The sequence below is a fragment of the Harpia harpyja genome, chromosome 10 (assembly GCF_026419915.1).
Source record: "Harpia harpyja isolate bHarHar1 chromosome 10, bHarHar1 primary haplotype, whole genome shotgun sequence".
Taxonomy (NCBI): Eukaryota; Metazoa; Chordata; class Aves; order Accipitriformes; family Accipitridae; genus Harpia; species Harpia harpyja.
The window spans coordinates 7,237,129-8,136,054 of record NC_068949.1 but is presented as its reverse complement, the minus strand read 5'-3'; the positions used below and the strand labels follow the sequence as shown (position 1 = coordinate 8,136,054).

At 39.8% G+C, this 898,926-nt stretch overlaps 1 protein-coding gene across 8 annotated transcripts; it reads right to left on the bottom strand.

The window, feature by feature from the left end:
- Positions 1–143,300: 143,300 nt before the first annotated feature.
- PCDH15 (protocadherin related 15) lies at positions 143,301–869,153 on the bottom strand. Of its 8 annotated transcripts, XM_052799247.1 has the most exons (41): positions 868,916–869,153; positions 804,125–804,175; positions 670,738–670,784; positions 649,380–649,441; positions 533,592–533,710; positions 502,019–502,033; positions 501,257–501,322; positions 433,367–433,527; positions 427,834–427,989; positions 416,236–416,355; positions 409,618–409,728; positions 406,304–406,474; positions 378,746–378,854; positions 371,993–372,105; positions 348,092–348,298; positions 340,570–340,590; positions 337,132–337,266; positions 335,836–335,985; positions 325,922–326,115; positions 319,181–319,313; positions 313,211–313,290; positions 306,947–307,040; positions 289,119–289,247; positions 270,411–270,716; positions 269,029–269,253; positions 252,605–252,721; positions 238,670–238,810; positions 236,311–236,423; positions 222,963–223,072; positions 221,805–221,945; positions 210,170–210,297; positions 193,758–193,973; positions 189,359–189,447; positions 177,299–177,475; positions 169,738–169,956; positions 165,817–165,927; positions 154,649–154,670; positions 153,047–153,085; positions 151,129–151,202; positions 150,143–150,275; positions 143,301–144,765 (listed from the first exon to the last, which is right to left on the bottom strand). In XM_052799247.1, exons 5-41 carry the CDS (start codon positions 533,680–533,682, stop codon positions 144,211–144,213), a joined length of 5,172 nt encoding a protein of 1,723 aa, XP_052655207.1. In that variant the 5' UTR covers positions 533,683–533,710; positions 649,380–649,441; positions 670,738–670,784; positions 804,125–804,175; positions 868,916–869,153; the 3' UTR covers positions 143,301–144,210. The 8 variants fall into 8 exon arrangements, with proteins under 8 accessions (XP_052655207.1, XP_052655209.1, XP_052655206.1 ...); XM_052799249.1 differs by lacking the exons at positions 804,125–804,175; positions 868,916–869,153 and adding an exon at positions 737,030–737,085; XM_052799246.1 differs by lacking the exons at positions 649,380–649,441; positions 670,738–670,784; positions 804,125–804,175; positions 868,916–869,153 and adding an exon at positions 605,405–605,543.
- Positions 869,154–898,926: the final 29,773 nt, after the last annotated feature.

The window sequence follows — 898,926 nt, the reverse complement described above, 5'->3', positions numbered from 1 at the left end:
CAAGGCATCTTTCCCCCCAACTCAACACTCACAGAAAATTTGTCTACTACAGACCCATGATCACCAAGGCTCGGTCTTGTACCTGTGACTATGACTTAACTGGAGGAAAGCCTGACAGTCTAGGGGGGAAAAAACCTATAATCTGTAAGTAAAAGTAGCACATGCGTTACAATATACTCTATACATTGTTGGAAGGTAAATTCTGGGTGTCTTTCCTCAGTGCTGCACCCCAGGAGATGCGTAAGAAAGCATTTACACCATCGTACCAGGGAAGAGAGCACACAAATAGCACTGTGTTTGGTCTGGTTAGGCTGAAATTAAATTCATCCCTTCTGCCCAGAACCGTGTCCCAGCAGCCAGCCCTTCCTCATCTGAGTAGGTTTCACTCCAGCAAGAAGCATCCCAGAAACCACCGTGGCCTGAATAGTTTCAATTTTGCATTGTTCAGTGGAGTACAGTCCTATAATTATCTGACTCCTTGCCAGCGATGGCCAGTTACCCAAGGCTCTTGCATGGGGCAGGATAACAATGACAATGATGGGGGTTTTGGTCATATTCTTATACTGAAAGTGAAACTATGCCCTGTGTCATAGCAGTTGATAGAAAAGGTAAGTGTCTAGCTGCCCTTGAACTGCTCATGAATTAAGTAGTAATGAAGCTATTGTAAGAAGAAGAGTACAGCTTTGGGAGAATAATCATGTATAATATAGCTGACACCATGGGGCAGCTCTGCGTAAAGAGCAGAAGGACAGTAAGTGAGTCAAGCCAGCATTTGATTCCCCATAAAAAACTATTTTTCTAACATAGGACTTACCTTTTTTTCTCATAGACTTGATATCTCTTAATTTATTGCATCAGATGTTTCAGCACTATTAATTAAAAAAAAAATCATACCCCAAAATCATAAGGATTTTTTTGTGCGTGAAATAGGGTTTATTATGCCCTACAAGCAGTGCACTGAATTAAAGCAGAGAATTGAAATAGTGATTACATTAAGTATGGCTTGATGATTATCCAAGGGATGCTTTCAGTCCTAAAAGGTGAGACCATAGCATCATCATGCAATGGTGACATTCCTGCTGTGTAGCCGACACCCAGGGAGGCTCCCATTTGAAACTGCTTTCTTGCCAAGTGTTGCATATCTGGGCTTGTTGGTTTTTATTTAACTCCTGTAATTTCAAAAAAAGAAGACTGAGTGAGAGCAAAGCTGCATGAAGGTCCACTCTCTGACTGGCTACAGCAGCTGCATGAGTTGCTTATAAAGGCAGATATTGCATTGCCACATACTAACTCACCATACAGCTCTATGAAGAGCAGCCATTCTGGCAGCGCAAGGTCCACAGGGCTCCGCTGCTACAGTCGTCTTTTTGCACAAATCCATCCCTGAGTCACCGTGTTTGTTGGCAAGTGTCTTTAGGCAAGCTGGAAAAAAAATGCAAATTATTTCATTGCACACAAAGGGACCAAGATTAATGTCCAGAATTGTAGGTGAACATGCAAATTTTTTTTTAGGACCAAAATCTTGGAAAGCAAAGCTTTGGCTTCTTCTCATACGGATTGTTTGCCAGAGTGCCTCCAGGTCTGGTATCCAGAGGTATGAACTGCAGAACCCGCGTCCCACTCCTGTCTGCCACCACAAGCCTGTCGTCCTCCTGGGGTTTCAAGCAGCAGCACAGATCGTGGCCCCAGTTCACAGTTCGTTGTCCTACTCTCTTACAGACTTTCCAGCCTAAAAAGAAGAGATGTCTGCTGCTAAAAGCCTACCACATTAACTCCTCTGACAAATGTAAAAGTAGCTAAATAACAGGAACAGGAAATAACTACCCAAGGTTTGCCAGCCGCCAGCCAAACTCTAACCCGCTCGAATAATTTTCGAGCCCAATTTACTAAAAACTGTGATCTGGAGTTAAACATAGCAAGATGCAAATAACACAGGGCAAGAACTGGCTTGGGTTGGATCCTTGCTTTGGTTTGCAGACCTTGGAATAACTCTCCCTGTTTATTTGGTGCTGGGAAGCACGGAGGGACTTCTGGGGGTTGTGGATGCTCAGCACCTCCCAGGAATTGCTTCACATTTCGCAGTATCAGGCCCTTGATAGTAGGTTACCAGTTCTCCAGGGCACACACAGTATACTTAGGGATGCGTTGAAATGAGAGACTGCAGATGAACAGATTTCACCAGGGATCCTTTCATTAAACCCTGGATGGACACGCACACACAGTGAATCCCATTGACCAAGGAGCATGAGGTAGCTGTTTCCAAACCCTGTTATTGGGGATCCCAGCATGGAAACATTTGGATACCACCCTGAAGTGCCATCACCATTTCAGTCCTGTCTGGATGGCCTTCGGTCACGGCTGGTAGCACGGAGCACCCCCAAAACCTCAACCTTTGTTGACTCCTTGACCTTTGCTAGGTGAGGTTGGACGTGCAAGGAGGACCTACAGGAGTCTTGGGCTTCCTGTAATGAAATGGTTGGGGTTTTGACCACAAAATGCTCTGGATTTAGGCTCATTGCCTTTTTTTCTTCCCAAATACAGAGTCCATGCTCCCTTTCAGCTGCACCACTACCTGACACAGTTACTTTTTCTTCAAGAGACACCATGCAAGCTCATTTCAGTTTGGGACCCATGGAGGTGGGGAAAGGGGAGGCCATGTCCAAGGTAGGGTGTGGGGTATCTGACCATGCCCATGGATCTGTAGTCTTCATGTACTTTCCAAATCAGGGATAGGGGAGAAAGGATTTTTAATTGTACAGATTATACAGAAGAAGAGGGTGCTAGCAGGGCATGGGCATCCCAAGTGTCCTTGGGCAGTTAACCCTATGGCTTTTATCAAGCTCGAAATGCTGGGTTCACTGGTATTGAATAGTGAAGGTGGGATGTTGCCTCAGGCACATTAAAATCCAGGACCTGCTGCCTCAGAAATACAAATTGAATTTCTGGGGCCAAGGCGTTAAACCCTCAGATCAGTCCAAAGTTCCCATTATTTATAGGTACAAACTTAAATGTCACACCACAAGCACCGAAAACCTCATTCTCCACAAGACGTCCAGTTCTGCCAGACCATGGTGATGCCTCTAGAAGGTGACACCAGTCACCACCACCACCAGTCTGGTTTCATCCATACAAGACAAATCTAACTAGGCAGGTCAGTCTGTCACAACTGTCTGATGCTTCCAAAATCAAAAAGGTTTGGACCAAATAATTTTCTTTCAGATGTAACAGGGCAAGCCAGCAACTTGCTGGTTAGGAATATATTTAGAAATGCTGGGAGTGATTCACTGGCAGGACTGTGAATGCCAGCAGCTGCCAGGATGCAGCGCTTGGGCACTTAGGGCTCCACAGCATCTTGTGAAAGGCAAAGAGTTTGTTCATTAGACCCTTTTATTTACATGTTTGTTTATTACGAAAGAGTCTTGTGGGGGTGTTTTGTTTGGCCTGAGACATCACTGCCCTCTTGTATTTCAGGTGTGGCTTTTTTTTCAGACCACTCCAGGATTTTTACAGTGACCCGACAACCAGCAAAATATGTTTGGGTTTTTTGGTTTTTTTTTGTTCTCAGCCATACATGCTCTCTGTACATGACTCATGATATATTGAAGTGATTAATGTGCTTAAGTGAATTTGACTGGCAGTTTTAAAGTCATGCTCTGGATTCTTGCTTCAATTTGACTCCAAACAGATAGTGGTGATAAGCGGAGGTCTTCTCTTGAGCTGCACACTCAAATGCTGTATGAGCTGTCAAACTCATTTACAAATTTGTCGCCAATTTATAAAATGGTGACAAAATCAAACCAGCAGAAATTGTTTGGAAATGGTGGGGCACGGTAGAGTGGGTGGTGCGACTGGCTGAAGGGTGCTGGCACATGCTGCGGGTGCTGAGCACTGCTGGAGGGGTCAGAAAATGATGGACAGCTTCGAGGAAGGCTACACAAAAAGCCAATCTGGGGCTAGTAAGTGCCCAAATTTGCATTGCAACTGCTGCAATTTGTTTGTTCCCAGTGTGGTCAGTAATATAAGTTGTATGCACCTGGAAATATGCTGTATAGAACACCTAAAGATGAAAAAAAAAAAAAAAAAAAGGCATGCAATCTGACCACTATAACATAGGCATACGTAAGTGAGCAGCAAAAATAAAAGTTGTAAGTTGTATTACAGTAAATGAAACTGTAGCTTGGCAGCTGAGGAGTAACCCCTTCGAGTGTCAGATCAAGTGGATCAGAATAGTGCCGGGTGCTCTGTATATAAATAAAGTGATGCTGTTAATAGTAAACAGCTCTGTTGCTCTTTTAAAGACATATTTCTTTGACACATGCAGAAAGTTAAAGTTACAACTCTCTGAAATTTCAGTTTGCTCCCTCATCTGTTTATCATTTACTCTTTGGATGCTTGTGCTAAGAATTTAGGCTTTCAGAATAATGTTTATGGTAGGTGGTCCCTTCAAAGCTGGTTTCTTTCATTGAAACGTTTTGATTTGCTGCGCAAGACTCATGCAAACTTTTCCTTTAACTGTATCCAACACAGTGATGAACCAGTGCAAGAAAAACTGCTGTTGCAGTATTTCCCCTTTCAATACAGTCGAACACTTTGGACTGTAAGTTTTCATTGAATTTTGGGGCCAGAGAACATGTTTGGAGTTTTTACCCTCCCTCCTTTATTCCTAAGTGAAAAAGAAAATGTTTATATGCATGATGGTACTGTCTGTATACCAACATATAATCTAAATATAGATACATATCATTGTTTTTATACACATACATGCATACACATTAATGTAATGATAACTGCCCTTTGTGGTTAACCCAGACATAAAATAAATATACTTTCTACTTTATGGCAAGGACATGGGATATCAACACAAAAACTGAAATGCTTTCCCCCTGTGTGTTCACCTGAGGAAAGTAGCATCCCATTCTCTTTAACAAACCGCAGGAGCACTTTCCACTGGGAAAGCATAAAAGAAAAAAAGTTGCAGAACAAGAACTTCATTTTTCTTTACAAAGGTAATATCATAAATGAGCACAGCCATCAGGATATATAACAGGTCTCCTGTTTTGTGTGGAGTAGACGCCGCATGTGAAGTGTAGCTGAGCGCAGGCTGAGCATACACTTGCTGTGGAAGTGATCTGCACAAGCACAAAAAAATCAGCCAAAAAAATTTTACAAAATTAGTAAATCAGCACGAGGATCCTTTTTCCTAATAGTAAAAGAAAATGGGTGTGTTTGGATTAATGCTATACTGCTCTCTAGACAATAAATGTTCCCTCACAAGTAAAATACCCCCCGGACACGTGGGGACCACTGCATTTATTTAGCTTTTTAAAATGCTAAATATCAAAGAGACTTCAGGCAGCAAATGCTCAAACTGAGGCTAAAAAAAAAAATCTCAGGATATTTGCCAGTGACCTCAACTCAGCTCTCAACCTTTTCACATGGGCTATTGCAACCTGTGCATGATTCAGGTGCAGGGATGATATTGACCTGCCTGTGTGGAGTTGGAAAACCCACCCAGGCAAAGCAGGCGGAGGAGGGTGAGGACAGAATTGTTGGGAAAGATGGGCAACGAATGTACAAGGGGGAAACCTGGCTTAAAAAAAAAAAAAAAAAAAGTTTGGGTTTCTCTTGAGACACATCGCTCCCAAAGCACTAACGCATCCCTGAAGAGCAGCATCAGTTCTTTAAATAAGAAGCAATGGATATTATAAGTGAAGTACCAGTTTTGTAATACTGATGTTTGAAATTATGTTTATATTGATTTTTAAAAGATTGATTTTTTAAATTATTTTTTCATATTGATTTTTTTTTTCTCTATTTTTGCTTAAAAAACACAACCAAGCAGCCTGTTTCCGTGGGGCGGGCGTGTTCCCTGCAGCACTGTGCTGCCAGTGCATTGGCCTCATCTGGGCAGCAGCTCCTCGCAGCAGCCCTGCGCCGACCAACTCGCCGGCCTTGAAAGGCGCTGGCGGGAGAGCTCCGACTTCCTCCAAAAGCCTTTGTGTACTCCAGCGAGCCCATAAATCAGCCCACTCACGCTGTGTGACCTTCTGACATGACCAGCAGACAGGAAGATGGGGAGTGCGAACGACAGCGCCGCTCAGCAGGTGACCGCCGACGGTGGAGCTATAATTTAAGTGCCTGATAAAAAACCCCCGACATGTCAAGACGTCACACACAGAAAATGAGACGCTGCCCTTTGCGGCATCCTTGCCAGGGAGGTAAGAAAGTGCGGGGGATTTTTTTTTTTTTATTATTATTATAAAGGTTTTAATTTGAGGTAAGACCACATGCACCGCTCTCGGCAGCGTGAGACCAGATATAATTCACGTTGGTTTTCTTGCCCTCTGGCTGGCAGCGGATGGGGAATTCATTGAGAGTGACACCCAAAGATTTGCAAAGCTGCAATCAATGTTGGGGTTGTGTTGCTACTCCAAATATTGGGAATTTTACCTCTTTTCCTTTTAAAACCCTATTGCTTTCACCCGTGGTGCAGCCCCCTCCACCTCTCCTCCAGGGCACCTGGGCTCACAAGCTTTTTCTCAGCGATTTTGGGCTGGAAGGAAGGCAGAAGAAGAAATTAATAAATTCTTCCTTAAAGAACCAATGCCTATGGAGAAACTGCTCTATGTCCTGCAGCATCCTGGTGGGATAGCCGTCAGCTGAACCACATGCCGAAATTACAGTGTTCAAATTGTTCAGAAAAGCAATAGAAAAACAAACCTCAGTTTCTCGGTGGCTCCATTTACTCTTTGGCTCTACTTCCACTGGGCAACCATGGGTAAAAAAGAAAACTTTTTTTTTTGAAATGGGAAAAAGTCCTGTATTTAAAACCAGTATAGTCCTGCCCATGGGCAGTCGCTGCTGGTAGCTCAGGTGCCCAGGTGAACATGCAGGTATACGTTCAGCTCCTATTTCCAGCAAAACCTCTGTGGGAGGATTCATTTTATCTGTTGGAAATGGCTTATGGAGGCCAGGCATCTGCCTCTGAGTTTTCCCAGGAAATCCAGGTCTGGGCAGTAGCGGTTCAGCCCGTGCCATGGGCACTGTCCTTAACCCATAAGGAGCAGGACCTGAGCAGCACAGGTCTTTCCTTGCCCTGGGTATGGGGAATATTCACTCTCAGGGGGTCGATGTTTCCCATAGCCAGCTCCCAGTGGTGCTTGTGGACATCAGCAGCACAGAGGTTTGTGGTTCCCCACACTGGTGCCCGTTGCTTACCTTTCCCGCTCGGATGTTAATGAGATAATGCTAGCCAAGTGCTTTGAAGATGAAAAAGAAAGACTAGGCAAACACGGGCAGATAAACAGAGTGCTTCATCTTCTGAGTGGCACTGGGCGAAGAGTGCTTCCAATTATTTTTCCCAGTGTCTCCACGTACTAGAGAAGACACAGGTCACAGCTGAGCTTTCCTTCCCCCCAGCCCAAAACATACCATTTGATCCGTCCCTGCAGGATGCTGCTGCGAAGCACACACTGATGCATTGCCCAAGCTGCCAGTTAATTCAACAGCCATTAACCTAAGTAAAACTATAACCCGCTGAGTAAACATTTCCCTATTGTTTCTAGAGATTACTCTGCTGGGAAGTCATTAATAACCTGGAAGTACATTCAATTTATCTTTGTTTATTAGCTGCTTTTGTCAGACATGAGGATCGTCCTCCCGCTATTGAAGTATCACACTATGACATTAGCCCCGACTACAGCCTCTGTAAAGTCAACAGTCTGATATGGTCATTAATCTCACACTTCAAAAGGGGAGGCAGGAGATTGAGTAGGAAGATCTCACATCTGCTCTTCCACTTGCCGATTGCTGCAACCTGACTTCAGATAATGGCTCGGTCTAGCATCCTCCTCGCCTGCTAGATCCTACCAGGAGCCCCAAAATCCTTTATGAACACTTACTCATTTTCACTTCCAGCCAAAGGGGACCAGCTGATGTGACGCAGGATCTGCAGGAGACCTGTACCCTGAGGAACAGGAGCTGCAGATGTTCCACATACCCCCCCATAACACCTCAGATAGATAACTACATTCAGGTGACTGAATCCCATCCCTAGTCTCTAAGTGCAAAGCTGCATAGGTACTCCCATGGATACATCCGGCTCATTTTTGAGCTAAAGCCAATGCACCTTGCCCCAAATTCCAGTTTGGTGCGATGGGTCCTGGTGCGTCCAGAGCCCACCACTGTGTCTGTGGCTTCAGAGGAAGGTACAGCTCACTGCAGACCTCCCAGGAGCTGGGGACAAGGGAGGACCTCAGCAGTGAAGGTCCATCACCGCAAAGGCTAATGCAGTGCCTCCTCCAACTTAGTATGGAGCCATTTCTTCATCCATTATCCACTCTTTTGAACAAAACAGAATTAGAAAATCCACTGGACTTTCTGTAGGAACAGTTTGGCATGTTGGAAATGGGTCAATGAAATGCTTAACCCCCTCATTATTCTGGAAGGGATGACTTAAAACACTGTTAAAATAATATATTTTTTACTAATAGCCTTTTTTTTCGTGTGCTTTCACTACTGCAAACATTGCCACATGTCCAGGACAGGAGTTATTGTAATGAATGGAGCAGGAGAAGCCAGTGTGTAAAGCATCCTCTGTGGTTAAAGGAGTAGCACATTCAAGCCATCACACCCAAACCAAATCTAGCATCATTTTTTCTGGGCAGTGTTTGCTAAACGTGCTACAAGCATTTGCTTTCTAAATAATTTCTTTCTTAACCAAGGAATTGGCTAGTAGCACAAACCACGGATGATAAAGCTTTGCCCTCTGTGTACAGAAACCACACTTCCCTTGTCCTGGGAAAGTCACGGGCAGCTCTTTCATGGGTAGGAGTTATTTAATAGCATAAAAGAGAAACTTCATTAAGAATGAAAACTTCATTAAAAGTCATTAAAACTTCATTTAAATCCTGGTCTCACCAGGATATTATTTTTTCTCTACTTACCTTTGTGGGTAAAAAGGAAGATGCCAATGCTCTTCTTTTAAAGTATGACATGCATGACCTACAGGAACACTTCTTTTCTCTTTTCTTTTCATTTTAAAGAAAGGATTTTTTTATTTTATGCTACCCAATGCTCCAAGAGCTGTGATGTGGGGCTGGCTGGGGGGGGGGGGGGGAACATCTCTCCTCCTCCCTCTCCTCTGGCTCATGCGCTTGCCCAGCCAGCTGGGTGCTCTCCTGATGTTGGAGATTAGGTCCAAACCCCTCCAGGCAAGGAGGAACTCTAATGTGCATCTCCCACGTCCTAAACGGGTGCTTTAATCACTGAGATATTGCAGAGGGAGAGGGAGGAGGGTGCCTTTGGGAAGAAAGGACCTCTTTTTGCTTCTTGAAGAAAGGTATTAGGGCAAAACCCAGCAGCAGTTTCAAGACCTCCTGAGACCTCCAGGGTGATGAACCCTGCCTGAAAAGACATACTGATTTCTTTGAGCCTTAACTGTACTTGTCTTTTCACCATTTTCTACTAGCTGGCTTACATGAGTCTTCATCTACTCCTCTCCCAGATGCCCCTATTTTGGATCTGGTTGCCTGTTGAGGTGGCTGGTTGAGGCAGACCCAACTCCTCTAACACCTTCATCATAATATCATTTTTGTTTGTTTGTTTTAAACATTCTGACACTTTTTTAATGACGGGCACCTCTATATAAAACATTACATACTATGCATGTCTTAAATACTGAAAGCTGCAGCATGGCTGATGCCAGTATTCATTTTTACTGCGCACTTTATACTTGTGCTAAAGATGTTGCGTATAAGGCAGTACTTAGCCATAGCTATTGCTCGGGCAGCTGCATGGTGCCCCATAGCATGTCAAAGGAGAAAGTAAAATAGTCTTTTGATGAAAAATATCTGATCTGCTTTTGTAAGATGCTATATGTGTGTGAATTGCATATTTCAGACCTGTCCACAGACAGGACATTATTTTCATAGCACTTGTTCTGGGCTTGGTCTGTCATGCAGGACAAGACCAGTCAATGGCTCTGCAGGGCATTTTCAGGAAAGACCAAGCAATATCCCTTCTGTCATGTTCAATAACATAGTTTAGTATCAAATATCCCTTAAAATTATGATTGCACACAATGCAATATATTTGTATTCATAAGCCTTGGGAGGATTTTACTGCTTTTATTATAAAGTCATGCGGGCAATGAAAAAAAAAATTGCTGTATGTCATCTCTATCCTGTAAAAGAAAACATTTCCTCTCCCAACCCTCTCCCAGATTATTTCTTTGGGAAAATGACCACAGACAGGCACCCAGACCTTCACGTGAGTGTAATTTAACCATTTGCTCTGTAACTCAGGGAAGATATGCTCAAGCCGGGGAGGGCTTGGTGCCTAAACCCTGCCAGTAGGTAACGGCAGAAAGAAAGGAAAGCGAAATCTTTGATCTTGCTAAGGTGCTAATTTGTAAGGGTTGGGGGTTGTTAGGGCCTTAGGAAGCGAGGGCCAGCACATACACCAGGGCGCTTATCTGGCAGGGGATTAATGATGCATTACTATCTCCGCACTCAGCCATTTACCCAAGCGTTTGAAGACAAGCCTACGTGTCAATGAAGGCATTAGAGCAGACACCTTGAGCCCATCAGGTTTATCTGGCTGCTGCTGACAGGAACAGTAGGTGACACGGAGCCAGGGAGGAAACTTCAAAGTTTTGTGGGCTGAAGTCTTGCACCGAAGACAAACAACCTTTGCTGCTGGGGTCGGGACAAACAGCCGGGCAGGGAGGGCAGCTGGGAGATGAAAGGCTCGTCTCCTCAGCGCATTGGCGGCCGTGCCACCTGAGCTGGCCTTCCTTCAATGGCAGGGGGGCTTGTTTTAATGGAAACTCATCAGCCCTCCTGAAAGCAACGGTGTTTTTTAAAAGGAGGAACGAGAGGATTTGAAGTGGATGAAGACTGGAGAAGTCACCTGCAGCTTGGGCAAACACAACACCCAAGCAGAGGGACGGTCACTTTATGTTGTTGTTGGGGGATAAAATACAGCATTTATTTCTGAAGGATGGGATGCTCTGTGCAGCAAAGCTATAGGGAGGGAACAAGGGAAGGGAAAGAAAAATACGAGAAGTAGAGGCAATTTGACCAACACTTCTCTGTTTTTCCAAATTTCAGTTGCTCCAATAGATGCTATTGCCTCTCCTACAAACCTCACCCCTCCTACTCCTGCAGACCTCCACAGCTAAAACCACCACTACTAAACCTTGCAACCAGCTTGAAGATGCTAGTGAACATAAAAATTGTATGACAGCTTTCAAAATTTTTACTTTTAAGCAAATGAGATGTTTGTTTAAAAGGTAGTGAGGTTTTATTTTCATGGTGAAGTAAAATGCTTATCCTTGAGGCCAGGATTAATGTCTGAATCAGTGAGCTTAATGTCTTACATTTTGTCTCCCTGCTGTGATTTTACCTAACAGGCATTTAAATGAAAAAAGAGTACATGAAAATCCTTTAAAAATAAGTATAACTCATATTTCACCTTTATCTGTGTTGTATGCTATTGAGGACAAATACATAAGGACCAACAGAGTTGCTCCTGGTTGCACATTTTAAATCTCTGAACAGTATCGGTCTGAATAAATTTCTCAATAACATCCCCAGACGTGGGGCTACTTTTAAGATGTCACCGTTAAAGATCTGACATCTAAATTTAATTGCTCATGAAAGTACAGAGCCATGCAGTTAACCAGTATGCTTGCAACCCAAAGATTTCTCCAGCTAAACCACAAGTTTTTTCTCTTTAATGCCAGTCATTTTATTAACAGCCCACGCCATTCGATTGTGACACGCTGGGAGCAGGAGAAGCAACATGATGAACGTCACACTTTCCAAAGGTGTCAGATAAGATGCTGCGAAGGCTGCAGAGCTGGTGGTGGGTACTACCAACTCCTGAAGCCACCTCCATGCCATATTGGGTTGGAAGGAGCACCTCTGCCCTCTTCTGGGACAACCACAGCCTAACTTGACCTCCACAAGAATTTAAAGCCCCTTGGATATACAATATCACTTGTGATCGTTTGAGGAGGACAAGAGCTATGAAGATGCGTACATTAAAGCTTGCAACTCCTGCACAAAATCCGTGCATTTAAATCTCACCCAGGCTCTGGGACTCAGCATCTTTATCAAGGAACTTGGGGGGAATGCAGAGAAGGGGTGCACTGCAATTTGGACGTCCCTCTAAAGCCAGTGCATCCTTCCCTTTGGCGATCAGCGGTCACAAAACTCATCCACGCTTCAGCACACATCTCGATCTCACTCACTTGTGGTCCTGGCTTGCTGCTTTTTTTTTGGCTGCCTTTAATTTGTGGCCATTCAGTAACCACTAGTTGCAGGCCTGCTGGGCTCAGCCCCCTTCACAGAAGCTGTTCTCTGCAACCACAATCATTTTAGAAAAATCAGGATGTGATGGAATATTTACTCTTTGATTGTTTAACAACATCTGAGAATTCAAGCAATTCCCATAAGACCCTGAGGAATGCAGAGCCAGAGGAGGAAAAGCCATGCCAGAATCAACTCCATTTCTTTTGGACTGTGGAAACGGGAGCCAAAGAAAAGCTGGGATAACGAAGGGTATGGTGGTTTTAATTAGCTGCAAGCTGGCTCATTTCTGGAATGTGGGGGCTGATTGTATTTGTTTAATGATGAAGGAATATGGAATGGTGTGGGTGGGTGCATAAGATAATACATAGTTCTATAATGCATAAGGAATATAAGGAATGTCACTGCAATATTACAGCATGGTCACATCGCAGATGGAGCAACACTGCTGTGCCCTTCCCCAGGGAAATCTCTTTGCAGAAGTTTGGAGTAGGCAATTTGGGTTTGTTTCAAATGTGCAAGGGAAGGAGCTTTTTTGGAATACAGTATTGCCCACTGCTGCTCACTTGCAGAAGAGACACGTGCAGGGCTGGATGTCACACCTGGAGCATTAAGCACGTGGTTTGCCTGGTGAGATGCTGCACAAAGCTCCTGGGGTGCTACATGGTGTTGATACCCTCTGCGTTTTCCCCTTTCCTACCATTAAAGCACGCAGCTGGGAGTGCACCTCTTCCAGGTCTGAAGCAGAAGTATTCACTGGCATATTTACAGCAGCAGAGGACTATCAGCATGGGACAACCAGCCCTTGAAATCAAAAGCCATCAAGCAAAGAAAATGGTCCAGGGAACACCTGCCCTCCATACCCCAAACACTCCCTGCTGGTCAGTACAAGGCTTTTAGTAAAAAAGATGAAGTGTCATGAAAATTTGATGGTGTTTTGATCCCAAAATTAGCATGAGCAGGACAGAGTCACTGGGCTAAGCCAACAGCCTGTCTTTCACTGTCACTACAGAGAAGGGCAAACCACCAAGCAAGCCAGCTAAGATGCAAAGGATGGGAAAAACTCCTGGTCTCTGCAGACATCTGGGATTAATACAGTGTGCACACACATACATTTACACATACATACAGTGTAATAAACAATAATTAAATCTTCTTTGGACCATACTGGGGGATATTACAAGCCACACACACCAAGGGACAAGATTTAATGTTGATCTGCCAACTCACCCTCCCTCTCATATCAAGCATGGGTTGGGAACAGGTTACCTTTCTTGCCCCCAGAGCTATTGCAGAAGACCACCATGAAGATTTCATAACTGCTTAGTTTAATGACATTTTACACTGTGATTATGTTGTAGTGTATTTCTAGGTTATGTTGGTAATGGTAGCTGCTTTCTGTATGATTGCACGTCTTTTAATATGCAACTTGGTCAAGAGGAGAATACACTTGAGATGATTGAATCCTGCACCCAGAGATTTCAGCATCAGGCACTTTGCAGGTCATGCTGTCCTCTGCCCCATTTCTCTTGCCTTGATAGGCCTGCCTTAATCATCTGGCAACCCATCGGACACATCAGTAGGGAGGTATGATTTTTGCATGCCTTACTTGTGAGCCACCTCTGAAGTATTCCTGGTACAGTAATTACAACGCTGAAGCATACAGCCAGGAGAGCGAGTAATGAAAATACGCTGGAAAACATGTTATGTTGAAACCAAAATGCAAAAGAACTTTGAACTGTAAAGAAAAGTCTTTCAGACACAAAGGCACACCACATTTAAGGCAGGTTTCTAAAGCTTGGTTACTGATGTGTTATTCTTTTACTCTTCATAGGACACAGCTATAGTTTGCATAAAATAGTTTAGACCTAAAATCTTGACCCCCCTCTTCCCGTCCCAGCCTGTTTTATCCCAAAACCTGTGACAAAGCTCATCTCTGGCAGTGCATTTGAGCAGAGAAACTGCTGCTCGTGTGAACAGGAATGGTACATGCTCCCTGCTAGTGCTTGCTGCTGTCATCAGCACGTAAGATTGTAGACTGGAACACTAGACAGGCCCTGTAAACTGCAAACCACCACCGTGCCTCAGCCTTGCAATGAGGTAACCCCAGGGATTTCGGTCATTGTCGCAGCTCCAGGAGGTCAGAGCAGCCAAAGGTCCTGTCTTGCTTGAAGATGCAACAACTGGCTTCGTACCTTCAGCATCATTTCCCTCTCTGGCCATATTGCTTTTAAATTATATAAAGAAACTCCCAGCTTGCAGTCCCTGCCTTGGTGAGCTGGTCCTTTATTATCTTTTTCCTTTCTGGCACAGCAGCCAAGAACAAGACAGAGTCAAGTCCACCATTATCAGCCTCTCTGGAAACTCGAGCATCTGGCGTTGCATCGTGTGGCATCCTTTCAAAAGATCAGCCAGGCAGCTGCCGAGCACATGTGCAAAGGGAAAGCGCTGCCTGCTAGTTAAAGTGACGCTATAATAAGAGCATTCACTCTCGGCAGCACCATCATTGCTGGGGGTGGCTTCCTGGACCCTCCGAGCTCTGCGATTTCAGTGTGATATAAAGCAGCTCCCACACCAATGGTGAACGTCAGGCTGAATACAGGGGAGACTGTTTTATTCCCTCTAGAGCACAATGGTTTAGAAAGTCACTGAAAGACGGAGATGCTCAGATTTCTGGGTTGTGCTCTGAAGTGTTCGAGCATCAGATGTTGCGTTGCCAGTCCATAGGTCTCCATTTTTGGGTAGAACAGCCAGAAGGGTATGGCAGAGCTTCAGTTTGGCACTGCCTTTACAAAAAATGATGCCTTAGAAGCACCTGAGTTGCACTAACGTCTGGGGAAAATGGTTACTTGGAGGGTGTGGGCTATACCTGGCGTGGTGAGTCCACGTAGGAACACACTGGGAAGGAAGGCACTGTGGGCATTGCCTCCCACCAGCTGCAGATGAAGAAACGTCCCCATTCTCCTCACTAGGCCCAGTGCTGAATGTTGGTAGATGCCCCCCAAATGTCAGGATTAAGCCATTGTAGCAGAGGTGCCACCCTGAGCCTCCTAGGAAATGGTTTAACACCTTCTAATGTTAAGCTGCAAGTTGGGAGATTTGGGCCAGTGAAACCCCCATTTGTTAGGTGGGCGCGATAGCTTTATTTACTCACCTCCTGCATTTTCTCCCTATGGCTTGGGACATTTTTTTTAACACATGAATATCCATTTTTGGTCCCAGAGAAAGGCTGAGATCTTCCTGGAGGTGAAATTATGACGCTGTGTAAAAATTATCTCCTCCTATCACTAGAGCAGGGGGCTGATTTAGGACAGGAGGGGGAGATCATCCCTGTCCCCTGAAATACTCCAGAGCATTGGAGGTCCATCACATTCTCCACCCGCACCTCTGGCTGGGGCTGAGATGACCACGCGCCTACAGCATCATCACCCTCGTATTTCTGTAAGCAGGCTGATGCTGGGACACACAATATTGCAAACACAGAGCTGTTACATTCAGGGGGAAAGCTAAATAATACAGCTGTGGAAGCTAAGCTTTCGGACAGAAACAACCTGAATGTGCAGCAAGATTTTGAATGTACAAGGGCAGAATACATCTGTAATAATCCCAGGCTCGATTACCCAGCTGACAGGTCTAAATTCAGTTCTTTTTCTTGGAGAAGCACTGGTGCAGGGAAGGCTGGTGGTAAGGCAAAGTATGCTTCAGGGAGAGGCTTATATTTGCTGAGAGCTTGAGCTTTGCATGTCTACCAGGGCTGGGAACACATCAATGCACATCTTTCTCCCTTTCCTCGGTCACTTTTCCCTATTGCCTGCTTTTCCTAATCCCCAACCCTGGAAGGACAGAGCACGCCCGGCGGGAGGTGAAGCACGCAGGAGGCAAACAGCTGCCCGCAAGGAGAAGACCTTCCCTGCTTTCCCTCCCACACATGCCCACATGCATCAGTCACTTGGAGGAGTTTATATCCAACTTCCAGCTCTGCAGAAGGGCGGGATGGCCCAGCTTTCTCTGGGGTGATGGAGAAAGTGTTGCCTTTGGCTCTCCCTCCTGCAAAGGGTTAGATGGGGGCAAAACTGTGTTTTTCCTGGGGACAGCAGTGCAATTTGCAGAATACATGGTTAAGCATGTGCTTCAGCCGCTGCAGGATGTGGGGTTTGCAGTGCCAAAAAAAAAAAAGGAAAAGAGAAAGCCTGAAGTCTGCTCTCACTTTCACTGGTTTAATTCTAACGGCACTAATTTTGGCGACACCAGCCCTGCTTTGCACAGCAGGGCAGGCTCCTGCCTTGCATGGGTTATTCCCCTGAACCCAATATCTCAACGATGGGCAGACAACATACGGTCCTTCTGTCCTTTCAGCTTTCTTCGGTAGGGGAAAAAACGCTACCAGTTTGCAAATGCTTAGCACCCCAACCCAGCGGAGTTTAGGATAAGTGCTAGAACTAATGTAAACAGAGAATTACACTATTACAGCTGCATGTGGTGTTATAATTACACAAGAATGCAGCTCAGCCGCTGGTGCATCATATGCGCCACACTGTCGCCAAATTTGCAGATGTTCAGTCTTACTTTTATTAAGCATGACAATGCCCAGCAGGATCTATTTTCTCTGATTATACTCAAATGGAGAGGAATATTAAAAGGCAGGATAATTAAAAATATATGCCTAAACAAAGGATGTGTCTACAATTCTTTTTCCTAGTGCTTTGAAATAGTTCAAATTTCTCGGCTGGCTCATGTATACAGGGAACCAAAAGGATGTCTTAAATTCAGACATATGTCTTCATTCTGTTTAATGTGCCAGAACAAAAACATAGCTCGAGACCACCATGAATTGATTTTTAAGCGACAGCTCCTCGTTCCACTCTGCCAGACTCCAGGGCAGATTTTGCAGCTAGGATATAATAGTTTCCTACAAGAAAAAAAAAAGAGACAGAGCCTATCTGCTGAATTCTATGGTGAGGATGTTGCATGGGGAGTGTGACCTCAGTTCAGGTATTAACTTTGTATTATTAAGCATTATTTTTCAAAACAGATGCTCAGAGGAGCACGTGTGCAGGGATGCTTTGCAGAAAGCCTTTGCGAGCAGCATTTCATTAAATCGTCTCCGACACTTATGGCAGGCCCTGAAATAATTGTCATGCTTCAAGTTTTTTTGGAGGATGAGGATTTGAGGAAAGCAAACAACCTGATTTGGAGGAGAGCCAGCAGCCTAGGATGGGAATAGTAAAGGCGATGGGAAAAGTAAAGGCACTAATGTAGCACAATTAGGAGCTGAAAAATTCAGAAACAGTGTGTTAGACGTGGGAAAAGGGAAACTCAGGCTGGGAAATATGCAAGTGCACAAAAAAAAGGGCACAAGTTAAACTTTCCAAATGTGCACACTTTCAGGATGCAGTAAAGAGAGGCGCAGAGCGCGAAGGGGCTGGAAGCGACCCAGCGGTGGGCAGGAGCCATGCTGCTGCCTTCAGACCAAGAGATGGTGGCAAGGGCAAGGAATGAGGTGGCAGAGGACAGGATTTCAATAGCTGTGGCTTGGTGGGTGGTGCTGGATGCTGCCTGCGGAGGGAGAGGCAAGGGTCTGAGTTGTGTGAATCCATCTCCGCCCCGAGAACCAGCCACCCCAAACCAAAACCAAAACCAAGTAATTCAACCTCTGTTCTATCTATACACATTCCCCAATGTCTTGCCACCTAAAAAAAGCTGTGGCTCCTAATTGGCTCGGACATTTTGAGGCAAGGAGGGAAGAGAAGTTGCCAGAATGAAGGGGGAAAAACCCTTGAACCCATCATAACAATTCAGCACAGCCTTGCAGGGGCTGTGGGTGCCTGGGCAGCATCCTGACGGTCAGGGTGGAAAGAGGAAGGTAGAGTCAAGCTGGCTGTGGGAAGGGCTCAGTCATCATTCGTTGTGCTGTAGGATATAGAGGATGGTTAGCACTGAAGATATGGGAACTGTGATTTTTTCCTTCAAACACAGCATCCCCACAGCTCTGCAAAACTGGCCTGAGATTTCCGAATCCTTGTTCAAGTTTCAGGTTCTTTTTTTAGCAAACCTCAAGCAGATGAGCCCACGTGTCCCCTGGTGCCTTCACCCCAGGGAAGCTGCTGGGACATAGTGCCTGCTGCAAAGAGTGATCAAAACATTAAAACCAGCTCGAAAACAGGTCTTGGTGCCTAAAGCTGAACCCCAAACACTGATCTTGAAAATCCCCAGCCTCCTGCCTTATCTAAGGGGACCTGAATGCTGCAGGCACCTCAGCTGTGATCTGGAACCCCCACAGACACCCTGGGCTCAGGCGAGGGGTCTGTATTTCATCCAGGCACTCTTTGGTGTCAAACATGCCAGGAGCCCTCGGGGCGGGAGCCCAGATGCTCGTCTCCCTGAAAGCTACCCCAAAATAGCCCAATTTAGCAACAGTTGCTGTGCTTTCAGCTCTTGTCTGCAAAATTGGTTTCATGCAATGATAGCACAGAGCAGTTTCCCATGGGGGCAAAATTTAGGCATGTGGCCATTGGGCTTCACGGTGGAGCCTCAAAAACTAGTTTTGCCTTTACAAAGTGCCTAGTGCTGTTGTCCCCGGAGGACACCAGTGCTCATGGACCATGTTTCGTTACTGTGATTTAATCTGGAATAGTGCAGCAGCTTCCTGCAGTCACCTCATATTAGTGGGGCTGCCCAATCCCACAGCAAGCCCTGTATTAATCTAACTTTGTATTTCCCAATGTTTTCAATACTTGCGAGTCCTACAAGCATCCCAGCAGTGATGCTCAGTTTGATGACTTTTTACACTGCTTGGGAATGTCCACAATCCTGCAGACTCTTTGGGCCACAGATGCCCAGAACCAGATTTACAAATGCCATCCACTATGTGTTTTCTCACTTCTTCCCATATAGAAATAGCCATTGCTCAGCATTACCAATGCTTTAGGGGAAGTCTGTACACTATGCAATTGGAGGATCCACTGAGAGCATTGGGGGAGGCTTGGGGAAGCTGTAAAATGGCTGGGAAGGTGAGGCTGTCCTGCCTCCTGAGAGGAGTGGGAAAGTGGTCTGATCTCCAGCAGCAACAGCTGGAACTGCTCTTGCCTCTCCGATGGCAGAGCTGTGTAGGATGCTGAGGGCTCCCTCCACCCAAGGAACAAAGGAAGCAAAGAGAACAGCAGCAAGCAAAAAATAGGTTATGCCAGGAGGAAGTCTGGATTAAACAGCCAGATTTCCTCTACATAAATCTCGCTGTAAAATGACTCATTAAAACACAAGCTCTTTCCCCTTTCTTCCAAACACATCTCTCACTCAGAGCGGTTCCCTGGGACTGCAATGAGCTTCTCTGAAATGTTTGCAGGTTCTTCTGGAGCTGCTGGGGTTTGGGGAAGCGTCCCTGCCCTCACCCATGCCCGGCTGCCCAGCAGGCTCACCTGGCTCAACCTGGTGGTCAAGCCCTGGGAGGGAAGTGGTGGGTTCACGCTCTCAATTCGCAAGTGGTCCTCACCCTTCTGGGACACCTCAATTTCAAAGGCAGGACCCATCCCCTGAAGGACCAGGTGAGCATGCAGCACCATTTGCAAAGCCCTGGTTGAAGCTATAAGACTTTGTCTGGTTCCTGCTCCTCAATTTTAAAATCTCCTTTTAGGACCTTTGGCACCTCATTACCAAGGTCTGGGGGGGTTGTTTCCCCCTTCCTCGCCTTGTGCTTCTCGCAACCAGTCTGGAAATAAATTGGGTAAGATGAGTTCACTGCAACTGTCCCAAAGCAAAGTCATGTCTCTCGGCATTGCAGAGCGTGCTCCTCACAGGGTCATCCTCCCACCTCCATCCTCGCAGGACCCAGCTATTATCACAGACCAATAACTATCTTGACACACATACATATATATGGATTTCCTATACTTTTTTTAGACCGTATCTGTTTGTACACACTCAATATATGAGATCAAGGAGAGAAAAAAAACACAAACCAAACCAAACACAGCCCTTCATGCTTTGTTTTCTCCCACAATCGTTAAGTGTTAAACCAACATCTGGATGCTCTATAAATGTGTTATTTAAGGAGAGAGAGTTCCCCAGAAGTGTTTATTTGCAATGTCTTCGTCCCTGTGGCAGAGTGGCTTTTTGACATAAGGCTCACTGGCAGCTCATTGCATTGAAGTGACTCTTTTGTAGTCTCGGTGTCTGTACAATTGCCAGAGCCAAAAGATTACCACATTAAAAATACACGTCAGTCTCATTAAGGAGCGGTGTCTAGCAACATCCGGCAGGGAGCTCGCTGGTGGAAGCCTTGATTTAAAGGCAGGATTCACTCGCTCAGACGGGGAGGGAGCTTGTGGGATCGCTAGCACAGTTATCCCTCTCCCTTTTTCTTTGGTGGCCGATATGTGTTTGCTCAGTGAGGAGGGAGGGATGCTTAAGGTATCTTTTATTCTGCTGCTTCCTCTGGTCCCTGGGCTGTGGCACAACTCAGTCAGCACAGACCTCCTTCTCCTGCGAGGTGATGGGGGGTGAAATGCTGTGGCTGCTTCAAAAACAGTCAGCACACTGCAGGTTTCGGCTTCAGTCCCTTTGTCACATTGAAAAGTAACCCCAGTGGCATCTCTCTGGGGAGAGATGGGGAGCTGGGTACCACCATGCCTCACCACATTCATGACACTGAAGCAGGTGGATGTGGGGTGAGGAGGTGTAGGGCATGGCCCTGCAGGAGGGATGCAGGCAGGTTTTAGCTGCTTATGTCCAGTAGAAAGATCTGGAAAAACCTGTGGAGTAGCTCTGGTTGGTGTCTAGTAGTTGTCAGACCCTTCCTGGCTTGAACATCTAGTCCCATGGCAGCCTTGAATGGTCTTGAAGGACCTCCAAGACTAAGGCTGAGCAATAGGCTCCAGCTGAGACACTGTATGAATTGTAGTCAAATGGCACAAAGAGGAGCCTGTCCTTCCACATCCTCCTCTGTTTCACCATCTTATGGAGGACGACAAGAGCAATGATGTGCTCCACAAACCTGGGAAATGGCTTTGGGGTGTGTAACCTGCCATGAGCATGGCCAGAGTTTAGAGATGAAGCATCAGTGTCTTGCAAGGCAATAATTGTCCTGGACATCATATGAAACAAATCAACAAGCAAAAGAAAAGAGTATAAAAGCATTGCATTTCTCCCGGTGTGTCGGAGCAATGTTGGGCTTCAAGGAAGGGCAGAACAGACTGCTGGGAAAAAAGGAAACTAGTTGCATGGAAGAAACCAAACCCAATCACATTGCTGTGAACATGGTTCCAGCTTGAATTTTACATGTAACTTGAAATATATGGTTATATTTTCTTATGTGGAGTTTAAAACTAATTAAAAACATGTCAGCTTCATTAAACTGAAGCTGGGTGGCAAGGGAAAATCTGACATGCTAGATGGAAACACTGCTGTTAAGTGCAGCTGTTTATAGGAGATAGATGCTGCCGTCCTCGGTTGGCGATATTTTGTTGTAAACTCTATGGGGGAATGAAGCAAAGTGATTAGCAAACTGCAAACCTTAATAAAAGAGTTTTAAAATAGGCTTGAGTATCCCATTTCCCCAGCACTCAGATGTTGCATGTTCTTGCTGTGTGCCAGGACAGGGTGAGAGCTGCTCTAGGCTTGTGGCATTGCAGGAAGATCTGCTCTCTGCTGCTCACTGCCATCAATACCAGAGGCGGAAACAGCTTGTCAGCCCGCTCTGGCTTTTCAGGAAAAGGTGCCATTTGTACAATAGGCATGGTTTGTCCTGTAAATAATGCTAACAATAAAAAATAACACATCCTTAATTAGTCTTAGGCCAAGGGAAGAAGTTGCATAGTATCAGGGCTCATGCAAAACATGCTTTTAGTTTTCTCCTGGGCAGACTATCTCCATGCTCTGAAGAGAAATTAAGAAAGGAAAAAATTTTGTGTGATTGGATTTTATTTTGTTTGTTTGCCTCCCCCCCCCCCCCCAACATATGGGAAAGCACATAATTTTGCAATATCATATATTATAAAGCGGTCTAGCTACAACCAGATGTGCTGCAGGGAAAGGATTTCTGTCATCTTCTCTTCTCTCTCGGCATTGACTCTAGAGGGAACCCGAGAAAGTCAGCCTCATAGAGCAAATGCCAGCCTTTCTGAGTACCCACCACTCTCTCCTGATGAACCTCCTTCATAAAGCAACTTTCCCACAGCCTCTCAAGGGTATTTGGTATGAACACACTCACCATGTATTGCATTAGCTATGCTGGATGTAGTGCCCAAACTGTAGAGGCTTTATATATAAAAATTGTTGAGTATTTGAGAACACACATAACCCATCTCAGAGCTCAGGATGCAAAGCTTTGCTTCCTTTTCTTCTTTTCTATTCCTACCAGTGTCTTTGAAAAACATTCGACTGTAAGAAGGTCATACTAGGTTGGCAACAGATGCAGTTGCTGCTGTAGCTTTGGTGGCACTCTTCGCAGGTTTAATAGGATTTTAACAGGGTTAAATCTGTACTGTTCTCACAAGAGCAAATACTGTCCTTTCTGCTGAGAAAACTGGAAGCAAGCTGAAAGCTTCCTATTTGATCAGCATATTTCTTCTGTTTTGAGATTTAAGCAAAAACAAATGAGAATTAATAATATGCTTCTGCTTCTCCACTTTTTTGTTGTTTTTAAATGCAACACTGTTAGTTGTGTTTGTGCAATTCTGAAAGGAAAGACCTCAGCAAAATTTAGCAAAAGCGTATTTTTTTAATGGGCGACATTACTTTCCTTCAGGATTTCTAACCATCTCTAACAATCCCATTTAAGTACAGGAAGGATAACGTCATTCTCCTAATGACTTACCACTAAAACATTTCTAGCATAGTTAGCTATCCCAAACCCCCTGGATATCCTGGCATTTATTAAAACTGCATCCAGCTGTAGATGGAAAATCAGTCCACTCTCCACTTCTCCTACAAAGTCATCCAATCAATTTTTGATGTGCTCCCCATTTTGGTTTCCTACTCAACATTTCAGCAGGATAATATGTGTATGTCAAAACTGCAGTAAACAACTTGGAAAAAGTAATGCATTCCCTTGCTCTAGGTGCGCTACTCCTATTTAATTCCCAAAAGCAGCGTGTTTCTTTTTTCTCCTGGAAATAGCAATGCAAAGAAAAAATTCAACTCCGGCCACTGCTTTGCCTTTATTACTGGTCATAAAAGAAGTGTCGTGGTTTAACCCCAGCCAGCAACTAAGCACCACGCAGCCGCTCACTCACTCCCCCCCCCCACCCAGTGGGATGGGGAAGAAAATCAGGAAAAGAAGTAAAACTCATGGGTTGAGATAAGAATGGTTTAATAGAACAGAAAAGAAGAAACTAATAATGATAATGATAACACTAATAAAATGACAACAGTAATAATAAAAGGATTGGAATGTACAAATGATGCACAGTGCAATTGCTCACCACCCGCTGATCGACACCCAGTTAGTCCCCGACCGGCAATCCCCCCACCCCCACTCCCCCCAGTTTATATACTAGATGTGACGTCACATGGTATGGAATACCCCGTTGGCCAGTTTGGGTCAGCTGCCCTGGCTGTGTCCCCTCCCAACTTCTTGTGCCCCTCCAGCCTTCTTGCTGGCTGGGCATGAGAAGCTGAAAAATCCTTGACTTTAGACTAAACATTACTTAGCAACAACTGAAAACATCAGTGTTATCAATATTCTTCTCATGCTGAACTCAAAACATAGCACTGTACCAGCTGCTAGGAAGACAATTAACTCTATCCCAGCTGAAACCAGGACAGAAGTCAATAAGCCCGTCACTGTGATTTATTTCACTGCTGCAAGAAGTAACTCACCAGAAAATGGAGTCAAGTATATTAAATTCCTCCTCTGCTCATTCATGATGTTGACTGTTATATCACACTTACTTTCCCTCGGCCACAGAGGCAGCATTCAACAAAGATGTGAGCCGTCATTCTGCCAATTTACTCCCCAAACTGGCAAGTTACACTAATTCATGGCTCTTTGCGCTCAGAAGGAGAAAGCTGGAGGGATAGAAGAAAAGTCCTCTGTCATTTAGTGCCATGGCATCATTTAAACAGTCCCATGTCTTCAAAGACTCTTTTTCCTACTCACATCCCATATACCATTTTGCATTATTGGCATGAGGATAAACATGGCTGGGGTTTCAAGTGCTGGGATTTTCCAGCTCAGCAATCAAATGGCTTAAATGGGGACAACAAAATCCAACTAGAGGTAACGGTTTGAAAAACACACAATTTGTGAGAGGGGACAAAACACACAATGCTGGCTTTTTTTATCTGACTTGTTTTCCATTACCCATCATGACTAAACCATTATTTAAGTATACATTTTCTTAATGTTAACACTGGAACAAATTTTTAAGCACCCATGGTCTACCATGCTTTGGAAAGACTTTGAAAGCAAACAGCTTTTTGGTAAAATTACATTTGTATGCATGATGAGTGGTTGAAGAAATTTTTGAAAGACTGGCTCAGCCCCTGCACCTCTTTGGGGCACCATTCCTTGAATTTCATGGCTTTGTTGCAGCAATTTATTTATTCTAAATTGTATCTTTGATCAAGTTTAAAATGAAGACCACAGATTAGCTGTTGCCAAACTCTCAGACCTCTTCTACCTGCAGTTCTCCACTGCCAAAAGCTTGGTGTCTTGTCCAGTGAATGTGTAGTGACTTTGTGAGGACATTAAAAAGAGCATGTTTAAATAGCGAGTCCTGGGCTAGACTTCACAGTGACAGTCAACATGTTTTCAAACAACCCAAAAGCAGCCTCTCATTTCTTCCAAACCATTGATTCAGCTCCTTCTAGCCATGTAAAGTAAGACCTGTAGGGGAATTGGTCTGTGATTAACAAATTTTGCCAGCCCTTTTTGATATTCCTCCAATGAAATAAAGAGACAAATAAAACCTCTGTTGACTTCCACCAATGAAGTCACAGAATATCAAAAAATATATCATTGTCCCATGTAAAAGCAGGCAAAATGCCTGCTAAATAGGGCACACCCCATTTAGCTTGCAGTTGTGCCTACAAAAGCAGGCAGCAGTTGTGTGCACAGAGGAATGGCCCCATGTGCACCAAGCTACGAGGCTTCCACAGGCATGTTATTTTACTTTCTCTTGCATCACGTGTGACTGTACCATCATCAAAGACAAGAGGCAGTAGCTATATAGTTATAACTATTTGCAGTGTCTTTAGTTTTCTAGTAGCTTGGTCCATGGCTTGCTGGATTTTACAGATGTACTGCTAAGGCTGTGATTTCCTTAAGCCTGAGCTAGCTGTTTTATAGCACTAAACTTAAAGTTCCTAGGGGGCTTCTAGGATTTTCACGCTTCCAGAGCCTGCAAACTCAGCCAAATCTCTGTCGACAGGCCAATGCTCAAACAGCATTCCTTCTGGATTTTTTTTTGAAACTTCATAGCTAATAGAGGATGATGAAAGTTTCCACTGATTCTCTCTCATATATTCATTAAACATTTGTCTTTCTAATATCCTCACCAGATCTCGGGCTTCTGCTGCACCGTTCAAAGATCCTCTTCACACAGCCCTGGAGCTCCAGTTAGAGGTGGCAAACTTTGCAGTTTGAGGTTTTGTGAATTTGGCAAAGTCTGTTTCAGGTTCACAGAATTTGGTTCCTAATTTAGGGTAGAAAAGTGTATTTCACCACCATTTCAAATCATATTGTTTTCGTCCAAGGTACACAGTTTACAAAAAACCAAACATATTTTTCTAACTCGGGGGGACCAGAACACCTCTCAAAGTGCACAGCAGTACAAATAGGTGCTCTATTTATTGACTTATGTATATATATAGTTCCCACACACACTTTCTAAAGTGCATGTTTTTCACTTCACCCGTTCTCTAGTTCTTTTCCTTCTTTCGCCCCATCTCTTGTTTTTCAGAATTTAAGTGAAACACAAAGCAAACTGCATTTTGGTTTCAGGGACTGGATAAGACTGAGCAGATTGTAGCTATGGGGTACATCCACTATCCTGTTTCATCCCCCAAATATTCCAAGTAAATTAAATGAAGATCAGCTCACGTACCTGGGAGTTACATCTCATGAAGAAAAATGGAGAAAACAAATACGCACGCCAAGCCTTTAGGGATATATTTTTTTACTCAACGTATCCACGGAAAAAGTGAGGTGCAGCAGGTTCCTCTGGTTCAGCCAGGGCTGGCTTAGTTAACCTCATGGGTTTTCCTTCAAGTATTTCGCCTGCACCACAGGCCCTGAAGGCAACTGGAGTGACTGTAAAACCTATCCCTCATCACACCACCAGCGGCACTCATGTTCAGTGTCAATCATTAATCAAGGCAAACGTCACGTGCATTTTTTTTTTTTCTGCTCAGAAAACTATCAGTCATTTCAGGATCTGGGAGGCATCAGAACCGAACCAAAAATTGAGATATTTTTTTCAGTTTAATTTGGTGGTGGAGATGGTCCCATCCTGCACCACTGCAAGGGAGCAGCCACCCCAACGGGGTTGGGAGGGACACGTGCCCACTTACCTACAGTCTGTCCAAAGAGTTGCCAGGACTGATGTATTTATTTGCAATGTTTGCAATCAAAGGGTCTGCCACTTTTTTGCAGAAGGGAAGCTACTCCAGTGGAAGTGGTGTGAGACAGGGCGATGATTCACAGCTTTATTTAGGCGCCGTTGTTTTCACAGTCAGCTCTGCAAGCAATATATCATCTCTTGGCTTAGATGGGGCTACGTCCTTGTCTCACATGAAGCGTCTCCATTTGCCTCGCTTCATGTTTTGCCTGCCAAACCCCAGCCTGTTGATGGGAGCAGAAAGTAATTAAGTCAGAGGGCCGGAGCATTGCGTTCGTTTTCCTCTTCAAGCCAATTTGTCTTTCTGAACTGACCAGTTACATCATGTGCCGTGATCTCAGCGTTGATAGGAGCTCAAGTTGCTTGCAGAAACCTGTGCCCTTTCTTCAGAAGATAATAAGTACCAGACCTTTGAGTGCCTGCTGAAAAGAAGAGAAAAGCTGCTGTCTGCTCCCCCGTCCCCTTGGGTGCCTGTGCAGTCATTGGAGAGCAGAGAGACCACATGCACCAGTCCATGCCACATGATGGCACAGGCTGTGTTGAAAGATGCAACAGCATGGCAGCTCCCGAACGGCTGAAATCTCTCATAAAGGAAGGCACTGCCATCTGAGTGGTAAGGGGGAAACAAATAAATGCCTCAAATTTGCCATTTGGGTCATTAGTTAAACTAAGTGCAGCTATACTCTCTTTAATCATTTTAACTTTTGCTTTAGTGGGTATGGCTATAACAAGCTTGTACCTAAACCTTACTAACACTTACCGAATGGCTCATGTTCCTAATGATTTCAGTGCTGGCTCTGCAGATGAGCAAAGAGCTGCTGTTAAAGGAGAATGGCAGGGCAATGCTTGTCAGTGAAGATTATGACTTGTCCTTGGAGCTGGCATCAGGTAGAATAGTCCTTTTGGGACAAAAAGTGAAGAATTAAAAAAAAAAAAGTGAAAATGTGGGGGAACCCCCCCATTTTTCTGGCTTTTTCAATTGCCAAAAATTGTTTGGATAAACTAAAAAATACATTTTGGATGGAAAAAAAGGTTCTGACCACAATATTTTTTTTTTTTTTAGGTTTATAATGATGCTTTCACCAATATTCTACCATGCCAGCTTTTGTGAATGTTTCTGATTGAGCCATCCTCTCTGAAAACACAAATTGTTCTTTTTCTCATGTTCAGAATGAACGGATTGGGCTACAGCTGGCTAAGGAAAGAAAGGCAAAGGAATAATGTATTGTAGAAAACATGATGAACCTATTGCTTGCAGAAAATGTGACAAGACCATTGCTTAATACTGTCACACTTCTTTCTGCATGCTGACTTGCACCCTGGGGAGCCTGCAGCAGAGGGCAGGATTTTGGCCTGTGGACATCTTTCCCAGGCCAGCCTTCAAGTGTGCCAATAAAATGTCAGAGGTGTCATTGTACCATTCCTTCAAATAATTGGTGAATGTTTACAAGTATCTAAATATATATATATATATATATATACACACCTAGTTCCAAAATAATTACACCTACAGGAAAATGGTATTATCACTGTACAGTTTCATAGAACAAATACCCATTTTAGCTTTGTGGTAAGGAAAATGTGTTTTCTCCTTAGAAATGCACTGTGTATCTTCCACTACTACAGTGAAATTTCTTAGTAGAAAGAGATGAAAGGTTTGGTGATGCTAAACGTGAAGATTAATTTTATGCTATTTTCCACCAGTAACTTTTTTCTCCAGAGATTCCCTTACACCTGTGTGGGAGACCTTGGCCCTCTCAACAGTACACTCTTTCGCCATTTCCCAAAAATATTTCTGAAGATAGACAAGTTTTGGCTCTTCCAGACAACAGCGTTCAGTCAGATCAGAGTTGGTACTGTGGTAAACGTGTGCTGGAGAAGATGGGAAGAAGATGCCCGCCAGTTGAAGGCACACAAAATACTAACCGACTAACAGGAATAAAACCAGACATTGATTTTGGTGCTCCAGCACAATTCGAAGTTTTTCTTATAATCCGTCTCCCTCTCCCGCAGCTATAATTAGTTGACTTGTGGTTCATTAATATCTCTGCCTGATAACATGATGCAAATAACATAATCACAGATCGAGACCTCATCCTGTATCATTAACAGAAGCTTTTGCATTTAATGCTGAGAATGATTCAAGTGTAGAATTGCTTTCTATGACCTGTCATAAATAAGGGACCGTTATAATCAAAACCCCAGCCTTGATTTATACAGGCTGTTTGCTCAGGCTGCCAGGATTGAGCTTCTTAATACCTATTGTTGCCGAGGGATTTTTGTGGAAGTTGATCCAGTTTAATCAAAGACTTGCTGCTTCTAATAAGCTTTAGAAAAGCAGCAAGAAACAAAAACAATCCTGTCTGAATGGATTTCTCCTACTCTTCATGTTTGCTCCAGTCTTGGATTATTAATTGCTATGACTGTGATATGCTTTGATTTATTTAAATCAAAGCATGCTTCTTTGGCTTTGGTTGCTCTCAGTTTAACTTTAAATAGACATTGATACAAGACATAGTGATATAAAGAACATCTGGGTTTGATAAACGACATCCGGAGATGCATGGGACTACTGAACACAGAAACTCCCAAAATATCTGCAGGTTACTTTGCATCATAATACTCACATCTATTTTGCTTACAATACCAATAGCAAAACAGAAGAATTTATGAAAATTTCCACATGAGCACCTGGACATTGCAAGAAACAAAAAAGGTGTCTTGTAAAAGTTAATTAAACAAAGACTGGGAGGCTCTGTCATCTCACACATATGAAGTCCCCAGCTACTACTCTGACCCTGCAAAGGACATTAAAGTACACATAATTATGGCTACATTGAAAAGGAACATAGTTGTTGATACTTCCTTCTTAATTGGCTACAGTGAAATGCAAATTCCAAACTCACAAAATTACCTAAAATACACTGAAAAATTACTCTTTAAGCAGGAACCCCAAGCCATATTTTCCTTTGCTGTCTCTGCAGCCCTGGTGCAGCTCTAGAGGCAGGACATGTTCCCCATAATGTCTGCTAAGCATAGCATGGGCTGCTCTGAGTAACTGCGCGGACATATTTTTTATCCTCTAAATAGGAAAGAATAGCACTCCACTATCAAAATGGAGCCATCAAAATGGCTATAGACTGAGACAGAGGGCTCATGGCTAGGTATCTCCCACACTTCAGTGATCCCTCATGTGCTATAGTGTGCCTTTGGCTTCCCCAGTGCAAGCTGGAGCACTGCACTGTTGAGCTGAGCCAAAAGTGGCTCAGGATATTCTGTCAGCTCCAGAGCTATGGCCAAATTTCCAGGGATGTGAACTGTGACAGACAGTGGGAGGTAGGATGAGCCTGGAGTGTGTGGTTTGAAGGCAGGACCAGGGTGAGGGTTTTGGTGCTGGATCATGCTATCTTAACCCACAGTGCTGTAACTTGCTTCTTTTTGCTAACGATATAGGAGGGGAGTCTGGGCTAAATGTGGTCTCGTGGCCATACAACTCTGGCTTTGGTTCCACCTTTAACAATATTTGTCTTACTTTTGTATGTTGCAAAATGCTAACTGGACACACAAAACTTTGGTGAAATAAAGACAAAAAAGATATATTTAATACACCTGACATTTCTCTCAACCCCATCAGTTATTTTCTTTGCTTTATACCAAGCAATTGGCTTAGAGGAAAATCTATCAACCAACCTAAACTGTCAGTGTTTCCTTGATTTTAGAATTCTAAGTACAAAGGGTTATGTCATGAAAGGTTATCGGGGTGGAATTTCTAATCCATAACATTATTTCCTTGTTTCAGGGTCTCCAGGGTACAGGGGCTAGTCACTGCGGATAACATAACTCGAATACCTTCCTGCTGTCAAAGGCAGAGGAGAAATGCAGAAAGTGGGACACTTTGCAGAAGCACTCCCATATGGTGCTGGCCAAGAATGAATTTTTTTTGCTTTTTTTCATTAAAGAAACAACAAATGAATTTTTGATTAAAGAAACAACTCCTTTAATCTGCAGGACATAATCAATAACTGATAACCATGACAAGATCCCAGCAGCAGGACAGGAAAGTCCTGTAAGATAACTCTGGCAGTTCACAAAGGCAAAGGCCGCAAGGAGAATTAAAATGTGCCATAGGGTTCCCCGCCCATCACCCGATCCTCTCTGAAGTCACGGAGCCTCAGTATAATCAGTTGACCAGATCATCTGCTGGAGAGCTATTCTCGTTTTGATGAAGGTATTGGTTTCTCTGCAAATTGTTTAGTCTCTGAACTAATTAGCCTCCTTTATGAAGTTATTAGTAGTATAAGCAAAAGGAGCTAAATTAAGAGCTGGACAAGCTAGAAATAGTTTTGTTAAAATCCGTGGCAATATAGTATCTTCTTCCAGGTCTGAATGTGGATTGTAATTTGCAGATAAGGTCAAGTCCAAAAAATACTGCTTGGCTGTTTAGAGACATACAGGAATTAAAAAGGCAGAGAATTTGTCTAACATGAGGCACTGGGATACAGGAAAGTGCAGTACCCATGGTTTGCCAATACCCAAGATCTGCTGCTGCTTAACTTAAACAGCTGTCAGCCATCCTTGGTACAGAGCTATCATCCCAACCAGGCTGTCATCTATGACATGTTGTCCCATGTCTGGAGCCTCCCATTTGACGCTGGAACAACTTCAGAAGCACACCTGAGGACCTGAATTACAAATGCAATTAATAAATAAAAGGGAATCAGCTCATGAAAACCCAGAACAATGGATTTCTGTTCAGATGTTTTTACAGTCTTTTACAGCATTACAAATATAAAAGACTACACTGTATAAGCACATGACTACTTTTACCTACCCATACTCTAAACAAATTCAGCATCATTGGCTTAGTGCAAGATTTCATCATTTAAGAACAGACGAGGGACTGGAGTGGTGTATTGCTTCTGTCCAGCTTAGAGCATGTTCTCAAGTACTTGATACCTGTTGTTGTCACATAAAAATGTGTCAGGACACAAAAATGTGTCAGAAGTGTCAGGTCATGTGACTTTACATATGTTTGGCCAAGAATTGTACAAGGAATTGGTTTTGTACTTTCAAACCATTAAAAAACCCACTCCATCACTTATTTTAGAAAATAACAACAAAGAGATCCATTTTTATTGAAGAGTGACTGAAATCGCTGCCAAGGTGAGGGACTCAGAAAAGGGCGCTGTAAAGGTGATGAGAACAGTGTCGGGTTATGGTCATAGCGGATGGACTGTGGTGGGATTGTCTTGAGACAAAGAGGCTTCAGGTCAGTAGGAAACCCCATCTGTAAGACACTGAAGCCCAGGAATTGCCCAGCAGAGGTTGGGCATTGCAGTCATTGAGAACAGGCTGAGCTTGCGTGGGGGACAGCTCTGGACCGGGTAACTTTTTTGGGCACTACCCAGCTTATGAGTCTGGGGCAGACAACATCCACCCACCCTAAGCAAAGGAAGGAGGATTCTCGTTATCTTGTGTGTGTAAGGAACAAAACTGTTCCCTGACTTTGAAGACGGGCCTGTGATCATGGCTATTTGCACATTTTTTTAGATGTACATATTCAAGGGGGTTTATCCCAGTACAGCTCCTGAATCCCAAAGACTAAGACTAGCTTATCTCAAACGTTTCAACCTATTCCCATTATTTCATTGTTCAGAAGTATTTCTAAATGGGAGTACAGAGTCACACCAGCAAAAGCTTAAGTAAAACCACTTAAGACTCTTCCTGCAAATGGTAAAAGAAGGTTATATCCTGTGAATTCTGGCTTACTTCCTTTGCTAGGGTGATTGTTTGGGTAGGTAAGGATTGTTTGGGATAACCAAACTACCTAAGTGCATGCTTACTTAAGTGCTTTGCTCAGTCAGAGACTTAATGGACTCAGCAGACCTAATGCTATTTAACCCTTCAGTATACTAAAACCAAGGTTGTGAACTGCACCAGCCAGGGATAAGATATCAGTAGCAAATGATTCAACATCACCGTCTGCTGGGCTGAGGCCCCAAGAAATGGGCCACAGTCTGGATGAGCAATTTCTAATTGGGTTTATGTGGCAGTCCCACAGATCATTAATATGTGCGCAGCAGTCACTGAAGGGCACGCTCTGACTTAGAAACTGATGCTACCAATTTGCTTAGAGACCTGGGAGCTGCACTTTAAAAATACATTGCAATGCAATCTCTTTCCAAAAGATTTGAAGGTGTAAGTGGTCCTGAGAGTTGTATGTCTGATTCTGAAAGAAGCTGTGAGCCAGTCCCATCACAACCGCTTCCTGAAAGCACTCACTGTCAGTGGTCTTCTCTCACCATCACCAAGAGCTGTTTCTCTGCCAGTGCTTTCAGGAAGGTTTTTAGCCCTCTAAGGAGCCTGGCTGCCACAATGCTCAGCATTGCAACAATATAATATTTAGGTACCTGGGTTCTGGTGTAGCTGTTTTGTTACTGTACAAAATACTTTCCAATAGCAGCTGTAACCCAGGATTTCTTCTGCTACCGTGGTGCAGGCTCTTCAGCCCTGCTTCAGCACACTTCTGAACCCAGAAAATGGTTTATTCTTTTCAAGAGGAGAGAAAAAAGGAAGAAGAGATGGTGAAATTGCCTATACCTAGAAGTGGTGATGAGCAAAAAAGTGTCCATTGAAATCTCCTCAAGCAAAAAAAGAACCTTAACCAGTTTCCCCAGATCTGAAAAGAATGTTTGTCCATTGGGAGGACTACCTTGTCTAGTGGTCATCTTTTAAGATGAAGCAGAACTCAAGGGAGGTTTTTTTCTGCTAACTATAGTCAGATGTCTCTGAGTACAGCACTAGACAGCTGTCATGGTTTAAGCCTGGTTGGCAGCTAGGCCCACATAGATGGTCCCTCTTAGTGGGATGGTGGAGAAAATCAGAAAGGTAAAAGTGAGAAAACTTGTTGGCTGAGATAAAGATAGTTTAATAGATAAAGCAAAAGTTGTGTGTGCAAGCAAGGCAAAATAAGGAATTAATTCACTGCTTCCCATTGGCAAGCAGATGTCTAGCCACCCCTGCAAAATGTCCATAAAGTGTTCATTGAGATCATTTAGTCCATGACTTGGGTTCCATGTGTTACAGTGGTTACTCAGGACAGGAGAGACAGTGTGTTGTGTGGAGTTATTGGGCACCAAAGCCAGCCTGGGTTACGTCACTGCTGGGCCACAGTCCCTTCAGGGTGTACCTGCTCCAGCCAGGGCTTATCCATAGTCCCTTCAGAATGTATCTGCTCCAGCATGGGCTTATCCATGGGCCACAGTCCCTTCAGGGGTGTACCTGCTAATGCATGGCCTTAGCTACAGGTCACAGTCCCTTTCACTTGGGTTCACACTGGAGTTCCAGCTTGTCCAGCACAGCAGCACACAAACAACAGCAATCCTCTAGCCCTGGCAAATGGCCATCACTGTTAACAAATGTTCCCCGGCACAGCAGTGAAAGATGATAAGCAGCACTGCAAAAGCCAAAAGCAGCCACTAACAAGCACAAAACTCTAATATACAGTAAGGCAAGCAAGCCCTGTGGCAAGCACAGGAACCTGCCAATTAGTAGCTAAACAGCTATCGTCACAGCTATACATTTGGTCTAGCACATGCCATTCAAATCTGTTGTTAACTCAAACCCTGTAAGCCCTATGTTAGGTGCCAAAAAGGACAGTTGTGGATTAACCCCAGTAGGCGGCAAAGCTCTGCACAGCCGCTCGGATACCTTCCCCCAAGTGGTATGGGGAGAGCATCAGAAGGGCAAAACCAAGAAAAAACATGGGTTGAGATAAAGAAAATTTAATAGGTAAAGAAAAAGCTGCACGTGCAAGCAAAGCAAACTAGGGAAGCCATTCACAACTTCCCATTGGTCAGCAGCTGTTTAGCCATTTCCAGGAAAGCAGGGCTCCATCACTCATAATTGTTACTTGGGAAGACAAATGTCCAAAATCTGAACATCCCCCTCCAGCCTTCCTCCTTCTTTCCCCCAGCTTTTATTTCTGAGCACAATGTCATATGGTATGGAATACCCCTTTTCACCAGTTTGGGTCAGCTGTCCTGGCTGTGTCCCCCTCCCAACTTCTTGTGCCCCTCCAGCCTGCTTGCTGGCAGGGCAGCATGAGAAACAGAGAAGGTCTTGATGCTGTGTAAAACTGCTCAGCAAAAGCAGAAACATCAATGTGTTATCAACAGTGTTTTGGCCACAAATCCAAAACATAGCACCATATGAGCTGCTATGAAGAAAATTAATTCCTTCCCAGCCAAAACCAGTGCAATCACCTTCTATGATGAAATCAGTGGTTTCGTAGAATCGGAAAGAGTAGTGGGTATTGTCCACCTTGCCTTCACTAAGGCTTTCGACATTGTCTCCCCTAAGATCCTCACAGAGAAGCTGTTGAAGCATGGCCTGGATGAGCAGACAGTGAGGTACATGGAAAACTGACTAAACAGCCAGACCTGGAGAGTGGTAAACAATGGCATGACATCTAGTTGGAGGCCAGTAATGAGTGGTGTACCCCAGGGGTCAATACTAGGTTAAAACCCTGTTCAACATCTTAATTAATGATCTGGATGATGGGGCAGAGTGCACCCTCAGAAAATTTGTTGATGACACCATACTGGCAGGAATAGCTGATATGCCAGAGGGTGTTGCTGCCATCCAGAGGGACCTCAACAGGCTGGAGAAATTGCCAGACAGAAACCTCATGAGGTTCAACAGAGGGAAGTGCACAGTCCTGCACTTGGGGAGGAATAACCACAGGCACCAATATATGCTGGGGGCTACCCAGCTGGAAGGCAGCTTTGTAGAAAAGAGCCCGGAGGTCCTGGTGGACACCAAGTTGAATATGAATCAGCAATGTGCCCTTGTGGCAAAGGCAGCCAATGGTATCCTGGGCTGCACTAGGAGGGGTGCTGCTAGCAGGTTGAGGGAAGTCATCCTTCCATTGTACTCAGCACTGCTTAGGCCACACCTGCAGTACTGGGTCCAGTTCTGAGCTCCCCGGTATGAGAGACACATGGAACGACTGGAGAGAGTCCAGCAAAAGGCCACTAAGAAGATCAAGGGACTGGAGCATCTCTCCTATGAGGAAAGGCTGAGAGCTAGGACTGTTCAGCCTGCAGAAGAGAAGGCTTGGGGGGGGGATCTTACCAAAGTGTACAAAGAAGACAGAGCCAGGCTATTCTCAGTGGTGCCCAGTGACAGGACCAGAGGCAATGGGCACAAACTGAAACACAGGGGGTTCCATCTGAACATCAGGAAACACTTTTTTATTGTGAGGGTGACAGAACACTGACACAGGTTGCCAGGGAGGTTATGGTGTCTCCATCCTTGGACACATTTAAAATCCAAGTGGACATGGTGCTGAGCAACCTGCTCTAGGTGTCCCTGTTTGAGCAGGGGAGTTGGACAAGGTGATTTCCAGAGGTCCCTTCCCACTTCAACCATTCTGTGATTCTGGCCCATCCTGCAAAGGACAAAACTGAAACACTGCTACCAGGCTACATGAATTCCCTGTGCCAATTCTACCATCCACAGTTTTCTAGTTATTAAGTATTTGACTTTACAAATGATGAGCACAACATTTTGAGAATGTCTCATCTTGAAGACATTTCAAGAAATTTCTGTTTCTTCAAATAGAAATCTCATCTTGGCTTTTTGCATTTTCCCATGTGATTCTATAATAGGATAAAAACTAATATTCATAGACCCCTCTTTCTGTCCTACTACCCTGTTGGGTTTTTTTTCTTTTTTGGGGGGACATTAGTATTGTACTTCACCCTGCAAAGCACACCTGACAGTATTCTGAAGGCTGTACAAAATTATCTGCTTTTCCCATACCATAAAATCTTCCCCTACACACCACAGACTGGATGCTGAGGGCAACAGATGTTTAGTCTGCCCACTGTGGCAATTCCTAACCATTTGTGAATGAGAAGCAATTGTGGGCCAGTCTTATTAAGAATGCATTCAGTTCTGCAGGATTCAAAAAATTGCTGGAAAGGAACCACATTCTTTTAGGATTTAGGATTTTGACTATTTCTTATACTAAAAAAGATAATGAAAGTTCTCTCTAGCTTGTAAAGAGACCATGCTGGAGCAGATATACACATAGCAGCCCATGGAGAATCCCACACCAGGCCAGGTAGATATTCCCTGAAGGACTGCAGCCCATGGGAGGGACCCATGCTGGAGCAGAGGAAAAGTGTGAGGAGGAAGGAGCAGCAGAGAGAAACTATTATGGACCAACCATAACCCCCCCACTCCCCACCCACCCCTCTGCCACTCGGGGTGGAGGGGGAAAAGAGGAGTTGGGAATGAAGGAGTGAAACTGAGTCTGGAAAAAAGGAGGGGGTGAGGGGTGGGGGGAGGTATTGTTTTGCCTTTTTATTTTCACCATCCAAATCTATTTTAATTGGCAATAAATTAAATTAATTTTCTCAATTCAAGTCCTTTTTGCCTGTGATGTTAATTAGTAAGTTTTTTCATCTTATTTTCTTCCCTGGCCTCTTGAGGAGGGGGAGAGAGAAACCGGGTGGGTGTCCAACAGCTGGCTAAGATCAACCCACCACACAAGCCTTTCAGTACAAGCTGCCCATAGTATGCTGGCAGCCCAGCTGATAGCTATGGATTAGATGAGTGGCCCATAAGGTGAGGAAAACAGTGGCTGGATTGCCAGGCCCAAAAAGCGGGGGCTGTCAACTGTTCGAGGTGCATTTGGTGGGTGGTTGGAGTGGAATTCTTCAAGGGTCAGTTCTGGGGCAGTACTGGTTAACCTCATCAGCAAGCCTGATGGTGGGGTGGAGAATACCTTCACTGAATTTGTGGGTGATGCTAAACTGTGCAGAGAAACTGAGGTGCTGGAGGGCAGGGTGGCCATTGAGCAGGACCACAGCAAGCTGCAGGGATGGGCCAGAGGGAGCTCCATGAACTTCACCAAACAAATAGGGAAGACCAGTCCCATGCACCACCAAAGGCTGGGACTGACCGGCCAGGGAGCAGCTCTGCTAGCAAGGATCTTAGGGTGCTGCTGGGCAAGAAGTGGGCCCTGCTTTGAGTTTACATTTTGTAGGAGTCGGTCAGAAAATCAGCACTGTCTCAACATCGTCATCAGGAACATGAACAGTACATTATCTGACAATGGCCTGTTTGGGAGTGCAGTGGCCGATCCCAAGAACAGAACGTGCGGTACAAGGCTCTGTTAAAGATAACCGCACAGCTACTGTCCAAAAAGGATGGATTGCAATTGTTACCATAACATCGATGAAGAAATCATGAACTTTAGATGAACTTTGCTTCATTATAATACCAAAACACACCTCCAAGACTTACCACGCCTCGGACACTGACCCTGTGCCTGCGTAATAGCCTCGCTCGAGAAGGGCGGAGACTCCTGAGGCAGAGGTGGAGCAAGGTGTGTTACTAAGCATAAAAGATGACTTCTGAACAACAGAAATTTGAAGCTTCCCCACCAAGGACCACGACGATCGACAACGCAGCATTAGCTGGACCCGGGACCATTAGGACGTCTTGAGATCAGCGGTGGTAGCTATAACTTCTCTTTCTCCTCTCTCTAAACTTAACTTTACTCTTTTCTCCTTTCTTTCACCCATCTCTAACTATCGCGTGCCTCTTCACAGGCAATACAATAAAGTTTTACTGTGTGATTATTGCTATCCCCTTTGGTGTTGGTCACCTTAATTTTGCACTTTCGAGATCGTAGCAAACGAACCATCACGAGTCCACTGAGTGGACCGTGACATTAAACTGGCGTCACGGACAGGATCCTGAGAGACAGAGGAGTGCAGGTTTTGTGTGGTTTGTAACAGGGGAAGAACATTTCGTTCCAGCTGCACCTGGCCCTACACCTGAAAGGGTGAGAGGTGTCCAGAAAGCAAGGGGGGCGATTCGGGATTCCCGCACACCCCACACACCTCAGTGTATTTCACCCCAAACTCGAATTGAGGGCTCTGTCTATCAGGATCAAGTGCAAGGATCTCTTAGTGCAAAAGGGGGAACTGTCCTCATTAGATGAGGTTGATTACCAGGGGAAGTTGAAGGGACAAGCAGAGAAAGTCTGCACTTGTGAGCAACTAAGTTTTGCCTCCCCGAAGTGAGATTTGAGTCCCTTTCGCCACTGGGGAAGAGGAGGGCGACGCAGCAGTTGTTGCGTGTGTGGTGTAACTAAGTTTGACCTCCCCGAAGTGAGTTTGGCCCTTTGCAGCAAAAATGACTGAAAAGAATGGTTATCAAAACTCTCCATCAGTAAAAAATCTTGACTCGTTTTATGCACTTTTGGCAAAGTATGGAGCTCGACCCTCCCCACCTAGGGAAGAGTGGGCTCAAGACAATTGGGCGAATTTACAGAGTGTAACAGACCGAGTGATTTCTATACATAATGAGGCTGGATCACGGTCAGGCAAAGGCAAAGCGATAATCTGTGCAGTTCTTGGAGCCAGCCTGGTCGCAGCAATTGAAGACCGCTATAAGCGGCGTAGCCAGGAAAAACAAATCATAGAATCCCTTGAAAATTTGGTACAACTTTTGCAGAAAACAACCTCCAACCTGGAAGAGCAGGTAGCAGAGAAAGAAAGAGTAATTAGCTTGTACAAACAGCGAGCAGAGGAAAAGGAGGAAGAAAATCGCTGTCTAAAAGATGCCTTGAAAGAAGGACTTTCAAAGTCTGCTGAATCATTGAATGAGATAGAAATGAAGATGGAAAAGATAGGTATTCAGCAAATAAGTCAGGTATACCCCCAAAAGGAACTAGAGGAAGCAAGGAGACACTTCAGGGAAAACCCCCAAGTGAGGCCTTTGATTAAAGCAGAATTTGCTTATATAAATGATGAGGATAATGACCCACATATTACAACTAAAGAGATACCATACACTCCCACTGAATTGGCCAAAATGAAAAGAGAATATGGGCGCCTTCCGAAAGAATCCGAAACAGAGTATGTGTGGCGTGTATCTTTAACTGGAGGGGACCATATTCAGTTAAATGAAAGGGAAGCTAGTGGTTACTGGGGCCACGGTGTCTTTTTAACAACAGGGGATAGACGTGCCCCATGGTCCCTAACCCAGCGGGCTGCCTATTGGGCTGGAGGGTTGAACCCCTTAGACAGGGGAGATCCCCTAGCAATCACAGGCACAGCTGATCAATTGCTAGAAAGTGTGCACAAAGCAGCCTGCCTGCAGATGATACATGAAAGGAAGTTAGTTCCCAGATGTGAATCCCCAATGATGTTGTCGGTGAATCCTGAAATCATGACTCCTTTGATAAGGGGACTCCCAGAATCACTCAAATCCACCGGGATTGTTCTCCAAAGGACCATAGCATCTTTAGACGCTGTAGAAAAATTGGAGAGCTCTACTAAAGGTAAAGGAGATTAAATTGATGTTGGCACAGGTTCACCTCTCAATCATGGCTCGTCTCCTTCCCACTCAAAGCATAAAAGGATCTGGACATGGGGAGATGTAGCACAAGAATTGATAGATTATAGCGGGAAGTATGGTCCTGTGAGAACTTTGGAGGAGAAATCTAAAGGAATCCGTCAAGTGGGAGCTAAAAATCTACCCCTGTCTGTTAGTAAAATTGTAACCGCTCTCACTGACCCCCCCACTGTTGCTGACTACTCCTGCTCTAAAACTGGGGGAGGAGGAAGACAACCCCTGACTCAACAACAATGGTGGGCCTTGGGAATTAAAAAGGGAGTTCCCAGAGATGTGATGGATGGTTTACCCCTTAATAAACTGAGTAAACTGATATCAAAGTGGTATGGTCCAAAACAACACCCAAAGCACTTAGGGTCAAATAGAGAAATCTCTCCTGTCATGCCCACAGCCCCCCCCCGCGGAGAGCACGGGCGACGGGGAAAGTCAGCAGGGAAACTAGAACCTCCGTTCCTTAGCAGTGGGCGGGGGAACGGAGGATGGATTTATATCCGGCAGCTCACTAAAACTAACAGAGGAGATTTATTGATTACAGCTATTGTAGGTCCTAAGCGTGCACCCGTAACCTTTTTAATTGACACCGGTGCACAGATCTCCACCCTGACTGAGAGGAAGATGCACAGAGGTGTGGGGTGATTCCCTCTAAGCGAAACGTTTGTGTCCTGAATGCTTTAGGGTCAACAGAAGTTCTGAAGGTTGTTCCGGTAAAGCTGATGCTGCCGGGAGAGGAAGGCACGATCACTATTGACATGGTGGTTGGGAACATTCCAACTAACCTGTTAGGAATAGATTCCCTTAAAGGAAGGGGGTGGGAGGATTCAGAAGGATTGTTGTGGACTTTCGGGACACCGCAGCTGAACATGAGGCTACTTCAAACTGCACCCCCTCTACCATTTAGCAAAGTAACTAGTGTTAAACAATATCCCTTCCCCCTGGGAGCAAAAGAAGGTATCAAACCAGTCATGCAGGAGATGCGGGAACAGGGAGTGGTGGTAAATACCCATTCTCCTTTTAACTCGCCGGTATGGCTGGTGAAAAAACCTAATGGGAAGTGGAGGCTCACAGTAGATTTTCGAAGACCGAATGCATCCAAAGTGACCAGACTTCTAACCCTTTGACCCGGTTTTAAAACCGAGGCCTAGTTTGCGTTTTTTTTACAGGACCATGAAGGAACAAGTCATTCCAGTCCTTTTGCTGACAGTGATGATGGTGACAGACGTGGATGGTGAAGATCTGGATGATAATGTCGTGGCAAAATGATGGACATTAATATATCGCGAGTCCTTGACCTCGCATGAGAGCAATGTAACAATTATAGTTGGAGGTTCAGATTGGATGGGGGAGGATTTAAAATAGACGTTGTAATACCTACTACCCAACCAATTGTTGTGCTTAACCCCAAAATCTTTGAAATTGGACCGTATGTGATCAGAAATACGGGCCTACAACAAATGTTGCTTAACCCGGCATGGTCTCTCAAACGAGTTGAATTGTTGATGCAGAACAATGTTTCAGACATTCAGCCAGCTTGCTCACCTTTCCTAAAGACTTCTTATGAGGGATGGACAACCTGGCTGCAAAAACGAACTCTTCCCATGAGAAGAACATGGAGAGACCTAACCAGTGTTTTGGGAACAGGATTGGGAGTTCTAAATAGCATCGATTCGGAAGTAATAATGAACAAGTTGGCTACTTCAATTAGTGATTTGGCTAAATTACAACAGCCTTTGCGATCTTCGTTATTGGCTTTGGGGACTAACCAGTGGCTGTTGTCAAATATATTACCAAAATAGGAAAAGGTAAATATAAGGGACCATGAATTGATTACTGACGCACTTGGGGTGATCCAAAATAACCTCTCTTTGGCTCTCAGTTGTATCCAGGCTCAAATATGGATGCAGTCTGTAGCCGCCTCAATTATAAGAGAAGGTGAAGAAGGTATTCTCTCCACTGAAATTCGGAAAACAATTTGGGACAGTGCCACTGATTTTGAGAAGGAACTCCAATCCTGGTGGAACCTGGTAAACTTTACTTATGATCCCGTTACAAACATAGCTACAACTTTTGTGCTCACTATATATAATGCTACCATATACCCAATTTATCCCATTATTGCATTAGGGTTGAACCACAACGGAACTATACTCTATCCTTTTGAGCATAGAGTATGGGCCCGAAAGGTGAATGAAAAAATGGCAAACTGTTAATTTGGAATCTTGCATTGTACGGGAACAACAAGGATTTGTTTGTGAAGGTAATGCAATTGAGGCACAAGATATTTGTTTAGATACTGAACAAAATATTTGCCATTTTGAGATTCATCCTAATGAAAACCCTGAAACAGTACTCATATATATCGGCAAAGGCTGTGTATGTTTGAGGACTGTTTGTGACCTTCTATCTGTAGACAAGGTAGTTGTAGAGACTAAAAATCATTCAAATTTTTGTGTTTGCAATTTTACTAAGATTGTCGGATGTGACTTTTCCTATTCGGCCCCGGTCACGTCTCACCAACTTTTGCAATCTAACTACATGTTGATTCATGAATTGCTACCTATACCCATTGGAATGAATCTCGCTTTGGTAAAACAGTTATTACAACACAAGGATTTGGTGGAGATTTTGGAAAAAATTAGGGAAAATGGACAGAAAACCTTAATAACTGTTCATCACAATGTGAAAGAAATACACCGAGTTTTAGAAAGAGTGCAAAAGGATGCAGAACATAGATGGTGGGACACACTTTTCGGATGGTCGCCTACTGCTACAGGCATCCTGAACAAGTTGTGTCACCCCATCGTGGTTCTCTTGATATTGGTTTTGATCAGTTTGGCTTTGTCAGCAGTATTGTATGTCATAACCTGGAGAATGATGAATCGGTTAACACATTTGATGTCTGTATTGAACACATACAATATGCTTGATGTCCCATCCAATGTGGATATCCCCAAATCAATTGATGTTTTGAAACCTCATTGATTCTTCTTTTATATAAACAGCTTTGATTGTAATTGATACATTGTAGTAGCCTCCCTATCCTCTCTCCTTCTCTCTCTCTCTCTCTTTTCCTTTTCTTCTTCCTCTTCTTTATCATGCTACCACCAAGCGGTCCTGACATCCTGACGACCATGTTGAGCCACGGGGTGGTGTAGGAGTCGGTCAGAAAATCAGCACTGTCTCAACATCGTCATCAGGAACATGAACAGTACATTATCTGACAATGGCCTGTTTGGGAGTGCAGTGGCCGATCCCAAGAACAGAACGTGCGGTACAAGGCTCTGTTAAAGATAACCGCACAGCTACTGTCCAAAAAGGATGGATTGCAATTGTTACCATAACATCGATGAAGAAATCATGAACTTTAGATGAACTTTGCTTCATTATAATACCAAAACACACCTCCAAGACTTACCACGCCTCGGACACTGACCCTGTGCCTGCGTAATAGCCTCGCTCGAGAAGGGCGGAGACTCCTGAGGCAGAGGTGGAGCAAGGTGTGTTACTAAGCATAAAAGATGACTTCTGAACAACAGAAATTTGAAGCTTCCCCACCAAGGACCACGACGATCGACGACGCAGCATTAGCTGGACCCGGGACCATTAGGACGTCTTGAGATCAGCGGTGGTAGCTATAACTTCTCTTTCTCCTCTCGCTAAACTTAACTTTACTCTTTTCTCCTTTCTTTCACCCATCTCTAACTATCGCGTGCCTCTTCACAGGCAATACAATAAAGTTTTACTGTGTGATTATTGCTATCCCCTTTGGTGTTGGTCACCTTAATTTTGCACTTTCGAGATCGTAGCAAACGAACCATCACGAGTCCACCGAGTGGACCGTGACACATTTGGACCTAAATTTTTCTGTGAGTCTATGACCTTATGCAGTTTTAGTATATATTCTATAATCCATATTCTGAGCTTATAATGAAGTAGTAGATGATATATACTATAGATAAATAATACAGTAAAATTTTTAATAACATCAAAAAATGGTCCTCACTATATAATGTTGAGCTGCTAATTGATAAAAAAAGTTTACAAGTCCCTAATGGCATAACATACTTACTCATTACCTTGGTCTTGGCCAAGCTTTACAACCATATACAGTATGACAGTGCATATTCGATAGCTTGGTCCTAATTTCCCTTTTTTCACCCTGCAGAGCCCTTCCTCCAGACCACAGCTCTCTGAGGCCCAGTATCTAAGACGCAAACATGGAACTATAATAGATTTTTTCCATAAGATGTAAGATAAACAGAAGAAAAGGAGAATTGCCTTAAGGTTGAAGACTAAAACATGCCATTCTAGTATGTGTGGGCACCGTCTAGTGGGGGAGTAGGGCGAGAAACAGCAGAGTGATTACAGTAGTTAGGGGAACCTGATCTGCACGGTCAATGACACACAGGGAACAGACACTAATTTCAATGAAAAAGACAGACCTATGAAATATGTTTTCAGTATTATTGAGGGGAAAACTAAAAAAGCCAATCTGGATTTGCATGTGACTGAGGCATTTTTCTACACGCTCAGTCCTAACTGAGGCTTTCATTCTGCAGCCCTCTGCTCAGCAGCATTCCCACCATGGACACATGCTGTGAAGGGTGGGAAATGACTGAAGAAAGAGACCAGAATTCTGTGAATTGCAGTGAAATTACAGTTTCCGTTTTTCCCCCACTATTTAATAATTTCACTTTATTAATAATAATTTTATCAATTATTTATTAATAATTAATAATTATTCATGTCACTATTAGGTAGTGACTGCAGGGCCATTAACAGATGATTCTTCAACACACTATGCTTGGCATGTTTTACTTAGAACACATCATATCTAATGATTAGTTAGTAGCTCATCGCGGTGGGACCACAGCACCTCCTGAAAAGCTCATCATTTCACTTTTCCATATAAAAATCCTATGACTGGGGCTGAGACTGGGGCCAGCTCAACTCACCAGTGAGTTTGCCTTGGTCAGCGTAACGGTCCTGAAAGCATCTGCCTCTCCCTGGAGGTTTGGCTGCCTGGGTCCAGGGCTCACTGAGAGCTGCCCGCTTCCTTTGGTGACTATGGAGAAAGGTTGGAGACGGCGCTGTGGGAAGGTCTCACCCAGGGCTGACCCCATCCCACGGGAGCTACTTCTAATCCGAGGGTCTGGTGCTTTGTCCAGCCTGTGCCTGGTGGTATTGCAGCTAGCTGGCACAGAGTTATGAAGTTAACGTTCTTCATAGCAGCCTGTACAGTGCTGTGCTTTGCATCTGTGGCTAAACCAGTGCTGGTAACACACCAGCTGTGCTTGCACAGTGTCAAGGCTTTTTCTTGCTCCTCCTGCTTGAAAGTCAGTAGGCTGGTGTTGAGAAGAGGTTGGGTGGGACACAGTCAATACAGCTGACCCAAACTGACCAAAGGGATATCCCACACCATATGGCATTGTGTTCAGCAATAAAAGCTGGGATCACACCTCCCTTGTCTCCGCTGGGACTGAGGTGGTTGGCTCTTTTGCGCAGGTTCTGGAACATCCTAGCATAAACTGTTTGATCCTGTTACCACCATGGATCATACAGGGACCCAAACACCAACTAAAGTAACCACTCCTGCAGTCAAAAAGAAACACTGGATGCTGTGTTCCACAGGTCTGTAGCATCAATTATTAAGGGAGGAGGAGGAGGAGGAGGAAGAAGGGTCTGATCAGGAAGCTGATCCTTCAGCAAAGAAGCAGGAGGATGTGAGGGAAATCACCCAAGAGGTGGAAACTACCCAGTCCCTAACCCTGTGTGAACTTCAAGTTATGCAGAAAGATTACAGCTGCCAGCCAGCGGAGCATGATGCTGTGATAATGGGGCCAACAGTCAGGAATTAGAGGGCAAGGAAGTTCAGCTGCTGCAATCCCTTGCTAGGCATGGGGAGTTGACAAAGAAATTGGAAAACAGGCAGCAATCCACAGCCTCTGGAGGCAGCTCCTGTTGAATGTGAAGGCAAGATACCCCCTCAAAAATGACCTTGTGAATTACCAAGGGAAGTAGACTACCATGAAGAAAGGTATCCAATAACTGAAAGAATTAGTGGTGCTGGAAGTCATCTACAGTGACCTGGTTGACAACCAGATCTCCAAAGATCTGTGTGACATCCAGTGTACGTGGACCATGTGGATGAGGTTGGTCTGCAATGCACCAGCATCATATTCCAACACTCTGGCAATGATGGACTGGCCAGACTTTTATACACCAACCATGGAGAGTGCCCTGCTTGCTCTGACGTTTTGAAAAGACTCCCTCTCCTCCCTTGTCTCCACAGGCCAGTGTCCTGGCTGTCAGAGTGCCCCATGGAGACAGCCTGTCTTGGTCCCTGGGCACCTGCTGGTTCCTCTTGTGTGATCAAGAGGGGAAGTGGCAGAACCCATCTGGATTTGTGGAGTGACAGGGGCATCCCAATAGTTGTCTCTGTTGGAGGCTGAGGTGAGCCCAACAGAGGACAAGTGGCAGAAGCATCCTATTGTGACCAGCCCAGAGACCCCATGTATTCTTGGCCTCAACTACCTCAGGCCAAGGGGGTACTTCAAGGACACAAAACAGTACTGATGAGGCTTTGGCGTAGCTGCCATGGATACAGAGAAGACGAAACAGCTGCCTACATTGCCCAGCCTCTCAGAGGATCCCTCTGTTGTAGGGTTCCTGCATGTTGAAGAACAGCATGTGCCAGTTGCTACCATGACAGAGGACAAACAACAGCATCACAACAACCGAGACTCCCTGGTTCCCATGGCTAATTCATCAACTCAAGAGCCAAGGACCAATGAGCAAGACTTGATCACCCTTTAATAGTCCCATATGGCCAGTGCAAAAGTCTGGCCCTCCAGAGTGCCTTCACCAGGCTTTGACAAGGCCCAGGCAGGGCTCCTGGTGCCCTCCAGAGTGCAAAGCCATGCAAAACATGCTCCTTACTGCATCTGGGAGCATGGCCTCAGCTGGAGCCTCTGGCAGAAAACACCTGGAGAAACCCAAGGTTGACCTCTAGGCTTTTGGAGCTGGGTTATCAAGGATCTGAAGCGCACTACACCCCGACTGAAAAAAAGTTACTAGAAGTGTATGAGGCGCAGTTGAGCCACTTCAGAAATTGTTGGTACAGAAGCACAGCTCTTGGCACTGTGAGTGTCTGTGCTGTACTGGATATTCATGGCCCCTTCTACACATCATGCAACCAACGCTACATGGAGTAAGTGAGTAGTGTTGATCACACAGTGGGTTCAAATGGGGAACCCCAACTGCCCAGGAATCCTGGAAGAGATCATGGAAAGGCTGGAAGGCAGGGATTTCAGAGCATTACCTGAGGAGGTGACTCGTGCCCAAGAGGCTCCACCATACAGTGAGTTATCAGAAGGTAAAAGGTACTGTGCTCTGTTTACTGATGCATCTTGTCTTTTTATAGGAAACTATTGGAAGTGGAATACTGCTGTGTAGAATCCACACAACAAGCCATCAAAGCTGCCAAAGAAGGTGGTGATAAGTCAGTCTGCAGAAGTGAAAGCCATCCAGCTGGCCTCAAGATTGCTGAATGAGAAAAGTGGCCAGTACTCTGTCTTGACTCATGCATGGTGGCAAATGTCCTGTGGGGTGACTACAGCAATGGAAACAGACCAACTGGTAATGCAGAGGCCCATACAAGCTGCTGAATTGTAGCAAGACATCGCTGGCCAAGTAGAAAACATTGCTGTAAAGATATGTCATGTAGGTTCTCATATGCCAAAAAACCTGCACTACCAAAGAACATCAAAACAACGAGTAGGTAGACCAGGCTATCAGAATTGAAGTGGCTCAGGTGGACCTGGACTAGGAACATAAGGGTGAGTTATTGGTAACTCTGTGGGCTCATGAATCATTGGGACCTCTTGAGAGACACGAAACATACAGATGGGCTCATGATCAAGGGATGGACCTGACCACTGAGGTCATCACACAGGTCACACATGAGTGCGAAACATGTGCCACAATCAAGTGATACACGCGAGTAAAGTCTCCCTGGAATAGAGGGTGGTGGCTGGGATATCGACGTGGTGAGGCCTGGCAAATTGACTATGTTGAATAGGTGCCACCAACCTGCCAAGGCAACCCAACAACTATGTGCTCACCATGGTGGAAGTGATGACCTGGTGACTGGAAACATGTAAACCATACCACCACCTGAAACATCATCCTAGGCCTTGAAAGGCAATGTCTGTGGTGGCACGGTACCCCAGAAAGATTTAAGTCAGATGATGGGACTAATTTCCAAAATAACCTCATAGACTCCTGGGCCAAGAAACACAGCACTGATTGGGTGTATCACATCCCCTGTAAGTGTCAGAGGATACTTAGATGTATAGCTAATGTAGGACCTAAGCATGATGCAAATGGTATAGGATAAGGGGTAAAGATTGTACTGGGCAGTACAGGGATGGAGTTGACATTAACTTTCTTCATAGCAGCCCCTATGGAGCCCTGCTTTGCATTTGTGGCTAAACCAGTGTTAACACAACAGTGTTTTGGCTACTGCCGAGTAGGGCTTTCACAGTGTCAAGGCTTTCTTTCTCCTCCCCACTCCAAAATCAGTAGGCCAGGTGTGGGCAAGAGCTTGGGAGGGGACACAGCTGGGACAGCTGCCCCAAATTGACCAAAGGGATATCCCATAACATATGACAGTAAAAGCTCATGGAAAGAAGGAGAAAGGAGGTGGGACATTCATGGTTACGGCGTATGTCTTCCCAAGCAACCACTACACATGCTGAGGCCTTGCTTCCCAGCAAGTGGCTGAAAATCTGCCTGCTGGTAGTAAAGAATAAATGAATTCCTCTTCTGGCTTTGCTTGCATGCACAGCTTTTGCTTTTCTTATTGAACTGTCATTATCTTGATCGATGAGTCTTTTCCCCTTCCATTTTCCTCCCCATAGCCTGGGAGAGGGGAGTGAGCAAAGGGTAGGGTGGTGTTTGGTTGCTGGCCGGGGTCAACCCGCCACCCTGGCTGTGGATCCATTGATCTGCATCGTGACCGTGACTTGACTGTGCCTGGCCTCAGCCCACCCCCACAGAGGAGACCAATGTCCCCAGGCTGGGGCTGCGCCCAGCCACGCTATCCCCATTGGCTCTACTTCAGTGAGTCCCTGAGTTGGGTCAAAGGTTGGAATAGGGACGGGGAGTCTCCAGGCACAAATGAGATCAGGCAGAGAAACAACTACTTCAGTTACCACACATCAGCTCTGTTCAATATGTTTAGTTGCACAAATCTGTCTGCTTAGCTGCAAATATTTGGGGTAAGGCATCTGTGTTCCCTCAGTCTATATAATACCCAGCAGTGTTCAGTGATGGAGCTGCTGCCCAAAGCTGTACAGTTGTTAAACAAAACTACGGCAGCTGTGTTTCCAAAGTGAAGATTCACTTATGGCAGTGCTAGAACAAAATAGGCTGAGATGGGTGGACCTTAACAGAGAGAGTTTTTTAATTCTACATTTTATTTGATCTTTCTCTTGATTTCCTTTTAGCATGACATCTTTCTAGGAGCTATTTTTTTTTCCTACTCAACTTTAAGGCTCTGGTCTATCACTCTGACCAGGTGTCAAGCAGGTGCTGTTCAACTTCACAAGAGTTTTGAAGTCCTGACACACTACAGCTCAATCTTAGTACAGTATATATAGCCTATATAAATACATACAGTTCACAGAAAAGGAAATTCAGGAAAAAGGTGGGGACTAGCACCTGCGTCTGTATTGATTAGCCTAAGGCATTGCGTATTATCAGTCAGGCAAGTGTCTGAAAGATGCTAAGCAAGCTGAGAGAGTTTGACAGCTTCTGTAGCCTCATCTGCTCTTTTCAAGATGATATGAAAGCCATGTCATGGAAGACGGATCTATGTCAGAGAAGACAGGCATGTGTATAAGTCAACTTTATCTACCCTTTGTTCTTAGCAATGCTGGCCTCGGCAGCTTGGAGGTGCAATGTATGCAATTGATGGTCACCTTTTCAGCCTGCGATGCAAACCCAAGGTCACAGAGGCCATCGATGTGAAGCTCTTGTTTGGCTGTACATTTATTAAAAGACGTTAAAAAATGTATTTTCGCTCATCATATGGCATCATCCATCCGGGGCAACTGTTAAGATCCAGCAGATGTCAGGTCAATTTGACAGCCGGTGGATCATGACTCCCTCTGACAGAAGTTTGTCTTAGTAGCAGTCCCTGTGGCTCACCAGCAGCTGCTGATAAAATACTGGCTGGGATGGTGTTCAGGAAATTAATGAGGATGCTAGTGCCCCACCATAACTGCCGGTGTGGGTTGTGCCTGCTCACGAGCCATACCCAGCAGCCAGGGAAAGGAAAGTGCACTACAGGGTCCCCAATGTTTGAAATGGAACAAATTTTCATAGATTGACTTTACAAAGAACACCATCGCAGCAGCTTTTATGCTGGGTAGGCAGACAGATGTACAGCTGAATGAGTACATAAGGGTAAAACAAGGGTCACCAAAGACAGGGTGTAGGCAAATGAGCCCAGGCAACAGTTTTGCCCATGAAAGGCAGGCGAGGGAGGAGGGCTGGCTCCTTCAGGTGAGTAATGTTGGGAGCACGGGGCCTGTGTGATCAGTGGGGGTAGCTGTGGCTATAGGCCAGGTGAGCATGTGGGATTTTGCAAGGGCCAGCTGAATTTGCTGATATTTAATTCAGGAGTGGAGGCTGGAGGCTTTGTCATGTGATGCCTTAATCCTGCCAAGGGAGTGGGGCTTCCTCCAACCCAGGAGAGAATAAAAGGGTGGTATATCTTTACTATGAGGCTCTTTACATTGGTTTGGTTTGAGGGGTTGTGCTGGTGAGTATCTACACCTTATAGGAATGCACACGGGCTTCAGGTCAGCTGATTTCTTCCCATGCACTTGCTCATGGGTTTGTTTCAGCAAAGCCAGATCTTGTTTTGTTGCTAGTGTAATAAGGCTAGAACAAGGGCGAATTGATGTCTTAATCCCTTTCACAAGGGAGAAATTGAATTAATCTGAACCTTTAGAAACTAAAAAATAGTTAGAGCTCAGAACAGAGGTATCAGTCCAGCAGTAGAGTGGGAAGCCCTTGGGTTCTTGCACGGAACTCAGTGTGCGTGGTTACTAGTTGAGGCTTAGGGGGTGAGGTGCTCTGGGCCCTGAGGATGGGGTTGCTCCCTTTGAGACCTGGGTGCTTGGGCAGCTGCAGACCAGATGGTCTTTGAGCTCCCTCACTGTGGCCTTGGTGGCTGGTGTGGGTCAGTGCTGGCCCTGCATGGCCCCTGCTGTGCTGAGGAGGGGGAGCCTGGGGCCAGGAGGTGGCTGTGCTGGTGAGGAGGAGGGATCCTGTTTTTCCCTTGAAAGCAGCATCCTCCTGTACTGGAAGGACCTTTGGGGTCAGGATGGGGCACGAGTGATGCAGGTGGGCTGGTTGTTGGCCCCAGGAGAGCCAGCCAGCAAGCAGGTGGTAATGCTTGTCAAAACAAGCGTACTGACACAGCAGAGGGTTGGGTTTGGGGGAGCTGCGGGCCCCATGGATACTGATGGCATGGTGGGGAGCAGGGATATGCTGGTGCTTCAGGGCTGGCTGCCAGGCAGGAGCCCCGTGGTTGGCAGTGACCCTCAATCACTGTCTGTCCCTGCCATGAGGCCCAAGGGGCAGCAAGCACTGGAGCTCGGTGCTTGGCTGAGGAGTGGGTCAGGGAGGAGGGCTGAGAGCCTTTGGGGCAGGGTGACTCCATGCATGGGGAACAGGCTGCACTGTAACTGCCCCAGGACTGGGTGCTGGCACCGGGCATGGCTGCGGAAGAGTAGCTTGGTGAGAAGCCAATGAAAAGCTGGTGGGCTCAGGGCAGCTCCTCTTTTGGGCTGTCAAGGAAGACATGTCTGACGTTCAGCATGTCCCAGAAAGGCCAGGGCGGGTAGGAGCAGCACAACTGCAATAAACAGGGATGGCAAACCAGACTGCCTGCAGTGCCAGGTGAGTAGGACATGCAGCATTAAGGGAAGGGGTGAAGGCAGACCTTAGCAGTGTAAGGAACCTGACAGATAAGATGGGGGAACTGCAATACCTGATGTGAGATGATAGCCCTGGTACAGTGGGGCGCTTGGACCTGGTGGAGGGAGATAAGCAGTGGAAAAAGTTGTTGTCAGGCTGCTGAGAGGACCAGCTGCAGCACCAGCAGGTTCAAAAAGGGATAGATGAATTTGTAATCAAGTGCATCTCCCCAGATACTGTGGATGAACCTTAAAAGTGGCCAGGCTCATGTGCTTGCCATAAAGAGGATTTCCAGTGACAGCACCCTGATGGGCTGCTGATGTGAGGACAGCATTTTCTTATGTCTCAAATGGCGCTCCTAAAGGCTCCCTCAGCTTTAATGAGGAAATCAGGAAAGTGTAGTGTACTTGAGCCCAGTTACCCCTGTACCGTGTCAGGTTAAAGCAAAGCCCTGTCTGGATTAGTAGTAATTTCTGACAGCAGTTGACAATAGGCACTGTTTTATTTGTGTTTGGCAAACTCCTTCCAGTAAGTATATGCATGACAAGTGTGATACCTGAACTCCAATTTGGGAACCCTGCTGTACTTGTGATGAGTTGCTGGGAGTGTGCCATCTTAGATCATTTAATGCTACATATTGTACTGGCAGCCTGCAAAAGCACAAGACAACTCAATGGAATTGAACACAGATAATCTGCATATAGTGAAATATAAGTTATTGCATAAACTGATGCTGCTAGATGGTTTCTGTAGATGCTAATCAAACCATATAAATCCAATTCTGCCATTACAAGAGCTGTATCACTGTACCAAGAATTAATTTCAAATGCATTAGCATGCTTAGAGAAGGGTGCCTGTATAAGCATGTAGAAATCCACGAGCAGTACTGGCTCGAATTTTTCTCTAAAAACGAGAAAAGTATTGTCATAACCAGTTTGTTCCCTGGGATATGACCTTTACAGTGACCTTAAATCAATTAATTTTTCTTTTTCTGATCAGAGAAAAGATAAACTAGGTAACACTCCATAACAAACATGGGTAGTTTCCTTGTGTGTTGCAAATTACCCAAGTTCTGGAGAAAGGCTTCCTTCTTAAATCCTCTAGTTCTTTTTTGCTTATTCATAATATATGCATAATAACATGACAACCATAATGTGGCATGGCAGTTCAACATAAAGCAACATTTAAGTCCCTTATCAGCTACTTGGTTATATTAAATAATAAAAATTAATGGCATCTATAATACCTATAATTGCTATAGCTGCTGTGAATTAGCTCATGAACTGTAATTATCAATTCTTAGGACAGCCTTGAGGAACACAGAAATAAAATGTGCATCATACAAAATGCTTGAACATGTCTCAGCAGTTCCTTGCGGATGTCATAAAATCTATATATTTCTTTATGTTTATGCAACTTAACATTAAATATTTTATTTAATAGGAAAAAAGCTCCTTGGGCCTCAACTGAGGCAGATTTTCATCTTGTTTCTTGTGTAAGGTATATTCAGTGGAGCCTACAATGTACACAGAGAAATCATTATATCAACTTTCACTTGCCATTTTTGGTGATTGATCTGACATTTTACCATACAAGTGTTATGCAAGTACAAAGCCATGTCTTCCCTCCCTACTGATGCCCCCACATGCTAGCTATGATGGTGTGGAGTAGCATATGGGCTGATATGCTGCCAAAGGTCCCGTGGTCTCTATGCAGTACTCTGTAGGACTGCTGAACTTGTTATGGCTCATTTTGCACTGGTATATTGCCCTGAATATGTGTGGAGTTGCAGCGAACACATCCTCCTTTCATTATCTTTGGGTCTACTTCTAAAGAAGACTTGTGGAGCTAGAGAGATGACAACTTTAATCTTGGTGGCATCTAGGGACATATTAATGCTCTCCAGTGGTAATTTCTCTGAAATGTCATGCTATCTTTGTTGTTTAAAGTAGCTTAATTTTCACAATAAAATGAACTACAAATTGTAGAGCAGATGTAGCAAGGAAAGGGAGGTGGTGTCTGATGAATACAAGTACAAAAAAATTCTTAGTACTCTTCCTCTCTGCTTTCACACATTGCTAAACTTCATACTTCTTGTAATATACTTTTTTTGTAATAAGCCCCCAAACTAAATAGAAGGAAAGAATTTTTTCAGGATTATTGCAATGATGGTGGACTGCTGGACAAGACACACATCACTTACTTGCAGGACCCAAAGCCTTTAAAAAGACAAAGTTGCATACAACAGCAGTATCAATTTCTTATTGTACATGGCTCTTAAACATGTTCAGCACAAGATAGAGCCTAGGGCTTGGAGGATGTTCTAACTTGCAAAAAACAAGTGAGGAATAATGCAGAAAACATGCTAGTATCAGAGTCAAACTATCATACAATGCTCTGTATACTTGTGTATACATAAACAGATGAGCAAGTAACTTTGAGTGTAAAGTTTCTGAAACTTTATGGCTTTAGATTTCTATGCTTACAAACAAATACTAAGGAAAAAATCAAATACTTGGCACAGGAAGAATCTGTGTTTTTCACTTAGTAGCTGATAAACAGTGTATCATGCTGTCTAATCAACAAAATCAATTAACACTTCAAATACAAGTAAGGACTGATTTCTGCTTCCATTTGCATCAGGAGCAAAGTTTCTTCCAGCTTCAGTGGAAGCAACATTGGTTCCTCAATCTTTAAATCACACCCAGGCACTGAGGCTGTTTCTAGCGTACTTTCTGGTGCTGGCATCAACAGCAATGGGATCAACTTAAGAGCAGCCATATACCAGTTCTTTCAGTGCAGTACATAATGGTAGTCAAAAGGTCCTCCAAAAGGGGATGAGCAGAGCTACTAGAAAAAAATAGCATAGGAGTGGGAAGATGTGTGTTCTGTTTTATCAGCTGAAGGGGGGAACATGCTTTCTAGACTTGTTGACCTGCAAGACATACCATACTGGGTAAAATGCATTGGGTCTGTAAGGAAGAAATGTGCTGGTTTTGTTTCTCAGATCTACCCACCTCCCATCCAGAGGCTGTCTTGCAGTGAGCAGGAGGGCTGGCCAGTGAGGGCCAGCTGGACTGTATGCAGGCACTTGGCATTGCCAGTGGCAGAAGGTGTGCTGGGTCCTTGCTGCAGCCCTGTCTGGGGCACTGAGGCCACCCTTTGTGGCCTCTATGTCCTCTACCAACAACAGCATACGCAAACAGCACCCTCCTCACTGCCCAGGCTAAATAATTGTCTCTACCACTGTACAAAATTCCTGCAGTATTGATGGGGCAAAAATCCTAGTATAGGCCCTCTGATGGGGAAAAAAAAAACTTGGCTACAAGCTGTTTTGGGGGGTCTCTCCCTCTATAGCATTTTTCCTTCCCAAAGCTGCTTTTCTGCTCCAGAACCCCAGTGCTGTTAGGGTGAGACACAAGATGTTGTGGGCAACAAGGGAGGATTTTCTACAAGTGACACTTGAGATTCTGCACGTGGAAATGAATGTTAGAGAAGGAGATGAGATCCACAAAGTAGCATGATTTTCCTAGGGCTACTATTAGTGCTTTCTTTTCTTGTAGCCTGCAGTGCAGACATAGTGAGCAATTGGAAAGACTGACTGGCAGCGAGAATCATAGGGACGAGAGGAAAAGGAGACAAGGAGCATTTAATGGTCCAACCCTCCTCCCTACCTCCAAGTTAATTCATTGTGGGCTTTTCTTGATCAAAGTTCCTACCCCACAATATATTGTAATTTATGTGTGTTGGAGGCATACAATAATGCTGAGCTAATGTGGTTTTGTACTTAAGTAAACATGTTTTTGGAGTTACTAATGCATGACAGAAAGTGCTGGGTCGAAGTCTCTCCTGAATTAGGAGAAGAAAGAAAAAGCTATATAAAAGGAGCAATGCATCTCACTGTATCAGAAGGTCTGCAAATCAGTATCTTAGTCTTTGCTAAGGAACTATCTTTTGTAATTATGGGGCTGAGTACCAAGCATCCCATTATACCTGGGCTCTTCTGCAGAGCATGCAGCTACTGCCTTTGAAATTTTTATCCCATTTCTTAGAGCAGTAAAAGCCATAGTCTATCTCAGGTCTTAGGATTGTCAGACACAAACATCCCAAATGGGTTTTAAATGAGGAAATAGCACATCAAAAAGTTTACCTTAGTTGACCATGAAAGAATAAACAGTGACATGTACCGTCATGGGTAGGATGTAAATTAAATACTACTACTTATTTTTCTATCTAGTGGAGTCTCACCATTTTGTAAATCTGACTATGCAACTGAGCAATACATTATTAAACTAAAAAGACCTGTTATTTCTCATTTTAAGAAATAAGATAAAATAAATAAAATATAAGATTTTTTTGGAGACCTATTTGGGTAGGGGAGTTTATCTCCTTACATGGCAACACAGACACAAAGTCCAAGTCCTTATCACTGGTGGTGCTTTCCTACCATTCCCTTAAAATGAGATAGCGAACTATAATAATGATTTTGTTTGATGTATTTTTAATGTATGTTCTAAAGGATCTTGTCTGATAAACTATCATGAGAAACGGACCTTCCACAGCATTTCCTAATACAGCACATGTTTTTGATCTATAAAGTAAACCACAATAAGAAAACCACGTGTTAACAGCGTGGGAACACCAAGAAGAGAGACCTTTCTTACTGTGTTTTGAACATGATGAGATTCCTAGATAGTTTTGCACCACTGACGTCTCTTTCATCAGTGAGATAGATCCCAGAGCTTGGTCAGAATAACAAAAGCAATGTGAACCAGGAAAGTTAGAAAATGGAGGTGGGGGAACAGTGAACTGAGATAAGCTGGTAAGCTTTACAGATGTATCTGTATTTATGTGAGGTTTATGTGAGAGGATACTGTCGTGATGGAGCAGTCTGAAACTGAAATGCATATGTATCCCACAAATCTCAGAGTAGAAACCCAAGTGGCAGGAGCTCTAATTCCACAGAATTATGACAAACACTGGATTACATTAAGGATCCAGATATCCAGATGCAGACAGAAATGCTTGCTACAGACAGTACCCACAATACCTAAACAAAGCACTGCTCTCTTGGTCTTGAGCAATGCTGTGATCCTGCCAGTACTCACTCCTGCAAGCATCTTCACTGCTGCCAAGAGAACTACTCAAGTGAGAGTTTCCTGCAGGAAGGGGGACTCTTAATAAAGAAAAGAAATACCTGGGAGGGCAGGAGAAGACAGAGTGCTCTGTGACTGCTTGGGTGGCACAGAGAAGAGGAAGGGGGAACTGTAATCTGCTGTCTCATGCCACAAAAGCACAGAACCAGGTGACAGCAAGTTCAAAACAAGCTAAGGAGATGCTCTGTCACACCACATCCCATTAAACTTTGAAACTCCTTGCTGCAAGAGTGGGTGCTTGAGCTCTGCGTGCATTCAAAAACATTAGACTGTTTCAAATAAAAGTCCACCTATTGCAAAAATAAGATTGCTGGCCTAAGAAGACCTTCAACCTCCAAATCATTGGGGAAAAGTATTTTGGAGAACTATCACTGTATGCTCAATCTGATTTTATATTCTTCCCTAGGCACTGATTGCTGAAGGCAGGAGAAACAGACTTGACAGACCTAAATGACTTGGTACGCTTGTTTTTATCTTTTCTCCTAAATGTAATTGTGAAAACAAGTTACAGCTCAAAATTTGCAGGTAGGGAAGAAAGAGGTGTAAACAAAATATAGCAGGTGATGGCCAAGACAGTGTCAGCTAGAGCTTCCTACTCAACTGCACTCCTGATGCCAGCTGTGACAGGTAATAATCTTGTGACAACGTAAAACCTCACAGTCATAGAAAAGATAAAAGTACTTCCTAAACACACTTACACAAAATATAATCAAATTACGCAAGTACATGGACCACAATATTTGCCACTGCTATTGAAGTGAATGAATTCAACAAGTTTCACTACAGTAAATAAAAGTATCTCAACGTAAGCACACGCTTACGTTTATTAAGGCACTTAAAGTTGGGTGTGTGCTCAAGAGCTGTTACTTGTGCTGAGAAGTGCGCTTAAACCATTTTCCTGAGCTGGGACTTTGCTGCATGGATAGTCAGCTATGCAACTGGAGAAAAGAGGAGTAAAACCTAAAATAGATGCATGCGCACACAAAAATGCAGAAAGAGCATTTCTTTTTATGTCTGTCTGCTAAGCTTAGTGGGCTTTCTTGGCTAAGCCTGAGCTAAATATTACTGAAAATAGCATAGTACTGTAGTTATTTCAAAGCACTGTCTGTATTTGTTCTGTGCACTGGGTGGGCAGGAAGCTTCATTTCATAAATCACTTTCAACGAGACAGTAGGCTATAAAAAGGGAGGGTTTTTTTTCCCTTTAGTGTTTTTAGTTCTGAAAGTTCTGAAGTGGCACAGCCTACATACTGGGAAAAGTTCAAAAAATATGTTTCTCACTGCTCCGCAGACCTTCTCTCACACACAAGAGACCTAGGGAGATGCTGGGCAGGCACCCCTATGCTCATAGGTTGCTTAGGTCATGCTGCTCAGGCTAGGCTAAAACATTTGTCAGCAAAGCTGCTAAAGCATCTTGTCATTCCCAGCCCCATGCAAAGCCCTCTGCAAGCAGTTTCACAGAGCGCGGCCAGCCTAGGGAACCCATCTGGTGGGATAATTGCCCAGAAAAGAAAATGGGTTAGTTTTCAGGGGAGTCTCCTGCTATGCTTTTGGGTATAGTTGGGAGGGGATGTGCTGCAGGACAGAACAGTAGAAGGAAGGGTGTGAAGAAGAGGGGAGGAGTAAGCAGGTAGAAGACCCTACTTAATCCAGTGATTCTGCTTAGAAGATACTTGTAAAAACTTTGTTAGATTGAGATTTACACTCAAAAGGAGCCAGCTCCAGATTAGGTTGCTCCCTGTGGTAGATATTAGGAACAATAGGACAAGAGATACATAGAAAGTCATCTATCCTCAGCAAGGAAAAAGCTGCTGTCTGGTTCAACTCACCAAATCATGACTTTTCCCACTTAAATTACAAAAAAATGGAGTTCTGCACACCAGTACCTAAAATGTGCCCTGCAATTTTGGCACTGGCTGGACCTGGGCTTCTAAAATACTACAGAGGAGTAAATGTCACTGGGTGAGTGGTTTTTATCTGGGTTGGTTGTTTCTCCCCAGTGTCAGCAAAACTTGTACAAACAGGGTTTAGGAAGCACGGGAAGTTCACACCTGCAAAATGGCACGCACTGAACATAATATAGGAACAGCTACACCGAAACAGCCACACCAAAACAGCCCTCCCAAATCATCTGCTTCAGCCTCCATTTCAGACTGTCCCCACTACTGAAGGCCTCAATAAAACACAACCAGCAATTTTAGCACCAGTCTTTCCCTGGGCTGCCCTCCCAGCTTTTGGCACTCCAGAGCTTAGCCACCTCCTGAGCTAACAGTTGCGCACAACTGGCCTGCTGCCTGATAACACGCTCCCTTGTAGACTAGCTCACAGCTTCCATGTTTGCAAGGAGCCCCTGTGCCAGGTCAACCTGATCCACTGTCTGATGTGGGAGAGCCACTGCAGCCCTACTCTGTGTTCAAAGTTGCTAGGCTTGGAGACTCTTTCCTTGGCTACAGCATATTGCCACAGCTTCTGTCTCTGCTCTTGCAGTTCTGGGATGAAAACGGTTGCAAAGGCTATGCTCTAATCAGGGTTAACCTAATTTTTTCTTTTTTCTATAAAAGAACAGATTGTTCTGGTTTTGGTAGAAAAAGGTGTGCAAGGGCTCTGGGGAAAATAGCAGCAAACATGCAATGATTTGTTTTAAAAGCAGGAGTCGCCATCCTTTTTACGCTACAAACTCAGCCTATGAAAGTGTAAAATAAGGTTGCTTAAAACAGTTGAAAACACTCCTCCAGCAGAAACCAACCTGATGGACTGAATCATATGCAGAGTGTTAGTTATGATACTACCCATATATGAGAAGGAAAACTAATTAAAATTTGTATCTGAGGCCATGTCCAATTTACTTTGTGAATTACATGTAGGATTGCCTTTTAAAACCACTGCAAGGTTGAAAGATTTTTTTTAATCCAAATGCCAATTTTTAGATCAGTTTTAGATGGGAATTTTGGAACTGGTAAGCAAGACAGTCCAAAATATTGTCTGTGGAAAAGCATGTCTTGCAGTTGGGAACACTGAATTTACAGGTAGCCATTTGTATATACCATTTTGTGGACATCAGAAGAGAAGCAGTAGCCAAACATTTAACGTAAATTCTTTTCAGTTGTGCTGATGCGAGTATGCATTCTGCTGTTGCCAGCTGACACTACTCCAGCATGTAAGATAACTTGCAGAGAGTTTATGATGGTGGAATTCATGGCAGATTATGGCCCTTCAAGTTTAGATTACTGCTCCACATTATGCATCAAAGGAGTAATTCTTAAAAAAACAACTCCAACCAATATTAGCAACTCCAAAGCTTTTCCTAACTCATGGTGGTACTCCCTGACCCAAGCCAGTATTTCAGTGGTTCTCCACTGTGGTTCAGATTTCACTCTGTTGTATTAATTGATATTGCCTTAGAAGAGAACATCAAATGCTGGGAAGGCGCCTTTTATAGGCGGATTAAATCTTTTAATTTTCCATGGTAATTATTAAGATGAATCATTAAACTAAGGCTGCCAGCTGCGCTCTGTTAGACTGCAGTCTGCCATGTTCAACACTGTCTAGCTGCTTTTAGCTCAGTACGTTTGTCATTGGATTTCCATGAATTTGCTGAGTGTTGAAGTTTGCTTTTAAATTCTCTTGCAATCATGCAAACCACACAATAAGGCTAACCATTGTAATTTGATTTACAGAAAATGAAAATGAGCTATCTGGAAACTAGTTCTAGTGGTGCTATATTGGCTAAGTTCATTGTGGCTCATTTTGTATCACTTTGATCAGAAATAAAATAAAACCTTTGAAAATTAAAGCCAGAAAAAGTTTGCCTCAAACCAAGACTCTGAAATGGTTCAAGCTGAGTGATAAATGGCAGAAGTGCTCTGTTTTCCACAATGGTGTAAACAGTTAGTTCAAGAGTGGTGTTGCTATTGTTACATATTTAAAGCTGAAATTTGCTATATATATATATATCACATTTCAAAAAAGAGAGCTCTGCATGTCAGACAACAACATTTCAGTTCTTCTATCTTTTAGACATGGATTTCAGGCCCCAAAGGAATATATGTAAGACTGTAGATGAATAATACTTTGCATAGTAAGTGTATGCCATAATCTTCATGAGTGGGGTGTATAGCTATTTTTTCACTACTGTCTCCAACATGCTAGAATAATGGATTTACAGTCTGAATGTCCATGCATCTGTAAAGTCAGACATTCATTGTACCCCACAAAGCTGTCAGGTTTCAAGATGTGGATATGCTACGCTGTATTCTCTTTGAACTCAGGTTGGCTGTAACCATTCTCTTAAAACAACCAGTACCTGAAAAAAGTTGCAGTCTGGAAAACCTACATGTTCTATCTTTGACGTGTTACATGGGACTTCATCAGAATTAGCACGAATAGCACAAACCCTATGAAAGACTTTTAAAACAGTACCAGCAAAAGTTGTCTGCTGAGCTGGTCTCACAAGGCACATTGATCTGAGATGGTGTTTCTCAAATGTTCTGGAGCAGCAGCTTTTGCTGGCCAAATTACCTTGCATTTAAAAAATAAAAAAATAAATCAAAAAGCTGATGTTAAGGGAGCTGTAAATCCCCTCCCGTCCCTGGCTCACCAGCAGCAATAGTACCTGCAATACATACATATATTTTCAGTAAAAGAGCCTCTAGGCCAGGATGCTGTTGAGAGCTACTGCAGTGCATCCCTTGTTCAGGTAAACACACTGTTAGGGCTTAGCCCAGACACTCATTGGAGATCTTGATTGAGGCTGGAAGACTGCAGACAGATACAAACCAAGCAAGTGAAGAAACTTGGCAGCTGGAACCTAGGCCAAAGTCTTGCAAAGAATTAGTGTGTGAGGTGAAGCTGGAGACCCCAACTGCAGGATGCCATGGGATCGCAGGGCAAGGTGCCAGGAGAGACCAGCTCTGAACACAGACGTGTGCAGCGTAGGCAAGTTCCACACAGGAAATGTGATTTCAGTCCCAAAACAGGATAAAACATCTTCTGGCAGGGAAAGGTCAAGAGGATTACAGCTTCTCTCACACATTCTCTGCCAGGAAGGCTGTAAGGAAGCCGTCTTCTTTTTTATGAGGAACTATGAAATGATGCTATGGAAGCAATTTAAGGAGAGAAGTTCCTGGGATGTGGCTTCAGGAAAAACACCACCTCTCCCATGCGGAATCCAAAGGGATTGCGTTTACAAGCTGTGGTCTGAGCTCCCCTCTGGCTTAGGTGGGTAGAAGAAGATGTAGCGTGTTTTAGGCAAGATTGATTAGATGAGGCAGACAGAAAGGTGACATGGCTGGCTGGAGTGGCTTGATCATCTTTAAATCTATATTTACAGCTAGTTTTTCCAGTACCTTGGAATTTTTGGAACTCTTTCCATGCTTGATATCATTTTCCCACAGAAAATGCTCAGGACTTAAAAAGGTAAGAGAAAGGGCCACTTAAATCATCTACATAATTCATTCTGTAAATGCAGGACTGGTCCATAAATCTGCACCTTTCAAGCCCATTGCCCATTTTTCTTGTTTTAGAACCTGCTGAGCCAGCATTCTGCTGCTCTTGATGCTTAGCCTAGCATTTCCTACATCTCAGGAAGACCTATGCAGCCCAGAAAACTTCCATTTTAATTTCAATCCAGTTGAAGTTACTGAGTAGCTAGCTATAATTTATCAAATAATACCTCTCTCCCTAAAAAGATGACATCCTCCAGGCATCCTTAATCACCCACATCTTCCTAACAAGAGGATGCTAGTTCAAGATACATATTTACACATTAACACATAACTCTGCTGAAAATAAACTTACACTAAACAAGCTTTTCAAAACCACCTCTGGGACTTAGGGTTTACTTCTAACTAACTTCTAATGAGACTTGGGAGCCGAATCCTTCAAATAGCTTAAGAAAAAATCATCTTAATAAGTGTTCTCTCCCTTTTTTTTTATTTTTTACTGAACTGAATGACCAACAAGCTTTAATGTACTTCACAAGTTAGCTTGGTCATGCTGTTCATTTTCTGATAAGCTAGAGGATCACCATTTCTTTCTTCTGCAGCATAGCAGTATTTTAAGTCAAGCTAAGTGCTCATTAGGAGGAGTAGATGATAACCTAGCCACCTGCTTACATTTTCTCACAATACAAAACAACACAGTAGCAACCTATCTGTTGCATTTCCTGCTAAAACACACAGAGCTGTTTTGGAAAGAGTTAAAGTGAACTTTAAAGTTGCTGGTACTCTTGGAAGCTGCTGATTCTGCTCTGGGCTACAACAGCTTATGAAGGGAGGATGACAGAGACCAGAGCAGAAGAGAAACGAAAAGGACAGGGAGGTGATGGAGAGATGGAAGAGCTGTGAGGCAACATATTCTGTAAACTGTTTCCTTCTGTGACTTGCTGGAAGGTATAATCAGTCATCTGCTGCTCATTTTTGTGTGTATGGTGTGTGTTTTTTTAACTCCCATTGCAATCCCCAAAGACTACCCTCCTGGTTTTACTTTTTTTGGTGGTGAACAGTGTATGTTTGTGTAAGGGGTGTCAGGGGACTGAAATTGTGATACCAACTAGCAATTTGGGTGTGTGGGTGAAAATTAACTGTTGTAGTTGGTTATTTTATGGGCCCAAAATATGGCTGTTAAAAACCCCAACATTCACCATATGAGCTTTCTGTATCCAGACCATAAAATGTCTGGGATACATAGACGGGATCCAAGCTGACTTCCTGCCATGAAATTGTGCTTCACTAATGATCACTCCAGCCTGTTTTCTAAACTTGGAGACCTCTTGTTTTCCCCAGAGGACATTATATTGTTTGTCTTTGGGAAAAAGTGTTTGTGTGCTACAATTATGAAGTTTATAGAACTTAAAAATTCACCTGAAATGGGACTCCTACTTTACACACAGTTCAGCTTGGGTACAAAAAAGAAAAAACTACATTTGAAAGCTGCAAGAAAGTACAAAGGTAAGGGATCATTTAAAAAGCTAGTTGTCTATCAAAAACTATATTTAAACTCAGTGCTGGAAGTTCTTTTCTAGGTGTGGTTTTCTCTCCTCCCCCCACTGCCTCCAACTCTTTTCTCAAGTGCAACATTTCCCTAGCATCCCCAAACACTGCTTTTCTAATCACATTTTTAAATAGAATATATGCTATTTTTTGTATTAGGACAGGTTTTGATACGGCTCTGAACCGTTCAGTGAGCATCTGTGGAGAGGCTTCTGAAACTGTATCTCCACTGCCTGATGCCTTGCAACATAAAGATCCCAGTCCAGAGTACTCATGCTGTATGTAAAAAGACTTCATATAAAAAAAAGATTAAATTGAGGTGCGATGAAAAGAATGTGCATTTACAAAGTCCACCAAGAAAGGGTTTTTTTATGGTTCATCATCAGCCTGGTTAGGACTAGTTTCTCTGAGCTGCCTTTGAAGAAGAGTGTCATTTTTAGCTGCATATGCCTGGGTGACTGTGGAAGGCTAATAAAGATGGATTTCAAAGAGGACATATTAGCCTCATCATCAGGGAAATACACAGTGATTTAGGTGCTACCTAAAAGCTAACCAAGCTTTTAATTCTTTTGATTAATCAGAATATTTTTCTAGAAGAAGTAAATATGACTTGTATTTGGATGTCAGCTCAGTGAGGGTTTTGAGGATCAAAGCTGGGATTTGGGGATTTCTTTTGAATGGAAAGGCAGTGTGATTAGTGTCATGCATGCCTGTGACATCCTGAATATTGCAATGCAGAGCAGTAAACTCAGGTGACAGCAGCCACAGTGCATGAACTGCAGAAAGGAAAAACTCTTTTTAATCCTGTTCACATATTTAAATGTCACTATTTGAATTGCATCAGCTCACATGTGAGAGTGCAATTGTCAGCCTCACATATGAGGCTCTGTAAAACACAGTCCTGTTTAAGATTGTTCCCTGCTTCCCAGGGCACATACACCTGAAGAATAAAAATGCAAGATATAATTCAGAGGCAGTTTAGATAGGATTTTTAATTTGGTCACTCCCTCTACTGGAGGCTTTTTGCCTAGGTCTTATTCAGATGGTGATCACATTACCAATTAATTAATCAATCATCATAGCTTTTTTTTTTTTAATAATTTCTTTTAAAAAGAGAAAGAAAACTGCATTTAACTTTTTTTTTTTTTTGTAGCTTCCAGAGTGCAAGCTGCACAGGGCTGGCAGAGCTGTACGTGCAATGAAAGACACAGCATAATTGCCATGCAGACTATCATGACTCTGTCCTAATACTTAGTCACACAGGGAGGCAGTGAAAGATGGTCCATGTGAGTTAAGGGAAGTTTGAAGGCATGCTTTCTCTACAAGTGTCTTTAAAACGGCACCTTATTTTTAGCTTCCCTGTGTCTGCTTTGGGGCTGCACACTGTCAGGGTGCTAATCCAGTTTACTAACGGGATTTTTAAAGCAAACTCACTCCCACATCCTTTTAAGTGTTGAGAAAAGGGCATTGCAGGATATATCCAAACAGGTTTTAGCTTAAGGAGCAGTGGTGATGGGATCACTATGAATTTTAGTAACCTATTCAACTTCCATTGCATAAACCCAGCAGATTAAGAGAATTGCTTTGAAGGCTTTACAGTGCATGCATAATATTTAGTTTGGAGATGGCTCTGTGTAAATGGTAAAAGGCTAGACAAAGGGTAAGCAAATGTAATTCCAGCATATTTTGCTGAGAAAGATTAATAAAATGCAGCAATAACAAAAAGCTCAATGAACGGTCAAGATGTACCTCAGTAAATGTAATTACTTCCTAGCTTCACTAAACATAATCTCAGTAGCAGTGCGAGACTGATGCAAGAACTTTTTCCTACCTTAATCTCCTATTAAAATGGAAAGACCGGGGTAATTCATGAGAATTTTTGATGGGAAATTATTTATTTCCATTAATTCAAATCCTTGTCAATAGCAAAACTACTCAATCAAAACACAACATTTCTGCTACTGTTATGTATTTAAATTTTTATTTCTTTGGTGGCTCTCACTACAACACTAACCATGCTCAGAAATTGCACGTCTTGAGCACCGCAAGCTTTTCTTAGCTAGGTTTGGTTAAGCAAGGACTGTGTTTAAGCCAGGGGCCAGCCTCTGTTTAACAGACATGCATTCCAAACTCTCTTGTTCTCAGATTGCCAGTGGAAATTTTCATATCTCTTGTCTGGGTTTTCTTCTGAACTGCCTGTCACAGTTCTTATAGGATGGAGCAGTTTTCAAGTGGCTGGTGAAAATCTCTTTGTTTTCCCTCTACCTCTCTCCATGTCTTGACTGCTACGCTGCCCATCACTCTTCGATCTGGTAGCTTCATTACCTGGGAGAGCTTTTACCAAAAGCCTGGGTCATCTAATCAGACAGCAACATGCTCAGGCTCTATGTGTGAAGACACCTGGGATCAACCACTCAGCTCAGTCCCATCTTGAATTTAGCATCATTTTGGAATGCCACCCTCTTGGAGGGATAAAGTCTTATATTAAACCAGCCCTTTATGTGCCAGGATGTTAAATTTAATGCAGATAGTCTGAAGTTTGAAATTAGCAATAATTCAAGTAAAAAAACCTAGGCTTTGTTGTTCAATAACATCAGGGGTTGCTACAGAAACCTGTAATCTGTGAAGTTTACACCCTGTGTGCCTGGGCCAGAGGACACTGCAAATATTAGAGTTTCACAGAAGAAATAGGGGATTCTCACATTTCTATTTAATGCAGTGTGTAACCTGGTGCGGAAAATCTGGGAAGAAAAGGTAAATCTGTGCCTGTCTATGCTCCCACTACCTTTGGCTGAGAAAAATCTCAGAAATTAGGAGTATAGGGTAAGCATTTCTAATCAAGCAAGCAAGAACTATTAGACATCTGAAGTTAAAATGCAAACTCCCAAGCTGAACATTGAGGTGTTCAGAATATCATAAAGAGATAGCTAGGGAAAAGAAAGGCTGAAAATGTTGAAAAATAGGAAACATTAATGTAGCAGTGCTATTTTAAAAGATGTCTAGCAAAAAGGTGATGATATTTTTAAAAGCTGTTGAATTGATATTTTTGATTGTAGCAATTCTGAAATGTTCTGAGCAAAATTGGAACCCACTTAATTCTTCTTGATAGCCATGGGAAACTGCATCCCTGGCATGCTGTCCTTGAAGATGTTTGCTCATATATAGTTAGAAGAGTAGGTGGTTAAAGGTGATTGAACAGCATAAGATTTTCCACTTATACCATGATTAGAGCAACATCCCAGCCCAATAACCTTCTGATGAATCAGTGTGAAAAATCACAAGGTCAAGCCCAGGCCTGCTGTGCAGGTGGAGCCCTGCTGTGTGCTGACATCAAGCAGGAATTTGGCTGCTTAACAGGCTGGTTTGTTGCATATTTAGTAGCTGCAAAACATATACAAGTTTTCTGTTATGACACTTGAAAACACTACCTGTACTACTTCATGCTGTGTACTGTAGCTTTAAAAAAAGCCATGCAAGCTTCAGATGAACAGAAGAAAAGCCCTAAGTAAAACATGACACAAGGCATAGTAACATTGGACTGCCTCAAAATGATGTGCTAAGTCAGAAAGACAAATAGCAGAAGGTGATAACCTCATGTAGCTGTCAGTCAAATTGACTAAGGTAATCTTTAGAAGTGTCATTTGAAGTCTCTAAATTTCTCTTGGGAGTCAAAAGTTGATTTCTCTACCAACAAGGGTATAAAATGCTGCACACTGTTTCACTGTCCGGGTTGAAGAACGTTGCCTGAGAGCACATGGTGTGTCCAAACATAATTCCCGCTTCCTTGTCCCTGAAATCATGGGGTTCTTACATACAAAGTAAAGCAGCAACCCTTGGGCTCAGCCACATAAACAAAAGGTCAAGAGAAAATTTCCAAGGTTCCCTCAGCTTTTATGGTCTAGCTCTACCTGTTGTTAACAAAAAAATCAAAATATAATGAAAATACAATTTCTTAAGATGTTTCTGCCTCCTGGTTATCCACATCCATGCTACAGCCCCCCCAGTCCCTCCAGCTCACAGCATCCAGATCAGACATGGACATAAAGCTCAGCTAATGTATGAGCCAATACTGCCAATCACATGCAGCCTTTTGACTTCCAAAGAGTTACAGAATAAAGACTTTTTGGGGTTGGGTATTTTTGTTTGCCTCCCCCCATATTGTTGAGAAACCCAAACTGAAAAAGTAGCAAAGAGGAGTTGTGAACTATCAGGCCTAAACTTGTCTGTAAATCCTCATAAAATGAATTATGTAGAATTTTTTTTTTCTCCCAGTGAAATGAACTCTCCAGGCTGCTGTGGATTTTCATATGTACTTCCTCAATTATAAGAGTTTTCAGGCTCCCTCATCTGTTCCCAGCTACATCCTGTAATTTCCAGCACTGGTTGCTGCACTCTAAATCTGGTCAGCACAACTTACATGTACTTATCAGTGACTCATCCACATATTTGAAGATCTTAAGAATGAATCACATCTACATGTTTGCTGAATTCCTTCTGCTGCCTGTGAAGGAAGGCTTACACTGACGGACTGTAGAACAGAGCTCAAGACAAGAGAGTCTTTGATGTTTAGGGACTTTATATGAGTGCGCACTCTCTGAAGAGAGGATTTAAATCAGTTCATTAAATCATGCTGACTTTGTTGTCAAGCTCAGGCAGCGACACCTTAACAAAACGCATCCTTCAATTTTTCAGGCAGTAACTGAACACAAGGTATAATTAAAATGTTTGTTTTTGAATCTGGCATTTAAAATATGTTGTTGCTGCTGTTAGAATAGCTCTCTGTCAAGCCAGATCAGAGGAGGAAATGTCACTCAGCACAACAGGCCACAGTCTGCGCATATAAATTGTCTCAAATCTTCCCTTTCAAATGTCAGCTGACAAATCAAAATGAGAATAGGCTATGCAGCATAAATACCAGTTATACATTAAAGACTTAACACAGGGCTCCTGTCTACTAACGTCTGAGAGCTCCAAATGCAGAGAAACCACACAGAGTTAATGATAATTGATATCATATGGTCTTTATCAAAGCTTCCTCAAGAAAAGCAGCTTAAGGGAAAATCCGTAAATATGTGTCTTGACCACAGTCTACCAATCTTCTTCCGCATTGGAGCCTTTAACTAATTTGTTGGTTTAATTACTGAGGCACAGGAAAGTTTGCAAGAGTGATAATTGAGTATTCTTTGATTGCTGATCATTACATCAAGTGGTCTTTATGAATTAAAAATAAACCCCGAGTGTAATAAGTGAACCTGCGAAATCAGTCTGTGCCTAAATGTGGAAGTATCAGCCTACTACTCCTGGCTCACAGCACAAAGTAGAAAAGCAAAGCAGCAGCAAAGTTCCAAAACCCTGAAATCTCTGTGACAGACAGTTAACTGCAGCCTACAGAAATCTGGGATTCAAAATCGGTCGAGCAACATCAATGAGACTGCGGGCTCTCATTTGAGGGGGACTTAGAGGCTTGTTAGGTAACTTCTAATGTGCCACATACTTATATCTTTAATTGGAGGGGGTAGCATAAGCTACTGCACCATTCTGAACTACCGCCGGAGGAATTACCAGAAGGTCAAACGGAAGAGAGAGGCAGGGGGAGGAGGAAGTGGTAATTGAAGAGACAAGAGATGATTGTGAAAGTACTTGGAGGAGTCTGTGTGTCTGGCAAGATGGAACAGGCCAAGCTACAAACAGGAGGCAAGGCACTTACTGGAACAACCTCTTTCCTCACTTCCCTCCCAGCCTAGAGCAATGCCATCACTAACTGTCCCCAGCAGCTGCTGAAGCAACAAAGCACGGTAATGGCTAATTAACTGCAGTATCTATCCCAGTGTAAAGACAGAAATAGTGGCCATACATACACTCACACAGCAATCAAGCATGTAACTACAGATGCCTCTGCTGAAACACCTTTGTTTTCCAGAGATTAACTGAAATGAGAAGATGACAGCAAACATGAAGTCAATAGCTGAATGGCCTTCCTTCTGTTCTGGCTCAGTTTACAGTAGGTCTTCTCTGTCCTTTCTACTGTTTATAAAACGGAGTACCTTATAAATGTTTGCATCATTCTGCGATAAAACTTGGTCAGAGCTTGCCTATGACACGGGCCAGGCCTTCAGTCAGCAGTGTAGCTTTTCACATCCATGAAAAGCTAAACATAGTTTGAAAGATAAATTCAGAGGAAATGTTCTAAGCAAACTGACACGCTGACCTACTTTTTTTTTTTTTAATATCCTATCAAGAAGAAGGTGACAAGTGGTCCTGGATGGCACTATGGATGTAATGGAGGAGCTCAGAGTAGTACCTGAAACGCATATGGGAGAGAGGGGCTGGGAGTGCATGAATCGGGCCTTGTGTCACAGACAACTCAAAGTGCAAAAACCTCAAAGGCTAATTGCACTAGAAAACAGGGTGAAAGAAGAATTTGGGCAGTAACATTACAGATGGAAATATCTCAAGGCACAGAGGTGGTAATATAGCCCAAGACACCTTGAGAGAGAAAACAGCAGCATCTACAACGACACAAGAAACTGCAACTGAAATAAGATAAATCAAGAATCTGATGATTACAGTTCATCAGAATAAAGAATAATGAATCCAGAGTAGCACAGATCAAGGAAGGGGTTTGAATAAGGAGAAGCCACATGACTGAACACACGTGACACATGACTGAATCAGTTACATGGAGAGACAGAGTGAGTCAGGTACTGATGGTGGCTTATGAAGACACTGTTTTTATTTCAGATGCTGAATATCCAGTCTGCCTGACTGGGAACAAAGTATTTGCCTAAGAGGAAATCTGGCATGTTGTCACCCCACTTTTACAGCAACCTTTATTATACATTTCTTGGGTTTCAAAGGATTCTCTTGCAGATTAAATGGACTCAATATTTTCAGCAGTTCTGCTAACCATTGTTTACTAGTGTTACCTTACACCTGAAAAAGTTTCTTTATAAACCCCCCAAGATGTATTTTTAAATTATCACAACCTCCAGACTGCGTAGTTAAAATACTTCATCTACTCTTCAGAATTTCTCCTCAGATCTCCATGCACCACCTTGTTCTTATATGTACAGCCCCCCCCCCCGAAGAGCTATTCTGAGATGCAAAAGCTATATAGGGAGAGAGAATGCAGAGTTCCTTATGCAGCACACCAAAATCTGATTTGCAACATTTAGTTATTTGAAAGCTTCAAGAAAACAGCAACAACATTACAGCTCGAACCGCTATGCTGTTTAGATTCCCCACCCACCACCGCTATAGATAAGGAGGATGGAATACATAAACAAAAAAAGGGTTTGTTACTTGAACTTTGATAGGTACTTTAAGAGCAATTTCAGTTTTCAAAAAGAACATACATATATAATTAATATATCATCTGTTTTTAATGAGGATTTTTTTGGTGTAACATGTACGTTCAATACAGCTACAATATATCTTTGTAATGCACACCATTTGCCAAGACAGACATTACAATCATAGGGAAAGTATCTTAAAGTGTTTGTGTAGTATTTTTAGAGTTGTATTGTACAATGCAAAGCCACAACGGTATATCATTATAATTTAAAGGCAAGAAAATTCAGTATGAAGTACTTTCTTCTGCAACTGCTCTGAGATTGATATTCTGCCGCATAAAAGTATAGACAGTATTTCAGCTAATGGGATTTTAAAGTACACGCCGAACCTTAAAACACTTGCAGACATACCAGCTTTTTGCTTGTGATCCACTCCACTCTGCAGTGCCATCACTCACAGGCAAAAGACATTGGCAGACTAAGACCAAACTTGGAGATCTTGATCAGAACTTGGAAACCTGGTTACAAAGGGAAAAGGAAAATAAAAAATATTATACTGGCATTGAACAGCTGGTCTGAAGTCACCCTCTTTGCGACACTCCGTATTTCACATAATTCTATCATATACTCCTGAGTGTTTTTCCAGGCTCTTGTGTCCTCCTATTTAGTCATTGCTCATACAGAAGTCACGCCAGACCTCTGACTATCCCATCAACCTTCTCTGGGCTTTTTCCAGTTGCCCACACCCCTTCGGGAATGAGGGGACCAGAACCACGTAGACTGCTCTACACCGACCTACAACAGATTCATAGTGTTACAGTCATCTCCACTCCTGACGCTTGATCTCCTCCTTTGACTGCTACTCTACTCAGCCAGTGTTTTCATGGCTTTATTATTTATAACCAAGGTGGAAAGAGTCAGCTTAGAGCTGTAAGTGCACTTTCCCCACCCTCTTATGTACCCCCACTTTCGCTGCTTTGTACGTCTTGTCACATGAGCCATTTAGTCTCAATGCCTATTTGCAGCCCATCATAGTTGGTCCTCAAGCCTAGTCCCCTGAAAAGCTTGGTATCGTCAATAAACTTTGTCACCATATGGTTCTCCCACTCCTTTCTCAGTGTACTGAACGTTGAACAAATCCTCGCACAACCTGCTAGTGATCTCTCTTCTTTCTGAAGGCTTGTTACTTACTCCTGCTCAATTTTTCCTGTCTTTTAACTAATTACTCACCATGTAAATAGCTTCCCTCTCATCCCACAGTGCCTTTAATTGCCAAACACTTTTCCAAAATCTGTATTAACTGGGAGTCGGGACACACACAGCAATGGGGGTTCCCTCAGAGAACTCAAAAAATGTGAGACTTAACTTGCCTTCACAGACACTCCACTGCTCCTCCCAGATGTATGATGTTTATCAAAGCATCAGATGAGTCTGGTCTAAGGCACAGTCCCTCCTTATTTGCCCAGTTCTTATGTCAGGCTTCCCAGTCTGCGGTTCCCTGTAGTGCTGCTTTCCCTATTCTCAAGACTAGGTGCCCTTACCTAGTCCTGTCTTTGGAGCTGGTAGAAAGACAAAGCTACTTTTAAATGACCATTTTGTAAAAAAAGTAGTTCCCCTTTAGAAATTGAGTGTGACAGCAACAGATCTGAGGACATTTGCTGCATGTACAAGAAAATTTAATTAACCTACATTATACTTGCTACTGAGTGGTTTGGTACTCCCCCCGTATCATTCAAGGTTTCTAGTACTGGAAAGGCTTCAAAATTTTGTGAACAATTCCATTCCTCTCCTCACTCTCCTACTCTTCTGCCATTTGTGGGTCTCCAATAGGATGGAGTCTTTTTCTTGCTGGCCCCAGGACTTGTGCAATTATAAAACTGTAAGTATTATCTTTTCCCTTTCCTTCCTTTCTATTTAAAGGCACCATCTTTCTTCTTCCTTTATCCTCCCTCCCCTCCTCCCCGCTGGCAATTTGCTAAAGATCCTGGTTAGACCTTTGTTGTTTTACTGTGGAACAGCCTATCAATACCATCTGTTGATAACAGGACACAGGGGCTGGAAGTATTTTGGTTTGGTATTTTTGATGTTCAAGTTGAGCCTCATCAGCTCCTGGCAAACAAAGATCTGGATGTTGGTTTCACATCTTGTCTATACACAGCTCAGAAATCAATCGGAGGGAGACGATGTGACTGCTTCTCCCAAATCCATTCGAATCTGTTGAAGAGCAACAGGATCACAACTGGTGGAGAGATTTCTTAGGGCCTCACAAGTTTCATGCTGGGTCCAAATAACTCTTTCAAATGTAATGGTAGGTAATAATCCAAGTAGTGTTAAGGGAGCCAAACAGTACTTACACCCTATGTAAGAACTGTCTCACAAATAGTTTATGTGCAAACTGACTTGCCCTGACTATATTTGAATGGTTAACCTCATTCAACATACTAACAAAATGATCTGAGCAGAGATATGATAAAGTCTGCTGATGACACTCAGCAATTTAAGATAATAAGGGCTGAGAAGAATTGTTGAAGGACCATACGAGACTGAAAAGCTGGCCAATAAAATGTCAGATCAAGTTCAACATGGATACATGTAAAGTGATGCATAAGGGGGGAATAAAAAAAAAAAAATCTAACTGCATACACAGAAATAGTGAGAGCTGAGCTGACCATTACCAAATCTTGATGTTATAGTCAAGAGGTCCACAAAAACATTATGTCAGTGTTCATCAGAGGTCAAAAAGCAACTTGAACATTAGGAACTATTAGGAAGGAAACAGTAAATGAAACTGAGAATATCATTATGCTCCCAAATCCATGGTTTACCCACAACCTGAATACTCTGGTCTCCTCATCTCAAGAAAGGCTATAACAGATAGTGCTGGGTGGTGTAAGTCAGAGCAGTCTTATCAAAAACACAGAACAGCTCCTGGACAAGGAAGGACAGTGTAGACTGAGACTCTTCAGTTTGGAAAAGAAGCCCTGCCAGTCATCTGGCAAGAGCCCACTGAGAACACTACAAGAGGAAGCTGTGTTTGAAACCATCTGGTAGGAAGCAAACTGGAACACGAGTGTTAATCTAAGCTATAGTAAAACATGCACCATTATGCATTGGTTTAAGCCAGCTAACACTTCCATGTTTGGTTTGGGGTTTTTTTTTTAGTATGCCACATAGTTGCTTAGTGACTTGGGTCAGACTTGTTCTTTTGCAGAAACAAAGGTAGGCTAGCTCATGATCCTCACACAAATGGTTTCTTTCTTTTTAGCTTCTATTTAACATTGTACAAATTCTTCTGCATTGTAATTCTCTGACAGGACACAGCCAGACTCGGATGCCCCAAACCTTGGCAGAGCAAGAGGCAAGAAATGTGGAGGTAAGATGGGGACCACCTCAGTCTCTCTTAATACAGGTCTCTTACAGTGTGGAGAAGAAAACACAGAGCAGCTTACATTTTATAGCAACTCTCAGCTTTTCCTCATTTCTTTGGCTTTAAATAGCTCTACCACCTGCCTGCTCATCTAAGACAGCCCATCTGAGGGGGCAAGCTAGACATCTCAGCCTGCTCTACACGAGGGCCCCCACTGCAGATCACAAGCTCTACTTCTGCCCCTGGATTTCCATAGCCCATAATCTCTGTAGGGGCAGACACACCTCACCATGGACCTGTTGGTTTAGGAGGCAGTACAAACTTCACTATGAAGATAGCCCTCCACTACTCCTTTAATGCAGAGTTTGATCTCCCTGGCACTGCCAGCATAGCATGGAGAGGGCTTCACAAGAGACAGAATTTGAGCAGGAGCATTTTCCATGGGTTTCAAGCTTTTTCATCAGTAGTAGGCATGACTCTATGTTCCTCTCTTACTGAACCACTAGTTATACGCAAAGCATGCATTTGATACTCTGCAGTGGGTGTCCATAAAGAGTTTTGCCTGTATTACCACATCTTGTTTACCTCATCCTTAAATTAATTTGGTTATGTGAGCCTGCTAAGGAGGTCTGAGTCTGAGGACTCTGCATTTGCAACATTCTAAATGAATGTTCTAAATGGACCCGATTTAAATTGATATTCAATGGAAATTAATCATTAATGATGTCCCTACAACTAAAATCGAACACAGACTGATAGGCTCCCTATTTCAATAAGCTTATGTCATCACAAGATGGCAAGCAAGGCTGTAAGTTGGTGTAAATGTAAGTTAAAAGAGAAAAGTAAGTTATATGGTTTAGCTTATGTACCTACTGGGGCAAAACTGAAATGCTTGTCATGCTGTCTAGCCTGCTCTGTGGACATCAACATCCTCATCCTTCCTATAAAAATACTCTCGATACAACATATAATTGGGTCCTTAACACAAAAGAGGATCAGATGAACATGTAGTCCTCCCTCCCCGTATTCCTGCAGATTAAGAAACAGACTAAAATCCTGATGACCTGCTGCTGTAATCAAAGACCAAACATTTTTGCAATATCTCCCACCATTTTCTGCAAGTGACGTGTGCTCTCCGTCACAGATAGGATAAACTTAGTGGGCTGGATGCCAAGTGCATGCAGCAAGATAAAGAATTAGCTCAGGCATAGCCAGCACTTGAATCTCCAAAGGTGTTTAAATTGAAACAACATGTAGCAGGAATCAGGTTTTCTTAACAGTTAAAATAAACCAAACAACCAAACCAAAACCCCAGGGAATACATGCATGTTTGATTTTTATCTTGATGCCCCTCACAAAACTGCCATAAAAATTTAGTCTTCCCCCCGCCAAGCCATTTTATATTGAACCAAATAAACCATAAATTAACTCCTGCTTCCTGTTTGTACCCAAATACTGATATGACATTGTTTCTGGAAAGAAACAGTCCCATCCGTCTTTGACATTAAATTGATTAATTGTTTTTCCATTTGTATTCTTTGTGATGTTCCTCCAAACACTCCACAAATTATCTAGCCCTTAGAAAGCCAGAAGTTGTTTGGGTCCCCACCCCACCCCCCTGCCCCCTTTAAACTTGAATGCAGCTTGAGAGACATAAGATCTCACATTAGTTTTAACTGCTTCACTGTAGACCTGCTGGCACCATTGACAAAAAGGGAGGGCTCTGACACGCCAGGAAGATGCGTTCATTTCAGTGGCCAACAAAGAGCCAAAGGCGACCCCTATTTTTAGTGCTAGTGAGACTAGATTTACCATATTACTAATCATTAAAGTCTGACTCAAAATTCAGACTGGCTTGTACTTACTCTGTGGATCAGGGAGCTTTAGGAGAGCTCATTAACTGCGCTGGGCTACTCATTTACTCATTCTGCAACAACCTTCTTCCTAATGCATGAGGGGAAAAACTGACATACAGGTGATTTTTCTGTTTGAGGGCTGTTTGCTGCTTGATGTCAACAAATAGAAGCAGCAGAAGTATTTTCCTTGTCAACAGGGCAGTAATTCTTCAAATCCCTCTAAAGAGATAATGAGTGGCAGCATAATGCTTTTGATCTGTCACAATTATAAAATAAAAGAGAATGGATGCAAAGCTTATGTGCCATGGGAAGGTCACTCACTTGTAAACGTCTAGGATTCCCTCTGTGGCTAATACCAGCATGTCCCGAATGTCGGCTATTTTTAGGCACAATAGTGGGTCCGTTATACATCCTGTCCCTATAAAATGAGTGTCTTACCGGTGATTGTCCTGTAGGGCAGCTAATAAGTAGGTAGGAAAATGATGTCTCTGTACTTTTGACTTGCATGCTATTGCAAGGAAGGACAGCAGGAACGTCTGCTCTCTGGCGTCAAACAGTCCCCCTGCAGCATACATGCAATTTAAATTATTACAAGGCAATGTTACAAGTATAAACCCTGGCACAAAATAAAGTAATTACATTTAATTAGGCCGCCAAAAAAGTGACGGCCTGAGACTCACTGCCTTAGATGTAGCCTTTTGTTGACTTAACACAGGACAGGTAATGAATGAAACTTCAAAGTGTAAGCAACTAAATTGCTACTTAATTAGTGGAGCCCTAGTCAAAAACACAGCAAAACAAAAAAACAAACCCTCAATTTTCTTTTGTCAAAGGAATTCAGACAAAGATCCCATGTCTCAGAGAGGCCCTGAAATTAAGGATTATTCTATTAAGTACATGTTTGTGTTCAAAAGCGAGTTTCTGTCTTTGTTAATGCAGAGCTCCTGAAAGGTGCTAGATTGGCAGCCCTGGAGCCTGACATTGCCCAAAAGGGAGCTCAGTGCAAACAAGTTACTAGCTCACAAATCTCACTTGCCTGCTAAGCATCAAGTACAGATATTTAATCCTTTGAGTACTCTGATCTGCTGGTACACCCACACCAAGCAACCTACCACAGCGAGACAGCTTTCAGAAGTCAGAAATGATGGAAGATATAGAAAAAGGAAACTAGGTATCGTAACACTAGATTTTTATGTACAACCTCTCTCAGTTTTGCTATTTCATATGCAGGATGGCATAGTTTGCCAGAGCCCTCTCTGGAGGCCTCTTATGCTTCCATGAGCGTCCTGCTGCTTTATCATAAATGTGAAAAACAAAAGTGGGTCTGAATAGCATAATGAGTTACCTAGTCTGTCATCTCTGGGCCAGCATTTTATTCTAATTTCAATCATCAGAGACAAAACCAAGCTATTTATTCTTCTCATCCCATTCCTCACATGCTTACATTAGACTGTAAGTCTCCCCTCCTGAGAGGTGCTCAGGACGGATTGGCAGAAGCCTCAGCAGCCGATGGAGCCTTTATTTCATCTGTCTGCCTATAACCATGTATTTACTGGTGAGAACAGCTGGAAGGTAAAATAACATCTATTATAAAGATTTCTACCTGGCTCAGGTTTTCCCTCTCACCCCTCTTCAGTGCAACAGACCCTTCAGTCCCTGACAATTTTGCCCATTTTTAACTCCACTTCCCATGCCCACTTGCCTGTCTCACACCTCTTCCTTTTATTTCTCCCCTCACTCTCATCTTTCCCTCCTGCTTGTTGTCCGTCTCTTTAGAGCCAGTCTTTTCATCCCCATCTGATGTGCTGCTTTGCACTCTCCACTGGAGATTCATGTCTGAGATTAGAAGTAGCACAGGAAAAGGTGTGTGTGTGTGTGTGGGGGGGGGGTGATCAAAACATACAACTACAACTACATCCTCCTAAATCTTTTATTTCAGGAGTTTTAGAGGACTAAAATAATCCTACTTTTGTTTTGGGGTTTGTTTTTGTTTTTGTTTTTTTTTGAGGAGAGGAGCTGTGTTGTCATGCCATGTCCTGTCTGTGCCCCCATCAAACAACAAAAACTACAAACGAACAAAAAAAGGCAAAGTTTTGCTAGAGGACTTCTCATTACCTGTCTGATTCTACATCTCAAAACTCTGGGAGCTGCTCCTTCTGGAGTAGTAGCTTCATATCCAGGAATTATTAAACACTAGCTTGTCCTAGTTGCGTTCCAGAGTTTGTTTTCATTTTGTGGGGCATGAGGACACTGCTCTGATGTACTAAAACTATTCACTCTTTAAGCTAGGCTTTAAGTGAGCACCTACATTTGCCCCAGTGCAAGCTGCACTTTCTATGTACAGATTGAAAACACTTAAGAAACCTCAGCACTTGCATTTTTTGCACTGTTTTTCACCATGTTTCATCCAGCTGCATGTGTAACAAAATTCAGGTGGTTCTGATCAATCCCTTCAGTGAACCCAGAGAGGTAGTTTCCACAGAGTTGAACTTTGGTACCGCTTTTTTTTTTTAGGGGGAGTTTTCCTTCTCCTCACCTGTCCCCTGGATGAAACACAGGGGTTTGTTTTTTTCCCTATTTTTCCCCTTTCTTGACATAAGATATGGAAACAACCAGCATATGAGCCCATATTCTTTGCAATTACTTGAGAGCAGCAGTGTGCTGCTCGGCAGAAGACATCACAAAATAAGAGGCCTCATACATTGACATTTTGAGATTTTATCCAGTCAACAAAACTGTTTTCTCAAGAGCCTGTATAACTCAGGTGTCTGAATCACATTTTGAAAAGTGACTTAGAGACTTGGGGCAAGAACCAGATCTCTTACTTCAGAGCTCAAGTCCCTTTGTCAGCTGGGATTACAGGAGAGCAGTCTGGCACACACACAGGTTCTAAGTGTGCACACTGCTGTGCAGAGGCGCTTGTGATAACGCAGGTCACCCACCTCCCTGGCCATGGCATGCAGCTCACATTGAGATGCTATTGCAGTCCAAAAAAAGCAGCAGCATCATGACCTGCATCATCTTACCAATACGATTCCTTTGTCACACACCGACAACTCTCAGGGGAAGACAGGCAGGGCAGCCCCATCCCCTAGAAAGTAGGATCTGACCTTCAATTCCCCATAGGCAATGGGATGTACAACAGTAGTTCCTGCTTGCAAATGACAAGAAGGCAAAACTAGGAAGGCAAAAAGTCTTAGAGCCAGAGAACTAAAACTGCTAGTAACTCAAAAGTGCGTGTCCCATCATGTGCAGAAGTCACCACGGGTGCCCCAAACAATACTCAGTGGCTCCCCGATGACAACAGCCAGAGATGACTCAAGCCTACAAGTAAATTGAACCTTTACATCTATAATCCCAAGCCTATGCTTTACTAATTAAACTACAGTGTTAAGGGAGTTGCTGCTCAATCCTCCGGCAGCTCTGCTCTGAAACTGGAGAGCTTTGCTTATTTAGCAGTTGTTATTAGAGAATTGTGGGCTCCAATTCCCGTGATGTCCAATGTGCAACCTCAGAACAAGCACCCAAAAGCATCTGGGATGGGGCAGAGCTCAGATCCACCCTGTTTCCCACAGCCAGCTTTAAATGGCTCCCCACATATCACCCTGTGGTGCCCCGCTCTCTCCACTGGCTGTACCAGGAGCCAAGACCTCACACTTCACCACCTAAAACCACCATGCTGAGGCTGGGGACTTAATTCTGAACATACAGAGCTTTCAACACACCAAGAGTGGGTATTTCATCACTGAGTTTGGGGTCATGCAAACAAAATCCAATTAGAAAGACTTGGACATATATGGACAGGAGACCTCCCTGCCCCTCTACCCCAAATTTAGCTGCTTCATCAAGAAGCACAATGTGCTGGAAGTGAGCTCTGCAAGCTAGGAAGCAATTCCAGGAAAGCTTTACTCTGTTCATTGGTTCAAGTAGGGACACCAAAGGAAAATGCACACTGCAGGACCCCACAGATAGGGAATATGATGCGCTTACAGCAACCCTCTCATCGATTTGGCACAGTTCTCTCTATGGTGTGAATCAAACTTAGACATAAGTAATACTTCCAGCTAAGTACAAGGGTTTTGTTCATATTCAACTCTCAGCTGCCCAGCCAACCTCTTTCACTTTATTATTTTTGCGAGTTCAGTGATTTGGTAAGTTTTCAGTTATTTGACCAAAATGATCTTGCACTATCTCCCTCCCTAATACTAACCACACCAACTGCTTTGGCTTTAGGCTGTGCACAGTGTGCTACTGTCCCCTTCTCCACCGTTTCCTACGCTAATATCCACTGAGACAACAGCATTTTTGTCCAAAACCATATCACACCCACCCACTCACCAGTTTGCCTTTTTGCTGGAGAGAAAAAAAAAAACCAAACCAACTTTTGAAGGAGGCACCTCCTTCCTTCTCCACTCCTCACCAAAACACTGAAAACAGACACTACTTTCTGCAGGCGTGATGTAAAGATCAAAACCACGCACTTGACAGTCACGTGTGGTTTTCAGTAGAAAGCACAGCAGCACTGAATCTGCTCTACAAAGATATAAAACGTGTATCTACAGAAAGCAATATTGTATGTTCAGTGGCCTTTTTCCCATCATTAGGCACACACTGTGGATTACGCTAGACTTACAGCTTTATCTATTAGTATACCCTTTCACCAATAAAAGCAGCAGTTCTGAAAGAATTCAAGTGTTTCACTGAAATCAATAGGACTATCTTGTGGTCCTCTGCACTGTTCCTTTTTAGGACAGTGTCAGAAAAAGACCTGAGTGTAAAATAGAGAGAAGGGAACAAAAGAAGAAATTCAACAGAATTTCACCAACTTTTGAAACAGATAAGCAAGTGCCAGAGGAACACTAATAGCAAGCATGGGCCAGCTGAAATTGGATTTAAATTAGATTCCTCATATGTTTCAACAGCACATAGAAATTATTCTTTTAATAATTTAAGATAGATTGTGAAGAGCTATTTGAAGTTTTGTTTTCCAGATACGATTAAAATCCAAATGGAGGGAGAGCGCATGTACATTGCTGCTGCTACAAATCTGTGTTCACTGAGGAGCACTTTGCTTGCAAAAAGAGATAAGAGGTTGGAGTGGTCCGTCCCTTTTTCCCCAGAGTCACTGGGGTAGCAATAGAAATATATCTGTTTGGACAGCGCACATTAATGCACAGGCAGAGTTGCAACATGTTAGAGATGAAGAAAAATTCAGAGAATGCAACAAAGAATATTTTTCATGACTTGCAGTTTTTACTATCTAGCTAGCATCAAAACCCGTACATCTCAAGGAAATCAGTATGTCACCACCTCACTGTCTTTCCAATGGCATGCCAATAGGCTCTTCTCGAAGCTGTTGATTGACTTTATTTACTATCGTGTTTACAAATAATTACAGAGCAGCTGCCTAGCTGGTTGTTTTGTCTAAAAATACACTGAAATATTAATGGTAGCATATCAGAAACCTTTAGTGAAAGAAATCATACATGCATAAATCGGAAATTCTCTTTCAAATCCATTAATAATCCTCTCTCAAATCTGTGCATAAAACTATAGATGCGTTTCATGTATCTTATCTCTTCAGGCTACTGTTATGTCAAAGTATTCCTGACTGTGTACCCATTACATTTCTATCACCTTTCTTGATAAAAATCTTGTTTTGCAAGGCAATACTTTCTAGAGCTAAATATATACAAACATCAAGTTCCCAGGCTGGTCTCCTGAAGACGCAAAGTTTGAAGAGGTCCGTAATCTGCCAGAATAGTCACCATATCTGATTAGTGACAGATAAATCTGAAGCCCTTTCAGCAGAACCAGTCCTGAGCTTTCCAACAACATGGGACAAAACTGACTTTTGCTGTTTTGGGGAGGAGGGCTCAGGGACATCCATCCTGCCCTGTGATGGGCAACAGTGGGATGGAAATTTGAGAGAGGACTGAAGAGGCAGACACCCTTTACTACAGGACTTCCATGGCCCCAGTGTAGAGCCATTAGATTCCTTTCATATTAACAAATTTTCTCCTCCCTCAGTCAGCCCCTGCAGTTTTGACATCTCACCTGCTCGGAGGCATCTATTGGATTAAAGGAAATAGAGATGTAATTGCTCCTCGCTGAATAACCTGAAGAACACTAATCCCAAGACAAGACACAACAAACCCACCCCATTCATACTTCCCAGTTTCTGCTTCCTCCTCTCCCCAGGGCATTCATCATGCAGAGGATCCTTACCCCTATATAAGTCCATCCTTTTCTGCGTAGTTCATGGCTCATTTTCTGAACAGCAATTTTGCAGCTCAGTTTCCCTTTTCCTTAACCTTGCTCAGGCTACTCATCATTTTCCATTTCTTGCCCAAGGCTCTTTGGCATTTGTCTCAACTTTCCACGCAGCTCCCAGTTTGATACCAGCTGTATCAGCCTCATGGCCGCCTTCTCCCCTCCCAGAGGTGCCACTGCACATTACTTCTTCCCCATCAACAAACCTGGCCAGGCTCACTTTCACACATTTCTGTTAGTCCACTGTCTCAAGTGGTTTATTCTTTGACAGCCTCCCACCATCCACCTCCCTTTCTAGTACACACAGAGCATTAAAAAAATGACTACGTGTGCACAAAAGTCATTAAAGAACCAGCAATTTTGTGAATAGGATGTGGCATAGAGAGGTCATTTGCAAGCAGATCCCAAATGCAAATGGGATCATCTCCACATCTTGTCCTATGTATTTTTAAATCAAAGGCTATCTTCCTTTCATAATACCACGCCTTTGGCTTAAAAGAAGCTATGGTTTGTCAGAAAAATATTCCGACATAACTGAAGTGGTGGTTCCTGAAGGCCATCATAAACACAGTTATTCTAGAGCACAGCAAGATATTTCATTCACTGTCCCATAAATTTCATTATTAAGTTGAGCAATTTTATGTACATTTTTACAAGCATTCAGCTGAATCATCTATATGCATGCACACTCCCAACAGCCAGGCAGTAAAAGCTCCCACCTTCCTGCTTATAGATATTTTGATGAAAGCTTCTAACTTGTTTTACTTTTTATGCTTTAACAGAGGTAATAATGTTGGTTATTGTAAAGAAACATTAAAAACACGTTTGCTCTTAGCTATTTATAAAAGCACTAGAAGATGGGGGAAACTAATACTACTGTTTGAGTGCCACCATTATAAATGGGCATACAGATATAGTGTCTTATTTAATCGCACATGGCACAGCTAGAGAAAAACAGCCCCTATTTTTGGTGTTTACTGAAAATGTCTGGGGGAAAATACAGTTCAATAGGCTTCTTAGAAGCATGCAGAAAGTGGGAATGACAGCAGGAGGTGGTTTCTGGACAGTATGTAAGCATTTCAGGATAACAACAACAGTAAGGTTTTGGTTGGTCATAGTATCCTAGTGCCTCTCTGACACCGAGCCTTGTTGATACAGTTGAAGTGAAGCATTTTGCTTGTCAAAGAGCAGAGATATAGCCCTTCTTATTATGCCTTTATGAACATGAACAACATTGTACAACATGGGAGGTTACAAGAAAATTACATTCTTTCAAAAACTTCCATCAGTGTCACCTTTTGCATCTCCTTCAGGACGATAACCACCTCCTCAAACCCAGTTTATTAACTGTACCTACACTTCCACTAGGAGGGCGGCCAAGATGGCAGCCAGGCAAGATTCAAAACTCACTAGCCTTCCTTTGATTTGCTCGAACCTAATCTGCATGCAGGTTAGAGGAACACCTGGCCCCACAGGAAGGCTTAACTTCCAACACAGCCTGACAATTGTAAACCGAGGAATTACTCGGACTCTAACGTGATAGGAACAATATAAACACCAGGGGAAAAACACACAACAAGAAGGAATGGAAAAGCAATAGCAGGAGAACTTTGCATAGAAGTAGCATTTTCCTTGTGTATGATCAATTTTGTGATATGTTAGGGTTAAAAAGAAGGCTCCATTCTGAGAGAGCAAAGCACTGTGATCCTATATGCAGCTTTAATGAACAGATGTACAATTTAAGTTAGGGGGATTTCAGCTGATCAAAATTCACTGCTCAGCACTTCAGGGTGGCAGTAGGTGAACTGCTTTGCTCACGTTCATTGCAGCATTATAAAGAATGTTTTTGTCTTCTACTACAAAATTTTCTGTGGGGGAAGAAGAGGTTTGCAGCCAGGGAAGAGTTCAACTGCATAACAGCAACACCAGTTACAGCCTATGCATAATGTACAAGCAAGAACTAATTTCTTTCAGAACTATCAGCAAGTGTTAAGCCAGCCTTGTGCTTTGGGGAGAAGAAAGGCTTAGATCACATCAAGAACAGGAGTAGCCCCCCTTGAAGCACCTCAAGGAGACATCCTGCCAACAACACAGAGCCATTACAGTGCCTGACTTTCACTTGCCAATACATCCCCGCTGCTGAAGGTTGATCAATGCCATCAGGGATGGATCCATGTCTATCAGGAGGAGGAATGAGATTTTATGTGAAGGTGTCTTAAATAAAAGTGACAATAACCTGCGTCCCTTCTCTCTCAAATATTTTTTATAACTTCTTCTTTTAAAAAAAAATAAATTAAAAGCAGCCCTTTTAGCTCTTCTCTCCTGAGAAGAGGAGCTTAACTTTTCAGCTAGGAAAGGTTATGTTCTACCATGTACTTTCACGGTGTATCAGGATGGTCCCTGCCAGAGCACAGTAACCTGTATTGCGCAACACCCTTCCTGGAAGGTAAGAACCAGCTAAAGCAAGTCCAGAGAGTTGCTCCTGTGGCATCCATCTGGAATAACCAGACTCATCCATTCCAGGGTACTTGGAGAAGGGCTAGACAGAGGAGACCCACAATAACCATCTTCAAACTGATAAAAAGACACTGCAGACCACAAGGAAACAGACCACCCATTCTCTGGATCTGCAGTGGATAGGGTAAGAAGTAACAGGGTAACAGAGGGTTTTTAACTGAGAGGTAAATACGGGAGAGTGTCCAGGAAGGTTACAAGACTTCTGCAACTGAGATGATGCAAGAATCTCACAGGAATGGCTTAGCTGCAATCATTCTTGACTTTGGGCAAGGGGCTGGACTTACTGACCGCTGGAGGTCCCTCCCAGCTCTCTTTCTTCCATAATACTGTATTCCCAGTGTTTAAAATTGCCCAGAACACAGAGAAATACCTACACCCATGCAGAGTCACACCCCAAACAGAGGCTATTATGTGGGACAGTGTCCTTGGCAGACAAGGGAGACTTCAGCACTCAAAACATCTCAGCCCTAGGGGCAAGGTTCAATTTTGCTCCCGCAGCAGCAGAATGTGTCCTGGAGGATGCAGGGCACACGAGGAGGGGGCACTGGGGTTAAAAGAATGAGGGAGGAGGAAAGCCGCCTTCCCATCACTTGCTCTCATCATCTTCCTTTGAGGACCACACCAGCAAGCCTCCAACAAGTCCCCTACCTACTCCTGCTATGAAGTTTGCACTCAGCTTCCTTCTTGTGGGCTGCAAACGAGAGAGCTGGGCTGCATGTTGTCAGGAGGTATGTAGGGGCAGATACCTTCCACCCCACACTTGCTGACATTTTAGTGGATTCGCGCTACTAACCACATTTTCAAGACAATTTATAACCTTGATTCGAAAAGATCTGAGAACAAGAAAGACAAATGTACAGGATTACAGGTAAGCCTCAGTTATTTTTCCTTCCTGATGCTCCATCACACAGCTTCATGTGTGTGTGTGTGAGCAGTCAAGCACATGCAGTAGGAGCTGCCCTGCAGATGCTTTGAGTTTGGTTTAGCCCCCCCAAGTATTTCTAACATATATAAAAAGTATACAAACTCTCTTGTTGAAGTAGTGAATCCCTTTGTAGGTTAGCAAAGCCAACAGTACGTCAGAGATGAGCAGACATTTCCAAAATGTTCGGGCACTTGCCAGGAGACGTGCAGTCGAAGAAGCAGGGAGGTGGGGTGACCAGCTTCCATAACAGAAGTACTGAGCAGGGCATGCTGTGAAGTTACACTAAAAATACATCATCATAGAAAAATGTTTCCTCAGTACCACATCCAGCTATGACTCTGGGAAGGTTATTCTTTGATTCTCCAGTCCACCATAACACTGCCTGTGTAACCTTCCTTCTTCCTAATGTAAATTTCTGAATGTGGGACACACTACAAGGTAGGGTTGCTTGGAAAGCAAGAACATGGGAGCAGATGTTTTCAGTGAATCAGTCCTCCTTCAAAGCCAGCCCAAAGGCATCTTAGCATAGGCCTGTACAAGCAGGAGGGAAGGATTAGCAGTTCAGCCTACCCTCAGAGCAGCCAGCTCATCTCTTCAACCATAGGCAAATAGTGCAGTTTACCTCCCTACCCTTCTTTCCTAAAGCCAGCTACGAGCCTACTACCAATAGTTACAATTTTCTCTTGCAAAGAATACAAAAGTGTACTTAGGTCTGAAGTGCAGCAAATGTCTGGTTTGCTAGGAAGAAGAGAAGCATAGAGGTATAGCGAAGTGTGGAGGTAAGAGCGTGCAGATAGGCAACCTAACATTCCCATGTAATTACTGATTATTTCCTTCTTCCCAAGCAGACTGCAGAGAACACGCAGCAAGGCGCCTTTGAGGGATGATTTCAGAGGGTGTTTTCCCAAGCTGTTTGGTTTAATCACACAAGTATCCTTCCAATCACACTTGCTACAGTGAAGAGTTTGTTCTGAATCACTGACAGTTTTAACATCTTACAACATTGCACTTTTGGGAAGAAATACACCTCTGCCAGAATTTGACTTGTACTTACAGCTGTGGTAACAGAACCAATGTACTAATAATTCCCTCAGTGATACTTTGCAACATTAGTGCAGACTATTGCTTCTGTCATTACAATATGGAAAGACAGAATTAAAGTGGTGGTTTTATAAATACTTCCTCACCCAGGAAAAGCAAGGGGAAGAAAACAGGTCTCAGGAAATAAAAAGTATGTTAGACAATTATTTTCAAGTTATTGCAAGGGGATACAGTCCAAACTGTGCCCTTTTAAAATAGCTTATTGCACCTTTGAAGCACCAAATTAGAGCATTTCTCTAAAAGCAAAAAATAGAAAACTGTGTAAGGTCTCAAAGAAGTACAGGAGAAAAGCAAGCCGTTAAGTGGAAAACCAGACACCACAAACTCTTTTGCATTGCAGACAGGGAATGAGAATCATTTAAATGCAATCCATGATGTCAGAAGAAGGTACCAGAGGAGACAAAGATAAAGAGGAGAGGGAGGTTTTTCAAGCTGCAAAATCCAGAATAGCTCCTGTTGTCCACCATAAAATTTAGAGAGGGGCATAAAAGTTAGAGAGGCTTTGTAGACTGAAGACAATGAGCTCTTTGCTGCAAATCAGGAAGCTCCTTTTTAATTCCATTTAATATTAGAATTAATTAATTGTTTCCTATCAAGCATTTCTGTGGACTATGTGGTTTTGTAGACTTAAAAGAGCAGATTTGTTAAATTCTGAGTATTTCATAGCTGTCATTGCACAGTTGGCCTACAGCTGTGAGCAAGCGTATTTTGAAGTAATTAGTCTGAAACACACCTGGGACTTGCCAACTGAAATGCAAAATAATTGTTATTGAGAAAGATTTAGCTATACTTTCCCGCTCTTAACCTTGGCTTAAAAACTTAAACACACACATTCGTTCTTTGAAACATGCATAGTTTTATAGCCACTTAATATTCCTGTTAAAAGACAGCTTATCATTGCTACAATAACAATGCAAACACATGAAATGCTGGTGGCATACCACAGGAAAGGGAGCTTGCTTCATATTGACCAGAATTAGCCAAGTGAATAGTCTCCATTGAGATAAGACTTAACCCAGCTGCCACATTTTATCCTACACAATTATAAATCAAACAGAAAAGGTGATCAGTTGTGTCAAAGACCACTCCTGAGATCTACCAAAACAGCCAGCCTGTCTCAGTTGGTCACAGGGGCATTAAAACCCTTGTAGAAACCAGGGCATGTCAGCTGGCACAGTCTTCTTGGCCACGTGTAACAGTAGAAAGCAATAATAACAAGGAAACCAAACACCTATAACATCTATGCTTTCTTCCCCTATATGGGCACTGCTACAAAAACTTCTGAAGTGTAGTGGCTTTTGCAAGCCAGCATCATGCCCACACACACTCACATCAAATATTCATTTTGATTTGTCTTACCTGAGTATAAAAAGCCACACTGAGGAAACATTAAGAACCAAAACCCTAAGGTCAAAATTCAGCTTCTCCAGACAGTATTTTCATACTGCGAGCCAGCACTCACTGAGCTGCACAGTACTTGGTGCTTACTGCTTCCATCCATTTTAACAGCATCCTTCATACCCAGCAATTTTTACCCAATGCTTTTCTCCTGCTTACCTCATCAGATTAAGGGGTGGCCTTCCAGATTAAATACAGGTGTTTTCACCTGACTCACAGTCATTTGGGCAACCCAGGTGACTAATTACTGCTCATACAAGTCCCCAAAAGCCCCACAGAACAGGGATAGCTGAGTACCAGTAACTAACATCCACAGGCTACTGGTCAGAGTTAGGCTGCCCTTGACAGAGAGATGCTGGAGCTGTCTCCAGCTCTAACACAACGGTCTCCGGGGCTGAGATACAGTACTCTGTGCCCATGGGGGCGTTTCAAGGGCCTGCTTGGACTTACCAGCAGAACCTCAGCAGTTACGCCAGCTTGGAGCAGCTCCCAGGTCCAGGAGTACCAACAGCCCTGGCTCAGGTTCCAAAGAGCACTATTGCTGCAGACAGGGAGTGAGGGGACTATATGATATTTCTTCCTTCACTTACCATCTTACAGGGCACATCAAACTTTTTGCTGCTACAGGGATTTGAACAGGACTGACGTTTTAACCCCATGGACATGTCGTTGCTACAGTCTCAGCTGGGCTATCCCATCCTCTCTGACCGAAGGTCATGGTTAGAGCAGCCTGCCGCCCTTTCTGATGGAACCTCAGAGCAGCGTCTGCATCCGAGATGTGATCAGTCACATTCTGTGTGCTGCATTGCAGCTTTTGCGCTACAAATTGGGTACAGCTCCCACAGAACTAGGGTTCAGTCTAGCTATCATGGCTTTTAGCAGTTTTATACCGTAGAGTATGCAGTCCAGCCAGAAGACGTGGCCTCCTCCCCGGCAGATGGGACCACATCAGTGTTTTAGCTGTCTTCAGTGAAATGTGGATCAGACTGAGGGCTCTCACTTGTTCTATATCCTAAAGTGCAGGCTAACAACAGTGTCCTCTCAATGTTTGACTAACATGTCTAATTGATACCCACCCAAACCAGAGCCGATTGGGAAAATCCCAGGGGATCTCAGAGCCTTGTTGCTACCATCATGCACGCCCCACAGCAACGGGCAGGCGGTTGTGTGTTCCCACAGAGGATCTGAAAGCTGTGATGGTGCTGCTATTATCATTAGTAACAAGTGCAATGCCATTTTCTAGGCACCAACAGAAACAAAACAGCCCTGGCCAACCCAGGCACAGAGCTAGAGACTAGGAACCGCAGGAGTGTATAAGCCATAAAAGGAGCACAGAAATGCAAGTGAGGTGATATTGGTCAGCAAGGTAAATTGCTTTGCAGCAGCTGCCAAACCACTTGTTTTGCTGTTTGCATACTACATCAACAGCGTTCATCACCTCCGCAAGCTTTACAGAAACACCTCAATTTTCTTTTCCCAGACTTCATCTATTTTTCTTCTCTCTCGCTCACTTACACACTTTGCCTGCCTCATACTCAAAAGACAGGACTAAATTATTATGTGGCATCTTCATGCACATCTTTAGACATCATGGCAGCAGAGACACTATTGACAGTCTTAGTGATGGATGCAGCTAAACTTGAATTAGCTCCTAAACAGAAAAACACACAGAAGTCTTATCTGAGAAGCTGCAGCACCTCTGGAAATAATGAACTGATTCCACACAGCAGAAGTGGGTTAAGTTTCTTGTTTTCCTGGGAGCATAAATATCTAGGCCTTCCTGCCTGAAACATTTGGAAACCCTCATTAAAAGTTGTTGGACAAATCAGGCTCCACAATGTCTGTTTGGAAATCCAACTGTTACAGCAGAGGAAAAATGGCATGTGGGGCAGAAATGTAAAATCTACTTCAAAAGGAACAAATGAGTTTGTTACCACCACCCCCCTCCCAAATTGAATCAGCAAGCACAGGATGCACCAGGATTTTCTTGCAAAAAACAAGGACCAAGCCATGGCACCAATTAACAGCTCTGAAGAAGCAAGTTTTCGTGACAGTCTGGTGCAGCAACTACAAAAGATGTAGCTTCAAGACCTGCAGTTTAAACAAGGATTGGTGAAAGGATGTGTTATAGATTGCAAGGATTGGTAGAACACCATAGTAGGTCAGTCCACCTTAATAATGATCCTTATTCAGAGCAGCAAGCATTTTTGGCCTCATCACTGCACCATAACAGCCACAGAGACCCTTCTCAAAGGCTGATGTCTCACTGTGATATATTACTGAGCATTAAAGTGGTGATTTATACTAAATTGGATCATCAAACCACAGAGTTTTTACTATGGCAGCTGTTAAGTATAAATGTACACACCTCTGGATCCTATTTCAACTGCAGGATCCTAAGTAGCTATTGAGACCTACAGTTCATCTGACGAATGGGGAGGGGGGAATAGACTGGAAATTTATATATTACACTGGGTCATCAGAACTAGGAAAAGAGCTTCTTTGTCAACAAGAGACCTGTTGCCATCAGTAACTGTTACTTGTATTTCACTTGCTGAAACGGCTGCCTCTTTGGCTCACCACTGCTCTCTATGGAAAGCAAAACACCAGTGTGCATAGTAAAACCTCAAAGATTTTTTTCTTCCCACCAGTATCTGGGTCAAGCATATAGCAAACACGTTGCTTTTCTCTGAGCTGCTCTCACTGTGCTACACAGGAGGCACCCACAGGGATGGCCATACGGGGCCTTCTGAAGTCCCCATAGCTCGGTCCCTTGCCTCTGCCCACAAGGCAGAGTGACCACGTAATGAAGAGGAAACAGTGAACCTCCGTACATCAGCAGAGCGGCAGCCACTGGGGTATTATTGTAGTGAAGGAAAGTTCTGCCTCGTGATAAGCACAAGCTGTATAAACACACACATACTTTGGTCACGCTCCTTTTGGCCAGCTCTATCGGCTCTCCTGCACGCCAAGCATTGTCCAAACACTGCTTGAATGAGGACTGATTTCTTACAGGACATGGCTTCCACAAGTTAAGTAAGGTCCGTGGGTGACTGCAGAAAGCACTGAGGTCCATCTCATGTGTCTACAGCAACCAAACAGTCCGTTCTTTCCAATATAGTGTTCTGATAAGTTTCTTCATTTAAAAGATTTTTTGCAATAAAGTAAAACTCAGCTGAAGCAAAGCAATGGGATGCTTTATCTGTCATTTCAGAGATGTCCATCTTATACAAGGGACTAAGCCTAAGCAAGGAAAGCTTCTCACAAAACCCTAACATGACCATCGCAATGCTTCCCAAACCACCAGCAACTGAGCCCCAGTTCAGGAAAGCATCATTGCACCCTAAAGCCCCCTCACATTACAAGCTTACAGGTCTTAGATTGTCTGTCTTCAGCATCATGCCCAATGAACTCTGCTTTACCCTCTGCTTTGGGCAACCCTAGTTGGAAATCTTCTGAGCAGTATTTCTATTCAGAAGATGCCAGAGAGATCGCAGAACTCGCATACAAATCCCAGCTAATTTCTGGGACCTGGTTTTAGTTTCTTCACAGATTCAGATATCTGAGCTGGTTGCATTTACCTTATGATTTTCAAGGTTGCTTTGGACCAAAGATTTTTTTTCAAAGGAACAAGACAGAAAGAAAACCAACCCTCTGGAGAGCAACACAGATTTGTGAGGCCTGTGAAAAAACCCTGGACTTCTATTTATCGTCCCTGCAGCAGGTCATCTCTATCTTGAGGGACCACTGACATACATAATGTCTATAGAAGACTAATTAGGAGGAAATTAAGAAAGTGGATTGCATTTAAAATGGATCCCATTTAAAAATAATTCAGTGGCAAAGCCAGCCATCAACATGTAGGAAGAATTACTTTGCACATAGGTGACATATGCTTTGTGCGGTAGCAACAAGAACGCAGTCCATATTTTCTATCAGAAAAGTACGGTTCTGTTGCTTTGCTTCGAGTAAGTTAATGATAGACTGACGGGGTGTTTGGTTTGGGGTTTGTTTGTTTGTCTGTTTTTGTAAAACAAAAGCACCTTATTGTCTAACTTTCCAGTAAGGGTCAAGGGACTTTGCTGAAGACCAGTGAAAATAGTTGTGAAGACCACCAATTCATACAGCCTCACTGCTCCTCTCTTGTAGCTGGTAAGCTAACTGCAGACATCCCATTTGACAAGATGTCAGTATTTTTGCTAGGGCATGGCTGCAAGCACTATATCAGACAAGTCTCCAACATCCCTTCCTGGAAAAGCCTTGTTGTTAAGAGCTGTAATATCATGTATGATGTTCTAACCACATCCAGCTATTATGATTTTACAAAGAATATGCAGTTGGAGACAAATGGACAAAATAAATTTGTGTTGGAAACATGACCTAAAAGAACCTAGGTGTCTCAGCATTAGACAAAATAGGTAGGTGCTAATGACTGCATTTTATCAAAGTTAGACTGATGATTAAATTATTAACAGTGGTTAATTTCGTATCAAGTATTTACGTGAAGACTGAGCACTAGTTATCTACATGTGTTTCCAGAGCCTGACTACTCATCTTGTATCATAAAACTATGAAACTATAAAACAAGATTTTTATCAAGTTTATTAAAATTTATACTATTTTTCTTGCCAGCTAAGACAGTTGAAATGTACTGATGGCTTGAATGAAGTTACAATTTTAGCTTCCCATTTTATAAAAGCTGGACTACACCAGTCAAAAAGCCTCATTGCCTTCTTTGAATGGTAGTGCAACAGAGAGCTACAGCAAATTACTTCATCGCAGAACTGACTATCAAGATCAAATTTAACCTCAGGAAGTAAAGTATACAATTCAAGCCAGGCAACATAATAGCCCTGCTTCTTGCGTGTTTACTTTTTTCCCCTGTGCTCCTTCACTGCTATAGTTTCCTCTAAGAAAACGTAGTATTTATTTCTGAAAATATTGTCTTCACAGATAATCTTTTTTGCAGGCTGTTTGCAAGCAGACAATTTTTTTTAAATTAAGATAGATATCCAACGTCACAATTCTAGCCTATAATTTGGTCCTTTATGGGTTCTTAATTTTTATTTGTATGCTTGTTATAAGGGGCTTCCTAAATTTGCCATTCTCCTTGTGCTTCACATATCAAAGACAAGCAATGTGAGGGAATATTTCGGAACTTTTAAACAAGAAATACATGGCTAATTCACCAATAAAGCATGAACTTCTGCATATGGTGAAAGTAAGCAACTGGTTGTTCAAGTAACTTTTTAACTAGAAGTAAACACAACAGTGAGCCTAGAATAATCAAACTCAAACATATAAACCTACTTATCAGCTAGAACCGCCCCCCAAACCCAACTTAAACATTAGTATTGCCAGCTGGGTGACAATCAAATAGCTGAAACCTTCCTTGTCTCTGTCTGGTCTCTACAGCTGCGTGGTCAGACAAACCACTGCAGAAGCAGTTCAGAGGTGTGGGCACAAAACCAGATAAAATGGGAGGCTAAACTTTGCCTCTCATTTCATTGTAAATCCAAATAACCTCAGCAGTTCTGCAAAGGAGAGCCTCATGGCTGAGAAACTTTACACTGGAGTTCAGAATCACGGAAACATATTAGGCAGCAATCCTTTAAAGCACACGGGTATTGTGTCCTGATCTGAAGTAAAACAGGAAAAATCATCCACTGAAAATATAAACACAATGAAGAGGTAATGTTGCAGATACTGACTCAGACTAGTTTGCAGAGATGGCAGACTCCAGCAACAAAGGTTCTTAACCTCTGTACAGAAAAATAAAAAGACACAGTTGATGCTTAGAATCTTGCATCCATGAACATGAGGCCAGCTTGGGCCATATGGTGCTTCTGCTCTTGCAGCTGACAATTACGTGCCAGTAATAGCCAGAAGCTTGACTTCCAGTGCTGTTCTGCTGTATCTCAGGTTTGCGCTGTTTAAGATGGTACTTCTGTATATCCTTGCAATACTTCTCCAACCCTCTCAGCTACATAATACCTGCTCCAAATCATCATGCCACACTTATTTGGCACCCTAGATACCCGACTTACTCAACCTAACCAGCTGGCTGTGGTCACAGCTTTTTGATCACTACAAGACTGATTTGTTTCAAAATGCTCCTGAAATTTCCATCCTGCCATTTAACAGGACATGAAGCCATGTGTTAGCTGCACAGCAATTTGGAAAGCATGCTTTGCCACCCAAACTACAATTAGCCCTCTTAAAAGCAGGTTTGTGGCTGTCTATAGCCATTGTTTTTGTTACCAAAGCTAGCTTGAGTACCTCTATGGATGCATTATGCAGTCCAGCCACATTCAGTGTATGCACAGGATCCTGGGGAAGAACGGGGGAATTTGTTGCTGGTCAAAGTGGGGATTGAGATCAAGCCACTGCTAACATTTCTCAGTATAAAACAGCTGCTTCAGGGACTTCCATGCACACACGGGTTGCTGTTAACCTCATTGAGACTGTTTGTGTAAGTGAAGTCTCATTAACATCAGTGTAGGCTCCAGCATCTGGCCACAAGAAAATCAATTAGTTGCCTACCAAGTTATCTAGCAGAAAACAAAGGCAGACTTCCAATGTTCAAATGAAATTGGTTTGTAAAAGAAATAGACTACAAGTTCATGCATTTGGTGCCAAGTCTACTCTATGTTCACCAGGTTTGCTATCAGTTACAAGAAATAGAGGAAATGGAGGTTTGGCTTTCTAACAAAGAAACATCCTTTGGGACCTAAAGAAAGAAAAAACATTTCCTGTCTGCCAGTTAAACTGAGAATACAGAGCTGGTCTTGAGAAATCTATATCCTTTCTCTAGGAAAAAAATGACACTGCTATACTTACTCTTCCTTGAAATATTACATCTTGCTGTATTCAATTTCCATAGTTTCTGATTGTAGACAGCTCTGTTGAAATTACTGTAATTGAAAACAATACAAAAGGAAACACGGAAGAATTACATGAAAGTGGTATTGTCAATCAAAAGCTCTTCAGCAGCTGTGAGTACCTCAGAGAAGTTTGCAAGCCTCATGGAACCCTTGTGAGTCAGATGCGTTGAGACTGACTTTTCTTAACAATAGGGGAACTACACAAGACAAAGAGCAATTGCAGCAAAGAAATGAGCTGAACCTACTCGTATAGCCACTGAATTCAATGATTTTAGTCATTCCTCTTCACTGTCAGCAGAATGGAAATTCAGCACTGGAAGAATTAAAATCCACGGCCAAAGTCTTGACTCCAGACAAGTTGCTGACACAATGCCACAAGTTAAACAGGTGCTGATTTCACTGCATGTCGCCCTTCCCTATTGTCCAATTCCTCTCATACGTACTGGCACTAGGATTTTGGTGAAAGTGGAAAGGGATCCCAATGACGGCTTCAGTAGAAACAAGCGTGATTTTTGGCCCTAGCTTCAATGGAAGAGGGATTACTCCCAAACTTTGAGATGCACCAGAAATGTAGCCATAGTGGCTATTTAAAAACTATTGCTAAGCATATCCTGCATTATTCAGATTCATTGGGACACATCATCTTTTCCAACGGACGTTTTGCCCATATACAGGTTGTGGCCTTGAGACATTCAGCGGACCAAGATGATCAGCAATGCCCCCAGAGCAGCCCACTGCATGGTTACCCCCACAGCACATGTGCACAATGCATGCCCAGCACTGACCAGCCATACAACATCTGCCACCCACGTGCTGCACAGATGGCCTGTGCACGCCGAGCAAACCCAGGGCACTCAGGATGCATCAGCTCTGGGTGCCAACTCCTGCACATGGGAAGACCCAGCTGTGCAGCACATGGGCAGCACAGCCAGCTCATCCCTAGGCACCCTGGAGCCAGTCCTGACCCTGACCAACTGCTGCACAGAGTTTCTGCATGTGTGCATCTCTCTGCCTAGGGGATATCAGACAAACCTTGCAAAACTACCTCTGCTTATGACAAAAAATAACAGCATGTTCTTTAGGCTCTTCCTTGAAAACCCACTACTGGCCATTGCAGAGGATGAGACGCTGGGCTGGAAAGACTTTTGCCAAACTTTGTAGCTTTCTACCTTACGAATACCAATGCAGAATCAAACTTCTTTCTAGTGTGTATTTTTATGAATGACTGATATTCTTCTAATTAAACTGGAGGAATTAGATTAGGGTTTTAAATGAACTTGTATCAGCGAAGTTGGGTTTCTGTAAGGTATCTTTGTGTATTTCACATGGAAAATATTAACAGAAAACTATTTTGTATTCCACAGAAAACTGTTTCTAGGCAAAATTATACAGTCAACTGCAATGAAATTTTGCTTAATCATACATAAGCCTGAAGTGATAAAAGTAAACCAGATCCAGGCCGGCTGGGTAAGCGTTGGCAGAAACGTGCCAAACACTGAGCAGAAGCTTACCCAAGCAAGTCCGCAGGAATTCATTTGGGACTGATTAAAACCCATGGAGACTGAAGTAGGAGAATTAGTAAAAACCAAAGAAAGCAGAAGCCAGTGGACAGCAGCTCTCTGCCAAAAAGCAGAGACAGGCTCCCTGTGTATACACTGCCTGTAAAGGTAGGACTGGAGGTTATGAGCAAGGAAACAAACTGCAGACTATTTGAGGGGATCCTGCAACAGCAGCCCCAGTCTCACTGCTGTGGGTAAGATAGTGGACCTGAGGCAGTAGGCGTAAGGTCCAAAATCAACAGTAGCGACCTAGCAAACACACTCACAACAGTCCCATGTTTAAATCAGAATCAGTTCCATCATTCTTCAGCAGTTACAGTTTTTCTACCTCAAAACAACCAATGCATTTGGCTGCTTGGTGGTAACTGCTAGTCACACTGCAGTATATGTGAAAAGGTATTCACAAACAACACGGGAAAGGGGATAAATACTAACTCACAAAGTCTAGTAATTACATTATTCAAGTTAGTAAAGAGAAGAGCAGATCATGAAGAACTGCAGGAGAACCTATGGGACTGAGTAACAGAGTGTTAAAATGACAGATCAGCTCCGATATAAAGTGACGTAAGTGGAAAAAAAAGCCCTAACTTCACAGATACAATGATGGGGAACATCCTGCCTAATTCGATTCAAGAGCAAGATTTTAGGGTTAGGCAGGATATCTAACAAACACATCATCAGCTCAGTGCACAGTCATCAAAACCCAGAAATCATCCAGCATTCTTAGAAAAGCAAACAGAGAACATCACTATGCTGCTGTGTAAATCCATGTTTTGTCCAGAGCTTGGATAATTTTTGCAGTTCTGGTCCTTCTCAACAAGATTGACCGATACTGGAAAAAGTTCAAGGAGGGACAACAAGGATGGCCAATGGTCTGAAGAGCCAATTCCTTCATACAAAGAATGACTGCACAAACCAGAACTTTCTCATCTAGAAAAGATGATACAGGAGAGCAACAGATATCTGTAAAATCATGAGTGGCAAGGAGAGGCTGAATAGGGGCCAGCTACTGCCTGCCTCTTCCAGCACAAGAGCTGGGGGTCAAATGACGCTAGCAGGTGGCAGGCTCAAGAACACACATGAGAACATATTTTTTTCATACAATACTTAGTTAAACTGTGTAATTCCTTGCCACAAGATGTCCTGGATGCGAACAGTTCACCTGTAGTCGGGGGGGAAATGCACACAAACATGGAAGAAAAGTTCACCAAGCTTCTTAGCACTCAGAAACTATATGGGACTTAGGAGGTTCCTTGAGTTGAAAATGACTGGAAGCTGGGAGAGTACATCTTTTTTCTCAGTATTGTCCTTATATTATGTTCTTAAAAAAAAAAGCACAATGAGAACACAAACCTGTATGTGAGAACCAGCATCCATGATGCATAATTGAAGTTATTTCTTTTTAGAGCACTTTATTAGGCACTGCAAGTTCTAAGCCCTTCAACAGGTAACAGCCCCAAAACATGTTTTTAATTAATGCCACAAAAACTTGAAACTCTGTATTGGAAACAATATTTTACTTTTGCCCTCCTCAGGGACCACTGAAATTAAACTACTATTTTTGTCGTTTCACCTAGAAAATTATTTTATGTGAAATCACAGCATATTTCCAGCCACTACCTAATTAGTTCAGAATTTAAGACATTGTATCAGAAAAAAAATTGTCTTTTAATAGATTTTAGTCCTCTAGCTTGTATTTTGAAGGTGTTGTATGAGCAAAAGATCTCTCAGCATAAATCATGAATTAAGCTGCTCTTCTGGAAAATTATACCAAAATAGGAAAGTGGGCCTATTTCAAAGTGCCATTGTTTGGCAAGAGAATGACATTCTAATATGATTTTATATTGCATGAAGGTAATATACTGCTCCAGCAAGCCAAATTTATAAGATTTACTAAAAGAATAATTGAATCGCTCTTGGGGCTGGGCTGCTTTACCTTGTTTACAAGATCTTAAGCTGCTCATGGAACTGGGCCTAGCCAGGTCCCACATATTACTTCACCAGGGTCCCTTTTTGATTCTAATACTGGTGAGTAAACTCAGCCTACTTAAAAGTCTTCCACAGCTTCACAGATGATCATGTGTTGCAAAACCCAGCACCAGCAAATCTCCCAAGTCTACCACCAGAAAATACAGCAGCCTCACAGGTTCTGTTACTAACTAGTACACATATATAAAGGGCAACCTAATAACTGCTATGGGGCCAATTTGTTTCATCATCCAGGTTGTTGATGAAGATATTGAATGATATCAGCTCCAGAACAGGCCCCTGGGGTACTTTACTCTTAACCAGCTGCTAGCTGGACATCTGGCCCATCATTACTACCCTTTGAGCCTGGCAGCTCAGGCAACTTTCAGCCCATCTGGCTGGCTGTTCTTCAGGCCCATACCTTCTACAGCTTCCAAATGAGAATGCTGTGATAGATCCTATCAAAAGCCTTTCGCAACATCAAGGTAGTTTCTGTCTGTTGCTCTCCCCTCAACCATATAACTGGTCATTTCATCAGAGAAGGCAATCCAGCTGGTCAAGCACAATTCGCTCTCGACATCCGCGATTATCCTCTTGCTCTTAAAATATCTGGAAATGGAATCCAACAGGGCTTGCTTTTCTGGGGACTGATGTGAGGCTGAGCAACCAAACAGCCTGTTTAGGCTGTTGTTACTCCACTACAGGCTGCCCCACCTTCCCAAACACATGGATGTCTATGCTTGTGTGAACTGTATTACTCTTAACAGGGACACAGCTTTTAAATACATCCAGTTCTCATTTTGTTAACACAGCTAACTCTCTGCTGCATGGAAAGTAACAGGAAACCATTGCTCAGAAAGTTACCAACAGAATCTGTTGGAACTTCACATTTTTATATATATAGTTGCAAGTAGTTTATGGATTATATATTTTCATCCCCAAGTGCAAAACTAGTTGCTTGTGAAGCAGTCTTAACACTGACTTCTAGCCCATTCATTGACCCACTTTCTTTTCTGCTGTCCACAGAGAAGCCAACCTACTGTATTAGTATGGGTTCCAATTTTTACCTTAGTAACAGCATATACCAGTGGAAGTGCACATTTCCTCAAATGGGAAATGATGGCATAGCCCACTGGGACATGAGACTTTTGAGGGAACCTCTGTGTGGATTTGACTGGATGCTTCTTTTAAGTGAGCTTTTCACAGTCTTGCAAGAAACCCTCAAAGTTGAGGGATCTGTGGGGAAAAAGCCTTGCATGTGTTTGGGTTGCATATTTGCATTGCTTTCATGCTCCTGTTTTTCCTCTAGCATGAAGGAGTCATGGTTTCTAAGACCAGCCCACACATATCACACCCTGTATCACGGGATGAGAACATCATGGACTACAGTTCAGCTTTAACAAAGACAAGTGCCAGCGGAACAGGTTTTCATGAGATATCTATTAGAAGCCTGTCACCCATTTGGCTTTGGGTTGCCCTGGACATTCACATATAGAAGTGTGTTTTGCAGCTGATAAGCAGTTTTGATTAATGTTAACTAAGGCCATTTACATAGTGGAAAACATGTAACATTTGCTGTCTTCAAGGAAAAAAGAAAGCACTTGCATTCCAACATCTGATTGTAGACCAGACAGCTAGAATATTAGCGTATTATTTACACATTGACGTTTATGTGCCTGTTCCTTGCAGAGTTGTCCGATATATCTAGGTGCTTTATTAATAACAATTTAAGCAGCCCTCATGTCAATCTTGGAAAATGAGCTATTCAGATACACAGAGATTAATTACTACATAATTACATACAGGGGACAGATGCCAAGGATGTAGAAGGATATTGCTCTACATAAGCCAACAAAGATGAGGGGAAATCTGAGACACCTCCTGACGGAATTTGATGATGCAAAAGATGCACCGTTAATGAGCCACTTAACTGGAAGTACCTCAACATGAAAGACTTATGTCAAGGACTGCAGGAGACATTCCACCCAGTGATTCATGTGAATGCTCCATGCAGTATGGACCTCTGCGCCAATAAGCCCACTTGTACTCTGCTCATTCATCCAGCTCCATCTTGTCCAACCACTCAGCTGCTTCCATTAACTGTAGGTCTGGCAAGACTTGGGCTAATGGTTTGGGGTTATTTCTCATTTTCATAGAAAGAAGAGGGGAGGGACTTTTTTCCTTCTCATTACAAATATCCAGTTCAGTTCCTTTTTCTTAGCTCTCCCTATAAATCATATTGATTTGGGGTAGAAAAGGATTTCCATCCTGATACTGAGGCATTCAATTAGGTGAGACATTTAAGTTGGCAATATCCATCGGCCAACTAAAACTGGAGTTGTATGGTCTTGCCAACAGGCATTTAGTATCTTCTCCAGTCTCTGCTAGGACCTAAAATAGTACACCCAAAAGTTTAATTTTGCTGTGGTTATAAAAATCTGGGCTGGCCAGTTTGATTTCTGTTAGAGGCCATGTGGTGGACATACTTAGAGTAGTATTCTGTATTTATCAGGAAAAAAAGAGGAAAAATAACAGTAATAGTTGAAAACAAAATCATATAGATAAAAACACAGTCAAGATCTCTGGCAAAAATGGAGTCTCATCTTTTCAGCTGTAGTTACCTCTTTTTTTTCCCCCTGTCTCTCCCTCCCCCCCCCCCTTCTTTAGCTTTAATAGACTTTATAGAATTTAGACTCCTATAGACTGATCTCTGGTCCTGCAGGTAGCATCTGTGGCTTGTAGCAGCTCAAAGACAGGAAGATTTGTGCTGGCACTAACCCTCACATAAAACACCTGGCATAAGGAAAAAAACTAGTATAAAAAATACATCAATTTGTAAAGTTGCTGCAACAAATGCTCAAGTAGTTCAATTTATTTTGCTCAAATTTTTCTTTACAGGGTTTTGTCATTAATACTTCTGCCTTTCATATTCAGTTTACTTAAGAAATAACACAATATACTTTTATTTTATTTCTTGCTTCCCCATTCCCCAAAGAAGAGAATTCGTAACTCCCCTGTGCTTGACACAGAAGGCAAAAGTGACAGGTTTTTAAGCATTACGGTTTGGGTTGAATCCTTTTCCTTCAACAGGAAGTGATTGAATAATTGCTTGCTGCTTATTAAAAAAAAAAAAGGAATGAAAAAGAAAAAAGAGAGAAAGGGAAGGTTTTGATGGATTCTATTCTACCTCTGATTGATATTTAAGATCTCAGAAGTCTTGAGACCTTGAAGTTTTCTACAATTTAGGATCACATGTCAGATTCAGCAGCTCTGCTCTAGTCCTGAATTTGGTCAGCCAGCTCCCAGAGGATTTTTGCTCCCTGTAAAACACCTCCTCCTAGTCCAACTACTTCACTCTTCAACATAGGCCACAAGATCAAAGTATGAGGAACAAATGGAACAATTTTGTTACAACATCAAGGTAAACCTAATTTGCAGTAAAGCTGCATAAAGCAAGGAAGAGCTGTACACTTGGTTTCTGCACCAGGCACAGCTCAGGAGATGCAAGGCTACTCTGTCGTGTGTGCATGACCGCGCAGAGCAATGTGGGGCTGAGATGAGCCGTAAAGTGGCACAGCACCTTCCTACCAAACCTTGTGCCAGATTTCAATACATAAGCTAGACTTCGATACTTGGGCATTTGCACTTCTGAACTTCTTCTAATCTCCAGCCACTAGTGACAGAATGACACTCGGTATGGAGAAACAAAAGATCAAAAGATCCCTAATCTACCTAGTTCCAGGTTTTCAGTCAGGGTTGGCAACAGGAGCAGACAGGTCTCAAACCAGCCCCAATAATGCAGTTCCCACAGTTAGTTCATATATTGACATGTTAAGGAAAGGTGGAAGAAGATTTACCACATCTTTGGGACCTGCTGTTCCAGGAAGAAAACTACTTACAGGTGAGGCTGTGGCTAGCAAGTGTACTAGACATATAGGCCCTGGACTATGAGGAAACTGGATAAAGCTGAAAGAAAATGGAAAAAAAACCCCATGTACTTAGAAAAATCACTAGACAATGAGAAGGCAGAGTGCATATGACAGGTGCTAGAGGTTGCTTTTCTTCAGCAGCCAATACATGGGTCAGGACACCTGCTCCTGCCCTGACCTCAGTTGCTCACAATACCACTCTAGTTACTTCCTTCTGCCAATAACATACAAACCCCAAACCCAAACCAAATCATTCACATGAACACTGTGGCAGACAATATTCCTGGGCCATTAAAGAAGGAGAAGGGGAACAGCCATCAATAATACACCTCATGTCTAAGTCCACAATCAGTAAACAACCCCTCATATAGTTCAGGTTTATACAAGGACTGCCAGAGATGGTACATCTTTTCAGCATGATTGAGCCCTTCTATATACACGTGTTCTGATTTATTCTGCATTAAAAAGCTCTCTTATTACAACACAATCTTTCTGTCAAGGATTTGTGAATAACATTTATATTTTACAGCACTTGGTCTGTGACGAATTAAGGGGGAGACACTTTAAACCTACCTGATATTTTACTGACAAAGTGCTTTGGACAAAATATGTATTCAGAATGAGGTACTTTTATTAACAGGCTAATTATGGGGTTTGATACATTTCCACAGAGTCCCCAGGAAATATTTCTCTGCATTAGACACACATATACACAACAGGACTGTCATCCTTTGCATGGAAAAAAAATCACCCTGTTTGGCTATTTTACCAAGAGGGGGTTGTTTTCAGATATCATCTAAATGCTTTCATCTTAACAATGAATATTTGTAATATGCTTTCCAGGACGCAAGGTTTCAGCAATAGCTCTACTCTGTAAAGGTCCACTTTCATTCCCTAGCTTTACAGGGGATTTTTCAGCACCTTGTACTTGTGGTTTCCTACAGGACATGAGGCCAAAATCCATATGAATTCAATTACCTGGAAAAAAAAATACACTATGGTTCCAGTAGTGCATTGGTTATTATGTCATTGCTATTATGGAAGGGAAATGTGGAACTAAACACACCACACACCACTTATGGCCATGGTTCTACAAGGGAATATTGACCAAGGTTCAATACGATGTCACTGACAGCAAATCGAAGGTCATTCCTGTCAACAGTTAAGTCATGTCAGAAGGTGACATATCGAATAGCAAATGCGTCTCAGTGAGAAATACCTCAAGTTAAAAAGAAATCTGTTCACATTTCTAATCTGTTCAACAGCACAGTAAACATTAAGAGAACAGTTAAGCACATATTTAATCGATGTTGTATTATGTCTTAACTGTTTGCAATACTGTTCTGTGTCAATAGTATATTCAGTCTGTTTACAAGTAATGAGCTAATCCTGTGATAGTTTAGTGTCCTGGGCAAGCAGGCAGACCAGGCACTGAAATAGTGCAACTGATAGCTTTTAGAGCGCTTCTTTTAGATGCTTAAAACATAGATGGCAAAGATGTCATACATGTAACATTTAGAACAACACTGGTTTACTATAGCAGGACTGTTTTTCTGTTCCTAGTATTCATGATACTTTGTCTTATCAACAGCAAACATGCTGACACATTAAGCACAAAAAAAGTTGAAGAAACCGCCCTAAAACATAGGAAAACATATAAGATTTGATAAAATAAGAAATAACTTCTCACTCAAAGGAATTGCTTGTGTGCGTGTATTATAGTCACATCATGATATAGACTACTAACTGGGTTATTTTCACCCATATGGCTCTTGTTCATTGTTGACTCACCTTTCCCACCCCTTCTACATTTACGTCACATTTAAGATTGGGTCATTATTGTGAGTAATCCACCATTTGGTCCTATGTCTGTATAGAGGCATGTTGTCACAATTGGTGATTATTTGAAGAGAGAATGAAATTTTTGCCAATATGATAACATAGGAAAGGCCACTCCAAAGGCCTTCGAAAAAGCTCATTCCGTTGAATCGAGGACCACAAGCTGCCCACTGAAGGAACTGAGGTCACTCCATGCTCTGTATATACTCCATACATTAAACCCCAAAAGTAAACATAACCTGAAGTTTACTTCTCAGGTGCTTTAGGCTTTTTCCCACAGTAGATCTCACCTGGCATCCTCTCAAAATTATCCTCAGCTTCCAGCCTACACTGGTGGTGCACTGTCTGCCTGAAAAACAATTTCAGCACCCTCCTCCACCCCCAGCAGGAGAAAAACGAAGAAATTCAGTATTTTACTGCAGAAACTAACACCACTGCATGTGTATTTCACGAGCCCCCTCTACTGTCTTTTTCTGGAAATACCACTATGGTTAAAAAGGAGCTTTTGAAGAAACACAGCCAGACCCTGTAAACTCATTCCTCTTTCACTAGTCTTTTAAAGAAAACAAGACCATTTTTAAAAGCAAACTGAAATTATTTTCAATGCCTGGCACTATACTGGAAGAGAAAGAGTTCCAGACCACCCACCTACTACCACCACTGTCACGAGTCCATACTTAAAAGCAGGTTTACCAAAAAAGTTCACCAATACCAGTGAACTAGCATAAAGGCGAAGTCAGTTCCTTCATGGGACCTGCTACCAAACTGCCGTGTAACTTTGCAATTCCACAGGCATTTTGTCTTTTCTACCTCTCCAGGAAATGTGCACAGAGTGCTGCAGGCAGCGCTTGTCTGTTACTTGGTTGGCATAGTAATTATATCCAGCTTTTTGCATGCAAGCAGCTGCTGGTGTTTTCCAGCCACACTTCCCAGGTCAGGTCTTTGTTCCTACAGTATATGAACTAGAATAAGCATTCTCAAAAAAAACCCCAAACCAAACCCAGCTGGAATGATGGAATACCTGCCCCAAAGCTAAACCCACATTTGAAGGGAAGCTGACCTTTGCCCAGCAGCAATCTAAAATACCAGATAGCAGTAGGACCACTAGTCACTAGTCCTGATAAGCCAAATACAAACCTGAACTGTACAAATCACTGGTGGGTAGGTCCTAGATAGGTCTATGCATTTGGTCTTTCCTGTATCCTAGGAGAGACATTCACAAAGTGGAAGGTTCACTACTGCCAATTAAGAGAAGATCATCCTAGATTAAGTTTTACACATCAGCAACTTGATTCTGAATTCCTATTACTTTCTTTTTCTCTAACACATTTTTCCTTGGCCTTTACAAGTCACCTTGTGGGTTTATGTAACTCAGTGATACACTTATCCTGCCCTAATTTCTCACGTAATCTTCAAACTTCTTTTCCTGGGGGAAGGAAGAGTTTGTTCTGAGTAAATCAGCATGAGAATTAGGTGTGAAACTTGAAGATCTGGATTTACTCATGACAGAAAGCTTTATCCACTAGTCTTCATAGATATGCTAGCTTTATGTTCAGACTCCAAAAATAGTCTTAGCGTGTACAAATTTGGATATAAACCTCAACACAGTCCAAATCACAGTTAATATCACACTGTTTTGGAGAAGAATTTTATTCTATTCTTTCTGTTCAAATTTTTCTCCAGCTTTAAATTTACTAGGTGGTTTTAAGCCTACCAACAACCTCGGGTTTTTTGAAGATGTCAAAATTCCACACAACAGAAACGTATATCAACAAGTGCTAGTGCAAGAAAGGCTCCTAAGGGGTAGTATTTTCACATGAATAAACACCAAAGGTCTAGAAAAGCATCATTTGTTCATATTAAAAAGTTGCTTATACACAACTTACAGACGTGATACCTGAGACTACGAGTCTAGACATGATATTCCCAACTACACACCAAGAAATTTAACAGTTGCATTCAAATCACTGTCAATCCAGTTCTTATGGCAGAATTTATTTTTTCTTAAAAGCTAATATACTGTTTAGGTTATCCTGGCATCCAGGTCTGACTGAACAAAATCCCCAAGATTTCCCAAATACAGTATACAATTACAGTAGAATGCAGCAGCTGTTATTGTAATAATTTTTATGTTGTGGGTTAACTGACATTTCCAAGGCATGTCCTCTGAGACCCCTGCCTTTTCTGACCTTGCTAATTCCAGTGTAAATTCCTGGGATCCGCTGCTGAATTTGAGTGCTGCTGGACTTGACTCCTGGCCCTGAAGTACAGTCTCCAGGCTTCTACTCTGCAGTGGGAGTTTCGTGTTTATTTTCAAGAGCCAGAAGTTAGCGGCATACCAGCTTGCCTACACAACAGACAAATGTCTTGACACCCACAACATTTGGGCTGTAACAAAGAAATCAAAGAGCTCACAGTAAGCATTTCTAGTGATGTCACCAAAGAAGGCCACGTGAACTACAACACACTAATACCTCTTTTGTACAGGGATATTACACATAACAAGCAATTCTACACAAAGTATGTGGTTTTACCTTGTACAGTACTAGTCCATAAAAAATAACAGCATTTAGATTGCTGCTTTATGTTGCATTCAATATATGCAATAACAGGAAACCCTTGAAATACTTGTTTACAGAGAACTGCAACATCTGAAAACATGGCCTTTCCTACCCTTTTGGTTCTGTATAGAATTGAAATTTTGTGACCCCCACAGTTTTAGTTTCACCATATTAAGTCTCAGTACAAAAAGAAGCAACAAGCAGCCTTCTGGACCTTTCAGTAGACTCCAGTTGAAGACTGGAAACAGCTTTTACAAATCATAACTTTCCATACATAAGCCACAAGCCAGAAACTATTCTCAGCTCTAACAGTATATGGCAAAGCAAACTTCATGGTTTGATAATGTGTAGTGTTGTCCAATAACAGAAGCACGATGCAAAGTACAATTGCTTAAACGCAACTGCAAGTTTCTTACTAAGTACATTCACCTGATGTGTAGGCTTTCTGCCACGTTTCAGGGGCTGAAAAAGGGTGTCTGATCTTGCATCCTGAGCTCTTTCTGTGCCCGCTTTATAACCTATAGATTCAGCATGGCATTGCAGCCCAATCGGAACTCAGCACTGACGCCAATACCATGCAAACAGTTATCAACCAGTGTTCTACACACTTTTATGTCTATTAACATAACTTTCAAAACATCACAAAGACATCTACTTGTAGCCTGTATCTGATTGCACTCAGATTTAGACAATTTTCCAAACATAACACTTTTACAATAGCCAGAAATGTCCAGAAGAACTTATACTTAAATTGAGCTTCAGAACAAAACCACCAACAACAAATAATCTGCTACTTACATACATACACACCTTTTCAATAGATGCCCTTATACATCAGCATCCAACCACCTGCACATCAATACCCCTACTACCCCCCTTTAGTGCAACTTTTCCCCCTACATCTTCAAGTGAGGAGATGAAATTGCAGCACCAACAACTCCAGAAACAAAACCCCAAGCTATGATGAGCTTCATGAAAGAGGCGAATCAAAATCAATAGTATTTCTGGCTGCTGACTGCTCTCTCTCTAAAGTCCTCCCCACAGTAGATTGTGATTCCCTGAGAGCACTGGGCTGAAGCCTAGTTGCCCCACAGTTAAGTCTGAATCCATTTGAAGTCAACAGTTACACCTTGAACATCACAGGAGATTGACCTCTAGACTGTGTAGGAACATCAGCATATGTCCCCAACCCTCCTTGCAAACAACAGCATAGTGGCCAAATTCTTGGTACTCTTAAGACACAGGTGGACATCATTTTTATTTGCTTCAAGAATTATTAGTGCAGACTAAGAACTGATATTCACTGGGACCCAGCAAAGCCAAAATTCTGTATGTATATGAGAAGCTACACAATACTAAGACAGGTGGGATGGGACAATAAATAAAGCAAGTTTTATTCAGTTATCTTTCAGGTGACTCTTCCCTCCATCTCCCCACAAATCCAAGCATTTCCAGACTTTCCTCAAACAACTGTCCTTCCATGAAGCTGAAGCTGCAGGAGCATGCATGGAGATTTTCGGCCAACACAAGGCTCCCCTGCCTTGTAAGCAATTTGGAAATCGTGAAGACATCCAAAAGTTTGGCAACTGCAATCAGAATGATCTGTCCTTTTATAACCATATTGACTAGCACTGAAGGTGCATGGAATATACGTCCACGAGTGAACAACATGCCACTTATCTAAGCAACCAACAGCATAAAACTGAGTGTTTCGCAAGCAAATTTCCATAATCCCTCCCCTAACCAAGGCTTTCTAGTGACAGGCTGAACCTGTTACCTTAGTTAAATAACATGGCAGGCCTCAGGATAAGCTGTCTAGCCTTAGAAACACAACTCATCTGCACAGAGGTGGAAGACTCTGCAGATGAGGTGAATTTTACAAATGAACTCACCCTTGAGTACATAGGAACAGAGGCAAAAGCAACCAGCAGTGCCAGTTAAACGCGTCACTCCGTAGACTCCTGTCCAGCCAGACATGACTGCAACGCCCGTTACTCTTTCAACACTTCATCCTTTTAGCTGCGCAGACTGGCACTCTGGGGGAGCAAAAGGGTTTATACCCACGTTAGCTCTCTAAGAAGCAAGGGAACGGATTGTCTAGGCATAACAGTGTCACTCTGAAGCCAGGTTATGACCAGTGAATCACGAGGCCTCGCATGCCGCCCGCACAGCTGCCTCAGCGGGCTGAGCTCTCCCCAAAAACCGCTGGCCGGTCTTCACGCACCCAGCCCGCCTCGCACAGCCTCCTCACGGGTTGCTGCCGCCCAGCCAGTCCCTTCTCCTTGACGTGCTCCACCGGCACCGGGCCCCACTGCCCTCCTCACATGGCCCCACATGCACTAGGCCCAACAGTTGCCCGCCGTTGCCTGGTGTCAGAGACGGGCAGCTTGCTTTTAAGGCTAAATCGATGCTAAATTTCTCAGGCAGCGAAACCCAATGGTTTGTGAGGAAAATGTTTGGGGAAAAAAAAGAGTATTTTCACTCTCAAAATATGCTACTTCTGGCACCGAAACAGCCCCCAAAAGCATGTCCTTCGGAGAGAAAGGCATGAGGAAAAACTCCAAATACCCATTCAGTTACTCAACACCAGTGCCTTTGCCTAGCCGCCTCCCAGGAAATGAGAGGTGATGTTAAGCAAGAAGAGACAAAAAGAGGCAACATAATGGGAAGGAAAGGAGGCAGAAGGAACTTCTTAAAAATTATTTTTCTCTTCAAGCCAAGTTTTACAGACTCTCAGAGAGCAGCCCTTCACGATCCCCCCACAGGCTGCACCTCTTAGTTCAAACCATTTTCACCTGCTCTGGCACCAGAAGCAAATTAAATCCCTGCAGAGGTGGGTGAGGGAGGTTTGCTGAAGCCTCTTGTCATTTTTCCAAACACTTTTCTACTACCCGCCTTCACACTGGTATGGTTTTATCCCATGCGAGTTGTTCCTCTGGTTTTTGCTAGTGCTTACAGACCTAAGAAGTGACAGGACTGTGCAAGTTTTCCTCCCACTTCTTTAATTTTCACTCTGCCTTTGTAACAGATTTAGTTTAGTTCCCTGACACACAACGTGGAAACAAGCTGTCTACCACTCATGCCAGTTCAACAGCATTTGGGGTACTCAAATACAGGCTATTCTGCAAAAATCTTAATTAGATCTGGTTTCAACAAATCTGGCACAAAATACACTCTTTTTGGACAGACTAAATTTATTCAATAACACTCCTGCAAGCTATCTAGCCCTTGCTAAACCCTTTCTTCACCCACCACTGAAATCACTGTACTTTATAAATTATCAATTCCATTTAAGAGATGGCAAATTTACCTTATTTCTGATTTCAATAACTTCACAGGGGAACTGATGGCGTGACTATCTTCTGGGAAGAAAATGTGGTTCTGGCTTGATTGTGTTAGTTCCTTCAAAATTTATTTATTTTCAATGCTAATTTATTAGTTAGTTTGTATAATTTTATACCTGTTATTCCATTTTTATAAATGGTGTAAAGTAGAACAGAATCCCTCAATTTATTGTAGGATTAGTTGCAATTTCAATATAACCAAATAATTCGTTATATAAATTAGTACCAAAACTGAGAAGAGCCAGAGAAATAATCACCTGTGAAATACAGCTAGACCATTCAATATCTTTGATGATTCCCTATAAAATTACTTCAAATTCTGCCTCATCCATTCCTTGCAAAGGAAACCAACATACTGCCAACCTGCACATCTGGTGATAAAAGATGAATTCAGGAGGGTTATCCTAAAACCAGTTATGAAAAAAGTTCAGACACCATTTTGCACCAGATGATAAGCAAGAACACAACGAACAAAATCAAACCCATGGTTTAATGCCATAACAGAGACTCTAGAAAGGGGAAAAAACATTTATCTTCTCCTTCATACCAAAGATCTAGGATGATTTCCAGATTGCAACAGCTGCTTTGCAGTACCTTCTATTATCTGGAGTTAACTCTTTTAAACGACTTTTTAAACAATTCGAATCAGCACCTTTGTGATCAAGCAACATAAAGGGTGTGTTATTGCCAGGTAAATAGGCATAGAGGGGCGTTAGCCCAGGATTAAATAACATTATTGTATCTTAAAGCTGTGAACTTAATTCTAACTGTAGGAGGAGGAAACTACCTCTCTGGGAACCTGTAACTACCCTCAAGAGGCCTAAAACCTTGCACTTGATCAAGGACTGATCACATTTATAACACTGATAAGGAACTGCAGTTATCAGCAAGTAGTTCCCACATTTTGCCTAAGATCAAGACTTTTTCTCACTTTTGCGAAGGTCCTGTGAAAAGGATGCCTCTGTATGAATGAGTAAACCTGACACTATTTTCCCGGCGGGACAACCAGTGAATGCTGTCATGCGAGAACATGCTGCACCACCACACACTGCGAGGTTGAACATTTTCTACAATTCACTGCCCAGACATGTAGCTGACTTCAGTTAATAGTGAGGCAGGTTCTCCTGAGCAAACCTCGACAGTGGGTTTCCTAGTGAGCCCTACTGACAAGTCAGATCGTGCTGTTTATTTATTTCCAGTGCAATCTGACCCATGGGTTAGGACAACTGACTGAAAGCCTCTCCTTACCTGCCCTGGGATTCCCGCACACTCAGAGGGTTTCTGCTCTGCTCCTCATCCACAGTGAAGCTACAAGAGGACATATCGTCTCCTTTATGCATTGCTTAGTTTGGATCCTCTGTTTGGTCTCCAGTCCTGGCTTTTCCATATGTATGCTATCCTGAAAACAGCACCAGTATTTCTAACTCTGTAGACTTTTCACCACTAATTTACACATTAATCGGTATAATTACAGTACAGTGCAATTATACTGATTAATGTGTACATTCATGGTAAGAAGTATACAGAAAAGTATACTGAGGCTCCGTATTTCATAGACAATGTTTGTTTCAGTGCTGCCAGCCCTCATGATTTTGTTGGGACTAGGGTTAATGAGGTAATAACAATGGTGTCAGATTGTCACTGCTCATTAAAAACCAAAAAAGTAAACATCAGCCCTGTGAGCAGAGAGGAAAAAAAGTACACCCCAGTATCACTGCAACCTTGAAGCATCCTGAACAGGCTATTGACAGCCTATGATCTACAGTTACTGGGGTTGGCGATGCCTTTTTTTTAATGCATCTACATGAATATCTAAAGGAGCTTTAAAGGACCTCTGCCCAACTCGCCTCTGAGATTTGAAGGGCAGAACAGACAGTGGCTTACCAAGGCTGGCTGCTGCAGGACTTCACTCACCAACATCAGGGTCTGACTCCTGTTTGAACTGTACTCTTTGCTTTCCTAAGCAGTCTAGTCTCAATTTAATACCACATGACATGCTCTTTCCTGTGACTTTAATTAAAAGTGCTGCAAATGATTTTGCAGCCCCACTACTGAAAGTTAATTTTATTGATTAAATTTTTGACCCCGTCAGAATAGATTTCATATTTGCTTCACAAGAATTATTTTTCACGAAATGCCCTTGATTGGTGTTAATTACGTTGTCTTAAATCTTTCACTGATTGCATCTGGCCATATCTTTCCAATATCCAGCCTCAGACTCACTGTCAAGCCAACCAGTTTGCCTATATTGGCCTATTCACTTTTTAAATACTAATTTTTCTTTACTCCTCTAACATGATAAAACATAACAGAAATCAGTTCTAGTGATTTAAATTCCCTTTAAATTTGCAGGCAACTTTATAACCTTAGGAGATACAGTTTAAATCTGTCACTTCTTTGAAATATTTTCTCCAAATAATACCAATATCTTCCTCCCAAAAATCTATTTATGGATAAATTTTTCCACATAAAAAATGAATGAATAAATTTAAAGTATATGAAGATGCTAGGTAAACAGGGAAAACTAAAAATATCTAGCCAGACTAGCTAATAACAGCACCGTAGCCAAGAGGCAAGAACAGGTCAGATTATAGGGTAAACATTTACATTGTAAACACAATTCTGTTTGTATAGCTCCCAGTTCCATACATAACCTTTTGAATTCCCACATTAAGTGTAAGAAATGCCCTTAAGTAAGAAAATGCAGTATAATTTATTGGCAGCAGAGAGTCCATTTGGAAGACTTGGGGCTGGTCTGTAATTCCTTTAAGTCAATAGCAAAAGTTCTACTGAATAAACATTGAAACACTGTCAAGATCTTGAAAAACCAGCAAGATTTAGAGATAAAGCCTACTTACCTTTTCTGAGACCCTATATTTCCAAAACAAATGTCTAATTTCAAATGAACTTTAATAACAAAATATTAGATTTGGGCAGGTAGATAGGCAATGTATTATGTCAGAATTTTGTTTTTTGCCATGGTGAAAGGACTAGAAAGCTGGCAGTGTAACACAGGATGCTCATTTCAGTAAGGAAAAGTCAATTACATGAAAACACGAGGAACTCATTACTGAAAAGCATACTTTTTAAAATATGCGGCAGCATTGAGGGCTCCTTGCATGTACTTGCTTACCTTTGCAAAAGGCTTGGCAGCTGTGGGTCCTGGGGGACAGGCAGCACAGCTGCATGCACTGAAGCCAGACAAGCAGCCGCACAGTTGCCCTTAATGAGAAAATAAACCCCTGAGCTTGGCACCTAGGTCTTGCAGCCGCCAAGCTTTTCTTGCAAAAGGTCATTGCCATCTTACACAGCTGCTAGGGAAGAAAGCGTATGGCGCTCAAGAGATGGTCCATTCAGCATTGGACGGCAGACAAGGCAATTAACCGAGAGGTAAATGCATATTCCGCAGTTTGTACCTACAGCAAACCTTCACATTACGCTGAGGTTACACAGGGTAAACTGTTTGGCTTATAAAAGCTGGGTCTCTGTAGCCCACCAGGAGAGAGAACCAGAGAGCAGTGAGCACTGGCATGTGCCAGAAGCCCCTTAGGCAAGTAGAAACAGCCCACCCTCACATACGGAGCTGCTTTGGTCTTGCATAGAGGGCTTTGGCTTTTTAAACCGAGGCCACCTGTAAAAAAGGAAGATTGCCCCATTGGTCTTGTGGGGCCCTGACTCTGTGTGATCCCTTTTCTTGCTTCCAGCACTCGGTAATGGGTTGCAGCAGGAGGGGCCAAGAGGGTCTTTCCCAGTAAGGACCAGCTGATAGCTCCAGCTGTTAAGTGCTCCAAAGCTGATTTGCTGTGAGGGAAGGGAAAGGAGCCAGAAGCTACACACACAATGCTGGAAAAGCCAAGGGATCACAGGGAGAACGTGCTCAAAAATTTCTCCAGGATAAAGCTGGAGAGAGGCACATGAGTCTTCTGCGCTGGGCTGACCTGGGGAGGGGAAAAATGTTTTTAAGTTTTACCTAAATCCAAACCGTGGGGTAATTATAAACACACGTGATTATGCACACATCTATAAATAAACATGTATATGTACACTTACAAATAGATACCTGTGCATGTACATATGTGTATGTGTACAAAAACACAAGGGGAGATTAACATTTTGATCCTTTTTCCACCAAAAGCAACACGTTGCAAAGTACACGTTTCCAAGCAAATTTCACTTCCCTGACACTGCTGCCTGTCCTGGGTTCAGCTGGGATAGAGTTAATTTTTACAGGAACCTGGGAGGTGGGGGGGCATAGCCGGGGCAGCCGACCTGAACTAGCCAAGGAGCTATTCCATACCATGTGACATCATGCTCAGTATATAAATGGGGAGCGGGCCGGGGGGAGCTCTCTCGACTTTCGGTGGCAGAGCGTCGGGTTCCGGGTGGTGAGCAGTTGCACTGTGCATCACTCGTTTTGTATATTCTTTCATTAGTACCGTTGTTGTTGTTGTAACTTTTTTTGTGTGTTGTCCCAGTAAACTGCCCTTGTCTCAACCCTCGAGGTTCCAGTTTTTTTTCTTTTCTCTCCTCCGTCCCCTCCCTATCCCACCGGAGGGGGGCGGGAGGAGTGAGCGAGGGGCTGCGTGGTCCTTTGTTACCGGCTGGGCTGAAACCACGACAGTCCTTTTTGGCGCCCAACGTGGGGCAGGAAGGGTTGAGATAACGACAGATCTGGCCAGAGCGTGTTGAAACAAATTTGTCATACGCGTTTCTTATATTAGATAAATAGATGTTAGTCACAATGTTGATTCATTTGTTTACATGGTGGCGTTTTGTAAGTTCTTATGTGCTCTATGTATTGCCTGTAGTCACGTTTCTCACCTCTGGGAGAGTGATTGGGATTATCATTTTGCTGTACTGGGCAATGTCGACTTGTGAAATGATGACATCACTGGTCATGAGGTTAAGCTGGTATCTGTATGAGGCAGTGATATCATTTCCATACTTCGGGCACCTTCTATCGGATTTTATTGGTAATTACACTCACTCCATGGGGAAGTTAGGGGGGGATACTTCCCCCCGTCCGTTCGCCTCCCTTCTCTCCTTCCGACTAATTACAACAGCTTTTGAGAATTTTGAATATCCTTGGGATGCGCAAGCCAGTGTGCTGTTAGTGCTATGCCTCCTAAATATGTTTCAGGTCTTGTTTAGGGCTACAAAAAGGCTCTTTAAGAGTACCACCCAGAGATCTGCCCCAAAGCTGGATATTCATGGGTGGCACGGCATGTGGGAGGATATGGGCAGGTATCTAGAGAACTTCTCGCCTCCAGTGGCTTGGAAGTTCACTCCCGAACAACTACAGAACCCTCATGAAGTGGTAGAATATTTGAAAGAAAAATGCTGTGGCTATTCCAAAGACGTACAACTCGCTGCACTATGCTGGGCCCTGGCCAGTATCTACCAAACACTGCTTGATATTAGGCAGCACCCTCAGGGGGAAAAAGGGGAAAAGATGAAAAACAGGACAACAGGCACCGTGGCTACCCCTACCCCGACAACAGGCACCGTGGTTACCCAAACCCCAACAACAGGCACCGTGGCTACCTCAACCCCGGTGACAGATACTGCAGCTAAACCAGAGAACCAACCTGTGCCAGTATCAGTCGCCCCTGTACAGAAAAAGAAACACACAAAGAAATCAGTTCGCTTAGTGAGAGGTGAAGATGAACCAGGGTCATCACGAGAACAGGAGGAAGAGGCAGAACCTGAAATAATTACCCGATCTCTATCCCTGAGTGAGTTGCGTGACATGCGAAAAGATTTTAGCCGCCACCCAGGTGAGCACATTGTTACCTGGCTGCTCCGATGCTGGGATAATGGGGCTAGTAGTGTGGAATTAGAGGGTAAGGAAGCCAAGCAGTTGGGATCTCTGTCTAGGGAAGGGGGCATCAACAAGGCGATTGGGAGAAAAACACAAGTCCTCAGCCTCTGGAGGCGACTTCTGTTAGGTGTAAAGGAAAGATACCCCTTCAAGGATGAAGTTACATGTCACCAAGGCAAGTGGACCACCATGGAGAGAGGTATCCAGTACCTGAGGGAATTAGCTGTGCTGGAGGTGATTTATAATGATCCAGAAAATGCGCAGTCACCCACAGATCCAGATGAAGTCCAATGCACACAACCGATGTGGCGGAAGTTTCTACGAAGTGCACCACCAACCTATGCCAACTCATTGGCAGTAATGTCCTGGAAAGAAGGCTATGGACAAACGGCGGATGAATTGGCTGTCCAACTCCGGCAATATGAAGGAAGTCTCTCTTCCTCCCTACGGGCCTGTGTCTCAGCTGTAGAGGAATTGTCCCGAGAGTTCCAGCAATTCAAAGTGGATATGTCCTCCTGCCCACCTGTACAGGCCCACATTGCAGCTATTGGGAGTAAGCACTCCTCTGCCCAAGAGAGAGGAGAGAGAAAGTACACACGACGGGCTAACCTGTGGTTTTACCTGCGTGACCATGGAGAGGACATGAGGAAGTGGGATGGAAAACCTACTTCAGTCCTGGATGCACGGGTACAGGAGTTGCGAGAAAAAGCAACCAGAAAAGAGGATTCTTCTTGGAAAGCTGCTGCTCCAGTTTCCCGTGAGCAGTCCCCCAGATGCAGTAGATGGGATGATGCCATTTCTGATCCTCTTGAAGGGACTTCTGATTCATGTGTGCGAAAAGTGAGTAACGGATATTCTAACCAGGATTAGAGGGGCCCTGCCTCCAGCCAGGTGGAGGAGAGGGACAACCGAGTCTACTGGACAGTGTGGATTCGATGGCCTGGCACGTCAGACCCACAGGAATATAAGGCTCTAGTAGACACTGGTGCACAATGCACCCTAATGCCATCAAGTTATAAAGGGGCAGAACCCATCTGTATCTCTGGTGTGACAGGGGGATCCCAAGAGCTAACCGTATTGGAAGCTGAAATGAATCTAACCGGGAATGAGTGGCATAAACACCCCATTGCAACTGGCCCAGAGGCCCCGTGCATCCTTGGTATAGATTATCTCAGGAGGGGGTATTTTAAGGACCCAAAAGGGTACCGTTGGGCCTTTGGTATAGCTGCATTGGAGATGGAGGAGATTGAACAGCTGTCTACCCTGCCTGGTCTCTCTCAAGACCCTTCGGTTGTGGGGTTGCTGAAGGCTGAAGAACAACACGTGCCAATTGCTACCACGACGGTGCACCGGCGGCAATATCGCACCAACCGAGACTCCCTGATCCCCATCCATAAGCTGATTTGCCAATTGGAGAGCCAAGGAGTGATCAGCAAGACTCACTCACCTTTTAATAGTCCCATATGGCCCGTGCGGAAATCTAATGGGGAATGGAGACTAAGAGTAGATTATCGTGGGCTGAATGAAGTCACGCCACCGCTGAGCGCTGCTGTGCCAGATATGTTAGAGCTTCAGTATGAACTGGAATCAAAGGCAGCTAAGTGGTATGCCACAATTGACATTGCTAATGCATTTTTCTCCATTCCTTTGGCAGCGGAGTGCAGGCCACAGTTTGCTCTCAGTTGGACGGGCGTCCAGTACACCTGGAATCGACTGCCCCAGGGGTGGAAACACAGCCCCACTATTTGCCATGGACTGATCCAGGCTGCACTGGAAAAAGGTGAAGCTCCAGAACACCTGCAATACATTGATGACATCATTGTATGGGGCAACACAGCAGAAGAAGTTTTTGAGAAAGGGAAGAAAATAATCCAAATCCTTTTGAAGGCTGGTTTTGCCATAAAAGAAAGTAAGGTCAAGGGACCTGCACAGGAGATCCAGTTCTTAGGAGTAAAATGGCAAGACAGGCGTCGTCACATCCCTATGGATGTGATCAACAAAATAGCAGCTATGTCCCCACTGACTAATAAAAAGGAAACACAGGCTTTCTTAGGTGTTGTGGGTTTTTGGAGAATGCATATTCCAAGTTACAGTCAAATTGTAAGTAAGTCCTCTCTACCAAGTTACCCGGAAGAAGAATGATTTCAAATGGGGGCCTGAGCAACGACAAGCCTTTGAACAAATTAAGTGGGAGATTGTTCATGCAGTAGCTCTTGGGCCGGTCCGGGCAGGACAAGATGTTAAAAATGTGCTCTATAGTGCAGCTGGGGAGAATGGCCCTACCTGGAGCCTCTGGCAGAAAGCACCTGGGGAGACCCGAGGCCGACCCCTGGGGTTTTGGAGTTGGGGATACAGAGGATCCGAGGCTCGCTATACTCCAACTGAAAAAGAGATATTGGCAGCATATGAAGGAGTTCGAGCCGCCTCAGAAGTGGTTGGTACAGAAGCACAGCTCCTCTTAGCACCCCGACTGCCAGTGCTGGGCTGGATGTTCAAAGGGAAAGTCTCCTCTACACATCATGCAACTGATGCCACGTGGAGTAAGTGGGCCGCACTGATCACACAACGAGCTCGCATAGGAAACCCCAGTCACCCAGGAATTGTGGAAGTGATCATGGACTGGCCAGAAGGCAAAGATTTTGGAATGTCGCCAGAGGAGGAGGTGACACGGGCTGAAGAGGCCCCGCTGTATAATAAATTGCCAGAAAATGAGAGGCAATATGCCCTGTTCACTGATGGGTCCTGTTGCATTGTGGGAAAACATCGGAGGTAGAAGGCTGCTGTATGGAGTCCTACACGACTAGTCGCAGAAACTGCTGAAGGAGAAGGTGAATCGAGTCAGTTTGCAGAAGTGAAAGCCATCCAGCTTAGCGTTAGACATTGCTGAAAGAGAGAAGTGGCCAGTGCTCTATCTCTATACTGACTCATGGATGGTGGCAAATGCCCTATGGGGGTGGCTACAGCAATGGAAGAAGAGCAACTGGCAGCACAGAGGTAAACCCATCTGGGCGGCCGCACTGTGGCAAGATATTGCTGTTCGGATAGAGAATCTGGTTGTAAAAGTACGTCACGTAGATGCTCATGTACCCGAGAGTCGGGCCACTGAAGAACATCAAAACAACCAGCAGGCAGATCACGCCGCCAAGATTGAAGTGTCTCAGGTGGACCTGGACTGGCAACATAGGGGTGAGCTATTTATGGCTCAGTGGGCCCATGATACCTCGGGCCATCAGGGAAGAGATGCAACATATAGATGGGCTCGTGATCGAGGGGTGGACTTGACCATGGACACTATCGCACAGGTTATCCATGAATGTGAAACATGTGCTGCAATTAAGCAAGCCAAGCGGTTAAAACCCCTGTCGTGTGGAGGGCGATGGCTGAAATATAAACAGTGGGAGGCCTGGCAGATTGACTATATCACACTCCCACGAACCTGCCAAGGCAAGTGCCATGTGCTTACAATGGTGGAAGCAACCACTGGATGGCTGGAAACATATCCTGTGTCCCACGCCACTGCCCAGAACACTATCCTGGGCCTTGAAGAGAAAGTTTTATGGCGACACGGCACCCCAGAAAGAATCGAGTCGGACAACGGGACTCACTTCCGAAACAACCTCATAGACACCTGGGCCAAAGAGCATGGCATTGAGTGGGTATATCACATCCCTTATCACGCACCAGCCTCCGGAAAAATTGAACGATACAATGGACTGCTGAAAACTACATTGAGAGCAATGGGGGGTGGAACTTTCAAACATTGGGATACACATTTAACAAAAGCCACCTGGTTAGTTAATACTAGAGGATCTGCCAATCGGGCTGGCCCTGCCCAACCAAGACTTCCACATACTGTAGAAGGGGATAAAGTCCCTGTAGTGCGCATGAGAAGTATGTTAGAAAAGGCAGTCTGGGTTAGTCCCCCCTCAAGCAGAGACAAACCCATCCAAGGGGTTGTTTTTGCTCAGGGACCTGGGTACACCTGGTGGGTGATGCAGAAGGATGGGGAAGTTCGATGTGTACCTCAGGGAGATTTGATTTTGGGAGAGAATAGCCAGTGAATTAGGCTGTATGATATTTAACTGCTAAATAACCTGCCAATGTATGTCATTGTAGCTATAGTGTCTATATGCCATATCAAGGGTATTACTGTAAGAATTACCCAAATGACTGAAGGATGGACTTTGAAACTGAGCCAAGTACAACAGTGATAGAACTTGAACTGGTGCCCAGCAACTTCCTCAAGATCAGCCTCTTCGACCTGCAGGCCAAGGGTGTGGGTTGCACCAAATGTACCGGCCACAAGTTCCAGAGGCAGCATACAACAACCTAACACCTCACACCATCTCTCTTATCCTGAAGAACTGTTACAACAGATGGAGCCCCAAAGTCATGGACTAAATAAAATTGATGGACACATTGGAGGGATAGCTCATCGACTAAGGGAGTACTATTTGGGGGGGGGGGGTGTCCATATACATATAAGACAAGGAAAGTAGTAGTAGTTGATTGGAAAATGTAAGATGTAGATGGTATAGAATAAGGGGTGGATAATGTCCTGGGTTCAGCTGGGATAGAGTTAATTTTTACAGGAACCTGGGAGGTGGGGGGGGGGCATAGCCGGGGCAGCCGACCTGAACTAGCCAAGGAGCTATTCCATACCATGTGACATCATGCTCAGTATATAAATGGGGAGCGGGCCGGGGGGAGCTCTCTCGACTTTCGGTGGCGGAGCGTCGGGTTCCGGGTGGTGAGCAGTTGCACTGTGCATCACTCGTTTTGTATATTCTTTCATTAGTACCGTTGTTGTTGTTGTAACTTTTTTTTGTGTTGTCCCAGTAAACTGCCCTTATCTCAACCCTCGAGGTTCCAGTTTTTTTTTCTTTTCTCTCCTCCGTCTCCTCCCTATCCCACCGGAGGGGGGCGGGAGGAGTGAGCGAGCGGCTGCGTGGTCCTTTGTTACCGGCTGGGCTGAAACCACGACACTGCCCTTAAAGACTCAGCTATGCAAATGATCTGTAGATTTCTAACAGGTAAAAGGCTTCCCCCCCCCTTCTTTTTCCTAAAATATTAATTTCTGGATTTACAGCTACATGGTTCAATTAAGAAAGAAAATGAAGGATGAAGCAAGCCACAAAGCACACATCCAAGACAAGGCTTGAAGCTGAATTATGGCAACAATGTGCTGGAGGGAAATCATATTGTAATTTTGCTCCTCCACTGCAGTATTAGACATAGGTATTCAATTTTTAAGGTATGGCTTTCCTTCATTTCTCAGACATCAATAGTGTTCAAAATGTAACCAGCCCTGGAAATAATAGCTGTGCTGTCCTTGTATACACATTTCACCCACAGACCTTGACAAGTTCTTTTATGTAAATCACTGTCACCTTATTTTTCAACCTTGATTTCCCTAGCCAATATAATATTCTTTTTTAAATAAGAGGGGGTGAAATGTCCCAAATAACTCAGTTCCTCTGCAGAACTTGATGCTCGAGTCCGTTTTCGTTCTCTGTGGCCATCATTGCCATCTAGTGTAATGATGTTGTGACTGCACTATTTTAGGTACAGAAAAAAGGGTAGGAAGATGGTTATTAGTTACACTGTAAGTCAGTAAAGATGCTGACAGCATAGAATGAAAGTACAGTATTGAAACATGAGACTTAAAATTACAATGAAGCTAAACTGAAAAGTGTAGCAGTAGTTATCAGAGAACCAGCTCAAAAGCCAGGTGGTTAAAACAACTGGTTTTGCAATCCAACAGAAGACAGCTTTTAACTATGTGACTGAGTTACCATACTTTTCACCTGCCACATTCAGCTTCTAATTCAAAATATTAACTTCATCCCTTTAGGACTATCTGTGTTCTTACTTTTTTTTAAAAACACTCCCCCCCCCCAAAAAAAAAAGAAAAAGAAAAAGAAAGAAGACGACAAGCATTTGCAAATAAGCAATGGTTCACTTACAATGAAAAAGGTAAAAGGAAAATGTCCATTCTTCAAAGACAATTAATCCTGCAGGTAAAAAATTCAAATATAATGCAACATGTCACTTTTTTATAAAATATAGACTTTACAATACAAAACTAAATGATTGTTTGCATGAAAAGCTGGATTTTGGTGCATCAATTCTCAAGACTGTTTGTCAAAGTGTCTTGAACAGTACTACAGTATGGGAAGGAAAAACATCTAGAAATTCAGATGTATTCATTCCATTCTCCAGCTTTTGGCTGGGTTTCATTTTGGCTAAATTGTGTATTGGTCAGTGCTATCTACAGATCACAGAGACTCTTTCCCGCCTGCAGTAGGCAGCAGCATCAATCAGGAAGCTCATTAGACACTTTATTTTGCTCTTATTATCCCATACACACTGCCAAACAAACACAGATGTGGTAGGATGGCCACGAATTTCTGGTGAGAGGATACATGGGCACTGAGAGTAGGCAGAGCTAATGCAGAGCTGTCTGCACCTGACCAAGAAGAGAGGTATTCTTCATGGGAACGTGGTGAGGTCAGAGAGTTGAGTCTGAAATTTTCCTCTGTTGTCTCATAGTAAAGACCTCACTCATCAGGGTATAAAATGAGATGGTAAATACTTTCATCTAATCAGCAGCATATAGAAAAGGGGAGATAATCCCATAATGCCCCAAAGTCAGTCTGTTTATATTCTTGTTGTTAACTAGATAAGGATAAAAATTATTTCTTCACATTTTTGAGATGCTGCTAGTATTTTCAACACATGAGAGAGGACTGGCTTGATTTCCTATGCACTGGTACATAGTTAACAGAAGAAAATGGTGCCATAGTGACTCCACTGTGATGCATGTGAGCAATTACGGCTGATCAGAAAACATCAGTTCTGAAGCAGAATCCTTGGCTTTGCAGCCCAGCTGCTTCTTTTAACATGAGGTTTTTCAATTTGGCTTGTCCTCCATGATGACTTTAAGCAGGGGCATATATTTTGGGGTTTATACCTGAATGAAACTTTACTTTGCTGCACAAACTTTTCTTTACTGATGTCTCTTATGAAAACATAAGTTAGCTTAGGAAGAATTGTCAGGGATGTATATATTGGGTCAATCTGGAGCTATAGATACCATTGGGGAAAGATTTTGTTAGTATTAGTTATTTTCAGCTGTTATTCACATCCTGGCCTTTTTATTTGCTGAAAGTTGGTACACTGGTTGGCATACAAGCCTGGAGAATTGTGACATCCGTACAGATGAACGTAAGCTGTGTACCCATGAAGTGCCTCTATCAGGAGGTGTATCTCTCTGCCACTTTCTGCCAGAGAGGGCTCCTCTGCTGATACCGGTGCATTTATTTGCACAACTGCAACGTACCCTGAAGACCTGCTACTTGGACAGTGCGAGGGGCCAGGATGCCCCTGACCTTCCCATAAAGGCTGCGCAGAGCCCCAGGCCAGCACAGGGGCTCCTGATGACGTCTGCTTGCAGGGCCAGCTTAGTCATAAATTAGAGCCACCACAATGAGTTGTTACTTTGGTGGGCTCTCAAAACTCAGCTGACAATGCAAGCCACAAAATAGGAAAAGTTATATGTCAAAGGTATTGAGTCCCAGGCTTGAACACAGGAAGGAAAAAAAATTCCCTCCCTCAGGACCCTCTCTCTGCTGTATTGCTAAGGCTTGCTAGAAAAAAAAATATGCGACTTTGCTATGGCTTAAGAGTAAATAAATAAATAAATAACTTTAAAAAACTGAACCTGAAGAAAACCTCACAACTTTGTCTGTTTACAAAGCATGTGTTATTAAATAACTGTCCCTGCACCTCATGTGTGTGACTCGAAGCCTAGGGGACAAGTAATTTGTTTTGAGCTGTCCTATATTGAGCGGCTCCTCTTGAGATATATTTTTATTCAAAATAGCACCAGCGAAGGGAACACATTTCAGAAATCAGGTTGTGTTACAATGTGACCCAAAGGCCGGTGGTGGCCAGAGGAATGAGGTGGAGAAATAGGCAGCAGTTGGGAGTTGTAGGAGTCCAACTCATCCAGCATAAAGGCAGATTGCTTTTCTTACAGCTGCAAAGCGGGGATATGCCATGTTGAAGGCAGCCAAGGGACCATAGCATGGATAGCTCTAAATCTTTTCTACCGTAACTGAAGTGTTGTGACAGTTTATGTGCAAATTTGAAAAAAGGGGAGTCACAGGCACAGCGTTAGGAACAACATGCAACATACCCCTTTCTTTTAGCACATAATACAGCATATTGATTTTTTCCTTTACTATGTTTAAAGTCTTCTTGTTCCTGGCAAATAATAAATATAATTCATTGCGAAATATTGCAGGGATTGGGATCTTCTATAGAAACAAGCGGGCAAAGCTGCTTGAAGCTACTATGTATATTCATGGCAATTTTTGCAAGGCTCTGGAAAGGATGAGTTTTACACGCTGATCTCCTGGTGAAAGACTGGAGCCTTAAGAGTTAAGTAAGTGCAAGCAGCTAAAATACATCTGAGCATACAGCTGCAGATCTCATAAAGCTTTTGTAGATGCCTGTGTCAATCCCAAGTGGATTGCTTTGACACATCATGGGTATACTTGTTTGCATTGTTTTTTTCTATGCTGACTTAGTAAAAGAAAAAGTTGCTTTATTTATTTGTCCATCATTGTTATGTTTAAAAAATGACCCTTTAGCTTTCTAGCAAAAATGAGAAACTTGTTAAACTTATGGCAGCGAAGAGGAAATGAGAGGAACAGCCCCAGAGCAATGCAAAAACAAGAGCAGGACACTGCTTGTTTTTAATAAACCCACTCATTTGACCATCTGACCACTCCTTTTATGGAGAAAAATGACTTTTTTCCCATGACTGCTTTTGTGACTGTTCAAAAATAGTCTTCAGTTTTGTCTTGTAAGTTGCTTATAAATATCTATTCCAGAATGCAAATGTTGACGAAAAAAAATTCTCCCTGGAAAAAAGTGTTGCCACTACTACCGCATTTTTGGCTTTTCTCTTACCATAATTGTGTTGATGTTCATCTGATGATGAAAGAAAAAAACACAACAGTTTTCTAAATATAAATCCAACCACGGAAACCCTAGAGGGTGCCTGGGCTGGTTATTGCATAGATCTAGCATTCTCCTCTTTGTTTTTAAGAGGACTTGAGGGTCTCGCCTGCTTTCCTGCTGTCCCGTGGTGACATCTTCTGGGGCCGACTCAGACTGCACAAAACCACATCCAGTGACACTGGGGGAGGACGGCTCACAAACCCTCCAATTTCTGGCCATTAAGAGACTTCTAAACCAGACCAAAAAAATCTCACTCTTCTGTTTTCCTGCGGGGATTATGCTCGTTAGAACTTTCCTGGCTGGCCAGAAGCCCACCCAACAAACCCTCACCCTGTCCCCAAGAACTGACTCGCTTTACTGTTTTTATTTTGCACCACTATTGAGCTGTAGCAAGGGACAGCTCAGACGTAGGGTGTGGGGTGTAAGTCACCCTTCAGCTTCCCAATACAATTCATCTTGAACCTTGCTGCTTTGTCCAAAGGCTAATTCAACTTCCAAAACTTCCAAAACTGGCTATATCTCCAAATAAAGCCTTTTTTATTTTATTTTTTTCAGGCAGAACAGGAATGTCCTGGCTATGCAATTTCATTGTGAAGCTGTGGTCTGCACAGCTCTTTCAGGAGGTATGGAGGTCTTCTACTCCCAATGCCTTCACAGCATACTTGCAAGGTTATCTGACCAAGAGCTTCATGCCCCCATCTCACCTGACACATTGGTTTGATCCAAGGGTTTGCTTGGTCCTCACATGGACATGTGTTACAGCTGAGTATTGAACAACTGCCCATCAGAAGGAGCAAACAGGTTTACCCTGGTGTCCTGGTTTTGGCTGGGATAGAGTTAATTTTCTTTCTAGTAGCTGGTATAGTGCTATGTTTTGTGTTCAGTATGAGAAGAATGATGATAACACACTGATGTTTTCAGTTGTTGCTAAGTAGTGTTTAGACTAAGGCAAGGATTTTTTCGGCTTCTTGTGCCCAGCCAGCAAGGAGCCTGGAAGGGCACAAGAAGTTGGCACAGGACACAGCCAGGGCAGCTGACCCAAACTGACCAAAGGGGTATTCCATACCATGTGATGTCATGCCCAGTATATAAACTGGGGGGAGCTGGCTGGGGGGGATCGCTGCTCAGGAACTAACTGGGCATTGGTCAGCGAGTGGTGAGCAATTGCATTGTGTATCACTTGCTTTGTATATTCCAATCCTTTTATTATTGTTGTTATTATCATTATTATTTGTTTTCTTCCTTTCTGTTCTATTAAACTGTTCTTATCTCAACCCATGAGTTTTACCTTTTTCCTTCCAATTCTCTCTCCCATCCCACTGGGTGGGGGGGGAGTAAGTGAGCAGCTGCATGGTGCTCAGTTGCTGGCTGGGGTTAAACCATGACACCCAGGACATATTAGCACCCTACCTAGGGAGGCAGCTAGACACCAACTCTGCAGATGACCTCAAGGCAGACCTACATGTACCCTGCATCCCCCAACTCCTCCCTGAATGCTTAAACGACTCTAGAAAATTTGCACTTCTCTTCCCTCACCTTGAAAGACACTGGCCTCACAGCATCACAGACTCCTTGTAGGAGTCTGGGCCCTTCCACTTGTCACGTGTGCTCTGAAACAGCCACCCAATGGGGTCCTGAGCTGCCTTTGGGTACAGCCTCCGGGCATGTGCCCCCCAAGAAAACGCTTTCTGTCCATACAAAGCAGTGCCTAGGGAACCTTGCCAAAACCCAAGGAAGCTGCTTACAGAGGCTACTGGCCTCCAGGGTGAAGTGGTTTCAGAGTAGGAGGTTTTGCAACATAATTTCAGAGTTAGGCCTCTCATTCTCACTATTTTAATTTACTTGCATCCTTTCGAGAATGGGTCTCTTGGCTTCAGATGAGCCAATCGGTAACTATTCACCCAGCTCTCGTCTGCTGTAGCCTCACGGATAATGAACTGGAACAATGCAAACACAGAAGTGAGGAGTCCAGTGTATTTAACAAGTGAATACACACAACTCTTTCAGCACCTTCTCATTCAATTAAATAAACCTATAACACAGGAAATAGACTTGACGGCACATAGAAAAGTCATGATAATTTTAAAATTGGTTCTAAGTGCTGCTGGCTCAAGTACAAGTCTTGTCACACAAAAGTGATGTCATGTAACCAAATGCCAAATTAGCTGTTTCCTGGAGAAGGGAGCAATAGCACAGATAGTCTGGTATGCAGTCCTGTCTCAGGGCACTAATTTTATCCCTTTTACCCCATATCAAGCCAAATAGCTGTCGTGGTTTAACCTCAGCCAGCAACTAAGCACCACGCAGCCGCTTACTCACTCACCCTCCACCCAGCTGGATGGGGGAGAAAAATCGGGAAAAAGAAGCAAAACCAGCGGGTTGAGATAAGAACGGCTTAATAGAACAGAAAAGAGGAAACTAATAATGATAATGATAACACTAATAAAATGACAACAGCAATAATAAAAGGATTGGAATGTACAAATGATGCGCAGTGCAATTGCTCACCACCTGCCGACCGACACCCAGCCAGTCCCCGAGCGGTGATTCCCTGCCCCCACTTCCCAGTTCCTATACTAAATGGGACGTCACATGGTATGGAATACCACTTTGGCCAGTTTGGGTCAGGTGCCCTGGCTGTGTCCTGGGCCAAATTCTTGTGCCCCTCCAGCTTTCTCGCTGGCTGGGCATGAGAAGCTGAAAAATCCTTGACTTTAGTCTAAACACTACTGAGCAACAACTGAAAACATCAGTGTTATCAACATTCTTCGCATACTGAACTCAAAACATAGCACTGTACCAGCTACCAGGAAGACAGTTAGCTCTATCCCAGCTGAAACCAGGACAATAGCTTGGGCTGGAAGAAAGGCTGTTGGTCATCTGGAGATGGTATCATGTATATCCTCGCACAGAGAAAAGGAGAGACTGAGCTGCTACTCTGCACTGACCTGCAGTAAGTATGGGGTGGTGGAAAAGGCCCCATCCATTTTGCATCTCAGATCTGGCATTCGGTCAAGCATATACACACATAAAAATCACCTCTTCAGTGCAGGCATACTTAAAATTAAGAGCTTTCTATAGCATCACATACAACTGTCCAGTGTCTCATCTCTGTCTCCCTTCTTTTCCTACTTCTAAAGCTTCCTGACAATTTTGCATCCAAGAAGATGCAAAATTTTCTGCACCCTGCAGGTAAATGAGCAAAGCCTTTGGTTGGTTTCTGAGTGCAGCCCAACAAATACTTTTTTGTTTGTTTGGTTGGTTTTTTTGTTTTGTTTTTTTTTTTTTAAATGGGAGGTTGGCAAGATGGAGAAAGCAAGAAACTTTAGTTGGGTAGTTCTTATGGTACCCAAATCAGGGAGGCAGGTAGGAAAAAGTTACGGGACCATTACATGTCCAGCCTGAGCTATCCCATGGCAGGACTTTTCCCATAAAGCAGAAAACATTACCTATTATAGACTTCCCTCTTTTAGCTGGTCCAGGCAAGCCATGTCTGATGCCCGCCCTGTTCCCACAAGGAGATTAGGCTGGGCTCCATGTGTCCTCCAGCACCCCTGGGCACCCCCAGTCCACCAGAAATCATCCAAACTGTGGCTTTCTCCTGGTCACCAGAGCACATCAGACAGGATGTCCTCCCCACCCCATCCCACATGATAAATTGTCCTTGGTCCCAGGTGAAAGGAGGGAACAGGGACCGTTACAGGGGTAAGGGCGAGGGGGAAGCCCCACAACCAACTGTGTGTTTGGTGAGTTAGTAGGGTGAACAGTGTATAGCCCTTAAACACTTCCAGAGGGTCTGTGTGGCCAACCCTTGGAGCTGGGTGGTTGACTATCCTTGGTTTTATGGAATGGGCATCCCTTTTAAAGACCACCCTACTTAAAAGTGCAGAATTCTTGTATAGTATGGGCCTCATTTTTTGTTTTCTCCCACACTGCAGGAAACAGTTACAGTCAAACCAGGCTTTACCCAGAAATGCTGCTGCATCAAAGTTGCAGGGTGTCAAGCTTCTAAGCTATGAATTTCTCCTTTGCTGTACAGAGATAACAAATGGACACAGGAGCAACAGCTGCTGCGATTGAAAAAAAAAAAAGAAAAAAAAAAAGAGTGTGGTGCAAACCCTCAAAGAAGAAGGGAATTCTTTTCATCAGCAGGTTAGACAGCCTGAACACTAATTTAGCCTTAAAAACGTGCTACAAAAACTACAGTTCCTTCTCCCTACTGTCTGGAGCTAAATGCAATCGCACTTGTGCTGGGTACAGAGTGACCTGGCAGAAACAGAACCAAACGTATTGCCAATAAACTCACTGTGCGCTCAAGAAAGCCCTCTGCTTTGTGAGGGAGATGGAGCAGCCCACAAAGCACAACTGCCCTGAACAGCTCATTAGCAGATAAAGTTATTAACACACCCACAGTGGAGGAGTAAAGCAGAAAACACATTGTAAGATGAACACACAAACGAGAATTCGCAGCTCCATAAGCCATCCCATGCAGCACTCAGACTTCCGTACACTTCAGTAAAACCAAATTTGAATACATAGAGAGGAGAAGGAGAGAGAGAGGCAGTGGCCAAAAGAAGAGATGCTGCATCTTTTCCCAGAAGACCAAGGGGCAAGTTCAGTGCTGACAGCCACACTGAACAGCTCTCGTCTTTCCCAGCACCACTGGGATTTCTGGAAGCACAGACCCAATGCTTTGTTTCCTCTCCCCCACTTCAGCTTTTCAGACTTGAGGAAAATCCTGCAAAAATGCCTTCTTCGCAGCTTTCTCACCCTCTGCACTCACCCCTCCAGTACTACGTTTGCGGAAGGTGGGATGAAGCCCCAGTTGACAAGCTGTGAATTTAGAGCTGCAATAAGTAGAAGAAAACCAGTCTTAATGTCTTTACTTTCTGGTGTTCTGATAACAATTGCAAAACTCCCCAAGAAAAAGTCAGGGCACACTTTGATTTGTTAATGCTTCTGATCTACTAGAGAGCTATACATTTAACTTGCAGACCAGAGGGGAAAATCAGACCCGACAAAATCACAGTCCTGCCTGTTGCTTTTATGGCACATACCACGAGGGGGACTCTTTCACAACTTTATAGGGCAAAAATAATTTCAAAGAGAAGGGAAAGGATGAATAAATCAGTTCTGCAGCTGAATGTGCAGAGACTGTTTTAGGCTTTAACTTTTTAAGCCTGGAGGAGCTGTTAATCTGCAAAGTTCATTAACAGGTATAAGTTTATGTTCATGTCCAACTGCTGTTCTGGCTCCTTTCCGCTCCTGGTTTTGTACCGCATGTTGCACATTGCAAATATCCTATCAATTTCTTTTAACAGAGGGGAATTCAAGAGACCTCCTTGATCCACTAGATAGAAACTACAAACAAAAAAACCCTGACCACCCATAGAAACCTCTGATTATATTCCAGGGCTGGGAGAATGTGCCAGGCTGCCGAGGCACACCCCCAGCAGTGCACACTGTGCATGAGAAGACAGATGGTGCCAAGAAGTCATGAGACGGGCAGGGGTGTGGGCAGCAGTTTGCGGTTCGGGGAGCAGAGCAGGAGAAGGGGAATACGACATAGAAGAGTGCCAGGAGGGAGGGAAGAGGCGTGTGGCCAAGTGCTGATCAACTTGAGCAATCCATAGTGTCACACATTACAAACTGCCAGAAGAACAACAAAAGCACAAATTAAGGCTTCTGCTAACATGCACACGTTTAACCGTGGTTTGCTGTACTTCTCACTAACACTCGGCTACCATGAAAGCTTGGTATTGCACAGCTGCATGTGTCACTTTCTAGCTCAGATACATCACACATCGTAAGGTTTATCAGCATTTAGAGTTCACTTAATATGTTATACTGAAAACCAAGATTTAAAAACACAGGCTCTGTTCCCTTTAACTTTTAGGAAGTGAATATAACAGGGTCAATAAATTCCACCCTGAATTGTCTGTACGGCGCCTTTCTTTGATAAAATGCAAAAGAAACCTTGAGTATCTATCTAACTAAAACTCTGTTATTGTGAAACTACATTTAGTGGGAGGCTGTGGGTTTATGGTGAAAGTCAGAGAAGATAGTGACTAAATGAAACTGAGAATTAACTGCCTATTCAAAGAAAGTTGTAGGTGACCTCGCAATTACTTTAAAAGCTTCCCCAAAGAAGAGACATTATCATTCTAATTAGATCTTCATTTTAGTGGGAAAAAAACTTGTATTACACAGCTGCCATAATTCTCATTATAAGTTAGCAAATAATTGTTCTTACTCAACATATTAAATTCCTATTATATCTTCCAAACATTAACTAAAACCCAAAGTCAAAGGTTTTTAAGTCTATGCTGGAGGACAGCGCTTGAAAAGTTCTGCTAGTCAAAGTGCAACAGCGGTGAGCACGTTTGTGTCTCATGGCAGAGGCATGTATCAGACAGTGATGACCAGCTCTGTAATGGTTTTTAAGATCTCAGCTGCGTATGACAGCAGGAGAAGAAAATGACTTGCACCATGAGCGAAGAAAGTATTTGGATTTCTCTCCCCCATCCCTCTGCCACCCACGCCAGAGTCTCGGCAGGGGTCCCAAGGCCACCAGGACATCCCAGCAGTCATGGAAGCCCTGGGTGCGTCCTGGCTGGCCATCTGCTTGTGGTCAACTGAACAGGTAATGGCTGAATTCTCGCCTTCCTCTGGAGGCACAGAAGCACTCATTTGCTTCTTGTTTTCCTCTACCCAGCTGTCAGTTTTCCTGAAGCTTGTGGAAACTTAATTAATTTGGAGACTGCTAACCCTCCTTCAAATTTGGATGAAACTGGTCATTTGGTTCAGAAATTATTCAGAGCAGGAGGGACAGGTGGGTGGACACTGCAGTCACCTATGTGTTGTTTCCCTAGGAAATAAAACCGGAAACAAGAGAGTAACAAGAACATTAGAAAAAAAAAGAGGTCCTTGAATATAAGGAGAGATAATTAGTACCTCACGAATGTTGCAGACCTAATTGTTGATGGACTAATTTTGACCAGGCATCTGGGAAGTACCGGTTATATATGCACATTGGTGTAGTGATGCTGCAGTGCATGGGATGAGCGCTTCCCACAAGATACAGGCATGACTACAGATAATAGGGCTCTTTGCCAAATATAAAGAGCACAGTCAACTCTGTAAATAAAATAATCACTTAGAAAAGAAACTGAATTCCTGAAAGTAAGGGCAATCAGCAGCAGCTAGTTGAAACACTGGCCAGGCTTCAGATGCCTGTGCCATGCCACAAAACCAAAGCTTTTTAGGGCAGTCTGGCAAGTTTAAGGTCAATGGAGAGTTGATCTGTGATACAGCATAGAAAGGCGGCACCCCAGAACCATGCCTTAGAAGTGATGAAGCAGAAAGTCCGTAGGAACAATATTTCTTAAAACCAAACTCCAAAGGTTTTCATGGGAGGAAATAAGAAGTGGCTTGGGCACTGAAGAGGCAACAGTAGTGATCATGATACAAGAGTGGTTTTTTTTCAGTCTACCTTTGGAATTTAAAATTAATGAGAAGCGCTACTGTAAGAAATCTTTTTGGTTGGTTGGTTTTGAAGATTTTAGTGATCCTGTAAGATCAAAACTAACACTCCATTCTCTGGATTCAGCTAGGAAGATTCTGGAAACATGTTATTAAGCAAGACTGTAAAACTTCTTTCCTATACCTTTTTCAAAAGATGAGTCTGCAACATTTATTATAATGTAGAGTAGCAAAGAGAGTGAATCTACTCCATCTGGTCTGCAAATCAATAAATTCACAGGCTAAAACTAGCAAAGTTAACACGATAGTCTGTACAAGTAGGGTCATCAGCAGAATACTTGCTCAGGCTGAACTTTTAACAACAACATGGTGTTTAAAAAGGAAAAAATAATCAAACTACATTATAGCATATGTATTTTTACAAGAACTTCATTATCCCTCTTAAGCAAAGAAGTCACCTGCAGGAGCACATGAGGCTCTTGCTTCTAATCTCCACAACTTTTGTTGCCTCAGTTTTCCCCGCTTGGTTTGGGGATTATATTTTCCTCTTCAGTTCAGCCACACAGAGCTGTATTCAACTGTAAATAAGATCTCCCCAACACTACCTACTTGACCAGACCTTTTATTTTATCATTTGTTTATAAATATAACCTTTCCTAGAAAGTTGAAGAGGGATTAAAGACCAGCTGAACTCACATGTTACTGCTAGACTGCTAGGAACGTCCCATTCATATTGCACTGTTCGAATACAAATAAATGGTACTGTCACCAGCAACAACGCAGAATACCTGTCCACCAAATGCTATTTCACTCCATATTATGGAATATATTTAAATCCCCCCCAAACCAACAAACCCAAAGCAAACAAAACCAAATAAACCAGTAGTTTTGGATAGTTGAATGCCAAAATTATGCTAAAGCACTCCAGAGAAACCTCACAGAACTGAATGAGTGGGCAAAAAAGGGGAGGTAGGTGACTTTCAGCAGAGATAAATGCAAGGAAATGCCTACAGGGAAAAAATAATCCAAACACTACCTACAAGATGCTGAACTCTGAACCAATATGTACAACTACAGGAAGAGCTCCTGGAGTCATCACTGACTGTTCTCGGAAATCAGGGCACAGCCTAACATGTATCAGTAACCAAAACCAGTCAAAATAATTGGGCATCGACAGACAGGTCATGGCATTTTTCTACTTCCTAGCTGCACAAAATGAGAAAGAAGCTAGGAAATGCCAAATGCTCCTTCCATGCAAATCCTGCAGCAGAAGTTGTTTGCAAAAAAAGACAGAGAGAAGACTGCCTTGGATGCTGAACCTTCATTGGAAACACACCTTTCACTGAAAAGTCCGCTCGTCTATTTAACGCGTGCTGTAGCCAGGCTGCTTTACTAGCAATAACCAATATTTCTGTGTCCCGGTTCTGGCATTCAATGCAGATGCTCAGCTTTTAAATCCACCTTCACAGAAACAGCGCTGAATCAATGCCCATAAACCAACCTGCCAAAAGGGAAATGCAAAACCAGGAGCGGGACCTACAGCACAGCGGGGAATCAAGTCTAAGGAGCTACATCCTTACACTTAGAAGGAATATGGCCTTAAACCCTGAACTCTGCAATACAGAGCTAACATGGCTCAAGCTAGCTATGCATGAAAAAGATCAGTTGTGAATAGCTTCCATAATAAGCTTACTACAAAAAAAAGCACTTCAAACCAAGTCACATGTTACAGTGTTTCTTGTAGTTATTTCAGTGCATTCACAAAGATAGTCTCCTTTTATAAATCCATGTAGCATTTTGACGCTTGAATAGAAGGAAGGGTCCATATTCCAATAGTTATAAACCTTTTCATTTATTATTAAAGCTTCTAAAATATGTATCAGTAATAAGAACCGAGGCCACATTCTCATAGGAAATGGCCTCACAGAAGTCCTCTTTGCAGCAGCGAAGCCAAGACTAAGGCTCAGCAGGCAAATTGTACTTGGGCACTTAGCCTATCTAGATGCACGCAACAAGCTTGGCCCCCAACTACTACCGCATACTACCAGCAGAAAATCCCAGCACATACTAAACATATTCAATGCAAGTTTACGTAATTCTAGGAGATGGTTTGATTTTAATCAGAAAAGGAACCCCCCACTTTTTTTTGGCCAAAGCAGGAAGCTTCCTCAAGAAGGACTTAAGGTTGATACTATACCTAAGGTTGCCTATCTACAACATTATGTGACTAACTACCCCAGGCCTTAAGGTTCATGCCCATACTGCCCCCCCCCCCCTTTTTTTAAAATTTTTTACAAGCAGTCTATGGATCAGCAAAAGAAGGTCTAAAATTTGGAAAAGCTACACCCGTCCAGCCGTAGCAGCCACAGTTTTGCACTTGCATGTGCTCAGGGTACTGCCAACAGCAGGGCGGTGTGCTTACATACCGGCCAAGTCTCTGCTCTTAAGTGGACCTTAGGAGGACAGTAGTTCCAGCTGCTGCCTCATATGATTTATTAGATTTTATTGCCCCAAAATTGTACCAATAGAGTGTATTTTCTATGGAGGCTAAACTAGCAGCACTCAGATGAATGTATATCATGGCCTAGGATTAATTCACTTCTACAACTCCCCACAAAGTTCCTAAGGTGGCAAATCTTGCCCTCACCTGTTTTCTCGTGCAACATGCCAGGTGAATGGATGCTGGGAAGGAAGCGCAAGAAATCAAGGTGACACGTCCTGCAGTAGCAGCAGATGGGCTGTTTCATTATACTTGCAGCCTGTTACCTTGGTTTTAAACCTCAGAAGCTTTGCTATCTTTTCTTTTTATACTTTTTTCCTTTAGCGACTACATCTTTATTAGTTTGAGGATGTGGAGGTTATCAGGCAGGCTGGAAAGCTGTGTCATAAACAGAGCAGCTGCTGAAATCAATGTGACTTTTCTGCTTGCCTTTGTAGAGTCTACAGCTGAGCACTTTGCCTCCTGCTAACCCAAACTCATTTGGCACAAGAAGCTATTTGGCTCCGTTACCTTCACAGCAGCAAAAGAAACGTGCACCGGCTTCGACAGGAGCTACACCTCACGCCAGCGGGCACAGGGCAGCAGGCAGGCAGCTCCAGGTCTGTGTTTCAGGCACAGCCACGGCATGAATCCAGCAAGTGGGACCAGGAGGGAGAGGTGCTGCATTGCCACGGAGCGCATGCTGCTGCAAAGTCCTCCTGGTGCGCACCGCAGCACTGCAGCCACCTGCCCCCACTTCGGGAGCTGCCAGGGACCGGCGGTCCCAGTATTGTGTAGTGATAATGAGTGCTGCATGTTTCATCATTTCTCTCTTTCCCCCTTCTCCTGCCTCCTTTAAGATATATTCAATCTTTTTAATCAGAATTTCTGTCTTTCATCTACGGTAGTCTCTCCTTAGCCATTAGCTTGTTTTAACAGGAAGACCTATTTTATCTAATAGTCTATGTCATAGCTATACATTTATAGATGGAGAAGGACGATGGACAGGTGGGTGCATGTGTGTCTACAGATACACATGCATACGCGCACAAAGAGAGCAAATCCCCTCTGAGCAAACAAGGGCATGGCTATTCTGTAAGTCCAGAAAAAAAAAAAGGGACTGTAATTTATCATCTTGGCAGGATAATTAGCCTGGGCAGCACCCTGGCACCCATGCTAGATGGGTTATCTCTCCACGTACTGTGCAGAGTCCTGTCTCTCCTGCCCTTGCTCACCTTTTTTAAGGGAAAGAAGGAGCCAGTGGCTGAGCCAAGCATGGCTTCTGAACATGAGATCTGGGAGCACCGCTTCTGTTCCCTCCCTTTGCTTCTAATTCACCTGGCCTTAACAATCCTATCCACAACCAGTGTTTCACCACATCAGGAAAGTCTTTCAAGGTCCCTACAGGCCACTTTGTGCCCCGATGTCTACTCAGAATTCGCATCCTCGTACTTCATTTATTTATGCGTATTGATAGTGTAACTATGCAGATTTTTCAGTCTGCAAGGGAAAAACATGTATCAGTAAATTAAACTGATGGGAGAGACAAATATTTACTATTCTCACTTGGCTTGATGATGTTATTAAGTTTTGTAGTTTACTGCATTCTTGTACTTTGTGTTCCTCATTTAAACAGTGGCAATTAATCCGCATTCATCATTTTGTTTACTCCCTCTTCCTAGGACTAGCATGCTGTGGTAGCTTTTTGTAACACTAAATCAGGGCAGACCCTGCTTAATATTTTATATATTTAAAAATTGCACTTTCCTTTTTCACTAAAACAGCCTCTTACCAGCATTTCTGAGATAACAAGTTAGAATAAAATAGCTCTTTGTGAATGCTGTTAGAGAGATGCTGTCTAGGTCTAGTTTCTAAAATGTAATACATTAAAAAATAATAATCCTTCTACCTGTAAAAAATTAATCAGATTAAAAAATGACCTTAATACAATTTCCCTTGGTGACCTTTATTGAGGAAATTAGAAATTCTTTTTTAGATACTAAAAATAATCAGGGCAAAGTAAGAGTTTCTCTAAACTCTCTTGTTGGCCTTCAACACAGGCATTAAGAAGAATCTAAAGTGTCACCTCGGTGAGTAGCAGCTAAACCACAGCAGTGCTGAGCACCGTGGGTTTGCCACATTTTCTCACAGAATCCAGTGACCTACTGAGAAGTTGCAGCGGGGCAGGGCTGGGAACCACTAATTACATCACATAGCTCGTAACTTGCCAGTAGCCCCACAGGAACGGCTCAGTCTGCCCCACAGGAGCGCATTAAGCAACGCGGTACCTGTGAGAGGTTGGGCTCGACTCTCGCACGAATGAAATTCCGTCAGGTCCAACCCACACGACTGGTGGCAAATTGCCGCGCTGCCGGGAGCGCTTCTGCGAGACACCTGGCTGCAGGGTGCCGAACTCTCACGAGACCACTGCCCTCTGAAATGGAAACTTGCCTCATTTCTGTGCCTCAAAAGACAACAGGTAATCTATGGGCAGCCAGAGAAATGATGCATATGCAGCCTGTAAATCTAACTGCTGAGAAGAACCAGCAATGGATTTCACCAGTGAGCCATTAACTATCAATCTCCCCAACACTGACATACAACACAGCTTTGTGGTGTTATCAGTATAAAGGCTTATATTCTCCCTAAACTCTTGAAACAAAACTAAATCTCCCTCTACTGTAACACAACGTTCAGTTCTGCACCAAAGCTGCCCTTTTCTATAAGCATCCTGTCCCTGGCTCCCCCCAAATCTCCCCAAAACCCTCTGACTGGACTTCTGCAGCACTCACAGGGCTGCCAGGAACACCTCCCCTGGGAACAGGCACTTGCAAAGTTTCTGGTAACTGCTGCAATGAGATAAGCCCTGTACCTGCCCTCGCATTTGACTTTGCCAGGTACCGTGTCCACAGTCTTCTGGGAGTAGACAAGGAAGTCTTGAGCGGTATGCACTAAAAAGGCTAATTTTACCTTTGCTGCCTTAAAAAGGTGATGATGTTTTCTATTCTTTAAGCATTTCAGCAGAGCTTTGAGGGTGAAGAGAAAGACTTTTAACACTTTGACACATGATCTTGTCCTTGCTCTTTCAAGAACCACAAAAGAGCCACTGTACAGGCACCATCCCTTCCCGAAACATGCTTTTGAATACAGCGCAAACAACTTACCGGCTATTACCCGCTCCAAGCAAGGTCAGCCTGACCAAAGCTAGAGTTTCAATGGGACCTCCTGAAAGCCAAATACTGGTTAAAACCTACAGGCCTACACAAAGCACGGTACCTCCAAGGGTCTCCACGTTTCTGCCCAGTGACCTGGTGGATTTGCTGCCTGAGCAGCTCTGTGCGGTTCCTCCAGCTCTCTGTGGAAACTGCTGCTCCTTGCCAGGTGGAGAGCATACAAATGAAGCCTTCTCAGGCTAGAACCACTCACTATTTCCAAGCAGCCCTCTCCACACAACCAGGATTGGGAGCTTGCATCCCCTTCTGCTGGACTCTAGCACAGGCTCCCCATGCCTGCTCGCCCCGTGCTGGCTGCTTAGACAGAGCCAAATGGCGGCAATTCCTGAACGTCACGGCCATCCATGTGTTTCTACGGCATCCATACGGGGACAGGCAAACGCTCCTCGGAATGCTGCAACTCATTCTGGGTATCGCAATGCTGCATTGCAGACGGCCGTTGCTTAACAACAGTTTGCAGGGTTGGTGTTGCTCGTGTTGGGTGGCTCGCGAAAGGAACAATATAATTTTATCACGTATTGGTAAAGAGCAACAATCAGTGCCAGAAAGATAAACTGCGTTCCAGCCGTCCAGGCTGGTGCCACCCTGAAAGCTTCGGTTTTGTTACGTTACGAGTGAATTACCTGATTCTGCTCATGTTGTTGCTACACTATTGATCCAGGTCTGTGCTACAGCTTTATCATTTGATCAGCTAGGCTTAGTGCTCCTAGTCCAAACAGTTAAATTACTGAAACTCTCTTCTTCCAATAATAAAGAAAAAAGGTAATGTTCCTCAGTACTCATCTAATGGGCTTTTGAGAACCAGCTGCCTTCAAAATTCATGTGATAAACTGCACCATTCTTTGGGTTTATCCAACCTCGTGGTTTATCAATACTTTGTAATAAATGAAAGTCTTTCTCAGACTATAAATAATGAGACAGTCAGTGGTAACTTAAAGTTACCACTTCTGCATGCAGCATTTGAAGCCAGCAAGCGCGTGCTGAGCAGGAGAACACTGCTGCCCTTTTTATTTCTGGCTAGCTGTGTGTCTTTGCACAGCCACAAACTAGGGCTTGATGAGAAAGCAGTCAAATGTATAACCCCCATTTGCAGCTCTATTACAAATCTTACCAGGTAAGAAGCATTCATCACCATCCACCGGCTTTAAAATACACTGAATTGTAAAGTTTTGCCTTACAACTGATATTTGTTAGAGGCAAACAGATGTAAAAAAGGGAAGCCACTTCCCAACCACTGATATCATCACACAGAAGCAACCTGGGGATGACCACCACGAGAAACCAGCACCACCATGGCTGTGATCTATCAGAGACTTTTTAAAACATCAAGCTGTATTCCCTTAGGGGCGTGTGACGCTTTCCAGAAAGCACTTCCGTGGTTGTGACTGGCCCAAAATATCCCATTCCCACTAGGTGTTTTTCCACCATGTAAGCTGAATTTTCTGTCAGAGATTGGTGCTCTTCTCCCACTGCTAAAAATTCAGGGTTTTTTCAATCTCTTTTCCATTTTGCTGACTATGCAAGTTTTCCAGCCACATAACCAGGTTCTGGAATGATTCACCCCAGGGTGGGTGACTTCACTTTGCCAGCAGAAGGCACCAAGACAGACACACACATCACCCACCACGACCGCACTGTCCTTTTCCCCACACCAACCCAGGCAAATCCTAGGTGCAAGGACTACCTACCCCTAATGCATAAATATTTTAAGCTTCCTAACAGGTCCCAAATAGATCTGCCAGGCTGTTTTTACAGTCTTGCTCATAGTGGTATATGCTTAAACAAAGGAGAAAGAAAAGAAGTTTCTATTTTTCTCCTGACATTCCTTGTTCTGCCTCACAGTAGGCATTACACTGCCCTTCTACAGCCACACAGTCAGTCATTTGAATCTTGCTTATACTGAAAATGAAGCAGATGCCATACTAAACCACAAAACTATCAGTGCCTGCTTGGAGGAGTGTACAAATTAAATCCATGTCAGGAACAATGATTATCACCTTGATCGGTCAGCCAGTGAGTAGTTCTGCCACCCAGGGGAAAACGCTCGTGCCTTGCATCAGCTTTACAAATTTCAGTGCCTAAATAGCTGTAAATTATATCCCAAGACCCAGATATGCTATTCTACTTACTGGATCCACCAAAGCCATGCTAATACTTCGCCTCCCAAAGGAAAAGTAGAAGTAACCTTTTTTTACTGTATCAGCCTGTACTGTTATCACTGTTGGTTCTGGCACCCACTGCCTGCTCACAGTCTAAAATCTGTATTCATTTACAGTATGGTATCCCCAGAAAATAAAGACTCAAATTCTGTGTTGATTTACAGTATTAATTCCAGAAAAAAAGAAAAAAAAAAAGAAAAAAGAAAAAAGAAAAAGAAGAAAAAAGAAAAAAGAAAAAAAATACCTCCCCCAAATCTTCTGCACCTCCGAAAGATTTCACAAAGCCCTCTCTTTGCCAACAGTATTCAAGATTTTGAAAGTCACTACAAGTTTAGCTAAAATTGAGCTAGATTTAGGTAAACCCCAGCCATAGCTGAAAAAGTGATATTTCTTATGCTCTTTGCATTGTGGGAAAAGTTCTGAGCGCTTGGACAGCACAAAGGAGACAGTGTTGACAGGTTTTGCCTTTGATAAGCATACACAGCACTACCGACCACCAGTGTTAGGCCTGACAATCCTTCACAGAGCTAGAGCTAAAGCTGGTATAGCTGCGAGTCTCTAGAAAATGAAACAATTTTTTTTTCCCCTCGGAAAACTGAGAGTAGCTGGGAGAAAATGTTTCTCTAAAAAGCATATGACTTTATCGAAGTATTTAGTAAGGACTGAACTGACAGCTCTTGCAATAAAAATGATGTAGTGAAATAATAACAGTATCTTAAACAGGATGAAAATATAACATTTTACTAGTTATTTCAAAGAATAGATTTTTTTTTTTTTTCTTCCATCATTCTTATCTATATGTTCAGACTCTAGCTAAACTCCAAACAGCTATTTTTTGTTCGGTACCAAGTGCAAGTATGCCAAGACAAAAGAGTGAGGAGAAAGAAATACCCGGTCCTTTTTTTTTTTTTTTTTTTTCCTTGCGTGGTAGGCTACATTGCATTTCTCATGCCTAAAAAATAGCACTGTCTCTGAAAATATTTGGTCAGAAACCTCAGCTTGAAAAGGAGGTATTTGACAGAAATGTCACATTTACATCAGCGTAACATGCGAACAGCTTCTAAAGACAATCATTAACAGAAACCTTGTGGAGAACCTGTGCAAGGGGAAAACAAGCACAACCATGGTAGCAGAAGTCCATTTATGCCAGGGCAGAACCAACAGCCATCGTCATCCAGATCTTGTGGTGAAACTTCAACTACAGCAACAGGGAAAGAATGATGATGCCAATCATTTCCTTACTAATCACATGCATTTATCTGTCAACTCTTCCTATCTTTCGAGAGGTGTCCATATTGTTCTCACAACTAGTTTGATCTTATCCTGGAAAAAAAGTCTGCGTAATACAACAGGACACTTTGCTCATATGAATATGTATCTTCTTTTTTTCCTTCCTATATCACACTGGAGAAAAACACTTTGGTCTGTATTGCTAATGTCTTTTAGGTACTGGGGACTATGAACAGTGGCATTTCTCAGCTCCCTATTCAAGTTGTAACACAACACACTCACTACTTTGAGGTGCAAATAGAAATTGTAAGCAGATGCCAAAATTTATCTAGTGTATTTTACAAGTAATGCTTACTTAGAGTTTTTGAAACAATTCTGTGTGTGTGTTCTGTCACCCTTTGCCCTTCACAGATCTGTTTATGCATATTAGCCTCGTAAAATATTCACTTTTTATCCTCTTCACCATGATCCATTTGTCTTTTCAGCAGGTTTATGTTCAACGCTACTGGAGTGGAATGGTGATTGTACCATTTAACCCAACAGCTAGCTGGGCTTGAAAATGTATCCATCCCCTTCCTATTAATTACTCTTTAATGCCTATTTCTATCACACAGACTCGTGTATCATCCTGGTTTATTTCGGAGGAATATAGCCACAGGATGACAATTATTGATGGAGCATAAAAACCAGAGCTAAAGACCATATAAAGAAGAAAACAGAACTGATGTGGGAAGGGATGAAAAGATGAAAAATTGACTAGAGAAGAAAATTGGAATGAGCTAATTTACAAAAGAAAATGAACAAACCATGGCCAGGTAACTCTGAATAAGATTAATTGCTATATATTTCCTTCCTCTCTGTAATTTTTATCTTATTTAATCTTCTATTCCACTTTTCTATGTAATGGTGCTACACTTGTACAAACTCCAATTCCACTCTTACATAAGTTTGCTAGCTGGGTGTTGAGCGAGATCCTCTGTTTGCATAAACTGGTATATCACTACTGACTTTGGTATTGTTACTCAAATTTAAGCCAGTCGAGGATTTGCTCCATTGACTTTCATGGATTTATTTTTAATTTATTACTCTGAGTTCAGAATCAAGAGCTCTGGATATAAATCTTGAACATAAATAGACAATTTCCAAATCTAAACAGTATAGCCACAAGTACCATACAGAAAAACAAGCTAGGCATGTATAGAACTGTCTGAAAAGTCAACCAAATGTTGCTGTGCATTTATTAGTAGTTTACTGTTTATTAAACAATAAATCAAGATCCAAAAAACCTAATTAATTTAAATGAAGTATTGTTTAGTGAAATGGGAGCCTGTCAAAATAGTTGTTGGGGAGGACAATTAATTGGTACAAATGTGAGTGCAAATTTTGTTTTTAAACTTTAAAGCGTGTTGTTTGTAGTATACAACATATGTGCACAATACAAATTTCATACATTTTCCTCAGTGACAATAAAAAGCGCAGTTTATTATAAACTGAAGTAAAAATTAAAATTAAAAAAAAAAAAAAATCACAGTTTTGTCATTGGTATGTGAAGGTTGTTCCAAGGGCCCATCCAGAGCTCCTCTTCATCTGACTGTGTGTGTTCACTGTGCGACTCCAAGGGCTCTTTGACATCCTCATTATCAACAACCGATTCGTGCTCTTCTGTGCTTTTCATTTTGGAGCCCCCTGGCTTTGTTACTATATTTTCGGCCCCTATAGTAGAGGAAGCAAAGGAGACACTGCAAGGTCTTGTGTTCATTTTATCACTAGAAGATGGTCCCTTTGACAAGGTGTTCAGTGGTACATTCTCCTCATGTGTCACTGCAAGCTTGTCCAGTTTCTTGAATTGTTTCCCCAGCCTCACTGGAGACGTGACTTTTAAATTATTACCAAGGCAAACACGACGGGTTCTGACAACAGAGCCATTCTGTGCAACGTAGATGTTACCATTGATGTTGTTTTGAATGTTCGGGTTATTAAGACGATTCCTCTGGCTGGAATCGGGAACACTGTCTTCTCCAGTGGAGCTGGTCTCATACTCTGGGTCGACTATCAGCTTGATCCTTTTCTTTCTGGCCCACTATTTGACAATAAATAGAAATGTTGTTAAATCTCAGCACTATTTCTTACATTTTCCTGCCCTTTTCTATCTGTTATTTATCTTGTCTTTTATCTAGACACTTATATGAATTTTTATTAACTTGGTCTTTTGTACCATTCCTCTTTGGTTGTACACAGATATTTCTTAATTGTTTTGATCACCACTGTGTGCCCCTATCATGTATACCTAATGGCCTGAACACGCAAACAATTCTTTGTACTAAAAAGTCATAAGACATAAAAATTAATTTTAGTTCATGAACTGCATAATACGAGTCAGATGTAGTGTAGAAGAACTGTGATTTTTTTCTTCAGGTTTGGAAAGTAGTGAGAAATTTGGGTTCTTGGGTGTTTTGTTTTTTTTTTTTTTTTTGCTGAAGATGCATTCAGCTGTGCTCCCATTAAGTCATAGTGCACCTCCCTTTAGCGAATCCTGAGAACGGAGCCATTACTTTCTGAAGGTTAAAATCACAATATTGGTAAGCCAGTCATATTTTGACACATTTTTTTCCTCAGTCTGTCTTACAAAGAGGGATGAAGACCAACTAGATTAATAACCCCTTCTAATAGAAACTGGAAGACACTGATGGTGAAGCCATTGTGTAAGTGATACTTCTAAGAAACTACTGTACTAATGGGTAAATGCTAGGAAGGCCCCCGAAGTTTTCTTCTGGGGTATTACTACATTGTAAATTCAGTGCAGGAATGGCATTGAGCAGGTCTGTTTTACATGCACGACACATCAAGCAAGGAAAGATCTCAGGACCTACACAAGGGAAATTCTCAGGCATGACGTTGGCAAAACTGGCTGGTTAAAAATAGAAAAGCTTGATATAAGGCTTTGTGCCAGTTTCAATCCAGTGGGATCAATGGACATGCTTTGCTATTAAATGGAAGATGGTGGAGAAATGAGACTTTAGATCTTATATAATTTATTTTTTTAAAGAGTTAATGCAAACGATTTCCATGTTGCTGTGAATTTGTACTAATAGGGATTACACAAAACCCCTTACTTATTTTAATTTCTAATTGATCTTTTTAAAATAAATGCCTCCTTGCAGTATACTGAAACAAGCTACTACAATTCTTGAATTAATAATGAAAACACTGATATTTCATTAAGGCAGCAGATACCATCACAGATAACTCCCACTGCAATACATACACATGCACACAAGAAAAGCCAGTTTTTAGAGAAGGAAAATCATGCAGGGTACAAACAGGTGGTGATTACTCTTAAGCTTTTGAGAGGTTACACTTTGTACAAATTACTTGGATGCCTATTCTTTTGTTCCTGATAAAGACATACAATTTTCTTCACACAGATATATTCAGATGGATGAAAAGACTGACTAGTTTAAATGGGATTTACATTAAAACACTGTGTGCAGCTACAACTTTATACTACCTGGGAATGCAAAAAAGTAGGTAAGTGATCATAAACCTAGTTCACATTTCAACTGGAATTAAAAACAGTAGTTGAAAAGTTAGTGTCGCGCTTTGCAGCTCAACATGAATCGTCCTGCCAAGGTAACTCCACAGCAGGCTCAAGTATCTTAAAAATTAGAACATTTTTCTCTCCCCCATCTAACAGAGACTTCCTGGCAGAGCTTTGGTGCATATGCCAGAATTTGTACTAGCTAGAGTACTCACTCACAAGACCAATCCAATACTGGCTCAAAGCTTTAATTTTATTTAGGCTTCTTATGGCTTATCTGGATAAATGTAGGGGTTGAGAAACAGCTCTGTAGGTTTTGATACAAGGTAAACAAAGCACGGATTGCTTGTGTGTATACAAAGCTTGCATACTCTGTGTGCCAACAGCACGGATAAGAGCTCCATGAGGAGGTACATCATGCAAAGGTTGCTTCTTATAGGAAAACACAAAGGCCACTTGTGCTGTCAGTAACAGAAGTCCTTCCTATGCAGTCATGCTCATTCTGAGCAGAACTGTGCTAATGCAAGTGTTACAAGATTTCTCTATTGAATGACATCAGATATCACAGGTTATTGAATTTTAAAAGGCGGATACCAGAATAAAGACCATAGGTGATGGCTACCTTCAGCAATACTTTGCTGTTATGCATCTCAAACTTTTAAACAGATGTTTTAAAAAAATATATAATAAAATCACTGTACTGTTAGGTGGGAAGGGCAGAAGTTGGAAAATGTAATCCATTTCCTCTTCTGACCAAGCTCACGTTGTACATCTACCTCTGCATTCCTGTCTTGCACACCACTGGTACCTGAAACCTGAATCCCATGATCCAGAAGTAGTTTAATCCCAGCTCTGCTGGTAATACTCTGCAGTTTTGGGAGTGTTGCTTTGCTGCAATTTGAGTTGTCCTCCTTGCAAATATGGCTAATGTTTACAGCAAAGAACTTATCTGAAGATTAGCAAATACTGTACAGTAGGGGAACATAAGGTGAAACCATGCATGACTTCTAAGTCTTTTCATCCTCATTATCATTCCTGTTCTTCACTGAATTCCATGTTTTGCCCCTTTTTCTTCCTGCAGTGTTCCATTCTGGGACAGACATAACCTGCATGAACATAGGGCTCTTAATAGGTTTGTGCCATCAGGTTCATCAAGCTATCCATCAGAGCTAATGCAAAATGCAGTGTTACTTTGCTTCACAATGTCCATAATGCAAAAAGGATTAACTCTAAGAATCAACACAATGCCTCTTTAACTACATTTCTGAAATTAGCAGAGAAAAAGAAGTACTCTTTCCTGCCATTCCTGCCAAATTATCTTTCTACATCTACCACTAAGTATACCTGAGTAGTCTCTCAGAGGAATTGTATTAGTTTGGTTTTCTACAGTTCTATCCTTAAGACAGCATATAGGGTTCAAATGCTGAAGCAATAAGCTTTGACATTTTCTTTTTGGCTGCCTCTAGTCAAGTGTGTATCGCATAGGAAAGACCACACAGAAGGCACAGCAAACAAGATCACTCCTTACTGCAAAACGTCCACCTACTGTCGCTCCATTTTAAAAGGATGTAGAATCACCAGCAGTCTCTGACTCTGTAATGGCAGTATCCAGGGTCTCACCTGACTGAGACTGACTCTTTTCCTGGGACATCTTTTTTCTTATTTTCTTTCTTTTCATGTTGGTGTCAGAACTTTGATTCTCAGTATCAGGGGAAGTAGCAGTTTTACCAGAAGTGGGGCTAGCTGTGCTTTTTGTCCCTTCAGTACCTTTGGAAGTGACACTGATTTCACTTTCTAGGCAAGAAGATTCATTCTTACTGATAGTTTCCTCCCTGTCGCTAACATCTGTATCAACCTCTTCTGTGCCTTCATCCATGCTATCCTCACCATTAATAGCTGATTCTCCTCTCTTGTCTTCTTCAGTAGCAGTAGTTTTTGCAGTGGCAGATGTTTCAGAAACTGCCTTATCTGAGTTATCTGCCATCTCATTGGGGCTTGCACTGACTTGCTCCACATCCGCTTGTTCATCTTCTTCTGACACCTCTTCTATCGTGTCTTCTATTTCAAGGCTGGCGGAGGAGGTTTTGCTCTTATAGCTGGATCCTGAAGTTTTCCTGTAGCTCGTGTCCCTGTCACTACCCGATGCATTAAAGCTAATATTTGATTTCTGGCTGGATCGCCTTGCTCTGCCACGAGAGCTACCTCCCCTACTTTTTATACTGGACCTTTCAGTGCTTCTTATACTGCTGGACTCACTAGTCCCTGATTTGCTGTATGAACTTCGTGTAGATGAGCTCTTTGACAGGCTAACATCTTCATCACTGTCAGAGTCTTCCTCATCATCGTCCTCTTCAGATGAGTCCTCCTCCGATTCACTGCTAGAGCTGGATCCAGAGTCGTCATCAGAATCCCCAAAATCGTGCCCAGTTTCTTCATCTGAGTCCACAGTACTTTCAGTGGCTTCATCTTGGTCCAGAGTTACTTTCAAGTAGTCTTTGTCTTCTGACTCCGAGCCAGAGCTACTACTCTTCACAGATGATTCATCTGAAGTGTATTTTCTTCTCTTCTTCTTCTCATAATCACTATCCTCATGTTCACTCTCTGCTGTGATATTTATTGAAACTCCTGATTTTGCTTCATGTCTTTCATATTCTTCCTCTCCTTTTCCTCTTGCATGCACCGAATCTTCGCCAATGGGCTCTTGAAATTTTCTGGAGACACTAATGCGTTTTAACACATGATTTAGTTTTCTCATCGAAGGTCTGTCATCTGTTGATTTCTGGAAGTAACTTCCCCTGATAATCATGCTTTTCTCACCATCCACTTGGCGAGCTGACATCAACTTGGCATAACTGGAATCTTTCCTACCACCTTTGACTTTCCGCAGAATCATCGGGAATATCTTTGCTTTCTTCCATGGAGAATGAGCAAACTCAGTTCTTCCTACTGCTTTGTGAGCACTGACTGCTACGCGACTTAAATGCATCACTGCTTTTAGTTTCCTTTTTCCCTGGCTGGTCCTATATGCTCTTCCAGAACCATTTCTTAGATCCATCCCACCACCTAAAGGTCTACCTTCGATTTGAGCCCCTGCTCTCTGGCTTACAACTCTGCTTGAAGGACCTCTGCCTTGACTCATTCCCTGCAAATTATGAAAATGGAACTTGATTACAATTTCAAAGATAGTTATTGTGAAAACTCTTACTCTAAAGTAAGTCAGTAGGAACAAATGCAACATTTTTTCCCAGCATCAAAACTAACTTACTTGTTTTAGAATAGCTTTTTACCAAAGTTATGGGGAAAGTTTTACTTCTAGAATAGGCTGCAAGTGCACAACTACCTTACTCTGCAACAGGGAAAAATACTGGCTCAGAAATGTTATCTCTTTTAATTAAAACCATGTGATGGATAAAGAGTCTAGCATTTCTGAAAATTAGATTAAAAAACAAAGGAACATTTAAGTCAACTTTCTTCTGGCTGCCACTGACATTTTAAAATTTCTTTACATTCAGTTGTGAACTTTATGATAAATGAGTTTAGGTGTCTGCTTTTCTCAGGGGGAAAATCACCAGTTAGAGGCTGAATATTACTAATACCCTATTTGGTTAACAATATAAAATGGAATTACCTAAGGCTATGTGGATTTTTGCTTTGAATTAGAAATCTACATTGCGGGAAAAATAGATGTGGATATTAAAAGAAACTTTGCAATTCCTTTTTATGTCTAGAAAAAGGGAAAGAGGTGCTGACACAAACTTTACCGGTCATCAGAAGGGCAAACAGTGATTAGCATTGGAAGAGCTGCTTATTTGGTCTATACAGAACACAATATTCTAATCAATTACAAAATACATTTGACAAGGTTTAATGGTCCTTCACCTTGCTGCAGAGACAGAATCAACACACCAGAGACACTTACCTCTTCTGCTGCCGATCCATGTGGACTATAGTAGTAGCCACCATCATTCTCCACCACAACTTCCCCATACTCATCATACATCCCCGAAGGAGACAGCAATCGGCGGCGGCTCCCGTACTGAGGCAGTTCATACCTGGCAAAAACACCATCATCTCTTCGTAACGTGCACCAACGTGTTCACGGGTGTCTCCACACACAGCAACAAATGCACACGCTCACATCCCAAAAGGACAAGAATTTCTTTGCTCTCTTTTCTCTCTACCTTTGAGAAGATGATTATTCTTTTTTCCTTAGCGGTAACACAATCCAAAACCTCTTGCTATTGCAATTGGTCACAAGCCCGTGACAATTGGAGGGCAACCCAGATTGTGAGGTCTCTGGGATCAGTCAAGAATCCCCCAAGTGCAACGACCTTCTTTCCAGGTACCTGATTTTTGGGGTGATCTTTTTTATAATTAGGGAATGAAAGAGCAGGTTCCCTGGGATCAGTTCTGGAGAATCCCTGTGAGCTTGTAAGAACAGCAATAATCCCTGAAGTGCTCCCAGTCAGAGGGGCGTTATCAGAACAAGGCAGGATGATGTTTTTCTAGGTAAATGTAAAAGCCCAGACGCTGGCTGGGAACTGCGAGCAGAAAGTATCAGTCACTGAAGTCAGGCTGGTGAGCCACAGAAGGGGAGGAGATGATGGAAATTAATTTCCAAGACAGCAGAAATATGCAAATAAAAAAGCAAATATAAAAAAAGTATGATAGATGGAGTATACACTCCGCAAGCGTAATAATTAGATTCCTAAAGAAGCAGGGAGTTATACAACGCCCCCTTAACTTTTAAAGAGAGTTTTGTTGTCAGCGCACGCCTTTGTGGACACAAAGATTAAAGTAATCCTGAGGTGAAGTAAAGTCTCCAGATTAGATGCTGTAATAATAAACACCACCAACCTGGAAAAGCAGCATTTTCAGAAATATATAGGAAAAATGAAAACATACCCGTGCTCGTAACTGTAGTAATCTTGCCCATAGTATTCCTGCCCTGGATCAATTCCAGACTCCATACTTAACTCCTGTCAAAAGAGGAACACTGATTGAAGGCAAACAGTTATGCACAGTAATGACTGATGAAAAAGGTGCAAAGAACAGTATCTTAAAGTGCAAACAAGCAAAATAAAAAATGATAATAGTTTGAGGAACATTGACAACTGTCAAGAACCATAATGAGAAGCCAACATGAGCTTTAAATGACCCCTTCCCTGGTGTATTCACTGGGAACAACTGTTCTAAGTCAGCTAAATGCAGATACTATTCTGGTGTGGGACACTGTCTCACCCTGTACAAAAACCTCATTCAGTAAACTGGACTTACAGCAAATACGCTGTCACTTCTTGCGCCTCAAACAAAAAAACTGCGTGGAAAGATTAGGGCTATTTTACTTACACTGTCAGGTCTCTTATTTAATGTTTTCTCAACCATCAACAATCATGAGCGGCGCTGGACTAAGCGAGGTAGTTGTCTGTATCCTACAAAAACGTTAGCATGTCCTTAAGCTCCTTTCACACCCTGTTTGGTATTAGGCTGCTCTGTGGAATACCTCTGAACTGCAGGATGGACACAGAGCACCAGGGCTTGGGTTCTGGCCAGGGACTGCAAGTCGTCTCTACCTCACAGCTTCCGAGAGGTTTTTCTCCTGTCCGATGAATTTAAAGTTGTGTCAGAGCATCTCGTCATAATTACTGATAACGACTGCAGAAACTATCACCATTCTGTACCACAAAAATACCATCAACAGCAACGTCTCACAAAAGCTACATTTGCTCTATGGCTTATTCTGGAAATGATATTGGGTCTAAAAGATTTGAAACAGAAAGTATTGGGTTTATAACCCAGAGCGGCCTTTGCACTTGCACTTCACAGCAGTGTGCTAAAGCTTTCATTACCTTGGCAGGCAAACTGCTTAGTTCATCTCTAGGTACAATAATCAATTACCAGTTGACTGACATCTGAAAAAATAGATTGTGGTTGGACAGCGAGGACATTATTCTGTCTGAGAATCTGGACACGAAAGTAGGAGGGCTTTCACTCTGTGTGATGAAGTCCATGGGAGCAACTAAAAGGTGCTCAAGGGGAATATACCACGATGCAGTAAATTTAAGGCATTTAATTAAAACAAAATAAATGGGGTTACAATGTCAGAACTTTCTTTTCATCTAAAAGAGTCGGGGGGGGGAAATACTACATAAGACAGACAAGTTTTTATTAGGAAATGTCCTGGTTTCAGCTGGGATAGAGTTAATTGTCTTCCTAGTAGCTGGTACAGTGCTATGTTTTGAGTTCAGTATGCAAAGAATGTTGATAACACTGATGTTTTCAGTTGTTGCTCAGTAGTGTTTAGACTAAAGTCAAGGATTTTTCAGCTTCTCAAGCCCAGCCAGCGAGAAAGCTGGAGGGGCACAAGAAGTTGGCACAGGACACAGCCAGGGCACCTGACCCAAACTGGCCAAAGTGGTATTCCATACCATGTGACGTCCCATTTAGTATAGGAACTGGGGGGAATGGGGGCGGGGGGAATCACCAGTCGGGGACTAGCTGGGTGTCGGTCGGCAGGTGGTGAGCAATTGCACTGCGCATCATTTGTACATTCCAATCCTTTTATTATTGCTGTTGTCATTTTATTAGTGTTATCATTATCATTATTAGTTTCCTCTTTTCTGTTCTATTAAACCGTTCTTATCTCAACCCGCGGGTTTTGCTTCTTTTTCCTGATTTTCTCCCCCATCCCACTGGGTGGGAGGGGAGTGAGTGAGCAGCTACGTGGTGCTTAGTTGCTGGCTGGGGTTAAACCATGACAGGAAATTATGTAAAAGCCATTTAAAAAGTTATAGAATAATTAAGAAATGAATAATAATGGTACCTCTGGTCTGAGAAGAGAAGGTCTCAGCAACTGCTGTTGCTACAAAAGAAAATGAGAAAGGGGTTAATTAGGTGGCAACAATTAAAGTGCAGGTCATTTGTGTTTGAGTTAAGATTGGAAAGAAATCCTAAGAACACACGTCCTTCAGAGCCTTTTGTACAGCAGTCGCCTGGATACCTCCATACTCAGTGAGAACACTGCTAAGCACCTAATGTAGTGAAATCCCTTTACAGCCCACTATTTCTTTTGCCTAATAGAAAATCAAATTCCCAGTTTATGTGGTGATTCTCTAAATTATTTACCTCAAGAACTTCTGTCAGAGCCCAGGAGAACTATTGTGTGGTGTATGTTGGAGACAGCAGGGAGACAATGGTAGACAAAAAATTATCCACAACAGGTAGAAAACAAATCTATGGGAATTGGCAGTAAAGTCTGTGATTCAGCTATTAAAAACCTGAAGTGATTTCATTTCTTACCCAAGCTTCTACTGCAATACCATCACTTTAATTCTCCATCTATATTTATATACTTCTGTGGCTTTCAACTGAGTACCTTGCAACCACAAATATACTTTAATTCACAGTACCAATAAGACAGTGAAGGATTCTCTCACTTGTTTTCTCTACAGCTTACATGTGATTTCTTTGTGTATGCGGCATGCAGTGAGAAAAGCATGCTGATGTGAGGGAAAAGACCCTGGGAGGCTGCACGGAGAGGACCAACAGGATGATACGGCTCCTCTCAGGTGTGTCACAGCTAAACATGGGTCAGTTTTGGTAGTCATGCTGTTAATTACTCTGCAGCTCCAGTTTTCTGCAAATGACATTCTGATGCACATCACTTGCTGTTCTGTAAATTAGGATTGATTTACTCAGGAAAATCAGTACCATTGTCCCCACACTCCTCCCCAAACTCGGTGGCACTATTTCAGCCAAGTTTCCTGGTCAAAACCAAACCCTGAGAGATGGGGAAGGTCTGTATCTGAATTATGAGACATGAATCAGCTCTGCAAAGGGAGGAAAAACCACAGCAGGACAACAGAAAGCTTGCAATTTGTAAAGCACCACTGAATAAGGAGCAGCAGGCTCCAGGCGCACACCTTAAGATTAGTAAAACTGATCCAGCTCTCAGCAGTAAATATCAGCCTTTATGATAGAAATGTATTTTGGAGAATTTTCCAATTATTAAGTAAGTTCATTCAGATTTCTGAAGGAAACTCCCCATGTTATTCATCTCTGGAGAAAAAGATGCTGCAAGAACAAGAGACCACGCTGAGTTGCAGAGAAGGTCTGTGTAGTCCAGTACCAGGCCCATGACAGTGGGCAGCGGCAGATGATTAGGCGTGCCTTAAGAAAACACAGCAAGCGTGGAGGGAAACGGCTTTTGGCAGTTTGTTGAGCAGCAGTCTCCTAGCCTAGAGGTTATGTCTGTGCCACGATGATTACTAGCCTCCAGTGAATCTATGCCTCATGAACTTTTTGAACCACTTTATATTTCTGGCCTCTAAACCACCCCATAGCAATGAGTACCACAACACAGGCTGTATGGGAAAAGTATGTTGATGTAATTAATATTTTAAACATAATTGGGGAACAACCTTACCTCTTGCTGTGCATATCCTCGCCTAGAAGTCAGAAAAAGAAAAAAACGTATTAGTATACTTCTGTGAGACTATGTAAAGATGCATATTGCCATTCTTTCTGGACAGAGGTGAAAAAATAATGTAATTAGAAATATTAGTAGCAAGAAAAGAAGTACATATCTACAATACAAAATATGTTTTTCTTTAGATTTGCTCTGGACTTAGGAATCATTGCATGAGAAACGCTAGTGAATCTTTGGGATCTTTTCTTGCTTTAGATTGCAAATGAATGAGAAGAAATCCCCAATCCCCACAAGCCAGAGAGCCAGCGCACCCAGTGGAGCTCAGCAAAGGGAAAGGGGGCGAATGCTGTGTTTGGCTTTCCTTGCGCTCCCATAAGAGAGGTCCTGCCCAGCCACCTTCTCTGTTGTCTCAGAGACCATCTACAAAGAGACTCTGTTATTTCATGCAACTGCTTAAACAGTGAAACAGTTTCTCTTCTACTTCTGGACTTCCTGTATCCACTCGGGACTCGCTAGAAATTGGCCTGGAGCTTCTATTACTAATTTCTTGTAACAACATTATTATTAAAATTACACATTTCCTAACATTTGCTCAGGAGGGGGGAGTTAAATTATTTTTGCTACCTATGATTATTTTGCCACAGGCTTTGTGCTTTTGATCTTATTGGAAATTTTTTGTTGTTGGTTTAATTCATTTTCTTGGAGCCATTCATATGCATGACAAATGCACTTATGTCTATCAAGTTCTCCATTTTCATATTTTGTGCCAGAAAATTAAAATGGTTTAGACAAAACCAGGGAACACCAATTTAGGTCTTAGCATTATTATTAAGGATAACCCTGGATTTTATTACTTTTTTTTTTAAGAAGGAGAGGGTAAATGCTCAAAATTATGTTGAGCTTAACCTAGTACACAGACAGCAGTCTAGGGAAAGTCTTTAATTACACTTCAGTAAATAATAAAGAACAGAGTAGAAGTCCTTTTAATTCTTTAATATCACCATCTATAAAGTGTTCTATTAATATTCAGCACATGGAATTGATTATCAGCATTAAATTAATGCTGTTGCCCATGTAATATAAAACTAATGAACAACTGAAATGAAGATTTATCATTAAAAGATCGTCTGTGACTTTTCAAAGCCCACTTGAGGAACACTGTATTTAGTTTCCATATCGCCTACAACAATCTTCAGATAAAGGTCTTGCGTTGCATAGAGGATAAGTAACCCTATTACTCTTAATTGCTCTCGAGTACTCACTATATTGCAGATTAAAAGCATAATATAAGTAATTCTAATTAAATTTGGAATTCAACTTTCTTAAAAATAGCACCACGCTGTGTTTTGAGAGATGCTTATACTTCTCTTATAGTTTTGTGTGGCCATGATTAGATGAAAAAAAAGCCCGCAACAGGCAAAAAATACCCGTTCACTCAATACAGCACAAGGATCTATTCTTACAAAAAGGCAAAGGTCAAAACAACATCAGTTGTTTCCAGGAAGGAATTAAAGCTCTCCACCGAGGGAGGAATTGCTTCTGGATAAACACTATCAGCCAGACTTCACTGCAGTCAGTCAGAGAGAAATCTTCAATGCAAAATGGGAAGCAAGGACATAGTGCCTATGATGATGTAGGATAATATGACAGCTAGTATACACTGCTGGTACTTAACATGAAAAAGAAAACAAGAATGAATTTACGTGTACAAAATGTGCCAACCTTTCACAGATCTGTATTGCTAACATAGGATAAAGGAACTGTGATTTGCCTAAAGCAACAATTTTCCCAATTACTGGCATCCAAGCAGGCATTTGCTATTTCATACTTTCTATCTGTTTCATATTAAAAGCAAGACCATCATAAACTCCAAATACTACAGATACTGCTCAAAGCAGGCAACTGCTCATCAATTAGCCCTGACTCTTAAAATGGAGGTTTCCTGCAATTCATAGCTGGAACTGAGCAGAAAGAATCTGGAAGGGAGATGAGTGATGATAGGCTACTGCTCGATTTCAGCTTTGTAAACAGGTTTGCAAAGAAGCACTTTCCACTGATGCAGTCTCTGCTCCTGCTCAGAACTCAGCCCAGTCAAGCTGGTGATGAAAGCATAACAGCTATATCCAGGGTCACATCTGACCCTAATTAACCAAATCAGACAACCTGAAGAGGGGTCAGTAAGCTTATATATGCTCAACTTCTTACCAACTACTATGCTGTTTATAATACTTTGTAGTGCTGCAGAACTGCAGTAGCATCCAGACATCTCAGTGGGACAGAACTTCCCTGGGTTAGGTTAAAAATACATGCTATTGGTACAGTTTCCTTCCCGGTCTAATAGAATGATTATTTTAACAAAGGCTATTCAAAAAAACAGCAGGAGAACAAAGGTTGCATTAATTCCAGACAAAATGAACCTAACTTCCAACTTACTAAAGGTTTCCAGAATGAGAAAGTAGGTGTTCCTCGTTAGTGAAGAGCTGATTACCGTGACCCCCACAGACTCTTCTGAGACTGATGAAACTAAATATTTAAAAAGGAGCTCCTGTGTGATGTCCACTCTTTCTGCTTAAGGAATGCCACAAATAATTGTAGCCAAATAAAACCTTTGGAGTTTATGCTGTGAATTACTAAGCAGCTGCAGCTTTACCGCGTGACACTAGATGCTGCAAAATTAGGTCATATTTGTCTGCTATTTCACTAGTGATGTAATGAACTTCACAAAAGCACCTGTTATGGGTCTACCAGCTCTAAAGTGGCATTTGGGTACTTAAATTCACATCTCTGTCTTAGGGTCGATCCACTCTGAACATGCTTAGCACAATAATTTCTCACACTCATCTCTGCACACTTTCCATTGTCCCACTGTCTCCATGCCAGGATCATGGCAGACACACAGAAACAAGTAAACATGCAAGCCATCTTCCGATGCTGGCTCTTAAAAGTTTCTCTACCTAATAGCTTCTGAACTTGACTATTTGCTGCTGGTGCTGCAGTCATGCCACTCTTGGAGAATTTAGCATCATCGGCAGGTATTCTACATGTGTGCATCTCGTAAATTATACAGATTGTGTTACAGCAAAAATGCTATGATCAATAATCATTCCCCTCACACATTTAGCTACTATATGTGTCTTGGAACTACATTCTAGCCCAACAAGACTTTTAAGCAAAGAAAAATTCTAATGCACCAGTGAAACTTGTGTGATGGAGTTTATGGAGTTTGACTCTGGGACAAAGAAAGAGAAACTACCTTCAGCAGTTTCCGCTTGAAGCATCCATACATGGCCTAACTGCAGATTTAAAAAAAAAAAAAAAAAGGAAAAGAGAAAAAGCCAAGCACCATGGAAATGCTGAGTATCTCTAGACAGTCTGATAAATAATGAATTACCTTTTTGCTCAGAATTACATTTGATACTGAACTGGGCTTTTAGTTTTTCTTCATGATGTAACATCTGCCTTTCCCAATATGTTTTTAAAAATCGTCATATTAAACACAAATATTTTGAATTTTGGCAAAAGACTAAAAGGAAACTTGCAAGGTGAACCAAACTAACGTACATTGAAATGCCCAAACTGCTTTTACTTACCAGTTTTTTCAAAGGACAAGCTAATTTACTACAATGTGACAAATTTAATGTCTGATTTAGATGTCTGTGAGCAAAAAAGCCAGTAAGTAAATCCATGTTATCCATGTTACATGGATTTTTACATGTACTTGAAAAAGCTTCACTTGGTGACACTGATCAGAGTGACTTTATTACAATTTAAGATATGAGATATTTCAGCTGTAAAGCTCATGGCAGACTAGCAGGAAAGTTAGAGAGACGCCAACAAGATGCACATGCAAAATAAAAACCAAACAAATGCTTTGTACATTAAAGAAATTTACAAAATAAAAACTTTCAACATGCAGTTACAATATAAAAAATGCAATGGAAGGCAGAACATAGGTAACAGGAGGGAAGACAGCCAGGTTTACTGACAAATCAAGACAAACCCCTTCTTCTGACTTGAGATGCAAATGTGAGCTGAAAGAAAGCATGCCAGCGTAGCAGAGCGCTGCATCATCTCCCACGGAATACGAAGACACATTACTGCAATAACTCTGGCTCACTATTGCTGAGCCTGCTTACTACCAGTACTTTCTTTCTTTGACATCCAATATTTAACAGTAAGATTCCTCCCAGGTGGTACATTTCATGGGCAAAGCAAGAGATTCCAATTACAGCTGCAGAAAAATCACTCTGCTTACTGATATTACCTACAGTGAAGGCTGCTTAACATAAAGCAGTATCAAGCCCTCTGCTGTCTATGACCGATCGCTGGGTAAAAATGGAAAGTTTTCCCCAAGAATTTTTGGTAAACAGACTAACCACCAGCATCATAGAACAGTGAGATCTAGCTCTGAGACAACAACTTGTAGAATTATTATACATTACAAATTTCTCAGTGAACAGGAAAGACAATGTCTCTCAATTTGGGATTAGGACTGAATAAGTAGTGATATACAGCAGAGAAAGGGAAAAAGTCTGAATTTCTACAGAGTCTGAGGCAGATACCATGTGCTGCATTAGAGTCATCTCACTCAAAATGTTACATGCAGAAAACATCCAACCATAAATATTACAGTGCTGTCGACTGAGACGGAAAGCGTTTCTCAAGCTCCTCCACAACACAGCTCAAGTTGCCATTCTGCTGGTTGTGCTCAGCCACAGCTTCTGGAGTTGGCAGCTCTGGTGTTGCAACCGGTTTGAGCTTAGAAACGTGCTTGGGCAGAATGTGGTTTTTGTCTATTTGGCTGTACATGTTGGCCACAGACTTTTCGATCGCCGCTAAATTCTGAATGTTTTTAAGAATACCTTTCAGCTCCCTACGGGGAGGAGGCTCTGGCACTGTGGCCGGCGGTGGTACAGCTGGCTGTTTGGCAGGGGATTTTGAATGCTTGGCAGGGGAGAGGTGCTGGGTGCTAAGAGGAGATGAAGAAGAAGAAACTGTGGGCAGAGGTGGAGGATGTGGTGGTAACAGAGGAGGGGATGGAGGTGGTTGTGGCAGTGGAGGTGGCAGCAGTGGAGGTGGGGGCGGGGGAATTCTAGGCGGATCTGGAATGCTTTCTATAACTTCTTTGGTCTGAGGAGCTAGAAAACTTTGGCAAACTGATTTCTTTATCCTAAAGGATGGAGGAGTTGGTTTGCGAGTTGGTGGAGGAGAAAGTTCTTCAGGGTAGTCGTGGTGAGTGATGATTACAGAGGGGACCGCAGAGGCCTCCGGTTCAACTACTTCAGCACAAGGTGTTGGAGAGGACAGAGGAGAAGAGTGAAGGCAAGGAGAAGCAACCACACTTTTAGGAGACTGCTCTAGCACGTTCTCTCCTTCTTGGAAACAGACGCTGTGTGTTGGCGATCGGATGGATTTCACATCAGGAGATTTCACTTGTTTCATTTCCTGCAAAGCCTGCTGCTCAAACTGTCTTGCCTTCTCTTTTACAGTTAACTTGGGGCCACTTAATTTTTGAAATAGTGGACTGCTAATATCAACACCACTATGCTGATTTTCAGTTCCTTCATTCTCTGCTTTGAGTCTCTCCTGTTGCCACTGAATGGGGTCGAAGATAACTGGCCTACTCGGAGAACCAGGCGTGTGTCTCTTAGTAACGTGAGTTGGTACTGTCCACGCACGGTGACTGCCTCCCAAAGAGGCATCTCTCAAGACCAGTCTTGAAGGAGAAAGAGTATCTAGAGTATCGTTTCTTTTCCGCAGAAACCCAGCAGCAGCGGGACTTTGAGTGACACCTTCCACATATAATGGGTTTTGAGTAGTTAATGGGTTCTCATCAGATAAAAAAGTAATGTTACTTGAAGATTTGGGGAGATTATTGTTCAATGATCCATTGATATTAGATTGCTTGTGAGCCTCAATAGCACGGGAAGCAAAGCTGCTTATAACTCTCTGACGGTCTCCTTCTTCTAAGACTGACTTTTTTCCCCTGCTTTGTTGAAAATGGTAGAGAAGAAAAAGACTTGAAAGAAAAGAAGATAATCACATGTGAGGAAACATGCATGGACACAGATAATTATGAGAGAGAAAAAAAGAACTTATGATATGAATCAGAGCCATTAAGTTACTTCTAGCAAACTACTATTATCCAACAGAAAGATCACATTTACTAGACTACTGGGCAAGACATTTACTTTTATGTCTTCTTTAAGGGAGAAGGACTTGAGGAGGATGAAAACTTAAAACAAGTTTTCAGCTACTCAGCGAGTTCAAAAATAAGTTAAACTCTTCTTAAAAAAACCCTTGGATTTCAAAATTATCAGTCAATACCATACCCTATCTCCCCAGTGACAGAAAACGTCAATGCTACGTAGTTTTGCGATACAATTTCTCTGTGACATAACATGGACTCATGGCATGTGTACTGTATGTATGTATATATAATTGTGTCTCTATCATTCAAACGGCAGTGGCACTGTGCCATACTGCACACAGCCAACGCAGAATATTCACAGGGATTTTTATGTTAAACCTATTCTGTAATAATCATGCATCAAAACTCCACTATTCTATGAAACACATGTAGGATTAGGCAGTCTTTCAGTGTGCCTGCATTGCCTTTTAAGGACTGGCCACAGGTCACACAAAATTAGAACTGTGGTTCAAGCCAACGGTGAGCCTGAAACGGTGGCCCCAGGAGGAGTCAGAGGTGCACCCAGGCACACCTGAAGCGTAGACCTGTAGGGTCTCTGTGAGGTGGCCAACAGGAGCTGAAGCCAGTCAGCGGAGATGCATGTCAGACTCAGACCATTCTCCTGACACTGATTCTTAAAGAATTACCAAGCTGGGCGTTATTTCTTGCATTTATGATATACATATTGATGCAGAAGCATCAGTATGTGTATGAGTTTCATCTCTGCGCCATGTTAAACCAAATGAAAAACCTCTGCAGCTGGATTACATTGAATTTCTACACCAAAAGTAGGAGGTCTCACCATTTTCTGGAATTCATCTAGCACCTCTGAGTGACTCATTAACCTACCTTCCTCAAAGATTTTTAATATCACAAAATTCTGAACAGATCTTAAGTTAAACAGTATTTTAAAATCAGTATCTGCCTGCTAGAAAAGTGTGTCCTTAGAGCCCTATTTTAAATAATGCTCACCTGAGGCTGAAAATAAATTTATTTCCCCCAAACCCGTGACAAATTTAAGATATTGGCCAATGTCAGATAGAGCTAAAAACAAACCCCTTATCCTTTCAAAGAGAAGATTACCCTTGTCAGCAATGAGATCAAATCAAAACGCATTTCCATTGCTGCCGTATTTATTGTAACTGAACAGACGTGCTGTCTAGCATGGGGATGCAAAAAAACCAAACCACCCCAAAACAAAAACAAAAACAAAAGTCTTAAAAAGGACACCTACTCTAAAACCTCTCTGAAATATTAAATATATCTGTAAGACAGGCTATGGTGAGAACATGATGGCATAAGGGAACATTATGGTAGAAACGGGGTATAAAGACTGAATTCCACTTTTGTACAATTCACTTATAACTTCACTATCTCTGCCTAATACTGGTACTCCACATTTTGAATGCCATACTTAAAACCATTCTATTTTCTGCAGTTAAGCAACTGCAGCTAAAGTATAGCATAAGTAACAATGACTTCTACACACACACACAAATCAAAGTATCATATAAAACTATTTTTAGCAACTTAGAGCTGTCCAATATTTTCACAAAACCTTCTGAGTTAAAAATTCTAAGTCTTGTCTCTACCAAAATTTGAATCATATTCTTTAGAATTTAGATAAAAAAATGATTAGGCTTTATTAACAAAGGAGTAGGGGAAAAACTACATTTTCCATGATTATGTGAATGTTGGAAGATGGAAGTTTTAGACCTCTTGGTCAGATGGATTCCATCTTTTTTTGGTGGTGTTTTTTCATATCTCAGAAAATATTACCAAATTTAAATGAATGGAAATTTAACCTCTAGTGGTTAAATATTCCCTAGCAAAACTGGAAGAGAAATTTAAATAACTAGATACCAGATAGGAGTTAATTAAGAGATATTAAATCTCCTCTAAGTTATTTAATAAATAAAAGTGCCCCGAAGGCCTGTATTTATTAATGAAACACATTTGCTTCTTAACTTTTGTTTCTTGTTTTGACTGGGAGATCACCCACGCAGAACAGCCACAGCTTCCTAATGGTCACAGGGACCTGAGAGGACTGATGAGAAGAATCACTGCACCAGAATTCACAGAGTACGGGGATCACTCTCCCATTTGTGAATAACACCCAGCAAAGCTATGAAGGGTTATACCAGTGAATAAACTCTCCCCAAGCACTGCAGTTCTCCAAAAACCGGTATGCCTAAGACTTGCCTTTGGGCAGAATATAACTGTATGAAAAATAATGGACTTCACGCTAATAATTAACTAATTCTTTATTCTAAAGCAGCGCACTTTGAGGTTGGTCAAGCACCCTCAATCTATTTAGAGGTGAGAGAAAGAAATGATGCTGAACTTGAAGGAAACTCTCCAGTAGCAGGCTCATGCAAGATGACAAAACCTTTATGCTACTGGTACAGATTATTTCAAAAGCTTCTCAGTTCCTTCCTCGCTTCACATGACGCCTCTCAAGGATGAGGTTATCCTGCAATCTTTTTCTGTTTATCTATAGGTATTTTAATCAACAAGAAACATCAGCTCACCAGTTTGAAGCACATTTCTGTAAACTGAAAGAAGTGTACCTGCCTCACAAGGAATTGTGAATAGCAGACAAGATTTTGCTTGCATCCAATTGTGAGATCTTAAGTCCATGAACTGAAAGCAAACCTCTGTGCATGTACTCAGTGTTGGTTTTGTTTCTTTTTTTCAAGGTAGTAGGACTATTTGGCTTTAGAAATAATACCATTCAAGTTCAGCAATCATACTTGATCTCTGCTTCCAAGAAAAGGATAAAGAAGCACAGAAGTATTGAAACTTCACAGTAAATGTCTTTCCTGTACTTGATCAATGGACAAATAAAATATGAGTTTCAGATTGCAAGGTTTAATGGGAATTACCAAAAGGAAAATTAACTAGCATTTCTACTAGCTACAAATATTAAGACAATGAAATGAGCTTACTTACTGATGCCTATGTATCCAAAGACAGAGAAAAATGAAAATTATGAGACAAGGCAGATTTAAAACTAAAGAGCTTAGTTCCATTTCATTTGCTATAAACACCAAATTAAGAAAACAAGACACAAGGCAGCACCACAAATGAAAGATGACTGTCTTAGGACAAATAAAGACAGGAAATATTGTACTAAAATTCATGAAAAATGTTAATAAAAGGTATTTCCCAAATAATAATTTCCTAAGGTGTACTAGTGCCTTGAAATCAAGTATTTGACAGGAAAAAAAAAGATAATTTGTAATTATTTTTCTTTAAAATCCTAAGGATTTTCATTTCTCTTGTAAGGATTTCTACTGATTTATGTTTAATCAGTTCTTTAGCATGATGGATATAAGTGTATCTTAGCTGTAGGCAAAGACATCTGAGAGAAAATACTCCAAATATGGCATCTTTTTTGGTGCAATGAAAACTATTTTTAGTCAAAATGAACATAAATCTAAGCCTCAAAGTCAATACTGCAAATTTGTACCTATATGTTGCAGTAGTAAAACATAAAAAAAAAAAATCTTTGCACGTAAAAACCCAGCACAACGAGGCTTGTTCTGGGTTTAGCATAAGGTATTCACCAGTACAAAACACCGTTTCATCCATTGGGATATCCAATTCCAAGAGATAATCAGCTTTATATCACTGCCAGTACTAGAAGTGAATCATTAATTTCAGCATAAATTTAGTTAAATGGAAAAGAAACAGGCATTTTATCCAGCAGGGCACCTCACTGTATGTGTAAGGGTACAGATGTGATCTCATGTGGTTCACAAGCATAAGTGCTTACACTTAAAGATGTGACTATACGCTACTGTCGAACGTACATTTTTCCTCTCTTCCTGCCCAAGCAGTAACACTTCACAAAGGCAAAATGCATGGGAGGAAATTCAGCAGTTAGTTAGGAGAAGCTATTTTGCCTTCAAGTATAGCTCCTCTATTTACACAGAAAAGCTCAAGCTCTGGAATTATTTCAAATGCAGAGACTGCACTCAGATGGCCAAGAGTTAAGGCAGCAGTGATACGCTCTATCATGCCTCCTTAACATTTTATAAACTCAATCACAGCATCTGGAAAATTTCAACTTTCTGAGCAAAACAAACAATGATTGAAAATAGAGAAGTTGGGCAATCCTCAACACCACCAGCAGCTCTCTCCCTACCTGCCTCCAAACATATTATTAATGCTACGCTCTTCCGCATTACTTGGTTTTAAAATATAAACATAGATGAGTAAGTGTGGCAAGCTTATCAACAACCCCCCCTGCCCAGTATGATACAAATACTAATTGGCTATCCTCCGCTGTAATATTTTCATACTGAGAGTTAAATTGTTGTTGGAGTCCATAAACTTCAGATTTACAGAAGCATGAAAAGGTAGGCATCTTTGCAATATTATGATTTTAGGAGCATATAATAGGTAAAAGATATATTCATTGAACTGCCAGTGGTTTCTCTATTTTGATAGTTCCTTCAATTTCAATATTCGAACAGTTTCAAATTTAGAAGAAAAAAACCCCACTTTACCCAACAGAATATTTCTTACTGTAGCAAATGGGGACTTTGGGGGAGCAATTTCATTGGATGTGTTTAGTCAACAGCTTTGAAAAATGTGGCATGCTGGCCTGGATTTGCAAAGGCACTAAAGGACCCCAGTCCTGGCTTACCCTGGTAGCAATGGCCTGCTGTAGGCTCTTGCTCTAGAAAAAAACATCTGGTTATATCCTGCTTTTTGCCAACTTAAAACCTGTTAAAGACTCCCCCATGCACTACAAGAAATCCCCATTAGCAGGTTAAACTGTTTTTTCTCTCCTTACAGAGTCATCCTATTTATTTTCTGGACATTTGAGAACCCCAAGCAGCTGGGGAAAGACGCCTTCATGAAGAAAAGTTTTTTTGACATAGACTGCATGAAGTGATATCCCTGGAACGTGAATCATGGCTTTGGTCACTAACAATTCCCTTGACGTATCACAAGGAATACTTACATGGTGCTGTCGCCAAGCTCTTCATAGAGGTTATTGGCAGCGGTGCTTGCTGGTTTGCCTGCTGGTAAAGCCATCTGGATTCTCGCAGTCTTTGCGCATTCAGCCTGTCGCCTTTGGTAAGCCAGGCAGGGAAGGAGAAATACTCATTAGAAACACTTTATACCCTAACATAAGCCGAGATGTAAAGTTTTTTTATGTTTTTTCCTGCAGTTTTCAGAACATCCCTGCACTTTGTCTTCTTCAAAGGAAAGTAATAACATGATAATCTTCTCCTGGCTTTTTCAGCTCTCTGTTATTTGTTCTCTGTCGGTGGAATCCCAGAGCTCCGCCGAGACAGAAACCTCCTGCCCAGCAGTACGTCACTGACACAGCAGGTACTTCCCAGGAAATAATGTACATGCTAGCTCTGACACTGCTCTCATTAGGAGGTTTAGCTGTTCTGGCTGCCCAAGACTAACAGCGGAGAGAGTAAGCTCTTTGGTCAAATGCTTCATTCAAGTGCCAAGAAACTGTAATTTTAAATGCCAAAAAAGTCTCTGGCAAAGTTTAAGTTATCACTTACAACTCCTTTCTCATTAGAGTTAGCTGCGGAATTTCTGTCTCAATGAACAGTTTTCCTGAAAAAATTACTTTTTAAAATGGGTACATTCACTATGAAGCAAATTTCTATCTAGAAAACAAAGCCTGTGGTCCCTCCCGTGTGTAACTGGGGGAGTGCCACTGCAGTGACATGACTGATCTACCTCCCTTTGGTTTCGAGGGTGGTCAATACCTGATCCTTCCTAGGGAAGTCTCTCTATGCACTCTAGCCTGACATTGCTTGCTTGAGGAATACCACACATGTGAAAATAAATGTCCTGAACCACTGGATTTTTAATGTGTGCTAGCATGCAATAATAAAATACACTGAGTAGCCATATAAGTAACTTTTAACCTCGCCATACAAGGTGTTCAGGAGCAAGTTGGAGTATAGGAAGGAACTCTTACTGAACGTCAAGTACCCCTTCTTCTTAAAAATAAAGACTGGTAGGCTGTCAGTATTCCTATACAAGCTGTTAGAAACAAAGCTGAAAATAAGTACTTACTCTTTGAATCTGTTTTGTTATGCAAAAAAAGATAAAGAGATGAAAAGGAATGTTAAATGAATCCATTTGCAACAATTGTCCCAAACAGTGAACCTAACAGGAGTAATAAACTAGATGCTACTTAATTATTCCACATATAAAATTACAGAATTAATGACATGTTTAAAGAATCATAATTCCAGAGCTGAACAGTGTTGAGCTGCTATTTGTGATACTCTTGAAACAATTTTGCAGTCAGCATAAACATGAATTACAGTGGGAAAAACTACTTTGGGCTTGCAGAAAACAACTCCCTGCCACACACACACAGAAAAGAGTAAGACATGAAAACACCTCATGATATTTATTTAACAGGTGGACTACTAGGGATGCATTTTTATAACTGTTTTCTCATTTTAACACGTTTTAAGAATGCTACAGAAACCATCTTCAATAGTGAAGGAGTCTTATTTTTGGTTGCTATTTAGAAGATACCAGTCTTCTGTGATCAGTGAATAATATGTTATTTATAGTTATCTTACAGGGTTGTACTGGATAGTGTATTTCAAAGACACTAATAGAAAAGAATAATGATAGTTTCTGGCTTGTTTACAAGTCATAAATGTAGGCACTGAGCTGCACTTTGACAATGATAATTTTATAAATTAAATGAGTTTTCTTTTCAGCAACTATTACTTTTACAAAATTTAGTAAGCTGATCACTGATCTGGAAAGCACTGAAAAATGGACCTACTGCACATAAAAAAGTTTTAACAGTGAGAAAATCTTAACATTTCCATTATATGGGCTGTGAGTATGACAGTTACATTTATCCTGCTATAATCTCTATGCTCAGTAGCTGACTGGAGCACCTACTTTGCCAGAACGTTATCAGGAAAAATATTGAAACTCCTTTTGAAAAGGAGAAAAAAGGCTGTAATGTAACAGCAAACTGTAAGGCTCAGGATACCTTTTGGTGTTGATATTAACACTAAAATTCCTTTGATTTTCATTGGCACTCTTCAGTGATACACATTTCATAAAAAGTATAATTTACTCACATTGGTCTGCTATAAATCCAACTCCAAGTCATACTTCTAGACAACAAAAATGTGATTTTTTTGATGAAATGAAGTTAGACAGGTTCCTTAAAGCACTTAAGAGAGATTGATAACCTTTTGATAATCTAACAGATGTCAAGGAAAAATAACGCTATTAGATTTCTTAAAGACAGGCAATTTAGATAACAACAACAACCACCTAATTGTAGCTTGAACTGGTTCAGTAGTGTTTCACTGGAAGCAAATTTTATATACAATTTTGGGAGAAGTAAAGCAGCTTTGAGATGCACTGCCATCCCAATGGCGCAGAAGTTTGCCAACCTCTTTCAAACTCCCTTAAAAGGACTTTTTCCTTTGACCCAAATCGTTTGGAGAAACTGGGATGTAAATATAATCCAATGAACGTGCAGTAACCATCAAGAAATGGCTATCCTTGGCTGATGTTCTGGTGTCGCTATGGAAAGTGCTCTCAGGCAGGCTGCTGTTTTGTAGGATATGCTTTTTAAATGATGACCAACATAGGGCTTTGCTAACTCCTAACTGCAGTGCAGAAAGGAAAAATGCACAGTGTAAACCTTACCTGGTGTATTGTACCACATTACATCTATTGCAGCATTCAGATTGTAATTACTTTACTGTAATACATGTATATCAGCTCTTCCACGCCCTCTCCTCCCACAGACAGATGCAACACTACAGCAGGAGTCTGCACAGGCACTGACACTTCATTGCCCTCAACACAATGAAGGGAGCAGGTGCCAAAGCATTTTTCATAGAAACAAAACAAAGAAAAAAGAGAAAAAACCAACCAAACAAAATCCAGCAGGGCCCTGGGAACTCCTTCCTACATGGTCCTGTGGAGCAGAGGTTTTCTATGATGAGGGCATATTAAATTCCAGCTAGTTCACCAATTTTAAAGTGAAGATAGAAAGATTTGGAGGTACAGACCAATATCTACAGAAGTTGAATATAGCCATTTACTGGGGAAGATACACAGAATTATTTATATTTTGATTTCGTAATTCTTTGAATGCTTAGAGGATGCACATGGAATTAGAAATCTTTCATGAGAAGAAACTAAAGAATAAATATACAGCCTTTAAGTCCAAATGCATTGATTTTAAATATGAGTGGACCTGAAAAGGCATAGTTAAGAGGAACTTGTTAGCGATGTTGATCCTTTAATTAGTCTATTAGTCCAATTATTTAAACCTCTTGAGTCTATGAGAGTTGAGTGGAAATATCAAGAAGGTTCTCTCTGGTGTACACTGCTTTACATAGCACTAAAATGGCACAAAATCAATTCTTCATGAAACATTTGCAATTAAGAAGCATACAGCTAGGGAAAAAATATAACTGTGAGTATTTTAGGATTTAAACAAAAAAAGTTGAGTCTTCTTATTTTGCCTGAGCTACACAATTTGATTTTTGATTCATTTACTGAAACAGCACCTCAATCCTATTTTTTTTTTTTTTTTGGCAGGGAATTTAGTTCTGAATCTACACTTGCATTTCAAACACCTGGCTTTTGATCTTGTGTTTAGGCACGTATTCTAAAACACTTACTGCACCACAACTTTAGAAACTATAGGAAGATGCACTTCCCATGCATTTTCTCTTTTCACGTACAGCCCACATCAAGCATCGACCAACTCTTGTGGTGAGAGGGAAATTAAAAATATTTCCCTGGATAATAATTTCCTTGCAATGAAGGATAATTTTCAAAGCAGTTCTGCTAAGAAATGTAGCATCCCTACGGCAATGTTGCTACCACAAAAAGGAGGAGAAATACTTACTGTCGGTAGCTGACCATAACTATTAAAATAGCTGGCATACAGCAAAGGATGATTATGACGGCCAGAGCAAGTAACGCGCCTTCCGTGTAGCCTACAGCTTGCGCCTGCTTCTTGACGTTTGCTACCACGTCTGGGGTGCGGATCTCCAGGATGCGTCCCCCCTGCCCCAGGTATGGCTGAAACTCTTTATTGATATCCAGCAGTTTGCCATCCAGGAACCTTCGATGTCACAAAAGAAAACTATTACAGACAAGTTCATTAACTGTGTTTGAATTACTGCATAGTTGGGTTAATAACTGTAGTCTGATAAAGCACATACCTCTTCTTTCTGTGCTTGAGAATATTAGGAATTCCCTGTAATCCCTATGTCGGTGATAACTCCAAAGTACTTAATACCAGAACACAGTTTAAACACTGAAAAGGAGAGATGAGCTGAAGCTTATCCTGGTTTCTAGGGGCAAAAAGTTCTCCATGCCATGGAGAGCAGCATGGGAAATGGCTTGCTTTGTGCTTTTTCCTTCAGCGGTCTGTTGCAGAGGATCAACTAACCCTCCTGCACACACTCCTAAAGACTACTCTGGTTTAAAGATCAACTTGATGCTACTCTAAAAGCAGGTAATTTTTAGAGGACTTTCCTCAGCTTCTTAGGGAAATCCTTTGGCTGAAGAAATAGCCTACAGTTTATTCTCTTTTTACTTCCCTTTCAATATTAAAAAGAACAGGGCTTTGGAAAAACTACGCTCTTGTTAATCCCCACCCCCTTCCCACAGCTGCATCAATTCTGAACCTCATTCTTGCATCTGCTCTGTCTAGTTAGCCTCCATGTCTCTACTATTTTCTTAGATTGTAGTGCTGGTACTACGTATTGAATTATTTGAGTAAGACTTTCCTCTTAAAGCATGACTGTTTGATGGCAAGAAGAAAACCCAGAGGGACAATGATCGGATGAGCTCATCTCTAGTGGGAATGAACATCAGAGCAGCTAAAGGATGTGCCCTCTCAACGTTTGGCACAGTGCTAAGCGAGTTTATTGACTGGCTTCAGGCTACCTGACAGTATCCTCTCTACTACAGCAATTTTGGGGTGGAATCTGTAGCAACATTCCTGAGAAATGCAGAATTGTAACAAGGAAAACAGTAGCATTTTTAGAAAATGCTACATCATCTGCACTCGTTTCCTTGAAGTCAAATTGGAGGTCACAAAAGATGACAGACAGGAGATTACTGTAAACTGCCTCGTCTTCTTTTTTTGAGAAGATGCAGGCCATTTCTTCTGGAGTTTCACACCTCTTCTAAAAGGAAAAGCACTAAATGCTTATAACAAACTGTAATTTAAGCTTCACAGGTTCCCCAAACACTGCCAGATACCAGAACAATCTTGACCAACATTACTAATTACAGGAACAATAGGCTATCTATACAGCTATTGGAAAAAACACTGGCTTCAAGTACGCCTAACAAGGCACACTGTTAAGACAGAGTTAGGTTCTAGGCAAAACTAGGGTATTAGCTAACCAGGAACAACACGCTGCTGTCATTGCTTGCAGCCTAGAATAACGTCCATTTTCTGTTTGTACATCACCTATGAGAGGAACTTGGAACAACATAGTTACCAAGCAAAGGACTGGAACAGTCTCTGAAAAATCAAATGCATTGGAAGAAGTTCAGTATCTGATCTGATAATAGGCAGTAGCCAAACATAAATCCTAACCATATGACCTCACTTCCCGTATGACAGAAAATTTTCTATTGGATGACTTTTTGAATGCAAACAGTATGTTTGTTAAAGAAATTTGCTTTAGGAGTTTGAAAAAATATCTTGGCCAAGGCTTTATTTGAAAAAATATATTGGCCAAGGCTTTAACTTCCAAAGGAAAATAAAAATTCTTGGATCACTTTTGAAGTGAGGGTTGACTGTCTCACAAGCTGCCAAGCAGGAGGCTCCAGCTATAAAGATATAGATCAAAGTAGGAGGCACCCACTAGGATGGAGGAGGATCCTGCTGGCTCTTAGCTATAGCAGAACCTCAGACCCTTACATGTACAGTGTTTCTCCTGGAGAAAGCCAAGTGAAAAATGCTGAGATTAAAAAAAAACAAAAACAAAACAACAGCTAAAAAATATTCTGAAAGGATTTCTGCATATAAACTCTGAATGTCTAAAGAAAGCCTGAAATAGCTTTTATTTCCTTAGCCTGATCACGAGACAGAAATTATACTCCTAAAAGACCATTTCTTAAGGGGTGTTAATTTCTTACAATTGATTTCCTCTCAAATTAATTTACTGAGGAACCCACATAGCATTGTTTGTCCCTGGGGTTTTTTTTGAAGTTTGGGGAAAATGCGCTCTGTTCTTTGTAACGTGTTAGCTGGATCTCATAACATACAGAATAATGCATCCCAAATGATGAAACAGTGCTGGTTTCATGATACTAACTTCAAAGAGCAGCAGTGGCTGCTCACTCACAGACCCACACCCTCACAAAAAGCAACCCAAGGCATTTTGAAGAATAATTTCCCTTTGTATTAGCATGCTCTGCTGATATTCACAACTAATTCCTTGATTTCATCCGCAAAACATTTTCTTGGTATTTGAGCAAAAATCCCTTTGAACAAAAATCTTGTCACAGCTTAAAGACCTGCAATGATGGTTCACAAAGACATAAACCGAGTATAAATGGAGCTCTAATTTTTTTGTCGTACGCTAGATGTCACTGGTGCATCTTACACATCCTTCGAGTTGGCAAAAGCATTCAAGTAGGACAGCATTAAATCTCTGGATGATTTTAAGAATCTCTCAGTTAAAATTCTGTTAGCATTTTCTTGACAAACCCTATTTTAACAGGTTCGTAACTCAACCGTGCACATTTACTCCATGATGAAACATGACACATTGTACAAAAGATTCAGACAGGGTAAGCATTTTATTTTTAATGGTGGACATTTTCCACTTAATGTATGCAGGAGAAATTTTCTGGATTCAACTGGTTTTTATGCTCCAATAAATCAAACCTTCTTTCATATAAAAGATAAAAAAGGAGGCTGATCATTTCAGTCTGTAAAATTATCTAAGTGGCCTCAAAGACTTTTCGGATTTTGTGGTAGAGGGAGAAAATAACAAAGCACAGTTACTATTCAGACCCATTTTTTGGTGTAACCAGACAGATTCCTGATTAATAAAAATGTCAGGCAATCAGTCATGACAGTCTAAAGGAAAAGTATGAATCTCTTGTTGCGTATCAGTCTTACAAAGTACAGGATAGGGAAAAATCAGCATGTCTTGAGAGACCCATGGGTTTTCCCCAGCTGGCAGTGACGAACACAGCATGGCTGTTATGTCCATGACTTCTAAATCATGTCTTTTGTTTTCCAGCCAAACATTTTGCTTGAATGCAAATATATGGAATTAGGGTAGTCATTTGGGACTTCTGGCTGTGAGGCAGCCCATTCAAAATAGCCTGGTAGCGAATATGGCACAGTCTGTGCATGCGCTGTCATTGTGCACATCAGCGTTAATCCAGCACATCCAGAGCACATTGCACCTCCTTGTATCTCTTCACTTCGTAAACGACTGTTGGACAGTACCTGAAGTATCGGAGCAACATTTCCCAGAGGTGATTATGGGAGCCTCAAATGTTAGCTATGGTTTAGTGGGGCTTACTTCTTGCAGAAATGCAGCTCTGTAGCTGGTCAGGAGGGTGACTTTGCTCAGCTGCTGATGGGCATCCGCTGTCTCAACTACCCTTTCCTCCCAGCTCCAGTGAAAAGCCAAGCACCTTTGGGACCCCAGCACTGCTCTGACTTGTGCCTGGCTGCCAGCACCAACCAGGATGAGTCACCAATGATATTTGTCTGTATCCCAGCAGCACTCCACCTGCAAAGGTGGACAGGTCGCTTTGCTCCACTCTGTCCTCAACTTACCCCCACATTCCTTAAAAGACCTTCACAGATAATTGTTTTCAAACAGTGACAGGTTTAACAAACTCTGTTAAAGTCAGGACCTCCATTATGTTTTATAAGTGAAACACAGCAGGGTGTTCCCAAAAAGCCCATTTAAGAAAAGCCACAGGTATCTTCCAATACACAGTAATTTTGTAAGTTGTGTTAAAATCACAGCTAGCAGAATTCATGTGCTAAATCTGTGCTGTTGGTACAGTTCTCTCTTCTATATACATCAGGAAATTTTTCAACACTTGGAAAATACCTTGGCTAAATTTATATTCCTTATTGCAAATTAAGTTTTTTAAAACAGGGGGCTCCATCTCTTTCTGACTTTCTAACCTTTCTCCCATCACATCCAGTTTATTAAATGATCCTTTCTCCTATTGATCTCTCTTCTGCTAGGATCCAGAGCAGACTCCTGGCTGGCAGAAGGATGGTTGTGACTCTTGGCAATCTCTTCCCAATGAGGGGACAACCATTGCTACTGTGTCCTGTGCTGGGGCAGGAAGAACATTGAGCCATCCCTCTAAAGATCAAAACTCCAGGAAAGATGGTCACAGAAGGAATTTCTTTTTAGATTTGGGTAAGCACCTGAGCTGACCCAAATCTCTTGAGGTTCACCCACCTGCTAGCAAAAAGTTGTTGACTTCAGACAGCAAGCTACAAAACCCTCAGTTCATTTTTCTCCTTACTTTAGTAAGCTGACATTTACTCACCTCTACCCTAAAGCCAGGAAAGCATTCCCCAGGATTTTGCTGATTTAAATATTTAAAAGCTTTTGAAAAGAGAAAAAAGGAGAAAAAAAAAAAAGAAAAAAAGAAAAAGAAAAGCTGAGTATGCAGGCACATGTAGCATTTTAATGAGGTTGCTTCTGAGCTGATACCCCATTTGCAGACCAGGCAAATGAATAACCTTCCCTTCACATTTGACAAACTGCTTTTTAACCTATTTCACTGGACACCCAAACATCCCTAAAAAGACATTTCTATATTTTCAAAGGGCACCAAAATGAAGAGGGAAACATTTTCTGACCATGAAGAGAGTCTGCGTCAGAAAAAGATTCTTTTTATGGAGTTGAAACAGCTAACTGCCTCCACACACTTTTATATACCACTAACAGTAGATTTGCAGAGAGCTTTCCAAAGTGAGGAGTAAAAGGGTGTCAGAATTTTCAACTATCATCAAAGGTCTGATAAATTTTCTGAACCTGGACAGCACCAAATAATGTCCTCTTGACCTTGAGCATTTTTAATGGGATCCCACTTTGGCCAAACTCAGAACTGGCTACGACTGGAAGAAAACACAGACCTCAGTGAATTTACAAACTGTAAAAGTGGAAAAGTAATGATAAAGAGGGATCAGTAGGTAGTCTGGGTGTAAGGCAGTAAGATACATTTTATTGAGACCAGTTTCAGGAGTGGGTTGGGGTACAACAGTCACTTACAGAAGCACTGCAAGCAGATTTACCGGCACTTTTCCTTAGAGAGAAAGGAGAATGTTTATCTGTCACGGATTTCTGCTGGCTTCCTGACAGGTCTCCTTAATTTCCACTTCCACTCTTGAATAAAATTGGGAACAAAATCACAGAGACCCCATTCTGGGAACGATCAGCAGCTCTGGCAGTGGACAAGCAAACACAAACTCCCAGTGCATCACCGAGACCTAAAAAGACTGTATGGCCATGGAGGTACCTACAAACAGAAAATGGCCACTGGAAGGAAGGAGGCTGTTTTGCCACTGCTCTGAAAGCTACTCCTGCTGAACTGCATCTGATTTTTATATTCCTAGTTCAGAAAGTGATGCTGGAAGACTGGAGAGGGTTCAGAGAAAACTGTAAGTGATTAAAAGAATTGAAACTTAGCCCAGAGTGCAGAGGTCAAGGAACTTCTCAAGAAAAAAATTTAAGAGGATGATGTGATCATAAGCCTAGACCTTGGTGGGAACCCAAAATTAAAAGCACCAACTGGATGCTTCAATCTAGCACCCAAAGTTATAATAAAACTCTATGACTGAATCTAGACAAATTAAAAAAAAGAAAAAAAGACCTAATTTTTGACAGTAAAAATAATTACCCTGCAATAACAATACAAAGGTTGTAGCTGATTGGATTTTCTTGAGCAGCTGCTTTGCTGACAGACACGCTTAAAGCAGAATTGATTTTGGGAGTTCCTAAGGTCTTTATTATACTAGGTCAGACTGATCACAGTGATCTTTTCCAACCTATAAACTCTGAATATATGCAGAGCTTTAGTGTGCTATAATTCATCTGTACTAAATTAAGAGCTCGGGAGAACAAGCCCTTTTTCAATCACAGTCCACTGAGATGGGTCACAGCCATTTGCTTTTTAGGCTGCTGACTGACATGCTGCTTTATAGCATCATGGAACAGTCTGGTCTAGTTTTTACTGAGATAAAAAACAAACACAAAGGTGAAACACGTGCAAAAAAGTCCAAAAGATAGCGGCTGCTTTAGAAGAAGAGCCTGATTTGCATTTCCATTGTTTTGAATCATACGCAGAATGCTGAAACACAAAAATAGAGTTTCTAACAAAATGATTCTACAGCCATATTGATACATCGGCAGCTGAATAGGTTGAGATGCTAATTTTGTCTTAGAACCTACTTGCCACTAGTGATGACTCAGAAAAACCATGCAAAGAGACTCCCTTAATTTCATTTCCTTACCCATGTAATCTCTGGCTTTTCTTCTTGTGCAAGGAAGAGAGCGGAGTTACCACTGGCCCCCAAAGCAGTAGCGTGCCAGAGTGAAATCCCACTGGAGCTCTGCTAAGGTGCAAAAGCCCAGGCAGAGTGGCACCCTATCAAACTGCTCCGCTGGAGCGACCAGAGCTGGCCCATTCACTGGCAGCATGCTATGAGTATAATCAGTCAATAAAAAGCCATCTCTTACATTTTATGTGACACTGGAATTTAACCGCTTATTTGGAAGTCAACTGAAAAGGCAAAACAACATCAAATTTTGTTAATGTGAATATAAGTGACCTATCTACTGCTGTTCACCATCTCTTCTAGCAGCTAGTGGGATGGGCCCATGCAGATCTGTCTGCTCAGCCCACTGGGCACCTGTGAGCCCTACTGATTTCCTGCATGTAGATGTACACCTGGGTCATGCCCCGATGTCTATGCTTCAGACCAGGTGTACACCACCTCTCTTCCTTCCCCTTCCCTTTCTTCTGCTTCAGTTTCCACAAGAAGAGACATGCTCCAAATGGAAACTGCAGAAAGCCTGAAGGTCAACGACTGGAGCACGAAGGCCCTTGCTTGGAGATCACAGAGAAGTTTTGGTACACATCAAGTAAATTCCTTCAGAGGAATTTAAACTGGAAGCTCCTCCACAGGGTGGACCAAATGTATCGCAAGCTCTCCTGGCAACAATGTCTAAATCACGCATATGGGAGCCATTCAGCTCAAGGGAATGGACTGAACCTGGTAAAGCTGTAAACTCCCAAGCTGCACATAGGGCAGGTGTAGTGGCATGCACCAACTGCTTCAAAAGATTTTTCTGTTCCTGTTGTGTTGAACCACTTGCTAACAGAGACAGACCAACAGGCTTCAAAACAGTCCATAGAAATATAGGAAGAGCAACAAATAATATACTTACTTAAAAAGTTCATTCCTCATTATAGCTCTGTTTGTTTGTGGGTCAATTGCATAGACCATGAGGTCGGACTTGGTGTAATCCTCTTCAGAGTACCCATCCCCAAACCTCCGTGCACCAATGGATTCCACCACGACCGTTGCACCGGGAATCTGATCTTGGACATAGCGTTCCAAAATCCTAAAGACAAGATGGAGCCAAAAAGCTGCAGTGATTTATTTGTGCTGATCAAGATTGACAACAGCCCAAAAAAGATACTCGTAGACAGAAACCACAGGCTTAGAAGGATGGTAACCTTCAGAGCACTTTTAAAAAAATCTCTGCTCCAATATAACCTCTTAAATGCTGAACTCTTGGGAAAAGCTTAGCAGTGTTAGGAGAGGTCATCAGAAATAGTGTCCTTAAGTCTAGCTCTTTGTATTTATGACATCAGTTGAGTTTTAAATGGCTCATGGGAAACACCATCTATATTTCACAAAAAAACCCCTGTCATCCTTTTATTAAGCTATAGGATTTCAAACTCTTCAATTCCAGCCTTACATAGGCTGCATACAATAAATTTTCACTCACAGAAACAACTACTTCAACCATTTTCGGTGAGATATTTCATCTGGCCCTCCAATATAGCACAACATATCAGGTGCCAGAAGACCTGCTACTGCAAAAGGCCCAAGTTTTACAGCCATAAGAAAGTCGGAATATCGAGCTGACACGTCTACCACAGGAAAAAAATAAAATAAGCTGCAGAAGTTCTACCTGCAGAAGAAAGATAGGTTGATAGAATTCAGCAGCAGCTATGCCCGAGATAACAAGGGCATAACAACAATAAACCAAAACAAATCTGTTCTTTTTCCAAAGAGAAGGATTCATTACAAGCTGCCAGAGGACAGAATGGCACAGTCTGCGGATATGTATATGAATCACAATGAGTCAATACATGAAATAAATGCAATTCTGGGGAATTAAAATTTATTAGAGATGATGACATTTACTGGTTATTTTATTAATTCTTGTTATGTGACCAATTTTCTTTAACTTTAATACTGAAAATCCCCCCCCCCTTTTTTTTTTGACAACTGAATGTCCGCAGACATCTTCGTACATGCTTTTGGAAGCCTTTGTTCTAAATTCAAAATCTCATATTTTTCTACAGTTTTCCGTGCAGAACTGTTTATGGGAGAAGTCTTAAAATGTGACGTTATTCCTAAAATATTCAAAAAGGCAAAGGGAGAATGGCTGTTTGCAGAATGCCCCTCCAAACAAACCAACCAAAAATACGCACACCTATGCCAGGTTGAAATGCTTCTAGCATGCCTGCAGAAGCACCAAACCGATGCGGAAAGGACCTCACTGAGCACATGAGAAGTTTCTGCACAGATAGCAAGCACACCTGTACACCTCAGATATGGAGAGTTTAGGAAAAGTTACAAGCAAAACTCACTACCGCTCTCACAAGCTGCTTTAGAAAGGACAAGACCTCAATAGTTTTTTAAAAAATTTATTCTTTTCCTTCCTCCTTGTCTGGTCTGCTAGTCTAGTGGGGCCCATGAAATTTGCTGAGTTCCTGTAGCAGACTGCTTCTCTGTGTCTGCTGCACTGTGAATCCAATGCAAAAAGGAGGTTTAGAAGTATTACGGCTCAGCTGGATGACCTTCAAATTCTGTATGCAACAGGGAGAACTGGTACTCCCATCAAGACCATAGCTGGGGCTGGCAGCCAAGATGGTGGGGACCCAGACTCTCACCAAGAATGGATGGAGCCAGAAGGAACATGGAAAGCTGTTTAGACAGTGCCATCAGAAGAGCTTTAACCACAGCTGTTGGGCAAGGACAGAATACATCTCAGAGAAAATGGGAAGAGCGTCTTTGCACACAGACTTGCTAATGGCGTGATGAGGTTTCCAAACTGGGACTGAGAAGGGTTCAGTTAAAGTCCACAGAGCATTTTATAAACAAAGGCATAAAAGCAAATATCATCAATACTGGACACAAAGGCAAAGAAGTATGGCAAGGAGAAGCTGGAAGTCTAAACACTCCATCAGAAGTATGAGTTATGGGAAAATACAAGATTTTCTGGGCTAATTTATGTGATCAGAATATCAAATCAAAAAGCAATAGCTGAGTTAGGAGGCAATATCAAGGGAACACACTGCCTGATATATCAAGGCTGCACTTGGGTGCAGAGGAAGACAAATCTCATAAAAAAAGATATCAATGACTTTAAGAAGACACTTGTTGTTTTAAACAAAACCTTTTGCAGTTGCTGAGGTTACATTTTGCTGTTGTTTTTTTCCTGACACAAGATTTCCAAAGGAAAGTAATGCTGTCAAAGCAGTATCACCATCTCATAATTTTTCAAGTCCACTGATTCACATTCATCCATCCAGTTTCTCTGCTCTTTGTTTGAAAGTTTAGCATGCCCTTAAAAAAGAAGCTTTTCTAAAAGATTTTGAAAAATCCAAGTCTGCCAGACCCAGGTCCTAGCCTAGCACTGAATATATACTCTTAGTGAAGAGCCATTTTTGCAGGGAAAATAAAAATATAGATTGTCTGACACATTGCTAGTTGACTAGCATCCCCTAAACAAGCACTCCTGTTGTTTGCAGATACGGTAAACTCTACTCATCTCTGCTTCTGGCACGCACTTAACTGGTAGCTAGGGTGATAACCTGTCACAGGCTCCTCAGTAACAATAATTCTCCCAGGTAAAACTTGACAGTAAAAATCTGGGATATGCAGATTACTATTAAAAAACCTCCAAACATTACATGAATGTAAATGACTAAAAGAAACCATAACCCATCTTTAGAATGGTGTTTAGACCAAATATATAAAAGTTTTACCTCCCTAATTAGTATACAATCATCTTCTGTTGCTGCAGGGGGGGATGCTTTTGTTTCCTTGCACAGAACTATTATTTCACTCAAGACAGAAATGCCCTCTAAGGCTGGAAGGTTATAAAGTAGGGTCACTTTTAGCAGAATTAGCAGAACAACATTCCCTTTTCTCAGAAAGTCCTGGCATGGCTTCTGCTGGAATTCATTGACTTTGAGAATATCTTTGTCTAAAACATGATTAAAATTGAAGAACAAATAGCATATGACTTTCTGACTACGAGAAATAGGTACATTGCAGCCATTGGCTTCAACTGACATTGCAAGAAACACCACCAAGTATAGTGGAATGATAGTAATATTTCATCTGAAACACACAAATTGCATGTTTAGGTTGAAATATGTAATAAAAATGCACTGAAGACTGAAAAGTAGCAATTAAAGAATGCACTTAAAAATAGGGCAGTTCCCCATAGAGTTATTTTAAAAGTCATTCAGCTGAACTTGTGATGCTAAAAACGCTGTAGTGTTTTAAAACTCTACTGAAAGTGGCCACCTGCTTGTAGTACTACTCACAAGGACCAATTTTAAAAATGCATACTTTAAGTAGCAACAGCATCTGCAGCTCCACTGTATTTATCAGCAGAAGTTAGCTTAAAATTAGTCTGTCACTCGTTAATGCAACAAGGGTAATTACCATTCTCCCAACAGTGGTGTAATGGGCAGTAGAAGCAGCCACTTAACAGGCGACGGGACTTCCCTACTGCTCTAACTCCCTTTAGCTCTGCAGACATAATGTAATGAACAGAAATGCCTCCCAGTGCATATTCATTACCATCGCCTTTCAAATTCCCATCAGTGACATCAGTGAAATGAAATGAAGGACAAGAGGATTTTCACTGTCATTGAGGACATAACGTGGCCCTAAATATCCTGAAAACTCAGAGATTATTTTTTTCATCTTTAGATGCAAAAGAAATGGAAAGGCTGAAAAATACAGGTACTTGGTTTGTTGAGCTGTCCCTTGGCTGGTGGCATTCTGCTTCACAGAACATTTCTGAACTCAGCAGACCAAAACCCCAAATCTGGGATAAGGCACCACATTCCTGGGCCACACTCAGCGCTATGTCTATGAGCTGACATGTGTACCTGAGCCATCGTGCTGCATGGCAGGGCTGAGGTTGCTGCACCCCATTACAAGCAGAGAAGACCCTGCTGAACACAGGGATAAATTAAGGCACCGCAGCATCCTGCTGCTTTCTCCCCACAGCTGCATGAATCTGGCATGCCAGATGCGTGCCCCAGCATGGGAGAGATCCTGCTACTGGGAAAGATGCAAAGGACTACTTAGAAGCTTCTTTGGAAACGAATGTGAAAGTTCATATGAGTCAGTTAATTCACCTCAAAATATGAGATACAGAATCAGCCGCACGAGAGCCCAGCAGCAATGGCAACTCAACTAGACTAACAGTCACTGTGTAAGACTTGGTAAGTCAGCAGCAAAGTTTAATGACCCTTTGTTGTCCCTGGCAGAGAAGATGTGTGACACGGCTGGAAAGAGCACCGCAACGTTCCAGTAGTTTTATACCCTCGAGCTGAATTGCTAAGTTGTATGTATATTCTCCGAATCAGCACACGAACAAAAGAAACAGTTCAATCCACAGAACATTTTAGATCCTCACCAGTACCTGAATTTAATTACTGCACATTTTTCATAGCAGAAAATTCTGTGGGAGAAAGATGTTTCAGTTCTCTAGTAATTTGATAGCCTGCTGTGTTTCTGGAGCACATAAAAGTATTTTAAGAAATAAAAAGAAGACTTGGAGCTACAAGTATTGAAGACTAGATAACCTGCATAACTTTTGGCTCCTCCACTGAAAATTCTAGCTCCCCAGAATAACTTAGTAACAACAATAAATTCATATTCTAGGTATTTGAAAATGTAAGCAAATTTGGCAACAATGTACAGATGAGAGCATTCAGCTCTGCCAGTACACATCAATACAGACTTTTCAAGTGTTTCACTGAACCCGAGTACACTCTCAGTTTTGCTCAACTTCAGCCAAATTCTGGCTGTGTTGAGTTTCTGCAAGGTTAATAATTGACAACTACGCTGCTGGATTTTCAACTGTACTTTCACAAATAAGTAAGGACCAATTCCAGCCCCTCCTGTGTGGTTAGCAATGGCTTTTCGGGGGTTGATGCACTTGGGCCCCAGCTCCCAGATGCCTTATTGCAACACACATACAGCACAGGGAACGTTATACTACTTCTGTGGCCTCTGGAGAGGCACCAAGCTGCTTTGAGCTGCCAATACAACTCCAGAAACCCTTACTAGTCAGCTAAGTCAGTCTGCTTTGTGCTGTAATGTAGAATAAAAAAGCCAGAACTAGGGCTTATTTCAAGCCTAAGACTATTCCTTCTTTATAAAACAGGCTTTTGGCCAAGATTATTTCTTTCATGCCCCACGTTGGGCACCAAAAAACCCACACAAGGCATGTGTCTAGCAGGAAGGAGCACCACGGAGCCAATTTACTCTGCATATAACATCTAAATTATTCAGAAAACTACCCAGAGACAATGTCTTTATACCTACTTACCCTAATCCTATAAAAGCATATTGGATTGCTCACCATAAAGGAAATTTGCTTTCTTACATATTGCTGAAGTTTCTTTTCTTTTTGTGCTCATCATGTATAATCCTGTCCTCCAAAAAACCTACACATACTCCAACTTTTTATTTCAGTATCATTTTTCCCAGTTGCAGAAGGAACATTACACTACACTCACCCAAAGAATAATACACAGAGACATCTTGACTTTGACCCAGAAGATGTATCTTCAGATCTCAGCACAAAAGGGTTTTTACTGCAACAGTAAGCAATTTCAGAATAAAGCAGAAGTTTACAGCTTTATCTGAGAAGCCATGCACTGCATTATAGCGCTTCAGAGAAAATACATTAACAGAACAACATTGGGTATTATTGAGAGGAGGCAGGGAGAAGGAGATCACTGAACCAGTGCTTCCCAGCTGGCAGTGGAAGTAGCAAGTGGAAAAGCTGGAGTTGAATAAGCTTTGGTCTCTATTACCTAACTTAATAAAGGTAGCCTGCTCTTATTAATCATCCCGATTACAGCGGAGGGAGGCTAAGATCAGCTAAGAAATGGAGTGATCTTTGTTAAACGTGGTACACAGTGAGAACTACAGGACATGCGTTCTCCAAGAAAAGCCAAATGTAGGGTGGATACGAAATATGCTGCAGCCCGTTGGTGGCAAACATGTCTCTAATCTCATTATTTATTTATTTGCTAATTTTGTGATTTAATTTAGAATGAAACAATACAGTGCAAAGAAGTGAAAGGGAAAAAGGCAGAGGGGAGGTGGACCAAAGGGCCAAGAGCAAAATGAACCCATATAACAGCATCAATGAGCACTGAGGCAAAGAACAAGGCAGCTATAGCAGTACCTGTAACTAAAGAACTTTTAGTAATGGGGAGGAAAGTCAGTGCTAGCTATGAAGAGTGCTTAATGGCAAATTCACTGCCACCACCCCAATATGCAAAAAGTCCAGTCACCTGTAATTAGGCTTAAATCAGCAATTATGTGGCAAAAATCATAAAGCAAGCAACGGAATGGTACTTCTCCTATGGGAAAACTAATAAGTCTGAGTGATTTATATACTGCAACTATATCCAGCAGGAGAGACATACTCATTTTCTACCAATTCGTGGACTGAGGAGAAGAAAAAACACTGGTGCACTAAGGCTAGCTATTTTAATACAGTCAAGAGTGCTTTCAGAGGCACTACATTTCCAAACAAGTACCTCTAAGGCGGCCCATCCAAGGGGTAGTTGTGTCTGGCTTTACTAAAGGTACCAAGAATGCTGGAATCCCAGTGATGCCTCGTAACATCTGATTTCATTATACACAGCCACATCTTGATAAATACGCTACATTTCAGAAGCATTCACTCATCCTCCCAATTACCGAACACACCGACATTCTAACAAAAAAGCAAGAAGGAACAAAGAAATAAAATACAACATTATACACAGGCACCACGTAAAGCACTCATGTCAGCTGTCCCTTTTAAATGCCAGCACCTGGCTTCTGCAACTGAGATTAGAAAACACCATTTGCTCTATTGTCAATAGCAAAACACAACGGAAGGGAAATCATCCATATTCTGAAACATTTCCCTAAAGAGAGGACTGTGCATTCTAGCTCCTATATATAAAATATATTATCTCATATACTATGATTATACATAAAATTATATATGATGTACAATGTTCACGTGGTATATATATTGCTATAGTATATATTATGACATTTGTTTTAAGTAGACCACAGTTTCTCTGCAGCAAAGCAGAGCAGACACCCCTTTGAGAAATGACAGCAGTCAACTTTATATATGCAAACTATTAAGTTAGCACGCTGAAAGCTCATATTCCAAAACACTCACTCAGTATATCTCTGAGGATCAGCACTTGATTTTACATTTGGATTTTCTAGTAAAAAACTTCCTGGTCACTTCTACATTGCATTACAATTTTGAGTGTGGATTTTCTTTAACTATGGAACTGCCTCATTCTTTTATAAGCATTAAACTATTAAAAGATTGCAGCCTTTAACAGGCCACAATACACATGAAGAAAAGTTCGCTGGAATTATCACATGTGCTATTTCCAGTAATTTTGTCATGAAAAGTAGGGACTAACCTCTACTAAGATACACACGATACACATGAACATTGAGAAGACAGCTAAAGTTGCTACCCAAGAACATCTGCACTTGGATTCCACTTCCAGAGGCAGGTCTGGCCAGAAGGCCACATGCACCTGAATTCCTCAGCCCAGGAGAGTGAAAAATACTAGAGCGATGCAGCGAGAAGGCAGGCTCAAAAGCCCACAATATGCAACTAGTACAAGTATTTTGGGACCTCTACCTTTGCACCAATACAGGCACCATGACTTGCCTGTTATGAAGCCAAAATATAAAAAAAGGGAATCAACACCAAGACCACCCTGAAAATACAGGAGACTACAGAAACTTCTTGATGGGGGAAGTTAAATTTTCAGTGTTTAATTATTTATAGTTACTACATAGTTTATTATTAAATAATAAAGCAATTATCTATTTTTGTATCTATGCACATTTACTAGCAGTATGAGGTGATTCCACCAGATCCTCTCTTCCAGTGAAAGATTCCTAGACCACCACTAGGAGATTTTCTTCATATGGATGGAAAAGAAACTCCATTCTTTCCGGGCTCACTTTTCACTACAGGGAGGAAAGAACAACACGGGACACCTCATATGATTTTGGAAAGCAAGGAGACAATCCTCATACTGTTCTTTAACAACTCCAGAGCAGTCCAAGTGCAGCTAAATGTGTTTTCTTCAGCCATGTCATCAGCTCAGAAAGCATTTGGCTAGCTCTCATTCAGGAGAAAAAGTTCCCTAAGCAAAATTATCCCCATTTTGCAGGGTTTGTAGGCTGTAGGGCAAACCCAGCCTTTTCAAGAGGAATGTCTATGGAGTATTTCATCAAAGCACTCTTTGTGAGCAACTCCGTTATTCCATTTCAGAGAAAATGTTTTGCCATCTATAGAAGTGGGTACAGAGGAATTGAATTCACAAGCCATTTCTATTACCTATAGGACGACAGAAACCCAGGTCTCTCTTGGTAACGTGGCGTATCTGAGTTTAGCTAGAGATTTAAGTTGCAGTCACATGAAAACCAAAGAACTAAATGCTCTGAACATGCAAGCTGGCTATTTTATTCTAGTTGAAATGCTGCTCCTTGCCCAACAAGTAAGCACTCACAAACACTGCCATATTTAAAGAACTCTGTGTTGTCTGCCTTTACCGAGTTTTCTGAAGGAGAGGAACACGACTGAATTTTCCGCTAAGCCTCACTCCATTTTCTCTGTCATCTTCTGTAGCAGACATAAATGGACCTATCTGAACAGGCATAATTGAAGTGGGTGAGAGAAATGGCAAATCTGACATTGATGTGCAGTCCAGAGGATATGAAAAGCTTGTTGATGAAATTAAAGCAGTTGGAGGAAAACTGAGGTGCTTACTGAATGACTGCAAAGGATCACGACACTATCAGAAATGTCAGCTGAAGACATACCCATTGTATCCCTCAAAAAAGCCCAAATTCCTAAGCCAAATAGATAGTGATATTTTAAATCTTTTCTCCTACAGTGTGCTTCATTTATTTGGACCATTAACCAACATGCATCTCAGGGCTTTGCTGAGTAAGCCTTTCCAGTGTGGAAGAACTGAATTATGTATTTCTTAATTCCTTGTATCAACTCTCTAGTGAAAATTACAGGCAGCTGGGGAAAATCTGTTATAACTTGTTCTCCAAAGTTGTTTAAATCACTATTTATTTTATTGTGAAAAATCACTATAATTTCAAAAATGACCTAACTACCCACTTCCCTAACATTCCCCATCACCAAGTATTGCAACTGGTGGTTAAATGTTGTATTTTCAGAGATTAATATTTACTATCACTCCAGTGCCAAAATGAGAGGACAAGCTGAATAACCTTTGTAGTGACTAATTTAGTTAATTATATAGTCTTTGTATCTGTAAATGAATTATATAAAGTGTTCTAATTTTATAAATTAGTGCATTATTTGAAATGGCTCAGAAACCTCTTCAGGCAAAAGTACTTTAGCCTGAGAAGGTCTCCAAATTATTTGGTTTCCCTTTGCCTGTGGTTATATCTTCTGTATAGTGCATGCATGAAAAATCACAAATTCCTATTAATTTGTTTTTATGTCCTGCATGAACTATTAAAGCCTTTATAGAAACAGAGAAAGCACAATCTTTTAAACTTTAAGAAGAAAATCCAAGAAATTTGAAGCTAGCAATGAAATAAATACATTTCTATGTGAAACAGACAAGTACACATATGCAAAATTCTGAGACTTTTGCGCTCTGCAACTATTTTCAGTAAAGAATGCAACAATTTTAAAACAAGCTATGCAATCTCTTCTGGCAAAGGTTGTCCTTAAAAACTTATCCTTAGAAGTGAAAATGTTACACTACACTCACTTGCTGGCCTCACGGTGTTTGTGAAGGTAAAGACTCCCAAGCTAATTTTGAGAACTCAAAGCCTGCCCGTGTTTTTTTATTTTTGTACCCATTCAAAAGCTTCATTCACTGTGAAATATTTACACATCTGTCAGAGACTTCCATGCACAAGGGTGAAACCAGCATGAAACAAGTTTTAAAAGACTCCAGCCTGGCAGAAAAGAGTTTTTTTGGAGCAGGGACACTAAGGAATGTGGCTCTGGGCTGTTTTCCAAGACTGTGGCAGGATATGCCAGCTATTCCTCCGGGCCCTGTAGGAGAGGAGTGAGGGTATGACTACGGCACAATTTATTGTTGAGGCACTCAGCAAACACTGCTGAGACCTGCTGGGAGCTGGAAACAAGCTGCTCCAGTGTTTGCAAAAGGAGATTTTTGCAGGGATGGTGAAAGGGCGAGATACTATCTGCTCTTGCTGTTCTTGCCGGGCCACCTGTTGCAGCATTCATGCTCTCAGTCCCACGACACGTGTGTCATGCAGTTGACACTCTTCATTCAAGCCAGCCTTGTTCCACCCTGTTTTCAAGCCACCTTCTGTAAGAGCTGTCTGTATTTTGCTGGTGGCTCCTTTGGCCCAAGGACAGTCCAAAAGTGGGAAGATCTCAAACACAGCCTAAGTCCAATTTCGCATGAGATCTATCCTATGTCATGTAGAAACACATGGTACAGAACACGTGTTCATCTTCTCCACTCAAGAAAACAGAAGCCCAGGAAAGCTACAAATTACTGTGTGAAGAAAAAATTTGTAGAGTGCAGCACGCTAAGGTGAACTTGAGGGCTTAGCAAAGCAGAAGCAAACTTCTCCTATTACTGTCACTGAAAGATACATTGTTCTTCATCCCTCCAGCCAACACCAACACCTGACACTTTTGGAAAGCTAGATGCTAACTGTTAAGCAAGCAGACTCCCTTATTATTCTTAGCTCTAGGCAATGGAGTCCCTGTGAATACAGACTATTGCCTGAACAACTTCATTAGTGTTTCTGACATGAGAATCCATCAAAGCTAACTTACACCTGGCTCAAAACAGAGAGAGAAAAGGGGAACATGTCCTAAATCTCCAGAAGCAAATCTGTTGATATTTTTTCCTAGCCCAGTTAAGACACGAGCCATTTAGAGACAAAACACTTATTTTTCAGTGAGTGATTATATCATAAAGCCTAAGGTATTTCAATTTCCATGGAGAAGTAAAGGTATGACAACAGCCAGGATGGAACAGACCTGCTGAAATCTGAGAAATGCCATTCATCACTGATTAAAATGACAGAAGAGTACAAAGATTGTTTTTAAACTATTTCCTACAGTATTTTCTCTCCCATATTGTCTAATTCATGGTTATATGCCTAATGACACGAAGTATAGAAATTTGTCCTTGTCTTACAAAAACAAGCTAGAAGTGAAAACCTGACTCCTGGAAGCTGATGATGTTGTGGTGTATGAGTGCTATTAAAACATATTTGACCAAAAGGATTTTAGCTGACTTCCAGCATGATAAAATACTTCTGTTTTATTGCAAAGCATTAATGTTTCCTATTACCTGTCTCCCCATCACAACATTGTATACCTGCTAGGCCTGAATAATGACACCCTGTTACCAATTTTTTGCTATTAAAATTTTATGTAAAGATGTTAGTGGTATTAATTGTACCAGTATAAATTTTCTAAATTCTGCTTTCCCTTACAGCTATGTCACCCAAATAAAATCATCGTGAAGCAATACAGCTCACTGAGACACACTGCCCCAACCTTTTGGAGATGTGCTTTATTTTACATGCTAGATTTTGACAGATGCAGTTTCTGTGCTCAGAATTTGGAGGCTCCGCTATAGTCTGTATTAGGGGCAGCTCTGAACCAAGTTGCAGCCTGCAAAGTGGACAAATGTGCAAGCAAAGAAGTGCTGTACCTCTGCCTTCTCCAGAGGAGGGGCAAAATGTGGATGGGGGGGAGGGGCAGTGCTGTCGCTCAGCCAGTTGTGCTCCCCATCAAAATACCCGCTTGCTCATTGTCAAGTCCTTTGTCAAGGAAAGGAGATCATGGCATAAAGGGAGCACTCCTTACTGAATCTAAACACAAAACCAGCAAATTGTCTGATATTTGTAGAGTAAATAAATTTATTACCCTATGAGTTGATCTTTGTTTTGTTCCACAAGGGTGGGAGGAACATTAGAGACGATGACTTGCATATCCAACTGATTGACCACAGAGACCTGGAAACAAAAGAATGAAATTCAAATGGCACTCCCATGCATAACATCCTCGCCATACAAAAAGAATGGAATAATTACTTTCCTGCCTTCACAGCCATGCCCTGATGTACGGATTTCTCATTTTAATTCCGAATAAGAGAGCTGGGAAATCTTGCTTTGCTTGGCAGCCAAAATCCATAAACACCAGGCAAAGATTTAACTAGAACTGTAATTGCAGGACTGCGTCGGAATCACAGATTTTTAACGTGGGGACTACAAAACCTGTTCTTCATAGTTTAGACTTTACTTACAGAATCACGGATCTCCCACGTGCTACATTCAAAATTACTTATGAGCATTTTGGTATTTTTGATGACTTGACAGGAAAATCCAATCCTGGAGATATGCAATTTGCACCAACGTAAATGCAAATACAAGATTAATTTAACTTAATCAATGATACTTTGTCAGAAATTGATGAAGGAAATTGTTCATTTACTTTGAAGTTATCAGTGAAAGTTTTCATTTCAATCTCCAAGTTCTTTTAGCTTCTCCCTCTATATAGCATAAAACTGTACATAACCACGTACATTTTACAATTGAACTTTTTTTACTTGAAAGGCCAGGAAAAAATGCCTCTAACAGACTCAAGACTTGTGGGCTTTGTTTTAAATAAATAAATAAATAAATAATTCCAGGATTCCACCCAAGAACAAATCTCTCACAGTAGCATTTTCTGCTACAAAAGCAGTGTAACTCTTCTTTTTCTCAAAGGCAGGCTGGAGGGTCAGTGTGCACAATGGACTACACATGTATCAAATTCAGCAGAGTTGGTAAACTCTGCTTCACATCTCCTGATCTAGTCTCCTCAAACTATTTTTATCCCAAGAAAAGGCTGCCTTCCAGTAAAATGACTGCATGCTTTTTGCTCCCTTTTAAGTATTTTTTCATTTTGTAATCGCTCTCTCTTCACTAGCACAGCCAACTTCCCGTTAGGTTGTGAAAGGAACGGTTACTTCCCATACTGGTGGAGAAAAAACATTTCTTGAAACTTGGCTCATGTCCATCTAGGCATGACAGCAAACATTATACTCCAAACCTATACTCCCTATAGAGGATTTTGGAGGTAAATTTGGAAAAGTAGGACAATGTTAAACCTGATAAATTTAAAAATCAGACTTGGCTGATTCAATTCTAAAAGAAAAAAACAACCCCTGATTTTCAAAAGAGAAGCCTGAGGCCTGTAAGCACTTCAGCAGACAAGCCATAATATACTTTCACATCAAACACTGATTCACCAGCTTTGAAGCTTAATTCAACTTTAAATATTTAAATGTTCTTGAAATGTCATCAGATGCACTGATCAGCATGTACAGATTTCTGTGTAAGAAAAACAGAATTATAATGAACTCAAAATAAAATTTAGACTAAGATCATTGAAAGGAACTCTAAAGCAATGAACAGTTTAATAGAATTAACTACATTAGCCAATCCAAGCAAACACTGTGCACCTACGTACCCAGTACTGCATAAATGCAACACTTAAAAAAAGGCAACAGTTCTTCTGATATTCGAGGAATCACAGTTATGACTACTTGTTCATATACAAAAATATGAATAAACACACATTCTTGACAAGCTAGAGTAAAGCACGAGTGTTGAACAAAAATCAAGAAAAAGTTAAGGTTTCCGTAGCAACATTAACTTGCTTGCTATCCACATTTTTAAAGGCTTTCATTTTTCAATTATTAAAAATAGCATTAAGTTGAGGAACTAAGTCCAATTTAACTACATTGTAACAGAAGCTGTAGGGAGAAACTGTTCCCTTCCACTCCAGGACACACAGAAACATGCTGGGAACAGAAGTAGAAGGTGTGGGAAAGCAAAGGCTCTTCCTGAGGCACCACTGTCACCGCTCTCTGGAAGCTTTTTGGGGCACAGTTACCAGGGATCATTCGACCCACCGTTCCTTAGAAAGCTTTTGCTACTTCCAGTCTACGGAGCAAAAATACAGCCAGGTCCTGTGATGCTAAGTAGCAGGCACCAGCCTCAATTATAGGGCTGGAAGTCAGCATGTTCAGGTGTCTCACGCCCGTAAGTATCTGAAGAATACGTTGCAGGGAACTAGGAAAGTTCCAGGTTAAATTAAATAAGTAGCACAACAAACTGGGAGTTTGCAGGAGAGGCAGGGAAAGCATATAATTGTTGATAACCACTAGCCTGTAAGTGATAGCCCCTTGAACCCGTGCTTCATTCACTAGGCACTTTCCAATTTTTAGATCGAGCAAGGCAGAGCCTACAAACAGTCTTGATCATTATATAGCACCAATGGATTCCTGGGAGCAGCTTATGCTGAGAGCTAAATAAGGAAGGGGCCTTGGGCCCCCCCCCCAAACCCCAACAAACATTTGAGTAAAGATTATGTCATAGTGAGTTTTTACTATCCACACTTACTTAGTACCTTTACGTGCTTACTTGCAGCAAACTTACTTTAAAATGTAATTTCTTATTTCTTCTTTTGTCTCATAGAGGCTAAAAAGGGAAATTCCACCACATGGAACCAAACTATAGATCCACAGATGTCTAACTTGAGCCATCCTGCCAGTCCCAGCCAGCAGGAACGGACTGGTATCCTTCACATGGGCCGTCCCCTACAGCGTGAAGACATTTTACCAGTGGATTTGACAGCTTACGCTGCTCACAGAGCTGTGCCAGGGCTCTGAGGAAGCATCCTGGCCCCAATTCTAGTGGATACCTTGCTCTACTTTGGTTCTTCCCAGTACTGTTCCTCTGGTGTTGCCCCACCTCTTCTGTCTAGACCTCTACTCAGTGCAATCCTATCTTCCTCCCCAACATCTTATTCTTTTGCATTGGAGTAATTGAACTCATTTCCCTTATCTATGTGCACTGCTTGAGCTTGTATTGAAAGGAATAACACCTCCCAGTCTGAGCACCTGACACCACAGTGATAGCAGGACAAATTCTGTTCAAATCATGAAGCCCAGGAACAGCTTAGTCTAGTTAGAAAGGATCTTCATGTATGGATCATGCTCAGTGCAAACCCAAACTTTCATGGTGGGATGGTGTCAGTCTGTAATTGTATCTACAGCTAGTCTAAGCTTTCATGCCTTGCTCAAAAATGCTGAGTGTACTGCTCATCACTCAGACAACCTAAAGATATCTCTATAAATTAATGAGACATACTTCACTTTCTAATTTTAATGTCGATACCTTCTGGGTATATTTTAATATACTATTACTGCATAAATAGCATGAGAATGCCCTATCATTTTGGGAGGTCAAGCATGAGGACATCATACATTATGTTTATTTGCTGAATTCCTGCATAACTCAATATACCAAGTATTACGGCTATCATCTGTATCATTTGACAGTGTTCCCATGAACCAGATAATGCACTTCATCCCTACAACATTATGCTAATATTAATCTAATCCATCAAGTTATATAGGCTTTAAAGAAATTTAGCTTTGATGGTTTCTGTGACTGGACTAAGTCAATGTGCTTTACTCAGCACACCACCACGAGCTCAAGGCCTAAAGCTGGTGCCAGTTTTGAAACGTTGCTTCCCTGAAAACTTAAAGTACAGTCTCAGCCAAAAATTATTCCTTGTGTCTCTCTTCCAGACATGAGCAACTAAGACATGGCAACATTGGCTTTCCCCAGTAAGTCAACTGACTTCTAGCTTTCAAAGACTGTTTGCTGAGATATTTGTCTGCACTGCAAGATACACCAGATCTAACTCTGACCCAGAAGCTATGTACTCATGTTAACACAGAGTACAGCTCAAGTTAGCAAGCTTTCAGCTTGGCTTATTAACTGGGGTTTAATGCCATGCTAGCCCTACTTCACAGCTTTGATATGGGAGCTGGCTGCACTTGCTGGGTTAGAGAATAGGTGGAGACAATCTGTAAATTCTTCATGCAGGTGTGACCTGCTTTGTACATTTAATGCATAAAACCAGCACTTTTTTTTGCTGCCATCTGGGTCCAGAACACCCAGAACATAACTTAGGTCCATGTTTAATGCAAACAATTAGAATCTAAATTGAACCATTAACAATGGCTCATTGAATAAATAAAATACAGAACATCATGTCTAGTCTGATAACTGAGATCAGTATCTCTGCCATGAAACATGAACACATGTTGGCTTGGAAAAAAAAAAAAAAGCTTTATTTCAGTGACTTTAAAAGATTAAGTACATACAGTTTATGGCCTTCCTATAGGTCTGCCTGGAATTAAACTTTATGTAGTGTTTGAATTTCCTCAGGAATTATTCCATAAAGATAATGCCTGGCTCATACTTACAAGTACTTCTGCTTTGCTGCTCAGTCCTTTTCCATAATTGTCAGTTGCAATGACCTGAAACTTGAAATAGGATCTTCTCATATTTTTGAACAGCATAGCAGTTTTTATTAGCCCTGTGTAAGCTTCAATCACAAAACCTTCTTTACCATCCTTGATTGGAGGAATGATGAGTCTGTACTGCATGGCACTGTAATTCCCAGTGTCTTTATCATCAGCCTAATAGGAAAAAGAAAACAAGCAGAGGGAAATAAAGTAAATATGCATGCAAAGAATCATTAACCTTGTCCTTTAAATAAAGTTGCATATTGGTCCAGCAAATTTCTTCTACTCTGACATTTAAAACATTAGATCCCAGAGAGCAGATACTGCTATTACTTTAAATGGTTCATTTAACTTTGCTGCATACAGTTTTGCTTTTCCAGCAATTTCTTTCTCCTGTGTTGGCACTAAACTGCTCCAAAAAAAAGGAAAAAAGAAAAAAGGAAGAAAAATATAAATGGACTTTTCAAGTCTGCAGCAAGCTGAACAGGTAAGAACAGTTTAATTCTGAGAAACTTCCACTGCCAAATTTTTGTTGACAAATACCAAAGAAAAAAAACCCCAGCAACACACAAACTTACACAACAAGAATGTCCTCCCTCTTCTTAGAGATATTCTGCATCCTCACTGATTGAGCAGATATATTTTTGGAGTGATTTAATCCTTTTTTATTTAAAAAAAAAAAAAAAAGGATTGAGTGGCATTCCTGCAATGCTGCACAATGGACCTGATGTACAGACCCAGTGTAGAACACAAAGCTGCCCTGGCATTCTCCGGTTGCTGCAGAATTAGGACCCAGTCTTGGCACCAATTAGGCAGCCCCAGGAGCTATGTTATTTCACCTGCCCTGTGCCTGACAACCCTGCGTAGCCCCACTCTGGCCTCTCCCGACCTACTCCTTTGCACAAACCATGCTCCTGTTCAAAAGGCAGTACCCATATTCCGAGGGGAGTAGTTTTGAGGACCCTTATAATGCTTTCATGTGCTCCTTCTAGGAAGGGGTCAGCAAGATGGTAGCTAATTACCTCCTGTACATTTGCCCACTCATTAGACTTGGGCACTGCCTCAGCATCTGGGACACTTCAGCAGCTATTAGCAGGCATTTATCAAAATATTGGCATGACTTCTTAAGCCTGTGGCTTAAGCTAATGTTGGAGAAAAACACCCTTAATTTCAAAAAGGTGCAGGTCTTTGTGTAAAATCCATACTTCACCATGACTTAAAAACAATAAGCACCATCTAGTCAGGGCTTACAGCAGAGTGAAGATTTGTTTACCATGATACGCCACTGCCATTTAAAAAAGCATTATCTGTGCAAGGTCATTAAGCCTTCAGTAGATAGCCATTAATCATTATTGTTTCCTCACCATCAGTGAACAAGATCTATAAGGTGGAAACTTTTACTAACTCCTATTTTGTCTTTATTTCCTGATAATTTTCAGGGAATACCAGTAAGGAGATGTAACAAGCGAATCTATGCAGCACAGGGATTGCATTGTGCACCATCAAGAGATACTCGTACCAGATGAATGATCCTGGTGCTCAAAGCTGTATGTGCCTTCCATGCTACTCCGACTGCTATCAGGCCAGATGGAATAGATATAACTATACAGCACTTAAGCGATAATATCTGGGCTGGTTTAGCTAGAGGTAGCAAACATGTTTCATATAGCACACCATTGTGCTGCAGAGCTGCCCGGAAGATGAGCTCCCACAATGACACTGGCTGCCACTCATCACAGAAACAGAACTGTTTAAAATGGTCCTTGCATCCTTTGTAAATGTTTTGTTTTCCTCTAAATTGACACAGCTTTATCTGGCTTGGCTACGAAAAGCATAAATACAAAATGTGTTAAAGTGCTTTTGTTCTCTAGTTCTATAGCTTTTTTTAAGGCTTTTAAAATCAAGATTACTACCTCTTGGGTGATCTCAAACCCCTTTATTAGCATTCTTCAGAAAGATGGGGAAGGTTAAAAGCTTTCTGAAATTTACCCTGTTCCGTCAGTCAAAAGGTAAAGACATTGGTGAGCTTTTCCAGAGCATTCCTGCTATCCAACTGGCATGGGTAAATACAACCCCAAAACATCACAGAGCTAGCAGACGGGAGCTTGACAGGTGGATTTTCAGGACTAAGCTCATTTTTGGCTTTCCTTTTGACAAGTAAATTGCTGAAGGAACAAATAAACGTGAAAGCATGCTATATGGCACAAGGAAGCGAGGAAGCGGCTGTACCTAAAAATCAGGTTGATATGCAAGTGCTAGCAGTCATCACTATTTGAGAGCTAAATGTCAGTGCTCAGCACTGAGCTCAGGTCAGCCCTTTTAAGAAGTGCATAAATGCCTGAATCACACAACAGGTTGCCTTCATTCCTCCAGCAACTGCAGCAACTTCAGTGACCTTATCGGACTCTTACTCCCACCACAGTTTTATCTGATGTATTCTCAAATTAGCGTGTTGTGGTGGGTTGACCTTGGCCAGCTGCCTGAGGCCCACCCAGCCGCTCTCTCACCCCCGCCTCATGAGAATGGGGGACAAATTAAGATGAAAAAGTTCATGGGTTGACATAAGGATAGGGAGCTCACTTATTAATCGCTGTCACAGACAAAATAGCCCCAACTTGAAAAAAATTAATTTCATTTACTGCTATATAAAATATGTTTGGATGGTGAGAAACAAAGACAAAAATTAAAACACCACCTCAGCTGTGCCTGGCCATGGGGCCATTGGAAGGGGCTGTGCCCAGCCCAGGGCAGCCCCGGCCTCTCCTCCCAGAGACCCCTCAGCCCCCACCTGGGCGCAGGCACCCCATACACATATAAAAATCAAATATTTCACTTCAAGTACCTGCTCTTAACCAAATGCAAAGGAAATCTTAAAGTTACAACAAAAAGATTCCACATCATTACTATTACTACACTATTACTACTAAAGTTACCCTTACTAAAGAAACATTTAGAAATGGCATAACAACAGAAATAAAACATCCTTGAAAACATGCAAACTGGAGGTTACAGAAGCATTCCAAGTGGCTTCTCTTGGTGCTTTTTGGATCAATTTTGTCAACATGTTGTAAGAGAGCTTTAGATCCTCCATGTACTCAAAGATGAGATCAGGAAGCCTCTGCCTGTAGTAGCAGGGGATACTTGAATATGTAAAAAATAATATTTGGTACAATCCATCTAGAAGACCACCTATGCACTACCCGAGAGACAAGAAAGAAACCTCTTTGGAAAGGATTTCATGGTGATACAGAGCAGCTAACTTTTTAAAATAATCACTTCCTTGCCTCATACCTAACAAATCACTGTGTGCGTGCATCTAAGATCAGGCGAGTACAGCTTGTACAACACAGCTCATTTTAAAGTCATGAACAGTGCAGAAGAGACCAGTCTGGCAAAAACCTCTGGCTTATCCACACTCAACTTTGCATATTGTTAAGTGGAGCTGGGGAAAAAAAAAAAAAAGTAATTCCTGTAACCCCACATGGCATGTGTTTTGGCACATGAGGCACATAGCAGCAGGTAGGAGAGCAATATCTGCTCTGGCTCCTTTGGGGTCTTCACTGTACTGAGACAGGATTTACAGCGACTACCCAGCTAACTGCCAAAGGCTCTCTGGAGGTGTCCTGTGAGATGAGCATTACGCCCTTTCAATAAAAAGCCAATTTCTTTGTTAAAATGGATTTATTAGATTGGTTCAGCCAGGCCATAAGCCTATAATTTTTTTAATATTAGCAAATTCTATCTCAATAGAAAGATACGACTTTTAATAGTAGTTCATTTCAATAACAACAGAAAGCAATTTCACCTTCAGTATTTCACGCTTGTATATGTGTGCAACTAAGGACAAACAAAATTTGGATCCAAATTAGGGTATCAATATTGCAGGCACAGGCTTTAAATATAGTTGGCCTTTCTGAACAAATGTCATGACACTAGTGTGGCTGCTTATAAGCAATGTTATGGTAAGTCTTGCAGCTGAGTTTAATGTCTGAAACTCCAGTGAAAGAGGCATTTTGAAATTTTAAGCATGCAACCTCTAAAATCCTGCAGTTCAGATGCCCAAAGCTGGTAGACAGGCTACGAGTTAATTTTCAGAAGTTCTGACAACTCAGTGGCACCCCAGAGAAGTCAATGGCCTCAGTATCATTAGAGTTCAGGCTATTTCCATCCCAGAAACCACCTACACGCAGATGAGCAAAGACAGGTGCAAAACAGCCTGAGGAACTTGGAAAAATCATCAGATTCCAGTTTCAAGTATTTTAACTTTGTTGCTTCCATTTCATCCCCCCTTTCAGCACTATTTATACTGGGATCAAACCTAACAACACTCAGTGCAATGTTCAGCTTTGCAGGACCACCAGAGAGAGCTTGTGAGCTGCTGACATTAATGTACCAACTTCTTTAATACAGAGTAAGGATGTTTGCTATTCTTGTAATTTGTCCTGAAGGTAAATATTTTTGACACTTCATTAGGAAGAGATATATGACATCTCAAGAGTTGCATTATGACTGTCAAAGAAGAGAAAGAGCGATACTTAATCTTAATATTATAGCAGTATATCTTCCTTTTGTTCTGTGCAAGAAATACAGATGTCTCCTAAATTCTGCTATGATTGAGTACTGATAAATATGTATGATTTTAGGAATTACCAGGCCAAATTTCAACCCTCTTGTAACTAAGTGTAAGCGTGCCCACACAAACGGAGTTTCGTTGGCATCACCAGCTGCTACCTCCAGCCCTCACCCATCCTCTCTCATGGAAGAAAAGGTGCAGCTGCTGGGTGCTCCCTAACCCCACCACAAAAGCACATTACACCAGCCAGGTATCAGACCAGCCAGGTATCAGCTGAAATATGCTGCTCTAGGCCCTAACATTGAGGGTATCTACCGCAAAGTCATTAACAGTTATTTTTTTTTATTTCATTGGCAGCTATCTCTCTTGGAACAAAAAGACCAATAAGCCAAGCATTCTTGGTGACTACATCTCCTACACAAGCACTGCCAGCACAACTCGCAGCAAGTCATTAGAAACATTAAAGCTGCTGGCACTGCAGAGGCAGCAAAGAGATGGACGCCGCCGGTGCTGGGTTCGTCCTCAGATAAGCAACGTCTAATCCAGCCCAGCACTGCAGCAGCAATGGGATGAAGGGTACAGCTGCTTTGCTGCCAACAAAAAGTGCTTTTAACACATCAGTTGCCTTAAAACAGAGAGGAAGGGTACTTTCTGTTTAGTTTGGTTTTCACCTTTAGGAGAACTGAGAGGGAAAAAAGCCTTAGCTTAAGCATGGAAATATATAGGACTCACTAGAGCTGAGTCAAGCTGCATGCCTGAAAGACTAGAGATGAAAACAGATGAGCCAAAAACTAGGAGTGATAGGCATCCCTTTAGTGGTGTCTCTGTAACCAGTTACAGTTTGTCCTAGTATATATGTTTTTTCTGGTGTAACTGGTGTAACTAACACAAGACTTGGGTTGCCTGTGAGCACCTCACACAGCAGCTGTCCCTAAAGGCTGTCCAAGTATCTCACAGCTGAGAATTTGGTGGAAAGAGGTCTGTAAGGGAGGTTAAGTCTGAGGAGCAGATGTCAGGACATGCAAAGCTATAAATTTCTGAGGCACTGTGGCAAAACCAAGCTGATGACCATGAGTTCCAAAGTGCTAGAGACAGGTAACAGTGTAAAAGAGCACAGTAATGAAGAAATACAGAAAAAAAAGAGGAAAACTGCAATAGCTACAACAAACTCACTGGCTTAAGTGTCTGTAAATCACAAAGTAAAACCACCTCTAAAACTGTACAATGGCAGATGTGGCTTCAGAACTGAAAATATTCAACAATCTGTAAATTCCTACCAGCAAAAATGGTCTTGTTCTAAAAGCTATTTATGTGCCAGCGACTGATTGGAAACAGTTGAACCTGCCATCTGCTAGGAAGAAGAAAAAAAACCCAACAGCCCGGTCCCATTCATTTTACATGCCCTGTTAGCATCCTCAGGCTCATGATTAAGGGTGACCCTGCTAGGGAGACTGGAAAACATTTAAAATTAACAATTGCATTTAACTCTAAGCAGCTAGTTTGAATTTAGCTCATGCTGATAATGATAAAAACTGTAATCATCTGATGATTATGCAATAGATTCAGGAGTTACGATTAATGAAGATTCTAATGCTCATCCCAAACAAGCCACTGGCAATTTTGGTGACAATATCAGAGTGTTATTGCCACATGGCATTGCTTTTACAAGTCTCTCTGGGTGAGGGCATAAGTGCTCTACCGTAACACTGTGATTGTGCAGCTACATAGTTACGCCTCACACTGTGATAATCCCTGTGGAAACATGCAGACTTGAGAAATGTAAAATAATCACGTTTCATGAGGGCTGCATGGAACCAAACATTAATTAATTTATGCTTTAAATACATCATTTGTTAGGCATACTTACACAGGTACTACAACAAAGAGAAAAAGAACGGACTCTGCTAAGCATACTGCAAATCACTGCCCAGCCCACTCCGAGTAAACCCCAGCTCCACAGAAACTTCTGAGAAATACAGGTAGTAAGAAAAAAAAAAAAAAAAAAAAAGAATGAGAGTTGTTTTCGTCCAATGCTGTCAAAAAACCCAAGGTGTGGAAACATGGATCAATTTTGATAGGCTGTCTCTCAGGAAAAAATGTTGAATAAGAGGTGTTCCCAAACTTGTATTTTGAAAAAAAAATTAGAAGCATTGGTTTTATAGCATATCCTGCTATGCCAATAGCAGTTAGTGCTCGGTACAGTAGGTTTATGTGTATGTGCTGGGAGGGAATGCGGACCACGCAGCTGATCTTCCATGGGATGGGAATGGTCCAGCATTGTGAACACTCCAGGCATACTCATCCCTTCCAGCCTCTGTAGGAGTACGTTACTCTGGAAGGCACATGCAGGACTAACAGTGTTAAAATGTTGGAAAATAACATAATAATTGAAACAATCTAATATTACATTTGAAAAAATCGCAAAGGGTAGTAGCTTTTCCTGAACACTGCCAAAGGAAAACAATAGTACTGTTTTCCAGACTAAAAAGTTTAGCAAGTCAACATATTATCTAGAGATATGTTCTTTGAAGGAAATTACCTGTGTGCTTGGAATTACTGTAATATTATTCTTAGCAGGGCAAGCAGCTTCCTGTCAGAGGCCAGATGTTACAGCAGATGCGTGTATTTGAGGCTGTGCTGTTGTCACTGCAAATAGGCTTCAAAGTAGATTTTTACTTCTACCAAGTATGTTTTCTCCCTACAGATTACTCCCTGTGATTCATAAATCATATTTTAACTAATAAAAGATTGTGACTGGCAAAGCAGTTCATTGTTATACAGAAGTTGTTCTCTTGTGTACATGCAAAAGCAAAATTAGAGAAAGGAACACTTTGTCCTTCACAGCAGAAAGCTGTCTCAAGGTGCCCAGGGTTGAATCTCACTTTTACAGAACTTGCCACTCTGAAGATTTACTTGTCATCCCGAGGAAAAAGGAAATAAAAACCCCCCGAAAAATAACTAGAGGTTATAGGCATGAATAGAAAATAACCAGAGATTTAGCATGGGTAAATGCATCTGGGCAAAAAAGTTATCCCACTATTCTGTCTATATGTAACACATATCCATACCCAGGAATTTTAAACATTTATTTTATCAATTGCTTTAGATCAGTATGCAACTGCTAAGATAGATTGCTTTCAAGGACTACAGTTAAGTGAAGAGTAATTCCTGTTGCCCTGTGTGTCATTAGTGTAAAAACCTGTAGCATAAAATGGCTTTGTTTTATTTTGCTGTTCTGTACATTAAGATATTAAAACAGTAATAAAGGATGAAGTTACATTATGAAGCCTATCAGAAAGGGGCACAAAATACAGAAAAGGGCTGAAATGAAAATTTCATCAACCATATTGTAAAAGAATCAAGTTTCCTTCAGGATGTAACTGCATTTCAGACTCCACTGGATCCTATTATCATCATCAAACCTCTCTGCTGGCTTCATATTAGAGCCATTTCTATCAAACACAGGTCAGCCACTTCCAGAGACTTTGATTCACTGGCACTTATTTTGGCAAGCTTCCTCTTCTGCAAACATTTTCAGCACAAAAATACCTTTATAAACTGAGGAGTAATTTAGAAAAAACCCTCTCACTTTCTTTACTAGAATTAGGACCTCTGATATTTCCTCATTTAAATGCACTTCAATAAACATAACTAGACATTCATACTGTTAAAGATAATGTTCAAAAAGAAAGGACTAATAACACACCATTATAGTGAAAAGTCAATTCCTGCTAGTAATTTCCCTAAAGATTGTGTTGATTTTGGTTTTGTTTTTATAGAGCAGATTGAAAATATTGTGTATGTGGCTAAAGAAGTCTGGGTCTAATTCTGAAGGGAAAACCAGGAGTTATATGAAAATACCAGTGGCAAAGCAAAATAAATAATTCTAATATAATGAAATGCAAAGCAAATCTCAAACCACAAAATTAATAAATTAGTAGTTATGAGTATTACATCTGTTTTTAAATAACATATTCATAACAAAAAGCATGAAAAGGCCTTTCATCATGGAAATGGGCTCCTATATACGTCAAAAATTCTGGGGAAAAAAAAAGAGAATTGCAGAAAAGGGGAGAGAACATAAAAGGTTATTATAACACCAATCCCCATCAGGACTGTCCAACACCTGAAACCTTTTTCTGAGCACTACTAGAACTGTAATTAAAGCGATTATCCAGACTGCTGTTCCAGCTGTCCCACCACTGCAGGCCCAGTGCAATGGTTGTAGAGTGAAAGGGAAATCCAAATAACCCACAACCAAGACACACTGCAGCTGTCCTACCACCACGGCTTCTGACTACCCTTTGGTCTTTCATCAGATCCTCAGCCTGGACTCAAAAGATCTCATCTGTGCACAGTGTATCTTTGGTAGGCTTTGGGGAAATGAGTAGGCTTAAAAAGACGGCTGTGTGAAATTGCCTGTAGATTTGAGACACGATAATCAGCCTCAGCCATCATTTCAAGAGAAATGGTATTTAACACAGTTCCACATTTCCTGCTGAGCTATTAGCAATATCAACATGGTCTTTAAGATGCAAGGACTAAAGCCTTGGTAAAAAGTGCCATTTGAAGAAATATATTCCTTTTACTTTTTTTTTTTAGAGACATTAGTTCTTATCAGAGGATACCAGCCTTAAAACGTTCATATTCATATAAAATAATTCATATGGAATATCATTAACCAAATTAATTCTAATTAAAAGTGACTTTATGATAAAGATTTGTGGCATTCTTCTGAGCTCAAGCTTCCTTTTTATCTACTTACAGTAATCTTTCTAAAAATCTAGAGCAAGACAATGCATTACCCTATTCTAAAAGGATTTTATATTCAAATGAATGTATTTAAGAGGGCGTTTGCTGCTGCTGCCAGCAAAATTGCTGTACCTTATAGAGCTGGGAGAAGCAATCTATAGTATTTGCCTTAGTCACATATGTAACTGTTTTGATGATGAGAGAAGTGTTTATCCAATATTTTATTGGCCTATTTGTCTCTAAATTCATGTGTAAGATTGCGTACTCAGTACTAGTTTTCTTCTCTCCCTCAATTTTTTTTTGTGTTTGGCCCATGGCAGTTAGATTATTTCTTACTCCCAGTGCTACTCACTAGGCTGTATGGCATAATTAGTGCCAAGACTGGGGTGTTTTACAAAATATTTTTCAAGAGGGGAAGAACTGTGCTCTGATGGGAGGGGTGAAATTTTGTTCAAGCCACAGAGTACAGAATGATTTAAGCAACTGAAGTTAAACATACAAATGTTCAGCAGTATATTTGTGATGAATTTAGCTAAACCCCATTTACATAAACTACTATATTAAAAATTAATGACTACAGCAAATCATTAAGTACTGTTAAAGAGGAACTAATTGTGTTGGGGTCTTTTATTTATTTGAAAGCTGTAGTTTTTGCACAGGGCCATAAAGCTTGTAATTTTATTTTCATATAAATTACACTCATCAAAAATGAGCCATTCTCATGTGCCAGTAACACTGTACAAAGACAGAGAGCTAGTTGAGAATAACTTAATAAACGCTAAAATGAGACAGAACTGGAGATCTGCCTACAGCTTAAGGGATTGTCGGCAGGACACCAATTACCCAGGGCAAAGCCTGAGCAGAAAGTGCTCTGCACACCCCTCCCGCTTTCCTCTGGAAAAATGAAGGTGCACGTCTGGGAAGAGAGCTGCGAGCACCTTAATACATCCCTTGGCCTGGACAATTGCTGGAAGAGGCCATTGCAGATTTTGGTGGGGTAGGGATCACCGGAGGTGAGGATCTGGGCATAAACACATCTGTTAATCCTGTCCCGCAGTATGAGCACCTCTTGGTATTAATACCAATGCTGTTCTGACATTTCAGACTATTTTTCTTTTTTAAACTATTGCAAAACTAGATACATTTTTTTTGAAAACTTAAAATAGTTTTTACCTCTTGCTTGATGTAACCCACATACTCTCTAAAATAAAGACACAGTTAATTTCTACCCAGATTATAAAATAATTTTTGAACCTCCTTAGTATCTACACTGGTAACCATCTACAATTTAGTACTTCCTAACTAACTTCCCTCAGCTCATCTTTTCCATCTCCTATTTGATAAAAAGGAAAAATTGTATTAGCTTAAACTGCTGCTAAACCATAACTGCTGGCAAGTGCCTGCCACTGTGATTATTATGCTTAGCTAATTTAATTACAGCAATGGCAAATAAAAGCAGGCATACCCTGTAAATCACATCTAACTGCAGGAGGCATATCAATATCTAAACACCCGTCATTCTCCTTACTGCAATTAACCCACCCATCCATTGATCTTTTCCCCTGGTTATTCCACCCACAGCGACTGGACAAAGCAAACCTGTTGGCACAGGCCTGCTCCAACCTCTCTTCAGACAACAAGAACTGGGTTAAAGCACCATGTTAAAACAGCTCCACGATGCCCCAAAAGACCTGCCCACTTGTAAAGCTGTCCCAGAGCTTCAGCAGACTGAGCTCTCGATTGGTGCAGCCATGTTCATACGATCTCCCTCCTGGCTGCTGATGCTCAGCTCAGGAACATGTTGCAAACTTCAGGAAGCTGAAACTGAAGATATCTGAACATAACAAAGAATTGTGTGGTGCTCATTCAAACCCTCTGCTAAAGCCACAAACAGCTTTGACCTTGTGCTTTTAGGAGAAAGGAAAAGTTTCAAGATGAGTCTCGGTTTTCTGTCATGATAGTCTCCTCAAAAATGGATGCATGGATTAAAGGTAATGGAAACCAAACTGCTATCTCGCACTTGGGCTTAACATGAAATTCCAGACCCTGATCTTCAGATGTAAAAGGCTGAAGTAAACATAGGTACCCAGATGATGATTTGTTACCTCAAGTATTATGTATTTAACCCCCCGCTTTGCTTTTAAAATAAATGAACTAGCAATGACCAGCTTCTTTCAATAAATCTGACCCCTGTTTTCAACCAACAATATCTCCTTCTGCCACTCCAGAAAAAGCCATTTCTCACTAACGGAGCCAGTGCTGGTGTTTCCAAAATTAGGGCTTCCTAAAGCAGCATCCTCCGCCAGCCTGCCAGAAGGCCCTTGTAGGGGAATTTTTATTGTACCCATTGAGGCAAATTAAAGACATGTTTGTGCTTAAAATGTAAAAATACAATTAATGAATGTGATTTATTTTCTCTGAAAGTCTGCTATAATACGGTTAACTAGTAAATTATGCTATAAAAGTTGTGCTATACAAAACTTTTTGTTACTATACGAAGGCAGTCAAAGAGTGCCAAATGGTTGCCTGCCCTTAATGCTTCCAACACTTGGGCAAGTAGGTCACCTCAAAAAAGAACTTTGTCATATTTTATCACTTTCACACAAGAAAGTAAATGTAGGTGGTCACAATGTGAATTATCTTCATTCCTGACTTATCCATCCCTTTCCATTGTCTATACCATCTTTATGGTATATAACAGTCACACAAGTGATGAAAGAGTCATGAGAAATATATCAGCATTAACTTGCATTTTTATGATATAAAAGCAGAAGATGGATCCTACCTCACCTCTGATCAAGTGCTTTTTTTTATCTTCTTATTCTCTGTTTGCTGAATTGGCTTCTCCTCATTTCTCTTCTAACATGCCCTACTGGTTTACGGACTTCAGTTTATCCCCTTTCCTGTGCAATTTCTTAAGCATCTCACCTCACTTAGAGAACCAAACTTTGACAACTGCCTCTACATATTGACAGCACAGTAAATGCCCTGGTACAAAACAATGTTATGACTTATATTAGCCCTGTCCACAGATGCAGGAACTGACATGTCATTAGGAGCATGGATATTCACATGAAGGGATATAAAAATAAGGGCCTTGGAGTTGGTATTAAACATACACACGCACACACAGAGTGACTGACAAAGAAAAGGTGGGCTGGGAATTTTCAAACAACTGACCTGACTATCCAAATCATCCACTACTAATAGAAGTCTTCGACTTTTCAGGTTTTCAAGCAAAATCTGTCACTTATAGATAAAAATCAAGAGAAAAACCAAAGAAGCTAGGAGTTAATCAACAGAGTCCCTGTTGTACCTCTAGAATGCCTGATTTTGTTTAATACAAGGAAAACACTGGCTCAATTCAGAGTCCGTTCTTTTTTCGGTAACAACAATATTACACTTTAATTTAAAGCAAACACTGTATCCTTCCCTCAGGATAATGGAATTTACATAAGAAACGAATTAAAAGGTGAATGTCACTTCTACACATTTAGTACCTATTTATTGCTGGTATCTCCTTGAAGTACGGGGAAAAAAAGGCAAGTTTAGGTCCCAGTGTGCAGGAAGTGTTGCATACTTTTCTACAATGGTGACTGTATGGCATTGCTATGACAAATAACATGACACTGTTCATAGTTAGAAAACGTTCGTTCACTATGAGTCTCAATAACAATGATTTCAACCATCTACATTATGCAGTTTAATGTCTTCCAGTTGTAAAAAATATTCTGCTAGTCAATACCCCATGTTCAAGGATCATCAAAGTTGTCGTCAGTGACAGGAAGAATGAGAATATGCCAAGAACATCAGTTTCTCTTCAAAATTACTCAGATGTCATTAAAAAATTTAGCAACTATTAATGAATGCAGAAGATGAAAGCAAATGCATTTAAACTCCTCCTAAGAACCCAGCTTCCCCATTAGAATCAAAATTTGAATAATTTCTACAGTGCAAGCTATGCGTGTACTTTATTAATGTTCTTAAAAATTTCAACTTGGAAAACTACTCATTTAATTCTACTCACCTGAACTCTTCAAGAAAAAAACATTACTTTGATTAATTCTTAAAACTAATTGGAATGGGTATCGTATTTAACTAACAGAGCAATTATTTTTTTTTCTAAAGGACAGAAAATAGGCTAACTAGCACCGACTGCTGAAAATGCTTGGTGCTAGAACAATAAATTACAGCCTGATTTTCTGCAACAAGCACTTCTTAACTGTTTCTAATTTTACTTTAACTAAGCACACAGTTATGTTTGATGCCATCCACTAGTAACAACTTCTGTCTCATACCTTGTTCTATTTTGCCTGTCAGCAAACTCAGGGAGAATTCTGTCATACGCTTTAACAGAAACAGGTTAGAGACATAAAATTGTAATTTCTTTTGTGTCCTCCTTTGATAGTCCTTTTCTGTCCTCTGATCACCATTTCTGAGTCAAATGTTTCTGAAGGGTAAAAGCAGATTCCCCTCTTCACCCCCAAATATCCCTTACCTGTATGCCTGCTCTTTTTCACACACTTCTTATCCCCTTGACTGACACACATGAATATCTGTGCCTAAGAAATCAAGAATGCCTCTTCAAAAGCCAGGTAGGATATCACAGCCTGTTCACATTTTGTATAATCAACTCAAAATGCAATTTTACATTTGTGTCTAGTGTTTCATTTACTTTCACACAGATAACACTCCTTTATCTAAGTAACTCTGCTATTCAGTATTCTTCATCTACTCCAGTATCTTTGTGTAGTACTGTTATCTCCAGCACTTCTAAAGTCCATGGATTTGACACAATTTTCAGTTTCCTATTTTTGAGTATGTTAGACCTTCAGTTTAAGGTTCATAGCCAGAAGCAATAACCAGCAAAATGTCCGGGAAAAAAAAGATATTAACAAAAATATTACCCCTACCTTCAAAACTCTGCTCAGTCATGGTCTCAGATCACCCTAACAGCAACAATACTACTATTTCTTTAGTTTGTGCATCTAGAATTTTCATTGAATTGAGCAGATATCTGGTTATATGTCACTATTTTATATAGTATAGAAATCTGGTGTACCTTAAAACTTCAGTACAGAAGATGGAGGAAAAGAAAATGATGAAAGGAAATTCTGCAATTCTTTTTCTGAAAGTATTATTTCCAACACACAATGTTGCTTTATTGCTCACTTTACAATTTCTTTAACTGCATAGAAATAAATCCTTACAGTAAACACAGGCATTGCACATGCTAGATGACTTTTTTGTGCTTCATTTACGAAGCCTGAACTGAGTCTTCACAGTTGATAAAACAGAGGTAAGTAAACATGCCTTCTGGGCTAATCACTCTTTCCAGTGACCAATGTGTATCTTTCATCTCCTCTCATCATAATTCCTCCCTACACCTTCCCTTTTATTCAAGATTGCTACTTCTTTTTAACTACTCAGTGTTCTAATAATGCTATGAGAGAAGTCGCACTGACTTTGACCTGCTAACTGATCTTATCTGATCTGGTTCTTCAAATTATCCTGTAGGTTGGGCACAGGTCTTTCCATCAGGCAACGTTTCATGCTGCCCACTGAACAGCATGCTTTGCTACGCCAGGAACACACTTGGGGCAAAGTGGTATTAAGGCCCCTTCACGTTTTTGCAGTTGGGAGACTAGCAAGCACAAGCTCAGCCTTAGTACCATCCCAGGGCAGCATGTAACGTGGAATTCCTGACCAGCCCCATTTAGTAGGTCTGTCCCTACCTGTTATGGCCTCAAACATAATCTGCCTCCAGAGAAAGCTGGGAAGAATTGGCATAGGGCAGATTTATACATTATGATGTTCCCTTTCCAAGTTATCTTCAGTAAATTCCTAGCTGTTTACTTGGACTGCTGCATGCATTTCTAGAAAGGACCAATATGGATACTCTGAGAACAAAAATTTGCCTATGATAAGCACTGTATAAAAAAATAAGAAAAAACAAATACCCTGAACTAGTTCACAAAGTAAACAAATATCATCTACAGAAGCTTCTATCCAATAGTCAATGCTTAACAATTTCCCACTTTTCTGCCATTTCTGGGCTTACTTTGGGAAGGACTGCCATGAAACAAAAAAGCAATAGACAACTTTAATAAGCTCTGATATTCTCTATTTCATTCCTGGTACTCTAAACACATCATGAGGTCAAAGTAAAACTCTTAGCAGGTCATATTTCTGTGCCCTTTCATGCATAAGCTAGAATCAGCAACTTCAAAGCTATTATACTAACGCTTAAGGTGAAAAAAGATGCAGGAGGCCTGCTGAGGTAACAAAATAAGGGCAGAGGAAACAAGCTGACTTGGAAAGTCCTGGCAACTCAAGCTGTCTCTAGCACAAATGATTGCATCACAAAGCATTTTATAGAAAACAAGTAGCTTTATTCTAAGCTATTTTTATGTCTGATGTTAATTACATTCTATATATTATCTTTCCTTGAAATTTCTCTCTCTTTTTTTAAAAAAATCTACGGATAGTCAACTTTACTCACAGTTGTGTCACTGTGCACAAACCTGAAACTGCTTTGCTGACCTGAAATAGAAACTGTTCGTTCCTTTTTTAAAGCATAAACATGCTGCTGCCAAAGAAGTAGTCAGAAAAATTTAAGGTAAAAACTAGTGTTGAGCATAAAAGAATCCTCTAAATATTAACATATCTAAAACAATAGCTACAAATCGTCAAATGAAAAACAAGCACATAAAATTCAAGAGAAATAAAACCTGTCTTTTAAGCTCAAAATCAACTTGCATCAGTAACTGCTGGAATACTGGGCCAATGCATGTCAGTCACACACACACAAATGGAAACCATCACACTCATATTCATACTCAAACACTGATTTCATAAGATTTACCCATTCTGTGCTCGCTATACTTGTTTATAAGAAGAAACCAAATGGAAATTACTGCCAGTGTCTGAGAAGCTAAAGCAGTTTTAGAAGAAACATATTTTGTAACCTCCCGTGAAAAATCTAACCAGTGACTAAATATTTTCCCACTGCAAGTGAATGTTGTTTAAAAAATTTCAGTCTTACCTTAACTTTAAGCACAGAAGAAAACATTTTGGCATCTTCAGACACTCCTCCAATGTACATTTTTTTGGTAAAGACAGGCACGTGGTCATTTTCATCCTTCACTTCAATAAATACCTTGGCTGTATTACCTAAAAGAGGGAATGGAAAGTATACATAGAAAGTTTTGCAATAAATCTTTAACACTTACTGGAGTTCATACATTTACAGATCAAACAGATCATGTAAAAATAAGTGTATAGATAATACCGTAAAAATAAATACATTAGAAATAATGGCACATTTGGCATGAAAAGTATGAACCTGAGGGAAGTCAAGAGATTTCATGCATTATTTTTTTTACCTACCTTTATTGTTTCTGCATTTGGCATTTTTTCTGAATGAATCTTGATTTAACTTGGAGCTCAAATTTGTACCTTTATAGAAAATGATTCCTGTTATCTGTACACCTGCACTTTGCTGTTAGGGCTATCTGAATTTGCCTGTAAGCAAAAAGCTGCCATGGCTTTCTTTAGAAAGCAAAGTATTTGGGGAAAATATAAGAAAAGACCTGTAACTAATTTTTCACATAAATAGAAAAGCACAAGAAAGAATATTGTACTTCAGTTACACAGATTTTGGTCACATTAAATCCTCACAAGTGTTATAAAGAGGTAGCGAACAGGTGATGTACATGAGTAGTTACATTGCAAAGACCAGCTTGCTTTATATATTTTAGTTATTACTAACTCCCATGCAAATACTTAACGGGTGATTCTGCCACGGTGTCTGTAAACTCACAAATGTCATACAATAGCTCTGGCTATACAGCCTCAACACCTAACGAATTTACTGTGTTAACGGAATGCATGCCTAAGCCTGTCTTCATCACCAACCTGGCCTGGCCCATGGGAACTCAAGAAGTACTACTTCCCCCCTAGAGTTTCAACACATCTTCAAGCAAAATACTGCTGTTAATTTGCATTTTATTAAACAGTTACTGATCCATCCCACTGAACAATAAACATCTCTCTCCTTCTGCAAGAAAAAAACTTCTAGCAAAAACTGTGGACCTAGTGCAAAAAGAAGATTCAACTGCGCAGTAATCTATACCAACATCTGTTTCTCTCTTTCAGAATTGTATAATCCAGAAAGATTGCTGGAAATTATGATATCCAGTTCATTAAAACCACATTTTCAAGTGATAAATTGCCTCATTTCAGAGTTGGTTTTCCCAACTTGTTTCAGTGCCAGGGTAATTTAAACGTTGCACAGGTGCCATGCTGATCTGAGTTAGCTTCAAAATGCAGTCTCATTTAGAAAGACCTTAGTAGCTCTATCTTTAGGGTACCAAAAAATTAAAACCCAGACTATTTCTTAGACTGCCAAAGTCACCAAAGATATTCTGTCTATCTGATGGTCCAACTGATGGGAAACAAATGAGGACTTCATAAACATAACTGAAATCTGAGAAAAAACATTTCAAATGCCATCCAATGCATTAGTACAGAGAGAAGGAAAAAAGAGAAAGGAAAGAAAAAAAGGAAATTACATTTCCTCAGAGGAATAATCAATTATTCACCTTCCACACTGATCCATGCAGATATATTAAACAACTTTTAGGTGCTGTTACTTCACGGGAAAATGATTTCATGACAAGCTCTCTTTTTACGGATGTGAAAAAAAAAGCCATAATCCAACATCTGAATGTGTGTAATGTGGACATAATGGTCTATTTGTAATCATCTCTAGTTTGCTTATGTTCATTTTAAAAGAACGTTTCTTACCTTGACTACATTATTTATCACAGTGAAGAAAAATTTCAGTCAAAGAGGTTCTGTGAGGTCCTACGAATAGTCAAATCTCTCTCTTGTTAAACCAGATCCTCAATGTTTCTGGCTGCAATACTAAGTTACAGTTAGAATCTGCAGCCCTGTTGAGAAAAATGAGATTCTCAGGCAGGCTTTCTCACTGCAGTTACACCCTTTAGGGAAGAAGGCAATTGAAGCAGGATTACAGGCAATGTGTGTAAGTGACCTTGCCCTGCTGAGCTAATGAACAGTTATATCAATGGCTAGCACCAGTTTACTGCTGTAGGGAAGATCCTAATTGTATCACGTTCGGTGCTGGTAGGACTAGGCATTTGCTAACCTGCACTGGCTCTCTCTAATGCAAATTAAACATCTTTTGCGTACTCCTCACTATCTTCATCATTTCAAGCCAGTTTTGGTGAGGTGGCTTAGCCTTGTGCAAAATTTGCTTTGCAATTTGCTCAAAAACATTTGTTTAATTTGCTGGTAGTTCTCTGAGCTGCCAAAATGCTGATTTGTTTAGAGATGGTTGAATGCTTTGAAAATGAGAAATGAAAGTTATTACATTAAGCACAAAGCAAATTAAATATCCTGCATATATACAAACTAACATTAGCATCGTTAACATTAAATTAAACATACACCTTCATTTTATAAGCTGTGTATAAAAATCGGGCAGTAAGATATTTCATTCGTTCTGGCAGATGGAGGGGAACGTGGCATCTGTGAACTCCGCACTACCACGTGCTTTTTATCTGATTCCAGCCTACAGCTGGCCGTAGTGAACAACTCCCAGCCAGTTACAGAGGTCGCCTTATTCTCACATCAGAAAAGCCTAGAAGAAGCGCACATTAAAATCCCCGCGGCCATGTGGGTGAAGGTCACATCAGACCCTTCGCTGTGGGGAATTGCCCACCAGCTCTGCTCGATTCAGTCAGATGTCCCCTGCACGCGGGGCTCTGGTGCTCCTATGTCCACCATCCCTGCACCTCCAGCACCCTGCCTGATTGAAAAGGCCACCCAACCTGAGCACGTTCTTACAGAGTCTGGTTTTGACTCTGGCATTAGACTCTTCTTTCCTTCATATTCCAAATTTGTTAACCCTTGTTTTAAATATCGTTTATGTGTGGCTCTAGCCCTCTTTTCTGGTACCTGAATGGAGGCAACAGCATCCAGTATATAACGTGCGCTTTTAGTTACTGATACTCTCGCGGGTAGGACAGTGAACGCCAAAGGACACCAACTTTCACACTCACCTTCCAGTGGGGAAAATTTGTATCCCGATGTATGTAAAACCTTGCTGTTTTGGTATTCTAGATCTGGAATCCAGCCCCAGTTACATTCTTTTTCATAAATTCTGGGAGTTGAAACCAGAGGTTACTCCTCCATGGCACTTCTTGTGAGACCTCGTGCAATCAAAGTATAATTCTTATTACTGTGACTGAGCTACCTAAATAGCTGGCCAGGTGAAAGAAGAAAAAGCATCTTTCCCTGGACAAAGCAGAACAGGACTGCCAAGATGGCCAAAAAGAGCAGAGAAAAAAACTGATTGAGTGGTACAACTGCCTTCCTTCAGCTGTAAGGGAAGTGCTTCTCTGCACACAAAGTATGCAGATAATATTTGATAAGCAGTTTCCTTAGTTTTACCACACATTTTTATTGCTAAGACACATTTATCATCTGGATTTTTCACAGCAATTAGTTCAACAGTCATGAAGGTCAAGTCAGCCTCCCAGACAATACACCACGCGAAGGAAGTTTCTGCACTGCAATCTCCTGCAAGGTCTCCCATGTCCCATTTGCCTCCTCTCTTCTAGACCCCCCTGAGATGGGTTGCAGTGCACAGAGTACAGAGAACTGCAGCTGCTTATAAGTCATCTTCAGCTTATAATAACCAAACATATTGCATGCACTGCTTGAGCTAAATAATCATTCCCAAGACTAGAAGATGAGGCATTTGGATCTTTCAGCTTCTGTGATTCACTTAAGGAGAGTGAAAACATCCTGAAAGCTGCTCTGAAGAAAACCAGAGGATTGTCTGAAACACATAAAACTAGTAGATCACAAAAGACTAACACAGAAAACAAAAACAACAACAAAAACTCCAGGGAGCTGGTCAGAACTAGTGTGCATTAGCATTTCCAGAAGTTTTTCCCAAACGTGTTTGTTGAAAACTCTTACCTGGTATCACTGCTTATCTAAGTAGTGCTAATAATGTGCCTGATTCATGCGAGCCTGTAGTTTCTCACCAGACTGCAGAAATTAAGTTGAACTAAAGCAATGCTTTTTGAACACTGGGACAGTGTCACTTACACTTTGAGTGTTAGCAGATTTGTTTTACATTATGCTTTCACCAATGATACTACACTTGTCTTCTATAATATGCCAAACCAGCCATTGATACAGCTGCTCTTCATCCATTGATAATTTTAACATTAAAAAAACGCATCTAGCTTAAGCAGTGGCTGTTTGTTCTACAGTAGGTAACAGCAGATTGTTCTCTTTTAGTTCATTTTAATCAAACTGGGAATGAGAATTGTAATTCGTCAGGGTTCAATAGCACTTTGCTTTACTACTGTCTTACAAGTCTGTCGAGCAGACTTTGTGCTTTGGCAGGTAAACTGAACTGAACTGCAGCTGCACTCAATCTCGCCTTACTAAATTTGGCAGAACCAAATAGGAATCAGCACTGAATATTTTTCCGTCGCATTTTGATCTAAATCAGCATGTGCCCATAAAGCCTGAAGAAGCACATCATATGCTGTAGCTGATCAAGAACAGTGGAAAAGGAAGCTTTGACGAGACAGAAGCAGCAACATATTTGGAACAGCACTGATCCAAGGTCTGATTTAAATAAATATAAAACATCTTTTTCTACCAAATAATTAATTGAAAGGGAGCTCACATTTTATGCAGTCTCTCTAAAAGACATTGCTTTGTTGCCCAGAGAAATTTGAAGTTTGTCCCAGTGGCTTTTGGGGAAACTACCCCAGAGCTGTGTGGCAGGGGAGGCAGATTCACAGCTCTTTAGGCTCTGCAGCATATTTTGTCCATCTGTCACGTCTCCCAGATTCAGGGACTGGCATGGCAGCCAACTTATAAAACACCATCAGCACAAACTTTTGCAACATGTTTGAAACTAAAAATGTAGGGCTACTTGAAAAGTCAATAGTACAGGGATACAGAATTCATTTTCATATTTAACTTAGTAAAACTATCGTTCCCAGTTAGTATGGAGCAGTTGCAGAATTTTGGTTGCAAAACCAGTTTTATCCCTTTTCGCTTTATGATTCCCAAAGGTTTATTTTGTGATTAGAAAACCAAAAACATTACAGGAGAGACAGATCTGTTCTTTTACTGTCCAACACCCACAACAAAGCCCTGCCTCACAGCTGGGATTACAGCAGCAATTTGACAACAGAAATGACCCTCCTCGGGGCAGTGCCTCTGCATATGTCTGGGGAATTGGTATGCACCACTTCTTGCTTGGGGCTGTGCTAAAGGCAAAAAATAGTTCTAACTGAATGAATAAAACATGTAAATAATAAATTGAAAGGTACATTTTTGCTTAAAAATCTTTCGATACCAAAATAAAAACCATCTCTACCAAGATCACATATTCACATCTGGCAGTGAATGTAATATTTAGCACACCTGATTGAAATGAAAAAACATGGAAGTGTATTCCCCCCTCAGCTGGTCTAACACTCTTGAGATACCTTTCTTCTTGCTTGTTGAATTCTACTTCGAAGTTGATTTTTAATAAAAATTTGTGCAACTCTGAATTCTGCAGCACCCATGAGAGTTTGGAGGGATATCTTGGTTTAGTTCTCACCTGTAGCAGGCTGGATGCAAACACAAAGATGGCACTTGCCATTTCTGAAAAAGAAATCTGCTTATCAAGCCAGTGCAAGCACAACTGTAAAACATAAATTCATTGCTTGCAGTGCTTTTAATTTCTTTTTAATTCCTCTTAAAAGACAGTAAAACCAACCATGTGGTTCTGTCATTATTCTTGCATCTTTAGGAATGTGAAATACACACTTGCTGCTCTTCCTTTCCCTACTGTTTAATTAGAGCCAATGAAGTCAGCAAGAGTGTAAGCAAAAATAAAAAAAGAGGATGCAGGAGACATGACAGTGGGACTACAAGCGATGCCAGAAGTTTCCTAATGAAGATGCAGGTGACAAGATCAGAGATGTAGGGGGGAGTTCCGCTGCATTTACAAGTCCTTGACACAAGAAACTCCCCTCTTCAGCCCTGCCATGAGGACATGACTTACCTGGGAGGCATAGGCATCTCACGGTCAGTCTCAGACATTCAAAACAAGACAAAATCTACCGTAGAGCAACCTGCAGTCAAAAATATTCCCTCTGGCCTCCCCCTCAGCAACTGATTGAGCAGAAGCTGTTAACACAGGTAACTTCTAATGAAGACAAACCTTTCATTGGGCACTGTGCCAACTGGTAACACCTTCGCTTGTAAGGTTTAATTTTTAAACAATCTGTTTGCATCCAAGTCCATTTGCAGACAGACACCAAAGCAGCCTGGAGGCTACCTTGCTGAGCAGCCACGGAGGATGGGTGAAGCTGTGCACAGAAGGCAACGATAAGTCAAGATAAGAGAGCAAATGACAACTGTTATTGGCAGCAGTTCAGTGAGGGACAGTGCGGTAGCAGGCTGAAAGGGTCATATGCACAGAGTTGGGGAATGAAAAGATGCGCTCTTCTCAGGTGCTGGAAACTGAACACTGGAAAACATGAGACTGAATCCTCCACTTCTGTACTGGGAGGAATTTGGAGGTCCCTTTTGTCTGTGGTGTTCAAATGCAAATATATTCTGACTCTCTTGTAAATATACCCTTCTCTCCAGATCAAAGTGGGAAGCCTTGATGTCTCCCATCCCAGTGCACGTTTCATCTGTCTGGCACAGGGACCAGATGCCCACTAATCCTTTGATTCTTAAAACTGGGACCACGTTTACTTTAGTGGTAAAACCCTCTCTTCACCCCTTCTTGTCTATACCGCCCCACTGCTCACTCTCGCTGCGTTTAGGCAGCACTTTCTCTTTGCTGCTCCCTCTGATTTCCTGTAAACCCGTCTGTTTCCTCCTGTCCCTTCCTTCCTTGCCACAACAAGGTTATTGCTCTGACCACATTTCCCTGGGTATCAGACTGCAGGACAGTGAGATGCAGATGAAAACTTTGTGAACAGCTGACAGTGTTCAAATGAGGTAAAAGATGACATTTCTCCTGTTCTTGTTCAAGAAGTACTTCTGGTTTAGTAAGTGATTAACTGTACTGATACATTCCCTTCAGCTCACTAATTCACAGCTCCTTGTGGGAGGAAAAAGCTGCTCGCTCTGTGATAGATTACAGAGCAGCACCTTCCAATTGCAGAACACATCCTGCCACACACAGTTCTATGATGTTCCCCTTATATATCAGTTTTTTCTTTTTTTCATCTTATCCACTGAGAGAGAACTGAAAGCTTCTATCTGGAAGCTCATAATCACAATCCTACAGTATACCACTGGACTACAGTCTATTGTGATAGACAACCTAAGAAGCAAAGAGCAGACAGAAAAAAAAAAACAAACCCAGGCTGCTCAATTTAAATGAATTGGAGAATCCATTAATACTGAAGGTCTGTTGAGGCTCAGCAACACCAGTTGCTGATTCCTCAAGCCAGAATTCCAACCTTTTAATCCACTATCATCAGAAAACCTAACTCTTCTTCCATTCAAATGAAGTAAAAATGCACTGCAATTTCATATTATAAAGTTTCAGTTAAAGTAACTCATTTAAGGAGTTTGATTCCACTGAAAGTGACAGTGTGATTTTGCATGATTTAGTATCATATTTTAAAAACCCAGTTTAAGTCACCAATTTTATGTTCTCATACTCCAAAGGACATCTCAATTTACTTTCTCTCCTTATTTATTTATTCGGTTATTACTATGCTATCAGTCGGCACTATCACTGAATGACAAGCTTAGTTACACTTAATGCAGTATCATCCACTTTTCCACTGCACAGATGAAAACTCAAACTCCTACTTCTATGTAATTATCTTCCGTAATACCATACAGTTAAAAAACAATTTGGTACCTAGCTTCTGAGCTTTGTAAAATTCAGCACTGTTTTGTGGCTGAGCAGTTCATCAGTGCTGTGTTATCTAGCTCCAGAAGGACTCATCATTGCAGCTCCAGAGTAGGTCATCAATTCACTGCCAACAAATTCTCCAGAACAGTTCACCAATTCAGTGGTATCTAACACCAGAACTGGCAGCAATTTGTTGCCATTGAGTGTCAGAGTGGTGTATTCCTTCAACGTCACATAATTCTAGAGAAGTGCATTCAAAGTCACCTATCTCCAAAGTATTTCATCATTTCAATGTCACCAAAGTCCGCAGTGGTGCATTAATTCTGCCTCATCTCCTTCCACTGTAGTTCGTCAATTCAGTGCCCCGAAACTCAGAAGTAGTATTTAATCTGATTAAAACTCATAAAGAAAGAAAAAGGTGCCGAGAAAATGGAAAGACATACATCATACAAATGTAGGAATCAAACCTAGAGGTCAAGGGATCGCCATTACAAAGACATGATTTAGTTAGCCAGATACTTATAAAGCATTTTATAAATATACATCTACCAAATTCTTTAGCTATCCACCCAGCACAGTGCATATGCAAAACCTAATACACGCTGTATACTCATGGACATCCAAACACATACAGGAAGCGCACGCCTTCCTTTAAATTGGACCAAATTCAAACTCCAGTCATTATCAAGTATCCCTGAATAAAATAATTCAGCTATCACCTTTTTAAAACTGCTGCCCAGTTGGGAGAACTGCTCTAGTGCAGACTCTGAGTCGGAAGAGGGAATCAGAGGCCACTGCTTCCCTGACTGGAGAGGTCTGCCCAAAGACCTCTGCTGGAACCTGCTGACTCCCTCGTCTGTTAATCCATGTCAGAGAAAGATATGAAAAGAGCTGTATGCTGCATGGAAGCCTTATCCCCTCACTGCATATGGCCTGGCCACATTTTGCAGAATATAATCTTAACTGCACCTCTCCCAGACACAAAGAAATGCAGTCAACTGGCACTAGCTCTCTCTTTCTCTCCCTCTCCAGATACATCATCGATGGTGGCTATAACAGCACATAGAATCTTACACTGCTGTTAATACAATTAAAATTCTGACCACTGAATAATCCCTACACGTTACACCATGCACACTCTCAATTCTTTCTTAAAGAAGAAGAAATATCCATGATAATACATGCTCAATTTCCAAAAATCTTCTCCTGGTTACGTGGGTAATATTGGAAAGCCTGATGAATGTATTTTAACTGCCACCCCCTGTACAATGTCTCAGGCTATAGTCTATCACCCAATTTTATGGCATGTTCCCAAATACTGAAGCCCATTAAGTCTAATATCTTTAAGAACTTTACAAACCCGTAAAGCAAATTTTCATGAAGTACCAATTTCAGTATTGCAGGCAGGTTCTACAGTAGTATGTTAGTACGGAAGAAACAGACTTGCACCCTGTTTAAATTACTATCCTGAAAATCTGAATTTTGATCTCTAATCTATACACTAATTATAGAAAAAGGACAGCAGAATTAGCCCAGTTAGTTAAGGGTGGCCCTTCCTTTGTAACCCTCAGACTATTAACTCTGTGGATTACAACCTGCAGTGTGGGAAAGATTCTGTCTGTCACGGAACAACTTTGTCACCTTTGACAATAATGGGGTGGTACTTTGCCTCTCTGCCTGCCAATATGCCAGCCAAAAAGCCCTAAGTAGCACAAGCAAAAAAGCTGACACAGCTCACTTCTCCCTGCAGCAAAGGAAAAAAAGGGATGACACTGTGCTCTGAGTCCTATTTTGCCCAGTGCTCTCTGTGCCTGGACACAGGCACAATGAATTATCTCCTACTCAGGGCAGGTGGAAAGGTGACAGTCTAACATTAGTGGCAGATGAAAGACTGATGGAATTTTTTTTGCCCCTGGCTTGCCATGCAGACCTCCTTGGGAACAGAGATCAAAACAAAGTCCGTGGCAGCACAATCCCCACAGCGTCGTACTGCCAGTAATGCCTTAAAAGACACACTCGAACTAAAATAGCTCATTATATTACTGGAGGCTTCCAAAAATCGTGAGAAGGTTTTACTATGTACACACTTTGATAAGTGCCCAAATGTCACTGATGTTTAGGAACAGTCTGGTACTGGCATTTGTTTTATGGTATCTCCCCCCACCTGTCTCCCTGGATTGACAAGTAACTAAATATTGGTTACCTGCATAAAACTGAAGTCTGAAGTAAATTTGAACTCTATTTGTATTTTGTGGTTTCAAAATACCAATGTCCTTTTTTGGTGAATGTCCTTTTTTGAATGAATTATACACACACGTCAATAAACAGCAGGTACCCAAAGCCTGACCTTCTGGGGATTCCTCAGCTCCCGCAGGGGCGAATGCAAGGAGATGGTACAGCAGCACCTCTTGGACCGACATATATAATGAAAGAGGCTGAAGTTTTCCCCTCAACCGATTAGTTCATGGGAGTGTTTTTGGTCAGGATGAGCCTACTCTTTTCCAGTGCTAAAAATTTGCTCTATGATTAACACTGGTGGAAGTGCAGAGGAGAAAAAGCTCCAGCTACCTGCAACAGATCTGGCCCACAGCTCATACTGGAATAACTGTGACTGCAGAACAATGACTTGAAATAAACTTACATTCAATTTGAAAGTAAAGGAGGTAATATTTTCATAGCCCTTAAACAAACGTTCCATTCCTCACTGCCTTTTTCTCATTGCAACAGTTCACCATCCTAGGCTTATTTTCATTGCATTCATGATGCTCCTTAGCTAGAGCAGGGAAAAACTAAGACTCACAGACCAAAAATACAGAGAAAAAAAAAAAAAAATTGAGACAACAAACACAGTCTGTGTAAAAACGTGTACCAAAATACTTTTTGGTACAAGGTTTGGGTTTTTTTAACTACGCCCTAACTGTGGCTTAAATAGGAAGTTGTATAAGATGGGATAGGACACTAAGTGAGCCAGATATTTAAAAGCCAGCCTTTCCAGACTTTTTTCCTTACAGGGAAGATGATAAAAATCATCAAAAGACCTTTCAAATTACTTTTCTTAGAACAAGAAAACCATTAAAGAGAAAAAGAAAACCCTCATTGTGAGACAGAGCCAAAGCAAAAAAGTTTGTAAACAAACCCCTTCCTGCCTAGAGATCCTGCAAAAAAACTTGTCTTTGTCACAGCAGGTCCTTGCCTCCAGTTTGCTCTCCATCAGGGTTGCAATAAACTCTACGCAGACCCTGAGGGGTGCTGAAGGAGTCTTTTTCCTGTCACCCTTACTGTGTATCTGTTCCCCATTCCTCTCAGTAGTGTCCCAACATTTGCTGTGATGTTACCAGCCCAGCAGGGAGGAAGTCTGTATTTGGGCTGTATAATGTGTTTATGAAAAAGTAACTGTGACATTCCATCACAAAAAGCCCTAATTACACTGAAAACGTTCAATTTGTGCCATCAACTCTCTGTTTATATATAAACATGACTTTTGTCTGTATCAGTAAGGCTTACAACTGTGTAACATCAGACATGATTTGTGAGGATTTAGCTCAAGACTGATCAGCTCCACATATGGAAGGCAAGCATCAAGATCCACAAATGCACTCTCTGCTGCTCACATATCATCACCACCCTTGTATTTCTGATAACAAAATAAGGTCACTAGCTAGAGTGCAGTTATCAATATCCTCAAAAAATAACAATACATATGTATATTAAAAAGATATTTAGAAATAAGGATTTTTAAACTTACTTTTGGAAGGGACACGCAGATTGGATCGTACCACTTGTAAGGAGTCTGCTTGAACTCGAAGCTCATAACTTTTCACACTTTCATAATCCAGATACTTTTTAACTGAGATCACGCCTGTTCTGTTATTAATAGCAAAGACATCTGAAATCCAGCAAAAACAGAAGTAACTTTCTAAGACGCAAAACCACTTTAATGCCTAAGTGCTTCAATTTTGGTGATGACACTATTCTCTGACAGTGTCTTCAGAAAGTTGTTCCCATTCCTCCCTCAGGCCTCTAAAAGCCCATGTGACTCCTCTTTGAAGCTGTCTTCAAAGGAGCACAGCACCTGAATCTGACCTGGTACTAGAATGACCAACTTGAGGACATGCTAGCAAGAGCAGACAAGACAAACAGCCCACTCTCACAAAAAGTAGGATGGGATGGGGAATTCTTCCACATCCCTCCAAATAATTTAGTGTAACTTTGCTTAGAGATTTCAAGGTGGATCGCAGAGGATACCCGAGAAGGATGCAAATGCAGGAATGGCGTTTTGTTTAAATATCAGGCTCTAATCTAATACTTGTGGCTACAGCATGGCAAAGTCTATAGTGCCTTAAAACAGATTTCTAAGCAAAAAGTACAACTCATAGAATCATAGAATGGTTTGGGTTGGAAGGGACCTTAAAGATCATCTAGTTCCACCCCTCCCGCCATGGGCAGGGACACCTTCCACTAGACCAGGTTGCTCAAAGCCCCATCCAACCTGGCCTTGAACACTTCCAGGGACAGGGCATCCACCACCTCTCTGGGCAACCTGTACCAGTGCCTCACCACCCTCACAGTGAAGAATTTCTTCCTAATATCTAACTAAACAAATCAACTCCATCAAAGCTATTTATAGTCTTATTTCAGTATGTCATGGATTCACACCATGTGGCACAAATGTGAATTTTTCCATCAGTGAGAATTTGATTGTGTTTTAATTTTTATTGTAATTCTACTAATTAATCTGCTCTTCAGCTGATCTCTCAAGGCTTGATAATGGCAGTCCCTCCTGCTAGTACAGATGAGGCGGGATTTCACCTCAGCAGCTTTATTTCTATCACTATTTCTTGAAGACTTCTGATGCATGCACTAGGCTCACCATAACCACTAAGACCAAAATATTAGTCCTTACCCTCTTCATTTCCTGAAACAATTGAATATACAATTGTCTGGTTCAAGGCGGCCGCTGTAACAACTGTAACCACAGTTCCTTTTGGTGCACTTTCACTCACTGGCGGGGGTCTGCAGAATTGAACAAAAGTATTTGTGTTATCTTCCAGTTGCCTGAACAGTAAATTATTGAAACTTATTCCTCAGGTTAGCAGTTTCATCCATCTATTAGGCTGCCAAAGCAAGAGGATCTGTTATTACAGAAAGATATATTAAAAAGGCAAAGGTTTAACCTTTGCCTCAGCAAATGCAAAAAACAGTAAGATGTCTAACTGACAAGAGGTGACGATATAAAGATGGTTCTTTGACGTGAGAAATGGAAAAGCAGGGAATAATGAGTAGAAAATAACAGAAACACAAGAACTACCACAGACTGATAAACTGCAAGTAAAATTTAGAACTTAACAGCTCTTTTATAATACTCACCTCTACTAAGAAAACTCAGTAATCTATGAGAAATGCATGCAGGAAAACTCATGCATGGGTAAACCTCTATTATTTGAACAGTAAGCACTTTAAAGCCACTTCCACAGGAATTTCTACTCTTCAGAAAGATCAAAAAATTTTCCTGCCAACCCATTTTGGTACTAAAAACCACAATGCTTTTCAGGAAATCAACTGCAACCCAAGTATACATACGCATCTTTTAAGCATTCAGTAAATTGTTTCTGATTCACTGAGCACCATTTCGTGTAAAGAAAGAAAAAGAAAAAAGATTACACTACTAACACATTGGTATCTCATGTTCTTCATACCCTACACACTGAAAACTGAGCATCTCATATTCAGCATAGTTTCATCATGTAAAAATTACGAGTTTCCTCCTGAAATGCAGCAAAGAATTACTTCACTCTTTCTCTTTTGTTGTTCAAATGCTCTCTCCTCAGAAAATGTGATGAGTAACATTTTGAGATGCTTTCTTCTCAGGGAAACTCTAACTACTTCAGAATGTACAAAGAGTCCATGCTAATGTATTTAAAACAGCAATCTAAACAATTTCAACAAGGCGAAGTGAGACTCTGAGCTATTCTCAAATCAAATGTTCAGATTTTCATCACAGCAAGTAAAGGCTGAATTGATGCTTAAAACTATTCATGCTAGTGAACAAATAAATTTGAAAGGAAATTTTTGCACTCATTCATAAATGCAGATGCATCTTTATTAAAACTAGCATTATCCAGATACTTTCCATTTTAAAAAATTACACTCATTCAGTATATAATGAAAAAAAAGACAGATGAGGCTATGTTGAGACAGGTTCCTCAACAGGAGTAGACTTTAAGGAGAATTTCTGTTGTGCACTGTTCTTTAAAATTCTGGACAGAATCTACACCTGCTTTCATTTCAGAGTATTTTATGACTTCCCTCTCATCCTCTAGGTATTTTTCAAATACTCCACCCCATGCCACATTTTCCCATTCTAAGGGCAGAAAGCTGGAACCCCAGGTTGCAATCCTAACTATTGAACCCAAACCTTTGCCATCACACACCAGGAGACCAACAATCTGCCCTTGATCTCTGTCTTACAAACATTTTCTTTGGGATGAATATTGCTTCGAACATCCTGGAAAAAGTTCTAGATAATGACGATGAATATATGGAATTAAGTTAAAAAATTTTAGCAGGTAAATTATTCATTATTGTTTAAAAAAAAAACTCCGAACTAGGTAGTTTGGGTGATGATACCTGTTACACAACCTCTTGCCCTGGAAATGATGTACTTGCCTTCATGCTTTGCAGCTTTCTGCAGCAACTGCCTTCTGCCTGCATGAACGTTGGTCAAAAGTTTATCTATACTTCAGCCTCTTCCCTTGGGTTGCTATTCAGACTGCCTTCATCCTGACCCTAGATTCTCTGACTACTTCCTTACTTTGCCCTAAGGATTATACTTCTCCTGCTCTTCCCGAGTTCTTGCTCTCAGCTTAATCCAATTATGGCACCGTATTGCTGACTTGACCACTCGTGCTCCAGATTACATCACCTGTAAAAAAGATGTCAAAGGCAAACCATATCCATTGGCCCATAGGGCTAAGATGCACTCTTCTGTCCCTTCTTGTAACACCTTTCATTGCTTTATTTACTTGTTTTGTTTTGCTTCCTGTGGAGGGCCCAGTCTATCTTAAATTAAACCACCGTATCTCACTTCGCATGGTGAGGTATCAATCTTCTGAGAATCCCTAGGCCTTCCACTGTACGAAGGAATAATGGGGAGAAAATACTGTTCCAGGCTGAGCCACACTGGATCATGTAATAGTGACTGTACTGAAACACTGACTTCCAGATTTTTTCACGGAAAAAGATGATGGTAAGTTCACTTTTACTCAAACACACATGCACAGAGCAGATCACTCTGGTTTCCACCCTTCTGCCTCAAGTGTGCTATCAGCAGTAGAAATAAAATTCATTATTGATACCTAATTTATTAAGCTGCAAAACTAGTGCTATAAAATGCTTACTAATGTGCATTTTACAAACGCAAAGGTTAGAGACAGGAAAAAAAGGCTGTCAAATCTGAAAGCATTTCACGCTGTAGCTCTTTTGATGAGGTCAGAGATGCAGGCCAGCGAGGAAAATAAAGATCCTTTTTATGTTGCATTATATATTATGTCGTTTTCTTTTTCTCCTGAAGACATATATTTGAACAAAAACCCTCATGACTGTGTATACACAAACCCCACATTTCATCTGAAGCACACTTTCAGTATATTCTTTTAATGGAAATGGCCTTGTATCTTCCCCTCTGAAATAGCTGAATTCAATGAATTGACAAATCAATATCAATTAGTAAGCGACTTTTGTGTTTGCTATGAGAGGCTATAGAGGGAGTGGACAGAAAACCACCACAGTAATGGTATTGATTTCATTTCCCTGATTTAACAAAGGTGATCAGGTTCAACAGGAACAATGCATCAGCTGAATTAAAACATACAGCTGGTCTCTTAAGAACATTTTGCTGAATTGTAGAGAAGTGAACCAGCAAAAGACAGTGGTATTCAGCTGACAATATACTCTGCTTTATCCTGTACTACAAGCTCTAATAAGCTTTCTTTGGGGATAAGTTCATTATTTTCCAATTTTTGAATGACTAAGATGCACAACAGTGCCTTTTTTTTTTTTTTTGGTAAGTGGTAGACATACTATTTGAAGCTGTTTTAGGGGACAGGCAAGGGCATTTTTATGCAATAATTTTGCATTACTGGATGATAAAGTCTGGTTATTTTTGTGAGAAGACATGACACTAGCAAAGCAGTGCAATCCAGTCCAAGCCACCCAGAGGAGGGCTTAGAAAACTGAAAGCATAGGGAAAGGGGTACTGCTGTGACTTCAATACATGATTAGGATTCAGAGCGTCTGAAGGATTTTCGTCTGATAATGTTTGCAACACATTATTGAGCTTCTGAGTGCAACTGCCAATATAGTCATTACCTTGCCAGTCACAGGCTCTGACCATGCCTGACAGTACATTTCTGTCACTGTCACCTGCATGGGATTGGCACACCATTGGTTTACAGTCCAGTGCTGACTTATTTGAAATACTTCAAATGAAATGGTTACTTTCTAAGCTTCTGAACAAAACATCTTCTCAAATATATGATTTCTAATATCTCCCCCCCCGCCAATACTTATATGCATGGGTATCCACATACATACAGTCACTGAATGTAAGAAGGCCCTGTGCATTAACATGATAATTCACTTGCACCCCATGAATCTTAGGGTGAAATGGGATCAACAGCAATTAACACACTGTAGCCACCTCAATTCAGTCTACCCATAGTCTTAATCTTCCCTCCTAAACACTTTCCTTTGCACAACCATCTCTTGACCATGACAAAATAAATATATTTTTATACCAATGTTTCATTCATTCACATTTTATTTTTCTATAACCATCACAGCAATGTGCAATTTAGGTCAGTTGATCCTCACTTTAATGTTTTCACATAAATAGTAAATGGTATCTTGTCAGCATCCAGGACAGGATGGATACCAGGAGAGGCCTCCATCGCTGCGGTGCAACAAAAACCCTGTAGGATCCCTGCACTCAGCATGAAGCCACCCAACCTGCCCAAACCCTTCCTGACAAGCTGTGGTGGGAAAAGAGGACACAAAGGCAGCAAAGTGTAAAAACAGGAGCAGCCTTAATTGCTTTGTGCCTTACTGAGATAAGATTGGTATCTGATGGCCTTGGATTTGGGAAGAACAAATTAGTTTAAAATTGACAAAATAGATGTTCAATAATAAGTCTTCTGTCCCGCTCTTCTGATTTAGTTATCCCTGAACAAGTTTAAGATTTGCCTGTATTTCTTTGAGGCCAATATTGTATCGCTTACTGCTTCAGTATGAAACCGTGCCAACAAAATGTGTTTGCCTGTCAGAAAAAAAAAAAAAAGCAACCCCAAACTAGAAGAACAACAGGATTAAAATAAAATCATTATTTATACACAAAAGCACTGAAAAAGGACACAGATTGTAAAAGAATATCTTTTAATTTGCAATGTCTCAATTATCCGTATCTTGATCAGAGGGGGAAATGGAGACTGAACACATATCAAATACATTGCAGGGCATAACTATTTCTAAATGTCCAAAATGAAATTTTAACTTTTCCTCTCTCCTTTTCTGCTTCTTTTTTCCCTTTGCTAAACACATCAGACTCTCATCCATTTTTCAATTTGCCTGATATCCAATATGCTTTAAATTCACCATGAAACTTTTCTATCTCAAAAAGCATGAACATGAGATTTAATCAAAGATTAAATTTAAAACCACCAAACCCAATAATAAATTGGAAAATTGGTTTAGTACTGAAGTTTAATAGCGTGAGGTGTATGTACTCTGTACTAGACACTTCAGCCGACTCTATTTCGTGAATTATATTTTAGTTCATGGAGGTCCATAAGCATACCTCAGAACTTAAATTTTTTAAATTTTTTTGCTTAATTACATTGCTAAGATTCTTAGCTCAACTTGATTAAAATGTCATTTGGACCTCTCCTGGTAAAATCATCTCCCTACCTTCTCTCACATTACAGCTTCTTAAAGTGTTTTGGCCTTAGCTACTTTTAACCCTCAAGGGCATTTTACCTGAAGCCTTTTCTGAAACATGTTTCTAAGCAGCGTGCCCATTCCTGCACAGACTCTTTTCATCCGGCTCCTCATGGGAAGTGACTTCATTCGGCTTTTTGTCTGTCTGATGCTTTGCATTAAAGAGAAGCTATGTAAGCCATTAAAAACAACTGAATTTGTGTATTTTTCTGGAGAAAAGTCAAGTGTAGGCAGAGCACTAGAGTGTCTAAAATGAGGTGAGCTAACAGCTAAGTTGTATGGAAACTCAAATAGCTAATAAAAGCTCTACAAACAGAAACACTTAAATCGGTCTGGTTATGCAGCTGATTTTTTTAAATTGTGAAAAAAATGTACAAGTTTCTAACTGGTGCAGCAAAACGGAAAGCAAAGAAACAAGAAAGCAAGAAGTAAACATCATGACGGCAGCTCTTTTAACCCTCTCACCAACGCATTTAGACTATCTTGGCTTTCTGTCCTTACTCAAAAAAAGAAGGACCTAGCCACATTTTGGAGCAATAATTGATCAATTTCTCAAATTTTCAGTTTCCAGTAAGTGCAACCATAACACTCTGAACAGTTTGTCAGTCAGAGATAGTGATTCTTTTTTTCTGGAAAAGAATATTTTCTTCTTGATTAAATGTATTTTTCAAGCAGTTTATCTTCAAAGTGTCCTGACAAGGATCACATATTCCTTACTGTACGTAATATCCTCACTTTCTGTCTCAATTCTCAAATTGGTTCAAGACATTCTGACCTTTTCATGGTATTTATCTCTAAAACAGATGACAAGGGAGTCTGGACATTGTTACAGTGAACCCCTGTCAAAACCTATTATTTTTTTAAACCAAATGTTAAATTTTGTTCCTGTGAATTCTCATCAGGCATAATGCATTTATGTCATGCCACCAATCTTCCTAAATTAAAGCTAAGGACCTGAAGACATGAAAATTTCCGTCAGGATTACTACAGAAGCAAAAAAAGGAAAAAAAAAAAAAATTCCCATCAAGCACAATGTAGGACTCACTCACATACTTGAATTGGTCAGACAGACGGGTATCGATAGCATCAATTCTAAGACTGAGGATAATGCCGTGGCTTTGTGCTCTCATAATACACTGCCCAAAGCTGACAGGGTTTAATACTACAGTAGTGTATTATTTCTATTCCATATTCACATTCCTGGAGTGACTTAGTTCTACATTTCATTAAACTGCAATGTGGCGTTGAAAGCTCTGACCCTCATCCTTACCAAGCACAGCCAGGCAGATACCCTGCACAGACCTGGACCCTGTGCTTACCTCTTCTGGTATAACCGGGTAACATGCAGCTAGATTCATTTCACCATAATACTTCATCAGAAAAAAAACCCAAACCCAAACCATAAAATGAGAGTTTCCTTTTCATTTGGTAAAAAGAAGTAGAAGATTTTAATAAAGTGCAATGTAGCAATACTAAAACAAGGAAAACAGGGGAAAAAAGCATGATCCTTCTACTACACTGTAATCATCTGCTAACTTGCTCACTAATTTTTCAACGGCAAACCATGCTTCAGTATCTGCTGTAGAAATAATTTAATTTCCTAACTTTTATAACCACACGCTAAAGCGTGGTTTCTTTTTTTTTTTATTACAAACCAAATAAGTACCAGGAGAACACCACCACAAAACATTGATTCCCAAGTCAACATCACATGTATTTTTCTGAAGCCAAGCTGCCACTGACATGAGGCAAATTAAAAATGCATGTTGGAACCTCTGCATCATTCCTCTACCTTCAGTTTGAGTAAAACATTGACTATTTTTCCCCCCACTTCAGAAATGCTACATCAAAAATGTTGCCAGTGGCATTCCACTCTTTTTCATGTCTTTCATAAAATGTAAATGTAAGTTCCGTTATGGGAAAGATGGGAGAAGCAGTGGTAAGACTTGGATACCTTGGGAAAAGGATTACCCAAATGGATGCCCTAAATCTACCATCATTAAACAAAAGACTTTTGAGGGACAAAACTAAAACCCTGTGCACTCCTGTTACAAGAAGGGGGAAATGACCCCACTAACCGAGCGCTACTTAAACCAGCAGTGAGCTCTAATAGGAAGAAAAAAAAGAAAACTTAAGTAAACAGAGGCTTAAAGAAATACAGCTTACTAGCAGCCTGACGAAAACCCAACTGCATCCAAGGCAGAAGTTTATATCCTGCCACTTCAACACATGGTTTCATTTGGGAAGCATCTTGATTCCCTGAATAATGCCATTTTACTTATAGGAAACAAGTTATGACTTCTCAAATTACTTCTCAAAGCAACACATCAGAGACAAGTAAATCAGTAAGAAAATAGCTTTGGAAATCTCACTGTTGCCTACAACCCGAAAATGTTCCCTTCCCCTCCAAATCCCTAGTGTATATGGTTTGGGTTTTTTCCCCCGTTCTGTTCTTGGTTTGAACAAAGGACATTCTCAGCTGCTGTCCTCATTTCTGAACAGAACTTACCACTCCTGATTTTTTAAGACATGTATAGATTAACTTGTTCCTCTCCCTGGAAAAACTTATTTTTCTTAATGCTTATATTTTTCTTTCATGCGTTGTAAAGAAGGATGACTGAATTGGTAGGATACTCATGATAAGAAAAGCACAGTTGCTTCTACAAGGCCTCAGACATTCACAGCATTGTGGATGCCGTTCTGTGCCAAACGGCACCTTTTTGAAGGAAGCACCGAATTAGAGAGATTTCAGACATGAAATGCTACCCATACCCTCAATGCAGCTGTCCAGGATTCCCCATTTCCTATGTCACAGTGAGAATAACTGTTTGACTGAACAGCAGTAAAACAGAGAAATGGGAAAAGCCTCTTTAAGTAACACTTCCAGTTGACTCCTGATATGCCTCCACAATTTTGTTTTGTGAAATCCTATGATACATAGCTATTTGATTGGATAATATCTGCCTACAGTATTGATGGATTTAATTAAGTGGAAAACATTACATCGTATCTTTTACTGAGTGAGCAAGAGGTCCACGTGTCACAAAATCGCGCTTTTTAACCAGAACACATTTTCACAGTACAGTGTGTTGTTGCTAGCAGAGAAATAAAATGCCACACTACATTTATATCAAGTAACAGCCTCAAATTCACAACTTCATGTATTTCCTCATAAATTGGAACCAAACTTCAGATTACCATACAACTGGACATATCTTTTCAAACAGGTTGGGGAGCTATAATACAACATTAACAGAAGCGAAAAGTTTCCAGTATTTTCCTTTTTCTGCTATCAAATGGCTGAACACCTGTTTAATGGCCCCACAGGCAATAATTAGGAACCAATGACGCTGCTTTCGGTTAACATTTCATTTCGTGCTACAGCAGCACATTGCTATTAGCCATGACCTTCTAGTCGCAGAGGATGTGATATTTATTAATTAACAAAACAAGAAAAAGATCCCAAGTCCCTTTGAACTTTTACTGTTTTAAAACGAGAACGTACTCATAAAAAGAACAGGCTTGCTAAAAAAAAATTTTAAAAATCTCTTTATATTCATCTGAGGTTCACTTCACATCTGGTCTTTGCTGTTCCGTAGAACTGCTAATTATGATCTGTTAATTAAGAAATTAAAGTGCTGGCATTACTTGTTTGGAAGAAATGGAAACTTCTGGATCAATTAATTGCTGTGGAGTTCAATCAAGAGGTGATCTGGGTGGAGCCATCAGGACAAGAGAAATAATAGCCTGGGAAAGGAGCACTCAAAACAGCTGATTTGATTTTCTCAAGCAAGTGATTTATTGCCAGAGGCATGGGTGTTTCACCAGTACTAGGCAGAATGAGATCAAAGTCAGCATTAAAAACCTTAATAAACTGTGCGAACGGCCACAGCCTGTTTTCGGCAGCAATGCAGAAAGTCACGTGCCGTGTGGCGGCAACCCTTTCTTCATCGCCTTGCTGTGCCCAGCACCTCCAGGCCCTTGCTCTTCAGGCTGTCACTTTGGCTGGAGAGAGGCAGTGGAAGTGGCAGCTCAGGCCTTGTCCATACACTGTGCCTCCCTCTGCCGTCAGTGCTTTGGAAAACCAGCAAAATCCAACTGACTGCCAACCACCCCGCAGGGAGATGCAGTGAGAAGAGCATCAACAGCAGTGTCCTTCCTGGCAGCAAAAGGTCAAGTGGGCTCAGAGGTGGACTAGCCATCTACAATTACACGTCTGCATGTTATAGGCCTTTGATTCTTTTTGATTTTTGCCTCTTCACACTTCGCGTTTTTGTGGAACAAGCAAACAATGCTTGGTTTGGAAAACACTTTATTTAGCATGCACTGCTGCTGTCAGCTCTCTCAAAGCCATATTTAATATCCATGACAAGGACAGACAAGGATCCAAGCAGAGAATAATCCACATTGCTAATGCAGTTAAAACTCTGCAGCTTCAGAATGAAGCTCTAGGCTAGGAGCACTGGGATAGCTTGCAGTATCAGCTGAAGTGCGGTGAAGGCACTCAGGCTCACATGTAAGGATGCACTAGAGAGAGATCTGTGGGAGCTGCAGTGTCTCAGTGTCCCCAGAAGATGGTCACAGTCAAGGAGCACTAGGCATGGATCATCTGGCCCTTATTAACTACGCTAATGGCCTGCAAGCCCCTGGGGTGGCATCTTCACAAGCTGCTGGACCACATCGAGCAGACCTGCTGGCTGACTCTGCTCTGCTTCTAACAGGATGTGAGTGCATGGAGGAGGACTGTCCTAAAGCATGCTGTACCCAGGCTGCTCGGATGCTTGGCCTTGACTTGCTAGTTCCCACCAGAAGAGTTGACTGGTTGCAGCAGATATCTTTCAGATGCACTTTAGAGGTCATCTATCTCAGTCATTAGGAAGGAACTGTATTTTATCACTCACTTATCATAAAGCAACTGCTCCAGGTTGTATTTTACGGTTCTCAGAGCTCTTAGCTTCCCTTTGCTGTTTTATATGTATAGCGCAGCAGCATTTAGAAGTCTCCAGTATAATCTACAATCCAAACAAAAAAAAAGGGGGGGGAGACTAATTAATTTGCCCCAAATTATGCAATAATGCAGGAGAGCCAGTGAATAAAATGCAAATCTCTGACTCTCATCTACTTTACTGCTGCCTCCTGTGGAAGTCACTTTAAGACATGGGTAAGAATCAAGCAAAGCCTCCCGTAGTATGAACAGGACTCCAAGCATAGACTCTAATGCATTGGTGTGCTTCTAACAGAGCAGAGAGCTGCCAGACCAACAGCTCAAGGCAGAGTTGCACTTTTATCTCCCTATATGCCTAACACAGCTATGCCTTTTTGATCATGCCATCTGGTCCCCTCTCTCCTGTTTTTTGTATTTATTTCTGATTTGTAATACATGCTGGAACTGCGCAGGCGGCTTTACTGTGTAAAACTGTTCAACTGTGACCTTTTTCTAAATATACAGAAATGAAGTTTGTGAAACAGCTAGAAAACAATGCTGGAATCATCCAGATCATGATAATTATGCAAGCAAAGATCAATACTAATCCACTTTAAAGCCACTAATTCTCAATCCTTCAGAAATTCTAGTATCCACATCCAACAGTTTATCATTTTGCAAGCAGCACCATTACTCTGTGCTGACATTTACCCTAAAGATATACTATGTCACCTGAAAAATAAGGTTATACGAAACCTGCCAGTTTCAGCTTGCATCACTGTCAAGAAGCCAAACACGAAGTGCAGTTTGCAGAGTGTGACAATCCCTGAAAACGTTAGGAATCAAAACTAGTCCTGCTCCAAAATGTTTGAGAGTCTCAGAGCTGAATCAGAAAGTTATGGGGTTGTTTTCATTTAATTTCTGACATTGAAGAAAATGAGTAACTGCCTTTGCTGCCCGCAAAAGATTATGAGAGGTTTTTTACGACGGTGTGGATCAAAGAATTTACCAAGAATGGAGTAGCGCTATTTCCTTTGGAAAGAGAAACTAGGCTATTCATCTAATCCTGATGAGTTCGCAAGGAGAAGATAACATGGGTTACTCAGTTGTCATCTAAGTGTATTAGGGGCTATGAGCCACTTTTTACTGTACGCTTTCTTCACTGTAGTGAAATAAAGTTCCCATCTCCTGGGATAAAACTGGAGCTCAAGGTGGCCTCAGGAAGTGTGACCTTGGTTAATTTTTCAGAAGGCAATGCAAACTCTGCCTGTGCTCCTGAACCTTAAAGTCTCTTCTCACAATCCTGCAAACAAAGATGCTGTGTTGGTTGACGTGAAAACTGCAAGACAACTCTTCTACATCGCAGAGGTGGACCACACTGTGCTCCAAGTACTCCCGAGCCTGGGCTCGTGCTGGATTTGGCCTGAGCAGTCTAGCACTGTGGCTGCATTGTAGTCTCTCCCAAAACACATTGCTTGGGATTACATTTGTCACCAAGATTCAAGGACAAGCTCCTTAAAGCTGAAGGTCATTTGGAATAAAGTTATAAACAAAAAAGGAAACAAAGTGCATTACTAAGTATGCCCCTAGCAGTGAGGAGTCTCTTTAGCAGCTCCAGCCCCCTGGCTGGCTCCTGAGGCTAGGTAAATTAGCTTTTGTAATTTACCTAAAATGTGGAGTATCTTGGAAAGGTCTCATAGTATCATATTTTCATGTCCTTCTGGTAAACATAGCTACACTTTTTTTTTTTCCTCACAGCTATGCATGTAGGACTTGTTCATGTTTTTCTTGAAAATAGTAACACAGAAGGTTAAGTCTATTACAGAAAGGCTTTAAATATTATTCAGAAACAGCATGCATTGACATGATATCTGAAATTACAGTAACAAATGGAAACATTTTTATTTAAAGGACTGCCTTTTGCTACATTACCTAAACTACACTTCATACATTTGAAGATATCTAATAAAATATAGGGAGCAGCAGGAATAATCTCCCTCAAGAAAACTCCTTCAGCAAAGGATTATCATTTGCACTATCATTAAATGCCAAGTTTATAATTTTGCACTATTCCTTCAGTTTTCATATTTGTTTCCAGGTTAAATACAAAATTAAAAGAGGACTGGCAGTATTTTGCTATTTTTCATTTCTTTAAGGTATTGCTTCAAAATGGTAATACTCTAATCGTGAGGAAAAATAGAATGCACACCATGAATTTTTGCCTAAACTCCTTAAAATAGCTGAGCAAGTCCTCTTATTAGGGTCTACTGAAGCCAATAATATTACATTCAATTTCTGTTTTCTGATTTCCTGCAGTACTTTGTTGTGAAAATATATGTACAAACCCCATTATATTCTGATACTGGTTATGTCACTACATTGGAATCAAGAGCAAATACTGCAGCAAGGCTGTAACTTCTAGATATCGGGAGGCTGGTTGCATTGATCCTATCACTTCCTATTATTATACAGATGTCAAACTGTTTGTGAACACTTTCTCTGTAACAAAATTTAACAAACTAATCAGGCTGTGCATGTCTTTTTTTTTTTTACTTAATTTTAAGAAAATGGGGTTGATTTTATGAAATTGTCAGGGGGTAAACTTAATCAAATCATGACTCTGTAGTAATAATAACTATCATCTACACTTCTAACGTCAAAGAGGGTCAAGTCTGAATTCTCTCATGTCCCTCATGAATGGTGTACAGGATCAAAACACACTCAAACAGACTGGAGGAAACTTAACTTAGAGCCCCGGTGATCGAAGCTACAATGTCAATACACAAAATTTTTTGTTTATCCCCCTGACTGACATTTTCAACAGCTTCTGAGAGGATAATTTCAAACAAACCTCTCCTCACTGTCATTGTCACTTACAGCCCAGATCTTTCCAGTTGGAGACAACCTGTTAAAAAGGTAAAATTGCACCACTAACTGATAAGATTGGGGAATGGCTGGCTGCCAAATAACTTGTGGCTAAGAGAAAGAAGCAACTCTAAAGTATTTTGCCACCCTCACTTTGTCAAATGAGAGTGCTGCAAAAAAGTCCTCCATGTAATTTCACAGTTGTGCTTCTGGTGGACTTGAGCGCTGACTGCTCTCTCCTCAAAGCAGCATCCAATTTATTTCCTAAAGAATACTTAACATCAGTAAATATGTTATCAGTTCTAAGTATACAAGGGTTTTGGTGCTTTGGTTCAAACCTTATTTTTGTGTCTTATTCCCTTTCATGAGCCAAAGTGAACAGCAGAAGGTACAAAAGCAGACTAGCATTCAAACAGCAACTTATTTCAACTTAAAAAATAACAGTTGTAATGTGAATGAATAAATGCTTTACCTGTATTCATCCTGCGTAAACCGTGGAATTACTGAAGGCTGCAGTACAGCAATCTCTATGGTAGTGGTATTGAACTTCACAGGATCTCCATCATCATATGCAATGACCACTAGCTATAAACAAGACAGCAAATCACTCTTTTAGTATAGGCAAGAGCATTTTTATGTTGACTCGCAACAATACTTGTTGTATTTTCAGGGTCTAACAAGTCAGATGAGATTTTCTTTCACTGCAAATCATACATTGTATAAGAACAAAACATAGAGGAAAAAGGTGACAGCCATCAAAAAGTTGAACCATCTGCTAGAATATTTACAGAAACATAGTAAACTGGAATTCAAATACAGCAGTCTTCTACAATACCTCTCCAAAACACATTGCCAGCTTCAAGTAAATTTTTCAGGGGATTCCCTTCACATCTAATCACAGACTGTCCTTACTCAGAACTCCAGAATCAATTCCAACTTCTTTAACAGTATAAAGTTCAATTCTACATTCATGCAGTGAAATAATTTTTATTGAAAAACCACCTATAACTCCCAATAAAACAGAAAAAGTGCTAGGTAAGAATTCTGCGTTGCTGATGCTATTATTTAAAACTGGGGTCTGATATCAAAACAAAAAAATTAACATTGCCTCCCCTCCAAAAAAATCCTCTTAGAAGAGAGATCTTCAGTATGCTAAAACATCGACAAGACCAGAAGACCTTCTCCAAAGGCGGCCTATTATAAATCTTTTGCTTATCTGATCTTTACTCAAGTCTATTTGTTTATTTAATCTGTGCTCCTCTGCTGGGACAAATAGGTTCACCTGTTTTCAGCTTTCATATGAAGGCAAGCTATCTGCTAGCAAAAGGATGAGAGACCAGTACACTGAAGATGGAGTAATGGACAGTTCTCTAGTTTCCTCCCTCTCTAAATTTGTCCTTATCTCAAGAGGTCACTAGATGGAGCAGGTCAGCACCTCATTCTAGTAAAGGGTTTTCAACTCATTTCTGCAAGTCCAAGCTATTCTCAGAATAGGTCGGTGAAGAGACAGCTTAAAACAAAAGAAGGCATTTCTTTCAGGCAATGTATTAGGGAACTCACCAGTGTAAGATATGGTAATTGCAGAAAGTATGATTATGTTAAAAATTGACTGGAAAAATTCACAGAAGATTCAGTGGCAGATAAAAGCCCAATGGTCTAGATGCAAATACCAACTCAGTCTCCACATCCCTGATTTCTGGAGTCTTTTCTGTGCTTCTTCCCTAAGCATCCTTATTTTCTGACAAGTAATGCTCTGCTAAATATACCACTGGTCTGCCCTAATACAGAGCAGTCTTCATATAGAACTGTAGCTCCATGTCCACGTGCATATCACCTGCATGTTATGTATCACAGCTTCAGAAAACAGCCACACAAAATAATTACTGAGAAGTAAAAATAAAAAGTGCAACAGAAAAGTTATACTCTGGTGATGTTAACCAAGAGATAATTCTCTTCTCCTTTGAGTTTTACTGCATTTGTTAAAAACTTAAAAGACCTCAAATTAGCACTATCCTAAGTTCCTAAAACAGTGACAGCATTTCAACACTACTCAAGCTCATAGTAGGATTTGATGGGACACTCAGAAGTGGAAAACAGTGGACAGCTTTATTCCTTATAATGGAAAAGTATGCAAATAAACCTCTCTTTAATCCTCATTTCAAAAATAAATAACTGAAAGAAGAAACAAAACACACCTTAATGACCATACAGAAGGTGGGCAGTTTCCAAGCAGGGAAATTACATACAAACCCCCACATATTATAGATACTTTTTTTTTTTTTGCTTACTGACACAGTTTAATTTTCATTTTTAACTACCCCCTCCACTCATGGATTTAAGAGGAGAGATCTGTCTCAATGATTTTGATTAAAATCATAACTTACTCTGCACTAACTACACTTGAGACTCTTCAGGAACAATAACAACACAATAGTAATTTAGGCCTCCTTAAAGCCAATGTTTTTACATTACAGCACTGGTGAACTGGAAGTGCCAAACTATCCATCTGGGAAAAAACTTTCTTTACAAGGTATTTCACCATTCTTACAAAGTTCTCACAAAAATGCTGACAGCCCTGTTGAAAACAAAGAGATCAGCAAGGTAACTTTCAAAACCTGAGGTTTCCTTCAGCTGCCTCCCTGTTTCTTCTGCCCTCCTACCAGTAGCACTCACATCCGTTGAAGAAGTTTCTGAAATCAAAAAGGCACGAAACACATGCCAGGAAGAAATTAAGGAAGTAAAGAAGCAACACAGAGAAACATGAAGGTAAAAGGAATTCCATCAAATGCAGGCAATGTTTACTGACAATATACAGCTATATGAGTTCATACCTTAAACACTGTACTTGGCTCTTCATTTAGGTTTACTCGGGTTACTACGCGTCCTGAGTTTTCATCCACGTCAAAAATGCTGGCACTGTAAGGAAACTGGACAACATCTACTTTGTATCGGACTCGACTTGCTGGTGTGCCCTGTAAGGCAAAACCAAAGCAACTTGCATATATTTTTATTTTTACACATCTTATGAAGTTAGCAAAGGATTAAAATGCAACATTGGTAAACAGACCATCACAAACTAAACTTGCTGTTTGTCTTCCTCATAACTGGGTTTGTTACTGAGGATCCCTGCTGCCTCCCCCCAAAACACCTTACAGTGACATCTGAGAGGTCCCGTAAGAAAAATGACCAGAGGTTTGGAAAGAAGAGAGCTGAAAAACCCATCCTTATAGACAGACAGAAGCAGTGGTCTGTTTTATAACTACTGAAATTTTCAAATAACAGAAGATGGGCACGGCTTAAAGTTGATTAATATACCTTTCAAAACTATTTTAACATGTTATAAAAACTCCTTTGAAGTTCAAGAAACTTCTAAATACTCTAAAAACTCCAACACTTATTCAGCTTGTCCTGAAACTTACAGTGTCTTGCTGCTGAAGGTGGGAAGATGTGTGTTCTATTATTTTCTGAAAAGTCAAGACTATAGTTCTGCACACAGGACAGTCCAGCCTACGTGACATTCACACGTTCCTCTTTTCGGGGAAACAAAAGGAAAACAGCACTGGGTTGCCTGGGCAAACCCACCATGCAGCCTAAATGGGCTGTTTTACATACAAATCAAACAGCAGCATCTGAAGGTTTTACTTTTCACCAAAGCTGAGTGATGAAGAACTAATATATTTCAAAAGCCTCACCTCTAGGAAGTAAACCACAGATATTATAGGGCCTGCACTGCTTCCAAACATATTCCAACACATGCTCTCTCTGCGGCTGAACTGTACAGCTCCAGCAATTTTAGCACAATTGTCTAAAAGCTCACATCCCCGCCTTCCTGATTGAAGAGGTGACCCTGCCCTGCACTGCAGGGCTGAGATGGTCACAAGTGCTTGTGTGAAGTGACCGGACACCTGTGGCCCTCCCTACCTGTAACAGAGGGCTGAGCGTTACCAATGCCACTTACTATTAGATATCAGCGCTGGCTCTAAGAACAACATCAGAAAACAAAAAGGAGAATACATTTGTCATATCAGTGGTAACAGAAAATGCAGTTTTGCCAACAGGTTTTAAGTAGCCCCGTAATGAACCCTCCCCGCTGTTCAAACCCTGTTCCAATGACAAGGAACAAGCACAGACAGCCCATGCATGTGTCACAAATTGTCTGCATGCATATGACCCAAAAAATAAAAGAGGAATCAGAAGAGGCATTGCCAGAGGATATAATAGATGAATTTTTTCAGATCAGTAATTCAGCATTTTCTAATAGAAGGCTATTTACCCGATTTAACTGTTTTAACACTAACTGCCTAAATAAATAACATTTATTGTGAAGAATGAAGTTTCTTAAAGTATCCATTATATTCCAATGCTCCCATTCCAGCAGTCACCCTCCAGGGACCTTTAGGGGACATGGAGTAAACACCATGCCTGTAAGCACAGCCTAAGAGGCAGCTGCTCCCACATTGGAGAGACAGGAGGGCCCTGGCAGCTCGTGCCAACCTGCGTGATCTACCAAGTCCCAAAAAGCAAAATGGGTGGCAATGCTTGTCCCTGGAATCTCCACACTCCCACTGCTCCCTGGTAGCACCCCAGGCTCTGCTGCAACAGCCGCTTTCCCAGTGCCTGGAGCAGCTTCTCCGGTAGCGGCAGGATGGTTCCTGGCACCCATCTAACTTAAGAGCAGCAGACACTTCTGGCAGGAATCACCCAACCTCTCTTCAGATGAGATGAATTGTACCATCGACTGGTTAAAGAGGATCTCTGGGAGACAATACATTTTAACAGGTTACTTTCATTATCAGTGACTGCCCCTTCACTAGTATTGATAGTGATCCACTGTTTTCGAAGATTGAAATGTGATGCAGCAGCAGGTTACTAAAGCAGTGAAGCCAGTATGAATATAAACTATGTACTAAAGAACTGTGAGAAAAAGGAGGCTCAAAGAAGGGGTTTAAAACAAAGAAAGGTTTTTTTTGCACACTGATGTCTGAATAACTATTTTTCAGTAGACCAAAGTCTGTGTTACTGGGATACGTAGACACTTGGGACATGTAACAAAATTCAAACTAGGTTATTTGCTAAATATGTTTAGGAGCAGATTCAGAGAAGCACTTGGAAACTGAGGTCTTATCATTACTATGATTTCAGTTTCTTAATGCCTCTGAGTCTAGACCTCAGATTCGGTTTTGACCTTTACACTGTATTTAAAGAGACAAAATATCAGAGCCCACAGTTTCATTAATAGCAAATTGACAATTTTCATCTATATTCAGTAATGTAGCAGAAAGCAGCTTTTTTGTTATTGAGAATATATTCAATGTACCATGTCAGCTACCAACTACAAGGAAACAGGGAATTTACTTTTGTAAACAGCAATAGAAACAGCTGCAAAAGTGCTTTACGCTCACTAAATCATATCAACATTTTGTTGATACAACAAAAGTACACTGAAATGCTCAGTCAAAATACATAGTCTAAACTAAAAGCTTTACTGGAATGGATTTAGCACAGGTATTTTACATCATGCTAATGCATGCTACAGAGCTGTATAACATGGTGTCAGATTTTGCCACATTAACTTCTGATGAGGACTATTCAATGAATAAACCATACTTCAGTGTGAGAAAAGTGACCCTTCAGCGAAGAATATTTATTGAATTAAAAATTGTAGGTAGCTTCTAAGAATTTAATTGGTGGTATCAATTTTACAGTCGTTAAATGAACAAGAATACTTAAGCCTAATACTAAAGGAGTAAGATCGACAAGGCAGCCAGGCCATCTCAGCCTTCCTCCCCATAAAGCCCTGCTCACATAACAGCTTGCACGTAACGAGAAGTGAGACAGGGCTGGATGCAACCAAGACATTCACAGAGTTTCTGGGGAGACTTGCGCAGCCACTCCTCTGGCTGATTTTAACTGCAGCAGTGATGAGGCCATTGTCTCTTTGAGCCCTCTGAGGAAATCCAGCCCAGGAAGGGTTTATTAGCAAGTACACCACTCCAGTGCCGCTGGCAAGTCAGCACCTTTAACAATGCAAGAACTAGGTCTGCCAGATGTGTTTTGGTGTTTAGTGAAGAAATATATGAGAGACCATGTTTATAGTTAAAAGTACTTTATGGGACCATGCACACTAAAGAGTGCAAATCCTTGAAAACATGAGAAATTTCAGAGATCACAGCATAACAGAGGTGATTATACAACTTTCCCCCTGGCATTCTCTGATTCAGTCATTTTTCTTCAACATTATAATTAAGAGGAAATTACCTGCTGAAATCCACTCTATTTGGTTTTAGAATGATGGTCCTCACATTTGCTTGGAAGACTAAAAGCTATCATCATCATTAAACCTGCACACACTAGGTAATTTGTTATTAAATAAACAAAAATCTCATCAGGTTATTGTTCCTGATATGACTATCAAGTACACTTTTCTCCTGTCATTTCTGAAAATAACAAAACAGGGATTTATTTTTTATTTACAACATTTTGGCACCAATGTAATTAGAAAAATCTCCAGAGACATTTCCCAGGGAAATCTATTTAGAAGCAAGTTTTAATTATCTCAAATATTAATCATCTTTTGCCTCTGTTCTAAATTAATTTAAATGCATTCCTGTGTCTACAGCAAAACTCAAATATAGCAGATAATATTCTCAAATAAACCATAGAGCAAGGATTGTACTTGGCAGGAATCATGCTCATTCTCTCAAACCAAAGTTTTCCTGAGAGTTCCAGACTAATATGAAACTAGATCTAAAGCTCATCCAGCTTCAATTATTTCTTTCATTGCTGCGCAATTCCTTACATTTCCATTTGCTCTGGGGAAACAACATTCATTTGTGACACAGCTGACAGGTACGAAAATGTCCCCAACATTTGTAACATCATCAGGCTGCGCACAGAGGCCCTGGGCAAAGAGGCCGTGGAGGGTGCGCATGTGCACTGTCGAGATAACTCTCAACAGGCATAGATAGGTTGCAGAGAAATTGTAATGCAATAAAGCCTGGAAAAATGGTGAGAATTGTAACACAACAATAACTTCTGTATGTTTTAATGTATATTTCTTCAAGCAATTCAAAAGGAAGCTAGGACTCATTACTTCCACTATTCAAACAGGTAACAGACATACAAAACCAGAATGATCTTGCCCAGGGAAGAGTGGGAAAAAATGCTTTTCACTTTCACTTGGAGTCTACTCATGAAGATCCCAGATGCACATCTGGTAAATGACCTGGATTTTACCCCTAAGTACTAGTATGGAATAGTGGCATAACAAATACAGACTTATTTACCAAGTCTCTTTGTACTCAATGCCACTTTCCGACTGAAGCCAGAAAACTTCTGAGGGCATTACAGATAAAACGTGAAACTGGTAAGGAGTTTAATAAATTATCTCCATCTGTAGATTTCAACGCAAATCTGAATGATGTGCATTGTAAAGAGTTCACAGTTTTGTTAAGGTTAATTCTATGAAAAAAATTGGAAAGTGATGCTAAAAACAAAATTTACAGGTGGCTGCACATGTTCTTTGTAACACACTCAAAGTAAAGTAACCATTAAAGGTGGGGAAGACCACAGAGTAGGCGAACAATTTTGGTGCACCTTATACCAGCTAAGGATTGTGAATGGTGCACTCATGTATATTCACCCTAAATTCATTTATATAAACTCTAAAATTTGAAGGATTCTATTCTTTAGTATGCAGCTCCACAAGAGGGCCTGAAATTCTGAATTACTAAATCTGGAAATTCTGAATTATTAACTATAACAAGATGAACACAAAAAGAACATGAACTTTTGAAGCCATGGCATAAAGTTACTTTAAGAACTCATCAAATTTGCAGCATGTTTCCCATACACAAACCTCCAGCAGACACTATGAAACCCAACAGTAATGATTTTTAAAAGATTCAGCCCTGGACTACCTGAAAAATGCTTTCATCTCCAATCAAATATCTGTGAAATGTCTAGTTAAATATCTGTTAGCATCTTAGTTTTAGTGGGTGCCTGTAAAACAATAAGGACAATTGCTCTTAATCTGACAAAAGGGCTCCATTGAACAAAAACCTTACAAGTTGTTACAAGATTGGATAAACCATTAAATTGGATGTTCTGGAGCTCTGGAAGTTGGCTGCTCATTAAAATTAGTGTTCTGCATCTGTTTCTATTGACATTTCAAATCAACAAAATCACAATATGCAGGGGAATTGCCCACAGAAGAAATATTCCAGCTTTTACAGTGATAAACCGTACAAAAAAAGGCATATACAGGAAAAGCAAACACCTCAAGTTATATCAATCCTGGGAATATTCACCTTCTGATAAATAAAGCAAGCAAACTAAGCATCTATCAAATAGCTCACATTGCTCTCCTTTCAAAATATTTGAGGGTTAAGAGCTTTGAGAACATAGTCATGATCATCTGGCATCTTTCATCACCACGCCACTTCAATAAAGCATAAACTGTTCACAATGAAGAAAACTACTCTTTCTCTCCAAGGATGATCTCGGGTGTCCTTGAATAACTTAGGTATGGGTACAGCCATCTGTACAGACCTGCTGAACATAATCACAGATAGCCCCTTTGCCAAGCAAAAAAGCAACTACCAGTCAAATCCCTCCACACATAATTGTCTCATTTAAAATACAGATTTGTAAACTTCGGTACATAACAGGAAATAACCCAGGTTTAAAGCTCTTTTTAGTCACCAAAACCTTCCCAGCCTTGAGACTGATCAAGTTTGACCTCTAAAGTTTCAAAGCAAACCACTGCTCTGCTGTGCATTTGGTTTGATCATTCCACAGAGCTACAAGAGTCCTTTTGCTTTCCTTTCTCTTGCTCCCAAAGTGACTGTCCCTGTCATTTTAATTCAGACTATACATTAGCTTGTGTAGGAAACAAAGATACTGTGCCTTTTTTTTTGTGGCCAGGTACAATATGGGTTAGCATTTATTTTTAGTTTACATCAAATCAAAACCCAAGACAGAGAACGGAAAGGCAGCAAGAGAGGGGCAGTTTAAAAGCAATTTCAGCTGTGTCTCCGTACAGCTGCTGAGTGCAGAAGCGGTGACTCACTCTGATGGCCCAAGCAGTATTTAGATATTGGTTCCATGTCTTTTCACTTGCCATTCCTGAAGCATTTTAAGAAGCTCTGCTTTTGGGCAGGCCACTTATTCTTTGAGAGCTAAGCTCTCAAACTGAACATTGAGAGGGGAAATGCTATTAACAGTCTTGAGGAGTTTTTCAGTGGCTGATCGACATTGAATTGAGGGATTTATGCATCTGTACCAACCCTGATACAGGCTTCAGATTTCTTCAGCTACAAAGGATCATATATTTGCCCAGAGAATAGATGGCAATAGATGCTGGCTGGAGATGCTAAAGACTGTGCTAATAAAACTCAGAAGCGTAGATGAGAAAGTCAGTTGTTGACTTTGTCCAGGCTTTGGGGACTCCAGGTATCTCTCCCTGTAAAGACTTGAAATTACCTCTGAGAGAAACCAAAGCTGCATACATTTGTGTTAGCTAAGGCAAAGCAGCACTTAAAAATAAGTATTTTTCTATAGGATTTTATCGCATCTGCCTTAGTTGCTAGAAGCATTTCTTTGGCACTTCCAGCAGAGATGCAGTGTTTCTGTGGTTTCCCAGCCACACAAAACCCTTGCAAAGTTACATGCCTCACACAGGATACCTGCTGGCACATTTCACCAGTTTTTACTTTGTCTTTTGGTCAGATCACTGTCTTCAACCTGAAAGAGTCAGTGGGGAGATTAAACTCAAATAGGGTCAATGGAGTTCTTCCAGGAAAGAAAGCAAGGAGTTTATAGTGGAAAAAACCCCAGTGTCTCTCACTAGTTTTATCATATTTCTGTCTAGGACTACTCAGACACCCGTCTACACGTATACAGCAAGTCAAATTTGTCTGGGGCTCACTGGAGCCAACTTTGGCAATGCAAATACAGCAAAGCCTGTCTGAGTGACTCTGCACCCTCGGTGCTTGGGAAGTCCAAGTATGTTTTGGAGGCACAGCTTCACTGCACAGGGCTCCAAGAGTTGCCCTGAACAAGACACTTGACCATGATGTCCAACAGCCTAAACTTATCCACTCCTAGATACTAAGAGACCCCAGATAAATAGACAAAGTCCTTAAGCTCCAACTGGATAACACTTCTGGAAAGAAAACTCAAGATAATATGTGAGGGAAACCCTCAACATACAAGTGTCTCTGCTCTTTCCCACTTGCACAGTGCAGCCTCCTAACCCAGTGTTATCACCCTTTTAGCTCTGTTTGCACAGTGGCTGTGATGCCTCACCCATCTGCTTCCTCAAGATTACCCCCCATGCAAACAGTATAGCTTTTCTCAGCTGGTCTAAAAGCTACCTCCCTCACTTCTTTCAGATTTCTACACAACTAAGTATTTTGAATACACGAGTACTTATACCTTAAAAGGATTATTCAAATGCTAAATGGAAAGTGTGCTCAACTGCCTCAACGATTTCAATTGCATTTTTTTTTTAAATTCAAGATTTTTATTTTAGTAAGCTTTACCAGTTATTTAGAAAAAAATCCAAGCTCTACTCAAGCTTTTCTTTGGCAGCCATATAACCATGGCTCTAGTCTATTACCATAATTCCCTCTGTCTCCTTGGCCTGTTTTTGTCGCTTTCTGCTCGGTATTTTCTTACCCCCTTACATGTAGTTTGTCTGGAATTAGATGTAAGCTCTTCCGGGAAAGACAGGGTGAGCAACTATAGGATGTACTAAGTAATCTGAAAAATGAAATATCGTATAACTATTTTAAAACTGTAGAAAAATGTACTGTGGATTGCTCCAGTAAACTAAAGGACAGTATGTTGATTTACCATATTTCATGAAACACAGGTAAATCAAAATTTACCAGATTTCAATGACCAGAATGGTATTTCAAATTAGAGTATTTATGACAAATGTAAAAGGAACTTCTGAAACATAACTTATATTCTCAGTCACTGCAAAAAAAGTGAATTCAAAAGGAAAAGAAAGGAAAGGAGAAACTGGTGAGAATTTAAACTGACATTTGCTCAAGACAGCCCTTCAAATCCTGCCCTGGCCTTCAGTGAAAAGCACTGGTTTCTATGTATTAATTGACATTTCACTAAGGACCTGAAGGAATAACTATCAGAGATCTCTTATGCCTTCAGGCCAAGATTTTTTGACCACTTTGAAATCCACAGGTCAAAATAAAAACATAACTAAATACCTACTTGGAGGCATTTGAATCTAGCACAGATAATTTTTGGTTTAATTTAGTAACTGTTAATAGTAACCAGAAATCCATGGGTTTTTGCAACCAATCCAATCCTTTAATCAACAGTTGCATTCTAATGATGGCTTAATGTTTTAGGAATCAGTTAAATTAAGAAAATTACACATCTTCATCCTGACTCAGACATTCATTTGTTCACACATCTACACATTCATACATGTAAGATACCCTGAGTTGCAAATAATTTACTGCATGGAGATTTGATGAGGGGAGTTTTTTTAAAGAAAAACAAGATAACCTTTAATCTACATCTCCAATAAATTAATCAAAGAGTACTTCATTTAAGAGTAAAAGCTCACTCTTATCCCTTCTGACTATTTTTGAAGCGTATCGTAGTCATTCATGGCACTTCCACACCTATATGCTATAAGTTTGTAAATCACTTAGAAAATACACTGCTACTGTAAACCAGAAAACTCTGTCACAGGTTTCTTTCAACCTCTCATCTTTCACCTACATTACTGTTTGTACCCATGCCACCCTCACTGACCATTTAATGCTTGCATTTGTATTTATGACTTGTCCTTTAAAAGTCAAAAGCCACAGACAAAGCCATGATCTTTTCTCAAGAACGTCACTGAATGAGCACTTCCAGAGTAAAAAAGTAACACCGTAGGTAAAATACCTTCATCCTTTCCTACAGGTGATGATTTATTAAGGTTGACTTCACTGTCATGAAATTTTTTTCTACCACCTACATGCCTGTCAGTGCTGCTGTCACTTTTGCTGTTGAGGGACTAGTAGGAACAACAGGGCAACACCACAATAGCCCCAGTCCAGCAGCTCAAAGGAGGAACGGACTGAGGATGGCGCCTCTGGGGTGAAATGGAGGACCAAACTCCACTGACACCATTCAACACCTCCTTCTTACCCCAAACCGGCTCTTCTGCTGTTGGAAAACTCAAATTTGCCTTATCTGCAGAGAAATCACATGCAGGTGCTGAGCTTTTCCATTTGGATTCTCATACCATCCATATTAATCTGACAATGCAGAGCAATGTTGGGATTTGCTGAAGATAGCGGGCAGTCTCTGAAGAGCTGATTAGGTCTGAAAACCTTTTATTGCAGATGATGAAAAAAATCTAACTTGTCTTTTGTTCTGGGCTGAGTTTAATGTTGACAGGGGAATAGTCTACATTACTTGTAAAATGACAACAGAAAAATTCAGGCATGGATACTTCAAATTAGTTAGACTCTTATTAGGCCTGCCCTGATAATCAGCCATATTTTAAAGCCACAATTATTTTCTTAATAGGTATATATTTCTTTTCCTGAACTGATAAAATAGATGTATTAGTACTGTGCAAATAAGATTCCACCAGGTTAAAAAACCCCAAACACACAACTAAAGTACTGATGGTGATAACTAAGAATATTCTTTCCCTTAAGGCAAGTTTAGAGGAAGGTACTCTTGCTGAACAGAGAAAAGGTTGTGTGTTTTTTAAAACAGTTTCTGGTGAATTCATATCAAATACTTTGTGACACCACTTAATGTCAAAGCCAGCTCCAGATAATACAAATTTGCCATTACCACAAAACTTCTAAACAGGTTAGCTCAGCCAGAAAAAGAAACAAAGCCATTTATGCCTGATGGTTTTCTCTATCTTCTTTTTTTTATTTTAAAAGTAAAAACTATCAGCTACTAGTTTGAAATAAAATACCAACTTTCAAAAACTATTTTTAAAGCTTTCCTCCATAGTTGGCTAACTTTTATGGCTATTGTAGTCACTGAATGCCTAAGGGTAGCTTAATTTCTGTCTTCATAAAACCCAAAGAAATGCAACAGTTGATTTTGAAGAACATTATCATAACATTACTGTCATATGCATTTATGCCTGTTATAATGGTAATAAACAAGATCCCACATTCAGTTATTTTGATCTCTCTCTCATGCATGTGCATAGATTTCTCCACAGAAGTAGAAGCGATCCCCACATCTTTCAAACATAAAACACTCAAAACCATATAAAAGAAATCCATATAAATATATGAAGAAATCACAAGAAAGGAATCTGGGAGAAATAAGCACTTTAGTCAGGTTTTTATTCTGCCGTTCTCGTACCACCTAGACACAGCTGTCATTACCCACTGTACAAAATAGCACGCAAGATTATCCATGTCCAGTTTCTACATTTATCTGTTCAAGTGACAGTGACAGAAATGTTAGAAAAGGAGAAAGTTCAGAAGGCTTTAGGGTTTTTTAAAAGAAAAAGTGGAACACTTGCATTAGGAAAATATGCAAATAACTGTGCATTAGGAAATGCCAATTCCACAGGACTAAGTATTGTTATAAATATATGTTAATTAGTTTCTTAACTATTTTGCTTCCTCCAGTATCTCAGTGATATCTGAGATACATTAAATCCAGGGATTATAAAATGAAGCTTACATCAGAATGGGGAAATACTTTATTGCGACCAGAATATCTTGTTTTAAGGCAAGAGATACTATTAAATAAAAGCTGCACAAAAAGCAAGTTAACAAGTGATTCTCTAGCACCAATGAATAATTTTTTTTTTCTATCTTCACTAACCCATTTATGTTGAAATTTCCATTGAATAGAAATTCATCTTCTTGCCCAGTTTCATTGATCCTTAACATCCTTTTCTGCAGACTTTTCTCAAAGGTCAGTATGATAAACCTGCTAGGACCAAATACGTACTGGTGCAAGGAGCAGAGACAGGTCCGTAGGACTGTGTATTTTAGATTTCTACTGTGGCAATCAAAAAATCACACAGTTTCCAACAGTCATGCACAGGCAGTTTTCCCCACTCTCCACTGGCAGATCACTCTGAAGCAGCTCCACTTGTGATATGGGCAGAGTGTTTCCTTTCGAATTATTTGCTGCTAACTGCTGAGGATGAGCGCTCTTGAAAGGAAATGGTGTTTCCTGCCTCCCTGGTACCCAAGTCATTCCGAGGGAGAGCAACAGAGAATCTTCTCCAGCTAAGCAGCATCTGCTGAACTCCCTGAAATGCTGAACGCAATTCAGACCCATTTATGTGCAGGCAAGTTTTACTAATTTGATGGTAGTACTCCAGCAGTACGAGTGCTTTATTCAGGAAGCAATGCTAGTAAAATGAGCTAATACCTTTGTGCAATATATAGTGTAAACATAAACCTTGCAGTCTTCTAATGCCACCCAGAAACTTTGCCCACTTTGATCTCAATTTCCATTCCGTAATCCCCAGGTTATTGCACCTACCATATGGAAGAATAAGACATTCATGAAACATGACAGTAAAAGTCATTCACAGAGTAGAATCAAACAGTCATAAATCAATTTAAAAATTCTTTTCCAGCACATCTGAGCAATGAAGCCTACCTTCCCCTGCAAATCACTGCTTTAAACAGTGACTAAGACGATGGTGGAAGCCTAGGCCTGGTGTGCCCCAGGGAACAGTGAAGGAGGTCAGACAAAAGCACCAGACTTCCACAGGCAGTGGGAGCAAGAGTGTAGGTAGGCCACAAAAATATGAACACTTAGAAAGCCCTCTGAAGGGCTGTAGCAGGGAGTTCTACATTTTAAACTTCTACAATGCTACTAGAGATATATCCCGTTGCTTAAGCGTAACGGTTCAAGTCCAGAAAAGGACCAGGTGCTGTGGGTACAAGTCTGGTTAACCTTGCATGTCCCTGATCTTCACAGGTGCTGCAGCTTGTTTAGCTTTATAGCAACTTCCTGGCTTGGAAGACTTCCACACACCTGCAGATATACCTCAAGTTTGTCAGAAACTGTGGCCAGCCTCTTTCCTGGTAGTTAAGATATTTTACATGGAAACAGAGCTAAAGGTTTGAATCCTTCAGTCAGTGGAGGGAAGGCAGCCTAGGCCTCTAACATCCTATGGAAAGGCTTTTCCTAGCAACGTTAATATAACAAGATACAAAGGTAGGAGAGCAGGCACTACCGCTACTACATCATCTTTCTCCTGCTGCATGCTAAAAGCTATGAGTACACTCAGATGTGTCTTTGAAGGAAAATGTAGGTGTCTGCCACGAAGAGAACAGTCCTAGGCTATGCATTTTTAAAAGCATCTCTAAAGCAAGACACTAGAAATTCCCACTTGCCTCTGCTGATCAGTCTAATGTATACATGTGCTGACTATTCTGCTTCACAAAGCAAGCAGATTTGAGATTAATATGTTGGCTTGTTGGGACCCTATTCTAATGTGCCTGTGCTTTATGGAAGGAGCTTAACACACACCTCAGGCTCCATTCTGCAAGCCAAGCGCTCAAAATCAGGCACCAACGTCTCTTATACTCCCCTTCAAATTGTCCAACACTAGCCATTAAGGCACACTTCTCTCCATTTCTTCTGTTGACTGCTCAAATGATGTCTATGTCCTCTGCTGCCACATTCCTTCAATACTCTGTAGCACTATTAATTGATAACAACTGTTATTCATTACCTACTTGATGATACTACTGTCTTCCATATACTTTAAACAAACAATAGTCCAGATCTTCAGCTGTTATAAACTACCTTAAATGCCTCCAAGTTCAGTAATACCCGACTGATACATATCACCTACAGGGAATTTACTTACCTTTGTGTGTCAGGACCTTTTACAAGGGGATAGCAGGTCTGTCCTTACAGAAACACTGCCTTAGTATTTCTGTCCTTGGTGGTAAATAAATTACTATGTAGCATATTTAGCTAAGCTACAGTTGGTTTGTATCAAAGCACTGCCATCATTTTAACATGCATGGCACATTCTCTCTGAACTCTTCTCCCTGAGGATTATTCTCCTTAATGTGCCAAATACTAACAATAAAAATTAAACCTGGCTGGCAGAACATCTTTGGCTTTTATTGTCCTCAGTGTATCATCTGGTCACCAATGTTCATCAACCTCTGATTACAAAAATTGATATTACCTTTTAGAACAGCTAACAAGTCAAAAATATGTGCCCAGTTCTGTCAATCAAGTGCTTCACCAGGGAACAGCATAAAAGCCAGTGGCAGAAATAAACTTTATCCCCAAAATAGGTGCACTCAGCTCAAATACTGCACATCCAATAGGGCTGGCTGGTGAGCTGTACAGTTCCACATAAGCCTGTGATGTCTCAGACTGGAAATGCACAATGACTGCAAAATCAAGAAAGCAACAATCTTACAAAGTTGTGTTCTGTTTCCTCTTTAAGCTACAGAACTGTACCAAAGACAAGAACAGCTTCCCTTCCTGCCTATTCCTCTTATTCATCTACACTGTGAAGTCAGATAAAGAGCTTTCCAAAAATCTTCCTGAAGAAAGGAGCTGTATCATTGATTTGCCAGCTTCAGGAACAATCATTGCGCAGCCTCTGTCCAGAACGACAAAGGACAGGCAGACATAAAAAATGTATGAGTTACTGCTCTGTGAAACTCATAATAATCACCTTTGCTGTTCAGAGAGTTAGGTCAGTTGTGAGGGTTAAAGATTTTTCTCTCTTGGGTGCAGAGTATTAATAGAACCTTTTTGCTTACCGGAGGATCTTGATCCTCAGCTGAAACAGTAGCGATAACAGTGCCCTTGACTGCATCAGGAGCAACCATTCCCCTGTAGAGCTTTTTGCTAAATACTGGAGAGTAATCATTCATATCCTGCAAAACATAATTAAGAGTTTAGTTCTGAAGTTCAAACAAAATTATAGACGTGTTCACAATCATTTTTTTTCAAACTCTACCCAATCACTCCTTCCTCACTAGGGAGCCTATTTGCCATTTAGTCTCTCTCGGCTCTCAATTCCATTTCCACTGCACAAAACTAGCACACAACGGGAAGGTGGCAAAGTTTTGAAAAAAATATTCATGTGAGACAGATAACAGAAGGAAATTCTGCAGAAAAACACACAGTCTCACAAGTAAACAAAGCAGAGATTTCCATGACACCTGCTTCTCAAGCAGTGGGCCACAACAGGGCTTTGCTAATTTTCTAAAATGAATGAGCTGCTGCTGCCTGACAGTGTTTGTTACCTCTAATATGCAATAAATGAATAGAAAATATAACGTTAGATGAGTATCAACACCTCACGAGAGCTTAAGATAGTGTTCTTCAGACTGATGTGTACGTTGTCAAAAAGAAGCTTCAGACTTGCGTTAAGCCTAATTTCATTGACGTAGTGGCGTGTGTACGTGCATACGTATACTGTCACACCTATATATGCGTGCACAGGTATATATGTATATACACATTCATGGGTACCTCCTTGTGCGAAAGATGTAACATCAACCAAACACCAGCTGTGTGGGATTGTGCGAGCTGGAACTAAGGTAGATGCAGCTCTCAGTGACATGATGCCCCATGCATCAGGAGCTGCGAACATTTAGAAACTCAACCAGCATCACGGGTTATTAAAAAGGTACTCATTCTGCCTGTCATAAGTTGTCAGAAAATAATTTTTTGTCAAAATTCTCTCACAGAGTGTTCCAGAAAATTTATCTGTATATTCCTTTAAAAAAATTAAACATACATGTCTAAATCACAATCTTTATTCTACTAATAAAACCAATTTCTAGGTTTTTTTCTGCAGAGCTACCTCCCTAGCTTGAATTCTGTTGAGAACAGATTTATTCATTTTTGCATACTACTGTTTCCATTGTTTTGCGCATACGGATAACATAATTAAATTTTCTGTTGGTTTTTTTTTCAGAACAAATACGAAGCATCATATGCCTTCAGCATACAAGAGTGACTTTACTGATCCACAAATGAAGAGCAGACTTTTTTCCCCTTAAAGCAGAATGTGTGCCTGAGCTCTGGGGTAATACAGGTGCCAAACACCTCTTAGAAAACCCACACAAACACAGGTACTCAAAGTTTATACAATGATGCCTCTACCTGTTGTCACAGCTCTTCGTGCTGCAAATGCAATATGCTGATACTGGCTAGCGTGCTATTTTACACAATAATTTAAAACATTCATCCACATCTCACCAGAGGAAACAACAGTATAATAAACATCTATTTAAAAAAAAAAAAAAAAAAAAAAAGACTGTTACAAGTCTATGTAGTAAATGCCTGAATGATTAACGCGTTCTGTTCTGTTGAAAGGCCTGCAATTCAAGTCTTCAAGGCACTGGAAATGCTTTTTCTCTGATTTTCAGATTTTCAAAGAGACAACCGGATCATCAAAAAGTGACTACTAGGCAATTCAAACTAGGAGAGCATTCAAATGAAAACATATTGGAAAAACATTCAGGTTGAAACGGATTAGCATTTTGGCATGGAATTACAGGCACTGAACCTTATAATTTCAATTTCTTGACCTGTTTGCAAGAATATAATTTACTTCATCTGAGAATTTAATACCCAGGATTATTTTACATAAATAATCTTGTTCCTCACAACTCTTCAAAGTGACATCGTGCTTGTAAAATAAGCTATCATTTGTTCCATTTTGCTCCCAGAAACTCCACTCCAGAGCAATATATCGCTGTGGCAAAGAAACCAATATCATACAGCAATCTCACACTGTAAAACTCCATTCACAGCCATTCTACCTCAAAGAAAAGGCAAAGAATTACTTTGTTTGAAGCAGACACAAAGTAGCTATGAATACAGAAATCCTAGGCATGGAATATTAAAAATAATCTCCAGTATGATAGGAGCAATGTGATACAACACTACATGCATAGGTCTTACAACTGTGTAAATCAGTGCCTTTGGAACTGTGTTGGTTCGTAGACCCTGAAAGTTTTCCAGTGAGATACATAACCTTTTAAAAGGTGCACGCGCACAGAGAAGACACCTTCTGGCCTTCCATACGAAGTCTCCATCTGGGGTAATGACCCAATACTATGCTTATGATAACTAATTTTTTTTGCAGCTTTTGCTTCCCATGATCAGGATGCTTAGGATCACCTCCATGAAGCAGGTGAAGTTTCTGAAATAACCCAGCCTTTCATCTATATTTATTCATTTATTTTGAATCCATCTCTCTCTGTGCACCTGCAAATCCACAGCCCTATCTGGTCTTTTTCCTTTGGTGTAGCAGCAAGAGATCACGCTCTGCTGTCTTCTCACTGTGGGGTGGGGAGAATCACCATGTGATGTTTTTGTTATCTTTTGAATACCTTTATGTGACCTTAGCAACTGAAAATCTGTGACTTAAGGTATTGCAAAGAATAATCCTGTTTAAAGATGACACACTACATCCTCTGCTATAGAAAATTACTAATTCATCCTACTTAACGCACCTATTTTTCAAGATAGATGGACCAGTACAAAATACACAGGAATACAAAGCAAAGCATAAAGTAGGACACAGAAAGCCTTCTACCTTTCTAACTTATCTTCCCTCTAAGACAAGCTTTATGCACAATTGTGCCTCATAAACCTTAGCCGAGCCATCCGAATAGGCACCAAATGTTTCAGTCGTAACTAGACTGAAACAGCTCCACGTGCTTTTCTTCCTGGCTCATCTCTTCCTGATGAAGCTACTATTTTTTTATAGCAGAGTTCAAGCTTAAATGTTTCCACTTTTAACAAAATAAAAGTTCCCCATAAGAATCACCACAGGTCTTCTCATTATGCAGCTGCAATAAGTGCACTTCAGAGAGCAAGACCGTCATTACAGACAGGTGATCAAGTCTCATGTACTCATCGCAAACGTCTACAATGAATAACTGCTAGAAGCAGAACAGGGATTTTTGCAGGCAGAAGGTTTAACATGCAAAACATGCAGATGACATTGAAAAGGGCTTTTTTTTTGCTTGTAATGTTTTCTTTATTCTAGTAAAAGTCACAGTAGGAAGAAACTACTCTTCTGGGCAATTCCTGATAGAGTAAGTAGAGATTTTGTTAGAGACAAGTTAGAGAAATTAAAATATTATCTCCTCCTTCACCTGGTATAATTTCTCTTCACATATTATGGGCATTTAAAGGTACCAAAAAGGTCACAGAAAGAAACTATTGATTTTCTGGCAAAAAGCACCACCACCAAGGATGGAATACAGTCTAGATCTGATTTTGTTAGAGCACAGAAAGAAAGCACACTGTATATTCTGTGGATAGCTCAAGAAGTCATGGGCATGATCTGCCCCATCCCACCCCCAAAACCTGTGCTCCTGTAGTCAAGGTCTCCTGCCCAGTTTTCTTCATTGAAGTGGACTTAACAGTGCGTAGTGCTCAGCATTCCCTGACAGATAGAGTGAATTTTCAGGTTTTCATCATAGAGGGACTTTGGGCAAAAATGTAACATTTAGAGAAAGTACTGGGCTTCCATCATCACTGGAGATCAAAGACACAGACATGGTTTTGCACAGCTAAATGACTGAAGATTACTCCATACCTGATGGCTTGTGCTTAAGACACCACTAAACCTGACTTTGCATAGAAATGGATGCAGCATTATGAGTGCAAACCCTAAACAAAGGTTAGGGATAAGGTAGTAACTTCCCACAAAGTGGCAGTAAGAAGTAGTGTAATCACCTTTTAAACCTGGGGCATAATCCTACGCCTGCTCTTGTGGCCTAACTGCAGCATCTTACAACTGTTCACAGTTCATTGCTTCAGTCACATAAATCCATGTTGCTATTAACTATCAGACACACACAAAAATATGTAAATGGAAAATATAGGTAATGAATTCTCTATAGATCTCACTTGAAAATACTTGGGATGTGTATTTTGACAGTAAGGCAATAGCAGCCACATATTTATATATAAATACAAAACAGTTTTTGTGTCACTGCTCATCTAGCTGCAGATTTATTATATTTTTATACACCTTTGTTTACAAACCAGAGACAAAGTCAAAGCATTAAAACCCCAAAGCTTTCTCCCTATCATAGATGCTTTTTTTGTTTGGTTTTGTTTCACATTGCTCAGACTGGGCAGCACATTAAAGCAGAACAGGACACATCCTTACATGCTTCCCTTGCACCAAGATTAAGCATCAAGCATAAAGAAAGCACAATATGGGAGAGATGCTCAATACTATTGTTCTTGAGAATCCACACTAGTACCTTCAAAAGCAAATGAAGACATATTAAGAGATTTCTTGATGTCAACTCATTAACTCGGATGTCACCCTTCGCATGTGAATGATCCCACTTCCTGACCAACTGCCTTATCCTCTGAACAAGACACATTTCATTCACAAGATTTAAAGGGTTGTTATTTACCAAAAGGTTTGTAGGAGACATATATTGACCTGTCTGCAAAGATTATGAAAATGCTGAACAAAAATGTTGGTGAACTAAGATAGTCATCTAGGAATGCCAATGAGGAGAAACAAAGCATGGGGGAGGAAAGGCATTAAGGAGCAAATCAATATGTAATTTAAAAATCATTAAGACAGTCACTAGCTGTAATGCACTAATACTAAACTAGGTGCACCTAGACAGGTGGTGACTGCCAACGTGGGAGGGCAATACACAACTAGAGCAGAAGAAAAATACCTGCAGTACAGCATTCCCAGCATAAAATTAACTTGTAAACTTAAATGGACTTCAGAGACATTAATATATTTTTGATTTATGGGGACACCAAGAGACCTTTAATGCTCGTACTCCACTCAGTTAAGAATATAAGCATTTCACATCAGGATGAAATAATCCCCTCTTCCTTCTCATTGACTAGCCTGGGAAACACACACACCAGATTCAAATGTCTGCCTTCTTCCTTGCACCATCACTGCCCCTTAACTTCATCTGAATTGCATACAGCTCAGGGTGTCCTGTGTGTGCAGCACAGCACGGACAGCACAGATCCACGTACGCACAGGCAGTGAACAGAGGCTACCCTAGCTCAGCCGCCCTGGCAGCTCCTGGATCCTGGAGTCACCAGGATTTACGACAGTCTTTGTCACAAACTGGAGCAGTCCCCGTGTTCCTCTCTAACTTCGCAGTGGATCCTGCAGATCCACCTCCCAAAGGATCGAGATGTGTGTATAAAAAAAAAATCCCACCCTTCAAAAACATAACCTGAGCAGCAAAGGCTGGGAAGGCCAACTGCACCAGGAGTTGCTATGGCAGTTCCAGGATATTTGGAGAATCCTGCCCGAAGGAAGAAGCCAGATAGACCGGGATTCCAGCTCCTTCCTGCTGGTTGCTGAGAGCAAGGCAGTTGTGATGAGCTCAGGATATGGTCCCTTCTCACTCCAGTGAACTACAGCTGCAGCTCATGACTGTTACCATGTTTCAATTAACAAAATGCAACATCACAATGAGTGAGACTTGTCTGATTTCAGTATTACCATTAACCTAAAGACTTTCTAAAGAATAATAAATTTTTTTTAAAATGTGTTTTGGTAGAAATCTTGTTTTGTAAGAGAAAAATGAAGAGTAAGAACTTAAGTTAATTTTTCATCAGCTATCTCCACACAAACAGAAGCAACTCCAGATGACACTCCAATATATTTGATATATATGTAAATATCTATATCTATATAGATATACATATCTATATCTATCTCAGGCATAATAATTTGTGCAAATGCCCTTTTATGCTACAAAGGGAACCCTGTTACTGCACTGAAAAAACTGCTGTCTTTAGCCTGCAGTGCACTAGAGGGCAGCCCTACCAAATGGGAGTGAAGCCTCTCCTCCCCCAACAACCACAAAAATCAACCTGTTTTACCCTCTCCCAATTTCCTTCTTACAAAAACAGGGTTATACTTTCTTACATCTAGTCATCTAGGGTTTTTTGGGGGGGGGGGGGGGGGGCATCTTATAAAATCAGTCTGATTTTTTAATTCCTGGAATTTTTTTAGATTGTGACCTAATTATAATAAAGTATTGATTATTTATTAAAATAGCTGTAATTGTGTAACAGCAAAATCTAATTATTAATCTGCTGAACAGTTTCAGAAGGAAAAATTCCTGTCAAAGAACACCAAAATCACAGATCCTGTTGATTTATCTAGACCACTAAGAGAATCACACTGTATAGATGATTTTTACCATTATCAACAGAGTACATGTGTAGAGGTGCCTACCTGGGGAGCCTGCATTACAAATACAATTTTGCACACAGTTTCCCTTTTCTTTTGCCTCTCTCCTCAACTGCTAAGCAGAAAGCATCTTGCCATAGAGATTCTAAAAGTCTGAGGAAATGTTTTACTCTCCTATTTCTGACCTGTTGAAAAAAATCACTCGAGTCTGTTAGCTTCTTAAATATTATGTTTTCTTCGTTTGTAAATACTTACATAAAGAGTTTGTAAATACATCCATGTGCTTTTCCTACTACTTTAGGACCACACTCTTTGATTACACCTGCTCATACCAAGGTTTCTAGTCAACTATATCTAAGTGGAAATCAACATTCCCTTGCTATAAAAAACAGCGTGACTGAACAGCGTCTGAGCTAATAAGTGCATATTAGGCATTTACAGCTCCTTTTGCAGTTTGCTGGCTTTTATCACAAGTGTAATAAATGGGGAAAAAAATGTGTTTTTAAAGTGATCCCTCCTTCCACTGATGTTAAATGTACATAACACAATCCCACAAAAAGAGAAAGTAAAAAGGTTTACTTCAAAGCATAGCATATGTCACACACTGAAATTTTCAAACCTTCCAAATCTTCTTCTACAACTACAGATATGTATCTGTAATTTTCTGCCGTCATTTTGTTTTGAGCATCTGCCACTTAAGTCTGTGTGCACATTACCAGAGCTAGTGACTTCCCATCTGAGCTGCCTCCAAGTGTTTAATAATCCCCTGCTGTTTGGGGACCTCCAAGGGCACATTTTACATTCCTCTACTATATCTGTGAAACTCTCTTCTACAGAAAGGAAAGGGGTATCACTGTACTTGAAAATCAGTATTCCTCTTATGCATTCTTTAAACACAGAAAGATGTCACTCAACACCTTATTTTAAAAAAATCCAAGGTATTTTATTACTAAAGAAGCAGAATGAAAAAACCCTAAAGGCCACAAGATATCATGGCCCTAAGGGCATCCTAGGCCCCTCAAAACCCTGCCTCTGGGCCCAGAACCCCATTTCAGCTCAGCTGGAGCCCTCAGTCCAGCTCCAGTGATGCCAACAGGATACCAGTCTCCAATCCTGCTTCTGGCCCCATCCCCTTTTGCTCCTGGCTGGACTCCCTGGACAGACCCCAGACCGGGTTCATGCCCTCACCATGTCTGGGGCTGTCAATGGAGCCTGCTGGTCTGCCTGCCCAGCTCTGTCCTCACAGGGACTGCACCCAGTCGGGGAGAGCCCTGCCCACACTGGGTCACCCTTGGCTCCCGGCTCATCCCTCTGTGTGGAGCAGCCTCACTCACACTGATCTCTCACAAGAATTTTCAATTTCTTCTTCTGTTAACTACCAGTTCATGAAAAAACCAGGGAAGTGGGAAGTGAACCCTTTGGAACAAGCATGCAGTGACCCAGATGCCTTTGACCTCTGCCACAAGGCTTTATCTTGCCCTTTAACAAAACATTTTTTCGGCCCAAGTGAGCAAGTGTTTTCATTGAGCAAATGTTTTAATTTTGATGCCACTATGCTTTGCAATGGATTCCCGAACCTCTGCTTAGCTTTAAAGGAAATGCCAAGTGCAGGTTGTCCCTCGGCAGAAACCTCTCCAGCATGGCACTCATTGATGTTTGCACAGGATGAGATCTTTGCTACCATCATCACATTTCAGCTACAGCATCTATAAGCACCATGCTTTCTTACCATCCATTCCCATAGTCCATGCTAACTGATAATAGCCATCTAGTGCCCTCAATTCTTTCTGTAATTTCTCAATTTCTGCAAATCCTCATTTGATTGTATTTCTATTATTAAACTCGGTAAGTTTCCAAAGCCTTTCAATATGATGCTAATCAACCTTATTCAGAACAGTACAAACGTACAGTATTAATATTAAATATTAAAATGCAAATTTCATATGCTTTCATGTCATAGTGATCTTAAATTACCTGATAGTCTAAAAATAAGTTTTAAAGCTCTTCTGAAACAAGGTCTCTGGGTTTGGAGTCACAGACTCAGCATTGAAACAACTGAAAATTTGAGCTGTCACTTCAGAAAACCATTCTCTCACAGGTGAATTTATTTTTCTGAAAGAAAACCAAAATGTTATTCAACTGCAATCCCTTTACTAGAAGATTATCTTTTCTTTTCCTCTTCCCTTAAATGTCTACCATATCATGGTCACAGCTACAGCAAAATACAACCACAGATCTTTACTTTGAGCCAAGAGTTGATTGATACATATATATATATATTCATGCATGCGTGTAAACTATATCTATTCTTTCACTAAGCAAACACTCATGCAAGCTGAGAGGATACAACATTATTCACCAGGCCTTAATAACCCCTAACGATCCCCTAAAGGACTACTGTAGGCAGTTAATATGCTATCCAGAACTGTAACAACCACCAGGATCTTAAGATTTCAAGCAAGCTCTCATCCTTCAGCTAAAAGACTGGTATTATTAACTTAAATGAGTGATTCATTGTAATTTACCCAAATAACTCTGTGGAGCGGTTCACAGCGACAGATTATTACACACCCAGGTATATCTAGCCTTTCAAATTGATTGCAAAGGGATTAGGAATGAGCATCTCTACAATAGTTTAAAATCACTGAGATAAAATAATCCTTTTTAAGATATTTTCAATTTTGTTTCCTCTGTAATTTGTGCTTTCATTTCATCAGTCAGTTTCTGTAATTTATATGAAGAAGGCGAGCACAGGCCAATTTATATTTCCTAATGTATATGATAAAAATAATAGGAAAAAAATCACTTATCTCACTTATTCTTAGCTTTACAAATGCAATAACAAGTTAACTTTATTACCAATAATCACATATGTGATGGAAAACCTACCGTGATTATTTCCACTTCAAATTACATATGTAAAAAAGTGTCTTCAAAGTTTTGACTCGTGAAAAATGCAGCTTTTGGGGGGGTGGGGGTGTGTGAACTCATTACATGGCATAATATAGAAACACTTAATTTCACCAGATACCGGAGTATCAAGAACCTGAAGTCCCTTCTAATTCTTTATGTAATTTGGCCTCTTACAATACACAAGTACCACCCTTAAAGGTATTGTCCTTTAAGGTTCATGCATCTCACCAGTACATTCATTCTCCAAGATAGACAACAAAGTTTGCAAGCAAACCTTTCTTTGTGAGCCTACATTTTGATTTGCCAAGGTGCTGTTTCAATTTTACATTTACATTAAGTCCACTGAAGTAAGCCACTACTTGAAAACTACTCCTAGCTTTGCCACACGTATTTGAAATATCTTTTAGATTTATGTATCAACCAGTGACTATTTTAGAAGGACTGAGGTTAGAGAATCAAGCAATGTTGAGTAACTTTGAGCAGCAAGTTCAAAATTTTTGTGGTGATGCTGACAAGATATGACAAACTGTATGAAGTGGCACTTTGAATTTTGTCTGTAATAGGGTGCAGTGTTTCTTCACACAGGGTTCTTTGAAGCTATACAAAATAGAGGCTTGTTAACATGGTATAACTGCCTCTTTCATATTTAGTGCTCAGCAAGCCCTAAAGTAGCTCGTAATATAAATTAAGGGATAATATTCATAGTGGAATATACGAGGCAATAAATTACTAGCAGATGATTGAACAGACAAGTTGAGATTGAAAAAAACCCCCAAACCAAAAAACTGTTTACTGGCACCGAAGTCCAACACCATGCCTGTTATCCCATTAATGCCACTAGAAAAGAGATAAATAAGCAGTTACATTTTGGAAGCAATACAGCTCATTTTTTTAACCTTCATTTAAGCTATGCACTGCTGCTGTGCTGGACTGCTCTGTTATTCTTTAAATGGGAAATGGTTTTCATGACATGTTAGAAAGGAACGTACTTCATGGATGTAATTTTATCGAAAAAACGTAACTTGAATTTTATTTTAGAAATATTAGAAACTGATGACGTGTTCAACCTTAACTGATTCACTAATGTCTTTTATCTTCCATGTATCCTTCACTACCTGTATAATTTCTGGCAGAAAATCTTCATTATTATTGTAATTAAATCTCACCATAACATGAAATCCCACCATAATGAAGCAATGATATATTACTGCTCATGAGCTCATTAGAAACAAGACTTGAGTGAATTTCTAATAAATACCTGCAGGAAGAGAAAGCAGTGGCAGCTACACATATGCACAGCTATTTAAACATCTGGTGGAGCTGCATTTTAATCAAAATGTCCTCCCCTCTCCCTAACGACAACCTGTGGATCCCTCTTCTCCCATTCTCTCCTAGTGATAATTTAAGCATTTTATAGAGACTAAAGCCACTCACTCCCCAGCACTCTGCAGCAGTACAGTAAACGTGCTCTGTGAGAGGAGAGGGTCCTGCTGTAACATTTTATTCCAGCTGTCTCAAATGCTGGGATCCTGCATATGTTCTCCAACGCACCTTTATTTTCTTTGCTTCACTGTTGGCTCCGATTGTTTGGTTTGAGAGGGCGGATCACCCAGAAACATGCAGCTTCTTCTAACCCTCCCACCCTAGAAAAGCAAAGAAATTGTATTTCTCCTTGTTCTGATTCAAGGTTTAGGTTGTCAGAGAAACAAAGGAAGCTTTCTTGTGTAAGCAGGTTGGAGCTCCGCAATGCTACGGCATCATTACAACTAAGATCATGCCGTTTGCTTCCAACTTGAATACGAAGGACCGCAAGAACGGTCATGTTGATGAAGGACCATTCAGAGCAATCATGCCAGAGATAGAGATTTAGCTGTTACATATTTCTGCATGGTTGGTTTGTTTCTTTTATGCAAAGTTCCCAAGGAAGGGAAGACTTAGCATATTGATTATGAAAGATTCAAATTCACCCCCACAATAAGTACCAATCAATGCATATAATGCATGATCTAAAGCGTATGATGACTTCTAACTTCTCGATGGCATACTTCTCTTGAAAAACTAGTTTGACAGTTGCAGTTTGTGTGCTCTCTGATGATAGCAATATGTTTATTGATGTTCATAGGTATAATCAGTTTTAGTAAAACTGGACATTCATTGTATAATGTTTATAACAGTCCACTGGGATTAAGGCACAGTAGGAATTATATGAAATATTTGGTTGGCAGTCTTGTAATATGGCATTGCTAGAAACATATAGATCTGTTTTTATTTATTCTTTTTGCTTTATAACTGAATCATCAGCCAGAGATAATAGCTTCATTACACTACACACTCTACTTGAAAAACTGAAAAGAAAACCAATCCCAGAACACAGAAGGAGGAGAAAAAGCAATTATAACAAACAAGAAAGAGACATAAAGTAATACAAAAATGATGCTGGTAATAATAATAAGAGGAGGACACAGCATAAAATATGAAAGTACCTTAGAGGCCCCATGATACAGAAATTCTTATAATATGTATTTAGGAACACATTACTCATTTAACAGCAATATAAGCTGGAAAAAGGTTAAGTCCTGTTTCTGTTAAGAAGCTCTATTACCATAGTAATTGTTTCCAAATGCTAAATCCTAATAATAAGCACACCATTTGAACAGTAATGATTTCGCTTCTTCCAATACTGGGAAACATTTATACCGTGAGGGATGCTTGTGCATACTGCAATATGCACTATAGGCACTCTTAGCAAACAATTCAGCCCTCTCAGACACTGAGTGAATACAAATCTCTGTCGTTCTTGTGGTGCGAGAAATTATGCCTCGACAGTGGCAAACCACTGAAAAATAGCACACAAATTGCTTCTTGGAGTTGCTAATGTTTCCATCCCTTAAACTACGTTTTCAAGACTGATAAAATTTGCTATGTCTAACCTGTATAATTACATATACATATTTATATATATAAAACCCCAGATAAAATAGAAAGTTTTGTGTTCTTGATTACAGATCAGATTACAATCATCAGTTAGTTATTCTGGATGAACACTTGTGCAATATCCCATGCCACCGCAAGAAAAGATGAATCATTAGTACTTTCAGGTTAAGGTGAAAAGTTATGAAAGCAGCGAGAGGAATCTGAGAACTGGGGAAAAAAGAAAAATCTCAGTCTGTTTAAGGTGGTTTGCATCTTTCTGGCAAGAAGAAATCAATGCCACTTATACTATTCCTCCTCAGTAATACTAGAAAGAATGCAACAATTCATTAATTTACCTTTGCCTTTCTTCGACAAAAGAGTCATAAGACATCCATACAATGTAAAGGGCCATTTGGCTGCAGCAGAGGCCAATAATGCATTACAATACTGACATGCAGGTAACAGATTAAGTTATTTTTTCTGCAGTGTGAGTATTCTGCTACGCAATCTGTGTTTTGATCAAGTTCAGGGAAGGTTAATAGAAACTATTTCTAACTTGTCATGCCAAAGGCTGAAAGAGAGAGTCTAAAGAAAGTCACTGTGTGTATCTACCCTCCCCCAAGCCACAAAGATCAGTGTGATTATGGGTATACTGCACTGCTGTTCATTCAGTTTTGTATCACATAAATGATGTATGAAACCATCAGATGTTGTCCATAGTTGGTTAACAGAATCCTACTACACAGTAAAAATTATAACACTTTCGGTTAAGAGCTGGACTGTGAAAAAAGACAAATGTTAACAGAGCAGCACAAGCCCAAAAGGACTTGGAGACCTTTGTATACAAATAATGCTCTGAGGATTATAGGGACTGAATTTCTAATGGTTACACGAATTCCCTGCTTGGACCCACTATTGTCTAAATGCCTGCTTCTGGTTTTCTCTAGTTCAATTTTGTGTTATTAAAGACTGCAATTGGCACAACTGTTACGTTAGGGCCTACAGTGTATCTAGCACTTGGTTTATTTCCTATTTGGGGGTCACAAACACTGTATTAAAATAATTATTCCAACATCATCTTCTAAATAAAGTAAAAGCACATTTACTACTAAGAAGAATCAGACACATCCAGTTCGTGGTCCCAGAGCAGGAGCAAAAGACAGGCTGAATGGGAACAACTCCTCCAGAGCCATAGCAGAGGGATGTTCATCCCCATGCAGAAGCACCCTGTCCCTGAACACAGGCTCTGATTTGGCAGATGGTCTGGCAGAAATTGTGAGTTTTAGAACCCCTTCAATTCCCTGTGCAGACATCTTAATTGGTCAACAAAAAATTATAAATTACTCCAATTAAACAGTGAACATGCTCATCAGGAGCTATCTGTTTAGCTATGCCCTAAAGCAGCAGCTCAGTCTGTGGTTAAGATTGCAGAGGAATAAAAGCCTGGATTGCAACCAGGCAATACACTGTGCATGAGGCTCTAGACCACTCCATAAGGCATGTCATTTATGCCATCACACATTCAAGACCTAAGGTCTGATTCAGTGCCCTGTAAACATCCTCACTGAGCTGCTGGACAGAAATCAGCTCCCTCTGTCAGCTTACCAGGATGCGCTGATGTCAGCCCTGTACAAGGCGTACACCGCCTCTGTCCTCAAGGGACTTTTAGTGCCTTGCCCTCTCTGCGCTCATCAGAACCCTTCACCCCCAGAAATGGCACGTCAGCTCTCCCCCTTCAGAACAAGGGGGAATATGAGTCTTTTCCATTAAGAACAAACCCAAACTGCATTGCAATGCACTTTGTTACTTCTGTATTTCTTTCCACACCAGAGGCCTGCTCTTCTCCTTGTTCTCACTTGGCTTCCAAGACTCTGCACCCCTCTCCTGCTGCTCTGTCCTTGAATCGACCATTCAAGGTGTCCTCTTGTGGATCCTTCTCATTTCACACAGGGGAAGCACAAGGCTCTGATTTCAATCTCCACCTCCGCCCCCCCCCCCCCGCCAGAAATTTTGTATCTGGGAAGTTCATCTATATGCTCAAATGAAACCATTCTTTCTATTTTAGACATCTCTTGTGACCAAGGTTCTACATTTCTACCATCTGACATTAATGACATCTGCCCAACAAAATAAGGTATTAAAAATGTTTTTTCTACAAGCCCTCCCCCGTTCTCTCAACTGCCACTCAAAATACTACTATCTCCCTGTCACTCAAGGCTGGAACCTAAGCATCATCTTAATCTTAACAATATATATAATATTTAATTATGTCCACTGATCTGTTACAAAAGTCAGCCTGTGACCAAGTATGACAATACTCACTTAACCATTTTTTTGATTTATTTTCTTTCTCATTTAAAATATAAGCTGCTTGTCCTCACTTTCAAGCCCTGTTCTGCCCCCAGCCTGACACATTTTACTGCAGAAATTGCTACTTCTGGCTCCAGCCCAGTATTCCAGCCTCTCACATACTGCCTTTTCAAACAAGTATCATCATGCTCCCCTTTCATTGCTCATGTGTGGGAAGAGTTTCCAAGAAAACAAGAAAGCTATTTTTTGATCCTACTAATCCCTTTCTTAAGTTCCCTATTCCCACACCACCTCCTTTGACAGTCCACAAGCTGCTGTTACTTTAAGGCCACCAAGTTGAACTATATTGCTCCCCCGTACCCTGTCATTAATGAATACAATACAAACGCACAATCATACAGCTGGGTCAGCCCTATGATGCAGGCTACAGCTTTTCTCTGAATACATTCCTATTTGAAAACAAGTACCTTTAAAAAAGCCAACAAAAACACCCAAACACGTAATTCTTTAAAAAATTCACTGTGCTGGGAAAAAGTTTCTTTTAGGAAAAAAAAAAACAGGTTTGAGCAACTTTCCCCTTAAAGTATAACAGAAAAGGCTCAGGGAATGATGTCAAAAGCTATGTTGGTTTTTTTTTATTATTGATGTGGAAACTGCCAGGGAAGAGCAGTGAAGCTCTATTAGGAACTATAGGAAACAGACTATTAGGAAGCAGGTGACCTGCATCTCAGTCTGAGAAATCTTGCAGAGACAGAGCGGTATTGTAGAAGCCTTCTTACGTTGTCATCAAAGCTAATAATCGGAGACATTTACTGTCCCCAAAATAATTCTGAGCTCAGTAGAGACTGACAAACAGAATTACTCAAAATCATGTGGCAATTCATAGCATCTGCAGATACACAGTAAGCTGAACCTGAGACTGATTCATATATGCTAAATACTTTCTGCAGACTTACATTTAAACTGAAGTTGTCAGATATGAAGTTCACATTTGTGAGCTATGCTTTTGTTCCTGCTACAATTTTTGCTTCTTAGCTAAAATACAAGCAATTAAACTCTCTTCTCTCCCACAGCTCACAGTTCTTCACTGACAAAGTCAACAAAAATGAAGCAACTGGGCAAAAGGACTCAATTGACTGGCTCCAGAACTGCACCTTTGTAAATGCAAGGAGGCTGATTTAGAGCATCTCAAATATCCTCTCCTCTTGGACATGAGTACATCAACCAAATTAAGATGGGTAAGTGCTAATGTTTCAGCTACAAACGCTTTTCATTTGTGGATTGTTACCAAACAGAATACCATTATGCCCCTATTACTGGTGAGATAACTGAAACCCAGAGATGCTGTAACTCACTGCATAAAAACGATTCATAGCGTAAGACCACTAAATAAGCCTGTTCCTTTGCAGCTCTGTATTTTCAGGCAGCAGAATCTGAAATACTGGATGTGGTGTGCCACATCAGCACTCAATACACCCGAATGGTTCATAAAATTACAATTTATGAGAGCTTTAACTGAAACGTGATGGTGTCATTCTTGCAAACAATTCCATTACGTACTTATTTCAACTTTTCAGGGATTCTAAAGGACTGAAACGTTTATATACGTCTCAGGTATTCTTATACTTCATAAATCTATGATCCAAGATTTAACTACGTAATTGCATATAGCAAAGTAATTATAGCTGTTATAAAGTGTATGTTTAACTGAAAAAGTTGCTGTCAGAAAAAGGCAGTAGCATCATAAAGTGAAAAAACAGGAAAGCAGACATACTGCTACTGTGCTCTGGTGTTTCATCAGGCCACCTGTAATTGTTAATGAAGTATTTTGTAACAAATAGGAGAGGATGTTATCAACTGACAAGTTATTCCTCTTACCTTTACCCTTACTGTGACAGTAGCGAGACCAGGAGGCATAGTGCCCTTGCTGTCAAAGGCTTCCACGAGGAAGGTGAAGGTTGCTTCTGTGTCAGAGAATGATTCATAATCCAAGGACTTCAAAAGCGATAACTCGCCTGTATACTTGTTCAGTGCAAAATACTGTAGTGCTTCCTGGGTCCGTATTCGATAGTTAACATCAGAACCAAGATCAACATCCTTCGCCTAGAGCATGCCATACAGGGAAAAAAAAAATTACTTAAAACCAAACATAATCCATTTTCACAAAGAATGCCTACTAGATTTAAGGAACATAAAAAAAGCAAACTACCGCAAACACCTTTAGTTTTGTTATTCTGATAGTATTGGATGTACTTAATACTACTGCACAAACATGAGGAAGACAAACGCACTTAAGGTTATAAAATCCAGAGATACCTGCCACATGAAATGAGCACAAAATTCTGGCCAAAAGTCACTGGAAGATCAGTCTGTTCTTGTTCTCTTCTCCGGGCACCTGCTATCAGCCACTGCCAGCTAGAGGATGCTGGGCTAAGCAGATGTTTGATCTCACCCCCACCCCGTATGGCAGCATGAATGTCTTTATTTCATACCAGTATTTAGACAATCCTTAGGATAAAGAGTATTATGTGATTCCTTTAGCTGTAATTTGACATTAGATTTATCTGCAGTCAGGTTCAGAGAAAACCATTCTTGTTGAAACTGTCTCAGGATAGATTCTTCTCATTAAAGGATGCTGACCAAAACATCAGGAGGATATATAGACTGCTTACGGGAAGTGAATCTCAGCTGTCTTTAGAGATCTAGCTCATCCTTAAACAATTAACTCTCACTTGTCTGAGTATCTTTTATAGTCAGTGAAGAGAAGACACTTTACTCCAGCTATCTCAGATGATGATCTTGGTATTGGATGAATTGCTTCTGGAAGCAACTATTTATCTCCATTAACTATAACATGAGGTTAGACATCTAGGTTTGACTTAAATGTCTAAATCAGTTGAGATAAAGCTCTCTTCCTACTAATGTAAACAGGTAGAAGCAGTATGATGAGCTTTCAAAAACAAATCAAAAGCACTTTAAACGTGTAAAATGATATTCCAAGAAATTACAATAGTAGTGCAGGTTTTGTTGTTTGTTTGTTTGTTTTTTTATAATTCCTCTTATTTCCAAACGAACCTCAGATTCAGATTATTTTTATGTACCTGTCTAAAGGTCATGCATTTTTCAGTCTAAGTGTCACAACTTCCCCCACTCCAGTTTGCAATGTTTTACTGAAGTCTCACCAACAAGTTAAATAAGAACATGCTTAGTATTGCAGAACATTTACAAAACATGTCCTTCATTCTATAATGCTTTTTTACCTCTATCTGCAGGAAGACAGTGCCTGGTGGTAGATTTTCTGGCACGCAGACAGTGTAGGAAGCATTAGTAAAAACAGGGCTGTTGTCATCAATGTCCAGCACCTTGATCGCTAAAGTCAGTGTTGAACGGCGCGGGTCCATAGCTCCGTCTGTTGCTTCAACGATAAGTTCGTAATAGTCCCTTACTTCTCTGTTCAGTTTAACTGCTGTATAAATGCTACCATTTGATGTGATTCGGAAAAGATTGTTGAAGTTTGCCAAACTGTAATGAACTTGACCATTAACACCGGCATCTGGGTCTGTAGCCTAAAGAAACAGAAAAAAGAATGATGTTTTAATGCACATTTTAAACACAAGGGACATACCTACATGGGAGTAACAAGGTAAGCTAGGGTAATACTCTACAGAGTACTAATGTTTGTGTGGCTATTCAGCATTTCTTGTTTATAGCAGCTTGCCTCCCTCCAAAGTTTTGCTGAAGATAAAATATCCCACAGAAATGAATCTCTTAATTTGCAGTGACGGAAGGTAGGTTTACTAGATCCCAACTGGACTTCAGGAGAAAATACACATTTTGTTGCTCAGCCTTGGACAACTATGCACATAAGCAGAAGACAAACTAGATGCTTTTAAAGTCAAGCCCTCAGATACTTCTAATGCTGAAGTATCTTCAGCATTAGGTGGTGTCTGAGGGGAATTTTTATTTTACATTGTTTGATGTAGGTGTTTCATTGCTGCTCAAATCATTATGGAGCACATGCTTAGATGAAAGATGGATGCAATCAGCAGATAGCTGGAATAGACACATTAGAAATTTTCATTTCACTTAACGTTTTTGTCACATTTAATGATATTTTAATTGTTGCTCTCTGAAGAACTACTTAACTTTCTACAGTTTGTTTATCATGTCCTTCAAAACCAAACATTATCACATCTCATCCTTATTCTTCTACACTCAGAAGAGGCAGATGATTGCAATAGAACACTGTTTAGATTTTGTTCAGTTGATATCTTTGTTCTCACATACTGAACTAAGTCTCAAATTTCATTATCAGCCAAATAATTCTTGCTATTACAAGACTGCCCTTATAGGGATGGACAAAATTAATGTTTTCCCTAGAGCTAGCAGGCCCTCAACATAGTCTGAATGTTGACCTTTTATTTTTCCTCCTCTTAATTAAATTATGGAATGATGAATAATGTTATGTAAATTAAACAAAGGGCATTCTGTGAGCAAGGTGTTTTCATTTATTTGACTTTATAAATGAGGCTACAGACATCTGGGAAGATCATAAGAGATTTTCATGTTTTGTTATCAGAACAATTGTCAAGAAGTTTCCATGAACATTTAATTCCAGTGAAGGTATTCATTGTAAGACTTTGTAATGAAACCATTTATCTTCCTAGAAATCAATTAAGAGTTAATTAAAATTGCTAATAAGAAAAATTTCACTGTGCTTTCCCCCTGCACTACATCAATGCACTAAGCAGTAATGGCTACAACTTCATAATGACCAGTCTACAGATAACACATCCTTTTAATCAACATCTTTCAACATATGGTTGATTTTCTTAGTTTACAATCAATTCTCTTTCTTCCGCAGGAATAACTGGTTTGGGGCAGAAAGACCTCCTAGATTACATACTGGAAAATCACCAGAAAACTAGTCAAGGAGAAAAGCTTGAAGTATACAGTAACAGACACTTAGCCCCACTGAAAGCAAAGCAAAGCAAAGCATAGGAAATGCAGAGTAAGTTGAAGAGCTTCTGGATAAGACACTAACAGCACTATTCACTTTCTTAAGACTTAATCTCCAACACATACATAAGGTCAGTCCTCATACTTAGCCTCTAATTTAAACTAAAGCCATATTATAGCAATTAAATTGATACTAAACAGCTGGGGTTAAAAAAAAAACAAAACCCCACAAAAATCTCCAAAAGTAATCTGAAATACTACTACCATTGGAAACTATGAGAATAAACCAGGTAACATTTTTATTTAAGATCAATTTGGAAGTATGTTTTTGCATAGACAAACTGATTTTTTAGGAAAGTAAACTAAAATTACTTTCAAATACATGGCAGGCTTTGCCATTTGGTTCCTATGACTATGTATGTTGTAAACTCATTTGTGTACATCCTTGGGCATAGACATCTTTTCCACATTCTGCGGGACTGATTTGTTTCCACGCAGAGTAGCAGGCAAATCATTGTTATTAAATCCAATTAAACTAATTGTTATAGTACCACCATAACACCAGTGAGAAGTTACCCAAAGACCCATGAAGACAAGCATTAGCTCTGTGCATTTTTACATATCTTAGTCCTGTGCTTCCACGGCATGGGGCAAATTCAAATTTCAGAAGGATGCTCTGACTGAACCCTCAAACAGAAGTTGGTTGCACTTCATCCACTAAAATTTCTACCATATGGATTCTCTGTTATCTAGTAGATGAAAAAAAAAATCAGCTTTTCTCCAAGCTTCCTGCTCTATCTGTGGTGTTACACCAGAGACAACTACTGTTTATTTACAAAGCCGCCATCCCATTGCTCGGGCAGCACTTCATGTTACTCATCTTTGATGAACACCATGCAGAAGCACAGCCACTAAGGAGAAGGGCAAAGCTGAGGAGTTACAACAAGTTGTACAGGTACTGTCCAACCTACTTACAGGCGGCTTTGTGACTCCGAGAGACTTGGAAAAGCCAGAATGTCCTATGTGGTGGCTGCCAAGCCCATGTCAGGGGCTGCCTCCTCCTGCCCAGACTCCCCTATCGCACAGCAGAGCATGATGTAGTAAATATGTTATATCCCATAACAGCCTTTCCCTGTCCCCACACCTTTTCCTGCCCCACCATGGTCTCCCCACAGGCTGCAGGGGAGTCTGCTCTGGCACCACAAGCTCCTCTTCCTCCTCAGTGCTTGCAGGGCTGTTCCTCACTCCTTAGCGCCGCGAGTTTTGCCCTTTCTTAATTCTGTTTCCCAAAGACACCACCGGAGTTGATGACGGGCTGAGCTGTGTGCCCTGTGGGGCCACTGGAGCCAGCTGGAACCAGCTGTGTCTGACCTCCCCTCTCTCTGACAGAGACCCCTCAGCTTCGCTGCCAGCCCTGGGCACGGGCACCCTGTACACGTGTATATGTGTTTAAAATTGAAGTGCGTGTTTTAAAGAATCAAAACAGATTTTATTGGGAAAAATGCTTTAAGAAAATGCTATTATTTTACCAAATTAGATCACTTTTACAGTTTAAGATCTCAATTAATTAACATTTTATCACTATAAACCTGAAAAGAGATAATGTACTCTTTATGGATATGAAAGAAAAAGAGTTTAATCCATTTTCTAAGAGAACCCTATCTCAAGGGTATACAAAATTAACTCTTTCCACGTGGAAATCATTTCACAGAGTCTCTCGGAGCCTGTGGGCAGCAGCTCCATGAAGAAGTCCTCGAAGGACTTGCTGGTGGCATGGTTACTGTCTGTTCCTGTTTGCAGCTATTGCATTGTATCAAAATGGATGACTTCAAGTCATTCCAGTTTCATCCCCACGCTCTGTCACCGACAGGTACGAGCTCACATACATGTATTACAAGCCTTGAGTGGAAGGTAAGGGAGGAGGAGGTCTGCACAATGAGGAGCCAGGCTTTCAGAAAGTCCTGCTTCCAAAATCAGCCCTGCTTGTACTTATCACTACGCTTAAAACAGAAACCAGCAACATCCCAATAAATTTAATACGATTTGCTCATTACTAATGCTGAGCTGAATTACCTGGGTATACAGTTACCAGAGGTGGAGAGAAGCAAGAAAACATTTCATTTCTGTATTGCCTGAGTCCCAGGGAAAGCCCCAAATACAAAGCCAAGGTGACTATGGCAGAACTAAAAAGAGGCGAGAGCACATTCCTACACCCAGTGCGTCATGCAAGGCTTTCAACCACAACTCATCTTCACCAATTTGCACATAAAAAGTATGGTAAGAGTCTTGAAGCTTTAGTCAGTAAAGGGCCACCAGATGACAGCAGATCTTAAAAGGAGCTACAGATCTATTTACAGGCAGAAATCTCTTCACAGCCTTTCAGATATTGCTCATAGAAGAAATGTGGGCTTTGGAGAGGCAGCACAAACAGCAGGTGCGATTGCTGTAGGCAACACAGCTCTCAAAGGCCACAGACACCATAGAAATTGAGGAAAAAAAACCCCAACGAACAAGAACAGGGAACCAGCAAAAAGAGGGAAATTTCAAAAGTAATGGAAAAGATCCCCAAATGGAATAATAGTGTCATTGCATCTCAAACACTGGAGGCAGTGAGAATTTCATCCAGCACCAATGGCTGAGAGGATCCAAGAGACGGAGCTGCACACACTGCTCCTGTCACTCTACCACACGATAATACGTGGAGGGGAAGACTTGCATATGACCATCCTTTGGATAGGAGTAAGGATGAAAAAATATCCAACCACAAGAGCCACATGGAGGTACACCACCTGCATAACCAGACGAGCACTCAAAGGAGGAGATGTGAGCAGTGTAGGGTGTACATGTCCTCTCACTGCATCCCTTTGTTTTGTTCCCTGGAGGTTATCTGCTCCCCAACTAATCTCTGAGCCATACACCCTCAGCCAGCCAGTCAACCCAGGGCAATCCTGGATCAGAGCAAGCCTCAGGCTTGTTTCAGTTCAGACCAAGTTTGGTGGTCCTGGGATTGTGACATTCCAGGCTCTGCCTGAGCTTCTACACAGAGACATTGCAGGTATGAATCCAGGCTTCATGGGCAAAACTGGCCACGTCAGCCGTTCCAGAAATAGACACGGACTACCTGTTTAAAGGACTAAGCTCCGCAAGCTGAGCCAAAGCACACTATAAATTGAGATCAAGAACCTCTCCCTGATGTTCTGACTCTGCCATCTGCTCCTGACTTTTCTAGTCAGTGCCTTCTCCAATTGCTCCCCCAAATCTGTCTGCTAGGAGGTATGAAAGGATGTCAGTACTGGGGTCTCTCCAGCAACTAGCTCCCTTATCTGTTTTCAGCTATAACAATGAAATACAAATCACAGATATTATTTTTCTCTGGGGTACACCAACATTCTTAATAATTTCTTCTACTAAGTAAGGTCCATTAGGAGTAAAAAAGATCAAGGCAAACATTGAGCACAAAATTGGCCAGATTTCTTTCTGTTTCTCATAGTGCAGTCTCAGTCTCACCCTAGCTTCAAATCCCTACACATTTAATCTTGCATGTTTGTGTGGTATATGTGCAGAATGCATTTTTCCCCTCTACAATAAGCCAAAGCTGTCAAAGTTGAGGGAAGCACAAGTGATAATCCACATTTCCAAAGATGATCACTCACTCTTCCCCTGCCACAGCCAGATGTCAAGAACAGACAACTGAAGTAAGAACCTACGCATTTCTGTCTTGTTTACCTGCTAGAAGATTTTTTTGTTGCATCCAGCCCTAACTCAAGTCCTCCTTCCCCTCATCCCTACAGTCATCAAAGGGAAGGAAAGTATCCCTTCAAGTGCCTGTAGAGTCAGACCCGACTAACAAGTGAGAGAGTGAAGGAGCCCAAGGCACTCTCAGCCATCACACAAGCACTACTGCAACACCTGAGTTCCCACCCACCATATTAAAAAAGCTGGTTAATATTCAAGGATCACCTCCTCCAAGCTCAGGAGCGATGTATCCCAACAAAGAAGAGGCAAAAACACCAGGAGGCCTGCATGGATGAACAAGGAGCTCTTAGACAAACTCAAACACAAAAAGGAAGCCTACAGAGGGTGGAAGCAAAGACAGGTAGCCTGGGGGGAATACAGAGAAATTGTCTGAGCAGCCAGAGATCAGGTTAGGAAAGCCAAAGCCCTGATAGAATTAAATCTGGCCAGGGACATCAAGGGGAACAAGAAAAGCTTCTATAGGTGTGTCAGTGATAAAAGGAAGACTAGGGAAAATGTGGGCCCTCTCCAGAAAGAAACATGAGACCTGGTTACCTGGGACACGGAGAAGGCTGAGGTACTCAACAACATTTTTGCCTCAGTCTTCACCGGCATGCACACCAGCCACACAGCCCAAGTCGCAGAAGGCAAAGGCAGGGACTGGGAGAATGAAGAACTGCCCACTATAGGAGAAGATCGGGTTCGAGACCATCTAAGGAACCTGAAGGTGCACAAGTCCACGGGCCCTGATGAGATTCATCCATGGGTCCTGAGGGAACTGGTGGATGAAGTGGCTAAGACACTATCCATCATATTTGAGAAGTCGTGGTAGTCAGGGGAAGTTCCCACTGACTGGAAAAGGGGAAACATAACCCCCATTTTTAAAAAGGGTAAAAAAGGAAGAGCTGGGAAACTACAGGCCAGTCAGTCTCACCTCTGTGCCTGGCAAGATCACAGAGCAGATCCTCCTGGAAACTGTGCTACGGCACATTGAAAATAAGGAGGCGATTGGTGACAGCCAACATGGCTGCACTAAGGGCAAATCACACCTGACAAATTTGGTGGCCTTCTACGACAGGGTTACAGCATGGGTAGATGACGGAAGAGCAACTGATGTCATCTACCTGGACTTGTGCAAGGACTTTTGTGTCAAGCGTTTGAAACTGCCGCACACAACATCCTTACCTCTAAGTTGGAGAGACATGGATTTGACAGATGGACCACTCGGTGGATAAGGAATTCGCTGGATGGTCACACTCAAAAAGTTGCAGTCAATGGCTCCACGTTCAGCTGGAGACCAGTGATGAGTGGCATTCCTCAGGGGTTGGTGCTGGGACCAGTGCTGTTTAACATTTTTGTCAGCGACATGGACAGTGGGATTGAATGCACCCTCAGCAAGTTTTCCAAGGACACCAAGCTGTGGGTGCAGTCGACATGGTGGATGGAAGGGATGCTATCCAGAGGGACCTTGACAGGCTTGAGAGGTGGGCCCGTGCAAATGTCATGAAGTACAAGGCCAAGTGCAAGGTCCTGCACATGGGTCAGGGCAATCCCAAGCACAAATACAGGCTGGGTGATGAGCGGATTGAGAGCAGCCCTGCGGAGAAGGACTTGGGGGTATTAGTGGATGAAAAACTGAGCATGAGCCAGCAATGTGTATTCTCAGCCCAGAAAGCCAATCACATTCTGGGCTGCACCAAAAGAAGTGTGGCTAGCAGGTCAAGAGGAGCGATTCTGCCCCTCTGCTCTGCTCTCATAAGACCCCACTTGGAGTACTGCATTCAGCTCTGGGCATGACAGACATGGACCTGCTCATGCAGGTCTAGAGGAATATGATCAGGAGGCTGGAGCACTTCCCCTATGAGGACAGGCTGAGAGAGTTGAGGTTGTTCAGCCTGGAGAAGAGAAGGCTCTGGGGAGACCTTATAGCAGCCTTCCAGTACCTAAAGGGGGCCTACAGGAAAGATGGGGAAGGACTTTTTACAAGGGCATGTAGTGATGGGACACAGGGTAATGGCTTTAAACTGAAAGGGGGTAGATTTAGATTAGATATTAGGAAGAAATTCTTTATTGTGAGGGTAGTGAGGCACTGGAACAGGTTGCCCAGAGAGGTTGTGGATGCCCCATCCCTGGAAGTGTTCGAGGCCAGGTTGGATGGGGCTTTGAGCAACCTGGTCTAGTGGAAGGTGTCCCTGCCCATGGCAGGGAGGTTGGAACTAGATGATCTTTAAGGTCCCTTCCAACCCAAACCATTCTATGATTCTGTGGTTCTATTACTCCCAAGATCTGCCAACACATTCTGGTGTTTGATCACTTGCAATCACATGCAACACGCTTGGTAAATTTGGATAGGAAACTAAGCTGATTTTGCTGTTCTGGGTAAAAGAAAAATTCGGAACCATCCCTCTGCATGCTCAGAGGTTTTCCTTTGTTCTTATTGAAACTGGTTCAAGCAGCCTCACAGGCAAATTTACTACACCAGTGTTACACAACTGAAGAGCTCATAAATTCACTTAAGTCAATGCAGCCTAACCAAAGGGGATTTTGTCAGGATAGAGGAGCCTGCTTTACATAGGTCTAAGGTAATTTATTTTCTTTAAACTAAGAGCATCTGCAGGAGTATAAATTAGACTTAAAAAAAGAAACAAAACAATCCCTTGCTGACTGGCTCCTCTTGGCAACACTGCAAGAGATGCAGAAAGATGAGATGCACGTTTCTACCTCTCCCATCTCACTATGTTTATTCAGAATTAGGAAAAGCATGTTCCCCTGAAGAGACTCTAGTATCTACTGCTGTTATTCTAGTAACTTCTCAGATCTACCTGACTACTGTCATTTCCGTCTCTCACGGGGCTAACTTATAAAGTACTGCATGATAAAACAAACCTGGAAACCTAGGAACATAAATGAATTATTACTTTATTTCCCGGAAAACACATCCCACATTTACTGGAGATACCATAATCTACAAGGTGATAGCCTCTATATGTTGTGGTAAGTTTCAATTTGCATTACCAACTATGCTTCAACATTACCAAGAAACCCTCATCAATATAAACCAACAGTGTTCCAGAGTAACAAATTATCTTCCTCCGTCTCAAGCAGCTTCAAAGCACAATTCTGGGAGATCTGAATTACCAAAATATCTCTTGAAGGATCATTAACTCTGAAATATAATGACAAGTGCTTAAATGTCAACAATATTAATTATATCATTATCATTCTTTTCAAAAGAAACCTCCTACTAATACCCACAACTCTTGCTAACAGTGGGTAACAGGATTTAAGCAGGTTAATTGAAGATTTATGCTCGGACTGCTGGAGCTGGAAAACAACAAAATAAGGCAGTGTGTTGTTATTCATACTTGTCTGTAAAGCAGAGGCAAACATGACAGGTATCCCCTCATTAAAGCTGCAAGTTGAAACACTTCTTAGGGACCACTTTGCCACCAACCCAACTTCCTCCAGATTAAATTTTCCTTCAGGTCATCTTTAGGGACAGAAGTTCCCCATGATCCCTACCCACCCCAACAGAAACTCCTGATCTCCAACAGCCTCTCCAGTATTCCAGCAAACACCACAGCTCGAGGGAGGGATGGAAATTGTGCGGGAGGATACAAAGGATGCCGTTGGTGGGAGTTCGGTTATTGTTTTCATGGATGATAACATGATTTTTTTTATTATTATTAAGGGTTTAATGGGCATATTATTATGGGTTGAATTTTTTATTATTATGGGTTTAAAAGATTCCCAAGCCCTTCAATTGTATCAAATAGCAAATGAAGTGTGGGTGGGAGTGCTAAATTGGATTTTGTACTTGTTTTTCAGAGAGATAACTGTTTGTGCTCATAGGACAAAATTAACATCTCCCAGATGCCGTAAGAAGCCACAGATATTAGAAAAGTTTCTGACATCTTGGTGTTTATTCAAAAATATTTTAAGGTGAGATAATCAGTCATCCATAAAAGTTTGGAATTTTCCTTCTTCCCTAAATTTCAGAAAGGCTTTTCCTCTCTTTCATTTATTTTTGCCTGCTTCTACACAGTCTTTCATTTCCCTATTTCATTCATTACATGCTCTAAGCAAAGGAAAAGATTAGAAGGTACCAGCAATTTTCAAAGATTTCTGTCAGCTGGACTCAAAATAACATCAAAGGAACTAAGGAAATAAGGAAATACTTTTGTCCTCCCAGTATCGTCAGCAGTTTCTCACAGACTTTTCTCATTTCATGCAGTTAGATTAATAAATCACGCTCCTAAACATACATGGCATCGCTGTATGCCCATTACAGATAGTTGCAATACTCCCTTGCAGCCCTCAAACCTGCAAGAGTTCATTTCTGCAGAGCTTCCTATAAAACTGACATTTAAATTACATTATTCATATAAAGAAAAAAAAATATTTTACAGACTTGCAGGATTAGAGGACTGCAGGTTTTGTACAAGTTTCAGATAAGAAATGATATAATGCTTTTATTCTGTGTTCATGCGCAACCAAAAGTATACACAAGGCTTTGTAACTTACTTGATTCTACTATATAATTTCTGACACGTCACAAAACTTAACGTTACACTACAAGAAGAGACAGAGGCTTAGTTACAATGTGTGATAAATCTTAAATGTTCTGAATTATTGGCCTGCACAAAATGACTTGATGAAGAAAGATGACAAAGAATATAAAATAAAATTGGACATCATAATATCAGGGAGAAAATTCAGTGATCTATCACTGGCTGGGGCAGTCCAATTGGGTGTAGCGGGTCTAAAAAAATTGGAGAGGCAAAAATGAAACTCAGAGGCAGCACCCTCAAATTTTGGCTATCTTGAAATTTCAAGGCAACTCCTACTTCTTTAAGAGAACAAAATAATGCCTTACACACACATGCTTTTGAAAAACACCACAGGTTTTGTGTATATCCTCCAGGAACTTTTCAAAAGAAAAAGTATCTTATTGAACTACCAAGTCATAACAGCTTATCATTTTTCTCATAACTATACTTGTTATACATAACAAATTACCTAATTTGTTAGGGTAAAGTTAACACATGGTAAATTTTCAAATACCAACATATTTTAGCCATTATACAAGATACGAAAAACCTTTGATAATTACTTTCATAGTCAATGCTAATTCCAGTGCAATCTGGAGGGTTAGTTCAGAAACCCATTAAATGTGACTCTAAATAAAACTATACAGTAAGAACAGTTAAACGCTACAAGCAAATATAAATTAAAATAAATGAAAATCAGAGAGCTCATGGCTGCAAAAACATGATTTAATGGCCTGGTGAACCTCCCTCTAAAGTTAATCTCATTGTAACACTTAAAAATAGACAAGATTTCTTCAGTCTGGCACGCAACCAAATCCTAAATTTAGAGACTTGCACTGCCTGTTTTTACTTGAAAGATGATTAGAAATTTTGCTTTTATGATGAGTATGTTCTTTGGCAATGATATGATCAAGGAATTCAGAGATTAAACCAATGAATATACATACTAGCAAAAATAAAACTCAAAGCTTTCTAAATCACAGATGAAATGTATTGTTTAAAATCTCCACATTTAGCTGGGCTCCCAAACATTTCTCTGATACGTTAATCCATTTTAAAGTTATTTTTGTCATTTCTCTAGACTGTTGGCTCTCCTCATAAGCCTACCTAATTAGAGAATATTAGAATTAGAATCCGAGCTGGAACGTAACAGCCAACATTTGGATTTGAAACTACTTATCGCACCAGTCGGACTCTTAAAACGCTCTCGGTTGCATTCTGTTGTCTTCTCTCGTTCACAGAAGAATACTTAAAGGAAATTAGTTTTCTTATATCAATTACAGATACGAAGGCCACAAGGTATGAATATTAGAAAAAAGACACCTGACATCTATCACAAGAAAACTCCCCAACTTCTTCTACCAGGCAGTCTTCAAAAAGGAATCACTCATCTAGACAATGGTTCAAATCACAGAACGTCTATAATGAGAGACTGCAGTCAAAAGTTAGCAGGCCCAATATAAACCATTCTAATTTGTAAGCTCAGGACAACCATAATTTCTTATCCCAGTGACAGAAATCTGAACAACCAAATATAAACAGACAGAATCAGCCATCAAAATACTAAATGGGCATGTATTAGAGACATGAAACCAGTGATTCAGAAGATTTAGTATGGCATCAGGCTGAAATAGATAAAAGGGCTTAAAAACACACTGGGATGCAAGGTGTCAGGCAGACAAAAATAAGAATTCCTTTCATACAAAAATCCCTGGACTCTCAACAATCAACTGCCGTGACTGTGAAAATGGTTGAAATGCTTCTCTGATAACAAGTATCAAAATTTCCACTGCATTAAAGAACAGATGTTATTACTCTGAAGACAAAGATGTACATTAATGCACAAATATAATATCGGAAACAGTAAAGACAAAAGCACAGCTTTTGAAAATCATTTAGTTTAAAAAGTCACCCCATTTACCACATGTTATGGGTGGCAAGGAGCTTTTTAAACCTATTTGATCTGTGTCTGAAGCTCACATAAGTTCAAGGAACCGCTGTAAAGCAGGGGGAGTGTGGCTGCAGCCATGTGCTGCGAAATACTCTCCAGGAATTATACAACCCTTTAGGGCATCAGCTGAAAGAAGCTAATTCTACCTAGCACTGCTGGTCTAAGATGGAAAAAATAAGCGCACAAATCTATGACTGCATCTATTTCTTCTAATGCCACAGGTTTGGACTTGAAACATCTATCTTGTTTTAAGAGGCTAAAGGAATTTGCTTGTTAACAAACAGGTGAAAATTCAACTAGAAGCACATGGGATGATGACATCAACTTCAGCAATGGCTGTCATTTCATTTCTTCTCACCGTCTAAGCAAAGATGCAGCCTTTAATAATTATTGTGACAGAGAATGATAAAATCTGAGAGACTACAAGGCGTAAGAAGGATAAAATTAAGTTAAAATATATAGTGAAAGCTATTCATAGAAGTTAACATCTTCCGCATCTCATCCTTCTTGCATGTGCCCCCTTCCAGGTCGAAAGAAGATATTCCCCAAGACTTCTCACGTTGAGGAAAGCAAGGAGCGTACCATTTACCTTAAATCAAAAGCAAATCTCAGCACCTCTTCTGCACACAACTTTAAAAGCAGCATTCAACCAAGCTGACATGAGCCTGCCCTATCATGCACATGGAAAAAATTAAAGGCAGACTCTGTGGAAGCAGTGATTCAGAGACGCTACAATTCTTCCACCCTGATCAGGTACTAGGGGCTGACAAAATTGAAATGGGCTGGGCAAGAAGCAAGAATAAAAGCACTTGCAATAGGACTTGAGCACATTCATGCCCTATTGGAAATACTCTCCCCTCCGCACATCTTGTCTTACATGAAACTATGAAAGTCTTTATGTCACCAGCATCTCTATGAGGATCTTAAGGGAGACAGTGCTGAAAGCCTTACTAAAGGTCTCTCTAACCTACCACATAGACAACTTAATAAGTTTGCAAGGAAATGATACCACAAAGGTCTCTCAAAATGACCTTGCGATGATCCAATCACTTATAAGAAACTACACAGAAGTTACAGAAATGAGCACAAACAGAAGCCCAAGAATAACAGTTTAAGAGCTATTTTGCACTGGAAAGCCGCACCTCATTCCTACACACACAGAGTGGCAGTCATACCACTAAACAGTAACAGATATATTAGTGATACAGATGCACATATTGCAACCAAACACAAGAGCCTGAATTTTCTCTGGTTGTGGTCAATCTGCCATGTTATCATTCTCCAATTTTAGATTCTGATAAATTTTTTATGGATTCTGACTTTAAAATCCTAGCTGCTTGTATTGTTTTTACATACATTAGATGAATTTGAAAGGCGTTGCTAGGTATTGTATTATGCAGTGAGCAATAGTCAGGGACTCACTCTGGGTATTTGAGATTTACTTCAGAGGCTGTGATTTCACTCTTCCTCAAAGGCTTAATTCCTTTCCCTCATAGACAGTCCTCTCCTGCCAATAAATCTCCTCTTTTTCTGGTCTTGTTCTTTTTCCTCCACCTCTAATTTTCCTACAATTTGTCTAAAGGTAGAGGGGACCTGAGAATTTCATTTCAGAAGCTGGTATTTTTAATACAGGTAAGGTGTAATCTATAGTGTAGGTTGTGGGAAATCATACCCTGTTCTATGAGCCTTCATGCAGAAAACACGACAATGGTGATTTAGGTAAAGCAAGATTCCTTTCTAGACTTTTTATAACAAGATCTTGTAATGGAATACCTCATCAGCATTTGTAGTGGTTTTCCTGTATACGGAAACACAGAATCATGTAGTTGTAAGGGATCTCCAGAGGTCATTTAGTCCAACACAACAAGCCTTACCAACAGCTGTGAAATTTAAACTGGGCTTTAAATCATGAGACTTGCAGGGTTTACCACCTTATGAATTTAAATACAAATAGAAGCTTGTAAGAATTCACTGATATTCACAGACAGAAAGCCCTGTTATGAAATCAGCACCATAATTACATTTCATTAGCATTCAAAAGTGACAGTTTGCTTCTTTACACAACACATTTAAAATACTTCTATACCATTGAAAGAAAATGTCTAGAATCAATAGACTAGTACCATATAGGCTGTCTCTATCTCACTTGTCTTACAGTTTTGCCTTGCTTTGTTCTGTAGTGGACAGATGCTATTGGATATATACCACAGGTATGAATTCACATTTATTATGTAAACAGAGAAACAAAATACTTCCATTGTATAGTACAATCAAAGAAAGTCCTCCAAAGCTCTCTTTTCCAATAGGTAGAACGGCGCCATCCTAAAGAGCAACTTACTTTCTTTAAGCATTTCTTTTCTCATTTATAAAAAGCAGCAGATGACAGAGGTATTACACACACTGTTTGCAAACCACTTTCATTATTAGAGCTTACTTATACTGTCTCCATTTTACGGGAGATCTAAGGTCCAGTGATACTTGAGCATCTGATTAGGGGTTGGTTTGTCCACTACCATGTAATTCTTTATCCATCTTTTCCTTCTCATTTCCTTTCATGTCACTATCTCCCCTTGATACCAACATGTTCATGTTGGAGATTTCAAACAGTGCTGATCAGTGGCACAAAAATATGCCCACAATAAACAAATTATGGATGTGTGTGAAAGAATGTGGGCAAATATAAAACACAGATGAATAAAAACTTCAGTCAAGTGATTTGTTTCCTCTCCTGGGCCCCATCAGGTCAACAGCTTCTTATTTAGCCACAGACTGCATTTTTAAAGTCTGTAACAAACTACTTGGGACAGTCTTTCGCTGAACAAGAATGCAAACCTGTTCGCAGATTTTCCAGTTGATATATTGATCCCCACCTAAATTTCATTCCACTTTTTTACCTCCTATGCACCTGGTATTGATAAATAGTACACTGTACAATGCAAATCATTCAGATGCCCTGTCTTCAGCAGGACCTCAGCTGTTATAGACTGCAATAGAGAATAGGGTGCCTGAATTTCATTTTCAAGTTTCCCATTTGAAGCTTTTTGTTTCCTGTTGGTCCTTTGTAGAGAACTTCATGCAGTAATTCTCCTCCTGTCTTGCTGGGCGATCCCCATGATCAGACATGAAAGAGCAGCAGGGAATCTAATACACCTCCGACTGTCCCAATTTAGACAACACTGTGTAAAATAAAAGGGATTTGAAATACATCCGCTACACTTCCAGCCTTATCCTTTCTAGCTTTTGTTCTTTTAATCTTCAGTATGCTCCTCAAATCCCCACAGGCAGCACTCATTTGCCAGTGCCTTCAGGAACTCCAGCTGGCAGACAAAGAGCCATCAAGAGTGGCGGAGAGTGAGAGCACTTCAGAGTGTGAAAACTGCCTCCCTGCCCGGAATAAGCCCTCCCCTCCTCGACAGAAAATCTTTCGTTGCCCTTGTTCTATGTCTCCTTGGGAAACAAATTCCCAAGCGTTACCTAAGCCCTTATGGGAATCCCTGTTTAAGTCCAACTTTCCCACTCAAAACAAAGTAGAGCACAGAAATCTCTTGTCTGTGGCAGGAGTTATTCATGGGAGTGTTTGACCTAATTGCTTTATATCCCAAATTGCTTAAAACCTTACCTGTATTAGGGGAGAGGGAACAAAAGGAGGGTATGAATGTGACTCGTCACTTGTTTAGAATAGATGAGCAGACAAGAGACATGAAGTTTTGCAGTCTCAGGAGATGAAAGAAAGAGAAAGCCCATGTAGAAAGTCAAGAATAGGAAAAACATTTCAGTAGCTGTTCGCATGTTATCCGGGCTATTTCTAACACTTTAATATAGGTACTAATAAATTTGTTACAGCTTTACCTTTCTACTTATTGACATCACAGAATATATCCCCAGACTACCAGCATTACTATCATGTCAACTGGCAATTATAAAAAAAAATTAAAACATAAATAACAATAATAGTAGCCGCTGCTAATAATAAAACCATATAATAATTGATGTTGGTGGATCTTGCATGAGTAAAATAATGGATTTCACTATAAAATACATTCAAATAGTAAGCTGGTTAGAAACAAAACAGATTTGATTGGGAGGCACCTCTGGAGGTTGTTTGATCAATCCTTCAGCATCCAGGTCATTACTTGTGTCTTATTTCCTTAAGCAGGCCATAACTTTATCATCTTCTACTGTGGGTAGTGCTTTCTTCCCCCAGACTGGCACTGGGCTCAGGCAGCTGATGATCCTGATGCCAAACCTTACCAGTAAAAAAACCTGAGGCATCAAAGCAGTTGAGTACCTTTTCCATATCCTTCGTCACTATGTTCCCTGCGTCAGTGAGCAGCAGGGCCCATATCTTCTTGGGTCTTAAGATAAAAATCTCTTGCTGTATTTTTTCCCCACACAAAATGGGAAGCCAACATTCAAAAGAGAAAGGGACACCACAAAACCTGTTTGTTTATTTTTTTCAATCACCTATATCACTGCTTACTCAGGTTTCTGTTTGAAATGAATATAGTAAAACACATTCTGAAAAGCAGGCTTGCCAGTCAGTGGCTTAATTCTTGGTAGTGAAAACACATGACATAAGGGCTACCTTCTTTTACCAGGCTATTTTCATCTAAAATAGGCCTGTGTATTTGTACCACATTACAGCTTCTATACAAAAGGTATTCCCATAGAAACCTGTCCCATACGTACTGTGGTTCTAAGGTACTGTGAAGCATAACACCACAACAAAAGCTATTTCAGTTTTTAAAAAAGAACATCCTGAAACAACATAGCTACACCTATATGTTCATCATTCTTATTTCAATAATCTCACTGGAGACAGAAAATATTCCAGATGCCCAGATCACTCTCTTCTATACTATCTATTTTCATTTGTGAATATGAAACAGTAGAAACTGCATCCAGTATTCGTGCTATAAAGAGAAAGCTTTTTCCATCCAGATACTGGGAATTAGGACTGGTGATAAACATGACAATAAATGATATAACCAGTTTCTGTCATTCTACAACTAGGAATAAGCTATCACAAAGCTTCAAAAAATATTTTCATTTCAACACAACTTAGAAATTATACTAATTCATAAGATAGTGAGGCTCTGTTGCAATAACTTGTTTTATTTTATAGTTCCCTCTAAACTAAAAATAGACCCAATCTAGTGTTTGAGAAGATTATTGCACCTTGAGGGCACCCAGCAAAACACAAAATGGATTTTAAAGGTATGTGGTACTGATTTGAAATATCACGTCTGTACATTTTAGGATGCAAAATGAAAAATGACCACATAAGATGAACACAATGACAAAAACCAAAGCTATAACTTACTGATTTATGGAAACTGATTTAATTGCAGGGATCCTAATTTCTGTATGTCCAAGGCTTCAAAACAGCCTTTGACATGGCTGGTATTTCAGTCTAGCATAACAAAACTAAGCTTTAGGAAAACTGTAATCTTCATCAATGCTGACAAAAGTTATTTCCCTTGAAGATTACACCTGAGCTTGGACAGCTTCAGAGCAGTACCCACCTTTAATGATATCAGATTATACAGCAAGCAGAGCATAGACATATGTAGAACCACTTCTGTATAAGTACAAATGAAACTGTGCTGAAGAAGCCTACAAAACCTAAAATACAGCTTGAATGAAATAAAACTCCGTGAATAAGTAACAAAATTGGAAGGAAACACAAACCTATCCCAAAGAAGCATTTTTTCAATTTATAAATACCAGAAAACAACCGAAGTCCACTCAAAAAGAACACAAAATTAACAAGAAAGATGATGGACAAGAAACACTGATGGATGTCTTACTGAATAATATAAATTTGGAAAGAAACATGGTTAGTATGTTTATATGCTACCCAGTATGGTTCCCATGCTACCCAAAACATCCTATTTCTTCTGAAGGTACTGCTAATACAGTAGGTAGAGAGCTCCCATTTTCTATTGATACGGTTGCTACCGGGAAGAAAGGCAAATTTTCCACCTAAATTCCTGAAAAAAAGGTGCTTCCAAATTAATCTTTTACCTATCAGCTCATACTGCATCCAACCTTTGTGCTAACCCATCATCAAAAAAAAAAAATGAAACATTACATTCAACTACTAGTTGAAAAAAAATAATTCATACTTTCTTCTTTCACCTGATGTTAGGAAAAACTGACTTTGCCAAAAGAAGTGATGTATGCTTCAAGTGACTGAATCTGCATTGGGTAGTCCAGAAGACCCATATATGTTATAAAAATTTACACAGCTTCAAATCACTCAAATTAACAATACCCCAAGCACCATCTATTTTTGTGACAGTTAATCTATTATTTCAGTCATCAGTTTGTTTTTCCCCTTAGTGGCCTTAAATTTTCTGTATGTGTGACAAATTTTTATATATATATATATATGTGTCACTTGTTCAGTATGTTAGAAAAACACTTTAAAAGAAATCACTTAGAGTATAAAAACATGGTGATAATGTTGTAACACTGTAAATCTGTTATAAGCAAGCTTTTATAGTGGTGTGCCTTCAAAAACAGTTTTTTTAATGTGCTATTTTTAAATGAAAAAGCCTTTTCAGCTATTAAGCATAGAGAATAAGGAAATCAATTCTTTGATGACTTTGTTGACATAAATATATCTGACAATAGACAGTTTGCATTTAAACCTAAGACATTTTGATGTGAGTTTGCCTTAGGTACAATTATTTTGTGCTCTTCCCTAATCGCCTGGATAATTTGGGTAATAAAATATACAGTTTAACTCTGCACAGTTAATAACTTACCCTTACTTGACCAACAAAAGCATTGGCTTCCTCTTCCTGTACAGACAGGTTTTTAGGTAGAAACATATCAAAAACTGGTCCGTTGTCATTTACATCCGTCACCACTATATTAACAGTAGCAGTTGAGGTCTACAGAGAAAGATAACATTATGAACAAATTATCTTTATTTTACAATTTCACAGATGACAGCTGATCAGCAACCTTACTGCTATATATTAGACCCATCCAGTACAGAATCAGAAGTAAACAGATTATCAATTTTTTTTTCACATGTTTTTGTGAAACAGGGAGCATTATTCATTTGAAGAGTTTATTTTTACCTTTCTTATAAGACCAAACAGGCTTGAGAGTGAATAATATATTAGAGATGCACAAAGGACATCACATATCTTTTTTCTTATATGGTATTTTAAGGATCTTCCATTCTGAGTGGGGAAAAAAGCTAGAAATATCAAAATTTGCCAGAACTATAAATTTGGAAATAAATTAATGATTTTACTGATCAAAATATGCTACTGTGATGATTAGCTTAAATGATTAGTCAGCCTCTTAGCTGGCACAATCATGCTACCACAGCTCCATGGTGAGCTCAGCAGGCCTTAGCTCAGAGATGTCTGTATCATCCTTCACCCACATCATGCTGACGTGCTATTAAGCATTAGCACATCAACTTTAACATAGAGAGGTGCCTAGTGGGAACTGCATAATTAACTATATTTAACACACATCAATTTTCCACAAAATATGTCTGTGCTTCCTACTGAAATTTTCTATCCAAATCAAAGCAATTGGAGAGTGAAATACTTTGTTTGCGGATCTTCACAGCTTGAGTCAGATCCCTTTTCACTGGTCCTATATACTGAGTGTTTCAGACACAAAGCACCACATTGGATGAGGGGATTGAGTGCACCCTCAGCAAGTTTGCAGACGACACCAAGTTGGGAGGCAGGGTCGATCTGCTTGAGGGTAGGAAGGCTCTACAGAGAGATCTGGACAGGCTGGATCGGTGGGCTGAGGCCAATCGTATGAAGTTCAACAAGGCCAAGTGCCGGGTCCTGCACTTCGGTCACGGCAACCCCATGCAGCGCTACAGGCTTGGGGAAGAGTGGCTGGAAAGCTGCCCGGCAGAGAAAGACCTGGGGGTGCTGGTTGACAGCCGGCTGAATATGAGCCAGCAGTGTGCCCAGGTGGCCAAGAAGGCCAATGGCATCCTAGCCTGTATCAGAAATAGTGTGGCCAGCAGGAGCAGGGAGGTGGTTGTTCCCCTGTACTCGGCACTGGTGAGGCCGCACCTCGAGTACTGTGTTCAGTTTTGGGCCCCTCACTACAGGAAAGACATTGAGTTGCTGGAGCGTGTTCAGAGGAGGGCAACCAAGTTGGTGAGGGGCCTGGAGCACAAGTCTTATGAGGAGCGGCTGAGGGAACTGGGGCTGTTCAGTCTAGAAAAGAGGAGGCTGAGGGGAGACCTTATCGCTCTCTGCAACTACCTGAAAGGGGGTTGTAGTGAGGTGGGTGTTGGTCTCTTCTGTCAGGTGGCTGGAGATAGGACAAGAGGAAATGGCCTCAAGTTGAGGCAAGGGAGATCTAGGTTAGATATTAGGAAAAATTTTTTTACTGAGAGGGTTGTCAAACATTGGAATGGGCTGCCCAGGGAAGTGGTTGAGTCACCATCCCTGGAGATATTCAAAAAGCAAGTGGACAGGGTACTCCAGGGCATGGTTTAGTGGGCATGGTTAATGGTTGGACTTGATGATCTTGAAGGTCTTTTCCAACCGAAATGATTCTATGATTCTATGATTATTGTATTTAATACGTTATTGTAGTTAATGCATTATTGTATTTTAAATCAATTCAACAAATGCTAACACCTTTGCTATCAGAGATACTTTTATTCCATAAATTCAAATCCAGCACAGCAGCAAGTACCACTGAGAACTGTAGCTTCAGGTTTGTTACAGTTTAAGATCATATTAGAAACATCAGCTAACACTAGTTACTTCATGCAGTTAGTTATTTCAGAATATGCCTAAGCATTGGCATCTCTTCTCTGTTTCTCAAGTTTAACAGTTTCACATTGAGGTGAAGTACCTCAATTTGAGCCTCATGAATTTAAACATTGTGGCAAGAGCAACAAAAACATGCCTTTGTTTTATACCCTATAAATATAACTACAGAAGAGCTTAGGCTAATAACGCAAGTTTCTGTGGTCTGTGACACGGGTTGCAAAGAGAAGGAATGAACAGTACTCTTAATCCACCAGAGAAAAGAGAAGCCCTACTAGGCAAAAACCATGGTAAGGGAAGATTGAAATTATGCACGAGGAAAGCCTTTCATCGCAAGAACAGAGAAGCACAGGCACAGACATTGCAGGGAGGCTATAGCATCTTCCCCAGGAGCAAGACGCATTAGTATCTGGCATGACCAATAGCAGTGTAAACTGATGCCGATGCTGTGGTGGAGCAGTGGATGGGCAGGCTAACCTGGTATTATAACACAGTGTCATTAGTTTATCAATGCTTCCTTCAGTGTTTCATTCAGTTCATATGAAAAGAAAATAAAATTATCTTATTCTATAAATACAGCCTGTTAGACAAGTACACTAAGGGAGATAGATGCTAGAAAGAAAAACGTGTGAAGTTTAACACTGATGCCTTATTGCTGCAGATTGCTAATGCTGGCTGTCCAGACTCTGTTTTGTACTGTTCCCCCAGTGACAGTAATATTTGTAACGATGTCTATGCTGCAGCCACTGCCACTGTGAAGTGCAGCGTAAAAATCAAACACAGCGTATTAAATCAGCTTTCCTGTGCAGTATCTAGATGCCTTCTGATACTGAACTACTTTGCATCAAGCTACATTAGGGGAAATCTCTATGACATTACAGTCACAGCAATTACACAGTGCAGATGTAGCCCCTGAAAAAGTCCCTTGCTTTAGGCACAAGACTAACCAACCTGTTAGAAAGTGGCACCTCACAGGTTTCATAAAGAAACCTGTAACCATCCTCCCTTAAAAACCAAAAAGAGTCTGAATATAAACCCGCGTCTTTGTGTGCCTTTTCTGAACCATCTTCTGGTGCAGTACCTCCCATGTAACAAACCTCAAGCAGTTTTACATCCTCATAGGTACCCACAGTAACTGTCCACAATAAATGCAGAATACCGTCTAATTTTTATTAAGGGGCAAGCTCCTATCTGCCACATGGGAAAAGCACTTGCAAAGGACAACTAATGTACTCACTATCTTAATAGCATTTGGTCATGCTTTCATTGCTGCCTCGCCAGTTCAATCTGATAACTTACTCTCTGCAGGAGAGATCCTGTAACAGGTCAATCTCCTTCACCTTCCAAATCCTCAGACTTGGCAGGTGGCCCAGTCACCAGCATTGGAGTCAGCTGCCTCTTTTCACAGCTTTAAATGCAGCTGGTGCATTTGCACAGTGTCCCACGTATTCACTGAGGTGCTACCTGTGCTAGCAGGCTTCCTTAGCAATCCTTCTTGATAGCAGCACAGCAAAGAGCAGATCCCAAACACACACAAGTAGCAGAAATAATATCCATGCACAACAGACCTTTTTCAGAGTGAGAGTTTTTCTACAGTTTTTGTACGGAGGCAAATGCAGAAAACAGATCTGTTCAACAATAAGCGCCATACAATTACTACTTAATACTTAAAAAGTAATGAACACAGAATATTTTGAAACAAACAAGAAGATGCTTTCAGGCTGGCTTCTTATATTTGCTTATGCTCAGTTATTTGCTAATTGTTTCTGAAACTGCCATTCCTGCATTCAATTTATGTAAAGAAAATGTACTTTACAATTTATGCATCACTGTCAACACAAAACACACTCCGGAATGTTTGCTCTGATGATGTGCACTGAATGTAAATCCATCTTCCGAAGCTAACTTGATTCCACAGAATGCAGGGTAATAAAAAGTCTTAGATTTAATAAACTGAGAGAAATATAGCATAAAAAACATTGGCTTAAGACAGTGAGTAGTTCTTATTTTGAAAATATTTCTTTTCCATTCAAAAGAATTTTAATGGGATGTGTCTGATAATCTGGGGCTGTTTACTTCTGATGATGCTCAATCAACCCACAGCAGCTCTCAGAACAGCCACCAAAACATAGCTTTGCATCTGATAACTTCTGAAGCAAGTGCTGAAAGTAAAACCACTGCTGTGAGTTACTTACAGGTCTAACTTTTGTACGTAAGTGCATGTTAATGGCCGGGCTCATGTACTTTAGATAAAGACAGCAACACGTTATGAGGAACTCTTATGAGCACTTCTAAATGACAGTGTTTTTCTAAACCCAAGCAGCTCTCTGCTCTGGAAGCATGCTATTAACAACATGACCCTGCAGCAATACTTTTACATCTTGAACAAAAAAGGGAACTTTTCTTCTTTTCAAGCCTTCTTGAAACCCAGTCATTATAATATTATTAGAAATACAGAGCTTACTGAAATACTGGATTAAGTCTAGAAGGGGTCATTTGAAGTATCAAAGGAGCCTCAGGTTTCACCTAAGAGGAGACAGTGGAGGCAGCAGTGAATGCTGAGCTCTGCTTAATATAACCTGGATTTTAAGATGAATTTTAAGATACTTTTCAACATCTTTATCGATAATGTAGAGAAGGTAATGAAGCACACTCTCAAGTTTCCAGGAGACACCAAACTAGAGGTAACAGTATGCTGGAGGGCAGAGCTGCCATTCAGAAGGACTGGGCCAGCTGAGAAATGGGTCAACAGGAACCCTATGAAATTCAGCAAGGACAAATGCCCAGTCCTGCCCCTGGGAAGGACAAGCCCCTTGCAGGGACCTGGGCCAGGGCCTGCCTAGCTGGGAGCAGCTCTGCAGCCAAGGCCTGCGAGTGTCAGCAAACAGGGAGTGGAGCAGGAGCAGCTGCGTGCCCTGGCAGCAACACGGGCCAGCAGCTCATGGGCTGTATGGACAGGGGACCAGCCTGGAGATCCAAGGAACAGATTATCCCCTCTGCTCAGCACTCAGAAGACCACACCTAGGTACTTAGATAGTGTCAGGAGACAAAACTTGTGTAAACTGAAACAAGAGAGGTTCAGACTGGACATAAGGAATTGCTTCTCCCCATGAGGACAAAAATGAGAGCATCTCAGCATGATGAAGCAAAAGAGTTTTCTATAGACTGTGCTCACATTATAGACAGGTACTGGGAACCTGCTCTCAGCACTCCCTGGATAAGAACATCTTTACGTTTATCTTTTTGATGCCTTTGTATCATTTGATAGGGGTTACCTGAAAAATGCAACAAATCAACTACCAGCCTGACTTGTGTATGTGAACCGTGAAAGCTTTCTTGAGCTATTCTATAGGTTATTCTGTAACACAGGACAGGACTTGACACTGGTGCTGAGGGATTCCAGGACAGACTAACCCCCCAGACTAACAAGAATTGGAAACATTGTAAAGTTTTTACTTGGCCTAGTTTTGCAAGAAAAAAAGGAAGTTTGCGGGGATTTTGTAAGAAGGGAGAGAGAGAGGCAGAGAAGAGACATTTGGAATTGTTTCCCAACTCTTCCGTTATTTGAGAATTTTCAGTATTTTTCAAACTGATGGCAATACTTCTACTCATCTTAAGCATCCTACCTTACCCGCCAGCCAACACAGCCACACAGAATAGTGTTCCAGTTGTTACTGAGTTTCAAGTCATACTTAAACTTTCACTTATGAATTAAAAAAGCAATATTTTGGCAAAGGAATAATATTTTATTGAGATGCCAAACAGGAAAATTATTTTATAAAATTAAATTTTCTGTTCTTCCTAAACTTCCAAGGGTACTAAAGTAAGATCCTGTAATAAGACCAACATTTCAAATAATCCTCATTTTTTTATTAGTCACAATTTAGCAAACTATCAAAAGCAGATGAATTCAGTGGCAGGATGGATCACCAAGAGGAGCATTCAGAACAAACTGTGTTACTAGCAATGTCCCTGTGTTCTCTTCCTTTAAATCAGGAACAACAAACGCTGAAACTGAGAAAGAATATGGGAATACTCAAAAATCTTGCTATTTCATCTGAATACAGGAAATATTTGTTATCCCACTGATGGAGCAATGCCAACCTTTTACAAGAAATGGTAGCCAGTTGGCTACCATTATTTCTTTGAGATGCATAGAGCAGCAGTTCTGCCATTAATGTCAGAAACTGCTATAATCAAAGATTATTTAATAAAATCAACATTTTTATATCCCCATTAGATGGCTCCAAAGATTTGCTTAAGCTCTCTGCAAGCCAAAGCTTAAGACTGACGTGCTATTCTGAAATAGCCTTTATTAGACAACTAGAATAAATTACAGTGGTTTATTCAGAACTGCAGCATGGAGCAAGCAGTATTGGTAACATCATGATCATCTGTCCTGTGGATAATGTAAAACGTCACCAGCAACACTAAAATCACATTGACTAAGTAGTCATTGCCTAGAAGTTAAGTCCAGGGCTAGCCATAACCTCTTTTCAGTCTGTCACTGGAACAGAAAATAAGAAAGCAAGTAGACTGTGGGTCATACCCTTTCTTACAGCAGCCAAGTAACTATCTGGCACACTAGTCAACAGGCGAGAAGGACCACAGGTAGTGAATGCATGCTTTGGGGATAAAAAGTGCACTGCAGAGAGGATAAAAGTAAACACACTGAGAAAGGATCACTATATTTCATATGAAGCTCAGTTTCTTGTACTGTTAGAGAAGCCTACCATTTCTTATTACCATTTTCAACTGCAGTTAGCAGTTGCTGCCTGAGATTGCTCCCACAGTCACATAATCCCCACTTCATTTTCTGTGTCACTAGCTTAAACTCTACCACCAAGGAAACCTCCAGCACACAGACAGAGAGGTGGTGATGCTTTTAACTTTGTCACAACTCATCACATCAGAATTTTTAAGTCAGTAATAAAGAACATGAAGAGCTATAAGAGTAATTCTTGTCTTGGACTATCAAAGCAGCAAAAATTATATTTAAAGACAAGTTCAGACTGGGTGCCCATTTACATCTGCAAAGCCAGCTTTCTTGTTTTGTTAGTGGGGAAAAAAAAGATAGCTGCATTGGACATCTCAGCCTCAAGGTTCAAAAAAAGATTTAATTTCTCTTTATTTACTGGTTCTCATACTTCAAGTGCTGTAACATATATCTGGAACCTATGTCCCAGCTCCCTACAAAATTACTGTCCTCTTTGGCTCTAGTCTTGTACCACTGCAAGGTGACCTGCATATAGCAGAGTAAAATTACATCAATGCTTAGAATTACCAGCAGCACGAAGCAGATTTTTCCTTGCAAAGCTTGGGGAAAATGAATAGAAAGATGATGATTGAAGAAAACACTTTTGAAGAAAATCAGTTGCAGCTAGAATCTTTTAATTTCCTCCCTTGATTGTATACATGCTATTTTGTTCATTACATACTTCAGAATGAAAGCAAATAGTTTCACAAATTTCTTAAGGAATTATGAAAAGTTGCAGTGTTTTGCAGAGCATCCTAAAAGAGACAGTAAAACAGCACTCGCTCATGAAACAGAGCTGCTGTTTTGCTAAAGCTCTTGGTATATGTTTAATTACCACTAAAAGTCTTTAAACGAACTTGAGTGGTTCCCCAAAGTAATGAGAGACACACCTAATTCACAACTGGTTTTGTATATCAACTGAATGGATACTCCTCATGCAAATACCAAGGTAATACAGTAAGGGTAAGAAACTGCCTTGGCTGTTTTAAAACTAGGCATTTCTACAAAAGATTTGTCAAATATGGTTTGGAAAGGAGTGTTGAAGCTATTACTGGAAATTCACGCAGGGAAAAAAGTAGTAGAGCCTCATATCAGGCATTTCCTATTTATTACTGAAGAAAACCGTGTTTACTTCTCTTTTATAATAAACATAAGTCAAACAAAAGATCAACAGCTGCAATTTATAGCTTTCTTAGGGCCACTAAAATAGTTCTTACATATATAATTCTTCCCTAAGCAATAAATGTAACATTTACATCGCATCCACAAGTATCTTTTGTCCTAAGTATGCCAGGCCCTGATAAATGTTATGGATGATAAATTTGAAGGAAATTTCACTTGTGACTTATTTTATTTGTACCCTGCCATTTAAATTGAAGTTGGGAATTGATGAGAGCATTCTGTGCCTTGGAGAGGAAACACTCCTAGCTCTGATGTCAAGCAAGTTTATTAATTTAGACAAACTCCAAGACAAACGCTATCGTCTCTAGATACAACTAGTTTGCAAATAATAAGATCTGAGGCAAAGCCCAAGGTCTTATTTGGTCAAAAAAGAAACTGTAAATAATGCTTCTGATCTACATATCAGGACTTATCTATATTCAATTCAAGAAAACTACACTTAAATTACGATATCCAAAATAATAGCTATTCTTTACCAAACAGGGGAAACAGCTGCTCAGATCTTAAGATACTGGCAGTGATAAGGACCAGGATAAAATATACATAAACTATATAACAGGTAAATTGCCATGCTGTCCAAGTTCAGTGCTCCAGGAGAAAGACAGCCTGAAGAGTGGTGTTGCTAATGGGAATCTAATATTGATTGGTAGTGGGGGATGACAATGAAGTGCCAAAGTCAGAAAAAGTGATGGGTAAATATGCACAACGGGTTATGGCCTTGTTCACTAACCTTTTTGAATGCACAGAAGCTGCATAACCACAACAAACAATGTCCACCGGGCCATGGGGAAGGGGAAGCATGTTATTCTTTTCCGTTCTGTTCCTATCAGCAAGGCTGCAAGCCTCAGGTATTTTCAGACCTTGTTTCCTTCCAGTGTAGGGCATGAGAACTTTAAAAGTGGTATCTACTGACCCTCTACACCTCTCCAAGTTAAAAAGAAGAAATGGCCAGCTGGACCGCAAAGAAATTTAGGAGAGAGAAGAGACTGAGGCTGAAGGGAAAGACAAGGCTGGAGCTTGTCAGTAATTACACTAATGAAAAAAGATCAGAAAAAGCCTGGGGAGGAGACAAAGAGAAAAGCTGTCAAACACACGAAAATAAATCCCCAAAACTAAAACTTCATGCATCCAGAAAGAAAATACAGAAGATGAGAACTTCTGCGGGAAATGAAGAGAAAATCATTACATTCAAGAAATGTCCTTGACAAACACATGGGACTGATGGGATAGGTCTCAACTGTTATGCCAGTCACCAGCCATGTAACAGCCAGGGCTCCAACCATTTGTGGAAGAGAAAGAGTTCTGATCTGCTGTCCAAGCAGATCGCAATATCACAGGAATGAAACATTACTGTTTCTATGGGATGAACCAGCAGTAGTAGCTGGTAGCTTATATCCCAAGGTATATAACTCAGGCTAAACCACCCAAATTTAGAGCATACTGTGTGCTACACATCACCTAACATAGTTGGAGGCTAACGTCCATAGTAGGCTATGTGTGTCATGCAGCCTGGCAGAGACAAAGCTGTGGAAAAATGGGTCTGCATCTAAACTAAAAGCTCAGGATTCAGTGTCTTAGCCACAAATGGATGAAGCTGTGGCATGTCTACCAATGTCTTTATATCAATAAACCAAACCCGAGAACTTCAAGACAGGTGAGGAACGAGGGCTGCCAGAGCCTTCAGCTGCAATTCTCCTAGCCTTCTTGCACAGGTTATCTATTTACTTGGAACTGGAGACTTCACTGCTGTTATAAAAGAACAGAGGTTCCTGCTAACCTGCAAGATCTGTCTGAAAGGCACGCTCAGCTACAGAGGGGTTCAGGGCAAGGAGCTTTGCGTTTCTGCTCTTGGGCTCTCTAACTTTGCAGGTACAGTGCTGGCTGAAAAACAGCCTGCCCAACTTATGTTTTCCAGTCTAACAAGAATTCATGACCATGGTATTTACTGTCATGACTGTGGTATTACTGAATATACACAATAACATAATGTATAGTCAATCTTACACTATACATTACTGTTATTGTGAACTCTGCTGCAAGATCTATTTTAACATAGTTCTACTTAAGCTTATTTATTACGGGATACAAAACGCTTCAATAATCCTTAGTGCAGAACTGTTTCTCACCTTAAAATAATTAAAGTCGTCTTTCAAAACAGAATTACAATCTGCCCAAAATCTTTGATTGAAAACTGTGCTCAATCTATTTCTTTATGAGGATTACTTAAATCACCACTTCCTTGTTAGCATTTGTAATCAAAGACTTTATGGGGAATATTATCCATGCAATGCAAGCAGACAAGTTGCACAAACACTGGAAGTTTGGGAGTCTCCTAAATCTCACCCTAATAAAAGAGCTGCTGCACAGAGAAAAGCCTTCTCTCACAAAAGAGGAAATCAAGCTGGACAATTCTTCTCATGCAAACTGAAATTTACAGATCAGCTGAGATTTTTAAGGCTTTCTCACATGAAGTACATAACTTGTCAGGAAAATAGTAATGGGCAGTGTTTCTCTTTAGTTACAGTTTGCATTGTTGAAAAGAAAGTAACTTGAGGAGTTGCTCTTTAGAGGAAGAGGTATAAAATCATTTATCTGTTTATATTGTTCCTTTTCATATATTTAAGAACTATTCCTTCCCACTGCACCAACAGATCAAAATAAATGTGCTACATTAAGACAGTATTAAAGTTCCACAGTATGAACAGATTTCATTAATTCTATTTTTTTTTTTTTGCAACCTTGTTTTACTGATTACAAAAAGGTCAGTTAAGTAGAAGCCTTTTTCAATACAAGCCTTTTTGTACACAAAATCTCTGTTCAGTGATTATTTACTGAAAGAGGTGTGCATGCTTTATTCTTGATAGATAATGGAACTGATATGGAGCAGATACAGGTAATACTTGCCAGAGTAACAAAAAAATTATTGTAATTAATTAATTCTCTGTATGTTATTCAAGTACTAAATCTTTGTCTAAATTACCTTGATTTAGTGCTACCTGTTTGCTCTGAGGAAGGTAATTAATTGAAGTGTCATGGGAGATAGATGCTCTACGTTATTAATGATCTTCTAAGATGACTGAAATAGCCATGTCTAACTTACATGATGAAACACAATGCACTGAAATAAGGCTACTCATGGTTTGCTCAGTGGATTAATACCCTCTTGAAATGTTGGTCTGCTCCAATCAAGAACGAGACAGTAAGGAGGAATATAGCATGGTACCTGTGTCTACACAAAGCACACCAGTGTGCCTCAGGGCCCCTGGGTCAGAGAGACTATTAGGTTGCCCTGCTCCGACACATCTTTGTCTAGGATCAAGAATACAATGGTATTTATTCTACTTTCATTTACAGCCTGTGGCAATTATTTAGCTAGATCATAAGGTGAGCAAACGCTAGTTTTCAACTGTTGGCCCTTCTGAGGGCATTGTTGTGGCAGAGAGACTACCGTGACCTTCTACAAGCATACTTCTGCATACTGTAGCCAGGAACATGATTTTCAGAGTTTCTCAATTCTAAGCCCCACCGATTTAAGCTCCTGTACCGAGTATAGTGCAAACCCATGAACATTTTAGCCACACTTAAAGGTTAAACATTACAGTGTCACCCTTTTATGCATCAGACATCAGAGTGGAATTTGGAATCCGGTGCTGGGTACCCAGAATGACATATAGAAAACACACACACAAAAAAAAAGACTTTAAATGTCTCCAAAAATGCCAATTCTATCCCTGCATTTGGCACCCAGCTGCTCTGGGCCAGCCCAGACCACTGAGAAAACAGTTCTCTTGGATGTCTTTCTAAGGGTCACCTGATAGTACCTTGCTTCTGTCTCCTCAGGAAACATGGCCCCCAAACCAGTTTTGGGGTCTGCAATGCTAGAATTATTCCAATTTTTTCATGAAGAGTTCATTGCAAAAGAAATGGGCACAGTCCGAGATTAACGGGCAAGATCTTGGATTCATGGCTTTCAGAGAAACCCTCCCAGTGGTAGGTAGCCTCTAACCTTTCCTATCCAGCGAATCTCAGACTATACCCTGAACTTCAAAACAGCAGATGGACAACAGCTTCTTCTGGACTTCCAAAGTAGTTTAGCAGCCTAGTGGTTGAGTCTTCTAAGACATACAAAAGAATCTGAACCCTGTCAGTATTTTCTGAGTACCACAAAGCGACTGTGAGAAGGGACATCAATGTTGTTGCTCTCCTTCAGCCACACTAAAAAGGCAGGCTGTAGCTGCCTGGGAGGGCTGGGAGCACCCCCTGGATGACTGACAATTTTTAAGGAATACCTAATTACTAACTCACAAATGGCTTTGTAACCTAGGCACTGAGCTGCTCTGTTTTGCCAAGACTTGGGCACAAACACACTTCTGAAGTGCTGGGTGAATATTTTCAGGACTAGACATTTGTATTTGGACATTTGAATTCTGCTTAAATCACACAATACACACCAAGACAATACAACGGAGCTTCCTGTTTTATCTATATAAATGAACAGACACATACACGTTCACACAAGCCAAAAATAAATAGCATAGAAGGTTCTTTCTTTCTTCTAACAAGTCATGCATATTTGTTTCTAACTTCTGCCTCTGAAATGCAAAGATGTGAATTCTTGTCTTGAAATCCCATCCAAATGCACCACAATTTGTGAAAACAATTTGAGCTTGATATATTTTTTCATTTGCGTGTCATTCTTTTGCCCATCTACGACCAAGTCTCTTTACTAGGGAAATAAAAAATATTTTCATGACTACTCGATTAATGCATACTTAATTGTTTGTTGTGTCATACTGTTAACAGTGCTGGGTAGTAAGTTATGTTATTCCAAGATCAGAGAAAAACCACAAGCCTGTTAATGCTCCAGGTTATAACTCAGAGCAACAATAATTTGGAAAGCATAGTTGAGCATTTTAAACAATCAAGAGCATTATAAGGCATGCAAAAGTGATGAAACTGTGTCAGCCAGGCCACACCACTAAATGAAAAGCTGTATTGCTTGTTGAAGGCATAAGTAGCTCTTTATTAATTTTGATGGAATAAGCAGTCCCCAAAAGTCAAAAGGTGTCAACATGACTATCACCACACAACATTAGGCACTTAAATAAGCCTTGGGTCTTAGAATACAGAAACCTCAACTACTTAGTGCCACAGTAACACTGTTAAAAGTCTCTTAGATCCTTTATTAATGACACAGAAAAAGGAGCAGGAAAAAAAAATACCATTAAAACACCAAAAATTTAAGGTGTGTGGGACCACAGACTTTTCAAATGCAAAAATGTGTTCAATGGACTTCATAGATGATGATGGAGAACAGTTAGTTTTCTCTAGAGAACATTGGGGATCAAAAGGAGGGTCAATACCATATTGTATACTGTGTACTAGTCCAGTATCCCATAGGGTTTACAGCAGAGTGGAGCAGACAGGGCACGCAGTGCTGGCCTGGCTTGGTTGCAGCTACAAGGGCAAGAGTTTCAGTCCCTAGAAGATCAGGAATCCAGTAACTTGTGGGTTTATGATTTGCACCACCATGATTATGGGAAAAGCACCCAGAGGAAACGTTGCTCCCCAAGAGACTGGTGCTGGCACTGGCGCTGCTGTACCCCAAGCAGAAGTGTGATCCCATGTGGGAAGTGTCCTGCTGCCCTATGTGTTGACCTCCAAACTCCTGGAGACACAAGAATTGGAAAGAAAGATCCATTTTGGCATGTCTCCCTGGGCCAAAGAAGACCCTGTCTGTGCTGGAGATGGCAATCAGTGTGTGAACTGGACCAGTGTTAAAGGTAGGGGAGATGATGAATTTTTCTGGCCCTGTTTGCTTCGACCCCAGAGACTGCTGATGCGACACTGTAATACAGGATTCACCCGCCTAGCAAGCCTTACTTATCTCTATGGAGAAAAACATTCTTAGTTTTATGAGAACAACGTTGAACAGACAAGAGTCATCACCCTGAGACAGACAACTTTTAAAGCAGCATGGGATACATTTCTTTCTGAAAGCTTCAACAATTTCAAAGCATAGCAACATTTCCCATCTGAAGTATTCCATCTAAAATGCAGTATTTTATACACTATTATTTAAAAATAAATAAGCTGAAGTTATGCCCCTTTGAAACCTATGTTACAATAGCTAAAATTCTTCGTTCACAACAAAATTTAGCTGAAAAATGTTGATATTGAAATGTCTTGAGTACTGTTCACAATTTCTGAAGCAAATTCACTGGCTGAAATTACAAAGACTGAACTTTCTCAGATAAGTTTGAAACATCAATACATTTTTTTTTTGCTCTGTAAGGGCACTAACATGGCTTTTTATGCTTCTTTATACTTGAAGGCTATGAATTAAATAACCTGCTCCACAGTTAAATTGTCAGCACAACCATAGCTGACCGTGCTTGAGGAACAGGCTCAACCTACATCACCTCTTGAGATCCCATGCAACCTGAATTATTGTGTGATCCTATGACTGTTGTTCATAAACCCCAACTACAAGAACGTAGAAATGCCAAATTTTCATGTTGTAACTGAAGAGGAAATTTCTAGTTTAAAAAAACTGACAACAACAAAAAAAACCCCAAAATGCAGTAATAAAGTCTTTTCCCTGTAAATTTCTTTCAAATTTTAAAGAAACAAGCAAATGCAGAACAGGCTGTATAGAATACGAAGGCTGACTTTAAGTATATTTGACTCTAATAGCTAGTTTCAAAAAGCCCACTGTTGGATGGGAAGAAATCAGTTTTTAATACGTTACTAGCTAAAATATGTTAATGTCATTTAAATTAAGTTGCACCTGCCTGTGGAATTAACTTTGTGATTTTAGGGAAAGTGAAACAAGTTCTTCAATCAGATAACCCGTTTTCTGTAGGCACTAATAGAATTGTTCAAAAAACCAAACCTTGATGACAAGCAGCAGGTGAATTAGTTTGCGGTGCAGTAGTTCTGCAATTGCAGGAATATTTTTTTTTCCTAAAGAGACACCATTGCTTTCTGATATAAACTAGTTAAAAAGAAAAGGTCCTCCATGAAATTTCACTGACTTGTTGAAACAAGCATCCATGTCCTTAGAACAGTTTGCCATGTTACCAGCTAGCAACTTTAGATGAGTCCCTGACCCAGGAGGAGCCTGTCAAATAGCAGAGTTAAGTCCAAAGAGCTGCAAATCAAATAAATTGTGCAATGGCACAGGGAAGCCTGGCAAATTAGTCAAAACCACTGTTTCCTGGCATGGAAAAGGCATGGAGATTTAATGGGCTGAGCTGCCACGTTTCATCTCTTTGTTTGTAAAGTAAAAGCCAAGAAACTTATACAGCCTCACTTGTGATACTGGCAGAAGCCCAGACAACTCCTAACCCTTTCGTTTCATGTACTGTCACCAGAAGCTTAGGGTTCAAGAGCAGATGAGTCAGCTTGTGAAGTAAGCCATACTGCTGGACATTTTTAAGAAAGGTGCCCCACCACTGGCAGAAGTATCATAACAGAAGAAAACAGCTACAGCCAAGTAAGAGACAGTGATGAAGACCCCAAACCAAGCAGCAGTAAAGAGAACACACACAAGCTAGAAAGTGTGACCACATTTCACTGTGAGAATAATTAACACACACACCTGCAGATACAAATCTCCAGGAAAAAAACATGTGGTATTGAGGAAGGAAAGCAGATAATGAGATAGCAGGGGAGTGGATTTTTTTTTTAAAGTGTATGTTGTTGTTGTTATAGCAACAACATTACACCATCCATCAAGAGCATTGAGTACCAAAGAGTCAAGCGACCTGCTGCTGTTTCACTCGTCTTTCTGCTTGTCAAGTGACTGCTGTACTATTAAGAACTGTTATGTTTATTAAGAAATGATGAGTTTTATGCCAGCGCTGGGAAATCACAAATACCTTTCATTGATGCTACAACAGTTTTTTGGCCTCTAATTATTTGGTTTCCTTCTGGGATACTCTTGATATTTTCTCTAAAAAAAAAAAAAACCAATAAAAAAATCCTTGAAATTTGCATATCATTCCCATTACTTTTGAGAATGCTACTGTTCTTATTTGTATTACCACAGCTCTAGCCCTGTCTTCACTGGGCTAGGCAATGCATGAAGAATAAAAGGACAGTCCATTTTCCCAACAACATGGCTGCTACTTGCTCCAGCCTAGCTACTGAACTGCTCACAGACTTAAGTATCAATGACTTCTGCTGCAACAGGTAGTCAACCCTACATCAGCATCATTCAGAGATGATACTAATGAAGTCCTCCACAGTTTATTTGTGGTGGTTTTTACACAGTTGAGCTTCAAAAACCATATCTCACCTCACACACAACTATTTTATGTTAAGCAGCATGCCATGATTAACTGGATTTCTATTAAAAAAGCAACTATTCTCTTCTGAGTGTTAAAACGGATCAGATGTCCAGTTAAGTTCCAGGACAAAGAGAATGAAACTCTAGACGAAAGAAAGAGGAAATATCTTTTCAGTAGCCCTTCTATGCCCCAGATAGTATTTCAGCAGCATAGCATAGTCTGAAACAGAAGGCAAGTCTCTTATTAAAATCTCCACATTTCACAGCTGGAAGTTAGAGATGAAAACAATTGAACTCATAGCTATCAAGAATGGAGAGTAGTTCACAAGTAACAAAATTACAAACATTAAGATGAATTACTAAGGATAACTGTAACCAGATTTTTAATGGAAAAGGTGTGGGCTCTGTTGTAGTTACTCCGTATTGCCAGAGAATTGTATAAAGGCTCTAAAACTTTGTCAATACTTTGGGAAAAAAACTTTCTGAGTAAATACTGAGCAGGAAGGCAAACCTTATAAGCTGAAAAAGCTAAAATAGGAGAAAAAGCATGTCACAAATAATACATAAGATTTTCTTCTGCTGCAGCGAAGACAGGGTGAGCAAGGGTCCAAATCACAGAGCTTTCATGATTGCTCCTTAGCAAACCGTCCAAGATTTCTCTGTTTCAATCTCAAAGTTGAACACTGCCCCCTAGAATAGCCCAGATAATGTGGATATATTATTGTAGATCTCTCCTTATACACTGTAATTTTAAGGTCAGATACATAGACACCTGTCCTCTGTGGCACAAGTCCACAGCAGAACTGCTGCATTCCTGTGTACTTTGCACAATCCAACTGCGGTAAATCCCCTGTGTTGGGATTGCTGGAAACTTTTAGAAAAACTAATTCCATTGCCTTTGCTTGACAAATAAATACATATCCTTAAATAGCCCTCCATTTTTTAATATTGAGATTGAAAAATCACAATTTTGTTATACTAAACACAAATGTGAGTAGTTTGTTGGTTTGATTGCAGGGTCACTGCATGCCTAATCAATGCAAACATAGAAGACTTAGAAATACCTCTCAGTAAAAAAGTTTTATTTTTTAAGAGAAGTGGCATGGACATTTTTCCAGATATTTCCTGAGAGCTTAAAAAATTTGAAGCTGGACAGTGCTTTCACTTGTCAATTCTGAAAAAAGTTCAATGCATTTGACTCAATAAAGTACAAATCGATAATATAGCTGCCCACATAACTGATCTTTAGGAGAAGGTAAGAAGAAAGACTGGTTATTTAATAGCACGGAGAAGAAAGAGTAAGAAGATGCACATATCTGAATAACGCAAAACCTTGACTGCATTGGTTCTTGTTGAAGAATAACAAAAAGGCAGAAGTAGCAGCAAAGTCACTTTGTTTCAAGATCAAAGGACATTACCCCAGTGATACACAGGCTTTATCAACACAAACCTTTTGGGGATAAAGGAAAATTGTTGCAGAATATAGATATATTTGATCAAGACCCATATAAAAGCTACTACAATTAGACTACTTTAAGTGCCTAACTACGTACCATAACAGCCCATTTTCTTAAAATTTCACAGGAAACTCACCCCATCTGGTCTGCCATCCGAGGCTGTAACAATCAGAATATAGCGATCAGTGCTTTCTCTGTCCAAGGGCTTTCCTAAGGCTAGCAGTCCAGAACTAGTAATAAAACAAAAACATAAAACGTTATCACAACAGTTTTAAGATATCTACAAGCACTTTTGTTCCACTACTTTGCGTTACACAAATGTTTCCCTTTAAGCAAGTTAATAAGCTTTTAGGCTTTATTACAACTGAAAGCATGTTTTGTGTAGGTAAAGGCTAATAAAAACGATTAGCCAATTTCTAATGCATTCTGCTTCAATACATGCATAATTTAGGATTAAAATAGCAACCTAGTGATCAATAGGATTATACAAAAGATAGACCTACTCTGAACACAGGACCCTCATTCTTTTAGAAAGCTGCACTGCTATAGTATATGAGAAGAGAGAATCACAAGCAGTCTATTAATCACAGAGGAGTCCCAATATCCCTGACAGGATTGTGGCAGTGAACTCTGGGAATACAACATGCACAGTCTTAAGTATGAGCCGCCTCAGAGTTTTATAGGGAAAGGCTACTAACTTGCATGTTGTGTGACTGCAGTAAAAGTGCTGCAATGAGCTAATGCCCTTTCAGTGCAAGCACAGATACACCATATTCCCTAATAATAAAATATTAACATAGGCACAACTATTATGGAACCTGATTCAGGATGTTGTGATTATTGATGCCTGTTCAAAAAAAGACAAGGAATGAAGGGCTATTTGGAAGCCACATAGGCAAAAAATAAACCAAAAAATTTTACAGAAATGCTGTTTGAAAGCATTGCAAATTCCTGTAACTGCTGACAAATAGAACAACCTAGATTTTGTCTCTAGGATGATCTCATTTCCTCATGCAGAAGTCTAGAAGCCACCTGGAGGTGTGATGTAGCAACACAGAGACAAGATCCCACTGTGAACTCATTACTTTTGTATTAGGAAGCATGAGAAAAGTACCATTGGGTTGACAATCCTGTCGAAGCAAGCTAAACTCTGCCTAACTGAACTGGCAAAAATGGTACTTTTGTGACCAGCCCTAAAGCTCTGCATTTCATTTACAGGTTTTTTTGTGCCTACTGGAACATAGTCAAGTACATAGCAAATTGAGATCTCACATGCCACCCAATTCACAGGCTATTTAATAAATATGCACCAGTAAACATGGATCCAGGATGATATTTATCCTTTTGTTGCACAGCTAAGCAGCTCTTCCCGTGAAACTCCTCCAAAAATGTCACAGTCAGCTTCTAACATTTTAAGAAAAGTGTAACAGCACGTGATTTTGCGGTGCAAAATCCACAAGGGCTGAGATCTTGGCATGCTGTGACTTTCCATATGTTATTCCACTTCTAATGGGCATATCAGACACAAGCATTTGTCAGGCACAAGTATAAACTTTACAGGTTGAGCTTACATTTTACGTTCATAACCTATGAACCTAAACAGCTAATTGCTCAGAAAGAGGTCTTACCAAAACAAACGAACAAAGTCAAACCCAAACTAAACAAAACTGAAAAGTCCCACCAAACTATAAGGTCTCATTAGCTGTAATTCTTCAGAAGACTCGGATGTATATAATCCAAGTGATTATATCCAATCCAATAATAATGATGTTATTTCCCTTTGAGATTATAAATTTCTGCAGAGTTTCTGCTGTAACTTCTCACTCCCAGAGGAGACCTCAACAAACTGGTTCCAGGCCAAGACTTTTTCCAACATTGTTTCCAGCAGAGACAAATACCAACACTTACTGGCAAGCTGTTACTGTGAGCGGCTTCCTCAAATAAATAATACAGAAATAGGTGGAAACAGCAAGTGGGAGCATAACTCTCGCCTAAGATTGAAAGGTTGGTAGGTAAAATAACATCCAAGCTCAGCAATCAAAGAAAAGAATATTTCAGGAGATGCTACATTCAATCTGCCTCATTGCTACATAACTAAAACATAGACACGTGTCATGTTTTGCTTCCTCAAATAAGGAAAAGCTAGCAACTTCATTGTACCTAAAATACTTCCTGGAGGTTGGTAAAAACCAATGGGACACACAAATATTGTGTGTAGCTTTGTAACTCAGTAAATATGGAGCTGACACGTCTTGTTCCAAGCCACAAGCGTTGTGCCAAGCTACAACAGGGCGTCGGGACCTGTCAGGCTTCTTTGCATGGACCTGCCTTGGCCTGCTCAGAGGTTAGTTTTAACTTTAAACAGCAATTATCTAATAAGCAAGTACCTGATTCCAATGTTGGTTTAACTTTTGCTTACTTTTCTACAATTGTGTAGCGTTTGGCCTATTTTTATATATGTATTTGTTGTAACTAATAGATAGCTATAACATGGTTATTGTGTGGAGAGTGAACTACGTACAGATCAGTAAAGGCATGGCCTCTAGTGCAGTGCAAGTTCAGGCACAGGATGACACCAGAGCCCCTGGGCTACAAACACCTCACCAGTGCCTACTGCTGAGAAAGAAACACAACCTTAGGAGCTGCCCAAAACCAGTTTGGGGTCACAAAGGGAACAATAAACAAGTAGCCACATATGCAAAACACACCACATGCAGTAAATTCAGATGTAAGATAGACTTGCACACAGATGGGGAAAAAAAAAAAGAGTGGTATAGAGCATGTTAACAAACAAAAATGACTCAAAATGGATCCTAGAGTGAGGAAAATGAAACAGTCTGCATCATACCCCTCCTCCCAGGGCAGGACTTCAGCTGCTGAAGACTCAGCATAGGTCCCTGCTCCAGAGGAAGTTATTGCCCTGAGGGCCCCAAACAGCAAGTGAAAGGGTAAAGCATAACACCAGAGCAAAGGTCAGACCTTAGAAATTTTGTGTATAATTTATACATGTTTTTTTATATAGTCATATATATAGTAATGTAAATATATGTAGTGCTATATATAGCTATAAATAAATGTATATAGCTATGTATCATTAAAATACATGTGTATGTATACATATATATCATTATACATATATGAAGGTTAAAATTACACATATACATAAAATAAATTACATTATGCATATTTTATATTTACATATATATACACATACACACATACTAAAACACGCATATATTCGCAATTTTAGCTATTTGCATTAGTATCATAACTGGACTACTAATAATCATTCAATTAGACTATAAAGACTTTAATTAGACTAACAGTAAATTCTTAGCTTTACATACATACGTGGCCCACAAGAAGGAAATGAGTGTAAAAGTGGTGGGATTTCCAGCAACCTATCCTGTAATTTGTGTGTGACAAATTAATAACACTGCATATCTCATTTTTGCTTCCAGTCTCATGTACTGTCTTCTGCTAAGGAATAGTCAGCTAAGCTCAATTAATATTATTGTTATATTACTAAAGACCATTTAAATTTTAAAATAAACTTTTTATAATTTATAAGTAGCAGACATTGAAACAGTAGTGATGCTACTGAGAAAGGCATTAACTTCCTTCGAGGGCTGTAGGAAGTCAGGTATATTATTGACTGACATGAAATACTAAACCATGCTCTGTATTTTAAGAGTTCTCTTATTTCCAGGTGTTTCTGCAAATCACTTAGCTATCATAATAGATCATATATATTTTTCAGCATTTGTTCAAGACACTGCAATAAAATATGAACAGAAGAATTTTTTAGGAAAGGAACTGTGAATAAAACATAAAACATTTATGTGGTAAAATATTAATTCACACACCAAAAAAAAAAAGAAATCAAAGCAGAGCTAAGAATAAAATATTGACAACAAATACTGCTTTGCTAACACTGACCTTTAGCTGCATGTATCCATTTAAACTTCTCCAATATTTCTGCACTATCATATCGCTTTTTTTATCTCCTCCTTCCTACCGTTTGAACAATCGCAATCTACTGCCTCCATTTCAATAGATGAACATCATGCAAGAGACAGGCTAATTTATAAAAACTCCTGTGTTTTACTCAAGGATTCAGATGTACTCACATTCATTTAATACCCCAGCTTTTAATCATTTCTTTTCCTGGGGAACAGAAGGAGGTACCAAATTACTACAGATCCTGCTCAGGTTGTATTGCCAAAGAAGAAGGAAAAAAAAAATCTCACAACCCTCGGATTGAGGATAAGAGAGATCCAGTCAGTAGATGTAAAACTGGTAATATTCAGTACTGATGTTGCCAGTTGGTAATTACACAGGGACTAACTGACATGCTCCAGGACGCAAGAAAATAATCCAGATGAGAAAAAGGAAGAGAGAGAACGATGTTCATGGTCTCTGCCTTGGCCTTAAAGTATCTAAAAATGTATTTATGTAACTTTGAGATAAATTCCTGTAGCCTTAATATGCCACTCACATTAACTATAGGCTTTGTTTAATATTAAACCTACTTTAATCTCCTATCAAGACATTTCAGCATCTAGAAAAAACGTGCAAAAAGCTGAAGAAAACTTTGCACAAACAATTTCCAAGAAAACAGACGCAAGGAAAGCAGGAAGGAGAAAACACTTCAAAGAGCTCTCCTTTTTACCAAGAGGCAACAGATCAAAGAGACAAATGCACGCCTGAGTTTGTGCTGATACCCTTGATGTGCTGTGATGCTCAGACACATATCGGGGGGATGTGAGGCTGGGGGGTGTGTGTCAGGGGGGTGTCAGGCTGCCCATGATGGGCCCCAGAGGCCGGGTGGGATGGAGGAGGACTCCCAGCCACCCCTGACAGGCCCTGGGAGGTGACACCTGCAAGTGCTGCAACACTGCCCATGGACACATAGGGGTGTGCTGTGCCTGCAGCCTTCAGAGAGCACACCAGAGATCTCTTGTTTTCAGACTGAATTCACAGCTGTGAATTCACATGCCACCTTTAACAGCTTGACTGCTGGGTATCGCCACACTGTTTACATCCAAAGCTGGACAATACAGGAGCTGCCTAGGATCCAACTTCTAGAATACCTTCACACCACAGGTTTGGCAGGCCAGAAGTTGGCCTGAATTTGCACACATTTTTTAAGTCTCTCTGGTACAGAGAACTATCAGGATTTTTATGGTGCGATGCGAACAGCGCTGGATAAGCACGAACTATACAAAACAACTACCCACTGAGCAATCCCCCTTCGGAGCATCTCTCACGTAGCCAGGCACACTCCTCATTATTCAAGTTCCAAAGGTCACAGAGTGGGTCAGACCAAGTTTCTCTATGTTAAGGAGAGAATTGCTAGCATCACTTGTGCAGAAAACCCTACAAATCTGCACTGTGCTGGAGCTATGACTCCTAGCGCTCCCTCTGAGCTGATGAACAACGCACACTTTCCCTGATTCGCACTGAAAACTCCAGCCATAAGCAATGAATAAAGCCAGCAGCCCAACATAATTTCCTGCTTTTGCCACCTCAGTGAAATAGTCCCCTCTCTCTAAGCTGTCCCTTTCCTTGCCTGACAAGTCTTTATTATTAGAGGGCCCATCAATCTTGGTGGATAACAGCATCAGCATCACTTGGGATCTTTAAGGCTTTTTTCACATTGTTTCACAAGTGATTTGATATTCCGTATATGTGAGATTTATCACAGCAAGTAACCTAGAGCTTACTCAGAATGTACAGGCCAGTTTCAGTACCACCTCTCCCTCACACTGAATTATAACAATTTTTTTGCAATTATACCCGCACCATGAACAAATACGCCTCAGGTTACTCTCGTCCCATCATCTACCATGGGAAGTCAGCTCCCTTCTTCCTGCAAAGAAGGAAGGTACTTTGGAGTGTAAATAATAGCTGCTTGGGTAAAATAAAGGTGGTGGTGGGACAGGCACAGACCTAATTGGTGCTTATAAATTTCATAACATACCCTCTCTTTCTAACTCTATTTAAGTTGGTATTCAATTTAAGGAAAAAAGGTTTTAAAACAATGCTCAAAAGACTTTCCACTACAGACTAAAATGCTTGAAGGCAGGAAACTAACACAAAAATTGTCCCTGTCATTAGTCAAGAGCTGACAAGTATAAGGTTTTTAATTAATCCCTGGTCACTCTTTCAAATAGAACATTTCCACCTCAATGAGTTTTACCTACTAAAGTGTTAAAATAAATAAATAGTCCCCTGTGAAAAACTCCAGAGTATCATTCACAGAGCTCTCATTAACATCTAAGAGCCAATCTAAGGAACAGCTGAATAAGTCTGATTACACATCTTTTCTTTTGCTCTCAGCCCACATATTCACTTGACTGAAAAGTTAAAGTCTATTTTCTAAGGGTTTTCCACTTACCTTTGAGAGAGATTAAAAACTTGTTGAGGATCTCCATTCTGAATGAGGTATCTTATAGGGTCACCCTCTCTATCAAAAGCCTTTAGGAAAAAAGAGGATAACATTAAAGTCAGTTACAAAGCTTTCTTTTCTTTCCTTCAATTTATAAACTGGAAAATTAACCCCTGAAGTTTTATTAAAGTTATCTATAGGAATGACACCAATCTTGCTATTTCTAAGGCAACAGTGGTAATTACAGATGGCTACTTAAGATAAAGCTGTAGCACATCAGAATTCTTATGCTACAGAGAAACAACAATTTCCTGAATGCAGACTTTCAAATTACTACTACACATAAACACACAGCATCACAAGTATGAAAATCAGGCTTTATTCAATTACTTCTATTTTTGTGCAGCTACAGACTGATTAGACTGAACTTTTTGTTTCCTTTGTTCCTATTCTTCATTTCCACTTCTTATCCACATTCTTCTTTCTGTTAGTTTACCAGAATCCCACTCCTTTTGCTGATGCTCCATTGAGCAGTGTAGACATGGCAGCACTCACCCTCCACAATAATTTGCTTTTAGGGGGATGAAGATCAGGATGAGACCTTCGAGAAGGGCTGTTAACAGCACCAAAACAAGTATATTCTACCAACTAGATGACAAAAAAGCTTTTCAGAAGTTGAGTAAACTACTTCTGAAGTTAAGCTTTGGCTATTCTATTTCCAAAAATGGCCATAAATTTGCCATGTATTTGTTACTTTTTTGTCAAGTGTACACCCACCTTTTCCCCAAAAAGACTATCAGGTACTTTTCAGAGAAAATACTGTCTACTGAACTCACAGCTACAACTATCTAGCATTCAAAACCCAAAGTGATTAAGCATGTTATCGCAGGAATAAAGACACTGCTGTGAAAATTCCAACAAGGCCAAGTTCAAAGAAGGTCGGATAGGATTTACTAGGAGACAGGTCAAAATAAAAAACAAGATAAGGAGAGAGCATTTTTGTGTTTCTCATCTTTCAACAACCGTCCTCCTTCTTATGTATTTTCTGTAAGCATTTGCTGTAAACCACAGTCAAGGACTGTGTATCTTTGGGCTGACCATCTAAAAAGCAGTTCTTAAGACAAAAAAAAGAGAAACAAGAAAAAAAACCAGCCCCCGCCCCCCCCCCCCCCAACATTAAGAACAGAAGTAAAAACTATTCCATTGTGCAGGCAGAACAGGGAATCTAGTAAGAAACCAACTTGCCTTAACCAAAGGAAGCATATAGAAAATAGTGGCTAAGTCAGATGAAGGGAACCAATACAAAGAAAAAGCAAGCACAACTATATGATGACAAAGTCAGAGAAACTCAAGGCAAAACTGTAATAGGAACAGAAAAGAACACAAAGGACAACAAAGAAATGTTTAGGTTACAGAGGAAACTTAAGGAGCATGGCACCTTGCTACAGTATAAAAGCAGAAAGGATGATGTTGAGGAGGTTAAAGAGCTAAGCAGAAAGGATGATGTTGAGGAGGTTAAAGAGCTAACACTTCTTGTGTTTCAGCTGCAATCAAGCAGCAAACAAAATTAACTGTGGCAACAAAGGGGTAAAATCTCAGATGAGAATAGGGAAAGAATAAGGCAGGGAATATGTACATAAACAGAGCATCTTTAAATCATCTGCTGAAATTAAAGCCTGATGAAATTCATCCTAGTGTATAAAAACATGGGCTGAAGCAATCTCAAAGCCATTAGCAGTTTTCTTTGAAAGCTCACAGAGGACAAACGTGCTGAAGGGCAAACACAAGGTATATCTTTCACAGAGGAACAAGCCAGGAAATCACAGACCAGACAGGTAGAGCTCAATTCCCAGAAAACCACAACCAATCAAATTATTTGTAAGTACCTGTGATGACAATATGGAGATAGATAACACAAAGCTAAATTTCTCAAGAACAAGCATGTCAAAGCAATCTGATCTTCTTTTACAACAGGACAACAGGGCTTGCAAATAGGGAAAAAGCTGTGGATGTAATAATGCATCTTAGCCACAGTAAGGCTTTTCACACTGCCTTATGTGACATTTTCACAAACAAGTTTAGACAACATTGGTCTCCAAATGGAAGATGGGATTAAGCAAGAATAAAAGTGATCATAGAAATTAAGGTCAGACAGCAGTGGATAGCATTTAGTACTAACTAAATTCTGCAAAGGTGTGATTATTTCTTCCAATACCAATCAATATTTTCAGTAACAACATCAGTGACAGAATAGGAAATCTGTTTATAAAATCCACGGATGGCACTGAGTGATAAGAGGTGCCAGCACGTTAGAGGGTGTGAGCAGAATTCAGATATTCTTATGCTGAAGATATAAACGGTCAAGATCTGATTCAGTAAAGGGAAAAATTGTTAGCCAAGAATATGAAACTATACAAATACTGGATGCAGAAAGTCTGACTAGTTGGTATCTGAGGACTATCACAGATCCTAAATCACCAGAATCATATTGTTGCTTCAATCTTCAGCGGTCCTTTGTACTCTTTTTTACCTTACTTGCAAGGGATCCTGTCCTCACTTCACATTTAAGGCTATCTCAGAGGTTTGTTTATAGTCTACATTCATTCATAACAAGTCAGGAGACTTTCAAAAAGACATAAAATAAAAGACTCGTTCTAGTTCATTTCATTTTCTCCCTATGTCCAAAGAAAATGTACCTTTCAATCAACATACTTCAAAAATCAGGGGAAAAAGTTTATCATCGTTTTAAAAAACTTCTGTTTTCTTTAAAACCAGAGAAAAGCAAGTTATTATGTACATAAGAAAAACACTAAGGACTTGCACATGAGAAAAGAGCAATCCATACCTATTGTTTTCCAGATCAATTGTATACAGTGACTTCATAAATTGTACACAATGATTTCATGTTGCTTCCTTGTTCAGCACATAACTGGACCATGATAACGGTCCTATTTGTTTTGCAGAGTCCCAGAAAAATTACCCTATTTGCATATTTTAATTAATAATGGCTGGCAGAACATGAAGCAATAAACACCTCCCAGGCATGCAATAAAGTCTGAGTTTTATTTACAAATTAATACTGTGGAGATCATTTAATATGGCATTACTTAATCTCAAATGTTGTTAATTAAAACACCAGTCACAATCAACTGGGTACATTATAAAATAAATAATAGTATAAGAAAAAAAATATAACCCTCCATCATCTGCATGAAAAATTTTAACGGAAAAGGAGAAAGTAGATTTTACTTTTAGAACATATATTTTAAAGTCTAATAGGCAAATTTAAAACAGCTGCATTTCCATTGTTATTGACACTGATATTTTGCACATCTTCAGATTTGCTAATTTGGGAATATTTAAAATACGTTGCTTGCTCTCTCCCAGTTTTTGTAACTCTCATACTGTATGCAACACTAACAAAATATTACCAAGAGAGAGTCATAAAAGCATAACCTCTTAACCCTACTGCACCAACCGAAACATACTTTAAGTCCAAAACACTTAATGTATTGATAAGACTATTCATGGAAGAAAGAGTCAGTGTGAAAATTTACACATGAAAACACTTGTTAAATATATGAGGTCTGGTAATAGTCCATATTACCTATGGAACACAGGGAATACCTTAAGCTATTGTTAAAATTCCACAAAAACCTCTAGATGACTAACTGGTAACTTTCTGTTTGCCTGGAAAAGACAGCACAAGATTTCATATGCTTAAATACTCAGTTTATGAATGTTTAAAACGTCCTGGCCAATTTTACACAGCGAATAAAAAAAAGATGAAGACAGAAATATACACCACACAATAGAAGTCCTTTAATACAGATGGGCGTATTAATGCAGAATGAGGCAGTTGAACTTGCACTATAAAGACAATGCATCTGCATTTCAGGTCTAGGACCACCAGCCCTACAAGAGACACAGTCTTTGACTAATCCCCAAGAGATGAAGCCACGCATATTTGTGATTTAACAATTAAGTCTTTTTTACAAACAGAAATTGTCTAGCTGAATTCAAGTCCTGCATAACATACTAGCAATATGAGATAAATCTAAATTGCAGTAACAGTAAGTAGAAGAGAACATTTTCTAGGCATTTCCAAAGCTCTTAAAACTAACTGATGCATTTCACTGTTGCCCAAACACAGTAACTCATAATTTCTGGGGATCTTGGGCATGTAGTAAGACGATACCCACTGCTATATCACCAAAACGCTCACTAGCATCCTGGCTAGGAGGACAGTAGACATGACCATTTTGCATCTCCCCTGCCCTGCCAGGCACAGGCTGTCTCTCCCAGATTTACTCAGCATACGTTACCAAGGATCATTTGAAAAGGAAAACAAAATCTAGGTAAAATGTTTGGGGTTTAGTGAAACATTAAAGCAGACAGATTATTCCCACAATGAGGTTCACTTTCTAACCACATTTAAATTACGTAAAAACCTTAAATACTAAAACCTGCTAATAGGTTTTTTGCCTCCAAAGATCACCCAGGCCTTCAGCCATATATTCCAGCACCTGTCAAGTAAACACAAATGTTTTTGTTTCTCAGCGTGCTCCTGGCTCCCATTACTCTTTGGGGTTTCGAAAACCAAGCATCTCCCCATGAGTCAGAAGAAGGCTCCTGACAGCACGGCTCTTCAATTCTGAACTCACTGCAGGCATTAAAGACGTGCCAGAAGTTACTTTTCAGCACTGAGCTAAGTGAGTCATCCTCCCTCAGTGCAGGTGACTATATCAGCTTAACCATCCATAATAATCTTAATCTTTCATCAGCAAACGATTTTAATAGAAACTTACCCAATCACCTGCATCAGTGACTCAATTAGAGTTCTTTTATTTCACACACTTTAGTTTGGATTACTTCTTTTTTTTTTCCATGCATTTACTGAATGTGCAAAACACACAGAGCCACACACTTGAGCTGATATGAACTGACCTAATTCCAGTGAGTTTAACAGACTTCAATAGAGCTACACTGACTTAAAGCAGATAAGGCTGTTGCTCTCTATGGTTTCTGTTTAGCTCAGGTATTTCCAGTCTTCTTCCTTTGAATGGCTTTATATGAAATCTGAATAATGCTATAATGTTTACAGGAACCACGCTCAGGACATCATGCTGTACTGAGTTTATTGCTTTGGACTTGAAGCCATAATTATTTAATAATAATAATAAAGTTCCTGTCATCCCCCCCCCCCCCCAAAAAAAAAAAAAAACATCTAAAGAGTTGTAATTTATCTACCTATTTTGTATAGCTGGCTTTCAAGACGTGGAGAGAACATAATGCAGCAAAAGCTTAGGGAACGGTAAATAAGCTAGGAGAAAACTAATACATTAACCATGCAGCAGCACACAGAGAAGCAACCTGGGTCTGCAAACCATGTCAATGCAGCATTATTTACAAGAAATACTGGACTAATGTGCTTTCACTGCTTCCACTTGCAGAGCTATATTGGGTAGTCAGTTAGTACAGGGACCTCTGCTTTTTGTTAGCCTGTTAACAGCAGTTGTTACATACACCAAGGGGAGTAAGTATCTTCATATGTTTTTCAAAACCAACAGGCTAAAGAAGGCTGAGTGCCAAAAATCTTGCAAAAAATTCCATGTGAGTTAGGTGCAGAAGGTCCTAAGCTCCTCTGATTTGCTGGCAAACGTATATATAGAGATTTTAACATAAGAAATCGCAGGCCTTTCAAGTTTTGAGCCATTCATGGCATTTTTTTCTCATACACTTCAGTCCCATATGCAGGCTATAGTACCTTTTAGCACATTTAACACAAAAAGAAGTTACAGAAATATCCAAGTAAGCACTTTTCCTATATGGTCCATGTAAAAGGGGCTATTTACTAAAATTAAATAATTTTCAATCCCTATAAACTGTCCTTTCCTCCTGTGTGCAAGGACTGGGTTCTGCATGGCATGGGCACAAACAGAAGGAACGTGGTAAAGGCTTACAGGGAAGCATCTGTACCTGCAGGTTTAACAAAACTGCTCCAATTCTCATGGCCTCGCTGACTTCAAGGCTGTACATCAGCTGGGGAAAGCGGGGAGGGCTCTGGTTGTTGGGTGGAAGGACCTCAATGTAAACAGTAGTAATAGAGCTCCTGCAATGCAAGAAGGAAAAAAAAAAGTTAAAGCCAGTCAAAATCAATAAATCAACAAACAAAAGGCAACCAACAACGTCTATTTTATACACTGTGTGTTCTCTAGCTCTAACAACCTCCCTTTGCTCCTTTAAAAGCTTCAGGACATATTTTTCATTCTGCACCAAAAATAAAGCAGGCTGCTACATTAACAGAAGAAAAGCTAAAGAATTTCTTTAAAAGTAGCCCAAGTGTTCCTTGAAAAACAAAGCAGTAAGATATCAGTGCACACTCCACATACAAAGATGACTCATAATCCCCTGGTGATACTGTGTCCTCTAGAAGAGCATGACAAATTCTGAGAAGGCATGTCATGCTCCTGCCATGCACAATAACCACCCCTGAAGTATCCCTGCTGTTGTTCAGTTTGCTACCCTTCTTTGGCAGAGAGGGAACAGAAAATGTTGATGGAGAGGATAATGCTAGAAGACTGATGTACACCACTCTATAAGAGACTGCATCAATATGGTGGTTCACACAAACAAACCCAAGCCCACTTCAGACTAGTGAGCCATGGCAATACAGGAGACTACAAAACCCACCAAGGAAATGTGGCAAACCCTTCAACTGCACTGAACGCAAACCCAAATATAGTGCAAACAGCATTACAGTTTGCAAGCTGAGGGCTCTTCTAGGAACACTGACACTCAGTACAGACCCTGCAAAGAACATGCTGTAGATACATTTGCTATTCAACTGCTCCAAATTGAGAAAGGGAGCCAAAAGTCTCCCTGAAGTTAAGAGAGAGATTTAAAATCTGGCTTAAAGGGACCTTTCTCTTGCATCTTTGCTCAGTTATCCCATCTGCCTTCTCTCCTGTATGTTAAAACAGTACCTCTGCCCCTGAACAAAATCCTGAGAAGAGCAAGTGTTACACTGCAAAGCGCTTATTTCCTCCCCATAAGCCCTTTGACAAAGTTGGTAAATCTAAGGCTTTAGGGCTGCAGGAAAGAAACCGCTTCAGGACAAAGGGATTTGTCCCCAGTTGTGGGTTGGGTGGTTTTTTTCTTTTTTTTTTTTGCGGGGGGGGGGGGGGGGGTAGAAAAGGAAAACATGAACACACAATAAGCTGCTTCTTGCAGGGCTAGCAAACTCAGAGCATTTTTAGAGACTCCTACCAGAAATTACCAGGTATCTTATAGTTGAAACAGCTTCTGTGTTAACTGATAGAGTTCATTAAACACCAAAATGACACATCACTGATCAATATTATTAATTAGCTGTACACATTTCTGACGAAGCACAGTCACCACTGTGTTACAGATGCTTCCTGCTGCCCTTCGCCAGCAGGTTTTATAACTCCGCACCACTGATCGGAGCTGTGCAGACCATCGCTGCAACACCATGACAGATAGCTGCATTTTAGGGGCTGTGCCACGCAGCATGCTGACCACACTCCAAGATAACAAACCATCAAAGCCCCTGTCCAGAAAGACAAACACCACCAGTACGTAACTGCCACAGAAGGAGCTCTGTCCCTATGGGCACCTCCACACACGCAGCCCCCAGCCCATGAGGAAGGGATTAAACCCTAACCCAGTGCGTCCCACCTTTCACAGCTCAGCCACACATTTTGGCCAGTTTGGAGCACATACTGAGAGCTGCTTCGCTGCTGCCTGCTTCAAACAGGAGACAGACATGCTCGTCAGTTGTGTTGCACTGGGTGCCCGTGCCCAGGGGCAGCAGCTCAGGCTGAGGGGTCTCTGTGAGGAGAGGCCGGGGCTGCCGCAGGGCGGGCACGGCCGGTTCCAGCCGGTTCCAGCAGCCCCGTGGCCAGTCACAGCTGAGCCCCTCAGCCCTGCTGGTGGTGCCTCTGGGGAAACGGATTTAAGAAAGGGGAAAATGCCGGAAAGGAGAGGAATGAGGAAAAAACGTGTGAGGAACAGCTTTGTGACCACCAAGGTGGGAGGAGGAGGAGGTGCTCCAGGCACCGAAGCAGAGGGTTCCCTGCGGCCTGTGAGGAGACCATGGTGGGGCAAGGAAAGGTATGGGGAGGAAGGAATGGCAGAGAGGGGCTGTTGTGGACTGACCGTGACCCCCATTCCCCATCCCCTGCGCCGCTTATTGATAAAGGAGCTGGGAATGAAGGAGTGAAGTTGAGCCTGGGAAAAAAGAGGAGTTGGTGGAAGTTGTTGGTTTAGTTTTTGTCTTTATTGCTCACCATCTAAACCCATTTTAATTGGCAATAAGTTAAATTAATTTTCCCCAAGTCGAGTCTGTTTTGCCTGTGATGGTAACTGGTAAGTGACTCCCTGTCTTTATCTCAACCCACGAGCTTTCTCACTTTTTTTTCTCCCCGGTCTTGTTGAGGAGGGGGAGTCAGAGAGCAGCTGGGAGGGTACCTAGCAGCTGGCCAAGGTCAACCCACCACCTATACATTAACAATATACACAAGTTGACTCTAACAAGCCTTAAATGTTCAACTGCTCCACCGCTAGCCATGTCATGACAGCCTAGCAAACATCCATCTGTGCCCCAAAACCCTGGCTACCAGCTAGTCCAGGGCAATCCTGAGCTCCCCATGTACAGCGATGCTGCAGATGTTGCCTTGCCACAGCCATGTCTCTCTGGAGCAAGTGCCAGATTCGCGTCCATCTACAAATAGAGGAGACGAGGATCCTACTGCTTCGAACATCATAGCCAGGTCCGTATTTGATTTAATCAAACTTTAAACGAGTGCATAACTTGCACTGAAATGCATCGGTGAATGATAGACCCTTCCCATCTATCATATCCTTGGGTATTTAAGAAGCTGAATTTGCAGATTACTGACTCAATGGATATAAACAAAACCCATGTAATCACAGGGGAAGTTGGACAATTACAACTAAAGTCAACCATTCAGCGTAGATTACCTGCTTATAAACTACAGTCAGTTTCCTGTTGTCTTGTCTATTTTAAAATACTCCCTCATATCCCACTAATCTTTCTGAATTGATGTTCCACACTTACACTGTTGAAGTAAAAAAAAATACCATCACCAAATGCTCAACAACAGACACAATGAATTAGCAGACAAATACCACTTGAGCACTGGGACTGCATATTTTCTTGGGATAGCTGCTGTCTGTGTATGATATATACATCCAAACAGTTGCGGTTTAGTGTGCATTTTTCTTCCACTGCTGAGTTTTTAATAAAATATATTGTTCTGTATCATTTTTTTCCTGATCCTGCTACATCTTAATAATACCCAAGCTGATTTATTGTCTATCAAGCTCCAAAAAAACCAACAAAAAAAGTTTCTGCTCACCACAATAGTAAACAAATTTTCTTCAAATCTTTAAGATAAGATCACAAAAGTAAAGCAGGAGTAGTCTGCAAAATAAAAGCACTATAATATTCAACAGCTACTTTTTTTCATTTCCAACCCATTTTTGATTAACGCTTTGCAATTTTAATCCATTTGTTTTGCATGTGTTATATACAGCTCATTTAACTGGCTGGCCAAATCTATTTTGGCATGGGAAAGGAAAGGAGAGAGAACTGAGCCTTCCAACAACTTCAGTTGGTGTTTTAACACTGCAGGGACACTGAATACACTGAGAACAGAACAGAGCTAAGGAAATGAATAGTGCATACAAACTCACACAAGCATGGAAATACAGCTTTTACGCTACTCCAGCTACATGGTAATGCAAGGAAAGCATGGTCAACAGGCCACTGAGATTATGTCCCTGTCTCTGCTTTAACTATGTGCTTACCACATACAATGATACTATATAACGTATAATGAACGTTTTTATATACATGTGGACTAATATATCTTTGGCCAAACAATCTCTGCATATTCAAGTCAAAGGGAAAGAGTACTTTTCCACTATATGGAATAATAATCTCATGACCAGGGAATTTCTAGGTTGGACTTGATCTGGCAGACTGCTGTTACCACTGAGTGACATGCTTCCACTGTACAGGAATCTGAGGTCAATGGTGAAAAGGCTAAGGTCTGAAATGAAGTTGTTGGGTTTTACAAATGTTGTTCTCATTTTTTTTCAATAATAGAAACTGCTAATCACTATATGCTTAACAATAACTTCAGTTCTAAAAAACTAATCATCATTAAACTTTAATACTTTGTATAAATTTAAATATACTTAAAGTACTTAAGTGTACTGAAATATACCTCAATAACTTACATTAATGATGCTTACATTAATGATAGAAACTTTAATAATACTCAAAAAAAAAAAGTTTTATGCACAGTCACCTGCCAAGAATTTAGTATGTCATACTACACAAAAAAGCTTCACCACAAAAAAGAATGCTTTTCAATCTGAATTTGTGCTTACAAAGGCTACAGAGCTACAGATCCTGAACCAGGTTTAGTAGTTTGGTCTTGCTTTGTGCATAAGCAAGGGGATAACTGAAAGCCAGCCAGTTTACATGACTACAGTTAGCCTGGTATGTCCTGCAGCAGAATCCAGATTTGGGAAAAAATGCCTAATATTTGAAATTACATCAAAATCTGTTATTAATTTATTTTACAGGGCACACACCTTCCTGCCTGCACAGGTATATAATGGCTGGCTAGACCTAGCCCATTCCTAGAATTCTCAAATATAGGTTACTGCCTCCAGCAAGGCAACGTGAACCACCTAACACAATGTGACAACTTTGCATTAGAAGGAGCAAGAAGTTCATACAACCCCAACTGCGAGACACCAACCACCTCCCAGCCAGAAGGAAGCAACTAAGGAGATGCAAAAGGACAGTCTTAAAGACCTCGGAGCTGTAGCTTACATGAGCTTTCCCTGGCTTTTCTGTGTGTAAAATGACAAGAGGCTGCTTCAAGCACCACCAGCTCTTTTCTGGTTTTCCAGCCTTATGGAAAGAACGTCATGGAGGCAGGGAAATCTCTTTATCCAAATGTCCCTTACCAGACAGTAAGAGCTGTCCCAGTTCGTTCTCCACAGCACCGCGCTGAAGCTCCAGTGGCCCTCCCCCTGATTTTTTCAACCTTCACAGACACAGGAAAAAACAGCTCTGGGCCCCAAATACACGTCAGGTAAAGGCCAGGCTGGCCCCAGGGCCACCCACCCCAGCTTTGGGAATACTGCCTAGATGGAGTGGTTTTTTGAACGCACATTAAAAGCTATGAAGCAAATTACATGCTGTAATTCCATAAAATGGGAGACAAGCAGAAAGGACAAGAAAGGAGAGCTTTTCCACTTTTGAAGATTACTGCAATAAAGACATTTTCAGAGGAGGAAGTACATGTTCCCAACATACCTCATCAGATGTATATATTTTTAGACAATATAAAGATTTCTCAAACACAAAAGAAGCTGATAGCAATCAAAGCTGTATTGTACAGGCTACTGTTGCTGGGGCCACACCGCTGGATTCTGAAGCTCTCCGAAGCAGCATTATTGATTTTTGTCCTCCACTTTAATACTATGCTAGTACTACGCAAAAGTAAGTGCCTAATAGTCCACAATCTTCTCCTCAGCACTACTAACAGCCCACTATCAGCTACCCTAAGAGAGGGCCTATCAAGAAAGCAAGCAAGAGGGAAAGGAGAAGAAAATTCAAGCAGAAGACTGTGTTACCAGATATTAGTTTTATGAACAATCTAACAATCTGAATACTTCAGTGATTGGAAAAGGTAATTATAAAATATGTGCACAACAGTATGAGCTGCTTTCTTGGAAACATCATAGAAGCAGCAGGTCCTGCAGAAAAGCCAATGAGTGAAATTCCACTTTTGTGTTATCTTTCCTTCTTACATTCCCCATTTGAGGAAAAGAGAAAAGGTTGTGGGAGATTTAAATGCTGGAAACTACTGTTCCTCTCTGTCATCCTCTTTGGACAATGAGGTTGTCACTTTATCAGTACCAGGCCCAGAACATGAGAGCCACTTTTATGCACCGCCCCACACACACCTTCAGGAAATTACATTTCTGCACAATTGGCATATGCAGAACACAAAAGAAGCAGGTAAGTAGGACTCGATACCTTTATTATATTTTTTTTTTTTAACATGAGAGCATCCTAGTCTAACCACACTAAATTTGCAGGCTGCTCTTCTTTATCAGCTGGTGGAAAATAGAAATAATTCTGCCAGTGAGAATTTAGGTCTTAGTGGGGGCAGTGCTCACCATTGGCACAGCTTGTCAAGTATGTCCACAGTACGCCAAGTCTGGACGACCTTGCACACCCTATACCTGAAGAGGTCTCCAGCGCAGCAACCAGACTATTTCTGATCCTTTTTGCATCACAGCAAGCTGTGTTCTGAACAAAAAGCATCTCCCTTCTCACTTGCTTTCTTCCTTACATCCTTTTACTTCAATTTCTCTTAACAAATGGGCATGCACAATGACAGCACGACATGTGAACTTTTACAGGCAAATGAAATAATGAAAACTGCATACTGTAAGGAACATATAAATAAGGAACAAAAAGTAAAAGACTTCTAACACGACACTTTTCCAAAATGTGATCCTTACACCAAACAGAACACATTGAATTGTATTCCAGTGCAGAGTTATAGACATAAGGGTGTGCCACACTTCTTACACGCTGCTAAGCGCTGATTAAAAAATTAGTTTCATTATAAGATGAATTACCTTCTCTGCGCAGGAGGAGCACTATCAGATGCTTTGACAGTAAGAGCATAGGATCGCCCCACTGACAATACAACTCCTGGAGCAATGGTGATAAGGCCTGTTCGGTCATTGATGATGAAGTCTCCCTGATCCCCAGCCAAAATTTCATATACTATCTGTCCATTGGGTCCCTCGTCCGCATCTACAGCGGTGAGCTGCAATTCAAAACCAGAATGTCAGCACACATGGTTCAGTGTTGTAGTTTAATAGTTTTTTGTAAGGCAACTCAGTAGGGGTAGAGGAAGTAGAGGGGAAATTTGAACACCTGTAACATATGCAGTAATTTCTAATTACTGTACAACAAGGATACAATTTAAATGAATGATAACAGGCGTAAAAACATCATGAAGCAGAGGAAAAACTGCTTACCTAAGATTGCACACAAATTATTTTAAGATACAAATTAAGAAAACTAATTAAGACCAAGTTTACTCTCTGTGGAATGGAATTTATAACACTTCCTATAAAGGGGGGAGGGGGGAAGAAGATACTTATTGTGTTGCAAAGGTAACAAGAGGCTCGTATTTAATTACTGAAAGTTCCCATCCCTCTCTACACTCTTCAAAATGACAGCCTTGTTACTGCCAGAAATTCTAATATCCAGGTCTTGCATTACTTGCCCTCATTGTGTGGAACTGGAGAACAATGTCTGTATTACTCACATTTGTATGTACCGTAAAGGAAGCCAAGTGGAAGGGAAATGGCAGCTGTTCCCATATGGATACATACGTAGGAAAGACAACCACGCACATCACAGACATGGAAGGCCCATTTCACATGGCAACATGACACCACCTACCTGAAAGGCTGTGCTTGCAGGGGCGATCTCAGAGCTTTGTGATAAATGCAACTGAGCACGTACTTCTGTACTTTGTTGCCTCTACTGCTACCATCTACTGGGGCTGTGATTACTCTCGCCTGTAGCGTTTCTTCTCTATAATTGTACAATTTTGATTCCGAGCATGAGAAAAATCTAAGGCCTAAAATTTTAGACCCAAATTATAATGATGAACGTAATGAAATGAGGGGGTTCTTATCATGCCCCCGGGAACGACAACAGGTTTATCCCACTTCTGTAGCGCGCTATGCTAAATCAAAGTTACACACACAGACAGAAAATACAGCTCAGTAATTGTATTTGTCTGCTTTTAGCCAAGTGTCAAGTACCAATGACAGTCTGCTATGCCATAAAGCAAATAACTAGCAATCTGAGATTTCGAATCAGACCCCTGCTGTAACAGTCAGAAATATGCATCCATGCCTCAGTCATGCCAGCTGACAGCCCCATGTCCTAGCTAAGCCCCTTCACCTCTCCTCCTCCGTTACACATATGTAGAATAACTTGTGTTATTCTATATATGACACATAATCACACAGCAAACTGCTCACAGAACCTATCACTTGACTTGTATTACTACGATTAAAACTTCGCCTTAACTATCACCATATTCAGAAAACAAAAAGGAGCAGAGTGTTCCGTTACATTTAGAGTTGAGTCACCAAAGTACCACTAAACTAAGCCAGTACCTCTGGACTTTCTAAGGTGAATTGCTTCTTCCCATAGGGGTTATTTTTGCTGATACGCACACTGGTTTCTCAGCTGGCTCTTAATTTTGTATGACTATGTATTACCTCAAACAGCACGTGAGATGACATAAAGCGGTACAAGCAGTACTTGAACATCTAGGAGGCCACAGCCGGCAGTGGCAGCACTGTCTGTGCACCCAGCTGCCTGGTACCAACAGCAGTGGAGTGGAAATGACAGGGAATGGTAGCACAAAAGGCTCCTGCTGCTCCCAGCTGCAGCCGAGCAGTTCAAGGTGGGAAACGGCAAGGGGCACCAGCAGGTACAGCAGCAGACCCCCCTGGGATATACAAAGCAATAAGAAATGCCAGCCTCAGAAATGATTCCCTGCAGGGGTCCTAAAGGGAGGATGAAAAATAAAAGAATAGACTTGTAGCTTCTTGAAAGGTCTCTCCGGGCTTATCTGCTTTTGCTTTCTTGACGCAAACATTCAGGCCAGTGGGCACCATTGCACATAAGATTGCAAGTCCAGGATTTAAGGGTAACACACAATGACACAAAACCTTAGCGATGATTGCGAAGCCAACAGCAGGATCAACAGCCATTATCTCAGCCAGAGCCAGCCAACACAGCAGGCTAAATGTCTGCCTGCTGGACACCCTTTTCTCATCCCTGTGACACTCTCAAAATTGACAGCATTGCAGACAGGTAGAGGAACTCATTGAAGTCTCTGCTACATTAGGATATAATGTAATCTATTGATCAATATAGCATCACACTCAGCCTTCAGCAGGTCACAGCCTTTCAGAGCACTACCTACAACTTTCAAACCACCTTTGCCCAAGGATAGCTAAAGACTTGGAAGAGCAGAAACCGAACCTTGCAACTAAGAACAGGAAGAGACATGAAGAATAAAACCCAAAGCTGTAATATCCAAGTTAATCACATTTGCATACAACATTAAACACCAAGGGGAGTATGTGAAAAACTCGGGGATCTAGCTGCCTTATAGGATAATCTCAATTCCTTATGTGCATAGGTTCAGTGAAATATGAAATTTCATGTAAAAAGTCAAAAACTTGCTCAAAACCAAGAACTAAGCCCACAATAGCTTAAACAGAATAAATTATCTGGAATGCTAAAAGATAAGTGATTTAGGCGTATTAACAAAAGTGGGGTTTACCACCTTTGTTAGGAATGCAAGCTATTACTGCTGCTAGTGACTGCGCTACTTTATGGAAGACCAACCATTTTTAACATGGAATAGGTTGCGCACAGTATTCATCAACTGAAAAGCATGTTAGTCTAGTTACTCTTCTCCTGAAGTAATCAGTGTTTTGCTTCTTTCACACAAAGCACGGTGATCCAAAGCAAGTTTCCAACACAAAAGTATTTAATTTACCTAAACTGATTTGATTTGAATTTTTTTGTCATACATGCTTCCCTCCAACAATGCAAACTGATCACTGTTGCACTAGAATGAGCAAATCATCTTATTTCATCCTCCTATAATATTTTGAGACATACTGTATATTGAACATAGGATAAACATTTGAAATACCTCAACAAATCATGAAACAGAGATCACCTCCTCTTAGAAGTTTAAAAACCAAACTAATATCCATGTGTTATTTTCTGAGAACACATCTATCTCATTCTTTATTTTCTTTTGAAATTCTGAAAAAGACTGCACTTTTGGAACGTGCTTTGCGTTCCACCCATATGATGTCCTGATAATACTAATATATTAACTTGCAGTGGTCAGTCTCAACACACCAAAACTCAGCACATAAAACAGGCTTTGTCCACCTTCCTAGGGTTCAGAGCATAAATCCCTCACAAACTCTGTTTCTTTAATCATTCGTCCTATAGTTTCTATACACAACTGGATGTATTCATTAACCTCCCAAAGAGTTAACTATCAAACTAAGTGACATAGTTAAGAAAAGTGCTGTAATAACCTTGTCTACTGAACTTCAAAAGTAATACACACAAAAAGATAAATAAAGGCTTTATGCAAAATACAAGGTCCTAAGTACTTAATGACAGGATTTGGAACACGGCCAGTTTTTACTGTGACGACATGAAAAAGGAAATTAATTGACTACCCAAATACATAGATTAATAAGGTTAATTAAACTTACAAATACTGAATGCTTGAAAAGATAAGTGATTTGAATAACGTTTTGGGGGCAAAAACAGGAATCAAAACCCAAATTAAATAGAATTAAGTTTAACAGCTGCCATAATATATGATTCTATAAATTCCATCTCCAGCTGTCCCAGACCGATAGAGCTTCATAGTTAACAAGATTTGAGAAACACAGTCCAAAATATACAGAAAGAAGTACAAAACAAGATTTATTTTACTTTCCTAAGAAACTTTTTGCATCCAGCAGTATCAGCTTCATTACATTAACGTTTAATGTTTTGAAAGGTTTGCAAAATAGGTGCATATTCTGCTGCAGCAAGAATTGGTTTTCTTGGAAGGAAAAGGAGACTTACAATGATGGCCTTAGAGCTTACAAAGACACATTCTTTGTCACTGCATAAGTTCTGTTCAGACTCACTTTATACTTGCAGGAAACTGAGCTTCAACATTTGACTTGCAACCTTTCCACAGCAACACTTCCAGTGACCTTGCCCTGAACAGATAAAGCGATTACCAACCTTTCCAGTAGCCCTACATTTTTCAACAGATTACATGTTCACCAAAGGTGGTCTGACTCGTACTGACCTAAAGCAAATCCTGCAGAAACTGTGAGTCATGCCGGTTCGCCTCCCAGTGGCTGTCCTTGAAATGAGTGTTCCAGTCAAGCGAGTACAAGGCTCCAGAGCCACAATCAGGACACATTTATGTTTTATGACAGCGTCAAGGAGACAGTAGAGTTGCTCTCCCAAGGAGCATGCCAGTGAAAAACACTGGGCTGCCAGAACTTAGATGGCAACCCTCCTCATCCTTCTAGGACTCAGCAGTACAACTCAGCCATTAGTTGCACTAGGAAAAGCAGTAATGAGTTTCTATGTGTCAGGGGCGAACAGGACTGTGATGGAGATATTCCTGAACTTGAGCCAACAAAATGTAACACTATCAGAGTAGGTCAAAATACTTTTTCAATACCTTCTTCAGACATTTCATTAAGTCTCTATCCATTATTTTTACTTGAGTATACAGGTACATTTACTGAGAAATGCAAACATGGAGATGACTTTTACAAAGATTTCCTCTAAATTGTTCTCTGGCTTTATAGCGAGATGCATGTTTAAGAGCTGTAAACCAGGAGCGCATGCCAAGCTGCAAATACCCAAACATGTCTCTAATACACAATTTAGTATGTGTCCATATGCAAGGATGGCTTGAGTCACATATGCAGGGAATGAAAAGAAACAGTTTAAAAGAGACAAAAGTGATCCAGCACTGAGAAGCTGCATTTGAGGTAACGGCAAAACAGTCCCAGGGAAGGTATTTATTTAATGGCTCTAAATAAAATTTGTCCCCATGTACAACTGAAAGTACCGTTACTGCTCAAGACTAATTCTACTGTGAGCAAGAGATAAGTGATAGAAACTTTACTGCCTGCAGTTTTACCATGTTTATGTTTTTGCTTTCATTTCTGACCTTCAGCACTATGGCCGTTTATGCCACGATGTATAAAGTTAAGTGCTCTGCATAACCAGGATCTGGGGCAGGACTTCCAAATTAACTTGCACTGGTGATCTTGGGCAGAATTGTTTCAGCTTGCACAAGATGAACAGGTAATGCACTAATCCACTGCATAGCTTATTTTCCATTTTCAATCATGGAGTTATTTAATTGTTCTTACAAAAAAGGCCTTGAACGCGGGTCATACCTCTGCACTAGGAAATGAGGTAGAAATTAAGACACACAGATAAATTAAAATAGGTTATTTCAGTTTCATAAATTTAAAGCAGAATAAGAACAGCATATAACTTTTAAGGCCAGTTCAGGAGTTTTCCTGTAAAGAGAACATACATGAAATCTCTTCCTGGGCCAAGGAAATCTTTGACAATCAGGCAAGTTTATGCAAAGATTTGGGTGGAAAATGTTTTTTGTCATCTTCTGTCCCTTCTCAGCTCTCTCATTTTCTTGCTCAATAGTCTCTGTGTGCTGCATAGTTTATGCTGTATATAGAAATGAGAGATGTCTAAAGAAACAGTGGATTTAAATTACTCATGTGAAATATTAGTGCATTGCTGCTGAATACTCTAAACATCAATGCGTAACTAGTTTAAATACCTGAATCATAGGACGAAAGTACTAATAGAAAAGTGGAAAACAGGACAGCAAAATATAGTAATATAAAAAAAGATGGAATTGAGTACTTTAACCCGTTTAGTATTAATCAGTCTTTCTAGTGATTATTATTATTTACCACACATTTAAATGTTTTAAATGACAGATTTCTCAATCAGCTATTGTCTCTCTCAGAGAGCACAATAAAATACCTATAAAAGCAGAAGGAAAAAATCAGATAAGAAATTCTCAAGCTGAAAGGGACAGAATATACAGACTTTTAAACTTTAGTGAGAAAATACTCTCCTCAACCAAGGCCTCAAACAATCTCACAAGTACTCAGAGTAGACAACTGAAATAAAAACTTCCCAAACCAATTCTGTTTTCAACACCCTGATGGTACTGCCGTAGCTCCTGCACAAGAAGTCAGGGAGGAGAGATTTCATGTTCCACTCTGTATGCTCAGAAAATGGAGGGAGGTCATTCCTATAAAGGGGGCAAGGTCCTCTATCACGGCACCCACCAACTTTCTAAAAAATACATGAGCAGCCATGCAAAGCTGCAGCTAACACATACAACTGGAAGGCAAAAGGTAGATAACCCACCACCACCAGGCTCCCAGAGGAAACCAATACAACTCAGTACCACACAAATTTGTTTCCACTGTTTTGCTGACTTCTCTCAAAGGCAACAGAGAAGGAAGGGAAATGCCTTGCTCTAACCACCTGGGGGGGGGGGGAATTGAATTTAACTTATAATGGATTTTTTTTTTCCTGCTATTTGTGGTTATTTTGAAGAAGAGCCTAAGGATTTTTTATTCTACTTTTTTTTTAAGAGCGTCCCAGACAGCAAACACAATCCAAACTGTTAACTAATATGTTTGGGTTTTTTTTCCAGGAGTAAAATCAAAATAATTTCCCACAAAATGGGACAACAAGCAGGTACAAACTGGGGTTATTTGTACATTTTCACGCAACTGCACTCAGCAAAAAAAAAGAAAAAAAAAATCTTAATCCCTTATTACCCTCAGGATAATAAAATCAAAGTGGCAACTACATGAGAGCATTTACATTGCTATGCAGAAATTTGCATTTTTGTAGAAAGGTGACATGCTTTAGAAGAGAAATATTTTCTTGATCTTCTCTGAAAATAAGTCTGAGTAGAGAGTTAAGTGCAAGACAGTGCTTATGTGTAAATGATTATGAGATTGTACAGATTCACTGAGGTCAGTGCTCTTTCTCTAACCTACTTTCTCTGATTAGAGAAAATGGCTTTTATAGACTAATCATATCTGACCTGGGTCGTTTTCCACTGGGAACTATCACAGCTGATCATCATCTCACAACAGAGAATCTCAAATGATTCTTAAACCAATGATGAGATAGAGTTACAAGATGAGTTTATTCCATATACAGAGAGCAAGCTAAGTATATCATCAAAATCACTGTATTAGCAGTCAAAAAAAAAAAAAATCTGTTTTCCATTTGAGAAGGTATTTATAAAGCAGAAACAAACAGTGATTTGGCAGCACATACCCACTTTCCTGGCCTACGGAAACCCATGGCTATTTGTGGCACCACAGACTCGGTGGCTACTCATAAGTCCACAAGACAAATCCCATTTCTCACGCTCCTATAACACTGAATGAAAGACTCGGTGCCTGCAGCCTGGGCAAAATAACAAGGCGAGCAACTTCCCAAATACCCTAGCAGCCTGAAATCATTATTACTGGCATTATCACAGTACACAGAAATCTTAAGATGACTTAGCTTTTTTTTATGTCAGTTTGTTTATAAACTCAGATCATCTGGCAATGTAAGATTAGTCGAAAAACCACTCCTCTCCAAAACAGCCAGAATTTTCTACCCTCCACCTCTAGGCCACATTATAAGACCATAGTCTGAAAGTAACCACGTGTTGACCTTGCAGACAGAAGTGTGGAAGAGGGGAAAAAAACCTTACGCTCAACCCCCTTTTTTTCCCAAATAATTTTAATTTTTAGCAAAGGCAAGTTTAAGGCCTGACCTCCCCACTGCTCATTTCCAACTTCAGTGTCAGTCTAGAAAAGGGACCTGTTCCAGATCTACTTCAGGCATTAGCTAAGTTCAAATGCTCTGCACAATATTCACATCTAAACTCTTCTTCTTACCATTTCTGCCCTTACTCTTTTTCATCCTTGCAGTGTTTCTAATCTGCATAATTGCATTGATCTGATCGATGCTCTTCATACAAGCAGTTATGCAACGTCAGTGTGGGGAGGCAAAAGGTAACTGCTGCGATGAGCAGTGGAGGAACAGGAACATAATAGTTTCTCAGACCAAACCTGCTCACGAAGAAGTAACTTGTGTCTCTGCTAAGCTAGCGGTGGCACAGGCTAACGCGGATGGCAGAGCTGCCCTCTTGCTTTTTCCCAGAAGGAACAATTTACTAAGGAATTTGTACTCCTGCTCTTTGCACACCTCCAGGTTCTGAAAATATTTGCAGTAGAAACACCAGAAAGTATAACCCTTAGAACAGCATGTTCCCTTTGAACACTGAAGTACTGTAGCATTGCAGCTGTCTTAGAAAAGCACAATAGCTGCTCTACTTCATCCCAAGTATCATAAACACAACTCAGGCAGCTCAGAGCATCCTTAAGGCCAACTGTGGGTACTGCAACCATTCTTTTCACACATGCTGCAATCTCATTTAGCAACATCTTCCGCCTCACGTTTCCTGGCACATGCACCTTTAATAGGGAAAACAACATACAGGTACTCAGATACTTCAAATCCATAGCACACTACTTTGCCTGATGCCCTGCACAACAAAGGCCATGCGACAACCCTAATGATTTCTTTTTGGAATAGAGTGCTTATGCTTTAGGAAAAAAAACTTGATTTAAATTTTTTCAGCACTGTATGTATGTCTGTACCTTAAATATCAAGTGAATGTATTGTACTCACAAAATCCACATGTTTATACAGGGAGTTGGGAGTTTACGAGATGTTGCAAATACAGCTCCTGATGTCAAACCCTACGCAGAGCTCCTGAGCTCTACCTGCCTTTTGCTCATTCAGGACAACAATGTGTGGTCTCTTTTTATTTTTTTTTTTTTTTTCCACACAACCTTGTGCATAGCTTGAAGGAACTTAACTATGTTTAAAACTTTTATCTTTCCCTCAGATCTTGCTGAAAATGTCCCCATGGCTCTCACTGATGCTTTTTAAGCACTTGAGCCCAGACTGATGAAAAGACAAGAATAATATTAACGAAGATAGAAAACGTGGCAAGTCAATACAGCCCAAGTAGAGCATATGCCAGAACAGACGCTGACCTCTCTCCTAATACTGTTAAATCACTGCTACCTTCAAATGCTTAATTCCTGATTATATTTCAGAAAATGGTATTTTACTACTGAAGTCGGCTGATGAATTTTTTTTCCCCCAATACTCCCACTGCCTTCTACCATCCTTGAATGCCAACCTCTACTAACAGCATCTTGTCTTCTCATCCATCTAGACTGGAACCACTCAGGAGCATGGCTGAGTTCTTAGAAGAATTACCGCACAAAAAAGCCTTTTTTACATTAACTTCAGCGCAACCACAATTCACCTCCAGTCTACACTGAAACATAAATCGGTGCTTGTAAACTTTAATTAAAACTGCTTCTCTCTCTGGGCCCGTGTTCAACACATTTTTCACTGCTCATTTGCTCTACAAACGAATGACTTGGGGTTCTGTAAAAACCAAAAGGTTTTATGACATGGTAAAACATTTCTGGTTATGTTCTACTGAACTGTTTATCTGTTCTCCCCAAATGTTTTATTTCAATATCCCGCTAATACAGGATAATAATTTTTTCTTTTGAGATTTTTCAGATGAAAAGGTTTTGTAAAACTTCAGATGAAACAGCGGGACTGCAGCTATACATCTAAGACAGGCCTATCATATAGTATTAGCAACTGTTTAATAGCTACATAACTAATGAAGTGGATGGAGATACAGAAACTTCATTTGTAGCTGTTTTCAGTGCATTTCCAATTTGTATTAACAAGCCCATCTACTGCTAACAAAAACTGAGTTAACAAAGCTAATAAAAAGACCTGAAATTACCTTTATAATGCCTTCCCCAGGCCTCATATCTGTATAAATCTTGACATTGTATGATATATTGGAGAATGCTGGGGAATTATCATTTGCATCAATCACCAGGATATTGACTGTCACTGGGACACTCTCCTGTACACCATCAGAAGCTGTCATCTTCAGGATAAAAAAAAAAAGCAGAACAGGAACATATTTTAATGGTGTGTTCTTAATACAATTCCACCTATGAGAAAATATAGTATGACAACTAAAAATCAGCATTTCAATATTTCATTTTTGTCTGCGCTTACAATTACAGGAGGCTGCAGCTGAGCTTGAGCCTGCAGTGTGCAAGATTCAGGGCAAAAGCAAAATGAAACACCACCTTTAAAACATACCGTGTCAGATTAGCAGGAGAAATGAGAGGGGAATAACTGTTTCCCAGGGCTGGGGCTGGGATCTGAGCTGCAGCCCATGGCTGGAAGAGCAGAATCCATCCCCAGCTGTGCTGAACACACTCAAGGAGCAGGGCCTGGCCAGAACAGCTCACAACCCTGTCTAACACTGCAAGTCTCACCTGGGCATGGCCATACACAGGACACGCTATACATATGTTAAACCTCAAAGATAGCATTTTAAGGTGGGACTTAAAAGAGCTAGAGGCCTTCTTACTCTGTAGAGAAAATCTGAGCTCTCCTTTCACATACTAAACGGACAGAAAATACAGAGGCATTGATTAGGAAACCCTGCAGAAGAACAGGGTTTCCCTACAGCACATTTGCAAATTGCTTTAGGACTGTTAAGATGTTTACTCACAGACTGGGAAATGCTTGAAGGACTATTAAGTCCATTTAAGCTTTGGGTTTTTTTCCTTTTTTAAAATACTGCTGGCTGTGGTTTATGTTAGCCTACTTTTCCATTTTGTACTAAAATAAAGCAGAAAGGCCACTACAGGTGTCATGTTCCTAGCTCAAGGGCCGAGAAAAGAAAAGGCAAAAGTGGCCTCAAAGGCCATGCTGGGTACAAAAGAAAAGAGTCAGACTGTGTCATGGGAGGGTGGTGAGGAGCAGGATACAAGCCTGAGACCATGGAGATGATGCTGGTAGGGGATCTAAAATGTTGCTGCCAAACCAAACACACGCATTTTGGAAGAGCACACTACTCCAATTATCAGCTCCCCACCCCCGCTATTGCTGCTGCTCATCCTTTACTTTTTTTCTTCTTCTGTACCATTTTAATAATCTACAACGCTGTTATAGCTAATGATTTTTCAACACTTGCGCTGAACAAGGCCTGATGTGCCTTCAAGTGCATTTAGCTTACCGAGAAGGTGTAAAGCTGCTGGATTTCTCTGTCAACAGGCTGCAGCAGGGTGAGGTAGCGGGTGATGCCACTCTGAGTCACAGTGAAAAATGTATTGTAATCGTTCAGAAAGAGATGGAGCTGGGGATCCTTGGTCTTTAACAATATTAAAAAAAAAGAGCATTTTATTATAAATTCATATATACCATTTAGTTTCCAATTATTCAATGCAAAAGCTTGTTTTAGTTGAAATCTAAATAAGCAGAAAGTACAAATACTGTGACTAAACAGATCTACAAAACTGTAAAAAAAAAACCCCACCCCATAAAAATAACACTGCTGATCTAAAAATCTAATCCTCTTGATGAAGAACGTATTAAAAATACACTTTAACCTATAGAGTAAGTAAACCCAATGGTAAACAAATACCTGTACCTGCTAGTTTTAAATGACGCTTTTTTCATTAAAACAATAATTAAGCCAAATATACCTTACCAATATAAGAAACCAGATTCAAGCATTTGTCTTCAACCATATTAAAACCAAAACTTATCTTGATTAATGGAGCAATAAAACAGTTGGGTTGGTGCAATGAAAAAAGATAATCATGGGTTGAAGCATATCGCTAAATAGATGCTGTTCAGTGATCTTCTTTATGTCTCAAAAAGAATCAAAATATATTGATGCAGAATTATAAATCTCTCATTCATGAGGTGAAAATCATAGTAAAGCAACTGTGGTATAATGTTCAATAGAAAGTAATATTTTAAGGTAAAGAAGGAAAACAAAAAAAAAGGCAAATCAAGGCATTGTAAATTTGTTACTCATGACTTCCCTAGGTAGCCTGCTGGGAAAATGGATTTCAGGTCCGAATGGCTCCATGTACAACTGGGCAAGCACCAAGAGCAGTGCTGCAGTTTTAATGCTGCGTGCAAAACCATGCGACAATATAAAGAGAGGGCAATGCCTCATGAGATATCCTGAGCAGCCACTCAGGAACTCATCCTTCAATTTCCATCCTCTCTCCTAACATGGTTGGCAGATTATAAGAATAGGGGGAAGAAAAATGAAATGTTCCCTGGGGAGAAAGACTGAAATTAATTTGGAGGCAAATGGAATCTCAGCTAGCAGAAAGGGGGAGGAATGTTTCTGCCACAGACAGAATCAGAAGTTATTACTGTATTGCACAGGGAATAGAGCAGATTAATTGAAGTCCAGAACCTCAAGCCAGTTCCTTCCAGTGTGAACTTATCATATGGATACAGAGCTGCAAAATGGACTTCCTATCCTTAGTTCTTACCCTGCAGTCTGCTGGATGCCAGCACAGAGCCGGCAAAAAAGGTGTTTAAACTCTGTATGTCCTGGTGGTTCTGAAAAGCCCCATAAATTAAGGCACATTTCTGGGATGTCTGTGTTGTTGAAATGACAGAAGCATGAATTGTGACCACGATGAAATACCTCAACATCTTCACCCATCTCTTTAAAGATGCTATTGAGTTATTAAACTGATTAGACTCCAAGGGTCACTCTACATTACAGTTATATTTTAAAATAAACTACATTACCTTTTACCGCCTACAGGATTCCAACAAACATTTCTGTGTCCTTGTATGTAATCTGGTTAATTTAACCTGACTTAATGTGCTACTCTCAGTCATCAGTTATTTAGTTTATTTCTGTTATATGAAGCAAGGTTACAAAAGAGTAATGCAAATGTGATCAGGCAAAACACAAAAGGCTAGGAGATGAGTCCTATAAAAACTGTTTTGAACTGCCCCAAGTAATGTGGACATGAGGAATCAGAGGAATAGTACTATGAATAAAACATAACAGAAAATCCAGTGGCCGCACAAGGCATAACTTCCAAAGTATTTTTACCAGCTACTTTCCAACATAATTCTACAGAACCCACCCCATACAGAGCAGGACACACAAAGCAGTCAGAAATAGCTGAATTCAACAAATATCCAAAAAGTAGCATTATATTCTTTCTCTGAACATTTTCTCAACCTGAATCCAAAATGCTAACTCCTACCCTGTCATTACTGTCATTCCTACATAATTAAAAAAAGAAAACAGACCACTGGCAAGTTCACCAATCCCTACAGTATAGCAGGCATAAACACTTGAGCTAACTCTAACATGCACTAAGTATAATGAACAACTACGAGGACAGATTAGTACAACAGAAGGAGAAAGAGAAACTTATTTTAGCAATCCACAATACTCTAAAGCACACGTTTTGGAAGGCTAAGATTATACTATTTAAATGAGAAACTATTTCAGTTTCTGAAAGCTACGTGAAAGAAATATCAAAGTGTTCCAAATGAGTGGTTTCCTACTGCCTAAAGCTTTGCTGCAACTATGCCAACTTTCAGTAAAATTAAAATTAATTTTACATTTTACAGCTAGCAATGCAAATGGCAATCTCTTTTTTCCATGAAAAATTACAGAAGGTAATTGCCAATAATTGTTCACTTTGTAGACACTACAAAGTCAGTCAAAAATTTGATTTACAAAAACCCTGATTAGTTGTTACAGTTCTTGCTTGTCATGCCATTTTGAACACTAATAAACAGTATTTTTTTCCTAATTTGTTCTTGAGAAAAACCAACGATGGAGATCCCATACACTCCTGAAGTAATCTATCCTATTCCTTAGCTATTCTTGTATTAGAAATTTTATCCTAATGTGTAAATTAAATTGCCTTTACTGCAATCAATGCCTATTTCTACTACCTTCCATGCATGTCAGACCTACAAAGCAATTTATTGCTTAATCTTGGCATTGTTAGGCTTTTACATTTTTATCACATTTTATGCTGAAAGAAAGTCTGCTTGACTTAACTGTGAACATTTTATGTGGCAGAATCTGTGACAGAATACAATTGTGGGAAACAATCCATCTATGTTGCCAACACTATTTCCAATACTTTAATTTTTTAAGCTATTATTTTATTTTGGGGTCTGGACTTAAGCATTGTGATTTCTGACTACATTACTGGGTTACGTAGACTAGCTTGTCTCTCATAAATTGTTTAGCACATAATTTTAAGTAGAAAACTATCAGAATCCACACAAAAGAGTATACGTGCAACCTGCAAGGACCATTTCAAGCACACAGTTCAAACCTAATATAGTTTACATACTTCAAACTGACTAGTAGGTACTTCTTAAATTAAAAAAATACTTTCTGTAATACTTAAGATTTCTATAAAGACATATAATTATTTAATGAACATAAAGCAATCACAGCGTAATCACAGTACAACTTTATGCCCTAAATGAATTTGGTCCAATGTGTTTAAAGGGCTCTTTGCAGGCTTCATAAAACAAGTGACAGTCCCAGTCTCAAACATCGACAGGACAGAGAAAAAGGAGGAGGACAGGGAGAAATAAACAAATAAATCAGGCAATTAAAACAAAAAGTAGTTTTACAAACAATATACCCAATACCTACAGGAATGGCACCTGGTGCAAGCTACAAAGAAAAACACATGATATAAAAATGAGTACAAGTAAAGAAGCACAAACCTGATACTGATGGACATCATAAAAGCAGTACATTTAGGGAAAAAATGGTTACAGACAAAAATACAGTAAAATGAGACACAGAAAGTGCTCCAATGCACTCTTAATAAACAAAACCTGGGTTTGATTTTGTTCTGCTTGAAAACCTCTGGAGAAGTTCCTGAAAGTTTGAAAGCCTGTGCGGATGTTCATGTTACATTTCTGCTGCTCCTTTCCTCCCCCCAGGGCTTACAAGCTCTTCCTAAAGCAAACGGTTTTCTATAATTTACTAAGATTAAACCAAAATTACATAATATTGTCAAGAATGAGCAATGACATGTATTCTGTATGTGTTTCAACATCCCCAAGGACTTTTTAGAGGGAATATATTCAGCTGTTAAATTCTCCAGGGTAGCCAGAACAAGGTCCAAGAGTATCAGGACTGCTTAGGCTTCCTGATTGCTAGCACAGGCTTGTGTCCAAAAAGCTGTAGCGATAGCAAAGATAATTTAATGACATATCTTGGTTTTCCAACATTCTTCATGGGGAGGATGATCAGCACTGAAATGCCCACAGAAGAGAGTTGTTTTGTTGAAGACGTGTTTCCAGCATTTGCCCTCCTCACTGCCAGATGAAAGTAGAAAATCTTTTCCACTCATGTCTTTCACTGGAAAAATCTGAGATTCACAGTCTTGCAGAGGCAAAGCAAGTGAGATTCTCAGTCCCACTGACAAGGCGTTAGCAATCAGACTGTGTTGGCACTGATCTCGTTGCTTTTCTCTAACTTGTGCGAGATGAGTTGTGCAGGGCCTGATGACAGGGTCCTCCAAGTTCACAATAGCTTGGATGGAATAGACAAGGAAGACACAGCACCTGGAGTGAAGTTCCTGCACCTTTAACATTACCATTAGATATCAGAAAAATAACCTGAAGCACAGCCTCCTGAGAAGTCTTCATGATGGCTTTAGTCACAAAACCCCTTAGATCAACAGATCCGAAGGAGGAGAACAAATCAAGCCTAAATTCTGAGCAACTGAAAACCTGAGGGAGGTAAACCAGTCTGAGACAACTTTGCCCAGAACACCCTACAAATAATTTTTTTTCCTTAAACTCTTCTTTCTTTAAAGTGAGTTCATTTAAATAATATCTAATTGTACGATTTAAAATAATAATTAAAAAGCTCTTCACCGTTTATGTCATCTCTGCTTTGGAGGAAAAGATGTCAAAAGACTAACAAGAGAACCAGGATGGATGCCGAGCAGTGCTTTAATTCTGATTTCTTTCAATCACACCAAAAGCTCTCCAGTCCCTGCACAAAGCAAGGGCTTAGGCACAAGCATGACTATAAAGTCAGACACTAAAAAGTGCTACAACACTTTTTAGAATTTTTCAAGTTGAGGTGCAAAGGGCCATGCCCCTCCCTGAATGAAAAGCCAACAGAGAAGTTTTGAAAAAAATCTTCTGTTTGTCATACAAATGAGGCACTCCTGGGAGAGGGCAAGAAACAAACGTCAGCATCTTCAGCACTTCCGCTAATTAGTAATAGCATTTGTTTAAAACAGGGAAGATAAAAAAAAAAATTCCTTGAGGACTCCAAGGAACTCAGAGACAGAATAGCTTCAGAAAGTAGAAAACATTAGATATTCATCCTACACAAATAAAGGAAGAAATACAATGCTATGGTAGTGATTCAATATTATGATTTTTATTTTTCCTTCTTAAGCAGAAAGATTCAGAAAAGAAACAACCTATCTTTGTAAATCCTAAAGAAAGAGAAGCAGCCTTTTTGCTTTGTCTTTCCCTTTTGTTTGTTTCAATAATGATATTAATCGGCTGTTACATTTGGGAAGAGTATGTCCTGAATTATTATTTTGTAATGTGAGTATTAGAATGTCACAGAAGTGTTATACAGGGATAGCAGTATTATGAGAACTCTCCTCTTGAGAGAATACTGGCTGCAAAACAAGTTCAAACAATAACAGTGAAAGATATGAGCAATCAGGCAAATATTAGGGAAAAACGCTTCAGTACTTAAAATGCTTCAGTACTCCTGGATAAAAAAAAAATCCATTATTTTTCCTTATCTGGATATATCATTGAAAATCCATAACCTACATTTGTAGTTACATTTAAAAGTTATTTTATCCATTATTTGCTCTGTCCTCTCAGGTTGCTACTGAGATGCCTTCATGTAAAATAATAACTCTTTAAAATTTCCCACAAGTTCTCTGGAAACATAGATGTTGACCAACCATCTACTTAGTTTGACTTCAACTTCATAGACAATGGAAGCATAAAACAAGAAACTGGTCTGGTAGAAAAGGATCTGGAGAGGAACCTATGGTAATAACTGACCTGCGTCATACTCTGCTGCCCAGGAATGCTGCACTGGGCTGTAGGTATCTGCAGAAGCATCAGGCTTACTGCACAGGTGCTTTTCTGAATGCATGCTGGGACACATTAAATGCTTTTGAACACACGCTGGCACACCTTATAAACACAACATCAATTTTGTGTTTTTATAAGCAATCCACAAATTACCTTACACCCCGAGTTTATTCATCAAGACACTGCATGTGGTATTGGTAAACACCTTGGTAGTTGAGTAGTATATAATGGATATGAATGCTGATTAGCTTCTTTCAGCTTGGTAGCTGCTCTCTTTTTCTGAGAGAGATTCAACAAGATTTGGCATACAAGGCAGTAAGGCAGTTACTATGTAGCTTTGTCACCAACCCTAGCCACCAGAGTAGAAGAAATTGGAACTCTCCCATGGAAGCAAAAGGGTAAGGAAGCAAGTGGCTTGGGAAGCCTTATGTAAACAGCTATCAGATCATACTGTTTAAATTCCTCATCTCAGCTTTGGTTTACTCAGGTCTTAAGGTACTCATGTGGCTTAATTTAATTTATGCCATTTAAACAGACCACTTAATTATATCAGCACTTGGCAGTGCTGCTCTAGTTAAAGGTCTGTTTGCAATGTCACATCTATAAATTAATTTTTGGAAGGTTTATAGCAGGACTCTATTAGAATTCCTACAGGTTTAAATTTAGAATGTGTTTTGTTTTTCTCTTAAGATACACAGTTATGATGACCACTTTCTTCACGCATTTATCTGAGGACAGGGAGTTACTTTAGTATGAAATATAATCTCAAGTGATTTGTCGATTAAAAGACTGAATACATTATGTTTAGCCAGTGTCACTATTGGAAACTAACATGCACAAGCATGTAGAGGGTATGTCAACTTCTCATCAGCAATCCCTACTTAGTAAATACATTAATTTACTAAGATAAAATGAAGCCATCAGAACATTAAGACCTGCAGACGTTAATAAGCATTACCTGTGCTTACTAACCCACCCTGAGCTACCAATCCAGACCCAGCAAGAAGGTACCTGTCACTTTAGTTTGTTTGGCCATTTTATGTATGAGTTATATGCAATTGCTGCACTCCAAGTCTTACTCTGCTGGAAGTCTCATTCCAGGAACAGGTTGTAAGCACTACATGAATCACTGACATATGTAGTAACACACAACACATGCAGTTACATCTGATTCTCTACTCCCTCAGATCCATGTTACACCTGTATCATTTCATAGAATTGGAAAGAGCTGTGCTGGCATGAGCCAGATGATGCCAAAGGAATAGGAAATTGCACAGAGCACTTCCACCCCAGGACAAGGCTGATCATCATCTCTGCAGCTGCAGGCAGATCCCTATGCCCTGAGATAAGTCTACAGCATTCTGGAAGGAGAGAGGAGGCACCACCTCTGGCAGATCTGATGGATCAGATCTGGCTGGTCTTAAGCATCAGCAAAACATGCAAGAGAGAAGACTGATACAGTCACCGAATCTGACACCAGGTTCCCCGAGTAGTTCAGGTTGCTGAGACAGAGCAACCCTTCCCTCCCCCTGTATTTCCCAGGCTTGGTAATGAGCACTTATGGCCATGCCGCTGGCCCTTATCGCCCCATACCTAAGGGAAGTAGCCTTGCAGGTACAGAGCCATCCTGGCAGCAAGGAGAAGGACAGAAGATGAGGGCCACTGGTCAGGTTCCACTGCAGCCCATCTCCCCAGGCACATGGCATTCATTACATCCCAGCAGGGCCAGAGATCTTCATTGTTTTGTCCTCACTTTGGAGGGATGGGGTGGGGTGTCAAAATTAAGTCTTTATGCCACATCATTTCCCAGTCTAGAAATCCTTGGCAGTTATTCATCATGCAACACTGAAATATTACACTTTTTCAACAATAAACAAAAATAATTCACTGGAAAACCTTTGGTTCTGTCTCATTTTGTGTCATGTGACTGAACTAGATTTTCACTAACTTAACCAAACTCCTGTTATTCATTATTCAATGAAAATAAAAACATGATGTAAAACAACCAAGTGTTAAGTTCACTAGGAAATACTTCTGGGCCCTTGAATGGTCATTTCCTGTGCATATGAAATTTCAGGTCTATTTGTACTGAGACAGAGAAATATTTAACAGCTTCTGGTCATCTGCCTAAAGTAGCTTGTGTTCAAGAATGATAAATTTGTTTTTCATCATCTTTGGATGCAGATTATTTAAGGTATGGTAGTGCTCCCAATTGAAATACCTGCTGCAGATTGGACAGATTTTTTTTATTATTAGCGATGCAATTGAAACTACAAATCTTTAGGCCACACCTATGTTAAAATTTCTAGTACAGGCAAACACAAGTATATTAATGAACCGCACTATTCAATATCCAAATATTGAGATGACTTCATGGGAACATGCTGATGTACTACAGAGAAGGCACAACAATAAAATGTGGAACCCTATGGTCAAACTGCTTGTGATGAATTTCAGAGCACCCCTCAAAACCTGAAGTATTGAACTTGTATTGACAAAATCAGTAACAGAACACACTTTCGGTGGGGAACACAAATACCAGGAATACGTTACAAAACCCCATGAAGTAGTTTATATTAAATAAACAAATTACTCTTCCATGCAGAATTTTTTGATACTAAATATTTGCAGCTTGAGAGTTTACAAATACCATGTGCTATACTAACTACCTGGTAGTTACGTGATTCATTCAAAGAGCCCAAATTCAGGATTCAACAGTTCAAAGTAATCTTAATTTTCAGCCTTGTATATGATCTAATATCTAGTTACATCAAAGAACCTTGTATTATCAAATCTGCCTTTGACATCTTGCAGGTAGAGTTGTGCAACTGCCAGGGAAAGGTTAATCAGAGCACTATTAACTACAACCTGAAAAACCTCTGGAGGTTAATGAAGTCTAAAGTCTTTCTGTCATTCCTTCAGTGTAACAGTATCATCTACTAGGAAATAGGAGAGAGTCCCAAAAAACCACCGGCATGGAAAACTGCCACATAAATTTAAGTGTCTGAACTAGGACACCGAATTCTCTTTAATTAAAACAGTTGTTCCAAATTATTTCAAGCACAATGAATTCAGCCCCTCCCTCACCAGCCATGCTCCATGACTTCTTTTACCACTGTGGACTTTGTATGCACAGTAGTATTTTCCCAGGTCATTGCAGCTACAAAGCCTTGAGGGCAAATATCTCAGTCCCTGGAACATTGGTGGACTTGCAGATAAACACCAGCAGCGCACTGTGGATTAACAGTGAGATTTTTGTACTATTTTCAGCTGTCCATCGCCCAAACTGGCAGTGCAGCAACCCAGGCAGAAACGGTTCACAACAAGCTCTCCAGCTTGCCAAAAACCATATTCTGAGTTTCCGACCATACCTATCTAACATGCAAGTCTATCAGTCTCACAGGCAGACTTGCTCCATTTCAGTCTTCCACTCTTCGGGTGATTAATAGCCTCTCTTTCTATTTTTGTGAAGTTAATATGCAGTCACATGTGTTATAAGGTGGGCATAAATAGTACCCTAAAAATCCAGATTTCTGTAACAAGCAGATATGCACCAAGACATATTTGAACCAAAGGGTTTTACTAGTATTTTCATGAAGGTGTGGATAAAACAAAATAGACAGCAGTTTGCTTAGGCTAAAAACATCTAAAAATATCCTCATATTTTTTTGTTTAATACACATAATGATCTCAGAACTAAAAAAAGCCTTTCTAAGAAAATCTCTCAACTTAGGAGCTTAAAAAGGACTTAGAACTATGGACACTAACTCATACAATTTGATTTCTCTTGTGTTCAGGCACACATTACATAAATAGATTTTATACAACAAAATCAGACAACGTATTGTAAATATAAACACATACCTGAAACCTGCACACCTTTCTTATTCCTATATTGAGCAACCTACAAGATCCCATTAATTTGATCAAACAAGAAAACTGCTTTGCTTTTAGCAAAAGCAACGCTGAACAAGAGTATTTCACAAGTAATACAAATCATCAGCAATGCCTACTGATGACTGCCAGATGCACTTATTCCATACCTTTTATCCAGACCCTAAGAAAGCCAGATCCAACAGCCATTTCCACTTGCCTTCCAACCGACTTTTATGAATGCCCATAAATAGACTGAGATATTTTCATGGATAGGAAGGAGATATTCTACATGAGTTTGGGCTTTAAAATAGCTTCTTAGGACAAAAAATCACTCTAACGCAGACAGTGATGCAGAAAGCATCTTTCAGTGACAATTGCCTCTTGTGTTTCTGAAAAATAATGAATTTGCCTATCTCAAAAGTGAAACTTTCTGAAACATGATTGTTTTCAGACTATCAGGTTAAGAAGTTTATTAAAGAGTATTGGCATATGCTATAAATATTACTACAAAACCTATGGCTACAACTTAGCTTTCCTTATGTATCTGAAGATAACAAGAGAACAGAAGAACAGAAACAAAAAAGAACAAAGGGGATAACTGGAGAGACAACAGTAATTACAGGAAAAAGTAATGTTATCAAAAAAACACATTTATAGCAACAGCCTTGGTGAGAACAGAAGAAACGTTAGCCATAGAGGCGAGGTATTGTTATTACTTGGTTACTATTCTTTTGAAGATGCCCAATTTTTACTATGAGTAATGTTAGTATCAAAATCCAGGCAGAGCAAAGAATGGATTGAACTTTTAAGCCTCCTGCCCTCCTACTCCTCTTCGTCCTGGTTTGTTCAAACTACTACTTCCTTCCACTTTGAGCTTCTCTCCCTCATTTCCCCATGCTGTGTGGCAGATTAATCCTTCTCACAAAATGCTTTGTTGTTTTCCTCTCTGCACTAAGCGTTCGTCATCTCTAACAGAACACAGTCTTAAGGAGAGCTGAGTAACATACAGATTAGTTTTTCAGTTCAGACGCACTTTCAAATCTATTTGAACTCAGAATGAAAACAAAAAAGGAACCATAACAATATTAAGATTTTTTTATTTATTGATCAAACCAGTTTTGTCTCAATTAAAAAAGAAAAAAAAAAGAACTCTGAAAATGATAAAAAATGTAAACATCAGTATGACACTATAAAAGAATGAAACATACCTCCTCCACATCATTGTCCAACACTATGATTTGTAGCGGAGAAGTCAGATTCTGGTTGTCAGAGATGGTCGTTCCCACTGGGGAGGATTCAAGGATGAAGCCCTCATACGTAGATCTTGTGAAGTAAGGCTTCTGATTGTTCTCATCAAGGACTTCAATATGCAAATTGGCAAAGGCAGGAAGAGGATGACCGTTGTCTTGTTCAGCCTAAAAAAGCACCTCATTTGTCAAAGGCTCTCAGCCAAGTAAAACTATGAACAGTTACTAACTGGTGTTGGCTTACGTTTAAGAATTACAATCCAGTTATAACATCATACAGATCACCCTATTATGAAACTTAGCATCATGAAAGAAAGAAATACTAAACAAAAATTGGATAGAAGAACAGAAAGACCGCCATCACAGTAGCCTTTTAAATAGTCACAACAAACCTCAAAGCTATACAGCACACGTGCAAACATAGTTCCTTAAACTATCAGTATTGAGACTTTTGGAAAATCTTCAAAGGATGAAAGAAAACTGGAATCTGCTGATTGTACAACAGAACCTACACCCACACCACCAGCAAGAGAGTTAAAACCAAATGATGATGACAGTACAGGTGGACATATGGTACTTGCTACACATTACCGGAAGAGCATATTGCCCTCAATATGCCTCTCTCTCCCTCTGCCCCCAAATCCATCTTTTTAGTGTTAGATGAGTGGGATTTTAATTTTGGTTTTCTCTATTTTTTAATGTCGGGCTAAATTCTTTACTTCAATTAATAACCCCCACTTTTCAATGGCAATGCCCCACCTAGCAAGATTTACTCACTGATACAGTTTCACCTGATTTATTCTTATTTTCAAACTTCCTGAACATAAAACCACTAACTGCCCATTCCAGTGTGCTAATCCAATATAAATGTATGATGTTGCTTGCTTTTTTTTTTTACTTTACTACCTATGACTAATTAAAGTAAATAAACAAGGGAAGAGAAGACAAGAAGTCATTTATTCTTTAATTTATAAAGAGAAAATCAGTTTTAATTATAGTCCTGCACGTGTCCCTGTAGTAAGGCAATAGTAGGGTACTGTAAGACAGTCTCCTGTTCCTATGGCTTCATTGCCAAAATCTGTAAGCACACAGACCCTGGGACTGTGACTGTAGTGCACCATTACCTTTCTGCAGACGTGGAAAGTGTGTTGTGCAATAAACTTCTCAGGTGTAAAAATATTTCAGAAGAGAGAGAAGAGTACCTAAATTACTGTTGTTAACTGTACTGCTCATTTGCAGAGATTTTATTTTCATTCTGGTATTTCCCCCACTTCAAAACAGGTAATTTCTCATTTTTCAAATCCAACATCCGAGGAGCCTTCTTCTGGAAACATGCCATTTTGATTTCATCGACTAGTTATTTTTAATTTCTTCTTTAGACACTTTTTTTTTTGTCTGCAAAATGTAATTCTGTATAAAGCTTTACTTTGTTTACCAAGCAACAATAGTATGCTGTTGATGATAAAAACTTCAATTTCAAGTAAAAAGAAGTATAAACATCAAAATTGTTATTTTGTTCAAAGTAGGTGATGACACCTTTAGTAATTCATAAGAAACTAATTCAAAACACAGTTCTTAGGAAAAAATGTATCTTCCTCTTTAAAATACATCAGGATTACTCTTGACCAAGAGATGGGCAACAGCGATACTGGTGCAGATTTAAAAGCAACCACCAACCTATCTGCTTGTACATGACTATTTTCTGACTCACGAGGATAAAGTCAGATCTGGCAAGTGGATTTATGTAAGCAGGCACTAGTATCTGAAATTAATAAGGCTTTTCCTAGGAGGTTAGTTTCTGCTAATGACACAAAACTCTCTTGAAGAAATTGGGAGTTCTGCTAGTTAATTCACTGGTATATCAAGATTTCAGTAGCCAGGGTGCAGGAGGCAACATATTTATCTACTGCTGTTCTTACATGCTTCTAGGATACAGGATACTAGCAGTGATCAAACCCGTAATTGCCTCAAATAATTACTACCATATTAGGTATGAATATGTTTTTTTTCAGCCAGCTTCAATTACTCATATTCAAATAAAACATGTAACAGGAAAATAGCACACCAGTCCACCCAAGGAGACTGATGCTTCTGGAAGATCCCAACCAAATTTTAGAGAGATTTGCATTAGCCGAGAAAGTCTGCCTTCACGCCAGTCATTGCAAGAGAACCACATATATTGGTTTTGTTAGCATTTAGTTAGAAACCTTCCAATTGCACTGAATTTCATTCAACAGAGCAGCACTCAAACATCCCTGGGGAAATCCTGGTCCTGCAGAAGTTAACAGCAAGGTATTTCAAAACCAATATAGTAGTAGCTGGCAATAGCATTGGAGACTGGGTAAGTGACTTCCAAATGCTGAACATAACTTACAGAAGTGAGATTTATTTGGCAGTTGATGCTCCACTGAATTAAAATAAACTTCATGTGTAAAGACTAACAACACCAAAATTACTTGGAAGTACTCTGGCTACTGACCCAGTAAGATGAAACTTCAAAAACATCCTGATATAGAGAGTTTCTGCCTAAGTTACTATACTGAAATTATGGGGAAAAAAAATCACAGAAAAAAGTTCGCTCTATGAGCAACAAATACATACCGATCCGATTCTATTTTATAAGCAGATCTATGGCTGAGCATCATTAAATACTCTGTTCAATTTAAAGAAAAATAGGCCTCTTCACAGTAAAAAGTTTACACATAACTGCTGCAAGTTTCTTTGTAACAAACCTTGATGTTCCTTGCAACTGCTATAAAGAGATTAAAAAAAAAAAGGGAAAATGCAAAGAACAGAGGGTCCCAATCTTCTTAACAGCTTGAGCTGCTGCAATAATGGACTTGCTTTAAAGCATGAGTGAGCACAGACCCCATCCTGGGTTAAAAGAGGAAATATTCATCTATGCAGGGTGTTTACTACATCATCACCACAGTACTGCAGTGTCTTTCTGAAGGAAAAGACAGTACTCTAAATTACATACAGTTAAATACAAAGGAAGATGTGTGCTCCTAAGATTGGACTTAAAATTTTAGGCCCTGGAGATGAAAATTGCAATGAAAAGGATTCCTTCCTCAGCAGGCACTTCAACTCTGGGGCACTTCAGCTTTGCAGGTGTTTTCCTTTTTGTTCACTAGGTTGGGTACACTCATCAAAATAATTAACTTTGGCCTCCCCATTTGAGAATTGGACAGAATTAGGCAGCTTATCCTTCAGAAAGTCACAGTCACTTCCCAACTGCTTGTTGCCAGCAACAAGCGTTTCTTGCAGCAGCAGGACACAACTCAACTTCACTCTTTCACTTCCTTAGCAAGTGCTCAACCACAAGGCTACCATGTGAAAACCACCACATCCAGCTCACCTCTTTTGCCATTTAATTAAGTTTTGCTTCCAAAGACTTCTATATAAGCAAGGTTTGGAAACCACCAAGGAAAGCAACTCCTTTCCAGAACCAATCCAGAAATTGATATAACAGGGTAGGACTGGAAATCCCCAAAGCATCAGAGCTTAGCTCTCAGGGTTCGGTGCTCAGGTACAGGAGGTGAGACAGGTACGAACGCACTCGCTTTGCTGCCGTACCCACCTAACTCTTCACCAGCACCAAATAGCAAACCCCAGTGCCAACCTCGGGACCTGAAATTCCTCTTCAAGGGCCAGGCAGAATTAGGTACAGCAGTGTCTAAGCCTTTTGCATCTGTCTTTGTTTCCTACTTGAAAAGAATCTCCTTTTACAACAGCAGAAGTAAAGCAAAGCAAAACACTTCTGGTAAGAGAGAGGAAAGTGCTTTAAAAAAAAAAAGTGCTGAAATTCTAACCAACTCTCAGCATACCTTCCTTTAATGCTTTTTTAGTAGATTTGTGAAATTTCTGCTTTTCTAATCCAACCTATGTACTTGTGGGACTGTCATTAAAACTCACTTTTAATCAGTTTTACAGACTAGTGCTATCACTTTACATTGAAACGGCTCTGACCAATACAAAGTGTAAAACACAACTTCCGTAGAGAAAAGGATCTATTTTCTGATCTTTAAAGTACACAGTTACATATTAAAAAAAAAAAAACCAGCTCTGAAACTCGTAAGAGCAGAAAGACATAAGCTCTTCCTCTCTTTGAAAAGATTTAGCTGAAAGCTGGAAGGGAGAACAAATTGTTCATTTCCTTAGAATGCCTCTTCCAGAGTTGTTCTGTTTTAAGCCACTGGAAAATACAAATAACTGTTCTTTTTCCTTTTGCCCTTTACACGTGGTGATGGGTCCAACAAAGCAAATGAAGAACTAATGAAGAAATTAGCAAGATGGTAGTTACAAATACTCACTTTCAAACAATTTTTAGGAAATAATTTTCTCTAACAGCCAATTCTTTTTTCTTCTGTTTGATACAAAGAATTTAATATAAAATATGAGAAATTAATTTGTTTTCATTTGTCACATAAACATATTCCCAGAATCAATGCTTGGCTAAAAGCAGTTCTTATACCTTTGATGCATACCCTTCATAATTCTCAAAAAATATACAATACCTGTAATATTGCCAATTTTTGCTGCATTCCCCTATTCCTTAACTTTTTCTTGAGTTTGGGGTTTTTTTTGGGTGGTGGGGGTTTTTTGTTTGGTTTGGGGGTGGGGTTTTTGTCTGGGTTTTGTTTGTTTGGGGTTTTTTTTTAAGATATATTATATATAACATAAATTGTTCCAGACATTCAGTGCTGTTAGTGAAAACAGTTTTTCCTCATACTAGCCTGCTAAATGCTTCCTTGGGCCTGCTGGCCACAGGTTGAGCAATTCTGCTTCCTAACACATATTTTGGAACACAAAGAATAGACAATTCACATTTCTTTCAGAAAGCAAGCCACTGGTATTTAAGACACAAAGCATTCCAGTTCTAGTCCCCAAAAGAACATGCTTTGTTGTCAAAACAATGAATGATCTTTCAAATAAACCTAAGGGTATTATATGAACTTAAACAAACTCCATGGTTCTTCAGTGCAGTGAAGCTGGCTAGATGGTTTAGATTGAAGATATACAATCATAAGAAGGCACTAATAGAGTGAAAAAGAACAAGCATGCAATGAAGGCTTCATCACAGGGACACACATGGCAATGAAGACTTTAGATTTTCACATTGTTACAAATACTACCTATGAGAGAAAGCAGGTACCTTCACACTACCCCCAAGATACACAAAAAAGCAGCACAGAATTACACTCTGGCAACTACTGCTTTAGTTAAGTAGTTAAGAGCACCTAAGGAAAACAAAGGACAAAATAATGTGAAATGTGTTAATTTTTCAAATCAGAGATGTTTAGCTACACTTATTATGTAATTTGCTGCTTGAGCAGTTTAAGTGCAGTGTTGAATATTTACATGCAGTTTGCAGAATGCTTATATTTGTAGTGGCCAACATATGTTTATCCTTATGGAAGATGACTAGAGATGACATGAAATCAGTTTCACCAGAGATACCATACAAGGAGTGAAGAGCGACTGACTAGGTTAGCAACTTGAAGAAATGTTCTATACAGAAAAAACATGAAGTTCACTTATTCAAAGCATTAGACAAAACAGTTCCACAAAAGAAAGGAGACATGAAAGCAATGCAATAGACTCCCTGAATCTTCAGGAAAATAAACAAAAGTATGGAATTTTCTTTCCTGTAGAGCTAGCAGGGATATGTTTGGTGAGATAAACCAGCCTTTGACAACAAAACACCCTCCAGATGGACACTGATGCATAGGCAAGACTCTAGTGCTCCTGTTGCACCATCTCTGCTCCCTGTGCTCATCGCCACTGGAGGATGGCAAAGCAAAGGAGAGCTGGACAGACCCATGATGGGGATGCCTGGACAGTCTCAGGGGGTACAGCTGCCAAGGAATGCTGTGGGCAAAGACAACTTAGCAGGCTATCAGCATTTTTCAGAGCTGGAAGCACCCGTCTTCTTCATCCCACACACCCCATGTTCACAATGTCATCTCCCACCGCGCAGTCTTGTCTCAGAGAAACATCTAATAGAGAGCAAAATAAAGTCACCTTTGCTTAAACTCAGGGCTCCTATTTCTCCATGGATTCACAGAACGCAACTTTTGCACTGTGCCCTTGTATAACACCTCAGGAATACTTAGTCCAGAAAATCTGTCATAAGATGCAAGAAAACAAACAATTTGCAGTATATCTAAGACTCTTCCGGGTTGCTGCTTCTCCACAGGACCTCAGAGTTGATCTCCCCAGTGAATTTTAATAGGCCAATTAAAAATTAAAAGAAAAAACAAACAAAGGAACCAATCAGCCAAAAAACCAACAAAACCTCCAACTACTCCTAACAGCCCTGGTGGTTAGGGGTCAAGCATTCAGCAGAGCAGACAGACACACTGCACAGCTTTATCTAACCTGCCATGCAGAACATGCATTTTCTCTTTCCAGCTTTGATTCTGTTTTACCTCACCAGCCCCTTGCTTCTACACCTGCACCCTCTTCAGCCACTGGCCTAAAGCAATGCAGTGGGTCCCTGCCTCTCCATTTCAGCTGTTATTTCTGAGCAGTGTTAATTCACAGCTTTGACCTCGTGGGAAGATGGCTGCCACCTCTTCCAACCCAGCTAAAACTTATCTCAGCACCATCCCTTCCATCATGCATTCAAAACCTACCTACAAAGACAGACGTAACATTGTGTAAATACTATCCTGTCTCTTCCCAGGCTCTACCCATTACACTTTAGAGGTCTTTCTCAGCATCCAGTGAAGGTAATGGGGGCGTCTGTCAAATTCAGATTATCTTAATTCAAAACATTCAGCTCAAGATTCTTTAAACTGGATTTCTGTCAGACTTTGCCAACTACGACTACCATAATGCTAGGGCCAACAAGTATCTGACATCCAATCACTGTTGCGTTTAGGGAACTGTTGCCTATAGTGCAATAACAGACTTGGCTGCATGAACAGATTCTCAAAAAAACTGGTTGCTACATAGAAGGGAAGGCAGCACAATTTTACTTTCACATCCTTAAGGTTACAATAAGATACTATTACATCTGCTATCTGTCGGTCCTACAATGAAATAGCCTGGCTTTCTTTTCTGTTCTTTGTGACTTCAGTATTCACACAGGCATCTTAACTCCACGTAGCTGGTAAAGAGGAAAGGCTATGAGACAGATGCACAAGAATAACTTTGGAGTACAAAGCTCAGTGTAGGTGAAATACAGGGGCCTAAAGCCAAAGCTCTAGCTCCCAGTCTCCCTGCTCAGCCGCTGCATAGCACTGACAGAGTCTGGATTCCAGGATGCCTGTTTTCTTTTCTTCATGTAATGCTTTCAGCATGCTTCTGCCCATGCAGACAAGTGCTCCTCCGGGCAAAGCAACCTTTATCCCTCATCCAGGCCTGATGCGAATCCAGAAAAGGTGCATTACTTCCCTGTAACTATATTTCTTCACGACACAGAGCTTTATGATAAAAATTGCAAGGTGCATTCCTGCAAGCACCATTGGCTGGTACATTTCAGGCAGTATCAGCACCGGTAACGGGCATGTTTCATGCCTGCTCTTCACAGGCAGTTTCAGCATCAATAAAAAAGAAAACCTGGCTTCTTTCTCTCTACCCTCCAATCCCAACAGGAAGATGAGCAAGTGGAGCTGAGGGGAAAGCGGTACATGGGGATAAACATGAACTTAAGACATCTTAACCACAGTTTGGACATAAATAACTTTCTTATTCTTCAGGTGACAGGCTACATATACATGCAGCGTGGAAGAATAGAAGTGAGACCTGCAAACGGATCTACAAGAAGGTCTCAGAGACTTAAGGAAAGCAAAGGTAGGTGCATGTTTCCTCAAGAGGCAGCAGATCCACAGGCTTGGACAAGAGCATGGTGCTGATGAATGGTGCAGCAGGTGCCTGCCCAGTATGAACCGCCCTTGGTAAACGCCCAGAGGGGTCTGAGCAAAGGGGCTCACACTGGAAGCAGATTTCTTTGTTAGCTATTTAACAGCATCATTTCACATAGTCTGCAACTGTAGCAGCAACTAACCTGAGAAGAAACTGCGGAGACCTTTTAAGTATTTCAACAGCACCCATGATGAAGATGAGTTATTTGCTCACCCCTCCTCCAAAACATCTCATCTGGTCAATACGACAAGATAACATTTGCCCATCACCTAGCACTTGGACAGAACAGACATTGCTCAGAAGGGACGAGATTTCTGTAGAGTGGAGGGGAAAAGGGAATGAATTTTACAAGAAATCCTGTTGGAATGAAATTTTGGATAGGTTACCTTGAAATATCTCCCCTAAAGACCATTATACAGCAGATTGACTTATAAAGGCTTACATTTCATTTATCGTCTGGCTGAAGCAATGTCTATATTAAATAGCTATTTAAGAAAATATAGAAACACTCCTGGGAGCAGCCTGCGATCTCATCTTTACTGCTTTAAATATTTCCTCACAAGGATCATTCCTTCCTTGGTGTAAAAGTCAAGCTTCAAAAAACTCAGGTTCAGAAATTTTTCTTCTTCCTTTTGCACGCAACCTTTATCAGGCCTGAAAGTCTCTAAAATTCCCTCCGGAAAAAGCCCATTCTAGCACGCGTACACACACGCCATCTTTAGATCTGGCAACAAAACCACCACACTGGCAAAAGGGAATACAAGTATATTCTCAGCAGCAGCACTAAGTATTCCCATATTCCTCTGTTGTTCTGTGTTTTTCTTGATTTGCTGGTACATCTGGCACACACAACCACCCACATAACAGCGTGTTTCTGACAATTTTTAAAATTCATGTATTGCCTTTCTCAGCCAGTTAAAATAGACATGCTCTGTTTATCACAATGATGAAAAGACTGGAAATAGTATCTAAAATAACAATACAACTTACCACAGACCTCTTGACCCAAAAAAATAAAGGTAGATTATCACCATCTAATAAATAACTGGGCCAATAATGTCCGAAACCTAAAAAATAAGCACAAAACTAGAAGAATAAATACTAGTGGTGAAAATAAACTAGTTTACACCAATATCAGCCCTAAGAATTTTTCTTGGAACCCATGCAACAAATCAATCCATAAAAATGAACTTTTTCAGGCACTACTTGAACAAAACATTTGCTGAAATTAGTGCCACCAGTCTTTTCTTCTTCACAACACAAGTTTTTCAAATTGCAGTTAGGTCCGAAAATAATTTTCTCTGTGCTATAACAAGCCTCTTAATTCCCTGAGCAACTTAATACTTTGTGATGGGTTAACCTGGCTGGATGCCAGGTGCCCACCAGAGCTGTTCTATCACCCCCCCTCCTTCTCAACTGGACAGGGGCGAGAAAATATAACAAAGAGCTTGTCAGTCGAGATAAGGATCGGAGAGATCACTCACCAATTACCGTCACGGGCAAAACAGACTCAGCTTGGGGAAAATTAACTCAATTTATTACAAATCAACCAGAGTAGGGTAATGAGAAATAAAACCAAATCTCAGAACACCTTCCCTCCACCCCTCCCTTCTTCCCGGGCACAACTTCACTCCTGGATTCTCTACCACGCCCCCAGCGGCACAGGGGGACGGGGATGGGGTTTACGGTCAGTTCATCACACGTTATTTTCTGCCGCTTCATCCTCCTCAGGGGGAGGACTCATCACACTCTTCCCCTGCTCCAGCGTGGGGCCCCACCCACAGGAGACAGTCCTCCATGAACTTCTCCAACGTGGGTCCTTCCCACGGGCTGCAGTTCTTCACAAACTGCTCCAGCATGGGTCCTTTCCACGGTGTGCAGTCCTTCAGGCACAGACTGCTCCAGCGTGGGCCCCCCACGGGGTCACAAGTCCTGCCAGAAAACCTGCTCCATGGGCTCCTCTCTCCACAGATCCGCAGGTCCTGCCAGGAGCCTGCTCCAGCGCGGGGTTCCCACGGGGTCACAGCCTCCTTCGGGAACCCACCTGCTCCGGCGTGGGGTCCTCCACGGGCTGCAGGTGGATATCTGCTCCACCGTGGACCTCCATGGACTGCAGGGGGACAGCCTGCCTCACCATGGTCTTCACCACGGGCTGCAGGGGAATCTCTGCTCCGGCGCCTGGAGCATCTCCTCCCCCTCCTTCTTCACTGACCTTGGTGTCCGCAGGGTTGTTTCTCTTACATGTTCTCACTCCTCTCTCCGGCTGCCGAATACCGCCGTCCCAACTTTTTTCCTTCTTAAAAATGTTATCACAGAGGCGTTACCACTATCGCTGATTGGCTCGGCCTTGGCCGGCGGCGGGTCTGTCTTAGAGCCGGCTGGTATGGGCTCTGTCGAACACAGGGGAAGCTTCCAGCAGCTTCTTACAGAAGCCACCCCTGTAACCCCACCCGCTACCAAAACCTTGCCACACAAAACCAATACATACTTTTATTCAACAAAACGAATTTTAGACATTGTACTCCTTGTGCTTCTGTAGCCTAAGCCTGTTATACCTATACCAATCAGGTTAGCTTCTGGATATTTTTTCTTTAAAAATGTGATCAAATCATTGTTCTTTCCCTGCAAGACACAGTATGTGAAATGCATTAAGTCACAACAACGTAGTTGAACTTGCTTTTGTTATCACTCATGAAATATATAGATGAAAAATTTCTTTGATGGATAAATATAACTTTGAATTTTTATTCTATCGCTCGACTGATTTTTTTATAACATTCAAAAATCATGGCTTGTTTAGAAATAATTGCATGGAATAGTACTATATCTTTTATTTCCTCCAATGCAATGATACTGATACCTATATCCCAACACACAACTGTTCAGCTTGAGACTGAGACAAAGCTTGCAAAATATCTGCACCGTCATTCATACAATCATATACAAAAAAAAATTGCCACTGCATCCTAGATACTTAAATGTTCATGTTAAGCAAACAAAAAAAATAGAATGCTATTTGAAGAAGATTCACAATATATCTAAAAATTGACCTTTGGCTTTTCTGAAAGGTAAATGAGCATGTTCTTCTGCTATTGGAAGTTAATGTTGGGTTTAGATTTGATGCATCCATTTAAGCATGCTGTAAAAAGAATGACACTAAACTTTACCGCCAGAAAATACCAGCCTAAATGAGACAGAGCGAGCCCCTAGCAGGCTAATAGACACTCTCTCATAGATACCAAAGAAAAAGCCACTGCCTAGTTGACAACCATCTTTGTGCATCCTGTAAGTCACACCATTTTTTCAGTCCAGTTACCTTTTCACAAGCATCCCTGCAAGAACCATAAATCTCAAATTCCGTTGCCGTAATTGTTTCCAGTCTTGCACTCACCTCCTTTCCAAAGACCACCAAAATCCTCTGTGCTTCCCCTGCCACTGATTATAACCTAGCATCTCAAGAGATACAGTAAAAGAAGTAAGGAAAAGCCTCTGGCAAACACATTTGATAGCTCAGTGAAGGAGAAGTAGTACTGGAGAACTGCAGGCAGGTCACTTCTGATTTTCTATTTAATACAAGAACAAGGAAAGAACTGGGGAACTTCAGACACTCAAACTTGACTTCAAGCTGCGAAGAAGATGGAAACATTATATAGTATTTAAACCAATGTAATTAAAAAAAGGAGCAGTCAGCAGAGATACAGAGAAGGAAAGTCAGGTGTGACAAAGTGGCTTCTTTTAAAGGCAAAACTGAACTGGGAGATAAAGGTGAAACTAGGGACATAATTTATCTAGATTTAGGGTAAGCTTTAGGATTCTATATCACACACTGGATTAATTTACAAGGTCAGAAAGTACAGCACAAGGAAAGAACTACTGAAATGGATTAAAAATTGGCTTAAGGACAAGAAGCACAGAGTATCTTTAGAACATAGAAGAAATTTGACTTTACCGTCAGTGAAGCTTGTGATGTGGCAGTGAAATGAAATTGGCACATAATGTGTCTAGACACTATGCTTAAAAAAAAAAAACCAAACCCAAAACACACATTTCTTATTCATGTATTAAGGGTGACTTCAGCATCAGTAAGGCTTATGATGCTGCAGTGCAATGAGCAGTAATACTTACAGCTGCCCACCTTTCCAAATAATGAAACTCTTTCTTCTTCCCTTTGGTTAAAGAAAATGCCAACTATGAAGTCATTATGCCAAGTTTTAAGTGATGGATGTTTAAGTCTTAAATTAAAAAAAAGTCTGTTTACTGCAGAAAGGAAATACAACTATTTCTGTAAATAAAAGACATTACAGAACTTACCATTTATGGATTTTAATATTTTCATTGCTCTGTGAGTGATGACACACAATGTAGGGTCAATCTTAACTCACAATCACTAGCCTTTCTATGTGTATCTGTGACAATGCTCTAAAGCCAAGAAAAAACATTCACCATGCCAAGATGCTGCTAAACATGGGAAAAACTTGCTATTTTCAATTTCTATGTCATAACTTTGGAGAAAGACTGATATGAAGAAACATTTTATTCACATATAGAAAAGGGTTCGGTTTTCCTGCACCCTTTTTTTTCTCTCCTTATTCACAAACACAAAACCCATGTCTGCACTCAGATTTTCAATTCTACATCCTCTCATCACTGTATTACACACAAGATAGAAAAAAAGGCTGCCTCAAAGAGAACAGAAATTTCCAGACTATTTGGACTAGCTTTTGTGACAGTGATAAGCCAAGAGAAGTAATTGAATACTGAGTTCACATAAGGGATGAACATTTGAAAAGCCAATTTAAAAAACAGTTATTGCACTTAATACCTACAGGAGATGCACAGCAGTTCAACCGAACTACCGATTTTGAAGATTTCATCATTGTCAGGAAGTGGACTGAGCAACTATTTAATGAAAATACATTTCTTCCATTCTTTTTCTAATCTGTCACCATGAGTACAAAAACACTCTCATTTGTTCAGTTCATATTCTATTTTGAGGCAGAGCAATCACCCTGTTTCCCATTATAGCTGATACATCTCTACTGTTGTGTAAGAACATCAGAGGATACTATCTTCAGTTACATTTCAAAAGAGAGGGACAAAAACAAAAGAGTTCCAGAACAAGGGCAAAATATTTTTGGAAAATAATACTTGTCATGGGGGCTATATTTTATTTTCCACTTTGTACTGTGAGAAATTTGAGAGAAAACACCAATATTTAGAAAGATGAGCTTCTTAACATGTAGGTTACTTTCTAGAGACCTATTCAATAGCAATCATTGTGAAGTTTTCTGAGTTCTCAACTGCTGCAGCCCAGACACACTTCAAACTAATAAGTCTTTATCATGTTGACTAAACTAAATAAATAGGGCATTACTCTTCGTGCTGAGATCTTTACTTGCACCATTGTGAAATTTAGAAGAGCAAAGAATAAGCACAAATCCTCTTAAATGCAAGAAAATATGTTCTTTAAGATACACTGGACGAGGGGAAAATTAGAGCTACCCTGAATAAAGATAACAAATAAAGGTCAACAGACGCACGGACCCAAGAGATCAAAACAGGATGAGAGGAGTTGGAGGCTGACATTATTACAAAAACCTACTGAACGTTGCAAACATGAAGTTTCTGAAGTGGTGAAAAAAGTTAGACAATTCAGTACTTTTTAAATCTCAAAAAACATGGACTTTGGGCCATTTCTCTAACAGCAGTCTAGTTTCCAGTCTAGTGAGCCTCAATTGATACATATCTTCTCATTGCCTGCTAGCATTATGTTTTTCTGAAACTTGTAATAAAAGAACATCATAAGAAGAATTGTACTAGATCAGACCAATAATCCGTCCAGTGCAAAATCATGGTTGCAGCTGCAGCCAAAGACAGAAGCCTAGAGAGAAACGCGAGCAGCTCAGATTTCCCTGGATTTCTCTTTATTTCAATACATTTTTCTTCCACAGGCCAGCCCTGCCTCCCTTTGAGCCCATGTCAACTTTCAGCCCCACATCGCTGCCTGTCAAAGCAGACAAACTATATTAGATGAAGAACAAACTTATTTTGTCTGTTTTAAACTTGCCACCTGCTTGTTTCATTTGATAACTTCAAGCTCTTACATCGCAGGAGACAGTGAACTATTGATTCCTCTTCACTCTCAGAATTGTGACACTGTGTTTTACAGGTGTCTATCATATCTTCTTCCTTCCTCACCTTATATAAAACTGCTTCAGTTCTGCTCTGTTGTTTTTGTGATAGAGACCAGAGTTGTGCACTGTAGCCAAGACATGTATACAGCCTAGATCTGTACAGTACCACAGTGACTTTTTCCTCTGTTCTGTTCTCTTTTTCCTAATGATTTCTAATGTTCAATTTGCCTTTTTTTTTTTTGACATCCACAGATCACTGAGCCAACCTTCACACTCAGTTATCAGTTACAATGCCAAGATCTCATTCCCAAATCAAGCCAGAACCCATCATTTTGTGTGTAAGGCTAGAATGATCTTTTCTGACTTGTTTCACTTTATTTTTAAGCTATGCCTAATTTTATCACCGACTCATTTGGTCTTGCAAAGTCCTTCTGCAATTCTACAGTCAGTCCTCACCCTTACTACCAGAGTAGTAGCGGTGGGGCAACAGCATCTATGCCAACCAGCTAATGAACCTGGCAAGGAGATGACAACCAACAACCAAGTGAGGAAGTGGTGGACCCAGGCTGGCCACCAAAGTCTGCAGGGTGATATGAGGAAGAAGGACCCCATAACCATTAAAGCAGGGCTGAAGGGGGACCACCTTCATACACACATAAATAAGGGAATGCCAACAGGACTGCATTATAGGTAAAGTCCTCATTAGAGTTTCTGGGAAGTCAGCATGACCATATGCCCGCCCTGAACTGACTGTACACTAATGCACACATCATAGGAGCAGACTTTGGCCTAACTCAGGGATCTGCTTGGCAAGATCCCATTGGATATGGCCTTGGAGAGAAGCAGGGTGCAGGAGAACTGGTTGACTTTCAAAAATCACCTTTGCCAAGTCCAAAAATGGTCCATCCTGACAAACAGGAAATCACGGAAAGTTGGCCTGCATAGATAGGCAAGGAGCTCCTAAGAAAACTCAAACAAAGAAAGGAAGCCTGCAAGAATTGGAACCAGGGACAGGTGACGCAGGAGGACTATCGAAACACTGTCTGAGCATGCAGGTTAGTGTTAAGGTGCAGGTTTAGAAAAGCCAAAGTCCACGTGGAACTGAATGGCAACAGGAAAGGCTTCTACAGGTTCATCAGCAGCATAAGGAAGACTAGGGAAAATGTAGGCCTGCTGTTGAGTGGGACAGGGTGACAGGGGACATGAAAAAGGCTGCCATATTCAATGTCATCATCTTCTCAGTCTCTACAAGTAAGACCTGCCCTCAGTAATCTCCATCCCTGAGACCCACGGAAAACTCTGGAGCAAGGAAGACAGAGGAGGATCAGGTTAGGGATATATTTAAACAAACTGGTCATACACTAATCCAGGGGACCTGATGGGATGCACTCACACATGCTAAAGGAGCTGGCTGATGTCACTGCAAGACCCCTCTCTACTACATTTGTAAGGTTCATGGCAATTAAGAGAGGTTCCTGAGGTCTAGAAGAAAACAAATGTCACTTCTGTATCTTCAAGAAAGGCAAGAAGCAAGATCCAGGGAACTACAGACCAGTCAACCTCGCCCCAATGCTAGGGAAGGTCATGGTCATGAGCAAATAATTCTAGGAACCATTTCCAAACACATGAAGGACAAGGAGGAGGTTGGGAGTTGTCAGTGTGGGTTTATGCAGGGCAACGCATGCTCGATCACCCTGATAGGCCTCTACAATTAGAAGAATGGCTTGGTGGGTATGGGGAGAGCAGTGGATATTATTTATCTTGACGTGAATAATGCTTTTGACACTGTCTCTATATGATCTCATAAACCAACTGATGAAGTATTGACTACATAGATGGACAATGAGGTGGATTGAAAACTGGCTGAATTGCTGAGTACACAGTGTTCCGATCTCACAGCACAAAGACCAGCTTGGAGGCCAGTTAACAGAGGTGTATCCAGGGGTCGATAGCGGTGCCACCACAGTTTAATATCTTTATTAATGACACGGTTGATGGGACCAAGTGCACCCTTAGCAAGTCTGCAGGTGATACAGAACTGGGAGAAGGGGCTGATTTGCCAGATGGGTGTGCTGCCATTCAGAGAGACCTTGACAGGATGCAGAAATACACAGATGGGAGTCTCATGAAGTTCAAAAAAAGGAAAACGTCAAGTCCTGCACCTGGGAAGAGAGAACCTCAGGCACCAGTAGACGTTAGGGGCCAACCAACTTGAAAGCAGCTTTGCAGAGCAGGACATGGGGGTCCTGGTGGATGAATTGAGCAAAATGCCCTTGCAGCAAACCCATGTTGCATTAGGAAAAGTGCTGCCAGTGGGTTGAGTGCTACTTAGCACTGGTGAGGCACATCTGGAGTACTGGGACCAGTTCGGGGCAAAAAAACCCCAAAATACAAGTTACTGCATTTAAACGTAAGAAGAAACTCTTTTAATCTGAGAGCAGTCAAACACCAGACCAGGTTGCCCAGAGAGGCTGTGGAGTTTCCAGCCTTGGAGATACTCAACACCCTCCCCACCCCCAACCTGAGCAAGGGGGTTGGACTGGACAATCTCCAGAGATGCCGCCAATCTTGGCAATTTTATGATTCTGTAATAGCTCAGGATCATAAGCAGCTTTTTTATTTCAGTATTTTAACCATTGAGATCATTCCCAAGTTTCTTAAAAAGGGCCCCAGCCTAGTGTTGCACTCGATAACCTATCTGCTTTCTAAAACTGATCATTTAGCCTTGCCCTCTGCACCTGCTAGTGGCTGGCAAAGCATCCTCACCGAATCTCCCTGTACTTCCACTCTGAACAGAAAACAGTCTTTGTTCAATGAACAGATCATACAAAACATGGCATATATACACTTTACTTTCTGCCTGCAAAGTGCATATTTGTCCACAGTTTGATCCTCAGACTGTTGCTGAAGCTATGCCTTCTTTTCACATAATGCAGTAAGTTTTCAACAGCCTTGAGAGCAATGGACAGGAGAGATCAATGAAGTTCCCAACAGAACAGAGAAACCAATTAACCTCCAGCACGAGTAGTAGGAGCACATCACTACTGAGATCCATATCAGGGTAAATCGTACACATTGCAAAGGGCTTAACTATACTGGAACACTGATATACACACTGGGAGCATCTCTCTGATCCAAACCACCTCCACCAGAAAGGAAAAGTGGCCTTTTCAGCTCACAGGCGGTTTCTTGGGATGGGCAGGAGAACAGGCACACAAATTCATGCCATGCCAGTAACACAACAGTATTCATGTAATCAAATGCATGCACCAGTGGATGTTACCTTACATTTGTAGCCAAGCTTCACAAACAATCTTCCTTCATTAACGTGGAATTTGGTCTGGCTGATACTCAGGCTCAGTTTCTACATGCATGCTCAAAGCAAGTACAACTGACTGACTCAAACCTCCTGTGCCTAGTCACAGCCTTTATAAATGCCACAGCCAATTCAGCAGGGGAAAGCCTTCTAAAAATGGGAAATCACACTCCATGCAAAGATTCAAGCCTGAAGAGTAAACAGAGTAGATATTACTGCTGGAAAGTTCAACACAACTGCTTGCAGAATGGGACCCCAAACTAATTTTCTTGTAACACTGGAATTTGAAACAGTCTGTTCAACTCTGACATGTGGCATTGACCTTCTGTTACCACCTAAACAACAAGGAAACTCAATCCCACTACAGAATTGTTTCTATGGTATTATCTGTCACGAGGTTAATGCTGGTCTGACTGAAATACCACCTGGGGATAACAGATTTTTGAGACAGGTACATAAGATAAGGAAAACACTCTGTAAGGATATTCTTCAAAAGGTTCTGCACAGCTGCGGCACAATGTTGAAGTACACTTCTGTTACTAACACTGTTGGGAAGGCACCAAAAAACCCAAGCAACTGTGACACAAACCAATTCTTTTTGTAAGAGCCTATTCCCCAAGAGCTGTAAAACTCTCAGATCCAAGGAAAAGTCTTATTAAAAAGTCTGGCTACAAATGTTATTTGAAGCTGGGAAACTCATTCCCCCTGCCTTTTTTTTTTTTTTTTTTGAAATCTAATTGGAGTTTTTATTGAGATGTCAATTTACATGAATCCTTCCCAATTTCCCAATGGCACAAATACAATCAAATACAACAGTCAGTGGTTTACAAATTAACCATACAGGTTGTATGAAAACCTACTCTAAACTACACTATAAATTTAATTTCCCCAGTACACAGGTGTCCACATGAGATTAACAAAACACTCCTCTATTTTTCTACCTCGTGTTATAATATTCAAAGTATTTTTAGTCATTAATACAAGTATCCCAGCACCATCAAAAATGGAAAAATCAATTCTTGCAAGAGAAATAAAATTCCTATCCCGATTTTGAGTCTGACATGCATGCATTTTCTTTACACTGGAGAAAATTTGAGGTATTGATTATTCTAGGTAAATAACATAGACTAGAGAGATACAACCATAAAGTGAAAAGGTATGCTTATACTTCATTAGTCTCCAAATACTTCCAAGTCTTTTTTTCTGTTGCAACTCCTATAGGTTTTATAGCAATCCAGAATGAACAAAATTCTTTATTCTTCCTTACGTACTGGATACCAACCCACTGCAATACTGATGTGTTGGAGAACCAAAGCCAACTTCTGGCATATATTATCACCTAGTTATGCAGCAGTTGCTAAGAAAACACTTTCCCTATCTCCTTTACTCTGTATTACCATTCATATTTTCAGTAGGACCTCCCTGGGTCTTAACAGAGTTGACAAAATTTCTCTAATCATATTAAAAAACACGTCTATTTGTTTATTTAGAGGAGGATCACTTTTTGCTTTACAAGACACTGAAATAATCTAAGAGGTCATGATGTTTTCAAGCATTTTATAAAGCAAAAACTCTTTATGACTTGCTAGTGACAATTTCTCCCCCAAATCTCCACATATGCATTCTTTGGGCTGGACTGACAATAGCCCTTGTGTAGCTCCTCATCCTCAGCCTACTCCGAAAGCCACACAAAGTCCCTATGAACTAAATTACCACTCAGCATAAGTAATTTTATCAAAATCTGGTCTCTTACAGGTGTGGTAAATTCCTTTGTAGTGTAGCATTTCTATTCATTAGTATTTCATTGACTGTGTAAGCACATCTAGCCTTCAGTAGTCCATCCACTTTGCAAATTGATTTTAATAGAACTGTCAGGTTAGATTTTGTCTGACTGATAAAGAACCTATGTTCAAATAGGAAAGGATCAAAGTGCATCAATTTGATTAATTCTCCTATTTGTTTCATGATATACGTGCTTAAAAAAAAAAAAAAAAAAAAGACTCACTGACACTTTTTAGAGCTAGTAAAAAGAACTTAGTCTCATGTCTACAGTGCAGTGGTCATGTTTTTTCCAGAAAGGTGATCAAAGCTATTGCCATTTTCTTCAAGCAGCTATATCCCCTTCTACAAGCAAAGAGGTATCAGAGGTGAAGTTAACTCTGTTGAGGACTAAACAGATTACATGCCTTCCTGTTACAAATCGTTGTCCTCCAGGTGGAAGATAGCTACCGTGGCAACAATGCTAAGGAAATGTAGTTTTAATAGGTTTATTATTTTATTGAGAATCTCAGGAGATGTTTCACAGCAAGGCTGCCGATCGAAGATGTAATAATTTCTTAGCCTTTGAGGTTGCTGAAAGTGTGCTCCCTCTCACTGTAGCTTTGGTTTGATTTCTCTAGCAACTACCTTCTATAAAGCAGGACCGTCTGCTGCAGAAGAGACTGTTCTCTCTCCAAATTGTCTGCTGGCCAGAGACATGCAAGTCTCTGCCTTTATGGACATAAACCTCCAAACAGCACACGCATATTTATAAATAAAAGTTACTCCAAAAGTAGTAATTTATTTCAAAAAAGGAATTAGTATTATGGGGTGTGGTTTTGCATCTCAGGAACAATCTTTTATAACAGAAGCAACAAGTACGTAAAGGGAAAGAACACTTATGATTCATAATGTTCACAGCCCTACATGTTTTGGGTCTGACAAAGACTGGATGTCCTGGTTTCAGCTGGGATAGAGTTAACTGTCTTCCTAGTAGCTGGTACAGTGCTATGTTTTGAGTTCAGTATGCGAAGAATGTTGATAACACTGATGTTTTCAGTTGTTGCTCAGTAGTGTTTAGTCTAGAGTCAAGGATTTTTCAGCTTCTCATGCCCAGCCAGCGAGAAAGCTGGAGGGGCACAAGAAGTTGGCACAGGACACAGCTAGGGCAGCTGACCCAAACTGGCCAAAGGGGTATTCCATACCATGTGATGTCCCATCTAGTGTATAAACTGGGGGGAGTGGGGGCGGGGGATTCATGGCTCAGGGACTAGCTGGGTGTCAGTTGGCGGGTGGTGAGCAATTGCACTGCGCATCATTTGTACATTCCAATCCTTTTATTATTGCTGTTGTCATTTTATTAGTGTTATCATTATCATTATTAGTTTCTTCTTTTCTGTTCTATTAAACTGTTCTTATCTCAACCCATGAGTTTTAGTTCTCTTCCCGATTTTCTCCCCCATCCCACTGCGGGGGGGGGGAGTGAGTGAGTGGCTGCGTGGTGCTTAGTTGCTGGCTGGGGTTAACCCACAACACTGTATTTTTAGTTACAGTATTATTAACACTGGAAAGCCCTTCCAGTTTAAAGCCTCTAAATCCACATGCTTATTGTCACAGCCTTGCAGTTGCCACGTGGAAATTTCAATGGGACACAAAAAAAATACATGTTCTTTTGTAAAAGCCTCTGTTGCTTTGCAGGGAATGGAAGTGACAGGAGCTTCCCTAGGAGGGCCAACTAGTTTGCCTCCTTGCTTATCATCAAATATCTTCTGGAGATAGCAGGGAGGCTGAAAACCAGCATTTCTTATTAAGAAGTTTAGCTTTTTCCATTCTCTACCTATTTGAGAATTCAACATTTATCAGCAATGCAGTTTTTATACCACAGATGAGTGCACCAATTTCCTGTCGGCCTTACTTCACGCATTCTAATATTCATGTATTGACTTAACGACCTTTTCCATTTCACTGTTTTCCATAATATTTTGGCAGAAAAAAAATTGATCCCCTGATATCAGAGGGAATATTTTAAAGATTAAATTTAGTGAGTCCTGCAAAAATAGCATATTTTCTGTGTAAAGGGAAACATCACACATTGCACCCCTCCAGATAAAATAAAATCAGATTCAACAATTTCAACACTGCAAGAAATGCAAACTCGAGAATGTGCAACACAAGAATCTGAAGATTTGATTCAGTACAAGCCTGAGACATTATACCAGTTCAAAAGGTCCCTGAACAACACAGCATTAAAACTTTTATTATTCTAGCAGGTGGCATGTTATCATTCTTACAGACTAATAATTTTCCTTATTATCCCCTTGGCTGCACATATAACACAGCAATATGAACCTAATAATACCTATAAACATTTCCATTAACAACAGAGCTTGCTATTTAGGCTCACATAAGGTGGTACCAGACCAGTGTAATTGATTTTTTTAACTCACGTATTATGCTACTGTATATGGCTGCTGAATTTTGACAACAACGAAACCAAACAAATTGCTACAGGGCTTTAACCTGTAACTTCTTAGCATATTTATTTAGATATTAACCCACCTAAGTTTCTTCATCTGTCCTAGTGACAGCAGAACTCCACAACAGGAGATAAGCTCAGAAATAGATTATTATAAAAGCATCCAATCACAAATTATTTCACTCTAAGCATATACAAGTTTTGTACTTTGATGCACACACAATCAGCCGAGGTAGGAAATTAACACAAGTATTTAAAAAGGTGCCGAGCTATTCAAAATTCTTATAAGCTGCAATTTTGTTTCATCTTCTGTCATACTATACTCACAGTTATATTCCTCAGAAGGTACAGGAAGGACCTGTATATTAATAAATTTCTTACCATCTTCCCAGAGAAATTGCTGCCCTCTCTGATATGTACAGAGGGAGCCTGCAAATCTGTCCCTAACTCTCCTGTGCTTAATAAATGCTCAGAGTTAGCATAAAAAAGAATTCCTACAAGTTACACAGGCACTAGCTTCAGTCAGCTTTTGCATGGCCATGCACAGACACAGCTGGGGACCCAGGTCACTCTGTCACACCATATTTGTATATGTTCCTTCATCCCTCCTTATTTCGAGAGCAGAAATGCATGTCATTGCTCCCCCCACTCCCAAATGTTTGAAAGATTGAGATTTGCTTCTGCTCTGAAAGAAAAAAAGAACAAAATGCTACTCAGATTTTCCCGGAGGAATAGCAAGCATTTTGGTCTGACTGCATGACAGCACAAAAGCATCGAGGCTGCCAGCTAGCAAAACTATGGCACATGATTTCGAAGAGGTTCATAGGCCAGTACAGAAGGAACTGCTCTTGCCAAGAGGACTGCCTGCTGCCAGTGCCACCATTAATACCCCCCAAAAATTAGGGGGGGGTAACAGAGGTAAATAAATAATTCTTACCATACGAGTACAACCCTTGTTAGCATTATTTAATCTATTTCTAAATACAAACAGCAGGAACTTTATGACATCCCTGCGTTAAAACACGCTGCAGTTTGGAAAGCCCACTCTTCATTCTGCATGAAATACACTGATAAATACACAAGTTACCTACTACTTTAAAATAGACTACTATGATTCCTTTCTCTTTTATTGTCTCCTCTTTTTACCAATACATACAGCAAAACCTATACAATTTTCTGTGTCATTAGACAACGGCTTTAGGGACAACTCCAGACTGTCTCCAAAAGAACCAAATATAACTCTGCTCTATTCTCATTTGAGACCGTCGTCTTTACTGAACTGACTTTTGCAGTCCATTGACACAAATTTCACCTGCAGCAAACCTTACGGTTTTGTACAATTTTGCTGAAAGTAAAATTAATAGCTTACTACATTTAACAAGTTTAGCAATTAAACATTGATATCCCACCTCCTATTCTTTTCTCTTAATCCTCAAATTGGCAAAGAAAGGAACAATTACTGAAAATATTCTATACTTGTAAAACTGGGACTCGGTAACCAGATGAAGATACATTTAGAGATTTTCTGTAAAAGACACATTCTTCACAACTAACTGATATGTGCTTTGATCACTTGGCTCAGTTAAGAAAAACTGCAGACTGTTACCAAGTCAGATTGTAAAATTAAGGACAAAGCAGTATGTACAAAAGAGGAAGGAAGCCAACTCCCCTTATCAATGGTAGGATTTGAAAAGACCAACCCCACAGAAGTGGTTTATGCCTTTTCCCAGCAATAGCAGCTGAATGTGATCAGCACCAGCTATGTTTCAGAAGCTTTTTTTTTATTCAGTAGCAGCGCTCTGGAGTGAGCTTCCTTTTTTTTAATCATCCCTGAAAAAAAACAAAAAAAAACCCAACCAACCAAAAAAACCCTATGCAAAAAGTGCTACAAGATGTGGAGATGATTTTTTGTTCTCCTTGCTCACAATATTCAGTACTCAGACAATTCTTTGAATCTATATGATTCTCTAGCATGAGTTGTGAACCGGAGAAAACATGAAATATAAAACAAATGCATTCTCAGGACAACTGAGTTGGTAAAAAACAAATGTACAAGTGGTACTTAGTTTGTTTATACAATATCAATATAACGTGAAATGTTAGAACTCTACCACGATTCATTCCCTTTTAAAAAATACTTCAGACCCTTCTTCCCTGTGACAGTGCTAAATGATGCCTGACAGGCTAAAAAATAAAAAAGAAAAATGCAGGGAAGACAAGCAAGCCCACCCCACATTTTCTCTAGAGCTTTTTGTTACTATGCAATTTTCAAAAGCATATGGGAATATGAATTCAGTCAAAATTACCTTAATAACCAAGTCAAACTTCTGGTGTAAATCCCTATTTATTGGCTTTAGGAGTGTCAGTACAGCTGTTGTAAGATTCATATGGAAATACTGTGGATAATCCTCAGGAGTACCTGTAAAAAAAAAAAAAAAAAAAAAAAGACATTGAGGTTTGAACAAATGCTGTTTCTGAAAGATGTAATTAAACAATATATTTATTTTACTCTTTAGTCATCAAATGAACAAAAACTAATCCTGCTATTATAAGGATAAAATATTGCATCGTGTGTACACGGAGCTTAAGGATACTACTAACATTATGCGTTTAATATTATCATTATTTCCTTGCTCTCCCTAACCACGAAGATTCTTCTCAACTGGGAATCCCTAAGTACTTGATAACAATGGGAGCTACTTCTCAGCTTCCAGGAGTTATGTATAAATCTAATCAGATAAGCGGACATACAGAGAGATGAGCTTTCACTGCAATTCATCTTCCACTTCTATCCACCGCATTCCTGTAACTCAACTTGCTAAACACACACCACTGAGATTTTCTCTCTCCAGCTCTGAAGTATGCTTCCCCTGAGGTATTGCTGGACATACGTTGACATTAGTCACAAAGCACACTATGAACCATTTTTTGAGTGCCACACTTAAACAAAGAAAATCCACAATGAGGTGATGTGACAAAGATGTTACCACTAAGTTTAAGATAGCCATGTTATTGCTCACAGATGATGCCCTGACATTTGCAATTTAAAATGCACATCTTAAATACCTTAGCTCTTGTAGCCCTCTGTTGCACCTATGGGCAAGCTCTTTAATGCATTATTAATAACATATACATAAGTAATAACAACAGATACGTTATTTTAGAAATCCTTCTAAGAAAAGAAGTTTCTCATCAGGGAGGAATCACCAGACGAAACCTCATCTAACAGCTTCCATTTATTGTCAGCAGTAAGTAGCATCTTCATGGCTGTGAGTTTCCAGGTTACTCTCCAACCCAGTTAAAACAGAAGCAGTCACAGCCTGAACAGATTTGCAAACTCATGGAGATACAGCAAGGGCTATGCAAAGGATGGAGACAGCCATGACCTTGCTGTGCCTGGCCCCTAGGCTAGCCAGCAAGGCAGCTGCAGCCCAAAACCATTCCCATGGTACTGTGCTCAAGCCAAAAGGCTCTAGCAGCATAGCCTGACACAGAGGAGGTAAGAATTAAGCTACCGTAGTTTTGAGCCACAGGATTCTCAAAGAAAGTATACAAAAAAGCAGCAATGGTGGAGCATTAATTGCCAGGGCAGGAAGAAACAATAAGCATATGGGATACTGTTCAGCAAGTCTCTCTCCTATCAGGGAACAGAGGCTGTATCTTTTTTTAAAGACAAAGGGACATTCTCTCCTCAATTGCATGGCAGAAAGCTGTATCCACCTTCTCCAGTCTCTGTGTCTCATCCTAGTTTGTTTTGGTTTAACTGTCTGACTTTCTCTGAGCCAGGCTGACTCTCAGCTGGGGAGATGTAAGAGCACAAATCTGAACAGAGTAGGGGCTCAGAAAGCCAAAGCGTTTAGAAACAGCATGAACTCTGGCATCTCACAGCTTATCAGTATTACTAAAAGTATCCGAAGAAACCAAAATACTGATTACAAGTCTAAGATCTCGAGTCATTTTAGGTCTAGGAATAGTCCTGTGTAGCAGCTGAGAGGCAGAAAGCACTCCTCGCTGGTGGTATTAACGCCCCAGTAAGTCCTCTGAGCCCATGAGTTACGGTATCTTAAAGCAGCCATGAGAGCGGGACAAATATTGCTGTGCCAAATCCTCAATCCAGTCTAACAGGGCATAAGATTCAACACAAAAAAAGACCACTTTCCTGATAAATGATGGTATTATTTGCTCACCTTTCAAGGGGAATGATTAGAAACTGCTTTTAGAAAGCCAGTAGCTATCCCAGGAGATAGATTACTGTCCGAACTCATGTGCAATAATTTGATTTGCAACTCATCAAACGACAACCATTTGCTAGAGAGAGAGAGATATATAGTGTGTGTATATATACACACACTGTACATACTCTTTGACTATCTCTGTATACATGTATGCCACAGACCCAGAGAGTAGTAATAGGAAGAACCACTATGGATTATTTTTTTCCTATTACACCACCTATATAAATGCAGAGTTTCTAGCTCCAAGTCCTGTGTCCCCCTGCCCCACCTTTTAATTTCAACTCTTAATTAATTGATCCAATTTTTTAAGACCACTAGGCATCCAGCAGGTGCTCCAAGCTTTTGGCAGATAACAGATTGCTGTAGTCTTAGGAGGCTGCATATCACAAGGGCTGACGCTGCAGTTAAGAAAAAACAAGAGATTAAGGACTAAATGCAAAAGCACTGAGAAAGTAGAAAACAAGAGGATCCCTGAAGGAGAACAAATAAATAGGGGAGGATAGAGACAGCTGTAAGAGGCACAAAGCCACCTACAGCAGGGAAGATGAAGCTAATAGTATGTAAGGATGCCAGAAAAGAATCCGGGGGGGGACACACCCCAAAAAACCAAACAGGTAAAAGAGGAAAAGACAGCAAGGAGAACAATCGGGAAAGTAAAAAATTAGAGTATAACAGAGCTGGATTGCCTGAATCCTAAGTGATGACGCCTGCTCAGCTGCTGCCTACCACAAGAAGGGTCCAGGATACCTTAAAATCTGAATGTAAAGTTTTCCAGGAACAGAGAAATCTGCTTCTGCACACACAAAAATATTTGTGTTTTGACAGAGCAGAGCAACCCTCAGTCCACAAAGTTGCCTGATCTGCTTCCAGAAAGGAGGAGTTTCCTACTGCAACTGTAACTATGTGTCTTCAAAATGTGTTGCCTGCATGTTACAGATAAGCACTACTGGCTGGAGAACTGTTCACGCCACCCCAACACTGCCAGTCTCTCACAAGTCCAACCTGCAAGAAGATTAAGCCAGGAAAAGCAGAGGTCTGAAAGTTCTATGGATGAGCTCTGAGGCTCCTTCCCCCAGAAATTAAGCTGGTCTGTGTGTTTGGAGAGGTCTAGGGTATCAAAAGGAGGTGGGCCAGCATGCACCAGTGGGTCCGTAAGGACCCTTGGGAAAGGAGGACAGCACATGAAGGGTGGCACATGCTTTCTTTTCCGTAGATGAGATTGCACCATCCACACCAAAAATGAGCTTTGAGTGCTCAACAGACCTCTGGTTACACTCTTTTGGCCCAGGCAAGAGAAGCAGCGAGCTGACAGCCCAGGAGGGAACATGATCTCTTCTACTATAATGATCTTTCTACAGGTGAAGAACACAAGGTAAAGAGCACTCTTAGGTTTGCTTTTCTTGAAGCAAGAGGAAGGCTTTTGTGGGCCATGTTGCCTGCCAGGCAAATGCATCAGGGAGCTCACAGCACGGGAGAGAAACCCCCAAAAATGTTGTTGTGGTTTTTTGGCTCTTCATTTAAATAGCAAACAAATAGAACACTTGATTGTCCAAAATCAACAGCAGAAATCAGAGACAGTTCCAAGGTCAAAACCAGAAGAATGATATAAAGGAAAAACTAACTTTTCCCAAGGACCAGCCCCAGAGAAAAGAAACCCTTAAAACTACTAGTAAAAATAGCTAAGGGGAAGCCTTTAAACAGGGCTGAACAGTAAATACAAGAGTAGCACAGGGCTGTGATGCAGTCAGCACTAAGGAAAAAATGGGGTAAGATTGCCGATGAGAGAAGGTGAGCTGGCTTCTAACCCCTTTTTATTGCACACACGCTACATGGAAAGGGAGAGGGCCTGCTTACACACTTGCGTACACCAGACACTGTGGTTCTATTGCAATGACCCAAATATATTAACATTCCTGAAAGTCAAGGATTGGAGAAATTAGTGCTTTAAAAAAAATTTCCAAACATCACGTTTCCAAATGTAAAGATACCGGGCATTGTATAAGAAATGAAATATTACAGTATGGCCCCAGTTCAAGCGTCTTCTCTGAAGTACTTCACTGTACTTTGGTAGGTAGTTCTTTCATAATGTACTTTAGCCAGTACTTTAAATAGAAGACAATCCCAGTAGTACTATGCTGTAAGTAGTTCTCTAATCTTAAGATGACCGTCAAGAATATTTAAGACCTTATCTTCTATTGTTTTATCAGTACCAGTCCATAACTACTTGAACAAGTATATTCACACATCTTGATATATCCTTTGAGAGGACTGCACTCAGAGGTCAGAATGATAAAGAAAGCAGAAAATAACGGGCTAGTAACAAACTTGGGCTATTTCTTTATTTTTCAAGTGCCTTACCCTCAAGTTACTTTTGTCTTCAGCAGTGCTATGCTCACGTGAATGTATAACAAGACTTCCACAAGCATTTATCATCACCTCATTCAGTGAGTTTAACTCCTTTTCAATGAACTGCAGGGGAACCTGTTGTTGGAACTGATGAGGTTCACTCGTACCCTCCTCATGGGAAAGATCACTAGATTTGGTGAAAGCAGCACTGAGGCATTTACCTGAACTCTTGAAAGGCTAGTTAGCTTGAAAGCATGACAGGCAGAGATCTTTACGGGCACTTAAGGATGAGGTTAGTAAGCCAGATCAAGTAGAAGTGAGTTATCGCTGCAGTGATGCTGAGCTTCGTTAAAAGAAACGTGTCTTTACAGTAGATCCTAAAGACACTGAGAAAGATGCGCAGGTTTCATATATAACATCCATAGTGCCCAAAGCATCCGCCAGGACTTGACTCGTACAGGTGTGCAGTGAGAGGAGGAAAGCAGGGTAAAAGAACCACCAAATTAGAACTCAGTCAAATCAAAATTCAAAATCACTCCCATATTCAGTAAGTAGCTTGTTCTCTCATTCTATGGGCATAGTTCAGACCTTCCAGTGTTTAAAAAAAGACCTATCCAAAGATACAAAGAACAAGGGAAAAATCCACATAAGGAGAAGTACCTGCAAGGCCTATTTACCTGTGAAACTAATATTTTTTGAGGTAAAGGCTAAAATATAAATAGCACTATATACTGGCAAAGATGCAGCCAGACTTAAAATCTAAAAAGAAATCCCTTTGAAGACCATGGCAAAAAGAAGAAAAAAAAAAAAAAAAAAAAAAAGATAGCCTTTCCATTGAAAAATCCCCAAACCCAAACCAAATCGCTATAATACATCTTTCTGAATTATTTCTTCTAGGTCAAAAGAGTCATTCAAACATTAAAAATATCACAAGTTAGTGAAATGCAATTTTTAATAAGTTCACACCTGAAGAACTTTGCAAGTTATGCAAGGAGCTTTGAAAAAAGTTGACTAGATGTTGCACTAGGGCATAACTGTCAATAGCAGAATTTACAAATAAACCAAGTCAATTTTCAAACATAAAACCAGGTAGTATATTTACACTACAAGTATTTACAAATGTCTTCACAGAACAGTTTTGCTGGAGGAAGACTAGTTGACAGCAGTGTATCCCTTAGTCTGCCAGATTTGGATCCAGTTACAGCCTGAAGGAATCTAGCTTGCTTCATGACTATCCAAACAAAACCTGATTTCATTTCTTAGAGGACGCTGAAGTCTGCCATGCCGAGGCTGATCTGCCACGGCCACGTCCCTTGCCATAGACCTGGGAGTAGAGCCCCCTGGGAGCAGAGCCCTGGAAATGCCTCAACACCAGTCTGTTGGCACTGAGTGGGTTCAGGCTTCTTTATTTTGCACGTGGAGCTCAGGACTTGCACATTCAGTACAATGGTACCTCTAAGGTAGTGATTCATTTGTACCCTCTTAAGATAGCTCTTAAAATGACAGACATATCAAACCATCAAACCTAACATTTTTCCCCTTTCACAACAAAACTATAACATAGAAAAGCATCCTCTTTTTTTTTTGTCAATGACAAGCAAAACTATGCAATATGCTCATTAAAATCTTTACTTCCACCTCTCCATGGGTGACAAATCCATGTAGCTGCAGTTTAACACAGCAAGTATGAAAAAGATGTGATTCCACAAAACACACAACTTTCAATTGCCACACTAGTCACAAGGCACAGAAATTACTACAACATCAGTCTCTGTACTTTGGGAAGAGCAGGACAGGTAGAAGACTGCAACTGCAAACCACTGCCTTAGGCCTTTCCATCATCAAATCACACAAGCTAAGCAATTGGAAACAAATGCCAAACATGGGAAAGTAGCAGGAAAAAGTAATATGCAGCAGAATACAAGACATGCCCGAGCAAAGTGGCTATTCTCTGAACTCTTTCTAGAACTGCATTCCTCTCTGGCCAGAAAACAGCATAGTCAACTAAACAAACATTGAATTACAAGAGAAAGCATGCAAGCTCGCAGGCAGCAAAACTAAGGGTGGATGCAGTAAAACCCTTTAAGTTGCTCTGTGCCAGAAGAGTTTTGGAATGAAACCTGCTCTAATTGCCTTTCTTTAACATCTTTTACGGTGCCTTTGCACCTGTGAATGAAAAAAATGCATTGCAGCATAGCTATGAGCACAGACAAGTCTCTCTCCTTTTCCTTGCCGTGTTGCTCCATTTGCTAAACCAGACAATTCTGAATCTAATCTGAATAAATAATAACAATGCAACCATCTGAAATAAGCTTCTAAATTGAAATTAAACATAAATAGGTAGAACAACGATTTCAAACATCCCACTAACCACAGTATAAATTTTTATTAGGTTTCCACTCTCCCAGTCAATCTTTTTCTGGCTGGTCATAATAAAGTGACTGATTATGAGTGATAGCAAGAGTAGCAGACACCAACCAACTAGGATGGAATAGAGGATGCCCGGTCGATCAGAAGGAGGCTGGATGTTTCGGTCCTGATCTATGGCTTGTATGGGTGGAGTGACACTGATGGGATTCACGTGTGCCTGAAATGAAAAATCAGACAGATTTGAAACAGAAAAATTAGAAAGCCAGTAGGTAGATCTTTAGATTTAACAGAAAAACATCCCACTGAAAAGGATATTTACTGAAATTGTAGGAGAAAAAGTACTCATATTTAAGAATAGTTACAGCACATGTCCCTTTTGAAATCAAAATTAAGTAGGCAACATACATATTTCCACAGCAATCTCCTTTCTTTTAGATACATTTTATACTATAATAGTATCTTCAAGGAAAGGAAGCTCACAAATGTTCAAGCAAATGCTTGACTATGCTTCTATAAATAGTCCCTTGAATCAGACATTTCAGATATCATCATAGCAGTGAAATACAGCAAATGCTTTAAAAAAGGAAATAAAAACAAATTGAATTTGAGAATCATTAGGAGCTAGAGTGGCTGTGATACATGAATACATACTGCAAAAGAAATTCAAGCCAAGGTACAGACATTTCAAGGATAGGTACATTTGAGAAGTTTGGATGGATGTTGCAATAATTCATACCACCATTCAGAAGTGGAATGATCTCACATGCCAAACACAGAAGCAGAAAACCAGAAAAGCATTTGCAGGCTTTCATCTTGTTCAGTATTTGTATGCCCATTTCTTTACCTACCAACTTAATAGCATTCCTGTATCTACTAATAGCACTTAGCCCTTGCTGTTGCTTTGAATGTTTTCTGAAGTTTTCCTATGCCAAGAAAGTCTCCAGTGGTAATACCAGAGCTGCCATTCCCAACTCTAAACAAACAGTTTCAGTAACCTTGGCTGCTTAATCAACTAGAAATGTAGCTATTCCATGAATGTATGTGCACCGGTCTTTTCCATCCCCTTCTTAGAACTTCTACTTGCATGGCAGAAATGTTTAATAACCTCTATGAAAAACCAGATGCCTTTTTTCCACATACGACTAATCCTGGCAGCCTCTGCTTTGGAAACCTCTAACGGTCCATGTTCTGCAAGAGGGAACTTGAAAGTTAGTGTAGGAATAAGAATGAGACAAGTCCACACTCGGCCAGGTTTTGGCACAGCCCTTAGAAATCCTCCTGCTGAGATTTGGAAGAAATCTGCAAGAGCTTTAGCGATACCTGTCAATAAACATAGAGGGAAAAGAGGTGAGCCAGGAGGAAGAGACCAGGACAGGAATGAATGCAAGGCAGTTTGCAAGAAAGGAGAGTGAATAGCCTCTCCGGTAATTTCGGATACGTAGCCACATGGTCATCTGCAATAACACAAGCTATTCTTGCCCACTGTTTGTCCACCCAGAAGTCATTTCTTAAAGGTTACTGAGGTCCGATGAGGCTTGTCCAGGCTCATGAGCCAGGGCTTGCAGCCACACATGGTTACACAGCTCTCGGCTTTGAGTGCAGAGCATCTGCCTACCAACACGGGACTGGTACCTCCTCATTTTGCCTCTCTGCTCATGGCTTTTTCCACAGTTCCCAATGAGCAGGCAAGGTCCTTTGTCACACGCCTGTTTCCTCTTTTGACTCTTTAAAAAATTAAACTCTTAAAAGTGTAATGAGGAAGACGAGCTCAAAATAGGCATAAAGACAGAGAGAAGAAGATATATTTGACATATGTTTGAATTTTTAAAATGCCTTAGGACTGCATAAAAGTTACATGCTGAGAGATAAGATTATGCATAAAACTGTCCAAGACTAAAATGCTATTTTAAAATTTACAGATCAGTTGAAGCACTCTCAGACCGATCTACATCATAGTTAAAAACATCCCCACAACAACAGTCTCATTTGCTAAGGCTGGCTAGGCTTTAAACTCACCATTACAACATTGCAGGCCAAGCTGAAAGATCCAAGTCTATGCTAGAGTAACAGCGATGGATCTAGCCTTGTCAATAATGAGCTGTCAGCTGTACCCAACTACCAAAACTAGACTAAAATAATAATTGTTGGATATATAACTCAGATAGCAAGGACACGTGCTTTACTTTCCAATTTAAGGAGAAGCTCGAGAGCAGCATTTAGGAAAACTGCATTTGAAATTAAACGGATGCTACTTGTACAATAGATATTTTATCCCACACTGCCACCATTACACTGACTCCTCAGAGCCAAAGCAATCAATTTAACAGAAGCAAGTTGTATAAGAAAATGAAGAAGTATTAGGAAACCAAGAATGAAATGTGAAATCCATTTAAATTTTTATTCCATATAAGTTGTCTAAGTACCGTACACACCCTGAAATGGGCTGCTCAGAAACTAGAAAATATCATGCAACAAGATCAGTTGCAATCCAGTGAAATGTTTAGGGATAATTTAAAGCTGTTTTGAGCTAAATAGGCCGATGTGCCTTGAAGCAAAGCTAAAGGTACTTTCATATTGTTTTAATGATACATAGATAATGCAAGTATCTTTTTCATTTAAACTTAAATTAGAACTATGAAAACATAACTGCACAAAGAAGCAGCCATTAAGTATGTTAACAAATTTGTAAAAGCACGTATAGCGTCATTTCAGAAGGTGTACGTATACTTTTTATGAAAAATAATGATTTTAAAAATTTGTAGTCAAAACATGCTTTGATCAATAGCAGTAATAACTATGATTATTACATAGGGATATTTCTTTCTTTCCTGAGCACATTAAAATGTAAAAGACACAAACAGGTGCTCACACCACCCCCCAGGTCCCGCTGACATGGTGCTGCTCAGCCCCAAAGCTGTCGGGGCTCATGGGGAGCAAGGCAGCTCCCTGGAGCCCACCTCACTGAGACGGGGCCCCAGTCCTGCCCCCAAACTGTTCTGCATATCACAGTTAGAAGTTATTGCCAGAGACCCGCAGACCACAACGATACGATACCCACCACCGACCTGACAAGGAGGTTCAGAGAACAGATGAGGCTTTGCTCAGCCCTTTGAGAGAGAGGACACAGTCACGTACAGATAAAAGGTGGCTCCTGACTTAAGCAGAGGAGATAGTGCCTCCTCACAGTTCTGCAGAGGGGGCAAACGTTACAAAATAGGGTCTGCGACAGCCACCATTACATACTAGATCCAACATCCTTGCAAAAGACCAAAAAACCCCCCTATCACTGTTGTTCTCGGCCTGAAAGGAAAGCTTCATAAAAAGATGGAAGCTCATTAAAAGAAAGGGAAAACAGATTACTGAGACAGTGAAATGTTTGCAGCGCCCATGACTGCTTAAGGACACTCTGTTGGAGGCAAAGAAAAAGCACATGGGGTTCTTATTGAGACAAGCTTGAGAAAGGGCAAGGCAGGTCAGCACAGTTACGCAGCAGTGCAGGGAAGGTTACTTAGAATAAATAGATGGCCTTCAAAAACCAGCCACTTCCAAATGAAGAACATAAAAGGGTTCACAAGCTCTGGTAGAAGCAAGTGATTAAAAAACAAACAAGGAGATCCTGTCAGTTCTAGGCTAAAATATCCAGTAATTTATTTACTTTTCCCCATTAGGGAAGAGAACTCATAGTTATTGGTTGTGGTATTAATAGACTTCAAGTGCTTCAATACAGCAGAATACACCATCAGGCATGCCAAAAAAAAGAACCCAAACCCCAACTTGCAAACGTTATCACAAGTATTAATAAATCTAAAAAAATAAATCCTTCAAACAGAACTGTGACAGGAAGCTTGCCAGGGAGTCTGCAGGGCCAAGAGATGAGCAAGGGGAAAAAAAAATAAAAAAAAAATAAAAAAAAGCTCAGAGAGAATAAGGTAGTAGCACAAAACCTAATTTTTTTTCCTTCTTTTATGTTCACCATGAAAGGACTCAGATGAGTGCCCATGCCAGCACCCTCTCCATGCAGGACGCCTTGCAGGTTCCACCAGAAATAATAGTTCAGAGGCATTAGGGACTGTTTGAACAAGCTAAATGAAGAGTAACACAAGGGCAAGAACAGATGGGTTTCTATAGGAAGGCAAGAGTGAGTCATATGAACTTGCTGTGCTAGGTAACCTCCTGCTTAAAAGTGCTTCAGTACCTGAGGAACAGCAGGTGGCAAACATAACACCAAAATTAGAAGGGTCCCAGGGCGACCCAGGGGAATACCACCATAAAGTCTGAGGCTTTGTCCTGGTTTCAGCTGGGATAGAGTTAACTGTCTTCCTAGTAGCTGGTACAGTGCTATGTTTTGAGTTCAGTATGCGAAGAATGTTGATAACACTGATGTTTTCAGTTGTTGCTCAGTAGTGTTTAGACTAATGTCAAGGATTTTTCAGCTTCTCATGCCCAGCCAGCGAGAAAGCTGGAGGGGCACAAGAAGTTGGCACAGGACACAGCCAGGGCACCTGACCCAAACTGGCCAACGGGGTATTCCATACCATGTGACGTCCCATCCAGTATAGGAACAGGGAAGTGGGGGCAGGGAATCACCGCTCGGGGGACTGGCTGGGTGTCGGTCGGCGGGTGGTGAGCAATTGCACTGCGCATCATTTGTACATTCCAATCCTTTCATTATTACTGTTGGCATTTTATTAGCGTTATCATTATCATTATTAGTTTCTTCTTTTCTGTTCTATTAAACCGTTCTTATCTCAACCCACGGGTTTTGTTTCTTTTCCCAATTTTCTCCCCCATCCCACTGGGTGAGGGGGAGTGAGTGAGTGGCTGCGTGGTGCTTAGTTGCTGGCTGGGGTTAAACCACAACAGTCCTGTACCAGCAAAAATTAGCAGATGATATAATAACAGTCTGAGCAAACACATAAATAAATACAATACACCTGGGAAAGTCTGGTTTTCTGCAAAGGGAAATGCAGCCTCTCAAGCCTACTGTGGTTCCCTGCAGGAATCACCAGCACCTGGATACCACAATACCATCTGATATAGCATGTGTAGACTTCCAGCCAACTTTGACAAGCTCCGTTACAAAATACTCTTAAGGAAATTTGGCCTCAACAGAAAACAAGTGAAGACCTGTGTATCCAGAAACCGTTAGGTTAAGAGACATGAGGCAGAGCAGGATTAGGCTTTCAGTTCCCGTAGGGAGAGAGGGGAGATCCACAGGGATCTGTGCTAGTACTGGAGCTGCTCAGGTCACTCCTACGTGACCTCAGAAACACAGGGGAGAGCACAGTTAAGAATAATTACAGATTATACTCAATTATTCAGAGAGGATGAGGGTCACCTGCAAAAGACTGCAGTTTTAAGCACTGAAGGCTGCATGCTTAATGAAGTACCTTGAGTTTTTTCACATTTTCCTTGTATATATTCATTCCTCCTGTGAAAAACCAGGAACCAAAACTCTCAGTACTCTTACACAGAGAAATCTTCTCAGCTATGTTTGGGAGGGTGAAGAGTCAAAATGATCCTCCTTTTCAATGAAATCAAACAAGACTTGACTGCTTAGGAGCTGTGAGGACAGAGAAGTAGGAATCTTTCCCTCAGCTCTTCTCAGTAGAAAGTTCTCTCATAATTCATTATGAAATGATCAGTGAATAATAAACTGTTTATTCACAAATGTCACAAAACAGTGCCATTCGCCTACCCCAGTCACCAAAAGATACACACTTCAAAAAGCAGCATCATTGAGTTTCTGTCATGGGAAAGATGGGAAAGACGACTGGAAATTATCTGAAGTTACTGTTATAAAATCCAGAGGGCTAGAAAAGAAGAAGAAAAAAAACCCCAAACAAACCACAACAGCAAATATTCATTCAAATGCTTTGCCTTAACGCATTTAGTGTAGCTAGGAAACGCTTACATTAATTTGCAACGTTCTTTTTATGTCTTGCTCTTTGACCCATGTGGTTAGCCAAAATTTGGCTGCAAATTGTTTCTGTTTAGAAGAGAAACCGGTAATGGAGCCAGGTCTGTTTTAAACAATCCTGTTTATTCAGTGGAAAGGCAAAAGCCACGTTTCCCTGGAGAGGAGAGAAACTAACCCTCCAGACACCAGTACTCCTGCTTACATCTTTGAACATACTTCAACCACAAAAAATCTTCTTGCTTTTATTCAGGACCTGACTACCACCACCATACCTGAGCCTGTCTCTGATGTTTCCTTCTCCGCCTGCTTTTCTGTTTCGGCATACACACGTTTATAACGCAGTGAAACTCTTTTCAGTTGATATCTCTATTGCAAATGGTGACACATGGCTAGAATGCAGATGTCCAAGTAGGATAACAACATGATAATAAATATGATAGTATGAAAGTAATAATGACAGGCAGAAATTTCCCTATCTTTTCTTACCTGAAAAATATGTTAAAAAATCTAAAGCAAAAGATCTCTACACTGCAAATCATTGACTAGTCCCAAGACTTGCAAAAGAAGCCATAAACCTCTGCATGCATTCATGCAAGAGTGTTTTAAGCTCCTACTAAGGATATTGAGGAAAAAGAACAACTGCTGATTTCTTTATTAACATGGAGCTTAATAAATTTAGGATTGCAGTTGCATTCAATAATCCAAACAGTATCTCTAGGCATCTGTATAAAAACATGTATTTTTTTCACCATCCCATGGTGACTGAAATACAGCATGGAACAATTAAAAGGAAATTTACAACTGAGATGCAGAATATGCATTTTGTGCTTTCAAGCATAAAAAACCAAAAGTGACTATTTTTAAAGTTACATTTTTTCCAAAGATTTTGCATGTACATTATTTTATGTAAAACATTTTAAGATGTCCATGACTGCCAGACTTTCAAGAGAAAGATATGTAAAATGTCATGTTAAGTGTAATGACTCAATTATTTGATTAAAAACTGAAACTGGGGGGTTTTGTCTTCTTATACGGACACTTTTGATTGATTGTTCAAATGACTGCCATCTGCTTCCTCCTCCTTCCTTAGTTACAACTGTCCTCACCATCCTCCTCCCCCGAGATTTTTCTCATCCACTTTTTGAGGGTAAAACATTGCTTCTCAGCACTGCACAAAGTCTTTGGAAGATACCAGCTTGGACCTTGCATCTCTGGGAAAACACTGCTAATGGTTTAAAACCAGCATGTTGCTAAAAAACCCACAGAGGGTCATTTTTGCTAAATGATGATTAATGAACAAGATAAAGAAAAGCAAGAGAAGATCAGCTTCAGGGAACTCATTTACCTGAATGAAGTACCTTCCTTTCTTTATATGATCACCTGGAGCTCATCTTCCTGATTTTTAAAGCCATGCAGGTCAGAAATACTCGAAGTTAATGAAATAAAAACCAGTTCAATCTCTTAGAAGCGAGAGCTGAACTTAATGCTGCATATCTACAGTTTTACCCGGATACCTCCCCAGAATACAGGGACTTCATGCATTATTGAACAGTACCTTTCAAGTGACTTAAAACTTCTCAGGTCAATAACTCGGTTCTCCCTTTATCTAACACTGCTCTCTCAGTATTGTCTGTTTGTTACTAAATAATTACATTAGAGTCATGAAATACCAGAACCTAACTGCAAGACTGACCAGCAATTTAGGATTTCAAATTAGTTACTCATGCTGTATCACATACAGCGCTATTCTGAATTCAAGTTACCATGGACTTGTACAAGGCACTAATTCTATCAAGAGCTAAGTATTAAATGAGAAAGAAAGGGAAAAAAAAGCACTGATTGGTGTTTGCTATGACTTAAAAGTTGAGAGATTTTTTTTTTTCCAAGACAGGGGACCATAATAATTGTTGTGCAGGTGATACCAAGGATAGTTCTGCTTTAAAAAAAACAATTTTTCTACCTTTTCCGTGGTCTACCTGAGATACAAAGCCAAATTTGCCAACTGCAGCTATTCATGAAGGACTTCTTCCTCTACTGAAGATAAGAAGGAAAAGGGAGGAAATGACACATTTTTAGAGTTAGAATAACAACATTATTCTCTGGACAGATCTTTTCTTTTTTTTCTTATTACCACAAAAATGATTGTGTTCTAGGAAAATGAAACACAGTTAACCTTACTGAACTAGGACACTGCCTGGTTTTGAGCAGGTAATTTATTAGTAAGAACTGTCTTTTACATGATTGAAGACAACAGACCATGAACCAACCACAGGTTCACAAACTGGGGTGATGCTGCTTTGATGATTCACAATCACTTCAGCTCCCTGCTGCCTGCCCTGAGATGCTCCTGGAGTCAGTGGTCAGGGCCACGACACAGGCAGAAGTAAACATTACCAACTGCTATAAAAGATAAAACCATATGAAAAGGAAGATTTCCTAAACTTTTGTTTGGATTCACCAAGGTGAGCTTTCCCCCCATAGCACTGCTCTGTCCATTAGCCTGCATGAAATCCACTAACAGAAGGGACTACATCTTTAGAATTTATTATTGTATTCAAACACGGCAAGACATTTTCTACCCATTAATTCACATAGAAGACTAAATTAAGACATACACAAATCTTGCTAAAAAATTAAAAAAAGGGAGGAACATCATGAAAATATGCATTACTCCAGGTTGACCAAAATAAGATACATCACAGTGCCTTGAGCAACAATCCACCAAAAAAAAGGAACATTCACTTGCATTAATATTTCAATCTGCCAGTTCGTGGTGGCATTTCTTAGGCAGACACACAGTTAACTGACCTTTACCCAATATATGCATTACTAACATAGCTGTGAAAATCTGTCCTAAATCACAGACTTGCCAAATAAATTGATATACTCCTAAAATCATTTCCTAACTCATAGTAAACCCTATTCAATGGTCCTAGGAGCACTAAGGCACTCATATACGCATATACAATATGTTCCACGGAGGTATGCAGGACATCTATAAGATGATTAATGTTGAACATTTAAGCATTTTCTGTAAGGAGTTCAATTGTCTAATATGGAACAATCTGAAACATCAGGCACTCTTCTCTGAGAACATAAGAGCATATATTCAATTGGGAAAAGAGCATACCTAATTCCTGAATACTAGCTTATTCTAATTTATTAAGATTCAGCAGATTATAATGTTCATTAATTTGAGGGGGGAGGATAAGATACTTTTTCATATCACAGCAATTAAGTATGTTGATCTGCATCAGCTCAACTGACAGCACTGCAACAGGGATTGCGTCCGACACCAGAAGGCCGATGGCATTCTGTCACTCAATTGGCAACAGATTACAAAAAGTCATCTTTTTCCCTACATTTCCAAGTACTTCTCCCTTTCTCTTCTTCTGTCTTCACATTTACTAAATGTCACAGCAGCGACCCTCTCCCGCCTCCCTACCCCACACTCCCATCTGCACCCCCGCCGCCCCCATCAATAACTGCAAGCAGATCCAATTGCCCTGCCCTTCCATTTTCCCAGCTGTCAGCAATCCCTGCTTCCCTGCTGCCACTTCCAGACGATCAATCACTCCATGAGGCCTTGTGCTGCCTTCGTGTCAGGTGGCACGCACTGACACCCCCAAGGAACACCAGTATTTTTATTGACTGGTAGCACCAAGTGCAGTTCGACTATAAAAATCGAGGCCGGGGACTTTTATGCTCAAGAACTCCCCTCTTTTCCCAAGCTGTGGGCATGAATCCATACAATCATCCACATTTCTAGCCAAGGACACAAGGAACTGAATTCTGCACCGATTAAGTGGCTCAATGATTTTCAAGGAAGTAAGAGCAGAGTTCTGGGCCTCTCTGTTGTCAGGTTAAAATATATAAAAAGAGTTTGGCAAACCAGATTACATCACTGAAACACACAGGCTATTTCTTGTGTTTGACAATTTATAGTCTCTACTGCTTTGAACAAAACTAAGGAAGATGCACATAATGCTTTGCAACATCGAAACTGTATGAACATACAGATGCAGCATTCTTTCCCCATGTGTTTCTGTGTGTATCATGTTATTTTCTAGGAAGAGCTGAGAATTGTACAGTATTTTAGAATAATGACTTCTACTGACAACACAAAATATCCCAAAAGAAAACAATGCATTGCATTTAACCATCAGTTTTTCTTGGGTCTCTCTCACAGCATAAAGCAATACAGATACATGGTTTTTTTATCAGAACAGGGTGGTCAATATTAGCAAAATTAGTTAACACAAGACTCTTCATGCTAGAATTTTAAACCCACAGAAGTATTATTTTTTCAGCTTTCACAGTTAGGAACCTGTAACTGTGCCCAATGGACTTAAAATAAAGCCTGGAGGCCTTCAATGCACATCACTCTTATAGCTTAGCTGATGAATTTACCGATCAAGACAGCAGAACTCTCATCTCTGTACAAACAAGGGTGAGAAGCTTTTTGCTGGATAGAAAATACTAGTAAAGCAACATACATTACTCCATGCTGACATCCAGAACCCCTTCAAAGGGAGCCCTATAATATTAAACCAACAGAGTTTTTGATGAATTGATTAATCATTATGGTTACACTCATCCTCCTTTTGCTTTCTTGAGAAACGTGTGAGGTTAGAATACAAGCTGTAAATCGGAAATTAGCTAAGTTACATCCATGCTGTGCAGAAATGTACTGTTGCCAACACACAGTACTAAAACAGCAGGAAAAATTGCAAAACTATTCCAACATCGTTTCTTGCTGCTGCTTCAGATGCTTTGCCAGTACAACAAGGGCTGTGACAAAACACTAATGAGCACAAATCCATCATCAAGTACTTGCATGTCAGTAAAATGCAGAAAATATTTCAACGGAGTTATCCAACCACAAGTAAAATAAATCCAAAAAGCAAGAAACACCCTAGAAAAGTATATTCAGCTGAAGATACTACCAAACCCTAGTCATTAGTCAAATTGAGTACGTCATGTCAAATCTCCCATTTGCAGGATCTCACCAATCTCCCTCTCGCCTTCCTATTGATAGCTACAAGTGCCTACAGATGCTCCCTTTGATCAGTGAGCAAACACAGGGAGAGGAAGAGAGTTTGAAGAATTTCCCACTCTTTGAGGGCTAATGAGATACAAAGACATACAGGAATACAGGGCAAATGGGCTTCTGACCCTCCTCTTTGGCACAATACAGAACACCAAACTTTTGGGCTAAGATCTCAACTGAAAACCAATACAAAGAGAGAGGACGAAACCCCCAAGCATAGATTTAAAACAAACTGTGAAGCTGAAAGAGAACAGAGAGTAAATCCTCTACAGAAAATTGTTCTGGTCAAATTGTCACAGGAGCTAAACAGGTTTATACAGCAAAAATTCCGTGCCTCAAAACTGCTCCCCAAGAAAAGGCAAACCTACATGAGGAAACCACCTCCTTCAAAATCTGCGTTGCTCAACCCTAGAGATTTGCAGCCAATTCACCTAATCGATACGTCTTGTTTAGAACACTGTACATGGATCTGAAGGTTCATGTGCTGTCAAAATAATAGTTCTTACCACCAGATGATGTTGCAGAGTCTAATCAGACTGTGCAAAATGTCCACACTTGACATGAAAACGAAATATGAGCAGCATTCCTGGAGATTAGCTTTGCTGTGTAGCACTTCGGTGAAAGGGCATTTTTATCAATACCACTAGTAAAACAGGAACTGTGTTTTAACAGTCCGCCCAGGGGAATCTAACTATTAAGAGCAGATAGTAAAAACTGGTATTATGAAATCACTGTTAAAAATTGTTGTGTTCAAACAAACGTATATGCAGAAAGTAATAATAATAATAATAATGGCAGTTGATCTGCAAGTTTAAAATAAATCTAACTTACCTGTTTGTTTATAAGAAGTTCACCTTCATTTCTAAAAGCCACTGATAAAAAGCAACAGCAAATAATTTATGCAGTTGACACATGTGAACTAACTGCTCATGTCTTCTCTGGGGGAACAAAAAGTGTTTTACTACCTGATGGGAAAAACTAAGACACAAGATTGATTATTAAAAAGGAACCTACTTTCTAAATTCAGCACCATAATTGTCAAATAGCTTTTAGCACCTTCTTTGATTGTTCAATATAACGCATAGTTGCTGTGTTCTTAGTTTTCTGTTGTGTCCAATGTTTATGCAGTTTACTAAAACGAAAACTGTAAAATTCAAATATCCTGACAGATCACGTTGTTAACAGACTAAGATGTCAAAAAACACAATTCCTTTCATTTATTTGTAAAAACAAGCCATCTTTGAGGGGGGAAAAATATTTTGAAAGAGCAGCAAGATAGCATAATGAATCACAGCAAACAGAAAAATAGAGACTATTTTTATCAATGATGTCGTCCAAAAACAGCAGGTCCAAAATAGAATTGAATTTCATCAGGATCTGATCACAGTGCTTACTAAATTGCTTTTTCTGTATCTGACATGCTTTATAAGAAATGTCTCCAACAGAGTATCTGTGGTGTAGACTAAATGAAATGCATTATGCAATGGGCCTCCTGCCTTGGCAGCCAGGTATAATCTCCTGTGCAATTCAGACAAAAGCAAGAATTCAATCTGGAGGTTCTACTTGTTCCAATGTGATGACTGTGATTAAAGAACAATAAACATTTCATTTTTGACTTTTCACTTTATTCCATACAAATGATGAAGTCTATTTCCTTGATTATCTTTAAAATTCTTGATGGTAGGTTTCTTATTATCATGATTTCTGTTCAGGATTCAGAATGAGGCAGAACAGCTGCAGAAAAGCAAGTTGTAAAACCCAAGACAAACGCACCTACTTCTGCTTGACACAGATTCACAAAAAAGAAAATATTTGAAGATGAGTGTAACACTACTGTAATAACTTAAAGGTTTGGGGTTTTTTTTATTTCTGAGAGTAATATCATTACAATACAAAAGTCTGTGAAATATTAACGCCATTTTGTTTTCTTTTCAATGCGTATTTCAGGGGAGAAAAAGGAATACAGTTGTCAGCTGTGTCAACAGTTACTAATTTCAGCTGAGTTTGCAAAACACTTAATCTTACTTGCTGCTATCAAGGAGAAGAGGCTGATAGCTTCTCTATGCCTTTAGAAAAATTAGCCACAACACAATATAATATACTAGAAAAGACATGAGAAGGTATGATCAAAGGTATGATCAAAAGCAGGGCATAGCCTGAATACATACAGACTCTGGCTTAGCAAGTACCTTCCAGCCGGGGGGGGGGGGGGGGGGGGGGGGGAGGTCTGTAAAACTGTGTGTTACAGAGAGTGGGCATAGGATCAACTGCTCACTGCCTCTTGCAAACAAGCAGCTCGGGAATGTCTAACAACACACAAATTACCTGTTGGCAGGCTCAAGATGCGCAGAATAAGAAGGATCTTCACCCAAATACAGTCATGCTATGGCACTCCTTGCTACAGGTACCATAGGTGCTAAAAGTTTACCTTGGCTCAAAAATCAGGCAGGTTCACAGAACAAAAATAATATCTCTACTATCAATTTTTAAGGCAGCACTTCTAATTGCAACGAGAACTCTTTGGGGAAGTATAACCAGTACCACTGGTGGGACCTTTCTTATATTAATTTGTATGAAACTAGACAAAAAAAGCCATAATAAAACAGTAATTCATTTAAAATTTAAAAAAAAAAGGTAAACATAGAAATGAATTCCACCCAGATCCTTTGTCTCTTGACTGATTCATTCTACATACAGATTTTATTACGATAATGGTATTGGTTTGGTTTTTTATTTACACATTTAGTATCTTCCTTCAGTGAACTTTGCTTTGGTAGAGCCATCTCCTCACCTGGAGGAACAAGCAAGGTCAAAAGTCTCAAAGCACAGCAAATTTCAGAAGTATTGAATCTGTAGTCAAGCAGTGTTCCCATTGGTCAGGCTGAAACAGTTAAACATTTGGGGTTAGCAAAACATCACTATGGACCACCACTCTCAGTTTCCAGAGAAACATTTACATTTTCTTTACTTATTTTTTGTTTGCCTTTTTTTTTTTTATACTTGCAACTAAATGGGCACTTTTCTAGTTCAGGCATGGGAATGTCAGCTGCAACTACGTAACACCTGACTTTATTCAAACTGTATCCACCACTGTCCTTTTCTCATTAAAGTTTGTCACCCTCTCAAGAGATTATTTTACATAGAGATTTTGTGCCCAGAGACAGCTACAAATTTTATATCACCATTATTATAACCACTTTATTACACTGCTTTAATGGTAACATTAACAGTGGCATTAATGCCACTTTTAGATTGAAGGTTATAGGAAAAAAATTGCTTTTCCTAGGTGTATTTTGGATGCTTTAATTTTCAACAAATTTGTGCAGTTGTGCAGATGTATCATATGTGTGCATGTACACACACAATGTGCAATGCTCACATACTTCATCTTTTTATGGTATAGTGAAATTTTGCATTTAAATGCTTTTCTTCTCAAATCCCAATACTCTTCCAGAACAAAAAGCAGGAATTATTTACACAGCAAACTTCTACCTATCTAGCCATATGAGCTGCTTTAAACTTGAGCACTGCTGTACTGCTGGAGGTATTGATGCAGAGCCAAATGCAGACTAGTCAGGTTTTCTCGTTTCAGAAGAGGGTGTTCCAGCTCACCATGAATTTCCTCACGCTCTAGAGGAAAGACTGCTAAGATTTAAGCAGGATTTTCTACAGAAACATTATCATAGCACAGAGCAGAGGCAAACATAATTGTACTGGTAAGGGTGATGATGGGCTGCCCCTACGCTGCATCATGCAGCCCACGGTGGAGGCAGGGAAACGCTCTTTGGCGTGGCACAAACCATTCTCTCCAGCTTCTTTGCACTTTAGCAGGGGGTCAGGGCACTGGGGAAAAAAAACTTGAGCTGCTAGGCTGGGATAGCAAGGCTTCTTTGACTGCTCCCTCCCTGGTGCGATCCCAGCGTGGATGGCACAGCTGGGAAGGCTGCTGGCCCCTCAGGGGCAAACACTGCCTTGGGAACATAGAATCATTTCGATTGGAAAAGACCTTCAAGATCATCGAGTCCAACCATTAACCATGCCCCTTAAACCATGCCCTGGAGTACCCTGTCCACTCGCTTTTTGAATATCTCCAGGGATGGTGACTCAACCACTTCCCTGGGCAGCCCATTCCAATGTTTGACAACCCTCTCAGTAAAAAAATTTTTCCTAATATCTAACCTAAATCTCCCTGGCCTCAAGTTGAGGCCATTTCCTCTTGTCCTATCTCCAGCCACCTGACAGAAGAGACCACAGAAGAGACCTGACAGAAGAGACAACAACAAAAAGTAGAAAGAGGGCGCATCTGTACCGCAGACTGCAATGGACCAAGGAGACTCCCAAGTTAGCCTTACAAGACCAGGGACAACAACAAAAAAAACCCAATTAGAGCAGCCCAGGGTGAGCTCTGAGCTGCCATGCCTACATGCCTAGAGAGACGTACTGTGAACGGCCAAGCCTGGCGAGGAAGTTTGCACCCAAGGATACACTCTTGGGTGCGGAATGCCACATAACTGCTGATGAGAAGGTGACAGCAAATCCTGCTGCCCTGTTTCGGGGGGGAGGGGGCACAAGACTTTGTGGTGATCTAAAGGGGAGCAGCACGCAGAGTGCCTCCCACAGCCTCTGAGGGTTAACACTTCCACCCCAGAAAGGAAGCTCCTCTGCTACTTTATCTCCCATTACCTGCAAGTGTACTTGCACATATCTGCAAAACCTTAATTCATGAATCATTATGTGATTAACTGAAGAACTAATATAATCTGAACCCTCTGCATTGTGACAACAAACTGAAAACAGGAATCTTTATTCCTCACCCTTAATGAACAGCTAGTTTATAGTTTAATGGGATAGACTAGCTATTGAAATGATAATTATCTCTACAAGGATCAGTGTTATGACATAGATGAGAATTTTTCTGAAGTGAAGTTCACTGATAAAGCATCACTGCAAAAGTATTTTGTCTAAATGTCAACATTTAAAACCTTTAAATGTTTCTAAATGACATTTAAGGATCAAATAAGTTAATACATATGCTTCCACTTTGACAATAGCTCCACTTCACGCCGTAACAAACACGGTTTTATGAAATAGAAAACAGAAGTGGGTATTGTAAAGTGGCTTTTTTATCATGGCAAAGTTCCAAGACAGCAATTAAATCACACAAGTAGTTGATTGTATATTCAAGATATAGACAGGAGCTCAGAACGAGACAGGGATGGTACTTTCTCAGGCATTATTTCCTCTACTGAAGCTCTAGCTTTTGAGGAGCGAAAGGCTTGATCTCTTCTGAAATCCTTTAATGGCATCACAGAAAGACAGTTTCAAATCCCAGGTTGTGGGATATCTCACAAAAGTGAAGAACCGCAGTTTTCTACTGTCCTCATGTAACTATTTTTGTAATGTGTGTAATCTCACACATTATGCTAAAGTCTTCTTTGTTATGAGGCAGGTAGGGTTTTTTTCTTCTTCTTCTAACAAACTTTAAAATGAAAACTGGAGAATGAACAAAGAATACAATAGCATTAAACAGCAAGATCTTTTCAGCTAAGACTAGGGTGTTTGGCACTTTTTGTACTTCATTCGTTCAACAGATTTTTGGCATTAGTTCTGCCACACAAGAAGGTAGTTTACACTAGTGAACCTGTACTACTGCACACATCAAACCCACCCAGGCACCCTGGCAATCTCTCTCAAACATTTTATGTATTTGACTTATGTGGCTGATGTGCCATTTGAATCAAAGTAGATGATCTTCATTTCTGAAAGAAAACCGCTTCTAATTACAGCTCCATTTACTTCTTCCAAGCAAAATGAGGACCCTTTTTCTTCTTAGCTTCTGACAAAGCTATTGAATAAGAATTCAAGAACTGAATATTTTCCCATTAGTGTTCCCAGTAAGTTACTAACCATGATGATAAATATCAGGCAATTAATGGAACATTTCCATATTTGGAAAAAAGAAGAAAATTATGTATATGATAAAATCAGTCATTTTTTACCAGTTTATTCCCCCCCTTACTCTTGATAATTAAAGGAATCAGATTTGAGATTAACTCTCTTAAAACTTCACTTTACAGCTTGATAAATACCCAGAAAATGTGCCTGTTTTCACCATCAGCCAAATAGCCAGCCCAGACTGGGTCTCTGGTGAACTACCAGAGCTCCTGCTCCTCCTGCACTAGCGAGGGAGCCCCATAGCCACTGTGTATTACAGGTCACTCGATAACCCAGTCCTAGCAATAAACAAAATGTCTTTCTCTCACTCAAAACACAACTTCAAAGATGATCTGCAATGATATTTTTCTTTTCCTATTTCATTTTTTAGTATATGTTGTCCAAAACTTCTTAGTTTTTAGTCAAGCTTGATCTTTTTTCTCTTAAAACCTCCACTTGAGTATCTTAAGGAAGATTAGTATTAATGAAAACCTAAAGCATGTAAATCATGCTCAACCTATTCTCTTTTCACATTATAAAAAAATTCCATGCGTCCTCCAAAATTCACTATTCTCCCCCCCTTTGCTGGTATGTGTCAAACATACAAGGCAAGATCTCCACCATAGTAAACTCACATTTAAAGCAAGTTTCCTGTACTCAGAGCGAGCCATGACATACCACTTTATTCCTACCCGTAGACATCAACTTTATTTCTGAAATGCATCTTAGTTAAAATAACCATCAGAAAATATCTCTCAGTTTATATTCACTTACTCTGCAGCCTTGCTATGACTTTCTCAACCAGAAACAGTGTTTTCAATAACTGAAACATGGGGTTTCTTTAAACATTCATTACATTTTAGAAGTTAAAAGCATGGTTTTGTTTGTTCTTGAAGTGAAGAGCAGCCAAGTTAACTTCTCTTTCTGAAATACATCTATATTTAAAATTGTAAGTTAATCTTAGATACAGAACAGTGACTGTCCTGCCTGATCAATATATCAAGCCAGTGAAGTGCTTGCCTGCCTGCCTGCCAAGAGAGATTATAGAAAACAATTCTCAGGTTCATGTATTCACATATTAAAGTTACTGAAAATTTTACTGACAATTCTTTGTAATTAACCATGCCGTCTTGGTATACTCCCAAATACATAAAAATTAATTACCTGCAACATCACATCTTTGTAATTTTAACCTTTTCATGCTTCACTACTTTTCAGTGACATTTCCTTTAAAAAAAAAGGCTCTACTTATCAAGAGATTGCATATGGGAGATAGACAATCAATCACAAAAAAGGAAAAAATAGGGAAAATCATAACAGAAGACTTAAAGCACCTTTTATTACTCCTTATCATGCACTAGCTGATAATCAATAGCTTATCAAAGTTGTCCATTTTGACTTTGCTAAAAGAGTCATTTCCATAGAGTTAATTCAAAATCACCAATATCAAGTCATAAAAAAGCCTATGCTAATAAATCCACTGTGAATGCTACTACTTGTTTAACATTGTTCATTACCTTGAACTTAATATCAATCTGGTGACCTCTGTATGGCTGCAATTAGAGTGAAAAGAGTGAAAAAAATGCAAATTAAAAGTTTATCCATAAACTTTAAAGGGGAAACTGTACCCAAGAGAGGATTTTATCATTGCTTTTGAATTGCTTTCCAACTTCCAAAGCAATTCAAGATTGCCTATCAGTTCATCACGCATCTATGCTTAAATTTAATTAGAAAAATTGCTATCTGCTGCTCAACTATACTGCAAATAACTTGGCCATAACAATTTGCCTTTTTCAATAAAAAAAATACACTGACAACTGCATACGTGTCATGGAAATCAATCTTCATTTTCCCTTTCCTATTCTGAGTTTCAGGTTTTACCTAAATTGCTAATGAAAAATTAATACCTGAGAAATGGGTCAATTTGGACATCTGTCAGCCAGTGGCAAAGGGACTATTCAAAGCCTCAGACATGAGAGACATTCTTTTCTAATTTACTGAATAAGCAAAAACCCAAGAACATATAGACACAGCCCTGATTTTTAAAGCATTTATCTCGTTAGTTCTTGTAGCGTGGCTGAAGTGACACCGTTGCCCTGTCTACCAAATAATTTTTGGCTAGTAAAATACACAGTAAATACATTCATCTTACAGCCCAACAGCTGACAGTACATGCTATCTTTCACCAAAGATTTTAGTCTAATTAACACCAATTGCCAAGCTTTTCTAAATAAATATTCTAATATATAATATACAGATAAGAAAGTACATAAACCTTTTAGTAGTAAATTACGATTTGCCAGTCTGTTTTGTCTAACATACAGTAGTATTTGTGAAGAAAAGGCAAAATAATTATGGCATTAAATATGAGAGTGAGTTCATACAGAAAGCTGGACAACACATGCATACAGTAAAACCAAAAAGTTTACAGCCTAGACTATAATGTACGAAAGCCCTGATTATATATGCTCTGGAGCTACTGCATTACATTCATGAGAGGATGGCTGCACAAATTTTAAACAAAATATAAGATTTTACCCTTAATCATTTGTTGTATAGACTGTATAGAAATTCCGAAATAACAGCTGTTAGAAGTTGATCTTCTCAACTAAACATTTGTTTAAAACCAAAGCACACTTATGCTTATTTCTCTTTCCTATCAAGCCCTGAAACCATGAGATGCAAAGAATGCATGGGTTCATTATTGGTAAATGTAAGATGGATCCTCAGGCAACATGAATGTAGTTAAAGTCAAAGATGAACACAGCACAGTTAATAAGGAATTTGCTGCATTCCCCTGCAGTGATTACTGAGAAACTTACATCTGAATTCAAACCTAAGATCAGTTTCTAACACAGGAGGGGATAAAGAAACAGATGGGGGGGGGAATACTTCTACACAAGAGAGACAGAGCATATCTACTGGGCTAGGTAGCAAGACTTGTCTCTATAAACAGCCAACCTACTTTCCCAGAGCAACCTGGCATACCTCCAATTTCAGCGCAAGTCTCAATGCCAGGTACCCCTGCAGAGCTGGATGTTACTATTCAAAATGCAAAGTCACTTTTTTCCTTACCAAAAACATTTGTATAAAGAGAAACATGCAGTTCTCCTAATGACAAAAGCCCTATTTTCTCTGGAAGCCACAAACCCAAGCCACACTTTAAACATTCAATTATGCCAGCAGACATAATTGTGCTCAATCATGGTCTAATTCCAGGATGAAGTTTAAATACCATCCCCTACAAGAGCATTTAGCATCAGTCCCCAAAATTGGACAGCATCTATTTTGCTGAGAAAGGACTAATTAGAAACAAACTAAATCTCAAATAATTTCCTGATGCTTGATGCAACTAAATCGCAAGCACAGCTCATAAGACTATACAGACAGAGTAAGCCAAAGGCTGGCAAATCTCTTTTACCATGTTTCACTAAAAGATGCCAAATTTTAGTAAAAATAAGGCAAAGGAAAAAAAGGCGTATTGAGATACAACTTCTTCAGAAACTAACAACTTCCTAAATTAGCCGTGAACATTTGCGGTTTTAAATGTACCATATCTAACCAAGAAAAAAATGATTTGGCAAGAAAAACTGGCAATCTAACCAGCAATCTAACCTGATTTTTTAGTTTTATACAGTTTGACTGTCAGTGGGGATAAATTCACCCCCATGCACATTTGACTTTAAGCAGTCATACTTACAAGAAAAAGCAAGAAAGAAACCACTTTCATCAGGGCTAAGCATTCCTGCTTTTCTATGAGATTTTACCCTTCACACAGGTAGAAGAGACAGCTTCCTTATACATTGAAAGGTTTTATTGAAGTTGATTTAACGACACATATTCACTTGAACTCAGACTAAATTTTTAATTTGCCAAATTATGAAGACTGTGTGTTTCAGTGCCACAAAAGTCTTACTTAGCGTCTGTATGGAAGCTGAGGCTGAACTAGCAAGTTTCTCTCAAACCTCAGGGAAGATTACTTGGTCAGTTTGCATGGTAGATACCTGGATAAAATGTCTTCTGTAAGTAGGTATTTCCCACAGGGGGGAAAAAAAAAATCCACTAAAAAAACCCAGAACATTTTGATGAATTTTATTCTTTGACTAATACCTGCCGTTTTAACTAAGATAGGGAAATGGTGTTTCTAGAAATTTCAGACATTACTCATTTTGCAGCAAGTTTGATATTAACATATCTCTATGAGAAAATTTCCAGGAGGTTTTCTGTTTGGAAGGAATTGGGATTTGTACAGTCAGATATCAAGGAACTGCAATGAGATTACATCAGAAAGAATTGTTAAGTGGTTGTCATCCTCAGGCCCAGAGGCACCGAAAAACCCTCACATCCTCTGCAATGTTAATCAGTTATCAATAATAAGCATAGAACTGATTTGTATAGAGCTGTTTAAGCCTTGTTACTTACCAAGTGTCCTGTGTTCCCAACATCAGCCCCACCCACTGATCAAATTACTTCAGTCCTCCACCAAACTCCTTTTTTCTTCTCCACCACAATAAAACTAGCCTTTCCTGTACTGCTGTAACCTCAGTTCCCTCCTACAGCATTTCCATTTCTCACACCCAGAGAATAACCCATTTCCTCCACATCCCAGTCTCCCTACGGCTAATAGGTGATGGTGCCCAGAACATACCATAAAGGGTAAGTCCCCAATTCCAAAAACAATAAATGCAAATAACTCCTAAACAGCAATACCCCAGGTAAAGTGGTATGAAAGTTATTTTACTGCAGCTGCTACAGTACGTTACCCTACGATGCTGGGCTAGAATGCTGCAGGGGAATGGGAAATGGTTTCGAGAAAAAACTATTGTGATTGCCCTTAGAGTTTCAGCGAGAAATTAAAAGATAAAATGTGAGTTTTAAAAAGCACCTGTCATTTTTGACATAACTATCAGTCTGATGTAAACCACATTTTTCACTGCTAACTGGGAACTCTTCAAGTGATTCTGGACTCCAAATAAGATGTACTTTCTGTCAAGATACATTGAGGATTGTGTATAGCCACAGCTCTTAATATTATGATGGTTTATTAGGCTTTGCATATATGCAAGTCAATGAACTTTTTTGTCCCTTGCATGAAATATTCAAAACCTTTCTCCTTGTAAAAAAAAAAAAAAATAAATTTTCTTTGAAGTGATCAGAAAAAACTCTGCTCAGTCTTAAATATAGAATATATAATGACCTAAACTTTCCAATAAAAAAAAAATACTGTGCAAAACTGTTCATTTCACCTTACCATCAAAAGTCTGCAGTTTCCACAGTTTCAAAACTGTGTTACAGGACATGCACAGTGCTCTTCAGGGACGACTCGCTCCCTGACTGATCAAGCAAGGCTTTTACCCAGCAGGATTACAATACCACCTCTTACAAGTTCAGTTTTCTTACCCCTGAATCCAAACTAATCTAATGAGGTCCTTCTTGCTCATAAAAGCTTGAGGGCTTCTAAGGGCACTTCCTGCTCTTCGATGTCTTTTTTTACCCCCCTCAACCACACTGTTCTTTGGAGAATTTTTTTTTTTAGCCTTTCATCTAGCAGTCCTCTGCTCAGACCCATCTCTTTGAGTCTCTGCTCAACAGGGCAGCTGAGCCCACAGACTTTGTAAGGTCCCTGCTGACACAACTTCTAGGGATACTGAGGATAATTAGTACAAAAATAAATACTTTCCATGTAGAAAGATTCATCAGTGGTGCATTAATAAGCAATGTCTCATAATGCAGCTAGGTATTTAAAGTGTTGAATCTTGAATTAGTACAAAGAAAGCCTCATAGGTGTCATGGAGTATATTAGTGTTTGTGTGGACTGATAACTACACTATGGAACCTGATAACAAATCAGTTTATTGCAAAACTAGTCCAGCAACTGATTAAACAGACCTAATCTATATTTTACAGCTAATTGGCTTTTCTTCTTTGCATGATGATGGAAAAAATTGAGTATAGAAATGGACAAAACCTTCACAAAGTGAGCATAACAGGAACAGACTGAAGGGGAAAGAGGGAGGAAAAATTATCCTTCCAATGTTATAAGACATTCATAAGGTTATATTTTTTTAACTCCATTTGATGACTTGCACATCCCAATAATAAATGCTAATTTATTGAAGTCTTCCTGAAACAATGGGGGGGGGGGGGGAAATTACTTGGCAGATTTGATCAGACATAGAAACACTAAGGCAAATATAAAACTACGCAAACAACAACAAAAAAAAAACCCCTGACCAACAAACAACACAGGTTTTCTTGGAAACTGAAATTTAGCTAACAACAGTAAATTCACTGCCAGAGAGAAAGTAGGATGGCGACAATTAGGAAACACACACGAAGTATGTGGACCAATTAGCAGACACGGGAGGTTCATACATGCATCTTTTCATCTAGCAAAGACACTATTTTTCCTTTTATTATAAGGCAATATATCTGGCTTATAGAACTTGAATTTGGAAGGTTTATGCTAGTTCATTGTAAGACGTCACTGAAGCTGTACTTTGCGTTCCCCTAAAGGAAATAAAGTCAAAGGATTTGCACATGTATTATGAGACAGAACTTCAAACAATGACTTTGAATGCTGTCTTATAGTGGGCTTTGGGTGTCTTTTTTGCAAGATAATTTTTGCAATGATTATTAGAAGACTCAAAACTCAATAGATTTCTTTCTTTTCCCTCCTGGTGTGGGAACTTGTAAAGCAGCTTACTCCATCACTGTCATGGGCACTGAATCAGACTCAACAGGTAGCACTTCACAAGCAAATTACTGCCCAGGGAAGCAATACATAATCTAAGGTGTGGATTACAGGCTGTTAACTTAGCTTTGTCTGGGCTTCAACAGTGGCAAGGCAGTTTAGTTCTCACAACTCACCTACCAGAAGATTCAGAAGAACTAACGTGCTATAAAAACATCCAAAGTTTGTTTACTCTGAACTATGAGTTTCTGCCTCCTCTACAAAGTTGCAAGAGCACCTCACAAGCATTTGATATCAGAGACACTGATGTTTATATGACCTTAGCTGTGATCCTAGACCTAAGGTGGCCATCATAGCAATTAATTACAGTAGCTCATTGGTGGCACTGCAAAAGTGACACTGACAAAACCAGGCAAACACCAATGAAGAATGTCGTATCTTGTGGTAAAGCTCAATCGGTTACAGGCAGAATCCGGCTGACCGAGAAGGTACTATCACAACATTTCATTCTATACGCCTACCCAGAAAGGACCATCAGGAAATCTTTGCCTCTGCTTGGAAGATCGGCAGCTTTAGGGGAATTTACACTGGCTGTGCAAATGGCAGAAATGCAAAACAGGTTTTTACAAGTGTATAAACTGTAATTATACAGCACTCTGCCCAACCTAGAGCAGATTTAGTAATATTATTAATATTGCCATGAGTCAGACCAACTCTCAGAAGGCATAGCATAAACCTTGATATTGTTCTTCGGGAAAATAAATTGCTTCTCTGGTAACAAAGAGATCCATTAATTTTGCTGGCCTCTTCCATCTCTGCCTGCCAAAGACCATAAACAAGGCACACACTGTATGGATTCTTTATTGCCAATATATCCAACTGCTTTAGAGCGTCTAAGGGAAAGAAGCTTGGAAAGGAAACACGATTTTTACCTCAGTAAATTCATGGATAGATGCCAACTAGAGATAAGTAATTGTGCAATATTATTCTTACCAGTTACATTAAATGTTTTACTTTAGGGGTCAGCTGAGTAGACATCTTGCCCTGGAAAGCAGGACTTCTTTTTCAAGCTACTGCTTCTGAATAATTCATACTTCAACTTTGTTCTAGATTCATTAATGTTCCTTCTCATGTTCATTGAAAAATTAAAAAGCAAATTAAAAAAAAAATATATTATGTTGGACTAAAAATAGTCCTTCAGCCTATGGAGTCTCTGCCATTAAAAAAACCCCAGCAAACAGCATTCTGTTCTATTTGCTACACACACTGGAGATTCAACACCTACAGTGTAGTAAATTTTGACATTTTAGAAAAAACAACTGGTGCAAGTAACTTCAGATAAATTGTTCTGAGGAGTGTATTGGTTACTATCAGCTTCTATATAACCTAACATTGTAGTTAGTCTTACAGCATTACAGACTCAGATGGGTCTTGTCCACGTGGTACAACGCAACAGTTTCACATCACGCAGAAATCTCCAATCTATCTCTGAACGAGGTCCTCTGCCCAGGCTGCTTTGCCAGATCAGAGCATCGCATGAGCCTACCGCCAGCCCTCAGCTAGTCCAGACAGCTCAAGCTTCTCTGCACTTTATCACACTGCTGTTTGCAGGACAGATGTAATACGTATGTTTACCAGCTGAATCTTTTTAAGTACCATCCATATCTTCTACAGGAATTATTATTTAGAAGTCAAGTAAATATTTGAGGTACCGAGGTAAAACTCTTGAGTTCAAACATCCTTCTTCCACTTAGGTTTATCAAAACTGCTATGGTACTACAAGTAGATAAACAGCAAATAGCTGGTAGTTTATCAACAGAACTGGTTTCTCATTTCATAGATCAGATTTCTGAAGGTGCAGTTTGATGCAAAAAAGCCAAAAAGCAAACAAAAAAACCTGACACCTGAACAGATTATAGCTTATGACGTTAAATGAATACATTTTGCTACTCAGCACCTAAATCACTAGTCAGATTTTTCCTAGCCTAGACACCCTCCTTAGCAGACACTGCTTTGTCTTCCAGCGCAGCGTATGCACCTGACCAAGGGCAGGAATGGAGACAGGGCTGGATTCCTTTCATCTCTGAGAGCTGTATCAGGAAAATTGTATGATTTGCATTATACCTTAAGATAACCAGATAAAAAACAAGGTAATGCCCAAACACTGGTTATTAGTAATTTCTGCCTCACCTGCCTCTGTATGGGGAACTCTATCATATCTGCGCACATAAAATGGGGTCATACCCTCTCATCCTGCATAGTTAGGATGCTCTAGTAACCCTGATGAAGCCGCATACTCAGCTACAGAGTAACTTGTGGTTGCCTTAAAATGACAACAAACCAAATTAATGCAAAATTTAAAGGAAAAGCATTTATTCACCACATCCAAAACAGACAACACAGTTACAAAGGGTTATCAAACACCAAGGTGTAGAAGTGGGGAAAGAAGAAGAAAAAAAGAAAAGAAGGAAAAAGAGAGAGATATGTGTAAATCAATATAACAAGGTTAAATATGGAACGTCTCTCCCCTTTCCTTTCACAATCGATTTGCTGCTGTTACAAGCTGCATATCAAGGCTCCAGTCTTGCTATGCCTTACAAATCAGGCTGCAGTTATCAGAAAGAGATTCTCCAGCAGAGAAAAATCACCTCCTTTGGAGGTGCACATGCCCTTTAAGACCCAGTCTTCTCCCAGAAGTTTGCCAAGGGGTCCAGACAGGATTCTACCACCTCCCTGAAACTTGTTCTAGCCCTCCCTTATTCAGAAGGCACACTAATCACACATCTTGATTACAGTAAGCCCTGCCTTACTTCCTTGAGGTTGCAATGATTATTGAACCACAGCCTGCACTGTTAACCTGTGCAGAAGCAATTGATCAGCTGCTGTATATTAGACACAATTTCAGCTGGTCCTAAAATGGATCAAACAACTGTGAGAAACTTTGAAACTTGCTAAGAGTATTATCTGAATCAACCAAGCAGGGTTGCAGCAGTGCTTGGTAACCAGCTCAAGCATATTTGCAGCAGGACCCTGAGGCCAGATAAAGCAGGAAACTGTAACGTGGGTTGGCAAAAGACGTACAAGGCGCAGGACGGCAAGACAAACAAGGCAGAGAATAGCAAGAACCTCCACACTTACAGCCTCAACCTCCCCCATCTCCTGGTCGGAGGAAGCAGGACAGAGAGCATGTCCTGCAATGAACAAGGGAAGTCATGATCCTAATGTCAATACTCAACATTATCTTAATGTCATCTTAATGTCAGTGTCAATGGGGTGGGGTAATACCCAGTGATTCAATTGGTTCTTCCTTTTTATATTCTTAAATACACAAGTCAAAGGTCATATATCAATATCGATTAAGAAATTCATTTTTCTGTTTCACCCACCACAGAGGTGCACATGTCCATTATACCCAGCAGTATTTCTCCTGTAAGGAAGGGGAGTTGGCACCATCTTTCATCAAGAAATGATAAAGCTCTCAGCTCCCCCTTTTTGTGTTTCATTGTGCACATTCCAGTGTGAAATGAGCCTTACGCTGACCTTTATCCCTATCCTAACTGATGTATTAACCAATATACTTAGTACAAGCATTTATATGAGAAAAAACACGTTACTCTTTAGTGCCTCTTGATTGAAACCAGATAATAGCAACACACAATCTTTTCAGGGACTAGTGACTAATACTTCCTCTTCCAAAAATCTTTCTCCTAAGGTCTGTAACAATCCTGAATAGAGTAACACGTCAAGTCCGTTCTCAAAAGTGCTTCTTCAGGATATTTCAAGAGCAAAACATGCACAGATCAGGAAAAGCAATTCCATAACTTGCCAAATTTCAGTGAGACTCAGCTGATGTAGTCAATGAGCAGTTTGTCACTGTATTAAAGCTAGAATTTCACCATCTATTCCTACATATATCTTACCTTTGGTTTTCTTTTGTTTAGCACATAAAACATGGCATAAAGCATACATGACCTGTCTAGTTACAGTTCTCAATTGCATCCACAGAAAAAGATGACAGTTGCTTGCAAAACAAACATATGAAAGTCACAAAAAATCAAGAGGACTTACAGGATCAGTCAGTTCTGGCAAGCTTGCTTGGTAGGTGAGAGGTCTACAGTCGCGAGTATTATTCACCAAGACACAAGGAAGAAACATTGGTCCCAAATCATCCCCATCAAGCACGTCTACTGTCAGTGTGGTTGTACTTGTCCTTCGCTCATTAAGATTTTGGGCTCGGTCCTGTGGAGCAAATGAGTTACATTTGGTGAGACTTTCTGAATGCAGAATCTACAAAAATTTTAAAGTTAAAAGCTAAGGGCAAAACATATAAGCACTATAATTATCCGGGTTCCAGGAAATAGCTAATTACAGAAACTTCAGCTTCAGAGCTACAGCCTTTAATTTCATAAAGGCTCAGAAATACACTTAAGAGGTAAAAGTTTACCTCTTGAATTAAAAAATACTGAGACATCTATCACTCAAAAATAATACAGTTTTGAGAAATTAATTCTCAGGAAATGTGTTAAATGAAGATACACGTCTTGTTAAATCTATAAAAATGCAGCATATTTGTTTAAGATAAAAAGTCCCTCGTGCCTTACTTATAAACTGAAATACATTCTTATGCTGCTTTGTGTAGCTCCACCAAATCCTTTCCATAAGTAAAGTATAAGGACTTTCACTTACAGAAATGGAAAGCATAAGCAGTAACTACTTCTTTTCTAATTGGCAGTGGAAAGGTCCTGGACTGTAATGCTCAATCCACCTCTGCACGCCACAATTTAAGAAAGATTTAGCACTTCCTCCTCCCTCACCACCCCCACCCCCCCCCCACCCCCCCCCCCCCGAAAAAACCCAGCCAGAGGACAGCGATTGATCCAAGATCTCCAAACTGTACTCCACGTGGAAAGCTGGTATGTCTCAAATAAGTTATACTGCTCATGTTTTAAAAGGTTGAAGGACACTTCTGTCCACAATAAAGCAGCTACAATGCTGCATCCCCAAAAAGTCTCCATGCTGCATGACAGGTTCTTGTCAATGTATCACGGTTTGGCTTTTTTTTTTTTTTTTTTTTTTTTAAATCTTTGGGTACACAAGACGCCATTGAGTATTGCAACTTCTTTATTGTCTCCTTTTTTCTTTCGAGATGGTACAGAATAAAAGCTACTCTTTCCTGAATTGTCAGAACCACCTGGATTACTTTTATACACTGAACAATGTACACACTAGCAACAGTTCACCTTTTCTTTCTTCTTTTGTTATCACAGTGAAGAAACAGCATGACTATCCAATATTTTTTTTTAAATGGTCAGAAATATTTCCACTTTCATGGAAGAACTGTTATGATAGCTTTTCTTTACAAAAATAATATCTTGCAGAGGGAATATGGGCCATCAGTTAAGTCTTGCCCTCCTATCCTAGGATAACATTGACAGAAAAGAAAAAAGCTTTTTCTCTTAGTATTTATGCTGTTTAATATCATCATCTGTGTAAGAAGAACAGGTCATTGCTCTAAATCAGATTGGATGCATTTTTTTTCCTATTTTTCAGTCCACTCAGTTTTTCAAACCGCTTTAGATTTACAGTTACTGAATATGGGAATTTCTGAATTAAGCTTTCTTCATGATCAATGATGAAAAACAATACCAGCTACAAGGAGCAGCCTTCATTATCAGTGAAACTTTCTTACATTCCTCCAGTATGTGCCTTTGAGTAATACTGGATCAAAGCAGATACAAAGTAATTAATTTCATGTATAAGCTTCAGGATGCAAGAACAATAAACGATCACTGCAAATGTAACCAATGGAATAGAAGTATGATTGCATAGTACATACAATAGTGAGAATTAAGCGCAGCCTGCAATATTTTGTAAAAGAAAAAAAAAAAAAGATCTGTAAAGCAAACTTCTAAAAAGCTGAGCTATAGAGCTTAATTAGAGCCTTTCTTTGAGATCTAGCTACTTTCTCATCTGTGAGCACTCAAAATTTTAGTGAGCTCAGTTCCCATTTGGGTATGAGAAAACACATGGCCTCACAAGACATTTCAATCACGCAAGCTGCCCCATTGTCTATAAACATGACGCAGAAGCTATCAGCACAGCTCTAGTCCCAAACCCAGTACCACAAAGGTGACAATTTACTGTGTAAGGACGTATATTGAAAGGAATGAACAAATTAATATGAGATTGCTTTGTAGTACTGCCACCGCACATCCCAAGCTGTGCCTTCACCAGTTGCTCCTGCAACATGACAGGCTTCCCTCCTCAGGTGAGGTGTTTGCACCGCTGCACACCATGCCTTTCTCTTGAAAAACATGACCTGCTCAACTACCCCAGTTATTTTTCTGCAAGCGCAGTGTCTCATGAAACTCACAGCTCTGACATCAGAGGGAAAGAGCTGTGAATAAGCAGTGGTGATCTGCAGAATAAATTATTGATAAAACCACAAGGCAAATCAGTTCTCAACCTTCCTATATTCCTGTTCAAGAGATCAGCAAGTTACGTTACCCAGGTAAAACAACTTGTTCTAACAGCCAGGAAGCATGTTTAGATATATCTAAGTGTAAAAAGCACTGAGACACACCCCCAGAGCCTATCTTCTGTTGGGGGAACACTGCAATGCCACAAAATATGTAGCAAAGTGGATTATAAAATGCATCTACAATTCTGTATCAGAAAGATGACGGTAATATAAATGCGTGAATTCAGGAGCAAGCTATCTCAAGTTGCTTCAGAGCATTCTCATTTTCCCACAAATGAAGTAGTATCACAACAGAGGTAAACAACAGAGGAAAAGTTTTCATTTCAGCTATTATCAGAAGGACAAAAAGAGAAAAAAGCTTTCACAGTCCTCAAGGGCACCAAAAAACTTCTCTGATGACAGATACAGTTTAATCATCACTTTTCTTCTTGGTATGCCTTATCCACTACCAGCCACTCTGTAAAAACCTCTATATATGCTTGCAATATGACTTGAAAGAAAAATCACCTCTTTATAGAAAAACGCATTTCAAACCTGAAGGATACAACTAAATTGTATCCATTAAACTCATCTGAGATCAAATTAGCATGCTAGATTTGTTAGAAAGTGAACACTTAGTGACACTAGAATGCACTTTTCTGCATGGGCTGTACTTAAATTTGCAACTTGTTCCTTGTGCCAAAAAGGTTATCTTGTTACACACACTGGGCAAGCTTTTTTAACCAGTAATAATATGTCTAAGCTTTCAATGACCTAGATAAATCAAGATCTTCAGGAGAACAGTATTATCAGACCTGGTATTTCAGCAAGATTTTTCCTTTCCTTGGAAAAATCTAAATCTGCAAACTAAAGCCCCACCTGAATCAGTGGCATAAATGACCATTAAGAGATCTATACTTACATTGGCTTGAACAATGACAAAATAACGAGTCTTTTCTTCATAATTTAGTCTTTCCCGTAGAACTACTGCTCCAGACAAAGTGAGAGGAATATCAAAGGTCCTGTTGGAAGTCTGCAAAAGTTAAAACAGTATGATAAAATTGAACATGCTTCAAAGTTAAAATATGTTTCATATAGGTGACAACGAGATGATTGATTGGATGGCACATCAAAATTACACATGCTTTCCAGGTTAGAGATTTTAAAGTTTTCTGTCCTTTCTCCCCACCCAATTTTCTCCATAAGAACCCCACAATAAATAAACTATATGTAACAGAATCCTCTCTGATTTTTGCATATACGTTATTACTTCCAACCACAAACTGAAGCCTAACTATCCTGCTTCTTGCAGATTTGCCATGCTGAATTTGCCCTGGTGTGTTCAGAAAAGCTTTCCCTACTTGTCAGCTAAGAGTTCAGGTCTTCAGTTTCTACAGTTTGGCTTGCCTTCATCTGTTTTTTCTCACTATTGCAGAAATTATCAAGTATTAGAGATTAAGAAATCCACATCACTGTATTTATCTTCTCTTTATTTTAGCTTTCATGAGGGCAATGAGGTAGTAAACACGTGGAGAACATCAATGCTACACACTTCGGTGCCAGTTCACAGTGGCAGTTATGCACGTGTTCATACACTAGTAAATTCAGATTTCAGGGTAGAGTCAGGATGGGTAAATCAGGTGAAATTCAATTTGTCCTGCATATTTGCTTAAACAGATTCAGATTACAAAGCTATGGTACTGAATAGCAGGAGGGTACTGCTGGGGTGCACACACCTTCAAAGGATTCACTTTGACTAATGACCCATTTGGGAGGATTACAGGCACAGACACTGATGTGAGATCCAGTTCTATTATCAAATTAATCACATCAAAAAATCTTTCCCTGCTTCAATCTACCAACACAGAATATAGTTAACATTTAAGTACATTGAACGGGTAGGAGCAATACAATATTCCAAAATCCCTCCACAGAAAACACTGCAGAAGTACAGAGTACTATTCTTTCCTTAGATAACATAAGGCCTTTTACCTCTAAAACTTGAAACATCTGCTAAAATTGCAGTTTGTTTTTCAGCAAATAAATGATAATGATTGTTAAATCCACCATGTTGCAGATATTTCTGGTGTGCAGGAAAACCGGATTGGAAAGTACATCACAGACTCTGCTAAATAACTGTTTGCTTATGTCTGAGTTTGGCACTCATCTTTCTGGATAAAAAAAATAGTTCCCACTGGAAAAAAAAAATCAATTACAATTTTTATACTGAGGGAAAACAGGAAACTAGAACAGACTAGTGTTGGAATAAGGAAGAACCAAGCACAGTTCACTGCTTTTGCCCCCCCCCCCCCCATCTTTTAATGATATTTGCACAAACAAGCAAGCAGGTTGTGAACCATGCAAATAATGGGTAATAACTTTGATGGCTGTACAAGATGATGCCATGTATGCATGCATGCACACACAAACATACATATATGTGCCACTCCTAATTCATAAGGAAAATTCTCCTGACTGCTTTAGCCCGTTTGTCTCTGGTTTAAAAGGCCAGAACCAGCTGGAAAAGACTCTGCAGCTGAGGATCAGCCAAGGCACTCTCAAAATAACTGCCTTTTCCTTGGCAGATCTTGGCATGAGGATGCACTTAAGTAGAACTGTACAATTTGAACTGCTAGGAAGGATCAGCACAATTTCAGAAAAAAAACCTTTGACCTCTTCCCAAAATGCCTGTATCTGGAGTCCTCTCTTGCTCCAACACAGCAGAGAAATGCAATCGTTCAGTGGTGATTTAAAGCTTAACTTCCAGACCTAAGTCTGTGCCACAGCTCCTGAAGGTACCACATCAGATCAACCCTGTAATCCCTCTGCAAACTACATTTATTTCTGCTGCAACTCAAACTGCAATGAAGCTCCAAGGCAATTAAAAGATGCACACACCACCATCACATCTCAGTTGCATTTCCATCCTATGCTGAAATGAGCCAGTGCATGCTGGAAGTCGGGAATATCAAGACATTGCTTTGTCAACTGCTTACTCCAAGAGAACAAAACTGGTTCTCCTCTCACTTCAAAATAGACAACAAAATGCTTTTGTACAGTAGTCTTCATAACTTAGAGCATTTGTTGGCCCATAGTTTGAATATGGGCCCACAAATTTAAAATGGGGAAGGTCACCAGGATAACAATTCAATCTAGTCCCCAGAGAGCTGGTATGTGAAAAATCAGTTTAGCAAAAGCATTATGCATATTCCCTAACTCCAGATAAACTCAAAATGTTTAATTTTGAATCCTCACCAAACACATCACAATGAATCTCAGTAAAATTAGCTAGTAAGGAGGGAGTCCAGAACTTGTTTTGAGGATGCATTTGTCTTAATAACCTTCAGGTATAGAGCCCTCAGAGACCTAACAATTCACTCTGCTTTAGGAGACAGAATCTTTTTGGCATATTAATTGACTTGATCCTTAACTTTTAACAGCTAAGAAAAGTTTTATGGCATTCCTTTACATGATAGCTAGAGCCTAGCCTTATGTCAAGTATGTTTTGTGTTCATTTTTCTACTTGGCTTTTATGTATCTTTCCAATTAAACAACAAAATAATTAAGTTAAATTGAATTTCTAGAATAACACCTCTTGTTTTTACAGTTGTTTGGTGGTTTCTAAATTAGCCTCCAATTAAACTTATGATGTATATAAATTTCTGTATTGGGTTTGCGTGGCAAGGTTTTGGTAGCTTCTGTGAGAAGCTGCTAGAAGCTTCCCCTATGTCCGATACAGCCAATGCCAGCTGGCTCCAAGACAGACCTGCTGCTGGCCAAGGCTGAGCCCTTCAGCAACAGTGGTAGCACCTCTGTAATAACATATTTAAGGAGGAGGAAAAAGTTGCTGCGCAAAAGAAAACGCAGCCGGAGAGAGGAGTGAAAATACGTGAGCGAAAAAGCTCTGCAGACCCCAAGGTCAGCGAAGAAGGAGGGGGAGGAAGCGCCCCAGGCGCTGAAGCAGAGATGGGAATGCAGCCAGTGGGGAAGACCATGGTGAGGCAGGCTGTCCCCCTGCAGCCCATGGAGGTCCACAGTGGAGCAGATATCCATCTGCAGCCCAGGGAGGACCCCACGCCAGAGCAGGGGGATGCCCGAAGGAGGCTGTGACCCCGTGGGGAGCTCGCACTGGAGCAGGGTCCTGGCAGGACTTGTGACCCCACGGGGGACCCATGCTGGAGCAGACTGTGCCTGAAGGACTGCAGCCCGTGGGAAGGACCCACATTGGAGAAGTTCATGGAGGACTGTCTCCCGTGGGAGAGACCCCATGCTGAAGCAGGGGAAGAGCGTGAGGAGTCCTCCCCCTGAGGAGGAAGGAGCAGCAGAAACAATGAGTGATGAACTGACCACAACCCCCATTCCCCATCCCTCTGTGCCGCTGTACGGGGGAGGGGGGAAGAGGTAGAGAATTCAGGAGTGAAGTTGTACCCAGGAATAAGGGGAAGGTGTTTTAAGATTCGATTTATTTCTCATTACCCTACTCTGTTTTGATTGGTAATAAATTAAATTAATTTTCCCCAAGTCGAGCCTGTTTTGCCTGTGACAGTAACTGGCGAGTGATCTCTCCCTTATCTCAACCCATAAGCCTTTCGTTATATTTTCCCTCCCCTGTCCAGCGGAGGGGGGAGTGATAGAGCAGCTTGGTGGGCACCTGATATCCAGCCAGGGTCAACCCACCACAATTTCTAAGGCAGACGACTGTGTCATTGGTGTCAAACACCACTGTGGGCATCTTCAACACACAATATAGGGAGATCCCAAAAGTAGAAAAGTAGGGATTTCTCGCTAAGCTGTACACATCATTTTTGAGCCTGGTATGATTGTTTCCCAGGTTAAGGAAGAAAATCCACTTGTAGCAGATATTATGCAGTAACTTCCTGGCAAGTTGACAGCTGAGATGAAGCAGCTTACAATGATGAGAAGTCATCTCTGTCAAGCACACGCACAAAACACATCAGTAGATAAAGCCACGTTATGCACATAAAGGCTATCTACAGATGAAAGAATCAGATTTATTTAATCTAGAATACAATAATAGTAAAGCAAAGATGCAATAAAGCAACTAGCTACTCCAAAGTAGTTGTTCCAGCCAGGGAAATCCCTCACTGTTCTTCACAGTCACTGGGAGAACAAGAACAAGCAAGTTTCACTGAGTAAGAGAAGAAAAGTTTTAGGAAATGTTTTTTAACTCTTCCTGTGGCAAAACACCACATCAAACCACTTAGGCATGCTATAATGTCCTTCCATTAGTGGTTAGACAAACCTCTCTGCTGAACTTGAGGCTAATGTGGTTGTGTGAGATGCTTTTAGAATCATTTCTCAGGATGCCTTTGAGCAATATGATGCTATGACTTAATACTAAATTAAATACAAAGCAACTCCTATATTTTGCCATGGTGCAATATGTTTTAACGGAAAAAATTTTTAAGGGGTTTGGATTTTTTAATTTGTTTTCAGTATACCAACATATTCAATGTATGCTAAAATGTTTAATATTTTAAAAATACTTTCAATTTTCTAAAGTTATCTAGAAGAAGTATTTTCTGGAAGAGTTATTTTCTCAGTGCCAACATTTTTTATAGTCTTTATTGAAACAGAAGGAATTATTTGAGCTCTTTTTGTTAAGTACTAAGTTAAGGGTAAGAAAAAAGAACAGAAAGAAAAATTCAAAGCTTGGGCGTTTTTGGGTGGGTTGGGGTTTTGGGTTTTTTTTTGTTTTGGTTTTTTTTTCCCCCCAAATTTGAAACTGCTTGTCCCTTCCTTTCACTCCTTCCTGCCTTCTGTTTACTTTTCAAATATTTGTGGTAGCGGAATAACATTTATTTCTAACACTTATGTCATGCAAACAGTTAAAAGATGATGTTAGCATAACATTTTATACTCACTGTTTCCATAGAAAACCCTTGCCTTGACAAAGTTTAGGAGGGAAACTCTTCAGTCATACATACCACCAGTACAAAGAACAGCTAAGAACGTAACATGATGAACTCACACATCGTGCACTAGTAATTTTACCCATTTAAATAGTCTCACTGAAGTGAGTGTCATAACTCAAGAGACTGCTCAAGTCTGCGCAATCAATTTAATCTCTAAGAAACGACTGCAAACATTTAAAAAATGGAATCAGTCCAAATATACGCAACATATAAAGTCAGAAAATTCCCTATCTCCCAAAAACCTAACATCACAATTCCATTTTTGTCAAAAAGATGTTGCCTCTTTGCAAAACAATGTTCCCCAGGAAAGACTGTGGTGTAAGGTGCTGCAAAGTTTTTCAAGAAACCATCTCTGTCCTCAGAATATGTGGATATAGTAAGTAAAAAATATGCCTTGGCATGTAGCTATGCAAAAATCAACAATTACCCCAGTAAAAAGTAAAAAAGTAGGGTCTTATATCATTAGTTCATATTGAATTATTCCTTGATAATACCACTATTTACAAAATTCTACCTCCTAAGAAGTATAAGCACTAACTGTAATTAGTCATAGATATTTAAACTCTTATTGACTTCAATGAAAATAGAACTGAAGCCTTTATGAGGTGTACAGCTTCAATGGTGCAAATTGAATCAGAACTTGCGTGCCTACTCTTCTAATTAAACAGAAAATCAGATTGCTGTTTTCCCACAAAACCATTTCTGCTCAAATTCCCCTCAAGTAAAAGCAGGGAATTTCAATGAGAGGTTACTAAGTTTATATAGTATATTTCGCATGTGCACCCCCCCCCAACATCTGTATCATCTTTGGGATGAATACAAAATCAGAGTGGCCTGCTTAACAAATTATCACACCAGCTCACCAGCTGATCCACAGTAACTGTGTTCTTAGCCCATGGCAAAAGATAGCCTGGTTTGCAAAAAAGGATTGCTGAAATTACTTCGAATTTGCTACAGAAATGCATATGGACACTTCACACAAATCACCCATGTGCAAAACCTCGTTATAACAGAGAAATTCACACATCTGACCCTAAAGAGAATTTTTTTTAATATTTTAAGGTTTTTGTCTCTAAAAGTATGTGTTTGCAAAGATAATAGGTAGGGATCACTAGTGTTTTATTTTAATAATATATAACCCTGTTTTTTTAAAACAGTGATCTTTAAATATAAATGACTCCATGAGAAAAATCAGAATGTCTCTTTTTAGAGTAACTTAGCCACGCCTATGAACATTTCTTAGCTGTGAATCTATTAGACATAAATGTGTAGGAGTAAATACAACTACCTATCACGGACTAAAAAGGCATACCAAAAAAAAGATGAAGTGTGTGAACAACACTGGAGAAGACAGGGGATTATTAATGATTGATACTGAAGTAATCTAGCTGCTAACAGCACGACAATAAAAGGGAAGGTAAATTCAGCTGTGTTTACAGGGCAAGCAAGACTCATGGGCAGAGAAGATATTGTATATCACGAAGGAAAGCATTTCTTTATGAAGTCCAACGGCAATCTCTTGTTCATTTGCTGCTTCAAGGTGTGCGTGTGTGTATATATATATACACACACACCTGAACAAAAAAAAAGCTAAATGTGTTTACCTTGTCGTTAGGATTGTACTGGATGACATATTCTATCTGGCCGTTTGGACCATCATCGATGTCAGTAGCACCACTGTTTCCAGAAAATCCTGTAAAGATGGTTGTTCCAACTGGAGTTAACTGCAAGAACAGAGACAGACAGATATCCATTAAAACCTTAAGGTATACAAGAAACAATTAAAGAACTGTTTGCAACCCCCTACCCTACCATAGCTCTCATCTATAATGCAAGGTTGACATTCTCTCATCCCCTTTGTTTGGCCCGGAAACTCATTTATGAGCAACTATTTAGACACAATGTACTCAGACACTACTTTAACTGATGCCAAGCGTCGCATAGAGAGTGAAACCAATTTCCATTTTTATTCCACAGATTGTCTGCATCAGGACAGAACCCCAATTGTTTTAAAAGAGATGAACATGAAAAAAAGTCTTAAAACTGAAAGAATTCATGAAATAAATATAAATAGATTAAAAAAAATAAAAGCTATTTTTTCAGACTCAGGAAGGAAAATAAAGATGAGCTGCAAAAGTAAACAGAACTTATTTAGCAGTGTCTTCATGACAATGTGAATAGCGCCAGATAAATATTTTTACATGCAAACACAGACACCCAGAGAGCTTTATGGCTTTAAACAAACACAAGAATGATGCTGTTTCTCCAATATTTTGTTGGCAGCGATTGAATACCCATAAAATTATATTTTGAAAATGAATCAATTTATAATTATCCTAGTGTAGATAAATAGCATGAAATCAAGACCCATTGAGATCAAGGACAGAAGTCCAACGGACTTCTTGGGAGTCATCATTTCTGAATTTTAGTATTCAGAAAACTTTGTGAGTAATCAACCCGAGAGAGAAAAAACAAATGAACAAACAGTTCTGGATTCAACATAGACACTGCTCCTACCCACGCTTCCTCTTGCTGCTCTCATCACACCCAAATTTTTGGCCCTTGAATTAACAGAGACCTGCTGACCCTTCTTCTTTCCTCCAAATTTTACATTAAGTTGTTGCACATCTTTAAACCTATAGGGTCTAAAAAGGTTTGAAATGCTGTAAAAAGAGAAGGCGGTAAAGGACAAAGTCATTCAAACATTTGCTGCAAACGTGGATGCTATTTCACTTTCACATTTTGTAGTTCGCACCCGTCCTGGTTTTGGCTGGGATAGAGTTAATTTTCTTTCTAGTAGCTGGTATAGTGTCAGTTTTGGATTTAGTATGAGAATAATGTTGATAACACACTGATGTTTTCAGCTGTTACTAAGTAGTGTTTAGACTAAGGCAAGGATTTTTCAGCTTCTAATGCCCAGCCAGCAAGAAGGCTGGAGGGGCACAAGAAGCTGGGAGGGGACACCGCCAGGACAGGACTGACCCAAAGTGGCCAGAGGGATATTCCATAACATGTGACGTCATGCCCAGTATATAAACTGGGGGGAGTTGGCCTGGGGGGGATTGCTGCTCGGGAACTAACTGGGCATCGGTCGGCGAGTGGCGAGCAATTGCATTGTGCTTCACTTGTTTTGTATATTCCAATCCTATTATTGTTGTTGTTATTATTATTATTATTATTATTGTCATAATATTATTATCAGTATTAGTTTCTTCCTTTCTGTTCTATTAAACTGTTCTTATCTCAACCAACAAGTTTTACTTTCCCCCACACCCCCACCCCGATTCTCTCCCCCATCCCACTGGGTGGGGGAAGTAAGTGAGCGGCTGCGCGGTGCTTAGTTGCTGGCTGGGATTAAACCATGACAACACCATAAAGCAAATAATTAACAGCCCATTTCCTCCTCTAGTCATAGTTCCTGGTCTTGTTTTATTTATAAAGCTGCTAATTACTTTAAGAGTTTAATGGCTGACAAAGTTCTCTCAGAAATATTTTCAGGGCTGACCATGCTGAATCTTTGAAATAAAAAACACCAATTCAAAGCCCTTTTTATGATAAAACAGATGGGGCTAAATTTACAATACTTATTTACATTACCTGCACTTATGCCACCATAATTATGTACATTTACATTTTGCTACAAACTTGACTTGCTTACTATTGGTACAGATAGTAGAACTGTCACATGCGGGTGTAGGAAGTTGACTGTTCCCTCGTGCCTACTAATTGCAAGATAATTGCCTCCCAGAGAGTCTCTGCCTTGTACCTCTGGTACAGCAGCAGCCTTTCAAGAATTCAGGGGAGCAATCATCTTGGAAACATGAGCCTTGTCTGACAGTATAAAACTAGAGGCAACTGTCATGAACCAAGGAGGATAACTTACTAGCTAATGACAAACTGCATGTATAGGGGAGAAGGGGCTGTCTCATGTTTCTGTAAGGGGAAAGAAGACCAAAGCAACCTGAAAACTGATTTGGAAGATTTACAGGAAGGTCTGTAGGTTTTTTTCCCCCACTAGTGGTGGGCTGCCCTTGGCCAGCCACCAGACACTCACCCAGGTGCCCTCTCAACACCCCTCCTTAACAGCACAGAGGAGGAAAGTCAGATGAACACACTTGAGGGTCAAGACAGAGAGATCACTTACCCATTACCCTCACAGGCAGAACAGACTCGACTTGGGGAAAAATAATTTAATATACTGCCGATTAAAAATACTTTTGGATGGTGACAAACGAAGACAAAACAGCATCCTCCCCATCCCACCCCTTCTCCCAAGGCTTGGCTTCGCTCCTTCACTCCCAACTCCTCTCCTCCTCGCAATTTTTTCCTCACTGCCACATGGCATTTTTCCCTTTGTTAAATCCATTTCCCTGAGGCACCACCGGCCTGGCTGAGGGGCTGGGCTGGGCTGTGCCCAGTGCTGGGGCCCTTGGAACCGGCCATGCCTGGCTCAGGGCAGCCCCAGCCTCTCCTCACAGAGACCCTTCAGCCCCGACCTGGGCACAGACACCCAGTACAACACTAAATAAACCAGTTTAACCAATTAATCATTGGTTAAATGATACAGTCTCATTAGTGGAAAGAGATGGGCACTGCACTGGCTTAACAGGGGTTGGCACATGATGGAAATCTCCCATGCTTCTGCTGTCAGAACAGAAAAAAGCCTCCGTGCTCCCAGACGAAACAGAGAGGAGCAGCTTTGAAGACATCGCATGTGTAGCAAGCTGGAAAGCAGGGCAGGGAACACACTGCTGTCAAACACCACGCTCATTAACTATGCTGCTCCATTAGGCTGCCCACATGTTTTCTTAGCACTCACTGCAAAGGAGCACTCCCTGCTTAACACCTGCAGGCAGCTCTAACACCAACATGCTCTCAGGAGAGGGAGCAGTTACCACTGGAAATCAAACAACAGATCTCTATTAAAAAAAAAAACTCCTGTCACATCAGAACAGCCCAAGAGCTGACAGACACCCGCAAAGGTGTTTGCACTGCTCCCGCTAGCCGGACGCTGTAACACCATGTCCTGCAAAGGGAGAGGGCAGAGCTCCAGCACAACATCCCAGATGATGAGACCACCCTAACCAGGTACCACCACAGCTGCCAAGGGGATAAGGAAGGGCTGGACCCGCACAAGTCCTCATAGCTGAAGGATGCCCAGAGCTGTGTTGCTTTTCAGAAGCACGTGAATGCTTGGTTCCCATTGAATTCAGCCAACAGCTCTGCTCGGCAATAGTTATTTGCTCTGTTTCATTGAGAGCAGCTGTATCGGGGCCCTGACAGGGTGCAGACAAATGATGACTAACATAAAAAGGCTCCAGCACTGTAAAGCACATCATTAAGTGATAACAAAGGAGGCAGTTGTAAAAACAAAATAGCAGTAAACACCAGAATTACAATTGCATGCGCTTACAGTAAAAGTCAAAAGCTCAAGTCTTGGATTTAGTGTATTACATCCAAAATAACTGACTGCAGATATGCAGACCTTCATGAACGTAATACGCAGGTTTCTATTTTATCTATGTTTTCTTTTATGCAATACAAATGATATTAGAAAGGGCACTGAAAAAAATCCCCTGCCACTCCCTCTTTCTGAAAGTTAGGAAAAAATTAACTCATTTCACTCAACTTTCCAGCCTGCCCAAGATCTCACATTAGAGATTACTGCAGCCTTTGGAAAAATTCAGATAAGCTCTTAACTAAACGTCTCAAACTCCACTTCTAATCATCTGAGAGAGGCAACTCACCATTTAAAGCTACACAATATTTTTACACTGAGATTTCAACATTGCGATGATTTACTGTTAGCTAGGCAATATCACTTTTACCCACAATTTGTGAGGGCTTTCTGACAGACTGCTGCCACCATTCACTTTATTGCTGGAACAATAAGGACGAACTCAGTTCACCTTATAAAATGTGACACTATATATATAGTGTGTGTATATATATATATATAACACTGTTCTTTATCAACATGAATAATCCCACTGTTCTTGTTTAAATAAGGATTACTTATTATGTGAACAGCTCGTGAGGAACTGCATTCCTAGGAAGATAGATAGGTAATGTGGCAACAAAAGGCATGTTTTTCTAGCAAATATTATGGAGGTATCTAAAATGCATATGCAAAAGCTAAAACAGCAGGCTGAAAGACTGAGTTTGATCTCACACAGACATAAAATGGGCATGCCATTTGAATGCATGCATGTACAAGCAGAACAAACTGGCTAATCAGATTTTTGATATTGGCAAAGAGCAGAATATTGAGATGGATTTGTGTTATATACTATATTATAGTCAGAATTTCTCAAACCAGTGATCAGATTCATTCTTTAGTAGATGCACATGCTCTCTAAACAGTAAAGACTTACCTAGAGCTCAAACCACCCCACACCATTGCTATATCAACCTGTAGCAGAGAGATTCTGCACAGCACCCATTTTCCCACAGTTTCCAACTCAGTTCATTCTCTGAAAAATCTTCCACCACCAAGTCTGGGAGATGGGGGAGCTGGAAATATGTCTACAGAGTGGTTCCCAGCTCCTTTGCTTTGCTACCTTTCAGAAGGACCCAAAAGTGGCTCCAAAAAGTGTTGCTTGAACTACCTCTACGCCCCACTTGTCTCCTTTCCATTAGACACGCCTACTTCAGAGAATACCTTGGAGAGTAATTTTGTTTCTCCATATTAAACTTTGGTATCTCAAACAGAAAGGGACTGAAGTTATGTAGTAAACTGTTTGACCACGCTGAGTGTCTTTCATTATGCAAGCTAAAATGTTAGGAATTGTAAAAAAAAAAAACAAAAAAAAAAAACCCAAAAAACTTATATGTGTGTTAGTGACAGTGTGAGGATAATAATCTCTGTGGGAATTCAATGTGGTGAAAAAGGACCACAGTGACAAGAAACAAGTAAGATTTCAAAAGAATACAATTAAACAAATAGAGAGGAAATGCACACAATAAATCTTATTCTTCCACAGTCAACAGCTGCAGTTGCCTTCAACATGATTTATGGCTATTAGAAGTCTAGATGCAGACAGGAACGTTCAACACTTCCATAAAACATTTTGAAAATAAATTTTCCTATTATTGCCTATTTACAAAGTTAAAAATGAATAATTTTTCACAGTGGCCCCGAACAGCAAAGTAAGATTTACAGTTCATCATTCTGAGCTAATATTCTTTTGATGATGTCTACCTGCAGAGATTAATTATTTCAATACCACAAGGAAAAAGATATGAATAATTACACGAGAAGAAATGAAAATTCAGCACAAGTTATAATTCTCAGCAGCCCAAAGCCAAAGTTTTAACATGACTGAAGTTCAAGAAACACGCTCATTTTGAAAAGGATTCCCATCTCTGCCAACTTAAGGGGGGGGAAAAAACAACCCAAAAACCAAACCAACTCTAAAATTTTGGTTTACAAGCAGCTGTAAGGTCATGTATGTTTAAAGAAGTAATACTGACTTCAAACAGTATTCTAGTAACTCCACTATCATTTCCAAACAAAACCTGTCATTAAATGCTCCTGAGCTTACCAACACCTCTGTAAGACTCCAGTAAGGCTCACGTGAAAAACTATTACAAAAAAAAGTCAGCCTTATAAAACCCAGGCAGTGCAGAACTAGAGTTGTATTCAGCTGAGATAAAATTTGTCAAGATAAGTTGTGTTTAACACAAAACACAGACAACCACAATTGTGCCTCAGCAGTACAAGATTTTAGTTTCTAGTCCCTGTATTAGGTACATGTATTTAAAACTCTTGCAGCAATACTATAGATTTGCTTGTAGAGCACTGAGTTTCCTAATTCTTCTGAATTTCAACGTAACTATAGAGCTTTGTTTTAATATACTGCAATAATTCATATCTTTCAGTCACTAATATGCATGGTCAAATTTAGCCCCCGGCTAATGTCATTCTGTCAGGATTTTTTCCTACATAAATGATGATGTGACATTTTCATATAAATAAAAACATATAACACACAAATCAAAGGAAATAACCCTGCAGAGTATTTCTAATTATCATAAAAGTGTTAACATCAACCTTAACTCACTTTTACTTTTACGAGGAGATTTCATAATGCTGTGGATAGCAGTTGGATTTGCTTTAGGCTGAGACACTCACATTCTTTGTCTTGAAAAAGCATTAAAAAGGGAAAAGGAAAAATTGCTCCGAAATGGTAGCACCCCTGTAAAGGGCTTCCGCACTTGTTCTCTAAGTTCTCAGTGATGCCGGAGCCTGCTATGGACTAAGACAGTGGTCCCAGCCTCACAAGCATGGATGCCCAAGCACCAAGAGAGAAGAAGAAATAAACAAAAATTAAAAAACAAAAAAGAAAAAAAGATGACTAAAATAGAGGGGAAAAAAAAACCCAAACCCCACACTCTTTACAGGGCAGTGGCACTGGGCCAGTCATGACATGAAGGAAAAAAAGCCCATTCCTGCCCTAGTGCTTGCATAGACTCTGTGACATGCTACACGTAGCAGCAGCAGTCCAAGAGTGATGATCAGCTTAGTTACTTCAGATGTCAGAACAGCACTACTTAGGAGTTGACTGAATTATGTCCCAAATCTGTTTCATAACCCAGACAATTATAAAAAGTCAATAGTTTAATTACAACCTTACTTTCTTGACTACAGCTTATACACAAAATGCCAGCTAATTTTAAGGAGATGGCTATTTTGTGTCTGCATTAGCACCCTGCTAGACTATTGAGGACCAGAGCAAATGGAGACTATTTATACATAGAATCATAGAATGGTTTGGGTTGGAAGGGACCTTAAAGATACTCTAGTTCCAACCCCTCTGCCATGGGCAGGGACACCTTCCACTATGTATATGTACATACATATATATGTACACACACATTTAGGGTTCCTTTGCTTGCCCCCCCGCAAAAAAAGCAGGGTGAGTATTTTCCTATTAACTAACTCTAATTAACTAATTCACTTATAAATGCTCAGATAATAACACTTTGCTTAAAAAGCACATAGATATTTTAGAGAAACAGACATTCTATTTTATACTTTAAACTAAAATGTTAAACTTTAAAACCAATTTTAACTGTAACTTAATATGAATACCAGCATTGCCACTCAAAGCTAAGCCACCAAGTCAAACAAACATTACTGGCTCCATCAACGTTAACAAGTAGGAGAACAATCATACTGCAGCTACATGAGAAGCGCATACTTCTAATAGAATAATTAAGACCCTTCTGAAAAAAGTATTTCCTCAATAAAAATGTAATGATAATTTTTATACTTAGATGCAAAAGACACATTTTCAAACCACACATACACTGGAGGGGAACATTAATTTTCTCTGCACGTTTTACTTTTGGATCACCTCACCCAGGTGTCTTCTGTACACACAAGTGTGAATGACAGAAGAAAACCTTAAATCCCTAAGGAACATTCGACAATATGCAGGATAGATCCAAATTTCTACAGAGACTATCTATGTATAGAGATTTCTCAGGATTTTTAGGATCCAGGTATTTGAAGCAGTAGAGTGAGAAATTACGGTATTTCTCATCTCAGTGCCTGAGATTAAACATGACATGATGAAAAAAGGCTATACAACACCTTAAGTAAGGAAGGAAAGACGGGACCATGGCTTTTTCGTGAGAGACACCACAAAGCTACCAGATTAATACGTACACGTATTTTGAAGGATTTGGGAAGTTTGCCTTAAGGCATAGAATTTGCTTTCTTCATGCTCATGCACTTGAGGAAGAACTTAGAGGTAGGAGAAGGGAGACCAAAGGGAGTATTACCACTCAGAAATACTGAGGCATCAGCAAATGGGTGTTAATGATAAAATTCTCTACTCCTGAAACTGACGGATGGCTTTGAAAATCAAGTAAATGCTTCCATGGTATTTCTGAACTTACACCCATGCAACTTCTGATGCTGTGACAGATGCCTGTGAGAACATGGAAAAGTTTGATACAGATTAGTCAGTATTTCTTGTAATAAGAATTTTAATATATACATGTTCACAAGCAACTGCAAAAGAAAAAAAATGGTCAAGAACTGTTACTACACTGCCTTTGATCTAACATATTTTACAGCTACACGTGACTGAAACTTGGGTGAGCTCATTAGGAAAGCACAACTTCATGTTTCCCAATCTTTAGGCTCTTCCTCGAGCATCTGCAAAGGCCACTGACAGAGAAAATACACTGGATTAGGGGAGCTTTTAGTCTAACTCAGTACAGGCATCCTCCTTTTCTAACCAATCAAGTATAAGAATTGAGCTACCTTTTGGTATAAACCAAAATGGAAACTACCCTACCAAATCCATCTCATTCTAAGCCTTCTACAAAAACATGGGCTTAATTTTAAACCATGTCTTTTTATGTGCAAATGGAAGAGACACATGCAAAATGAGGATTTATGTTGGTATTACAATTACCCTCAGCTTCTTTTACAAATTAATTTTAGTATGTTGTAGACAGCTCAAATATAAAGAGTATTTGACATAAACCCCATTCTATTTCCCCAAAATATAATTTTGCCCCTTGACATTTCTGAAACTGAAAAACTACCAAATAAAGTAAGATCTAGCTACAGTTATTTGTCTCATATTACAGGTGCCAATAGTAATATAATAGTTTTGACTGCTTTGGAAAATCTTAGCCCTAGACTTTTCTCCCTAAAAAACATTTTGGGGTAATGGCAAGGCTGAGAGACATTTGCCCAGGATTTCCTTACAGTAGGCGTATACAGGAAGCATGATGCTTTGGGGAGATACTACACCTACAAAGCACACACACTGTCAAGCTGGTTAGCACGGGAGCTATAAATCCAACACTTACTGCGTATGTGCAGATGAATTAAACAGTACATGTGGAAAGTGCACCTAATGTTTTGTACAAGCACCAGTGACTGTAGTATGGTTATAAAGCCACAGTGCATGTGTTCTTCATTAGGACAGCCAGAAAGAGGCATAGCAGCTGATAGGAGAAACTGCCAAGTACAACCCTGTAAAGCACCTGAACAAGTCAGTCCTCAAATTGACACAGATGAAATTTCCTGGCTAGAAAAAAATAAGAGATATTTGTGCTCACACATATGGTAGCTGTAAATAATAAAATCTACTTGTCCTTTGATTTGCTTTGTGTTACTTATATAAGAGAAATTTCTGCACTTTTTATTTCACAATCAAACTAAAAGCAGAAGACCAGAAGCAATCAAAAAATAACCACAAAACCCTCATTCCAGTGCATTCCTAGAGTTAAATTCACCAGAGGCAGTGCCAATTACTAGCAGAATAAACTATCATTAAAAAATGTATTCACTCACTAAACCTTTGAAAAAGTCTGAGGTGTTTTGTGAGCATTTTTTTTTGGTTAATTAATGAGAGCATTAACCCACCGGGTACTGCTGAAGGGCACAGTGGTGCCATGTCAGAAGCTATAAGCATAACAGTGATAAAATGAAACAAAGCAGCTAATTAAATCAGGACTGCAACTGGTGGAAAGAGCAACATTGCATTTTGTCCAATAATGATGCAAATACATGATTGCACATACTTGGAACACTGCTAAATTTCTGAATATAAACAGTTTTAAATGGTGCATTTTTCACTGTGTGTTTTGGACTTCTTTCTAATTATGGAAAATCCTTGCTTCCTTAGTGTTACAGCACTGACACACTACCTGCCTTCAGTTTTACTGCAAAAATCACGCAGGCCTTGGAAGCGATCTGGGACCTGCATCACAGCCCGTACAGGCATGTCAGACTTATATTTATGTTGCCTTTACTCAAGACCAAAAGCACTTCTGCAACAGGTCTGCAAAAAAATAGAAATTAAAATTACTATTGTAAAGGCCAACTTGAAAACAATTTAAATCATAAGGACAACTTTACTGGTAACTCATACAGATGGTATTTTGTGACCTCCAAATTCTGGTGGTAAGAAACATTAGCAGATGGATTGCCGAAAATTTGTCTGAAGGGAAACAATCTCAATTTAAAAGGTGTCACCAGTCAGGAAACCAGTAAGTTTGAAAAACCTGTATATCCTTATCTCAACTTCAGGTCTCTACTCAAAAATAATGTGTGAGTTTTGGTGTTTTTCCTCCATACTTTTGGCTTAATTAGGCCTAAACTCATCAACCAACTCTTCCACTCCTTCCCTGGGGCCTGTAAGATGTCCTGCACATCACTACACCTTGGTCACTTAGAGCAACGTAGTGATTGTAACAATACACAGACACATTGAAAAACTGAATCTCCCAAACACACAAAACTATTAAAGTTTTTTTTGAAACAGCAAATCAATTCTACTAAAATCAAACAACATGAAAGCAGTCACATTCTTTCACAGAAAAACCCCACCCAAACCCAAATCCCAGTAGGGACACAATGCACACTGCATATTTAAACAGTCTTATTTTCTTAAATGCAACTGTAATTCTTTCAATTTTTACCTGCAGAGGACTGACCCATCTTTCCATTCTCCTCTTAGTTTCAGTCTGGACATTTCCACTTCTGCATGTAAGTTCCCACTTCCACTTGCTATTACTAAAGCCCCAGGATACTAACTTACTGAAAGCACAGATCCTTTGCACTGGTTATTAGCAGATTATTCAATCCCTAACAGAATAAAAAAACCCTCAAATGTAAAGTGAAATGAAGTTGTACCAGCTCAAGAAAGAAATAAATTTTTTCCTTCAAATAACACAGAGAAGTCTATCCACAGCTCTCTATTCCATAAAAAAATAAAGCAAAATAATTCCATTCACAGACATCATTTCATAAAGAGAAACCACAATAAACCAAAACTGCACTTTGCCAGGCTTCAATATTGTTAATAAAACCTTTCAAACTATTGGCTTTACATTTGTTTTTCATAAATAAATTTGTTTTACTTCCAGGTTTGTTGATACAACTGCATAATGCAGTAAAACATCATGTAAATTTAACAGAAATCAATGCTTCACTCATTGAGCTTCAGACTCTAGTGTCTTCTGTAATATAACAAGCATCCTGATGAAAAGCTCGCATGCTAAAAACTGAAATACATTGTCTGTGCTGTGTTATTCTAAAGTGACACAAATGTAAGGGATTTTAAAACAACTGATTTTACCGGGTTTTCAAATGAGGAGTGAAAGAACTGAAAGCCGACATTTAGCAATAACACCACACAAGAGAAAGAGAAAAAAAGGTAAGCGGTTCTGACCTCATTTACTGCCACATAGTATCGCTGCTGCTGGAACCGAGGAGAGTTATCGTTCCTGTCTCTCACCACAATCCGCACTTCATGGTTGATAATGGTACCAACCTTTTTGTTAACACACTGGACTTGCACCACAATGGACTGAATGGACATTGGCGGCTGTAGGTGAAAGTACATTTTTATAATACATAGCCAAAATATGAATTAACAGTTAAATTTTCCACTGATGTTAATATTGCTCAGGTTCACTTATAGCCCATCAGCCTGCCTGTGTTATGTTTAATGCTCTATGCCTGGATTAAACAGCTTCTCTGAGTGTCCTGACTACAGCTCATGCTGGCAATATTTTAAGTAGCCTGTATTTTGCAGGCCCAGCTTTGCCAGCTGTATGTGCTAGCACAGAAATAAAAATCCCCAGCACGATTAGCCCTTCACACTTCCCTTGAGAACAAAAAAAAAGCGCACATCTTTTGAACATCTTCCAATTACTAAAGATACCTAGAAAATGTCACACATTTTAACCTTTGGTTTATTAATATTGGAATTGAAAGGTCAGGTCAGAAATAAATTCAATATGCTACCACTTACATTTACCAAGTAATTTAGAAACAACTTGGTCACCTTTAAGTGTAGACAATCCAGAGTCCTGTTGTTTTTACTCCAGTGAACACCATAATATTCAAAGAAAAATAACTCCCAAACTTGATAAATGGGTAAAGAAATTTAAGCTGGAAAGGCTACTACTACCTACCTGAGTTAATAAAACAATTCTAAGAAGAATAAAGGAAAAGGCATCTTTGGTTGAAATGGAAATTCAGAGAGACTGCTATGGAAATACAGCATTCCAGCATGACTTCTATTCACAATGTTCCCACTGCGGCAAGTGCCAAGTTACGTATTCGAAGCAACAGTCTGGCATGTAAAATATTGACAGCAAGTCCATTTTGATTTTCTGTCTAACACTCAGCAGAGAGTGAGAAAGCATGGGAAGGGACAAATTGAAGAAATTCTATATTTATTAACCTCAAATTCTTCAAGAAAATAAACAACTCAAAAATGTAATTTAAAGATGCCTATGCTATACTGTTCTGTACAGTGAATGCTAACAGGTTTTTGTACTGAGATTCCGACACCTACAATTTAATCATAATTATATATCTAAATAATTATGCTTTCACTCATTCTAAATGCTACAATTTCTTTGATCAATTGATTTTTTCCAGTTTTGCTATGATGGATTTTGGAACCATATGGCATTCTTTACCTTTCAGACTTTGGCACTAATCAGTTTTTAAAGAGTCAGCAGACTTGGGAAAAGAAGAGGCCTTTATTGTGGTGTTGAGATCTTAAGTGAAATATGTATTCTTCCCTACACACTCATCCTCAACTTTCTCTGAGGTGAAGTACAGCATGACCTTAAGTCAATTCTCTTTGCTGTAAAAATCTGCAGCCAGCTATGATGTGGTTCTACTTTTATCAGAACTTGTAACACAGGTAGGAACATACCAAATATCATCTGTAACTTAAATTAAGCCTCTAACATTATAATCTCAATTTATTTTTCAAGCTGGCATTCTTTGCAAAAGATCCAAGAATTTTTAGGCTACGTTTAATACACTTCAAACATTACTGAGTTTATCCAGATTTATTACCAATGCCCAAGAAAAACATAATTAGTTGTAATGATAGATATGCAAATACATGATGTTCTGGATTTGGTCTTTTTCACAAGAACATGGAAAAAAATATTTTGTTGTCTTTGGTCAAATATGACAGTACAGGACCAATATTACTTTCACATTTGTACAATTTCTGCTGGGTCAGTGCTTAGATTTAAAATCAGGTCTTTAAACAAACACTCATCAACCTAGACATTTATAGACAATAAATGTAAATACATAATGGAAAAATGTAACAAATTTTTATGATACTGGGGGACAATTATCCCAACACCTTTCAGCAGTTCCTTTCACTGATGAAGCAGTTCTGCTTCATCGCTATTCATCCTTCCTAAGTACTTGAAGTTTTGGAAGAAAAGTCTGGAATTTTCTTTTTATCTGATTTTGTTTGGAAAACATACTGTCATTCTTAGTAAAATCAATCAATAGAATCTAATAAGATTTTCTTTCAAGAAAAGTAATAAAAAAGAACAGGATCAGGCTAACTGAATCAGCAGGGAGTTGACAAGTGGGCACATCAGAGAGAAAAACAGGAAGAGTATCCAAATATATTAAATGCAATTGTAGATGCACTATTTGTGAATCAGAGACTACAATCTCTGCTCTGCAATAAAAAAATTGAATCTTAAGGTTCAGCTTAATAAACCCTCAAGTTTTATTGGTACTACTAAGTTTCACATGGTTTTAACTTGAAAGATGAGAAAAATAGTTTACCTTTTTTGTTTACAAAAAAAAAAATAGGAACCACACACACTCTTGAATGATTTTGCATTTTAGGGGTTAGTATAGCTCTGATTCTGAAGGCTGGAAACAGGCTTTAGATAAGAGCCATATTAATCAAGTTCATGACATAAATTTCACATTTTTACTCAATCAGTGGGGTTTTTGTGGGTTGCTTTCATTTTCTTTGGCTTGTGACTTACAGCAATTCATTGAGACCACAGTAGACAGCTACAGTGGGGCTCACAGCCAAAATCTCAATTACCTTAAATCTCAAATTTTCTTTTCATATCCAGTAAACCTTAATAAACACAAATGAGTAATTTTACCCAGCACTACAGTACTAGGGATAAGAAGTGTAACAGTTCATAGTAAAAAATGAGGAAATAATCCCTCAAATACCAATGTTAAAACACCAATATTGCCTATATATAACTAAGAAAATGTACACCCTCCACTTGTTTCCCTGTGACTTGAGTCTACTTCTTGCAAAGAACATCACTGCAAAGTGTCCATACATATTCATAATAATGTGAAGTATTTGTGAGTTTAACTAGACTATTACTAGTATCAGAAATCAAATACTTTGGCAAGGTTGTTTTGGTAAAGCAGCTCAGATGAACGAACCTGTAGAGGCAAAAGTGTCACTAAAAAGGGCACTGAAAAAAGAACTAGCACTGATCTAACAGGAATTAATTTCACTTCCTAATGCCATATGGATATGCAGACTTGCGTGGGCTGATGAAGAATTGACCTTACATTTCTTAGAGTGGTTCTTAAGCCTCACCTCCCATTAAGGGCTCTCGCTTTTTGCTCTGACTTAAAAATAAAACTGAGAAGCCAAACATGTTCCAGCACCTGCCTGTCTCCTCAAAGGCAGTCGGCCGTTTGGCACTTAAGAAAATGCCGACTCTTTGTCGATGCACCAGGAAGTCTTTTGCCACCATGTCCACTGTGCCATGTTTTGTGCTGCATACCTTTGCTTCACATAAGAAAACAGTTTGTGAATTAAAACTAAACTAAGAACAGCTGAATTCAATTAGCTCTTTTAAACTAAAAATGGAAATGAAGAAAAAGTCACATGTTTCTGGTACTTATGAATGTATCTCAAAACACACGGAGAAGACAAATTAATCAATCAAGCTAATATAAAACAAAATTTCATGCACTCCAAGAAGAACTCCTGATCTTTAAAGCACTCTTTCCATGTTGATTACAGTCACTTTTGAGTCAATTTTCCTTTCAGGTTCTGATGAACGGCAGCAATGCTATAACACTGTAAGAAAATGTCTCTATTTTTAAAGTGTTTCTCTTCAATGAAATTAGCATAGATGAGAACACTCCTATTTGTTTTGTGCTTTTAATCTTTCTTTTTATAAAAATCAAACTTAGCCTGACAATATTTCTTTAATGCTATCAGGAACGAGCATACCACACAAATTTTATGCTGCCTTAAAAACAGAATCTAAACTAGCATATCCTCAATTCAATATGTCGAGCTTTATAAGTGAATTGTAACATTCACAATTCCTTTGCTCTCTCTCACATACCTTAAGTTGATGAGGGAAAGGCTGTGGATGTTACCTACCTGCACTTCAGTAAGACCTTTGACACTGTCTCTCATGGCGTACTCCTTGAGAAGCTGGCGGTTTATAGCTTAGACAAGTGTACTCTTCACTGGGTAAAAAACTGGCTGGTTGGACAAGCCCACAGGGCTGTGGGTGAATGGAGTTAAATCCAGTTGGCGGCAGGTCACAACGGTGTTCCCCAGGGCTCACTATTGGGGCCAGTTCTGTTTAATATCTTTATTAATGATCTGGATAAGGGGATTGAGTGCACCTTCAGTAAGTTTGCAGATGACACCAAGTTGGGAGGCAGGGTCAATCTGCTTGAGGGTAGGAAGGCTCTATAGAGGGATCTGGACAGGCTAGATCAATGGGCCGAGGCCAATTATATGAGGTTCAACAAGGCCAAGTGCCGGGTCCTGCACTTTGGTCACAACAACCCCATGCAACGCTACAGGCTTGGGGAAGAGTGGCTGGAAAGCTGCCTGGTGGAAAAGGGGCTGGGGGTGTTGGTTGACAGCCAGCTGAATATCAGCCAGCAGTGCGCCCAGGTGGCCAGGAAGGCCAATGGCATCCTGGCTTGTATCAGAAGTAGCATGGCCAGCAGGACAAGGGAAGTGATCATCCCCCTGTACGTGGCACTGGTGAGGCCGCACCTCGAGTACTGTGTTCAGTTTTGGGCCCCTCACTACAAGAAAGACATTGAGGTGCTGGAGCGTGTCCAGAGAAGGGCAACAAAGCTGACGAAGGGTCTAGAGCACAAGCCTTATAAGGAGCGGCTGAGGGAAGTGGGGTTGTTTAGCCTGGAGAAAAGGAGGCTGAGAGGAGACCTTATCGCTCTCTACAACTACCTGAAAGGGGGTTGTAGTGAGGTGGGTGTTGGTCTCTTCTGTCAGGTGGCTGGAGATAGGACAAGAGAAAATGGCCTCAAGTTGCAGCAGGGAAGGTTTGGATTGGATATTAAGAAAAATTTCTTTACTGAAAGTGTTGTCAGGCATTGGAACAAGCTGCCCAGGGAAGTGGTCGAGTCACCATCCCTGGAGGTATTCAAAAAGCGTGTAGACAAGGCACTTTAGGACATGGTTTAGTGGGCATGGTTGACAGCTGGACTCGATGATGTTAAAGGTCTTTTCCAACCTAAATGTTTCTATGATTCTAAGTCAATGTACACAGCTAGAGTAGGCTTTTAATAAGTGTCACGGGACACAAGGTGAGCAGCACTTCTTACAGACAAAAGAAGCAAACAAGAATAAAAATGTTTTTAATTCAGTAAACAAGTCAAGTTTGGTTCGATATATATTTCTGCTAACCCACACATCTATTTGTTTGGTCTTTATTATTGTGTTTGTCCACATATAATAATTGTGTGCATGATCAAGTTTCTGCATGCTTCCAATAAGTCCTAATAAAGAATCAAATTAGCCCTGTTCACATCCATCTGGGAACAAAAGATGGATACAGCTATTATATTCTAGCAGGTCTTGTGTTTACAGTCTTTCTATGAGTACACACAGATTTAGAAATTGATGTCTATGGGGAGAAAAGAAAACAAACAGCAAACCCCAAACTTACATCTCTGTCCAGAATTCGGCCAGTGCTATTTAGGTATAACATCTGGCTGATAGGATCAAGGATCACCCAGTAATCTACGTTGTCCTTTAAGGAGAGTTCAATGGTGGGGTCCGGCCCTCCTGCTGTCCCTTTGATCAGCATATTATCAACCAGGATAGTGCCTGCAAAAACAATAAACACACGAGGGAGAAATTTATACGGGCATCTACATTTTTATGTATTTTCATAACAACTGCAACACTAAAACCACTGTTTTCTAACTAGGGTTTCTGGTATTTTATGTTTTGAGTGAGGTTTAAAAAGTCTGAAGCTTATTATCTGTAATGAAAAACTGCCTCTGACACTGCAGCTATTTCAGACAATACTAGAAGAAGCACTTGCAATGCACAATAATTTAAGTTGACAATGAGACCCATCATATACAGCTATATATTTAAAATTACAAGGGTTTTTTCCTCCATTGAGCAATCATCACCCAATCTCACCTCAAACAAATGAAAGCACTGAAATAACAACCAGAACCGGAATAAATTTTCTGCAGCAAGAGTGACACATCGGGGCAGGGGGGGAACAAACAAAACAAAACCAAACAGTTACATAAAGCTTTCCAGGAAAAAAAAGGTTTTATACCTTGAGTTGCTCTGCAACAAAAAACTAAGCTGCAGCACAAAGACATGAAAACTAGGTCTACCAGGACAAAGGTAGTACTTAATTAGGACCAGCTGTCTATTCAACATATATACCATGCTTTTTTTCTTTTCTTGTCCCATTCTGTCAGTTAAAAGTCATACCTAACAGCTCTATTAGTCAGTTCACAGTACCCACGATGTACATAATTTCCTGTGTAAAACACTCAACTTACTTTCCAAATATCAAGCCTTACTAACTACCCCAAACGCTGCACTCCGGTGCCTCAGCTTTGCATGCACAGTATTTATAAACACTTCTCTAAGATTTCATTTTTCTGAAAAATTAACACTACCCAGTTTTCTTCACACTGAAATATTGAATGAAATTATCTTTATTGTAGTTCATCAACAGTTGCGAAGAAAATCTGTGAACATCACCAGCTGCAGAACACCTAAATTAGCTAAAAATATTTATCACGACTGCCTTTATTAAGGGCCCAAATAGTTTATTTCAAAATGCAGAGTAAAGTTTTCTTACACCTTCACTTTATAACAACAGCAGCTCTGTATAAATATATTCATCTGGGGGGAGTGGCTCTGAGTTGGGCCTATGCTTTTTCTGGACAAAGCAGTAAAACTAATTACTGCTCTTAACCTCAGCAAACTGGTTTACAGTCCTATTGAGGAAAACACCACAGTAACATTTTTTCAATTGTTTATTTTGAAACTACTTTTTATAACACAATAGAGGTGACAGGAGGAAATACTGCCAAACATCCATAACTTTGCACCAAAGACTGGTTTCAGGTTAGATGAGCAATACCTTTTTAGCCACGAGAAACACAGTTACTACCCGTGCGTTTTATGGCTATCAGCACCATTTCTTGTGCAATACCATCTGTACAATTATACTCTGACCCAGCAGCTTGAACTGGCATACAGCTTTTGAAAGATCACCACTAGTTTTAATAAAAAGAGGATTTCACCAGGAAAAACAAGCTGATTACCAACCCTGTGAGAGTTCAAAGGGTTTATGTCTAGTCACCAACTTCTCTAAAATCTATAAACTCCACCAACTTCTGTATATTGCCCTCATTATTGTGCCTCAATGATGATGCAAAGGTCGGTCAGCAATGCAAATTTGAGGTCATCTGAACAAAAGGTACCCCAAGAAAAGGCTCCCTGAAAAAAACACCAAGATAACAAACACCACAATCGCCCTAACAGCTTCAGTTGTTTTGATTTTTTTCCAGTCGTCTTGTTCAGACCTGAAGGCAAAGTCGAAGTTCTGGCTACCTTTTCACCAGCACTAATCCCAACAGAAGGCCCTATGCCTCCATTCAAATGGCTCTCAAAGAAAATAAAAATCTGCAATTTCTGCCTGTAAACAACACAGCATTAAGCATTTCAACAAGGGCCACCTGCACATAGCAAATCTATAAGGTAGTGTTCATAGAAAATATTACGCGTACAAATTCTTGGTGGGAAAAGGAGGAGCTTAAGGGATGGAAGAATTGGGGCAAGTGAAGTAACCAAATGACACAGAAAAGGGATTAGGAGAGAGTTGTGACAGCAGTGGAAAAATATACTGCAACGGATAATTAGGAAATAGGGGAGGGGAAAAGCATCAACAGCTTCTGTCTTCTCTCCCGTGTTGAAGACTAATAAATCCATGAGGAGCAAAGGGGCATCACAGCACAAGTTACAAGGGCACAGAGCTACCACAGCTGCCTGCCAATACAATGCTTTCAGATGCATAAGCAATCACGACATATAAAAGAGGGTTTATTTCTCTCCTCTGAAAATTGTTTAAAACAATAAAAAATAAAGATTGTCCTATAATGAAAACTGGCCCCTGGTTTCTACAAAACTCAAGATTATTAATATAATCTAACATCAGTAGGTCTTGATTGAAACGACAGTAGCAAAGGGAAATTACTTTTGGACTTCGCAGTCGCACTGCCTGTAGAGAAATCCAGCATATGCAACGCTAAAGGAATTAGACTGATAATCGTGGCAGAGCTCTGACTGCTAATAGAATAGTCTGCGGGGCCATGCCCCTGTGAAAGTAGCGATTACCCTCCCATGAACTGCATACAAGTGATCAGAGAAAAAAAAATACATATCTCAAAGGCATATATAAATTCCTCATGGCACAGCATGCATTTGGAAGTGGCAAGATACGAGGGCCTTGATACCAGAGCCCTTTCGCATGTTAAGGATTGCAAAAAAAGAAGTATATATGTAGCTGTCGCAGTCTAAAATAAGAGGAAAGTGCTGCAAAACAAGGCAACAGTGGTTTTAACAGTGTCCTTAGTGACATACACCAGATATTTTACTACCTGGCATTTGCAGGTAGCTTTGGTTCGGTATAGACTATGTACACCATGGTTTGTTGCTCTTTGTCCAAGGAGGCTTCATCCTCCCTTGCCTAGTTTCTAGAAGATTGACCTGCCAAACTCAGCCTTCTACAAGGGCTAAAGAGCTCAAACAACTCTCTCATGTTCATTAAAAATTAATGATTGCAGTTACATACTTTAAAAAAAAAATATTTAATCAACTTAAAATCTTGATGTGATAATGAATTTCATACAGTCTCTAATAAAACACTGCTACTACTTAACTGACCTCACTGCTTTGAATTCTGCATCTCATTTGACTTTCCTCTGTTGCACTCTCTAACAGCTATCTGCTTGATTTAACAAAGCACTTCTATTTGGTTTGTTTTGATACAGTGATTCTTTTGTTCTTAAAAATGGACTGTTTTTTCTTCAGATATTCATGAGGCACTTGTACTTTCTCTTCAAGAGACAGCAGTTTGCAAATAAGCCTTTTAATAGCCATCCTTAAAGTATTATTCTTCTATTTTACAAAGAATCTGACATTGTGGGTATCCTCCACCACCACCACCCCCACCCCTTAGATATCTGTAATTTTGTTCCTTACATCCTGCCTCTGTCCTTGGCCTAAAATGCCAGGGAGGAAACGTACTAACAATAAATCTGAATACATACAGTTCGATGTGACTGCATCAACAGTTTGTTCATTAACTCTCCACACATGCAAGCACAAAAGCAAACTCATCCCTTGATATTTGCAACATGCTAATACAGTAAGTTTAGACAATCTGCTTTTGTAATTTTTACACAAACAAGCTCAAACATTGCTCTAGCTGTTATAAAAGTTACATTTCTTCTTCTGTAATTATATTGGAAGTTCAATTTTACAGTATGGGGGGATGAGGAGTTGGTCGAAGTCTGCTGAGGGCACCTGAACAGGATGCTGCCACTCACTGCGAGGAGAGAGGTGGTCCACGTAGATGCATGTTTCTCGTACCAAACTCCTGGGAAGTTACCCAAATGCCCAAATGTTCAATAGTATTTCAGCACTGTTCCCTGCACTTCTTGTCATGTGTGCACAAGCCATTGAAAAGGACACCAGGGACCATACTTAGTGATATTCTTCCTAGCTAATTAAAAAAAGACTGATGTGAAAGTTAGATTGCACACCAACACAAGTAGATTTTAAGAACAGCTTTTCATCTTGTGTGGAGACCACAATTTGGCTGCTTTTCAACCTTCACTGAAGCCTGATTGATGACCGAGATGTCTTGTGGGAAGACAATACAGATTTTCCAAGGGATTAGTACAGAATAAGCCTCAAAGAATCAAAGTCAAGCAAGCTGTTGGCTAAGAAACAACAAAAAAGGAAGAAACCAACAGACTGTACAAGAGAGGAAAGATCTATTATTTTTAGGTATAATGCATTTTTCTGAAAGTAATGACATTAACTCAGAAATGTTATCTGAGCTTGTTGGGAATTATTCAACAAGTAGCTAAAAAACAAGACAACAAAAATAAAAATTATCGAATGCTGTTAATATTATAACAACAGTTCTACACTAGACTATTCCTTTGAGAGGAATCCAGAAGCTGAAAATCTTCATTAGACTGAAATAATAGGGAAAGGTTTGCTTTTACAGATCAGTCTCCACAGAAGGTGATCTTTCTATGGGAAGGGCATTACGAGGGACTCAGGTGCAAAAGCCATGAAATACAGAATTTGCAGTTTATGCTCTACTAAAGACAGCAGATGCACAGTGTTCAGTGAGGACTTACTTATTAAATGATTTAGACGCATCTTAGGATTATTTTTGTTGAATGTTTTAGCAGAGCCCTTTTTTAAAGAGTGAATTATGACTGGTCTGGGAACCACCCTTATGCTGGCACATGAATCAGAAAATAGGATTCCAGTAGAATGATACCTGCAGTACTTTACTTCTAAGAATTAAAAGGCATTTGCAGTTTCTCTTTCTGCAGTCACTGAGCTCAAGGCATGTGGAGCACATCCCACCTCCCCAGTGACACTAGTACTAAAGAAGTGTACCAGGCAAAGGCTCAACTTTGAGCCCAACAGTGGGTCCAAGGACTTCACACATCGTGGATGGTCAGTCCGAGTGACATCGAAGAGACATACCTAACTGCAGTTGATTAAGCAAGCAGACACGCAAAATACAAATTGGACAGACCGTACCCTCACAAGGCTCTTGTACACAACAACAGCGTGTCGCCTTCCACATGCTCAGTACTTACTAGATGGGCTGTGATCAGCTTCAACTTGTTCAGTGCAGAAAATTGTGAGATCCCAGAAGCACCTGAGCACTCACAAGCTACAGGGCTGAAGCCTGAAATGAAGCGTGTCTGAAGCCAAGGCAGAAGTATAATATCAAAGTTTTTATCATCCAAATGTACTTATCCTTCCTTTGAAAACAGTCTAAAACTTGTTATTCTTATTTTCCAAGTTGATGAAAGGATAAAACCACCTGCAACAGCATTATTAACCTCTGATATTGCCAAATTACATTAGCAGCTACTTCAGCTGTATGATGTACAAAAGGCTAAATATAATTAAAAAAAATCACACTCTGCTGTTCACACAGAACATACTTTTCAATTCAGCGTATTAATCAAGTCTCTATAACAAGTCCAAATACCATGTCAGCGAATTTACATTAAGCATACATGGCATTTCCTACCCTGGAACACTAAATAGGAATTTTTCAGCCAGTGGAATTTAGCCTAAGGGAATTATGCATGGTACCCACCTGGAAGAAGTGACTTTAGGAAAGAATCAGGTATCTGATGTCCTGTACCCACAGAGGCACGGTACATTACATGAGTGATGTGACATATTACTTATTCACTTAAGGGAAAGGAGGTAAATTTCCAAAAGACAAGTGAAAAGAAAAACTGGTCCTTAAAAGGCATATATATACATACACACGCACGCACGCACACACACACTAACTCTTTGAGCTGCAGTAAGGGCAAATACCAACAGTTGTCAATAGATGGAAGGAAACTCATCACTTCTGCGCTCTAAAGCAGTCGTGGTTTTTCACACCTAGTGTATTAAAAAATGAAAACCAACCAAGCAAGGATAGCAAGAGTGGGGAGCCTAAAGTAATGAGAAACTCCTGCTCTGCAAAGAGCCGTTGAAGTTAGCACCTCTGGACAGCAGCAGGCTGACAAGCTCAGACTTGGTGGTGGTGACAATGAGGAGCAGCTGGGCCAACATCCAGGTAGGCATCTTCCCTGGAGCTGGGAAACCCAATGTCAGACAGACCAAGTGGTTGTAAACCTTCTGCCAAAGGCTGAACAGCCTTCCCATTGGTGCCTCTGCGCTTGCATCTTCTGTTGGTCAAGTTGAAGAAACCAAAGCAGGCAGAGGGATGTCAGAGATTCAAGGAAGGTCTCCATGTGCCAGTCCCACCTGTGTCTGCTCAGGACTTTTAAGAATGTGTGGCAGAACCCGAGTTCCACCTGCACACACCCGATAGCTTCTCCTCTACTTGGTGACTCCGGAGCAATGTTTACAGTGTGCAATACACCAGGTTTCTTTTAGACAGAGCAAACATACATTAAAAAAACACCTGTATCTCTGTACTGCTTTCCTCTGTCTGCCACTGATTGTAAAGCAATTTGAAAATAGGGATTATTTTCTTATAGAAAGGCATTAGATGGATCAGTTGAAATGGTAGTTGCTTTTTTTGATATTCTACAGAGTTTTCATAGTTAAACCTGGATCACAAACTTATTTTTCTACATTTGAAGGTGTATGTCTGTAGAATAGGATGGATTAAATAGCAATAAATTAGAAGTCAATGGAAAATGAAAACTTTATTGCAGAAGTAAATTCTCAACATTATCATGAACTTACTTAGACCCACGCTTCAGGTTCATACACAAAAATAGGATAATTCTACAAAGCCATCTCCTGGATTACATATTTTCTATTCCCCATCCTCCCATCATCAGTAGGGATCTCTGAGAAGTTTCCAAGGTTGTTTCAAGGTTGTTTTGCTGCCATCCTGGCCCATCTTTTCTTATCCCGCTCCATGTGCAGCCACAGTCTCCAAGCAATTACAGAGCATAGCTAAAACCAGCCCACTATTTTAGCCAAATTAGCAGTTTGACAAGTTCAGGTTTAAGGCTTTTATTCTTAGTCCTCCCACATGGACCTTACAACTTCCCACCTTGAGCCACTGTAAGAATTGTGTACTGTGGGGAAAAGGTCTGTCCTTAAGGCATTGTACAGTACCAGTTTGGGTCCATTGTAAGTGAAGGTGACCCATTTTCTTGTGTTAGTGCTTCCCAGACAGCATGAAGACAGAGACCTAGCACTAACAACTCCTGCCCCATGCTGAAATGACACAGCAAGATGATGGAAGACATTTTAGAGACAGTTCCCCATTGGGGAAAGGCAGCAGCACTGCAATCACTATCAGTTCAGACCATATGTATGCCTATCCTGCAGGACATTAAGAATCATGGTCCTTCCTCCCCGTTTTCCCTCCACATTCACAAACAATAGGACCAGAGTCCCATAAAGCCATAGGAGAAGCACCTCAGTACTTCCCATACACAACTCATACATGACTTTGAAAAATCTGACCCACAGCATTTACACTCTACATCAAAACGTAACAAATAAGCATGAAAAGAAACCAGAAGAGGAAAGCATGATGGTCAAATGCTAACTACTAAATTCACAAAATATTCAGTACTTGCTTTCCTAGGTATATAAACCTAGCTTAATTTTTTTATTAATCCCACCCCCCCTTTTTGAGAGGATAAGCAAGAGGTGAACAGATAAAGGGTGACTGTGGAAAGGCAGAGATGGATGCCCAGGAGAAAGCAGAGGGCAATGAGGGAGCAGTGAAGCAGAGAGTTTGGGTCACGGAGCAGCACTGAGAGGAGCAGAAATTTTAAGTAGTTAGAGGACAGAGCAGGGATAGAGGAAAAAAGAATTCCGGCTGTAGAGACTATACTGTCTTAACACAAATACTACTAAGGACTGGGGAGGCCATGGGTCTGGCTGGGGACAAAGTTTACAAGTTGCAAGTTTACTCTAAGTCCCAGGGCATGCATTATTCTGTGCAAAGTCCCATCCTGTAAAATTATGACAGCAAAGGAGCATCTCAGACAAAACCAAGCTCCCCATCCTTCCTCGCATACTTAAGAGAAAAAAACTGAAAACAATGAATTCTAAAGGCTTAAAACAAGAAAACATGAAAACAGTTTTTCAGAAATCCTTTTTCAAAACCAACTTTTTTTTCCTTTTTTTTTTTTTAATGCTCAGGGTTGCAGCAGCAGGATAATTGCTTGGTTCACAGAAAGGTCCTCTTGTTCCTCCTCTAATATTTCACCGGGGTAAGGTCACCACCAGGCCCCATACTGACGCCATTGACATTGCTTCTGTATTCCCTTTCTGCAAGTGTTTGACAGAAAGCCTCTTAGTGTCGTGAAACATAAATCAAGTAGGTAAAGCATGCCAGTGACCAATGACTGACTCAAGTTTGTTGATTTTTAACATATCATTATGTTATTTCTCCACGCCTCAACAGAACCCAGTACTTCTACAAAAAGATTAACTATACTTGCTGGATCTCAACAGACTACATTTCTCCACCATACTACGACAGAGTACACAGAGCAAAATCCAGAGTCCCACTCCCAATTATTATAGCAGCAATCTAAGGTAAATTGGAAAGAGGCGTAGCTCCCTCCCCAGAGTACCCGAGCCATGACTACACTGGCTGCTTCCTACCCTCCCCCTTCCTCCAGTGGCCACATTTATGAGGCGTTAAACCAAAAAGGGAGGTAGCAGAAGGACCCTTTGCATGAGGCCTTTCCAACATTTCATTTCTCTTTCTGTACCCAGCTCATGAGATGCACTTTGCTGTGCCTGCCCACCCACATCACTGACAGCGGCACACTCCATCACCCCCCTTCCCTCCCAAACTTTCTGCTTCTCACATTTTGCCCTCCCTTTAACTCATCACTGGGCTCAGGAGCCAACATGATCGAACAGAGCTGCTAAACATCAAAGGGGGCTTTTCTCTACATTGAGCAGTATTTTTGCAACATAGGACAAGAATGTCTTTATGGGATCAGACTGTGGCCTGCAAAGTCCTTTACTAGCTGTCCGACAATACTCTGCACTGCAAGTGGCAAAGCAAAACAAGTCTGCACAAGACACATGAGAACTGAATGTCTTTCCCCTTCAGGGGACCATTTTTTCTGTTTCAGTCTTCAAAAACTTCTCCTTCTAGAAAAATTTTTTATTTTAACATTTGCTAACTCTTTTGAACCCATTCTAACTCTGAGTTGTACAGAAGACAAACACAATTGCTCTGTTCAAAACGTATCTAAAGGTTTACACTGAATTGCTACTAAAAATTCAACCCCTATAAAATATAACTTACAAAGGATTATTTTTTTTTTAAGATGAAAAAATTTCAGTCACGCTTCATCAGAATTTTTTTTTGTTAAATGTATAATTGCATATGCAAATACCTGTAAAAGAGCAGACTAAAGACCCATCTAGCCTGGTATCCTGGTTGCAGCAGAGGCCAACAGGCAATACTTAGGACACATCTAGATCTCAAAGTGACTTATAGCTCCCTCCTCCACATGCTCCTTGGCTCCAGATCTCCCTTGTCTGTGGGCTTACCGGCTTTACAGGTAAAAAAGACATTTCAGGCATTTACAAAACACACAGGCTCTTATTCGAAGGCTTTTAAAAGCTTCCGACTGCATACATTGAGAAGGCATCAATCATATTTTGCTCAAGGAACTATTTCTAAATAGCTAGCTACACATACATTCAAAACATATCGACCTGCTAACTGAAGAAAAACTAATAATCTGACCTCTCTCCAAGTCAGGAGACATGGATATGCAGAGCAGCAGCAGTTCTCCAAATGGCTGGAAAGGAGGTCAGGGTTGCTGGCTGCGGGGCAGCCAGGAGGACAGCACCACCACCCACCACCACCACCCCTAGTACAGGGGCTTTTAGCAGCCTCCCCGGCCCCCCAGACCGCTTGCTTGTCTGCCAAGTAGGCTTTTGAGTCTCTGGCAACCCCGCAAGGGTAAAATGTCTACTGAAATAAAATTTTGAAAGACCTTGAATTGTGAGATTCCTCTTTTATTTTTTATTTTAGCAAATGGAACCAGAAACGGATTGCTAAGGTTGACAAAAGATTCTCTGTTATTTATAAAAAAAGCTGCCAATTTTGGAAAAAAGTATTCCCAGATGGGTGCTCTCATACCAGGCAACACGTACGGACAAAGAAAATTACCATTAACAAAAATGTTACCTTATAAAGTACCCACGCATACAACGGAAAGGCTACCAAGACAAAAAATACACAGGCTAAAATTTCTGGGAACATTTAAAAAAGAAAACATTCCTCTTCCTACCAGACAGCACAGAAATAATAAAAATGCACATACTACAGTCAGCGGTGAGATAAAAAGTCTTTGGGCTATTCCAGCAAACACTTTGTTTCTTGTCTCATTTCCCAGAAGACCTTGGCAACAGCAATTTTTGAAGGTGATTTAGATTTTAAGACACAGCACACAACAACAACAAGGATATGCATAAATAGGCAGAATGCAGCAACTTTGAGTTAGGCTTTTCAGTGATGAAGCTTTCTGGAATCAGGGAAGCTTACTCCAGTTACATGTCCTTTGATAAAGGAAACCCACTAGTACCATTAAGTTTCCCATAAGTTTTACTGTATTTCAACAAACTCTTTTGTGAGAAATAAAAAACAGCAGAGGAATTATCCCTGAATTTCCTTGGGATCAGATGATGAGGGAAAATGCTTTTGAAATTACTAAAGGTGATGTAAAGAGGGACAACAACGTTGTACAGCAGAAACAAGAGCAAACACAATGTCCTCGTCTAAAAGCAAAGCAAATGAACTCAAGAACTAGTCAGAGATTAGAAAGACAAGTCAGACAGTGAAAATGGAGGGCTGATAGTCCATAGCCCTGGATTCAGGAACTGGAATAAGAGCCAGACATATAAATCCAGGAAGGATTATGAGGCTTCTAAGAAAAGGAGACCTTCAGCACTGGATGTCTTAGGAAGACATCAGACAAACTTTCATCAGAAAATTAAAAAAAAAAAACCCTACACTTAGAGCCAGAGGAATGGACTGACAGTTCTTTATTCTATGGTCTTGTTATTTTGAGAGACAGAACAGAAACATCAGTAAGTTTTACCTCCATTCACATATTGGATCTATTCCTGAATTTGGCCCAGTTTATGGAAGTCACAATTGGAAAGTTATACTTTGCCTTCCTAAACACTCAGATATGAGGGAGAACCAGTACAGGGAAACCTTGGAGCACAAGAGGGCATGGGAACATGAAACTTTACACAATTCCAGGTTCTGGAACAGCTATGTTCTGCCACGATTAGCAAGATAGAAATTACTCCAAAGTAATGGACGTTTCTTGCCACAGTACTTAACTCCACAAACTAGCTTTTGCACTGAAAGTGATCACTTCTGAGAGTAAGCCTGTCACACCTTGCCATGTTGAAAAGTCTTAGTTTTATTTTGGTACTTTGGGGAAAGAATATACATATTAACAAAGTTCGTGTATATTCCCAGCCAGAACTGAGCTCCTGGGAACACAAATTCTCTGATTATGTGCATAGATTATTAAGTTAGGTACCTGCAAACAAAATGATTTGCATTTAAAAGGAGTCATGTTCCCAGGGATACGCAGGCCTTCCCATTTAAATATATTATCACAAAACCAATCTCATTTCTGTTTCAGACCTGGTTTATTGAGACCATATTAATAAACATTAATAAATGTTGTATTCACTCTTCATCTGCCAAGTAGGTACCAAGTCAGGACAAAGCAAAACCAATTTTAGCTGTGTGACTACAGAGACATCAGTGGAAGCCCAGACACACATACCAGCTATTTCCTAGCATAACACATTTCAGATTTAATTTACTACATCAACGCAATATGGTCAAGCTCCTCGTAATTAAGACAGACCCACACATCCCAGACACAGCAAAGTCACCGTGCACACAACTGAGTCCCAGTTTTATGCCATGCACCGGGGAAGTCCCAGCATCTAGGAGTCCAGTCACAGTTTCTACAAAACATTCCTGGGAGGAAGCGAGTTTCATACAGCAAACGGGATCAGTAGCACCCACAGTCAGCAGAAAGACACAATATTTACTCACCTATGAACAGACATCCTCACCTGCAAGCACACTGCAGTTTCCATCGCCCAGATTTTTGTTCATCTAACCCAAATCTGTGACATTGCATTCAATCCAAAAGTCCAAGCACTTTCCTTTATGTTCACCTTCTTTAACTTCAGGCTTTCTCCTCCCAAACCCCTCTTTAATTAACAGGTTCTGCCTCTTTCTTTGAATGCACTCAAACTGCATCTGCAACCTGTCATACTGAGTGCAAATGTGCCAGATTTTAAAACCAGAAACTGAAACGACCAGCACTAATGTAGTTTACCCTGAACAGTCCTTAAACGAGACAGAAATTAGCATGCATAAGTTGGAAGAAATGCAACTTCAAAAAATATTTCTGCTGAGAAGTGTTCCTGAATTAACCTAGTGCTGACTGCAATGACTTTTTTTGAGGCAACTACAGACCATGTGCGATAACGTTCGTATTTGCAGTCCTTCCGTTTCCTCTTGAGATCCCCGACTGATAATTTTCTCATAACGCTATTTTTAAGTTCCTGGAAATACTCTCTATCTGTCAGGTTTGACAAATGCTGCAGCAACACAAACAGGTTTTCGTCAGAGATCTCCCTCATTTTTTACCTTCTTGGTGGCTGGGAATACAAGACCAGGCTCTCGGTGCCTACATGCACCAAGAACACAGAGAAGCCTGAGTTGACACCTGTGGTGTCAACCTTGGACAAGCTCAAATGCCAAACTTGGCCCCAAAATCCCCCCGAGAACATGGGGATCTCCAGGTTGAGCCTGTGGCTCCTGAGCTCCGGGGCAGGGTGACCAGCAAGAAGGGCTACAGGCCAGGGCTCTTCAGGCTTTTAGGTTCCTCCTGCCAAACGGGAGAAAATGCAAGTCCCAAAAATTCAACATAGGAGGAAACTGCCAAGTTGGAGCAATTAGGGTTTCCTGTCTCTTTCCCTACAGATAAGCCTCAGGATCTTGGAAGATGCATGCATGTGAAGCAAAGGTCCTCTGGTTCCTCCTCCTTTACTGATACTTGCTACCTGGGCATCAGCTCCTTTATGCACAAGATGCATGTGAATTTGAGAGACCGGTTTTTCTGTTTCATTTTGTTTTGCTGAGAAAATACTGCATTTTTATTTCCATTCTACAGAAAATTGAAAAATATCTAATTTTCATTCTGATTCTAAAAAAATTACTTATTTGGAAATACAGATTTTTGTCACTCGGGAAACACCAAGCTTTGGGTAGGTTTACCTCTCAAAACAGAAACCCGTATTTCAAAATTAACCTAAAATAGATCTCTGGGATTGTGCAAATAGGGTGGGACTTGAGCTCTCAATACAGGCAAGCAAGATTGATAATACGGAGGCAGGCATATGCATGGGGGAGTGCCTTTGACCAATGAAATGCTAATCCAAACTATTTTATGAAAATGAGTGTTTCAGCATGCACCCACAGAGATGGAGTGCAGAGCAGCTACCCATTCATCGCATTTCCTCTGGAAGACTGCATATTCAGGTAATCTGTTTTAGAGTTCTTGGGCAGGTTTCAGAGTCTGTCATCACAAATACATATTAAAAACTCGTTTTGTAAATCTTGTTTGCTTTCCAATTCCTTCAGCCATTACTCAAGCAAATCAACATTGGGGTTTATTGGTTCTCTTTTTAGAAAAGTCTAATTTACACTTTAAACACTCAAGGACTTATAAATAATGAAACAGATCAAGCATTTATTCAGGAACACTGTGATTGGGCAATGGCCATTGAAGGTGTGAATTAAATGCCTTGAATATTTTCACCTTAATTTGGAGCCATCCTAGGGCCTGTTTGCATACCATTCTGAGAGGAACAGCAGGAGCCTATAACACTCTGCTCTAAAGTTGAATTATTAAGATTATAAAAGACCTAACTAAACATTGCTTATGGCTATCTGCATAATTTTTTTAATATTTCCTAACCATCTACTGTGCACTGTAACAACCACACATATCTGTTCTCTCCTTATAAAGAAGGCAAAAAAAGGACAACTTACTGATGTCTATCCATCCTCTCTATCTGCTTGTGCTACTTTCTACAGGGAAGTATCCTAGGAAAAAAAAAAAAAATGAGCATTGCCAGCAAACCTGGATTTTCTTGGTGCACTCCATTCAATAACAAAGGCAGAGCAATAAAACCCATGTTTTCCAAAATCTTGCCACAAAGTAACTGCTAAGTCTGGGTTTGGCTTTAGTTTCCCAGCTGCAGGTGTTGGAAAGCCACAGACATTGCAACCTGAGCCTCGAGAAAGGGGAATAAAAAGGCAAGTGTGGGAAATGCAGGGAAGAGACACCATTGAACATCATCTAGGTAGAAAAGATTATCACAGACATAAATTTGTATCTTTATCTAGATTTGGATACGTCTTGTTAAACAATAATTCAATCTTACTGTACTCTTGCTACAACATCTGTCCTATTTTCAGAGGTAAAAAGAATCCCTGAGGTATGGAGCACTACAGATCAAGTGCACACTGACAGAGGAAAATCTACAGTTTCTTGGAAAACTCCTTGTCTGTTCAGAAAAGTGGGAGATGTAATTTTTCAGAGAATGAAGGAATTTCTTGTGATGCCTCAGCAGTGGCAAATAAAGGAGGAACTACACCAAATGACAAATGCCAGGAGAGCCCAATAGCAGAACAGAGGAAAAGGAGCTTCTGCCTTTGAAATTCATTCTTTACTGATCTGTAATAGCCTGCTTTTGGAGGAAGAGTGCACTTTGTGGTTTTGTTTTTTTTTTTAAATCACCTAAGCTTTCTATGCATTACTGCCTAGCATTCCCCTTCTATGAGGACAGGGAAAGCATTCTCCTTTGTGGGAAGAGAGAAATCCTTTCTCTTCCTGTGAATTGCTTTATTACAGAAAAAAAAGGACTTTATTCTTCATAGAAATCTACAAGACCATTTGTAACCTACAACTGTGCATAAACCTCCATGAATCGGGTTGATATCAAGGAATCGATTCAAAAAAACTGACTAGAAAGTGGTTAAGAGTCACACCACCAGTTTTGGAGTAGAATACAGAATCAGGCAATTTCGATAGCAAGTAGAAAGAGTGACATTACAATAGACAGACTGATACAAATATCAGTCTAACAACCTTCCATACTCTTTTATTCTCATTGCACTAAACCACACAACAGCTAGCTGATTTATTGTCACTGGTACCAACTCATGCTTGTATTTGCAGACATATCAATAGAAAACTAAGAAAACCAGAAATACTTGGCACTACATCCTGCCTAGAAGCACGTTTTTTTCCTTTTTAAGGACATTCAAAAGCAAGTTCTAAGCAGTTCTGTTGCCTTCACAATCAAGCACTGGCTTCTTCATAACTCAAATCCCAAGTCCTTAATACCACTAAAATGTTACATTCAAAAAAACAATTTTAAGCAGCAGCATTGCAGTTATCGCGGGGGGGGGGGGGGGCGCGCAAACCTGTTAAAGCCACACTATTCCCCAGAGGCAGTCAATTATTTCAGACTTCTCTGACTTAGGTGTCAGGGAAGCAGCAAGGACATATCCAGCTTACAAGTGTAACATAAGGACCAGGTTTTTAACCTTTTCATCACTTACCTTGCAAATGATGACAGATCTTTTTTCCCTTCAGATAGACCTGCTCCTTTTCCAAAGGGAAATCACACTGACTAAAAGGCTGCCTGAACAGGTCTTAGCATCAAGAAAAAGTCATTGAGTGAACTGAAAACAAACAGTTGGAGGAGGCTGCTAGAGAGCTCACAGCATTTGATTTTTGCTTATAATCTGAAAGGTCCTTAAAAAAGAAAAGACAAATTAAAATAAACTATTAGACTTGTGATTAACTAAGTTTTTGCTGTTCTGTTGTATGCCCTACAGAAATGAAAACTTTAGGCATTTGCTTTATCGAGCAGTTGCAGCGAATCCTAAAAGGAAAAAGCCTCAGCATGTAACGAAGTAAAATAATCACCGAAATGATAAAACCTATTAATGATTATATATGTGCACAATTGGTACCACCTGACTTGAGCATCAGCCAAGCTTCTTGCGATAATACCGCTGAGAACCTCGCAATGTTAACCATCTAAGCTCACTTCTTAATAAAACAAGGTTGCTGTCTTAAGACAGTATTTTTTAATGACAAAAAAAGCTGGAAAAAAGCCTCTTGCTCCTTTTAAAGATTCTTGCACCTTTTAATAGTTCTAGATTGTCTTTTTCAGAGCAGGAATTTGAAGTGAAGCAAAGTGTTGAATCCCATCAGGGACATGCCTTTTGCCACCCTGTGAAAATTTGCCTACGTGCAAGCTGCTAAATAAAATAATTCACAGATGTTCAGAACAGGACTTCGGAATTCAGCAACTACAGTATTAGAGAATGCCATCATCTCTGAACGCACCAGTACCTCATCCCCCTCCCCACGGCAGCTTGCTCACACACCAGCCCCTAACATGACAGCACTTCATCCGCTTCCCCACGTTGCCTGCTCAGGATCGCAGCTGGAAGCCTCCAGGGTCAAAACTGGGATTATAAAATGACCATAACAACAGAACTTCTCTAGGAACAAAAACCAGACAGAACCAGGACACAGTTACATAGATCAAGTCCAGGAGGGGAGTGAGAAGAAAAGTCTGAACCTGTTAGCGTACAAAATCCTTCTACTAGAAGGCTAAGGGCAGGATTCCCACATCTCACCATTCCTCTGCTGTCAGGATGCTCCTGTGAAACCTATCCACAAAATACTCACCTTGTCCCTCCACTACCGCCGGCCCACACCAAGGCGGCATCACTCATGCAAATGCTGGCTCCTGCAGAGCGGATCTATACGTTCCACCTGGATGACAAGCAATCACACCGTGTAACCATTACCTTATGATGCAATGTCTGGTATCTTTTCCAGTACAAAAAAAATTTCCTTATGAAAGAGTCACACCTGATAATATTTTTTTTTCCCCCATAAATTTTTTGACAATCCACGTCTAAGGCATTCATGTGCTCTACTCATGGATTCAGCTAACAAAGACAGCTGAAGCAATCAACTTCACTCAACTTAACTAGGACCAGTTAACAAACAACTGCTTAGGGTCACAGTGTTAATCAAGTTTCAGTGGTAGCTTAAATGTGTGTGATGGAAGTTAAAAATTGAATTTTCAGAATGTTGATTTATTTTTAAAATAAAAACAAGCACAATATGATTCACACTTTTCCCATCAAAACATTTAGTACATAATTTCTGTTTTAATTCTATACTAACCTGCAGGCTACTACAGCCAGCAAACGCTTGGGATGCATGGGACTTTAACTGCTTCTTTGCAGTAGTTTAGAACACAGAGAAAAAAATTACAAAAGTTTGAACTGTGTAATTTTACTCCATATTTCTACTATTAAAAGTTTCAGTGGAGAATACCTTAAAGTAGCTCTGACAGTCTTTTCAACTTATTTACATATTTTTTCACTTATTGAACCACAAGCTTATGAGGTAGAATCACCACCTGAATGCATCTAATTTCCAGGAGATGCTGTCAGCCTGCTTTTCAGCCACCAAGACCGTGCAAGCTGCTCTTTCTACAGAAGTGAATTAAGAGGCAACAGAAGAGTGAACTGCAATCAGTACTCACTCCCAAACACTGATCATTCACAATTATTTAAAACCTTCAGTGTTTTCTTACTGCTTTTCTTCACGTAATTTTTTTGTCCATGTCTAAAGCCACAGTGGAATAGAGTTTCTGGACTATCTCATCTGGTAAATTCCCAGAATCGTTCCTTTTACAAAACCCAGGCATTTAATATACATGAAAGAAACTTTATTGGTGGTTTTGCATGCAGTTAGTTGCTGCATTAACCAGAGGAGCAATCTGTGCCTTTGGATGGGAAGGCAACTGAGCCCTGTGATGGTGAATAAACATGACTTTCTAAAAGGCAAACTTTTTAGAAGTAACCGACACATCTCCTTAAGAGCCACAGTACTATGTAAAAGCCCGTTACAAAATGATGTATTTTAGACTTATATAAAAAGAAGCAACAGGACTGTAAAACTACCAAAAAGCTATTTTAACAATTCCAGAGAGAAAGTAAGTTTCCACAACCATAAACATTTCCCATTGCTTCTGCAAACAAAATTTACAAACCAGAGGGGTTATTTCTCATTAACACATAAGAAGCCACACACCATGGCAGCCAAGGAAGGCAAAGCTCCCTCAATGAGAGGCCAAAAAAGCAGCTAAACCAAGCACATGATTACAAGTAATCAAACTTAATGCAGTTGAAAACCAAAATATCTGCCCTAAGCCAGGTGCATTACCTTCTGCATTGGAAAGCACTGGTTCCTGCCTTGCAGCTGAAGGACAGTAATCACCAGATGGGGAGGGCTAACTTCCTAAAATAAGTTATCCTGATGGCTTGCCAGCCTACGTGCATACTTTAATCCTGCATAGGGCCTGTGTGACTTGGAGGTTTGGGCACTGACGTAATTTTTTTTTTAAACTGCACCTCAGGGCAGGCAGAAAGGAGGAAAAGCCCTCTGTGTACCCTAAACTCTCCAAGTATCCATTTTCTTAAAAGTTCACATGGGCTGCATAATCCAGGATTATGTGCACATTACAATTAAATGTACAGTAACTGCCACACATGCTCACACAGATATAGGCTAGTTTCTATTGCAAAACCCTTATAGTGAGAAACTAATTCCTCTGACATTACTCTTTGTGCACCTCTGAGACTGCCTTTGAAACAGTCTTATGGTTACTGCAATTATCTTCTCAGGTGAGAAGCAAAAAGCTCTCTAGCCTCCCCACTTTGCCCTCAATAACATGTAACTGCAAAGCTAATTTACTATCTCTTTCAGACCCTTTCACCACTTTGCCAGCTCTAAACTACAGCTCTCTGGGGGCTCATATTCACGAGAAATCCTTTATTGAAAACATCACCGGTATATTAACAATCAGTGGCAAAACGGTCATCTTACAGCAAAGTTTAAGAGAATTTCCAATTACACGGATACTGAAAAAATAATTGGTTTTGAATACTAAACAAATATGCAAGTAAAACAGTTGATAGCCTTCAGGAAGCTGTGCACTGTTAAATTTCAATACCACATTCTCCATCTTCAGCAAGATGCCTAAAAAGGCACCTAATGATAAAGTTACTCACAAGCAAGTTTGCTGGGAACAGAGAGGCTACTGAGCTGCAGCTGTGAAACCACAACTCTAACTGCAAGAAACCTACAGCATAATTATTGCCCACCACAAACTTGTGCTTGCAAAAACAGGTGTATGAGTACAATAGGGAGAATACACCTTCACACACCTGACTGCTGTAACAAAACATTCGTAATAGCTCCACTCGCACATCCCTGGCATCCCTGTACAGGTGCTGTGCAAACGTACTAAAACAAAGCATAGAAAGAAAAAGCCCAGAAAGCAAATCGAGTCTGCAGGAAAACTAAAATTAGTGGGTTTGGATGATCTACTTAGACCTGTACACAAGTGGTTTCAACACCTCCTGCTCTCATCCCCAGCTGCTTCTGTTTCACTTGAGTCATATCTGCCTGATTTGGAAGAACAAAGAATGTCAAAAAACCTCTTCAAGATGAAGCCTTTTCATTATGCCTCAAGAGGCACGGTGGAGAAATACCTGTAACTGAATACTAGAAGATCCGTGCTTCTGGGTGGAAGATACACCAATACACCAATCAAAGGCTCCCTTGTAACATAAACATAAAAAATTACTCTAACTTTTATTTTTCAAATAAAAAGCAGTTTTCAGAGTTATCACATGCCCAGCATTGGAAAGCATATTTTAATCACTAACTCTGCATTGAACAACTTGTCTGGTTTGTTTGGTCAGTGAAGGGGGAAAAAAATGTTGAAATCCATGGGTAAAAGAGACATACAAATGCACTTTTAAAAAACTAGAAACAATGCATTGCTTTATTCTGCGTAGGTAATGGCTAATAGTATGTGTTATTACCACTAAATAAATGGCTAGCTTCTCTTTAAACTTTGTAAAGTATTTGATTAGAGTGACATACATAATATAAATAGCTTCATATAACTTAATTGTATTACTAGAAAATAATTATATTGGCACCTCACACTTAGCAAATGAGTCAAAGAATGTCCCTTTCAGAGGGCGGAGTTCTGAGCATAACAACGAAAATGAAATTTCTATACAAAAAGATAATCATGTGTATATTTTTCAGGATAAATAAATACATCAAAAGAATAATTCTATATTGGTTTGACTTTTACAGCCCAGAAGTCTCACAGGAGAAGGCTGTCACATATCAGGACTTCACACTGAGACTGTATCTTGATTTCAACATCTTTTCAGGCAAATAAGCTGCAGAACACCAAAAAATGCTCAGTTGCTGGAAGGCCTGGTGGGGGAGGAAGCCAGCCTGATGCTTTGATGCTCTCTCATGCCAACAGAGAGATTCAACACAGTTCCTATCACTCCACTTCTTTCCTCCTATTGCAAAGTTTTCTATATTTTAAGAGTCCAGAATAAGGAGTATTTCTACAGATTTGTTGATTCTTGTATCAGAAATAGTGTGGCCAGCAGGACTAGGGAAGTGATCATCCCCCTGTACTTGGCACTGGTGAGGCGGCACCTCAAATACTGTGTTCAGTTTTGGGCCCCTCACTACAAGAAAGACATTGAGGTGCTGGAGCGTGTCCAGAGAAGGGCAATGAAGCTAGTGAAGGGTCTAGAGCGCAAGTCTTACAAGGAGTGGCTGAGGGAACTGGGATTGTTTAGCCTGGAGAAAAGGAGGCTGAGGGGAGACCTTATCACTCTCTACAACTACCTGAAAGGAGGTTGCAGCGAGGTGGGGGTCACTCTCTTCTCCCAAGTAACAAGTGATAGGATGAAAGGAAACAGCCTCAAGTTCAGACTGGATCTTGGAAAAATTTCTTCACCAAAAGGGTTGTCAAGTATTGGAACAGGCTGCCCAGGGAAGTGGTGGAGTCACCATCCCTGGAGGTATTTAAAAAGACATGTAGATGTGGCACTTAGGGACATGGTTTAGTGGTGGAGTCTATGTCCAGTGCTAGGTAGATGGTTGGACTCCATGATCTTAAAGGTCTTTTCCAATCTAAATGATTCTATGACTGTATTATTTTTTTTTCTAAGATTTATACAGTTACTACGCACATTTCAAGGAAAATCATGTGAATCTTCGTGAGGATAATTTCACTCATTATTTCAACATGAACAAGTTTATTGCTGTCAACAATACATGTCTGAGACACTAACAAATAATACTAAAAAAAGTTTAATTCTACTTCTGAGAGATCAATACCGTAGGAGTGTAATCATATTTACATACAGAGTAGAGCCACAGCAGTATTCTGTCCAAACAACCGGAAGTGAACAATTTACTTAGTGTCCCTGCTCAGTATTTTCCTAGCCCTGACTACTTTATGTCCTTCCCCAGGTCCCCCCTCAGACACGCTTGTTTCCTATAGAATAAACACAGCAAGACAGAAATAGAAAAGAGAAAAACAATCCCTTCCTGTTCTGTAAACCACCAAACTTTTCTTTACACTAACCCACAGCTTGGTTTTTGGTCAGCTCTTAAATGGAAGTTGGTCACATGAAATCAATGTCCATCCACTCTCAGATTCCCCCATAATAATTTCTAAACCCCTTGGTCCATTTCAACCAAATGTAAAACTTGATTGGAAATCTCAAGTAGTGTTCCCAGGGGTACTGTGAGAAATGAGGGATTTGGGTTGAAGAGACCATCTCCTCCGCAGAGGCAAAGCCTGGCTACGGCAAATGGAGCGCACAGCTTGGGAGCCTGTCTCACATGTTGCCTTCCTATGGCAGGGGACAAGAGGAGATAAAATTAATGATGAAGGGCAAATAAGTACAGAACAACCTGTGCTTGTGGCAGATGTCATGCCAGAAAATAACCTGTCAACCGAAGATATATTCCTACTAAGGCCCAAATACTTTGGGACAAATGGGTAACACATTTAATACGACTCCTGGCAGAAAACCTACAAATGAAGAGACAGTGGGTGCAGAATCAACACTTCCTGAAAGTAGAACCAGCCTAAGCATGGAAGCATACACACAGGCCATCAAGCTTGCAGAATACTAACAGTTATTGGCAACTGCTACAGCTTTTATATTTATATGATTATTGTTTTGCATCCAATCTGGTCATGATCTTGCACAGTTTATTGTCAGTGTTTGCTGATAAAGGTTGGTTTGGCAGCCCTTAAAATCTGTTGATACTTCAAGCCTGAGGAAGTCGGACTTTCAGCAAAATCTCCTTCACGCTCATTTTCTTCATGTTCTCAACAGTATTTGTTCTGATCCATGAAAACAAAAGCATCTACATTTTCGGACTTCTTTTTTTGAACAAAAATAACACAAGCCAAAATAAGAGCTTCCAATGGAAGAAAAAGAAAAAATATCAGAAACCTAATGATATTTTCTGATACCTTCTCAAACGCAGCATGCTTTTACCTTTACACCAAGCAATTGCAGCAACACACTGTAGGAGCAAATTATTTGCACAGTCGAGTGTTTCCTTCAGCAGTATTTCCTGGTTTGTGTCTTTCCTGAACACATGCTGCAATCTCTTCCTTTCTTTTGACAGAAATACTAAACAGCAGAGTATGTAAGCAGATTTCAAAACTAATTGAAAATAGGAACATAGAGCGTAACAATACTAAATCAAAAAACCTGTCAAGTTTCACAACAGATCATTTGTATCTCCTTTATTTTGTTGTACAAGTTCTTTGTTCGCATAGAAAAAAACAAAATAGATGTCAACTTGCTTTGTAAATGGCTGATATCCAATAAGGATGAAAATTAGTATCTCAAATGCTAAGGAAGCATTTTCAGCAATGTTTATTTGCCAAGCAAATTACTGAAAGGCAAGTCACACTGACACTAGCAAGAGGGAAGAAAGGCAGTAACAACTGACTCACTTTCCAACCTTCCCACACAAGCTTAGTATTTTTTTTTTTTTTTTTTTACTATATTAAACAGTGCCATAGCACAGACCTGAGCACTAGAGACCGATAGTCAGTGCTGGTAAATGGTTGCTACAGTCTCCAGGACATTTTTGGCTCTGGCCATCTAGTCCTTGCCCAAACAACAGCCAGGCACGTCTTGGGAGGTGCCACTACCCAGACTTGGATGCAGGTACTGGTTTTAGAGGCCAAGGGAACATAATTGTATAGACATGGTCAAACCATGCCAGTTGGCTTCAGGGCCACAGAAAAGGCCCTCGTGCTGCTTACCTTACCAGCATAGACATGCCCCCAGAGGCTCAAAACTAGTAACACTCGAAGCATAAGCAACTAATTAAAACTTTGGCTTCATCACTCAAATTGCTTCCAGGTCTCATCACTCAGCTACTGATGACCAAAGTGAATACCTGGCATCATGTGCTGGAACCATTGTCTATATAATTCTCCTCCCCATTTTCTCTAGCTTTCAAAGGCAAGGCTTGAAGCAATATAGGAAAAGAGTTTAAGGTTTTAAATGAAGTTTAGGCTTGACTTTATTCTCAGAGCTGGATCCAGCTGTAACTGCTTTAGTATAGAAATTTCCAACCCACAGGAGATACAGAGATCATAACTGGACACAAAATAGGACAGTTCTGTCTCAGGCATCTTCTATGAGCAGCACTTTCATTGTCCAAATAAATCCAGTAATCCACTAACTAGTGCAGAAACTGCTTCAAAATCAGTTCTTCCTCTAAGAGGGAGGTGCAGTTGCACTGCATGAGGAGCTACAAACAGCACCACAGAATCAGTCCCCTGCTTGCCTACATGTTTTACCTGCAGTTGCAACTGCACTTCATCCTGAAGTCTTCTGGTCAAACCCTTTCATAATTGCTGATATTTTATGCATGACATTGACAAAGTTGCTTCTTCTGGCATTTTGAATTTCTAGCTCAAAGAAGCAAAGAGGGCAATTTAAGAAGCTTTAATGCTTGCCAACAGTTGAATTTTACTTTGGACAGCTATACCTAGTTAATCACAGTTTTACCTTTTCATAGGGGCAGAAGAGTCGTTATCCAACTAATATTTGGTTTCCATTCTGCTCCCAATGTGGCGCAATCACGTGGACATGGTTGTGTCTGTTTAAAGAGGCCAAGCAAAACGAAGACCTTCCAGTTATTCAAAGCTAACTCAAGCAAAAGTTATAAACAAGAAGGTGAACTTATCAGTCTCCTCAGAAATTTTAGGCATTATTTTGAATTCCCTTCAACCTTGTAACAACATTTTAAAACAAAATTAATAAGCTTTTACAAAGAAAACAGCTCACATGGTATTAAATGCACTTCCTTACAAGAAAATATTTATCTAAAAATATACCTCTGCTCATCTACAAATGTAAAACATCTAGACCTATTAAATATCCAGCCTATTAAGCCACACGTATTCAATAACACATTTTTATTGCTTTCTCATATGTGGTGAAGAACTGTTAATAAATTAAAGAGGTGTTTTTAAAAAGTAACTTCTCTAAGCAGCTACAAACTAATGTATGGAAGCCTTAGTTACTCCAAATCTTAAGCTTGCAGATTTTTCACAGGAAGCAGACCCAAAGCATTCAAAGGCTGCTTGATACAAATGGAAAGTAGATAAAGCACAGGAGATGCAGTCCCTAGTTACAAAATGAGACACTCCGAGTGCATTGCTTCTGAAAAACATTCACAAATCATTGTGGACAAGCTACTCTGCGTGCCCTCTCAAACAGTAAATCAAAACTGTGCGAACCTTAGACTCGTTACCAAGAGAAAAGACAGAAGAAACAGAGGTACCAGTTGACATACCACTGCTTAGCCTCAAACTGCAAAAGCAACTGTAGTTCTCATGTCTGCTCGCTAAGAAACTGATAAATGGGAAAGTATCCAGTGAAGAAAAAAGATAATGTTAGCGCATAAGTAATACTACACAAAAATGCACTGAAAGATCTGAATCACTCTGACTATGAGAAAGAAGAACAAGAATTTATCCGATCCCTCTGTATGAGCATTGCCAGTAGGTGGAAGTATCAGTTATGAAAGGTAGAGTTAGAGAACAGTACGAGAACCATCTCCAAATGCTAAAAACGTATCATTTAAGGAACCAAAAAAGAGAGAGGGCAACTAAACGTTACAATTAATTACAAAGGTTAACCAAATATAAGTGTAATTTAATAAGTGTAATGCCATTAAATGCAATGTAGTAAATAGGTATTATCCCTTAAAAGTTTTTTTTTAATTATCTAATTATTACCATACTATAGCATTACCCCTGCAATAGAGGTAAATGTTAATTTAATAGTCTACAGTATGTAGGCCATGAGAAATATTTTTAAGGTCCATTTTTAGTCCGAACTCCATGAACTTACATGAAAAATATACAGCTTACTACCTAAACATGTGACAGTGTTGGCAGAAAGATCCCTTCTCTCATTACATCCATTAAAGTGTCTCCATTATTCACTTATTGAAACAAGTCACAGAATACCAGAAGACTTTTTTGCTACTACATTTTCTTATAAGTTACCAAGACATTCAACAACTACGGCTGTCCGCTACTTAGGTAAATCCAGAAATAACAGATCAGATGTTACAGCAAAGAATTCTGAAAAACACTGTGCTGGGGTCAAAGGCATTATTCCAAATGAACATTCCTACATCCAAATGATGGGAAAATTTACCTCATTTACCTGCTGGTTTTTTAGCTTTAGGGGTTTTTTATGTTTAAATGAAGTAAAGCCATTTCACGTAGCTAACAACATACTGAAGCAGACAATTCACACAGTAATATAAAACAATCTTTATAGGCTGTTTAGATTTGATCACCCTGAAAACTTTTGAGCAATTTCATTCAAACCATAATTTGGTAACAGCACTAGAACCAGGAGCTAGAGAGCTACAGGACAGCATTCACAGGAGTGAATGGTCAGGGGAAACTGAGGGCCAGCATATTTCCCATTTATAGGTTAACCTCCCTCAAACTGCTAACCAGAAACAAACGTAGAGCGCTGTGTGGAGTAATGAGATACCTGATATAGCATCGTTATTACTATATTCTGCTTTCCAAAATTCATTTTTTAAACCAAGCACACGTCTACTAGCTTTGACATAAACTAAAACCTAGATTTTTTTTTTTTTTTTATATTGGAGTCAGCAAGTTATGTATAGCTATCCAATGTAACAAAAAAAGAACTGCTCTCCACTGTCCTTTCTTATCAGAATAACTTCTTACAGCTACTTACAAGTTACATCACTTGAGTTATTCTAGCCTGACTCCAAACAAACAAAAATGACAAATAAAGTTGAACAGCAGCATTCACGGTGTCACCAGCTTGCTCTATCTGACAGCCACACACAACTGCCAGGGAGACACACATCAGGCATTCAGGGAGCATATCTTGGGCCAATACACAAATTCCTTCCCCTGAACTGCAAAGAAACTATTTGTCCTTTTGGGGCACGGGGGGAGTTTTTCCAAGGCACTAGAAGACCAAAGCAGAGCTTGGGGCAGTGACATCCTGACAGCAACATTACCCCAAGCCCAGCCCTGGGAAGCGCAGGAAGCCTGGGAAATCTGCTCAAAGAAAACTCTGGGGAAGGAGCTGGTGGCAACCCAGACTAGTTTCTCAGCTAGAAATGATACGCTGATCGAGCACTGCATTAATGACATTTACTACAGTAACAGTATCACAGATCTATAATCCTTTCTCTCAATAAACTATACTGTTGTACAGTATATTAAACTATCTCTTAATAAACTGTATTACTTCCCCTCTTGCCTCCCAAGCACATAAAATAAACATCTGTGAATTGAAATAATTTATAAAATGAAGTGCATTTTTTTTTTGAGAGGAAGATAACAATGTACTCAGCCATAAATTTTGTTCTTACAAGACTGCCCCCTTCCCCCAATTTTGCTTTTCTGCAGCATCATTAGCATGTAATCTAAATGAATTTGCCTACCCCGAGCAGTTGACATTGAATATTCAGTGCTAGTTTCCATTTTGACAAGTTGTTACAAAAGATATTCTGTTTAATTTTTTTTCTCAGTTTGCATAAGACTATCCTTGAAGAGGTCAGAGTATCCCAAGGGAAAGCCAGTGTCATTTGAGAAGCACAATAATAGCTCATTACATAGGCAAATAAACAAAGTTAGAAGTAATTCTTCATGGACATTCAAACCCTTTAGCTTTTTTTTTTTTTCCTTTTTATTATAAAGAGTATTGTCATTTCCAGTACATTCTTGCAATAAAATAGAGAGGCTTAAAAACTAACCAGTATTTTGTTCAGATGAATATGACTGTAGAAAAAACCAGTCCATTACAGGACATTAAGAACTGACCTCAGGGACTAGGCAGAGCTGCACTCAATATGAAGGGCTAACTTTGTTCCAACCCTTCTTGTTTAGCTTTTGAAACAAACTACATTTTGAAATCTTGCATTGACTCCAAAAGTATTTCTACTTAGTGGTCCAAAATTCAGTTAGAGTAAAATCTGACTAGTACAACCAATCCTACCATTTTTCTTCTTTGGTGTGTGGTTCTCTACAGTGTTTATTTGCCACACACACTCCTCTTCATGTATCTTTGATGGTCAGCATCCACACTGTTTTGTTTCTGTTTGACTTTAGCTTCTAGTCCAGGCATTGCAGAGATGTTCTGCGCATACGGAAACAGGAAGGGGCTTGCTTTCTTGCAGCATCAGTCAGGCTGGACAACCCATTTACTGCTGCATCAGCTGCAGTATTGGGACCTGGCAGCAGCTTGGAGGACGACTTTGGAGAAGAAGTCTCTTCCTCTGTATGCACACATTCAGCAAAACAAGCTAGGAACAGAAAATTTTCGTAGGCTAATAGTTTTGCCTCTTCTATCTCTATGCTGAAGGTACAAAGACTATTTGGTTGTATTGCTCCTAGCTTTGCTGCTGTTCACCCTAATGCCAGTACTTAGAATTTCCTTCTTTACATTCACTTACATAGACATTATGGAGCACTCTTGTCTTAATTTTAAGCTGTCATCTTCACCGTTCCTGGTTATGGCCAAACCAGTGGGATTTGGGGGTTAGACACACGCTAGATTTGAGGGAGTGGCAAGCAGGAGGGAGTCTCCGCAGAGAGCAACACTTACCTGCCAACAGAGGTACGCAAGTCCCTGGCTGGGATTTACAGGTATCCAGCAGCTCCCTGGATTGCTCCTGGCCTCTTCATGGGCTCCCACCATGGCTGTCAGCTGTGGACCTCTTGGTCAAAACTACTGCTAATGTTCTGCTGCACTCCACCTCATCGTCTCACGTCACTGGCTATTCTGATTAATTACAGTGTTCACAATCCACACTTAGCTATCAATCTCTGCATTTTTAATGCAAATTTAATGCTGAAAACTGTTTTAATGGCAGTGCAAATGAAACCAAACCACAATATTCAAACCGAGCATTTAACTTCCCCCCAAACAATTCAGCTGTGACCCTTTAATGAAGACTTTAACGACAGCATTTCTGGCTCAGATCACAAGCAAACAACTGAATAGTAGTAGCTACAAGTAAAAAAAAAAAGAAAAACCAAAACAAAAACAAAGTGTTTCAGTTTAAACATTCATAAAGTCCTGTTGCTGGTGACAGATACGTGTCATGTTCCAAATGGGGCTAGGAACAAATTTTATTCCGCATAAGATAAATCAACATCTTGACTCCCAAATATTTCAGTAGTAACGGAAGGCAATCATGCCTCCAGCTTGGGAAGACATGTATAAAGACATTTAGAACAATACAGCCAACTTGATTTTCAGAAAAGAGAGTGATGGGGTATGACAAAATATTGCCAAAAACACCCAAGCAGACTTTTCAGTGCACTGGGTGCAATACTTCAAAAAAATTCAAATAAATATTGAATAATGAAAACATCTTGGTATTTGAGTAGTACTTGTAATGTGCCATGAAAAGCTATTTACCTAATGGACATTTGGGCAGAAAATTGATCCCACAGTCAGAAGTCTGGCAGAAAAGCTCTTGATCAGCTCTGCAAAGCTGAAATAACTTGCTCGACTTTGAACTGACCTGAAAAGCATGTTGAGGAATAAGATGAGAATAATGGACATTTGCACAAATAAATTTACGTCACCTGATTTGACTGAATGGCATACAGAGGAAGTAATAACATAGTTTATTACTGATAATCGTGTTATCCGAGAACTCAGAGTAAACTGAAGGAAGTAGTATGCCTGAATATGTTAATTTAGATGATGAACAGAATCACTGAGAGGCTGTTATCTCATGGGGGCATATACCATAAAAACTGCACATGTGCAATTAAGACTGAAGGAGACACACTCAAATGATTCCTGGGCCATTTATTAGAAAGAATGAAAAGAAAGATACCATAAAGGAAAGAAGGAGATTTGGTGGTGGTGGCACTCTAAAGCCTGTTGGAGTACCCAACTCTTATATGGGGGAATTCCACTGGGCTTGGTGCGAGATGGTATCTCTAAAGTGGCAATTTGCTTTTTGCAATCATTAAAAGAACATGAAAAGTGAGAAACGTTAATGAGACACTTTGTCAGCTGTTTATATAGATCCAAAGGCATCAACTACTATTATCCAGAATAGACAAAGCAAAGTATTATTTCCCGTTTGTATGGAAAAAGTCAGAATTTTTAACCTCCATACAGGAGCACAACAAATTGATCCAAATTCTAACCTTGATGACACGCAAATCAACCAAAAGCACTGATATCGAGTCATTCTGCAAGCCAAGAAACAGCTCAATTCAAACTCTCATCAGATGTTTTTACTAACTGTAGAGGGGTGTTTTCCAGTCACTCCCATGTATCAGAGGTGCATGAACAGTTTCAGTGTTAAACTATACAGGCAGAATTAAAACTGTGGAGTGAGTTTGTTTTGTTGGGGTTTTATTTGCTTCGTTTTGTTTTAAATGTAGTGGCAGCCAAACAAAAAAACCCCCCAGCCTCCACAGTAATTCTGGTCAGTCTAAAAGCAGTATGTTTAAACTGTGGGAGGGAAAGGAGAGGAGCTTACTTTGGAATCTCAAAATAAGAACATTACATTCTGACTGCTGAAAGTTTGCTTTGGTTTGTGGTTTCTTTGTTTTTCTTTTCTTCAGTGCAAGGGCAAAAGAAATGCACAGAAGTTAGTTTCAGATTTCGCATCACTTTCAATTAAGAAGTTGGAAGTGTCTTTCGCTGTTATATGAAAATTTAAGTTGGGGTGGTTTTTTCTACCCATGCATATTAAAAAATACTATTCACAGGAAAATCATGTAATTCTCCCCGTCGCTCTTAATCTCACTATATCTGTGATAGCAGCACTTGCAAAGAGATCCTTGCTACTGCCTACCACAGACTCCCCAAGGAAACTTCCCCCCAAATGCTTTATGCAGCTCTGGGTCTTTTGCTTAGGTAAAAATATTTACAATAATCTCCAACAGGAATAATTTATCCCGCCTTTTTTGAAATCTTCCATCTTATTTGCTGTGGAGTTAACTGGCCTGTTTAATTGAAGCTGCTAAATCAGACAGAGACAATCCAAGAGTTAAAGAATTTCCCATGTCAGCAATTGCTATAGTACCCACCAAAACACTCCACAATAAATTGGAGAAGATTTGGCTCCATTCTCAGCTGTATATAGAAAGCAAAAAGAAAACGCAATAGCAGAGAGCAGCTTTTTCAGTGAAGACTTGCTCCAACTCAGAACAAGCAATTCCACCAGCAATTGAACAAATGAAGTCTGCTTTCTCTACAGATGGCTTTCTTTTGAGTCACTTTAATCAAGTCATACCAAAAATTCAATAGTAAACCTACAAAGATGCTCTTCTAGCTCTTTTTCCATGAAGTCCTTTTGCAACAGCAGGCTGGCATGCAGATGTAGTTATCCATGCTCCTGGTATGTAGGATGAAGCAATCTTACTATGGGAATTACCTGAGCACAACCAAGACATACCATGGCTTTTCAAGTCAGTATTATAAGCGACGGCAGCTGTGATCTTAAGTTTGTAGATGAGCAATATGCCAGCCAGCTACTCTTCTATCCTAATTGAGACTTCTTCATTAAGAAAAAAAAAAAAAAAAAGTATCTTCCTCACTCATGCCTCTCTGCCCAGCTTGCCAAATGCCCCTTGCTCATTGTGAACTGCTTTCACAAATGTCCAGATAAGATCTTTTAGAGGTCTGCCACTCTTTCAACCACATTTTTAGTACAAAATCAACAGTTCCAGAAAGATAACTTACTTGATGCCCTTTTAATATTGTCTTTTTACAGTATTTCCTCAGAGCACATGGTTCTTCTAAACAGGTTAATTAGTTCTTGCTGACAAATTTCCTTTTTTCCTGTAGCCTGCTCTCCCTGTCCCCAAGTATACTTACCTAAAATTTCCCACTTTGTCTTGTGATACAGAACAAGGAAAAAAAACACTTTTTTTTTCAAACATAACAGAGACACTGCACATGTATTTCTTTTTCTGCCCCTACCCGTTCTTAACAAACCGTAAAAGCTCAGCAGCACCTTTCTCATCCATCAGATACCCATCTCAAACAGAAGTTATGAAAGTGAAGATAGGTAACGTCCTTCTATATGCACAGAAAAGCAAAAAAAGGAAGAGCTAACACATTTCAAATTCCCAAAGCATACTGCAAGACGATGACCCTTTTGTATGGGCCATCAGTTGGCACACGACATGCCACGTCCATGGCAAGTTAAACCTTTTGCACATTTGTCAGTAAGCACGGAGCAAGGGGGCCACAGCCAGGCAGGCCTATTGCCTCTCCTTACAGACCTGAGTTCACCCTCCTAGCTTAATTAAAAAAAAAATCCAATGTGGAGGAGTTCTCTCAGATGAGTCATCTCAGATGAGTTGCTCTTTGCTTAGACACCTTTAATGTGTTTATTATGAATAAAGCTTAAATGTGATAATACTGTGCCACAGATTAACTTGGACACATGAAACAGGTCCATAATAAGGAGTGAAAAATCCATACTTAGAGCTATGAAGCAATGCACTATTTTCACGACCTTATTTTTGCTCAAGTGCACAGGTACTCATCTCGTAAAAGGCAAAATATACACTGATAGGAATTACCTCAGGACTTGTATAGTACTAGAACAACATCGTCAGAGCTTACTGCATGTAAATGCCTGGAAATAAGAAGCTGCAAGGTGTACAGAGCACCTTTCTGTCCTATTAGTCAATGCACCAATGCCCAATAAATGCAGTTATTTTAACCACTGTAAAACTCCTAGACAGTAAACAATATGAAAACTTCACCTAAATTACGTTGTTTCACCAAAGCGGTTAAGCTAATGATTTCAACTACACACTCTTTGTGAAGTTAAAAGATACTGTATATACTTAGATATTTTATACATTTAACAAGCAACTAACAGCCAATTGCTCATTATCTAGTCAGAGCTTAAAATTAAGTACCCAGCTGTGGCAGTTAACTGGATTTTCCATTAAGATAGAAGGGTGGTTGTTTTTATTCAAACAGTTCATTTTTGTTGCAAGTAGAAGGGAAAAAGGAAGTTTGCCAGAAGCGTGAATTTTACCATAGTGTAAAGCAACTAACAAGTCGTTCTGGGGCACAATCACACTAGATTTATACATTTATCTTGGAGTAATCCCAAGCCCTGGTTATGGCAGCTGCGATTATTTGGGTTCATCTTGTTATTGCTAGAAACTTTCTGCAAGGTACCCTTTCATTTCCACCAGAAAGTTAACATACGTACTTTGATGTACTACAACTGTTCCTACTTACTGTTTTAGTTTAGTACATTTTCATCCTCTGAGAGTTTGTGTTTATGTTTCCTCTTGAAAATATAAAAAAATCCATCACAGCATTGTCAAGCTTAAAGGGGTTTTTTAATTTTTTTTTTTTTAAGCTGAGTAGAGTTTGCATTCTCTTTCTTCCTGCTTTCTTCCTTCTTCAACTCTTTCTAAAGAGGCTGCAGAGTTGTTTGTTGGTCCATTCAACAGATACAACTGAGCAGTCACCTCCTACTTACCTCAAAGCTTCCCCTCTTTACAGCAAGGTCCCAGGGCAAGGTCAGACACGCATACCCCACCAGCTCCTGAGGCTCCTTTGCACAGTCAGGTTACACCCAGGTCAAACATATCTGTCCCAACAGCCCTTCTTCAACAGCAATTGGTAGCAAATATTAGGAGAATATCTGACTTGTTTACTAGGTGCAGAGGGAAACTCTTTGCTGTACTTTCAAGGTTCCTATAATCATCAGTTTAGAAAAAAATCCAGAAACAGCAAGTGTAGCTGGGCCATCATACTACAGGGATCTTAAAAAGGGCCTAGATATACATTTTTCCGTGACTGCAATTCCTTTTTTGAGCTCGCTCACCTTTCTAACAGTTTGGGGCAGCGGGTGTCACAGCTTGATAAGGCACTACAAGAATGTTTTGCTTGCTTGATCATGCAACCTAGTAATTGCACATAATAGCTCCTAGTTCTCCTGCTAGGAAAAACAGTTAAAGCTTTTCCTACCATTTATTACCCTACAGACCTAAATAACTATTTGCTTCTATAAAGATACCATTAAAGAGTTCATTAAAGTTGCTATTAAAATGTGGCATATTGACAATTACCACCAGAATTGGGCACCATGCCTTGCTCAGGAGGCCACTAGACTGGCTTCTCCACCTCGCTGCTGCAGGACGCAGGCTCTCCCAGCGCCCACTGCTTCACTCGACACATTGCACTGCACTGCCATTTACTGGCTCTGCATGGGCTGGCCACAGCCTGCCCTCACTTACTGCATCTTCTGTCTTCTCAGCCTCCCAGGTTGCCCAGCTGGCAGGTAAGGCACAAATATTCAGCTTTCCCTTTCCAGGCATGACACTGCAGCCTAGGGAGGTGCTATTGCATTTGTTGCCTTATTTTCCTTTTATAAATCTGTGCTTTCTTTAGCACTTCACTAGAAACAACCCACCTTGTTACTATCATCTCATTTGCTCCTGCTGTTAAGAAGCCCATCAATTCTCTACCTTCCAAGAAGTTTCTGATGCATCTGTTACAACAATAATTTCAGATGTCCAAAGCACACAGATTTCAGTATGCTGCTACAGTTTTTAAGGCTTCAAGCATTAGTATTAAAAATCTGCGTATTTGGTCTTGGTCTGGTTGCTTGACTGGTCTAATTGGAATAAAATCTTACTTCCCAAGGCACTTCTTCATTGTTTTCTACCTGAAGTTAATCAAATTCTACCCTATCCCTGTGTAAGGAAGCTGAGTTTCAACAATTTCCTCCACAGAAGATGAATTCCCTCAAACTGCTCATTTGTCAAAACCATTCATTCCTCAAGTCCCTACAGACTTCTAACTTTAAATGGCATTTTGGCTTAAATTAAATCCTTCCTAAACGGCAACTATTAAAAGCCATAAAGCCATGAAACGTTATTTACCATAACGTAAGCCATAAGCATGTTATTTACCTCCTGGTTACTTACCTTGTTTTATTTATGAAAACAGACTTAAATGGAAACATACCATGTTTAGTCTTTATGTAATATCAACTCACCATGTAATACATGCTGGCCAGTGAATGTACATAGCAATTCTACCTGGCTGAGAAAAAAGAGGCAGTTTTACCCTGCACTCCAGAAGCTTAAAGTATCTGTAATGCAGGACTACCAGCCCGCTCAATTTTATCACCTCTTTTTCAGACATTTTTCACTAGAGCAGAGAGATGCGGAGCCTGGAGATGTTCCTGCTATTTCAGGCCCCTCATCCCCTTTTATTAGGGTTGTACTTGGATCAAGGAGCTCAGACAGGGTACACAAAGGAGTATTACCCACAGCTTTTCCTTTCTTTTCTAATTCCATTATCTTTTACTATGCCACAAAGTCCAAGTCTTAGCACCAAATATACCTTGGCAATGTGACTCTTCCCACAGCAGCCTCCCCTCTGATTTTTTGAGAGTTCATTTTGACAGCAATTTTGAAGATCACGCAGGTAATGGCTTATTCTGGCGTGCTCAGCACCCAATGATAATAACGCACCTCTCAATTTGCTGGAAGAATATTTACCAGACAAATCTTGGACAATGCATCATGACTTCAAAGAAAGTAATTCCTAGTTCTCACTCTGCCATTAATGATGGGTAGGTCACACAAGGGTAGCGCTCTCAGACTTGAACCTAAATCCTCTGTGCCGCAACCAGCCCACTCCATTTTCTCTAACAACAGGGGGTCAGCAAAGAAGCTTGTAAATCAAAAAGTAATCATGAAATGGAGCCAGCTTTTAGAACAACATTAAATGGCAGGCATTCTTCCACACTGCATGAGGACTGAGCTCTGAATGCCCTTTCACCCTGCAATCCTATAATACTGCTGGCTAAGTACTAGCACTTATGGAAGAAGTCTGGTCACTGCCCTAAGCAGTACAGACGGCAACTCCAAAGTTGTTATTCTCCCAACCACAACGTAAATGCTATTTAAATTCTGGTACAGACAACATTCTCTATCTTCTCTCCTTTTAACACTCCCATGCTCCTACCAGGAAAAAAATATTTCATACTGGATGCAATTAAGATGCAATCAATTTTAACTGGATGCGTTCTGAGTAGACATAAATATCTTTTAGAAAGGAAGTTAGTAAATTTGATTGATATAGATTAATACAGAGAAAGTGAATTATATTACAAACAGCTGGAAATTAACTTTGTCCTTGCAAGCACAAGATAATACCAAAGGTCTCTTGGCCTTCAAGTACATACAAATCAAAGAGGAAGAGGGGTTTTTCAAACAGGGCAGAGAAATCCACTTAGCACAGCAGGAATTTAAACACTGGTATGCTAATAGCTTGCTACATTTCTGTAATAATGACCTGTCAACCTCGAGTTTCAAAATACAGCTCTTGATTTAAGTTGGAAAATATCCTATTCTCTATTCATGCCTTTGCTTCACATTTAAAGTCAAGTTCTCTTTCTTGTTTGTTTCCCTATTATTATTGCTGTTTTTATTTAACATCAGTTGTACTATATACACTTTTTTCTTTACCAGTATTGGTGCCCCCATACTGCTTATGGACTTCTCTTTCTATTCTGGCTATTCAGTTATTGCTCATTCAGCCAGAGTGTGAGACCACAATCAAAAGTTTGCTAACCCAAATCAGGAGTTTTTAATTTTCTCAAGTTGGAAATTAACTGAATGAACTTCACAGGAGACAGACCAGTTTCTTGCCATCAACCAGTCCACTTCTGTACGTGTTGTCCCCATACACTCCCATACACCAAGTGCGCTTGTCCCTTCCCTGTTGACTGGGGAGTTCTCCCTTAAATACCCACAGGAGGTGCACCCTCAAACCTCATCTCTCCTTCAGCACAGGGTGGCATACCACACAGTGGAAGGAAGATTACATCATCTGTCCAAAGCAGTAGTAATGACCTACTGAGGCTTTGAGAAAGGCACAAGACTTGATAAAGGGATGAGTCAACATCTACTCCACATATGCTTGGAAAGGAGCACTGCCCCACACTGCTACCAGAGTCAGGTGGGCTCCAGCAATCACCAGGGTTCACTTTGCTGTTTCCCAACAGGTTTTAGCACAGCTGGAAATCCACCTACACTGGAAATAAACTGTATGGAAGACTTCTAAAGAGGCTGATTAACATCAGGATCACAAAGACATTAAAGCACTAGAAAATGAGGCATTTGGAAGACTCCTCTCCTTGGTGAGATGAAAACCTACCACCACCTTCAAAAGAAACCTAAATCTCTGTCACTCTGGCTGACACAGTACCAATAAGGAATGTCACTTCCAAAATAACAGAAGAAAAGGATTAAGAGTCTCCTGCAGGGTATATAGTCAGCACACACAAATATAGATACACACATACTGGGGTGGGGAACTCTAAATACAAATACACTGGACTCCAAGCAAGCCATTTACACTCAGGCATTAGACCTTGGAATTGCAATCAGATTCTACAAAAGCACCAGTCCAGCATTTAAGAGGGGTCAAAAAAAACCCCCAAAACAGTAGATTAGGAAACAAAAAAAACCCACCACCTCAAACATTTTGCCATTATATACTCTTCAGCAGCCCTTTATCTGCAACACTGTTTGTAGTTCTACCTGTTGCACAGCGACAGAAACCCAGTTCTGCCCGCTCCTGGAGACAGGATACCCTGACAGATGGCCCCGGCATCAGACACTGTGGCTGTTTGTTTCTCTCTCCTTCCCATCAACCATAACATTGCTGTAGATTACTAGTTGCAATTAGTAGATTATGTTGATAAATGAGATGAAGCAAGGCCTCACCATAAGGGAATGATGACAATCCCAGCTACGTTTTCACCCTACTGACTGGACAGCCTTAACTACCCCTGCCACTGAGATACATTTGTACTGAAAAGTGAGAGGAGATGCATCTCACTTTGATTTATTTGGGCAGGAACAATCTAGGTACGTGCACAGGAGCAGGCTGCCTTAGGCTGCCTCTGCAGTCAGTGGAGACCTCATTCATATGGACAGTGGTGTCCATGGCACACTACATCTATTTATTTACCTTTCCCATACCTTTGGCATTTCATCTTCCCTCTGTACTTCAAAAATCTTAAGATTTTTAATATACGTTGCTGTTGATTTTTTCCCACGCTTCTAACAATCTCCATTAATCATTTCTAATTCAGCTGTATCTTTCACTGACAAGGGATGACCAGAAAGAGGACAGGGCTATCACACTTGGTTAGCTGCCTTTGTTTTCTTGGGCTTTGCATCCCTTTTGGTGTCAGACTTATGTTTTCACCTCGCTCAAGAGGACAGCACAACTCTAAACTGTTTGTCAAACTGCTGCTAAGGTTTTCCTATCTTAGCCATGATGCTGTTCAGAAGAAAATGTTGTAACGGCATATTTAAGTTACTTAAAAAAATAGATAGGTGTAAGAGTTTACATTGACTGGCGCAAAATTCTAATGCCAAACATCTCTATATGACCATAACCTTAAAATTTACTTCACCTTAATCTTTAAATAGAAATGTAGTAACAGGGGGAAGTACCTGCCCTAGCAAAAGCCACTGATCACACATCTCAGCTATTGCCCAGTAAGGGAGTGACCGGAAATTTGAAGAAACTTGTCCCTTTTTAGCAATATGTGGGCCTCGACATACCACCACGCTTTCGCTGGTGAGGTTGAACACATTGATCTAAGCTAACTTTGACATATGAACTTGTGCCAACACGCAACATCAGCAAGCCTTTAACAACTTCTAGTAGCAAAGCAAGCACAGTCTTCCCTTGGGTATTTGTAATCATCAGCAGAATAACAGACACCTCTCATCAAAACAGTAAGATGTATTTTCTACTTTAAGTTGTTACACAGGCATGTAACCCATTAGCTCAATACCCTCAATGTAGCAATCAGGGAAAAAAAACAAAAACAAAACAAAAAAAAACCAAACCAAAAAAACCCCAAACAACCCCAAACCAACTTGATCAGCACAGACAAAGCAAAGAAAAACACTCTAGCAAATAGAAGCCATTGAATGCTAATGGTGACAAAGAAATTAATGGGAGACAGAGGGAACACTTCACAACACCCACGAGAAACAAAAGACCCCACGAGAAATCTGTGACTAAGTTAAGCCCTTGAAAACAGCTTTGAGATCTTTCTTTGTTATGTTTTATAGAAGGCAAAAAAGTGTCGTGACCAGGAAGGGTCTGGCCACCACCAAGATGCTGCAGAGCCCCTCAGATACTCTTTCCTTTTGAAATGAAAACGGTTGCAGACTTGGAGCGTACTCAGGACAAATACCACATAGTCTCATTCCCTGCCCATTTTTCCTGCAGCATCTGCCTGCACCCACTGTTGGAGACGGGACATTGTCCACAAGGGCTGATGCAGTCCATCGTAACTGTGAAATGTATTTTGGCTTTCGCAAAACAAGAACACAGAAATTTGCCTAGCTACTGCATAAGTTACATCCCAAAAGGATGTTTGCCTCACTGCCACTAAATTAGGCCTTAACACGGGAAATATGTAGTTAATATATTCCAGGCATCAATTGTATTTTATAGTTTGTAGGCAATAAATGGGCACAAGCAGAATATGTAGTTTCTTTTGATGAGATAAGACATCCTGTAACTCAAGTAATTAAAGGATGTGTAGATAGATTTGTGAAAACATAGAAAAACAGACATATGGACTCAAGGACAAGTAAAATTGAGAACACAAGTAAGAAGATAAGGAGTGATTTGTTAGCATGAGAACAGCATTTTGGGGGTCAAAGATTATTTGACATGAAAGATACGAGAAGAACAAAGGAAAACCAGGAGTTTAATGTGAAAATATTAAGAAGTGTGACTAGAGGAAAACGACAGGGTGAAAAGTGCAGCCAGAGGAAGACTACTGACTTCATCCCTTGCAGATCTCCGAAGGCCGCCAGAGGAAGACTACTGACTTCATCCCTTGCAGATCCCCGAAGGCCCCTCCGAACCACAAGAGACGCGCGCAAGGGGGGGTGGTCTGGGGTGGAGTTATGTTAATAGATACCTGAAATAACCCCTTTGAAATACCACAAACACAGTGTATAAAAAGGCAAGTTTGGGTATAACCGGTGCGCCTCTGGTTTTGACCATGCGCCCAGCGCTGTTTGCCTTTGTTCTATAATAAACTTGTAAAATTCAGGAAATTCAGCGTGAGTGCATTTCTCACAGTAACCAAGAGAAGAAGGAGGCTGCCAGCACGGTTCTGTTACCACTGTATTTGTTATTAGCACAGCCAAGCGGGAATACTAGGTCTATAGTCCTGTGGTCTGTAACTCACAAAATGAAATTAATTCAAGTCCTTCAAGAGGGCTCAGAGAAAAGACCAGACCAGCAACCAAATTGGAGAACATCTGGTATCATAAGAAATGTTTTGAAACTCCTACTTTCAACTTCATCGAGCAGAGATTGAGGAATCACCTGATCAGGCTTGCGCTGCCTTAAGGCACCAGGCCAGAAACAGCTTTCACTGTGGAGAACAACAGTCCAGCAAGACTGGATTCTCACCACAGGAACAAGGAAGGTGTATTTTCTTGTAGAATTGGAATGTTTAACTTTTTGAGTAGTTTATCAACAATGTGAAATTGATTGTTCATCAACAGAAACGTCGTTAAAGGCTGTATGGAAAAATAAAACCTGTGCTTTGTGAGGATATTCACATACCCTGAGACAAGAAAGTTACAGCAACTTTGTAATCTACTCAGCCAGCTATAGCACTTTTTGGTTTTCTAGCTCTCAGTCTCATCCTTGCACTCATCTAACAGTAAGGTTTATATTTTGACTTGAGCTGGAAGAGCGTTCTCCTTCGCTAATACCCTGATGTCTTTGATGGGATGAAGCAGGAAAGGGCGAGAGGCTTATCTCAACTCATAGCTTTTTCTTTCTTCTACATTTCTGCGGGTTTACACTAACAGATAGCAGTCACGTACAAAAAATTGGACCAACATCTAGAACTCATAAAATACACAGAGCTATTCCACAGTTGTCACATTGCTCATCCTGCTTAAATGCTTAGTAGAGCTAATAGAAATTGTACAAAAAGTTTCAGGGCTATGCCCAGCTGCTGAATGAGAAAGACAGTGAAAATCAGTACTGAAGCGAGAGTAAATATGCGTTTTCAATGTATTTTAATGTTTACCAATCCAGCATACACAAGATACAAGATATTTAACAAGGTAGAAGACAAAAGGAGAACTAGCAGGCAAAAGGAAGATATGAAATAACAGCCTGGACTGCTCTGACTTCTGCTCTGGCTGCAGAGAGAGTATTCTTTACCAGGGGATGAACAGATCTTTTGAACACTATTTGTAGGCCACAGAAAGAGCACTCACTTCTATCTTTTGTTGGACAAACGGATAATTATTCCGTAAATACACACACACACACAAAAAATGTAGCCCTTGGTTATATGAAATTAAGTCATAAACTACATTTGTCCCAGAACAAGCAGGTTCCCCACTTTTATTTTACACATTTCTCCACAATCCCAGGAACCAAACTCTTCCCAGCTCAGCCCAAGCCTGGGGCAGAACTTCCATCAGCAAGTCAGGGGAAGCACAGCCACTACTGGCCATGAGCTCAAGTGAGGATCAGCTTGATCCTCAGGTTTATAATGACCTTTTTCAGGCTGTTTCACTGTTCTGACCTATAACTGGCACCCACACATTACCTTTTAGTTTGAGATACTTACATCTGACACCTACCAGGTATGTTTTCAGTTATACAACTATCCAAACTGAAAACTAACATAAATCTTGCCACAGATTATAAAGAAATAAAACAAAAACAAAGCAGCACATTTTTCAAACTAAGGTATCTCTTTTTGGTTTGTTTTTTTGGTTTGTTGTTTTTTGGGGTGTTTTTGTTTGTTTTTGTTTTTTTTTTTTAATATGCTACACCATATTTCAATAGTAAAAAACCTCCTAACTTTCAATGTACTGCCAGTTGGGCGAAATTGCCCTTGAAAGAAAGCAACTACCATTTCCCACCTGTCTACAGAATAACGATTAATGAAAGGAAACCTCTTATTCAACTTAAAAATAATGAGGCATCAATATGTAGCTGCTTCAGCTCTATGAAACTGAATTAACAGTTCATGGGTATGAAGTTACTTTTTTACTCAGTCTCCTCCAGCATTCATCTTTTTTTCATAAAATTGATACTAAAAATCAAACCACCTACAACCTCATAATCACCCAATCCCTTGTCTGTTTACAGCTACAGTTTAGTAACTTCGGTTGTACTTAACCTTACTAAACTGATAGTACAACTTAACAGCTACGTTTTTTGAAGTCTCAACTCCAAACAGGTATTGACCGCGCCCAAATACAAGGAGGACTTGGACTGTTTGGAGCAGAAACCTGGCATAAGCAAAGGCAGCGCCAAGAACCATAATGCAGCAGCTCACACACCAACCAGCACTGCAAACTGGGCAGTAAGAGGTGCTTTTCATGTTCAGGTCTGTACAGTCACCTGTGAGCTCAAGTCTCACCTGTGGCAGCACTGCTCCTCTTGACCATAACAGATTCAGCTGATTAACATGAGGTAATTCTAATTGTACCTAATGTTAAAACTATTTAAAATCCCCAGGTGATACAAAGGAAGTGTTGCATAAAGATGCTGGATTTCAAGGAAGCATAGCAGTCACACTGAACAAGCTGTAAAACCCACAGAGGGTATCTTTAATCTTATTATCTCACACTGAAAGGGATACAGTTTACATAGTTTGAACGAGTACTGTAAAACACAAGCAGGAAAAACCTCATGCAATGCTATTAACATACAGTTTTATCATCTATTTCCTCTCTACCCCTCCACGTTGACTCAGTGAGGCCCAATAAAGTATATATATTTTGAATTAACTATGAAAAACATGTCCTGATAATACACCTCCCATGTTGGCATTTACTGGTGCTCAGGAACTGTTTGTAATCTTGTATTCTAAACACTATCAATTATCATAAAAAGGTTGAAGTCTTCACCTACTGTTTGATAAAGAATGCATGAGAGAGCTTTCAACAACAGGCAAGAAATATCATTTCCAGATCTTTAACACATAATGTATAACAAGCAGTAGTCTGTAGGGACCTGAACAAAGCGTGTTCCCCAATTGCAGTCTGGTCAAAGAAAGGTGCTCTTTAAGTGCCTTTTACAGAGCTTGCCATTAACCTAAAGGCAGCTGAAAACCTATGGTTTACCATGAAATGCTGTTAATAAAAAAACTGAAATAGCAGAAAGTAGTTAGAATTAGTATCATATGATATTCCAATGGGGGGGGGGGGAAATCGACATCACAATAAACTAAAAGCTCTGTAAGGATAGTTACTGTATGCATTGTTTAAACATGCGTTCTTCTTATGGAAATACATTTTGCAGTCCACTGTTACTAGGTGGGTTTTTTTATTGTGGGGGTTTTTTTGGTTGTTTTTTTTGTTTGTTTGTTTTTTTAATAACCATAGCAGTATCCCTCAGGCCCACCTTCCAGCCACACTACAAAAGAAGAGGAGCACATCCTTCTCTTTCAGCTCCTCTCAGCCACAGATGCTTAAAAGCAGAGGCACTCTGCGGGAGAGATAGGGGTAGCAAACACACATATTGACAACACATCTAAAGATAAATAGCTGCTCAACCTTGAGATTAAGTGCCTAGAGAGGAGTCTCAGAGCCCCTGTTGACTGAGGGACTACACTTCCAAAAGCAATGCTGCTTTGTGATGCTTCAACAGGAGCATTAACGCCTAATAAAAGCATGAAACAAACTCCATATGGAGGCTTTGCAAATTTAACGTGGTAATACGTTACGAGTTGATGATACTGATGTTGCTTGAGCTATACTTGAAAGGGTTTTAATAACGCAGGGCAGTTGTCCCTAAGCAGCTAGTGCCAAATAGGCAGGCAGCGCTGAAGCAGGCAATCCCTTCCAGCAGCCTGCAGCAGGCACAGGAGTATGAGGAGTCCTGCTAAAATACACAGCCTGTGGCTACTGAGCAAAAAAATGCACCCAAGATCTGACAGCTTTTGCTGCATACGCAGGTTAAAGAAAAATGCAGATGCCTTTGCATTCATAGTCTAACAAAAATCCAAAGTAACATCAGCTAAATGTTGTGGAAAAGACATTAAGACTTTTTTCTTTCAAGGCCCTTGCAGAAGAGCCTTGCTTCTACAAGAGAAGTGGGAGAAATTAACTGTGAAGTGCATTCCTTCATAGACAAAGGCAAGGACAAGAGGCTAATGGTTTCATCAAAGCCTCTTCCCTTCAGATATATGAACACTAACATCCTATTGAGGTTGTAAGGTCCTACTGAGAAACAGCCTTTAAATCGTGAAAGCAGTCTTAATGTATGTTCTAAATAGGACAAGGAACAAAAAAAACCCAGAAAACTCCTTTATTGGAGCATGCAAAGCCAAAACTGCTGACAAATGGACTTTTACTTATCTGATTTAGAAAACAAAACAAAACCCAAAAGCCTTTTTCTATTCCCACAGAAAAGAAGGGCAGGTGGGAACACATGAGTGTGTAGAAGATCACATCATAAACATCAACCATCTGGCTGCGTGTTTTTCTTCCTTCAGTGGGCAACTTCTTACTATCAGATAAGATACAGTTAACAAAAAACTCACTGAATTCTAACCCCAAAAGACAAATATTTCAAATTTTGCCTCAAATGAATTGCTAAAACATCTGGAAACAGAGTCGGGGTTCTTGTTCTCAACACACAGCTGCAGGAGGTCTGACACCTGTACTTTATGGCTTACCTAGCAAAGCCCAATCCTGTTTTGCTTGGAAGACCTCTTCAGCCAAAACCAAAGATGGAGAAAATGCATACATCAGTGCATACACCACACCGAATAGTCCAAACTGTTCAATAGCCATGCCAGAGAAGCACAAGCTCTGGAGTAAAAGATTTTGTATTTCTTGCAGACCACTCAATTAATTACAGTTTATCCCCAGTCCTCAAGTACATTGCTAAGATTATCTTATTCCACTCGACCTAGAAAAATTAAATTATGTGAATCTTCTAACGAAGTTTAAGAATCTTGCAGAGTGCACCGCCAGAAAACAAACCTGTTCTCTTTCATTGCTTCTCTGTGTAGATAAAACTTTACATCTATTTGCTTATTGCTGTAAAGTGTGCCTGTCATCACCCAAAGTTGTCACACAATACAGAGAAGAAATACATAAAAAGCATTAACTGACTGTCCTTGGTAAAAATATACTGACACAGTGACCAGATGCTTCCGGAGATAAGCAAGCTTCGGTTTTCAAACCTCAGAGCAGAAAAAACGATTTGGAATTAAGTAAAGTCATGTTGCAAAAACCTGAAACAGGCTCCACGGCGACACCATTCAGATCCCAGCCATGGACAATGGTCTGAACAGAGTCTGAAACCTATGCAACGTAATTCACACAGGTAAGGAGGATAAATCCCACAAAGCTAAGTCTTCCTCCTCTTGTTTAGCATAACATGACACCATGTGGACAAGCAGATCCAAGCCATTACTGTCACAGTAAGCTCCAGGGAAAGGTTCACTGTGCTGCATATTCACCTGCTGCACAGAAACACTTCAACTGTGGTGATACAAAATCACTCCTGTAGACTCCAGAAATTGCACAGGAATCAGAGGAGACTTCCTTCATTGTCATTAGCAAAAAGGAATACACTCACTAAAGGAGTTCATACCCACTCAAGATAAAAGGCTGATCTCTTCTGCAAAGCAGCCTTGAAGACAGCGACGCAGTACGAGTTATAGTGGCCTGATTGGGAGGATCAAGGTTTGCCTAAATGCTCTTGCAGCCAGATAACTTCCAGCCACCAGGGATAGAATTAGAATTTTTTATTAAAAGACCAAAGAAGGATAAGTTCTGACACTTATGAATATAACTTTATTAAGAAAGCTGTTTGATATCCTAAGTTGCAAAGTAGCAGAAGAGCGAACTGGCATCTGCGAAGTTCCCCCCATACATAGGTGGTGTAAACTAGATGCTCTTTCAACCAATAATTTCAGGTTTCTTACAGAAAACACCAGCTGAAATTGTCTCTCGCACTAAGCAGGCGAACAGACTAGATGTGTGGGGTTTTACTACCATGGATGGCATCACAAAAAATGACTGGCCCCAGACCAGATCTCTGATGAATTGCTCTGTCTGATCTTTCTCCCTTAAACAGCACTGGTGGCTGTTGATTCTGCAACAATTTTCTCGCTCATCTACAATTGTGCACATAACCCGACTTCTTTAAACTATAATTTCTGTTCCAGAAAGTCATAGACTGATGTCACATCTGGTATGGAGCAGTATATTCATTTTCCTAGATTGTATTTACTGTCATGCTTTTGCTTTTTCTCACGTACTATTGAAATCAGGTCCTGAATAATTTCTGTTCCTTAAAATAGTACGTTATATTTGCTATTCTTCAGCCAATACATATGCCAATATATTTTCTAATCATATATTATTGCCAATCTTGAAAGATTTATTAAAATCCTCATCATCTCATCTGTGATTTCATGCATCAGCTCTTTCGCTATTGTGGAATGAAAATTATCTGCTTTCCTACCTGCTGCTCCTGTTTTGAGGACAGACAGCTGATTTTCATTCCACCTAAATGCAGTCACTTCCATTGCTTCCATACCTTTTCATCAGCTGTCCTGCCCCTGCCCTCAATTTCAGCATGGTCCTCCTTAACTACAACCCAAACAAAGTGTGCATTTATGTTTGAGGCAATATCTAAGACCATCTTCAATCTTGATTCTCTCCCTAAAGCACAGCCATCCCACTTCATTTATACTTTTTCTTCTCTTTGCTGAAAAATATTTTTCTTTTTAATACATATTTTGATGTCAGTCAACTAGATTTTGATAGCTCTCACTTTCTGATGTCTTGATCAAAGACTTCTTTCTTGATTGACCCCTTTCTCTGTTTCCCATCTACAGCCCAACAGTTTTTCCAGAATCTCATTTATCTAGCTCATTCATTTTTAGCATCTTAAGTTAAAAAAAAATAAAATAATATTTATTTCCTAATATAGCATTATTTAAACTGGGAAAAAAATAATAAAAATCACAGTGACTAAATACTGACCTATGAATATATAAATTCACTTCAAGAGCTACACTGACATTCATAACCCTGAATCCTTTCATATACCAGCTCTCCTCCACTGTGATAAAGAACATCCCAGACACTGGACTCCACTTGTCCCCTCCCTTTTGATATTGTAGTTTATCATCCAGTTCAAATAAAACAAAACATCCTGAATTTATAGCGATTTTTGCCTGGAGGCTGCTGATTCCCAGATACCTACAGCACATATCATTCTTAATCTCATACGAATGTCCATCATTAATATAGCAACATCCCAAATATTTAGAAAAATATGCATATAGAGGGCTCAGGTTCTTGACTAATTCCCTAAAGCTCTTCTGAACAGCATCAAATGAATAAATAAGAACATGAAAAAAACATCATAAAAAATGGTTTTGAGTTAGGACTAAGAGAGAGTGCCATCTTGCCTCTGGAAACGACCATTTGCAACAGCAAGGCTTCCAGTCAATCAGAATTGCCTTTAATGAAGAACCTTCCTCAACTATGCTTTAAATGAGAAAAGAGTATTTATGTTCAAAGAGATTTAAGAATAACTGCACTTGGTAATTTTTTGGATTACCTAGAGAACATCCAACAAGGTGGTTGTTACTAAAATTCCTTCACATTTCTGTGGGAGTGCTGGCAGGCCTCTTTTGGCAATGTTTGCTCCTATTTTCTTTTCTAAAGCCATAATTCTTGTCTAGCTAAGAATAATGAGTTGTAACAGAAGTTGAGAGAGTTATACAAATCAAACTAGCAGTAGCTAATCCGATGCAAGATGCTATGTAAAGTCAACTGCACCTTTTTTATTTCAACCTAAGTGTCAAACTGACAGTCCAACAGGCCATCACATAAACCCTCTGCAACCCCCAAGCAAGCGCTTAATCTCATCCACAAAATACTTCCCCCCTCCCCTGGGGGGGGGGGGGGGGGGGGAGCTGCACACAGTGTCATCACAGAAGGTCCTAGAGCTGCAATGATCTTTAATGTGAGTTATTTCAATGGTAATTAACTTGCTCTTTTTTGTTTTGATTCAGTACTTCAACCCTCATCTACCTCAGGAGTAAAAAATGATTCGCTCTGATTTGTAACAAAGGGCAAAGATGGACTGTTTCCAGTTGTCCTCTACAATCCAGAGTATAAATTTCTCTGGATGTGCCCAAAATGTTACCAGCCACAAGGTAGTGTAATATTGAAAGCTACTGCATAGAACATCCAAAAGTTCCCCTGGGAAACCCCTGGTCATTTAACATATCAGAAGCTTGTCTCTCTAAATAAGGTCTCAATCCAGAGATTTTCAAGAAAGCTTAGATAAAACAGGAGCTACTGTATTCAGAGATATTTACAGAAACTAAAATTTAATATAACTCAATATTATACCACTTTCATTCTTAATGAATTAGGAACAATGAGGAGGAAAAAATGAATACAACTTCCTTGGAGCTGTTGGTAAAAGAGAAAAGTAAATAGCAATGAGACAATGAGCACACCATCTCATTTATTTTTCTTTTCCTTAATGATCAACATAGGAGACTGTAGAACATTATGCCCTCAAAAGATGCAAACAATTCAAATAAATTTGCATTACAAACAAACCATCCTGCTTGCTAATAAGGCAGTTTTTAGTGTATGCCCAGAATCATAGAATAAGTAAGTTTTGAAAGGATTGCCAGAGGCCATCTAGTCCAAGCCCCTGTTTAAAACAGGGCCAACTTCAGAAAGCAGGAGTAACCTTAATTTCAGCTTCAGCAATTCATAGCTTTTCCCAGTACTTTCTGTTAGACTGAAAGCTAAAGCAATAACTTACCCATAGGTTATTGGGGAGGGATCTGCTCCAGAAAGCTAATTCCTAGCAGCACGTACACAGGGTTCACATCCTATCAAGAGCCAATATTACCAAACAAGTTTCCAAATCCCATACTCAGGAAAAAGGTCCAATGATAAAAGGATAATAAATATTCTCCACAAGGCCAAGTGCAAGAAAAACGTTAATCGCTTAAAACACTGTACCCGCTGAATTGCCCTGGAATAGGGACAAAAACCTTTTTGGATGTTTACTCTCCCACAGATCAGCCTTTCTAGAAAAAGGAAGTGTGTCTCCACATTCTATACAATCTTGAAATAGTAAATACAATTCAATTACACATTCACATCATCATACACCTGCAAATATTTTGGCTCTATAAATCAAGACATTTCTCAGAAAACCTACACAGCTGGTGAACAGCCTTGGTTTGTACCAGCTAGAGACTTCTTACCAGTATTTTTCATAGACCTAAGGCAAGTTTATACATAAACTGACAACTGCCTATCTGGCTTATGTGCCTAACACTCTTGAACAGCTAATGAAACCCAGGTACCACCACAGTCTGTAAGGCATGGCCGATGTGAGTTCAGCAGCTCGTCTTTCATGCTTTCAGAGTCATGACTGTTTTACTAAGAAATAAAAGGGGGTTGTGGCATAAATATGGCACTGCACTTAAGCTGCATTGAAGTACAAATCCATACAGAAAAAAAATTTAAAAGTAGTGGAATGCAAAGAGAAACCAGAGTACTAGTACCTGTTCAGTTTGTTTTTTCTCTACCTGTATTTTAAAAGGAATAAACTATATTTAATTTTTTGTAGAAATCTGCATAGATATTTAGTAAAGAACAGCAATCTTGAGCTTCAAAAGAATTGCCACCTATATGACACTCAACTGTACCCAATCTACCAATGCATTTCATTGACACATGACTTCAGCTGTACTTCTCCAAATTTCTCCTGTTTTAACACATCCAAGTAGCACTTCTGAAGCTGAGTGCAAAATTGTAAGGAAGAGCATAGCGATATAAAAAACACTAGTGTACTTACAGCATTTTGGGAAAAGAAAAAAAGGCAACAAAGCTGAATAAATGCATTAGAAGTAACAGCTCAGAAAAAGGAAAATAAAGCTGACGGGGAAGATAAAAGGAAAATAGATCGCCATTGATTTAAGGTTTGCTTGATTATTTTTTTTTTAACTGATTCTTTGCCACATCTTTAAGTCAGGTGAAACCCACTAAACATTTCCTTAAGAAAGGCAAATTTCATCTTTGAATTTCTTCTTTGAAATTTCTATCACTTTGAAGCAATAGAATTAAACCACAAAATAATTGGGGGGGGGGAACCAACCCTGGGAGCTACATCAACACAAGGCAAAAAGGGAATCAAAGAAATGGATGAATAACGATGTCTGGTAAACTGAATAAACAAGAGATTAAGGTGCAAAGCCAGAACCGAATTCTCCAGGGGTCTCTGGTCTGTGGGGTAAGCAGAGTTAATTCTGGAAACCGAAATTGATAAAAAGTGACCTTTGACAGACAGAGCAACCTACAGGCTCCAAAACCTGGAAGGAAATTGAGACATTCAACGGCCAATTGCAGAGAGAAAGCATAATTCACAAAAGGATCCCCGAAGGGACCTAATAGCATCCTAGCCTGTATCAGGAACAGTGTGGCCAGCAGGAACAGGGAGGTGGTTGTTCCCCTGTATTCAGCACTGGTGAGGCCGCACCTCGAGTACTGTGTTCAGTTTTGGGCCCCTCACTACAGGAAAGACATTGAGCTGCTAGAGCGTGTCCAGAGGAGGGCAACCAAGTTGGTGAGGGGCCTTGAGCACAAGTCTTCTGAGGAGCGGCTGAGGGATCTGGGGCTGTTCAGTCTAGAAAAGAGGAGGCTGAGGGGAGACCTTATCACTCTCTACAACTACCTGAAAGGGGGTTGTAGTGAGGTGGGTGTTGGTCTCTTCTGTCAGGTGCCTGGAGATAGGACAAGAGGGAATGGCCTCAAGTTGAGGCCAGGGAGATTTAGGTTAGATATTAAGAAAAATTTTTTTACTGAGAGGGTTGTCAAACATTGGAATGGGCTGCCCAGGGAAGTGGTTGATTCACCATCCCTGGAGGTATTCAAAAAGCGAGTGGACAGGGTACTCCAGGGCATGGTTTAGGGGGCTGGTTAATGGTTGGACTCAATGATCTTAAAGGTCTTTTCCAACCGAAATAATTCTATGATTCTAATAAGATTTGTGCTTGCAAAAGGGAAGAGACACAAGAGGTGTTAACAAGAGTGAGCAAACAAGTGAAAATGCAAGAAGGTAAGAGGAACCGAAGCAGTGAGGATTACCTACCAGAAACAACCGGAGAGGGGAAGGACCAGTACATGACCTACGTCTTAGGCTGCTGTGTTTGCCAGAGCTGCACCCTCTCACCCCACCCCTTCGTACACTGGGTGGAACGATGGAAAGTCTTGAATGCATGAAACAGAGTGGGGAGCTGCATGTGAAGAGTAGTAAACACCAGTAATCAAAAAAAACCCCCAAGACAACCAAAAAAAAAACAAACAAGAAAAACTATCAAAACATATAGACGCGCTTGAGAAGTTAGGTGGCGCTCTCAGCTACCAGTTTCCTCAGGGATGCCCTTTTCAAAAACTATTAATTCCTTTTGTGAAAGATAATTTATCACAGAATTGCTCTTTTAAACTTCACCTTGTTGTGACAGTGACAAAATAATAGGCCCAACACAAATGCTCAGTAGTGCATTTCAGAAGCAATATTTGCCAGATTTTTCATTGGTCTCATAAACCATCCTGAAAAATAAAACTTAATGCCTGGCAGCAGCCATGTGTAATTATTCCTCTGTAAAAGAACTAATATACATTTGGGCTGATTTAGAACTTGGCATAAAATAATTACACAAGGAAAAAAAAAATTATGCCCTACAACCCTCACGCTCTGTAGAAGTTTGGCGTCATTTTTATTCTGAACACATTCAGCACTGTAGCTACGGCCCCTCCACTACAGTACCACAAACAACAATAAAACACCTGGTTTATACACAAAAGAGCTCTGTCCTGAGGGGCAGTGAATCAAGCTGGGTCTTAAAACAGCGCAGACTCATGACGAAAAACAGCATAAAAGCATTTCAGAGTTCACAGCTGACAGTACCCTTCCTCCCTCAGCAAATACTTGATCAAAAAAACCCTTGCCCCTACAGTTGACCACTGCTCCTCAAAACAGCTACAGAAGAAAGGATGGGCTTATCAGAGAAATAAAATTGTCACTAGGAATGTGCTAATGGTATAAATTAGAGACGGATACCCAGAAGGTCAAGACTTGATTATTTATTTTAATCAGGCTGTATTTTCCTAAATAGTTGTGTCAGTAAGATAAAATGTAGAATAGCATAGGAATGGTGAAAAATGGTAAGCAAATAAAGGAAGAAAAAAAAAATATCAAAGCTGTGGAAGATAACATTTGGCTTGATTAACAGGACTTTGAAAATCTAAAAGGATACAAGGAGTTTTCACATGAGACTATGTAACAAGATAAACCAACAAATGTAATTCATGTTTGAGCCAAGCAAAGCTTTAAAATCCATCATTTATTGAATTATTTTACTGTTACAAGCACTCTGCTGTTCAAAACAAGCAATAACTTAAGTGTTCTTCTTATTAGCGTTTCAAAGTTGGAATAAAGCTAAAATTACTGATGTTTTCATAGCAACCTGCTTAAAAACACAGGGAATGAGGGAGAACAAATATACCCTGGGTTGCTGTATAGTTATCTATCTTTTCAAGATCAAAGCAAAGTAAACGTAATTAAAGGAAGCTGGGGCACAATCATTTATTTACAAGGTGCTTTTTTGGTGTTTTGGTTTTGTTGTTTGGTTTTTTTTTTTTTAAGGTAATAATGCTTTTGAAAGCATTGAGAACAGCTCATTACTCACCTGGTCCGGTTTCATGCTACCAGTAGCCCTTTCAGGCACATATTGAAGAATGAGATGTAAAGCCACACCTTCTCATTCAGGCGTGAAAAAGTATTAGGGTTTCATCATCATTTTAAATGAAAATTTAGTTGAGGTTTCCTTAAAAGCAGGTAAATTTTCAAAAGCATGCCTCGCTTATGGAAAGCCTCTCAGAAAAGTAATGGGAATTTCATTCTGGGGTACAGACTTTCAAAGGTCCTCGGGCACCTCCTGAAGGAGGCACAATGACAATTTCTCATTTACTGGATTTTCTATAGATTCTGTATATTCTGTTGTACTAAAGAGTGAAGCAGGGAGGGTACCTCTACCTGGACACCATCCTCTACATCATGCCAAGTTGTTTGGGTAGCAAGCAGAGAGGACTATGTCTAACTTGCTAAGAGCAACTGAACATGCTGAGCTTTCCACAGGGTGGGTGGCAAGAAGAAACCATGTAAACTGGGGCTCCTCAGGAGAAGCAAGAGGAGCAGGCCTGCAATCACTCTAACCTTAAGCACTACAGACAACTAAAAGATTTTCTGGATCATTCAAGAAGGGCCTGGGCACATTTATTTGTTTTTCCCCTAAATCTAGGATGCCAGCCAAAAACGAACACTGTTGGAAAGGACATATGCTGTGGTTACTGCAATGGGACATGCTTGCAAACCTTTCTTCTTCCCTCTCTCAGTAGCTCCAAGGTCCTTTTGCTTAGTGAGCTGTCATTTTTAGTTTTGTGCATTTTAATAAAACACTTCATTTTCCAACAAGGTAAGGTGGGAAATTCCTTTGACACAGGAAAGAAAGGAAGGAGATCAGTTTGGGATCCCATCACACTGTTAAACATGTCACCTGGTATTAACTGGACTTTGAAAAGAACTGAAGCGGCTCAGACCTTCTGACCATCACCAAAACCAAGTAGGCTTACAAACCTAACATGCTTAATCTTCCAAAAAAGCTTTTCAGATACCTATCCACAAACGTAGGTTCCACTAAATGACATCGCTCTCCATACTTACATATTCCAGGATGCATCCAAGTCATCTATGGCAAAGAGATTCCCCAGCTAAGGTTAAACTGAACGTACCATAAATCCAGCTGCCAGCTTACAGTGCTGTACAGATACACTGCTTCAGTCCAAGCAAGTGCAACCAGCTTTGTCTGCAGGCCTCCTTACAGGCTTGCAGCAGCAGCTTGCCAGTCTGAACAGTGTTTCACAAGTGGCAATGTTGCTTCCAAACCTATGCCGCAGACAGTATTTCCTGGTATCAGGCTCCATAATAACACATGTATAAAACCAGAGAAAAATTCACTGTACTCTTTGGAGGCATATCATAAGGAGCCCTAAAAATAAGAGATGGTAAAATAGCTTTAAAAGGCACTAAATATCTTACCTATCTTTACTACCATGGAAACAAGGTTTCAAACCAACTTTTCAAATTAATATTTTAAGAAACTCATCATACGAAACAAAAATATGTATTTTCACAGATTAGAGATAATTTTTACTACAGCTCTGCATCAGCCAGATCATTTTCTCATTCAAATAAGTTACCTGGGGTAAGTGGGGAAGTGAGCTTAGAATAAAATTACATTTAAAAAAATTATGAACGCTAATTAAACTATGACAGCTATTAAAAAAAAAACAAACCACAAACAAACCCTCAGCTACAAAAGAGTTGCATGCAGAAAACAAAAAGTAAAAATCAGTAAAACAGACATTTTACTAAATTACTGTCTTTCCACAACCTCTCCCACACAAATGCTGTCTCTATAGCTATAAATAATACTCACAATTGGCTATCTAACAATCTTTAAGACTGAAGTCCTCTACACATAAAAATGTTACAGCACCAACATGTGATGTAAACTTTTTACAGCCTGACAGGAACTTACTAAGACTTAATTGTAGCACTCATTTCTTTCTATCAACCCATTTAAGAAAAGATGACGACTTCAGCATTGTCATGATATAAATGAGTGCAATACTGAATTACATCCTCCAACTAATAGTCATTTCAATTTGAAGTATTACAGATTATTTACCATTTGTACAATGGTATGGCATGTCCTACCACAGATTCATGCCCTATGTTTCTATGCCAGAAGTGTACTCATCTCCAGCCCCATCCTCTGTTGTTCCAGACTGGACTCCCCACATGGACCTGGACCTGTTCCATCACCTCACTATGCCTACAGCTGTTAATTGATCCTGTTACCACCATCCCTGCTCTACCCATGCTGCTCAGGTCCTGTGGGACTGCATCCTGGTCAGTGGCGACACTGCCCCACCAGTGTTGGGGTCACTCCAGCTCAGCCCCACCACACAGCTCACTGATACAAACACTAAAAAAAGCTAACTTTTACTACACCTAGCAAGCTACTTAATGGGAGGTAGTAAAACAGGAGTGTGAAACAGAACAGAAGATCCCATTGATGAGCAAACCCCTACCTTAAGAACAGACCTCACTCTCGAGGGCTTCCTCTGGTCATCATCTCTTCAGTACGTGCAATCAATGGCATGCCCCAAGCCACCATCAGAATTTGAGCACATGGATCATTCCAACTCAATCAAGTAAACACTTCCAGCTGAGTGAAAATATTTCTTAACAGTATTAGCAAAAAGATTACATAATAGCTACAGCATCTGACAAGTCCAAATTCATCTTTGTTCACATGGATAGAAAAAAAAAAATCAACTTATGCTTTACATTGGATTAGTTGTAAATGTTGCAATTCAAAAGTATACAGAAAGGAGTAACATGCGATTACCATACACAAGACTGAGTTGAACAAGAGGTGAATTTTGTGTGAACTGAGTCAGTTCAGCTCAATAGAGCCCAAGGGGGTAAGAACAGATGATTCTGGGTTCGAGGGTAGCTCAAGTGCACAGGAACCAGCAGAGCCAGGGCTTTTAGGAACAAGAGCACCTGCTCAATATAGAGCTCAAAAGAGCTAAGTGAAGAAGTAAGAATGGATTCTGAGCTACAGGGCAGGAACCCTATTGTTTGACACAGAACACACATAAAAGGCCATTCCCCAAAAGGCAAAAGAAGATCCATTTGCTCTGACATCAGTGGCAGATCTTTGCCAGTGGCATAAGAGAAGACCTGAGCTCTCAACACTGCGAGATCACCATGGTAGTCACTATATTCACATTACCTAGAGCAGGGCCAGCTGGGATATTTGGAACCGACCCAGGTTTCATCTGTCCTAGAAGGTGGCTGAGGCAGGCTCACCCATACCTATGAACCTTATATTCCTGCTTTGGACACTGTTTCATACTTTTGTGAAACTCAGCAAAAATATTTCTCCCCCCGCCCCTTGCTACCAGATGCTTAAATCTATTCCTGGCTCTGCCACTCGTTTGTCTTGGCATTCACATAAATGCCACCAATTCCCACATCAGGGTAAAAGAGTTGCTTATAGGAACAGGCAGCAGAGAGTATAAAACAAGAACACCTGACTTGTTGGTGGGTAGTGTAACAGTAATAGATATCCATTACAATGACAGTGACATGCTCCGGGGAAGAGATTTTCTTCCAGATGAGCAGCGTGCCAAATGTAAATCATGTTTCCACAAGAGGAAAGGTTTCACAAAAGGAGAACTTGGCAAGAATTAAGTCACGCCCATAAAAGCAGTATTACTTAGTGAAAATAAGGCAGATAAATATCTAAATGCATCATCTATCTTATAGGGCTGACCCATACATGTTACTTCTGCTTCTAAAAGGATTTTCACAGCACCCACTTTTAGCCATGACAAAAGGAAGTGAGTGAAAATGGTATTCTGTATTCAAAACCATACCATGGAAAGAAGTTCCGCTTATGGTTTGAACGCACTGGGAACAAAGGTTTCAAAACAAGTTTCTTTCAAAGTTTACCAGTGCCCCCTCTTTGCTTACAAGGAATAGAAAAATTGAGCTCCCTGTTAATACATGTCAGTTAATAAAGAGTGACTCCAAAAATAAAGCGATACCAAAACATTTAACACAAAGCATGACATACTGTTCTGGCAATTACTACCAGAGGACTGATCACAACAGTCACCTCCCACTCCCCAGAGGAAAACTGATTTTAAACAGGCTTAAAACATATTAAATACTCCTATTATTGAACTGCTTTACTGGAACCGTAAAGGAGACGACAGTCAAAGAATATTACTAGTAAAATAACATTCAATGTGTCAAAATTATATGAAAGAAATAAGTTGTTGAAATATGCAGTTCTTCATTTACAAAGGTAAACTGACAGCCTGGGAATATGAATAGATTGAGTATCATAATCTGAATTATTCCAAATACTCAAATTGTCAAAGATGAGCTGTTCAGAAAATTTTATATCACTCTGAGGAGAATTTCCATTAAAAAAAGTGAATCTCAGGTACATTTTGAAAAGGCCTCGGCATTACAGAGCATAACTGTTATTCACAAAAATTATACCTACCACAAAATGGAGTGAAATTCCCAATTTTTGTCATTTTAAACATCAATACTAGGGAAGACCTGTGGTCTTGCCTGATCTACTAATTACTCCTACAGTTATTCAATATTTAGTGAACAAAACTCAATAGTTTGCAGTTGAATTAGTGCCTGTGGGTACACTGAGACAGTTGCAAGTTGTCAGCACAAGAAAGATTTCAGCAGATACAACTTGAGCCAAGATATGACACCTGAATGTGTGCACAGACAATGCAATGAAAAAACAAAAAAGCTTTGATGACTACATACAAGTCCTAAGAACCTACGGAGGTAGATGAGACAGTTAATGATGAAAACAAGGGGGAAAAAAACCTCTCATCCCTGAAGGTAATTTAAGGACATCTATTTCACCTCCCCCCAAGAGCACCAATACCAGGTTAGGATATTTTTCTAGACAGCTGACAGCACAAAACTGTTTTAAATAATTCCAACTCTATCACTTACTGTATTTTCTACCCTTAAGAATAAATTAATCAGTTTCTAAAAGGACAACTTCTTTTCTCCCCTACTTCCACCCCAAATTATCTCCTGCTTTTCGCACTTTGAGTTTTTCTTAAAAGGACATAATTAAAAAAACATTACTGAAAAAGGAGAATTGTAGAGATCTAACAAAAGCTCTACTTAAATACTGGCCACTGCTGATGTCTGTGCTCATGAATAGAAGTGGAATAGTAAGCTCATCCATTTTACAGCTTCTTCACTCTTTACACATTTGTCCTCCATGAAAACACATGAGTGTGAATTTAAATCTGTGGTATTAAAAATAGCATTAGACACCAAATTGATTCATGACTTTTCAATGAAGTTGTTAATACCAAAATCCTAAGAATGTATAATTCCAGAATGAAAATGAACAGGCTTGAATGAAACAAAAATAATTTCCATAAATTTAGGCCTCTTCTCCCATCTCATGAATTTATAAACTAAATCAAATTGTCAGCTAAGAAGTGATACTTTCTTGCACTAGTTTACATTTTGATTTGAACAACTTAAGACAGTGAGTTGAGCACCAACATGTATAAGCCAGCTGCTAACATGAAGAACAGGAGGAATACCACAAATACAAGTTACAAAAAAAAAAAAATTCCATCTTGTTGAAGACATTTGTTAGTGGAGTATAAGAGAATTTTCTAACTTCTAGTTCTTACACTTACCCATCATCTGCTCAACTCTCAGCCTTCTTACCTGACAAGAACAGCAGCTATATTCTTCCAGGCAATTTACCTTTTCTTAAAATATAAATTTGTTATGCTCTGATAATATTCGTGTTGTTGCATTTAATAATGATTCTTGGGACAGCTGATTAAGACCAAATAAGCCTTAGTCTTAATTGACTGTATCTCTGAATACAACAGAAGGAAATTCTATCTCTGGTTATCAAGTATTTAAGTCACAACAGAAAAAGAGGAACAGTCTAAAAGTACATTATTAAGCTGCGGCATACTAGCCAATTTTCCTCCATTATGGAGAGATTTGAGGACAGTACTTCAACCAAAGCATTCAGAAAATCCTCGAGTGTGAAGTTCTGCCAGAAGAATAAACCAAGTCAGCTACAATTGGGTCTCTCTTGATACTCTTGCACCCATCCTGCTGCGTGCTTCCCATCTCAAAGTCAAGGAGCACAGCAGTAGTCAGTAAGTCCCTTTCTCGTGCTATTACTGAAAACTTTCCTGGATTGTACAATGTCCCCAGTGGATTTCTATGGCCCAAACTAACTCCTTTCTCACAGTCTAACCAACACACTCCTTAATGGCACAGGAATGCCCTGAATGATCCAGAACTAGAGCCAGTACTTGCCAGGGCTGTGAACACCAAGCTGTGGGCTTTCTTTTCAGGTGGCCTCAAGATCTGACTGTATCTTCAGAGCCACGTCTAGACTCAACCTAAAACAGCCCATGCAACAGTTGTTCATCTGGATGACTTAGAGAAGTGTCATCAGGAAACATCCGGGCTCCCAAATCAGTTCGGCTGTGGGAAGACGGGGTTAAACTATACAGCACTCTGCAATGCAGTAAATTCAGGCTTCAGCCCTTAGTAGCAGCCTTAGCTCAGTGCAGCCACGCAGCATACACAAATCAATACAAATCCACCCCTCTTGTGAAAATTTGTCCAAAACATTCCGAAAGGGTAACTTCTGATAGAAGTTACTTAATCTGGCAGATATTAGATCTAATGTATCACCTTTCTTCCTATATAAAAACATAAAGCCAGAATAAACTCCATATTGCGTGCCCTAACTCGACAAAATGTTATTATGTGCCTGGGCCTGATCCAGATCAGATTTGTATTGCTGGCTAACCTCATGCTGCACAGACCAGGTATTAATGATCACAGAATAGCATTAGCACACACAAATTCAGAAAAGAATACTGATGCTTAATGCTACAATCATATTAGCCACTTAGATTGCATCGGCAGCTGATATCACTAGACTGAACTGCAACTCTCAGCCGACAAGTACCTAGACTTATTTAAGCATTCTCAAATGTACACATGGGACCTGAGAAAGTGGCAGTATCTGTATAACATGAGCAATTAGTTTTACAATAGAAGCAAAGTTGTTGGTGGTTTAGAAGCAAAGTTGATTGCACTCCTCTTTCCCTTGTACAGCAAGATAATATTTAATTCAATGATTTATTTACAGGCTGCAGTACCTTAACTTACACTTTGTCGTATATATATGCAACATACCACATCTCCATCGCTACAGAAACCAGATTCCAGATTGGTGAAGATATATTTGAAAAGGAATACTTTCCACGGCTGGTGAAAAACATTCACAAATCCTTTAAGAAGCTGTAAGATTGTCTAAAGACATGAGAAAAATCTATGTGTGGACACATAGGCATATAGACAATTGCATAACTTAGATTAGAAAACAGCTGAAGCAGTTTCTCCCCAGAAACATTTCACAGGAATGGTAAACAATTTATAAGCTAATGATTTGGGGTTTTTTCCATTATAGAAATGCAATTGTTAACTGCTACAAAAGAAATAGTGCACCAAGAGAAAGTTAAATGCAAAGAGTCCTCAAACTGCACCTAGGGGAAACCAAGAAAAATCAATACAGATACAGTACGTTATAGTATGGTCTCTCTTCCATTTCCACATCCACACAAACATACCAGATTTGAAAGATGTTTTTCTCAGAATCACTTGAAATAGTAAAACTAAGATTACTTTTATTTCATAGTGCTACATAAAGCTGATTTTTGAATGAAAATAAGTTGTTGAAAATAAGTTATTTTAAAATCAAAGATTGAGAGGCTCATAAAGACAATAAACTATAACTTACAAGAATATATAACTTCATAAATTCTAACACCTCTGTGCAACATGCTAGCACCTGTACAGCTTAAAAGAAAAATCAAGTCCTCCCTCCTGCAGCAAGAAACCCAGAGCTAAGGCTGAAAGCTCTGCTCTAATTTAGTCCTGTTAATCCCCATGGAACAGCTTTAAGTCTTGTTGAGGTGCTGAGTACACAAGGCTGTCTTCAGTTCATCTTATTTGTAACTTCCACCTCCCACCTCCCATTTGAGTGTCAACTGACTCATTTCCGGTAAACAGAGAGCTACTGCAGACAGTACAACAAGTCAGAGGAGTGAGCCTTATGCATGATATAAAGATTTACTAGGCCTACAGACACGTGAACATGCATGCTCCACGTGGAAACCTTCTATGGAAACAGCTATTTCACCAGGCTTAGACTGTTTCCTCCCACCAGTGATGTCTCTGGGACAGTGTGCTACACTACCATGAGATGGATCTGTTACCTCCCTTCCTTCCCCCACTGCTTCTTTTCCTAAGGAAAAGGGGAAAGCAGGAGCTTGAGACACACTGTTTTACTTGTCAGTATAGAAACTAAATATGAGCTTTTAATTAGATCTACGTGACCTCGCAAAATTTTACGGAACAGTCTTCTAACTTATCTTGGTTTGTACATTTGCCATACACATGTAAAGAGAGTTACGGGAACATACAGGACACTAGCAAGTTGAAACTCCCTTACACGTTTGACACATCTCATCTCAGCCTGCTCTCCCTGCTAAGGCTTTACAGGGCCAAATACCAAGATTAATTGCTGCAGATTTTAGTTTCACTACTTAGAACTCAGCAGCTCTTAGAATGTAAAATAACACACTTCTCACAATTAAATCTGAGTATTTGTTGAAAAAAACCACACTGGGTTTCAGTAACACAAACACCTTGAGTGGACCTGAAGTGGACTCTTGAATGTTTAAAGAAAAACATTACATGGTATTTTAAACCAATTATATAACCTTGGTGGCATGTTCAAAATTCAACTGTAAAACCAAAAAAGTCTCAGATAAAAGAATTTCAAAACAGCAATAATATCAGAGACATCATTTCTGTAGGAAAGATTATTTGAAGAAATCAAGACACTGAAGCACCTTCGCATCCTTCAAGTCATTAATTCAACCATTTTCTGAAATAGAAGGGAAAAGTAGGAAAAGACCATAGAGCTGCAACTCTTAAGAAATACTATTCTCAATACGCCCGTGTTCAACCACAGCAGCTTTCCAAATCAGAAAATGGTATTTTGCTAAATCAATTCTTCCCCTTAGCCAAAATGTCTTTAAGGCAGCCAGACTGGAATCAGCATACGATCCAGAGAAGAGATGGATAGCAGGACCCTTAATCTTTAAGGCTCATTAGTTCAATTCCAGCCCACACCAGTAGTCACTGAAAATTTTATTAAATAATGGCTGTTTGGAAGCCATCACACACAGTCCATAGGAAACACATTAGACACTTAAGCCCGTCTCAGAAGAGAAGCTACAGATTTTGTGCCTCTAGAGACATTTTCGTCAATCCCTATCAATTGCCCCTGAAAAACAAATTAAAATAGTTTGGTACAGCATGGAAATTTGCAGTGACATTGTCAATGTGCCTTAGTAATCAGGTCCATTCTTCCAGCATTACATACAATTAAACTGAAAATAAACTGGTCCAATAGTAGTGGGGAAAAAAAACCCACAGCCTGTTTTCCTGCATATTTGTGCCCCATTTCCCATGTAATCCCTCATCACAGGGAGTTATTGATGGGGATTTGTAGAGTGATCACACATCCTCTGCCTCCCCAGGAAGTCAGGCTGACAAAAGATTGTTGCCAAGATTGTAGGAAGATGAAAAGATATAAAAATAATACCAAACCCACGTACAGCCATGAAAGCTCATTCTGGCACTTACCTGTATTTGCATAAATACCAAATATCCCCAATAAGTATTAGGATTTATGTATGGAGAGGAGAGAGAGATCATGTAATTTGTGGAGACAGTCCAACTATTCATTCGCACTCTATACCATCATAAGGACAGGGGGAGAAGGGGGAACAGAAAAAACAATATAAAATCAAAAGTAGAACATTTACTGATTTACCTAGGATAGGCAAGAACACAAACAAAATATTCATAACTACAGAGTTTTTCTTACGAATGTGTTACCAAGACACCAGTTCATATTATTCTTCATATTAGGGTAGATCTTTTGAGTTACACTGATCTCTATATTGGCACCTGGCTAGCATACTGGCTATTAGCTAAGTATACCCCAAACAAGTCATCTGTTCAAATTTGAATAGTACTTGCCCGTATTCTATTAACTTTGTAGCTATCCCGAAATAAAACATGTAAAGGCAAATATCAAGCAGCGGGTATCAGAGGTACAGTTATTCTGTCTGTGCACCCTCATTGTACACAAGGTCACCCAACATCCTGCCAAGAAGCCTGCAACACTGCAGCCTGCTTGCTCCCTCACCCCAACCTCTACATTTTGTTCCAAATTCTATTTTAAACAGTTATATCTAGCAATTCTCAATTTTGCCTCTTTTAGAAGTCATTTTCCAATAGTCTACTTTCCATTAAAAACCGTTTTTAAAGATTCAAAGCATTTCGGTATGCTCATCTTAAGGAAAAAAAGCACAGGCAGCTCTACATGAAGGCCCCCAAAAACCTGGGGTGAACTGTGGCAGTACATCCCGCCCCCCCATCCTGCCAGCAGGAAACAAAACTTCTCCAGGAAGGGAGAAGGGGAAGGAAACCCTGGAGGCTGCAGGTTGAAATTTGAACTGGCCAATCGAGATGCGCCAGGTACACCGAGGTGACCCTCCTCGCCAATAGAATTAAATGACCACAGGTCAGATTCGACAGGGGTATAAACGGGGCCCCGCCGGAGGACACGTTGGCAGTCCTCCTCGGAGCAGCGGGTCTGCAGTCGGGGACTCCCCCTCGGGCTAGGGCACCGCCTGAGGTAACTCTTCGAGGGAGAGAGCCCTCAGCTTTTAGGTGAGTGATACGCGCGTTTTGAGCCATCACTTTAAATCTTGGGAATTCTTAAGTCAGCCGTGTAGTATTAATTCTCTTTACATCATTGAGCCTGTGATTTTATAGAATGTTATCGGACTTCTAACTAACTTTTGCTGAAGAATAAATCTGAGTTTTAACACCTGTTGGATTTGGTTAGTCATGCATCCGTAACATGAACTTGCAATGAAAAAGTCTGAAGTATGCAGAAGTCTCATTTGTTCAGTCTTTAAAACAAGTTAAAACCAAGTCTCAAATTTGGTAATAAAAAAAAAAACAAAAAACCATAGGTGAAAATAACTCTCTGCCTGTAAAAAAACACCTGTACATCTAGAAGAATTAAATTTTGCCACTAATACGATCTCAAGTACTATCACCCAGTCAGTTAAACAAAGGAGAAATGAAAAAATAATTCATCTTAAGGTACTCATGTACCTTAAGAAACATAAAGTTCACCCCTTGTAGGATTCTTCACAGGAACACAACTATAATCTAACATACTATCGTATCTAAATTACTTGATATAAAGATATATTAATCCAGTGGTGGGAAACTGTCAAATCCTAAATCTATACTGATCTCGCAAGGAGATCTTTAAAGGTCAGACGTGGTAACTGTGTATCTGACTATGAAAACAAGGAATAGTTATTTTCATAAAATATTTTTATTCCCTGAGATTTGCTAGTCTCCAGACTTTTTGTGAATTAGAAATTACGGAACTCAGTATGCTGGGAAGCAACATTCAACACAGTGGAACTAAAGATATACTTCTAAAGAGCAGGATCTTCTGTTTATTCAGTTGCCAGAACTTGATGAATATGTGCACTGGATGAAATGTCACACACAGGTGTTAACTCAGCTATTTTTTTGAGATCTTCATTCTAAAACCTTAGCAGAGACAGTCCAACATCAACAACAGACCTTTGAAAGCTGCAGTGCAGTGCAAAGAATTAAAATAACCTGATTAGATTTCATACTTTAAGTTATCTAGAGACATATTTGTACATATTACAACAAAAATAGGTGGATTGTTTCTCTGCATCTATCGGCAATTCCAATACAAAGTTTGTTTGGTCATTGGAAATGTTGTATAAGATAAATCTGCATATCAACCAAAATGCCTATCGCTAAAGCTTTGCTATTATTTTTAACAACTATATAATGCCAATTTTGAGACTGAATGGCAAATTATTTCAAAGAATTTTTCATAAAGTATGCTACTGAATTCACACACACAGTAAATACACACACTCACCCCACTGATCCTGGCATCAATATCCATGATTTTTACTTTCAGGCTGCATGCTCTATAACAGCAGCAACATCCAATCCTCGTTCCAAAGCTCCCAACGTATCAAAAACTGGTAATAAAACATTTTCTTATCACAACACACTGCTTCAGCTGACCTTCCTTATTACCCTTTAAATCCTCTGTTTGTTCCCTTCTCAAGATTTTTACAAAGGTTTTTTGGTGGCAAAGCTGTTTTGACTTATTTATAACCCCTTACCATTATATGGGTTCATCGTCTAATGCATAGGAAGGGCGAAAGGCTACAAAAGATGAGCTCTGGTGGCCAAACCATTTCTATTGACTGTAGCAGGGCTCATTCTGTAAATCTAACCGAGGCCCTACTGGTGATGAATCAGCTCTCAGTCTGCTTCTTTCACTAGTCATTTCAAGCTGTAGCTTAAAATATGTAAGGAAATTGGCCAAGGACAGTGCTGTGGAGCGCAAATGACACTGTAGCCAAAACAAAGTGTCACACAAATGGAATGGTACTCATCAGGATACAATAGTGGCTTGCATAGAACCAAGCCATCAGCACATTAAAAGAGAGTAACTAACAATAGCGTATTGATATTTTGGAACACCGATGGCATAGCCAGACACTACTTATAAACATCTCATGTAAGCATGTGATCGTGACCACAGAGAGGAGGAAAAAAAAAAAATAAAATATGGGGGCAGTTGCATGCAGAAAGCATCCAAGTAACAAAGCATTACCTGATCAGTTAGTCTTCTAATTCCCCAATAAGTGTGCACGCATGTCTACGCACAGATGTGTACTCATACATATTCAGTTGCAACAATACCTGTCATTCAGCACAGATCCAAATTCGACTCTAGCAAGCTAAAGCATTTGCCCTGAACCTGAAGACATCTGGATGGACGTACACACAGAGGTAGAAAACAAAATCTGCTGGTAGCTGCTCCGTGTCCTTTGCTGTGACTATTTTTCTATTTTAAAATATCTACATTCAGTTTAAGCAAGACTCATGGAAAACCAATTAATATGAAGTACACGAGTAGTAGCATTGACTCAACTGCTGAGCCTCCATGCTGTACTGAGATTTCACCTTCATTAATTTCAGTCATGCATGGTAGTGGGGAGGATACAACTTACCACTTCAACAAAGACAGCAAAAGGTTTAAGGACATTTCAACTCAAGAGCTGGCTTCCCAGGAGATCCATTTACTTCATATATATTGTGACTTACAGATGAGGTGTATCGCTTCCATTAACTACAATGCAAATTGAAGTTTCTACTTCCGATTTGACTTCTTTAATGGGGAGTTAATGGTTCATAAGAATTCATAGCAAAAGAGATTAATTAATCATTGCAGACACATACAAAACTTTTAGGAAATTCACACCTCTCCCCACCATACTCAATTTAACCATCTTTCTTGCAGGACCAGTTACATTTGAACAGAAATTTTAACTTTCTAGTTTTTAGCAAACACCGAATCAAGCATTAAAAAGCTGAGGAATGAAGTTTATTATGCCATTCAACTAGAGAGCTGCAAGCTTCTTGTTTCTCTAAATTTTTGTTTATATTTCAGATTACTCTATGGTCAGCATCTAGCCTCAGTTTCAGCTGTTGTTCTATAAAGTACTATAAAACATGCCAGTAGGACCTATGTATACCCAAGAATACTGGATGACTTCCCAACAAGGTGATACAGGTATGATTATTTCATAAGCATCAAATCCCAAGACTCCTTCTACAGTATATTCATTGAAAAAAGATAAAGAAAAAAACCACAGTATTGATTCCAGACCCTTCAACTATTTAGGTATCATATATACCAAACTATTTTAACGATAGTTGACTAATATTGCAGCACAAATTACACAGAGAAGTTCTGCTATTAAAGAGTAAGACCTATCATGGATGTTGTAATTTCATACCATTTGAACACTCTGAAAGAAAAAAAGACTTTTTTTTTTTTCACTTGATATAAGCATGATATAAACATAATAGAGTTTTCTACTAAAATTAACACTGCACTGTATAAGTTACTTTATGGCACTCAGGCTGCATTACAAAAAACAAAGTAAACAGGGGAAGAAAAAAAAAAAAAAAAAAAAAGAGTCCTGCTCAGCATGTGGACACAAATATGAGGGGAATTTCATTTTGCTGAGACCAATCATCATTTTTTCAGCAGACAGGATTGCAAGAAAAATCAGTACAGGAGAAAGAAAACAGCCTGTTTTTAAAAGCCACTCCAGTACCAATTAACAGAGTTCTTCAGCACATAGGCATATTAACAATTGGGTTTTTTGGTTCTCTTACCAGTAAAACCTGCATACGCTTAACCGTCTGACCTTGAGTAACTCCAACAGCAAGCAGTTCCCCCAAGGACAACAGCAGAGAGGTTCCACCAGCATGACCTGGACTTTGTTCACCATTTCAAGCACCCACATATGATAAATCATAACGACATGCAGCACACAACTGCGCCTAGCTTATGAGGTTTAAAAAAATAAAAGTCACAAAGGAAAAATCAGGAAAAAGTAGTAACTTGGTATCAGGAGTAACACCCACCTGTAAAAAGCACTGACTCTAACAGCGTAAAGCACTTCATCACGTTACAGTATGCTGTATAAATGCAATACTAAGACTACAGATCGACAGTTTGAGAACTGTATGATTTGACAGGAAAATTAAAAAAAGAGATTAATTTTCTTTTGAAGTTTCCATGACAACTTACAAGCAAGTTCTGCCATTTCAGAGGTACCCATAAACTCATATTATTAAACTTAGAGCAAACCAACAAGCAACCTCCTAAATGCTGCGTGTGAAACCCAGAAGACAGCAACATTAACACTCCTACAAAGCTTCAGAGAAAGGTTTCAACTTTCCCTAAACACAACAAAAACAAAGACTTACCAGAACTTTGTCCTCCAGTAATATCATACTGACACAAGAAGTCAGACAGTAAAAAATAAGCTGGTGTATTAGCAACAAGGGAGCTAAACTACTGTTGTATTACAAATAATTGTGGTCTAAATACTTGTTTAAAACTAAATGCATATTCACAAGAGCTATCTGCAGTCAAAGACCAAAGTCATCAAAATGTGTAATTTTCAGGAAGAAATGACACCTCTCAGCATTTTGGGTCACTGTCACCTTTCCACCCGCAATGCCCGTTAACAGGTTTTCAGAGACCAGCCCTCACTGCCAAGCCAGACACGGACATGCCACTAATCCATGTGTGCTTCTACACCCTGATCAGCTAACACAGGGGAACCAAAGGGGTGTCGCGGAAAACCGAGGTGCACTCACCATTCCGACTTTCTTCATCAATAGGCACTATTGTGGCTGGAGGACCTGTTCTGGCCAATTTGCAATCTATAAAGATGAAAAAAGAAGTTATTTCTAATTCCAGAAGAAGGATCTTGGGGGTTTTGTTGCTGTTTTTTAAAACAAGTCAGCATATTCGCTGTACTGAAGACAAGCATTCATTAGGTATTATGTATGTATAGACTACAACTGTTAGCTAAGCTACACTCACAGAAGATCAAAATCTGAGCTGTTTGCTTATCCCTTACTCAGATACTTTATAAAGCAAAGAAAAATCTGATAGCAAAGGATTTAACATCGCAGATGCTGATCCATATTTAAAATACTTAACAGCAGAAACTTAATATGGTTTGTTCTGTTATCTCTTATGTGAGCCTTCCTTTCCACATCATGAACACACACACCCCCAGATCGTTGTCACATACCACCACAATACAGTTTGATGGCTACACTATAAAACTGTTCATGTCTTGTTCTAAATACCACCAGTGATCTCAGTGAAGCAGAAGTCCTTCAGGACAGAGATTATACAATGGTAATTTAACCCAAAGAAGTAACACAGGAATGATTAAAAGGTATAAAATCGCAATTAAAGCTTCACAACAGAAACAAACATAATTTTAATTTAATTGCAACAAAAGGATCTAATTAAAGAGAGTGAACAGAATTTTAATAATGTTCTAAGGAAAATAAAAATTAAAAACAGACGAGCAATGTTCAGGAAGTTACATTTTGCCATCTTACCCTCATATTGCCAGTCTGGAGTCAAAAGTTTAGAGTCATCAATGGAAGCAGAGCAGAATAACGAAAGAAAATAAGTAAGATTTGGTTGGTTTACTCAAAAGATAGGTTCAAAGACATAAAGCAGTACATGCAGAGCTAGCAAATGCATAGGTGTAGTCTTAAAATATATAAAAGCATGTATACTATATGTGATGACTACATTTAGTGTAGAAAACCAAATTGCTCACAAAACAGATGAAAAATATTACCTCTTTAAAGCACGCAGAAATAAACGTTAATTAAGAAGCGCTTTTCATTTTCAAAGAGCCTCGCAGTACCACTGAAACAGTGTGATAAGAGAGAACCATTCTCCCCCCCATTTCACCATGGAGAACTGTATATGAGATTACAGTCCACATTTTTAAAGGCATTTAGACTCTCCTCTGATCCTCCTGACATGGCCCCGGCCACATGGATGGCTACACCCCATTTGTAAGAAATGACAGCTTCTAATTGCTTTCTAGCCAAGGAAAGAAATGCTGGAGTATCACTGTTTGTTTGGGGTTTTTTTGAGAGACAGGTCTAAACACTTTACACAAAAGTCCCAGCAGAAAATCATCTGTAAATTAAACACAAGAGCAAGCAGAGGTAAGATGCTATTTCCCAGCTTACACTAAAAATTACACATTCATTGACTTCAAAAGAATTGCGCTGCAGCTAATTACAGACTATAATTACCCCAGCACAGACAAGACCTACAAAGGAAGATCAAAACACTGAAGCTTTTTTTCAGATCTCCGTTTAGGTGAAGCCTCTAAAGGCCATCTGCATGGCACAGTGATTTCCTCCAGCAACAGCTTTGCTATTCAGCTGATGAGTTCAACTGCAAGACCAAACTTCTAAACACCAGAGTAAGGATTGATAGAACAGCATTCCTTGAGGCTGTTAATATTTATGAACAGCCTGAACAACACCTGAATTAATACTAATGATAATACAGTCACAGTGAACTGTAATTACTTTTTTTTTTTTTTTTTTTTTTGGAAAGACAAACAGGCAAACCTTGCTCTGAAGGTAAAATACAGAGAGCTTGTGTGGGTACCCACTCACTCACCTTCCTTACAGTAATGACGCTGCTTGTAGAGGTTCACAAACCCACTTCATTTACTACCTTAAGCAGTCTAAACAAAGTTGTTAAAATGAACAAATTCTCAGTATTTATTCCTTTTATTCTTACATGCTCTAGTTTGAGCATAAATTGAATATATTTTCTGTTGATAATTTTAAAGCTTTTTGTTTTGAAGGCATTACCAGAGCAAACAGATCATCTGAAAAACTATGTCTGTCATTTCATTGTAGTTTCGTATGAGCATATTGTGTGGGAAGATAAGCAATGTTTGCATATCTACATGAAATAAGGATTTTTTTTTTTCCTGCTCTTTTTTTTCACTGGATGCTATAAAAACAACAGGACCATAACTGACACAACTAACCTTTTCCAGAGACGTGTTATAATTTTCTGCAAGTTCAGGATTTGGCTAACTGAACAACTCTTCAACAAACTCTTTGTTAGGGCAACGAAGCTCACCCACACAAAACTTTTACTGAGACTTTGTTTTTATGAATGGTCCCTCCTAGTCACCATTGAACAGTGATCACTGCACACACAAACAAAAAGAAATCCAAAGCAGGGACAATTCTAAAAATTGCATATGCCTTACCAAAAGAATAAACACGATTTTTTTGAAAACTGAATAAGCCTTTTCCCCATCATCTATGTTTTCATGATGATGTTTTCTCCTTGCTGGGTATCTCAATGAAAAGTTCACCCAAATCAGGCCAAACTCTAGTTCTGTTCTTCAATGAGCAAATTATCAAAATTACAAGTCAATCACATGTTAAGCAGCCTTTTCACAGGACTGGTTTTCCATCAAACACATCGGGATTTCCAGAATTATAATCAAAGCAGTTATACGGTATGTTTAAAATGAATGTTCAGCATTGAAATCTGGATATAGAGAGTCTCAGAGAAAAGGCAGACTATACAGTTAAGTTCAGCAACTTGCAGAAGATTTATTGCAAGTGTGAGCAGGTGAAGCAATAAAATTTATCATGAGATAACTTTCAATGAAAAGAAGAGATTAGAGCAATAACCAAAACTGTTTCTATAGCTAGGGGAGAAAAAAATAAACAGGATGTGTCGTAGAAATCTTGCTGTAGATTACCCTCATGGCAGCAATAAAAAATTTCTGAAGAAACATGTAGTTTTATTGCATAGATAAGAACTTACAGATTATTTCATATAATTTCAACCATGTCAGTACTAGCCAAATATCAGATTGCTTTTTAAGATGCCTGTCACCCCTCCCTCCCCTTCTCAAAGACTGAACCTAATAATGCCACAGCCGTATTTAGTTTCACATTCATCACCATACACTGAACGGATAAATTTTAAAATTGTAGTCTTACACAAATTTCCAATTCAAATGGAAACAATAAGTTTAATTTAAAAACTTAAAGACCAGTTACATGTTGTAAATACATGGGTGGTACCTTTTTCCCCCTTGCAAAATATAGTCAATAAGCAGCAGCAGCAAGACCTCAATAAGCAATAAGCTCAAGCACTGTGTTGTATCACCAGGCACCACAGCCGGAGCTGGTGGGAAATACTGGATACGTGAAAAAACATCTTTAGACTGAGCCAGCTGCACAGAAAGGTTATTCCCATCATCAGGAGAATGGAGACTCCACCCTATAAAGATGACAGAGGCTTGAATTATTTAGTCTAGGAAAATGAAAGCTCTCTAGAAATACACTTGGGTAAATATCAAGGAGGAAAAATAAGTTACTTAAACTAAAGAGCAATACCAGCGCAAAGAACACTACAAGTGCAAAGGAAAAATGGCTGCATGCTGCCCACAAATTTTAAAAGTATGTTTCCAGCCTGAACTTTTTTTTTTTAATTGGCAGAGAAGGTAGATCCTGAACACTATTCCACAGCAGGAACAGCACAGAAATGCAGTTTCAGCATTTCTGAAACATACCTTTGTTTGCTTATGAAAGAGATTACATGAAATGCTCCTCAGCCATCTTATGACACAGGGCTCAGTTTTTCCTCAAGTTTTATTTAAATGTTCCTCAACAGAAATTATTTCAGCAGTAACAGATTGCTTTATTCAACATAAACAAGCATAGATAATTGCAGCACCAAAGGTGACTTATGAAGGAAGTTGTTTACACAAGCCTTTACTTTCCTGTTCTTTTGTTTTAAAGTGCCCTATGTCTGACTGTGGGCCCACGTATAAAACTACTAGGTATTTTAACTATTCCAATTTCACACTGCAGATCATTTCCAGAATACTGACGTGTACCTAACTAGCAATTCACATTTTTAATAAAACAGCTGCAATTGCTAAGACAGGATGGTTTCTTTCCATCACAGTTTCTCTGAAAAAAGGCCCTGTGCTCCATCAAACAGCAGCCAGCGAGCAGTAGCAGGGAACCCCACACAGACAGAGGCTGCCTGACTTGTCTTACTGATGGAAGGAACCTCTGCTCTGCTGGAAGCTCAGGGAGAAGCAACACACTGAACCATGGTCTATTTGTTCTACATTTCTTTGTTGTAACTTTCTCAACAAAAAGCAAGTTATCCTTTAAATTCCTGGGCATAATGGAGCAGTCATGGAAGTCAAATCATCCTAAATTGAGCACACTAAAAAAGGCAGAAAAGGCACTACATAAATGAGCTTCCCTATCTACAGTTTTCACGATGTGTTTTATGTTTAAGCAGCAGCACTGGTAAATGTAATCATGATGTAGCAGTGCTCTCCCCCCCAGGCACCTTACAGAAAAGGCAGTAGACATCAGGCAAATAAAACTTAGTAAATAAAACAACAAGCTATGAAGACTTTCCTAAAAGCTTCCAGAAAAGCATTTTTGTTCCTGTCATTAACTTCACTGTTTCATCTAACTAGTGCGTTTGCTTTACAATTATATGATCGAGGCAAAGGTAGATAAATAAAGGGCCTGTCTCCTTGGGAGCAAAGTGAAAATCTATTTAATGAACTCTTCATGGAACAGTTATATGGCTCAGATCCATTTGGTTTCTGATGGCCAATTTTCATTATTTTAATTTCTAATTATTTTTAATGAGATGGCTCAGAGAAAACCCTCAATCATTGTTCCAGGTAAGATGCTCAGCAAGGTCAAACAGCCTGAGCCAAAACAAACATAACAACTTGAACAATCCTATACTCTGCCAATGAAGAGCTGCCTGATCATCTTCCTTTCACCTCGTCCCTGCCCTCTCAAAGCCACTTCCCATCCAACTGTTACATTACTTGGAGGACTTCTATTTCAACTTCACAGCTAAAGTAAACAGAAACATCTATAAAATGTAAACAACTGTTATTGAATTAGCTAATAAAAAACTTCAAGCATTGGGAACTGACATGCAACACAAAGAGCTCTAAAGACACCTGAGTGGAGACAGTTGTGTGATAAGCCAGGTGTTAGAGTGCCTGACAGCCAAAGGCCCCTTCCAAGAACAGCTCCCCAAGTGTGGGGCCTTGCAATTAAGAGCAGCACACTTTCCCTTCCCAAAATCTCTTCTCTTCATTCCCACCATCCTGAAGGCCCCTGCATCTGAGGGGGAACTGCAGGGAACTGCATCCTCACAGCCCCTCTCTGCTAGGGGACTCCTTCTCCTGCCATCTCCCAAGAGACCAGTTCCTCCACAAAAGTGTTTCAAAGGACCTTACAAACCAGTCTCCTGCTCTGAATCACTTGAGGGATGCACCTCTTCGCCACTAGCTGTAGACAGAGCTTACAAGGCCACAGTAGCCTTTACAAATATCTCCTTAACAACATTTCCGATAAGCCCCATATTCATACACTTGCAAAGACAGCTGTAGCTTCACACACATTTGGAAGCTGTCTGACAATGAAGACGCAAAGTTAGAGGTAGTCACAGTGATCAAGAATTGCCTATAATATCCCCCTACTAAACGTGATTACTTGGAAACCCAAAACAACCATTCATGTACTTCATATATCCCTAAATTCCAGCTAAATAAAACACCTGAATTAGTTGGGAGCAATGTCTGAAGCTGGCTGTTCTGATCATTAAATCATATGACTGCAGGGCATACAATCACATCAGCTGCTTGAAAGTTTGATAATGAAAATGGCTTGCCCCACAAAGCCTTATAAATTTAAGTGACTATAACCAAAAAAAGGTCTCCCATGACACTTGAGAGGGAATTTGTGTTCCTAGTAACAGCACACCTTTTCTTAAAGTTCAATAACTTAGTCCTACCACATCCAAGACAGAAAGACTTTTACCCCAACAACAGCAATGACAAAGTAAGCTGCCCTGCACAGAGTACAGCACGCTCATCTGGAAAACAAACAGCCAACCTGAACCTTTCTGGGGACATTATTCTGTGAAATAACTGTCATCTCCGCCTAAGAGCTCCTGAAATTAAAACTGAAAAAAATCCACTTCAATATGCTAATCACCAACTCTTCTTCCAGTTGCTTCAGAAACACCCAATTATTACTCCAAGTTATTTCACATTTTAGCTTATATTCAGTTTTGCTTTTATATATTCAGAGAAGTAGTTTTGTTTGGTTTTATTTAAACAAACAGTCATAAGGAGCACAACAACCAATCTCAAAAAACTGACTCAGTTCTTAGCAGATACACAGACTTTTTATTTAACAAAATTCTAGTCACTAACTACTGAAGGAAATTATTTTACTTGTTGGCAGAATAAGATTTCATTCTTTAATTTGTCACTGGAACAAAGATCACACTCTAAACAAGGCTCTATTACTCTTCAGCATCAGTTCCTTACTTACCTAGGGCTTCCGCCCGAGTCAGAAAAATCACACCATGCAACTACTCAGCATTTATGTTTCAGTCACTTTTGTTGTATTAATGAAGTTCAGAATGTTAAACTTAACAATTACTCAGTATTTGCCTGTACACTTAAATCCAAGCTAAAAACATTTTGAAAGGTGACGTGCGTCACACTGACAACAGATTTCTTGTAAAGCTGTGAACTCAGAGCACAGAATTAAGGCCTGACAACTAAATAAACCATATTTGTTCAACAGGAAAAACTCCAGCCTACCTTCAAGCACAGCCTACAAAAGCAATATTCCAAGAATACGGTATTAACTCTTAACTTTTTTTTTCTTGTTAACTTGTCCAAACTCTTACTTAATCCATGAAAGCCTCTACAACATCTTAGAGCAAGCTTATTTTGAACCTAGTTGCTGCTTGTTCACATGGTACCACTTCATCATGGTGCAGGAAGAAACAGTATCCAACCACTCCCTACTGACTCTCCGCAACTTCAATAAACCATTTTATTACCCTTAAATATTGCAGCAAACAATAATTTAAAGTGAGTTCAGGATTCTGATCCACTTCAATGACTGTGTGCTACAAATAATAAAAATGGTAATATGGAAAATTTAATATTAAAATTGGTGGCCATCTTTAAACAAAGTCTTTGCAACTCTGGAGCCTCTAGGCAAAGAGCCCTGCTGATGCCTCAGAATCACATCAATTGCACTAAGATAATTTTTAAGCCATATGTGCAAATATAACAATAAGGCACGTTAACAATATTACAGGACCAGTGAGCTTAACCTTTCTTTAAAACTAATGTAAATGAACACAAGGAATAGTTCTCAGGCTAACATTACATACACCATACAGTATCAGAAATACCGTGGCAGTTTAAGATGTCACTGTCTCCTGGCTGACCCTATTGCTGATCCCTACTGCTGACCTGGCAAAGCAGAGCATGTCGACATTTGAATTAAGCCAGCTCATTTTGTCCTGATGTCCGCAAGGTGACCATGTGCAGTCTTTTAATTTGGCTCAACTGTTTGAATAACAGCAGCTGATGACAAAGTGGTAACAAATGACTGGCAAGTGAGATGGGAGGCTTTGACACCTGGATCCACCCCTGCAGTTTCTGAAGCAACCATCCGACCACAGCCTAACGCACAAATGATTTCTCTGAATATTGGAATTACAAGGCCCAGCTATCCACCTGTGCTCCGCACCAAAGGAGACACTAAAGCCGCTTTGCTATACATGCGATTATAGAAAAAACCCTTGGACAGTTCAACACCAAATGCTGGGAAGTCAGCCTCTGTAAGAATGAAACACTGACAAGTCATTTGGTACTACAAAAAGCCTGACACAGCAAGCAAGCCAAAACTATTTTCCAGAGCCAGAAGAGTGGGAGCAGAGTTTGAGAAGAGCCTAAATGAACAGAAGGGAGTTTTCTAGTACCTAAAGTGGAGCTAAAAGTCTAGATTTTTTAAGTTTTATTTCTTCCCTTCTGCATTTATATGCATTTCAATTTTGCTCTAGTGAGACTAAAACAAAGCAAACACTCAACATTCAGCAGCACTCCTTAGTTCAGTGAGAGCAGTAAGCATTAAGCTGCAGTCTTAATTTCAAGCATGTTCTTTTTTTCAACTCTGACTCTTTCCATCTATGTTGAGAGAGAAAGAAAAAAGAGCTTGTGAAAGAAGGTTTAGGAAGTCAAAAGTATTTAAAGCCTTTTCTCCCCCGTTTCTTCTGCACTGTTAAGCTCATAAAACACTCACATAAAAGTCTTAGAGATATACAGCAAGAACCACTAAAGTCTAGTCCTCAAGCCCGAGTCACTGATAATACCGTGGCCATTTTAAATAAGAAATAATGAGAAGTCATTAATAAAAAAATAGACACATGATTTCTACGTGATCACTGACTGGAAATTAAAGAGTTTGTGCATGTGCCACTGTGGTGGGTTGACCCTGGCTGGATCCCAGGTGCCCACCAAAGCCATTCTATCACTCCCCCCTCCTCAGCTGGACAGGGGAGAGAAAATATAACAAAGAGCTTGTCAGTCGAGATAAGGACAGGAGAGATCACTCACCAATTACCATCATGGGCAAAACAGACTCAGCTTGGGGAAAATTAACTCAATTTATTACAAATCAACCAGAGTAGGGTAATGAGAAATAAAACCAAATCTCAGAACACCTTCCCTCCACCCCTCCCTTCTTCCCAGGCACAACTTCACTCCTGGATTCTCTACCAAACACCCCCAGCAGCGCAGGGGGATGGGGATGGGGTTTACGGTCAGTTCATCACACGTTATCTCTGCTGCTTCATCCTCCTCAGGGGGAGGACTCATCACACTCTTCCCCTGCTCCAGTGTGGGGTCCCTCCCACGGGAGACAGTCCTCCATGAACTTCTCCAATGTGGGTCCTTCCCACAGGCTGCAGTTCTTCACGAACTGCTCCAGTGTGGGTCCTTTCCATGGCATGCAGTCCTTCAGGAGCACACTGCTCCAGCGTGGGTCCCCCACGGGGTCACAAGTCCTGCCAGAAAACCTGCTCCAGCGTGGGCTCCTCTCTCCACAGATCTGCAGGTCCTGCCAGGAGCCTGCTCCAGCACGGGCTTCCCACAGGGTCACAGCCTCCTTCGGGAACCCACCTGCTCCGGCGTGGGGTCCTCCACAGGCTGCAGGTGGATATCTGCTCCACTGTGGACCTCCATGGACTGCAGGGGGACAGCCTGCCTCACCATGGTCTTCCCCACAGGCTGCAGGGGAATCTCTGCTCTGGCGCCTGGAGCATCTCCTCCCCCTCCTTCTTCACTGACCTTGGTGTCTGCAGGGTTCTTTCTCTTACATGTTCTCACTCCTCTCTCTGGCTGCTGTTTTCTGTCCCAGCAACTTTTTTCCTTCTTAAAAATGTTATCACAGAGGCACTACCACTATCACTGATTGGCTCGGCCTTGGCTGGCAGCAGGTCTGTCTTAGAGCTGGCTGGTATTGGCTCTGTCGGACACAGGGGAAGCTTCCAGCAGTTTCTTACAGAAGCCACCCCTGTAACCCCCCCACCACCACCACAACCTTGCCACACAAAGCCAATACAGCCACACAAAAGACATCCAATAGAACAAAGCCAAAACACCTGCACTAATTGATTTACTAAAACATTGCCAGAACAGAAAGTGCCACCAGGGTAGATTCTGAATTGCTGAGGTGGTTAGAGAGGGTACAGGCTACTGAGAAAGCCTGTTTCAAGAGAACCAAGTGGTTCACAAGGCAGAGTATCAATGAATACAGTAAAACCTCAACTCCACGGGTTTTATAGATTGAAATTCCCAGCAAAGCTCTCGGGAGTTTGACATGCAGGGAAAGCGGTAGTGTGCTCTCCGCTTTATTTAAACTGGAGATGCAAGAACTGAAATTCTAACAGACTGTGGCATTGGCCAAGGTTAAAGCACCTCACATTTAAATCGGCTGGAAAATATATTTCTGTTTTCAGATGCACTTTATTCTCAGAAATGCCCCAATTGCTCATTAAGGAAACAGTGCTTTCAAAGACCTTATACTTACCTCCATGTTTTGTACTTCCACTGCTCATTCAGTGGGGAACACTCACAGAAAAACCCATGAAAGAGTCTCTCTAAACATCTCGATTTACAGAACAAGGTTCCTAATAAAGAGCTACATAGAACCATACATTTAAATTGAGTAACTAAGCAACGCAATTTAAGGGGAAAATGTCCTGTCTTGTTTCCTGTGTGACTGAATTCGGAACTACAGCTGTGCAATTTAGGATAAGCTTGGCATAACCTTTACATTAGCAGGCTTGTACTACAATTGCTCTGTATTGAAAATAGCATAAGAAGGGCTTTCACAGACTATTTTCAGCTCTTCCTGACAGACATCTCCAATTGTAGAAACTGGGAAGGAACAACAGCAAACTTGAGTTCGATTCAAACACATTTGTGATGCTTCTTAAACCTACACTGAATTTCTGTGCTTTGATTCAGAGTGGCTCAGTTAAGCACTACTCTAAAATTCATAGCTCAGAAATTAAAAGACTCAAGTGAAAGATGATCTAAATGTTAAAATATGACTGGAGCTGAATTTGGGTTTGGTTTTGTTTTTAACTGGACAAAAAGTGAGGCTGATGGATAATCAAGTACAAAAAGGACATAAACCAAATAGAGAGTATTATTGTAAGCTCTTGTTCCCACAGCCTCAGAAAACATGCTTTTATACAGAATATGCAACCTGAGCAGCCAATTTATTTTGTAGCTTTATTTTTCCATTCTTCCAACTCTTTTTTTACAGATATAATATCTATAAAGCGTTTGGTACGTGAAAATTGCCCTGCAAGTGCTGTGGATTGCTATTTTACTTTTACAGCTTTAGAAAAATGCAGTACCATCCATCTTTTGGGCAATACTCTTTTAGATTGAAATAACTTTCCATTTTACAAGCAGTTTTGGAGTTGACAGTGTCTTTAAAAATCATACTTATGCCTGAAAACACTGTAAAACACATAAAAATATGATACTATGCCAAGTAGCACCTAAAATTGCTATTACCAAATGTAATTTTTAAGACCATTAAAATGCAGTGGATGACTCCTGAAGATATTACAGCTATTCTCAAGTGCTTAAACTTCAAAAGTTGACTAAACCTGCTTTTAACCATTACTATGCACTGAACATTAAAATGTCAGGCTGTTTTCAATATTTTTGAAATTGCATTTTCCCTGTTACCTGTGTGATGCATGAGACAAAAGTTTCATACAGGAGGATGAAAAAACATTTAATATTTGGAATTAAACTGAATCCAGGTACTATAAGCAAATTTTAAAGTCACAGCTATTTTAACTGCTGTATAAAAGCAGACATTTAACTACTAGTACAAGCAACTCAGAAAAAGCAGTTGGAGATACTTGTAGCCTTTCATATTGTTGAAACTTCTTTACGTGCAAACAAAAAGGGATTAGCATTTATTAACGGAAACATAGGAGAGACGACAGCTAAACAGCCTATAGATGAGCTAATAATATTTAGCCTTCCCCTGTTCCTAAAGGGTAAATTTGTGACTTTTAGACTTTAGGCTCAACATTAATGTTCATTGCCACTGAAATCACAGTTAATGATAATGCTTCTCGCCTTCCCCGGAGTAGTTTCTCCCATTTCAGCCCAGGATTCTTTTTGTACAGAACAGACAGAAAAAACATAAGTTTGTCTCCCAGAGAACTGATTGAGATTAGCTGAGACAAAAGAAAGAAGCATTAAAAGGAATTTTAAGATTAAATTTAGGGGGAAAAAAAAAAAAACCCACACCCACTCTTCATGAAATTTTGCTATATACACAAGAATATTTTCATTTTTAAAGCAGATGTAAAATTTTATAATATTACATTACGGTACGTGAGTGCCATTGAACCATATTCTTGAGACTATTGTTTCGGCGGCTTTCTTTAAAAAGCAGTGCTTTATAAAGTAGACTAGAAAAAAGTTATATTGACGTGAAACCTCAAACTCCCTTTAGCTTTTTAAGATTATAACAGACCCCCACATCCTAAACATCAGCAACATTCACATGTTATTAAGCAAAAAACAAGAGTCAAGTTGTCAAAGGCCTTCAGTGGTAGAACAAGAAGAAGCTGTTTTGCTCCTCTGAAGTCACCTCTCCCACACTGAGCACTAGGTGATGTAAATATTTAAATAGTTCAAGAAAATTCCACTTGGTACCAGATGTGCCAAATCTACAGCAGGTAACCCACACCCACCTCCACCGAAAACAGGCTGTGCTAATTAACCTGCCAGTTCTAGGATTGTTCATGTTTCAGGTAATTAACTAGCAATTCTGTGAACATTTACATACTGTGCCTATAAATATCTTTCTCATGACATCTCTAATGAAGTCAATGTTGATCAACAACTTCCTGTAATTTAATCAAGACATCAAGCAGCAGCGACAGAAGGTGAGAAAGTTGCTTTGCTGCTCGGTAAAGCAATACCCCGCTGCGCCCTTCACGGAAATAAGCAAGACAACTCTTTACCTTAAAAGACACCCTACTCTTTCAGCTCCTCAAGTACTCAACTCAAAAGCTGCTAAAATTAGCCAGTCAAAATAGACTTCCACAACTACATCTTAATTACAACAGCACAGTACAAATTTTCTCCATGGCAAATGCAACCCTGTTCTGGGAAGACAAGCTGCCACATCCTATGGCCACAGGACTCCACTGGATTATCTAACACGCACACCAGAGTATCCCCTACTCCATCCCTGCAGAAACAGCCATCTGCATGACTGAGGACTGACCTGGAGGTTTTTACATTTAAAATACGGATGCTAATAATGCATCTTAACTAAATCATGATTAATTACTATTGAACACAGTCTTGAAGTAAGACAGACACTGTGCTTTGGTTTTGAAAGCAGAAAGGTTTAGACATTTCAAGTAAAAGACATTGTAGCCAACATTAGTGACCAAAAAAAACCCAAAAGGCCATAAAAAGGGCCAAAATCCATTTTTTAAGTGTATTTCCAAGCAGACATGTGGTAGTAGAATCCAGGAAATAGCACGTAATGAACTTACTCCTTACAATCAAGTTCCTGTGGCTTCATAAGGTTAACTTATTTTGCACAGGGGATGTTGACACATATTCACAGATACAAAAATTAATTAGCCAAGGATCTGGAAAACGCTGCCCCCACAGCCTAGGTGAAAATGTACAGAGTTGTGAGCAGAAAGCAGGCTCCAAAGTCGCAGACAGAAGGTCCTTTCCCAAAAAGAAGGTTAAGGCATCTAAGATACTGTGCAGCTCCTACATGCCACCTGACTGAGTCACATCCATTTGCATGTTCCTCGTCCATGAAAAATGCAAAGTAATAAGACTTCACAGAAAGTGTCATCCTTTGAAGTATGTTTAATAAATTATGGTCCAATGGATTCAATAATTGAAGTCTGAACTGCTTTCTGCCCATCATAGATCTACACTGTGTCTAAACAGTCTGAACCTGAGTTAATTATAAAAGCAATAAGGACTTTAATGTTGAATAGCTACAAAGAGTTATTTGTTTTTCTTCTGGTTAGATGCACACTTTTGATACCTATTTCATTGAGCAAAAAATGATACAATCTTAATTTTATAATTAAAATTCTTCCCATCTACAGTGATAATCATACCTGTTCTTACACAAGTTGTACTTTGGCTTCCTGGTCCCAGGGTTTATTATTCACATTTTCAGGTAAATTCACAAAACATCTCCCAGTTCTAAACACAGTTTGTCTGAAAAAACATGGAGGGGGGCTTTGCACAAAACTTATGTGCATTCTTCAAACTGTATTTTAGAAAAAACCTTTTGGTGAAAAGGAAGAAGGTATAACTTAAGCCTCTTTTTTGAAGCATCTATTTAATAAGCAAACTACAATCAGAGATGAAAACATATCTATGGCATCATCTGTTACTCCTGCCAGGATTTGCTTATACTCGTGTTTGGAAAGCTTAGGCCCTATTAACTCAAAAATGGTCTGGTAAATGCAAAATATTTACAGCCTTTGTTTGTCTTTGAAACAATTTAAGCTTTATTTTAATAAATAGGTTTTTAGGTATCTCCTCGGTAAAGCAACTATGCAAGGAAAGAAGTATAGGATGAGACAAAGGACTATTTGACTCAGCACCCTTCAGCAGATGGTGGTCACTAGCACCCATCTGGATAGGAGGCCCAAAACATGCCAAGCACCCCTAAAACACATTGTTAAAGCCAAGCAAAATGTCTGATGCTGGTGCTGGGCTCTCCAAGTTGTATACACTAGAAGACTTCTTCCAGAAACTTACACACTTTAGGATGACTTTTTGGTGGTTTTTTTAATAGCACCAGCAAAAACGAAGTCCAAGCACAGTACATCTGCTGTCTGAAACCTTTATCATCAAACAACAGATAAATTGCAAGAAGAGAGTCAATACATTTCGGCTACATTGAAAAAGACATTTCATATCCCTTGCAGTATGACTCCAAACCCTCAAAATATTTACTTCTCAATTTTTATGTACTTAGAAAACCGTTTCAAAAATAAACACTTTATAGGACATACCGATTACCATCAAAATCTCTATCACTAATCTCTTGCAGAGTTAAAGACATAGAAAAAATATCTTTTCCTGAAACAGACAGTGATGGTACCTTTGTGCTTCCCAAGAAGCCAAATAGCAAAGAAATATCATAAAAACAGTTAACAAATCTACTGCTCCTGGTGCTGATAAGAAGAATAGGTAAATTAACATAAAATGCAAGTTCAGCTTCTTATTGCAAAGGCTATCAAAATTTAAAAAAAAAAAGGGGGGGTATTTGATGGCAGAAATTAAGATTGATCAACTGTTCTTGTAAAGATACAGCTCTCCTCAGTGTTTCAGCTCGTATGAAAAACTAGAAGTACTGAAGGAATATCAGCTTCTGCCCATCAATGATCCTTCTTTCCCCTCCAAATACATATGTACACACAAACACTTCTCAAAACTGCATTTGACTAGAAAGGACAAGTATTAGTAGGTGTACTTAAGTCAGTCCAATCCAAGTGCATATTCAGGTAAGTTTTACATCAGCACAGATGGGCTGCAAAGACAATATGCTTTTTTCTTAAATTACAAAAATATAGCAATAATTTGGACCCACAGGCTACATAGAGGCCATCAGCAGGACAGAAGTGATGCCTCCAAGCTGGACTCAGTTTCATCTCTATAGCTGGAAATACAAGGATATAGGGGAACTTTCAAATTCTTCCTAAAAGGATTCTACCTATGAGATAGCATTGAAAATAACCCTGCAGATGAGACAGCAATTGCCCAGGTATTTCTGTAGGTTTTAAATGCATTCTTAGCATTCAGCAGTGCCAAAACCTATTCCCCTCCGAATCCCATTCAACCCTATTTTTTGATTTTATCTAGCACACAGGCACTGATAAAGTAGTACACCTGACACAAAAGTATTCAGCTTCTACTCTGTATCCAGGCTAACTGTAATGGAGAGGTTGATTAATTTTGTATTAGCCAGATGCACAACTGAAAATAAATCCCAAGCCATTGATTACACTGGAAGAACAAGAAGATAAGGCATTTTCTTTTCATACCTCTAATAATTAATTGTCCAAAGGTTCTACCTACAAGGACTGTAAGAAAACAGCTGAGCACAGGTGTGGGACTTTTTAATTATTATTTTCTATGTATGATTGTTTATGGTTCTTTAAGTATAAAGTGAATTTTTATAATTTTTTTTTAAAGATTCTAGTTCATTACAGGTTTATTTCTGTATAATGAAGAAAACAGTCATTTATCTGAAGCCATTCACTCAGTTTCACTTTCTGTGTCAGTATGTTCATAACTATTTTAATTATCAGACAAAAACAGGTTCACTGATTATATGGAGCCGTGTGAAGACCATGCTTGTAAATGCCTGGCTTTATCTGCAGTTTGTGTACTGAGCAATTCAAATACATTTCAAAATACAGTAGTCTCGATCACGTTTCTTTGAGCACCCAGAATGTTATTAGCCAAGCAGAGATTCTCATCACCTGTTAATCACTACCTCCTTAGCAGAGTAAAAAGACTAAGGCTTGAAGACAAAACAAACCAAAACTGCTAAGCCCCTGGAGCTGTAAAACCACTAGCCCGTGTGCTATACCCATTGGTGTTATTAACTAAACAGATAAAATCGTAGATATGAGGAGCAATTGACTTGAGCAGCATCCCAGAGGCAAGCTTCTGTGTCTTCCTGATTAGCTTCATTCAATTATGTCTTCTTAATTGCTCATGTGCTAAAGCTCATTAAATGAAAAATAATATTGCTTTCCTGCAGGTTGTGCACTTGAGATTTGAAAAATGGACACTACCGGTGTACCTTCGAGATACCGCCAGAGAGATTTCAAAGAGCAGTTACAACCTATCGAAAGCAAAGTAGACTGCTATTTTTTTGTGGCCATAGGATCCTTAATCTCATTGTGAGCTCAGTGACAGTATTTCTCATTTTCTTCTAAACTACTGGTAAATTTTCATTTTAAAATTATTCAACTTCTGCGCCCCCCCCGCCCCGGTAACCAAAATTTTAGAATTAACCTTAACACAGCAGCTCACGATTTTAACAGCACCAGAAAACAAAACAAATCTTCGGGCTAGTCTTCAGCTTTATAGTGTTAAACTGTAAACTAATGCAGCCCAGAAAGATGAAATACCATAACTACACAGAGCTACACTTTACAACTTCTTCAGTTCTCTTTGGTGAATTGAAGTTTCTCCTTCATTATCTGTTCACCCAGATATTATTCCAGAGCATTTCTGAACAAAATCTCTCTAATGTTCCCAAACCACATTGCACATGTAAGAACAGCATGATTTTTGCAGAAAATACTATGTTATTACACAGACCAGCAAAGAGGCGGCAAGGTTTTTGGTGGTTTGGTTTGGTTTTTGGTGGGTTTTTTTTTTCCATAGAAAACAAAAGTTAATGCTCCTAACCCTATTTCTATCAAATGAAAGCATCTTCTTCACATACTGTAACATTATGCTTAGCAGGACTTGCAGATGCCCCATTTAATTGAACTGGAATAGATTTCCTATTAAGACAAACATACTTTGTGAGCATCTTGTAAGAAACATCCTGTAGAACGTGGCATTTTAGTGAGAAAGAAACTGTAAACAAAATCTCTATCAACAAAGACCATAAAATAACATCTTTGACTGATGTCTGCTACTGAAATAAATATAAGGGTATGAAAATCTGCTACAGTTGCATATGTTATAAAATATCAGATGTATGGCACGTTTGAGTACAAATCATATACAATTGCATTCCACCTCCCCCCAGAAAAAAAAACCAACCCAAAACCAACTAGTAATGGGTCAATGGAACAGATGCTCACAAAACGTACCTACACGCATGAAAAACTTCAAACTTCCTCCTCTCATTTACAAAACAGTACTTAACAAATGAGATGGCATTTACAATATTAAAAAAAAAAACCACATTATTTTTTTCCTCTTTAGCAATTCCTGTACTGTAGCCAAGCAGGAAAAAGGGTTCAAATAACCATTAAAATGCTTCTCAGAAGGGAAACATCACAAACATCTCTTTAGAGCCTCTTACAAGAAAATTCCCTATCTGCATCAATAAATCTTCTGGTTTTTATTTGGCATGAAATACTTTATAAAAAAACTTCAAATTGTTAGAAAGCTAGTGAAGAACAGTGCCCAGATTTTTTTCAATTTTACAATAAAAAGCAATAGAGGAAAACTTGGAAGAAAAAAAAAAAAAAGCACTGAAGAAAGGGAAAGAGCTGAAGTTTGACTTGTGTATCTGAAACTTTGCATACTAAACAAAATGGTCTATACCACTGCCTCAAAAAGCCATTTAGCACTTCTTACTATAATTTCAAAGCTGAACTTCAGAGAAAATCATGACACAAGCTTGAAGATACTGTTTTTCATCTATACATCTAAAGACCTCGAGATAAAATACCAGATACCATGGAATTACAGGTAATAATAGTGACGCAAATCTTGTTCCAAATTCTAAAGTAGTCAACCTAATGAACATCAGCTACTGAACTGCTCCCGCATCTTCTGAGAAGCAGGACTCATTTCATTTTAGAGGGGATTAATTTCTCAGCACTGACTACTGACCACACGGGGGCATGAACCACACTCACATCACACAACTGCTGATGCTGCGTGAGCCTGTTCACAGAAGAGACCAACATTGCAAGTGAGATTTATTTGGAGCTCCCCAATTTACAGTCGGGCAGCTTATTGTTCATCAGTATTATTACCAAATAAACAGAGAAATTATTTACGGAAATTTTTGAAAGGTGTCATTTACTACAACTTCGTCTAATTCTACTCATTATCACAGAATCACATTAAGTTTCATGATTATTCATGTGGCAGAATCCCAACCATTTTATGGAAAAAAAAGTCTGGTGAGTCAAGAAATATTTGCAAAGATGAGTAAACGCTAATGTTTCTATGTAAGAAGATAGGAGAGAATAATATAATCACCATAAACTCATAACAATAACACACATCAACTGCTCTATCATCCAGTATCATTATCAACTATACTATGTGGAAGAAAAATAGTCCACTCTGTTTTCCTTTGATGTTTTTTCTGAAATCTTTCAAAACTTACTATGTTTTTGTGTTGTTATCCATTTGCAACCAAAAAAAAAGCCCAGCTATTTCTCAAGAAACATGATCAGCCTGCATCAGCCAACTAGTCGCAAAGAAAGCAACACAATTAGCATCTCCAGCAACATGAATGCAACATCAGGCAACAACAGATGCCTCATTTTAAGCTTGGACCATCTGGAGATTGGGATGAAACTTTTAATGAGGGAGGCTCCTACCTGCTTACAACCGTGTGTTCCTCTTTAAGACCCAACAAATAAGTCTGTCTGAACAACTCTGTTTAGAAATAAGCCATGAAATGAGTCTCATGCAAGACTTGCACAGCAGGTCAAATAATTAACTCCTGTTCCATTATATATCCTTAAAGTCAGGGAACCACTTGACAGTAACAGAATTATATGTAGCTGCTCAAACTAATGATGTTCCAAAACAAGATGATACTACTAACAGAAAACCTTTCTTGTTAGTATAATTGAGTGTCGTGGTTTAACCCCAGCCAGCAACTAAACACCACGCAGCCGCTCACTCACTCCCCCCCACTCAGTGGGATGGGGGAGAAAATCGGGAAAAGAAGCAAAACCCGTGGGTTGAGATAAGAACGGTTTAATAGAACAGAAAAGAAGAAACTAATAATGATAATGATAACACTAATAAAATGACAACAGCAATAATGAAAGGATTGGAATGTACAAATGATGCGCAGTGCAATTGCTCACCACCCGCCGACCGACACCCAGCCAGTCCCCCGAGCGGTGAATCCCTGCCCCCCCCCACTTCCCTGTTCCTAAACTGGATGGGACGTCACATGGTATGGAATACACCGTTGGCCAGTTTGGGTCAGGTGCCCTGGCTGTGTCCTGTGCCAACTTCTTGTGCCCCTCCAGCTTTCTCGCTGGCTGGGCATGAGAAGCTGAAAAATCCTTGACATTAGTCTAAACACTACTGAGCAACAACTGAAAACATCAGTGTTATCAACATTCTTCGCATACTGAACTCAAAACATAGCACTGTACCAGCTACTAGGAAGACAGTTAACTCTATCCCAGCTGAAACCAGGACATTGAGTAAATACAAACAGGTCATTCTAGCAAATAAAGAGGAAAAATAATTATTTTGGTGATAACTTGTTTTTCTCAACAGATAGTACCACAGAGCAGGATTTGACCTATTTTAAGGGACAAATAAATCAAGTATTTAATGTTGCAGCAATATTGCAGGCAAAATAATCAGTAGCTTAAAAATCAGTCACTAAAACTATGATACTATGGTACAGGATCAAGTAAAGAAAACAGCTTAAGTAAACTATTTACTACTCTGCAGGAATATGTTTTAAAATGCTTAACAGTTTGCTATACCTTGAATAGAAACCCCTTTTAGATGTTTCTAAAAAGAGAAGCTGTAATGTTTATCACTACTGAATTCAAAAAAGAAAACTGAAATGGCTTTGTAGGTAAACGCAGTCAAAATCATACCACAACATCCGTCCCTTCTGTGAAAGTCAGCTTTCTAGCATAATTCAGACTAGATCTGTTCAGCCTTCAATTGCAGAGAAATCCCATTTATCTATAAACCCTATTTGAGAACACAATTTCTCTCCCTTGCTTCCTTTTTCATCTCCTCAGCCCTTCACTTTGCAGTCAGGCTTAACTAGGTGCATGATGATAATTTGACATTATTTAAATATTTGATTTCTGCTTATTGTAGCCTACATGTATAAACTATTCATCTCCGCACCAACTTAAGGCTTGCCATGCCTCAATACGCTGTCTAATAAATACTGCAGTAAAGGACAGACTTTTTCTTACTATTTTTTAAACCTAGCTCAATAAGACCCTTGGACTACTTTTTTTTTTTTTTTTTTTTTTAATCAATCTATAGCTTTCTTCTGTTTACCCAAACGTTTTCCTTTCACCACCAAAAAAAAATTTTTTATCTTTCAACAGAGACTCCCTAGAAGAGATGAGAGAGAAGGTATTTGCCTGGGAGGAAACCCAGTGATCACGTCTGTGCGTAAGGACAAAAGTCTTCACGACAAAAATCTTTCCAAGTATGTTCTATTTGCTCTATTAAGTTTACATTAAATATTAACCTCATAGTCTTCCCTGTTGCAAAAGCCAAAGGCATTTATTCACCCAACATTATAGGCCAACAGAGTTACAAAATGCAGTTACTTCAAAAACTAGAGCAATAGCTATGGAAAAGACAAGTAGGGTAGGTGTTTGGTTTGGGGGTTTTTTGGTGATTGTTTTTGGTTTTAGGTTCAAAACCCCAGACATTTCCTCACCACAGGCATTCCATATAAATCCCTAGCAATTGCCTGAGTTTACATGAGCTTTAGTCAAGAAAAACACCGTCTACATTTAATGAAAGACAACAGCTGAACAGTAATGATCCCCTAATCTGAAAATGATTACTGTAAAATGAATGCATTAAAATGATCTGTGAGAGCTCATCCTTTACAATTATTGCCAAAACACATGAGACTGCTCCCACTATACATACTACAGCAGAGATACTGTTGTCTGGGGCATGAACTCAGACCCTGCAGAAGTTCAGACCTGAAAGTGCTGAAAAACCTGGACCCCTAATTAAAGCCTTCCGAAGTAGGAGTCCGTACTTACCAAGTAACCAACAAAGTCAGTCAAGATATCCTCTGAAAAAAGATTTCACAGGTCGTTTTTTTCAGAACAATTTAGTTACAGTACTACTGATCTTTTTCTATACCAATTACTTAAAACTTCGTATTTATTGCTATTGTAGTTGGAGGTTTCCTTGTAATAACCTACTGTTCAATCACGTCTTTGCCACACAGTAAAACAGAAAACTTATGCTCGTTATTGATGCAGTTAGGAATGCCACTCCTGATATATAAATTAACTGAACTGAAGCAAAACTGGGCATTTAAAATGATTCAAAACCAGATCTGTAATTTGTAATGCATAGAACCTGTGCCCTAAAGGACACAGCTATGAGTCAGTTCTTGTTATGTGAAAACCAAATCGTAATAAGATCAAGTTTTGATGAAGCTGAAGTTCCTGTGCCTTGTTTTAAACAGATACTTCTCATAAAAAATAGATTACATTGAAGCATAGTAGCAACAGGGAGGTAGTTTCTATCACAGTTTATTTGTCAACATATGGCAGTCTGATATAAGCATTCAGAAAATAATTCTTACTGCTGGACTGAGACAAGGAAAAGTGAGAGTTTGGAAAGTAGTATGATGGGGAGGGACAGTGATGCATAGGAGTGGAAGGAATATGCAGCTTGCTAAGCTAGCAATAAAGTTCAGTGGCAGAAGAGGGAACCCCAAAGATAAGGGAGAGGTAGAGTTATAATGCACAAAAATGGGTATTTACAGAAGACTGAGCACAAAAGAGGATGTGCACCAGCACTCCTACCCAGCAGGAAGAAGGGAAAATCTGGAGAAAGAGGAAGTAACAAATGAGTGTTTCTCCCCACTCCCTGGCTTTAAAGAGGCTTTAAAAGGGTAGATTCAAGGGTTCTGGAAACTTACGTTTCTGCTCCAAAAATATCTCTGTGTTTCAACTCATACTTCACCCCATTCCTCACATGTCCTGTGGCTGCAATGAAGTCTACAGTAGAGATCCCTGCAACTTTGGGGTTTCCCAACAGCTCTGACTCCTTTCCCCAGACCTATTGCTTCATCTTAAGAAAACACTCTTAGAAAGAGTTAGTCTGAAAATGAGCTTTCACTGAAGAAAAAAATACTTCTGCTACGAACTCTGTATTTCTAAGCCATAATTTAGGTACATAACCCAATTAATCACGGAGTATAAAACTTACTGGAACCCACCTATGTTTGCAGGCTACCTATAACCAACCTCAACTCCGAGTAGCTCAAAGCTTCTGCGTTGACACAAATAGTCTGCTGCAGTCATACTTCTTACTGTAAAAAAAGATTATTAGCCTCCCACGTCACCATGACACACACAGGAATTCTCAGCTTCCAAACTACTGCTACATATACAATAAATATGTGAATACAAACAACTCAAAAATGGTGGACCAAGGTATGAGTAATAAGGCATTAAGGGACATAGGCAGATTTTAAATGCCATCATTTGTAGCATATCTCTGCTAGTTTTTTGAGAGTCAGACTAGTCTAGTTATTGCTCTTCAAAAACAATTTCAAAGTCTGTTTTCCTCTAAAGTTATTTTGATAAATATCCAAGTTAAAATATTTACATCTGTTCTTATTAAGGACCTCCTAGTAAAGAAATATGGTCAATTAGTATGAGCTATCTTACTACTAGATCAAGTGGCCTACTGATCTGTAAATATGTTTATGCTTAAGAGAAAACTGGAATAAAATGAAACAAGCAGGTTCTGCTGATCCAGCTGGAAGTGTTGCAGCAATTCAGCAGGTAATCAAGAGACAGACTTACCGGATTAGTACAGATGGAGTTTATCTTCTAGGGAACAATGTCAGAACACATAGAACTACACAAAAAACCCACAAAACAAAGGATTGCTTGGAATATTATTTTGAAGAATTAAATTGGCTTTGTCCCATCTACAGCAAGCAGCTTCTGTTTAGATTGAAATTAAGAATGTACATGTATGCAGAAGGGGGGAACTTGGCAGTTAATTCACGCCCAGAGGGAAAGACATCAGTAGAGCTAAACCAAGCTCTGTGTAGGAAAGGTTGTTGCCTTCAACATATTTATGCTACTTAAACCAGAGATGCAAAATGCACATGTGTATACACACTTTACATTAACGCATGCATGTTCGCAATTAAATTCAGAATATTAATGACTGAATAGCTTCAATGCATAATAAACAGAGCAGTTACAGTATAATCCTCTGTACCCAGCAATACACACAAATCCTACCTCATCCCCCCCAAATTAAGGGAGAAACCTACCACATCTGAGAAAGCACTGTCCTATTCACACTATGTCAGTGCACCATCTCTCTAGGCTGAAAGGAATTAATTTCAATGGAAGTAGTTAATTTGTTCTGTGAAATCTGGACATGAGATGGAGATCACAGATACAGTATTCTTGAAAACCTGACTTCCTTACTCTAATTCTATGTCAAAACACTGACTAAATTGTCAAATAAAGTTACACAGATACATGTCTCCACTCGAGACTCTTTCAAACATTACTATTAAAAAACAAGAATGACCAGTACAGGGGTTAGCTCTGCTCGACACACATGCTCTATGGCTATAAACCAACATATGAACAGACACAACTGTTGCTGATTTTTAGGAGCTCAGCCTAGTATCATTGGAGTTATAGTTTACTGTATGAAAGTCCCACAGTCCAAGCTACTCTTACAGAGCGGATACAAACTGTGCCAGTACACTTTCACAACGGTTTCTTCTTTCCCTGCACCAGGCCCTCCCTTCCCAGACATGAATCTCACCTTCAGTAAGGGCACCTGGACCTTGGAGGAAAAGCACCAGCTCGGTATTCACAGCTTTCCCATACCAAGGGATGGCTCAGGTCAGTCAAGTCCTAGGTGACCCAAAGAACATAAATGCTCACAACCATATAATCCAGGCAATCCAACACACAACACCTTGTGTGCCGAAGAATAAGGCTGAGCAGAAAGAACTTGGTAGGCCAGTGCCTAGAAGTTCATTCCTAGCTAGATCCCACAGTCACGTTCCAAGGATGTCGGAGTCTGGAATTTGTTGCTTCTCAGCAAGTGGCTTCCTGCTTCATCCATCCCAGCACCATCACAGGGAGCACACAGGCACTTCTACCAGGAGACTGAGGGCTGAAATTTGCACATTAACCAAGATGAACCTTGCTTCTGATGCCCTTGTTTCATGAATTTTACTCACTTCTTGCCTAAGGGAAATTGATCTTCTGCAGAGTCAAAGCATTGCTACTGGCACTTCAAGACGTCCCATCAGTTACACGTTGAAGAACTAAACCCTTCAGAAGAACTAATGGCTGAACTACAATTCAAAGACATCAAGAACAGCAGCTCTTTTCCCTTTAGGATCACTGCAGAGCCAAGTGCCAGAGCTACCAACCAAAAGCAGCAAGTTTCCATAAAACAAACAAATTACTTCTGTTCTGAAGAACTGAGGCTTTCCCAGGCAGCCCTTAGGCAAGCACCTGTTTGCATTTCTCTTCTTTCACTGGATATGTACAGTATAGGGCTCAGGGAACAATAAATGAGCTACACATATTCAAATATGCATTTTCCTGAATTAATTTCCTGCCCAACAGTAATATATCAAGATCTGAAACTATTTTATTTTTAAAGTAGCCTCTTAAAGTGATTTGTAAGGCCCTTTATTCAATTTTTGTAGCATTAGACTCTGTTAGACTGAATAAATGACAGTAACTGATACAGGGAGGCCCCATGCAGCAGAAAAACAGCTGAAGGAGCTTATGCCTGAACAATCCTTGGCAAGAGTGAATTGCACAGTTGTGTTTTTCACAGGAAAACCCTTATTTAAAAAGCAATCTCCCACTCAGGGTAAAGTTAAAGACCATTTAAATGGCTATTCCTTACATCCTGATTAAAAAAAACGTCTTCTTAGCCCTTATGAAGTGCAATACATATTTGGATAAGTAAACCTTCTGATTAGCCTCAATTTTATTTCATTACAGATGCCAGCACTAACTATTGATGGACTTAACCTAAGTGTTAAAGTTGGCAAGAGATGTGTTTCTTTCTGCCTGGCCCACATACCGTGCAAAGACTGAGTTTCATTTTAAGAATCCAGGGAGGATACAGTCTTACATTATGTCTAACCTGGAAGCTACTATTGAGCCCTTCAAGACTTGGTATCGCCCTCCCCTGCTGCAGATCCAGCAGTTGTGCAGCCGTAGGGTGAGTCAGTTCAGCTTATTGAGCCAGTGAGCTCTAGCTGCCCATGTAGTAGTTTCAGTTTTGGTTGGGGTTTTTTTAACATGCAAAAGGAGTCAGGAGTAAGAGTTTCTGTTCTTTCAATACAAAGGCCAAAAACCTTAATGTTGATGGAAACAAGGCCTGCCTTTAGTCTACTTTTAAACCAGCCATCCCCCCACACCCTTCTCTCAGTGGTAGTAGGAGATTATTCTCAAGCAGCTCCTTCAGCACAGCCAGGCAGACAGTCAGGCTCACCTGGCAATCTGCTACCTTGAGCAGCTTCCCACACAGCCAGCTTTGCAGCCAAGGTTAAAAAAAAAAAAAAAAAAAAAAAAAAAAGTAGGTGCTTAATGTTCAAACAACCCTAATGCATATACTGCGATGTGAGATATTTTCGATACCTAGCAATCACACTTTTCCACCGGTTCCCACGTAAGTCAGTTATTTCCTCAATTTCTCCCTACTGTATATTTTATCCCAAACAAGTCTACACTCCCCCACAAAAACAACCCATGTTGATTCAGCCCTTCGAGGGCCTTCATTATCTTAAGGACAAAAAGCAATATCTACTAGCTTATATTTCAACCAGAATGAGTTTATGTTTGGTTTTTCCCCCTCCATCTACACGCTAAATTAGACTGCACTGAAAACGCTAACATGTATTGCTTCAAGTTTCCCAAGCAGGAAATCTTTGTCCTGCAGAGGCACTCCTGCTAGCAAGTCCTATACTCTGGGAAAAGATCCAACTAGTAGGTTAAATAAAACCCACTGAGCTGTCAGTGACAGATACATATTCCACAGTGCAGATGTTAGTGGCATATCTCCTGTTCAACAGGCCAGAGTAGTGAAAAGTAAGGAAATTAGTCTGAAACTAGAATATTAGAAGATAACATCATACTGCTTTGGTGCCAAGTCCAAATTCACCCATACATTTGAAAAAAATTTTTAAAAGTTTAAAAAATCAAAATAAATCATTCCTACTTTACCATATATTACAACATAAATACTGGTTCCATACCAAATGCAAGTGGAATTCAAGCATTGACATCTTTGGATGTTATGTGATAGAGTAGTACAACAAGTCCCTGAGTCAGCTGAGGTATAGGGAGACAGGTAACAAGTGTCAAGTTGTGCTGGGGAACACACACAGCCTTTGCAAGTCCAGCCTTTCCCCTCCTGCCCCTCAAGAACTCCCTAAAACACAACCCAAATTTGCACCTGCATTACAAGATAACATAAGGACCAAGATGGTTTCATCTCTGAGTGCATCAATTGAGCACTTTTGTCAATATTCTTCTTTTACAGCTAAAAATCTTCAAGTGAAACTTAAGGGACTTCTCAAACCTTTTATTCATTTGTGTATAAAAAAAGGCAAAACAAGTCAACTTCAGGTTAAAAACAGCCCAAACAAATGACTATCTTCAAAAATCCTTCCAAGATGCCATTATATTAAACAGATTGCCACAATTCACAATCCCATTAAACACTTCTGAAAATCCTAGTGATGGAATCATTGCAACTTTTGTTGATGGACCATCAGGTTTGCTTTTGGTTTTCTTTTGTTTTTAAACAGTGATCAGAATTATTTTGGTCTGTCTTTCATCTTTTAAGAGTAAAGAATAAATTACTAGTACCACCAAGTTCGCAGTTATATCCTTCATGACGGGTATCTACTTAGTCTAAATGCTGAAGACTATTAAATCTGTTAATTGTCAAATGATCATTTTTGCTGGATCAGTTTGGCGTGGCATGAAAGTGCACATAGGCAGCTTTTAAATTCAGCAGCCTTCTCTACTGACCAAAAGTTTGCTGCTGAAGTGTTTCTTCTAGTCACATAGATTGAAGGAAAAAAAAAAAAAAAAAAAAAAAAGGAAGGAATTGGATCCTGGGTTTCCACCTTTCTCCTCACTGCTGCTTTTAGCTTGAGAGTTTGCCTCTGAATTTAATAGAGTAGCACTGAAAATAAGAGATTGTAGCTGACCTAATTTCACATATTGCAAGGCTATAACTGACATTTCTACTTTTACTTAAGCTAAAATATTACTAAAAAAAAAAAATCATCTTTGCAGTCTTTCTCCTGCCTGGAAAAAGAGAGAACTACAGGCAGCAGAAGTCATAAAACCAGATTTATTTCTTAAAACAAAACAAAAAAACAACCAAACAAAAAAACCCAACAAAACAAAACAACAAAACAAACACCAAACAAACAAACAAACAAACCACCACCACTTGTTACCCATCAACCCACAGTCTTACATTTATTCTGGCATACCATAAGATTGAGCAAAAGAATAATACAAAGAAATCATTGGAAAAAAAACACTGAATGGGTTTATCAACAGTAGATTAAGACTGATGTGATAACTCTAACAAAATAATTGGCTTTTTAATAATTTTGGTGGGTGTGTGTTTTTTTAATACAAAGGGACTACAGTAGATACAAAGTATTTGCATTTCATCAAGGGATTTTACATACTCCCCACAGGAAATGGTTAAGATGGAAAGGCTGGATTAGCATGAAAATTTTAAGTACCACCTGAAGAGAGATGGCTAAAATGAGACCACAAGCAGACTTAGTTCAGATGGTTACTTTGTCCTGAAAGGTGATAGAGTTCTCTACAAATGAGTAGTAACACAACTGAAATTTCAGCTCGCTGAAATCTTGGAACAAGAAATGCAGGACACAAATTTATTAGTGGCAGAAATGGAAAAAAAACTTGAGCACAGATTTGACATTGCTGTGCATGTCACTTAGACACCACTGACAAAAACATTGCTGTGAAAAAAAACGCCTAAAGGCCTAGCAGTTATAGATGACAATAGAAAAAGACAGAGCTCTATTACATTACAGCACAACCACCAGCCATCAATGCACAAAATACACTTTACTGAGTGAAGTAACTCCAACAGAGACAGCAAAGCACAGCTGGCATCGTGAAGAACTGTCAGGATGTCACCTGGACACAAAATACAAACGCCAGCAAGCATGTTCAAGAGAGCAATGTAGCCGAAAGAGGGACATAGCAGGACTACCAGGATCACAAGGGGAAGGAGAATCTACTTTGCAAGGGCAGCCTACGGAAACGTGTTTGTTTAGTTTAGCAAGCAAAAACCAAAAGGGGGAATTACTGCTCTCTCTTTGGCTGGAGAGCAGAAACACCAGTGATGGAAATATATTACCTGAACTGAAAGTTTGCGCAGGCATTATCAGCTAGCCATGAATAAATTGTCTCACTTCTAGGAGACAATGGCATTGAGCCAAACAAACAAATGAGATTCTGGGGAAGCTTTCTAGTAAGTATAGGAAGAAAGCCTAAACTATTTCCAAGGCAGTCCTTGATAAAGTTTTTAAGGCTACTTTGTAACATCATTAATTGCTGTGGCTGGGGAAGATTTGATGACTCAGGAGGTCAAGCAAAAACATCTGAAATAGAGAAAGTACGAGCTAAGGCAGCAAAATACAGAGACGCATGCAACTAACTAAATATGCACAGCTACAACCACGAATACAGATCATTTGCATGCTAGATGCAAAGAAAGAGGTTATAATTTCTGCCATAATTGATTTTTCCCGTTTGAATTCATGATTGTTCTGCTGTTAAAATAACTACACTGTTTTTAAATTGCAATTGCTAAAAGAATGCATCTTTTACACATTTTATGTTAGATTACAAATTTTGCTATGGCAAAGTAGAACAACTCTACCAGTCCCAGGCATGCCAAAGTACTTCTCTGCAATGATCTAAGTACAGAACATAGTTTTCTATTTGGCTACAAGAAACATATTTCAAAGCAATTGTTTTTATAAGCATTGCCTGATTAGCTAGGTGGCATTTGTTGAGTAACCTGTACCCCACCCTGGCTTAAATTAATTTCCATAAAATTTTTTTCTCTATTATAGCATTACAGTATTTATATGAAGTACCTTGAAGATATTAGAAGTACTTTTCACTAAATTTACCCTTTCCTGAATGTGGTGGGGAAAAAAATCAGTTCATTCTTGAGTTTGTATCAGGGTGCTGCATGTTCTTCAAGCAACAGCATTTCTTTTTCCCCAGTAAAGTACCAATATTCTTGGCTATATGCATCAAATTTATATTCACTGAAAAGCAAAGCCCCCTCTGTTCAGACTACATAAAAGAACATTATCATTACGGATAAAACCAAGTTTGGGTTCTGTGCTAAAAAAATGGCACAAGCCAGGACAAAAAAACAAAACAAAAAAAAAAACCCAAACACCACACAAAAAAAACCCCAACCCCAAACAAACCACACACCAACCAAAAAAACCCACACACAAAAAACAAAAAACACATAAAAAAACCCCAGAAGGAATATCATGCCAGCAGGGATACTTGTAAACTCATCTGAAACTGGCTTAGACAGAAAACACGAAATTTCAAGCATCTAAGTTAATGAACTGAAAGGAAGTCTGTAAAACCCCGATACTGTCTGAATACTGCCCCCAAAGTTGTGGATATTTGGAGTAGATATATTGCTAAGCCGTCCACAAGATTTAGACCTGATTAAAATATTTGTATTTTCAGGTCTTCTCTGTTTCCTAGTGACATAGTGAAATTTTTATTAGCAAGTTTTCATAGCATTATTGCAAGCATTCAATATAAGCAGCAAATAAAAAGTGAAACTGGTGCAAGGCAATTTAAAAAACAAAAAGAAATCTAATTAGCTGTATTTCTGCTGCCATTGCTATCTGTCAGTGATGCAATTTTCACCTCCTCACAGTAACTGACAGAGTTGCACAGATTCTCTTGTACCACATGACCCCATCAGGCAACAAACAGTTATATGAACAACAGATCACTAACTGCAACTACATGTTTACAGCCTTCTAAAGTAGGGAAGTTGTTATACATTTTCAGTCACACTATCATTAATAAATGACAGCTTTATATATAACTGTGGACAAGTATCTTTCCCTTCCTTTAAATCACCTGTAACAAAAAAGTACAATCTGCATACTTTCTGAGATAGGGACATTAATGAACATGGACATTTGTCATACAAGAAGTAGAAAGGACAAAAATTGAAACCTGAGGCATCTGTTTTCCTATTCTGAAATACCAAACTGTCTACCACTATACTTTCTGGGGCATCTGTGCCATGTGTTTTGCACCCTTCAGCATCATTCAAGTGTAACTAGAAATTGGTATTCAACTGAAACTCATAATGTTACTTTGATCAAAGATGTCTTTTTGGATTAATATTACAATGTTGCCTATGTGAGTGCAAACAAGATCACAGTAAAAAGTATTGCTTTATATTTTCAGCCTACCATGAGCGCTCTCTTTTCATGACCCCAGAACAAGTATAGCCCAGTGCAGTCCTATCATCCTGCTTTCGTCCCCTCCCCTCAACTTATTCCCATTGCTCTCCAGCATCCACTTCATCCCATGCTCCTGACCATGCCAGGGGACATCCCACTGCCATGCGGCCTCTCCTCCCACAAGTCTAGCATTTTGGTGCTCAAAGACCACTTGACAACCATCACCAAGTCCAACGCTGCAAAGCATAATGGCCCCACTCCTCCACTATAACAAATGATTAAAAAGCAAGCTAATTGTATCCAAGCATAGATCAAGTATCTGAAATATGAGCAGCTCATTCGCTTCACTTCAGTCTCGAGAATGACAGCTCTAATGACAGTGTATAAAAGTGGATAAAATTAACTTAGTTTTCTTGTCTATTACAGATGTTAAATATAATGTAGAGTCAGGCTGGGGGACAGAAGGGAATAAAAGGACATTTGGAAAACAAGCAATAGAGCAAGAAAAATATACTTTCTACTTGATACCAAAAAACCTAAGCAAAATTCAAGTAGGACTGAAGACTTCTCACAAAAAAAAAAAAAAAAAAAATCAAGACTACTATACTTCATAACTGCCCAAACAGTTTTCTAAAAGATAATCCAGCTGCAAGAATAAGTCATAAATACGTACTATTACAGCTTACCTACATGGAAGGCACAAGTGCCACTTACAATGAGCAACTGCATTACAGACATTCTGATATCGTACTCAGTTTTCACTTATCCCATCATTATTCTTAAGGGTACTTAAGAACAAGTCTGTCAAACTCAGCTTTTCAACTTTTTAAAATTATTCAAAAGAATAAATCATAAGCAGTTATCTAGGTCTAATTTTTTATTACTATAGATAATTGGCAGAACACATTCTGGTATATCTTAATTAAATTCAAAAAAAATGCTGTGAGGATGAACATGAGCTACGGGTGCCACATTCCAGGATTTCTGAAGTATTGTTTCTCTAGAAGACCCTCATTGTGGATCTTTTCTCAAGTTTTTGGTCAGATATGTATACAGCCCATAAACAATTCTCTTTCAAACTCCTGTTCCAAGTGCTGTAACTGTCGATTTACAAATAAAGCAAGGTAAAGTATTAGTTCAATGAATAAGAGGAAACAAATTTTAATGCTAGAGTCCAATACTGAATAATCATAACTTAATATTTTTATCTTGCCTGGTAAATCAACAGCTTTGATTGTATTTTACATCGGCAGATGCTTGAAGTCATGAAACATAGCCAGATCTTTCTTTATCGTAACCTCTCTTTCCTACTAAGTATCAAACTACTTTTTCAAGTAATAATTTGGGGGGGGTGGGGGGCAGGGGGTGGGGCGCAGAATTAAAACGCAATCACAAAATCATCCCAGCCCTCCCACAGCTATGCCCCCACAGCAAAAAATCTTACCTTCATCATTCTGAGCCAAACAACCTGCTAAGATAGTAGCAACTGCAATCCCTACAGCTAACCATTTCCAGACACAAAAGCGCTGTAACATTTTTTGTCAAACGTCACTCAAGGCAGATCTGAAAAAGAAAGATTTGATACATGCATTAGTCAAGCAACCTACACAAAGGTGAGTGATTACAAACTATTTCACAGCAAACTATGGAACTACATATGGGATATATAGTCTATAACAGTGCAACATTGTTTCTGTTAAATCAAGCTAGGTTAATTCTATTAGCATCAATACATACATATGTACTCATTAACTCAATAGTCACGTACACAAAGGCCTCCAAGTAAAGAAAATGCAAGTTTCTTGCTTAAATCAGGTCTAATTTCCATAAAATAGAGTATTTGTTATTCTTCCTGCTTTATCCTAATGCTTTAAAGCACTTTGGAGAAGTGACCATATTGGAGAAATTCCATTTATTGAAAGTAGCGTTCAACTGCAAAAGTCAGCAGGGACCCAGTTTCAAAGACACTGCCCAGCAGAACTTCTCCCAGGAAAAACATAAGCAACCCCATAGATGGCCTTCTTTAATGAGACAGACTGTTGGTTCATGCCCAGCAAAGGAGGAAAAACAAACAAAAACTCCCACATGTAAAAAAAAAAAAAAAAAAAAATCACAAAACACAAAACAAAAAACCAAAAAAACCACCACCAAAGCAGCCAAACACCAAAAACAGGAGAGTAAACTGGCTAAGACAGATCTGGATAAACTCCAAAGCATATTTAGAGTGAGTAACATTAGAAAGTTATCTAAAGCTCCGGTTTATGGCTCAAGTAAAGAGAATTAGCACATTTCTGTAGCCCAGAACTGAATTATTTAAAAATATTCTTTCACATTTAAAAACATTGTGACAAATACAATGGACTTCCTAGCAACAGAAGCATGAAATGAAGAGAGACTTACAGCAGTATAAAAACAAGCTATTGTATAAAAAGGGTTTAAGTGCTGTCAATTTTCCCAAGCAAAGCACTTGACTCAGATTTCATTGCCACTTTCTGCTTATAACTTTCTATCATGGTTACAAACCACTGTATTTCATTCCCAAACACACTATTACCCCCCACTTAACAGCCTCAGCATTAACACCATCTGATCCTCTGTCAGCAAGACATTATTGAAGATGTGCTATCATTTTCCTTCCACAAATGGAGCTTATAGAAAACACAAACGTATGGACAACATCTAATTCACACACACAAAAAAATCTACTTAAGGCATAAAAAAAAATTCCTTTTAGATCACTCTCAAGAGTTATCTGAGCCACAAGGAAGCAGGGTTTCCACTAACAGAAATAGGCAATAATTTCATTAAGTACTGGACAAGCCAAGAATTTCTCTAAGATCTGAATTTATTCAAAACCATATAATCTTGCAAAACATTTGGGTTAATATGAAAGAAACAGTGCTACAATATAAACTGTTCCTCTTTAAAAGAAGAGACCAAAACAAGTATGTGTCAAGAGTTTTGGAGGAAAAACTGGGTTTTTTTTCAAATGGATACGGAAAGCAAGAAGTGACATTTAAAAAAAACAGATTGAGTGGCCCATATTTACTTAAACATGTAAAGTTCCTAGGTGGTTGACACTATGTTTAGCCTGCTTCCAGGGCAATTCACATGGGTGGGATCTATTAGGCTCCCTCACACAGCAAGCAGAGCTCTTTTTCTTTGCAAAGACATGGATGACGGTTGACTTCTTGCCTTCTAGTGGATTTTAATACCAACATTCACCATTCCAAACAATGCTGTAAAAAGGGGAACAGCAAAGCTGTTAAAAATCCTACACCACACACATTGCTCCACTTCTCATTCAGAGATTAAAGATGAAGAGGCTTTTCCAATCTCCATCTTCATTCAGGTAGGACTTTTCCCAACCTGTTCAGCAGCAGTAGGTTACTGCAGGCAGTTAATTGCAATAGGCAGCCAATTTCAGGAAGAACTTAAATATTATACATCAAACAAAGAGGCAGCCTATGTCTAATTGAGGCAGCAGTGCAGATGTCATGGGACTGTTCATTTTCATTTCAGCCAGACAAACATCAGTCTTGACAAAACAGCTCAAGGTTACAGGAATTAATGAACTCAAGCCATGCAATAGTATCTATGAAACATACAAAAGCACCCACCTCCTCTCTCCTCCTTCTCTTCCACTGGCACTTCTACAACAGTTTCTGCCCCTAACTCCAGCAGTGACAGCTCAAATGAGAATTTCAGACCCTTCCTAAAGGGCTTATTATTCCTATACATGTGAAGAGACCAGAACTGTTAGCAAAGATCCCACTATCCATAAAAAAAAAAAACCAACTATTTAAAAGCTTGCCATACACAGCTATGAAAAGCAAGCTTCAAGCTCATCAAGTATGTTACCAATAACTTGACAAGTATGTTACCCGTAAAGAAAAAGAGCAGCTAAGTTCTTTCTTGAGGGGAAAAAAAAACCAACCAAACAAAAAAAACCTTCCTTGAGGAACCCACCAGTTTTTGCCAGTGTTGCTCAAAGTGGCTTCTTCCTCCCTTCTACTTACCAAAATACTCATATGATTACTGTCACCTAAATTTCCACTTAGCCAATTCAAAAGTCATTCTGGATTTTCCAATGAAATCTTCAAAAAACTGAAATTACTTCCACCATAATATATTCTAGTTGACTACTTTTAAATAAAGGCTGAGCGTCTCCACATTGCCCAAGCAGATTCAAATGAATCCAATGTCATCATTAGACTTTGTTAGACTTCCTGGGAACTTTTGAGGATATGAACTTCTCAATATTTCAGCATTTTTTCCTGCCACATTAGGAGGAGATCCTAAAAGAATTGCGCTCTGTCGCTTTTTCGGTTTAAGCAGACAGTGTTATTACATTAGGTGGCATTTGCTGTCAAGTGCTTCCAACCCTTCTACACCTCAAAACCAGAAACAAGTAGTGCAGGAGACTATCTTAGTTTCTTCAGGTCAGTCTAAGAAAGATCATATCCATATACGGATTACACGTTATAAGACCTAGAAAGAAATGCACCTACACAATTCTGAGGTCTCTGATATTTCTTGTTACAACCCGGGGTGGGGGGGGGGGGGTGGTGAATCCAGATTTCCAATCACGATGTTCTATTTTAGAAAGTTATTCAGATCTCAGCTGACATACTGGAGTCGAGTCTACTGTGGAGAGATTCTAGGACAGAATCTTGGCAGATTTATTTTTGATTTTGACAAAATGTCAAGTAAACCACGAGGATAGCAACACTGCTGCTCTAAGAATAAGCATCTCTATATACAATTGTAATACAACAGAATAAAAATTGTCCCCCCTTTTTCCTCCAATTTGTACCAGAAAAAACTGGTATGAAGTGTAGAAAGGAAGAATATTCTTAAGTTAAACAGATTCTGCTAACCCAGAAATAGCTCACAACAAACCAAAAGTTACTACAAAGTCCCCAAAGGTAGACAATCTGTAAGAAATAAACTGTTGAACTGTAGATGCACACTCTGACAGGGCAAAGGACAATTATGAATTGATGATAGAAGGAAGATCTATTAAGTAAGAACATACAGTATGTCTACAAGACTCATTATTTTCCTGGAAAATATTCTAATGTTGCTATAGCAGAATTTTAAAGTTTGATGTTACCATGGGCAATGAGAAGTTATACACTCAAGCACAAGAAACTTTAAAAGAAAAATAAAAATATAATTAAAGTTTAGGGGAATTTCACTTACTGGCATAACTGCATTTTAAAAAGAAAAAAGTTTCAATAGTGTTCTCTCCGGAGCATTCCCTGTTTGACTGTACAGCTGTACTGAGAAACAAAAATACGCACAGATTTTCCCAGAGCAGCAGCAGCCGATCACTGGAGATGTTTACAGTTCGACTGCGGCAAACTGGTGTAATCACACTCCAAGGAGCAATCATGTCTCCTCATCTCACTTCTGGCCTTTTTTTTTTTCCTTCCCCTCTCACCAGTGTAGCTACTGAATCAGCCAAAACACCAACTAGTCATCAAGACATCTATATAAGAGGCACTTCAACAAATTTTAAGAGGGGATAAAAGTGAATAAAAAACCCCCAAAATATCAAATGTGAGTTATCACATCCAAGCACCTTGAATATATTTAAGGTCCAATGATATTACAGTAACCTTAAATGTTTGCTTACTTTAAGATCAGGTGTTACTACAGTACTTAAAACAATGCATTCATTTGATGCTGAGGGGGGAAACATGGACTCAGTCAAAATAAATAGCCATGCATGGTTGGGGTTAAAAATATTTTTAAACACCCATCAGAATTGTTCTTGGTTTGGAAATAAAAACTGAAGTTATATGAAGTTTTTTGAAATCAGGTACATGCTAACACAGTCTCATGCCATGTGTTGAATGGAACTGATTCTTTATAAAAGTTAACCTCTCAGAGAAAGGTAGGCAAGGGAGAAAAAAAAAAAAAAAAGTCATTGACATGGTTAGGAGATGATAACAGAGAACAAAAAACTAGTATACAAATACCCAAATCCTTGCACATATTGGTCTCTGATAAACTCCTAAGCCAAAACTAGAGCTTAAATTGCAGCAGAACATGGCATTTCAGTAAACACTTGAAACAACTCAATTTGAATCAGGGTGGGGGAATCTAAATTTTGGACTGAGTTCACAGCAAGCCAGATACCATTGGCTTTTTCAGAACAGAACTGAACTATACACACCTGATTTCGTACAAAGCATGGAATACAGTAGTGCCACACAACAAACAGTCACGTAGCAACAACTTCAAGTGTTTTCTTACCATTAGCAGCAGATCTGAAAACAACTTTGAGGCAAACACTCTATCAGGGCTTCAAACCCATTGTAAGAGCAGAAAGTGCATACTTGAAATCATTAAGTACACATTAATTCAGTAGACATGTAAACAAATGTTTGCCATTTAATATGTACATCAAAAACAATACCTCCTATGAAACTGCCATGGCTGGATGAATTAATACAGCATTTTAAAAAAAATTATTAAATACCCATTTATATGTATGCTATTCATTTACACAACCAGCCAGAACTCCTTCAAGCATCAGAAGTTACACATTTTGCTTAGTGGTGTTGCTCTTTGTATATTACAATTGTGATAAATCTTTAAAAGCATACATATCTTTAGAAGTATATGTAACTGAATTGTTTAAACACACGAAAAATTATAGTGGACAGTTTCATTATAGGGCTCATCTATATTATTACTGATCAGATGAATTCTTTTAAAGATTGTAGACACAAAACCAGGGAGTCTCTGAAGTGCAGATGCTTACTCTAGAGAACTGGTGCCGTAATAAATCAGAAACGTCAGCGGAAACAGGAAAAAAGTCTCTTACAGAAGCCAAAAAGGAGACAAATTTACTTTACAGTCTGACAGTGTTCCTGGCTTGGTTAAAGCTACGGTCCATTAAACTATATGTTCCAAATGTTTTATTTTTGTTGCTGAAACAATTATGTTGAACTGTCAACATAAGAAAAAAAAAACCTTCTAAAGTATTATTTAAACACAAGAACAGACAAAAAAAACCCCACCTCCGGTTTGTCTCAACACCGTTCTTAACTAATGTCACTTCATATGGTAGGCAGCTACAATCTGCCTTAACATATGTCCTAATCCAGTTAGGCACAGCAGAGCGCCTACCCATTTACAGTTTTAGCTGTTCCTGGTGCCACACTTACCAAACGCAGCATGGCACTGCAGCACCTACACCAGCAAGCAGATGGGACACGTACAGCAGAAGTCAGCGCTGGGACCTGACATCCACACTAAGTATCTTGGGGGAGGGGGTTACTTCTGATTAGCTGGGTCCTGAGCCCAAATCACTGGTGGAGCACATCAGCTGGAAAGCTACAGTGCTGGAAAACACCCTCACTTGAAGCTTAACGAGAGGCAAAAAAAAAAAAAAAAAAAAAAAAAAAAAAATTCCAGCTCAGGAGCTCAGGGACCACTTCAGCTAGTTCAGGGCATCATGGAAAGCTAAATGTCAGCCCACAAACTCCCATGCCCAACTGCTGCACTTCCCAGGTGGCTGCTGAGCCCATCTCATAGCACCTACTTAGGGCCAACAGAAGAGCCAGTGAGGGAAGACTTTACCATTGAATTAAAGCCATGTAAGCTATTTATGGCTCTAATTCATCTGCAAGTGTGAATAACTGTTTACTGAAGTCAAATATCTGTTTAAATGCTTTCCTGAAGAAGAATTCAAGCATAAGCAAATATTTGGCTGAACTGGGGTTATAGTGAATAATTTACACTGCAAATACAATTCTTCCTCCAATTTTGGATGTTCCAAAACCCAGAACACTACTACAGTTTTTATTTCACTAACACTGCTTGAGCACTTCATATGTAAATATTTCAGGCTATGGACTCTTGGATTTACTCAACCCCTATTATATTAGCTATAGTGCTTTCATGCTACAGAATTAACACAATTGGTATAGATTTTGTTGCTCTCCTCTCTTTGAATAATATCTTTCAGTAACATGAAGATTTTTAAGATCAAGTTTCAAAGATGAAACATGCTCACAACTCCATTCCCTTTTCACAGCTGCTGGATCCGTTCTTATGGATCAATTCCACATAAACAAATGTATTAAAAATAGAGTAGCATTGATGCTGCTTTTGTGGCTCTTCTCCACTTCTGGGCTTACCAAGGTCTTGAGTTTTTAGCCTTACTTGGAGAGAGCATTTTTAGAAAGCAAATACACAAGAACTTAAGAAAAATCTGATGGCAATTTATATGAAGATCCAAAAATGTTTTTATCTGCAAGTTAAAATTTCTTAGCATATTCTCTGTATCTATGCTCAAGTAATTCATACATTCCTCCTTACCCATATCCTTTTAAGGACTACTAGTTTTAATTATTTCCTTACCCCACTCTTTAGATGTACTTTTTTTCATGCCTTTCTTACAGAAAGGACCACTTTTCACGTGAGATGCATAGCCACTGCCACAGCAAGGTATTTCAAAGCCAAAATAGAGCATCAGTAACAGCAAGTTACTTGCCTCTGCATTAGCTCAAAAGTAATTTAAAACTTCAGTGACAGCACTTCATCTAGGTACCGCTGACCCTGTACCTAGATGTGAAAGGTGCAATTTAAAAGTTAGAGTCATTTGTAATTCAATGCAGAAATTCCTAAGTTTATTTCAATACTTTGTACCCCAAAACAAAGTAACTGGTATTTCCTACACTCCATCAATAATAAAGTTCTTTATTTTCCATCTCTATATAGCACCTCTATATAGCAATGGTCCCAACATGCATATGGCCTGATTCACAGTAGGTGACATCTTGAGAGCACTTTTCTAATCCCCCTGCCAGCAGAATGTACTAAAAATGCACTATATTAATACTTGATGTAGCATGCTGCTAATTTCCACAGAAGAGAGAGAAGATTGCTAAGTACATGTAGGTTTGCGCAGAGGAATGTCAACTATACTACAAAAATAGAAAAAAGCTTTTATAGAATAATTCAGGTAGGGATGGAGAAGGACTTTTGTTTCCTGCTTCCATAACTAGTTGCGACTGCTTGATTTATTTTCTGTATTTTTAAAAATTAATCCAGCTATTAGATGGATTAATAATACTATAACCTCTTAATCATGGGTGGGTAAACAGGGCAGACAATTCATTTCTGTCTGCAAATCCAATTTTTTAATGCATTTTATAGGTACTCAGTTTCCCAGTCCCTCTACATGGACTTAACCTGTAAAACAGAAGGCTTCGAGCGCTTAATCAAAAGAAGTTTGTAAGTTTGGGCTGCTTTACACTGTACATGCGAAACTCCTACTTTGCAGATAGTGGCTCTAGAAAGAAGAGATGAGAAAAATATCCTAAAACCCCTTACATCAGTGCCAGAAGACTTCATTTAAAAAGTAACATTAACTGCTTAACATAAAAACATTAAAAGAAATATCATCTATATTAGTCAGAAGTAGTTCAGTTAGTTCTTCAATAACCTTTGTTTTTACAAAATATGCACACAACACTTAAATTATACATTAAAGTGCAGGCTATTTTGCTGGTTAATAATGAAAATATATTTTGATATAAAAGTACAAAGGAAAAGATCGGTTTCATTGCTTTTACTGCAAGACAAGTATTGGATGATATCCCAGAAACCTCTCAATTTCTCCCTTGTCAGAGCCATTTCTCTCCAAGGATCATTCACTGGGCTTACTTAATACAGGGGAGCAAATCAGAGGTTTTCTTAAAGCAAAAACTAAGGAAGATCTTTGTATCATTGCAGTGGAAAAGAATGCTGGATTTTTGAAATCTCAAATACTTTGAAAGTTCAGGTTTTTCCCAGCTCCCACCCAAGTTCAACAAGCTAAGTGATTCCCATAGGAGCAAAACACATGAGTTACAAGGAAGAAGAAAAAGCACGCTCAGACACACAACTCTTAGGTTGTGCTGCTGGGAAGCTAAATGTATGTTACTGCCCTCAGGTTAAGGAATTGGGCTCTGGCCAGGAGAGAGCTGCTGTCACAAATGGCAGCAAATAGCAAAAATAGCTAAAAGCAGTGAGGTTGGAAGGCAGCCAGCTCGCCGCTCTGCCACCGGCCAGGGGCGCAGGAGGGACACGCTGCTGCCCAGCTTCAAAAAGGACCTTCAGTCTCCAGCTGCAGCTACTGTCACACAACATACCGAGCCCTCGTCAGGAGCGTACAAGTAGTTGTACTATGCAGTACCCTTAATAAAAATGACCCAGTTAAAACAGTTCACTGAGCACCATTAGAAGAATTGAATTTCTGGGTCCAGATATCTGTTCATCTTTCCCACGATGACTGATTCTTTAAAGATCCTACCTTTAAATACTCATGTTAAAGTCAAAACATCCAAATCTACCCAGCTCCATCCTTAACTTTCCCATCCCTGCTTCCTGTTAAACCAGGCAGACACCACCATAGGTATGAGTCTCTTTCTGATGCCAGGAACTATTCTGTCAAGAGTCCCTCTAAGTGCTCCTTGTAGGAAACCAGTACCTGTCTCAACATCTTAAGGCTTAAAAACTGACTTGCATTATGGCAATGGAAGTGTCCAAAACTATGTTAAGTGAATTTGTTTTACTGAAGAAAGTTACATTTTCTCAAGTAGAGAGATAGCAGCTTCTCTTCTCTGGGAGAATTTTTATTTAAATTTTGTGAAATAAATACAAACTTGTCAAAGCAAACTCTACTTTTCTAGAAAATGAGTGTTTCTACTTGCCTGTTAGTCATCACCCATCAAAAGTAGTGCTAAATACATCCTGGATTAATTACAGGGGGGGGATTATTAGCTCTGTTAAAATAGTTCAATGCAATGACATTTCAGAATTAACATGCACAGACATAAATATACACCCATGTGCATGCACACACTTAGCAGACATTATATTCAGCTACTTCCATGTCAAGATGAAGACTGTGTTATTACACATTACTGGGCCAGAAGCTTTAAAAATAGCCCTTGCTTTTGAAGTTAGGACAGCTTACAAATAGTAAGGCTGATTAAGACAAATAGTTAGAGTTGTTGTATGTCTTCACTCCAAGTTACAGACTAAGGAAAAGTAAAGGAAGTTTAGAAGGTTTAGATGTGTCTTCTGTTCTAATTTCTCTGGAAATAAAATTTTCCACCTAACACTCTAAAGTAGTTTGTTCTTAAACTACCTGTAATTACTATTTATAACAAATCTTGATAAAGAAACCCACCAAGAAGAGTCCCTGAGGGTTATCTGCAGTCCCATTTCTAATGCGACTCCCAACAATCACATTCCTAGACAGATCCCTGTGGAGACAGCACAGCTCAAGAGGCTGTCTCATACTAGAAGTTTTGTTTAACCCACAATCACAGAGAGTAACACCAAAGTCCTCTGCTGCTGCTTGTTCGAGTAACTCCATCCCCTTTCATATTGCCGAGCAGGGCACTCAGCTACACACTCTCCTGCCTGAAACATCTATAAGCAGTTGCTGTTAGTGGGAGAACAGCATTACTAAGTCCTCCAAAAGCTAATGCGGATCACATTATTGTACAGATGAAGGATTCAGTTTAGCCTGCCCTTGGGATACTCCATATCTGCCTCTCCTCATTTCTCAGTAAGTCTCAGACACCTCTTCTCCCACCAGTGCCCACCTGCTATTAACCTCCAATAAACTGCTGACACTCCAAATATGGCTTTTACCCTCCAGGCACAGCTGACTACAGGAGAGAGTCCCTTTCTAAACTCTGCAGAGGCCAGACTCTTCAGCATAGCTCATCATAAATTAAGCTATTTAACAAAGAATTGAGGTTTCTTTTCTAGAAAAGTAAATAGCAAATTTCATGTTTATCAGTTTCTTGTTTACTAGGTCACTCAATGCATTTTCAGTTACCATAATATTCTGCTACTCACTTTTCAGCACTTAATGAATTATTTAACCCATAAGCCAAGTACACAAGGAGGCCTCAAGACATTAAACAACCTCATATATTCAATCACACAACTGTTACATTTAGACCTCTTTCATACATCACCACAGTTTTGCTGGGAAGCCTCATCAGTCTGGACAGCTGGATTTGAGTCTGCTAATCAAGTCACATGCAAGATCTCCATTTTTTTAACCACATACCTGCTGTTAATTACCCATCCTGTATTTCAAGCCCTGCATAGAATTACTTTTGCCTGTGCTCACTAGGCCTGCCCTTCAGTTTCCTTCTGCTCCCATCTAGCAGCAATCCAAAGCCAAAGGAGTCATGTCTTGTCTTCCTCCACCTCCTTCATTCTGTCAGGTGCCAGTTGTGCACATCAAACTTGCTTTTCACCACCACTCCTATATAGCCTCTTCCAAAACACCAGCTCTGCTCCATGTTGTCTCATACACCCCTCTACTCTCTAAGTTTTTCCATATCTGACATCATGTCTATCAACCCTCAAGTACTCTTTCACTCCTCCATTCCATGATTTTCCTTCCCAGAGTTTTGGGAGGATCTTACCTTTAAAAATCCCTCTTATCACTTCTTAATAGGCAGTAAGACCATAATTAGATGCAATTAATTGTTTTGGTTATACTTCGATTGCTTTCTGAGCGTGTTGGCCATGGGGGAAAGGAGGCAGTTAAGTATTTGCTCATGTTTTCAGATATTTATTCTTTCCCTTTTAAAAGTCTTCACAGAAGCTGCAATCACTTCCCCTCTCTACATTTGCCCATCTCTATTTAACCATACCACCTTCTAAACCTCCTTATCATTCCAATCGCCTTTTATCCCTTTGGCAAGCATGTATATCCACCTCCAGAACCTCTATTTCTCCAGATAACCGTACACTTCAGTACTGCATCATCAAGCCCCAACACTCAGCATTTTACTTTCTAGATTTCCTGGATTTTGCATATTCCTGCTTTCCTTAAACCAAAGAACAGACAGCGCTCTCACACACCGAGGTTTCTTTGGCTATTCTGAAACAGTCTCCGCGTCTTTCAAGCGAATGCTTCTCTTCAAACCTTCAAGAATTTGAAAAGAGCTTATGCACACTAATGAATAGAGGAATTGATCTTGCATTTATCAGCTTCTTTGTTCAACTGCATCTGTTGGTGATTCACAAGTCGTGGGGTTGGGGGGTATGTGCTGATGTATTGTGACGTTTTGATGTGCACAGGGCACTCATTCAGGGACAGCTGGCGATAGAGAGCCTACCAAAGCTGCTGTGTGCCTTCAATGGGGAAAGAGGAAAGATTCTTGCATTTCTTTAAGAAACACAGTGTCATCCATGGAAGAGCATTGCACCTCACCACAAAGTTGCGTAATAGAGACAACAACACACCATCACAAGAAAACTTTGAGGTGGACAGAACAAAACAGACACACGGGAAGTGATGCAAAACAAGGACCTCACTGCAACATATAAAATGACTCCAGCAAATTTCTTCAGTGTAAATGCAGCACATAACTTGGAAGAGGTTAAGCAGTTTTATTTAGATACTTAACTCATAGGTACTGTATTAGCGATTATTTCCAGAAGACAAAAGTAGTTCAGCCAAAACAGGTTTACAAATATTTATCTTTAACCAACTATCGAAATATTCAAGTAAGGTACTTAAAAGAAATCCAAGAGCACTACATACTACTAAAAAAAAGAGCTTTCACAGCTCCTGTTTTAACAACACAGCAATAATGTGTCAGAGTAATACTTTAAAACAGGGCTATGTTATTCTCAAAATTCAAAAGATGTCAAAGTAAGATTGTTGAAACAATTTCCTATGACATCTCATAAAGGAAAAAGACAACCTTGTTGTTTGACAGTCTTTAAACTAACAGTAACCTTACACCCACACAAGGTCATTTAGCCCCACCATTTTGTCTCTTACTGAGGCCAGCCACAGCAGAACGGGCGAAAGTAAACAAGTAAATGCATTCTGAGATGCAGAGTGCATTCAAGATGTGGACAGCCCATACATGTCAACAGGCACCTGATGACATTGTTTCCGTCTCCTACTCACTGCCAGCATCCTACTTGATATTTTCATTGGTATTGAGCTGATGTTTCCATGAACTCCATGAAAAATGGCATTTAGAAGTCATTAAGCTGAGCTGGTAAAGTTGAATAGAGTCTGGAAACAGCCAGCACAACTTTGACACTCACTGACCTCCACAGAGCTTATGTAGGAGTCAACACATACCTACTAGGATATCATCACAAGTGCAGTCATGAGACAATAAACCAAGCTTTAGAAACTAAGGGTGAAAATACCTCTTTTACCTGGAGTAATATAACTTGACCTATGGTTCAACCACAGTGGCCCCGATATAAAAACTTGTTGACCCTCACAAGCAGACAAGGACACGCAAGCAGACTAGTGCCCAAGTCACTCAGGTGGAAGAAAATACATATCCAAGTTCATAACGGACAGCTAGGCAATGGCTTGCCTTATTCAAGGAAAAGTAAGTAACACCAATCCATCTTAGAAGCTGCTCTGATCACAACACTTAAAGAAGTATTTTTACTACCTAGAAATCTGACAACAGTGAACCCGAAAGATGCCAATGCAACTGTTAACATTTCCAAACAGCAAATGGCTCAGAATCGGTAACGCACAAAGCACAGAGTCCTACTTCACCGCTGAAGTCAGATGACAAGGAAAGGGGAATGGACTCAAGCGTTGTGACTTTTCGTATAGGTGAGAGTGGGGTTCTGGACATGGTCCTGAGACAGTTAGTTTGAAGCAAGAGGAAGATGCATTCATATAATTTGCATCAAAAAGATGACCTGTACAGGAATTATGGCTAAATAGTGCCAAATAAAGTGATACGCCCACTCCTTGTGCCTTTTTCCCCCTTGCACAGGTATCCTGAGGCTGTCAGGATGATGAGGTGCAAAAAAGGCCCCACCAGCAAGAACATAAACACAGAATTACAGAAACCATTCATCCTAAAGATCAAATTAGAGGACAGTCTTCATTTAGTATCAGAAGAGAGATACATTTCAACGCAGGCAGGTATTTGATGGGATCAGTAGCACTCGTGGGATTAAGGGATACTTTCATGCTCCTCCCTCAGTTGTTCAATTTTTTAAATTTTTTTTTAGGACGGTCTTGTATCAAAGTGTGTAAAGAGACATGGCTCTGGGATGCTTTATAAGGGAAAGCAGGCATAGCGTACGAGATTACCTGCCCAAGATGAAAGGCTGACCTGTAAGAAACAAAATTTTTATCAGACAAATGTAGTCATAAACACAATAGAAAACTAAGAGATAACAGACCAGATGAGCTGGCCCACATGGTTTACTACTGTTGGATGAAGGTGGTGTAGGCGTCAGTACTGGAGTCAGCGAAGTAGCACGGAATAAAGAAGCACCAACTACGAAAGTCTGCCGACTCCACAGAGTTCAGCTATGGTTATTAACAACCGCAGAGGATTGTGATCAGCTCTGTGAGGATTTAAATGCATTTAGTACCTGAGCAATAGCTTGGGAAATGAATTTCCATTTGGATAAAAATGCACATTGGGACAAATAAGATATTCATGTATGCAAATAGGGATTCTGAATTTGTCAGCTTTTTAGCTATTTTCCCCTCAGAGGAGACAGTATAGATAGCTGCTCTAGTGTAATGGGTACTGAGCTAAAGTAAACAAAATGCTTGGGAGCATTAGAAGAGATAGAAATAGGACCTAAATTATAATGACATTATAATGACATTATAAAGGACAATAGAAAACCCCTAGAGCATTAAACACTGCTTTTGCTGCCATAATTTCAGAAAGAGACACCAGAGAAAGAAAAGGTCTCAGGAAGGACAGCTCAGCTGTCTTAAAGACACTGTGGGACCTAACCCTTCTTTCTCAAACTGTACAAGAAACCCCCCAAACCAACCTCCACCTCTGAGAAAGAAGCCCTAGGATTACTTAATCACGAGACATTACAGATATAGGCTGATATACTGGTTACCAAAACTGCTGTAGTAACAAATTTTTCACTTGACACTGAAACATTTCTATACTACAGGAATACAGACAGAAATAAAAGCAAGAATAAATACAAAGAAATCTTTTTCACATGAACTACACATTTGGGCTTGTTCAGGAAGTCATTAGGACAGAGCAAGCAACTGATTCTACTCCCAGTTAAGTCACCTTTCCAAACAACAATATTTTTAACTATGCAGGTTAAGGCAAGAATATCCTATGCTTCAGGGCTTTTACAAACTGCCTGCAGGAGCCAAGAGAGAATACCCATGTAGTGCTATATAGCTCACTTCAGGTGCATGGTTCAGGGGCACTTTTTACTTTCTCCAAAACATGCAATAACAGGCAGAGGAATATATGCTGAACATAACAGATTAATGGCTTAATTCAGTTGCTAATTCATATGTTTGAACTTTTTTCCCCAGCTGTGTGTTATAAATTTAGTAACACATATAAAAGCCATAAATGAAGTGTGAGTTTCCTTGCACTTCTTGACACCTGTTCCAAGCTGAAGAAACTGCCTGGAGTAAGGAATTTTCTTCACCTTACCTCTTTTACTTTGCTTGCATCACTTTGTCCCTCAGCACACAACAGAGAAGAGAGAAAGTACCATACCTCAGCAGAAAGCAGCCAGCTTTTTGAGAAACTTGGGCTTAAATCCAGCTGTTTCAACACTATTGTGATTCAGACCAGCTGTAGTTGGTAACATGACTACAACTGATAACACATCCCATAGAGGCTCTCCGATACTTCCTTCTCCCTCACGCAGTCTTTCAAAGTAAGGTAGTCTCAAAACACATTTTTTTATTTTACAAAACAAATATTTAATGAAATTATATGACCTAGCCAATCTCTTCTGTTTCCATTCAAGGGAAAAAATACAGTTTTCATATTTGAATCTCTTACTGTAGTGTGATGCTGCAAAGCTGGAGGAGAAAAGGGTTTCCAGTCTAAGAGAGGAAGAGTTAAAATCCACTAAATGAAATACAACAGAACAAGCAAAAAGAAATAATCCACACTTTCACTTCGTTTTCAACAAGTGAAGGCAACACTCTGAGCAACAAGACTATTTTCTCCTTTGAAACGCATAATTCAATTTTAGGCAGTTTCCCAGTGGCAAATTATACATGTTTTTTGCAGTCCACACTGACGACATAAACCCAATACCTCAAGATGCCAAAATCAGGGCTTATGTCATGTTCCTGCAGAAGGCTGCACCTACTGAAGCCCTTGAACTTGCACAATTCCATTATCACACAATAATGAGAAAAGAGAGAGACAGAAGGTCCCAGGTAGCAGTACTGCCTTGTAGGCACAAACCATCCTAACACTGACATATACCTGCTCCCCAGGCAGCATTTCTGACTTTGTGGAGTAGATGGCTCCAACTCCACAGAGACCACATTGTCATTTCCTCCACCAAAACAGGTATTGGAGTAAGACGACAATGCTTTTGTCTGCTCTCCTTCTCCAGAGTATATTTCCTATTTTTGCTACTGTATAGTGGTTTTTCAAAAGGGGATTCCCCAGCAGTGCCAAGCAGCACGACTCTTTTCATGGTAGATTTCTGAAGGTCAGAGCATTGCTATCTGCCTCAAGAGCAGAGCATGCCTGGAGGGCAGGACTATCACCACTGCAAATTCTCCTCTAGCCTCCAGTACCAAGCCTAACCACATCCACCAACGCAGGCCTCACAATATTAATAGCAATGCTTCTGAAGTTGGAACTATTTAATTTTTTTTCCTCATATCTATCTATCTATATATATCTATATATAGATATCTCATTTCAAGATCAACTCCAAGTCAACAGGTGCTAGAGTACCATTTATAGCATACAGTCCAGCACCTCTCCTTGACACACAATTCTTGAAAGTAACTGTGAAGGCCTTTTCTTGGCTACCAGGTAGCTACACAGATTAGCCACACCATCAGATCCCCAAAGACCCAGACTGCCTTCCCATAAGACAGAGATTTTTGCTTTAGTGCCAGGGCTCATCTGATTAGGAAGCTGTGCATTTTGCTCTCAACACACAGATATATTGCTACAGTGACATGAACTTTTTCCTGGAGCTAGCTCCTAATTTGCACAACTGCGATGTGAGGTATTCCTCCCCAAGAGAGAAAATTGGAAAAATCTCCTTCAAGACAAAATAACATTATAACAATAAGGAGTTTTGTCTTAGAGGCAAGCCATCAAAATCAAGACAAAATCTCTACGGATGTAGTACCAACAGAGACCTTTGAGAAATTATACAGAATAGGATCTGTGACAGAAGCACTGCAACTTGTCCTGAGGATACAGTCAACCTTAGATGACACAACTAAGTAACTAGAGGACATCACAGTAATGACATGAATGCTGCTGTACAGCTTTACCCCATTTTTGAAGTTTAAATTATAAGCGCTCTCTCATAAATTGCATCTTGAAGGCATTAGAAGGTTTTAAACTTGCTGAGATCAGATTTTTTTTTTTTTAAAGAAACAGCTTCAATAATGTAATTGGATTGATGGTGTTAAATAACTATGCCACTATATGCCAGGATTTCTTTTTTTTTTGCCATCCCCCTTTGAAAGGCAGAGGGGAAAAGAAAGAAATCAAAATAAAAATGAAAGCAATAATACTTTGAGAGCTTAACACTGAAAAAAGACCACGAAGACCCAGCTTTAGCTGAACCTCCTCACAGGCCACTTATATGGGAAACCTACTCGGATCTGAAGGCAGCAACTCTTCAAAATACCCACCGATAAGCAGACTTATCCTATAACAACATACATCTACAGTTCATTTACGTAGCTATAAATCACTTTAGAGCAGGCAATATCAATCATGACTCTAAAACATATCCTTTTATTGAAATTAATCTCGATATCTCTTTATAGAAAGCCTTCTATGCTCTTACAGTTTTCAAGTGTTTTCAAAGCTCTGTTGACTTTCTCCTCAAATCTTTTATGCATGCACCATTTACCCAATGCTTTAATCATCATTTATACCTTTCTCAAAACAAATGTAGAGAGGCAAAAATGTAAAAAAAAAAAATATATATATATATATAAAAATTTAGGTATCACTTAGTATGCAATTGTAAATACTGCACATATCTGAAAACGCATCTGATGCAGGCAGATAGCAAAATCTGGTTCAGCAGATGTCCCATCAGGAAAACATCAAGGGACTGAAAAGTTATGTAAGTGTATGTTGATTTTCTGTGCTATAGTCCTCTTGCAGGATCTTTTAAGAAATAAAATCCTATTGTTTCTGTTTCGTGCCCTTCAACATAAAGCTCTTTTAAGCAAATTCTCACAGGGAAAGGTCTTTCCCCAACTGAAAGACAATCTAGTGTTACAATTTTTACTACATTTGAATATGAAGTGAACTATTATTCACAAAGACATCCTAGTCTTCTACTATTATATACAGGTGGTATTAGATAAATGCCCATTCCAAACCGCTCAGTTTCATAATGGAAAGATATAGGAAATTCATCTATGCAACACAGATGCTCTTTGGAACTGTGCTCTCATTTCAGCATCATTATAATTGCTTAGAAAAATAATTTGTGATCAAACTGATTTTTAAAATACACATTTAAAAACTTGTCTCTTTCGAGCTGGTTCCCCCAAAACATAAGTATACCTCAAAGTCTGCTGAACAACAGACTGTTCAGTATGAAAAGTATTAGCAAATAATATTAACCACTATTTGAATAAAAGGTTTTCAGAAGTACTCTGTTCATGAAATTTTACCAGCTTTGATCCAAATTTGAAGTTTAATGAGATACATAATTATCAAATTCATTAGGAACACAAAATGACCCAACAGTAGACTATTTCTTAATGCCTGGTCTGTATTTTTCTTTTCAATCTAATTAATAATTATACTTCTAAACTCTTTAAAGGGGGGAAGGGAACTCAGTGTTCAAAGAGTAATCATTGTATTTTGGGGCAGATTCCTTGCATTCTTTATAGGGAAACCAGGCTTTCAGTCATGTGCAATTCAGAATTAGGCTCAGGTAAGGAACTACCAGCATCATTCTACAAGAATATTTACAGAGTAAAAAATTCAGAGAATTAACCTGCTTAATATAGCCGAAGGAGTTCAAGAGTAGAAAATGTTTCCCAATACTGTTTGCTGAACTCATCACATCTTAGCTCCTCATTTTTCACCAAAAATTGAAATCCTGGTCCCATCTGTTTCTACTGTAATCAATTAATATTCATTTCTCCCTTTCCTTTCTGTTCCCTCAAGCTGAATTTCATAGAAATGGATCTTTAGTAAAAGATTATTTTTCCTCTTTGAGGATCACTAACACAAAAGGCCTCTGATAACAATCCAATTACCAAAAGTTAGAGAGCTACCACTGTACTAACCAGATGGGTCCGAGTGAGGTCACTCTATCGTTCGGAAAAATAGAAACTAGAGCACAGAAAACCATTTTTAAGGTAAACGAAATAGCAGCTCAGACAAGCTCAAGAAGCTGGGCTTGTCACTGGAGTGAATTTGCAAGAGATTAAAGGGGACAAGCTACACTCCAATCCAACAATCAGTTGACAGCGTATTTAGGATATAAACAGAAAAGGTCTTCTCTAAATAGATCAGGTCTTTAATGCTTTGGAAGGCATTGTTTGCAGGCTTTGCCACGCAATAAATTGATTTAGCAAAATGTCAAGTTGGAGGGAGGAGGCAAGAAACAAGAGTTGAATTCCTCCCAGAAGTACATAAACTATATAACTGTACTGAAAAAGGCAGCTGAAGGATTTACTGATCTGCTGGAGTATTTAATGAAACTATTCTCATGAGCATAGTCTTTACGAGCTGGATCATTACTATCTCTCCCCCAATAACTCGCTCCCTTCTCATTATGCAAGAAAACTTCACATAAATACCTTCACACTCATCATTTCAATCACTTGGACGACTGGAAGCCTGCTGTTTAAAAATTATGTTACACTTCCACTTAGGCTGCATAATCCAGTTCACAATCTCTAAAATCCAAATCTGAGCATCCCAAAACATAAACAGAGAATAATTTTGTTTTGTAGCAGGACATCAAGTCCACTCTTACTACACAAAAAAGTTTTCTATAATCTTTAAAGTTAATTAAATGTCCAATCTGGCCATAACTTTCGTATTGGATACAAATTCAGTTCACCATTAACAATCATACCTATAACAGCTGAACTGTAAAGCACACAATAAAAAGGTGGGATCTCCAGAAATAATTCAAACTGAATTCTTATTTCAGAGAATGTAAGGAAAAAATACATATTTTGGCTACTACATATCAACTGGCTACTACAAGTTTTCTTCTACAGATAAAAGCCTCTTACATTTAAAAAAGTTTATAATAAAGAAAAAATGTTGGCTTTACTTTTGAAAATTGCTGGCTTTACCTACGTTTGAATCTTCATTTCAACATACCCCAAAACATGAGCTTATAAAGATCACTGCAGATTTTTATCTTGGCTATCTGCAAGTTCACCAAGGCCAGAAGACACTGGAATAAGCAGTTAGCAGGGGTCAGGCTTGATTGAAAAACTCCTGAGCTTTACCATTCACCACCCAGTGCACACTGGTGATGAAATCTCAAAATACACATAAGAGGTTTGGGGTTGTTTTGTTTTGTTTCAAAGTTTCTTTGAAACAGCAGGTATCTCACAACACAGATGCACTACACATACTCAAAATCCAGGAGGAAGGAGAGGCAGTGTCTATCTGGAAGGGAACAGCAAGTCATACATGACAGCTTTCTGCATTGCTGAAGTGGTACACTTCCCACATCTGACTTACTGCGTACAGACTCAGGTCTGGCACCTCCTTACGGCACACCGTTTCACCACTTGCCTTTAAGTCTCCATGGCCCTTCTGAAAATAGGATTTTGAAGTAATTGAAAGGAATTTGTTCTCTAAAGTGTTCCTTTGATACAAGCTGAATAAAAGCCACCAGCGTGGCCAGGTAGACAGACACTGTATTTCAATGTCTATGGATGCTCTTTTACCCAGAATCTGACACCCACCACTGCACTACACTTGTCAAATATCCAGCAAGAGCTACTGTCCCTGTTTCACCCCTGATTTTTGGCCATAACTGTCTCTCAGTACCATTAATGCAATACACGAAAGGAAACGGCAAGCAGCAAGTAAACGCACGGAAGATTTACCCACTGTGCCAAGGAAGCAGAGGCTGCATGAACCTCTGCTAGCTTACTTGTCAGCAGGTACAAAACCAACACTGAGTCAACAGGGGCTTCACGGACACAACATTTTAAAAAGGCTCAAGTAAAATAAGTGCCATACCATTATCGTAGCAAGTATCCTTTCCCTGCTTCCACTGAAAAAGACAACGTAAAAAGCACACTTGCTTAATACAGCAAATCCTCTTAGTATGAGTATGGAACTACTAGAAATGGTTCAGGGATTACAAACAGAAGAGTCAAAGGATTCATAAGATTATACATGGGAAGAAAGCTAGGCTTTAATCCAGTATTTGACAAAATGCAGACTGCACTGAAGAAAACTTACTGTTTCTCTTAAAATGCAATCCCCGTTATCATCTTTCCTTTTCCTGCTTTTTTCTTTTCCCAGTTATCTCAAAAGATACTACCTATACTTCTACTCCTCTAATGCATATAAAATATAATAAAAATATTCAAGAGCATGAAGAGCACTTCAGCATGCATTACTTTTTAAATTTCAGCATTAAAAACACCTGAAAAAAATAGTTGTTCAGCACAACACCAAGAAAACCCTACAGATTAACAGTCCAATGTTACTTATTGCAAAAATCTGTGAAATTATGTCTTGTGACAGAGTACGCTTTTACAGTATTTTGCCAATGGGAACGTTTTGTATTGCTGGAAATATAATGCCAGGTTTAGTTTAAAATAGAAAATGGCTACATCTTAAAAGGCATTACAGGTGGAGACCCTAGAACATAAACAGGTTTTGTCAAACACAGAAAAAAAAATATGCCAATGCACTGATATAAGCAATTTTGGCCTCAATTACAATGGAATTAAGTTTGAAGTCAACAGACAGTCCTCCCTGAGTAAAGGTTTCGAAGCATTACCTTTCCACTAAAGGAGCTGACAAATACATAAAAACAACCTGAGAATCCTGATTTTTGGAGGAAGGAACACGTAAGGTCCCTGGAAAAAAACAAACTATTTCAGCTACAGTAAGGAATTTACTTCACTTATAGGTCTTCATGTTATCATTCTGTTAGTATTAAAATACTTCTTAACATCTAAAAACAACAAACTCTGCAAATCAGCTTGCTTAGGCAATCTCAAAAGGCAAAGATCCAGATCAAAAGGAATTTCACCTGGGAAGCAATGGGCCTACAGCAGCCTTCTCAAGAATCTGGGAACCTCAAGATCCCTCAGGCTGACAGCTGGAGAAATACTTACTGATGAGGCAACAAGAAAAGGTCTCAACACTTAATTTGGTAGTTTGGGGAAAGTATTTTTCTTGTTTTGAGAACAAAATCCTTCATTGTATTCACAACACAGGCAAAGTATTGCTACAGGAGAGAAGATGAAGGAAAGATACCCATTTGTACATTTGGCCAAAACTGCTAGACTTTAAAACGGATTTAACAAGTTCCTGTAGATTTCTTCACTATTTTTGAAGTATTTTCTTTGTACAAGAATTAGATAAGCCCTGATCAAGCATAAATACTTTGAGCACATGATTAAGAAGCACGTTGCAGTTCACTGCATATCTCTACTAAAAATGTGGGAGGGTAAACCCAGGTGTTTTGAGGTCTTCATGCATTGACATGTTTGTCTTTATAGAAGGCAGTTCCCTAGATTAAATGCAGGGTCTTGGAATTGAACAGCATTAGTAGATAAAAGTTTACCAATGTTAATTTTTCAGAAAATAAAATCGGAACAAAATCCACCCTGCACCTCCCCCTTCTGTGTTCTACCTCCTCCCCGCAAATACACTTAGGGGGTAAATAATAAACAGAGCACTGAAATGGAACGCAGTAAAGAAACAGAGGTAGACAACTATCACTTAATTTTGAGAGTGGCTAATGCACACCACTATCAATCCTACAATAGGATAGGCAGCAATAACTTCTTAAAGTAAGAAAAAGGGTTTCATACTGGCTATGTAAACATTAACAAAAAAAGAAACCACCTTTTAAGAATTAAAGTACCCATCAAATTTTTTTTCACACCCTTACAAAGATAAGAGGTTATCAGTCTAGACAAAGCTATAGCTGATCAGCCATAGAAGCTTTATCGCCAAAGAAAAAATATCAATGGCAAGATCATTAGGAAGACAAAGTAAAAAAAGAATTGACAAAAAAAACTGTAGCAACTACTTTCATGCGATGATGCCTTGGTGCTTGCTTTGGAGGAGACGAGAACTATCTACCCTTGCTGCCCTTCCCCTTCAGTCATGATTACATGCCTCCATCACATCCTTGTTCTGTTATTCCTCTTCCAGGCTGAGAGTCCTAGCTAACAGTTATTCTTCACAGAGAAATTATTTATATGTCTGAAATTAGATCTCTGCTGAATTTGGGCTGGATTTCATGAAATCTTAACAAAAGGGGGGAAAAAATGGGGGACTAATTCCAAGGGAAAATGAACAAATTGTTTTTCTACCTCCTATGTTTCAGTGGAGAAACTGAAAAGTTTTTTTATAAAGCCCAAACATGCAGGAAAGAGAAACTATCAACACATCACCATCACTGCTTAAGCACAAGGGAAAAAGGCAAATCCCAGCCACCATGTGAACTATGGGGTATTCACAGTTGTAGGTCAGAACCAGGATTAGACTTATATCTTACACCTCTGTGAACACTGTGCCTCTGAGGACAAAGAGTAAAAAACAAACAAAAAAATTCCCAAACCACAAAACAATTTCCATTAGTTGTTTGTTATTAGTTGAACAGTCATAGTTTAGTTTTATCAGCTGTATAGTCTTTGCTGCTACACTGATGCATCAAATGGCCATCAGGAAAGAAACAATGCATCACATCCTAAAAACGTTTACCCAGCTATGGAAAAAGCACCAGTATTTTTTGCTAGTTGTAGCTTTTCTGTGATCATATGAATGTGACCTTAACTCAGGTCAGGAGTCAGTTACTACATTCTTGTCTGCTCCATGACCCAGCCCTGTTCAAACACCAGCTCATTTCTCTTGCCTGCACCCTTTCATCTCTTCCATTAACTCACCTCTCTAACCTTTCCCTGATAAATCATTCCTCCATTTACTCTAATCTTCAAGTAGCACAGACAATACCCTAGCTTTCAGTGACAGAGATGGGACAAGACACTCATCTTTTCCCTACCCACCAGAAAAGGTCATTAATAGCAATGGAAACGCAGGGGAAAAAATAACTACAATGTATTATGTCCATGTCTAATAGTTTCAAATAGCTGTTGAGCCAAATCTCTGTATCAGACTTAACTTATCACTGGAATGCAACGATAGGAAAAGTTTTTGTGTAGAAAGAAGACTTGTAAGTCACCTTATAACAGCGAAAGACCATTAGGATATTCCTCAAAGGATACCAATCATTTGTCTCTCTACAGCAGAGTCGTTTTAACACCCATGCTCCCAAACAAGAGCAGGAATCCCTCGATATCCCGCTTACAGGAAGCACGTAGTCAGGGTTGCATGCAAATACAATTGAGACTAGCTTTTGCAGAACAAACACTAAAACACAAGCAGAGAGCATAAAAAAGGAGAAACAAAACACTGTGTCAGATTTGTACATGGATCTGCAGAAGCAGCTGCTGATTATAACTTATTCATATGCCAACCTGAAGGCAGGCAATTAAGACACCTTCAAACCCATGAAGTTAAGCTGTTGCCATTACCATTACTCCTCAGGTCCGATTTCTGAAAAAATCTTGGCCTTAGGGAACAATATGCAAAAATAGAGTGACCATGCTCTTTTACCATATCTCTCCTCCTCTTCAAAAATAATTTGCTTTAACAAGAGATGATGAATGCAAAAGCCATGCAGAAGGTTAGGTAAGAGAGCAATACTCATGGGAGGCAAATAAATGTATTTATACATACTGGTGAGAAAAAAAGCTACTTTTAAAATCAACATCTAATAAAAGCAGAACAACTGCATTTCACAAAACAAATCCAAAGTTCTGCTGCACAGACATATGGCACGTTATAAAATGGAAATTGGTCAGAGCTGCTGAAATACCATAGCATAAATGAAATTATTTCCTAACAGAATAGTTAGCTACTGGGAACATTTCCTGCCTTTGTATACCAATTACTGCTTAATTACTGTCAGGACACCACACTTCCCAAAGTAACACCAGAAGGTAATTTATAACACCAGTAAATGAAACGTCTGTTACATCAATAATAAGATGCATAACTGTTTGTTAGAAACTAGTTTTTAATTCAATAGGTAACAGCCAGGAAAACAGCATGATTGATACTGTTAGTTACTAAATTAATCATCTAGCATAATCTAATAATATTTAATAACAGAAAGATTATTTAATTCTTATGGATGAGCAAAGTACTGGAAGACCAATTCTTCTCCTTGATTACAGAGCTCTAGAAGGGCAATGTATTAAAGCATTAGTAGCTGCTTCATCATCTATTTGCAGCTGGGCACATAAACAGTCAACTGAGAGGCAGAGATCTGCTAGATTTAAGAGTACCAGCCTCCCAAATATTTTGGGGGCAATCACACAAACATACAGAAGAAACAGAATGAGTGTTTCTACAAGCCAGTGGTTTCCAATGGTTTGAATCCTCCTCCCTGACAGTCTGAAGTCCCCTAAATAAATCAGTTTTCCCATAAATTTCTGCCTCAATAATTTTACAAAACAAAAATAGTTTATTCCCTAGGGACAATGAAAGCTAGCAAAACTTCAGAATTCCAACATTTAAGTGAGCAAACTTGCTTTTGGAAAAAAACCACAGTATTTAGAATACTTGAGTAGCTTAAAGAATTGATCCTCAAATGCTTTTCAGAACTATTTTCTCTGGTTCCACTACTCTTCCACCTCATAGTAGGATACACCCCATTTCCTATCTGAAGTGAAAGAAAATTAAGGTTTGCTGAAAGCTAGAGCAGAACCAGAGAAAAATTCCTCATCCATTTCTACTCAGAGCTGTCTACTGCAAAGCCCCAGGCTTCAAGGACAGTCTAGCATTTAAGGAAAAATGTCTTAATTTTGTTTGTCAGACGATTTTAAGCACATGTGATAAATCTAGAGAACAGCTTGCCAACTATATATTCCAAGAAGAAAGAAAATCATGGCATAAGAGAAACAAACTTCAGTAAACAGATTAATTATCTTCAAATTAAGGATTCTGAAACAAGAGCCAGAAGGGACAGGGTCCTCCTCCCTACAGACTGAATCATTGCAAACTGGGTCCTATGATCCAGAAAGCCCATTGTTGTAAAAATGACCTGTCATGAAGCTTTAGATCCATTATTATTTTACCTAAAGTCTTCGATGAGATGGAGTAAGTCCCAAAATAAATAATAATAAAGCACAAGTCTGCAACTGTCAGAAAAACACATTCAGCATAGTTCTGGCCACATATACACTGCTTTTTTTTTTTTTTTTTTTAATATACATATATACACACACACACACAAAGTCCCCAGAAAAATATGCATCATCAGCATATGCAGTAGAATCCCTCAATGCTCATTTTCAAGATCACGCAGAATCTTGAAAACTGTTCAATAGTCTCTCTTCATGGTCTGATCTATATGATTTGAAATTTTAAAATTAGGACATCCAAACTCATAACAGAATGGATAATAGCCAAGAACAACTGTGAACAGGACGTTTGATCTAGGCAGTAAGAAAGACAACAAAGTCTTATAACAATTCGGGAATTATGATACTCTAAAAGCAAGTACAAGCATTTCCAAAACAGCTTTCTCTGTATAATTTTACTGGTTAAGTCATCAGAAATCCTTCAGGTTCTTCATTCAGGATGCTTCTTTCCTCTATAAAATAACTTTCATGGTAGTGCAAAACAGAAGATATTTATCATAACGAGTGTCTCTTGTAATTCTAATCGACCAGTACCTAAACTTCACTATTTAATTCTCATTGTTCATGTACTAGCGTGTTCAGTTGAAAGAGTTTAAGCCTCACCGTTTCAGCTGATCATATGGGAAAGCACTGAAGTATCAGAAATGGAAGGTGTTATAGGCAATTTAGCTTTTAATTAATCTAAACTTGGAACTAAAATTATGATATGCAATTTAATTTTATGTTTTAATCAGTCTCTTAATATAGCATTTTAATCTCCAGAAGCACACATTCACATTTGGAAGGGTGCAATATAAGGCTCATCTAAGCTCTTCACATCGCTTGAAAACAGGCCCTGAATTTTAATTAACCCAAGAACAACAGGTCAAACTAAGCTCTGCACTAGTGAGAATTGAAGGAAAATCCCCAAACTTTGCCTCACTTAAAGAAACTTAATTTTCCCCAAAATCATATGAAACATTAGAAATTAAAACTCACAGACAGCACTTATCAATGCTAAGCAAAAAAAGAAAACAACGGGGGGGGGGGGGGGGGGGAGGAGGAGTGTTGCGACATCGCAACCTTCTTGGAAACCATTTTCAGTGGGAAGGTCTATGTCAGACATTCCATGGGGGGAACATGCCCTGACAAACTATTCTGCCAGAGGTCAGCATGCAATCTAAGCAGAAAAGTTAGCTGAAAACACGTGTACGGACATAGACGGTATAAATAATGAAAAGTGAAAAGTGTAATACTCTGGCCTTGATATTGGGCTACATCTGTTACCTGCCCTTCTCAAACGAGCTGTCTGCTGCTGAGATTTCTTTTAAATGATCATATCTGCTCCACTATGGTGACTGGACAGTCATCATTAACACACCAAGAGCGAGCAGATAGGTTAGTGGTCAAACCACTGGAGAACTCTCAGAATTGGAGAGAGGCAGAAACTGATCTACTTGCATCTCCACCCATCCCCAACAAGAATCAGCTTCCCCTGCACCACAAGTACTTTCTTGTGTCTCTCATTTAAGCACATAGTTGCACACTATTGAAACTTTGCTGCACAGTATCAAGTAAACATCTCCATCCTGGGAGAAATTTTAGATGTACAAAACAAATAAAGAAATCCTTCCACAAAGTTTTATACACAGTTCAACAATATCTACCAGTATAAACAAGAAACAAAAGCTCAGACATCTGGAATTCCACATGTGCCCAATATGCAACAAGTTTTTCTACCGAAATGACTACCAGAAAATAAAAAAACTCAAAGTTTTTAATCATCACAATGATTGAAAAGGTTTTATTTCAGAGGCAACTTGCCAAGGTTTGCAACTGACAGACACCAAGCAACACAAACAGAACCAGTAACACATTACAGCCCACAATGTGCGAAAGCTCCTCTCCCTGGAAAACTCAAGGTAAGTTCAGATCTACAGTGCTTGTTACTAACCAGCTTTCAGGGGGACAGGGACACCAGCAACATCATCTAGTTTAAGTAAATAAAAAAAAGCAAATGGCCCATCCATACACACTTTTATACAAAGCACCTGTGAACTAGGTGCTGCCTTCAGGCTCTTGACAGGATGCCAAAGTGGTCCATGGTGGCAGACCTTTTGGGCACACAGTAAATAAAACTGTCAGAGCAAGAAAAATGAATAGTTGGGAGTGTGAAAAAAAAAAATTAATTGAACTTGATCTGTACATCAGTTTAGCCTCTGGGGCAAACTAAAATTACTTGGCTCTTACTACCCTAGAAACATCCAAATCACTGCCCAGTGTGATTCACGTTTCGGGATGAATCATCTGAACCAATGAAGAAAGTGTAACTTGCTGACTTTGTTCTAAACCACCACCACCCCAGCCCACTTGATACAGTGTCACTGCTTTGAATCTCTGCGGACACAATGAGCAAGGACAAGAGAAACATTCAATCTGCTCAAAAAATTAGTAGCTCTTTCCTTGTCTCACAAAAACCATGGAGATAAAGGATCTGACATTGCTCTCTGATACCACATGCTGACAAAATACTGCAAGTTTGCAACAGTAGAATCACCTTGTTCAATGAAGAGAGGGTAAATAGAAGAAAGGATTTACTGGATTCTGCAATCTATGCTTATGAAAATAATCCAGAGTAGCAACAATAAACAATTCAGAGTAATATTACTCATTCCGAGTTGGAAACACACATTTCTACAGTTTCAAAGTGCTACGAATTTAAGAGGTGACTTTCAGCCTCAAGTAATAACACCAGAAGTACCATTCAGGCATTCCCTAAGCAACATGTACAGCTAGAAGGTGAACACACCACTCAATTTCTTTACTTGCAAATCTCAGAGGTAAGTAGACACTGAATGACAGACCTGAAAGAAACTGAAACAAATATCCCTACTACACATTCACAGTTATTTCCCACTAGATGTTTACAAATAATTTCTCCAAACTAGTCATAGGCAATAAGGATTCACAGCTCCCATTAGTCACCAGCAATTGATCTTAATCGCTCTATCAATAGCCAGTAGTTTTTAAAGAACTATCTTGCCCTTATATAAGTTATAGTTTTAATCCAGTTTTTCTTCAAGATCAGATTCCTTTTACTTTCCCCGTACAATGCTTATTCCATAGCTACAGTCAGCACTTCACCTTTCTAAGTATATTTAATTTTGCCCTTTTTCTTCCTCTCTTCCTATTTACCCCGCACCAGCAACTGCAGAACCAAGTACACTGAAACACTTATCTTTGATACAGTAAAATTAACTTGTCTTCCTACCTAGCTCATGGATAGCACACTAAAAATTCAGAATTAAAAAAAATTAAAAATCAAGTTTTCGCACTGCAAGGCAGGAACCTAATGTTAATTTGACTCATAACAAATACAGTCTTAGGGGACGGCCACAAAAACATTTATAAAATCTTAACCAGTGACAACCTTTGAGAGAGGCAGAGAGACTAGACATACAGATTTCCTTTGAGCAGCCACTGAATAGTATATAGTCCAATGCAGAAAGATTCATTAACGAATATCATGAGAAAGACTCCACATTTAGAACAGGTTTCACTGATCAGCAAGTAGTGAAAACATGAGAGGTTTTCCTCTCACAGTGGTGCACAAGTGTGTGAAAGAACTGCATTGAGATGATCCTTCAAACCTCTGACACCCAAGAAGCAACAGTTGGGTCCAATTACATGGTAGAGGTTGCTTATATCTTCCCAAGGAGCAACCTACTGGCCAAAGGCCAGCAAGCCATCTAAAGTAATATCACTCCCCCCCAAAATGATTCGCAAAGCTAAATACCCTGCTTCTAACCATTTTGCTTTGAATTCTGGCCATGACTCATTCTAAGAGCAGTAGAAAAGTCAACAACTTAGACACATCTGTATCTAGCATCAAAGATAAGGGAATAAAGATGACAACTGTCACATTTGAAGATGATTATCTGTGAAAGTTAGATCTCTGCACAATTTTTATTGCTCTTTTGAAAAGTTGATGATTCAGAAAGAACTGGCAGGAAAGACTGGACAGTCAGCAAATGTTGCTTTGCTCGTTTTCATCATAAAGATTGCTGGTAATCATATTTGTAATAGTGTGATCAGCTCCTTTCCCAGGAATGGATCCTATCACCCTTCCTGGGCACGCTCTCTAATATTCAATATACATTCAAATGTCCAGTGGCAAGAACAACTGCAGAACAGGGTGTTACAAGGCAGCCAAATCCATCCATTTTCCTTGCCATTCTGGAAGTACTTCATGCACAAGTATGCAATGGAAAACAGCCAAGTAAAACTCGAACAAAAATAAAGCGTGGGCAGAGGAGAAAAATTGAGTAGCTTCATTTGAGACATCTGCCCTCTGCGGTCTCTTTTCAGTTGGAGAGAACTGTCCTCTGCCCGCCAGCAGCAGTGACCACAGGGACGCAACCTCCAGCCAGTTAATCCAGTCCCATCTAGGTTTGATCAAGGTGATCTGCACAGCCTTCACACTCAATTTCTGTGGCAAACTGCAGTTGTGAATTAAGATGAAGACCATGAAGGCCAACAAGCCTCAGGTGAGTACTAGTACTTGTAAGTACATTATTCAGCTGCTCTGTGCAGGAGAATAACTACTTCATTCTGTGCTCACTTTCAGTTAATCATCTCAAACTACAACCACCAGAACAGGCTGCACACAGTCTTTCCCTCAGACTGCCAGAAAACAGCAATACAAGTATCTAAACTAAAAGAGGCTGCAGCAGAGCCACTGGATTTGGCTTGCTTGTAAGGTTTTATGTGTGGAATGTTGCTTCAGTGGAAAAAAAGATTTAAGACTTATAGACATTAGCAGAAAAACACAGGTCTCCTCTCTGTCCTGTACCAGAATTCACTAACAATGCACAACCTCAAACTTTTCCTTACACAGAATTAGCTCTAGGCCAAATGACTCTTTTACTCTCCCCCTACAAAAAGCTTATTCCATAGGTTCTGCTGCAGTTCAGAGTGAGATGCACAGAGCTGAGTGCTTGTACCGTGACACGCAACAGGCCAAAATCTTTTCTTCCAGTTTGTTAATATTGTAAAAAGAGGCTTCTATTTTAACTTTTTATATTCATTGGTAACCTCCCAAGTACTAAGGAAGTTCCCATTAAAAATGTCCTGATTTGTAACTAATGGTTACCTGCAGACGTCAAAGAAAGTTAATGTGGCTTTGTGTTAGAACATTATCATAGCGAGGCTGGTGTCACACTGGGCTTTCCAACACTTTTCAGAACTGGAAGTATATTAACATAAATTCCACATGGAAAACAACATTCTGCATTGGGTTTTTTCCCCATAAGCTTTCAAGTTGTGACTTAGTTATACAAAACAGTCCAATTCTTCTGCTGAAGATTCAGATGAATTCTACAATTTTTTTTTTTTTTTAAATAAGCCAACATATAAGAGGAACAATCCACTGTAGTTGATGACTATGACTTTTGGATAGATATTTGTAATAATGTGTCTCAAGAGTATGACAGATAGCTTTCAGTAATTTAGTCAACAAAATTCTTCCATTTGATATCCCTTCTGAGAAATTATGAAACAAATACTAAACTGATGTTGGCAAGCTGTTCATAATCTACTCCTAAATATGTATGCAACACAATTTTTAAAAAAATGCTTAACTAATCAACATTTAAAAGTAAAAACACTGTTTGTGACCTGTATTATCATCCAAACAGTGTGTTATTTTTCCCTTCTATATCAAGAGTGTTGGCAATTCAATATGGTATTCGATTTATCACTTCCCTAGTATCCTATGTAAAGAACAGAAGCAAGCCAACACAGACTACACAAATAACCTTTTCCAAAACAAGCCACCTTTTAAAACTCTTCTTACATAACACCATGCTCTGCCATCACAGAGAAAGAAAACCCCTCCTGAAAAGAAAGCACGAGGAGAACTTGTTTGCAAGCATGGCTAAGAATGCAGTTATACTTCTCCTGAAGAGGAACTGTTGAGAGCAGCTAAACAGTGGTCATATGGAAACACTGTAGCCATCAGAAGCAAACCCTTTTACAAGTCACTAGGTAAAAACAGCAGCAGAATTTGACATTTATAGAGACAGAAACATGATTCTATCCGCATACTTCTAGCAGTGCATCCTCACACATTTCTGTCAGGGCCTAGAGGGCACTAATCGGCCTCACTGTTCCCGATCAGGGTCATCCGGGCTTCCCCACTTCCCCCTGGCCCTCAGCCCTGCCCCCGCAATGCTGCAGGACGCCAGTCTCCAGCCCTGTCATAGGCGCCGGGCCCCAGCTGACCCGGGACGTGCCCCACAGAGGGGCCGGGTGACCAGGCCTCAGGGCTGCCCCGCTCCCGGCCGGCGCCCCGGGGCAGACCCCCGGCCGGCGCGGCCCGGCTCCGCAAGCCCTGTTTACACCCCTGCCTCCCCAGCCGGCTGCTAGCTCTCACAGCACCCTGACAATTTAATTTCTCATCTAAATCTTTTTTCATCTCATAAAAATATACCTCACCCCTAACACGCAAAAAAAATAGAATTAAAAAAAAAAATCAAATCTAAAACCTACTGCTACTAGGATTAAACCTCTAAACATAATGCACATGCCATTAAATCAACTTCCTTAGCCCATACTTCCAGGTACAGCAATGCAAGCACTCCTGACTGCACAGCCAGAAGCACCATCCTGAAGGCACCAAAAGCCAATAAGCAAACGTTGATTTATTTTACACTGGGCCCACTCCCATGACTCTCACATTTTAACACCACACAGAACATCTCGCTCCCATCACACACAACGTAGACAATTTTATTTAACTAAGCAACACCCACAGTAACTCCAACTAGCTGTGGCTCAAGCATGAGATGTTTTAAGAAGATTTCTAGTTAGGAATAGTTTCAAAGTGACAGGAAATTTATAACATCCCTTGCTAATTTATTTCAATGGTTGATTACCTTCAGCAAAATATTTACAGCTTGTTTACAGTTTGAACTTTAACAATTTTGACTTCCAGCTTTTTTTTTTAAACACATTTGACTGCAAGAATAAAGGCCCTCTAGCACTAAAAAAATGTTTCCAAATAAAAATAATTAATTTTTAATAGATCTCTCTTTATTTGAAGTATTAACATCAGAAGAGAATTTACTGGAGTCTAAGAAATACAGTTGCCTTTTTTTGTTTTGGTATTCTTGTTCACAGCCTGCAATAGAAGCTGGCTCTGGTTTTCCCCCTCACAGCTTGCACGCTGCTACACAGGGATGGCCAATGCAGCTTCATTACGTAAAAGCCGCCTGAGCCAAAACCCAATCACACAAGGCAGTAGGTACAGAGGTGCTTGGGAGAGCCAGCAGCTGAGCTGAGCTCTACCCAAGGGTGGCAAGGAGGGACACAAATCAGCCTGGATCAAAAATGTTACCCTGCAAATCATTAATTTCCTCTTTTTTCTTATTTTTTTTCTTTCTGCTTGTGTGAAGTGCATTGGTGTTCCATAGGACTTATTTTTAAAGCTTTGGTATTAAAATAAAATTTTATCTCAGTTTTAAACTTCAGAGACACTGAATAAGAGCTACAATACTGTAAAAGTCACAGATATACACAGGGAGCTTCCAATATGCAATTTGCCCTCTCCATCTGGTTCTTTACCCTTTTCATATGCACAGACAATCCAATTTAGATGGCCCCATTTCCAGTTTCTCCTCATCTCAACAGACTGATGATGAGTTTGGCAAACAAGGGTTGCAGCAAAACCACTCAATCTTCCTAATTATTTGAATTTTACAATATACTTCACCTGGAGGACATTTAACAAATCCTGAAATAGTTCAGACATTGCCACCATCGCTGCTTGAAACTGGCCCAAGCAGATAAATTACAGGCAGTCAGTGATCATAACCAGGCACTTTGCACTTCCAGTAATAAAAGCCAGGTTCCCCCAATTTCCATTAGAGGTTACCAAGAGAAACTATAACAGCCACCAGAATTCAACTCTTCAGTAATCACGGTCCAGGAATTAACAGAAATAACATGGTTAAGGTTAATTTGTGGGAGGACTAAGGGGTAGAAAACCAATGCCTAGTTTTCAGCAGTACCTGTCTCTCAGTAATACAAACTAAAAATAAACTGCTGGCTCTGTTATACATTAATACAGGGACCCACAGTGAAGCTGTAGAAAGATGTTACTATCTCCCCTGGCATCAAAGCTACCAATCTTTAGATCACCAAAGTGAACTATTAGTTTATTTGTCTCCCTCCAGCGCTTTGAAGGAACACAAAAGATGCCTCTCCATTCGGAAATGCAGAACTTGTGTTCTGACCAGCTAAAGTAAAATGGAGCAAAGAGCAATGCACAGAACAGGGGGGACCCACAGGCTACTCTGTTGATTTGGGGGCACCAGATGAAAAACCAAAATTTCATCCAGCCTCTACCTTGCCCCACAAGAGCCACCAAGGTGCAGCTGAAGACACAAGGCGCTGCAGAGGGAGCTGCCCGATACAGGAAGTATTGTGAACACTGCAGGAAGGCAGGAATGCTAGCGGGAGGAACCCAAAAACCAAGCAGCAAACAAAAATCAAACAAACCTTTGACACAGATAAAGAGAAGAGGGAACTGTCCTCTCAGCAGCTGTAATCCACTGCTCAAGGCTCCTAGTTTTCCTTACTCTATATATTCTGTGTAATGTGCTGTTACTGTGTATTTAGTAAACACTGACATGCACAAGTTATTTGCTTCATAAACACACATCAGGCTACAGGTACAAATATTTCATCACAAAACATTCGTGTGCAGGAGCATTTTCATTGAAACTGGTTCAGCCTATGTCATTAGATTAGTCATATGAACTGTAGATGTCAGCTACTATGATCCAGTTTTGCCCAAATATACACAGAATAGCAAAGCACTTCCAAAGAAGCTCCCAAGAGAGTGAGAACATCCCATGTGTTTTACTTCTGCATCTCAAAGCACAACACTGAAGGAAAAAAAACAGAAAGAAAACTGAACACACTCAGCCATATTCAGTATAAATCCAAAAGCTGGATGCTTGAAGGAGGGAAGAACCAAAAAGCTTTCTTTTCAGAGAAAGGGAACAACTCTGAGTATCCAGGAGCCTGTAGTGAAAGCGAGCTATTTTCTGGGTTTCCACAGACAAAACATGACACTAAGAAATCCAAAGTGATAGGTACAAGACAACAGCGATGAAGGTCAGGCATATCATAAGGTTATGTTTTCTCAATTTGTTTTTTGTAGCTTTGCAATCAATCACATAACTCCTCACCTTGAGGAGTAAACAGAATTTTCCCTGTTAAACCTTTTAGTCAAGTGGATGAACCTGAGTTCCCTTGCCCTGAAGGTACAGAAATCAAACAAACTGCTGCAGAAGTATCCTGCAATCTGGATTCTGACTATAGGGGTATACTCTCCCCAAGACGTCTTGAGGAAGAGAAGGAAAAGGGAAGACAAGCCTCCTGGTGAGCATTAACTAGCAAGGACAGCAAGGAGATAGGTCACAACTTGAGAAACCACCACCATCACACAATGCTCAGGGACTTCAAGATAATTTAGGCTGTCTGAATGCATTTCCAGTTAAGCAGCTTATGAATATAAACAACAAAACACTGTCACGAAAACACCAAATCAAACCCAAAGGCTGCAAGAAAAGTAAAACTACTGAAATTAATAAATGTATTTGTTGCCAGGAATCTGTCTCTCCCTCACAAAAAGTTACATGTATATATTAATTGTAAACAGTATATTTTGCACTTCAAAGATGTGACAATGACACTATTTTTCAGGTCATAGATGTTCTTGTATCTTCACTGGGGTAAACACTCATTAGGGCGACTACATAGAAATACTCCCCCCTGCCCCAAGTTGTCAACTGCAATGCAAGAAAGCGTACACATGCATAATACCAAGAACAAGACCCCTGCCCCCCACAAACCCTGTAAAACGATAACCCCTTCCATTTAGTCCCCAGTTTCAACCATTTCCGCCTTACCATGCATCTTCTATATTTCTCCATTTTGCTATCACGAGAATCATTGAGAGATGAGACTAGTCATGTGGCATTTTCGACCGGCAACATTCAAAGGAAAAAAAAAAAAGCTTTCTCTTGGCAGCAGATGTTTGTGGATTTTAGATGTTTAGATGATAGTCTGTAGTTGAAGAACTCTTAACTAAACAATCATAGCTCTAAAACTTTTTGTGTTTAAGTTAGCTGAGTTTTCCCCATCTGCAAAAAGAGCTTCAAAAGCATGAGTTCTTCCTCGCTTTATTTGTGAGTACCTCTACACATAATATATCACAACACATTAACTGAAAACATGATATATAAAGCAGCTGATGTTTTGGATTTCCTAATTGAATGCAAAATACACACTCGTATCTGCTCTGTACACTCACAATCCAAGAACAGAGATATAAAAGAGGAACAGATCTTATCCCCTTCCACAAGCAACAATACATTTCATATGCAAACTATTGTCCTTCTGGAAGAGATATGCTTTTGCTCAACAGAAAACAGGATCAGTTCCTGGCCAAGGTCTCCTACACTGCCATGAGCGTATTATGTACTTGCTCACTGCAAGCATTATGACTGGTTAATTCGTGTATTGTCTACAGAAACAGCAAACAAGCAGCCCTCAGAACCATCTCTTAGGAGTGTGGGTTATATATTTTCTTTTATAAAAATGAATAAAAGTTTGGACTTCTCCATCTGTCTCTGTTCTTTGTACAATGAACAAAATCAGACATGCTCAAAAATACAGTTGTTCCGCTTGTGACATATACATAACATGGTAAATGAACGTGGATTAAATCTGAGGTTAATGCGCATACTTCTGCATTGGTAGCCAGCTGCTTTTTCAAGGGATGTTATGTTCCTAAAAATAATCCCCATACATTTTCTTTTCCTCCTCTTTTTTACCTTTTCTCAAAAATCACCTTACTGGGAAAGTTCACAGGAGCCAGAAGCCTTAAAGCAAGACAGTCTTAAGCTTTTTTGGATCAGGGAAGACAGATGTGCATTACCAAGGACAGTAATGGGATGAGACCTTTAAAACATCTTCAGCCCAAGATCTGAAGCAGGAAGCATCCATGTGGCTGCGAGCTCACAGAAGTGCAAGTACCTTGCTAAAAGGTAAGTGAAGCAACACAAATGCATACTTAGGCAGATACTCTTCACAAGGAAACTGGGACTAGGATTCAAGCAGGGGTGCAACTCCAGGAAAAGCAGCAGCATTTATAGTAAAATTAAGATAGTGGGAAAAAACACTGTAAGAGAACAGCAGCTGGGTATGACATAATTACAAAAAACAAAAACCAACCTGAGCAACTGTATTGAAAATAAAGAAAGATCAATGCCATAGAAGCAGCACAACAAAAATACTGAAAAGCAGCCAAATGAATCTATGATAAGGAGGAAGCATTACATCCATTCCTACAGGTAGGAGGACTATCCACTTCAAAGGTTTGCCTATTACTAGAGACTTAGGAAATAAAATGGTCTGTACCTTCACATAACACTTCCTAAATACCCCTCACTAAACATGGACCTACTTAAAACCAGATAAGCAAAGACACTAGTTTTCAGCATTCTTGTACTTCATATTGCAGCTACAAGGTGATATTTGAAATGGTATGTTATTAAAACTGTTAGTTCTGCCTTTTTTAGAGCAGTACCTTATTGTCACAGGAAAGATCCAAACAACAAATCCTAGCTGGCAGTGCTATACAGTTTGCAGTATGACTATTATTACTTTAGCCTAGTTGCATGGTATTTAAATTAACAGATCTAATTAGGTTTGTGCAAAATAAAATCAGACAACTACCATATGGTATTTCCTTTTCACAATGTGTTATTCTCAGTACAACCAAAAAACCCAACCCTCTGATTAAAGTAACAGAGTAACTAAAGATTATTTTTGTTTTTCCAAGGCAAATCATGTTACTTGTCAAAGATACTAATTATGTTTTTGTGAGAATGCAGAAGGGGGAAGGGTGAACCCATACACATGTCCAAGCTACACACTTCTGGTTTTCACATTTCATTTACAGCCTCATGCAAGTCCCCATTTATTTCATTAGAGAACGGTACTTCAATGCACATTTTTTGTCACAAACCAAAGCAGACATATTTGACACTCCATTTCCAAATCAGTGGCAAGCATTTGGTGGGGAAAACAGAGAAATCATAAGTTGCAGAGATACCCAAGAAAGTAACAAATATTATAAGCAAACGAAAAGGCATAAACCAACTTGTCTGAAGCATTAGTGACTGAACCTGTGTTGCTGCAGATACACTAGCACTGAAGTAGACAGCTCAGAAAATTCTGGCACGGGTATGAACACACAGGCCACAGCCCCAGCTCTAAGGAACAGTTCAGTGCACCCAAACTAGGAAGCAAATCCCAACAGCAAAGTGTGTCACATCACAGACAACAAAGGAGGGTGCTTGCAAATCTTCCCCTTCTTGTCAGCAGAAGTACCATGTAAACAGCCATCACCCTTCACTTTCCTGCTCTTGTTCTTTATTACTGATCTTGCCAAAACAATGATGGATGTGCATGGTAGTATTCCTGTGTTTGTCCAGCAGCCTTTTAAGCTCCCAAATTTCAACATTTCAGACCAACCTGTACAGCCTACAGACTCCACCTGAAAAGAGCAAGGACTGGCAAAGCCTCCAAAACATCCTGCAAAAGTTGTGCCTGAAAGCAGCATCTGTAAGGCCCTAAGATGCATCTTGACTTCAGAGAAATTTGACAGAACAGTAGCATGAAAACTCAATCTACTTAAAGGAAGACTCTTATGCACAGCAGAGTCCTGGGCATGCCCAAGGAACACCACATATTTAAAAGTACAACAATTTCCAGGCTGCCCAGCCCTCAACACAGCTCAGTACATGATGTTCCATATGCAGGAAGCAGAAGCGACACGCTTTAGAGCTGCCTGCTCTCCCTTTGGCCCCTTTGGAGAAGCAGCCATCTGGGCTGCAATCAAAGCAGCATAATGACCAGAGCCAACAGTGTTGTCTTTTCCATAAAAGAGAGAAAAATAAAACAAATCCTGAGCTGAGCAGCTCTCCACCTTTATCACTCTGCCCTGTTTGCCTGAAGTTGATGTGATGAGACCTAAGCTCTTGCTTTCTCACTCTTGTCTCAACACAGGTCTGGCCCAGCCAGTTACCAGCTCTTCTGCAGCTGCAGTGCCCTGCAGGTCTGAAGCCACTGCCTGGAGGCAATGAAGCAATTAAAAGTGGGGGGAAAAAAACACAGACACGTGGGGAAATATTAGGCAATGAGAAAGATCACTGAAGAAACACTAGAGCCAAGTGCACACACATGTTGAGGCAATGATCAGAACAGCAGCTCTTCAGCTACAGGTGCTTCCTTACCTCTATGAAAAGGCAGCACTTAAACTCCAGTGAGTTCTGCAGCCAAACACTGCCTTGTCTCCAGAATGGGATGAAAGACAACCTTTTGAGATCATCTAACAATATGTTGTTATTAATATCACTCAAGCCAGCTACTGCATTTCAATAAGCTATTAAAAAAATTCTCAGAAGGAAAGGACCCTCAAGGGGTTCAGATTTTTGTCTTTAAAGAACAGTACACAAGGAAGCTAACACAGTGAAAACCCCAACTACTGGAAGCCAAGGGTTAAATACATCAAGCTGCCCATCTCCTGACTTTGACAATATTGATGCTAATGCAAAAATATTAAGTAAAAGGCAAATGAATAAAAATACACAGTAACTGGAAGATAATACCTTAAAATACAATCTAAAAGAACAGGACAAAGAAATCGGTTCAACAAATTTCATGTCCTTTTCAAAACTGTTTTCTTATTCATATGACTAATAAAGTTTGGCTACAGCAAAGCAATAATTTGTGTATGAAAAATGGAAAGTACAAACAGTTATTGTTTGAATAAGGGCAAACATACACACACTTAAGAAGCCCACAAGAGCAAAATAAAGCTGTGTTCACAAGAAGAATATTAATTCTGAATTAACTTATTGTATTTTTTTTTTAATATACACAGCAGCTCTAGGCTAACATTTATGATATCTGAAGATAAAATCAGGTGTATCAGCTATTCAAGACTGTGTATTGAGAGTCTGCTTACAACACAAGTTAACCCTTTGGTAAATGATGATAAACCAGCAGGCAGTACAACATAAAAGCAGTCAAGTATTTTTTCACTTTTAAAGCAAAGTAGTCATGCACAAACCCAGCCCGACTTCAGCTGCCCATGACCTTCCCACACAAGTTACTTCCAGGGCTCTCAGACCGAGCTGGGAACAAACACTGCCATCATCCACGCTGCTTACAGGCATAGTCCTGTGCTTCTACCTCAACATTGTGGTACGTTTATAAACATACATATGCACATGCTATAGCGAACAAATTGCACTTCCTTCAGAACATAATACAGTATTTTAGACAAACAAAGAATATATATACAGATTTTTCTGTTATTACCTTGTCATCTCTTGCTAGTCATACTGATAGTTGCAGGTTTGAAAACTACTTAGAGGAAACATTTTGATGTGAGCTCATGTCTATATTATCACCTACACAAGTTCTTGCAACTCTGTCCTTTAACAAATGCATGTTTCTAACAGTCTCCTATAGTGTTCTTTGAGAAAAACTTCAGAACTATACTGCTGAATTACATTGCCATACTTTCAGGTAATTTATACATGTGCAGGTTGCACAGAGGTGTATGTGCTACTATTTCATTTCTGAAGCCTTGGCGTTTCTAAGACCTAAATCACATTCACTTAACACCACCACAGACGTAAAAATTAAAAGCCTTACTAAGAAGGTTTTAATACAGAAACTAGTAACTTACCACATTTCATACTGGTATCATGTCTAGTTAAGACAAATTATTAACTACCAGCCAATGCCTCTCCAGCTTGTCTGTCTGTGTACATCTTTCCCCCCCGCCAGCAGGACGGGGCAAAACGTAAAGAATAAGAGCGAGAGAACTCGCGGCTTGAGATAAAGATGTTTTACGAGGCGAAGGGAGGAGAACGAAAGGAACAAACCGAACCCCACCGAGCGGAGCGCGGGAACTCGCCAACCGCCAGACACCCCCACAGCCGGCAGCAGCTCCCTCCCGCCCTTTTTAACGGCTGGGCGTGAGCTCCCGGGGAGCGGAACGCGCCATTGGCCGGCTGCCCCGCCTAACGGCCGCTCAGGTGCAAGGGGCCGCGAGGGGCCGCCGCCTCAGCCGCGCGAGCGGAGCTGACTCCGGCCCGGGCAGAGCCGGCGCACGAACCTCGCCCACGGAGCGGCGGGCGCGCTGGCTCAGGCTGCCGGGGCACCTACAAACCGTAAGCAGCGTTTTCTTACAAGCAAAAGGCTTAGACACTGGATATCGGCAGGTACCTCTGAGAAACACCCAAACGTACAATGGCCATTTTAAATGCACCTCTTTCTCACCCCTCCTCCTTACCCCGCGTCAGGCTCTATGTCAGTTGTTCAAAACAGCAAAGACTGTTGAGGCTGTCAAGGCTGAAGAAAAACAGGATGGAGGTACCAGCGGCTGAAGTGAGTCTTCCTGCATGTTACACCCACCATCTCGGGCTTCTCATCACATTTAATTAAAGTTGCTCTTCCTCTTCGAGGAACTGAAGTAACGATGTTGCCACGGTAACACCTGAAGCCTTCACTCCTGAAAACCTTAGAAAGCAGCTACTTGCATATCTGACGACACTGTGAGGTCAAAGGAGTTTACACACGTACAGTTAGACTGCTGGTGACACAAGCAATGCCTGGCCCCACATGTACACACCTGCATGCTTGTGTGCTTAATATATATATGTGCGCGTGCACCCTGATAATCTCTGGACTTCCCTTCACCTACATCTTTGTAGAAATGCCCATAAAACTTGCATACACACAGATGTTTTCAGCAAGGCCAGTCTCCACAGTAGTCGCCTATACAGAGGTGAAGCCTGAGGACCAGAGGCTTCTCCAGCCCCTGACACAACACTGGGACAGGAAAGTTTCACAAATCCCAAATACACAAGTTCTAGCCATTATCATTATAAGAACCATCAAAGCTGCAACTTTCTCCCTCAGGTAGGGGGAAAAAAAACCCTAAATTAAATATCAATTAAGACTGGAGAAAATACTTTTCATAGGATGCAGTGATTTGGCTTTAAACCATTTTTTTTTATTAATTAAACTGTAAGCAGAAAAAGCAGTAGTCAGAGACCCACTCTGATTTCTTTCTTATTTTTTCTGCATTGTTTGTACAAGTGCTCTGTGAAGTAACATCCCCAAACCCACTCCCATACCCAAATTTTATAATAGCTACACGAGACAGGCACATCAAGAACTGAAGAAAAGGTATCATTTAATTGCTACTGCAGTTCTCCAATTAAAAAAAAATTAAAACATGCCTGCAATTGAAGTAAAAAAACAGTTTGGAAACAATCTCATTTTGCTCATTAAAAGTTGAATTCATACTGCTTTGAAGTCTGTGCTATACTATAACAGGTTAGGAGGGGAAAGACTCAAAGAAGTTTGCTGGTTTTTTTTTTAAAATCAGTTTCTTAAGAAACATTTATAAATTCTAACTGCAAATTAAGCTCAGCTGTTGTATCATCTTTACATTTCTATACAAAAGTCTAACTACTAAATGCTAGAATAACAAATAATACAGCAGATCTTAAGAGCTCAAGAAAGAAAATGAACAATGTGTACCTACATTCCAAGTAGTCTGCAGCCAGAAACCTTAACTCTTCCCTTAAAAAAAAAATCTGAGGAATGCCAACTCAAGTAAACATAATAGTGTTTAAAACTTCACTTAAAAAAAGTTTTTGAAAAAAACTACATTTCCCAATTTTCTCATACAATCAAAAGCCAACATCTCTTTTTAAAGGCTACCACTTCTTCTCTTCTGCCCATTACAGTCACTAGCAAACCCCACACTTCCCCAGAAACCAAACCTTCCCAAGTTCTAAAAAAATTTTTACATTGCCTCATAGCAGCAGGAATTCAGATTTCCCAGTTTCTGACTCTAGCTTCCAGAAGCTTTCTTACAATGCTGAAGTCATCAGACTTTCTCCTCCCTTCTTCAATGCTAAATAGGCAGCCCTATCAAGCCTTACACACCACACATGAGGGGATTTGGGGTTTTTTTGGGGGGGGGGGGAGGAGGACAGTGTAGCTGCCACAGATGCTTATCATTCCCCCACTTCAGGTATTTAGATCACACTCAATCACAGGTGCAGGTATCTTCTCACATGGCTCAGCAGGTTCAACTCCAAGGGATACAAATCTGCACTTCAAGTTTGCTTATTTTATTCACTGGTCAGCCCCTTCTTAAGAGTAGTCTGAGATTCAGTACTGCATTTGCTACAAGGTGATTACAAAATTTCTGCACATATTCAAATGGCTCTAGATTTAATGTCACTGAGAAGCAACTATGCTTGCAGTATGAAATATGGAATTTATTTTTTAAAAAAACTATGTGAGTTTTAAAAAAAATTCAAACTGACCAAAAAAGTTTGATTAGGAACCAGAAAAATCAATTACCAGCAGACAAAAACCACACAGACAAATCATCTGTCCAAAAAATGGAGCGATGTCTGTGAAACAGAAAAGTTTAATGCTGCTTTGGCAGCATTAAAAGACACGGAGGGCAACACTACCTTTAAATTCACCCTCAGGCTTGTCCCCAAAGTCTTTTAAACCATCTTGTTGGTTTTATATCAAGAAGACAAGATAAACGCTATGACAAATGGCAACACTTAAATTTGCAAGATTAATTCACTCATAAGCACATCACCTGTCTGCCACTTCGCTCCCACATGAGGTCTGAGACCTTAAAGTGCTTGAATTTAAGTGAAGCCTTGTTACACCTTTGTATATGGCTCCTATTTCACTCTCAAACACACTGTGGCAAAAGGCTGAGGGAACAATTTTCACCTTCTCCCTCAGCCACATTTACTATATAAAAAAACCCCAAGTATTCCCTGTTTGGCTCTGTTGTGTATTTCTGGCCTAATCCATGCTGCAAAACATTGCCAGAGTTCAACAGTACTGAACACAGTACTCGAGGTGCGGCCTCACCAGTGCCGAGTACAGGGGAACAACCACCTCCCTGCTCCTGCTGGCCACACTATTTCTGATACAGGCTAGGATGCCATTGGCCTTCTTGGCCACCTGGGCACACTGCTGGCTCATATTCAGCCGGCTGTCAACCAGCACCCCCAGGTCTTTCTCTGCCGGGCAGCTTTCCTGCCACTCTTCCCCAAGCCTGTAGCGCTGCATGGGGTTGCCGTGACCGAAGTGCAGGACCCGGCACTTGGCCTTGTTGAACTTCATACGATTGGCCTCAGCCCATCGATCCAGCCTGTCCAGATCTCTTTGTAGAGCCTCCCTACCCTCAAGCAGATCGACCCTGCCTCCCAACTTTATGTTGTCTGCAAACTTGCTGAGGGTGCACTCAATCCCCTCATCCAAATCATCAATAAAGATATTAAACAGAACAGGGCCCAACACCGAGCCCTGGGGACCACTTGTGACCCACCGCCAACTGGATTTCACTCCATTCACCACTACCCTCTGGGCTCGGCCATCCAGCCAGTTTTTCACCCAGTGAAGAGTACACTTATCCAGGCCACGAGATGCCAGCTTCTCAAGGAGTATGCCATGAGAGACAGTGTCAAAGGCCTTGCTGAAGTCTAGGAAAATAACATCGACAGCCTTTCCCTCATCCACTAGGCGGGTCACCTGGTCACAGAAGGAGATCAGGTTGGTCAAGCAGGACCTGCCTTTCGTAAACCCATGCTGACTGGGCCCGATCCCCCTCTTATCCTGGAGTTGCCATGTGAGTGCTTTCAAGACAAACCGTTCCATAATCTTCCCCGGTACTGAGGTCAGGCTGACAGGCCCGTAGTTCCCCGGATCCTCCCTCCGACCCTTCTTATAAATGGGAGTCACATTGGCAAGCCTCCAGTCCTCTGGGACCTCCCCTGTTGACCAGGAACGCTGACAGATGATAGAGAGTGGCTTGGCAAGGACCTCTGCCAGTTCCCTCAGTACTCTTGGATGGATCCCATCAGGTCCCATAGATTTGTGAGTGTCCAGATGGCGTAGCAGGTCCCTAACTAATTCCTCCTGGATTAAGGGGGGTATGTTATGCTCTTCATCCTTACCTTCCAGCTCATGGGGTGGAGTACCCTGAGCATGACTGGACTCACTATTAAAGACTGAGGCAAAGGCGGCATTAAGTACCTCGGCCTTTTCCTCATCACTGGTTGCTACGTTCCCTTCTGTATCCATTAAAGGAAAGATATTCTTCTTGGGATTCTTTTCACTGTTAACATATTTGTAAAAACATTTTTTGTTGTCCCTTATGATAGTAGCCAGATTTAGTTCTAGCTGAGCTTTTGCCTTTCTAATTTCCTCTCTGTATGATCTAACAAGATCCCTGTACTCCTCCCAAGTTGCCCGCCCTTTCCTCCAGAGATGATAAACTCTCCTTTTATTCTTAAGTCCTAGCAAAAGCTCCCCATTCAGCCAGGCCGGTCATTTTCCTCAGCTGTTCAACTTGCAGCACATGGGAATAGCCTGGTCCTGAGCCATTAAGATTTCCTTCTTAAAGAATGTCCATCCCTCCTGGACCCCTTTGCCCTTCAGGACTGTCTCCCAAGGGACTCTCTCAACCAGTGCCTTGAAGAGGCCAAAGTTTGCCCTCCGGAAGTCCATAGTGGTGGTTTTGCTGACCACCTTCTTTGCCTCACCAAGAATTGAAAATTCTATCATTTCATGGTCGCTAAGCCCAAGATGGCCTCCAACCATCACACCTCCCACCAATCCTTCCCTGTTTGTAAACAGTAGATCTAGCAAGGCTCCTCCCCTGGTTGGCTCACCCACCAGCTGTGTCAAGAAGTCATCTTCCACACACTCCAGGAACCTCCTAGATTGTTTACTCACTGCTGTGTTGTATTTCCAGCAGATGTCTGGAAAGTTAAAGTCCCCCACAAGGACAAGGGCACACGATTCTGAGACTACTGCCAGCCGCTTGTAGAACGATTCAAAATACACCTACATAATACCCATGCAGCAGTTTCTAATTTTCTTAGCTAACTGCTGCTGAGGTTTTCATGGGAATCAGGCCCATTGTCTAAAAGCAGAGTTCTGGAACTTTTAGACTTTCATGAAAATGCTGGTATTCGCTGTATTGGTGTTTCTGAGTAACCAAGTATTAGAAATGCTTAGAAGCAACTGGTGGACATTAAGAGCTCAGAAACCAGAGAAGACCACCAAAAGAGTCCTTACCAGAACACCTGAGCAATTTGGGGTTTATTTTGAATTTGTCAGTGCATGACTTAGAATTGTTGAGTTTCCCAGAGGTTAAAAATTCTGCCAAAAATACAAGAATACAAAGCAGGATTTGCAGACTGTAAATGCCAAAACTATAAATCTTGAAAACCTGTAACTTGTTTCTTTCTAGCCTTTGAGAATTAATGGGATTATTAAATGAAATATATCAAGAATGAGGAAAGTTTAAGCCTTCATTAATTTATGGAACAACTGACTGAGCAATATTGCCTGTGTCACTCTACAGACTAAAACTGCCTATGCAGTCTTCCTAGAAAGAGTCATAAATTGAGGTCGCTGTCATTCACACAGCATAGGTAGGTTTTAAGACATGTTTTCCACATCAGTGCCTGAGACCAAGACAATAGCAGCCTGTTAAACGACTGTAGTTTAAAAAAACCGTCCAAAATGGGTAAGTTTTAAAAACTGACGATTAACCTAGCATAGTTGTAAAGAATCCAAAGCTAAATGCAACTGTATCACCACCTACTGGGCAATGATCAACAGGGCCTTAGGGCTGGATCAGTCAAGAAAAATTGAAGGTGACATTTTGTGATAAAGACTCTGACAGTCTCTAAGACGATGGATTATGATGTGCAATTTATATCAGCATCAACCAGTCATGATATGAGAATGCAGTCAAAAAACCCCAGTATTTTGAAAAGGCAATATCAGGAGTGAAATTAATGGCACTACAATGATTTGGCTCACTTACAGCTCCAAAGCACTTTGCAGCAACAACTCCAATAATCAAACTGGAAACAGCTGAGCAGCGCATGAAGCTCAGCGCTGCACCATCAGACTGCATCTAATAGGTCTGGTGAAGCTTCAAGACTTGCCTATCTTCAGGAACCACCCCATGCCTTTGCAAATTTGTTTTCACGGAGAATATACAGAATTACAAACCAAAATAGCCTCAGGCCAAGAAAACAGTGAGTACCTCACAGAGGCATCCCCAGGGCACTGCAGTTGGTGTCACTCTCAGGAGCTAGAAATGACTGAAATAGGAAGGGAGCAAATCTCCCTCACACAGTTTTTCAAGTCTTGTACCAATGACAGGCTAACAAAGGGACCCTGTGGACAAGAGAACTCAAGAATTTACAAATCACCTACTGTAAACACCCCAGGGAACGTGCAGCCATCCCTTACAGTATGTTCATCTCTCATGAAAAGAGATCTTCAAACATCCAGTCCAAAATTAGTAAGTACTTAACTGACTAGTGGTCTCAGAAACCCCCAAATAAACACATGCTTCCATGCCCCCAGATCTTCAACAAAGTTTACTAACTGACAAAACATGATTTTCTGAAATACCTGTTTCATATGTGGCATCAACACCTGACCCAAAAAAACCCAACAACCTCCCCCCAAAAACAAAACAAAACCCCAAACCAAACCAGTAACAGAACACATAAAAGCATTCCATTTGTTACCAATAGGTTGGGTAAAAGATCCAAAAGATGTGCAAGCTTTCTCATTTCAAAAAGGAAACACTCCAGCAACAGCAAGCATTCACATTTTGTTGGTTTTTTTTCTTTGTTTTTCCTACTTTTAAATGCAATCCCCACTGTCTGAGAAATATTCAAGAAGTGAGCTTGCTTTTGTGACCCGAGTGTGCAGAGCAGGGGGAACGATGGCTTCTTGCAGTACTATTTGAATACTAATCACAATTAGGGGGAAGATGAGTGCATCTTTACCCAGTGGGAGGATTCACAACTGCAGGCATGGTATGTGATTAGCAACTGTGATATACTGCACTTATGGCAGCGCTCATTTTTAGAAATAAAAAATTTTTTAAAAACTAATTGTGTTAAATGTAAATTTGAATTAAAGTAACCAAAAGAAGGAGCCTCTGTGATGGAATTTAAACATTACCTTACTATGAATGTAGCCAACTCACATGTAGAAACCCAGAAAGCTGTGACTGTAGCTAACCGACCACCGAAAGATTCTAGAGAGGCAGAATGGGGAACACAGGTAGATGGTATAGGAGATCTGTAGTGCTTAATTGGAAGTGCAATTTGCACTCAAAGCAAGCCATGAAAAATAGCTTTGCTATAAATAGGAGTCAAGTGTATATTGCATGAACTGCACACAGCACTGAAATCCTGAAAGGCAGCAATAGCTGTTTGAGCTTAAAACCATCTCAGGGAGAGCACTTGGGCTGTGCAGAGCAAAGGGAAGAGAGAGGAAAGCAAGATAAAGAGGTAGGTAGCATCAGTGTTGCCGTCCTTGTGGTACCCTTCTCACTCTCATCTTGGGGGAGAGGCAGATGAAGTTCACCAAAAGAATTTTCATGCAAAAGCAGAAACCACATGGAACAGGAAACAATAAAAGAGAGCATTAAAGAACAGAAGCATTTCCAAATGAGCTTCTCACAGATTGCTGTATAAACCTAACCGGTATATAACAAGGATTTAACAACCTACTTCTTCCACTGAAAGTCACAAAGCCACTTGGCAACATCCATATAGAAGATTTACTCAGTAACTTCATGTATATACAGAACATAGTGCTTTGAACAACACATATTGCCTTAAAAATATATATCAAAGTTTCCTAGAAGCTACAGGGCATGAAATTGCAGTGGGAATATCTGAAAGCAGGACGTGACACTACAGAACACCTCATTTTTCTAGACAGGAAAACAAAACTCTATTTGAAAGGAATCATCAAGCTGTAAGACAAAATGATTTCTGATCTAATTTAAAGGATTACCTAAAAACCTAATAATCTCCGATTGTAATTAGATAAATGGCATACTCAGATTGATTAAGCTTGTCATTTACAGCAAGAGTACACATTCCTCTTCTCTATAAAGAGAGAGAAACAAGAATGCTCAACTGGAACATTCTTCCATTGAGAAACACCAGTTAGTCAAAGCTAAACAGCCTATGGGGAGGTGCATTTTTAACACATAGGTACCATTAAGTATTTTAAACTGGCTTGAAAAGGTGTTTTTGCAAAGCACTGATTTATCTTCCTTACATTTAAAAAACCTCTTCCAAGCCCCATTTCTAACTAGCACTGTTTTCCCATCCCAGACTTACAGACATGCTGAAAGCATCACTTGCTGCTACAGGTTATTGCTTCAAGAAGATATTGCCACGCTGCATCTCATTCATCAGCATGTCTTGCTAATTTTAGTAAGGAGCAAGCAAGCAACTGTGGGAACAACAACAAATGAAGACCATCCACTTAGCTGTCACCTTGACTGATTCCAGTTTCCACTCGACTCTTACCACCTCAAATATTCTGATCTTCCCCAAACGCTTCCTCAGAAATACAAATGCCAGATCCTCCCCTGAGAGGCCTGCAGGAGTGTTCCCATCCTCCACAGCTTTGGAGAAGAAAAGCAGCAAAAGAAGAAAAAAGCGCCAGCCATGGACGGCATTGTGTGTACATATTCTACTAAAGCCATCACGAGAATATGCTTTATTTTCATTAAAATTCTGAAAATAGCAAAAAAATATGCAAAAAAACCCTTTCAAGTCTGTACAGTTTATGAACTTAGTGCCGCTACCACCCCCTATAAATATCCATACATGTGACTCCAGGCTATTTCTTTAACAATCAGGGAAAGCTCTCTGATGAAATCACCACGCAAACATTGCAGATGTGTACAAAACATCATCCTTCCAGTTGAAACTTCATACACATAACTCAAACTCCAGAAACAATAAGCAAGGAAGCATTCCCATTCCTCTGAAAGATGGAGTATTTAGTTTCATTTAAAAAAACCTTAAGAATCCAAAAAGAAAAAAAAGTAACAAATCAAAAATGCTGAGATGCAAGAGAAAGAATTATACCTTGAGTTACATTAGCACTCCTCAGAGTCTGGATGAGACAAGACGGTATGCTAGGACACAGAAGCCATTAATATATGCCTAATGCCATTAAAGACTGAGAAAACATGTGTTTTCAAAGTGAAGGATTGCTATTTCTATTGAAAGGCCAGAGGCTCTATGAAACTTTAGGACCAGCAACCTCTACTTACTTGCTTCTTGGCAAGTTTTTAATTTATTGACATTGAAAACAGTTGCACAGGACTCCTTAAAAAATAAGACACATCCAGTCACATCTGCCCTGGGTGAGTGTGATTGTTCAGTTTGCTTGTCTGTGTTAGACAAAATATCAATAGCTGCAATAATAAAAAGTTACTTTGGGAGCAATGCATTATCTCTCAAGTACAGTAAGTGGAATGATTCACAGTAGTGTAACGGCTTTGAAACACACCTGGCGCCAGTCACTTATTCTAGACCTATCCTTTAAACAACAACAACAGAAACCCCCAACCTCTTCTGCCTCCCCAAAACCCTAAAAAACCTTAAGCATAATATATGCAGTAACGGGCTTGCAAGACTTAGAGTACTTATGACAGAAACTACATTTCAAGGTACATATTATAAGACATAGTTTTAAATCAATAATATTGAAGTATGCTAATAACTTATGTTAATGTAAAACATCTGAGCAAAAAACTCTGCATCCCTTCTCTACAATTACTTACGAAATACTACTCCTATTATTGTTAGGAGAAGAAAGCTGGGGTTTTGTTCTTAAATTTAGTTGGCCTCTCAAAAACTTGCTAAAGCACCAGCTTTTCTACATTTATTTTATAAAATATCGATCACTAAATATGACTAATTAACTCTAATCCAGAAATTTATATCAAGTGTGTGGCACGTAAGAAAAAACTGCAATTTTATTGTTTTTTCCTTTCCCATAAGCTCATACTTATTCCTATATATTCTCAAACCCCCGATATCACTAAAAATCATTGTGTTGTATTTCAAGGAATTTATGTCTATTTAATGATATTTCAAAGTTAGTAATTGAGCAAAAGGGGAATAATTTTTTTAAGAAATAGCAGTAATTGCTCCAAAATCATCTTCTGGAGAGCAACAGATGTTATGCTACTTCCTGTAGCCCACATTTTGCAAAAAATACAGTTTTCCTGGGATTTTGTAGGGCTTATTAGTACCAACATGCAGAATGCAATCCTCCTTTTTCCCAAACTCCTGTTAGAAAATAGGACCAATTTCTTGCTTGCAATTGTGACATAAAACCAATAGTGGTAATAAAGTTCTCCTTCCACCAAACACAAAGAACACTCCAGTTCCCAAATTCTTCTTGAGAGAGAGTAGGGCAAGAGGTCCAAGCAGCAGATGAAGAACGACCAAGTAAGAAGCAATGATCAGGTGGCACTACACAGTCAAAAAAAGCAGTGGGTATATCACACTTTTCAAGAGAGAGACAGGTACAACAATGAATGGTTTTATACTTTTTCTAATTCCCTGGAGAAGCTATTCTCTGTTTAAGGTATGAGCGAACTGAAACGTTTTATGTAGGTTCTTTCTTATTTCAGCCAGGTTGTATATAAGGGAAAATGAATTTATATACATATAAATACCATATTTTACAAAACATTTGCTATTTCTGAAAAGATACATATCCAATATTTTAACTCTAATACTTAGAAATCACTAGGGTACTTAAAGTCAGCTGATTTGGGTCAATAGCATAGATGTATTTCAAACCTGTTTAAGCATAAAAAAAACCCGTTTCAGTTACCCACAGACAAGAGTAAATACATATGCATGTATTATAGGTATTAGACACTAAACACTGAATTTCCTTTCCACTTCTCATATTAACACAGTCAATACATTCAAAGAAATTGCATTAAAAGGATAATGTTTTGCTCCATAACATAGTGTGAACTCTATGGCTTTCCTATCATTTTCAAAACAGATTATGAAACAGAATCATTCCAATTAAGGGCAGTTCCCATCTAGCTTCCAGCAGCCACACAGAGCCAAATGCTGTGCAGCTCTCCTCACAACACTTTTGTGGAGGAATAAAATGCATTCATCTGGCCCAGCCTGCTTTTGTGTCTATTCACAGGTTTTACATCTCCTTCTCCCCCTCATCGTCCTCTATATCCTCATCCTCATCCAGCATCACTTATTTGTGCATATTCTTCCCATTCCTTTCACATCTATTGCCCTTCCTTTCATGTTCTGCTTTTGTTCAATCCACATCCTTGTAAAGCTCTCTTCAAGCAAATATGAAGAAAAAAAAAATTCCAGATCCTTTTCTCAAGATGCAGCTTCCTGACAAAAAGGATTTGAGGTCAAAACTAATAGAAACTAAGGACCTTCTGAAAAACAAGCACACCAAGACCATGGAAAATGCAGTATGTATACCCCGTACTTGCAATGTCACCTACATACCAAAGTGACCTTCTTCAATCCACTGTTTCATATCCAATCTGATCAAAATTATGAAAAAACACTGGACTGCATTAAAATGTCATATTGCCTAACGAACCGAGTCCGAGATACTGAGGAGCTCATCCAGACTCTGCACAGAACAGTTCCAGAAGCTCTGGCTTTTTTAAAGAAATAGCACTAATTGCTCCAAAATCCTCTTCTGGACAGCAACAGATGTTATTCTACTTCCCGTAACCCACATTTTGCTGGAGACAGGCACAGACAAGATCTCTATGTTCATACTGCTGGAGGTCTCATCATTTTTTGATACATTGTATTTCAAGATACTGTTAATTCCCTCCAGTTATTCAGGGAGAAATGGTGCAGCAGTGCAGTAATTCTACCAGGTCTTTCCTGAAAGATGCAATGAATGGGGATACTGATCCCCCAGAGTTTGCCTTCGGAGAGATGGATCTGCCATCTTTTAGTCCCCTTGGCCATTGTAGAAGAGCACAGTGAGAAATCACAGGCAGAGATGCCAACATAATGATGGCAACTCCCTATACACCTCTGCTGTACATCTAACACAAAAATATCAGTGCGTTTCCCTGCTCCTGGAGCTCTCTAAAGCACAACATAGACAAAGCAATGCTGGCAAAATGGGGGGAAAAAATGCTTTTAAAGATCATTTGAAGTGCCATCCCCTCCTCCTGTTGAAAATGCACAGTATCCTGTTCAGCTAACAGGCGCAATATCTCAGATGATCTCACTCTTCATGCAGTTCATGTGAATAACTAGCACCACTCATGACAATCTCCTTGCTTCTAGCACCAGGAAGAGGCTTCGGCCATATTCTCACCTCTAGACTGGAAGAGCATAATTCTGAAGAACAATCATAGGACAGCCCTAAAGGTTCATCTATTACAAGATACAACTTGCATTTGAACTGTGAGTCCATTGACTCCAGTCTTCCCACTAGCTGTAACTACTTTCAGTAGGTTCTTGGCTCCAATCGTCAGAAAAACTAATGAATCGCACTTGAGCTGCAGTAAAGATCACTTCCAGATCAGTTATGGCAAGCATTAAATGCTAAAGAACTGCAGACAAAGCCCCCCAACAATCCAACTAGCCTGGCTGAAGAAAATATTTTCAGAGAATACCACACAAAACAAGTTCTTTCCTCTTCTACCACTGGAAAGAACAAACCTGTTCCACCTGGTGCAGTGATATTCTGTGTATCCAAGTGCCTTTCAATGCTCCAAAAACATTTATTCAATCCTTAGAAATAGAGAGATACACATGTATCCCAAGCAGCCCAGTAGTATGACAATGCATTTGGGCAATATTCTGGTAAGTAACAGTGACTGCCTTATTACGCTGAGTCAAGAAAGTCTGCTGTGGTTTTGGCAGAGCAGTATTGAATGTGCAAGTCTTAACTAGCTGGTTACAACCTATAGTTCAGAAACTCCTCCTTCTACACAAACTAATACTTTCAAAAAATGTTACTGGAGTTGGTATTATAGTGCTTTGAAAAAATGTTCACTGGATTTCTCCAGAAAAAAAATACAAAAACCTGTTAGTAAAGATACTTTTTTCAACTGCCAGCATCTTAGAGGACATACCCTTAGCCAGCTTTAAATATAAGGGTATTCTGAATAACTCAGAAATCTGACTGTGAAGTATAGGGTATCGAATAAACTCCTTCCAAATATTAAAATAAAAGGAAGCCTTTCTCAGACTAATAATCCATATGGATTCAGTGATCCAGAATCAGAGAAATGTCACTCGGCCACCTCTCTAAAATAACAGGGAAAGCATTCATTAGCTGGACTTACTATTACCATGATGCAGTTCATTAAGTATGCTGCTTTCTTCGTTCATACAGGAAACTCTTTATAATTCTGCTGGACGTGCTCAAGCTTCCTTTTCACTAGGGTTGGAAATGAAAGAAACTTCCAGATAATGAAAGCCAAACATCTGGCACATTCAGAAAACACTTGCATCCTAATGATGGTGGGAGAAGTAATATCTCTCATCAGTTCATTTCATAACAATCATGTAGGTTGTGTGGTAAGATAGTAAGTAGAGAAACCTTTCTTTACCCCCCCCCCCCATCAGGCACTCAGATTTGTCTCATTTTCTATGCATATCTACTGACACCCCGGATGTTTGCGAACTGGAAACCAAAGACTACATCAGCACTGCTACTTACTAATTTTGCATTCCCACAAGTCTGCTGAAGTTAAGTCACATTTTTCAGGGGTTATATGTAAATGTTTGCCCTAAGAAAGAAGCCAAGAGTCTGACTTCCGATCCAAGAGCCACTTCAAATCGTGCAAAGCCAAGAGCTGGACATTTGCTTGTGCTACCAATGAGGCTCAAGCTTCACACACACATGCACAAGCCATGGAAGAGGCTCTGGCACTACGTCCCCCTCAGAAAGCACTCGGTGCTCTCCAAACTATGTCTGGTAATGTGGCGAAACCTCTTCAAGTGCCAGTACCTGGTGTCTGGGAGAGGCATGACAGCACCTGGGGCAGGAACAAGGGCAGGAGCTGCTCCAGGGGGTATTGAAGGCAGTCCCAAGGGGATACTGATGGCAACCTGCAGAAAACACTATAAAACCTGCACCCACACAATGTGGTTCAGGTGCCAGCAAGCTGAAGGCACAGAATTTCCCCTTTGGCTCTGCTACAGGCAGTATGGCCAAGCCAGGGCTCACAACTCACTGCGATCTCGCAACTCACAGTGATCCCACATGAATATCACGGAGCCACTGCACTCAACCCAGGGGAGTAAAGCCAGTCCCCCTCAGCAAGGCTATTAAAACACAGACCAAGATCTCAATGAGATAGTGTTGCTGCTGAAGAGGGGTGCAGGCAGAGGTTGACAACATGCCTGGGATGCAATGCCCACGAAGACGAAGAGCAATCCCACTCTGAAGAGGGCGACAACCCCTACCAGGGAGAATAGCTGTTTGAATTGGGGGTGGGGGGAGGCCTTGATGGGAAGAACAAGCAGCTCCAAGTGTCCCTCAGTATAAGCAGTACTAGCAGACACTGCTGATACCCACGCTTACAGCAAACATGGTGCTAGTTTGGGTTCATTGAAAGGGAGGCATCTTCATAAGCCTTCCAAGAAAAGACCATGGGGAAAAAGGAATGTGAGGGCTTTCTCCCACTTTTAGGCTAGCAGACAGGAAGAAGAGCAATAGGGACAGGAACTGGAAGGGTTCACCTGAGAGCAAGCAAGCACCCATCTCTGGGGCCTCATTACTGCCTTCTTACATCATTTAGATATATGCAATGCCTGGAAATTGCCACAGCTGACCCAGCTCCTACTGCAGTACCAGACAACCATTCTGAAGGCTGCTAACTCTTCTTGTGGCATGGCACAGAGGCTATCCCAGGGGACAATGCAGGTGTAACACAGTGGCTGTGGCAACCATTCAAGGTACAGGCTGGAGAACAAAACATCCATTTGCAGGGAGTCTCACAGACCCCACTGTGCAAATCTCAACTGAGAGTGGTCTTACAACAGCAAAAATACCAGGCAGACAGCATTCCAGTTAATGCGACACTACTCTGTCTGGCTTTATTTAACAGTGGGTCTAAAAACCATTTGCAAATGAACAGAGAGGTTTCATGTAATACAGAGGGGGCAAAACAGATTTTAACTGGGGTAAAGCTATCTGAACAGAGATATCTCCAAGGTATACTACATGGAAGTGTTTTGCATTGAGCTAAGTCAATGTGTGTAGGGCAAAAGAAAGAAGCTATACGAAAAGATAAGCAACAGGTCCACCCATAGGATGGTTTGTGTTGCATTCTCAGGTCTCTGATGTTGATCCAAGGCCAAAACAGTGCTAGGACTTGGATCAATCAATCATCTTTCCTCTGGAGAGCTCTGTAAGCACTAGCAGCAGCCTTGAGCTATGTCTACTGTGCAACTCATCAGCTGAAACAAGTGTAGTAATAACCATGGTCTACCACGGCTCATAAATTGCAATGTGGACTCCACTTCCCAGCTGATGCTGGGAAATCTGGGAGATTCTAAGCTATTAAATTTTAAGTTACAGGGCCATAATTTCTTATTGTGCTCCCTACCTTTAAGGAAAGCATTGCCTGTGGTATGTTCAACATTCAACTAAGTCAGAACCATCTAGGAACAAAGAACAGGAGTCAAGGTTAACAGAGAAGCACATCTTCTCTACTTGTTTAAAGGTACGCCTGGGATGAGCAAATATACTAGACTTTTGGCTGCATTTCAAGCAGTATGTGTAGCGTAAAGATTCACTTGCAGAAGCAACACCAAGGCCCACCTTAGCTATTTAGAAAACAAATTGGACACTGCATGGGACTGAAGGGTCACAACAGTACAAATTAAACAAGGCTCTAATGGTCCAGCAGAAGCAGACTAGGGCATTCACATCTCACTTCCACCACGCACAGCAGGGCACTTTGTATCAAGCTAGCACAAACTCCACTAGATCTGAAAAAGAGAGGGTTGTCAATGCAAACAACCACATCACTTCACCAGCATACCATCTTTCTCACATGCCCTCACATGTTAGTTTGCTGTGAACTATGTTATACAGAGCATATCACCTGTCAAGGCCTCACAACATTCACCATTTGGGCAAGTAGCAGCTCTTATGTTTTGCTCAGGACAGGTGAATCTTCAGCATCCATGCACAGATGCCCCAGCAAAGATGAATCAATTCAACATTGCACAAGATGTCTAGTAGCTGTATTCCAGGCCACCATAGAAAGAGTTAACTCCACCACAAATAACACCTTGGTGGCCACTTCACTACATATTTGGTTCAGAAGTACGGAAACAGAGAGAGGATTTTGTCTAGCCTATTTCCTATGAGGTTCATTACTTCAGAGGGAGGCCAGGTATACTGTAATTCGTCTATTTTTGTGACTGCACACCAGGAATGGTAAGCTATCCAACATGCTGTCTACTCAGCAAGAACAGCCCTGAACAGTTTTTTAACCAATTAACAAAGAATCTAGGCCAGCATGGTGTAGTGAGCTTATCTGATTAACAGTGATTTCAAAGGTGCAGCACTACACTCTCTCGTCAGGATGCACCAAAGCATGCAGAAAACTGAACTTGAGACACAGAAGTGGTGATGAATATAGAGTTATTCTCAATACACAGTATTTCTAAAGCAAATACTCAGTAGGTCGAGCAGGGAACTTCTAAAATAGAGTCCCCGAAGCATCAAGTGTGCTGGAAACTCATTACAAAACTGTTAAAGGAAGGATACAGTGTGAAAGTACATCACCAACTTAAAATTAAATGTCAGTTATTTATGAACCAAGGACGTAAATTTATGGACCAAGAACAGCTCTGTATCCCATCATCAGCTTCTGACCTGTTGTGTCAAACAGCAGCTGTTTTATTTGGCTGTTCCCTGGTCTGTGAGAGCTGTGATTATGACTGTACTCAGGGTGGGAGTACAGCAACTTCTCAAATTTTTACCGTCTGCTGACTTGTAATCAAAGTCCGCTTTCCCAGGACCAGCAGCGTAGCAGGTCCGGCATGCACTTTCACAGCTCAAAACCATGCAAGCACCTTGCAATGACACTAGAAGAGTAGTAAAAACAGTAAATCCCCCTCCCTAAACTTGCCCCTCTGCCAAGCTCTTCTACCAGAAGACAGAAATCCCGTGGCTGGGATTCAGTGAATGTGCACAACCTAAAGACTGTGGCTAGATCAGGAACTGTTGCTGGAGGAACCTAAATTCTTCTGCAACCTAGAAGCATCCTGGCCTCAGTACATTCAGAAGCAAACTGTAACAAACCATTTTTGTCCCAGTGAACCCTCAGAAATTACATCTCCAAATCCTCATGTATGATTTGATCGTCACAATCCTGCTCTATTGTCTCCTCACTCATTTGATCTAAAATTGTGTAAGTGCTTAACAATAATAAGAACATTTATCTTATTTATAATCTAATGTGTGCTGGTATGTTGGGAAGGAAAAGAGTACTAACCAAGCAATTGTAATTTTTTGGAAATGCAAAAGGTGTTGTAGCATCTCAAATGTCACATAGAAAGTAGATTCAGCTTACACGCCTTCAAAGCCAAAGCACCAGTGATACTCAGAATATTGAACAATTTCAGTAGAAAAAGTCATAGCAGAATTTCACTTTACAAAAAGTGTGTGATATAAAAAAACACTAAAAAATTTCAAGAGACATTCCATGCTTTAATAGAGCTTACAATTATTTCTGTATATTGTGATACAAAGTTTTTCTTCTTAAAAGCCTAGATTTTAGACTGGATTTTTGCACTGAAACCTTGCAGATATTTCTCCGTCAAACCAACAGTTCATATCTGTCTGTGCATGAACTTGCTGGCAATTTCTCTGATGGCTACTGCTCAGTTGAAAGAGAAGGTCTACTTAGCAAAGTGGAACTTAAATTAAAATGAACGGGGCACCAACCAAAACAAGGACTGGAGCAAAGGCACACCAATTGCTGAAGCACATACGCTGCATACCTGAAGCCTGGACAGTAGTTACTATACACATATGTACACACATTACATACATGTCTGTGCATATTATATATAGAGAGAAAGAAAGCACGCACTCAATTAATTACAAGCACAACAGCAGCGTGGATGTAAAACCATGCCACCTGGAAGCACTAAAGCAAAGATTTGAACCTTGGAAATATTGTCTTCAATGGACTTCAGATTGGGTTCTAAATTATTGCAAAGGACAAGCTTCAGGTTTGATTGTGTCTGCTAGCTTTCTGGCATCACCTCATCCTAACTGTAAAACAGTATGATATATATCCAGTTTATGATCACCCTATGTTGGAGAAAAGAAAATCTTAAGTATCTCTTCTACAGATGGAACAGAAAACGGCACTAGCAGCGTTTGAAGGAATGCCTTATGAGGAATGCTTCTGCTCCGTCAGGACAAAGCTAACAACTTCCACTTGCATTGTGGTCTCTAGATGAAATAACCACTCTGATTATTCAGCTTATTGCAACAAAGCGCAGTAGCCACAGTTAATGACAGGGTTGAAACACTGATGCTGTTACCATGACTGGCCTAATTTTGGGCAGAGTTCTTCCATTAACTGTGGTTGGTTCTCTTGGGGTGCAAAGAGCTCTACTAGTAGAAAATAACTGTTTGCATATAAATGACAGGAACCTGGCTAACAAAACACTGGTGCAACCAGCTAACTTGATCTTATTATTTCTCCAGACATGAGCAGAGAAGATATTCTCCAAAGGATTTTCTATTTGAGACAGAGATATAAAGCCAGAAGAGCACCATATGTTAAACTTCAATATTGGTTTTGATCAAAATCATTCTGGGAAGAGCTGATCCAGTCAAATTGCATTTGACTGCAGTAATGCCATAAACCTTGAAGCAACACGTAGATTGCTGTAGTGTTCTTAAGTGAAGTAAGAACTATATAGAAGCTGTGCTACTATTGGAGAATTTAACTTTCCAGATACAAAGTGCAAAGAGTACTAATAGCAGTGTAATTTGTATACTCTCATACATGATTGATTCAGTGGATAACCTTTGTATCTATAAGAAATAAGGTTAATTCATACTCAATTTTGAGAGAGTTCACTCACAGAAAATAAACTGGATTTGAATGGCAATAAGCTGATTAAACAAAATGAAAGAACAAAAGAAAACAGATTTGTAATTAAGGGTTATCAGCATTTGTTTTGAAAAAGGAAATTAAGGGAACTAACTAGAAAAATCAACTGAATTGAGGAGCTCAGCTATCTAAATATGAAGGAGGCCTAGAAATCTTCAAATCCCAAGTATCAAACCTTTAAGTATTCCAAGGAAGGAAGAGGGAGAGAAAGACTTTCAAGAAGAAAGACTCTCCATTTTATTCTGTATGAATGCACACCTAACAGTTAACTACCTCTAATATTAGAAAGCTTTTAATGAAAACATACAGATTTTTAAAGAGCCTAAAACCAGACACAATGAAGAGGTCACGAAAAGAAAAAATAGTGCGAATTGGTATAATGGAATCTTGGGAAGATCTCAAAGTCCAAACGCAGTACTTTCCTGGTTTTGATAGCTTTATAACAATTGTTGGGTGCTCTAAGTATGAAAGTATCAGGAAAAGAACAACTTGGGTTCCCATGCAGCAAGCAGGGTATTTTGGAAACGATAATCTAAGTACCAAAGGAAATTTTTGACCTTATTTTCATTAAGGGCATTAATGTTTACTATAGCATGAGAGGAAGGGGTGAATGGTGAAGAAAATAAAAAGCAAGATACACAAGGGTACAAAAGAGGAAATCATCATAAAGTGAAATAAAAACTTGAGGGGCCATTAAACAGTCAAACCCAGAGTTTTGAAATAAACAGCACACAAAACTGAACATCACTAAGACATTTCTTTTAAGTAGGATACTGCATACAATTAAAGAGTATGAAATAAACTATCCATGGTTAAAGAGAAGAATTTTCTAAAAGCCTATTAAAACTTACTTCAGTGGCACAGAGACCACGTACGCTTCCCTTCAAATTTCCTTCTAAAGACATGAAAGCACTGAAAAATGTGACCAAATTTATTACGGGTTTAACACAAGGTAGCTTGTGACAGACTAACCTAAGAGATTACTTCATCAGGTAACATTCTCCAAATTCTGTAGATCTCATTAATCTGGATTTTAGCAGAGTACTCAGCGGCGTCACATGGGAAACTGTTAGTTAAGCTGCAACTAGCAGAGGAATTTAGAGGTAGGCGAGCAGCTGGTTCAAAGGGAGACAACAGCAGAAGTCCTGAAAACTTAAGTGATTATTAGAGGGTCTTAAAAATCAGTCTTGGAACTGATCTTATTAAACATTTCAACCAATAACTCTGCCACTAGTATTAGGAACAAGTTGATAACACGTAATGCAGCAGGGATACAGATATCGGAAGAGAGGACATAGATTATTACACAGGAATAACTAGATGCTCTGAAGAACTGAAATAATAGAAACAGGACAAAATTCAATAAGGCACAACTCAAGATCATGTACTCAGGGAGTACAAGAAGTTTCCTGGTATGTTGTGCACTTCTTGGTGAAAACTGCAAAGGAGGAGGATGAGGGAGTTTGAGTTAATTACAACATAATTATAAACCATGAATGTGATCCAAGTGCAAAAAGGCAAATGTGATATTTGGATCCAGAACAGACATATTTCCAACAGGCATGAGAAAGCAGGGTTATCACTGAACAAAACACTGGTAATGTGTAAAAATGAATGCCACATACAATTTTGATCACCATGTTAAAAGATGAATGTCAGATGAAAGAGATACTCAAAAAAGACAGCAAAGACACTGGAAAAAAAAGACTGTATTTACTCTGGAAATCAGGAGAAGGATCTGAGTGTCTGGAGCTCCAGATTTCCAAGAGAGCACCATTGACAGAAGAACAAAAAACCCCAGCCATACCCTTGTTTTCAGATGGGGCTCAGTAAGTACGCCAGCCATGGTACGGTATTAAGGCTGCAGTAGCAAGAACCACAGTTGGAGATACAGATCGTCTTTTCCAGTCTGAAGCTCATAATACACATTTAAAATTATGAACTTAGAGCACATGGTGCCAAAACTGGCTACAAATGTCAGTGTTACCACATCTCAGCCCTGAAAGTTCAATATCAACATCAAACTACACAAACGCCCTTCTCAAGTTCACTCTTCATGAAAATTTGCTTTTTTCTTTTTTTTTTTAAAGATAGTGCTTGTGGATAATGGACATTCATAGACAAAAAGTTATTAACACACACAATTTAAAAAGGAGAAATGAAATCTAAAATTGGACATCTCAAACCAAAGCCTGGACCACACAAGAAATCAATTCTTACCATATACCTTTAACCCTTACAACAATTTAGCTGTATAGCAAGTAAAGACCAGAATCCAGCATGGCCACTTAATTTTATTTTTAAGCTTAAGAGCTTAAATTTCATCCATACTGTTATTTGAAAGTATTTGCAAGCAAACGTTTCTTCAGCATAAAGACCCATCTACTGTTCGCAACAAAAATGTTATAGTCAGAGAATCTCATACACCATTAAATCAGTAAGCTTATACAAAAAAAGAAAGAAAAAAAAAAGGAAAAAAGTAAAACAAAAAAGAAAGTGTTGGATTTAAAAAAAAAAAAAAAGCCTTTAACAACCTTCCCCTCCTTTCCAAAAAACATTAAAAACTTTGCCCCACAATTTTACAGGCGACTGCCTTTCTGGCAAAGCTATTACACCTGAGCAAATATGACACAAGGTGACAATACAATTATTCCAACCAGTGATTTAGCACAAGTAGAAAACCATAAAGAAGATATCGAGCCCCAAACTTCTTTACAGTCTGCATATTTACTCTCCAAGGGTAAGGTGTGAAAAACAGCGACTGTGGCTAACTTCCTTGCTTCGGCAGCTCAGTACGACAGCTGAGAGAGGAGCACTTCATCGTTAAGCGTAGCAGTCCTCCCATTAAATTGCACTCTTATTTCATAGGGTTGTAACTGCAAAGCCATGTGGATTATGTTCCTGAAACCTGAGTACTAACACCAATAGATAAAATGCATCAAATAACCCCTGGCTAACCGTTCTTCAGCCTCCCCTGGAAAGGAAAACCCAAAGCAATAGTTACATTCAGATAAGAGTAACTGAGAATTCCCACATGAAGTCTCAAACTCTCTAAAGCAAGACTCAGTCCTGTAAAAGTCCACAATACATTAATATTAATATCATTAATTATTTACTGTATCTCCTATACTATTAGCTTACCAGCTCCACCAATCAGCTGACTTTATAAGAAGTAATGAAATGTGGACCTAGAGTTAACCTGACACGGAACCTGTTATCCTCTTGTAACAATATAGCACTTCAAATACAGGCTTTCTTCTTGTGTATAAATATACACACACACACACAACCATTTTGTCTTCAAATGATATGTAAAGTATAATAAACTTGTTTATAGCTCTCCATATTTATCACTAAAATTCACTAATTTGCTTTACCTAAAGCAGTGTCTTTACATTGATAGTAGCATTGCAGTGAACACTGGGCGAGGAACATGCAGTAATCCAAGAGCAGTAATTACTAAAATAATACCAAGCAGCCAAAGTAACATGCAAGGAATCAACAACAACAAAGAAGCTACGTAGTAAGAAGAGTTAAATATGAAGGATATTCAAGGTATGACTGAAAAAAAGTTGACTTTTTTTTAAATTAACTGTGGTATGAGAAAAAGGGGATGAAGGAGAGAGAGGCTAGCAGAAAGTACTAACAGAACAGTTACTACTGCACCGACTTTAGAGGCATATCAACAAATTAGCCATGTACAAGCCCGTAAATTTACTAAGCCTCAACTCTAAAACCTGCAAAAATTAGCCAAAATGCTGCTTGGTATGTTAGCCTGTTAGGAGCGCTTCTCGGCGAATAAATTCCTCTGAGGAAGAGGAGAACAGTTGTGGAAGCTACTCTTTGCAACAAACAATTTCCAGTACAAATAATGAAAAGCAAGTGTTAAGATCTTTTCTGTTTCACTGCAGGGAAACCTCCCTGATATGAAAGACACAGACTTCAGTTTCACAAAGGACATTCTGCCTGAATAAAAAAAAATAAAAACATTATTTTTAGTGGCTTCCCCCACTCTAAATCTAATGGAACGAGGGGTTCATGGTGACAGATTTTTCTAAACAGATGAATAAACTATCGGTTCTGGGGGCAATTTTACCGTGACTTAATTCCAAGGGAAGGAACAAACCAGGAAGAAAACCCAGCTTGACTTAGTAGTTCAAAGTTTGCGGCTCTGGGTTATGCAGCAAGTTCCCCCCACCCCCCTCCCCCGCCCCGGTCCATAGACAGAGTAACAACTGCTCACCACTCTCTACTTCCAAAATCCACCCGATAAACCACGGAGCAATAGCGATTCCTGCGCAACGCACGCATCTGCCATAGAAATAACTACAGGAATAGCAACGGCAAGAAAAATACCTTCGCGTATCAGCCAGAGACGCCCCCGAGCATCCTCCGCCTTCCGCTCTGCATCCCAACCGCTGGAGCTGCCGGAGGCGGCCGCGCCGGGCCGGGCCGGGCCGTGCCGGGCCGTGCCGTGCCTGCCCTCCGCCCGCAGCCCGGCACACCGGCTGCCCGCCGCCGGAGCGGAGCGAGGGAGCGGAGGGAGGGAGGGAAGGAGGGAGGGAAGGAGGGACCGTCCGCCCGGGCTCCGCCGAGCGCCTCCGGCCGGTTCGCGGCGGGTGGGTGCGGGACCCCCCCAGGCGGAGCCGGTTCCCAGGGACGATCAGTGCGAGGTGCCTTCCTGCTCCGTGTCCCATCAGCCTTCCCAGCTGCTTTGTAGCGGCTCTTTCTGCCTTCTCAGTGGCGAGGAAGGCGGCAGCTTACGCTTCTTTATGAGATCATTTGACAGGACAGGAGTAATCTCCTTAAAGCCCTTCTCAACGCAGCAATGCCGCTAGTTAAGTCTACGTTACCCGAAATAAAGGTGCCCGATGCGACTGGCTAAAACATAAGGCGGGACCATGTTTTGAAAAATATTTCAGTCCCTTATTTATCTTCATTAAATTTAAACGGCATTCACTGAAACTCCCATTTGCAAAAAAGGCAGCACAGACTCACAACGCAACTCATGTGAGACCGCACAGGCATCTAATCAAGTTTATTAAAAGTTGAATGATTAATAAGAACAGGTAGGATTTCACACCAAGCATCGACCCTCTCCAGAGCCTACATCTGTGAGGAGTCAAGTAAGCCTGTCTGAATTTGGGCTTAGCCTTAAACAGTAACATCCATGGCTGCAAGCTCCAGCACGAGTGAGAGAAGTGTAATTACAGAACTTGCTGTGAAATGGAGAAAATGCTACGACACTGTTTCAGACCTTCTCGGCAAGGGATGGGCACCAGTTAAATGGGCCTAGTCTGGAAATAAAAGCTGGTGGTTATCTTCTAAAGGGCTTTTGTGGCCAAAGCAAAATAACTTAAGAGGTTCTGGGCCCATTTCGTACTGTATTGTTGTCCCTATTACAAAAAAGTGCCATTTTTTCAAAATAAGACTCTTTTTTTGTCAGGGTACAGGGTGAGACTAAATAGGAACTCACAACAAAAGATTTATATGGTGAAGCAACCTCTACAAAATAATACCATAGCACATCAGTTACTTGAAAACCTGTGGCTGGGACTAAAATTGCTCATCATCTCTTTTAAAAAGATATACAGAATTATTGCTAAACTGTCTAACGCTAGTGGTTCTCATACACAAGCCCTACTTACCAATAAGACTTCAAATCTTAATTTCTTTCAAAGGGAACTCACAAAACTATAATTGAGACTAATCAGAATGTGCATTTTCTTTTTCCTACAAGACCAAGAATATTATTGATTCCTGAGCACTGAAAATGTAAATAAAAAACCCTCCCAAATTTAAAAAAAAAAAGACATATATAGTAAAACCCAGCGTAATTACTTTTTCCCAGTGTAGGTGTGTGCATTTAGTTTGTTCTACTATTAATAAGCTTTATCTTTCCTGTGAGAGACACCTGTCCACAGCATAAGCCACAAACATATACTTCCGTAACAGTACTCAGTGCTCACATGTTCTCAAAACGCCAAGTCGAGCTCCCATTAAATCAACAGCTCAGGACCTTTGAGCCAGAATTTTGCTTTCCCCAACAACAAAATAATTCCTACAGGCAGAAAGGACTATCCAAGAGAAAGTGCTGCAGAGTGAGGGAAAACACTTCTTGCTTCAGCGCAGACATGTATATTAAATATTTTATATGCTACAAGAATGTTATTGTTGTTAGTTTCAAATTTTCTCAGAACATTATCAAAAGGAACTAATTCACCTTATGGTCTACAATACTTGAGTGCTTCACATAAGGAAGTTATTTTGGAAGCGTGAAAATCTGACAAAAATAACAATGATTGACTTGAAAGGTGCTCATTAATTTCTCTACCTTCTGTGAGAATCCTGTATCTCACCAATGAGTATGTCCAAAACATATCCAGGGTCATCACTTCGCAGAGGATTTTCCCTGCAATCAATTGATGAACATGCTGAAGTCTTCTTGAAATGTATTTACACAGTTATAGTGCAGCACGGAGAAGATAAAAACACAATATTGCCAGACTCAGAGGTGTATTTTTCTGCACTCAGGGATAAGGTGTCTGGGAAATAAATTCTGCTTTAGTAAAAAGCAGCCACCAAGGTCCCATTAGAGCCTTGTTTGTTCTCCACTGACCTTATCCCCACCTACCGTTTCCAGGAGGGTGTACCTGTCCTAGGAATGCAAGTTCAACCCACCACTGTCCAAGACAGACAGATCTTTTCACTCACTGCAAAGCTGTTGCATGGCTCTGATTCTGCTCGCAGTAATATGTGGATACAACAGGTTCTTCAGTTTAGCCTTTTAAAACACACACTTGTATAAAGTTACTTCCCATCTTCCAGCTATTTTAAACACCTTATATGACATGAAGATCATTGGAAATTATGGAGCTTGTCCTCCCTATTTCTGGGCATACGAAGGAGAAGAAGGTGATTGGAATCAGTCAGCCTGGATTTACCAAAGCTAAATCATTCCTAACCAACCTGACTGTGATAAAATGACAGAAATAATTAAGTGATAGAAAGCGGGTGAGGGGACAGCAGCTGTCATTTCCCTTGACTTTCTCAAGACTTTCAGCACTGCCTTCCACAACATCTTTGTATCCAAGTGAGGATGGCACAGTCTAAATGGGTGAATGATTTAAAAATGGGTGAACTAAAAAACTAGTTGAATGATGGGGCTCAGATGTGGCAGGAGGAGAGACAACAGACAGAAGCTGAAACAATAATATAAGGAATAGCTTTCCCCCAAAAGCAGAGGCAAGCGGTGCAGCAGGTTGCCAGTGAGGCTGTGCAGTCTCCGTCCTCGGAGGTTTTCAGGACCTGACTGGACAAAGCCCTGAAAAGCCTGGTCTGACCCCAGAGCAGGAGGGTAGACCACAGATCTCCCAAGGTCCCTTCCAACATAAATTTTCTGTCATTCCTAGTCTTGCCTCTAAGTAAATTACATACTCACCTAAGCAGGCAGCAATTTCTTTCATTATTGAGTAGTTGCTAAATGTAGTTGAGAAATAGTAGCTACTACTTAGGAAACAAATGTCAGATGAAGCCTTAAAGTTACGAACACACATATTTCCAGTTGAAAGCAAGACCATAACTATACAAAACCATTAAAAATACTCATGATTTTAAGATTTTGTGTAGTTCAGTTGCAGCAAATGAAACTACTTGCAGCTTTCCACTGTATAGATGTCTGTATGTTTTGCAACGTAAGGAGCAATGTAAGCAGCATGAGGAGGCTGTTGGAATTACACTAGACAAAATACAGAATCATTTTACCTATGACCTGATGCAACATTTTTACTATCTTCCCAAAAGGCAGAGAGTTTCCTGCTCTAGAAGGCACAAAATGCAGATGGCAACTCAGTAACTGTGATCAAACTGATTTCAGGGAGGGAGGAGAATTAAAAACTGCTCCTGGCTTCGTTCTTGTATTTCCAATTTGGTTGGTTTCAACCTAAAGTAAAAGATTTGGCTGTGCTATAATTCCCTGAAAAAAAGAGTTTATTTTAAAGTGCTGACCACCTTTTAACTACAGTAATACTAGTAGGCCCATTACAATGTGCCACCAGGCATTCAAAAAAGACCATCCTTCTTCCACATGAAGAGATTTGAAGTACTAGGTGGTAAAAAAACTAAACACAATTTGCACAGAGGCACATTGCAGACACCTTAACTGATTCTACTCATGCCTTTTTCAGTATTTTTGTCACCAAGAGGCAAGGCGTAAAGAAACACGATCACAGCCGACTGTGGAAGGAATTGGGAAGGCTGGAACGTGCTTTGCAGAGACCTGCAATCTGCCCATCTGTTCACAGGGAGGGATTACATCAAATCCCATTGAGCTTTCATATTCACAAATCCAGGAGGAGCAGTAATTGGTTTACTGAAGTTTGTCAGATTCATAATTTTATCACAAATTCCTCTCAAGGCAAGTTCATTCACAGTATTAATTTTTCTCCCTTTTCAACGGCTCATTTGTTCTGTAGCACTATAAATATTATGTGAATGAAAATCACAGGAAATGGCTATTCTGTGCTCCAGTGCTTTATTAAAAGATATCTGTTTCCAAAAAAAAAAATCATAAAGCTAATTATATCTGCGTTTACACAGCTCCTTTCAGAAAGATTATCTAAGACTCTTTATAGAGCATCAAATTACAAACCCACAGCACTGACTATATGCAAACAATCAGATATATTCCATATGCAGCTGTGAAGACTGCCATAAACATTTATATTCATGCCGGTTCATCTGTGCTAGGATTAACGGAGTGAGAAAAGCTGGCCAAGGACACCTATTTAAAGAACCAGGAGGTTTAAGTAGATGGAACCAGCACAGTAACTTCTCATCTAAAGTACAGCACAGCTAATGACTATGTAACCTGTAATTCTTGCTGCAGAAGGCAACATTTTGGGCACAATCCCACCTTGTCCTGCCAAGGAAATTGTGCTTGATGTGTCAGGAGCCCTTTTGGTGCAGGTTCTCAGAATACCTGCATGAAACTATCAGGAAAAGGACTCTGCGAAAACACATGGGGGCTTTGCACAGACCAGGATTCAGCCAACATACACGTGCTCACAGCCTGGTATGGATGAGACCCTGTTTCTTAACAGCTGCGAGGCTCACTGGGGCAGAGCAGAAGGAAGAGCCCCCAGTGCAACACCGCAGAACGTGGCCAGGCTGGCAGTCCTGAAGCGAAATAAGATTTCAGGGTAATATGTGGAATTTTTAATGCCTAAATCAAAACCGCAGACTTGAAATGCTCCTCTTTCACATAGTAACTGTGCTGCTGGAAGACCACAGGTGGTACTGCATTTTGACCTTCGCATTTCCCAGCTGTCTCAAGCTCCATCTCCCTGCAGACTCAGAACTGTCTTAGTCCCACCAAGGCTGAGACGCAACATTTTCCACCTTAAGCCAAGTGAAATCCAGGGCCTAAGGGTCCAGATGTACAGGCTTCTTTACACATCACCTCCCACGACCTCACTCCCGCATCGCACACCCTTCACAAAATTACTACTACAGGTTTCTGTAAAAACTCAGGCAGAGAAGAGATGGAGATGCCTTATCATCCTCCACAGAGGACATGAAATGAAACTCAAGCCCTTCAAGACCAGAAGAAAACAAGAAGATACCACTTCTGTTTTGCAGGAAAATGCTCTAAGCATCAGGATAGTAACAATTCTGGCAGAGACACTCCTCACCTCTGCTGCTGAATCCCTGCCAGCAAAGCAGGTTTTACTGGGCTGCAAAACCAGATTAGCGGATAACTCCTCCATAGCCTGGTGATCAGGCTGTTTAATGTAAAATGCAGAGAAAGTCCCGGGACAGAATCCCCTTCTGCTGGCATGTTTTAAACAGAAAATGTGAGCTCTGCTTAACCCTTGGAAGAAAGAGGATAAAAATCTATCCCCATAGCAGCAATCCAGTGGGTGGGCACAAAACTCTCCTTTCATCAGCCCTGACGGAGAGGATGCCGCCCTAGTATGCTCCTCCTATCCAGGGTCACTGTGTTGTGGCATCTGGTGTCATGTTTACAGTGGGGAGCATAGCAGAGGAAAGAGACTCCAGAGCTGAGCAGGCTGCCCAGGGCAGCGTGGCAGGGTGCTAACTGCAGCTGCCTGGGTGCAAGGTTTATAAAATCAGGCACGGTGCCATCCTAGCGCAGCTATGCATTCTTAGAGCTAGCACGTCCTAGCAAGCCTCGCTATCTCACGAAGGATTCGGGTTAGGATCCTGGGACCCCAGAAGACGCAGATGGGATGTTAAAATTCACTTAATATTTGAAAGGAGCAGAGGAATGTAGCAAATACAGCAAATATGTATCTATACACATATATGTATATAAATACAAATACAAAAAATGTGCAGAGAGATATATACACAAACACACATATACTAAAAAGTGCCTAGTAAATGCATACATTTTACTTGGTGGTATAAGAGTTTAGCAGCTCTCAAAGCTTGGAAGCACACCTTTCGATCAGTTTAAGCCTATCCAAGTTTGGAACACCAAACAAGATCCAAGCACTTCAAGCACAAGACAGTGCCAAAATACTGAAGTCGCAGTCAAACAATAAATAGGAGTCATAATTCTCTCTCTTCTTTCTCTCTCTGAATGTAATGGGGGTGAGAGGTGTGTCTAAAGAGCTCTCCTTGGTAACACAGTAGTGACAACCCACTGTAACATCCAAATGCTGTGGTCTTGTCCCGGGAACATCTCTGCAGCTCAGATGCCTATGCCCTTCAGTTACTGTCAACAAGCAAGCAAAAAAATATCAGCTTTGAAAACAGTTTTTTTCCATGAACAACTGTTCACCAAAGCATGAAACCAACAGCTTCACAACCACACAATGATGGCCCGGCTTCCACTCACTACCACAGCAATGAGGATATAAGCTGCCGAGCTACAGATAAAGACCATTTTATTCCTGTTCCACTTGAACCCAATTTGTTGGTTGTTGAATCCTGCTTCCTTCTCACTAGGTGAGCTGACAGTAGGCAGCAGGGCAAACAAACAAAGAACATTTAAATGATTTGCTCATCCTTCAGCAATAAAAGGACAGAGAAATGCATCACACAAAATGAAATGCCCTTTGTAGGAAAGGGGTATTTTATATCCAAATATTAGCTCTTATGAGAGATCTGACATGTCCACAACTAGCAATTTTTGAAAAGCTGTAATCCTGTCTGGGAGATTTCCCTAATTGCTCCAGCAATAAACCAAAAACTGCAATAGGACTTTCTGGCATATTTGTTTCTCTCTCTGGTACCTTCTCCCACACTCTGCTCACTGTTTCCAACTGTCACACTCAATGCATTTAATTGATTATCTGCTTTTCACTACCTGAAAAGCTCTTCTTCAAATAGTTATTCTTTAATGGTTTATCACTCATAACTAAATTTTTTGAAAGGTAAAAGGCTCTCTTTGGAGGCACTGCTTTAAAGCCCTGCTTGAATATCAGAAAGCGCTACAACATAGCATATTGTACATACAGTATTATACAGTACAATATACAGTGAATTTAGTTTTAGTGAACTACTACACAATAGTTTATATTATTCTTGTTTTCACAGTTCACCACACAGCCCTGATCAGTAGTTACTACATACTGAAGATTTACAAAAAAAACCAAAACCAAAACCAAACCACTTTTTGCTATCCAACCTGCATTGATTTTCCCCCAGGACACAATGGCAACCTCCGTTCCGGCATTGACACTTCTGGTTGGATCCTCATATGAATTCCACTTCAAACAAGAACTGCTTTACTCCCGTAGTTCTACACACCATATACCTGCAAGTTAACTGAGGACTGTATATCAACTGCATGCTAGTTCCTTGTCAGTCAGGGCTAATTCCCACAGATTAGAGAAGGAAATCCTCAGAGTCCCCCAGGTCCTAAACCCTACCGTTAGTGTACTGCATTTCGTCTCTTCCTAAATCATCTTTTGGGGGGGGGGGGGGGGGGGGAAGAATTGACCATTCATTATTACTATCTGCACCAAAAGTATCAGAGGAGATGAACCAAGACCACCAATCTCTGACTGTGAATGAGTTCCCAGAACACCCACTACCAACACCATGCACGTTTACTCTGATTCACTCGATCATGCGGTTACTTGTTGTCAATAACAACAGTATGTTGTCAATAACAGCAACTACAAATCCCTCCCCTCTGCTTTTCTGGTGTCCTTATGCAACTGCTCTCCAAGGAACGCTGACCACTGTTACTCTGAATAGGAGGTTTTGAAACTCCACGAAAAATGGTCAAAGACAGAAAATCTAGATCATTGTCTTGTTCTTCACCACAAAATGAAGATTTTCCCTGAATTCAGAGGAGTATTTGCCCTCCTGATTCCTTGATGCCTCTAGATGAAGGCTTGTTCCCAAAGTCCGTGGGCATCGCTTGGCAGGAGTATCCATTCTCTTACTTGAACAGAAGCCTGAGCTCTCCCTTTTATACTTTGTCCACACATTTTCTCCACTTCTTCACCTACTTCAGTTCTTCCCCTTCTCCCAGTCTGTTTCTCCCTCAGAAGACAGAGAAGACTTAAATTATCACAGAGCTTCCAAGAAAAAGATGATGCCAAAGAAGTGCTCCTTTGCCCACCTCAAATACAGACACACCCGAATGGCAAACAGCCCATCAAACACACCTGCCAGAGAAGTGGCAGGAGCGAAGAGTTACCCACTTCACTCCAAACCCTCTTTTTCTCAGTTCTGGTTAAAGGGTGAGTTTCAATGCACCTTTATCAGCCTTCAAAAAAGCACCAACTGGCATGACTGAGGCTGCTTTTTCAGTTCCGCCTTTGGATCACAGTGTTTTGATTTACTTTTTCTTCTTGAGTAAGTGTGAATATTTAAGATGAGAGTCTTAAAATATAACCAGGAGTTCCCAGTTCTGCAATTGCAAGTCTCTACTAGTATTAGACCCTTGAGGATTAAAGGAGACTTTGCCATCAGTTCAACACAACAGCAGCATTGCCATTTTTTATGACACTAGGGCACATACAGTGAGCAGGGAGCAAATAATTGCCTTTCTAGTGCCAATGAGCTTATTGTGCATGTGGTTGGAGCGGATTGACTTGAGCTAAGAGGAGCAGAAAGGATGCAGGCATTCTGGCTTCTCCACAGCGCCCAAGGAAAACCACAGAGCACTGAATTTCCAGGTTTTCTGAAGTTGGCAGTATTTGCTTCTTAAAATGCTCTGCATAGCTAGTATTTATTTACTGTTGAAAATTCTTGATTGTTTGGATATGTATCATGCAGTAGAAAAAACGTACGTGTATATAAAATATTTTTCTTCACACTTCTTATCCAGTTGAGGAAGGAAGATTGTAACCACTCAATGCCTTCAACTTCACCTCTTAGAATCATTTCTATGTTAATGTGTTATTATGTGATAGACTTTGAGCAAGGGTCAAGTAGCTCTTAAAAGTAGGAACATTGTGCCATATTGTGAAAGTTAATGGAAACATATTTAAAGTATATTGAAAAGAACAAAGTTGGATTAAGAATACCTTTAAGTATTCCCCAAATTCATTTTTATGTTGATTCAGGTCTTACAGGAAAAAAGATAAAATATTTCAAATGGACCTGAGGGGGGTTTTTTAAGTATTATACAGAAAAGACCAATATGATTAACATTCTAGTTTAAAATCTTTTGCAGATAACCCCCTTATCCCTTTTCCATCTTCATGTGTTGCTCTCCACCCCATTCCTAATTTTTATGCTTAAGTATTCAAGAGCTGGATGAAACACCTCCAGAGAAAACACAGCAGTAAGCACCGTTGGTGTTTGAATCAAATGACTGTTAGGAACAACCACTTCCACAGTTAAGAAAAATTTGTCTCCAGGTATATGCTGAGCCTAGCAAAGGAATAAGAGGAAGGCAGGTTGTCCTTAAGCTTTCGTGATTTTCTGACTGAAACCTCAGTATCTGCAACTGTTACATAGGTTGTGCTAACAGAGAATAACTGTTTAGAAACATCCTTGTTAGGCCCTCTTAGATGAGATGACAAAAGGAAGGAAGAAACCTGCGCCAATGCTCTATCAGCAGTGCTAGTTTTCATCATCCATTTGCCCTTATTTTTGCTTTCTCTCATGTCACCATATGTATGAAGCTACTTCTACAAATTTACTTGCAGAACCACTACGCTGTCCTCTTCAAACCTCTCTTTCACTCTCCTGCTATAATTGCCAAATACAAGTGGATAAATAGAGAACAGAGTTTTGTAATATACTTTTTTTACTCATATTTCTGTTTTATCAGGAAAATATAATTCAAAACATGGTCCAGATCTTGACAATGCCTTTTCTCTCTCCCTTCTAAATGCTAATTATGCTCATATAATTTGTCTTGATAAAATAGCTCCCTTGCTTTAAGCTTAATCCTTTCTTATCCCTATTGTCTCCTTTCTTTCCAGCTCTCCTGGTACTTTCTCTTCTTGTTAACTCTTCTTTCTCCATTCTCTGTATATCTGCCCAACCCTTCAACTAGTTCCAAGTCTCAATGATGCATCTCTGTTCCTCCTTCCTTGCCATTCCCCAACTTTCCAGTTCCTGACTTTATTACCTCTGTGCCTACCCCTGCCAGTTTCTACCCCTCGCTCTTTTCCTCCTCCTCCTGTCTCTGGAGCACCTCTTCTCTCTTGGAACCTCTTCCTTCTCTGCTGTGCTATTTCCTTCTCACTCACTTGGATGATCTGCTTCTCTTTCTCCTCCCATCCTCCTCTCTTTGTCTTCCTCTTGGCTGTCAGTATCTCCTTTCTTGTGCATTCTTCCCTTCATTAACTCTTTTGAGGGGCTCTTGGAGGACTTTCCAGCTGCTCAGGTCTCAGCGGTCACATCCTGAATTCAGTGGAATCCACTTCTACTCTGCTGTCATTTCTCTCCTTATCTCTCCACCAGTACTCTACTTCCCAAACACTATCATGCAATCATCACCTTTTTCAAAACTTACAGAATGTCCAAGTTTGACTGTCAGCTGTCTGTCAGCTTTTCTACATCCATGTTTTTCCACAGACAAATACACACTATCCTTCAGAGCATGCTGTTCACGTATATTTCATTCCTGGTGCACTTCCACCTCTTGTGATTCATATCCACTGTGGGCAGAAGTATCTATGGAGACTAAACTCCTATCATGACAAGCATGATGGCCAGCATCTGGAAGCAGCCCCATATCTGACTGAGGGAGGTCAGGGATCCCACATCCCTTTTTTCAGCACAGATTCCAGGTGTTTTGACACTTTGGGGAAACAGAGAGCTCATCCTGAAAAGCTGTGACTGCTTGATAGGTGACTCAGATTTACTCCTAGAATCAACATCACACTTCAATCCCTTCTGCTGCCTCAGACTGGATCAGATGGGAACTCAATATGAAGGGAGTAATGCCCACAGTCTAGCTTGGTGAAAACATTCCGTCTGAAAACGGACTTCACGGCAATGCTCTAGCAGCACATGAAGTCATTACTAGGCATCTGCTCCGCAGCTCTCAGACATGGAAACAGTTCAGTAAGAAACCAGAGGGACTGCTGAGCTCTGACTAACCTCTGCCCTGTCCTCAGTGTTCACCACTAGCTACCTGCTAACAGCAGCAGAATACTTGAGAAGACCATTTTCAGCCATGTGTTGAAAAACATCTGGAAAAAAAAATAAGAAGAAAAATAAAAAATAATAACAACCCAGCTGTGAACGATCCTAGGAATATTGCTTACTACTTGGTGGTGTTCAAGCTTTTCACTGCCTGAGATCTGATCTTGCTGCTTGAACAACGCAAAAAAAGACGCACTTGGTGTTGGTAGCCAGGTTCAAGTGTGCAGCTGATTTGCGATGCCTCCTGTCCCACTTCCTCTCTCTCCAAATAAAAAAATTAACGGGGACAGGAAGGAATAACCCATGAGCAGGCCCATGTTCTGAGCACAAGGTGAATCAAGGCTGAAAACAGTGCTCTTGCAGAAACCAGGAATTGTATTTCCTAAGGGATATGTACAGGGAGACAAGGGTGCTGGGTCCCCAGTACCTCCCGCTCACCCAGCCTGAGTATATGCCCCAGGTAAATCTAATAATAATCTTGGAATGGAGTTAGCCCAGGGCACAATGATAATCATTCTAATGCCCTCAATATGCAGTTCAAAACAGAGGAATTTATCTAAATAATGTTCTTGCTAGACTTGGTTGTATCTATAATGGCCATGACATTAGCAGGTCAACATCAAACACAGAATAGTAAAGCCAGCTCAGGTACAAAAGAATATAGATGAACCTGAAAATTTCTCTGCTGCTCTGCTCATCTATTACACGTTGTGTCTGATAGCAGATTAAGAATAATGACAAATCATATTCAATAAACTCAAAATGTGAAACACTGGAACTATTCTGCATTCTTGCTGATAATTATAACTGATCTCAAATATCAGATTGTTACCAATCTTCATATAATGAGACAGCAGCTCATTAATGAAGAAAAATTGAGATTTTGTTTGCATTGTACTGAATTATAATTACCCGGAAATAAATATTCTATTGTTATACATTCAGAAGCAAACATAATTGTGATGCAAAGTCAACATCCTAAACCCCATTTCTTACCTCACACCCTTTTAGCTATAATGTCACATCTACCTTTTTGAATCAGAGGTACATTTAATTGTCAAATAGAAGCATTAGCATCCAAGTGAATTTCATCATCTGAGATCATTCTGTGATCCGTACCTAATTATTATTTTCAAGAGAGAACAACACTTCATTTTATGATTTACACAAGTTGGATATCCAACATTTACATTCAGTGCAACTAAACTTTATTAATTTTAAATCAGAATAATATTAGGAAGTGAAGATCCTGCTGAGTGTAACTTGATACAAATAGGATATAATGCTTATATAAAGGAAGTATGAACACAGATCCATTCATGATAGAAGCCCTCATTTCTAAATATCCATACGCTTTTTGTAAGGGAGAGAGAAGAAATATTTTCATTTCTTTAAAACCAACAAAAAACTCCCACAATATTAAGTGATATACAAGCCTTTTCTTTGCAAAGCAACATGTTAGAGTTCAGCTGGTTTTGCCTAGGGACATTTATTTATACTGGGGAAATAAACTATTTTGGTAATTCAGAAAAAAATGTAACAACCTCTCCACCCAAATTCACTTTTAGGTTGAGTAATGAAAAATTTCAATCAGGAAGTGGATTTTCAGGATAAGCACTGAAGTAGTATACTTCAACAAAGATCTACATGTAATTTTGACTATAGCAGAACTTACATTGTGTCATGTGTTATTTTAAGCTGTTAAACTTGATTATGACAATCTGATTTTTTTTTCTATGAAGTGCCACGTTCCCATTCTAGAACATGACATGACAAAGGCAGGTTTTTCCTCCAGTCCCCTTCCCCCTGGGAATTACCTTTGTCATAGTGGCACCCATGAGCACACTTTAAACAGAGAGCTTCTTTCTTACACACCCGGGTAAGTACCTCTGCTGCGACACTTGCTGTCATTACAGGTAGCTAACTTTTATTCAGCATAAAAAAAGGAAAAAAGCCTTTTCTTTCCCTTGCAAGAGCAATCAACCTTGCCCAGTGATGATATGCTGCCTTACTGGCTCCACCAAAAACTTTGGCTGTTTTGACTGCATGATTTATATTACCTATTGCCAGTTAACTTGCTCATAGCTTTGCTGTTCATTACCTGGAACCCATCAAATTTTCTTCCACAGTGCTGTTTTATGGACCACTCGGTTTCACAAATCAAAGACAGTCATAGTGAAGAATGAAAGTTGACTTTTTCGCCCCCTAGAGAATAACAAGTTCTCTTTGGGAGGATTCAAAACTTCTGTCTTCACAACATAAGATACTTGTGATCAAAACAGACAGAAACGGTATCCAGCAAAGTAAAATGAGATCAAGACCAGGACACAAATAGCTTAGCATAGCCGGAAAAGAGTAAGTCATTGTGAGCCTGGGGGGACGGATGGGTACATGTATGTATCCCCTGAGACCTGACCAAGACTCACACGTTAACTCCTCTGCTTTGTTTAAGGACCAGCTGAAAGTCTGCAGAAGTTGACCCCCCTCCCTTCTTTTGCCAGTGTCTGTCTGTACTATTTTTTAGGTCCTAACATGCAACGGGAATTGGTTTATGAAATCTGAATGTGCAAACAACTTGGCGCTCTCCCCATTCCTCACTGCCATCCCCTCCAAAAGAAAACAAACCCCTAAGAAATCCTTCGTGTTTGCAAAGAAATGCAGTATCCCTGTGCAGGGATCTTGAAACAATCCTTTCATGACCATTAACTTTCCATCTACATCTTTTTATTTGGTCCAAAAATAACAGTTGTGAATCTAAGACACAGCGTAAAAACTGTCATAGCAATACTACTAATAATAATAACGAGGACGGAGGTCTTTTTAAGCCACGAACAAATGTTGATTACCCTCTAAAATTAACTTTTGAAGAATGAGAGCATTTTGTAATACTTATGTTCATTGTTAACTTCCTCTATTCAGCTTTCTGGATGCTATTTATAAGAGGCAAGAATGCATCACTATCTTGTCTTGGGATAAGCCCTCGGGTATAGTTATATGTAATCATATAAGCTGGCACAGATAGGAACTTGGGGGCAGGTGGTTTTTGGGATACAACGACAGCAACATCCACCGAGTAACAATGAAATTTCTCTTCTGGGATTCCATATAACATCAGAAAGAAATATGCTTAAGAACAGGAAAGACAGAGACAGTCCTGATAAGACAGTGCCCCTCCAAGAGGAAGGCACCCTGATAACCCTCTCTCTCTCGTTCTTGAGAAAGGACCACGAGTGGCTCTGTGGCTGCTGAAGATTTGCTAAGACAGCATTTTAACTCGGAAATTTTTATGTCCCTACAGCCACTAAATGCTCACTCTTTTGAGAAAAGCTATATAGCCTAGAGAAAATTAATGCCTCTTGCTGAAAATTTCCCATAGATTGTCTCTGTTTCAGAGCTCATTTAGCTTTGCCTCCCAGGAGGCCATGAGATAAGTAAGTGTGCCTCAGCTTTTAGGACCACCTTCGGCATCAAATAAGCCTGGGGCCTTAGGGCAGGGATAAGCAGTGGCCAGGATGGGCTGGGTGGGGGTTTTCAGGAAGGCTTAAAACAAGGCTAGATCATGGGGAAAATCTCATTGGTACAAACGCCTGACAAATCAATGTCACAAACGTTAATACAGAGTCCAGATTCTAAGATACATTCTACCCTGAAATATTAATAGAAACAGATGGTTTTCTGATTTATAATTATTGCTGCTTTCTTGAAAAGTTGCAGCTTTCAAGACCTTGCAAACACTGGTGCAGATAAAAAGGAGACATAAACTATGTAGCTATTTATACCACCTATTTCCTTACAAAACTAATAAATTCTGTGTACCTTGAGCAAAGAGCCAAAAAAGCACACAGACACTTCTGCGTGCAGAAACCCTGAATACACTGCCTTTTTCTTCATCTCTCTGGCCAAAACCCAACTCTGCCACAGGTGGCCCCATCACTTTTGACCTTTACTTTTTAGGGCAGCACCCTTTGTACCAGTCCTACCTCTCAGTCTAGAATTTCACAGCTCTTCTAGTACCCTGCACCAGCCCAGTGCAGACCCAACCATCACCTGATGCAATCTTAGGGCCTTTTACAATTAACAACAGCTCCAAAGGAGATGCTCCTAATTCTTTAGTTACTTAGCACAAAGATAACACCTATTTTTCTTAAATCTGAATAGTGTTTTAGAAGAATTTGGACGTATATAGTACCCTGTGGTTTTGGAGGCCAGTTAATAAGGATCAGCAGACTGATTCAGCAGGCTGGAAGGGAAGCGCAGAATTTAAAGTTAATTTTCCTCAATTCTCTTCCTATACAAACCAGCAAGCATTAATATCCCACACAGACTCGGGGATTACAGACACCAGCAGGGCAGATTTCTTCATTTGCTTTTATGTTCAATATAAAAGGCTTTAGAAGCTTCAGCACTGATTCTAAAACATGCTGCAAAACACCCATGTACACGGTACAGATTACTGAAGAGTTCCTTGTACAAAGAAATTTTATCTGCATTTTACAGTATGTTTCCTTTGCACAATACAATCCTGAAATTGCTGCAGGACATCACACCCATAAAAACATTTTACATGGACCTTCGGCACCAACTCATTTGCTAATGTCTCCTGTTAACTGATCTAAGCCTGGCCTCAATCTTCTTTTAATGAAAGAGAAGGAAGAGGATACTTTAAGAGCTATTATTAGCTCTTAGTACCTGTCTGCAGAAAACAAAAAACAGAGCCTTTAATTCCCCAGGCTTTCTTACAGGCCCAATGAGACACTTTTCAAGAAAATTAGCATATATTTAAAAAGTCATAATGCGTGAAAAACAATGTGGTGACAGTGATTCCTTCACTTCAGTATCTGCATTGGGGAAGAACCTCAGATGAACACACACACACAAATGAGCAATTATTTAACATTCGTGCTTAGAAAACAAAACTTTAACTCCTGTACCTTCATCTGAGGCTTTGGGACAGCTGCCTGGTTTTTGCTACTTCAGGGTTTTTGCACCAGTTTAAAAATCTATATGCACCACGAGCACCTTTTTGTTGTTGTCCATAATCTCCACATGATGCAATTAATGCTCTTATCTTACTACAGGCTAAAACGTTGCATTTCCTTCCAGAGTTAAGAGTTTCACAGCCATCAATTCCTGCAGGGTGGACGAGACGTAAATTCTGTTGGCTGACACACTGTTGTACTCAGCACAGTATTGGTTCTGGAGCACAGGATAGGTTTCAGGCAGTTTATCACAGATGAGTAAAGAAGCCAATGGCAGGGAGTGGACCAAGGACCTTTACTCGTCCTGCAGCAGAAAACCACCAGCGGAATGAATGCTGCAAATGCTCAGAAATTAAGAAAATCTGCTTCCATTTCTGAAAATGAACACTGATTTCCTTATGTCTGTATTTTTGTAAATATGCAAGGAATCCGATTTTTTTAGTAATTAGTGAAAATAAGCTTTTAGGTCTAATACTTGCTAAAAGATGGCCTAAAATATTTGATGACTGTGAAAAGTGGTAACATATGTGATTGCTTCCCTAACTGGATAACTTGATAATTAACTACTACAGGGTAATTGATATATACGTAAATGGATTACACGCTTAAAGTTCAGACTGCGTTGGTCAGATAAACTAGTTACATGCACTTCAGGTACAGCACAGACTGTGATTTCAGCTTGATTTTACTCTCATATTCATTATGCAACCTGAATAATTTAGAGAAAGAGTGATTCACAGCTAAATTCACAAAGAATTTTGAAATATGTAGGAATGCATGTATTTTAAGATTTAAAGAGATCTAGAGAGAAGAAAAAACCTGCAACATTTTTGTGCAATGTTAATTTAGGTTTACTTTTCCCGACTTCATTTGCACTAAGTTACTAAACCCCTACTTTTATAATTGCCTAATTAAATAAAGGCAAATGACAAAATAAGAATTTTTCCACAAGCAATCCTTTAGTCTCAAAAGAGGGCATTATTTTTAAATAAAAATAATTTATTCTTGGCAGAAAAACAAGTTTTCTAAACATATTAATACCTACTGCTTGTAGTTTACACTGTGAATTATAAACAGCAACAATTTTCACCTAGCTGTCTCTTAGTAAAACACTAATTAAAACCAGAATCTGGAACAGGGCTGGCTGTATCTTACTGTCTCAGAGTTTTCAATGTCTTTTACATTACTGAAAGCTGCTGAGAGGGAAAGATTGCTACTGTTTTCCCCAAAATAATTTCTAAATCAACGCCCCATACCCCCCAAACAGGAAGATTTATGTAAGAACAAATATAAAAACCTTACTTTATCCAAGTTGTCTAAACTTTTCTCATTTCCCTATCAAATTCATATAGGCAGCAATACAAAGATATATCCTATGATTTTTGTGTCATATTTGTTCTCTACACTCCCTTCCTGGCGTAGCCCTGTATACGCATTCATGCGTGTTTCTCAACACAGTTTAAATGCTAAGGGTTAATTGTTATCTATAATAAACTACAAATGTATTTATAATACAAGAAACTTTTTTCTCACTTTTTACTAAAACAATTACAGTCCTTTTTGCTGTAGTGCCTTTAGTAATATTAACTCAGTATTTTCATTAGTAAACTTGTTTACCTATGATTGTTAGAAGTACCACAACCTACATGGTAGGTAAATTGATTTAATTGCCTTGGATATTTAATAGCATTTGTTTATGTTCATTGGTACTGAAAGTATTTTTGTAGCTGAAGTTGCTTTACAAATAATTAAAAATGCAAAAACTTGGAACAATACAAGACAAACTACAAAAATGTGTTTGGTTCACACATTTCTCTCGATGACAGATAAAGTTGTCTTTTAAAGCAAGTCTCCGTCTACCCACTGATTTGCAAAGAACTTTTCCCTCTGATATCTGGGAAAAATAATAAATTTCTTAGTGTGGCAACAAAATTGCCCCATCAGGTTTAGTTTGCGGAAGAAACACTTCCATGATTTAAGAAATATGGCAAAATACCATTTCTGTAGCCCTTCCCATTTAAGGCAAATAAACTTTTACTTGATTATCTCAATGAATTGCCAGAAAAAGTAGTCCTCTCTGTTATATTTCTCTAATCCACTTATCTCATTTTAAGGAAAGATAGCTTTGAAATTCACCCAGAAAGCACCAAGCCACCACAGAAAATCAGAGTGCCAGCATCCAGCTCCAAACATCAAACTCCCTTTCACAATGTGAAGGATTAGTTCTGTATCTAAGCAAACTCAATCCAAAGGGGGTCTCTAATAAAATATGCTGCAGTATACTGCTGTTGAGCTGATGCAGGTGAGGTCTCCGGAAAGGCAGGTTTGAAACACAACTAAACAAACAAACAAGGGGAAAAAAGAGAAATCCCTGCAGAGCATAGCCAAACTTCCAGGCAGACAACTGTCCACATTCCCTTACCAGAAAGCTGCCTTATAAATATTAACATTTCCTCACTTCTGGAGGAAGTTCTTCAAGCTCTGTGGTTCTTCAACAACAGCAAAGAAAATCTGAACACCTACTAGGATGTCTTCATTCACACTACATGCTTAGTGCAGGTGTTGGAGGGTTTTTAACATGGACTGTTCTATGTGAACTCACCTGTACTTTAGTTTCTCAGTTTTACACTTCTAGACACTGAAAAGAATTTCTACTTCTATGCTATCTTTAATATCAACATTCACTGCCAATAATTTTCTCCTTTTTTCACAATCCAAAAAAGGTAGGAGATTGAAATACTGTATGCTGGGATGAAAATACCGAAAGAGCATTTTATTAATTCCTGCTTCTACCTCTCTATCAAGCTTGCTGAGACAGTACCAGTTGCATATTCAGTCCTTGAGAAAAAAAAGATGAAAAAAAGCTTTTCTTTTTTTTCCTTTTTATTTTACTATATTGGAAAGTAAACACTAAAGATCAATTTACTGCACCCTATGTGTTATTTTTCCCTGAACAAAGCTAACAAAAGCAAGTGTGTAACTAACACGATGAGGCTTGCTGCAATAGTAGGTAATGCAAAGAAACTTACTGCTCAGAGAAAGAGTAATTCTTCTGGTCAGCAAAACAGAATACCATAATGCACAGTGTGCCTAATATGTTCTCCCTCCCACTCCTTTCTGCCACAGACCCACGGACGCCTTTCAGGGACCTCAGAAGTCTCTAGTCCAAAACCTTTGCTCAGGGTAAGGTCCTCATCCACGCCAGGAGCCCAGGCTCCCCTCCAAGCAATCCTAAAAATCTTCCAAGGATGGACACCCAGTGCCTAACTGTCCTCATGATGAACTGAGTGGGTTTATTTTTCTCCTCAGATCCAGTAGGGTCCTCCTTGTTTCCATTTATGACCATAAAGACTCTTAATGGAGTCTCTTGCAAATCTGTATGCTAACAAATAGCTGCCATCATTTGTTAACATCTAGTATATGTTACTTAAGGTAATGGTTAGATTTCTATTAAGCAAACCTTGACATTATCTATGTTTTATCTTACAAATAACATCCACACCTACGGTCTCAGAACACAAGACAAAAGTTAATACTATTCCACTGAGACAGAAACATGTATCATACCTGTTTTTCAATGGTGAAAATGAAACTCACTGTAATTAAGTGGGTGGGAGAGAATTATCTTTAGCAATCACCTAGGAAATTCAGAACAGACATGAGAACTATGAGATGTCTGTGCATTAGCCAGGTGTGCTGTTGCAGCCTATAACATTGAAATGAGAAGCTAATGCTAACGTGCAAGCATGAAGATGACTGCACTCTTTGTAAACCAAGTTGCTTCCAGACCCTTTTACCCAACCACCACCAGCTACCTTAGAATGGCAAACATTAGAGCATTTCCTAAATGCATTTACAGATATTTATAAAAGCAAATATAATTGGAGGTTCACGTGGCACACAACCATATACTGGTCATAAAAGAAGACTGAGCTTTTGTAATGGACTGAGTTAAAAAGAAAATCTCCATGACTCATATTGGTTATTTCTGGAAGACAATGTCTGCTGCCAGTGGGTTAAATCCAAACTGTTTGTAATATGCATTTTTTGCTACTTGCAAAACTGAAGAGTTGACAACGAACAGCTGTAAGAGAGAAAACGGGAGAAAGCGAATACAGAAAGCAAACATTGTGAAATTAGGCAACACAAGAAACCCAAGGTAACATACAATAAATTGACTTGAACACTTGCTTATTCCATCCCGAGTTAGGCTTTCTTTTGCCTGTTTAAATATGTAGTATCTACAGTACCCTTCCCCCAAGAATCATTTTCATACGGGAACACCTAAAACAATCATTCTAAATAAAACATGTCCTGCCTTGTTTGTGCATCATTTAGTTTCATATACTTCAGGGAAAATTGCAAAAGGAGAGTCACCCTGCCAGGTGACAGCTTGCCAGTGAAAATAATTGGCATCGTGCTTTGAGGTACACGGAGTGTGAGGCACATGGTACTCCATCATATGTTAATAGGTAAGGCTAACAATCAAGTCAGTCTAATGCTGTCAGACCTCCAGGTCAAAATATTACCATTTCTACTGAAACAGAAGATCTGGAGTTGAATGCTAAGTAATACATTTATTATGATAAAATGTGTTTATTGTGATTTACGGTATGCATGAAGAACGGCTGACTCTAGATGCTAGCTTTCACGCTTAACACTATTTTGTCCTAGAGCTGACAAATGTTTTCAAGCCACACAGAGAGCTTAAGGATGGGGTAAAGAGATCTAACCGTCTTTGCACGTATGTGCATATAAAAACTATGCAGGAGTTAGTATTATGTGTAACTTAATTTAAAAAAAAATCCCCCAGATTTTACCAATGGTTTAAGAATATAAGCTGTGTTGTACATTAAGGCATTACTGCCTATCATTCTGGTTTTCAAACACTTCTCAGTAACATATCCTAAAGCAAATGCTACAGTGTAAGTAAACAAAAAGTTCTGCATTTTTTCCATCCATGCAGCAGTTCACACACAATTTTTTTGACATTTTGCAGTAAATATTTAAGAATCAACAGTGACAGCATCATAGTAAGAGCAATTAGCAAGCAGGTTGCCTGGTACCAGATTATTAACATATTCATGTGCAGTAAAAATACCAAATACTTCTGGATTTCCTAACAGCTTGCAGGCAACCTATTGCTAAGTATGCAAACCCAAAGGAGGAGAGAGAATTCAGAAACAACATTATCTAGAAAGCAAAATAAGCATGATTCAGCTAAAAGGCAGTTTGAAGGTGAAAATTGGCTAACTATGGTGCTTAGCAGTTCTCCCAAGAAGAGCTATCAACATGTACTTAGACAGGGAGATTAAAGCTGATTTTCCAGAATGTATTTGAGAAAGACAACAGCTGCCAAATTCCTATCATTTATCCATCATTTATCTATGTAAAGACCTTCCCTTTTATTTCATAGCAGCTCAGTTTCTCTTGGAGCCTTTGGTTAGGAACCACGCCCAACGCTTTATGAAGTTCAGCCACATTTCTTTGTCCACACACTTGATGACAGCTCCAAGGAACTGCAATATGGTTGCAAGGAAGGACTCCCCTTCGAAAAACCAGTTTGGCAATCTGCTCAAACTTCTCCATAGTGATACAGATGCAAAATAATCAGTCCAGTTTCCTATTCTGGCCTTATTTCCTCTGACTATTCCTTTTATGTCTCTATTACTCAGCTTACAAGCTCTGCGGCCAGCTTTTTCCACCTGGCGTGCTTGCAGAAGAATTTATTAGTTCTCATGCCTTCTTCAAATTGTTCTTCCAGTTCTTTCTTGGCATGCCTTACTGTTTAATCTGCCAGGTATTGACCTTTTCTATTTTCTTCGCTTGGACACAGCCTCAGCTTTCTGAAGACCTCTTGTATTTCTAGCAACTATCCCTTCCCTGCTTCTAGCTAGGGAAGATTCCTTTTGGATTTTCTCATATCTCTTTTGATAGTGAGATGGGGGACTAGAAATTTTAAGAGAAATATATCAGCATGGTTACTTATTTTAGATATAGGTAAGGGTTTTAATGATTATGGTAAAGAATGGATTTTGGTAGGAGTTGCTTAATGATTATCTAACTTGTAAGAGAGTTTTAATGGCAATAGACATAGTTCAAAGGGATGAGGGACAATGATTAATGTATATGTTGTTGTAACCAACTGAAGCAAGGGATAGTTCCTGATGAGAAGCAGGAGTTGACCCCAAGAACCAGCCAAGATTGGCCACGTGATTTGAACAAAAGCCAAAGGGCGACTGAGCCTGCGCAGGAGCAAGAGGTAAAGAGTTCATCGCGAGGAAGACATACAGCCTTCATCTTTACGACCACCACAAGGAGACATTGCACAGACTCAGTTAGGAGGGACTTAGGGAAATGACTTCTTGGAACTAATTTTAATATGAAGCGGGGATAGGTCATGCGTATGTATAGGCGTATTAGAAAATCTTATGTATATGTAACACTCGACTGTTTAAATTTGAAGTAAGTTGCCGTGTCAGGTGCGCACGACTTTGGTGGGACTACCCCCTGTACTGCCCAGCACTGAATAAACATACCCACTTTACAATCTCACTGATTGTAGAGTCTGTTTCCACACGTCAATAGCATGTTCAGAACATCCCATATGAGGCCTTCAAATTGTATCCATGCCATCTGCAAGAATTTAAATTGAGGGTTGTTTCTAACAACATTCCATGTAAAGTTGTGCCCTTTTATTAAATTAAGCACAACAGTAGCATATATACATACACATATACATTTGTCTCTAGTTATTTCTGTAAGCAGCTTTTCTGGTTTCAGTTACGGAAGCACCCTTGCATTTTTCTGTATCTGTTTTTACACATGTTTAGTGGAGTTCTTGTTTCTCTTCAGAAATAGGGAGTGATAGCATATTTCCATGCATTCTGTAGGGTATGTCTAAATATTTTGATGGTTTTAATATTTTGTACCAGCCGTGGAAACTGGTTTGCTGCTAGGTGACTGTAAAAGTGAGATTTGGTAAATAATTATTAGAAATCTTACACTAACACTATGATTGAAACAATAGACAAAAGTATAGCCAAGCAATTAACTAGTAGAGGTAGTTACTCATAAGTTTTGCAGTTCTTTGCTCTTATGACTAGATGTTCCTGTACGCTAGATGAGAACAATGTTGAAACTGACCACATGTGATTGAAACTGCCTTAAGCTTCAAGATCAAAGAACAAGGACAAGAATAAAGACTTCAAGGACAGCCAACAAGAACTTCAAATGGGTTGGTGGTCACAAAAGCAGCCCTTCAACTCAAATGGATCCTTCATTGCGCATGATCGGATGTAGGCAGTACTAAGATAATCAGTTGCAATTATTTTTATGTATATGTATACTAATCTGATTAATATGCAATTAGTTATTGTATATAACCTGTTAGTGCTAAAGCTGTGGTATGCATGCTAGGTGGAACTATCCCCCGTGCATCCAGCGCTGCAATAAAGAATGCCTGCTTTCTGAAACTCCAAAAGAAGTCTTAGAGAGTTTCTTCAACCGGCTTTTTGGTATCATTTTGGCGACCCAGGTGGGACAAGGCTTCTGAGACTCGACGGACGTGGGATCGCAGGACCTCCAGCCGGCACTGAGATTTCTTGGGGAGACCCTTGATCCCTGTTCCCTGGGCTCACAAGCCAAGGCCACTGGTAAGATTTTATTTAAAGGCATTCTTTGGATTAACCTGGTTCTGGTATTCTGGTCTGGTCTGGTACTCTTACCTGTAAGCCTGACTAAGAGAGGTCAGCAAGGAAGAGATATAAAAGGAACCTTAAAAGTCTGGTATTCTGGTAGAAGTACTTCTCTGGTAAAGGGTATTTGTCTCGCTGGTTGAAGGCGAAAATACTCATTTGGTTTGGTCTCAGTACTTTGATTAAGGCTTTGCTATTTGACTATTGATTTTGGATATGACCCTTTGATCTCTGATTGATTCTGTTTGGTATTTTGACTTAGGCTCTGATATTTGACTTTCCGATTTCTGATTTTTGTATAGTGAAGGTGCTGATAATGGGAACAGGACAGTCAAGTGAACTCCCTAAAAAAATTACCTCTGGGGTGTGTTTTAAAGCACTGGAAACAGCTGGGGGGTGTTTCGGGTAGTAACATGCGGAGAGAAGATTTGATTGAATATTGTAATCATTGGTGGCCTCTGTATAAGCTTGACGAAGGGGAAAAGTGGCCTGTGAATGGGACACTAAATTGTAACACCATACTATAACTTATGTTATTTTTGAGACATGAGCAGAAATAGGATGAAGTTATGTATTGTGATTTGTTCTTTACCTTAAAGAAATCATCCTGAGTGACAAAAGGATTGTGGAATTAATATACCACCCAGCGATCCTTTTGTGCTATCTTTAGAAAAAGAAGGAAACAAAAAAGGTGACAATAATCTCAAAAAGTGTTGTTCTGCATGTAGTATCGGGCAAAGACGTTTCTATTGTGGATTTAAATAATTGGAAAATAGCAGTTGGGAGCTATCAGGAAAACCCTGATCAAACAGCCCATGCTTTTGAAACAATGATTCAGACTCAGGATCCTGATTAGAAAGATATACAAGTAATAATGAATGTATTTTTTGATAGTACAGAAAGAGATATGATCCAGAGGGTTGCTAAAACCCAGGTAAAAGCACAAGTGGCTTCTGGAGTATTATAGGGAACAGTGGAACAAAATTTTCCATCTACTGATCCCAAATGAGATCCTAATAATTTAGCTCAGAGAAGACTGCTGGATCAATATTAAAAATGGATTCTATTCGGAATCAGAAATGCTATGCCTAAGGCAATTCAGATTAAAAGATGCTGCTAGGAAATATACTAATATGGATCCTGAGTCTGAAGAAGGAAAAGCTCAATTGGCTCCTTTATTTACAGGACAATCCTCTGATGGTATCAGAAGGAAATTACAAAAAAATTACAAGGAGCAGATTCTCGAGACTGGGGAAAATTATTAGAAGTTGCTTGGGTGGCATATAGAAATAGAGATGAATTACAGAGTAAAATGAATGCAAGGTTAGTAGCTGCTCTGGAAGTAGGAGCTGGTGTGGGATGAGGCAGAGGAGTTATTCCTCGAGGAAGGGGATGTGGTCGAAGAATGGGACAAGGGAGAGGAACTGGATTGGGGTCATCAGGGGGATTAAACCACCCCCTGGGACCGAATCAGTGTGCATACTGTAAACAAGAAGGACACTGGAAAGGGGAATGTCCCCTGAGACCTACAAGGTCACAAGTGATCCCAATTTCAACTGCACAATCTGAGCAAGTTCCCCCTTTCTTGGGAAAGTTGAGTGAAAGTATCTGACGGGGACCAGAGGGGAGTCTCCCAGCAGAACCTCTGATTACAGCTAACCTGGGAGAACATAAAATTGAATTTTTAGTTGACACTGGAGCCACCTTTTCAGTTTTAAACACCTTAAAGGGGGGATTAAGTTCTGAAGAAATTAGTGTTGTTGGTGTGACAGGTGAACAAGAGACTAGACCCTTTTTAAACCTTTGACAATGAAATTAGGAAAGTAATGGGTCACTCATCAATTTCTGTATTTGCCAAATTCTCCTAAACCCCTGTTAGGGAGAGACCTACTTGAGAAATTGGAAGCTGAAATTAAATTTAAAAATGGTGAGATTAAAATTCTAATTCCAGAAACTAAACATATCGAAGCAGTGGCTTTGTTGTTACAGGACGGTCACCGAAAGCAGAGGATCATACCAGTCGAAGTAAATAATGCTGTAATTCCAATCGTCTGGGCTGGGGCAGTTCCTGGTAAATCCAAAAGAGCAGAGCCTGTGAGAATTGATTTAAGGCCAGGATCGAGTCCGGTAAGAATTAAACAATACCCCCTAAAACTGGAAAGTCGGAAAGGGTTAGTACCGATAATACAAAAATTTCTAAAGTACAAATTGTTAATAGAATGTGAATCCAAATATAATACCCCAATCTTGCCTGTTAAAAAGGCTAATGGAAAAGATTACAGGCTGGTTCAAGACCTCAGAGCAATAAATCAAACAGTACAAGATATTCATCTGGTAGTAGCAAATCCTAATACTTTGTTAACAACCCTAACAGAGAAACAAGAATGGTTCACAGTGTAAGACTTAAAAGATGCCTTTTTCTGTATTCCCTTGGATCCCAATAGTCAAGAGCTTTTGCTTTTGAATGGGAAAATCCTGAGATTGGGAGAAAAACACAATATACATGGGCAGTCTTGCCTCAAGGCTTTAAGAACAGTCCTACCATTTTTGGAAATCAATTGGCACGAGAATTAGAGATTTGGAAGAAAGAAAATAATGAATGGATCTTGTTACAATATGTGGATGGTTTATTAATTGCAGCTGAGACAGAAGAACAATGCACAAAGTTAACTATTAGCCTTTTTGAACTTTTTGGGAATCAGTGGATATCGAGTGTCAAAAGAAAAAGCCCAAATAACCCAGAAAGAAGTAACTTATTTGGGTTTTGAAATCCTGAAAGGACAGAGACAATTAGGAACTGAGAGAAAGGAGGCAATTTGTCATCTCCCTGAACCTAAGACTCTAAAAGAATTGTGAACATTTCTGAGAATAGTTAGGTGGTGTCACCTGTGAATTGCAAATTGTGGCTTGCTGGTCCAACCTTTATACGAGCAGCTCAAAACCTCAAACAATGGATTTATAGATTGGACTGATGCCGGGAAAGCTGCTTTCAAACAACTAAAACAGGCTTTAATGGAGGTGCCAGCCCTAGGCCTACCAGATCTCATAAAGACATTTGAACTCTTTACTCATGAAAGAAAAGGTATAGCTCTGAGTGTCCTAGTCCAATATCTGGGACCAAGTCGGCAAGCTGTGACCTACTTCTTGAAACAATTAGACAATGTGAGTCTGGGATGGCCTGGTTGTCTGAGAGCCGTCTCTGCAACTGTGCTATTGATCCAAGAAGCTCGCAAGTTCACCCTAAGACAAAGAATTACAGTGTATATTCCCCACATGGTGATCACTGTGCTTGAACAGAAAGGGGGGCATTGGTTATCCCCTAGTAGAATACTGAAATATCAAGTGGTGTTGTTGGAGCAAGATGATGTTTACTTAAAAACTACTACTATCGTTAACCCTGCTGTGTTTTTAACAACTGATCAAGTTGAAGGAGAACCAGAACATGACTGCCTGCAGACAATTGAAGAAGTCTATTCCAGCCGACCAGATCTCTGAGGTGCACCACTGGAAGAAACGGATTGGGAACTATATACCGATGGAAGCAGTTTCATCCATAAAGGAAAAAGTTTATCAGGATATGCGGTAACCACTACTGAAAAGGTAATTGAATCACAAGCTTTGCCTTCAAATGTATCTGCCCAAAAGGCTGAATTGATAGCTTTTACTCGAGCACTGGAACTAAGTCAAAGAAAGCGAGTCAACATTTGGACAGACTCAGAGTATGCTTTTGGAGTAGTACATACACATGGAGCAATATGGAAAAAAGAGGACTGTTATCTGCACAAGGAACCACCATTCAGCATGCAGAACAAATACTGAAATTGTTAGAAGCCATTCAAAAGCCAACAGCAGTCATGATAATACACTGTAAAACACATCAGTCAGCTAGGACTGTCCCTGAAACAGGTAACCGATTGGCTGATAGAGCTGCTAAAGAGGCTGCAGAAAAAGGCATCCTAACACTAGTTCCAGAGAAAGTGTAAATATACCTAAAGATGCTCCAAATTATAATGAAAAAGATGAAGAATTAATTATTAAATTGCAGGCTAATAAAAATGAAACAGGATGGGCTGTAACACCAACAGGTCAAACAGTAGTCCCACTATTGCCCAGGCTGAACTTAACAAAGTACATTGAGGAACAGAAAACCTTGTTAAGCATTTACAAAAGTATATTTTGAGTAGAGATATGACAAAGATTATTCGAACAATTACAATTGGATGTGAAATTTGTATATGCAATAATCCCAAAACCAGTAATAAGATTACTTTTGGAATTACGAAGCAAGGAAATTCTCCAGGAAAATATTGGCAAATTGATTTTACAGAATCGCTTCAAAAAAAAGGGATACTGATATATCCTAGTTCTAGTTGATACCTTTACTGGGTAGCTTGAAGCTTTCCCTTGTTGCACCAACAAAGCAAGAGAAGTAGTTATCATTGTTATAATCTGTGTTGCTTTTAGCTGTCTTGAACGAGCTGTGACACAACCTATGTTCAAGTGAGACTACTAAAAGAATTAGTAGCCTCAAACAGAAAGGGGGGAATTGATAGCATATTTCCATGCATTCTATATGGTATGTCTAAATATTTTGATGGTTTTAATATTTTATACCAGCCGTGGAAACTGGTTTGCTGCTAGGTGACTGTAAAAGTGAGATTTGGTAAATAATTATTAGAAATCTTACACTAACACTATGATTGAAACAATAGACAAAAGTATAGCCAAGCAATTAACTAGTAGAGGTAGTTACTCATAAGTTTTGCAGTTCTTTGCTCTTATGACTAGATGTTCCTGTACGCTAGATGAGAACAATGTTGAAACTGACCACATGTGATTGAAACTGCCTTAAGCTTCAAGATCAAAGAACAAGGACAAGAATAAAGACTTCAAGGACAGCCAACAAGAACTTCAAATGGGTTGGTGGTCACAAAAGCAGCCCTTCAACTCAAATGGATCCTTCATTGCGCATGATCGGATGTAGGCAGTACTAAGATAATCAGTTGCAATTATTTTTATGTATATGTATACTAATCTGATTAATATGCAATTAGTTATTGTATATAACCTGTTAGTGCTAAAGCTGTGGTATGCATGCTAGGTGGAACTATCCCCCGTGCATCCAGCGCTGCAATAAAGAATGCCTGCTTTCTGAAACTCCAAAAGAAGTCTTAGAGAGTTTCTTCAACCGGCTTTTTGGTATCAGGAGCTTAGCTTTTATTTCTTCTGAGTATCTGATAGAAACAATAGTTATCACTGACACCACTAAATTTCTACTAAAATAGATGGCTTAGTTCTTAGAAGATATGCAGTCAGTAGATGTGCAATACAGGGAAGAAAACCTGAAAACCTGCATTCAGATTATATAGAATGTTTTTAGTGGACTAATACTAGCACTATTGAAAAACCTTTGAAAGTCCAGACTCTTCAGTCTAGCATTTGCATTTGAGAATATTACAGAGATAGTAAAAATAATGCATTCAGGCCAGTAGCTTAGTAAATTAAAGAGCATAAGAAACCTTTGTGCATTTGCAGGATGTTTCTTCTTAGTAATGCATTCATGTTTTTTGACGGACAACGTATGAACACAAATAAGAAATAAATATGGATTAAAAGCTTCTTTTCAACCTGCTGTCAGTAGCTGAGGTTTACATAACCGAATTTAAGTAACAAAGATTAAAATCTCAACCAATGGGCACATTTAATAGAAAAGATCCTTTCATTCTTGGGATCTCCCACTTCTAATTTAGTCGAGGCTCACAGTGTGTTTCCATTCCTATTTATCCACAGTTCTGCTTATGCGCATAGAAATTGGGTAAGAGCAACGGCATGCCATTTCAGAAGTTGCATCAAATACCACACTATGCGGTTCAACATGTCTATGTCAACCCATGGTAGACTAGAACACACTGCAGTCATCGATGAGTACAAATTCATGGAGTAAAGGTAAGTTCTGCTGTCTCACCCAGACACAATCATTCATTTCCATCCCCAGACCAATCATTTGGATCTGTAGGTAACCAGTGACACCTTGAAGGGCAGAGGAGCCAATGAACTCTATACCTAAGTGAGAAAGGTAGGCTCCCTTGTGCTCATCTCTGTGTGAACACAGCAAAAGGTATTTCACAGCTCTGTCTTACAGTATAAAAGCCAAGACTTAATGGAAGCATGTGCTAGAGGGCAACTCGCTAAGATTTGAAATTTCCAATCTCAATTTGCCATGTCCTCTCAAGGTGTCAATTTAGTCCAACTCAACGAGAGTTTGCTCTCCATGTCTGTTTAATTCTTGGCCTCCCAGCTGTTCCTGTCAGCATGATGATTGCCAACTGCGGTGCTGGCAGAAGCCCAGTTAGGAACAAGGTAACAACAATCATATCTCATTTTTCATAATTATCCAAAATGCTATACAAGGATAACAAGTTCTCACCATTATAAAGATCTCAGTGACTGAAAGCAGTAACTTAGAAACTTCACATTTAATTATTTTCTCTTCATAAAGTAAAATTAACATTAGAAAACTAGATACAGAGGTTTTATAATTTTTTTTTAAATGAAAGTTTAAAATTAAAGTCAAATTACAACACAAAGGCAATTAAGGGAAATACCTAAAATTATATCAGATCTTCTCTAACTGAGAATTTACATGAAGTATTTGTCAGAGACAATATTGAAAAATAGAACTATCTTGTACCTTATTCAAAATGATCAGCACCATCCACAAGAGCCAAATCTTAGAATCATTAAAAAATACTTTAGAAATTAATTAAAATATTTGAAATGTGCAAAGGCAAAGAATTCTGCCTTTACAATATCACTGAACTTACGAAAAGTCCAGGGCCAAGTAATAAGAAACAGTTTTGTAGCTATTGACACAGACATTTCTCCAGAAAATTATTCTGCTTTTACTGGTAGAGAATAGCTGTTCTGCACGTTACTGACACAGCCCATGAATAGAGCCATTCTCCACCCCAAATCTTTTTTTTTTTACTTTTCTTTTTCATTCTGTCAAGTAATGCCTTATTCTCTATAAATCCTATTTAACAGTTCTGCCAAGAATATAGCTATTATTTCAGTCAGCTGAAATTTAAAATTTGCCAGGCAGCTCCTCCACAGCAAGTTGCCAGAGCAATGGAAGATGTGGAAAGCCCTGGCCAGAGGAGTGAGAAGATCAGTACTGTGCAAGCAGCCTATATTTAAACATTCATAGCAGTGGTATCCAAAATTTAAACCTGGATTACACAACTTTTTCTGTAAGCAAATCTAACATTTAGTTTCATCTTTGGTTTACATAAAAAGGATATATTTTCCTACTATTCAGAAAGCTTTTTTCTTTGTGCTTATATATTAAGGTCACTTTAAAAACTAGATAGTTATGTTGTAAAAATAAAAGTTCAGATTATTCAAAGAAAATGAGGAATACTATGTGCTATTGATTATTTTAGGAAAATAATATCTTGCTGTTCTTTCCTGTGAGAGCTTATGAAAACAGACTAACCCATTTCTTTTTTGGATTTGTATAACCCTTATCCTGTTTTTAAGTGGCTAGGCTTAATTAAATGCAGAGCTGCTTAAGTGGTAGAGTATTTCAATGCATAGATTTGTCATGTTCTCTGCCATTAGTCCAGTACTAGACTAGTTGTATTTGGTCTCTAGCCAAGTATCCCAATAAGGTAACTGTCAGACTATACATTAGTTGACAAAAAGTGAATGTGCCTGGCTAAACGACTCATCATATGCTCATCGATCTCCCCTAGAGCAACCATAGGTATTCCTTAATCACAGAAAGTGCTGAAAGGGCCAAAGATCAGATGTGCGATACAGGCATGTTAGAAATGACAAGCACAGAAAACTTCATAAAGTCAGTAAAGACGTGTCCTTAAACAGTCATGTAGTACAAATCACCTACCACACAGCACCTTAATCCCCATTTTCTACTACAGTTTTCAGTTTCATGCGTGAAGATGTTTCAATAATTGTTTGTTTTACCCCTGCTAGAAGAAAGAGCACTGTGCAGATAGCTTTAGCTGTGTTTTTCAGTTATTACCCCAAGTAGACTTTTTTTTTTTAAAATCTGCGGCATTCTCTTTTGTATTCCTGGATTTGTGATGATTAAATCTTTCTACCCAGACCATCAGAAACTTGGCCCAAAAGCTCAGATTATCCAAATAACTTTAAACATGCTCTGTTACCTTCTATTTGTACCTCTGTCAATTAAGTATCAACAGAAAATTTATGTTAGTTTGAAACTAGGCATGATACCAAGACATTCAAACAGAGAAGCAGCCACAGGCATCCCTGGTGAGATGGTGTTCTACCACCGCTAAATATGTCCCAGTTTAATCAAAAGAAGTCCTTCATCATTTCAATACAATACTTTTTATCTTGCACTACTTCACAATGTTCAGTCCTTGATACTTTCCCAAATGAATTTCTAATCACTGTAACAGCTTTCCCACCTATCAGACTGTATAGGCGTCAAGCTTTGAGTTACTGCATTGAAATTGTTCCCCGCTTTAATCCCAATCTTATACCAAACAAATCCTCTCATTTTCCAAATTATGATCAAGTTATAGATTCTACTACTAACAACATGTTCATTGACCTACAACACAAAAGATAAATTTAAGCTATAGCCTGAAGATGCTTGGTAAAGATTCAGAACTTGTATATACTATATTTATTTGCATCAATTGCTCTATTAAAACATAAATGTAGGAACAGCCACAGCAGCTCAGAGGAGAGCTCTGCCTAGCCACGCTGTGTCTTCGCTGGGTACCTACAGCACAAGCCCAAGGAAGAGAGTAAAACCAGGAAAGCATGTAGTGGTTCCTGCTAGGAATAATCTCCAGCAACTTGCTAATAAAACTTCCAGAAGCTGAGGTTATATTCTCATGGTTACTGGCCCGTGATAGATTTTCCCTTCATGATACCATCCAGTCACTTTCTGAAGTCCAACCTGGATGGCACCTTTAAAGGTAAGGAGCTCTGCAAAGTAACTACCACGTGGAAGCAATGACTTTCTCTTGTTTATTTTGACCCTGGCATCTTATCTTCTAGGTTCACTATATGCTCCTTAACTCTTGTATTCAGTATTTGATGCTTCCCTGTCATACAGCATTCAGTTTTGACTTTTCCAGACTCAGGGGTGTCAGCCTCTGCTGTCATTCCTTGTAAGCCCTTCCACAGTTTTGATCATCTTTGTTGCCATTGCTCTCTACCTTTAACAGGTCTTCAATAACTCCCTTTGAGCTGAGTGACCAAAACTGCACCACATACACATCTGACCGCTGTTTTGCTTTCTGTTCTTTTTCCAGTAAGTTCACCATTTAATTTTATTTTCTTGACTGTCAAAGGACACTTAGCCATAATTTCTAGCTAAAACAAAAATACCCATCTTAATCTTTGTGTTATTTCAGGGCAGCAGCAGTTCACTGTTTTATCTGCACTGAATACCATGACATTCACTGTTTCCTCACATAGATTCCCAGGACCAAAAATTTCTTCTGCAATCACTATCCTAAAAGATTTAGCACTGACAACAAACTTCATAGGAGCATAAGATCCTGTGGGAATCCACAGGCAACCATCCCCTGCACTGAAAGCTATTATTCCTGCCCTCCATTTCTGTCTTTTAAAAGCCACTTTGTGTCCTTGAGACACAAAGTGCAGCCCATAGCAGCATGCCACACCTCTGGAATTTCCAAATTCTGGTCTCCGTTCTCCACTGTTTGTAGCCATTGCTTCCAGAGACTCTTGTCTTCACACTTGTCATGGTTTAACCCCAGCCAGCAACCAAGCACTACGCAGCTGCTCGCTCACTTCCCCCCCACCCAGTGGGATGGGGGAGAGAATTGGGAAAAAAAGTAAAACTCGTGGGTTGAGATAAGAACAGTTCAACAGAACAGGAAGGAAGAAAATAATAATGATAATAATAACAATAATAAAATGACAGTAATAATAAAAAAATTGGAATATAGAAAACAAGTGATACACAATGCAATTGCTTATCACTCGCTGACCGATGCCCAGTTAGTTCCTGAGCAGTGCTCCCCACCAGGCCAACTCCCCCCAGTTTATATACTGGGAATGATGTCACATGGTATGGAATACCCCTTTGGCCAGTTTGGGTCAGCTGTCCTGTCTGTGTCACCTCCCAACTTCTTGTGCCCCTCCAGCCTTCTTGCTGGCTGGGCATGAGAAGCTGAAAAATCCTTGACTTAGTCTAAACACTACTTAGCAACAACTGAAAACATCAGTGTGTTATCAACATTCTTCTCATACTGAACCCAAAACATAACACTATACCAGCTACTAGAAGGAAAATTAACCCTACCCCAGCCAAAACCAGGACAACACTGCAAACAATTTCAGTTATACTTAGCGTCTAACTTCTGTTCTTTCTTATTAATTAGAGTATATATACAGATAAAAGGCAACTACATTCCAATAATACAGTTTGACCACTTGTGTGCTATCACGTATCACTGCCTGGTTGCATTCTCCATTATCCCTTGAACATTTGTCTGTTCTTGGTCAAATACTTCAATCGCCTTTCAACATACTATGCTTTCCCTTCAGAACACAAAAATATTTTTCATGTAAAATCCTGTTTTATCTCCTTTACTCTGCTTTCTCAATTTCACTATAACCGAGAAATGCAGGGAGGGCCTGACACTTCTTTGGTGCCAAGGGCCAAAGCTGTTGTTTGGAGATCAGCAGGGCTGAGCTCTTTGAATGGGTATTAATAGGTTGGGACTCCTCTGCTGACCATCATGATCCTTCTAGCTAGATTTTAATTAACTACTTGAAAATGTATTTTCTTCTTACACTGTTCCCTGTTTTCTTTGCTAAACTTTTCCCATTTGTAGGGACATCTGTCTGCACCTCTTTCATCTTTTTGTCTTCCTTCAAAATCAATACTCATAAATCAGCAATCAAACCTGTAATAACTCATTTCCATTACAATGATTACAGTCCTTTTATATTTGTCCTTCGCATCCACATGTCTGTATTTCTTACTTGCTTATTTCTTTGTGTACTTGATTTCATCCCTTGAAATGTAGTTTTAAAAATTCCTTGGAGCACTGCCTGCTCTTTCATAAGTTTTGTGATTTCTGATGTAAGCCATTTTATTGTCGCACAAGTGTCATCTCCAAATCCAGCCCTCCAACAAAGTCAAGCCCTCTCCCATCACACACAACCTTTTGTATGTCCATTAAGGTCGGCAGCCTGTTTTGCTCCTCTCCCTAGTCCCTTGCAGGTGCTCTCCTAGCAACACTTCACCTCCTCCTGCTCTCAAATTGCTGGTAGTGAAAACCCTTCTGGCAATCTTAAGCTAGTGTGCACACTGAGAGCACCGAGAAGCCAAACAATGCTAAAAATCAGCTTGATAAGCTGATATCAGTTTGATAACATGACTCAGGCTTTTCATTACATCTAATGGCGAGCTCTAGTTTCTATTTTTTCACCATGTATTGCTGCCTGCATGAAACCTCACCACTATGTGGAAACTGGTTTTTTTTTTCGCTTTCCAGTGAAGGTGGAAATGATGTCTCGTATTTAGAAGACTAGAATAAAACAAAAAACTAACTGTGTAGCCCTCTATAAATCTAGTGGAAAACTATAGGCACTAGGCAAATAAATAAAATATCATATAAATAAGATGAAAAAGAGTGCTTTAAAAATTGCTAATATTTCCCTTAAAATAGAAACTATCCATCCTAACAGCCACAGAACATATATAACCCTTGCCATTACTTCAGTGCTCAATATTTGTTACATTCTTATCGAAACACCCACTCCCAAGGAAAAAGCCTCCTCCGCAGCTTCAAAGAGGGAATAAATACATTTGAAAAGCAAAATCAAGGATCATAAGCTGTCTAGAATAGTCCCCCTAGTATATGCATCCTTCCACTTTCTACCAAGGTATAAGCTGTGCAAGGACTATTTGCCTTTCTACCTACCAGCATACTACTAATAGCATGGCTAAAATGAAAGTGTGTGTAGCTCAAATGGGCCTATCACCAGCATGATATAATGGACTTTAAAAGCCTTCCCACAGTTGGTTGGTTGGTTTTTTTTTTGGTCAAACAGTGGAAATTCAGCACAGGATAAATTAGATGTTCTACTTATAGAATAAAAATTAGGCCCTCTTTATACATCAACAGGGTAACATTTTGTCATTAAACATCTTCCTATAATCAGAGGACAAAAGTATACCCTAGCCTGAATATAATTGTGGCCCTGCTATAAAATCATGATTTGCTGAAGTAACACTTTTTCTTAAAATTAAAACAGAATTACATAAATGAACTCTTCCATCTGATATCCCAAATGATTTAATCATCTAAAAAAAGAAACCTGAATAGTATAATTATTTGCTTTTGGGGAGTCAGAAGTCCAAAAATGGATGTGGAAGCTATGCAAAACCTGTGAGAGAACAACTGTGAGATTTAAAGCTGCATTTGCCAGGGTTCATTATCCCCAGCAGAGCATTACAAATCCAGGGCAGAGGCAGTGGTACACTCCGTAGTCAAGGGGAGGTAGACATGACACTTTGGGAGGTAGTAGATGAGCACGTTGTGAGGTACTCCTGATTAACTTGGCCTGCCTGAGTGAGACAGTGCTCTGCTGCTATAAATAAACTTACCATTTGCCACAATAAACTTATACAAATTTGTACATACTTCTACCAGTTGCCACAGGGCTGTCTAGGACACATGTGGCATCCACAGGTTGTCAATGACAGTACTCACGACTTTCCTTCAACTCCTCTGAAGCTCGAGGTTGAGCCTTCTTCAGGTCTGCTCTCAGACACGAGGAGGAAGATGGAAAGTGGGAGGTGTAGGAAATCTGCATTCTCCACAGCACAGCTCCCAGCATGTAACCTGTTTCTGAAAGGGAAGCCCAAGCGATTTTTTCAAATCTCTGTTTTTTGAAAGAAATAGCAGAAGTGGTGATGTTGACTCTTAATCCTAGGAAAGGCAAAATATAGCCGTAACAGGCCAAAAAGGACTTGTAATGCTATAAGCAAGTCTGCAGCTGTATTTTATTTTGATTCAAACAACTAGTAACCACACTTATGCTAAAACGAGGGGAAGACTAGAGAATTTGAGGCAAAAATTGCAGCATAAAAACCACCATGGCACTAAGTAATGTAAAACCCACAAAGACAATAAAGCAACAGGAAGCCAGTGCAATCTCAGGGCTAACAGCTAATGGGGAAAAAAGAAAAAAGGCCAGAGTTTGTATTTTTATTTACATCTGGAGAGTTTGGGATTAAATATAATTAAGACAAAATTTTGGGATGCCACCCAGGAAATGCTCATCTATTTTTCAAAATTTAGAAGAATATGCAGAAATGTCACAATATCTTGGCATTTTTAAACACTCATTAATAATGTTCAATTCTGCAAAAGTGTATCTGTTTCCAATTCTGTTTGTTTGTCCAGAACTGGTAAAAGCATTGTTATCTACCAGCAAAACTGCTGCTTTCAACAGTGAGTTAAAAACAAAATCTACTAAAGAAATGCAATCATCACTTAAAAAAACTTACTTCAACATATTTATCAATGCAATGATCTTATTTTAACTCCAAAATAAAAGCAGTGTTTTCTTTACATATGGATGTTTTCTAAGGACTGTGCTTCACCCAATACTTTCACAAGAGAATACAGACAGTGGGAAAGCTGCTTTCCCTAACGTTCCCATAGGAAAGCATTACTTGAGAATTTTCACCAAGTGAGCACAAAACTGCCAGTCACCAAAAAGCAAAGTAAGATTTTCCTGATGCATCCTGTTCTTTAGTGCCCAAAGGAAAGCTTCTAGGTTGATCAAGCACTTCTCAACATATTTTTAGAAGTCTTAGGTTCTATTATTTACATTATTTTTTTTCTTTTGTGTGTTAAAGATGATGTGTTAGAATGGATCCTACCTTTACTCAATCTACTTGAATTTCCTTTGCAATGTAAACAAATCCATTAGCCGAAGACCCTGGCTCACTGGAGTGAATAAAACTGGCTTACATCAGATGAAAATCACAAGAAAGGGAAACGCAAGTATTTAAAAAAAAAAAAAGTACCTGTCAACACCAAAACTCTGATTTTACTTTCATGCAGGATACCTGTTTTTCCTATTTCTCAAATCAGTTGCAGACTCTCTTGCTTTGATTCCAGCTTCAAAGAGAAATTTGGTATTTATTCTCTGAGGAAGGAAAACTCTGTATCATGCCTCTTTGATGTCTTGTTACATAACTAAACCCCCCAACTTTATGGGGGTAAAATTAAATAATATCATCAACAGCAACCTATGTACCAGAAAAAAAGAGTTTATTAGCAGTGAGCAATGTTTGAGCTGGACTGAGCATGAAAGTGGGTAAGCCTTGGTTTATAAGTAAAATTAAAATATCAACAAATGCACTTAGGATTTTTCTTAGAGAAAGAGTTTGGTAGATACGACTTTCTCACCATTTCTTTCATCAGTACTGAGCTCCATAACCTGAACCTTACTTAGCGCAGGCCCAAACTTCTGTCTCAGTAGGAGCCAGGCATATGTAAAATGGAGCAACGATGTGTTGTTTTAGTGCGGTGGAATATAAAATAAAGCACCAAATAATGAGCTTTTCTGATGCGTTGCCTACATTTTGCAGTTAATGACCACAGCTTATGCCTACTCACGTATTTTACAAACATAGCAAGTGAGGTCAATAGAGGAGGGGAAAAAAAAAGGCAGTGAAAGGTCTGCTCACTTTGTAAAATAAAGCTCATGAGTGAAAATCTTGGACTGAAATCTTGGCTTTCACTGAACTGCAACAGGAAGGAGCCTCCAAGAAACGACCCCCTAACTCTAACCTTTGCCTGAGCAGATCATTTGCTGCACGGTCTCTCTGGAGTATGAAAGGTCCCTGGCACCAATATACAATTTCAAAACTGCAAACGAAGATTAGGAATAAAAGCCCCACACTTATACCTAAAAAGAAGAAACATAAATGGTATTTTAAAAGATACAAAGTTTAACCCAGTTCATTAAAGGTTCTCCTGCCTGCCTAATTTCTACCTGTTTGATTCAAATAGGCAAGCTTGTACTCTAGGGACCTCAGGGAGGGGTGCAGGGGAATAGGTTGTTTAGTATGTTAGTTAAGCCATAGTGAGAATTAAATTTTGAAAAAGCCTAACCTACCATCAGGAAATAATTTCCTTTTTTGAAATAGTGAAAGATATAAAAGAAAATCTCCAGATGAATATTGCTTTCATAATCAGTGTTGGACCAGGAAGATAAGCATGTTAAATACATCATGGTTACCACTTCTATATTAGGCCTCTAATATATCCCTAGGAGGAAGTTTGCTTTTAGAAAGACAGTACAGGTTAATGGACCAGACCTAGTAATGGCCAAGGCCTCCAACTACAATAATCCTGGCACATTTTGTTCTTTAGGTTGTTATCGAACACGAGGCTGCTCTGCCTCCACCTGCCTCCCCAAGCTGCCGTGACTGCATGACTCCAGTTCCTCGGCCATAACTGGAGTTGGCACCCTGATCCCTTTGGTTTTTTAATCCCCCATACCAACATGTGCACAGACTAATTACCCCACACTAGAGAAAGCAATACATTATTTACAAAAAGGCAAACCCCTGCCTTTCTCCTTGGTTTGTCTTTTAAACATGGCAGCCACCCCATCTGTCATTTGATTTTTCCCCAAACGCTAAGTGTGAAAGTTTGCACAGATTCAGCCAGAATGAAAGGCAAACTTCAAGAGAGCCAGCACAGAACACTGCTGTAATTTAATCCTTATTCCAATATGTTCTCAGGTGTTCAACCTGAAAAATGAAAATAAAATACTCACTAACAATAATAAATTAGAGAACTTAACATTAGCCTACAGGAAATTGTTCCTTGTAATTTCTAGCGAAGAATTACTAAGCACACTAAATGTCAACATCAAGAAACAATTTTCTTAATTTACTGAAACTATCAGGTTGGCTACATGTAGTTCAAGAAGGGGTTTTTTTGCCTTTTTCCTTCCTTCCTTAACCTACAGAAAGTAATTGTCATTAGTAGGACTTCATGGATTTTACTAGTGAATAGTGGGTCTGAAATAGCTTATTAATTAAAAGTCAGCTTTCTGTTTGAGGCTTTAAATCTTCATTGCATCTTGGAAATGCTAGATAGATTGACACGCAATGAATTTAGAAAATACTGAGGCAAAAGAATACAGTCAGTGAGAGGGGAGCAATTGGAACAGGAGAGAAGAGGAGCCGATATAATCCAATCCTCTTCTTGCATGAACAAACCTGGGGACTAAGTTAAATATTTATCTGCAGTACAGGTGTATAAAGAGCAAAATTACACTGTCCCATCTTTAGCTGCAGAGAAAAAAAAAATCATTTTTGTGCTCATTTATATACTAGCCTTACTGCTAAGACTTACAATACAGGTACTATTTGTAATGGGAATATATGAAAAGTAGAGCAGTCTTCACCTACACACCATTAAGAGCTTAAAACATCTGGGTCACAGTAAACTGCCAAAACGTAATAAATAGCCATTTGTATTGCTCTGAATGTTGCAATTATGATTAGTGATGCTTTGTTTTTAAGTAGTGTTTCTCAAACAAGAGCAATGTAATTTCTGACATTGCAGGAACTGCAAAAACTGAGGTCCAGAGAAATGCCGTGATGTGCAGAGTCCCCACAGTGGGCCAGTGCTGGCAGAGCTGGCAACTGAAACCAGTCCAAAGCTCTGTCTCGTTGCTCATACTGCCCCATCCATTAATAATCACCTGAAATAATTCACCCTGCTGGCACTTTTTAAAGCTTCTTGGTCTTAAAAAACCATGGCTATGTAATTCAAGATGCAGCATGATAAGAAGCAGGTTTTTGCCAACTCGCAAAATAAATATTCTACTTCAAGAAAGATTTATTTTAAACAATACAGTTCCTGAACTACATTTTATTGTACAGAGAAAGGCATGAGGTATGAGAAAAACACTTGAAAAAAGTATACTACAGGCACAAAATACTTTGTTAATGTCTCATAACTGTTTGTGCTGCATTCAGCTTTTTTTTTAAAGTAACTAAAACAATGCAAAAAGAAACTAAAAATAAAAAAAATAGACATGAAACTTGCCCTCTAAAAACTACACGCCCTTGTTGACTGCCTCATAATAATTACTGAAAGAAATGTTCTGCTGTGGAAAAATACAGAGGTTCTTTCATATCCATCACAAACAACATACTTTGTGGTTCACAGGTGCAAAAATGAATAGACTGAGTACATATTAAATTCTAATGCCGCTGAATTGTGCAGTACAGAATTACAGTCACAGTTTTTTGAGTTCTTTATTAAATTGAGTGAGTCAGAAGTTTCACTCCAAGGACTATACTGAATGTATTTGTCATTTGTTAGTAGAACTACAAGCTCTTTTCCATTCTTTCTCTCTCTGCCTTTTTTTTTGGGGGGGGTGGGGGGGGCAAGTCATTAATGTTCATGCACAGAATAAACTATTTAACTTGTTTAACTATTTTAATTTATTTAAAAATCATTACTCAAACAGCTGGGATCACCTTGGGGTTGAATGACAGGTTTCTTGGTTTATTAGCATAATACGTAGCTGTGTAACTGAGGCAGAAAAAGCAATGGGACAGAGGTGTTAATGGCCCAAACAAAATGCTCCAGCAAACCAACCAAACCAGGAGGATGGGCTGGGCTGAAATAACATCACGACCTAAACAGTCAGAGATAAGCAGATTTGCTGACACCTCCTACACCTATTCCAAGCAGATTTTCTTCAAATGGTGAATAGACTATTTGCAATGTCTCTGCCTCATTACATTAAAAGATCTGACAAAGACTATTCCTTAATCAACTTCTAAGGATGCTATCATTATCCCATGACTTTGTTTATACTGGTAATTAAACAAGCTAAATACACTCAACAGCCAAAACCCAGTAATAAGCATGGAACCAATATACAAACTCTCCTGCTCATGTTTTTCCCTTTTACCTCCCCTCACAGGCCTCCTGCCTTCCAGCATTGGCTTTTCCGTCTTCATTCAAAGAAAACGTTCAAGACTTTGATCTGATGAAGTTCAGAAGACAAAGCTGATGAAACTTTAGCTTCTTTCAGATAGTTCTGCCTGCAAAATCTGAATGCTTAAGACTTCTCAGATTCTCCCCCAAGTATGAATATTTACGTTTAAATTTTTTTTTTCACTTTGCTCAAGAAATCTAAATTGAGATAGTCATAACACTGTATGCCAGGCCACCAAAGTAGATGTGTAAAACAAGAGGTGGCAAAGGGTATAGAAAAAAAGCAAGCTAGTTCAGCGTATGCATTTTTATACCTAATACCATTCTTCCTTGGGTCATACACTTCTAGTGTCCCTCCTGTTCGTATATATATATACACTGAGAAGGAACTCTAAATAGTATAACGGAATAAAATGGAAAGGGCTATAATCTCCACAATGCTCTGAATTTGGCCCATTCTTTTTTAAAGCCTCTCCTTAAAAAAACAATTTTTCCTATTTCTCTGCTTAAACTTGAGATTCCAAAATTCAGAGGAAAAAAAAAGAAAAAACCTAAAGAAATTAAAAAAAAAGGGGGGTGTCAATAAAGGAGTATTTTGTACCTCAACTGCCAAAGCACACAGCAAAGGACCTTGAAAACACGTATCAAATCTCAGTACTTGTCTCTCCCATCCCTATCACTTGATTTGGGACAGTCTGCAGAAAACATTGCTTTGTGCATTTGAGCACTACTCATCTCTGGTGGCATGTTTAGACAAACTCATATGCAGTATAAACCTCTTACTAGTCTAAATCTCTGAACACATTATATTCCCAAGCTTCCCAGTAACACCAAGACAATTCTGCACTCATCCTTCCAGGCTTTGAAGGAAATGCAAAGACACTGTAGGGTGGATAGAAGAAAAGTCTTGATATTCATTAACTGTAGCAGGAGAGTAAAACAGGCTGCCCCAGAGGCTTCTGTAGAAAGATTTTGGGGTGACAGCAGCCCTCAGACCCTCCTGGCAGTGCGCTGGGGGCTTGGGTGGGGAGATGAGCATGAGGATCTCACTTGCAGAGAAGCCACAGGCAGGAACAGCTGATAAAGATCTTGGACGAACTCATCCTCCAACTGCTCCATTTGCCAGTCCTCATTCCTGTAACTGCCAGCAGAGCCAACAGTATTCGATCACCATTCAGTCACGCTCTCTGATTTATCTGGGTATGAGGCTGCTGTAATGGTTGTATGAGCACTGCTCTGTGCATCATGTGCAAATAACAGAGAAACCCTGGTGGCTCTGCATTAGTGCATCGCGCTGGACTTCGCACACACCCCAACCCATCTGCTCCTGCAAAACAGTGCAGCCAGACCACATCACTGTTTCTCATTACATAAATGCACTCCTCTGATTTCCACTCAAACGTAGGTTTAATTCTGTTTTACTGTTCTTCTGTTGCCAACAATCTGTCCTCGTATCTTCCCTGTCCTCAGCTGCGTGAATCTTCAGTACCTAACTAGCAATAGAACAGTATTTGAGAAACACCTTGCCCTCTCATCCCAGTCCTCTTTGCTATACCAAGACTTAAACTTTATTTGTATACTACCACCACCAAGAGTGTGCCACTGAGCTTCAGTGAAGACATGACAACATCTTTCCATTTCAATTTAATACCAAATGCTTTTAAGTAATGGTTGTTCAGCATTGCATATATTTTTCATCTCATGTAAGTAAATGATTATATATCTGATTTATACCTTGAAACTATATGCTTCCTTAAATTTCTGAATACTCCATGCTGTTTCTATAACTTTTTTTTACAAATAGCTATTAATGGAGAACACCTGAATGGACCAGTTTCTGCCACATTGTACTTCCAAATTTATGTTGCCACCTGTGGATGGCCTGGTATTACTACTGTGGACCACGGGTAATTTTCTTGGTGCGGGAGACCCTAACACTTCTAAGACAACGGACAGAAATACAGCAGCAGATGGCTGTAACCCTTTCTAAGCTACTTGCTTCACCTAACAGCCATTTAGCATGAGTAATAACTTTGAAGAGTTATGAAAATATCCAGCCCCAAAATAAAACGCCAAGCATCTCCAGCTCAGCACAGCCTGGGATTTCCGCACACTTTCACATTTGAGGCTGGCCTGAACATTTGCAGCTAGCAGCACCTGAAAGAAAGGTTGCAGAATGAATTGCCCAAGTAAATTATGGATCTGGAAACATCTGTGACATTTTCATCCTAGAGATATTAGTAAGGCTGTTTTATAATCTAAGATGACCTCAAAGGTTTCACCCAGCTGTCCCTCATTTCCTGCTAAGCCTGCTGCACTGCACAGCCCCTTCAGAGCTGCTGCTGTTGAGAGCACACAGCACCAAGTGATGGATGCCACAAGGCCCGACTCTCCAAAACCGTACGGTCCCTAAGTTGGCCAAAATCCAGCAAAATTAGTTTCTGAGCTCAACAGGAGCTAGAACCTCTCACCCTGCTGCTTTGCTGCTAATCAGTATCGTGCCTTTCTGGAGAGAGCGACTCTGATCTTCAGTTACCGACAGCAAGAGAGCCACTGTCATGCAGCGAGGCGGGCTGGGCTCTCTGCTATGTGCAACGGTGTCCAACAGCTCTTGGGGGCTCTGGGGACAACTGCGCCGAGGGCAGGTAACGCACAGACAGGGTGCTGCTGGCAAACAGCCTCCTGAGCTCTGCAAAACTTCCCCTCTGGGAACTTCTGTCTCCAGCAGCTTAGCTGAGGCTGCTCCACCATGCCTGCACAAACTCTGGGAGCATGGGGATTCCTGCTAAATTCTTACAGCATTAAAAAAGAAAGCCTTTTCCTTAGAAAAAACCCCAAGAACCACCTCCCCCTCCCCAAACCCCAAACATTTGCACAGCATCACGTAAAAGCCATCAGGAATGATGTACTGCGCTATTCAAATGCTGGGCTTTCTTATCAAAACTCTGCCAAATGCACCTTAAGCACTTTGAGCTGCTGCTGGGGGTACTGAGAGCAGGGAAAGCATGCATCCAGGTGTGTTGCTCCAGAGTAGGGACCATTTACAGATTCCCAAATTGCAGGATATACCCAATTCCAGTTTGGTAATCTCCACTGAACTGTTAATGAGCATGAAAGTTACCAGTGTTGCAAGTACTAAGTGACAATTTCATCGGCAATCACGGCCAAGGGTCGGAACATGGGAACAGCAACCGGGGAGAGAAATCAGTGAGTGCTGCGTTCATTGGAGCCACACACAAAGTAGGGACTAAATCAGGGAGCAAAAAAGCTGACTTGTGAGAAAATCAACCTTGCTGGAATTCTGCTCCCATTTAGGTAAAAAACAAAACTTTCTTTGATTTTAGACAAATCAATTCAGCCAATAATCAGCTCTGAGAAATTGCTCCAAATACTTGAGTCATTCAAGTAGTCTAAGGAGTATCTTGGTCTCCATTCAAGGTAAACAATCCAGCAGCATTTTTAAATACCAATCAAAGAGAACTGATAGAAAAGCAGACGTTTAAAATGGTAATGACAGAGAAAGAGCTTATTCAGATATAATCCCATTATATTTCAGCACCAGTACTGGGAGCTTTTTTATTTCTGACTATATAACTGCTGAGAACAAATGAGAGCCCAAACAAATGTCCCGATACCTGCTGTCACTCTGTACCCACATAGCTGAACATGTACCAGCTAATCTAGGCTTCTGGTCACACCTGCCGGGCTGTTATTTCTGGCTATCATAGGGACACCACCCCTTCCCTTGCCTACAGACTCTCTGCTATGAATCCTGAATAACCTCAATTGAGATGTGGCAAATTGCATATTTATGTATAAATTAGAGCCTTAAGCATCAATTACAAAACAAAACAGAAAAAGCATCAATGGCCAAGTGAGCTAGGCACTAATGGAGCTATTTAGCACTCCATTTTCATATTAAGCAAAGACTGGGTAAAGAATTACAGTTCCAAGAGGTTAGGAATTTAGGAGAACTGCATTTTCTTGATGCATTTTATTTCAATGCATAAATACATACATATAGGAAATTATGACACTTTCTTTTGTAAATCCTATATGAGCGTATGTCAAGAAACTGATAAATGAAGACATAGATACTATGCGTCATTCCAAGGCATCTATTATATTATGTCAAGGTTCACAGCAATGTCCTTTTCTCTATTACAGGCACTTGTGTAGTCAGTATCTATGCGAGGGTACATGTACAGATGTAACATACAAATAGGCAGTGTTGGGAACATTACTGACAAGGTATCAGCTTGTTGCAACTACAGCGATGACTTTGTAATGGTCCTACTTAGAGAAAACAGGCCACAGACAGCCAGTCGTTACTTTGCAGCTGCGTGGTGAAGCTCTTCATGAGCTGTGTGATCAGCAAAGGGTAACTGCTTTTAATCTACCTCTGTTGTATCTTTTAATGAAAACATCAGGATTTATACTACCCTGTCGTTACATATAGGCATGCAGAGAGGGAGTTGTATAAGAAAGCCATCTGCAGGTATAATTAACGTTAAGAGCAAGGTGTTTGTGGGAAAGGTACCTCAACTGAGATAGTCACCTGGGGAAAATGAGAACAAAATTAGACCTTCCTCTGTTACTTGCAAAAATAAGTTCTGATCTAAAAAATCAAATAGACTGCAGTTAACAGATACTAGCTGTTTTGTCCTGCTCTGGCTTAAAGTTGATGTGTTGTTGGTAGACCCTTGCAGGCAAATGCTAACACATAACAAAATTACCCACCTCTCAACATTTACCATCACAAAACTTGCCTACATTTGTGCAGCAATAAAAAAAAACTAAGACATTTCTCGCCAAATATTGGGATGGCCATCATTTGGATGAAGGCAGCATGTTCCTAACTGACAATGGAAAGCCCAGGCATGCAAATGGGGCTTCAAGGAGGCAACATAAAGCAGTACCAGAATCTGGGAGCTGATCTTCCCTGGTACTGTCAGTGCATGGGGTCAGGCAGAGGACCAACCAAGAAACTGAGAGAACAGGATACCCGTTGAGCATCTTCCAACAGCAGCTGCAAAGGAAAAGACCTGGCATATAGGAAGACACTGAAGAAAGGAAGGAAAATTCTTTCCCCATTCTCCCAAAGGGTCTACAACTCATGAGCACAGACCTCTCTCCTGTATCTGCCTGCATCCTAAATGTACCCATCTGACGTTTGTATCTTTTCATACTATTATTACCTATAGCTAATTGGAGTAATTCCTCCTAGGTATTTTACACTTTCCTTACACTAATTTCTGTAACCATAAGCTCCTGTAAGGCGGAAAATGCTTCAGCTCTCCTTCATGTATAAATCTCACAAATCTCATCAATAATAAAACATTTTTCTGTAAGTGACAATTTGCAATGGCTTATTTGCGCTTTGAGACTTTGATACCAAGACAGACAAATTGTGATACACCAAATCCCCAATCAACTGGAAAATTAAGAAGAATGCAAACCTGCAGATCTATGTAAATTATTTTTCTGTATCCAACATCGACAGCTAAGTTTCAAAAACTGCTAACTAATTCTGGGTGCCCACTTAGGCAGCAAGCACTGGTGAACAGAGCCAGCTCTAGTTATCTCTGTGGCTTTACTTGTGCCACTATACAACTGTGATGGCTGACAAGATTTCTCTCCTTTAGGGAGTATAATTTAGGAACAAATTCACTTTGGGGAGCAATGGCCCAGTGCTGAGATACAATTCACCTAAAGCTCAGATTGCAGAGTCTATAAAACTATCTATAACTGTATCTTGAACAGGTAAAATAAATTTATGGATGTACACAGGAGAGACAAATCATGGAGATAAATATATATAAATCCACAGAGGCTACATAATTACTGCATCAGAGATCCATGATTAATCTTATTCTTCTGTTGAGGATAGAGATACTGATACATCAAGGGTGTCTTTGTAAGAATGCTACAGTTCAGGTCAGACGTGCACTTCTGAAGTGATGGTTCTCATCGTCCCCACTTTACAGCACACTGGTGTGCATTCCAGAGTGGTCTGGGAGCACAAAAACTGGATTCCTGGAGGATAAAACTATGAAATCCAGGAATGACATGGCTGTTCCAACTGCTGAGGGCCAGCCACTTCAGGGGACCAGGCTAGAGCCAGTCTGCACGAAACATCTTGTACATGCTGGGTAGATGTCAGGTCCCCAGCACTAACTGTTTCAACCTACAACATGCGTCAGTCCATGCAAAAAAAACCTTGCTGGTCATTCGCACAGTAGCAGCCTCTGTACCAGGGCAGGGCCCTGCCAAAGACTGCTCTCCCCTGTGGCTGGCCTTCCTCGGGCAGGGGAAGACACTGAGGTTGCTCCAACCAACTTTAATTTGCTTCACTTCAAAAATCAAACACAATGTCTTAAAAAACATCTCACAAAAGCACACTTGGAGAAGTACAGAATAGAGTTTTCCTCAATAAAACACAAAGCCCAGAAGTGTTGCCATTTCCTTAAATGGCTAAGCAATGGGATTGCAGGCATCTCTGCAGTGATACACATGACAACTGTCAGTGAATAAAGGGTGAAAGAGCTAAATATTGATTTCTCAGATTGCTACCAAGCACCAGTGGGAGCAGCAAAGCTTGAACTGAAGTCTTGCCATATTTTAAAGACAACATTTCTATTTTCAGCTGGGTTTCTCCAAGAAGCGAGGTTCACATAATCATACCATTCTTGGTATCATCATATTGCCTTTTTGTCCTTCCCCCAAATATCTTTGATAGCAGTATCAAAGCTATTAAGATGGAAATCACTTCATGAAAGCAGGCAGCCACATAGAAGAGAGTGATTCCTGAACATCCCTACAAGGGGACATGCTGCAGGTTACACTTCATGCTCATTAAACGTAAGGAAAGTCCATTGAAGAGACAGTCGTTCTGACTCTCCAGGAGAGGGAAATGCCTCACAACGGCACCCAGAGCCCAACTGGGAGACACGAAGCCATAAGGACGCTGGGCCTCACCCGTTCTGTTAACAAGAGCAAGACTTTTAGGTTCAGAAGCATTTCTGCAGTTCATCTATAAAGATGATGTCTCCCTGAAAATGTTTTTAACAAGAACATATTAAAAAGGGATAAATGGACAAACATTTGATGCACTGGTAACTTTATGCCATAAGTCTTACCACCTGTAATAAGGCAGGTAGGCTCTTATAGAGGAATGTCATATAGTTGCTTTTGTACTCATAAAAGGTGGCACTGTCAGTCACTATATTAAAACCTGAACTTCTCCTACCATAAGTACTTTTTCCCTTCCTAGCAAGTGTGAAAAACAGCATTTAGCTCCGGGAGCATCTATGCAGTTATTTTAAAACGTTGTACAAACCAGTGCATAGCGGCACCAGCAAGAGACAGTCATTGCTGCAACCTTATTTTCCCTTAGTCTAATTTCATTTGCAAGACCTCTAGAGGGCAGTGAATAAAAGAAAATAAAGTATCAGAAATAGCCATAAACGTTAAATACAAATTTAAAAACTGGGGTCTCGTCTAATTACTTCCTTGTATTGAAAAACTTCCAGGTAATTCTGTGGATTAATGGATTACTGCAATGGGATTTTTCCAAGAACAAACCCTATGCTCTCTGGCAGATTGCATTGACAGACTTGACAGCAGTGCGCTTCCCGTGTGATTTACTTTTTTCAAACAGAAATCACTTACTTGCACCTAAGCTAAAATATGCAGCAGGCCATCTGACTTCCATGGTGCTCATGGGCAAACAAGATTTTTTTTTTCCCTCCTACAGAAAGTCACATTAAGCCAAGGAAAAGGGAAAATACAGTTGAGTAAAGCTGACTAGTTACCCAATATACAACAGTGTAACATTAAGGTTCAAGTTAATATCAAAACAGCCAGGACCTACAGCAGAAAGTAGCCTCTTCGGTAACTCCTCTGGTTTTTATGCACGTACGGGATGCAGAATCAGGCATACTGCTAATAACTTCATTATACATTTGACTGTTGCATATACAATTAACTCATTACTGATGGAATATGCAAAATCTAGGATAAAACTTAAATTAGGCACAGCAGACAAAAGCATTACAGGAGATACAGTATACTTTGTCTTATCTTGCACATAAGAGTATCAACCAATACAGCACCAGCCCATATGATCATATAATTTCAGCTATGCTTGAGCAACTTCTTACAGCTTTGTAAACCTTGTGCAATTCTGAAGCTGGCTATGCAATTACCACAGGCAGAGCTGTCCATACCTTAGGATAATGCTGTGTTTATTTCTGGAATGCAGAATAGATCTGCAAATGCATCTAAAAAAAACAGAACTGAGAGTGCAACAAAATAATGCTTGAAAATTTGTCTGCTAAAACGTGATGCCAGGACTCTGAGGGTACTAATTACACTGTGCTGGTTTTGGCTGGGGCAGAGATTTTCTTCACAGGAGCTAGTATGAGGCTACATTTTGGATTTGTGCTGAAAACAGTGTTGATAACCCAGGGATTTTTTCCTTACTGCTGAGCGGTGCTTACACAGAGCCAAGGCCTTTTCTGCTGCTCACCCCACCCCACCCCACCAGTGAGCAGGCTGGGGGGGCACAAGAAGTTGGGAGGGGACACAGCTGGGACAGCTGACCCCAGCTGACCCAAGGCATATCCCAGACCATATGACATCATGCTCAGCATATAAAGCTGGGGGAAGAAAGAAGGAAGGGGGGCGGACATCTGGAGTGATGGCATTGTCTTCCCAAGTCACTGTTAGGCGTGCTGGAGCCCTGCTTTCCTGGAGATGGCTGAACACCTGCCTGCCCATGGGAAGTGGGGAATGAATTCCTTGTTTTGCTTTGCTTACGTGTGTGGCTTTTTCTCTCCCTATTAACAATTCTCTCCCCCATTCCACCAGCAGGGGGAAGTGAGCGAGCAGCTGTGTGGTGCTTAATTGCCAGGGGGAGTTAAACCACAACACATGCTCAAAGGCCCCATGGCCTGCAGCTGCTGAGGTGGGGAACAGTGAGCTGCCCAGGCTCTCCCAGTGCACCACTGGTCCTTGCTGAATGCAAACCCCCTCCAAAAACCCAGAGAAACCACAAACAGCAAGTCAGCAATGCATTATCGTTTTTTCTAGACTCCTGGGTCATTCACTGCTGTTATAAATTGTCACTGCTCCCAAGAACTCAGACACTGACAATTTACTCTTACCTGCTGCATTTTTTTAACCTTGTTTGTGAAGTTTTACCTTTTTCCTGCCCCTGCAATCTTCTCATCCCTTTTCCATCAGTGTTTCCTGTTATATCAATTCCCTCATATTTAAAAGGGCTAGAGAGATAATGGTTGCTTTTGCAATTCACATTTGTGAAGATTCACACTTACATGAACTTCTCAGCCTTCTTCATGCTCCAGCAGAGTTTGCTGCATTGTCACAGAGCGATAGCCTATAGGAATGAAAAATTGGGAAAATGTTATTCATGCTTTTTTAACAGAATGCAACTTAATAATTTTACTATCATCCATTATACAGGTATCTATATGTCAGAGTAAGGTAGGGACAGTAGCACGTTGTACTATTGATCAGGCCTGGAGGAACCTCTTTTCTCCTGGAAGAAATCTACTTTTGGTGATGGTGCTCTACCTGTGTACTTCTCCTTTCTGTAGATGGAAATGGTAAGGCAGAGCAAGAAATTGCGAAGTCAAAAATGAAAATAAAAGATAGGTGCAAACAAGAGAGTACAATAAGAATATATGGTGATTCAAAAACTGAGCTCAAAAAGGAGCAAAAAGAAGAAACAGATGTATGGAGAGGTGTTGGAGTAGTAGCTTTGGATGGAAATGGCCCGCGGCAGATCATAAATGTTCCATCTTCATCAGTTGGTAAAGATGCCTACAGCTGCATCCACCCACAGAATGACAGTGCACATGGTTAAGGAGTACACTCTCTGTTTTTTGAGGATGAAAGCACTGCTAGTTCAGGATCTTTCAGAAGTGATATTTTTATTCTTTTAAGCTAAAGTAGGTTACATTGCGCTCTTCACACTAACTGGATTGTATGTCCGTTTGGCAGGAGGTTGCTCCTCTTTTACTATGCAGCCTTTATACTGATTTCTCAGTTGCAATGCTCTTCAGCAGCACTCAGTTGAAGTGCTCTTCAAAAGGATTAAACTGAAGTCCATCTTTCAAACAGCTTGAGAAATTCCTACCTCCCAACCACAAAAAATAAGAAATGGATGACAGGTTGAATACCCTGTTTGAGCAGGAAGGCCAGCGTAGTCCTAATGAATCCCCACGGACCCTCTCATTACAGACATAGCACCTCTCAGATGTAATCTATATCACATATAGGTTGCATTCTTAGAACAAGTGCAGCACTGTTACTGAGGTGAAAGAGCACATCTAAATCTGAAAATCATGAAGAGATGCAGGAGTAGCACCCTGCCCTTCCCTGCAGTGAAGACGCACCATTATTGCAAACTGGAAGAGGAGAGAGCGTATTAGAGGCACAGTGAAGAATGCCTCTGCTGGTGTATAATCTCAATTACATGCTTGCACACAAAAATCTTTTGCTCAGGAGTGAGCCAGTAACTCCCTACCCTCTTCAACAGAACAAACCAACCACCTAGGTAGAATTAAAGCGCCCTCTACAAGCAGATTAAGGAAAGCAGCCAGACAAGCAGCAGAGATAACTGTAACTTTTCCATCTCTCCCCCTGGAAAATAACCATGTAATTGAATACGAGCCAAGAGAAGTTGGCTGCTTTAAAGAAACGATTTGGTTATGGTTTGCTCCTTTGATAGTAATCCAAACGCTGTGCTGAAATGCATTCCAGCATTCATGCAACAGAGGTTTTCATTTTAACCAAAGAAGTACATATAAAAGGATACGTCCCAAAGAAAGACACAATTTTGTGCAAAACCACAAACCTAGATGAAGTTATGGCTTGTTACAAAACATTATCAGTATAGGTGCTTGCAGCTGAAGGTACTGTGAGCTCACAGGCTTAGCGTTGTCTGCCTTGCCCCTTCCAGACCCTCATACTATATACGTTACCTTGTGAATGCACTATCTGGGAAAGAAAGAAGGGCAAGTCTCTGCTAGCAAGAGTGAGTATGTGCCGATTTATGATTTCTACCTGTTAAAATAATTATTTACAATTATGCAAGATCAGGATGATAACTCTGAAGAACTGAAAATAGGCGAACAAAATAATTGAAAAAACTAAGTTCAGTACAGAAGTGAGGACCTCCGTGGTGCCAGCTAGAAAGCCAACAGACCCATGCCCGTGAGCCCTCCCACTGCAACGTGCATAGCCATATTTCTTCCTCCCCAAAGTTAGCACTTCCAGACCACGCTGGTGCTCAGCATCCCAAGGAATAAACCCCATCCCGATCTTTATCTTCTTCAGCACGGGTCAGTATTTCTGGCAGCTGTTATTGCTCTTTGCAACGTGCTTTCTACTCTAAGTCATTTCCTTAGAGAGCTGCAGGAAGACAGTTTGATGCCCAAGTCACAAGTGCCTTCCTTTTCCCCAACCCTTCCCAGGCTTATTCACCTGAGAGGAGTCCCTGCAAAAAAGCTCCTCTTACAGAGCAAAAGTAGCAGCTGGCAAAACTCAGAGGTATTTCCTGCATTTCATGGCCTTTCACCTAAAATTTCTTGCACATCTGGTTATGCAGAAAATTTGGTAAAAAAACCCACTACAACTATAAAATTGCATAGCAGCAGAAAACAATTTGGCTACTTAGGCCACTGGCAAATTAGACAGGCTTTTGTGAATCTACTGTTAGTATACAGAGAGTGAGGTAAGTCACTTGAAAATAGAAACATTTAATCCAAAGTTTTCTAAAAAAATCCCAAATCTATTTCCTTTCTCTCATTAGCAAGTACATTTTGAAGCTCCTGGTAAGCATAGCCATTATGCTCATTAAAAATGGAAATAAAAAACTGGAAAATACAAGTTAACTTAATGGGAACAGGGGAAGGCTTCACTCCTTCTCCACCATCAGTGCTACCATCCTAAAACTTTAATTGGAGCAAAAGGAGCTTCTGTCTTCATACACTATGGTTTACAGTTGAAAGCAGAATCCCTGCACATTTGTATTCAAAATGGTATGGATACCTGTGTGTACTACTGAGTAACCTGGTGATGTCCTCTGCAGGGATAAAGCATAAAGCAAAGTTCAGCTTATTCAAACACTGGACTGTTAGTGTCCCTTTTTCTGCCCACCTCCCACTACAACTGTTCTTTTTGGCAGTGTCAGCTTTTTTTCTTCTCAGCCACACAGATACTCTTTTCCCCTCTATGCTCAGTGCTGGTTTGGGTATGTTAAGTCAAAAGCAGGGTCAAGGCTTCTCTTTTAATGATCTTAGAGCAATCACCAGGTTGCTTAGAACTTCAACAGGTCATCAAGTCCATTTCCTCCTCCAAGACACGATCAGATCTGTCTTTCATTCCTGATCCACGTTGAAGTCTTTGGAGAGACATTTAACTTTAGCGTATCCACCATTTGCAATATTCTACATTGGTCTCAGGCAACTTATTCACTACTTGAACTGTTAATGCCCCTCGTTTCCCCAAACGTCTAATATGAACCTTCCTTACTGCAATTTAGACCCATTAATTTTATGCCATCCATTATGGATAAAAAGAATTAAATATCTTCTTCTTTGAAGTAGCCTTTCATTTAGTGGAAGACTATTTCAAATTTCCCTTCTTTTGTATTCATACTAAATAATAGCAAGTTATCACTGCAGGGCGTATTTTCTAGACCTCTGGTTGATTTAGTGTTCTCTTCTGACTCCCCCCCAGCTGGCCCACAGCTTTCCTGAAATGCACTGCCAGATCAGGACACAGACCCCACCTAGGCTGCTACTGGCTCTGCATAAAGCAGAACAATTACTTTGTCCTTGTTGCAGGTTATGCTCCACACATACATCAGGACTATGTTTGCCTTTATTTTTTTCCCCATCACAATGGCACTTTTGATTCATATTCAGCTTTTTTCACCATCCTTTTCCCCTCCCTTCTCTTCCAACATAATCCTTAGCCGTTCCTCACTTTTTATTTGCTTTAAGGGTGGGATTTTTACTGAACAATATCCTTATTTTTTTCCTTTTCTTTTTTTCCCCAAGACCATTTCTGTAATTAGCATACATTGCTTTGAAAAAGCACCTGCTTATCACAAGTGCTATGAATGTAGTGCACAGGTACTGTTATAATCAGTCCTATTTTGTTCTTTGAAAGACTTCCTCATATTCACCTCAGAAGCCAGGTAATTTGATCACTGCCTGACTCTGGACTCACCCCAGCTGATTTATCCTGGTTTCAGACAGAAATGGAATTTCCCATCTCTCTTCAACTGGCACCTGGACTGGCCCAATGTCTTTAAGAAGCTGTCTGTACTGTGAAGTGGCTCTTAAGAGCTTTAACAGTGCTGAGGTATATTTAAATCAGTTCTGCTCAAGGAGATTTATTTTTTTTTTTTAGTGAGTGCTCATTCTTAGTCTATTTTTCTTCAATTAGAAAACAGAGGATAATTATGAGAAAACATTGTCATAAATCAACGGAAATAAAGAGAACAAACCTGGCACCCAAATTAAGGCATTTCACAATTTAAAACTACAAGAATTTAACTCAGTTGCATTTGGATTTCTGTTCTGATTTTGTCGTAATATGTTAGATATTTTCCTGAACCAGAAACCATGTGGGAGACCCTGTGCACCAGACGGCAAGTGAAGAAGGACAAGTATAACGTACTGCATGTAAGAAGTAGTCAAATGCGAAGGTACAGTCTGGGGATGGACTTGTGCAGCACTGAACAGAAAGACTAGGGAGACTACAGAGGATCACAACCAAATGCTGCAATGTAATCCTGAAACCTGGCTGGAATACTGTCTGTGAGGAATGGGAAGAAATTCTGGCTCTGTTCTGGACTGGTGTTTCCCAGTGAGACAATCTGTCCAGTTTTGGACACTGTGCTTACATATGCAGGCAGAGGGGAGAATATTCAAGAACAACAGGAATAGTAAGAGATTTGTAAAATACAAGCTATGAGCAAAGACTGCAAGAATAACAAAGATCTAATAACAATCATTGCATTCACTAAAGTGTGTTAAAAATAGGAATTCTTTGTAAAGGAAAGTCATTGGGAATAGAAAACCAAAACAGATTGGCAACCTGAATACAGCAGAGCCTGCAAAAGAGAAACAAGCCAACTGTGATGGCCTTACCTAGCAGAATTACCAGGAAACCCCAGTCTGCCCACAGTGTGCTATAAAACTGCAATACCACTTCAGATTAAATTTGCAATATTTCTAACAAAGTAAGTAAACAGAAAAACCTTCTTGTTTTGTCCAGGCTGGGATTAGTTACACATACCTTGATTTTAGCTCCTGGTTATACTCTGGTTTTGCTTCATTTTTTAAATTGGCACACAAAGCGCAGTTGCTGTTTCCCCTGCCTCCACAAGAGCAAGCAGCTCCTACTGACCTTCCCAGGCATGGGAGATACAGCCTAACCACACAGCTGGCTTTCAGACCTTCCCAAAGAAGCAGGACATTCACTTGAAACATCCTGGCTAAAGGCAAGAAAGCCCAACCCTGCTGTTGCAGTTTTCTAAATAAAACGGTGACACTGACCAAAATTTACACCTGCGTGTGAAAACGGGAGCAAGAAATACAAATTGCACTCATGCTGCAATTATGATTAACTCAATTCTGCTATGTTGGTTTTACTCAATACATACAATATCTCTTGTTTTAGGTGAAACTGAGAAAATGTAAGTATACAACAGTAAATTAATCTATTTTAAACTCTAAGAGAGCTAATTTACTTTCCTTTTCAATGTCTCCCCCTTTCAACAGTCATCATCTAAAGTATCTAGCCTTACTTAGGTCGTCTCAGAGCTCCTGCTGAAGCTGATGGCAGGGAAGTAAGGGATGATCAGGAAGATGGCAAAGAGGCAAGAAGCGAGTAGAAGGGTTAAGATGATGGCAGCAGCATTGCTGGCTCCAAAAAAAGTTAGGAACCAGCAATCTATATCCCAGAGAGGTTGACCACTTTTATGCCTATGAGGTTTTATCCTGTTCAACTGAGTAGTGATCCTGCCCTTACCCAAGTGTGTAAGAAAAAACTATAATTGGTGCAGATCAGTTATATCTGTTCAGATAAAATTATGGTTTATCCTAAACCCAGTGCTATATATCACAGCAGAGCCTTCCAATAGGGCTAGCAGAAGCATGGAAAATAAAATTTTCCAATTGCTCTTTGTCACCTTCAACAGCAATGATATCTTTACCTATTGTATTTTTTTAAATGTTTTCTGTCCATGTTTTGTTTTGGTTTAGTTCACCTTTGAACACTTCAAAAGCTCCTGAGAAATGTGAAAGGAAAAAGGACAGAGGGACATGTTGAATGAGATGTTCAATTAAGGACATGCCTATTCAATTTGTCTTTGTGTTGGAATGGTTGCTATTATGTGCTTCTTCAGGGAAAAAAAAAAATGAAGATGAGAGATTGGAGATTTTTCTTCTAGCGTAATTTATTTTTGATACCTTATTTCTCTTTAAAACTAATCGCCTAGCTGAATCCTGGCTCCAATCCTAGAGGAAGGCATGCAAAGCAGTTCTAAGCAGCTGCTTACAACAGCAAGCAATTACACATTTTAAGCAGGTAGCTTAAGTTCTTTCACATCAATGTTTCCCATTGACAATCACAATTTACACTGTGAAAATATTCTTACAATGATTAGGTGCAGATGGCTTAGGAGATGCTCTGAAATCATGAAAGCACAGTTCATGGACAACTAGATCAATTGCTTTCACAGCTTGAGCAGTTTTTGACTTCTGAAGCTGAGCTTGTAGAGTGGAGTTACTCCATGGGTTTATACTCAGTGGACATTATATGATCCTTAGAAACCCCAAGGTCTTTTAGATTAACTTCATACGACTAGTACTTGATATCTGATGTGTCTGTAACCTCGTAACACAGCTGCAATCTAATGTAAAGTGAGGAAACGTTCTGATTCACAATCATTACAGAGCAGGACCTGACTTCTCTCATCGCAAGGACCTACCTCTCACCACTTGGTTGGTACACACCCTTCTATCTCATGTTCTTCACAAACGAACTTCCTAGTAAGTCATTCACCCTTAACATCCATTCCTCATTTTTCTCCTGAATATTCAGCAACCTCTGCCTCCTTGGAGCCAGAGCACAGAGCAGTCCAGCCAACACTCACAAGCCTGAGAGGCCAAGGGAAGAGCAGAAGGAACTCCCTCCCCCTGAGCTGCTCTCAGCTGCAGACATTTATAGCCCCGCTTCTGCTCAACCAGGTCTCTCAGGCTCTTGGCTCGAGGCTGACAGCGATGCCCTTTGCTGCAAGGCTGTCAGCAAACCTCCCCTTCTACTACACTATTAACATGCAAAGTGAAAGATTTTGAGGAATTTCCATATGGATGGAAGATGAATTAATATAGTTTCATTTTACTTATAAAGCTACAAATATGGAAATTAACTAACCCTACTTCAGCATGTTATGTCTTTGTCTTGTGTTTAATCTGTTATCCTTAAAGCAGTTTCAGTGTTACCTTTCGCCATTTAGTTTTGTTTGTTTATTTACTTATTCAAAGGCAGAAGTTAAATTTTTTTTCTCACTGCATAGACTCACTGTCAGTAGACTTCAGTGCCCTTTGAGAAATCTTCCATTGATCGTGATAGGAACTACAAAACTACCAAAAAGAAAAGTCGAAATTTTAACTTCATGAAATAAATGGCTAACTCTTAGCACATGTTTGGACATCAAACTCTTTATCTACATGATAGCGAAATTTAATTTAAAAACTAATAAGCTAATATTTTAAAGACAGTATCACCCATTATAACATGAATTGTACATTTAAGCAAAAATATGCTGGTGTTAAAAAAAAATCTTGTTTTCAAATTTTACTTAGAGTAAAAAAAAAGAGTGTACATGGAAATTATCAGCAGGAGAACAAGCAAATTCCTGAACATAATGCCTCTCTCACATTTGCAGCTCTATGATTGCTGTACTCTCTGATTCACCTCTGAAGGCTGTTTGGACCATACTAAAGATGCACCTTTGAAAGTGCCCTAATTGGGAAGCCTGATGTCACAACCTGATCATTAAAGGCTGTGCTGTGTTTAAAATTCAAAGGCAACATAGTGCCAGATACACTAGTTTCTGCTTGCAAAGTAATACATTGGTGTAGTAAAAATGACTTGTTCATAGAAAATAAGGAAGCAGCAACTTCAGGGGCTTTGATATAGTTTGCACAGCAAAAGCACAGTTAAGATATATTTTATTTCAGCCCACCAAAGTTTAGTGGCTGAAGCAAGTGTTTGTGGTTATCTTCCTGTAATCTCAATGTAATTGTCTGAGCTCTGCTTGCTTTTAAAGGCTGTGTGTTCGTCCATCCTCCATGCAGCACAGGAGGAGAAGATACTCTCTCACTCCATAGCACTGTTTGCTGCACAAAGGATGAAGAAGGTGTCACCGAATTGCTGCACACTAGAAGGATGAAGCTTTTAACTCAAGTTCAAAAAGCTTAGCATGAGGAGAAGGCAGGCATGCACTGTCCGCATACATCAGGGTGGACTAGGAAGTGAGTCTCTTCATGATTTAAGGCTATTAATTACTGCATATACTAAAGACGACCTAACTCAAAGTGGAGGAAAAGTGTTTAGGGCAGCAACTCTTAAAACCACAGCGAAGTAATTAAGTACATTAACTTGCTTCAAGGCTATTTTTTCCACAAACAGTAGTGATAAAATCACTGTTTTAAAATCAGCTTTCTCTTTACTTTCTTGATGAGATGCTTTTGTAGCAACTATACATCTACTGTCTTTCTGGGGATAGCATAGATATGGACTCTCATTTATTCCCCAGTTCCTAAGCCATATTGCTCAAGACTCTGGAAAATGAAACGGGGGTGTGTGTGTGTGTGTGTGTGTGTGTGTGTGTGTGTCAGACACTGCCAACATTACCCTAAAAAACTAGTGACCTCCAAGGAGGTACCTCTTATTTTAAGATGGACCTCACTGGAGGGGTCACACGTTTCTCTGGAGGACAGGAACGACACATTCAGTGTATTACTCAGTCAAGAACAGAATTACTGCTCTCCCAAGCTTGGCATTTGACTTGGCTGCCAAGTGCATAACATCTAATAAAAGGCAGTGGGCTGTTTCGCTCTGCTGACTTGCAGGTCTCAAAGACTGAAGGAGATGGTGTTGGCTTTGCCTTGATATTTAGGACGGAGGCTTGCCAGTAATTTTAAAGCAGATGAATATACATGTACTCTGCAAGGCTCTTTTTCTAGAAATTTAATAAAAAGTTCCAGGGTTGAGGTGGGGACAGGGGACAGATTGGATAAATAAAAGTGTGGGAATGTCCCAGGAGGGCTGACACCGCTTCTTTTCTGTCATTAATAGTAGTTTCAAGACAAGGGCTAGTAAATAACGGATCAGTCCTGGTAAAAGTTCAGGCCTACCTTTAGAATTCATTTAGGGTATGATCTCCTCAATAAATGTCCTTACAGAAGGACATACAAGGTGGCCTTGCCAGAGCCTGGCATCAGTCACTTTGTGAAGGGACAAAGCCCAGAACACACACCATCATGCTGCAGCAAATAACATGAAAGCAGTCCAAGAGGACGGTCAGAAAGGGTCTGAAGAGGGAGCTGAGTCTGAAGGCTTCATCCATGAAAAGTTTGTGTTGCAGGCCAGGCCATTACTGCTAACTCCTGCAGATGTACAGGCAGCAAAGTCGCCAAGGGCAATGTTCTCACACATACAATCCATAAGCAGAGCATGGGGAAAGGGTTATCAATCATAACATCAAATCTGCTGCCTTGCTCAAGCAACACTCTGCATTGCCAAGAAAGATGAAAGGCTAGCACTCCTATCTTTCAATATATACAATTCCAGAAATAGCATGTTCAAAATCTTCTGGGATGCAAGAAAAACAGTATGGTCTGTCTCAGCTCCAGCTTGATTAGCAACAACTTCCAGTACAGACCAGTCTGTATGCGCTTAAGAACATGTAGTAACAGTAACATGAATGTGTTTTCTGAGCCCTATCCATATAAGCATTAAAAGTTTGTCGAACAGATCAATGAAGGCAAACTGTGGTTGCAAAAGCAGGGTTTGCAGTGACCATGAAGAATTCAGCAGCAGTGGCTCTTACACAGCCAGTATGATTTTATAAACAGTCACGTTTAATGAAACACTCACTCTGAATTAGTCACTGGTCCTTGAGTATCAGAAGCATAGAATAAGCTGGGAAGCTTCTAAATCAACAGTTTTATCTGCCCAGAACAGCAATGGTGGGTGTAACAACCTGCCTATATCTCCAAAAAGAAGATCTGCTAATGGCAAGATGGAGAATAATACAGTACAAGGTTGTTCAGTAGGGCCACATTGCCATAACACATCAGCCTCGTGAACTGAACCAGTCAGATTTGTGTTTCTCCTAATGGCACTGTAAGTCTTGGTGCTGAAGGCTCTTTCAGTGACTGTGAAGTTTTAAGCGTCACTCTTACGTGTTGGTATTTTCAGTAGCAAAGCCTAAGCCAGTGCTGTTGAGTGTCTCGATACAAATGACGTACCTGTTCAAATCTCAGGGAACCAACAGTGTCAGGAAGGTTGGGATCTTGTGTTCCTCTCCTCATGTCAGCGTCATACAAGACTTTGCCGTTTTCCTCTAGGGGTTGTGCTGTGCCCATGTGCAAAAGCTCCTTGCAAAGTTCTCTGGATCCTCAGCCGCCCTGCTCCTAGGTTAAAACTACCGTTAAATTGAAGCCATGATAGGTGTGCACCAGTGATCCTGGTTATGCCAAGAATAAATTTCTAAGGATTTGTGGAAGACTTGAAAGAAGCTTAGGCTAAACTAAGAACAAGGAGTGCAGGCAGTTTGCTTGTTGCTGTGGCTGGTCAGAGCAAACTGCTGATCTTTCTGGCTATCAGAAAAGCATATGAAAAGATGCAGGCTCTTCAAAGGGCAGTGGTAATAAAAAAAACCAACAAACCAAACCTTCATTTTTCTCAGTTTTCTGTTTCAGATATAAGCACATCTTGATTAGAATTCATGATGACTCATATTCAAAGGCCTGCTTCTAATCCCTAAAATACTGACTATCAACACAGTTGGTTGCAAAGATGCTTTAAGGCATAGTTGGCAAACTCCCCGATAGACATTTTTTTCTCTTTACTAAATGTAGCAGATTTTTCAATATTTTAACTCTCTTTCCCTTTCTAGACCTCCACACTGATACATAACAGTAGCCATCATTTAAATTATTGATGGTGAATTTCTGTGATATATTATCCATGAAGTTATATTAAACAGAGAAAAAGTGGACTCTGCTATCATAACTATTGAGATGGTTTTTCCTTCCATGTTGATTTACATCCAAATAACCAACTTATCAACCTTGCAAATGTCAATCTGCACTGAGGCAAAAAGCTGTAAAGTTCTTAACCAGACACTCTCCTTGGGACTGAAAGGTCAGTGTTTGTGTTATTTATTCTTACTGTGGAAATATTTCACTCTTAAGTTAGGGAGGACTTTCTCACTATCCACAGAAATAATCATTGAAGATTTCAACCAAGAAAAGGCAGTGCCTCAGACTAAATTAAATAAAAACATTCAAAAGAACTAATTTTGTTAAAGTGCAGACAGAAATATATACAGAGAATAAACTCAGTAATGTAATAGCATCATACTCAAAGGAGGAGTGCCCATTTATTCAAGCAGCCAGCATCTCAGGCAGCGAGCCCAGAATTGGCTGCCAACTCTTCTTGGAGAAGCCAAAACTGCAAAATCCACTAAGATGGACTCTGACTTCCATGTAGGAATTTCTCTTTCTGGCACCTATTTTCCACCAATTTTAAATACCCTTAAAAACATACTTTGCTTAATACTTCTCTGTCTCACTTCTCTTCTTGGAAACCCTAATAACTGCTTCTCCAAGGGATGTTTTATAATTATGGCAAAGGCAACCATAAAATGGAGGTTGGGGATACCTGTCTGTAAAACTACACAGCACAAGTAGCAGGAAAGATACTGGTTATCAGAGGAACCTTATATTAGTTCAGATTCTGAACAGAACCTGAACAATACTGATGAAAGGCTAATGAAAGTGTGAGGCTTCTAGTTTGACTATTCAAATTAGACCTGCTGTTGCTTAACTGAGAATATCTGGAAACTGCAGTAGCTCCAAATAATGATCCTATTTATGTGCGAAAGCATGTGTTTGTAGCATAACTATTGGTGTACATGAATGAGCGTGAAATGCATAAACAAGATATGTGGCCTATTAGAAAACTCATAATATCATGTATAAGAATATAAACTGTTTAAGAAGAGACGTCTAATAAACTTTTAACTGCTGGTGCTGCTGGCTGCCTGGCTCCCACTGTGATGCTATTTGATCAACAATGTAACCAACGTTTTGTTCCTTATGGCATTGTTTTAGTACAGAAAATGTAGAAGATCGCTGTGAAAATAAGCTAAATTTGTGGCTGGAGAAGTCAAGCTCCATGGTTAGTTGGAAAGACAGATGCAAATGGATCTGTCAACAGTAAGATGACAGCACTGCACTAACACAACATTTTTAATATGCAAGAACCACCACCTGAGTAAAGAAACAGTAGCAGTGCAGCTACTGCTGCAAAATTAAGAAAAATATTCTTAGCTTCTGAAGAATAAAGCCATTATTGTTGTAACAAAGGACAGTCTTGCCCCTAAGCTGTCTTGAACATACCAGCCTGGCTACTAATGTAATCGGTGGGCAGCACAAAGGAAGGCCTCGACATCCTGCTCCACTCACATAAGGAAGCTTAAGTATAGCAAGGTTTGCCATAAAGAATGCTGAAATCTTGTGGTGGTAGGTATTGTGTTAAAAACAAAACAAAACAAACCCTGGACAGTTATGTGGTACTCCTATTCTGTAATTTGCTAAAGCATTCCTTATAAAAGAGAGCAAGAATGTGCTTGAGAGCACCTAGTAACATAGGACATGGTGGCAAAACTGATTCCCAGACCAGCCAAATTGCCAGGAACTAGAAAACAAAAAGGCATAGCCTTTTTAAAAATCAAGTTAGTTCAATTTTGCATGGTAATTTTTTTCACGGTAATATGGAAACCTTTTTTTAAAAAGCCAGACAAATTCACTAGATAGGAGGTTTCACAAATGAGCTGCATGCTGTTTAAAATAATTTCTTTTCATTTTGCACTGTTTTTTAGCATACGGAAATGCAAAGTCTGCTCCCTTCTCTGTTAATGAATGTGAATTCTTTGGTTTATGACATATTTTTGCCAGCAACGTCACTCTTGCATCTAAACCCTATCAGAAGGTTTATCAGTAAATATTTATTTAATAACATGGATTTCTAAATCAGTTTCTCCAATTTCGGTACTTTACCCCTGGAATAATACGTGAGAGCTGAAAATTAACACATATAGATTTTTTGTGGTAATGTATAACTGCACAGCTGTGATGCAAAAAAGCAAGCAAGGTATTAAAAGAATGGAAAATAGTATAGAAATACCATAATGCTATTATGCAAATGACTTTTATGCCTTCCGAGAAATACACTGTTTATAAAAAAGGGAAAGATTATAATCAGGGAAGGAATCTCCTATGAAGGTAGCCTACCTGACCACATATAGGAAGAGAGGTGAAAGAAGTCACCAAATTAAACTGTGGTTGGAGTTGGAAGCACCGTTAAGGTTAGCATCGCCTGGCTACATTTTAAGAACTTGGTCAGGCTACAAGTAAGTACTCAGAATAAGGTAGGATGTGCTCCATGGTCACTGGGACAGCAAAGGCCATGTGGGCTGCTGTAGGGCTACTGCTTCAGAGCATGGCAGCTGAAAGACAAGAATTAGGGTTCAGGAATTCAGACCACACCAAGAAAGCAGATTACATTTGTTAGTGAACCCACAAGGTGCTCCTGGGTTAGGGGTTAAGCTGGTGAAGTTTGGGGATGCCAGGTTTTGCTAATGGGAAATGCTGCTAGTGCAGGAATGCTTTTAGGATTTCATGTGCAAGGGGCTACAGGACTAGACTTACAGCTAACGGTGGCAACAGGCATGCCCCTGGTCTAAAATTAAGAGATGGACAGCTCTGAAAGTAACATGATTAGAGATAGGTAGACCATTTTTCTGCTACTGGAATATTTTATAATTTCACTTTAATAACCAGTTGAAAATCATCTTTTGTGGGAAAATGCTACACAAAGACTGGGAAGTTGCATTCATATTCAAAAGAAGGTAGTTGTATTTGCTGGGAAAACCACAATTTTGTCTGTCCTCACACAAGGCTTCTGCTCCTTGGTGTCCAATGCTAAATTCTTTCTCTTCATATAGCAGAACAGCAGGCAATTTTAACACACTGAGCTTCTGCTGTGTTCACAGTTTTCTATTTCACAATCAGCACAATTAAATCAACTCTAGCTGCTAGTGTGTTTTCTTTCTAAGGGAAAACTGTATTGGTTGTTGCTTTGACATGAATATACTCTTGAGTTTTGCTGCTGGTTTCTTAAGATGAACAATCCCCAAAACTATTTTGATGTGTGACTTTTCTTAGCAAAGCACTCGCCCTGTTCTCTACTGCCCATGACGTTTCCTGTGACTCAGCAGTACATTGTAGGGGCCACTCTCAAAAGGAAACTCTGTCTTTGTTTACGTTACTCTGCCAATGAAACTTCCTTTGTTAAGAAACAATGTCTTTGGCTGAAAATAGTGGACCGCCAGGCTAGTGCTGTACATGCCCAGCAACCTGGGCATTACACTGATAACAGAACAGAAAATATGTATCTTCAGGATGATTTCGTAAAAAGCCTAAAGTTAGTGCTATTCTGTAGCTGAAGGTGTTTCTAGGATGACTCTTTTTACCCATCTTTTATCACTTCATACACTCATACATGCAATGTCCTTCTACATGCCCTCCCTCTCTTTTCTCCTTTATTTCTGTTCAAAATAGGCTAAAGGATTCATCTAGGATGGAGCATCCCCAAATTAATGCTTGTTACAGTACCAGAGAGGAATAAAGCACTGCTCAAAACCCGAATTCTGCAAATGAAAGCCTTTGCTCTTTACTGGAGTTCTGACATTACTTTTGCAAATGCCCAGGAGGCTGGCTGGCTCCGATTCCCTTTCAGCTAACCTCATTGCAAAGCTGCAAATTGTTCAGAATGCAGAAGCATGTTTGTTTGCTGGTTTGAACAATCGAGAACATATTATGCATTGCCTGCATTATTTATATTGGCTACTTATAAGTTGATTGTTATTTATTTATTTAAAGTTTCCATCTGTAGGTTCTGGCTACATTTCAAAATCTCCCCCTTCAATCATGTTCTAATGGATATCTGTTCCCTCAGAACATCTGTCCTTTAGGGTCCTATTATATGTAAGCTAACAGTGACACAATTTTTCATTTTATTATATGTGTACAGTTTTCTGTTTGTTTTTAAAATCCCCAGAATCAACTCATAATATTACAGCTTCCTGTCATTGTAAAAAAAAAAAAAAAAAATAGTTTCAAGTCCTCATGACTTTTTCAGTCCTGACAGAAACATTAACACTGTATTTGCAATGACAGACCTCAGGATAGGGAAATACTTTCCACTGCTCTAAATCTGTTATAAAAAACAAGTCTCTGAAAATGTGTTAGTTCAGATGACTAGGGGTCTCGTATTCATAACCTTCTTTTAATCTGCCTTTTTTATTCTTTCATCTAACTCTTTTACTAGAGTAAGAGGTCTCCATGAGATTATTTATACAATTAAGATGCTTTAAAATGGCAGAAGGTACTTTGAGACTTCTAGCATCTATGCTGTATATGGCTCCAAATATTTTAGATCCTAACATACCTAACATTATTGTGTCATGAACATAAATTCAGCCTGCTGCATCCAAGTGTCACGATCCACCTTTCTGTTAGAAGGATTCTAGGGATGTCCGCAGAGCAACACGAAGGTATCAGCAGACCGTGGATAAGCAATATTAATTTATCTCTAGCTTCCACTACTAACTGTATCAGTAAAAATATGGCAGCATGGGTTTCTACAAGTACAAGCCTGAAGATTTGTTGCCCAGCGCTGAATATCTTTACTATAACTTTACTATTAGTATGCTGCATCTTTACTATTATTATGGTTTGCCATAGGAGATGACAGCAAGTGCAGGTATGTTCCAAGTAGGTCTTACATTCCACATTTTTAATTTCTATGTTTAAACAGTAGCTCTAAAGAGCCACGGTAATCTATACATAGCTGATGAATTATGCACAGAACTCTATGCATAATTCTTTCTGTTGTCCTTGTTAAGGTAGCACCAGATTTACTGCTGGCATTACAGTTCAGCTTCTGCGTTGCCATCTCACGTGTGCCTGTGCACTCCAAAGCCAGTTGTGTGCTTCCTGAGTTGGCAGGAGTGGAAGTGCAGATGCAAGAGGTTTATCCTCTGAGGGAAGACAGCTCTTCAACTACTTTCAGAAAAATGCTAAGCGCATAGGTTTTGAATCCAGCTAATGAATTCAGTGTGTGCACCAGAATGTAGGCTTGGAAAGGACCACCTGGGTCACTGATCCCCACTAACGGCAAGCAATCATATAATGAATGTGAAGAGCAAAGTATCCTGCAGGATATCATAGTCTGCCCTCTCCACTTACTGCATGCCATAAAGTAACGTTCTCCTAAAACACACGCATTTATCAAATTATGATCTTTAGGAGATGAGCTGAAAAGTCTCAAAAATTATAGTATATGACAGGAAAAATGGAGGAGGTAAGGGGAGGGTACAACTGATGTAGCACTCTGAGGTGGCTGAACATGTTATATGAAAACATCCGTAAGACCCTACAAGACCAGTCCAACTGTGTTGGAGGAAGGGAAACATCCTAGAAATCAAGTAAGCATCAGGCAAAAAGGTCCTCCTGGACTCCTGAGGCGACTTGTGAAGTCCCAAGGCAGAGGAATAATCAAATACAGTATTGCTTTACAATGGTAAATACAACTGACAGATAGTTCAAGTCTGTTTCCTTCAAAGCTTGGGGACACCCACAAATAGGGCACCCAGCTCCCACTATTGCAAGCTGTTACTGAGAACTGCAGGTGTGCTTCAACTCAGCAATCTCATCCCTCCCATAAATTTCATCTTGAAAAAAAACAGTGGTTTTGTGTCCCAGCTGTGTTTGGAAAGCCCTTCTAGAATTTCACTCATCTCTCTGGTTAACATATCTTTTTCTAATTTCCAGTCTAAACATACTCAAGACACACTTAAGTCCACTTGATTTTCTATCCATATTATTATGTTCTATTCCCTCACTCATATTTGAACCCTCAATGTACTTTTAAAAAGTAAACATCTCTTTATTTTGCTACAAAAGCAAGCGAATCCGCATCAGTCCCGTAACAAGGAGGTAAGGAGGCACACCATGTAATTACTCATCCTTCTCTACAACTCTCCAAGTTTAAATAGATCTTCTGATGACAAGTAACCAAAACACATACGATAGTTTAAATGAGCCTTGCACAACTGGGCAAACACTTCCCTGTTCCTACTTGCTAGGCACAGCCTGAAATCCCTTTCAGCACTTTGGGTTTTTTTAGTAGCTCCATCAATAGTGGCTCTTTGGTCCTCTCATTTTAAGCTCCATAACAACCTATGAACAGCCCTTTACAGGAGGGTCCTTCAAGCCCAGCAGTCTCTCCCTGACAGCAGCAGCCCCTAAGAAAGAGCAGAGCTATCCATCCCATGTCCCAAAACTCCCACCAGACGCCCAAATATCTGCAGTTCACTCACTTCCTGAACAAAAAGTCTTTATATTTTTCAGGCCCTGTTATGCTTTCCTTCTGTAACTCTGTCCGGTTGCTGTCTGCACCTATGCAAAAGGCTAGCACTCGCCTCCCGCCAGAAAGGGGACCCCACAATAACCACCACCCGCTAAGGAGACCCCTCCCTCGTATGTGCTGTGTGCTCGCCACCCTCTAATTTCACTCCCTGCCTCTGACCCTGGAAATGAGAATGATCGGTGGGTCCCTGCTCACTCTCAGCAGCCCCTGGGTAGTTGTTCAAACCTCCGTCTCTTTCCCATGCCAAGGAATGCTACGCTATTTAATTGTTCCTTGGAAGAATCTGTGTCATGCTTTCCATCCTTCAAACCTTCCTAGCTCCTGCTATACCTTTTTGAGATGGAGGAACAGAACTGACCACTACTCAAGATGCAAGAGAAACATAGGCTTACACAGTAGCAATGTGATATTTTCAGGATATTTTTGGTATCTTTACTGTTACACTACTTGCTTTTATAACCCCTACTGACACTAAACATTTTCAAAACTAAAGTTAACATTCTCAGAGAAGCATCTTTTCTACTTTACAGCTCTAGCTATGCCCAACATTTTGGTCAGTGAGTGGCAACGGTCAGCTCAGCCTTCATCACCTCGTGTGTGGGATTCTTGGCTTCTTCCCTTTGCATCCACCTCCAGTGAATTTCACCTGCCACCGCCTCGCTTGGGCACTTTGTTTTGCACAATCCTTCTGCAGTTTTTCACAGTCAGCACTCATCTTCAGTGCTCTGAATAAAAGCATCATCAGCACACTGTCATCTCTTTCAGTTCATTTATCAGTTGAGTATCACAGGTTTAAGCACAGATTCTTTTGAGACCCTACTGCTGTCATCCTCTCACTCACAAAACTGATCAGTTAGTCCTACCTTCTGTTTCCTATCTTTTGACCAATTTTCTGTTGATCTGTAGAGCATTCCTTTTATCTGATGGAAGTGCAGATTCTTAAGTGTACAGTAACAAAGTACCGCTTTCTCATCCTTTTGGCTTTAATCACTAATCCTCAGAGGGCTAGCCATAGACTACAGCATACCCGTACTCCACCGGGGAGGGCCCATATTTGGGTTCATTTGCTCCTTCTTACCACCATGATGTCATTTTGGCATGACTCTGGGGCTGCTACTCTGGAGATGGGATTGTGCTAAAACGCCCCCTCTTTTTTCTCTTTCTCAGTAGTTTCAGGGTTCCTCAACTAGACAGAGGATTGAGAGATGACCCTGAAGGTAGCGTGTCAGTGAACCTTTCAGTGTTCCTGAATTCCTCCAAGAAGCTGACCTTGAGGACACTGAGCTCTCCTCCTAGTCAGCACACATCTGCCAGTGCCATGTAAGGCAGATGCTCAATATATTTTGACACACACTTAAGTAAGCTGGACCCCCACATCATGGGCTGGCTCTGACTGTAATTCTTCTGTGAGGTGGGATGAGCACTAATTGCATTAGTTTGCCTTTGTACCGGGTTGGTCTGACCCGTAGTAAGTGTCTTGCTGCACCGCTCCCTCCATAGCCAAAACTGTACAGTTTTATCCACCAGCTGCTCCTGGGCCTCCCCTTGCTTCATTATGGTTATTGCTCTGCCTCCAGCTTTGCATCTGTGGCTGAGCTTCTGCTACAGCTAAACCTATCCTAGATGAGGTTTCTTACCTCAGAGTAACACGACTGCTCACTTAGTGCCAGAGATCTGCACCGGCTTGTTTCCAGGTTTTTGGTTTGTTTGGGGATTTTTGGAGTGGAGGAGGCAGATGGGCTGGTTATATGAAGATCAGCTCCTCAGCTGCTACAGTAACCTACGTCTTGGTAGTCTGGCAACTTCCTACTCCTAATGCAAGGTTAGGGTTCACACCTGCAGCCACTTCGAACGTTATAGAATAAGGTTCAGAACTTGGTATTTGAAATCTAAGATTTTATCTTATCAGAATTTATAGAATTTAAATACCTAGGCTCTAAACTGTTTAGAGTAAATTACAACTCTGGTAAGCAGGTGCTCATGAAAATTATGTAGATTATGAAAGCTTCAGCTATGTGCTACAACCAAACACGTTTTTTTTTAAAAAACGTTGAACTTCCATATGCTGAAACTCTTGTTTATAGCAACCTCCCCGCCCCTCTATTAGTCCCTAACAGAATGGCAGTGTGCTTATTATTATTAAATTTTAGCCTATCTTTGTTATACTAATCCACAAAGTCAACAAAATTCTTCTGTATAATACTTCTGTCCTTCACAGCATTACAGGAGTTTAAAAAACTGTATCAAAGACCTTGTGCCAAGGTTACTAAAGGAAGTTACAGAAGACTGGTCACAAGACCTGTCCCTTATGAATACTTCTAATAACTCCCCTGCAACCTGGTAACTCACCTCTCAGTACATCCTGTCACAGTCCCCTCTTTTCCCAGCTCCTTATCTGCCTAAGCCAGCTTCTTATAATTCCTGTATTAATCTGCACCATCTCCACTTTAAATAATAATTTCCTTTGGGAACTGTACTGAATGAATGCTTCCTATAGATCGAGATAGCTTAAGCCCACCGCATTACTGTAGTCCAAGATATTCACTATCTCAGCAAAAAGAAACATTAAGTTAGTCGGACAAAATCACCTTCTGATCAGAATTTTGCATTTTATCCCACTTTTCACTTATGATGATGTTCTTGATTACTCTTTGTTCAAAACCTGCCCTAAGACATTACACCGTGTTGAAATAACCCGATTTGCACGTACTTTTCACGATTTCTTTTGTGTTCTTTTTGCATATATGTTAGTATTCACCAGTCAGAGTGCATTATCCCCCATACTGAAATAAACATTAAGAGTTTTTGCTAGTAGACTTCTGGTGACCAGAGGTAAAACCAGAAAAGTAACGTATGCAGTTCCTACAAAACTAACAAAACCAAGAGCTTTCCTATCCTTTACTCATCCTCAAATAAATCATGTAGACTCAACAACAAAAACTCCCAACAGAAAGGAGACCGGTCATTTAGTATTCCAGGATGATTTTACACCTTATGACTTCAATAGCAATATTAAACCAATAGTGGAGCATTTAGAAGTGGAATGGCAGTACTGCCGTGATAATTGCTTTGGCAAGAATTAGTTCATGCCATTTTAGAACAACTGTTTAATACTGTTCATTAAGCTTTTAATCTGATAGCACTGTGCTACCTTGTTCATACTTTATCTGTATTTTTCATAGGAAAGAAAATATTTTTTTCATTGACATTTACATCACCATCTGAGAGTTCAGCACAACTTGTGAGGGGAAAAGGAACCTGACATATCTCCACCTTCTGGTATCTTGCTACTCTTTGTTTGAAGTCCCATCTAGAAATTTACAAGTGAAAACATGACTTGAAGGGAGGTAACTCTGGTCATTGTATGTATATTTCCAACAAAACCAACCATCTTTTCCCTGTGGTACAGCAGAGTTGCTGAGCCAATTTCCATCTTGTGATTCAAATCGACGATTAAATTCTTAGTGCTGTGGAGCATGCAGCAGCCATCATTCCAAAAGTGTCCCCTATGGACAGATTTTCTATCCTTTCCCTACAACATTTTCTGAGTTAATATTTCAAAGACAAGACCTTCAGTCGCAAGTGTATTATGTAAGCATTATTCCCAGCATGTAAGTCTAGACAGACATCTTAAAACATTGTTACTAATTTTAAGAACAGAAAGCTAAAAGATAAGGAATATAAGGAAATAATTATGTAGCTTTCAGGAAGTGCAGCGGACAAAGTGGTAAATGAAAAAACCCACCCATCCAGAGGTGAACTCAGCCTCAAGGAATGCAGGTTACTAAGTGGATTATTGGAGAGTACTTTGGAAATCACTTTCACCAAAAGCATGCCCATATTAGAAGGGAATTATGGTACCTTAATTGCACTTCTCAGCCATAGTTGTTGAGTTATATGTTGATGACCTGGAAAGCAGAAAATAGAAGATTAATATTGTTCATATTTTAATTACTGATTAAGAGGAGCAACTAATATCACATATTTATCCTTTATTAAAATAGTTCTAGCCTTCCAAACAGAGAAGAGCAGAATACATAGCTTTTGATATCTGCTATTTTATTCCTGATAAAGGCAGCTTCAAATAAGAAAAATAACAAGAAAACAATGCCTGAGGTTTTCATTAAAGTAGTTTACATATTTTCATGAAGGCTGTCAACTCAGAAACCAAGGAAAAATTCATAAAACCTTGTATTCTTATAAAATATCTACCCTAAAACATATCTATCAGGCACTTATGTGTAATTTGTTTAGACTCAAATATATTCTCTGCCCTTCCGCAACCTAAAATATTTAACACTAAAATCTCTGACTGGTGCTTTACAGCCCTTCGCTATATGTGCATGTGAGTTCTCCCTGGGACGGAGAACACAACTGGTGGGCGTAGGAGTATTTTGGGGGCCATCTCTCCAGTGTTTACCCAGGTGAGGCTGTGCCATGGGGCAACTTGGAATGCCCATAAAAGTTGAGGGATTCAAGAAGCATTTGGGCTTCCAGGCACAGACTGTCAGGGTTGGAGGTTTCACCTTTCTCACAGCTCCAAGGGGAAACGTGCAAGGACCTCGACCCAGGAGTGCCTTCTGGTGGGCAAAGGGCAGAGACCATAGGGCTCCTAATGGTGTGAGACCTGGGACAGCAAGGGGCAGGGGCATTAGGAACCCACTGGGGAAACTGGGTGGTCAGTGGCTATGCTCCCATTTTTCCCCTGCGTAGGCACCCCTCTTGCCTCATCCTGGTAACATCTTGCGCCAAAATTTTGGAAGTGCGTAAGCTTACCAGCTATCAGCATAGTAGTACCTACATCAAGGAACAGCATTGTTTGGATAGTTTACCGAGACATTGAGAATGTGTGACTGCGAGTTACCCATACTCAATAGAATTAAAACGAAACCAAGACTGCAGCTCTGAATGTTTCCAGACTTCAAGGTTATACACAGCCTGAAAATGTAATCTGAAGTGAAAAAGTTGTATGCGGTCTCATTTTCAGACTAGGCATGCAGAATACACCTAAACCAAACCCATTTCAAGCAGTTCCAGAATCAAAAGGCTTGCAATGAGCAAGGCACAACTGCCTGCTGCAGCTTGGGCCAAGCTCTGCTCCATACAGCAAAAATCTGAGGGATGAAACTGAGTTTGAAACTGCATTTGAACAGGATCTTTTATTTTGGGAAGGAGATTGTAAGTTGTTATTGGTTGGCTTTAAAAACGAATCATACAGTTGCTGGGCTCATTTCACCTCTCTTTTTTTGGCAAAATCCAGGTCTTTACTAGAGAGCATCTGTCAGCATTATCTTTGGACAATTTCACATGAAGCAAAGACATTTTGCAGGTTGCTGCTTTTTCTTTTACTTTAGTATTCATAAGTTATCTACATAATAGGACCCAATTGCCCGGAATATGCAGAGAGCTATGACTTGACCAATAAAAGAACAAAACTTACTCTCAGGGCTGTTAATTGACAGCACAGAAGCTATTTGTTATATTGGAGCTAGCCAGCTTGCTGTGCTCTTAAAGCAGAAAGCAGGTATATTTAGGTACACGTGGTTTGCTTTGCGATAACTGAAACTGTTGTTTTGTTCTGAGATGGAAAAATACATGGTAGGTTGGGTAGTCAGATTTATAAAATAACTCACGGCTTTCAAGGCTGATGGAAATTTGTGTATATAATGGATGTTGTGCTAACTTCAAACAAAATATCACATAAGGGGAAACAACATGGTATTTTATTAGCCTTCAAAGTAACTGTTTAAGTAAAAATTGGTACAGTTCATTAATGAGACATCATACATGTGTGGGAGTATTTAACTTTTCCCCAGAACAGGTCTGCTTGACCAAATCATTCCTCTCTACTATATATACACACACATAGATATATATACACACATATAAAAAGAAAAAAAAAGTACAAGACAAAAATAAGGAATAAACAACATGCAGTTCATTACAACAAACATTTGTTCATATTTCTGAAGACATTGAACATTTCTACCATATTTTTCAAGAAAAAAAAATTTCTTTCCAGCATACAAACATATTACTGAAACTTACTTCTGAAAGAACTCCTATTCTTTCCTTCAGAGTTGGTATAAAATTGAGGATGGGAGGATAGCTGCTCATTGAGCATGTGCACTGGTCTGTATGAAATACAGGCACATTTTACCAACACCATGGTTACCACCGATTCGACATTCCACCAAAATATATATCTCAGCCACAAAAATCCACAGCATTAAAAGGCTGCAATTAGTTTGTCCAGAGAACACCCAGTCATCCATGCATGTAGTAGTGGGAGAGGAACAAAATGAATTGCATTGCCATGGGAACCGAGTTTACTATTTGCTTTACTGAGAGATTAATGCCTATTGTCAGTAGATTTTATGATAAATGATCGTCATTTTGCATTTTTGTAATGAAGATGCATCATGCTGTGTGTTGTTCACACACAGTAAAACACTTTTCCTCTAATCATCGAGGGCTTTTAGTTCTGTATATTATTTTACAAAAAAAAAGGCTGTTTAGATTGTGATTGTTTTGGATTTTAACATTAAAAAAAAGACAGACACTTTAGCTCTGAGTTTTCTATGGCACTAGAAGATAACACCACAGCTATGGACTGTGGCTATTACATCAGCCTGTGATTTGGTGCAAGAGGAGCAGATGAAAGCAGGTAGTGCTGTAGCCATTTCATCTACACAATCTCTAATTTGGGGTTTTACTCTGGATTTTACATCCCCACCATACATGTGGTTCAAAGCTATGTGAAGGATCAGCCACTCATTTGGACTCTCACACCCCTATTATGAGAAGCAGAGCACTTTGTGCCCCCTGGAACGGGGCTTCTGATTTAGTTTCCTCTAAAAGGAACCTCATTCACATGCACCAAAACACTCTGAATTGACCCAAAATGCAACAAACAGGAATGATTGAAGGATTCACTTCAGAACCATGCTACTGCTCCAAACTATTAACTGTCTCTCTTCCCGAGAGGAAGTAATGATATATATTAAGAGAAACATGCTAACATGGTAGGGGTAAGGTAAGAACGTGCTTTTATAGAATTCAGTGCCCTCTTCTAGCCCTTGTCTGCAAGCGTCACGTAATAACAAAATTCATCCTGAACAGCAAGAACTGGGGGGATCCTTCAGTTAGCAGTGATGACATGGTTATCTAGTAAACAACCATTAAGCCCCCATATCTACTGAAAACTGGACATTTGGCCTTTTATTTCTTTGCTGTCCTTTCAGCAATGGAAGACTTGGTGAAAGGTGTTCCGAAATTCTGCTGCCATGTTTCCTTGTAACTTGCACGTGTATACATTTCTTTTAAATTAGAGAAGAAGCACAAATGGCATGTTGGTATAATAATTTCAAAATATTGTGCTGACTAAATACATTTTCAAGGCTGTAATTCAAGACTAGCTTAATTTCTACAATTGATGACTGCCTGAAAAACAACTCCTGTCATTAAATCTGGAACAATTTTTGGTATATTTCTAAGACCCTTGTTTTTGAGGGCAGCCTTCTTCTTTCTTAAAAATACAATAAAGTATTTCACCTAAAGGAGAGGAAAAGGCCAAGTTTGGGAAGAAGAAAGGTGAAAAGGTCTCTGTTCCCAAGAACAACCACAAGCAATGTGAAAACCCTGGACAGGCTCAGTTTGTAGTTCTGCCCAGATGCTTATAATTTTTCATTTTCTGAAGACTGAAGGAATTGTTGTGAAAGTACAAATGCTAGAATTCAAGTATATAAAGGATTCATTTTTCAGTTTTCCTGAAATGGGTTCCTGACCTTTTGCAACAGATAACTGCTGACTTCCCTGGTATGCTGACATTACAGGTTTGCAATGGCCAAGACCTGGGGCTTTGATCCAGTGAAGTTGGTTATATTTTAGTTAGTGTTGAAAGACTCGCTGCGTCTTTGTGCATCTGCGCTCGCTCAGTTTTAATTGCCAGATCTGGCAACTGCTTAGGTATGTCCTGTTGAAGACTAGTAGTATGTTTCCAAACTTTGATATTACAGCCAAATGCTGACAGTTGTAGCCAGTGGTTAAAAATAAGCTGCAACCAGGTTTGGGGATGGGAACCAGCTACCAAAGCAAAAGCAGCAGCAACAGGGATAAAGTCAAGGCACACCAAACTGAAGTGAAGCAGAACTGGCCTTAAAATTCACAAAATCAAAAATTCTTTGCCATAAGAAGGTTAGGCTCTTAAACAAGGAGTCATGTGGGCAGATCAGGAAACCAAGATCAGGAACCTGGACTGGGAAAGAAGGTACCGGAGCATGACCAAGCCTAGAGAGCAGAAACAGACATAAGAACCAGAGGCTAGAAAGAAGGATCCTAGAGGTGAGATTGCTAACTCTGGAGCCCAGTGCCCAGGAAAGGCTGCCCCGCAGTGTGATGATCGGACTGACATTAGAAATGGTGGGGTTTGAACCTTTCCTGTTGGATGACCTCAGCCCTCCCCAGCTGTCCCCCAAGCAGGAAAGTACTTCTTGTCATTAAGACCACTCCTTGTACCTTCCCACTACTTAGTTTAAAGTATTCATGGTGTCGCTGAGTGGCATCTAGCTGGGCTGTACTAGGCTCCATTACCACATAACAGAAAAATCAGTACAAAACTCTGTCATATTGCTAAGCCTAGGAAATACTACTTGTGTCCAAAACACTACAGACTATCTGGGTTAGTTTTCTATTTGGTGTGATGATGGGTTCAGCAGCTGCCTACTGCCTACATACTGTCAGTATCTGGTTGGTGTTTCTGGCTGGGGATTAGTGTTCAGGTTAGGGCCAGGGGGGTTCAACTTACCTTTTAAGATCAGGGTTACAGACTGGAGTGAGGCAGGGTACGAGGGTGAGGGTGTCTGCCTGAGGTTTCTGGTTAGCAGGGAGGGTATGGGCTAGATTTCTTAGTTAGGGGTTTGGATTAGGGTGAGAGGTTAGGCTAGGCTTAGGGGTAGCATTTCAAGGCTAGGGATCAGGACTACTGTTTGGGGTAAGTGTTGGGGTTCAGCTCTGAAGCGGGGGTTTGGGGTTCGGCATTAAAATAGAGAATTGAGGTAAGGGCTAGGGGAAAGCTTTAAAGTAAAGGTTAGGGCAGCTGCTGGGATAGGCTCACACCAGCACCCACACACCCACCTCTGCCCTGCCTCTTCTCCACCCTCCCAAAGCTCTGCTCCTCACCAGTCAGGTTTCTCCAACACAAGTGACCTCGCAGCCCACACCCACTATGTCACATTTACCTACACCTCACCTGACCTGCAGCTCCCCCTCCCTGCCTCTAAGCACCCCCTCCTATCATGGCCCTTCCCTCCAGGACCTCTGAGCCCTGCCATTCTCCTGCCTGCTGGGCCAGGGTCAGCAAGGGGTGGGAGTAGGGGCTGAGGGCGTAGGGGTTCTGCTCAGCACGTTGGGTTGGGGTATCTGGTGAGGGTGTCCGCCCTGGGGTTGGTGCTACGGGTAGGGCTAGGGGTGTTAGTGAGGGGTGAGGGTTAGGGAATAGACCAACCCTCTGGGTGAGAGCTTGGCTTTCTCCCTAGGGCTGCTGGTTAGTGTTTAAGGTATGGGCAACCTTTTTTGTTTAGGGGTTCAGTTTTGCAGAAGAGTCAGGGTAAGAAGTTATGGTTTCAGGCTCCAGCTCAGAAGTATGCATTTGGGGTTAGGAACGGGAGTATGGGAATGAGGTAAGAGCTAGGCGTAAGGGTTAGGTTTAAAGTTCGGGCTTCAGGTTAGTGGTTAGACATTGGCTAAGGGCCTGCCTGAAGAGTTCTCGCAAGCACTCTCCCAGCCACATCGCCCTTACCTGAACCCGCCTTACCTCCACAGAAGCTGCCATCTCTGTTGGCCCAGCTCTGGGACACCCTTCACGTCCTCCCATGCTGCCACCAGTGCGTGGCCTGACGGCCAGCACCCACTCTCTGCCCTCCCCAAGCTCTGCTCCTCTGTACTGTCCCTGACAGGCACCAGCACCTCACAAAGCCACCTGCTGCTCACCAGTCAGCTTCCTCCAACACAAGTGACCTCACAGCACACACCTACCATGTCACTTCTGCCTGCAGAAGGTGACTCTAAGGTCCCACTGCCTCTCGTCAGCTCTCGGCCAGGGCTCCCTGCCCTTCTCTGCTGCGAGACAAGCTCCAGGCAGCTGCTTTCAATAGCACCCTCTTAGTCCAAGTGGATACTTATCACCCAACATTTTAACTAGAATAAGACCAGAGATGCACGCAGGGTATTGTTAGTTGGGAACTTACAAAAAGAATGTTTTCATTCATTTCTTCCATCCTGCCCTATTTATTTCTACATGAAATTTACTTTTTTCTCTCCATTTCTCTCCAGCATGTTCTCTGAACCACTACTTTCACTCGGCCTCTCCTCTTTTCCAATAAAATAAGTGACTCATATAAGTACTTAAAAAAATTATGTTAAGAATCAGCATGAAAGGCAATATTACCAAAGCTAAGGAATGCAAATTCACACTTTTCATGAAGCAAGAATCCTAAATCTCTCAGGCATCTTTGAAAATTACCACCTTTATTTTAATTAAGCAAATGTTACCTATAACGATTCTTACAATATGTACATTTCTGTATATGACACCCTAGCAAACTCCACCTCTACACTTCTCTCAATGTCTGAATCCTGAATTTTTATGCAGCTAAGATATAGTCTGTAACTCAAGAAATTAAAGAATACTGAACAGCTCTTTAAATATTCACATAATTTGCCTTCTGCAGAGATTAATCACTGCTTTTTTTTGGCTGCTTACAAGGAAAACTCATGAACCAAAATCACTAAGTAGCGTTAGGGTAGGGGGAGCAGAATTGCTTTGCATGCAAACATTTTTTTCCCTGTCTTGTAGAAAAAATGGGGTTTGATTTTGCCTGAAAAGTACATTAAGTAAAAGTTTTCATCAGAAAAAAATACAAATGCAACTAGATCCTCTACAATGAATAAAACTTATCTGCTCCAGGTTTGTAAATCAATATGCTTACTTCCTAGTAAGCAAAACTTACAGGTGGTGTTCCTAAAATCTCTTAGAAAACCACCATCTTCCAAAAGTCTCCATCAACTACTAATAATATGTAGTTCTGGCATTTTTATTACAAGTTTTGTTGTCAAATTGGAGCAATGAAAACTTGATTTACTGCAATCCTTTTCTGGAAAATCAACTCAGTCATATTTTTCTTGGCAACAGAAAGTAAACTTGAGTCAAAGTAAGTGATTTGTTTTAGTATTTTTTCTTGCTTTCTGTATACATTTCAGCTATATTTATGTTTGCCTCTGTATATACTGCATGTAAATGCTGGTTTCACACAGCTGGTGGAACCTGGCTGATTGAACACAGGACCAGCGATCAAATTCCAAAATTATAATCTCAGTTCTGATTTTTTTTTCTGTACTCTGCGCCACACAAATTCGCTATATAACTCAACTGCATCCGAAGTACATTTAAACAATTTACTGCTTATAATAGAATGAAACCTCCAAAATAGTTTTTAAAAAGTCTTACTCAATTTTTTTCTAAATGCAGGTCACTCAAAATTTCACAGTGCCTCAGAAAAAGGTTTGCCTATAGATCAAGAGGGATTGCATGTTTATTCCATCTATAGAATAAATAAACAAAACAACTCTGTGCTTGTTCCATATTCCTCATCTGTCTTTGTACCATTTTACACTGCCTCATACCTCAGTTCTTCAGGTATTGCTTGCTTTGATAAGCCAACTCACTGTATAATACAATGCACTTTAAAAAATTTTATAAATAAAACAATCTTGACGACCAACAGACATATTCCATCATACCTAGCACTTGCGGTAGAAATTGCTAGGGATACCATTACAAATCACATCAGATTAAAAGACAGAAATATCTAACAATGGTTCTATTTGGATACAATGGAAACAAGAAGCATGGTTTCGAAAAATGTTGGTATGTTATCTCAGATGAAGCCCACACAGGTATCTTGTAACTTGTAACCAGGTCCTCAGTGTAAGCAGAAAATCCAGCTCAAGGCATGATTCATCCTTTACACCAGCCTGTGGTGAAGCAGGGGAATACCAGGAGTGGGCCCTAGTCAGAGAAGTCATTGAGATGTTCTTTTTCCTATTCCTACCGAACCCATCTCTGAAATACCTGGTTGTCTTTACAGCTAGGACATCAGGCTGTCTATTCACATTAGGCATCAGCTGCCAGACTCAATGTTTTTAACTTCAGCACATTTTGAAGCCCTACATGTATGAGGAAGACTAGACCACAGCTCTGCAGAAACCCAGTTCTGACACTACATCTACTGGGAGGTGAGTGGGGAAGAGATGGGAGAGAGACAAGTCACCTCCACACAGACTCTTTCTTAAGAGTCAATAACAGTCAATTAAGAGTTCATAACAGTCAATGTTATGAAGCTGGCTCTGGGACAAGCTCGTCAGTGTGGAATCTCTGAGTCCAGAGTGGCTTTCTATTTAAATCAGACATGAATGGAAAACTGAGAAAACCTGGGCATTGAACTTTTCAGATTTGCGGAAACTTAAAGTGTGTGGGGTTTATAACCTAAACAACAGATTACACTGATTCACCGCTGCAATCTGTTGTCTGTGACAGCCCTGCAATGAATTGATAATTTCAACGACTGATGATTTGAATTGTTTTAGAAACACGACAACGGAGAAGACAATAAAATGTTCACAGAAAACATGAGAAAAGTGTGCAGAATTTCATGACATTCAGAATGCTGCTTAGACACCTAAAGGACAGACAATTGAAATATATACACATATACATACACTGTTTATCAATAGTTCGTCTCTCCTTCAGTTTCTCTCAGCTGATCATTACTAGTTCTTACAGAAAAATCTACATTAGAGCCCCTCCCAGTCCTGGTTTCTCCTGGCATGCTCACAGGACCTTTCCCTGACTTCTATTTTCTGTTTTCTACTACCCCAGTTGCACAGCTGGTTTCCAAGACAGTATTCATCATGTACACTGACCACTTCTCTAGAGACAGAGACATAAAATAACTATAAGCTGCGAGTTTGCACGTAAAGTCTCTTGTTTTTTTAAAGTATTAAAAAAAATCCTTCACCTTCCACAGCCGAAGTCTGAAGTACAGATTCTCCAAAAAGGTATCTCCCAAGCAACTGCGGGGAATTCCTCCCCTATGGTCTCTGCTCACACTGTACCAGGCTCCAAGCAAAAAGCATCACTAGGAGCCTAGCCAGCAGCCTACCACCTCCTCCTCGTGTACTGCATCTGCAGTGCGGTGTTCAAGAAATTGGTTGTAACCCTGCTGTGGGAATGCATGAAGTGCCAGTACCATTGCAGACCAGCAGCAGAGGTCTAATATTCCCTCAGTCTCTTCTTTTGCCCTCACCTCACTCAACAGGGAAACCGAGTGCTTTCACAAAATTTTCTTTGCTGAATATTACAGGATATGGCATTCAGCTAATGCAGGAACACTGCCTTGTTCCTCCAGCTTCATTAGGGCTCCCCCAAATCTTACTCCTTTCAGAGGAGGTCTGAAAGCATGAAACAGATGGATCCTTCAACATGTGAGATCATCCCAATGGTTTGACATGAGGAGAGGAGAAATGTAGAAAACACCTTTTTTCTTTGCTTGGCTTATTCAGGCTGAAAAGGCTTTAGCTCACTCAATACTGCCTTCTTTATAAAAGCAGAAAACATGGTGCCAGTCCCTTCCTACAAAATGCTCTTATTCATCAAGGAGGGAAGTTGGAGAGAAACCCAGAGAAAGAGAGAAACTGCAAATATGTCCTCACACAGCTCCAGCTATGCCAAGCGAAAAGCTGCCTGGACCCACATGTCTCCCAGTCTACGTCCAGCTGCTCCTCACTGCCGTTCTGGTGGAGGCACCCACTCCTGCAGACCTGCTGGGAGCACAGGCCACCAGCTTGCTCACCAATCTGTTTCAATCACAGTGAAACAAGTTTAAGTGACAGGTTGTGGTTCATTTAGCAAAAAATGGTTTCAAAAAAACTCCTAGAAGCTACCCAGTCGGGAGGTTTGTGGAGGCGGGAATACAGTGCGAGTGGTGAAGAACAGCAGGTCGACCTTCTCAGCAAACCCAGCCAAGGAGAAACTGGGTAAACAGCCTTTCCACTCAGGAAAGACGGGGTACCTCCCGATGCGCATTTGAAAAGCTTAGTCCTCAAGGGAAGTTAAGTCTGCACCAGATTCAGAGTTCAAAAAGATCCATGTATTCTGCAGTTACAAACTGACAGCAAGAGATGCCAAATGCACAAACTGCATTAGACAGGAAAGGATTTAGGGGTTTGTCTAAGCAAACACAGAGCTGCAGCTGCAGCTGCTCCTAGACCATACAAATAACACTGTAGTTTCAGCCACACACTCCACATCACGAACCTGGGCAGAACCAGCAGATGGATGTTTCCAGTTAGAGTCCCAGACACAATCCCTTGCTCACACTCTGTGCGTGTGACATAATTACACTGAGCTTCTTAAACAAGTGGTTGCTTTTCCATGTTTGTTCATACTCATCCCTGTCCTCCTGCAATCTCCCTCCCACTCTCCATCTTAATAAGTTTCAGGAATGTTTGAGCAGCGTATTCTGGAATAAAAGCTCCCACAGTCTTTCATCTCACAGTCTGTGGAATATTTATGTTGGCCCACTTTGGGTTGTGTTTGGCTTGGTTAGTATTTCTCCCACTTACATGGAACTATTCAAGGAAACCTTCAGCAACGTATAGATTTATGATTCTGAACACATATATTCCTAGCTCTTTTTCCTCCGTCAGCCCTCTGTCCACTGATAAAAATACCTAAAGACAAAATTATAAACTCACGCCCTTTACTGTTCAAGACAATACCCTCATCTGCAAAAACTTTGGTACTTGAAAGCAAATGGGTATCTAGAAGGCCATTCATGTTAAGGATCACACACATGCAGTTATAGTATGTGTATGAATTCCCACAAGTCTCTCCATCTCAGTACCTACAGTGTAGCAAATGCATTTGCATGTTCCCATATACTCATTGTGCGTCTACATACTACACACAAGAAGACAGGACAGAAACTGTTGATTCATCAAAGATTAGTCACACTGATGTATTAGAACACATGAGAAATACCAAATTTTGTCTGAGATATTAAAACTAGAAGTCTAAGGTATTTTGATATTTGTAAGAAACTTTTTTTTAGCAGCCTGCTGTCTTAGACATTTGGGCTGCAATTCGTACTTACACAAGATCTATTTTGCATCATTTTGGCAATTAAAGTATCATTCAGCAGCAAGCTACAAACATAATAATTTTAGGCTTTAGAGTAAATTTGAATAACTTATTTAGGAAAAACAATAGTATATTTCCAGACCTTCTGTTTGTGAGATAATTGAAATAGTAGATTTTAATTTTCAGTAGGTTCCAAAATGCCATTTAAAAAAAGATGCATTTAGAGGAGTTTGCACATTGCCTCACATAGAACAAAATCCCAAGGCCTGAGTAGTATTACAAACCTTGGCACTCTTGCTGCTAGGTGTTCTCAGACGTTGCTAAAACTTGTTTCAAATTACTGTAATGTATTTGGTCTTAATCAGATTTGACCCCGGGTCTGAAAAAGTTCAAAAACATTTCTATATCTCATACTGCCACCAGCCCCTGTAGTTCTGCACTTTGATATCATGTATTTTCTATTTCTCTACTTCATGCACAATGATAAATGAATACCTGTGGAATTTCCAGAATTTGTGAACCATCCAATCCAGCAAATCATTTAAGCATGCAAATAGTTTCATACATTTCCTGACATTCCTGCAAATAAGAACAGAATCTGAGCTGTAGCATTAATATATCGTACTCCAATTAAAGCTCAGAAATGCATGAGTTGTTCAGATTTGTATTCAAATAAGACAAACAAGTGTCAAATCCAGAGGGGGCCTTGAAGCTGACATTAAGTTTTACTTGTTAGATTTTTCCCTGCATACTGTAAGTTTGGGTTCAAGGACTTTGCTTCAACACTCACTTAAGAATATCCAGCTTAAAAACCCATGTTTCTCATTAAAGGAGTCTTTTGAATTGAAAAATCGTAAGGAATGGTCTTCTTGCCCCATTTCCATTTATGCAATTATCTTATTATATAAATATTAATTTCAGCAAACTCTTTAAGAAATGGTTTACATAAGCAGCTTTTTAGTTGATGCATTATCGCTGTCATTTTAAAACATCTATGTGGCTTGTTTATGTTACTTTGTTAATTTTATTGTAATTTAGTATTAATTAATAGCTCTGTGGTTATAAAGTGTTTAATCAGTTACAACTCTTAATTACACCACAGCATTGCTTAATAAAACAATACGCTATTGGGATTAAATCAAATTAATTAAATTACTCTGCTATCCTCTTTTATGGGTAATTTATTGCATGATAAAAGCAGTTGTGAAATTGTTTTCATGGCAACTAGCCTAAAAAGGCTTTGCATATATTCTTTCTTACCTTAACTATAGAGAAAAACTGTCACTGATTTCAACGGTTTTCTACAGATCAGTATGAGGAACATAACTGCCTCAAAAATAGCAGACAGTCATAGAAATTTAGTAACAGACCGACCTTGTTTCTGAAGTAATGCTGAAACAGAGGAGCGGTGTACTCTGCTCCAATCAGTAACTGTCCAGCTGAGAAGCCTGTCCCCAAGAGCGGCCAACAAACCGCTGGCTTTAGGATTTACTCAGCCAGAGGTCGTACCTTTGCTTGGTGAGGTCATGGGAGAATTTTTCCTCCATGAAGTTGCCAAATTGCATCTTGAACCTGCCTAAGCTTTTGCCATCTGCTGCGCTCCGTGGCAGCGAGGTCCACGCACTAACTGCTACGTGGGAAAGCACTCCATTTGCTTGCTTTAAATCTGCTACTGGGTTATTTAATTTAATATACTGTAATCCTACTTCTTGTATTATGAGAAAGAATCAATAAATTGCCTGTAATCACTTTTCCCCACTTTGGAGCTTGTATCCCTCCATGAGGTCCACGCCTTGGCTGCATTTCTCAGGCTGAACAGTCCAAATCCATTCAGTGTCTCCTCACATGATGCCACTCCATCCAATCGCCCCTCTTCAGGACTTTTTTAGTCCTATTTGTTATGCATAGCCATTTATTCACTGTTTCGTATTGCCTAGCACTTCTTGTGACTGAATTAAATCTTAATTATTTCAGATCATTTCTTCATGTGTCAACATAATTTAAAATTATAATTCTGTCCTTGTCAAAATGCTTTCATATCTTTCTGAAGCTGCTGTGTCTGTGACTTTCCAATTCTAGTCTTTATGATATTGTACAAGTCAATGAAGAAAAAAATTAAACATGACGGTCTCATGTTTAATATTTGTCACAAGCTCACGACAAACTTGAAAACAGTTCCCTGTGTGACAACATGCATGCAAGACAATGGTTTCACATTCAGCCATGACCACATTACTGGTGACTTACCCTAGATTGTAATTCCAGTGTTTGCTTACAAGAACAGCACGTGGTAAACTTTTAAAAGAGCAACCAAACTTGAAAAAAACTGCATAGCTTGCTCTGTCCCCATCTACTAAACCAGTTGTTTATGCAACAAAATTTCCCTTGTTCCCCTCTGGGGACCTCTCCTGTCACCTGTCAGTCTCAGGTATGGGTCATGGATAACAGTTCAGAGACTGTTCTGGTCAGTTCCGCAGATGCTTTAGGGTTAATTTCTGTAGTCTGGTGACTTAAATACAAATCAACTCTCTAATTATTTTTCTAACTTTATCTATTCCTCCTTGGACTCTTGCATTATCTCCTTAAATTAGTGAAGAAACTCTGATTATATTTCCAATACTTCTTACGATGAGAAGAAGCATTTAATTAAATATTTGTAGAATATACTATTCAATACTTCATCTTTGAGAAAATGAGTACCATGAATTTTACTCTTATCTGGTAACAAAACTAAATTTAAAAATATCTTAAGATAGATATTTTACTGAATGGAGCGTGAAAATATTCACACTCCAAGTCCCAAAGGTTGGTTCATCTCTTCTGACTCCAATCATTTTATGTTAAGTGCATGGGTATCATCTTGTATCACAGCCCTCTGACAGACTGGCAGAGATGGTGCAAAACTGCTGCAGTTTTTGGAGAAAAAAAACTTAGAAAAAGGAACTGTTCAGCTATAAAGCCTAGCAGAAGGATTTTGAGATGGCTGAGCTGATATGACTTCTCAGCACCATCTCACATATTTGTTTAACAGTTGAGAGGTTGATACCTTTGTCATAATGTTTATTTTTGTTTTTTCCTGCCCACAAGGTATTTGCAGAGATGAAGTTTTATGCCTGAACATAAGCACCTCTTCATAATTTGTCCCTTTACTAATTATTTACTTTTGCAGTCCACAGGGCTTTACTGTGTTGATGCCTTAACAGAATTCACACACAAATTCTGGAAAATGAAAGGCTGAAGATTACTCAACAAAAATGAGGTTGGGACTGGCTTTACAAGGAGGTCTCTATGCTGTGCAACCTCTTTACAACACCAATTACAGCATGTTTTACACTTGAAACATTACTGAGCTGACTTTTTTCCCAGGACTCTTCTTACTCCTAAACCTACTGGTTCTGTTTTTTTGTAGAATGAGGAATTAGTAAAGTTTTGCTTCTAAGCAATAAGCTGTCACATGAGAGGACAGTCAGGGTGGTACCAAAAGACACCATGTGATGTAATTATATGAAATCTGCACCACAGTTCACTGGGGCTCTCCTGGAGCAATGAAACCACACGCTTCACGTATGTCTTCTTTGAACACAGGAAAAGGTTTGTGCAGAGTGGCAAGGAGCTGGCTGCTCCACCCTGACCCTTGCTGCCATTCACTTCAGGCTAGGTTTCCTCCCAGCATCATCGTCCATGGCCTTAGAAACATCCCTTAAGGTACATGCTGGTGATTTTCAAAGGTGAGCATGGCCCAGCCACTTCCGTGCTTCCCACATTGTAGGGATAAAATGCCTCCACTGGAGAACAATATAGATGTCACAAGGGCACCTTGTGACTGCTAATCGAGAGGGAGGAACACAGCTGGGTTCTGGGCTGGTTCCCATTGCCTTTGAAGCACCAGAGAAGGAATGTCTAGTTCTGCAGAAAAGTAAGGACAGCAGACTTGAATCTGAAAGGGGACCTCCCCTGGTGACACTCAGCAGTGTAGAAAGGAACTCCCTACATGACTCAGGCAAACACAAATGCATGAGAAAAATATGCTCTTCAAATAAAAGCTCTAACTAGCTCCTACATGTGCCTGGGGGGGTGGCTCAGGGGAGACACATATGATTTGTGCAGCTCAGCTGCAACCTCCCACCTTGCTCCTGGACATCTTCTGGGGATTTAAGCATAGACCCACTCTGACTATTACAAACCTCTAGGATCAAAGCAAACAGCCCATTGCTCGTTCAAGAAATTCACTGCCCACAAATGAACATGCTGGTGTGACATTTTAACTTACTGACTAAACACCAAGTCTGTTACAAGCACTTTGTCAAAAAAGTGCATCTTTCCTATTCTGGGGAACTTTATTGCTACAGTGCTTTCTTATTTAGCAGGTAATGCTAGGTCAAGACTTAGCACTAATATTTTCTAGTCCATATACGTTGTATAGAACCATGTTTGTATTTTTGTCCTCAGCTGGTAGGTATTATATGTTTCAGTACTTTCCTGATGGTTACGTAGCAACTAAAGGTTAAAAAGAGACTAGCTAGGGCATTAAGAGATTTTCTTTCTGTTACTCTCCTCATTTTTCCTTTATATTCAGCTGTTATAAATGTCCATTTGACATAAAGGAACACAACTTGCTGCATTTAAATGATACATGTAAGTCTTGAAAGTCAGCTATTGAAGCCATTCAGTCTGAGCATTGCTGGTATCACAACTGTGCCCATGCAGGGCTATATCTTCAATGTGTGCACATACCAGGGGTGAAACTGCTGATCAGGTCACAGCTGTTAGCCTGTTCCCCACTCCCTCCTGTGCAAGGCTGCTACCTTTCATTGCTCTTCTTCCTAGCATATACACATGCTGGTTAGAGCTCATGGGATTAAGGCTCACCTTCTTTCTTCTTCCCTGGAAAGCAAGAGGGAAAAACCCCAGAGCCCTCCATACTGCACTGTGCACAAGGCAATGCCGCTCACAAGTCACAGAGCTCCATCAAGAGGGTGAAAGGTGCTTCTAAACTTTTCTCAGCATGGACTTGAAAAGCATGTAAGTCTGAAAACGAGAAGACTACAGGGAGGTAACATGGTCAAGACAGAAAAAGAAAAGTAAAGAAATCAAACAAGGGGAGCAAGGGAGTAAGGAGAAAAGACGACATATGAAGAGCACAGTAGATGCTAGGGAGAAGCGTACCACAAAGTAGGTGGTTTCCAAAGAATAACCTGACATTACACTCAAATGTGGCCACCCATTGATAGATCACTCATCTCCATCATGGTCATCATTCAGAAACATTTTAGAACTTGCCATCATCACTAACAGCTATTTAAATTTGGGGTGTACAGCAGAAGTTGCATAGTATTGTATCTGTCCTGTCCCTTATTTGGTAAAAAAATTAGTCATTAGTCACTTCATTAGTCATAAAAAAATTTTAATTTCTGCTGTGAAAATTCACATGTAAAAGCAAATCCTAAAAAGTAGCTTGCAAGTGTTTTAAGCTTCAAAAATCTGTTTCTGTAAAAGCCTAACAATGATTCTGCATTTCTTGATGTCATGGCTGCATGTTACAAGAAAACTAAAAGTCACAGCTCAAGCAAGGTAACAGGGTAATGTATGACTGAAAGGGCTTCTGGCTGTCAGGAGGAGACCTCACAACTGAAAAGCAAGAGAAAAATAAGGCATAGCAAAAGGAAAGTTAAAGCAGTGTTGTTTAGGCTTTCCTTTCAAAAATTGCATAGTTATGCTGAAGTATTTAGACATATCGTAGGAACACAGCCACCCACACATTCTCTGATGCATGCAACATGCCACACTTCCAGAGACTGCTAAATAAAGTCTGTTCAAGACAAAGAAAGCACGCCTTCATTTCAAGGAGAATTTCCAGAAAACCAGATTCAAATAGCTTTAAGGTATTCTTACACCAAAAAAACAGAGACCCCAAGAGTTTGTGAAATGTCCCTCCTGTATGTTGTGAGCGTGAAACTGCTTAAATGGCTCTGCCAACTTCAAAAGTTACCACAGCTGCAACAGTCCCTCACCTGGAGGTTTCTTCCCTAACCTAGCAAAAGGGGTCAAAATAAGAAATCCTCACCCATCTTCATGTAAAACACATCTCAGTGTGTCAGCTTTTAGTGATGTGGCAGACTTCATAGAGCTGCAGATAGACACAACGGCTCTCTCTGGTAACCTCAGGGGGAAGATTAAAAATTGAACACCCGATAGACATTTCTGCTCTGATTGCCTGACAATGGCCAAAAGGCAGTTCAGACTAACAACCTATTTTACAACTTGTAAGTGTAATCCTCTTGTATTTTCCCTCTCTCCATTCCCAGCAGGTCAGCAGATGCTTGTGCCTGCAAAATACCAATCTGAGTTGTCACCTGGCTAGCTTAACACTACCAGTAAAAAATAAAATAATAATAAAAAAAATCTTATATTCCTCAAACACACCAACCTCATCCAAAGAGGTTTTTTTATTTATTCATTTTGTTTTAAACACAGATACTAAAAGAAGCGACACCTCAGAGAGCTCCACTCGGGACAGAGTTACTGACAGCATCAGAAGAGACCCAACATCCAACATGCAGTGTTTAGAAAAAAAGTGAATTGATCTTGTTACATCAACTTTGAAACTGCCTTCTGTAGCACCCAGAGAGAGCTTGCCCTTCAGGCAGGTTTTTACAGGCTCTCACGGCTTTACTTTGATTGCTGTTGTAGCCGAAATACATAGCTTTAGTACGAAGGGATTATCTGTTATCCTACCCTTTGGGAGAACCTCATACTGTGACAAAGACTTTTCTCTGCTTAATCTCTTAAATTTCACAAAACTAACAAAAGTACAGCACATCTAGCATTACTTTTTTTTTCCTAATGCCCCTCAGCCCCTTGAGGGCTACGCAATCACTGAATGGTATTTAACATCACCATATCTGATTCTTAATTCACTGATAAACTGAAGTTTGCTGACATTTTGGGGTTCATAATCTGAATTACCTAGTGTCACACTGCTCAATATGGCCTTTTTCTACTGTATTTTAGGGGAAAGAACAAAGTCAGAAAGGACTAGATCACAGCCCTGGAGATAAAAAAACAAACAAAAAACCCAACAAAAAAAAACAACCCAAAAAACAACACAAACATTCTGCGCTTCAGGATCAATTGATTTTGGTAGCCTCTGTCAAGCCTCACCTGCAAGGATTACCCCTTGGTATCAACAGAACCATTTAATCCCTTGCTGTGATTTGGTATATTCTCTCCTGGCTCAGACAAATCTTCACCAGCAGCTCTTTTTCCTGAGAGATTTAATATCCTGCTAGTGAAAGGCCATTAGTCTGTTTGAACACAGATAATACAGAGTTCTTTAAAGAACAGAAGCAGGGGCAAACCCAGAGGGTTTATGTTGGGCTACGTGGCCCATCCTCAGGCTAGTGACACCTTCAAAGCCCAAGGGCACAAAGGAGAAGTCAGGGCATTGCTTGTCCAGAGTGCTGCTGGCAAGTTTGGGTCGTTTATCTTCACAGAGGTAGCAAGTCCAAAGAAAGTATGAAGCACAGATCCTGGACCCTCCAGTGGGATATGGGTTTGTGGGAGTTGTTTTCTGCAGCCAAGAACCATCATATGCTGCCGTACAAGAATTTTAATTTATTTTAAAGACAAGAACAACTGAAGATCTAAAGGTCGCAATATTGCATAATTAATTAGGGTTATATTAAATAAATCACTAAAAGTAAAAGCAAACAAAACTCTTCTCCTCCCACTTCATTTCACTTGTGCTTGGATTCAAATACGCATACAAATACAGGTTATCCCCTATTCATGTTCTCTGACTACAAGTATATGCTGCAATACAGAAGAACTTAAGCAGTCACCACCAATTCTTCCCTTTTACCAGCAGCACTTCCAGGGGAAAAACGCATGCATTTATACATGCATACATACTTCTTCATACCCTCCCAGCAATGCCAACTCACAAGCAACCAGCCTTACACATTAATAAGGATTATAAGGAGTAGAGTTTCTTCTTAAAGGAAAAGTAATATTCTGTGCCAAGTGCTTCCTTCTGAACACATTGTTTCTACAAGCACAAAGCTGAAGAGGCAATATAAAAGACTGCTTGAAAGTTAAAATAGAGAATTGGAGAGAAAGGGCCAAAACAGAATTATATAATGTAATATCTGTAAGAATACCTTCATTGTGAACAGCTTCACTAGGTTACATTTTTCTGTTGATCAAAAAATACAGGGTTCACTTGGTGTAACTGTACAGCCAGGGTTAAACAAAAGAAAAGGCAATCTCTCAACAGTCCCATCTATCCATAAAATGCACAAATCTAGTCATCTTAAAGGAACAAATGCAGCAATTCTTACATGCACACAACTACACTGAAGGCAGAATTCACACCAACAGAAATTACTGGGCAGCATGCAGGAAGAATAGCAAAGATCAGCTGTATGCGTAGTGCCTGCTTTGCTACTGCACGAAATCATCCCCATATATATTCACCTTCCAATTTTGTTTTGCTTTCATTTTCAGTGGTTAAAAAAGACCAAAGAACAGCATCTTGCCAATAGCTCTTCTAACCCAGCACACTCTTAGATTAAATGTAAACCACTGCTGAAGGGTGAAAGAGCATCTTGCCGTGTCTGCAAAGACTTTTAAAATCAGAAAGACAGCAGACTACTGCCCAGAGGACACAATATAAACCAGGAGCCACTATCTGAATGTGCCTGGAGATCTTGACAGCAGAAAGATGGATGGGCAGTTGTGCTGGAGGATGCTGAGCTTATGTATCCTCTACCAAGCAGCCAAGAATCCTGTTTAATCACAGTCCAACTCAGGAGACCTGAGACAGTCCTTGATCCTCACAGAGGTCCCCTTTGGCACAAAGTGTGCTTTTCTTACCTCTGATCAGAGCAGAAGAATACTGAACCTGAAACACTGAGTGAGAAGAGGATCCACATAAACAGAAAGGACTTAGATCTGTTCACATAATATTCCAGTCTGGTGAAGAAAGGAGAAATTGGGGAAATTATCTATTGACTTTACAAGACAAGGATTCTTTTTTTTTTTTAAAGATAATTACTATGCTTTTTCTGCTGCTTTGCTTGTATTCTACAGAGCTAGTTGTACAAAGGAAATGTTTTTGTTTCAAGGCATTTTTGTACTACTATTTCATTTGCAATGTTTGCATGCCAAGCAGAAAAGCAATATAAACCACCAGGCAAAAGAGGTCCAGTGGCTACCCATCCCTACACCAGAAAAACTGATGGATGCACCCAGCCAGATCATAAGGCTACTGTACCACTTCATAAATAATTTTCTTGAGGTTTCATAATACCTGCATGAATCTCATTAATGTTATGGGGGTTTTTTTAAATTACTTTCTTTTAATTGCTATAATTTTGGTGGGTATGTAATCTGACTGTTAAATTCTCTGATCTTCCCTGTTAGTAGAATGCTGAAAATTATGGTTTTCACCCAGCTGCTAGATAACCAGGAGGAGAAGCAACTTTTCCATTAATTCTGGTGAGCATCACATTAATGTTGCTTGATGTCCAGTTCTGACCTTCTTGTCAAAACACCAGCAATGTCCTCAAAATACAAAGGCGTTTGTAGAGGTCAGTCTTGCAGTTCATCCGTAAGAAGAGAAACCTGCCTCAATCTATGGCAAACGACAAAGAAGGTCTACAAGAAAGTCATTAGATAGATTTTTCTCCTCTTTCTTTCTGCCCATTCATTACAGGATTTCATTCCGGAAAAGTAAGTACCTTCATTGTTAATATGCCTGTTATTTTCTAAATAAAATTCTATTTATTTTATAATTAAATAATAGAAGCAGGAAAACATCTAGGAAAGGAAATGGCAACTCCCAGTGTATGAAGTATGAAAAGGATGAACGAGGAATTTCAACAAGAAAACTATACAAGAAAATTTGATTTTTTTAAAATTCAAGAGTGAATCTAAATTTGAAGCATAATAAAAACTGAATGCTTGTTTGAGTAAGAAGGAAAACCAATCAAAGAAAGCAATCATGTAGAAAACAATTGCTTCCAATGGTAATTACACCACTATTCCAAACAGGCAGCCAATGTTTGAGACTTTGTGCAAGCTAGGTTTTTGTCTCAGCGTTATCATCTGTACTCATTCAAAAATACCACCACTGCTCCAGTCAAATCATCAAATTGCTTATGCCTCCATCTTGGAAATGTAGTTGAAGATGGAGAGAGGAATTGATTCTGAAAAATGATGCTGAAGAAAGTATGAATATATGTGACAAACTCACATAAAGTTAGCTCAGAGAATGAATATGAAGGTTGCAGTTTTTCCCTTCCTAGCTGGTTTGCCTGTATCTGGATTCAGAACATGTTCAGAACAAATGCTCTAATTTTTTTTGTACGTAGCAATTAGATGTTCAGCAAAGCATATTTTTATACTAATTCCATTCTTTTCATGCATCCCCCTTTAACTGATCTCATTTGCCAGCAGTGTGACTTTTCTGCTGTCTATGAGAACTGTAATTTCTTCTTATGCCACACTGGGGGAAACTCTTTTATGATCCAACTGTGCTAACTTACTTCCTTACAGTGAATTCTTTATTGTTAGCAAACATGATGCTCACACTACTCAAAAGTTAAATAATATCTAGTATATTATATATAGTATATGATTATCTCTATATAATACACAATTTTTTTTATATTTATCCCTGGAAAAACAGATTCTCCCATACTGTCCCTATCTAAATTAAAAAATGGAGTACTATGACGCTTATGTAGATCTTTTTCCTCTCCTCATACCTAACAAAATAAATAATTAAATCAAATACAGAGAAAAATATTTCATTAGCTGAATCAGAGAGTCTTCCCAGAAAAAGTAACTAGATATCAGTAATATAAAAGTTAAGTTTCCCATTGTTACATCACTCATTAAGCCTGTGAACAGTCTTCCAGAACTCAGTATCCTTAGCAAGACAAGCAGTAGAGTAAGATAACATCAAAATACACACCTTTTGCCAGCTACACATGCATGCATACTTGCCTGCCTTAGCCATAAGCAACAATTGAAGAAACCCCTAATATCCAGAACCTCTAGCTCAACTACACATGAGATTTTAAAAAATCAAGAATTCAGGGTGGCCAGTGTTAACATGTTTCTATTACTTTTTTTCCCTGCCCTTATTGCAGCATTGAACAATGAAATACTACAACTGCTCTTCAGCAGGCTAAGGGGCTATAATTTGAGGACATTGACTATAAAGTAAAAAATGTGGCTTTGACTGATGTCACAATAAGTAGAATAGGCAAAAAGGAGGACATCTGACTCTAAGCCTGTGCTACTGGCAAAGAATAATTATTTTAATGCTACTGAGGTTTTGTAATAGCATTAATTTCCATGGACATTTGAGTGTTAAATAGACATTTTAATTAAAAAAAAAAATCAAAATTACTTTAAAGTCCGGATGATTTTGGTGTTTTCATTCTAGAGACCACAGTTAAACATACTTGTTCACTTCAGTAAGGGGCATTTTTCTCCATCCTCTTGATCATTCGGAAATGCTTGACAGGATTTCAGTTCCACCCTTAGGTCCCTGCAACCTCTCAGCGCGTGGCATCTGGATGCCTTACACAAGCCCTTTGCCACCACTGCTCTCCCACCTCTTCTCCCATAAAGCTTCCAAAAGCTCCAACTCCCCTCTGTGCCACAGCACAAGTACTTGTGACATGCTTTCCAGGCGAACCAGGCCTGGCCCTAGTACAGGAACTGGGGGAAGTCATTGCTTCCCTCCATCGGACGCCCAAACTGCCCATGTTCCCTCATTCCCCCTTTCCTGAGTACATGACTGACCTTGCTGAAGGGCCTCAGTGTGCTCAGGTGGAATACTTGATGTGCAAACACTCAGGAGGTGAATCCTATGAAACTACTGCATACGGTATCAGAACAGATTTAATTAATACACCTAAACAACAGCTTAAGTCACACTCTACAGCAAAGATGCACAATCAACATAACTAAGATTAATTATTAAACTAAAAAAGGCTGACATTTCTGCTGCCTTATCTGCAGCAAGGAATACTCCATCTGGCTTGCTTACTTGCCTGTCAGCAAGGAAATTTAATGCTTTACATTGGCATGTTCATGATTAGTACAGAAAACCTTTTAGGCTAAGGGTGTATGTTATTCCTGTTTCTGTTTGAAACAGAAAATCTAGACACGCATTTACTAAGTCAAAGTGGTCACGATGTAAAAGAATGTAAATTCCTTCCACATCTCAAACAGAACAAAATAACGTTATATAATTTCTTTTTTTTCTTTAAGTCATCATGTAGTGAAATTGGAAACCAAGCATACAGCGGGGATACCTCAGGTATTTTTATACTGCCTACTTATTTTGTAACAAATGAATACAATATAGACAGGAAGTAATTCAGGTTGCTCCTCCTCACTAATTCAGAGGGAAAAATAGTTATTTTATTTTTCAGTGAAACAGAATACTCATTGCCCACATGCCATACAAAAGTAATTTTATGAAATGCCTGGAACTGATATTGAAGAAAGAGACACTGGCTTTTACAATCCTGCAAACGACCTGAGCTGTGACCGGCCGAACAAATTTCACTGTAAATTTCAGCATTCTCAGAAGACAATGATTTGATCCTTGTTACATCTATCCGCAGGCTGCCAGAACTGGCAATTTGAAATCATGTTAATTAATAGTTTTAATTAAACCATGAAAAATACAACCACATTAAGTGCGCTGATATACCAAGCTGGAAACAGAGATGGATTCATACATAAAACGCTGCAAGGTATGATTGCATACTATGATTATTAAAGCCTACAAATCAGTTACAACTTATAAAACCATCACTGAGAATAATTACAAGCCTAAAACAAACAAGTAATTTCATTCTCATATCATGAAAGCTCTTCTATTAATCTGTTTCTTATCAAGAACTTGCCTAAAAGAGAGTGCACTAAGAAAATCATGCTCCAAAAAATCTAAAAATACAATTTTTTTTAACACAAACCTAAAAAGACCAAAAATTCTTGAATAAAGCTGTATGTATTTTCTTCTCTACCTAACAGTAATGCTATGTAGAAAACATGCAATTATGAAAAAACTTCTGAACCACAAGAACAATAAAAACTTCTGAACCACAACAACAATGAAAAAATCCAAACAGGTGATACTACCAATGTCTTCACAAGGCCAAATGCTGGGGGAACAAATCCAAGTTGTCCATAGGAAATAGTGTGGGTATCACAAAAGAAAAATGGGTAGCCTTCGTCACTGAAAAATGTGATTTCTACAAGCGTCTTTCCTAGACAAAAAGAAATGTTATTAAACTGTTCCCTCCCTCTGCTCCTGTATTCCTTTTACCACGGACACATACAAGTATCAAACTCAAACATGCTCACATGAACTTTCTTCAGCAGACATGGAAATGTATGTGACGTGCTCAACTAACCTTCACGTTAGTGATTCTGTTCCATCTCTCTCATTAGACCCTGCCAACTCATGGCAGAATAAAATAAAAAACTTCTAGAGGGGAACAATAATCTTGGCTCGTTCAGGTGAAGTGGACTATGCTAAATTTTGTGAGCACACTGCACCTACATCTGCCCACATAATGCTTCCATTTTTCAGGCAAGGTACTCTAAAGATACAAATACTGTCCAATGTATGAAGGACAGCGGCAATCACAGCGTCACCCCAACGATCCCTTGCCACTTCTCTTTCTCCAGTGTTTGCCCACCCCTGCTAACCCAGCCATGCTTCTGTGTGCCTTTGAAGTCATGACAACCAAAGTACTGTTTCATCAGCATAAAAGCAACTCTGTTCTTCCATGCATCGTACACCAAGGACTTCTGTGTTTATCTCAGTTCCCCAAATTCTCCAGGTTCCCTCTTCAAGACCAAGCCTCCTGCATTATTGAAATTTCCTCAGTATTTTCACAAAGCTACTTTGGAACCTACCGAGAACTGTATGTAATTCAGGGTTTGTTTTTTAAACTCGGCACTCCTAACACTCACCTTCTCACCTTGGCATAAGGCCTAGCAGAATTTAAATTATTTGTTTATACAGCACTAAACATTTTTCTGTATTTCTTCAAATGATGAGCCAAATTGAAACACAGGTTCCACACAGCGTCTGAATATTGTATTAGTTCACAAAGTGGAGATGGAGAGCAAACCTCCCCAAACCAAAATCATATCTTAACAGTGAGATAAAAACAAGCCCGTATCAAATTACAACTTTAAAGTACATTCCTGCAAAAACAGCATAAGCCTTGAAATGGGAAAAACTGACATGCAAATTATACCAGCTGGCAAGATGTGCTCTTTACAAAGGTATAACATTCTAATAGATAAATACTGTGACTTTCTGGCAAAAAAACCCCAAACACAACCACCCCAAACTATTCTACAGCAGTGTGAGCCTTATAATTCAAATTAGAGTTCAGTTTTAAAACACGTGACATAGGTATAACACAAACAATAGTGTTGTTGTAATCTTATAGATGCAATTTCATACCCTTCTTCCTCTGCACAATCAAACAGAATTAGATTTAATGTCACCGACTTGTACCAATGCAGGTGCAGCTTGTGTGGAAGAATATTAGCAAGATAGATGGAAAGAAGAACATAACTCACATTCAGGCAAATGTGACAACTTTACATTTCTGACAGCTACTTTCTATTATGCTTTATGTGTATCTCTCTGGAATAACAGCTAATACCTACTATCATTTTCCTTGGAGCTGTTCTGAGGGAAGCCTTAGACAAGTGCCACTCTCCTCCATATTGCCTCCTGTTGAGCCTTCTGCAGCTGAGCCACCAGCAAGCCCAGGCCTGGTGCTGCTGCGCTGGTGTAGAACAGAGTTGTACGCCTGCAGTTGAATCAGTGTGATCACATTACCCATTTCCTGGGAAAACCTGTAACTGAGCTTCAACTTACCTTTTCTGTCCCACCTACCATGCAAGAAAAGGCATGATTTTCAGTAGAAGAACTGGTTTCTGCATATACAAGATGACCTGTGTCAGAAAGATGCAACCTAAAAACTTCTCTGATTTGGGGAAATTTTCCTATATTGTTTTTAAGAGGGAAGTGCTGTTATCTTGGCCTGATGATATGAAACAGCCTTTTACTATCCAAAATATAGACTTATTTTAAAGGCTAAATAATTCAAAACACCCTATTTGTTTCTGACTGAATTTATGAGTATGTTTTCCAAGCAACATGTGGGAGGTAAGCACACCAACTGATTATTAAGTAACAGGATTTGTGTAATACAACCTCTGGGTATATAGCCTTATGGTGCTTCAAATCATTTCTCCATGGACTTAACATAGTTTGTGTGGGAGGAAGCCTCACCTATCCTCTAAGGTTAACACTGCACTGTTACCAATAGTAATAATGTGATTTACACTTAAATAATTCCTATATGAATAAAAAAGAGCATATTTTAAATTTGAAAAATAATTTGTCCAGGGAAATTATCTACAATTGGCAAATACATTATGAAATGCAGAAACCTGTGAAACGCTATTTTGCAATGGTGCTCCACAGCTGCAATGCTTTGCACCTAATCTTTTAAAATACATGGGAATAATACACCAACAAAGGTATCCACGAATAGCAAAAAGGATGTGAAAGAGGTCGTAGGTGTAAAGATTCAGCTTAATACCAATATTGCTGTATATTTTGATGAATGATACCGGTGCATTAAACATGTTTTATGTGAGGAAACTATTTGTGTAAATGAGCCAATACCAGGATGACTGTGAACTAGCACCTACTGTGACACAGAGAAAGGCAGACATAATCCTAGGAGGTATTAAGAAAAGAGACAAAGAGAAATGGCATCATTGTACTGGCTGCACATACTCAAAACCACTGCACTTTTATTGAATGAGGTACATGGGAGGCTATTGCAAAGATGGGGAAAAGTGCACTTCTATTACAAGAGCATCACAAGTCTTGACACTGGATATGGCTACTGGCTATAAATATTCCTGGACTAAATACCACAGAAGAGGAGGTTCTACTTAAGCTCACCTTTTCTGTTTATTTCACACAATAATAAATGGCTATAAAGCAGGAATGATTCCACCAAGGCTGGAAATGAGAAAACTAACCACTTAGGGCTAAATTTACAGCTACCAGAGGGAAAGATTTCAGAACCTGGGAGCTAAAGGAGAAAACAAACAAGTTGAAGATACACCATGATAATTTTATGAATGACAGGCTCAAGCAGTCTCCCACCACCCTGTTTGCACGGTTTGTAGGCATCCTTTGAAAATGGTTTTTTCCCCCTCAGGTTCTGGAGCAGGAGAGCAGCTTTCATTGCTGAACCTGCAAAGATAATGCTATCTGCTCTGCTGCTTGGAAATAGACTGAGGTCAGACATTAATTGTATACACTCTCAACACCAACAACATCAAATAAATTTTTATGCCCAGGGTTGACTCAATTTAATTCTCATCAGTAGCCTATGAGTGAAAATAAGTAATATCAGCACCTACCTAGTCCCAGGATCCCTAGATTTCTTTTTGCCCATACCTTTTTCTACACCCAACTTCCCCTGTGCAAGCAAGAGTCTTTACCAATCTGAACCAAAATCATGTGTAAGAGCTGGGGTAAAAATAAGAAGATAAAAGGGGAAGACACCAGGATCTGTAAGTAAGTAGTGGCTATAGTAAGTATATAATATGTATAGTAACTGCTTCATACAGCCTTAAAAGAGAGACATGTTTACAAACATTTGTTTTCACAAAGGTAGATTATAAAAGGCAATTTGAATGGTTTCATATCTGCTTCAAAGATCTGTAGGGAAGAAACTTCAAAAGATAAGGATACATCCTTCTGAAAATGAAACTGCTATCCAAAGTGACATTAATGTTGTTCATCCTCCCCTGCAGAAATGAACACATAACTCACAGTGGTTGACTCCTAGAGAGGAACACTGTAAAATTTTCGATATCTTGCAGGGCAAATATCTGCATGAGCAAGATAGTGTGGAATTATGGTATACCTGAACCTTAAGCAACCTTCCCACTGATGATAATTAATTACCTGCCACACAACTATGGCAGTCTCAACCATAAAAATGTATTGATCCACTGAACTTCAAGTAGACAGAGGTCAGTTAGGATCTTTGCAAAGATATGAAAGGCAAGCCTCCTTAGACAGCAATTGTTTTACAGCCATCAAAAACATTAAATATATTTAACTATTACAACTTAATAGCTATGAAGCAATGGGTTTCCAACCAGTTAATGCATTCAATCACTCCTCCTTCAATGATTTTAGGTTTGGACAGCTACTATTATTAGGTGTTATTTCAGGGAGGACAAATGCAAATGCACAAAAATCTTAACATTAAAACCAGCATTTCACAGCCGACTCCTAATAGAGTCAGGAGGTAATTACTTTCAGAAAGTGTCTTAGATAATATTTGTTCATTCGTTTTCAATCCTACTGCTTTATAGCAATGCTCTAACTCTTTCAATTGGAAGACTTCTCAACCTGAACCCGCAGTGCCAGGAGAGATCTGAGGTGAACTAGTGGCAGGGCTGACACTGAGCCCGCCTTCACCTCTTGGGATTCTCAGCCTTGCACTGGTTGAGGATTCGAGGGTGAGCAGAGCAGCTGCCCACTGCGCCCCAAACTCTCCACACTGCACACAGTTCTGTTTACACAATCCCACAGGCACTTGGGGATCTCTGTTGCACTTCAAGCTGGTTTACCATGAAAAACCCAGGAATTGCAGCAATTATGACCTACTGCGTCATTTCAACCAAGCTAAGGAGAGATCACGTGGCACAGATTTAAAAACAAGGACCTCCTCAGAAATCATTTTGTGATAGATATACTGAAACGGAAAGAAGAAGTTCTCCAGGTCAAAAAGCACACAAATGAAACACTAAAACAAAAGCATCCTTAATTTTATAATGCTATCTGTTGAGTGGTCTTAAAATCCCACAAAATCTAAGAATAATTCCATAAAGTAATGAAAGACCAAGAGGGTGTGTACATACAGTCTTTACAACTTCATCTTTTTTCTCTTTGTTCACACTCACAAGCAGTCACAAACAGCTTTACAGAAGTTTTCAGATTACCAAGGACTGCAAAACAAAGTTCTACTTTCTATTTTCTTTTATGCATTTTATAGTAAGATGTTGCAAATACAGGTAATTAGAACTAAAAGCATATACTTGTGGGACATTTTCATTACAAAACACGTTAGTGAGTTCACATGAGATAGTTCCACTGTATCAAGGAGTATCTAAGACTATTGTACGTATTAGTCAATGCTTGCATTGCAATTTTTATCTTTGTATTTATATCTCCATGATACAAAACAAGATTACGTGAATGTGAAAATTACATCTTTCTCACAGCACTTAATTTCCAGCAAATTAAACATGGCACTACCGATAACCTACATGAGTAAACTTGATGTGAAATAATTCAGGATTTTCACAGCCTTCGGGAACAATTATGTAAAATATATGGTGATCTAAATGATTGAGTTTCTTCAAGCATATCTTCACAACCCTTTCCCCACCTTCCTGGCCTCAAAGTCTTCTGCTAGTGGCCTTGGTCACATACAAAAACTTGATTGTTCATTCTGGCAACTGCAAGTCTCACCACATTTCCTGCAGAGAGATATTGCTGACTGCAGGAAGCTATTATGATTTCTCTATTAAGGAACTCTGGGGGAAAAAAGCTTGCAGTGAGCAGAAGGCATGGTAACTGCAAGTTAACACGATGCTGTCACACTTTTTTTTGTGTCTGGCTGTAAGAAATAGCCATTGGACACCAGTATTATATCCCAAAGTGCTTCCTCTGCCATCTCTTTCCCTGCAGCATCACATTCATCTACCTTAGGATTGGAAAAGAGAGAGCAGAGATTTCATTCCTATCCTTGCAGTGGCATTATATCTTCTTCTGTGACCTCAGTAGAGGACTGAAGGAAGTTCTGAATCAAGGACTAACTTAGATAAATAACCTTTGTGTTCCTTCTCAGTTCATGAAAATTAATCTGTATCCTAGGGTTTGTTGTGAGGTTACTTTTTTCCTCCAGCAGACACAGCAAACAAACTTCTTGAAAATTCCACATCACCTTCACCATTGCTACAAAAACAGGACAGACATTTCTCTGTCTGCTGGAGTCAGAGACTGATGTCAAACAAAGATTCAACATCCTTTGGGTTTCAACCAATATCCTAGTAGTTTGAATAACTCCTGAGGTTATGATGCAGTGTATGTGATGAGTGGAATTAGCCACAAAGTGTAGTTACTGCTCCCTGAGTATATTCAAATTCTTTCACAGCTGGAATAAGGCAGTTTGAGAGATGGTAAACACAGTAAACTACCACAATGAACTGCCTCTCCAACACACATTGCCTTGCATACCAACCCAACCTTGACAGAGAGATTGAGGGACCATTGTCACTTCTCTGCTGCAATACTGATGCAATCCCTCTGGTCCCAGTGGTTCCTGAAGGCAGGCTTTTCAAACGCATGCGAAACACGTGTATCATTACACCTCACCAATGCTGATTCTGCTCACCCAGGGGAATGTAAGGATGATGGGGCCAGTTATCTTTACCATGTGGTTCAAAAGCCAGCGATAAATTGCTTCCACCTTTAAATTGACCTAGATTACACTTCTTAGGGATGCACAGAAATTTGGCACTGTTTTTCCCAAAGTCAGATTTGTTAGTAATCTGCTATCTGCATCTAGAAAGAGCCTGAAATCTTAACATGACCTTTGGGCAAAAAAACCAATCACCTCCCCTGTTCCATTCCCCCTTGCTCTCAAGCTCATTTTCCATTTTGAAGCACAGTAAGCTTGGATCTCCGCAGTGAGACCATCTAGTCGGCAGGGGATTTCTGGTGGTAGCAAAAGTATTGATGGCTGATAAAGCAGCTGGTTTACTAAGACTAATGAGTCTATACTGCCTCCCCAACCATGATATTCCATCAGCTTTTCCTAACTCATTTCAGCCCATTAAGTCCTGTTTATTTTTTGACTAGCCTTTTGCAGTAAGAATCTTTCCCTCTTATTCCATGTCATAGGCACTAGATCATTCCTAACCTGTGTTTTCAGATACCACGGGCAGTGCTGGGCTTCCAGGCAGCCACTCTAGGAAGTTTCCAAGGGCAGCTTGCTGCCAGTTACTCTCTACGATGACATGCCATCACGATGAGAATGAGCATTGAGATGCCATTCAGGGGCCTTACAGGTTCACCTACAACGAGAAGGTTTCAAAAGTAAGTAGCTTTTGCATTTTGGATTCTTCATTGAATAGGTAGATAAGCAGACAAAAACCATCAAGCAGATATAAAATTAGACAGAAATACAATTTAGGAAAAATATCTAGAAATGAAGACTCTCTATGTAAGGTTATGAAACAGGTGTCAGGCCAAGTGATGAAGAATTATTTATTTGCATACAGCTGACTTATAGGACTGCTGTTCAGGAGAAGGCACGTGGAGCTTTGGCCAGCAATGCAAATTTTCACCCAGTTTGATGAACAATCTGCCTTTAGTGCTGCATGCTAAACACAGTTTAGATATATGTGAAGACATACTACCACTAAGCGACTTCATATACACTCGACATTACAGCAGCAGTAAAATATTCATAAATGCAACTTTTGGAATCACACTTGAAAAAGTGATTACATACTAACCTAGAACTATAGCTATGAAAAATAACCAAATAAAACAGTATTCTTAATATTCCTCTTTCTTACTTTTAGAACTGAACTCCTGCTCAACCTTCAGTTTAGAAATTACTGAACAACATTGAATAAAGCCAAATAAAGCATTCCGGGTTTTCACAGCATATGCAATTGTTTGCATAGACACTATTCAATCAGTAAAAGTTGTTGTTCTACATCTAAACTTTTTAGTATAGAGAAATCTTCATCACCAAATAGATGAAATTAGTCTTTGACCTATTAATCCTGGTCTTATTTAATATTATTAATACTGCAGATTAAGGTGACTGACTGGGCCGTACTGAAAGAAATGCAAATAGGTACTAATGTTCCCAGATGACCCATAGTGTTTCAGGGTCATGGTTTCAATATAATTGAACATGGAGCCATATCACCTATTCAAATGTATCGGTGATTACTATGGAAGTAGGATTAATTCTATGAACTACCAATCTCTAATGACAGAACATATTTTTCACTAAGTAATTCTCACAGAGTTATTAACATCTCCAAAATTAAGGCATATTTCAAGATCATATTATTACAATATACAAAACTGCGGTTTGAGACATAGGTGAATATCAATGATCTGGGGAGAGTCTAGTCACAAGGAGCGCAATTTGACAGAAACTTTTAACTCCTCACATTTTATTTTACTGAAAATATATGGCATAGAATTTTTTATTGAATACTATAATAAAAGCAGTACAATACTAAGTAAAAGCACGCACATAAAAAGACTACTAGATCCTTTCTTTTAAGGCCTGCTTAGCTGGGAGTTTTCTCCAGCTCTACCCTGAAGGGCCAGCTAGAGATTGCTGTCTTACAACCTGCAAGGAAACACCAGGTTTCCTGTGGTATTGATGTAAAACAGCACCTCTCTAGAACTTGGATGCACTTAGGCAAAGTTTATTCACATTCCAAATCGTGACCGTAACTTTTCATCTTGATAACCCTGCTCTATAACATCAGGACTGGCACATCAGTGACAGATAGACACAGGGGATTTTGATGATACTGGTTCAGATATTACTGTATTGTTCAAAAGCAGAAATTCTAGTAAATCTAAAGTAAGTGGTAGAAGAAAGAAGAACAGAGAGCCAGAAAAGCAGCCTGCCATTACAAATCTTGGTCATGGATGTGAAAGTGCCACAGACACGTTAACTTGGTGCAGACTTCTGCTAAAGTCAGGAAGCTCAATGCATGTTTGTGACATGACAGCATGCTTTTCTTGCCTTACAGCAGGCTGGTGAAACCTTCTAGAGCTGCTGCAACTACACAAATTGGTAGAGAAAAGGGACTTAAGAAATGCCCCAGGTCCCCAGTGACAGAGTTACATACCAGTGTAGCGAAGTAACCCCAGTTACTTCAGATGCAAGTATGTCCTGAGAGAGGAGGCAATTGCTTCTGGTCCCAAGTGCAAACCATCAGCAGAAGCACATCCTTCCCTATCTGGCCTGACAAACAACCCACAGAACATGCTGCAGTAGAGAAACTCACCTTTTTGTCCTATCTGGTGGTGACTTCCTACAGAGCCAGTTACAGTGATATCTCCCCTTTACAGGGAAATATACGTAAGTGACTCTTATTAGAATGTGTATGTATGAAGAGCTCTCGGGTTCTGAGCTGGATTTTCAAGTCACCACTGCTATACCCGATGGTGTTTAGCCAGTCATTTCTCTACAACCCATCTTGCTGGAGACTTAGGAGTAACCGAGCCGCTTTATTTTTCCTCCACTCTGCGGAAGAGACTGAGGTTATCGTCTGTTCTCTGTAGGTTGGTCCTTGTTTAATACTCAGAGAATCATTGAATAATTGAGGTTTGATGAGAGCTGGAGATCATCACCACCTTTTAGACAGTAGAAAAACACCAGAAGACAATGTTGTACTTTTTGCCCATCTTTTTGTCACAGATGTGCATACACATTGCTTTCCAAGCAGTGAAGGCAAAAATAGTGATCATAATGTATTTCTGCACATGTGTACATTTTAACAATGGTGCCTGTAGAGTGAGGCAATGTCTTTTAAATGAACATTTCATCAGGTGATGATCTCCATTCTGAACGATCATAATTTAGTGGTTCCAAAGAGCTTTCTGAATTTGACTGTTTGGCTGTTGAATTCTGACATTTTCCACAAAACCATTAGATTGCAACTACCCTGGCTGATATATAATGTGCCTAAAATTATACTCTTCAGCAAAACTCACACCAGTCTTATTATGTGTCATTACCACAGTCAGTATGCCATTCCTAGCTGTATATGTGTTCACAGTGAGATCACATGTAAAATCGGTCACATCCCTCAGTAAAATTATTTCTGGATAGCCGGAATAAGAGCCAAGAAACCATATTTAACTTTTTGTAGCATACATCAATCTATACCAAGCACAGACAGACTGATGCTCTGCCATTGCTGAATTCTCATCGTAGATAGTTTTGTTTGGCAGTCTCAGAAGATTTAAGTATTTTCTTTAGCAAGTACAACATCAAACATGACCTTTGTTTCAGCTTCATAGGCACCTGTCCTTCCAAAATATTACTCTTCTCAAGAACTAAATCTGGGGGGCCAAGGGCACTTCCTAGCATCCCGGTGCACACCCTGCATGCAACTGCATTCAATTCTCTTCCCAATCTAGTTCCCTTTGGAAGGCAAATCAAGAGTGCGCAGGGACCTACAGGGTGCTCAGAAAGGCTCTCCAGGCTACATCATCAAGGGACCAGGAATGTGGGGCACACCACGAAGTTTAGACAGTGTGTCCTAGCATCAACAAGTACTCCATGTCTAAAGAGAGTCTCACTACTGTTTTATTCTTGCTCAGTAACTGCAGTATGAATTAACTTGCGCGTTTGCTCCTTGCCAGCAACAATTGCCTTCCCAAAGAGACAGAATTCTTACCTGAAACTTTCCAAATGCTTGTCTCTCCACACATTTCTGGAGCACTCTAGCAGTAACATAGTTTGTGGTTGTCTGCCCTTTGTCCATCCCTTCTATTCCTATGTCTCAACCTGCACTGCTCTTCTTTCTGCCGTCAGCCCTGGCCCCATGCAGTGTATTGAAATGGCAACCATCAACACCTCCAAACTACAGCAGATATACAAACCCAGAGCTGGTGAGGGAAGGCAGTGGGTCTGAAACTCTTGCTCAGATTGAATGACAAATCCCCAAACCCACCTGGATTTTAACTCTCAGCACAGCTCAAGTGCTCCAACACTGAAGAACAGCTTCCTGCTGCCCCAGTAGGGGCTGAGAAGAGCAGGAAGAAAAAGACCGGGGACAGTCTGAGCTTCTCTTGCAACAGCAGTGGTTTCTGCCACAACCCATTAATCCTCCCCTTTTGTCAGCCAAGCGCTTCAAGAAGTGTTCCCATGCTCCATTAAGCCAGATAGAATCGGCCTCGAATTGACCTGCTAATGCAAAGAAATCATATTACTCTAAAAGGTACAATTTGTTACAGGATTGTATGCAGGCTGGCAAACCGTCCAGGATAAGAAGAATTATACCCCAGCTAATCAACTATGCCCACTTGTTGAATGGGCTCCATCTAGGCTGTGCAACAGTGAGCACAGGAAAATAAAATGGTGCCATAAGATACCAGCAGCTCTTTGGACATTTGTACACATAGCAGCATGAGGTCCTTAAAATGGTTTAAAAAGTGCATACTAACAGCACATAATCGTGCGGGGGTGTGCATGGATGTGTGAAACCGAACTTTTGGACTCTCAAGCAAAAGTCTCTTACTTGCTGTTTGTATCAGTAAGGGCTGGTAAATTTTAATAACACCAGGATTAACCAAAATCAACATGTTCCGAATCCTCCTATTAATAAAGAGAGGTGAGATGGAACCACAAATTACGAAGGTGATCATGCGTGCTTTGCACATAGCTTGTTTAGGTTGGGAAAACCAGGGGTTTGGGGCTTGGAAAGAAGGTGGCAAACATCCTGGCTGCAGGAAAGATGCTGGCAGTGCAGGAAGACCCTAGAAATGGGGGGAGATACACATAGACAAACATCACGGCTACCTAGGGACCTTGACTGGTAATGCTCAAGACTGGTAATTGAGCAACTTCAGACCATGAACAAACAGGACTTTCTGCCCAACCTTCCCAGCCAGCAGCGATCTGCCTGATGGGAAGGAAAGTCAAGAGCTAAAAAACACGATGCCGGGCTGAGGGTGGCTCACAGGGGTGAGCACATGAGATAATCATGTAGGGTAAAAGCTCTAATCTTGTTAGGTTCTTAAATAAACCCTAGTATCCAGACACCTTACAGGCTGTTGTTTAACTTGTGATGTGTCCAGATGCAGATTTGTTCCTTCTTGCCACTTCGCACCAGGTACAGCATCGTAAGCCTGATCACTCTCCCAGGTGCTAGAGAAGGGATAAGCTACCTTCTGACAGCGAAGAGGAGCCACATGCTCAGACTGACCCTTGCTCCACGACTGCCTGCAGCAGCACAACTCCCAGGGAGGCACAAAGGAGAAGGCATCAGCCCCAAATCCTTAGACTGTAATGAGGCCCCCCCACTTTTCCACCCTAACGGACCAGCTTTTCTGCTTTTGGAGTCTCCTCCTTCTCTCAGGACACTTTGCAGCTGGCACAGCTCTTCTAGTCAAGAACTGAATGTGACCTAATTTCTCCCAATCTGCACCTCCAACTTTGAGGAAAGAGTATGTCCAGAAACTTATCACTCCTGTGCTCACTTGCAATCTTGCTCCCAAATTGCTTCCCCCTCTTTCAGTGCCATTATTATTAATGCCAGGGGAATCAGAGCATAAAAGCACTGAAACAAGTAGGAAGAACCAGTAGCACTGGAGGCAACAAGGCTGGACCTAACACTAAATGCAACAGTACTGAGTACCAGCACCACTATTTACATGGACAAGTTTCTGTTCTTTTCCATGGGGCAAGGGTGTAGTCAATACATTCAGTAACTTTCAAGGAGCAATGGCAGCTTCACTTTGATATTAAAAGCAACGGTAACTGTGGTAACTCAGTACACCTGCTGAGCGATGATAGAAGGCAACAAACAGCACTTCTGGCTTCTTGGGGCACCACAGCACAACCCAAAATGTTGTCCTTCACCTAGCTGTGAGTCCACTGCTCCTCAGAAATGGAGCAGCTGTGCTAAAGCTGCCAAGACAACTGATTCAGCAATGATATTAGAAATCTCTATTTCATTAACATTAAATTAGTATGTATTATTTGCTGTATTCCTATCTAGACCAACCAACCCAAAACATCAAGTGAGAGGGAAAAAGGTAAAATAAAATAGATGGCACCTCATGCCCTGGGCACTTCTTCTCACTGCATCCCCACCTCAACAGAGCACACGACACAAGGGACATGCTGTATTGATACACCTTTTGTTTTTCCCAGACTTTTCTAGCAAAATGTATCTGCCTCTCTCCTTTCGTTCTTTAACATATTTAGTTGAAGACCCTGTATGGTGATACGTACACCTCATATTCAAACGGCTAACAGGTATATCCACAATAAGAACTTTCCATGCTTACTGCTAGCCATCAACCAAATACAGATAGATGATTTCCATCTAATGCATATGAAGTGTTTCTAATGCTTGGGTCCAGCCCTGTCCGTTATTCGGATGTTAAACACAGCCACTGCTCTCCTGCAGCTTTTATCTACCTTTAGATTTTTATTATTTTTTTCCTACAGCATGTAAATGAGACTGAAGCAAAGACTGCCTGGGGACGCTGCGACCTGGGGTTGTCTGAAACGCCTGCTCGCTCTATCAGCTGCATAGCAACAGGGGAAAAAAAAAATAATCAACTGCAATATTTAACTAATGTTTATACAGATACATTCATACACACGTTTTTGCTTAAGTAACTAAAAAAAGAGGGCATTGTCAGGAAACTGATCGAGAATGGAGGTCACGGCTGTAGTCAGTTTTACATAAAGCTTTAAATCTAATTATTATAAGTAGCTGGGGAAGGAGACAAATTGGGATAAGATTCATAAAAAATTGAAGGCATGAAAAAAATTTTTGCACACAAAAGACCAACTATTATTATTTGTCATTGGTTCAGCACTACAGAAACCCAAATGTCATTATTTATAAACAAATATTTTGCTTAGCAAAGTTATATATGATGCAGTAAATTATAATAACCTCTCTTAAACTGTAATTTCAACTCTTGTCTCGAAGTACATTGTAATAAGAAATAACTACCCTGTCAGGATAATGGTCATGTAGCTTTTAAAGAATCAGTATAACAGCCTATACAAACACACGAATTTAACTCAAAGTTAGTTGTCATAAATTTTACAAGGATTTGTCGGAATCAGCATCTCTTCCAAATAAAGGACAAGTAATAATGAAGTTTAGCAATCAAAATCCCCCAAAACCCCAAACCTACCCCCCCCAAAACAACGCAAAAAAGCCCCAACATTGGCAATGCCCATTTCAACTTGAAGACAGCAAAATCTAAGCTCAAGTAGCAGAAACTATCAATAACCACACTCATAACAGCGAGTTACAGCCATTTCAGTTTTATTACTTATTTAGAGAATATTCATCTTCAGGAAGCCACATCTTACCTTCTCCTGGATGTACTGGGATAGAAAAATGTGAATGTAGAAAAGGCTGATTTATAGAAAAACGAGCATTTTTAAAATCTACTAAGCTTAGTACTTGCTATTAGTTTCAAAAATAGCTTCTCTGTACAAAAGTTCTAGCCACAGGAAAGAGAAAACATTTACAGAAACTGTAAAATATAAATTTGTCTTTCATTACATCCGTCTTAAATTTGCCTGTTTTATTTATGCTTTGTGTTTTTCCCCAATCCATTGGCAGGTTGTAGTGTCCTTACTCTTTCTTGTGTTCTGGAAGACTGATGAAGTTAGCAGGGGTTTTTTGCAAAAAAAAAAAAAAAAGAAATTAAGAGGAAAGTGTAAAGCACACTAATGAGATTAACAGGGTCTGTGTGGTCTACAATATTACTGCACAAAAGACTGAGACAAAGCCAATTGCTGAAAAAGGAACAAAAAACTTGACTGGTTTTGTGAAATAGTTCTGTGCATAGAAACAAAGCGTGCAGCAGTCCAAAAGCTGCTCTTATACATTACAATGCTGTAAAGCGCTGCTCAGTGGCAGCTTCAGGAATGCAGTTTTAGACTTGATCCCATTTTACCTGGGCTGCTAAGGTTGGAATATCTTACATTCTCCCAAAGGACAAAGTACAAAATCAGAGGATCAGAAAGAAGAATAGTATTAGTGTCCAACCTTACACGTAACAGGAAAGACAACATTCTCTTAAACTGATTGCATTAACATAGTACTGTGTTTAACACAAAGTTGCATTAACATAACTTTGTAAGTGTTAACATTGTGTTAACGCAAGAGGAAAGACAACTTCCTCTTAAAGTGACTGTAGGGTAAAAAAATATTACGGCTAGAAATGACTTGCCTACTTTATTTCTTCTGTAGGTTTTTGCTATTCAAATCTATCCTTCCTTGAAAATATGCCACCTTGCTGCCTCACTTACAGGTGCTTATTGCAGCAATCTCACATTTGTTTCCATTCAAATTCCTCTCACTTTTAGAAAAAATCTAAATTGTTCTAACAATGATACACACTTTTATTAAATAAATTGGTAATATTTTTGAGGCATGAAATGAACACAAGACTCACTTAAGTATTTTCACTACTCAAAAGGCCACAAGAAATTTCACTTTTCCATGTAAATTAAACAAACCATCTATTATTCATTTGTGTTTCCTGCACAGAACCTTATTCAAACTTTGATCAAAATTGACCTCTTTTGTATTTCTACATGTAAAATGAAGGCAGAATACAAGCCTGGGGTGACGACATCCATGTCCCACACACCTTCTTGTTCAGAGCACTTTGGAAATCTCTCATCAGTCCTTGGACTTTCAACTCATTAACAAGTTAATATTAAAACATTTTTTAGCTCAGTTGTTATTCCACAGGGTGAGCCCTTGGACCTCACCATCTTTTCTTATCTGAGGGGTCTCTGTGACCTCCCTCACACGCAGACTAGGGCAATGGACTACTGCTGTCAGGATGAGCGATGTGCTCTCGGCAGGATTTCAACGCCTGCTGAGAAAAGGTCAGAAGAGAAACCCAGCCACACACTCATAGACAGCATCACCAGCTCCTGTTTAAGGAAAGGTTGGAAGTATTTGCTGCCCTTGCAGCCCACAGGAACAGCAAATACATCTCCTCAGCATCACATAAGTCCAAAGATAGAGAGACATCCTTTACTTGCACACAGTTATTTGCTGAGAAGTCTTTTAGCAGCAGCCACTGAGAATTACGTGGTAAGCACAAAAATTCTTTTTTCCCCAAAGGAAAAAAATGACTATTGGATCCAAACACTAAAGATGTTCCACTCAAATAAACAAATGATTTCCAGAGCCTTCTGACACTATCTCCTTGCCATCTATCACAGCGGTAAGGCCACCAGGGAGCGAATTAAGCAAAGGCGAGAATTGCACTTGCAGTCAAATATTGAGGAAACATGGGCAGAAAGGACTTAGAGCTACAAGTACACTAACAAAAAGAGTAACAAAATAAAGTTTTACATAGCACCCTTAACAATAGCCTTTAAAACTATTGATACAGCTATGTTGTAACTCTCTAATCCACAGTTCACAACTGGTATGGATTGCTGCAGAAATAATGTATCTCTTTGCTTGAACACACCCTGAAGAAATTAAGGATCAGGTGCTGTCTAAACTGCAGTACACGCTTACCCCTGGAGACAGGAGCCAGCTTTGGCACTCTGTGCATGCAATAGATGCCATTATGGTGTAGCACAATAAACAGCAACATCACATCATACAGGGAGAGTGCAATAGGACTAATGGATATCCAAGTCTTTGTAGGAGGAGACACCTAGGCATCAGCCAGCTTTGGACATTGCACATTCTCAAAAAAAGTGCAAGGTGCACTAAGGTCAGCGGGTTCATGGGTCTGCCAACTCCCCAAGTCCAATATTAAGGCCCAAGGAGATGTATGAACACAACCTGGCACATGCAATTAGGAAGGTAGGCATAAAGCAAGAAACTTTATTTTGCATTCTTGAAAATAAACTCATGATACTATCTACTAGCATATGACTCAAGGAAAAGATGACGGTGTGTTGCTTTCGCAGAATTCTGCCCCTTTACATACAAGGAAAGCATCTCTGGAAAGACCTTACTGGAGGTAGTGAACCCAGCTTTGAGAGAATCACTAAACATGTTACGAACTGTCCTTAAGGTAAAATAACAGAAAATACTAAGAGTTGCATTCTTCTACAAAAAAGCAACAGGAATAGTAGTGGCAAACTGTCTTCCCTTCTTTCAGTGTGCCAAAACATGATGAACAGTTCAGAATGCTGAATGTGGAGGTTAGCATTTTAATACATTAGTAATAGAGCAGCTTTTAAACAAATCTGTAAATATTAAAACGTTAAACCAAATAAAGGTCAATAAAACAGCTTTTTTTTTTATACACTGTTTCTAGGATTAAAACATGGGCATCTATCCTTTCAGAAGGAAGTTTTGTTTCGTGTTTTCTGGAAGGGGTAGTTTTTTAATTTCTACGTGGAAGGTATTTAATGAGCATTTCTATTGTCACTGTCACTACGAAACACTAATTCTACATAGGAAAATATCCAAAGAGACTGATACTCCTCTAAGTTAGTGAGGAGCTATGCCTGTCTTTGGCACGACTGCACAGTACTATCACATCTGCTTCTGCAGTGAGACAAATACTGGACAAGGCATCAGTCTGGTCATCACCAGTATTTTTTTTTTTTTTTTTTTAAAAGTCACTTTTGTAATGCAAAGAATGCATGTCAAGTTTCCATACATCACGTATAAATATATCTTTAACTTCACTATCTGAAGTGTGCTACCAGTTGGAATTAGACCCTCACCTAAATCCAAAATTGAGTTATAATCAAAAAAAACCTTTATGGGGCTGGTGGAAAGGGAAGGGCTGGACAGGAAAACAACTGCACCTCCCGACTCTGGATTCCTGGCCAAGTTTGAAGCAGTCAGCTGGATGAAAGGAGGTTTCTAAAGCTCCAGCAGCTTTCCAGAAGCAGCATCACACCGCTCAATGGCATTTCACTTCCATTGTATGAAGGTATGTGACATGCCTATTTAATACCACATATACACATTGAAAATATGTAAATAATTTGATCCTTTCAGGGAAGCAAACATTTCTTACTTATAAGAAAAAAACCCATATAGACTTGTGACACTAGGTTATTTTTAGTAATACTAAAGTAACATATAGCAATATTACCAGCATTGCATGACCAGTTCATTCTTAAATGTGAAAAGAGGCAAGATGAAAACCAAGGAACAATAAACAACCTAAAAGCAATCCAAATGGGACTCAGTCATAGGGTGCTCAATCATAGGGTGCTAAACATGGGTGTTCCATTCTACCAGCTAAGGAAAACAGATCGAATCAATGCTGTCACTTACAGCCTTAAAATACACCAGAATGCACCAGCAAATTCCTCAAATGGTTTCAGATCCATCATTTTTATGCAGCCTTTTCAAAGCTTCCTTATAAATTTCTCCTTAAACACATCAAATGTGTTAGCTTCAGATAAAACTTGCTCCTCAGATAACTTCTGCTATAAGGAAGTAACAAAGGTCAATCACAACTAAATTGGATTCTTCTAATAAAAAAGAAAAAAAATCTCAGCTCGTAATCTGGAATTCAGGGACAGGTTAGTTACAGAATTAATTACCACTGTCAAGCCCTTTTCCAAGAAACCAGACCATAGCAGATGATGCTAACATATATATATATATATATATATTTATTTATTTATTAGGTGCAATCTAGCCAGGGACTATTCCTACTTTCTGCTATAACCTCTGAAGCCCATTCAACAAATCTGCTATGAAATTCTCTGAAAATCCAGAGATGGGTTTTGTTAGTTCTATAAAAGTAGTCAATATATTAAAAGATCATGTATGCAACACCCCTCAAAATATAAATCTTGAGCCTAAGATAGGGAAAATTATTATTACAAGAATTTGCAGAAAGGAATAATAGACTTACAATAACAGACTTACAAACGTCCAATGTGGTTTGAAGCAACCTGAGTAATTATTGTTCTTTTTCAGAAAATAACCTCTGAGAAAAACACTGGTTTAGCCTTAACCAAGATTTCACGATTTTACCCACATTATCGGTTTGGAAAAATGCTCACTTCATCAAAACACAATTTGATTTACAGACAGCTCCCTCTGGTTATCCAGTGTAAGTGAAAGCCAAGAACTATATAGGCAGGCCAACCATCCATTCAACATTACCATGATCTTTAACAATCAGCAATCTCAGATAAGAAAAAGCTTTCTGTTGCATGGGACGACAGTTCACAGAAGATTAATTTTCCACACAGAAGACACTTGCACACTTAGTGTGACAGTGCCTCAGATTGGCAGAATCTGTCACTTGTGCCAGCATTCCCTGGAATCACCCGTTACAGATGAGGATTTTATTTAGAGGGTTCTACCTTCTAGATACAGAAAAGCTGTTCTTTTAAAAGACTATAAAGCAGCACTCCTCTCGTGCTACCTTAAACACTTCTTCCTCAACTACTACAACAGCAAGAATTTTAAACAGGCCAATGAGTATTTTAGGCCTTAAAATCCTGCTCTACACTTCTTGCTATATGGTTTTTGTTCTGTGGCAACTCCCATTTATTTGAAATTGAATATGTAATTATCAATTAAGAGAGACATAGAGTTTCCAGACAACACATGACAGGAGACTGCTTTTGGAAGATATGTTGTTTAACCTTGCATAAAGCAGACTATACTATCAATTTAGGATGAGTGTGTGAGAAAGGCAGAACAGAAGACAAGAAAAATAAGGAGAGAAAATAGGATTATCTTTTTTTCCCCTCTACAAACTTCTCCTCCCTTCTCCATAGCATGTCATTGTAACAAAGACAATATACACATAGGACAAACTATATCTAATAAAGATGAAAAGCAACTTTCAGATTAGCAACTCTGTAACCTTCCTTAGAGTAGCAGTGATACCTAGTTAGTTCAATGGGTCTGGTTTTCAATACACGGTATTAGTTTTAGAGAATATAATAGCTCAGCTCTGGTTTGAACTAACAGAAACATCCTGTACGATAAACTTCAGTTGTCCATCTGATTGACCAATGTCCTAGGAGGCAAAATTGCAGAGGTAACACACAGAAGAAACCAAACCAAGGACAGGAAATAAATTGGCCCTGTGTTTTCAAAACGTTCCTGTGTTTTTTCAAATACATCACATATAAATCATGCAAGGAAAACTTCATCTCCAGGTAAAGGAGCAGGCTTTTGTATCAGCACAGCTTAGACTAGCATGGATATAGGGATCCACAGACTCCACAGTAGCCCAGAAATCCTGGAATCAGATTATCCTTTCACTCACACTGATGTCCAAGTCTCTATTACAGGCTTAAAGTCTTGCAACCTGGATACTATCCCCTTTTGCTACACATCTGTTTCTTTCCAGAGGAATGCTCACAAAGGGACATCTGTGCCCTTTCCAGTATTTCTGGTGTAGTGTTCATTTCAGTAGTGCAGACAGGAGACGTTAAGAAGAAAAAACAAAGCCTCCCAGCTGGTGGAAAGTGGGCAAATACCCCAACAAACCATGAATCTTATCACAGCTGTGGTAAGATTCATTTAAAGAAGCTGGAAAGTTAACTAAGCTATGAACATGGGTAAGAAATTAGTAAGCCTACAAGGTCTGGACTCTCATGAAAGGCAATAGGATTTTTGCTTATGGTTGATAGATCGTCCAAGAACCAACCACAGTTAATACTCTACTACAAAGCTTATGTCCATATTTCCCACTTCTCACACCACGAAAACAGCCAGCCCAAAGCCACTAGGCAAAATAAAACCATAATACATCAATGCATCACTAACATTCCAAAAAGACTGACCAAGAACAGGAATTATGTCAAATGCTTGAACACCTTATCAAAGAGAGAGAGAGAGAAAGAGAATCCTGTGGACAGATTTAGTGCCTTGAATTTCTCTCCCAAGGGAAGAAGGATACAGTCAGAAAATACTAGAGAAAACCAGCAACAACATTAGACTATCCCATGTTTCTCTTTGAAAATACACGTATTCTTTGTATTTTCAGCTTCCACCGACAAAGGAAAAAAAAAAGATGGCTCTGGTCATGCCTCTCCAAGGCAAGGTCTGCTGCCAGACACACTGGCCAATCCAGCAATTCAGAAACTTAAAAGCCCTAAGTCTAACTGCAAGAGCTACATCCATAGCTACCGTTGACCTGGCTTAGAAGCAAAAGGAGTGTGTTCACATCTTTAACTGGTTATACATAAAGCCCTGTAGAAAGAATCCTGGAAAATGTATTAATATTTATAGCAGAGCTTTAATCCTCACCTATAAATGAACTAAACAGCAATAAAAAGTGTACATAAAGGGATGGAGGCACTAATACTGCAACATCTCCCATGAGAAATGAAATATCATGGGAAGAAAAACAATGACACATTATATAAGTCTACCTTCCTCAGCCAGGTGAATGATGTTACTGTTCTGTGTATGACAGAGTAATATATAACTTAATTTGCTGCAACTTTATTAAGTCACATAGGAATTATCTTACAATAAACTGTACGATTCCTGTAATTACTTCTGCTCGTGTATCTCCAGCTATTGAGCAGAGCTGCTCTCAGCCCTTCCACTTCAAGCCTGACTCCAAGCAATTTATGGGACTTCATCACCCTTCTCACATGTCTTGTTAAGACATTGTAGAAAGGAGATGTCCTCCTATTGTACTGCCTGACCCAGTCCCTTTCCTGAGCATCTCCATGGGATACATTCACCCAAGCCCTCTTCCTATCAGCTGTCCTATGGAGTGAGCTCCTGCCCCTGATGACTTTCATCCACTAAACTGCAATAACCCGGACTACGCACTCTGATGCAAACAACTGGGTTGCTGCACGGAAGGCGACTTACCTGTGTCACCTTCAGCATTTTAAGGGTTCAAGGAGTATGTTTTCTCAGTCAAAAAAGAAATAGCATCACGAGGAAAGCAGGCCAAAATTTTAAAATTTGGGGGGGGACGGACAATTTAAAATGTAGGGATGAAAGGATGGAGAACTGCTAATTTGGTATAAGAAAGAACTCCAGTCCTTAATAGCTAGTGAACTTTTCTCCCTGCTTTCTTCAGACAAACCCAATCCTTCAAGGTTCCAAGGTTTTAACTTTTTAAGAGAAAAGCAGTACTTGTAACTAGCACTGGGGCACTTATACTCCCTTCTTTAACATGAACATGCATTACAGATAAAAATTAATGCTAGTGACTACAATAAAATTTTTTTTTTACACAGCCCTATCATAAACCTAAGAATGCAAAGAGAAACTTTGAGCAGGCATAATTAATTATACATACTAAATCATTTTACTACAGAAGTATAAAAATATATAAGTTCTAATTAAAGTGTTAAAACCCTTACACCAAGCTAAGCACAAATATACTATGAAACCAGGAAAACAGCATTTACTTCTGGCAAATTCTCCAAAATATCTAATGAGGCGAGAACTTAATACAGTTAAATTCCTTGTATTTTAGTAAAGACTCTTACCTCAGCCTATCACTGTTCTGAAGCTGTTGAATTCAGAATTTGCTGAAATTAAGAACCAATTGTATTGGCACTTAGCAAGGCCTCTGGCTACGTGCACTCACCAGGAGGGGAAAGGTAAAACAAGTTTCATCTCATTAGCAAGCAGAAAATGCTTCAAACTTAATTTCATGATGAGAAAATAAAATTCTCTCTTTAAAAACTGGCACGGGGAAAACTCATTTGAAAGCATGGACTATATATCAAGGAAAGTAAATGATGTGTAGAAAAAACTGCAAGAGATTGCATTGCCTCTGACCTTCTATAATTTCAGTTCTGCTTTTAACTTCTTATGGGAGTTTTGCACTTCAAGACTTGATTCTTTGAGCATTGCAGTTTTAAACTTTAACTCACTAACTCAGAGCTATGGGTTTTTTTCCTGTACTTCATATAATTACAAAGATTGTGATTACAACCACGGCACTCAAAAAATCCTAAGTATCACTTTTTCAGATTAACCAGTTTATAGCATTTCAAAAGGAGAGACACATCTCTCTTGAATAATCTATGTATGCCCTGTGCAACATTTTACACAGATTATATGCCACCTGAGAAATCCAAGCACCACTGAAAAAAAGCAGCAAGGTGCTTTATTTAATGTCCTGCTGTCTGACAGACACCAGAGATACCTGCCCTGCTCTTCTTGGAGCCCAGCAATGCTCCTCACCTTCTTCTTTCCTATGTAAGAGCTCACCTAGCACATTAAAAGGCCTCCGTGCTTATGGTACACACTATGCAAGTCATACTCTACACAATGTCTCCTCCTCCTCATCATCGTCAGTAGGTACTCAGATGCTCCAACCACCTTGAGGAATGGAGACACCACAAAGTGATGGCAAGAGGAATTACCATCCTCAATCCCTACATCACAATAAAAATATGTTGAAGAATCTCCATCTAAATGATCTTGTCCCACTGCTTTTCAGCCACTAACACGAATCCCACCCTAATGTAAGTCAGGCTCCCACTTTGAACAATGCTCTGAAGGATCTTATTTCACTCCATCAGAAGCCCAGGAAGCCTGGGGGGCTCAGGCCCCTGACCTGGAAAACATGGGGAAGTGACTACAGCTCAATTTACATGCTTGGACATCTCATGCAGAGCAAGTCCCAGTATTTCCTAAATAAGAGGGAAAGATTTACTTAGTGTATGCAAAACGCCTTCTAGGATCAAAGCTCGCCAGTCTTTAAAAATTATGATACCCTGCTCAAATATGAAATTATTCTATAAGTGCTGTTTATTTAATTATACATTTTTATTGCTTTATGTTCTTGTTTCTAAACCTTTATGGTTCATGTTTTCAAGGGTTTTATCTGTTTTGAAAGACTGGAATTTCAGTTTTGTAGACAATTAAAAATGCTGTACATTACTGCTTGTATAATCATAGTGTATATGCATATCTTTAAAATGCTGTTAACAAGAATGAATCCAGTTTTTAATTTAAACAAGTCAGAGAAGAGGAAAAGGCAGTCTGTTAGAGAAATTCTAACTTACTGTTAGAGAAAACAGTAAGTCAACTTACTGGAAGTGGGTCTATTATTTTAAAATAAATATTTAAACAATACAAAAAGAATTCTGAGATTGCTTGAAGTAATCCTGTGGCAAGCTGAAGCAAAACTCCCTTTATTATAGCTTACTGCAGAAATGCTAGCTCCCAGTAAACCAGTTTGTTTTGTGGAAACATGCTGGGAATAACCATATGAATGCTGGAATAAGCAGACATACAAACTGAGATATACATTAGGAATGAAGAACTTTTGACTTGAAAGACAACACCAAAATTGCAGGAAAAATCCTGCCTGGATGCAGGAAGCAAAGAAACATTTTCACTGATGGGAAACTTTATCTTGACTGAACTAATAAGTCTGGATAGGATGTTTGAGCCTTAACTTAGAGAGCAGCAGAAAACAAGCATAACCCCACCCTGCACTACAGCATAAGGATGACATTTGGAAGAAAAACGTGCTGCACCTGACGGGGACTGCTTCACCTCTCTTGGTTAATCTCTTCACTGTAGGTTCTTTGCTTGACAGACACTAGCTTTTTTTTTAGATGATCCAAAGGCATATTTTAAAGGAGAGAGGTGCAAGTTAGATGTTCTTGTATGTGAAGGTCATTGCCAGTAATGTAACCAGTTCCTTCTGCCAGTAAGGCACCAAGTGATGTGTATCATTCCTCAAAATGGCCTGGAAAGTAACCGAGTGCCTCTTGAAGTAACAACAGAAACAAATGCCCCATTCTGCTGGGGTTCTGGGTAAGACCTGAACATCTCAGCAATTACCTGTTTCTGACAGTCCAACAGCATAGATAAGGTCCTACTACAAGGAAAGGATCCCAGCCTGCTTATGTATCCGCAGTTAGGATCCAACCTTACTGCTATTTTAGGATGTCTGCACTAAAATTCACAATGCAGGTAGATGTTGGTAGTAGGTTTGAATTTGCTGCTGTTGACCATAAGGCCAATACAGCTGTAACAGCAGTCTTCAAGTTCAGCCTGCCTGAACTTCATACAGGTGCAGGTTATTCAGTGAGAAGCATAAATGCTTGCCTGGGCAGGCTGTAATCACACACCTCTGCAAGATAATACAGCTCTATGCTCAGTGAGGATCAGAAATGATTTCTCAAGATTATAGCATTGTAAATCCAGTTTAATAAACTTTAGAACTGGGAACTGTGTTTGACTGTACATGTAACTTTAGCTCAAGCTAATCATGTATGCAAGCCTAACACACCCAAACAAAATACTGTTTTTTCTGTTGAAATGAAGTATGGCACACTCACTGAGTGTCTGTGTGAGTGAAACAAAATACCCTTTATGGGAATCAGAGCGTCTAAGGAAATCATGAGAGGAAAGAAAAATCCCAAGGACTTGACTAACAAAAATCTAGGGCAACATTTACACATTGCACAAACCCATTTAATCTCAGGGCTGGATTCTGTCTAAAGCTGTGCAGTTTTGCTGTTGCTTCCATTGCTTGGGGTCTTTATGGATGATGCATTTGTTTTGCTGCTGCTGTTTGTGAGATTGACTTCACACTGAGGTTCTGCTGAATAAAGTGGTATGATTTATTTCTGCAGAGACATAAATATCGAAAATACTACCTACTGGAAATTAATATAGTCTCTGAGAAGCAGAAAGTTATTTGCCTAGCTGCATCTCTGCCTAACGTGCATACCATCAGTCAAATCGCGGTAACTAAAGACCTTTATCATGTAGCACATGAAGTATTAATACTGACTCTATAGTACCAAATTAGAAATAATGTATTTGAAATTAACTCAAGTTTCATGAAAGCTTCTGCCAGAAGACACTGGAAAGTAAATATATCATGAACAATTTGGCAATATAAGCTTCTTCACAGTGACATTTAGTATAGAGTCAGAGAGATCAAAACCCTCCTAAAAATCTCCATTGTCAGGGAGTCTACAAATACCATCAGGCAGGTGCTGGCTGCTGAGACCACTGCCTATCACAGCAATGAACACCATCCTGAAATTTCTTGAATTCACTTCTCATCTCTGGTCTTAGACTGTAAACTCTTCTGAGTTTCTCAGATCTGTGTTTGTACACTACTGACCCTAACCTGTGACTGCTAATGGATAATAAACGGCAGAAAACATTAGATAACCTCTTCTGCTCTGTGCCCCAGTAGGTTACCCCTACTCTAATACAGTGAGTCCAAGGCAGGCTAGCGAGCAATTGATTATTCTCTACCTAGTCTATTAAAACAAGATTTTCCTCTGGAACTAAATTACTATAATATGAGGAATTGCAAAGGTTACCTAATGTAAAATTAACAAAGCTGGACTGAGTTGAGTGCCTATTCAGTGATTTAAACCAGCTGAAGACGTAGCTACTCCCTTTCAGATTCAAAGCACTTCGAAATCTGACAAATTTTAAGCACAGGGAACTGCATTTTCCCGAATATACTGTCCAGACGCACTGAAGATTCCTGCTTTTCTCAACTGGAAAGGTCTCATTGACCTTGCTAACTGCAGGAATTTCTTGGAGAACTCAACCATCCTATGTAAAGCACCACTTTCAGTCTAAAGAAACAAATGAGCATTTCAAAATCCTTCTGCTGGAGTTGCAGTCTCTGCAACAACCACGTAAATATAGCTTTATAAAAATTGTCTAAGCTGGCCATTTGGTAATCTTCTTAATTCACTGTAATATCAAAGATATACAGTTCATTCTTTGCATGTAATTTTAAGTGACTCTTAATCTTTATTTTCTTTTTTTTTTAAAAACAGAAAACTGGGTGAAAATTGAATTCATAGATATACAAGGTAGTATACACCTGGCACAATAAAAAGGCTTAGTTTCAAGAGAATATGGCTTTAGTTCTTAAATTTGTAAACCATAGCATAATGAATGCATCTCATTTAACTTTTAAAGCAACCTGAAAAACATACTATCTTTTTTAAAGCAGTTATTACCCACTACCACTGTGGTGACAAGAAGTTTGCAAGGAGGAAATCTATGTTGCTTAGGAAAAGTCCAAGTCTGAAAGCACAGACTACACTGACCGGCTTCATCCTTCAGCCGTTTCACCTCATCACAGCTAGAAAAAAAATCCCATCTCCTTGTTCTAGTTATGTTTGGCATTAAAAGCGCTAAAGAATGGAGCCTTGGGACACAACTGAAATTTTATCTATATAGTATATTTAATTATCACTGTAGTAGGCATTTAAGAAAAATTAGGTCTTTATTCCATCATGTAATCTTAGATCTAACAACCTAAACCACATATACTATTGAGACATGGTTACTTCTGAAAATGCTGTTTCAGGAGTCACAGTCAAACCAAGAGATAAGAAAACGTACGTACATACAGCTTTACAGAGGGAAGCCTTTTTTTTGGTATTACGATTCAACCCTTTTACCATGCTCCGTAGAAAGCTATAGAAGAAATGGGTGCTCTCTTTTATAGTTCTGCAAAATAATGTAATTCTTTTTGCTTCATCTTCTATATTGCTGTAAAATTAATCAAATGCTAATGGCAAAGCTTTTTTCCTCCCCAATTAACGAAGGAGCTGAACAATCTCAAAAATCACCAAAGGTTTTCTAGAAGAATACAAATAAATGAAACAATAGCAGATTATGCACTACAGAAACTTTTGAAGAGCATTGCTGGAATTTTAATTACTCTAGCAAATCTAGTAAATCACTCTCAATAGTCCATCTTCAAGTACTTCAGTAAACTCTAAGGCCAATTAGCATTTATACATTTTCTGCAAGCAAATCTCTACAGTGAAAAATGATTTACCATGATCTGGCACTTATAAAATAAAGAAAAAATATCCAATTGCTAAATCTGGTTACTTGCAAAGAGAATCAGATCAGGAACTTGCATGTACCCCTCCAACTGAGTTCACATACATGCAGCATGACTGACTGACTGACTTGTCTTGACTAAATATGAGCATCCTACATCCTCCTCCTCCTCTTATGTCCTTGAATTTTTTGGTAAGTCTGTTTGGTTTTGAGTTTGCTCCTTTGTTAAAGCCAGTGGAAACCAGCTAGCAATAGATTGCTTTATTTGATAGGGGAGACTATCTTATTTCTCTTTTCTTGTCCAAAAGCCATCTTATTTGCTGTTCCTGGAGTGGAAATTTGCCAGAGCTCTATCTGTGTTTTACTTTTCTCTTCTACCAACGGAGGTCTCTCTGGATCATAAATTGCCTTTCCCTCCCTGGTTACTACATATCTTCTTGATTCGCCCAGTCTACTATTTTCTTTCTTAAACAATCTTTGAGAGTTCGGTTCAAGCCCTTAGATACTAAAACTTCCTCAAAACCATGTATAAAGACAACAGATTTTTTCTTTTTCTGTTTTATAAACTAACACTGCAATGCATACACAGGTTGTGCAGAAAAGGTAAAACTGCAGCACAATAAGAAATACACATCTAAGAAGCACTGCATGCAGCTTTGTACTGCATTTGTCAGGCACAAATACTTAATCACAGCAGCGCATCTCCACTTCCTCTGGGAATTTTAATTTTCTCTGATCCCTCGACAATGGAATACTTCCGTACTACTAAATTTTGTGAAAATTTTCATGTTTATATGTATGCATGTGCGCTTGATTATAAATATTTCCTTTTAAAACAGTCTATTGACAAGATGCATTGGTGTTTTCATCACTTGTTTGTATTCACACCCCACCACAATCTATCATTTATATGGTACACATATGTGTTAGCAATTTGATATAAATTTTATAATTAGAGGTTTGGGATAACAGTTACTGGCTATTCTTGAAAAGTTTCTCTGTGAGAGAACAGCTGTAGATTGCAATTTTGCTGTTACAGCTATGCATGTACAGACCAAATAAAACGATAAAAAATGTGAAAGCATTAACTGTAACTCATAAAATGTAATGAGGTATTAAAAATGCAAATACTGGAGTAGTTTACAACTTTGCCTTGTACAGAATGCAGTATTAGGAATATCAGAATGGACAAACCTCATGGAAACTTTTCTTAAAATCTAAATTCACACATTTCTGGTAAAATACATGCCATAAATTAGAGTGCAATTGACAGTGAGTACAGGTTGCATTTCTACACCGACTCTTGTTATCTTTTGCTTTTTTCTTCCAAAACTTCCTACCTACTAAGATAAAATTGGGTTCAGATCTGAAAAATCTCTGGTTATGGCATTCTCCCCACCCACGTGACATTAAAGTTTGGTTCAACCCTTTTTATTTTTAATGAGGGTAGGAATCTGTATACATTTCATGTTGAGGGAGAGTGTGCATGCACACCAGTTCTGTCTTCTTCCCTCTCCTCTGCTAGGTCCATACTTTGGCCCTATCTCCCTAGGATTGGTTCATCATTCACTGATTCACTCCAAGCCTCAGGAGGTTGTTTTTAACTGCTTATGGATTTTTTTTCTCTTTTAAAATGAATCTAAAATATTTACTGGAGAAGACATACTCACATCTACTACAAGGCCATTTAAAGCCATTTAAATGAATTTTGGTTGCCATAAGGAATAGGAGGAAAAAGCCACGGTGTAACAGCTAAATATTTGCATTACTTCCACATCTTACTCAAGTGCCATGGATGTGCAGTGCAAAAGGAGCAGTGATCTATCTGCTTCACACTGTGTTTTGCTGATGACATGCCAAGCCCAGTGTCTGCCACCTTCCCTCTCCTTTCTCTTCCCTCCAACCTCAGTGTTTCATTTTCTGCACTTTGCATCTCAGGATCAAAGAAGTTGACATATCTGCTTAAAAAAACATACCATTTAAAGCTGCTTGCCTGCAGTGTGCTTTGTACCCACAGAGAAGTTTGTTCTGTTTTTCTCCTGTGCGTGTTGTGTCCTACAGTGCGAATATAATCTTCTTTGCATAGGAGAAAAAACTACACATTTTCTGGCAAGACTTGCAAATTGCCCTTTCTCCACCTCACACTTAGTTCAGTTTATACTGTAAAATATCCTGTCAGGTTAGCAGAGTACTTAAGTGGATATTTAACAGTGCTCAGGGCACACACTCCATGTCCTCCCTACTCTACCATGTGCTTATTAGTTCATTCAGTTCTGTCTTCAGCAGGATTCAAGTGTGTGCTTGCAGTTAAGTGTACATTTGAATGCTTTGCTGAATACAATCCCACTGGACATGGGGAGAGCCCCCATAAAACCATGAGCTAAGATCTGCTGCAAAGCAGGGCAGCAAAGAATATCAAACAAATAAAAAAACCCAAAAAACCAAACAAGACACAAACCCAGTTGAGTGAAACCAAAATCTGAATTGCCTTTTTCTTTAGGACAGATTTTGTTAAAGTCTCTTTTAAATTTATTAGTGGCAGTAACAATGATGGGTTCTGCTGGCACTACATCCTAAGGGGTGGTGCTTCCAAATGCTGCACATTTCCAACACAGCACGAGTGGGGTAACGAGGGTTTGATCTGTCAGGGCCTGAGTGCCCATAGCTCCAGACAAGCTCAACCTCACCATGACTCTGCTGTAAAATCCTGTGCACCTCACCATGGAGCCAAACAAAAATTAGGGAACCTCAATTACTGATCACTTTGTAAGTAGGTTCCCAGTGTATTACTGACCACAGATGGATTTGGACACATGCCGCTAGGTACCAGCAGTTATAAAAACCTCATTTCTAACTTTGGCATTAAAATGTGTACTAGGGAAAAGGGATGCTTGTAACAAATGCACTTTTTTCATTAACTATGGCAATTAGGCAGCACTCAGCAGACTGCAGGGCATTCCTTTGGTGCAGCACTGGTTCTTACATAGGAATATATTACGCACAAACCACATTTTACCTGATAATAAGTGATACTTTGGACAGCACTAAAACAGTTAAACGTATGTAGCTGGCTCTCCCTCCAGTGCTCTCACTTATTATGACTCAGGGCTTATCTTTTTAGCCAGACAGATCATTAATTTTCCTAGGTGTTTATTATCCACATGAAATGTCCTATTCCTCCAGTATCAAGTGTTTTATATCTGTGGCTTCGCCTGTGTGAAATCAGTGAGATGACCAAAGACCTTGATATTATCCTGATGTTATTACTCAATATGACATCTCTATGCCTTGGTCCCCTGAGCATAGTAAAAGTAGTTTTATAGTCAATTTTGTTGCCAAATAAATCAAGCCATAATCCCCTTGCCCCTCCAAAATCCATGATTTTTTTTTCCTGAGGTAGTCTAGACACTAAAAGACATACTATATGACTACCTACTAAACTTCAGACTTCCAAAGTAGATGATGAATTGCTACACTTTATTAGACAACTCAACTTACTATATATGCCAAATCACATAAAATCTTGAGATCTTATTCTTAGACTGTCTGCAATTTGTGAGAGTATGCTCTTTTCCTAAAGACCATGCTTTTAATGTTAAAAGCTAAGTGTGACAGTTTTATCCGTTAACTAACGTGTAAATTTTCAGAGAAGTGACAGGTGGCCATATGTCATATTAAATTGGTAGTAAATCTTTCTTTTTTCCTGGCGCACTCTGTAAGCTTTGTTAGATATGTATATCTTCAGAAGAGCAAGTATAATAGTGCAACAATGTATACTTCATCTACACAGTACAGATTACTTTTTTTTTTTTTTTCCTTTTTAATACACACTCTTAAGTACTTCTTCCCCTGCAGTGGGGTGTCAGTCTCTGAGAGGTACCACTTCAAATAGCTCAGCTCACAGTTACAGCTTAATTTCACACTCTTCCTTCATGTTACTCCCAGCATAACTGTGACCCACCTTTGTTAGCATCTTACTTTTGTCTTCTATCAGTTGCAACAATGTCAAGGACAAGGCCTTTCATGCTATCCAGCACATTCATGCTTTGTTTCCTTCTCCCTCTTTTATTTGCAACAGCTATAAAATCCCTTTTCATTTGGAGGCACTGTTCAAAGAGAAGTAAATGAAAGTATCTGGATAATTCTGGAACACAATTTGGAGCAAAACTTTGTTATTCCTCATCTCTTTTGTCATCCTTTTAAATTGAGCAACATTGCATGGAGGCTTTCGGTCTGCATCGAACATGAAGACCAAGAACTCTTTATGAAAGCAACTCGCCCATTTGCTGGTTTCCTCTCCCAGAGGACAGCACTTGCTATGCATTTAGGAAACAAGCTAATTAAACATAGTATGAGAACAATTTAAGCTCTACAGTCAGACACACATTTAATGCTTAGGATTTGTGAGGAGTAACAATATTTTTGTTCCTCATGGAGCCTACATACCTACTCCATCTAGTCTGGGAACCAGTCTGTGTTTGTCTCCTTAGCTAACTGACAGCCTCACTCCACGGCAGCCTTACACTGCACGGTCCTGACCTGTCCTGCACTGTGGATTACGCAAAGTCTGATCTGTTGTTTTCTTCCTGTACCCAAGGCAGGATCTGCACTGATTTCAAAGAAAAATTCCATTTTCCTCTTGGATGGCCAGGAAAAAAATATACTAAGATATGTGTGAACTATGTGGGTCCTGAGGAAACTGGCTGATAGTAAAGAGAAAGGATAAGTAGTCAACAGGAAGGGCAAGGGAAGCAACTGGGGGGGGGTTGACTATGCTGGAAATGCTCTGATTTGAAAGGAAGCTGGTTTGAAGGCATAGAAAGGAGTTGGGCCCTTGACCACTACACAGCCCAGAGGACTTAGCATTGAAGTCTGAGGCTCTCCATGCACTGCTTCTGCTGAGACACGTACAGGAGCAAAGGACACCAGATAGTAAGCAGCCAATTTGCGCAGAGTGGTCATCCAAGAATGCTTACAGCTTAGTAAGGTGAGGAGGATGTAGACTGGGAAACTGGAGTTGCATGTTGCAGACAACTGCACCCTGCTGCAAGGAACAGTGCTCTATCAAAAGGAAGCAGCCAGACTCGGATGTGATTTTTCACCCAGCTACAGTCGCATCTCTACTGAAAACCGTCATTGTAAATGCAATTGCTTAAATAGTCATTCCATCCCTCAAACAGGTTTTCTATTTCTATGAAAAAACTTTTAAACCAAATGGCAAGTAACTTAGCCGATACAAAAGTAGTGTTGCTCTTGTCCTCAAATGCAACTTTTGAAAACAAGGAAACTAAAATGAAAGAAATATGCAAATCGAGCCTTATCTCTACACCCATATGCTTACAATGCATACACTCATTTGCCTTAGTATTATCTACAAATGTCCTCCAGTAAAGCTCTAAGCTGGTGCCACACAATTAAACCCCACATCTGTTAAATTTTATAAACTCTTTGTCCTTGATAACATCATCCTTTTAACACTATGCTTTTATTTAACCATTTTTAAGCCCATAAACAAACCCATCTGCCACTTAATTACCATCAGTCAGGAGAAGATCCGTGCTCACTAAAAATGCCCCGTTTGCCCTGTGAGGAGCTCAAGACAGATGTACAGATTTTCTCTAGCCATGTCGTTCGACCACACAGATAGGGAATCAGGCAGAACAGCAGTTACCTAACCCTTCTCTTTCAGCCCTCCAATATCCTTCAAATACAAAAGCTACAGCTGTGTAAGGACACCACAGCTAATCCCAGGGTAATTCAACCCAACTAATACCACAACAGCAGCTGGAGGACCCAAAGATAACAAGTTCACATTGTCCAGTCAACAGTAAGCAAACCACAATTTTAATCTTCCACTGGGAACACCTGACAGAGTAGGAAAAGGCAAGGGCCTAAATTAAAAAGAATTGCAACATGGAGAAACACAACACTGTGTGACAAACCAAGAATGAGAAGACAACTAAACTTGCTCACAAATCTGGTATTAATTGACAGAACTGAATTCTGCACATCATATAAAAATCAACCATCTCTGAAGATATACTAGAAAACAGTGAGTCTAACTGATTGGTTTTAATTCTTACATCTTGCAGCAGAGAGATTAAAAAAGATGAAATGATGATAAAAACTATTGTCATAATATTAATGACATAATGATTAATGTCATAGCTACTTAAGTGCATAATAGAACAGCTTTCTTCAGAGAACTTGCTTTCTGTGAAGACTGGTTTTGTGAAACCAATCTAAATATTTTTGTCCTTAAATTATTACACAGCTTTGCATGAATGCTACCACACAGGAGTCTTCCAAAAGGATTCTGAAGCTTCTGAGTCAACTGCTACAAAACACATGCTTTCATGTAGTTTAGACTTATCCTAATGAGCCAGCTTAAATGTCCTTTCTATAATAAATTCTTATCAGTTGGGTTCCTCTCTTCTGTAACAGCGGATCATGGTACTAGAAACCGACTGTTTACTTGCCTTTTCTTATGAAATAAAGTATCAAACCATCTCAGCCTCATTTTCTATATGAAAACACTCGCTCCAGAGAAGGAAGAAGAGAATATGACTTTGGCCTAGGTATTTTCCAACAACATCTAAGGGAACATTCATAGAAGGCACACAAAGTGAGGACATTAATGCAGTAAAGAAACTTCTCTATTTAACCGGCTCTAAAAATGCCAAGCACATGGGTAAGATAAAGGTCCTGAGAGGAGGCAAAAGCTGAACAGGAGTCAAGTTTATTTTCCTTTTGCCATTTTCTCAGTCTATATATTTTTAAAAAAAATAGCAATACATTTCACAACCTTTATAAACTTCAGACATATGAAATTAAGCAAATAGTCTACAATTCAGCAAAGTAGGCACAACCCACTGCTGGCATATGTGTTGCCATAAACCACAAAATTCAGTTATACAAAACCCCTCTAATCTTTAATAACCTTGATAGCAGTTACTATCCAACTAAAACCACAGTGTCCCCAGGGGAGGCAGTTCATTTGCCTGACCTGCAAATACAGCTCTCAGCTGTCCATTTTGGTTTTAATTGCAGACAGTCAACGAGAAAAAGACAAGGTAACTCCCATAACTGAGGAAAACAAGCTGAGTAGGTTGTTTATAACTACTACCTTCAAGGGACAATCACTCTAAGAAGTAATTTTCACCTCTCCCCAAAAGTATGTGATTAATGGAGACACAATCATAAAAAAGAAAGATTCAAAGGGAGGTAGCTAATCTGATGTCTATCATAAATAAAAGGCATACCACATAACCAGAACTCACAAACTTTATGAAGTACCTTTACCAAATACCTTCTTCCTCTACGTAAAAGACTGCCATTGCTCATGTAAATAATGAAGAAATAAAAGACATGATATAACACGGACTATATCTTTTCCCTTGAGAGAAAATCAACTTTGTATTAGAGTGCCTCAATTCCTATAAATCCCCCAATGACTTTAAAGTGTATGATAGTACACATTATTAAATATAGTCTTTACATATGCTATTTTAAATTTTATAATGTGAAACTCATCTAACATCCCAGGCTAACACACTCTATAACCGACCTTCTTTGAGTAATTTTATGCCTTACTGAATACATATTTTTCATACAGGGAAAAAAGGAAGACCTGTGGAGCTACAGGCCAGTCAGTCTCACCTCTGTGCCTGGCAAGATCATGGAGTGGATTCTCCTGGAAACTATGACAGGGCACATGGAAAAATAAGGAGGTGATTGGTGACAACCAACATGGCTTCACTAAGGGCAAATCGAGCCTGACAAATTTGGTGGCCTTCTATGACGGGGTTACAGCATTGGTGGATAAGGTAAGACCAATGGACATCATCTACCTAGACTTGTGCAAAGCATTTGACACTGTCCTGCACAACATCCTTGTCTCTAAATTGGAGAGACATGGATTTGACAGATGGACCACTTGGTGGATAAGGAATTTGCTGGATGGTCACACTCAAAGAGTTGCGGTCAATGGCTCGACATCTAAGTGGTGACCAGTGATGAGTGGCGTTCCTCAGGGGTTGGTGCTGGGACTGGTGCTGTTTAACATCTTTGTCGGTGACATTGGCAGTGGGATTGAGTGCACCCTTGGCAAGTTTGCCAACGACACCAAGCTGCGTGGTGTGGTCAACATGCTGGAAGGAAGCAATGCCATCCAGAGGGACCTTGACAGGTTTGATTGGTGAGCCCGTGTGAACGTCACGAAGTTCAACAAGGCCAAGTGCAAGGTCCTGCACATGGGCTGGGGCAATCCCAAACACAAATACAGGCTGAGCAATGAGCGGGTTGAGAGCAGCTCTGCGGAGAACTTAGGAGTGTTGGTTGAAGAGAAACTCAACATGACCCAGCAATGTGCATTTGCAGCCCAGAAAGCCAATGGCATCCTGGGCTGCATCAAAAGAAGCATGACCAGCAGGTTGAGGGAGTTGATTCTCCCCCTCTACTCCATCTCTTGTGAGACCCCACCCGGAGTACTGCATTCAGCTCTGGAGCCCCTATCATAAAAAATGACACAGCCCTGTTGGAGGGAGTCCAGAGGAGGGCCACAAAAATGATCAGAGGGCTGGAGCACCCCCCCTATAAGGACAGGCTGAGAGAGTTGAGGTTGTCCAGCCTGGAGAAGAGAAAGCTCTGAGAAGACCTTATAGCAGCCTTCCAGTTCCTAAAGGGGGCCTACAGGAAAGATGGGGAGGGACTTTTTACAAGGGCATGTAGTGATGGGACACAGGGTAATGACTTTAAACTGAGAGAAGGTAGATGTAGATTAGATATTAGGAAGAAGTTCTTTACTGTGAGGGTGGTGAGGCACTGGAATAGGTTCCCCAGAGAGGTTGTGGATGCCCCATCCCTGGAATTGTTCAAGGCCAGGTTGGATGGGGCTTTGAGCAACCTGGTCTAGTGGAAGGTGTCCCTGCCCATGGCAGTGGAGTTGGAACTAGATGATCTTTCAGGTCCCTTCCAACCCAAACCATTCTATGATTCTATGTATCACATGAAAAATAATCTGAAGGCCTAGCATCATAACACAAGAATTTAAAGTTTAAGTAAGCCTAAAGCAACATTACATCGAACACAGTGACTTGCAAAAATTCTCATGAGAAATCTACTGGGGAGCAAAAGAACGTAACCCTTGAATCCCAGACGTGAATAAAGGTTAGGACCATATAAAGAGACAATTTACGCATACCTACTTCTGTAAGAAACTCTGTAACAGTAAAAACAAGTGATCTTTGCAGGGAGTGGGCTAAAGACCACACCAAAGAGCAAATAAAAGATACAGAATGGAAAACCATAACAATGATAATATAAAGGCATGAATAAGCACAACTGTGCAAGGGAAAACTTCCCTTTAAATCTTCTCAGAGCTGTTAACACATGAAAGACAAAAGAAAATCCTTCCCCAATTTAACCGTACTGCAGTTAAACAGTAGAAGCAGGAACAAAATCTCCATTATAAATTTAGTGGCAAATAGCAAAGATAAATGGAGAGAAAATAGTGTCTCACTGCGTATGCCTAATTGGAGTCTCTAGTTTTCCGAAATGACTGGCACATGTGACTTCTCCCAGCAGAAGAATATGTGTCAATAACATAATATTTTAGCCTACTAAAAACTACAATGATCAAAAGAACATTGCAAAGACTTTGCAAGTGCAGCAAAGGACAAGCAAAAGTATTCAGAGCTTTGTAGAGTGAGTCATATAACAAAAGATTAGGAGCTGGCTCCTAGCAAGGCAAAAGAGGGAGATCAAGTGCAAATCGTATTGACATGAACCAAACCCTGGAGAAGGGTCAGATTAATGTGAATGCTTTTAGAAAAAGCAACTGACTGAAAAACAAGAGGCCATGTGTTGAGGTTTTGAAATGAACTAACCTACAAGCAATTACGTCTTCTTCTCCGAATGGGTGGCTAAAAAAAAGGACCTCAGTAACAGAAGGAAGCCATGCCCACTACTGCTGTGAATGGCTGCACACCTCTGTAGAGAACACAACTCGAAAGGACAGGCTGCAGCTCCGTGTTTTCTGGTTTGGAGGACAATAGAAGACAAAGCTGCTCAATCTTCTCTACCCTAAGCTCCATCTCGCACCTCTGTATATGAAGAATGACCTTTTGATAGGAAGAGATACTGGCATGCGGCTGATACTGAGGGGAAAAATGTCATACTGAGGAAAGCCATACATCCTATAACAATACATAACTATGGCACACAGTGAATCCATAATACAGTTCTTTTATTGCTGCCTAAAAATATGGTTCAGTATGTACACAAAATATTAAAGTATGCCACTTTTCTATTCTCTGATATTTCTAGAAAGGGAAAAAATAATCTATGATTCATTTTTCTTAAAACAGAATACATATGAATTTTCTGAACTGTATCGACAGCTACATGAAGCTCTTGCTCTTCCCCAGTATATCTGATTATCACGTAAGACACCAAGGAAGAAACAGATTCAATGCATTTCATAAAACAAATGTCAGTGAAAATGAATACCCTTATCTTTACGGAGATTATGATCTTCCCCCAGTGGGATTACTGAACTGCCCTATTTTATCTTATCATTTTCACTTTTCTAGGATCTGACAAAATGTTCCTAGAAATTTTTCCATTAACTTCCATGGAAATTGAGTTCAGGCCTACATTGTCTTCATGTTTTTGGAAGTTCTGTGTTCTCTGAATCAAATTGTTCCTGAAATGAAAAAAAGCCTATTTGGGTACAGGGAAAAGCGTATTCTAAATGTAATATGGTTCTTTTCTTGTGAGGTGGGGGGGGGTTGTCTTTTTTTTTTTTTTTTTTTATCAAAAAAGTTGTTACCTTTTAAATATATTTCCAGTTCAGCACAATGAGAACATCATCCCTCCATTTTTCCTGCTGTTTTCAGGGTAAGGCACTGTATGTGACAGAGCGTAAAAGACTGCCAAGTGCCTGTAAACAGGAACAGCCAATGCATCATCCCAAAGTGGACAGGCAGGGAATAAAGGATTGGAATAGACCTCCCAGGACTCCCTGTGCAGTCCCCTGCCACTACTCAATAGTCATCAGCTAAACACTTCCTAATTTTATCAAGCTATATATTAAAACACAAGAACATTTTCTGTGCCTGTGCTTTCCCCAGCCCCTCCTGAAAGGCTGTTTGTAAAAGTTCATTTCTGTGATGACCTGCATATAATTTCCACAGTTAATGAACTATTTTCTCTATTTGCAAACAACCTCTGGAAGTTCGGTTCCTATCACACCGCTGCTATCGCTGCTCCAGCCAGCTTCCTACTCCCTGAACAATACTCAACTTAATCAATATCTTTTGTAGTTTTATTAGTAACTCCTCATGTGAGAACATAACAAGTACTTTCTGAAGTCCAAATACAGTAGGTCTACAGATAGACAGAATCATCTATGAAATGTGCTGTGCTTTGGGCATTTCCAATTACATTTACCTCCACCCACTTCCAACTTATCCATTGCTCACCTTGCTCTCTCTGGATGTACAGGGCTGAAGTTTGTTTCTCTTTGATTTGCTTTGGAGATCAAAATTTTCCAACAACAAAAATACCACTTCTTTGGTTTTTTTTAAACTGATAAATCTCCTTTTCAAATCCTTGAAGTCTTTCCTTATACTGAATATGCTTTTGAGGTGGTAGTCCTCACGGATGTCTGGAAACTTTCCTTCCTGTTCTTAGACTGCAGGTTACAAACAGATTTTCATCTCTGACCTAAAGAAATTCTTGTCCCCTCCACATACAACTTGATTTGATCCCTTTGGCATAAGTCTGAATTAACTAAGGTCCTCAGCTGCCATGAATACAACCCACATAAAAGGAAGACATTTATATTTTTAGATGAAAGTAAAACAAAACAAAGGAAGAAAAAACAAAATCCAGGAATACTTTGTTCTTTATGTCCAATCTTTCTGCTTTGCTTTCTCTAGTCTAAAAGAAGCAGAGGAGTTGCAGATATGAGTGACTGGAGGCTGGGATTTGGGAACTGTATCTTTAGAGAGGCTTGTTCTAATGAATTTGCTATTTCCAGTATTTCCTTTTAATTCAGGCAAAGTAGCTAAGTATGAGAACATACTCTGTCAAGGAAATTTGCTCCAAATAATGTTCTCGATGCCAGAAAAAAAAGGAAACATATCAATAATGATTCAAACAGAAAATACAGGCACAAAGTACAAACACAGCTAATATAAAGCTAAAGAGCAAATAATTGATATCAGAAATTTTAGAAAACTCAATGACTAACAGAATCAAATTTCTCAGAGAAAATGATTGGACAGTGGACAACTAAACCTTGGTAAAGTTTACCGACCAAAAAGAAAGGCACCCAGCCCTCAAACACAGCAGAGAGTGCACAGTGTTCAAATATGCTCATTTCAAGGAATCCAAAATCCTACAAGGAAAGAGATCTGATGAACTAAAATTGCTGGAAATCAAAATGAAATTCCATGAGAAAATAACATAGGTGGCTACACACGCAGATTAGCGAACACCAACAAGAACACTCAATGCCTGGCATTTAGTGTGTGTCCATAGGTGCGAAAGATTCATGGTTTCATTTACAGAAAGTCACTTTTCACAGAAACTGCTCACACACCATATGCTGCCATTTGCCTATGCCAACCTTGGGAGTACAAATACTGTTCTCCTCTGCTACAGCTAATACAAAACCAGGATATACCAGACGTTCTGGATATACTCTTCAAAACATCAGATAAAAGTATAAGAGTATGGCATATCACATGCTAGATGTATAAATAATTGTTTAGGAACTGGGGGGGGAAAAAAAAAAAAAAAAAAAAAGAGATGTAGATGAGAAGCCCCACCAGCAAGTGCAGGAACTTCACAACTGACATAGCATACTTCTGCCCTGTGAAAACACGGGTTACAAGCAGCTGTAGTTACAAGACAGGGTCCCTCCACTGAATGAAATTGTTAGCTGGATACATATTGCAGATAATAAGTAATATCATGTAAAAATCCCAGATATGTGAGAGAAGAGCAGCATTGATTTGGGCATCTCACTTTAAAAGGTGTGAGACAAGTATGAGGCACAACACACAATGACACTTAAGCCCTAGGACAGGACACCGCACTTACGGTTTTATCAGCAACACCGGTACCTTGAAGGACATCCACTGGCCCACATGACAGCTCACCCTACCTCAGAAACTGACCAAACACTGGTAATTGTCAGGTCATTTGTTTGACGTTTCTAGTCTCTTTTGTGTTTGAGGCACAAGACGTGGAAGAATTTGGGTGTATTAGATAGAAATACATCTCCTTTTTTTTAGCTCATTTTTTCCAAAGTCAAAGTGAGTGCATACAAGGATGATGCTAGCATCAACGTCTGACTCTTCACTGGAGTCCGTTTGTTTTATTTTAACAAGTTGATTATTTAGAGTAGCCTATTTGGAGCCTTTGGAACCATGTGTGCTGCAGATAAAGAAATCTGAGAGCATGTGGAGGTTAAGTTCCATCACGCACTGCCATCCGCAGAGGGTGAAGTGTGGCATATACGAGCAGCTCCCCGAGAAACCTTGCCACTGCCAACAGATTGTAAGGGTACAGGAGTATAGCCCTGCAAAATACAGCACTGATGTGTCAGCAACGTTTCTCAAGAAAAGTATGACAGAGGCTCTATGCTCAAGATGTTTTTAATGAACCCTGAAAATAGAAGTACAGTTCATTATTTTAATGATAATCACTATGCATATTATCAATGCTGGCATGTTCCCCTCTGCCATTTTTTTTTTTCTTGAAATTACTTCAATATATTTTTTCCTGATTTCCAGTTGCTTCTCCCATTCATTGACTTTATATCTGTTGTTTCAATATATATTGAAGTTATTCAAAACCATTTATTTGACACCTTTATTGGAAAATATCTGACATGAAACGCAGGTGGAGTGTTTATGTATTTTCCCAATCATTACTGAAATACCCAAAGACAGAAATGACAAATAAAACTTCTTGGTGAATTCCCAATGCTTATACACATTTGCACAAAAATCAGTGATAACCTCAGTCTCTAAAACTTGTGTATCCTAAATGTCAAATCTCAACTTCTTTTTATCATTTTAAATTAAAAAAAAGTTACTGCAATTGTTAACCATGAATAAGTATAAGATGATGAATTATATGTAAAAGGTTTACTGATTAGGATCTGAAAGAATAAATTTACTTCATTAATTTGAAGTCTACTTTCACTCATTTTGAATTATGATAATTCAAAATATTTTTTCTACTCTTTATGAGGAAAACCAAAAAAAAAAAAGGACAACATACTGTGCCAAATGCAGGTTCTCCTTCACTGAAGGTATTTCACTCACATAAACCTTCTACAGTTTCCTCAGTTTCTCACATCTAAAATGAAATAAAACACATTTTTAAAACTTAGTTACTAGTACTATTGTAACACATGTCCTTTGTGGTATTTCACAGCACTTTTTACCATTCACCCATCTTCTATAAGCATGTGTGTGAGAAACTTTGAAACACTGAGACTGTTTAACAACAAAAATTAAGGTATACGTTCTTCTTCAACTAATGACAGTATTATTTCTTTTCCAGTCCTAGGTTTCCCCTAACCTAATAATAAGTTTAGCTATGCAGGATATTTTAGTAAAACATTTGATCTAAAATTGTTTTCCTTCAAGAGCTGCTAGCAAACATTTTTGTCTTTGCATGTTTGCAAGGCAGACCTGGGTGTCAGGATGGTAATCGGAAAAGGAACACAGTAAATCAATTCTATAGCAGAGTTGTAAGTAAATGTATGTAAAAGATAAATAGGTCTTACAATTAAATCGAAAATTATACTATTGCTAACGGATCTTTCTATCCATCTGTGTACTGGACTATAGAAGCTATTAGGAGGTCCTGGTACCAGCTTCCTTTTAAAACATCCTAACAACTGCATTTAAGTATTTCCATCTCTCTGTGAGTATTTCATAGACAGGAAAGGGGAACATAGGAACTTTGGGCCTCTGGTTCTGAAAACAACTCTTGATTTCTCCCACTTATGGCAGGGTCCCTCCACATCAGGGAAAGTACCTACCCAACCCTCACAGAGATGCTTTTACAAAGTTGCAAATTCTAGGTGATCAAATGCAGAGGTGTCCATAAGTGTTGGACTGCATTTAACATTCAGTCTTCTCCTGGCCTGTATGACCTAACCCTTCCCTATTGGGATGACTTCAAGTAGCCAAAGCCTTGGAAGGAGACTCAAGCAACAATCTTTACAAAGAATCCAGAAGTAACCTCTTCTTTCTCTCACCAATATGAATAAAGGTGCTTTACCTCCTGTGGCTTTTCCTCCTATAAAAATTTTCTTTTGGCCTGTGTCTATACCACCCTCAGAACATCTGAGCTGACAAAAATTTCAGCTAAATCCATACGTATTTTTTCCTGACTAGTTCAAGCACAGTGTAAACCTAGTGTAGCTAGATTACGTTCAGATTTGCTGTAGTGTATGGCAGTGCGTGTGGGTATGCAAGCTTAAAGATCAAGGATCCATTAGCTCTGAATTACGTCCCCGCTCACAGCACAGGCAAATAATGATCTTACTGGGGAGGCAAGGGCTATGCTGTCTGGATTTCTGAATAACTACCTGCTCTCTATTTTATCGTGTATTCTGAGATTCAAATCCGCTTATGCTCAGTGTGGTAAATTTTCATCATCAAGGCAGTTATATCTTGACGTGCCACTCTACCACTCCTCACACCAGCAACAGTCTATCATATTACAGAAAAGGTGTTGGGAGGTCATTCCATCCATCTCGCTGCTCAGAGAGAATCTATCTAAACCACATGCAACTTGCACAAGACAATACAAAAGACAAGTCAGAAATTAGTTATTCTCTTCAAAACAGTAACTCTGTTTTCATAGCAGCTTTAATAAATCTTGTCTGATACATAGCTGGTATTTCTTCCCAATAACAGAAATCAGAGGTCTTTTCTCCCTTCAATTCTTCTCCTCTTTCCAGCTGTTAACTGAAATCCCCCCCCCCCCCCGCCCCCCTGCTAATTGCACATATACAAAGACGTCCTTGAAAGGAACAAAACCAAAAAGCAATTGCTGGTTATGTTTTCAAAAGCTTGGAGTCTAATTTTTGTAGTGTCAAGATCTACAACTGCAACCAGGTTTCTTAACTGAGTTATACAAAGGGACATTTTAAAAGTGCCTGTTTTCTGAAGGTTTTCAGAAAGGTTTCTGAAGGTTTCCTTGGAGAAATGCACTGGATTGTCTAATTAGTGTTCCGTTTCCTAAGTCATGCTCATCTGAAAAGCCAATCACCTGTTCTTAGAGTATCCTGGCTTTTGATTTAGTGCTCTTGATCCTAAGCGAGACCTCTGCAAACAATAGCAATGATAAGGTTATAAAGACATCCAATGGTTAAACCATTTTAGGCACCTGGAACAACAGGTGTCTATACACATTTTCACAGCAGTTTGCATTTGGAGATTTTACTTATTTACCACTTTATGCAACACACAAATTATTCATGCAATTCTAATCACTTAATTATGACTCCAATTTCCTACTATCATGTTAAAAACTGCCTTATTAGCTACAGACCACGCACATTTTGTGTATCTTTCTCCTTGCATCAGGCTAACAAAGCTCCTATTTTGTATTATGCATACAAATACCCACTCCAGGGGTTCTCCTCTGGAGTATTTATGCACTATCAACCTGAACTGTAAGTTTAAATATGATTTAACTCTACTGATGCTTCTTTTCATCTCTTTCTTTGCTTCTAGTGGTCACATACGTCTCATTTCCAATATAGTTCCGTTGTCACTGTACAACACACAGAGTGTTGACAAGCTAAAACTAAGGCTTGACTCTAACTTTGTCACAAAAACAGGTGTCAGTACCACTGCAGGACTGTTAGCTTTGATGTTCTTCTCCTACCATGAAGCCTGTCTTCCTTCAAAACTAAGCGCAAGTGACATTCGACAGGGCTAAAGCTGCCAAAATTTCTCTCTTCTTTTTGTGTGACACTGTGTAATGTTTAAAAGATCTATTAGTAAAAAAAGATACATAGGAGGCTGAAACAAAGGTTGACGACTCAATAAAGAAAGAAGCAGAGTTAGTATCAAAGACATCAGTAACAGCTCTGGCTAAGCACTTCCTGAACAACCTCACCACAAGGAATAACCTAACAGAAGGCAAAATAATGAAAAAGTTGTTTTCCTCTGCTATTTTTCTGCTCTACAAGAATTCAACACCAACCCAGTTCTAAGTATTATTAGCTCCTTAAAGGACTAAAAATTATCAGACATAATAAAATCCACATATGCATATACACCTCCACTCATCCACACAGCCCCTTCCAGAATTTCCCAGTTACTGAACAAAATGTAAACAGTTATGTTCTACTCTTGATAGTATGGGTTGTGGGACCTATCCCTCCTGTAGCTTTTCAGAGCCTTAAGGAAGGACATTTTCTTTGAATAACATTTTTTAAAAATTGCTATTTATTTCATATCTCAAGCTTGCAAACTCCTACTATGAAATAGAGGGTATAAAAGCAATGGCTCATGAAATATTAGCACGAAAAAAATCTTTTATCAAAAGCTGGCTGGCTTGCTGATCAACTGTCTTGTGTAACCCAAATACTGGAATCTTCCTGTGGTCTCTGGGCACCGCTGACAGCGAGAAGCCCTTCTGCTCTCACATCCCTCCTCCAGGCTCTGCACTTCCCACACGTGACGGAGTCTGGGGGATGTACAAGCGGAGAGCAATAATGTATACTGACTACAGAGGAATAATAAGGAAAACAGCAGTGTTTGGAATTTCACTAGTAACCATAGGTGGTAATCACGGGTGACCATGTGTAAGAAATACGTTCAATCTACCGAATATGAAAGGCTATGAAGTACAAGTTTTCATTGCCGTTTCCTGAGGGGTTGACAGGACAGCAGCAAAGGCAATGCCAGAGGAGCCTAATGAAACTTGCCTGTGGGAGATCACATACAGGCTGTCTTTTACACTTTTCTTTAGCTTGGGTATTTCTCATCTATACTCCAGTCTTCAGTGCAGACACACCTAAATATTGCAGTTATTACATTCAGTTCAAATTTGACAATTTCTTTTATAACTCTGAAGGTAATAAATTTAAAATAATAAAATCTTGATTTTACATACTCTGAATTAGTCAGGGAATCATACAAATGTATCTGAATGCCTGGATTTTCCTCATGAACTGGGTGTATAGCATACTACCTTGAGACCATATTTCGAATCCAGAATCTCCTGATTTAAAAAAAAAATAAAGGAAGAAATACAAAAAATTAAACCTGCTTTTGTATTAATCAGATTTTCTAGACTGGTCACAAGGTTTTTTAAATACATTTCTTTTGCAAGTGCAGTAATGAAAGCACCTCAGAGAGACAGCAAACAGCTCTAACTGTGCAGAGAAGCCATGAGACACAAACACTCAGCAAACTTACAAGATCATAAATGTGAGAACTTATTCTTTAATACTCAACATATCTAGTCTAATTTTAAAAATGTATTTACAGAATCAAGAAAAGAAGGGTTTAAGTAATACTATCCCACTAAATAATATAATGACCACAAACATTTTGGGATGCCTAACTTCAAAAAAAATCATGACCTAATTCTAAAGTAGCAGTCCGCAGTCATTTATTTTTCAGAGCATGGTTGTAATTACATATATCCTTTTTTTCAAGTTCTCATACATTTGGTGACCTAGCTTTGCCTTACCAAATTTCAACAATGAACTGCTGAACTTTTAAATATTGAACTCTTAATGGCAGCTTCTCATGTGATTGATGTTGTGATCTATAACATCAGCTCTGTTTTGTCACTTTAACAGAATAATGTTGCAGGATTTTTTTTCAGGAAGGTCAATTTAACACCTGGTTTCAGCTCTGCTTTCAAATCATCAATATAATTTATACGGAAACCTGCCAGTGCAGAAAGCCATACTCGTACATGTTTTGGTAAAATATTTTGTGGCTTATTTATCCTTAACAAAAATATAAACATATAAAGAAAAACTTGAATGGCTATCACTGAATGTAGGCAGGGATCTCCAGAAAGCAAGCTAAATAATGTAACTCTGGACACCCCCTTACCCACACCCTTCCAACCTCCCAGTTTTTAGACACATCACTTACTAGGTTATTTCCTCTGTACTTAGCAGACACAATACAACTTGCAACAACCATTGCAACGATCGTGAAGGCTCCTTCCAGTCATAGAAAAACATTCTGTTGAACTAGTTCATTGTTCATTTATTCTAATATGTGATATTGTGACAGCTTATTTTCTGATTTCAGATAACACCCGGCCTTGGAGGATGTTTTCATGACGAGTCATAATCACGTGGGTTTGCATTTGTTTCCTACTTATAGTAAGGAGTGTGTCACTTTCCAAGCTTGTCATCTGCAGATATATGGTTCTGTGCACATATGGCGAGACATACAAAATACGGCTTCTTTGCTATGCTTGTTGATTAAAAGTTTAAAGGCTGTTACTGGAGCGAGGGCTTGGAAAGGAAGATTTGCCACAAGAGAGAAACTGCAAATGACTGGAATTAGCCATATAAAATGCATGCTTTCTCCCCCGGTTTATAACATTTCCAATTGTACTCCTGAAGCTTGATACTATAGGTAAACAAAGCTATAAAAAATTAACTACGTTCATTAGGGCACACAGAAGAACGTTTCATATGACAGGCCAACAGAATTGAAGTTTCACCTTTAAAATGCAACAGATGCTGTGTGCTACTGAAACAGATACACAAGAAAATTTCATGCTGGGAAACATCTGGCTAAAATTCCATGGTTGTCATCTTTTGTGTAAAAGTTTGCCTCAACCAGCAGATCAGAAATGCACTCAAAGTTACCTATACTGTAAGTATTAATTGTTCACATTCAACTCAAAGAACTTCAAATGGATGCACGCAGCTGAAGAAAAAACACACAGAAATCAATGCTCAGTACTATCTCTTAAAAGCCTCTCTCCATTTTAAAGCAAACCAAATCAAGCCATGCAAATCAGATGTTGGAATAATATTGTCAAAAGATCATCTTGTAGAAACACAGGCAGCACACAGCTGAAATGCAGAGTCTTGATGCTATGATCAAGATTGAGGCCAGGAAGCACACTCTGGAAATTATTTTCATAGAGCAGATTACCAATATACATCTAACATGACCCAGTCTTTACCAAAGCTGTTAAACAAAGCATAACACTAAATGAATAAAAATTGCCTTGAAATGAACAAATTGTACAAGCAGCCTTTCTCCTCCTTCACTAGTTTTCTAGGGAAGCCTACTCAGAGAATTAAGTGTTCACAAGTGCCAGCACTCACCTCCAGTCACTGCTGCATTGAAGGGACCTATTACAGCATTTCCACAGACTCAAAACAGGGGGTATTGCTGTTACTTCAGAGTCTGTGCTCTATGGCTCATTTCATTTTTGAGAGAGTCCTAAAATTACAATATTTCTGTTTTCAATGAGATCAGTAAATACTCTCAGACTCCTGTGATTAATTTTAAGAATAGCATACAATATTTGAACTACTCATTCTTATGTTTTCTTCTATATCAAAAGGAAAAATTATGAGTTCATTGAAGTAAATTCTATGCAGGTACACTAGAAGGTTACAACATTTAAAGATGATCTTTGCAACAGATGAAAAAGCAAGATATCTGGATTCTGTTGCTAGCCCTGATAGAGATGAGGCTTCAGGCAGCGCTCGTATTTCATCCCTGATTGCCCACCCACTTAAAAATTAGGAAGTTTTATTTATATCTGGTAAAGTGCTAGTGCTATCTGCCCCAGCAAAGTACATGTAAAGTTGCCTGAAGGACTGTCTGGAAGGTCCATAGAGGTCCCCAGTTTCAAAACACTGCAACCTGCCAGGAGTGAGGAAGAAAAATGCTATGATAAGTAGGACAGCTGTAAAACACCTCATTAAAGGTCAGGTTCACAGAAGTATGTAGTAGTAGGAAGGTAAACCCAAAACTGATTTCCTGAAAACTCCTGGTAAGTGCTAGGCAGCAGCCACACTTGCCTGTGTTTCATAAGCACATTATTTTATTTCAAACTCCTTTCATTGCCTAAAGCTATACCACTTTCAATGCCTTGGGACATGTCAGTTTTGACTGAACTAAACAGCTCAGCACTCACATACAAGCCCTGGAGAAGCAAAAATTGAGATCCTTGTGTGTCTCCTTGAGATGATCCATCCTGTCTTTAGGAAGTTTACCATGTAGCACTACAACCAGGCTCTATAGAAAATGCACTAGTATTTGATATTTTCTCTTAAAACATTGCTGCTCCTGAGCCTTGTTACAAGGTAAAAGTAAGAATATCAGAGCTCTCGCCCAGAAAGTGGAAGACTTGGGTTCAATTTCCTGTTTTCCCTGAAGAGATTCAAAGGCACAACTCCCATTCCCTTGTCAGTGAAGCCACCTCCAACATTTCAATTTGACGATGTCCTTATGACTATAAAGCAAAATCTTCTGCGCAGGAAAGAAAAAGGGAATGGAATAGGGAATATGGGTTTAAAGCAAATATACAAAACCTCCTCCTTCATTTTGGCTAGAGGCAGGTTTCATGATGGCAGGTATTTGGTTGTCATAGCTTTCACTCAAAAGCAGTCTTTTCTGTTTCACTGTATGTGAAAAAACGTTAGAAAATAGGTAAGTGTTCTGTCTTAAACAAACAAACAAAAAAATCAGAACCTTTAAGAGTGATTCAAATAGGACAACAGTCAAAGCTGAATTGTCCTTCAGATGTCTACTCAAAATTTTCCGAACAGCTTTCATTCCTTCACAATATTTAAGATGAAAGAAATGAAACAAAATATTCTTATACTGACAGGAAAAGAGAATACATCCTGAACTGCTCCCTCAATAATAAAGTGGGTGTGACAACCTTCCCATCCCCTTGTATTTGCCACTTTTTCTTGCAATGTAGCTACAGTTTTTTTCCGCACTCGGGCTTCTTTTTTGGCTAGATAAACACTTTGTTGTGAAACAAAAAACATGACTAGAAAGGACTATTACACCACAGTCCATGTCTCCTAAGCTTAACACAGGTAACCTCCAAGGTGAAAACTGCATGTGTTACAGAGATTTCAGCTTTCCAAATACAAACATGCTAATAAATGCATATATTTCAAATAGAACCAAGCAAAAAGGATGACTGCAACAAGTCAATAGCTGACAAGAAACCCAAAGTTCCAATATACTTTTTACAATCACTTCATTTTAACCAGCCAGTACCTATTTTGCAGAAGGAAAGAAAGAAAACTCCATCACAAGACCAACCTTTCACAAGCGCTGTTAAAGTAACTTTCTAGTAACGTACTTCAATGCCATTTTTATTGGCTACATCCTTTAAAAGAGAATTCTCCAAACAGCAATCTAACTCTGAGGAAGACACAAATGTACACGTACCTCAAAGAAAAATTAAAAATTGCAAACCGTATTGTAGGTCCTGACACAAGCCTGCATAGCAGAATCCCTCCTAAACACATCATGGTGTTTTCTTTTCCCGTCATCACAGGTTCCCAAATACTCCTGTTTATTTCCCAGATCTGTTTTTAAAAACTATGCACTCATCTGAACACAGTGGTCCTGCACAGAAAGATTTATCTCTGTCTGAAACGCTATGCTAGTCTTTCCAGCAACGACTGCAGGCCTAAACACAGTGTGGTTTTATCAAACATTGTCAGTTTTTAACTAATTATACTCTAGAAGAACCTTGTTACTATTAAATTACTCAACCAGTTTTAAGCAACATAAATGTTAAAAATGAAATAATCACTGGATTTCAAATTTGCAGCTGATCTTATATTTTCATATGGAGTGGGTGCTCCTAAGTATTGAACTGCATTTATTGATTTCAAGCATATGAAGAACCAAGCCCCCCCTGCCCATCCCGTTGATATTCATAAAACTGCGTTCAGGATCTCCCTTAAGTCTCCTTATGTTGTACAATACTCTTGCAAGACAGCTCTTTAGTTCCCTCTTTTGTCTACAGAATAATCAATAGAAGATTCCTGGAGGGAAACACTGTGAAGAAAAGGCATACTTTTACGAGCTCTCGTTAAAGCTGGCTGTGTTACTACAGCAGGTTTCTCATGAAGAAAAGGGAAAGAAGTATTATCGCTCCCTATCTGCAAAGGCAAAATATAATCTTACGAGGGTACATAACAAAAGAAATGATGCAGATATTTTTAATTTGACCTGTTAATATCTGAAGTTTAAAACACTCAGGTAATTTGTCTCACTTCCTTCCAATGCAGAAGTACTCCTAAAATACCACACATTTTTAACAAAGTATTTAAGTTATATTTGGCAACATCTCTGTTTCTTTAAACCAAAGTCAAAAGACCACAGACACTGAAACCCTGGGCTGGCAGAGTATTAAGCAACTGGGCGAAGGAGAGAGAGGCAGACAGGCAGCACTCCTCAGCAGACAAGCGGTCTGTGACTCTGCAGAACAACCCCATGTGCCGATTCACAGCCAGCCAGTGCACATCCTGATTCAAATCCTACTAAATGATGATGAATGATCTGTCTGGGTCTCCACTGTAAATAGTACCAACTGTTTACTGAAAAATGAAGGATACCATAGTGATGACACCTACATCACCACATAGCCCAGACTGCTGTCTCCAACACAACTGTCCAGTCGCAGTCAGAAAGAAGTAGACGGTACCCTCTATCCAACCAAGCATGAAGTCTTTGATAAGAAGCATAACTTTTACAGCCTGAAGGTAGCTTCTGCTATACTATTCTTTAGCACAATTACTAGTACATTTTTCTTTATTTTCTCCTTCGCTTACGATGTCCCTCTTCTGATCCTGTGGGGATATAGCTCTGCTAGTACATTTTCATTTACTGAGCCCAGGTCAAGGACTGCTGAGACAAATTTCATAAAAAAGCGTTACTCTGTTTGCCATTGCTAAAAGGTCAAGCACACAAAATACACACGCATTCAGCTTTTGAAGGGACCACAGCTTCTTGAACATCAATATTACTGCCAAAAAAACCCACTGCACCTACTGCAATCCCAAAAAACAAGGCTGGAAGGAGTTAGCAGAAATGATGTTTTTCCCTCACTGGTGTAACTTGTGCTTTTGACAGCACACTACCTAGAACTGGCACTGAGACTATCCTGTAAGATCAGTCAGGCCCTGATCCCACAGTAACAGCCATGCACAGGCTCTGCTACGCTACCGCTGAAACCTGTAGGAAAAGGTAAACCCTTAAACCAGCTCTGATTCAATGTTGCTGGGTTGCCCTGGGGCCAGAACAATGACACCCTCAGACGCAAGCGCGGAAGGAACAGACTCCTGCTGCGACCAGGCCAAGCCGCCACCACCACCACATAGCAGCTGCCCTACAAAGCACTGTGTCATTGCCCCATCTGTACCTATCAACTTGATGCACATGAAGAAATGCTGATTTTGGAGGCTTAGCTGGCTTCAGATACAGCACTGTGGGGACAGGAGGAAGGACGGAAGATGTTTATTAGTAGTGTTTGCAACCTGGAAAGACGAGGTTTTTCCCTAGCTGCCCCCTCTGCCTGTCCACTCACTCCCCAGCACTTAAAGGTTCACCTGTAAAAAAAGCCACAGGATGGGACAAGCATTAGGAATGGAAGCTGTGCCATCAGGGTATGTTTCCCTTCCTGCCAGCCCTAATTAACAAGATTGGGCTGCCCTTGTGTGTGTGCTACTCCTCTCCCCAAGGACAGTGTGATCACGAACTTTACATTTGTACAGCCATCACTTCTGCCAGCCACAAGTTCAGAAAACAGAACTCAACTCACTACCAAATTAATCATCAAACACCGAGGCAGCGTGTCAAAACAAACAGACAAGCAAACAAAAACACAGACCCAATTACAAACAAAGCAGAATACTTCAAAATCACATGGACCACATCCAAGCTGTGTGAAGAAACTATTGGATACATGCAGAAAGTAAAAAAGGAAGTTAATTTTATTTAAGCACTATTAAGGGCACTTGAATTCAACTTTATTAGCACAGTGTCTTGATGAACATACAATGATTTACTTACAACTTAGATTACTGTCAAAACTCCTACTTGTATGTTCTTCATGCAGTACTTTATTCTGTTAGTCAATTAGCAGCTTCTTGATGTATGGAAACATAGCTTGTATTAGGGGTTTGTGTTAAAAAGGGTATTTTTTTACTACAATAATTTTTCTTTTATAGTAACAGTGCCTAAAAAAAGACAGCAGGACAAGAAAAAAAGAAATCCTCAAGGACACTAAAAAGCATTGTGGTCAACAAGGTGAGAGTAGGAAAAAACAACACTCCAGGCTATCATGTTGTCTGCACTAATGGGGGTCAGCACTGAAGGAAAACCAACTCTCACACTTCAGTTCCTCCCTGAAGCTGGCTGCAGTGCTCACAGCCTTGGTTACAACGTCAAGCGAGACATCAGACTCTTTATATTCATTAAATGACACGGACGGGATGCTGGGGAAGAATGCACCCCACATGGTGAAACGTGAAGATTAAAATTAATATATGCATTTTTTTTCTTGACATTATCTGCAATTCTGTCTTTCAAAACTCATCATGGATGTCAAATCAGAAGATGCTTCGAACATCCTTGACTGCCTTTTAGAAAGTAATTAGACTGATGTCTTATGAGAGCAACATATTGTGATACATTGCTAAATGTACAGCTTCACAAAGGTGAGCAGTCTACAATGCCTTTCAGGTCCACCCTGCTTAGTAGGAATTATTTTCTGTGCTTTAAATAAAAAAAATGGTGTGGGCTTTCCAGCTCATTAGTAAACTGGACTTCTGTAAACATCCTTAATTGTAAGCATTTCTACATTCCCTTTGCATTTCAGTATCCCCTCACGATTCAACTATGTTTGTCAAACCTGTTCACACAAATGAGAATACGTACACTGTTAATGTCTATGATTATCTGTTATAGGTAAGCACACAGCTCTGATGCAGCAGCCACATTGACTAAGAAGTTATGCTGGGAGAAAAAAAAAAAAAACCAAAACCCACAAACACACAATCAAAAAAAAAAAAAAAAGAAAAGGAAAAAGAAAAGAAAAAAGGAAAACCAGCCTGAGAATAACAGGTTGTTACCACAGTAAAATGAGTGAAAGAAAAGCGAAAAACCCACCCAATATTTCTGCTCATTGGCATCAATTACAGGAAAGGGAAGAGAGCACTTGAAATCTTGGAGCTGCACAAAATATTCTAAATATCACGATAATCAAAACGACAGCTGAACCAGGTGTTTTGCCACAGTTCATTTTAGCCAACATTCTTCTAGAAACACTAAGAAGTGATGACCCTGATGGTGATATACCCAGGGGATATCAGGGAAGCATAGTTTACTTGTGTAATAGAGGCGGCTTTGTAGAAAATACAATAGTGTGGAGGATTCTGCAGAGGCTATGAGAACAAGTAGGGTGTGAGAATTCAAGCCATGTACCCTCTGACAGCTTAAAACAAAATCTGCCAGTGAACTACATTTTGTTTTCATAGAGAGAGAAAGATCTGAAAGTGTCACTTCAAGTTGGATACATACAAGGCAAAAAATGTCCTGCTCAGGACAAGCTCCTTTCAGTTCAGACAAAAATATTGCATCATCCTCTTCCCAGAGGAGCAAGCCAGTCAAAAGCTTACCAGACAGATTCCTTGGGATTCTACAGCTCTGGGATGGCAGCAAGCCTTCACAGCAGATCTGTCACCTTCCCTGCCGTAAAAGGCAGGGCAAAAGAGGGTGAAACAAAAAAAAATCTCCTGTCTCAAGTCAACCATGTGTGCTACAATGGTTTCTTGAAGACCACAGGTGTCCTGAGCTGTGGCAGGAAGCCCTCTTCTGCCCAATGCACTGCAGAGGAGGAATAAAAGCCCCAACCAACCCTGGTGCTGAGAAAAGACATTCAGGAGCTGTTTTCTCTCAGGTGATTCAGTATATTACTATATCATGTGGTCCTTACCCATGAAGGGAAGTGGAGCTCACACATTTTCCTTCACATGGGGCTCAGCCCTTCTCTGAGGCTCTCCACAGGGGCTGTCTCTGACAGAGAGTGATAACTACCAACCCCAAGCTCCTGTTCCTATTGTTAAAAAATACTTTCTGTTGTTTTGCTGTAAATGAGTATATTTTCTTTCATTCTCCTAAACAGCATTTGTTACTGATAGCAACAACCAAATGCTGGAAGACTAGCATTAGCTTTCATGAGTGACTCTTGTTGGGAAGAATTTAATTATTTGGATCGTAAACACTCACTTAAGAGCAGCCAAAAAGCCACCTCTGAAATCACAGACACTTCATGAGCCTAGAGAGAGCAAATGGAGGTTGGTTCACTCACAGTGGGGAAAACCTGTTGCAGACCTGCATCCCTCTTTCATACAAAGAACAAAGGAGGGAAGCAATTTAAAGAGACAAGTATAAAAATATCGCTGAATTGTAGGTGACACATTTCAGGCTTAGTCAAATCTCTTTTCACTTAGGTATAAAAAAAACATAGAGAAATTCTCATAATCTCGAAATGAAAAACTCAGTGTTATCATGTTCTTGATCATCCGTGACATTCAAAAATGCTGCTGGTTTGAGATCCCATCAAAAGTTTCTTTAGCCTATATTCTTTCAAAAGTGTGTTTTAATATTTAGCGGCAGCTTTATGAGTCTGAAAATTTTATCTGTCTTGGCAAGCAAGCCATTTTGAAATAGAAATTCCAAGCACATTTTGGGGATAATTTCAAATGTGCATAATGAGTTTAATTTTGTGAAGCAAATCTTATTTATTTCCCCCTTCAGGAAACTGTAATTTACCAAAACCCTTCTTTAACCAGGAACTTACAAGTTAGTATGTACAGAGATGGTCATTAATTTTCTATACTGTGTGACAACAGATCACACACTCATCACTGACAAAACTGGGAGTGAACTTAACAGGCTTTCAGCTGGCACAGAGAGAACCCTATTCATTCATACTCCATACTACCACAGTTACAGTCCCTATTTTCTATAGTTTAAAATGGATATGCTGCTCCGAATCGCAGGAAGGAAACATCATCACTCAGCACCTCCTCCAGGGTCCGGCTCTGCCATGGTGGGTGCTTTCACACAGCACCACCACAAATCAAGTTTCTTCAGCAAGGCTTTTGCTACCTGACTGTGATTCACCTCTGGGAAGAACTGGAACAGGCTCGTGTTTTCACCAAAATGGAAGTGCCGTGGTATGTAAAGGCGAACAGAAACATTTCACGCTCACGCTTGAACATGGAAGGGAAGGTGAAAGTTCACAACTTTCACCTCGTTTGGCAGCCTTTGGATCGTTTCTCCACAAAGGTTAACTTCAATTCAACTGATCTGGTTTGATTATGCTGGCACAAAATGCATATCTGTTATTCAAGAAACCCTCATTTTTTAACTCGTAAGTAAACCCTTATTATTTTTGGAAGGTGTTTGGTTTTTTTAAATAGTCGCTTTTTGAGGGAGCAAAAACAAAAAATACACTAAAAGAAATAATTTTAAAAAATGTTGCTCACTTAATGGAAAAGACCTAAGACAAAATTCAAAATTTAGATAAACTTAAACACACAAAGGTTCTTACATATATAATTTGAAGTGAAATATATTACCTAACAGTGGCAGACGTCCTTAACAGTATTGTGTTTCAGAAGTGCCCAGCTCATTGCAGCAACAGCCCCAGCTTTAATACAGTGTACACAAGTGAGACAAATCAAACTGTGTCTCCTATAAGACTGCTGTGTCTTGCCATGAATGCAGAGGATATATCGGGCTGTTGAGAATTTAAAGAAAGGACTGTTAAGAAGAAAAGAAGGTTGAAAGCAGAGGAAGAGTGTGTATCTTAGGTCTCAGAGTGTGTATCTCAGCTCTTACAAAGGAGGTCTGTACATTTTATCAGTGCTTTAAGAAGCAATGCTTAACTTTCTTTGCAAACAAAACCCTATCTGTCTCTGGTAGTAAATAAATTGCAGGTTTAAAACTGGTTTTGGAAGTTTGTCCAAGTGAGGTTTTCAGGAATAAAAGGCTTCACTAAAGCTCAGCAGCTTTAAAAGAGCAAGGTCATTACTTTGCATGTGCAACGCCTTGTGTCATATATGAGGATTTACCCCCAAATCCTACTGACTTCACTTGATTCAAATACCCTCTGTAAGTGAAAATATTTTGCACCCTCACAAAGTAGTATCTATGATACTGTGCTAAACTTGCATGGAGCTCTCCTAAAAACCAACACCCTTCAATTAAAAGCTCAGCTGCTTCCCCCCCCCCAAATTGCTACTGCTTCTTAATGCTTTGATAACATCATTTTCCCAGACAATGGCTGCATTGACATGCACCAGGATGCAACAGCACAGCTTCGTACTTTCACATACTTAAGTAAAACTAATACATTTAAAAATAAAGTATTCAAACAAGCTACAATACAGAAAAGAAATCCCTCTGTATTTACACATAAAGATGACGTATGCACACCTGCATAAGGAACGCACACTGTGTGTTCTAAGCACCTGCTTGAAAATAATCCATTAAGAAAAAAAAGTCAACTGTAAAAAAACCACGTTACCACTTCGCTTTAAACAGCCTTTAGCCGAAAGTATCATCAGGAAGCATCTGTGAAACACAACTGGAGATTCCTATGTAAACCAGTGAACCACCTTTATGTTTTGTTCCTCTAGGAAATGGGTAAAGGTACCAAGTGGCCAAACGCAGGACTGGGAAGCCTGCTGCCACCCCTAATGGGAACCACCTTGGGTCCCTGAAACACCGGCGCAGTGGAGAACGCTCACTGCTTGTCAGGACCAGATCTCTGCTGCCTTTAAAACAGTAGAAGGTGACTCCTCTGCAATACTGTAATGAATTTCATTAAACAAATAATTGAAACTAGCAACTTTTAAGCAATGCGACTTTGTAAACCTAGCTGGCTTCAGAAGAATAGTATGCATTTCTGACTAAATAGCAAGGTCTTTACATTAACTTCAGCATCATGAGTTTGCTCCTGTTCCCATTGACTTCAGCAAGAATGGAATTAGATCCTAACATATTTGCATGTCAAATCTCTTTTCGTCTATGACATCTGCAATTTAATGGTACATTTTCTATGAAAAAGCAATGCTACATTTCTTTGCAAGGCAACAGCAATGTAGTAACATTAGCCAAACCAGGGGAGATGAATACTAAGAAAAGCCAAAACAAAACATGCTTGTACTAAAACTCTACAAGGCTTTCGCTGATAATGAGAAAATAGTCCACACAGGTGTTTGTTTCACACATTTCAAGTAAATAAAAGACTCCAAAGCCTACTGGAAGATCACTGAGAACAGGATACAGGCAAAAAAGTATACACACATCCAGAGGAAAATTTAGGCATGCTTCCAGCTTTTAGCCTGTTATAACCCCAAAGCAAACCAACCAGAGACAGAATATTACTATGGCTCAACATGCTACCAAATAATCAAGCATCTAATCCAACTTACTGCAGCTAGAGAATGCAAGCTGGAAGAGGGCACCTAGCTTCATGGTATTACCATAATGGAAACTAATATAATGCTGCAGGTAATTGAAGTTAAACTGGTCACTTCATCCACTGATTTGGACAAAACCCACGATACCGTTAATACACACACAAAACCTAAAAGAAAACAGAATTGGTCTTCCTTGTTCACAAAGAAATCATAGGTCTCTTTTCCCAAGTAACAAGTGATAGGACAAGCAGAAACGGCCTCAAGTTGCACCAGAGGAGGTTCAGATTGGATCTTCGGAAAAATTTCTTCACCAAAAGGGTTATCAAGCACTGGAACAGGCTGCCCAGGGAAGTGGTGGAGTCACCATCCCTGGAGGTATTTAAAAGATGTGTAGCTGTGGCACTTAGGGACATGGTTTAGTGCTGGACTTGGTAGTGCTAGGTTAACGGTTGGACTCAATGATCTTAAAGGTCCTTTCCAACCAAAATGATTCTATGATTCTACTAGACAGGATTTAACATTTTGACAGTACAAGTTTCTTTATCAGAAACTTGGTCTGATCAGTTTAATTCATACATATTTTAGAAGCAGCCTTTGAGGCATGCCTGGAGGTGAATAAAAACACCAGATCAAATGAGAGCAATGAGAGCAAGAGTCACTGTCATTGACAATGTGTACAATCATACATGTAATCCATTCATTTGAAGGCATCATTTAAATTAGTAAGAAAAACTGTGTGTGTTGCTTAACTATTCCGTCTTTAAGAAAAACAGTAATTTAAAAAGCTGTGCTAATTCATTAAATATCCATCCTTTTATTACTAGAAATCAAACCTTTGAATGGCCTGTGCATATATGTTTAATCCACCCCTCCAAGTTCCAGAAATTAGGGATTAATTTAAACCAGTTTGATGCAAGGTTATCTCAAAACTATTGATGATTTTATTTTATACATTAATTTATTTTGCAGGTTTATTTTCTTCAATCACTGAAAAAGTGCAGCTGATTTGTCAGTGGTTTTCTCCCTCTACCTTTCCAACTAAAACCCCAGTCATTGCCTTGAATTGTAGAGGCACACTACAGAACGTCTCTTGAAGCAACTGTGCTGTTCAGCTGAATTCATATGAACCTTTTGCAAGATTAAAAATAAAACATGAGACATTTCTGGATCACATATTGATTATTTAATTATTTTCCATTTTAACTGCATGCTATTTTTGGCACAGAATATTTATGTTGGCTGAACATCACCATTAATCTTCTAAAATATCTATATGTCAAAAGTCAATTGTTCAGGTGACAGCATTAATGTTTAGATTCTTTGTTAACCATGATTAACTTTTGAGGTTCTGATTTTCAAAGATATCTGAAAGCAATAATATAGTCTCATTCACCAAAGCAATTTTCATCTTAGTATCTATAGGTTGTGTTTTGAACAACTTCACAGCAATAAATGAACATTACTGTGCTGTTTGTTAAGTTATACACATAAAATGCAGAAATTCTCACATTGTTAGTGCTGAGATCCAGTATAAGTTAAAAGCTTTCCTCCTTGCCATGATTAATATTACTCTATGTTTCTCTCTCACAACCTTGCTGTATGGGTGAGGGTGTCACGCAGGCAGTTAAGATACCGCTCTGGGTTATTCTGCTCATTTCTCCAGGATTTACAGCTTTGCAATAAAAAACGAGACAAATTATCTATTTCAAACTTATTTTCTTGGACCAATTTCCTGTAAATCAAACAATACATGATGGGGAGGGAATTACCTGATTATTATGTATCCATAATCTGTTATCTAAACTATGTTACCTTTATTCTGGAATTTAAAAAGTTTATTATTCAGATTAACAATTCCTTAATTTTCAGTCAATCCATGCTGCTGTGTTTTCCCTACAATTATGATATTAGAATGTCTTCATATACTGTGTGAGCTAGCTGAAATAAATTATAATTACTACCACAGATAGAGCAAGCTTCTATATCTTATCTGCTTGCTTTGCATGACACTGATAGCACAAAGCAGGTGGAAAGTTAGTTTATTCAGCTGGCAAGGGTACGAGCAGATGGCATGCAAGGCACAACAGGAGCAAAAGGATCCTGCTACAGCGGTACAGAACTCAAACACCTGCCAGACTTCTGGCAGCTGGTAAGTGATACTGCACCTAGAGAAAAGTTGAAGAGGACTTCTGAGACACACTGACTCCTGACCAGCCTCACGTAAAGCAGCCACTAATATTTCATACCAGCATCTCTGCTGAATCCCTCCTCAAGTTCTCAGCCTGAAAGTTGCCCAGTGAGACTGTGAGGCTGTTAGTGTTCAGGCTGCAACGTCCATGTTTATGCATAACCAGTGCCTTACGTAGCACAGACGACAACCTGCCGTCTTTTCTCCAAGTTGTCTTACTTTCATATACGTGCAAACAAGGTATTATTAGGAATCCAACAGAAATTATGGAGGATCATGGAATTTGTGAGAACCAAATGACGTGATGCAAGAGGAGAGAAGTGGTGAATTAGTGTTGAGAAATAAAGTGTTTTTTTAAAATGTTCTCTTCGGTTTTCTTCCAAAATGAAAGGATAGGCTAACAACAAAAATCAACGAGGGAATGGAGGAAGATTCACTACCTGACCGTGAAATTTTATGGATGAGATTGAGGTAAACAAAATCCCATGTAGATTCTCAGTTCCCTAATATTTGGGATCCCATTCTAACATTTTCATTTGTCTCACTGAACTTTAAATGGCCAAATGTGGAACCTGGATCCAGACTGGACCTCTGGCAGTTCTCTAACCACAGGGAAAGTGTGTTTGTTATTTACAAGAAATTAGAAAACATATAAATCTAACCACCAGTGTGTATGGTTTGTTGTTTTTTATTATGGCTTAAAATATTTTGTGTCACTACAGCTAATTGGCATGTTTTCTTAGCAGAGTAAATACATGTTCAGGAAACTCATAAATCAGACTAGCTGTGTTTGTAAGCAACATTTCCATATCAGACATTTTCTATTTTTGTACAGAAAAATCAAGCTGCTGAAATATCCAAACTACAACTGCACTCATCCATGGTTGGGTGAGACACTGTTCAGATAAAAAAATGCTATCGCTTCTTCCAAGACAGTAGCTGTGTAATAGCTAAATACAACATTTCTCAACAATTCAGCTGTGTAGCTGAAAATTTAGGGGAACATTTTCTAAGGCAGAAAAGGGCAGTTAGGTCCCTAAATAATTTCTCTGTGAGAAATCCATTTCTCTATCCATTTTTTAAAAATTTCCTTACAGGATTTATGCAGTCATTTATTAACAGCCATAATTTGAAAATTTCCCAGACAATAACTACAACAGTTTCCTTAATTCCAACAAATATCATCACTTCAACTTCTGAGGTTTTCCCTTGAAGTTGAAAACCAGCCCTGCATTCAGTGCATAAAAAGTTCAAATATATGTTCATTACAAGTATATACTGTCAAAGTTAACCACTGTGCTGGCTAGATAGGGAAGAACAGGGCACTGCCGGAAAGGACAAGCTCTCATATCAGGGAGCAGAGGATGGTAACAGAATAGGCCAATTTTCTGTAAGACTGGACAGCATAGAGAGTAAAAAAAGTAGAGATGAAAGCAGAGAAGAACATATTTTACTTTTAATTCCTCAGCAGGTACAGGTATGGCAGAGATAGGCATAAGGTGCAAATGAAGTAAAATGTGCCTTACCCCTCAACCAACAGATGGGACATGGTAGGGCCCAGATGTTGCTAATCAGTAGCACGTGTCAGAGGACCAGCCATCTCCAACCTGTTACAACTCTCAGCCTGAGATGTAATTCTTACTACAAAACGTCTTGATTTTTCTAGTGAAATCTAGTGGATCTTGACTATTTCCAGCCCCTGAGAGGTTTGGGTCTTTTCCCCACTGATTTTCAAATATCATTCAACCTAATGGGGAAGATGTTCCAAACAGAGCATCAGGCATAGACGCTCAGCACACATCTTTCCTCTAAAGTTGCCTGCCACTGGTTTTTTTCCTAAAGTTCATTTTGCATTTCATTATGCTTCACAGTGAATGTCACTGCTAGTGAACGTCACTGCTAGTGAACTACCTTCCTTTTTAGGTGTTTCACAACAAATACACAGTTATCCAACAATTACTACTGTCCCATTTGGGATTTTGTCCACAATGTAATTAAAGAAGGGAGATTTTTCAGTAGAATTTTGATGGAAACTTAGTATTCTTTAGTTACAGTAATTCCATTAACCATGCATGCAAAGGCTACTATTTAGGCAAATGCTCACATCTGGAAATGCCGGGTTACACCTATACTCCACATCTTCGACAGAGAAAAAACAATTCCTATATGCACACAGAATGGCAGCTGATTTCTGTATCTGCAGGAGTCTGCCCACACAGAGACAGTCAAGCCTGAAAATCTGGCCTTCCCAGTGCTGTGCCTAGGTACTGCAGCCTCAACATTTATTGCATATTTTCCTTATATAAGAAAAAACAGTATTGAAGCCCAATGCCACAATAAGTGAAGAATAGAGTTAGACACAATAGTGAAAATTAAGATAAAGTCAGTTCTGATTCACTGGTTTACATTGATTTAAGTGGGGTTAGACTTCAACACCAGTTACACATTTAATTGGGAACTGGTTTTATCTGCAGAAAACTCAAATATCTGGAGTGCTTGCTGAACCTTTTTCTCGTAACACTAGCTTACAAAAATGCAGTATCATTGAAAACATAAAAACCCCACACCTTCTCCCTAAGAGTTTCAATGAAGAACACTTGCCAAAGTAAAAGAATCATTGTTCCATTGAAAATCTGCATGTTATTTTCATTACGTGCTTTAAAACCTACTTTCTGTCTCTCTTGGTATCTGGATTAACTGAATTCTGCTGCTAGTATTAAAAATAGCACTCCTTTCTTGAAGGAGTCATTTACACATTGACACAGTGAATCAGTTTATATTCCTTGATCTTGAGAGATGAAGCCATACTTACATTAAAATGGAGAGTGCATTAGATGTTGAGACCTAAAGCTGAGCCTTACAGGTCGAGGGCACTTGGAAAGAACACTCTGGCTTGCAGCTCGCTCTAGCACACACACACACAGGAAAAAGATAATGAGTCTCCACTCCCATTTAATAGATTAATAGCTTTTAGTGCTAGAAGGTTATACTTTGATCCTTTAATGCTCTATTATGTAATAATTCTGCCAATATTTCCTGGCTTCAATCTCAATAGTTTATAAACAAATATAAATGTAAATCCACTCACCTGTTCATAGGATAAGAGTCACATTTCTTTTTAGTGGGATTCATGCACCTCATTAATAAATAAGACTCCCAGCTTCTGTTGCATATCCACATTTGATGTGGTCATCAACTGTAACACCTGTCTGTGAAATGCTACTTCACAGGATCTAGCTCTTAGTTAATTAAAAATGCACTCTAGCCAAGTTTAAAGCTTTTTTGTTTTGTTTTGTTTGTAAGGGACATACAGTGAAAACAGCTTGAGAAACAAAGTTATAGTGAAATCTACCACGTACTACAGCAAGTTCCAGCATTCATTCTTCTGAAACTTCATCTGTGCAGATGCGCCACAGGTATATAATATATATACAGAAGAATGTTACTTGAAATATCTTTAAGAAACTTGTCCCTGCCCTACATATCAGTCATTAGGCTACTGTAGATAAGGGCACTTTCTACTAATTACACTGAAGTTATTCCAGTGTGAAACACAAAAAATCTGATTTCTAAGACTACTGAGAGAAAGCAAATGAGTGAGAGAGAATACATGGCCCAGTGGCTGCAGCATGTATCAGGAATGGTACGATGTGGGTGCCTGGAAGACCTGCCACCGGGGCTGTTTCAGTTTGATCTAATAACTGAGTGACCTTGTGAATTTCCACGGTGTGCTGTCATTGCAAGCTAATTAGGACTGTGCTGTGAAATCATTTATTATACTACACCTCCTGCAGAGTACAGGAACACATCGTTTATTTAAGAAGGGAAACATCCTTCTTTTACTCTCTGCATATGAAGTGCTACGTGTTTTTAGGTGGAACAACTCTATGTCTTGATAATTACAGGAGTCCTAGATAAGCATATAATCCACGCAAATCTAGAAGACATCTAGAAGATCCATACTATAACATTACTCTATAAATCATTACTAGCGATTAAAGTACAGCCTTTTTCTTTGCATGTATGCCACAATTCCTTCCAATTAAAAAAAAAAAAAAAAAAGGCGAGAAAAGCTGCAAATCTAGCAGAACTCCACCTGTCTCGCCACCAGGGGACACTGTCACGTCATTTCAAAAGTATGAGGAAACAAATTCTTGCTTTAACGCCAGTAAGTCAAATTTAGATGGATAGATGAACTCTTAACGTGTTACTTATATGCTTCCTTACAGCAGAGCCAGTAAATATGATAAACACGTGCCGAAAACAACATAGTATCTGAGAATTTTGAGTATTTAAATCACACACACATGCATCTCTCAACAACCGAAATAACATAAATAACGTAAAACCTCCGTCTTCCTCAGTATAACATTACCATAGCAAGCTGAATTCTGCCTACATAAGCTAGTACTGCTCCAGTGCTGCTGCTGACAAAGCACTGAACTGTCTGAAATCTCACCCGCAGCATTTACAAAAGTTCTGCCAAAGCTCTTCTCAAACTGAGCAGCACCTCATGTCTTGAGACATCTCTCTAAATTCAATGGAGCTAATTGAGAAGATGACAGCGGTGAACTCAATCACAGGTAGCAAAATCTAGCTGATTCTGTACACTTGAGTGTCGTGGTTGAGACAGACAAACGGCAAGTACACATTCTTATAGTACAAGCAAAGTTTTTTTTATTACTACAAGCCAGCAAATTTATACCCATTAGACTTGTTACCTTGTACATATGTCTGTCCCTTATTGGTCAAAAAGTTGTCAGAAGTTGTTTTTCTCACCCCTCATTGGGTGACTTTTTCAGGTTCCTTATCACAACTGCAAACGGTCAACACATTCCTTAAACTTAGTTTCCCAGGCATGCTTCTCATCCTTTCTTGTTCTCTCATGGGAACACTGTAATCTTGTCAAGGTCAATATCCTCCCCAGGCCCCTCAGTCCAGCCGAGGTCCTCCACAATTTCCCCTTTTTGTTTTTGCACCAAATCTTTTCCTCCACACTTGAGTATCCTCAGTCCATGACTTTATCCATTACTGAATGTGACAAGACAACAAGCACACCTTTAACAGACCACTGGAAAATGACTGCAAAAGTAGTTACCACATAACCAGAGATAGCTGTCACCTGATGCTAGAAGATGAAGATACATTTAAACCTCTTATAGTCAAGATAGCCAAAGAAAGAAATCTGTTTACACTGGTTTTATCTGTTGATGCTGGTAGATCTTTCAAATATGCAGAGTGAGATTTAGTAAGTCCTTATTTGATATTCATTTAAATTTAGATTAATTTATACATGATCTACAATTGCCAAAAAATGAAAATTGCATATCCATACCTGCTATAACATGATAGCACCTTGTGTAAAGCAGGAAGTATGTTCTCCAACATTAACAATGTGGAACCAAAAAACCATGAGATAAAAGGATGAAAATGTAAGCATAGAGAACAGGAAGATGGATTTATGAGTTTCTCTTCTTCAACCAAATAGTTTCGCTTCACAAATTAACACTTTGTGCTGTTTCTGTACATGCTGAAATAGGTAAACAGATGTCCCTAAACACTTCAGTTGTGTCTTGAAGGCTATATACTAGTACTATGCTGAAAAAGATTGGCATCTATGTTTACAGTGAGATGAAAGTCCCTCTGACAGGTATAGACTTACTTTTTAAATCAGTGATTTAGTTTAATGCAAACATTTTTTGAACGTGTAGGCTTCATTCTTCTTTTGCAACTCTGGTGTAGAGTACTTACTTCAATAAACTGAGTGTGTACTTTAAATGATCCAGGTTATATGAAATCATTAAGTGAATATTCTAAGCAATATTCTACTCATCATCTTGGGTGGCTCAAGATTCAAAATTTCACTTGTTAAGCCTAAGGGTGCACTTGAATTGTTAAGTACATAGGAAATTGTACTTAGGTCAACTACAAACCCAGTATATTGCTGTCTAGATCATTCTACATTAGAGAAATTTAAGAAAAAATAAGCATTAGTTCTGTGTATTCTGTATAACTTAAACATCCAAGCTAGCAGTAAAGACCAAATCACCTCTCCCAAGTTAAAACCACTCTCCCTGGCTTATCTTAAAGCCCTGTCTGATGACAGCACCAACAGTCCTTAACTGCACCAGCAACCATGATGCATACTGTGCCTATTTCAGTTGTCAGTCTCATCAGGAGAAGTGATCAGTCATATTTTCCTTTACTGCAGTTTTCTCCCCAACTACTGTTTCACTTCAGCCTCACTGGGCATTCACTCTCCAAAAGCAAAATGAAGTATATTCATTCCAAAATCTAGACAGAGTGGACTTTGGAAAGACTGGAAAGCAGAGATTTCTACATGAAATGGTCACGAGACAGGAAGTCTTATAGATAGGCAGTGGTCAACAGTTGTCATTCAAAAGCACAAAGGAAACAAAGAAGAGGTTGCCACCACTTCCAGTCAAAGCTGAGAACGTACGTTCACTAGTAAGTTAACAGAGTTTATACAGAATTTTCTGTGGCATCTGAGTTTGGGCCATGGAAACTGCCTGGCTTATACTGCATCTGCCTGGCCTGCGCTGCAGCAGCAGGTGTGCAGGCTCAGAGGTGTTTCCAAAGGTAATTAAGCACATCCTTTCAGGGTGCAGCTGTGGTGGGGCTACATATCACCATCCCTTGATGCTTCTCAGCACTTGTCATCTGTGAGCTAAGACTCCCATAGTTCTGCAATAAGAAGGATAAGCACTCCTGGATTTGCTTCAAGACCCATCAGGTTAACTCAAGCCTTTCTAGAGCTGTTCCGGACTCAACTGCTGAAGTCCCTGCCACCTGATCTAATTAGATCTGCTTCAGGCAGGCACTGGACTTGGTCCCCTCCAGAGGTCCCTTTTAAACTAAGTTATTCTCTGATTCTGTAATCTTTCACTGTTTAAACTAACCCAAGTGACTAAAAGAAATTGGGGCATGTGTTCATGAGGATGGCATCCCCCAGGAGACACACACACAAGCATCTTAACTGGCACAACAGTTGGAAAAGAGGAAGTCTGCGCACAGCCTTTGCTACTGTTTTCCCATGTATTGACAATCCCATCTGTAAAACATTTCTATGACGTGATCATACCATTTACAGCACACTTTCAACTAAAACCCTCCACTTAATGTGACCATGGAGACAAAAATGAATATACGTTGATTAAGACATTACCTAAACAGAAGAGAGCAATACTGTTATCATAGATGTGTCATATGCCTTGGGAACTCTGAACATTCAGGTGAATAATGTTATTTATATTGCAGCTATACTACTAATGATCTATATTGTTAATAGGTGATGTTAACTTTGGTAAAAATAGGTTCTTAGTTATAATAAGAACTAGAAAACAGGAAAATCATTCCTCATAAGATTTGAAAGGAATTTTGCTTTAGTGGTATTTTGGCATTAGAAGGTTATTGTCTTCTCTGGAAGAATAAGCAGAGATCAGACCGTCCAGGCCTATTTAAGATTTTTAGATTCTTAAGACTAGAGAAAAGAAAACTTTGATGGGTTTCTGACCCACACCTTTTCTTTCTGCAGGCAATAAGTACTCAGAATTGAATCTCCTGCTGTTCAGCCCTGATGCTAACAAACATTTTCAGTTCTGACATTTCTGTGACACTTCATGCAACTGTCAGGGGCCTTATTCAACATATCAGATACCCACGCAAGCTTATGTGTCTATGAGATGACATTGAACCATTCCAAACATCTTTCGTGTAAATCAGCAGAAGTGCCTTTTTCCAGCACCTTTTTACTATGCGTTTCACTGAAAGGGGTTGATTAAGTGTTAAAGACTGATTAGCCTGTTTTGCAATTATAAAGGATTGCACTTGACAAGATCTGACAGTATCACAGGCTAATCTCAGAGCTACACAATATTCGTGAAGCTGAAAACATTCCACAAAAAAAAGTACTTGAAAATAATTAAAATTAACAATTTTTTTAAAACGTGAGGAACAGAAGCTAAAATTCAGGCTAACATCAAAAATTCATTGCTTAATGACTTAACACATCTTACCTAGGTGGACCAGTGCCCAATATCCTTCAGTCTGCTCAGAGCTATTCCTTAAATGCTCGTACCACAGGTACATTCAGTCATGATGGTATTACTCATATCTGTGATATGGATGTAGGCCAGGATTATAAAGACTGATGTAGAACTGGCAAACTGCATCAGCCTCAACTGAGAATGCCTAATGCCGACAACGAAAAGTAGGGGAAAAACAATCCATAATGCATCCATGTGATTGCAAAATACATTCACAGAGGAGACAATTTGCTCCTTGCTCCTACAGTCCATCAGCTGTGCCCAAACACACACAAAGAGTTTACAGCACTCACCTCAAGCATACATACACATACACAAAGCGAGTAAACAGTTGAAAAGCAGAAATTGTCCTTGTATTTTTTACTTCCCTTGTCATTTAAGAAATTAATGCCTCTGTCACATTCTTTAAACACTGTGTATAGCACTGAATACATGTAAAAGCAGGCTGGGGTAGAGAATACCAGAGAAAGAACAAAAACTGTACTCCTAGAACTTGCCATCTGAAGGCAGTAATGCACTTAATGCATTAAAGAGGCTAAGAGACCTTTGATTATAAGTAGCACAATGCTACAACCAAGTTGTTCTCCCTAGAATTTGAAATAGTTTGGATTATAGCGTTTCACACCAAAAACACCAAAAATCACAAGCCCAAATAAATCTTAGTAAAAAAAAAAAAAAAATCCTTTTTAGAGTATCACTAGTATGAATTTTAGAGTTGAAAGCATTTCCAATTCCTGTACCTCTAAGGACGCGTTACGTGGATGTTCTTACATATTTTTTAAATGTCTGTCATGAAAGGACAAGAGGCAATGGGCACAAATTAAAATACAAGCAAGTACAATTAAAGAGAACAATAAAAATTTTTGCTGTAAGGATGACTGAACATCGTAATGGGTTGCCCAGACTGATTGTGGAGTCCCATCCTTGAAGATGCTCAAAACCCAACCGGACATGACCCTGAGCAACCTGCTCTAGGTGACCCTCCTTGAGCACTGGAGTTGCACTGGACATCTCCAGAGGTGCCTGCCAAGCTCAGCGATTCTGTGATTCAGGAAGTAAATCTATTGCCTTAAATATCTGTCAGATCAACTACACAAAACAAACATTGGAGGGCTCTAGTTAAATGTACCAATTACACAAAATCATGCTCCATTATAAGAACATAAAGGACAACACTGAGCAGTTCTTCATTCTCACATGAAATCTCCCCTTTATTACAAGAAGCAATAACTGCGTAACTGAAGCACCACGTGCCCAGTCAGCATAGCGTGAGCGAGCACAGCTACGTGAACAGAAGCACAGGCTCCACAAGGGATACAGAATCCCATTTCCAACCATAAGCAGCACTACCTACCTCACTAACACCACCTTGGCCTGACACAACTGGGCTTGGTCCGAGAGATATAGTTGCTTTAAACAACTGTAGAATTTAATCCCGTATTTGATGCATTTTGAGCCATGTATCTTCTTCAGTAAATAAATAATATTTACGTGCCATTCTTTCTATTTTTTTTTAAATGTTATTTAATACTGTGTGTCTGCTTTACATAGAATCCTTTCTAAGCTTGGCAGAATACTTTTTTGGGTGTAAATAATTGAATTCTTTCCTGAAGTTACCCCATACAAGGCACCCTGATCTAAAAGCAGGCCAAGATCAAGCACCAAAATGGTTTTTATTAGTTTCAGTATGAAGATAGTCCTGAGAGGGCCACTAAAATCCTTAAAATTTAAATACAGTTAAGCTTTTTGTTGAGTTAGGACTATAAAAGATAGTCTTCCTCAGAATACCAAATACTTTAGGATTTGATATCATACACTGTGATGTCTAATAACTCGGCACAAAATTAATCATTTTTCATGTAACAATTTGTAGGTTTGTAGCATGACACTAAAATCCATTGTTTTTCTAGAATGGTTAGTACAGCCCAGACATATTCCCTTTGTATCCATCAATTTCTGAACACACCAAATCAAAAAGAAAACTATTAAAAAGTAAAATCTCTCACCTAAAGCCAGAAGCCATGCCAGACATGGTCTGGGCTTCTTATATGAATCCATCTAAGACAGAAAAAAAAATCTTGTAGATACTATCACCCCTACAAAAGCCTGACTTCTTCACATATTAAGTTACTAAAACAAAAACTGACAGAACACACTTGTCAGCTTCATTTAACCAGATGTTACCTGACAATCTCCACATGGAATTGGGTAACTGCATGTCGAAGGGGACATAAAAATCACAAAAAATGACAAAGAACTTGTCAAATCAAGTAATATAGGCACAGACCTCATAAAGGAAAATAGGTACATTTATTAAATCAACTTTAACTTCCATGATAACTGAGGCAATCACTCCAGCCACTGCCCTTGTCAGTTTGACAGCAATGCCATACCCGCATGGGAAAATACGCTTCAATGCTTTTGAAATACCTAGACATGTTGTGTAATGTAAAAAAACATAAAGCCTTTCCCTTAAAACCCTTCTCTTTCCACTTAGTTATAGCATTAAAAAAAGGAAATGCCTGTTAAAAGCATGAAAGAAGAAATCAATATTTTCAATTGAGGTACATCTTCCTGCAATATCCTGGATTGTTCCTAATGTAAACTTTGAAAACAGTGGGGAATATTAATAATTTCTCAGGAGTCTGTCAGAGGGAAAAAAAAAAAAGATACAGCTTCAACAGGAAGCATTTTAATCACTTAGTTATTTACACAGGAATTTTGCTTGGATAACTTTAGTTCCTCTTTAGAGACCTGATGCTAAAGAGGGTGAGTACTTTTCCTTTTATTGTGCAAAAACTGTCAGAATTTTTAGCTTCAGAGATGCAAATATTCCCACTAATGCCACAGTGTTTCATAAAATTGAGGTTCAAATTGCTCAGCTTGTGCAGGACAGTACTTTGTGGTTGATTTCTTGGGGTCTTTTTGCCTGTTGCCTTTCCACTTACTCCCTATGCCCAGGAAGCTTACTATGATTTAATCTGAACCAGATCAACATTTTAAACTCATTTAATTAACACCTTTCTCTTTCAGCACAATCTAGTTAATCTGAACAGTGCAACACCGGGTGTATTTTAGTTCAGATCAGGAGCGCATCCGCTCACCGTGCTTCCACTCGCAGCGCGTACCAGTCGTGCAGCGCACAAACTGGACTGCTTCCAGATGAAGTTAAACTGAAAGGTCCTCCCCAGGACTAAAGGAACTAAGTGCCCCAACCACTACAGGCTAGCTGCCCACAGAACACCCTAAAAAACACATACAGCATGAAAGTTGGGCCCCCCTTATCAACTGCTTCACTCAGCTAATCCCCTCCTGCTACACAAGTGGCCAATACAGACACAGCTAGGGGCTCAGAGAATCCGATCCATATTATTACCCAGCAGAGAAACACCCATGTTTCTGGCTGCCTTCTGGTACGAATACAGCCACCACCTTCAACGTTAAGAGACCCTTCCTGCTGGGAAAAGGTGGCAACAACCAGCAGAAAGCTTGCTGTAAAATCAGCTCTCAATCTGAGGAGATTTGAGTTGCACTGCTTATAATACTACAGATGCTTAAGACTGTAGTTTAACATATAGCTTCGTAGCAAGGCTAAAGCAGGTATTCTCTGACCACCTCTTACATGCCTATTAGAGGAATAATCAAATGTGTAAGAGAAAAAGGCGTAAGCAGGGACTATTCCTCTGAGTCACCAGCAAGAAAACAAACATCCCAAAGATAAAAATAATTCTTCTTTTTTAAGCCTGACAAGAAGAAGTCCTAGCTACGCACCAGCTGTTCATGAAAATCAAGAGACTGAATATTTTCAGCTATAGGCAGAAGAAATTAATAGTAAAAAACCAAAGAAGAAATGTAGCTTCTAACAATCAGGAAAATGACAAGAGGAAGAAAAGAAAGCCAAAAGGTAAGAATCCTCTTTTTTGTTCAAGTCTCAAAACATATTAGTAGCAGCTCACACCATTGAAAAATGGGTAGAACTTAATTGCTTGCTTACTCATGAAATATAAAAGGGAGTGTACTGCTACCAGCACTTCAGGATTTGAATAATGTACATGCAACATATCTAACAAAACCTTATTTTGCAATTTAGTAGGAGAAAGAATGTCTCCCTTAACTAAAAAACTTTATCAAGTAAAACATAACTAAATGTAAACACATGTAACTACCAAATAATATGCAAATAAAATACACCATCAAAAAAATCTGCCTTGGAAAGCCTCTCAGTTAGTGGAATCCTGCTGCTGGTGCGAGGCCACAAGACAAGGCCAGGCACACTCACCATTCCCCATGTCCTTTGGGCTTGATTACATGCTGGGTGGTCTCAAAACGACTGCATCCTTTCACCTCAAATTCATCGCATCCCCACGATGAGGGAGGGCCTGCTGCAGGAGGGCATCCGTCAGACCCAGCTCCTCTAAACCCAACAGTTGCCAAACAGCTGAGCCTCCCCCGTGGAGTCCCAGCATGGAGGGAAGCCAACAACAGAGCTGCGCTGGGCTGGGCTGCCAAATGCGCCAGATGCAGGCACTCTCGTAGGTGACCGTGACATGGGGCCCAGAAGAGTTGAGCCTCGTGCTGAACAGACAAACACCTGACAACCTACATCTAATTCAGAGTGTTTCTAGGGGGCCAAAAGGAGGATCAGGCAGCCAGCCACTGAAGCTCAAGGGCGCTTAGCTTATTGCACAAAACACCAGCTGCAGGGTTTGCAATTTATTCTCCATTTAGCTACTCCTACTGCAGGGACTTAAAGTAACTCCGAGTATTTGGTGAGAATTCAAAACCCGCAGCCTTCTCCTGCGATGTCTGATACAAGGAACACATGCCAGAATCTCTGGGGCAGGTGATGCCACCAGCTGGGAAAACAGGGAGTGAGGAGTCCTTCTGCAGACCATGCACCTACACAGCAAAGCCGGATCCTGCAAAACCTCTCCAAAGGAGCTTCTTGCTTTATGACCAGGGTGGAAATAAAATGAGAACTGGACCCAGAATTGGGTAGAGAACTGTAGCCATTTTTCTTACTGTCAATGACGACCACAGAATCTCTAACGTGCAATGGGATGAGAATTCCCTTGGCAGGAAATGGTGGACATACCATTTCTCTAGAGCTCTTTGTGCCTTCCTCTGAACTCCAAAGTTCATTCCAAGAGAGAAACTGAATATATTAGTCTTGCTAAAATACGTCACTAGTTGTAACCAATAACTGCTATGACACTTAATCGAAGCCTGAATCCCTGGCCCTGCAAGCATGAACATGCATCTGAAGTGCATGCGCCTCTGCTGCACTCCTTAGAAGTCTGTTATGCCTCTCCTATCAACACAGTGCTACCAGGGGACATGTATTAAGTGGAAAACTTTCTTGCTGATGGCAACTCTTGTCCTGCAAAACCTTAACTGCACCATCATGTCTGAGTGGAGGACATCAGTTATGTCCGCAGGCTTCTGCATTCATATTCAGAATCCTTGGTCATATCTGAGCAATGTTTTCTTCATTCAGAACATATAAGGCTATTGAAGTTCTCAAAGAAAAATCAAGACAGTGAGAAATTTAAAAGAAAAAGAATCTCTGTAGCTCATCAGCCCTCTCCAGGCACTGATTAATTACACAACCACAAGTTCATCATATGAAGACATACCTTGTTAACACAGACTGAAGGGATCTCAAGAGACAATCTAGGACATATTCCAAGGTTTATTCAGCTTTCATGAAAGCGGAGTAATTGAACCTACTCTTACAGATGGAGACTCCCAAATAACACATGTGAAACCACTCTGGTGTTTTCCAGTCTTTACTGTTTGAAATTTTTTCATGCCATCTAACATTAAACTTTCTTCCTGCAGTTCAACTTCTTGTCCTATCTACCAAGGATATAGGGGGAAAAAAAGTCTATTTGTAGTAATATGTCCTGCATTTCTAGACTGTTACATTCCTCCCACTACCCAATCCTCTCTGGCTCATACATGTACTAAAAGTTACAGTAGTTTATATACAAATACCTAAAGAATCTGCAATCAGCATTCCCAATCCATTTGAAGACTGCCCTGAAGAGCCATTATACAATTAGCACATTGGACCCAGTGGCACAGATACTGACACCTGCAGTGTTTCACAGCAGGCATCTCCGATTCCTGTGCAGCTGATGAATCAAAAAGGCTTTCTCCAGCTCCTCTTAACATGACCTTTCTCTGCTAAGCTTCAATTGGCTTCACACAGAGGCAGCAGACAGAGAACCTGGGGAAAGCTTCCTGTTAATGCAAACTTTCCCTGCATGTTCAAAGTCTGCTGTTGAGCACACCCAGTGGTATTTCTTTCAAATGTGCCTGGACTTTGTGGATAAATATGCTGTTCTACAGTCTCTCCCTCCACATAAACACACACAGACTGCTTTTCTCCAAGTCAAACTTAAAAATCAACAGAAAACAATTAGTGCAGTACTAATATATGCATTATATTGGATCTTGCCACCCACTATTTATGGTAATCCACGTCTTAGCCAGCTTTTTAACTTTTCTCAGCACATTTGGCATTTCACCGCTGTCAGAGTGAATCACAGCTGCATTCTAGTGCTCCACAGATTGATCCTATTCTGCTTTCCAAATCACCTCCTGAAAAAGCAGTCCAAAAATTCTTATGACCTTCATGCCCAGGGCAGTTTCCCACATGTTTGAAGCATATGTGCCAATCTGATTACAGCTGCACAAAAAATAGAGAGGGAAAGGTATTCTCTACTTCAAATACATAATGCACCAAAACAGGACTGAAGGATGAAAAGTAACAGCCTAGTCTTCCTTTTAGTACATTTCAGCATCCTACAAACTGCAAACCCCAGGAATTATTATCCAACATTGCTTGTTTACCCGTTGCTACCTTGGCATCATTTTTTCTAAATGATACAATACAACAGAAAGTATCCAGATACAAATTCTTCAAACTCTACAGTCCTACCAACTCCTATTCATGTGCAAGTAGGCCCAAGATAGCAAGAGTCTAACAGTAATAAGCCTTTCAGAACTATAAATTCAATACACTATGAGGAAGTTCAGTAATTATCAGACATCTTCCTCCTTTTTTCATTAGAAATGAATGAGCAATCCTAAAGTGAAATGAAACATATTGTAAACTATCTGCTACTGGGAAGAAGTCATCACTCAGTTTGTCATGAAAATAAGTGTACATTCCATAGCACTCCTTTTATGTAAGTCAAATTAACAGCTAAAAATTAACCTCCTTTGAGTACTATCTCCCAATCTTATTTCACCTCACCACTCAGGAACTAGTGCTTTCAGGTAATTCTGAATATAAGTAGTTATCAAAATGTTAATGTAGTCTGCTTTAGAAAAGAAAATAAATCCTTGTTTCTTAGCTGTTTTATTGTACTATGCTCATATATATGCCAATCTCTGGCCCCCAAACTGACCACTCCCTTTTTACAAATTTTTAGTGATTTTCTTTATTAAAAATAAGTACAATGCAAATATGAACACTTCACTTTTTACTGAGTAACTGTATAAGATCTGATACTGTAATCAGATTTGCTAATCATTTTCATGTCCTTCATAATTCCTTTAAAACCCCGTTTCTCACAATTGGCTCCTAATACATGTCTTTTTTTAATATTACTGTTTTCAAAATGTCAAATTAAATGTTTCACAATCTTGTTTACACCCAAAAGCTTTTGAGAGAGATCAGATAAAATGAAGCTATCTTAGCTTAGCATCAATCTCAAAATGTTATTAGCTTCGCTTTGCATTTTATGTTGACACCTTAAATATTACGTGCACAAGTTAAGCATTTAACAGCCTTTTGATCTTCAAAGGCTTACAGTGCAGGGGTCTGTAACAATCCCTTGGTATCAGTGGTATCTGCTCTTGGATTACTTTACCAAAGACCAGACAACTCCAGTGATTTCAAGGTGTCTTCTGTATTAAATACATTAGGACTTTTTACCAAATAGTCAACATGAAAGAAGACAGTAAAGCTAGTTTTCTCTCTCCTCACTGGGTTTATAAATATTCCACAGAAAACATAGTATTTTAAATAATCAGAACCATTTAGCAGTCTAAAAGCATGCAAATTAACAGAAAGGTCCAATACTCAACAAATACTGAATTTTCCAAATAAAAGTACTCCCTTCAGGTGCTCTCATTTTTCATTTAGACAAGATTCATTGAAGGGTGAATGGCCACATGTTTCAGGTGGCAAAATGGGAGCTTTTTGGCTCCAAAAGTTGAGCCAATCCTTTAAACACAGAAATTTGATTTGTTATGTACTGAAACCCTCCCAAGTTTATCTCATATGCAATTGTGGAAAATTTAGAACATTCTAAGTGTGATTCAAAATAAAATGATACTACGCTCTACTACACAGCTTGTAGTCACAAATCACTTGATTTTCTTAGTATTGTAATAATACTCCTTTATTATTTACAGCTTACCAAATTGTTTTGTTGCTAACCTCTTATAAGTGGTTTAAATCCAATATCCAAGGATCAAATAACCCTACGCACAAAACACCTACTAAAGTGAAATGCATATTTTATAGCTGTAAGGTCTACGTTGGGTCTGGACAATACAAATGAGGGCAAAGCAACCATGGTTTATAATTTCACTGCTCACATGTCACGGAAAGCACACTGTGTTGGCTCCATTAAAAATTATTACTCTGAATGAATCTACAATGAAATTAAAGATAGATTTTTACTCATCAGAGGAACGTGCTTCTGGAACAGTCTCTCAAAAACAACAGTTGGGTAAAAATATTAACCACCACTCAGATGGAGCTTGCTTTTCTGCAAGGATGTGCACGGTCTGATTGCTTATAGTGAAGGCAGATGGAAATTCATGGTCCTGGAGATTCCTGAGGTTCTCACAGTCTTTTCAAAGAAAAAAACCCCACAGTCGGTAATAATTATGCAAGTACTTCTGAATACCACAAGTATTTCAGAGAGCCCTGCCACTGAAATGGAGATATCCATAGCATAATGAAAACTTCATTTCAGTGGGAGGAAAAAAACCACACTGGGAAAGATAAATTCTGTGCAAGATGAAGAATAGTACAATAGCTGAAAAAAATAGTAGTATAAAGCTGTGTTAATTTCATTAAAAAGCAAAATACAGAATTTTGTATAGCCTTAAAAACTCCCGATTATTCACAAATGGCCAAAGAAAACACACACTTCATATGTAAACTACAGACAACTCTTAGGTAGCTACACGATTGTGCTACTTCACTGCTGCTTCCCTGGTTATTGTATTACTCTTTCAAGTCTCACAAAGTCCTTGTCTCATAAACCAGTGATATGCTTCCAATATATTATACCCCTCATAATCTGCTTATAGACCTTCATGATTCATGCTCATTTAAAAAGTTTTTCTACTTGCTTGTATTGACAAGACACAAATTTTGCTGCAGTGCCTTTTACCACAGGCTTGCTCAGCACTTGGTCTCAATGGGGATCTCTAGATATCACCATAACAGATAAAATTATTAAAAATGAACATTTAACCCTGAGGAGTTTCCAATCCATTTAAATCTAAAAATTACATGTATTGCCTTCCTGTGCATATGGTACTAAAACAGTAGAAGCCTGTAGACAAACCAGACCTCAGAGAATACTTAAAAAGTCTACTCATTTTTCTCTTATTACAGAAAAAAAACCCCTTAATTTCTCTCAGCAGAGTATTTTCTGACTAATGATTCAGGTTTTTTCCTCTGACATTACATAGGACCGTGTTCTCTTACTTTTCCTTCCACATATAACCACCTACCTACAAACACACACAGACATTCCAACCGCAAAGAAGTACCTCCTGACATAATTGTGAAAAATTACAGCAATAGATTTTCTTCTCCTGTTCCTCTTTTGCTTCTATTTAAAAAAAACCAAAAAACAAAAAACAAAGCAGTATTTGATCCATTTTCTTGATATTTCATGGTTCAGTTGAATGAGCTGGTTTTGGTTCACAGAGCTGGAAATTGCTATTAACTGATAATAGAAATGGATAGACCAAAACTATTACAAAAAATTCAGGTCAAATTTAGCTTTTGGTTTTAAAAGCCTTTCACCTACTTTTTATTTTATTAAGTAATCAAACACTTTTTTTTTTTTTTTCATATTTGCTAAGGAAATATGAGAACATTTGGCATTAGCACCTATTAAATGGAAAGTACAGATAAGAAAAGTACTGATTTTCTTTTCAAAATTGACCTATATATTTAAAACAGACTGGATAATTCTCAAAAGATTTGAAACATTTAATTTTGGAATAAAACATAACTTGTGCACTGAGCCAAAACGAAACTTTTCAAGAATACCTCATTTTGTGGAAGCACCTTCTGTATTTAGTTGAAGCTGCAAAGTTTTCATCCCAGTTTTTCATAGTGTCAGTAAATAAAAACTTTGATCATGTGTCCATCTTTAGCCTATTGTAGAAATATTTAAAAAACCCCTATGTTTTCCCTGAAAAAAAGGTTTGCTAGAACACCTCTTACTCTTTGCTGTGTACGTGATCTTGCTAATGCGTAACAGGCATTATCCAACTACACACATCTCCGTGTAGGCACAAACCAAACAGGGGGCTCTAAGCTTTTATCTGCTCCCACAGAGGAGGGCAACATGAGCCTGGCATGCCAAGGTAAGACGAGTGAAAGGACAACCTTGCTGGATGCTTTATCCAGCCTTTCTTCCCTCTGGAAAAAGCCCTTTGTAGGTACACCACAGATTCGACACTATAAAAAGAAAAAAGATCTGTTCAGCCATTCTGTAGTGTTCCACTGTTCTGAGCCTTCAGTAGTTACTATTTTCTCATTCATCTGTGTACAGCCTGAGACACACATGTGAGTGGTGTCCTCATGCAGAAGGGCCCCTAGCAGTGTGACAGTTGCACAGAAGAGGTGAACAAATATTAAAAACCATTTTGCTCAAGAGAAGAATGTGATGGCAATACATTTTGCAAATAGTCATGGAGGTTGCTGTTTTTTACATGAGGGGGAATCGGGTATCAAAAGAAGGGAGGTATCACTGTTTCCTGCTCAGCACAAAAATATACAATTGCTCTTATTTTTTCTGAAATGGCTGTCTGTTCTGTGGTGACATTTGTCTTAATTGTTCTTTAAACAAAAGAAAAAAATTACAATAGGTGGAGAATGCTGTTTTCACTTGTTACACTATTATCAAACACATGAACAAGTGCATGTCTTTACTGAGAATCAAGAAAACAAAATAAAGAATTATTAGGATAATTACCAAAATCCAAGTTAATCCACAGCACACTACCTCAGCAACCCCTAATCCCCACCAAGACCCTATTAATATTTAAACAAATGATAACACCTTTAGACTTAGAAATAATCTGTAAGAATTTTGAATACTGCTATTAGCAACTCAATGCTGATCGCTGAGCTTCAATTCCATTTCCCTCAAAAATAAAGAACCCAATATTTAAGACTGACTGAAGCTAGTGAATCATCTGCTTCAAAACAGGATTCATGTCTGTTCACCTAACCTTGTAAAATCAGGAATTATAGCAGATTTCCTGGAGAAAATCTGAGTTATAAAAAAGTCTCTAAGTTATTGTTTATTCCTCCCATACTAATAAAAAACCAAAGAGTTAATCCAAAAGCTGTGACAGAAAGAAATCACAAATTTTTCTTTCGCTTCATTTTGTTTCTATTACAGAAGACTGTTATGCAATTTCCACGGGAGTTCCTACTTCTCTTTTGACCACTGCAGCATGCACCTGCTTGCGATTCTGCTGCCATGTTAGCAAAAATTCCAGCAACATAACCTGTATCTTTGGCAGGACTGGTCATCTGCAGGTTTATCTACTATCTTTAAGTATGTTTCTCTAAAATGCTCCCAAATTGCCTAAGTTCTGGAATGTGCGGTAGAGGAATAACAGTCTGCAATTCAACTTAAATTGTTAAGCACAATGAAACCTCAGCGTGCCAGCCAGCAGACAGTGTAACACAAGCTGGAAAGAACTAACCATGGAGACGGCTTAAGTGACGCAGCTGATAACAACACACTAGAGCAGGGAATAGGTATCAGATACAGAACAAGGAAAACGGAAAGAGAAATCTTGTGCAAATCAACAGAAAGAGACAAGTACTCAAAAAAGAATGGGAAAAAAATCCAGCTGGTTAAACTGGGAGGCAAAAGGAAAGTGGTTACATGTGAAGAGAAGAGAGAAAACCAGGGATGATTTTGTAAACCTTTCATCTGTCTTTGCAGGAGGACTTGCACTTAAACTTTTTTTTTTTTGTTTACCAAAGAAAAAGGATACAAACACTCCCCAAGAAAATAATCTTTCCAGTTCACTGAAATATGTCACATCAAATGAATATGGGAGAAGTGTTACCAAACTATTGTTTTAACGCACCATATCAATTGCTTCTGCTATTACACTCGGAAGCATGCAACTAAGCACAGGGTGAAATTTCACACTTGTCAGAAACTACCATGATATTACCATTGAACTGGAACAGTCAGACAACCCAGAGCTGGAGACACTTGGAGATACAGTCACTTATCATTTTTGCCATTGCTAAAATCCAGAGGAAACTGGCACACTGAACTTGGCCTTTGAAATGCCAGCTTAGGACACAAAATACTGCAGCTTTCTAGCTGCACCAGAACACCCAGCTGCCCAGTCAGCATCCACTGGATAGCTCACAAGTTAAGACCTCCACAAACCCTACCAGCTTCAGCTCGTGCTGCATTCGCCTTACCTGGGAAAAAAATTCATTTTCCACTGTTTGGCTCTGAATTTAGGTGCTACTTTCCCTCCTTCTCCAGCAGCTCTTATTTACAGACCTATACAGGAGTACAGTGCATATCCCTGTGGGTGTGCTAATGTTCTCTTCCCTTCCCCAGCCTTTTAGCAAAGGGCCTCCTTCTCCCTCTGCTCATTCCTTTGGAAAGGAAGAAAGCATGTCATTTCCAGCCATTCCTTACCCCAGGCTTGAAAGTATCTGACAAGTTTGCTAAAAGGCACCATCTACCACAATCCTTTAGGAACACAGGCCGCTGGGGCAGACAGGGAAGGGGTTCCTCTACAGCAATTCAAGCTTTACAAGGACTGGTAACAAGAAGTCACTCTGAGGAATGCACACAGATGGGATAATTTATATTCCAGGGGTGTGGGGGACACCTAGCAAGAAGGATTCAGAGGTGCTTTGTGCACTTGAGAAGTCTGACAGCTAGACTGTCTAATGACAAGTTTTGTGGCATGGGGAGATGTCAGAGAGCAGAGATACATTCAGTGACCCGAGTTCATTTTACCAAGAAGAGACGCCATTTTGTATTTACCTTTTATTCATGCCACTTGAATAGAAAGGAGAATTAATAAACACTGTACTAGTTCTAGTTTCTTATTCTGGGCTGACATGATCATCCATTATCCCTGAAGAAAAAAGGAAGCCAACCAGACTTCATACCAGAACAGGACCTCCTTGTTATTCCCAAACACCCACAGAAGTCACTTGCACATAGAATTTGAAATACTGAAGACTATGACCACAAAATTCATAGCTAAACTCTAGTTCAGAGTGAAAAGCATTATGTTGGAACAGCTGTTAAATATTTCAGTATGAACATTATATAGCATTGCTGCAGTTCAGAAGCTGCTCTTCTTTCCTTACTTCAAGGTAATTATTTTGAAGAAGCAAATACAAGTGCACCTCGCCAGCAGGGTAACTGAAATGCCACACCACGAATTGAATAACAGTCTCTCCAGAGAAGTGGCATTTCTTAGCCCTGTAGTACACATAGCAACAAGAAAACTGGCTCCTAGACAATATTATCTAAGGATCAGAAAGGCTCAGCTTCAGAAATCAAGTCACTTATCTGGACTTTCTTGTACAAGCATCAGAATACAATCTGCCCCTAGTGTCTTCAGGAATAATCGTTCAGGACACTTCTGAATCACAGCATGATGCAGGCTGGAGGGGACCTCAGGGAATCTCTGATCAATCCCCCACAGTCCTGAAGCAGGACTAACTTCAGCATTAGACTACTCAGGGTGTCCAGATGAGTTTTAAATCCCAGCCTGGCAATCTCACAATCCCTCTGAGCAACCTGGTTTCAGTGCCTCACCACCTCCGTCAAGAGTTTTTTGTCCAATATCTAATCAGAATTTTCCTTGATGCAATTCGCGATTTCCACAGCTCCCTTGAACAAAAGTAATGACTTAGACTCTTACTCCTTAATTTCAGCCAGTAAGGAAAACCAATAGGTTTTCCATCTATATTGCTGGCTACCCTCAATCTCTAAGAAAATTTCAAGCTTGAGCACCCTTATAGTAGCCTTAAATACAAAGGAACCACTATAGTCAGACAGAATACGTTATTGGTTATGACTGAAGGCATATGAAGTTACTATGAGTTTAAATTCTGTACGTCTAGGTTTGCATTTGTATTACATGCTTAACAATGCCTATTTAAAGAAAGAAAGAATGGGGAAAAAAAAAAAAAAAAGCCCAAATCTGAAAATAAAAAGAAACTAGTGCTCCTAGGAGAAAAACAGAAAGGCTCGTGAACTCTCATCATTTACAAATGAAAACACAATAAAGCAGGGCAATTAAAAGTTACAAAACTATATTTGCAGAAAAGCTTGTTAATCTTTTTTCAAACAGATCATGAGCAAAAAAGCTTGCCAAGGAGCCTGTAGAGCTAACAGACAATCAAACCATAGAAAAGAAGTTCACAGAATAATGTTTTCGCATGTACATTTGACACAGGGAAGTTTGGGAAAGCAAGACTCCTTCTTTACAGGTGACTTCAGAGGATCTATTGTAACTGCTGGCAGAAGGGGCTATAGGATAAACAAAAAAAATACTTAGCTGATAACAAATCACCAGAACCAGGCAATACGCAGTATTTCTCAAAGACCTCACTGGTGAAACAACTAATTATAATTTGTAATCCCTTACTTAAAAATGCTTCTGTGTCAAAGAACTGAAAGGTGGCAAATATGATATTAACTCACTTTTAAAGGCTTTGGAGAGCTACAGATCATTATGTCTGCTGTCTGCACCAGGTAAATTGGTAGGAATAATAGGGAACAATAGAATCAGTGTACAAAGGGACAGAGATTCAAGAAAGGATGGCAGATGCTGATCAAAAGAACAGCAGCATGGACCAGCACTTGTCAAGCTGGGAAAGGGACAACTGAGAGGAAATACAGAAGATGTCTGTAAACAAGTAAGTCACCACAAAAAAGACTAGGGCACAATGGTTCCTTGCCCTCTCCAGTTGACACCAACTGTTATGCAATAGCAACCTTTCCTTTTGTTTGGCAGACGTATTCAGAACGCAAATGTTTTTGTGCAATTCCAGCATTTTCTGTTATTAAAAACCAGTAATTCCAAGTAGCATCAAATGAAATTACATGGTTGCAAGTTCAAAAGAAATGAAAATTGATAGTTCCTCACTCATCATGCCATTAAGCTGGAAAATTTTTTTGATGTAGAATATTATGGATACTAGAAGCTTATGCAGGCTCAAAAACAAACTGGGCAAATTTATGGGAAGAAAGTCTAATAACCAGGCACTGCCTCTGGCTCAAAACATTCATGAGTCAAAAACTGCTGAAAGCCTGAATAATATTCTGGAGAAGGATGGCACTATGCATGCCTGGTATTGCTCCTCTTCTCAAGGCAACTGGTACTGGCTGCTGCTGCAGAAAGGATTCCGGTGTTACCTGGATGCTTGATCTGACCTCGTAGTTTCTGTGTTCCAGCTTGCTGATGGTTTGTATTTCCTGGTAACTGCAATTATAACTGAGATGATACCGCAGAAGGTCAGGATCAGCTTTTTTTTTTTTTTTAACCATTTAAAACATTTACATTATAGAGGCATTAAGTCAGTTGATTTCAAAATTTTAGATGTATAATAAGCTGATACAAAATGTCAAAGCCAGTAGAACTCCATCAGTTTTAAGTCTGACTGAAACCAACTGGAGGTTTTTTGTTTGACTAAAAGGTTAAATTAGAGATTTCTGAGAGTTTCCTCACCTTGAGATTTATCAATGAGCAGTAAGAGAAATTGAACCATATGAAAGGGTCTTTAAATGGTATTAAAAAGGCCAATATGCAGATGCGTAAATAATATCTACCTAAGTATAACCCTAATTGCTAGTTCAAAATTCAGGCTGGATATTACACAACACTGTGCTGTCCTGTGGGGTTTTTTCTAATAATCCTTAATTTCAATTGTTTTGGAAAGACCTAGAACAAAAATGTTCTTGAAGTATATTAGGATTTTACTTATGGAAATCCAAGGAATTAATAACAGTTGAAAAAGCAGAAAGAGAGAGTTTGTGAGTTAGACTGCTAATTTACTCTTGAGCTAGTTCTTTGAACGTCTTTTGTAAATTTTAATACATATTTTTCATTTATCTTCTGGTGGGAGGGTGCAAGACACTGCGCGTAATTGTGACTGAGTCCAATAGAATAAAAAGACTTTTTCACACAAAGAAAAGATCATGAGGAAAAAGTGTTATCGGAAGAAAACAAAGAAGAGTTGCAGAAGTCAAAGACTAAGCATATGCCTCCTCCTTGTACCTTTGAAAAAGGAGAGTTAACAGTTCATAATAATAATAAAAACCTGGCCAAGAGCCCAGGATTTTACTGCTGCTACAGGTCATGATAGTTACCTAAGGCTACAGAAAAGCACTGCAGGAATTATAGACAAGGAGATGCCAGAGACTGACCAGTTATAACCCCGAACAGAGAACAGGCACGAGGAAACTGCTGAGAAATATCTGCAGCACTACCAGAGAGGAAAATCATGCTTGTTCAGTAGGATCCTAGTAGAGTAAGTCCACACAAAGAATGGTTCTCCCCATCTTTTTCTCCGATAGTTGAAAGACAGGATAAAAACCAGGAAATGGCTGGCTGACAGCACAGCAGTTGTAAGAGTATACTGCTCTCAATCCAACATCTGTCTGGTTTTTATTCAGGATTTAACTTAGTTTATACATTTATGGAATACCAAAACATCATACCACCCTTATTTCAAAATATCATCATCATTCCCTGATGATAATAGAAAAGAGGATTCTAGATAGATATGCATTACAGATGAAGGTTATATAAAAGAAACATGGAATTAGCTACTTATCGTATGGGTTCATGTTTCAATTCACCATTCTGCTCCTATAAATGGAAATGCTGCTATGAAAATCAGCCCCAGTTTTGGCATAAGCATGTTTCTTGTAATCTAGTGTGACAAGCATGATGACCTAGAAACCAATAGGTTCTAAATCTCTGCAAGACTCGACAAAGTTAGTCTAAACAGAGAGCAGGGAATAGGAATGCAAAGGAAAAGAAAATACGCAAAGGCAAAGTAGTACACAACATTTCAATCAAGAACAAAGCAATTGAAATTAGAATGCAAAATCATAGGAAATTATTGAGGCTTCCTCAAAAATGCTAAGTTTAAGAGCTGCTTGTTCTAAGAGAATCAAGGAATTCTTCAAGCAAGTTATCATAAAAAGAGTAAGGAAAGAAACTGGGTGTAAAGCATCAAGAAAACCTGGGAAGAGTACTAGATGCTTTAGGAGAGTTTGGATAGATAAGCTCAGGTACTACAGCCCTAGAGTACTTGATGCCCCTTCTATTCTAAGTGGATAGAGCTAGAATTCCATGCCAGAGCACACACATTACAGCACTGAATCTGCACCTGAGGAATCCATCACAGCTTTACAAAGAGGTACAGTATGTATAACTTCCAGCACTGTGAGGAAAAAAAACACCTGCAAAAGCTTCTCGAGCACCAGGACGGCTTTAAGCTCTTGTAGCCAGGCCAGTACTGCACGGCCTGTCACTGTACATCTGCCTATCAGATCAGCTTTGGGACTGGGAAGCTGCCCATCCCTTAGATGAAGACCAGAGTCATGATTCATCTGCCTTTTTTTTTGTTGTTATAATTACAGTTCAACCAGTGCTATAAAGTAATTCATTAGGAGTCTTACTCAAGGAATTCCCTCAACATGAAGTTCGCTGAAAATAGGGCTATGCTCCAAGGACAAATATATCAGAACAAGACTGATTCCCTCCGAGAACATCTGCTTGTTGGAGCCTCCTATTCTGAATCAGTGTGACTTTGATAATTTCCATAGGAGCCAAACGGATGAGGATTAGTCTCCATTTGGAAATAGTCCTGTTTGCTGATCCCTCCTGGTAATGGAAGAGAAAGGCACTCTAACTGTATAAGTCCAACCACGGCTAGGAGATGACTAGTGACAGATGAGAAATGGCATGGTATGACTCATCCATCATTCACACACTCTGCAAGCTTGAGTTATAGCATGGTCAAGCCACCTCAAGCCTTAGGGACCAGAGAGTTTCTAGATCAAATTTAGGGGATGATGCAGCCTGGGCCTAAGTGTTTAAAATGGAGAAGTAAGGAAAAGACAAACACAGACTTGGCCCCAAATCTAATATATCTAATATACAAGGTAGACAGAATGGCAGACAAAGCTGTAGTTCCATCTATCCACGCAAGACGTTCTAGATAGAGATTGCTTTTTACATTTTTTGGGGGGGAGGGCATTGAATTAGGTTCCAAATCAGTTTCCTATAAATGACAAAATATTTTAAACTATGGGCATATATAAAAATCTTATCTTCAGTGCTATACCTCATTGCACTGCTTTGATTTCTTCTGTTGCCTGCATTGCCTGTAACTGGCTAAGTAGGAAAACACGTTATAAGGAGCAATCTAGTTTATCTAAACAAGACTTCCTAACACAAGGCAAACAAATCTAGCAGTGTATTTAACACTCTTTTAAACAAAAATGCTTTCAGAGATCACTTATTCTGCTTTCTTGGTTTTTGCAGTAATTAAGGATTGATTCGTGTGACTTCTCTTTGTTTGCACATCATTGTCAGTCATGTGAATAAACAGTGAGCTCACAAGTTTCACCTCTTGAGGAAGAGGCTCTGGATTTTCATTACTACATAACAGCCCTTTGGGATGACAGAAGTCTTGACGTGGGTCTCCATCTTTATGCCATGTGAATAGCAGACATGTCTAAATGTTAATTACGTCACATTATGAAATTATTGCAGAGTACTATGGAAGTTTACCTCTCAGGATTAACATTCATCTGTTAATTTCTAAAGTGGCTTGTACTACCAAATTTTTATTGACTTTGTAGAAGCAAGAACTTAAGAAGAGGGAGTCCCTTCAGCTGAGACTAGAGGTGTTAAATACTGACCTACTCATTCTAATTGAAATTTAGGTACCATACGCTTTACTGGATTCATTGAAAGGAAAGTAGTTATAGCCTGTTACATCAACTCCAGGAAGTAGTGAACAGACAGAGATTATAACAGAATATATTTGACCTATAGTCTTAAATTGCTACCATTTAAATAATAAAGCAACAAAAGACTTAAAAAAATATTTATAGCTCTCGTATTTTCTGTCTCTGAGCAGCTGTGCACATTTTTGGGGTTAGCAATGAAAATGTAGTATTGGAAAAACTGTAAAAAATACGAAGCCAGGTGATAAATCAGTCACCCCTATGCAATTATTTTGTTTAAAAAAAAAGTGCCTTTCTATCTGGGGGCTTATTGGTTTCACTGATTAAAATCCTAAAAGTTCTCAACAGATCAACTTTTTCATACTAGCTTCTAAGCTTCTTTTAAACTAGTGATATTACACAAATAATGTCCTAAAAGGTCATACTGATCAAAACTTTCATGTGCTGCTAGCATAACGCCCTAACTTGTGAGTAGACTTGACCTGGTTTTGCTGTGGTCTTGTACCTGTTCTCAAAAAGGGAGAACCAAGCATGGGCGCTCAATTCCACAAAGCAAGTAATTCCTCTTTTCATACTTGCCACTTGCTCAGGATAACATCTTCCAAGCACTCCAACCTTGCGTAGCTACCAAAGATAACATTACTGAGCAACAGGAAAGTGGAGGATTCTATTCTAAAGAGCTACAGACATAAACCAGCTCTTTGAGCCTACTCCACTTGATTTTGGCAAAGGCCCTAACTGACGATTCCAACAAACAGCATAAAAGCATAATGTTTATCAAGACAATTAGTTCACTGGAGGAAATTATGCCACACTCTATTTTTCCCTGCCACCATCTTATTATGAAGGCACCAGGAAACAGAATTAATGAATCTTTAAATGACCCTTCTCCCAGAGATCATATTAACAGTGTGGTCACTGTTGCAAAAAATAACCTTCAGAGAGTCCTGCCAAAGCTACTGACAGTTCTATAAAGTTTTATGAGCACCATGCTGTTGTGTGTTGAGAAGAGATTAAGTGTTCATCTTATTTTGTTAGAGATCATTAATGCAAAAGATCACACTAGCAAATTCCTGCAGAAATACAAACTGACACCAATTCATTCACTTTGGGACGGGATAAGGGGACAGGGGACGACACCACAAAACAGTGTCACGTTTTATCTGAGGAGAACTGTCCAAGATTTCTTTTTGCTCTTTGAGTATCAATAGTTCCTACACAATGACAAGGTCAAGAAGAAATGAAAGGTAGAGTATGTTTGTTTGGATTGGGATGAACACACTGGAAGTTTCCTGGTGAGAGAAGACCAATTCAAACTTGAGTTGAGTGGATATAGACTGGCCTCCCTTGGGCAGCTCATTCAATACTTACACATCCAGTGGCCAAAGTACATTTCATCAGGATACCTTACAGCATGCTGCTACACAAACTCTGTGAGGAACAGTTTTTATCTTAACACTCAGAAAGCAGCCCAAACCAGGTCTAATAGACCTGGGGTGAGTACTCTAGTCTCTGTGTTAATGGATAAAAAACAAGCAAGGAGAAAACAAGGAAGGGAAGTCAGAAAATATTTAGGTTGTGGAACAAGTACATGATTTTTTGGACTATAACTGAAAGGTGTTGGAAATTGTTCACATCCAGCACTAACTCATGCAAAGACGATACATCCAAATCGCATACTTTTCAGTAGTATCGTAGCCCACCCTACAGTTCAAGCAGATTGTCTCAAGATGAGATTCCTTCATCGAACAAGGTTTTGGACAAGCAAGGGAAGAAAAAAAAAAAAGCAAGCATAGGAGTATACGCCCATGCTAATGCTCTTAACTTTAAAAATTACTAAATTACACATTTCTCATGCTTTGCTTTTCTAGATCCCACTGAGATTTACAGCATATAAGCAGAACTAGATATACCTATACTCAGGCTAGATGTTGCCAATAATTTTAAGTTATATTCCTATAAGATGAACGTAAGTTTTAGAATATGCAATCTGAGTTGCTGTGATGTTTTAAAGGTATTAACCTATCAGATTCATAAAATTTTTGGAAGAGCAATGAAACAAAACTGTATATAAAGCTGAAAACATTGTACTAATCTGTATTTTAGAAAATATATGTTGCAGTCAGCATATCCACTAATCTCCTATTACTCACACACAATTGGCAACAAATCTTCATAACGTGTGACCCAATAATCTCATCTACAGCACTACCAAATAATACTAAGACATCAACAAAGCCGGTATATAAATTCAGCAACTTGTACCACACACTGAAGTAACACAGTTCGTGAGAATGCTTACTACACACAGGTTTCTCTGAGAAACAGAATCCTTCATAAAAAACATGATGTAAGAAATGATAAGGCTATGACGTGACTCTCAAAAGCCAAAAATTGTGAGTATGGTTCATATAACAGCTGATCCTCAAAAAAATCGTCAAAGCTTTGAGGGAACTATTTGAATTTATATTAGCTGAAAAAGTCATCCTTTGAGCCTTAAACCCAGTGTGCAAAATAAGAGAACAGAGATCTAGCTTGAGAATAAAATCAATTTTAATGCTGAATTAACTATCTTCTCCACGGGTCAAAATCTTAATATTATTGCAACTAACATTCTTTACATAATTCGCTAGAATCCTTTTGACATGTAAGCAAGCATACAGAGACAGCCCATCTCTGAAGTGGGAGATTCAAACTCAGAGTGCTTCTATGTGTGAGAGAAATACTTTCTATCATACACTCCAGAGTACCCCTCACAGCAAGAGGCAGTTTGCTGCTGCTGTTGCTACTGTAGCCTTAGTCTTGCATGCTTCTTTCACACAGAGGAGCACTGCTCTACTATTAAGATACTTGTGTCTGATCTAATTTTGGTGTCTACCCCTTACTACTTGTGTCTAAAAGTTCAAGAGAGCTTCACCAAATCAAGCACCGACTTTTAAGAGGCTTTCCTGTAAAAATACACACCTTTTCTTCTCATGCATTCACTCATCGCACAGGAACTGCTTTGGCATTTATACCCTTGGACTGTGTGTTCACACAATCACAACTGCATGTATCAATGCTTCCATGTGTTGACTGCACATCCACTGAATTTTTTGAACAGGATTATCTGTTCCTAATACCTCAACTGAAGTATGGAAGTGGCAAGAGAATCTGTCCAGCAGTTTCACAGATCCTCTGTACAATAGCCAAATTCCACCACTGTTCAGCAGCATCAAAAGGACATAATTTTTATGTATCTAGCAGTAGCACCATCAAATATCAGCCTAGCTTTCTGGAGCCAAAAGACCATTTTCTTTGTCACTATTTGATGATTCAAAACATTCCCAAGTGAAAAGGATAACATGCTGTCTTCCAAAGACTGCTTGACAGAGAACTCCGATTCCAGCAGTGCTTCCCAAGGAAGCCAAGTCGCTTGTCAGTTGAGGACAAGTTTGTCTGGAATGGGTAACTGTACAGTCATGTGGATACAGGAGTCCCTGGACGGTGTATCTGACATCAGCCATTCCATGGAGTACAGCCCCTCCCTTCTGGAACCATGAAAATAAATTCCAGTACCTCTGTTAAAAGTCACCTGCCTTATGCACCAGTGCTGTATAAAGCTATTCATCTGCCTTCAGATACTTGCTACCTTGACACTGCTCCTCACAATGAACTGCAGGGTTAGAAACATGCTGATACTTTTTACTACTTTTTCTTTGTACTTTCCACTGTGGAGCTGCCCTCAAACCCAGAGACCGATTTATTGCAGCCAACTTCTTCCCTAATGGATCAAGTTTCAAGTTAAATCAAAGAGGGCAAAGCTTTTTTTTAGATCAGTAAATGGAAGGTGGAAAAAAGAAAGAAAAAAATTACATCATCAGTTCCACAGTTTGGCTGGGATTTATATTGGGATTTTGGAAACTTTTTTTCTATTGGGAAATACATTACTGGGCATGAGCAAAAGAGGTCTTCCTGGAGTTGCTACATCTGGATTTCTCGCCTTGGGTCTTCAGTGGTTGCTGCTGTCCAGCCTGAGTGAAAATCCTCTAGTTCCCAAATTTGACAAAAAGGAGGTACCCTTACGTTTTGGCATTACAGCCATGGCTACTACACTCATCTTCAGCACGGAGGCAGCCACACTAGCCACTAGCCGTGTTTTATTACTTCACATCTCTTCTAGAATAAGATGACATTCTGCTGCAGGCAATGCAATCCAACAAACGCTTTTGGTGCTATGCTTATCATCAGAAAAGTAAAAGATATCCCAAGGCACACAAATGCATAAGCCAAAGAAATTAATGGGTGCATAAGTCCAACACTGTTTGCTTCCTTTCAAGTAAAATTTTGTTTAACCTTTTTTCTTCTTTTTTTTGGGGGGGGGGGGGGGGGGACGACAGACAGACACGACAATGACTATCCCCTTGATCTGGGATCAACATTTGTTGTTTAAACAAACACTCCTAATTTGCTGCTGATTTCAAGGTTCACATTCATAATGCAAATTACTTTTTCTATTAGTCCATCTATTCTGTTATTTAGCTACTGCTTTTTTATTTAGCCATTTGCTTTACATCTAAAACTTCCCCTAAGCAATCCCCACATAATGGACTAAGTCAATATTTCACTTAGTTTTTCTCCTACTGTTTAGGTGACTTAGATTCTGACCACAGCTAACCAGGTGAGAATTCTTTCAATGAAAAATTCTTGTTACAAGATTCCTTCTGTTTCAACTAAACAAGCTCCCAGCTTCCAAAAGTTTGCAGTTTGGGGACTTCTTGAGCCAGAGGCAGTTTCTAGGTATTTAACTTTTAATAAATTTTTCTTCTATAATCATATGCAATTTCCCCTTATATCCACATAAATGCAAGCCAGCAAAGTCACAGCTCATTGTGTCAAGAACCACCTCCTTTTGTTTTGAATCTGTATGCCCCAGTTTGCCTTCTAAGACACCAGCAATCGTCACTCCCCCATACATCCTCTTGTGCTGCCCATAACTTATTAACTTCCATTGTATATGCAATGAATTGTCACTTTACCAGACTGAAGAGCCTAAGACATATCCACTCTGTGCATGGAAGCCATTCTATGATTTTTATTACCCCACTTCCCTTTTCTGAACCTCTTATAATCCCATGGAGTCTGAAGACAAACACGAACTTCACACAGCAGAAATGCACTCTGCTTCATTCTCCATCCTCCCAAATAGTCCCTGACGTTGTTTACATTTTTGATAGACCATCAACATTGAACTGACATTTCTGTCAAACCATCTAAATAATCACAAGCTCTTCCATTTCATTCTAATATTGTTCTTATAAAGCTTTGTCTAGCCTGCTTAACTGCTATTAAAAATGCATGCCTCTACTGCTATTTCTATTATACTTTTGCATAAAAAGATATACATTAACACTTTATTGGTTCTGTTCCCAGAAGCAACTTAGGCAACAGTTTAGACTATCAATGATGGCATCCATTAATGTTGCAAACTCTATGCAAACAACTTTGAATTATAAGGATCAGTCTAACAAACATTTATTGCCACAGGAAAATGTTTTTGACCATATTTTCTTTAATTTTTCCCAAAACAAAAGAAAAAACTCTTTGATTATCTTTTCAAATCTTTCTTCCACATTTTGTCACCTTCTCAAAACACTGCCTCATCTGCAGCTTGTGATTCAAAACAAGGTACAATCAATAATTGCAGTTTTTTGTTCATTTTTATTTCGTTAACTGCTACACTTTGTATTCCTGCATGAAGCTTTTCTAGGTCTGTTTCACTTTTCAGGACCATTGGTGTCTGAAGCCGTACAGGTTAGTTATGCATCAACTATGTATATTTTATCTTTTTACTTAACTGTAGTCAGTGTTACTTTCATCATATATTCTGATTTTATGTCCCCTCTCCCACTCCTTTTCATATTCCCTTGGTCTCTGCCTTAATATTATTAACTCCAGGTGTTCAAATCTCATGTGACAGATCACAAAGATAATGAATTTTAATGAAAAATCCTCAGGTACTTAAAAATAGATTGGGATTTTTTATTTTCCTTCTTCTGCTAAGCCTTTTGGGATTACATGTTTAAAGTTTTGTTATGCTTTTCTCTGCAGCCATAAGGCTTGCAGTTTTGCTTGTATTTTTTAATGAAAGCCAGGGTTCACATACAATTATAAGAAACTAGCAGCCACTAAGGAAGAGAGAAAATATTTTAGGACTTTCTACAATACAATGTAATGAACATTAAAATTGTGTTTGCAGTATTTTTAGGCTTTAAAAAGAACACACAAAAATCAGTACACTACAGGCTCTGTGGTCATCTGGTGCACTTTTATTCACGGTCCCAGTAACTGTCTGCTTTTCTCTGGAAGAGACTCAGTATCAAGGAAGGAGAACAAGTTGGAATTCCTTCATGAAGCTGCATCTACAGTATGCCACAGCAAAGGATGAGAGCCTGACAGTCTGCATGCCTCTAAGTATATGAGAGTGCATTGAGAAAAGCATAGGCTATTCCTAAAGCTCTTCCAAAAGTAAGCAAAAGTACTTTTTTATTTATAAAGTGATTATGGTATAACATTTATTTTTAGAAGGCCTAAAATAATCTTGCTCTTCTAGTCACCAATGCTACCCCCCAATCAGTCTACTAGATAAGTGTTTCTCATGGTTCGTGATTCCCAAAATGGCTTTCAGAATAATAAACTGTCCCTTAAACTTAAAAGTCAACAGATAACTGAGCATGCATTATCAAAAGATGAGTATTTTGGACACAGTTACAATCTTTCCTACAACATACTATTCATCCTGTATGGTCACTGCTAATCACAAATAATTTAGCTATTGAACCAATTGCTGAAGTGATGTTTAAATGTATTTGAAGGCTTTCAGTATAATCATCCATATGGTCCTGTTCACTACTTTCTAAGGATTTTCTTCTGAGCCAGGAATTCCCCATTCTTGCTTCCTGCCTCTATGTAAGCATTTAAAAATCTCCAAATCCTTCTAGTTAACATCCACAAATCTCCTCTATCAGAAAAATTTTTGCAGACTCAGAAAACCTATAGCAGATCAGCTCATAGTTAGAAGGTTAGCTTCACACTAAAGATTTTTAAATGCTCAGATGAGATTAATGTGCAAAACAGTGGCACCTCAGATGGATTATAACAAGCATTTGTGACCTCCTGAAACTCAGACAATCTCTCCTGTGCCACTGCATACTGTGCCGGAGTTTCCAGGTAGCTTTTATAGTTTCCTAGTGCTCAACTAAGAGTTTATCAGATTTGCATAATGGAGCAGCTACATCTAGAGCTCATTCATCTGACACTGAGACAAGCAAGAAAACAGCATTGCATGCTGAACATGCATGTTGCCATGACTGCACTATAAAGCAGAGCAGTGCTGAGACTGTTGTTCATTCATCAGAGGAAAAAGGACATTTTCTGTAGGCTTCAGGACAGTTTAGAACATCGTATCTTTCTGTAGTTCAATCCCTAATTAATGTGACGTTCCTGTTTAAAAGATATAGTTCTTGCAGAAGCAATTTTTTTTTTTTTACCAATATACATACACAAACCTTAACACATAGTTTTATATGTATGTACTTATCGCCTGTGTGTGATTTAATAAAATACAGGCCTTGTTAATAGTATTGAACTTTGGAGGAATACTAGAATTCTTGTGTTTCTCTTCAGAACTGTTTTCCATCAGCAGGTTACAGTTCATGCAGAGAAGTTCGCTCTTTGCAAGAGTGAAGACTCTGCAAGACAAAAAAGCTCACACAAGTGTCTATCTGAGGTCACAAGACAATCAGATACAGAGATTAAATAGGAAGAACTAGAATCCCAGAGGTAAATAAAAAGTATTATAGAGTCAGAATAAGATTAGATTTAAAATACGACAGATTGTAAGTACTGAAAAAAGAAAGTAAGGTTAAGTAGTCAATTTTTTAAACTAAATAAATAAAGAAATAATGCAAGTTGTTTACATGATGCAGATACATACTACTCAGGCTCCTTCCTGATGCTGTAATACCAACCAACATTCAGATACAGAGAGTCAGGTCACCAAAATCGTAAGACCCAGCAAATGCAGTCACTTTAATAGGTATCTGAACTATTTTGAGTCATTTTTCAAGCTTTATCAGAAAAGAATAGTTACTTGTCACTTTGATTTCTTTGAATCCTCAGAGACTCCTGTAATAATTTTATTTCCCTCAAAACTGAGCTCTTTAATAAGCAAAATAGCCCAAGATAGTTAAAATGTTGTGAAAGAATAATGCTGAGTCACACCAATATCTACACCCACATATACTTTGTTAAATGCCATGAGATGATAAAGGGAAATGTAGCACAGATTTTAGAAAATAATTTTTTCAGAAATAAACCACAGTTAAAAAAACCACCACAGGGAAAGGAGGAGGGGGAAAGAGAATGCATGCATGAGCACCAACTGGAATTAGTAGATTAGTGTGATATTTTTCTATTACTAAGCTAACCTCTTAATTTTTCAATGTCTATTTCAATGGCTACTCTAAGATTTACATGCTTTTACGTTGATGTTTTACTACACATTTAAATAGATTCAAAATATATAAAGACATAACTAAAACATAGTCTAAGGTCAAAATACAAAACCAGCTGTATGGCCACATTTGATACTGTAAAAATTAGGGAGAAATAATATTCCCAAGTTCAGCATTTCTATTAAAATAAGGTGTCAGCGAGTGCTGGTCAGAATCGCAGAAGAACGCGACCAGGCGTGCACACAGGGCTGGGAGGCAGCAGAGGTGGGGGCAGTGGTACAGTCTCAGCTTAAAAGCAGTTCCCCAGGGACAGAAGAAGCAGGCCCTCACTTCCACCCTTCTTCACAACAGCTCTGACCAGTCATGGAGCTGACCTCGGACTCAGCCAGCTAAATTCTAACTTTGCCAATTAAACTCCTGGAGGGGGAATGTGCTCCAGGTCCTGACAATGACTGAAGAGGTCATTCACGAAGATGTTTGAGAATTAACTTATTCAGTGTATTAAAGAAGCCACAGATATTCCTTACCCATCCTCAACCCCATTTTTTCCTGCTCAGTGCAGCTTGTAATAACTAAGGTCTGAGTCACCTTTACAACATTTGCAGTGTGGACACGTAAGCAACACAATTGTTCCTTGCTATCAAGCATTAAGCCTGCTCAACCTTCTCTTTTTTTCAAGCTATTTTACTCCTAAGGGTTTTTTGTGGTACAGTTGTTTAACAATTTCTGATCCTTCTATTTCAGATTGATATGACAGACAATAATCTACTAGTTCAGTGGTCTTAACTGAAAACAAAACACACTTGGTGACAGTAGTTACAGTTTCTACCTAAATACAGTTTCTGCCTAAAGGAGGCATTTATTTTTCTCTTTAAACATAGACTCACATATACAATCCTTTAATCTAGATAATGCTCCACTAGAAAGATGATGTAATTAAGCATATGCAGATTTTATTTACACACACAAATATGCATGTATATATGTATAATTTATATTGATACAAATGTAAATCATTGAATGGTGAAATTAAATACACTCAGCAGATGAGTGTCAGATACCGTATTTTTAAATCAACTTTGTAGCTTGACAATTCTGTATTTGAAACGTGTTAGAGCATACTAACTGCATAGATTTGGCACTAGTTGGGAGTATGGGAGTAGCTATGAACAATGATTAAAAAGCTCCATTTGCTATCACTTGCTAACCAAGATAATTTGGGAGAAATCATAAAAAATTAACATGTTATGTTCCTTTATGATTTTTCCTCTGCAAGATCACAGACTACTGCACTCCTTCAGGAAAACTGTGCAGCAGGATGAAGGAGTTACTTACCTTTTAACACCCTGGTTCTGCCCCCAAATGCTACATGTAAGCTGTAGGGTATGTCTGTTTCATAGGTCTTGATTTCACTTCTTGTAAACCTTGAGTAAATAGTTGACATACAGACATATTTTTGCTTCTTTATAGAAGCCATCTGTGTTTTTTCAGGTGTTCTCCCTAGCTTTCATTTCACCCTTTAATAGTGTATCCAAAGACTGCATGTTTAGGGGAAAACAGTGATGAACTCATTATCCATACATCGATAAAAGTTACTTGCATTTAAACTTCCCTATTTACATATTTCAATAAAAAAATAGTCTGGGGTTAAAAGATTTTAAGCTGCATTGCCCCCATTTTAAAAGAAAAAAAAAATGAAAAAAGAAAAAGTTAGCTAATTAGGGATCCAGTATTTCTCTTCTTTATTTTCAGTTTTAGGTATTTAAATATTGGAGATGAATGTTTTGTCCATGGACAACTCCATGAACCAAGGCAATGCTCTTATCAGCCAAATTTTCAGCGTTGCTTTTTTTTTAGGATGGGTTTTGTCTGTTTTTATTATTTTCATTACTTCATACTTGTGTCAGTCTCTATGTTCACACACCACCACCACATGCTTGCTCTTTTACTCCCTCCCATCACATTTTTAATGTAACATGGTATACCACTACTTTTTTCTGTAACAATTTTTTTTTCTTGATCTTGGGAAGTACCTTCTTGCCCCTGTCTGTAAGTCCAGTTGTTGCCAGGTTTAACATGATGAGAGTCAAGATTTACTGGGTTCTGAACTGCAGCCTGTTCTTAAACATTAATGTAGACCGTTGCTGAATAGTTTTTTTTAATAATCTTCTTTCCAATCTTTATCTCATTTTCTGATGACTTATTTGCTGACACCAAAAGATAACGTGTAGTTTGATTCAAGATGGGTATTTTTCCTACATAGAAAAAGTAGATAATGCACTCGGAAAATAGTTTGATTTCATCAGTCATGCTAGTGAATGGTCCCACATAAGGACTGCTATAGTTAGCACCTGGCTGAATGAAGTTCTTCACAAGCACTGTGGTGGGCTGACCCTGGCTGGAGGCCAGGTGCCCACCAAAGTCACTCTGTCACTCCCCTCCTCAGCTGGACAGGGAAGAAAAAACATAACAAAAGGCTCATGAGTCAAGATAAAGACAGGGACATCACTCACTAATTACCATCACGGGCAAAAGAGACTTGACTTGGGGAAAATTAACTTATTACCAATCAACCAGAGTAGGATAATGAGAAATAAAATGAAATCTTAACACACCTTCCTCCCACCCCTCCCTTCTTCCCAGGCACAGCTTCACTCCTGAATTCTCTACCTCCGCCGCCCACAGTGGCGCAGGGGGACAGGGAGTGGGGGTTGCAGTCAGCTCGCCACATGTTGTTTCTGCCACTCCTTCCTCCTCAGGGGGAGGACTCCTCACACTCTTCTCCTGCTCCAGCGTGGGGTCCCTCCCACGGGAGACAGTCCTCCACAAACTTCTCCAACGTGGGTCCTTCCCACAGGCTGCAGTCCTTCACGAACTGCTCCAGCATGGGTCCCTCCTGCGGGGTGCAGTCCTTCAGGCACAGACTGCTCCAGCGTGGGTCCCCCATGGGGTCACAAATCCTGCCAGCAAACCTGCTCCAGCATGGACTTGTCTCTCCATGGGGTCACAGGTCCTGGCAGGAGCCTGCTCCAGCGTGGGCTTCCCACGGGGTCACAGCCTCCTTCAGGCACCCACCCGCTCCAGCGTGGGGTCCTCCACGGGCTGGAGGTGGATATCTGCTCCACCGTGGACCTCCATGGACTGCAGGGGGACAGCCTGCCTCACCATGGTCTTCACCACGGGCTGCAGGGGAATCTCTGCTCCGGCGCCTGGAGCACCTCCTCCCCCTCCTTCTTCACTGACCTTGGTGTCCGCAGGGTTGTTTCTCTTACATGTTCTCACTCCTCTCTCCGGCTGCCATTTCTGTGGCGCAGCAACTTTCTTTCCCTTCTTAAATATGTTCTCCCAGAGGTGCTACCACCATCACTGATGGGCTTGCCTTGGCCAGCGGCGAGTCCGTCTCGGAGCCAGCTGGCATTGGCTCTATCGGACATAGGGGAATCTTCCAGCAGCTTCTCACTGAAGCCACCCCTGTAGCACCTCTGCTACCATAACCTTGCCATGCAAAAGCCAATATGCAATTTGTGTCCCACCATACTTTGTGAAAAACAGACCATGGATTAATGATGCTGTGTATGTAAAGGACTCTAAATGTTGGGAGAATAACTGTAATGCCCAGTTAGATAAAAAAAAAAATTATCAAATATTATACTAGCAATGCAAATAAATATTTAAATGTAAAATATTTAAGTTTGAAAAGAAGCAGCAAATTCTAAAGAAAGGAATTTATTACTGCAGCAAGTTTTTTTCCTATTACACTCTCTTTATGCCTTTGTTAAAAAGAGAGAAAGAGCGATACATTTATGCTGGGTTTTAATTTAGCTTGTATGTTTGTGATACAAGGGAAGTAAATAAATGCAAACAGAAAACATGACAAATGTAAAATCACATAAAGTGCTATCGTACTCATCAAGTTTAATATTAAATATGAAGCAAATTGCTCAAATGGAAAAAAACGAATTAGGGACTTAATGAAAAAAAAGTATGACTGTTACGATTGCTCAAGCAACATATTGCCACTGAATGTATTGGCAATCAGCTCTCTTAAAACACTAATTTTAAATAGATAACATTAATTTATAAATAAGTGGGTTTAGCATTACATCTAATATCCCTCTTGCTCACCATACAGCATGCAGTAATTAGAGCCCTTGTGAAATCATGCTTCTAAAAACATCACTTTGCTAGGCACAATTAGTTGATTGCATCAGAAACTAAAGTAAATGCCTGTTCACAAAAGCAGTATTTCCAGTAGCCTGATCACTAGGATCACTTGGGAGTTCTACAGATTCAGTACGTGTTAAGATTTAACCTGCTATTTATAACTTCTATTTCTTAGGGTACGGAAATTTGTCTACATTGGAGAAATTTGGGGGGAGGGTTGGCTACCCTAGTGCAGACATTGTGTACCAGCAGTTTCACACAGTCACACATCAGATCACCAATAAGGAGAAGAAATTAAATCACATGCAGACAGTTTATGTCAGGGCATGCAATGCAACACAAATGTCAAGGATGAGGTGCCCTTCTCCAGCTCTGACATTACAGAAAATCAGTAAACCCCAAGCAGAGGCTGAGGAGATGCAGAAAATTTCACATTGTATCACAAGCATTGAAAAAGTTGTTTTTCTTGTTTGTCCTTTATAAAAGCTTGCACTAAATTTTTAAGTCCTTCTCTAAGATACTAGAACAGGGAGTCTGAGAGTTTATACTGTCAGTACTAGTTCGGACTCTCTACTGCAAGATGTTGTAATGAAGGAAATATCAGTTTCACCCAACAGCTCACCTTGGGTATGATACATGTCTGCACAATTTAGGACGTTTTATTCATAAAATTCTGACTTTCAAACACAAGTTTCATACATCTATTTCCTCACAGGAAAAATGATTTCTTTTCCTGTATATCCTATAGCCACTGGGTAACAATTGAGTATGTTGGGCTAACTCAGCTTGCAGTAGTCTTCCACGTACTTTTACAATTAGGTGTTGTTCAAAACAGAGTACAGATACAGCACTCACAACCTTTTGTCTGTCGACTCAGAAATACACAATGGGACATAGCTGAGGGAATGTTTTGAATGAAACCATCTTTGTACTGACTTAGAGCTGTTACTGTAAAACATCAGGAATAGCTCTGAGGTGCCTATTCCTCTCTGTCAGAATGGCAATGCTCCTACAAAGCACATCTTAGGCAATGAACAGAAAACTATTGTTGAGCAAGGGCCTCCGTGTGGCTTCCATGAAGCCTTCAGGCTGGTAGGATCAAACTTATAGCTTAGAAATGAGTAAGCAACTAATCACAGGAGTTAATATTTTGCAATACCTATGCATTATCTGAACTGATGTTGGGTGTGATTAGAGATCAAATGCTATAAATGGCATAGCCCCTAACTAACAAAGCAGAAAAAGATAAATATAAATATTAAAAACATATTTGTCAGACTGAGAAAATATAAAATACAACGGAAGTGTTAGAAAGATTGTTACACTAAATGCCAGTCTCTATCCATTCTAAAATAAATCCTCAAAAGTGAACTGATTGCCCAGTTTATTTAATCAAAAATAAACAAAATTTAACAAATCTTTGAATTGCATAACATGCAAAATTTGTATCCAATTTTAAGAAGACTAAAGACAGTGACTTATACTTTCATGCCATGTCCTTGCAATCTTGAAAGAATCAGAAACACTTATTACAGGTGCTACATACAGGATTTTTTTAAAATAGGTTTGATTATGCAAGCTTCTTGTGTCATAAGAGGAGATGGAAAAGTGCATCTACTACTCCATACAACCAGTCTATAATTATATGGGCAGTATTGTATATGCAGCATATGCAGGAATGCCCCTCAAAAAACAAGCAAACTACATACCCTGCTCATACAACTGGGGACACGCAAAAAAAGGAAACAATTTTACAGATAGATGGAGCTGTGAGGAACTTCAAAAGAAGAGACATTCATCCATACGTTTGTTATAAGCGTAAATTATTGCAGTGTGCCATACTGAACGCTTGCCAGTGTGTACATCTGACTCACCCAACGCACTGAAGCTTTGGGTTGTTCATAATGATCCACTCCTTCTGTTCTGAAACATCGCTGGGGGAAATGGAATACACTCCCTTCCTCCCTATCTCTTATATTTTGCTTTGGAAATGTAAGCAGCTACAAAACCATTCCATGAACAAAAATATAAGAGGATTAAGATGGTATTGTTGCAGAAACGCTCTTCTGGGAAAATAAAGGAAAACCTTAACAGGCTGGCAGCAGCTGGGGAGAACACCCCGCCCTGTTTGCAACAGAGAGCAAGCAGTCCTGGCAGAGCAGCAAGGGAACCTTGCCGGCCCACACACCCATAGTAGCACTCGCCTAGCTGAACTTAAAAGGATAACAGTGTCATTCCTGAACAAACAACTGGCCTGCGCTACATATTTCTGCCAGCAAATCTATGTCAGTACAGGATGTGAAAACATCCTCTATTTGCAATTCTCAAGGCATAAATGCACCCATAGTGATTGAAGAACACACTGCTGCTTAAGCCTGTGTTTTCAAAGAGCTGGTATAAAAATGACGCAAATACTACAGATTATATATTTCAATTTGTCACAGAATGCTTTGCAGTAACATAAAATTGATTCTGTTTCATTAGCAAAGTGAATACATGAATATGAGTAATTAATGCAATTTTATCAAAGACAAAGTGGTTAGGTCTTAAATTGTGATTAAAGGCAGATCTAGGACGGTGTATCATTTTGGAGGGAAAAATCGCATAGATGTAATTTTTAGTGTATATCCTGCACTTCACAAATTTGAGTGAGAAATTAGAAAAGAACAAATGCACACTGATGCTGTCCTGGTTTCAGCTGGGATAGAGTTAATTGTCTTCCTAGTAGCTGGTATGGTGCTATGTTTTGAGTTCAGTATGAGAAGAATGTTGATAACACTGATGTTTTCAGTTGTTGCTAAGTAATGTTTAGTCTAAAGTCAAGGATTTTTCAGCTTCTCATGCCCAGCCAGCGAGAAAGCTGGAGGGGCACAAGAAGTTGGGACAGGACACAGCCAGGGCAGCTGACCCAAACTGGCCAACGGGGTATTCCATACCATGTGACGTCACATCTAGTATAGGAACTGGGGGGAGTGGGGGCGGGGGATCACCACTCGGGGACTAACTGGGCATCGATCGGCAGGTGGTGAGCAATTGCACTGCGTATCATTTGTACATTCCAATCCTTTTATTATTGCTGTTGTCATTTTATTAGTGTTATCATTATTAGTTTCTTCTTTTTATATTCTATTAAACCGTTCTTATCTCAACCCACGAGTTTTTCTTCTGTTCCTGATTTTCTCCCCCATCCCACTGGGTGGGAGGGAGGGAGTGAGTGGCTGTGTGGTGCTTAGTTGCTGGCTGGGTTTAAACCACGTCAATAGCATTCAAGCGGAAGGCCTATTTTATCAGATAAAAACAACTCAACTAGAAAGCTTACCTTCAAGGTAAGTGCTACTGTAACCAATAAGCCAATTTGAGGCCCATCCCTGGTTACTTTCATAAAGAAGAAACTTGATGATAAACAAACCTCTGACACCAGCCTGCTTACAGTCCATGAAGGCACAGAAATGCTGTTTCACTGAACAGAAAGCAAATAAGAGAACAGTCATCAGCTTCCTTACAATCTCCAAGACTGTTTCCTTGACAAGGTACTTGATAACTCTCAAAGACTTCTGCCAACCTCACTATCTCTCTCTACCCACTTTTCTGATCATCCTCTTAAATCTGCAACCTAACAATATCCCAGATCCCACTGGCTATCATCCATCAGAGGAAAGCTGTGTTATTATTAATACAGCAGTTGCTCTTCTCAAACTAATGTGTTGGTTGGAGGCTTCTATTCTTCAACCAGCTCACTGCTGAACAACTCTATTCTTCTCTCCATTCAGCATGAATACATGGCACACTTCATGACCATTGACATTAAAGTCTGTCCCAACATTAAAAGTGCTCTCACTCAGAACTATTAGTACCTTCCAACTTAAAAAAATTGTACTCTGCTAGTTAAAGAAACATGCAGGACAAGAATGGCAGTCCTGAAACCTCAACATTTTTTATTCAATTGAACAAATTCAAATTACTAACACTGAGTTAATGAAAAAATTCCCCCTAGCTAAGCAATGCAAACCAAACCAACTCAAACCAAGCAGACAAAACAACTGCCTACCCCGTGCTTGCTTTCTTATTCCAGGTAAGGGTTTGGGGACCATGGGTTCAGCACACAGACAAAAGCATCCACGACTGAGAGAGTCTATCTGATCCAACCACTCCTGGTTCCTGGTTTGAGACCAGCATCTTGTTTTCATCTCTGCCACACAGACATAGTGGAAAACTAAGAGCTCTGATCACAATATCAAAATGTGTCAAACATCAATTTCTACATCACATAAACAATCTCTCAACCCATAACGTTCAAAAGAAGTTTCAGAAGAAATTAAGATGAACTATGTCCAGAATATTCCAATTAATTTATTAATGCAAAAGCTGAAATCAATTTTCAACATCATTATTTTAGTTTTGGTATCAAAATGAACAGAAGATGTGGAACAGGTTTGTGCATTTATTTATCTACACATTAAACACATCATCTTAGTGGCAGCCTCTTTTGAACTGGCTAATTATGATGCAGCAATTTGAGTACAGGTTTTATGGCACAGGCTGGAGCAGAGACCTGCATAGTTTTCCAGTGTCTCTACAAATAGTTAATTGGATTGGTCAGAATGCACATACAAGTAAAAAAAGGACAGAAAAAACCACCACTCGGTTCCTAAAAAGTAGTTGCCCTTTAATGTATTCTTATAGTCCAGCATCTGCTAATGTTAATAATCTCTGTCAGACAGGCTTTGCTCAGGACCAGCTACTGCTCTTAAAAGCAACAGAACATCTTCAAACACCAACTGGAGCAAAGCTGTAATGGATTTTAGTCATATCAAGAGACTTTTCTAGAACTAGGAGTAAAGTGTTTACACTAGGGTTTGAGGAGGAACTGTTGGCCAATAGAATAGGGAAGAGAATACCTGAATACTAATTTTGCAGTCAGTCCTACCGCTTGCTCTTTAACAATGCAGTGTCTAAACAGTGCGACATATCTGGTCTTGCTTAGTCTTTACCTGTTTTTTCATCTGATAGGCAAGTCCCTGGATTTTTGTTCGTTTGTTTTACTTTTTTCTTGTTCATCAAGAAAAGCTAAGCATTCAAGTTTTTATTCTATCAAAACCTTACTTTATCTAGTGTTTAAAAGCATTTCAGTCATCTTTGAGAAACTCACTTTAATGAGAAAGCCTAGGCAGATCCGTTCAAAGCTCTGGCTGACTTTGTGTCAGCACAGCACTACACAGCATCTCAAATGCATTATGTACACAGGCAACCAGAGCATCCACGTACACCTTCAGCATCAGGAAAAGTTGAAGCATCACATGACACAATATATATGAATATTAATAATTCTGATGTTTCTCTTGCAACATGTGAAGGCTAGCACTGTAAAAATGACTTTAACACCTGCCAAAATACATGATTTACACAGGCAGTATTTGGGCTCAAAGTATGGGTCTATGGGTGCAACAGACAGCAATCATCTCTCAAGTTTGACAGACCATTTCATGCCTTATTTCAATCTGTGTGCTGAAGGTGACTCCTCCTCCCAACCTGACTTTGGGCTGGACCAGCTGGTAACCCTGCAGAGTAGCAGAAGACTCCTTCCAAAGCTGGAATCCCACAAAACCCTTTCTCGTACGTAAGCCTCGCTTGAAAATATCATTTCATATCAATTAGATAACCATAAAGAAATCAGTTATTTTAATGACATAATCTTCATCCAGACTTGCCATTGTCACTATACATGCACAAGGGGTAAATGATTTCTGAGATCATTCTAGCGCAAAGATCAAGCTTGCAATTTACAAGATTAGAGAAGAGAAAAAAGGCCATTCTAAATTACACTTAACAATGACACATTGCAGTTTGAGAAACTCAGTAACATAAATTAAGTTTCTGAGCAAATATGCATCTTGTCAAGAGCAACCATCATGTAATTACAGAAGCAAATGAGAGGTATGTTCCTATAAGTATCTGTATGCAAGTTAGTATCAGTTGTACTTTAGAAACAAATAATTCATTTACAAGCTAATTTGAGCAATATAGTCTGCCAAATTGAGCCTGAAGCTTGAAAAACCAAAGTTCTGCAGGAATAACCTAGTCCTCTAATTTCCTGCATGACTGGAGACATAAAATTAAGACAAAGTGTCATTTTATTAAGGCTCAGAAAACATGCTTTTAAAACTAAGGTGGCTTTTAATTCCTTAGCTTCCACAGCTTTTAGAAACAAACACTTGTTTAAAACATCTCAGTGAGGAGGCTTAATGGGCTGAAGGCAATCTGTGTTGATGGTATCTACTCTAGAATAGAATGGATTTTTTTCTCTCAGTGCCTTTAGCTTGGAAATAGCTAATCTCTCTTTCTCCAACTTATTATTAGTAACATAGGGACAAGAAATTATCAGTCCAGCTTAGATGTCATCTTATTTAAACTTAAGACTATTTGTGTGCTCTAGAGAGTTTTGCTGCTGTCCCAAGTGAAACAATTGTTAGAAACTTAAAGGTACAAAACCATTCCTCCTCTAATTATGCATTTCACACATTGCTAAAGTCCTTAACAAAATGGAGCCAGTATTTTGTGGGTCACACATTAGTGTTTCTGTAGAAAAATCAGTGCATATTCTAGTGACCAAAATGAGAAACTTCCAGGCTGAAAAACTCCCAATTTAAATAGGTACTGTTATAACCATAATACCACCAAATACTGTACAAGAGAAGGTACCAAAAAGGCTTCCTAAGGTTTTTGAAAAACAAAACAAGAAAACATCCATTATGTTCTACATTTCCTCAATATAACACATTCCAATAAATATGTATCTTTTAGAATGACTAATTATCTTGAACTGATATTTAAAAATGTTTAAAGAAAACTTCTCTAGTTTTGTGAGCTATGCAGGCAGATAAAAACATGTTTCTCAATGTAAAATCAGTATCGCTATATGGCAACAGGTATACAGAACGGTCCTGACATTTGACATGAAAGAAATGTTTGGTGAGAATGGCTGTCTTTACTCAGTATGGATTAAAAAGAACCTTAAAATTTAGAATATTGTATCACATTTCAGTGCTACATTCATATAGACTTTTTTTTATTTATTACAAACAGAGAACAATCACTCAATTCATGCCTGCATCTATGACTGATTACAGTAAATTTGAACTCTGCCTCTGATTGTTACTTTCTTTTGCTTTCTCTGCGGTTCTTTTTCTCAATGCTACTTGACCATCTTAATATTCTTTTAATTATACCACATCTGTACCAAAGGTACAGTTCTATCAAAATCAAAAGCCAGCTGAAAGCATCAACATAGACATACACATATTGAGGCAATTCTTCATCCCACATGGTTACACTCTGTAAGAAAAATAGCTGCTACTTGGTAATTTCCATGCTTCTTTCTATTGGAAAGGGAAAACTAAGTATCAAAACATTTTTTTACTTATTTGTTTTTCTGATGACTATTTCCCTGAACACAACTAATAATGGAACAAGACCACCGCTTTGTTCGTTATTTCCAAACATCTTCCCTGGGCAGCAACACAACATCAAAACATTTTACCATCACGCTCTCAGCATCTTACTATTTGTGCTTGTCTGGCTGTTTATGGCTCCTTGCCGTCCTTCTCCTTAGACTTCTGCTGTCTCTAGATACAGCTGTTAGCATACAACTACCCTATTTATGGCTTGTCTCTAGTAACACCATAATGCATAAGTAAAAGTCCCGATGCTGGCCAGCTGGACAAGGACCTGTGTTGACACAATAGCTCCCTTTGTTTCAATGTATTCGACAATTAAATAAATTGCTTGAACATTTTTAACTTGAAAGTTCAATATCCATCAGTTACAACAGTGCTTCATCTGACCTCCCCTCCTATACATTTACGACATCTCGTTGTTTATCATACTTTTAGCAATTTAACAGCTCTTACTCACTTGTTTTCTTTCCCTCTAAATATGGTATACCAGTTTGCAACAGGCTGTGTTTAGCTTGTTAGTTTCCAACTTCAAAAAGAAATACAAGCTTGTACCTTTAGGTCCATATTTGCGACAACAGCAGATCAATGTTTGATTTGCCATCTGCCTTGAGTACCTCTTATATCATCATTTCTTCAATTTATATTCATTACAGAACACCTGTCAGATCTGTTATCCAAATTATTCTGTGTCCATGTTGTACCCCCAAACATGTGAAGCCACTATTTGTGCAATCAGTGCGCAAGTCTTGTTTGAGAAACACCACATAAAAGAAGATTGATTTTCATCTTGGAAATGTCAAACTTCTGCCTGTAATGCTCAGCTACATTTTTCTGAAACAGTGAAGTTCAAAAAGAGCCATACACCTGACAGATCTCTGACACATCATGATAGATGTGACAGGTCTACTACTTTGCTGCCAGAAATGTCCTCCAACAGAATGAGGCAATCAATGAAGAATAATAAATCTATCCCAGATAGTAGAACTATTTTTTGTACATGCATAAGAGAAGAAACAACACATTTTTTATATCTCTGGATCCTCCTATTTTAATAAACTATTACACTAACTTTCTTTAATATTATACAACACCAGTTACACAGTTTAATCTTTATCTGTTTCATCTGTTCAATACTTCTCCATCTAAACTCTTAACATGCATTTTTGTATTATTAAGCTAGTAGAGGAAGAAAATAGATAGAATTTAAAACAAGCTTTCCTGTTAAAAGAACAAGTTTTTCTTACCTTGTTTTCTGGTCCCTCCAAATGTATCTGTTGAATTACGTCCCCATCATCCTAGAAGACATTGTTATTAATACTGAATCAAAATTTTACCTTGAGCGCACAGTGTGAATACATTTCATTTTCCTTTTTTGAAAATTCCCATATTTAAGATAAATTACAGCAAGTTTGGAAAAGTTAATTTGACATTCATAAATCAAGGCTTTCTAGAGAAAGAATTGGTTTGATTTATAACTAATGCCTTTGAATGTATTCTACCACCTACCCTTCAAGTAACAGCCTTGACTTCAGCAACAGAGGGAATATGCTCCAAAATATGTATTTTCTGAAGTCATTTTGACCACAAGACTAACAAAACAAGCACAGCTATGTCAGCTCAAACACACTGATTTAAAGTACGCTTTTTTTATGGTAACATGAGTACGTTTAACATTTTCAGTAAGTAGGCTCAATAAATCTAAAAACTGTTGCTTGAGTAGATTGATGGTTACTTGTGCTTGTGTATGATTTAAAAAATACCTCCATGCATCACTGTCATAATTCTATTTCTTCCATTATTTTATACATTCATAAGCACATAGACAAGATTTAATGTTGCAGTAACCAAGACAATTTGAATTAAGCAAAGCGCACACACACAGAACAAGCAGATATGTGACTAAAGCTCACAAAATTTTGATACTGGGAACTTAATGATATGAGAATTTCCAGGGCTAAAGAGCTTCTATTTATGCACACACAACCACAATCATTTAGCTTTTCTTAGACTGCAGTTCCAAAGAAAAAACAGGGGTATGACAGAGTAGGAATATTATCGCACTCTTACACTCTTGTCTCATGAAATGCAATGGCTGCATTTATAAAGAGGCCAAGTAGCACCTGTGTAAGAAACAAAAAGCAGGGTTTGTTTTGCTTTTGCATCAACATTAAACAAACAAGTATATAAACAAGACATGCAAGTCAGACACACACCTGCAACATACCAAAAGTGTTTGCGTAAGCCTAGATAACATAAGGCTCCTACATGTAATTTGATAGTATATTCTTTGAGGGTATTTGTTCATCAACTGTCAAGGGATAAACAGATGCAGTGCAAGGGGGGCATTCCAACAGATTCACATCTTTATCAACCCAAGCTTGATATCACATAGCGCGTTCCTAGTTACTCCTTCTCACCCACACATGCCTCACGTTACAAGGGGTCACCTGGGTCCACGGCCAGCTGAAATGCCGGCTTCAGCAGCTCACTGCACACCGGCTTCCTTCTGCCCTGGTCTCTCCGAGGCCCTCGATCTCTCCCCCGGCAGAGGCTGGCCAAACCTTCCCCAGATGGCCCCTTTCTTCCCCCCCCACCCTAGCACCCTCACATCTACCCTTCCTGCCCCCTTCCTCCACCTTCAGGCATCCCCTAAACCCACTCCGCCTCAGGGCTGGGGCTGCCCCCAGTGCCCTCAGGCAGGCAGCACGTGGGGGCACCGCACACTGCGATTGGCCTGCACCTCTCCCTGAGACGCTCCGCGATTGGCTGCCGGGAGGGATCTCAATCCAGTCCCACCCCCAGAGATTCCAGATTGTTCCAGAACATTCTGGATCACTCCTCCACCCTCAGTCACCTCCCTCTTCCTGCAGAAACTAAACCCCAAGCGTGCCACAGAGATGGCTCACCACATTTCCCTTTTAAAAAAGGTAAAATTAGTAACAAGTCTGGTGGGAAAGAAACTTAAATTTTGCCTGAAAAGTGGTTCAGACTTCAGATTAATTAGCAACCGCCCCCATAACTGCCTTTCCTTCGGCTTTCTGCTCTGCCCAAAATGGATTTCCCTGAAAAACCAAGCAGAATAGTTGTCTGCCTTAATGCACCGCCTACTAACAAGAAACCACAGCGAAGCACACCTCCACCTACAGGTAAGTGAATAATCTATAGCGCAATTTTCAGTACCTCACAGGCCCTGCCACCAATTTGAAAGTGGTAGTGACACCCTGCAAGTCTCAACCACCTCATCTGGCAGCAGCTCCTCCTCCTCTGGCTCTGCCCCAGTGCAGGTTGCTGTGAGGGAACGGTTACATGCAGCAAGGCAGGCAATGTAAATTGTTGGCTCCTGACACCATTTTGTTCTAATACTTTGCTACAAGGGGTAGCTTGTTGGTCCAGAATAGTCTGTCTATAAGCAAAGGGGAATATGAAACATCAAATGCAGAAAATAAGAACAAAAAGCAGATTTCATAATTGTGTGTGCATGAACGCAAAGGAATCTCACCAAAAAAAGAGTTCTCTTACAATTTCGTGTGCGGCCTCGTTATCCCTGACACCTGGCGAGACACGATTTCATTCTCATGGCTCCTGTGTAGGGCCAGAAAGTAACACGTTTTCATAATTCACATGAGGACACTGAAGTACAGCAAGATTATGATAAACTTTCAAAGAATTATAAAATGTTCCCATGACAATCACTCTAATCTGTGCATCTCATAGCTATTACTAGCAAGCGCAGTTTGTGAAAACAACGATACAGTATGAGGAAAACAAAATTAGTAGGAGCTGTGCATCGCTGCTTTGTAGTTGTTTCTGACAATTAATAAAAGAATTTCATATTAAGAAGTGCAGAGGGAGGAAAGAAAGGGTAATACAAACGTTGGTATTTCTTTTCAAGCTTGATAATATTTTTTGTACAGTATTTTCTTTGAGATCAGACAGATGCCCTGAAAATACCTGGAGCTAACGTTTCATTTCAAAACAAAACAATAACTCTAAAAAAAATAAATAATTTTTTATTTTTTTCTAGGAGCTTAAATAACTTTTGGAATGTACTTTAATTTTTAACGATAGTAAAATATTTTACATTAATATAACGAAGTTGCTTACTATGCCTCAAGCTATTTTTGAATTTTTCAGAACTGGCATAACAGTTCACCTAATCATCTCTAATTTTAATGTCATCATATTAATTTCTGATACAAACATAATTTTTAAACCAATTTAAAATAGATAGCAAGTCTAGAATCAGTACAACTGTTGCAGCATCGTGCCATTTTTTTCTTATTTTGCCATCAATAAGAGCAGTAAAACCAGGCTTTCCAAACTTTACACTGAGATGCTCATGCATATTAGTAAAATCACTATACTGCTCCTCTCATGTAACAAAAATAGATAAATCAAATATTAATAAGTCAGTTGAAACATAATTCGTTTCATCTTGGATTTCTTCTTATTCTTTGTCTTGCAATCAAAACCAACAGAGAATCATACAGCCATTGTACCCCAATGGCAGAAACAATGAAGAGTTGTATATCCATTGCACCCCAATGGTAGTGGATTACAATATATCATTCAGTCTTAACAGAACAAATATTTGAAAGTACAAGCTTTGACTATTCACTTTATGGGAGAAATTGTTCTTTAGCAGAGTGCTAGTTTTGCACATTTTCCTCACGTTGTTGGAACTCTGAATTGCTACCTTTGTTTCTTCAAAACAGCTACATTTATTTACATTTTAAAATAATATGCTTTTCCACATATCGTATCATCTCTAATCACACTGCACATTACACTGGGGGAATTAAAATAAATCTATCAACAACCCATCTCTGGCTAACTTTCTTACTGGCATTCTACTGAGCACAACACTATGAACTGCTGGTAAGGGTGTAACACAAAAACCAAAATTAACATCGATGCACTAATGGCAACAAGATGCACTTGGTGCATATCGTTAGTAGTAAAAATGTAAGAGCAGAGCAAGTTGTGATCACGATAACCTAGACTTCAAGACTCCTGGAGAGCTTCAGGGTTTCTCATGCAGGTGCCTGGGCTCATGCTCAGAGATGTAAGAAGCAACGTTGCCCTCTCCACAGCTCATCCTGTCTTGCTGATAAAGACAAACAATGCCCAGGCTGAAACAGAATACTCAGGCTAGCTTGCTTCCTTGTTTGGGGTATTAAAGGGCTGGAAGAGATTTCCCTTAAGACATGTGAATAAAATAAAACTGCAGGAAAATAAAAAGTTTAACTGATACAGGGACATTTACGTAGAGTCTACCATTACCCCAGGACATAGGCAGGGGGGTAATCTGCAAACTGGTGCAAAATGTAGAGTCAATTGTGAAGAATTATATTTGGAAAAATAGACCATGGAAGAAACTATATGAAAACACTCTGTAATACAAAATGATTTTGAACAGCCATTCCAATTCCAAAAGCTATAAAAGGCTCACCAGATCTAGCTTTCAGTAATAACACTTAAGTACATAATCTTGATTAGCCAAGATCTCTTTAAAATCTTTCCTTTATTATTAGCACAACTTAGATTTTCCAGCTGGTTCACTGTTCCTAAATGTTCTTAACAGAGGAAAGAGGAAGGAGTATGATCTGCAGAAGAAAAAGAGCAGGGCAGTTTCAGTTGAGGCATGGGCCTTCAGAGGTCAGAGAAAGTCAAATACCAAAGAAAAGGGAAAATGGCGCAGTTATCCTAAGATAAGCATATTTTCTCCATGCAATTTTCAACGTGACAGTAGGATACTGAAATAGCAACATTAACTACACATTAAGTCATAGGAAGGACCTTTCATTACAATTTAGTCAAGGCACAAGCCTCTTATTCCCGTCAGTCACATCCCATTCATGTCTGCTGCAACCCTGATCTCTACCCCTGGACCAGGGACCTTAACCACTAAGAAGTGGATTAATTGTTCCATATAAAGAATGACTGACATCTGAAGAGAATTCAATCCTGGAAGTCCACTGCTGTCTTCTGCAGGCATCACCATCTAAAACTAAGTTACCATAGCTGGTTGCATACCAGATCCCTGTTTTCTGGCTTCCTTCATCTTCTCTGGTTACTCTTCAGTCCATCCTTTCAGGTCCACAAGACACAGGGGCAGGAGGTTCCTGCTCTTCAGTGGGTCTCAGATCACATACCTTGCATTTCAGCCCTGCTCGCCTACAGAACAGTTGCCTCAGACTCTCTCCATAACACTCACTCTTTGCCAGATGGTTTTACTGATCAGCAGTTCCCTGGGTGAAAAGAAAGCCTAACTTTGAACAACTGAGGAACAAAGATCTCTTGTGCGTTCTTTCTCCACGTGTTTCAGAAAAGTGCAAATACCCTAGCTTATGCGTTAAAATGGCGGCTTCCTCAGATGTTTTAAGAAAGGGGTTTCTTCTATGGTGACAAAATGCTAAATTGGTTCTAAACAACTGCAGAATAGATGCCTCCATTTCATTACGTGGTTTGCCAAAAAGTGGAAAGTGAAAAACAGTTTCAAACTAAAAGCAAAAGTTTTCTTATTAAACTAGGGCAAACAAGATCCAAAGAAGTCTAGCATAATTTTCACAGTTGTAGTTAATTTTAGCTGCAAAATAAAATTAACATTTTCTACTAAAACCTTGTGAGAACTTACACTGCAGGTAGTGTGGGGACCTCAGGATCATCCTTCTTTCCTTTAGCTATTGCGATTGTTTACCAACGTAAAGTCATCTAAGTCAGTATTTAAAAATAAACTAATCACCAAATTAATTCAAGACAATAAATATTGAAACTTTTTTCCTGATGAGATTAAAATGTAGTCTATTCTAGGTCAACCATGTTCTAGAGAAAAATATATTTGCTTATAGCTGCAAAAAAGAACATTAAAGCCTTTTAGGAAATAAAATAGTACAGAAATTAAAAACAGCACTCTCTGCAGACCAATGTCACTTTACAGAGATTAGTACAGAGCTTCTTCTAAATTTTTTGAAGTGCTTACTTAAACTAATGTGACTCCGAAACATTTTACAAATCACTGAAAGATGAGTACAGCTAAAACCCAGCAGACTCCTTTCCCCCATTGTTCTTAGATTTGTGAAGAACATGTTATTCAGAATGGCCTAAGAGAAGTGAAATTGTATGAAGCGATGAAGAAGGGCGACCTCTTAAGATAAAATTTTTTTTACTGCACATTAGATTAGAAAAATTAAAAAAACCTTTTACATCCTTTAAGTACAGCTCATATGGCTTCCCCTTCATCAAGATAGATAATCTATTGCTTGGATAGAAAAAACAAATCGTGGTAGAGCAAGGGCAGTGACTGAACAGGTCTCTCTCAAAAACTTCATGAATATACCTATCCACACATGAAATAACCAGCTCTTGAGGCAGTAAATAAAATTCATCCCTTCGCTGGGTATGAAATACAGAACACTAAGTAATTCAACTCTCAGACAGTAATTACATGATGTCGAAAGCGGGACCTGTCAACCCTGAGGATGCAGAGATGACCCCAGGATGCTAATGCTTCCACTTACCACACTGCAAACTGGAGAACTAGCACCTACTTTAAATAAAGATTCTGTGATGCATGTCCCTGATGCATGGTGGCTTTATAAATAATTTCCAGTATCCTAGGCCTGAAATGGTTGGCAGCCAAGACAATTTCCAAAAGAATACTGAAATCACCTGAGGAAATTATTCCAGTTCCTGCTTGCCCTGCTCAGGCAAGAATTAATTCTATTGCTCCTAGCACATCAAAATCACCTGGAAGAGGGATTCCCAAACCCCGTTAGGCATTACAGTATGAGACAAATAAGTACTAGATCTACATCATACACAGCCCACCACAACATCACAAGCCAGCAAAATAAATATTGGCAGCTCCCACCACTCTCACTGCAGATGCTGGTACCTAGGCAAGAACACTTATCAATGCACTGCTGTGTAGCTAATAAACATGAAACTGAGTTTCCAAAGAAAGCACAGCACAGCTGTTTACAACTTTATCCCACACCAAGCAAGATTCCCTTGCCTGAAATCCTATGTTTCTTCTGATCTTTTCAGCACTCTTGCACCTCGCTATAGTAGTAACAGATCCAGGATACAGTAAGTGGCCAGGGATTGATTTTCTGCACTCTCTTTCTAGTATTATCTGCCCATATAATAAAGGAAGTTCATCATCAGGACAAGGTTTGGTCACAAGAGAATGATGCCCACCTGGAAAGCCTAAGAATCACCTTAGTATGGGCTGAGCAGTGGGGGCCTTCAGTGGATCTCTACCCAAAACGTTCCTGGAGGCAGACTCATCCACAGGTCAGATGGCTAAACAGCCCCTTGAATCTTGTGTTCTCTACCCTTGGCAGAAAAGCAGGTGTGTTGGTGGTGTATGCCAGGAATGGAGTGTCTCAAAGCTCCTCTGTTTTCCATTAACTCACTTTAAGTACTGGACTCAGCAGCGTCTTAAAATTGGTCACTACTGTCTTTCTTCTTTGCTCTTCTTAACAGCCTGTATTTATCTCACTGTATTCAGACACAATACAATCAAAAAGTAAACTATGATATACATAATCATCATTAAAAAAAATTACAGCTATCACTCTCCTTTACTGTCCAACCCCCCCCCCCCCCCAAGTGGCACAGATAAAAAAATAGGTCTAGCAGCGTGTCTGTTACCAGACTACCTTAAAAAATTTAAAGATAAGTCTGTCATAAGGTTGACTGAAGGTATTTGTAAAACTCACTGTTATACTGATTTTAGAAAATTTACTGTACTGCTAGCCCATGTATCTAATCAAACCTTTACAAAGGCATATTCTTTCCTTCAGGGCTTTTCATGTCTAGGCCATATAAAGGATATATATTCCTTTAAGTGGCAATGGTTTCTGAATGATACATTTCTAACTGATCTATGCTTTAACCAGTGTGTATAAAACTTGACAGGAAGCTCTAAACTGATGACTATTCCTACGTTGCTCTTGCACTGCCTAGAAAGGGCAGTATTTGTTTGAATTCTTAAAACAGAGTCCCAATCTTAAGAGATTGCAAGGACTGAAGAATGCCACTGATGTGGTGATAAAGGTTGTTTGTTTGTTTGGTTGGGTTTTTTTAAGCAAACAAAATTACTGGGAAATGTACACTGAAATAAAAAAAGTTAACAGGCTGCTCTCAATGGTCAATGCTATCTCTGAAATCATTATGTTCCATTGTTAACAATCAAATAATATGAATAACTATGAGAATTATTTTGAGAACAGCTGAATAGAAGTCAGGTTACCCTGCTAAAAGGCAATTTTGATGTTCAAAGGTGAATTAAGATACTTACATATTAACATCACGGGTGAAAAAAAGAACAAACTTGAATTAAGGAAATAATTCAGTCATCATCTTGTTATTTTTTAAGGAAAATACTTCCCGAAAACTTTCCACAACAGACTTTTTCTCAGCATTAGCGGCACCTAGAGCCAAAGACAAGTAGTCAAAGTACCTTGCAATGACTCAGACAAGGCAACTTATCTTCTCCAAGCTAATTAAAGGGTTTTTCCTCTGTGCCTGAAGCTATCTAATCATGCAAGAAGTATTCCCCCATCATTAGAGATGGCTCTCGAATTAATTTTGCAGTATGATGCAGACTGAATTTAGTACCTGACTTTTTAATTATAATAGTTTGATGCAAATCTTCCTAAGTTTTCAACATAAACATTAAAAAAAACCCAAAGTACTTGATGAAAGGAAGAGGCTAACATGATTATAGGTATGGTCCTAAAATCAAATACTTAAGACACAAACACTCAAGGATCCCTGAAGGTCCAGATAATGTTTGAGGCATATTTATAAATCATTGAAAATGACAGGTATATGTTTAGATATAAATTTATAGATCTAAACAGCAGTTCTGTTAATTGCCTCACAACGGATCAGCTCCTCCAGCAGAGTGACTACTGAAATATAATTATGGCTACAGAAGTGAATGCTTACCCTACTGCTCTCCAGAAACTTAGCAGTTACCCATCATAAAAAGTTCTTGGCTCACATGAACACTTGCAGAAGTAATTTCCGACTGTTCCCATTCCCACTACCTAAGTTAAAACTAGAGTAGCTGCAACAAAGGACATCACTCATAGAAAGACAAGCCAAAAAGAGAGGAAGTGGGGAGGATCATTGGAGAAGCTTGTACTAGCCAAAGGACTGAGAAATCCAGTTATGATTTGAACATAAAATGTAACATATAAAAAAAATGAATAATGAAAAAATTGCAGAAAAATGGTGGAGACAACAGAGTTGTTTTCAAGGCTACCGGAGACTTATGCTGTGACTTTTATTTATTCCTTTTACCTTAATTGTGCTGAGCTACTGAAATAATATATTTCCTCCCAGTTCTGGCTTCAGGTTTAGCCTAGCAAGATTTTTGAAAGCCTATTATGATTCCCAAGTCAACTCCAAACCAAAGCTGCTTCTGGATGGGATAGGATTTTCTTTCTGTTTTTAAAATTAGGAGAGCCCCAGAGTGAATGTGGATGGGGGTAAAATCGGTACCCACCACCTGGAGAAACAGCTTCTTTTCGTTTGAATCTGACGTAAAGATTACCCTTTTCTAACCCAGTAAATAAGACAGACGCACACACAAAAAGCTAATGCCATGGAGGAGTTGTGGGACATGTGCATTCCAAAGAATGCAGTTTGCTGTATTTCTGTGCTAAGCTTTTCAAGAATTATGCTTTGTGCTGGAAAACAAAGACCTAAAACACAAAGGGAAAACATGTCCTTTGCATTGCACGCCATTTGCACTCACTGTATTATACATTAGCCAGCAGTCAAACAAGTTAAATGATAAAGCTCTTATAAGGCATCATCTCACATCCTTAGCTGCCAGGATTCCTTCTAAGATGCTCAATAACAAGTCCTCTGTTTAATGTCATTATACTCTTCTCCTTAAGCTCCGCTTTCCCTTACAAAGTAATCAAACTATTAACATTGCCATACAGTCTCTGAAATAAAAGATTTATGAATGCAAGGAATACTGTGTTGCAGTACTTTTTGTTTTGTTTGTCTGTGTGATTATTCTGAAGCTAATAGAAGAATCTTATTCTAATCAGTGCAGCAGCCTTCTTAAAAATGACTGAGATTTCACACTCTTTTGTTATTTGTAACTGGCCTTAAACCAAGCAATTTTGTTTTCACAAAAGACAGACATAATCCAAATGATTAAACAGCTAGAAGTCCATTGCTAACGAAACAGACTATGTAGCAGTCACGCCTGAGATAAGATCTGTATATCATTTTGGCAGCTTTATCATTATTTTTTTTTTTAACTCTTAGCAGAAAAAGGAGCAATTGTAAAGGGCAAAAAATCTTTCAAGAGATCTTTTAATTTCCTTTTTATTCTTCATAATAAACAGAATAAATATGTCATCTTTTAATATGCTGAATTAGGCAAAGTGTTTTAAAACACAACGTTGACTGGTATCAGTATGAAGATAGCAGCATATCCTTTATCAGTTTCAAAGTTCTTTACACATTTTCCGGACTTTGATTTCTGGAATTATTGGCTATCCCAGGGAAAAAAAAAAAAAACTGCTTGCAGTCAATACTTAGGTTGCAGAGCACATTCCACTGTAAAATTTTCTATTTTCTTCTTTGTTGTTCGGAAGAAGGTCTAAGAGAGGCTGTTATCTTCTCTATGCCTTTAAGAATAGAAAGGGACGAGGCTGTAGGAGATGAAATAGAAGTTTTCTCTGGAATTCCACAATTCAACTGTGAAGAACCATCTTTTCCTGGTGTTTCCTGAGCTGATGGAATATTTTAATTGTCGTCCTTCTAAATAAATCCAAACAGGATTCTTCTTATCTGATCTTACACTCCTGCCCTCAGCAACACTGCATGATGTAGAGCATGTAGGACCTTCCAGTAAAAGCAGGGAAAGCCAGGATCTCCTATTACCCCAATCTGTGTTCTGGTAAAAGGCCTCAGAGGACCTTCTCCACCAGGAACACAAAGGTGTTTTCTCTCCTTATGCTTTCCAAGACAAGAGGAAGGAGACCAAGCAAGACTCCAGGACTGAATTAATTTCCCATCTGTTATTTTTAGAAATGAGATGGTGACCACCAGGCTGTTCCAAACATTTCTAACTCAGACATCACAGCTGCTCCAGCAGTAGCAACATTCCTGTACCACCAACTGAAGAACCTCCCTATGAAACACAAAAGCAGCACAAAAGAGTTCAAGGCTGAAGCTCTGATGATGACTGTAACGCTCCTTTCCATTTGGCACAAAAACTGAACAAATGCAAAATACTCTGTACACAAGATGCATTTTAGTGCAGCTGCATTGTCTCAGCAAACAACAGAGTACTTCTGGAGGAGTGTACTGCGTTTCTCCATTGCTAAAAATCATTCAGTAGGTGCAGTCAGGAGGAGAGGACTCGTCATAAAATGTCTTATCTGTTGCGCCCATCAGGGCATTTGTGGACCTCTGTCAGCAGCTGGTGCCAGCAGGGCACCAAAAGCAGAGAATTTATGGAAATAATGAGTTACTAAATGGTAGTAAAATAACAACTGAAAGAAAACTGATATGGGAACTTTGACAGAAATTGTAGAGGTCAGAGCAGCCTGTGTTTTGTCATCAGCAGCATAGTTAAATACATAATAGAGCTTATTCCAGTGAAGGGGACAGCAACAATAAAAGCAGATGCTCAAAAAAAAAGTGTTGTAACTTTCAATTTTGTTTGAATTAACTCTTTATCAGATGGGCAAAACCAGGGAGACCAATACAGACTTTAGTATTGGAAAATTCTTGGAATAAATTAGTTTAAGCTATTCACATACATGTGACATGAAACTGACTTTTGAAACTACATCCAGAAAGCTTGGAAAATAGAGCAGCTATCTTCTTACCTTATGTTTCTATTTACATTCCACCTAAGTTCAAAACAGCTGTAGGTCTAAAAGCCTTCCCAATTTTTCACAAGTCTGTTCTCTCAACAGATCACCAGACCACAAAATCTTCCACACTGCCCTAAAATGAGAAGTCAAGGGGAAAAGTCAAGCAAGGAATACACGAGGAGGGACTAGGTGGCAATACTCTATTTCAAGTTGGAGGGACAGCCTCATGGTCTGCTTTTATGCTGATGCAAAGGAGACCAAAAGGTACAGATAGAATGGTGGGGAGGGAGCAGGGGCTTACAGGGATGACAAGGAAACAAAGATGAGACATTAGACTGCAGCAACAAAACCACAGGGTGCAGAAGTCATCCTATAACAAACATTGGGGTTATACTTCATCAAAAGGTGTTCCCTACAGGTCACAAGTGAGAAACACAGACTGTGTTAGAGGAGACATCACCCATCCATGCCATGGTTACACAGCTAAACGTAGCTTTGGGGATAACTGCAACAGGAAGATTGAAGCTTTCACACCACCAGCCCTACAAGCCTCGCCTTCCCACACTGCTTGCCCACTCTCATGCATTGAGACCCAGCCATTAAAACAGTGAAGTTGATTCTGAGTGCATACGTGACTTACAAAAGCACAAATAAGGCTAAAATATCAACCCCTGAGAAGTGCTGTCAGAAAAAGGCTGCTTGTACAACCTTATTTTGGCCCCTTGGGGTATGTTTTCTGTGATATAATGCCTGACTGTGTAATACCTTTTCCATGGGATCTCTTTGTGAAAAATTTTACAGGTTGGACAAAACCATGTTACTAATCAACCTAATATATCTTCTTCTTCAGAGTGTGATCCTAGATTTTGTTCACTGCACAACACTGAGAAACTGCCATGCTATATTAGACACTCCCTCCTGAGTTTCTCTGTAATGCTCACCAGCAGTAGAGCAGCACAGAGTCTGAGCCACAAACAACTGATATTCCCAACACACAGGGAGCTGCTTTCCCCACTAGACAGACTAGAAGCAGAGGATAGAGGACAATAAAAGCAATAAAGAGTTTACTGGTTTCAACAGTCAATTAGAAGTGTCCCAGTTTTCACAGTAACTAACTCTGTCACATGCTGAATTTACTCACATTTCTGAGCTTCTACAACTCAAGAACAATGGAATACAGAAGCAGAAATAACCAAGTAGTCTGGGTTAGGCCAGCTGCCCACCTTCAGTAATGGGGCTGCAGCACAGAAGGAGGGAGAGAATCCATCTATCTAGTGCAGTGTTCAGGAGCTTTGACAGACATGCTTTTCTAGTACTGCTTCATGTACGATGCATTTTGCAATTTCTAGATAAAATGGGCAACAGTCCTATGGAACTACATGATCTGAATTTGTGTCTGCATCAGAGCACCATGTGTCACTACCGAGTGATGTACATAACCTATGGGAAAACAGGATATTATCTTTACAGTAACAGACTACATATTAAGCAACCTGTCAAAACTTTTGAAGGCTCCACTCTTCTACCTCAAAAAATTACTGCAGAACATATTCTGGGTTACAACCTGTGATTTATACCACAGACACTGGAGAAAGGCTCGGTATATGATCAAACCTCTCATTTTCAGAGGCTTCACCAAATGCTTATATTCAGCATAACAGCACTGCACATTTGTAAGATCAGCTGTGATATTTCCTATTTTCTGAGTTGTTCATTTCCTTAAGATTCACTGCATTTCATAAAAATATTTATCCTTATAATATATACACACATCAATTATATGTATCACATTATACACCAAAACAAGAGTGTACCAGTTCAAAGCATGTCTAAAGAGAGCCTAGCGGTAAGCTAAATTTCAATCCAAGACATGCACAAGGAGCAGCAAGGTTCATCACAACGTTGCAGCCAGATCTGCAGAGCAGCAGTAGCATCCCTTCTGGCAAGGCCAAGAAAAAGCTGCTGTACTGAGCTTGTGAGCACTTGCTCTCTGAACTGCTTGCACTGACAGGCAAGTCCTCACAGACTGAAGAATATGTTCTGCAGAAGGATCCAAACTGTCAGATGTAAATATTCTTGTAGTATATTTGTATGCTTATTGTACCAGAGGAAAGTTGAAAACTTTATGACATCAGGAGTTTATGAAAGTGTGTCTTGTCTTGATACATTTCAAATATCTGATAAACAAATAGATTATTACAGCGTACTGAAAACCCTCTGGTTGTTACTTCCTGATTCTGAGTTTCACACACAGATGACTAACTAGCCTAGAAACGTCTCATTAGTGCTACAGAGCACTCTGTTCTCAGCTAACGACAGGCAGTGTAAAAACACACAAATATCATAAGAACGAAAAAAAGTTAACTTTCTGAGTCAGGTCAGCAGAGGCTCAATTTAACATACCTTGCAGTAACTTCAAACAGCAAATCAGAACGTGCCTTTTGTATCACAGACCAATTGCTGTCACTCTGGATTCCTTAAATCCATTATTTATCAGTGGAGAGGCAAAGGATCAGTCCAGGGGAGAACAGGAAGATACTTCTGAATGACCATATGGGCCAAAACAGTTCACAGAAAAATTAATCTAAATCTACCACTGAATGAAAAAAATAAAAACAAACCTAAAACAATCAGTCTATATGATCAAACTATATGATTGGTAAAGGAAAACCTGAGCAGAACAGCTTCAGCTCTTTCTGCATCTTGCACAGTTAAATCCAGTGCTCTAAATTTTTTATCATAAAAAATACTAAATCATAACTCAAATGCCATAAACTTGCAAGTTACTTGACACACATATAGCAAAACATGCCAACTGCGTAAGTGATTTTACAATTTAATGTCTCCTTTTCACAAACTGCTTACATGTGAGACATTTTTAAAATGCTATTTTAATCATGAGCTTTTCTACTTCTTTTTGCAAAGTCCGTTTTGTCTGGTTTCAGGTAGAGCTAGAGGACTGCTAAGATCTTGAGGAGTAACACATGAGGTTTTATCTTCAGTATGACATCTTGTCCTGCCTATGTACTTGAAATTAATCTTTTTTTTCAGTGTACATAAGATGAAGAGAAGTATACAGAATTAGGGAGGAAGAAGTACCTACAGACTGTTTAACAAAACAAGGCAGGATGCACTTAACTTCCTAAATCTGGCAAAATGAAGGGCAAGAGAATATATTGTTACTTTCTACATACACCAACTGTGTGAAGGGCAAACAAACTAAGCTAAGCAAAATGAAACTTGTTGGCAGAAATATAAATGTGTGTAAAAGAGCCATAGGTACTATGAAGCAGTATGTTCAGAACAGCCTCACTGTAGGAAACACAAGAACAAAATGACCTACTCAATTTAAGACCATCTTGATTAATGTGCAGAAGGATTATCTGGCACAGCTAGCTGAAAGAGCAGCCACCCGATGGCCTCTCCAGTCCAAGAGGCTTATGTTGGAACAGAATCTATAGACAACACTGCAAAAAACCATTAAATATTTGACACAGCACATCTGGGCAATGTACAGCAGTACCAACACACAAAATGCAATATGGCAAATGTTCTCTGCTAATGATGGCAGCACTAGCACAGCCCTCCTGCCTCAAGGACATGCATGTTTGCTTCCACAAGAACTGCTGTTCTTCCGTGCAGTGCAACACACCCACACCGGATTTTGGAAGCTGTCTCACCCAGTCACAGCACCACCCATCACACTTGCCTTGTCCATTTATGTAAAAACAGACACAAGCAAGCACTTCCACAAGGGTGCAGAACCACTGCAGTGAGAGGCATAATCCTCAAGAAACAGAAAAGTTCCAGCTCTTTGTGAACATGGACATAACCCACATTTAAAGCATATTGAGGCTGACAGAGGGAAAGAGGCTGAAGCTTTGGTCCGCTTGTATTTTGTAGCTGCTACGTTACTGGTTTTCTATCATGTAAACATACAGTATTTTTTTTTTTTTACATCAAAATCTAGATATATTAAAAATGAGGAGTTCCACCTACATATTAAAGACTTCTAAGCAGTCATAAGAGAAATGCCAGCTGCCAGTGACTAGCAAAACAACAGCCTGAGTTCTCAACTTAGTACTAAAAAAAAAAAAAAAAAAAAAAAAATTTGGATTCACACTCAATCCTTCTATTTGATAATGACCTGCACTCTTAGAGAGGCGATCTGTTTGTATTTTCATTCTTTTTGCAATAATGCTATGTTATTCCTAGCTTCTAAGTTATACATCCATGGTCAAACTACCAAACTTGGATATTCTTAGAACAGAGACTAACCAAATGTCAGACAAAAGAGGATGCATCCCTCTGTTCCCTGCACAACACCTTCACTCAAGGATAAACCTGAAGAAATTTCTGAACTGTACTCACATAGGCTAGTAAATGTAAAGCATTTCATCATACAGAAAACACAGGGAGTTAGCCTCGAGAGCTTTCTTTGCTACATGGCACAGTTCAGATAAGGCACAGAAACACACGAGAAGGATTATTGCTGTAAATCCAAAGAAAGTACTCACACTTACACTGGAACTGTAACAGCCCCACCAAACTGCATTTGGCTCGTCAGCCCTGAGGTTTGCTTCCCGATGGCAGTGTGCTCAAGGAAGAATTTCGAAGAAAAAAACCGCTATCTTTGCTAGATGGAATATGCAGTTATATATTGGCTCTGAGAAAACACCAAAGTTTGTCAAAAGCAAGAGATCACAAAGAGCTATAGGTTCACTTCATAGAAGTCCAAGTCTAAAACTACTTCAGTGATAAAATGACTCCACTAGTATCAGTGCAACAGTATGAATTTACGTGATGACCTTGGAGTGATTCAAAAGTCACACCTCATTATTACCCAGCCAAGTACAACTAAATGCAGAATCTGGCCCAGTTAACTTAGAATTGTAAAGACTGAATGAGGATGACTCTTATAGACACTAATTCGATTCAAAGAGTAAAGCAGAAAACCAAACCCTGCAGTATGAACGTAAGGATGGAAATGGAAACATGTCTAATCTATTAATATTTTAAAAATTAAAAAAAAAATTGAGACAAGACTTTTTAAAAATAATTTGTCCATGTATCACTTCAATTTCAGAAAGTAATTTCAGGACTTTCCTTTTGCAGCATCTCTATTCTCTCCTCACCTACCCATTTTCAGTCCTTTCTTTTTTCTTTCTATACTGCTCATTATTTTTATTCTATTAGATTTAATAATCTGTACATTCTTTTCCCGCTCACTTGCTGCTTGGACTCATGTACCCCATCACAAACTGTTAAGGCTACTTTGTACTTATGACTGTACGAGATCTTGCTTGCTGCAAAATCCAGCCATGTCTAGAACGGATTTTGGTAGAGATGAAGCTTAGTCAGGATTAGTGACAAAACAGTGCCTTATATGCATACTAATTTACATCAAGGTAGCAATACTAGCATGTATTTTGTTTATTGTGAAGATGCAGAACAATCCTACCTTTTCCTCTTTTTTAGGGGATGGGAGGAGGATTATGAATATTTTCTTGCTTTATTGGATGATTTATTGTAATTAAGGAGCTTCATAAGGGTACAGTTCAAGGAAAAAAAAAAAGTAAGTATTGACTTTGACTCAGCTCCTGACTTACAGTTATTGCAACCAATTTTAAGAGGCAGCACAGGGGGAGGTAGCATTTGCTCCCAGTCCTCTCAGGAAGTCATGTAAGCACAGAATCAACTAATTAACGTAACATCTATTTCTGTGCCAAAGCAGCAATAGCTTCCATTCATACATGCACTGACAGATCTTCAGGAGCAGAAAATACCATTTAGTATACAGTGAAAAATGCTGTATATAGACCTTTAACACCTCCTCTGAATAATTCAGTAGAGCAAAAGGAGGCAACAAAGCTTACTCAAGGTAGCTGCAACTCTAAAATCCATGTGCCATTTTCAAACAACAGTATTACAACTCCAGACAAATGTCAGAGCAGCAGCAAAATGTAACACAGTCAAGTACAAAGTATACTACTTCTGGGTGTCTAGTGTTTTTGTTTGCTTTTTGTTTTTAATTTTATGTTTGCTTCTAAAGAAGGAGTTTAACTTCTATTTAGGGAAAAATGCTATAGTAAGACCAAGTACTCTATGAACAGAATAGAGTAACAAAACGGAAGGTTAAGAAACACCACTATTGCATGCTGTTACAGAGTCAAGAAAACAGTTGTTAATTGGCGCTTCTCTTTGAGGCTTTTCAGAGACTGTATTATTGCACTAAAAATGTTTAGTAAAAAGAAATTAAATATCTGCCAACAGCTAATGGCTGCTAGCCAAAATGCCAGGATGCTGTTTTGGGCAAACTTGCTGGCATGCCTTACAGGGTTTACTGCCTAGCAGGCCTTCTTTTCTGGGCAGTTCCACAGCAGAAGTGGCTGAGCAACATTTTATTTACTTTTTGTTAATCAACAGTTATTGCTTTCAGAACAATTATACCACTCTAAGTGGCACAATATTGTAACAACTATTTTTATCAGTTCTTGAAAATGCATGGGGATTTGTGGACTGCTTGTAAAGGGTATGTGAAAAATGACTATGGAAAGCAAATATATAGCAGCCCATGTATGTGAACTGAAAATACAGAATTATACTCCACTAGAAAATACTTCCATATCCACAAAGGCAGTATCTGCTAAGGTCTAATTTCTGCATGTTATTGTATTAAATGAATTAAGTACCACAAAAGACATATGATATATTGTTGCTGCCAGCTATTTTAATAACAACACTTTTATTGTTAACAAATACAGTCCTTAAAATTCATAACTTTTATTCTTATCTCTGAACTGAAAAATTTCCTAGTTCAACACAGTATGTGAGAAAAAAAAAAAGTTTGGCCAAATAACTATGGAAGAAGTGTCTCCTTAGTCTGTCTGCATTAACAAAAGAAACAGTACCAAAAATTACTATGCGAATAAGGGTTGCAGATTTTGTCATGTGAGAGGGTGGAGAAAGTCACAATAGGAGATAAATACTTCTATCATGTATTCTACTTAGAGCTCTCTGCTTAGGTTTAATTCTGAAAATCAAAGTGACAAGTGGAACCAGACATCTCTGGGGTGCCTAAACCTAAACACACCTAGGATAAAAAGGTCTTGTTGCATTTAAGGGCAGCTGTAGTGGACCATGCAGAAGTTTCAACTTGCTAAGGGCATGCCCTTAGCTAGTTAGTAATGGGCAATTAAGGAAAAAAAAAATAAGGATAGGGAATAAGAGAGTGATTTTGTCATTATCCATCTTCTAGAGAGCGAGAAATTTAACATAAAGCCTTAAAATTTCTGCATCAGAAAAAGGACCCTTTGCATGTAGTACTTGCTTGTTGCTTTTTAACCTCTCTAAAATCATATTTAATACCACCCTGAAGGTACTGAGGGATCTTAAATCTAGAAGTACTTAACTTCAGCTTCAACTTAGCTTCAACTTCAGCATTCGATTCCTCTTTCCTCAGTCTCTGCATCATCCCAAAAGTATTCCTCTATGCCCAGAACTGGAAAAACAAGCTTTCCCTCAAAATAGCACTAGAATTTAAAATTGAATTGTACTGGTGAAGCTATATAATTTTAAGGATTAGCTTAATATTGATTCTTTATGCAATGATGTAATTTCTCTTCCTCAAAAAAATAAAAAAGTTAAAAATGTTCAACTCTTAAAGCCAATTTCCAGCCTTCACATGGCATAGGCTGGCAAGGGCAGTAGGCAGATGCAGAAATCGGAATGCATTTTTCTACCAGATGTTTCTGGGTCTTTCCTCGTCTCATCAGTGACCTTGTCGGGCAGCATCCCTGCTCCCTATTTTGGCAATGTGGTGGTCAATGTGGGAGCCTAATGGAGAATCAGTTTTATTCCCTGGAATTCTTGCTTCATATAATGAAATGCTTTTCTGTACAACAACAATACTCTGTGATATTTTTCTAAATTTTCTCCAGCAGCATCATGAGATGCATAATAATTTTATAGAAGTAGTTTAAAACTACAATAATGCCTATTTTATATATACACATACTATTTCTAAGGCAAAGACTCATTACATGACTAAACTATCACTGTAAAATAACTTTGGATATGAAATACCCGAAGTTTTAGGTTTGAGTTGGGGGGGGGGTTGAGGATTAAAATCCATACTCTCAGCATCATCATGTCTCATTCATTAGCAACTCCACCTCATATTTACAGTCTCCTGCAAACATCTGCAGCATGAAAAGATAAAAATTAAACCACATTTCTAAAGTGAATTGTATCTTCTAGAATTAGAATATGGTCATTTACCTCGTGAGATTTCTCACCTTGTGATTGTGAATATACTAAAAGTAGATCATTGTTTTCACATTTACTTTCACAGATGTTCATTTTATTTAAGAGGGTTGTAAAACATACACAGCCTTCATTTCCCAGTATTTAAAAAGCTAATTAAATAACCTCTGCAAGTCCTGATCATTTTTATTTCAGAACAAACAAAGTTTTCTCCAGGGCAGGCATAATGCTGCTCAACAAGTACAGACAAAATTGAATTTTACTGCCCCAAGGATATGAACAAAATAACTGGTTTGTTTTTTTTTTTTTTCTTACGCCCAAAGCAACAGCGTGTAGTTCTGAGATGACAGTGGGCCTCCAGGCTCCACAGTCTTCAAGAAGCTCAGGGTTAAAACCTCCCACACAGGCTTAGCCCAGACTTTTTCATGGCAAACACTCACGCCCTCCTTATTCATCTTTGCAGCCTCTCCTGCCTCCTCAGTCCCACAGTGCTGCCCTGTTCAAGGTTCAGCTGCTCAAACCAACAGCTTTTTTTTTTTTTTTTTTTTTTTTACCATTTTTCAGTAAATCTCCCTTTCTTAAACACAACAGGCTGTTTCCCTAGTGCTTTCATCAGAATAGGCACCCTTAAGAGGTCATGGAAAACTACATCTAGGTTAAGAAAGCTAATTTGCTGCAATGCCTCCAGAACAAAGTATATTCCTGCAGCTTGGAAATCAAGAGAATTACATAAATCGCATGCAAAAGCACAACTGAGACCTAGTAACCTGAAAGAAAATGATGAAGAAATGCCCACTTCAGCAGCTACCAAAAATGATACACTCAAGTATTTGGATAAGGCAGTAGAGCAGAAAGTCATTCAATTCCATTGGTACTTTTTGAGCTGCAGTGAGGACAGCTACCATGAGAGCCAGGCATAGCACAATACAGGTCATTCTGGGACTCCAGAAAACATAGCGTATTTGTACTTCTATGGAAAGCAGTGTCCAAAAAAAGTGTCTCTTCTCTTAGCGCTAAAGTGCCCATTTCCTCTAGAATTTTCTGGTCTTTATGTCCTGAGATTGTTCAGGATGCCAGCAACATCTGGGTCACCTGACATTTACTGAGTGAAATGAAAGATGTTTTATGTATAATTAACACATTCAAACTTCCTAGTTTCTGGCATTCACATGAGATTAATTATGTATAATATTTAAAGTGCTCAAATTTAAATTCTGAGCAGCTTTTGATTCTCATACTTGAGAGCACTAATGAATCATCCTTTCATCCCATTTGGCTTCTAAGCAGATATGAGTACAAAAATTATGTAAAAATTAAAATGACCCACAATACTAAATCACAAATAGCAAAAGGTGGGAAAGATATTTAAGTTATCACAATGTACTTCACTCTAGAATATAACAGCAGCTCCAGCAATAAAGTTTGTTTTAAAGTTCAGCTATATGAAACTTGTTCCTCATTCATTACACTAGATGTTTTACTGAAGTGCTGTCACAGAACATAGAAAATGGGTATTTTCACATTGTATATTTACGATGCTAAGGCCAGTATTTTACACCTATTGCATATTTACACATTCAAAGGTAATGCTCTATATTTTAACTTAACTTTCCAGGTAAAATAACCTTGCGAACACTTCCAAGGAATCTACTTCTACAGTACTCTTATAAGTTAGCAAAAACACAAAATGAGCAGAGCGCAGAGACTGTCATGAACTCCCCATTCTGGAACGTATTAGATTTTCCCTACATAGCACCTGCAGCTGCCAGGCGCTACCCCAGGCATCAGGTTTAGGAAGTAGAAACACAGTGATATTATACTGCCATATCGCTGGATGGTTCTGCTGCAAAATGTTTACCATCTACAGAGAAATCAGTAAGTTATACAGATTTTTCTCCATTTCCAAATCAATACTTGTCCCTTTTCTTTTTCCTACTTAGATTTTAAAGATCTTCTTTGAAAGAAGGAAATAGATTGGGTCTGTGCAATCTCTCTCTGCTATACCCTGTGCTCTCTCTACTACACCTCAGTATTTGAGAAGACAAATGCCATCAAAATAAACACTTAATAATCTAAAATATACCCAAAGGAGATGTCATGTGAAAATTTTAAAAGCAAACAAGTTGACAAAAATAAAATCCTTTTTTATTTTTACTCAAATAAGCATCTTAAAAATAAAAGTCTCACTGTACATTTCAAGCATTTTTCTTCAATATACTTCTGTTACTTAACAGCCTACCTAATCCAAAAGGTGTGTAAACTCCATTCCCGTTCTCTTACGGATGATGATTTCTTGAATCCTAACCTTGAAAACTAAATCTACAACTAAAAGGTTTGACTTCTCACCTGCGAATTCACAGCACCAAGACACTTCCTTCAATTGCTGTATCCTTTCCACAAACTACTTTCCAGTAGAAGTAAAATTAAAATAAAATAAAATTAGCCTAAGTATAATACTTCTGAGTTTCTGAAGCAGTAACTTCTGCAGGGTACTTAGACACAGGCAGTTCCCTTGTCAGGCACACTTCATATTTTCATATTAAAATAAGTCAATGGAAGGTAGGGTCCTTATGGCAAAGAAATAGAAGTCTTAACCTGCTACTTACCCCAGGAATTATCTTTTTCAATTAGTAAGGACATCTGAAGGCAACTGTATGTTTGTGAAAAGCTAAAAGAAATACATGCAAGAAAAAGATTCAGAAACAAAAAAGATGAACTTAATATATGGACATTTTTCTTTAAGAATCACTTAACAAGTGCCTTACTCCAGTCTGGGCACGTTCCTTCCCTTGTAAGGTTTAACGAAAGTAGAGAGAAGAAGAGAGCAGGGAAGAAAAGCAATATGCAGTAGAACTAATGCAAGCTAATGAATAATTGTTTCCATCTTATTTGTATTGGTCCCGACAGTCATGTTTCCATTTAAACGACCAAAAAGCGCGATATGTAAGGAGTATGTGGAATGTGGGAAAAAAAAAGTTATTCACAGAACTCTAATTTGTAAATTTCATGGACAGTTAATCTAAGTTAGAAACTACTCCCAAAATGAAAGATTTTCTGTTTACAGTTGAGTGAAATGCCAGCATAAACATAAAAGAAAATAGAAAAATAAATTGAAAGATCTTCACTTAAACTTTGTCAACATTTGCACAGGCCTGCCTATCTGCACTCACTATTTTATATGAATAAATCTATGCCAAGTGACAAAATTTATCATAACTATAGAATTCATGCTAAAAATGCATTTGCATCTTTTTAGCAAAATTTAACCCCCCAAATCTGATATCAAGCTGCTGACCCAACAATATTCACACACCAGAATAAAGGAATTAATTTAATCTTGAACTAGTTCTTCCATTCCAATTATATTTCCATTACAAAAACTTTGAAGCATATCACCCTACATAAAGGGATTCCGAATTTGAGTGGAAAATTCAACGCATAGAAAAAATATTTTTGTTTCATCGCTGCCACTACTTAGCTCAAGTGCAATCCCCTCTTACTTCTAAACCTTCAAGGTTACTTGTGCATTTTTTAAAATAAAACTTAAAAAAAGTGTTCCTATATGTTACCATCTCAGTCATAGCTACTTTAAGATTAATTACGCAGTACAGCCCACCAATACGTGTCTTGCACGTGAGTAACCATTAGGTCTTCAAAGAACAAACACTGAGCATCAACAACAAACTGGAGTTTTCTGCATTTCCTATTCACCAATTACACATGAACTCTACACCAATATTATGACTGATCAGTTATTTGGGGCAGATAAACCTGTGTGTAAACAACAGCAACAGCAGCATTTTAATTGCTATGCCACACACAATATTGAAGTTCAGTGACAGTCTGTACAGAACCGTAGTAACTAATTTTATTTACATTACAGGAACTGGTAGTGGCAAGGCTGTTTCAGATAGCCACAAAAGAGAAACACATTAAAATTATTTTATTTCTCAATCATTTCAGAACCTCAAGAAGTTTTTGTGCTGTACTGTGGTTAAAAGCATTCTTTCAATACTATATATATAAACCTTATCTCACTCCCACTAAAGGGGAAGCAACAGTCTTATTTTAATCTATCATAAATGTTTTCCCTCCAGAAAGGGATGTGTAAAAAGCCCTTGTGGTTACCTAATGCTCTGTAATGCACTCTCATGAAAGAAACTTGGGAATTCAAGCATCTGTGTTGACCGTTTGCTCTTTCTCCATCGCTGGCTGAGAACGACACAATGACATTAATTTTCTGCTCCAGCGCCTGCTGCTCTTGTCAGACCGTGTTAGGCAATACAGGGCCAGATCCTCAACTGTGATAAACAGATGTTATGTCAATTTAGCCCAAATGAGAAGTTAGATGCAGGTTCTCATGCTATCCTCAAAACTGCTTTTGAAAATACTGAGGAAGGGTGCATAATTTTTCCACAGTTACCTACCCTTAGAATCCTGAATTGCTATAAGCATTTTTTCCAAGTGGTATTTCAGGTCCTGGTCACCAATGGTACTATGTTGGGTAGAGCACTATCTCCATGGGCTTGATATCAGTATAACAGACACACAAATCACTCTGCAAACTCACTGCCCATTTCATGCTGTCCTCTGCATTTAGAGAATAATTTTGAACGTAGTACAAATATTTAGAAGGAAACTATTAGTTAGCAGACACACAACATCCACATGCTATCTATGCATAATGCCAACGTTATAACTAATGCACTGGCCAGAGGAAACCTCGTGTTGAATTAATCCTTTTTGTGTCTTAATGATCATCTAGCCCAACCTCCTGCTCAGTACAGTTCAACGTGAATAGGTTGCTTAGGGCCTTGCCCGGTTAGGCTTGAAAATCTCCAAGGATGGAGTTTCTTCAGCTTGTCTGGGCCCTTTTTCCAGTGGTTAACTACTCTTCTGATGGAAGAAATTTTTCCTTACATCTAACTGGAATTTCTCATCTAACCTGTGTCTGTTCTCAGGTGGGAAAAGCCTTGACCATCTCCTCTACACCCCACCACCAGGTGGTTAAAGACCTTTTGTTCCATGAGGTGTATAAAAGGTGCTCACTTTCCCAACTTGCTGGAAGAAGTGAATTATATTTCACTGATTGCCACAAAAAGCCCCAGAAAAAACCAAACCAAAATGCCGATGGAATACAACAATGCAATTGTCTAAGTGCCCTTCATATTCCAACACCATCTCCAGTTTTTCCTAGTCTTGTCTGTGAAGACCAGTGTTCCTGTTTGACACTGAAGAAGGCCTAGGAATCATTTACTTAAAGTGACGACCACATTGACAAAAGAGAAAAAAAAAATCAAATAAAATGCAAGAGGGATTACAAAAATCAATCAATAGTTAAATAATTCATTTACTGAAATATCACAAAGTTTGCATCTTCCAACTTTATTCAGCTGGGTACCACGGAATCTAAATATAGTATTGCACTTCTTCAAAGGCTCTTGAGACTCATAGCCCCTGCATCTTAGAATGCAGCTTCATTTCCTTTCATATATTCCTCATTTTATACAGATAAAGTACTCGAAGATAAGTAATATTAGTCTTCAAACCAAAAGCCATAGCATCTACTGATACTCAATCCTTTCAATAATCTATTTATACGCTACATAGATGACTGTCATAACCTATAAAATGTCCCTTGCCATTCCTCTTTTGGTACAGAGCAGGTGTTACTTATTTTGTGGTTATCTGGAAGGTTAATAAGTCTAAAGTGATTAACCATGAAAGGAACTGGGATGCTCATGGACATCACTTTGAGGCTTTGCTGCTTAAGTCCCAATCCTTCTGTCTGCTTGTGGCAAATCAAGTCGCACAGCACAGAAAGAGGGACAGACTTAGATTAAATGCCAATATGCATTAGTGAGGGTATAAAGTAGATTGCAAGTAAAAGTATGAGACTCGCTATCCTCAAATATTCTGTCTAAAGCAATATGGGACTCCTGGAAAGAATGCTTTTCAGATCAAATACACAAAAGCAATTTTCAGAACCAGTAGAGAAAGACAATTTGAAGGTTGAGACTGCTCATGGAGAATGAACTACCCTTTTGTTTCTCCTTTTATTTTTAACGAGACAATTCTGCCTAAAATATGTCTTCTTGTCACAGTCACCACTGTGTGGCGCAGACTATTGCTCAGATAGACCCAGAGCTCTTCAGGCTTTGGAGATCAACTTCCAAAATTCACAGAGCAATGATTTAACAAGCTTGCCATACAATTTCTCATATTAACATGGGAGATACTCCATTTTTCAACATCTTTAGTTTCAGCTAAAGTGAGGATGACCCATAAAAGGTCAAAGTAACCTGAAGTCAAGGTAACAAAATCGTAAACTGATCTTACTGAATTGCTGAATGTCAATAATAATTAGCATTCCATCCATCTCCTCTTAATTCAACAACAGGGACAGCCTTTGTGTCACAAGTCTTTATTTTCTTTTGTTCTGTGTTTAAGTTGTTCTACTGATTTGACTGAGGTGTTGAACTGAGGTTCCCCATAACCATGGAAAACCACAATATTTCCAAAAACATTATTTGTGGATGTAAACAACACTAAATAAAACTTTTCTAGAAAATGAAAACAACAGCAGCCCAAAAATATGTAACATATCTCAGAAAAAAGGCAGAGTAGCAGCTTGTAAGAAAAGCTGGTATTTTTCTTCAAAAGTGCAAAAAGGGAGATTATTATTTGTAACAATATAACTTGACAGCCCAAGAAAATTCCTAAGCCATTCCTGGTAGATACATGCCAGCATACTAGCATAGGTGTTTCCTTCAACAGTGAGATACTTTCTTTAAACCTCATGAAATGTAGATACAGAAAATTGATGTAGTAGATATAGAAAACCTTGTCAGTATTTTTAATATAATCCTATACATAGCTTGCAGTTTCCTTACAACTTTTAGATGAATAGTAAAGGGAAGACACCATACCTTTATACTGACCACAGCTGCTGTGCAACTGCAATTAAGCTCTGCTACTTTCTGTTAGAATTCATTTTAACCAATATTGTCCAAGGGACCATGACTATATTCAGAAAATTAAAATGTCATCAAGTTAAGAAAATAAATTACCTTGGCTGCAGAAAAAGTAAATTTAACTATTGAAGTTGATCCTCTCTTACTTTAAGCCCTAAAATCAGACACTGGCATTTAAAAATGTTAAAATACAATTTCTCAACATCATAGTCTTTAAAATAAATAATGTACATATTGGATGACTGCATTTCACTACTACATGCCAAATTCAAGCAGCCAGTTTACATCAAAACACCAACATTTTCCAAATACCTTAAAATCAACGTAGCTAAAATAAATGTTGTTCAGATACAATGTGAAAAAGCAATCCACCCACATCAATCTCCAACTGTTACCATGCATAGTCCCCCAAGGAATTATATTGTCCTGAGTGCAGACCACTACAGCAATCAGTTCTGGTTTTGTCTGATTATTGTAATTATTCAAGTTAAAATTTGATGCTGCATTGCTCCTAACAATGCTTTACTGGCAACAACTTCTAGATAACAATGTTCTGATGACAAGAAGAGTAGGCAGAATAAAAAGATGATGTTTGGCTGATAGGTTTCAAGATTTTTACATAAAATCCATTATGTTATTTCCGTTTTGACATAACCCACACCAGCGATCAAAGTGGTTTTAACCCATGTTTCCACTGAGCATGCTGGCTAGCAAAGTCAAGTTTCTTCCCCTAATTTATTCAGGATCTTCAGAAAATTCACTTGTGGAGTTGTATTCCTCCGGCTCTGTTGTATTTAGATCAATATTTAGAAGGGCTAGTAAGGAACTGAGAAAGAAATGAAACTACAGACATGTTGTAAACAAAGTAGTAAAACAAAGGAAAAGGCATAAAAAAAATAGGTTTTTGCCTCAGCTCGACAAGGCAGCAAGAAAGAACTACCCCAGAGATGACACTCTTAGTGCAGCAGGAAGATGAAGCTGCTGAGCAGGCTCCTGCCTGAGGTTTCTCTCACTAAACAGGACATGAGAAACTATGAGTTATGACAAGAGCAATTGCCTGCCATGGCAGATAACAGTGTGAGATGTGACAGAAGTGACCGTGACATGGGGCGCGGTGGGACTTTGTTGTGGTTAAGGGGGACTGATGCAAGAAACAGTAAAAGTTTGTAGAAATACCAAGTTGGGGTACAGATGCTTCAACCTAGCATCACTGTGTCAGTGCCCTTTCTAGGTCAGATGAACACCTTCCTAACAGATTTCTGTTTATACTGGTTTATTTAAACCACTTCAGTGCTGCAGAAGACAGAAATAATCCTGTACCTGTGCTGAGACAGAGAAAATGAGGAAGGGGGGACACTGGCTCATCCCACCCAGCTAAGTACCGTCAAAATGAGGGCAGGTGCTGTTAACATCAAAAACAGTCCCAAAGGTGAACACATGCAACTTCTGATTTTCTTCTCCTTGTTGTGGCATGGCAGACATCTGTAATTCTTCCACCTACAAATAAATAAGACAATAAAACCTATACCCAAATGTTTGTAGCTGGGCAAGAGCTTTCCAATTAGTCAGTAAGCTACTTTGATCCTGATGAACCACATACCGGACAGCACCACTCCTCTAAAATGAGGGCGTTAGAGCACCAATTCCTTGAGAAATGTATCTATCAAAAAACCTTTTCTGATTTTATGACCTGAGAAACTGACTCACAAAAAAAAAATAATAATAAAAAAAAAAAATCTGAGAAGAGTCCCTGAAAAATAGCGAATTAAAGGATATCATTTGCAGATACTCCAGAAATGACTTCTGCTGCAAGCTTACTTCCAGTTCTGCTCAGTATGACTTGTTATAACAAGTATGAAATGCACCACTCCTTCAGTGCAAATTAGCAGTGCTTGACTCCTCATTCATCCCTCTCCTTGTTCCATGTAACCAGCGGTTGAGACCAAGAGATTAGCAGACACACGCATCTGATTAACTTACATAGATCACGACAGTTATTATTTCAAATATGTCCTATGTCTCCCTTGTTGTTTGTGATATGTTTATCTGTACTAGTTGCAGGCTGTGCTTTTTTTACTCATGTACATTTACAAAACAGTGCCTGATCTTAACTGCAAAACTGAACTAAAAAAATAACCAAAAGGGTGGTTGAGTTCTCATGTCCATGAAAACATCCAGTTACCCACATGCTCCCAGTGGCTGTCAAATTGAGCCTCTGCCAAAATACATGAACAAGGATCAAGAACTGAAGGCAGCACATGGAAATTAAAAAGCATTTTATACAAGTTTGGTTTAGCCATTCTTATTCAGAAATGAGTAAGGTCAGCCTGTTCCTCTTAAGCATTACACGAAGCATAACAATACTGTGTGGTACTGAAAGAAAACTCATCTTGTTTGGCAGTTAAATTATGGTAGATTCAATTTCACTTCTTCCATTAGCACAGCACAAAACCAGAGAAATTTTGTCTGAAATCCACTGAGACAGGAAACAGACAGACAAATTGGGATTCTGAGGTTCTGAATGACATATATACTGCTGTAAGTCCCGATATTTATTTCTTAAGTGAAGCAATTAGTGAACAAAAAGATAAACATGGTCATTTCAGTCCAAATGACTATTCTGCAGTTATTTTAAATTGGATACTGTTGTGTAAGTTTCTGGTTCCACAGGGATATGGTATCACTAGGAGATCTATTAAACCTGTAAACATACATCTCCACATGCATAGTGTACAGAAGATTTTCTTTACAGGTTACTTAAAATTGCCCAGATAAAATACTACTCCTTCTCCAAAATCAAGTCTTGACAGCATATTTATACCAGTAATTGTCTTTCCAGTGCATCTCACATCAGTTACTGTTTTATCATTACTATTTTTAGGATAGAAAGTTGGATGCCTACTAAATACTATAATGATTTTAAATTAACTTCTCCCAAAGATTATCTTCTCCTACTCAAGCCCATATTCTCCTTTGCCAGAATGGGGCAATGTTACATTTCCCAAAGCAAGGAATATCCATCTTTGGTTGCTGATGTGGGCTTACTGCAGTAGCAGTGAGCTCAATAAAATACCACATACTTTGTCCTTACCAGTTCCATCTTTAAAGATGGATGCAGGCACGTGTGTTTGGTTGGGCATTGTACTGAGCTTCAGCTAACACTGAACCACGCAAAAAGCTGGTAAACAAATTAAAAGCTTGATCTGCTGTATCATTTCCTGTTTCTACACCAACAGTGTTACTCATGCTCTTAGAGAATGCCTACATAATCACCCATATTTTGCCTTCCATTTAGACATTTTTTTATATGCCTGAAGTTAAAAAAGTCATGAAAAACTCTTTTGAAGTTAAATTTTCCTTCTGATTAGAAGAGGCTCTCTCTAAGCCTAATGTTTGTTAATGTGCACACACTGTTTTCAGTCAATTTTGCAAGGCTCTCCAACAGACATTTCTAGGGAAAAGAAAAAAACAAAACCAAACCTAACCAAAAATCCTTCTTGTATTGAATTAGTCACCCGCAGGGGAAAACACCACTGCACAAATGCTCTCTGCACATATGGCATAATAAATATAAGCTACAGAGTACTAGTTAATATACATACATTTTATAAGAGAGTCCTTTATTATCCTGCTTTCACCTTGCAAATTCTTGCAAAGCCAAGATTTAGACTAATACAGTCTGTACTCATATATAAAAAAGCTCACATTTAAACGTTTGTGGAGTTTTTGCTTGTTGGGTTTTTTTGTTTATTTGTTTGGGTTTTTTAATTTATTTTGTCAAAAGTTCAACCTTAGGGATAAATCCAGCAATTAGACTTGTCCGTTCAGACTCTGGAACTGTGACCTGGTGCAAAGATAGCAAGGTCCTGATGAAAGCAAGGTGTAAACATGGCTAGGTATTTCTGAGACAGTCAGTTATTATGGTATTATGTTATTAGGCATTCTTAATTTAAAGTAAGACATTGATAAATCAACTCATATTTTTTAGCAAGGAGTCTCTGATGAAGTAAAGGAGTATGAGAGCACACAATGTTTTTCAGGCAACTCCAGCTAGCCACTTCCACGCTATACAATATAACCCACTGGCTGCTGCTTTTTAACAACTCAACTTACAATTACAATGAATCGTAAAGCCTGACAGAAAATCAGATGAAGCTGTATAGCTGAAACAGGGCTTCACAGTACAGCAGAAAACCACTAGGAACTAGAAGACTAACTGCAAATTAGGGAATATTTGGATTAGTTGCTTGCAAATATCAAGATGGTGTTCCACAAGATCCAGGTTCATCAACCACAATGATGACAATGACTTACTGAAAATTCATAAAAAAATAACGCTAGTAAGTTTCTGGTAGTAATTTTCTTATCAGATGGACTGGACAAATGCACCTCTCTAGAGCTCTTCCATGTAATGCTTTAGTACTTTCAGTATGCCACAGTAATACATACGAGAAAACCCTTCAGAAGTACTTGTTGAACGTGCGTTACAACCCACGTAGGTCAACAGTCATGTGCTCACAACCTTTATGCATACCACAGAAAACTTCTAGGTTGTAACAGCTTTAAATGGAAACCTGTGACATTCCATAGAACAGGTCCCAGTCTAAGTCAGTACATGTACACAGAGGCTACAGTTTCCATGACCTAGTTAGTTCATCATTTTGTTTATCAAGAAGCAGCCGCTCCTCTTCATGCTCACAGCTGATATTAAAAACAAGAGGCAGTATTCAGGCTAGAATGATGCACAGTCACAATTATGAAAGACATTAAGTGAGCAAAATTGAATTCAGCAGCCCATTTGATTGTGACAGGATGATCTACAGTAGTGGGGAGAGTAGAATCAGACTATTCAGATCAATTAATCTGGACTTCTTAAAGAGGTTGCTAAATAAAGAGCTATTTGACCAAGTGCTGGATAAGGCCTATCAGACACATTAGCTACAATACAAAAGACTTCCCTTTCATCCTTCATTTTGGAATCTCTGAGTTCTTACTGAATGAGAGACTTTTTCCTAACTTTAAAAACTTTAGGGTTCAATGTTCATTCTTCTAAGGAAGAGCAGGGTGACCTTCAACGTGCACCTCCACTGACATTTAATTAACTGCAGGTAGCAGATTTGAGTGCTACTACATCCTTCTTGCCTGTTCACCCCAGTGCTGAACACATTGCTCTACAGACCACAGTCTGAGTTTATATGAGATATGAGGTAATAAGATACAAGAAAAAAAAAAAGAAACAAAAAGAGATATTCAGGGACTTCACTGTTATGTGAACTATGAGGACATTAGGCTGAAACATTCTCCTCACATTTTATAGGAATTCTAGTAACAATTCATCGCTGTACATGGTAATGGAAGCAGTTCGCAGAAGCGGATAAAATCACAGCCAGTCATTTCAAAAGAAAATCCACCATACATTTGGGGCCTGGTAGGGGGTAGAAGCAAAAACTGAGGTGAAATAATTCAAGAAAAGTAGCTCATGCAGGACTCTTCAATTATTCAAGTCCTTCAAAATAGCTCATTGGACCGAAGGACTGCTAATGATAAATATAGAATCAACACCTTTTTATGGATTACTTTCAAATGCTGGTTTCTCTATTAATTTGAAGCTTTTTCTCTTCAATACCTTTCATTTCTTGTCCTGCAGTTCCTTCAGGTGTTCTGCAGTTACTCAGGACCATTCAGAAAACCAGGTGGAAAAGAAATCATCTGAGCTGAAGTTCACTAATTGAAGTGCTACTGTAAGTCACTCAGAGGTCACCACCTAATAGAGTGGACTTCAATTTGGAAAGGAAAAGAGGTACAGGTTTTTGTGTTTCATTTATGTTACTACTTTACTAAGAATGCTTTATAGCACTGAGTTGTTTCCAAGTTACCCACACCATTCTGCATATCAAATGGCAAACAATTATTTCTGAAAAGCAGTATTAAAACAATCTCACACATGCACTGAGAGTTAGTATAGACATTCATCCTGCAGCTCCTCCAAGCAAACATAGGCAGAGATAATATGCATATCATTAAAGACACTTGCAGAGTGTTTTCACCTCCCTCCTATTCTCTACTGAGTAACCCGTCTTGAAATACTGTTCCAACCTTCCAGACACTGAACAGTTCAAAAGGTTTGCACTGAAATAAATACAACACATCATGCAGCTCCAGAAATATTTCTATACCCTCAATGCAAATAACGATTTTCTGAACAAAAATATCCCAGGATACAAAAGATTCAGTGCTAGCTTTTGAAGAGTATTTTTTAAAAGTGAATGTCACTTCTTCACTATCTGAGCCATAGGAATAACCAATTGCTAGACACAAACTTTGTTTTTACTGTCACTGGAAAGGGATAGTTTCCTACAGGCTGGAGAAATGTGCTGGCAGCAACCCTGTGAAACTTTTCCCCTCAAGGAAAGGCACGCAGTGCATCAGGTTGCCAGTGAGGCTTTGCAGTCTCTACCTCAGATTTTTTCAGGACCCAACTGGATAAAGCCCTGAACAGCCTGGCCTAACCTCAGAGCTGGTCCTGCAGCACCCCTGTGCAGGAGGGTGGACCAGAGCCTTCCTTGGTTCCCTTTCTACCCAAATTATTCTTACTCCCAACCTTAGTTTCTCACTACTATAGTGCTCATCCTACAAGCTGGCAAGATGATGAATTCTGTGCTGTGAAAGTCTTCCTTAAAACTGCTTTCTGCAGAGTCCCTCCAGCCTCCAGTCAAAAGCATGGTAACTAAAGAATATGGGTTGTACAAGAAGAGAAGCTGGAAAGTGCCCAAGTGACGATTAAAGAAATGCCTACAATATTTAAAAAAAAAAAAAAAGAGACATAAGAGAATATGTAATAGTGGATTGTGCAATGCAAGTGGCCAATTTTCCTTTGCAGTGAAGACACATGACTTTGTCAGTGGCAATGAACTTATATTTTGTTTACCAGTATGAGCAGATCATAGCACTTTATTAGCATGTAAAACTGTAAACTAAGATGAATCCAAATGTGCAGTAACTTAGCACATCTAGCTGGGTCTTTAAAGCAAAGTCACAACTGTGTACTTATTATCACACCATTACAATGCAATTAAAAGTACAGAATGAATAATTAAGAACTTCATCAATTTCATATATCTCACATAAATATTCTCACAAATCACTTGCAACAAGCACAAAACAACACACATTTTATCACAGCACCTTGATCCTAAATGAACCATTATATTTTTACTTATATGATCTCCAACCATTAGCACAATACTATCTTGTGAGTTTGACACGAATATTATTTGAAATTTGAAATCATGTCATGTTTGCTACCCTTAGATTTAGGAACAATAAAAACAGCACAGTGCAGAGTTGCGAAGCTTGCCTATTGCATCTGTAAGAACTAAGATCAGGATTTTTAAAAGCCATCTTAAACTGTAAAAATTAATAAGTTTAACACAACACAGTTACGTGGTCACAGACATCATCCATTTTGAGCTTCTTTTGAAAAAAATATGCAAGGAAAGCTACCAGGTGAATTTTCTGGCCACATTTCTTAGTCTCTGCAGTAAGAGATAAGTGACAGATGAGAACATTGTTGAGCATTATCTAGTGAACATCTACTATTTACATATCAACATTTGTGATTTAAAGAATCTCTAGAAGTTTTTTTTATATGCCATGTATGATTTCATTTTATTTGCAACAACTGCATTGTAATACAACACTTTTGTTGGCACTTGTAGAACATTATGATCTGCTCCTATTTATTATATCAAAATTGCATTTACTTCATTCAAAAACACCACTCTTATCATGGTGCAAGGTAGAACTGTGGATTAATAAAACCTGCATGTGTTTCTTTTTATGTGAGTCTGAGTTAAATTCATAAAATATTAAAGGTATATTGAATCATGCATTTATAAAAGTACCATAAAGTAAAATAATAAATCCTTAAAGCATGACTATCAGTTAGGACAATTGTAGTTAAATTCTGAAGCACACAAACTAACTCTCCTAACGTATATAGCTTAGTCAGCAGCAATGCACATTAAATAAAACTCCTAAAGTATGAGGACTGATCAATAAAGTTTGTGCTTACACCTGTAAAGTCCAGGGGAAAAAACACTAGCACACTAGGCAGATCAGAAAATTTAGTACATAAAACATGCAACAGTATAGGACAAGGCTGAAGTGAAGTATAAAAAGATGCAGTCAGTCAACTGTGGAAAGATGCAACATCAGTGATTTAAGTGTGTTGAATGTGAATTTTAACCATGTTAAAAAAAAAAAAACTATAAACGCTTCTCTCACAGGCTTGTTTAACAAACACGCATGGTCAGTTACAAAAGTGCAAACAGAAAGGATCAGCTGTTTAATATCTAGGAAACACAGAAGTGTAATGAATGAACTGCTATTTATGAGCAGTCTTTAAATGAAGTTAACATAGCTAGGGGACCTGCTGTTCAGCACAATCTTTCAAGCTGAGGAAAATGAAGAAACTTACTCAGTTCAGAAGAGTCCTAAATTTAATAGTAGATATACACACTACACTAGTAATGCTCAAACTTCTCAAATTTTCCTTAAGCTGTGGTACCATCAGAATCTCTTGTATATCCATTTAACCTTTTTTAAACAATACTGAATTAACAACATTAATAAAAATTCAAATCCAAAAGAGTGTTTGGACACAAAAGGAAAAAGAGAGAACTGAAAGCCACAATATCCTTTGTTGTGAACATGTATCACATGTACACTCTGCCGTAGAAGGAAAGAAGGTCCAAGTACTGAGATAGGCAGAAACTAGCAAAAGATTTTAAAAAAACAACAGTTTACCTCAAGCAAAAATGAACAATCCTATTGAAAAGACCAGAATCTATCACTTTTTTTTTGTCCTCTTGCCTTTAAACTTCATCCTTTTTCAGCTACTATTTATTTGTTACTAAAGCTATACAGAAGCAACATATTCAACCTGGCAGACTCTGTTCTTAAGGTTGGAAATACTGTTTGGTAGAGCAATCACAGGGAAAGGAGGCAAGAGAAATACTTCTCTGAAGACTAAATGTATTCATCAAACTGATCATTGGAAAGTCATAAAACTCTAAGTCTTGGTACTTTCCTCTTTCTTCCTCCACTGAGAATTCAAAAACATTTCAAACATTTAAAATGTTATCAAAAGTTGCATGCTTTGCAGATGTGAATATAAATAGAGTGGTTAATACTCATCTTGTGGCTACAGCGATAAGGGGAATATACTGCTGGCAGACAAGAGCTTGCTCTGAATTATTCTGCAAGCCCATCAAAAATTGCACAAGTGATCAACACAATTCCGTGATTTTGGTCACATAATTCACCACTCCACAGAGCTTATTAGCTCAGGTTCACAGCCACGCTAACTGCTTTTAGTTTCCTGGACTGCAAAGAGAAACTGTCTTTCCCAAGCATATATACACTGATGCCACATCCAGACTACCTTTACAAGCTACAAAGACAACCTGTGTGAGTCACACATATAAATATATGATTAAGATTTAGATTAAACTTAACTATTACAATTTCTCCTTTTAAAATGCTTTGTTTTGAAAAGAATTCCCTAGTTACCTACAGAATTTTTTTTATGGTGAATAAAAATTGCAGTGGTACTCTCAGCACAGCAGCATCTTTGCTTACAAAATTTCTGTTTAAAAATACTAAGAAGGATAACTTGACCCAGATAATCAAAGTAAATACAAGAAAGGTCCAAAGCCACCACTGTGCCATAGCTATCTGACTTAAGAGAAAGACAAAGATCCTATAATAATTATACTTACCACAACCATTAATAACTTCAAAGATACAGAGTGTACAGATTTGGGGGGGGGGGGGTGTTCACATCACAAAGGGACTGACAACAAGCCGTTATTCTCTTGCACGTATTTATGGGATACTGTAAGGGAACCTAAGGCAGCACCTATGACTGCTTCTCGACATCAGAGTAAGGCAAACTTCAGAGAGGTCTCCAATTTCCCCATTTTCTGCTGTTTGTCTCGCTTGGTAGTTTTGCTACTTTTCTGCACTTGCTTGCCCTTGTACTAGTAACAAAGCAGGGCAGCTCTGAATTTCAGCTTTTATCTCAGATAATTGTGTTGTCTTAGATTCAAAACCAGAGATGCAATGATCAAAAAAACTTCCATTTTTATCACTTCCTCTCTGATCTTTTTCCTCACATCTATTCAGACAGGATTTGTTGTATGTCTGAGTGTCATACACTGTTCTGTGCAGAATAAATAAAACCCCTGACCTCTGCCCTCCAGCTGATACTTACATCCCATGCAAAGGCATCATCTAACCTCGTATTTCAGTCACCTGTGGCCTTCTGTGTGGTATCTTGGAAACACAGGAAAATTTACTTTCCTTACAGCTTTTCTGGAATTGCATTTTCCCATCACTTCAAAACTAGAAAAGTTTTTTGGACAGAAAGATCTTTTTTAATTACCAAATTCTTTTATGCTGGAAAGAGTCCTACAAAACTTCAAAACCAAATCAGACACCGCTCAAAGCTGAGTATTTTTTAAGCTCCACATTAATTTTCCTCATTTGTTAGGAGCTCTTCTGCCTTATCTTTTGGTACCCCACATCACACAAAGTATAGGAATAGGATCAACTGAGGTAACATCTAGTGAAGACAAAGGATGGAAACTTGAATTACAAGAGCATTTTGCTTCCTTTCTCTGTTAAAAATCAATCTCGTTCAGCATGCGCTGGTGGGCTGGTGTGACACTGAAGCAATCCCGTAACTACACAACCTCCCCCATCACAGTCGCAAGTTGTTCCTGTGTTAATATATTGACGTGTCACAATCAATGTTTTTCAGCATAATCTGAATCTCTTTCAGTGAATTGATAGCAGAATTTTACACCTGAAGTGCTCAGGTTTGCCATCAGGTCTCCCCTACTTAGGCGTGCATACAAATTGAGTTTTCTCTCTCAGAGCAGAGCAAAGCAAAGAAACACCAAACCCAAGACAAACAAAATATTCTGACCCTGACTCTTCTTCACTCCCTTTAGCAACTCATATCACAAAATCTTCTCCCGAGCACATCGCAGGGACTTGCCCTGTCTAGCAAAACCACACCTCACTGTTTAGAGTTGTTTTTATCTGTTAGGGAGTGCAGGTAATCCCTGCACACAGACACAGCTCCAGGACTGGACTCCCCTCTGAATACTAACAGCAAAATATTAAGCCAATCCATACAGTTCAAAACCTCTCCGAGAATGGCTGTCATTTCATCTCACAGACTGATGCTCTGAGTCGGGCAAGGATACTGCCCAGCATCTTACAGTGGACGTCTTCGGAAAAAACTGTACATAGTGCACCTGATATTCAGTGATAATGAGCAAACCCCAATTCTAGTCTTAATTCACAGTTTCATTCAAATGTTTATTTAATGTAATCTATCATCAGGATTAATGTAATCACCTATTCAGGACTTAATTAAGGTATTCTGGTGTATAAAAAGAGTAAGAGAGACCAAGTAAACCAAACTATACTGTGTTCTGCAAGAAAGTGAGGCACCGTTTTATAATTGTGGAGAGCTGTATCAAACTCTAATGGCCTATTCTGCCATATTTCTTAAGAAGTATATAAAATTTTTTATATATAAACTAAATACTTAAAAATTTATGGTACCTTTTGACCAATAGACATTTCTTTGTTGTTAAATGGCTTCCCAGTACAAGCTGTATCTGTATTAACCAATACAGGAATAAAAGCCCTAAAATACCATCAACTTTCCAATTATTAAATGAAGCCCACAAAACAACCCAGGAAGATGCATATGATTTTAATTATATAATACATGTATATATCCTAAATATAGACAGATAATCTATTTTTATGCATCATTCTAAACCTATTATAATAACTGCACTCTAGCTCAGGTAATTTAATTTCATATTCTATCAAGAACACACCATTGCAGTTTTATTTAAAAGATAATTATTCTTTTGAAGAACTTGTAAGAGAGAATGATAGAGTTCAGAGAAATTCTTTGCCCAAGTGGGATTTCTGCGGAAGTTTTTAGAAAGCAAATCAATAAGTGTTTGCAGATTGAAAATCTGATCACACTCATGACTGTCCCAAGAGGGAGCTGTGAATGGTCATTTCAGTGAAAGGATCTCAGCAGAATTAGTTATCTGTCCCTGAAAATTGCTAAAGGATAGGGGACAGCAGTGGGTGTAGCAAAGGCAGTCAGAATCAATATAGCAATACTGTGCGTTATTTATACTAGCAGGCCTTTAGCTTTTTTGTGATCTCTGTTATAAGAAAGGTTAAAATTTCCTTTATGCTGCAGTAAAATATTTGAACAAGACCAGATGATTATTTGGAGAGGGTCTGAGGAGGAGCTATTGATAGGTATGATATTGTGATATGATGAGTTTTATTTCTAGTTAATTAAATCAAATCTGACTTCAGAGAACTAATATTCTCTGAAAGCTCTTGGATTTACTTTTTCTCCCCCTCCCCACTCCCTCCACTCCCTGCCTGCCTTCTAAAACACTTGCTGGTATCAAAGTAATTGCTCATTAAGACTGCTATACTTACTATTTCTACATGTAAATGATGTATAGGGATAAAGCTGACCTTGTATAGAAACAAAGCCGACGACCATCTCCATGAAAGTCCTTTTCCAGAAAGTTTTAGACACCCCAGTAGAGAAATTATGATTACTATCCTACATCATCTCCATGGGCACAGGAATATCCAGATGTCATAATTTCTGAGAGATTTCACCTGTGACACCATGCTCAGCTCACTGAGGACTCAAAGCTTCATTTTAAAGGACACCAGTGTTAAAGCAAGCCATGCAAGCAGCTGCTCTTCCAGCAGCTTCATCTTGGAATAATGACAGGCAGGAATAGTCACAAACACAGAAATCTAGAGTTTACACCCATGACCTGGCATAAGCCAGGCTCGAGGCATCCCATTGTTCGCAGCCACCTTTGGCATCTGGCTCTGGCGGTCTCTGTCAAAACCAAGTATTTTAATCACTACTGAATGACTTCCACTTTTTTTTTCCTTCTCTCAAGTACATTTGGCTTCATGCTGCAACCACCGCTCATACCCAATCAATTCAGCTCAGATACCAGTAGCCATCTACATCTATCCCTTAGTTGTTCTTACAAACTACATTTTTGTGCATACCTGGTCTGCCAACACCTTACAACTTCTTTAATTTTTCATCAAGAAAATGACAGCATCTGAGAACATGCTACAATGGAGCCATATCCCATGCATGCAAGGAAATCAAGAACAGAAAAAAAAGATTTGGTTATGCTATATTTACCAAAGTAAATACATACATCTTTCTGTGTGCCTTCCTCACTGCAATGGAGGAAACAGGAGACAGGAACTGATGTTCTCCAGTGCCATTTCTGTATGACTACATGGAATGTTACACAGAATTTTGCATTTTATTACCCACAGAGAAGCTGATAGACATTTTGACTTTACACCAACCTGTTACAAAATCAGAACAGAATCAATTCAAACAATTAAAAAAAAGGAATTTCTGTATCTGGCTTCAGTAGGTGGAAATGCTCTCAATAAGGGGGTGGGAGCTTTTTAAAAATCTTTTTTCTCCTTTGTTTCTTTCATTATCTCTCTTGAACACTTCCTCATCTCTCCTCCTTTTACTCCTACTATGTGAGCATGTTTCATGTATAGTATGAGCAAAATATTAGCTGAAACTGAAGCCATAATTCAAGGACTTACCTCCTTTAAGCCAAGTCTCTCCAGCAGGTCCAGAAGACAGCACAAATTACTCATTAGAACTGGACAGATGACTAACATTATTGTCATGAGGACCAACAGTACAAGACATAGAGGTTTTGTAGTTGATGGGCATTTTATTCTTTTATCCATGTTGGGTTTTCTCATTGCAGTAGTAATTTGTCCCTTCTTGTGGCATCAATACTGGATGTTCACCAAGTGAGAGCAGATGCCAGAGTTACACAGGTCAGATTAACAGTGAGTGTAGAAGGCAGTAACATGTATATCGTATGGGGTTGCCAAGAGGGGAATAAAACTGTACAACCTCTCCATTCATGAATCTCTGATGAATTCTTCAAGAGCAATCCCACCTCCTACTTCCTTAATGCGTATAACTCCCACACACATTGATTTGTGCAATCAAAAATCTCTCACAAGAATGTCCTCAAAGACTAAAACCTTGCTCACTCTTGAAGGAAAAGCTCTCAGGGGAACAGAGGAGACAAATACTAATTAGTAACAACTTCATGACAACTGGAATGACAATTTTGTGATAATAATTAAAATAAAAATGAAGATATTTTCTTTTCAGTTCAATCCTGTACTGAGAGGAATGAAAAATACTTTTCGTGGTCTCAGAAACAGGTCATCATTTTGTTTCACAAAAGCAGTTGCTATACTGAATGGCACCCTATGGGTGGCCTGGCCTGAGAAGAACAAATGAAGAGGTAAAAGCACAGGGAGAGGAAGGAGCTGTAAGTAGACATTAACAACCAAAGCTGCTTCTCAAAATAAAATATACCACCTAGTTAACCAACATGGACATACAGTCCCTTCCTGCATGCAGGACTGGAAGAGCAGCTGCAAAATACTCATGCTTCAAATACCACATGGAAAGGCAACTTCCCTAGCTGGGATCGTTCCCTTGTGTTGCTTGGCCCATACTGCACCATACCCCAAGGGAAAAGGCACCCTGTCTCAGCTAGATGCTAAGCTGCTTGTTCCATAATGCAGCTCACAAATAGCTTAAAAACCAAACCCACCACATAAACAAATCCTCAAAAGCCTTTCCAGACCCCTTCATTCCAATTGATGCCATTAAGTTGATCTCAGATCCTACAGACTCCTGTTGGGTTTCAGGTCTACCATGATTATGATATTCCCAGAAACCAATCTATCATTCTGTATACTGTTGGAGAAACCTCTAACATTTAATCAGAATTTCCTTCATAGTCCTTTATATCTTACTGTAAAAATAATAACAGAAATAAGATAATTATATAAGTAGCTGCTTGGCCAAACTTCAGTGAAAACTGTAGTCAAGCTCTAATCAAGCTAATAGGAAGCAGAATGACTGGAAGAACATTAGGGATGAGGAGAAATAAGTGAAACCTGGCTTTTACTTGCAGAAATCAGTAAGCCAATACGATTGCAGACAGATGTATCTGTTACCTCATGTAGAAAAATTTGTCTTATCAGATACACATTTTACCTTTCACCGATACACATATTAAGATGGCTTTGTTCTAGTGATTATAAGAGCTCTGCTATAAGGCAGTGTTCCTCTAGCACTGAACCAGACTTTGTGATGAAGTGCCAATTTACAAATGCTTTTAATCTTCTCTGAAATTTATTCTCTGAACTTAGATGAGTTAGGCAACAAATGCCTGATATATTTGTAGCCTATCAGCGTTCTCTGAAGAGAACAGCCCTAGAAATCAAATAATTTAACTAGCACAAAACTTGGCTTATCCCAGTTTACCTGCTTATTTACTTATTGAGAACTAACTCAGGTATCAGTCAAGGACAGCCCCTATAGACGTCAAACTGAAGAAGGTGAAGTCATTGAGCATCGCCCTTCTCCACCAGAACTATTTGCTTGTGGCCGTACAGGGGAAAAAGGGAGTGCTGCCAGCATCCAGGGACGCTGGTCCCTTGGAGTTACAGAGCTGCTCACAAATAGCTGAAGCTGTGAAATACTGTGACAATATGGCTACTGTGAAATACAGCTCACCACACAGCTTCAAGCTAGCACCTGAACTAGTAGTAAAATAAATGCTCACTGAGATAACATCCCTTGTGCAATGCCTGTTAGGGAAACAGACCATTCTCCATATTACAGAGAGGCCCCTCTTTTCTCACCCAATCACCACAAAGATTTTACCACAAGACTGAGGAACAGACTTTTTTTCCTCTAGAACTTATGAAAACTTGTCATATGCTCATAAGAAGTTAACTACTAAAAAAAAAATCTGTTAAGTTTGGAGGTAAAAGAGTGATAAGAAGGCCCTGAGGATGACTTTTAAAGATATTTTCCTGAGGAAAATACAGAAATCCTCCTCATCTGAGGAGAAGTATGGAAATTATCAAAACTCCTCTTCATATTTCCGAAAGCTCCAAAATATCTTACTGCCTTATAAAACCTGCTAAAACCCCATCTCAATCCTGCTCAGTGTTACACTTTATTTAAATCTCTCAGACCACCTTCACAATTGCCTTTAAACTTTTGCTCTGCAAGTCCAATTTTAGACGATAGTGAGATTTGCAGGAGTTGAATGGAAGACACATGCCTCCAATCTAGAGCTTTGTGTAACTGCATTCAGCCATAAATCCTTCTGAAGTCACAGAGCCTGACCAATAAAAATGAAGTTAATTATAGCGCTGTTTTAACACAAGTATGTAGGTTATGCAACTCAGAACAACTCAGTAACTATTTTAACAGGGGTCATCATTATTCAGAGAGACATTTGAGAGAATGCTCTATGTGGTTTAATAATTTAAAAAGAAAAGGTTTCAGCAATTGCAAAAGTGATTTTTTATGTTTTCTATAGAACAACGTGTCTTTGCTACCATGAAATAGAGAAGACAACAAAAAAACATCAGAAAGAGAAAGGAAAGCTCTTCTCATCACCTTTAAGTTCCTGCTGTGCATTGGGCATTTAAGCCGAAACGGCCTCTTTTCCCAAAGAGAATTTTAAATGCTCTTCTTAACTGAGCATGTATTAGACTTAATCAATAGGCAGCTAGGGATCAAATCTTCAAAACTAGGCAGCACCCAGCAGCTCTCATTATGACCTGAACGTCCAGTTCAGCAGATGTTCAAGCAACTAGAACAATTTTGGGACTTGAGATTGACCCCTTTCATAGATGAAAGAAAAAATGTTTTGTATAAGCATAATTTTTGTCGTCCCCCCCCCCCCCATTCTACCCTGGAGAAAAAGCACTCTTGGTTCCTGGACAATAAAAAGAGGTTCATAAATCTTCAAATAGATCAAATTCCTTTTGTGGTGTTGTTTCAAATCCCCAGCAGCTGTAAGGTTTCATATTTTACATTCAGAATTACAAGAAACAATGTTTCATTGAGAGGTTCTTCTATTCCCACTCTCAAAGCACGGGCTTTGAACAAAAATGCATTTTATGTTGAGAAAACGTTTCCCACATCATGAAAACCTGATTGTGACAAGTCACACATCTCCATAAAAAAAACCCAGCAGCCCCAAAATGTACAGGTGCTGAGAAAAGTTATCACAAAAGTTAGTTAAAATCTCCAAAGATTGGGACCATGCTGGTACACTGATACATTTTCATATATGTTTTGCCAGGAGTTCCCCTGATGTTGCACAGCAGACTGCAACTAGAAATGAAAATAAAGACATCATCTGTCTCTTGTCCTCAGTGAAAACTCCTTCACTGGCAGCCATGCCAGATAGGAAAAGAAGGTGTATGAAATGAATGCAGCAGACAAAAAGCTGTATGTTAGAAGGAAAGAGTTTGAAACAAACTGAGGCATTAAGTTTGGTACTGGATGAGAAGGGAAGGAGGGTTACAGCCAGCTGAGACAGAAGACACATACATGGCATTAGAGCAGCAGGCTGATAGAATGAGGGGAAAAAGGCAAAAAGGGCCTGAGACAAGAGATGGCACAGAGTACTCTTAACTATCAAATCTTAAGAGCCTCAGATTGGACTATCAACTGAGAATATTGTTTTCTTTATTTATTAACAACAAAACCAAAAATCAGTCATCCTCTGTGAGCACAAGCTAACACAGAAATAATCAATATAGGAAAGTCCAGAAGTAAATAATTTAATCTCACAAGTAGGATTTTAGTAGCATACAATAAACAAGGCACGATCCACAACCTGATCAAAACAGGCCATACAATAGTGAGATAACACCTATCTATCCACTCTGTGCTAGGACAGGTGCTCCACAAAGGAAAAACAAGGACTGTCTGACTGATGATGGAAGACTAACACACATGCAAGAAAAGCAAAGCCATACTTTTTTTATCTTCTAACTTGAAACAAACCTTTTTTCATTCCTCTGCATATAAGTATGCATTCCTTTTGCTCATATACTGAAGCCAGATTGGAGTGTGTTAAGTCATTAAAAGAAATACTGAAACTTGCCTCCTAAAACCACTGTCTCAATACACTTTCAAAAATCTATTGATGTTGTTTGTGGGTCATTCCAAAGCAGCAGCAGACAGGAATATTCTCCTTTAATAGCATTAGTCAAAGATAAAAGTACCCTGACAGCTCTTGGGCCCTTCTGGAGCTCCAAGATCAACCATTTCAAACTTCTGAAATTAAATGCACACAGCGCACACCAACTCGTAGCTCTGATCTCTTATCCAGCTCAGACTTCGCACGTAACATTCATACTTGGTATTTGCAGAAAGGACAGGTCAGTCCTGGAGTCAAACAAAACACAATGTATTTTTCTTGCAGAGACCAGCCCTCGTTTGTACTGATCTACTTCTGCTTACCGTGGTACACCTCCTGCTACAAAGAAACAACTTGGTTTCCTAGCCCTCTCTCCTATCTTTATATTACTTTCAACTATCAATCAGTTCAAACAAATCCCACTTACCTCCCCTGCTGTTGGAACCATCTGCAGGAATACCTCCTCTCCAATAGCATCTACAGTTTTTGAGAAAGACAAGGTCAAGCTGGGACACAATCAAAAGAAGGGGTCTGATTCTAGTCCAGAAAACCCTTTCATGAGAAAATGAAACAAACGAAATAAAAAGTATGCTACTTTCTTCTTCTAAAATGAAGGCTTGCCTCTATGACAAGCAGATCAGTCCATTTGCTTTTTAATAGGAATTAAATCAATTAACAAATTGGATTTTATGGTAGTTTATGGAGACCACCAGAATCAGTGGTCCTCTATATAATTTATAAACTGACTTACCTGCTGAGAAAACACTAGCTACTGCTTTTTCCGAACCAGTCATGTATGTAAATACATATTGATAATACAATGGAGTAGTCATGTTTTTGTCATGTGTTTAAGAATATTAGCAAAATCTATCATTCTGGAAGTATTAAAGAAGAGAGAAGAATTCTGTAGAAATTTCTTTCATGTTATGGGAAACAAAATGGGGTTTTTTCCAGTATGTTTGGCACAAAAATCTCTAAGAAAGTTTGACAAAACCTGTTCCTAAGTTTGAGGTTTAAGCTTCTAAAAATGTATCTGAACCCAGATAGATTCTAACAGCGTTTGACATCAAATCCATTTGCTTTCTATAGCACACTTCTTCACTGAAAACTTAGTTGTGAAAAATGTCACTGGGGAGGTTTGAACTTGGGGTATTCAGTAGTTACCAGGTTAAAAGTGCTCAGTCTGTATGTTAAAACAAAACTACCACTTAATATTAATTAAAAAAATCCCTGAGGTGTAAAACCTGACACACTTAGGGGAAGGCAGAAAAGTCCTACTGGATTTTTAATTTATCATACATTACTGTAATTGGTTCATCCAACTGAATTACGGCCTTGGGGGGACACAGTGGCAGCTCCACTGACCAAGGAACACTGGCTGGAATTCGGTAAGCAAATGAGGGAAGGAAGGGGCTTAGAAAGCAGGTTACAGAGCAGGGGGCTAGAACTGAGATTTTGACAGGAAAAATTATCCTGACTTCCTCACAGACGCACCTCCATATCAAACTGACATTAGACACTTCTTCGATGGTTCACTAAAGATTTATGCTTAGAAAGGAGAAAAAATGTAACAACTTTATGAATGCTCTGCAAGGTTTTCAGCTTCATCTGTTTCAGACAAAGTATGTGGTACTAATGTTCTTTTGACTAATAAAAATTCTCTCTGATACACTACTTCACTTATTTAATGACTATTTTGATTCAAGCAGTAAAAGCTATGTAAAGTTGAAAAAAATAATAAAAAATTAAACCCTGTGAAAGTACTTTTGCAGCTTTAGTCTTGAGGGAAGAACAGAAACTTTGTGCATTAAATAATTTCAGCTCTATAAGCAGTAGCATCTTACACACACAGCAGAGCTTTTGAAAGGCATTTCCTGTAATTGCAAATGCTTCAATAAGCACAACTAGGACTGTTTAAGTTACCAATGCATTTTCAGAAGAGGGAATTAGAGCTATCCATTCCAGGTCATTAGTCATGGAAGCCAAGGAGATCTCCTACTGCTACAATAGGTGGTTACTAAAGAACTATCCATCCTTTCACCTTGGAAGGCGTACACACTCCCTTTACAATTGCCTCTGCGTTATCAAATAAAGTTCTTAACTGAAAAATAAACCTGATTATTAATATATCTTTCTGGACTGCACAATGCATATTTGTAAGATTACTTTATCTCATTTGAAGGTTCAGGAAATCCAATTTCCATGGGCTTGAAGTCTGTTCCCCTTTAATTCTGCCCAACAGAAGCACAGAACTGTTTGTTCATTGGGGTGTTTATTATTAGAATGTCTAGCACAAAAAGGGAAAAACATCCAAAAAAGCACCCAGCTACAATTTTACTCTGAAGTCACATGGATAGCAGGCAGTATTTAACACATTTGAATGTCATCAAGCTACTTTGCCATAGAATATAGAAGAGGAATGAGTAGGAGTGATGTATTCCGAGACATTCACCTCTGCCTAAAGGATGTTTTTATACCAATGTGAATCCTGTACTGTACCCAAAAATATTTCATCATGTTTCCTCTGTGCACTCATAGATGTTAAAATAACAAATGGAATGAGATCTTTATCTAGAGGAAAAAGGAATTATATTTTAATGGCCGTATATGAAGCACTGATGTATCTGAATCCTGTCACTTCTACTCAGTAAGCTCATTTTTATTAGTCACAGCACACCTCTGACCTCAGGACTGGCTGCATTATCTTTTCAAAATTTTGTCAGAATCTTTTTTTGTATTTTTTTGCTTTTTCTAAAGCCCTGAAAAGGAACCGTTCTCCAGAAAGGAAGTTTGTATGCCATTTTCTGGCTTCCTTCTTCCATGCAGTCTAACCTATGCTGCAGAGCCATTGAAGGCCTACATAGAAGATAAGCTTTGACTGTCAATTCCCTATAAAGGAATAGGCTGGATGACCTCAAGAAACTGCAGGTTTTCTTCTTCCTGTCCAAAAGAGGAATCATAAATTATTTTCTGTATCTTCCTTCAATTAAAAAGAAACAAAACCTTTATGAACTGAAACATCAGAAATTTATAAGAGAAATATCATCATTTGCCCTGTACACCCAGTAACAATAGCCTCTTTCACCAGATTACAACACTCCATCAGTCATTTGAGTAAATAATAAATACTTCTTGGAGGCAGGATGGTAACTAACAAAGTAAGTGAGGGCAATGAGCAAACTAAATGAAAGCAATTATATACCAAAAATCACCAGCTTAAAGGAATGATCATCAACAACTGCAAGCCAAATTGATGGGAACACAAGTGCTGGGCAGTCAACACAAATTACAAAGATCAAGCATTACTTTCCATGTTGGTGGAAATCAAGAATTGCACAGCATAGCTAGCTGGTTGAGGGAGGTGATCACCCCACTCTGTTTTGCACTGGTGCAGCCCCACCTCAAGTTCTGTGTGCAGTTTTGGGTGCCTCAGTAAGAAGGAGATCAAACTATTAGAGTGTGTCCAGAGGAGGGCAACCAAGACAGTGAAAGGTCTTGAGGGCAAGACTTACCAGGAGCAGCTGAGGTCACTTGGTTTGTTCAGCTCAGAGAAGAGAAGGCTGAGGGGAGACCTCATTGCAGTCTACAACTTCCTCAAGGGGGGCAGCAGAGAGGGAGGTGCTGATCTCCTCCTTCTGGTGACCAGTGTTAGGACACAAGGAAATGGAATGACGCTGCATCAGGGCTAGCTTAGACTGGACATTAGGAAAAGGTTCTTCACCGAGAGGGTGGTCGGTCACTGAAACAGCGTCCCCAGGGCATAGCACCAAGCCTGTCAGAGTTCAAGGAGCATCTGGATGACGCTCTCAGTCATATGATTTATTTTTACGTAGTCCCGCGAGGAGCAAGGAATTGGACTCTATGGTCCTTACATATACCTTACAACGTGTGATACTGTATGATTCCAAGAATCTCAGCAGGAAAACAGTGTAGGTGGCTCAGAGAAGAGTCATGAACAACACAATTAAGGTACAAAGGTGCTCCACCTATTGTGGAAGAGGTCACAGTTTGGAGAAAACAAAAAACCCAGCATGACATCAGATATTATACAGCTGCTCAATTAATGCTTTGTTCTTAAAATAATAGCTACGTTACAGAAGACAAGCTATTAGGAATAAATAATAGCAGGCATATCCCTTGAGAGATGGCCTGCCAAGAAGTGAATTGAATATTATAAAGTATTATTTAAGAAAAAACACATATGTATGATCTTAACCGTGTACCTTACAATGTAATATAATCCTTAAAGTATGATAACCTATCATGTTGCCAATAGATTATAATGCCCTGCTGTTTGTGCTACATCTGTTGTTTAGAGAATCCATGGTTTCTTTCCCTACTTGGAAATCCATACCTGTTCCTTACTTTTTCTTAGTCACACCACTTTACTACCCAGAGCAATGCACCCAACTAAAGTATCTGAAAATGCATACATACACAACACTTCTTTTTTTTTTTTTTAAGTTCTTCAGTGAAGAACTTCACAGTGAAGTGTTGTGAAGTTTGTCTGTTTAAATTAGTTATGACTCACTTAAATCAAAACTAATTGTCTAAACACGTATGTCCATGCACCCATCCTCACACCTGTATATTAAATTTCAAACTTTAAAACTTAAGCCATTTAAAACTTAAGCCCAGCCTTTAGACCACTGAGATGTTGCTCATGCATGTAACTTTTCTTAAATGGAAAGAAAAAATGCCTTATTCTTTTCTACTTATGTATTGAAACTTTCTAAACAAACAAATAAGGTAAATAATAATAATAATAATAATAATAAAGTTCTAAAGGCTAGCCATGAAAATAGCCAAGAATTTGAAGGCTACAAATATAAAGCAATTGTGACCTTAAGTAAAGGCAAGGTTGTCCACTGCCAATAGTTTATATATACATAAATTGACAGAAGGACAAAGACAGTCAGAAAGACAGAAAGACACAACCACAGTATCACTAGAAAAATCTGACTTTGGCAGTGAGTTTATCTTGGGAGAAAGCGCAAAGCCAATTCTCAGTGCAACATAATGATTGCCATATATATTAGATAACATATAGGCATATTTGGAAATACCACCAAATCACAAGTCGGGATTGTGAATACAGTATCATCATTTCGGTGTCAACATATTATTAACTTTTCTTTAGAAGCATTTCTTCTAGTAACAGCAATATAGATTATTTGCACCAACAATTAAATCGCTTTCCAAGCACACTTATGACTTACTGTTATGTGGCTGCCTGTCATCATTGACAGGATTTGAAACATTTTGCCCTACTAGTCACACTGGGTAGGTAGGAATGTACGCTTGTCAGATTATACTCCAATATATTTTAAGTCATTTTTCGTGATTCAATGCTTGTTTGAGAAATTGAATCAAATCTGTCTGCCGCCTTAGTAATGTACGAACTCTGGTTTACTATTTTATAAATGGGGCATTTCAGAGACTTTAATTTGCCAAGCACTCTGTACCAGAAAGTCACAGTCAACCTAAAGGAAAGTGAAAGCAAATGGTTAGATACCAGAAGAAATCTGGCACAGTTGCATACTGTCACTTCCATCCCTTCCAACTGCTCACTGAAAAATTAATGTGCTCATTACTACCTTTGATGATTATAAAGATGTCATTTACTTGGTCTAAAGTGGATGTCAGAATATACATTGTCTTGATGACAGCAATAAAGAAATCAAAAAAATCATTTCAGAAAAAGAAGTGATTAAAATTGCTATGAAATTCCCATTACTTCTGGACTTCTGATAAAAATCATGACCTTGGCAATCAGCACATCTGAACCAGAAGCAAGTGAAGTATTAACTAGGCCGCTAGTAAAAGGAAATAAACTCCAAAGTCAACAAGAAATCATCAACAAATGAACTGAAGACTGGGTTACACTTATAGATTAACCCTATGGAAGCAGCACATGATTTGGCCTAGCCTTCCTAAAACCATACATTAAATAAATTTGGCAGGGGCCAGCTAACATTTGTCTTTCTAACAGTGATACGTTTGCTTTCACGACTGTATGTTGCATGGTACATTACACTACAATTTCAAGAAAGAAAACCTTTCTGACTAGGATATTAGAGCCACAGCCTCACCTTTAATAATGGTGTAACACTGGTCAAACTTACTCCCCTGCCTTCATTGAGCTGTCGTGCTGGTTTTATCTCACCTGCAGACAGTACTGTAAGGCAGTGACTACAGGGCATGGCTGGTGCACACATTTGTGTTCTCTATGACCACTCCTGGTTTTTTCTCCACAAAAATTTTTTTTTTAAATTGTTTTCATTTCAATGTAAAAATGAAAATTGAAAGTCTCTGAAGTTGCCTCTAGAAGATACAAAAGCATACTAAATGTATGCAGATTCTCCTATGCATGACAGTTATTGACTAGTCTCAACAACACAAATAAGTAGTATTTTTACAGATGTTTCTTTTTCTATTCCTATTTTCCATATTCTTACCAGAATATCCCCCTCTAAAAATAGATGTAATCCTTCAGGTTCCTGTTTTCATTATTTGCTTTCATGGTAATTTGGTTTTGTATATGAAAGGTCACTTATTCCAGTAAAATGCAAACTTTGTGCCTATCTCCTCATGGAGCAGAACCTAGCGGGAGCAAAGCACTGAACATTCTCGTTACAAGAACACTCTCCACAAAGCTTTATGAATATGTGACAGTCCATATACTCCTCTTAAGCACAGGTTCTAGACAGAAGGGAAAATAAAGAAACAGAGACAATAAATTACTGCAAAACCTCTTGAACTGCAAGCTATAATGCAAACACATAGAAAAGTACCTTCTTTACCTGAATCTCTCTGCCTTTACACTTCAAAGCTATATATGACCACAGAGATACCACAATAAAGTAACAATTCCAGTGTAAACACAAAGGCAACAATCCACAGAAGATTTCCAAGAGGCTGTTCTGACCTGTTTATACACATAGCTGTGTTATACTTCAGCTTCTTGTATGATACTGACAATTGTTGACATTGGCACAATTGTATATTTTCTTGCATTGACAACACAGGTAATAGAAAGGGCTTTTTGTGTTCCTTGCTTGCCAGCAACATTAGAACAGAACTATGCTGCCTGCTGGATCATCATACGCCAGCTTTTATTGTAGAAAACAACTGTAGAAAGCAAAATGTGAGAAAGATAGGCAGGCGTAAGTCACATCTGATACAAAGTATTAGATATGAAGTACACACGCACACATGTATGTGGCTGCTAATAGCTCTTCACAAATTGGATTGCAAGCTCCAGATGCACGGAACGAGGAATACATCATCTTTTATCTTTTGCACTGCCAGAATGTAACAGTTAAATAACACTTTTCTTCTTCAATTCTATCATAAGAACAGAATATATCACAAATTTTTATAACTTCTACATTTATAACAATCCCATGAAATAAAGAATTGTTCTTCCCATTTTACAGGAGACTGGGGCACAGGGCAGACTGAGAAAACTGTTTATTATAAAAATTAAGTTTATGGTTGAGCTGGGAACTGAATGCATTAGTCTAATCTTAGTTCAAGCACATGCTACGTTTAGGAGGCACGGACTGAGAAACAAGAAGATCAGCATTGCAATTCAGATCAATTATGCATGGGTAATTTGAGAACATTTTGTGATCATCTGCTAAGAAGTTGAATTGATAACTTCGATCCACTTGTCAGACTTTCACACCCTCATCCAGCTTGTCTCCAATAATTGAGTAGAAGTTATCAATGGACACAAATTGACATTACATTGGCCTGCAGGAAATCAGACAATCATTTGATCTTACATGCTTAAAATACATGCAGTTTTTGACTGCTTTATTCTCCTACCTCATCCCTTTATACACTGCCTCTCTTTTCCAAACCTCATCCTAGAGGCAGGTACACATATGGGACTCCAAGACTGCTCCCATCTCCAAGACTCTCAAGAAGGTGGCAACTGTCTCTTACTCTGCAGGTAACCCAGCACACTTCTCACCTTGATGAGGGACTCTGGCCTCTATGCTCTGGGCCTGGTTAAGTCCCAAACATTTACAAGTAACAGGAAATTCAAGACACAAATCAAAAAAACCCAGAACTGATTCAAAATTCTTGAAGTCTGAGTGACTCTATTGTCTGACTTCTGAAGGTGTGCTCTTCTAAAGTGTTTGACTGGAGGGTAGGGGTGGCGTTAAACAAGTTGGTAGACAGCCTGTAACTTGGGCTATGTCTGGCTACAAGCTGTTTATCAGGATGTGAAGGCTATGTGCCATAGACTATGCTCTTTTGCCCTCTCTTTGCTCCCCAAAGTGAAGTGACAAAGAGATTTAGGTTGATGTACTCAAAGTCGGAGGTTTGTGTAAGATCTGGGAACACAAACTTTCTGTATATAAATGAAGAGCCATTAGACATACAATCCTTACCCAGTCAGACAAGGAATCTTAGAAAAGCCTTAAAGGCTTTTCAAAACAACAGCCATTTCAACATTGCTTGTGAAAGAGAGTATTGCAACACTGAAACAGAACCATGTACAGAAATTTCTTATTCAGACTTTTTTTTTTTTTAACACGTAATTTGTCTTCGGAAAGTAGTAAGACAATGTCTGCTGATACAAGTATTTCTGAATAAAACCTCATTTTTCATGTTCCAACTCCACGCCAACTGACCTAAACACAGCATTGAGAATCCAATTGATGCACATTTCTTAAGCATTTGATACCATCTCTTGTTAAAAGTATTCTCCTGCAGGAAACGTATCTACTCTTGGTGGCAATATGCCAAGACAGCTGTAAGGACAGCAACAGGATTTACACCGTTGTTGCACATAATGGCTATTTCTTACATTGATGTTCTGCTTCCATTTAAACAGATGGAAAGAATCTTCCTGCTTAAGGGACTTCTTTTACGCTGCTGTTTAACTATCTTTCCGATACGCCAAGAGAGGTCTGAGGTATACAAATAAAGCACCGTCTTATTTATGAAATTAAGTATATTGAATGTAAGTTTTCTTTTTTTTATTTCCTCAGGGAAACAGATTTGGCAATATGGGTGTGATTTGGGTGTGAAAATGCTAAACTGGTCCAAGAGTATGTCCTGGGACAGACATTTCATCCAGGATTGCCCTGAAACATTTACCAGTAGGCTTTCTACCAGTCAGACCTGGAAGGAAAGACTTGCACTTAAACTAAAAGTTTGAAATTTTTCCATTTCCTTCTAAATATAATGACTAGTTCAAAAGTCACAGTTTTCTGAAGGGCCAATATTAGACCCACAAGCTTCAGAGAAGTTGAAATTTAAGAAAAAACCTTGCTAACATACATTTACTAAGTGTCCCTCTGTGGCACAGCTGGCACCTGTCCCTCCCCAGGGATGCGACACCCTGCCCTGCAGCCAGAGTTTGGCTGCCAACATACACCACGCACTCAAAAGCCTAAAGGGAAATGCAGTCCTTGATATAAGTCCCCAGAAAACAAACCAGATTCACAGCTCCAGCAACAATGGAGAATTCAGTATTTGCGGAATGAGTTGAAAAATATCCTAATTTAGGGCAAATCAAATAAATTTGCAGAGTACCTTCTTCTCCATTTTCCACTGGAAAATTTTGTATTCTTTATTAAGGAAGTTTCTGTAAAGAAAAGGGATAGAAAGACAAGATTCATCAACCTATCTACAAATTAAAAAACCCAACATAGACAGCAACAGTGTATAACACACCTACCATAAGGAATACAATTTCTCCAGAAACTTTGCCATGCAACTTAGCTCTTGCTGAGTTTATGGGGAGTAGTTGTAGCTGGAGAGTCCCCTGTCAAGATGTCCAGCTCTCAAAGAGCAGCGTGCTCAGTCCACAGACATGAAGCCAGGCAAAGAATGCAGAAGTTTCCATCCATACCCAAACACAATTTGAGAATACCTGATACTAACACCAATGAAGGATTTACTGTTTCACCGATCCACAAGGTTCTTATGTCATGTCTGAAAGATTATATAAAGCTATCAAAAAGATTAATTCATCCAGCAGTAAAGAGGTTTAACCTTTAAGGAGTAAGCAGTCCTGGGGTTTTTTGCAATGTCAAACAACAGAGCATAATCCTGATTCTACAAGTCTAAATGAGATGAATGACATTTTCTAAATGAGAGTGACTTCCCTGTTGTTCAGGAGAATCAATCTACCTATGTAAGCTTCAGATTACCTTCAGGTATATGTCAAACTGCAAACACCACCCTGACATTTGGGATAAACACCAGAAAGGTAGCAAGCACTCTTGCTCAGACAGATGGCTATAGCAAATACTCATGGAGACAGATTCCACATCAGTCAAACCCCGTTGTATAAACTGCAGCAAATAGGCAGAAGAGATAATTATCTTAAGTCTTCATCCACGGAGCTTGAATCCTCTGGTTAGCTCATCCTTTTTAAGCTTTCACTCACATAGAAAAATTCTACATGCACATCCGTCCCAATAGCGCTCTCATTTTTTTCGGGGAACTTGATTAAGGTAATAAAAATGCATTTGCTGCTGAGATGGGTAATGGGCATTAGGGAATTTTAGCCCTGCTCCCACTCAGACAGATCTTACAGCAACATTTGGCACAATGCCAAAAGGTAAAAAAAGGCCATACCAGATGGAGCAGTCTGGAGGGCTAGGCCAGTTCTTTGCCTCTGATCCATGTCAAAAGCACAAGCCAAGGGAGCGGAGAAATAAAAGAGAGAACACACACACATCCTTGAATCTTTCTTCATAGAATCACAGAATCATTTCGGTTGGAAAAGACCTTCAAGATCATCGAGTCCAACCATTAACCATGCCCACTAAACCATGCCCTGGAGTACCCTGTCCACTCGCTTTTTGAATACCTCCAGGGATGGTGAATCATCCACTTCCCTGGGCAGCCCATTCCAATGTTTGACAACCCTCTCAGTAAAAAAATTTTTCCTAATATCTAACCTAGATCTCCCTTGCCTCAACTTGAGGCCACTTCCTCTTGTCCTATCTCCAGCCACCTGACAGAAGAGAGCAACACCCACCTCACTACAACCCCCTTTCAGGTAGTTGTAGAGAGCGATAAGGTCTCCCCTCAGCCTCCTCTTTTCTAGACTGAACAACCCCAGATCCCTCAGCCGCTCCTCATAAGACTTGTGCTCCAGGCCCCTCACCAACTTGGTTGCCCTCCTCTGGACACGCTCTAGCAGCTCAATGTCTTTCTTGTAGTGAGGGGCCCAAAACTGAACACAGTACTCGAGGTGCGGCCTCACCAGTGCCGAGTACAGGGGAACAACCACCTCCCTGCTCCTGCTGGCCACACTGTTCCTGATACAGGCTAGGATGCGGTTGGCCTTCTTGGCCACCTGGGCACACTGCTGTTCAACCACTTCCAGATCAGGCAGTTGTCAAGCCATATTCAGTTCAGTTGCTCAGTAACTTGCAATGGATTTCTTCTCTAAAAAAACATCTGCTCTTCCCTCCAGCCTGTGTGAGCTTCCAGCACCCACAATATCCCCTGGAAGTGTGTGCCACAGCTCAAACACCAGTGGGGTGAAAAACCACCTCTCCTGTTCACATTGAGCCCTGGCTCCTGCAAGCTTCATCTGAGACCACCTGGTTTTCACACTCAAAACGGTAGTGAACAACTGATTCCTATCTACTCTCTTTATAACACCTTTTTAATTTAGTGATTGATAAATATTGACTGGACATTTTCATGGAACTATCTCCTGCGAGTTCAAACTCTTGCTCCCAAATAGAGATGAAATTAGAATTATTATTTCCCCACATGTATCTTTTGCCAACTACTTACACTGAATTTCATTTGGCATTTTAACGGCAATCGCTGTCGCAGGGTCTTCTGCAGATCTTCCTTGTCAGCTCTCATCTTCAGTACCCCCTAAACAACTTACTACCATCGTTAAATTTTCTCATCTCCCCATTAACCTATTTTCCAGGTCATTCAGGAATACAACAAACATCAAAGATCCTGATGGTACTCCAGTGGTGAACTCCTTCCTTTGTGAGGGCTGATCCTAGACTTTTAATCTCTGTTTCCTACTTTCTAATCAATTATTTGTCCGTGTAAGGATTTCTCTGCTGAAGTCCCAGCTGCCTAACTTCTTTAAAACACACTGGTGAGATATTTGGCCAAAAGCTCTTGATACAGAATCCTTCTCAAAAATCTCCATAGTTTGTTGCCCAATAAGCCATTTTAAACAAGAGGATCCACACAAAGTTAGGACCTTGAACCGGGACAAATACACTAGATATGCGTGTCATTATGAGATCTGAAAAAGCTGTATCACTATGCTCTAAAACAGCAAAAAAATGAGTGCCTCTGACAGTCTCCTGAGGCAAGATTTTTGTACAAAAATCCTCTTATTACCTTAAATCAGAGGAAGAGGTGGTTATTGTTTTCTCAAGAAGTTTGCTGGTGGATATCCTCACAGAATGCTTTGATTACATCTAAAAGACACCACGTACAGTTGAAAGCTTAGAGGTATTAGTTTCACAGATTCAAAAATTTGACAATCCATAGGCTAAGGGCAGGTTGTTGTTGAGTGATTTGTAAAAAATATTTATTTATTAATAGCGAAAACCTACTGACTGAATTAGAAAAAAATGCCACAAAGGACAACCTGTGGTGTCACAGAAAGACATAAACCTAAGTGTCCCAGACTTTTGAGGCCTAAGAGGTACCAAGAAGAAACCTGATCGCTAAGCTGGTTTGGCCAACTTCAGAGACACTTGTACATGGTCATAATATACAGACATCCAATACACATTTTTCAGACAAAATAACTAACTAAATAAATCAAAGGCCATCAGGTTGCCTTCTGCTTCCACAAAGAAATATCAAACAACTAAATAACAATAAGCATCAGGATTATTCTATTGATATTTTTATATGTTATCTTTCTGATTACAGTATACTACAGTATCTATAGGGAAGAAATGCACACGATATCCTTTTGGAGATCTCACGCTATAACAAATTCCTTGCAGTGATCTGAAAACTACTATGGCCTGAATGCCAGACTTGAAAGAAGGCATAAAATTTCAGTGATTTTCAATCTGAGAGATGAATATTTCTAGAGCTAGTTGAACCATACATAAACAAACAAAATCTCTCGATATGTATACTCCATGCAAATATGTAGCACAAATGAAAACAAATATACATATAGGTGTGTATGTATATGTACATAAACAGAAAGAGTATGTGCACGTGATCACACCAACAGAACACGACAGCTAATTAACACCAAATCTCAGATTATCTTCAGGTGGAAAAAATATACTTGGACTAAGCATTTATTGCACAGTGCTAATAACTGCCTATGTAGTGTTGGCTTATGTCACTGCCTATTCCATCACAAAGTGACTTCTTAATTACCTAATCTCTTGAGATGGCTTCAGGTCTGAATTTTAACTTTTGTGTCCTGCATAATGAACAGTGCCATTCAAAGGGAAACCAGAAAATTTTTTCATGATAGACCAGGTCACAGCGAGCACAATTACCTTCAGTTAATACACAGCCAGTACTCTTTCCACAATAGTTTTCTTATGCTAAATACAACAGCTCTTCTGTTGGCAAAATGGGTAAATAATCTTCCCTCCTAAAGCAAGAGCATTATTACAAGGTAACAGAAGCAACAATTGTTCTTGATAATTTAAATACCATACAGGAGACTGTAGAACTTCAGACCTATCGGCATCTAATCTCTTTTCATGCAGTATGACATGCTAAATCCATTATTTAAACACCACAGCTGCTTAAATAAAAGCAGGATTTTGAATATTCCCTCCTGCTACTGATTATTTTACATAGGCAAAGCAGCATATTGTCAAACCAACTCGTCCATACGTGCATATTTTTTTCAACTCAGAAAGACTTACTTTTCTCTCCTGTACAGCTCAAGAGAACCTGTGGACTTAAACTAAAAAAGGAAAGACTGAATTGTTGTGATTCAGTCAAAATCTGACCATTTCAGACTGGATAACGGTTGATAATTTTCAGCTGTCTGAAAGAGAAAACAATCCTTGAAATACCTGAAAGATGAAATCTCTATCAGTTTTTATAAAGCCACTTTATCTGGTTATACCTGACTCTTTCTACATGATACAGCAAGTTTCCTTAAAGAAAAGATAAAACAGCTTATTCTGCACAGACAAAAGAAAAATGACCCCAAAATCTTCCCATCCCCTAAAGTGACTTCAACTAAATTGTCACTTTCTAAATGAAGCACATTAGAAACAATGTGCAGCTGACAGCATTTTGCTGATCTATGACTTTGGGTTGGGTGGCACTGGTCACTTGCTCCTTCACCACCCCTCCTTTTTTCTGAAGCATATTTTTATTATGTTCTTATATTGTCCAAAGGAGCCATAAACGGAGTCCACTAAATAAATTTGCTTGAGAAATTTATATGAGATTTGAAACTTTAATGCAACTGCCAAAAGATTTTGGAGTGCTGGAAGAATTAATCTTACTACTCATTACATTTATGGATTCAAATCAAGCTTCCGGACGTCAGCATAGGTGCCATTGCTAAGAAATAAGAAGTTTCCAGGAAATCTGTACATAGACCTAAAGTGATTGCCAGCTTGGGGGAATGAGGGGGGTAGGCAAGGGGTGTGTGATCTATATGCCAGTACATGCAGTACTAATAGATTATTATCCACTACTTGGGATGCTTTCTCCAATACAGGTTTTTATAACCAAAGATGAAACTACATTCCTCAAGCCTGTAAAAGGGCCAGTATTCATAACAGATTTTTCTCTTTAAATACTTTTTGAATAAAATTAGGGAGGAAAGAAATAATAAGGAGTTTCTATATCCAAAGGCTGAATTTTTTTTTTTTTTTTTTAATTAGAAGTTAAAACTGGTTGAAGGTAGGAGCTGAACAGGCAGCTCCAGCCATGAGATCATTCTATGCTACATAAATAGGAAGAGTCTAATTTTGCTGCTACTTCTGCCCTCAAGTGATGGCTTTTATTTTGAGGATGGAAGAAAACACTGAGTTTTGGAATTCATTTACTACACTTGGTAGAGTAGACCTGAGATTAAAAGAGCATCTGGGAAAGGATGAAAAATAATGCAGTAATTCTATGCAAAATAACCATAAAAGTAACCACTTCACAAAGAGGACCACCCCACTGTTGAAAGAGACTCTGGTTCAGCTGTGGAGAGAGATCCTTCCTAGGACACAAATTTTATGGAAGTGTTATGCGAGGACAAAACCAGAATGCTGAGCAAGCAGGTGGGGTCTGTTCCACACTAAGCAAGTTGCTACATACAAATGAAGTAACAAAATATTTGCCCCCATAGCTTAGGACTATAGTCAGGAAGAGAGTAAGAGAAGATAAGGGAGAGCAAGTGAGAGCGCTCTCACAGTACCCAAGAACACAACAGTGGTATAAAATCTAACAGAAACCACAGGTCATCCAATACACTGCATTAAATAGGGGTTTCCATATTTCTGCCATCACTACAATTACAACCTATATTTCCTAAGTCACACAAGAAATGACAGGACAGGAATGCCCTTGAGTGGGCACAAGGATCTTCCACCAACTAAACAGGAGCTTAACGTACCCACAAAAGATTATAATTTGAAACTGTTGTTAAACTTCAATATAAAGGCATATATAAGGAACAGGGATTCCACGTGACAGAGCTTTACCTAAGGAAGTTATCAGAAGGTGAAAATGTAACTATCTTGTTTCGTATAAATCCTACTACAAACCTCCCCTATGACTGAAGCGTTAACCACAGGCAACACTAATGCAACACAACAATCCATCCAGTGTTTGAAAAGAGTATGGTTGAGCACAGCACAAGAAAACCATTTTATTTACATGACTGAAAAATGGCATCAACAGCAAATTTGTAAGAAGTATATCTACTATAATAATGCCTCATTTTACAGATTAACACAATTGCTTTTCACCTTTTTTGTGTGTGGTATAAACTGTACAAGGATACACGACAAGGCACTTGGCAAAAGAATTATTCTAGGAGTTTGCTACAACTCTCTATTTCTGAAGTATCATTTTTACTTGCACTGGTGTGCTAATAAATAAGAGCAGTACCAACAATAAGTCTACCTGAAAGACCTTTTTGGAACACCTGTGATGTAGCCTAGAAGATCTGGCACTAAAAACATCATCACAAAAAAGCATAAAACTAAACAAATTCACAGATTCACCCATACATTCTGCAATGAATGCCCAGGAGAAGAAAACAAAAAAATTGAGAGACTTGATACAGATATGGACTTGCCATAACATCTTAACCCATCTTATTGAAGAAGCATCTTATACTGAGGGAAAATTAAATGTAGGTATTAATCATAACCAAAAAAGAAACAGAAGGAAAATAGTTAGAAAGACCTTCACTCAAAACCCATCTTGGATTTGGTTTCTTGCGGTTTGTTGTTAAACCTTCCAGTTACATTCCTCCAATCTTCAGAAACATATACCATATCCACAAACATCTTTGCTTTTCCCTGATGAATATAATCCAACAACAGATAATCCTTACATTTTCACCCCACAAAGAAACAGCATTAACTCTTGTGAATTGTTTCTTGAAAACAGACCTGATCAAGCCCTGAGCACCCTCAGCTTTCTGCAAAACACACATGTGGACTTCACTGCATCTTGCTTGCAATGCTGCAACCTGATCAGAAAATAAGGACCCAAGAGACTGTACCTAAGACAGCACAACCCCCAGCTGCACGCCCGCAGGCCAAACCACTTCAGTGCTGCAGAGTGTGCTTCTACCACTTTGCATTTCCAGAAATAAAAAGCAGCAAGGGTCCTAGACTCTAGGCATTCCTCTCTCAAAAAGTCCAAAATGAAATATAAAAGCAGATTCACCATAGACACAGGGTTTGGGGTTTTTCACTCCATTCTTAAGCAATGGATGAAAACAGGGTAATCTTTACATACAGAAATATTCAGCTCAAAGCAGACTGAAAATATAACTAGCTGAAATGACTTAAAATTTGCAGAAATTCTCTTGCATAACTGGTTAGGAAGTTGGGGGGACAAACGAGGGGGGTTTTGTTGGTGGTTGTGTTTTGGGTTTTTTGTTTTGTTTCGTTGGTTGGTTTTTTGTTGGTTTTTTTAAGCTTGATCAAGGAGAAGGTAACCTCAAGTAGTAAGAGACTGAAAAAAACTTTTTTTTAATTAAAAAAAAGAAAAAAAAAAGACACAGAACAAAAAGGAGATTGCCACTCTCAGGACATCCACATAGTAATGACAGAAAAGAACTGATAAAGATCTGTAACTTCTGCAGAAAGATACAGCTGGTAAGACAGTATTTCTGGAATCTTATCTCTTTGCTCTCAGATGGCAGCTACGGACCAAGATCTTTTCTCTCAATAAAACGGTCAAAGTCTTCTTGGTACAGGTCATGCTGCTTACAAATGCAAATTCTGGGAAGCTGAGTCCCAGCTCATAAGCACATTTGTGAAGACTGAAGCATTTCCCTTGACACCCTGGTTTTGATTGTCTGAATAGATGTGCTATTTATTATCTACAAATAGAGACACGAGAGTATTATCCATTCAGTAATGAACTGAGCAACTGGTGAGAAAAATACTTCTCAAAAATTAGATTTTTTTTTTTTTTTTTAATTTATTTTAAACCTAAGAATAGTGTCCAATCCAATCCAGCAGAACAATTGGGAAATTTGATTCTACTTTCAGAAGCAAATATGTAGAACGAAAGCTCAGGAGAATAGCCTTCTCTTTGTAAAAAATACAGAATGATTTCTTCAGTTAGTTGGGATGATTCATATTTTAGAGTGGGTCAATGCTTACTGCTTAACAGAATAAATATTTTTAAACTTTCCTATTTGTGAATGTTCCGCTCTAAATTTAAACTTAGAGAAAAAAATCATAATAATAAATAGAAAAACCTCAATAACTTGTCAAAATTCCTTGAGGTTTGTAATTTTGCCCAACAAATACAGCCTTGATACAATTTAATCCTAGTTAGTCTTTACAAAATTAAGTTAAATGTAAACTATTGATAAAGATCAGCCTGTTCAGTTTGAATTTTCTGGGGTTTGTTGTGTCATCACTTTGCAAAGGAATGTTATTTTGAGACATGCTGCTAAAACAGTGACATAAAAAGTAGCCTAAAATTTTCTAACTAGGTCAATTCTAACCCTGTTTCCTCCACAAAAATGAGGAAATTTACTGCCTAGATAGTACCTAGCACATTAACCTATCAGACAACAGGATCAACTTGTTAAATTTTATATACAAGCTTTCATTAGTTCATGATGCTGAGAAGGTTTTGCTGCTCTACTCCTGCCACAAATCAGTCAGAGTTTACTACTAATAGGTTGTTTGACTACCCTTTGTAACTGAGAGCACAAGTACAATCATAAAAACATCCACGGTATTTTTCTTGTCCATAAGCTAGACTTAACAAGTTCATGGGACAAAACTTAGCAGAAGGAATATCGATTAAGAGAGTGTATGCTAAAAGATTACTTATAATTTTAAAAAAATCCAAACCTTTGTGTTGTCATTTGTATATATTTAGATATCCCACAGAGAATCAATAGCATGGAAGTTAATTAATCAGGTTGACTGACAAAGGAAATGGATGTGAATATAGTTAATCTTACGCACTGGAATTAATTACATCAAGTTTTAGATGATACCACAAATAAAGCTCAGATTGTACTACTGAGATTATCAAGAACACAAACCGTAAATCTTTTATAACATTTAATAACACACATTCCCTACAGAGCAGCGTCAGCAGCCTTTCAGGCAACCACCCAATGAGCAAATACTTAAATGACACACTTAGAAAATTCCTTAACGTGAAACATCTACCTTTTGTCAGTGGATCAAGAAAAAGGTTATTTTACCAGTAAAATGCAGAATTAGGTCAACTTTTCAGTTTGGTGCCCTTCCTAGCACTTTGTTTCTACCTGGTATGCTTCTCTGCCCTTTTCCCTCTCCCCTTCTACATGCTGTGCCTTCCACACAGACACTTCCCATTTAAAACATAACAAGAGGAACACGATTTCTAATGTACATAGGACAATTCACATGGTCTTCCTAATGATTTCTCTATCCTTACCACAACTTTCTTCCCCACCTCTAATTGCCAGCTATAATTTTATACACCACAATTTAAACCACATAAAGGATGCTTTCTACCTGCTTCAAACAGGTAAGAAAAAAGCTAGAAGGGAACACTACTGTCATCTGTTTGGACATCCCCTGCAAACCATAGTTAAGAATGTCTTAGCTAGCTCTGTGGTGGTATTTGTTGAATTCTATAAAATTTTGATTTAAAAGCATCAAGTAACAGGATAACTGATCTCATCTTCAAACTATTTTTCTAATACCTCATTCTTACTCTCTGTTTCTATTCTGTATTTGTCTGATTTCAGCCTTCTGTCAAGGATCTTGTCATGCTCCTTTCTGTCATTCCAATCTGCCTCCAGTTTTCAAGCATTTTATTCAGTCTCTGCACATCTCCAGTTCTCTTCACTAAGCTGTCAGGTAAGAGTCATCTCCTTGGAAATTTTTGTTCCAAGGACATTCAATCACTAGAACTGCCCTAAACCCAAATTCTAAGTAAAGCGACCAAACTAAACCAAATTAACATTCGTGCTTATTCAGATAACTTTCACCAATTTCTTTTTTGTAAAAAACAAAAACAAAAAAACCACACCCCCCCCCCCAACCATCTTCCCTGTATCTAACAGATAAACCAAAAATGAAATAAAAAAACCCCACAGGAAATCTCACCTTTCAATCCTGGACAGATATGGCTTCCAATAAAAACTCCAGCTGTACTATATCCCTTCAGCTTCTCTGAGCAATCTTCTTCCACAACTTCCTCACTTCTGGCTTGCTAGCTGGACCTTATTCTATGTATGTGCAGAAGAACCCAATGCATTATCCATAGAGCAGCTCACTTCTTTTACTCCCTCTCCACAGTATTCATCGTGTTAATTGTAGTGCTGAAGCCGGTAAGAAGCCCATGCATCAGCCCTGTGAAAGAGAAAGTCGGAATAAGGCAGGGCACATGGACACAGCACAGGGTGGTCAGCTTCACAGATCCCCATCACACTGCCAGAGTAAGAATAAAACATTGAAAAGCTGGAATGATGAAGCAGAGTAGTCTGAAGAAATAAGACAATCCATGAATTCAGGTTATTACTGAAAACTTGTTTCAAAAGCATGAAAACATTCAGAAGACGACAAGAAAATTCAGAAGAGGAAGCAAGACTAGCATCAGATAAGCAATTGTACAGAGTAAGCTGGATACAGAGCAGATGCTCAGCACAGAACTTGTTAGCCTGAGTGATTCCAAGGGAAGTACCTTGTAAAACAATCGTTCCTCTAAAGATCAAATAAAGGACTTCGCTTCCACTCTCCCCCAACCAAATCTCTTCTCTTTCTAGAGATTTTAGACTGGCAGTAAGCTGCTATGAAAATCCTTGCAGTTTTTCTAGAAAAAGAGTTCTGCTCCATGCACTATTTTTCAGATGTGAAAAACACCCCTAAGCTCTTACTACTTTTCATGAATTACAGCTTAAACCCCTGCGTTTCTTCAGTAAACCCCAACACATACTAAACAGATGTCCAACAGCATACATCAGAATACAGAAAACACAATGGGAACATTTCTTGTATATTCTCATCAGAACAAAAATGCACTTTAAATAAAGATCATTTTGTGGAAACATTTCAAAAATACTAAAGAAAACAGAAAGTGCAAGACTTGTTCTGTTTAAATATTATTCTTTTTTAATGAAACTGGTAATAAAAATATGAAAGTTATGAGTTAAAATTTCTTAAAAATATCTGGAAAATATGCATCTTGAAACCGTAATAGTTTCATCCAGGAAAAGCTAAGCGAAATATACTTTAATACATTTTTAACATCCAATTAATGCACAGCTGATGATTTCTACTGAGCCACAGTGCTTCACCCACATACCACAGGCAAACGGCACAGTGGTGCGCATCGGCAGTCTTAGCAGGCATAAACGGGGAAGCTTTTGCTGCACTTCAAAACCACCAAAAGTGATTACAGCAAAGTCAAGGATGAATTAACATATAACCCAGTCTGTCAAGTGAGGCTAATCACATCTACACATTATATGCTCTGCAAGTGAAGAACAGATTATGTTGAACCAATAGTTATCACCACTTGCAATTTCTTTTAGAAAACACTATCACCTGAGCACTGTTTCTTTCCCTATCGGGACACTACCACATGAGGCACAGCTCAGACAGTAAGCAGCAGCCCCTTCGCAGGACACTACAATAACAGGCTTTGCCAGCCTGGGGAGCTGCAGTGGGCACAGAAGCCTCGAGCTGAGCAGCAGAGAGCTGCTGTACAAACCAATGCAGAAGCAGAGGATGAACTGGGCCAATGAGTTTTTTCTTTCAATAGCTTTTTCTTAATGAAAAAAAAAATTTATTTGCAACACACTTTTCATAGATAAATAAGAAAAAGCCTTGGTCTAAATGGGGAGAGAAAGAAAACCGTGCAATGCTACGGCTGAAAACTTTAGGAATACAACCTATAATGAGTTTTGCTGGTAGGGAAGAAGGGTAGAGCTCCTTTAACAATGCAGGAAATCATGCCTGAAACAAGTATTCAGCTTCCAAATTACTTTATATTCACAAATATGCTAAAACTGCTACAAAACTTCAGCAGATAATCAGGAATTAGGTCTTTAATTCTTTGTCATAGGGATGAGTTAAGATGCCTGTTTAAGGAGCTGGTGTTGAAGAACAATAATCCCCAGTTGTTTGGCACAAAGAAAATTGGAGCCACTTGAATAACAGACAATATTCCTCAACCACTGTTCATATGTTGAAAATTCTAATAATCATGAAGTTCAAAAACAGTTCACAAGAAAACTGATCCTGCTCCTAAATATATTCAGCAGTATATAATACAGCTTTTCCAAAGCTTCTTAAACAAAATTACCCACAAAAAGATACAGCAAAAGAACATTTAAGAAGTGAAGTGTCACAGTCAAGGTGTTGGAAACATCAGATTTATAGTTACTGGTGCAAACTTAATTCACCTCTGATGTACATATTTATCATAAAATCATCTGGAATCACGTTCCTTTGCTCCAGAAGGCTCCTGCCTTAGGCTCAATACCAAAGGGGGAAGAATAAAGAAATGGTACATCCAGAACTTCTGAGTCTCTGAATTCCTAACTTTAAAAAAATCTTTGATTATAGCCTTTGTACAAAACGCGCACGTACATATACAGGCATGTATCACCTCTGTGTCAAATGTTTTACAGTTCAAAGAAAAAGATTCCTCCCCAAAAAGGCTGACTCTCCAAGACTCACTTTCCATCAAAAATATTCACCAATATTCTCCTCTGGTTATCAGTGCTATGAAAAAGAAAAACCACCATGAATTGCACAGAACCTTTTCTCCAGACAAGTGACATTTAGCCCACTGTTCCTTCACGTCTCTGGCAATCTTCCGCTGCTCAAGTGTGCTAACATTAATAAAAAATTTTAAGGTGAGTAAGAATTCTTAGAAATATGTCAAGGACTGCGGGAGAAAAGCAGTATGAGAGAAGAAAATCCATTAAAAAAAGAGACAGACAAGATCAAGTCAATTATGATTCTCAAACTGCAGGATTACCAAACTGCCTTATTAAATCAGCCTGTAAGAAGAAAAACAAACACAAGAGAAAGAATTAGGAGAAACAGAGACCTTTCCAGTATTTTTCCTGACACAAAGTATCTAAAAGTCTGCTTTAATTCAACAAACATATGAAAAATTAGAGAAATTGAATTACTTTTTCCAGGAACACTGGATTCTAGGCATTTTCCCTATTTAAATCCACATGCAGACATACTTTTCTTCTGTTCTTCATGTGTGTGAGGGAGGAAAGAGAGGCTTTAACACTAAGGCATTTCTTTTCTTCCCTATTTTCGCCCACCAGTCTTCCCTGTCTGATTCATCTTTTCTTCTCTATCTGTAGGCTCAAAGATTTTGGTTCAGCAAGCAAGTGGTCAAGAAAGTCCTTGAATGCTTGCCCTAGAGCAAGAAATTTGGGCGGGAGAGAAGAGAGTAAAGCAGCCTACAAAGTGCAAAGGTTCAAAAGTTTTCAGAAGAGCAATTGCTAAGGGATCACATCAGTAAAGAGAAGAATGATACTAGAAGCTCAGTCTTTCACAATGAAAGGGATGACATAACTGTAGTACAATCGCAATTACAAAAGGACTAGGAATCTGGTTTTCAGTTGACATAAATGCAACAGCTATTTGACTGCACATCTTACAAGTATTTACTACCTCATTTTAATAATTTTTACTAGCAGTAACTCATTAGCTCACTTCTTTAATGCAGTATCTGGTTCCCTAATACAGCAATAGTCTATAAAAGACAGAAAACCTAAAAACCACCTGGATACCTTGAAATCCTAGCAAAACAAATCTAAGACTGAGTCTATAACCACCAGCACTACAGACTCCACCAATGCCCTGGGATGTAAGGACACTCAGCTCCTGCCTCTTTGGAAGGAACACTGAGAATTTCTGTCTTAGAGAAACTTTCAGATCCACTGCTCAACTTCCCAGAGATGTAAGCAGCAAGAGTCTCATTTAATCAAGTAAATCCAGAAGGTATGATCTTAAGAAAAACACCAAATATTGCTATATGACTAAGAAGCAAATGACTGTCAGATCCTTTTATATTTCCATCAAATACATGTTGTCGTGGGGGGAATTAAAAAAATGAGAGTGTTTTGGATCACTTAAAGAATCACCTCCAATTGTATTAAAGAAAAATGATTTAATAGAAATTTGTATAAAAATGGGACTTCACAGAATTCATCAGCAAGGTTTAGTCTATTACTTAGTACATGGATGAAATGCACACAGGAAAATTAAATCAGAATCAAACTAAACTTATGTATGTAGAGACCAAAAACATAATAGGGTAAAAGGAAATGTTGGAAAGGGCAAGGAAGACCTTCCCGTTGAGTCACAAGGTTCAGAGAAGACCCCCTTACTTTCTAAACTCCTGTCAGAGTCTAGGTGTGGCTGGATCGACTCCTAGTCCCAGACTTGGTCAACAGTTTATATCTAAAGGGATTATGAGTAAAATAGCAGTCTAAAATTCATTCACAGTTGAATAAAAATCATGACCCTGTCTGTAGATGAGGTCTTGGAAATGCTGCAGGGGTTTAAGGACTCCAACATTAAAGGGGAACAAGAAGTGTTTAACTGTATGCTGAGGAACTTGTTTGAGGACTATCATTTCTTTCCCCAGTACCCAGATAAAGAGCTGCACATAACAGCCTGCCTCTTTGGTGGGATAATAGAGAAAGGACTGGTTACTTACATGGCATTGGGCCTGGCCCTGCACTATGTTCTTGAAGCCTTATGAAAGCCTTTTGCATCCAAAATGTACTATTTTGGTATTGCTGCACTACATAGATTTAAAAATAGATTGAAGGACTATCCCCAGTACTGTCAGCACTTGGCTTCTATTAGTCACTGTATACAGTTCCCGCATCATTTACAGGAGTACATAGAATATGGACAGCAATCCAGAGATCCTCCTGCAAAGATGCAGGCTTCAATCACCACCCCTGGAAGTATTGCACTTGCCCAGGCTTAGGCCCAGGCCCAAGTTCCACCAAAAGCTCCTCTTGCTGGCCAAGTCAGCACTACAGTAACCACCTCAACCACCACACGTCCAGGATACAAAGGGCTTCAGTTAATTAGTAAGGATTGCTGAAATCATGTGAAGTATCAGAAAAAGCAAAGCTGGGGTCATTCTTCCTAAAAGGGAGAATAAGAAAATTTAACAAAATCACTTCACAGAACTCAAGAGAGAATTAAAAAAAAAAAATCATGCTGGTGCTTAAACACTATAAACTTTGCAGACTGGGGTTCCCAAAACATAAATTAAGTGCTGCTAATGAATGGGAAATACATGGGTATATTTGGACCCTAGCAAATATAGTTGAGAGTTTCATCAGATGCATATTCCTTAACATTCCACATATTTACTAAAATCATTTTTAACTAGCACTGACATTACAAAACTACTACATATACTAAAAATTGTCCAAAACCAAATTAAAACTGTAAAATTTAAGGATGGGAATTGCCAAGGTTGGTCAAAGAGCATGTTTCCTAACAACTGGCTAAAAGTATACGAAATAAAACGGAGTCCGAACACCAGAAGTTATTTTTCTTATATGAAGTTAACTATTTTAATGAGGATGCTTCCTATGGGAAGATGTACTATAATTTGAGCAATTTTAAAGTAAAAAGTTAATGAACATAAATGACAAAAACCAACCCTATACTGGTAGAGACAAATCATCTCATTAAGCCTGGTGACACTTCTGGATTCAGTTACAACAGAACTGCACACTTCAGTACTTCAGTAACCTTTAATTGATTTATTTTCTCAGGCATTATCAACTGTAAAAAGGAATGAAAGTTTCATAATGCAAATGCATGAACCTCATTTGGGGAGAAATCTGGGGTTGTTTTCAAATCAGAAAAACAAAACTTTATGGAGTGATTTACTGAGAACAGAACAAACAATTCTTATCCTGCTCAGAAATATGTTAACATGAAAAATGAACAAAGCCTGTAACTTTAAGATGGACCCATCCAGATGATTCCCTTATAGTAAGCCTCCCAAAGGTGCCTGGAAAGATACTCGAACACATGCAAAAAAGCCAAACTTGATGAGAACAACTAGACTAACTTTTCAGAAAGATCAGAGTAAATAGGAAAGGAGGAAGAAATGTAAATAAAGTATGCGCACAACTCTGCCGAGTCATGGCAACTTCCCAGGTAGATCCTCATTTTCGTGCAATTTCATGACCTGTGGGCAGTGAACTCTGCCCACTCTACTCCTCAGGAAGCTCTCACACCTTCTCTCTCTGCAGGCAGCTGGCTTTACTGAGTGAAAAGGAGGAGAACTGGGGCCCCTCCTGATGCCGAGAAGCATGCCCTGTTTCCAGCCCAGTCCTAGGAAGTATCACTTCGGGTAGCATGATTCGGGAAAGGTCTGAAAGGTGGAGACTGAACAGATTTACTCCGGGAGCTCTGAAGAGGTCTTCAGTTTGTGCTTGAACACAAAGGTCTGAAGCCCAAGCTCCTGAACAAACCACATCTAAGGCCTGAAAGTGCAACATGGCTCCCTCTGATGTCATACCAGCATTAGCAATGCAGGTCTGAAGATGGAACAAAGTAACATACATGGGTACAGGATCAAAAGGAGAACCTGGGTGATGGTATCCAAATCCAAACAGAGTAGCAACTACATGGAAAGAAACATTTTCAAGGAGCAGAGTTTCCTGACTCAATTTTTGTATCTCCTATTTGTTCTCCTTTTCAAGTGTATGTTCTGGCAAGAAATCTTCCTCCCAGAACGCTGCCTGCATCTCATTACTAATTACATCTGCTTCATGCCAAGTCTTTTTTCAACTTAATGTAAAAATTCTTCATTAATAGAAAAATGCCAAATGATCTTTTTTCTTTAGAGGTGAGCCAAATCTGCATACTTGATTTCTTAATTAACATTATCCATTTATACCAACTACAGATTCCACTTTCTCCCTAGCATGATACAGGCTTCTTCATCAATACTGCACCACAGACATTTAACTCCCCAAGGAATACAAAAAGGAATATATCTATTTGACTAATATTTGATTTACAGTACCATTCAGTGCAACTACAGCAACATGGGGTTTGGGGGGTTGTTTTGTTTATTTTTTTGGTTTTGTTTTCGTTGGTTGGTTTGGGGGGTTGGTTTGTTTGGGTTTTTTTTTGGGGGGGGGGGTATTTTGTTGTTTTGTTTGTTTGTTTTAAAAACTCACCAACAATAGCTATATTTTCAGTTGATATAGCCAAAAAAGTTAGCTAGGACTAGTATATTTTGAAATAATCTAGTTAATAATTGCTAAAATGGAGATGATGTTGAACTGGGCAGAAAGGGAGCAGGTAATGCAGTAAACAGCAACCAGCAGCAGCTGAGACTAGGCAGATCCATTATGTTATTTCTTCCATTTTAACTCCAAGACTAGAGCTAAGTTTTATAACTATAGCTATGATCTACCCCTTGAAGCAAGAATACTGTTCACAGGCATGTTATACATAGGAATAGTCTTCCTAACTTCCACACTTCTAAAAGTAAATCCTACTGGCAAAATTCAGGTCAGGAAGATTCTGAAATTCCTTAAAGCACATCATACATTATGAAACTACGTATGTGAGGTAATGGTTCAAATTCTGACCCTAGCAAAGATTTGAAAACCAGGCCTATACTGTAAGCTTTTAAAGGTATCTGCTGAAGATTACTATTTTCTTCATTGCACAACCAAAAGACATCCTCAGACAAAACACCGGGACTAAAAAAGCAAACTAGAAAGAAAGAAAATAACACAGTGGGCATCAGCAAGACATTGACAAAGCTCTCTAACATCAGCCTGACCATTTGGCTTGAAATATGGAATGCACATAATAGGTAGGCTGTCACTTAATTCTACACCACTTACCGTCAATCTCTTCCAGTGCCACCAAGACATAAATAAAAATATGCTGCATTGAAATATATAAACTGTAGCAGTACTAAAAACATAGTGTTTTTATGTTGCCTTGAAGCAGGTATTAAATCAGACCACAATAATCCCATGAGCTGATTTATTTAAAAGTCTTAAAGTGATGAAGAAAGCTTTCTACAGCCCACTTTCTTCAGGATCTGCAGTCCTGTTGCCATTTCTTAATGTGTGTGATGGGAGACATTAGAAAAAAAGTTAAATGCCCTGTGTCTGCTTAAAATTATCTGTCACAGATGTGTCCTTCAGAGCAGATAATGCCACTATCACTTATTCCATAAACTTATCAAGGTCTTCACAGTCTTTAAATATTTAATGATGGGGGGGTTTGCTCTACACTAGTAGGGTACAGTTTCAAAACAACCACCAATTCCAGTCAGCCTATTAAGTCATTTAAGGCAGGGGCAAGAGATTTTCAGGTGTAACTGGTTTTCATCACATTCTACATCTGAGTATCTACCGGTATTTTAATCTAAGTCCATTGTCCACCATCTGTTTTACGTTTACAAATGTCAGACATGTCTTTGAAGAATACTGAAATGCCTTACAGGATAAGCTTTGAGATACCGGTGAAGTAAGATGAGTCATATACCCATTTTACAGACAAACTCAAATCAAGAGCTGTGAAGCCACATACACTTCCGAAGTGGCATAACCAGCTAGCTTCTCTTCCTGCCGCTCAACAGAATTGCTTTCTGAGAACCGCATATTAGACATCCCACAGATTTTCTGCTTCAGCAATAGCAATAAATTACAGTGTTTCCAAAGAGCACACACAGAGACACGGGATGGTTTATATACATAAATATACATACACTTGTTTTGTTATACTACCTCACCATATAAAAAACATCGAGACAAGTAAAAATTAAGTTTTCAAGAACAGCATGAAATGTACTGCAAGTATATTCAGTATTTTCTCTGGTTTCCTTATTAAATGTATTGCCTGACAGATTTTGTGTTCCATGTATAACACAAAACACCGAAGTTATGTCAGTTAAAGTTTCTATGGAAATCTAGAAGCTGGACTGTACAATTTTTATTGTATTCTACTTGAATGTGAACTTTAACATTGTTAGTATGTTTTCTACTTCTAATTTAGTTCAGAAGAGTTTAAACTGGAGCCAGGATAAAAAAAAAAAAAAAAAAAAAATCACATTTCAAACCAAACCCCAAAATATTTAAACTCTTGCAAGCTGATAAAGTTGTCTATAATACCTTTTGATATTGAAACTTCTCATCCAAGTTGCAATGAATCAAAATAAATACTGGAATTTCCTGTAGGTAACACCCCCCATCCCCCGCATTTTGCACTAAGTTTGAAGGCTCTAAGTTTAGCTGTCAGTGCTTACAAGTAACCAAAATATTAAAGATTAAGAAATATCTTCCTATGGTTATTCCAAGGAACAATGGGTACTGTGTAATCTCCCATTTCTCAGCTGAGTCGTCAGTGACGGCTGGTAAACAGAGCAGAGGCACCGCAGATGCCAAGCAGGGAAAACTGAGGATGTTATGCCTCTTTACAAGGTTGTTCTCTTTAATCTGACAGTTCTTTAACTTCCACACTTTTTATTCAGAGCAACACCACAGGTGGTAGCTGGTTAAAGAATGAAACCTTTCTATTAGTCCAAGTACCTGGTTTATCATATACATTTTTGACAATACTTGTATTTAGTCAGATCATGAACACTTTATAATGTCAACTGGGTGCAAAGAAACAGATAGTTTACCTCTGACATGATATTTAACTGGAATTTTATGGATAAAACATTTCTGAAAGCAACAATCAAAATAAAGATTATTGAAATCACCCTTAATCATGGGTGGAAATCTAGGGTTTCTTAATAGTTCTTATTGTACCCGCAATTAATATATTCTATATTTAGTCTATTCACCAGGTTGAGAGAATCTAAAACATACCAGTGCTAAGAATGATGATTTCTCTGTCTGCTGTGCAGACAGCTTTTCTGCTCACTGTCTTCAGGGAATCCTCTGCCTGGTGCCTCCACATTTCAGATTCAAAAAGAGATTTCAAATAATTTTCTGGCATTTCTCCAGTATTAACTATGACACAGTCAATTCAGCAGAGAAATGCCAGATTTCATATAGCTGCTGAGTGGGTGGGATTGACAGTACTTTGCTAATGCCCCTCCCTCTCCCTGCTTTTATTGCAAATAATTTTTATACATATTTTCCTAACAAAATTTGATTTTGTCAACATATCCAGTGGGCTTACAATACAGCTATTGTTGCTGGAAATGTCAGTACTTCAAATGTGATTCTTGATGTAGCTCTCATAGGATATTGAGAAATAGCCAAGTAAGTTTATTCTTTGTATCTAAATGTCAGTTTAGGCAAAAAAAAAAAAATTAAATATCATGAATAGAAGGAGTATGTGCACCGTATATCTAATGTGACAACTTAGATAAGAAACAAAATTAAATCTCTTTCATACTAGACTACTGTACCTAACAGTGGAGGATGTCAACGGCCCCTCTATAAATGGAAATGTATATTACAGATAAAAATAATTTTACGAGACCCTTTTTATTGTAATCATAAAACCTAAAAACATGAGGAAATGAAGACATATTAGAATTTAAAATACAATAAACCAGAAGCTATTATATCCCTAGCATACTGGGTATTTTAAAGGTAGACATAATCACTAAATAAAAATTTATCTTACATCAACAGTATAAGAACTCTATTCTTATGAGCCAGACAGTTTTCAGCAAGTCTCCATCTGAGTCCCTCCACAAAAGTCAAAAATGCCTCCATTTATGGAAACTGAAAAAAAACCTGGAGAAAAGTTAAGGTCTTCACATGGATAAATAATTGGCTATAAAGATAGGAAACAGAAGGTAGGATTAAATGGTCAAAGGTTTCACAGCAGAGTCAGCTCACCAGGGGAGTCTTGCAGACAGCCAAGCTAGGAGCTGTGCTGTTCAACATATTCATAATTAGTCTGGGAAAAGAGTGACTAGGAAGGTGACATTCTGTGGACATTCTGTGGATGATACTAAGGTGGTTAAGACAGTAAAGATGAGGACCACCTGCAAAGATCTGCAGATGGACCTTCCATGTTTCAGTGACTGAGCAATCACAATGATAGATGGAATGCAACAGGAATAAACATAGAGTGATGTACCCGGCAAAAAAAAAATCCCGGCTTTACATACAAAATGATGGACACTGTGCTGAATACTAATATGCAGGAATGATAATGTGGGGCTGCAACTATTAGTTCTACAACAAAATTGGCTCAGACTCCTTGACAGTCAGAGAAAAATTGAAATAATTAGATACAGAGTAGGAAACAGAAAAAAATTATGTGTTTCTGTATAGAACCCACAGTGCATACTTCTTCTACATAATTCTGATTCTCCCACCTCAAAAAAGCATATTATAGACTTATAAAGGGTTCAAGGAAGGGCAAGAAAGCTGGGAACTTTGAGTCAGGTGAGACAGATGTCTCAGAAAAGGGATGACAGAGGTCTAGCAAATCCAGAGCAAGACAGAAAGGGTGAAAGCCCAACCTGATGCTCACTGTCCCTCTCAGGATCAGAGCTAGAGGGACATCAGACAACAGTTCAAGATAAACAAAAGGCAGCGGCTTTTCCTGCATGGCCTGTAATTAGGCTGGGGAACTTTGCTCCAAGATACCACGAGTTTACATGGGTCTAAGAGGAGTACTCAAAAAGTTATGTGGGAGAAAGACCCTACGACTCTACCTCTGGCTCCTCAGCTGCCTAAGCGTGTGGAGGCTGTGAGAATTTTCTGAGGAAGTTTTATTACATGCTTCATCTAAACTCATACTGCCATACAGGTATCTGCTTTTCAAGTGAAGAACCCTAAAAACGATGGAAAGGCACAAAAATAAAGTAGCATCCAAGAGTAGCTGAGAACCACCCTCCATCTTGAGCTTAAAACGGTTGTGAGGCAACTACAGCATTCAATATGAAATGTGAGTATATAAACACTGTGAAAGTAAGAAGGAAAAAAAAAGTAAAGATCACACTCAGCCTTGCAGTTTTCCTTGGTCAGCCTCAACCACTGGACAAGCATTAACTGGAGAACTGGTTTGTGACTCCACTGGTGATTTCCACTGCCACCCGACATGGCAGGATCCACTCAGATGCTCTTCGTACACAGCACTGCTCCAGATTGATGCTGTCTGACTCCTGCAAGCCTGAGCCTCGCTCTTTAATCTCTGTCAACCACTATACCTGGTTTCTTCTCCCCAAATGCCCCCCAACCTTGCTACAGTCTTCACCCAAATGCACTGTAAACTCTGGACTGGCATATTCCCTCACCCTTTTTGTCAATGAAGATAATTCCCTGTTCACATCAGCTATACCTGGGCCAGAACATCTTCACCCAAGTCAGCAACAACAGGTTGGTATATGCACGTAAATATACAAGCACATGAAAAAGAATAAATACTGAGAACATGTGAAACAGAGATGGACTATCTGGGGATGTAGGTTCTTCCCTTTCAGGATATCTGGCTCTCAAAGCCCAGCATCTAAATTCTAGGCTCGACCGAGACTAGAGGTCTAATTAATTTGCTGAAGGTTATAGAGATAGCTTTGGCAGAGATCAGAATCAGACTCCAGTCTTGTGTAGTATTTTAATTGCAAAGCACCGTCCCACAACCAGATTTATTTTTCTTGGTTCTACTCCACTATAAATAATAAACCTTCCTCTATAACACCTGAAAGCTCATTATGTGCTCCAGTAAAACCATTCATAATTATTAAGTCATCTGATTATGTTTGCCCTTTTGCGTATTAGAGCACCTCAGAGTCAGAGAAGGTTTTAAAGCATTTACAAAATAGGCAAATAATTTATTTTCACATCTGAACAGAGTTCACTCTGGTCACCTACTATTTCATATTGCATATTATTATATGCAGTCACCTAAATTACATGACATTGTCACTTTCCATATGGAAGTCTGAACGGCCAATAATATCAGCTCTAAGTTGGATTTCTATTTAACAGCAAATATCCTTGTTTGGACATGAATACCTTGTGCCTGCATGAATATAGATACCCACAGAATGAAAACTTGTTCTCTGAATGCTCACTAAAACAAAAACACATCATAGATGCTTGCAAGGACCCTGAGCATGACTGATAAGAAAGCAATATAAATCTCCAGCAAACATATGTCAACTCAATTCTAAAACATTCAGCTGATTCTAATTGTAGATTACTGACTTTCTCCAACCATCCACACTTTCATCTTCTGCTAAAAATATTCATTTACACAGACCAGCAAAGAAGTGGTCCAGGATGCCCAAACTTTAATAAGTCACAGACATCGATTTAATCTTACATAAATGAAGCTTCCCATTGTCCTTTTAAAATAAACAAGGAGGACACAGAGGCCTGCACATAATCACTAAATTACAAAGAACAGATGTGAAACATTAACAAGGAAATGCTCATGCTGGCAAGGAGAAAACACTATAAAACAGCACGCGCTGTACCAAGCCAGATTGGCTTTTAAATGACTCATACTTATGAGATTACAAACAACAAGGAACAAAAATAAAATAGTTTATTTGACTGGGCCTAATACACTTTAGTTACTTTAAATTAACTGCTAATTGTGCCATTTCTTTCCCTCGTACTTTTCCTTTTGACATCTTGGTTGAAATGCCTTGATGGAGGGTAAATGACTACAAACCCCACACAATTCATATCTAGGCATTTACCTATTATAAATTCATTATTAATGCAAGCATTCCCTTCAAAAAAAATGCATTCATTTCTCTGAAAAGAAAGCATCTCTCGATTGCCTGTTCCACACGTTACTATACCAAGTATGCATATGATGAATTTTTTTCTCAGTTTTTCAAATCAGTTCTCTAAAGATTTTATTCTGTTCCTCCCATGTGTTATCAGGCCTATTTCTGACCCTTCACTAAGAGAGGGGGAAAAAAAAGAACAGGAGTCACTTCTTGCAGTATTACCAAAGGAGGCTGTTCAACGTACCCCTGAATGACCAAGACATATCAAGTTATTCAGGATAACAGAGAGGAAGAACCACCACAAAGTGCAGGATGATGAAAGCTAACATGCAAATAGCAACTGAAATTTAGCATTATCTAATTAAGAACTTTCGGCAGTTACGGTATTTTTTGGAAACGGGCTTTTTAACTATGGTGCTGACACCGCCTGCCTCTGAGACACACACTTTTTCTATTCATATGCCTGTCCTACAAACATTCCCTCATGTTTCAAGCAAGTTCATGGTTTATTGTCCAGGGACAATTTAATCAGCTCGCCTACTACTGTACACTGAAAAATACCATCTTTGCTCGCAACACTAATTTGTGCAAATTCCCCAGGTCCAGATGTACTCTAGCCATTATGTCCCATACTCATGTGACATATGTCAAGGAAACTCAGATTCCTTTTCTCCTTAAACAAGGATCTCAATCAATTGTATACTTCCAAAAGCCAGTAAAATGCCAGTGCCACCAGCCACTGCAGCTCTATCATTTGATACTGAGACAGACAGCTAGAGCATCAGGAACACATTGCTGATGCACTTTCTGCTTGGCTTGCTTAACAAAAAACTTTTAATAGCCTTGCCTACCTAGACCACCTCATATTAGTACTGATAATCAGAGAACTTTCTAAACTCAAAAAGTTACTGTGGAAAACATTTCAAATCAAACAAATGCTGCTGGTGGCTCCCTCCCTTAACTGCCCTTCTCCCGCTCTGACTCTCAAACGATAGTGCTTTCAGCAATGCCAACTGCAAAGTAAGTTTCTTCCATCTCTTATGGTATTTGCATCTAGGAATAACAGCTCAGAAAAAAGAAGGTCCATGCATGGGGCAGTGCGAGAAGGAGAGCAGAAGTCAGAACTAGGACTTACCTGTACTAAAATACTGACCTAGAACTGGTGCCAACCTCATGCTATAGAAGTAGAAGCTCTGACTCCTGTCAGTACCTTGGCACCAAAGTCACATATACCTTAAGGTTCTGAACCTCAATCCTTAAATACTGCTCAAGTCATGAAAACTTGAAAACAGTGCATAGTCATAGAAGAAGGAGTGGGGGAAAAAAACCAAAACAAAACCAAAACCTGCAGGTCAGGAAGACACAACACCCAGTGGAAGGAAGAAAAGAAAGTTAAGAAGGGGCTTACACATCACTGTTTGGCCACTGGCCTGCAATCATATGTGCAAGTAGGCAACAAAGCTCCAACTTAGGACTGCTGCTAGGGCTGACTCAAACTCCCTGTAAGAATTATTCCAAAAAAAGGGAATATTTTGGTGTAGACAACACACCACACCTTATGCTTTGGACCTAAGTAATACTGAGGGAAGAGAAAGGGCCTCAACGATCCCCTGACTTGGGCTGCAAGAAATGAAGAATAATTTTACTTTTGTATGAACAATGTATCAGCAAGGTTCATTGCTGAGCACATACTAGCTTGATTGTAATCTGGTCACTTGACATTAATAAAGGAACATATATGGTATGGTCAGATTACTGCCTATCTTTCTTCATTATGCCAGTGAGGAAGCATGTTTCATCTCATACAAATAGAACCTTTCTACTTTGTACTTCTCTATCACAAGTACTTTAACATGCTAATATTATTTTCTGTTGTTCAAACTACATAAAATTTAACACTTTAACTACTTGGTAGAAAGGACCCAAGCAAGATCTACATGATCAGCTTCAAGAGAATCATAGTAATGAATGAAATATGTTGAGAAATTTCTACTGCTCCAACTACTGATGAATGGATCACCCCCCCCCCCCCCCCATATTTCTCATAGATACCCCTGTATGCATGGTTAAAGCAGAAGTCCTAATTATGACCATCCTGGATTAACTTCTTGATAGCACAGGGGACAGATTTTCTTCCTGTTATCCACTGGGAGGGGCAAAGAGGGAGGCAGTGAATGTCTTAAGGAATTAAGATTTCTATTGGTGGAGAAAGTAACGCATTCTTCAGTAAACTGTCAGCAATTATTTAAACATAACTGTTGAAAATTCAGGCTTTATTTGCTATCTGAGTTTCTCTAGCTATGGATCCCATTTAACAGGCCTTCTAACACCTTCATCTACTAGATTGAAGATTCCTTTAGTATTGCATAATCTGTAAGTACGTATGCAGACAGAAGTTGCATTAAAACACTTCATGTCTTTTCTTCTTTGAATGAAACGGACAATTCATTTTTCTCTTGCTGCAAATCAAGCATCCTCAATCATTTTTGCGGCTCTTTCGTGCACCAAGTCTATTATCTTTCTACAATATTGATATCCAAAGCAGATTCTCCAGCCTAGGAATGATCTTACCACTACTTCATATGGAAATACCACCACATCCGAGTCCAGGCTACCCTATATTTATTATTATTATACATATCCACAGAAGTCTGTTCTTAAGACCACTAGAGAAAATACAGACAAATTTAACTGGTTGCAGCCTTTAGCCTTATTATCCAAAATGTATCAGTTTATTAACATATAATTATGTTTCTTACTCTTTGTAAGGAAGAGCGTTGAAGCAGCTGATTTTGCAGAAAGCAGCTGAGAGCTGGAGAAATATTCCCTTTATGAACATGAGGAAGCAGCAAATGGAAGAGACAAGCTTCAGAAGGTGATCCAAAGAAAAGAGCAGATGGAAACAAAAGCGGAAGTAAAGAAACTGCCTTGTTTAATGGTTTAATCACATTTATATTGAAGAATAAGGACCACCATCTCAGAACCTGATTATGGCACTTGTGAGAAACTCCACTGACTTATATTGCAGAAACGCATACCAATAAAAATATTTATAGTCATAATCCAATTTTAACAGAGTTAAAATTCATTATTCATGCTCAAATTCCTAAGAAATTTTGAAGTAAAATGGCAAGGCAGGATACAAGAAAGCAGCCTCACAGCTGTGGTGAACTTTAAAGCTCAATTTCAGTGCCAAGATTTTTATTTGGTTCAATGCTAAGGGAGCCTAAGCACTTCACATCTCAGTGCTTCTGCATCTACTTTCACATCTAACCTAAAGAAAAATGCAGAGAATCATGGTAGCACCTGTATTATTCAAGGCACATTTTCACTATTAGCAAAAATGCACTGTGGCATTAAAATTAAGACTTCATACCAAGATGGCAGATTTCCAAAATCACTCTTAATCTTTCCCGCCCACTTGACAGAAAAAAAAAAAAAAAAAAATCACTATTCGAACAACAGTAACAGAAAGTTCTACCTGTACAGGAAGAAGAATTAATGTACAAGGACCAGAGACCAATGGAAAACATGAAAAAAATAAACTAAAAAAAGAAGTTTTCTACAAAAAGGTCTACAGGGTGATAATTTTAAGGGATCAGAGTATTTATTTTCCTACAGAAGCATAACAAATATTTACAGTCATTGGGATTCTTCAGCACATTGAAATTATTATGCATCCAGCAAAGCAGAACAAGACAGGAACAAGTAGGTATTGTATTCATCAAGGCCATGCACAAGAGTTCCATGCAATTCTTTCGTAAGGCATAAGAAATGTAGTGGTTGAGACAGCAAATTGTTAATAAATATCACTTTTTATTATTAGATATCAGGAAGAATTACAAAGTCACTCATGAAATTACCCAGGGTGAGCCCCAAAGGTCTCATATGAGTATTCCTGAAGCAGAAAATAGATTCAAACTTGGTTTTGCTGCAATACACTGGTGTTTGAAAGAAAAGGCTCACAAACCACCTGGTAGAGCAACATCTGCATGATCTACCTAGAAAGTATCCACAATAAGGGACATTTACCTTCAGGCAAACTAGAAATCAGTGCAAAGAACTGGACAATCAAACTGGCTCAGTTGTGTTAAATTTGCAGACAAAAATGCCCTGTGTGCCCACTTTATCCATGTTTTCCTGCTCTAGACTCTAGAATGGTTTCAGGAAAAGATGAGTAGGTTAGCTGATCACGTGAACTTTGAGAGAAGTAACTGCTGACCCCATACACAGCTAGAGGAGTACATGGTACAGATCCTTCACCCTAGTGACACATATAACATCAGAGAATTAAAGGAGACCAGTCTTTAGAAGCATTACTCTGCCAACTAACGATATCCATCTCACCGAACGTGGAGCTTAAGCCCAAAACCTGACTTTGTTTCTAGGATACTATTTCCAGAAAGACTAAGGAGTGTCTGATGCACCTCTGGCACAGACAAACAGCACAGGTGACGGACAATACAGTTTCAGACCTTAAGAAAAGCACTGTCTTATCCCTTTCACATGTTTCCAAAGCAGTGATGGGCAAGGCCCTTGAGACAGTCAGGAAGTAAGGACATACATCTATCAGCCCAGGGTCAAGCCTACCTCGCACAGAAAATCATGTATCCTTCTCAGTGACCAGCTATGAGGCCCAAGATAAAAATGTTTCAGGAACTATTTCTCCTTGGTCACAGCAGCCTACTTTTTAGAAGTTAACAGTGAGTTTCTTGCTGTTGCTGGAATATGTGCAATAATGACAGTTAACCTTTGCTGAGGGCAATTTTCACAGTCTGAAACACAGCCTTCCCGTGAATTAGGTAGCAATTAGATTCTTCTTTGCTTATTCATGTTCTTCTCTATTTATTTATGTTAGAACATTACCAGCATGAGTAATTCAACAGGGTTTGAAGAGTAGAGTTGGATGGAATAAGAAGGACTACCAGATAGGAATAATAGGTACAACAGACTGACACATTTCAGCTCCAGGACAAAGCTATTCTTAGCTCAAGTCCATGCATCTCCAAATGACATACCAGCCAAGCACCTATGACAAGCATCATACTGGGGGGCAAGAAAGAGAGCATGAAGCTTTTTCATGTTTGCACTTGACTATGACCAGTCATAGTATCAATACTTGTATAACTAGGGGCAGAAGTAGCCTTTTATTCACACAGAACCCATGCTGGGTGGGTAACAGACAGGTGGCCTTAGAGCTCCAGATACAAGCTGCCCCTTCTTACTGTATATTTTTGCTGTCAAACAGTAATTGAGGAGACCAAAATCTCCCCTGCCCCAAGCAATCTTTGGCTAGGAACAAGTCAAAATTTCCATAAAGTCTATTGCTTGTAGTGATACAAAGTGTTACTTCTCTTCCTTCAGCAGGAGAAAAAAGGAAAAGGATGTATGCTACCTGTGCTACTACTTTCCACTTGGCCCTGCCTCTGATCAACTACACATCCAGACAGAGACGTGAGTTCCCCATGTCCTTTCATCTGCTGTATTACTCCCTTGCCATTTTGCGGCTAGTTACGGTACCATGAAGTTTCTCAAGTTATATGTTTCTCAGTGATCTTCCCTAAGAAAAGTCTTAGAAGACAGACAGAATACGTGAAGAAGAGAAATTGACAGTGGACAAGTATTTATAATACAAATATCAGGCAAGTAATTATAATATGTATAATAATGGGCAAGGATTTGTAATATCCCCGTAATCAATGCTGCAGCAAATCCTGCTGAGCTGAACAGCACATGCCTATTTGCCAGATCAAATGTGGATCTCAGTCACAGCACTGATCTTGTTCACAAACCACTGAGATAATATATATTAAGGAGCAAAGTGTTTGACATTCTCTATGTCCTGGTTATTTATTTTGTGATAAGAAGAATGCTCATGTAAGGTAGCAATCAAAATAGCTTCAAGATTCCTAACACAACTGAAAAAGTGATAAAAATATTTAAGCAAAACTAACAAACAGCAGCATTAACACCAAGGAAGAGGAGACTAAAGAACACTTCCCTTTATTTCTATGAACAGGAGCACAGAGAAGCACGTAAATTGTGGTATCTGCTACTAAGAAAAAAGTTTAAATCTTAGCTAAAATCCTGCATTCCTACAGCTCACTGCTACGTACCCAAAACAGAGTAATTTCTTCCTAGTTAATATTACTTTTCAGAACTGAGGAACAGGTCCCCAGCAAGTACAAAACAATAGTTGAGGATCTGTTCTGTGCTTTACCCCAGGTTTGGACAGAACGAAGACCATGTCACTAAATTCTTCCTTTCTGGCTACCTTATCCAGCCTACACCACCTAAGATCTGCCAAAAACAATGTATCATTTAAGAGATTGGAGATTCCTCTAACATGTCTTAGGAAAAAAAAAAACCCCAAACAACTATCTCGCTTTGTGCAAATCAGGCCCTCTACAGCTGTGACTGGGGGCAAACCAGCAATCGCTTTATTTTTGTTTGAGAAAAATCAGGTAAGTGGAGGCAACTGGACCTAAGGGGCAGCCACTGGGCTGACCAAGCACCTCAGGCCAGGTACTGGAGGGTTCGGCAGCACGTGTGCATGTTGGTATGTGTAAGGGGGTCTGCACCAGCTGTTGGGGTGGGGCTGTGGGCGGCTCATGACTGTGTCAGCAACTGGGGAGACTGGGATCCAGGGCCAGTTACTGGACAGACCAAGTATCTCAGGCCAGCTATTGGAGGGATCTGCGTTGTATGGGTTTCCCACTAAGGGACCTTTACCCTGAGCAGCCAGAGCAGCTGGGATTTCCTGCAGCCGCCTTTGAACCCATAAACAGCTTTTCACTTCCACCTGCTGCACTGTCTGTATTCTGTTACTTACCAAGGAACCCCAGGCAGAGACAGCTTGTCTCTCCTAAGTGTTTCCTCTCAATTTCATCACAGAAAGGATCTTTCGAATAGTCTAACTTGACCTCACCTCGCTTCTCAGCACATGAGTACGAAAACCATACAGACACATAGCAAAGCCTGCAACGGTCTGTGCATTTTGACCCCAGTAAGTGCCAGCGGCAAACACAGCAGCAAAAAAAAGTCCCTTAGGCAGAAAGATGGGTGTATTTGACATGCCAATTGATCAAATACAGCAAAATAAAGCTACAGAACTGTCACGTTTGAAATTGCCTATCTGGTATTTCTTTTCTTCTTTTGTTATGCACCTTCTTCCTTTCAGTGGAGAAGGTAACATCCTTGCTGCAGAATGTTTTTATTGGAAACCTTCTAACTACTAGCATTGGAGGTTATTTTCAAATATGTTAATACCACATTATCTTCCTTCCTTCATATATAAAGTTTATTCGGTAAGCTATTCACAGGTCCCACTACATCTGGACTGATTCCCAGATTTCAGAACAAAGCCTTCAAACTGCCTTCCAAGGCTTGGCAAGGCTAAATACTACTACTACTAATAATAATAAACAACACTTCCATCATGAATACTATGAACCGATGAGAAGTAGTTTCAAACATTTCATATTTGCTGGAAAAACTTTCCCCAAAAGTTCATTAACAAAATGTTAATCACCACATAATGCTCTGCAATATCAGCCATTAATAAATGATGTGTACACCAGGAATTAGCTTTAGTATAATGTTCTAAAAATACACATGCAACTCCCAATTACTTTCGGTACAGGACTTAATCATTTTGTTGAGGGGGTGGGGGTTTGGGCAGGGTTGGTTTGTTGTTCGTGGTTGGGTTTTTTAGTTTTTTAGAGGGTTTTTGGTGGGGGTTTTTTTGGTTGGTTGGTTGGTTGGTGTTTTTTAAGCTTAAGATGGGCACATGGATATCCACACTTTTGGAGAGCAAAGAGTCCATCTGATGAATTCTGTAATTCTAAGGCTACTAGAAACTCTTTGAAATTAACAACTGTCACAGATTGATCTGAATTTAGTTAGGATAGCAATTACAGAAGTTGTATGCATTTTAGAATGAAATTCAAAGTGCCACCAAGACCTGTCTTTGAGAAAAAGCTACAATCTAAACCAGCTCTATGTCTCATCATGCTATATATACACAGTTTTCATTCTTTAATGTTATTCTCCTTTGCTGAAGTGGACACGTATTTCAAAATTAAACACACATGCAAAGACTAACATCAAAAAAACCTGTATAGTGTTCATTCCCACCTCACAAAATGTTTCAAGACTTCCTATTTGTGAGAGGCTTCTGGAGAAAGATTTTCACCCTATCTTGTTTTATGATATATTCTCATTACTAGGATGTAAGATTTCTTTAGCTGGGGACCTCTCCAAACTTACTGAATTGGCCTCAGCAGTGATTATTGAACAGAGTATTCATGGTTGTACATGTCGATAACAATGGAAAATTTCAGACAATTAATATATTTAAGTTTACCTCTAATTTTTGAAATCACTTCAGCCAACAGTGATGGCACATCCAAGAATAAAGAGTTGAAAGACAACATTCCTCTTGGTGTCATAACTATTCACAAGAAGCAGGGGAATTACACCAGCAGAAAACTCTGCCATGTAGTTGGGGTAAGGTTTACCCAGAACTGATTCCAGCTCCCATCCACTTTTACTCATGCGCTGGCCAGGCAACAGCATCCTGTAGTCATTGGGTCATCTTCAACTCCACTGCAGAAGCTACTGGTAAATATGTACCTGCAGCCCTCCCTGGACACACTGTTGGGTTTCAAACGATGTTCATGGTGTGGTTATTCCCCACCACACTGATGAAATGGACCTTTTCCCGACATCTGAAAGACACATAGCTTTTAGACAGGCTACACTGCTTCACTTCTGAAGCTACAGACAGCGTTTGGTTGAAGAACCATCTTAAACTGTGACAGGTCTAAGTGATCTGGCTTCTGCACACAACAGTACAACTAAATTATGGCAGCTCTAAGATCAATTTTTGCATGCAATTAATAACAGCAAGCAACACTGACAGTTACTCATTGTAGCCTGTGGGGAAAATTTCTCTTGGGCAGGAACTCCAGACATTGCTGAAAACACTGCACACAGCATGAAAATATTGAACTTGCCTCTCTTTCTGCAAACAGACTAAAAGGAATTATCAAGGACTCCACTGGTGAGAAACAACAGGTTGTGAAATACAACGCCACAGGATGCCAGATAGTAACAACAGAAGAAAAAGAAATCTGCTGTTTGCTTTCATTACTTGAAGACTAGCAAGTCACTGAAGAGGAAAAAGTGCTGAGAATTTTAGCACTGGGTTTGTCCACAGTGGAACTTTTCATTAAAATAAATGAGAACCCAGGATAGGTAAGAGGAAGCCAGCAGAGACGTCACCTAAACATGCTTCTCCAGCAACGTGCTCCAGGAAAGCTAACCAGATGAAAGTAAGGCTATGGACATTAAAAAAAAAAAAAAAAAAAAAAGAAAGAAAGAAAGAAAGAAAGAAAGGAAAAAAGACACCATAGGCTTTTGACTTTATCAAGACTAGGAGCAAGCAATAGAAGAGCAACAGCATGTGAATTTGCTGTAAAACTACCCCATTGTTAAATTCAGAAAATAAAATGTATTATTTACTATAGGGCACTTAGTCATACTTTTCTAAGTGATTCGTCAAATATAAAAAAAAAAAGTTAAAGGCTGCTCCAGAAGCAGACCTGTCATTCACTACATCCTGCTCTCTGAAATTCTTCCTGGCTAAAAATTCCTATAAAAATGATCCAATGTGATTTTTTTGTGACTTACCACTACAAGAAAATCACTTCATTTTTCAGATATGCTAGAACAATTTTTCCTACCTTTGTTGCAGAATGCACAGATTCAGTAAATGGAAATTTTCAGCAGCATGCATTCAGCATAAAAAGCAAAATCATCCAGAAAAACAGACATTTAATGATGAAAATTGTGTAGTATTAATTACTCTATGCAAAGGTGTGAAAGACTTTTGCCAATAAAAATGGCTAAAACCAAATAACAAGCAATCAAAATTTTGTGAACTAACAGATGTCTAACAGATCATAAAAATCAGAGACATCCTTTACTACCATCGAAACCGTCAATGCTTGAAAAGACGCGATGCTTTCACAGGGAAGGATCCTTCCCAAATGTGCTTAGGGAATGTCCATGTAGATAATGGTGGAGATTAAAAGCCCGTCTCCCTCATTGCAATCCAAAAATGCCACTGCCTGGGACACGAGCAAGCACTTAGGAAGAAGCATAACATTATCTTCTGGAGGCGATTACTGCGGGTACAGCTACAGAGGCAGTAAAGGCTTCCATGGTTGTGCATTTATGACCTGTGAAGTTGGAATTAACTCGATGTCCTATGGAAACATTTATATGAACCTCCCTGGTTTAACACAGCAGTTAAAATACAGAACTTACACTGGCCAAAAGAATAAATTACACTTGTTAACTTCGCCTTTGGGATCCATAAGATCAGGCACACATTTTGAGCCTGTTTCTTCCCCAGTGAAGAACAGCTCTTGCAGCAGCAAATCAAGGGAGGGAGAGAGATCTGTAATCCAGTGCTAAGTTAATTAAGCTTGAGATCCACGGGCAGAGGAAAAAAGATAGCACAAATATTTTATTTCAGTATTTGTACCTATGAGCAAAGATAACTAGCAACTTACCAAGGAGAGACTAATGGGATGTAAGCCACCAGTTTCAATCAGTGGTTCTGATGCAGTGGTACTGCAGGACCTTTTTTCCCCCCTCTTAACTGTTTACTGAAGAAAGAGTGTCAACCATGAGGTCGTCAAACCAATTCCCAGTCAGGTACTTCTGGCTACAGAAGTCACACTGTTAACCTGACTCTGCACGCCTGCTGGCTTCCTTCTGTACACGGGTCACGCACATAAAGGAAATTTTGAACCATTCAAAATGGGAGATTTCCTCTCTCTCCCTCTGAACAACTCTATTAGGCACCACAGCACTTGCAATAAGGACTCTTCTTTTGCCCCCCCCCCCTTTTTTTTTTTCCCCTCCCCTGTTCAGGAAGAGTATGTAACTGTATCCAGAACAGACAGAGAAAGAAACTTCGACCTACACACAAACCACACTTTTATATACATGCAAGTAGTCTTAAAAAAGAAAAGATAAGACAAAGACTTCTCTTTTTCCTTCCTCTCTGAAGCTTTGAGGACATTGTCAACTGCAAATAATCCAGGAAACAAAAAGATGAAGGGATGATTTCTTATAATGAGGACAGTTACAGAACATGAAAACACCTTCCAAAGAGCTAACAAGGAACAGTCCTCTGTCCAGAAGCCCAAGCATTTCTGTGTTTACCCCTATGTCCCTCTGGCCTGATACTCTGCTTTTCTGCAAAGGGGGACTGATCTCCCTCTTCTAAACGGATCATACTGAAAAAAAAACCCCACATTAAACTTGTGTCTGCAACCCAACAGAACCTGGAAGGTATAGCCTAATAAATTATGATTTTGCCATTGCTGGTAGACATCAGAAACTTATCAGCATCCTAACAGTGCAGGGTTTCAAGGACTTGCCAAAATAAGGGCCTGATATTCACTGTAAGAAAAATATTTTTCATAGAGCAGTTAGCATAAAATTTGACAATGAGTTACGTGACACTAAACCAGCTGCATGTGTAAGAGTGAAAACAGTCAAGGCTTGGAAGTTAAAATCAGCTGGGACTCTAACAGCATTATCCTTTATCCAGATGCCTTTTCTCATAAAGCTCAGTAAATCAATTTTTTAAATTTCTACCTTTTTGTCAATTCTGGTTGGAACTGTTCAACATATTCAAAACCTGTTAGTGTGGGGGAGAGAAATGAAAACAGATAAGCTCATACAAGAGGCTGTATGATCACATAAGCCTTATTTCCACAGATAAACTGAACTAGGAATGCATGAGGGAAGAAAAACAGAAAGACCACAGGGGAAAGAAACTAGACAGAAACTGTCTTATTACATCAGTTTTGTTACGAATTGAGTGAGCACAAGTCCTGTTGAAGCCCGAGACATACACTATGTACTTACTTGAAATTGAGTCTATACATCTTAAAGAGTATATTTGAATGTTTTGGTTTGTCACTTTAAAAAAATTACCTTTCTCTAGGTTCACATCCCAATGAACCTACATTATTAACTTTCAAGTTACATCAATTGTATAGAAAAAAATATATCCAAAATTTGACAAAATTAGATAAGATTTTTATGCCTCAGCAGTTACCTGAATACTCAACTAAAGATTCTTCTGAAGTTTTATTGTCCAAATTTTCACATCAAATAAGCTATGACGTGGAACTGAGGATTCAAGAGAAAACTGCAAGGTAAAATAATTGCATGACTTAGTATAATGCTAAGCACATCAGTACAGCAACAATGAGCAGTAGTCAGACTTTCCCTCTCCAGCCAAAACAAGTTCTCTCCTTTTTCAGCTCTCAAATGGAAGACAAACTCCTCTTTCAGAAGCAAAAATGATTTGTTGCTGCCACACACAAACTAATGTGTCACCTTCAGTCTGCTACAGCTTCCCAACGTGATGAAGCCACAAAGGAAGGGGTGTCCATTGAATCCAGAAATGAGACTTCACAGAAGTACCACCAATTCCCCAAACTGTGGGCTACATGCAAAATATATTTAACAAAGATACATATTTATTTACACAAATACAAAGCTTGTTACTTAAAGATGCCAAATCACAGCTGGGAAACACTGGGCTATATGGGAAGTAACAATAGACTGCTGGGAGTCAGAGGAGCTTTTACCTTAAAGAAATTAATCAACTTGCCCTATCATGAGCAGCCCCCTACTGCAGCGAGTGAAAAGAAATATGAAGTACTGGAAATCATAAAACAAACAAAAAGTATTGTTAAATCCTAAAACTAATAATGGCTCACTTTCTTTTGAGACAAATGTCTCCCTTCCCCATTCTCCCACAAAAAAAAGTAATCCTCAAAACATTCAGATGGAAGAAAAAAAAGGAGAAACCAAAAGGAAAAAAAAAAAAAATCCAAATTTCTTAATCATGGATCTTTTCCACAGACTGCAGGAGAAATGGCATGAAATGGAACAATGCTTTTTGCTGTTACTTTTTCCCCCTTCTTCGTGGTTCACTAAGTATACACACACACTGTGTTTTATTAAAAATACCAACAATAAAACCTGCTGAGTTTCCAGGAGCATTTTATACTACAGACTTATTGGCTTCTGCAATGCTTCATACAAAAAGGACCATAGTTTATGAAAAAGGCCCCTAGCAGTTACCCCTATGACTCATACTGTCTACTCCATAATAATAATAATAATAAGCTTTCAACAAGTCTGTCTACAAATAATGAGGAAAGCCTACCAGCCCTCTTCAAGAGCAAGTAATAAGCAAACCAGGTGGAAAAATGACTTGCAAAAAGAGACCAAACATACTTCCAGCAGCTTCCTTTTGCTAGACAAGATATCAGTTTAGCAAACAGGTTCTGAAACATACTTTAAAAAAAAATATTCTACCAAAACAATAAATAATTGATAGTATCTGTCTATATATAAATATCCTATTAACAAATTTAACAAAGAGCAAACAAAAAGCAGGACATCTATTTTTTCATGCAGAAAAAGGCTGCAATCATTAGGATGATAAAAATCACAGAAGGTGGTGCGCAAGTTTATGTAGATGTTAACCCTAATGCTAACCAAACAATGGAGACCATTGTTCAAAATGCCACGGTAGCCAAAATTTAACTGAAGTAATTTCAAGGGCTGGTAATACAGTATCAAAATGCCAGCAATGGACCAGGCAAATCCAGCAAAGTGATCTGTAAGAATCACCAGGAGGGAAAGGGTTTGTGTTGGGTTTCTACAGCAGAGCTGAGGATGAGCATTTAATCAGGTTTTACAACCTTTTCCAAAGTAAAATTTTAAACCCTCTGGACCCTTCTGGTCTCTCCCTTTGACATGCTACATTGCTAAAATCTGGACAATAATGCACATTCTTCCAAAACAAAGGCAGATTTGGAATATTGCAAACAGGCTCATTTTGAAAAAAATATTTAAGAAACACTAGTATGCCAGGAAGCTACCTGTCTCTCCTGAGACCATAATGCCAGCTAGTCCTCTACACAACCTCATCTCTATTTTATTACACTGTACTCTGCAAGGAAACCAAAACATCTTGCTCTCCTTTACTAATGCTGCCCTCCGCTTCTCCTAACACCACAGGACAAACACAGCCCAGGGCAGGCAAAAGACCCATGTTGCGTGTTCCCTCACCAACCTGCAATTACCAGAGTTCATGAGTACGAGTGGAAACAAACTACAGAGCAATGCTTTGTAGTCAAGTTTTATCACACAACTCTTTTTTTCCCTTAATTTTAAGAGCATGAAACCACTAGTGCAGAAGAAAGCAGTTACTTAATTATTACTGAGGGATACGTACCAATTCTGGATAGTGTGGGTCTCACAGGCTGTGATCACCTGGTTCTCCCTCAGAAAAATCTCTAAGTCAGGTCAAACAGCAACCTTAGCATAGTGGACAGAAAAAAAAAATTAATAATCCTTTCCACAATCTAGAAAACTGTCTCTAATACTGGTACTGGAGCTCTAGATCCAATACAAAGAACTGAAAACTAGTACATCAGATTTTTTTGTTTGGAGGAACTGGACAGCAGCTTTACTAATCTGATTAGAAACTAAGTTTTAGGAGTAGTTTAAGCCCTTCAGACAGGAAAGGATATGTGAAAAATTTGGAACTTTTTGGCTCATAATTAATTTGAGACAACTGTGCTGTCAGATCTTTGTTAGTGTTCATCCTCCCACTTAAAGAATGTGGCTTTTCTTTGGCTGTGTGAACTTTTTAATTTTCTAAAGTACAATATTTTTCTCCTCTATATTGCCATTCAGACTCTTTAAAATAGAAAAAAGAAAGATATAAATACGTATGGTAAGTATAGGAATGATTTTGTGTAAGACACTTTTCCTAGATATATTTTTTTATCCTAACGTATTAAGCTGTCTACAGAACAACCTGGGGTGCTCAAATCAGAAGGCTCTCTCATGGCACCCGTCCAACAAAACCATCAGAGCTTCAGCTCCCCTCCATGTCTTGTCCAAGGCTTGAATAAATAACAGGAGAAGAGCTGGGGCTGCCAGGCCTGCCTGAGGCTGTTCCAGAGTGGAAGTTCAGAGGAGGAATACAAACAACCCTTAGAGGCAGTCCTGGGCCTGAAAAGGCCTGCAGGGAAGGGCCTGGGAACCAAACGGGAGAGGAAAATCATTCGCACTGCAAGAATATGGAGGAGGAAGCTTTCCAAATCAGCAGCGAACTCAAGGAGAAAAAGAAGTGAATTGGTTTTGGGAGAGTTCTGTCTTTGTCATAACAGAGGCACAAGGAAAGGATCGACTAGTGCTTTCTCTCTATGGGCTCTGCCAGGAAGCCCCTTCTTTCTTCTCATGAAGGGGGTGAGGACCCCCACCATTAAAACACCCACACAAATCCACTCAAACAACATTCCTATCACTCACTTTGAACAGTTAAACAGGGTGCGATAACCAGAGGAGAGATAACAAACACCCCAGCAAACTTGGTGTCAAGACTTCAGTGAAACACATTGTATCTCCTGAAGTCAAAAGCTGTCACTATTCCAATACTTCTTTCAAACAGGTCCAAGTCCCCGCTCCTACTACAAAACAATGGAGTTTGCAGACTCCACCCTTTTCCCCCCTCCCCTCCCAAGAACTTCAAAGATTTATTTTAGGCAACAAAGTGGCCCGATTTTAATCCTTGCTTACTAACTTCATTTTCAGTCTTCTTTCTGCACAAGCTGACTAAAATTCAGCCCTGAAGATCTCCTGCCCTTCCCGAATAGCCATGTATCTAACCTTTGAGAGACAGGTTTTTGGACCACTACAGAGCTCAGGAGATTCATTTGTTCTTGCTGGGCTTCAGTAAAAGCTTTTAGGTACAAACCCATAAAACTCCTTTCTTGACATGCACTGCATCCTGGTCCGAACATGCATTACATCCTAGATTCCTCCCACCTCCATTCAATTTGAAATAAATTACAAAGCACACAGACTAAGGACGTCCTTTACTATTACAGTGCAGAAAACCCCTGCTATTGTCTTTTAATTTAAGGGGTTGTTTCCTTTCTGCGGGCACGTTTTAGGACTCCAGGGATGCATAGAATTTACTCCCGATTTCAGCTATAGTACCAACATCTAGCAAGATAGTGTTTTCATTCAACGCATGGTTACAACCTGCTCTTCCTGTTTTTTTTTTTCCCTTATTTTAAGTTAATAAGGAAGCATTCGGTGGTCACTTGACAAACTAATTTGTTTTAACGTTTGGATTTATTTTTTGGTAGTTTCCCTTTTTAACTTACGACGAGGGCTTAGCTATCATGACACCTTCTTTTCGATTCACATCTTTAAAGATTGTTGGCAATATATTTATGGGAAAAAATACTATGTCAATATTACTAACAGTTAAAGAATGAGGGTGGGGAGAAGACTG

Bases quoted from the DNA above. Each gene is read 5' to 3' on its own strand.
- PCDH15 (XM_052799253.1), bottom strand. From the start codon at position 533,682: ATGTTACAGCGCTTTTGTGTCTGGAAATGGTTAGCTGTAGGGATTGCA. The intron at 252,722-269,028 runs GTAAGAGGAATA...TATGTTTTGCAG, and splicing joins CTGTCACAGTAAGGGTAAAG to GATATGAATGATTACTCTCC. The intron at 149,366-150,142 runs GTAAGTGTCTCT...CATAATTTGCAG, and splicing joins ATGGATCGGCAGCAGAAGAG to GGAATGAGTCAAGGCAGAGG.